At 40.9% G+C, this 1,062,472-nt stretch overlaps 9 protein-coding genes and 6 long non-coding RNA genes across 38 annotated transcripts in view; 9 read left to right on the top strand and 6 right to left on the bottom strand.

The window, feature by feature from the left end:
- Positions 1-588: 588 nt before the first annotated feature.
- Positions 589-3,652, bottom strand: LOC308470754. Its single transcript, XR_013982629.1, has 3 exons — positions 3,551-3,652; positions 2,281-2,332; positions 589-653 (listed from the first exon to the last, which is right to left on the bottom strand). It is a non-coding gene; the product is annotated as an uncharacterized lncRNA (long non-coding RNA).
- A 9,909-nt stretch (positions 3,653-13,561) lies between these two features.
- On the bottom strand, positions 13,562-24,040 carry LOC308469274 (ovomucoid-like; the record flags this gene model as incomplete). Its single annotated transcript, XM_080991457.1, has 11 exons — positions 13,562-13,699; positions 14,709-14,769; positions 15,306-15,433; positions 15,949-16,000; positions 16,284-16,411; positions 16,768-16,813; positions 17,171-17,301; positions 21,008-21,059; positions 21,166-21,290; positions 22,423-22,448; positions 23,842-24,040. 11 exons carry the CDS (start codon positions 24,038-24,040, stop codon positions 13,691-13,693), a joined length of 957 nt encoding a protein of 318 aa, XP_080847583.1. The 3' UTR covers positions 13,562-13,690.
- Positions 24,041-31,326: 7,286 nt separating this feature from the next.
- On the top strand, positions 31,327-36,013 carry LOC308467882 (serine protease inhibitor Kazal-type 6-like). Its single transcript, XM_080989541.1, has 4 exons — positions 31,327-31,461; positions 33,103-33,125; positions 34,678-34,796; positions 35,902-36,013. Exons 1-4 carry the CDS (start codon positions 31,383-31,385, stop codon positions 35,966-35,968), a joined length of 288 nt encoding a protein of 95 aa, XP_080845667.1. The 5' UTR covers positions 31,327-31,382; the 3' UTR covers positions 35,969-36,013.
- A 1,948-nt stretch (positions 36,014-37,961) lies between these two features.
- LOC308471341 (interleukin-12 subunit beta-like) lies at positions 37,962-72,908 on the bottom strand. Its single transcript, XM_080995293.1, has 8 exons — positions 72,816-72,908; positions 48,931-49,012; positions 46,372-46,644; positions 45,528-45,636; positions 43,483-43,670; positions 40,863-40,999; positions 39,464-39,612; positions 37,962-38,066 (listed from the first exon to the last, which is right to left on the bottom strand). Exons 2-8 carry the CDS (start codon positions 49,010-49,012, stop codon positions 37,994-37,996), a joined length of 1,011 nt encoding a protein of 336 aa, XP_080851419.1. The 5' UTR covers positions 72,816-72,908; the 3' UTR covers positions 37,962-37,993.
- Positions 72,909-108,972: 36,064 nt separating this feature from the next.
- KCNIP1 (potassium voltage-gated channel interacting protein 1) lies at positions 108,973-707,806 on the bottom strand. Of its 12 annotated transcripts, XM_080995303.1 has the most exons (10): positions 430,267-430,668; positions 139,408-139,440; positions 136,727-136,756; positions 127,287-127,411; positions 117,028-117,097; positions 116,214-116,284; positions 115,277-115,384; positions 113,103-113,207; positions 112,827-112,889; positions 108,973-109,283 (listed from the first exon to the last, which is right to left on the bottom strand). In XM_080995303.1, the coding sequence occupies exons 1-10, from the start codon at positions 430,325-430,327 to the stop codon at positions 109,236-109,238; spliced, it is 714 nt and encodes a 237-aa protein (XP_080851429.1). In that variant the 5' UTR covers positions 430,328-430,668; the 3' UTR covers positions 108,973-109,235. The 12 variants fall into 12 exon arrangements, with proteins under 12 accessions (XP_080851429.1, XP_080851438.1, XP_080851437.1 ...); XM_080995312.1 differs by lacking the exons at positions 136,727-136,756; positions 139,408-139,440; positions 430,267-430,668 and adding exons at positions 706,184-706,249; positions 707,710-707,806; XM_080995311.1 differs by lacking the exons at positions 136,727-136,756; positions 139,408-139,440; positions 430,267-430,668 and adding exons at positions 706,184-706,292; positions 707,710-707,800.
- On the top strand, positions 378,418-380,489 carry LOC308471366. The gene is made up of 2 exons (XR_013982921.1): positions 378,418-379,474; positions 379,573-380,489. It is a non-coding gene; the product is annotated as an uncharacterized lncRNA (long non-coding RNA).
- LOC308471380 lies at positions 443,048-462,191 on the top strand. The gene is made up of 3 exons (XR_013982936.1): positions 443,048-443,696; positions 459,183-459,298; positions 462,047-462,191. It is a non-coding gene; the product is annotated as an uncharacterized lncRNA (long non-coding RNA).
- LOC308471372 lies at positions 531,568-550,685 on the top strand. Its single transcript, XR_013982928.1, has 3 exons — positions 531,568-531,682; positions 543,831-543,922; positions 550,125-550,685. It is a non-coding gene; the product is annotated as an uncharacterized lncRNA (long non-coding RNA).
- Positions 564,346-588,209, top strand: KCNMB1 (potassium calcium-activated channel subfamily M regulatory beta subunit 1). 4 transcript variants are annotated; one of them, XM_080995317.1, is made up of 6 exons: positions 564,355-564,528; positions 568,258-568,355; positions 574,352-574,521; positions 577,475-577,670; positions 581,453-581,512; positions 587,979-588,209. In XM_080995317.1, exons 3-6 carry the CDS (start codon positions 574,385-574,387, stop codon positions 588,129-588,131), a joined length of 546 nt encoding a protein of 181 aa, XP_080851443.1. In that variant the 5' UTR covers positions 564,355-564,528; positions 568,258-568,355; positions 574,352-574,384; the 3' UTR covers positions 588,132-588,209. The 4 variants fall into 4 exon arrangements, with proteins under 4 accessions (XP_080851442.1, XP_080851443.1, XP_080851444.1 ...); XM_080995318.1 differs by lacking the exon at positions 587,979-588,209 and adding an exon at positions 583,017-585,135 and having other exon boundaries at positions 564,356-564,528; XM_080995315.1 differs by lacking the exon at positions 587,979-588,209 and having other exon boundaries at positions 564,358-564,528; positions 581,453-581,933.
- On the top strand, positions 665,530-704,860 carry LCP2 (lymphocyte cytosolic protein 2). Its single transcript, XM_080995577.1, has 22 exons — positions 665,530-665,831; positions 670,401-670,463; positions 670,789-670,835; positions 685,388-685,453; positions 687,335-687,369; positions 688,873-688,910; positions 690,740-690,932; positions 691,668-691,771; positions 692,300-692,369; positions 693,022-693,096; positions 694,244-694,251; positions 694,354-694,373; positions 694,480-694,575; positions 696,233-696,263; positions 696,904-696,916; positions 697,071-697,193; positions 699,141-699,261; positions 700,152-700,195; positions 700,841-700,962; positions 703,501-703,587; positions 703,755-703,910; positions 704,219-704,860. The coding sequence occupies exons 1-22, from the start codon at positions 665,754-665,756 to the stop codon at positions 704,339-704,341; spliced, it is 1,713 nt and encodes a 570-aa protein (XP_080851703.1). The 5' UTR covers positions 665,530-665,753; the 3' UTR covers positions 704,342-704,860.
- Positions 707,807-709,812: 2,006 nt separating the features above from the next.
- LOC308471359 lies at positions 709,813-719,125 on the top strand. 4 transcript variants are annotated; one of them, XR_013982911.1, is made up of 4 exons: positions 709,813-710,210; positions 716,765-716,922; positions 717,468-717,520; positions 718,090-719,125. It is a non-coding gene; the product is annotated as an uncharacterized lncRNA (long non-coding RNA). The 4 variants fall into 4 exon arrangements; XR_013982912.1 differs by lacking the exon at positions 718,090-719,125 and having other exon boundaries at positions 709,813-709,937; positions 717,468-717,571; XR_013982913.1 differs by lacking the exon at positions 718,090-719,125 and having other exon boundaries at positions 709,813-709,982; positions 717,468-717,571.
- Positions 719,126-783,792: 64,667 nt separating this feature from the next.
- On the top strand, positions 783,793-849,208 carry LOC308471357. 5 transcript variants are annotated; one of them, XR_013982896.1, is made up of 9 exons: positions 783,793-783,887; positions 784,403-784,484; positions 804,710-804,768; positions 807,471-807,556; positions 824,079-824,168; positions 825,726-825,794; positions 827,355-827,425; positions 829,071-829,381; positions 849,138-849,208. It is a non-coding gene; the product is annotated as an uncharacterized lncRNA (long non-coding RNA). The 5 variants fall into 5 exon arrangements; XR_013982897.1 differs by lacking the exons at positions 783,793-783,887; positions 827,355-827,425 and having other exon boundaries at positions 784,407-784,484; XR_013982899.1 differs by lacking the exons at positions 783,793-783,887; positions 829,071-829,381; positions 849,138-849,208 and adding an exon at positions 828,629-829,020 and having other exon boundaries at positions 784,407-784,484.
- FOXI1 (forkhead box I1) lies at positions 798,071-801,700 on the bottom strand. Its single transcript, XM_080996983.1, has 2 exons — positions 801,078-801,700; positions 798,071-800,028 (listed from the first exon to the last, which is right to left on the bottom strand). The coding sequence occupies exons 1-2, from the start codon at positions 801,649-801,651 to the stop codon at positions 799,469-799,471; spliced, it is 1,134 nt and encodes a 377-aa protein (XP_080853109.1). The 5' UTR covers positions 801,652-801,700; the 3' UTR covers positions 798,071-799,468.
- Positions 816,539-1,062,472, bottom strand: part of DOCK2 (dedicator of cytokinesis 2) — a 255,858-nt gene continuing 9,924 nt past the window's right edge. Inside the window, exons 1-51 of one of the 2 annotated variants that reach the window (XM_080995209.1) lie at positions 1,059,773-1,060,030; positions 1,058,539-1,058,579; positions 1,056,038-1,056,093; positions 1,054,860-1,054,956; positions 1,053,312-1,053,460; positions 1,052,698-1,052,833; positions 1,051,183-1,051,337; positions 1,049,595-1,049,676; positions 1,047,579-1,047,714; positions 1,043,941-1,044,016; positions 1,043,400-1,043,467; positions 1,042,125-1,042,250; positions 1,040,725-1,040,849; positions 1,037,080-1,037,178; positions 1,035,067-1,035,139; positions 1,034,862-1,034,965; positions 1,032,033-1,032,216; positions 1,031,843-1,031,940; positions 1,026,588-1,026,677; positions 1,026,211-1,026,311; positions 1,023,652-1,023,786; positions 1,017,359-1,017,467; positions 1,010,901-1,010,971; positions 1,010,416-1,010,522; positions 997,312-997,454; positions 986,841-986,936; positions 898,681-898,779; positions 896,490-896,584; positions 881,693-881,771; positions 876,724-876,824; positions 876,579-876,637; positions 872,436-872,584; positions 858,565-858,650; positions 853,151-853,307; positions 851,508-851,548; positions 849,903-849,993; positions 849,087-849,206; positions 846,824-846,913; positions 845,988-846,092; positions 844,863-845,004; positions 840,486-840,567; positions 834,145-834,229; positions 833,348-833,434; positions 832,473-832,649; positions 832,256-832,339; positions 829,028-829,165; positions 825,811-825,938; positions 823,683-823,857; positions 821,349-821,469; positions 820,119-820,264; positions 816,539-817,726 (exon numbers count right to left, since the gene is read on the bottom strand). In XM_080995209.1, the coding sequence (XP_080851335.1) occupies positions 817,655-817,726; positions 820,119-820,264; positions 821,349-821,469; positions 823,683-823,857; positions 825,811-825,938; positions 829,028-829,165; positions 832,256-832,339; positions 832,473-832,649; positions 833,348-833,434; positions 834,145-834,229; positions 840,486-840,567; positions 844,863-845,004; positions 845,988-846,092; positions 846,824-846,913; positions 849,087-849,206; positions 849,903-849,993; positions 851,508-851,548; positions 853,151-853,307; positions 858,565-858,650; positions 872,436-872,584; positions 876,579-876,637; positions 876,724-876,824; positions 881,693-881,771; positions 896,490-896,584; positions 898,681-898,779; positions 986,841-986,936; positions 997,312-997,454; positions 1,010,416-1,010,522; positions 1,010,901-1,010,971; positions 1,017,359-1,017,467; positions 1,023,652-1,023,786; positions 1,026,211-1,026,311; positions 1,026,588-1,026,677; positions 1,031,843-1,031,940; positions 1,032,033-1,032,216; positions 1,034,862-1,034,965; positions 1,035,067-1,035,139; positions 1,037,080-1,037,178; positions 1,040,725-1,040,849; positions 1,042,125-1,042,250; positions 1,043,400-1,043,467; positions 1,043,941-1,044,016; positions 1,047,579-1,047,714; positions 1,049,595-1,049,676; positions 1,051,183-1,051,337; positions 1,052,698-1,052,833; positions 1,053,312-1,053,460; positions 1,054,860-1,054,956; positions 1,056,038-1,056,093; positions 1,058,539-1,058,579; positions 1,059,773-1,059,803 (5,397 nt within the window). In that variant the 5' untranslated portion in view covers positions 1,059,804-1,060,030 and the 3' untranslated portion in view covers positions 816,539-817,654. Of the gene's footprint in view, positions 817,727-820,118; positions 820,265-821,348; positions 821,470-823,682; positions 823,858-825,810; positions 825,939-829,027; positions 829,166-832,255; positions 832,340-832,472; positions 832,650-833,347; positions 833,435-834,144; positions 834,230-840,485; positions 840,568-844,862; positions 845,005-845,987; positions 846,093-846,823; positions 846,914-849,086; positions 849,207-849,902; positions 849,994-851,507; positions 851,549-853,150; positions 853,308-858,564; positions 858,651-872,435; positions 872,585-876,578; positions 876,638-876,723; positions 876,825-881,692; positions 881,772-896,489; positions 896,585-898,680; positions 898,780-986,840; positions 986,937-997,311; positions 997,455-1,010,415; positions 1,010,523-1,010,900; positions 1,010,972-1,017,358; positions 1,017,468-1,023,651; positions 1,023,787-1,026,210; positions 1,026,312-1,026,587; positions 1,026,678-1,031,842; positions 1,031,941-1,032,032; positions 1,032,217-1,034,861; positions 1,034,966-1,035,066; positions 1,035,140-1,037,079; positions 1,037,179-1,040,724; positions 1,040,850-1,042,124; positions 1,042,251-1,043,399; positions 1,043,468-1,043,940; positions 1,044,017-1,047,578; positions 1,047,715-1,049,594; positions 1,049,677-1,051,182; positions 1,051,338-1,052,697; positions 1,052,834-1,053,311; positions 1,053,461-1,054,859; positions 1,054,957-1,056,037; positions 1,056,094-1,058,538; positions 1,058,580-1,059,772; positions 1,060,031-1,062,472 lie in introns of those variants that run through there. The other variant, XM_080995208.1, reaches the window with a different exon arrangement.
- INSYN2B (inhibitory synaptic factor family member 2B) lies at positions 900,535-980,963 on the top strand. 2 transcript variants are annotated; one of them, XR_013982891.1, is made up of 6 exons: positions 900,535-900,763; positions 954,923-956,866; positions 959,468-959,542; positions 977,242-977,438; positions 978,815-978,881; positions 979,403-980,963. XR_013982891.1 is itself a non-coding variant. In XM_080995256.1 (5 exons), exons 2-5 carry the CDS (start codon positions 955,530-955,532, stop codon positions 979,005-979,007), a joined length of 1,776 nt encoding a protein of 591 aa, XP_080851382.1. In that variant the 5' UTR covers positions 900,535-900,763; positions 954,923-955,529; the 3' UTR covers positions 979,008-980,963. The 2 variants fall into 2 exon arrangements, 1 of the variants encoding a protein (XP_080851382.1); XM_080995256.1 differs by having other exon boundaries at positions 977,242-977,412; positions 978,815-980,963.

Raw genomic sequence — 1,062,472 nt, 5'->3', positions numbered from 1 at the left:
TCCCCCTGCTCTTCCTTCTCCTCCTCCCCCTTTTCCTCCTTCTCCTCCTCCCCCTCCTCTTCCTTCTCCTCCTCCTCCCCCTCCTCTTCCTCTTCCTCTCCCTCCTCCTCCTCCCCCTCCTCTTCCTCTTCCTCTCCCTCCTCCTCCCCCTCCTCTTCCTCTTCCTCCTCCTTCTCCTCCCCCTCCTCTTCCTCCTCCTTCTCCTCCCCCTCCTCCCCCTCCTCTTCCTCCTCCCCCTCCTCTTCCTCTTCCTCCTCCTCCTCCCCCTCTTCTTCCTCTTCCTCTTCCTCCTCCTCCCCCTCCTCTTCCTTCTCCTCCTCCCCCTCCTCTTCCTTCTCCTCCTCCCCCTCTTCCTCCTTCTCCTCCTCCCCCTCCTCTTCCTCCTTCTCCTCCCCCTCCTCTTCCTTCTCCTCCTCCCCCTCTTCCTCCTTCTCCTCCTCCCCCTCCTCTTCCTCCTTCTCCTCCCCCTCCTCTTCCTTCTCCTCCTCCCCCTCTTCCTCCTTCTCCTCCTCCCCCTCCTCTTCCTCCTTCTCCTCCCCCTCCTCTTCCTTCTCCTCCTCCCCCTCCTCTTCCTTCTCCTCCTCCTCCTCCTCCTCCTCCTCTTCCTCTTCTTCTTCTTCATCCTTCTCCTCCTCCTTTTCCTCTTCTACCTCCTAGATAAATTGGAAAAGAAAATCTGTGTTAAAAATTGGTTTAAGGATATACATAATAAAACTTGCATTTGCTTTTCTCATATCAGTCCTTGAACCTGTATTGTAATGTATGCTAAACCAAATCTCCTCCAAAGAATACAGTAGTCAGGAATGATGGGAATTGTAGTCCCAAAACAACTGGAGGGCCAAGTTTGGCCATGCCTGACATGAAGGATAGACTACTGTAGGCTCAAGCGCCAAATCTAGCCTCCAAAGGCTTTCCAGCTGCCATTTCCGGCACAACCTCAGCTCCCCCCCCTTCCCACAATATTATTCATCTCAGATTTTTATTTCTTCCAAGCTAACACATAGAGAAAATAGTTTTTGCAGTATGAACAGCAAGAGGTGTTTGGGCAGAGTTGTCTCCTTGAAGTTTCTCAGCCAGGAGACAAGTGGAGAGAAATGGTACTGAACATCTGAGGTACCTGAAGGTACCAAAGTTTCTTTAGCTGCTCACACCAGGGAAGAGAAGATTTAAAGAGCCCTTTGCCTGCATTTCAACTTTTGTGGGAGTGAGTTGGTATGCAAATGTACAAACACATGCACCCAGTGCCTTTAGCCTGATGTGCCTCTACAGAAATAGGACAGAGATCACACTTCAAAACGACCTTGACAGATTAGAGAACTGGGCCAAAACAAACAAGATGAATTTTAACAGGGAGAAATGTAAAGTATTGCACTTGAGCAAAAAAAATGAGAGGCACAAATACAAGATGTGTGACACCTGGCTTGAGAGCAGTACATGTGAAAAGGATCTAGGAGTCTTGGTTGACCACAAACTTGACATGAGCCAACAGTGTGACGCGGCAGCTAAAAAAGCCAATGCAATTCTGGGCTGCATCAATAGGAGTATAGCATCTAGATCAAGGGAAGTAATAGTGCCACTGTATTCTGCTCTGGTCAGACCTCACCTGGAGTACTGTGTCCAGTTCTGGGCACCACAGTTCAAGAAGGACACTGACAAACTGGAACGAGTCCAGAGGAGGGCAACCAAAATGGTCAAAGGCCTGGAAACGATGCCTTATGAGGAACGGCTAAGGGAGCTAGGCATGTTTAGCCTGGAGAAGAGGAGGTTAAGGGGTAATATGATAGCCATGTTCAAATATATAAAAGGATGTCACATAGAGGAGGGAGAAAGGTTGTTTTCTGCTGCTCCAGAGAAGCGGACACGGAGCAATGGATCCAAACTACAAGAAAGAAGATTCCACCTAAACATTAGGAAGAACTTCCTGACAGTAAGAGCTGTTCGACAGTGGAATTTGCTGCCAAGGAGTGTGGTGGAGTCTCCTTCTTTGGAGGTCTTTAAGCAGAGGCTTGACAACCATATGTCAGGAGTGCTCTGATGGTGTTTCCTGCTTGGCAGGGAGTTGGACTCGATGGCCCTTGTGGTCTCTTCCAACTCTATGATTCTATGATTCTATGAAATAGACATGACTCTGCAATGAAAGCAGTGGAAAGGCTTTTGTGGCGGACAACCACAATATATTGTGTTTTTTATATATTGTAAACCACCCTGGGACTTCACGGTGAAGGATAGATAAGAAATATAATAAATAATAAATTATCACAATGCAATAATGAGGTTTACCTTTGGCTCACATTTACCCTCATGAACAATAGTTAGAACACCTCCACTTGCCCTAGAAAAAGAAAAATAATAAGGCTGTGTTTCGAGAGACTAAGGGTCTACTTCTCAATAGACATCCACTGTAAAGAACACAGACACATCAGGCAATACAGACAAGAAACATATCCAGTTTAACCCATGGGCTTACTTTTCAGTAGGCATGCATAGAATTGCATTGTAGAGAAAATGCACACCCTCCAACATTTCTCTGATGAAAATAGGGACATCCCATTCCATAATGATAATTTTAATATTTATACCCTATACATCTTACTGGGTTGCCCCAGCCACTGTGGGCAGCTTCCACCATATATAAAAAGATAATAAAACATTAAACATTTTTTAAAAAAACCTTCCCTATACAGGATTGACTTCAGATGGCTCAGGAGTCGGATAACTCCATGCCCTCCAACATTTCTCCAATGAAAATAGTGACATCCTAAAGAAAAGTGGGACATTCCAGGATCAAATCAGAAACTGGGACGGCTTCTCTAAATCAAGGACGTCCCTGGAAAAAAGGACACTTGGAGGGTTGGAAAATGGATGCAGGAACCAGGCAATACAGAATGGGCCCAAGCATCCCCATTGGCTGGTTGGGCCTGCTAAGGGAATGCCTGCCCATTGGCCAATGGCTGGCAGCTGGGTGATCCAGCCTGCTATTTGTTGAATCACTTGTGGGTCTGGGGCCTGGCCACAGCACCACCCACCAATGAGGGTGAATGGACTTGTAGCATCAGACACTCAAGATTATGTACATTATCCTCTGTTTCCTCCCCCCACCCCCATCTTATCTTTGTAACTGTGATGCAGGCTAGGCTAAGTTAATATATCTACAAAAGCAGCAGCTCATCAATAGATTACAGGGGGGGGGTGCAAGGACCCCATTCCTCACCCAGTGTACTGAGCCCAGGAAATCTTGTTGCTACCCCTGCCTATATATTTCAGAAAGCTCTACTGGATATCTCGTTTTCTACCTTCCCATACATTGGTTAATACAAATGTAGGTAAAGGCAAATGCCATGGAGGGATGTGGGTGGCGCTGTGGTCTAAACCACTGAGCCTCTTGGGCTTGCTGATCAGAAGGTTGGCGGCTCCAATCCCCACGCTCGGGTGAGCTCCTGTTGCTCTGCCCCAGTTTCTGCCAACCTAGCAGTCCAAAAGCACATCAGTGCAAGTAGATAAATAGGTACCCCTGTGGCGGGAAGGTAAACAGCAATACAAATGTACTCACCTTTTGGCCTTACAGAATAGACATAAATTGATATATGTTACACCGTTACTGCCACAGACAGGGTTTTCTATCATTGTGCAAACATCGTATGGAAAGTCACTGCACACATCCTATGAAACAAAGTATAGAATATTTCCAAATACGACCCCTTCGTTTCCATGGAGAAATCAGTGATGAAATACATACATTTGCAAGTACTAGAGGCAGCTGCCCTGGCTTGCTTCTCTTGCCATCCCCACACCTGACCAATCCCTCCCCCTTTTATACTTCACCAACCTCCTTCCTTTACACCTCACCCCAAGACTTAACCTTTTAAAGGTGGTGGTGGGGAGGTGCACCAAAGAGCAGTTTTCTGAAGCACCTGCTCCCCCTCCATTAAACTCCACTGCAGCTGTATTTAACAGAAGAGGGCAGGCACTTCGCAGAGCAATTTGCAAACCCCTCTGTGAAGCACACACACACACCCCGCCCCTTCACTAAACAGCTTGCTTGTGCTGCCCACTACCTGGGCTGCCTGCAGCAGTCGAATCTCCTTCACTGGATTTTTAAATTTTTTTTTTAAGAGGGTGGGTGGTGCATCTGTCAGGGATTGCAGGGGGCTGGACTTATGGTGTATTCCAATTCTACAATTCTCTGATTCTAACTGCAGCTTGAAGACAACCTTATATTCTGAAATATGTCCCTAGTACTGTGCCAACACTTGACTTTCCCCATGGTATTTAAGAGCATGATACATGAGGCCAAGGCCATCTTAAGCATATCTGGTGCCATGGTGCAAACATCCCTCCGCCGCCCCCCGCAACTCCAAAACAAGGGAGGGGTTGGTGGAAAATGTCCTCTGCCTTCCCCACCGCCCCAATCTCTGGCATGATGGTGGCGATGAAGCAGGAAAACGTGCTGGCGGACATGCTCTCCAGCGTCGGGGCGACCAAGAAGGCAGCCCAGGAAGAAGAAGAAGAAGAGTTTGGATTTGATATCCCGCTTTATCACTACCCAAAGGAGTCTCAAAGCGGCTAACATTCTCCTTTCCCTTCCTCCCCCACAACAAACACTCTGTGAGGTGAGTGGGGCTGAGAGACTTCAGAGAAGTGTGACTAGCACAAGGTCACCCAGCAGCTGCATGTGGAGGAGCAGAGACGCGAACCCAGTTCCCCAGATTAAGAGACTACCGCTCTTAACCACTACACCACACTGGCTCTCAGGAAGGCTGCACGCCACCTTTTGCCAGGAAGCAGGAGGAGGACAACGACCGGGAGCAGGGCCATCTTTAGCAGATGCAGAGGCTTGGGATCTGTGGGCATCTCTCTCCTCCTGCAGAGGCTTGGGAAGGAAGCTGCACGCATGCCAGCCATATAATTGGCGAGACACAGCTGGTGGGCGTGCAGGGAAAGGGGAAGCTGTCGGCAAAGCCGCACAGCTCCCCCACTTGCTGGGGCGCCCCTGAGAGGCCGGCACCCTGGCACAACGAACCACTAAGATCAATGGGAAAGACGGCTCTGCATGATGCTTTAACAAGCTTTGGGATGACGTAACTGGGCAAGAGTGGGAGTTTGGTTACTGTTTTGCCTTCCAGTTAAGGTTTTATGGTTCATGATATCTCTTCCATACATTTTAGAAAGTGGTCTGTTTCTCTGTTCTATGTATCCAAACACCTTTTGGCAGCTTCTGCCTGTTATCAGCAGGGGAACACACAGCATCAAATTTAGCAGAACCGAATCCACTGTTTACCAGTTGGTGCAGGGATCTGCATCTCCAGCATATTATCTGCAGGAATTTGCTGGAGAAGCAAACCCCAAAAAGATTGAAAAGGGGATGGCTGAGACTGCAGGGGTCCTGAGATGAGAAGAGGAGACCTAACTCTTGGACAGACAGGAGGAGAGAGAGAATAGCTACCACCCCCGTGTTGGCCACCATCAGGGTCAGTGGATCTCTCACCATTGGTAATGGGTTTTCCCCTTTGCTTTTAAAGATGTTTTTTACTGAGTGTTAATTTACTGTACCAACATAAAAAGACAAACTATAAAAAAAATACCAGCTATCCAGGGGCAGTTGTCACAGAAGTTTTAATATAAACATAATAGGAGAAGATTTGACGTCATAACAAGATTTACCTTTGGTTTACATTTACCCTCATGAACAATAGTTATGCCACCTCCACTTTTCCTGTAAAAAGAAATGCCATCAAGTTGCAATGTAATAAAGAGGAAGTGTTTTCCTCAATAGGCATGCAAAAGGCAGCATTGTAAAGAACATGGGCACACAAATAAGACAATACAGACTGAAGATGTATTAAGGAACCATCTTGATTCCATTGGTTTAAACTGTGTATATGAGCAGCCTATATCCATGCCCTACGACATGGCAGAAAATGAACAAATATTCTTCTGTTTGTTTGTTTGTTTGTTTGTTTGTTTGTTTGTTGAACTTCTTACCTGCCCTTCACAATCAGATACCTGGTCTGAATAGAACAATATTTTTAAAAAGTGGTATAAACAACTTAGAATCAGAAAAATAGGATGACTCCTTTAAAAAATACCTCAGGAATAAGAAGCTAGAATCAAGAGGCGTGCCTTCAAAATCCAGCAAAAACTGTGCATCTGGCACCTCTGTGGGGAAGGAGTTTCACAGCTGAGTGAAGGACCCCACAGCATTTAGGTGTAGAGCCGTGGTTCCCAATGTGGGGCACATGCCCCACGGGGGCAATTTGATTTTTAAGGGGAGCAATTTCGAAGCTTGTTTAGACCAAGTTAGTGGTCTTTTAGGCTTCCTCCACATGAATAGGAGTTCACTTTTTGAATAATAAGAATTTCATGTCACGGGGAGGGGGGCATCAGGATTTTATAGATGCTTAGGTGGGGCATGGCCCAAAAAATTTGGGGAACCACTGGTGTAGAGTCAGCTTGAACTAGATGGATGATATAGCCTCACATCAGGTACTTCCCCATTCTTGTGGCTGTTGCATTAAACTAAACCCACTAACCTCCATGCTACACAGAAGAGGCATTTGTTAGTATATGTCACTCCTGTGCTGGAGCAGACAGGACTGTCCTCGTCATCACACTTCACTGTTTCTGGGTATTTACTGCAGTCATGTGGCTAAAAGAAAACCGTTGGAAAAAATATTAACCTAACTATTATTTGAAATAGAATGTAAATGTGCTTTATAAGTGCCTTTTTATTAGTACAGTGGTACCTCCGGTTACAAACTTAAGTCTGCTCTTAACCTGAAATCGTTCTTAACTTAAGGCACGCTTTCACTAAGGGAGCCTCCCGCTGCTGCCACACTGCCACCGTGCGACTTCCACTCGCATCCCAGGGCAAAGTTCGCTACCAGGAACACCTGCTTCTGGGTTAGCGGAGCTCATTACCCAAAGGATTCATAAGGAGGATGGTACGTAACCCGAGGTTCCACTGTATATTAAGCAAGTGTATTTTTTCATTGATAAATAAAATTACAACAGGGTATGTGCTCCTTCTCCTCCTTTTATTTCATGAGTTGCCCCTTGTTAAATCCTTTAGGTTGATTGGAATGATATAAAGCACCATTCTGATACTGGGCAGGATTTCTGTAGAATAGTGACCAGCTCCATCTTTTCTTAAGCTCTGACTTGTTTCCTTCCTCTGTTGTTAGCAACCTGTTTCCAGGTATGGGACAATGCCCAGTGTTAGCAGGCTGTCTCTCCCAAGGGAGGGATGAGGGATACCTACACAAGTGGGTGGTGAGATGAAGTTGACCAACTTGGGATTCATCTAGTTTTAATCAGCATCTGTATATCACTCCAGAAAATCAGAAAAATGGTATAGTCTTCACTCCACTGAATAGGGAGAGGGTGAGTCAATGGACCAATGAGCTAGATAGACTCCCAAATATTGTTTACTTGGTTCTGAAAAATTGCTTATAAAATGGGGATTACCATGGCCTTCTTTTCTTTCTCTTTATTTCTTATAAACTTTGTGAAAATTCTGGAATATCACGATTTTTATATATGTATACATACAAATATGCAAATAACTTTTTTTTTAAAAAAACAAATAGAATCAGAACAAATATTCCATGTAATAAAAATTGCCTTGCCTGTATTTGGCATTTTCCAGGATATTTTATCTCCAGAGGACATCCACATTTCCTATAAACAAATCAAAACATGCTAATAAATAATACTGTGCCATGCCTTCTCAGAATAAAACAACATCTTCATAAAAAGGAAAAACCCATGGTGTCCCATTCAGAAGGATCTACCATTTTGGTATCTTGAGATAAAAAATAAATAAAAAATGTCTAAAGTCATTGACTTCCTGGCATCACAGAATATATATGTTTTCGTGTTCTGTATATTTCTCAAGCAGCACCTAAGGCAGTACTCAACTTTGTGCTCCAGAACTGCACTCCCAGATACCCCAGGGATCACTTTTATTTACACAAGGACTTTATGTTATCAACTCACTTTTTGGCAATACAAAAAGCGCACTTGTTTGGGTACGTCACACCATCACTGCCACAGACAGATCCATGATCTGCTGTGCACTTGGGAGGGTAGCCCTTCATTGGTTCTAGAAAATCGCTGCATTCATCCTGTGAAACCAAGCAGAGAATGTTTCCCAATACAACTGTTCATTAGCAGGACATTTTGCTGCAATTATTCATATAAGTTGTATGTATATAAAGCATTAAGAGAGACATATCATATTGCCCCATGAGAAAGAGCAGATCAATAATAATAATAATAATAATAATAATAATAATAATAATTTATTATTTCTACCGCCACTCATCTGGCTGGGTTTACCCAGCCACTCTGGTCGGCTCCCAGAAGAATATGAATAATAATAATAACAAAACAATATAACATCAAACATTAAAAACCTTCCTAAACAGGGCTGCCTTCAGAGGTCTTCTAAAAGTCAAGACACTTGCAAAGAGATAGCAGAAATCAAACAACTGATCAACCCATTAATTAAACTGTGGATCAAATCTGCATTATCAGAGCTACACACATGTATACATCTGAGGTGCAATGTATTTGCACCCTGCATTCAGCTGTTATTTGAATGAATTGTCGCATGCAAGAGTACGACTAGAAATATTAGGTTCACTTTCAAAGAAATGATTTGGTTTCAAGTGAATGAACAATGATATTTACACATTTTCCTTCATATGCCAGATCTACAAGCTTTCCACACCTAGAAAGAGAGAGCCTGGAATTAGTAAATATTTTTAACATGGAGATGAAACGTTCAAAGGCAGATACTTAAGATCATACCTCCCCCTCCCCTCCCATTGGTTCATTGGTTCTCCTTCATTGATGGGGTAACATAAAGATGATGAATGGAGGTACGTAATCTCACATTTTGGAAGTCTGCCACTGCAACACATGCTAACATTATTGTGACATAATGTTGGATTGCAATCGCTATTTTAGACTGAAGTGGAAGAGCAGCATCCTGAAAACTAACCAGAAGCATTGATGACATCATGGAGTAATGGGGCAGTGGCAGGCAGAGTCTATTCCCCCGCCTCCGAAAAGAAATTCACCTGTTACTATTACAAATCACTCTCCCAGCTTATGTGGGGGACAGATTATGTGGATATTCACCTGATAATGGCACACAGCATACATTCGCTGCCATAAGTAAGACCATCAGTTCCACAAACTGGTGCATACTTCGTATCACAGCTTATCTGGGCTCGTTTACCTTTTAGGTATTTTCTGCAGTCGAGCTGAAAAACAAAGGTAAAATGAGTTTGCAAAGGGAAACGGACAGGAAGCTTTTCTCCAGCTGTGTCTTCTCTAACTGGGCACACTATTGTGAGAGGTGGTAGAGGATTTGGGTTATTACTCACTTTTAGACTCAGAGAGAGTCTTTTTATTCAGAAAAGTCTGCATAGCCTTCAACTCTGCCCTCTCCACATGGCTGAATGGGTATTCCATTCAGATCCATTCTTGCCCCAGTTCCGTTTGTTGGACAAAATATGTATATATGCAATTTTAATCAGCTGCTGAGTCACCTAATGTGTCAAAATCTATATTCTCTGGGTGCAATCTGTTTCCATTATTCGTTTCTGAGACACATTTCTTTCATGACAGCATGATATGCAGAATGAGAGACTACGTGATTCCAAAACAAAAACAAATATGGTATTCACAAACATGTTAACTGACCTTATCTGCAGTTCCGGTACCTGTAAAATGATTTGAGAATGTATTAAGAACAACCAATCCTGTAAAATGATTTGAGAATGTATTAAGGACAACCAATCATCACCTATGTACCGGCAATCATCTCCTGTATTTTATTACATTCTTGAGTTTTCAACAAGAAAGGCTAATTTCCAGAAGTTGAAAATTAGCTTTGGCATTTCACATTTCTGACCCTTTTAAAAAATGCTGAATACTCTGTGGTCTTATATGTTGCTCTAAAAGATTGACTTGTATTTAAACAAAAAACAAAAAACAGAATCCCTTTATCTGGCTGCATCAGAGGCTGCATACACACTATACATTCAAAGCAACAACTCCAAATCCTGGGAACTGTAATTTACCCCCTCACAGAGCTACAGTTCCCAGCACCCTTACCAAACTACAGTTCCCAGGATTCCTTGGTGGGGCGCTTTAAATGTATGGTATGTACATGGCCTGAGGATAAAGTGAGACACCAAAGGCCCCTGAAACCAGTTGTTCTTAGGCTGCTGCCAACCCAACTGCCTCCATCAGCAGCCATCTCAGAGGTGAGCTGGTGAGACCTTCCTCTCATCCCAGAATGTTCCCTGTTTTGGCCATTATGTAACTTTCTTACATAATGCTATAAAAGAGACAGCACTTGAATTTCTTCCCCCTGCTCTCCCATGCGTTGCCTTTTACAGAAACACAATATCCAAATGTGGTAAATGCATGATTAAATTTTATTTCACAGAATTTAAAAATGATATCTCTGGCAAAGAAAATGTTCTGCTGATAAATTTGAAGTGAAAGTTTAGACTATAAGCTCCTTGTGACAAGGAATTCCTCTTTTTTTTTTGCTATGTCACTTTGTAAAGTGGCATGTGATTTGATGCTGTGGGGTGTAATATTGCTGCTGCTGCTGCTGCTGCTGCTGCTGCTGCTGCTGTTACTACTACTACAGCTACAAATACACATTTGTAAAAAAAAAGGCCCGATAATATTTGTATGATATTGGATTCAGACTTCATTGATTAGGATCTTGGAGCAATTAACTGCAATCTGAACTTGTATTTGCTCCAGCGAATTCCCAATGGGGATTACATCACAGTACAATACATAGTGGGAACTGCAATACAAGACTACAATGCAATTTTGTATGGTGACGCATGCATGCAATGGGTTTCTCCCATTATCTAATATAGCATTTTGAAATAAATACATCAATTGTTCCTTGTTTATATATTACTTTTTCCTTTACCCACCTCCCCCAAATCTGAAGATTAGTGCACATATTTCTCCACCCCCATTTTCCTAATCATGGATCCAGGCACCAGGAAGAGAGAATGTATCAGCTACCAAATCCATCCCCAACCTGGTGCTGCCCAGACTCTTTGGACTACAACTCCCATCAGCCCCAGCCAGCACAGCTATGATGGGTATGGTTGAGCAAAGTTGAAGTCCAAAACATCTGGAGAACTCCAGGTTGTTGATGACTTTGCCCAAAGTGGCAAAAACATATATTTTAAAATCCATTGTAAAACACCCATTTTCCTGTTTTCTTTGCCTCATCTAGATAAAAAGAAATGTTTAAAGTGGTCCTTGATTACAGAGAGCTGGAGAGTATACTTACCTAAAAGGAAGCAACAGTTTGCTAGGGAAAGAATCACAGATATTTTTATCTTCATGCTTAATGAAGACAGTCCTTTTCTCTCAAGATTCAGCTAGCAGTTTGCTCAGCCCAAGAACTTATTGACAGCAATCATGGGCACACTTATAGTGCTTGATATCTGTAGAAGCAATCACATTCCTTTACCTAAATCAAAACATGGTTTATCTCAATGCTCTCTAACAATGAACATTCTTACGTTATTTCACCTGTGGCAGACGTAAGGCAGCAAGAAGACTACTGCTTTTCAAAGACAATAGCTTTATATAATGGGATTTTGAACATCCCCCCCTCCCCACACAGACACTTCAAAGCTCTGGTGTCTTGTCAACAGTCATGGTTTATCAGTTTTGAGATAACCCGTGTTAATGCCACAAAAGATTACTATGTTGATAAATAACAACTGGAACTTATAATAAAAAATTTGCAGTAATTCTCATTGCAACAATGAGAAACGAAAGGACCACTTTGTGTAGTGAGGGTACATATGCCTCTTTCCAGCACACAATAAGGTATTCATCCCAAGTGTAGGCTGTACACAAATTGGACCTTTTTGTGATTCTTCCCCCCCCCCAAACCCTTACCCCCTGCAGGAGTGTCACAGGGGGGTGTCACAACTATGATGTAGGATGGAAGGTGAGAGGTGGGGGTAACCAAATTTTGGCTTCACACAGAGCACCTCTGAAATTTGAGACCCCAAGGTCTGTCACTGGTGTAGAAAAGGCAAGGAGGTTGCATGAATCACACCTATGTAAGTATGGACCTAAGAATACTTAGTCAGGTAAGTTGGTCCCAATTCACTAAATGGTAAGATAGTGCACTTGATTGATTAGTGGCTTATGGATGGTGCTGGAAGGCAAGAAATTATGCGAGGAGAGCTGCCTTGGAATATTAACCTTCAGAGTTGCCAACATTCTCTCTTGGAAAGTGGTACCCCCTCTTGTCTCATTACCCACTCAATAAAGCTGGAAGTGATTTACTATGGGTTTTTTCTCCCTCTTGCACTTTTGCAGTACAGAATTTGTGATAAAAAGTTCAAATTTCAAAGAAGGATGTCTCCCCGCCCCTCCTTTTTTGTTTAAATAAACAGCTACAAGGAAATTTGTAGGGCTGCATTGTTAACCTCTTAACAGAACTGTTTCATATCATGAAATCATGAAAATTCTCTGGGTCAATTAAAATAACAAAAAAGAAAAAGTAGGAAAGGGGAAACGTTTCACCATCAGGCAGAAGTGGCAGAAGGAGGAGCATAACAACAGGAACACGAGGCCCCTAGAGAGGCTTTTTTAATTGGCATCATCCTAATGGATCTGTTAGTAGAGTGCATGTGAGTTATCAAAGAGCTGTAAGGACCAGCAGCCCCAAGTCCTTCCTTTTGGACTTTGATTTTTTTCCCCAGTGAAGGGTTATTTCACCCAAACGTATCAGGGATGGGAGATCACTGCTGGCACACAGCGTGCTTGGAAATTGGATGAATGCCAACCCTTTATTGTTGTTTGACCCTTCCTGCCAATCAGAGTGGGATTCACAGAGGATGCATCCATTCTGAAATTCCTCCCTTTTTTTAGTTGTGACCTCATGGTGAGAGCATGGTGAAATGGTAGGTACAATTCTATGAGTTCTTTTGCCCTCCGCTTCCAAGAGTTAAGTGGCTGTATTCTTTTACATGAGTGAGTAGCAATTCTTTGTTGCTCTGGGCTGAAGGAGTCTCAACTTGCTCTGGCTACTGTTGCCATTAATTGTTTGTTCAGCTGTAACTTGTATTTTGGGAATTGATGGTACTCTAGTGCTGCTCTGAACAGGATAATATTGATATTGTTAGATATATATTGTTAAGTTAAATGAGACTTTAAAATCATTTTGAAGGAGTCTTTGAACAGTGCCCAATGTGTCTCTTGGTTGACTCTCATTCTAATAGACATATCATGCTGTTCCCATTCTAATAGACATTTTGAAGGGGTAATCTTGTAAGTATGTATTTGATTCTGATTTCAAGTCAACGGATAATGCTAATGGAAGAAAGGTGCTGCTGTTTTGCTATATTTTATAAATATTGTTTAAAAAAAGTTAGAACCAAGAATTTTTTAACAAATCCTGTAAATGGTGAATGCGTAAAAATGACAACTTCGTGGAATGATTCATTCACAGGGTAGTGTTGATAACAAAACAAAGGCAGAGAATTTAGTTGCTTTGAGTTTATTCTATTAGCAGATCAGGAAAAACTTTTCTTTAAACTAGAAAATAAAGATATTTGCAAAGAGTATCTTTCTTCAGTTTAAAAGTGATTCTTGCTGCTTTCCACTAAGTCTTCTTTCATTCGCCCTGGGAAAATAAAATAAAATGTTAGCATTGTTATATCAGAGAGGTCAGGCCAGACATAAACCCATCCTATCCTCCAGTTCCAAGTTAAGAGATTTCAGATACATAGTAGTTTGGAAAACAGGGATTGAGCCTTCAGCTCACTTATTTCCTCTTCCTTTCACCCTCCTTTTCTTCTCTCACACTCTGAGGGCTCCTTCACACTTCTTTTTTGGTCTGAGATTTCCTCAGTTTGTCCCGTGACTTCTAGACATGGGACTGAGCAGGGTGATATTTGTTCCAGTTCAATGTTAAACCACAGGTTTCCCCAGAGAAAACAGCAGGACCAAATTAACAACCCCTGCTCAGACCTGTGCTTAGAAGTCATGGGACAAACAGAGGAAATCAAAGACCAAAATAAGTGTATATGTGTCCTGGATTTTCAGCTGTAGTTAGCTGCTTTATAATGAACAATAATATTAGTTTGAAGGGTTTGTGGGACCATGCAATGTCTAGGCTTGCTCCTCCCCTCAAAAAAGAAAAAAGGGGAAAAGCATGCTTCATGACCACCGTCCTCATCGCCTGGGTATTTAACCACCGTAAGGCAAGATTGTATATGCAATTGCCTACCAAGGTTCATGTGTTATGTTGGCACAAAAACTGGAGAAACTGGAGGATCTGCAAATGTGTAAGTGTTTTGTAAGTGGCAACACCTGTCTGAGCTTTTGACATAGTGCAAAGAGCGGTGTTTTCATTTCAGTCCTAAGGATTCAGATAACAACTCAAAGCCAAATGACTTGAAGGCATGTAAGGCTGAATAATGGTTGAATACCTTTTTTTAAAAAAAGGATTAGAATGTGCCAAATTCCTTGAGGCTTATTATTCATAATAAGTGAATATGTATTTTGTCGTGTTTTGAGACCCTCTTTGGAGGGGAAGTTTTTATTTCTTGAATGCCTAGGAGATTACATTTGGAAGGGGTACTGAGGAGCATTATCCCACATCAGGAAATTATGTTAGCAAGTGGATTCACCTTTTGCCCCTGTTCCTCACAGCGCCCTTCATGCTTTATCGTTAGTTTGCCGCCACTTTTCCTGAAAAAGAAAGTGATAATTTTTTGGCATGGAGACTACACAGTCCAGTTAGTAATATTGACAAGAGATGTTTGCAGTGTATTGTTCCCAGATGTACCAAGGACTTATCTTCCAACCGTTTCCCTTTTGATCCTTCTCTAGGAAATGTCTAAAAATTTAAGAGGAAAAATAGCCCCATTTACTCAAATACTGTTTCCCCCCCTTTCCCAAGGGCCTTTACGCTACATGCTTATTTTCCCTAGAGCATCCTTAGATGCACCAAGGACCTCCCCCTTAAGTAAATCCCAGTGATTTAGCTTACATTAATCTAAGTCTTCCTTTTTTCTCCAGGAAAAACAGCATATTCATGTACTAAATTCATAGCTAGGCATTTTGAAATGTATAAATTGTATGCTTTCTTTCCAACAACAGCTTTATTACTTTCTTCTTGTTGTTTTTATTATTGTTGTTTATTAGATTTTATTTTTTTTACCAAGTAGCTCAAAGTGACTTACATTAAAATATTTTCATACACTGATTAACAGAAATATACCCACCTTTTGGCATCACAAAACACACACTTGTTTGGATATGTCACACCATTACTGCCACAGACTTCTGCTAATTCCAATGTGCATATAGCAGGCTTGCCCTTAGGTGGGACTGGGAAGTCACTGCACTCGTCCTGTGAAACCAAATACAGAATGTTTCCTCAAACATCCCTTATTAACATGAAAAGGTTCATGATGTGCAACACAAGATTTGTGAATTCTATGTTTTAATATAAACCCCTGATTTTCTGTGAGGAAGCAAGTAGATTCCACGAAGAAGCAAAAAGGCTTGTCTTTTCCCTTCACAACAAAACGTTTCCATATCATAAACCTGATACACTGAATTGCATTGGCCAAAGATGATGATTTACAAAGAAGGTGATGGCCAGCATCATATGTGGAAATGGATAGGAAATTATTTTGCTAAAATGGGAATGGATTAAGGAGATACTTACTTACTTTATCTCCAGAGCCACACTTGCAAAATCATGCACATCTGTGTGATCTCTCCAGACTCTCACTACTATTTTCCTTTTGGAAAAGGTTGTATTTCCATTGAATTCTCCTGTACTAATTCAGCCTCTTGCATAAAGTGTTTAGTAAGAAAAGCATAAGCTGCCACAGAGAATTATAAAGCCAGTTGATTTACCTTTCCCTTACACGGACCCTTGTGGCTTATTGTGATAGTGTTTCCACTTTGTCTGAAAAAGATGAGATAAATTTGTGGAACTTCAACATGAAATACATGATCTGGTCAGTTGTGTTGACAGTGGATGTTTTTATTGCATCCTTCTCAGATGCATCCAAGGGTTAACTCCCTCCTCCTTCTGAGAGTTCTAATGTAAAATTGAATTTCTTACATGTTTTGTACATATTTTGTACGTATTTCATACATATTTCGTACATAGTTTGAACCAAAAAAGTGATTCCACTAACCCGCAGACCACTTTTTGTTACACAAGGACCTTTATTTGATCTACTCACCTTCTCGCATGGCAAAATGCACACAAGTTGCCATATGTCTGACCATCACTGCCACAAACAGGTTTCCATTCCAATGTACATTTAGGAGCCTGGCCCTTAGGTGGCTCTGGGAATTTACTGCACACATCCTGTGAAAGAATGCATACTGTTGGAGGTGGCCTTTGCTCATGTTCCCATTATAAAATCTGTCTAAATACCTGTATGGCACTTGAGTAATTAATAATAGCACAATTAAGAGTATTTGAAACCTTTGGGCGGCATTCAGCGCTGCACTATTATGAACGTTCTGTCTGTGCAAGTCTGCCAAATGGAATCATCCCCCCTTGTCCCCCCCCACATGCTATTCTTGGGGTTCTCCCAACCCTCTGTGCAGCCAATTTAAGGGGGCGCAAGAGGAGGGGGGAGGGAATACTGTTGCACAAGCTGACAAGGTCCATTAAGTGAATCCTGCCCAATGATCTGTAAATCCAGAATTCACCTTTACCTTACATTCTCCTTCATGCTTTATGTCAAGAGGAACTTCACTGTCCCTAAAACAAACAAACAAACAAACAAACAAATAAACAAACAAATGCTTAGAGCCACCAGCCCATAACAAAAACCCTCGTAATGTTCATGCATGGAAGGGGCTTGCAGCACTGTATGCCCAGCACACAATGAGAGATCTGCCATTAGAGCTCCATCAATTGGAAAATTTACTGGCCTCATTACTGCCCAGAAAACCCACTTGTTTGGATAGGTAACTCCACAGATAGGATGGTAAGTATCTCATGTGCTCAGAATATTTGTGCATGGAATGAGCCTGTGGCATTATGCCTACAATACATGCTCCACATTGGAGAACCTGTCATTTCAGCACCTGACAAAAAGTTGGGAAAGTCACTGACCTCTTTGCTGCACAGAAGAGACATAAGTTTGCATAAGTGACGCCATTGGTACCACAGACGGGACGGTATTCTTTGGTACACACAGTTGGTTTGCCCTTCTCTTGTTGGGGGAACTTACTGCAGACATCCGGCTAAGGAAATAGTAGCAAAACACTTAGTGATTGAATGCAATCTTTACAAATAGCACATCTTTATTCCTCAGCCAAAGGCCATTGTCAATGACCCAGTAGTACAATAACAAAGCAGCATGCCATTCAAAATACAATTAACAAACCCAAATATTAATTCAGTATACTAATATCAACAATACATGTAAAGAAAGAAAATTGTACATGCACTACTGATATTAGTATATTGCTTTGAAGGAAGAGCAACATACCCACTGACTGCTATTATGGAAAGTGCCAGATACTGAGGGTTTTGAGCTCTAAGGCCAACTCTAAGGCTTCCGAGTTTGCCACAGTTTGACTCCGGATGTGCGTTTCTTGGGCTCCACGAGATGCACACTTACCGAAGGGGTGAAAATGGGAGTTGTAAGGCTTCATAACCCCTCAGAAGGTTCAGGAGGGCTTCCAGAACCTAGAAGAATTTGCTGTGGCGTGGAAAAGGTATCCCAAAAGTGGACCAAGAGGTTTGGGAAGGAGACCACGGGCGTGGGTAACAGCGTTCCCTCCTCCCAGTGAGAAAGCCTGATATTTGGGTTGACCTGGCGGCAGAACTTCCGCAGAACATCAACGTGTTTAGATATCTGGTTAGTGTGACTAAACTTTGAAAAACGGTATTAATGACTTTTTATATTAATTAAATTAACGCAAGCTCTGCAGCTGTGTAAAAACTAACTGGAAGATCTTTGTTTAGTCAAATAGTCAGGTAGCTGACCCAAGTGAAAGAGGGGGTCAATCCAGAGGTATATAGAAAACAGTGCCAGAAGAAAGCCAAGGTCAGGAAAAGAATTTTATTTAAAGGAGGTTGGAAGTGTCAGCATAGATTAAAACAATACCGGATAAGAAATAAAAGAAATTGGAGAATGGAATATCCCCCCCCCCCCAATAACAGAAGCTTACCGTATGGCACTTGAGTAGGTAATAATAGCACAATTAAGAGTATTTAAAACCTTTGGGCGGCATTCAATGCTGCACTATTATGAACGTTCTGTTTGTGCAAGTCTGCCAAATGGAATCATCCCCCCTTGTCCCCCCCCCACATGCTATTCTTGGGGTTCTCCCAACCCTCTGTGCAGCCAATTTAAGGGGGCGCAAGAGGAGGGGGGAGGGAATACTGTTGCACAAGCTGACAAGGTCCATTAAGTGAATCCTGCCCAATGATCTGTAAATCCAGAATTCACCTTTACCTTACATTCTCCTTCATGCTTTATGTCAAGAGGAACTTCACTGTCCCTAAAACAAACAAACAAACAAACAAACAAATAAACAAACAAATGCTTAGAGCCACCAGCCCATAACAAAAACCCTCGTAATGTTCATGCATGGAAGGGGCTTGCAGCACTGTATGCCCAGCACACAATGAGAGATCTGCCATTAGAGCTCCATCAATTGGAAAATTTACTGGCCTCATTACTGCCCAGAAAACCCACTTGTTTGGATAGGTAACTCCACAGATAGGATGGTAAGTATCTCATGTGCTCAGAATATTTGTGCATGGAATGAGCCTGTGGCATTATGCCTACAATACATGCTCCACATTGGAGAACCTGTCATTTCAGCACCTGACAAAAAGTTGGGAAAGTCACTGACCTCTTTGCTGCACAGAAGAGACATAAGTTTGCATAAGTGACGCCATTGGTACCACAGACGGGACGGTATTCTTTGGTACACCCAATTGGTTTGCCCTTCTTTTGCTGGGGGAACTTACTGCAGACATCAGGCTAAGGAAATAGTAGCAAAGCACTTAGTGATTGAATGCAATCTTTACAAATAACACATCTTTATTCCTCAGCCAAAGGCCATTGTCAATGACCCAGTAGTACAATAACAAAGCAGCATGCCATTCAAAATACTATTAACAAACCCAAATATTAATTCAGTTTACTAATATCAACAATACATGTAAAGAAAGAAAATTGTACATGCACTACTGATATTAGTATATTGCTTCGAAGGAAGAACAACGTATCCACTGACTGCTGTTATGGAAAGTGCCAGATACTTTCCTCATCCTTTTCTTGATCTCATATTTAGTTGGTTGGAACTCAAAAAACCCTTGGATATTTTTTTTAAAGTGCTACTATTTAAATGAAGCTCATGATAGCATTCCATAAGAAAGAGCAAACAGAAAATATTCTGAAAATATCCATTCATTGCCAGAAGTTTGTTCTGTGGTGCTTTATACAAGTTATATCAATACAAGAGGACATGCCTATTTCATCTGTTTTTTGAAGCAAAGCAGCACATGGAATTAAGTCATCAAATCCTGGAATCATAGATCTGAAAGGGAGCTCTAAGGTAGTCCAAGCTGCTGTTGATGCAAGAAATCTACTGTGAAAACGTCCCTGGTAGGTAGCAACAGAAAACCTATACTGTACTTCTAGTACAGGAGTACAGAAGACCTGAAGAACGCCCAATATTTTACAGGGGTGGGGTGCACCCACATGCAACTCCAGTTGTCCCCTTCATCCAAATCAGATTTATCCACCCACAGTTACCTCCAATTGAACTGGAGTAAGCCTCAACTTCTTTTCCTTTCTCCATCCCAAAACAGCCTGCTGACACCTGCTCAGGATTTCAGCAGACTCGCTGGGACTCAGTGGAGGAAATGAGATAGTGTTGTTGTGTGTCGGCATGCAGGCTAGAAGGGCTGTCTTATACTGTCTTGGCATCAAAAATAAGGGTAGCTATCTTGGCTCATAAGAACACCGCCAAAGCCCATGTTAAGGCAGCACCAAAATGCCACAAAAATGTGCAAGCTTTCAAGTTGTCCAGAACTTTTCACCAGGCTGGATGGTAAACAGAGCCAGGGAAGGGGCGTAGGGGGGGAAAGTTGGCTTCTGGAGAGCTATGCAATCTGCATCTGGTTACAGTCCCAAGATGGCAAGGAAGAAGCCCACCCCAACCCCAAGCTTCCAAGAACCTTTCCCAAGGTTTTGTCATTTGAAAGCTGGCTGTGTTTCAGGTCCCTTTAACAAACACTTCTTGGTGCAGAAATGGCCATTTTCTAGGCTGTGTGCATCCTGTCTTCTTCTGAATTTGCAAGATGTGACGGAAACCGGAGCAACAATCTGCTACTTTTCCTTATCACAAACGAATATCTGGAACTAACAGTACAGACTATGATGAAGCTCGGTCCTTGCCAAAGTAATTTACGTAACCATCAAAGGAATTAAACACAATACGTAGTCCTCTTTCAGTTATTCAGTCGCTTAACTTGGAACATTTAATTTGTTGCTGCAGAATGCAGCGACTTTCCCAAGCCCATTAAATTCTGCACAGTTCAGCAGGGTCCTGTCTTTGGAATCCAAGGTGTGACGTATGGCATATCTCTTTCTCAAACATATGGCTGAAACGATGCACATACATGGAACACAATGCAGATGCAGCCATGATTTGGAAGCTGCAAAAGGGAGGAACACCAGGAACAGGAGACAAAGGGGCTCAAGGCACCCAATGGCTGTAATACAGAGCATAGGGGAGCATTTGCCTAAAATTGCTGGCCATGCGGGAACAGATAAAATGTTTTTTTAAGCACATGACTGAGATAATATGGGATTCCAGTTCTCCACAGATTGCAGTTTTGCACACAGGTTGGAGAAATATACAGTCCTGTGTTCTTTATTGCAACAGTATCACTGCTGTTAAAAAGTAACCTATTAGTAGTGATTACCTTTCCTTCACATTCTCCATCATGTTTTATATGAACGTGAACTCCCGCTGCCCTAAAAATAAGTTGGCACTGTTATATAAAAATAAAATTAAAAAATGAATCAAATGACATGTTTCATCAAGAAAATGGTAGAAACAGCTGTGTGAAGATTTACTCACTGGTCTGCACAGAGTGCGCATCTGTTAGGGTAAGTCACACCATTAGTGCCACAGACAGGTTTATAATCATCTGTGCAGAAAATCTGGCCACCTTTCTCTGGTTTGGGAAACTCGATGCATTCATCCTGCCGAAGGCATTATAAGTATTATTTCACATTGATAAATATGTTTATTATATTTCAGTATGTCTATTCCTCTGCTGTGAAACCTTCCTGCAAACCAGCACAGCCTGTTGTTGTACACATCTTCATCTTCCCCTTAAAATATTGTGCAACCTCTCCTTTTCGAGCATGGAAAGATGGTTCATTGCTGTCAAAAGAGTGAGCATAAAAGAGCAAGCCAGTGGTGAGAGTGCAAATGAGCAAGGCCCCTGGAGTGTTTCAGAAGTGGTCTAAAGTTGCAGGCCCCAATATAATTAGGGTAAATCTACTGAGCCAGGAAAGGGATGTGCGTGGCGCTGTGGGTTAAACCACAGAGCCCAGGACTTGCTGATCAGAAGGTCGGCAGTTCAAATCCCCGTGATGGGGTGAGCTCCCGTTGCTCGGTCCCTGCTCCTGCAAACCTAGCAGTTCGAAAGCACATCAAGGTGCAAGTAGATAAATAGGTACCGCTCCGGCGGGAAGGTAAACGGCATTTCTGTGTGCTGCTCTGGTTTGCCAGAAGTGGCTTAGTCATGCTGGCCACATGACCTGGAAGCTGTACGCCGACTCCCTTGGCCAATAAAGCAAGATGAGCGCCGCAACCCCAGAGTCGTCCGTGACTGGACCTAACTGTCAGGGGTCCCTTTACCTTTACCTTTACAAAGAGGTTCAAGAAACAGTCACAGAATGGTAAGCAGGTGTCTAGCCTATCAGTAACCTCTTCTGCTCCCTGAGGAAAAGAAAGCAGTGGAGCACAAAATGCGCAGGTGAGCTGTCTTCCAGGACATTGTGGGCAGCAGAAGTATTACTGCCAGTAACTCAGACCAAATCATTGGCCTAAGCATTAACAGGGGGTTTGGGGGGGGAGGGGAGGTGCGGGAATGAATCTAGCTTCCCTGTTCCTTTCTTTTGCTTTTCCAAAATAATCTTTAATTATTGGTGTCATCACCAACAGTCTGATTAGGACTAGAATATGCAAAGCAGCCCATTGTTAGATGGGATCAGGATCTGTGTGCATACGAAAGAACAGAAGAGGAAGGGTCAGTAGTCTCCAAGGGCTTCCTAAATGAGCTTTGAGCAAATATGAACCTTAATATAAAAAATGGTTGGCACTAACCTTCTGTCCATGATCACCAGAAATCCCTAGAATGGAAATACAGTTCATGTAACATATTTCTATATAAAATGGAGTTATAGGCATTAACTCAAAAAACTAGATTCATAGATCCATAGATCCATAGATTCAAAGGTACATTTGCTGCAGTACATAAGGGATGTGTGGAATTCATTTTTGTTCTCTCTCTCTCTCTCTCTCTCTCCTTATTTTATAGCCCCTGCTGTCAATATTTCAATAATTGATTAACTTTGGTAGATCAAACATGTTATATAAGGGAATCTCGTGCACTTCATTCAGTGATTGACAATGGGGAAGTGCAAGCTGAGCTTGTGCTCATTGCTGCTTGCTGCTAGTCCCATCGTGTATGGTGGGAAATGATACACAGAATGTAAGTTCAAACTGCAGAGAGGCTGTGTAGGACCCATCCTTGTCCCATTTTCCTACCATTCATCTGGGGTTACCCCTACAGCTTCCCTATAGTTTGGAAATAACAAATTGTGACTCATTTCCCACTAGACATCATGGGATTTGTAGTCCCCCAAAGGAGAACTGGAATAAACCACTTGTTATCGCCTATCTCAATGAGAGGCTTTTCCTTCTTCTTGAGGAATCTAGCAAGGAAGACAGCCCTGTATGTGAAGGGCTGCCATAACCTTGTGTTAGAAACAGTCTTTTCGTCAAAGTGCTGTCTGGTTCAGGACTGAACTGATGATAAAGAAGGGAGAGTAAAGGCCTTTGCATTGCCCATCAATGCTTAGCAGCTGGGGAGGAAACTGAGCAGGCACACCTATCACCTGGTCACAGCCTTCCCTGAAATGATACAATGCATTGTCTTCCCACTGAAATAGGCACATTAAGTTCTTATTGCTAAATGTGCATCTATACATATAAACCAGCAAATGCAAATCAACATCCTATTCCTGCCCGTTTTCTGAAGGTTGGTGCATTTCATTCCCTCTTGGGGATTGGGGGGGGGGGGCAGGTGAATGATAGAAATTGATAGGCTCAGAGAAGGTGGAAGGGAAGTGAGCTTTTTCAAACGGAACCTGCCAAATTTCTAAATAACTTTTCTTGAACACCAGCCCACATGTCACAGTACCTGAGCTCAGAGAAACTCCTTTAATTGCCCCTCTCCTCCCACAGATTGTTCAAAGTGTCAGGAGCACCCAGCCATTGACAGCAGGAGGAGACCTTTCTGCAAACCACATTTGTAGCTGCAGGTGCTCCCGGCCTCTCCAGGGCCATGCCCCCAAACCTGCTACTTGTGCTTCGAGTTCTAAAAGCCTTGAGGTTCTGGTGGGTCACCTCTTGGTCTAAAGTTGCACAGAAATGTATCTAATGGAATCCATGGCCCTGAGCTAATAAAAATAGGACAGAAGGTACTGCAACCATCAGGGAATAGAATTAAAGGCTACTCACCTGAGAAGAAGAAGCAAAATGCAAGGAAGCTGAAGAGGGTGAAGGCATGTGTTGTCTTCATGGTGGTATGTACACTGTCGGTTAGTACTAAACCCAGACAATGGACACATGAAACTCTGCAAAGTTCTGGCATATATATATTCTTCTGGGCACATCCTTCATCATGATAAGAGTATGATTTCCAAAGACCACATTTCATGTGACGTATTAAGAATGGATAAGGGAAAATCCCTCCCAGTGAGAGCGGAAATGCTAATTACATTTTTTGAGTTACAGATAGGTAGCCGTGTTGGTCTGTCATAATCAAAATAAAAAAAATCCTTCCAGTAGCACCTTTAAGACCAACTAAGTTAGTTCTTGGCACACGAAAGCTCATACCAAGAACTAACTTAGTTGGTCTTAAAGGTGCTACTGGAAGGATTTTTTTTATTTACATTTTTTGAATAACATTTAGTCGTTTTTTTAAAAAAAAAACCACAAGCTTTTTCACATCAATCACACTGGCAGCTGGATAATCACTTCTGATTCTCATCACTTTGATAGGTTTCTGACAATGATCATTTTTTTAAATCATGGTTTAATAATAGCAATCTGTAATGCTTCTATTCTCAGGAGCTGGGCACTCACAGATTTTCTCACATCAGGGCTGAGATCTGGCTGCAAAGGTTTATAGAAATCCACTATATTTTTCAGATTGGTGCACTTGTTTTCACCTAACCTATTCCAAACTGACTTCTTTTGTGAGGAATCTCCTTTATGATACATGCATTCCCCCTTCCCCCTACAAATGTTACTAAGGATTAAATCCTATGAGACACACTGAATTCAACCAGTCTCAACTTCTGAATAGCCATGAATAGGGTTGTACTGTAACTTCCGAAAAAACTTGGAAGGATTTTTGTTTTGCTTGCAAGTTAGCATCTTAGCGCTCTTAAAGTTATTGGGCATGATCCAACCAATAAACTTTTAATCCCTGTTGATTTCAGAGGACAGATTGAGCATGTACAGTTGAAAAATTAAGCAAGCTGAGTGGAAGGTTGAGGAAGCCTTTGCCAGAGGCAGATTTAGGGGAGTGCAACTGATTTGCACCAGCCTCAGGGGTTCTGGTGTGCGTATGTGACAACTATGACGGAGAATGGAAGGCAAGAGGTGGGGGGCACCAAATTTTGGCATCGCACAGGGTGCCACTAAAATTTGAGACCTGAAGGTCCATCACTGTCATTGCTAGAGAGTTATGCAATAAAAAAATATAATAAAACCAGACATGTCTTCCTGCTTGCAGAAGAGGTTGTGACCCATGAAGTGCAATATCTTTTATAGCTCTGTGCAAACTTTTGTGCAAATGAGCTTGCAGAACAGGAGTAGTGGCTATTTCCCTTCATCTCGTAGCCCTTTGGATTCAACAGCAGGAATATGTAGTTATCATCAACATGAGTTGTCTTTTGGTAACAGTAAATTAACAATTTAACTACAGGTTTGAAATTGCCCCATTTGATTGATATTGCATCCAATTTAGTACTGTTGTGCCTAAATCTGGCTCTAAACTCAACTATCTTCTCAGCTATCTAAACTCAACTATCTTTTTGACTATCTTCTCAACTTATGCCAAAGAGCTGTCAGAGGACAGCTGTCTCTTTGAATGATCAAGAACAGGGGTCAGCAAACTTTTTCAGCAGGAGGCCGGTCCACTGTCCCTCAGACCTTGTGGAGGGCTGAACTATATTTGTTTGGGGGGGGGAGGGAATGAATGAATTCCTATGCCCCACAAATAACCCAGAGATGCATTTTTAATAAAAGCATACATTCTACTCATGTAAAAACACGCTGATTCCTGGACCGTCCGTTGGCCGGATTTATAAGGTGATTGGGTCGGATCTGGCCCCCGGGCCTTAGTTTGCATACCAATGATCAAGAAGCTGGAGCAAGTTCCCCATGAGGAAAGATTACAACATTTGAGGGTTTTAGTTTTGAGAAAGCTGACAGAGAAAGTTTTCCTTTCTTACAAAACTGAATATTGGAAGATACAGTACAGACAAAATGCACTATGACTTCACACCATGCATAGTTCAGCTAAATTCACTCCCCCAAGAGGTAGTGGTGGCCAACAATATGGGTGACTTTAAGAGGATGAAACAAATTCATGGAGGATAAGGTTATCAATGGTTATTAGCTATGATGGTTAAGTTCTACCTCCACTATAAAGAGGCAGTGTGCCCCTGAATACGGGTTGCTAAAAACCACAATTGGAGAGAATTCTGTTGCATGTAGGTCCTGCTTGCATAGGCTTCTGGCTGGCCACTTTGGGAACAGGCTAGATGGGCACATAGCCTGATCCAGTGTTCTGGTGTTCTTCTGTTGGCTTCCTTTCATCCTCCACAAAGTGACTGGTGGTTCACCTCCTCTGATAGTCCCCTAATGCAGCTTCTCCCCCTGTCCCCAAACCTCAAGACATATTATTCATAGTATATTTGGTATATCTCTGATGCTGCTTGTTTTGTACTGGAATGCTGAATTAGAATGTGACTGGTATCTTTCTTTCCACCACCCCATCCCCACCAAAAAGCTGCGCTTTCAGCAAGCGCCATGGATCCAGTGCACGTAACAATACAAAGGTCAGATTCTCAGCATTTTGAAATCACCTTCCCATGCTTCACTGACATTATAAATCAGAAATGGTATGCTAGGGTTTACTTCTTTCCCAACCAGGTTACAAGGTTACTCCTTTCCCAACCAGCTCCACTAAAAAACAGGGGAAGTTGGCGTCATAGGCCATACTTTGTACGTTATAGGGATTTACAACAGTTGCCGCTTAGTCTTGGCAATGTAGTGTTCTTTTTATTGTGCTGGCCTAGAAGAGATGGAATGATTGAACAATTGTTATCAAGATCAATAATGATCAACTGATGGCCTTCAGGCTTATTCTAAGAATAAAGTTCCAGAAAATACAGAAATTAACCTGATCTAAATATTAGTAAATATTAGCAGCTTATCAGCTCATTTCAGCAGTATATAAATTAATTAATTAACTAGCTAGCGTTGTTAATACATTGGGGCTGGGGGGGGGGGGCTATGCTGACTAGCCCAGACATCTCTGCACTGGTGTGAACATCTGCAAAGGTGAAGTGTTGGTGTGTATAGCCACTGGCGAAGGAAGAGGAGTGTGGGGGAGCACACCGCCCCCAGCAGTGCGATCCCGGTGGTTCCCCCCCCCGCCCGCACTGGGCGCCATGCCCCTGTAGGCAGCGCGCCCGTCCCAGGATACATGTCATGCCCCTGCCCCCAGGACGCGCACCAGCCCCGCTCCTGCCTGCTTTCTGCCCCCCCCCCCCCCAGTGTCGGAGCATGAAGCTCCGCCACTGTGTATAGATGCACAAATTGGGGAGCTTTTCTAGTGGAAAGGTTAGGCAGTAACTTTTATAAGTAAACATACCATTAAGAAAATAATGTGTTCAGAGGCTTCTGTTTGATTGGGAACTCTGACAGCTAGCAGTTCCAGATGGCATGGAAGACTTTGTGCATATATAGAAGCAGCAATTTCCTCTTTGCAGATGTCTGTGAGGGGCTGGGCAAATGGGGCACATACCCCACTGCAGGGCTAGCTGGTGCACACACCTATTCATTCACCTTTCCATTCACCCATTCACTCAACTCACGAGTCCCAACTAGTGAAAAGGATCAGTGCCTTCCTTCACAATTGCTAAGGCTGAGCTGAATTTCAAATGTACCCAAACCAGCATTACAACAGCCTATGTATCTCCCCCACAAATTACACTGTCACATCTTGCAGAGAACACATCTGGCACCTACCCAGGGAAAGCACTAACCATTATGTATCAGGCCTTAGAGAAATCCAGGAGGTGCAGTGTTAGTATAAATGTTTGCAGCATGTTTTCTTAGCTAGAGCCCAGGATTGAATCCTTGCTAGAGACAGTGACAGTGACTTGAATGATGGCAGCTGAATAGAAGAGGCAATACAGCTTTGATCAAATCTTCAAATGTTGCTTATACTGAAAATCGGAGGACCCTTCCTTCTAATTCAAAACCCTATTTCCTTTTATGTATTGCTCTGCTCTACAAACTGGATTTTCTGGATCATCCAGTTCCTTCAACATTTCTCCTCAGTTTACATTCATAGAAAGGGTCAGGTTATTTTCTTTATTAGGCTATGAAGCAATAACCAGCTTTATGAGAGATTCTTCATTTGAGCCCTGCGGTCATGACCTTCTTCTTTGGCAATCACTCGTAGCTGAGTAAGATTGTCTTCCACAAACACAGACTTAATGGTGTATCTGTATGTGACTGTGGAGGCCAATTCTGGATCCACACGTCCTTCCGCAGTGGGATCATAGGTTTCTGGGTGGAAGTTGATCACGGTGAGGGTTTACTAAACCTGTCTTCCTCTTAGCTCATTTCTCCTTTTTGCCTTGAGTTTGTGCTTCTTCAAAGTCCATGGCGCCTTTGGTAATGCTGTTTTTGAGCCCTGCTGTCTAGTCATATAGGATGGTACCAATACCATGGATTGTATTAACCTTCTTCATGCAGGATAAAAAGAAGTTTTCAACATGTTTTTCTTCCAGGGTTTTTCTCTATATATTCTCAGTTTGGGATCCTATGTAGTACATTGTGACAAAACGTAATGGCTTACTTCTTTTAAACCCTTGCTGCTCTCTGTGTCAGTTTGGTTTTGTTAGAGACATTACACTGTATATTTAACCAAACATTTGTCCATCCATTGCCTGTACAAATCCAAGTCAGCAATCACCTGCATTTGTTCTAACTTCATTTCTTCTAACATCTCCAAATGTTGCTGAACTATATCATCTCTGACCATTGGCCATCTCTGACTAGTGCTAAGGTTGATGGGAGTTACAGTCCAACATCTGGAGGGACACAACTTCTCCATCCCTGTTCCATTTGTCATATGTTTTGCTTCTGACCTGTTCATAACAATTTGAGTGAGGTTCATTCTTCCCCCTAAAAACAAAGGTAGCTCCATACATAATATGAATGATCCAAAATTGTGCAGGGACAGCTAGCCGAGATAATCCCTCTCTTCAGGCCTACAACCTTCTTTCCAGGAGTTGGTTTTCAGAAACTCTTGCCCATGTTACTGTGGTAGCAATGGCTCAGTAGCTTGACCCTTGTGGAGAACTTTTGGAGAACACAGAGGGCAACAAAGAATCTTCAATCATGGCCTAACTATTTAAGACAGAGTTGGTGAATCTGCTGCCCCCCATCTATCACTGACCATTGGCCATGCTGGTTTGAGCTGATGGACTTTGTAGTCTAACAATATCTGGTGTGGGACACAGGTTCTATCGTTTCAATAGAACAATATTTGCTATCCAGGCCATTTTTCTTTCCATTAGTAGCCAGATGGCCTGTGAGGTATACCTCTTAAGTTTTGCTCCTTCTAGCTAGTTGTGTTCCCTTTCCATCTGTTAATGCCCCTCTCCCATTGTTACCCACAGGTGGTATCAGCTAATAGTAAGGAGCTCATAGTTAGCTGTCATATTCCTTACTCCTACCTTGGGCTTAGAGTGAGGAGGGTGGGTTTTCCTTCCACATCTTAATTTGCTACCTTCTTCCTGACAATGCCCTACAAACCTTCTTTGTCCAAATCTAATTTTAGGTTCTTATTCAGCCTCCTTCTCCTGTCCTTTTCTGAAATGTCACTTTGCTAAACAAAACTTCTGTTTTCCAGGATTTTGTAGGACCTACAAATGTTCTGTGCTTGTTCTAACTCAAGGGCTCTTAAACCTTCTGCCTCCCACCCAGGGCCCACTTGGGGAGGCTAAAAAATGGAGCTGTCTAGTTACAAAATAGCAGTGCAGGTGGATGAAGGCAGAATTTAACATAATTGGCTGGCAATTACTGACAATTTTCAGTTTTCTCTCTTTGGAAATTGCTGAATTCTTTGCCACAGTTATTTCTTTGCAGCAAGGAATCCCAAAGTTCAGCTTTCTTCAAGCTAAGTGGAGACATTAGCTTTGGGGGTAATGTGACAACCTCATGTTTTAGGGAAACAATTGCTTATCCGGAAGGCAATTCAGTTTATACTTTCCTTACCCTTACACCTCTCTTTTTATATATATATATAATATTTATTCCAAATTTAAGATTACAAAAAAGAAACAGAAAAACCATAGAAAATACAGAGAAAACTTTAACCATAACAAAACGTAGAATGAACAGATAAAAAAAAGGACAATAAAGTAGAATATAAAAAAAGACTTAACAAAAAATATAAAAATGCCTTGAGTTAAAATAAGACAAAAAACAGATTAAACCTTTACTTAGCCTTTTTCCCTTTACTTATTTCCGTGACCTCCTCTCACCTCCCAACTTTGTATTCTAGTTCAGATCGTATTTCCAGCAAATCCTTCTAACCTTCTTTTCATTTACGTATTTTAAAATTAGAATAATGTAATTAAACCTCCTCTATTTCATCGATTTCCATACCTCATTTTTACTTAGTCCATTATATCATATCTGCCAAAACGACCTAATATTCTTTTTCCAACCTCTTTCTAACATTCTTTTATATTACAGTATTTTTGAAGATATATTTTAAATTTTTTCCAGTCTTCTTCCATCGACCCTTCTCCCTGGTCTCGAATTCTGCCGGTCATCTCAGCCAGTTCCATATAGACCCTTACACCTCTCAATCCACTTTTACTCATCGCCTTCAATTTCTTCCATGCTTCTCCTTTCACATTTATTTATACTTTATCCCATCCCCAATGGCCCGTGGTAAGTAATACATTGGTTTGAATTAAATTGGAAAGTGAGATGCTTATAACTCAGATAACTAATTTGTTGTTGTTTCTATTTGCATCTTAAAAAGAAGGTAGAATTTTTTTTAGTGGATTTTTAAAAAGATTAAAAAAGTTCAACAGATTAAACAGGCCCCATTACTTCTTTTTCTTCAAGTATTTCTGTACCACTTAATATTTAGAATTTCTAAGCTACAGTTGAAAGATAAGAGGGCTCTGTCAGTCACCAGTTTCTAGCTCCTCCTATCCAGTCACATCTTTTGTTGCTGCTACAACCACAACGTTTGACTACTTGGACCATGCCTAATATGAATCTGTTAATATTAGTCAGGGATTCATCACCACAAAAAGGAGGCATATTACTCCATGCTAAGGGTGACTTTTTGCCAGAGACTTTTTGCTGGAGATTCAATCACCATATAAATACCGAGCTTCATTATAAAAGGCAGTTGCTTATCACACCCATTTATCCAAGTCTTGTTAACCAGATACACAGTGCAAAGATCAAGAATGTAATTCATGTTTGTCCTGCTTTCACAGAAGCATTCTTGAGTCTGCTTTTGAAGAACTTTCTGGGTGTTCACTGAAACTACCACCCTATCACAAAGATTTCACAACACTACGTGCCGTTTCAGCATGTAGGGACTACTGCAAATAATGTATATATGTGCAAAACATGCCCACCCACTCTTTCGTCTTTCCTTATATAGCTGTATATACACATTGGTTAGCCAGTCTTAGGGATTTATTAAGAGAAACACACTAATGTGCGATAGACTCTTCAAGACTATGAAATTTGCAGCTGCCTTTGTACTTCTTGCTCTGATCCTGTGCTGCTTCTCAGGTGCGTAACCTACTACCCAGTGGATCCCTGTTCATTCTGTATGCTCATATGTCCAAGGGTACCATTTTCTCTCACGTTTACTCAAACTTGCAGATGCTCCTGCATGCAAGTATCAAAACCATGGAAACAGAGGGTCTTGGGTTGTGTGAACCTGTGTATGTTTGGGTCTCTGTATGCAGGCACTGTGCAAATGTTATGGAGGACAGAAATGAGGTCTGCAAGTGAGAGCCTGATCAGTCCCTTGGCATATGTCCATGTGAACACCTGAACAAGGACTGAAGTAAAATCTGAATGCTGCGGCAAGTAACGGCTCACCAGAGAGGAACTTCCTAAATCCTTTTGCAGGAAAATGTATAACTGAAATATTAATGTACAACTGGCCTAAATATTTATTTGTACATATGTTTGGTTATTTCCCTAAAATCTGCACAGATGTGATCTGTAGACACCACATTCTTTTCCTGTTTTTCTGATATGCAATGAGAATCAATAGCTCTTGGGTAGTACAATCCAGACACAGTTATGATTGCCAGTTAAACAGGTCAACTGGAGGCACTGTGAGTTATTTTTTTATTTTTTAAAACTTATATACAGCTCGGTTATGAGGGGGAAAGCCTCAAAGTGGTTTACAAAAAGAATAAAGCAGTGAAATTATCAGTAAAAACAGGTAAAAATAATTAATTAAAACATTTAGAAAATAATTAAAATTGACAATAAGTTAAAACCTTGCTTAAAGCGCATGGCAGCATTTGACATGTCTGCACTGGCTTGCCTAAACAAAAATGTTTTTAACAGGTGCCAAAAAGAGTGAAGTGAAGTCAGTACTGCCTGATATCAATAGGCAGGGAGTTTCAAACTGTGGGTGCCACCACACTGAAAGATCAATTTCTTACAAATGTGGAACAAGTATTATGTGGCACCTGTAAAAGTGCCAGTTCCACTGATCAAAGCAATCTAGGGGTCATATATGGGGTAGGGCGACCTTGTAGGTAAACTAGTCCCAAGATGTTAAAGACTTTATACAGTGGTACCTCAGGTTACAAACACTTCAGGTTACAAACTCTGCTAACCTGGAAGTAGCACCTCGGGTTAAGAACTTTACCTCAGGATTAGAACAGAAATCACGTGCTGGCGGTGCGGCGGCAGCAGGAGGCCCCATTAGCTAAAGTGGTACCTCAGGTTAAGAATGGTTTCAGGTTAAGAACGGACCTCTGGAACAAATTAAGTTCGTAACCAGAGGTACCACTGTATACTAATCGTAGCACCTTGAACTTAGCCCAGTAGCAAGTTGGCAACCAGTGGTTGTCTCACTCCCGTCAGCAATCATGCTGCAGAATTCTGCACTAACCACAGCTTCTGGATCAAGATCAAAGGAAGCTTCACAGCAGCACATACGGCGAGGATTAGAGCCTTGACATACTGCCCACAATTTCATTGTGTGAATAAATATGAAAGCCCACAATATTAACAGCTTTAAAAAATGGGATATTGTGTCCAAAAATGTCACATCAGTAAATTATAGATTGGGGATTTGATTTTACAAGTCTAGTTTTTCTAAAGCAAAATGAAACATTAATTTAATGTATCTCTTATATTTTATCTTCTTTTCATTTGAGGATTATTATTATTTTCTAATTCTAGGTTCCACTGCTAAAGAGACAAAGGTGAGTTCATTTTATTTACTCTTTGTCTTATTTGAGGAGAAACTGTTGAAATCCCATTTAGTTAGGAGCAAATTGCCTAATCTCTCCTCCTCCAAACTTTACTGGACCAACATTGCATTCTTCACTTGCTAATTTTCATATGGACTTTTAAAGAACAATCCTAAGCGTGTTTACGCAGCAGCAAATACCACTGAGTTCAACGGAATTAACCTCCTAGTAATTCTGTCCAGGATCGAAGCATTAAAATGTGCCCCCTCTCCCCAAAATACACACAATAAATTGCAATTTTTTTGTCAGTTCTTGCATATGATCCACATTTTTATGAGTAAAATATTGCAATCCAAAATGTATTTCAAACATTTGGTTTGATTGTTCATCAGTTTAATGTACAAGGTGAATATTTCTTATGACAGCACCCCATCATGTGGCAAGAGATGGTACTTATAATATCAGCTGTTGAAGTACTTTGTGGTTTTTCCTCTCTTTCTGGTGTGGTAAATACCAGAAATCACCAGCTGAGGGCATATTTATTTTTAATTTTTTTAAAAAAATCTATATTTATTTATTTTAAAATCTATATTCCCACCTGCTGAGAGATTTTTCATTTATTTGTAATATTTGTGTCATCCTCTTTTCAGGAGTTCAGAGTGCCATTATAGCTGTGTTGGTACAATGAGGTGAAGTAAGTTAGGCTAAGAAAGGAGCAGATAACCCTTTCAGCCCAAAGGCCTTGGGAACCTTCCAAGGACTACGTACATGCCTGTGGTGCTTGGAGCATTAATACAGATTTTACAGTAGGCTAGTTTCTACACACACTGAGACATAGCTCTCTATCCTCCATCCAGGCAAGCAAGTGGCATTATAAGCATTCAGTGACACATTCTGGCCGGGGGGGGGGGCACTTGAGGAGGGTGCAAAGCAAGGTGTGGATGCAGATAGGGAGCGGCCTACAGACAGTGCCATGGACCACATAGGCCTGGAGAACCACTTTTGGCCCATGGGCTTGAGGTTCCCCAGCCCTAGTTTAAGCAATAAGCTCTCTTTAGGCATTCTGAATTTGTATCTGTGGAAGCATGAGATTAACTCAGCCAGCTCCTCCTCCGAACCTACCCATGTTGGTTCTTCAGTGTTCCCAGTTGTAGGGAACCTGATCACTCCATGTAAGAAGGTTGGGAGTCCTATGTGACAGGGATGGCTTGCATGGGTCATGTCCCTGCTCCATTTTGTAATGGCCTGGTGCTCTGAAGAAAAGTGTAGGTTGAGGTGTGGGCAGTCACTATCACCATAATTTTCCCAGGGTGCCCCTGGGCCTGGACACAGAGGCCAGAAGATTTCTGAAGGAATTCAGATGATGTCTATTTCTGCAGGTGCTTTATAGGTTTACGCCCTGGGCTGTCTGTCAGAACCCATCTTCACAGTTTCCTTCCTTGACAGTGTCATTCCCTAGTAAGCTCATAGAGGTGGGACAAGGGGACATCAGTGAATGAGACAGAGACATTAGCATCAGCCATAAGATGCTACACCTAATTAATATTGTCTTTTTAATTTTCAGAGAACCTGCATCATAAATCCAAAGGAAGATTATTTTGTGTGCCCACCAGTTGAGTCATTTGTTTGTGGCTCAGATGGCAAAACATACAAGAATACATGTTTTCTTGGCAAAGCTATGAGGTGAGGTTGCAGTTAATCAGCAAGCAGTAATGTTTTTTAACACTACCTGGCCATGTCTCTGAAAGTTAACACCTGATAATTTCAGCCCTTCCAAGTGTCCCTATTTTCCAGGGACATCCCTGATTTAGAGAAGCCTCCCCAGTCCCATTTTTCCTTAGAATGTCCCTATTTTCATTGGCGAAATACTGAGCCGTCTGAAGTTTTTTTATGTTTAATGTTTTGTTATGTTTTAATATATGTTGGAAGCTGCCCAAAGTGACTGGAGCAACCCAGTAAGATGTGTGGGGTATAAATAGTAAAATTATCATTATGGAATGGGATGTCCCTATTTTCATTGGAGAAATGTTGGAGGGTATGTAATTTATATTCTGGAGCATTTTGGCTTATCATGTAACAAGCTTTAAAAGAGCTAGGTTCTAGGTTTGGAAACAATACCACAAAGTCACAGATTCCAGTGGTCAGTTTCCAGACTAGCTGAGATTTCATTCCATAAAAAGAAAGAAAATAGATGGGTCTAAAGAGGAACTAAAGGAATTTTATTTTACTGCACTCTCAAAAGAAGGGCTGTTCAGTTGTTTCTTTTCATAGAAACCAAATTGTCATAGTATGTTGACACTGTTAAAATACCGTGATAACAGTTGCTGAAGTTCACATATGCCATTTTTTTTCTGATAAGAGGATGTTTTTTGTTTTTCAAGTTGATAACAAAATAGCCGCTGATTAAAATTTGTGGTACTGATGGTTATATTTGGTGCTTGCAGTGTATATGATGCAGCATGTTTTGTAAAGAAGTTACAAATACTTATGCCAGAGCCAGCTTTATGCAAGTTTATTTTTATTATGTGGGAATGGGATGTTGATGAAAGAATGCACTGTGTTCTTTACAGTTCAGGATTTGTGAGTCTGCAGATGTGCATAGTGCTCATGTACTGTAAACACAAAGGATCCAGTCTCTTTCATGTTAATCATTATCCAGCAAAACAGCTGCAACTGAACACAGAATTAGGCACTGTTTGAGCCCAGTGTTCGATTGTGGTCAATAATGGTTTGTTCTTCCAGAGCTTCTCAGTGATGCTTTTCTGTTTAACACTGATTTCTTTTCTAGAGCTTCTTGTGGGAAAGTGAGATACAGACACCCTGGCCCATGTATTGACAGAAAAAGTACTGCATGAAAATATCGCTTTTGGTTGTGCTAATTCTACCTGATCTTGCATGCCGGATATTGAGAATGCTGCAGTTCCACAACCTACTTGTTCATTAAACAAAAGTCAAGACATCTGTAGTTGCTTCCTGCTTTTGCTTTTCCCATCCCAGTGGCAGAGCCTCATGGTAACTGGCAGGCAGCCCATTTATTGCAGGAATGGAATTAGACATATACTCAGCTGGAATGGCTTCAGTGCAATAGGAACTACAATGCAGGGTATTCTGCTCTGCTCCTTCAGAGTAAACTTTTTGTTTTGGATTGCTTCTGAAGGGAAATCATGAATATCAACTCTAAGAATAATAATAATAATCGAATGTACTCTGTTATTCAATTATTTTCCAATTTGATATGTCATTACAAAGGACTCATCATTTCTATTCAGACACTCCTTAAATATCGGGTTTTTTAAAAAAAACACCAGTGTTTTTGAAAAGTTCTAAAAGCATGCATAAATACACATCTAAATTCATAATTACATAATAAATATGAACAGATATAGGAAAAATATTCTGAAAATATTGAGATGGAAATCTATTTTTTTGAGTTTATGTCCATACCAACAGTTGTTGTTGGCATCCATCTGTCTCGAGAGACAATGGAGTGTGCCTCCAGGGGTGACAACAAACCGTTGCGCTAGCCCACACTGGGCAGTGTGTATGGAAGTCCTGGGCACCAGCTTGGCTGCAGGAGTTTATTAATTATCTTGCATTTGCAATCAATGATAATTCATATCTGACTCAAACTAATTTAAATAAGAAAATAGTTGTTAAGATACAGGGCCTCTCTTCTGGGTTATACTCTGAAACAGGCATGGAGAATATTTGGCCCTCCAGATGTTGATGAACAGTGACTCCCATTATCCCTGGTTATTGGCCCTAAGGTGGATGGGAATTGTAATTCAGCAACATTTGGAGAGCCAAACGTTCCCAATCCTTGATATAGATAGATAGATAGATAGATAGATAGATAGATAGATAGACAGATAGACAGATAGACAGATAGATAGATAGATACCATAGACACAAGCAGTATGGTGGTGGTGGTGGTGGTAGAATCATGGCCTCTAGCCCTCCATTTTGCAGGGCGTAATCTCATAAGGAGCTCCATTCCGCCTTCCATGTATTGATTTGTACATGCAGAGACCATCCGGTGACCATCATCATCATTTCATTAAAAAATAGCTTGTCATTCATTCAGTTTCTTATTATTGTTCCTGGTTACATGTTTAAAAAAATCAAAAAATCAAAATGGCTGGTACAGAATAATTGAAGGCACAAATGGTTAGCACATTTTCAAAAACATAGTGGATTCTAATGGAACTCACTCTCAGTATTTCTGTAGCTGAGAAAGTATCCTTTGCATCCATTATGATGTTCAGCTGTCTTTAGGAAAGGTGCTCAATCCAGGAGGAATGTGTTGCAGTCTAAACTCTGCTCTTCCTGAGAGCCAGAAGAACTGATAAATGCACCATTCAATTTCAAAAGTTGTTTTGAATACGAATATAAAACTTGACCTAACAACCCCTCCCCCTCACACACGTAAGCAAAACTCTCTGCAGTCAACTGAAGGCAACCAGCCATGCCCTGTCCCCACCCCATATCACTCACCACCAATAAAAACTGATAAATGAATAGAAAGAGAACCTACCCACATGACGCTGACACAAAAACCTCACACATACACTATGTAAAATAATGAAAGTTTACCACCCCCCTTCTCTCCCTGCCCCGCTTTCTCTCTGCCAACCTGTCTATAGCATCAGTGTCTCACACTGAATAGAACTGATCTGTAGGAAGCAGAGATGCTGTATGTACTTTTGTAACCCAAGAAAATATTTAATAAAAACAATTTTTAAAAATAAATGATAAACAACAGTAATAATAATTTTATTAATAATAAATTAATAACAATAAATTATATTAATATTAATTGGTTTCCACAGCCAATAATAAATAGTACTTCATTAAACACATTTCTTCTGTCAATTTCTGCTTCAGTTCTTCTTACACTCGCATTGCCTAATTTTAATTCCATCTTCATGTATGTCCTGCTTGCCAGATTGCTTTCTGAAAAGTAAAATGAAACATTGAAGACAAATACCAATGTAAAAGCAGCATTCCTGCTACATGCAAATTTGATCATTCTGTGTTTTCTCTGCTCATATTATGTTCTTTCTCTTCCTTGGCTTTTAATCTGATACCTCGCAGAGGTCGTGAGAATGTTATGGCGGAACTTTCTTAACTGTGCAATCATATATACATTTGCTTATAAGCAGTGTAAGTCATGGGGAGCATGAATACGCTCCCTACTATAAAAAGAGAAAGCACATCCAGCTTGGATAGAGGGTTTTTCAAGATGGTATGACACGTTCATTTCTTTCACAGGCACCCCAATAACTTGCAGGACCAATTTGACCAACAGATACATTAGTGGGGATGAGTACAGACAGTCATTGTGCAATGATGGCTGAATTATACCACCTTCAATGTTCAGAGCAAAAGTGGAGGTGGAGAGAAACTGAAAGTTGAACCATATCCAAAACTCAGAGAAGCTGCGTTGGGGTAAGGCTCTCCCAGTACTTCCTTTCCAGAAACAAAGAGATGGCTGCTACCTCCAACTCTGCCTTTCCCTAATTTGAAGGGAGAAAACCACAACAAAGGAGGGGTATTGTCTGCCAATGCTCAAAAAAAGGGAAAACTTCAGGTTCAGGGGCTGAATGAAGTCTTCCAGTTCTCTCTATCTTGCTGTTCTCTGTAACTTAACAGAAGTGCTTTTGCCTAATTGGAATGTGTCCTTGAATTGTGAAAATGGCTATTGTTTCCTGCCTGAAGGATGGAGGCATATGTGTGTATAGAAACCTCTGGCTTTTGTGTGATGCAGCCTACTCTCCAAAGGTAGGAATCACATCCATTGCTTCTCCCACTTTTCCTTATGGCCAAGCCCACCACTTGCATGTGGCCCCAGGAAGGGTCTGTAAAAGTTCTTTACTTCTGGTCTAGGATAGTAGGGCACTGGAAACTTTAGCCATTTGGAAGGCTTTGAAACAGGAGGACATGGGATAATGATAATGCAGGTGTGGATGCCTAAACCAACATCCTTCTTACACAAACACCCATACATATCAAAATAGCAAGCCCAAACATGGCCTCAGTGTGGCTCTGTATGTGTTCCCATCATAAATCAGGAGGAATTATTTGCCTTGATGAAAGAGGCAACATTAAGAGAATAAGTGTGGGGAGGTAGGCTTCCATGGAGCAGACAAGGTTTTGTTACAAGGTTAACTGAACTAAACTTTTGTACACATCTGAGCTTCTCCAGGCCTCATATAAGTTCAGATTTCCTTATCAATGTAAAGTATATACCACAAGCTTTGAATTAAATGCAGATAAGAGCCCCAAAGATACATCCTTATAACTACCAACAACTTCAGTCACTGAAATCAATTGTGTATTCAACCAGATACCTGCAAGGCTCAGACCAGTCGCTCCAAGCTGAATTTCTGTTATAGTGATCCCTGGAACGGATATAAATTGTTCCACGATGGAACAATCTGTTGTGGCAGCTTAAGGAGTTTCCATCTTGAAGCTGCATAGCATTGTCAACCTCACAATTCTGAGAAGAAAAGCACAGCCCACTTTAGTGAACTAGAAAGGATCCCCAAAGGAGAAGGCAAACATGTGTGCCTATAGTTTGCAGGCAGGAACTGAACATGGATAGTCAGTGATACAATGTGCCACCAGATTCCTATCCTCCTCCAAGCAAACATATACAGTGGTACCTCAGGTTACATACGCTTCAGGTTACATACGCTTCAGGTTACATATGCTTCAGGTTACAGACTTCGCTAACCCAGAAATAGTGCTTCAGGTTAAGAACATTGCTTCAGGATGAGAACAGAAATCGTGCAATGGCAGTGCAGCAGCAGCAGGAGGCCCCATTAGCTAAAGTGGTGCTTCAGGTTAAGAACAGTTTCAGGTTAAGAACGGACCTCCGGAACGAATTAAGTACTTAACCTGAGGTACCACTGTATTTAGTCTACCTGTGGCCTTCCAGATGTTGATGGACTACAACTTCCATCATCTGTGAACATTGACCATGCTGATATGACTGATGGAAGGACCACAGACTTTCCACCCTCGCTATAAACTGAGAATGTGGATAGTTGGTGAGGTTCAGCAGCATAGCATCCCCAATCGCTGCCAGGGGAGGGCTGACAAGTGCTGGGGGTGCACGCCCATGTGGGGGGAATGTGTGGAGTGTGCCAGGAGAGCACACACTGGGGGAGCATTCACCCACTGGAGCCCGCCGCTTCCATATTGCAGCGGGCTCGCAGTGTTGGACCACTATTGCTAGATCCCATTGTTGGAGAAATCAGCAGTAAGGGAGGGTGAAATATCTTTAGACTGTGTGCTGTGCTGTGATGCAATGTTCCTCTGAATATACAGCTGTGGATAAACAAAAAAGAAGGAACAGCAACTTCCTTGTTTGTGAGCATCCTGATTGCATCTGGATGAACAGTGCTGGAAGGCAAATAAAAAGTAAGACTGAATGGATCTGGGTGCCTAATACAGCAAGAATGTAAATATGTCTGTGATAGCCTATAAGACCACCAAGTTCATTTATATCCTCATTCTCTCAGTTCCTCAGTTTATAGCTTCAGTTGTTTCGTTCCATGATAGAATGTGGGTTGAACATTAAAGTTTGATGGGGAGGGGGGTTATTGGGTTGTTGTTTTTATTTCAATTATGTATTTTGTGGTTTTATATTTTGATTTTGTTCTGTGAACCGCCCTAAGACCTCCAGCTATAGGGCGGTATATAAATTTCAAAAATAATAACAATAAAAGGAAAAACACCAATTACCCAGTCTCTCCGTGGATGCTGAACCATCTTGATTTGGTATGTCAGCCTGTAGTAACTAGCTGGAGTGCTCCAGGTTTTGGGTGGTGTCCAAGTCAATAGGCTGTTCTCCGTTTGGCACTCAACAGCATCAGGCTTTACTGAAAGAGGTAATGAAATCAGCATAATTTTTAACTGTATAATACTGCTAAAATGATGGCTTTATGCCTCCACCAGTATCCTTATCATTTATTATTTGGATGAGTTCTGAGGCTCCAGACATGTTAAGGCTGGAGTGTGTGTGCGTGTGCACATACGTGTACTGTATATTTGTTATCTGTTTGCTACCTTGGCCACCAAAGAAGCAGAAACTAAGAAACTCCCAAAATCTGTAAGTGCAATTATAACCTCTAACAATGCTGTGAAATGGGCAAATGAAATGAGGTCTTGCCTGTTAATGCCTAGGAATGTATTGCTTAGCAGAAGGGCCTGCTATCCAGGGAAAGCTATCTGACTACATCTTGTCCCTTCATTTAAGGTAGCAGTATCATTGGTTGACCACCAAAAGCTTCCATTGCTTTTAAGGGTTGCAGGACAAGTGAGGAAATCTATTTATTTATTTGTTACATTGATATTGTAATAGATCATTGTAATAGACCATGCTGTGAGATCTGGACTCCTTCCATGCAGACTGAACATTCAAATACAGTATGTGAATAAATCATATTTCTTAAAGCTACGAAAGTCTCTGCAACGTCTTCAGTTCTCCAAAGGAGCGCAAACCCTGGATGAGTGCCTGGAAGCCCCTGGAATCTTGCTACCACTTGGAGAGTGGGGGCGACACCCAACTTTTTTTGTCTCAGGTGACCACTGCTGGCTAATGGCAGTGGCTAATGGCAGTCTAACAGCCTTCCTCATATGGATATTAAATTTGATTTTGACAGTACTGTGAAGTCAAGTGAAAACACATGGGGAATGTGCTCATCTGCATCCGTCAATGTTCATTCAAGTTCCAGACTTTTCCCAGCTCTGGAATAGGACTATGCAGTAGTGACTGTTTTTAGTGGTTATAGGTGGAAGACAAGGCTTTTGAGCATTGCCTGAGTGCTCCCTCATGAGCTGAGGTCTAGATTTAGTGCATAAATACAAATGTTTCAAAAGGGAACCATAGGAATCAGAAAAACACACCACTATTTTGTTTTTCTAACCGCAGCAATAAAGGACTGTAGCTGGAGAAATGGCCCCTAACTGCTTTAATGAGGAAGATTAACTTACTGTTTTTTCTTCTCCTTTCTTATGCTAGGCACTATCATAGGAACAGAAGTATAGAATTGGAAATAGGGGGCCATTATGAGATCACATTCTCACTGATAAACTAGTCTAGAGAATGGACCTAAATTTAGTCCAATACTCTATCACTACTCAATAATCTCTACTGAAATTGTTTCAGGATACTTTGGTCAAGATTTTTAAAGTCAAATTTAAAAGTACTTAATTTTACTTAACGGTGGCTTCTGAGTCTTTTATATGTTTTATGTGTTTAATATGTCTGGATTACCAATGTTTTATGGATGTTTTCTTTTCCTGTTAAAAAATGATTTTTATTGTCTAAATTATGCCAATAAACACTTAATGAATGAATGTTGGATGCAAACTATATGCATATGCTTGAGGAATTCTCTAACCACACTGTGCACCACTACCGTCTTACAATTAACTTACAACAATGTAACCATTAGAACAGTATACTAATTAGCGGTAATAATACGGAAGCTATGAATAGCCTACATAATTACGGTTGGCAAACCTTTCTTTAGTGATTCATCTATTCCTTTCAAGCTCAAGCGGCAGTGCAGATTAAAAACTACTAATAGGTTAATGAGGTCAAGAATTATTTGTTTTTGCATTTCCTTGTTTCTTTATTGGATTTGGGTGTGCCTTACTCCCTGGCATCTAACAGAGGTGGGGTTTGGCCTCTCAATAATCATTAGAAAAGATCAGAATCACCACACCAAATGACTCAAGTACGTTGTAGAGCAAGTGATGTGCCTGACATTTTATACCCTTTTAACCACTATTACTATATGAACAAAAGTGATGGTGAAAGTTTTATAAGGAATCAACTAATGGATTCAGTATGTGAATAAAGGTACGGTATGTTAGTAAGCCCTTCCAGATGTAGAAACGATTGCTCAAATTAGGTTGTTTAGCACTTTATGTGGAATCTCTAAATTTGGATATCTATTTATTTATTCCCATGTCATTATTCATGGTGGATTGTTCTTATTTCAAAATACTACTAAACCCCCACCCTGCTTTTTAAATTGATTTGGAGATGAGAGTCCTTTTATCAGGATGCAATTCAATGCTGATTCATGGAAAAACCCATCCTGCCTTCTAGCGCCAAAACACCATGTGCTACAGATGAAGGATTATATATTACTGTGGGCTAGATGCAGAGTAAATTAATTGAATTTAGGTCCCATTGAAATCAATACAGCATGTGAATCATGACAGTGAAGTTCTAATAATTTCGGTGGGAACTAAGTTCAAATATGTTGCTCTGGATCCAGCCCAATTTCTTTGACGGTGATTTATTCACCACCACTACTACCCCCATTCCAAACCTTTTTGCATAACTTACAAATATCTTTGATGAAGAAGTTGTGAGTATGTTCTTCATATTCAAATCCATGGAAAACCTCTAGAGCAATCCCAATTTCTTCATACTCCTCAGTGGATGGGCAGGGAATTCCTTTTCTGCAGGAAGCAGTGTACATTCCTGCCTCTGGTCCGACAGGATCATCACAGACTGCATTTCCTGATGTGACTCTGAATTCAAAACAGAGATGGAATTGAATGGGTAGTTCCTCCCAAATTTAGAAAAATGACTTTGTAACTCTATTTCCCAACCTTAGCAGCAATAACACATTAATGCAGGGCAGGTATTCAGAAAATATTTCCTCAGAGGGATAGCCAATTTAATATACGGCAAGAAAGAGTATTCTGGCACTTCAAAAACTAATAGGTCAGATTTATTGCGTCATCAGTTTTCATGGACTAGGGCCTATTTGTATAAAGTATGTCATCATTTAGAAGGAACTACGCTGTGCCAGAAACCAAGATGCTGACTGTCCTCATATCCTTTCAAGGAACACAACTGACAACATCAGCCATACCACTATTAGCTCATTCACCTTCTCATCCTCTAAGAGGAGATATACTGGCAATAGGAAGTTCTTTGTGGGTGGTCGCATCATCTACCATCTGCCAACAATTTCCATCTTCAATTCAGTGTCTCTACACCACAAATGGGAAGCCTTTGGCCCTCTAAACATTGCTAAACTCCCATTGGTTCTGACAAGCACAGCTCTGACAAGCATGAACAGTCTGGGGATGATGTGAGTTGTAGCTCAGTGACATCTGGAGGACCAAAGGCACCCCATCCCTGCTCTATGCCCTAAAGCAACATTTGGAGAGCTAGAAGTGTCCCATTCCTGCTGTAAAGAATACATAACTGCATATCTGACATCAGAAATGGCAACTTTCAGAAGCTGGCAAGAAAACCTTTCAATTGCCCAGAACATTCTGAGAGTTTCACTGCTATTCAGCAACAGAAGAGCAATGGCATAGAAATTCATAATATCTGGTTTGCCATGTCAATTTCTTTGACTCACAATGTACTAATAATCTATTTTAGGGTGAGCTCCCTTGCTGGTGAAAATGGTCTTCCACTTGCAGTTTAAATCAAAGTTATTATGAGCTCATTTTGCACCTGTGTCCTCTGCATTCCTTAGACTATTTGCTCATAAAGGCAGCTGCTGTGTTGGTGGCTATAACATGAATGAATTGGGAGAACACCCTCACCTACATCAGAACAATAATGGGTACACTATATAAATGGCACCTGTATAAAAGTAAATCATGCTTAGTGTTTTTGGTGGAATTTTAGTGTCTTGGAATTGCTTGCTCACATTTTCAGCAGGTTTGATTCTATTAAGTTGGGACTTAATTGGAACCAGAGATTTATCTCTGATTACAGTTGTTAACACAACAAAGCTAGGAAGATACTCGGTTCTGAATAGCCACTGTACATACTTGAGCTTTGAATTGATATCCCATAGAGATGGTATACCTTGTGTTTTGTAGTCTTTTGGTCCCACTAGTCACAATTCTCTATAGTATACTGAGGCTAAGATTTTGTGTATATGATAGCAGCCTCTAACTCACAAATGTAAATGCTTATTACACAATAAACTTTAAGGTTAGTCTTTAAGGTGCCACAAGGCTCACTGTTTCAGAAAATCATTGCTATTGCAAAATGTTTTTAGCTTATTATCTTCCAATCAAATTAAGTCCCCCCCCCCAATACTTCCTCTAAAGCAATTAGCCACTTGCGATCATTTACCAGATTTCTCACTCTCATTGAAATATCTAGGAGAAGAGATTTGGAAATAAAAGGAAGCCCTGTGAGGTTCTAAGCACAACTTCCTAACTCAGAAGTTATTGTAAAATAATATCCCAAGAAGCACCAAGACACTGAAAATGGTATTTTCTCTATCCTATAGATCTATTTAATTAATGGGTGAGTAATTTCACCACATTGGCACTCTCTGCCACAAAAGCTTCACCCTATTCTCTATGAAATGTTGCTTGAAACAATGGGGGAGAGGGAGAACAGTATCTTACTTAATTGTAAAGTTCAAATTTGAATTCTGCTCGAGTGGTTTCCAAAAGCACTTGAAGTCCCCAGAGTAATTGTTTGCTGTACATTTGAAATAGGGTCTGTTGCTTTCTTCTAGAATGAAACAAAGAATTAACACATCTAAGAGCAGCAAAACAGACAACACATTTTAGAGCATGCCATACATACACAAAGTTTCAAAAGCAGCATTCATTTAAGTGAGATGGGGATGGGAAATGATGGGAAAACAGGTCCTGGTAGCTACTCATGGCTACTATATTAATAACCAGTTTTTACTGATAAAGTGACAGGACCAAAATAAATTTTAAAAGGTACTTTACACAAAAAACCTGAGCCTATCTATCTGTAATTTAGCAAGTTTCTTATCTAAAGGTATTTCTTTCATATGTGCTATTTTCATACAAATTGGCCATGAGACAAAGAGGAAGATTAAATGATTTTTTAAAAAATTGCCTCTAAATTTCCTTAAAATTAAATGTATATATCAAAATCCAAAGGTGCCCAGCACACACACACACACTCAATCTATTTGCATGCAATCTAGGGTTGCCATATTTCAGAAAGTAAAAAAACTATACTTCCAACAAGGGCATCCCAAGTGCTCTGAATCAAAGCATGCTGCCTTTTGAAGCACCAAATCAGGATCCAAACTGGATCTTGTGGTTGGAGGGCATACCTAGTATCATGCTGCTTAGCTGCCTGTTCAATGATATACAATAGTCAACAATGGCAGAATCATTTTTCTTATTCTTTTTGCACCTTGCTTCTTACATAGCAGTACTGATGGGTGTTCTGTGTATAATTAAAATAGATTGCGCACAGGCTTACCTTTGAAAGGACTGAGAATTGACTCAGCTACTTCACCGTTGTCATTTTTCTTCTTAATATACACAGTACTGTAACTTAAAATAACATCTGTGGTGTTGCTCCTACAAACGTATTTGCCAGCATCTGGGTATCCCCGGATGGTTTTTTCCAAACTCTTGCCATTTCCTTCCAATTTCATATTTTTCACCCAATAAACCAATGCATTTGGCTCCTTAGATGTATTGCAGGTGAGCATTATTTTCTCAGGTAGTGCTGTGGCTTCCACAAAGTGCACTGAATATTGCAAAAAGGAAAAGTGGAAAGGAAAGAATGGTGAGCCCAACAGAAAGGTACCGTCCTCCTGGAAAATACTAATAAATCAACTTCATTTTTAGATTTACTGATATAATTGAAAGACTTAAATGGAAACTTAGACCAAAAGAAGCACATACATATGAAGAGGTGGTTTTCTTTTAAGACAGTGATGGCCAAACTTGACCCGCCAGATGTTTTGGGACTACAATCCCCATCATCCCTGACCACTGGTCCTGTTAGCTAGGGATGATGGGAGTTGTAGTCTAAAAACAGCTGGAGGGCCAAGTTTGTCCATCACTGCTTTAAGTGGTCCATCTGAATCAGTGAATGGAAGGAAGCTGCTTCAGAGGAATTTCATGAGGTTGTGCTGATGGGTGTCTAGTTGGATTAGCATATTTCTGGCCAATGAGAATACTTCGCATGGATGTCAACCACCATTTTTAGCCCACATTGCTTTTCAGAATTTTTTTAAAAAAACATTTGGCAAGGTGTTACAGACAACCAGCTTACTAAGTACTGAAGTGCAAAATGTGTTAAATTGCAGCTTGGAAAATGTCCATCTGAATACCCACCCCCTTTGTGGCATACAATTCAAATTCCATGGTTTGTTTGCACGTATTGTCTTTACAAAACACAAGTACTGTAAATTACTTTCACAGACACTTAGCTGTAGAATCTTCCACAGCAATGGTGTTCATTCCGTGTGAGGAAACTACTGCTGTATGTCTGGGGAATAAAACAGGGCGAGTTTCCACTCTTCCTTGCCACTATACACCTTGGCTCCTGGGAAAAGGCAGCCAGGGTACCTTGATGCTGTGTACATTCCCAAGTCGCAACTCAGAAATCCCCTCTTGCATATTTAAATTTGTCTCCCAGTCAGGAGAGGAGACAGCCACTACTTTTCTTCATTTATTTCATCAATCCTCCTTATCCACCTGCTGTAACAAGCAAGGAGTCAAGGTGCATTTCACAGACAGACCACTTTTTTTTTTCATCCATTCTGCTACACCATATTGCTACGGATTGCAAGCTGATGTGTGGTAAAAATTGTCTTACTACTTGGTGATCAGAACTACATGTTACTTGAGCAAACATGGGTTCCCAACACTGATTTTGCCTAATTATGGGAATTCATATTACCTTAGAAGATGAGTATCTGGAAATATAGAAATTACAGTGAATGGCATTTTAGGTTTCATTTCTCTGGGAAACAATGTGGATTCAAACATGCTGCATTGCAATGCAAATAATACTTTTGGAAACCAATTTGTCTATTTTGCAGGATGAATAAACATGAACAAATGTTTATTATACCCTTGATATCTTGTTCAGGTTTTCCCCTCCTTTCATTTTGTGTGTGAACTGGCTACTCAGACTCTCTGAGGTTTGCTGCTGGTATAGAGTCTGCTATGAGCCTTTCTGTTCTCTGATTGAAATGGACTGACACTTTTGGTTTCACAGAGAACTGTGAATAGAGAATTGAGTAGTTTTGATATCAGCTCTTACATGAGACTTGCAGAAACTTCCAGGGCTATCTCATATAGTTTTGTAGAAGATCAGCAACTGTACTCCTAGTATTTAGGTAAGGTAAACGGCGTCTCCGTGCGCTGCTCTGGTTCGCCAGAAGCGGCTTAGTCATGCTGGCCACATGACCCGGAAGCTGTACGCCGGCTCCCTCGGCCAATAAAGCGAGATGAGCGCCGCAACCCCAGAGTCAGTCACAACTGGACCTAATGGTCAGGGGTCCCTTTACCTTTACCTTTACTTATGGTTAGGGTTAGTATATGTATGGAGAGAAGGGTCAGTTTATTTCATTTCCACGTTATGGACCAGTTTTGCTCCATTTTTGTGTGGACTAAAAAATGCATGTAAATTGTATGCATTCTGTACACATTTTACATACATTCTCCCCCTAAAACATTTCCCCCTTTGCTTTTCTGTGTAGTTCTCCATGAAATACACTTTCTGAACACATTTCCCCCATAATTTTTTACACATATTTTTGAGCTGAATCTGCACAATAAAACCTGGAGAAGTGAGTAATCAGATGGATAGCTGTGTTGTGGTCTGGGGCTGATGAATCAGCTTGTTTTACACTTCCCAAGGGCAATCTCTGAAGCCTCTTTCCAGAGGTCTTCCAATCTTTAATCACTGTCTGCTGCAGCTGATAAGCCACGATGCAAATCCAGAACACGCCACGGTGCCTTGGATTCTGGTTATACAGTTCAAAAATGCTAGTTCAGCTTGCTGATACAGATTACTCACTATTGTTTATTTCTTCTGTTTTTCCTTCTGAATGAATAATCAGGCCCAGGACAGAAATTAGAATGAGCAAAAGGCATGCCATCTGTGAATGAAAGGAACATAAAAAGTTATATAAGGAAAGGAGTAATGAATGACTGGTTATTGCACTTGTAAAGGACGCAACATAAGTGGCCTAGATATTTGTAAACTATGGCTTGTGAAAATTCATGGCTTTATTTATTTGAGGCATTCCCTCAACTTCATTGGCTGACTCAACTGAGCAGAATACCGTTTTTTAATGTAATGCTGAAGTGCCTGCTTATATTGAAACACAAGTGTAAATGAATTTACGCACAAAAATGCACTAGACGCAGGTTAAAATTCAGTCTAAAACAAGATGTCTGGGTGATCTGCATAGTGTAAATGAATTTATGCACAAAAATGCACTAGATGTAGGCTTAGGATAAAATTCGGTCTAAAACGGGATGATCTGCATAAAATACACCGATGTGCTAAATAGTATTTTATCCAATTTATCATAAAAATTACTTCTTGTTCAGTTCTGCAAACAGTACTTTGAATAAGTGCTTTAAAATAAAGCTTTTAAAAAGTTGCATTGTAAGCGGCATCTGTAAATAAAAATAGAAAAATTTATTGATTAATGAAGATGTGTTTTAAAAGACTATTTAGGGAATTTCCAAGACAATGGATAAACCAATTCCATTTAGGATGCTGCTGGATTAGGGTGCCCATCAGCTTACATTCAAGTGTTTATAGACTGCACATAGAGACTTCTATATTAGCCAAACACATAGCATGGAATTCACAGTCACACTAATATAATCATTTCATCAGTGTAAGCATTTTTACTTACTACCAGATGGAACTATCTCCCCTCTCCTCTCCCTCCACACAGTGCTCTTTTTATATAACAAGGTTTAATAATATATATAACAAACCATTATGTTTTTTTACTAGTTACTTAGCTGGAACAGCGTATGTAGCATAAGTGAAAGCATCTCCAACAAAATAATATCTGTTTTGTTAGCCACTTATTTACATAGATAAATAGCCTGTCAGATTACCTGAGTGTGCCTTCTTGAAGTTACAAAATGTTAAGGAACGTGAGCCACAAACAGCTTCTCAAATGTGCTTCACTGTAACAGTGCAGCATTCTGGATCACTTCTATACTTCCCTGATGTATTTAAATCATAAGGCTATCACTGACAGTTTTAATAGATACACAGAGAAAAATGTATTGGTTTTAAACAATTAAAATATCTCCTAGACCAATATCCTTAGGGTTGTTCTATTACTTTTGCAATATTTTACACTACCAGCATCACCTTGAATGTACCTGTTAATACAGAGTCATAAAGTGCAAGAAAAACAAAATGCATCCTTACCTTTTCAACTGTAACCAGCTGTCATGAAGTGGTGTGTGGCTACTGTGAATCCAAATCTATGAATGAAGCCAAGAGTTGCTTGCCTTTTATATGTTTAAATCCTGAAACCAGAGAACTTGCTTAACCACAGTGCCACATAAAAACAAACACGTGGACTCACTTCCTGTTTTAGAAGCAATACAATTTAATTGCTGAAGAAACCACAGAGTAAAAGTTGGGACTCACAAGTAATCACTGAAGAGGAAATTGGATTATTTGATGGACATTTATGCTGTGCACAGGAAATTCCTTTCCTACTTCATTCTCTTGCAGACTTCAAAAACACAATCAGAAGAAACATTAGCGTGACCTCATTGGAAATCCAGAATATATTATGAATAAGAGAAATAGAAAACAGTGAATATACTACTATGCAATAGATAAGGAATTTTCTGGCTCAGGATAAAAGCAAGAGGAAATAAAACTCAAATATAGAATACATTATGTCATTTGCAAATCTTTTTTCCCCTTTTGCAATCAGAAATTATCTATTGTATCCAGGATAATGTGAAAACATTTAAAGTATGTAACATGTTAATTTCTGAAGAACAATGTGAATGACTAAATGTTGATGTGGCACTATATTTAGCACTGATAATTTGAATACAACTTGTATAAGCACAGAAGGCAAAGCCTTTTCATGGGAAAAGCATAGCTTGAACTTTCCTGGCCATATTTGGTTCTCTGTGCTGACTTATAGGAATAGGAGTCTTTCCCAGCCTTACGTGCAAATGCCAGGGATTGATAACGCCACCCACCTCCCTACATATTGGCATTGCCCTTGAGGTAAGTGGGCACATGATTCATCAGACCAACCCTTCCATTAGGTAGAGTGACGTATGTGCCTCAGGTAGCAGATCCTGGGTGTGGGAGCAGAAGCAAGCAGCTGGAGAGAGCTCTCTCTGTGTGCCATGTAGGCTGCCCTACATCCTTCAAGTTCTCCTGCTACCTCCTGTCCCATTACCAGTGAACTATAGTTCCGCTAGCAGTCCAGTTGACTTCTGTACATGGAATTGGGGGAACAGGGGAGTGCTTTCACTTTCAGCAGCAACATATTTTGTCCCAGCCCTGGCTGGACTACTGGTGAATCACTGTCTTGTGGCTACACATAATGAGGAAAATAATGGTTTGCTTCAGCCATAAATAGCTGAAAATATGCAACAATATGACCTGAGAGGAACTGGGAAGTAAAGATTTAATCATGAAATAAGATTATTATTTTTAAAGAGTTACATCATGGGTCATAGCACAGCAAGCCAGTGATCCCCAAGGGGGTGTATATTTGGTAAGAAAGACATGAAGCCTACTTGGAATTGAAAGGGCCACAACCAGTGCTTTTTTCTGGGGGGATGAGGGGGTACGCATACCCCTAGACATTTTGTGAATCTAAGTTTGGCCTCATTGAAGGGCAGTATGTCAATATGAATAGGAAAATGAGAGCACCCCCAATTTTTTTTTTAGAAAAAAAGCACTGGCCACAACTTTATTAACTACAGTGGTACCTCAGGTTAAGTACTTAATTGGTTCCGGAGGTCTGTACTTAACCTGAAACTGTTCTTAACCTGAAGCACCACTTTAGGTAATGGGGCCTCCTGCTACTGCCACGCCACCGGAGCCCGATTTCTGTTCTCATCCTGAAGCAAAGTTCTTAACCTGAAGCACTATTTCTGGGTTAGCAGAATCTGTAACCTGAAGCGTATGTAACCTGAGGTACCACTGTACAGGTGTAGATTGGATTTTGCATAGGCATTGGGCATGTGTCCAGTCAGCCTGGTTGCTGGCTGATATCTCCATCAGGGTCAATCCTGGTGAGAGTGTGCCCCCATTGGTGCAGATGTGATGGGGAAATCCCACCAGGACACCATTCAGGGATGTTCCATGGCCTGGCAGCCCCCATCTTTGTGTAGAAGGGAAAATGAATGGATTTGAGACGCTTGGTCTGAAGATAGGGAAAATATTGCTTAGCGGAAGGAGGAACAGTTGGATGTCATCCTGGAATGAATACTTTGAATATATTTTTTGTATGCAGCTGGCTGACAGAGAATTGGAAGGCCTTTTATTTCTTTTTCTTCTTTTTCTCTGAGAGAAAAAGTGTGGTGTAGTGGTTAAGAGCGGTAGTCTCGTAATCTGGGGAACCGGGTTCGCGTCTCCGGTCCTCCACATGCAGCTGCTGGGTGACCTTGGGCCAGTCACACTTCTTTGAAGTCTCTCAGCCCCACTCACCTCACAGAGTGTTTGTTGTGGGGGAGGAAGGGAAAGGAGAATGTTAGCCGTTTTGAGACTCCTGAAGGGGAGTGAAAGGTGGGATATCAAATCCAAACTCCTCCTCCTCTTCTTCTTCTTCTTCTTCTTCTTCTTCTTCTTCTTCTTCTTCTCTCATTCATTCATTATTTTTATCCTCCTCTTTCTTCTTCTTTCTTTTCTTTTCTTTTTGTCATTTTTAGTGTCCTCTACTCTAAGTCACTATTGGTATTATACACATATGAAGGTAATGGTTGGTTGGTGAAGGATCCTGAGTGAGAGGCTGGGAAGAGCAGATCTCCCAGGGTGGTAGGATGAGAGAATAAAGGAGAACTTCCAGGTGAGAGCTGGGAGGGTCCCCACTTTCTGTGTGAGACAAGAGTTAAGAGCTACTTTTGAGAGAGGACTTGGCATTTTCCTTTTCCTTTTCCTTTTCCTCTTTCTGTTTTCGTTTAGATTGGTTTGCTTTTTATTGTACTGTATTATGAAAAAGCTCCAATAAAAAAATAAGACTGAGGGGAAGCTTACACAATTTGTGGATTATGACCTCATATATACATATATAGGCTTTGTTCTGGTTGTTATTACAGCACATAACAATGCATTTCCTACTTGTAGATGAATTCAGAGTCAGCCTCGTATATCCTTTGGCTTCTTTGTGAGAGTGGAACTTCCTGGATTCTTAGAAAGTTTGTTGTGATCCATAGGGTGGATTTTCCACCCATATATGAAAGCATAGGTCTTATTAAGATCTCCATGTGAGAGGCTAGTTTTCCACTGTGACATCACAAATTTTTACAGGGAAATTTGGAGGACAGCAGACAAAACCTCAATTTTATCCTGCTTCCTTATGACATTGTCAAACCTAGTCAAAGCATAACTGGCTTCACATTTCAATGGCATTAAGAACTGTTTTACAAACCATGCAAGCTTTGTTACATCAGCCTCCCACAATTAGGAAAATTTGTCAGCTGTTCCCTTTTCGACTAAAAATAATGACGTTCATTGGGAAATTATATTAGCTCTCCTGGAGTTCTGAACTGTGTTAATAATTCTAATACTGGATAAAGAGATAGAAAGAGAAGTTTCTGGCTGAAGGAGGAAATGGAACTATTTCATAGTTAAACAAAATTAATAATAATAATAATCCAACAGCTAATTATTAGCTGTGACAACTACTGTATAAGGAACAAGAGAAGCATACTTACGTTTTTATATTGTAATTTTATCTTGTGAACTGCCCTGTGACCTGTGGGTACAGGGCACTATATAAATTCTAATAATAAGAATAAGAGTCTCTGTTTGGCAGTTTTAAGGTAAAGGTAAAGGGACCCCTGACCATTAGGTCCAGTCGTGACCGACTCTGGGGTTGCGGCGCTCATTTCGCTTTATTGGCCGAGGGAGCCGGCGTACAGCTTCCGGGTCATGTGGCCAGCATGACTAAGCCACTTCTGGCGAATCAGAGCAGCGCACGGAAATGCCGTTTACCTTCCCGCCGGAACTTTGACATGCTTTCAAACTGCTAGGTTGGCAGGAGCAGGGACCGAGCAACGGGAGCTCACTCCGTCGCGGGGATTCGAACTGTCGACCTTCTGATCGGCAAGCCCTAGGCTCTGTGGTTTAACCCACAGCGCCACCCGCGTCCCTACTTGGCAGTTTTACAAGGATGCTATTATATACATGGTGAAAGCACCTTCACAACATGGATCAAGACCTAAATGTGAGGAAGGAAGTATATTTTTGGGGGGAGATTCAGAAGCTTCCCAGATTCACAGGAGTACATGAAACTGAGGAAACTGTTTACAGTGGTACCACTAGTTAAGAAACTTAATTCGGTCCGGAGATCCGTTCTTAACCTGAAACTGTTCTTAATTAGAGGCATGCTTTTGCTAATGGGGCCTCTTGCTACCGCTGCGCCGCCAGCACACAATTTCCGTTCTCATCCTGGGGCAAAGTTCTCAACTCGAGGTAACTCTTCTAGGTTAGCGGAGTTTGTAACCTGAAGCATTTGTAACCTGAGGTGTTTGTAACTCAAGGTACCACTGTATATGATATCTTGCCCACTCTTTACCACAAAGTCCCTGAATGGGTTACCACAATATCATATAAAACAAGATAAAACCACTATAAAACAAGCAAAACTGGTCCAAACGGAAGAAGAAGAAGGGTTTGGATTTGATATCCCGCTTTATCACTCCCCTTCAGGAGTCTCAAAGCAGCTAACATTCTCCTTTCCCTTCCTCCCCCACAACAAACACTCTGTGAGGTGAGTGGGGCTGAGAGACTTCAGAGAAGTGTGACTAGCCCAAGGTCACCCAGCAGCTGCTTGTGGAGGAGCAGAGACGCGGACCTGGTTCCCCAGATTACGAGACTACCGCTCTTAACCACTACACTACACTGGCTCAGGATAGGACAGTGTCTGACTTTTAGAAAACCTCTGAAGGCAGCCCTGTATAGGGAAGTTTTTAATGTTTGATGTTTTACTGTGGTTTTATAAATTGTTGGCAGCCGCCCCGAGTGGCTGCAGCAACCTATTCAGATGGGTGGTATATAAAGAATAAATTATGATGATGCAAGTTATTGAGTGTCCATGACAACAACTGGATGTCTGATTTTAACCGATGTCTGATTTTAACCAAGGTGGGGGAAAGAAGTGTGGCTTGTATGTATGTATGTATGTATGTATGCAATAAATTCTGCTGCTAACAGGAAGTATTTTTTAGTAATCCATCATACAATCAAGTTTCTCCAGAAAAAGTTCTGACTGTAACTTGGGATTCTCTGTCTACGCAACCTGAATTCTACTACACTGGTGGCATCTCTGAAAACAGCTGGAGGAGTGATGGTAAAAGGACCCTCTCATCTTTGAGGGGGGGACGTTCTTGTCCCTCACCAGGTGATTTTCCTCTCAGGGAACAGGGTAGCAAATGGTGGAGGATGGAAGTGTGATTAGAATTAAATCAAGCACAGCTTCACGTAGTAGGCTTGCTTTCCACCTTGCTGAGAAGGGGCTTTTGCTTGGCTCAGATTCTGGTGACACCTCTAATTTCTTGCCCTGGAGAGGGGATTGGTGTGTGGCAGGCTTCCACTCCCTCATCAAAAGCAAACCTCCAGCTTATCCTGCCCATTCTTGACCCTAAATCTGTACAGCAAGAGTGAGGAAAGTGGTTGTGGTGGTTTTCCATGTTCTTCTGTCCTAGGGGTGTCTCAACCATCTGCTGTAGTTCAGCCACAGATTCAACATGCAGAAGTTTTCACGTTAAAGACCTTAGGCGATGGGTAGGTGAAATATACTCAGAGTCGCAAAGTGATTTCATGCTCTTTATTCAGCTCATAGTGGTGAGGAGGAATGAATAAATGTCCCCTCACAGTATCTGCTTTATATACATTATTTACACAATGGGCTGCACATGATTGGCTAATTCTGGAATTCTACTGTAAGCCAATCAGGTTGTGGATTCACTTCTATCTGGAGCAGGATTGGGTGGTTCCTGCCAACCAATCATACTGCTGCATTGTTCTAGGACCAATCAGACTGCTGCATTCTGAATCCTATTGTTCTAGGACCAATCAGACTGCTGCCTTTTGGATCCTATTGTTCTAGGACCAATCAGACTGCTATGCTTGGGCCAAGTCCAGCTTGCCAAAAATTTTCGACCCAGCCAGGGTGGCAAGGACATGGCTGACCACTGGCACTGGGTATGCGTGGGCCGTGAGGGCCTTGTTTATGGTACATTTGTAGTCTGCGCAGATGCGGACCGAACCATTAGGCTTGACGGGTGTGACGATTGGGGTTTCCCAGGGAGCATTAGGCACCGGCTCCAGCACTCCTTGCTCTACGAGTCGGTCCAATTCCTCGTCTATACGGGGTTTCAAGGCGAACGGGACCCGGCGGGCCTTGAGCCTGACCGGTCGTACTGCGGGGTCAAGCTGTAGCGCAATGGGGGGGCCCGTATACTGTCCCAATTTCCCATCGAAAACCCCTGGAAATTCCTTGCATATGGTGTCCACGTCCACTTGTAAGCTAGTGCGGTTCACCCCGGTGACAGCTAGCCCCAGTGGTCCAAACCATGCCAATCCCAGTAAGCTAATGTAGGGGCCCTTGACCACAAGCAAGTCCAGTTGCCGCGTCCGCCCTCGGTATTGCACCCTGAAGGTCCCCACCCCCATTGTGGGGACCTTACGTTTCTGGAAGTCCCGGAGGGTGAATGGGGCCGGCCTGAGTTTGGGACCCCCAGTGGGACACAGTTTCCTTAAGGTCCTTGCCGAGATTATGGATAGAGTTGAACCCGTGTCAAGCTCCATGCGGCATGGGGCCCCCTCTATCTGTACCTCTACATAAATTTTCTCTACGTTGGGGTGGGGCAACTGGTATACCTGGAAGTCCGTGAGTTCCGTCGAGTTGCCTTGGTGCGTTGGGCCCCGGGACCTGGGGCTCTTGGATTGGTCATCTGATGCCTGGTGTCGGGTGGGCCGAGCCCGACACACCCGGGCGATGTGTCCCGATTTTCTGCACTGCCTGCACTCTGCGTTGCGGAAACGGCAGGTCCTCCTCTCGTGACTCTCCCCGCAGCTTGCGCAGTTCCCTCCTTCTCGTCGAGGCAGCTGTGGTCTGTGCGCTGCTTGAGTGCGCTGCTGTACTCGGTGCACCTCCTCCCTGTCGGATCCTGAGTCGTCGGTGAGGTCTTCATGGTGGACCCTCGGTTGGGATGGCAGGCTCGGCCGTGCCTCTTGGGTCGACCTCTCGGCAGCTTCTGTTGCCAGGGCCTCCTCCAGAGCGACCTGGAACGTTAGGTCCTTCTTAGCGTAGAGGCGCCGTTGCAGCTTCTCATCCTTCAGGCCACCGACGAGGCGGTCACGAAGCATGTTCTCCAGCTCTGAGAAGTTGCAGAACCGGGCGGCTTGGCGGAGAGAGGTCACAAACCCAGTTATGGTTTCCCCAGGGGCTTGCTGCTTTGCGTAGAAGGCATTTCGACGAGCCACCACTGAGGGCTGCGGCGAAAAGTGCCCCTTCAGCTGTTCCATTATTGTTTTGTATGGAACAGTAGCGACGTCTTCAGGCGCAAGGAGAGCCCGGGCGATTTCAAACGTCTCCTCTCCGCAGACGCTGAAGAATATCGCCCTCTTCTTGGCGTCTTCTTCGTCGGTGACCCCTTTGGCTTCTAGGAGGAAGGTGAAACGGGAGGCGTACGCTTCCCAGTCTCCAGATGCTGGGTTGAATGGCGAGAAGCTGCTGTTGGCTGCCATTCTGAGTTCCTTGTGCCCCGGAGCTGAAGCCTGGATACACGGTGCGAGGCAGCGGTGCGGCAGTTGGCGGTGCTGCGGTGCTGTGTGTGGCAGTCAGCTCAGCGGGATCCCACCTTCGTCGCCAGTGAAATATACTCAGAGTCGCAAAGTGATTTCATGCTCTTTATTCAGCTCATAGTGGTGAGGAGGAATGAATAAATGTCCCCTCACAGTATCTGCTTTATATACATTATTTACACAATGGGCTGCACATGATTGGCTAATTCTGGAATTCTACTGTAAGCCAATCAGGTTGTGGATTCACTTCTATCTGGAGCAGGATTGGGTGGTTCCTGCCAACCAATCATACTGCTGCATTGTTCTAGGACCAATCAGACTGCTGCATTCTGAATCCTATTGTTCTAGGACCAATCAGACTGCTGCCTTTTGGATCCTATTGTTCTAGGACCAATCAGACTGCTACAGTTTGGATCCTATTCAACTCAGTACATAACAGTAGGCAAACTAAGGCCTGGGGGCCGGATCCGGCCCAATCGCCTTCTAAATCCAGCCCACAGATGCTCCGGGAATCAGCGTGTTTTTACATGAGTAGAATGTGTGCTTTTATTTAAAATGCATCTCTGGGTAATTTGTGGGGCATAGGAATTCATTCATATTTTTTTACAAAATACAGTCTGGCCCCCCACAAGGTCTGAGGGACAGTGGAGCGGCCCCTTGCTGAAAAAGTTTGCTGACCCCTGCCTTAGGCATTCCAAACCTTCCATTCCATTCCCTTCCCCTCCACAAATGGGGCTTAATGGAGCAGTAGTGCCTCCAGGTCATTGTGCTAGTAAATCCACTTTGCTGTCACATGATGGCAGTAAGATTGGTTTGGGATCCAACAGATCCTGGACTGGCTCACTCCTTCTGTACCTACATATTGCCCCATTTCAGGGCCTTCTGCTGGCTACCACTGGCAGACATCCCACCGGAAGCACTCCTGCACTTCCTAAATCATTGGGTTTGGTATCTCATGCTCTTACTTTGTCTCTCACCTCTGATCTACTCTAAAGAAGGCCAAGGTATTGTCATAAAGAGTATCTTACCAGCTGTTTTGTTTTACCGGGAATTTGATATATTACTAAAGATACTCAGGGTTTCTTATTGTCCCAGAATTTTCATAGGAACTGAAAATGGTACGTCCTGCAAGAATATTCATAGTTGCCTCTCTCCATTACATAAGATTTCTTAGTAATGGCTTAGTGTTCTTCCTAGATGAACAATTTGGAGCTTTTGGGAGAGTGAAAAAGATGGCTTCATGGAACAGCTCTGGCAGAAGACAGTGAGTCCCCTCTCAGATAATTGCCTGTGGGTTTGGCCCCTCTTTTGCCACCTAGTAACTTTTAAGGTCTGAGCTCTACAGAGAACTTACTCTGATCCTTTCCTGTTTGGAAAAAAAATTCTCTAATCCAAGTTGAGATCTGGATTATTTAGTGTTCTAATGAAGGTTGTCCTCTTAACTACTCTTTGTTATTTAGTTCACCATGCTAACTAAATAGTTCAAAAGTAGCTTTATGATTGTTAAATTAGTTTTCTTGAAATGCTGATTCATTTCAAAAAAGGGTAGAGATGCTTATGAAATCTTCCTTTGCCTACTGTTTTTCTCTCTTCTGATTTTTCATTTCTCCAAAAATGTATTGCCATTCCTAATAATGTTGAAATCTTTGATACATTCACATCTGTATTTCTGAATGCATGTTTGGGTTAAAAATTAAAACAAATAAATAACATTTGTTCATTTCATTGGTGCCAAAGTTCAGACTTCCAAAGTCACACAAATGGGACACATTTTCTTGCCCTCAAACTACAGGCCCTTATGCAATTTAGCATACAGTGGTACTTCTGGTTACGTACTTAATTTGTTCCAGAGGTCCGTTCTTAACCTGAAACTGTTTTTAACCTGAAGCACTACTTTAGCTAATGGGGCCTCCCGCTGCTGCTGCGCCGCTGCCGTGAGATTTCTGTTCTCATCCTGAAGCAAAGTTCTTAACCTGAGGTACTATTTCTGGGTTAGCGGAGTCTGTAACCTGAAGCGTATGTAACCCGAGGTACCACTGTATTTGCAGATAAAAACTTAAAAAGCATCAAGAGCATCATCAACGTATGCAGTGCTTTTTTTTTTTTCTTTAAAAAATGTTTAGGGATACTCTCATTTTGACTCAAGAAAATCACTGGGAAAAGAAATGAAGCTTCCATTGGAGGTGGTAACAATGAAACTGACCAATCACCATGCTAGATTCCAACTCCTACTTCACACATTAAACGCTCGCTTCTGTCTGAGACACAGGAAACACCATGACAGGAAATGAGGCCGCCATCGGGGCTAGCAACAGAACTGACAATTCACCGTGCTAGAGAAGAAACTTTTTTTTTAATTGCTTCCTCTCCTGTTAGATTCCCCCCCCCAGAAAAAAGTACTGAAATTATGTATTTATCTCATTAAATTTATATACCACTTGATTGTGAGACACTTCAAAGTGTTTTGCAAAAAGATAAAACAAGAAAATCATGAAAAATTCACAACCATACTTTAAACCATACAAAAGTTAAAATGCTAAAACAGATTAAAATCTCCTCAATTTTCTAAGCACTTGGGTAGGGTTGTCTAAACCAGGATGTTTTTATCAGGCACCAAAAAGTGTACAGTGAATGAGCCTGCTTGATCTCAATAGACAGCAGCAGTGGTGTTGGTGCAAGTTCAAAAAACTTTCACTCCCTGACAGGGCTGTCTTAAGCATATGCAGTGCTGGGGTGCAAAGATCCGCCCGGTGGCCCCCCTCCCAAGTTGCCCAGTCCCAGGCACAGAAGGGCGGAGCCAGCTGGTCACCTCAGCGTCTTGCTGGCTCAGTCACCCCCGAACTCATGGCGCAGAGCTGCCTGCAGCAGAAGAACCCGCCATGGTGCTCTGACTGACTGGCAGGCTCTTCCCCGGACTCAACTCTCGGGCCCCAGACTCTTGGCCTGGTGCCCCTGAGAGCCTGGCGCTTGGGTGCCCCGCACCCCTGGCGCCTATGGGTAAGAAGGCCATGCTCCCTGATATTGCTTAATTTCAAAAAGGAAGTTAGAACTTTCAAATCAGCCTTAATTAATTGAGTGTTTTCTATAAAAAACCCCACCTTTGTTCCACAGACAGAATCCTGTTTGAAGCATGTGCATTGGGCTGGAGTCACCCTCCTGACACCTGTGTCTTTACATCTCACCTGGATGGGACCAAGCCAAATGGTAGCGAGGTCAAGGCTAGGCAGACGCACTAGTAGTAATGCTGGATTGGCTCTGCTGCTGTGTGTCCACACACCCTTGACCTTGATATCACTGTACCCCAGCCTTGACTATGTAAGCTGTAGTAATACTAATGTGGGAAGGGCAGCTCTGCTGCTCCACAACAAATCCTATTGACAGCTACATATTCTAGCTTATGTGGAAACAGTCACAATTCATCCAGACTCATTTCTCACTAGACAAGTACAGTATTTTGCTATAAAAGATGCAACCGGAATTTCAAACCTTAATCAAATCATACAGGGGATTCAGAACCAATATGGTTGGTGACTATGGATGTAGTATCGTTATAGGTGTGTGCAAGAAACCAGCCCATGACATATCAGTCCTCTTATCTACCACCACCACCATGCTGCTGTTGCTGCCACCATTTGCCACCACTGTTGTGGGCTGGCCAAGTGGGAGTTTGGGTGCAAATGCAGTGATAAATCTGAGCAGGACAGGCTCCTTGCCACCATACTTGCCACCTGACATCATTGCATGCAGGCCTTAGCTGTATTTATGTGGGAGAAGGTCCATACTTTTAAGCCCAGTCCCTGGCATTGTGTTTCACATGGTTGTCTCTACTATGTGTGCATAGCTCAGTTACATAGCTGCCCTTATTGTGACCTTACACATGAGCAGGAGCTTGTGCACTGAGGTTGCTTAAAGAGGAATGAGGTGGGGAGTTCTAATCCAGTATGGTCCCTGAAGGCCAGGTTTCTACTTGCAGGGAGGTGTTTTGTTTTGTTTTGTTTTGTTTTGTTTTGTTTTGTTTTGTTTTGTTTTGTTTTGTTTTGTTTTGTTGTTTTGTTTGCTTGCTTTACATATGGGAGCTTTCAAAAGGTGACCTGGAAACTACAACTAATCCAGAATGCAGCAGCTAGACTGGTGACTGGGCGTGGTCCCCCAGACCATATAACACCAGTCCTGAAAGACCTACATTGGCTCCCAGTACATTTCCGAGCACAATTCAAAGTGTTGGTGCTGACCTTTAAAGCCCTAAATGGCCTCTGCCCAGTATACTTGAAGGAGCATTTCCATCCCCATCATTCAGCCCGGACACTGAGGCCCAGCTCCGAGGGCCTTCTGGCTGTTCCCTCACTGCAAGAAGTGAGGTTACATGAAACCAGGCAGAGGGCCTTCTTGGTAGTGGTGCCTGCCCTGTGGAACGCCCCCCCCCATCAGACATCAAGGAAAGAAACAACTATCTGACTTTTAGAAGACACCTGAAGGCAACCCTGTTTAGGGAAGTTTTTAATGTTTGATGTTTTATTGTATTTTTAATCTTTTGTTGGAAGCTGCCCAGAGTGGCTGGGGAACCCAGCCAGATGGGCGGGGTATAAATAAATAAATAAATAAATAAATATTATTATTATTATTATTATTGTTATTATTATTTGATTTCCACCTCTGGCATGCTGAGGCTAGGGTACTGTTGTCTCAAGAATAGCTTTAAGATCCTTGATATGGTCAATGGGAGACACAGTTGAGGGCAAAATTGTTGTTTCACATTGTTAGGCTACAATCCTAACCCCACTGAACAGAGAATAAGCCCTGTTTGATTCAGTAGGACTTACCTCTGAGCAAAGAAACAAAGGAAACTGCCTTGCACTGAGTCAGACCAAAGGCAAGAACAACAGTCAGAGCAACACTGCAAGTCTGTGTGTTTGTGGTGCAGTTCACTTCTCCTTTTCATTTCATGCAGACATTTACTTCTGTCCCTCCTTGAAAGTGAACTTTACCTCTCAGCTGAAACATAACACAGATTTGATGTTTAGGGAGCCCTGTTGTTATTTGCGGAGCATGTAAAGACCATAGGCTGAGAGTCCCAACTGCAAGTTCCCCATTCTTCCTTATGACTCAGCCTGCCCTGAAGTCGAGAGAGCACATTAAGTCTCATTACCCTTTTGGGCCTTGACTTATACTGAGACTACCCAGTAACAAGAGTGTGGGCTGTGGTCACTTGTGTCCCATTGGATGCTCAGCTTAGAAGTGTTAGGTGGCTGGTTCATTTCTCGCTCGGCTTTTTCCATGAAGTTTACAACCTGGTTTTTAAAAACTTTTTTAAAGGACCTGGTATTCTTCTGAGGTTTGTCACTTTCCCGATACCAGGGCTGGGGAATTTGTGGCCCTCCAGATGTTGCTGAAATACAGCTCCCAGCATTTGAGTATTGAGGATGATGGGAGTTCATCCACATTTGAAGGCCTGTAGGTTCCCCACCCCTGGCATGGTTCCAGTTTAGGTGTGCTGCTTTGGCCCAGAGAGCACCAGTGTACCACTGGTTTTATTTGCATCTTCTGAAATGCCAAGGACCATCAAGGTTTAGTACCTTGAGAACAGTGTTGGGCAAGGGTCAGCAAACTTTTTCAACAGGGGGCCGGTCCACTGTTCCTCAGACCTTGTGGGGGGCTGGACTATATTTTGAAGGGGGGGGGAGAACAAATTCGTATGCCCCACAAATACCCCAGAGATGCATTTTAAATAAAAGGACGCATTCTACTCATATAAAAACACGCTGATTCCCAGACCATCCGCGGGCCGGATTTAGAAGGCGACTGGGCTGGATCAAGCCCCTGGGCCTTAGTTTGCCTACGCATGGTGTTGGGAAACCTCTGGCCCTTCAGATGTTCTTGGATTTCAACTCTTGCCCCCATCAGCATTACCAGTCAGCAGAAGTGATAGTTCAAGAACACCTGGAGGGCAGTCGGTTCCCAATCCCTGCTCTAGTTGTTTTTTTGGGGGGGAGGGGACTTAGTTCAATTTTGCCTGTTGTGAAACATGGGAAGGAATTCAGTGTAGTTCTATAGTAAGTGTTCTGTCAGTGCAAGTTTTTCAGCTTGTCAGATGTTATGATTCCCCCCTCCTTTCTACCTGTGCGCTGTTCTGGGGAGTTCTCCCAACCCCCAAGAGCCAATTTCAGGGAGAAAGCCCCATTGCACTGGCAGAAGTCTTTGCATGGGCTTATGCTAGTGGGACTAGTTAGTGGAATCCCATGCATGATAATTAATATTGGGAAAGTTGCCCAGACGAACAAAGCACACCTACTGATGTGGGTGGCATGAAGAAGAGTAGCAACAAATATCCATGACTGAAGAAACAGGAAGGTGTGAGAGATACAGTGCCAAAAACTCACAGGGGGAAAAGTCAGATCTTTATGACCTGTTTGCCACATAAGGTCCCCATCTAGAGCCACCCTCCATAACAGAGTCATATTTTCGTATGCTCTTTTGCCTTACTTATCATTTTAGTTTCTTCTCTCATCCTTCATTCTGATTTAAAAGAGCTATTACTAGTCAGCAAAACTTTTCAATTAGCGCAGACAATAAATAATGAAAACAAAAAGTTACATATGTTATAATCTGAATGGCTTCTTCAAAGATTCCTCAGATAAACCCTGTCTGCATATTTCAATGAAATTTCAAAAAGATGATAGCCATCACTTATCAAGTTAAGATCAGTGAGTTGTATACAGCGATTCCAGACCCCCCAAGTATCCCTATTTTCCTTTATATATATATAATTTTTATTAAATTTTACTTCAGATTAAACATCTTTTATTATATGAAGCATTCATTGACTTCCCTCCCTCCCCTTCCAAGGTTCGTTTGACTTGCTGCATATTTTAATATATCCATCTAATTCAATTTACCTTTCTTACATCACTTCAAAATATGTTATACTGTTAAATTACTTTAATACTGCCAGCGTTTTTAACTGTGCACAATTATTTTCAATATTCAATGAAAAATTTCCACTCCTCTTTAAATGCCTGTTCTTCTTGTTCTCTTATTCTACTTGTTAGACTTGCTAACTCTGCATATTCTGTCATCTTAAATTGCCAATCCTCCTTACTAGGGACCTCGCTCACTTTCCATTTTTGGGCTAACAAAATCCGAGCTGTTGTTGTTACATACATAAATAATTTTTTCTGTCTGAACAATTCCTAACAGAAATGCCTCTGGTTTGGGGGGAAAGTTATTTCAAACATTTTTTCATCTCATTATATATCATTTCTCAACATTCTTTAACTGCTTTGCATGTCTACCACATGTGAAAAAAGGTTCCTTCTACTTCTTTATACTTCCAACACAAGTCCAATTCCACATTATAGATCTTAGCCAATCTACTCAGAATTCAATACCATCTATGACTCATTTTCATATAGTTCTGCTTCAGTGTGTAGCATGCAGTGAATTTCAAATCATTCTTCCAAAGTTTCTCCCAGAGGTTTAATTCTATATTGTATCCAACATCCATTGCCCAGTGAGTCATTGATGCTTTAACCATCTCATTTTTTGTTTCCCATTCCAATAATAATTTGTACATTTTGGACAATCATTTTTCCTTATTCAGCAATAGCTTTTTTTCAAACTGTGAGCTTTGGTCCAAAAAACCATTTTTCTTTTCTAGTTTGAACATATCATATAGTTGATGGTACTGTAAGCAATCAGTAACTTGATTCCTTACTTCTGCGATTGGTTTCAATCTGGTTCGCTCCCTGTAAATCCCAACAAATCCCTAAAGGTCACCAAACCTCTATCTGCCCTGAGACCCCCAGGTATAGGGCAGTATATAAATTTTAATAATAATAATAATAATAATAATAATAATAATAATATCCATATTTATTCTCTTAATTGTAATTGCTTTGATTGGCGATAACCATAGGGGTGTTTTTCTTTTCAACAATTTTTAATGTTTCTCCCAGACTATACAATTTTCTCCTAATGACATGGTTCACAAAATTTTTATATATTTTAGCTTTCCCATACCAAAGACATGCATGCCAGACAAACTTCATACTGTGGTCTTCCAGATGTAAAATGTGTGCATCCTCCAATACAATTCATTCCCTTAACCAACACAAACAAGCCACTTCATAGTACAATTGTAGGTCTGGCAGGGCAAAACCACCTCTTTCTTTTGTATCAGTCAAAATTTTATTTTTAATTTGTGGCAGCTTTCTCCCCTGCCAGACAAATTTAGATATATCCCTATTGTCCAGGGGCACCCCTGATTCTGATTCTATCCCGGAATGTCCCGCTTTTCCTTAAGACACCCCCATTTTCATCAGAGGAATGCTGGAGGTATGGTAGGATGTCCCTATTTTCATTGGAGAAATGTTGGGGGGTCTGGAGTTATCTGACCCTGGAGCCATCTGAAGGCAATCCTGTAAATGTTGAAAGTTGCCCAAAGTGGCTGGGGCAACCCAGTAAGATGTGTAGGGTATAAATACTAAAATTATCATTATGGAATGGGATGTCCATATTTTCATTGGGGAAATGTTGGAGGTTATGCAATTTAAGGTAGACCCACTAAAATGAATGGACATGACTAACTTAGAACCATTAGTTTCAATAGGTCTCCCCTGAGCATAACTTAGTTCAGAAATCCCCAAACTCAGCCCTCCAGATGTTTTGGGACTACAACTCCCATCATCCCTAGCTAACAGGACCAGTGGTCATGGATGATGGGAATTGTAGTCTCAAAACATCTGGAGGGCTGAGTTTGGGGGTGCCTGAGTTAGATACAACCCAGTGTTATAGATGATAGGCATAGAACCCCTAGCACAACTTGGTTTTGTGCAACACTGAGCAGGCAAGTTTGTGCTTTGTGATTCTGTGGTCAGAGTATTGAAACTTGTAAATGCCTCCAGAGGAAGTATTACAATGTGTCTTGTTCTATGGTGTTCCTGTTTTGTTCTGTATAAGGAGAGCTTCCTTTTTTGCTACTTGCATTTCCCCCCACTAATTATGCAAATTTAACAGTGGAGATGTTTTTGATGGAAGGAACCACTCTAGATAACCAGATGTCTCATCTCAGGCAGTGAAACTTGGCCTTGACTGGAAGTTCCACAATATTACTGTTCCTACGATCATTTTAAGGCAGTTATGGACAGAAAGAAGCCAAAAACCCAATTAGGACTCCTCATCTATATGTGACAATAGTTGCTTGTCAACCAGCTTTAAGAATATTACCTCAGATTAATTCATCCATATCATGACAGTCACTTTAAAACTGGATGTACAAACCTGAAACATATATTCTTGCATAAAATACATATTTCTGCCACACTCTGCAGGGCCAATGAATTAAATCAGCAAGTACCTATTTAATTGGGACGTGGGTGGCACTGTGGGTTAAACCACAGAGCCTAGGACTTGCTGATCAGAAGGTCAGCGGTTCGAATCGCCGCGACGGGGTGAGTTCCCGTTGCTCGGTCCCAGCTCCTGCCAACCTAGCAGTTCAAAAGTACGTCAAAGTGCAAGTAGATGAATAGGTACCACTCCGGCGGGAAGGTAAACGGTGTTTCCGTGCGCTGCTCTGGTTCGCCAGAAGCGGCTTAGTCATGCCAGCCACATGACCCGGAAGCTGTACGCCGGCTCCCTCGGTCAGGAAAGCGAGATGAGCGGCGCCACCCCAGTGTCGGTCCCGACTGGACCTAGTGGTCGGGGCCCCCTTTACCTTACTTATTTAATAAAATAAAAGCTATGTCAGCTTCTTTATTAAAGAAATCAGCCCAGCCGTACAATGGACTTCTGCCCATGAAATGGGAATTCCCTTTCTTCTCCCCCGGCTTGCAGTCAACTGCACACCCCACCAAATTTATTCTAGAGGGTTGGGGGTCTCAAGTAAGGAAATATAAATCTGATAATTTATGGGATTGTCATCATTCTACCATCACAAGCTCCCACCGGCTCTTTCTTATTGGGCTGTGGAAGGTGGGGTTCACAGGAGAAAACAACCAAGATGGTATGTGGGATGGTACAGTGGCTAAAGAAACTCAGGGTCAAATCTCTGTTCAGACATGAAATTCACTCTTTCACCTTAACCTTCCTCACAGGCATGCTATAAACTGTAGTGACTGCATTGAGCACCCTGGAAAACACATCAATACAAATATATAATACGCTTTAATTTAACTTTACTTCATTTTACTTTACTTTAACATTTAGCATTCAGTTGCAAGGGATACTTAATTAGTAAAGTAAGGCAGAACATTTCTGTTACCTTCCAAAGATTTTATGCCCTGAACACTTTTGCCATGCAAAGGCAAATTCCGCTCCCTTGCAACTGCTCCTTCTCACATGCTCCAAGCTAGGATGTCATACCCTCCAACATCTTATGGAATAGTTGGACATTCCGGGATCAAATCAGAAACTGGGATGGCTTCTCTAAATCAGGGACATCCCTGGAAAATAGGGACACTTGGAGGGTCTTGGATGTTCAACTGGACACGTGTGGCAAGGATGGTGGTAGTAGGCCCAAACCTTCAACCTATATGCATTCATTCTAAAAGTGGGTAGATAAATGCAATTCTTCAGCTGTTATAGATGTTATAATGCACATTTATTTAATCATCTCTAAGGGGGCTCCTGCTGCTTGCACATGTGGTCCAGCCATATGTAGGGTTGCCAGGTAAGGAGCATCCCAGACCACAAGATTTCAGGGCCCAAACCTGAGACCTAGGGACAGCCTCTGGTGATGTCATGGGGGCAGGTCTCAGTGATGTCATTAAGCACAGCATTAATTCCAGGCGAAGATTATGATTTGTGTTATTCACCAAGTGTAAAATATGAAACAGTTAAGCTTTTGTTAAAAGATGCATCACAGCGTGGACATTCTGTTTATCATTTGGATATAAAAACTGCATGTTTGTTTGCAGATTTAAAAGAACAAATTTTTATGCGTGTTCCTGAAGGCATAGACGCCGCTGAAGGTTTGGTATGCAAATTAAATAAATCCCTTTATGGTCTGCACCAAAGTGGAAGGAATTGGCACCAAACTTTAGCAAAAGAATTGCTGGATATTGGTTTTTCACAAGGGAAGGCAGACAATTGTGTGTTTATAAAGGAAAGGGCAAACTCTGTAGCAAAAATATGTGTGTATGTAGATGACGTGTTAATTTCTACAAAAACTAAACAGGAATATGAACAGGTAGTAACACAGTTACAGAAGAAATTTGATGTGGTGGAATTAGGCATAGCTAAAAATTACTTATCCATGCAAATTGAGAAAGGCAAAAATGGATCTTTTCTAGTTCATCAAACTGCAAAAATTGATGATCTAGTAGAAATGCTATGTTTAGAAAATGCAAATAGGAAGGAAATGCCTATGGTGTGTGGTTTCACCTTTACAGGTGAAGATAAGCCATTTCCTAACAAAACTTTGTATCGTTCTGCTATAGGCAAGCTAAATTTCATTCAAAGAATCTCAAGACCAGATATAACTTATGCTTTTCACTTTCTGGCAAAATTTGTGGAAAAGCCCACTATGCAATGTTTCTCTGCTCTTAAGAGAGTGGTGATGTACCTTAAACATACCAAACATTATAGGTTGCAGTTTACAACATGTATTGACAAAGGTTTTGAAATTTTCTGCGATGCATCTCATGCAGTGGAACAAAATAATTGCAGGGGTGTGTCTGGTATGGTGTTTTGTTATAACGGTTGTCCATTTGAATGGAAGTCCCAGACACAAACCATTATTTGTCTCTCCACAACAGAGAGTGAATTATGTGCATGCGTTCAGGCCACTCGTGATGTAGAATGGTATCTGCAAGTATTCGCAGACCTACAGATGACAGATGCAAGTAACACTACCAGTAAAAGTTTACCTTGATTCCCAGAGTGGACTCGCTATCCTATGTTCAGAAACCAATACGCAGCGCAGTAGAGTCTCAAGATTACGTTTAGAATTTGTAAAGAAACTAATTGCTGATGAAATGATTGTATTTGAATATGTTCCAGGTGACAATCAAATTGCGGACATTTTTACAAAAGCACTTCCAAAGGTTACACATGAAAGACATGTACAAAATATGCTTTATGTTTTTGTTCCACAATGATGAACCGCAGGGGAAATGTTGAATGGTTTCTTTAAATGTAAAGGTTCATCATTGTTCCACCCGATGTGTATGCCTTTAAGGGGCCAGAGCAAGGGCCAGAGCAAAATAATGAGACCCAGCTTTACAGCTGTGAAACATAGCAGGTGCTGCTGGGTTGTATTGATTAAGCTGTGTCAGCGATTGGGTGTAGTATATAAGGAGCAGCACCTAGCTCTCCCATTTCCCTGGGGGATGGGTTGGTGGTTGGGTCTGGTTTGTTGTTGATGTATTTAGTGTATAAGGAGTTTTTGTTTTTGTAATTAAAACCTTGTTTAAGTACTTTTTGAGTCCCTTTTTAATGCATGGTCTCCCCAGCAAGCTCTCTGCAGCGCTCCTAAACTGCAAATAGCCAACACATTAAACATTAATCACAGTCAAATACAAAGCACAAAGTCTAAAAAATGAATGAATATATCACTGGTTGGAAATTAAAATAGAAGCCTTAGCTAAAGTGGGTGTCCTCAAGTCTAGCTGAAGTGGGGGGATCATTCCTTCTCAACTGCTTAGGGACTTTTGGCAGGGAAGGTGCTCTTGTCTACCTGGAGAGTTAAATCCTCTTTGTGCCTTGTGGGGGAGAGACAAACCTGGAGACTTTAGGTTGGCCCAGGGGGTCTGGCATACCTAGCCATCAGGGCTGGCCTGCCCATGAGGCAGATTGAAGCAGCGGCCTTAGCAGCTGCCTTAGGTGGCAATCCCACTAACAGAGTTGTGTGGCAGCAGCTTCCAACAATATTTAGTGGAACTTAATTTCTGGAATCCTTTTCTTATGTAAGAGTTTCTATAGTTTTGGAAGTTTGCTGCTTTATCTTCCTTACCTTAGAAATCCATATTATTTGGGAAGTTGCCCTCCTTTCCTCATTGCATTGGAAAAATGTGCATGGACCAGTTAATTTGAGTTAGATGCGCATCTTCCTTTCTAAACCAGAGGGGGAATACATGCCTGAGTTTGATGTTATGTGTTGGTATGTCAAGAGCTTTTTACTAGCTGTACTCATGTTTGAGGACATATCGTGTGTTGTCATTGCTGTTGTAAGGATCTCGTTTTTCTAATGTGAAGGAAACCATGAAGCTGAAAAACTCCATTCTGACCTCATCAGGCCAATACACTATAAGAATTTGGATTTAGTATGACATGGAAATATATGAGAGTTTTAAGAAGCTAAATAAGAAGTCTGTCTTTTACAGTTCCCTGAACTAGCAAACTAAACACTTTCAGATTCCCTTTTCTCCCACTAAAAGGTCAGCACAGGGTTACCAAATTTTCTTTTTTTACCAGACTGTGCAACAGTGTGATTTACAGATGTTCATGGATGTCTGTGCTATGAAAAGCCTCACTTGATGATTTCTGCTTATCAAACTGTTTTCCATGGCAGCAGTTAATTTAGTTACACAGAATCCTATTGCTTTAGTAGTCATCCAAAAATTTGAATTAGGCTTCAGAGGCAGCAACTTTTAAATGCCAGGTGATTAAGGGTGTGAAAAATGAAATGAAATTCAGTAACAGAAAGTGATATTTTAACTTGTAATTAAGTTGAAAGTTTTGAAATGCTGTAAATCCAGTGAAATAAACAATGAAGTAAGTAATCATGATGATTGCAGCCAGGGAATATACCCTTTAGCTCTGCCATGAGGTATGCAAAATTCATACTAATATATCAAACAAATGAAAAATGTTCACCCCAGTACTAAACACATTATATGGATTCATGCCATTGATTTGAATGTGGCAAGCCATCTAAACTCTGACCATATTTAGAATTGAGTTCTGGTGATTTCAGGGATATTCAAATATGGTTAAAGAGCAGCCTGTATGTGTTGATCTAACACATACTGTTCTCTAAAGTGGTGTTAAGACTTGCAGATACAAGAGAAACATTATGCCTATTTCAAGGCACAGCCCTTTTTCTAAACATAGCATAGGGTGGCTTCTTCCAAGATTGTGCAACTTTTGTCAGAAGAAAACTGTGAGGTAAGGCTTTCTCTCCGGCTTGCCTCACTACACCTGTGCTAGGGGGGTTGGCATGGCAACCAGAGCAGCTGCACTCTATGTGGCTTGAGGCCTCTTCACAGTCCCACTCAAGGTTAATGCTAGGCTGCTACTGAACTTAACTCACATCTTCTCCTGCTTGTTTCCTTGGGACTGCTTCACTGAACTGGATTTACTTTATGCCCCTGAATAGACAATTTGGACTGGTTTAGGGAATTTGACCTCTGGCATGTCACCACCACAGTCATAATCGGTTATGGGACTCATTCCTGAAGAGTGTAGGATCCAGCTTTGTTCCTGACAATATGTGGTGGTGCAGTAAGGACTGGAAGGAACTCTGAATGTGAAGAAGGCATGTTGCTTCCAGCTGGGCAGTTAAATCTAATACATTATGAGTAATCCTAAATATCATCCCTGAAAATATTTGAAAATAGGAGTGCCATGCTGGCAGTGGTGAGGCCCATTTCACAGATGAGTCCTTCCTATAAGTTGCTAGTTTCTTCATACCTCAAAGAACGCCACTGCATGCAAAAATACAGCAGAGGTGTGGCTGAGCTGCAATTTTACGCTTCAGAGGAAGCTTGAAAGAATTGGCCTGCGGTGACAAGGTTACAACAGGTAAGGGAGATTTGATTGTTATCACCAGCAGTTTAGGGTACCATTTTTGGCACAGGGAGAAAGGGGTATCAAGAGATTCCAGAAACATGGAGTGAGGAGCTGACAGACACGGCAGGTTCAAAATAAATTTAAAAAACCAGAATATTTTGGGAACATTTACTGTGGTTAGCTTTTAGTACCTCATGATAACTAGGGATGCAGGTCCTGCCAAGGAATAAACACGTATGGTCTAAACAGACAGGCAATGATACTTTCTCTCCTCTCCTACATAGTGTTCCTAGAGGCAGGGCTGCTCATGACATCTTACTGAGGTACAGGACAAGATGGGGCCTCCTCACATTCTGTGTAGTAAAGCTTACTGGACTAGCAGTTGAATCTTACTTCAACTTCAATCTAACATGTAGTGTTTTTAAAACTGTTTCATGGTATGTTTGTAAATTGCCTTGAGAAGTACGTAAAATGTGAGTGAATGATTAATTAATTGATTGATAATACCCTTCTGCCCTCTAACAGAGGGTGATGGTGGGGGGCTCTTGAGCAATATCTGGGGGGCTGCCACTGCTAATGGAGGTAGGGCAGGCCTGTGCTTTGGTCAGAATGAGATCTGTGTATAGCAGCAGGCAAAGTAAGTCATTTCATCAAAAGGCTAAAGGTCAATCTTTTGAACCCGTGTCAACATGCAGGGGCTGATTTTTGCCAGCTTTGTCAAAGGATTGTGTGAAATGGATCTTGATGTGGCTGGTAGGTGTGTGCTGAACTGAGGCTGGATTGGTTTTTTGGAACTGATTACAGCTGCTCCTATGAGCTGCAATCACCCTTGCTTGCAAATAATAGACCCTCTTGGCTAAGCTCCGGTTGTGCGTGCCTTCCAGCAGTGGTAGTCACACTGCTTCATCTCTGTCTGCTGTAACATAATTCACTGCATTCATTCACTCTGCAACTGTTTTCTCTGAAGCAGTAGCCACATTTGGATGCTCTGCTTGTGCGTGAAAGCTACAGATGGTCCACAAGAGGTCTGGAGGGTGGCAACGTGAGAACAGGCCTTTTCTGTGTTGGTTTCCCATTTGTGAAATGCTGGTGCCATCATTTTACACCATTAGCCACCAGGCAAAAACGTTCCTCTGATTATAATCTAATAGCCTTTTAAATGTGTTATGGGGGGATTATTGGTTCGTTTTTGCTCTTGTTTTTAATATGTATTTTGTGTTTTTATTTTGAATTTTTATTCTGAGAATCACCCTGAGCTCCTTGGATGAAGGGTGGTATACAAATTTAATAAATAAAATAAAATAAAATAATTGAACATACAGGTTGTGGAGCAGCTGAAGGCACATCTGGATTGTCTGCAGTAGTAGAGTTCTGACCTCAAAAATGTTCACTTGGTGCCACTTTTGTGAACTCAATCCTGCCCTGTTCACTTGCACTTTTTAATGGCACATCCTACCCTTTTGTTATTGTTTTACTGGATTTGATGTTTGATTATTATTATTTTTAGCAATACTGTGTTTTACTGTTCTACTTTAGCTGTGCTGTTGCCTGTGGCTTTATTTTATTAAGTGATTTTTTAGGTTAAATTAATCTGTAAATAGCCTTAAGGGCTCCTCAAGTGCAAACATGTAAATAAATACCGTATTTTTCGCTCTATAAGACGCACCAGACCACAAGACGCACCTAGTTTTTGGAGGAGGAAAACAAGAAAAAAAATATTCTGAATCTCAGAAGCCAGAACAGCAAGAGGGATCGCTGCGCAGTGAAAGCAGCAATCCCTCTTGCTGTTCTGGCTTCTGGGATAGCTGCGCAGCCTGCATTCGCTCCATAAGACGCACATACATTTCCCCTTACTTTTTAGGAGGGGAAAAGTGAGTCTTATAGAGCAAAAAATACGGTATATTGGTTCTTAGCTGAGCTCATTTCAGTTGAGCTTCTGACTTCGCTATGGAATTCAGATGTCTCTAACAAGGAATGAAGAGCCTTTGTAGCTCTCTAGATGTTATTGAACTCCAACTCGCATTAGTCCCAGACAGCATGGTCATAGGTCAGGAATGATGGAGCAACATCTGGAGGACCACAGGTTCTCCATTCCCACTGTAGTAGCTTTATAATGCAATCCTGTACATGTCTACTCAGCAGTAAGTCCCACTAAGCTCAGTGAGGCTTATACTTGGGTATGTAGGCATAAGATTTCAGATTTAGTTTCTTGCCCCTAGGTGGGCTTTTGTTCTAGCAACTCAGATCATATGTCCTCCTGAAAATAAGGAATTATATTTGTTGAGGGTAGAATCCAGATTTTCCTCTTGCTCCCCACCAATAATGTCTTAAAACTGCCCTCTGTAGGTTTTATTCTAGTTCTATCTTGCACATTCGCAAATATACCAGGGGTTCTCACTGGGAGATTGAAGTGAATCCTTCCCCTCTTTTCTTTATCCAGAACGTGAGAAAAAATATCTATTTCTAATCTATTCTATTACATAAAATGGGCTTAGACAGACCTGGGCATTGTCAACACACCATAAGCAAAAAGGCGTGTCATTGAAGGAAGTTTAATAAAGATCAATGGAATTAAACATCATTCAAGGAGATTGCATGTACTTCCAGTAGTGCAAAAATGTTCCTGCAGTGGAGATGACAGTTTCCATTTCCTGTGGCAGGAAAGTGGAAACATTTGAACACATAACTTGGGGTTGGCCAAGAAAACTCCCCATTGGTTCATTACAACATCCAGCATATTGCAATAAGTGAAATCACATTCTCCATATAAATCTATTATGTCATGCAGAGAGAAGAGGGCCCAAGGCTTTCCCACATGACGCATTACAATAATTACTCATTTGTTTGATTGGATTGGAGTCAGTTGTCTTCCTGCAAGGAAGCACTTTTATTTCAGGGAAATTTAATCCACTGTGCCGAATTCACAATATATATGGTTGTGCAGAAATGTCCCTCCAAAACCTGATGACATTCTTCGCAGGATGTGAAACTGAGGTGGTGGACTGAAGCTCATCAGTGGTGGCGATGTTCCTGGGGCAATTGTTTTCCTTTTCTTTAAGTGCAAGATGCCAGCATGGAGGCAGGAAGTATTTCTTATTCCTTTTTTAAAATTTAATTGGCTTTGTGGTGTCAATCATTAAGCTAAATCAGAGTGAGGGCAATACTTCCTGTCATCACTCTGGCATCTTGTGGGTGAAAGAAAAATGTACCTAGCAGCAGTAGGGCGTGTAATCTCTCCAGTGTCAGGTAAATGAAGAGGATGAGGAAGTGAAAGATGTGAAGAAGGTTAGCGAGTTCATGAAACCACCTATCTCCAATTTCTCCTTTGAGCTAAAAAAATAAATAAAATAGGAGGCATTCCTTCAGATATCGTCGTGGTCCCTGGTCAGTTAGGTCAAGATCACCACCACTCTGAACTGGCTCGTGAAGCAAACTGGAAGGTGAAATTTGCAAAATACAGGTGCTATATGTTCCTTGCAGTTCCACTTAAAACTCTCAACATGGCGTTTTGTACAATCTGAAGCTCCTGAATACTTCTTAAAGCAGCCCCATACAGCAATCTAACCTGGATGTTCTAAAAGCATGGATGACAGTGATCAGATCAGCTCTTGTAAAAAAAAAAAAAGAAGAAAAGAAAGGATACAAGTGGTTAACCCCCTAAGCTGATAAAGGGCACTCTTGACCACCTCTGTGACCTGAGCCTCCAGAAGTAGTCCAAAACTGTGAGCCTGTGCTTTTGGGGGAAAATGCAACCTCTTTAAAGGCAAGTTAAACCCCTAAGCCTGGATCAATTCCATCACCAGCCAGCAGTACTTGTCTGGGGGGGGTGTTTGTGTTTTACGTGAATAGATGTGGCACCCAGCTATAGAAAATGCTTTCTCTTGGCAAGAGGCAAGCACTAATATTGACTCATTTCTGGCACAGCTGAAAACCTTCACCTTCCAGGCCTTTGGGGATAGAGGATGAAATATGTAGCATCTGAGGCTACCTTGCTTGTCTTGGGAAGGGACAGATGAAGTGAATTGTATATTGTCATACTAGTTTTAAGGTTGACCTGCCCAGGGATTGCTTGCCAATAAAGGTTGGGATAGCCACTTTAGAAAGAAGAATAAATAAATGGCTGTATTGTATTCAGTTATACCATTGGTGTAGTGGTTAGGGTCTTGAACTAGGACATGGGAAACCTGGGTTCAAACCCCCACTCAGGGGAAAAACTTGGGTGAGTCATTGTCTTTCAGCCTAATCCTACCTCACCAGAATGTTGGTAGGAGGAGGAGGAGGAGGTGGGGAGGAGGAGAACCATGTAAATCACTTTGAGCTCCTTGGAGGAAAGGTGGGCTAGGAATGCAGTACCAAATAAAATCTGGACTAGTTTTGTTCACTCAGAGTGGCAGTAGTTTTCCATTATTTCAGAGGAGGTGCCAGCATTTGAACCTGAGACCTGCAAGCAGGTTGTGATGCAGTGAGCTATGCTTGCACCCCCAAAAAACTTGGGGTTATTAAGCACAAAGGAGAGGGCCTCTTCAGCAGTGGCCCAGCATTTATGGAACTCCAAATAAATAAAAGCTTCAAACGATAGTCCACATCCTGTCTTCCTCTGTTCACAGCCATTGGTTTGGGACTACTTCTGCCACCAGGAATGCCCACTTGGCCCCATGACCGTGGGTTCCCGGGGCCATGGGTGCCATGCAGTGTGCATGGCTCTGGTACAGAAATTTGTGGGTGACCAGCCTCTTCGTGGGGAATTTTCTGGGTGTTTGGGCACCCAGGGCCTCACTATCTACCACCCAGGAATTACCTATCCAAGAGCAGAAGATTTGAGGCTGGTTGATGGTTACTCAGGTTTCTGAGGTCCAAGGATAAGTTATTCAATAGTAAATCTGAAATAATAACACTATCAAGGCTGTAGGGAATCAACCCTCTCTAAGGGAGACAACTCTTGTCAAACATTGTCCAGTTCCCCACAACCTTACCTAACGAAGTCAAGATGTGCATGGATCCAAGGAGCAAGTCAGAGCCCCCCCCCCAAAAAAAATATTTTGTCCTTATCATCAGGCTGAACAAACTGAAAAGTATCCATTTAAACCTGATGAGCAGACGTAAGTGATGTTGGTACACTCTTCACTCTCTGCACACACAACAACAACACACACATGAAATGGATTTTTTTCAATTATGTAAAGCAACAGAGGTGCTGTTGTAAGGAAATTGTAAAGGTTAGTTGTGAGAATGGACTAACATCAAGAGAAGGATGAAGAAGAGATTAAATAAGAATGAAGTGGCTACATCAGGAAGTAATGGACATATGTTAGCAACAGGAGCAGGAAATTTGATTTTGTTAAAGAAATTGTATTAAATTTAAATAATTTGGACTGATTCGTAATAATTTGGGAAAACAATTATGTGTGTGTGTGTGTGTGTGTGTGTAGAGAAGAAGCCTATTAATAGCAAATATATACAGACATTCACCATTGCCGTGGACAAGGCATGCTTAGAGTCCAACAAGAGTCCAAGACTCACTCTCTGCTTCTCTTTTTTTTTTTAAAAAAATAATATTTATTACTTTTATAGATTACAAAAAGGGAAGAGAAAAACAGAAAAAAGACAAAGGAGGAAAGCAAAAAGAAAAAAAAATACAATACAGTATATAGACAATGCAAAACACAACCTAAACTCAAAACTAAACACATTAAACTAAACTAAAAAACCCCCACTCCCTAACCTTAACCCTAAATAAAACAAAACAAAAACAATTTAAAAACATACATCCTCTCTTTTCCGTACTCTATCTTTCATTCCCTTGTTTCCTCGACCTCCTCTCACCTCCCTTTTTGTACTCCACTTCTATTAATTGTTTCAGCAAATCCTTTCCATCTTTCTCCATTTTCTATCATATTGTAAATAACGTATTTTTTAACCTTATTTTCCATTAAAACTAAAATACTTATATATGCTTAACTCCTTATAACATTTCTGCTAAGCCCATAAAAAATCATTCCACCATTTTTCTATCACTCATTAGTTTTACCATATGTCTATATATAAACTTTAAATTTTCCAATCTTCTTCCACCATCTCCTCTCCCTGGTTTCGGATTCTGCCAGTCCTTTCCGTCAACTCCATAAAGTCCATCAACCTGGTGATCTTATGTCCGAGGCTCTTAACTCTTTTCCAAGTCCCTTCTGCAGGTCTTCTTCATCTTCTTTAATGCTAAAGAGCAAATCTCGGGGAAACTCCAACCTGTCAATCCTTTTCTTCTTTCTGAACAGATCAGCCAAATTTCCATAGTTGAAACTACAGTCCATAAAGTATTTCAGGGCATATTTCAAGATTCCTCCAAATCCAAAGGCCCCCAAAACTTCATTTTTTTTAAAAAATAATTTTTATTAAAGTTTTGAACAACAAAGAAAGAAAAGAAAAACATACACAATACATATAACAAAAACACACAAAAAAAGAAAAAAAGCAAGATTCAACAATAAAAGAACAAAAAACATAACAATTAAAAACAATATCTCTTTTCCATTTCCGTTTTTTAGTTACTTATTTTCTGGACTTCCTCATACCTCCCTCTTTTGTATTCCAATCCAAATTATTTGTCCAGCAATTTCTTTTCCACTTTTTTAATCCCAATCTTTAACTTTAATAAAATATTGAAATATATGACTTCAATTTCTTTAAACCTGATCTTTGGTCTTAGTATCATATAACGTTAAAATTTTCCCTCTTAATGTCAAATTTCCATTTCTTTAAACATCTTTAATCCTAATCTTTAATCTTAGTCTATCATTAACTTTAACCTGTACAGCACGAAACCGCTTATTTTCAGTCCAACATCACTCTAACATTCTTTAATTTTGCAGTGTTTCTGAAGATAGTCTTTAAATTTCTTCCAATCTTCCTCCATCAGCTCTTCTCCCTGGTCACGGATTCTACCAGTCATTTCCGCCAATTCCATATAGTCCATAAGTTTCATCTGCCATTCCTCCAGCGTGGGAAGTTCTTGTGTCTTCCAATACTTTGCGATAAGTATTCTTGCTGCTATTGCTGCATACATAAAGAAAGTTCTATCCTTTTTTAACACCATTTGGCCGACTATGCCCAGGAGAAAGGCCTCTGGTTTCTTAGGGAAGGTATACTTAAATACCTTTTTTAATTCATTATATATCATTTCCCAGAAAGCCTTAATCTTTGGGCACGTCCACCAAAGGTGAAAAAATGTACCTTCAGTTTCTTTACATTTCCAACATTTATTATCGGGCAAGTGATAGATTTTTGCAAGCTTGACTGGGGTTATGTACCACCTGTATATCATTTTCATAATATTCTCTCTTCAAAACTTCAATCTCCTCCAGGCCCTAGTCCATGTTCCAAAAGTCAGTTAATCCCTGCATAGAGGGATCTTTCCAACTTTCCTTCTTTAGTCCAAGCCGGGATCCATTCCTCAAAGTCTGACTTTTCCTAGATTCAATCATAAAAGGCCTCAACTTATAGTCCTCAATTTGCTTCTGTAAAGCCACGGATCTCGCTTGTATTACTTTATGTTCAACAACAGCATCTTCCTCCTTCTCCTCCTTCTCCTCCACCATTTGTCCTGCCAAAATGGATTCCTGTACCAAGTCCTGAATTATTTCTGTGTTGGTGTTCGCTTTTTGACTCAAATTAGTCCCTTTCTGTTCCAAATTATCAACTTTAAAAGTCATGTCATCCATCTTCTTGTGAAGCTGTCCCAGCGAACAGCTTATCTTACATAAAACAGTCACAATGTCCTCTCCTGTCAACATTTTTAAATGGTCCAAGGTCAATCTCTGGTTCTCAGAATCCTTATCTGCAGCTGGAAATCCCCCAGTTACACTCCTGTAACAGTTTCAAAAGCTCCCTCTAGAGGGAAACAGTCTCCACTTGTATCAGTTCTTTCAGGCACAACTCAAGCATTAAAGATAGTTTCAATTTTCAGTTACTTTTCCTCTTTTTTAAACGCAGAGGAGGACAATGGAAACAGTATCTTACTCTTATTTAGCTAGCTGTCAAATCCGTTCTGTCAATGCACTCTCTCCAAACGTCATCTGGCAGCCCGTTCCCAGGTTCAGAGCAGTGGTAATTTGATTTTTCACTTCTCTCCTGCAGGCTCACTAGGTCCAAAATTTCCCCCTCTTCTCCTGCTTCCAAGGGGGGTTTTGTATTTTAAACCGATGGAAATTTAATCCTTTGCCAAAAGCTTTCAAAGACTTTAACTTGTAACGTCTTTGCTTCAGTCTATTTACAAAAACGGAAGGCGGACTTCCTGTTTGTGACCTTCCCACTTCAGTGCCAAATTAAGGTATTTAAAAATCAAATTTTCCGTTCTACTCACGGGTAGTTGTTTAAAATCCAATTGTCCACAGGAAAAAGTCAGCGCTCTCCGGCAACAGCAATGCGGCTTCACTCCGTGAAAGAAGCAGTCGATTCAAAGCACCGCGCCACTCACCCCATGTCGCTCCGGATCCCCAAAACAGGGTTTCCCCGCGAGTAGGGGAGGCGCAAAAGGTGCCAGCCGAATCCCAGGTTCACAAGCTTCTCCCACTTGTGATTTCAATGGGTCTCCACCTTCACCGTGGCGGTCAGACCCTGTTTTTCACGGAGCAAGTTCCTCCCGAACGGAGGAGCTCCGCCATTGCCGGAGGCGCCAACCCGGAAGTCACGCTCTCTGCTTCTCTTACCTCAAGATGAAAGCAAGAGTCTCACAAGTTACACAGAACCATTGTTATCACCACTTCCTGTCACACTGCACATGTCCAAAGAACAGTTCCCACATAAAACGTCCTTGCATAGACAAAACAATCTCAGCCTTCTGCTGCTTCTTGAAACTTCTCTGTTTCTGGAACAAATGATTCTCTCACACACAAGAGAGAATATCCAACATTCATCTCATTTCTACTTCAGTTTGCAAACTTCTTTTTTAAAACTCACATTTTGAAGTGTGTAACCATTTTTGCCACCAATGTTCCCTAATATGATGCAATTTTGTACACAGACCTGGAAGGGGGCAAACTAAATGTGAAACTTTTGTTTAATTACCTAATATGCCCAGGGGGCTGCTCTGAAAAAACCAGGAAAGTTGTGCTGGGGAGGAGGGATGTTTAAGTACACCCACCATCAGGGGTTGGCTATATTTAGCACTTGCCCCAGCAAAGGGGGGGCCACTTCCAACCCCTGGAGGCTCCTGATCCCCTCTAAGCAAGTGAGCAGCGACAGAGCCAAGAAGGAAGGAGCAGAAACCTCTGTTCATCTTGCCCTCTTCCTTTGGGTAGACTGGGATCAAAGCAGAGCTTGTTCTAAGCTTCCTCCTCCTAAGCTCCTGGATGTACCTTTGTCATTAGAGGCCTAAGTGACCTCTGTTGCTAGGAGTGTTGCCAGTTTCTTTTGCTATTCCAGCTACTGCAATAACTGCATCAGGATAACCTGGTTACAGTAGTCCATGCATTGGTATCCTCAATGTTGTTTTAATTGCAATGTGGGGCTGCCCTTGCAGCTGGTCCAGAAACTCCAGCTGGTGCAGAGTACCAACAGCATGCAACACCTCTGCTAAAATACATGCACTGGTTGCCCATATGCTACTGGACCAAATTCAGGGTTCTGCTGTTGAGTCCTTATATCCCAGCTCAGTCTCTGAGATATTGTGAAGGAGTGCTGTTAGTTGTCCCCCATGTCAACTAGAAGTTAGGCACTTAGTGTCATTGGTCTCATGCTGTAGAACACTCTTCCACCGGAGTCAGAAGTCACCCTCACTTTTTTTTCTTACACTAGCCTAAAATAGTATTCTTTTCTCACTGTTCAAGCCTTGATTTGTAGCAAGGAGAGGAGGTTTTATAACCACAGTAGGGTTCTCTCAACCCCAATTCCCGCATCAAGCTGTTAGAGCCAGAGCAAGCAACTTCTATAGGATTTATAGAGGTAGTAAGTCACAACTCCAATTCCTTCAACTTCCTTTAGTCCTCCCTGAGCACTACTTGTGTCTGGTCTGGGAAAGTGAGTGTCCTGCATGCAGCAGCAACCCCAAGAGAAGGGGAAGAGGACGGAGTAATGACTGGAGCTGCACCAGCTATGACCACAATAATGCCTCATCCATAGGTAGGTTTCAGGGTGCCCCTTCAGCTCAGTGCCCAGTATGGAGAACCTGCCAGCACCACCCTAAATCCATCACTGCCATACTGGAATCGAGAGCTGTCTATAGAAAACAATGGAGAAATATTGGACTTCAGCATAGCTGTGCCCTCCCCCAAACAAATGATAGTAGAGAAGCCAGGTGTTTGCCTTTGGAGTTCAATGGGAAGTTGGGAATTCAGTCACAAGACACTGAGCTCATCCTCATTCTCCTGTCTCATGCAAATACACAGTTTCCTTGTTCGGACTTGGACCTGTACTCCACACATCTGAATATTGGATGTTGCAGAACAGCTTGAATCAGTTCCTGCGTGTCCTCATTGGCTGCGTGTCCTCATTGACCTCATTTTGTCATTGAGAATCATCTTCTTGTTCCTACCGCCTTATTTTTCAACACCCCTCCCACCTCCCTGATACTGTCTAGGCATGCACATAAGTGCTGGGTTGGGAGACGATGGTGGTTTCTACTTGCTATGTTGCACTAGAAGGAAGTTTATCTAAGGGAAGGTTCATGATGTGTACCTATGCACATCTTATCATCATCACATTTCTGCACTATATACCCTGCAGAAATAAAATCCAAAACTATCACCTTGGTTATGGGGATGGGGGAATACAACACCAGATCACTCTGTATCAGTCATTGTTGCCTGCTATCAGTGCAGTTTTGCCGTATGAAGATGTTACACTTTTTACATTTTGAAAATACAGTGGTGCCTCGCAAGACGAAAAGAATCCGTTCCGCGAGTCTCTTCGTCTTGCGGGTTTTTTCGTCTTGCGAAGCAAGCCCATTAGCGGATTAGTGCTACAGTATTAGCGGCTTAGCGGGCTTAGTGGATCAGCTGATAAGCGGCTTAACAATAAACTGATAAGCGGCTTAACGATCAGCTGATAAGCGGCTTAACTATAAGCTGATAAGCGGCTTAACGATCAGCTGATAAGCGGCTTAGCATCAGCTGTTAAGCGGCTTAGCCATCAGCTGATAAGCGGTTTAGCGGCTTGGGAAAAAGGGGGGGGAGGAAAAAAACCCCGCAGGAACTCGCAAGACATTTTCGTCTTGCGAAGCAAGCACATAGGAAATTCGTTTTGCGAAGCACCTCCAAAACGGAAAACCCTTTCATCTAGCGGGTTTTCTGTCTTGCGAGGCATTCGTCTTGCGGGGCACCACTGTAATGATTGCGCACAAATCACTTACTGGTTCAGAGTTTTGTTTCTGCTGTTAATAGTGCTCTCAGCCGCTATACAGTCTTAAAAGAAATGGGGAACACTGCACATATTGTTTTTGATATATTTCAAGGCATTACCATGCAGAGAGTAAAGAGTGTACCAAACAAAGTGTGCTCCTATTGCATTTTGAACTTTCCAGTAAATTATAGTTCAAAGGAAATGACATGATTTCCGTTCATCACTGGGTGCTAGGAAACTTGAAGTCTTCCTGCTAAAGGAATAGAATTGCTGCACAAGGAAGGTAGTTGTGCTGCTGCTGCCTCACCCTTGTTTTTGTTTTTAAAAAAGGCTAACCCATTGTCAATTACACACACAAACCAGAAGTAGGCAGTCATTCTAAAGTCCAGGTAAAGCCCAGAAACTTGTCATTGCATAGATCTGACCAGGGGCTTCTATCAAATCAAATATCTTTAATACGGTCAGTGACCAGGAATCAATTTATAAAATATGACATTAAGAGTAGTATTGTGCTACAAGTAACAGTAAAAATATGGCCAATTCACAGAATTGGTGCTTTTATTTATGACCAGGTTTCGAGTTTTAAGTTTTTAAAATTCAATTCAGGAGTCGCTACTGTTTATTATCGTTCCTTCGATGTTTACAGTTTGAACTCCTTTGTAGACATCATTGCTCGTCTTATTCTTGTTGCAATGTAACAGTACTTTGCCACGGACCTGTTAATTTCCGGCTCTTTGTCAGCTAAGAGGTGTCTGATATAGGTGTCGTCTGTACTACGAGGTATTTTCCTCAGAATCGGTTCGATCAGCTCTTTTCTTGAGTCTCGATATAATGGGCAGTATAAGATGACATGCCCAATGGTTTCGATTTCGTTGCTGTTACAGGGACATAATCTTTGTTCGATCGGTATTTTATTGTATCTTCCCTCTAGAAGAGCTGAAGGGAGAGCGTTAAAGCGGGCCCTGGAAAATGCCCATCGGTGTTTAGCGTTGTCTAGAACTTTGAGATAGTTTGCTAGATGGGGCCTTTGGGAATTGTATAGAAGTTTATAAGTTATCGGAAGTTGGTTAAAGTCATTTTGGGTTTCAATGTCGCTGAGTCTTTCTTTGATTATGTTCTTGGCCCTTCCCCTTTCTAAACTTAATAAATACTCTGGGGAGAGACCATATGTGGCCAGTTTTCTGAGAATGCCCTTCAACCAGCTAGATTGGAATTTGTCAAGAAGCATCAGGGAAAGTAGTCCAACCGGCGAGTTGTTAAGTCTTAGCCAAGTGCATAAGGTTCTTATCCATACTTTGTTGTTGTTGTTTTTTTTTTAAATAATATTTTTTATTGCTTTTTTCCAGGTACAAATATATAGTCAGATAAATAACAGAAGCAACAGAACAGAAAAGGAAAAAGAAAATAAAAAAAATTTCATCTTTCCAGAACATTTTTTCTTAACCAACCGGACTTCCCCACATCTCCCTCACCCTGCATTCTTTACAATAAAGATATCAGCAAATTGTTACCTTGTTTCATGCGTTTTTTGTAATTTCAAATAATCATACTTTAAATTTAAAATACTTATTATTAAATTTCTTTTATCCTAAAATAGGCATAAAAATTACTTTAGATTTTGGTCTTTTCGTAGTTATAACTTAGTTTCCCAAATCATCGAATTTTATTGCTGAAGCTAGACATTTCCCAGCCCTGCAAATTCTTAACATTCATATAACTTATGATGTTTTTGTAGATAGTCCTTAAATTTTTTCCAGTCCTCCTCCATTGTTTCTTCTCCCAGATCTCGGATTCTGCCAGTCATTTCAGCCAGTTCCATATAGTCCATCAATTGCATCTGCCACTCTTCCAGCGTGGGTAAATCTTGTGTCTTCCAATGTTTGGCGATAAGAATTCTTGCTGCTGTAGTTGCATACATAAAAAAAGTTCTATCCTTCTTTAACACTTTCTGGCCAACAATGCCCAGAAGAAAGGCCTCTGGTTTCTTGGGAAAGGTATACTTAAATACCTTTTTTAGCTCATTATAAATCATTTCCCAGAAGGCCTTCACTTTCGGGCAAGTCCACCAGAGGTGAAAGAATGTCCCTTCAGCCTCCTTACATTTCCAACATTTGTTATCAGACAGGTGATATATCTTTGCAAGCTTGACTGGGGTCATGTACCACCTATATATCATTTTCATAATATTTTCTTTCAGGGCATTACATGCCGTGAATTTCATACCGGTGGTCCATAACCTTTCCCAGTCCTCAAACATGATGTTATACCCAATATCCTGCGCCCATTTTATCATGGCTGATTTAACTGTCTCATCCTGGGTATTCCATTTAAGCAGCAAGTTATACATTCTTGAAAGAACCTTGGTCTTTGGTTCAAGTAATTCTGTCTCTAACTTTGATTTTTCCACCTGGAAACCTATTTTTTTATCCATTTTAAAAACCTCTTGAATTTGAGCATAATGTAACCAGTCTTGCACCTTGTTTTTTAATTTATCTAGGCTCTGCAGCCTCCAATTATCTCCAATTTTATCTATTATCTCCCAGTATTTTGGCCAACCAACCTCCATATTAAGTCTTTTTCGGGCCTTAGCCTCTATTGGTGATAACCACCTCGGGGTCTTGTTTTCTAACAAGTCCTTGTATTTAGTCCAGACATTAAATAAAGCTTTTCTGACAATATGGTTTTTAAACATTTTGTGAACTTTTACCTTGTCGTACCACAAGTATGCATGCCATCCAAAAGCATTGTTGAACCCTTCCAGATCTAGGACATCAGCGTTTTCTAATAAAAACCAATCTTTCATCCAGCAGAAAGATGCAGCTTCATAATATAACCTTAAGTCCGGCAGGGCAAATCCCCCTCTTTCTTTTGCATCAGTTAATATTTTAAATTTTATCCTGGGCTTTTTGCCCTGCCAGACAAACTTCGAGATATCTTTCTGCCATTTTCCAAAACATTCCACTCTGTCCACGATCTGTAGGGTTTGAAACAGAAACAACATCTTTGGCAGTACGTTCATCTTTACAGCTGCAATTCGTCCCAACAAGGAAAGTTTTAGTCTTGACCAGGTTTCTAAGTCCTTTTTGATTTCTGACCAACATTTTTCATAATTATCTTTAAATAAGTTCAAGTTTTTAGTAGACAAATTGACCCCTAGGTATTTCACTTTTTTAACCACATTTAACTCTGTCTCCTTCTGAAACCCATCTATTTCTGAAGGTGTCAGATTTTTTCCCAAAACCTTGGTTTTTTGCTTATTCAACTTAAATCCCGCCACCCGACCAAACTCATGAATTAGTTCTAAAGCTCTTTTTGTACTAGATTCTGGCTCCTGTAATGTTAAAACCAAATCATCTGCAAAAGCTTTCAATTTGTATTGTTTCACTCCGACCTGTATTCCTTGCACCAACCGGTCCTCCCTAATCAAATTCAGAAACACCTCCAGGACTGAAATGAACAACAGAGGGGACAGAGGACACCCCTGTCGTGTCCCTTTTTCAATTTTGAACTCTTCTGTCACCACATTGTTCACTATCAGTTTGGCCTTTTGCTCTGAATAGATTGCTTCTATACTATTTTGAAACGCCCGTCCCACTCCCATCCCTTCCAAATTTTTCTTCATGAACTTCCAAGAAATATTGTCAAAGGCCTTCTCTGCATCTATAAAAATTAAAACTGCTTTCGTGTTGATATTGGCCTGCAATAATTCCAAAATGTCAATAATATTCCTGGTATTATCAAACAAGTGTCTACCTGGGAGAAAGCCTGCCTGGTCTTTATGAATTACTTCATTTAACACTTTTTAAAGTCTGTTTGCCAAAATGTCAGCAAAAATTTTATAATCCACATTAAGGAGTGAGATGGGACGGTAGTTCTTAAGTTGGGTCTTATCAGATTCCAATTTGGGTATCAATGTGATGAAAGCTTCTTTCCACGATTCTGGTGTCTTTTTCCCCTCCATGATCTGGTTACATACCTCCATTAATGGTTGAATCAGAAAGTCTTTTAATATCTTATAATACTTGGAGGTAAGTCCATCTGGGCCTGGAGATTTACCTAGTTGCATATTCTGAATGGCACCCTCAATTTCCTGTTGTGTTATTCTGTAATTCAGGATTGTTCTCTTCTCTTGAGATAGTTTTTGTAATCCATTAATTTTTAGATATTGGTCTATCTCAGTCTCTTCCTGAGGCCCTTGCGTGAACAGTTTTTTGAAATATCTCTGGAAACACTTTCTAATTTCTTCTGGTTTCTGAATATTTCTCCCTTCCACCTCCAGATTGGTAACAAAGTTCAATTTTTGTCTCTTTTTCAACTGCCATGCTAGCAGCTTTCCACATTTATTCGCCGATTCGAATGATCTTTGTTTCATTTGTTTAATTTTCCATTTAACTTCTTGATTTATCAATTTCGCATATTGTGCTTGATGGAATTTAATTTCTCTTAAAACTTCTTTTGATTTTGGTTTTAGTCTCAATTTTTTCTCTCCGTCTCTTATCTTCTCTAGTATCTTATCCTTTTTTCCATTCCAGAGTTTTTTCTTAATCGTATTCTGTTGTATCAGAAACCCTCTCATAACCGCTTTGCTTGCGTCCCAGATTATTCTCTTTTCCACCGAAGTGTTCAAATTTATTTCAAAGTAGTCTTTCAAAGTTTTTTGGGCCTTCTTCACAGTCTCCTGATCTCTTAACAGGGTGTCATTCATTTTCCATCTGAAGGAACCGACTGGAGTAAGTCTCAATTCCATTTTCAGAGTGTTATGGTCGGAGCAGGTTTTTGGGCAGATTTCCACTTTTTTAGTCTTAGGTGCCAGCCCTCTAGTTTGGTCGATTCTTGTCCATGACATATTGTCCATATTTGGTCGATTCTTGTCCATGACAAGTGGGCCTCAGAGAAAAATGTTCCTTCTTTACCTAGGGGGTTCTTTGTCCTCCAAATGTCAATCAAGTCCATACTGTCTGTTAGTTCAAAAAAGGTTTTAGGTAGTCTGCCATCTTTAGTTAAATTTTGGCTTTGTGACTTGTCCATGTAGGTGGAGACCACCCCATTCATATCTCCCATCATGATGATGTTGGTATAGTCTAAATAGTCCAGCATTGTCTCATGTAGCTTCTTGTAAAATTCCGATTTCCCCTCATTTGGTGCATAGATTCCTACTATCAGTTCTTATCCATACTTTGGTTTTAATGCTGCTTAAGCCCGCTTCCAGTCGTAGGGCGGCGTTTGGGATGCATTTAGGTGTTTGCAGGAGTGATCTAAGGAAACCTGATTGTATCTTCTCATATGGGTCTAGATTAGAGAGGGAGACGAGTGGTGCGCCATATAGGATTTGTGCTGTTGGTTTTGCAACAAATAGTTTAATTGTAGCAGGAATGAAATTTCCTCCCGTTGTACGATGGAATCTTAGGATTGCTGTTGTACTTTTTTGTGCTGTAAAGGAGCTGTAGTTTATGTGGGCAGTCTTCTTCCTTGATGCTTGGAATATCACTCCTAGATATTTAAAGCATGTCACTTGTTCAATCTCCTGATTGTCTAAATTCCATCTGTATATTTTCCTTTTGTTAGAGAAAACCATGATTTTTGTTTTTTGGTAGTTCACTGCTAGTTTCTCTTCTCTACAATATTGGGATAAGCTGTTAAGAGCTCTTTTAAGGCCCATCTGAGTCTGGGACAATATAACCGCATCGTCTGCATAGAGTAGGATAGGCAGTTTTTTGTCTGCTAATTTTGGGGTGTGTGTATCCGCTCCTTGTAGGTGGTCTATTAGGGAGTTTATATAGATGTTGAACAAAAAGGGGGCCAAAATGCATCCTTGTTTAACTCCCTTTGTTGTTCTAATGAAATTAGAGAGTTGACCTTCTTGGCTGCATCTTATACGAAGTCGTGTGTTGTTGTACAGTTTGTATATTAGTAGCAGCAGACGTCGGTCTATGGATGATTTGTTGAGTTTGTCCCAGAGTCGAGTTCTTGGGATGGAGTCAAAGGCTGCTTTAAAATCTACAAATGCTGCGAATAGGTGTGATTGTGGTGCGACGTGTATTTCTCAGCTAAGTGCTGTAAGATCAGGCAGTGATCCATTGTGGATCTCCCTTGTCTAAATCCTGCCTGTGCATCATCAAGAAACTTCGCTCTTTCTATCCATTTGCACAGTTTCTCGCTGAGGTGTTTAGCGTATAATTTACTTATTATATTCAGGAGGCTTATAGGTCTATAGTTGGAGGGATCGTCCCTCGAGCCTTTTTTGTAAATGGGAATAATGATGGAAGTCCCCCAGTCGTATGGGATCTGTGCAGTTCTATCTATATATGTGAACAGAGAGGCTAGCAAGGGGGCCCACCAGTTCGCATTGGTTTTAAATAGTTCCGCTGGTATACAGTCACTTCCGGGGGCTTTCCCGTTCTTTAGTTGGTCAATCAGCAGATGGGTCTCTGTTAATGAGACTGCTGGCCATGGCTGTATCTGATCATCCGGTATGTCAAATGCATAGGACTCATCACTAGATTCCTTGTAAAGATTATGGAAGTGCGTTTCCCAGGCTTTCATTGATATGCAGCAGGATAGTTGTGATAGGCCCCTATCCGGCTGTACAGCTACGATTCTCCAGAATAATGGTGGGTTGCTTGATTTGGAGGCCTCTATCAGTTGCTGCCATAATAACTTCATTGCGTATCTTTTCTTTTGTGTCAGAAGTTTTTTGTAACTTCTTTTGGCTTCAAGCATCTTTTGTCTGTTATCCTCTGTTGGATTATCCTTATGGCAGATGAAGGAGTGGATCAATGATTTCTTGGAGGTTATACACTCATGATCGAACCACTCCCTGGAAGTTTTCCGATGGTGGGGAGACTTGGAATTCGGTTTTACAACAAACTCTTGAATTTTTTGTATAAGCATTTCATATGTTGTCATCATGTTCGGGGCGCTCTCCTCTGTTTCTAAGCACCCTTCCATAATTGCTTTTGAGAGACGGTGGCTCTGCTCAGTTTTGTACCAGTTAGATATCCGCTCACTCACTTGTCCGTTCCATCTGATTTTCTTGAGGCCTGTTCCGGGTGTTAGATCTGGTTGATATCTGTGTTGTGGTTTGGGCAGATCAAAGGGTAAATCACACACGAGGGATAAAGGTAGATGATCACTTTCAGCTCTTGATGTAATGGTGAATTTTGATATCCTAGGGATCAGGTCCTGGGAAACAATGCAATAATCTATCGTTGACAGTTTGTGTCCTGACCAATATGTGTATTGACCAGGATAATCTCCTTGTATAGCCCCATTCAGTAAGTGTAGATTCTGTCTGTAGGCCATGTGTGCTAAATGTAGTCCTCCAATGTTGCATGTCTTATCGTAGGATGATCTTATCATTAGGGGTGGGATAGTTTCCATTTCTGGAGGCCTTTGGTGAAAATGTGCATATAGGGCGTTGTCGTTAGGGCCCACTCTTGCGTTTAGGTCACCAGCTAGTAATATCATGGCTGACGGGTGTTGTCTCCTCCATTGCACCACGTGGGCTTCCACTTCTTTCCATAGTTGTTCTACTTGTGCCTGCCGACGACATGTAGGTAAGTATAAGTTTATGCATAGCAGTTTGCTTTGTCCGAAGTCTAAAACTGCTGCTACAGACCATTCATCGTTGGAGGGTAATTGGATAATATTAGCTTGTATCTGCGTTGAGAACAGTAAGGCTAAGCCTCCTTTGGGTCTGCCCCCTCTTTGACTAGGTGTTGCTCTTTTAATACACGAGTGGTAATTATCCAGGTAGAGCTCGTCTATCGACCAGGTTTCCTGGATGAACAGGATGTCAAATTTAGTGAGGAAGTCCATTAGATTGGGATCTTTGCTTTTAGCTCCCCACCCTGCGATGTTCCACGTACAGGTGGTCAGCTTGTGATTTTTGGTTGTCAGACATCTCAAGGGACAATCAAACTTAGGTTTATAGCCAATTTGGGATTTATCATTCATTATGTCCGTTTTTGGGTGTGTAGTGGGGCATTTTGCCACGGTGTGATCTTGGACACATTTTAGTGTCCCGGAGGAGCGTTCTTTCCCCGTGACCTTATTTCAGTCCGTGTGAATGGTGTCTAGGACTCCTAGGTTGTCCACAAAGATTGAACCGTTCTTGCCTGGTGGTACCACTATTTCAGCTTGATGTGTTATTGTTTTCTTTGTTATAGGTGGTTCCGTAGGTCCGAGTTCCTCTGGCGATAGGAATAGCCTTAGTATCCACTCACTGTTGGATAAAGGTTTTGTGGTATAGGTTGCATAGTTAAATTCCCTGGTGACGGGTGTGGCTATGAGTGTAATAGATTTCCTTATGGATGCTAATCTTTCAATTAGTGCGTCCTGAGCTTTATGTATTTGTTCAATAGTTGCTATGAAGCGGTTTTCCTTCTCTATGTTGGAGCTTTCATCTGGTACGTAGTTTGGGGATAGGGTTTTTGGTCTTTTAGCCAGCTGGTTTGGGGCTTTGTCTGCCTCTAGTTGAAGCATCTTACAGTTCTCGTCCGTTATAGGCATTGTCGGCTTTATTTTTATCTTATCAGTCTTGATTGTTTCGATGAGAGGAGTGGGAGTACCGGACACTTCGAATAGGCGGGTCACCTGCAATCCAACCCTTTGTAGCTTGTCCTTATTGTCTGAAACTAGTTTGGTTGTGTGCCAGTCTCTGAATGTTACCACAACTCTGTTTAGGTCCTTGTCTGATGGCAGAAATTTAACATTAATGATGTTTTCTGCTGGGACGAACCCTCTAACGGCTAATTCAATTTTCTTGGGAATATAAATTCTCTGTTGTGCTGGAGAAAGGAGATCTTTGTGCATGTATACAGGTAGGATGATGAGTTTTTGTTTATTTAGAATTAGATTTCTGCGAGAGTATGTTGTTTTAGGAGTAGTTTCTTGCTTAGGGATCGGGTTTTCTCTTGATTTTCCCGCAGTTCCATTCGGGAGCGCTAGTTGCTCTGTTGAATTATGAAGCCTAGCCTTATGGAGTTCCTCTGTTGAATTGAAAAGCCCAGCCTTATGGAGGTTTTTATTTGGGCTTGGGCTTGGGCTTTTATCAAGGGGTGGCAGGACTGGGTTAGCTGGGTTCGTTGGATTTGAATTTTCTAATAGCTTAAATAGTCTTGTGAGGTTCATTTTCTTTGTTCGAGATGGGAGCTTTGTCTTCCTTCCCATTTTTACGTTCTTGGGCTTCTTCTCTTTATTCCTGGGGCACTTCCCCTTTAAGAGGGGTTTCTTAGGGTCAATTAAGTTTCTCTTCTGGTTTGCTTTGATCCTAGATGTTTTCCTTTTTCCACATTATGTCGGGTTTTATTTTCCTTACTGGTGTTATCGTTTGGTGTGCTAGAGAGAATTTTATATGAATGCAAGTTGTCTATTCTCCTAGTTATTTCAGTCAAAGTGGTAAGTAGGCCCAAGCATTCTGAGAGGAAGTCTTTGATGTGTCCCAGTTCTCTGCCTATCTGCAACTTCTGTTCATTTAACAGATCATTATATAGCCCTGTTAGTATGTAGGGGAGGCATTCCAAGTCCAGATATTGGGCTCTTGTGTCCTCCGGGTCCCCATTCGTCACAGTGTGAAACCCCGTCTTCTCCCCGGGCCCTGGTCCCTGGGAGGGCTCATCTGTCTTAATTACTGGGTTTTCCTCTTGTGACTCTTGTTCCTGCTCCAGCCCCGGTTGATTCACTGAGGTTTCATCTTCTATGGCAACTTGTTTTATTTTCGTTGCCAGATTGACTCCCACCCCTTCTTCGTTTGTTTCCATTAGCTCCCCGTACCTGGTGCGGTCTATGGACCATTCGTGGGGGTGTCGTTTGTCAGCATTATTTATTTTGTCTGTTTTCGGTTTAAAATATTGTGAGATTTTCACCTGCCTTCCTCTTGTAGAGGGTTCAGCCGCTTTAATGAGGGGAATTCCCAGCTCTTTATAGCTCTGTCTTGTGAACACCATTCTCTAGGTTGAAAGCTTCCCTTATTGGGCACTTTATTGTAGAAATAAAGGTAGAGGTAAAGTTTGGAAAACCAGTGTCCAGGCTGTTGGATCAGGGAGCCTCCCTACCTTTCCCTCTTTAAGCCTTAACTTGGGGCGGGAGGGTATTCATGGGGGAGTTCTTGGACTTATCTTATCGAGGTTAGGCTCAATGGAGTTCAGCGGTTTCCTCTGCTTCTTTGGTTGTATTTCAAGCCATTCCGTCATCCGGGAGCTCCAAGGTTGTAAGTCAGTGTAGCAGTATCAGTAAACAGTGCGACGATAAAACAATAAAAGAATAAAAAAATAAAAAAATAAACTAATTAAAACGAGGCGACAAGACAGACAGCCAACAGTCTTTAAGGTCCTCAAGGTGCAGTTTTGGGGTCTTGAAGAGGCTAAAACTAATAAAAACACTTAGTTGAAATCGGAGGCTCTAATTAGGCTGCTACCTCCGTCGCCATCTTGGCCTCCCTCCGTCCCACTGATCATGACGAGACTAGATTGCTGCTGTGCGGTCCTGTTTTTTAAATAAATGTTTTCCTTTTCAGATAATACAGAGCATGGTGAAATCACAATAAATAAAACCTCCCCTTTTCTTTTTATGCTTTGCCTTTGTTGTTGTTTAGTCGTTTAGTCGTGTCCGACTCTTCGTGACCCCATGGACCAGAGCATGCCAGGCACTCCTGTCCTCCACCGCCTCCCACAGCTTGGTCAAACTCATGCTGGTTGCCTCGAGAACACTGTCCAACCATCTCGTCCTCTGTCGTCTCCTTCTCCTTGTGCCCTCAATCTTTCCCAACATCTTCTCCAGGTAGTCTTCTCTTCTCATAAGGTGGCCAAAGTATTGGAGCCTCAGCTTCACGATCTGTCCTTCCAGTGAGCACTCAGGGCTGATTTCCTTAAGAATGGATAGGTTTGATCTTCTTGCAGTCCATGGGACTCTCAAGAGTCTCCTCCAGCACCATAATTCAAAAGCATCAATTCTTTGGCGATCAGCCTTCTTTATGGTCCAGCTCTCACTTCCATACATCACTACTGGGAAAACCATAGCTTTAACTATACGGACCTTTGTTGGCAAGGTGATGTCTCTGCTTTTTAAGATGCTGTCTAGGTTTTTCATTGCTTTTCTCCCAAGAAGCAGGCGTCTTTTAATTTTGTGGCTGCTGTCACCATCTGCAGTGATCATGGAGCCCAAGAAAGTAAAATCTCTCACTGCCTCCATTTCTTCCCCTTCTATTTGCCAGGAGGTGATGGGACCAGTGGCCATGTTCTTCGTTTTTTTGATGTTGAGCTTCAAACCATATTTTGTGCTCTCCTCTTTCACCCTCATTAAAAGGTTCTTTAATTCCTCCTCACTTTCTGCCATCAAGGTTGTGTCATCTGCATATCTGAGGTTGTTGATATTTCTTCCCACGATCTTAATTCCAGCTTGGGATTCATCCAGCCCATCCTTTCATGTGTGTAGTCCTTCATTAATGTACTCAAACCTGGTTTGTTGCAGGAGTTAATTGCCTCCTTTGTTCGGTTCTCTTCAGTGTTTGCAAAGTCACATTCCATTGCTTTGAGATCATTCCTTCTGCTGTTCACCATCTTGTGGCTATAGCTATAAAAAACTCCAGACAAGATGTCCAATCTCTTGGGTTCTTCCTCAGCACTCAGTTACAAAAAACAAAGCCTTTTCACAAATGCAAGCTCTTGCCAGCTTTAATTAGCAGACATTCTTCTTCTTACTTTGAATTGCTCCCTCACATTCCTGGTCTAGTCCAAATATAATTTTAATAAAGTCCATTCAACCTCGGTCAAAGGGGAGGGCATAATAAAATATTGTTAAATCCTTTGTTGAGGATAAATCAAATGCCTCCCCCTCTCTTTTCCTCAGTGCCAAACAGAATAACATAGCTACGACTACACATGCCTCATTCATTTTGTGGGTGGGGGGGTCCAAGAAAGAAAAAGACTATTTGGAAACCATAAGCAGACAGTGTCTTGTCCTCCCGCTTCCTTCCTGGCTGTTGTAAGGGGTTTCAAGCTTCTTAAAAATCATTCAAATACCTTCAATGACCAAAGCCAGTCCTTTCGGCAACTGATTGATTGCACCCCGTTATCATGCGCCGTTTCAGGAGCACCTCATAATTAACGCCAATATTCTGAATGAGTGAGGAACCGACCACAAATCATGCCAGAGACAGAGGTTTGTCCATGGCAGGGACACATTTTCTGCACCCATTCTGCCTTTCAAGTTGGTAGATACGGGCTTAAGCGACACCGCAGGATGCAGTGAACTCCCCTAAACCCACTGAGGAGTATTGCCAGGAAATTTACCTAATAAATCCTGGTTTTCCCCTGCCTGAATAACTCCACTGCCCCGGAGGGCAGTAGAGCTCAACCACCATAAATCATGACGTCAGCCGGAAACCTGCTACCAACATGCTTCTATGCCTGTCAAGTAAGCCTCTACACTTGACTGAATCTTTATGGCGTCCATGAGTATTTACTCCTACTGTGTGTACCTCAACCCCAAGGAAGGAGTTGCGTTGAGATGTAACTCTGCTGAGTACGGATACTAGCACACACATGAAGCGAAAGTGATGACGGACCCAATCCTTCTAAATCACCCATCAGAGGTTGATGGATTGATCCAACAGTGAAATGAACTTAAGACTGGAAAAATGAGAAAGTAGGGGAAACTGAAGTTGACAGATTAGTCCACCCATAGTTGTGGGGAGGAGGAGCAGGCACCTGAAGTTATTTGGCAGAGCGAGACTTCTGCTATCCATTATTGTAGGCACAGAAGGCTTAATGGAAAAAGCAAGTTACTTTAGTAAACCCAGAGATGACAATGGGAAAACAAGGAATGCTGAAGTTCAGTAGCTTTTATTCATCTTTTCCTCCCACCGTTCTCTCAACTCTGACCTCTTTAAAGTACTTTGTGTAACAATTCTGGAAGCCAGCTGTTCTGTGCAGAGTCAAACTTCAGAAAGCATTTTCCATCATTGTGGGATGGCTTCGTAGAGCAGAATAAAGGGAAGCAAGTTTGGACTACTTCCTTTTGGCATGCTCTGCAGCACCATTTTTCTTTCCCCTCCTGGCTGGATTTGTGAAACACTGTTTATTGTCATTTGTCTCCCAGCCCTTATCTGGGAGGATGATTTAAACTTGGTGGACCACAAAACCCTTGCTCATAGTGCCCCTGCCCCTGGTGATCCTCATTCTAGCTGCTTGATTGCAGCAGCTGTTGGCAAGGGGGTATGTGTGTTAGCATTTTTTGTTGGTGCAGGAAGGAAAACACTTGGATTTTCCACAGCTCATCGTATGTGTCAAGCTTTTGATCTGTTTTTGAGTCGGAGCTTCAGGTGGCATTTAAATCAAGGTCTTAATCTAATGAATTAAGTAGAAGGAGTAGAATCAAGACAAATATGTCTTCCTTCCTTTAATACCTTTGTTAAGCCACAAACAAAATTATATCTGCCAATGGAGAACACTGCTGCAGCAAACATGCCACATGAGAAAAGAACTCCTGAAAAACCAGTGAAAAACCGTTTCTTCAGTCTTTAGAAAGAACCTGAACCAAGTCCACAAGATTAACATTGGCCTTTCTCCCATTCGTAAAATGCACTTACTTTAAAGATCCCTTGCAACAGAGAACTCGTCACAACTTATAATTGACACTACCGCTTAAATTATAGATTTAACCATGGATACGTGAGAATGAAAGCTTCAGCTTTAATTTAATCTCCTAGCTTCCAGTTACCCACAACTGCACCACAAACCACATACCTGAGAGCGCAACAATTCCAGTGGCGTTGGCAGAGGACGAGAAAAGGGGACTGAAGCTATGGCGCTGGTGAAAAATGTGGAACGTGTACTGTGGCTGAGCAATTTCTCCCTCTTTTGTTTCTGAAATGCCTTTTCTACCCGCCCATATCCGGAGGAAGGGGTTGGGTCTGCTTTTGGCTGGCATTCAAGGAATGTTGCTCCAGCCATTAATGAATTTTTTTTTAATTCATATGATGTGTCGAGAATTTTCTGTATGGGTGTACTGGTAAAGAATCTGCTGAGCAATTATGTACTGATCATGTATAAGTTTTGTCATTGGTATTGATGTAAATCTCTGGAATGTATTTTGTATAGCTAACTATTTAGTTCTATCCCCAGTATATTTTATCTTACTGCTATGACTAGTGGCTAATGCAAATGTAGTTTCCACCTGTCTATGTACTGATTAGATTTACTCTTGGATGCAAGAAAGACAGTCCAAAATATTCTCAATTAGGACACTATCCCCATATTGCAGATAGTACCCCCAAGGCCTCTTGGCTCATAATTGGCAATGCAAAATTTGGAGAAGTGCAACTTTCAAAGCATGGGCTTTGTTTCAGTTCACGTATTGTTTTGGAAGGTGCAGATTAGGTTATAAATGCAAACTGAATCAGAATACTTACCTATCTCAACTCATAATAGCAAGCTATGCTGACATAAATGGAAGGCACACAGAAGTGATGCTTGGAAGTTGTTCTCTCTAGTTTTGGGTAACACTGGATCAAGGAGGCTGCCCTTCCAAATGAATATTGTCATCAGGAGGCTGGTAGTAAGGAATATATTCTGTGAGAAAATCTACCAGAACAGAGCTTCGGAGATTTTTTTAGCGGCAATGCCTAAAGTAGCCACACTGTGGTGCCCAAAGCAAAGGAAATCCTGGGATCTTCGTAAATCCAGAAGTGAAAACCTGCAACTCTCTAAGACTTGGATACAGAATAGAGCTGTGTCCTGGCCAGTTTAAAACTGTATTGCCATTTCCCCTGCTAGGTGGCCTTTTGGGTAGGTGCTCAGTTCCAGTGCTAAGAAGTGGGCTGTGTTGAATGTACATGTGCACATTACAAATGCCTGATGTGTGTCCCCCACTGCACCCCTGGACTAGATGACCCTTAGAGTCCCTTCCAGCTCTAAAATTCTATGATTTGTTAAGACAAAGCATGGTATCCTTCTAAGCTGCCTTGCAGGGATCAGGATGGTGGGTACTATACATAAGTGGACTCGGTTGTGCTTCATGGGCAGGTTCCAGAAGATACTGCAAGAGGATTGTTGTGCTTCTCTATACAGTCATACCTCAGGTTACAGATGTTTCGGGTTGCGCACCGCGCCAAACCCGGAAGTACTGGAACGGGTTACTTCCAGGTTTCGGCGCTTGCACATGCGCAGAAGTGCCAAATCGCAACCAGCGCATGTGCAGACGTGGCGCTGCGGGTTGCAGACGTGCTTCCCGCACTGATCACGTTCACAACCCAAGCGTCCACTGTAGTCTGTAGTTTATGATGTGTGGTGCCACAGGGTCTCAACCCATACTTTTTAACATCTATCTGAAATCTCTAGGTGGATTGGATTGGATTTGGAATGAAATTTTGTCTCTCACTTTCATCAGATACCAGGAGCTCTGTAAAGGTTCTGTGTGAAAGGGAGGGAGAGTGGGGGTGAGTGTGCTAAGCTTCACTTCCGCCATAATTCCTGGTGCCCTTCAACTCACGAATGATGAAGGCATGAAGTGCAGAGCTTCCTGTATGCATGGAGGCTCACTGTGTGATTTGTAAACTTGATTATGCAGGGTGTGAGTAGAGGAAAATCCTTGTTTCGCATCTTCATTCCCCATGATTTGTTGGTTTTTGTGTGGTGGAGCTGTGTGTGCTAATCCCTCCTTCCCCTATTTGCATGTAGGTTTTATTATTGGAATGCTGGCATAGAGCTAGTAAGGCAGAAGACACCTTGAACTGTTATCATAAATGGCGAGGGACAGAATGCAGGCAAGGAAGACAACAACTAATTCAGCTAAAATTGAAGTAATGAGTTTTTGGGAGGGATAACAAAGGATTAAGCATACAGCCTGGATTGGGTAGGGCTGAACTCCCTCTTTAGATACAGGGTGCGCAATTTTGGGTGCTTCATCTGTCATTACCTACAGTCGCTTAGGTGGCAGCTATGGCTAAAGCTATGTCCACACTCCCATTTACTGTGCACTCATTGAATTTCCAGTGATGGGTTTATAATCCATGTTTATATGAGGTAATCCAAAATGCATGGGAATCCCATATTTTTCTCTAAAATTGTACTGTTCGATGCATTGTTTCTTAAAATAGCTTCACATCAACCAGAGTCCTTAAGTCATTTCAAATTCACACCTCCCCTGCCCCCCATAGCTGTTCACATCAGCAGGTGTTCACTAGTGTCAGATTTGTTTCGGTTTGTGTACACACCAAGGGGGCACTGATGGGGTGGGGATGTCTTTACCATATGCAAAGGCGTTCTCACGTTGGATAGAGATAAATTAGAAATATCTGGTGTCCTTTCATCTCATAGGCCATGAAGATGAGCCCACTTCTAATAGAAGAAGATTAGTATTCTACTGATCATTTTCTCTGTTGTATGTGGAAGACCCTTGCTTTTATACAGCCGCCTGAAAAGTGATGCTTTGGGAGTCAAGATACTGAAAGGTATTACTCAGGATAACAAAAGAAGCTGGGTGCTTCAGTAACAGCAATGCCACAAAAGGCGGAATGAAATTTCTAAGGGATGTAGTGAGCACTTAGGTGCCTGAAGAGAATAATAAGGCAGCAATTCAAAAGTGAGGAAGGGACCGAGCAGCAGGTACCCCACCAAATCTGTAGCCCCATCAGCTGCTCTTGGCCAGGGCAGAAGGTTTGTAGGCAGTTAATTCTTATTATTTGCTGCACCAGCTCTCAACTAGCATAGCAGAGGGGTCTGGAATGGGCCCCTCACCAGGAAATGAACTGGCATTAGATCTGGCAGATCCATTGCTGAGCCTGCTCCAGCCTTGTGCTTGCTGGCTGCTACTGGCGGGAATGCTGCCATGGTAGTGTGTACCCTGTTGCACTTTCAGTAGGTGTAGTGGAAGGCTCCATGGAGCTGGATTCTCCCTTCTCCTCACGACCAGCAGTTAAGATTCCTCTGCCTGGAAGCAATCATGAGCACATTTAACCATGAAATAATTCCTGCTGAACACTTTTAACACTTGCTTTGGAGCAAACATGCATAGGGTACTACTCCTCTCTTATGGAATCATGTAGTCAAGACACCAGCCTACTTGGCCTTACCGGCTTTCCACTGCATTAAATTCTGTGGGTCATTCTTTCTTAACCCTGCAGTGTCATCCTTGCCCAGTGAGCATCTGAGTAGTCCCAGTTTCCCAGAAGAGATTGCTGTGGTCTTGCCCCCATTTTTCAAGCGAAGTCAGGCCTGATTAGCCACAAAAATAGACATGTGCATCACCTTATGTACATATTATATTTTTTATTATTAAAACCAAAATCTTTGAAAATGTTCAACAAAATATTATACAAATTGCTGTTTGATCATAATATTTGTGAAAGTGAAGCTATGCATTGCTGCTTCAACAGAATGGCTTTACTTACCATGAAATTTTGTTAATTTTCTGATGTGCTTAAAAGCTATGGAAGGAAAAAGCTGTAACACCACTGCACTCTTATGAATCACATTTCTTATGTCAACAAGTTAGAGATGGTTTTTGTTTGTTTGTTTGTAGCATGACAAACTTTCAGGGATGCCATTAATCTGTCATTCCAACTGAACATTTAGTAAATCACCTGTGAAATCTTACAATCAGCATTATTCAGGGTTACTCATGGGATTGCAATGAGTAACAGGAAAACTTAACATCAACAGTAGCAGATACATTGATTTATTTTTATTTTTTGCATCATCATCATTGTACTTTCTGGTTTTTTAATGAACTGCTGCCTTAAATGCATATAAACAACATTTGAAAAAAGGTACTTCTGACACAATTGTAATGACTCTTAGCTATTGGTCAGACAAACATTTTGGACATTGCTGAAACAACTACAGTTATGAGCAGATTTGTACAGTGGAGAACATTGACATTTTAAAACTTAGAAACCTAGCCCAAGAACTACATTCTACATAATGCTGGTAAAATTCAGGATGATGCAAAACCAATTTATCACAGTATTTTCTCTTATTATCAAGTCATTGCCATGAATATTGCAATTATGAAAAATGATCAGGCTATTGAGCTCCAGAATGTTTGCAAAGATTGGGATGATCCAGACCAAGTTAAGCTTTTTTAAAGCACTTTTGAACATGGAGTTCAGTAATAGTTTTAAGCCGATGCCTGGCTTTTTCTCCTCTGGTGTACTGCATACCTTTGGCTGATTTGCACTCATTCCCATGAGCCCATTTCCTGATAATAAATGGCATTACCACGAATGATACTTTTTTCTGTTTTCTTTACTTAATAGTCAGGCTGCATGCTCTATTCACAGGTTCAGTCCATGGATGAGACCTTCTTCAACACAATAAAAGGGTTCAGATGAAAAACAAGCCAACAAACAAGACTGGATTATTAAGGACCCTGGCATCATCACAGTTAAGTGATAGTAACAAGGGAGAGAATGGCTTCAGTCTCTTTTTACAGTATACCTTAAAATAAAATAAAAAGTAAAAATGCAACATGGTAAGTTCCTGCTACCATGGCCACTAGTAACCTTAATTGCAATGGGAGACATTTACTCCATTTGAACCATCAATTTTGTCCCATAAAAGTCTACTGGAGTCACTGAGTTTTTATCACTGATGTCAAGAGGAGCAGGAGCAGAACCACTGTGCTATTGGGTGGCCATGCCACATGTAACCTCTATCCACGGCAGCTCCCTTTGACTTGCAAGAGCTTCCTTGTGGCATAACACGTTGAACAAGCTAACAAAATTGAGCAAATTAACTTAATTGGCAAAATACTGTATTTGGCGTTGGGTTGGGTTAGTTTTTAGCCAGGAGAAACACTGTGGTAGTGCTAATAGACTGATCACTGCAGGGAAGGGAAAGGAAAGGACACCACAGCCTCATTCCTAGTGCTTGTGTCAAAGTTCAACATTGTCGTCATTTTTGCTGGATACACACATTAACTTGCATTTTATAGCATTAGTTCCAGTGCATGAAAAAGCATATGCACTAACGACTGCAATCCTGTGCGTACTCACCCCGGAGAATGTCCCACTGAACACAATGGGACTTAATTCTGAGCAGGGCCTGCTTACCCATAGGTGCTAGGGGTGAGGGGCACTTGGGCGCCGGGCTCTCAGGGGTGCCAGGCCTAGAGCCCGTGGCTGAGATTGGGAGTCCGGGATTGAAAAGCCAGGCCAGCCAACAGCCGCTGCTGAGTGGTGCAGAGCCCGTCAGAGTGCCACAGGCTTTTCTGCTGTGGGCACTGAGGCAGCTGGCCGGCTCTGCCCTCCTGGGTGCCTGGGATTGGTGGGCCGTCGAGAGGCCCGCCCAGCATATGTACGCTGCTCACACAAGGTGTGCAGCTTCCCTCCCAAGCGTCTGTGGGGATTGCTTTCCTCCCACAGCAGCATGGGAGAGTTGCGTGTCACCCAAAAAGCTCAACAACTCTGAGCTGCCCCCCTACAAAAAGCTCAACAACTTTGGCCTGCCCCCCCCCCCCAGGTTTTTGCATCCTGGCGCCACATTTGCTAAAGACGGCCCTGATTCTGAGGAAACATGCATAGCATTGTGCTCCAAGTAGCCTAATAATGTCATGCGCTCTCACAAACCTTAGTCTACTTTATCAAATGCTTAAAGTGGACTCAGAAGGTGGTAAGCACAATTAACACAAGTTTTAATTTATATTGTGTGTGTGTGGTGGGTGTAGACTTAGCTGAACTACTATTGTTTACAGATCTAGACTTATTTTATCATTCAATCAGTATAATTTTCAAATTTGGGGGATTGCAGTACCACTAATTTGGGTGGTAGGTGAGGATCCATGGAGGGAGGTGCTGAAGTAGGTAGAGTCAGTCTCCCAGAAGCAGTTTTAAGAGGAAAACTAAGATGTCCTCTTAGTTCTTTCAAAAATGTCACAGTTGAATTAGTGCCTCAATCCTCAGACTTTTACACACAAAGAGAGAGAGAGAGCTGTGCAAGCTGGTGCTGTGCATTTATCGGCTTGTGAAATGGCTGCCAACTAGCTGGGGTGCTTCATAGGTACAGTAAGTTTAGAAGTAGGTCTTGGGGCAAAAGTAGATTTTTAATAATAATAATAATAAATTTTTATTTATATCCCGCCCTCCCCAGCCGAAGCTGGGCACAGGGCGGCTAACAACAATCAAAATAATCCAACATTCTAAAAACATTCATTATAAAATTAATTAAAATCAAATTGATGGCAACTATTAAGCAAAATTCTGTGCAGATTGCCAGAGGAGGGGGTCAGGCTGCGCCCTGACCAAAGGCCTGGTGGAACAGCTCTGTCTTGCAGGCCCTGCAGAAAGATGTCAGGTCCCGCAGGGCCCTTGTCTCTTGTGACAGAGCGTTCCACCAGATTGGAGCCGCGGCCGAGAAAGCCCTGGCTCTAGTTGAGGCCAGCCTAACCTCTCTGTGGCCTGGGATCTTCAGGATGTTTTTATTTGCAGACCGTAAATTTCTCTGTGGGACATACCAGGAGAGGCGGTCCCATAGGTACGAGGGTCCCAGGCCGTATAGGGCTTTAAAGGTTAAAACCAGCACCTTAAACCTGATCCTGTACTCCACCGGGAGCCAGTGCAGCTGGTATAGTACCGGATGAATATGATCTCGCAGCGAAGACCCCATAAGGAGTCTCGCCGCGGCATTCTGCACCCGCTGGAGTTTCTGGGTCAGTCTCAAGGGCAGCCCCACATAGAGCGAGTTACAATAATCCAGTCTGGAGGTGACCGTTGCGTGGATCACAGTGGCTAGGTCAGGGCGAGAGAGATAAGGAGCCAACTGCTTAGCTTGGCGGAGATGAAAAAATGCCGCCTTTGTTATAGCTGTAATCTGTGCCTCCATAGAGAGGGAGGTATCGAAGATTACACCCGAACTCTTAATGGACGATGCTGGCACTAATTGCACCCCCGCAAGAGATGGGAGTTGCCCCCTCAATCCCATATCGCCCCGTCCCAGCCAGAGGACCTCTGTCTTCGAAGGATTTAACTTCAACCGACTCCCACGTAAGCATCCAGCCACAGCTTCCAGACATCTGGTCAGTGTGTCTGGGGCCGAGTCAGGATGGCCATCCATCAACAGATAGAGTTGGGTGTCATCGGCATACTGATGGCAACCCAGCCCAAAACTCCGGACAAGCTGGGTGAGGGGGCGCATAAAGATGTTAAAAAGCATCGAGGAGAGAATCGCACCCTGAGGCACTCCACACACCAAGGAGTGGCGCGATGACAATTCCCCCCCAAGCGCCACCCTCTGTCCCCGACCAGAGAGAAACGAGCGCAGCCATTGAAGGACTGGGCCCTGGATCCCCACGTTGGCATCTACCATGGTCCTAAGGAAAGCCCTTTTTCTGAAGCTGAAATTGGCTTTGCGAGAAAATCCCCCATTCAAAACATTTGAAGAAAACCTGCTATAAAAAGATGTTATATGATATTTTGGTAATTCGTACACCCCATTTTAGAATAGGGAACTAGGGAACTGGACTAGAGAAGGGATGGAAACATGGTTCTCCAGATACTGTTGGATTCCAACTTCTATCAGTCCTGGCCAGGATGGCTAACAGTCAGGAATTATGGGAGCTGCAGTCCAACAACATCTGGGATGACCACATGGTCTCCATCCTGGGAGAAGAGGCTCAGGAGATTTACTTTATCCTGCAACAATAATAAATAATAATTAAAGCAGAAGTTGAGTTTTCCCCATATTCCAAACCTACAGTCTCTTCCACATCATAAAATGGAAAACACTATGAGTCACTCCCAACTAGTGGAGAGTAGGCAAATCAGTCAGTGTTTCATGCATAGTTCTTTTTTAAAAATGAAAAAAAAAAGTTTAGTTGACAAGGAAGATAAAGCAAGGGGACTGGTTGCCAGGATTTTAGCTTGTAAAAAAGGCCCTGTCCTTTTTGAGGGGAACCAGCACCACATTGCACACATTGAACTAGGGATGCTACAGGCCTCTGTACATACTGCACATTTACAGGGATCAGGGTTTGGAATACAAACCACTGGATCTTTTAAGGAATGAGGAGCAAGGACTGAAAAGCAACAGAGGCTTAAGAAGGAACAATCAGGTAATGGAGAGTCAGTGGAGGCTGGGTATTCCAAACCAGTTTGTCAAGGTTTAAAGGACAGTATCTTATTGTGAACAAACCTGTCACATCACAAATCCAGTTACACTAGCTATATTGATTTCTATATAAGTTTAGGCGTTACAGTTAATGTGATTTATAAAATATAAAACTATGGGTGTCATATTTAAAATATATTTGATTGCCAACAACATGTAATCTGTTTGTAAAAAATATCTGTAACACTTTCCTGGAAATCTGATGGTCAGTGTGTGTGCAGTGTAACCCAATACATTCCTGCCCTTCCTTATTTCTTCTGTCCACAGCCAGTAATTTGTCTAGGCTACAAACTTTCCTAGGCCTTGCGGCAAATCAGGACACATGGAACTTGCAGGCAGCCAAACAAGGTCCTGGCACTAATCTCTAAATTTACTAATTTAGTAATTATTTAAAACATGCATCTTATTTTTCTAGCATGGGGACTTAAATGAAGAACTAGCTCTTGTATAATGACGGAGATTAATTTTCTGTTATTTCTTTCAGTACTGACTACCCAGCTAGGGTTATACATGATAGCAAACAGTTGGATCCTATCCCAAGCAAAATATCCTCATGTTCTAGAGTGTATTCCTGTTGTACTAAATGTACTGGCAGGAGCTCTTTGGGCTTGCACAGGCAGTGACTGCAACTTCCTACCAAACCAAATGGTTACAGTTGTGTGGAGAAACTGTTCTCACCCCAGTCCAGGTAAAGTTAGCCATGACTAAGTGATACTGAAGGCAAATGGGGCTTAAATCTTAACCAGGTTTACTTGGAAGTAAGGTCCAATGGTCTCAACAGAATTTACTTCCAAGCAAGTTGTTCAGGATTGTCACCTTAGGCTGCAATCCTAAACACGTTATATCAGACTAAACTCCACTGGAACTCAATGGGCTTACTCCCAAGAAAATATACATATGATTGTGCCTTACACCACACAGATAACTTTAGCTGGATTTGGGACATGTAATATGAATGGTGTGTATAATTGGAAATACTGTAAAATCTTGAAATAGTCACCATAAAATTTTACTTTACAACTATTGTCATTTTCTTCCAATAGAAGTTTCAGATTACCCCCCCCCCAAAAAAAACTCCCCACCCCCACTAAAAGTAGAAGCTTTGAACAAAACCATTAAATTGGTTTAAAATACTTCAAAATCCCCCTGCTCTTTATCTTGCTCTTAAACAACCTCATTGTTTTGCAAGCTAGTGCTCCCAGCCTCAGTGAAATCAGTGTGTGCTTCATATTGGCTCAGGACTCCAGCTACTTTAAATGGTCAAATGGTGCATGTTTTAGTGCACACAGAGCATCGTGCTTGCTTTTGTGCTTGAAAACTCTAGGCACATTACACAGGGAAACTGTGCATGATCTCAGTTCATTTCAGTGGGGCTGAGTGGGGCCTGAGTGGTGGGTAGAGACTACTTGGTGGGCTGTTAGCATTCCCTGTTAAATCGGTACGGTGCAAAACAATGTCCAGCACTGTCTGCTGATCCCACATTTCACTGCAGTGTGCACTAGGGAGAATGAATGTGAAAAAACTTATGACTTTTAATATTCCAGCCCTTTAAATGCTATGGAAGCTTTGGCCTTGGACTGTGCACCTTTCAAACCGATGAAAGCAATGGGGGAAACTTATCAAAGCTCAGTATATTTTGTAGAATATGCTTCAGATTTTGCCTGCAAAAGTAAACTCTGCTTTTATCTGATTCTCTCGACTCAGATGAACAATGAGGAATTTCAATCACTTGTATGCACAATGAGAAACTTCACTGGAGTCAGTCAAAGTGACGGCAGGGGACACAAGTATGAGTTTTTGAGAACAGAAGGGAAGTTAGTTATGAGTTGGGCATGTCAAGACAATCAGCTGCAAGCCCGCCTCAACTGCATTCTTGGCATTGTGAAATAATCCTTCAGATCTCAGTCCAGAGGCAGTAGAGCACAAAACAATCCATATATGGGATTGTAGTACAATGGGAGTGGGCAGTTATAGAAGTGGCATTGCTGGTACAATTCCCATGCTGGATAATTTGTGTCCTATTGCGTGGGGAGGAGGAGGGCTCACATAACAACTGGCAGTTCCAAGGCAAATACGTGTCCGTGCACACACCTTTGAAATTCACCTTCTTCCCACATCACCAAGTTCATCTGAAACAGCTTTCCCTAACCCAGTGCCCACCAGATATTTTGGACGACAACACTCATCAGCCTCCACCAGCATAGCTGATTTGGAGTCCTACCTTGTGGCAAAGTGGGAAGACTTCCTATGGAGGTGTTGGTGGTAAAACTTGACAAGAGGCTTCCCCAAGCTTTGTCTTAGGAAGAGTCAGTTCCAGCTCTCAGCGACTCCCCTCTTTGCAGGCAGAGCATTGGTGTTAGAGTTGCTATATCAAATGGCTATGTGGTGAGGATGGAGTTGCATCACTTTTTATTATTGATAGCATGGACACCAGGAAACAGCCAACTGCTGAAAGCCCTCCAGCTTACAACAGCTTTGCCAGTGGGGGAAATAAATCATTTGCCTAGCAGCAGTCTGTTGCCTTTTTAAGTTCTGGGTAAATGCAGTATCTGTCTCTGAACAGGAAGCATTTCCTTTGCTTTTGTTGACTACAAACTGATCATCTAGACAGGACCTAAATTAATCTTGCTGGCCATTTACCATGTTAGATTTGTGTCCATTTGCAAAACTAGCATGAGTTTTTCTAGCGCATATCTCACTGTCAAAGCAAAATATAAGCACAACTGTTTGTCCTGTGATGATACAAAAAGAGTCTCTGCTTACAACAGATGTATAGCAAGCTATTGATGCTGTGGTACCATATGCAATCCAGCTTGCTAGAGCAAAAGCAGCAGAACTTTTGTGATTAGCTAACAGAAACTTGAATATTGTTTTAATCATTTAAACTTCAATAATTCATTAAACTTTAAGCAGCAGGTCTCTCTGGTCAGGTTTTATTAGCATGCTTCCAAATGAAATAAATTCTAATCAGTGTCTCTTGAGGGAGGCGAGATGGAGTTTGTTGCATTCAGAGACACAGCTCAGTTTGCGATGGCATATAAAATCCTTGCACGCTGAGTATGTCCAAGTAGTAAAAAGCTTTCATCAAAAAAGGTGGCAGGGAGAAAAATCTTGACTCATTTTCTTCAGGGTCTCATTACATATAAAGTCTCAGATTCCTATGCTGTTCTTCAGCTGCTGTTACATGACATTTTCAAAAAGCTGTAAGGATCTCATGATATTGTCATCCTGAAAGCAATGAGAAAATAAACCATGCATATTTATATTGCATACACAAACAGCTCTGCCAGGCCTGGAGGACCGGTAGAGATGGCTTTCCCCCCGAAGATCCATAAATAAACCTTAAGTTGACTATGGACGAGTCCATGTTGTGGCCTGCAAGCAGCAATGGAACAAGGCAGTAAGCCTTGAGGTTGCACAATTATCCCAAATTTGCATAGAATCTAAAGTGTCAACTGGATCCTAGTCATTTAAATCATCATTTGCAATTAATCAAGTTCATTTCATCAAACTATAAGCTAAATGCCATTTCCCATTTCATATACTTACTGTAAATATATATGAATCAGTTTGTTGAACTAAAATCTATGTATAGACCTGCGCCATTGCTTGACTTGAAGTTGCTGCCTTTACATTTAAATATATATTATATACCAGGGTGAGGAACTTCAAGTTGGGGGGGGGGAGCAAATATGGCCCTCCAGCCCTCCCTGTATGATCTTCAGGATTCTCTCCAGCCAACACCTCCCCTTAGGCCACACAACTGTTTACACACCACTGCAGTTCTTTGGCTTGGATGGAATGTTCCTTTGAACTGTAATAGAGCCCCTTGCTTGCCTGGGTGGAGAGAGATGGGACTGTGGAATACCATTCTGGTGACTTGGGAATGCCTCTCCACCCCAACGATTCAACTGAAGTTTAGGTCAGAGCGAGCGAGCGAGCGAGCAAGAGGTAACAAAAATGGAAATGGCCTTGTACTGTAAATGCATAGTTACCGTATTTTTTGTCCCATAGGACGCTCCGTCCCATAGGACGCACCTAGTTTTTTGGGGGGGAAATAAAGGAAATCTTTTTTCCCTTTATTTCCCCCCCAAAACCAGGTTGAGGAACAGCGGTATGGCGGCGCTGCGCCTCCCGGCTGTCCCCCGAGCTTGTGGGGCTGGCCGATGTCTGCCTGGCGCGCTGGGCAGTCTGGGCGGCAGACTGCTATCCGCAGCATGGGGATCCCTGCGGGAACTCCCGCAGGGCTCCCGACGCTGCGGATGTCTGCCCGGCGCGAGGGGCACTCTGCTTAAAGTGCCCCACGTGCCGGGCGGCAGGCTGCTATCCGCAGCGTGGGGAGCCCTGCGGGAACTCCCACAGGGCTCCCCACGCTGCGGATGTCTGCCCGGCGCGCTGGGCGGTCGGCTTCAGGGCGCCCCACGCGCTGGGTGACAGGCTGCTATCCGCAGCCTAGGGAGCCCTGCGGGAACTCCCGCGGGCTCCCCAGGCTTGCTGATAGCTTCTTGAAGCCTGGAGAGCGAGAGGGGTCGGTGCGCACCGACCCCTCTCGCTCTCCAAGCTTCAGCGAAAGCCTGTATTCGTCCCATAGGACGCACACAAGATTTCCCCTTCATTTTTGGAGGGGAAAAAGTGCGTCCTATAGGGCGAAAAATACAGTAAGTCCCTGGAAAATAATAGAAACATGTTTAAATGAGTGCAAATATACCAGTGTCTATGGCCAAAACTAAATTCCATATGAAATAGCTCTGAATGCTATGCATTTTCTCCTATTTTATACATGTTTTTATGCAAACTTGCATATCTCCCAGTGCTATATACTGCCAGCCGTCTGTTGTTGTTGTTTTTTTCCATTCAAGGCCCTGCTTCTGGACTGTGATACACTATAAACAACTTGGGCTGCAATGCAGACGCAAATGCCAGCATGAGAACTTTGCTTTGACCTGTGAGAGACTTCATTAGTACATAAAGAGTCAATTAGGATTGACTGCTCTCATTCCCTTTCCAAGATGAGGTACCTTCTCTCCTACTGAAGACTTATTAATTAATAAGCATATTATTATGCCATATTATTCCAAATGACATTAACCTACTGTGACCATGGTGATCCAAATATGCATATCCAATTAATATAGTAATATAAAATAGAATCCACAAGCAAACTAACTGCAGAGTATGGAGTGGGTCTCAGTGGCTCTCTAGAGTTTTAGGCAGTGGACATTCTCTGGTCTACCTGGAAATGCCGGGGATTGAACTAGGGACCTTTTGCATGCAAAGCAGATGCTGTACCACTGAGATATGGCCCTCCTATAGTTTACCTTCCCTGTGGCACTTCCCATTACATCTATGTGTAATGTTGAATTAAAGAACAGGGGAGCAGGGGAGCAATCAATATTCCACTAAAGTCAATTAGTTTCAGTGGAGCTGGATGGTATTCCAGATGTCTAATTTTAATCCTCTTTCTTAAAGCCATGTGTTCATTTATTTCACGTTTATCTTGAGCTTACAAAAATACTTATATTTTCAAAATTTCAGAGACATGAGAACCACATAAGCTACTTTTTCTAGTTCACCCCCCAGTTTGCACAAATACAATCTTTAGTACAGAAGATATCTAGGCAGCTGCCACTAGTTCCAACTTATACCTATTTTAAAACCATTTTGGGGTCAAACACTGGGGTTCCGATTGATTTGCTGTACTTTGCATGAGTAGCTTCCGTACAGAACAGTTCAAAATCCATAGCAACCTCTTTACTAGCACAAATCAAAATGTCACAGTGTGTGTGAACAAGCCTTCAGGTTCTACATAATTCTTCACTGAGCAAAGAATTCAGTGAAGTGCAGGTTGGGTAAAGCCTGGTGTCAAAAGCCATAAATGCTTGAGATAGATTGTTAAAAGGAAACAGTTACAGACTCAGTTAGATTAGGATCTCATGAGTGCTGTGCAGGTTTCAGGTTACACTTTGGGCTTTCTAGGCATGGGACAAGCTAATTGTGGATGAGCCCTCAGGAATGCTGAGGCAATTCCACTCACACCATTTCCATTTTTGAGAGTATAAGGTATCATGCCTTGTTTTGCATTGGAACCTTCCACCAACTTTTAGTTTTGCCATGGTTGCAGTCTTTTCTTCATATAGAAACTAAAATGCAGCAGCTACTGCTTTCAGGAATCATCTGGAAATTGTGATTTCAGATGAGCAGAGAGATGGAAATTTGGGGAGTTGTTTCTCACTTCTAGGTTAGTAAATATATAGCTATAGCTATAGCTATCTCAATCTCTACCTGTATATCATCCTAACACATGGAGAATGTGTGCAATAAGTGAAGGTCTACAGAATGGGTAAGAGAGCCTTGCTACTCTTAGTGTGAAATAATAAATACACCCACAAGGGGATAAATCCCACTAGACCTTTTTCTAAGTATGCATAAGATTGTACTCTCAGTTGCACAGACAGTTGAGAACATGACTTGGACATATCCGGATAATACAGATATATGGCGTTCTCTGTGCACATGTACACATCCCTTTATCTCCAAACTGCAACTGTATGTGCAGCCCCATTGTATGCAATATGTGCACTGTGTCTTCCCTGTTCTTTCTACCAGTGGTGAAGTGCAGCAAAGAATCCTGAACTTCATAAGGAAGTTCAGCCATAATGGCCCAATCAAAACCTGATGTCCTGGAGCTCTCAGCTTTTGGGTGAAGTGAAATCTGAGCTTTCTGGCATGAGACAATCTCTTGGTTAGCTTTACTATGAAAGGAAGTCTTACCTCCTGACATGACTCAATAAACTCATCCAGAGTAACGACACCATCCTTATTTTTATCCATTTTCTGCAATACAGAAAAATACAAACTCTTTGAGTTCATAGCACTACTGCATTTACAAAGTGCAGTATAATATAGCATTGATAGGATTCATATACATCTATGTGGTTTTGCAGATTTAAACAGATTCCACTGTCCAGACACAAAATGACTGAAAATATAGTAGGTATGAGTTCAAACATAAGGGAGATATATGTGCACTAACAAATGGAAATTTACCTGGAAAAAAACTTCAACGTGCTGCCTTGGAGCGTCATCTTTCAGCACTGGGTAGGTGTATTTGCCCATCATATCATAAATTGCCTTTACTATATCCATCATTTCCTGGAATTGTGACAATCAAAGCACAAGGGAGACATCAAACAGGGCTCTGGCAATGAGTTGACTCACTAACATTTCTAGTATTAACCTTCAACAAAGAGAATGCAGCTAGTTTGTGGGCATCACCCTTATTCTGTGTTTTCTTTGAAAGCCCACACACAAAGGAATAGTGTTGCTGTGCTTTAGATCTAAATACCTATGAATATAACATATTCTGAAATCTAAAATACACAGAGTTTTCCACTCCTTAACCACCCTCAAGGAAAAAATTATGCTTGGTAGCTATGCATTCTATGGATTTTTATTATTATTATTAACCTGGGAGCAAATTTGCTCTGCAAATGCCATCTGGTAGACCTGGTGAATATATCTGAGAGTTTCAATAGCTTTAAAAAAGTAGTTTCCATTTGTGGACCTCTGTATAAAGTGAAATTAGGCTAATGAACACCCCTCTCCCTGACTGCTTATCTATCTATCTATCTATCTATCTATCTCTGCAGTTTCTTGTATACACACATTACTTTTTAATGACTGTAAAGTGTGCTTTTCCACCAGTCTTTTCTAATGTAATACTAAAGACAAGCTGGCTTAATTTACCAAATTATCTTCATGCATTTTACCATTGGCTACTGTGGTGGCCATGACTGTGTACCTCCTTGAATCCGATTGTAACTGAAATAAAAATAAAAATGGTCTGGTAGACCTTATAAACTTAGTTGCTCTATAAGGTGCTACTGGACCATTTGGTTTTTTGGTTTTTTTTTTGACTGTGTCAGACCAACATGACTACCTACCTGAATCTGATTGTAATTGTTTGTTTCTATTGTTTAAATAGAGATGGCTAGATAATCTCTTGAATAGTTCGATTTGAATGCAGTATATTACATACATTAAGCAAGAATCTACACTAGCATTTGAGCAGAGGGGTCTGGTTTTGACTGATTTTGTAAAGGAAACACAATTTTCTAGGCTGCTCTTGCAGATTGCTGATGTCTCATTCACCACCATGATCAAATTCGACTAAGGTATCTGGCTTCTTTGATGTATGTAGCAAGCCTTATGAACCTTAGACTGTTCCATTTCAAAGAAACACAAACACTTCCTGGCACAGCTTGTGGCTCAAAAGAGATAATTAGTTCATGTAATTTGTTGAACATATTGAGGGAGGTTGTTGCCATGAAATCGGCAAAGTCGTTAAGGACTAAAATGGCCAAGTTGGCATATGGTGTTCCATGTGCTGTTAATTTATCTGTGAGACTCATTATTACTGTGGCCACAAATGTGTTGTGAACTTGTTCCCTGCTTTCATCTTCTTCCAAGGAAACTGGTTGGCGAGATCTAAGTCAGACATTTTGTTCTCTCAAAGTCTTGTCTCTGGCACGGTATGTCCAGCAATTGCATTACTTCCTGTTTTCTTATTCCTCCTGTTAGTTTGCTAATGTCATATAGATGTGTTCTCTTTGAGATTCACCCAAAATTAAAGTGCTTCAGTTTTACCTAGAGAGTTATATATTATAATTGAATTTGTTGTAACTCCTGGGGTCTAGGGTGAGGGTCCAGGTAGATTTTTAAAAAAATAATAAAATCATAGAAAATACCTATTATTTAACATGTATCAAAAGCCAACTCATAATTATTTTTTCCTTTAAATAAGATGTATGAGTGTGAGTTGGCTTTGGCACATGCTGACCTGGGCTGGGGTGTTTTCAGTCTGTCGTGCCAAGGTTGAATTACTGTATTTTTTGCTCTATAAGGCTCACTTTTTCCCTCCTAAAAAGTAAGGGGAAATGTGTGTGCGTCTTATGGAGCGAATGCAGGCTGTGCAGCTATCCCAGAAGCCAGAACAGCAAGAGGAATTGCTGCTTTCACTGCGCAGCGATCCCTCTTGCTGTTCTGGCTTCTGAGATTCAGAATATTTTTTTTCTTGTTTTCCTCCTCCAAAAACAGTCTTGTGGTCTGGTGCGTCTTATAGAGCGAAAAATACGTATGTTTTAAGATGAGCAGCTGAACAGCATTTTCCAACCCTCCATTTTCATTTCCTTTAAAAAGCTGAATAGGTGCCACTGACTCACCTCCTTGTTTATATAGCCATCTTTATTTATGTCATACAGATTAAATGTCCATCGTAGCTTTTCGTGAACTGTTCCTCTCAACAGAATGGATAGTGCCATCACAAAATCCTTTTGACAGAAAAATACAAATATATTTTAATTGGGGCAGAAAGTTTTCTCCAAGTCTCTGTATAGAAGTGTGTGTCTTATAATATGTTGCCTTATTATAACATTCCCTTCTCTGCAATAACATTTATTTATACCATTAACCACCCCTTCATTAATCCTAAGGATACAGCGATGTGACTTGATGATTCTGCCTACCAGCCAAGTCTCAGTGCCTAGTTCCATACCTCCCCCATACATTCTAATCATTTTTCTTATCTTCATTCCAGGGAAGAGTTTTGTTCCAAAGTGGACTCTTCTCAGCACCTGTCCGCTTTCCCCCAACAATATGTTTAAAAGTTGTCCTGCTACCTTTTTATTTTAAGCACCAACAGTCTGGTTTCATTCTGGTTCAAGTGGAGTCTGTCCTTTTTGCATAGGCCCAGCTTATCCCAGATTTCCCCCAGTGCTTAACAAATCCAAAACCTGCTACCTGACACTGTCTCATCAACACATTGAAACTACAAATTTGTGATAGAGAAAGCTACCTTCTAGGTTCTGGCTTTCAACATGCTACCTAGCAACCTAAATTTTGCTTCCAGGATCTTTCAACCATATTACCCCATATCTTTGGTGCCAACCTTTTCACTTCCATGGGGCTTGCATGGGGATGGGCTGTATCAAGAATGAGAAGACAACATGTACTGGATCAATTTCTGTTGGTTACATTAAGTACAAGCTGCCAGGCCTACAACACTTTTCTTCAGAGACAAGGAAAAGAAAAGGTTTGGAAACTATGATGTCCGGTAAGATGATAGACAATAATAATCAGAACAAACTATTATTCTGTTACCTCAAATTTCACAGATCCATTCTGTGCTGTATCAAATGCATTAAAGAGATAATGGGCATACATACTAGCATCTGAAATAAAACACAGTAAGAGGATGTATTGTTAAAGAAATTTAAATAAGCATATGTACAGCTGAGCTGAATGTTCTCCTGGTTAATTTTTCAACTTGAAAGTAGTGATTTGAGAGGGGACACACCCAACCTCTTAAATCCTACCTTTCTCATACCTGCTCACTACTGTTCACAGCCTCTTCTCCCTTTGCTGCTGCTTCTGCTATCTTTCCCACACACACTATTTCATTATTTCCCACGTAATGCCAGCCAGTTAGAGATCAGATATCTAGCCAGATTTGGCTCTTTGTTTATGTTTCAGTCACTAAACAGAATATGAAGCCAATTTGAGAGAGAGAAAAATGTTTCCAATGCATATGGCTGACCATAGCCAATCAAGGCTCACAAAACTATTCACAAACCCTTTACAACTATCCTCTCCAAAATCACTGAGATAGACACTTCTGATTCTAATTAAATTATTTTTATAAGCATATGCAAACTGCAGTCATACATGCAAGTATTCTGACATTATCCAAAATGATATGCAAAATTATACAACAATCATATCATGAGCATTTTAAAATCACATGCGGAGTCAGTTTTGGTTCAATACTTTAATGTACTGGAGGTGCCTGTCAGCCCTGCATTCCAACCCCTCTATAGGGAGATCAGTTTTCTTAAGCTGATGTGCATCATTTTTGTGTGACTCATCATTTCTGAAATTTGAGCTACACTTCATAGATGGAATGCTCTCCACTCACCCCCATGTGGGAAAAACTGTGCATAGATCTGTTTGAACGTCTCTTCATTAACAGCTCCACTAGGACATTCCTGTTGGAGAGAAAAAATGAGTAAAAAACAGTTAAGATTTCATTTGCAATTCTGCCTGTTCCCAGACACAGCATTCATATCCTTATACTGTACCTCTGTGCACGTTCTGTACAGGATGTATGCTAGCACCCAAGCAATCTCTTGTGGTACTTTCAATCAGTCCTGTCCCCTGCCTTCTATCAATAAGCAATGACTTTTGTGGTTACCAGACACTAAAAAATTAAGTGGAAGGGGGTTCATTACATAATTCACTCTACTGCACATATCTGGAGCAGATGAAAATATCTGGAGATTTTCATCTGGAGAAGATGAAAAAAATTAATTTGTCCATGAAACACAAGATTGTAGAGACTGCTGTGAGTTTGACCCCCCCCCCTCAGGCAACAAACTTCAATTTGATTTCCATCAAATGAAAACTTCAAGAATCAAGGCAAGTTGGGCTGTCTGACTATACCAGGGGTAGCCAGTGCAGTTCTCTCCAGATATTGTCAGACAACTCTGAGAACAGGACTCTGGACTAGATTAATTTTTTTACATTCTTATGTTAACTCCCGTCAACTCCTTTCAGCATGGCAAATGGTCAAGGATGATGGGAGTGGCTGTCCAACAACATCTGGAGTGCATTACATTGGCTACTCCTGGAATGTACATTTTGATGTCTCCCAAATTACCTCCATGCCTCTGTTAACAGGATTCTGGGTGCAGTCAACAGGTGGTTACTGTTACCTGTATGCTCTTCTACTGGCTGCTAGAACAAAAATGCTGAACTAGGTGGGACTTGGTCTGATTTAGCAAAGTGACTTGCTTTTTCTTCTCTTATTGGTGTGCCAATATTAATTATGACCCAGTTTATTCACTTCTCTAGATGGAATGCTAGGGAGAATGCTGTATGGCTGGGCTTTCAGTGCCATAATGCAATTAGTCTCACTGACTCAGGATAAAGTACCACATATACGTGCCAGAATTGACCACTGATTCAATGTTATTGTTAGGTTACCGTACTTTAGATGTGGATTCAATGGTCTTACAAGGATCCACCTCATTAGATGGTAATGCATAGTACTGCACTTTAAACTGAGGTAAGCCAGCCCTGCTTACACTTCTGCTTATTCTGCTGAGTGGGCCTGGGCTTCTGCCCCAAAGTCCTGCCCTAACCAACAGTACCGCCAATGAAACCTGAATATTTTCGTTTATCATTTCTCTTTGCATTTCTTTTATGCTATCCTTATTCCATTGCTACTACATCCAGGTGGATGAGCTCTAATGCAGTCAAAGAAAACTTTTATTATAAGCCTGAATATCTAGGGAGCAGCATTCAAAAGCAGCATTTTATCTTTCAGATATTTAAATATCTTTAGGGCAAAAGATGCTTAAATAGAAGGGAATGAAAAGAATGAATGAGAATTAAAGTTAATCCCTCACTTGGAGGCACCACAAGTGCTGACAATAACAATAGTAAAAATTGAAGCGCTGAGGAGTGAAAGAGAGCTTTTGAACAAGCAGACAATGAGCCCAATCCCACTAAAGCTAAGCACCATTAAGTCCCATTGGTTTTCCTGGGAGACTTAAGGGCACACTTAACCAGAATAAATCCAACAAATACTTTTCAGAACAGAAACAGGAGAGAATATTTATTTTGTGACATCACTGGTTCATCATATATGAACCAACATATAAAAATAAAGGAACTTAGCCATTCAGAATCTGGGGTGAAATTAAACCCCAATATTAGCCATATAGATCCACCCACATATGCAGAGTTGGAGGGAGAGGTTTGACATACAGACAACACAGGGGCTGATCCTGATCTAGCATGATGGATATGGAGACAATCATTTGCCTCAATTGCAGGCCTGGTCAGAATCGGGTCACTTACACCTCCCCCATCCACAAGGATAGAGGCTTCCACATTGGCCACACCCCCCCAAAAGCTTTCAGTTAATTATGGAACTCTGTCCCATGTGTTTGTCCCTCAGATACAGGAAAAAAGAATGTCAGTATTGATAGCAAAATCAGAAGTAATTCAGTCGGACTCAGCCCTAGATAAGTGAGTACAGGGCTGCAGCCTAAGTGACCCAGTCATCTTTCCTTTGTATTGATAGCCCAGAAACCGTGTGTGTGTGCATGTGCCATTATGGAACAAAGATAGATGCTGATCTGTTATCTTGTCACAGTCTGCAGCTTGAAGTTGTTCTACCATGTTCTAATTAATATTCTCACTTGTTACGATAATATTAATTAGATCTGGTTAATTGATTAATTAAATTAATGAGATCTGGCTCCTCCCAGATTTTGCTGGTTCAGCAGACTTTATAGGAATATTTGCCACTAGAGGCCCTACCGCAGCGGTAGCCAATGTGGCACCCTCCACACGTTTTGGACTTGTACTTCCATCAGCCCCAGGCCACCTGGACAAAGACCAGGGATGTTGGAAATGTAGGACAGGTTTCAACTAACTAGCCCCACTAGCAGAAGCCCATGAAAGAACTTCTGCTAGTGCAACAGGGCTTTCTTCTATCTGCTCCCAGCAGCAGCAGCAGCAGCAGCCGAAATTGACTGGGGTTGGTAGTGTCAGGAGATTCCCCAGAAAGAGGAGAGGTGGTATTGTTCCATATCCCAAGCTAAAAATTGCCATAGCACTATGTTGAATTTATCCCATAGTCCACAACATTCCTGATATGATAGTATCACTGTCATGCATGCACAACTAAAATGTTTGATGTTCTCCCTACATCATTTTTAAAATCATTTTTTATAGTTCACTATGATCTCTGGCAATATTTTGAACAAAACCTTCTGGAACAGTATAAAAAGGCAATCTGGCCATTGATCATCTAGTTTCAGCTTTCTGTGACTGGACTGCTTTCAGATGCATCTGCTAATTCCAATTCATTTGTACCTAAAATGATCACACTTTTGTCTCATAAGACCCAATAATGCTCAAGAGACCTCATTAGTAGGGGAGAATAACTTAATATGGCTGACTTGCCAGGCTTATTTCTTGTGAAACAAAGCAGGTATGCCCCTTAGTTTGATTTATACTGGAGGCTGCATAGCTATTTAAGACTTGCTTATGAAGACTTTGATGAATCTTCTGTCTGGTTAACACACAATGCATTAATATAACTTTTTTAAAAAGTGTATACACAAAAAATAATTAGGGTATTCCAGTACTCTTCCATTCAAAAAATAAATAAATCCTTAAATAAGAGACACGGGGGAATGATTAATGGACTTCAATGTCTGTACACTAATGCGCAAAGCATGGGAAATAAACAAGATGAGCTTGAGCTCTTGGTACAGCAAACTAAATATGACATAATAGGCATCACTGAAACCTGGTGGGATAAGTCCCACGATTGGAATGTAATAATGGGGGGATACAATCTATTTCAGAGAAACAGACCAGACAAGAAAGGAGGAGGAGTGGCATTATATGTCAGGGATGTGTATACCTGTGAAGAGATCCAAGATTTAGAACCTCAAAGCCAAAGTGAGAGCATTTGGGTCAAAATTAAGGGAGAGAAGAATAACAGTGACCTCATTGTGGGAGTTTACTATAGATCCCCAAGCCAAACGGAGGACATAGATGATGCCTTCCTGGAACAGATGGCCAAGCATGCAAAAGGAAGGGAGATAGTAGTAATGGGGGACTTCAATTACCCGGATATTTGTTGGATGTCAAACTCAGCCAAGAGCATAAGGTCAAACAGATTCCTCACTGGCCTTGCAGACAACTTCATTGTCCAGAAAGGGGGAGAAGCAACAAGAGGAACAGCCATTTTAGATCTGGTCCTAACCAATGTTGATGACCTGGTTAGTGGGGTAGAAGTGGAAGGATCATTAGGCGCGAGTGATCATGCTCTTCTGAAGTTTACTATACAGCGGAAAGGAGCAGCCAAGCATACTAGGACTCAATTTCTTGACTTTAAGAAAGCCGACTTCATAAAACTTAGGGAAGTGCTGGGTGAGATCCCATGGACAGTAATACTAAAAGGAAAGGGAGTTCATGATGGCTGGGAGTTTGTTAAGAGGGAGATAGTAAAAGCACAACTTCAGGCAATACCAATGAGACGGAAACATGGAAGGTGCCTAAAGAAGCCAGGGTGGCTATCTAAAGAACTTTTAACTGAGTTAAGATTAAAAAAGGATGTGTACAAAAAATGGAAAGGGGGGGATGTGTAGGCCAGCACGTGTAGACACAAAGTCAGAAAAGCTAAAGCACAGAATGAACTCAGGCTTGCTAGAGAGGTTAAAAGCAACAAAAAAGGCTTTTATGGGTATGTTCGTAGCAAAAGGAAGAACAAAGAAACAGTGGGGTCACTCAGAGGAGAAGATGGTGAAATGCAAACAGGGGACACAGAAAGGGCTGAACTCCTCAATGCCTTCTTTGCCTCAGTCTTCTCTGATAAAGAAAACAATGCCCGACCTGAAGAATTTGGAGCAAATGATTCAGCAAAGGAAACACAGCCCAGAATAACTAAGGAGATAGTACAAGAATACTTGGCTAGTTTAGATGTATTCAAGTCTCCAGGGCCAGATGAACTGCATCCAAGAGTATTAAAAGAACTGGCAGATGTGATCTCAGAGCCACTGGCAGTCATCTTTGAGAATTCCTGGAGAACAGGCGAAGTCCCGGCAGACTGGAAGAGGGCAAATGTTGTCCCTATTTTCAAAAAGGGGAAAAGAGAGGACCCAAATAATTACCGCCCAGTCAGTCTGACATCAATACCAGGGAAGATTCTGGAGCAGATCATTAAGCAAACAGTCTGTGAGCACCTAGAAAGGAATGCTGTGATCACCAATAGTCAGCATGGATTTCTGAAAAATAAGTCATGTCAGACTAACCTGATCTCGTTTTTTGACAGAATTACAAGCCTGGTAGATGAAGGGAATGCAGTGGATGTAGCCTACCTTGATTTCAACAAGGCATTTGACAAGGTGCCCCATGATATTCTTGTAAAGAAGCTGGTAAAATGCGGTCTTGACTATGCTACCACTCAGTGGATTTGTAACTGGATGACTGTCCGAACCCAAAGGGTGCTCATCAATGGTTCCTCTTCATCCTGGAGAAGAGTGACTAGTGGGGTGCCACAGGGTTCTGTCTTGGGCCCGGTCTTATTCAACATCTTTATCAACGACTTGGATGATGGACTCAAGGGCATCCTGATCAAATTTGCAGATGACACCAAACTGGGAGGGGTGGCTAACACCCCAGAGGACAGGATCACACTTCAAAACGACCTTGACAGATTAGAGAACTGGGCCAAAACAAACAAGATGAATTTTAACAGGGAGAAATGTAAAGTATCGCACTTGGGCAAAAAAAATGAGAGGCACAAATACAAGATGGGTGACACCTGGCTTGAGAGCAGTACATGTGAAAAGGATCTAGGAGTCTTGGTTGACCACAAACTTGACATGAGCCAACAGTGTGACGCGGCAGCTAAAAAAGCCAATGCAATTCTGGGCTGCATCAATAGGAGTATAGCATCTAGATCAAGGGAAGTAATAGTGCCACTGTATTCTGCTCTGGTCAGACCTCACCTGGAGTACTGTGTCCAGTTCTGGGCACCACAGTTCAAGAAGGACACTGACAAACTGGAACGTGTCCAGAGGAGGGCAACCAAAATGGTCAAAGGCCTGGAAACGATGCCTTATGAGGAACGGCTAAGGGAGCTGGGCATGTTTAGCCTGGAGAAGAGGAGGTTAAGGGGTGATATGATAGCCATGTTCAAATATATAAAAGGATGTCACATAGAGGAGGGAGAAAGGTTGTTTTCTGCTGCTCCAGAGAAGCGGACACGGAGCAATGGATCCAAACTACAAGAAAGAAGATTCCACCTAAACATTAGGAAGAACTTCCTGACAGTAAGAGCTGTTCGACAGTGGAATTTGCTGCCAAGGAGTGTGGTGGAGTCTCCTTCTTTGGAGGTCTCAAGCAGAGGCTTGACAACCATATGTCAGGAGTGCTCTGATGGTGTTTCCTGCTTGGCAGGGGGTTGGACTCGATGGCCCTTGTGGTCTCTTCCAACTCTATGATTCTATTCTATTCTATTCTATTCTATTCTATTCTATTCTATTCTATTCTATTCCATTCCATTCCATTCTATTCATTCCATAGTTTAAGCATTCACAGAATTGGGATATCAAAGCTTATAATGAAAACATGTCCCTTTATTTTGCCTTTTATTGTGAAATAACTAATGGCTACTGGATACCTCCCATTTATTTCAATGGACTCAACAACTTGAAGCCAGTTCCTCTTACCAATTCACTCTTACCTATGCCTGCTTCAAACGCAGTAGTATTTACTTGGAAATTGCCATTCTTTGTTGTTCATGCACTTTGTACAAGGGATCGACATGAGAAGTGTGGAGGAAGAAGTGGCCTGGTTCGCACACAATGCAAAATCATGGTTTATTAAACTAAGGTTTATTAACTTTAGTTTAGCACTATGTGTGAGCCCTGCCTAGAACGTAATTATGCTTTATTTGCTACCAACCATGACCAAAAGCTATGGTTTGTTATTTGCTCACAAGTCTTAGTTTTTTTAAAACTATGTATTGGCATTTTTTTGAAAACCCAGACCAAGGGTTTGTTTTGTCTTAGTCATTATTGGTTTGACACCCTGTCCCAGATGCTGATAACCCTGTGTGTAACCCTTTATCAAGAAATTGTATTGCAAGAGAATAAAAAAATGAAAGACTTGCATACTCTCCTCTTAATGTGCTTATTCTCTCTTTCACCAGTTTCGATTTTTGGAGTGGAGCCTGTTCTCTGGCCTCAGCAATTAGTGTTTTCCTTGAATGAACTGTTTTTGACTATGTGGCCCTTGGCTGGTCCCACACAGACCATGAATTTTAAAACAAAACACAATTACACTGCATGGCTTTCTTGGCTTGTCTGCAGATCTCCATTAAAGTGCACACCATTTTTTTTAGCAGCGTTCTGCTACATGATAAAAAGTCAAACTAGGTATATATCTACCCCTTCACTTATTACAATTTTCTCTCCCTTTCCTTTCCTGCCAAAACTAAGACCGTGAGCTGCTTGAAGCACCACCTACACATGTCTTGATTTGCTTATTTTACTTTTCCATATATATATCCCACCTTATTTCCCAGGAGCTCAAGGGGCATACATGATGCCTCATCACCTTCTCGTTTTTTATTCACAACAGTAGTTTGTGAGACAAGAGGTCAGTCACTAAGCTTTATGGTTAGGAGGGTATTGAGTGTTGAATAAATGGCAGATACTGTGAAGTGTTTCTGATCTTTCTTTTTAATTAAAGGAAGTATAGGGTTTTAGGTTTTCCTTTGCTTCTATGCTTTGTGTCCCTCCAGCCCCATGTCAGATGACTGATTTAGTTTATCCAAAGTTAGAGGCATTGCACAGTGCATGTATCATTTAAGTCCCATGGCCTTGAATTCAATTCAGCAATTCAATAGTGGAAAGGCACACGATAGAGCATTTTAAAGGGACTTCCATCTCTCAAAGAGATATCTATTAATGTACTCTGATCTTTTCATATATGAATGCTGTTGACCTATTAAAGATAACAGGCCCAGTAATAATTCCTGCAGTACATGACCCTTTCAATCAGATTGTTAACTTTGCAGCAAGACGCAAAGAGAAGAGGCACTGTATGCGACATAAAAACTAGAGAGAAATGTGTTCTTAAAAAATATCAATTTTATCAGTGCCCATTTTTGCCCCAGCAGTCAAATCATTTTGGTAACAAATTTGAGGTTTATATCATTTGAATTACTACTTTGGTGGGAGTGGGTATGTTATTGGTTTACCATGTATTAAGATCTGGATCTACCTTGCCACTGGAAAGCTTTGGAAAATGAAGCATGGCAAAACAAATCCTTACTGTAAGAAAAATCAGGATCTGGATGTGTTAATCAGTCACATGATGACCACAACTCAAGCTACTTCTCATCAAATAAAAGTGGTATATAAAAGAGCTGGTCTTTTGTTTTCAGTTTCTGGTTATATTAATTCATTTCCGACAGTTCAGTTCTCAAGAGTTCTGTGCTAAGGCAGATATGTGATTAGATGGCAATGTCCGAGACTGGCAGGGCTCTGATGAGTGTGTGTTGGAGGCAAGGGGGCTGGAGAGGGGGACAGGGATTTATGGGGTCCAGTGCCACCCATGAAGCAGGAGCCAGGGCAGGGGGAAGAAGAAGGGGTAGAGCTTTCAGGGATGAACAGGGGGGCTGCAGGTGGAGAAAGAGGCTGATCAGGTGAGGGGGACAGGTGAATCCCTGCCATCCCCTGCCCCACTGTCTCCTAGAACCTGGAGAAACTTGATGAGGGAAGAGCAGCAACGACTTCCATGCAGGAGAAGTCCTAGATTGCATACATGCAATCCGTCACATACAAGTAATCCTCTGTTTGCACAGGGGTTGCATTCCAGGCTTCCGTGCATGTCTGTGTGGGCCCGCAGAAAGTGTTCTGTCCTGTACCTGTTCTGCCCTTTTAGTGACATAAAAAAAAAAAGCACCTTCCAGATTTGGTGCTGTGCATGCATGCGAGATTTTGTGTAAATCAGTCATTTGCTGTATAAGCTCATGGTCCCACTGTTGCTGCAATTGCTCTGTAGGGCCCAGACCTGTGGACAGCTGGCTAGAAGCTAGAAGCATGTGTGTATCCGGAACACTGTGAGAGCTGCTGTAAGTGCTTATTTTGTTGATAAAGAGTTAACTATTAGGCGTGTGCCTTCCTTGGAGGGGCAAGCCAGGACAAGTCATACTCAGAATAGATCCAGTGAAAATAATGGGCTTAATTACCTTAAGTCCATTTTTTAATTTATTTCCTCTGAGAATGTCTTAGGGCTCATTCACACTTCACTTGTTTGTCCCCTGCCTAGAAAGCATGGGTCCAAGAGGCTGCAGTATTGCGGGATAGAGGTTTAATCCTTTCCTTCTCTGGTCCCAGTGAAAATTGCCTCTGCCCCCAAACTGCTATTACTCCTGCACCCAATACAAATAGCAGCTTGAAAGAGGTGTTTTTCTGGTTGGCTGCTGCAAACCCACAACCCGTATAGCAAAACTCTTAGCACTTTTAAAGGTTGGGCATAGACCTAAACAATCTGTATAGAATATGCAGCTCCTACTTCTTAAATCACCGGGGGCGGGGGGGGGGGGGAGGAACATTACCTAGATGTCCAATCCAATATATTTAATATTGACAAAGATTCTAATTAGTCACAATTAACTGTGAGAACATTAAGAAATAAAAGAAGTTCGGAACTATAAATAGTTTAGAGCCATTAGGAAAGTGAAGCCACAGACAAAATTTGCTAAGTAATTTGTGAATAATTATGTATTTTGTGATTTTATACTGTAAACTGTGCTGTGGTTCTTGGATAAAGGGTGGCATAATAATAATAATATTAATAATTTATTATTTATACCTTGCCCATCTGGCTGGGTTTCCCCAGCCACTCTGGGTGGCTTCCAACAGAATATTAAAATACAATAGTCTATTAAACATTAAAAGCTTCCCTAAACATAATAATAATAATACAGTGGTACTTCGGGTTACATACGCTTCACGTTACATACGCTTCAGGTTACAGACTCTGCTAACCCAGAAATATTACCTCAGGTTAAGAACTTTGCTTCAGGATGAGAACAGAAATCGTGCAGCGGTGGCGCAGTGGCAGCATGAGGCCCCCCCTTAGCTAAAGTGGTGCTTCAGATTAAGAACAGTTTCAGGTTAAGAACAGACCTCCAGAATGAATTAAGTTCTTAACCCGAGGTACCACTATAATAATAATGTCATGAAAAACATTAGAAAAGTATTCCTCCTGCTCTAAAGCACATTAATGTGTATGCAGTATTCATGTAACCAAGACAAAAAATATACACCGTATTTTTCGCTCTATAAGACGCACCAGACCATAAGACGCGCCTTGTTTTTGGAGGAGGAAAACAAGAAAAAAAATATTCTGAATCTCAGAAGCCAGAACAACAAGAGGGATCGCGGCGCAGCGAAAGCAGCAATCCCTCTTGCTGTTCTGGCTTCTGAGATAGCTGCGCAGCCTGCATTCGCTCCATAACACACACACACATTTCCCCTTACTTTTTAGGAGGGAAAAAGTGAGTCTTATAGAGCAAAAAATACGGTATATTCTCAAGTGCTGATCATTTCACTATCAGTGCTTTTGCATTCTTACGTTTTTGAATCCTCTGTAAAGCACTTGAAGTTCCTTCTTTGTGAAATTGGTTTGTGCCTCAAGTTGTTCTAGTCCTTCTGGCCGGTAACATACTGTGGTCATTTCCAATTCATCTTCAACTTTATCTAAAACAAAGACAGAAAGCTTTATTTCAGGCACAACTCTTGGATTTCAATAAGTGATGGAAGGAGTTAAATGTAATACTAATTAATCTTGAAAATAATATGAAACACTAATAATAAAATACAGCATTGTATTCATCCAGTTTCATCAGAAATGAAATCAAAACTGACAGAAGCCATACCTCACATTTCTCTTTAAGTTCACCTGTATTTTTACAACTTATTACTGTACTCAAAAGTTGAAAACCTTAAGTAGTTACAATCCAACACATTAAAGATATTTTATAATACCTTAAGATGCTTCCAGTTTGTCGACAAAATAGTTTCCCTCAATAATACACAGAGTTGAAAATATTCCACAGCATGCAGTAATATTTTAGAACAATCGTGATATCACAGAGTGCAATAGGTGTAACATGAAACCAGACATGCTTAAACATAGTAGACAAAAGCTGTGATCCCAAGCATACCTTCATGGCAGTATATACCACTGAAACTGATGCAACTTGCTTCTAAGTAATATGTTTAGGATCAGGGTGAACAATGCCTACACCGAGCAGGAATGGAAATTACTCTTTTTCTTTTGTTGTGCAACAAAAGAATTTAAAGGGTTGAAGAGACAGCCAAAATGATGTCATCGGAAGATCAGTGGAGATTCACCCGAGTTCCTGTCTAAAGTACATACATATTTTTCAGCTTACAGAAGCAGCAAGGAAGTAATGGAGTGGGGTAGTGTACGCTGTGCAAAATATATTTTCACTGATATGAACGGTACATGAAACACAAGAACACTGCTATACCGAAAAGTCTGCCTTCCAAGCACTATTTGCCAACTTTTTATTATTATAATGACCAGGGGTCATTGTACTTGCGTCTATTATTAAATATTTGTATGTGTGTGGTTTTGAATGGTGATTCTGACCTTGCACCCTCTGCCGGCTCAGTGAGTTTGTTTCCATCAACTCCAGCCAGTTAATAACCTGGCTTGGGTTGATAATCAATAATCATGGATGATGTAATCCAGCAACATCTGAGGGGGGCACAGGTTCTTGACCCTTGCTTTGAACATGCACGTTTAATTCTCCAAGCCTATTTTCATTGTAAAACCCCAGATCTCCCTCTCTCCACCATGCGTGCACACACAGAATTACTTCACCCTGCTTGTCTTGCCAGCCACAGCAGTTCTTCTTGCTGCCAAGGTAAATTGGTGTATATGTATTCCTCAGAGCTAGAACAGTTGTTTTTAATCATCCCATTTGCTCTCCTAACATTTTCATATTTAATAGTGTCCCACTAGAACTATTGGCTATGAAGAAGAGGGAGGAAAGGAATAAGACAGGGGAAAATTGCATGTGCGCCCCTGGGGTTTTTGACATAGCCTGCTGTGCCATTAGAAGAAAGTGAGCCAAACAAATTTAGAGGATTCCTTTCTGTTCTTGGTGAAAATGGAGGGAAACAAATGCAACAGGCAAAGAGCAAGCCATTCTTTAAAACTGACAAATCATTGCTGAAAAATGACCATTTGTCTCAAGTCCCCAATAAGCCCCTATCAAATTCCCTGCCCATTTCCCTTTGTCCTGTCCTGAAACAAAATCATATCATGTTGGCTGGGGGGAAAGAGATTCCCTCCCTACGATTCTTTAGCGACAAAGAAACAACACATATCAAAACCCCATTGCCTTTATTTAGCTGTGTCTGGATGCAGAAAATTCCAAAAGGGGAGAGACACAGATGCGGGGTTTACAGGTAGTCAATCCAGCCTTAGGGAGTGGTTCAACATTTAGCAAAAATGTTCGACAGGTGAAATGTCCCTCGTGGCTCCAACTCAAAGTCAGGAACATCATCACCTCTTGTCTAGCAGTATGGCTGTTCAGTTGTCAAGGGCGCAGGAACCTGCCTGGAAAAGTAGGTTACGACCCCAAAGAGGAACAGCAACAAACATCCTGGTTACTGCTACCAGTCATGAGGTTGGATTTACCCCATGTGGATAATTAACCTGCAGAGATTGAGGCAGATGGACCTCATAAAGAATAATGAACAATAGTCACCAGTGGGAACACTTTCCCTGAACCTATATACACAATAGCTGGTTGTGAGAGGGAGGAAAGGAAGATAGAGTAGGGCTACTAGAGTGCTGTGCTAGTGCTTATGCCTTGGTTCCTGCCCTCCGTCGCCCAAGTAGAATGTAGCAGAATGTTCCCCTTTGAGTCTGTAACAAAACACAGTGGGAGCAGTGGCTGTTTGTTCTGCTGCATATATTGGAGCGGTGCTCATGAGTGTTTTACCAGCACTGGCAATGGTCAGAATGCATAAATGTGTTTGGGAGACACTGCTCCTGCAGTTGGGGTGGGTGTGTTACAGTAACATAATTCTGACAAGTTACAGCAAAACATTCCCTCCCTCTCCTCCCCTTGTAACCCCCCGCCCCAATCCATTCTATGTTCTGGGGTGTTATCCAAACCCTTCGGAGCAGATTTGGGGGTAGTGTAAATAATGCATTGGCAGATGAGATGACAGGGAAGTTCTGTTGCTGGTGCGGAAGTTGTTCCATCCATAAATGTGGATAAGCCCTTAGTCGGAGTCCACCCACAAGTTACCTGACTGTTTGCCGGCTACCAAATGTTAACAAGCTTACTTTTCCAGTAGAGAAAGTAGCAAAACCAATGAAATAAAACAAAGAAAAAGGTTTGATCGCTTTGTTCTCCCTGCTGATTTCATTGAAATTAGATTTTGGCTGAAATTCAGTAGACGGGAACTGTGCATAGGTCAGTTCTGATTATTTCCTAGATGAAGCATGGAGCCAGAAGTCCAAGAGGAGTGAAAAAGAGGGTGCAATGTTCAGTCTGCTACCATATTCAGAACACATTTTCCAATATATGCAGCCCTATAATTCACAGGAGTCACACAAGTAGTGCACAAGAGGCAATGCTGGTGACTTAGGCTACAGGATATATAACGCCATGTAGGTGGCATAACACACAGCAGCAGTTGTTGGTACCTAACCGTAATGTTCTTCCAGTTCATTCTAGGTGTGGCTGTATAGATGCGGCATGGCCCATAAGTTCATAGTCCTTCATCAGCACAGGCATTGCAGCTTTAGGCCTGAGCACAATGCATCGGGCATTTGAGTCACTGTCATTCGTTATAGACTGCATTCTCAGTGACTTGCCTGTAGAGACAGTGCTGCTTTCTCTAGAGAGGGTTTGCCGAGCCAGGGCCTGTACCCTTGGCCCTGCACCCTTGGTGGAGGCCAACCCTACCACTCCCTAGTTGCCCCCCTGCTTGCACAGAGACATGTGAGACATTATATGGTTATCTTATTTTTGGTGACAATAATGCACCCCTACTTTTATGTTTAGGCTGGGATTACATTATGGCAGGGGCTATTACTGAAAATACATTAGGAGATATCCACCCTGAACATCGGCTGTATTTGCTGATTTATTCACACTTATAACATGTTCACACCTTCTGTATCTCATCAGCAAAACCATCAAAGCTTTTGACTCCTTCTAATTGCACTTAGATCTTTTACAAGTATGTAGTTCAGATATTTCACACTCTCAAGTGTCTCTCATTTAATACTTGCTTGTCCACTCCTGAGACAGCCATTAAAGCCTTTCTTGTTCCCTTTAGTGGCTTTCATTAACACTAGCTTCCCTGCCCTTTAATCCCTCCTGCACCCAATCAAGTCTTAATTGACTCTACATAATTTTATCTGGTTACTTCCAGCTATTCTAAATTGCAATAAAGCATCTTCTGTGGGCATCCAGGCCTTCTCTTGAAGCAGTTATCATATGAAACCATAGCCATTCAGTCGGTGCCTCTTTCCTTTTAAATTACACAACAGAATAAGAAAACATTATGGCTTGCATCCAAAGAAGCACCAGCATAAGGGGAGGGGGGAAGGTGACTTTCCCATACTCTCTCCTCCCCTGGGTAACCCTCCAAACCCTCTCCTGAGTGTTGGGGGATCCTGATGAGTGAGGTGGGTAATTGCCAAAAATTCCCTCAGCCCCCTGTGTCCACCTCATTTCGATGGATTCTGCAAACCTTGGAAGAGACTTGTGGGGGGAGGTGAAAAGTTGCTGGAGAAGGGTGTGTGGGAAAGCCACCTACTGGCAACCTCCTTCTTCCAGCAGTTCTCCAGATCCAAGCCACAATCAATAGCCTTCAAATTACGGGGTAGTGGGGTGGAGGGAAACAGGTAATCAGAATGTTGAAACTTGTCATTCAGGACTGCAACAAACCAAATGCATTTCTCCATTCAGGTATCAGTACAGTGGTACCTCTAGTAACAAACTTAATTCATTCCGGTGGTCCGTTCTTAAGCTGCAACCGTTCTTATCCTGAGGTGCACTTTCGCTAATGGGGCCTCTGGCGCGTGATTTCTGCTCGCATCCTGGGGCAAAGTCCGCAACCAGGAGAAGCTACTTCCAGATTAGTGGTGCTCTTAACCTGAAGCGTGCATAACCAGAAGTGTTCCTAACCAGAGTTACCACTGTATCTGCATCATTATAATTCTTTAAATGGAATATGGTGATTTTGACATAACAATAATGTGCCTTAATTAGAAATACCAATGAAAGGGAAAAGTATCAGCCTTTTTCTAACTACTCGAACTACAAATCTTTGCTGCTGTAAAGAAGTTACTTACCACTTCCAGATCAGTCTTCAAAACTAGTTCCTAATAAAAGAAATTCATTTCACTGATGCGGTCCGGCACAGGCATATTGGAATACAGACAAGAGAGGAGAGCAAAAGTCATCTAGTTCTCCTGTGTTCAGCCAACCTGTAGTTTGGATATTGCCAGCTTCAACTGCTGTGATGATGGCTGAAACGGCAGTTTCTCATTCCTACCCTACACTCATTCTCAGCTGTTCCTCTACTGAGAGCTGCAGTTTTGCTTAGGGATGCAATGCAAGGTGATCTTGGCTTTGGAGAGAAGGAGCTAGTAATGACTGAAAGTTATGTGTTATCTCATAATAGGAATTGTGGAAAGTTGGCTTCTCTTTGAAGGAGGTCCTCTTTGTAACCTTAGTAGATTTGGCAGTAGTTGCATCTGAGGTGGTGGGAAGACAGAGAGAGACCTATGTTGATTAAGGGGATTAATTAGCTACTGGTCCAGCAAGGAGAAAAGGGTGAAAGCAATTAAAGATCTCCTGACCCAGGCCCTCTCTAGTCAAAGTAACGTGGGGTGTGTTTCATCAACTACCTATCATCTCTTAAAAGTGTTACTGCTTAATGCTTATTTTTTGTTTTTATTGATTCAATATTTAATCTTGGATTAAAACGCACACAATCACTCTATAATGGTTTATGGTAACCTGGTTCAATGTTGTAATGTTGCATGTTACTCTCTTTCAATTAGAAAGATCTAGCCGGATGAGGTTGATTGGATGTGACCCAGTTATGTCTGACCAGATTCCTGGCACAGCATTAGTGGAAAAACTGATGGGCAACAGGGTGAATGAAGTCACTTGGCTACACAGGTTTCCCATACACCAAATCACATTGTTTGCTGGACTCTAGGCTAGGGGATTTTGCTTTCATAGTGCCCTCCTTGTTTCCTGGTAGAATCTCACTGGCCTGTAGGTGGTCTCTGATCCAGTATTGAGATTATCCAAAACACTGGTCTCAGATAACTTCAAAATCCATACTGAGGCCACTCTTGCCAATGATGCTCAGGTTTTCGGGACTGCCCAACTCCCAGCACATTGCTGAACTGTCATGTGCTGCGCACTCTCATCTGCAAATTTATTTGAATTTTGATATAATTTGCTTGGGAGCAGAGGAGATTAATGCAACTGCCTTGTCATGAATTGATGATGACTTGGTTCACCAACAATGGCATCATTGGTAATAATTCCTGTAAAAATCTTGTAAATGAGGATATAAATGTAATTTCAGCAGCTTCCAGTCCACAGTAGGAGTATTTGAAATGTTTGTCCCCAGTGGCTGATGAGTCCACTTGGTTTTCAGACTGCTGCTGGGATTTTTGTTCATGTTGTTGAAGTCTAAGTTTATATTTGGAACAGGGTGGTAGCTTGACTGGGTGATATAACTATGAGATGTCCTCTCCAACTGAAAATAGACGGCACTGCTCCATGGTATAAAAGGTAGCTCCAGGCAATAAACCAGCAAAAGTACAATAGTAGTGGCAAGTTTTGGACAAATCCAAATAAGCATCAGTCTGTGTTTATTTTAGAGACTGATGCATGGTGGCTATAGTGGCAAAGCATTCCTTCTTACTGCTGTGGTCATTTAGAGCAGAATACTCAATGGCCCATTGTAACATGTTTGCAGAACACTTTGTGAATAAAATCGCTCTCATTTCCATTGACTTACACCCCAGGTTGTCTTCAGGGCTGTGCTATGAGACCTTGTAGTGCAGTTGCTTGGTTGCTTTTTACTTATTGTAGCCTGAAGATGTGGGCAAGGTTCTTGAACCTATCTGCATCATGGCCTTGTCCAAACTGACAGGATTTTAGAAGATACCCAGTCACCCTAAAACTTTCCTTGTGGCTTCCCAAAAGCACCTCAAAGTAGCATGGGCTTTGGCTGAAGACATGGGTGAATTCTAAATGAAGTCAACACAGTTTAAAGGAATCAAGACAAAAAACATTTACTGAAAGACAAAATAAAGATTCTTAGCATATAAGAATAACAAGGAGAGGTTGCTAGCATGTAAGCAGCTTCTGATTGGAGCAAATGTATAATGGAAATCCTTTATAACTTCTGGGGTAAAACCTTCCCTGATTACCTATGGCTATTCTCTGCACAATCCCAGTATGGCTTTCTTGCCACCTCTCTCCCTACTGTACAAACTCTTGTTTGCCCCTGAGATCATGCCATGATCTGATCTCTGAACACCAGCTACACTCAGAAAACAGCTTCTGGATACATGACCTCCAAAATATACCAACACCTGCCCCCCCAAGAAGATAGAGGCTTTCTATCCTCAATGAAATCTACCATCACCCATTTTGTTTTCTGGTGCAGTGATTAACAAATTAACCCCATTAATCCCCAAACCAACAGATAATATTTGTATTTCCATATAATATAAAAGCAGAGTCCATACAATCAGTCTACAGTTCATTTTCTTCGCAGTTCTGTTTCCAAATTATCAATCTGCTTCAGTAAATCTTTCCTATTCTGTTCCTGTACTTCACACACACACACACACACACACACACACACACACACCGGCCTCTAATGAATGTTTTACTATTATCTCAATCAGTACCTGTAGAAATATCTTCTGATTGATGAGTTCTTTCTGGCACATCTAATTATTACAGCAGACAGGTAAATAATATTATCCTTACCTATATTTATCACTAACATTTATTATATGCATGGGTACTTGTCCTACTGTTGTGTTACATATCTTTGTAATTACGAGTCATTGGAATCATATCTCCGCTTGAATAAGTTGTGTGGGAAATAGAATAAAAAGTATAATCTCTTGGATACTTAAGTATTGATATAGTATCTCCCTGAATCAGTTAGCACAAAAGCCCTCATGTTTGCTTATACATTAGCTGGTAATTTACTAGCCTGTTTCATATTCCTTGAAATATTTGCCTTTTTTGTGTCTCTCTGTGTGTAATCTATCAATCTTAGGAACTTGAATGGAACAGTTTGGATCCTCAGTAATAGTTAATAGCAACAATATTACCTGTCTTATTTAGGGACTTAGCCTCTCTTAAGAATCTTGTTACTTAACACTATTTAGTTGCACAGCCGTGGCTTCTATAAAACATTTTCCTTTTCTTTCTCTTCACCACTCCCGCCCAATTTTCTTCTATTCCCTCTTTTTGTATAAACTAATGAACTGGTATAATTGTAAACTAATGATAGAAACAATAATATTGGTTGGCATCCTTCTATATAAATTTGCTGTTCTTGGGATATCTGATCAAAACAATATTGATTATTTAAGAGCTATAAGAACTAAGGAATATTGTTTTATCTTTTCTTTAAAGAAATTATTGCTGATTATAGTAATGAAAATATTTGAATGGACTTTTAAAATGAATTAAAATACTTGTTGATTAGATTAAGAATTTCCTTAAGATAGGATGATATAGAATGAGCTAAAGAAGTGGAAAGAATGGGATGGAAAGAAGGAAATCAAAGGGGAAATCTGTGATTTTTTTATGATGGGGAAGGAAAACAAGAAAGTCAGAAAGAGGAAAAGACAAAATCATGTAGGTAACAGCAGAAGAAAAGGGAATTTTCCAATGAATTATACAAATATGAAGAAAGAGCAGGAAAGGACTTACTTATGAGTTCAGAAACTAGAACAATATAGGAAAACTAGAGCAAGAAAAGGATAACTTAAAGCAATTGCTTCAAGAGAGAGATCAAAAATTTATGGGACAGATTAATGAATTGTCAGGAATGGTTTTTATGATAAAAAAATTCAAGATATGCATAGCCAAGTGCGGATGCAAGAGCAAATGGTTAAGAAAATAAAGGAAGTAATTGTGTTGTAGAAAGAAGAGAAATTACTACTGAACACAGTTTATACAAACAAGAGGTCAATAAGTTCCAATAAAGGTTGAACAATTAGTTTCAGAATTGAGACAATTAAAGCTGAGAGGTCTTCCAGAATAAATTGAATGTGACAATCTGGTTGGCTATTATTTAAAGATATCTTAGAATTAGACCAAATGTGTGAAATGATCATTGAGTAGGCATACAAAATTATTTCATGTTATGCATAATGGAATAAACTTGATTGCGACACTTTTGTAAAATATATTAGCTTCTGAGTTACAATATGCTATTTTTAAGAAACCAAGGCCAAGAAAAGAATTAAAAATTGAAAAAAACTTAATATTGAGGTTTTGACAGATGTGAGTTTGTACATATTGTAAAAGAGAAGAGATTTAAAATGATTGACCATATACTTGAGAGAAAGAGACATCCAATATGGTACCCTTTTAGTCTTAATGTTCAAATGGACAAATAATGGGTGGTTGTCTGGAATGTGGAAGAGGCGACTCCGGTAATAGAAATGATAGAAGAAACAAATCCCAAGAAAAGAATCTCATGATTATTTATAAAATATAGGAAACTCAGTTGAATGCAATAAGGTTTCCAAGTTGGGTTGCCAGTAAACTTTGTTTTTGTTACTATTTACTGGACTTTTTTCTCATTGTAAATAAAATAAACATTTTTCCTATTAATGTTTGGGGGATTGATGATGTTATAAAATGGAAAAAAGTCTTTTCAAAATTAAAAAAGACAAAACTGATGTTGTTTGTTTCCAAGAAACACATATATAGAAAGGTTATGAAAGCTTACTTAAAAACAGATTCCTTGGGATAGTATATGCTGCATGTGGAGAGAGAGAAAAACAAAAGGAGCAGTAATATATATAAAGAATCAGGATTGGCAGTTAAAAAAATCAGTATTCCGACCCAGATGATAGGCTCAATTTACTGAATTTAAGTGGACCACTGGGTAAGTATATGTACCTAATGTGGGTTTTTTAAAATATATTTTTTTCAAATATTAACTGACTTTGCTGAAAACAAAATTATATTAGTAGGAGACATGAATGGTTGATTTGATAATGTCTATAGCTAATGTTTCCTAAAGGAGGGCATGGTGAGATCTGTTATAAAAATAAGCCCTTATTGGTCCATGTTTTCCAGGAATTCTAGGCTCGTTTTGAATATTTCACTTACAGACAAGGCAATTGGGTAGATTATGGTAGATCAGCTACAAGTTCTTAATGGACTGCCCCTCAACTTTTAATAATGCATAGATTCATTATATTACTTGTATGCTGCCTTTCCACAGTTCAAACCAGGTTCAAGGCAGTTTACAATATGAAAAAATTACATAGCTACAACATAACAAAAGTAGTCATAAAAATAAATAAAACATTTAAAAGGACACAAACACACTGAACAATTTTGACATAAATAACAAGATCTAAAAGAAAGATACAAACAACAGCAATAACCACCCTGAGATCTTTGGATGAAGGGCAGTATATAAATTTAAAAAATAAAATAAAATAAAATAAAATAAAATAAAATAAAATAAAATAAAATAAAATAAAATAAAATAAAATAAATAAAATAAAATAAAATAAAATAAAATAAAATAAAATAAAATAAAATAAAATAAAATAAAATAAAAACAACTCCCACCCTAGCCCAAGAGTCTGATCAGCACCCTCAGCTTTTTGTAGCTGGGTCAGTCAGGGCCCTACCCTCCCAGCCCAGGTGGAAAAGGCCTTCAAGGCAGGATGTTGGTCTTCCAGGACAGACAGCCAAGATGGTCTCTGGCGAGCCCCGCCCACCCATGCCAAGAGGGCAGGGGAGCAGGTCTTCCAGGACTCACAGCAATGATGTGCCATGTAAATAGTCTTCATGATTATGCAACACCATCTCAGATAATGCTGGCTCCTGCCAGTAGCATCAGTATACTCTGTTTCTCCTTTGACGCAAGCATTACTTACATGCCATTATTGGGAACCTCATCTGTGCCCATTTAATTAAGACTTGGTGAACTAAGCCCTCTCTAGATTTACCACATTCATTAGAAGCCATTTTCCTCAAACTATTTAGGGGAAATTCTGGTCTATCAAAAACAAATATTTTTTTTCATGGGGCGCATTTAGATTCCTTGCTCAATTGCATTACCTATAATTTTTTCAGCTCATCCCTAGATTGTACAGGAATGCAGGGTGCTTACCAATTGTGAGGATAAATGAATTTTACATTGCCTGTATGATAAATTTCTTTTCATCATGTAAAAGCAATTATGTAAAAGAATGTTCTTGAAATGACCACCATTAGTTGTAAAACTGCCATGAACTGCATGGACGGCAGATTTATCACTAGAGGAGAAAGATCTAATATAACAGGTAAAATTCATTAGAAAGCGGTTTTCTTATTAGCTAAAGGTTCCTTCCCACTTGCCTGCAACTTATATTCAGAGTTTTTTAAAGCCAAAGAACCTAAGGCCAACATAACCAGTGGTTTCCTTAAAGTTCTCTAGTTTAAAATACATCTTGCCTTTCAACAGTGAGTGGCTGTGGTAGGAGTCTCAAATAAACCGCCAGTGCTATCTGTATTTCTCCAAAGCATGCTATAGCTTTGCTGAATTGTGCTGTCTTTGTGACAAAGTCTCTAATTTATTCTAGTATTTAATCAACTGCAACCACAGAAATGGCTCTCCCTGGCTTGCTTCAGATTTATTTATTTTTTACAAAGTCACGTATCTCATCCATGACAGTGAGAACCAGCCCCAGACATAATGATCTCAACAGGATCTGTTTGTCTTGGATTGTAAAATCTTGATTTTCCAGAGTTCCTCATCACAGAGGGAACCTACACAAGTTGAAGCAGGGTCCCCTCTTCATAAGGTCACCTTTCAATTCACAGAGGGTTATGGGATGAAGGGCTCAGCTTCAATACATTAGTATTGTAGACAGCTGCTGGAATATCTGAAGAGGGCAATAATCTCTTTTGGATGGTCACGTACAGATACCAAGGGCACATTTGAGAAATAAGGTCACATTTTGAATATTTACTATACAGCTTGTTTAGTGGTTGCAATTGTTCTCTTAGGTTGTGCTTCTTAATGATATGCTAAGAAATCTCACAAACTTTGTGAGTGAGCTTTAATAATGGGGTAGAGGAAAATGGTGGGAGACCTGAATTGATTTACCCCGTATTTCTAGCTGCTTGTCTTTGTTCCAGCATTTTGAAACAGTTTACCACAGGTAGAATCACACAATATATTCTGTGGCAACTAACACATCAAAAGAGTTCACTCTGTATTAAATGTTGAGCATGGTAGAATGCCAGAGGTCAGCAGCTGTCACCTCAAAGTACTGGCCTACTTTTCCCAGGTTTAAACAAAACCTTAGAGGTAGGAAAGCAGCAATAACGATTTATATCATTGTTAAATTCATAATGGGGGAAACTTCTTCTTTTGAAAGTTAGTCAAATTGATTTAAATTTTACCTCTCTGAGACAGGTAATACCACCGGGCGAAGTCTAGGAAAAAGTAAGAAAACAATTTAACAAAAAAAGACTACATACACTTTTTTCTTTTCGTTTCAATGTAAAGCTGGATGGGATCTATTCTTGATGTGAAGAGGACCCTATTTTCTATATGATATGTTTGATTCTTGTTCATTGGATGTGTGACATTTCTCATTGCATGGCCCTGCCGTCTTCCCCAGATGGTAGTATCAAATGCAAGGTGTCCCTCTCCCTCATATGAAACCATATGACGATGAATGACAGTACATAAACAGGAAGGCAGCATGCTTTTAGTCATGCAACCATGCAATCAGCAGGAAAGCTCACAAAGAAAGAGGACAGAGCAGAAGAGTTTTGAGGAACGGTGATCCCAGACACTGTGCTAATAAAAATCTTTCGGAGACATAAGATACGTGTTGTGCAATTTGAAACATCTGTTAAAGAAACTGGAAAGGTTCCCCTTTTCAAGAATAGAAAGCTTTAATCTTCTGTTTTCTGGTCAGCACTTTTAAGCAGCTCTAGGAAAGAAGAGTGATTTATGCAAAGGAAGCAACCCCAGGTAGATTTCAGCTTTACTAACCAAAGTCATCAGAATAATTACATTTTATAGTAATAGCTCAGTGCAATGAAGATTTTTTTTGGGAGGAGGAATAGAATTATTAGTAATTAAGTAGAAAAGATAAGACTATTCTCCCCCCCACTGGAGTTAATTCACACGCAACATTCCATGTCTCAGTTCAAAATCCTGTAAATTAGATTGCAGTCAACTCCCATAGGAAAAATACAATGAATTAGCAGCAACTTTCACAATATACGAAGAGCCAACCCCTTTTCATTCTTGCATTCATGGAACAGAGGTCCACTTCTGTGGAGATCCAACTTCATTGCCATTGCTTTGCTCCCTTTCACTTTATGTTAGGTGAGACCCTTAACATATGAAGTACCTTCTCAGTTTCCACTTTCATCACATTCTCCAGACCACAACAACCAGTTTTTCCCCATCCCTTGAAAGCCACTAAATAAGTCTCCTGTGGATTGCTTATATACATCATTTGTCCGAGTGCAACCTGTGGTGTTGCATGAATGTGTTGCAATTTACAGCCCCCTTGGAATTGGACAAAAATTCTATTAACACTCTCAGTAGGGGCATACACAATTTAATCAACCACAAAGAACAAATTCTTTCTTAACCCAGGGTGGAAGAAACTCCAAGTGTAGTCAAAAGTTAGGGGATGTGTGAAGAAAACTTGTATTCTTAACTGTCTGCCGTGCTATTTGCAAGTTCACTTTGCACCAGCACCGTTAACTGCAGTTTGCAAAATCCTACATATATTGCTCGTGTGAATTCCATTTTAAGAATGTGAGAAGCATGAATTGGGTGATAATACTGCAGTATTATTTCTGTTTCCTCCAGCACACACTCACAAACACACACATGTAACAAAGAGAAAATCAGATTAATTCTAGCTTAATTGAGCTATAACTACATTCATGCTGCAGCTCCTTTCTTATGCTTTTTGATAATAGGTAAATAAAAATGTGATCTGCTGTATTAACACACTGTATAAAACAGATTACATTCTGAATTCCTGCTGATAATGCACACAGTGAGTGACATTCTACTTAACGTGCATTTCCTGGTTTGTTGTTGTTTTTGCAGCTGCTGTTTTTGCAGATTATAAGGACAAAGACTAAAACAAAAAGAGAGAGAAATACTACAGTAAGTTTAAGGTAAAAAGACCACATGACATTTGGAGTTTTGGGAAACAAAACAGATACACAGAATTCTGATGTTGTCAGTCAAGTTACTTTGCCTTTAATAGGAAAGGTTAGCTAGGAGTATGAATAAAAAATACCGCAATGAAGGTTCCAAAGGGGAAATACAGAAATCCTATTAGTGTAGGTTTTTACAGAAATAGGCTTGTGACTATTATAAACTTCTTCACAAATCTCTGCCTCCCTCATCTCATTTCGGTACCAATACCAAGTAGGGATTTTTCTCTAGCTCCCTGTAGGCTAGAAACAGTCAGGAAATATTTTGAAAAACAATTCACAGTGAGAGGTACAATATATTGGAAATGGTTAGGGATATGCTTTTAAAAATGTTTGTTTCTTTGTTTTCAGGTCATTCGTAAGAATAGGTACTGATTGTTAGAGGGAATTCAGAACCCCTTAGCATGGTTCAATGTTCAGCTCAGAGATTAATTTGAGTTAGGTCTTATTGCTAGAGTTCATGTAAAACATTAGAACTAAGATCTGCTAAGGAATCCCTGCTGGAAACTAGATACTTTATCATGGTCTCAATTATCTCTGTGGAAGCTACAATGTGTGGATTGGCCTACTGTAATGTGTTCTGCTTGAATATAATTCAGAAACTTAGACTGGTGAAGAATGCATCTGCCCAATGTGTGAGAATTAGCCTAGTCATTTTACACCTGTGGTATAAAGTTGCATATGTCACCAGTTTTCCTTAACCCAAGGTGGCTTGAACCTATAAAACTCAACATGGATTATTTCAGGGAAAGACTCCATGAATATGGATTTCCCCAAAGCTTAAGATCAGACTATGAAGCCCTACTTCAGGTTTCAGCAAGACTGAAAATTGGCATTTTTACACCACTCTTCATCAAAACTGACACCAAGAGGTTTCAGAAGGTTAAAAATACCTTACAAATTATGAAACCCACATATACTAATGCATAAAACCTAAATTGTGATCCCTCATTGACGATTCATTCAGTGAAGGGGAAAGAATCCCCAATGGAAGAAGTGTAATAATAAATCTCTTCTTCAGCCCTCAAGAAGTTCCAAATCCAAGAAGCAAAACAATATATATGGCGGTATGAAAATGAGGGACAAAGGTTAATCTGGATGGGATGACAGGCCTCTTCCTTTCTCAGAAAGGGGTGCTGGAAGAAGAGGCTTTTGCTTTTGGAGTACTGGTCCAATTGGTCCTTGATGGCTTCATGTGACAGGCCTGTTCAAACATGATTCCCTAAATCAGATATGGTAATATTTTCACCTTGTGAAGATTTACTTAATAAAAAAACCAAAATATTAATAAACAAGATTTACATAATAAGTTAACAGTAAGTACTCAGGAGTCTTCAATTCAATTTCACACGCATTATCTATAAATACTTCGCAAAGTTAGCAACTAGTGGAAGTCCACAGTTCCTACAGTGGAAGACCTATTGGTTCATTGAGCTCAAACAGTGGCAACGAGCAGAAATTCAGCTCACTGCTTCTCCTACTTCCCAGCCTTGACCTTGGGCTTACCCACAGTTCTGCTCATCCTCTGCCTATAAAGCACAGGTCTGAGTGGTTTTGTGTTTGCCCCATAGCTTTCCCCTGGGAAACTCACTCTTTACCACTGAAACAGAACAAATAACAATGGTCTGATTCAGCAATAAACTATGGGTTTTCCTGGAGGAAAGCAGGGAGGCAAACGGATGTGTGGATGAGACCATTAATCACCCATGCACTTATAGTACATAGCCATTCCAATTTGCATTAGACATTGTTTCTTCAACATTCAGCTCACATGTATGTTTGTGTATGTCTATATGTGGACTAGAAGTGTCTTGACCTCATTTGCATTTGCCCTAATTGTCAGGTATCTACTGTAGTTGCTCTGGCTATTTTACATGAACCTTCCTTTGAAGGAAGCAAATAGAGAAATCGGTTTGCTGGTAATTTAGTATTCTGACACACTCCCTTGTATTTTATAAGAGATACTTTTCTCTTCTATTCTTCATGGCCACTTTTTGTAAGATGCACATTTTCATTCTGCCAGAGAGTTTCTGCCATCCAATCCCGCAAAATGAGCATCTGTGGCCTCTGCTCTCTTGCAGGAGAAAGGTGGCTGTGCATAAAAAAGCTGTTTCAAATCCTTCTGTTCTGTATCTTTTTGGTCTATCTTGAATGAATTAAAATCTCAATTACTCTGCTTTCCCCCTCCATTTAAATATGCTTGAATTTTCCTAGTGGAGTCACAACAGTATAATTTGTGGCACTAATAAATCCTCATTTTTAGGGGCTGCCAGTGATAATATGAACAATATGTTCACTTGGCTATGCCTCTGAATCTAAGGAAGTAACTCTTTACATTTCACATACTGAAAGAAAATGACAAAGTGGTAAGTTGGGGATGTACCAATCACTAAAGCAAAAATGAAATAAAAAGCCTATTTAGTTAGCAAATGTTACCGCAGTTCAACATGTTTTGCATGTATTATTGGCCTCCAGAACCACACTCCTCCCTCTTCTCCTTCAGCTCTACAGGAAGTCCCCTCTTCAAGTACTTCCCCTTCACCCAGGAACTATGCACATAGGAGGGGAAACAATTAAGCAGTCCTGTGCTGTAACTGGCAGCCTCCTGTGACTGCTTTTCAATTTAATAATGTTTTATACTACCTTTCAAACATATTGTCAAAGTAGCTTAAAACAAAATATCAAAATATCAGGGGATTGGACATGTGCCTCATACGTATCTAGGAGAAACTACCCTATCAATTCTGTATCTTTTATATTCCATTAAACAGGTGTACACTGTTTATGTTGCTGTGAATGAGATCAGAAATCATCATTCAGTATACAATGCTAAACTAACTTTGGCACTTAAAAGTGTACCTGTAGATTGAACTCTCAGAGGTTAACAACACTCTCTTATTACTCAGACAGCCCAACAAAGAGACTGAATAAATCCAGTAATTCAGCGGCCCTGTTAGCTAATACATTTCTTTTATGGCCTGGGTGGGTGATATGATCCTTTTTAAAAGTCAGGATTGCAATGCAGTACACACAGTGACTAAAGCAAATATAAATGAAGAGATATAAGTCGTGCATGAGGGATTTCCTGTTCTATTGAAATTGCTTTTTCCACTTAACCCCAGAAATATAAGAATTATCCACCTGTATAAAAGCAAGGGATTGTTATAATGTCTCATGCTTGCCTCTCTCACTGAATATAACTTCTCTAATTTTGCACTGCCTGAAGAATAACCCCCTACCACCTCTGACCAGTTTGGTAAAGCAGAGCAATTTGTTTGCACAGCTTATCTGGCGTTAACCCCATAGTGCAATCCTGTGGGAACTGCCAAGAATACAAAATGCATTAGCAAGCATTTACTCCCTGTGCTACTCCCTGAACGGTAGCTGCACAATATGATTAGAATACTCTTCTCTTTCCAAAATACATTTATTAATGACTCCACAGGAAAAACCCACAAGCAAACCAGTTTCTCCCAGTCACAGAATCCCCACATTTTCTAAGCTCTCAGTATATCAAGTAGAGTATAATTTCAAAATATTATGATTATTACTATTATTATTACATTCTTATTTGGTTTGTATACTATCGCAGACACATGGTAGAAGGGCGGTTTAAAAATACTTATAACAAACAAACATGCAAACACAGACAAACCATGGAGGAATTATCATATTCATCTTCTGAGTGCTACATCCATTCTCTTCACTTTGCCAATACATTTTGGTTTGGCCTTTGATCTGTGGATTTACTTTTAATACACTTCATTTCCAATAAAGGAACTTCAGTTTCATTATTTGATTGCTACAAATGATCTATTGAAATATACGAGTATGAATATTTTTCAAATTACTCCCTATTGGCTCAAGAAAACCATTTAGCTAATTAAGTGAATAATAAATTATCAAAATAAGACGATAGCAAGTGACCCTGCTGCTCTTTCTCATATTTACTCAGCAGGACTCACTGATCTCTGCACTTCATTAGTAAAGAATAAAGTATGTTTGATCACAAAAAATATGAAATTTTATCACGAGAGGACAAACAAATGCAGAGTGCAATAAAAGTTGATAGCGTCATGGTTTCTTCCTCTCACAGTAGCAGCCTTGGTAGGCCAAGAAAAGTCATCCTGCACAACTGTCCCATTTTAAGTGGGACATTCCAGATTGACAGAAGCTGCCCTGACTTCTGATCCTAATCCCTGACATCCCATTTTGGTTTCATGCTCTGGCCATGCCAGAGCACAGAACCAAAAGGGTGGGGTTTTTTGTGTCCCGCCCTATGGCGTGAATCAGTTGGCTCACACCATAATGTGGGATCACAAAACAGAAGGAAAACTTACAGTACCTTGACCCCAAAGGTCACCACTCTTTGGCACAGGCTGTGGAGGAGGATGACAAAGGTGTGGGGGGGGTTACATAATGGAGATTTATTTATTCATAGTTTGATGGGCTTCAAATTATTCCAACATGCCCGGTGGGTGATCGCTCTTGACATTCCTCTGAATGTAAGACAGGCTCTCAGTAGTCTCTCAGCAGCAGCATTGCTGCTGCATACCAGAAGAGGGAGGGGTGCAGTGGTAGCCAGTCAGGACTTTACAGACACACCAAGAGGAAAACCAAATTGGCTGGGAAGCAATTGCTGCCACTCTCCACTCTATTTTACTTGGTGAGCCACTCACATCTCAATTATAGGAGTCCCACCACCCAACATTTTGTGCCCACAATTTCTTACATAGCCCAGCATTCATAGTGTGCCTTTAAGTCTTCAAAACATTTCACATGCACAATCTCAGTAACTTTTCTAACAAAAAATATTTTATTTATTATTTGCATTTTCCAATCACCTTATAACATGAGTTTCTAGGCAGCATACACAATTAGAGGGAGTGCGTGGTGCCGTGATCAAAACCATTGAGCCTCTTGGGCTTGCTGACTGGAAGGTCAGCAGTTTGAATCTGTGCAATGGGGTGAGCTTCCATTGCTCTGCCCCACCTTCTACCAACCTAGCTGTTTGAAAGCATACCAGTGCAAGTAGATAAATAGGTACTGCTGTGGTGGGAAGGTAAACGGCATTTTCGTGTGCTCTGGCTTCCGTCACGGTGTTCTGGTGCAGCAGAAATGATTTAGTCATGCTGGCCACCTGACCCGGAAAGTTGTCTGTGGACAAATGCCAACTCCCTCGGCCTGAAAAGGGAGATGAGCACCACACCCCATAGTTGCCCTTGACTGAACTTAACTGTCCAGGAATCCTTTACCTTTACCTTATCTTACACAATTAGGTTTAAACTGAATTGTGGGGGAAGAAGTACTACGGACAAGGATCTCTCAGTTGTAGCCACCCTTCATCCTTCAGATTCAGGGGGACTCAGAGGTTGGCTGTTATTGTCCAGGACTGGAATGCCTGCTTGGCCCTGCAACTGTGGGTGCCCGGGGCCATGGGTGCGATACAGCATGCATGGCCCTGGCACCAAATTTGTGGGTGCCCAGCCCCTTCATAGGGAATTTTGTGGGTGCTCGGACACCCAAGGCCCCAGGGAATGGGCACCTATGGTCAAGGACAACCTACAGGTCCCTTTGGACACTGTTGGCTAGAGATTCCTTAAGTATTAATGATGCTGTTAATTCATCTTACCAAAGCACAGACACTTGCATTTCTTATTGGAACAATGTGCTATTTACATCTACCCATTTGTCACACTGTTTGTGTAAAAGCTGCTATTAGGCCTATTAAACTATCCTAGATATTCTCTACATGCAGATGACTCACATGGCGCTTCCAAGGGATACCCCTTGGAACATTAGTTCAGCTTTACGTGCCATCTGTGGAGCGTAACCCTTGTGTAAGATGTGAGTTCAGCGGCATTGGTGAAACAAGAAGACACCATCATAACTCAAAATTATCTCGAAGTACAGAGTGAAATATTAAAATGCTTGGAGGGGGACTTGTATTGTTCATTGTCCAGGGGTGTATTGCTGATGGTACATAATCTCTGAAGGATAATCACTGCTTATGGAAATCAGGTCTAGCAATGTGAGAAGTCTGTCTTCTGAATATACCATAAGAGAGCCTGAATTCAGAAGTGGACTGTTCTTTAACAGCCACTGAGCACCCCACAGATGACTAATTTGCTAACACTGGAATTGCTTTCCACAGGAGTGCTATCCCAAGGTAATGATTATAGGGGTACAAGGGTTATACAGAGCTCCTCTGAGATATTTGGAAATTGCTGAGCTCATTTTTCAAATCTGCTGTGGGATCACACAGTCACTGAAGCACACTTCAGCAATTCATGAGCCACTAACAAAAGGCACTGCACACCTAATAACTAATATAATGTAATAAAGGCCAAAGGCTTTTTAAAGGGACAATTTAGAGCTGCCACACAGTATGCAATCAGAATTTGTGTGCAAAGTGTGCACCATTACTGCACACCTGTGCATTTTCCTTGTGTTCATGCTTCCTTGCTTAGATTCACATATTAAAGAAGCTTATAAAGATTGGGAGAAAATCCTCAGAAATCCAAGGCAGACCTTTCAACATCACAGTAATCCAAGTTTATGCACCAACTACTGGTGCTGAAAAAACTGAAATAATTTGTTGTTGTTGTTGTTGTTGTTTTGGATATATTCCTAGTATTATCCTACCAGATTGGCTGATATGATCTGAGTATAGAATCATAAAATTGCAGAGATGGAAAGGACGCTGAGGGTCACCTAATGCAAAACCCTAATTAATCTTCACATTTGTGTTGATATACATGAATGATAAAATACATTTATTGAAGTAATTTCTGCTTAGCGGCTTGCTCATTTCACCATTTGAAGAAGCACTGGAAGGAAGAGATGAGGAACAGCTAATAGAGATACTAAACTCTGCCCCTGAGCAGAAAGATCTTCAGAGACAGAGAACCAGCTAATGAAAATGTACTGACTACTGAAGAAAATAAAGCTGCTGGGCCCTTAAGATCCATTATGTAGTTCTGACAGGTTTTTGAAGACATTATTTTTGTTAGATATTGCACTTTAACACTGAAGCTAGGCCGTGTACAAGTAACAGCAAGTAATTGATTCAAAACAATTACTTACTAAAGGTAAGGTTATACTATCAAAAATTTGCTACCACCTAAATGTACAGACTTGGGTTGAGGGTTATAATCATTTTGTACTGAGATATATACATTATGTATATTTAAGAATATAGATATTGCCTAGATCAGACCAGAGATCCATCTAGCTCAGCCTCTGGTAACCTGGTGTCCTCCCAAAGCTGTCTGGCTCCAATTCCCATAATCTCTGACCATGTTTCTTGCTGGTTAGGGATTATGGGAGCTGTAGTTTAAAACATCAGCTTGGGGAAGGCTAGTCTAGCATGACTCCAGCTATAGTCAGACAGATATCCTTTGGAAGCCCACAGCCAAGATGTAATGTTGTCTCTAGGATACTGTCCCTAAACATGGAGATTTTATTCTTAGTATTTATGTTTAACAGCTATTGATTGAAAAAGTAATTCAATAAATTCCATGTGGATATTCAGTTTCCTCCCACGTAATTGAACTATGTGGAATCTGGATGCTGGAAACAGTAACCCACCAACACCTCTGTTTGTTTGCTTGATTTGATGGTGGGGAACATATAACCTGCCAGGGGATGTTACACTCCATAGTTAGTACTCCCATCTGTCCCAGCCATCATGGCCGATGGTCCACACAGATGGGAACTGTCCAACATCATCTGAAGGGCCACAACTTTCCCATCTGTGGTTTAGATTAGGATTAGGTCCCATCTCCTCCTGGAACAGATACAATAATTTTGGGGGGTCCAGATTAGTCCTGTATGAATGGAGTTGGGAACTAGCCATCAGGCGCAACACAGTTTCTGTTTTAGTAGAGACCTCAGGGCACCTCTTCTTACTTCAGGCTGTGCTAGAGCTGTAGGAGCAGAAACTGAAAAGCACTTGGAAGCCTGAAAAGAGTATGCAACCAAGGGCTGGTCACAGGTCTCAAACTGTGATCCATTTTTATAAGTAGATCTGAGAGACTCTCCACAATGTCCTTAATAAATGAAGCCCTCACCCAAGCACTCTGAATTATGAATGAAGTAATTCAGCTTTAATTGTTTTTCCTTTCTTGGAAAGGTTAGGGTGAACTACCTATGAAGAGCCCAGATAATGCATTGCAAACGAATGCCTTATTCCCTGCAGAACTCTTGTAGTTAATAAGGGTTTGACCTCATTGAAAAGCACCTTAGACATGTAGAGTTTCTTGATTTATTAATGCCTTGGATTTCGTTGTGTCAGCATGTTTTAAGCATCTGGGCAGAAAAATGAAGGAAGCAAATGGCAAATGGTAAATATAATGGATTGAACTGAGGCATCAGAAGTGATTGCCTAACCGAAGGGCAGGCAATCTTTGTGATATCAGAGTTCTTGTGAATGAAGCAATTTTGGGGACAGGGACGGAATGATGAACACCTTTCTACTTGCATTTCAAAGATGAAGTCAATTTCTGACCCAGGATCAGGCGTCTGTATTTTATCTCACTGTGCGACAGACAGAACAAAGATGGATGTAACGACAACTTGCCTGCTATGGATGGAGCTCCCAGTGGTGCATTTCAATTCAGCACATGTGGATTAAGCTCTAACTCACTCAAATGAGGGATTTTGTTCTCCAGCACCAGCTCTGCATTTTCTCCACACTGATGTAAATTAACTGCAGAACATTCAAGACAATGCAACAATGATAAAAGAGAAGAAAACTAAGAATTGGAAGTTGGGCTTTTCAGTCAGGAGGGTCTCCCCCATACATAGAGAAAAAAGGAGAAACATGAGAGTGAATGCAGCAGCATGGGACCTACTTAGATATGGTCTGATCCTAGGCCCTAGGGGGTATCTACATCTATACTGGAACTGGTTATGATGTTTTCCATTGTTTTAGCACTTGTTATTTGTTGCCCTGGATTCCTTTGGGAGGCAGGGCAGGATATAAATTTAATAAATAAAATAAAATACTACTGCATCTACTCTGGTCTTTCCAACCCAACTGGCACTGTGTGTTTCTTTATCATTAAAGAATTCATAATCAAAAATTGAATTAGCTAAGTTTACTTAATTTAACATTTGAACATAAAGCATGGATGGAAGTAAGTGTCACACTATTATAAATGTTCAGCCTATGCAAGTATTTCAGCTTGACAGATGGAACAATTCTCCAGTGGGGGCGGCAAACGGGGAGGAGAGAGGGGAAAGCCCCGTTCCACAAGTGGAAACTCTTGTGCGCTGATGAGGTTTGTTAGGTGAATACTGCCTAATAATAAGTCATCTTTGGAAGAACAGAATGAAAAAATAAGGTGCAACATGGAAACTGGTCTCAAGCATATATAACTTTTGTAAATCTCCATTTACACTTATTTGTGTCTGTGCAAAAATGTCAGCTAGCTCGATTTAGGAGAGATGAGATCTGTGCTTTGGAAGTGCATTTAAGAAATGAAGTTTATTTTGTGAGCAGTATAAAACAAGATTGGAGAATACAGAAACTAAATGTGATGTAGAAAAGTTACTGAGTTTGATGACTTGATATGCCAGTTTGCTGGTTAATTGTTACTGAAAGATGGTGTAGCACAGAATAATGGCTAAAAGTGGGAGCTGTGAGCTGGGAAGACCCTGACTCATTTCAGCCACAAATGTATTACAGCAGCCTAAACCCCCCACTGGGGGTTTTCAGCCTTAAACACCCTCCTCCCAATTCAGATATGGTATCAGTAGCCAGCTCAGTAGGAAAGAGTAGCAAGGTAATGTATGTGAAATCTTTTGAACACTTTTAGCCTACATGAGTAGCATCATAATCATTATTATCCTTGGAATATGATCATAAAGAAAAGATAGCCTTTGCTGGTGAAAGACAAAGTAAGCTTAAAGAGCAGTTTGGTAGCACTCAGGAAAATATGTGGCAGGTGGGGTGAGGAGCTGCAGCTGCAAGGAAGGAAATAAGTTCATTCCAATAAAATACAGGAAGAATTAACAGAAGGACTCAGGAACTAAAGCATGTGGGAGAGAGACTGGATGACAAAAAGGGTTTATCTGTAGCATAAAAAGCAGATGGGAAGGGACCCAACATTTGCATCAAGAACAAGTGATTGCAGGCATTACCCAGGAACTTCTCAGAGGGAATGTGTGGTGTAGTGGTTAAGAGCGATAGTCTCGTAATCTGGGGAACCGGGTTTGCGTCTCCGCTCCTCCACATGCAGCTGCTGGGTGACCTTGGGCCAGTCACACTTCTCTGAAGTCTCTCAGCCCCACTCACCTCACAGAGTGTTTGTTGTGGGGGAGGAAGGGAAAGGAGATTGTTAGCCGCTTTGAGACTCATTAAAGGGAGTGAAAGGCGGGATATCAAATCCAAACTCTTCTTCTTCTTCTGCTCACTGATATGACCAACTGACTGTAACCCAACCTTTCACAGCAATGCCTCTGTAAAATATCCATCTTCACTAGTCCTCCATCTTGTCAGAGTGGGGAGACTATGTTTCCCCTCAACCAAGTCTGACACACAAACTGAGCAAACCTTGCTGTCTCTCAGAGAAACTGAAGAACTCAAGTAGTAGTTAGCACTGTGACAGCTTAACAAGAGCTGTTAAAGTAATTTCCCTAGGTAGGTGCAACTCTTGTGATTGGCTGTGCCCAAGGACCTGGAAACAGAACTCCAGAAATATCAATATGGTCCCTGTATCCCAGAGGTGCATAAACTTTTCCCATTCAAAGGCCACATTCCCTAAGGGCAACTTTCAAAGGGCTGTATGACAGTGGCAGACAGAGCCAAAGGCAAAAGTGAGTGGGGCCAGAAGTAAAAGTGGGCAGAGCAACCAATGCAAATCTTACCTTTCTACAGTTAGCTACATTACAGACCTGTATCAAAGGTTTCTACATATGCATGTTGTTGTTTAGTCATTTAGTCATGTCCGACTCTTCATGACCCCATGGACCAAAGCACGCCAGGCCCTCCTGTCCTCCACTGCCTCCCGCAGTCTGGTCAGACTCATGTTTGTAGCTTCGAGAACACTGTCCAACCATCTCATCCTCTGTCGTCCCCTTCTCCTTGTGCCCTCCATCTTTCCCAACATCAGAGTCTTTTCCAGGGAGTCTTCTCTTCTCATGAGGTGGCCAAAATATTGGAGCCTCAGCTTCACGATCTGTCCTTCCAGTGAGCACTCAGGGCTAATTTCCTTCAGAATGGATGCGTTTGATCTTCTTGCAGTCCATGAGACTCTCAAGAGTCTCCTCCAGCACCATAATTCAAAAGCATCAATTCTTCGGTGATCAGCCTTCTTTATGGTCCAGACATATGCATACACAGCACAAAGAAAGTGAGGAAAGCAAGTTGCCTTGCTTCCTGGAGAGGAAAGAGTGTGAGCTGGCTGTTCCTTCATCTCTGTAACTAAAATAACTCCTAGTCTTGGGGGAAGGGGAACATACCTACTCCGAGGTGTGAGGGATGAACAGGATAGTGGCAGTAGTAGCTAGTAGTCAGAGCCAGGAAAGGATACTTCTTTGTCATCCATGAAAGGGATTTTGCTCAGAAACCCATATTTCTATTGGTCAGGCAAAATAACTAATGAAAGGCATGGTACTAGATGGCATACAGGTGCCAGAGACGTCAGCAGCAGAAAGTCGAAAGAGAGAGACGCAATGTCTGTAGTGAGAGACTAAGGACTCATCCACACTTCCACTTGCCCCCTGCCTAGAACACATGGGTCCAAGTGGGTTTGCCCTTGCCCCACTGCTTTTCCCTGAAGAAAACCCATTTACCGTTTGTTCCAATGCAGCACTAAATATCAGGTTCTCTGGGGGAAAGAGGCATGGCAAACAGAGGAGCCCTAACAACAATATATAGGCTTGTGGTTAATTGAACTACGGTAATAGGGAGTATTGGTCCAGGATGTTAATGCAGAACGGAGCTGGAATTTCTTTAATAGCACAACTTTGAGATTTCCTCACAGGTAAGCAGGCACAGAGGGAAAGTGGGATGGTAGAACCAAAGTGACCATGCAGGCCCTGAAAAATAATGTTTGGGGAAAATTCAGCCAAAGTTAACCACTTTTAAGTCTGATTGAGTTCAGTGGGGGATTTAAGCTTGAGCTTGAATCTCCCCAGCAAAAATCAATGTAAAAGTGCTTGACTTTGGCAGGATTGTGCCCATTGACATTTGTAGCATTTCTCTTTGTTTCTTCTACATTGGTCTCAATTTACAACTTTTGTTTGTAAGATTAGTCAGATTAAACAAGCCTTTAAGCTAACAGGGACCCTTGCTGTCAGTTCAGGGCTCAAATGTTTAGTTTTAAAGCCCTTGCAAGGTAATGATGTTTGAGACAATCATGTTTGATTTAAATTGACCATATAATTGTTCTGAGCCCCCCTAGTCAAATTTCCTGAACAAAACTGGATTTATCTGTTTGCCATGCAGTTTCTGCAGCCAGAGGGCAAGACTGTTGATGGAATTGAAGCAATTAATGGATACATTTATTTGGTACTAAACTGCACAGGAGTAGGGCTAAGCCAAAAGTAGACCTTTGGTCACACACATCTCTGCGGTACCTAGAACACAAACAGCTTGGCCTGAGCATTTATAATGAGAGTATAAAACATAACTATGGGATTGCACAATTTACCTACTAACAGCATTGAAAGTCGTGGAAATTACTCACTGGTAGGAGAGGAAGGAGGAAAAAAGGTGTTGAAAGCTATGTTAGTCCAAGTTGACCAAATGCTGCACTATGTCTCTTGTGGCACTTTGAAAACTGACACATTTATTATGGTACAGGATTTTACGGACTGGAGTACAGTGGTGCCTCGCAAGACGAAATTAATTCGTTCCGCAAGTTTTTTCTTCTTGCGAGTTTTTCGTCTTGCGAAGCACGGTTTCCCATAGGAATGCATTGAAAATCAATTAATGCGTTCCTAGGGAAACCGCTTGCCAGGCTGGTGGTGCGGAGAAGGGCTTTTCTCCCCACCGCAAGCCTTCAGGACAGGTACGGGAACAGAGGGGAAGGCGCGCAGCGCTTTCCCTCTGTTCCCGGGGCTTGCGTGGGAGGAGGGTTTTTCCTCCCCACCGCCAACATTCAGAACAGCATTCTGAATGTTGGCGGTGGGAAGGAAAACCCTCCTCCCACCCCAAGTCTTCAGGAAAGCCATCCGAAGCTGGGCGGCGGGAGAAGGTGTCCCCGCCTCCCGCCCGGCATCGGAGCTTCGTTCCGATGCCGGGCGGCGGGAGGAGGCGTCCCCCCCCGCCCGGCATCGGAGATTCGTTCCGATGCCGGGCGGCGGGAGGAGGCGTTCCCCCCCCGCCCGGCATCGGAGATTCGTTCCGATGCCGGGCGGCGGGAGGAGGCGTTCCCCCCCGCCCGGCATCGGAGATTCGTTCCGATGCCGGGCGGCGGGAGGAGGCGTTCCCCCCCGCCCGGCATCGGAGATTCGTTCCGATGCCGGGCGGCGGGAGGAGGCTTTCCCCCCCCGCCCGGCATCGGAGATTCGTTCCGATGCCGGGCGGCGGGAGGAGGCGTTCCCCCCCCGCCCGGCATCGGAGATTCGTTCCGATGCCGGGCGGCGGGAGGAGGCGTTCCCCCCCCCGCCCGGCATCGGAGATTCGTTCCGAAGCCGGGCGGCGGGAGGAGGTCCGAGGACAGTGGGGAAGACGCGCTGCGCTTCCCCGCTGTCCCGGAGATTTCCCTAAGGGCTGTCGTCTTGCGAAGCAAGCCCATAGGGAAATTCGTTTTGCGAAGCGCCTCCAAAACGGAAAACCCTTCCGTCTAGCGGGTTTTCCGTCTTGCGAGGCGTTCGTCTTGCGGGGTACCACTGTATATTTCATCAGATGCATGAAGTTGTATACTCAGTTGGCAGGTGGCATGTATACTCCCTGGGAATGTAAGCAGTGAGGTCAAAGAGAAACGAAAATTTAAAAGTACAGTTAGATATTGGAGGATGGTGTTGGAAATAATTAATGGAATATTTCAACTTAAAATAGAACCACTGGCATGCCTCTTAAATTTACGTAGTTCAAGACTGTGCATCATTGGAAAAGGAAATGGCAGCCTTAAACATACTGGGTTGTAACCAACTAAAACCACTGCAATCAATGGAACCTAACTTAGTCATCTCTAGTAATTTCAATGGAGCTGTTTTGAGGATGACTAACACTGGATACAGCCCACTTACAATAGCAGGAATAGTGCTTGCAAAAGCATCAAAAAGTAAACAATGCCTCAACAAGATGGAATTATTGTGAAATATAGGCCATCAAACTGAGATAATTTTGTCAGCTTTTAAAATAAACTTTATGAATTACAGAGGTCCATTTCTCCTGCCTCCATGACTACCTAGTCATAACAAGGCAGTAACAGCAAATTCCTGACTCAGAAGTAGTTTGCGCAGGTAAGTTTAATTTGGGGATAAATCACACAAATCATAAACATACTACCCAAACCAACAACTCTTAGAAGGGTTAAAGGTCAGCTGAGTTCAGAAAGCTTAATTCCTAATAATCTGTCTAGGGTCGTAGTTTCACAATATGACACACCGACTTTTGGTGCTTTCCCTTCTCTCCAGCCCTCCAATCCCTTAATCACCCTGTAATCTTGGCAGTGCCAACCCTCTGTTCCAACATTCAATGCTATATCAACACAAAGACAGAAGATTGTAATCATACATTTTTGCAGTGGTTGTTTCAATCCTTTGGAGGCCTCTCAGAATATATCCCTAGCTTGATAAGGAACTGCATGCACAAATAGGTGCTGTGCCTCAGTATCCTCTCCTGCTCCAAACATATACCCCGCTTCCACCCTGGTAATGATGCTAATTTGGCCTGTGCTCACTCCTCCCCTGCCCCAAGCAGCTCTTTGACACTATTGCAGACTATCTGATGGGGCGGTGCATATAACAATTGCAACTCTGGCTACTGCATGCTGAATCGTTGTGTGTGTGTTCATGAATACAAAACTATCCACTGATTGTTCCGATTATGCATTACACTGGAAAAATAAAAGCAGCTTGTATAAATTTGCCTTTTACAACCACTTCCGAGAGGCCTCCTGAACATTACTTCCATTTAAATTAAACCTGCACACCCATTGCTGGCTTGGGAAGCAGTGTGTAGACATTAGTCACAATCCATATGTATCCTGTATCTATCCTGTTGTTTCTGATGAAATACTGTACAGTGGTGCCCCGCAAGACGAATGCCTCGCAAGACGGAAAACTCGCTAGACGAAAGGGTTTTCCATTTTTTGAGCTGCTTCGCAAAACGAATTTCCCTATGGGCTTGCTTCGCAAGACGAAAACGTCTTGCATGTTTGTTTCCTTTTTCTTAACACCGTTAATACAGTTGCGACTTGACTTCGAGGAGCAACTCATAGAACGCAGTGTACATAGTAGCCTTTTTTGAGGTTTTTAAAGACTTTGGTGATTTTTGAAGCTTTTCCAAAACTTCTTTTGCAGCCATTTGGCAAGTTAAGCTTTTAAAACTTTTTTTGGGGGGGTTGGATTTTGGGTTGGGGTGTTTGGAATTCAAGGACTTGGTGTTGGGGAGGGGTTTGCAAGAATCTGGAAGCTTGTGTGTTTTTTTTCTGCATTTTTATGATTTTCTGTGACCATTGGGCCACTCTGCTGTTTTTAAAAAGAATTTCTGGATTTGAATTTCTGTGTGCTGGGTGGCTGGGGGAACAGTTGGGGAGGGGTTTGCAAGAATCTGGAAGCTTTTTTTTTCCTCTGCATTTTTATGATTTTCTGTGACCATTGGGCAACTCTGCTGTTTTTTTAAAAAATTTCTGGGTTTGAATTTTGAAATGCTCTTTACAGTATGTGTGACTTTAAAGAGCACTTAATAAACTCTTGTTGTACCAAATTTGGCTTTGTTTGGACTTTTTTTGGCCATAGGAACGCATTAATTGATTTTCAATGCATTCCTATGGGATTTCGTGCTTTGCAAGACGAAAAATTCGCTAGATGAAAAAATTCACGGAACGAATTAATTTCGTCTTGCGAGGCACCACTGTATTTTAATGGATTTCCCCCCAAACCATATTCAATGTGAATTGAGAAAAAGAGTGACCTTGCTTTGTTTAAGTAGTGTGTTAAAGATACTATAGTAATTTGGCAGCTTTGATTCCCAAGCCAGAAATCATAGTTCCATTGGTATGGCCTATTCTCCCCCCAAACCACATTCTGTTCAATCCAATTTGGTTTAGTTTCCTTTGTAGGGGGAAGGAGGAAGGGGACTGGATGCACAAAGCTTTGTGCATGGTATCTGGCTGTTAAAAAATGGGAATTCACATCTATCTTATGGAATGCAAAAGGCAACATCTAATTTGAATGCTTATCCAATTAATGTGCACAGTTCCTAAAAGCAAGTTTATCCAATACATTCCACGGAATTCCGACAGATATCCAAGACTGTATGGCAGAAAAGTAGAAAGCTCCAGAGAAGTAAAGGAACACATTTCATGCATCCCTAGCTGTTAGCAAGATGTTTGTTGTGCCATTATGGTGTATCTAGAGTACATCCCACAACCCCCATAGTATTATATCTCCATGTTTCATATAAGTTAGTCTTAGCAAAAATGTTTATTGCGCTGAAATTCATAAAGAAGAAGAGAAAAACCAGTTTAGCATTTTGCAATTACCGCGTAACGCAAAATTCATCAAGCCAGAATTTAAGCTGTTTGGTCTCAAATATCTTACAGACTGCAGACTGCACATAACTAAGTCTTCCAATGTATCTGAGAAGAGCCTGTTAGTCTTCGTTTGCATTTAGAATTTATTTTGTTCATGCCTTTCATTTTTCATCTGTATAAATTTTGATTAAATGTATCAGTCAAGTAGAGCTGCACAGAATATTCAGTATCCCAAGGGAACAAAAAGGTAAAAGCCAGAGAGGGGAAATGCGCTGTTTTGCCTTAATGCCAGAAAATTACACGAGCTACAAAACTATTTGAAAAATGTCCTGGTTTATTTCAGGGTATTTATTTTTTAATCATTTTAATCATGTGTGCATTTGGTTTTACCCTTGGGGTGAATAATTCTTGCTTCTTTCTCATTCTACTCCAACCCTCAAAACTTCTGATGCAAACCTAGGCTGAAACAGATGTACAGGTATCTCCCCACCTGTGTGCAATCAACACGTGCTCCATTTTTGGTGTTGAAATGGGGCGGGGGCAGAACTGGGCAGGAGTGGAACAGGGGAATCCCCACTTTCACGTGTCCAGGTACAGAATCCCCATGAAAGTGGGGATTCCCCTATAATCAATAGCCCAAGCAGCTTAGTTTACTTACAGTTCTATAGTATACTTGCTTGAAATAGTGGTTTTATTGCAAAGAGGGCATGATCAGAAAGTTTAAACAAATCATTCAATCATACCTTATAACTGACTTTGTAGCACTCTTGAATTTGAAACACAGTAGCCTCGGTTTATAGTTTTTGGCAAAATCTATGCAGTACTGTACAATAAAGTGCATTATAAAGTCTCCTCTAGTATTATGGTTTGATCAATGACTTGTTAAGTGTTTGCTCCAAACCAGCTGTGCTTTTGGGCACTTATCATCCTGGTTCATCAAGTTCCAGACACGTCCCCTTGTTCTATTTACAAACCATAAGTTTAAAATGTGCTGTTCCTCCCATTGGCAAAGACTGAAAAGGATGGTGCCATGGGTAGTCATTAAATCAGTTAGCAAAGCTGATCAGTGCTCAGAGTGGCTACTCCTGACATGACTGTTCCTAAGACAAAAAGACACTGCCAGTTGGATTGTTAATTGTAACTGCATAAAAGTCCACACTTTTCTCCTGAATTAAGTTATACATACTCCTTTGCTGGAGTAATATAACTCTAAATGGATAAAGGCTTGGGGGAGGACTACAGTTGTACAGAATAAGCTAGCATTTCATAAAACTTGAGGTTTATTGATTAAGCTAGTAAAAAATACAGACTACTTAATTGTCTTACAACCTCCTGGCCTAACCGTACATATCAAAGTAATCCCCAAGAAAGCAGTAAACTGCACTCTCACTCTTTGACACTAACTTGTCAAAGCATTCGAAAAGTGGTTGATGGTTTCACCACCTCAGTCAGTACTTCAGCTCTTCGTTAAATACACTCAAAGTAAATGCCTTCATATTCCTGCCCAACACCTATAAAAACCTATATACTGTAGCATGCCACCTCAATCTCTGATTCCAGGGGCTCCAGGCACTTACTCAGGGTTCATGTTTCCTTTTGGAATAAGGCACAGCAGATAAATATGGCTTATTTATACATATATACAACCTGAGCCTATGATGGAGGGGTTTACAGCATTAACACCCCAAAAAAGCATTGTTTCTCTCATAGCAGCAGCCTTGGATTCAAAAAGAAATTTAACATTGCTCTCTGCCCCTCTGTCCAACTTGCTGCTTCCTTAGTTCTAGGTCACATCATTACAAACTCTCAACTCAGGCTTTGTCGTTCTCACTACCCTTGAGTTGACGGAGGGTCCTCACCCATCTGTCATCTTGCACAGAACACATTTTCCTTTCCTTTGTTCTCTTAATGGCTCAACACCCAGGCTCATCACCAATCCTTAACAGAGGAAGCTAGCTTGGCTTATATCTTAACCCTTGCTTGATCCAGAAGTGAGAAAGATCTCAAATACTCCCCCCCCCAACTCATAACAATACTATTTAAAGTGGAATTCATAGAGTTTTGTACAAACATGATTAGAGGTCTCATGATACTAATATTTCTTTTTTAAAAAAATTCCAATTGAAGATTTTTTTTCATAGGTACTTAGAATCTGTGCAAACTATTCACATAAGACCAACTTTGGCTTCAGTCAAGAAATAATTGTGGAGTTTCATGTCCCATGGTATTTTTTGCTGAAGGTGGTGGGAGGAAGGGCTTGAGGAAATGCAGAACTATTGGTCATGGCCTTGAGTTTGGAAGGAAAATCCTTCAATCACAAGAATGATTGCAGTGTCTTCCTCACCCCAAGGAATTTATTGCTAAAGAGAACTCAATGTTTCAGCCCAATAAATATCCCTGTAGAGACATTGGTGCCAAATTGCTGGGTTCCCCCCACTGCACAGGAAATTCTTCACAAACATTCAGGCATTCATGATGCATTCAAAAAACATCTGCACAGAGTTTTATTCCGTTAAAGGATGTTTATTCCTTAAAAACTACATACAGCTGGAATTGACTTTAAAAGGTTATCAAGGCTTTGATATTCACAAACACCAAAGTGATTGCAGGATGTGCTGTGCCTATTTTTCATACTACATTTCCTCTGGTGCTAAGGTACCAACTAGGGTGCAAATGAATCCACCACTCAAGGCCTAAAAAAGGTTCCTGAAAGGTCAACATATGCATGACAAAGGAAGGGATTTGTGAGGGTCAAATTACATGTCACATGCTTATTGCACAGCATGGAGCTACAGCTCTCTCTCTCTCTCTCTCTCGTGAATTAATTACACCTGTGAAGAGATTGCTTTCAGGATTGCGGGGGGGGGGGGAGATTTATCCCACCCCCCACAACCACTGCCCCTATGCAGCTACAAGGTTACTACTGATGGAGGAGGTTTCTTTTTTTGCGGGGGGTCATAGCATGGGGAGGGAGCCTTTCCCTTCCCACATGTTGCACAGCTGTAATTAATTTAAGAAAAACATGAGGTGTATCTGCATATGAAGCATTAAGCATAAAATGTAGCTAGACCCTCAGTTACTGATTCTCTTATGACGTTGCCACAGGGGTAGAGAAGGTTGCACCCAGTCTACACCTACCACTCAAACTGCTCATAAGAAATACAGTGGTACCTCTGGTTGTGAACAGGATCTGTTCTGGAGGCCAGTTCGCAACGTGAAAAGCCCACAACCTGAAGCGCCTTATCTACGCAGGTGAATGACGTGATTTGGCACTTGTGCGCACGCACAAAGCGTGATTTTGCGCCACTGCGCATGCGTGAGCAGTGAAACCCGGAAGTAACCCTTTCCGGTACTTCCGGGTCGCCGTGGGACACAACCTGAAAAAACATAACATGAAGCAAATGTAACATGAGGTATGGCTGTATATAAGAGCTCTTTAGATCAGGAATTGGTAATCACTAATACATTAACAAAATCAACTCTAAATTGCCTTCACGCTGTTCTACACTAAAGTAATAGTCCCTCAATGAGTACAAAATTAGTCCACAATACATACTTCTACATATTCTATTTTTGTTTGATGTTGCCATTCAATTGAGGATTGCCTATGTACGAAGCAGCCCTGAGTATGCAAGGCATGATGACTCACTACTCCAAACATGATCATTGCAGACCATACCTGTCTGGCTAGGATGCTATAGCTTCATGGGTACCAGTTACATGGTTGATCAAGAGAACTGGGAAGATCACATCAAAGTACTGTGGAAGTTCATTGATGTCCTATTAGACAGCAAAAGGTTGCTGTATGTGGAAATGACTGGATACCCTCATACTGCAATACTATTGGGTTAAGTTCCATTAAACACAGCAGGGCTTATTTCTGAGTAGATATGTGCAAGATCACACTGTCAACATAGGGGAACAACTGTCAATGTGATTTAGCTTAGAGAGGAATTGCTTGTCTATGATACGAGACTTTCATCTCACTATCTGTCACATTCACACTGCCAGACACAGAAGACAGCTTTAAGGTTTATGGGAATGTCGAGGCAAAGGCAGAAAAGCAAGTGACCTGACCTCTTCTCCAGACTCTCAACCCAGTGGGTCTTGTTCAGCTAATATTTTCCTGCTCTTGAGACTAGCTGGGCTGCAGCATTTAGAAAACCCCACTGCAATACTGATAGCGAGATTGGGATTCATTCCCCATTGTTCAAGAGGTCCTGAATAGAGTGATGTACAGGGAGCAGTAATTGGCACGCTGTGGCCAGGGGTTTGTGAAATTTCTTTGCCTGCAGGTGGTAACAGTAATAGTTCCAATACATATAAACAAGAGACTGGCTTTTAGGTTCCACAAGCTAAATTTTGATTTCAGTTGAAGAATATAGGATACACTTGTGCTCTTACATCATCCAACAGGGCAACAGAATGACTGGCTGACCTCCCTATTCCCCCTCTTTCTCAGTCCCTGGGGCAATTACACTCTCTCTCTCTCTCTCTCTCTCTCTCTCTCTCTCTCTCATAAAACATCAGCCTGAAACCAGTGCTCAAAAGTATAAGCACCACCAAAATATTAGCAGTTGAGGAATGGATTCCTAACTACAACACCTTTACTAGTGCCACTTGATGAAACCTAGCCTTGCATGTCACTTACAATTTTGCCTGTGGCACCATCAGCCCCCTGATACACTTCTCCTGCGGAGGATTGTAGTTCAGTGGCAGAGCACCTGTTTGGCATGCAGAAGGTCCTGTATAGGACTTGGGTCTGAAACCTTGGAGAGCTGCTGAGCTAAGTGGTCTGACTTGGTACATATCAGCTCTTGTGTTACTGTGATGTACATGAACATTTAGAGGACATGGGATTTTAAAGCAGCAGCAGTGCTTGACCTCATCAATGAGCGAGCATGAGCAACACTGACTTTTTACTTCGGCAGTAGGGTTGGTGATCGCTTTGAAGTGGTATCAGAGCTCCTCCTTGGCTGCTGTCTTTCCATATGAAGGCTTTCATAAGAACTGAAGAAAAGCCTTGCTGGATCACAGGACCATCCAGTTCAGCATTCTGTTCTCACAGTGGCCAAACAGATGCCTATGGGAATCCCAGGAGGACAACAGCAAGCTCCTCACTTGCGAATTCCAGCAACTGGTATTTGTTATGTACTGAAGTTCTCACCCTGGGCCAGCAGGGGGATACTGTAGATAGTTATGCAAATAAGGCATCGAAAGTGACGTTCAGTGATTGGATAGTTTTAGAAAGTTGTTACAGTAATGTTGTACTGGAGCTCTATATAAGCAGGCTAACTGAACCCTTCAGTTCAGTTCTGTCCTGGCCTGTGAATAAACAAGAGCTATTTGAAGAATCGCTGTGTTGTCTGATATGTTCACCCACAACTTAACAGTATTCAAAGGCATATCACATCCAACAGTGGAGGTAGAGGTAGCCATTGTTACTTGTTGCCATTGATAGTCTTATCCTCCACAAATTTATCTAATCCTCTTTTAAAGCCATGCAAATTGGTGGCTATCGCATCATCTTGTGGGAGAAAAATTCAGTAATTATCCACATTTCATTTATCTTTTTCATTTATCTTTTAGCCCACATGCACTGAGGACAAAGTGGCACTAATAAAGAAAAGTTCCAGAGTGGCAACAGAAAGCAAACTAAAAATGCTTTTGCAGTTCATCAAAACTATCCAGCAATATCAAGTTATAGGAAAACTGGTGTTATTAACAGTAATCCTTCTAGTTGGTTAATTGGTTTGGCAACCTCCATGCACATGACATGTGATGCTAATTATTTCCCCCAAGAGTTAAATGGTAACTAATCAGAGGCAGCTACAGCAGAGCTATGAGATTCAGGTGAGGGTCAGATGCCTTGTCTCTATCTGCAGGTATATAAGAGGACGACCCGGCCTGCCCAGGCTCACTTTGATTTGAGGGTAGAGCCTAGAAGCAGTATCTGTTGCCTCCAGTGGTGAGTTGCAGGAAACCCTCTAGCTTTGCCAGTTCCTAACCTGGAGGGTAATATGGAATGCATTCACATGGCAGTTTATTCTGTTTTCCTGACATTTCTCTAACTTCTGATTTTTGCATTATATCTGAACTTTCACTCAATGTGGAGGCCATTTCCAGAAATACAGCAGAATATAGTGCAAGTTTAATGCTCATTTCTGTGTTACTTGCTTCGGGGGGGGGGGGGAACACCTGTGTAAATGCACTCACAGTGTCAGCTATTGGTTGTGCATCGGCCAGGTGTGAGAGGTGACAAGCTCTGGTTGTGTGGTTTGTCCCTCACATCGGTACATCAGTTCAAAGGAGGTTTCTAGTGTTGCCAATTATCAGTCTCTATAGCCATATCTGCAACGCACACAGACATACACACAAGCACACAAAATCCTTGGCAGGAGAATATATCCACAGCTGGGGATTATAAAGTGAATGCAAAACCAGCCACCAGGCAGGGGCACTTGATCTGCAAAGCAATGTGTATATTTTTAAAGTTTAATACAGACAGGAAATTATTATAGTTATACCATGCAGCAATGAAGTAATTCTAACTACTAATACTTTGAGTGTAATGGTAAGAAAGTGCTTATCCCTCAGAGATTAAGAGATCAAGAATATGGCCTTCATATATGTGCCGTGGAAATCAATAGGCTATTAAAGCCTGCGGCTATTGAAATGTGAAATAAAGCCAGCCCGAGAAGTTAAAACAGCATGAGATATCAGATTACTGTCTCCGTATACTAGTTTGCACAGTTCTGGCCAAGGGGAAGAATCTGGTGTAGTGGAGTCACAATCCTCCAACTGTTCATTCCAAACTAACCTCTCACTGACCTCAGTGGGAGGTCTTTGAAGCAAATGACTTGAGGACTGTAGCAACAGTGGGAAAATCAGAACAGCAATGGAAGATATAATACAAACGAGAATGTGCTTATTTACTTTGAAGATTCCATTTTGCAGCCCCAGTAAACCTTCAAAGCAGCTTATAAGAGTGTCTCCAAACAAAGGCACACTCAAAACTAGTACAGGAATCAACTGCCTTCATATTGAACCAGGATTATCCATACAGCATTCCCTCACTCTTATCATCTGCTGACCCAAGAGCAGCTCCCAGGGGAAATAACCTGCCAGGGATGGGAGCCCATGGCCCACCAAATGTTGCTGAGCTCCCATCAGCCGGGCCTGAAGCTGACCATAGGTCAGCAGGATCTCCATCCCTGCTCTAAAGCAAGAGAGTGACACTGAGCACTTAGGTAAAGGGGAACCTGCGGCCCTTCAGACACTGTAAGAATCCCACTTCTATCAGCCTCAGTTAACAGGCCAACAGACAGGGATAATAGGAGTTGCAGTCCAAGAATTCGGGGGGGGGGGCAGGTTCTTATCCCTTAATGAAAGCAGTCTTCACGTGTTGGTAGCTGTCAGGCATCAGCTCTGACTGAGATTCTTGAGGGGAGATCGTTTCCATCATAGGCCAAGTGAATTCCAACTGCTCAGTCCCATTCCTATTCAAAATGAAGCCAGGAGATGATTACAGGAATGAAGTTTTTCCTAGTAGAAGTTCAGATTTATATATCCTTGACAGAAGAAATAGGTAAAGAGCCAGAGTGGTGTGTGTGTGTGTGTGTGTGTGTGTGTGTGTGTGTACGTGCAATCTATAGAGACTCATATTCCATTCCAGGAGGCCCAAAGCTAATCAATGAGAGCTCTAGCCCACATAGCTGGATAGCCCCTTATGATGACAGGCATTCATTGTTAAGAGAGCTATGGGATCATGATATCCTTGGAGGACAGGAAAGAGCATAAAAGCAGCTTTGGATTTACAAGTCTGAATAAATTATTAGCAGAAGGAGCTCTTTTTTATTTAATGAGAAACCAATTAGACTACTTCAACTAATTGGCTTGCGGGAAGTGGATTAAAGAACTTGTAATGAAATATTGTGTCAAAAATTGTTTGACATATCACAAAAAAACGAGAAAAGAAAAAGATGGGTGGGAAAAAGAATCTTAGGCCAGAAACACTAGAATGAGATGAAAAGTTTTTAGAAGCATAAGGGGAGAAATGATTTCCCAGCATGAGTTGGCCTACATGATTTTGTATTCACTTGGCTCTCTCCAGCTCAGGTACGTGTTGGGACCAGTCAGGAGTTTGAAAGCAGTTCCAGGGAAGAGGTTTATTAAAACCCCTAGGGAGATTGTAACACTTGTGGGGGCTTTGTTTAGCTTGCTTGGTCACATCCCTAACCACTGCCTTCCATCCCAGATGGTTGAGAGGTAGGGTACACCACAGGTTCCCCATCCATGGCCTAGGCCCAGGCATGCTTCAGTGAATTGGGCACAAGGAAGTAGCCTTGGTGTTGGACCTGGCTGTTAGCAATGCTGCTCTAGTGTGTCGTCCAAGCCCTTGCATAGCAGACTAGGAACATGCAAACTGGCTTACATTACCCTGTTGAGCAGCACATGTCATGTAATGCCATAGTGTCCTGGAAGGAGGTTCTGAGGGAGCTGCAATGGTAAGTGGCTTCATGAGGATGTGTGGCTCTACTACAAGAAGGATGCCACTGGAAATGCAGCAGTGCCACATGTGCTAGGCTCCCTTAATCTCAGCTTCATTTGTGTAGATTCTGCACAAATTGGCGCTGACAGAGAAGCCCATTGCTACATTAGGGGGACTCCAGCTTGGTGGGACTCGCTGTCTGCATCAATTAGCGGATTGGTACTGACAGCAAGACCCACTTATAAAGGAACAATTGGGACCTCAATTTAAGCTCCCAGATGTTCCTTTGTAGCTGTGTCCTTAGTTGACCCACACCTGATGTCACAAGTGTCAGGTGTGCACAGGTGGCTGTGGTTTAGGGGAAATGGCCTTACACAACTATTTGGGATCTATACTGGGCTGAATTATAGGCATATCACTGGAGGTTCTCCTTCCCTGGTGCAGATCACTCTAGGACCTCATGGGTAAGAAATTTAATAAATCATCATAATTATCATGCTACCACACCAAAACCAAGACTGAAAGGAGACAGGGACCATATCACCTCTATGTTCTCTAATATGCCAGGACTATATAAAGATAGAAGTGGATGATAGAGATGATGCAATAATATTTTTTCCTCTCCCTTAAGAAAATGCTAGTTACTTAATTGACCATGACTGTCTCAAATATATATTGAAAAAGATAACACAGCAAGGTAAATAACTGGTAGAAACTACAGGGGTATAGCTTTTGCATTTTGTCTGCCGTTAACATAGCATTTCTTAATAGCCACTTTAACAGCAGTGTGCTTTGGAACCACATAAAAGCATAACACAAAGCTAACATTTTCTGTGCAGCATGTTCATAACTAGACGTTAATGACTCCAAAGCCAGCTGTTAAGACTTTCAATAAACTGAACACCAGAGGACTGCATTTCAGAAGTGGACATAAACAGACCAAGGAAATACCAATATGCAATATGTGAATAATACCAATGTGCAATAAGTGCCCTCCAAAAGGCTGCTTTAAATTAACTGAAAAATAAATACTAGAAATGACCAAACCACATCCCACGCTTGGGATTCTGCAACTAATCCACACCATCATTCTGTAGCTCACCTTATTATAGCTAATGCAGAAAGGAAAGCCTGTCTTTGCCATCAGGAGCTGCCAGCAGCTAATCTGAATTGATGGTTTGAGCACCAGGGGAAGTGAATAGGCTAGGAAAATCAAGAAGAGCATGCAAAATACAAACTACTGAATGGGAAGTAGCAAATGCCCAAGTGTGTGCAGAAGCCTGCCAATTTTTCACAGGCACTTACTGAACACTGTCTGTTCACATTTATTTACTAGACTTATTCCCTGCTTTTCCCACAAGGAGCTCAGAGCAGCTTTTACAGGCAGTTGCTCATATAATCAGTTTACATGGCCAAATGTGCTTGGTTAAATCAGTAGAAATGTGCCATGGGCCTTTAGACTATTCTCTGTTAATCTGTAAGATATCATCAGTAAGAAAAACCTCTGGATAATTAGAAAATGAGAGGATGATTGAAAACAAACATATTGCAAGGCTGGCCCTACCATGAGGCAGAGTGAGGCAGCTGCCTCAGGCAGAAATGGCAGCAAAATGTTAGTTATTTAATTTATTGTTGTTGTATATAGATGCTTATAGGATTTTCTGCCTCAGAGGTCAAAATTAATCGGCCAACCTTGGACAACATGCACCTTGCCTTTTTGCGGGGTGGGGAGGGAAGTGGAGATAGCATTTGCTGTTGTGCCTCAGGCAGCAAAATGTCTTGTGCCAGCCCTGTTTCTGGGCAAAGAAGGGTCTTGGCAATGCACAAAGGCAGGGTATTCTGGCTGCTGATCAATAACCATCTCCACAAATGAATCAGCAAACTTGACTTCTGGAAGGGGGAAAAGTTCAGTGATCTACTGTTCAATAGCCCAAAGTTTAAACTAAGTTACAACTTACTTGCACTACATTATAACTAAAGTTTAAGTTTCATTAATATTGGAGAAATATCTAGTTTAATTAAAAATGTTCTCATTGAAAATGAAATCCTAAAAAAATATATCTGAAAATTTAACTTGGACAAACTATAACATCTTTTGTAAACTGTCAGTACATTTGTGAGATTCATTCCTTATGTAAAGACAATAAAATTGTTGTTTGCTTCTATCCTTAATGTCTAAATGAGCTGTGTTGAGATTTACAATTAAACTAAAGCCCCATCCATAATCCATTCATAAACCCAGCTGTGTGTGGACAACTTGTGGTGACTTGACACCAATACATATTAAATTTTCTCTACATATAGTTCTATGCTATATGTAGTATATATTCATTTGAACATAGTAACTTGAATCTAAAGGTTCCTGTGCAAAAGCTTAGTGGTGTGTGTGCCTGTGTCATTGATTTCCCCTGGAAACACACCTATCACATTCTTCTCTGGAGAGTCACTCCAAACGTCCAGGAGCAAGTTGGCAGGGAGGGTTCAATAGAGTTGCAGAAGGAACTGGAACCTGAAAAGCTCTGGTGCGCCCACCGATGGACTCTCTGTTTGCACACAGGGATCTTTGGATCATAGACACTGTGTAGTTTCAAACTAATGTGTCCCATCAGTGCAAGGATTTCCACTTGTACAGTGGGACTAGCCAGTCAAATGAGCTTGGACTCAAATTAACTAGGGGAGGACTACAACTCAGTGGTAGAGCATATGACTTGTATGCAAGAGATTCCAGGTCCAATCCGTGGCATCTTCAGATAGAGCTGGAAAAGAACCCTTTGTCTGAAAGGACAGAGAGCTGCTGCCAGTATATGGAGACAACACTGAACTAGGTGCACCAATGGTTTGAGTCAGTGAAATGCAGACTCCCATGTAGACATGGATGGGTCAGCCTATTTCCATTCCATGTCATTTCTGCATGCATTTAATCATGTCAGTTCCATTTCCTGGTTTTTTTTAATTATTTTAAAATCTCTAATATGTACACTGTCCCCTAAAACAGCCATTTCCCCTTAAAAATACACGTTTAGGAGACTTTTCTATGCATTTCCCCTAAAATATGCCTTTCATCATGGAATACACATTTCTGTACACTTTTGTACACATTAACCAAGACTGCATCACACAAACAAAACAACAGAAAAATGCAATCCAATGGTGTTCCATGAACTGTGGATTAGGCTGATTCGCTTTAAAAAGCCAACTGAATAAAATTCTCCTCTATTCCCATTCCTATGTACCTAAGCCTCAGAAGCTGTTTCTTCCTTTCTTTCTGAACATGGAAAATGCAGACCTCCTAAAAAAATATCTGGTGATCTCTGTATTATTATTTCTTCTGGAGAACACGTCCTTTACCTCACGTCCTTTCTTCTGGAGAACACACTTGGAGATAAAAATGAATGTTTGAATTTCTTCCTTTTCGAAAAATAAACTTGAAGACACCTATATAAGAATAGGAGACCTTCGTTGTTGTGGCATTATTTAATCAATGCTGACAACTATCCAAGAATGCACATCATATTTGAACCAGATCACTCTATATTTAGGAGAAATGAAATGCATCAGCACTGTAAAGCTATCCCACTGATTGATGGGGGCTCCAGTAAGAAAGCAGAACAAGAGCCAAGCTCATAAAGCAGATCTGGCAGACCCCAGACATATCCTCGATAGATGAAAGGGGCTCATGCTCCTTTCTCCAGGTACAGAGCTCTGAATGATTCACTCATTTCCTAGATGCCTGTTAAATAAGAGAGAGACCCAGTAAGAGGATCTTTGCTCTCACTAAGGCTGAAATCCTAAGAGAAGAACCAAAGGCAATTCATCAACTGCCAGAGCCAAAGTCCTGCTGAGCTTGAGTAATGGGTACTGTGTTGCTCCGTCTGCTTTTGTAGTTTGGGGTTTTTTTGGAAAAAAAAAGTTTTCAATGAAAGGAAGCAATTTGGACATGCTGAGAAGCATGTTGAGAAGTGTAAATTCCTCCTCCCCAGCTTGGGGATTTGTCAAGGTACCAGGATGGCTCTGGATCCTTCAGTTCCAAGCTGTTTTCTGGTTCATGAACTGCACCTGACACACATCTTTTTTGGCCTTACTGATGTTGGACCAGGGCGTCGGAGCCCTTGATGGTGGCAGGGTAGGAACATCTGACATTGAATCTCCCTCTCCAACATCTGAACTTTGTCTGATATTCAAAACAGATATCGAATCTGTCCTGTGACTTCTGGAATGCCTTCTCGGGAGCTAAAGAATTGCACACTAAGAGGATCATTAACCTCCTTCATTCATTTTGACTGAAATGGGGAGGGGGCTTGTAGATGTGTACAGAAATGTAAGAAGATGGTGTCTTTGATGGAAAAACCATGATGCTAGAGAAGTGCAAATACATACTCAGGTGGATAAAACACCATTTTGGAATTTAATCCTAATTTTCTGCAGAAATCTCATGGCTTAAAAGTGCTGTCTATTTTATCTTGTCTGCTGACAAAAATATTTTATGGCTTCATATGAACCAACAAGAGAAAAATTATATCCTGCTTATGAAAAAGGGTAAGATTATGGAAGAAGAGATGTAATAGATTATAAGAGACTTGAATGCTCACCTTTTTTCAATCCTTTCTTTTCATGTTCCTTGATCTAATCTTGGTTTGGTACTATTTTTTCCTTACAATTGTTAGGTCTTCTTTTCCTGGGAATAGTCACATAAACAATCCCAATCCAATAAGAGATCCTACAGTGAAGACAATTATGTCTTTATGCTATTTAGCCAATCAAATTTGGCTTCCTTTGGTGTTCACCGAATACTTCTACCATGCTATTATCACCTTTGGTCAAACAGACTTTAAATGTGTTTGAGTTCCTGGGTTATCTTCTACTACAAATGGTTTCAAAGGGCAGATTTTCAGAAGGGGGAGTCTCTGTTCATGTATCTTAGATCTTCAAATCCGGGAAGTTCATAGACTTCTTCAATGGGGACTGGGTAGAATGATAGACTGGGATAGAATGAAAAAGTAAATTATTCTTGATTCTATAAGCCTTCACCATTACATTAATGGTCACCGCTATTCCATTTTAGCTCAATAGGATGGTATATAGAATGCTATAAAGTGTTATATTTGATTAGAGATCATTTATATTTCTTTAGAATTGCAGGCTTTTCAATCTCAACAGGAGGGCCTTCATCAGGCAGAGCTGTTCAGAGGAACAATAAAATAAAATGGATTGTCTAATTATGCATTTTTTGGTCTGAATGTCTCTGACTGTCAGTTTGCTATTTTAAATCACTAGCAACCCAATCTACAATTCAGTAAAACTGAATTTCTTGTGTCAGCAGGACAGAGGCACAATTCTCATATTGATTTTGAAGCCTCCACAAGGTGACTTCTCCTTGCCTTTTCATTTTGCATAATCAACATTTCTTCTGAACACACTCCCACATGCACTTACCACACCCAGAAAGTCCTTTGAAATATCACATCAAAAGGGAACATGTTCAGAAAAAAGTTCATTAGATCAATCATTAATTAAGATTGGGGAAGGGAAGCTCTCCGTGTGATGCCTTTTAGCAGAATAAGCACACTCGTTTTGTTCAGGGATCCAGTCATCTTTACTCAACTCAAGCTAGAACTTGCATTGCTGAGATATTTCAGCTTCTCAGCAAAGTGCAGTATTCTTCTCCTCAGTAATATGTATGTTGTGATTGTGAGTACTGTATGATTGTGAATGTTAGTGTTATGGATCTTATTGCACAGGGTATGTGACCACACAGGCAGAGTATAAAGGTGAAGATCATTCCTTGTTTATCTTCAGATTTTGCAAATCTCTTGTATTCCGCCTTTGAAAGATGAAAGTTCATTTAGTTATCATTCTCTGTAAAAGCAAACTCTGGTGGTTTAGTGTCTAGCATTCTGGAGTGAAATGGTACCACACCAAAAATAAGCTAGTTGTTTCTGTATACTCGTGACATGCCCTAGACATGCAAAATATGTAAGTTGGAAAATTAAAAGACACGTGGGAGCATAGGAGCCTGCTTTATACACCAAGTCAAACCATTGGTCCATCTAACTCAGTATTGCCTACACTGATTGGCTGTGGTTGTCCAGGGTTTTAGACAATGGGTCTCTTGTATCCCTACCTTGAGATGCCAGGCATTGAAGCTGGAGCCTTCTGCAAGCAAGGCAGATTCTGTACCACTGAGCTACGGCTGTTCAGAAAACCTACATAAAAACTGAAAAGCTACCTCACAGGAAACAGTGAGTTTACAGAATGTTGATGGCAGTTGAAATTCCAGTGAGCCAGGGGAGCAAAGAATCTTGAAGTCAGGTGGACTGTGTGCTTCTGTCAATCAAGTCTATGACTGAGAGCAATTGGAGACACTGTATGTTTGGAATCTACCTGTGCCAACTAAAACGAAACCGAAAAAAGCAAAAGAAAAGAAAAATGGAGGGTGGAGGAGGAGGGGGATTTAAGTTGCTTCTAGTAAGTATCTTGGTGGGCGTGGGGAAAATTAGGGTTGGGGTGTCCTTTCCATTCCAGAAAATCACCTTGCAAGAGGCCTGAACAGCACTATAAAGCTCCTGTTTCAGGTTTCCTGAAGATAGAAACACTTATTCTAGTGGGTGAAGATACACAGCAGCACTTCATTGCAGATCCTGCTTGTCATTATTAACAACCATTGTAATTTGCATGATATTATTATTATTATTATTATTATTAATCACCTTCTCCACAATTGCCTCAAGGTGATGTACATTATAAGCAGCAAAATACAGCAAAAAACACAAAAACCAGCAGATTCATTTAAAACAAAACAAAAATTTAAAACACAAAGTCAACTAAGCCAATATGTAAAAGAATGAAAGTTTACTACCCCCTTCTATTTTCCTTGCTCTCTCTCCCCACCTCTTTTCTCCCCCAAACTTATACTGTCTATAACATTAGTGTCTCACATCAAACGTAACTGATCTGTAGAAAGGATCCAAGAATTGAAAGCAGAAATGCTGTATGTACTTTTGTAACCCACGAAAATCTTTAACAAAAACAATTTAAAAAACTAAGCCAATTTGCCTAAGGAATTTCTTAAAAGGTTGGCAAGACAGTGTAGAAGCCATGCTTATCCTTTCTGAGGTTGGTTTTTCTATAGCAGGGGTGGAGAACCTAGTGTCTTCCAGATGTTGTTGAAATAAAACTCCCTTTATCCACATAATGTATACCTAAAATTGCTTTACAGTGATAACCTTTCTAATACAAGGTTGCTTTTAGCATTATAAGTCTTAGTTTTTAAATGTTGTACAAACCATCTGGTGAATCTAGCACACTTGATGTGTACTTTCTATTTTTCTGTTAGTCTCATCTTACTGCTACATTACAAGGAATATTATGCATGTTATTGGATTAGTTGGATTTTGTAGGGCCACACTTACTCTACAGGGAGCTGGCTTCAGGCACCAGACCCATTGACAGAACAACTTTGTGTTACAATGATTTCTTCAAATGTGACATGAAGGCTGGCAACATCAACCCCGCCATATGGGAATCTCTTGCAGATGACTACAGTGCCTGGAGACAGTCAGGTCGTGCTTCCATAGCAGTGACCAGAGGAGGACTGCTGGGAGAAGCGCAGAGAGTAGAAACATCAAAGTGCATCAGCAGTAGCACAAATGGACTCCTTCATCTGCCCCAGCTGCAATAAAAGACGTATCTCCCATGTTGGTCTCTACAGCCACAGCAGGCGCTGTAACCTTCCAAAAGTTTGACTTTAACCCCAAAGGTGCCCTCCTCCATTGTATCCTGAGACAGACAGATGCCAACAACTATCCAATACCACTAAGTTGTGCAAAAGTCACACAAACAGGAATTGCATGAGTGGTTTTTAAAGTGTAAGTAGTAACTACAGCCCACCTCCCCAATCTAGATTGAGGTTGTGGGTGGGTGGGAGAGGGGCTTGAATGCTTTATTGTTCCAATCCAAATTGGGGAGCTTGCACCAGCTATTTGTACTGGAATTAAAGCTTCCAAGTTTAACTTACAACTTTCCTTATCAGTGAAAATAACAGAGGTGTGGGTCCTATTCTGGAGCAGTAAAGCCCCTCCGTCCTCCACCAAGGTGCCAATTGGATTGCTCATTGACACTAGATTTACTGCTGTTTACACTTGCAAAATATTTTATGCCACTGCTGATTTTATGTATGGTGTTGCATTTAACTTGGCCCTTCAGAATTAGTCATATCCACAAGGGAAACATATGAGAGTGGCATTCCTCTTTATGATTAAGCCCACAGTAACCACACTCAACCAACTTTATTTTTTGTACAGTTTGCCACCTGTTCCCCATCAGAATCACTACCCCCCAGGAGGTCAAAGAAAGAGCTGGTGGTCATACCTAGAAGACTCTCAAAGCCTAGAGGATTAATTTCCTTTCTCATGTGACATCATAGCAAGCAAGGTTATTTCAGGAGATGGTAAGTGCTGTTTTGAGTAATTGACATGGATCTGAGTTCCTTCAGTTGGGGGTTTTGATGGGCCCAAGGGAAAATAAATTCAGAACCTTTAAGCTATTTAGCAGCATTTTACACAACAAGCTGCCGTGTCCTAGGAGGATAGTTTTACAGCCCAAAAGGCACTAGCAATTAACAACCAAAGCTGCAGAAGAGATGCAGTCCATTAGCACAGAGAGAAGCTGGATTAGCGTGCACTGCTTACTGCAAAGATTTAATACAGATAACATTGCAGTACTTGAATGAAGTTGAACGGTGCCACTGCATGATAGGTTAGCTAAAACAAAACAAAAACTTGTGCCAAATGTTCATCTCATCCAGGATTTTATAATGACAGCAGCCCAGTAAATGGTTTTAAAACACTATTATAGTCTTGAGTACACTTTATAAAGGTCTGATATTGTACGATGCTAGAGCTTCCACCACAAATTGATTATAGCAATTCGATTTTTCTAGGACCGTGTTGCTCATACAAAACAAGTGATTTATCTTCTTGAAAACAGCAGAAGTTCACAGTCGGAATTACAGCGAAGAGCAAGCAGAAAAGAATTCTTGCACTCACATGGATGGCACAGCAAATGCAAGCTGCTGCAGAATTTCATACTGCTTCCCTTTCCTCCATAGTACACTGAGGTGAGTCCCTTTCTTGATACCATCTACCTTGATGGTTACTTGATGGTGCTGGGGTGCTTTTTGGGGGGAGACATCTCATTGGATTTCATTTCATATCAGGGTAAATTGACCTACAATCATGCTTAAAATGGGAAGACTCAGATAATATGTAATCAGCAATATAGCTATGTAATAACTGTAAAAAAATCTATAGAACATTGGCTGACATTTTAATTTCTTGTCACCAATGGCAACTTTTTACCTGCAAGGAGCCCAATATCAGAATAGATTTAATTTAGGTGCTGCTGTCAGTGTTCTTCTAGAGCAACAAAAGGGACAAAACTTGAAACAGTGCAGAGTCCCAGTCAGTTTACTGGGGTTACTCCCAAGTAAGCATGTGTGGGATTGCAGCCTCAGCCAATATGTTTGTATATATCTCAAACATTCATTTCCTATTTGATTCTTGCTTTATACATTATTAGTAAACCTCACAGTGATGAAAGCACTGCCTTTAGTGCAGACTTCATTTCAAACAGGTTCTGGCTAAGGTAAAATGACCATATTTATTCATCAGTATGTCAAAAGGACTTTGTAAACTCTGGGAGGGATAGCTTACTCACCTTACTTTTACATTTTACATGTCAAACAATTGATTCAAGAAATTATCAGCTTTTTAATGAATTTTATGACAACATCCTGAAATACAAAGTCTTGGCTGCTAAACTTCCTTTAAATATGTAGAATAGAACTGTTTTCCTATTGCCAGATGATATCAAACCAAACTCTAATCTTTTTCAAACAAAAGGAAAGAAATCTTAGTTTATGGAGTAAAGTTTCTATTTTTCCATTTATCACTTGCTTTTTAAAGCTTCTAAAATTAAGTTTGTATCTAAATACACTAATAAGGATTTCACCTGTGCACTTTAATAGGACACTATTGCACTGACTGGGGCTTACTTACGAGTAAATGTGGTTAGGCTCAAGCAGTTATGCAGCAACTACTTCCGTCCAGCAAGCATTGAGTAAACCCAACAGTTTTAAGAATGAGACTATTTCCAGTTATCCCAAGAGAGGCATATTCCACCAAACAGGAACTACATTTATGGCAAAACAGTATTTACAGGAGGAGACTAGCTTTGTAATTCAAGAACAAAATGTAAAAATACCCCTCAACTGGAATTCCGGAAGCTAGAAGCAAAACAAAGCAAAATTTCCACACTGCTGAATCAAGCAGGAGAGAAAAAGCAGTACGTAGTTATAAAGGAGAAAGGTGCTTTAAATTATGATTTCTTTCAGATTGCTACTATAGTTCTTTTTAAAAAAAATATACATAAAAGTATACAAGCTGGTAGAACTTTGCAGGGTCTCTTACCATCTGACAAGTCAATTAGTCCAAGGTAGTGCAAAAGTTTCAGAGAGGAGCAAATCACCACCACAATTCCTAAAGTCTGGAGCCCTTCAGACTCGCCTTTGCTCCACATCCTTTAAGATAACACACAGATAGTAGCCTCCGGCGTGCTAGCAAAACAGCAGGCAGGGATTGAAAGCAGGGGGATATTCAGCTGTTTGAAGCTTTTCTTCCTGCTGCTGGGTAAGTGCATGGCTCATTTTCTCTCTTTCGTTCTCTCCGTCTCTCCTTGTGCGTGAGTGTGATTCTCACTCTTTTCCTTTTCCTGTGTTTCCTGTTCCTCCGCCTTTCCCCACCCCACACTCTCGCACTCCTGCTCTTTTCTACATTTTAACAGTAATGTATGATTTAGTTTCTCCACTCCCCCCCCCCATCATTCTCTCTCTTGAGGGCAATTGTCTCTACAGTTTATCCCTCTCATTTACAACTTAACACCATGTTGCTAACCTCAGCAGCAGCATCTGTGGGTCACTCATCTTGCACTTGGGATCGTTTGATCAGCTCTAGCCAAATGATGCTTCTTCCAATTGCTTTTGTTGGTTTGTACGATAAGGGGGGGGGGGAATACTGAAGGAAATGATAAAGGATCTTAATTTCGCTCTTTCCCCACATTATAATCTTTGTTTTCTAATCATCAAGGCTTCCTCCAAGAATTGCTCAGCATGTCCAATCTGTAAGTGGGACTACAGGTCCTCTATCCTAATGTATTCAAAAGGAAACACACTATTTACTTTTTGTGGAGACCTGAGAATGGGCTAGCAGCCCTACAGTAAAAGACTGATTTAGATTATACATATTCATGAAATTTCAAGGCCAGGAAGAGCCAAAGTTTCATATACAGTGGTACCTTGGGTTACAAATTCTTCAAGTTACAAACTCCACTAACCCGGAAGTAGTTGCTCTGAACTTTGCCCCAGGATGAGAACGGAAATCGCGCAGTGGCAGCGGGAGGCCCCATTAGCAAAAGTGCGCCTCAGGTTAAGAACGGTTTCGGGTTAAGAATGGACCTCCGGAACGAATTAAGTTCGTAACCCGAGGTACCACTGTAGCCACCATTGCATACAGTGACAGCATCTTGTACTTAAGATGTGAGACCCAGATTCAGATGTTCAGTCATGAAACCTAGGTTCAAACTAGATGCAACACACACTCCTGTTTCTCTTTCTCCTGACTTCTTAGAAGTGGCCTAAAGGGGCTAACAGTTTGAGAGGAAGAAAGTTTGGTTTTCACTAGCTGTTTCTCTGCTCAAAACTGCAGCCAGGCTGCATTTCTCCTGATACAGTGGAAATCTGGTTATCACTTTCTCGCCCTGCCCCCCACCCCAGCATGCTTAGATATAAAAGTAGCTAGAGGTGCATAAGCAGGTGGAGGGAAATGGGTTAAGCAGGTGATCTTCCATCTCACTGCTTTACTTAAACTTGCAGTGTCCTCTAGGGATACTTCAGGTTTTTGTTTCTTTAATGCAACCATTTGTCAGATGTACTTTGGTCCTTAGGTCTGTTTCATATTTTACCAGGAAGTCTTTTTTTCACTTTAATTTTTAAAAGATGCTACCTGAATATCATATGGGAGAGACTAGTAATTTCTGAAGGGAATATGTACAGTGGTACCTCGAGTTACAAATGCCTCAGTTTACAAACGCTTCAGGTTACAAACTCTGGAAGAGCTACCTTGAGTTGAGAACTTTGCCCCAGGATGAGAACAAAAATCGTGCGCCAGCAGCGCAGCAGCAGCAGCAACAGCAAGAGGCCCCATTAGCAAAAGCACGCCTCAGGTTAAGAACAGTTTCAGGTTAAGAAGAGACCTCCAGAACAAATTAAGTTCTTATCTAGAGGTACCACTGTACTTCTGTAAACATACAGGACACACTACAGAGCCACAACTGGCAGTGACATTCTGCCCCCACCCCGCTTTTAGGGACATGCTCACTTTAACCAACCTGGTACCCTCCAGAAGTCTTGGACTAGAACTACCATCAACCCTGGCCAGCATGACCAATAGTCAGGGATTGTGGAAGTTGCAGCCCAAAACTTCTGGAAGGCATGAGGTTGGAGAAGGTTGCTTTACTCAAACTATGTCCATGTGCAGAAAACTAGTAACTACTTCACGGTGTTACTGCAGTGATAAATGACATATGAATTACAAAGGACCTTGTACACTGAAAAAAACTTTTGGTGGTGAATAATAAAGAGTACTGTGAAGAGAAAAATATTTCTAAGATGATATAGAGACACTATTTCACACAACTAAGCTCTCATGTAATGTGGCTTTCCCTAATTCCCATCATTTCTGAACTCTGGCAATGCTGTCTAGGGCTGATGGGCATTAGAATGAAAAATAGCTGGAGGGCATCAGGTCTCTTTACACATGTAAGAGATGGCCATGTGGAATTCTGAAATCACATGTGACAGTTATATATATATATATATATATATATATATATATATATAAAATTGCATAAGCTCTTTATTGAATATATACACAACTTTTTCCTGTTGTATTATTATTTTTATTATTTATTAAATTTGGCAGTTCACAGCACTTGGCACATTTGTTGGATTCCAACTCCCAAAACATCAGCCATCACAGGCAATGATAGGAGGCACAGTCCAACACCACCTGGAGGACACAGGTTTCTATCTTGAACATGAGGGTGGTAATGGGATTTTTTTATTTCTGAGTAACCTTTCTCCTGCTTTCACAGTATTGCTGTTGTCTGTTGAATCCCTAAATTTCACATGGGGGGTTCAGTGCTTCTTTTTTTTGGGAGGGGGACTCGAGGTATGCAATACTGGCACTCTTCTCCCCCCCCCCCCCCGTGTGGCACTTACTGTAACAACTTCATGGTGAGTACTGGCACCTTTTTTCTATAAAAAAAAGCACTGGGAGGATTCATATTCTATGAATACAAATATAGAAGATAGCTGTGTAACCAAATTCACATTGCATAGCAGGGTGGGGGTTTCACTGCCATTGAGTATCATTCTGAAACAACCTTTTGGGCTTCCTTAAAAAAAGTGGTGGCACTTCTCCCAGACGGAGGCAACAAGATTGCTAGAACACCAAGTGCCACCTAATGCAGTAACATACTCAAGCCACAATGAACCTGCTTGCTCAAGAGCAGTCCTAAAGCAGATCCATTGATTTCAGTAAGATTCTTGAGTATGTTGGCTTCCAACTTCAGCCACTCAGATGCCTCACATAAGAAATAATAGGCACAGTCATTTTCATTGCATTGGCATAAAAATATATCTGGCACTGTGTAGCATACAGATTTTTAAAAGCGTAGTTCCTTCCAGATAGAGGAAGGGAGTAAGAAATGAATCAGATTTGTCAGCTGTGTGGTAGATTTTGCATTCTGTTTTCTACCATTATTACTCCCATCTAGTAACTTGTATACAGTTGTAAAGACAGGCCCTTTCCCAGGCATATGTCTGGAGACAGACATGGGTTTTTTAGAACCTGGAAGGTGGCATGGTATTGCCCACTAGAATTAGAAGGATCTGTCAATTTCGTTTCTTTCAGGTTTTTGGTTTTCCAATCTTAAATTCAGTTCTTCACATTTCTGCAGCAATTTGTGTATTTATTTTAAAAAGGTTATTACAAAAATTCATCAGCATTTTAGTGAGAATTTATTCTAATGAACACATTTTTATCTGCAGTTTTGAATGCACACATTATTGTAAGCAATTCTTCTATTTCTGTATGTTATTTCCCCCAATATTTTCACTTTTATACAGAGTTTCCCTTAACATATACATTCTTGTAAACACGGTTTGGCTGGAGAACTGCCCTGCAATATTCAGATAAAGTGTGGATTTCAAAGGATGGCTGTGTTCCGGTTGTATTGTTTCAGAAAGTGTGAATTTGGTAGATTAGGCTTTAAATGTGAACTGACTTGAATTTCTTTCCTATCCCTAACAGCCACTCAGTTTTTCTTAACCACTTCTGAAGGGAAGGTATTGTGCCTTCTAGACGTTGTTGGACTCTGACTCCCAGTATCCCTGCTGGTGGGGGCTGATGGGAGCTGGAGTCCAATAACCCACAGGGGCACACATTTATTTCCTCTGCACTACTGTCTCTGGTTAAAAAGGTTTCTGCAACGTTTCAAAAACCTGACCAGCGACTGTCATGGGACAAAAGAAATTAGCAGGTTCACCATGGAAGCAACGCAGACCACCTTCCAATTTCTTAAAATGTGTCTGCCCGCAGTTTATATTTTCTATGGGGGATCAAGCTCTATTTTTTGAAAAAGGAATAAAATGGCTCTGCTGGTTTTCTAATAGGATTATTTACGTTCCCTCTGAGGAGTTACAGAAATGAGTAATTTATTTGATACTCCAACTTCAGTAATCAAATCCTCTGTGGCTGCTGCCCGTGTTTCCTCCAGCAGTGTTGGTTCACGTTTGCAAGAGTCACTCTAGTTATCCAGTGCTCTGATTTGATCGCTCTTGGTAGGAGCAAACAATATGGATGGACTTCCTGCACTGGTTGATGTTCTTAAGCTTTTAACTACCAAAAAATATATTTCTTTATCTATACTCATCTATACTCAAAGCTACATATTATTAAATTTTATTTCTGTTTTGACATCAGTTAATAAGTTGTCTAAACAAATAAAGAAACAAACAAATGGTGGTAATTTGCATGTTAGTGCAGATTCTAGTGTGCATTGTTTCACATTCACTTGAAAACACAGAGATATGCTAATTTTATATAACACATCCGTTCCCCTATATAAATCTACTTAATGCAAATCTACTTAAAACACACACACTATATTAATATCTGAACGTTTTTGAATGGGAAGGAAAAAGCATCTTAACTAAGATTGTTAGGCTGGCTTTCTAGTTTCCACTGGCTTCCTCAGTCAAAGCTCTCTTCAACTTGAGTTATATATTCACTACACTGCTCAGAAAGAAATATTGTGCTGTTGAACAGGAAACAAAATGCCCAGTATTGATGTTAATCTACAATATATATTTTTAAAAGGACATGCTTAACTTTTCATATCTGCCCCAGTCTATTTGCAGAGACCTAGCACTGGGAGCCTGGTTTGAAAGAATAAAGAGTTAAATTCTCATCTTTAGGAATAAGTGTGGAGTCCCAGCAGTTATCTTCAAAAATGAGACAAGAGAACTGCTTAATGTTCAGAAGGAGAAAAATATGTTTGGCAGTTCTACACATATCCACCTCATAGATAAAGTTTTGAAGTCTTCAGGTGAATGGGACAAAATGTACACTAGGATCTTTATGACTATTTGAATGAAAAAGTTGAGACCTTCCATTAACTAAAGGGAAGTGTTGTTCCCAGTGACATTCTGTCCCAGGAACATGGAAAGAGCAGCTGAGTCCAATGAAGCTTTTATTGTTGCTGTTCAAAAAAGAAAAAGAGGCAATGCAAAAAATGTTGCCACCCCCCCATTAATCCAGTCATTGGGGGCATTTGCACCCCACACCAAGAAATTAACAAAATTCCTTATAATTTTACAAATACTTCAGGCAAGCACTAATTGTTTCATCAGACTTTAGTTTACTTCTTGGCTATATGTTCAGATATGATGCTTAGCCAGTGCTTTTTTTCCTAGAATGAAGTTGTTACAGCAAGTGCCACACTTTTTAACTACAAAAAAAGTGGTGCCGGTACTGCATACCTTTGAGTGCCACCTTTTAAAAAAAGCACTGTGCTTAACTATGATTAAGACAAACAAAGCAGTCATGTGCATGTCTACTCAGAAGTAAGCTCAACTGCCTTCAACAGGACTTACTCTCGGGTAAGTGTGCATGGGATTGTACCCCATGCTAGAATGTTGTGTTCAGCCAGTATGGCATGTGCTGAACCTTAAGCACCCTGAAGTCTCATCATACTCCCTTAACTTTCTCTTGTTGGATTCAATGCTTATTGAAATGGAATACAGTGGACGCTTGGGTTGTGAACGTGATCCGTGCGGGATGCACGTTCGCAACCCACAGCGTTCGCACACCCACAGTGGGTTGTGATTTAGCGCTTCTGAGCATGCGCCGAAACCCGGAAGTAACCTGTTCCAGTACTTCCGGGTTTCAGCGGTCTGTAACCCGAAAAAACGCAACCTGGAGCGTCTGTAATCCGAGGTATGACTGTATCTTTGTCTGGATCAGGCCCAATATTTTCACATCCTCAGTGATTCAGAATGAAATGCAGCCGTATGAGCTGCCAGCCAAGAATTATTCATAAATACTATGCAGTGACTATTTTTGAATAACTACCAACCTCTTCATAGGGAAAAGCAGAGTTTCATTGCATAAATTATTCATTCTGAATAACACTGTTTTCTATTCAGCTTCCCGGTCTTGAGGCCATCATCTCTTTCCTTCTTGTTCTCCTAGACATGAATTTTATGTATGTATCTGTTCAGAAAAGTTACCAAAAATGGGATGTGGGGAAATTTGATGGGATCCCACAATGGTTTTCTCTGAAGAGTTCTTTACTTCACAGGCATCTCCAATAGATTGGTCTGATAATAAAAGGTAAAAGGCATCCCCTGTTGTTGTGTCATCCTTTCCCCCCTTCGTCTTAGGATGTCCAGGTACCCGCCATCACTGACCATTGGTTATGCTGCCTTGGACTGATGGGAGTGAGGACTCCAGCAACATTTGAAGGCTACAAGTTTCTCATTTCTGCCTTAATCCTTAGATTTTACATATACTCTCTTGCTTACTCAGTTTTCCCATCCCAGCAAAATATTAACCTGTTTCAGAACAGACCCCATTCGTTGCCTGAGAGATATGCAGTTGTCATTATCTGATAATTTGAACACAATACTGGAGTATATATAGCTCTAACCCAAGAATGTCCTGATGTGCACAAACATTACCTTCTGCCATATAAGTAAGTGATTTCTAATATGGACAAGTAGATACCCAACCATGTGTTTTATTGTCTCCTGTCCCTATTAGCTTATTAAATCTAACAAAGGATGTTTGACTGGTGGGTCCAGAATGTGGTTAATATTCCACTGTGTGTGGCAGTGCTGCAGCCACTCCTAAAGAAACTGGCTCTTGGCCCCATGGCCAGAAATAACTACTGACCAGTTGCAAATACATCCTTTGGGCTGAAGGTGGTGGAAAGAGCAGTGATGTGACAGCTCAGGCACTATTGGATAGCACATATTATTTATATCTAGCACAATCTGGGTTCAGGCCTGGCCATGGGATTGAGTTGGCCTGGGCCACCCTGATATATGACCTTTACAAGGAGTGAGACCTAGCTCCTGCTTCTTGATCTGTCTGCAGCTTTCAATACCATTGATGATGGAATACCAGCTCTGTGGAATTGTGCTATAGTGGTTTCAGTCCCAACTATAGAACCAAGTGTAGAGAGTAGCTTTGTGAGAGTGCTTTTTTGCCAGTTACACTATGTGGTACTGCAGGGCACTGTTTTATTCCCAATATATTTAATACCTACATGAAGCCACTGGAGTGGTTATTGTTGTTTAGTCGTTTAGTCGTGTCCGACTCTTCGTGACCCCATGGACCAGAGCACGCCAGGCACTTCTGTCTTCCACTGCCTCCCGCAGTTTGGTCAGACTCATGTTTGTAGCTTCGAAGACACTGTCCAACCATCTCGTCCTCTGTTGTCCCCTTCTCCTTGTGCCCGCCATCTTTCCCAACATCAGGGTCTTTTCCAGGGAGTCTTCTCTTCTCATGAGGTGGCCAAAGTATTGGAGCCTCAGCTTCACGACCTGTCCTTCCAGTGAGCACGCAGGGCTGATTTCCTTAAGAATGGATAGGTTTGATCTTCTTGCAGTCCATGGGACTCTCAAGAGTCTCCTCCAGCACTACAGGTGCCATTAGTACACTGATATCAGTCAGCACAGTTTCTCCATAACATCTGAATCAGGAGGATCTGTGTGGGCCCTGGATTGGTGCTTAGACAGTGGTGGGGTGAATGAAGGAAAATAAGCTAAGCTTGAACCCTGGCACAACAGAGTCATTATGGGTGAGTGGTTTTCAAGTCTGATAAATTTGTCTGTTGCCTACCCTGTTCCCTTGAAGGATCAGATTTCTGAGGGGGGGGGGTGTGCTTCTGGATCTAGTTTTGTCACTAGATACTGTGAAAACACCACTGGCTAGAAGTGCCTTTTAGCAGCTGCTCCTGACACTGTGGGTTAAACCACAGAGCCTAGGACTTGCCGATCAGAAGGTCAGAGGTTCGAATCCCCGTGACAGGGTGAGCTCCCGTTGTTTGGTCCCAGCTCCTGCCAACCTAGCAGTTTGAAAGCACGCCAGAGTGCAAGTAGATAAATAGGTACCACTCCGCGGGAAGGTAAACGCCATTTCCGTGCGCTGCTCTGGTTCGCCAGAAGCGGCTTAGTCATGCTGGCCACATGACCCGGAAGCTGTACGCCAGTTCCCTCGGCCAATAAAGCGAGATGAGCACCGCAACCCCAGAGTCGGTCATGACTGGACCTAATGGTTAGGGGTCCCTTTACCTGGTAAAACAGCTTTGACTGTTCCTGGACCAGGAGACAGTAGTTCATTGGGGGGCCCAGTCCTCACTTCCAGGGGGTTGCTATAGAAGGGGGAGCTTCTAAGCAATACACATATCCACAATAGCTATCCAGGGGTATTGGCAACATACAGGTCTCCCATCCACAGACATTTGTCATAATGATGGGCATTTCACAATAGTAACATTTTTCAACCAAAATCACTTTATGCACCATCTTCAGGTGAGACATTATTCTCAAAAAGGCTTTGAGGCTCTTACTGATATTCCTTCCCCTCCATATCCCTTCTCCCTGCTGATCTAAATTGTAGCTATACAAAACTTTCAAAGTTTTAATGGTTAAACCCTGCTGTTTGAAGAACACTCAACTGCAAGAAATGAAGTAAATCCAAACATTTCTTGCAAAGTTTGAGGAGACTAAAAAATGAGTAACTCCACTTTAATTGGTTTTAACACCAGCAAAAGAGGGGGAAGGGGAGCTTCTAAGCAATACTCCAGTGCAGGTACTTCTAATTATATACTAAAGTTTTAAGCTCCCAGATGAATTGACAGAATGTACTTCTGCCAGTAGTGGGGGGAAGCATACCAGAAGTTTTAACATGTTTTTAAAAATGCCAGCTCTTCAGTTCATTATGGTAGTTGGTAAACACTCAAAGAAGGCAGTAATTTAGACTAGCATGTATACCCATGAAAGCATCTTACAGACAATACTGGCAAGATAGAGAAATAGTCTGACCTGGTGTCACACAGTTTTGCGTGTTTCCAATGTTAGGAATCCCAGAAAAATTCTGTGGATAAAGGGTGTAAACTTCATTTACATATAGGCTCAACAGATGAATAGTTTTGCTTGCACTCAGTGAGGGCTACCATTCCCTCAAGAATGCTCTTTAGAATGCCATTGTATCATGATATAGCATCTTCCTAAGGCACTCTAGGGAATTTAAAATGGTGACTTGCTCATCCCTGAAAATGACTGGCACCAGGGGTGCCAGTCTGAATAAAATATCGCTGGGGGAGGGGGACGGCTCAGATAAGCCCCACCCCACTTAATCAATCACATGATGCAATGCATGCACACTATTTGAATGACAATGTTCATCAACCTTTGGGTGGCTAGCCCCCTCGCATATTTGGGGGGGGGGGGCAAAGCGCCCTTGTCTCCTATGACTGGCACTCTATAAACAGGGCTGTTGCTGCTGCTTTTCTAAGGTGGAGCATTTGCACTCAGCCCAACATTTCAATGTAGACTTTTTTCTGGGACTGCTAACATTAGACACAGAGAAAGTTGCCTTATACCACATCAGACTAATTGTAAACTAGCCCAGTATTATTCACTCTGTCTGGCAGATTCTAAGGTCTTGGGCAGATGCTGTTGAAATCATTCATTATCTGTTCTGGACATGCCAGAGATTGCACCTGGGGCCTTCTGCATACAAATAATGCACTCTTCCATTGAGCTACGGTTCCCTTCCCCATGAATGCCAACATTCATCAAATTTTGGACATCCATTGTAACCAGGGTTGGACAAATCTGTCAATTTTAGTTTCCTCTTAGTTTCTCATTTTTTTAGTCTTAAATTCTCCACAATTCTGCATCTGTTTGTGATTTAAAATAAAATGTTCTCAGGAAAATTCATCAGCACTTGGATGCAATTTTGTTGGAATTCACACAGTCCCCTAATAGAATGCATTTTTGTATGTTCTTTTCATTAATATATACACTTTTAAGTATACGTTCCTCTAATTTACGCCGTTTTTGAGACACTGGTTATTTGGAGAACAGCATTGTAAAATATGGAAAGGTAAGCATTTAGAATTATAGCTGTGTTTCAGTTTGCATCTGTTTCAGAAATTGCACAACTAGAGAGCTTTGCATTAAATTGTGAACTGAACTGAATTCCCGCCCCCCATCCCTAAGTATAACAAAGCATTGCCCTATTGACTTGTTTCACTGGTAGATGGGTCTTATGTGAAAGACACCTATATACAAACTACAACTACTATTTCTGAGCAGCAACGGTTAAATTATTAGCAATAGTTGAGAGCTAACTCAGAAGCAGAGTTCTTTATTCATGTAACGTTTGCACAAAGCCTCAAGTGAGAATTCTGTTTGTAGCTATTCTGCTTCCTTGTGGTCTCATGCTCCCTTGCACTGAATATGGAAGATGCTGTCTTTGAAAAAGTTGCTGTACCCAACTGCATATGCCTTAAAAGATCAGAAGTAGTTAGTTTACTCCACGGCCATCCGTACTGCTTCTTTCAAACAGCATTAAACCGTAACTGGATTTTCCAGAAATGATTTAAGACCTGACTATTACTTCTTGCCTTTTCATCAGTGGCTCCAGCAGTAGACTGCTGTTTATCATGCATTCCAAATGCCACCAGTACAAAAGGAACAGCTTTGGCGTCTTTCTCTGTTGCTTTATGTATATGCTGACAGAGTTGTAAAATGTAACTAGTATAATGCATAATAGCAATTATAAGCAATAAGTGATATTCAAGGGGAAAATACTCAAAACTGGTACTAATAGTGAGAACTCTTTCTTGCTGGACTAATATAACCACTTTCACTATCATCTTCTTCATCAACCACAACGAAAGCAGTTTTGAATTATAGTGCTGTTTTTGGAGACATGTACAAAACCTGACTTTCAAGCTCAATGAAAGGCAAGCAGCAGTGAGGACAGACAAGCATCACTTAAAAGCATATGCCACAATTCATGTGCTACAATTGAAAAGGGATTCATCTGGTGCTAGAAGTGACATGCTGCAAGCCTCGGGTTTTGATCTGAGTGTATGGCCGTTCATATACCCAGGCCATTTAGGACAATGGTAGAGATTTCTCCCCCATGTTGAGGGCTAATTTCCCTCAGGGGTAAACTTCCAGGAACTGCATGCCAGCAATGGGCAGAGCCAGGCCTGAAAATGAAGGGAACCAGAGACAAATGTCTTCTAGGTCAACTAACTTGGAACAAAGACTGCCCTGCCTCACTTTCACTATGGCTACCTCAGATTTGAACTCCTAGTACAGTGGTACCTTGGGTTAAATTTAATTCGTTCTGGAGGTCCGTTCTTAACCTGAAACTGTTTTTAACCTGAGGTACCACTTTAGCTAATGGGGCCTCCCGCTGCTGCTGCACCGCTGCTGCGCGATTTCTGTTCTCAGCCTAAAGCAAAGTTCTTAATCCAAGAGGAATCTGTAACCTGAAGCGTCTGTAATCTGAAGTGTCTGTAACCCGAGGTACCACTGTACAGATACTTACATATATTTATCACAACAAATCAATATAACTACTACTCAGGAAAGCAAGAGGAAGCAATTCCTTTTTTACTTTAGTGTGATACACAGCCAAACAAAACCAATAAAAATAAGGAGGGAATGAACAAGAAGGAAGGAATTATGATAGGAGGTAAGACTCAGGTGGCTTTAGGGGGGGCACATAAAATAAGACTGCAGTTTCTGCAGCTGTGGATTAGGGCTTTCAATGCTTACCATCAGCACTTCGAAACCAGTCAAGAAATGAATTAGTTAATTTTTTTATACCACTTAGTATAATAAAAAAATCTCCAAGCAACTAATGACAATGGAACAGCATGGGGATTATATCTTCCCCATGCAGCATACCAGTTATCACCACATTTTGAATCGTTTCCAGACCCTTTTTGAAAGCAGCCCCATGTAGAGTACATTACAATAATCTAATCTGGATGCTACAGAAACATGTCTGACCACAGGCCAGTTTTCTCCAGGAAAGCAGTCAGCTGGTACAGCAGCTGAACTTGATGAAAATTGCTCCTGGCTACTGATACCATCTGGGCACTCAAGAAGTGACAGATCCAGGAGCACTACTGTAAATTGCACTTGCAAGGAGAAATGCAGCCCCCATGCAAAATAGGCTGTGTACTTAACAAAAGAAATCCCAGCCAATAGTCTTGTCTTGTCTTGTCTTGATTAAGCTCCACTTTGTTCAACCACATCATGTCCATCACTGAATTCACGCACTGATTCATTATTCAGTACTACTGAATATATCATTTTTATAGAATTATCTTTCCCTTTTACGTTACTGTTTCCTAAAGTTTGTGGATTTGGAATATTCTGTAAGCACAGATTTTCCACTGAGTTTTCCATGGCAATACCAACAGCATTTTTTGATTCGCAACATAGCAACGTGCAGGAATCATTTAAATGATCCCATACAAAACACTTCATCTTCTGTTTGTCAGCACTTGAATTTCATTAGCCATCAAGCTGCCAATTTATCAAATGTTGCTAGCTCCCTTTGGATCTTCTTCATTCAATGTAGCCTTGGCATTCTGAAAGAAAATTATGCCATATGCACAGTTTGTGGATAAAATGCATCTCATGGGCAGCAAGTGTATCACTGTAAAATATAATATAAATATGCTTGTACAAATTGTACAAGAGCTCATTTTGCTAGAATATTTATTTCAGGTAACCTCTCCCAGCATGGTGCACCCAGATGTTTTAGAACAACAATTTCCATTATCACTGGCCATTGACCATGCTGACCAGGACTGGTGGGAGTTATAAGAAATATCTGGAAGCACCAGGCTGGGGAAGGATGATAGCTGGAAAATATCCAATATTTGTGACAAAATGTCAGCTCTGCTAATGCAGCAAAGATATACATTATAGAAATCAACAACTTAAAGGTTAGTCTGAAGCATTAAAAGGTAGCATGAATCACTATGTGTGCTTCGAAGTTTGCAGCAGCCTTTGCTCGCATCAGACTGGGGAAGGCAGTTCTACAGAACAGGGCTCTAGCCCAGCAAAAACCTCTCTTATACTATGTTAATTCCAAAATTATCTGCACCTTAGACAACACAATATAAGTCTTGAGGGTACATGGATGTAGGCCTCATGAATGCAATGCAGAATAATCTGCACTGAGCTTCACAAAAGGAAGAAAGGAGAACATGCAATTTGGGGAAGAAATAACTTCTAACAAAGAAATTCCGGTGCAAATGAACAGCAGACAAAACCTGTGCACAAAACTTTGGATCCCAGCTGAAATCTTCTCCCTGAGTGATTTTGAAAGACCAGGCTTGTATCCAATGCTAGTCCTACTGAGAGTAGTCCTGTTGGGTATGATTCAACTAAATACTACTCAGAGCAGACATAATGAACCTAAGTAAGTTATGACCATTAACGTCAATGGGTCTCCTCTCAGTAGGATTAGCACTGAATACAACCCACTGAAGCTAACACACATGGCCAACTTAGGAACATTATTTTCAATGGCTTTACTGTAAGTAGAACTTAGTTGAATACAACCCACTGCATTCACACTCACTCTTTTCCCACATTAAATGAACATGGGGCAGGAGAATTGGTATCACAGCGCCTGACAAACACACCTCACCAAGGAGGGCATTCCACAAATGGCTACCCTGTACAGTAGGTTACATTTCAGCCATGAAAAACAACAACCAAGAGTTTTCTTTTCACACAAACATCTCTGTGTTCCCTCCAAGCAAGCAAGAGGCATTATCACAGTTCAAGAACACATTCCAGTCTGGCAAAAACACTCAAGGAAAGCATGGAGCAGGGTTGCCAAGGGGTGTTGCCTCAGAAAGGGAGAATATCAAGGGCCAGACAGAGCCCCAGAGCCTGAGGTTCTCCACTCCAACTACAATGTGTGGCATTTACATATGATGCACATGCCTGTCAATCCACCACAGGGGTACACATGCACACAAGTGTATTTCAGAAACAGAAATCTTTACATAAGAACACTGCAGTCAAGAAAGTAGGGAGCGCAATACAGCATGTAGGTGGCTAGCTGAATTTGCCAGCAAAAATAAGTAATTTCATTGACTGTTCAGTGAAAAGGGAAAAATAATTTGTCTACATAATCCTGTTTACTGTAGTAGTAAATATTTCAGTAGACGATTCTTCCCCATTGACCATGAAATGCTAAACGCATCATGTGTAGTTAAGATAATGTTTTAAACTGGCAGACATTCCTCATCCTTGATCAGAATGTGCTGCATAGCTCCATATGTAAAGGGAGTTTCAATATTACGATCTGCAAAACCAATAACGAAGAAGAGATTTGGGGAATCCCCTGGCGCAATTCCTTATTGGCATCAAAACATCAGTACTGCTGATTACTACCTCTAATCCATCTATGCTATACTCATATTTACAATGCCTCAGACGCTTTTGCACATTCTCATTGCATCATTTCATGGCATCATGAGTTCCTTACTGTTACTAAATAACATATGTATGCTACTTTAAGAGTACAAAACACAGGATGCAGTGTGATGATAGATTGCATAAGGGGACATGAGAACTATTCTGTTGAGACAGTAGTAACAGTTTGCCTGGTAACTGTGGAATTTGACAGTAGACCTATAGACTGCAATTTGCAGAAGCAATGAGTAAAGAAAAATGGTGTGTGGAAAAGCAGTAGAATTTGCTGGTTCAAAAAAAGGATTCTAACTTAGCATTAGAATGAAAGCATTAAGCATTTGAATAATTTCAAAGCTATCAATTGCTGAGATATTCACCTCTCTCTCTCTCACACACACACAAAAACTCATACACAATGTGTACAGTATTTTCAATATCCGATTATCATTGCAGTTTGAATGCCAGAGTACCTGGGAAATCATATTTCAAAGTCATTAACTTATCTTTATTCTGTAATAGGAAAAAGGAGAGGAAAAAGAAAATCACCAGTGCTTTCTAGCCACCAAGAGTACACACAGTCTCCCAAACACTTTGAAATATTTCCCTCAGAAATATAGCTCCCTCAGAGCTAAAATGAGGGGAAAGGATTTCTTAATAGTCCTCACACATATACACACATTCAAAAGTTGAAAACAACCTCCAAAGGTGACTGTCTTTTTCATTTCTACTCTGGTTACTTTACTTCTAGAACTCAGATAAGGGTAACATCCCTCCCAATCATATCATCATGTTTCCTATGCCATTCATATACTCATGTGGTGAAGCAGGAGCAGAACTGTGCTGGATGTCCCACTCCTGATGCCCCATCTTGGGCTAGCCCTGCCCCCAACATTCACTCACTGAGCACAAATATCTGCAAAGAAACACCTATGGGTGAACTCCAGTTAGGGGCGCCATGCACTCAGGACACAGAGTTGCCCAGGCTTGCAGTGCTTATGCATAAGCAGCAGCTCACAGGTAGGAGTTCCTTTGCAGGTGTTCGCAAATTGGGACTAGCCAGGTCAGAGCCCTATGCATCAATAATGTGTGAACAGGACTCTAGAAGACACATTATCTGACCACCAAAATTAGCTACCAACAAAAAAGCAAAACGAGGCACACCTGCAGGCCACTTTGGATGCCACTTGTTCCTATGCAGTTTTTGAAGTCCCGCGTGTCACGCTTCTGTCTGGCAAGACATTACAAAGAAAACACTCCTAAGCATGTTCTCTCAGAATTAAATATGTTTAGGACTGCACCCAAAAAGGTGTTGGGTTTGGAATTCTTTCTTTTCCTCTTCTAGCAATTTTCAAACACATGAGTAAAATAATCTCTGAAAACTACTTTAGATAAAGGCCCCAAAAGTTTACATATGCCCTAAGTGACTAATCATATTCAACACATTATGGAATGATCCATCTTTAAATCTATGGGAGTTATTTTTTCATGTAATATGTTTAAACTGAATCAAATAATATGTGGTTGTTTTGTTACATATAAGCCCATGCACACTGGGTTGTATCCAACTAAGGTTTACTCCAAGCAGAAACTAGAAATTAATATACTCAAGTTAGGTAAAGGTAAAGAGACCCCTGACCATTAGGTCCAGTCGTGGCCGACTCTCAGGTTGCGGCGCTCATATTGCTTTATTGGGCGAGGGAGCCGGCGTACAGCTTCCAGGTCATGTGGCCAGCAGGACTAAGCTGCTTCTGGCGAACCAGAGCAGCACACGGAAATGCCGTTTACCTATTTATCTACTTGCACTTTGATGTACTTTCAAACTGCTAGGTTGGCAGGAGCTGGGACCGAGCAACGGGAGCTCACCCCATTGTGGGGATTTAAACCGCCGACCTTCTGATCGGCAAGTCCTAGGCTCTGTGGTTTAACCCACAGTGTCACCCACGTCCCTTCTCAAGTTACTCATGCCCATTTATTTATGGGTCTACTCTGAGTAGGACTAACATTTGATATAGCCCACTATGACAATTTAACATTTCTTAAGTCAAACACTGGTGAGCATATAACATTTATTTTTCCTCTCTGTTGTCAATGATTCAGTTGATTTCTTGCAACACCAGGTGATTTAAGCAATGACTAAAATTATATTTAAAGCTGCCAGGAGGTCTAGGGAAATGTCATCTATTTAAAGAAAGAGCCATGTTAAGAAATATTTTGCTTTTACTTGGTTGATCAAAGAGCAGCCATTAATTGAAATGGTACATTCTTTCTAGAAAGGAAGGCAATGTTATTATCACCCAAATAAAAGTTTCACTGCTAGGAAGACATCACAGAGCTGGCCTTGGGGAGTATGTTTTGATGCAGAAGAAGGATAGTTGAGTGGGTGGTGTTGGTATAATTGTGAGTGCTACAAGGCAAAGACAAAGAAAAATAAAATATAGAAATCCTAGTTCTGGTGCTGCCCACATAAACCCAGAGGTATCAGAAATGTTTATTTATTTCGTATAAAATACTCCACAGACCTACTGAAAAGTTCTTCCTGAGGACAACCCTTATCCTTTAGAATCTCACATTCACATTGAGGAGCTTATTTATTAGTCATTAATAAATGCTGCATTTGACACAATCCACTGCTCTGCATCTCCCTGCACCAGTCAGGATTGCTCTCTCACTGGAGTCAACAGGGTTTTGCTAGAAAAAGTCATTTCACAATTGTAGACTTTGTGCTACACACCTGGTGCCTTTTTTGACCTTGAACTGGCAAAAATGTGTTCTCAATTTAAGGCTTCATATTCTGAAAAGAAAAGAAAAAAACAGGAGGAGCAGCAACATAGAACTATCAGAATGTTTCAGTCTAGTTTTTTATGGTTTATCAATATCTTACTGGATATTTTGCTCTAGTAGCAAGTCGAGTCTTTTAATAAGTACCTTATATTCACTGAACCTATCTGCAGTAAAACCCCAGGTTTCAATTATTGTGAGAAAGCACCAGTGAATCCCAACCAGTCTTTGAACCCCCCAAAATAGTTTACTAAAGAGCATTCTGGAAAAGAATGTTGGAAAAGTATGTGGGTTACAGTCCTATTTAGCTGCAAATACTTATTTCAAGTAAAAAGGAGCACACAGGAAAATCTATCCTTTTTTGCACATGGACAAACTGAGAAAGGGTCTACAAACAGCTTATCTAAAGTAAAAGAGAATTATATAATACTTTGTATGAAATTCACTACAAAAAAATAAGGTGACAACCACTTTTGTTTTTGTTTTTTAATTGACATCCATGGCTCTCCAAACAGCTATCTGGTAGATTACATCTGTAAAATCACAAAGGTCTAACTCACTTTGTGGACCCACTCATAGTGACTACCACATCAGGGAGTGAAAGCCTAGACAAGGAAAGGTGTAAAAACTGGACAATACAACATTCTGGGATTAAACATTGGCCAAAACGTTATCAATTACAGATGTAGGTAGGCTTTGGCTCAGGCACTGGGTATATACCCATTCTCAGCCTCCAGATGGAGGGCTGATGCTAGAGCAGGGTCTGTGTGGCTTTATGGGACCTCCTCAAGGTGAAGTGCCCCCCCCCCCGCCCAGGATGCAGCTGGAAGCTCTATGGCCATCTGCCCCATGCTTGGCTTCTGGACAGAGATGTCCATCTAGACCCCATCTAGACTGAGGTTACCAGACGTCCCTGTTTCCCCGGGACAGTCCCTGGATTTACAAATCAGTCCCCTGACAAAATCTATCTATTTAGTAGGAAGTTGGTATTGGACTTACAGAGATCGACCTAGTTGGGACTAAACCCTTGAATACCACAAATCAAATCCAAAAAATTATGTTAACTTTTTTCTCTACTAGACTGCCCTCACTGATTCATAAGCTGAAATTCAGATTGTCAAGCAAAGTTTTTCCAACCCGGCTATTTCACAATTATATTCTTGCACCCCTATGCAAGATGAGGACTGGTGCTACAGAGGGGCCCACAAAACCAAAGCCTGGATCCCCAATGGAAGTAATGACATCGCAAAAAAACTTGACAGGTGGGGAGGAAACAGACATGCCCAAGTTGAATTTGCAGAATCATGCCCAACATCAAAATAACCAGGTGAGCTAAAAGGAACAGCCGATTCCTCTAGACAATCATCTTCAGGAATCTGAGCACTCTGTAAATCCTTTGGAAGAGGATTTTCTCAGCTCTTTTAGGAATCTCCCTCAGGAAGAGCAACTGTCAGGAAGAGGCTTGATCTTATGAGCCAGACATTGAAAGAGATTAAAGAATCAGAGGTAGAGACTGGCAATAGACCCAATGGCCACAACAGAATGATAACTACAGAACCACCGGAGTGCTGGACAAAGATGAGATACTTAGATGAGGAGGAGTCAGGAACTACACCCAAGGAATCCCCGCTGGTGAGCAATTTGCAAAGAAAAGGCCCAGTGAACACAAACGTGAGTACTTTATGTACAACAACTGAAATAATTGAACATCTGGATCATTTCACTAGCATTAGCAATACCCTGTTGCCTCAAAAACTGGTAAACTCTGAGAGTACATTGGCCAACAATTGAATAAGAGTAAATCACTGTAAAACAATTAAACTTCTCTCATGGAATGTAGCAGGGTGGCCGAACAAGATCCAAGACAGTGATTTCTGTTCCTATCTACAAACACATGATATCATCTTTCTTCAAGAAACTTGGGAAAAGAGGGCACTATGGTTGAATTACAGGGTTTTACAAGTTACACTCAACCAGCTCTTAAAACTGTAAAGTATGGAAGGCCTAGCTGGCGGTGCTGGTGTCAACATCTCTTAATGTATCCATTCAACAGTGTCCCTCACTGACCACCCCTAATTTTTTAATGTTGTCCCTTGCTGATAGTCTCTGGAGAAATACTTACTGTATCTGTGTGTACATACCGCCAGTAAAGTCTTGTGGAGAACTGAGATCATATAGGGAAAAACTTGACCAACTACTCGAAAGCACAGACTCTCTCTCACCCAACCCTCGGCTTGTCTTGGGCGGCAACTTCGATGCCTGGATCGGCCTTGTTTCCCCACAAAATACAGTATTATCTGGACTAAACTTGGAGGATGAACCCGAAATCTGTCAGAGGGCAGCAATGGACACCACCTCTAACCACGCTGGGAAATACCTTTGTGAACTTATAATTAAGCATAACCTTTTGTTATGCAATAAGCACGGTCAAGGGGATCAAGAGGGTTATTTTACTTTTATCTCCCCCAGAGGATTTACTAGCACCATAGATTACATCCTAACATCCAATAATGTGCCAATTAACCGAGACACCTTTAGGATAATTCCCAGAGCTGAAAGTGACCACTTTCCACTTGAGTTATCTCTGACATCATTCGTTTCTCCTGCTTTTTCCTAAATTATTGGATTTTAAGTTTTTTGTATTAATCCAGCATATTTCCTTTTAACTGTTGAATGATTCTGTGTACATTGCGGCAGCCTTTGGCGATGTGCAATAAAACTGACTAACTGACAGTGACAGCATCCCAAAATGCAACTGCAGCTGGTGTGCACAACTGAACTCAGCATGGATTGGCTTTTAGGATGCTGCTGCAACTGGTCCTAATTGAGCAATTACAGCAGTGTGCTAAAAGTCAATCTCAGCTCTGTTACTATTGCTAGCTTGAAGATCTGAAGGCTGGAGAAACTGGAAGGTGCTTCTTCCTGCTACTGCCACCCCAGCTTTTCAGGCAAAGTTCCGCTGCAGCTCTGAGGTAGTCTGCTACTGAATCTACCACTGACACCTGAAGAGGCAAACTCCCACACACTTCTTTCTGGGCTAAGCACCAAAGAAAAGATGAATGGCCTGCCATCTCGCCATTCAGTTGGCAGTACACGGTTTCCTACTTTCAACACAAAGTGGTGTCTGGGGGGGACTAAGTGGCTTTGTGCCAACAGGTGCTACATGGTAAGCTGGTCACAATAGTAAGACATTGCTTATCTCAAATCCTATTTTAATTTCAAGTAATACTTTGACTTCGGCTAATATAGTGGTAACTCAGGTTACATACGCTTCAGGTTACAGACTCCGCTAACCCAGAAATAGTACCTCGGGTTAAGAACTTTGCTTCAGGATGAGAACAGAAATTGTGCTCCGGCGGCGCGACGCCATTAGCTAAAGTAGTGCTTCAGGTTAAGAACAGTTTCAGGTTAAGAACAGACCTCCGGAATGAATTAAGTACTTAACCTGAGGTACCACTATACTACAAACTAAGCCTGTCTGGAGGTCTAGCCATAGAGAATGAGTTTGGAGTAGGAAGGAACAAAACATCCAGTGGGCTCCATTCCACCTGTCATCCAAATTTGATTGGCATTTCTCTAGTATATTCACACACGGCAGTATCCAATGCTGCTGTTATGCAAGGAGAACAGACCTCCATTTGCACAACAGGACTTTTCCCACCTCTCCTCCCTGCTTGCAGGACTCCACCCCCCCCCTCTAAGTATGCTCCAGAGGCTTGAGGTACACCCCCAGAGCAGATTTTGCCAATGCAACGGGGTATGAAGGGGGGAGGCAACGATGTGTTATTAATGATAGGCATTTGAAGAGTACACATCAGCCATGTTCCTAGGATAGTTTACATGAAAAAATACAACAAAGTAATTAAAATATAAATACAAACAAGCAGAATAAACTAAAGAGGCTGAAAAATAAACTTAAGACTATTCCACAGCAGCCAAGTATTTGCCATATTCTTGTCGAACACAAAACTGCTTCTTTCAATCCCGACACAACATGATAGTCTTTCCCACTGCAGAGCTTCTTGAACAATCTAAAATTAAATCTATAATCTGCTTGCAGTTATTGTGTTAGTGGAAACCTTTCACAATCAGTCCTCCTATCCCCTATGCTTTAGCTGGAAAGAAAGAAGCCCCCCGCCCCCATTTTAAGTCTAATTCTTGATCTGAAATTTAGATGAGCCCAGGTTTTGTGTCTGCTGTCTGAATGCATTAAGAATAATCATTTAATTCTCCATGTATTATTGGTCCTAAGCTTCAGGATATGGTAAACAGCAGATAAATCATTTGCAGTCCTTGCCATTTTTCCCTGTGCATATTTGCAAACTAAACCTTTGCCTGATATAAATTGCTAAGTATGTGTGAAATATGCTAATTCAGTAACTTCTCTCTTTTCCAGTTTCTACACTGACTAAGAAACATGGCCTTCTACATACTGTAAATTATGGAAATCAATCTACAACTGCTGCAATGCAACACTAGTCTGACATCCAGGCAGCACTTTGCGAGCCTCTGGGCTGTATGTTTATGGCTTGAAGAGGGTGGCATGCAGGCATGATAATGCCTACAGAAGCAATCAAGGAAAACCTTGAAAATACATAGGAAGTGATGGAATAATCTATAACACCAGCATTTATACGAGGTTCTCTTCAGTAGCATCAATCAGCTGCCCTAGCAGAAAATCCTTACTATTATCACCATCAGCTGCTTGGTTTTCCAAGTGACAACAACAAAATCAGCCTAGACTTCTTTGTCTTAAACAACAACTACTGAATCAGCAGGTGGAACTCTGCACAACTTGGGAGGTAAACATTAGCTCTATTCATGTGATACCGGATGGCAGGGAGAATGGGATCACACCTGCCTCCCACCCCACCCCAAAGTTCATGTGTCATCAGAAGCTTCGAACAGAACCAACATGTGTGCAAGTAGTAAAAGTCTGGAGGACCTGCATTTTGTCCCCCAACCTTCCATATCTTCAACAGAACAGGTTTCTGTTAAAGCCATAGGAGCAGTGACTGATAAATGACATGGCAATCTTGTGGGATGTCTTTCATTAAATGCCTTTGAGAAAGCACAGGTGGTTAAGCTAACACATCGGAGGCATGTTTGCTACACTGCATAAACCCACCTGCTCTGATCTGAGATCCTGAAATTAACGAATGGCATTTTATGAGGGTCTGAAGTGGTACCTATCCAATATGTCCCATCTAACCTCACGCTCGTGCTTTTGAATGCAGTTTTCCTCCCTTCCTAGTTCTTTATTTTCCTCCCTTCCTAGTTCTTTATTTTATCACTTTTTGCTTTATGCCTGCTTGTAAATTAATCACTTAGACATCCAGATTAGCCTCTGCTTATTAAGCAATGCAAACATTCAATAGAGGCATTCAAAACAGACACTACAATTATGATTTTGCCCAAGTCAAAAGATTATTTTTTAAGAAGTTATGCTAACACAAAGCTCTTCATTCCATAGCTCTATTGAACTGAAAAATAAAATACAAAGAATGCTGGCTTTTTCTTATGCTAAAGCAGGGGCACACCTCCTTTCTGCAATACAATAAAATATAGTTTATATCCTAACTAGGTTGCTGAGGGTGGGATTGTACTTTAAGCAGAGTTCCTGCCAGTGGAAGTGAGATGACTGACGTACACTTTCTGCCTCTTCCCACAAGGCAGCCTTGTGCCTCCCTGAAAAAAAATATGCACTGGTAGGGCCCTCTAGAGGAACATGAAAGGCAGCACTCAGCATTGCAGTGGGAAGGGGGGTATCTGTGAACATTGTTCCCCTCTATTGCTTGGGATCCTCCACTGGATCTTGGTTCATCTTTCAATGGAAGAAGCCTTTCAGTTCATAGATACCTAGTTAGGATTCAAGCCTATGTTTTCAGCAAAGCAGTATGATGGAAAATAGCAAAAAGTCAAGAAAAGGATAAGTCAAATAATAAAAGACAAGTGGAACCCCTATAATAAATTGCAGATGATCTGATATATTACAAGTACACACTTCCATACACAAATGAAAAGAACTGAACATAATGTCCCCACGTAGCGTTATCTTTCACCTTCAGTGTATTGTACAGTCTTCAGTGGACTGCAACAGGCTGTTAAAGATAAATAGACTTTCATAAAACTGTATGAATGGCTTTATTGAGTAGCTAACATGGCCACTGTGATAAACAGCAGCATGCATGGGCTTTGTACACCACACTTATACCCTTTGTTAATTAAAACTGCAGAATAAAAAAGGAATCAAACAAGGTGATCCTATGCACAATCAATAAAATTTGGGTTTACATTGCTTCCTCTTTGCAGCTTAGAAACAGGTCTTGTAATATATTTTTGTTTGTGTTTTTAGAAAAATGCTAATCAAAATGCCAATAGGTTTATCAATAGTCAGCTGAATTTTTGTTAACAAAGCTTCACTGTGAACTTTATATAATTTACAAGCAGCAAACAATGGAGCAAAAGTATTCCACTTCTTCTGATTTACAAATAGATCAAAAATTTCCATAGCTAATGTTATTTAGCTAATATAAAACACCAAAATAGTTGTGTACTATAAAAGCATATTTCAGCCTATGATCACAGAGCAATACAAAATAAAAAGGCCTTTGCCTCCTCCACTCATGGAGTTTTGCAAGTGTGAAGTTGTTTACTATGCCACTATCCTCTTATCAAGCAGTAGTTAATGAGGTGGTTTTCAAAAATGGTTATCAGACTCAGCTCCACATTAGTTCAAGGCTGCTAATAAGCTGGACTCCCTCATGTAACTGTTATCAAGATGCTAGTTAAGCTTGTATCAAGCATTTTCTTTAGCAAAACAATGGTCTAAATGGCTTTGAAGCTATTCCAAAGCGTTCAAATCACATAAAGGAAGCATATCTAGAAAACAGCAAGAGGATCTGAGGAGGTGGTGGGGAGATGAGCATTTGAGGTATTTCAAAGTTTTGTGTACTTGCCAGGTTAAACCTGAACTCTTACACTAAATCTGAAACTAGTGGGCTTTACTTCTAAGTGGCCATACATAGGAACCACTGCATGTTTGACTTTAGGACTGTTACTCTAATGTGAGGGGCACATCTGTACACCATATTGATGCGGAGTGTTATTTTAGACTACCTGTGCATTCTACAGCAACTTTTCTCACCCTGGTGTGGTGGATTGCAACATCTATCAACTCCAGCAGGGCCCTGTTCCAGGCTATTTAAGGGTGACTGAAACATGCATATCTACAGTGCACATTTTTAAAAGATGCATATAGGTTTCATGCATTGTGGAATATATACAGTACACAGATGTATATTCTCAAATTTTCACAACATTTGAAACACTTTTAAGAATTCAACTTTAATGCAGGTTACCTACAGCCAAGACCTCAGGCACAATTATCCCCGTTGCCATGTCTGTGTCTGGAAAATGAGGGTATATTTGCAAGTGTACTTGACCAATAGTTTCACCATGCAAACAATGTAGGAAAAATTACTGTCTAAGAGTAAAGACAAATAAAACATTTTAACATGGCAGAAGTAGACTGATAGTGAATTATTATTATTAGTGAATAATACAGTGGTACCTCGGTTCTCGAATGTAATCCGTTCTGGAAGACGGTTCAACTTCCAAAATGTTCGAAAACTGAGGTGCAAAGGGCTGGCTGCAAGTTCAATTGGAAAAATTGAAATATAGGCAGCGGAAGCCGTTCAACTTCTGAGGGACGTTTGAAAACAGAGGCAATTACTTTTGGGTTTTTGGCATTCAAAAAACAAAATGTTCGTCTTCTGAGATGCTCGAAAACCAAGGTACCACTATACAAATAAAGATACAGTGTGTCACTTAAGAGACAGGTAGCTCATCTGATGCACAATAAGAGGAGCAACTCAGAAGCTAGTCTAGCGTTCATTTTACTGGTTTGCCATCTGTCACGCAAATTGTGATGCTGGCCTGACATGATGGCTCTTTGTGACTGTACTAGGTCTGTCTTTAGCCAACTCATCCTAAGGCAGCCTTAGAGACATCCCTCAAACCTACAGAACCTTCTTTAGATCCCACTCCTTTGCATTTTCTCATCAAGTGTCCAGGGCTATGACGAAAACCAGATGGGGAACCATTGCCCACAATTTTTAGCAGTTGCATGCTCAACAGGTTGCCTGTCCACAAAGCCTTCAGCCAGCACCAAGGAGTTGATGGTAACACTCTAATCTGATTTCTCAATCTCAGTTTGTGTGATTTTTGGTTCACTCATCCTCAAATAAATGAGACAGATCTTAAATTAACTGTGGCTTTACTAGTACCTTTCTTCTTATTTGAACAGGACCTTGCAAACCCTAAGGACAGCCCCATTCCCACAGTTTATTTTGATAAACGCATATTTTCCTTCAGCCAGGAAAAAGCACAGTTGCATTTAAATGTCACTGAAAAAGGCCCAATACTATCTAAAATTGGCTGCTTAACCCCTCTTCAGACAGCTGCTCAAATATTAAAGCATTATCTAAAGCAGTTTTACAAAGCTCTTATCTACATAGAACCACATTCTGATCTCATTTGCCCTGGTTTAAATCCAGAGTAACTGCATTAAGCTGGTAGTGCTAATTCTGCTTACATAATGACCATTTATATTGATATTGAAATCAGATTCTCACTCTAGTGTCATAAAACTAACCCTCCATGTATCCATGTCAATCCCATTTCCAGTTCTTAAGAGTAAAGGGTTTGGACTCTACTTTAACCACAAATTAGTACAGTAGTTGGTTGAAACTTACGGACTGATACAGACAAATAGTTCAAACAATGCAAAAAAAAAAAAAAAATTCTGACACTGAAGATTACTCAGGAATAATAGCATAAAGTAATGGCAAAGAGAGGTCCTTCCTTCAGTTTTAAGACTCAAATGCTCACTTTGTTTAGCTAATAAACATTGTACAAATATCCCTGAAAACAATGAAAGGCAGTTGAACTGTGTTTGCAAGCAGCCAGCAAAGCACCCCAGTTTTTCTGAAAGGTTCTCCCATACTTTCTTTTTAATAGTGGGAAAATATGAGATAACCAACAAAATTTGCATGCAGGTGTAAAGGCAATTCAGTGCCAAGTGAATATTGGAAATAATGTGCCATCTGGAAAGCCAATAAATTTCACATTAGGGCTCACATCTGTTTCAAAATTTCTCCCCATCCTATAGGATCCAGAAGGTGTGGGTCATCAGCAAACTCTCTAGAGAAGTACTGTATTTTTGGATCAAATTCTACTACATGGTTGTAGGGAAATGAGGTACTAAAGGATACTACATTTTAAAGTCTTTTTTTTTTTTTTTTAAGAGAAAACCCCACTCACATATTAGCCAATATGTATATTTATAACTTGAGTTTTTTGGCCCAAGCCGTGGTGTGAATTAGCCTACCTCTGCTCCACTAATTTTTGCCCTGAAAGGACCAGGTCAATGTGTTTAAGAAACTTCTTAACTGCATGTTCTTCATTCTTCTTGAACAAAGCAAGATCCACTTTTTCTGATTAGAAATTAAAACTGCTGCCCCTTCCTTGGCCTGGCCGTCTCCTTTCTCAAGCAAAAGCTGTAGCTTCTTCCCTCAGATGTTCCCACAAGATAAAATTCTTGGAAGAACAAAACAGAAAGTACAGTGGTGCCTCGCAAGACGAAATTAATCCGTTCCGCGAGTCTTTTCGTCTTGCGGTTTTTTCGTCTTGCGAAGCACGGCTATTAGCGGCTTAGCGGCTATTAACGGCTTAGTGGCTTTAAGAAAAAGGAAACAAACTCGCAAGAACTCGCAAGACGTTTCGTCTTGCGAAGCAAGCCCATAGGGAAATTCGTCTTGCGGAACGACTCAAAAAACAGAAAACTCTTTCGTCTAGCGAGTTTTTCGTCTTGCGAGGCATTCGTCTTGTGGGGCACCACTGTAAAGGGCTTGCTCATGGGGAGTCATTTTGAGTCAGATAATATTTTGCTGCTGAAGTATATGGAGAGACCTGGTACATTAATATGTAAGATTGTGCCTTCAGTGCATTTAAACTGCAACGTGTCTTCCCCCGAATTTTTGATATGGATTCTGCAATGACAGCCAAGTTGTTTGCTGGTGTTTGCGCTGCTTGTTTTCTGAAAAATGAATAAAAATACTTTATTCAAAAAAAAAGAAAAATATTTTGCTACAGGCATGTCCTGCCACATAGAGTATCTCCCTCCTTACACCCAGTGTGTCCTCATGTGGGAAAACAGGCCATCAGCACAGTATTGGACAACGTGAGGCAGCAATACTCAGCTAACCTCCTGTCAGTTGTGTTACTGGTGCTTACTTGGAAGTAGAGGGGAGAATGTGGGCGCAGTGCAAATGTGCCAGTGGGACTGGCTCCACTGATATCTTTGCCACATCAGTCTTCCCTGTCTATTACCTGGTAAGCAGTAGCAATTGTTAGTATCTTCGGCTCACAGTCAGAGGTACCTGGCCTCCCCCGAGGCAATTGAGCGAGATACTGTGTTTACCGTCCGTCTGCGACCTCCGGCAGGCTAGGTAAACAAACCCGGCGATTCTTCTCATTAGTCGTGAGATAGAACACACCCTCTGCTTCTCTGCTTCTCTCTCCCTCCCTGCATTCTCCCAGGGAGGAGAAATGAGACAGACAGGAGTCCTTTCTACATGTTTTATTCCTGTCACTCAACAGTACATAGAAATGTGACTGCACCCTTCAGTCTCCATCAGAAGAGTCTCAACTCCTCCCTTGTACTTCCAGCACAGGTCAGATGACACACTGAGCTAACATCCGGTGCTCAGTACAGAGAATAGGCTCCACCTTTTCTCCAACAGTACATCTGCAAACCATAACATCCTGTTTTGCATTCCAGCCATCTGGAGCTGGCTTTTGCCTTGGTGCTTTTTCCCAACAGCAATGTGATTGACTTGAGGTCAGGCGAATGCTGCTGCCCCATTAAACTTCCTGCAGGAGCAGCTCTGCTTGGGGCTGTAGCAGCACCACCCATTGCTACTTCGGGGGCGATTTTGGTACAGTCAATGACCATTTCACAAGGGGGTTCCGTTTCGGGCACCCGTACGCATCAGTGGAGCACATATAAGTGCACCCTGCCCCGTTATGCCCTTTTAATGATGTGTTCTTTGACGTTTTCAGCCACTTCTGGGTTCGGCACTGTGTGCAATTGCGTATCTTTCAGATGTGTGTTAATCGGTCATTGCCTATACTGCCGGAAGCTGGCATAAATACTGGTTACAGCACTGCAACCTTGCAAGCCAGCAGGTCCCTGCTTCAAATCTCACCACAGCCACAAACCAAGTGGCCACGTCAGGCAAGCCACTCTTATTCCCAGCCTCGGTTCCACATCTACAAAATGGAAATCCAAATTATCAGGCTATTGCAGAGATAATCAAATCATATGTGTAAAGTACTTTTAAAATGATCTGTGTGAAGGCCAACTACACACTACAACATTATAACTAAAATGTCAGTGTCCTGATTTCTTTTTCTTTACCTGTATTAGGGCTGTGGTGCGGATGAAGGGTTTTGGCTTTTGTTTGCTTGCTTTTTAATTCTTTCCCACAATGCCAATCCACCTCCTACCCTATCCTGAAGCTGATGTTATCCATGGAGGGGGAAACAAAAAGCTGCAATACAAGAACCTTTTTATTTTCACTTCTTTCTAAAGCTTGGTAATTTGTCTCAGGAAATTATGCAGTCCTGCTGTCCCTGTATATTGACTATACACTGACATAATCTGTGCATAGTTCTTTTAAAAATACACATTTTACAAATGCAACACTTTCTTACTCTTCAAAATATCAGCCTTTTACAAATTGCCTCATAAACTTGCCCTTTATCTTCCTTTTTAAAAATAAGTGTAAAATATACTGTGCTTGCCATCGAGTTTTTATAATATTCTCTTGACTTTGGATTTAGGTAGTAAATAGATAATCCTAAAGTGAAATATATGCATCTCTGAAAAAAATGTGGTAGTGAAATTTATAGAATCTAAAAACTCTCCTCTATAAAAACAGATTAACAAAATCTATAGATAAGCAAATCTATCCAGAAGTGGATATCTTGGCAGCATTGAGTCAGCCCAAAAGCTGTTCTTTTCATTTACATCGTTCCAGATTTTCTTGTCCCCAGGCTGATTAATGCAATCTGGATCTGAACCATTGCCTTCACTCTGAAACTGTATGCTTTAACAGCAAAATCACAACAATGTATTCAAAAAATAGTAAGAAATGGTATTCAGTACACAGATACTCAGCCAAAGCTCCTTTATTCCCCCCTCACAAAATTTGAACACGAAATATCCTTTTTCCTAATACTCTCTGCCCCAGGAATCCCTAACCATTATGCCAGAAATACTGCCAACACAATCTGTCTTCTAATACGACAATCCTCTTTATATAACTTCTGTGTTGAATTCAGTCTGCATTACTCCACCATTAACTACTTTCCAGGAAACCTCTGTTCAGAAGAGTGCACTAGGATGCTTCTTTCATTCCATTTTAGATTCCAATGTCATATTGTGGTACATTCCAATTGTTGTGTAACTGTTTGTGGTTCATAGCATCTAAGAGGTATATGCATCTATGAAACACAGAACTGACCCCCGGTCTTTTTGTAGTGCTTCCATGCCACTGGAAGGAAAAGCAAGGCGAATCTTCTCAGGCTCAAATCATGACATATTATGGATGAAGCCATTTCTATAATCAAACCTGCAATTTATTTACTGTTATCAGTTTTGTACATTTTAGTACACCTTCTTTTTCTCCATCGTGGAACTCAAAATGACAAATGTAGGACTCCCAGGCAGACTCACTTTCAGGGCCTGGCTGCACATTACACTCACCATGTTGAAAATAGTCATGTGTGAGACTGATGCTCTGGCTATTCAGAAACTCCTTCAGAAGCCCACAGCAAACAGGCATCACTACCTGCCTCTTCCTCCCTCTAATGTTTATCTCTGATTATTAGTAGCTAAGCTTACCGGTAACTGAGAGAGGGAGGAGCAGGGGCAATGAGCCACTACAGGGGAGAAAAGGCTGTTATTAAAAACAACCCCAAAGCCTTCATTAAATCATTCATTCAGGGATTTTGAAATTGCCTAAGGGACCTATTTGCCATGTATTAATCAGAAAATTAAGCATAAGAGTTAATTTATAGTTGACTGAAATCTATTAGTCACACACATTATTAGAGCTCTGATCATAAATACCTGCATTTGTGTTTCTGCCCATAATGTCCCTGCAGAGGCTAGTGCAACTGAAACACCCCTGTATGTTACTGAAAATTTCTCAGGGTGGGCAATAATCTGACTGAGTCAGATCATTGGTCTGCCTAGCTCAGAACTGCCTAACTAGCAGTGACTCCAGGGTTTCAGACACTGTTCTCTCATAGCCCTACCTGAAGATGCTGGGGATGATGATGATGATTAAAATGAGTTTCACAAGCTGCTGTCCAGGGGCAACCATTGGATACAACCAATAAAAGTAATTGAATAGTATTTATTGGATTATTTTTTTGACACTGAACTCTCTGTACAACAGGTTTGGTTTTAAGCAGTGCATTCAGAAGTAAAGTTCACCTTGGGAAATAGAAGGGAAACATCCACATATAATCCTTATCCTTTAGTAATAATAATATGCAAACTGCATGTGAGCCTCGGGAAAATAAACACACATTTCCAGGTTTTGTTTCTAAGATGCCTTGTAGCAAATGAACAGAAGGAAGCACAACTGAGTAGATAAAGGACTGACTCACAGACAAGCATCTGTGGCTTTTGTCTCTCAGTAAGTGCGACTATCTCAAAGCACAAACTATGACATGTGAGAATGTTTCTCAGTCAAAATGTCCTGTAGAATTGGCTTGCAAAATAAAGCAAATAGTTATTGATCAATATATTTCCTTTTAGACATAGAAACCTGGTTCTTTGTTTTCTGGGTGTTGCTGTTTTGGTCTAAGTGAAACCAACCAACCACATGCAGCAAAGAGGGCTTGGATTGCTCTCCTGGTCAATTCACAGTTGAGGAGAGATTTGACTAGGATATTAGAATGGGGTTTGTGCTGTTCTTCTTCCTAATTTTGAACTTCATTTTATCCTTTCTCTCTCTCTCCGCCCCCTTTTAAAGCAATTGATGACAAGGATAAACATGGTTCTGAACAATGAGTATAACACACCCAACAGTCCTGCTTTTCGCAAGTGGAATTTCTGTGATAACACAGACAAATGAGATTAATAGAAACATAATTTTGCTTACATATGGAAACATCTCTGTGCTGTACTGCTATGAAAAATAATATCATGCCCTATCCATTATTGAAGCCTCTTGCATGTTTATGTATGTATGTGTTTCTTTATTTCATAAAATTTGTATACTACTTGGTTGCAAAACACCTCAAAGTGATTTACAAAAAAGTTATATGCTAGGCTTGCCATGTCGCAAAAAGTGAAAATCCAGACAGAAAAGCTGTTGAGCTCTGAGTTGTTGGGCTTCTTTTGCAAAAAACGCAAAGAAATTGGACATTTTGGAGCTATTTCTGAGGGAAATCGGCAAAAACGACGCTGCTGCCATGGGCTGCCATACGTCCAGCTTTTCCCAGACATTTTGCCAATTTTCAGCCCAGACACTGCTTGCAGCTACAGCATTCCAGCTATGTCCTGGAAATTCTGGACGTATGGCGACCCCATTTAAGCAGACCAGAGGAGCCACATGTTCTGCCATCACTCTCTAGCATGGGTGTACCAATACTGTGTTGCTTTTCCTCATAAAAAGTAATCAATCCATTTCTGACAAAAGACTTCTCTCTTTCAGACAAAAGACCTCTCTTAGACTGTTGCCTAAAAATACATTCCTTTTGACTTAGATCATACTTTAAAGTAGTAATTAGATAACTATTAGGAATTAATAGATAGACAAGCAAACATGCTGAACACCAAAATACCAGTTTTCCATCTTTTAAAATAATGGCACTGTTTTCCCCCTCTCCCTGTTCACAGGGCAGGCAAATTAGTTCTTCTGAGAATACTGCCAGAAAGGGGAATAATAAGTGACAAAAGCATACAATGAGAAATGTGCAACATGTCTGTTTTTTGTTAATTAGAAACTAGAGATCTCTTATAACTAATAACGCTTGCGGTTTCTGTTCTTTGAAGAGGCAATTTTCTAATCAGCTGTAATTACTGAGGGAAAAAAGGGTTCTATCCATTAAGAGTCTTCAAAAAAATATTTCCTCATGTCTTAGCCCATAGACAGTAAAAAAAGACAAGAAAAAAGTGGCAAGATGCCAATGATTACCTGAATAGGAGACATTTAATAGTTTTATAATGTGCTTGAGTGGAAGTTATTAAATTTGCTATATTGGTCTTTCCAACTCATTGCTATTTCAGGGGGGAAAATAAAAACACAATTCCAAATTGTTTGACTGGGAAATAATTGCTTGACAAATACTTTGCTAATTAATTGTGAATTTATCACAATGCTGGACATCAATTATAAAACAATCTTATGGAACTTTTGCCCCGTTCTATGAATCAGGAAATGAGAGTCAGACTAAGCATGATGTTAGGATGAAAAAGTTGCTGAGCTATTTTTGAAAAATCACATAGAAATTAAACATTTTTGAGCTATTACTGAGGAAAATAGGCAATAAAGACGCTGCCAACATGGGCTGCCCTATGTTAAGTGCTTTTTTGCATTTAATGTGCACATTTTAAAAAAAAGTCATTTGGCAGCTGCTGAGTGTGGCAGCTGCTAACTACCATTATCAGAGCAGATGGGAGCAGGGCAAACCTTTCCTCCCTTTCTGCCATCCTAACCAAAAAGCATTCCTCTGAAACTGCTAATTGGATTAGGAGGAAATCCCCCATTAGCACCTGCTGCCATCCCAATAATTATCAGTCCACACCCCGGGGACTGCTATTTGCATTTTTAACAATGTGCATGTTAAATGAAAAGATGCATTGAATATTGCATCTTGTTTAGCCCCCAGTTTAAGTTTCAGGTGTACTGCTAAACTGTGGTTAATTTAAAATGGAAGTTTTCAGTCTCCTTCTCACTGGAGGAAGGGGAGAGAGGCAGACCTGAGACTCACTGCCAGCTTGTAAAATTAAACCAAGGTTTATCATTCTGTGTGAGTTATTTCTATCTGCCAGTATTTTGGCTTTTGACATTCCAAGACCTCACCATTCTTCAACAGTTAAAGGCTAATGTTAATTCCAGGCATACCTAATAATGTGCGTACAATCCAGCTTCATGACCCATGATTTTATGTGCCTTCAGAACACCCATTTCATATATTTCACCTAATGAACTGTAATGGGGGGGGATTCAAAATGCATATTAATACAGCAATATTCATTTTCATGCATTGCTTTTTCCATTTTACATAAGCTGAAATATTAAAGGTTTAAATAAAGTATTGTTCCAACAGTTCGATAATAAAATATTTACTTATAAGTTACTTGCTATGGGGATTCAAGTGCATCTTTAATGCAAGCACGCCCTGTTTCTATTCTGCTAAAGAACAGCAAAAGTTACAAACAATGATTAAGGTGTCAAACATAAGAACAGCTATGAAAAGAAGTTACAATAGACTTCCGATAAAAAGTTTTGTTATTGGAACTTTGCAGGGAAATAAAGGGTATTGTTGACAAACTACAGTTATGCATAGGAGCAACTGACTTTTCTGTGATGCTGGTTCAAGATCTATTTAATGATTTGCCCCAAGGAATGTTTTTGCATCTGCTAAATAAACATGATTTTCATTTTTCATTTAGGCAACTCAGTATGTCTGCCCAACATGTGATATTTGCGGGGGGGAGGGGACACAAGCTTGAGAACTAGTGTTCTGCCTGGTTTGCTTTCTTCTCTTGTTCACATATCAAAATATGATCAAATACAATGCCGGGTAACAAAGATGAATCTACCAGCCCTAGACTACTGCATCCTAGCATCATCAGGAACAGTGAATTTGGAAAACAGTTGGTAATTTGATGAAATATCTGAACAGGAAAATTTTCTCCAAGGGGACACTTACTCTAATTATCATGAGCAAACCACCTTACACAAACCCATTTCCCAGTGTGGAGAGACAAGTGATCCTATTGCAGAACACCAGCCCAATAAGTTAACTATACAGTGAATTATTTAGCTTCTGCACAGCACGAGGCGTGCCTAAGTCTCTTAAGCAAACATTTTGCATTTGCCATGGGGGGTGTGGTTCTTAAAATCTACCTTCACTTACTGTGTAGAACTATTTGCAGAAAATAACTGCTAGGGAGTATCTGATCTCAGATGAATCCACCACAGAAAAAGATAAATTCCTTGTTGCTAGGGGGAAAAGGAAGGGCACATTATGGTTCCAAGGACTAAATTATAAGGCAGAAGTAGGAAACATGTACTAAAAGGGGGGGGGGAGCAACTGTTCAGGACTCCAGGTTTCCTATTGCCTAGTGTCCAAACAACTGTCTCATCAGTCACAGCTCTGACTTCCATTGGCTAAAAACATTAAAAGCAGGCACAGCCAGACTGGCTCACCTCACAAAAATTGTTTAGAAGGGAACCTGTACATATTGCTTCATAGCTTTAATTCTAATAGGACTACAAAAAATGGAAGTCCAAAGTTTGTGGGCCCTGCTAGTTGTGTGCCTGATATACCCACCTCTGGGAGGCCCTGGAGTTGGAGGAATAACATTTGTCCCAATAAATCTTTTCTACTCATGTAGACGTCCATGCTAATTTTCCAGATTCTCCAGATGTTGTTCTACATGAGTAGAACAGGCTTCTTGCATCCGATGTTGTCCCTCCAAATCATGACGGAGAAGGAGGACAGTGAGAAGGGGCAGAGCTGGCATACTAATACATATTTGCTCTCTCTGGTTGAATGAGGGATTTGGAATGTCTGAATATGGCTTGTGTCTGCCTTAATTCCCTGTTACACAAACTCTCCCTGGAATGATATTTCTTCATTAAAGGTAAAGGTACTCCTTTACCCCTGACCGTAAGGTCTAGTCGCGGATGACTCTGGAGTTGCGGCGCTCATCTTGCTCTATAGGTCAAGGGAGCCGGCGTTTGTCCACAGACAGTTTTTCCAGGTCATGTGGCCAGCATGACTAAGCTGCGAACCAGAGCAGCGCACAGAAACACTGTTTACCTTCCCGCCGGAGCGCTACCTATTTATCTACTTGCACTTGACACGCTTTTGAACTGCTAGGTGGGCAGGAGCTGGGACCTAGCAACAGGAGCTCACCCTGTTGTGGGGATTCGAACCGCCAACCTTCTGGTTGGCAAACTCTAGGCTCAGTGGCTTAGACCACAACGCCACCAGAGTGCCACCCATGCCCTTCATTATTCAAGCACAATTATAGCTTGCAGAATCTTGGCCACATGCTGCTATAACATTGGCTAACACCCATTAGTAAGCAAATATTTTATCTTTGTGGTGCTGGTTGGACATTAGGGTTTACAATTTTCTGGTTCATGAAAGCATTGTCTCAATGTGACATTTTTCTTTTGGGGACAACAAAAGGATTAAGCAGGTAATAAAGAGGATTAGACACTATTTCCTGTTGGTGGCAGGAATGTTTTTTTTTACTGAGCGTGATAGTAGCTTGTTATTTCTTTCCCTCAATGTAGGCTGAGCAAAATAGCCACTTAAGAGCATGTTGACACATCAATTAACACTTCATAACCAATCTCTTCTGATTACGACAGCAGACTTAACGCTTACAAGATGGAGTTAGGAACTAACTGAAACATACAGAATCTTTCAGCAAACTCAGTTACTGCAGTTTATTAAATCATGCTGTTCAAATGGAAAAAAACCACCAGAGAAGATAAGAGTCTGCTTGCCTTTAACAGCACTGATTGCTACTTTGATGCATTTTTCTCCATGTAAACATTTACAATAAATGTACCCAGACCATAAACCATTTTCTTTTAATGATGTTTCTCAGCATGTTCCATTTAATTACTTCATGACCAAAGGATTTTTTTTTGTTTTTTTAAGTACCCTTGTCAAAATATAATTAAAAGTCAACATGACAACAATGCTCTGGGATTTGTACTCTTTAATAGGACTAATTTTTATTAGAACTGATGAGAAATCTAAAACTTAGCTTGACTGTACATGTCAGTGGCGAGTATGACCCACCCCCCACAGTGGAGAAGATCACAAATATATGGGGTTCGCTTAGTAGGTCACAGAAAGTTCACATGCCAAGAGAGGAAAGAGCGACAGTGGGACCTATCACCATGCTATCTAACGCTGCTCTGTAAAGCCCGCAGCCTCTTCGCCTGACTCTCACAGATTGAGAGTCACACCTGACAGTAAACAGGACAGGAAACGGCCATCACGGAATGAAGACAATGCCCTAGAGATGATGGGAGGTTGAATGACTCAGTAAGTCGCACACTCAACCTCACTGGTGTTGCTATGGTAACTCAATGCACCTGACACCATTATATCAGAGCATCCAGACTTGGGGGGGGGGGTGTTATTCAAGACATGAGACCAAGCACTGTGTAATTTAACTCTCTGTTCACATTACACCAACAGGAGGTCCCCCCATTTGCTGTCTGGCACAGAGCCACTTCCTTTGACATCTTAACCGCTCATACTTAGAGCGCCATTACCAAGAAATGTGGCTGGCCATTCCAGCAATTTGAATCCTTGTGGGATACAGTAAACCAAAAGGACTCAGGAATGTGCCTGTATTGCAAGGGGTTGGACCTCTACAACTCTATTTATTTTATATAGTCTATCGCTCCACCCAACTCACAAGAAGACTGGGAATAAATGCTGTGGATATTCAGTCACTTTTTGGCAAAGCAGAAACATGGATGGAAATAACAGGTACGGGTTTTTTACCTCATTTGGATGAAAAACTACCTTCCTTTTCTTTCCATTGAATTACATGGTGCCTGCTACATGTGTATTTATTTATTAGTTTTGCAAGGTTTGTATTCCCTTTTCCAGCCCAGTGCTCTTCATCCTCTCCTTTGCTCTGATGTGCTTTTCATCTTGTTTTTCAGAAGGAGGAGGATACTTTTTCCAATTAAATCACCATTTCACTTAAAGAAACTTCAAGGATGATTCAACCCTTCATCACTCCTTCTTAGCCTTTCCAGCTCTTTCCTTTTTATTATTTATACTGCAGTTCTTTCAGTCCGTGAAGAAAGTGATTTCCTTTAAAAGACTGTTTCTCTATGCAGTGCTGATAAGAACAGGCAAAAGGAAAGGAAAACATGATATAAATTTGTTTTCTAAATTTATTTTAGATGCACTATCAGCCTGCCTCACCTCAAGAGTGGGTTTGATCAAAGTGGTAACAGTTTGAAGGACAACATTAAGGAAAACCACTAAATAAATAGCCTGTCAATATGCTGAAATTTGAATCAGCCCTGATTAATTTTGCTCTAAAGACCAGTCATTAAAACTCTAAGAGATGTTTCGTATTTGTGGAGGCTTCCCATTTTAGAACCCTGGAAAGTCAAGGTTCTGAAAAATGTGGGAGCTTCCACTGATACAAAATTCTCCCCACTCACCTTCCACAAGTCAAATAGTGGCAGAAACAGCAATGGAAGACCACCCAGCTCACACACACACACACACACACAGAGAGAGAGAGAGAGAGAGAGAGAGAGAGAGAGAGGGAGGTACCTTTCCAAAATTTCTGCTTAAAGAAGGTTTGTTGCTGAAAGGTACTGAAAGCACTGTCTTGGCATGCTTGTTACTGATAGTAAATGACAAGTGAAGCACACATGTTTAAACAACTGTAAAAGGGGGGTGGGCAACTTAAATTCCAAAGGGATTTGCACAGAAATAATCACAACAAGGACTTTTCTACTTCTTTGGCAGATTGTCTCTTTAACTGTCTAGATAGGTGAGAATTTATCTAGTAGGGAAGTTAACTTATTATTGCTGACTCAGCAAAGGTGCTGTGAAACCAATTGTTCTCATTTAGCTGTCTAAGGGTGAAGACAGACAGACAGACAATCAGACACACACACACACACACACACACACACACACACACACCCCAGTGGAATTCTATTTACAAGACTATTAAACTTTGTCTCAGTTAAATCATTCACACTGTCCTCCATTTTCAACAGGTGATACCATCAGTTGGAGGACAAGCTTTATTCACACATCTGGTTAATTTCCTTACATAGACAGGGGTTCACCTGAGGCTGCAACCCTAAACATACATTCTGGAAATCAATGGAGCTAAGGCAAGGAGTGAGCTGGCAGCATGTTACAGCCATGACTCATTGTCTGTGGTTCAAGCAGATGGGAAGTAAGGGCCAAATTAGATGTGATACTATCCATGTCTATACTCCCTTATTAATTTATTTTTAAATTGCTGATGTTTGTAGGGGGAGCCAGATCCAAACTATGGTGTATATATATAAGGATGGAAGGTTTCATCCTTTCTGCCCCTCCATGGCAGTCCCAACCCAAATCAGGGCCCCCTGAACTAGGCATCTGCAATGGGTGGCAAACTTCCAGACATTAACTGAGACCAGGGCAAGACAAAAAGGTTTCTTTAAAAAAACCCCACCGTCCTACAAGTTGTAGTCCACCTCCTCCCCATGCTTGCCATTTATAAAAAAATATTATATTATATATGCATAGGCTAAATATATCAATAATGTCACATCTAACTTTTCTTCTTTTTTGTGGTATAATGTATTCATGTTTATGTTTTTAAATGTAATTCACTTGGAGACTAGTCAAATACATCAGCAGCAGGGAACTGGACAGGGAGGAGTTTGGACCATTATATTCCAAAGGAGTTTGCCTCTGGAAATTTACATCTCCAAACTGGAACCTGAAATTCAGAGAAACTATTTTTCATTTAAGTGGTGAGTTTTGCATGAGCCAATGCGTAATTCATCCAGGTGATATTTCTGTGCTCTCTCTTGGTCTGAAATGTATCATGTCAACTGGTATTTTATACATAAACTCCATTAATGGTACTCGGCCCAATCAGGGTTCTGATTGCTGTGCCAATTCCCTAAACCTTCCCTCGCCTTCCACCCTGGGACTTTGCATGTGGCAGATCTCCACCATTCTGTTATACCCTGCCACTGCCTTGACAGGGTTTGAATTGTCCTGTTAATACTGTAAGGATTCTCAAAGAGGCATAATTGCTGTTTTTGGAAATGTTCACTAAACCTCTCCAGCAAATTTGCCCACATAGTGTGCATTTGATTCTGATTTTTGCTCAACAAGGGTATGTTGCCAGATGCTGTTGTTATTATTAATTATCTGCCTTGCAAGATTAAAACACGGTATTAAAAACAGTTTAAAACAACTTAGGCTGGATCTAGACACTTCAAAGAAGCATTTCAGTTAAAGACGTTTTAAACTTCATATGAGAAATTGGGTTAGCAAAAATGGAACTCCACAGCACCATCAGGTGTCATAGTGTTAGAATGCATAAACAACACATATAAAGTGTTTTTTCTTTGCCAATGTAGCTGAGTCCTTACAGTCACAGAATATGGTGGATCCAAAAATTGTGCTGTTAGTAACAAGCCTGTACAATGCATACACCATTATGATACATGGGAATAGCAGGGGAGTTTGGTAAATTCTCTTCACAGCAATCCAGAGCTCAAAATTACTGAAGTGCCCAAGTCAGCAACATTTTCCATGCTTCCCCAAGGGCTAAACAGTGAATATCACTGACCTGTATGATGAGTGAATAATAATTAAATGCCAATTTCTCTTTTTAAATTGAATTGGGGATTTGCGGCTAATTTTTACTCTAAGATAACATCTAGCCTGGAATACTCTACAACATTATTAGAAATAACTAAGCAGATGGCACTGGCAGTTTCTCAAAATGATTGTACAGCATTAAAAGCAAAAAACAAATTCTGGATAATACTAGCAGTAGTAGATATAAACACTGTGGCTAATGCAAGGGTAACAAGCCCTAAGCACAGGAAAGTAGATCTGAGCGATGGCCAGACATTGCCTCATGGGCCACATCAACAGACAAAATGCAGGATATAGAGGAACTAAACATGAGAAAAGAGAACCATTTTGTTTGCAAATGAATTGTAATCTATGGAATTCTGCAAAACATGGCAAACACATTTTCAAGTCACTCTTTCTAGATTATCCCTTTTGGGCTGCTCAAGTTTAGCATTTGTGTAGAATTATAAAAAGGAAAACCCATTAAAACCAGGCTTGGACTAATTTCCTCTCCTCACTAACATCGTGCTAATGTCTTTAAACCAGTGCAAAGAACACGGCTTGCTCTCTCCGTTTCAAGCCATAGGCAAGCAATCCCTACCACCACCTTGGTGTTAACTGAATTGTTAAAACTGAACATTTCTTTTACAAGGCAAGGCATAATGAGACCGTCAAGTATGCCCAAATATTTTGAAAATACTGTTTGCCTAAACCAGTTAAGTTAATTGCAATGCAACTAGAGCTGCCATTTGTACTGACCTCGCTAGTATTTGAGCTAATTGGAGCAATTAAGGCCTGTCTAACAATGATTAAACCCAATAACACGTTTGTAAGCAAAGTTGCACTTTGAAAACAACAGCTATCCTATTCATACGAAGAGTAGCTGTTGTCTGAGGTATGCCTAACAAGTATATAGGCAGCTGTTGTTGTTGTTTAGTCGTTTAGTCGTGTCCGACTCTTCGTGACAGCATTTTATACTAATAACATGGATTCTTGTGCACTGGAGTCAATTGTATGTCTGATGCCAGACTTTTTGTAAAAAGCTTCAGGGGCTTTTCTACAATCAAGCAGCATATACATTTTATGAAATAAATAAAATTTATGTCCTACAGACTGCCTCACTTTGGAACTAGTGGAACACTTTGGGCCAGAAATCCAAGCCCCTGCTTAGCAGAATGAGCAGCGCCCCCGCCACAGAAAACACAATATAGCTGGCTCAACACATTTTAAAGTAGGTGAAACAATGAACATTATCATCTAAAGGGGGGGGGGGGCATGAGACCATTTGAGATAGTGAAATAATATATATTACCACCTAAAGGGGGAGCTCCAAGATCACTTAAGCCCAGAATTTAAATGTTTCTAAGTACACCATTACTTGGAAAGCAGGCTAAGAATGTAAGATGAGCCTGCTGGATTAAGCCAATGGCCCACCTAGCCCAGCATCCTGTTCTCACACTGGCCAACCAGATACCCATGGGAAGCCTGAAAGCAGGGTCTGAATACAACACTACTCTCTCCTCCTGCAATTCCCTGCAACCGTTATCCAGAGGCATACTGCCTTTGACACTGGAGGTAGCATTCGAGACTAGGAGCTACTGATAGCTTCATCCTCCGTGAATCTGTCTAATCCTCTTATAAAGTCACCCATGTTGGTGGCCATCACGGCCTCCTTTAACAATGCACTATGTAAACAGGTACTTCCTTTTGTCTGTCTTGAATCTTCCAGCATTCAGTCCCAGAGTTCTCATGTTATGGGAGAAGGAAGGGGGGAAATTCTCTGGCCGTTTATTATGCCATCCTCTTACTCATACCACACCTCCTGTGGGTAATAGAGGGCTGCCCACAGGAAGCAATGGAGAGGCCCAGGAAGGAGTTCAACATCAGGCTGTTACAAACATTCAGGAAGTACACGCATTTCTGTTTGCTTGATGGAACAATCTCCCCTCTCCTCCCTCCCCAATGTACTGTTCTGGGGATTCTCCTGACACCCCCTCCCTGCCATCAATTTTGTGGGGAAACAGGGGAAGAAGCCCCATTGTACTAGCAAAAGTCCTTGTCTAGGCTTCTGCTAATGGGACCTGTTACTCGGAACTGGACATTAGCACAGTTGTGACTGGGCAGCAGCAGACACATCAAAAGGTGAAAGCTGATTTCTCATTTGAAAGTGCAAAATGAAACTTCCAAGTCAACTCAAAAGTTAGGATCTGATTGCTTGACATTGCTTAGTGGCTGTTTGCTGAATATAACTTGTCAAAGACAACAGAAAATGAGGGAATTTTGTTTTATTATTACCGCACTGTTAACACTAATGAAAATTACCCTGTGCAGAAAAAGTACAATCACTTCACTTAATCAAGCTCTCAAGTCCCAGATAAATCTTAAGCTTCTCTCTTTCTCTATGCCACATTCTCCCCCCAGTAAAGTTGTAAATTATGTTGTTGACCTTAGATAATAGCTGGCAGAGAAACAGTTCCAGGGGAGAAGCATTTTGTCTTGGAAAGGGATTATTTATCAAAAGCTTCCAAGTGCTCAAGTACTGTACTTCACTATCTGGAAGATGCTTTCAAAATTCAACTGGCTACATTTCTTACAGTCAATTGTAGCGGAAGAGTCCAGGTCAGGAGTTCATAACCTGCATATAACTTACGAGGCAGCATACTTCTGAAAATTGCATGTTGAAGACAAACAAGAGAAGAAGATCTGTTGTCCTCATGCCCTCTTTTTAAGTATTAAAAAAATAATGCTGAACTTGCCCCAAAGCACAAAACTGAGTGCAAAGCAAGCATTGCGTGAACCCCAACACCAAACCACTCTTTTGATCCAAACTTTGATTATGTTGACGAGTAACTTGGCCACACAAGAACAAAACCACTCCTTTGATCCCACATTTTGCTGCTGAACAATGACAGCCAATTTGCAGAAGACAAAGTAATGAAAGACAAAAATGAAAGACAAAAAAGCTTAGTACATAAACTAAGTTCAAGTAAAAGGTAGAGTGCAGGCTCCAAATACAAAACACTTACCCAATAATTTCCCTTTCAGTTAAATTATCCTCAAACTTCCCAGACTCCACCCCCCATTGCCACCTAGATCCCTCTCAAAATCAATTAGCCCTCAAATAAATGCATCCCAATCACCTTGCCGACAAAGGTCCGTATAGTTAAAGCTATGGTTTTCCAAGTAGTGATGTATGGAAGTGAGAGCTGGACTATAAAGAAGGCTGATCGCCGAAGAATTGATGCTTTTGAATTATGGTGCTGGAGGAGACTCTTGAGAGTCCCATGGACTGCAAGAAGATCAACCCTATCCATTCTGAAGGAAATCAGCCCTGAGTGCTCACTGGAAGGACAGATCTTGAAGCTGAGGCTCCAATACTTTGGCCACCTCATGAGAAGAGAAGACACCCTGGAAAAGACCCTGATGTTGGGAAAGATTGAGCACAAGGAGAAGGGGACGGCGGAGGACGAGATGGCTTGACAGTGTTTGACCAAACTGTGGGAGGCAGTGGAAGACAGGAGTGCCTGGCATGCTCTGGTCCATGGGGTCACAAAGAGTCGGACACGACTAAATGACTAAACAACAACAACAACAACAACAACAGATTAAAATTCCACTCAGACCGCCTTTGATTCTCCTTCCTACATTCATTCTTGATTCCTCCCCTCTAGCCTTTCAAATGAAGATCCCACATGATTTGATCACAGCCAAGTAGCCCAGGATCTGGATTTTTCCACTTGTGTCTGGAGTATCAGTGTTTTCAATTCAAGAGCCACGGTGAGGGTTGGCTACCCCACCAAGGGCCACACAGCTGTGGTGAGTGTAACCAATGCACAAGCATGTATACACACACACACACTCCCTACACATGTGGCACAAGCACACAGACTACATCCAGGTAGGCAGATAAAAATACATTCACACATTTAAGCGTGCAAGCAGCAGGCAGACACATAACACTCAGCAGAGGGTGGTGACAGACTGGCAGAGAGACAAGTGGAAAAGACAGGTGTCTGTTCCAGGTTTGTTTCGTTTTTAAAAATTAAAACACACACGAAATACAAACTTTGTGAACACCTTCACTCTGGAGGAATTTGTCTCTTCCCCTACCCCATTAATTTATCACTAAATGCACTATTACGCTATCTTGGTGTCGAGCCTTGATTTATTTGGGAATCAGATTCTCTTCCCTGAGGAGCACTACACATTTCAGGGTGAGCACTTACATTAATGCTGAAATAGCATTTCTTAGATATGGCCACTGGCAGGTTTTTGTGCTGTCACAGCAGACCCTTGGCAGCCCATGTTAAGTATTATTAAGCTTTTCTTTTTTGTAATATAAAGCATGATAATGATCTGGCAGCTGTCATCTTATACAGGTTGCAAAATATAAAGCTTCTTACTTTGCAATCAATGCATAACCCATTGACATCTTAAAACATCTTCAGTGAGGCTGACTTTAATATGTCTTACCTATTGTCAGAGGAGTAAATCGCTCTGGTTCACCACCTGCTGTTGCTTTTATCGTTTGCGCTTAAACTAAGCTTCAGACATCCACCTCCCTAGCAAATCATACATCTTCAGTTTTCAATATGCATGGCGCTGTACACCACATATTAAAAGTCTTTATCTAAATCACCGGCTTTTGGTAATGAGCTTAAATGTAACTGTTGTTTCCCCTGTGTTGAATGTTACACTGTAAGCTCCTCAGGACAATGACCTGTCTTCTTCCACTCTGGAAAACCTCATGCACACATACATATATACAAACAACATACAAACAATATAAGTATGTTCTCAGAAACTGGAAGACATCAACAACATGAATGTGAGTTTGTTACCAGAGGGGGGGAAAGCCATTCGTAAGTAAAAATGTGGTCTTGTTATACATGTTTCCAAAGTCATGCTTAGATGCTTTAGCAGCCAGTGGGCACAGAATAGCAGGATAATTAAATTTTTGCAGGCAAACACATCAGAACCATATGCAAAATAAGATCATACATTTCAGAATCATATACTAAAAAAACCTGTATAAGATGATAGAACACAGAGAGATAGGCCAATTTTTAAATGTCTGGACACATTTCTACCCAAATTACATCCTCCACTGCCAGTTTTAGGAAGGAACCTGACTGCTCCACATCTTGCTGAGTCCTTTCCTCACTAAATGGATTAATGGATGATACTCTGAGTCAAAAGATGAATTCCAAGATTGAGAAAATTGAGATGCAGCATGTGGCTGAGAGAGAAAAACCCCTTTAAAGTGTACCTAGGTCACTGCCTTTCCCAATGGTTTCCTGACTAAATTCAGAAAATGGGATGGATAGAACTACAGAAACTATAACCAGAGTGATTCATTCCTGAACACAGAAGTACACTGTGAGATCATTAAGTTAATACCCATTTGTAAAGGTGTACATTCATTACAATGTGAATGAAAAATTCAACACAATCAAGTCAATTTTGTTCAATTTTCATTTGTTCCTATACTAATGTGTAATATCTAACAGTTTTATTATGTTCATTTCTTGAGAGATGCCATTTGTTACCAACCAAATCACAGTAGTAAATATGATACAATACAGGACAGCAGTCTTTAGACACAGTCTGCTCATGCAATGACTTACTTGGATTGCAGCCATGCGTTCCTGGTTATGGATATGTCACGTCCTGAAAAATTCAAAGTACTTTTGGCTCAACAGGTGTTACTCTTAAAATTCTAACACCAGGCAAGCGCCTTTGCTGTACTCTTTTCAGTGCCTGCTTAAAACATGTTTGCTTAGGCTGGCCTATCCAGACACATATATATGTTGACAAGTTTTAATCTTTTATTGCTACTTTTAATTATCTCCTGAATGTTTTTTATTACTTGTTTTTAAATGCTTTTAATAGTAAGTTTATTACAATCCATAAGTATAAAAGTTTTGTTAAATAAATAAATAAAATAAAACTCAAAGCAAAGTATTAGAATCAGCTATGTGAGAAACACAAAAGAAAAACAAGTGAAAATGAGGGCTGTGAACACAGCACGTAAATCAGCTACTCCGACAGCCCATCCAGATGTATGCAAGCCTTTCCCCAGTTCTCTTGGCAATTAATTATAAAATGTAATTAGAGACATTGGGTTGAAACGGATCTTTAAAAAAAAATCAATTCAATAGTTTTTGAGTTGTAATGAAGTGACTGCAAATAAATAAAAAGTCACGAAGAATCTGGTTTTCTGATTGGCAGCTCATTCTTAAACATATTATGTGGAAATCTGTTCCATTGATCCCATTTGTAAAAGCACTAGGGTGGGAAACAGGCATGGAATAATTGAATAGGTCCACAATACTTCTCACTTGATCAAATTAAAAATTCTCATACTCAACAGATAATGACAATGGGGTCGTCTCAGACAAACATTTTTAGAGGAATAAAAATGCAGTCACAATTCATTTCTAACAGACACTTGACACTTACTGCTTCAAGGCAATGTTTCTCATGTGGGCATCACACATTCTCCTCAGGGTCAGACCAGAATATTTTGCAAGTTAATTTTCCTCCCTCCATCTGTCGACAATGTGGCGGCTGCATGAAATATAGTTATAAAAGTACCATGCATGGCATTTATCTAAGATTTACTCAGAGTAGACCCACTGAGGTTAATAAACGTGAAGTTAGGTCCATTAATTTCAATGGGTCGACTTTGATACAAATTAGTTGAATACTATCCCATTATTACCTCCTGGACAATACCTATGGTATCAAAAGTGATAAGTATAATAACTTCCCCACTAGTTAATTTTGTAATTTTATCCCCCCCCCCCCAATTTATACTTTGGAAGCAGAGTACTTTACTGCTGTACTGATAAAGCATATCCCCTTTTAGTTTAACTGTAGACAACACCAACACTTTCGCTGCAGTAGTATTTCAGCCTCAGCATGGCCAACAGACAGGGAACATGGGAGCTGTAGCACAGGAACATCTGGAGGGGCACAGGTTCCTCATCCCTTAATTATGGTCTGTGATAGGACTTCTTAAATTATGAGCCCCTGGTGGGTTTCACGATGAGATTTTTTCCCTCTCCCTCCAGGGTTCTCCACTTTTCTGTCACTGGGCTGACAGCATACAGTTAATGTTTGTGGTTTTCCTCTTTTCCTCCCTCTGTGCCAGGGATAAAGAATCGTGACCATCCAGATGTTGATGGACTATAACTCCCATCATTCCCTAACTATTAGTACTGTTGGCTGAGGCTGATGGGAGTTGGAGTCCAACAACAGATTCCCCATTGCTACATTTTAAAATTCTACTTAGATATATACTGCCTAGAAACACTTACATTAGCATTAAAAATGAAATATAAAATATAAACTGGTTCTGCATTAAGTACTGAAGTGGTATTTAAGAATTCTCAGTTGCAGAGGCAGAAAGTACAGTTTGGAAGATTTACAAGTAGGTCCTGCTTGACTGAGGAAGCTTACAGGTGGCTTGCACTTTGGAACAATTGAGAAGTGCTATTTTATACTAAAGATCTAAAACATAATGAAGGAAGTGAAGGAGTGGGTTTTCTGTTCTTTTCCCTCTGTCACTTAGTGTAAACATGCATATATTTTTTAAAAAAAATCACCAAACCTTTTCAGAAAAAAGCAGCTGGAGTGGCAAAACAATCCAAGGAAAACACATTTTAAAATATTGGCCATTCATCATTTCTCACGGATTGTAATTTATATGCAGTAAATGCAATGCAAGTGCCTTGTGTACTTTTTATATACCAAAATGCTAAAGCAACTGGTTCCTTTTAGATGCTTTCAACTTTCATTTGATTTCATAAAATGGAGATTTAGATCGCACCAATCATCAAAAAGGAGTTTGAAAGGGCCTATGAAGCAGAGCGAGGTGTGTTAAAAGGGAGACCTGCTATCATCCCAGAGGCAGCTGACAAGAATATAAAGGATGGCTGTAAATGTGAAGCCAGGAGCTGCAACTTCAAACACATAGCCAAGGTTTGGGTGGCTCACACTTTTCATTTCTTCTACTTATTTCATGTGTAGTCGGCCTTTCCTTCCAATAGTTCAGCGTATATTGTCCCCACCCCATTTTATCCTCATAACAACTCTACAAGGTAGATTAGGCTGAAACGCAGTGACTGGGCCAAGGTCACCCTGTGGCTGAGTGGGGGCTGGATCACGGCAGTCCTAGTCTGACACTTCACAACTACACCACACTGGCTTATAATGCACTCGTATCTAAATTAAGCTGGAGGAATAAGATGGTGGAAATGTCTTAAGCAGCAGCATTTGCCACAGATAAAATTACTCATAACTCTTAATTCCTCCCCTGTTCTCACTTGCACACCTTCACTTGCTTTCTGATGAAACATGAAGCATTAAAGTGCTAGAAACTGTGCTAGGAGTGACAGCAATTGCATTTTCTAAGGTGTCCTGGCCAAATAATTTGCTGTACTGTGAATTCTCAGAAAAGGCATTTACAAATTGTTATTATTCAGTCTGGTTCCAATAAACAGCACATGTGCTTTCCGAATTACAAACACTCACACTGTATTGCCTAAACTATTTTCCTCTTTGGATGCTGCACTCATATTAATGTGTAATGAAAGTTTTAGTTTTTCAGAAGTAACAAAAGAAATAAAGGTCATTTACACGGAGTAGCTTGTGTTTCTGTGGCTTCTCACTCTAATACCTATGTTAGTAGTCGAAAACACGAAGCTTGCCCTCTTCCTTAATTTGGCTCTTTCTCAGAAGTGAAGAACACATACTGGAAATCAATCAGATCTTGTTGTTTTTCAAAGATACCCTGGCTTTGCCTGCTTTGTCAATATTTTCAAAAGTGTTGCAAATAGCACTTAGCCTTTCTCATGGCTAAGTTGGAGGCAAGTCCCACTGTGTTCAGTGAGGTTTACTACCCAGTATATTTAAGAGTGCAGCCTCAGTGTCTTTGAAAATCTCCATGACCTGATAAATACTAGCCTCATATACACTGTAATCTTTTCACACAGCCAGAGCAAGGAATAGAGCTGAAATTCACAATACCTGAAACAACATGTGACCCAAAACCCAGTGTGAACTTTGCACTTTTCCAACCCACCTTCCCCCCCCCAAATAAGTTTAAAAGATGCATATATTAGAGAAGTGCACAGAAAAATGCATTTGTCAGTGAAAATAGCAATGAAAACACATTATATTACAAGAAATGTCTTGCAAAACTTGGGATATTATAAAAATGTGCATGAAAATTTCATGTTGACCTTAAAACAGAAATTGCAAACTGTTGCAGAAGCAGAGCAAGCCGACTTAAGCCTGGAAAAATAAGAAACTCAAAGAACCCAAAATTGACATATTTGTGTGTCCCTAGTTCGAAAGAATGGAGGGGAAGCTGGATTGTGCCTATTGTCCTGGTCCCTAACCAGCAAGCATTCCAATATACAGTGGTACCTCAGGTTACATACGCTTCAGGTTACATACGCTTCCGGTTACAGACTCCGCTAACCCAGAAATAGTGCTTCAGGTTAAGAACTTTGCTTCAGGATGAGAACAGAAATCGGGCTCCGGCGGCGCGGCAGCAGCAGGAGGCCCCATTAGCTAAAGTGGTGCTTCAGGTTAAGAACAGTTTCAGGTTAAGTACGGATCTCCGGAACGAATTAAGTACTTAACCTGAGGTACCACTGTAGTCAGTTTCCAACAGTGTGAAATGAGCTACTGCTCTTTCTATTTCTAAGCTGTAATGCAGACAGAATCATGGACATGGATAAGAAGACGAAGCCAAGGAATCCAAGTTCCGGAAAGTATACCCACCTGTAGTCCTTACATAATTTCAGCCTATACAATCTACCTCACAGTGTGAAATAAACAAAAACGTATCTCACAGAACCTGTGACTCCAAGTGGCTCAGGATATGAGTCAACCTGCATGGCATTTGGAGGTGGGGTGGCAGCAAACACACAACCAAGGGTCATTAGTCAATAAAATCTGAGGAAGTATCTCCCCCCCCCCCAAAAAAAAAGATCTCCAGCCAGACCTTGCCCATGAGCAAAACCTACTTATGCCATGTTCACAAGTAACATTATTTTGGTATGCAAAGCTATAAGGTTTGACATCCATAAATATATGGATTTGTTTCAGAAGCAAGATCATGTTAAAGTAGTACAGTACACATTACTAACATCCAGTCCCACCCACTGATATACAAAATAGAAGACCTGATTCACACATGCAAATCGTAGGATGGCTGAATCTGTCATTTGCTGTGCCATCTCAAAAACTGCTTTCTTTTTGCAGCACTATTAAACTCATCTGAATAGTTTGCTGCAGAGAGCAACCTCCATCCAGCCATATGATAGTCACCACCATATTACACTTTGCATGTGTAAATTAAAGTGAAGCAAAAGCATCAGTTCCAAGGAATTAGTCAAGAGACCAGATCTCAGAAAACCACACCACTGATAAGAGCTGGGGGAGAAAGGCTGGGAATCATTATAGTCATCAACTCTCTTTTAGAGAGTCTGCATCTCTTTGAAGTCAGTGGAAATTTCCTGTGAAATGTAATTCATCTATACGGTGTCCTCAACATAGTTTCACTTGTCAAAAAATGGATCAGAGTCAGCACAACACTGAGTTATTTTCAGTGCTAAACCAATCATAACTGCTATTATCAGTGCTTTTTTGGTAAAAATGAATGAGGTGTCAGTACTCATGAAGTGGGTAAAGTGGGTGCCAGCACATAATGACTGCCACTGGCAGAAAATAAAAGGGGTCCCAGCACTCTGTACTGTGATACTGTGAATACCCAATTTTCAAGCAATTTTGTAAGGTGCAACAGCAGTCTTCTAAATCTTTGCAAGTAGTTCTCTGTGGCTGGTGGACAAATTTTTAGAGTTTTGGAGTACCACAAGCAGTTCAGTAGGCACAAGTTGGCAAAAGGATTGCATCCTAAGATAGATGGATCCTCCTTCCTTATACTAGCTAACACCCTCTTAAAGAGAACCATCTCTGGTTCACACTGGATTTGTCTGCCTGACATGGAAAAAAAAGAGCTGTAGCTTTATTCTAGCCTTGTCCTCCATGAATTTGTCTAATCTTCTGTCAAAGCCATACAGGTTGGTGGCAATCACTTCATTTGGTAGGATTGAATTCCATAGTTCAACTGTGTACTGAATGAAGTATTTTCTTTTCCCCATCCAGAATCTTCCAGCCTTCAAAACACCCACTAGCCATGTAAGAACATGAGCAAGGAAGCAAGGTATCAAGCTATACAGAAGCCAAGAGAGATTGCGATATCTTCATTTGACACAACAAAAAAGCATCTCTGTAACACTGCTCAAGCTATTCCTTCTTTTATTTTCCAGCCACCAAATTAGAGGGTTGTCTGTAGTCTGGTCTGCTTGCTTTCATACAAACTGCACACAACTAACATTCGTGCACTTTTCTAAGTCTTTGCCACACAACAGAAACATAAGCAGTGAAAATCTCAGACCAAAAGAGACCAAAATTAGCAATAGCAGGCTACATCACGTTAACCTTTTAAAATGTTGGCTTTTAATGAGCTGGCTATATGCACTCACTTGTAAGATGGGGGGAGAGGGGGAAATGCCAGCCAATCAAATGAAATAACATTAAAAAGGTCAAAGCTGCTACAGCTTGTAAAAAAGCTGGAGAGACAATGGGGAATGGCACCGGCTAGGACTATTTTGCTGATACAAAATGGAGCAAAATGATCAGATGATTAGAACATGAACTCTGAACTGTAAATAGGGATCCCCAGGTTCCTTTTCCCTTGCTTCACCCTGCTACTGAGAAAAGGGGTTTGGGGTATGGCCACCAGGCTATTTTGAGGTGCACAGACCAAAATCAACCAATATATTATTTCAACATTGGACATTCCATCTGGACCCTCACAGCATATGGGGCTCAGAGCACATGACCCCTCATATGAGTATATGCCTGCGTATATCCACAGGCAAACAGTAAAATTGGGAATCATTTCAGGTAGTGATAAGGTTCAGATCCACTCACTTGTTTGTCCCCATTTCAGAAGACTATAGAAATGTGGTCAAAGAGATGCAGAGCCCTCCTCAGTGGACACAAGCCTCTCCCCACTGTCCCTGACTTTGCATTCCTTACCGGAAGAACAACCACAGAAAGAATCTCAGGTATTCTTGGAATACTGTTTGGTACAGAAAGACCTGGAACATTGCAATACAAATGGGCAGTCAGGGAGTTTGTGGGGTCAGGGAATCTATTAACTTCTTCCCATGATGCCCAACCAGCCAAGATCGAAGGCCTGCCTGTCTCCAGTGCTCTTCCCAGCAGGACATTATTGGGACTGTGATAGGGCATAAAGCCTTGCCAATGCTGAATCAGTTTTAATAATATACACCCAGTGGTTGGCCTCCAAGTTAATCCATTTTAATGGATTAATTTCAAATAGGCCATCATTAGTTTCACAACAAACTCGACTAATTAACATTGGGAAGGAAATCAACTTATCTACATTCTCTAGCACCCTCTGAACTAACAGAGTAAGGGGCAGGTAGAGTGAGTTTTAGTCAGCATGCTTTGACTTCTGCAGATACTTCATGGAGTGCATACCAGCAAACATATGACCATGCTTTCTGGTACACAAACTTTTGACACTGAGGTGTATTTTTTTATACAAACATCATGCTCTGCATGATCTTGAGTCCCTTCCCTTCTCATAGAACTCACATTTCTGGCTGTGACTGCTTTGTCTGTGTTGCTTGTCTGCTCTCTAAATGGAATTTTGATATTTGTCCTGTTTCACAATGTAAAGTGAGGAGCCAAGGTGTCCTAAAACGCCTTGTGAGTGAATCTAAACTCAGATATGTCATTATAGCATTTATGATCACATGCTATCACATTATCCATTCACTCTTTAGAATCAGTACTTTCCTTTAAAAAAACAAAACCTTTTGGATACAAGGAATTGCATCCTAACTTCTAGATTTAGACGTCTTGAGCTGCTTGTCGTCATGATCAGAAGGACCTTAAAAGAAAAGTGCAGTAGGGGAGCTAAAAGTTCTAAAGCTGAAATGGTAACATGGAAAGGAATTGGGTTACCCATAAGTTTTAGAAAACTTATGCATGCATGTGCACACTTAACTCTAGCATATGCATTTCTGTACATATAACTTGGCTGGTGAACTGCACTGCAAAATTCAGAGAAGTGCAAATTTCAAACAATGGCTGCATTTGGGTTTGTGGCTTGCTTTGGAAAGTGCGGCTTTTCAAAACTTTAAGTGCAAACTTAATCAAATTTCTCCCCCATCTTTAAATCAAACACACACACTGTTTCTACTCACTGGAGGCCACAAACAGACATAACTAAGCACTCCCAGTGCTGACCAAGCAGTGCCTTTGGTTCTATCACATGCATTTCAGCAGAACACAGAAGCAGCCTGAAACATATTATGATGTGATATGGATGAAAGCATAATGTGGATCTTTATCTCCCTCTGGTGATTGATCTACAAACTTCTTTAAACCTGCTAATGATTCCACAATATACTCCTTTAGGGCACACCACTGTTAGTATTTAATTGAATCCAGGGAATTTAGCATGCTTAGCAAGCATGTTAGTAGTTTTTTAGGTATAGAAAGGAGCACAAACCCTAATAGCAGATCACTACACATGAGAGGAAGGGAGGTACAATTAGAGGGGCAGACTCACAAGCTGATAGCAATTAGAAAAATAACATGAATGTGTACCATATCACATCTCGATAGCTGCCAAGTGAAATCAGTCTTAATGTAAAGAAATAGCTTGCTACGAAACACTACTGAAGGATCTATAATGTCCAGGGTTTTTCAACTTTTTTGTCTGTACTTCACTTCCAATATATTTAGTGGCTTAGTATACATATGAGTAAGCAGCAAGCCCTTTGTATAATTTCCCAAGAATTCAGTTTTATTGATACTTGCATGAGAAAACGGATATGGGATTTAGTTGCAAGATAATAAAATTAGTAGCAATGATAAACTACAGAAGCACTATTTTCTCCCCATTGCCTTTCCAGTTGCAAAGTCCAGAGGTTGTGTTACACCTGTGGCTACTGGTTGTGCATATGGAACAATTCCCTTACCACTAGTGGTATATGAGAACCTTTGGTAAGGAAAACATTCTCCCATTCATTACAGCAATCATCAACTCTAATAAAGGCTGCTCTCCTGATTGTGTGGGCACAATGGTGCTGCATTTTGATATAGCTGTTAGAGTTAATATTTTTCAGGATGCCGAGGTACAGCTGTTATCTTTCCCTGTCTCAGCAGTGCTTGGCACAATCTGAACATGACGTAGACCACCATATTTTCTTTTGAGTTGGCAGTTTATAAATACTCTATTAAATATATAAAATAAAAAAATCTATTTTGCACCTAGCAAGCTAATCTAATTCAGTGTGCCTTACATCTCCTGCATACATGGCTTCTACAAGCAGCAAACTTTGGGGTTCTAACATTAGGCAATTTCCCTGGTGATGCTTAACATCCATCTTGAAAAAGAGCTCTGGAAACTCACTACTGTCTGACATTTTGCTTGGTTCAAATAAAATTCTTACTATACTGTACCTTTCTGGATTTTTTCTAGTGGATCAGTAACAAATATAAAACAAACATTAAATGAACAGAAAAATAACAAAGTGAATGAATGAACTTAAGCCTCAAGATGAGAAATATCATGTAACATTGTATCAACTTGGAAGTTCATGTGAACAGCCAAATATTAATCACCATTTTTTTATTATATTCAAGCATCAAGCACATCAGATGTCATAATAACAGAATAATAATAATAAGCAACTAGCTGGGAGGTATGCCATTTCTCTCTACAACAATAAAGGTAAAGGTAAAGGGACCCCTGACCAGTAGGTCCAGTCGTGACCAACTCTGGGGTTGCGGCGCTCATCTCGCTTTATTGGCCGAGGGAGCCGGCGTACAGCTTCCGGGTCATGTGGCCAGCATGACTAAGCTGCTTCTGGCGAACCAGAGCAGCGCACGGAAATGCCGTTTACCTTCCCGTCGGAGCGGTACCTATTTATCTACTTGCACTTTGAGGTGCTTTCGAACTGCTAGGTTGGCAGGAGCAGGGCCCGAGCAACGGGAGCTCACCCCGTCGTGGGGATTCAAACCGCCGACCTTCTGATCGGCAAGTCCTAGGCTCTGTGGTTTAACCCACAGCACCACCCGTGCTTTTAGGGGATAAGAAGGAACTGACATGCAGGAGCCAAATGCCACATGTGGTGGTCCAGATCTCAACCAGAGACTAAAAAGTAATATAAGACCCCAGTAAGACATGGGATGCAAAACCCATAGTTGCATAAAAGAAAGCCAAGATGAGAGCACACAGATGAACTGTACGCAGTATCCCAAATATGGTCACACCATACACTTGTACAATTGGCAATATCATACTGCCAGTTTTATTTTCAATGAACCCTAACATGGCGTTCACCTGTTTCACAGCTGCTACACACACTGTGTTGGACATCTTCATTGAGCTATCTACTATGATCCCAAGGTATTGTTCCTGGTCAGTCACTCCCAGAGCTCAGGTATGGTGTTCAGTGTGATGTGAGAATCAAATCAGAGACATACAGTGGTGCCTCGCAAGACGAAATTAATCCGTTCCGCGAGTCTCTTCATCTTGCGGTTTTTCGTCTTGCAAAGCACGGCTATTAGCGGCTTAGCGGCTATTAGCGGCTTAGCGGCTATTAACGGCTTAGCGGCTTTAAGAAAAAGGAAACAAATTCGCAAGAACTCGCAAGACGTTTCGTCTTGCAAAGCAAGCCCATAGGGAAATTCGTCTTGCGGAACGACTCAAAAAACGGAAAACTCTTTCGTCTAGCGAGTTTTTCGTCTTGCGAGGCATTCGTCTTGCGGGGCACCACTGTATTTGTAAGCTCACCACTGCCTATTGCTCAAGATGCTGCTTATATCTCCTTTCATTTCATTTTTTAAAGCCAAAACAAGGGTGCCATTGATATAATGTTATAACAATGAACAGTACAACAAACAGAACAAGACCCACAGAAATCACTAACCTTATCCCAGGGGAATGGCAAGGACCACATTTCTGAAGCTGGAAGTTAGAAAGATTTCTATGAGCATAACCTTCCTTTGTATGAAGTGTAGTGATACTATGCTTATAGAAATGTTTCTAATTTGACAGTGGGTGCCTCAACTAAGTTGCAAAAAAGAGAGGAGTCTCTGTGTGGGTGTTTATTGATTTTTGAGACTATAGCTGTAAAAAGTCAATAAGATGTACAATTAATTCAAAAGAAAATAGAAAACCTTAACTGTGACTGACTTTTTTAAACTATACTCTGAAATAGGGATGTATAGGGAGCTGATGGCTTTCCAGGTATTGTTGCGCTACAGTTCCCATCTTCCCTGACCATTGGTCATGCTAGCTGATGGGAGTTGAAGTCTCACAACATCTGCAGGCCAGAGGTTCCCCAGCCCTGCTAAATAAAATAAAATAAAAATACTTTGAGTTCAACACACTACCTTTTGTCCCTCAGTATCAGACCTTGAAGTGAATTTCCTTTTACTCTGATAAATTCTCAAAGAGTTTCATCTTCATAAGGCTTAGCAGAAAGTTGCATTAATTAATTAATTAATGGAATCAATTATAATGACGGAAGGGTTGTAAACACTGAAATTATTTGTCTCACTAATCATTATGTTGTCTGCAATTCAATGTCAAACAATTCAGATTGATAACTGGATAGTTTGAAATTGAATAATTGTTTTTAGACTGGCAAGATGCTCCGTTCTAAGAAACACCACTAAACTTCTCTTTTCGTTCTTCTACTTACTTATTTAAAAAACAGAAGGGAAAAGGCAGGAGAGAAATCTCTCTCTCTCTCTCTCTCTCTCTCACACACACACACACACACACACACACACACACACATGCTCAGTCACACAGAGAAGCATACACATATAGGCTCGACTCAGATTTGGTAAAAAAATGTGATCAGGCCTGCTACTGTGATGCTACTCCCTCGTTCCTGCACACAGTTTCTCCAAATGATAAAATGAGTAAGGAGGCCAAATGTAAATTATTGAATGAGTTCCATGTTGTGGACTGTGATGAAAGGTGAATCTGAATTTTGAAAAGATTAATGTTAAGACTATAAGAAGCGCCTGTGACCCATATAGCCCAGTATCCTACCCACCCAGAGCACAAGAGCACTCTTCTCTCCTGCATTTTCCATCGGCTGACATTAGGAAGAATTAGTGCCTCCAACTGTGCAGGCAGCCCACAGCCATTATAGCTAGTAGCCATCGATAGCCTTATCCTCTATGAATATGCTCAACCCTCTTTTATAGCCTCTTTAAAATCTAATGAGTTGGACGCGGGTGGCGCTGTGGTCTAAACCACAGAGCCTAGGACTTGCCGATCAGAAGGTCGTTGGTTCGAATCCCTGCGACAGGGTGAGCTCCCGTTGCTTGGTCCCAGCTCCTGCCAACCTAGCAGTTCGAAAGCACCCCCAAAAGTGCAAGTAGATAAATAGGTACCGCTCTGGCAGGAAGGTAAACGGCGTTTCCATGCACTGCTCTGGTTTGCCAGAAGCGGCTTAGTCATGCTGGCCACATGACCCGGAAAAACTGCGGACAAACATTGGCTCCCTCGGCCAGTAAAGCGAGATGAGCGCAGCAACCCCAGAGATGTCCGCGACTGAACCTAATGGGCAGGGGTCCCTTTACCCTTTAATTGATCAATTAAACCAAGTTAGGGCTCATCCAGATTTCCTTTTGTGCTGCATTTCTAGACATAGGTTTGTACTTTAAAGCAACATGTCGTCTTCTTTTTGCCCTGGCACTTTCACCACGAAAACCTGCTCTTTAGCACTGAATTGGAGCAAAGGATAATTCTCAGAATTGCCTTTCCCCCCGATTCAGTGTTAAAAAGGAGATTTTCATGTGGAAAGCATCGGGGGGGGGGGAGTGTGCTCTGACATGGTGCTTCTAAGCGGACCTGTGCTTAGAAAGCATGGGGCAAAAGGTGATTATGAGCCCTCTATTGATACTCATAAGAAAAGCTCTCAAAAGACAAAAACCTGTAGCAGGTTTTGAGCATGGGTTTTAAGCCATGCAAAAGAATTTCTCTTCCATAAATATTCAGTAATCATTCATAAGCTTTATTGGTGCCTTTGGGCAACCTAGTATCTGGTGAGTGAAATGACTGATTGGCTGTAACAAGACCTCGAGCTTGAAAATAGTGTGTTCTTCTGTGATTAGAAAAGAACAAGGTAATTACAGTTTGATATAGTTGGGAAAACAAATTATCCCTAGGGCAGAAGGCCTATTTTCATGATGCAATGTAAACAAAACGACAACAGCATAAGAATGATGGCAGAAAACCACAAAGATCTAAATCATAGGAGGTGCTGCTCTTGCTTATATGAGCTTTTTCAGGCACAAGATTAAAAAACCAAGCCCTGTCAACTGATACATATCTCTCATACTCTTTCCCCAGCAGACCTTGGAAGTAATAATAATAATAATAATAATAATAATTTCTAGTCTGCTGTTTATCAAATTAATGATGATGAATATAAGGAGGTTGTGTTACACTATAAGCATAGCAGCAATAAGGTCATACAGCACATTAAAGAAAAAAACTGAATCCGCAGTTTAAAAAAAACAGTTTAGTGACAAAGCAGGTAAACAATGGGTGGTATTCAGCTACATTTTACTCAGAGTAGACCTATTGAAATTAATGGCCCATAGTCATGTTCATTATTTTCAATAGGTCTACTCTGAATAATACTTAGGTTGCATGTACACCATGCACTGAAGCACCTTTTTCCCTCCAAAGATCCCTGGAAACTGTAGTTTCTCTCTCACAGAGCTACAACCCCCAGCATCCTAACAAGCTACCATCCCCAGGATTCTGTGGGGGCAATAATGTGCTTTCAAATTGCTTTAAATGTATCATGCGTATGCAGCCTTAGTTGAACCTGCCCAGTGAACCTATTTGTGGCTGGTCTTGCTTACATCTATCTGCCAAAAAGACTTGAGTAAAGTAGTGTGTCTTCAACTAGCCCAAATTTCCAAAAAGTAAACAGCTGCTAGCTGGACTTAACAGAGGAGGGCATTATTCTGATTATTGCTATTATTAGTAGATCCCGATACAATACCAACAAATTAATGAAGTAAAAGTAAATTGGGAAAGCCTGATAAATTGGGAGCTAGCATGTGTTATCTCAGCAAGGATAATTCATTATGCAATGTTAATAGAACACTATGTCGTGACCTTAGAGTCCAGAAGTAAATTAACATACTGAGTCAGAGACTACAGATTCAATAGCTAAGGAGTCAAACTCTAAGTCCGACTCTGGTGATCAGGGATCCACTAAATCTGAGTATGACAGGCGAGAGCCCCCTAGATCATATCTCACATCAACAGGGGCCACAGAGTCAAAGGGGGACCCTTCACACACCTACCTTAGAGCCTGAGGAACTTAGTGCTTTCCAATGTACCTCACCAATGAAGTGGTAGAGTGACAACACCAGGTAGGAGCCCAGGGACTGCAGAGGCCAGAAGGCTGACTCTTTGAGTACTGCAGGGGTCCCCCCCCCCCACCAAGGGGTTAGAGCCTAGGAGGGGTGGACTTAAGGCAAATGCTCAAAAGGCCTCAAGTCCATCTCTAGCCTTCATTGGAGCAAGCTGGTCACTCAGCAGTCTTTGTCTTGCTCTGTCCGGACAAGGACGCATCCATCATTAGTTTTGATAGATATATTCTTATTAGTATAGTATCACCAATGGACTTTATTTTAAGTCCATATACAGTCAATATTTAACATATACAGTGTATTTTATAAAAAAAATCCTTCCAGTAGCACCTTTAAGACCAACTAAGTTAGTTCTTGGTATGAGCTTTCGTGTGCAAGCACACTTCTTCAGATACACTGCTGCGGCTCAATGTGGTGCCTTCCATGGTTCCAGTTACAGATAGGTAGCCGTGTTGGTCTGCCATAGTCAAAATAAAAAAAATCCTTCCAGTAGCACCTTTAAGACCAACTAAGTTAGTTCTTGGTATGAGCTTTCGTGTGCAAGCACACTTCTTCAGATACACAGATACACAGTGTATCTGAAGAAGTGTGCTTGCACACGAAAGCTCATACCAAGAACTAACTTAGTTGGTCTTAAAGGTGCTACTGGAAGGATTTTTTTTATTTTGACTATGGCAGACCAACACGGCTACCTATCTGTAAGTGTATTTTATGTTAGTATTACAGCAAAATGGCAAATATAATTGAATTATGACTCATTTCTCTCTTCCATGCATTTTCATCGTCCCCATTTATTGAGTTAGTCAGTTATCAGATTTGTTCACTTTCTGCCAAGACCGCCTTGCAGTGTGTGCACACGGAGAGTGTGTGTATCTGGGTAGTACCACACTGTGAAGTTCAAAGAAAATGTTGTGCTTTCAAAGAGGGTAGGTTTGGCATATAAATTGTCCTACCTCTGATATGCAAAGGGACTGTGTTGTTGACTGAACCCTATTCCTTTTAAAGCTTCAACTATTTTTAGAGTGGTGTATAATTTAATACATTGATGGATCTCATGTCAGGCATTCATGTACCACCTTCTTTATCTTTCACTGAAACATTTTATTTTCCTCAGTAATCGGCTTTGTTGCATCTGTGTTTACTTTTGTGATATGCACTAAACACAACATTTTGCAGTTTGGACTGCCAGGCAATACTGTATGGTCAGCTCCTCTGCGAACAAGGCCTGGTTTTGTCATCATGAACTTTAAAGAACTGGGCTACATTTATGCATTGAAATGAAAACAGCAACTGCAGTTTGATGGTCTTGAATACATGGACAGTTTTCAAACGCTCCAGTGAATGTCATTTAACCCATGGCCAAAGGTAACAACATATTCTTTGAAACACAGCCTGGTTTATAAGGATCATGACTAAGAAAAGCAAGTATTATGTAAATCTCTATTGAATGTGGGCCTATATGAAGATGACCGAGGAAAAGAGAGCAGGCATATCAGGACAATGAAGGAAGTAGATCAACTCTGCCTTCCCACAAGACTGCCAGAGCCATCAAGGTCAACATGTACCACTTTTGCCTCTTGGAACTGGAAATGAAAGGGTGGGGAGTTTGCATCCATCAAAGGGCCAGATTTAGGCCTGGGGCCCCCAACTGCTGATTTCTACTCCGAGAAATATTCCAAAGAATCCTGTGGAACTGCAGGTTTAAAAACAACAGCAAAAACCCTGAAATTGAAAAGGGGGCCCTAGGTGGGAATTAAATAAAATAGCATTATGTGGAGGCAGATGTGGAGGAACCAAAAGTATGATGGATTCCTGTTTCAATCTAAGAATGCTACTAATGTGTCCCTCTGTTATATTTGTTTTATTTGTATTATAGTTTGATTCTGTGCTTTTTTCCAGGGGTTACTCAAGGGTAAGCAGTACTAGCACCTCTTTTGATGCTGTTAAAAAGTGTGGCACTTCCTGTAACAACTTCATGGTGAGTACCTTCACCTATTTTTCTAGAAAAAAGCACTGATTTGATTACTTTTAAACTATTATCTATTAGCTTTCTAGCTTTTTGTATTTTATCTGTATTGTTTTAGCTTGTGTAAGCCTCCTCGAGTCCCAGTCTAGGAGAAGGGTGGGATATAAATAAAGATAGTAGTAGTAGCAGCAGCAGCAGCAGCAGCAGCAGCAATAGATCTTAACTCCCTCCTGAGTTCATTTCTTTACAATGTTAGGAATTTTTTTTTTTAATTTTTTTTTGCTTTCTTTTGTACATAAACATTGGACAGTTGGTAGTTCTTGTTCAGCAGGCGCTTTCAGCCTTTTAATTGTGTGTTTTAAAGGCCCAGTTGGGAGTTCTAAACAGTGGATCCCCAAAGGAAGCTTTTTTAAAACATTAAAATAAAAAGTACAAGAGCAAGCAGCTGTATGCAGCCCCTTCTGAAACGGCAGGAGGAAATACATAAAATAAATCGTTTCAGCTGAAGCTGCTCTCTTCCCACACTATTTTCTCAGGGAAGACTGCAAGCCTGCCATCAGCAGTGCCCTTTCTAATCCAAAGTTCAGGCCACCAAAGAAACTACTTCAGTTCAACTACTTTAGAAGCTGTCTTTTCTTTCCCCACTGTTGCCCCTTTTCCTGCTGCGTATTCTTCTAATCATGTCAAGGATTGGGGCCGTGAAGCCACAATCACCTCCTTTGTACTGAGAGCTGGAAAAGAGCATGGCCATCATTAAACAGCCTCTGTGCTCCTGTCAGAAAATTAGAGCATCATACCCCCACCCCCTTTTAAAAGCTCCTATACACAAAGGTGACTGGCAAGCAAACTCTACTTTTCTGTGCCAGCTTTCACAAAAAGTAGCCACATTCTTCCAGATCCTCTAACTCGGGGGCGGGGGGGGACCTCCTTCATCCCAAGGGATGCATTCGGTTTTGGGCAACCTGTGGTGGGGAGAGCACATGCCAGTGGTGGGTGGGGCAAGAGGCAAAAGTGGGCTAAGCAATGAGAGTGATTCTTTACCTTTGCACAGTATGCTAGTTTCTGCACAAACTCTCAAGGCATTATCAAAGGTCAAGGTACACATTCCAACCAGGCACAAAACACTCAAGGATGCTACGAATGAAAGTTGGCGAGGTGTTGGGCAGGACTCAGGTGCGTGGCCTGGGGAAGAACCCAAGGGCCAGACAGTCATGCTTGGAGGGCCACATTTGGTAAGGCTGTAAGTGTAGATATAGCCCCTTGTATTACATCATAACCTTCAATCTGTGACAGCAGAAGAAAGAGCCCCAATTGTGTGCTGTCATTTCTAGATAGGGCTTCCATCTCCTGGTGCCTGTGAAGTTGCAAGTCATAAAGAAGGTTGCAAAGGAAGGCAAAATTATGAGGTTCTGAACCACAGTGTCTTCTAGGTGACCATTCTCATAAACAAACACCATCTCATATCAGTTTTATAAGTTTATGGGGGCAGTGTATAGGCGTAATATGACTGCTAATCCTAAGAGTAGGTGCAAAGTTACCAATTTTTGTTTTGGAATGTCTGGCACCTCAGGCTGAGCTTGTGCAGAGCCTCTTTATTCCAAAGAGAACCAACTTTAAATGGAACAAAGGAAAAACATCACCATTGATTATGCAGAGATTACCTTTCCTTAGCAAAGAGAACAATGGCTCATCTGTAGAGACTCTCTGGACATGCAGTGGAATCTGGCCTTCCAAGCCTGCTTAGGTTGGCTATTGCTGGCTGAGAGGTACACTGGGATGAAGAGAGCAAATAAGCATTTCTCTGACGGTGAGAGTATTAGGCTGTCCAGTACTCCGAGCAGTCTACGTTTACAGTAGTGGCTGCCAGGGACAATATATGCACTTTGGGCCTGTCACTGCCTCTCTGTCTTATTTACCTCATATGGTTCTTGTGAAGATAAAATGGAGGGTAGGAACCTATTTACTATGCCTGGAGCTCCTGGGAGGCAAGGTGTGATATAAATGTAAGAAATAAACCAACACATGCCAGCTTATTTCATGAACCTTGCAAAATGTTGCCAGCTATTCCAATACACCTCTAATGGCAGTTAAGCCGTTAGAGGTGTATTGGAGGTGTATTAAGGTGTATTAACTCATATACATGTGCAGGCATTTGCCTAGCGTATAGAAAGAGTACACTATACTCCTGTGCGATGCTTGTGTATTATAGAAGATCTCATGCATTTGCACTAAATTAAAAAATTTAAAAGCCTGGCTGAATTTTTTCCTTCTTGCCAGTTGGATCCTCAAATCCTGGCAGCTAGCCAGAAGGGTAAAATTCTAACTAGGCCCTTAAAATGCTGTTTCAGGTTGACATGTTTATGTTGGTGAGAAAGTAGCCCCAGTAGGTCATGTGTGAATCAACACCTCTCCACAGGGCTGGCTTTGCTATCCATAGTGGGGAAAACAATGTATTATCATGAAAAGGAGTACAGTGGTACCTCGGTTTTTGAACATACTCTGTTCTGAAAGACTGTTCAACTACCGAAACATTTGAAAACCGAGGCAAAAAGGGCAGTCTGCAAATTCAATAGAGAAAATTGGGGGGGGGGGGGAGACACTCAGTAGAAATACACTAGATGTCACTAAATTCAGCAATGGTCTGGTTTGGAATCTGAATTTTTTGTACTTGTAAGGTGAGCCAGTGTTCTGAGCTGGACCATTCCCAGAAGAACTGAGAGAGGATGGATGAGAAGTAGAGGAAGGGGGGAGAGAAGCAGAATGGAAAGAATCCTCCCTCCCTCCTTCTGAGCCGCTGATGCCACCACAGCAGCCAAGCAAGAGTGATGGAGGGTTACTGGGGAGAGAAAGGCAGACCCAATCTGCTTCCGAGGCTGACATCAGAAATTAATAGAGATCTGAACTGGGCTCAGAAAGTAATAGCTAATTTCATTTTAAAAAGAGAATTGCTTTATTTCCCAAGCCCAGTTCAAATTGAAACTTTGGGGTGTAAACATCACCAGCTTAAAACACAGCTAGGTGATTCTTTATCTCAATTCATATTGAAGTTAGTTTGGAGGAAAATGCACCAACATACAGTATTTCACAAGAAATTAGAGAGAAGGTACAGGATATGGATTGTGGCTAATGCCCATGTGTACAGCACTTCCCAAACCAGCAATGGGAGACCTCTAGGTGGAAATGTATACACAGCCTCTGTATGCGTGTGAGTGCATCATGGCCATCTTCTGCTCTGGATCTGAATTTACTGATCTCCATGATAGCATCTATGTTTCTTCTACATATGCCACACAGATAAGCAGCATCAAACAGTGTACAGCCAAGTATTGAACTGATGCCTTTTGGCTTCCATCTATATCTCTTCATTATATAGTCAATCACTTTTGTTCCACAAGGTCACTTTGTCCAGTGGTCATCTCCACAGAGGTTACCTCTGCGATGAAGCACATGCCTTTGCAGAATGGATGAATAAATAAAAAGCTACAGCAGATTCATCTTTTAAAGACATCAGGCTTTCCAATTGTGCCCCCCTTTTTTTGAATAACTTCACATAGAATTAGAATTAAATAGCTGAAAAAGATATACTGTTCCATATGTATAATAACCCACTTATGAAGATCCTATTTAAGGATAGTCATAGATTTGATACATTCTAAATTCTTTCTGCAGTTCTTATTTTAAAAGCTACCTTGATGAAAAGGCAAGGCAGTGACGTGTCCAATCACAGCTTGATTACAGAGGGAAAGATATGGAGGCCTTGTATGAAATCTAAAAACCCCACCCCCTCAACTCTCTCCAACGTTAGTCAAATCATGGTCCTCTTCCTAAAAGCTGCTTTTGATTCCTGTAAGTTGGTTTTAATTGTTGTGGTACACAGGCATTAGAACAAGGGTCAGCAAACTTTTTCAGCAGGGGGCCGGCCCACTGTCCCTCAGACCTTGTGGGGGGCCGGACTATATTTTGGAGGAAAAGAAAAAAAGAACAAATTCCTATGCCACACAAATAACCCACAGATGCATTTTAAATAAAAGGACACGTTCTACTCATATAAAAACATGCTGATTCCCAGACCGTCTGCGGGCTGGATTTAGAAGGCGATTGGGCCAGATCCGGCCTCCGGGCCTTAGTTTGCCTACCCATGCATTAGAACAAAGCATAATGACATCAGGGCCCTGAAAATTCAAGTAGTATTGTCAAGGCTAAACATATTAACAGTCAACCTCACATCTACTACAGTATTCTTACTCTAGCCCTTGATCCACTGCTGTTTCCTTACATGTGTTTTAATATGCACTGAGAGAGGAAAAAGTTAGAAAAATGACATGTCCTTGTAATTTGGGGGAAGTCACATACAAATCAGACATACGTATCTTGGGCAAGTAGGTACTGCAAAGTCTTGCTTCAGACTTGTGGCTATCTACAATAATTCAAGTTTAACTTTAAACCTATTTCCCAGGACCATAGAGATTTGGTAATAGTATGTAAATGAGCAGTATAATGCATTCACTATCATTACAGATAGGCACAAATCCATGAGTTGACTGGTGAAGATGCTTGTGCAGCAGCCTGCAGGAAATTAGTAGCAGCAATTGTGGTTGCCTCCGCCTGCCCCTCCTCATTAACGGTATCCCTTTAAAGGGATCCAAGGGTGTGGATCCTGTCCAAAGCCTGGGCATGGGCTAGGGCCATGCCACGACCCCATTGTTGACCCTGGAGGTGCTCTTAATTGATGTATATCATAGGGCTCCCCCTATCGGTGGTTGACCCTTGCAGTGGTGTCCAAACTTTTTTCAAAGAGGGCCAGATTTGATGAAGTGAAGGGCCATGAGGGCCGACCACAGTTGTTAACCTTTTTTAGGACTGAAGTTGTTGAGCTTTTGTTTATGATCTTACCCCAAAGTTGCTTATTATTACACCAGGAAATAAACTGCCACTGGATTAAACCAGATTAAACCAACCGGCGGGCCGGATTAGGCACCCAAAATGGACTTTGGACATGCCTGCAGAGACTTACTGCAATGGGCAGGAGTCGGCTTCACCCAAATGCCTAAGCCAAACCACTCACATCTGTAACCAATAAAGTTGTGGCCTAATCTATCCCATTAACCCAACATGTTTGTGTCTGTGTGTTTATTTCTGAGGGGAATTGTGGGGCCCGGAGCCTCGCCATTCAATAGCAATTGTGGTGGTGCTACATCAAGAACAACTACTTCTTAAAGCCTTTGTTAGTGCCAGTTATATGCTAAACACTGCAGTGAATGTCAAAGTGATTCAGTCCTGCCCTGAGGGCTGCCAATGAGTTTTCGACTGGGGGAAAAAGGGAATGACAAACGTTTAACAAAGACTCAGGAAAAGTCGGGTAGACATAGGAGGTTGAACTGAACATTCTCAGTTTTCTCAACTTTGGCTCCAAAAGGGTGGTGGTGTATTTTAGGACTCTGAAAAAAAAGTGTTGATTGATTTCAGGATGGGAGAAAAAAAACTGCAAAGCATCCTCAACCGCACAAGTAAAATAGACAGAACTGTAACAAATCTCTCTCTCAGATACATCCTGCGTTTCAGTCTAATAATTTAGTATGTTCTTTATAGTCTTGTTAAGTGTTCTGAGTGTTAGGAAATGCATATGATTTTATAAAATTTCCATTCACTATCCAATGATTGTTTCATAACAGGTTATGAACCTGCTACTTACTACAACCAACTTTCATTTCTTCAAAAAGGCACATTTCCAAAATGTATTGTATTTAGAAGTCCTAAGTGAATCAGTTTCCAAAATATTCTATGCTGTTTGAAAAGAGGGGTCCAAATTCAACACCATCCTTGCTAGGGATGGGGAATTGGCTCATTTCGCATTTTAATGTGAACCTACTTAACTTGCAATTCCAGAAACAATATGCAAACTGAAACACAGTTCCATTCTTCAAAATACAAATTTCTTGATATTTCATTATACAATTTAACCAAAAAAAGGTGTACAAAAATGTATTAGGAGATTGTGCATAGCAATGCTTTTACCAGTGAAAATAGCATGCAAAATGCAACCTATTAGGGCAAAAATGTATATATAAAGCAAATTTGCTGCAAAAATATGTGTATTAAAAGAAATGCACCTTAAAATGCTGATCAATTTTCATGAGGACTTTTATAAATGCCCACAAACTGATGCAGAAATGCTAAGAACTTAAGATTGTAAAATGTAAAGAAACAGAATCAACAGGCTTTTCCATCTCCACCCATGCCTTCAGCCTTATTTTTCTTCTTTCCCTTTTCCATCTCTCTCTCTCATGATTTGTGGCTTTAGCACTCAGTCATACCAATGAAACAAAAACTTGCAGCTAAAGGGGTCAAGAAAAAAGCATGGCAGAGGAGTGCCAACTTGGCCCCACAACTGTGGGTACATGCATGGCCCTGGCACCACAATTTGTGGGTGCCCGGTCCCTTCATGGGAAATTTTGTAAGAGCTTAGGTACCCAGGGCCCCAGGGAGTTGGCACCTATGGTTCAGCATCAGGTTCAGGATAAGGAACTGAATGACACGCATTGTTTTCAGCAACTAGCAGAGTCCCAAGTGAAGCATGATATAGCCTGACCCCAACATCCTCTGTCAGTGTGTGAGTCTACTCAAAGACCTTTGTTCTTGAGGAATGGCCTCACTCACAAGGAACCCTTTACTCAGGAGACATGCAGTGACACTGGCTTCTCTGCCATGTAGTCCATCCATGACCAGCTGCTGGGGCTTGGACCTTCTGGTGCTGACACTGTCAAGAGCTAGGGGATGACTGTGACAGGGCCAAGGATTCCTCTGCAAGAGGTGAGTTAGGAACCCAACCCAAGCATCCTTCAAAGGCATCCCTGGAGGTAGGCCTTAGGAGGTCCCACCTGGTATACCAGGGAATTCAGTGCTGGGGTCAGGGGGCTAGGTCTGCTCACCTAAGCTGTCAATCATCAGGAGCTCTAGGTTCTCATCATCTGAGGTTACCAGGGCCTGGCATAATACCTACTCATTTTTTATGTGAGAAAGGCAGCGCGTTGAACATTCCCAATGTGATCATTGCTGCCCATGTGAAAACCAAGAGACTAGCTTAGTGGGTGAATATTTTGTCAAAGCTCTCAGAGTTCAGCATTCAAGAGAGATAAAAACAAACACTATGTTCATCACAATCCCATATCCGTTGTTTTTTTGGCAATGTTTTCGTCAACATCCAGGTGGAGAAATCGAAACTAGAAACAGAATTGTTAGAACCAAAGACTAAGGTACTTTCAAGGATGTATAACTTGCTGTTAAAATGGAACACACAAGATGAAATGGTTAAATCGGCTATGATAAGGTGGGCACAGGACATTGGGTACAATATTATGTTTGAGGACTGGGAAAGGTTGTGGAGTACTGGATTGAAATTTACTGCATGCAATGCTTTGAAAGAAAATGTAATGAAAATGATATATAGATGGTATATGACCCCAGTCAAACTTGCAAAAATTTACCACCTGTCTGATAATAAGTGTTGGAAATGTAAAGAGTGTGAAGGAACATTTTTCCACCTCTGGTGGACTTGCCCTAAAGTGAAGGCGTTCTGGGAAATGATTTATAATGAACTGAAAAAGGTATTTAAATATACCTTCACTAAGAAACCAGAGACCTTTCTTTTGGGTATTGTCGGCCAAGGGGTGGTAAAGAAGGACCGGACATTTTTTATGTATGCAACAACAGCAGCAAGGATACTACTTGCAAAGCACTGGAAAGCTCAAGATCTACCCACACTGGAAGAATGGCAGATGCAACTGATAGACTACATGGAACTGGCTGAGATGACCGGCAGAATTCGTGACCTGGGAGAAGAGAAGATGGAGGAGGATTGGAAGAAATTTAAGAATTATTTACAAAAGCATTGTAATTTGAGTGAATGTTAAGCAGGATGCTAGATCATAAATAATGGAGCACCACTAACCTAGATGATTTAAGATAATAAGTGAGATTGAGAAAATATAAACTTTATTGAGAATTATAAGATTATAAAGACATAAATGAGATATAAGAATGCAAATAAGATAATAAATTGCTGGTAAAAAGTTATAATGATGAAAGTGGGAGCGGGAGATGTGAGGAAGTCCAAAGAAAATGTGAAATTATATTAAGATTTGTTATATTGTTCATTATGTTCACTTTTATTGTAAACCCCAATAAATATTTTTCAAAAAAAAAATGTTTTCGTCAACAGTTATATTACAAAAATTATTGTTTGTGTGCCACAGCATTTGCCTGTCAGATACCACAGCTGAAATTGTTTTGGTTTAACTGTCTGGTTGTCTTTTCAAAATAGCACTGGGATTTCTCTGACTATTTTACATAGTACATTTTCTCCTGCCAGCCAGACATGCTTCTTACCTACAGATCTGCCCAGCGAGATCCCAAAGCACTTCAGCCCTATTTATATTGTACTGCTTTTGTGTGCCAGGAACTGTCACTCTCTGCATGGAAAGTGTCCAGCCTCTGCATGTGAAGCCAGGCCTTTATCTCCAGCATGAAAGGCAAGGAATCAATCATGTTCCTATCAGTTTATCTGATTCTCCTGCTCTCCTTTCTAATGTCCTAGACCTACAGAGTTTATGCTTATATTGGCTGTTATTTTTGTTTAATAGGCCGCCTGCCAGAAGGACAAGTGCCCTTCTGCTTCATCTGAAGAAAGAATAAAATGATCCTGCACAGCCTGGAAGCCAAATCAATTCTATTCAGACCTTGAAAAATGGGAATATTGAAAACAGCATCAGAGAAGAGGAGGGATCTGAATACAGATGCCTTTATCATTTCTTTCATGTACTTGGATTTATGTCACACTGAGTGACTAGAGCGATGGTCTAAAATAAGAACAAAAACAACTTCCTTGTCTGCACCAGCATCTGCAAAAGCTGTCACCCCAGAAATACTAACAAAGTACATCAATAGGCATCATTTCACTACACAAGGTCAGACTACTATAGGAGGCCCAAATAAACAATCCCTGGCTCTCAAGTGTACATGTGCTGGTCCGTGGGTCAACCGAGAGGCAAGGTCCGAGTCCAGTCCAAGGTCGAAGGTGCAATATGCAGGCAGTCCGTAAAAGCTGGAGCTGAGTGCAGGGCAGGGAGTCAGGTGAAGTCAGGAACGTAGGACAGTGTTCAGGTAGGAACTGGCAACCTACAAAGTTGCTCCCGCAACCTGGGACTGGGGCTGACTGGCTTTTATCTGCCCCAAGGCATAGGGCAGCCCCAATCCTCAGGTGACCCGCCTCTCCTGGCCTGGAGGCGAGCACTCCTCCTGCGGGAACTTAGTTCCCTCCGCCTCTCTGCCCTGAGCCTCTGCAGCCCAGGAGAGGCTGGAGGGTTACTGGACCCAGAGGCAACCTCTGCTTCCTCTGACGGGGCTAAGAGTGGAGCACCTGCAGGCAATGGGTCTTCCCTCACCTCAGGAGCCAGAGCAGACTCAGTTGGAGCCTGCACCTGAGGATCCAGCACAGGTGAGGACCCTTCAGTCTCATGCCCCAGCCCCGGCTCAGCCGGTTCTGGAGGCAGGGAATCCTGTGCAGGCTGGGATTCCTCAGGTTCTGCATTCGAGTCCGAATCCCAGGCCATCACAGTACAGCACTTGAAGTCCTGGAAAATGGTGCAAGACAAATTCCAGGTCACATGAAGAAAAATATTACTGCATATGTTATTTAGTCTGGTTTTTAATAGGTTATCTATTCTACCCATTCTACCCAGAGCTGAATGAATGAATGAATGAATCTGCAGAGTGAGACGATTCTTAAAATAGAAAAGACAGAAGTCGCTGAATGATTTCCTAAACCAAAGCAGTGTTAAGTGAAAACATTCTAGTTATTCATTGCACAACTGGCCTCCTTATTTTGGATCCTCGAGATAATCTTAGGTGGTCTGGTGAGAGGAAACGTTCAGAAAGTCACCTTCTCTCTACCCAATTCTGACAGTGCTTTTCTGGATCCAAGCCATCACATTTAAATAAATGGCTTGAAAATGGCTGCTCTAAAGATCTACAATGACCATTATATCCAAGGGTAGACTAAGGAGACCCAGGTTCAAATCCCTCATCAGCCGTCCATTTCACTGGATGAATAATATCTCAGACTAACCTACTTGATTTCATTGTTAGAAATGAACACAAAATGGAGGAAAACCAGAGCTCTTTGGAGAAAGGTCTGCTTATAAATGTGACAAACAAACATATATACTATGATTTCATTAGACATTATAGACCTTCCTTTCCTCCTCTGCACAAGCCACAGTATGCTTCACCTGTGATGGCTTGATAATGTTCAGAGTAACTATTGGAGGGCCCACCCTTTAGCCACTCTTGCCAAATATGCTTCTGCTGCATGTTTTGAGAAGTGCTGGCAGTGTGGTGTTTAAAGTCTCAGAACTTCTGTTACTATGGGACAATACATTCCAGTTCCTCTTAAACGGACTCCCAGGGAGGTCAATGCTACATGACGGGTAAAATGTGGCCCTCCCCACAACCAAAAGGAAAACCAGTTAAGGGAATACTGAAAGCCAAGGATAAAATGCCTTGAAGGTGTTGGGAGGCACACAGAGAAAGGAGAGGGGGGAACCCCAATGAGCTATTGGGAGTCTTTGCACCGGCTTCTACTGGCAGAACAGGGTAGTTGAATTAGGTCCCATGACTTCCCTGAAGACCACGCAGTGCTGAATAATCATTTTTATTGTTTGCTGTGCATAATTTTTGAAAGTGCAGTAATGAGAATTAGCAAGCTGTAAGAAGTGCTTAAATCAAATATATATTAAATTATATTAACATAAAATAAAGTTATATAATAAGGAAGTCTCATTCCTGGAATCACAAATAAAACCAAGTACAAATTAAATTTCATGTATTTAAGTTTTTCCAGTGAGAACAATTATATTTTATAATCTGTTTGAAAGCTCGGGAGGGGAAGGAATCTATATAGAGAGAGAGATGAACACTAAGGAATTCTGCGCTTCTTTTATGAAATGCTTCTTCATCAAAATATTTTAATTTCTTATTTAAAATAGAGCAGGATGCTGTATTTTGTATGTTCTGATTATTCAGAAATATGTGCACAGGATGAGAGGTATCCCATCTCTGCAGGATAACTTTGACTTGAAGGCCAAAGTAACAGAGCTGGCAAGTTGAGGGAACACTCATTAATGGTTCTGCTCTCTTGACTAAACCTGTAAATCATTGCACTAATGGAATGAGGTCATTGGATACTCTCTTGTGTCTGTTGGATTCACCTATGCAGATATTCATGCTTAATGTGTGAACTTCAGTGGGTACGGTTGAGGATCTGGGTGATCTTGCAGTTAGGGCTGGCCATAGAGACCTACCATTGCCTCTTTGGACACAAGAGGTAACTTCACATTATTAACACATGAAATGGGCTCTAGTGTGCTGACCATTTGTTATGCCAAGGTCCTTAAAACCTCAGGATCTGAGCTTAGAACCTAACACTAGTATTTTTTAACTATTAATTTATTTACCCAGACAGATACAATCTGCATTTTTTTAAAAAACCTACGGTCTCAAAAATAATTTTAAAATAGCCCAAAGTAAAATGTGTGCTCAATCTCTTATATTAAAGAAAGTAAGGGGGAGGGAGAAAAGTGTTTCACATATCTACATATACTCACAAAGGATACATAACAATATATGGTGATAGAACATATCCCCCCTGAAATCCTCATCTTGCTCTCATTCCTTCAGTTACTTGAAGGGATGCTAAAATACCTTTGTAATTTTATTCACAAAGCATCCATTTTTGTCAAAACAAGAGCAAAAAAGTTTTTGGGTTTTTTTAGCAAAACAATTTATCCCTGACGGGAGCTGCAACTGGAATTTGCTGTTCTCACAGTGCATTTACAACCTCCTGTGATAAGTATGTGTGTGCTAACATTCTTTTGGAAACTGATGGAAGTCAAATTAAAGTATTTCTCTTATTACAGGTAAAGCTTGTTTTCAGACTTGTTTTCATTTGATCTGAATTGTAATCTGAACACAGATAAACAGTGTTTATAAATTCTAACAAGAGCAAATAAAGCAGCATTATAATGTATGTTTCAATATGGCTTCAAAACCCCTTCTTTTTTCATTTTTTAAGCTTTCAAATCATCTAATAGGGTAAGATTAAGTCAAAAGCAAGATACATATCTTTACTCATTAATATAGTAATTAAAGTATGCCAAAACTCTGTCAAACTTTGTAAAAGTTATGTTTTTTCTAAAGTATTTGAAACTGGATTTACACTGTTAAATTAATTCAGCTGCTAACAACTACATCTCTTGTAATTTATGGAATGTACCATGAAGCAAAAAGAAAGTTGTTTTGATGTGTGCACAGTCTAGCTGGGAACCTACATTCCCCTTAACAACTGTTAAAATGATCACACGTCATTTCCCTTCTATGTTTGGTCATATTCTACATAGACTTGGCCTCACCAGCTTTCTATTATACATTCACTTTTATGTCATATATTTCTCTTTCCCTGTCTGTGCAAATCATATAAACCTCTTCCAAATACAGCAAAGGCAACAACAGCCTGAGTTTTTTTATCAGCAAAACCTTACGTATATTCCAACACCAGATATTTATGTTTTAGCCAGTACAATAATGTGCTAACAAATGAAAGGTTAGGAAAGGCTGCTGATTGTAGATTTCCCAAATAAAAAAGTGAAGATGTAGAAAAGCAAACAATTTGAGGGACAAAATCCATTTATATAACCTAAATATCATTGGAGCAGGAAAATGCATGAATTTTGTAACGAATGCTTCCAGCAATTATATTTGAAATTGGTTGTTGTAATAAAGTTGTGAGACTGGATCAAGATATAGTGTTCACAGTTCATGCACAAAATGCAGTTCTGCAATGAAGTTATTGAAAAACATCTAATTATACTAAAGGCTCTCTGTAAATTCTGCTTTAAAAAGCCAACCCACATTTTGCAGAAAGAAAGAAACTATACATATTTCAAGATTTATGTCTGTTTCAGGAGGATTTTTTTCATCGCGACTTCTGCAGTTCAGTTCTGTGTCACCCCCCCCCCACTGCATTTACAAATACTGAAAGTGAACATTCTTAGCAACAAAACCTTTCCCCAAAACCAAAGTGCTTAAAGATCCTACCTTCATCAGTGTCTTCTAGCAGTCCCATATGCTCAAGAGCTTTCACAAATGCCACAATTATCACCAGAACAACAATCATTTCAAGTCCCTCCAAGTTCATCTTGAAAAAAAAATTATTTGTGTGACAGCATCTTTTCGTAGGAGAGCATCCTGACTAAGGAGTTAGACCTTTTTAATTAAGCTCTCCCAGACCATGATATGCTACTCAACCAGATACAATACAATGCAAAAGAAGTTCAGCATATTGCCACCATAAAACGTTACTATTGACAGCAAGATGAAGAGAGGAACGCAAGGAAGTCATATCTTACCATGTCTGCATCACTTGCCTGCACGGATACAGATGTTTCTCAGTCTCTAAGGCAACAGAATATACAGGAGCTACTTTGTTTAGCGTTCCCTACAGTAGCTGTTTCAGCCAAAGTTTACAAAATATTGGCTTAGCAGAATCTGATGGCATTTCCCAACATTAAATTGAAAACAAAGCTTCACTTCTGCATTCTTTGATTTCAGTCTAAACTAAGTGCCTTTAAAGCAACTGTATAAAGTTATTCATTTGTGTGTGTGTGATGCAAACACACACATGCATGCATGCAGATGTACACACACACTGCATTTCTGCTACTTTACAACGTAAGTGGCTGCAGGATTAAGTAAGAGATCGTGGAAGGGGATGCTTAATTTCCCCTTTGCTGTTCTGTTTTGGAAGATACCTGGAAAACATTAACAGTGGAAATACCTGGAAAACATTAACAGTATAATATTTGAGTTGTGCAAGTGACACAAGTGCTGCATAATGGAGACTGGGTGGGCACATAGTAAGATAAAAGCTTCTGGAACTACCTCTTATGTTGTACCCATTTCATAATGGGCAAGGGAGGAGTAGCTTTGGTGGCTTGCCCCATTTCAGGGGCTTGGTCTGGCTGATTGCTGACTTGGGAGGATCTGTTTGTTTTATTTGGAACAAAATGCCACAGTTGAGACATAAAACATTTTCAAGGGCACCTTTCAATTACAAATGAAACAAATGTTCACCTTCACTATGGCATTTGACAAATTGTTCACATATGATACAGTCTACGACAAGCCTCCCACACCATGAAAAGATAGATAGATAAATTTATTGTCATTGTCCGTATATACACAGTATACACAACAACGAAAATCAAACACCCACCCAAAGACCGGGTTCACATACACATTTGCACGTATCTCCAACACTCTCATCCTATTCAGACATAATCTATAAAAACATATCATACTCCAGAATGTAACATAACCTATTAAAGGCATAACATAACCTAAAAACCTGTCTCATTCCTTCCTACTCCCTGCTTGCTATTTCTTGCAACTGGCCCTGAGATCATTATTTAGTGCAATCAGAGCTCTTGGATAGAAACTATTCAGAAGGCGTGTGGTTCGTGTTTTCATTGTCCTATATCTTCTGCCCGAAGGCAACAGTTCAAAGAAGTTGTGAGCAGGATGGGTGGGATCTCTCAGGATATTGTGTGACTTCTTCAAAGTGCGAGACGTGAAGATCTCATCCAGGGTTGGTAGTTGGAGCCCAATAACATTCTGGGCAATTTTAATTATTCTCTGTAAAGCTTTTTTTCCGTTTCAGAGCTGCTCCCATACCACGATAATATACTATAGGTTAAGACACTCTCGATGGTACTGTGATAATAGGACAGAAGTAGGTGCTGAGATAGATTCAGTCCCCTGAGCATTCTCAGGAAATACAACCTCCCCTGCACCTTCCTCACAACCATATTAATATTTGCAGTCCATGAGAGGTCCTCAGAGATGTAAATGCCCAGGTATTTAAAACTACCAACCCTCTCCACCTCCTCGCCATTTATGTGCAATGGTAAAAATACACTTTTCTTTCTCCTAAAGTCAATTATGAGTTCTTTGGTTTTTTTGGTGTTAAGCATAAGATTGTTTTCTTTACACCATTGAATTAACCCCTGTACTTCTTTCCTATAAGCAGTCTCATCGTTCTCACTAATGAGCCCCACCACTGTTGTATCATCCGCAAATTTGATGATTGTGTTGGACTTATACAGTGGGGTGCAATCAAATGTGTACAGGGAATAGAGAAAGGGACTTAGCACACATCCCTGAGGGGCTCCTGTGCTTAATACTAGAGTAGAAGAATAGTAAGGGCCCATTCTCACTGTCTGCGGCCTATCAGTCAGGAAATTCCTTACCCACAGACAGATCTTCTGATGTATACCCAAATTGGTCATTTTAAGAAATAACCTGTCTGGCAGAATTGTATTGAAGGCAGAACTGTAGTCCACAAACAACAGCCTTGCGTAGGTTCCCTGTCGTTCTAGATGACTCAGTACAGTATGGACAGCGATGGAAATAGCATCATCAGTAGATCTGTTTCTTCTGTATGCAAACTGGAACGGGTCTAGAGTGGATGGAAGACCAGCCTTAATATGATCTAGCACCAATCTCTCAAAACATTTCATAACGACAGATGTTAGGGCTATTGGTCTATAGTCATTGAGAGATACCACCACTGACTGCTTGGGGACTGGCACTATAATCGATGTCTTCAGGCAGGTAGGGACAGAACCCTGCAACAGGGATAGGTTAAAAATGTCCGCAAACACACCAGCTAATTCTGCAGCGCAGTCCCTAATACCCCGTCCCATGATTCCATCCGGTCCAGCTGCCTTCCTAATGTTAATGCTCCGAAAGGCACGTTGTACGTCACAGGTCTGTAATAAAAATGGTTGTCTATCAGTAGTAGTTTCTGATGATGTGCTGGTAGCCAATGCTGTAGTGACGGTAGTTCCAGTTCCCACCTCAAAGCGACTAAAAAATTGATTCAGTTGATCAGCCAGGTGCGCACTGCTGCTAGCCAGTTCGTTTTTAATATTTTGCCCTGTAATTTGTCGCAGGCCTTGCCATACTCGACGAGGGTCGGAGCTCTCAAAATGTTTTTCGATCCTCCGGCAGTACATAGCTTTGGCGTTCCTAATGCCCTTTTTCAATTTGGCTCTGGCTTCTCTATACTGTTGCGCATCACCAGAGTGAAAAGCAGCATTTCTTGCCTTTAACAGAAGATACACATCCCTGTTTAGCCAGGGCTTGTTGTTAGGGAACACCCGTATTTGTTTGGTGGTAGTGACAACATCAATGCAGCTTTTAACGTAGAACAGTACTGTTGAAGCGTATGTGTCCACATTATTCTCCACAAAAAGCGACCACTCGGTGCTCCGAAAGCAATCTTGAAGTTGCTCAGATGCACCTACTGGCCACACTCGTATCTCTCTAGTTGATGGTCTAATTCTGCGTACGAGAGGTCTATATGATGGTATCATGAGTAAAGATATGTGGTCTGACTGCCCCAAATTGGGCAAGGGCTTGGTCTTGTATCCATGCATGATGTTACTATATACTCGGTCCAGGGTATTTCCCCCCCTAGTGGGACAATCAACATACTGGTGGAACTTAGGGAGCACAGTCCTTAAATCGGCTCGGTTAAAATCACCAGCAACCACAAATGCTCCATCCGGGTGGGCCCGCTGCTGTCTGCTAATAGCAGTTAGCAGGTGGCCCATAGCTGTAGTAGTGTTTGCATCGGGAGGTATATACACCGCTGTTATTATAACAACATTAAACTCACGTGGCAAATAAAAAGGGCGGCACTTCACCACTAGGTACTCCAAGTCAGGAGAGCAATGCGTGTCCATTTGTTTGATGTCCGAGCTCCAGTTGTTATTTATATAAACGCAAATTCCTCCTCCTCTGCTCTTCCCGGATTCGGCGGTTCTATCCGCTCTAATTACTGAGCGTCCTTCTAGCTGCAGAAGTCCCTGTGGAAAGGAGGGATCCAGCCACGTCTCTAGAAGGACCATAACACAGCAGTCCCGGATACTTTTCTGCCGAGAGGTAATAAGCTCCAACTCCTCTACCTTGTTGGGTAAGGATCTCACATTTGATACAAGGAGACTTGGCAATGCAGGCTTGTGGGGATTTGAAAAGTTTTGATGTGGAAAAGGGGATGAATAAAGTAAACTGAAGAAAGGAAAGGAAATGGAGCAAAACAAACAAGAATCTAGTTAGAATCTTAAAATTGTAGAGTTGGAAGGCACCCTAAGGGTCATCTAGTCCAACCCCCTGCAATTCAGGAATCTCAACTAGATCACACATGACAGATGGCCATCCAACCTCTGCTTAAAATTTTGCTTCTAACATTTGATTTTGTGAGACTTCATTTCCCCCCATATCTGTGTAGCTCTTTATTAAAATAATTTATTTTTTATCCCAGTTTTTAATTCCTCTCCATTTAGTTTCATCTGTGAATGTCATAAGTTTACTGCATTCTGCCAACCCAGTTATACTGAACATACTGAGCAGCAACAAGCATGGCACAGATCCTTTCAGGACACCTAGATACCTCCACTAAACTGCCCGTCACCTGTTTTGGTTTCTCCTGTGATGGGATTACATGAATCTAGGTTTTTGTTTCTTACATGGGGTGAGAAACTTTTTTCAGCCTGAGGGCAACCTTCTGAAGGCTCCAGGGGTGCATGGGGGTGGAGTCAAAAGTGGGTGGAGCAATTAATGCAAATTTTTATGTGTACTTTAATTTTTATGAACCACCTTGTGTCCCAGTTCTGTGAAGAAGCCAGGATATAAATAAATAAATTTAACAATAATAAATAAACTCCTTGCTGCCAAGGAGTGTGGTGGAGTCTCCTTCTTTGGATGTCTTTAAGCAGAGGCTTGACAACCATATGTCAGGAGTGCTCTGATGGTGTTTCCTGCTTGGCAGGGGGTTGGACTCGATGGCCCTTGTGGTCTCTTCCAACTCTATGATTCTATGATTCTATGACTCTATGAAATAAATGCTACCTTTCTACAAGCACACACTCACACCACTCTCCATCCTTCATCCAGGAAAGCAAGAGGCATTATCAGGACTTCCGGGGAGGTGCCTCCGGTAATGGCGGAATTCCTCTGACCGGGAGGAATCTACTCCGTTGAAATCTGGGTCTGGCCGCCACGGCGAAGGCGGAGACCCGTTAAAATCACAGGCGGGAGAAGCCTGTGAGCGTGGGATTCGGCGGGCACCTTTTGCGCCTCCCCCACTCGCGGGGAACCCCGGTTTTTGGGGCTCCGGAGCGACGTGGGGTGAGCGGCGCGGTGCATTGAATCGTCTGCTTCTTCCACAGAGCGAAGCCGCATAGCTGTTGCCAGAGAGCGCTGACCTTTTCCTGTGGACAATTTGACTTTAAAGTAATTACCCGTGAGTAGAGCTGAAGCGGAAGAATTGGATTTCTAAATGTTTAATTTGGTATCGTAACGGGGAGGTTCAAAACAGGAAGTCCGCCTTTCCCTTTTGTAAATAGACTGAGGCCATGAAGTTGCAAGCTGGAGTCTTGGAAAGTCTTTTGTAAAAGATTAAATTTCCATCGGTAAAGAACATTAAACCCCCTCTTGGAGGCAGGAGAAGAGAGGGGGAAGTTGTGGATTGAGAATGCCTGCGGGAGAGAGCGAAGAGATTTAAAACACTGCCGCTCTGACCCTGGAAACGGGCTGCTAGTAGGACTGACGTCATTTGGAATGTTCATTGACAGCGTTTAGAACGTTCATTGACAGCTAGTTAAACAAGAGAAATACATTGTTTCTACTTTCTCCGGCTGCTTTAAAAAGGAGTAAAAGTAACTGAAAATTGAAACTAATTTGAAACTAACTTTGGATTGTTTAAAAGAGGATACTATTGACTATTACAAATAGAAACTGTTTCCCCCTAGTGGAAGCCTTTGAAACCGGTTGCGTTACAAGAGCTGGGCTAGGGAAATTTCCAGGTGCAAGTTAAAAACCGTGAGACTCTGGGACTGACCTTGAATCTTTTAAGTGTTATGGTAAATGGAAGAGGAAAAACAGACCAGTCAACTGCTGACAAAACATTAAGGTCTGGGAGGACTTGGCAACAATCCAGGAGAGGTCCATCATCAGGCTCCCCTGCTCTTTCTGTTGCAGCCTTTGTACCAGTATATTTAAAACCAAGAGGAATGTCGACAGAAGAGGCTTTAGTGGCTGCATTATATAAGATAAATGACTCATTGGATCAGCTTAACAGGAAAATGGACATGATAAATGCGAAAGTGGATGTTTCAACTACTAAAATTAACTTAAATACAGAAAGTATAAATAATACCAATACAGAAACCACCCAGAAATTGATACAGGAACCTACTTTGATACGGCAAACTGCGGAGGAAGCCAGGGAAAAAGCTGTTGTTGTTGAATGTAAAGTAACACAACTGGAGAGAAAGAGAAAGAGAGCCCCAGCCCTACAGAGGCAATTTGATGAACATAAGTTGACGCTTGCTATGACTGAACTTAAAGAAAAACAGACGAATTTGAGGATTAGAGTTCACCTTTGGTGGACATGCCCAAGGATTAAGACACTTTGGGAGATGATTTATAACGAAATGAAAAAGGTATTTAAATATACCCTCTTGAAGAAACCAGAGGCCTTTCTCCTGGGCATGGTTGGCCAATTGGTGTTAAAGAAGGATAGAACTTTTTTTACGTATGCAACAATAGCAGCAAGAATACTCATTGTGAAGTACTGGAAGACACAAGATTTATCTATTCGGGAAGCATGGCAGATGAAGTTGATGGACTATATGGAATTGGCGGAAACGACTGGCAGAAATCCGAGACCAGGGAGAAGAGTCGGTGGAAGAAGACTGGAAAAAGTTTAAGACTATTTATAGAAATACTGTAAAAATAATGAATGTTAGAAAAATGTTGGAATGAAGTTATATGGCTTTAGTAGAAATGCTATAAGGAATTAAGTATAACTAGATTAATAGAGTATTAAAGGGAAAAATAAGGTTAGAATATGTTAAGATAATTATAGGATAGAAAACAGAGGAAGATGGAAAGGAATTGCTGAAACAATTAACAGAAGTGGAATACAAAAAGGGAGGTGTGAGGAGGTCATGGAAATAAGGGAATGAAAGTTAAGATATTGAAATTGTTTTCTGTTTTAAATGGTTTGTGTCTTGTTTTGTTAGTCTTATTTTTTTTTGTTTTTCTGTTTTGTTGTGTTTAAATGGTTGGAAAATTAATAAATATTATTTTTTTAAAAAGCAAGAGGCATTATCTGTGCTAAAGGATGTATTCCAGTGAGGCAAGCACACACAAGGAGGGTTATTAGCAGGGCCAGCAGGTGGTGTGGCAGGGGTGTGACCAGACAGACAAGTTTGGAGGGCCACATTTGGCCCCCAGGCATGAGGTCCCCTACCTGTAATATAAACTGCAAATGTTGGCTTGTCATACATTTGCTCTAAAAAGCCTTTTATAAATGAATGAATGAATGCCTGAACCAGCTCTTAGTGGCTGCTCCATGTGCGTCAACATTCACTGTACCATCACGTCCCAATTCATGGCAAGCCATTCAAAGAGATGGGCTACGGAAAAATCGATAGACGGAAAAACAAAGCAAAAAACCCCTTTCATCTGCATTAGCGAAGTATTGTATTGTCCTCCTGTGATGATTGGAATTGGAATCGTTATGTTGAGGCTTTAATTGAAAACCAACAGACTCTCAGTTTGCAGCTGTCACGGATGTTTAATGTCAATAACAACTCCCAGGATGCCACCATTACCATTATCACAGGCCAAGGGCTTTCAAGGGAGCCTGAGAGTTTAGGGACGATCTTCTTGTGGATGTAAATAAGGGATGAATTATGATAAGGGATGCTCAAGGTTCCCGCCACTGAAGGCAATCCATATTTTGCCATTGACAGAAGGGAGTGCCATAACCAAGGCCAAGGCCTCTCAGTGGCTGCTCTTCATCTGATTTAGCTTGCGAGGTATGCATGCCGGGAGGGAGACATCAGCTCTTTGGCTATTCAGTTTTTAATAGTGTTCATACAGTTACCCTGATATACTAAATCATGAGTTATATTTTGAAAGCACTGCTGTGCTCATCAAAGAAGCTCCTATCATCTTTCTGCATCAGGTAACCTTCCCTATTAATGTTCACACTCATCATTTAAGCACTAAGTTCCAGCTGAGCCCCCAAGAGCCTCTCTAAGAGTGATATGTAATTATACCTTTCAATAGGGAAGGATCATATATCAGTGGCAGAGCACAAGATTTGCATGCAGAGAACATTATTCAGGGAGGCACCAATGGGAAGATGCTTCAGGTCTTTGTATAAGATACATCTCTTTCCCAGGGCATTCTCCGACCACTCACTCTGGTGGTATTTTTCCTTTATATATGATATGATTTTTAATGTGTTTCTTTATGTTGTGAATCAGTTCAGTGGAATAGAATTATTTCCACATAAAGACATAAATAGACTAAAACCCCTTGCATCTCCAGTTAAAAGACCTTATGCAGGAAGGCTGGGGGGGGGGGGGGACTGAGGTTCCCTGGAAAGGTATTCTGTCTGTTTAGACAGAAGAGGGCTAGATGGAATCAGTCTGAGACTCAGTGTATGGCAACTACATATATTGTGTCTGCATGGGATTCTATACCATACTTTGAAAAGTGACTAGCATAACTGCATAGCCAGTTTGCCATGTTGCTTTACAGGTAAGGGTGGCCAAAACCCAGAAGGGGCCAGAGCTTGGTGGGAGAGCAAAAGGATCTAGGCTGAATCTCTGGTATCTCCAGGTAGGGCTATTGCCAAAGGGCTGCTGCCGGTCAGTATAGATGGAGGGATCTGCCTTTCTCAGTTATCTTAGTTTCTCATTTTACCAATCTTAAATCCCATATCCCCATTTCTGTAGCAATATGTGGCGTGTGTGTGTTTTTAAATACTCAAGAAAATTAAACATTTTAGTGTGACTTTCTCCTTATCAACACATTTTTGTGTGCTGTTTTGGCTAACATACATATTTTTGCAAGGAATTTCCCCTAATTCATGCATTAGGGGAGAACTGAACTGCAAAACTTAGCTATGTATGAATTCTGAAGGCTAGCTGTGTTTTGGTTTGTGTATTGTTTCGGGAAGTGTAAATCTGGTAGGTTCCCTTTTAAATACAAACTGAACTGAATTTCTTCCCCATCCCTATCGGTCAGTGCTGACAGTATTGTGCTAGATGGATTAATGACCCAGCTTAGTACGAGGCAGCCTCCTATGTTCCTAATTTTATGAATTTGGAAATTTCAGCAGAATTGTCAGAAGCCTATCCAATTCTCCTCAAGCCAGAGTGTTCCACAACACTTGGAAGCCTCCTTAGACTTTTGCAGGAGAACTCTAAACATAGCATGCACAGAAACAGAAAAGCTTCTTCAAAGACCTCAGTCTGCTTGGTCTAGAATAGGTCCTGGGGTGTACCCACATTATACTCTTGCATTGCTTTGTCTCTTAGATCACATTCACACCATGCATTTAACAGTCATTGCTTCCTGCAAAGAATCTCAGGAATTGCTTGTAACAGAGCTACAATCCCAGCACCCTTAACAAACTACAGTTCCCAATACTGTGAAACGCCACAGCTGTTAAAGTGATACAAAGTGTTTTAAATGTACAGTGTGGATGTGATCTTAGTGTACCATATTTGTTCCAATTTGTTTCTGTGCCATTTATTTATTTATTTGGGGGATGGGACACAAGCAGAAACATAAGCAAAAGAATAAACAGGAATGTGTATTCTTTTGGTGATGCATACTCTTAAAGGAAGCGCTCCAGCCTGCTTCTTTGCATGTTCACCGGAAGACTTGAGGAGTTCTGACCTTCCAAATTATATCCTATTTCTTCCTTGAGGGTTCCACTCACCCCCTACCTACACGACTCCTCCCAAAAGATGTGCTCCCTATCTTATTACAATATCCGCATTTCATTCCGCATTAACTGCATTTTGTCTTCTCCTCATTTGTGCATATTAAAAAGCAAGCAAATAAATAGAACATGACATTGTTGAAGTTATTTAGGAAAAAATGTGCCAATTTCAGAGTTTCAACATTTCCTCTAATGCCATTCATATTTACTGAGATGCTAATAAGTATTACATTCAAGGGCAATTTCTCTGGTGCACAAAATCGACACCCAATGATTATCTCCTGCTTATGCCTTACAGTGGCACATTCTGATGCACTGAGAATGTAATGCAAATGCAAATTAAGCCTTAGAAAACATGAATTGCTGCCTTTTCCAATTGTTATGCAGTGGCAAACGAAGGTTCAGAAGAATAATGGCTAAGAGTCCAGGACCATTATTAGTTTTCTATGCTTTATAATAAATAGGAGGAAGCAGCATTACATTTCACTGTAGATTTCAAATCCCCATTTATTTATTATTACACATCAATGGAGATCAGATCAGCAGCGACTGATGTTCTTTTTCAAAGTTTTCTAACTCAAGAACAAAGGAGTAAATAAACAGGCTGTGTACAAATATGGGATGTAACTGTGCAGCAGCACCTGTCACATTAAAGGGAGCTTATTTTTATCTTCACTTCTGTTTATGTAACTCAAGCAGTTTATTATTACGAGGAAAAATACCAGTACTTTCATATTATGGAACTTGAAAAACACTGGGTTAAATCTTCAAATTACATTTTGAAAGCATTTGTTCATATTCTGTATCTAGGAATCTAAAATGCCTCTGGGGTTTTATTTATTGTTCATGACGGACCACTGAATTCCATTCAAATCAGTGGGTTTTTTGTAGTTGCCTTTGGAAAGCTCTGGACTGCAGTCTTAAATACTTTCTGAAGCAAACTAAAATATTCTGATTTTTGTTTTAATTTTTAAGTTTTTGTTTCCACCCTTACCTTTCCACCTTTAATTTTTAAAGAAGGGCCTCTGGTTGAGTCTCTAAAACGTTTGGTATCACATAATCGCAATAGGTAACCTGTGAGACTGGTCAATAAATCTATATCGTGTTTTTTTTAAACACTAAAAGCAGACAATGGGGGGGCTTGGGGGCACAAAAACAATTAACAACACAGTGGGATGCCTATGGCAGTAGTCAGTTAAAAAATGCAAAATGGATTTTAAATTGTTGGAGGGCAGCAAAATAATTTTAAACATTTTTAAAATAGAAAAATGGGAAGGGGGATTTGAGAAACAAATTTACATTTTGTAGGGTGCAGTGCCATGAGAAGAATTTCCCCAGATGATCTAAGTCACTGGTCCTAAGACCCACTAGTGGATTGCTGCCTGACCCAAGGTTACAACAGGAGCGCTACCACCATTGGTTCCTAAATGCATGCTTGGGTTAAAAGTGGGACCTGGATCTGAAAAGGTAGAATTTACCCGATTTAAGTGATCTTACAGGTCTACACAATGGCAAGTGGTCTTTCAGCTGCAGCCCAATAAATTCTGGGATGCCTCATCTCTGCATTAAGTATATATCACTGCAATCCTATATATGTCTACTTAGAAGGTAGTTACATTGACTTCAGCATGACTTTACTCTCAGATAAGTGTGTATAGGATTGCATTTACTTCTATTTCAAAGGTTGGAACTTTTTGTTTTTAAAGCATGTCAACAATTCTCTAGTAGCTAGCAGCAAGTCTTATGAGCCTTCAGAGTTATCAGAAATTCGGGAGGTTTGTTTATAATAGAAAGCTCAGCCATGGTAGAAAGCTGGTATTAACTTCATTTCTGTTCTCATCTAACGATGCAGTGTGGAGCTCTCTAGCTTGAAAGAGGCACCTCTCAAAAGAAAATGTGACCAAGTTTATTGAGAGTCATGCTCCTTTTAACCAAGCTCAAAAAAAGACATGGTGCTGAACAAATAAATGAAGATGCAGCAGGGCTCCTGACAAGCCAAAGATGACAGGAGGTTAATAGTCTGTCTGGTGGGCCTAAAAGCTCATTTTTCTAGTAGCAGTCTAGAAAAGGCATACCTTTTCAAGGTTATGAAGTGGGAATTTTCTTTGGGGGGGGGTGTATGGAGGGGTGTTGCTTCAGAAAACTAAAGCAAGCAGCAAATCCAAGCCCCAGATGCCATATGTATGCCCCTCTTTGTCAAACCAGGTGACAATCCAAGCTCTTAACCTGCTGAACTAAACCACCAACACTGCACAGACAACTTGAACCATTAAAGGACAGAAGTCAGCTGAGCTGCTGTCTGACTTGGTACCTGCAGTCACAACATAATCATGCCTGGAAGGTTGAGAGAAATGATTGACAAAAAAGAAATTAAAAAGTCGTGCATATTTATAAGATCAGTGAATAGGAAGATGTGATAGCCATCTACCCACTTCTGAAGTGGGGATGATTGAGATAGTAAAGGAAACATGGAGTGTAGCTTATTAAACCACAGCCAAAAGAGCCACCTGGGCCACTCCTTTGGCTTGCCAAAAGCAAGCTCCTTCAAAGTCACTGCCTGTCACTTGAGGCAAGCTTCTTCAACATTTGCATAAGGCTGTGCATGCTGAGCCAATCTCTATCCAGCAATTTAGGAACAAGTATCCAAAAGCCTTGAAGTTGCTCAAAAACAATACATGGCTTGTATAAGCTATTATCTAATGAACCAAAGTTAGTTCACAACTGCAGGAAATTTTGCAGGTTTTCAATATACAGTATATTGATGCTTCTATGATTCTTGAGACTTAAAAGCTAAATGTGGTGCATCCTTGCCAAATGAAATCCATTTTAAATGTTTTCAAAAGAAACTGAACTTTTTTTTTAAAAAAAGCACCCTGTTCTTGACTGAGATCAACCTGTTAGAAACCTTGCTTTTTCCTCAATGATAAAAGTAGGTAGTACACATTTTGACAGAACTTTCATAGTATTATTCTGTATTAATACTTAGTATTAATCTTAGCACAGTATTTCCTAACTAATGGTTGGGGAACACTGCCATGTGAAAGACAAGGAAATGGTGACCAATCCTTCAGTAAGGATAATGGATGCAAATACTGTGAGGAACAAAGCAAAGAACCTAGAAATATACCTCTTATGCTGAGATCAGATGAACGCAAGATCCAGACACTGGTTTCCCCCTTCTCCAAATAGGCGCAGGGGACTTGCTGGGACATTTTGTTCCATAGAGGCAAAGGAAGACATCTTTGTTTGAGACTGCTGGGACACCACAAAAAGGACGTTTTGACCTGGCATTTTGAGCTACATGCATATTAGCTCCCTCCATGCCCCCCACCATTCTAGCATGACTGGAATGGAAAGGAACCAGGATCGCTCTCAGAAATGGTGGCAAGGTAGAGGGTCCTTGGCACTCCCTGCAGAACGCACCCTTGTTACAAGTTCCCCTTGCCCTATCAGAAGACTTCTCTCTCTTTTTTTAAAAGGAAAAAATGGCCAGATGCCAGATGAACAATTCAGCAGCATAAAGTCCCCTCTCTCAAGAAGCAACCAGTTGGTGATCCTAGCAGCTTGACTGGCATGCATAAATGTACATTTCTTCTCAACATCGTCTGTCTTACACAAGCAGCACTGTAACTGAAATGTAGATGAGATGAGTGAGATCACAACCCAATTTCCCAATGCCACTGATAAATATCTGCTGTTATGTGAGGTTTTTAGCCATTATGTTGGCACAGAAGCGATATGTACACAAAAACAACTTGTCACTCCACACTAAATATTTTTTCCCCTTCCCATGTCACTGATAATTCCATCCAATTTTCAGGATGAAAAGATGAATGCATCAGCCACAGTTCTGAAATGAATTCATAACCCTGTATTAAGATAAACAGAACTGGCATTATTTAAAGCTCAAAATGCTTCCTTGACAGCTGTATTAGATATCGGAGAATTTTATCTAGTGCTAGAATGACCCTTCGTACTGTTGCTTTCTACCAAAATGGAATAAAAATTGCTATTTGCAATCTTAGTACAGGATTTTTAAAAAACGGCATTTTATTGAACAACAAATGCAGATTGTTGTGAAGCGAGATGGAATATTTCACACACACCTTAAGACTCTCCTTCTGACTAGCCCAGCCAGCTCTACAAGCATTCAGTAGGAGGGGAGAGGGTTGCTTGTCACCAATCTTCCCTCCCCTAATTCCAGGCTTCCCTTGGCTCTGAAACTACCTTCCCAGAATCCTTCCTTCAAAGCATCTCTCATCTCTTATAGGTGGCTCTTCAAACTGCACCCATTTCTTAGTCCCCTAACTTCATTTCCTGCAAATTAAACTCTTGTTCACAAACAGACCATGGTCTTGACTCCTAACTGGATGAATATTTTGGACCATAGCACCCCTTTCTCAACATACACATCCTTTTCTATCCAACATCCATATGAGTAAGAGGTATGATCAGAGTTCATGGGGTCTGAACTGGCAGTGACTGACAAGGAACACTCTGTTAGCAGATAATGCACAGCCAAAGTCGCACTCAGGAGAGCATTATTTACAAGTTTTATTCAGCGTTGATCAGAACAAAGAAAAACATGACTGCCTGCTTCAGTGTCTCCAGACACAGAGAGCGAAAACAAAAGACACAACAGAAACATCCTGTGAAACAGGAAATACGCAGACTCTGACTCACAAAGCCTGCTCCCTTTTAAGGTGGAACGGAAATATCCTAACAATGACTTCACAATCAGGAGCCAGTGATCATGATGTTCTACCCTTCAAGATGAAGATGTTGTTCATATAAAAAGTCTGAATGACCACTGAACCTCTCTTATGTTATTTTTCAAAAAGTTTGAGAAAGAAAAATATGAAGGGAAGCATTTGTGACCTGAATGAGTATTCAAGCTAATGCAGGTTTTAGATTTGTACATTGTCTGAAGAAAGGATCACTTTAAGCTTCAAGTGTGAAAACAAATTTGACTGGTCCAGGGGTTCTTTACTTTTTACCTTTACCTACATTGTTTATGGGCTGTGTGTTACTGATCCAAAACCTCACCTCCACCCCAAATCCCACCTTGTTATCATCAGATGGACTATTTTAGTGCCCAACCAACTATGCATGTAAGGATTTAACCGATAAATCTGCAGATTATTAGTAAGTCAAGATATAAGTGGAGCACCCAGCTGATTTAACAGGGACAGTAGCAGAATCAAGAGCCAAATCCTATGTAGCATAAGGATCTCAGAAGATGTGCACATCATTTGCTCCTAGCAGCATTGAGGAGAAAGAAGGGATACGCTGAATGGAATAAAAGTTAAGAGACGTTCAGGATCTAGATGCTCGTGGCTGTTTTATATGATCTTAGAAAAAGAAGAGTGTTAAAGAGATCAGAATCCCTCAGACTGTAGAGAATATTTAGAAAGACCTTTGGAATCTTGGTTAAGGTAAGAGTCATAACCAGGACAGATGAATCTGTCAGTTTCAGCTTGTCTCTGCTCCTCATGCTTCCAATTTTAAATTTAGTTCACTGCATTTTTTCATCAGCAATTTTTTAATAAGTGGCTTGCAAATTTGTATACCTTTTTTGTGCATGTTCCTCCTCACGCGCTGCATACTCTCTAACATTTCTCTGATGAAAATACAGACGTCCTATTCAATTATTATTATTATTATTATTATTATTATTATTATTATTATTTTATTATTATTATTTTATACACCAGCCATTAAACATTAAAAAACATCCCTATACAGATGTATTCTAAAGGTTGTATAGTTACTTATTCCTTGGCTCAGGAGTCACAATATTTCTCCAGTGAAAAGAGGGACATCGTAAGGAAAAGTGGGACATTCTGGTATCAAATAAAAAACTGGGGCAGCTTCTGTAAATCTGGGACTGTCCCTGGAAAATAGGGACACTTGGAGGGTCTGGCATTGCTTTGGTGTGCAACTAAACACAATATAATGCTTTTTACAAGAAATGTTCCATAATACAATGTATTTTTGTGCATCACTTTCATGAGCTTGTCTGGTTTTGTGTGCAGTTTCCCATAATATAACATTCTTGTTAGCATTTTTCTGCTTGGTGAACTGCAAAGGCCCCAGGTTCAATTCCGGCATCTCCAGATAGGGCCTTGGCCTCTAGCTTAAATACTGAGAGAAGGAGGATGCAGCTGAGACTAGGAGCTGTTATGCCAAAGGCTCAGAAATCATACTGAATTCCTAATAAAGACTCTAAATCTACTGGCCATAAGCCCAAAGAAACTAAGCCAGGTTCTTCATTGATGCTTTCCCCCAAGCTGAGTTCACCCGAAAAATCAACTTTCTCCTACTCTGCTGCATCTACCCAAAGAAGAGAGACCACAGAACAGAAGAAAAGCAGGACAGGAGGTTGGCTATTTAAAGCCACACTGCTCAGGTAGGTGTGGGGGGGGGGTGTAGAGGGGGCAGCGGAGCTTAGGAGGGACAGATTAGATGGAAATATTTAAAGTCTCCATCTACCTATAGCCTTCATCAGAGTGAATTTTGCACTCTGTGCTGCAACCACTGGCCTGCTTTGCTGGTGGTTCAGCAGACCTGAGGGAAAATAAATGCCAATAAGCAGCATAGTTCAACTTGGAGCTTGAGTTTTTCAAGCAGAGCTCTTTAGAATTCTTCAGCCTTAGGAAAACCTGAGATCTACATTGTGCTTTCATAACATCTTCCTTGCCCCAGGAATAAAATGCGGGGCTCATAAATCGATGCCTGAGACTAATGATTGCAGTGCTAAAGAAAGGGAACTACCTGCAAAGACACCAATGTGTCATCTTTTATTGCCAATATAAAGTTATATGAATTCTTATTTTATTTTATTTGTTGTAGCTGAGGCTTTTTATCTGACACCAGAGAAGCCTTGTTGGGAGAAGCTGAAAAATAAAATATGGATGTAGTTTAAAACTTGCAAGCTTGGTTTTTTCCTCCCCTTATTGGGTGCTTGAATAAAAATGGCTCAGTTAAAAACTGAAGTAAAGCAGATGCTTTCCGGATGAAATGTTACTACAGTGGTACCTCTGGTTACGTACTTAATTCTTTCCGGAGGTCCGTTCTTAACCTGAAACTGTTCTTAACCTGAAGTACCACTTTAGTTAATGGGGCTCCCGCTGCCGCCGCACGATTTCTGTTCTCATCCTGAAGCAAAGTTCTTAACCCGAGGTACTATTTCTTGGTTAGCGGAGTCTGTAACCTGAAGCGTATGTAACCCGAGGTACCACTGTATTGGTTCTATAAACCTGAGGGCGGCCTGATCTTTTTGCTAAACTAATAGATGTTTTGGATATGGGTTTCCAGAAAGTTACTAGAAGCTGGTGAGCCAAATATTGATATAGAATTCAATTTCTACTGGGTGGTACAGTGGTACCTCAGGTTAAGTACTTAATTCATTCCAGAGGTCCGTTCTTAACCTGAAACTGTTCTTAACCTGAAGCACCACTTTAGATAATGGGGCCTCCTGCTGCCGCCGCACCGCCGGAGCCCGATTTCTGTTCTTATCCTGAAGCAAAGTTCTTAACCTGAAGCACTATTTCTGGCTTAGTGGAGTGTGTAATCTGAAGCGTATGTAACCTGAAGCGTATGTAGCCTGAGGTACCACTGTATAGGTTTAGGATAGATAGGTTTCCCATGGTTGTGCCCACAATGAACTATCTAAGAAGGGTCTGCTGGATCAGACCAGTGGTTTATCTGGTCTTCTCTCTGGGGCCAACCAGATGCCTGCGGAAAACCAGCAAGCAGAACCCGAGCACGGGAGCACTCTCTCCTCCTGTGGTTTCCAGCAGTTGGTATTCAGCAGCATTAATAATATGGGAGGAAGGAGAGAGGGCCACAGCTCAGTGGTAGAGCACCTGCTCTTCATGCAAAAGGTCCCACATTCAATCCCTGGTATATCCAAGGCAGGGCAGAGTGGGGGGAAATCTCTGCCTGAAATTCCTGGACAGCTGCTGCCAGTCAGCGTTAAGAGCACTGAACTAGATAGAACCAATGGTCTGCCTAAGCATAAGGCAGCTTCCTATGTTTCATGCTGAATTATCAGTAAGAAAGTAGAAGGAATTAATCAGAAACAACCAGATGTCCATGATAATGGCAGCTGAGCATCAAACAAAATGCAACCTGGGGATCTGAGGTGGGGATGGGAATAAAATCTGCACTGATAGATCCTAAAAATGCAAACAAGAACTAAACAAGAGAGACTAGAAACAATGCATTTCCACTGTTTGCCATGAAGATTTTAAATGCAAAGCTTTTAGTTATTTATTTTCATCTATCCATCCATTCATTCAATAAATATACCGCCCTTCATCCAAAGATCACAGGATGGCTCACAGTATAAAAAGCTACACTGTAGACTGCACAATACAGCAACGCTGTTTTCTATAACATTTTAATTAGTTTCTTGGATAAGCTGGATGTACTGTAGATTCCTTCCGTGCCCCCCCCCCCCGTACTACCATCACGTCCCGAGTACAAAATAATTCCAGCTAAAAGCTTATATTCATTTTTCATATGGTCTAGTGCTCATCTGAAGACTGCAAAAACAAAAACAAGCCATGCTTCGCCTGCCTGTCCCCTTAATATTCTTCTGTGGGCCCTTTCTCCAGTTTTCAGAGAATGACTGGAAGTGGGGACGCAGAAAAAGGTCCTCCTTTCCTTCCACTCTGCAGACAAGCTCTAGATTTTCCCTACACCCCTTTTCCTTCATATTACATATTGTGTATCATTTCTGGCACCACCTTAACTGCAGAGAATGCAAACAGCAGCAGCCCACCCAGCAGTCAGGCAGCAGCAGATCTGGGCCACATCCACAGCATACATTTAAAGCACTATTACGCCACTTTAAGCAGTCATGGCTTCCCATCCCAGCAGACTTAACAAACTACAGCTCCCAGAACTCTTTGATCCTGGGAGCAGTAGTTTAAGTGTGGTGAGAGCTAATAAGAGTCTTATAACTCTTCTAATAACTCTTCTCTCACAGTGACAATTCTCAAGAATTCCCTCTTCTCAGGGAATTGTAGCTGTGTGAGGGGGTTCCTAACAATTCTCAGCACCCATAAAAAATTACAGTTCCCAGAAGCCATGTCTGCTTAACGTGGCATCATAGCACTTTAAAATATTTTGTGTCGATGTGGTCTTGCTTTGGGGTTTGATTTTCTTTTGGGATTTTCCCAGGATTGGGAAATTGAGCGATTGAGATTGCTCAAAAAGGGGAGGAGGTTGGGATGAGTTCTAGTTGAGGGTAATGTCATATGAACGATGCCCAGAAATCTTGGATTCAGCTTCAGACTCACAGTCAAACCCAGTAAGGACCAGCTTTCTGTTCTACACATATCAAGTGCCACACCCGAGAAAGCCCTTTAAAATGACTTTTCATTTTTCCTAGATAAGTGCCATTTAACCACAAATAGTTCCCCATTTTTGAGCTAGCACGGTCCCCAGATGAGGACTATTCTACAAAAATGGATCACATCACAATATTCTTTTTGCCCTTTGTGGGCTTCCCCTGAGGAACAAGTCTAGGGACAAATACTGGAAGCAGCAGCAAAATGCAAAACCACATTTTTCTAGCAGTGGAAGCAGAAGGATGTGGGGATTCTTGAGGACAAGGCATCAGATGAAAGATATTGATGGTGCGACTGAGCATTCAGCCAAAATGGAAAGTTTTAATATCTCTCTCATACACACACCCCCGATCATTTTTGTTTGTTTGTGATTTTTCAGGGGGAATAGAAATGGAACAAATGTGTTCTATGGAAGCCGCCCAGAGTGGCTGGGGAAACCCAGCCAGATGGGCGGGGTACAAATAAATTTATTATTATTATTATTATTATTATTATTATTATTATTATTATTATCATCTATTGGTGCAAGGCAGGTATCCGAGAGAAGAGAGAGCAAGTCTATACTGTCATGATAAGAGGGGTGTATTCCTCCTCACTCCAGCCACAGGAAGGGAGATGACAGTTGTTTGTGCTCACTGGCATCACCACAGAGCCAATCAAGTTTTGAAACATCACACTGTCATCAAGGTCAACCCTATCGTTACCCTGACTTTGAAGAGAGGAGATATGAGACTGTTGTTTAGTGAACCAGGCAAACACTCTGTTTTGCACTACTGTCTATCAGACCACCTGCCAAGAGAAGACAAACAGACAGGGGGTGTCAGTCCAGTTGTCTTTGCAATGGAGAAATGTTCCATCCCCAGTGCTGGGCCAAGACATTTTGCTGGCTGAAGGAGAGCCCAAACAGACTTCTCCCTGCCCACGTGGTGCCACCCTATGGCTAATGCTTTAAGAAGCCTTTCTGCATGATTCAGAAACCAAATCCTTGTCTTCATCAATCACTTCCAATTGTGCTACCTGAAGCAAGTCACTTGGCTCATGATGGGGTCACATTGGGAAGAGAACCTTTTATAAATGCATCCAAGGAGGGAGGGAAAACACAGCACCTCTGAAAAACCACGAATAAACATGAAAGAAACCCTTTTTTCGCCCTGAAAAAGTTCACTTGCAAAATCTGGCACAGTTTGAGGACTACCATAGTAAGGGCAACAAGTCTAATTAAAAATATTATAATGCAAGTCAATGACAGACTTTCCTCCTTCCTTATCATATTTGCAAGGATATGCAATTTAAAAAATAATAATGATACAGTAATTAATAATGATAATAATAACCATGCACTTACCAGTCTTGAGCAGAGTAGGGCAGTCTTCCTGGAGGCAGATGAGCAATAGTAGGAGCAGAAGTGGCTTCCTTCTGTCTGGGTCTAACCAGTGTTCACACACTAGAGAATGCTTTTCTTCAAAACTTCCAACTATCTATTATTATTATTATTATTATTATTATTATTATTATTATTCAGTGGTAAGGATTGCTCTGTTTTACCTGTGAGGCTTATCACATGACTGTGCTGATCCAAGAGCATACTGAATGAAACAGGGAGATGGTGGCAGATGAACTATGCCTATACAGGAGACTGGGCACATTTAAGTCAAGTCAAGTGTGTTTATTTTGAGCACTGTGGAGTTCAAACCAGCAGCACCCATTAGGCAAGGACCTCTGTCTCTATCAGGACTGCTGGCTGGAAGAGAGAACTGCATACAGTTCAAGCTACACGCACACAACAGCACAGAATCCTTATGGCTCAGGAAATCAGATGACACCACAGGGCTCATCACACCCCATTGTCCCATATAAAGTTCCCAAAGACCTTTAGTCTGGATTCACTTGTCTGCCATTGAGCATTGGTGGCAATGAACTTGTAAAGAGTCTCAAAGTATCTATTGTGGAAGTCAAGGAATAACAAGTGTTTTTAAAATCTGAAACTTCTTTACTTTGGACTTTTGCTGCTTTTTTGGTAACCATCAAGTCTAAATGGACTCCCAGGGACTTAGGTGTAGTGACATTTACAGAGGGTTGCAATTTAGAAATCTATAGTGAGGCTATGTTGGATAGCTGAAATGGTGGGATTCCTATGGCGTGTGGCTTTTTTCATCCCATTGTGTTGAATGCTAAGAACCCTGGGATAGTTAGACTTAGGATGTTTCTCAGAGATACAGATATTAGAAATTGTCCTCATATCTTTAAACAGGGGAATGGGCCTGGCTTGCCTGCATTATTATTATATTTGTGGGGTACATTTTTTCATTAATCTGCATGTGACCACACCAAACCAGAGATTTCACACAGTATACACTGAAAAGGGTGGTGCAAAGTAGTCATATTCAGTTTGCAATACACAAGATAAATTTCTACAACTGGAAATCTCAGGATGCAATACTTTGTGTGCATAATGGGCGTTAAGACCCACTGAAATCAGTGGGGATTGATCCCAAATACGCATGCATAGGATTGCGCTGCCATTGTTTTAAAAAGCACATCAAACCTGGAATAAAGAAAATCTCCCTTGTGCAATTTGCAAGCAACCCATTCAATATGACCTTGATGTATAAAAGCAATCCACACCCAGATGCAGGGGAGAACAAGCCAGACCAAACCATGTCAAGACCATCTCCCCTTTAGGGAGAAATGTTCCCTTAAACTGGACAAAAGTGCTAACTGATTTCTGGATACAAAAGAGAACTGTACAGAAATGTTTTGTGGTTAAATAGAAACAAGGAACAGTCACATTTTGAGAGCGGGGGAACCAGAGGAGATGCTTCCTGTAGGAACCCTGGGCAGTTCCTGCTGCCCCCTGCAGAAGAGATCCAGTTTTCTATACAGTGTTAAATGTGAATTCTTTCCACCATCCCTGACCACGCTAGAGAGAAAGGAGCAAAAAGGAGACGAACCCTGAAACAAAAGAAGTTTAAAATCCATGGTGGTAGAAAGGTATGACAGCTGGCTCAATGAACTGATTTCGATGTCAAGATGAATGACAAGCTGCTCGTTGCTAGCAGGCGTTCAGAGCAGCGAGGGTCATGTAGGAAGCAAGGCATGCCTATTCCACAGCAGTCATATATAATGGTTGACAGGAGCAACAATGTTCTTGGCCTGATGGTTAGTGGAAGGCAACCACTTCTTTAACCGGTTCACAAAGTAAGCTTTTCAGCGTATGACCTGTTAACTTGCCACTCACTAAAGCAAAGGGCCATAAGGAACTCTTAGAAAGAACTGATCTTAGAGGGATGGGTCTTATGGGAAAGCCGGAAGCATTATATAGACATATAATGTATAGATGTGCAGTACAGCTGCACACTAGAAAAGTAACTTGGAATTAGGGTCTCTGTGCCATATGGCATGTGATCCCGACTTTCCAGATAAACTCCTAAAGAATATGGAAAACAAGCACTATTCAAATGAATAATAGAAAAGCCGCCACTGAACTCAGCGGGGCTTAGATTGTGTTGATACAGTCTTTGCTGTGAATTTGATGATAGCATCATCGGCATTTCAGTGGCTTATGGAGCCTGGGGCTGTGCAAACTTTGAAGATGACAGTCTAACCTTGTTAACAGGCTGCGACAGCTTGAAGAAGGCTTACTTTGGTTCCTTATATCCCCAAACTGCACATTTCACCAAATAGACCAATCCTGACTTACCTGCAAAAAGAAAAAAGAGAAAAAGAGAACACCAAGTTGTTTGATTGGATTATTGCTCACATGCTTCAGCAGAAATGTGTGTTGGCAAGGACTAAAAAATAAATAATGATTCTTGAGAAAAACAAAATCACAGCAGCGTGAGCTAAGACAATTTCAATGTGTCTGATGATTTATTTATTTAGAGGGTTCCACCCCCTCCCTCTCTCTCCATTTGAATAACTGCAATAGCCTTTTCATCCTGGTAATTTCATTTTAAAAGGATGTGCTGTTAAATGGTAATCTATAATGCGTGTCTACTTTTCCACTCCAGATTTTCTCTCTGCCAATATGCTCTGGTGGTCTGTTTTGAAACAGTCCATTTAATTTCTTTCTCTACTGAGTCAATGTGGTTTGAAAATGTTCATTGAAAAATGACTCTGTAGGGATAAACATCTCTAACAGCATGTGGCTGTCCCCTTTGTTCAATTTTCTTTTTTTGAGGGGCAGACAAGACAATCTGTCTGCCACCATGAAGCTGATATCCTTAAACAGGAAATGAATTCTTGATCATGCTCCACAAACATAATAAGAGGAGTACGTTTGGCTTTAATATTACATCTCTATAAAATCAATCTCAAAAGTGTTGACATTCGACTATAAAAGTGGAGTGGAGGGACAGAGAGAGAGGGAGAGAATATTAAAGAGATGCATCTCTTGTGCTCTAACCAAATTGAAGTATATTCATTACAAGCAATTTAATAAAACAAGCACTGGGTGTTATCACAGCATGTATGAACCCAAAAATCATGGTCCTCCATGTTTCCATGTTGCCACTTGTAACTAAACACACTGGACGAGACAATGCAGAGTGTCTGTTTTGCCTGCAAAAGGTGCCATCTTGAATCCCAAATGATATCTCCAGGTAGGGCTGGGAGAGACTACAAGCAACTCCCCATTTACGTGGACGTTATGTTCCAAGGCACTGCACGTATCAGTGAAATCACGTATATATGAAACGCCACTAGAAAAGCTGAGCCCCACCCCACCCCACCCCTTTCTGTGACGTTTCTGTGATGGCACAGTCACACACATTTGAATACGTGCAAATGGGGGAGTGGGTTGCCTTAACGGCCAAAATCCTGGAGAGACACTGTCAGTCACTGTTGCCAGTATTGAGCTAGATGGACCAATAGCCTGACTCCATATATGGCAGCATCCTATTGTCCAACAGATTGCATTTTCAAAATCATTCTGGGGAATCAACTACCAGTATGTACAGCAGAAAAGGGAAAAGGGGGACAACTTAAATTAGAAAAGTGCGGCTTTTTAAAGAAAGCGGCAATCATTTCAGATATGGGTAAATGAAAGATGATCAAACCTTATTTGCAAATATTGCAACCAAATTTTAAGCAACAATGCAGACTCAACACTCAAAGTGTTGGTGCTGACCTTTAAAGCCCTAAACGGCCTTGGTCCAGTATATCTGAAGGAGCGTCTCCACCCCCATCGTTCTACCCGGACACTGAGGTCCAGCACTGAGGGCCTTCTGGCGGTTCCCTCACTGCGAGAAGCCAAGTTACAGGGAACCAGGCAGAGGGCCTTCTCGGTAGTGGCGCCTTCCCTGTGGAACACCCTCCCACCAGATGTCAAAGAGAACAACAACTACCAGGCTTTTAGAAGACATCTGAAGGCAGCCCTGTTTCGGGAAGCTTTTAATGTTTGATGTATTATAGTATTTTAATATTCTTTTGGAAGCCGCCCAGAGTGGCCGGGGAAGCCCAGCCAGATGGGCGGGGTATAAATAATAAATTATTATTATTATTATTATTATGATCATTAGCGAAAACTCAGATTACCCTTTTTAAAAAAGCCTGGTGACAAACAGATTTTACGAGGACTATCCACCACCTGGCAATCCTAGTGCTCCAAGGATATCACTGAGAAAGCAACACCTCTGGCAATGGTAAGTGTGGGACAGAATAATGATCCACCACTGGTTCTCTTTAGAGGCTTGTGGTTTGTTTATTCTGCTTTAGAACAACTGAGAATCACAGCTGAAGAAAAGAGGAGAAGATGCTAGACATTATTACTTGTTTTGATTGCTATCTGTTGGCACTAAGTGCCAAATTTCCTTTGGTCACTTTGAAAAGCTCAGTCACAGCTAGGAGTTAAGCATTCACACACTCACACAACCATTGAGCTGCCCCAAATATACACCATCTGAACACACCTTTTCTATGAAACCTTTGGCAATTCCTAGTATAAGTAGGTGTGACTGAAAGGTGTCAGAGCACATTTTCCACATACAGTGATACCTCGCAAGACGAATGCCTCGCAAGACGAAAAACTCGCAAGACAAAAGAGTTTTTCGTTTTTTGAGTTGCTTCGCAAGACGAATTTCCCTATGGGCTTGCTTCGCAAGACGAAAACGTCTTGCGAGTTTGTTTCCTTTTTCTTAAAACCGTTAATACCGTTAAAACCGTGCTTCGCAAGACGAAAAATTCGCAAGACGAAAAAACTCGCAGAACGAATTAATTTCATCATGCGAGGCACCACTGTATACAGAAAAAGCAAGATACAGTTGTTATGTATTGGATCAATTTTTAAAATAGTAAATGAAACTGATAACTAAAACAGGAAAATCTTAGACCTGGGTGGTTCTAGCTGTCCATTTAAGAATGTGCATCACATTCCTTCAGAGGTTCATCTCCTGCAATGGATGATCTTCCTCCTTCCTTAGGGGTGCATGCTCGCCCTATGTTGCTGTTCCAGGACAGTCCATTCTGCCCTAGCAAGAAATTCCTCATCCAACAGTTCATAGTGTGGATAGGTGGACCTCGAGTTGCTATACCTTCTCTCCCAGCAAGGCAACCAGCTTGCAATTGCTGCAGATATAGTTTTGCACATTCTCAGGCAGGAAGATAATCATGGCACAAGTGTTGCAGGTCACTGCAGCAGTACCCTTGTCATCCAAGTCTCTTGGTCCTATGTACATTGTGAGACAGCATGCCAGGCCTCCCCTTCAAACTCCCCCACTAAATGCCATCACAAACACTCCTGTTTACAAGTCCTGATCATGACCTCACAGAAGCTGCAATCAGCTAAGTATGACTGCTGCTGGCTGCTAATTTCTCCCTCAACTCACTTCCTCGCTTAGCCTAGCTGCCTCTCAGCAGCAGCCCCTCCGCTTAACATCCATGCATAGAACACTGACGTTCACCTCAGTGGTCATATAGGTGACCATGTGTTGGTGCCAACTGCCACACATGACTTCCAGAGTGAGACAAGTGGCACAGTCCCACTCACCTTTATTCAATTAAACCCTTATACTCATAAAACACAAAATGTTTAGAGGGATGCCCTCGCCTCACCACCACCTAAGTTTCCATGGATAACTGACTCTTACTCTCTTCTCTCTTCTCTCATCTTTCCTCTTTCATCTCAGAACTGTTCAGAATTTCCTTGTACAGTGGTACCTCTGGTTAAGTACTTAATTCGTTCCGGAGGTCTGTACTTAACCTGAAACTACTTAACCTGAAGCACCACTTTAGCTAATGGGGCCTCCCGCTACCGCCGCGCTGCCAGAGCTCAATTTTTGTTCTCAACCTGAAACAAAGTTCTTAACCTGAAGCACTATTTCTGGGTTAGCAGAGTCTGTAACCTGAAGCATATGTAACCCGAGGTACCACTGTACTTGCATTGGTGCTGATGCCCTGTTATACTGATTATAGTGGTGTTTCACTATAATAAAATAAAATGATTTAATGAGAAGCCAGTAATTAAAGCCCACTCCATGGGGAACAGGAACTAACTAATTAAGGCTCATTTAAAGGACAATTCATCACCAATGACCCCTGCTGAAATGGAAGCAATTAAAAGCAGAACCTACAAGGAGGGAGCTTCTAATTAAAGTTGTAAAAGGCTCTTTGCTGAATGTGACTTGCTTCTGAATCACCTTAAAGAAGGATATTAGTTATTGGGTCATACACTGCCAGGCTAGGTAGTGCTACACAATGTACCACATGGAACTATAGTTTTATTCCTCTTTCCGCTGACTATCCAAAAGCAATGCTAGAGGCTCATGATGTAAAAGCCATCTTAGGCTCAGTGTGACAGTCACTTGAATGTATTTTCAATGTGACAGCCACTTGAAAATACAACTGCCTGACAAAGAGAGGTCTAAACGGCATCCTGTCTGGGTAAGCAGGTCTCCAAATGGTTTTGTCGAGGTTCGGGATGCTAACACAAACCAGGGTGAAAAAAATGCTGCATTCTTGTTTTGAAAACCATAAGAGATGTTGTGGGTGAGACACTCCAAGCAAATCACTTGCCATACATTTCCAAGTGGCTACCATGTCCCAGCACACACGTGTGGGAATGGCGCTGTTCCCCCTCTTTGAAATATTCAACATGCATTCCCAGAGTAATAAGATTTTACCACTCCAGAATAATAAAATTCTGCAGCAGAAACTTATTACAGCATGAATATTTTATTAACAGTCAAACTTATTTATAAGCTTCACTAACTTAATAGCTCAAACAGGTGCAGGAGATATAAACCACATTCACTCCAGTTCATTTGACATGAGATGGTAAGCGTAATGCTGCCCTCTGCTGTCTATTCTGGTTCAATAAATGATCAAATATTTTAACATTCCTCTATAAACTTTCCTGCTGCATATATCACATATATAAGCTTGGATAGAATTGCTAATACTGTCTCATTGGTAGTTTATTTTATACCGTTGTTTTTATGACATTATAATTTTTAATGGTATAAGCTGCCCTGAGTGGTGCATATAAATGCTTTAATAAATACCAAAAATATTCCTGACTTGCGATATGACCCTGCACTATTCCTTTAATGCTTTACGTGGGCTAGCATTGATTCAGCACAAGTAATGCAACACTCTGCCCCCTTCTAATTGAAGGTTCACAGCCTTCCTCTGGGTAGAACCATCTTGTTCTTAGCTTGTGTGACATGAAGGAAAAAGGAGGCAGCCAGACTCCTGGTTATTGCTGTTGTTATTTTTTAAAAAAAAATCATGCTCCAGCCTTAGACAGGAAGAGTAGACAGCCTTGAAAGAACTAAATACATAAAAGGAAAATATGCACTAAATTGGAGATTCTCATTTTCTCCTTCTTCTTCATGGACCACTTGAAAATTGCTGAGGATCTGGGTGGGCCACTAATGCTTTTTTCTGTTCTACAAATCACAGTATTCAACACACAAGCCCTGCTTCTGCTTGCGCAACCGGGCTTTCCCTCCTCCTCTCCCTGCCCCTGGGATTTGGAGAGCCCCCAGAACAGTGGGGGGCGTGGGTAAGAGAGGATGATTGGTACATCCAGCAAACTGAAATGCTTGTGCATTTGTAATAACATGATGTTGAATTCCACCCAACGTACATAACCTGCACATTAATTATCACTATCTTGCCTTTCTAATGCAACGGATAAATATAAATAAAAATAACAACCTCCTTCTCCAAACCAGTACTGGGGTATGAGAAACACAGCCTTGGGCTGAGAAAGAGCCCTTTAACTAGTAAAATTTTAAGGAATTAGTAGACTGCACCAGTGCTATATTTTAAGGAATCTCAGGTTCTGAACCACTGCTTTGTTACCCTCTTTGAAAATCCAGCCCTATCCAAAATGGTCTCAGTCTCCATTGTCAGACAAAAATAAATCAAGCACAGGGCCATGTAGATACAGTGGTACCTCGGGTTACATATGCTTCAGGTTACGGACTCCACTAACCCAGAAACAGTACCTCGGGTTAAGAACTTTGCTTCAGAATGAGAACAGAAATTGTGCGGCGGCAGCGCAGCAGCAGCAGGAGGCCCCATTAGCTAAAGTGGTCTTCAGGTTAAGTACAGTTTTAGGTTAAGAACGGACCTCCGGAACGAATTAAGTACATAACCAGAGGTACCACTGTAATTCTTTGAAACTTCTACCACCTTTCCACTGGCCACGTGAATACAGCCTGTAGACCACTTTTGGCGTGCAGCCCACAGGTTGAGAACCTTCACATTAAATGCGTGGTGTGGAGTAGAGGAGAGAGATGACTGGCTCGAGTTCACTGCTTTTTGCTTGCTAAAAAGCATTGTGTGAGTGCTCTCATGCTTCAGTGGTACAATATGGGAGCCTTCAATCTCTGAAGAAGTAAAACAAAAGAAACGAAAAACAGGTTGAGGACAGTGTTCAGCTGGGTGTGTGCCTGTTACTTGCGGCAGAAGTGAAAATCTGCAGCATGACCCCAAAACAGCATTCCCACATGAGCAGATTCAAGAGAGTTCCCTCTAGTTCTGCACTGAACACACACACACTTCCACAAACCCACAGAAGAAAGTCTGTGAATAAAATCTGAGCCCCACCATGAATTTGCTATGAGGCCTCCACCTAGCAGTGAGGAACAGCTTTCTCACGGTCCTTAATATTTTTAATTTGTTGGAAACCACTCAGGATGGCTGAGGCAAGCCAGTCAGATGGTTGGCATATATATATATAAACAAACAAACAATAATAAGGCACATTGGACATCCCCATTTGGCCTGTGAGGCTATTTCAGCCAAGAAATGTCCACCTGGTGTCAGATGTGGGGCAGGTTAAGATGTAGATGGACCCAAAGGGAGGGTGTTTGAGGCACTGCTGATCAGCTGATTGGCAGCCTGTTGAAAGTGCCAACAATTAGTTGATCAGTGGTGCATTTGAAGTGCAGGACTCTGCCCACCTGTCAAACTTGACCCATGGGAGGTGGGTGGGTGGGTGGGTGAGAAGGATCCAGCCTGCTGCTAATTCCAGTCCCCTACCCTGCCTAACTCAAATAATTTTACCTTCAGGCCTCTCTCCTGCCCCACAGTTGTGATTAATACCTAGCATAGTCTTCCCTCCAGCCTTCCCCACAGAATATGCAGTGTCCTTATACCCCAACAACTTTTTGTACGGTATGTTTAAAACTTGTGCTGGACTCAACACTTCTTTATGGCATATCCACAACAATATATAACGATTCATATGAAACTTCCAAAGGCTGCCTAATGGCACCTGAGAAACAGCTTCTCTAAGCTGGTACTAGCAGCACTGTGAAAGCTCTTATATCAATCTTGTTCCAAAGGGTCCCTCCAAACCCTTAGGCTTTTTCTGGGGGGGTAGTGGCTGCAGAGGGGGAGGAGGGAAAGAATAAGATCCATTGCAATGAGTTACCTTTTGCTCATATAACCATTAAGTGCAACCTATGAAAATGTTTTCTTACCATTTAAAAGCTTTTTCTTTATAAGTGTATCCTCAGAAGACCTGCTCACTTGAGCATATGTCCTGATTTGTTTGCACAAAACTCATGCGGAGCTTAGACTATGTCCAGTCTTTACAGAGCATTCATTTTGATTTCTTTTTGCAATTGTTCATACATCATCCGGTCAACCTTTTGTTTGCCTCACACTTTTCAGCACATTTCCCCATCACTTCCCTAACTACAAAAGTCCATTCTTTAAAGAGGATTTGTTGTGATAGGTCAACATCCAAAACACATTTGTTTGGGCGCCCTAGTGGAGGCCTGGTAACATTTGTTTTGCAGGAGCTTCAACTTAATATCTCTCCTCTCTTTTGGTTAGAGAGTAATTGCATTCAAACTTTACACATCACTAACAGCCCGGTTGGGGACTTCATATGTGTAAACTTGTACAATCCATCTACCTACTCCTCTTCTCATTCAAATCAGCTTTGGGAGGATTTAAGATTTATCCTCGATAAATCTGTGGCTGAATTTCCAAAGTCAGAGATCCTTATAATGGGGGACTTTAATGCCAGAATCGGAGCAGATATAAGCTCATTCACCGATAAGTCGCAATTATTCATAGAAGAGGAGTGGTTTCCTACGTGGAATTCACATGATAAGACCATTAATAGGGCTGGCATCATACTGCTGGAGTTTACCATAAACTGCGGGCTGCACAGCTTGCATGGCACACCCAAAGACTGGTCCGGGGGATTCTATACTTTTCTAGGATCTAGAGGGGCAAGCGTTATAGACTACATCTGGTCCTCCTCGGCATTTAATGATAAGGCATATTGTTTCAATGTGTTCAACAGAACCGAAAGTGACCACCTTCCAATCGCCATCTCCTTCCTCCACACACAGCTGGGGCTTCCCAGCTCACTCCACCCCCAGGATCCACTGATCTTAGCTCCCGGACGTAAGAAGTGGGATTTCTATCTGGAGCAAGACATAAAAGTCTTCCTAAATTCCCCTGAGATCCTAGCCCTGAAAGCTCAGCTGTTAACAATGAATGTGAATCATTTCTCAACTTTCCAGCAAATTCTAGCCTTCTTGCTTCCTTCACTTACGAAACCTTCCCGTGCGATTCTAACCTGGAAGAATCAAACTTGGTTCGACCAAGAATGCAAACAGTGCAGAAGTAGGCTTAGATTTCTTCAGTCTGATATGAAATCAGACAGCACCCAGAGCAAAATCAGGGAGTTAGCCCAATTCCGTTCATACTACAAGAAGCTGCTCCATCATAAGAAATTGTTCTTTGCGAAAGAACGCTGGACGGCACTGTCAGTGGCCATTAAAACCCGTGACGACAAGAAATTCTGGAATTTAATTAATGCAGGTTTAAGACCCCCCTCATTCATCGCTAATAACATCACAGCAGCCAGTTGGCACTCTCACTTTGCTCAGCTGTATTCCGCCCCAAATCCCGAAGTAAATGTTGTCTCCACTCTTCCAGCATCTGCCTTGCCCACCTGGGAGCCAGTCTCCCCAGAGAGATGTATACAACTAATCAGCACGCTTTCAGGGGATAAATCCCCGGGGGAGGATATGATACCACCTGAGGTATTCTTATCGAACCAGACGTGGTGGGCCCCTATTTTAGCATCTCTCTTCACCACTATTAATGCTACTCTTAAGATTCCACCTAATTGGAAACAGAGCATAGTCATCCCAATACATAAAAAGGGGGACCCACAAGATCCGCGTAACTATCGACCTATCAGCCTGCTGGACATATCATACAAGGTCTACTCTAGATTCTTGCTAGAGAAATTAATCGAGTGGGCAGAAGAAACAAAGCTATTCCACCCGGAACAGGCTGGCTTCCGTAAAGGTCACAGCACATCTGGCCAATGTCTTGTTCTATTTACCCTGATTGATAAATACCTAAACAGGTTCAACTGCAAACTACACGCGGCTTTTGTGGACCTGACCTCCGCCTTTGACTCCATCCCCAGAGATAGGCTATGGCAGAAGCTTAGTTACACTAACATAGATAAGAGACTCCTCCACCTTCTTATGGAAATTCATAATGACATATCGGCCAGAGTAAAATTCGGCCCTTTGGGAGCTCTATCTGATCCTTTCCCTCTGAATAAAGGGGTCAAACAGGGCTGCCTCTTGGCCCCTTTTCTATTCAATTTCTACATCAATGACATCGTTACAACCATGAAGGCCCTAAATCAATCTGCCCCCTCTTTACAACAGCTCAAGATCCCCATATTACTCTATGCGGACGACATGGTGATACTGTCTTTAACCAAGCAGGGCTTAAACAACATGCTCAGAGGGCTCATGACATATTGTGACACCAACTCCCTCAAAATCAATTTCGCCAAAACCAAAATTCTTACTTTTGGCATGAAAACTCGGAAGCCTTTCTGGAATTTTGAGGGCCACTCTATTGAATATTGTTCAGCATTCAAGTATTTGGGTATCACTTTTCAGCATGGGCTTAGCTGGTCAGCTCACCTAAATATGACCATCCTGGCTGCCCGTAGAACCATCAAAGCTTTGGAGAAATTCTTCTATGCAAAAGGCGGCCAGTTGGTTCCACCAATCAGAAAAGCATTTATCAGCAAAGTCCTCCCGATGTTACTGTATGGGGTTGAAATCTGGGGGTGGAATTTAAAAACACTACAACGGCTGGAGATTCTGCAAAACTCTTTTGCACGAAAGATACTGGGCCTCCCCAAGGGCTCAGTTGCTGCACAGTTAAGATCAGAACTGGGCCTCCCCTCCATTGTTGCAAGAGCCCACATTAGAATCATTAGTTTTTATTGTAAATTAATCAATGCCCCAGGTTCCCTACTAGCTAGGCAAGCCTTTTTAACTTGTTCTCATACCAACAAATGGTCCAAGGCCATGGAGACTATTACTGCACGCTACTCCCTCCCAGATCTCGACACGCTGTCATCTTGGGACCAACATAAAATCCGGGCCTGGATTCTTACAAGAGACGAGGCCATGGACCGGGCACAGTCCACTACAGCTCGCCTCTCCATGTGGCTCCCTAAAGTGAAAGTGGTAAGATCACTTGCCAACTACTTGATAGACCTGACGGAGCCCAATTTGAGAAGAGCGTTTACTATGGCCCGTTTCCATTCTATACCCACGGCCTTCCTGCAGGGGATTTACTCTAAGACCCCTATTACTCAGCGTTTATGTCCATGCACAATGAATGAAGTAGAGGACTTCATACATTTCTTTTTCTACTGCCCTATTTATGAGCCAATAAGACCTAAGCTCCTCCTCTTGATCCCGTCCACCATTACATCTAAGGAAGACTGTTTGAAATCGCTTCTTGTGGACGCAAATCCCCAAATTTCACGTGGGGTGGCAATCTTTATAGTGCAGGCTCTGAAACTCAGGGCTACTCTGACTGGGTAGTGAGTCCTAGACCTGGACCTGTTTTAATTCTTTTTATTACTTTTTCAACCCAATGTGCCGAGCCTATTTTGGGGCCATTTTATGTTTTATATACATCCGCACTTTAGATTCTTGGTGCTGGCAACTAAATCTTTACATTATTGTCTTAGGGTAATTTAAATGTCATTACGCCAGTAATATCGCTTTGAATTTTGTTTGGTTTGCTTGTCTCTAGTATTTTTGTCTTATTTTGCTATGGCTGTATGCTAATGCAATAAAGGTATTATTATTATTATATAGGTCAACATAACACTTTAATTACAACAACCTGAATTTCTGGTGTGTACTTGAATCCCTTCACCCAAAAAGTGACTGTCTGGAGGCACCCAAGTGAAATTGCAGGCAAACATGTTACAATGCCATTAAAACTGGATAGGACCACTAGGGTGCCACATAAAGCTCTTCTACTAGGGGGTCACATAAAATCCACCTAGTTGCCTTCATTTTACAGGCTTCTAGGTTGTCAGTCTTGCAATAAAGGATGCACTTTCTAGATGCTTAATGACTGTCATTGTCTGCAATTTTCACAACTGTTTCCTAATTAGGGAAATCATCAGTCGTTTCCTTGCTGTGCCCAGAGCCCTCATATTTACCCTGACAGTTATGCCAATTACATCCCACTTTCTTAAGGCCTAATGTAAACAGATGCACTTACTGGCATCTGTTGTCTCATCAACCAAACCTCCACATTCCCTCTATTTTAATTTTAACCATGATTGGTGTTTAGATTTTGTCATTGCAGTTTTCTTTTCATTTGTGAAATGGCAAACTGTCACTGAAGATGCACACACAATTTTTCTCTATCTACGGCGTCTAACCTGACAAACGTGTCTGAATCATGTCTGAACACTAGGTGGCAACCAAAACTTACAAACTTCCTTTAAATATCTCCTGGCAAAATAACTGGTGAAGCTACTTTGATATTGCTTTTATGGGTTAAATCTGGACATAAAATATCTCCTGGATAAACACACGATAAATGATCTCACAACAGCTAGAATACATTGGTCAACAGAAATAAGGAAATATGGTAAGAGTAGCTATTAATGACAGAACCCCCTGGAATCCAAAATCTGCTGGGTTTGACATAAAGCAGGGTGAGTGAAACTGTTGCCTCAAATCTAGGGACACATTGTAAGCACTGCCCAAGTTATATGCAGCCGCAGGGAGTGGGGAGTTAGTTGCAGGTGGCCAACTAGGCAACTGGGAGTGGGAAATTTAATAGCACCTCTAATTCTGCTGAAATAACAAGTTGCTCAGCTAAGGAGTCAGAGGCAGAGTTAACAGCTTTATTTAACCAGGTAGAACTCTATTGGACTCTTGGGTCACATGATCCATGCAGAATTGGTAACTGCAGTATTCTGCAGTGGTAGCTCTGCAGTGCAGTAAAGAGCAGGCTAAGAGCTCTTTCTTATTCCGCTATGCTGTCATGGTGGCCCAAAGAGTAAAAGCACGTGAATTTACAGCTAGATTCTCCAGTTTTATTTATTTTACTATTTATTTGCCAGATTTGTATGGATGACTCTCATCATATGTTCTCTGGGAAGCTTACAGAACAAATAATGCAGTGTAAAGGTGCAATGCAATGATTAAACAGCTGGAGTAACAACGGCCTTAGGATTTTCTAGCAGCGGGGGTGGGGGTGGGGCGCTAATCAGCATCTAAGATTATAAACCAAAACATAACTTGGACCATGAAAACTTTCTTTAAAGAACACAATATGTTCAAAAGGCCAAGGTGAATGTTAGCAAAGGTCTTCACTTGGCCCTGAAATGGCCATAAAGATGACATCAGAAAAAGTTGCACTGCCAGACTATTGCATAGCCAGAGTGCCAACACCTAGAAGGTCCTCATCATAGTCACCACCTGCTTCTCTTCACTTGGTGGAATTGGGACCTCTGGAAAGGAGCTTAAAGACTAAGTAATATGCATGGAAGAAGGAAGTCTTCCAGTTAGCGAGAGAGTGGACATTCAATTCAGTCTGCATTTAAATACTAACCTACCTAATCTGCACTTTCCAAAACAGTATGCAAAATGAAACACAGCCATCCTTCAAAATTTGCACTTTTCTGAATTTTCCAGTACAGTTCTCTAGTCACGTAATGAGTACAAAAATGCATATATTAATGAAACTAACGTGCAAAAATGCATTAAATTGGGAAAAATTGGTTTGCATAATATTTGGCAAAATTGCATACAAAAATGTGTCCATAGAATAAATTCACTTTAAAATGTTGATAAATTTTCATGAGGAATTTATATGTAAATGTGGAGAAGTGAACATAGGGGGGAAACGAGAAATGGAGAAAAACCAAAATTGACAGATTTGTCCATATCTACTTCCAGATAGGCCAGTAGCAAGCCAGTTTCAAATCAGTTCATTTGAGATCTCTTTTCTCCCTCTCTCAAAATTCTAGGACTTTGGGCCATCCCTTGAAACTGAATGTTTGGAATATTCAGGACAGATTGAAATATACTTATCCATACATCACATAGTTAAACTCTGGAATTTGTTCCCACAGGATATAGGGGCTTAGACAGCTTTAAAAGAGGACTAGACAAATTCATGGAGAATAAGGCTATCGATTGCAACTGGTCAAAGTGGCGAAGTTCTACTTCCACTGTCAAAGCCAGGATCCCCCTGAATACCAATTTGCTAGGAATCACAAGTGGAGAGAACGCTGCCTTTTGCTGTGGGCTTCCCCCTAGGTTGGCTATTGTGAGAACAGGATGCTGGACCAGATGGGCCTGTTTCTTGATCCAGCAGGGCTCCTGTTGCGTTCTTATGTACCTTACAAAGCAGAGTTAGGTGGAAGTGTATAGCAGTATCTCTTTACTCAAGAGCTCAGTCCGTATTCCGAATAAAGTATTTGTACAGATCTGCTGAACTGTGTACAGAAAAGCTTGTGCAAGTCCAATATATGAGAAGATAAAAGGACATAAGCTGAAGTGAACAGGAAAGAAAATTCTAAAGGTGGGTTTTTGCTCCAAAATTGCACATTTAACTCCTTAGTTACTACACTGCTTATTAAATTTTACTACTGCAATAGTAATAAACAGTAGGTAGTACAGAAAATTGTGTAACTCAGCACTGTCCAGGCCATATTCTAGGCCCCCAAAAGTGGAATACAGAGTATGCCTAATATGTGCTGTTCAGACCACTATAATTTATGCATATGTAACTAAGTACTAGAATATAGTCACAGACTGCAATCCAGCTAGACACTGGACTATTCATGCAGAGGGACTTTGTTTTTTCTTCTTTTCCTTAACAGCTGCCCTCTTGTCACATTGTGAGCAGCTCTTGAACTTTCCCTCCTCACCTTCACCAGAGTAGTCTGAAATGCTGTGCCTGTGCAGTGTGGGCGGGCTCTGCATTTCTGAAAAAGCTCTACTTTGTGCCTTCAAAACTGTGCCCATAAATAAATAAAAATGAAGAACAGCTCATGAGTCCCATTGTTCCCACTTTGGAGACTAGCAAACCCCCATAAATATATATTGCTTTCCTTGCTTGCTCTACAATTCATGCTCTGTTCAAACGACACTCCCCAGGCTCTTAATGTGTATGTAATACATGTCTATAACTACAGTAAAAAAAAAGTAACATCTATTAAATTCCAGAGAGTACAGAACAGCAGTGACAGAAAGATAAATGTCTCCTGTGACACTTAGTAATGAAGGGGAGGAAGAATCATGGTACTTCTAAACCTCCCTCTTTACATCACCATGGGCTGAGTCTTCCCTCTATATAGCAGTAATTTAAATTGAATGCTGTGAATTACAAGCAGGGCCTAAACTATGCTGCAGGGCTCAATGTGGATAATACTTTTCCCTTTTATATGTAATTTAAAAACAAACCGGACAACCGGGCTAACAGATGACAACTTCCCATGTCTTCAGCTTCTAGCCAACAGTGTGGCTTAATTACAATCCTTAATTGCAAACATAAAATAACCACATGGTTTTCATCGTGAGGAGGGAACAGACATGTTCAACAGCAAACTATGAGAATAAATGTGCATGGACCATGGTAATCACTTATTACATATGCACCAGATTTCCATGAGCTTCTTCAGATTCAGTTGCAACCTCAAAGTTCTCCAGCTACAGATGGGAGAAATCAACTCTTGCACATTGCTAAGGCAAGTCTAGTGGGAAAGCTCAATGTACTTCTGGCATAGCTAAAACAATGAAGCAGAGTGCTTGGCACAAAGCATATTGGTAGTTCTTGTTGGAGAATCTCAGGGTTGCTGTAAACAGACTCGGGGGTGGGGAGATCTGGACAATTCTAGTGGGAAAATGAAAATGACATCTGATATCAATGGCTGATCATGGGGTGGTATGTTTTATCAACAGGGATGAGCCATAATGGTTTAAATGGAATCTCCATTTTTATATATACAGTACCAAAAATACAAGTGCTGGGGACAATCAACAAGGAAAGTCTTTTGCCTTCATGCCCTCCTTATCAGAAGCACCTTGAAAAGGATACCGCTGGAAACTCCTACCCATTACAGACCTGAGGAAGCACTAGGCACAATCCATACAACCCATTTATTGCAGTGGAAAGAAGAGTCACCAAATTTACGTATTTTCTTTACTTGCACAGGATGCCATGATGAATATAGATTTTGTTTTATATATCTGGAGAGCCTTTTGATTTTAAACTTCAGCATCAGTAGTCTGGCCTTATACATCCTGCAACTGACTTCTTAGTGCATAATTTCCCAAGTGTATATGCTAGTGAACTACCAGCTGCTTTCCATAAAAAAGAACATTTTAACAACTGCATCTGCCAGTCTACCTGCAGAGAGTAAGCATACTGACTACTTCTAAACTTTGCTACAGCCCCGTGGAATTTTATTTATTATGCTGTAATTCGAGAATTCTTTGGGTTATATTCTTTTAATCTGAATGCATTTCTCCCTTATGTCTGACTTCATGGTGTCAGAGATCTGGAGTTTGGTATATAAACTTTCCCGTCTGGAACTTGTAAGCTTTTTCTCAACAGTGACTGATATTTTATAGAAACTAGTATAGAATGTCTTTTCTGCTGGCTTCCAAACTCCATCCAAATATAATTGCAACACTCAAGTATTGCTATTGCTATTGTTCAGTTAGTTGGTACATCTTCTTTTTCTTATTCAGGAGCATATATCTCCTACAGCGGGAAAGGGGAAAGGGAGGCATGCTGTTTCCTTGCACAGTTATTGTATTTTTAGAGTCTTAGAAGATCTCTACCAAATTAGACAAAAATGAAGGTTCCATCCGAGTTTGAATTTAGAAACCCAAAAGATGGAAACAATGGCAGGCAACCAGGCTGCCCCTTGTTCCTCCACTCTTGTATCAAGAGTAGCCTGGTGAAAAAGAGGACAGGGTTCCCAGAGCTTTCACATGGGAAGTCTAGGTTCTAAGAACAATGAAGCAGCAATTGCTCACACAGTTCTTGACACACACATGAGATGCAAGTGTGGACCACCTGGGTGATGCTCATGAACCACTGGTGATCTGAGGACCACACTTTGAAAATCCCTGTTCCAGATTGTCAGGATGTCGATCATCATCAAGCATCACTTTCATTTCCTAAAAGCCTTCTCTATGCACACCTTTCCAAATAAATACTAGCTCTCAGCAACTTGTATCCAGCCTGATATGGGATAACATGAAGAAATGTACCATGAACCAGCAGGATGTCAGCACACTTTGAAGCCATTTCAACATTACAATGGCTTCCTACAATCCTGGAAATGGCTTCACAGTAACTGTACACCACCAATTCAACTGAAATTCCCCAGCATGACTCCAGGCATTTTCATGCCCAAGAACAACCACAAAAATGACTGTGTGAAGTAACCATTTACAAGATTTCACAATATATTATGTGTTTGGTATATTTGCACTGCCCCCAGTAATTCTTCAGCTCCTAATGCTCCAGAATACACAATCCATTATGTGAGCCAATGTGTTATTCAGACCATGAGTTTTGTGCCCCAGTGGATTCTCTCAGTGCGGTGAAATTATTGACATTTTTCTACTGGACAGGAAATCATAATTCTGTTAATAGCTAAGTGGCCTGCAGTTCCTGAATTATAGTCCCTGCTCTCTCTTTAATAAGAGAACTATTGATTCTCACTCTTTGCGTGGAAAAGCATGCCAATAAACACAGCCCAAGTCTCTTTGCTTGCTATATAGCATATCAATTACACATATATGGAACACAGAGTGTTTGTATTCATGATACATTCTACAAAATTACTAAATGTGGTCAAAATGTGTTTCTTAATTATATATGTGTGTGTGTAGACACATACAACACACCGTTGTAAAAGAGTTATTTTTTAAAAGGACACATTGCTCAACAAAAAGCTCAACAACTTTTCTTTAAAAAGCTCAACAAATTTTGTGTCCATATTTTTACTTCTTGAAATATGACAACCCTATATATATATCCCATCCTTCATCCTTGAATCCCAGGGCAGGCTACAAGTCAAACAGTCAACAAAATTGTCTCTTAAAAAAGAATCCATGTAGTCTATACCAAACTTACTCTATGTCCCTACTCTATATTCCTTCTAACACATCTATAGTCCTACAATCCTAAACCCTAAATAGAGACCAGTGCAGGGATGTTCCGTATTTTTCCATCTATAAGATGCCCCCCGTGTATAAGACGCCCCCTATTTTGGGGGATTCGGATTTCAGAAAATGGCCTCGGCACTATCCGTGTATAAGACGCCCCCTAATTTTTGACATAATTTATTAGGAAAAAAACCTAGTCTTATACACGGGAAAATACGGTATATAGGACTGTCCTACCTAATGGGAAGTAAGTGCCTTTGAATTTAAACTGCATTTAATCCTTGGCAAACTTTCTTTAAATTGCACTGTTAATCACCTTTCCCTACACCTCAGTTTTTTATGCATGCAACATTAGAGCCACCACCTTCCAATGATGCAGTTCAAGTAGTCTGACATGATTAGGATTACTGTCATTTTAATACTTTAGATTACAATATATCAACTGGCAGTAAGATTATCTGGAGATGTCTGCACCAGAAGAACATACCTCAACCACCTTTCCCCCGATTTGGTTGATAAAAGGACATTAATCTTTATTAAAAGAGAGGCTCTTAAAAACTGTAGGCTATGCTACGTTTGCATATACACACCTTTGATATAAAAAGAAAAGAAGCTTTGCTCTTAATAAAAAGAAAGCAGCTCCTACACGTAAATGTCCCCCCCCCCCAATCCTGTCCTACTTGTTAATTCCTTATGCTGTAGTCAGGGCACTCATCAAGTAATTTCTCAGATCACAAATCATTTTGGGAAAACACACTGCTCAACTACCAGGTTTTCATAAACCACCCCACACAACCCTTAACACATAAAATTTACAGAACAATTTTAAGCAAATGTCACATTGGAGAGATGATTGTCCTTCCAAACAGCAGCTACATCAATACAAGATTATAATGGCAAGAGGTCTGATCTGCTGGTCGATGTAAGACCTGAGCGGTATGCTAAAACTCTGACCAATATTGGCTATGTCTGATAAGTGATGAGTGTCTGGGGATGTTATGGTTCTGACTACTGATGCTGTGCCCTGACAAAGGTATTTGCGAGTTGGTTCAAGGTCCTCAAGTGGCAGATAGATTGGCACTATCAGACTTGCCAATAACAGATTATTCAAAAGAAAAACAAATGAGTTCAGATTTGTGACCTTTTCTTCTACATAAACCAGAAGCCTCCAGGATCTGGCCTATGCCCCCAACCAAGTTAATTTGTTTCCCAGGAATTCATGAAATGTGTGAGTAGTATGAGACTGGTAATTATCCTGCATTTACCTTAACTCCATTTAGAAACAGATTGCCGTACACAAGGACAAAGAAAGACCCAAACTAACAAAACGGGGAGCTAAAATGGCATTTCTACAGATTTATATGCCAAATGATGTTGGAGTGTGACTGATTTTTCAATCAGAAATGACTGAGTAGTTCACATGATGACCCTGAGCTACTCCTCAGAACGCAAGGCTTTCCAAAATGCAAAAGGCAATACAAAATTGTCCAAAGCAAAGGGTACAATGCAAAGAACAGAAATGTTAACAAATGTGTTTCAGTCTTAGGTATCTACTGTGAAAACCACAGCCTTGTACTTAACTCTCTCCTCCTACTCTGCCATGTCTAGCAGTGCTTATCCACATCATAAATGCACAGCGCATTTCCCAAACAATACCCCACAATATTGGCTGATGACAATGGAGGCTGCTGTGTCATCAGAACACAAGAAAGAACAGAGTAGGAATGGTGAGCTAGATCAGTAACTGCTGTTATTGGCAGTAGACCTATCTCATTTGGGCCTCAGTAAAGTTGAAATTAAAAATATAAAAATTGCTTAGTTGGATCAGATCCTTTCCTTCTAAAATGCCCTGATCATTTTAGTTTCATTTCTGTACTCTTTAAAGTTCTTTGGTATCCTTTTCAGGGGCGTAGGAAGGGGGGTACGGGGAGTGCAGTCCGCCCTGGGTGTCATCCTTGAGGGGGGATGACAAAATAGCACACCACAGGGGGATTATCGCGGGGCCTGGCCTGCAGCGCGACCAAGCCACACATCTCTCCTGGGAGTGACGTGGTGGCTTGGGCCCCATGCCGCCAGAAATGGCAGCGTGTGGCTTGCGTCCACCAGGCGGACTCTGAGTGGATTGCCACACCAACCCCATGGGCAGATCACCGTGACATCCCCATGGGCAGATCGCCCTGCCCCCCGCTGCTCCAGGTGCCAGAGCAGCTAGCTACGCCCCTGATCCTGTTGCTTTTTGAGACTGAATGCCTAGAACTGTGCACTGCATTCAAAATGTGTCTTTACCATGGATTAATCTAATGACATTTTATGTTATTTGCTATTAGGAAAGAGAAAAAGCAGGAATATCTGAAATGAGCTGCAATTGCATTTTCTGTTCCTTGCTGTGCAAACCAACATGGAACAAATATTGGGTGGTGGCATACAGTACCTTGCTCTCTCTTGGTGGGCAAATATACTCAACTGATTTCTGTGGATGTGGTATATTAGTATATAAAAATTATTAGAACATTTAAAAAGTTATTGTCTCAAATTTAATAGTTATCATTTTAGTCATCTGATGTAATCATATTAAACTCCTAAAAGTTTGTCATTAATCTACATGAGATGGATCCAATTCATTTAATTAATTAAGTGCCTGAACTAGTTAGTGATCCATCTTTTTAAAAAAGAAGAAGTTAGCATATGAAAGAATAAAAAAGGATGAATACCAATAGGAACAAAGGCATATTTTAAAATGTGATAAGGGGCAAGTTCCATCGACTCCCACTAAAGCATGCTAATCTCCCAGTTAAACTCTGACAACCAAGGTTAGGTCAGATTAGTCACAACTGCCACTGTATAGACTCTGAACATATTGTCAGACTCAGGAACGACGACAGCATGGCACAGAAGCTACAGCACGCTCAACAACCAGGATGTCAGCCTGCTATGTGCCACACGATCCTGGTTAGTCAGTTGCATTTTAGGGCACAGCCAAAAAACACACACTTCTGTTCTGTTATTGGAAAGGTAGTAGAGACAGAGTCTGTTTTCTAAAAGTCCCACCAGCTCCAGCCAACACAACTACCGTATTTTTTGCCCTATAGGACGCACTTTTTCCCCTCCAAAAATGAAGGGGAAATGTGTGTGCGTCCTATGGGGCGAATGCAGGCTTTCGCTGAAGCCTGGAGAGTGAGAGGCGTTGGTGCGCACCGACACCTCTCGCTCTCCAGGCTCCACGAAGCTACCCGCAAGCCTTGCGCACTGGGGGGAACTCCCCCCGGGAGCGCAAGGCTTGCAGGCGGCAGCCTGCAGCGCGGAGCACGGGACGCCCTTCGGAGGACGCCCTGTGCTTCACGCAGGTGTCCGCAGCCTGCTGCCCAGCGCGTGGGGCACCCTGAAGCAGAGCGCCCCTCGCGCCGGGCAGACATCAGCCAGCCCCACAAGCTCGGGGGACAGCGGGGAGGCGCAGCGCCGCCATCCCACTGTTCCCCGACCTGGTTTGGGGGGGGGAAATAAAGGAAAAATGTTTTTCCTTTATTCCCCCCCCCCAAAAAAAAGTAGGTGCGTCCTATGGGACGGAGCGTCCTATGGGACGAAAAATACGGTAATGGTCATGCATGATGGTGTTATAGACCAACAGCATCTGGAGAGGCTGAGGAGATGCATTTTTCTCTGCCTTCCAGTGGTTCTTGTGTAAAACTCCCAAACTGCTTTTTGAAAAGCAGTTTTAGACGTCTGTGAATCAGAAACTGAGAGGAAATGCTTTTAAATCATATCTGTATATGTACACAAGAGTGAATTTGGAGGGTTTGCGGCAGGGGGGTGGGGGGGTGGGGAGTCAGAGGAAATCTGACGGAAGCAAAATGCATTTCTATAAGGCTAGCAAAATCTTTCAGAGGAGTTCTGCACTTCCAGTGCACACCCATCTAGATTACATCCAGTAGTTATTATCTTTTAAATCACTTTTACTACAGGCAGTATCTTCTATGTGGGTTTTTTCTAGGTCAATCTCATTCAAACTGAGGTACAAAGCACATATATTTAAATTTAAAAAAAGCACTGAGGAAGTAGATCAGCCCCAATTCCATAGAAATATTCCCCAAAGCTCCACTGATGTCACATTTGCTGTATTCTAATCTTCTCCACTGAACTCCAAAGGAATAAACTGCCAAGCAAAACTTGATACCCTGGGAACACTCACTTGCCTATGTTGCAAAAAGAAGCATACATAAAATCTGGCCATTTCAGGCCTTGAATAATTTACAGAGTAATCCTACCTTCCTGGGTGGGCAGAGCCAATTGCTGCATCTGCTGCTGCTGCTGCTAGGCAATGTGGAAGGTGAGTGAAGACTTTTCCTGGGGTTTTTCCATCCTTTCCTTTCTTTTTCTTTTCAAGAGTCTATCTCATTGATCGCAATGGGAAGGAATTAACCCCACCATCTCCAGGGCCTCTAGGGGGCAAGAATTGAGGGCGCTTTGGAGCTTACAGATCCACAACCTTCCTCCACATACTCCCAGCATGCCCCTGGAATGCCCTGTTTCTGGCTCTGCAACCCATGAGGAAGTGCTAGCATGTCAGCGAGAGTTACGGCTCCATTCTGCTGCCACACTGGGGAGGCCGCTCTCTTCAAAGAGGGAGATCTACAGTATCCTTTGAGTGTAGGCTTGTTCCCTTAACCACAGGTATGACTCTGGAGTCTATTTAGCTAAGTACTTTATACCTTTCTGTTATCAATCGGTTCTCCAATGTGTGGAGAAGGAGTGTTTAGCAGACCACTGGAGAGCAACTCTCTAGGGTTCATCACTCTGATGTTTTTCCTCTATACTAGACATTCCCCAAAGCCCAAATCATCAAATTTTAGGGTTTACAGTTGCTGACTTGGAGCTACAAACATGAATACTTTAAAATAAGAGATTAAGTGGCTGGATGTTTAGTTCTTTATAACCACTGAATGTATAATTCTTTGTATCAGGCAAACCTTTACTATTAGTTTTATAAAAGAAATGGATACCACCCAGGAGCTGGTGTGAGGGACCCTGCTACAAAAGCCATGGAACAGCTGTCATGTAATCACATTCCATCAGTCTCTACTTCGTTTTGCCAGATTTAACTCACAGTGTACCAAACTCCTAGAAATTATCTTTCCAAACAGTAAACAGATTGGTACCGTGTTTGGTTACTGCAGAGCAACAGTCTGCTCAAAAACCTCTCTTCTAGCTCAAATCAAAACAGTAGGAGTTTGGAACAGAACACTGCAATGATTTGAAAGGCCACAGCATGTGAATGTTTGAAAGCCCATTTTGTGTGGCTCCTCTGTTGTGATATTAACAAGTCAATGCTGCAACTCGTGTTCATGGTGGGTGGTATACTAGGGAATATCGATTGTACATGCTATTCAAGGTAACACAAGGAATTCACGCTTTTCTCCCGTCGAATTATACAATGTGTGAAACACAATATGTGTAGTAGCACCAATAAATAAATAAATACACTTTTAAAATCCTAATCTGCATCAGTTTATCCTGTGCTGGCTGCCAAGAAAGCGCACATTTGGAGATCAGAAATGTGTAAATTAAGTACTCCTGCTGTGCAGAACTGATTCTGCTTCCCAGAAGGTGGACTATAACTCCGGTCCCAAGTTCAACCACCAGTAGCTTCAATTTAAAGGTTGTAGGTAATAAGGGGAAGACCTCTCTTTAAGACACCGGAGAGCCACTGCCAGTCAGAATTAACAATGCTGGGCTAGATAATTTTCAGTTTGTCACAACATCAAGTGCTACTGCATCCAACACTACAATAAATACAAATTGCCATTAGTTTCTGGTACATTGCTGCAGGGAGAAGAAGTTTTAAATTGTGCTAGCTTCTTTGAGCTAAGCAAGATTTCAGCGACCAAAGATGTGTAACTCTATAAATTTTGCTCACACCCTGCATACCAGTTTCCCCCCTGAAGATTGCCTCTACAACCCAGCTTCTGACCACTGAGTCACTTCTTCCTAGGAAGGAGAGGGGGAGTGGCCAGGTGGTGGGGAAGTTAGCATAGTACAATGGCGTCAGCAGGAGTGCCAGATTAGCTCCATCACTACTTTTGGACCAACCCACCTCTCTGCTGCCTCACCATTCCTCTCATTCCCAGCATACAGCAATAACTCAGCTGTCAGGAGGTCATTTGAGTGTCATTTCCACCATGCCACCCACTACTGCAAATCACAAGCAAAACACTAAATTTAAAATAAACGAAGGAGTTAATGAAAAACTCACAACACAGAAACCTAGGAAGAGCACAGCCATTTCAAGTTTCTGTGAATAAAGTCACCACAGCTTTCAATGATCTGAGTATGTAGTCTGTTTAATCCAAAGCCACCATGCCCATGAGCTCCAGGGCAGGTAACTGTTTCTGGGGGAAAGGGTTCATATTTACCTATCTATTTTTTTATTCCCATGGTAAGTGGGTAAAGATTATAGCAGGTGTGGTTTTTCCTGAAGATGTGAAAGAAAAATAGAAGCAATGTGCAGAGTGGTGCTACAGAAATGACAGAAAGTCTTCTGTCTGCCCTTGAAATTCTCTGAAGGTGCTCAAGCAGCTGTAAGCAAAAACAGAGGAAGAACTGGCCCCCCAAAAGAAAATCCTTAGGCTGGGAAATAGGGATAATTATTATACCAATGTATTAGTCACCCTCTGTTTTTAATTTTCTAAACAGGACCCAGGGGCAGCTCTGCTCTTCCCCTCTGGAGAGAGTTATCTGCTGTAAATTTGCATATTTAACCATTGTTACATATGAATAATCTATAAAACAAGGCAATGTTGCAAAATGCAAAAGGCCTGCTAGGGAGGAAAATAAGTCATATTAGTATTCATTACAGACCCCATAATCACCATTTGGAGATGAATTAATCGCTAATAGCTCCATAGGCATATTTGAGGCTGTTGATAGCAAAGAAAAGTTTAAGAAGAAAGGGCGGCTGCCAGGGAGGGAATCAGTTTATGGAATCCAACTGATCAGCATTCTATGCAAGGAAGAGGAAAACATAAAAGACTGCAGTTGGGTGTTCTAGTGGAAGAGTGATTAGTACATCAGCCCCAACATTGGGTGGCTGGTCCCTACAGACAGTGACTCTATGGGAGATATTGTGCCTCTAACTTAAGGTTACCAGATTTTTTTCAATGAATCCGGACACTTTAATTAATTAATTAATTACATGTTTGTGACGTTGATGCTGCAGCGAATGTGATAGCAGAGGGGCGGCCGCCGCCTTGACATCAACCGCCACGTTTCCCCTTCCTCCGAGGCTTCTATCTCCTTTCTCCATAAGCCTGCCTGGGCAGCCCCTGAGTTGTTGGTTCTTCAGTGGTGGTGGGGAAGCGGTGCGCGGTGGGCCAGGCATGGAAGGCGGTGGAGGCGAGGCTCCGGCAGCACAATGCCTCCCTTCCCACCAGAGCAGCCCCAATCCCACTCCTACTTGCGTGCAAGCAGGAGGGGGCGGGGATTCCTCAGTTGGGAAGGGAGGTTTCCCATTGCCTAACTGAGAGATCCCTGCCCCCTTCTTGCATGCAAGCTCTGATAGGCAGCATGAAGCCTCCCTTCACAGCTTAGTTGCTGAGGTCAGGGAAGGTGGAGGCAGCCCGGAAACTGCATCCTAGAGCCCCTACACCACCATCATATGGGTACTTCCGAGCAGCTCCTGAAGCCAGCCAGAGCCAACTGCTCCAGGCTGTTGAGACTGCTGCTGCTGCGTTTCCCGGGGATATTAGATGAAATCTGGGGACATTCCAGGGAATGGAATTTGTCCGGGGACTTATTTGCAAATCCGGGGACTGTCCCCAGGAAACGGGGACGTCTGATAACCATACTCTAACTGCAGTAGAGGCAACCCTGTACTTTACAAATCTCTCTCTCAATGAATGACTGCCAATGAGAAAAAGTAGAATGCTATACCTGGAGATACTGTTGGAGTGAGAGCAAACATTTGTCTCCTGATTGTCTACCTGGCCTTCAAGGACAGTGGTGTGGCAGGGATCCATGTGTCCCTGCTGCCACTGTCGGAGGAAAGGAGGTGGTGGGAGGAGTGGCCAGCCACAGGTGCCACAGAGCTGAATAGTGGGGGGGGGGGCGCCGCCGGACTACACTGCTCCCTTTCCCTCCTTCCTCGCCTTCCCTCTCTAACGGTGGGAGAGCATGTGCCTGTGCTGCCGCCCCCTGAACAGGCTCAGGCATCGCCCTTACAGCCACCACCAGGAGGCAGAAGCAGGTGACAGGCGAGAGCAAGCAGCCACACCAGTGCTTGGGAGCTGTGCAAAGCTGCTTCTCTCTTGGCTGCAACACACTCAATAGCCCTTAAGCACCTATATTCAGGTATTCATGGGTTACTTTCCCCGAGTAATGGGCTGTGTTTTGGAAGTTGAGAACAAATTAAAAGGGCAACTCTTTTCTCTCTCCCTCAGCCCCCTCCCACCTTTCCACATCTCCCTGCTTAACTCTTTCCTGCCTTGCTGCAGTTCGGGATTTTTTAAACGTGGAATTTTGTGAAGCACTTACTTAGATTTGGGAAGGTTTAAGATGGCAGCCCTCATCTGACCATACCACCAACTCCCTATGGCTGAGGGGACCTCAGACCCCCCCCCAAAAAAATTGGAATGGGACTAAACCCCCCCCCCCATTGAGGGGCAAGCATCACTGCGCCAGGCCTCGCCGTGACTGCAACGAGCCCCATTGGGCTTTCACATGCCTGTAGCAGGCCATGAGAAGGCCCAACAGGGCTTGTCGCAGGCACGGGGGGCGAGCGCCTATGACACCACCTACATCCACCGTACTTGAGCAGTATTATAGCTGTCGACAGAAGCAGCATGCAGGTATGAGAGATTACATTCTCCCTTATTACTCCTGCTTTGCACTATTTTTGTGTGCTTTTGCCTGGCAGGAATAGGTGCTTGAGCTCTGTCTGTGGTTGAAGCTAGAGAAACAAAAGAACATGATGAGGTATTAAGTAAAGCAAAGAAGAGGTGGAGTCTAAGATAACAGGAACTGAGTTCCTTCCCACCGCTTGGGAAGTGGGAGGAAAAGAAGGGAAGGACAGTCGGAGCAGAGGGGAGGACCATGGCAAGTTGGCAAGACTCCCGGATGAGAAACAGTGAGAAGGGCGGCAAACTCAGTGACCGCCCCGGGCAGCAAAAGCCCTAGCTATGCCACTGCCTGCTGCACAGAATTCACAGACACACAAACACACAGCAACATACACAGGCTTCCAGCAGAGTACAAGTTATCCTTATTCACCCCAAGCCCACTTGTCATAATGATTGGCATTTCATAAGTATAATTATAAATTGTGCGACAGCTTAGCCTTCAACACTTCTTCAGTGGCTATAATAATTCACATTTTTATCGACTGTCACAGCAAGTGTCAGAATTCCAGAAATCTGCAAATCATTTTCAAGGTTTTCTCAAAGGCTTTGGCAGGGTTTTACTTGCTAGAGCACTGGCAGGACACAAATATGTCCAAGATGCGCACATGGGTGTTTTTGCATTTGTTCCTAGCTACACTGTGTTGCCAAGGCCACCTCACATAATAATATTGTATTTGCACCAGCTAGCCTGTGGTCTGAATGTATTTTGATTAATTTAGCATCTACCCATGAATCCTCTGGTATCTTTCAAATGGAAGCCGGGTGAGTAAGAGATCCCATACAGAAAACAACTCTACAGTCTCACAAGGAATTGCGGTAATGAGGCTCTTCATAAATAGATTTTATACAACTGCCCTCAAAATTGTCAGAATTAAATGGAAAACTGTTTCGCTCCCTAATTCAAATCCCTAATTTTCCCCATCTAGCTGAATACAAAACTATGTCATGCTGTTGAACAGAGAAGTTTGCCTTAAAAATCTCATAGAAAGGTTATTGCTGCCTCTTAAATTCTATAGGATTTTAAAGGTTAAGATTTGAATATCTAAGCTCTCAGACTCTCACTCAGCAACCTCAATCTTCACTGTGCAGTTTGAAGCAGCATTAATCAGCCTGAAATAACAAGACTCTTGCAGGCAAAATGATTTCTTTATTTCACTTTAATTATAACATACAAGCTTAATGCTGAGAATCTGACAAATGGGCAAGCAGGAGGAATTGTTGCTTTAAGGGCAATTATGGCCAGATAGAGTGATATATTATACCTCAATGAAACACAAGCCAGTCTTGATCAGCTATAACAGAAGATGTGTGCTGTCATTAATCCAGATTTCATGTTGTTTGAAAAGAAATATGCAGGTGTTCGAATGAACCATGAACTGACCATATTCTGAAAGCGGAGTTTGCTTTGTAGCACCACCGTTGACAGGTACCGCAATACATACATAGCACAGCCTTCTTTCATCACCTTTACCGTTAGTACTCCAGGTGAAATAAAAATGCCTGTCTTTTCAAGATGCTATTCATAGGGCAGAACTACACACTGTGCAGAAAATAGGGCTACTGCCCCAAATGGACCCCTGGGTTGAGTTTTCCACCTCTGCCTCTAACATCACAAAGCCTGTGTCCATATATTACTGTGGCAAGGGCTGCTGCTCAGTAGTAGACCTACTGCTTTGCAGGCAAAAGGTATCTGGTTCAACCCCTGGCATCTCCAGGCAGGGCTTGAGAAGACTTCTGTCTCAAACCCTTTGGAGCCACTGCCCGTCAGTATAGACACATCCAAGTTAGATGGACCAATAGGAAGCTTCCTATGTTCGTAATGTGCGTTTCCCTGAACATGGCAGGGATATCAAGCAGCATGCAATGGCGGGTGGACAAACCACAATGTAAATTATAATGGCAGTAATGCCCCCTTAGCTGTGGAATTATCTTCACCTCAAGGGCATGGGAAACTCCAACATCTGTTCTCCTATGAATTTGATAAATAAAGTCTAGGCTATTCAAGATCTGGGATGAGTTGGACCACTGCTGTTATCTGTGGTGGTTGTAATATTCACTAGAATTCTTTGTTGTTTTATGGTTGCTTCTTTGTATAATAGATTGTTAGATATTATGTAGTAAATCACTCTATGGTTCTTTTGTAATGAAAACTGGTCTAAAAGTGGTCAGTCAATCAATGAATAAAGCTGCATGCTATGGGGGGAAACTCAACACCACCCTCGTGTTCCACATAATGTGTAGCTCTATCCTTAGGGCTAAGCTAGAAGCACCATTTATAATGTTGGTGTCTCTTGTGGGTTTTTCTTCTTAAATAACAGAGATCGGGACTACAGTGTGGAGAGAACAATGGCGGTTGATCCCTTAGAGAAAGTGATGCACTACCCCACCAACCTCATTGTCTCCAGCCAGCCTGCCTGCTTTCTTACTTACAGCAAGTCTGGAATGTGACACTGCTTGTCAGCATCCTCCTCCTCATTCTCAGTGTTGCCTAGGTGCAACTCAGTGGGGAGGAAGGGAGGGAGTAAACTCAGATTAGTGGGCTCTACCTGTCTTTGGTTCTGGCTCCACCATCTGTTGGCCTCCCTGCATTCCACCCTATCAGTTCAAATGGGCCTTAGCCACTGCTGGGAGATAGGTTTTTAACCCCTTCCAAAGCTGTTGCTTGCCCACAAATGCATCACTGCAAGAACAAGGGATGTGGTTTTTGGTAGGGAAAGTGCAAGGCAGGAGGATAGGGTTATGCAAACACACACACACCACTGTCTTTTTCTGGATCATCCCTCTGAAACCCTGGTGACTGCTGTTTAAAAAGGAGATAACACAAGAAAGGCTAGATGGGTGGCGTATAAATAATAAAATTATATTATCAACATGTTTAATGCCACATCTAGCTTGCCCCCAATGTCTGAAGTAGAGAAAGGGATTCAGAATGTGGCTGTGTGCCAAGTGTAAATTGTTGTCTGAAAGATACATTTAAAAATACATTCTCTAAAGAGACACAACCTGCCCTCAGTATGGTTGAAAATTATCAGGAAACATTTGGTTATTAATGAGTTGGACAATATAATTGTGATCATCTAAATTGCTCTACTCTGAAAAAATAGATAAGTTAGAAAAGTTGGTGATGAGGGACTGGTGAGCTCTTTGTCAACAGGATCTTCCTATGCAAACAAGGATGGCTCTAAGTGCCTCTCAAAAGGTGGCTCCCAACATATCCTGCCTGATCCTTCATTCAAGTTCTGCTAGACTGTGGGGGGCATGCTTGGAAGATGTGTAACATTTAAGGGCTAGAGAAATTCTGCTGCCATTTCAGATCTTACTGCTTCTGATAAGTTTTCTAGGCACCAAACTAAGGATTTATAGGCTAATCAAGGTTACATTTAAGTGAGAACAGAATTTCTGCAGCATAGCTCAGCTTTATGTAATTGAGGCTCCTCCATTTTTCGTTCATTCGTTTTCTTCCAGTTGCAGCCACTTCTCTTGAAAGCCACCAAAGCAAACCATTATCCTGGCTTATGTGCTCTTCAGACATAATTATCTACACAGTAGTAAAGAGCTTTTAAGAGAAGTAAAGAGCTTTTAAGACAAGATAGTAAACATGCTCTTCGGTGACCTTGCCTGGTGCTCACTGTGCATGCAACTTCAGGACAATAAAACAGTGCAATTGCAGAGATCAATGAGTTCAGGCAATGGAGCAAAACAAAAATGTCATCCAAAAAACATCAGAGCCTGATCAACTGCTATATATCTTCTTACCTTACACCTCTGTGGCTGCTGAACTTAATTACCCCTAGAAAATAGATTCCTTTTTTTAAAAAAAAGTATGTAGAGTCAGGTGAGCAGAGATGAGGTGAAACTGAACAGTCTGATTTCCCTATAAGCTTATATTGGCAGAAATATCAGTTGTATACCTAGGAATTATCATAAGAACATAAGCCCTGATGGATGAGATCAAATGTCCATCTAGTCTAATATCTCATTTCCCACATGGCCAATCGGATTCCTCTAGAAATCTCCTTTCCACTTCATTTCCTCCTCATCAATGGATATTCAGTCCTTTACTGCCTCTGAACATGGATATTATATAGATATCATGGCCAAAAGCCACTGACAGACTTGATCTCTATGAATTTGTCTAATTTCTCTTTAAAGCCATCTAAATTACTGGCCATGACTACATCCTGTGGCAATGAATTATAGAAATTAATTATGCATTGTGTGGAAAAGTAATTCATTTTGAATGTGATGAATCTACTGCAACCCATTTTATTGACTGGAATAAATTTATAATATTACGAGAGTGAGAAAAGCACCTATTCATGTACTCTATGCCAGTGTTGTGTAGAGGTTTGAGTGCTGGAATAGGATTGGGAAGACCAGGATCCAAATCCCCACTCATCCATGAAGCTTTCTGGGAGACCCTAGGCCCCTGGGAGATCTAGGAATGCTGGAGGAATCTGCTGAAAATGGACTATCAAATGGATTTCCTTCTGTCCAGTCAATACAACTCCCAATGAGCCCTTGTTAGATAGCTAAGATATCCTTCTCTATTGTGTGTTCCATAAAGAACAACAACAACATTAAATAAAACACATATATTTCTACATCAGTGGTCAACATAAGGGAAAACAAGCTTTTGCAAAATAAGCTAATAGCTGTGGAATGGAAAATACTAGAGAAAAGTGAGAGTGAATGCTGGAATTCAGGAATGTTCATACATCCCTAGACCAGTCACTGTCTCTCAGCCTAAACCACATCACAAGGTTGTTCTGAGGATAAAATGGGTAGGGGACAACCATGTGAGGGACTTTGTCAAAAACTTTTTGGAAGTTTAGTTATGGTATATAACATCTACCAAATCTCCCTATTTGCTTGGATACTGACACCTCTGAAGAACTGCAAAAGATTAGCGAGGTAAGCCTAGAATAAAATTTAAGATATTAACTGATGCAAAGGAAAGGGGTGGATTTGCCCTGCCTGACTTCAAACTTTACTATGAATCAGCAGCTTTTTGCTGGTTGAAAGAATGGCTGCTTCTTGAAAACACTGACATTTTGGACCTAGAAGGTTTTAACAATGTATTTGGATGGCACGCATATCTGTGGTATGATAAGGTCAAAGCACATAAAGCATTTAAAAACCATATTGTCAGGAAAACATTGTTTAATGTTTGGATAAGATATAAGGACTTATTGGAAAATAAAACCCCAAGGTGGCTATCACCGATGGAAGCGAAAGCTCTGAAAAAGCTCAATATGGAGGCCAAATGGCCGAAATATTGGGAAATTTTGGAACAAGATGGACATAGACTGAAATTGCAGAGTTTTGAGAAATTAAAAAACAAAGTGCGAGACTGGCTTCATTATTATCAGATAATGGAGGCATATAATTTGGACAAGAAAATTGGTTTCCAGGTGGAAAAATCAAAATTAGAAACAGAACTGTTAGAACCAAAAACTAAGATTTTGTCAAAGATGTATAACTTGCTGTTGAAATGGAATACTCAGGATGAAATGGTGAAATCTGCTATGATCAAATGGGCACAAGATGTTGGACATAACATAATGATGGCTGACTGGGAACAGTTATGGACCACAGGTATGAAGTTTACGGCATGTAATGCCTTAAGAGAGAATATTATGAAAATGATATACAGGTGGTACATGACCCCAGTCAAGCTTGCAAAAATTTATCATTTGCCCGATAACAAATGTTGGAAATGTAAAGAAACTGAAGGTACATTCTTTCACCTTTGGTGGACGTGCCCAAGGATTAAGGCTTTCTGGGAGACGATATATAATGAATTGAAAAAGGTATTTAAATATACCTTCTTGAAGAAACCAAAGGCCTTTCTCCTGGGCATAGTCGGCCAATTGGTGCCAAAGAAGGACAGAACTCTTTTTATGTATGCCACAACAGCAGCAAGAATACTCATTGCAAAGTATTGGAAGACACAAGATCTACCCACTCTGGAAGAATGGCAGATGAAGGTGATGGACTATATGGAACTGGCGGAAATGACTGGCAGAATCTGAGACCAGGGGGAAGAGTCGGTGGAAGAAGATTGGAAGAAATTTAAGGACTATTTACAGAAATATTGTAAAATTAATGAATGTTAGAATGATGTTGGATAGAAATTAAGTGGTTTTCAGCTGTAATACTATAAGGGAATATGAAAAATGGATTACTAACAGGTAAAAATTTAACGTTACAATACTTTAAGATTAAGGACTAGGATAAACAAAGAGGGTAAGGATTTGCTGAACCAACAAACTGAACTGGAATACAAAAAAGGGAGGCGTGAGGAGGTCCGGGAAATAAGCTAATGAAAAATAAATAATTGAAAGATTGAGTTCTTTTTAGCCATTTTTATTTTTGTACTTTTTTTGTTTGTTTTTGTTTTGTAATATTTTGAAAATCTTAATAAATATCTTTAAAAAAAAGATTAGTAAGGTAAGACTTCCGTTTGCAGCAGCCCTACTGATTCTTTTCCAAAAATACATTTTATCTTTAAAAATGTGTCATCCAGTAAATAAGGACAGACATTAACTGGCCTGTAATGACTGATGTGTAAGTTTTCAAAACCATGGTGCTTACTCATTACTAGCTTTGCACAAGCAATCCATTATTTCTGAAACAGCAGATAGCTCCAGTCAATCTATGTATATGAGAGGTTACTTTTTATGTTATGACTGAAACAGATGCGATGCAAAAGATATATGATCCAATATTTGGGGGCTCCAAATTTGATCAGAGCATTGGCTAGGAGTTTAACCCTCTCTCCCTTGCTATTTTACTGATATTAATCCACTCCAAACCTGCTGTTAGTCCCTGGGGGAAAATAAAAGCGTGAAGCAAGTCCACCCACCCACCTGGGCTAGCAACAGATGTGGAGGGAAAAATAGATTAGGCAAACAGATCTGACAGACAAACTATCCCCATCACTGCTACTCTGATAAAAATTGGAGCCTCCTGTATCTAAGTTTTTTTAAAAATTGTTTTTTTAAAATGTTAAGAGGCCCAGTTACAGATGTCTCACATATGGGACTAAATTCTGCCACTGAGAGTGGCATAAAAACATAGTACTTATGGAGCATATTTCAGAATTTGAGATGAAGGAGACAGTAAACACCATGAGGGTACATCTGATAACTGGATTCTAAAATGTTTCTTGGCATTAACCCATTACATGAGTAAATGTGGCAGTGTGCGTGCATGTGCATTGATTGGAATGAATATGCATTTACCATTCATTGTTGCTGAAATACTGTCCTCCCATAGGAACAACTGGGTAATTGTTAAGCAACACCCCCCAAGTGGTTATGGCCTTTCATGCAACTTGTAAATGATGGGAACAGAGCTCATATGAGAAGACATCACTGGTTAATGTTTGAAAGCAGGAGGCATATCATTCCTTCCATTGTGCTCATGGTGGTGATTGATGTTTCTATTGTTTCTCCAATAAGTCAAATTGGCCTGTTACTGCCTGGCAAGGACATTTATTTAAAAGATGCTTAACACAAAACATTCTACCTCAAAGAATTATTATCTTCAGGAGATAAATGAGAAGGGTTTTTTTTTTCCCTCCTGTAAAAGAAATTAAACTGGCTTCTTCCTATAATCTATGCAGATCCTTGTATTTTTGTCTGTATAGCAGAATGTTTAAACAGCCCTCTTTAAGAATGGGCTGCGGGGAAATGATTTTATTCAGCAAGCATTTGTTATATGTTGAAAATTAAATGGTCTTAATTATGAGTTCAGTAAGAGGGTAGGTGCCACCGCATTCCGTGAGCCGCCATGCTGTCTATAAGACTTCCTCTCTTTCCTTGTCCACTTTTGCTGTACTAGCTACACAAAGGGCACCAGAGTATATTAACAAAATCCCAAATGATCTGATGTTTTAGAAGTCAGTACAAATATGTTGGCCACTGAATGCAAGTTACCTCAAAATTCATTTTGGTTAGACTGCAATGATGTCGAACAGAAGATGCTCATTGAATGGAGCCACAATGACTAATTTCTGTAATTTATCTTTAGACCTTTTATACTGTCACTGAATGAATGGGTACTTGAAGCCAAGTTCCCTGGATATGCATCCAACTCCTTATATAACTATTTCCATTGCATATAAATGAATTAGACATACAGAATATGACTTGTCTTAAAGATTCACATTTGTTATTCTCACTTTCCCCTTTTTGTACTGTATTTGTGTACAGTGAAATCCTGTACATGAGGGATCTTCAATCTCTTTAGGCTCAAGAGCACATCTGGAAATCTAAGGAACTGTCATGGACACCACAAAGTACCCATTTCACAAAACAAAAGGCAAAAACCTACTCACACACCCAAAATAAAGCATAAACAAAAAAAAACCAGTCCTTCCTAAATAAAAGGGCCCCCAAACAACCAAAAATGTTAACAACCTCCATTTCACTTAACTATTTAAAAAATGGGAGTGACAGGGGGCCTTAGTAGGTGACAAGGGGGGTGTCTGAGGGTGATGCTGTGCCATTGGGCAGCATGTTGGAAACCCCAGCTGTGCATGTTTATTCAGAAATAAGTCCCATCACGAGACTTATTTCCAGGTGATCTCCCATCCAGGCTGCAGACAGAGTCAGTCATGCTTAGCTTAGCTTTGCAAAGGGTTGCATCACCATGTGACTTCCAAGACAATGCCAGGAACCATGCCATAATTGGGAATAAAGATATCAAATCAATACCTTCCAACAGGAATTTAATGTATGGAGGATATCATTCTCTTCTTTAACAATTCATCAAAGTTACAACTTGTGAGGCAATTTCTCCCCTAATCAGATTCAAAGGTGGTTTCTGCTCACTTGGCTATGTACTGTATCACTGGCAGAGATAAATAAAGGACAAGCAATTCCTTTCAGTATCAGAAGGAAGAAAAAAAGTTGATCTATTTACTCCATGGCAGCCTGGGCAATACATCACTTTGATCTAAATCAAATTCATATTGATGTTTTACTCAAACCGTATTAAAATGAATCCCAGTTGCTAGAGATACATGAAATATTTAGAGGGCACAAAGGATATTTCCTTCCCAGTAAATATGCTTCTCTTTGCAGAACAGTGAGGTTAAGAAATAGAAATTGGCTCTTTAAAAAAGGGAAAAAGGAAAGCTGGATTGAATGTGCTTTTAATTCCATGTTTGAACCACTCTGAGTTGATGGATTCTACCATATGAGACAGGAGTGCCTGGCGTGCTCTGGTCCATGGGGTCACAAAGAGTCGGACAGGACTAAATGACTAAACAACCACCACCATATGAGTGTTTACACCAAGAAGCCGGGTTAACGTTAATCAAGCTGCACACACAAGTACAGACAAGGCTGCCAGGTTACTGTATGCAGCTGTTTCACCCACTGTGAGTTGTCAGTGTGGCATGCAAAAGTAGCCAATAACTGCCATTAAAAGTAACCAATAACCACATTTGAAAACCTGAGTAGAAAGCAGGGAGGAGTGAGAGACTTTGTGCTGGACACCAGGGGGTGGCTTTTTTCCACCTGCCTTGCCCCATCCTCCAGCCCTAGGAGCCTTCAGAAGGGAGATGCTGCCAGAAGGACAACTGTTGCTTAATAAATAGATATATGTTTAGTTAAATGTTTATTTATGTCAAATGAATTGTTATGTGTTGAATTTTTTTAGTGTTATGTTGCTATGATATTACATGGCTTACTACATATTGATACTGTGTTATTGTATTTATTTATTATTGTATTTATTCTGTGAAACTTTGAGCACTGATTCATTAGTGGAGAATGCAGTTTATGAAGAAAATTATAATGGCAAAGTTCTTTTCTGCACCACACGTAAACTGAGCAGAACATTCTGCAAAGGCAGAGTGGTGGTGGCTTAGTAAAGGTATGCTGTTAAGACTTTTTTTTATGCTGGAGGAATAGATCATGAGGCACATGTTGGGGAAGGGACTCTGGGCCACTCCTCAAATGCCCTTTTATGTTTTGTTTTGTTTTGTTTTTCTCCAGAATGGGGGCATTGTGGGGCTGTTATCTCTTTCCATGGTGTCTGCCTCCTGCTTCTGGAGTTGGAGGCACTCTGTTGTGATAGCAAGTCAAGACTCCTCAGTGAAATATGCATAGTGCATAACTGGGGATGGGCCAATCCATCTATTTTGGTTTCACTTTCTTATTCTCACAATCTTAGTATAGTTCTTTGTACTTCCAAAACAGCGTTGCTGTTGTTTTTAAAACTCTCATGAAAATCCATTGGCATTTTATTGTTTAAATCTTAGTTCTTAGTTAGTTCATAAGTTTATGGCCATGACAAACTCGTAGCAATACTGTTAATAAAATAATATATTTTAGGATGAATTTATTCTATACATATTTTTGTTCACACTTTTGCCTAACATACACATTTTTCCAATGTTTCGTATTATAATTATGTTGTTTTCACTAATATATGCATTTTAATGCACACTTTACCCAAAAACATGATTTCTTGTGTGCATTACTTGGCTGGAGAAGTGCAGTGCAAACTCAGTGAAATGTGAATTTCGAAGGGTTGCTGCATTTTGGTTCATGTATTTCTTTGGAAAGTTGATTTAGGTAGTTTTACCTTCAAATGTGAATTAAATTGAATCCCACTCAGCCCCATTCCTACATACAGCTGCCATTAACACCACTGGAAAATGCACAGACTCAGATCGAGAGAATTCTTGTGCATACAGAAGGATCTTCTCCTTGTGCAATTTCCCTGTCCCGTTCCAACCATTCGTGCCCTATAAGGAGTGGCTTTTCAAGGTGCAAAAGTCTGTAATGAGGGAGGAGTCAGGAAAGCCCTGTTGCATGCACAGAGTTTTGCTCATCTGCCTATGGATCCATCCCATGGATTTGGGAGAATAAGAATATGTATGTTGGATTAGTGTTGCTTCAGAAACACTAGGGTTGACAGCTTGCTTCTCTTAAAGTCTTACTCAAGTTCATGAATTTTCAGCTTGAATTTTATTTTTCAATAACTTTCCTGCATGCTTTTAGAAAGCTTCAGGTTCCCCACCTGCTGTTCATCCTTTTAACAAGCCTTCAGGTAGTGCTATTTCATTACAAAATGACTTGGGACACATCACAGCATGCCTTGTCTTAGAAATTGTAACCTTAGCTGTCAGTGAAAAGTGTGATGAAACAAACTTTTTTTTCTTTGAAAAATGTTGAAGTAGAACTAAACCTAGCACTTCAGCGTTCTTATCCACTGTATTACTGCCTCTCTCAATTACATCCGATGTGATTTTCTAATTGTTTAAGCTTCAAAGGCCATAATAGCTTAAGAAAAACAAAATGCACCCATATCAGTTCATATTATTTGTCTGCTGCTAGATATAAAAATATACAGCAATATGTGCTATTTGGCCAAGTTGCCCCTTTATAACATATAACATAAGTGGGCAGAATCGTGGCAGCATCCAAAGCCACAAGCCAGAACTCCTTACACTGAAGCATTTCCTGAGAGTCCCCCCCAATGCTTTGTCTTCCCCAACTTTACCAGAATGGAACATGCTATTGGGGAAATATCCTGAAAAGTGAAAAAAAAAGGGGGGGGAGGAGGTCTCAGTGTTTAGACACACATATCTGCCCACCACCTCAGGCAAGCAGCCCACTGCTTCAGTCTTCAGGCATGTAGCATAAAACCCAATACTGCTTCAGGTATTATACCAGTAAGTCTGGAAAAGAAGTTGTTGTGGGAAGGTTTCTCTAGAAACACTCCCTCAATTATGTAAGTTTGGGAAGGTAGGGCAGTTCTGGAGTAACCTGGCTAGTTGAAACATCATTTTTTATTTAATGGCTCTCCAATGGGAATCTGGGTCTGATCCGAGATGAAAGCAGTCACAGACTTCAGAAATCAGATTCCATTTCCATCCTTATTTTCAGATTCTGCTCCACCATTAAAAGTGTATCCAGGAAATACTTTGACTTTTGTGCAATCAAAAATCCCAATGCAAAAGCAGATTATTCATTAAATTCATCTATACCATTTCATCACTCTCATTTACGCTGTACTCTTTATCACTCTTAGGATGCAATACTCATTCAAAGCCACCTGTTCAAAGCCTTTAAACATTTAAAATTTCAAAGCACGTTGTCTATGCAGATTTCTCCAGTGAATGGTACCTGTACTGCAGCATATTTGGAAGGTCAAAACTCATGTTCAAAATCCTAACTAAAACTAATGTTCCATGTCCTCTAGCATAGTTTTAAGCGTTTTGCTGGTTTGCAGGATAATCTTTCCTTCCTACGGGAGGGAGGGACTTTATTCATACAACATGGCAAGGGGAAACAGCATATGTCTGGAAAGATATTATGATCAAATGTGGAATGCCAAATTGCTGCTAGCACTGGAAATAAAAATCCAGCTTTTGAATATTAATTGGGTACGTTAATACCCTACGGGATAGAATCACAGAATTGTAGAGCTGGAAAGGACCACAAGGGTCATGTAGTCCAAACCCCTGCAATGCAGGAATCTTTTGTCCAATGTGGGGCTTGAATCCACAACCCTGAGATTAAAAGTTTCATGCTCTACTGACTGAGGATTTCATTTCACTTCACTTTTAACTTGTATACCACCTTTCAATATTACTATACATAAGGCGGTTTACAAAGAACACCTTACAATAATCTGATCCAATACAAAAAGTCATAATAAAACCTAACTTTAAAATGGAACAACTTGTATCAAATAAACTAATATTCAATAATCTATTAGAATAGTACACAATAAAATAAACTCAGAACATCAGCAAATAATAATTAAACAGAAATTCACACTTAGCCATTACAATATATAATTATTAAACTATGATAAATAAAATTAACTGCAAGTCACAATTTATAAAATACCACAATACATACAAAACTATGTAAGAGGATCAAATTGAAAAACAAACAGACAACTCACAAAATGATTATTTAAATCCCAGAACTCCTCTTCTCCCTTCTCAGCTGCTTCTGCTGTTCTTAAATTCAGCGCTACTTTTCTAGAAAAAGAGGGGCTGGAATTTACCATTAACACCTCCCTTGTTTTGTTATAATGGCACCCACCTGATGGGTGCTGGAACTGAGTTCTGGTGAGTTCCAGCTGAAAAAGCCCTGCTTGAAGTCATGGTCTGGGAGAGGCTAATTGCTCAGCTGGACTTGATTGAGGGTGGGGGAGGGGAGGTTCTTTCCCCTTCTTTGCACTTCCTCACTGGGGAAGCTGACTTCTGCTGAATTATATATTTACCCAGTTCTCCCCACATCAAATGGGTCTGTGACATCCATTGAGTAGAAAGTTAACACTACTGATCCTCAAGAGTTGGAGAAATCCATGATAATTCAGGTATTCTGGAAGTTCATACAGAATAACACATTTAATAAGGATAGTATGTTGAGTTTTGCATAAGCCACTCTGAAAGTTTAGGTGTTAAAGTAAAACCACACTGCGTAGGACAGTTGTGTTCCCATTAACAGGTCCTTTTGCACAAGGTCACATTCCAAGTAGTTTGATGTAAAATTGCCTGGAGAAATTGAAAAGACTGCCTGCTGGAACTATTTGCTCTCTTCAGAGACTGCCTGGCTCAATCTGCTGAGAAGAAAAGCATTTTGGAGTCTGTGCAACTAATTCTTCATGACTCAGGGAGCGAGCACCTAATTTGTGCAGGAAACAAGCTAGATTATTGGATGCAGCAAGACCCAGCCACCTTGACCATTTGGAATGTATTTACTTCTCATCTATTCTTTCAGCTGCTGCTTCCCCAGTATTACTCATTATCCACACTGCAAATCACTGGTGTTCAAATACAAATACATAAAATTCAAAAACCATGATTGTTTTGTTTATGATCCAAATTGTATACGTTGTTGTTATCATACTAACAGGGCAATCCTCTATAGGTCTTCTCAGAAATAAGCACTGTTTTCAAGTGTAAGCACCAGCAACTCAGATGTTGGGAGTTGCTGGTAAGTGTTAGGTAGCTGCTGCTGTTGCACCAGAGTCAGAAAACCAATATATTTAAGTTCTGCAGATGCACAGTGATCTCTGCTGCTATCCCACACCTCCCACTTAAAAAATGGCAAAGTGGCAAGCTCTGCATGTTGACCTGCAAGAGTTCACCAGGAATGTTATATGCTACAACCAGTTGCTGTGAGAGAACTAAAGCTCCTTCAATATAATCCTTTGCATGTCTACTCAGAACTGGACTCATTTAAGTTCAGTGAGACTTATGCCTAGGTAAGTAACTATAGGACTGCAGCCTCCTGTAGATTTGCCCTATTCAACCCAGTGTCCCTTATTTGTAATAACTTTTTTTGAGAAATCCCTTGCAGGGCTGTCTTAAGCATATCCAATGCTGTGGTGTAATTGTCTCTCCAGTGTGCCCCCCCCCCCCCCGTTTCCCAGAGTTGTCAACCTTTTTTTGAGGGGAGGACCTGCCACCGTCCCGGGAAGTCCGTGCCACAGGAGCAGTGGCGTAGCAAGGTCAGATGGTACCCGGTGCAGAAAATTTATTGTGTCCCCCCCCCCCCCCCCGCAATTCTTAAAAGAAGGAGAAATAAGATACTCACAGTGAAAAGTGTTGTTTTCTGGTTTATTTACATTGTGAGCATTAGCACTTAAAACCTTTTTTTCCCTAACTTTGTTCTCTACAAATTTTGAAATCACATCATCAAAATCAATTCCTTTTGCTACTTTGTTTTCAGTTGACAAGATGACTAAATCAGAGAGCTTTGCCAATCCCAACCTGGGGGAGTTGGCTGCCCCAGAAGTCCTGCCATGCTATGTGTTCCATCAGCAGAAAACGTTAGTTGAGCTTACAGTGGTACCTGGGGTTAAGAACTTAATTCATCCCGGAGGTCCATTCTTAACCTGAAACTGTCCTTAACCTGAGGTACCACTTTAGCTAATGGGGCCTCCCACTGTCGCCGCACTGCCACCACACAATTTCTGTTCTCATCCTGAAACAAAGTTCTTAACCCAAGATACTATTTCTGGGTTAGCAGAGTCTGTAACCTGAAGCATCTGTAACCTGAAGCGTCTGTAACCCGAGGTACCACTGTACTGCCTTGCATAAAGTTTATTTTATCCACGCAGCAGCCTTTGTTCGACCTTAACAAAGGTCCTTCCCACATCAAGCCTAGCTCCAGCGCCAGAAACACCCAGCATCTTGGGTCAGCTGCTGGAGCTCCCCTATTGTTTCTTTACCATTAATTCCCACAATTAACCACAAATAAAAAAGAATAATAGAAAATCCATACAGCAATAACACTTCAAAACCTTATCTTTGAGATTCTTTTTTTTTTAAGGTGTGTCTTTTTTTTTTAAGGTGCAGAGGGTGACAGTGGACTACAACAGCCCTGCCATGTAGTCTGCTCTAGTCTATACTGCATGGTGGGCAGCCTGAGGGAGTAACAGAGACAACCCTGTTGTGTAGATCACTTGTATTATTATGCTCTATTGTGGTTTGGAGGAGGATTGTGGCTGAGAAGAGTTTACAACAGCCATATGGTGTAGTCCACTCTCATTTTGCCCCTAAGGCAGCTTGGTGCTTGGTGCATGTGGCTGAGAGGTGGGTTGGTGATAGGGGGTTCACAGCAGCCCTGCAGTTCAGGCCACACTTTCTCCCCACATGCAGCTCCCTTTTCTCTTTTCATAGCTCTGTAACTGGAATTGCATGCAGGGAAGGCATGCCTCTGAGCATATACAGACCACCACCCCAGGCCCCAACACCCCATAGGGGTTTTTTGGGGGGGGGGTGAAGAGAGTGAAAAAGTTGCCTCCACTGCCTTCTGTCCATCCGTCTTCTCTGCCTCGCTGGTACGCCTCCCCCCTCCCCCCCAAAGCCAAACTTCAAAGGCCCTAAGGAGGCCTACCCTGCAGCACTGCTGGGAGTAATCTTCGGTCTCTCAAAGGGTGATGGGGGCTCCTCCCACCGTGAACCCCAAGAAAAAAGGATGGAGCACCTTCTTTGATGCTTGCATGGCGTGTGACTTCTTTTTAAAAGCCCCTTTTCACACTACACTGTGCCAGGATTGGGGCCTCTTGCCCCCCTTCTCTCTTTTCTGGGGGCGGGGCTCCTTGCTGCCAGGCAGGCGAAAGGGGAGAGTTGCAAAGAAACTGAGACAAATGCCTAGACAGGCTTGTGCTGAAAGAAAATGAGGGAGAAAGACGTGGGGGGGGGGGAGTGGCATGCTTCTTTTTGAAATGCACCAACTGTTTAATTAGGGGACATTTATAAAAAGAAAGTTGTTTAAACACTAAGAAATGGGATGATAAGCTCTGGGGTTTGCGCCTCTATATGGATTCAGTGGTGGAGGGGGCACCGAATGTCACCCTCAGGGTGCCCCCCCTCCCAAGCTTACAGCGAGGGGGGGGAGAGGGAGAGCCGCAGAAGCTGCTTTGCCGCGGCTTGTCTGAGACTCAGCCAGAGAGGGGAGGGGGCTGCACCAATTGGTGCAGCCGCACCATCCGCCCAACCACCAGGGGTGCCGATTGGCGTGGCCGGCCACCCATCGGGGGTGCCGATTGCAGGGGGGCGGTGCTTGTCAATGCTTTGCCACTTAGCTTGCAAGTAGTTTGTGTGGGAGTCGTGGGGGGGGGGGCTGAGAGAAGAGGAGCGGGCTGCCCCAGAGTGGGGAAGTGAGCGCGCTCTGACTCTCCTTTCTGGACACTCAGCTTGTGGCGCCCTCCAAAATCTGGTGCCCTGGCGCCCAGCACCACTAACGTCTATGGGTAAGACGCCCCTGATCCCTTGATCTGCATGAGTGGAAATCATAAAGTTTGGATGTTTTTAAGCACTGGAAATCAGGGCCTGGGGCTATAAAGTAGAGTTAAAAACAGCCAAAAATTGAGGAGAAAATCAGGTGAAGCGTACACCAATTACCAATTCACCTCAGGCCTTGAAATGACAGTCTATGTTTATTACCTGGGATCCACAGGAAGCTGCCTTGTACCAAGTCACAGACAATTGGTCCATGTAGCTCAGTATGTCTGCATTAATGGCAGTGGCTTTGCAAGACTTCTGACAGGAGACTTTCTCCGGCCTCCCTCGAGATGTCAGGGATTGAATCTGGGACTCTGCATGCTAAGCATGGGCTCTACAGCTAAGCTACATTCCCTTGCAATGCACACACTGTGTATACAGTCTGAGCAGCAGGTGGGGGTTCAGTTGGCTGGTATTCATCCAGTCCATTAGTCTGTGAACCACAACAAATACTAAAAGCATCACTTTCCAGGAAAGCAATCGTGCCTCCTTCTGTAATGCAGCTTTTCAAGCTCACTTCAACTATATCCCTGATCCTTGCCGTTTCCCATAAGGATGGCTGTCACTATCTCCACAGGTCAGAAGCCATGAAAAAAGAAAACAGAAACACTTTGCTGTGAGTACGTGCCTCAAATGTCTCTGGACTTGCATTCAGTTTTTTTAGACCAAGCTACCATAATGTTTGGTAATGTCTGAATTTTGAATTAATTATATTTCCAACCCATCAATCGTCACAATGACAAAATAATCAAAACAATGCATGGTCAGAAGGCACATAAAGTCACCCTCTTGCTTAAGTTAAGCTGGTCTGGGTTTCAGTGCCTGGATAGATGACTGCCTTTAGTTTCATGACATAAATTACAATATTAAAATAAAGATATAAAAAACCAACAACAGCAGCAACAACCCCTCAACAACACCAACACTGGAGTCTGTTCAGCAGCCTCAGCTGGAGCCGATCAAAACCCTGCCCTCCTTCCAGAGGGAGAGAGCAATATGAGCAGAGGCTCCTTGCTCCTGTCCTGCATAGCTGGTTGGTTAGAGCAAACCAGTGAACAGGCAGTGATAGCAAAGAGGGGAGAAGGCAGGGTTGGGCTCCAGCAATGGGCCCCTTATTGTGAGCCTTGGCAGGTACTCCAGGGTGCAACTCCTGATGTTTGCCCTGGCTGGCAGATGCACAGATGGCACTCCTCTATTGCTTGGATGGAAAAGGACATAATAGTATTATACTCCTTTGGCTTAAGAGGTGAGTCAAAGCAGTTTGCAGACAACAGGAGGGTTTCTCCTTCCATGCCACAGCACGAGAATGCTTCTTGCTTTACCTCAAGCTGTTTGGTAAAGCAGGGGTAAAAGGGAAGGAAAGGAAAGTGGGGGGTAGACTTGTTAGCTGTTCTTTTTTGTGGGAGGGAGGCTATCCTTATTTGAATAAGTTTTCTGGTATGAATTATTTGCCAAATACATCTAAATGCCCGAGATAGGGGTAGAAGAAGGCAGAGTTTTGTTGTGTTTGTGGGTAAGGATAGGCAGATTTGTCATTTTCAGTTTCTCATTTTTTTTCCTGAAGAGAAGGAGAGCCTCTGAAATGTCCAGGTCAAACCTTCAAATCCATCTGTGGTACTCCACCAGGCTGTGAGACTTGGCAGTCACCAGTTGCCTTGCAGCAGAGCACTTACTCCACTGCCTTGGAACCTAAAGCTAAACTTCCAAGGATCCCTCCAGATGGTGCAGGGACATCAGTTGTTATAAAGGACATAGAAAAAACAGTTTTTGGCAGCAGAATGAAAATCTTGCCCAAAGAAAGAATTAAGAGAAGGCAGGCAGCATCCAGACTAGCAATTCCACACAGCAAGGAGCTGTTTTAAGAAGCAGTTTTAAAGAACTTAACTCAGCAGGCAACAGGATGTGTTAGGCACAGATACCTTTTACAAAGCATGTATTAGTGTTTGAGAAGCTGTACTACAGGAGGTTCCCAAAAAGAATTCTGGTAAGTCTCTGCAGTCACCTGTTTGGCTCAACTTTCAAGGAAGGTCATAGGAGGGTTGTTGCATCTACAGTCATACCTCTTGTTACATTCAGTTCAGGTTACGTCTTTTCAGGTTGTGTCCCGCGGCGACCCAGAAGTACCGGAAAGGGTTACTTCTGGGTTTCGCCGCTCGCGCATGCGCATACGCTCAAAATGACAGCATGCGCAGAAGCGGCGAATCACGACCCACGATTTTGTGCAGACACGGGTTGCGTTCTGCTCATGTTGCAAATGGGGCTCCGGAACGGATCCCTTTCACAACCAGAAGTACCACTGTACTGTTTAGTCATGAAGTATCAGCACTCCATAATATCTGCTCGCCCCAACCCTTGGGTGGGCGGGGTTTGCGACACCGTGTGGGCACCTGGAACAGGTGAGCCTTTGTTCCAGGGAGACCATCGCCCTGCCCCCATCTCGGCAGGCCTATGGGCAGCAGGCTGGGGGTGGGGCGAGGGTCAGCATAAGGGCAGTTGCTGTTGCTGCTTTCAGTCTCAGCAGTCACTGCACACGTTGCGAGGGAATAATTTAGAGCAAGGGTCAGCAAACGTACCGCGCCTCGGGCCGGTGTCTCCAGCGCTGATCGTGCGGCGGTCTGGAGGGTGGGGGAGCGCGTGCCCATACGCGTGCGCACGCGCTATTTCCGGCACACTTCTGGGTTGGAGAAGCACCAGAAATAACTTGTGTGTATGTGCACGGGCCTCCTCCGACCCGGATGTGCACCAGAAATAACGCTTGCGCATGCGTAAATAACCCTTGCGCATGTGCACAAGCTATTTCCAGTGCTCCTCCGACCCAGAAGTGGGCAGCTGCGCAGCGCAGCTCCGGTAAGAGCAGGCAGCAGCAGCGGGGGTCACCGCGGGCCAGATAAATGAGTCCCTCAGGCCTTATCCAGCCAGCAGACCTTAGTTTGGGGACCCCTGATTTAGAGCATATTGATATAACATTTATAACAGTGTTTTTATATATCCAGATACTGAATATTACCTGTGACACTGTGAAGGCGTAGATATTATTGGTGCATTTTGTAAAAAAAAAACTGCAACCTCCCACCCCTTGGTTTGCAACCCTCCACCCCACTTCACGTTTGATTGCTGTTGATGGTTCCTGCCTGGTTCATTTACTGTTAATTTGCCTCCATTGTGTGTGTTATTTGTAATCATGGGCTGCCTGGAGGGCTTTTCGCAGTCTGAGGTGGTTAGTCTTTTGGTTCATTGTTTAAGACCTGCAGATACTCATAAGTATTGCTGTTGGTTTAAATTAATTCATTTGCTTTAGCTTTTCATTTTGGTTTATTTCATTAAAGTTGCGTCTGCAGGAATTTATTATAGAGGTACTCTTGGCAATCATTAAATGATAAACAGTGGTAGTGGCCTTGTGGATTCATTTTAATTAAGTTTATACCCCTTGTTCTTCCCTGGCTGCTTTGTGCGCTTGGGGGTTTAAGCATCTGGGTTTTTTCTTGCATTTCATTCAGTTGTTCAATTGGTTTAATTTTATACAGGACCACTAGATAGTTCAGTTGGTTAGAGTGTAGTGCTGATAATACCAAGTCATAGGTCCAGTCCTCACTTGGGTCAGTGGCGTGTTCCTGCATTATAGGGGGTTGGACTAGATGATGCTCAAGGTTCCTTCGAACTCCATAATTGTGTGTTTCAAATATGGTTGCTGTTCCTCACTTTCCAATTTAATTAAAGTTATTACCAGTAGCTTGAAAGCAGTCAATTACTAGCAACCACCTATTTTCAGCCCTCCTCAGGGTGCGTTGTGCAGGTGATTCCTGGTTCAAGCGTGATGCGCCTGGATGTAATCTAACATATTACTGTATTTAGCTTGCAAGTTTGCTTTTTGGCTTTGGGGGTGCAGTTCTTGCGGCTAACGTATTGCATGGGTTGCCTCATGGTGGCTTACAGTTTTGGCTACCAGCACACGGCTTGGGTGATGCAGTTCTGATCTCAAGCATATGATTGTGGGAATCTAACGTATTATTTTGCTTGCCCTTCAGTATTGCCTTTAGCGGTGCATGTGCAGTAAGGTTGCTGGTGCTGTCTGTTAGACCTTAGTTTAGCAATCCAACTGTTAGATTTCAGCTTGCTCCCACAGTGTTACATCAACAAGCAGCTGGTTATTCCTTTTTTGCACATGCTGGTTTTACCATCAGGTCTCCCGTAAAGGGGCCATTTCCACATAAGAAATGTATGTAGAAGAAATGTAACTAAGCATATGTGACATCAAAATGCTGAAGGGAAAAGCTTTGACAGCAAAAAGTACGTGCATCAGTTGAACATGTAAACTCACTGAATGATAATTCCAACTTCATGTTCACTGTGCAATAATTACTGGAAGCCAGCATGTTGACCAGATTAACAGTAATAAAAAAAACCAGAGGATCTATAAATATGAGTTACTGCTACTTCCCAGAAAATCATCTTTGTGGGTAGAAAAGCCAAATGCAAATGACCCAGTTGGAACAGGTGGCTGCGAAAACGATATAAACACATGCTTTGCATTTGTTTTTAATAGCACTTTTTTAAATTCTCCAAGAAAACTCACAGTAAAATCCCCATGTGTGTGTGTACAGGGGTGTCTTACAGAAGATGTCCCATTGAAGTGGGGGGGGGGCCTTATGTCTAAGTAGATAGGACTGCACTGCACAACTATTCCAAAATTTAAAAGGCAGCAACATCTCACATTATACATTTGAATCCAAATACTAGTCTGGAATAAATCAGCATGTTTGCTAGATTGATTTGTGTATTAAAACACTTTAAAAATTAATGTACAATAGCTTACAAGCCAGCAACACTGACATATTTAATAAAGTGGAGATTACATAAATATTAAGGTAAAAGAATGAAAAGCTTTGTTTTGGAAGAGGGGTAAAATTATATTTCCTAGAATTAATGGATAATTATTTTCTACTTATATGCTGTCATGGATGCATGGAGAAGAGTATCTGTAGTGACAAAGAAAGAGTTTCATTCATGTCACAACAGCAGTTTAATGCTCACTGCAGCATGGAGTTACAGTATATGTAACAGATTTTTAAGAATCCCACCCCTTTTGTGCTGAACAAAAATCTCTTTTATCTGTTTGGGAATGACATTCAAGTTATAACTGTATTATAGAAATCTGCAAGTTCACTTGATCCTGATGAAGAAACATTTGATTAGCCATGCAGTGCTTTACACACACTTAAGAACATTAGTCCATCTACACTGTATTGTCTACACTGCACATAGGGCTCACTGAGGCTAAATATCTGGCTGCTAGGAAGGGATGTGGTGAGATCATGGCAAAATCCTTCTCCCCTTCTCAACACATTCCAAAAATCAGAGCACCCTGAAAATCAGACATAATCAAGAATAGCCACCAACCAATGTTTCGTACAGAATTATCTCACTAGTACTGCAACTCTGCATAATAAAGTACTGAAACACAACATTGATCCATTTGAAAGTATTTAACCTAATTGGGACGCAGGTGGCACTGGGGACGTGGGTGGTGCTGTGGTCTAAACCACGTAGCCTAGGGCCTGCCAATCAGAATGTCAGTGGTTCGAATCCCCGCGACGGGGTGAGCTCCCGTTGCTCGGTCCCAGCTCCTGCCAACTTAGCAGTTTGAAAGCACGTCAAAGTGCAAGTAGATAAATAGGTACCGCTCCAGCGTAAAGGTAAATGGTGTTTCTGTGTGCTGCTCTGGTTCGCCAGAAGCAGCTTAGTCATGCTGGCCGGAAGCTGTCTGTGGACAAATGCCGGCTCCCTCGGCCAGTAAAGCGAGATGAGCGCCGCAAGCCCCGAGTCGTCTGCGACTGGACTTAATGGTCAGGAGTTCCTTTACCTTTACCATAATTGTAAGACCACATGGCAATCTGGAGGTTTCCCCCCTTGGGACAGACAGTAGGGTTCATTGGGGCAGGGAGCGTCTACCGGGAAAACTCGTTTCCTGCATGCTACTGTCATAGTCATAGTCCAAATTCTCCCATGCTTTTGTTTATTAACATTTGCGTTCAATATGCTTATTTGTGAGCCTTTATTTTTGTATCAGAGCGGCTCAGAGCGGCTTACAAGCAATAATAAAAACCAGTTGAATGATTACAACTTAAAAACAAAATTAAAATACAACATTAAAATATTGAAATATTAAAATATTAAAATGTAGCCTCATCGCAGGAGGAGAAGGAAAGGAAAAAAGAAAGAGAGGGAAGGAATCAAATTGGCTCCAAGCCAAAGGCCAGGCAGAACAACTCTGTCTTACAGGCCCTGCGGAAAGAAATCAGATCCTGCAGGGCCCTGGTCTCATGAGGCAGAGCATTCCACCAGGCCGGAGCCAGAGTTGAAAAGGCCCTGGCTCTGGTTGAAGCCAATCTAACTTCCTTAGGGCCCGGGACCACTAAGGTGTTGCTATTTATGGACCTTCAGGCTCTCCGTGGGGCATACCGGGACAGGCGGTCCCGTAGGTACGAGGGTCCTAGGCCGTGAAGGGCTTTAAAGGTCAAAAGCAGCACCTTAAATCTGACCCTGTACTCTACCAGGAGCCAGTGCAGTTTGAAAAGCACTGGGTGAATATGCTCCCATGGCAGAGACCCCATGAGGAGCCTCGCTGCAGCATTCTGCACCCTCTGGAGTTTATGGGTCAGCTTCAAAGGCAGCCCTGCGTAGAGCGAATTACAGTAGTCAAGCCTGGAGATGACCGTCGCATGGATCACTGTGGCCAGGTTGGGGCAGGAAAGGTAAGGGACCAACTGCTTGATGCGGCGAAGGTGGAAAAATGTCGCCTTGGCTGTTGCTGTAACTTGCGCCTCCATGGAAAGGGAGGCGTCAAGGATTACACCCAAACTCTTAACGGAAGGCTATGGCACTAATTGGGCCCCCGCAAGAGAAGGGAGTTGGTCCCTCATCCCCATGCCATCCCGACCCAGCCATAGGACCTCTGTCTTCGAAGGATTTAGTTTCAATCGGCTCCCACGAAACCATCCAGCCACAGCTTCCAAGCATCTGGTCAGTGAGTTCGGGGCCAAGTCGGTGTGGCCATCCATCAGCAGATAGAGCTGAGTGTCATCAGCATATTGGTGACAGCCCAGCCCAAAGCTCCGGATAATCTGGGCAAGGGGGCGCATAAAGATGTTAAAAAGCATGGGGAGAGAATTGCGCCCTGCGGCACTCCACACACCAAGGAATGGCGCGACGACATTTCCCTCCCTGGTGCCACCCTCTGTCCCCGACCAGAGATAAAAGAGCACAGCCAGTTACGGGCTATGCCCTGTATCCCCACGTCTGCGAGGTGGTGGTCCAGAAGATCATGATCGACCATGTCAAAGGCTGCTGACAAATCTAAAAGGATCGGGGGCCACTAGGGGGCGCATTGGAAGATGGCTGACAATACCATCTCTCCGACCCACACGGGGTAATTAAGAGGCTGTTATGGGAGTAGGCAGCCTCCCTTGTTGCCCCAAGGAAATGGAGAGCACTGCCCTTGCCTGCTGTGCCCATAAATCACCCCCTAATTCAAAAGAAGGGGGTGAGGGCCCTAGGCAGAATGCCCCCGTGTGGACATCGGCTCTCCTGGACGCTGTCTCTGATCGCGCACTAGCTGCAGCAATTTGGAATAATTAATTACAAAAGAAGCAAATGCACATATTTCAAGTGAAGAAGGGGAGTGAAGTCTGCTAATTTAAGTGACCTCTGCGAAAGAAGATGACGGGCTGGAGAAACAGGAATATTTTACGATGAAGATACACCAAAGGCGGGGTATGTTGACAACGGGGCTGAATGGGGGGGGGGGACCTTTTTTACTTTCCTTCTATGTGATTTACAAGAACCCCTCCTCATTAGAACCGTCGGTTGAACTGACCCAAGCAGGATGATTAAGGTCTGTGTGGAGATAAACTTTAATCAAAAGTATGCTTTATGGAGACCGAGAAGCAATAAGAGCTTTTGGGAATGGCGCAGCAATTAATTCGGAGTCGCCATCCTGCCAAAGGATTTATAGCCGGGAGGAACGGATTTGTTTTCAGACTGCATTCCTAGTGAATCTCCTCAGAGGTTTTGAGAAAGGAGGCAGATTGGTGAAGATTAAAGACGCTAAGACTGTTTTGATGTATGGAAGTGATGTTATATGGAAAATGTCTGGATATGGCTACTGGATAAAAAAAATTAATATCCACGCAGGATTACAAACTGTTCTAACCAGCTTGCGGAGACTATCAGAGGTCACAAAGAGAAAGGAAAAGTATATGAAAATAACAACAAGAGATGTGGAAAAATAATAAGAAAGGACTGGATAGTACTGTGAACATCATAAGGTTAGATTTGTGGACATTAAAACAGCAGTAAGAAACAAGAAGTTGATTGGATCCCTTCGGAACTTGAAATATGGGTACCCCCAACAAAAATTTAAAATTCGGCTGTGTAATTTGGAATTTATGTAATTTGGTCTGATTTGATGTGATTGGTCGGTTAATAAAAAATTATTCTTAAAAAAAAAAGACAAATCTAAAAGGATCAGCAGTCCTAACCCGCCTCGATCCAGTTGTCTACGGAGATCATCTGTTAGGCCAACCAGAGCCATCTCGGTCCCAAAACCAGGACGGAAACCGGACTGAAATGGATCTAAAGCCGATGTTTGAATGGCTTATCTAGTTGAATTTAGATACTGTAGAATGCAGATAAAAAATACTGTTTATTAGAAAACACTGTAAGCTGTGGTTTGTGTAAACAAAAAGGTCTATTAACTGTGACACAAATACATACCAACAAAAATACAGAGCCCAAATGTTGATATATGTATTGAAAACAAGGGCAAGTTAAAAAAGATAACCCAAATACGGTCTTGGGCATATTCATTTATTCATTCAGTGTGTTTGACAGGTGAGAGGCTCCCCAAAGATGATAAGAAGTACTATTACATAATGAAAACTAAAAATTCACCAAAAGCACAATCCAACAAAAGGGTAGATAAAATGTCAGCACTGAAACAGATAAATGAATAAATCTGAAAGGCTAAGGTGAATCAAAGGGGTAATAAAAAGAGATCAGACAGAAGGAGTGTCTTCCTGGAGGGGGAATTCCATAGTCAGGGCTCCACAACCAAAGGGACCTGTCTGTAGGCAGTACTTGCCTCATCTATACAAGTGAGAGACCCCAGAGAATGGCATCAGAGGAGGATCTTAATTTGGGGAAACATTCATGTGGGAGAAGCTGGTCCTTCTAGATATCCAACCATTTGAGGCATTAGAGATTACACAAGCATGGGTTAGAAACCAGTGTAGCTCATTTGAAATTAGTGAGATATGTCCTCTTCACCCAACCCAAGTGAACAAGCTTGCCACAAGTGTTTGCTTGTTTTAATGCACTGCAGTAGCCCAAACGAAATGTTACCAAAGCATGAATGGATAACTGGCCGGGCTATTTTGAGGCAGAAAGGGACTTGGGTAGTGAAAGACTTTTTGTAATATACTTGGGGCACCGCATATAGGACCAGATCCAATAGCACCCAATCCCACCTAGAACAGATTGGCCACCCACTCAACAGCACCTGTGCCTTATCTGCATTGAACATCAATTTATCAGGCTTCACCCACTCATTTGCCGATCTCGGGCAGCAGTTCAACACTTCACAACATCACCTGAATGTGATAAAAAAATGTGATTAAAAACAGAAGAGAGGTGAGGAGTCTGGTGTCATAAGCATATTGATGATGCTTCACTATAATTCCACAGAAGATTTCACTCAGTAGTTTCATGTTGATTAGGGGTGGAGAACAGAATCTGGCCATTGAGCCAGATCAATATCTCCTTCAGGCTAAGTTTGACATACTGTAGCTGGAACAAAGCTATAGTCTCCTAGGACCTTCTGGAAATGGCCATTCCAATAGAAACACTGTAGCAGAACAACAGGAGCACAATGTGCCCATCTCCAGGCTGTAAGAATATAATGAACAGTAGCCCTGAAAGCTGCTGAGATGTCCAAGAGAATTAACCATGTAATATTCCCTTTGTCTTTCATCCAGCAGAATGACCAAAGCTATCTTAGTGCCAAACCTCAGCCTGAAAGCAGGTTGAAATAATCCAGATAACTGATGTTATCCAAGAGCATGGGACAGCCAACATGGTGCCCTCCAGATCTTGTTCGACTTCAACTCCCATCACCCCACACCATTAGCTATTCTGTCTGAAGATTATGGGAGTTGTAGTCTAACAATCTTTGGAAGGCACCACAGTAGTTACCCCTGTCCAAGAGCATTAAGAGCTGTTGGGCCACCACTGTCATGAACACATCTGCCCCCAGTATAGAAACAGAACATGAGTTAGAAGCAGTCAGACAGCTGTAAGCAGTTCCCCTGCCCCTCCACCTGACACAGAATGGAATGTAGATAAGGTGTCAGGAGAGAGAAGGAGGGAGAGAAGTCAGCCTGCTCAAGGAACACAGGCAGCTTCAGAAAGCAGGAGGCGCAGTTTTTCCTCACCGGAAGAAGAAGCAATAAATCCCCTAAGCCCAAGGAATAGACGTATGGGAAAGGTATTAGACAAGAAACAAAACAAGAAACGCAAGGGTCATATGTTCAGGATATTCTGCAGAACCAGGAAGCACTCAACTGACTCATAAGGCACGGGCGCTCGGTTAGACATCCAAGGCTAATTGTATTTCAATAAATCTTCAAGCTAATTACGACTTGCATGCTGTGTTATCAAGATGGCAGCCTAGGATCCTGACAACCACCTACTTAAGTCTCTTCCCAAGAAGGATATATTTTAAACGAGCTATTAATTACAACAGTCTGCAGGATGGGTGTTCTTCTTGTACAGAAAGCAGGGTTCCCCCCTCCCAGTCAACTTGAGATGAAATCCATGTAGAACCATATATTGTGCAAAGAGGAGATATGTATTCAGTTTGCAACAAAACAAGCTCATGAGCCAAACAAGCAGTGGAACCATCCCAAGAGTTCCAAGTCAATCTTCTGTGTCACGTTGTATTATGGTTCCAGCTAAGGAATACTGTTTTGGAGCTAATGTTGGAATTGGCTCACATTTCCTCCCTTATAGAAAGAAATATTGTGCTGTACACATAAGCAGAGTCCTTGGCCAAGAGAAAATGTGAAACTCAAGGAGCATAAACATACAGTACTTTATTGATTGATCCCCCCCCCCAGCTCTTAATACATATAAGCAAGTGCTGCCTCTCAAGAGGAGCTGAATTCTTTTTAATTACACTGAGAAAATACTCCAGCATTTCAGCCCAGATGCAGAAGTTCAGCTAGTGTGGTAATTAAATGGGCTCTATGCCAATTCAGCTAACACCTACACAGAGAATGCTGCAGGAGGGAATTGCTGAAGATCTAGCCAGGTTCTGTGCATCATACAAGCTTTTTTTAAAAAAAAAATTAAGCACATTAAAATAGGCATGTATAGATTATTTATCAATCTGATCACCAGTGACAACACCCTGGTTCTATCATGGGGGTCATCTGAACATTTGCTCTTACTTTAGTACTGGTTTAGAAGGAAGAACTGAAAGGAATCCCCCTCAGCTATCGTTTTAAGCAAATGGTATGTTTCTATGTAGCCAAAGATAGAAATGGCAGCTGACTTCTGTGGTTTTTGCTCAGTGAATCACTACAGTGCCGGCACAAATGTGAAAGGTTTTGTGCAGCTTACCTGACTTCCCAACTGACCTGGATATCTAAATTCCATTTACAAATTTTGCTATGTCAAGTCTCTCAGGGAACAGAGTGTTTTATTTATTTCTAATTAACACAATGTTTTGTCACTTAAAAACCAACCAACCAACCAACAAAACACACAAACTGTGGATAATTTCTTCCAACTTGCAATGTCTAACATGCTTTCCATAGCTCAAGCACAATGGGTGGAATTTCATGTGGCACTAAGAACATTGTTCCATTGTCCGACAGAGTAATGTCCCCTCTCCTCCTCCACCCCAGTGTACTGTTCTGGCACTTCTCTGGACTCTCCTGACCAGATTTAGGGGAGACACAGGCCTGGGGAGTGGGAGTCTTTGTGCTGGCTTCCACGAGTGGAAAGGGGTAGCTGAATCTAACCCATGGTGTGAGATGTTTCTGGGTTGCTTCTTTCTTCCCAACTGATTAATGAATTGATTGGAGAGAAAACATTCTCTAGGCTGTGTATTATTATTCAAAGAGGCTTTGAACTGGTCAAGTTACTACGGTATATTACAAAGTGTTAGATTTTGGCTGGTAAGAAATGGGTTCAAATTCCTGCTCAAGGATGAAGGTTAAGGAATCAAGTTTGCTGTAGTGACATAATAGGATAAGTCCTGAGTGCCAGTTGAAAGAGGATGAGATGTACTTGTGCAAATAAATAAAGGCCAGTCATATTGCAACTTCAGCCTGCACTTTTCTAATATTTGTTACCATGAGGAGGGTAGCAATACTACTACTACTAATATATTAACATGACTAAGCACTGTACAAAAATGATTAACTAGGGGTGCCCCCCTGCTTGCTCCACTCACCAACTCCATCTTCCCTGCATCAATTTCCTCCCCCAAAGCATTCCTCTCCACAACATCCCCACTCTGCATGTCTGTTTCCTTCCCAGAGACCACAATTTGTTTTTCTTCTTCAGCTTCCCTGAATGAGAATATTCAAGAAGGCTGGATGTAATAACCTTGTGATATGCAAATACTAATTGCTTTAGACATTCTATGATCTTCTAATGCCCTTTAGAGTGTTCTTATTCAGCCAGTCTCTCCGAATCCATTGACTTTGTCTCCATGAAATAACAGGTACACTCTTTTGAAGGAAATACATTCATACATACTTCTTCATCTTGTATTTAAACATTAGAAACATTAGAAAACTAGTTGCTTTTCTAAAAAGTAAGCAGTGTGCAATGATTGCAAATTTAATGTTTTGTGATTTTGTGAATGGACATTTGCAAGTGTAAATGAATTGTATATTCTGCATCAATCCAAAGTTAGATCAAATTTATGTTTATGAATATTCTAGTCATGTTTTGTTATTATGGTCACATTTCCCTACTGATAACTAAATCAGTGTATCTCATTTCATCATGAACAACTAAATGTCTGGGGATAGTTGGCAGCCGTGAGTAGTTCTAATTCGCTGGTCCAGTAATTAGATCCCAATGTTGTGTTCAGGAACCCATAGGCTTATTGATATGCCCTTAACTCAAGAGCTATTTTCTATGCTCTAAATGTCAGGAATTTTAATATTTAAATGACACGAAGATTGGAACAAACTGTCCTCTGAATTACTCCAATAAATCCTTTCAGCTGTGCCTTACTTGCCTATTTCAGTAGAATGTTTCCCAAGGGACCTTCAACATGGACAATATGTTGAGCAATAAAATGCAGACTTGATATTGAATTTTCCCAGCACTTCAACTATAATGTGATTATCTAGGGTGTGTCATGTATGACACACACACACACACACACACACACACACACCGTTGGTAGGTCATACACAAAGGATGAGGATATAGTTGAGGCTGCTTACTCAGGGTTGAGGAGTGAGGAGAACCAACAATATCTTATTTGGGGCCTTGCAGACAGAAGACACAGCTCTGTCACCATCCTCTCTGACTTAGAGGGCAAGTCCCCAAAGTACTTTGTCTCCCCAGTCTCACAGAAGTCAATGATTACAACATAATGCAAGAGTCCTTAAACAGCCAGCCAGTTAGCTCCTCCAAGGAGATACGAGCGTACCACACTCTTGTAGACCTATATAAAGCTTCAGATGGCACTAGCTGTCCTAGCTATCCAAGGTCCTATCCCTCTCTCCTTTGACTAGACACTGTTGGCCTCCCCTGTGACCCTCAAGTTCCCATGGAACTGGATATAGTATGACTTGTACTGATAGGCCTCTGGAATACGAGTCTGCATGTGTCATGGACATCTGCTAAACATAGTTTCCTTACAATTTGCCAGTAATAAGTGGCACAATTCCCTTCCCATTTGCATGTCCTAAATATGATCATAAATACATATTCTTAAAGGAGTGCAGACTGATCAGTGACTAGCTACCACTTTGTCACCATATGAATATATTGCCATTTTAAGTACCTTTTCAATTAATAGCACTGGTTCCTAGTTTCTCATCTGAATTTCTCCCCCAGCCTCACAGAAGTCAAAGACTACAACATAATGCAAGGGTGCTTTAATCAGCTAGCCAGCACTGAATACTCCTGTCAAGTCATGAAAACCTCAAGAGATTTTTGCAGCATTTGCTAGGAATGCTCAAAAGCACTGGGCAAAACATTCCCCTTCCATATATAGATTGAAAAAGCTTTACACTGAGAAGAGTTTAACAGGTTTCCTTACCTATGAGAAATGGTATTGCACAAACTCTCCTAAGCTGAAATGGCACTCAGAGTATGTACCACCAAGGCGTCTCCTGTGTGGAAGTGAACCCCCCCTCCCAGCCTGTTCCTTGGATCCCTCTTCCCTTTTAGCATGTAAGGCTCTTTCCCCCATTTTTCTGCTTTAGAATCATGGATAATTTGCATGATGAGATGGATACTTGCAGAGGTTGGTTGTGGATCTTATTTCCAGTCATATTCAGCTCAAAGTGGGGTGGGCTTAACATAAAATGGAGCCAGATATTTTGAGCAGTGGCACTTTGCATTTCCAAATCCTCCCTATTCTATTGGATGACTTTGTTTGCCACAGTTCCTTTGGGCTTTCCCCATCCTCCTTTTTCCACTGTGCAAATATCACCACCATATAGTGAACCGAAAACATAACCCATGAAAATGCTATCTGTTTAGTTAATTCCATCAAACCTTCTTTGAGAGGCACATCTATCCTGCAGTTATTCACTCTGCAGCAAAGCACTTTCATCACCATTTCCTTTGCATAACTGTTTAACCTTACCTTTTGGATTAATAGATTTCATGCTTTTGCAGCATGCAACTTCTAAACTGCTCCTATGTGCTTTCCGATAAGCAATTTTTCCAAGTGGCTGAATACAACATCAGTGAACATCCAAAGCCAAGCATTATTTCAGTAATCTAGCTGATGTAGCTCATGGGCAAGATGGTCTATAGGAAACATTCCATATATACTTGTCCATAAATAGATTTCAGTTGAGATTGTTAACTACGCACACTGATCAGTGGTGTGTGGTCAGTGGACTAGGGGGACTAGGCTAGTCCCTTAAATGTCCCCTTGCGCTTTCTTCCCAAAGCCTGGGAAGCTTCTGCCTGGCTTAGGGAGGGAGGCGTGCTGCTCCAGTGAGTCCAAAAGCCTTCCCATCACCTTTCCAAAGCCTACCTGGCTTTGGGAAGGAGGCAGGAGGGCTCCAGCATCCTGTAAGGGCCCTGATGCCTCCTTTTCAAAGCCTGGGAAGCCTCTGCCCAGCTTGGGGAAAGGTGCAATGTTTACACACACAAAATTGCCCTCACAAGCTGGCGCCCCTGGCCCTGTTACCCTACAAAAAATTCACCCCATGCCACTGATATTGATGATTCCACCGAAAAACTGGAATGCTTGAGCTGTTGCATAAATGTGCTATTAATTCCAAGACTGATATATAGCTGTGTAGTATAGAATATTATAATGCATGCCCAGTCAAGGACCTTGTGAATGAAGCAGCAGTTGGATTCTATATGTAGAATCAGAAGCTTTTGAGCATGTCTTTTGCACGCAGAGTGACAGCTTACTAAAGAAGAGTTGGATGTGACTTTATTAAACCCCATGCAAGGCCCAAAATGCTTTGACCCTCAGAAATTTGAGAATACTACTGGAATCACTGGAAAGTGGTATAAATCACCGCTGAATGGAATGCAGATCACCTAAAAGGTGTGATTTGTTAGGCAGTAAGACTCCCATCAGTTAAGTATGCACTACAGCAGCTCCTTAGTGAAAGACTTTACCGTTCTATATTTTAGTAAATTTCCCAGGGCCAGTAACTGCAAGAAATAAAGATACTGGAGATACAATGTACCCTTGCTATCTTTGTGTTTCCAAATACACTGTTGGAAATTGCAATTCCTCCCAGACAGTGATTTTTTCAATTATGCCTCCTAGCAAATAACTGAGTCAATTTAGGGGGGGGAAACAGATTGAAGACTCTGTCCTGCAGATGTGAGTAAAAAGTATTTCCCCCCATTTGTGTTCTATCTGTCCACCACTTTGCTGAATGCCTTAAAAGTCACCTTTATTGGGCAGGCTTTGCAAGGTGGCTGCTCAGCTTCCTCAGTCCCATCGTTATTATTCATAGGCTTATAAAATTCCATTAAGAGTCTGGCTGCAATTTGAATTTTATGTGCAAGCATCTTTAGAAATGCACCTAGTTGCATATGTAACCTCAAAATGAAGAGGATAAAAATGCTGGAGAAGTATCATGATGGGATTTCTAGAAATACATTCCCTGTCTCCTCATTTGAAAGTAGTGTCTTCTCTTTCAAACCTTGCCAATATTGATTGCCTCGTCAACATTAATGAAATGAGAAAGAAACATCAACAACTTCATGACTTAACAAGCAAGCTAGGTAAAAAGTTGAAACATGCCCAAGGAAGCAGGTTTGATAACCATCACCAAATTGTGATTACTAAGTTTATAATTGCAAGTTTAATGGTTTATTAAATCTACTCGAAAGCTGGGAGACTAGTTTTATGGATGTCTTACATTAAAAAACAGAACAAGCTGAGGCTGCAATTCTAGACACACATAGGAGAAAGTCCCATTGAGGCTTACTTCTGAGTAGACAGAAGTCTTAAATATAAACTTAATAGAAAATCTTCAAAACTATATCCCATTGATAAAGGTAAAGATAAACTATATCTCATTGATACAGGCATAGAGAAAACTGGGCAGGATTTTGCCTCCCTGATTTCTCTGCTAGTTTCTTTCACATCTCATATATTATTTGATCTCAAATTAATGAAGGAGTATTGGAGTGTGGGTAGGTGTAAAGTATAGGAATGCAAAGTTATACTGAGATTATGTGCCATGGCCATGTTGGATTACAATGAAATAGAAGTATGAATGAAATATGAAGAAACTTGATTACTAAGACTTAAACACGATTACTAGGGCCCAGAATGGGTTTCTGAAAAATAAGTCTTACCAAAAGAATCTCTCTCTCTCTTTGTCTGTTTCTCTCTCTCTCTTTGATAGAGTTACAAGCTTGGTGGATCAAGGGAATGCTGTGAATGTAGTGTATCTTGATTTCAGTAAGGCTTTTGACAAAGTCCTCCCACATGGACTATTGCAATGTGCTCTATGTGGGGCTACCTTTAAAGGTAACTCGAAAACTACAACAAATCCAGAATGTAGCAGCTAGACTGGTGACTGGGACCATAAAACACTGGTCGTAAAGGATCTAAACTGGCTCCCAGGACGTTTCCGAGCAAAATTCAAACTGTCGGTGCTGACCTTTAAAACCCTAAATGGCCTCAGCCATGTATACCTAAAGGAGCGTCTCCACCCTCATCATTCAGCCTAGACACTGAAGTCCAGGTCTGAGGGCCTTCTGGCAGTTCCCTCACTGCAAGAAGTGAAGATACAGGGAACCAGGCAGACGACTTTCTTGGCAGTGGTCCTCTCCCTGTGAAACTTGTTCCCATCAGATGTCAAGGAGATAAATAACTATACAACTTTTAAAAGACATCTGAAGGAACCCCTGTTTCGGGAAGTTTTTAATGTTTAATGTTTTATTGTGTTTTTATATGTGTTGAAAGCTGCCCAGAGGGGCTGGGGCAATCCCACCAGATGGTTGGGAATAATAATAATAATAATAATAATAATAATAATAATAGAGCTGGTAAGCTGGTATAATGTGGGCTGGACCAGGTAACTGTTAGGTGGATTTGTAGCTGGTTGACTGACTGAACCCAAAGAGTGCTCACTAACAGTTACTTGTGATCCTGGAAAAAAGTGACAAGTGGGATGTCACAGGGTTCTGTCCTGGGACTGTTGTTGTTCAACATGTTTAAAAAAACATTGGATGCAGGTACTGAGGGGACCCTAATCAACTCTGAAAATGATACCAAACTGGGAGAGATGGCTAATGCTGCAAAGACAGAATCGAGATTCAAGATGACCTTAAAAACAGATTGGAGAACTGAGCCCAAACTAACAAAATGGATTTCAATAGGGACAAATGTCAGGTTTTACACTTAGGCAGGAAGAACTATAAGATGGGAGACACCTGGCTTGTCAGTAGTACATGTGAAAAGGATCTAGGGGTCTAAGTAGACCACAAGCTTAACATAAGTCAATAGTGTGATGGCAGCAGCAAAAAAAGCTAATGCCTTGGGCAAGATACAGCAGCTAACTAATTAAATAAATAAATAAATAATAAATTCTTATTAAATAATAGTAATATTGTTTTAAGTATCACCATCCTGATATTTTACAGGAGTTGTGGTATATAAATACATATACAATGGTACCTCTCGTTACAAACTTAATTCGTTTTGAAGGTCGTTCTTAAGCTGAAACCATTTTTATCCTGAAGCACGCTTTCACTGATGGGGCCTCTCGCTGCGCGTGCGCCTCTGGGGTGTGATTTCCATTCGCATCCTGGGGCAAAGTTCGCAACCAGGAGCAGCTACTTCCGGGTTAGCAGAGCTCGTAACCTGAAGCGTTCGTAACCAGAAGCATTCGTAACCAGAGGTACCACTGTATAAACAAATTTCAATTATGGGGAAACAGACTACAAGCGTTATTTACCTGAACATTTTATATGCTATGCAGAGTCTAGAGAGGAAGGATGGATAAATTCCTTGCTGGATTGGAGACCTTCAGTCATGGATCTACTTTGGTTGAAGGTATCTGATCCTGTGAGGTGAAGGCATATGCTACGGTCAAGAGCCACTTGACAGTAAGGTCTCATTCTCTCAGCAATCTCAGATTATTTGAGAGGAGAGTATTTCATCTCCTGCCTCCCAACATCAGAGACTTTCAGTACCTGCAGTGAACTGCAGAAGCCATTCTGCCTTCCAAGGCCCACTCCAAAGCTATATCAGAGCAAAAAGATATTCTATACTGTAGCAAAACTTCACAGTGAAAATTAACTATTTTTACCCAACCCTAATTTTTACTTAACCCATGTGGTGCAATTAAACATTGTTACAGCTTATCAAAATCAACAGGACTTGACTGCATATTCATGCACTTGCATATTGTTAATAATTTTGATTTGCAGGATTAATCTTTTGAAGATATTGTACAGGTTTTCATTAGTGCAAGGATCAAGATGTCAAAGAGGGCAGTGAAGTTAAGGAGAAAATACAGGCACTTAAATGCTTCTAAGACATTGAACACAGCATGACTATGTCAAAATGCAGAATTGCTTAAAATTGCACTCTTTTCTGTTATAGTCTAATTCATACCTAAAAATCCTTAAGACAAAAGATCTGCAGGTGTGAAAGTATGATGTTAATTTTCCTTGCTTGCTGCTTACAGTAAACCAACTGCATTTATCTGGACCTTACAATTACCTCTCTATTATATGAGCCTGGTTTACACAGTAGGGATTCTGTGGGCCAGCCTGCATGAAGATAATGGCAATAATTTAGCGCTTCCTTCTGACATCAAGAACACAGATTTTGAAAGAGCATTCTCAGCCCACAAGCCATGGACTTTGTACTATCATGACACAGTTGTTCAGTGGGGCACATTAAGCTTGAACTAATCTTGGTTAAAAACATATATTCAGTTCAGAAGATGTATTTACCTAAGTTAGCATTTCATTGACCTCTTTTGTTTATGCCACCAGGGATCTTTCCCCCCAACTACTGTACTAGAAACCAAAGATAAAAATGGAAAGAAAAATAATATAATGACACTAATGGATCAGACAAAAGGCCCATCTAGTCTAGCATCCTGTTTCTCACAATGGCCAGGCAGAAGCTTCTCACAACACATTCTTCGTTTGATTGTGAGTTTAATAGCTCATTAATGACCTATCTTTGAATTAATTAAGAAATCTGTGGAACAGGGTTAGATTACATACATTTGAATAGTCTTGCATAGTCTGCTTTTAGGTATTAAGATGTGCAGTACTTTGACGCTCCCATGTAATAAACATACTATTTTTATAATGATTTAAAGGGGCTGCAGTGTTTGCCAGAGGGCTAAACCACACTAGTGGAGTAGGAGAGCTGAAAAAAGTTTCACATCTGGCAAGTAATGCACCCCTTTGATTTCAGATAGTATATGGGTAAAAGGTAAAGGTAAAGGGACTCCTGACCTTTAGGTCCAGTTGTGGATGACTCTGGGGTTGCGGTGCTCATCTTGCTTTACTGGCCGAGGGAGCCGGCGTACAGCTTCCAGGTCATGTGGCCAGCATGGCTAAACTGCTTCTGGAGAACTAGAGCAGTGCACAGAAAGGCCGTTTACCTTCCCGCCAGAGCGGTACCTATTTATCTACTTGCACTGTGTGCTTTCAAATTGCTAGGTTGGCAGGAGAAGGGACCGAGCAACACGAGCTCACCCCGTCGTGGGGATTCGAACCGCAGACCTTCCGATTGGCAAGCACTAGGCTCTATGGTTTAATCCACAGTGCCACCCGTGTACATGGGTAGGCAAGTCTAAAAAGCCTGGGACACAAATTTTTATAGCCCTCTAGCAGCTAGGGTGGCTCATTTACCAGAAGTAAATGAGCAAAATATACACCAGGAGTTTGGTCAGAATGAAGTACAGGGATACCTCTGGTTACGATCTTAATTCGTTCTGGAGGTCTGTTCTTAAGCTGAAGCCGTTTTTTTCCTGAGGTGCGCTTTCGCTAATGGAGCCTCCTGCTGCGCACGTGCCTCTGGCGCGTGATTTCCATTCACATCCTGGGGCAAAGTTCACAACCAGGAGCAGCTACTTCCGGGTTAGCAGAGCTCGTAACCAGAAGCGTTCGTAACCAGAGGTACCATTGTATACACTTCCAGAATTAACCATAAATACTTCTGGTAAATGAGCCACCATAGCCACTAGAGGGCTGAGGAAATTTGTGCCCTGGACTTTTTCAGCATGTACTATCTGAAACCAAAGGGGCGTATTGCTTGCCAGATGTGAAATACATTGGCATTTTTCAGCTCTCCTACCCTGCTACACACTTTTCTTTGATCTAGCTGGCACAGCTCCATACCTAACACAGTTCAGCACAATGCCCTAACTGATTAATATTGCTTTACAAATCAGGAGATGTTGGAACTGACCAGAGCATGGGCAATGTTAGGAAGAGGAGGGGAAAGGGGAAATAAACATGCCAATCATCTCACTTCAACCACCCTAGATCTTCATCTCACTTCATCTACCTTGGATCTAAGACTTTAGTTCTGATCAAATTAATCAAATTTTATAGACGTCTTTTTAAATTTCCGCTTTGAATCTTTTCTTTCTCTGCTCAGCTTCATGCTTTTATGTTTAAAGCACGAGTCTGAGCTTGATTAAACTTTTTGCATGTCATTCAGCTGGAACACCTAAACCACGTCTCCCCTGGTCCACTTTAATAATTTTATCTGACTGTAAAGAGTGTGTCCAGTCTTCTGCATTCACCAAATGCCTCAATTCACCCTGCAGCTCAGAACACAGTGTCTGCTCACTCCTTCCTTGATGTGGGAGCAACAGCTATGTTTCTGACCATAGATGGACTTACAAAACACAGTCCAATGAAAGTGAGCATTTTCTTTATGGAAGTTGATGGAATATAGGTTATGAGTGTGTGTATAAGAAGACGCTTGGGGTCATCAGTCTCCTGCTGTAAAATCCACCATACCTGCCCCTTTAAGGGAGCCATGAGCTGCTGCTACTCAGCTGGGAACCAGGTTGGAAGGCAGACAGAAGTTTGCCCACCCCACCAAAAGAGCCACAGGAAAGGCAGAGCTTAGCAGCATTGTTGGTGAAGCAGGAACCAGCTGCAGTCACTGAGCTGCAATGAAGTGCTCATGGAGCCCAAAGGCCTAAATAAACTTTAACGGAAATGAAACAGAGGAGAAGAAAGGCGTGGTAGAAGAAGGTTAGAATGGAAGCCTGGGGAAAGTTTGTCTCACCCAGCCTCTCAAGAAGCTGCTTCTCGGACAGGTATTCGAAAGGATAACCTAAAGCCCATGCTAGGAGTCAGGAGGCTTGATCCACCTCCAGCACCTTACAGGGCACGGCTTTGCTAGCCCCAAACCAAGATTAAGGCCCTTGGTCTTTTACAGTTGAAGATTAGTCCATACTCTTAAATTTAACTTTACCGAGGATTCAAATTTTCCTCAGCAAAATATCAAGCTGTTACAAAGCTACTCTAAGGGTTGTCCTCCTGCCCTGGAATATTTACTTTGACTGTCTTGAGGCTACCCTGAAAGAATCATAGAATTGTAGAGTTGGAAGGGACCCTGAGGGACATCTAGTCCAACTTCCTGCAATGCAGGAATCTCAAGTAAAGTGCCCATGGCAGATGGCCATCCAACCTTTGCTTAAAAACCTCCAGGGAAGGAACATTCCACTGTCAAATCATACCATCAGAAAGTTCTTCCTGTAGTTTAGTTGGAATCTCGTTTCTTGAAACTTGAAGCCATTGGTTCAACAAGCTTACTCCATCTTCCATGTGCCAGCCCTTAAGATATTTGTAGATGGTTATCACATCTCTCAGTCTCCTCTCTTCTAGGCTAAACATACCCAACTCCCTTAACTATTCCTCATAAGGCTTCGTTTCCAGACCTTTGATCATTTTGGTTGCCCCCTGCACACATTCCAGCTTGTCAATGTCCTTCTTAGATTGTGGCACCCAGAACTAGACACAGTACTCCAGGCGTAGTCTTATCAAGGGTGAACAAAATGGTACTATTACTTCCCCTGATTAGAATTGGGACAAAATCTATAGAGAGAGGGTGGGGGACTTAAAGTAGCTGAAAATTACCGTATTTTTCGCTCTATAACACGCACCTGACCATAACACGCACATCGTTTTTAGAGGAGGAAAACAAGGGAAAAAATATTCTGAATGAAACAGTGGACGTATCATTTTTGTGCTTCATGCTGTGGCCACAGACATGTGATCTGATGGTGAATTTGGGGTGACCCAATGCAAAAATCCTGAGAATCCCTGTGGATCCATGCTTTGTAACCACGTTTTTGCACCATTGCAGCCCCAGGCAACAGTGGGTGCGTGATTTTGGGGGGGCAGGCTGTAGCCATGGACATGCTATGTGCTCTGATGGTGAATTTTGGCTGACCCAATGCAAAGATCCTGAGGATCCATGTGGATCCATGCTTTGTAACCACGTTTTTGCACCATTGCAGCCCCAGGCAACAGTGGGTGCGTGATTTTGGGGGGGCAGGCTGTAGCCATGGACATGCTGTGTGCTCTGATGGTGAATTTGGGGTGACCCAATGCAAAGATCCTGAGGATCCATGTGGATCCATGCTTTGTAACCACATTTTAAGTGGGGAGGGAAGGAAAAACACAGAAGGCTAAGAATGCAGGAGAGGGCTATAACGTGAGGAAAGGAAGGCAAAAGTTCCCACCCACCCACCCACACAAGCCAGCCAGCGCTCTCTCTCTCTCTCTCTCTCTCTCCCATCTGCATGTTTTCCGGCTGCCTGATATTTATTTTTTTTAATTGCCTTGACAGAAGAAAGCATTTTAACTGCATTAAGAACTATTTAGCAGCGAAACCTAAGCTTTGCCATCCCTTAAGAGGTACAGACACTGTAATCTTCCAGATCGCATGAATTTACAGGCAAAACACTGTTTAAGGATTTCATCCTTTTAAATTGAAGAAAGCATATTTGAATGCTGTGTGTCCCCAAAAACAAAAAGCAGGAAGTCAAATCAGAATTTTAAGCTGAACCTGTAATCTCTCTTCCCTTCACAAACATTGTTCCCTCCGAAGCACAGAGAGGAAAGCAGACACTCTGCTTTCCCCTCTGCTTGCCTGGAGGGGAGGGGCTTTCCCTGCTCTTTGTTCCGTTTCAGCAAACACAGCAACGAAACAGAGCGGGTGGGCAGTAAGACCCTGAGGCAGAATGCAGGAAAGCAACCACTTCCTCTTTTCCCCTCTGCTTGCCTGGAGGGGAGGGGCTTTCCCTGCTCTTTGTTCCGTTTCAGCAAACACAGCAACGAAACAGAGCGGGTGGGCAGTAAGACCCTGAGGCAGAATGCAGGAAAGCAGCTGCTTCCTCTTTTCCCCTCTGCTTGCCTGGAGGGGAGGGGCTTTCCCTGCTCTTTGTTCCGTTTCAGCAATCGTGAAGCCCGATTTGATTTTTGTCTGATTTTTCGGCTCCAGGGACCACACATTCGCTCCATAACACGCACAGACATTTCCCCTTCCTTTTCAGGAGAAAAAATCTGTGTGTTATAGAGCGAAAAATACGGTACATGGTTTGTTACTGAATTTGACAGGCATTACAGACTTTACTCCTGCAATCCCCTAAAAAAGAATCCCAAAGACCAGAGTGGGGAGCGCTCAGGGAATAAAACTGAAGACTGTTTTTAACACTACAGAGCCCATGCTGCATTATTATTAACATTATTATCATTATTATTCTTATTTATATCCTTCCTTATCCCCAGTTCAGGTCTCAAGGTGGCTTAAACAGATAAAATAGATTAAGCTAAAATATAGAAAAGACAATAATTAAAATGTCATTAAACACTAATAGAAATAAAATAATATAAATGATCTATTAAAAACACAGAAAATAACAATGAAATCATCACAGCACCAACCCCTTTTCCCAAAAACAGTTGCCCATTGTCCAATATAGATGCCAACCACTCCTCTAGGGCCATCCAAGTTATTTTGGTTGTGTACATGTCAGTTTTCAGATTTCCCTACAACTGGGTGTTTGAACATACACTCATAATTCATGGACTCATATATACTTCAACCTGAGTGGAAAAACAACAGTATACATCTATATTATTTAAATATATCCTCCAAAAGACTGGTTGTTAAGTAACAGCTTCCCAGGCTATATAAGACATCTCAGTGTTTACAGAAAAACATTTTGACAGGGCATGACCCAAACCCCAGAACTATATACTTTAGTTAAAGGTAAAGGTAAAGGTACCCCTGCCCGTACGGGCCAGTCTTGCCAGACTCTAGGGTTGTGCGCTCATCTCACTCTATAGGCCGGGAGCCAGCGCTGTCCGCAGACACCTCCGGGTCACGTGGCCAGCGTGACAAGCTGCATCTGGCGAGCCAGCGCAGCACACGGAAACGCCGTTTACCTTCCCGCTGGTAAGCGGTCCCTATTTATCTACTTGCACCCGGAGGTGCTTTCAAACTGCTAGGTTGGCAGGCACTGGGACCGAGCAACGGGAGCGCACCCCGCCGCGGGGATTCGAACCACCGACCTGACGATCGGCAAGTCCTAGGCACTGAGGTTTTACCCACAGCGCCACCCGCGTCCCTAATACTTTAGTTACCTATTTGCAATTACAACCTTGTAACATTTTGCTGGCTGTAAAGGATTTACACATATCCCATATTAAAAAGGAAAATCAAAAAGCTTCCTATTACTTCTATCTCAAGATTCTTCCGTATATGTCATATTGCTGTTCTGAGGGTTGAAATTGAGTGTTAGCATTACATTTTCTCTTCCCAGATAATTTCCCAGATGAGTAGCTTTGAAGTGATATCTTTCCTTTTTTAAAAAAAGAGAAAAAAATGCATGAAAGACAATAACAGTGAAGGCATCAAGAGCTTTAATTCATCTGGGCTTTCTTTATGCTTTGATATGCTTTTCATTTTCAACAGATTCCCAACAGAGGATGAGGAAGACTACAGTGAGACATTTATTAAATGGAACTTTAGCTTGTCTGCTGTAAAGGGGGGAGGGTGCACTATGTCACTCTGTAGACTTTTTGGCAACAGAATTTATTTTATTGGATTTCTTACCTGCACTTCATTATTAGGTCTCAGGGCAGGTTACAACAGTATAAAATAATCAAACCAGTTAAAACAATTTAGGATTAGGTCTGCACTGGTTATTGTGCACATGAGCACAAAAATAAAACTGAACTCTCCATCAACCTGTGCTAGCCATCATTCAACTAGAAGGCTTGTCAGGTGGCTGAGGGTTTTCCACCATAATGCCAAACTATCAGTTCTAGCTCTCACCTCATTTCAGAAACACCAGAAAGGAATCAATAAAATCATCTCAATAGCAAGCTGGTGTTTGCTTCACACGTGCAAATAAATGCCTGAGTAAATGAGGCAGTGTCTGCTACCGCTCTCTGCAGCATATATAAACAGAAAACTCCTGCAGTGCTGAAGTCTCTGCCTTCTGCTTGTTAAGCACCCTGTGTGACATTCCTGCTACAGCATTGCCAAACAATAACTAATTATGATAATCATAGCTCCAGGTGTAAGCACTCCAAATGAGTTTGTTTTCTGATTCATATTCCATTGTGCAAATAGTTTTTATGAGCTACATCAAGTCTTAACATATTCTTATAGTCTGTAATGAGAGGAAGGCAGGGGGAAATTGTAATTTATTGTATATCTTGTGCAGTGGCCAGCAACTGGCAGGCCCTGTGCCAAATCTGACCCAGGGAATGTAAATTTTATGTAAGAAGAATATGCTTACATGCTGATATGCTACCTAAGAAGGGTACAAAGTATAAAAGAATGATAAGCCAGACATACACTCTAAGGGTGGTATTCAATCAGTGATAGAATTTGAGCTTTAAAAATTAAGCAGCACCCTGCGTGATGCCAAAATTTGTGCTCCCTTGCCTCTCACCTTCCATTGTTCGTCATTGTTCAGACGCCCACTGCAGCACCCTATGAATTCAGCACCCAGTGCAGGCAACTTGGTCGTGCTTCCCTAAATCCGCCTCTGATTCAATGCTGGTCCTCTCCAGAGTAGGTCTACTGAAGTTAATGGACACAACTAAGTTATTTTCAAGGGGTCTACTCTGGGTAGGACTAGCATTTAATATCATCCTTAACTAGCAGTCTCATACTAGACATTGCTCAGGAATTCTAAGAAACAAAAAATTCAGTGTAGTTTTGACCGGTTCAGTCTGCCATTCTGATTCAAAATTGCATCCAACTGTATCCAAGCAGAAATGAAAACCAGCTCATTGTTCTCAGGAACCCTTATACAAAATTTCACTACGATAGCATAAGAAGTATCCAAAGCTCAGTTGGTAGAGACTCTTAATAACAGAGTCATGGGTTTGAGTCCCATGTTGGGCAAAAGATTCCTGCATTGCATGGGGTTGGACTAGATGACCCTCGTGGTCCCTTCCAACTCTACAATTCGATGATTTTATGAACTTTCCAAAATATATAGTAGAGACACTGTGCTGCAACTTGCACAGGTCTTACCAGCAACATAACTTCACACCAAAACATACTTCATACACTTTTCCTTGAAACGAAGTCTAATTCAGTTCAATATATAATTACTGATACACTGAAGCACTGGGACTGAAGAACAAACTTTTGTTAATTTTAAATGTGGCAGCAAACTTCCCTCTGTGTTCTGTTTTCATTCGGCAACATGGCTCAACTTTGATCTGCTCATATTCTCATGTATATTGAAAAAATACCTTTGGGAATTTTATTTTTAGAGTCACTGGATAGTGGTTGTCAAGCTCCTGTGCGGCAAAACTCAGCAATACTGCAGTCTATCTGACATGCAATAAAGACATCAAATGGTACTTTATACAGTGGTACCTAGCAAGACGAATGCCTCGCAAGATGAAAAACTCGCAAGACGAAAGAGTTTTTCTTTTTTTAGTTGCTTCGCAAGACAAATTTCCCTATGGGCTTCCTTCGCAAGACGAAAAACGAAAACGTCTTGCAAGTTTGTTTCCTTTTTCTTAAAACCGTTAATACCCAGGGTGACTTCGAGGAGCAACTCATAGCACGTGGTGTGGTAGCCTTTTTTGAGGTTTTTGAAGACTTTGGTGATTTTGAAGACTTTGGGAAACCGTGCTTCGCAAGACGAAAAAACTCGCAGAATGAATTAATTTCGTCTTGCAAGGCACCACTGTAAATTTATGAACATTTTGCCTTTTTAAAATTCTACTTTATTCTATTTACTGTGGAATTATAAGGCAGATTATATCTCTGTCAAACTGCAATGAGGAGCTACCCTTGGTAGAATATATGATTATTATATATTTACTTATTTATACCCCCACCTTAATAGAATTAAAACTATCTATTTGTCTGTCTGCCTATCTATGATCTATTAAAAACATACAGACAACACCCCTCCCCCTCCAAAAAGCGGCACAGCAGCAGCCCCCTAAATAAAAGCAGTCAGTTCCCAAGAGCCTGTTGGAACAAGAAGGTCTTCACTTGCTGGCCAGAATAGCTCATGCTAGCTTTATAATTGGATCATTAAAAATGTGACTCTATCAATACAGGATCCCTGTGAGTTTGGGGAAGGAAGGAAGGTTAAAAGCATCTACTACAGAGTGATCCTAAACACGTAACTGTATCCTGTTGACTAATTGTGTTTTATTTCCCAATACACAGTCTTAGAATTGTAGCCTTAGTATATTTTGTGGAGTCTTAATTAAAACTTCATAATTAACTATGAAGTCTGATTGAGTACTGAAATGCACAGGGGCTTCAACTGAAACAGTGTTTCTCACTGTACAGATAAGCACTAAATGAAGAGTGAGAATACATGTGAAATAATATGCTTCCTAATACCAAAACACTCTCCACTTAATGGCTATGGTGAACTAAGAACATAAGAAAGGCTTGCTGGATCAGGCCAAAAGGCCCATGTAGTCCAGCATCCTGTTCTCACAGAGGCTAATCAGATGCCCGTGCAAAGCTTGAAAGCAGGACCTGAGTACAACAGTAGAACCTTGCTACATCTTGTAACCAGAAGCATTTCGTCAACTACGCTTTGTTGTTTTCCCCTGACAGGACTCAAGACCGCTTACAGATAAAAACAAAAAGTGCTAAAAACAAAGAAATATGGACTAGGATGTCTGGCAGTAAACATATTTCTCTAATTTCTCTATTATTAAGCTATTTCCTAGCAACCAGACCAAATATTGATGTAACTGCATCACAGCATTAAAAAAAGATAAATCCCATCTCTTTCTTATAAATAACTAAATAGAAACAGGCTGTGGTCATTCCTGCCCCTTCACTGTCATGTAATACATTATGAAGGTTTTATAAAGTCATCCTTTAGCGTTTCCGTTATCCTACATTCTGCAAGCACTAATAAACTAATGTAGAAGCCCTGCTGTTCTATCTTCATAAACTACCTCAATATCTGAGATATTTATTCTGTCCAGATAACCTCACAGTATGACACCTCAAACTCAGATAAAAGGGATATCAGCCTCTGATGATGCCACACAGCAACAGCTTTGTTACCTGCTTGGCTGTTCCAAGAAACCAAACTCTGCATGCAAACTCATGCTTCAAAAGACGTCTGGGGGATAGAGTAGGATGAGAAATGAGCCCAAACTCTGCCAGTTTTATGACAGAGGTTTATCCCTCCTGCTCAATGGCAGTCTGTTTTTCTTGTGATCTCCATAGGGTCATTCTTAGTTTACTCTCTGAAAGGAAAAAATCAGTTCCATTGGGAAATTAGCAAGCAACAAGCCACCTAAGGTGGAGTCTGCCAAGTAGGTACAGGGAGCTGTATTAGTGGGGAAACCATACATACAACTGCCTCTTCCAAACCCACTCTAAACTTTGTCTATACCATGGCAAGCTAATGTTATGCCCTCCAGATGTTGTAGACTTCAACTCTTATCAGCCCCAACCAGCATTGCCAATAGTTGGGGATGATGGCAACCATAGTCCAGACCATTTGAAGGACACCATATTGGCTACCCCAGTCTACAGCTTTTCAATCCCCCCCATGCCATATTTACCTACTCTAAATATAGATTGCAAGAGCTGGAAACTGCTGGAAAATATTTATAAATGTTTGTGAGCACAGGATAATAATAAAGTCGGGTTAGTCATTGTAGCAGTCAGGTTATTTGCTGGTGGGGTGATACTGGGATCCCAGTTAGTTCAGGGCAATTCTGTAAATTATAAATTAAGAAAAGACTCTCTTCTATTGATGTAGCCATTTTTATCCCACCCATTTACAATGTTTTTATTTACTGATTCGGGTATGGCTACATGATGTCTTGCACTTCTTTTTAGACTTTATTTTGAGCCAATAATTCAGGATGGAGAAACTTCTTTCTGATGCTTTCTCAACACGAATGGGTCCCCAACATGGTCAGCTCAATATTTTATCTAGCATATCATGGGAAACAAAAAAATATTCAGGGAACTAATATGGACTAAGATATCTGGCTGTAAATCTCTCTCCCTGTATTTTGTCTGGTCAAGAAAGTGCCCAGCAACTTGACAATATACTGATGCAGCAGAGCATTATAAAAAAAATAATAATCTATAAGGATGTGTTTCAAAGGGGAAGTATAAAAGGCATTGGGCTATCACCAATGTCAAGTCTCTTTTTCCTACAGGCCGACAACATGGAGTACAATTTATTTCATGTCATGACATTATCATCATCTGTATGTCCCTCTTCCCACTGCATAACGTTGGCTGATGCTGATGGAGATAGAGAGGTGTTTGCCAGAATGGTGTCAGAACAGCAGGTAAATTGTAATATTTGCTATTAATTAATTTTTGTATGTTTTAATTAGTTGTGTTTACTTGTGTTTAATTAGTTGTTTGTTTACAATGAAGCAGTATATAACATTTATAAAATAAAGGAATAAATAATCACTTGTGGCTACGCATATTCCCCATTTCTCCAAACAACACAAAGATCTGGGGGAAATTATTTTCTTTTGGATTAGATTTGTGATGTGCTTATAATATCTGTTTATTTGTAAAATATAAAAGCAGAGCTAAGTGGAATCAAATAGATCTGAATGGGGGTGGAAACCCATCATTAATTCTCTTCCTGATTCTAAGCAGAACAGTGCCTGCAGCTCCCTGACAGATTTCTCAAAGCCTGGGTTGGTGAATTTGTGGTCCTTCAGATATTCTTGGACTCCAGTTCCCATCAGCTCCAGTCAACATAGCCAACTGTCAGAAAATTTGGCAGTTGTAGTCCAACAACATATGGAGAGCCACACCCTACCCCAGGTTCACTGATCTTGGGAGAAGGGTCAAAGCTCTGCGCTAGAGCATCTGCTTTGCATGAAGAAAGTTATAGGTTCATTTCCCAGCATCTTCAGAGAGGCCTGGGAGACCCCTCTGCCTGAAACCCTGCAAAACCACTGCCAATCAGCATGAACAACACTAAGATAGATTGATCAATAGTCTGGGTCAGTATAAGGTACGTTCCTATGCTCCCATGTGTTTCTAAACTGTTTCTCTACCTTTCTCACATGCCATTGTGCATCACTTTAGCAAGGCTAAAGTGTGAGAGAGAATTCCAGCCATCAAGGAATATGGATGTTCTTTAGTTTTATTCCTGACAGGGCTGGCCCTTGGCATTTTCTTGCCAGAAGCAGAGCAGGAAATGGCTTTCCCCAGTCAAGGTGCATTAGGCAGTATATTGGACCCAGAGAAAGAAAATATCACATGCACCTCTCCCTAGTAGTATAAATACAATACATTAAGTAACTAATGATGCCCTTTCCTCCAATTACACCCAAAATAATCTGCACTGGGTAGCTGCCTTACTCCTTGTCAAACAAAGCCACAGCTCAATTCATTTTAATCACGAGATGTTATCCAAATTCATTACATTGTCTTTTTATGTAACAGACATGATTGTACTAAAGAGAAGAAACATTCCCTCCAAATGTTTAGTGACATTATATAGCTGTATCAGGCCAGTCAGATTCAAATTGTTTCCTGCTAACCAAAATCATGGGGGACTTGATTAAGGAATACAGTGGTACCTCGGGTTAAGAACTTAATTCGTTCTGGAGGTCTGCTCTCAACCTGAAACTGTTCTTAACCCAAGGTACTATTTCTGGGTTAGCGGAGTCTGTAACCTGAAGCGTCTGTAACCTGAGGTACCACTGTACATATTTCTGCAGGGCACTGTACACTTTTATAAGTGCATATAGTGATGCCCACTAGCTATCATGCATGCAGCCACATCTGACTTCCAAAGATCTAGCTATCAAATTATTCATAACTAAAACAGCAACCATCTAATATGACCTGAGTTGAAACTTTAGGGTGCAGGCAAAACAGTTCTTTCGTGAACCAGAGTGAAATACTTTGTTAGATCGTAGAGGCAGCCACTGGAAATATTCATCAGATGCTTTCATTCCAAATTTGCCAGATAATTTAAAAGTGAGGAAAAGTGAGGTTACTCAATAGGTGTTCCAATTCTACAGAAGAATCTAAGAGGGCACAGAATCCTGTATACTAAGCATATTATTGATCAACCTTCAGAGTTAGGAGCCCTTTGATTTAACTTCATGCCCTCAAAATGAGATATCTGAAAAAGCCTGTCATCTTAAACATTAGTTGAGATTTTGTCCTTAAAGGACAAAGCTGGAATGAAGACAAACAAGCTAAGAAGAGCTCTGACATTTGCCGTCAGCATACAAATAAATGGATTTCTCCCATCCAATCCAACTTTTGACTCAATGTATCTAGGCAACAGAAGCCTTTTAATTCAATAACAGATGTTCAGACCTTACCCTATCCACAGACGCTAACACAACATTCCGCCAGCCACAGCAAGCATTGTTGGCTTTATATTATTATTGGGGTGGGGTGTTGTTCTTTTGTACTATTACTAAAATGTTCATTGATTCATTTGGCATTCTGCTGAGCTCGGTATATTTAAGTTCATTTAGCATGAAAAATCTGTTCCATGTTTACAACTTTCTGCACAGCATATGATCTTATATTGCAAAAATAGACTGAGGCACTTGTCAAAATAACAGAGAATGATGATTATGCCTGTCCCGTTAGCTTCCTGGGAGGCAGATAGTGCAAGTTCAAGCTACACATAACAGCTATTGATTGCAACTGCCTGCAGCCCTTGGTGAAATTTTGTAACTTCAGAGGACTCCAAACAAATACTGGTTCACCCTTGCCAGCTGTAAAGCAAAAGCACATTGCCCTACATTAGATAACAGAACCTGGCCTAGATTGCATGCAATATATTTGAGGAACTGACATTTCTGGTGAAAATAATATATGTCACACCCTAGTTTGCTTGGCTGCCATGGATGCATCCCTTCTTCAAGCTAGTTTATAATGTCCAACGGTACACATAGAAGCTACTTGTTGTGTCTTGTTAATTCATTTCTATGTGCATAGCCTTAGTGTAGCTTTAAAACAGAAATAAGCAACACTTATGAGAAAAGTATTTTCTGCCAGAAAACATGGTACCAATTTTTTAGGTGTGTTCACTAAGATAGATTAGACGTTGTATGGTTTTGTTATTAATGCTACAGACACATTGCTTGTTTTCAAAAAATGAATGAGCATTATATGCCGTGCCAAGGCTGTTCTTCAAGAGTGACGCTACTGTTGTTTTACAGTATCAAAGCATGTCTCCTCTTACCTTGTCATTGAGGAAGAAATTGAAACATCACTGGTGCAAATGTACTTTGATGAATTGATTGCAGAGGCAGAATTGAAATTTTAGAATACAGGGAAGAAGCAACATAAGCAGAGCCTGAGATAAAATTTAAAAAGCACTTTTGGGGCTAGAAAGCAATATTTTGTACAAGCCAATATGAATTATTTCAGTTTTCCCATATACATCTTCTTTCAATTTTCTTTTTCCCCAGGATCGGCATACAAGAAAGCCTCCAGTCTGATGAAATGATATAATTAGTAACCTACAGGCAATGATGACTCCAACAACAACAAAATAATAATAGCAGCAGCAACAACAACTAGTTTTAGTACCAATTTCACTTCCTGAAACTTCCTTGATAATTTGTTACTTAGGGCAAATTCTAAAGGCAATGCTCATAAAAACTACTGATGGTGATGCTGTGGCTGCTTCAAATGCTATGAATTTCCCACTAGGAAAGGAAATCCATGTAGAAAGAAACATGTAACCCACAAGCAGTGTGTTGCCTACGTGTCACTGTGTCTGCTGTGTAGGTATAATCAGCAAGAAGTGCCATGGCTTCTGAGCACATATACAGTGGTACCTCTGGTTACGTACTTAATTCGTTCTGGAGGTCCATTCTTAACCTGAAACTGTTCTTAACCTGAAGCACCACTTTAGCTAATGGGGCCTCCTGCTGCCGCTGCCTTGCCGCCGCCGCATGATTTCTGTTCTCATCCTGAAGCAAAGTTCTTAACCCGAGGTACTATTTCTGGGTTAGCGGAGTCTGTAACCTCCTGAAGCGTATGTAACCTGAAGTACCACTGTATATACAGAAGTATGATCTTACACTGGAAGTCCAAAATGTTGTTGCTTAAGACAATCCAAATGAATCCAGATGAATATCCAAAACCTCAGCAACACATTGGTAAATACTGCCAACCACCCAACTGTGATTGTGGATATACATCAGTGAATAGAGGCAAAGTCGGAAAATGCTTACCCCACCCTGACTTTTAGACAGTCCTGAACTTTATCTGGGATTCTCAGCATTCACATATGAATGTTGACTTTCGTCATTTTTTGTGTTTATTTACTATAGCAAACTTATTTTAACTATTTTTCCCTGGTGATGATTTATTGCCCTCTTCCAGGTATAATTCATAATTGAAGCTCTTTTCTTCACTATCACCAAGGCTAGATAATGGTGGTTAGGGCCCTGGTGCAATTCTAAAAATAATACACACACACACACACTGGAATAATGAAGTAAGATACCACAAAATAAGTCATGAGGTATCTTAAAAACTAAACATTTTATTACAACATAATCTTTTATTGACTACAAAAATTGTCCAGTGCTTGTAGAGTTTCACAACTTGCAACAAAGCACAAACAAAAAACAATTTGCCAACCTTAACAAAGAAAAATGAAAATACTCCAAGTATGCGCGGTTTCACATTTAAACTGACTTTCACTTAACTAATCCTTGTTTTTATTCACTTTATTCACCCCCTTTGGGCCAGTCAACAACTCTCAGCCTAGCCTACTTCACACAGCTGTTGTGAAGGTATTTAAGGAAGGTATTCTAGTCTTCATCCAGCTTTTATATGAATAATCCATACATTTATGGCTTTATAGAGGTCACTGAACAAAAATACTTCTTAGCCTAGATGGCCTTCAAGATGTTGTTAACTACAGGTCTCATCACCCTTCATCATTGGTCATACTGGCTGGGGCTGGTGGGAGTAGGAGACCAGCAACATCTAGAAAGTGACAGGTTAGTTTGCTGTCTTAGGGACAGTATTTTAATAAAGGGGTGGGGGCGTAAACAATAATTTCCACCAAACTGAAACATTAAGAGAACTATTCCACTTTGAAAAGCCTTCCATTTTCCTCTGCTCCTTTTTTCTAGCTCCTGCCATAACTCAGCTTTCAGTAAAAGTAACATTCTTTTCTGCTTACTTCTAGCAACTATGCAGATTGACTGCACTGACGCTCTGCAAAATGCTCAGCCACAATCAACTCAACAGGGAGCCTGTTTGCAGCATACATTTTAGTAAATTAGTGCTATAACTTATCAATTTTAGTATAAGTATAATTATAAGTGTCCAATCTACTTATGCAGGTGCCACTGGGAAAGAGGAGGAGGAAGAGCCGAGTTCAGATCCCAGAGAAAGAGAGAGAAATGGTGCAGCATTTTGGAACTCTGTCCTACATTTGTATGTATTGTGACCCACTGAGTGTATCTGTGAGAATGTGAGTGGGGTCACAAGTCTAAGACCTCTCTTGCCACCACTTGAGGAAGGCTAAATCCTTATTAAACACAAACTGGCATGTATTTTGGCAAGAAGATGCAATGTGTCACAGCATCTCTAGGTAGAAGGCACACAGTCTCTACAGGTAATGCTACACTAGGGTAAGGATCTTCATAATTTGTACCGCACAAATGATTTGTTTTCAGAGTCCAGCTTGTAAGTTAAGAATAGCAAAGAGCTTTGGGAGCCAGTCATAAATAATGGACAGGTTTGAACAAGAACTACTTGTGCTATCCTATTTTACATTCTGCAAACAATTGACAGCAACTTATAGCCACTTCACAGAGCACAGGCACACCAAAAGTGACATGATGTACTAGCATCTTCACCTGGCAGATGTAGAGATGGATGGCATTCTCTCTCTTTGGGAGATGGAAAAGGATAGCAAAAAACTCATTTAAAGTGTGCCTTTCTCAAACAAGTTTCAGACACTCAATCAGTGTACCTGTAATCCTCTTGGTTAAGCAAATCTGCTTCCATACCATTCAAAGCCTTCTTTTCATTCCACTTTAAAAAAAAAAAAAAAATAGCAGGCAGCATCACTGCTGGTAAATGTTAAATGATTTTCTTGAGATGCCAACCATTGTCCAAACAGCAATTTATGACCCTGAGCACTAACTCATTTTAATAATCTTGATTTGATGATGAGTCTTCCAGATCTCTGTACGCCAAAAGAAGTATGTGTCATGCAATTTGCAAAGGCTGTGGGCTTTGATTAGGGAGAACTGGTGTTTGTTTAAGCTTCTTTTTCCAGAAACCCTTCACTGATGTGCATTTGTGAACTTCAGTGCCACCATCTGCTGCTGAATTCAGTCCCTTGGGCATGGACTTGAATTTTCCTCTCATTTTCACTACTAACAAGAAAGCCACTGGGCTTTTGTTAGCCTCAGAATTTGCCCAGCTCTGGAAAGTCATTTCCTTCCAGCAATTATATCATGCCTTTATACCTACAAAAATAATCAAGCCAGCTTACAGCCACTAAACAAATAACATAATAAACATTTAATAATCCAGAGACTGGTTTCAAATGAGTTATAAATGTTATACAAGCAGCAGCTAGGCCTTATGAAAGTATCTGTGAAAAAGCAACTGGAAGAAATAAAATTATCTCTCATCATTTTTGAAAAGTATACAGAGGTGTAGCTAGATTTGTGCACCACATCTGGAAAGGCAGTCTCTTTCTGGTACCCACGCAATATCCCTCCAGCCACAAGGGGATCTAGAGAAAGGACTTGGTAGTGGATGAAATGCAGGCTGGAATTGGAGGATTAGTTTATATAGCCTCTTAACAGAAAGAATGAAATTTTATACATGCATTCTTCTACTCCAAAATTATTCAAGGGCTTATGACACTGAAAGTGTAGATGCACCTCCTGGGGAAATTATAGCAAACTGAAAAGCCAATTCTGTAAAGAGAAATTCCTGATACCGCATCAGATCCAATTTGCTTAATGAGTAATACTTTGAAATCGCAGTTTATTCATCTGAAACATCATTGCCTTTTGCCTAAAGAAATCTCACTTGGAGTTGTATGTCATGTTGTTTATTCTTCCAGGAAGAAAATCCCTTGGCCTCACTTCACACAGTCTGGGTGATAAGTTTCTTTTAAAGTTTTTCTGCAGGTGTTATAGGCTACATATAGCATCCAAGGAGCTATGCCTCCTGCAACAGACTAACTTGGGTACCTTCCTAGAATTTATGCCTGGCAAAATTACTGAGGTGGTACACTAAGTGAAGGAATTCAGAACAGAAAAATCTTTGAGTTAATAGACCCCCATTTCTTATTTAAACAAATAATAAAAAGAAGATAGGTATTAATGTGCATAAAGCTTTTTTGCTGCTACAATAAATAACATTATGCCTTTATGGCATGGAAATTATTATGAATCTTTTCCTTCATAAAACACACGGAGAAGATTGTTATTGGATAGAATTATTATCAATGCTTTGTATAGGGGTGTATTTTCATATTTCCTCTACTTTAACCAGTTTGTAAGTTTATTTAAAAAAATTAAAACAAAAAACAAAATGCCCTTTCCTTCATGACCCTCTCATCTAATTCAAAAACTGTGTACATTTGGTTACTTTAGTTCACACAGGGATCCATCTAATGAGAATCCAAAATCCAAGGTACAAATAAGGCAATCATCACTATTATGCAATGCACCATTATAAGAATACATTTATATGTGCTTTATATATAATGGTTATAGCTAGTATTGTAATACAGTGGTGCCTCGCAAGGCGAAATTAATTCGTTCTGCGAGTTTTTTCGTCTTGCAAATTTTTCGTCTTGCGAAGCACGGTTTCCCAAAGTCTTCAAAATCACCAAAGTCTTCAAAAACCTCAAAAAAGGCTACCACACGCGTGCTATGAGTTGCTCCTCAAAGTCACCCTGGGTATTAAGAAAAAGGAAACAAACTTGCAAGACGTTTTCGTTTTTCGTCTTGCGAAGCAAGCCCATAGGGAAATTCGTCTTGCGAAGCAACTCAAAAAACGAAAAACTCTTTCGTCTTGCGAGGCATTCGTCTTGCGAGGTACCACTGTATGGTACTGTTTACAATCTTGTTTTCTGTTCACAAATCTAATGCTTTGAATCAAAGAGTGCCAAAACCTGCAACAGTAAGAAAATGTCAATGGAGATAAAGCCTTTTCAAATGCCTGTTAGGGATCCACAGCCAGTCTGACGTACTTTACTGCCTGAGGCAAAGGAGAAAATGCACAAAAGCTGACCAGCCTAGCAGTTGAATCTTACTTCAGCACTGGCAATTGAAAAATGTCTCCGCCGCACCTTAGAACAACAGACTAGGTCAGGGGGTTGAGGGCAGACCATGTGGCACACACAATACTGCCCACTCCCCAGGACCACCTGAGATGGCTTCCTCATTCTGCCTCATGGCAGGGTTGGCTCTTTAGGGATCTACAGTTCAGAAGATAAGCTGTCATTGAGGCTTAAGAAAAGCTATTCCAAGAATGCACTCCTCACACAACTAACATGCTGAGACCATTTCATATAACTTTCTGCTAAAGTTAAGTCTAAGAACAAATACATTCAGCTTTATTGTTAGGTCAACACACTGAGAAAGAGTCAACAACATAAATAACTATGCACTTACTTGGAGCCACTCAGCACCCCTTCCTGTCCTTCAGTATAAAACTCAAAAAGTAAATGGCTGACATGAAGTTTAACTCAAGCATATGAACTCTACAGCAATCTCTTCTACAGGAATTTTGGAAGTCCCAAGACAAGATCCTGTCTGAGCTAGATAATAAGAGGACTGCCATTTTCATGATAATTTGGTTTTAAGATGTAGACATGAAATAAAGACTGCAACCAGCAAATGTTCTAAAGTTTGGGAAGGTCAAGAAGGTTTTGTCTAAAGGTACATCAGGCCATCACCTTTGCTGTTAAATGCAAACTGAATCACTGTTTTTCTGCATCCCTAAACTGCTCCCGGTACCTGCAGCATGAACAGCATAAATATGATTGAAGCCAGAAGCACAAACCATATGCCACATGGAAAACACACATGTTCAGAAATCTAATTTGAACCTGAAGTTCCTCCCCTCTTCTTTAAAAAAGTTGGGTTCATTTTAGCTTCTAAAAGTAGTAGACATGTAAGAGCATATTTATTAGAAAAACTATATCTCTATATAGTTGTACAGATGACCCTCTAAGAAATTGAATACTTCCCACAATAATCAAGAGATTAAAGAAAAATTCACTCCTACCAAAAACCTTCCAGTGGTCTAGTGGGAATGACTGGTGCATAATCCCAGATTGTGACTAATTTGCTATCTAACCTTGCATATCAAAAAATAAAATGCAATTAACAATGTGTCACCAACTCCGCAAAAGCTAAAAATAAACAAACATGTAAGCTTGATTGCATATGTACGCTGCTGTAAAAACGGATAATGTAGCTTAAATTCTAAAACTCAGTGGATTTTGTATTATAACCTTTTGAGACATCTACCATATGACTTGTAGTTTAAAAAATGTGGCTTTCCATTTAAGAATTTCTCAAGCCTCATTACAATAGCACAGCAAATAATCTCTTGTTATTTGTTTTTAAATGTAAAGGCCAGCAAATATACCCAAGTAAGTCCATCCATCCATCCATCCATTAGCAATAATCATTATGAACTGTAAAGAGAATAGGTCTCTCAGTGTGAAAATCAGTGATTCCCAGAAGATACACCCTCATTTATAGCAATAGTTTGTCCATGCTGCTTTGCACAAAAACCTCCATATTTGGAGAGGAAATGATTATTGTTACTGGCAAATGTATTATATAATGGGGTTTAGGGCACAACTACCCCCCCAAATGGTGTACTTAATTCATAAAAATACAATAGTATCCAAAACCATCATATTTAAAAACACTTTACCACCCTCTTAAGATTGAACACTATCAATTTTATTATGGTAACTAATGAGAAGCGATTTGAAATTAAAATGCTTTAAGACTTTTCCTAAAGCTTAGCAAATAAGAATGAGCCTGGATAGCTCAGTTGGTTAGACCATGGTGCTGATAACACCAAGGTTGCAGGTTCGATCCCTGTATGGGCCAGCTGCATATTCCTGCATTGCAGGGGGTTGGACTAGATGATCCTCAGGGTCCCTTCCAACTCTACAGTTCTATGATTCTATATACTCCTTGAAGGAGTGAATTCCACAGCCATAGGCCCAAAGAGGCCCTGTTCCTAGTACCCATCAACCTAACACCTCTTATCAACAGGATAAAGAGCCAGCTTCAGTGGTTGATTGTAAAACTTTGGCATGCAATTGTAAGAGGTCCTGATGTCTGGTCCTATGGGGTTATCCATGACCATTGGCCCTGCTTACTGGGGCTGAGAGGAGTTGAAGTTCAACAGCTTCTGAAGGGCACCACATTGACTAGCCATGGTTTAGAGCTTTAAAGGCCAAAATCAGCACTTTAAATTGGGTCCAGAAACCCACTGTTGGCTAGTGGAAACAGCATAAAAGCAATGCAGTATGTTCCAAATGCCCTAGGGCTTTTGCATTCTGCACCAACTGGTTCTTGTGAACATTACAGTAATACAGCCTAGATGTAACCAGTGCATGTGTCATTGAAGCAAGATGCCTATTGCAAAGAACAGCTGTCTTATTCGTGTTCTCTGCCATTCAGGAGTTCTGCAAAGAAATTGTACAAAAACCTGCAGTTTGCTACTGAGTTTCTTTGGGAGGAAAAATATGTCAAATGTTATCAGAATCAACAGCACTCCAAGGGATCATCATCATCCCCACCATGTGTTTCCTGGTTGCCCTAGTAAGAATTATGCTACCAGATATTACCATATCCATCTTTAATGAGGGATGCTATGCACTATAATCAGAGCTAGAGTAATCATGTGCCATTCAAACAGGAGTAAGCAAACCCTTAACATCATTAGCGCTAAGCATCAGCTCTGTGACATGATTGTGACTAGATTATCACATAACAAATGGAAATACACATGCACTTGACAGCCATAAAAGCAGTATGTTCTTACAGTTAAGTGTTGTCACCTCTAACAAATGGTTTTAAATGATACTGTACTTGAATGTCAATACGGTGTTCAGTTATAGCCATTTCACTTATTAGCCCAAGAGACACATCAACACATCAACAAGATATTTAATAACCAACTATATTATGAATTATTGATGGATGATAGTTGAGTTATTCCAGCCAGATCATCATATAATAGCTAGCAGAGCGTGAGGAAGCTACATGAACGTAAAAATATATGAATCTCTACAACAAGTGCTTAGAATATTGGCATGTATTTATTTATAGCATTCATATGCCAGTTTTCCTTTATATTTATATAAAGGTAGCCTGTGAATATAATGCAAATCAATCCCATCCAAAAAATATACAACTTAAAAATGATAGCATTATAAAATAAATGCCATAGCCACAATAGCCAACAAACATGTCTTCATATACACGTGGACAAACTGGATACATGTAAATATATTAATATATTAAGATTAACATGAACAATAGGCAGATATTTTGCATAGTCAAGAGTGAAACATGTAGACTAAAAAGTCTTGTTCCCTGACACAGTGAAAATTTTGAACACCAGCTTTAACATGAACCCAGAAGGCATAATAATATTATTTAAGATGTGCTACAGTTACAATAGCATGTGCTGCAATGTTCAAACAGGCAGCACTGACCCCTCTCTCACCCCGGATTCTTCATTCAGACAATAAATACTATTACATAGGACAGGAGTACCCAAATGGTGGTCCACAGACCACCAGTGATCTGTGAGCTTCATTCAGGTGGTTCACAATATGTCTGTGAGGAACACATCATTTGAATTCTATAGAATCTTTGGAATTCAAAATGTAATACAGTGGTACCTTGGGTTACATACGCTTCAGGTTACAGACACCGCTAACCCACAAATATTACCTTGGGTTAAGAACTTTGCTTCAGGATGAGAACAGAAATAGTGCAGTGGTGGCACAGCGGCAGCAGGAGGCCCCATTAGCTAAAGTGGTGCTTCAGGTTAAGAACAGTTTCAGGTTAAGAACAGACCTCCAGAAAGAATTAAGTTCTTAACCCGAGGTACCACTGTACAATAAAATACGATGAAAGAAGTGATTAAATTACAGTAAGCGGGTACAGTAAACTTACACGGTGGTTACGTTCTGGAGATTGTGCCTTAAGCCAAAATTTCCTATACTCAAAACACATTGGATGCAATGGCAGGTGGGACTGCCACAGGGGGGGTGGGGGTGGGGGACAGACATATTGATGCCCACACCGTTTCCACCTCCTTTTTATTTTTCAAGTGCCAAGCGCATAAAGCTGAATGTGCACAAGTTAAATGTGCTTAAGTTGTGGGCTTACTGTATAATTAAAAATCATACAGCATCTAGCACAGGGTATTACAATTGCTACAACAGGCAGAAAAAAAAACATGAAGAGGTCTGCCAAGACCCTCAGCAATTTTCAAATGGTCCGGGGGGGGGGGGGAACCAATGATAAAAAATCAAGGCAGCAGATATTGTATATGGAGACATATTCATTGGCTATCGTGGCGAAAACATCTATTTTAAAGCTGAATGTTTTGTTGCATGGAACAGATTTGCCTTATAGTCAAAGGACTCCTTAACTACTTTGTATTTATAGGTTATCGGTCAGGGAACATATGCACTTGTTTTTGTTATTGACTTTCATTTAGTGAAAGCTGATAGCAAAAGTCACATAGGCAGTATTAATTAATCAAAATGCTAATGCTAGCCTACTATAACTTCCTGCTACTAAGACAGCCATTTCTTCCAGTTTACCCCACCTCTATGTACCTCCATTTCTGCTGTTGTTTGGCCTGTGCCACATCTTAGATGGTAAGCCTCTCTGAGCAGGGACCTCTCTTCTTACAAGTAATGTTCTACGCAGACTGAAGGCACTAACTACAGGCACGAATAATTCATGAAGGAAATAGAATTATCAGAAAATTACAGCAGCAGCATAATGATGCTGCTACAACATCAATAGCATATAATCAATATGATGTTGTAGCATCATAGCAGCACAGGGAACAAGGCATAGCTCAGTGGTGCAGCATCTGCTTTACATGCAGAAGGTCCCAGGTTCAATCCCTGACATCTCCATGTAGGGTGTAAACAACACAGCGCTTGATGGATCAAGGGACTGGCTTAATTTAAAGCAGCTTCCGATGTTCCTACATCTGTGGCAGCTTACTGAGTTAACTGTCAGAGTGGCAATATTTCTTCCTCTACCGAATTTCAAAATCATTTAAATATAATTTAGCATCATTAAGGTATAGATAAAATACAAAATCAAAGAGGGGGTGAGATCCCTTTAAAGCACCTCCAACTAGTGCAGCTAACTAAGCCACATGCTTTCCTCAACCTCTGGCACTAAGCAACACAATTCCAAAACAAAATATACTAGATTCATACTTCAAAACGTTTATGCCATTATTTCTGCTCCTAAGAGTGCTGAACCTCAGGGAAAAACAACAACATCCCTCTGTACACTTCACTGGCCTCCTGCATTAAAGTCATTGAAAGCACTGTGTGAAATGAGCAGAAATATTTTCTTGAGTCTTGAGAGCTTGACCTTTTCCTGCGTTAACTGGCTTGCTGGTCAAAGAAGGAACGATGCAGTTGCCGCCTGTAAACTTTTTCTCTGAATATTATTCATCATTATTTTTTGTTTTGGTAACAGCTACCATGTGTTCCCCACCATTGCACACACATACCCTGGAACAATGCTAGGTCTATGGCAGGCGTGCAACAATATTCCTGTTGTATTCCTGTTAACCATGGCTTCTGCAGCATAAGGAAAGGCAACAGCAGAGTTGGGATGGGCAAATTTGTCAATTTTGGTTTCTCTCAATTTCTTATTTTTCCAAACTTAACTTTTCAACATAATTTTGTCATTAAAAAAAGGTCCTCATGAAAATTCAGCAGCATTTTAATGAGAATTTCTCCTAACATGTTTGAATGCAACTTTACCAACTGTATACATTTTTGCAAAAAACAAAAAAAACGCTAAAATAATGCATCTTTGTATGTTGGTCTCACTAATCGTTGCATTTTATGGACACTGAGACATATACATTTTGCGCCTGAATAGTTGCACTGAACAATTTAAGTGCATATTTCAATTTTGAATTAGGTAGCTTTGCCTTTAATACAAGCTGAACTGAATTCCTCCCCCATTCCTACTCCTGAGAGGTCCCCTATTGCTGGGCCAGAGCTGTGGGCAAATGTCTTGTTCTCACATAGAGGAGACTATTCCAGTCTGCTTCCATGGTAACCCAAGCCAGGAATTCTTATGCCAACACACCTCCTATTTAACACTCCAGAAGCTTTCTATCTCCCCTAAGGGCAAGTTCAAAACTATAACTATGCACTTCCTTCATGGAATCTGTTTTTGGCTAACCCAAGCCTGAAAGGCAAAGAGGAAAGTCATTCTATTTTATGTTAAACGTTCGTTATGCAGAGTTAAATGTTGCTCCTATCCTGATCGGATGTAAGACAACACAAATGAAGCATTGCTGTCTCTGTTGCGCGCACACAAAGCAAGTATTTCCAAAACAGATAAAAATACAGAACAACTTCCAGAAATACACTCCTTCCTAAGCATTCCTATTGAGAAGAGTGAGGAGGATGCATACATTCCTTGACATATTTACTAGGCTAGTGTGAAGGCAGAAGGCGGGTGGTGACAGAAAACTTGATTGATTTCTTAGTTTTATACAGTAATTATTAAGCAACAAGCTCTTATGTACACAAAGTACAATGATGGCACTCTAATAAGCTGTAACAATTTTTTTCATAAGCTCTTCAGCCCAAACCACCCACATGTATGGCACAACTGTCTGCCAGAATCTGCTACGCATTTTATTCTGCCTGAGGAATGACTCTTACTAACCTCTCCCAGCAACATTTTTCAAACTGAATAGCTCCGATCAACACTGGGGAGTATGTGCTTTCTGGATGAGGACTCCAACTTGATTTCTGAAGTGGCCCTAATCAAGCCAAGTGCTCTATTTATTGCAGAGCAAATGGTTTTGAACCAAGTGTCCTCTGCAGTGCTACAGCATGAGAGGAGTCATGCAGCCCATGCACAGCTACCTCCCATAAAAGCAAAAATGATCAAATTAAACTTTTTTTCCAAATTATTCCCCCCTCCCCCAGCTCTTTCCTAAACCTGCCATCTGACACTGGATATGTCACTCTGTGCCTAAATGTCCCTTTTCAGCCTTTGCCTATTACATCTTCTAGGCAAAGCCCTGCCATTCATCACCAGCAAAACAACGACTGACTGACATGGCTGACAACTGAAGTAATAAATCTCTGCAGTGTCTAAACCTCCTCTTCCCTTCTGCAACCTCTTTGAGAACTTAATTCTGAAATCAATTATCTTTTTTCCCCCCAAGTGGCATGTACTTTTCTTCATCCCAAGGCAGCTCTCAGGGACTCAGACTGATATAATGCTTTCATCCACAGTATACTTTCAGCATAATTCCCACAGAAAGAAGGTGGGGGAAGAGGTGGGAAATATTGTGTCAGAAGTGACAATCTATGTTATTTCCTCTTTCTTGAAATATATTTAAATCTCACTAGCTGCTCCCCAAGTAACTTCTCTAATACATTTGTATTAGAATGCCACCCCCCACTCTCTGCAAGATTCTAGGGGGTTCCAGGCACTCACTCTGGGTTCATGTTTCTGTTGAGAATCTAGACACAGCAGAGGCTGTTGTAGCTTTAAGAAATACGATCTATTCACAAATTTACTCCTGAAGTTAAATGGAGAGATCTTACAGTGTGGTCATCTCGAGATAGGTTTGTTCCCCACAGCAGTGCAGCACTGGAGTCCAAGGCATCTCTTCCAGCCTGCCTTCAACCAGCCTGCTAAAAATGGTTCTTAGTTCTCCTCCTTCTTCCCAGCATACCTCTTGCCCAGGTAACTCCTCCCCAACCATCTCCTATCCCAAGTCTAGCTTTTTAGAGGAATGCCACCCCCCAAGTCTAGCTTTTTAGAGGAAGTTTTCCCCCACTGTGAATACAGCCTGCTCCCTATCACCTTGGCAACCTCTGTCTTTCACAGACCTGAGACCCTTTCTTTGATGTGCTAATGACATGCCATCAGACCTTTATCTGTTAATGGTTTTGCATAAGCTAGCCCAGGGATTTCTTTTCTGGTACAGTTTTGAAGCTTGCATTTTTCATTCATATTCCAAATATTAGCTAGATTATGGCATTCATAAATTTATTGAGTTTGAGGGGTTCCTCCCAACCTATAACATGATATTTTTCCACAAAGAAATGTCCAAATAGCTAAGAATGCTACCCACCAATAAAATGCATTTACCTTTTTCAGAATTAACAGTTTTCACAGAACCTCTAGTTTCTATCGTCTCCCCTTTGTGCTGCTGTCTCTTCCTATCTTTATCATACAACACCCTGGATATGCTCATACTCACCTATTGCACTCATCATAGTTGTTCTGCACCATGGATTTTGTGGTGCACTTTCAGCAGCAGATCTCACAAAGCAGAATGATAGTACATGTATGAGAACATCAAGGTCCCGACTCCCAATAATATGTTTGGGGCAGGATGGTAATGCAAAAAGAAAGAGTATCCAAGTATGTTGATGTCCCTCTACCAGTTTTGGCTTATACTTCTGGTTTACTGTGAGTTGTGTTTTTGATAGAATGTAGTTGCAATCCTATTTTTCAGTTCTGATGAAATACCCAGTACTTCCCAATGAATTTCTCAACCAAACCATTCCACAAACAGTTCATAGAGGAAATATTTGTATAAGCCAGATGAGTCAATAGAAACCTTATTCCTCCACTTTATGGGGAAAAGCTGTGTGTATGTGTTTACCTAATGTCATATTTTCTTACGAAATATAATTGGGAAGAACATCAATTATCCATGACAACATCAGAGTTCCAGTATAAACGATGCATCCTAAGAAACACTCTTTACAATTAGGTTACACTGGTCTTTGGGTTTTCGTTATCTCAATCAATTATTTACAGCACACATCTTCTGCAAAAGAAGTCTAATTGAAACAGCAGCAATAAGCTTTTTTTAAACGTTGCCCTCAGTCAAAAAAAACCTCTGCATCAAAGAAGAGAGCACCACAGAGCAGGAAGATTCTTCCATGTCCTCTGTGTGGATTTCCTTTGCTCTAAACGCGCTGCTGCCCATTTCAATCCTATTGCAAAAATGAAGTGTGCTGTGTGTCTGATCAGCTGCAGCTAAACTTCTCTTACCAAGACAATGAAACACGGGAGACTAAAGTACTGTGGGGGTTCCTAATTACTGTAAGTTGTTGTTGTTGTTGTTGTTGTTGTTGTTGTTGTTGTTGTTGTTGTTGTTTTGCAATGACTCAGGCCTTTAAGTTACTTTGGCTAGGTGGGATTCCATATGTTGGAATTTAGTAAGTTACAATCAAATGATGGTGCTAGAACAGAGGACTATGTTAAGCCTTTCCTACTTGAAATACGGGATGCGGGTGGCGCTGTGGTCTAAACCACTGAGCCTCTTGGGCTTGCCGATCAGAAGGTTGGCGGTTTGAATCCCCGCAACAGAGTGAGCTCTCGTTGCTCGGTCCCAGCTCCTGCCAATCTAGCAGTTCGAGAGCACCCCAAAAAGTGCAAGTAGATAAATAGGTACCACTCCGGCAGGAAGGTAAATAGAGTTTCTGTGCGCTGCTCTGGTTTCGCCAGAAGCGGCTTAGTCATGCTGGCCACATGACCCGGAAAAACTGTCTGCGGAGTGGACAAACGCCGGTTCCCTCAGCCTGTAAAGCGAGATGAGCACCGCAACCCCAGAGTCGTTCGTGACTGGACTTAACTGTCAGGGGTCCTTTACCTTTTTTTTTTACTTGAAATAAGGCCGAGGCACAACAGACTTTTAGAGGCCTACCACAACTCTGGAGTCCTTCCCCCAGACCATGCAAATCTGCTCCAAAGCAATGAGTGAGTGGCAGCATTCCTATCCTCAGTAAACTGCTATAACAGAGGGACCTGAGAGCATCCTGGGCTGACACTTCTGTTCCCAACATACTCATGAACAGGCACTTAATAGTCCAGAAAACAATAACAAATCCACAGTTCTGTTTGCTTGAATCTTTAGATGGCTTGGGACTTTTAAAAATAAAAATAAAAACCATAGTACTATTGGTTGCCAAATCCTCATTTCTCCACTTTGCCCCTCAAATACTGTTAAATAACTGAGCACAGCAGGGATTATAACGGCCTCTCTTCAATCAAATTAATATTAAAGATAAAGCTAATTCTGTGGCAGGCAGTGAGCAAAGGAGGCTCCTTCCTTATCTAATTTGCTGTTGCAGAAGTAATCTCTGCTATTAATATTACTGAGCAGAACATGCCAAAAAAAATGTAAATTCATAGCTTCACAGTGGACATTCAAAAAAGGCATACTTGAGGGAATTAGTCTATCCCTTATTTTCAAGTGTCTCTACTGAAAACAGAAGCCTTGACTGAAGCACAGTAGACAGGATTGGGTAGCAGACCCTCCCAAAGTGGAATGACACACATACACTCGGTGTGGTATGTCTGCTGCCAACATTGTATACCTTTCAATATCACTAAAAGGCCTACCTCTTTGCCCAGGTCTATGGTGGGTGTTGAATTATTGTGTTAGTGTCACTGACTTTATCATCAGCTGTTTGTTTATTGTTATATGCAGAACTCGATGAAAGCTGGGCAATACTTGCCAGCCAATGACTTTATTTATAATTCGGGGTGGGAGGAAGCTTCATAACTACACATGTGATTTTCACCAAACCACTTGATATAATTGCATGTTTGATACAATGGTCCTGCTTACATGTAACTATGACTTAGCATTAAAAGCAAACATGCAGGCTCCTGGAGAAGATATTGTGGCTGCTTTGCTCCTGGCTCCTGTCAATCTGCTGATGAATGGCACTGAGCTAAGCTATGGTTAGGACAAACTTTGGTTACAGCTCATGGTTTCTCTGGAGACAACTAAACTATTGGCCTAGGTTAGGATAACACATTAAACCAAACCATGGCTTGATTCAGCTTAGTGCAGCAGCAGAATGACCAGAGAAAGAGCAAGGGTCTGTAACCTCTTCTCTAGGAGCTTCCCCATTTGCTTGCTCATGTTAAGCCATGGTCTGGCCTAACATTACATGCAAGCCAAATTATTGTAAGCCAGAGAACAAAACCTTTAAACAAATATAATGCAGCCATTCATAATCAGAATTCTATGAAAGATGTCCAAATTATACCATTTAGGGAAACTTTGTTTTGTTGTATGACAAACAGAAAGGGGTGTTATAATATTCTATTAAGACAAAGAGACTTCTCAAATAGACTAAACCTTAAGGTGACCAGGTTTTAGGGCAAATGCGGCACTAAAAATATAGTTCTGATATTTTTGAATTATGCTATCCACCAGAATTTATGATGCTTTACAAGGCTCATTTGACACAATTAACTTTACATGCATGAGGAACTGAATTCATTTCAAAATGCTATGAATATGTAGATGTCATGAATTCTGGGTTGTGAAAAGCTGATGAAGACACTATTCAAATTATTTATTGCTTCTGACAAATCTCTCAGAAAAAAATAAGGTCATATTTACTGAACTGTCTGTGAAAGAAACTGTATAAATATTGGAGCTTCATACTATTTGCACCTAAAGCATAGAGAGCCAAGTGTCTTCATTTCAAATTCATTCCCCCCCACCCTGCACTTTATCTAATAAGTGTACAATAGGAGCCTCCAGGGTAATCCTGATGGTGATCTTTTATTCCACAACAGATCAAATGTCATGCCATGCACAATGGCATGACAGGATATTGCCATGAGTTAAATGAAACTTGGGTGGGGAAAAGCATTTCAAAGGCAAAGAATATGACTGTTTCTGAACTATCTCTCAAGTGCGAATGCAGATAAAAAGCTAATTGAAGAGAGTATCTCTCAGACAACCCAAAGCGCAAACAGAAATGTTTCAACAGATACCTTTTCCAAAGGTGCTTCCAGACGACCTGCTTACTGAGCATTCACCCTGATTTGTTTGCAGGAAGATCAGATGATATGAGACAATTTGATGAACATTCACTCTGATTTGTTTGCAAGGAGCCTAGAGAATGCAGTGTCAAAGCAAGCGTTATCCCATACTTTCCACTGCATTGTCCTTTTGCTTTCCTCATCTAAAATATGTCCAGACTTTTGGGGAAGTGGGTTTACTGCCCAAGCCCTCCCATTCATCTAACCTGAACTTGCTGCAATGTGGTTGAATCCCACCTGAAGATAGCGACAGTCTGGATATACTCTTAAGTATAAATGTATACCAATTTAGGGTACGTTCCTTATCCCATATATTGTCCCAATGTGGTATTAATTGTTAGTAAGGGGGTGGCAATAGTGTGAGAGAAAAACATTAAGATGGCATTGTTCATTCATTTATGAGCTTCACTGGCAGACAGGGTGAACACAGTCTTCACTCCAGTCCCTGCTGCTGCATTTAAGCCAGCTGCAATTTGAGCCAGGCCACAGTAGGCAATAAATTGTCCCACCTACCTACCCTCCCTCCCTTTAAATTCGGCTCTGCATGTGTATGACCCAGCTGTGGAGTCCAGTCAGTTGCCGTATTCGGGACCAAACAGGAAACTGCCTGTAGACGTATTAGGCCCATTTTGGGGGGTTTGCCTCCCTCATAGCAACTGTCACAACTATGGCAGAAAAAAAGGCAGTAGGTTGGATCCTTAGCCTAACCCAACCAGTGAGAGAGCCTCTCCCCTTGGGCATGTAAAAATCTCAGGGTACCCTAGTAAAGGGGTCTGGGTTGAATATTCTGTCTGAAGAGCCAGGTGGGGGCTGACAGGCCATACAGGCCTGGAGAGGGTCACTTTAGTTGAGCTGCATCTTGACGCTTAACCCAGGACCAACTCTTCTGAATAATCATCCAGCAGTTGGGTTGGATTATTCAGGATACATACCCAATGCCTATGCCAAAGCCTACTGTCATCTGTAATCAATAAAGTTGTGGTCAGTTTAATTCCAGGAGTTTGCCATGTTGTTTTGTTGCTCCTAAATTACTACTTCTTCTGGGCTCCCAGGGCACACTGCACATGGGCCCACAAAGATTATTTAAAACTGAGGAGACAAAGGGGAAGAGCTGTAGTGGAATGAAGTTTGCTGGGATTTAGTTACTCTATAAAAGGAAGGAGTGGTTTTTCTTGTAGAAATGAGGCAAACTTAATAGGAAGGGCTGAAAGGCATTGCTTTAGTTTCCAGAATCATGACATATTATGCTCTGTCATGCACGTTGTTCTAGTTTTATAATTGCACATCAATACTGTATACAGCCATAGAGTCAGTCAGCTTTGTATTGTTTGTAACCAATAACCGTTACAATAAAAAGGTAAGGTAAAGGTACCCCTGCCCGTACGGGCCAGTCGTGTCCGACTCTAGGGTTGTGCGCCGGGGGCCAGCGCTGTCTGCAGACACTTCCAGGTCACGTGGCCAGCGTGACAAGCTGCATCTGGCGAGCCAGCGCAGCACACGGAAACGCCGTTGACCTTCCCGCTGGTAAGCGGTCCCTATTTATCTACTTGCACCCGGGGGGTGCTTTTGAACTGCTAGGTTGGCAGGCGCTGGGACCGAGCAACGGGAGCGCACCCCGCCGCGGGGATTCGAACCGCCGACCTGACGATCGGCAAGGCCTAGGCACTGAGGTTTTACCCACAGTGCCACCCGCGTCCCTAACCGTTACAATATAAATCCCTAAATCCCAAACATAGACAGCCATTTAAACAACACTGTATGTTTGCTACTATGGCATCCAACCATCAGTTCTTCATCCAATAAGGCAATCCCATTTTTCAAACTCACACCAAAATCCTACCCTGGCATGCACTAGATTATATGGGACAGTGTACAATGTACGGTATTTCCCACCAGCTATGACACTGATTAATTTCTACAATTGAATTCGTTTATTGTAATAAATTATGCCTTCCCTAAAGGCTCAGAGTTTCTCTCACACATACACTGATCAATGGCTTTGTTTTGTTTTTTGTTGGTTTTCTTCTTCTTCTAACAATTAACTTACTGTGAAGAAAAGCAACTAATATTTCAAATCTCCTCTGCTCAATATCTAGGCAAACAATTAGAATTCTTGAAATGATCTTCATTCATCCAGAACAAAGCCTATGCAGATAATGCAACTCTGGTTGCTAAAACAACTTGTCTAAAAAAAGGACAGCTACACTCAGTCAGTCAATGCTGAGTTATCTGGTTAAAGCCTCCTTCATATTAAATGATTGCCAAACAGCTTTTAAATTTGCTAAACCTTTACTTATGTGAATCTAGAGTGCTGGCTCAAATATGACCACAGCATAGCAAAGGGAAAGGTAAACGACCCCTGGACGGTTAAGGCCAGTCAAACTTGACTACGGGGTGCAGCGCTCATTTCGCTTCAGGCCAAGGGAGCTGGTGTTTGTCCACAGACAGCTTTCTGGCTCATGAGGCCAGCAGGACTCAGAGGCATAGCAAGGGGGAGGGCAGGGGGCACTGCTGCGTGCCTGAGCCACACTTCTCTCCTGGGAGTGACACAGTGGCTCAGGCGCCTGCAAGCTCTGCACTGCTTGAAATGGCAGCATGGGACTTGCATCTGCCCGCCACCTCCCCATCAGCTGTAGAGAGGCTGAAGGGGAGGCAGTGGGCCACAGGCAGACTGTATGCAAGCTTTTTTGAGCAGCACAGGGCTGGCATCTGTCCACTGCCTCCCCCTCAGCTGTAGACTGGCAGGGCTCTGTGGCGTGGAAGAGGTAGTGAGGGCAGAGCCTGGTCTAGGGGAAGGAGGTAGCATTTTATGGGGTGTTGTGCCTCCTGCAAGGCAGGACCCAGAGCTGGAGAATGGGGTGGGGTCTGAGCAATTGGAGATGGGAAAGGGAGGACAGGATGCGCTAGGAGCGGAGGGAGAGACAGTGCCTGAAGGGAGGGGGTGGCAGAATTCCCTCCATCCCCTTCCCCACTACTCCACAGGGCTAGGAAGCTTGCAGCATAAGCCTGGAGAGGGGCACCAGAATCTCATGTGTGTGTGTTTAGTGCATCTCCAAAGCTGCTGTAATTTTGTGCTTTGTCAATAAGGAATTAAACTGCCAGCCCTTTGTCCTCCTTGGGCTGGGTGTGATCAGGACAGTAACATCTACTTCATGCTGAAAGTTCAACACATGGTGTGGGAGGACATGTGAGAATAAGGCTCACTTCTGCACCTACCATGTGTGAATTCTATACTCTGATGTATCTGTGAAAAGTGTCAGTTTTCTCCCAACACCATTTTCCATCTGTTATTCTAAGTTAAAGGACAAATGATTAAATAAACCCCTCACCACCACCACCTAATTTTTAAAAAGTGAATGATAGAACCCATGGGGATTTATTCAAGAGGATGCGCACACAGTACCCACAAATGCTTAAGTTTTTTCTGAGACACTCCCTGACAAGAGTTGCCCTCAAATAGCCAACTCCTCCAGTTCTTTTTCTAACAATTTTTTTGTAGCTATGGTATGAAAGTCCTTTTCTGTTTTATTTAGCACTTTTATATCTTATTTCTTGTTCCATCAGAAAACTCAGTCTCACAATTTTCTATTCAAGAGCATTGAGGTCAAGTTTCCAGGGGAGCATAAGAACCCATTCATGGTCACGAGGCATGATCTCTTCTTCCACACTTACAGCAAAGCATTATGGAATTTTCAGAAAAAGAGGCCAAGTCAAAATTTGTGATTAGGCTCTTGCTAATGATAAACTTCTGACCAGAAGCTTACCATTATGTTACATGCTTCCAACTTCATGATTGTTACATTTTATTTATTTAAGTGGTGTTGTTTTCAACTGTTATTTTATGAAATATTTATTAATTATCCAGTTTCTGATTATGGATGGCAGTAAGCTAAGTCACACTGAAAGCAGACACATTGAAATTAATGGAAAGTTTTAAATGCCATTTATTTCAGTGTGTCTATGCTGACTATGATTAATGCTGGGTATCATACTTTTTAAGGGAAAGTTAGAAATAAAAGCTAGAAATAAGTAAGTAAAATGTTATCTAAAATATGAGAATGTAGTACATTGGGCAACTACCGTACCTTAATTAATTAGAAATGTCTGGCTATACCTAAAATAGCTAAACTGCTTTGGGGATCTCCTTCCTGTATTGGTAAATATAATAGGATAGCAATCTAAGAAGTAGGCTGTCCCTAAAGTAGCCCTCAGCACACAGAATCACTTAAAGACTTGTATGGATTTTTAATCATATACCACTCACCCAATTTTAGCCAGGTTCATGTTTTTTTGGTGGGGCGTGGGAGAGAGAGAACTTATTATGATGCTTGGAGGTTCTCACAGTTTTCTCATAACTGAATAGCATAATGCTGATGCCACTATCTGCTTAACCTAACAGTTTCCTGTCTGTCCACCCATGGAATGCTCTTTACCCCAGCAGAGGTTCCCATGAATGGAAAGGGAGGGGGAGAAAGGGGATTTTAGCATATTCCCCCTTTTTCTTGCAGCCTCATGCTGTTTCCATAGGGGGTTTTTTGGGTGGAGGGGTTCAGAGAGCACCTGAAGAGACAGGGAATTAAAATACATCCCCAGTTCCATTCAGTATCCTGGAATGAAGAGCCTTCCATGAGCAGGAGGATGCAGTTGGATACAATCTTTTGTGTATATTGTTTATGGGGTTGCATATATACTTTCTGCAAATTCTGTTATCTTCCAAACACAAAATCCATATAATGCACTAATTTGACAACCTCCTATTTGTTATTTATTTAAAAGCTATCTGAAAATGAATACTGCCAAATCTGACTCCATTGTGTAAGGAAGCAGGAACACTGATTGCAGGTTAGGAAATAGCAGCTTGTGTCTAGTTACTTTTTTCAAATGTGATTAACTTCTGAAAACACTAGGTTTATCAAGGAGTAAAAAGAGAAAACAACTGTGCCTAGTACAAGGTTACTGTGCAACTCTTCCAAATTTCTCTCAAATATTTGCATATTAAATAACTGATGTCATTTAATGATTCCAATACATTTGAGATCTGTTATGGTAATTGCATAATACATTTTTGGAGCAGCAGTTGTAGTAATGAAGAATGAAAGGTCCTAATATTAATACTGATGACTTTAGGAAACCAAAATGTTCTCAATTATTTGTTTATTTATTTTGCTTATGACAGATTTAATACAAGACACATATAGAAAAAAATTGCCATATTCTCAAAAGTTAGAACTTTGGAGAGATTACAATAATGTGTCTGATTTTTGCAAAAATTATTGATGAGATGATTTCAGGTTCCTATTCAGTACTACTCACATTTGGTTCAGTACCTATAAGGGCTTATTTAATAAAACCACAGACGGTTTTCCTTCCACCTATTGCACCATATGTATTAACTGCTGAGTTAAAGGAATTTGTTAATTCTGTAGTAGATAAAAGAAGTATTACATGGCTTTAAAAGCCATCCATTGAAATGGCTTTTTAAAAAGGACTAGATAAATTCATGGAGAAGGCTTTCAATGGCTGCTAGCATAATGGTTGTCCTCTACCTCTACAGTTGGAGGCAGTAATGGAAACTGCAAGGAAGGGAGAGTGCGCAGATGCTGCTTGTGAGTTTCCCACCGGGATCTGGTTGGCCACTGAGAGAACAGGATGCTAGTCTAGATGGGGCATTAGCCAGAGCTCTTTTTATATTCTTAAATATGCGAAGGGGTGTTTCAACTGGAATACAAAGGTGTAATTTGTGCTGCACTGTTTCTACAATCTCATTAATATTGGGATCACTAGAGGTGCTTCCAGGCAACAGTTTATTGTTTCTTAATTTTTATCCTCTCTCTCTCTTTTAAGCTTTCAGACAATGTAATAGACAGTCCCAGAATTTGAGTGCAAATTTTACTACCATTTACTACCATTTCTGGGGATGTATTTTCAGCTTCAGGAAGTGCAACTTTTGTGTGAGTTTTCTGATGAGGTAAGCCAAGGTGTCAAACATCCCTCCGTTCTCCCATCTCTTAAAACATGCACTTTTTTGTATATAAAAGTGGGTCCAGAGAGAGTTTTCTGAGCGGATGAGAAAGGCTACAGCTCAAATCTTGCACATGTTCTGGCTCTCACAGACAGTTTGAACAAAAATAAGTGGAAATCGGTCAGGCAGTGTAGAAGGATAATTAAAAACCCGATAGCAATAAAAGCAGCAAAATATGAGCACTAAGCCTCTCATCTAGAAGCACCCTAGAAGAAAAGTAAAAATGAGAACCTGTGAACATAAAGGCAGGTACAGTAAGACTGCAAGTACGGCTGTGGGAAGCAGAGTGTCTATTTCAGCTGAAACATTTCTGTGAATTCATCACATCTCATTCCATTTCATTTAGAGAATTCCTTCCTGTTTTGCTAGTTCTACTGGGGGGCGGGGGAGAGAGACTGCCTGAAGAGTGCTTCCCTGAGGGGATTAGCTAATAAGCAAAGGAGCCATATGAGAGTTAGCACCTTGCTTTGTCTGGCAACATAGGATGAGTTTGCTTTCTTTGATCTACATTCACTACAACTGCTTCAGTCTGCAAACTACACTAGAGCAAAAGTGCTGAAAACGTCTGTATCAGCAAGACTATCCAGACACTTTTTTTATTATAATTTGTTCCTAAATTTGCTTCAGGTGTTTTACTGCTTTAGGGTTTCTTAACAGTTTTAAAATATTTTAAAATATTTTTATTTTTGAATGTATTTTTATTACTGAAGTATTTGCCACCCTTGGCTTCCTTAGGAAGAAAGTTAGGATATTGTAGCAGGAACCCCCCCACCCCAATCATTCTGCTTGTACAAACTTCATACACACACACACTCACACACTACATACGCCACATTTCTGTTATAAATTCATAGAAAATCAACCATACATTGGATTTGCACTGTTCCATTTTTATTTTACTCCATATGACAAGAACTAAGAAAAGGGGAGGGGGGTTTGACCCTGGTCAGCCAAAATCCCTTCACTGTCTCAGCACATCTGCAGGAGCCCTGCCCAGATGATCCCAGACAGAAGACAATCAAAATCACAAAGAACCTGCATATGGGAGTGGATTCAGCATGGACTGAAACAAAGGACAATGATCAGATCTTCCCTCAGGGGGCAGGAAACTGCAAACTCCCTTTTGTCTCCTGGAAGTGACTCGAGGGGTAGGGGGGAAGGGAGGAACCAGCCAGGTGACAAGACACTCAGGTTACCACCAACTCCTCCCTCAACCCCTCCTTTCTGTAATGTATGCATGATGTTACCACCACAACTCCACCCTCAACCCCTCCTGTCTGTAATGTATGCATGATGTTTCTGGGGGTGGGCTTGATCTAGAGGAGGGGAATTTCAAAAGTTTTTATAAGACCTGGCACACCATTTTTCTGGGTCCTTCCTCTCACCTGCGAGTGAGGGGAGCACCCTGTCGCGACAGTCTTTCTTCAATAAAGACCAGGCCTACAGGCTGCTGATTTGCTTCAATTTGCTCTGGTTGGTGTTTTATTTTTGTCCAAGGGAGCCCTCAGATTTTTCCTGCAACAGTTGGCGACCACGAAGGGACACTTGGTTCTCCTGCAGAGGTGAGGAGGGAGATAGAGGGGATCAGGCGCCACTGGGCAACCTTAGCCCAGGGATCCTTCTTCCTCTCCCTGCCTCCTCTTTGCGGGCGGTAATCAATCGTCACCAAAAGCCCAACCAGGGGAAGCAAAGGCGAGGTCAAGCCGGCTAAGGGGAAAGGATCCTGAAATCCGCAGGGGACATCTTCGAACGTGAGTATGGTTTGAAGTAAATACATTGGGAGGGGGGTGGAAAAGGAACATCTTCACGACAGCCAGACTTTCCTTCTTTCATTTCTGACGTTACCCCTCGGAGTCGCCCGGGTACGTTTAAATTCTGTCCTTTTCTACCCCGATTCTCCCCTTTCGGAAAGTGGCCAGGGAAATCGCGGAGCTTTACTGTCTGGCGCTTACCTCTCGGAGTCGTCTGGGTACGCCGAAGCCTTTCTCTTCTCTCCCCTCAATTTCTTACGCGGAGTGCAGCCGGGGAAATTGTGGAACTTTACTGTTTTCCGGCGCTACCCCTCGGAGTCGTCCGGGTACGCCTTAATCTACCTATCCCTTTTCTCCCCCGTTTTCCGTCTTGGAATTGAGTCCGGGAAAGCGTGGCTCTTTTACTGTTTCTCTGATGTCTTCCCTCGGAGTCGTCCGGTGGCATCTTTTCAAAAGTATTTTAACACAAGGTCATTTGCTTCCTTTCAAACCTTGGTTGTTTTCTTGGACCCCGATCTGGCACTGCATTGCGCAGGCGTTCAGTAGGGGATTCCGAACTTAGTCTCAAAGGCTAGGCAGGAGGCTGTTGTGGGTGGTAGAGGGGGTTTAGTCTTGTAAACAGCGCTGAGGTAAAGGAATTCCGGGCAGAGAGACCCGTGGTTTGAGTTTTCGGGCAGAGGGACCCGTGGTTTTGAGTTTCAGGTTCAGGTTTGAGATCTCCAGAAATTAATTCGTGGTTTATAGATAAGTAGGAATTGTGTTAGTCAAGGGAACTTTGAGTACTGAAAGGATCTTTTATCTGTCCCCCCTTTCTTTCCCATTGCCCCTCCTCCCTTGTGTGTGTGTTTCCACTCTTTCTGTCTTTAGTGTACGTCGTTAACGAAAAAAGCCCAATAATGACATATGAGAGAATGGGAGCTCACTAAAACACCCTAGCTGGACTCCTCCTGGCAACAAAGCTTCCATGAAGCCTTTTTGCCCCAGAGAGGATTCTAATATGCCCCTCCAGCTTGTCATCTCCAATTGGAAAAAAAAAAATAAAAATAAAGGGGAAAAATGGTCTTTCAAGTACAAAGTATGAGACCGTTGTAACTTTTAGTGGGTGGCTTAGGCTCACCACCTGGAACCCAGGGCACAGCAGCCACCTCAGGGATCCTTCAACAAAATCAGGGTGTGAACCCTTAGGGAGAGCTGAAAACATCAAATTTGTGTTGTTAAACTATAACCTAAAGCTAGAACATGAAACCGTAAACTTAATGGTGCTCAGAAGGCAGTAGATATAATAACAGCCCAGCCTGAGAGCCCACGCATTATAGAGATCTTAGTTATTAAAAATAATAATAATAAATGAATAAGAGATGTACTCAAAGATTTAGAAATATTTCAAGGGTTTGTATTTACATTGGCCTCGGCATCCACAGACTGTTCTTAAAATGCACATAGTTTTAAATTGCAAACTTGCTTCAAAATTTTTAAAAACTAAGGAAGCCATGTTGGGCCTTGCCAATCTTAAACAAAACAAAATGGAGAATGAAGTGTGCAAATGTTTATTATTTGAGAAAAGCTCTAAAAGAGAGTTTTCCTCCCATGTGGTAAAATCCTGTATACATGCTACCTGTGTTCTGAAAGGGGGATTACCCCACCTCCTTCCTCTAATTTAAGAGAGGAGGGTGATTTTAAGTCTAGTGGTAAATGATGTTTTCTTGTAACTTTTGAGTTTGTGAGTCTACATCCGTTTTCCAGTCTTTTGTTCCAGTATTTTGAAATGTACTGTGAAAAAAAACAACAACTAATGTTTCTGCTGCAAAAGCCTAGTTGAGCCAACTGCTCTCTCAAGCTAAAATGCAGTGTATGTATTTCATTAAGCACATGCCTATGAAAGTGTGGTGTTCTTTCTAAGAAAATTGTTATTAAATGTAGAGGCTTCCATGGCCAGCAAAATTCTATGAGTCCAGTCCAAATATCAGTCTCTATAAGACTTCCTGGCTTCTTTCTTAGAAGATGCCCCCCCCTGTTTCATTCTGTCTCTTTCAGGTTTTTCCCCTCTCTCTCTTTCTTCTCCTTCTTACTTCTGTGCCAAGTGCATTTACTCCTGAGTAAGCTTCCTTTAAAGGAAACTGCAAGGGGGGGCTTACTATTCCCCTGCAAGTTCAGGAAAAATTGTTCACTCTTGTATTCCTTTTAAATCAAATCTATGGCTGTTTTAATTATTTGTGAGTGGTTATATCAATTGAATTAACTTTGCTTTATAAGAGATCCTCTCCCTATCTTAGGAAAAATGTTCACTTCAATCTTCCTTTAAAGATAATTTCTCTAAGAACTTGCATTCTTTAGTCTAAGGAAGCAAACTCACTCACACTATCTCAAGATCTGCAAAAAGGGTTCTGTGTAAAGTTGGGTACTTTTATTTTCCTCTTCCTTAGTACATGATAGGAGCATAGATGTTTCCTTTCCCAGTTGAAAATCTGTACTTAAATGTGTATGTCTCTTTGATAGTACAAATCCTGCTGTGAAATCTTGCTGTGAACTCTATATTTTGGAGGGTTGGACTAGATGACCCCAAGGTCTCTTTCAACTCTCCCAATTTGTGGCTGTGTGGAAGGAACATGTGTCTGCAAGCATTGGAGGGTAATTCCTAAATTCTGGTGTGCTGATGGAGTTGAAAATCAGCCTAGCTTTGCTCTTTAGTTTTAAAAGGTGAGAGGTGAAGCTGTGATGTTTTGAAGCACAACGGGTAATATCAAACATTTGAGTGATTACACTGTTTATCATTGGGGGGGGGATCAGACTTCAGAGTCGATTCAAAGTTTAAGCACATACAAATACATATGGGGGCCTTGACCAATCCTGTAAATAAAGGGCAGAGAAAAAAATTTTTTTGTCTGCAAATGGTGAGGCTGAAATGACTGAGAATATTTATAATAATAATAATAATAATAATAATAATAATAATAATAATATCCTATGATTTGTGACTCTCTGGCCATTTTCCCCATATATAAGGGCGTGGCATTGTTCTGCGAATAGCCAGAGGGATATTAGCCCTTTCCTGTACATAAAGGAAGCAGTCCTTTGCTTGGGCTGCAATTGCTAGCTTTGGTGAATACTTGAATTGCTGAGTTTCTCCTTTTGTTTTAAAACCTAACCCTATTTTTAAAATCTACTCCTTACCCTTTCCTTCCCTTATTCAAATTCTAATTTAGCCAAAGGTGCAACATTTTCAATAGTATAAAAGGTTTGCTTAGACATGAACTCTGCACATACACAGAGGCTAGATCAGTCAAAAAAGAGAGAGAGAGAGAGAGAGAGAGGAAAGGGGGGAACTGTAGGGTGTAGAGAGGAGGTTTCCACAAGACCTGGGCTGCAGGGAGGAACTTATTCAAATTTCCTTATGTAAAAAAACTTAGAACCATTGAGGGAAATCACCCTCAATGTGTCTTTGCTCCAGGGGCTACGTAAGACAAAAGGGTCAAAAAAAAAAAAAAAACTAGCCCATCAAAAGTCAAGAGCTTTCCAGGTTCCAAATCTTAACATGCCAAAATTCTTTTCACAGGTAAATATCAAAGCATTCCCCCCCTCAATGGAATTTAAATCACAGACTTTGTTTGTGTGCATCTTAGGAACAGCATTTTCTGACAGGCTTCTCACATGAAATAATTTTCCCTTTTAACAGGATATGTGAACCCCAATAACAAAGTGTTTGTCCATTTTTTTCTCCCACAGCAACTTTCTTTCTGATCTGTGAAACAAGTCTGAATCCCTGCTATATTAGTGACCTCCATCTCTTTGTGGCTTTGACACTTTTAAAGTTACAAATAATCTGTTTTCATGTATTTAATCTGTTTTTCCATGATGTCTATGAAGTTAATCGAAGCACAACCAAACATTGTTTGTGAAATGGTACTTGTTTACCTTTGCCTGAGCATCTCTTATTAATTCTGTCATTTTGGCTAGTTCAAGGTACTTGCACAATTTTAAATTGCCATTCATTTTTCTTGGTATTAAGTCATTTCCCAGCATTTTGCTATTAACATTCTAGCCGATGTTGTCACATCAAGAAACACTCTTTTATTTTCATTGTTACTTCAGATTACTTAAAATTGTGTGTCTTAGCATTTATTTATTTTTCGTTCCTCATAAGTCATTGTGTGTGTGTGTGTTTCATTATTTTAACCTTGTATTTTTTTCAGTTCTCTTTCTCTCCAAAGTGAAGGAAAGCAAACGAACTTAGCAGATAATAACAGTAATTATATGGAAATGTGATAATAATATTAAAATGAGTAAAATGCTTAACATGCTAAGATTTTATTATTTGCAGCTGATAACTCAAGGAGATTATCTTGGGGAGGGGCCTTTTGCCCCTTCTTTTCCTAACTCTTGTCTTTTAAGTCTCCAAACCCCTGCCCCTTACAGGATGTCACTTCTACAGATGTGTTGCTACAGACCTATGATGAAAAAGCCACCGGCTGCACCAACAACAGACACCAACAGACACCAAAGGATATAAACTGACGGGGGAGTGGGGCTGACAAAGGGGGGTGGAGTTGAATTGCAAGGACATTTTCTCATTTTTGAACCTTAAAGACTGTGCTTCAGGATTGAGAAGATCACAATTATCTCAAGATATGCAACTGATATTTAATTAGTTTGTTTTGTATTATGTGTTATTACGTAGGAATGTTGAAATGTGTCTGACAGTGTGTTATTTCCACAAAGGGGGGGGGGCTATTTGTGTGTGTAATTGTTTTTATGTTTAACGTCTTATTCCTTACACCCCAGTGGAAGATTCTCATACATTTTATGCGTTCTAAAAGGGGGGGGGCTATTTTGGGGGCTATTTTTCTGTATAATTGTTTTTATGTTTAATGTCTTATTCCTTACAACCCAGTGGAGGATTCTCATACATTTTATGCCTTTTAAGAGACCAGGCTATTATGTAGTCCAATGTTTAGAATTAGATAAATTTATAACCATATTTCGTTGTTCCACCTGGCACTATGCCAACCTTCCCTACCCATTTTAAAAATGTGCTAAAACTCGCTTTACTAAGGAGAAGCTTCTAAGATACATGAAGGTGGATATGCTTTGGTTTAGCAGGAATAATCCCTTATAGAGTTAAATTGACTTATTTGGACAAATGCCCTCTAAGAATGGTTTTGTTTTAACAGATTGGTTTGAGAAGTTGGGAACCATGGGGCAAGATAAATTCAAATTGGACTCAGTTTGAATTGGGCAAGTGTATCCAGGCTGCAATTAGCTTTTGGTCCTTAAAGTGCAAGTGAGCAACTTCCCATGACTGCAAGACCAGAGCCTATAATAATAATCCCATAGAGCGGCCAAGGCAAAGACACTTCTCTCATGACGTGCCCAAACCTGTGCCAGCTATGGTGGGTGCCATACAACATGGTTAATATGAAAGCCCTAAGTGGATTCACCAGGGATTGCCACTGCTGTGACACCATGCCAGTGTGAGACCATAGAAGAGCTACCTTGACACCTGAGAACACAAAAATGGCGGGGGACAAAGCGAACTGCATTTTTCAGTCATTAGTGGACCTTCCTGCTAAATGTAAAGCATACGCCACTATTGAGAAAATATCTCTTCCAAGGTACTAGAATGCCACAAGTAACTGAGCAACAAAATATTAATTTTGCATGATATCCTATGTCTAACTATGTGCACTGTTACACCATTATATTTCTATGCAAATATCCTTAAGAAGCATGACATCCAAGTCCCTTTCAAGTTCACATGGACACACGGAGAATAGCAGGTTAATATTTACCACCTTAAATTGTGCGGAGAAAAGGATTGCAAAGTAGCCACCTTTGCAATCTTATCTCCGAAGGGGGGAACTGTAGCAGGAACCCCCCCACCCCAATCATTCTGCTTGTACAAACTTCATACACACACACACTCACACACTACATACGCCACATTTCTGTTATAAATTCATAGAAAATCAACCATACATTGGATTTGCACTGTTCCATTTTTATTTTACTCCATATGACAAGAACTAAGAAAAGGGGAGGGGGGTTTGACCCTGGTCAGCCAAAATCCCTTCACTGTCTCAGCACATCTGCAGGAGCCCTGCCCAGATGATCCCAGACAGAAGACAATCAAAATCACAAAGAACCTGCATATGGGAGTGGATTCAGCATGGACTGAAACAAAGGACAATGATCAGATCTTCCCTCAGGGGGCAGGAAACTGCAAACTCCCTTTTGTCTCCTGGAAGTGACTCGAGGGGTAGGGGGGAAGGGAGGAACCAGCCAGGTGACAAGACACTCAGGTTACCACCAACTCCTCCCTCAACCCCTCCTTTCTGTAATGTATGCATGATGTTACCACCACAACTCCACCCTCAACCCCTCCTGTCTGTAATGTATGCATGATGTTTCTGGGGGTGGGCTTGATCTAGAGGAGGGGAATTTCAAAAGTTTTTATAAGACCTGGCACACCATTTTTCTGGGTCCTTCCTCTCACCTGCGAGTGAGGGGAGCACCCTGTCGCGACAGTCTTTCTTCAATAAAGACCAGGCCTACAGGCTGCTGATTTGCTTCAATTTGCTCTGGTTGGTGTTTTATTTTTGTCCAAGGGAGCCCTCAGATTTTTCCTGCAACAATATCAATTTATGTAAGCCGCCCAGAGTGGCTGGGGAAACCCAGTCAGATGAGTGGGTATAAATAACAAAATTGTTGTTGTTGCTAATTAATTAATTAAGTGTCGGCTAAGTTTGTCCACACCTGGAGGCAAAAAAGCACAAGTGACTTCTGGTAGATGTTATAGTAATTTTAATTAATGGTTATCAAAAACTGTCAGCATATATAGCACAGTTATTTATAATGGAGATTTGGAGTAATCATTTTGCCTTCCTCTTCTAAAGTTTTATATCTATGAGTCAAAGCATATTGATCAGTATTAGTATGTTGCCTTTTCAATATATGAATTATTTTTTATTCTAGAAGTGCTGACCTTAAAATATTTATATTCTTTATAGCTTTCACTATGCTTATGTTATATTGAGCTGCTGATGAAGACCTTTGTGTCAAAACTTGTTCACCTAACGTTGAAATATACAATACAGTGGAACCTTGACTTACATCCACCTCTTCTCGCGGACGTTCTAAGTTGCAACCACGGCAAACCTGGAAGTAAACACCGGGTTTGCCACGATTTGCGCATGCATGGAAGTGGCTTCTGCCATCTGCCCATGCGCACAAGCGGCGGTCGACTCTACGCATGTGCAGAAGCATGCTGCTGCCGAATGCACACACGCACAACGGCACCTCCACTAGCGTCTGGTTTCGCCCAGTGGACGGGCCTCCAGAATGGATTATGATTGCAAGTAGAGGTTGTACTGTACAGGATTTGGCTTACTAAGAATTTATTACTGTGGTGTTTGCATATATAATAATTATACCGGATTTTAAATATATATTTTTCTTTAACAATTTTTTAATGTGCACATGTGTTAAGGATCATTTGAACAGTAAGAATGGCAATTACTGGTTAAGAAATTAAGAGGTGGGAATCTCTTCATTCCATTTCCATGTGGGCATGCAATATGCCTGGTTTTGGCTGAAGTAATCAACAGGAGACATGTAACAACAAAGTAATAATTTTATTCTATAACCTTTATCTTAAAAAATATTACTGTGTCTGATATTTAGAAATGAAACAAAACAGTAAGTAGCATGCTGTTTCCCCCCCTCCTGCTTGATATGATTTGAGAATGCATTATCTCGGCCTGCAAGGATTGTCTTGACATTTACTTTTGTATTCAATTCAGAACTGAAGTTCTGAAGTGTTATTTCTTGTTGAAATAACATTCTCAACTAATCTAAGTCAGAATGTTCTATCTGAGGATTAATTAATACTTGTGGCTGCACTGGTTACTTTTGGGGAAATAATCATAGCCCCAGAGCTTGGGCAGGCCATTGGAGACTGACATTTTTAGCTTGGTAAGTTAAAACAGTGTGCTGGCCAGGTGACTCCATTTCTCAAAAACGCTGGCTTTTATTGTATGGAGTAGAGGTGCAAGTGCCCTGCCATATCTGCCACCAAATGCAGTAATTCCAGCACCACTGGTCTTGCATGTTCAAGTCGAAACAGAATGTTGAAATATGACCTACTTACGTTGGGATCCAGTGCTCCCGTGCCAAATTGCACAATCAATCCTCTTTCCTTTGGGCTGCTCTCAGCTGCAGGAACACTGTCTGTGGTCCTGAATCTATTGCTGCTGAATTCCGGCCCAGCACCCTTGTCCCTGTTCAGGGTTCTTACTGCACTGAAGCACAAAAGCAACTGAGGCACTCCTGGACCTGCCTCCCAGCGTCTCACTCAGACTGCTGCTTTTTCTTAGTGATTGAGGTAACTGGATCAGGACAGTAAGCTACTTTACTAATCTTCTGCTTCCTGACATATATGCTCAGATGCAAATGTGTGGGAAGATTCCCCTTTCCACTGGGGAAGACAGTATGGAATTTCCATTGGCCACATACATAACATGGTTAGCTTCCACCTGACACACAGTAACCTGTGTTTACCATGGATGTGTTAAGGCATGATACATTGGTGTGTTTGCTTCTTTTCAATATTTCAAACCCACCCTTCACCAGTTGGTCCAAAGCAGGAGCACAACAATAAAACAACAGAAAATAACCAGATATATGTAACTAAAATATTAGAAAATAAATCCATGTCGATAAAACTCAACATTGAGATTTTCAGAGTATTCCATCCATAGCTGTGCTGAACGACTTAGATACTGCTCACAACCTTTTAACGATACCCTAGAGAAAGCTGAGAAACAGCTCTCTCACTGAGGTCTATTCATGGTTTAGCAAATAAAGAACAATTGTTTGAGATTTCTAAAGCCAACAGGAGAAATGGATGCCTAATTCATTTAAGATTAAGAGCAGCCAGATTTTCAAGATTTCATTGAGGTAGATGAATATCTCTATTTCAGTGCCCAATAATCACTTTGTTAATATTCTTTCACGGCTGTCAAATATCAAATTCAGTTGCCTGCCACTTTGCACTGCAGTCTCTCTGGAAGGCTGACATGCCTTTTCAAATGGGATGATTGCATTCTGCTTTGTAATGAACCTTCCTTCACACAGTGCCTTGGAATGAATATGGAGGTATCGTCATTGCCTCAATAGAAATGGATTGCATGGTTTCTTCAATCAAAATGGGAGGTTATTCCAAAATATCTGATACGAACTATTCACCAGGTGCTGGTAATTAGACTATTAGTGACTATTACACAATAGAATGATTTCTGGCTTCAATACCCCGAAACGACTTTCAGACACAATGTGAAGTTTTCTATTGTGGCATATCTAATGATCTGGTGCAATAAATGTGCCCGTGTTAAATTCATTCCTTCAGTGAAGTCTAATTCTGAACATTTTTCATGCATCCTACTTGTTGCTATGAAGATATTAATCGCGTTTGGGAATCCAGTTTTCTTGCCAAGGAAGTAAGTAATAAAATCTGATGGTTTCACTTGCATCTATTATGGAGTAGTAGCTCAATACATTTATTCACATTATTAACTGGCAGAGAGCTGTCTTCATGATGAGCTAACTGAAACCTCATAAGACAATCAATTTTCCTAGGGTAAAAGTCTGCTTCAAGTTATAAGAATAACCCTTTGACTCACCAAGTTACTGCCAGGTTGGGAAACAGGTTCTTGAGAACAAATAAGGCTGGCTGGAGTGAGGCAAGAGCAAGGCAGGGGGAAAGCAAGGCAGATCAAGGATAATGGATGCAGCTACTTCCAGTTCATTGCTGTGAACATGAACCATTTTGCATGAACATGTTGGTGTCTTGCAGCCACTTGAGCCCGCTCTTGAATCAAATGGCATTTAAAGATGACCTGGCCTGAATTTACCAAAATCAGAATCTAAGCAATCTTGAAACACAGTCCATTGTTAGAGTAATCAGAAGATACAGAACAGTTTGAAATTATGGCAAGGCTTTGAATTCTGCTTTGTAGAAGTAAGAGGCAAAGCCTATTTGAACAAGGCTGAAGGCCCCAAAAGACACAAGGGATAGGAAGAGGGTGGGGAAAAAACAACCACATCAAGCAACAAGAGCTGCAACAGAAACTGGATCCGTTTTCTGGGAGGGGATGGGCGATGGGGTTATTATTTTGTTTTTGTTTTTATTATGTATTTTGTGTTTTTGCTTGTCTTTTTATGGTGCGAACTGCCCTGAGATCTATTTGTATGGTCTTGTGCTTTATTTTTAATATTCCTAATGTACACAAACCAGAGATCTTTGTTTATGGGACAGCAGGGAAATATCACAAGGGAAACAGTATAACAGAGGTTGTGACAAGGCCACCCATGCATTTGGCAGGACGAAGTTCACCTTAGGTGACAGACTGTGAAGTACTGGGAAATGGAAAACAATTGTCAATTTATTCATTTATTAATTTTACCACTTTGAGTTTTCCATCTCTGACATCAGACAGCCTTGGGGCTTCATTGGAATGAAATATTAGTGAGGCAGGTTGTTGACAAATTGTTGCTCAGACACAGAGATAACATGACACTGATATTTTTATAGTGGTGGAGCTCAAGCCTTATAGTGTCATTTGCTACAAGTTCCTGTTAGCAATTTCACTCCTCCGATGCTAGAGATGAGATTGTTGTAAATCACATGCCTGTCTGAGAAGAGTGTGGGAAACGGAAGACAGTCTTATTTCTTTTGCTGTAATGTACTTTCACTTTTGATTGTGCCTGTTTGTTCTCTCAGAGCTGGAGAGAACGGACACCATTATGCTTTTGTCTGTACATAGTGTGTAAATAAATAGTAGATTAGATCTACGATGTCTCACTCTTCTTGCTGTGTTAAGCCAGAAGATTAGTGTGCATATATCATTATGATATATGTCACTAGGAAGCGCACTGGAAGAGAAGGGAGATGCCTTTTTCAGAGCTGCGCATACCGGAGGACGCTCGGAGTCTGGGGGCTTGCAGGCACCCCCAGGGCGTTTTTCCAACAGTTCCTGCACTGGCCAGAGCTTCATAGTGCTGAATTCCCACATAACATCCTACAAACAGATTTCACAAACAGATCCTACAAATATCTACAAACAGATTTTTTTATATACACACTGTCCAATATGAGTGTCTGCTCCAACTGTTCATGGCTTTTCCAAATAAAATGCAAGAGACTTGTGATTTCTGTGTTTCAATTTTTAATGCAACTTTATTTTGTCAAATGTCCTTGAATTAGTATTTAAATGAATCAGCTATGCACATTTGCATTTATCTAAAAAACATATAACATATTCAGAAGTTCAGTTAAATTTATGCTCTCCGCAGAGAGTGATGTTATTTTCAAAGATTTTTAACAGCATGTGATTATGGAAGATTTGCAATGAATTGGAATAACATATCATTATGGCATGAATAAAGGGGGTTGTATCATTTTGAATATGGTGGAACAACTGCACATAAGAGAAGGGAATCTAGGCTGCAGAAAGAATTATGTCTAAAATTATACAAAGGACATTTAAGAAATAACTTTTCCTCCCCCCTCCTTAAATTTCTAATTGTGAGCCATAACAATGGAAATCAGATTTGGTTTTTTAATTGCAGTGGATGTGTGTGGATTGCTGGCATTTGTGCCCACTCTATTCCTGTGTCATATGAGCCTCATCAGCACTTGCACATTGGCACAATTATTGATAGCTCAGTTTTTAGGTCATTTTGTGTGCTGAGTTTTGCCATCTTCTTTATGATACGACCCTAAATATGTACACAGCTTGCAAAATCACTCGTAAATATTATGTTTATCCACTGTTTGCATAATTTCATTATACAGTCATCTATCTGACTGCCCCCGGCCACAAGATGTTCAGTGTGCAATGCCTATTAGAGGACACTAAGGCATTAAGAACAGGGACTTGTGGCCTTCATAACCCAGCCATTATAATACTACTTTTAAAATGTATTGTTTTGCTACTTCATTGTTTGCCACCCTGAGCTTCTTTGTAGCCCAACTGACATTTTGAAGAAAGAGATGATTTTTTAAACAGAGATTGATACCCCCCCACCGCATTTATTTTCTCCTACCATGTTTGCCCATTGCAACCCTATCAAAAATCAGTGAAAAATATTTAGCTGTTTTGGCTCTGTGTTAAAAAGAGGAAGACTAATCTATAATCAGATTTGTTTGGATGTCAAACACCTCTGTGTGCTTAGCACCCCTTTATCATTTTATGGTAATTTACTGAAAGAATAAAAATATAAAGTAACCCATTTTCCCTTGTTGACATAACAATCTAATTGCATAAACTCTTTAATAGACCATGACCTCATTCTCACTGCAGCTTGCTAACAAGAAAAAGAAAGATACCATCAAGGAAGATGCTGCTTAATTGCAAACCAAGGTAGAGTTGAACATTATTATTACCAACTATTGTAGATAAGAGATAAAATGAGATCAAGCAAGGAAATGACCAAAACATCATATCTAACAGGACAACAGATATTCACCAAATTTCCCTATTACTACATTTTGAATGTCAAATCTACCTAAGAATTCAAAATATTGGTACTTTAAACAATTTCTATTTTATGGAATCTGTTAGTCTGTCGTATGACAGATGCAAAATGCTATTCCGCATCAGCTATCAAATCCTGCAAAATGGTAAATATTGCTACATGTCATCAAATATTCTGAAATATCAACAGTTGCATGTCAAACGCTAAAACAAAACATCACTGGATGAAAAATATTGGTATAAAATATTTGACGAACATTTGACAGAACATTTGATATAAAAATGCAGTGGAGATTTATGAGGAAAATGACTAGGAGAAAGATAGGAACAGAGGGACCTGCCATATGCTGACTGAGACCATTGATCCATCTAGCTCAGTATTGTCTACACAGATTGGAAGTTGCTCTCTTGGATTTCAAATAGGGTTCTCTCCCACAACATGGATAATACAGGGTGAGTCTTTTAAAAGAGGCCCCATGGAACATGTGTACTATGTATCCATGGGGCCTCTTTTAAAGGACTCACCCTGTAGATGCAAACCCACTCCTCACTTGCATGTTCACTCACCACCATAAGGTCCCAAAGCAGGTTGCAAAACAAAAACATTAGTTTAGAACAAAATAAATCAACCAGCCATACACAATAATCATCACCCACCATGCAGTCATTTTTAAAGTGGCCATCATCGTTAAGTGTCCATGTGGTTCCAAACATGAAGAATGGATGAAAGTGATTATTCAGTCTTTACGGGACTTGAGCAGAAATCATGAATCTACTCTATGTATTGAAAACTTTGTAATACACGTGTAATACACGTCCCATTCTACCTCTACTTTAGACACAGGCTGAGTTATCTGCACGTATTAGAGGTACTGAGGGTGTCTAATTACTTGAGATTGCTGTAAAGCTGTAATGGCTGTTAAGCTGATTTTACCCAATCTAGCTGGAATGCACTGATTGCTTTTAGAAGTGATATGAAATTTTCCTTAGAGCCAGGAAAAGCCCTGATGTTAAAGTAGATCACATACTATATTATTAAGATCAGGAAAATTAGTCTTATTTAAATAATATGATTGGCTGTTCTATTGGAGTATCTTGTTAGCTTATTTCAGATATGATGTATACTCTGTCCACCTTAATATGGTAGACAATCTTTGAACAGCAACCAAAATCCTAACTGTCTCAAAGTGGTGCACTGAAAAGGAATGGCTGACTAAGGATTGACTTGATACTGAGGGAGAGAACACAGAGAAAATGTAAAAAAATTTTTTGAAGCTATTTGAAAGATTGCCTCTTTTTGCATATGCCTTTTCATAATGAAATTGGGTATGTATGCTTCCTTTGGCAAGGAGTACATACTGTCCACATTTCAAAGAAATTATGTAAATGCCAATGTATACAGGATGAAACTGACCACTGCCCTATGTGGTGAACATCATAACTGTAGTCTCTCGGGGAAGAAACTTCCTGGCCATTAGTTCCTCCTGGGCACAAAGGGGTAAAAAGGACTTCATTTTCTAGTTGAAAGTTACTCAGGCGACAAAGTGTACCTAAGCTCCAGTGTGTCTGGCTATGTTTCCAGTTTCTGACATTCACCAGATACCCATTTTAAAGCCCGCTCTTCATGGAAGTCCCAGCAATGGTTCTAAGCGAATAAATGTAAAAGGCAGCATGCTCTGATCCTCTTGTAAAAATTTATGTGGGAAAAAGAAATTTAGTAGGGATTTTTTTCTTAGAAGATTACACCTTCATGCAGAAGCAGAATAAGAAAGAATGGGGTAGCAGGGGTGGGGTGAACTCATCAGGAAGGAAAACAGAGTGGTACCACAGTGATTCTACATTCTAAATGCCAGTATAATACAATTCTGTGATTGCCTATTCTAGCACTGCAGAGCAAGGGTTTTGTTTTGTTTTAAATAAGACACTTAAGGGTTGCAACAAGTGACTGGAGAACTTTGCGATACTTAATATGGTTTTCAATTATCAGAGTGAAGGAAGGTTTTATGTGCACAGTCAGGTTTCCAGCAGTAGAGTGGCACAAAGGGCAAAAATAAATAAATTGGCAAGTGGGCCTTGAACAAAGTCAAACTTCCCTTGGCAATCTACCCAAATAATTCATTTTCAAGTTACTTTGTGATTATGGTGAGTTACACTTGTCTTCTGCCTAATTGCCGTTCACACATCACAGCAGATTTTTAAATCAAACTCAAGTCTTGGACCGAATTGAATAGTTACTTGAAGGTAGAGCTATATACAGTCAATACTCTTAATTCCCTGAACATTGTATGGGAGGTGATGTCCTCTGCATGCCCCCTGTTAGGTCTCACACATCCATAACTTATGTTCACCAGCAGCAGTACATGAAATTAGGCTGTATTATTTATTTTGCCACAGGACATAGTAAAATGTTTTTTTAAAAAATATATATATGCATAACTTGTTCCTTGGCATTCATAGTTCCTTGATCCTGTACTAATTTTCTTCCCAAGCTTAAGGATTTATTTATTTAAGCTTCTGCTTGAGTTAGTAGAAGCTGTTTATGCAATCTACGATGGAGTGTGAGGCTTGGAGGCAGCAAGATGTGAATTTTGAACCTCTCTGTTCTTGTGCATTCATGGCGGATGGACTGGGCAGGCAAAATCATGAATGCATGAAGAGGTGAAGAAAGTAGGATTGCGCCGACTATTCACGCTCCTGACCTGCACACATTCAGTTTCATGTCTGTTGCTAGGACTCTATCCATGTGACTGGGAACTCTGGCAAATAGCTCTACAAATATACAGTTGCATCTACTTCACCTCTATGCATACATAGAACTGATTGCATGAAGACCAATATGTATGCTCCTAGTCACGCACATCTTGGTCTCTTATATCTACCCTCATATGAAGGTCCCTTATATTGAGTTAGACTATTGGTGATCGTGCCCTGGAGTGCCTATGCTGCTGCCTGGCAACAGCTCAGACAACACTACCTGGAAATGCCGGGGTTTGAACCTGAGTCCTTCCTGCATGTAAAATATGTGTTCTACTACTAAGCTGTGACCATACTCCACTTCCACTGACCGAAAACTCTGAAGACACCTTCAGATATCCAAAGTCTGCTGGAAGACATTTCTATTGTATCCTTATAGTTGTAGTCCCTCCCCACTTTGTTTTTCAGATGTTTGTCCTTAAAAGAGGCCCTCTGTAGAGTGGTAAAACAAAAATAAATTAGTTTTTTTTTTAAAAAACTACACATCACTTTCCCCCTCCATAGAGAGTTGCTCAAAGTGGCTTACAAAAAGCAGATATAAAACTAGTTTATCCAACTACTAAAATGCAAATGAACAGATTAATAGTAGCAGCAAAAGCATAGAGGGGGGATTCCAAATGTAGACCTCGAAGCAGAAGGAAAGGAATCTCTTAAACTGTACAATTTCACTAAATAAATATTATACAAAAGTGATCCAGTGTGGTAAGTTTACACTAAAGCATGACAAAAGGAAGGCTCAAAAAAACCCCAACCACTTTCAACCAAAGAGCAGAAACTAATGAAAAAAATGTTGTCTGCCACCTTCAAACTCAGAACCTTCCTTGAAACTCTTAATTGCCATTTCTGAACATGGGACATCTGTATTTGCTTCTTCCTGGAGTGACATGTCATTTTCATACAATAATTTTTGGGAAAGGTGGAAATTGGAAAGTGTGAAGTTCTCCTCCTGCCAGCTAAATCCTCCAACTAATTCAAAAGCCTCAGTGCTGCTAGCTGACAGCATTCAAACACCGGGAGTCTGACCTCCCAAAATTGAGATTGGTTTCCAGTTGTTGCACTGTGAATCCAGGATTTCTTTTTTTCTTTTCTTTTTTAAGGCAGCACCTACTCAGAGCTGCTTTCCTTGTGGCATATATACCCTTGAAAACCCTGAGGACACTGCAGCCGCTGCTCAAATCTCCCAATTAGCGCTGGGACCCAAAGGCGCAGTTATAATTCAGCCACTCAGAGCCGGGAGAGAGCACAGAGAACATGAAAGCCACTAGAATAACAGGTGCAGCAATCACGTCTCTAGGAGCTGTTGGGGCTTCCTGAAGATATGCTGAGTTGTGGAAACCAAATGGTGTTCCCGCCTTTTTCAGAAAAGGGCGGGAAACGCAAGCTCCTGGCCCTGTTGCCTGTGGGCTCCTCCTGTGCCTGCCTGGCCATCAGGTCAGATTTCAGCTGCCCCCTACACTCTTCCCTTCCTACACTCTTCACTTCCCCAGACAACAGGGGAGAGAAGATGAAGAGAATGAAGGAGAAATGAAGAAGGGGGGAGCAGTCAACAGGAGAACCCAGTGAAAAAACTCACTCAGAAAGATAATCTAGCAAACAGGATGAAGGAGAGGACTAGACAAAGGGAAAACCCACAGAAAACAAGCACTCAAGCAAGCATTTCTCTCTCACACAGAGAGAGACACAAAGACCAAACCTTCCCCTGCTGGAGGCAGAGTATGTTGCAAGTTGAAGACCCTGCCTGTCTCTAGTAGGGGGAGTCATCCCTATCAGGAATGCCATCCCCCTCCATCTGGTAAAACTGGGCAAAGCAATGGTTGTACCAAGCTAGAAGCATTGTCATGGTTCAAAGACACATTCCATCCAGGTAAAATACTTGGGATGTGAAGAAGGGTTTGTGAGACATATGGTGTGGGGAGACTTCCAAGGGTCAGATAGAAATAGCTCAGGGGCCACATTTGTCCCATAGGCTTGAGGTTTCCCACCCCTCATTTAAGTGGCCTTTAAGAAAGCAGTGTGCAAAACACATTTGGGGAGCCCACCTGACAATTTTGGTTACAATTCACTGAAATTGTTCCCTTCCGTGAATCTGTTACTGTCAAACCTTTCAAACTTCTGATTCAAAATAAAATGTATTCACAGTAGGCTACAGGAAAAGAAATATCAATTTCACCATTGTGCTAATAAAACTAATCTGAGGGGAAATTCCAGCATTGAAGTCTACTGCAATAAAATTATAGAAGATGTAGCATAAATCCTTTTCTTTCTTTCTTTTAGTTTAGAGAGATTATACTGCAAAAGTTATATTGAATGAGTGAATGAATTCAACTGATTTCAAAGGTGGAGGGTTACTAGTCATGGCCCAGTAGTGTGATTATAGTAAGAATGAATTTTATTTTGAGAAGTTGAAATGTCCGAAATTTATATGGGAATCCCTCAGCTGAAACAGCTAGCTGCTCACCTCAGTTACCCTGTAATGTACAAGATAAAATATTTTGACTGTGCTTGAACAGAGTGAGTTATTTTTTAACAAGAATTCAGCAGAAAAGAAAAGCATTATAAGCACAGAAGCAAAGCATATATTTGTACACAAATGATCGTACATGCAAGCAAATGGATCCCTTTGAGCTCAGAAATTTCAGACAGCCAGTACTTATACACCTGGCTTCCTCCTTCTCCCTTCCTCCCCATCCCTGAGACACACACCTAGCAGTCTTAAGCAGCAAATTCTAAAAACAGAGTCTGTCTTCTTCTGACATCCCATTCCACTCTGCTGGCATCATCATCAGTCATAGCTGTCATCCCCTTACAGACTCATTATAAATCAAGGAACTGGGAACATACCAACTGCATTCATTTTCTCTCAATGCTGCTATACACTTAATATCACAATCCTATACAGGTTTTAAGAATCGGCAGGGTCAGTATACATAGGACTGCAACCTTAGCTCAACATGTTGTTGTGGACTAACTTGGCACAGACTAACATCTTTCACACCAATGTGTGCAAAAGGAAGAAAGAGATTGGTCAATATTCCTTTGTACTGAATATCACCTCTTTATTTTGCAAATTCAAGACAGCAATTGCACAAGGCCACATTAGCCAAGTAGTCCAAATGATGCTTGCTAGTGGTATTTCTTAATGAAATGAAAAGCAGAATGCAAATTATTTTAAAAATAATTTAATAAAAATAAGTATTACTCTGTGCAGGAGTATACTGCCCACTGAGATGCTCTTCAACACATTAGTTTGCCACGTTGTGGTTCCTTGGAAACTTACCACACTATGATTATCATTACTGCTGTTAATATACTGCTTTTTGGCGCAAATGCCCCTTAAGCGGTGAACAGCACAATGAAACCCTCAAATCAGGAGTGCCATCTCACCCTCAGGATTGTGGGTGCCTGCCACCATAAGACGGATGTTCGACATCACACACACATGCCTTCATATAGTGCATGTGACATCACACACACTATGTGCAGGCATGTGCTTGTGACAGTGCATAACTGCAATGTGGTTCCTCTTCCCCCTCCTCTCTGCAGCCAGCGAGGCACCCTTTTCTGTGGGAAGGGACTCAGACTCGGAGGCAGAGAGACTCTGCCTCCATGTCCAAGCCCCTCCCCCGGAAATGGATGTCACACTCGTTGGGTGCAGAGGGTGGAGCTGAACAGCTTCTCTCTCAGGGGCAGCACCACACAGACTGGCGGGCTGCCTCTCTCTCGGAGGCAGCACTGCTGCCGCCTGCTGGCCTTGCTCATTGACTTTGTGGGTGCCTGGCCCTCACAATTATATTATTGCGGGTGCCCAAGCACCCATGGCCCCCTGGAGTTGGCTCCTAGGCCTCAAATATATAGTAGAGCACAATAAAATGCCATAAATCAATCAAAACAATATGAAACAGCAAAATCAGAACAAAGGAGGACCAGAAGAAAGTCTTTGCAAGCTAGAGGACTGAATTAATACTCTTTGGTAAGAATCATAGACAATGTGATATCGAAAGGGTTCCCTAAAGGCAAACTTCCACTAAATCACAGAGATCCAACACTGTATATATACAAACAAAGACCCTGGATAGCATGGACTTACACATTCACTTCATTTGTGATAGCAGCAGCTTTGAACTCACACTGTGTCTTCATACGCACAATTCCAACTCTTGCTGCAAACAGGGAAACTCTAGAAAAGATGTGGATTCTGAATATGCATTAGAGCTCCAGTGGAGCCAAAGAAGCTCTGAATTAGGGCATGTGAATTTTCAACAGCCAGCCATTCTGGAAACATCAGTGATCATTCAGTATATCACAATAACGGTATACTCTGTTCCCTACTGTTTGTTCCCAATTTCTTACAGTCCATGGTTTTGGTAAGTATATTAAAATGCACCTTAACAAATTAGTAGTCATAATTATTTCAACTGGTAAAAAATAGTCTTACATTTTCAATCCAGTTATAATAGTTTTCATCAAATCCAAATGCTGCCCCTTGTCCTGAAAGTTGTACATTTTCAGTCCCCCTTTAACAAAATTATACCTAACTTGAATTTACAGTGATATTGCTTCTGGTTCCACAGTTTGGTAATATAATGTTGAGCCAGTAAAAGTTAGCTAATTTAGCAGTCATTGTCAAAGGTAATGAATCAAGGCTGAACATTTATATTAGGGGTTCCTTGAATTAACCAGTGCCAGCTTCATTTTGTTTTATGACTTTAGAATAATTTTACATTGTGATTGCTAATTAAATATATATAATTTAAGCTGCAATACAGTTTTATTGATATCTCAGCACTCATCATCTTTGCAACTGCTAACACTGTACATAATGTCTGTGAATCCAGGAAAAGTAAGGCCTGCTAAAGGGCATTCAGTTCAATGGGATCTGAGTCTTCTTTCAATTATGTTGATTTGGGTGCATCAGTACCATTACCTGTAACCATGGCTCATCTAAGGATCAGATTCATACATTAGGAAAGAGATTTATCTCACTTTCCCATGAGCCGCCATGCAGAAAACCTGGAAACTGATTTTGACTAGGTGGCTCAAACACCAGCATACCAGCAACTGGACATTTACTTCAACACAATACACAAAAGAAAGGAGCATTAGAATAATAAGGGCAAACTCCTTTCACCCCAGGGGCTGACAGGTTTCCCACAAGTGAGGAACAGCAACAATCCAGGTGGTAACTCAGCATCTTCTTACCTTCCAAGAAATATAACAGGAAGTGTGGAACATGCTTGAGTGAAGCCCAGCTTCCAGACTGGGACTTTAAAACCACTGCAGGCTCAGGATTTCAGTGGGGTTTCTTTTGCCATTTGGCAAAGGGACAGTTCTACTTTAGTCTCATCTCCCCCACCCCACCCCCTGGTAGTTTGTCCAACCCAACACATGTTTACTTGGAAGACTGACTGAATGCAATGCTTAGGAACACTATCTAAAAATGGATGCTCAGTGACTCCAAATTATAATAGGTTGCCTCTGCACTAGTATATTACCCATTCATTTTGCTAGCAAATGAGAACCCAAAGTTGCACAACCAGATGAAATTTTGATTTTCCATTTCTGCAAAGTAAGAAATCAAAACAACTGGATGTAAACCAAGCCTATTGGTCTTAGAGAAAAGGGCTTAAAAGCATATCCATCTTTGGGGGAGGAAGGGAAAAATATGTAACTCCTACTTACTTCTTCCCTAAAATATAAAAGCCTCAGAGACAGAGTATGTGGTTTGCATGCAAAATGTCCTCAGTCAATCCTTGGCATTTCCAGATAGGAGGTGATGAGGAAGATTTCTGCCTGAAGCCAGTGGTGGAGGAAAGGGGGGTGTGGGGGTGATGGGCTGCCCCGGGCTGCTGGCTGAAGGGAGGAGGAAAGCAGGGAGGAGCTGAGATGGTGAGCCACTCACTGGTGGTGCCACGAGGAGGGCTCCGGTTATAGTTCTATTGTTTGGTTAAAGGGCCAGAGGCAGGGAAGGGGGGTGTCATGTTGGCTGGCAGGAAAGGAGGCGGGGAGGGAGAGTGAGGAGGTGGAAAGGCTCTCCCGAAGGAACTTGTGCATGAGCAGCCAGTGACCTTTTGTGCTTCAGGGTCTGCTACTCAGTTCATTACTTACCTAGACTCAGGAAAGTTTAAGATGGCAGCCCTTATCTGACCACACCATCCATAGGCACCAACTCCCTATGGCTGAGGGAACATCAGGTCCCCCTACCAAAATGAGATGAGGCTGAGCCTCCCCCCCCCCCATGAGGGGCCAGGCCTCACTGCAAGTGAGAGAGGGGGAAAGAAGGAAAGGATAGTCGAAGGGGAGAAGAGGACCATGGCAAGCCAGTGGGGCTCCTGGATAATAATAATAATATAATAATAATTTATTATTTATACCCCGCCCATCTGGCTGGATGCGGAACAGCGAGAGGGGCGGCAAACTCAGTGACCACCCAGGTGGCAAAAACCCTAGTTATGCTACTGCCCAAAACCCTGGAAAACCATCACTAGTCAGATGGAAAAACTAGTCTAGATGGAAAAAGAGTCTGACAAGGAATAAAGCAGCTTCCTTTTCTCTCTTCCTAATAATGAGCCTCTATACTAAATTTCACTGAAAGTACCCATCTCACCAATGGAATCCAATGTGTTTGCAGTATTTTGTGTGTGAAAATTATAAAGTTCAATAAGAATAAAATGCTCTTTGAAAATTTACAATGAAGCTGGGGTATATGGTAGAAGAGATGTTAACCAGAGTAGATTTTCATTGATTAAAACCAACAGTGATATATCACTCTCTGCCACAATACAATTTCATGGCCATGTTCTAAATCAAAAAAATGTTATTTATTTAAGCAACTGAACTTTACAAATAAGGGCAAGAAATTCACAACTGAAAGGATCTGGGGAGCAACAGAAACAGTTTTCAGACTGAATTTTAAAAAAATAGTAACAAAATAGATTCAGACAAAAGAAAATTATCAAGTTAATATTTCAAATAAAAGAAAGCAACCAATCATTCCAAATAACTCATTGAACAATGGAAGATACTGTTGCCTCGTGCTGTCCAGTCTATAAGGCAAGATCAAACCACGGTAAAGCATGCTAACGTTCCTACTATGTTCCTACAAAGGATCAAATCTATCATTTTTTGCACTTCCTAGGAAGAGTTCTATACTATAACAATTAGCATGGGTTATTTTATTGATTTAGAACATCTAAACTGAGTACAAGGGCACACTGTTCAAGATTATTTTTCAAGTTCTCTCTGTCTAAAGGACCTGAACAAGATCAGTCATAGGCCAACAGCAAGTGTGATAGGATTTTCCTTTCCATGCAGCTTTATCTTCACGCTGTTTTTCCTATCACTTCTAGTATCCACCAGCAAATCAGATATTACTCTGTAAGTATGTTCAACCTATCCTCCATTGCATGGAGAGCCATTAGTTGCCATCTGACCTTTTTGCCTGCCCAGTGTACCTGTACTGTCCCCACTGCCTTTACTGGGATGGAACATCAAGTATATTCTGTGAACATAAAAGCTAATGCACATGGCCAAAAGTCCATTACCAGATTTGTTTTCCTGGGGGGTTGATCATGTGATTATTTTTGCTTACATACACCCTGGAGTTTACATAAAAAGGCCACACATAGTGCATAGATAAACTATGGAATCTATGGATTAGATAAATTGATGGAAGTAAAGGCTATCACCCCCAGATTTGGCCCTCCAGATGTTTTGGGGCTACAACTCCCATCATCCCCAGTGGTCAGGGATGATGGGAATTTTAGTCCCAAAACATCTGGAGGGTCGAGTTTGTGGATGCCTGACTTAGAGGAAATGTAAGTAGTGACCTTCAGAGAATATTTAAGACTTTTTGGGACTACATCACAATGCTATTTTGCATTATCTGTTAGTCTCCCTGTGCCTCACTTTGCCATTAAGAGAATGATCTCCAAGTATGCAATTGAATATCTTCAGCACTACTATGGTATTCTTTCAGATTGCAACTGATTTCCAGTGCTTTATTCTGCAGAAAAGGGGAACAAGGGTTATGTCACCTGCTGGGTTGCTATTCTAGTTGGCAAATCACATAGTGTGCTGTGCCTTGGATTTTCCAGTTGTAAAATATATGTAAGCACTGTTTCAGCAGAATTACATGTAGCTATAAACATGGTGATGCTCTTTAGAACAGCCATTGAAAATAATGAATGAATGTTAAACACATACCACAATGGTGTTCTATGGCTCTCTCTATTTTCACTTTTAACAAAGGTGGCTGTAGATATATCCAAAATGGTGTTGCTTATACCCAATTTAATATCTGAATTTGGTACTCTAAAATGAAGCAATGCATGGTGGTTGAACTCAACTTGGTAAACAAATAACAAAAAAAACTTAACCACTGAATTTCCATCTTGCCCTACAATTGTTGAATTATGAGATGGGGGGGGGGGAGAGAAAACAAAAATATATCTTGCATTCTTTGTCCTCCAGTCAGTGGCCATTTCAGTAGTGCGAGAATATTTCCTGATTCAAAATGCCTACTAGTTTCCAGGGAAGGCAAAGAAAAGATGTTTATTATGATCTTCACTTTTAATTGTACTTATTTCTCAGAGTTATATTATAATGAATCTTTCTTTCTTTTTAATTCCAATGCTCATTAGTTTTCCACTTTTCATCGCTCTAGAAGAAATTATAATTACAATGGAATACCCAAGGCTATAAAATAACCAAATTAGCATGAGTACTGTTTGGTAGCAGTTACAGTGATACAAACTCCCATGTTCCCTTCAGTAGTACACTCCAGAGTGGAAAATACAGCATTTTGTAATGTGAGGTCCATTTGTACAACATACATTTCCCAAGTCAAGCTCATTTGATAAAATTACATAATGATGATTTTACTAAGTCCAAAAGAAACAGATTGAACAAAATTTTAGAATTTTCTGTCTTCTGACAAGAAAGAAAGATCCATGGCAAGACCACCCCATCCCAAGATTCAGATTACTACTAGAACAGTGTAACTCTGAAAATGAATTACAGTCATACCTGTAGTCTGGAAATGTTGCTAACAGGGTTTTTTTAAAAAAAAAAAAAAAAAAGCAGTAAAGACTGAATGCAAATCTGATACTTATGTGATTTGTTTTGCCTGTTGTTCAATTATAGCTGAGTTCCTATTAATGTTACCCTTCCACTTCATTTGAAATGCTTTTTGCATTGTAATGAGATGCTAAAATATCCCAAGGCTGAATGGAAGGTGGAAGATTGTTATCACCCTCATTGTACTGCTCCCAATGTTGACAATTCAAATGCTGTTCATGGAACAACCATTCTCCCATTTGCACTCTGGTAGGTGGAGAAAATTTAAATAAGTTTAAATTACAATAACGAATCTGAATTATAGCAGGGGTGAGCAATATTAATTGCGGCAATGCACTGACAAACAGTACCTATCTCTCAAAAATCAGAGGAAACAAAAGAGCTTGAAAACTGTAAACAAAATCAGTGCTGCCAAAATAAAACATATAAATAAGCATATCTTTTTCAGCAAAATAGTACTATTAGTAAAATAGTACTATTGTGAGCATCCTGTCCTCAAAGAAACTTTCAAAAGTAAAAATGTCAAGAAAGCTGTAAGAGGAAAGGAAGCCCATCTGCTGATAGAATTCTCTGATAAAAAGAATTGGTCAGGTTTAAAATGCACCTGAAAACTTGGGGAGGGGAGTATTAGTAGTAGTAGTAGTAGTAGTGTTCAATTTATTAGTCACCATATCGGAGTTACCAAGTGACTCAACAAAATTTTAAGATGGTAAAGATGGTAAAGTGTAGCACAAAATCAGAAAAAAGCAATGCATTACAATAAAAGTCACACCAACAATAGATATACAGTGGTACCTCGACTTAAGAACTTAATTTGTTCTGGAGGTCTGTTCTTAACCTGAAACTGTTCTTAACCTGAAGCACCACTTTAGCCAATGGGGCCTCCCACTGCTACTGCACGATTTCTGTTCTCATCCTGAAGCAAAGTTCTTAACCCGAGGTACTATTTCTGGGTTAGTGGAGTCTGTAACCTGAAGCGTCTGTAACCTGAAGCGTCTGTAACACGAGGTACCACTGTACCAACATCATAAATGCCTGATCACTTTAATGCCCAATAGCAGAAATAAGTTTTTACCTGGCACTGAAAGAATGCTAATTATGGCACCAGGCAGACATCACTGGGCAGAATGGGGTGGCACAACTGAAAATGCCTTCTCCCTTGGTACCACCCTCCCTCAATGGGGGCACCTGCAAGAAAACCTCAGATGAAGATCTAAGGTTCCAAGTAGTTTCCTATCAGGAAAGGCACTTTGAAAGACACTGAGATCCTTAGCCAAATAGGCTTTTAATTAAAGGCATTTATATTGATCTTCCTCCTCATCTTATGCAGTTGAGGTGAGCACGTATTCTCCTCCTGTAAAAATAGGATTTTGCTATCTAAAGTAGAAAAACATATTAACTCTCTTTGTCAGGTTAGGTGTGGTGCAGCCTGGTCATTCTTAAACCTGATTAGAGGGGAACAAGCTGAAGCTGGAACAGCTCGTCCTCTCTGGATGATCAGCCATCTGGAAAATGTAGCATTTCCCTGTGAGCCATATATTTCTTGAGTGTATGGGGTTGGGGAGTACTAATGGTGATGTTAAGTGCTAGGTTTTCCTAATTAAGAGAGGAGAGGAGAGAGATCCAGCTTTGTGTTTCCTGAGCTAAGAGCCAGTTGGAAAGGACTTTGCCCTAAGACTATTACCAAGTAAAATAGAACAATTAGTCTGTATCCATCTCAGTCCTTAAAACATCAAAAGTGGCTTGCTGGTGGCGATGGCAAGAATTTTCCCATTTCAATTTGTAAGATTTTATGATACAAAGATCAATTGGTCATTAATTCACAAGGACATAACACATATTTGGATCATGATTTATTCCAGTTTATCTGCCCTTCCATTGTATGATTTTGCATGAACAAAGCTTCCACTTGCGAAGCATACAAGTCTATTTAAACCCTATTCCAGTGTTCAGTTTTCTCCTGTGAACCCCCCCCCCCCAAATCTTAGGAATACAGTAAGCTGCCGTATATGAAGTCAGACCAATGGTCCATCTAGCTCGGTATTGTCTACAATGGCTGGCAGCAGATCTCCAGGGTTTCGGATGAGGGGTCTCCCAGCTCTCCTGGAGATACTAGGGACTGAACTGGCAGACTTCTGCATGCAAAGCTGATTCACTGCCACTGTGCTACAGCCTTTCCTCTGTTCTATTATGTGCAAACAAGCTCTCTTGTGCACACGAACAAGTGAGAAGAAACAGGGTTGCACTGCCAAGCCCTTCCCTTCCAGTGTATCATTGTGCACAGTTTAGGACCCCCAGTCTCAAAACCATGATTGTGTATTAATACACTTATTATTAATTAATTAACTTATTTATTAATTAATACACTTCCAGCTTGCAAATGGACAGCATCAGAACCTGTCCTTGCTCTATCTGAGGTGAGTGAAACCAAGGCTGTGGCCAAGTTGGTCTACTGCAATGGTTCCCAATTGGTGGTCCAGGGGGTCTGTGCAACCCACTCAGGGTGTCTGTGGCACCATTCACATAACAAAAACTACCATAGAGATATAAAAACTTTCAATAGTAGGGAGTCCATGGCTTGGCTTTTGAAAAACAGGGGGTCTGTAGTACTTAGCTAACTGGGAACCACTGGTCGATCACATGGTGCAGTTGCTGGAGCGTGAGAGTCTCCATGTTGCATGAAAAAGGGGCAAGGATTCTTGAGACAACAGCTAACTATGGCTTGTTAATAAGCTACTTTTTCTGAAGTCTTCTCCTCTGGGCAGAGTTTGGTGTTTTGACTATAGGCTGAATCCACAAGTCCAAAGAGTGACAAGATTCTTCTACCTTTAACAGTCACTTCAAAGGAAATGTTTTAGAAGAAAACCTTCAGCTACTGCAATCCCAAATTCTACATAGCTATTGGATACACAACCCCTGTTTGAATCTGGCTAAAGTCCCAGCTTGAGGCATAAGTCCTTAAAAGGTAAATCGGTATTTTATCAAAGGTTTCTGAGGAGGAAGAGGAAGAGACCATGTTATTTTAAGACAAAAGGCCAATCCAATCCAGCATTCTTTTCCCCACGGTGGCCAACCAAATGCCTCTTGGAAGCCCCGAAGCAAGACATGAATGCAATTGCCCTCTCTTGATTGTTGTTCCTCAGCTCTTGATCTTCAGAGGCACACTGCCTCTGATTCTGAAAGCCATCACAACAGGCGGTCATTTGTTTTAGGTCTTTTCTTTACAGAACAAGTAACAAACTATTGCTCCAAGTTGATTTCATCTGAATGCCACATTAATTAACCATCTTCCAAGATCTGATAAACACTGAAAACATCACAACAAAAGAATTCCCATTTTTATTAATTAATTTTTTTATTTATAAAAAGAAGAGGAAGATGAAAAGAGGATTCTGTGAGGAAAAACTCAGTTTTCAATATAGTCCTATTTTCATATGTTTAACTGTAGGCACATGGAGTTTATTATCTCCTAAGAAGAATGAAAAGTTAAAGAAATGTCCACTTACAGTTAAGGCGTGAGAATGTAAAATATTCAGATATGATATCGGTTTTTACTGTTGCAGACTCATCTATATAAATAAAGAAATTTTCATTTTTCCATTACCACAATGGTACTACAGGAACACTGTTGGAAACTGGTTACATTGGCAGTTGCTGGGTTAACCTGAGGATGCTTTCAGCAGCATTCTTTCAAGAAGCAATTGCAGCAGTGTCATGTCAAGATGACATGGCAGAGCTCTTTAGCAGACAATCTGCTATTCTCTAGGAGGCCAGAGGATTCTGATCCATTCACAGGCAACTATAGTTGGAAGCATAAAAGCCTTACGTGTGCACAGAGGCATTTGCCTGAACATGGGACTCTGTATTTGTAATGGCAGCCTCTCATGCTATGCTAGAAATGGGTCTTTTCCCAGGTTTTAAAAGCAGCATGTCTCTGTGCTGGGTGGGAGTAATGACCCTAAAGCTTAATGCATGTGCAGAGTTTCCTGTGCACAGTTTTATGGTGCTAGATTGGTATAGTGTAATCTTCCCCTCTCTGATGCCCTCCGAACACTTCAGGTTACAGTCATAATAATAATTTATTATTTGTACCCTGCCCCTCTGGCTGGGTTTCCCCAGCCACTCTGGGCGGCTTCCACAGAAACCAAAAATACACTAAAATATCACACATTAAAAACTTCCCTTAAGATGTTTTCTGAATGTCAGGTAGTTGTTTATCGCTTTGACATCTGATGGGAGGGCGTTCCACAGGGCGGGCGCCACTACCAAGAAGGCCCTCTGCCTGATTCCCTGTAGCTTTGCTTCTCGCAATGAGGGAACCGCCAGAAGGCCCTCGGCGCTGGACCTCAGCGTCCAGGCAGAACGATGGGGGTGGAGACGCTCCTTCAAGCCTAGTTAGCATGGTCAATATTTGGGGATAATGGAAGTTGTAGTCCAAACATTTGGAGGGCAACACATTGAGCAAGGCCACTGTACAGTGGCTAAAGTCTTGGGATTGCTTTGACCCTTGTTTAGAGCCTTAATTATCCATGAGACTCATTGACTGACCATGAGTCTCTCTCACTTGCAGGCGTGCTGGTTCCACCCAACACTGGGGTGGGGGGCAATGCTTGCTTGTGATAAGGCCTGATAGGGCCCAGTGCGCCCTTCAAAAGGCCTGAGGTGCCCCACTGCTGCTGCGGGAGGGCCCTACAGAGCCCGTCACAGCTGTGGGAAGGCCCAACAAGCCCTGTCCATCTGCATAATATTGGGGGGTCTCAGCCGCTCGGCCTCCCCCATAGATGGCATGTCGGCTCATTTGTGGCCAAATCTAATGCATAATGTTGCTGATAATAAACAATCATGTTGTTGGAGTATGACCTGGATAAAATTATTCATTGCAAAGATTCAGAAAGAAAGAAAGAAATGTTATTTTACAGCTGTATCATTTCTTTTAAGCTGTTTTGAGTTCAGGTTTACAGAATAAGGTTTTCTGAAGTCCAATAAATTTGCCAGCATTTTCAGCTCCTAATGGAGGAGTTTTGACCCTGAAATGCTTGGGTATCTGAATTTTAGTTGCTATAAACTTTAAAACACGTGCACTTTCTGAAATAATATACATAGTCTTGTACAGTGCAGTATTGCCACCCTAAGATAATATTGAATATTCTACATCACCGGCCTTATAACAGAAAATTTGAATTCTTTGCATGGTTTAGGGTTGGCACTGGAGGAGAACAAGGTTCTTGGCCTTTTAACAGCTGTGTGGCATGCAGAGATCCAATAGGTTAAGCCTTTTCGACTAAGGAAACATGCTTTTGGAGAAGTTTCAGATGTCTTATCATTTGTGTGTAGCCCCAGATTTGTTTCTAGACCACAAAATAGGACACATATTTGCAAACGACACAACATATATGCAAATGTTATGAAAGGTTGTGACCTATTTTGTGAATGAGGTGAATGGCCCAATGTACATAAAGTGTACTGGGCCCAGAATATCCTGTTGGCACTTCTGTCCTGGAGAATCAAGATCCCATGTTAATGCCCTAGGCCGCTCCAAAAGGGCACAAAATTATTTAAAGAGCAACACTATGTATGCTTACTCAGAAGTAAATTCAGCTGTGTTCAATGGCTCTTGCTCTCTTGAGTATGTGTGCACAGGACTGCAGCTACAAATTACCGTAGTATTAAAAAAGAAAATTCTGAGATATTACATGTTCCCCAAATACACTTGCAGCTTTTAACATAGAATGTACTTTGGCCCTTAGATTTCCTTTCTTTCATCACTCTTGGCCAGGAATTAAATTCTGAAAGAGATCATCTGCTTAGGTGTTCTTAAAAAGTAACTGGTTGTTTCATCTATTTTCTGACAGTTTGTCATATCATGCCCTCTAGCATACAACATTGAAATTCCAAAGATTAAATCATGAATGTAATTATAAAAGATTTGGAAGAGCTGAATGAATCATAAGGGTCGGCCTATGTTCTCCACCACTTAACAAGCTTTGGCTACATTGATTTTTGCTGAGTAACTTATTAATATGATGCTTGGGAAAGAACATAGCATTTTATCCAAATCAAATAACTGCATCTAATGCTCTAACAATAGGCATTATGAAGTATAATTTTCAACTCTATTATATAACAAATGTGTATCACTCCTATTTGACTGTGAATACATACATTAGAATTAGCTAGAGAGTTCCCAGTGCTGTTTTATTCATTGGTTGCTCGCTCATATCTTTGAATCCCTACACCAAAGCTTTCCAAACTTTTCTTGTGGTGACACACTTTTTAGACATGCACCATTTCATGACACAGTAATTCAGTTTTACTAGCAAACTGGAGGTTAAACTAACCCCTTTCTAGCCCCAGGAGGAGTGTGGGGAGCATTCACATTTGGAAAGCTCTGCCCTACACTCTTATATGTGCAATCTGAGGGAATTGAAAAATATACTGAAAAGGACACCTGAGATCCCTGCTGCTGGGAACAGAGAGCAAGTCTGGTTTAGCAACTTGGGCTTTATGCGCAATGTCAACCAAGCCTGCTGAGCAGCCTGCTGGGTGCCAAGTAAAGCCTGATCGACACATGCAAGAGAATGAAGCAACAGAATGAACAGAATCACTTCATATTGTAGGTGGAGAAGACATGTTTTAATGCTCCAGGCAAGCAGAAAAGAAACAATTAGGAGAAGCATTTTGTACACTCCATTTGTTGCTAATCTAGTTTTCTAGGTAGCATTAAAATAGCCTTTCCTATGCCGTCAGAACAAGAACAGTCTGTTTTACAAACCCATTCTAGTTTGACTGAAGACCAGACTTAAGTGGTTGGGATAGGGGACACCAGTGAGAGCCAAGAGTCATCCTATCTATGAATTTATAACAAGTAACCAAAGTCAAAGCTACTAATGAAAGCTTTCAGCTTTCACTTCCCCTGTCATTTGCAGGTAGAGAATGGGACTTCATAAACTTTCTCCCAACTATCTTTTACAGAACTTTATTTTACAAAAATAATAATCAATTAACAGTTTGGCATACATGTTGGCATTTTTCTTTTTTGAAATCATAACATTTGGGTGGGGGTATATGCCTTGGCACGGGTCCTGTCACACAGAGAAGCATAAGCTTCATCCTCTTATTATTAAGGTCTACAAAATCAGCTTGTTGATTCTTGTACGTACCAGCATTGCAAATCCTCCAAACTTGGAATCCACTTGAAATATAATCTGACTTAAGTGGGGCCGGAAAACAGAGCATTCTTCTCTGTGCATGTGATTTTGCCTATCCAGGTAACTCTTTTGGGGGTTCTTCCTTTCTCCAGGCCTCATTTCTAATTTTCTAATTGGCTATTATTCAGTAATGATACTAGTTTTCACCAAACCGAATCAATCTTTTCACTAGCATTCCAAGACATCAGGCTGATTTTTTTTTACCACTCTTTGCTAATTTGGAGTCTTTTGTATACACTACCTGGATTTTCAATAAATAGCTTTTTTTTAAAAAAAGCATACACAGATTATTTAGATTATTTTGATGCAGGTGTAAAGCGCTTAACAGGCCTTGGAACTGAGCATCTAGTAATTTCTCAGTGAAGATAAAGAACCTCAGTAATAGCCTATGGCAGTCAAAATGGGAATATAAATTGAATTACGAATAAATAATGAAGGATTGACTCTGACCTGCTATTATCACTGCTGCTCTATCAGATGCACTCTATCAATGTGCCAAAGAAACATGATGAGAACATTTCTGTGTGTGGAATCAATATAACTATCATTATTCAGAAAATGAACGCTCCAGTTCCCTATTTGCAACCTGTTGTTCAGAGCTATGTTTTATAGCCAATGCCCAACTAACTCTTATTTCCATTTACTTTTTACATCTGTGAGACAATGGTTCAAATCCCTCCGCAGCAGTGAAGGTCACTGGGTAACTCTGAACTAGTCACTATCTCTCAGCCTAGCCCCCCCTCACAGGGAAGTTGTGAGGATAAAATGAGTAAATGGAAAACCACCTATGCCACTTTGAGTTCCTTGGAGGAAAGATGAACTATAAACGTAATAATAAATAATTTCAATATTTATATTTTCACTTTTTCTATATTATTTGTATGTTTTTATTGAGATTTTTCAAGGAAACAAAAATTACATAATAATATGTTGAGAAGGGACACCTTGGAACCGCCCTGAGATTTACAGGTATAGAGCAGATAGATAGATAGATAGATAGATAGATAGATAGATAATAAACCTTGCATGCTTAGCAGTAGCACAGAAACCTTGCATGCTTAGCAGTAGCACAGAATAAGTGTTCAGTGTGTGGTAACTGATGTTTGAGGTTATTATTGGAAGAACCCAGTACTTGATTTGTAACTATGCTTTGCAGCAATCTCCTATGCTACCAGGGAGAGACCTATCCTGATAACCACTCCTTTTGTTTGGAGGAAAGCCTTTTGAAGTGTCACCTCAGTAGTCCCATGCCGACATTCTAAATTTTAAGGATAGGTGGGTACAGAGAACACACTCAACCCGTTGTGCCTTCTACTTTAGAATTCCTCTCATTAGCTCCTACATTCAAGTTGTCCATGCCAGAAACCTTCCATGGGAATTCAAAATTTTTACCTCTCCTAGGAGAGGTAGGCTTATCTGTCACTCTTGACCCACCAGATCTGAGAACATTTATAACATGGGGAATATTTCCCCCTGTTAGTTGTCACTTCCTTTGACCCAAGGATGATGTACACTGACTCCACATTGGTAGCCTCTAGATGTGCATGATGTGGATAATCTTCCAAGTGTCTTAGTGTAGGATAGGGAGATTTTTAATATTTTGTTTTCTTAAAAGTCTCTGTCTGCTTTCCCTTTGACCCTTATTGCTTAGTAAATATTCCCCACCTCCATAAAAAAAACAGCAACTAAGCTACTTGGAGTTACACTCCTTATTTTTCCCTAAAAGAAAAGAAGAGGAACACAGGCTGCCCTTGCTCCCAGTGATGGGAGGGTTCTAGATTTTTGCTACCACTTCCAAGTAGATAATGGGCTCAGAGCTCTGGACTGCCTGAAAGTGGTAGAAGGAAAAAATTAAAAGAAGTATGTACAGCTGGTCTACCTCACAAGGCAGCTGTAAGCATAGCTTCTCCACATTGGGCTAAAACTATGCATAACAAAACTAAATATGGAAGCATCTGTATGCATGTTTATTTGTTTTCAGAATGAAGAAATGTATTTTGTTTTGTATAACAACCTTATATAGGCATTGGGAGGAATCAGCTGCACAAAAGATATTGGACAGAGGGATCTGATAATTCCTTTGTAAATCATCAAAATACAAAAGTCCTGTCCTCCACATGTGCAAAATGTGTCTCACATGTTTCTCAAGGAGAAATCTAGACAGGATGATTTTGTGCACTTGAATTACAATGTGATGCCCCAAATTCAAAGTGTGAAACTGCCATCTCATCTTCTTTTCTTTTAGGAAACCAACTGTGTCCTTTGATGAAGAGCAGGCATAACTTTGTAAAAGAAAAAAGTTTTAATAAGAACACAGAGCATAGGTGTTACATTCCTTGCTTCCAAAGAGAAAAGGCTCCTGCAGGTGAGAACCAATAAATGAAAATATGGTGATAGAAGAGGGCTTCAGGTATCAGGTGTATATTTTTATTATTTTAATAATGTTTCAATGTTTCACTTTATTTGCATTTAACCTTTCAGAATGTATTAGGCTTGATTTTTGTGTGTTCTGCATTTGTGAGTCTCCCCTTCTTATGCTGCATTCCATCTCTCCTTATCTACCTCTGAAAGTGGTACAAATGGCAGGATGTTTTAGCACCAGAGTGCAAATAAGCTATCCTTGAAGCTATCTGAGACCCAGGAAAAGGATTTTATGATGCTCTTCCCTCAATGAAGGCTCGGTTGCCAGGGTAACACCAGCATCTGAGACCTAAAATGGCTAAATGGTCAGGGCACATCGGGGCCACTCCAAGGTGATTGCAGGGGTGAAGATACCAGTACGGAGCCATGCATGTTTTACTTCTCATTACCTGTAATCTTTCCTGACGTATGTGAAGATGTTTTAGGATTATTTGTTTGCTGTGTTTGAACTACTATATAAGCTTTTGTTCTGAAGCACCTTGGGGCAGACCTTCTCAACGGGCATGTTGAGTTGAGTGAGCTCTGTCCTACTGCAATAGCTGTAATAAACGCTGGGTCCCTAAATCTGGATGCTGGACTTGAGAATAGTTGGTTCTGTGGTTCATTGGTTCTGTGGTTTATTCAAAAGGTTATTGTTCCTCACCTGGGTAACGAACAAGGAGGTGTAGAGGTGAATTCTTACCACAGCCACTCATCAACATTTGTAAAAAGAAGCATGACGTGGTTTGTGACAAACTGGTCAAGAGTTCCATTTAGAGTGCCTTGGCAAGCACCTTAAGAAAGTAAACTGCAACTGCTTCTTTGTGCTTCTATTTGCTTCACTTTGTCTCTAACCTCCTAACTCTGCCCTGAATCCTTGCCTCACCTAGCTACGTCTTTCCTGTCTGACTGCCTTTAGCTTTCCTGGGCCTGCAGATACCTAAATCTTCCACCCCAGAATGCTTCCTACCATAACACCTTCATTTTTGTTTACCACACTGGAAGGCTGCAGGGAAGACAGCAGGGTACAAATAACTAAGAAACCAACCAATCAACCTGGCTTGACCCCCTATGGGCAGCTGAGGAAGTAGTCCTAGTATTGTTTTATCAAACCAAAGTTGAGCAGGTGAACTCTGATGATCACTTTCCTATCAGATTTAAGCAGAAGGGGGAAAGGCGGGGTATAAATAAATATAATAATAATTGATGATACTGTAAAAGTAGGTAACAATAAGCAATTGATGGTGGCTGGTGGGCGTGACACAGAGGAATCAGCTGAGTAGTGGGATCAGCTGAAAGGACATACCTGTGCAAAAATTGTAATAAGAACTGCTGAAAGCAATTGTTCTAAATCAAATATTCAAAGCAAACACCAAGTCATCAAATATGCTGTCTTCAAATGTTTGGATTTAAATAATATTTGAAAGTGCACATCTGCTAATTCTATACTCAGCAGTTTATTTGTTCTTTCCAATATTCATGCAGCTCATTTCTTATAGCTCTCTTTGAAATTCTGGAAGTTGGCAGCACACGCCATGTGATCAGTGTAAAGGAGACAATTATTCTGTTGAAGGAAAGGGCACTAGAAAAGTTAACTGAAGATGCGGCTGATATGGTGAGGCAGAAGCGCCCTCCTAGTAGTCTAGCTTATTTAGGTGGGAGAAAGGTCAGGCAGGGTGGTGACAAGGTCAGGGCTGTGCAGAAGCACTGACAGGAGTAGCAGATTGGTTGGACTGAAGCATCTGCACAGTCCCAACCTTGTCAGTGCCCTGGTAAGATGTAGTGACACCATTGTCTATGGCTCCACCTCACCACACTGGCCACTACTCCAACATTTTTTATGGTTCTCTGCTTCTGAAGAATACAGACACAACACATAGACCTGTTGTGAATGCCTCAAATTACGAAGGAAGTTTTACTGGATCATCATCCTTTCCCTTGTAAAAAGTTGGCCTGCAAGTATGACAATTATCAATAATAATAATAAACACATAGGATGTGCAACAATTATTCATATCTGCAATACACTGGAAAGAGGGGAGGGGGGAGGGAAAACTGTGATTTTGAATGGACAGCATAGAATCATAGAACTGTAGAATTGGAAGGGACCACTTAGGTCATCTTTAGCCCAGTGTAGGGCTCAGACCCACAGCCCTGAGAATAATAGTCTCATGCTCTATCAACTGAGCATGGTGTGCAATTAGGGAAATTATGGATAATAATAGTCATGGAATGCAAAACAATTACATGGCTGTGTGTTTTGAATACCGTCTTTGCTTTTGAAGGTAAGTATTCTAAACTTCTGAAGGCAAAATATTCAGGGAATCACTATACTTCAGAGCTGGAAGAGATGATGGAAATTATCTAATCCATACCTCCTGCTCCAGTGCAGGAATCTGCAGCTACCACAACCCTGAGAGATGGCCCATCTATTCTCTGCTTAAAGAGAAAAAGCTTTCTACCTCGCCGCCCCCAGGCAGCCTGTTACATAGCCAAACAGCTCTTCCTATTAGGAAGCTTCTCTTAATGGTTATCCAAAATCTGCTTCCTTGCCATTTCCACCCATTAGTGGAACAACAAAAAGCAAATCTTCTTCATCTTCCTACATGACAGTCATTCAGATATTTGGTGGCCACTATCATGTCTCCCATTCAGCTTTTCTCTTGGCTAAATAAAGGAACAGGTTTTGCATAATTCTAAGGAAAAATAAAACCGCAAAAGCTAACAAAAACAAACAAAAGTACTCTGAAATAATGATGAAGCCAAACTGCGGAGGAACAAATTTTCCTGGGAGCAAATATGAGAAGTAATGAATTCAGCTCAACGTTTACATGAACTGAAATACAGGTTATTCACTGAAGAAGAGAAAATACCCAATTTCATTTCATGAATATCAAGAGGCAAATTCATTTTGGCTGCAGTGAAAGTACAAAGCAAAAGACATAGGATGGTAGAAAAAAATCAGGAAGATGGCTAAAGTGTAAAACCAATTAATATACTGAGCCATCTGAAGGGGATTTGGGATTTTGTCACAGGACAGCATTCTGGTGCAGAAAATTCTTTTGAAGCATCCGGTTAGAGATACATTAAAAAAGTAGCTGGAGCTGACTCCCAAGGGACCTGCCCCTGACTAATCATTAATGCTTTGACATGCCTCAAGTGGATTAGCCTGTTATACTAAACTGTCTCACCTACCCTTTGTGAATTGGAGCCCTGGGCATTTGTTAACAGGAAAAGGTCAACTTGTTTAAAGCAGTCACTTCAGTCCCACAACAACACCCCCGCTATTCCTATCTTGGTGGAGCTCCTCCAGGCAGTGGCATGACTCTTCCCCCACCCCCACACAATCTACATGGGGAGAAAAAAACTATCACCCCAGGATATTTTAGAGTCATAAAAGAAGCATGTTGGCTTTTAATTATTCAAACATTTGCCAAGTTTGAGAAATAATGGGGAGGCTTTGCTGGGCTGGTGTAGGAGAAAGGGAGCAGAGGTGCAGCAAGGGAGCCTTTGCTGCCAGCCACGCAGATACGGCACAAGGCAACTGGCCAGTTTTCACAAAAATGACAAGACAGGAGCATAAGCCACAAGAAGGTTGTGAGGTCAAGCTGATCAATGGATAATCAGAGCAATAAGGATTGGCAAATACATAGCTCTTTCCAGCTATAACTCTGTGCTGGGTCCTGCAGGAGGATGCTGAAAGGATGTGATTGACCCTGCTATGAACATAGATGAAATGTTACTTTTACATGGGGATGGGGTAGTTGAAATGCAAGTGAGAAGAAAATACGTTGTCTTACAACAGAGTCCACCTGCATTCCTCTCTGCAAAAGGAAACATAATTACAATTAAAGAATCTTATTAAATAATCTAACACCTGGAATACTGTATCCAATTCTGGACACTACAATTTAAGAAGCATGTTGACAAGCTGGAATGTGTGCAGAGGAGGGCAACCAAGATGATTAAGGGTTTGGAAACTAAGCCTTACAAGGAGTGCTTGAAGGAGCTGCGTATGTTTAGCCCTGAAAAGGAGAGACTGAGAGGAAATATGATAGCCATCTTCAAATATTTTAAGGGCTGTCACATGGAAGAGGGAGCCTGCTTGTTTTCACTTGCTCTAGAGAAAAGGACTCGAACCAATGGCTTTAAGCTACAATAAAGGGAATTCTGACTAAACATTCAGAAAAAAATTCTGACAGTAAGAGCTGTTCAGCAGCAGAACAGAGGTGGTGGGCTCTCCTTCCTTGGAGGTTTTTAAGCAGAGGTTGGGTGGCCATCTGTCATGGATGCTCTAGCCAAGATTCCTGCACAGCAGGGGGCTGGACTAGATGACCCTTGCTTTCCTTCCAACTCTAGCATTCTGTGGTTTTGCGTCAAGCTGAACCAAAAGCAATCTCCAAACTTCTCAGCCCTATCAAAAAGCTGTGAAGAAAAACTGCTGCTGGTTTCTGGGTTCCTCATCACTTCCCCAGCACCCAGGCAGGCTGATTGGTTGGGACACACACACACCACTCTTTCTACCTCCACCTCTGTGCTGAGCCATGCAGGAGCACACTGATAGGACTATGCTATGAACACAGGGAGGATAAAAGAGGCTGGTTGAAAGGATACCATGCAGTGCAGTTGAGAAACAGATGAGAAAGAGAAAAGACTCTATTTCTATCTTGTAACAGGTTCTACCTGTAATCCACATCAAGTATCAAGGTAACACTCAGGCTAGGAATTCTCCAAACATTCACTTGAGATTCACTCTGGTCATAAGGAGACATCAAAATAGTGTTCCTTTGGTTCTTCTTGGAGACTTTGGTCCTTTGTTAAAGGGTTAAACACAAGCTGGGGGGATATCTGGGATCTGTCACACAGGTCCCAAATCATTTATGGAAGGTGTGGAAAACCTTCAGCCTGGGCCCATGCCTAATTTTATATGACCCTCACCCTAATTATAGCAGAATTGTAAGGAGTGAAACAAAGCAGAGAGAGAGATAGGGAGAGCAAGGTGGCCTGCTCACTTTTTACTCTGGCACCACCCACCTTTGATTATGGCCCTGCCTACCATTTGCTTCTGACCCACCCACCATTGCCATGCGGTCCCCAACAATTACCCCTCAACAGGTTCTCCACCTGGGTTCAGAGTTTTATATAAAAGCAGCACCTTGAACTGTACCTTGGAAATGAACCAGTTAGCTAGTGAAGCTGTTGCAACATAGAGCTCACAGGTTTCCTACAATTGGTCCCAGTCAGCAGTCCGGCTGCAAGCGTTCTGAACCAACAGCAGTTTCTGAACCCTATTCAGAGGCACCCCCATGTTTTGCATGTTAAATATCTCAACTGATGTCACTAAGGCTTGTGTCACCAGGACAAGACTTGACATCTCCAGGAATGAGCAGATTTAGGGCACCAGTTTTCAGCTGTGCAAAGGTGTTCCTGGTCACTTGCTAAAACCTGAGCTTCAGACTCATACCCACATCCAGGAAAACACTGAGTTTTCAAGGGAAATGAAACCCCACCCAAGAAACCTTATTCCTTATCTGCCATTTTACTCAGGAGGAGCACCATTGTCCTGTTTACTTTAAGCTTCAGTTTGTTTATCCTTACTCTGCCTAATATCAGTGCCAGATATCCCACATCCTTTCCAAAAAACCTCATTGCCATTTTTTTTACACATTTGTGTCAAATCTGCACAGATGTTACAGACCATCTGCTCAAAACAATATCAGATGATCACATGTTTCTGCTATACATATGCCCAGTATTTAATTCCATTTCCAAGCCTTCACCAGTTTAACATATATATTGTAATGTATCCAGGAATAAACACTTGTACAATTCTGAAATCAAATCTACTGCTTTGTGTGGGTGTTTAATAGAATCTCCGCACTTGAGTAATTCCCAAGGCCTTCAAGACTCTTGGTTGATGAATTCTCTTTGCTTACCCTGGTCAGTAATCTTGAACTTCAGTCACGTTTTAGCACAATATGTAATATGCTGCTATATGTAGACCCTACCAAAGAGTTTCTTGCTTCATCCCGCAAAGACAATAAAGTTCCATTAGTCTTGTTTATACATTGTCATTAAAACAAATTAGCATCACATGATATCTTGCCTCCCCCCCCTCCCAAGGCATGGAATTTTACAATATAAACAACCAGGCCCACCATTAGGCAGAGTGAGGCAACCCCCTCAGGAAACTGGTTTTGGGTGTTGTGAAAGGGCAGCTAATGTGTTAGTTATTTAATTTATTATTACTGCATTTTAGTCCCAAGGAGAGATGCCTGTGGGCATTTCTGCCTCAAGTGCCAAAAAACATAGCCGGCCTTGGGTGCAATCAGGCACAGCACCAGACGTCAGTGAGGCTGTACACTGGATGAGGGCCCAGAGGCTTAAAAGGGTCCCTCACTGGCCTAACCCAGCTGCATCACCATTTCAAGCTCTACCCTCCAGCCTCCCAAATGCTTTTCAGTGGCAGTGCCACTCTCAAATAGGAGTCAAGCTTAGCTCCTATCCACAGAGGCCACCCACCACTTTAAGTTGCCCAAAATGCAATGCTTCCACCTAAAGATGCATTTCATAAATCTATAATCTAGGAAAGACTTCCCAGCATCTTTGGATCCATAAACCCGCCTTGACACACACACGCCTGACACATCGAGGCCAATGGATACGGCCTTGCCTGACTCATCTGGCTCAGGGCAAATCCATTTGAGGCAGCTCTCACCACCCCTATGCAATGGGAACCAATGGCTGCAGAATAAGGCAATGGCCCTTTAAACAACAGAACCTTCCTGTTGGTCCCACTCCCTCTAGGGTGTTATCAGACTGGCCAGCCAGCGGTTTGGTGGTCATTCACACTACCCTGTTCTCACCTTACCTGGTCCCAGGTCTTCAATACATAATAACTCTGCTGACATTCTGGGTGCCCTGGACTCTTACTTGTCCCCCTCCCACAGTGGGGACCCCAACTAGAGGGGAACAGAGGAAGAGCATCATGACTGGACAGCGCTACCCTTGTCTTGAATACATTACATGAATGCAGAAGGCTTTGGGTTTGAATTTCAGATCTTCAGGGGGTTCCAATATAGCTCCCGATTCTCCTTTCATCAATCTTACCCTTCAGTACTTTTATCAAATTCATCCTTCAGCTCTAGAACACTCCTCCAGGAATTGTTTTTAATTCATTTTTAATCTGTAGGTAGAAGATTACTCCACCCACAAGCACACTCAAATGTAGAACCGCATTCAAAGGTCACTTCCTGAGCAATATCATTCTATCACTCAGGATTTAACAGCATATGAGCTCTAAAAGTTTTAACTGACCTAAGTGCTCTACGACCATGCAGGTAAACCTGTGTTCTTCACCTGCATAGCAACTCAAAAGTAGCACAAGGCTTCCTATGTGAATTTAACATCTGCCCTTATAAGTAATGAGGAAAAGTGCCATTGAAGAATATACCAACTGGCAGCTTCTAGGCTGGCCCCAATCTCTATAGAAATGTTATCTGGCCCCTGGCAGGTAATGGTGATTTAAAAATTATGCACTCACAAGAAAAAGAAAAACCAAGAGACAGAGTTATTCTATACTTCAGTGTTCTTTCTTATTAGATAGCATATCTCATACCCAAGCTTGTTATTGCATATTTGCCCTTTAATTAAAAATGTGCCAGCTTTATAAACCCCAATCCCCTCATGAAGAGTTTGGTTGATGTCTCAAGAAAAGACACTGCTATCTGAGATGACAAATAGTGGCACTCCACAGTATAGAGGGTTATTTTATGCCATGAACATGAAACTTAAGAAATGAAAGGTAAGGTAGCTATGGCTGCATAATCATTTTAAAGCCTTCTAGAAAGGTGACATGAGCTTTATAGAGTTTAAATAAATTTTTGATACCAAACACTTCAGTTCAGTTCTAGGCATCACAATTTAAGAAGGCTATTGACAATCTGGAATGTGTGCAGAGGAGAACAACCAAGATGATCAAGGATCTGGAAACCAAACCTCATGAGGAACAGTTGAGAGAGCTGGATATGCGTAGCCTGGAAAATAAGAGACTGAAAGAAGATATGACAGCCACTTTCAAATATCTAAAGGGCTGCTGCATGGAAGATAGAGCAAGCTTGTTTTCCCCTGTTCCGAAGGATAGGACTTAAACCAATGGCTTCAAGTAAAAGAAAGGAAATTCTGACTAAACACGAGGAAGAACTTTCTGATAGTAAGAGATGCTGGAGCTTGCTGGTCGGACAGCAGTTCGAATCTGTGTGACGAGGTGAGCTCCTGTTGCTTTGTCCCAGCTGCCGCCAACTTTGCAGTTCGAAAGCATACCAGAGCGAGTAGAGAAATAGGTACCACTGTGGTGGAGAGATAAACAGTGTTTCCATGTGCTCTGGCTTCCATCACAGTGGTCTGTTGTGCCAGAAGTGGTTTAGTCATGCTGGCCACATAACTCGAAAAGCTGTCTGTGGACAAATGCCAGCTCGCTCAGCCTGAAGCGAGATGAGTGCTGCACCCCATAGTCAAATTCGACTGGACCTAACTGCCCAGGGGTCCTTTACCTTTACTTTTATTAAGGTAACAAAGAGTGGCTGTGTGCCAGACGACAAATGGGTGGGCCTCCCTGCCTCAACTCACTGGCAGTTTGAGGTACACGAGCTTAAAGCTAGAAGCTGGCAGACTGGGCAGGTGAGAGACAGAACAATGCTTGATTTCTGTTGTACTCCAAGGCCGTGGCTATGGGAGAAACAAGAACCTTTTGGGGTGTTGATGCTGTGAGCCCTTCCTTCATAGGTTCAGGTCGTATGAATGAGTAAATAAACCATATATCTTAAAGACACCATAGTCTCTGCTGCATCTCATTCCAAAGGAAATACGAACCCTGGGTAAGCACCTGGAACCCCTGGAATCTTGCATCACTCAGAGAATGGGGTGGCATGCAACAATATGAAGATCATAAATTAAAAGTAAAATAAATATGGAGGGAAAGAACAAATGGCCCATCAAGGTCCTGTACTCCACTGCCCCCCTTTTCTGCAATTATTCATGTTCAGGTGTATGAGTGTTAGATCTGTTGGGTTCTCGAACACAACTTTCCATCCCAGATTTTCTGGTTTGGGATTAAGACAATTATGACTGAGAGATTATAAAACCTAGACACGCTGACCTTCACTGCTGCTGATTATGACTGAAAAAGGAATTGCAATACTAATAACAGAACAAGGCTAGAAAACAAAGCAGTCAACCATTTATACGAGTTTTAACCATGTAGGTACTGCTGGTTTGTTGCATTCATCATCAGCAGAAGATAACAAGACTTGAAGAGGCAGGATTGGCTAAAGAAAAGATGCAAATGAAGCAACACCAAGTATTGTTGCCTCAGGAATCGCCTGGATACTGTTCCTTTCAGAAAAATGCCCTATGCTTGCCAGCATTTTAGCTTGGAGGGCTAGGGTAAGCCATATGCATGCATTGATCCATGTTGAAGGTGATTAGAAATGATAGCACAGCCGCTCAGATATAATTTCTGCAGTCATCTCACAGAGAAAGCTCAAAACTATTTAACCCTTCTTGAGAAACAGCTTCTCAAATGCTATAGTAGTATCCTTTGAAGAAATGAACATCCGTTGAAAGAAATAGTGTTTCTGTTTAAGCTCATGTTGAACTAATGACATTGCTAAGCAGAGGGACTGATTTCTCCCCAAGGCACACTTTGTTTTTTCAAACATGGCACACATAGAGTCGTTCACCAACAATATATTAGTTGATACGTATCTGGTCAGCAAATTCCATTTGCATGCACATATATCTTCCTGCACACTCTGACCAGACATGATTTTACATGTCAAACACTTCAATAATAGTGGCCATAGCTGCAAACTGGAAAGGTTGCTCTGCAATATACACCATGCATCAATTAAATTTGAAACTCTTTTAAAATCAACCAAGCAACCAAACAAACACACACAAAAGTGTAGGACCTCATTTTGATGGACTCAAGTCACTTTTACAGTTTTCTGTGTAGCCACAGTGACTCCCACATAGATTTACACTTATGGCATTCATGAACATAGAAGAGTGTTGATTGAAAAGCTTCAACTTCCAGTGGCACCAAATAACAATTATTATTATTATTGTTATTGTTATTGTTATTACCCTGCCCATCTGGCTAGGTTTCCCCAGCCACTCTGAGCGAACATATTTAGGATGCATACTTGAATTTGTGAAGTGGTAGTTGTAGATCTACTGTTGTGGAAGTGAGATTCCACCAATAGAGACAGAATTCTTAAATCATAATTTCAACACTATTTTTCATCATTATTTTAAAGCTCAAATGAATGTATGAAATGGCCCTCAAGTTAGGGCCAACACTGGATAACCTGCTTCCCTAAGGCTACTGATATCAGCTGGTATTATCCAATGGTCATATGGCTGATAAGGAAAAGAGTACATAAAAAGCAAAAGTAGAGGTGTTCCGCCATATGCAAAAGCTCAAAATCCACAGTTGGGTAGTGTGGTTTGCACATAACTCTCTTGTGCCTTGAAGCCTTGAAGCAGCACAAGCACTATAGCAACATAATTTTCTAACATCTAAAGATGGGCTTTGCATTTTGAGAGTTACATCCTCTCCAAGCCACTAGGTAATACTCGCTATTTGTTTTCAATTGATTCTTCTACCTAAATTAATGTTTTGCTAATATACAGACTATCATGTTTTTCTTTGCATCTGCTTTCTGCCTAGCCAGGAATCTGTATGTTTTACTTAAGGAATGGGACAGACCTGTATAACCACCAGTCTTTTGCGCTTTCAAAAATGGGAAACAACAATTGCTTCTCTATTCCAGAATTCTATGTGTACAACTTTATATCTGTAACCCCTAGTGGAGACTTATCAACTACAATCTCCATCTTTGAACTGAGTCTATAAGCTGACCTAATAGCTACAAAATTCAACCTAATTTTTGTATGTTTTTGTTTATTTTTCCACCTCCACCTGCACTGTGTAACATCTAGACTGTGACACAATGGGTAAGTGTGTCTGGCTGTTAACCAGAAGCTTGGTGGTTTGAGCCCACCCAGGGACAGCTGTGGAGAGAAATCCAGCACTGCAGGGGGTTGGACCAGGTGAACCTTGGGGTCCCTTCCCTCTCTACGATTCTATGATCTTGCCTAATAAAGACTTCTGAAAAACTCAAAAGCCTGATACGACTTTGTGACATAAAATGAAACGGTATTCACTGGAATTTCCTCTTAGCTTCATGTAAATATAGACATGCTTGGTTCCATCCCAGAATTTGGGTATTTTTACATCTTAGTTTATGCTACCAGTCTGAAGACTTCTACAGTCATACATGTATTTTTAAATTGGCAACTTACATTTTTTTTTGAAGCTGAATATATGAGCGCACAGACATTTGGAGACAGCAACTGTGGGGAAAGGCCTGAAACTAAAATGTATCATGGTTTAAAAATGAAAAATGCCACAAAATTTACCTACCACAATTACAAATTTACCTGTCAGATTTCAAGCATCCCCCTTGCACATAGGCTGGAAACTCACCACACCCCTAGTCTTTCAAGAGAAGATAAGAACTAGGAAATATTGTCTATCTTTTACTTCCACCTTCCTAGGTTGTTGAAAGGTGCCAATGACCTATGTCTCTTTGTGTACATCCCAATTCTCCCCTCCATGTATGCTCAAGCTTTCATGGTCATACTCATGGAGGATCTAATGCCCCGTCAACCCCTCTCCTGATTTCACAAAGTTAAAAATAGCAGTTATTTCCTGTGAAAATTTGTCATCTGTTGGAAAACATGGGTGATCACCACTCCTCACAAGTATATTTGAGATTCTTCTTTAGCCTAGGTCACTTAGAGAGTAAATAGTTCTGTTTCTTTTTTATTTTTTAATGCTACCTGTTTTTCCCTAATATCTCCACCCCTAATCCCAATAGGGTTTTTTAGTTTTGTTTGTTTGTTTTTGTTTGGTTTTTTTAAAATTGGAACCTAGGATCTGACAGTATGAATTGAAATATCTTTCTCCGGAATGCTGGTCTGTACTGTTATGCCATCATGCTTAGACCTAGAGGAGGGTTAAAGGGAAAACAGATGGAACTCACACAGCTAACTGGAGAGATAGCAGGCTGTTGACCCCTCACAGATTGAAAATTGAGCCATAACTCTTGTGAATTCCTCTTGCTCAACAGTTAGGTTGAACTGAGAGGTGGTGGCAGCAGGATGGTCTTGGCTTCAAGGCAGCTTAGACAGTCTCCACAGCACCCACCCATGAAGGTGCATATAGAAGACAAAGGACTACTGTTTCAAACAAAAAAGAGAAGTCCTGCCAAGCATACATGGACACTTTGGTGAAGTTTAAAAAAGGAATGTGGTCATAGAAATTAAAAGAGCATTATTAACTTTCAGTCTTTTCAGTCTTTTCCTACTCATTCCACACGTCTGCCTGCACATTTACCCAGATGAGTGATAACATCAGACATCTTGGATGTACAGTTGACACACCACAACATTCATTTATACACTAACATCAACTACGGCAACATAAAGGGAACTGGCATATACACAAGAAGCCTGGTTACTCTGACAGTTCATTACATTAGGCAGCATGTGATGACACTTATGAAGACATAATTGTATTGATGCTTTTTTAAAAAAAAATAATAATAATTTTTCAATTCTTTTTAGCACCCCACTTAACACAATGGTTCTAATCAACATGTGCAAAACTATAAAATCAGTATTTTCTTGATCAGTTAATTGTAGAAAAATGAATCATTTAACAAAAATATTATGTAAATCTAAACCTGTGCCACCTGTTGAGGTTGGGGGACGAGGTTATCCATTTTTCACCAGTATTTGTTCATGTGGAGATTAACACAGTAGGACCTGCCTCACCATTATGAGGTTGTCATTATCTACCACAGAAGGTAGAATGACTTCCTCTCTAGAAAGCAGAGCGGTGAACTGTCATTCCAGAAGCTTTGGGGGAGAGGAAAATAGCAATACTGGTGGCAGTTTTATACAGTTAAAAGCAAGAATAATAAAGCTGCTTTTTTAATACAGTAAAGGGGGGGGGCAAGAGGGAACTGCACATAACAAGGATCTCTTCTTTACTACTACTACTCTCAGAGTATTACTACTCCACCATGAATATGAGTGACAAACGGAGGCCGTTTCAGTCTAGCACCAGTTTGTATAGAGTTCTCAAATTGCCCCCCTCCCACAGCTGGCTGTAGAGACTCCTTGATCCCCGTTCCACTTCATGCATTCAGAATACATGCAAAAGGGAGGTGTGGAAGGGACTACAGCGGCTACACTACAAACTGGAGAAATCCTGCCCAGAGCGCAAGAAGTGTACCATCAACCTATCAGGACATACAAGCATGAGAACACATGACATTAATATATCTTGCCCAATAATTCATGAGATCCACAAGCGGAACTGATTTAGAACTCATGTGTAAACTATTCAAACATGGTTGACAATAATAGCTCATAATAAAGTATCAGTTCTGAAGACTACATTTTAACAGCAAACATATCTGCCAACAGACACCCAAATTGTATTAGATTATGTGAATGCTCAAAGTTTTATTTATGAGGTTCATAAATGCTGATGGTCAGAGAGATTTCAGAACGTACAACATTTCTTGCACTTTTCAGGCATTATAAGTGTTAAGTTACCATCCAAAAGTGGTCAGTGGAAATAAGTGCACTAGCACTCCCTCCCCACACCACCCTCCACCAACTCATGAAGGCTAAACTTCTCAGGAACAAAGCCTACTGGACTTGCAGAGGCTCACCACCTGTTTTGGAACCCTAGAAAGTCAGGGTTCTAAAATGCAGGGGGAGCTTCCAAAAGTACAGAAGACTTTGTGCTTCATGTGTTGGAAGGTAATGAGAACTGTGATGGGGATAGGCATAACTAGTGCACTCATCCCTGCACCACCACCCATCATGTGGTAACAACACAAGGTGAAATGTTGGACAGTTTTGGGAAGCATTTTGAAGGTGCTTCCTTGAAGAAGATCTCCTGTAGGATTATGTATAAACAGTGTATCGTATTAGTGCAAAGGGATGCGGGTGGCTCTGTGGTCTAAACCACTGAGCCTCTTGCAGTTGCTGATTGGAAAGTTGGCAATTCGAATCCATGCAATGGGGTGAGCTCCCATTGCTCTGTGCCAGCTTCTGCAAGCCTAGCAGTTCAAAAGCATACCAGAGCAAGTAGAGAAATAAATACCACTGTGGCAGGAAGGAAAACGGTGTTTCCATGTGCTCTGGCTTCCATCATGGTGTCCCATTGCACCAGAAGCAGTTTAGTCATGCTGGCCACATGACCTGGAATGCTGTGGACAAACGCCAGCTCCCTTGGCCTGAAGTGAGATGAGCGCTGCACCCCATAGTCGCCTTTGACTCGACTTAACCATCCAGGGGTCCTTTACCTTTACCTACCTTACCATATTAGTTCAAATCAAACACATGTGCAAAGGAGGTAAAGGGGTTGTGCTGGAAAGACTGTGAGGAGAGAGGTTAGTTTGAGCATACATGATGATTTTATCAGGAAAGAGATGTTCATAGCTCAATGAAACTGTTGAGAGAATGTATGGCACCTGTGAAATAGGTGAATTCCACACTAAAGATCATTACGAAAGGAACTGAATATTTTAAAAAATCTATATGGTAACGTCTATATACAAATCTATAGTTCAACCACACTTCAAATATTGTTATCAAAAAAGCTATTGAAGAGCTCAAAAGGGTACAACAAAACTCCAGACTTATCCGGAAGAGTGGTGCAACTTCTCTGTGGTAAAAGTTTACAGCGCTTGCAGTTATTTAGTTTAAGGGGTGGTGGACATGGTATATAAAATTATGGATGGCATGAAGAAAGTGGATAGAGAGAATATTTTCCTCCTCTCTTTTAGTATCAGCATCCAGAGTTATCCAAATGAAGCTGAGTAGGGGAACATTAAGGACAGACAAGAGTAGCTCTTCACACAGCAACCCATAGAATTTGCTCCCTCAACTTAGCCGGCCACAAACTTTAAAGGAGATTTACCTAAAACCTTTAGAAAGGGAATTACACAAATTCATGGAGTCATAACTAACCACAATGGCTATATACTACCTGCAGCATAAGAGTCAGCATACCTCTGAATATCGGTTGCTGGAGAACACAAGTAGGATGAGTGTGCTGTACTCATTTCCTACTTGTGGCCTTCCCATAGGCATCCATTAACCAGTGTGGGAAATAGAATGCCAGCAAGGCTCTTCTTATGTTTTGGAACCTTGAGAGAACATAATATTCTACGTAATCCCTGATGGATCTTGTTAAATGGAGAATGGGATAATGTGGTTTATTAGCTGCAAAGAGATAATTAATCTGTGAATGGCAAAACTGTGTGTTGTTGAATCCTGGAGAGATAGTTAGACACCTTCTATTTCTCAGTGGAGGTAAAAATGAAGGGGCAATACTGTGATACAGAAAACTGATTTAGTACACATTGCATGTGGATTTTATCAGAAGGGTGACAAAATTATTGGAAAACTAGAATCCTTTCTCTGTTTATGGGCTGTGTACACACTGTGTGCACACAGATTCAATGCATCCCATGTGTGCATGGTTTTTTTTCATCATCCACATGACATTGTTCCATCCAAGTGACAGTCTGCATTTACCGGTAATTCAAATCTTCCCAATCCGTGGAGAAAATCATAGGGAGGGGGTGGAATCCAACAGAAAATTGCATGTTACCTGACTGTGGACACACTGAAGTGTATTATGGGTGGAATTTTTTTATATGTGTGGTGAGGTTTTGCTGTGTCATCCATCACCATACCCCCTACTTCCACTGGGAAGGTATTCCTTGGTGAACTACTGGTGGAACTGGGTAGGACACACATTTTTTTACATTCTTTTTAACCCACCATTTTGTGAAAATCTGGCATATCAGAAAACTTGTATCTCAAAAGAAACGTGGCAATGACAAATATCTGCATGCATGCCCACCATGGACCTCAGTTTTCTGGAATTCAGCGGTGTGTGTGCAAGGAAGTACTAACTGAGGGGAGGGGACAACAACACAGAGTGGGAAGGGTGACAACTCAGTGGACGAGCATCTGCTTTGCATACAAGAGGTCCCAGGTATAATCCCTTGCATTTCCAGGTAGGAGACACACCAGCCAGAAACATTGGAGAGCTGCTACCAGTCAGTGTAGATAATACTGAACTAGATGGATCAATGGTCTGACTTGGTGTAAGATAGCTTCCCATGTTCAAATGCATCCCAGCAAACACTACCAACTATTGTGGACTTGAAACAGTGCTCATGTGTAGACAAAAATGCAGACAGAAAAAATGGATCTGTGTAACCCCTTCATTCCCTGGTGTGTACACAGACACTGATAGCCATAAATTTGCGTGGATTAGATTGACACATAAATACAATCAATTCATAACATTAGTTGCAAGTTACAGGGTTTGTATGAATGTGAAAGGACTTAAATGTCATGCTTGGGAGTAGGGGTGTTTGTTGAAATTTGTATCCATGTAGCTTTTTGTAAATAGTGACAAATCCAAATAAACTGAATTACAAAAAAAAAAAAAAGCTACGTAAGTAATCAAAGAATATGTTTTTCAGTTGGCCAGCAGCATAGTAATCTGTATTCATAAATGGTTCAACACAGTGTGTGCTGCCCAGAACATAGCTATTTTTATAGTTATAAGGATTGCCAAGAAAACAAAAAATAGAGGGGAAAGCATTGAAAGACGATAAGCATTTAAACTTTGATGAGCAATAATAATAATTTTGGTCTTTAAAATGAAAGCAAAGACTGGAAGTGAAAGAGAGAATCAACAGATTCAAGAAGTACCTATGTAATCTTCAGTTAATGTTGGATGGAGATACCTAAAACCACTCTAGAATTAGTATGGGCTGAACCAACTGATTCCACCCCACTGCTACAAAGTCCATTAGAGCTTTCTGTTCCAGCGCTCTTACTCTTCAGCACTCATAAACTCGTTTCATGTATACATTCCAGGAATGAACACACATGTCTGCAAAAAGGCATCTTGGCTGCAGGCTCTGCCCCCAGTCTATACACGTTTATTAGAATTTCTAAAGAGTCCCCATTCAAGCAGCTGTACACATGACAGACTCTCTCCAGATGTTCTAATCAATATGCATGGTTCAGGAGTGGAATCTGCTGTGCTTATCCCTCACATGAATTTAATTCATTAGCCTCAGAATCAGCTCCTAAAAAGAGTGTGACTTTCCAGTCTTTGAGGCAGGCGTGGGGAACCTGTGGTCCTTCAGATGGTGCTAGACTACAGTTCCCATCATCCCTGATCATTAGCTATGCTGGCTAGGGTTGGCGGCCATTCAAGTCCCACAACATCTATAGTGCCATGAGTTTCCCATCCCTGATCTGTTCTAGACCATTATTTGATCACAATGTGCTATTCAAAGAATAGGAAGTTTAGAGTTAGAATCATAGAATAGAATCATAGAATCATAGAGTTGGAAGAGACCACAAGGGCCATCGAGTCCAACCCCCTGCCAAGCAGGAAACACCATCAGAGCACTCCTGACATATGGTTGTCAAGCCATAGAGTTGTATTTTTCCTTGTGCAGTGGAACAATCTCCCCCTCTCCTTCCCCCATGTGCCAGCTGAATCTGTTCTGGAAGTTCCCCCAACCCCCTAAGTCTTGCACTAGCACAAAAGTGCCATTGAATACCACCCACAGGATTATAGAATAGTGGAAAAGAGCAATGCTTAGTCATTTCAACCAGACTCTTGCCTTGAGATGATGATAAGTTCAAGAGTAGTACTGTCTACTATGTAGCATGGTGGAGCTGCTATTGAGAAAAAGGCAAAGGCCAAATCTCCCTTGAGCATTCTGTTCTTTGGACCCAGGCCTTGGTGTATGACTTTCTCCACAAATATACTTGCAATGGTTGTGCATCAAATAAATGTATTGTGTTATTTGGCCACAAATCTAAACTGATACTCCTGCATAGACCAGTGGGTATGATCTGAATCAGCAGCAGCCACACAGATAAGTGTGACTGATAATGGTTCTTCATCATCATCACCATCATCTTATTTCTATCCCGCCTTTCCACTAAAACCATGCTCAAGGCAGCTTACAACATGAAAATTACAATTTACAATTACAAACGTAACAAAAGTAGTCATAAACAAGATATACAGCATATCAAAAAGTACACAACCAAACTAAACAATTTCCATATAAATCAAAATTTCTAAAAATAAAGATACAAAAAATTAACATCAACAACAGCAAGGAAAAACCCCATACAATACCCCAACCCAAGACCGTTCAGCAGGTTCACCTTTCATAGCTGGAGTCAGTCAGTCAGTCCCTCGCCCTCCCAGGCCAAGTGGGAAAAGGGCCAGCAAGGCAAGGAAGAAGTCTTCCAGGGCTCACAGTCAAGAAGGTGTCTGGCCTTTTCAGCAGCCTCCTCTTTTGTATCTGGAGTCCGTTAGGGCACTGCCCTCTCAGGCCAGGTAGAAAGAGACTAGCAAGGCAGGGAGGTCTTCTAGGGCTCACAGCCAAAATGGTTATTACTACTACTAATTAAACAAGTGACTACTATACTGGTTATGTAATTTTTATGATAGAATGATATTAGTGGTTTGCCAAGTAGTTTATGTTAGAAGCATCCATCATTCACACTTAACCAGAGTGTGTGTGGCTACAGTTTGTAGGCAATAGGATGAGACTACTTACTTGGACAGCTTACGGAAACTGGTTTCATTTATTGGGTTATAAATTCTACTAATTGACATTATCAAAAGATAATGTGTTCCTCTATTCACAGGAGGGTCTAACCAATTCTTTCCAGTCCTAGCTGTAAAAAAAAATCAGAGAAGCTCAAATATGCTTCCAACCTGCTTTAGAATCAATTGTGTCATGATCAGTAGAAAAAAGTGACCACCTCCATTAGCACTGTTCAAGCACTGCTCTTGGAAAACTATTTGCAGTTGAAAGATCACCACCCACAGATATCCACAGGGCACTTAACTACCACAAGTCACTTAAAAAATAATAATTAGTGACCACAAGCAATGTCAAATTGCTTCTCAAAGTACAGCAAAATGATGGAGCAAGCTAAGTTACAAACTAAGGGGGAATAAATTGTAAATAATAGCTAGAGCCTGGAACTTGAAGTCAATCTGAATATTACAGAGGATGATTTTAGAGCAAATCAGAACTGCATTCTGTGCATAGAATATAAATGGCTAGCAGGTTTTTAACTAGGCTTTTTGGAAAGCCTCATAATCATACAACAAGCACAATTACTTCAATAAGCCTTCAGAGTGCTTCCCTATGCAATGGACTGTTTCTACTTACTCCGAAGACTGAATATGTGGTTTGGTGTGTCTAACCCATAGCTATAGCCCTCAAATAAATAACTTTCATGGAGGCGAGATGGTCAATCTGCACACAGATAAGCCACTGAAACCCCAATGACATCTACAGGATTTAGGTAACCTGAGAACAATATTGCAGTCACAATCTACAAAAAGACTTTTGTGGGAAGATGTTTGGACTAGATACAGCCACTGCATTTGACTGATCAAATGTATATTCAAGTATCATATACATAAATTGCCTTATAAATCATCCAATTGTTTGCATTTAGAATCTGATTTCCCCACTTCTCCTTTATTGCTATTTGAAAGGCAGAATGAGTTGGATTGCAGAGAAGACAAGGAAAAAAGTTATTAAAAAAAAATCTGCCAAAAACTATTGGAAGGAGATCCTGTTCAAAGGCTGTGATCCAGTACATGTAGTTTTTATATTGTAAATGCTGGTTCTGGTTCCAGAAAGGAAGAGAACCCTCAAGTTTTAACACACAGAGGCACACACACACACACACACACACACACACACACACACATACACCCTCGACTCATCCTCTCCAACTCCACGTACAAGCCGCTGTACTTCAGCCCCACCCCCCTGGTGTGCCTCCAACTTTCGGCTTTCCTTCCTGTGATGCTGAGTTAACCCTACTGAGAAAACAGAGCAAACAAACCACCCACTTTCGACGCTGGAGACTTCCTGGAATATTAGCATGCTAGATGGCAAGTCTTGCCGACTTAAGGATTGAAGACGAAGATAAAAGATCTTTGAAATGCTGCTTGCTATCTCCCCTCTCTTCTCTCACTTCCGCTCTTTAGGGAAATATATCCCCCCTCGTCTTCCTTTCCAAATGATGAGCATTAGGCATGCACTGGCAGCATGGCTTACACACGATTAAAGGAATTAACGTACCTACGTCTTTCTTTCAGCAACCCCAAAAGGCAGCTGGAAAATGTTTTGCCACCTTGCTAGCCCCCCCCCCCGGCAAATGAATGAATTAATAACACAGCATGGGACCGGGAGTAAACAGGTTTTCCTCCGCGAGTGTGCTGCACACAGCAGGTTGCCGAGTTCTCCTCCTCACACACGTCTGCGTGAAAGGTTTACAACATTTCAAAAAGCAGCTTCCAACACAACCCCTGAAGCCACCCACTTTCCCCTCTTCTACAACCGCTAACACACAACGACGAGCTCACACACATGCACACCCTTCGCTGTCATTTCCCCCCTTAGCACGAATTTGCCTCTAACCATCAGTGTGTAGCTCTGTTAGTTGCAAGTGGCACATGCTTCGCTTTGCTCTTTTTAAAATGCCCAGTGCAAAAATCCAGTCTTTGCAAACACACATGAGAAAGGGAAAAAAGGGGAAAGATTATCCTTACCTCTCGAGGGTCTTCTTTGTTTGGTTTGCAGAGAAGAGAACGTGCCCATTACAGCACCCATTGTAACTGCTACTTGGGTGAGGGGCTACACAAAATATGCTTCCCCTCCCTCCTCCCAGTGAAACACCACCACCCAAAAAAAATCTGTTTGGAATATCTACTCGGAGAAAAAGGAGGAGGGAAAAGCAAAGCACTGCAGCTGAGCGTTCAGCAAGCGTTAAGCTTTCAGATTTTTTTCTCCCCCTTTCAGTCAACACACACATGCACTGACTCACAGCCGGCTGCACTCTTATTATTCAAAACAGCTCCCCATCAAAATTTAAATGCTAGGTAGATTCCCTCAGACCAGAGCTGGCAGCAGATGCATCAAAATATTTACTGGAGCACAGCCACACAAACACACAGGCTAATTTTTTCTCTCTTTCCTTATGGCTCCAACCAGAAGCCTGTAGGTCTACAGGGAAAACATCAATGCATCTCTTCCATTGTATACTAAACTACCATTCTGTAGGCATGGCGAAGGTCTCAAGGGATGCCAAGGGACTCGGGCTGAGTACCAATCATGAATGAATGAATGAGAACTTGCTGAATGGAAAATAATAGTGAACCAGCTGTCAAAGTTGTGGTTCTGCAGAAAGCTAATTCCTGCTGATTAATGGTCTTGCTAAAAAGGCAGGAAAGAGCAGTCACCTAAAACTCTTCCCAGCCAGAGGACTGGGGAAAGCAATTGCTTTCCTCACAAAAAAATAATAACCAACAGCTAGTAAACTACACCATGTCCATTGTCCCTATGCTTCTCTTACATGCAGTGTACAGACATGGCATGTGTCTTTTAAAAAATGTGAATCACAGTTATTTTAACTTGTGCAAAATATAGAAGGGACACTGGCTGATAGCAGTGCACCACTCTCTTTCCCCTAGAAAATATATGTGATAGGCATCATCATTATCTGAATCCCAATCAATTCCCTTTACTATTCACATTCACATTCCTGCTCCAACCATATAATACTATCTAAATATCACTCTTCAACTGAGGCCTTTGTACTTCTAAGGTTTCAGGGAAATCCAGGTTACACTATGTGTTGGTATTGACCATTTTGGTCAGAATATGATGTAGATTGTCTATTTCACACTAAGAATGAAAAATGGACAAAGGGTAGAGGGAAGTCAAGCCTAATTAAGCAACCAAGTCAGAGCACAGGAGTCAGCTTGCTGATCACACATCTTTTCAAGAGAGCAGCATTTGTGATAATATTTCATGGTATTGTGGAAATACCCTGTTCTGCAGCAGAAAAATGTATTCTATCTTAGTGGTTCTATAAGTCATTTCTATATTATTATTATTATTATTATTATTATTATTATTACTATAACAAACATTAACCAAATTTGATACACCAAACAACTTTGATGTAGATTAAAAACTATAGATTTCAGATCATTAATAGGGTGAAAATGATTCCCAAATAAAGTTTAGAGTGGTTGTTTTTTTCTGGAATAAGGAACACTTTGCACATATTGTTAGAAATATATATATCATTTTACTGCCTCAACACCTCCCTGCCAAAGGATGTAAGGCTAAGTTGTGCCCCAAATATATTTGGGTTTTGTATGGTTGAACCTGATGCTTTGTACTGTGGAGGTTTTTTCTTCTTCTTATGGACTATCACACCCACCCTTGCTTTTCATACAGAAATTACGGCACGGAACTTAAAATAATGCCAATCCATGCAATGTATACTTCACATAGCCTTATTGAATATACCCTCTTACATATCAAAATAGCAAAGTCACAGTAATACCTTTAATAGACCCAACCCAAAAATCACAAACAATGCAATATTTAGTCTGAGCAGGGCATGAATGACAGAAGCTACCCTACCAGCTTGATTACAGCTAGAGATGGTTGAAATCTCCCTATGAAATAACATCTTTCGTCTTCCCTTGAAATACCTTCACGTGTTTCTCCTGGTGTTTCATCTGAACTGCTATGACAATTAAAGATGTGGCCAACATTCTTAAACATCTGAACCCAGTATTGGAACAACATTGCTTTACCATCTCTCAAAAATCCTAAAGTTGCTTTGCCTAAGCAAAACCTTCCAAATTCCCTTCAACTATCTATCTATTCAAAACTCAGTGGGTACTGACAATGCTAATCATGACACAAAGGATGAAATTCACAACCTCTGTGTTGCACAGAGCACCTAATTCGGCCTCCTTTCAGTCTCACTGCCATTCAGTGACAGATCCTTTGTGTGACATTGCATCCTGTTACTCACATTTTGCATGCATCTTTCAAGCGAAACTTGTATTTTTGTGTGCACTTTTTGCATACACACAAAAACATTCAGAAGTACAGAGAAATCCCACACACAATCCCACACAACTTTCCACATCATGACTCATGCATTTTGGGTGACAGCACCGCAACGCTAAAACATGAACATGTAAAATGAATTGCCCTACGTAGTTAATTACACAGAAGAGATGCCACAGGGAAAAACAAGTGGAAATTAACTCCTTTCATAATGCTTTTTGGCATTTGTTGGACTTCACCCAAAAATAAAAGCATTTGATTGGCATAGGCCAATTCAGCCGACCACCTACATGGAGAATGGTGGGAAATACACTGCCAGCTTTTGTGAGGAAATCATGAAGGGTACTAGCACAGCAGAGTTGAACCCGTTACCAAGATGTCTGTAATTCTTGTAGCTTCAGTGCTAGTGTCTGAGTATGGCAGCTGCTGTTTTTCTGGGTGGATAAGAGCCTTAACAGTTGTTTTTAATTTTTCTTGTAATTTATATTTTTCATTACAATCTGGCTTTAGCATAATTTTACCATAGAAAGGTAGTTTTGTACTGTCCAAACAAAAAAGAAACATAAACTGGGAGTACATCTGCCACTGACAGCCTGACCCCACTTGCATCCCCAGTGCCTGCTCACCAATGTACATGGCAACCTCATTCACAAACTACCAACTCTTATCTCCATGTTCCATCTAAACCTCCCCCTCCTCTGCCTCTCAAGCAGACCCATGCAAAGCTTGTCTGAGCCCAGGGCAGGAGTCTTGTTAGAACAAAGTTACTGAACTCAAACAAAAAAGCAGCCAATCCCTAGTGGGGCCACACAGCAGGCTTAGCCCTCCAAGGCCAGGGACCGAGGCAGATTTAGAGGAGTGCAATTGGTTCAGTTGCACTGGGTGCAGAGCCTCGGGGAAGCAGCAACTATGTTGTAGACAGGAAGGTGAGAGGCAAGGAGGCGTTGAATTTGGGGACCTCAAGGTCCACCACTGCCCAGGCCAAGTATACCCAGCTACCTCCCCCTCTGAACGGGACCTGCTCTCAAGTTTGGTGCAATCTGCTCTGACCAAATCTATTGCTCTTGAGCTTGCTTGTGGATCAGAACACAACACTTGGTTGGATTGCACATTGGATTATGGGTTGCAGTCCATTATATATTAAAAGATATGTACAAAATGTGTATTTTATGGATGAATGCACTGAAAAACATTCGAAAATGTGGCTGCTTTGTTTAAAAAATGGTTATCCTACACTGAAAGTATAAACAAAAAGCCTACAATTCAAATGTAGACTTATTGTGTGTCATTTCAAGAAATCCACAGAAAATGGGATGGAACGGACTGGTGATGGAGTGTTGGAACAACTGAAACATGATGAAATTAGTTGCTCATCCCTAACCTCAGTTCTCTGCTTGGGTCAAAGAAGAGTTAATTTTTTTTAAAGTTTCTCAATGTGAAATGCGCGCGGGGGGGACGACCCATTAGGGATGAAAACTAAGATCATCATCACCCATTCTGATGGTACACATGCTTGAGATCATGCAGAGTAAAAAATGAAGGATGAAGGAGTGACCTCACATATACCCACAGCAAGGCAGGGTTGTCACTGCATAGCTATATATATGTCTATGGTGGCAACAGCATTTTAAAAAGCAAAGGAATGAAGCCCCAAAGCCAACCCACCCATGTGGCTAGGTGAGGCAACCGCCTCAGGTGGAATGATCCACAGGGGCAGTAGAACCAGTGTCCAAGGAATGCATCACCCGTTGCTGCTGCTGCTGCTGCAACAGCTGCAGTGTGTTTCTTAGAGGCCAGATCTATCGCCTCCTCAACAGCCCCCACCACCACCTGTACTCTTGGTGAATATGAGGCTCCTATCCATGTCCCTGATATAACTCTTCAATCACCCCTTCTTCTCTCTCAGGGGGAACATATGGTGGTTCATCTGAGGCTCCAAAAGGACTTGGGCTGGCCCTGCCCAAAGCCTTACAGCGCCAGAGCATGACACGGGAATGAGGGAGGTAGAATGGAAGCTGATGAGTGAGGAGACATCATGCAACATACACATACAAGTGGAGATGCAGGGCACAATTACACACAAAAACAGTAGTGGGACGGTGAATTTATGGCTCAAAGCAAAGGGGGAGGGTGTCAGCAGTGGCAGCCACAGTGAGTGCAATTGACAGGTGTCCACCAGAGAGTTTTTTCAAAAGAGTGTGTTGGCAGTCTAGCCTCCTGGTAAGCATGTGAGCAGATACTTTATGAGCAAGGGAATGACCTGGTGGTTTCTTCAGGTTGGGGCTAAATGTAGATCTCAACACTAAAGTGTTAAGAATTGCTAGCAGCCAGTTCCTGCACAGGTCTACTTGATTCATGTTTTTGTGTTCTGAAGTGAAATTCTGTGAATTTCCTCTCTGAACTTTCACTTAACAATTTTATGTAGTGTTTAACTTGAATGACTCCTTTAATACTTCCAGATTTACCTCCCAACACTCGCTCTGCCCTCCACCTCCATAATGAGATGAGCACAATAATGAGCAGAAAAAACACACCCTCAGTGATCATTGTCACCAACCTCATTCTGCACCCAAAGAATGGGGTAACACCAACCCACCCCTGCAGTGGGGATATGCTGCTATGTGTTTTTTGCTGGTCCCTCTTGTCTCTCTACAACTACATTTAATTTCAAGTCCCAATCCTACTGGGATCAGTAACAGAAAAATTAATTCTTGAATTGCACCAGGGATGTGTGCTGTGCTCAGGTCCTGTCTGTGGGTTTCCCATAGGCATGCAGTTTGCCACTGTGAGAACAGAATGCTCTTCTTATGCTCATATGGGTGCAAAAATGGTTCTGAGATGTATAGGAGCTACCAGGGGATGAGGAAATAATACAGGTGTAGGATAGGAGTACTGAGCATGTGAAGAAAGCATGTAGGATTTACGTAGTAGCTAATCATATATAATGAGATTCCTAGGATATGGGAATTTGGAAGACTTTTTAAGTTTAGACTTCAAAAAAATGTAGACAGTTCTAAGCATTTGAATAAATACAGGATTTAAACAGAGTCTTGGGGAAAGTAATATATAAACAGTACTTTTGATTTAAGATTTAAGATTTAAGATAAGATTTAAGATTTAAGATTTAAGATAAATTTATTGTCATTGTCCGTATATACACAGTATACACAACAACGAAAATCAAACACCCACCCAAAGACCGGAAACTGATACAAATTTTCCATTGGAAACAGCATAGGCAGCCATTTTGTCCTTCTTTTCCTCTAAGTACCCTTAATAGAGCGGTATAATAAATTCTTTTTTCAGAATTTTCTCAGAGCAAAATTTCCTACTTCCTTTCTACAAGCCTTTTAAATGGCTGTTGAAACCTCCCCACCTTACTTACATCTCCTAGCTAGCTGCATAGCAAAAATGATCATCTTAAGCAAGAGACAAATAACAGTAACAGTAAACTTCTGCCTGGAGCAGAGCCCGTCCATCACTGGAACATCAGGGCATAGCACAAGTTTATCTGGCAGCACAAAATGTACTGACAGGATGCAGCTGGCAAATCTGTGCACTGCAAGGATGCAAGTTATTGCTGGACACACGTCAACAGTTAGATAATTAGATTAGTTTACAGGCATAACTAGGTGGTTTCCTGTTGTCACTATTTATTTATTTTTACAAATGACAGCTTTCATTTGTCCCAACTCCTGGCTGACAAATAATGTCTACTAAGCAATGTTCATTGCACTATCCACTACAGACACTTGGTGATATACCCACATAGTTCTTCAATCTGTCATTTCAGAATCTTCAGGCAACCTTCTCTCACTTAGGGAAGCAGCAAAACAATGCCTGCTGTAGCAACAGATCTGTGGTTTTTTTATATCATCACATAAAGATTCTTAATCCCATGGATCACATTATATGGATTATTAAGCAGTATTTTACAGAGGTATTACATTGCATGGTTGGCCCATAATGATCCCCACAAACATGAAAGCCATGTATGCATCTCATGGTGTAGTTGTCCTCCCCCCGGTAATCACCTATGAAACTGAACTAATTGTTTAAACAAAACAAGTGGAGTGAAGAATACGAAGCTTCATTATTTAGTTGTAGACTGTTCAATGCACTTCTTTGCCCTGACCTTTGATTTTGTATATGTATATAACTTACCCTTTAAATAAAGTTGTTGCTGTTGTTGTTTTATTTGTGCTCCAGTTACAAACTTATTCTAAACATGTCCTGGGACATTATGGTGAAGGGTGGGGTAAGAAAAGTAATAAATAAAAAAAGCATCAAAGAATGGGTGCTTTGCTTTGTCTTCCCCTCTCAATCTCAGTTAGCTATTGCACCACATACATATGTGTGTGAGAGGGGTGGGGCTGGAGTGTTAAATTAAATACTATATTAAAAAAGGGACCAAAAATATATACTGTATTTTTTGCTCTATAAGACTCACTTTTTCCCTCCCCAAAAGTAAGGGGAAATGTGTGTGCATCTTATGGAGCGAATGCAGGCTGCGCAGCTATCCCAGAAGCCAGAACAGCAAGAGGGATCGCTGCTTTCGCTGCGCAGCGATCCCTCTTGTTGTTCTGGCTTCTGAGATTCAGAATTTTTTTTTTTTCTTGTTTTCTTCCTCCAAAAACTAGGTGCGTCTTATGGTCTGGTGCGTCTTATGGTCTGGAGCGTCTTATACAGCAAAAAATACGGTACTTCATAGATATCATACAATGGACTAAAAGCATTATAAGTTAACTATCCAGGGCATGGCTTCTGTGCACAATTTCTCTCTCTCATCTCTCCATTCATTAGGTCTCAGCTGCTTCCTCCGCTACCAAGACATAGAAACACCATGCAATTATCAGTGGAGTCCTTAAAAATGGCATGCACCTCTTGCTCTTCTTTATCAACTAACCCTAACAACAACAGTAATTTTCCTGAGCATCCTCTTCTGGGGTTCTTGCTGTATCTCTCAGGCAAGTCTGAAGAAACATTTTTAAAAGGGTTCTGAAGCTGTCATTTTTTTCACAATTCTAGTTCACCAATTTATTGCTGCAGCCAAAGGCCATGACAAACCTGCAGCAATAGTACCAATAAAATAGTGCAGAACATGCATCCATAATATAAGCCAATGTCTGTGATGTAAAGGAGAGAAAATACCAGAGACACCAACAAGCTTAATTCTAGATTGATTTCAGATTAAACCTCCAAATCACAACAATTTATAGCAATGTTATCTAATTTCTTTGTCCTGATGTTAAGTTACCGAATAGTTGTCATTCAGATTCAGGCATGGAGTTACTCATTCATATGGTTGTCCTGTCACAAGTGCAAAAACTATGAGTCAAAGGAGGGTTGGCAGGCATTCTTAGGGTACTACTAATAGCTTCAAGTAATTATGTACCTAAATTTACTGAAGCTCAACAGGCTTATTTTTTTCTGCTTAGCTCCTTATAAGTTAAAAGGGGCGGGGGGTAAAGGACCCTTGGATGGTTAAGTCCAGTCAAAGGCGACTATGGGGTGCAGTGCTCATCTTGCTTCAGTGCCATACACTCTGTCAACAGTTTCACTGAGCTGTGAAGGTCTCTTTCCTGATTAGTCAATATACTGACATAAGATCATCATGTATGCTTAAACTAACCTCTCTCTTCACCTTTCCAGCACAACCCCTTTACCTCTTTTGCACATGTGTTTGATTTGCACTAATATGGTAAGGTAGATAAATGTAAAGGACCCCTAGACGCCGGTTAAGTCCAGTCAAAGGTGACTTTGGGGTGCGGCACTCATCTCCGCTTTCAGGCTGAGGGACCCAGCATTTGTCCACAGACAGCTTTCCAGGTCATGTGGCCAGCATGACTAAACTGCTTCTGGCATAACGGGATACCATGATGAAAGCCAGAGCGCTTGGAAACTCTGTTTACCTTCCTGCTGCAGCAGTACCTATTTATCTACTTGCACTGGTGTGAAAGTAGCTCCTTATATTGCACCTATGAGCTGGTAGACGGATGTTAGGCAAAAAGGTGCAACGAATAACCAGTGCTTTAAAGGGATAATCTAAGGGCGGGATAATTTAACCAGTCATGTCAACAAAAGCCCTACGCAAAGACTTGCACTTGTGCAAAGGGGCTTTCCCCCTCTCCACTCCCTGAAATTGGCTCTGAAGAGGTTGAAAGAACCTTCAGAACAGCACAGGAAGGAGAGAATAGAGGGGGATTGTTCCCTCTGGTTTGCACAGACAGAATGAGTGGAAGAGTGTGACGCTGAATTTCACCCAATCTGTTCATATAAACTTCAAACAAACTGCAGAGATGATATCATCCAGAATGGTTTTTTTCTCCGCAAAAACAATTATGACAATAAAATTGAAACAATTTTTTAAAAATAAAAAAATAAAAATTGATTATTTAGAGGTCAGATCCTGCCACACTTTCTCACATAGAGCAGCAGTATCATAGAAAATAATAGGCAAGACAGTTTTGGAAATCTCTTGAAAAGGTAATAAAACAATTTATTAGTATAGCTGTACAGGCCCAAAGCAACAACTCTCTCTGGATCTTGAAAGCTGCCCCAAATAATCTTCAACTAAAATAAAAATGTCACATTTCGTTCATGATTTTGAAAGTGGAAATAAAAATGCTGAAGTGTGCATGAAAAAATGAGTCCAGTAGCAATGGGATCATCTGAAGCTAAAAATAAAAGATGGGTAATATGACCAGGAATGTGGAAGCTCCTTTGCTTTGTCTATACATAATAAATATTCTGGGAACTAACATAAAACCACACCATTTACATTTAATAGCTGAACAGGACTGAGCATTTTGAGTGTTCAGCAAAAGGAAGAATAATGCATCATATGCAAATAAGAATTGATGAGGTTTTTTCCCTTGGCAAAAAAAATGACAAACAACTCTTAAGTCCAGGCATTTCAGTATCACTAGCCAGCTCTCAAATCTGGCATGTGTACCCAGTAATGAGTGTAGTGATGCAGTGCTGTGGGATAGGTTTACATCATCAGTTCACATATGATAATTGCAATAAGCTTACAAGCAGGAGAGTCCTCTTCAGTGATGAAACAAAGCAGGGATGTCCAAATGCATTTTGCAGCCTGAAGTGAAATACAAGATGGCACCACTCTCATTCCATACACAGAAGCTGACCCAGACTTGTATTTTGGTACCTGTGATGGCCCAACAATTTCCCCCTCCCACACTCAAGGGCAGTAAGTTAGCATGAGTGAGTGCATGGATAAGGGCTCAAGGCAGGCCACACTGCACCCACAGCTCTATCATCCAATATCTGGTCCTCACACTTTGCCCCACACTTCAGCATCTGCCATCTGAAATGGTGCTTTATTCTACCTAATGCAGGGGTCTGCAACCTTTAAGACAAAAAGAGCCACTTGGACCGAAGAAAAAACAACTGGGAGCCGCAAAACCATTGTGACATTTAAAACAGTGGGGAGTGTCGGGGCACACAATGCGCCTCCTCCCCTCGCTAGTATCCGCCCCGGAGCCGCGGCAAAGGTGTAAAAGAGCCACATGCGGCTCCGGAGCCGCAGGTTGCTGACCCCTGACCTAATGAGATCTATATAGAGTTGAACAGACAGATCTTTCCCATGATCCAGTTTCATATGACCCTCTTCACATTGTAAATGAAAGCAAGCAAACAAACAAAAATCACCAGGTGAAGAAGATAGTCATGCATTTTAAAACTTTCTTTTGAGTTATAATGGCTAGCAGGCACTAAAATAAGACATCAGACTGAGTCTAAAGGCCCAGTGTTTGCTCATTCATAAGCATGGAGCAAGCCATAAGAGCAGCAGCATAGTCACTTGTTCATTTCTAAATATATTCTCATTTCTTGGTCCGTAGTGGAGTATTTCCATTTTGCAAACGAAATACCGAAATAACAGATATTACATTACTTGTTCAAGGTGGAATGACATTTGTAACACAATAAAGTATGGGATATGTTAAATTAATTCAGAATCCTCTGTTTACACACATGCACCCTGACTCCCACAAAACAGTCTTCAGCTCAACACTGTTTGAACTTTCATATAAATCTGTAAATGACTAATCCTTCGGGTTTTTGTTCTCAGCAGTCAGCCAAAGAGACTAAGTACTGAGAAGTTCTTAAGAGGAAAGTGCTACATCAAAACTGCATATAGAATATTTGAGGAGGGGGGAAACCACCCACAAATGTCAGTCAAATGTTACTTCCTGCTTCAATTCAAGGCCAAAAGGCCAAGCTGGAATGGTAAGAAAAAAAATTCTGCTATCAGGGATGACAAGACAGGGATAAAAGAAGAAATAAAAAAAGAACAATCTTTTAAAAAGATTATTTGGCTGCATCTCCTAGCATCTATTTGTACTTTAAAAGCACTCAGATGAGAAGTGCCAAATCACCACTGGTAATTCAGGTCACTGAGCAGATCTGCACCGATTTGTTGACACAGTGGTCATCCGGCAGACTATTTTTGCTTCCCAGCAGTATTCTACCTTTTGCCACAGGATTGTGGTCAGGAACATAATGGCTGTTACAAAGCCTAAGGTATGTACCTTCTCCTCCTGTCAGGTTAGATTACATCAGGCGAAGAAAGAAAGCAGAACAAAAAAAAGATTTTGTTTATGCAAAGCTTAACTTGTTTTCTTTTTTTATATCAAAATGGATCTGAAAAAATAATACCTGCATTGGTTACCAGTAGTGGTTTATAAAGCAGATATGCCCCATTGTGTGTAATGCTTATTTAACTTGGCTTTAAATTATAGCAAATGCATTAAGTAGCAGTACCATACTATAAGAGAGCTGAAACTAGGAGGGGTGTGCACAGATACAGATACACACACACACACAAACAAGAGTGACAAGGATCTGTCTCCTTTGAAAGCTCAGTCTGGTACAGAACGCACAAAGGAGAGAGGGTTCAAGAGGATGCTTTCTTCAGGGCTGAATTGCAGCTTAATGTTTTGCCACTGTTACAAATCTGGCCAACATATTAGGCACTTGTACTCATCTTAGATTTTAAAAAAACAAAGAAAGAAAAGCAGCACATGTTGATGGCACTACAAAAACAGCAGCTTGAAGCAAACATTCAAGATTTTGTACTACCAGAGTTCTAAACTCTGGCAGAAATCCCACACACAGGCAGGCTGCTTAAAAATCTCATAGATTTCAATACAATTTTACTCTGTGCAAGATTGCAGTCTAAATCTCTAACAAGGGCATCCACCCGAACAGCTTTAAGCTCTGATGGCAATATCGGCTCAGTATGTGTCACTGTCTATCCCTCCCCTGGGTGCAGAGTATATATTGGGGATGCACTTCACTGATTACACAAAGCAAAAGAACCAGGAAGTTTCTTCTGTCCATGACTGTCTGTCTAGCTGAGCATGTGCCTCACACTCTGAATAGAAATGTGCCATGCTTTAACCAGGCTCCATTTTCAAAGATGTGGAAAATGCCAGTGGGTTAGAAAGGGTCATTAAGCAGCTGGACTGGTCTGATGAGGCTGCAATCCTTCCTTTCAAGAGGATGAGTGGACTGCAAAGAAAGACAGGGTTCCTTTACCTTTCAAGAGCTGTGTAGAAGAGGGCAGTTTCAGGTGTGTTTTTCTTGCCCCAACATAACAAGCCATAACTGCTTCTACATGACTATTCAAGGAACAGGAGCTTTGCCTTCATTTAAATCTTGGCATCCTAACAATGAACTCATCGCATGAATCAGTCCTCACAGGGATAGGAAATGCTGCTCTGATGTTGTGGGCCTATGAATACATGATTATCCACCAATTATCAAGGCTAATTGCTAGTGCATCAGTGCTGCTTGCTCTCAAGGGCACATTCCACCTGACCCTAATTGATCTTCAATTATGTTATTCAATATTATATTTTTGCACCCATTGTTTTGCTTTCTTCCCCTCCACCCGCACCCTGTCCTTGATCATCTTAAATTTGCTAAGCCTTCACTTGTAATTTGCATTTATTCTGAAGATTGCATCAAGCAAGCATGCTCTCCACCCACACTCCCCATACCCTGTTTCTGATCAGCTACTCGGATTTGTCTGCTGGCTATAGGAATTATTTTTAGCAATAATTCAAATGGATTATTTTTAATTTCATTGGAGTGAACACTGGTTTGTTTTATACTCTTAAGTAATCTTAACAGCTCTCCGAGAACAGGAAAGAGACATAGTTGCCAGCGCCAGCTGAGTAACAAAAACAATGAGCCCAATTTGCATAAATAGATGAATCCAAATTAGAGAGATGCTGAAAGCCCTGCATTGCAGATTTCCCTTATTGGTGAAGATACACAACTGCTGGGGTACATCCCTTGCTCCTACCCATTTCCTTGGAGACCTAAGAACTCAAAAGAGAGAATGAAAGGAAAATTCTACACCATTGTTATGAGTGCTAACTGCTCATTCATATTTATGCAAACACACTGCTGCTGCTTCTCCCAGTGAGAAGGAGGAACTCTTTAATGCATCCCTCATTTCTGAGCCCTATTTATTAATATAAACATAACTTTCTCTATGTGGGATTCTGGTAATTCTATGAAGTTATCCAGATGGTTTCTTTTGGACACAGAGAAAGATATAATTGAAACCATAACCCCCTTCAGGCATTTGTTCTTCATAGTCAAGAAATACATAGAGTACAGCCGCACATGCTGATCTCACCCCCAGCATTGCTGTCAGTCCTCACTGCCTCTGCCTTCCGAACCTCTACATACTGGAGAGGAGTTCTGAAGTTCTGTGCATATTCAGCTAACAAACACAGGCTCCTCCAAGCTCATGTGCTCAAGGCTCCTGATCATATGGAGGAGCCTACACTGTGGAGCTGAGAGTGTCGGCTACCCTTTCAGGCCTTATCTCTAATGTGCTGAGGTCAGTAGGGCAGACACAAGAGGGTCAGCAATGATGGAGGCAGACCTGGTACATGCAGCCCTGATTCTCCTCTAAGCATTATTGGGTAGCAAATATTTCAGGGGGCTAACATTAAAACAGAAGCCAAGAGAAGCAAAAGACAAAAAGAGAAGTGTGTCATCACTTGCACCAAAAGCTAACCAAAGGACCAGAAATACTGCAAAGAGACTTTGATTTTGCAGCAAGCAAGCAAGTAACAAATAAGCAAGTCAGGGCTAAATCCATGTAATGTGAGAAAGCTGTAATCAAATATTCTGATTAAAAAACAAAACCTTTAAAGCAGTGTGCACACGCACACTTCAGCCTTCAAGTGATTTGGGATCTCTGCAGGGGTGTGCAGTAATTTGCTGTTTTACAAAACCATGTGGGGTTTTTTGCCACTCTGTGAATATGGTTGTGGGTTGTGTGGGAGTAAGGTATAAGTCTACTTCAATAAATGAAACAAACCATTTTCCTCCTTGCCTGTAGGCTGCCCTAGTATGGTGGAGTTCTCTCCATCCAGTACATTTCTGACACACCCAGTTTAATTATCATAAACTGTGGTATGCATTAGGGAAAATAAGAACTGAGAGAACAAGTCAAAGGCTACACACACTGGCCCCTTAGTCATGAGGTAGTGAGGGTGGCTGCATAATACATACAGCTGAAGAAGGAAGTTGGAAAAGTGATACTCTCACTCTTTATCACTTCTTCTTTCTGCACCAGATTAAGTTTGCTTGATGCGACTTTACTCAGAACCCATGTGGGCACATGCTCTCTCATTTTCCTGTCTCTCGGCAAGGGGCCAATCCAGGATTGAGCAGTGATCAGAGGGGTAGTGCCCATAGCACTTGACTAAAAATACAAATGCCCACATAGGTCTAGAAAAGGTTGACAACCCGTGCATACAGACAAAGCAATACATACGGCAGCATTTTGCTGAATTAGTTATGCAGCTCTCCTAGAGCCATTTATCTGCTATCCTGCAATACCAGCCCAAATAGGAACTTCATAACTAGGATAGACTCTAGTGTGCCACATACAATTTTCAATGCAGTGTGAAGTTCTGCACAGATCAAACCAACTTCAGTCCAGCATTCTTCTCAAATTAATAATCAGCTAGGCCAGACTATTTTAAATTGCTTTTCCTATGCTTTGGTCCCGATGATGCCCTGTTAAGTGTTTCTGATTATTCGTATATTATTTTAAGAGAGTTTTTCAGTGAAGTATTAAGCCATAATGTATATTGCCTGCCTTACTATGACATCCTTTTGGGGGGTCCTATTCAGTTAGCTACACCACCCTAATACCATATCAACATACATGAGTGAGATATCCTGCCCTTCATTCTTAAGCACACTGTACAGTACTGATATGGAACATTGGTAGTACAACTGATTCTTTCTTTCTTTTTTAAATCTTAGTGTTGCTGTAAAACAGTGCCTTCTGTTTTGGGGGACATCAAGCAAGTTGCCATACACACACACACACACACACACACACACACACACACACTTTTGAAGCAAAACTGATTAATGTAAGCCGGATATGTCCTGGCTTCATTTTGTCACAATAAGGTTAAAAAAATAAATCAGCGAGGTTAAATCAGATTTGGCTGCACAGATTTAAAAAACAAATGACAAAGGAGCCAGTAGAAGAAGAAGAAGAAGAAGAGTTTGGATTTGATATCCCGCCTTTCACTCCCTTTCAGGAGTCTCAAAGCGGCTAGTATTCTCCTTTCCCTTCCTCCCCCACAACAAACACTCTGTGATGTGAGTGGGGCTGAGAGACTTCAAAGAAATGTGACTGGCCCAAGGTCACCCAGCAGCTACATGTGGAGGAGCGGAGACGCGAACCCGGTTCCCCAGATTACAAGACTACCGCTCTTAACCACTACACCACACTGGCTCCAGTAATATCGGAAAGACTACAAAACGTTCTATGACATAAATTTTCATTGGGCCAAAGTCCATTTCATCAGATGTCGTCTCTGAGATCACAAAGAAGTAATGTCTCTGTCAGAACAGATTAACATGATTATGTTTCTGGAATTATTTTATTCAGGATACTTTTAAACAATCCTGGAATATCAAGCCATTTTAACATGAATATTGCCGGACACTGTTGCTTTCTCCGTTTGAAATGGCATATATATTGTGGCTTTGGCCTTAAAGTGATCATTTTTCACTATTCTACGGTGATTTAGCAGCATAGGTTGGGTGGAGATAGCATACTGAGCAACATTCCCAATGCTTCCTTTTTCAAAAAATTGCTAGTAAATCTGAAAAGCCTCCCTGCTGGAAATGTGAAATACACGCTGTCTTGAGAAGTGACATATTGCAAGAGTAAAATTCAGTTAGTGCTCATGTTCTGTTTGTTATGATGCTATTCAAAAGCAATTTTTTTCCATCTTGAGCATTGATCACGAACATTTGTCAGATTCATTTCCTGGGCGGGGGGGGGGAGAGGAAGAGGGAGGGAGGGAGGATGAGGAGCTCTCTCAATAAGCATTACAGCAATTCAAGAATCTGGCATATGATCCATGTTTACTTTCATGAGAATTAATAAGGCTTCTGTTTGCATAAGTAGTCATACATGCATAAACAGATCAGCATCATCCAACACATGCATCTGTAATCATCCTCACAGTTCAGTCTGTCCAACATAAGTGATGATGATTAGGAAATTGATTTGAGAAGCAGGAAGTGGTGAAGCCCACAAATTCAACACAGCTGACAGAAGACCGTAGCGCTGTGTGGGAAAACAACCATTTCATCTTGTTACTAGATGTTTATGCAATAATTCATATTGCATCTTAAATGTGTGGCAAGAAGATAGATTCCTTTAGCAACAACAAAGCTGGCATACAAAGATAAATGTGAATAGCTTCTTTTCATTCTAGGAAGCATCTCTGGCATTACACAATAATAAACACATTTGTAGATCCACTTTATAGAGAGAGCTTTGTTAGATTATTGGAGATCTAGAAATAGTTTTAAACTGTGCAGCTTGTATAACATTAGCTCCATATTTAACTACTCCCATATTTCCAAATTTGCTTTCCTATGGTGGCAAAGAAGAAGTCCACAGAAGCCACGATGTGTTTCAAACAAACGTCTTCCACAAGTTTAGCCAAATATGGTGCAGCCCCGACCAAGAGTAACTGGGCATTTAGTGTGGTATCCAAATAGGGGCACCTGCACAGATACAGATACATGTGCACAGACTCTCCATGCAGGACATCAATTGGGTAGCATGAAGCTGGATGTACAGTTGCACACATAATAGACTACCCATTCAGATGTCACTGAACATGCAGATGTCATAGGAGGGGTCTAGGAGCTGCACGGACAGTGAGGGCAGCTAAGCCTGGGGTTGCTGCTCCCTCTAAGCAATTAGTGTTAGAAGTCTGTGACAAGAAGGTTTATTTGAACACTCCTACTGCTATGCAAGATAGGATGAATTACAGGGTTTTTCGGGTGACTGGGAATTCTGCTTTTTCAGATAAACATCCCTTGAAACGATTAATAAGAATCAGTGTGACACAAATCACTGAGTCATGCTTTATATGCAGACCTTGGCTGCAGCGACAGCAACATGCAGCATATGTTTGGGATTATCCAAGTTTCTGACTAAAGCATTATTCATGAATATAACTTGGTTCGAATAAGAAAGCTGTTCTGTGTTATGGAATCATAACATTGTAGAATTGGAAGAAGCCCTGTGGATCATCTAGTCCAACCCCTTGCAATGCAGGAATATCAACTAGACCATACATGACAGAAGGCCATCCAAGCGCTGCTTAAAAACTTCCATATTATGTTAGCACTAGAGAATAAAATGTGAAATATATGATGATGAATGAGTACAGACGGTTAAGGCGTGCGAAATTCATGCACTTTCTTTTTTAAAAAATTTTTTAAATTCAAAATTAAAACAAAACATATTATCCAGAAACATATCATCCTTATTTTTTCCCCTATTTTTGGAAAAAGTATGGAAGAAGCGTAAATGGAAATGATAATTTTTAAAAATCACAATGGAAAACTATGGCAAATACAACAGGAAATGGGAATGGAAGATAAGATTAACAGGCACACTGTAGGCATGGGGCTAAATTTGCACCTGTTTTAGTGACTGAATTTTTGCAAAGGGGGGTTAGTGTTTGCAAGCTTGCAAAATAACTGAATGGAAACCATTGAAAAGTGAACTGGTCATATGTGCCTGGCTTCATCCCATCGTTTGCGGATCTGTGGTTCCTTATTGAGGTATGATATAAAAGAACACTATGGAACTCTGGGAAGTAGTTTTTATTTTGACTGCACAGCAGGTGGTATATTGATAGGTACTATAATACCCTCCAACACCCTGTCCTATCCAAATTAAGCCTTTCTTAAGAATAATTAACTTTAGTTAATTCCCCAAAGTCTCCAAGAGTCAATGCATGCAGTAACCAAATTCAACTGTATGCCAAATGGTGATAATCCAAAGTCTCTCCTAATGAAAAACTGAAAACAAACTCATAATGGCCAATTAGCACGGCTAAATGCTACCACCAACGTGCCTCTGAATACCAGTAACTGTGAAACAACAGTAGAAGACTATTGCCCTCATCATTTCCTGATTGTTGGCTTCCCATGGATCTGTGATGATGAAAACAGACTTCTGGTCTGGATAGGCCTTTGCTCTGATCTCATAGAATCATAGAGTTGGAAGAGACCACAAGGGCCATCGAGTCCAACCCCCTGCCAAGCAGGAAACACCATCAGAGCACTCCTGACATATGGTTGTCAAGCCTCTGCTTAAAGACCTCCAAAGAAGGAGACTCCACCACACTCCTTGGCAGCAAATTCCACTGTCGAACACCTAATGTTTAGGTGGAATCTTCTTTCTTGTAGTTTGGATCCATTGCTCCGTGTCCGCTTCTCTGGAGCAGCAGAAAACAACCTTTCTCCCTCCTCTATGTGACATCCTTTTATATATTTGAACATGGCTATCCTATCACCCCTTAACCTCCTCTTCTCCAGGCTAAACATGCCCAGCTCCCTTAGCCGTTCCTCATAAGGCATCATTTCCAGGCCTTTGACCATTTTGGTTGCTCTCCTCTGGACACGTTCCAGTTTGTCAGTGTCCTTCTTGAACTGTGGTGCCCAGAACTGGACACAGTACTCCAGGTGAGGTCTGACCAGAGCAGAATACAGTGGCACTATTACTTCCCTTGATCTAGATGCTATACTCCTATTGATGCAGCCCAGAATTGCATTGGCTTTTTTAGCTGCCGCGTCATACTGTTGGCTCATGTCAAGTTTGTGGTCAACCAAGACTCCTAGATCCTTTTCACATGTACTGCTCTCAAGCCAGGTGTCACCCATCTTGCATTTGTGCCTCTCATTTTTTTTGCCCAAGTGCAATACTTTACATTTCTCCCTGTTAAAATTCATCTTGTTTGTTTTTGCCCAGTTCTCTAATCTGTCAAGGTCGTTTTGAAGTGTGATCCTGTCCTCTGGGGTGTTAGCCACCCCTCCCAGTTTGGTGTCATCTACAAATTTGATCAGGATGCCCTTGAGTCCATCATCCAAGTCGTTGATAAAGATGTTGAATAAGACCGGGCCCAAGACAGAACCCTGTGGCACCCCACTAGTCACTCTTCTCCAGGATGAAGAGGAACCATTGATGAGCACCCTTTGGGTTCGGTCAGTCAGCCAGTTACAAATCCACTGAGAGGTAGCATCTAGGAGGGCTGTTATGATCTTGCTCTTGTGGAGCAACAGTTTGCTTAGGGAATTGCAATGGTAAAGAATTTTTGTGTTCTCACAACACTCTTCATCTGTTTGGAGGTAACAAATTCTTATTACAGACGGCATATGTGGAATTCCTACAAAACAAAAACAGGGCAGATACTGGAAAAGACAATGTACTGTTGTTGTTGTTGTTGTTGTTGTTTAGTCGTTTAGTCGTGTTCGACTCTTCGTGACTCCATAGACCAGAGCACACCAGGCACTCCTTTCTTCCACTGCCTCCCGCAGTTTGGTCAAACTCATGCTGGTAGCTTCGAGAACACTGACCAACCATCTCGTCCTCTGTCGTCACCTTCTCCTTGTGTCCTCCATCTTTCCCAACGTCAGGGTCTTTCCCAGGGAGTCTTCTCTTCTCATGAGTAGCCAAAGTATTGAAGCCTCAGCTTTAGGATCTGTCCTTCCAGTGAGCACTCCGGGCTGATTTCCTTAAGAATAGATAGGCTTGATCTTCTTGCAGTCCATGGGACTCTCAAGAGTCTCCTCTTCAATTCTTCGGCGATCAGCCTTCTTTATGCCTTCTCACTTCCATACATCACTACTGGGAAAACCATAGCTTTAACTATACGGACCTTTGTTGGCAAGGTGATGTCTCTGCTTTTTAAGATGCTGTCTATGTTTGTCATTGGACAATGTACTAGTGATAGGTTAATAGCCACCCCTCTTCTCATTGAGAATGCAATGAAGTTTGTTGGTGTTATCATATTCCTGAGCTAAAGCAGCTGTCAAAGCAACAAGACATGAGATGCATGTTAGCAAGTAGATGTCAGACATTTCCTGATTAAGGCAACAGAACAAGAGAAGGCAAATAGCAATGTGTAAATGAAACTGCTTAAAACTTGTGGACAAAATGCTGAGAGTCAGGGAGAAAGATGACAAGAGTAGGTATGCGAAGATTCAGTGGGAACAGGAAGGGAAAATCTAACTGAAATTACATCAAGCAAGTAAAGGAAGCTCAGGCATAACAGTACTACAGAGGACAAGGTGTTGAACAAGGAGTGAACAAATGCATGTTTGCTGGAGGAATTAGAAATAAATTCAAATAATGAAATTAATTCAGCATAAAATCCTTGGCTATCAAGGGCTGGGTGAAAGATCCATAAAATCCATGACTTTAGAATGGTGAAGAAAACTTGCTGTTAATAGAGAAGAAACAATGAAATATCTAGTGGTAATGGACTAAAATTTGCAAGGACCTGGGTTCATGAAGGATACAAGAAGATGCTATTAAATATCTAGAAACACTGATAAATATCCTTCTGAAGACTGGGCCAAAAACAAAGAACTGAAAACTGGCAGGGTTCCATGGGCAAAATTTCGCTGATGGATGTTTACCAAGCCTCATTTAAAAATGTTCCAGACAAAGGGATGTCAAATTTCTCTCAGCAGCTTGCCCAGATTTTAGGTCAGGTCTCAAATGGATGGGGCCATTACATTCACACCAATAAGAAATACTTTTTTTTGAAATAGCTCATCAGATGCAATTACTTCTCACTATAAACTGCCTTACATTTAATATGTAGCCTGCTGCATTAGGCCCTGATCCAGACTGCAGCCCATAGAGGGGTGCAATTAAATACTTCCCATCCCAGTGTCGCCTCCTCCCACCTGCTATGGCATGCAACAACCAGGACCAACTAAATTCCTTCCAATAGGATTCTGTCCAGGAGAGTAGAAGAAGCAGTAATTGATGTCATCCTGTGGGTCAAGCATTGATTCCCTATTTCCTATGCCACTGGGATTGCTGACTGAAGGACAGAAAAAGTTGGGATTCCAACACCACAAACCAGAATCCCCCTGGTGTCAGGAATCGGGGGGTCATTGGTACCTAATACTGTGCCAGTGCTAGCAATAAAGTTGTACTGCACTACCTGAGTCTGGGCACTTTGTCACTGAGAGAGGACACTTGACTACAGTATTTTTAGGCTATTGTCTACATTGGGCTGCTTGCTCTGTTCCAGCTTTTTGACAGTTATCCAGTGATGATAACTCACTTATCGGTTATTCAAGTTCCTGGTGGGAGAATTTAACCTTACTCTCACTCACTGGGTACCTTACAAGGAGGAACAACACAGATCCCCATAAGCACTATTACATTACACACTAAAAACATTTCATCCTGCTGGCCTTTCTGTTGTGCACACCACTTGTATCCATCATCATTCATTATAGTTTGCCCCATTAAGTGGAAGAATTAGGCTGTGACCATGAGCATGTGGTTTATCATTATGCCCTGCTGCAGCAACTGAAGAACCTGAAAACAAAAATACACAATTTAATTAAGGCACCAATGAAAAATGGCCACCCAACTTGCAATAAATCACCCAAATATCAGAACAGAAATCACACTATGCATTGTAATTAGGACCCTCATAATCAAACCAAATGTTCATCACATACATTAGCAAAACAAAATGACACAACTCAATTTACATTTATATGTGGGGTAATGATTTCATACTTCAAAATACAAAAAAGAGAGTCCATAATAGATGAGTTCATATATGAAGCAAAGAATAAATACAATGTTAAGATGGATGCTATCCACTTCCCAGCATGACATCACACAATACATCCATATCCCTACATTGCTGGGATGAGTGTGGTGGAATGAAGCTGCTAGATATTACAGTGGGATAGGAGAGGGATGTAAAGGACTCCCTACAGAGAAGTTTTGGGTTAAAATATTTTAAAACGATGTATTTTAATGCAGTTTATTACAATTTTGAGGCAAGAAGCGTACAATAAAATTCAGAGAAGTGTGAAATGAGAAGGGTCATTTTGTTCTGATACAGGCTAGGGGTCTAAATTAGACCAGTTCACTTTAAAATTTGGACTGAACAAAATTCTCATTTCTGTCTGAGAAAAGTCTAATAGGACAAACTTCATAGCTCAGAACGAGACTCTTAATCTCAGGGTTGTGGGTTTGTGCCCCACGTTGGGAGAAAGATCCTTCCATTGCAGGAGGTTGGACCAGATGATCCTCATGGTCCCTCTATGATCCTATGACTTCTGAATAGACATAGATAAACATTTGAAAAGGCCTGCTGGAACAGGCCAAAAGACCATCTAGTTCAGCATCCTGTTCTCACAGTGGCCAACCAGATACCTACAGGATGCTTCACGCAGGGCCTGAGAGCAACAACCCTCACTCCATTTGTGATTCACAGTAATGGGCATTCTGCCTCTGACACTGGAAGGTATTACATAGCCATCATGGCATAAAAAGCTTATGCTGCAAAATGTAACATGCCTGGAGGAATGGAGAAAGCATACCTTACAGGGACTCTTTATATTATAATATATTAGAAATAACCATTAAAGCAAATGTTTACCAGCTTGGAAAGTAGAGCTACATAAATACAAATAAATCCAGTTCATTTTATAGGCTATCTGCAGCTGTAGTACCAAAATATATCATTTCTATTGCAACCACAGGAAATCAATGAAGGAGAAAGGCTTATGAAATGTCATATTTGTGCACATCCCAGACCTAACACCTGTCAAGGCCAAGACATATTGAAGCTTCTTATATAATTGCAGACCTCTTAAAATATGTATTCTGTCTTAAGTAATGCTTGCAGATTGAAATATTTTTGAAACCCAATTAATATATTTTATTGGAGAGTTCTTGTCTACAAAAAAAGAAAAAGAAAAAAAGAAATGAGGCAGTATCTCACATTTGTGAAGAATTTCATTGGTGTTCTCCAAGATGCATTAGACAAACCTGTATGCTTTATAGGCATATGTCTCCCTTTCAGCACTTACGACAGCTTTCCTAACAATTCAACAAGGATTAATATTTCAGCTAAAATGGAGGTGGATCTGGTTTCAGAGGCACTACTAACTACACATTAACATTTAATGCATTTTACATTGTTTGATAAAAAATGGAAGCAAAGGAAACAAAAAAAAATTACACACTGGCCAAATCAGATTCACAAACAAAATCTGGAACTGGAAGACTAGGGAGCCATTAAGCATTTTCCCCTTCATCATCCACTTTATATATTTAGAGAAACAATCTAATACCCATCATAGCTTTTCATCCATAACACAGTTAATTACAGCCCCAGCATTCTGTCCATTCCAGTGATTGAAGAAATGCTACCACTTATCACATGTGATAGTTGAACAGGAATGCACTCCGTCAAGCTAAAGAAAAACAAGCTAGCAGTTTAGTCTATACATATTTCCACAGCAGAGGAGGGGACAGCTATACTATAAAAAGAGTTGCTTTTATAGTGACTTCTGCATCTGATCTCACGCTTCCAACACCATTAAGCAGACTAAGGACTTTTAACCTAATCCCTCATGATGGACGCATCTCTTTTCTCACCATTCATTTAGCAGACATGATTAATGCAATATCCTCATTCCATGAGCATAAGGATTAATGTTTATATAACATAACTTTTTATCCTATCCTTCCCTCACTCATGCCCCATGCCCGCCCCAGATCTGCTCTTGAGGGTTGGGGAAAACCCCAGAACAGATTTAGGTAGTGTTGCCATATCTTGAAGAGCAAAAAAGAGGTCAGCTCAAGCCACTGCCAGCCTGAGCTGGGGAAAGAGGTGAGCGGGCGCGCCAAAAAGCATGCGTATGTATGTACGTAAATAAATAAATACCTCCCAAACCACAACATTTCCTTTAAAATGTAAAAATCTCCCCTGGATACGCATGCTGGGCCCCCAAAAGAGGACATGTCTGGGATTTGCCAGACATATAGCAACTCTAATTTAGGGGGTATTCAGAGAAAGGATAGGGGAAAGTTCCATTGCCAAAATGCAAATCCTTTCGTTAATGGAATGAGTTTCCTGGGTACAACTCTTCCAGTACAACTGAAACCATGTCTACTCAGAAGCAAGTTTCTTTGAATTCAATGGGACTTAAGGTAAAGGGACCTCTGACCGTTAGGTCCAGTCGCGGATGACTCTGGGGTTGCGGCACTCATCTCACTTTACTGGCCGAGGGAGCCGGCATACAGCTTGCAGGTCATGTGGCCAGCATGACTAAGCTGCTTCTGGCAAACCAGAGCAGTGCACTGAAACACTGTTTACCTTCCCGCTGAAGTGGTACCTATTTACTTGCACTTTGATGTGCTTTCGAACTGCTAGGTTGGCAGAAGCAGGGACCAAGCAATGGGAGCTCGCCCCGTCATGGGGATTCAAACTGCTGACCTTCTGATCGGCAAGCCCTAGGCTCTAGATTGCAGCCTGAATCTTTCTGGGCCCAAGGTAGAAAGGGAGCTTGTTAATTCCCAGTATTATTAGCAACATACACTCCCCTCTCTCTTAAATCTCTCACAAAGATTAAATATGTTAATATAACTGAACTGTACAATCATAAACACATTAGTGTTAACCTGTGGCTCAACACCTGTTATTCTACATGCTGCTTAGAACAAATCTTTCACATAATGGGAAAACTGACGTAACTCTCATTGCATGCAGGTGTAGAAAAGCAGCCACTGTGAATTACAAAGCTCCAGGCATCACAATGTTACACCTACCTATTATGTCTAGGTCAGCCTTTTCATTTTTAAAAATATTGTAATTTTTAAATGCTGATTTGGATTTTTGCAAATGCATTTATTTCATTGGAGAGCATTATCTGTGGATGAAAGATAAAGCTATCATCACAGAAAGATCTGCACATTCCTTCTTGCACTAGACAATTTAAGATGTGAACTGTCAGCTGTGTAGCCTACTTTTTAATATATTACTGACATATGTTTACTTAACATCTGACTAATGCTTTCTTGTGGCTCAAGAAAACAAGACTATTTAAAATGAAATATTAAATCACTTTTGACTGGACCAAGCTGACCTAATAATTACAAACTCCATTTCAATTAACACTCGGAAGTTTCCCTGACACATCCTGCCTTGGGGTTCTTAATAGAAAATGGAAAATTAGTATGTAAAAAGAAATCTTGGCTTTAAAGTGTTGCTTCTCTGGTGTAAAAATGATGCTATTAGCTGAGTTGTCATGCTGTGTAAGTCAGATGAATGTCAACCATCAGCTTGGGCTATGAAAGTTCGAAGGTTCACTAGAATGACCAACAAAGGTGACTACAGAAGTGTATCTTGACACAATTAGCAGTCCACCATGCATTCACTCCTAACAGTCTCCATGTAGTGCATCATGTTTGCAGAAATCACTACTAGGAAGATGCAGGAGTGTCCAAAATTGCTGGAGTCTCCAAAATTGCAGGAAATGAACTGGTCAGGAGAGAAAGTTGCTTGAAGGAATGGGAGAAAGAGCTCTCTACCAAACACTTCTTCCATTTTATTTAAATATTAGGTACACTCCACTCATCCCAGCTTTTATGTGAATGGGACAGGTGTGAATAGGCATCAGGGAGAAATTTGATTCTGCCCTATCTAATTCACACTTTCTGAAACAATGTGTGAACCGAAATACCTCTATACTTCAAAACTTGCACTTCTCTAAATTTTGTAGTGCAGTTCTCCGGCTAAATAACATATTAAAAAATACATATATTAGGGGAAAGTGCCAAAATACACATGTTAATGAAAATAACATACAAAAATACATTATATTTTGAAAAATGGCTTACAAAAATGATTATATGTGGTAAATTGCAAAAATGTGTATATTAGGCAAAATGGTGTTCACAAAAATATATATTATGAGAACTGCACTAAAATGCTGATGAATATAATGAATTTTTTAAAAAATAAAATCACAGAAAGATGGCGGACTGAACTTATAATTGGGAGGGGAATAAGAAAGGGGGGGGAATGATAAATAGAGAAACCAAAATTGTTTCATTCACCTCTAGTTATGAATAAGATACATGCCACTACTCTGTCACATCTAGTTTGGACCCAAAACTATTTCAACTGCTAATAAGCAAAACATTGATACCACGGGATGGTGTCCCCAACATGCTGGAGCAGTCTGTGGTTGCTATAGCCACTCTATTAATGCATGCAAGTAAATCCTTAAGGCGGAAACAAGCAATAAAAATTGTACTCAGCTTAAGGAAAAACATTATTGTTGGCATCAAGGTGAGTATGTACGTGGGGTAAATAGAGAAAGTAAGAACTGCAGATTATTACTAACCAACCAGCAAGTGCTTATATACCATAGATACATCACCAGTCTTTCAAATCTCTCACAAAGCTCATACACCCTTCGGGATTAGGTAAAGAACCCTGTTTGCAGAAGACATATGCAACAGCTTCTGCTTGTGCAACGGGGCTATCCCACTCTCCTCCCACTTGTTTCCCCCAAAATTGGCTCAGGTGGGGTGGGAGAGTCTGCAGAACAGTGGAGAGTGGTGTGGAAGATAATATGCTTATGCAGACAGAGTATTCAACATAATGTGATACTGAAGTTCACCTTTAGTCATTTCTAGTCATTTCTAACTTTACATAGAAATCTACCTCCCCCCTTCCCGTTCTTGGTTCTTGCATCTATCTACCTTAGCTAAACAACGCTAATCTGTTGGTGAAGCTCCTATCAACTTGTTGTCTTTAGTCTTGGCTTTCATTTATTTATTTATTTTACATCAACAGAAGAGGAACTAACTGATGATTTCTAAAAGCTTTCCTTGTGAACAATTCAACAGGTGGTCAAGAATGGAAGTTGGGATCCTGCTGTGCTCTGTTTAGATTAGTCAATTCTCTGTGTATCCTGTTTACAGGAGCAACAAAGACTTTCAAAAGGAACTACAACTTCTGAACAGACACAATTCTTATTCTGAATTGCAGCACAGCATATGTTCTGAAGGCTTGCTCCTCTTTAACACCATGCCTGTATTTGTTATGAAGCACTGGCATTTTATATTCTGTTGTAGAAGCTTTATTACAGAATAAGCTGACTTTTGAATTTGTCAAAATCTACTGAAAAATATGTGATGACTTCCTGTCTGGGGGGTATCAAAGAAGCAACATTCCAGTATTTTCTAACAGCTGGCCCACCAAGAGATACAGAAAAGGATTTCTGGTTGTCCACACTTCTCATGCTTGATACCTGAAAGACTAACCACCAATAGCTCAATTGTATTGTTGAGCATAATGCTAAGAACCTAGTGCTTCTGCTTTATTACACCCACTAGGAATTCTGCTGCTTGTTTTATTAGGAGTAGCATCAGCCTCTAAGTGGAGAGTTTGATGCCTTGTCATTACAAGCTCTCTTGGAGCACAGTCAAATAAGAGATTGAAAGTTGTCTTGATAAGTAAATGCTTTTGAGCTAGCAACTATGTGGTCTAGTGCTTACAGGTATAGATCAGGAATTACATATTGTTGGCTCACATTCATTCTTGTCACTGAGTTAGCCCTTATGGACTTTACACATAGAGATTGTAATTAACTTAAAAGACAGTTGGGAGAACAAGCCTCCAAAATCCTTTCCAGAACCATGAGATGTCTCAAATGAGTAATGCTTTTTATTTTGTGGGTAGCATTCCCAAGTATCTAAGGAGGGCAACTGCCTGTCAGTAAACACAGCAGTCATTCTAATAATAATTGCTTCTATCTATTCTAGACAGTGAAACAGAAAATTGAAGCATAGGCTTCTGACATATTCAACTTTTCTTCTCCAATTACCGATGAAGAAAAATGAGAAAGAAGAAATTTAGTTTATTGGAGAAGTGGAGGTAAAAAGAAAAGGCAAAATAGATTTTTCTGTAAGGGTAACAAAATTTCAACTAGTGGACATGAATACTAAAAAGCATAGTGGCCAGAAAGTCTTCCTAGAATTCAGGATGGATACACTAATTGTTTGTAATTTCTATTATCTTAAGTTTGTTGCTGACATTACCTAGCGTATGAAATACAGAAGCATATAAGCATGAGCAAGAAAAGCTCGGGGATATGACCATTCCACTGCAAAAGGGCATGCAACAATTCAGGTCAGGGGCAAAGATCTGCCTGAAAATATGTAAGATTTTCCCCCACCTCCCATTTCTATCACTGCTGCAATAGACAAGGGGCATACTGGGGAGCATAATCTAAGAAAATACTGTTGGATTTCAATCATCTGACCAAGCTACCAAGTGTTTCTTAGCCCTAGAACATAAACCAGACTGGATAGGGTCAAAAAAGTATCACCCAGGAACGTCTAATATTGGGGTGTGTCACCTTCTCTTTCATCTTGCCCAGAATGGCAGATGGAATGCTGACCTGCATGAATGGAAGGATCATGTTCTCTGAATAAGTGACAGAGAGGGAAAGAGAGAGAGAGGAAATAGAAATACAGAGAGAGGGGGGGAGAAAGAGAGCTGGATAGGCTCCACTTATTGTAAAGAGAACTCATCACCTTCCTAGAATGATGCATTATAATTTCAATTAGTTGTGACCTCAGTTACTCTTTGCTAGCTTTCATCAGTGAGTTAAGACAGGGAATGAAAGTGTACACACCACTCTGTAAGCAACAATATCTTGATTCATTGCAGGATTTTTAAAAAAATTATGCAAAACTTATTGTTTTAACAATAATTTCAAAAATTTGATAGATTGAAACAGGTAAGTTATTACTCTCTAAAGCTTTGAAATGAACTTATATTTCAGTTACATATAACAAATATTTTTAAAAGCATTTAGAAAGTCTCCTGCAGGTTTGCATTAGCTGAATAAATTGTTGGATATACTAACCTAGAAATAGAGTTAGCACTTGAGGGAATCCGAAGATAATTGATGAACTAATGATTCATTACAATTCAAACTGACAGAGTTTTGTGCAGCCTTAGGTGGAATTTAAAGTTAACCTCAGGTAGTATCCACTGTGAAGGGCAAGCAATGGTATCGCTTGAAAGCATCTCCCTCTGGGGATTAAGTGCTCAAACTGCTGCAAAGGTGAGCAATTTTTATCTCTCTGTCAGAGTGTCTAAGGACTGACCTAGTGACCTTTTTATTCCTTGGTTTGCAGCTTTGCTGACTAATTTGACACAGATGGTGATATGCTGCAGCAACCACCTCCCAGGATAACTGGGCCACTTAAGGCTTAAGCAAAGAGAGAGCACAGCACCTGTAGAAGGCAAGAAGGTATTTATCAACGCTATTGCACTCTGGTCCCCTCTGAAAGCATCTACTGTTGCCTGAACTGAGGTCTCCATTTCTCCCCCTTCCAATGTAAGAGTAAATTGGATAGCAAATTGGTAAATTGGGATTAAACTGGGATGTAGAGCATGGGGAGAGTCCTGTTCAACTCATCTAGCCAACTAGTACTATTGTTCCCTTGACAATTTTGTATCAAGAGCCACAAGTCAATCTGAGCAGTGTATTATTAACTGACAGGCTGTCCTCATTACTGCAGATAAATCTGAGAGCAGAGCAACAGATATGAAAAACTTAAAGGTCATTCCATGTTCAGGGAACATACAGTTCAGTCTTCAAACATTTAAAAGAAATCCTTGACTACTGCTCCCTCATAGTGGTTAAGTGAGAGATCACTGGCGAAGGAAAAACAAGAATGATTGAGGGTAATTATCCTTACAAGTTCACTCGCAGTTCATCCTGGTACCTGGTTCTCGCTCCAGCATAGAATGTGAGGGGGAGGAGGCGCTGAGTGCAAAAGCACTTCACCTGCTGAAAACCCTCCACCATTAGGAAGCAGCGGTTCTCCTGTTAATTAGAGCTTAATTGGACTAAAGTACAGGCATGGGATAGAAGAGATGAGATCACAAACTGTAGAACAAACCAACTGCAAGGACTTTAAGGTATGAACTTGAGATAAGACTTCATTCGGTGCAAAAGACGATGGGGAGGAGGGGAGCCTACTGTTTCTTTATTTAAAGTTTTCTTCTCTACATTCATGATTTGGCAACCCTCCTCCAAATATTAGTTCAAATTATATTGGTACAAGTGAGAATGGAAGAAAATGGATAATAAATATGGAATAGAACATCAAACGGAATTGTGTGTGTGTAAAAAAAGAAAAGGGAAAAAGGGAGGGAAGCTCTATTTTGCAAAAGGTTTATGATGGAAACCTAGAACTGACTCTTCCCCATCCTTTACTGAATAATGCTAAGAGGACTTGGAATTTAATGTAATGGGAAGTATAATTGCTCATATATCTTCAGTTAGAAGGAAGGACGAAAGAAGTCTATGAACTGCCAAGGAACTGATAAGGTTCTTTAATGAGTCACCTGCAGTTCAATAGACATTTCTCCTTCCCAGGCTGAGAGGAAAAATGGTGACAACAGTTTATTTCCTGGGACAGAGTAACTTTTGCATCTGTTGTTAAAGTTGCAAAACAATGAAGTAGGGATGGAGCGATGGAGAAATGTCTGGAAAAAACAATAGGATATCAGTTCCACCCAAGGCATGACAGATAACAGCAACAATCAGGGGAAAGAAAAACCATAACATCTTGCAAGGACAGGAAGAAACACTACGGACAGTATAATTGCCACTCACAGGAAGAACAAGTATATAGTTTGAATTGCTCACATGCAGTTTTATAAATCATTTAATGTGTCAACACAAATCAAATTTATTAATATTGCAGTTGTATAAAAAAAGGTAAAGGGACCCCTGACCATTAGGTCCAGTTGTGGCCAACTCCGGGGTTGCGGTGCTCATCTCGCTTTATTGGCCAAGGGAGCCGGCATACAGTTTCCAGGTCATGTGGCCAGCATGACTAAGCAGCTTCTAGCAAACCAGAGCAGCGCACGGAAACGCCATTTACCTTCCCACCGGAGTGATACCTATTTATCTACTTGCACTTTGACGTGCTTTCGAACTGTTAGGTTGGCAGGAGCAGGGACCGAGCAACCAGAGCTCACCCCGTTGCGGGGATTCGAACCGCCGACCTTCTGATCTGCAAGTCCTAGGCTCTGTGGTTTAACCCACAGCGCCACCCGCGTCCCAGTAGTTGTTGTATAAGGGATTATTATTATGAATGGAACATAATTGAAACAATTACAATTTTGGAGTGTAGAAATAAAATCATCAAACCATCAAATCTAGCATGCTGGGGGCCACTTTATCTAAATTATATAATTTGGTATTTGAATAATTGGTATTGTTGTAATGAGGCTATTATTGGACTCTAATTGAAAACTAATATTTATTATAATAATAATAATAAAAGAAATGAAAGGAGGAATGTCCCCAATCTATGGGAAAGTGTAACTCGGTTAATATACAATGAGCTTTTAATACAGGTGTGGGGATCCTTTGACCCTCAGGATGTTGCTGAACTACAGCTCTCATCATCCGTGGACACTGGTCATATGGTTGCAGCCCCAAAAGCAATGAATGAAATTTTATGTTGATGCAAAGTGTGCTACCCACACAGTTCTTGTTCTGGTCTCACTATGAGCAAGGAAGATCCTCTGTAAGAAATGGACACAATTTACTCCCAAGTAGCTTTGTTGTCTTGTGATTTGAGAAAACTAATACAAAATGGAGAAAGGATTTGAATGATTTGTTAACAGTAGGAGTCCCCATGTTCGTTTTCATTTCTTGAAAGCTTGAACCAGGCACTTTCTCTATTTTTTTCCAGGAGCCAGAACAATATCAGGGAGAATCAATCCCCACCACAAGTCTTTAGGAAACCATTTGGAGATGGATCATCTTAATAGATCCCCCATTCTTACAAGGAGTGTAGCTAGACTTTGAAATAATAGTTGGCAGGTCTCCAAAAATATCAGTGCACAGTATATAAGTGAGATCGAAAAGAAAGGAAAGGAAAAACAAAACTTGTTAAGTCTGAGAGTACTGAAAACATTAAATACGATTACATCAAGTACAGCTGACAATTTCTTCTTTTTGTTATTTCTTTTAAAGAAGAGCCTATTCCAACCATGCTGAAGGCAGGTCTAGACATGAAAAGCAGAGTGGTAGAGGAAAGTTGTCTATTTGAAAGTAAGCTTCTCCCTGAATTCAAGGAAATGTTACATCCAATAAGAAACAAACCTTGGTATGTTTGTTCCTTATGTTTTCCAACTCTCTTCGGTTTTTTCCTTTTGCCTATTTCATGATCGCCACCACCCACCCCTACATGTAACTTCAAACCAATCCTGAAATCTCATTTTCCTGTTGCAGTCATGCCATCTTAAAGCCTGTAGCTAAAAAAAGTTTCAAATTTCTTCAAATGTTTACTAACATACATTCAGATACTGGCTCCAAATATTCACCTGCTTATACACTCTGTACACCAGTCCTATTTTCTGCAACATCAGATAGAATTTTTATTTCCATTCCCAGCTACCAAATATTTGTTTCTCCAGTTCCACAGAAATGCTTATACAAAAGAGGGGGATACACACACAAAAACACACTTTCTTAGAAAGAAAACAAAAAAGCTGCAAACATTCCTGAGAGATACCAACATAATTTTGATACATTATGATACATACATATTTTAAGATGTGACAAACTTCTGAATGAATGTATTTAGAAGATAAAAATCTATCTCATTATTTAAAGACACACAAACACACACACACACACACACACACCCCTTGCCAGATCCTTCAAAGACAAACCTATATTGGTGACAACTTCCTGTTTGGCTCTTGACTATACCTTATTTGAAACAGTAAACAAGACTCACCTATAGGCTATGAACTTGTTTCTCCCATAAAAGACAATGAATGTATCCTCAAGTTGGATAATTCAGTGACTGCAGGCAATAACCAATGGAAAACTCCTGTGGCATGAATGGCAAGAGATTTTCTCTAAGAATGCATCTCTTCCCAAAGCTACACAGTACCCTAAGAGAATGGTAAAAGTCATAATGAAACACAAAATCATCTTCTCTGGAGGATAAAGAAATACACACATCTCTACTTCATAAAGATGAGTATCCAGAAACAGGGGCTCTAAGACACAAATATGCAGTTAATCACCAAGCTACAAAGCAAAGAGAGGATAAAAGAAACCCCTTAGTGCTGAACTCATCTCCAGATGGATGCTGCCCATTTAATGCAGTTCTCAGTGTACAATTCATCAAGACTGTGGCTGCATCTGACCTCAATTACTATGTTCCCTTCACAAGTTATTTTTGAAACAGACTATTCTACACTTCAGATGAAGCCATGCACAAAAGGCTAATAATAATGGCTAGGATTTATATAATCCAGAAAGTATCTAAAGTGACTTTTCAAAGTCTGGGGAAAAAATTCCCAACTCTGAATGTACAAATTAAGATACTCTGAAGATTTGAATCCACTAATTTATTTGGCATAAATACCAGTTACAAGATTTACCTGTTTCCAAGATTTACCTGGAAATGCCACATACAAATTACTTGTGTGCATCAAATATGCAGAGTCCTCTGACATATTCTCAGTCATTTTCACATTATGAACAACGTCCCTCCCAGCATATGCAGTTTTTACATACTATCCAAGATTTGGAACTGATCTTCATATAACAACTAAGCATTGCTGTCTTTGAACTGCATGTAACTTTATAATCTTGATTATGAGAAAGGTCAACACCACTGAAACCCCTAAATAACCATCTTGTTCTGACAAAGTTTGGAGTCCCTCTATTTAGTCTCTCATCCTAAGCTTCTCCTGAAAGGGCCAACCAACTAGCCTGGAAGTAAATACTTCTTTCTGTGGCAGTCCGCTCAATGTGCTCTCTTGCACTGTTGATTTAGTGCAGTGGAGGTACTTGGTTGTGCAGGTGGACTGGACTGGGGGGAGGCATTCATGAGGGTCCTGGCTTAGATTGTGCAAGCTCTTGAACATTAACCTCAGGTTCAATGTCAGGATCTTGGTCCAATTCCTCAACTAGTGGTACACAGAAGCCCTGAACTTGGAAAAGTCATCCTCCTCCTACTTTGAGCTTAAGGCTGAGACCATGACAATTATCAATCCAACAAAAACTCATACCAATAACAAACTTAGTTGGTCTCTAAGGTGCTACTGGAAGGAATTTTTTTATTTTTTGTTTCAATTATCAATCCAGTTCATGAAACAGGAAGTGGATAAAGCTTACAAGCTTTCAGATAGCTTCAGTATGGCAGAAGACTTGAATTACCCAGGAAAAAAATGGGGAACTCAGCCCTGGAGCTGGCAGTGAAATGTCCTTTCACTGCCAAATCAGTCTGATCCTGACTCTGAATATAAAGCCCTATTCTGATCAACTAAATGTTCAAACTTATCGGGATGTCAGTTTCTGGAGAAACCCACAATTAAATCCTTTATATTGATTACATACATCATTCTCAGCAGCATGACCTATATAACATTATTTCAATTTGAATGTGCACTTCAGCATAAAAAGAAAGGAACCAAGAAGATTGTAGGAAGTGTCTTACCAGTATCCAGTGCTTTTTATCTAGAATAGGGGCCAGTACTCGCCATGAAGTTGGTACAGTAAGTGTCACACTTTTTAACAACAACAAAAAGAGTAGCCAGTCCTGCATACCCTTAAGTACCCCCTGAAAAAAAGACTGCCAGTACCTAAGAACCCTCCCTCTGACAGGTCCATCTAGTTGAGCATCACACAGTATCAAGTCAGATGCCTCTGGGAAACCCACACACAGGGCATGAAGGCAGTAGCCCTTTCCTACTGTTATATATTGTTATATAACTATGATATAGTTATATCCAGTCTTTCTATAAAACCTCTTAAAAATCTATAACAAGAGTAAAAATACACAAAGTATAGTAAAGCAACAAGAAAAACAAACTTCAATGAAAATAGCCTAAAAATTAAAGTCTAAATCTCTTAAAAATATATCCCAAGTATGCATGCAACACAGATTTTTAGAGAGACATTATAACATTTGGAGTTGTATTTCTTAATTTCTTTTTAATAACCCCCTAGCATAGAATTCCGCTTTTCCACAGCTGCTGTTAGGGATATGTGAATCTGTCAATTTCTGCTCTGTGTCACTTTCTCATGTTTTTACCCATAATTTCTTTCATTTTTCACAGTAAACTGTGATTATTTTTTTTAAAAGAAAGCTAAAGATACATATTTCACTATCTACTTAAATCTGTATTTTCTCTTAAAACATGTACTTAAATGAGTGTTTTGATCCTGCTGAAAACTGTATTGCATGTTTAGAGATGGAGTTACCCAGTGGATTGTAAAATTCTGGTCTGCACATGAGATCATGTCATTTCATATTGGAATTTGAAAAGACTGGAATCCTCAGGTATCCCAAACTGTTGTATGATGGTTCTACATCTTCAGTGACATATTCACCTCAACCCCAGGATTTCTTTCTCGCTTAGAGAAAATGATGTCAACTCAAATAGTTCCTTTTTTTTATTTTATTTTTTTAATAATCTTTATTAAATTTTCAAAAGGTTACAAATAACAGAGCAGAAAAAAGAAATAGAGAGATAAGAAAAAAGTAGGAAATCCAAAAGAGAAAAAAAAGGAAAAATAGAAAAAGAAGAAGAACAACAAAAGATAGCGAAGAAAATTTCCACCTTTTAACACTCATTTTCAGTAACTTCTTTTCAGAACTTCCCCACGTCTCCCCTTATTGTTTTCCAACTCCAATTATTTATCCAAGCAAGTTTTCCCCTTAATATCCTGAAACATAGTTTATTAAAATCGCTTAACCCTAATTTAATTAAAATAATTTTTATAGTAAAATTATATTTTAGTTCATTATTATACCTTAGCATTCTATTAAAATATATACCTTAACCCTATATATAGAGGAAGAAAAAACAAAAATGTAAGCGTAAAACTAAAAAAGATACCTTTCCTAAAGCTGCCACTATTTCCCCTCCACGAATTCCCCATTCTTATAACAATAAAAAGCCTATAATATTTATACTGCAGAAGCACAAAAGAAAAAAAAAAGAAAAAATACAGGCCCCCTTCGGACTGTTAAATCCCACGCTTCTCTCCCCGGTTTCAATCCTTAACCAAAATACATTTAGTCCATCTTTTTAGCCTGGTGATCTTACGTCCGAGGCACGCAAATCTCTCACAGTCCCTTTCAGCCGATTTCTTCGAAAGTCTCTCGTACTTAACTCCCAGGATCGAAAAAGTATTTTCTCAATGCTGACCATGATTCTTCCAACAAGACCTACTTGTTTAAAGATGGTGCTCCAACGCTGTTTCATAAATCTATATGTCCCAAATAGTCCAACTTTAACCTTGGTCAATTTGAGTTTCTTCTTAGCAGATCTCCGTCTCTCTTTTCTCTTCTGTGATGTCTCAGCCTTCCCTTCTTTCAGCTCCTCTTGCTTGGCAGATGTCTTTTCCTCCTCAATCTTTGGTTCTTTTTCTTGTCCAGCTGCCTGTGTTTTGAACAACGAGTCCCTTTCCAATTCAGTTGGTATATTTTCAGATAACTTCGGGTTTGAAGGGCTCGTAGACAAAACAAGGCCTTTCTCATTCATCTCTAACCACTTTCCCACGAGAGAAGTCAGCTTCTCCAAGCCAGCACGTATTTCCTGTATTCCCTTTTTTAGTTCCATTCTTGTAATGTCCAAGAATCCCCTCTAGAGGGATTCTGGTTACTTAGTGTTCTTTTCCCTTCCGATCCAAAAGTCAAATTTGTTTGTAACAATCTTTCTTTGTTTTCAATATTTTGTAGCAATTTAATCGGTTAGAGTTTCAGTTTTCAATTTTTCCAGCTTTGACAGCTAGTTTGACAGCTGTCAAAGGTTCCTGTATATCCCCAGCAGGCTCTTAACACGGGTTGCTCCCGGGCTCGAGAAAAATGGTAGTTAATTTCAAACAAAGTAAACTCTAGTCCTCCAGCACATTAGCTTAGTCGTTTTAAATCCGTGGAATTAGTATCCGTATCCAAATTCTTCCCGCAACTTTAGTTAACAGTCCTTGCTTTGCACTGTTTACAATAGGGGGGAGACGGACTTCCTTATTTTTCGGCTCCCCCGCTCGTGCCAAATCCAAGACCAAAAATATTGTAATCCAATTTTCCAATTACTCACGGGTTGTTGTAGCTTTTAAGTCCAAATTTAGTAGGAAGAAGTCAGCGCTGACCGAAGAATGGCATGCGGCTTCGCTCGGCAGGGGAAGCGGAGGACTCACAGCACCACGCCACTCCCTGGCACCCGATCCGTAGCCTTTAAAAAGGCTCTTTCACGAGTCAGGAGGGCGCTTACGGTGCCCGCCGAGTCACCATGTCCACGGGCTCCGTGCCCGTGGTTTTTAAGGGTCCCCGTGTCGCCGGCACGGCAAGACCCAGCCCCCTGCTAAGCCGATTCCCTCTGGAGCTCGGAGGGAATCCGCCATTAGCCAGTCGCACCAACCCGGAAGTCCAACTCAAATAGTTCCTCTAGTCACCATGGGCCCTAGCAACTGGCCATCCAGAATCTATGTGACTAATCCAGGGATAGCCAGCATGGTGTTACCCAAATATTACAAACTGCAAATCTCATTATCCCTAGCAATTGTCAATGATGATACAACATCTGGATGACACCATGTTGGCTACCTGTGGACTAATCAAATCAACCATCCTCTTCACTAGTTATACATTAGCAAAATGTCCTACCCTTGCAGGAAAACACAGAGATATAGGAGGAAATGAGTTGAATTGCAACTTTGGAAAAGAGGAATTCTGGTGCTTTCTCCTTCTCCGAAGCAATCTCAGTGGGAGGAGAAATTTACTCAGACACATGATTTCCTTTGGCAGGGCTGCTACTGAGTTCAAAACATTTTCCAACAACCATTTGTGGGGCAAGGATAATAAGCTACCCCTTTCCCTCTGAAGCAATTGCAGGAGGGAAGACAAAAAATGAGTCCTAGTGACAGTCCAGTCCTTGATTTACATCCCCTGCAATGGCTGTCTGCAGAGTGAAGGAAGGCTGAACCTTCTCTTCCCCTCCAGAGCATTCACAAGGGCAAGAGATTATCCCTCACAAATGCCATGGTGTAGATACACATGTCCTGATAGAATACTCCCTCATGCTGAATTTGAAAGAGGAATGCACACCGATATATAAAATTAAGGCCAGACAGCAACCGAACTCATTCTGCAGCAACTGGAGTAAGCAGCAGGCATGGTGTTCTTGTTGCTAAGCATTATGCTCTTTTCTGGCATCCAGTATTCCTTGATTTACTTGCTTTCTTTTGCAACAAGGGCTTTATTTCAAGTACACTTCCTGCTCTCATAAATAAATTGCTAGCTGCCCAAATGTAATGAAGAGCTGGAAGAAAGCATTTTGTGCCATTAAAAAAGAAAAGAAAAGAAGAAAAGAAGGCTGGTATTTTCATCCATCCAAAAGGACAGCCTAGCTCATTGGAACATCTGCCTGCACTATTTCCGTTGAGACACAGTCTATCCTTTATCCAATAAAGTGCACTGTCAGCAGCCAGTACCATCACATCTTAATTTTGTGGTTTGCTCTCAGATTCTTCCTCACGCTGTTAGCTGACACCCTATTACCTTTATGCTTACCAGCATGGCAATTTACAAGAGTCTTCGGCAAGATCTTTCAGGCCTCCTCCACACCCTGGCTCCACTTTATACTAGTTATCCAAAGGACACCAACGCAGAGAAACTGAGAAGAGACTTTTTTGCAGGAGTCCCCATGGCAATGCTATCGATTGAAGAAGTGCGATTTTTCTCCCCTCTATGAAATATAACAATGTCTCGACAGCACAGCTCAGAGAAATCACCCATTATAGGCAGCTGCACAAGAAAAAGCTGAGTAGGTCAGGTAATGAGGGATAATGATAGGTAGTAAGTTCAGAGTCTAGGCAAGCGAGTAGCCCAAGTAATGTTCTTAAAGATTTTTTTTTTTTTTTAAAGACATTCGCTACACACCAAGAAAATTGACTAGGCAGCAGAATACACAAAAGAGGGGGAAACTTTATTGTATTATTATTTTCACTCTGCATCCTAAAAAGTACTGTACGTTACAGAACCTTACAATGTACCAAGTACTCAAACAAGACTTACTAAATCATGTACAAATACAATGCATGACCATCCTGATAGATTGACATTTCCCCTGAACAGTTAAATGGGAGTGTTTTTATGTTCAGTTAGTTATTAGGGGCACTGAAAATGAACTTTCCCTCCCTCTCACACAGGATCATGCTCAACCCTCTTCCCTTTTGTGATGTTTCCCTCCCCACCCTCACAATTTTATTTTTTAAAGATGTGCAGGGGTGATTTGAGCAAAAATTGGGGGAGTCATGAGGATAAGAAATGGATATTGAAACTGTGGGTCTTTATATTGGGTGATATCCCAACATCAGCTGACATAAATCCAGCCCCCAAACAGCTAGAAGTTCAGTTCTTAATTTGTATGATTTTAATTTGTTCGATTTGCATCATACTGCAGAATATGCTACGGCTTTTTAAATGAGTCAGGTGTGTGACTACTCAAACAAAGCTTGTCTCAGAGATAGAAAAGATTCATGCTTTCACCTTTTCTCCTTAGAAATAATTTTTATGCAAGTATAATTTATAAATGAATTAAAAAAGAGATGTAAGCATGTAAAAGCTCCAGGAATGCTGAAGCATGGAACAATCATAAGCTAAGCTTGGTAAATAAACCATGTTCGGGGGGGGGGCTGTTACCAATGAGCAGCACAGTCGCTAGTTTACCTAAATTGTGTTTTTGCTTCGACATGCGAGTTATTTATTAGCAAATCCTCCTTTCTTCATGCTCTAGTCTGTTATTTAAAATGTAGATTTTATTTAAGAGCTGGGGAATCCTGTAAGTTCAGAATCACAGTGCATGTATAGAAGTTCATAGAAGTTCACTGGTGAGGATAAATTACATGACAATTTCAAGAAATCTTTCAGGCACTTGGGAATTGGCTGTTGCTGGCTAACCAATGTAACAAAAAATGTGTCAGTGCTCTGAAATGAGAAAATTAATACCTTTTTCTAGCTTATGTTTTCAGTGAACTTTTCCATTTAGTCTCCTTAAAGAGGCAGCACAATATATGTCGTCCAGTTTTATACAACATGAGGCTGAACATGCAGCAGCTTCCTACCATACAGACAGTGTCCATTTTGTTCATGGCATGGAGCACACACAGGGGGAGTTCTGTTGTGTAAGCAGATGTTCTGCTCACACAGCTGAATACCACCCTCGTTCGCTAGTCTGCAGTCATAAGCATCCTGATATGGCAGGAAGTCTCTGTGAAATTAGTGGGAGTTTCTTCAGTTCTCTGGAGCAAACATGGAAAGAAACAGCCTGTCACTGCAGTAAAATAGTGATAGCAACCTCAAGGGTCTTAATCAAAATAACAATTACATTGTCTGTATTCAGGGCTGTTAAAGAACACATACTACTTACTGCCGTCTACTGCAAGGACTGTTTTTCAGGTTCTCCTAATGTTTAAGCTCCACTCCTAGGCTCACTTCGTAACATGTCGTGGAGGGAATTAAAAGTCATTTTCACAGATACACTTCCTCACAACCTTCTGTGGATAACTTCCAATTTGAAAAAGAAAAAACCCTTTTCCTGGATACTGCAAGGCAAGAGGATATCAGCAAACCCAAGCTACAAGGCAAAAGGATATCAGCTTAGCTGAAAGATATGAGCAAACCTCTATTCCCTTTCAAGTTTGACATTATTCAGTGGAGCTAAGTAAGGCCCTAGCTGAGACAAATCTTTATGTGAAGGATTCAGCCTTTCTAACATCAGGCAATCACATTTGGGGATTAAAATGTCCCCAGGGTTTCTCTATTTCCATCTAAGTCAGCAGTTGAGCAGAGATCTGCGCATTTTAGTCCCCTATATATAACCTATTACTACACATTCATTACATCAAGGATGTGCCAGGTGATGTACCAAACAAGAATATTCCATGGCGCCTCCCACAGGGCTTATAATCTACACACATTTAAAGGTCAAGAAGGCGATTTGAGTCTACAGAAGCCAATTCAGAATACCAATAGCCTCTACTGCAGGCATAGGCTGAAGCAAGAACCATATAAAAACATCAGGTTTGATAGGGTTGCCATATGTCCAGGAATGGGCCATTTCTATTTTTTAAAAAAATACATATATAAGGAAAAACCCAAAACGAATGGTTTTTCTGCAAGATGTTCCAAAAAAAAACCTCAACAACTTTTCAATTTTGGGAATAAGGCAACCCTAGAGCAAATTCACTGCAGATGCATCACCACGTTATATTATACTATAGTGTATAATAGAATCACATTTCCTTCCTCAACCACACACCTATGAGCATATTTGCAGATAGTGCACATGGTCATTAAAAGGAATGGGGAGGTGTCTGTAAAAACCTCTCACATCCTCCTCTAGTGCCACTCCACAGCTTAATCAAGGACTCATATTGCTTTACCAACTGGAAGAGGTGGACAGATCCCCCAGTCCCTTTAATGATCTTAAGCACTATCTGCATGAATGTGTATGCATGTGGTGATCTGGATCAAACTCATTATATCAATTGAATTTAGCAATTAGGTCAATGGTAGAGGAAAGATCTAGTGTAGGGGTAGCCCTTATGGTACCCTCCAGACTCTATTAGACTGCCACTCCCATCAGTCCCAGCCAGCATGGCCAACTGTCAGAGATGATGGGAGTTTCAGTCCAGCAACATCTGAAGGGGGCTACATTGGTTTCCCTTGTCTTCTTACTTTCCTACCTTCCTTTTTTAATTTTATTTTTTAAATTCATTTTCAATTACAGTCCAATAGCCTCATTATAACAATATCAATTTATAATAAAATTATGAATGCCAATCATTCAAATTCTGAATTATATAATTTAGTTAAAGTGGGGGCTGCCTCTATTAAGGCAGAGCAGAACCGGAAGCCTACTTTCTTATATCCCTAATGTACCAAGAAGTCCCTATAAAGTTTCTTTACTACAGTGGCTCCACAGTCATTTGACTACCAGATAGTCAAAATCATCTAAAATGGTTTAATTGCCCACAGATTTATAGTTAAGATTTTTAGTGCCAACACAGTGACAGGATTTTATATCATTATTTCCAGACTCAGCATTTCATAGGAGCTGGAGAATTGTGAATCATGAAGAAAAGCTGTTACGTTTGTATTTTGCCTATTCACACTTTACCTCATCACAGATGTCTATTGCAAGCTGTGAAATGCCCTCTTCTCAAATAGCAGTCCACATAACACTTAAGGTCTCATGCTAGATGTGCAAGTGACCAGATCTAGAATTTTAGAAAAGTCAGAATTTTAGGGTCATGGGGAGTTCTAAGTGAGCAACTTGCTGTCATAGACAAATATGTCAGTCTCTCAAATGTCTACCGTTTGCAGTCAATGGTGTCATTCAAATATAAAGAGAAGATTTTCATTTAATTTCAGCATATGCATTCATCAACATAATTAGCTCTCTTCAGTTGTTCTGACCCTCATGCAATAGGAAGGGCAGGAACAAATGTTCTAATTCTGATGTTCCTATTAGCCTTTACGAGTTGGAGGGATAGCTTCTGTAGCAGAGAGCCTTTTATACTTATATAGGCTCCACACATGAACCCAGAACTTCCAAGGTTCTAAATCACACAACAAACCCACACATGTAGAACAGACTGTCCTACAGAATTCCAGCCTCCAGCACATGGAAGACTGCGGGAGCAGTAATAGTGACATAAGCAAAGGAAAGGGACCAGTCAACTGATAATAACTGCAAGTGGGAGAATGCCTGAAGAGTGTCATTGTCTGAATATGCAGGTGAGCTTCTGGAATTGTGGTTATTCATAAGATAGGTCCTGTATTGTTGGATAACGAACATGTTTAAAAGAAGCATATCCTCAGATATGCAGATGACACAACCTTGATGGCATAAAGTGAGGAGGAATTAAATAACCTTTTAATGAGGGTGAAAGAGGAGAGAGCAAAATATGGTCTGCAGCTCAACATCAAAAAAATGAAGGACAGATCGTGGACAGATGAAGGGGACGACAGAGGATGAGATGGTTGGACAGGGTTCTTGAAGCTACCAGTATGAGTTTGACCAAACTGTGGGAGGCAGTGGAAGACAGGAGTGCCTGGCGTGCTCTGGTCCATGGGGTCACGAAGAGTCAGACACGACTAAATGACTAAATAACAACAATAAATCCTTTAGAAATTGAGGAAATTTGGCATTCCAAATGAATCAAAACAAATACCTCAGTGCATATTGCATGATAACTAACATTCAAATTACCTTAAGCAATTCCTTCACAAACCTTGTTAGTAAGCTTTTACTGATAGCTTAGGCAGAATTAGCTTATATATTTTTAAAAATCTACATAATAGCTACATAGTCATCAAGAAACTGACTTCCAGCACATGTTTAAAAACTCCAGATGTTAAATTAATGGTGCAAACAGAATTTAACTAGCAATATTCCTTTTATTTATGTAGTCTAATTTGTTTTCTTGCCGTTCCTATTTCCCCCTCCATTTTCTGAAATATATAGCTCACTGACTCAGTCTAGAAGTATCCAGCGAGGAAGCTATTCCCATAATGATGTACAAAGAATGAATCATCATTCTTTAGTCACTTCTTCCCTTTATTTGAAACCTCATTTGAATTCATGGTTATTTTTTATTTATTTAAATAATTATATTTGCGAGTTCATCACAAAGTCATGCAGTTAAATAACTGACAGTATAATGGCCCTTCTATCCCAATAGACAAAGCATACTAAAATTAAGAAAGGAAATTTTCTCCACAGCGTATTTTGCCCTAAGGCTTCCCAACGTTGTCTCCACAGGAAAAGTATGCATGGACCAAACTATGGATTTTTTACTTTAGTTTAACTCTAGCTTGTTTTTACATCTTAGCCAAACCAGGCTTACAAACTATCTCTGGGGCCAACAAACCAACATCTGAAACCATGGGTATTATAAAAAAAATTCTTCCAGTAGCACCTTTAAGACCAACTAAGTTAGTTCTTGGTATGAGCTTTCGTGTGCAAGCACACTTCTTCAGATACACTGAAACAGAAGTTGCCAGATCCTTCTATATAGTGAGAAGGTGGGGAGGGGTATTACTCAGAAGGGTAGTGGGAATTGGAGATTGGCAGATAGCTGAGATGAGCCTGCTGACGACTCTTAACGACTGTAATAGGTCTTACAGGAAAAGGCTTAGTCATGTATAATGGGATAAGAATCCAATCCATTATACATGACTAAGCCTTTTCCTGTAAGACCTATTACAGTCGTTAAGAGTCGTCAGCAGGCTCATCTCAGCTATCTGCCAATCTCCCATTCCCACCACCCTTCTGAGTAATACCCCTCCCCACCTTCTCACTATATAGAAGGATCTGGCAACTTCTGTTTCAGTGTATCTGAAGAAGTGTGCTTGCACACGAAAGCTCATACCAAGAACTAACTTAGTTGGTCTTAAAGGTGCTACTGGAAGAATTTTTTTTATTTTGACTATGGCAGACCAACACGGCTACCTATCTGTAACTGGAACCATGGGTATTATGTTCCTGATGTTATCCCACCAGAACATAAAATAGCTATTCCAAAAATGGGCTGCATCCAAGCAGTGCATCCAAGTCTCAGTGATATGGGAGAGACTGGCAGGGAGATGGGAGGTGACGAGCAGAAGGTAGAAGTCTGTGCTGTGGGAATTGACAAAGGAGCAAGGCAAACTTTGCTTTCTGAGGACTGGGCAGGGGGAACATTATAGAACTAGGCGTCGGATTGAATCATCCAGTGTGGTGTAGTGGTTAAGAGCGGTGGACTTGTAATCTGGTGAACTGGGTTCGTATCTCCGCTCCTCCACATGCAGCTGCTGGGTGACCTTGGGCTGGTCACACTTCTCTGAAGTCTCTCAGCCTCACTCACCTCACATAGTGTTTGTTGTGGGGGAGGAAGGGAAAGGAGATTGTTAGCTGCTTTGAGACTCCGTAGAGTAGTGATAAAGCGGGATATCAAATCCAAACTCTTCTTCTTCTTCTTCTTCTTGAGCTGGTAAATGGACATACTGAAAGGGATTGAAAAGATGCTGAGTAGGAAAAGGAATTTTTCACACATAGCTGCAAGTTGTGGATCTCAGCTTCTACAAACTGTAGTTTGTTATTATGTCCAAACTTGATGTCATGGCTTAATTCTAAATTGTTGCATCACTCTATCCCTGCTCCCCCACCTGGCTACAAAAATGTATGGAAAGCCTACCCCCCCCCCCAAAGAAAACGACTCACAATGCTAGGGCTCTCCTGGTCATCTCTTGCCCCACTTACTCTGCCTGGCAACAGGCTCATTTCATAGTCCACTGAGAAGTTATCCCTTTCCAGATCAGCTGCCTGGGGAAAATATTTTTAAAGGCACCATGGGTGCTTCTACCCATATCTAATAAGGGATGTATGTTCAATGTAAGCATTTGTACAATTTAACCTAATTGTCTCCCTCTCAATAGCCACTCACTTTCCACTAAAATATTTCTGCAACAATCTACTCTCCCCTTTTCTCCTTTATCAATTACAGTTTATTGAAAGTTAATCATAATTTCATACAGGAGAATCTTGCACAAAAATATAAAATTATGTATTAGCTCTTCAAACAATCTATACAAAAAAGAAAAAGGGGGTAAACCTACCTATTTACAAGAATAGTGATATAATGTGAGATACACACACACACACACACACACACACACACAAACAAACAAACAGGTCTTATTAACATTCATGTCTTAAATATCTTCTGCTATAGTACCACATAATCAATCCCCCCACCAGTTATTCCTAACTCTTTTTACTGAATTGCACCACTGGTCCTCATTTATGTAGAGCTCATTTATATACTCCTTGCTTTCTTAACATTATAGTTAGCTTGATAACTTTCAGCTGTTACCACAATTTCCTAAATAATTCTATTTTACTCGGCATGCTATCCACTTTTCAACATTTGACATTCTTGCTAGGGCAAGTTTATAGAAAAAACGTTCTTGAGATGCTGTCCAGTCAGATGTGCTGAAATGTGTATTCCACTGAACTTTGCTTTATTGAAGTGATGTTGGCAGCCATTAACAACCATTGTTATGTACTAGTACTAGCACTAGGTGTGGCAGGCAACACCGCTGAGTTTCAGAAACCTTTTAAAAACATTGTTTCTGTGAGAAGATGTCTTTTGGGGAAACTCTTCAAGCTCTGGCACAGACGTGACTTGCCTCAACTGAACTGGCCTTAGAGGCCTCAGAAATAGTACAGGTTTCCATCATCTCAGGAGGGGGTGTGGCAGTCAAAAGAAAAGCCAAAACACCTTCCTGATTCCACTGAGCTGCTTGCTCAGAATCAGTTTACACTACAATGACTTGGAAATTAACACTTGGCCTTCCATCTTCAGGCTCACCTAACTGAAACTCAACCCCTCTAGGCAGTGTTTTATTCCCCCTTACCTCACCTTCATTCACCCTTTGGGGCATTCCCATGCACACTCACTTCTCCTCTAACTCTGGCTTTCAGTCTGTTCTATTAGCGCTCACCACCAATATTACAATATGTCCTTTGGACACCACCAGCAGCACCCTCCACCATCTCCTGTGGGGCCCCCTAGACCTGCCCATCTTCTCAGCTGTGCTTTCTGCAATTAGGACTCAGATGGAGCAAGCAGCACCCCTCCCCCAAGTCTCTCTCCCTCAGGATGAAGAATCAAGCTGCAGCAATCAGAAACAAACTTCCATCTGTCCCCTGACCCCTCTTCACAGGAAGATAGCAAGATCCATTATATAAGAAGCTATATCGCCCACTGCCGGGAGAATAAAAAACACTATAGTGCTATTTTCGCAAATTGGCATACCAGGCAGAGATCATACATACATAGCTAAATGTGAACTGCAACAGTGTAACAAGAATACAATCAAAAGACAAACGTGTTTCTTTGCCTCGTTCCTTAGTTCTTGCTGACACTCAGACCCACTCATACAAGTTTTTATATACAGTAGTACCTTGGTTTACGAACTTAATCTGTTCCTGAAGTCCGTTCTTAAACCAAAGCGTTCTTAAACCAAGGCGTGCTTTCTCATAGCAGCGGGGGACTCAATTTACAAATGGAACACACTCAACAGGAAGCGGAACATGTTCTGCTTCCAAGGCAAAGTTCACAAACCAAAACACCTACTTCCGGGTTTGCAGCGTTCTTAATCCAAGTTGTTCATAAACTAAGCTGTTCTTAAACCAAGGTACCACTGTACGCTGATATATGGGTTGATGTAGCCACGTCCTCATCTTTGCCTTTTGGCACCTACCCTCTTTCTACCCTAAGTTAGAAAGCTATTACTAGCACGTTTTTGTTTTGTTTTCCCAATCTCTCATGCTCAACCGCGAAGCTGTAGTACTGAAGAAAAAGTGTATCTTTACTCAAAGAGTGGCCAGAATGTGAAAGGAATTATGTTGAGGAGCTTTGAGAGGAAAGGATTAACCCTTCATACGGAGTGTTTAGGAACAGGGGTAAGAAGGGAAGATTTAGGGAGGGGTAGCCATCTCAATGTTGTGGTACTCAAGGTCTCTTCAGCCCCAGCTAGCATGGCCAGTGGTCAAGGATGACAGGAGATGTTGTAGACCAGCAATGTATGGAGGACCACAGGTTCCCCACCCCTTCCTTCAGACTTTTTGTTGTTTGCTGCACGCTGAGAGTGGTTGAAAATTTGAGGAGGAATGTTCATGTTCTCCATCCCATTTTTGCACTTGGACAATAGTAAGAGAATTGGTGATGTGGTGGTGTTTTGCCAGTGCTTTGGCACTGCAAAGGATTTTGGTATTGCAGTAAGTTACTCACCCAGGAGTTTGAGAGAACAAACAACCACCATTAGATAAAAATAACTGTGGTTTATTTGAACATCTGTGGGCCAGTTCCTGGCATGTTTAACAAACTATGGTGAAAACAAAGCTTGGTATGGCCAAGTGAAGCCAAGTGCATTGATTTGCCTTTGCAATGCAAATTTAATATTTTTAGTAGAGAGGGGGCCAAAAATAGAGGTAGAATGATAATGTAGAAAATGGAAATCTAGATAAGAAAGATGATCTTGTGAAAGTAAGTTTGCTTTTGGGGGCGGGGTGGAGAAACAGATGGTACTGAAAACAGTAATTAATATAAACAGAAAAAATGACATTCTGCAACCATTCAGCTTTTGTAGATGAACTCCATTATACTCATATTCCTATTACTTAATTTAAAAATGGAGTAGGCAAAGATTCCATCCTGGATAAAAATTGATCTTGCATTTTTATAAATGGCATAAACTGAGATGCTTCAGTGGTTTTGTTCCTTTGGCAAGCCTTCCTGACAGTTAGAAAAGACCCAAAGTCTCTCGCCAGCCATCTAACAAGTGTGGAGAGCTTGAAAAGACAAGATCTTGCCTCACTTGCACCGAGGCCTGGATAAAAGCAGAATAATCCTGCTGTCTCTTTCTAATCTCCAGTGTGGTGTAGTGGTTAAGAGCGGTAGTCTCCTAATCTGGGGAACCGGGTTCGCGTCTCCGCTCCTCCACATGCAGCTGCTGGGTGACCTTGGGCCAGTCACACTTCTTTGAAGTCTCTCAGCCCCACTCACCTCACAGAGTGTTTGTTGTGGGGGAGGAAGGGAAAGGAGAATGTTAGCCGCTTTGAGACTCCTGAAGGGGAGTGAAAGGCGGGATATCAAATCCAAACTCTTCTTCTTCTTCTTCTTGTGTGAGGAGTAGACAGTCATAGGTCTCTACAGTTTCTCTTCAGGAGGCAAGAGATGCTCACACCTGGCAAGCTAATGGCTGCCTGGAGATACCTTTCTTTGAAATCAGATTTTTTTGGGGGGGATTCCTGAAGTTGGGGGTACTTCCATTTCCAGTGTCTTCTATCAAATTTATTTACTTCTTTAAAATCATTCCACTCCATATAGTAACTTCAAGTGCTCAAGGAACGTCACACACATTATTGCAGTAATCTTTACACAAACATTATAGCACAATTCTATCATATAGTCATCGCTCCACATCAAACCCCTATCGCTCAAAACTGAAGTGTCTCTATGACAACACCTCCCATCAGAGAAGCTTTAAATTTTTCTGGTAGCTAGAAAGGGCAGCCTTTGCTCTCAGATGAAGGCTAAAGGTATTTGGAGATACCATGTGAATAATAGATTCACATAGATGCCTGGATCATCCACTGGCTTATGGACTTCGGCCTTTCAGAATCTTCTGCAGCCATGCTCAAAAACAACAAAGCTTATAGTATAGTGACATGATCAGTAACTCCTGCCCTAAGCAACAAGCAGCTCTGGGAAAACAGAATTGGCACAGATGACATAGGCAAAAGAAATAATAGAAAGGGTAAGGCTAGATAAGAATAAACTGTACAGTTGGAAGGAACACCAAGGATCATCTAGTCCAACCCCCTGCGATGCAGAAATCACAACTTTAGGGATCTCTTCAAAAGATGAATCTGGAAATACCCCAGAATAAATATATTTGAGCTATTTTTGAGTGAATGGAAGTGTATTGAGTGAGTAGAATCCCTACTTTATGGATTTTGATGTTTTATGCGTTTTTGTTTTATGTTGTGTATTATTTAACTTTGCTGTCAGATTTCCTTTGCAAACCACAGTGATATTTTATGGTGGGAAAAATAACATAAAAATAGTAAAGCTCCCTTGGCTGCTCCTGGTAATCCTTGCCAGTGGCCTCTCTATGCATGTCAGGAGTAGATTCTGCAACATGTTCTCCAATTCACTTGAGTATGGAAAGTGCTGAATTCCATTCCAGTTACTGTTCATCTTAATATCTGTCAGAGGCAACAGTACTATTCCCTACCTCTGTGGATATTGTGCCCTCAGTGTCAGTATACTTACAGAAAGACAACATGATTTCATGGCAGGTAGCCAATGGTCAATGTCTCCACTTAGGATGAATGGGTGATATTCAACTAAGACATGCTTAGAATTGATTCAATGAAATCAAGCTACTTAAATTATTTGAATAGAACTAATCTGAGTTAGACTAACTTTGGCTATCACCTAATATAGAGATAGGGAGCCTATGGCCCTCCAGATGGGACTCCAGTCCTCATCAGCCCAAGTCACCAGGGCCAATGGCTAGCAATGATGGCAGCAACATCTGGAGGACCACAGTTCTCAGCTCTTGCCCTAATATTAATGTTTACTGCCAGTTCTCACAATAAGGAAAACATAGTTATCTGACACTACATTCTTCATTCAGTACTTATTTGGCAAGCATAGTTTTCTGAATATATCAGTGTATACATCAGTGTTCTCCTGTTATTACTTCAATAAATCATTTATTGTGTGGCACATGACATTTAACTAAAGGGTCAAGGTAAGATTATGAAAAAAACCTAATCACAGAAGAATCCCTGTGACCCAGAACTGTGTGATATTTGGTTGGGCTCATTAAAAAGTTGTGCAAAAAAGCCCTTCACCAGCTGAAATGATTGCAAGAGGGTTCTGTAGTTCAAACTGCATTGGTTAATATTGTAAGGGAGATTTTCAAATAATAAAAACCAGCTATGCTGCCAGCTCAGACCAACACACCATTCTCTTAGCAAAGGGTGGCTAGATCTGAATGCTTCTGGAAGTTTGCATTTTGAGGTACTTAATATATTTGCAGTCAGTCATCTGAAAGAGACAAACTAATTTGTTTGCCAGCAGGAAAGCTCACATTACAGTTTATCAGAGAGTGATGGGGAATCAAAGAGAACAACAGGAATATGCCAGTGATAGATCACATCAGATGAAGCTCTTCCCAGGAATAAAGCACCCTAGTACAGAGGGAAAATATATGTATATTTCACACAGAGAGAGCACCTGCCATGTGGCAACAATACATTTCTCCTTCTAGTGTTGTCATTTATGTCTCTGGGTCTGAAAAACAATTTAAACACACTTATTTGGCAGACATCATTTACATTGCAATTCAGAGCAGCTTCACACTTTATGTGGCATAGATGACTGCTATGTGTACACAGCAATATTTACACCAAGCACATAAAATGAAGATGACATACACATATCTTGAAAAACTGTACATTGATCTGGATGCCCTAGGGCCTAGGCCAACCAGCACCCTGGCTGGGGACAGCAGAATTTTTTGGGCAGCTATACCATAACTCAAAGTAATTATTGTGTCAAGGTTTCTGGGGAAAATATAAAATAAAATATAAAAGTGCACTAAATTATTACTGCAGGGTGTGGTGACATCCACTAGTTGGCTTTTTCAAAATCTTCAACAATTAAATCATATATAACCAGAATATTTTATAAATAGAATTGGGGTGGAACATTTGGAAAAGATGTGGATTTTTAAAAACAAAAAAAAACAAACCTGTGGCAAATAATAATAATTGCAACTAAATGGCGTTCTCCCCCCTGCCAAATGTATCAACTATGACGGAATGATTTAACGGAACTTGGCATTTGGGCGCAATATGTCATATATCTGAGATGTCTGAATAAGTAAGCTCTTAAAACTATGGGCAGGGGGAAGGGCCCCCAACATTCTCAGGTGTGTAGGCTCCCTTTGTGTGATTGGTGCACAGATTTAAGGAGTGGAACACACTTACACATCTCTTCCCCAGTCGGAAACCTCGCTAAACAGGATTCCTAGCTACACAGAGGTTTCTAAGTATGTTCTGCTGAACACATTTATAAACCCTCTACAGACTGTGCAGAGGTCTGATGTGGTTCCTGCATGCGCAGGGACAATGGTAGTCCCTGTCCTCAGCCAATGTTTAAGACAGTGCATGCTCAGGCAAATGCTTGAACAGCATCGATATAGGCACTAACCTATACGGTATAAAGCATTTTCACTGCTGATATTTGGTGTTTTCTTTCTATCTCAGTCTTCCCCTGCTACCTTCCTGACATTTTGGACTGCAACTTTGGACAGCATGGTCAATGGTCAGGGATGATGGAGCTGTAGTCCAAAACATCTGAAGGGCACCAGGATGACAAAGGCTGGTCTTTACGACTGTGTACGTGAAATCTGCCATACATTGCAAAATGTGGATAATAATGATAGATGATAGATAGATAGATAGATATAGATAGATAGATAGATGATGGATATAGACTTAATTCATCTGGAAAGAAGAGTCCATGGCTTTAAATTGTAATGTAGCTATTATTATAGCCCTGAAACAGGATGGGGGATCAGGATATATGATTATAGGCACTAGCTTTATTATACCCAACTGATGTGCTGAACAGGCACTGGACAGAAATGTGCTATTCAAACACTTTTTCAAACTACTTAGCATTTCAAAGTTACAGCATGCCTGTCTGGTTTCATTTTGCCCAAAATAGAAATGCTTTCCATTTTTCAAAATTCTGTGAATTTATCTGGAACTCCCTTTTAACAATTGGTCTCAGACAGTATAGATAACTGTAAGAAAGAAAGAATAGGAATACCTCAGTTTTAAAAAAGTAGTGCTTACTATGGAAATTATCTTCAATAATAACAATGCCGTTTTTAACAATGTTCATTTTAAAATCAGTAATGGTAACTACATTTTCACTTGGAATCTGCAACTTTCTTTAAAATTCTTCCAGGCTCATTTACCTGAATAAATTGACTCCTTTCTCCATGTTTTCAGAATGCTATCTACAGTAGCCACAAATATGTGAGTCATAACTAAATATTTTTAAATAATAGCAGTACAGTAATCACAACCATCATCCCAACTTTTTGCTTAGGAGATGTAACATTGGGTGAAATGGCTTGAAGAAGGACTTCCGGGTTGGCGCCATCGCCGAATGGCGGACTCCCTCCGAGCTCCGGAGGGAGCCTGCTCGGCAGGGGCTGGGTCCTACCGCACCGGCGATGCGGGGACCCTTAAAAACCACGGCCACGAGGGCCGTGGACATGGAGACTCGGCTGGCACCGCCAGCGCCCTCCCGACTCGTGAAGGAGCCTTTTTAAAGGCTACGGATCGGGTGCCGGGGAGAAGCGTGGTGCTTTGAGTCCTCTGCTATCCCTGCCGAGCGCAGCCGCATGCCATCCGGCGGAGAGCGCTGACTTCTTCCATTGAAAATTCGGACTTTTTAACAACAACCCGTGAGTAATTTGGAAACTGGGTTTAAAAGGAGGAAAAAAAGAATTTCTTTTCGAATTGGACACGAGCGGGGGGGGATCCAAAAAGGAAGTCAGTCCCCCCCCCTATTGTAAACCTTCCAAGACAAGGACGGGGAAACCAAGGTCCAAAAAGATTTGTATTGCTGATAAAAACTAAGAATTCCACGATGGGGAATCATAAGAACTGTGCTGGAGGACGAATTGAGGGAGAAGAAACGTAACCCCCCCCCCTGGGAACCGGGGTGATTGAAGAGAGAGCCTGGTGAAAAGAATCGGAGATTTTGACAGCTGTCAAAGTAGCTGTCAAAGTCGGAAAGCAGAGAGGATTTTATTATGAGAACTTTGCTGGCTAAATTTGTTACAATTTGCTACAACTTGTTAAAACTTGGATACAAAATGGCGAAAACATGGATAACAAGCGGACTTTTGGAATAGAGAAAACAAAGTTACAACAATCCCCCTAGAGGAGTTTCGGGACATTACAAAGATGGTCGTAAGTGGAAAAATACCATTGGAATTTTACAGGACTGGTTATCTTCTGGGAAAGCTGCAAAACGGAAATAATATTTTGTCTACAGGGTGTTCAGCTAAAGGAGACAATAGAATTTTCTATTGAAGAAAGGAAGGGACTGAACGCAAGTTTTTGTTCCTGAATAACAATAATCCCTGCAGACTTATTAAGCTTCTGAATTAGAACGTTTCAGCAGCGGAACAAGAGGAAACTGGACTACAATTTGGAAAGAACAATGGGGGGAGCTTTATTAAAGATCTGAAGTTAAGTGCTTTAAAAATAATTATGAAAGGAAAAAAAAAAAAAAAAAAAAAGCCAGCAAGGAGTTGGGGGAAATAGGCGATTTATGGATTGTAAGAATTCCAGGCGGATAACATGGTCTGGTGGTTAGGGGGAAATTAAACCGGGGACAGGGGGGGAGAACTAAAATCCAAAGGCTTGTCAACTTCTTTTTTTGAACTGGCTTTGTTTCATCTATTATACCTTTTATTTCTTATTTCTGATATTTCTATTATGTGGGGTGTTTTTATTATTAAAAAAAAAAGGGAAATTGTGGAATAAAAATGGGGTGGGCCCTGGGAAAGAAATTTTCTGTTTTTTATTAAGGGTATTGATGAGGAGTGTAGAAATTTTAAATTCGAATAATGGTCTAAACAAATTAAGTTTTTAATCAGAACCGAGAGCTTGTGGAGCCAACAACATGAAAAAGGAATATGGTAGGGGTGGGGGAAGGGGGGAGTCCCAGAAAGTGGATATATGAAAATAAGGTTTTGAATGTATTTTAATGCTTACTTTCTGTATTTTTGAAAATCTTAATAAATATTATTTAAAAAAAAAAAAAGAAATGGCTTGAAGAAGCAGACATGCCTGGCAGTGCCGCACAAAGAAGAGGAGGAAGCAGCAGGCACAAAACAGCATTTCCACCCACCCTAGGTGCAATCAGCATACTCTCCTCCTTGGACTGCAGCCCTATCCCACTCAGCAAAGCTGCTCTCATGCCTGGGCTTCAGAAGCAACAGCCAGGTAGATCCTGGGCTGACAGCTAGAAGTGTGGGCAGAGTGAAATCTCTGTTAGGCAGCACAGGGAGCAGTTGAAAGGGAACTGGACAGGGACAAAAAGTTGAAAGGGAACTGGACAGGAACAAATTCACCTCTGGGGGCATCAGGCTAGTACAATCCATATCTCTGTTTATGCAAGAAGAAAAGGATTATGTGTGCTCTGTGTGGTTGAACAAGTCTCACTTGTGTGCATGAGAGAGTGAGAGAGAGAGAGAGAGAGAGAGAGAGATCATCATCTCAAAGGCTTGTCTGTTTCCTATCTGTAGAATGGGCACACAATGCATAATGTTATACATCTCTATCATTCCCCCTTGCTTGACTTTCCCCCCCAAACCAAACATTCCTAAAAGTTTCAATGCTTTCTTATAGTGGAGTCACTCCAACAACCTGATCATTCCTCTTCTGTGAAAGCATTGGGTTATAGCTGCTTATCTGAACCATGCATGTCATTTAAATTATTTCTAGTCTGCAGTCACAAACCATTTTCTCTGGAGCCCTGACTAATACAAGTTCAAACACTTGTTTTAAAAGAATATATATTTCATATGTTAATCCAGCTATAAGTAAAACTGTATTTCCACAAATAATGAAGTATATCCATTTCATGATCATTCAGCCAGCAAGCAAAATTTCCTCTAACTGTGCATGTATTTAACATTTGATAGCATGACCATGCAGACTTCACATGCCAAAAAGACAACAAATTCTTCTAACACAGGCAAATATGTGAAGGAAAAGCCCTGAAGTATAAATTATAAAGAACAAACCAACTTATCAAAAAGTCAATAATAATAATAATAATAATAATAATTATTATTATTATTATTTCTACCCCACCCATCTGGGCAGCTTTCAACAGAACATTAAAAACAGAATAAAACTTCAAACATTAAAAACTTCCCTAAACAGTGCTGCCTTCAGATGTCTTCTAAAAGTTGGATAGTTGTTTATTTCCTTGACATCTGATGGGATGGCGTTCCACAGAGCGGGCGCCACTACCAAAAAGGCCTTCTGCCTGGTTCCATGTAACCTCACTTCTTGCAGTGAGGGAACCGCCAGAAGGCCCTCAGACCTGGACCTTAGTGTCTGGGCTGAACGATGGGGGTGGAGACGCTCCTTCAGATATACAGGGCCGAGGCCGTTTAGGGCTTTAAAGGTCAGCACCAACACTTTGAAATATGCTCAGAAACATACTGGGAACAAATATAGGTCTTTCAGGACCGGTGTTATATGGTTTCGGTGGCCACTGTCAGTAACCAGTCTAGCTGCCGCATTCTGGATTAGTTGAAGTTTCCAGGTCACTTTCAAAGGTAGCCCCACATAGAGTGCATTGCAGTAGTCCAAGTGGGAGATACCAGAGCATGCACCACTCTGGCGAGACAGTCCGCGGGCAGGTAGGGTCTCAGCCTGCGTACCAGATGGAGCTGTTAGACAGCTGCCCTGGACACAGAATTGACCTGCGCCTCCAAAATGACTCCCAGGCTGCGCACCTGCTCCTCCAGGGGCACAGTTGCCCCATTCAGGACCAGGGAGTCCCCCACACCCACCTGCCCCCTGTCCCCCCAAAACAGTACTTCTGTCTTGTTGGGATTCAGCCTCAATCTGTTAGCCACCATCCATCCTCCAACCGCCTCCAGGCATCATGTAAACAGAATATAAATATGGTACTGCAGAAATCTAAAGTACCAGGCGTGGTTAACTGGCTATATTTCCCAGCACAGCAAATTAAAAATCTCTCTCAAAGAAAAGCAAGGCAGTTTTATGCAAACATCTATTGAGAGCAGACTGCCTATTAAAATGTGCTCAAAGCTGGTGCAGCAAGGTCATTCATTTCTGTGGGTTTCCACACTACCTCTACCTGCAGGCTCTTCTTGCTTTTCTTTTTATCTTTAAAGCTCATATCCATCCAGTGATTTGAAGTCCCCAAGGACATAGTTATAGAGATTGTTACATGTTCTAAGAAACCTGAAGTGAAGCTGTTAAATGAGCTTTGTGTAAGTTAGCATATCAAAAAAGGGGGGAATATGAAGTATTCATAAGTACACCATCTAAGAATTAAGACTGGAGCCACATCCTACTTAAGGACAACAAATCACTCCTTTGGGGGAATAAGAATCATATAACTGACAATTTAATGCATTTTATCCTTAAAATTGGCAACAATTACTGGATAAAATGTATTATGTAGGTGGAAAGGGTAAAGAAAAATAATGAAGACTTGTGAGGAAGGACGACAGGGGCAAAATAGCACATGTGCTGATTATAAAACAAGCCTCATATTATGAGATGTTTATTCTACTTGATTGGTTACCTATGCATTTTGCTGTGCAGCTGTTAATTAGGCTTCTGAGAATGCTTACAAGTCAACCATATCTGCTGGTTTTCAGTAAAGCTTTCCTCTGTGAAGCCTCAAGTTAAAGGCATTAATTGAAGTGTGTCTGAAAATACTTTTTTCTTCTTACTGTGGCTATTAAATAAGTAAGCAAACTGAGAAGCTGAAAAAGAAAAATATTAATTTAGAAGTGGAATGGAAGATATGATTCATGTACATGCATAGTATCTTCCTTGCAACCCCTTCATTAACATCAACAGAAGAAGAAATATGTGTGATGAAAAATGCCAACATATGAGGTGGCCACACACAGCATTCAAAATGAAAGTATATCAGACCATCTCTTCCTACCCAAAGACACCATCCATAGTAAAACTATGGAAACTATTATGCCTGTTCACATGAGCAACTGGGTGTGCTAAATGTGTGGAGGTGGGTGTGCACATCAACCAACTCTCCTTCACAGTTCCTATGCATATACAAGTTGCACTTGCACAGACTTTGACCACTGAGCCATGAATCAGGTTTTTTCAGGATTCCTATGTACATGGACAAGCCAATGACTGTGCTGAGGTTAGGGTTGGAGCCCATCATCATGATCCTGCCTCCCTTCTCCTTCCATAGTGACATAGATCGAGGGTTCCAGAGTGTTAGAAAATGGTAGAAATTAATAAAAACTAGTATTTAGAAAATATTTGGGATATGAGGGGGAAATACAAGCTGCAGAACTGTGCCAGACAAGAAATTCCAGGGTTGGCTTATGCAAACCAGCCAGGCAGGGTGAGCTAAGTGGAGAGCAAATTAAGAAACAATGCAGAATGAAATACAGAGCCATTAAGGGCCATTTGCAATGCAAAAGAACTGTCCTCCTCCCTGGCTCTGAAGATTGGCAGGTTGCCAAGGTGACAGGGGGCATGATGTCACAGGAAAAGTTGTCCTTTTTGAACTCTAAAGGTCTTCTGGGAACAAGAAAGAGGAAGAAGGGAGAACCATCTTGGCGCTGGCTGGAGGAGGCTGCACCAAGAGATGGGGAGCCATGACTGACTGCTTTGGACCCAAGCTTGCTGAAGCTATTAGAGGGACAATGAGAGACACTCTTGGGATACAGTGGTACCTTGGGTTACAGACGCTTCAGGTTACAGACGCTTCAGGTTACAGACTCCGCTAACTCAGAAATAGTACCTTGCGTTAAGAACTTTGCTTCAGGGTGAGAACAGAAATCATGCAGTGGTGGCATGGTGGCAGTGGGAGGCCCCATTAGCTAAAATGGTACCTCTGGTTAAGAACAGTTTCAGGTTAAGAACGGACCTCCAGAACGAATTAAGTTCTTAACCTGAGGTACCACTGTATATTGTTCTATAGTCCCTCCACTGAAGACTCCAGGTGTAGACATGTGTACAATAAACCATATTTCTTAAAAGACAATAGCCTCCACTGTGCCTTGGTTTTCCCAACAAAAACACAACCCTGGGTGAGCACCTGGAATCCACCTGGAATCTTGGTATCACTCAGCAGAGATTGGGGGTGGCATAAAACTTTCAAAATAATACATTCAGATTGTATACACATGACCATTTGCTCCTGCTCCAGTGCACTCCCACCACTGCTGTTTGAAGCAGAGTGTACATGGCATATGTCACAATCAGGGGCAGATCTTATATGAAACTAATGGAGCTGAAGCGTCAGGACCCCTAATCCCGGAGGGATCCCTGAAGCTACTTTAGTTCACACTCAAATGAATTACTTTTTTGTTGTATATATTTCAACAATCCCTAGGTTGCCCTGCCCAACCTCTGAAATAGCAATCTCACCCATTCAAATGTGATCACCTAATAATAGACAGATTCTGATCTTGCATTGCTTATACTTTTTTGAGTAGCCAATTCTCCTTTTCCTCAGTCCTTTGGTCATCTTGGTGTGCTTTCTTCTTGGATTCATAAGAGCTGCCAACAATTTTTATCTAGTGGAAATGATCCATGTCTTTGGTATGCGTTCACAGATCAACAACCTCATTCACTGTACTTCTTCAAAAAGAAAAAGGGAAATATATTTAATTATGCAAAAATCAGTCCACTTCAAGAAAGCAATTCAGCATCTTTACTGGTCATTATTATGCCCTAACAGCAATATAAAAAAACCACCAATATAAAATCAGGGTTTAAAATGATTCCTGGCTCTTGTTTAATGCTGTTATTGTTAAGGCTGGTTAAAATACATCTTCTGCTTACAGCAATATTTAGCATGTTCTTTGAAGAGTTTCGTTTGTACTGCAGGGAAAGGAAACCTAAATCCAGATTGTGTATTCAGAGGCATGTGAGGCTTTCTAACAGAAATAAATAAAAGGCAAACATTAAAACTGCCAGAGACTGAGGAACATCCAAAGTTTCAAAGCCAAATGGAACCTTAGTCACACAATAGACTTTTAAATAGGCATTAAACAGTAAAACCACAAGGAATCATTCAAGCGCAAAACTTCTATTAGCTATTTCCCCAGATCTTGCCTGTCCAACAAGTCTTATTTCCTATAAAAGATACTGGGTTTCCAGATCTCCTCTCATAAAAGCTATTGATATTTGCTTCAGGCCGTATAAACTCATCTTCCTTTTGGTTTAAATAGAAATTAAATTAGTGGGGAACCGAATCATACGCAGCAGGAATTCAGGTGGAAAAAGTAAGTGAAAGAATGTCCTTGAAAATATGTTTTCAAATAATCACCATGTTCCTGGCTTCAACTAGACTGTTCCAATACATACTATTTCAGCTGACACGGCATACATGGTTTAAGAGCTAGGCTATTTCAATTATTCATTGAATATTGGTTGAATGTATTGTTATAGGGTTGGCAGGGGAGATCAGTCTGGTTGATACCTGTGGATCCCTTCTAAACCTGTGATCCTGCATATGTGAGGTTAGAATATGAGGAAACTTGCTAAACATGTCAAATCAGCCCCTTTGTCAAGACAATTGCATAAACTAAGTTCCCATCATCTGCATCTTAAAGAGTGAGCTCTGTTGCCATAGGGACAAATGGATGCCACATCATCCTAGGATAGGGAAAAATAGATCAAGCAGAGGGCAAGGTAAGTTTGGCTGATGCTGGAAGCTGTCTTTTTTTGTGCTAGACCCTTGTAAACTGTAATGAAGAAGCTTTACTCTTTTTTTACACACATATGTGCTATAAATTAATTTATTATATATTTGGAATGATTAACCTGCCCTCTCTTAAGGGAACATTAAAATAAACTTAAAAAAATTATAGGCATCCTATATTAACAGCACGCCCTACCTGGTCCCAAAATCATTAACATTCCCCAACACCATTTTAATCCTGACCGTGAAAATCAAAGCACACACATTAAAGGAAAGAATAGCACTGCTAAAAACCTGTGTGCCTTGCTAATTACAAAGATATAACATGAAGGTCAAAATGTTAATCTATTGCTATAATTTATGCAACTTAATTCTACAAGAAAGAGGAGTGTGAATAGAACTTTGCCTTATTATTATTTTTAATGGCTTTTCCTTCTTATATGGTAAGCAACCATTCCTGGAGGTTCATTACTTTCTCCTAACCACTTGGTCACTTCTCCACTTTCTCTGGTCCAAGGATCCCTCTCCTTATGTTGGTCTGTAGTGGGAGGAGACAGTGTTGGAAAAGAGAAGTGGTGAAGAGCTGCTATGCATGGCAATGTAAGAAGCACTATGTGAAAATAAAGTGCTCCCTCAGAGTCATCTGTGTCATTATAGTAGATCGGAGTGTACACATTCACTTTCTGTGGGGAGAAGCACACCAGACACCCACAAACTGTTTCCAACTCAGCCAACTGCCCCACACAAGGGAAACCCCAGCGTGATGACACGAAGTAGACTTTGGGATATATTTCCACTGTGCACACAATGTCTTCCAAAGAGCTGGATTGCATCCCTTGGAAGTCCAAGACATAAAAAAGCCCTCTAACTTGTGCAATTTCAACTACACTTTTGGCAATTCTTTTCAATGGCTCTAATAGTGCTATTTTACTTTCAAGTAAATCTATAGGATTCCACTCTCCCTGTTCACTATTTGTTCTGTTTACAATATGGGGGTAGGGTGGAATATTTGTTCCAGCCTTCACTTGATAGATTCAGTGCTATTTCACCAATAATATCAAAGGCCTTTCAGATTTCCAGTGTTTTTGTCTTCTGGGAAATCAAGCTGATATTCTGTCTTCTTCCTCTGAGTTGTTATCTCTAGCACAGCCTTTCCGTTTCAAGAAATCTTCTCTCCCCCTGAGCAATACTCTGTTCCCTCAGGCATGGGATCAGAAACAGCCAGCAAGTGGTTGCACAAAATACTGATGAGCCTTTGAAGGAATCTTGGCTTTATCCTTCAGGAAATCTACATTTCATGAAACCAACACTAATCATTAAGATTTTTCTCTGAGAAAGCCGTAAATGGGAGATGCATAAAGGTATGATCAGGTGTGTGTGTGTATATATATATATATATATATATATATATACATACACATACAAAATACTATCAAATACAATAACATATAACATAAATAACATTAATACAATTGCGAGACAAGCAAGTTTGGGTGAGCGCACAAATGCCAATTTTTATTTTTATGACTTAAAAAATGGGACAAATTGGGGGCCAAATGGGACAGGCGACTCTGTGCCCCCAAAATGGGACTGTCGTGTATTTTGAGGGATGGGTGGCAACCCTACATAGCCACAAAGAGGTTAGGGTATATAAATATAATATAAATCTCCCAGATTCAGAGTTAAGTTTTGAGCCCTTGCACAGGCCCAGAGCAGTCTGGTGCTACATGTTGGCCTGCTGGGGTATATCTGCTGTCATTATCTGGAGCACCTGACGACTGATTGGGGAAGTAGGCTCTCTTTTGTTATCTTGCATGAAGACCCTTCAGTGATTTTCCTGTTATATTTGGCTTGCTACTGAATAAAATCACTGAACTTCTCTCTACCAGTGTGGTTATCTGTTATGAATCCAAAACAACCCTTGACTTTGGCAAGACAACAATATATAAAAATTAAAGAGCAAACATTAAAACCAAGAGCAGGCATAGGCAAACTGAGCCCTCCAGATGCTTTGGGATTACAACTCCCATCATCCCTAGCTAACAGGACCAGTGGTCAGGGATGATGGGAGTTGTAGCCCCAAAACATCCGGAAGGCCGAGTTTGCCTATGCCTGATCAAGAGGATATATGAAAATACTAAATGCCAACAAAATATTTCAAAATATTTCAATCAAATGAAAAGAACTACCCAACAATCTCTGCTGTGACCAAAACAATTCTCAGAACAGAAAAAGTGCTGATTCATCTTTCTAAAGACATGACAGATAAAGCTATAAATCATTTCACTTTCCTATTTGTTTTACAATCTGAACAGGAGGTTGCTTTGGTGCATATCTAATATAAATGTTGTATTGCTTAGCCTGTTCAGGTGTATCTGCCAGGCTTTTGCTATTTAAAATGTCATTACCCATTTATTAATATTTACTGAAGAGTAACTCCAGATCCCTGCACACAGCTTTATCTTAAGTGGTGTTAGGCTGATGTTTTTTACTATCTGTTTAACAGATACACAAGACTGATCTCTTCCCACTAGCTCACCCTAAGTATAAATTAATGCTCCCTTTCAACACTCACATTAAGACCTGCTTTTCATTAACTGAAAATTCCATATTGGCAAATGATTTTATTGATGTCGCTGCTGTTGTTGGCAGTATCCTGTTTCCCTCCCTTCATGTTCACACTTTCATGCACCCGGCGAAATCCTAAAATATTTATAGTTATACCCAACATAAACAATTTACATCATGTCCCCTTCTGACTATCTCTATTTCAACAGAGCACACAAACATGTGCACATATATTTCAGTTCTGAAATAATTACTAGAAAGCCAATACATTTCACCATAGCAGGGAAGACTGTGCAAAACAACCTTTAGCTTTCTCCATCTGCTTCAGGTGCTCAGTGTGGATGGGCAAACCCAATGACTCCACACTCTCTTCTTAAGGATCCCTACATTTAAACTGGACTTGGATCAGATAGCCAAGTAAATAGAGGACAACTTCAAACAGAAGGCAGCTTTTTACAGCTGTCTTCTGCAAAGTAGGACACAGTCTGTGACAATGTTCCCATCGTACTGCATTAAGGTCAGTAGAAGAACATTTAACTCAACTTGAGAAGCACTGAGAACAACTCAATAATTGCTTTGGACAAATCATTTCCCACAAACCAGCTAGTTGCAAGGTCTGGTACTGAAAGGGAACCAAAGGGCCTTTTCAAATTCTAGTACCTAAAGTAACTAATTCTGAAGTCTCTTCACCACACCACACGCTTTTTAAAATGAAAAATCTTAGGAACACCTTAGATTAACATACTGCAGGTACATTCAGGTGTTTCCACATACTTCCCAATGTCTTCACTTCAAAAGAAAATTTAAAACCATCTGACTAGAGATATCTCTGAGAAATGAAGTCATTAATATCAGGAAAAATTCAAAGGCCTAGTATTCCACTAAGTATGTTCATGGAAAGCACTAAGCAGTTAAGGAGTAGAGGCACAGTCACATTTTATGTTAATTGTATCATTTTATTTTACAGCTACCCCAGCCAAAGGGCTAGACAGCTAAACTCACTAGCAAACTCAAGTAAAAGAAATATATTTTGCACCACCTCCCATTGTGATGGGTTGCCTTTCCTTCAAATTTTCATTCTGTACCATTTTGAGACAAAACTTAAAACTCCAAGGATATGAAAATTCAAATTACTAGCATGCCATTTCATTTAGTTCAAAATTATTAATACAGTGGTACCTCGGGTTAAGAACTTAATTCATTCTGGAGGTTTGTTCTGAACCTGAAACTGTTCTTAACCTGAATCACCACTTTAGCTAATGGGGCCTCCTGCTGCCACTGCGCTGCTGCTGCACGGTTTCTGTTCTCATCCTGAAGCAAAGTTCTTAACCCAAGGTAATATTTCTGGGTGAGCGGAGTCTGTAACCTGAAGCGTATGTAACCTGAAGCGTATGTAACCCGAGGTACCACTGTATTCCATAAACCTTCAAATTCTCTCCCCCCCCCCCCGCCCAAGAAAACGGTCCAATGAAGGGAAAAGAATATCCACTGGAAACATTGGTCTATCTAGCTCAGTAATGGCTAAACTGATTGGTAACATTCAGAATTATTTTTCACTCCTCCCTGGAGAAACCAGGGATTGAACCTTTAGTCTTATGAATGTTTCCAAATACAAACCTTACAGGTAAATTTCACCTTATGTGAGGTTACGTTCCTGGCTATCATGTGTATAAGCAAAATTGTGCAAAGGCAGAACAGGCCCTGGAATGGCCATCCCTACCTGTCTGAAGCTGACACTGAGTAGGCCTTGCTCCCCCCACCAAGGCAGAGAGCTTTTTAAGCCACCTGCCTTATTTACTGGGCTTTGGGAAGGTCATGCAAGGCCTCTGCAAAACTCCCGTGACCTTCCCAGAGCATGGAAAGCAAGGCAGGGGCTTAAAATCTCTTTCTGATGATACTTTCCCACGGCAGAAAGAGCTTTTTAAGCCCCCACCTTGCTTTCCACATCCTAAGGTCACACACAAGGGCTCCTGCTAGATCTCAGACAGCCATTCTAGAGTTTATTCCTGCTCTCACACCTCTTTTCCACAACTACATATTGAAATCTACCTGAACTTCTTAAATGTTCAGTAGAAGTTGCTTACAGATCTTTACAGCTTTGAATACTAATTTTGCAACTGATTTAGTTCCATGGGATTGTGTATATGTGAGATTGTGTATCCATGACCAGGAGAGCTGTATACTAATTTTAAGACCTTCCTGGGAAGGAAAAAATCAAGGGACAAATAACTCTGGTAATTTCATGGGTAAAACAGTTTCTAACACTTCGCTATCACATGGGCATACACAGTTTTTATAGGAATGTCATTATATTTTATTTCCAAAAGAGTAAAAAGAAAGCAAATTAGTGTGAATGCTTTCCTATATCTGTGACAAATAACAACCTCCAGTACTTAGAACAGACTTCTCCTGGATCCACAGCAGCCTCAAATGTAATGGAGAATAATTCTGTATGGCAGCTCCAGCCAGTTCAGCATTGTCTGTACCAACTGGTAGACTTTCTCTTAGGTTTCAAAAGTGGAGATAAATGTTTTAAATAAATAAAAATTCCCTGAGCTACAGCCCCCCTCCCACTAGTCATCCTCCTGCAAATCTGCAAATAGGGTGACAGATTTCTAAACTACAGGTCATAAATTCTAGTAATTTTCAGCCCTCCAGTTTCCATTTAAGAAATTAAGTACAGATGACAGGTGAAGCAGCATCTTCCCTCCCCTGAAGCAGTTAATTTGGCAATTTACTGCAGTGGTCTTTCAACACTGTGAAACAGACAAACAAACAAATGCTAGTTTTGAATTTTTAATAGTTTGGGCTATAATGCTGCATGCAAGTAAAATGCAGACCGAGAACATTAATATTTCTGACGCAAGTTTCATTTATCTAAAAGCAATTGCAGCATTTTGCTTTTAGTACATTCTTTCCAGAAATTCTGCAGGTGATTTAACTACTGTGCTGCAAATTCTAGGAAAGGACCATGAAAGCATCATGTTCTACATATGGACTGTACTGCACTCTGCTGTATGCTGGTGGTATAGGTCAGCTCAGATATACAAAGCAATTTACCAGAAATTGTGAACAGTACTACATACTCCCAGTGGCATTTTGAGTAAGCACGCTCCTTTTATAGACTCGTCTTTTGTTTAGGGTTCTAAAAAAAAAAGCTATGAGTAAAAGGCCTTTGAAGAAAAAGATACATAAAGGCCAAATATTCTAGGGAGCCTTGACATTAGAAGATGCTTCCCTGCAATTGACTGATCTATGCAGAACTTTCCGCAGTGCAGCTAGAAAATGAAACATCAATCAATGGAGTGGACCTGAAACCATCTCCCACTATACAGTGGTACCTTGGTTTTCAAACTTAATCCATTCCGGAAGTCCGTTCGAAAACCAAAGCCTTCCAAAACCAAGGCGCGCTTTCCCATAGAAAGTAATATAAAATGGATTAAACCATTCCAGACTTTTAAGAACAACCCCTTAAACAGCAATTTAACATGAATTTTACTATCTAACGAGACCATTGATCCATAAAATGAAAGCAGTAAACAATGTACTGCAGTCACACAATCAATCAGTAGCTGAACTGGGTTCCACAAAGTCACAAAAACAAAAACAAATGAGCCGCAAAAACACAAAATAAATAGCAAAAACAGACAGACCTCAGTGTAACACTCAAAACGGAAGCATGGCACTCAAAACGGAGCATGTTCAATTGCCGAAAAAAGTTTGCAAACCGGTACACTTACTTCCGGGTTTGCAGTGTTTGGGTTCCAAGTTGTTTGAGTACCAAGGTGTTTGAGAACCAAGGTATCACTGTATCAAGATTGGCTTCGCAAATGATGGTCATAAACTCTATTTTATGCTGGATTTTGGACAACAGTTATTTCTTTTGAAAACAAAATACAGAAATTAAGGTGGCCAAATGAGTCCTAATGCAAACAAGCTCCACCGGTCCAGCAGCTGTGCATAAATCCAAAAGGAATGTCACCCAGAGGCACTCAACTTGCCTAAGGAGCCATGTAGTCCCAAAACAGAGCTAAGGAACATGGCTGAACTGCAGTCCCAAAGCTAGAACAATTTGACTTGGTTCAGAACTGCCCCCCCCGGCAAATAAACTGGGCTTTCTGCCCCTTCTTCACCGAGCCTCCCTGCAGACAGCATAAGAATTTCCTTTGTCTGAACAAAAATTACCTCTAGACAAATGTTAAAGGGAAACAATATGCTTTTTTTGCACCAAGGCCCAAAATAAACACACAAAAATAAATAAGTACACTTCACTAACCAAGCAGAGCTGCTCCTCCTTCTGGTATGTTTCTTGATCTGTTGTGTGTGACTGTTGGACCTTCCAAAAGCAATCAGGCATTCAACACTGAAAATCCCCTTAGGGTGGGGGTGGGGATACTGCAAAGCACAGCTCAAAGTGAGAAAAGGGATAGCAGCCAGTGAATCGCTAGGGGTTAGTGAAAAAAGTGTTTGTGTGCAGGGGTCCTGCACAAATGGATGAGCGCCTAATGAAAGCCCCAAACCCTATCCAGACTTTCCCCTGGTTCAGCCCACATCTTTTCAAAACAAGTGGTCAAAAAAGGTAATGCGGCCAGACCTTTCTGCTTCCTGTCATTTGAACACTGCCTCTTCTTCAAATAATCAATATTATTGTAATATTGGTGTCTCAGCAAGTAAGACTGAAAGTGTAGTAAACTATAACTCAAAATCTATCATCTCATTAGTTTTATCCTCAGCAAAAGAGGCTTTTATTTTACTGCCTCATTCTTGGGCACTTGAGAATTTATTCAGAATTGGTTGGTACAGTGTTTGGAGCTTACCTTATTATTGTGAGGTGGGTAAGGGTGCTGTATATGGTTTTCATCTGAGTAATCATTTCCTCTGATACGCCACAGCTTTCTAGGCTGCCTACACTTCCTGATCCAAGAAAGCTCAAATGAAAGAGTCACCTCCACATGTGTCCACCTGGGCTTCAATTGAAACATAGGTGTGTAGATTGTGTGTAGTGTGTAGATTAGAGGTGAGATGATCTGCATACTGTTCAAAAAGTCACTCCCTTGGTCGCCTTAAAAGCAAGATATGCACTTTCAAAACCATGAACTGTGAAGATTGCAGTTGTTTTCTATTCTCTTTTGGGAGGAAATGCAGCTTTTTTCTCATTACTTGACAGAAATTGGTTTTTAAAAAATCACACGCATGTAGGTGCCAGAACAAGTAAGCAAGAAATCCCAGAAATGGTAAAGCTAGACAGTCACATGATTGGGTTTATTTGTTTCTTATTTAAACATGGGGAAATCCATGCAAAACATTGCCTTGGTCATCCAAGACATGGGAGCCAGTGCAGGTCTGTATACACTCTGTGCCTTGGGAAGGTTGGGCAGAGAAAAGCCACATTCCTGTGGCTAAAATGGCAGGGCTTATAAAGGGTTTGGACCTATAGCTCTAAAAGGGCCCTCACCCGTGGGTATTAAGCATATATTTCTGATAGTATTTATGTTTGTGTTTGTGTAGTTTACTGTGGAACTTATTTTTTGCACTGCATTCAGCTTCTAGCTCAAACCAGACATTTATAGGAATAAACAGTCATAAAGCTTTTCCAGGAACGCAGAAAAAATTGTTTCCAAATTTAATTACTTTTGCTGCAGTGAAATTTAGTCCTCAGTCCCTAAGATACACTGTACATACATTTTAAGAGCACATGCATCTAAGTTTCTCCCCCAAATGCACACTATTTTCATAACTGAGCAAATTAAAGTTTATTGCTATTCATGTTCAATGATTTCCTTTTAATTCTGCCCTTGGAATATTGGTTGCTTACTTCAGTGCAATATGTGGACAGCAGAGAGCAGTGTTATCTGGCTTATTTCAACATGGACTTTCAAAACTGCTGTTTGAGCTGTCCAAAAGAAGGAAGAAACGGTGTCTCAGATTCCCATTTATCACAGAATGGGATTTCAAACAAAGTACGGTACTTCCATTCCCTGCACTTAAGTCCTAACCTGTGTTTCATATCCTGTCCAAGTTAGAATGGCTACTAAATTCAGAACAAAAAAAGTGCAATATGTAGAAAAATACACAAATTGCAAAGTTAGTGCTGTTGAGCTCCACTCAGATCTTTATCACCTGTTAATAAAATGCATGTTTTGGTGCTTAGTGTAGTAGAGGAGAGATAATGGAATTAATCTGTGAATTTAATAGAAAATAAATATTTTCTCTGAGTGGAGTGCATGCAAATTTATCTATTATCTGATTCTGATAATAAAGTTTGGTGTTGCTGAGTTTAGGGAGGAGGAGACAGTAGAAAGTTGGTTGCATATGAGGTCTACTGGTGGTTAAAGGAGTTGAGAAGCTACCTTTTCACATTTTAGTAGAATAATTGGGGGGAAACTGCCTATATCAGGTAAGATTAGTCTACTCCATTATTATCTACTCTACTCCATTATTATTATTATTATTTTTTAGAAGACATCTGAAGGCAGCCCTGTATCATGGAGTTTTTAATGTTTGATGTTTTATTATGTTTTTATATGTGTTGGAAGCCGCCCAGAGTGGCTGATGGGTGGGGTAATAATAATAATAATAATAATAATAATAATAATTCGATGATTATTATTACTTCAGCCCTTCAGCTGGCTAAAACTAATAGCAACATCTGGAAGGCACCAGGTTGGGGAAAGTTAATTTGTTATGACAAGCTGCAGCTCTTCAAGATCTCTTTCCCCTTTCTTGCTACCTGACTCTTGGAAATGCCAGGCATTGAATCAGGCTCCTTCTGTATGCAAAACATATGACACACATCAGCATACGTACTGTATATTATTATTTTTATTAATTAAATATGCCAGCCTTTGTTAGAAGGAAAGGTATATGCTACATTGGCAACATCAGGAAGATGATGGGTTTCTGTTGATTATCTCTAGGAAGCAGCTAAGTTTGCAGAATGTTTACAGTGGAGCCGTAATTTATTCAGAAGAATGCTGCATGAATTTGTTTAGGACTGAGCCATTAATAACTAGGCATCAAGTTCACTGCATCCCATAGGTTAGCTTATTGGCAAGTGACAATTGTGAAACACCCCCCCTTTTTTTGCTTGTATCTGTTAGTTCAAGAGAAGCCAAAGTGGTGTCAGTGTGTCCAGTGATCAGGGCTGATGGGTTTTATAGTCCAGCAACATCTAGAGGGCACCAGGTTGCCTTTATTACCATAAATTGTAATTCTGTGGGCAGGGGCTGTCTAGTTCTGTCTAGACCTTTTGGCTTGTGGTTGTCTTAAATCACCTGTGATTTTCTCTCAATTCTTAAACACTGTAAATTAGGTTAGCAGACAAAGAGAAGGAAGTTCTCATAACCATGCAGTACTTGCCCATTTAAAGTAAAAAAAGAATAGTTTTCTGAACTTGCACAAAATAGTATAGCATCAACAACTGAGTTCCATATGAACAGCATGACCTCCCCCCTCCCCCCAAAAAATTTGTTAGCAGCTTTTCTGTAGCTTTTAAAAAATCAGCACAATACTTTCTCCCACCACATTTTACTGAAAAGAAAATCCAGATTTATAAAGGAGTCTGCAAATGAGCTCTATGATGGGCTTCCCATAAGCCGCAGCATGAATGACAGTGCTTGGTGCTCTCGTCTTTTATGAAGGCTAATAACGTCCTTCAAATATTGTTATTCCTTATTTCCTCTTAATATTCATTAATCTTTTATTTGGGAGCTTTTTAGGGAAAATGATAAAACAAGACCAATGAAGATGAATATGCAGCTATACAAAATGCTCAGCTTCCTAAAGTAAAATAAAAGAAACAAAAAAGACCACAATTTTCTGGGTCTCCTAGAAGAAATAAAACAGTGATTGCTGGAAAATGCATTGGAGGGAAGATATATTGGGAAGGATAGCAACAGGAATCAGCTACCAAAGCTTGGCTTTAGTGAATACTGAAAAATATACACAGAGATTAAACATAGGGATTAGATGGCAACGAAGCAAGCAAAGCCTACTCTTGAGTGCATGATTAAGTGCATAAGTGCAGAGATGAAAGATCAAAAGCTTAGAAATTCTAAGTAGGGGTACACTAAGTAGAAGTACACTAGGGGGCATATTATTGCCATTTAGAGGCTATCTACAGGCTTATTAGCAGCCTAAAACTCTTTAACAAGGAAAATACTGCGTTAGGAGGGAACAACTGAGCAGAGAAGCAGTAGGAAGAAGGTGCTTAAGCTCTTTCCCACCCATCATTTCCCCACTTTAATTTCCCCCCAGCAGCTTTTCTCTCCCTTTTCAATCACCCTCTCTTGAATCTTCTCTATATTGGAAAATAAGCACCAGGACATTAATAAGTTCATTTGCCTCTTAGGTGTAATTAGCCCTTTATTGCAATCATAATTGGGTGAGAGGTTGCTTCATTTTTACATTGCAAGTGTCCTGAAGCACAAACATTCCTCCATTGGTTATTATTACTCTTCATGCTCATATCCTGTCTTCTTTGCTACAATGCCAAGAAGCAACAGCAATACAACTAAGCACAATGGCAATGTTCTTCCTCCATGGTCAGAGGCAGTAATTCTGAAACCACAGGAGGGGCTGCTGCTGTCATTCTCAGGTCCTGCTTGCCAGTTTCCCACAAGCATCTGGTTGGCCACTGTCAGAGCAGGATGTGGGACTACATGTGTCCTTGGTCTGATCCAGCAGAGTTATTAATAATGCAAAATTGTGCAACAGAAATTTACCCAGTCCCATAGCACCCTTAACTTCCCCAATATGACATTACATTTACCAGCTCTCTCCTAATGCCATCTCTCTCTGGATGGAATTAGACATCAACATTTTGTTGGGAAACTAACCAAGTGCCCATTTGCCCAGTCTTAACTGCACTTCCTCTCATTTTCCCTCGAAACAAGTGCTTATTGACTGACAAGCAAGGTAAAATAAGAATGGAAAAGGAAAAAATTCAGTGCAACTCACTCTTGGAAACTGCTTAGTGACTAACAATCCCAGCACAGAGAAAAATACTCCTGTCCAATTATGATAGTTCTGTTATCTTGTGTAAGCAGCTTTATATAAATACTTGGGGGACAGAATCATAGGATGGTGCAGCATTTCTAGAATAAAAGGCAAGTTTCAAAAATACTATTAGACAGCCTGCTTACAATTAACAGGCTGGTGCTACAATCAGCATACCAAATTATTACTCTACTTTATGACAATGCTGAACTGATTGCAGTTTGAAAGGTGAGGCGTATCTAGTTCATGGATAGTTATTGCCACCATGTCTCCTGGGATGGAATAAACCCACAACAGTAGTCTTTTTTCCCAAATGAGAATAACAATAGTAATTATTTATCGTATTTAGACAGCATTTCCCACTATGTTCAAAATTAAGGAGTGTGTAGAATAGTCTCAAAAGAAAATGGAACCTTCTAAATCACAATATCCTTCACATATCCTACACTGCAGTGCACATCAGCCTACGAGTAAAGTACTTTGTGATGTGTTCACTACCAAGTTCTTTTCGGGTGGGGAATTAAGGTACCCATTGCCTAAAAATAATCCCTACATATAAAATGATGTCATCAGAGGAAAAGCTAGGCCAGAACCCTCTCTTGGCATGGAGTGTGTGTGTGTGTGTGTGTGTGTGTATGTGTACATATAGCCATGCAATAATTTACACAGGGAAAATTCTCTCAGAAAGTGGTGTACCCTCATTCACTGGAGTATTTTAGAGTGGGGTTTCTGGTTGTTGCTGTTGTTAAAATTTATATACTGTCCTTCATCTGAAGATCCCAGAAAAATACAACAGAAAAATATTAAATGATAATACAAAATACATAATAAAACAAAACAAAAACCAATAATGCCCCTCTGACAAACACATTTAAAAAGGCATATAATGTTAATCAGCCAGATGTCTTTTTGAAGAGAAACATTTTCACCTGCTGCCTAAAGATATATAATGAAGGCCCAGGTGAGCGTCTCTGGAATGAACATTCCACAAACAAGGAACCACCACAGAAAACAACCACCTCTGAGACCCTCTGAGACTGCTGGGTAGTGAGGCTGGTGATAAACCAGCAAAATCCTTAATATGTCTTGATTGCACAGTGCCAGGAACACACACTTGAGATCCCCCACTCAACTGGACAGAGAGCCTAGAGAAGAGGTGGAATCCCTATAGACTACAGCAACTCCCCCTCCCCAGCCCTCAAGTCTGTCCTGATGCTGCACTGAGTACCCAGGTAGACACAGCTGGGTGAGACCAAACCCACCCAGGTCTCAATGATGCAGAGCAGATTGGCTTCCTCATCCATTATAAAATCTTACTCAGAATCAACCTGGCATTCAGCAACAGCAGCCGCAGAACTGAGGGCTGGCTGATAGGACCACTGTAATCCCGCAGATTGGAGAAAGGGCAGCTGTCTGTGCTGTGTGCCCCTACCCTACCTGCCCTAGCTCCCATACCATATCTCCCTCTACCCTGAACCACTGTGATTGCTCTCCCCCCCCTTTCCCTGGGGTCCTCTATTCCCAGGCAACTCCCACATCTTTAAATTAAAAACAACAAATATACTGAACACAGTGTGCAACAGTCTGTTCAAATTTCTTCATTTAGAAAAACAACAACCTAGAATCAACCAAATCAGCTGAACCCTGGAATGCCTATGAGTTTCTGCATCCCACACATCTGGAGCTCTTTAAAGATATTGGTTTTGGTGGAACAGCAGTTGTCTCTCTTTAAAATACAGCAGGGAAACGCAGGAAGAAATGTTTTGTCTTGGTGGCCTCAAATGCCATAAATTCTTTATTATCTGTGCCACGTTTACATAAGCAGCTGTTCCATTTTCAAAGCATCAAGCGGGCAACATAAAACATTTAGCTAAATGGCTGCATACCACACAGACTCTGTGTTAATCAGCCTCATTTGAATCAAGACTAGCAGATGAGAAGGCAGAACCTTTCTAACCATTAAAGCACATTGGGAGGATTATAAAAACCAAAAGTATTTTCCTTGTGCTGAATGTGTACAGCATGGGCCAACATGTGGTATTTATTGGTTTGCGCACAGGCAAAGAAAGGTTTCAAACCACAGAGTAAAAGCAGGTAGCCTCACAACAGATTACAATTCCATCCAGTCAATGAAATGGCTAAAGGAGGAGTGATGTACTCTTTGCAAGAATGCAACTATTACTCTCCAGCTGCCAATCAATGTAGGATTAATGTGCATGTTTGCATGTGCACTAGATGGTATTAGACAGATGGGGAAAGCAGCAATTACAGAGGAAAATGGTGCAATAAAGCACTTCTGTTTAGCTGTTGTTAATATTTTGTAAATAATTAACCATCACTTTTGGACAGTCTTCTTTCTCGTTGAGAAGACAGATTGTAACACCAACAGTGTACCCTTATAAAATGTTGCCCTGCATGCACCTATTGAAAATCCATTAATTTATGTCTATGGAGTTTTCCAGTGTGCTGCCCCATGCTCCTGGACATCAGTAGAAAGGCTTTGGGATGTGTCAGACATTTTTATTTTATTTTTCAAATGATATATGTGCATGTGGGATTCTTTGATCCCTGAAAAAGCTGATGCTCAAACTCACAGACATAATAGAATCATAGAACTGTACAGTTAGAAGGGACTCTGAGGATCATTCAATTCCAACCCTCTGCAATGCAGAAATATGCACCTGTCCTATACAAGGATCAAACTTGCAACCTTGGCGTTATCAGTACCATGCTCTAACCAGCTGAGCTATGCCCCAACAAAGAGTAGTGGATTTCTGCATTTGTATTGACTTTTGACACAGGCAAATGCATGAGAAATACTGCTCTTAGCACCACAATTCCAACACCATTTTGCTGCCTTGCAAAACATTTCTAATTTGTGATGGGGAGGAGAGCCTAGATGGATGTGCAGGAACATGAAATGTAATTCATTCTAACTACAAAAAATGTTTTGCTTATGTAGCACCCTGACCAAGGTTTCACTGCACTTGTTGAGGATGAGTATGTGAAGAGACTGAAATAATTAAATTGTTTAGTTAAGTTGTTTTGCAGATAAACTGCTAGATGTAAAGAAAATAGGCCATATTTCACATGGTTGAAATGGAGTGAGCAAACTATGTTACCATGGCACCCCTAACTCTTGAACACAAGGCAGATTAGTAGGCAGTCCTATCCACATTTACTAGGGAGTAAGTCCCATTGAATTCACTGGAATTTACTTCAGAATCAGCCAAGTTACTTAAAGCATCATCTGTGTTCATATGAACCAGCCAGAGCATTGTTCCCACCATGAAGAGAGGTTAGATTGGTGGGCACAATATATGGGAACGTTTCAGTGGTAGCCTGTTGAACTCCCTCCTTCAGGAATTTGATTGTCCCCCTCCTTTTAGGTGGGTCTATAAAAAGTCCCCCCCCCTTTCATATTGCTATTAATGGAGGTGGTATGCCATCCAGTCATGAATTGCCAGATTCCCACTTTCTTACAAGTTTGTGTTTTTTTTTAAATGATATTTATTCCAAATTTAAAGTTACAGAAAAAAGAAGAAAAACCATACAAAATACAAAGAAAATTTTAACCATAACAAAGCAAAAGATAAACGAATAAAAAGAACAAAAAGATAGAATAAAAAAGAAATCTTAACAAAAAATATAAAAATACATTAAGTTAAAATAAAACAAAAGCAGATTAAACCTTTACATAACCTTTTCCCTTTACTTATTTCCATGACCTCCTCTCACCTCCCAATTTTGTATTCTAGTTCAAATCGTGTTTCCAGCAAATCCTTCTAACCTTATTTTCATTTACGTATTTTAAAATTAAAATAATGTGATTAGACCTCCTCTAATTCATCAATTTCATCAACTCATTTTTGCTTAGTCCATTATGTCATATCTACCAGAACGACCTAATATTCTTTTTCCAACCTCCTTCTAACATTCTTTTATATTTATAACTTTCTTACAAGTTTGCATGTGAAACAGTCTTCGGGCTGCCTAACGTCTTTCAAAAGTACTTTCACTAGAGCATGAGACTCCTGCCACCGCTCATGATGAAATCAAAGTAGCAGGTTCCGCTTGTAGTGATGGGTCTTATGGACATGCTGCCACTCTCAGGGAACATTCTATGTATTTTGTGCACATTGTATGTTCAGGGGGAATCGAACATAACATGTGTAAAATATAGCTAAAATTCCTAAACTAAGAAAAATGTGCAAAACTTTCTATTAGAGTGATGACACATTATCAAGATCCATTGCTCCCAACAGGACATGCTTAATACAACACCTTTCAGCCATGGAAGCAATAGTTGTGACAACATTGCAGCTAATCCAGTAACAAAAGAAGAGAAATTTGGCTTCTTCTTGCTCATTTGGCAATATCTTAGTTAATTAAAACAGAAAGCAGAGACAGTGCAGGAAGAGCCTATTTACTTTTATTGTAGTCCTCCTCTTTACAAGTCTCTGGTGTTTTCCCCATTTTTTAATCCAAGAGAATAGATGGAGTAAGCTCATGCTGACTTAAGCACTTTTAAAAACTACCATTCCAAAACTCACAGTCACGGGCAAGGCTCAATACTGCTAAAAATTGACTCAGCTCAGTTGAAATCACTAGGGTTATGCTAATCTATATCAGATGATGATCATGTTGAGACAGCCAAACTTTTAGGAGGCTGACAATGCAGAACATTATTTGGAGGTCAGCAAAAGGCAGCTATACAGGACAAGTTTTGAAAACTCTAATTGCCTAACTTTATCCCCTCTCAGCTCTTATAACCTTTAGTTTTAATTTAGGAAAATATGTGAACACAGTCTGGAGACCTCATCCGGCAGGTAACTAAGCATGCATTGGGAATTTGATTTTATAGGAAATGCTGAATAACCAATATCCCCTGGATAATAAGGTGTCTAAACACAATTATGAACTTGAGTGTCTTGATCTATTGGTATGGTTTTGCCAAAAGTGTTGAATGATTTTGCATAAGATCAGGTATTTAAAACCATGGATATAACGTTCACAGAGAGCAGTCAGATTTACATATAAAAGAGAATAAAATTGTATTTTAATTGTATTCTGGTTCTTTTTATTTCTTAATTTTACAATACATTTTAATACTGACTGTTTAGTTTTGTCCATATGCAGTTAACAAAAAATAAAAATAAAAGGAAACCATGGTTCCCACAATGAGAATGAGATGCAGTAAGCCTCGGGCTTGTGCCTTCTCCCTTCTCCTCTTGCATACCAGAAGAGGCTATCTTTAAGGCACTTGAACTTGGAGAACTATGGTTTGGTTAAACTGTGGTTTGCAAACCAGTCAGAATTTGAACCAAGATTTGATCTTGGTTTGTTCTTAAAAACTATACTTTAAATACCTCACACTTGCCTGAGTTACTAACCACCAGCCTAGTCAAAATAAAGAATCCTAACATTAGCATATGATTAATTTTAAATTAGATCATGATAATGCTTAGGATTTTAGCAGCACCATCCTCCATATTATCAGAAGTAAGCCTTATGATGTTCAACAGAGCTTATACTCTGTGAGTTTACTCAGGAGAAAGGACTGCAATTGTGTTTGCTAAGAAGTGAGTCCAATTAGGGATGTAAGAAGGCCATAATCTCAATTCCAACCTGTTTCTGTCACAATCAGTGCTGTTTCCAGTCTGCTGCAGGTCATTTTCTACCAAATGCTATGTTATCTTGTTCTCTGCTATTTAACATAATTCTTTATGTAATTTACATTATTATGAATTTAACATAATTAATGGCACAATTATTTCCACACCATACATTTCAAAGTAAAGGAAATGTCAGAACAGTGCAAAAAGTTAGTTAGATGTGGGCTTTAAAAAACTGGTGATCGTATTCAACCAATCATATAGGCTGGATTGCTTTCTTTTCCAGGCCTGGGATGGAAATGCAAACAGTGGCAATTTCCATTTCCAGTGGAGTTCTCTAACATCCCTACTCCCAGGTAAGTGTGCATAAGGTTGCTGTTTTATGCACTTACCAATTCCTAAGTTCTCTACAAAGGCTGGGGATCAGAGACACAGTTTTCTCCATAAGCTTCAATCATAAAAGAATGGACACAAGGAAGGGGATGGAGCACAGTTTGAATTATGGCAGAGTGAACCAGAGAATTAACCAATACTTCAATGCACAGCGAAGAGAAACCTAAGGGCAAATGGGTTCCCACTCAGCAAATGAAAGCTGCAGTATTAAGCTGCAATGTTGGGTTTAAGCAGAACACCAAAGCACGAGATTGAAGAAGAAATGGGGAGAGAAAACAGAAAGATGTGTTCATTATGAAGTCAGTAAACATTTAAAGAGAATACAAGAGAAGAGAAACAAGTGTAAAGAATGAAAAAGCGTATTATAGTCATAACAAGTAGGATAGATTACAATCACAATTCATCCTCAAAGCAGCCATTAGTGAACTGCTTCACAGTTCATTATTGCTACATTTTAAGGCTGAGAACACTGAAGCTGTGATAACAGAATCACCAGCCAGTGAATCCCTGAGTGTGTCGTGTCAGGGAACTGCCATCGGAAGGAAGGGAAGTGAAAGGGCTCACACAGGTTGGGAGAGACTCAGCAGCTGAAGAGGGAACCAGTAGGGGGAGAGGAGCTGGGCTGAGGGAAAGGGAGCTGGAGGGATGGCTCAGAGACACTTCCAGCGAAAACAGTGGGGAGGTTTCAGGACCTCCTGTAGGGACACCCACTCCTCGCCGGAAACTGTCACGCAGAGAGTCCAGAAGACGTGTTTCCGTTAAGGAGCTTTTATGTTGGAAGCGATTCCGAAAGCAACCACTGTCGGAATCTGCCAGCGACTGACGGAGCCATGTTTAAGGGGCTCCGTTACAGACAGAGGTTTGCAAACTTGACCAAACTCTGAGGGACTAGGATTTTACACACAAGCAGCTCATCGTCCCATCACAGCATTCCGACAGTCTTCGTGAGCAGCTTGTGCAGGAGAAGGCATCATGAGCAACCCAGCCGGAACCGGAGAAGCAGGAGCTGGAGCGGGTCCAAGCCTGGAAGAAAGGTACCGGGTGTTGGAGGTCCAGCTAGCGCTGCAGACGGCGAGGCTTGAGGAGAGGAGGGCTCAGGATGCAGACAAAAAGGGGAAAGACACCCAGCTCGTCAGAAAGGTACCAGGATTGGTGCAGAAGTTTGGGGGGGAGCCCAAAGACTATCATGGCTTTCGGACAGAGATGCAATATGCCCTCAATCTGCAGTTTGATGAATTCCCTGACGAGGAATCAAGAGTGGCTTTCGTGATTGGGCATCTTGAAAAGGGGGCGAGAGACTGGGTTAGACCCCTGATGGCAGCGAATAGTGACGTCCTAAAGGACACGATGAAGTTCTTTCGCGCCATGGATCTGATGTTTTCCAGCGATATTGAACAGGGAGTGGTCCGCAGACAGTTAATGGCTTGCAAACAGGGGAGCCGATCTGTCCGTGAGTACTGGACTGAGTTCACCATGTTGATCCATAAATTGGGGTGGGATCTATCGGCGGAACCCATTCAAATGCTCTTTGAAGAAGGGCTTTCTTCGGCTGTGAAAGACGAACTTTCCCGGGCGCCCAGGGCGGAGTCTATGGACCAGCTGACCAAATCAGCGCTGACCATAGGAGCGCGCCAGGAGGCGAGAGCATTGGAGAGGCGGGAAGGGAAGGGGGAACGTTGGAAGGAGTTCCGCATTCCAGACATTCCAGAGCCAACTTTCCCGCCGGCAGAGCCGATGGAAATCGGAACAGCGCGCGCGCGCGCAGTTTCAAAGCCCAGTGAGGGGGGAAAGAAGGAGGGAAAAGGCGCCCGGAAATGCTATCTCTGCCAACAGCCAGGTCACTTTGCCAGAGTCTGCCCCCAGAGGAAGGAATGGCAAGGGATGGTAGGAGCTGTGGAGGGAAGAGAGGAAGAAATACCGAAGCAAGTAAAAGCCAACGCCTGGCTGCCACCGTCGGGGCACAGCAGCCAGGCCAAAGAGCAGTGAAAGTGCCCACGCCAGAACCTCCTAAACCCACCCTAGTGATAGAAGTGGCGCTAGAGCTGCCAAACGGACACCCTCTAAAGATAAAGGCGCTGTTGGACTCAGGCAGCTCCTGCAATTTCATGAGCAAAGAGTTTGCAGCTGAACACCAGATACAGACGATCCCTTTAAGCAACCCCCTGCAGGTGACCACGATCGATGGCAGGGAGCTGTTGGGAGGAGAAGTCAGCTTGCAGACCGTCCCAATGATAATGAAGGTGGCAAGGCACACCGAACTGATAGCGTTTAATGTGGCCACCTTGGGAGGAGCTCCCATTATATTGGGGATGAGCTGGCTAGCGTTACATGATCCGCTGGTGGGCTGGCATCAGAGAGTGGTTTCTTTTGGTTCAGCACATTGCTTAGAACACTGCAAAGAGGGAAAGGGTTTGGCAGGGGCCCAAGCCACCCTAGCAGGGACTGAAGTAACGGAGAACGTGAAGGTACCACGACAATACGCAGATCTCCGCGACGTCTTCAGCGAAAGGGAAGCTGACCAATTACCCCCGCATAGACCCTTTGACTGTCAAATCAATTTACTCCCTGGGGCACAGCTCCCTGTAGGCAAGCTGTACGCCATGTCAGACAGAGAGATGCAGGAGCTAAGAGAGTTCATTGACAAGAACCTGAAGAGAGGGTTCATCAGAGAGTCCAGGGCGGTGGGGGGCAGCCCAGTGTTTTTTGTGGATAAAAAAAACACGAACAAGCCGAGGCTTGTGTGTGACTTCAGGGCCTTAAATGCAGTGTCAGAACCAGTGGCTTTCCCTATGCCCAGGATTGACGACATTTTGACAAGGGTCAGGAAGGGAAAGATTTTTACTAAACTGGACCTAAGGGGGGCGTACAACCTGATACGAATAAGGAAGGGGGATGAATGGAAAACCACCATGTTCACCCCTTTGGGGGCATTTGAATATTTAGTTATGCCCTTCGGCCTACAAGGAGGCTCCGCGTGCTTTCAGTCGTTTATGAACCACGTCCTGGGGCCTTTGCTTTACAAGAATTGTGTGGCCTTCTTAGACGACGTGTTGGTGTATTCTGAGAATGAGGAGCAGCATGTGAGAGACGTCAGAGAAGTGTTGAGCAGGCTGCAAGCCAACCAGCTGTGGGTGAAACTGGAGAAGTGTCAGTTTCATACCAAGGAGGTAGAATTCCTGGGGTATCGCCTGTCAGACAAGGGATTGGCCATGGATCCCGGCAAGGTCCAGGCGGTGCTGGAATGGAAAACACCCAAAACAAGGAAGGATGTGCAGAGGTTCCTAGGATTTGGGAACTTCTATCGTAAGTTCATCCGAAACTTTGCCCACCTGACGGCGCCCATTACGGACTGTCTCAGCAGTAAGAAGAAGTTCGTTTGGACTGAGGAGGCGGAGCGAGCATTTGAGGAACTAAAAAGGGCCTTCGCCTCGGAACAACAACTCCTGCATGTGGATTTACAAAAACCGATGAGAGTGGAAACTGACGCATCAGACAGAGCTATTGGGGCGGTGCTTCTGCAGCCAGGGAAGGAGGAGTCAGAGTGGAGACCGTGTGCCTTTTTTTCGCGAAAGCTGAACAAATCCGAGAGGAACTACACGGTGTATGACCGAGAACTACTAGCCATTCATGAGGCGTTCCGGAGATGGAGGCACCTGCTAATTGGCGCACAACATAAGGTGCAAGTGTGCACTGACCACAAGAACCTAGAGTATTGGAGGACGGCACGAGTGCTCAACCAACGGCAAGTGAGATGGGCCCAGGAGTTCTCCAAATTTAACTTTGAGATTTGTTACGTGCCAGGCCCAGAGAACATTAGGGCGGACGCTCTCTCACGCAAACCTGAATATTTGGAGGGGGAGGGAGCACCCGAAGAGAGACATGTCATTCCAGAGGACCGCTGGGTGTGTGGGGCGGCATTGGTGGGACAAAGAGAACTGGTAGAGGAAACAGAGAATGATGAATACGCCCAGAATAAGCTCAGAGGTCTTAGGGGTGAGGGAGAGGAACCAGGGGGTTTCGAGGAAAGAAATGGAGCTTTGTATTACAAAGGGGCACTGTATATCCCTGAAGGAGACTTAAGGGGGAGGGTACTCAAGCAGTTGCACGACAGCCCCACGGCGGGGCATTTTGGACAACACAAAACCATGTGGTTGGTCACCAGGGAATTTTGGTGGCCTAAGGTGAGGGAAGATGTACGGGAGTATGTAAGAGGGTGTGAGCAATGCCAGCGAGCCAAAGGGGAGAGGCGGGCACCGGCGGGGCTATTAGAACCCTTACCAACCCCAGAACGACCTTGGGAGGCAGTGTCGATAGATTTTATGACTGATCTGCCGAAGTCCAAGGGGAAAACAGCCATCATGGTGGTGGTAGACCTACTAACAAAGATGTGCCACTTTGTAGCCTGCTCGCATGCAGTCACGGCGGAAGAGACAGCGAAGTTATTTGTAGAACACATTTTTAGGTTGCACGGGGTGCCATTGAGGGTGGTCTCAGACCGAGGAAAACAATTTACTTCCAGGTTCTGGAGGAAGCTCATGAGCTTACTGCAGGTGGAGGTCAACTTTTCGACTGCCCGGCACCCTGAAACCAACGGGCAGGCGGAAAGAGCAAACGGGGTCCTCCAGCAATACCTGAGGTGTTATGTCAATGACAGAGAGAATGACTGGGTAGAAAAGTTGGCGCTGGCGGAATTTGCCTACAACAATGCCGAGAATGTGTCCACAGGGATGAGCCCCTTCTTGGCTAATTATGGGTGTCATCCCAGGGCTTTCCCAGGGGGAGAAGGGGAGAGATGGGGTGTCCCGGCAGCCGAGCATTTTGTAGAAGAAATGGAAGCAATCCATCGTCAGCTCCAACTCAACTTAGAAAGGGCGAAGGAAGAATACAAGAGGCAGGCAGACAAGAACCGAAGGGAAGGTGAAACCATAAGGGTGGGAGATAGGGTGTGGCTGTCAACCCAAGGGTTGCCGTTCAAAGGAGGTTGTAAGAAATTAAGACCCAGGAGATTGGGTCCCTTTGAGGTCATTCAACAGGTCAACCCAGTGGCTTTCAGGCTCCGGTTACCCAACCACATGAAACTGCACCCAGTATTTCACAGGTCGTTACTGTCACCGTATGAGGGGGGACGAGAAGGGATGGCCACTCGGGGACCGGTCATAGAAGAAAGGGAATGCAGCAGCCATGTGGCAGAAATCCTCGACGCCAGATGGAAGGGGGATCAGGTGGAGTATTTGGTAGCGTGGGAAGGAGAACCGGAGTCAGAAAACACTTGGGTAATGGCAGAAGATATCAATGACGAGGTATTGATAGAAACGTTCCATCAAAGGTTCCCAAGGAAACCTCAGCCTGTGGAGAGGTTCCGGAGGGAATACTTTGGGACCACCGATGAGGAGGAGGAGTTGGAAGGATTCTCGGAATCGGAAGGGGAAGGGGAGATGGACTCTGAGGAGGAGGAGTACTTCGAGACCAGGAACCGCAACAGGTGGAGAGAAGTGTTCGGGACATCGGAAGATGAAGGAAGTTCATTCCGGGGTTTTGCCTCCTCACCGCCCGTAGAGGAGGGGGCGAGAGGGGATGAAGGGGGCCCTGGAGGGGAGGTGGATGTCAGGGAACTGCCATCGGAAGGAAGGGAAGTGAAAGGGCTCACACAGGTTGGGAGAGACTCAGCAGCTGAAGAGGGAACCAGTAGGGGGAGAGGAGCTGGGCTGAGGGAAAGGGAGCTGGAGGGATGGCTCAGAGACACTTCCAGCGAAAACAGTGGGGAGGTTTCAGGACCTCCTGTAGGGACACCCACTCCTCGCCGGAAACTGTCACGCAGAGAGTCCAGAAGACGTGTTTCCGTTAAGGAGCTTTTATGTTGGAAGCGATTCCGAAAGCAACCACTGTCGGAATCTGCCAGCGACTGACGGAGCCATGTTTAAGGGGCTCCGTTACAGACAGAGGTTTGCAAACTTGACCAAACTCTGAGGGACTAGGATTTTACACACAAGCAGCTCATCGTCCCATCACAGTGTCGGGATATGAGATTACGGGATTTGATAATGATGAAATGGGTAACATCCAGGAGTAAGAAGCCCAGAAGTGAGCATACATTTTCATAAGCAAGCCAACCTTTGATGGCTCCTCTGCTGTCGCTGTTATTTGTTTTCCCCAGAGCCTTAAAGTGTGCACAAAATTAAGCCATCGTCATCTTATTCCCCCCCCCTTTTTTTTGTGCTTTGTGCATATAGGCTGTACATAATGCAAGCACAGCTGAAAGAACTCCAGCGCTGGCCCCTGGGAGCATGCAATTTGTTTCCAAGATAAAAGTTAGCAAGCTATTAGCTGTCAATGATGCTGTCGCTGACTTAATGAGAGTGTCGTCTTATCTTTATGTCCTCGTTTGCAACAGCAGTCTAGATGCTGTGCAATAAAACACTGCAGCTCAAATGCTATCTTGCAGTACATTTTAGGAAAGGGAGGGAATGGAAATATTTGTTTTGTGATAAAAACTCTTCCATTATCTTCATAGTATTCTGGATGAAACATACTTCCATGCATCCAAATGCTGTTTTTAATCATCTTACTACTTACATCCTGCCCACCTAGCTGTTTGAAAGAACATCAAAGTGCAAGGAGATAAATAGGTACCCGACTTCCGGTCGGCGCCATCGGTTAATGGCGGATTTCCCTCCGAGCTCCGGAGGGGGTCTGCTTTACAAGTTCGGGTCCTGTCGCTACGGCGAAGCGGGGACCCTCAAAAATTACAGGCGCGGAAGCCTGTGAACAAGGAGGCTCGGTGGGCACCATCGCGCCCCCCCGAAATCGCAAGGGAGCCTTTTTAAAGGCTCCGGAACGGCAGCGGGGGGAGAAGCGGTGCTGAGAGCCGCTACCCAGCTTGTAAAGCGAAGCCGCATCGCCATAGCCGGAGAGCGCCGATTCCTTCCTGAAAATTGGATTACAAAGTAAAACCAGTGAGTAAGACTGACTTAATTGGGATTTACAATTATCTTTTTGAAATTTGGCTGAAAACGGGATTGGTTAAAGTAAGGAAGTCAGCCTTTCCCGGACTGCATAAGGATAAAGCAAAGAAGGATTAAAAGCTGCAACCATTGAGAGATCGCAAAGAGTGAAGAGAACCAGACATAAACTGTGAACTTTCCCCCTTTTGGTAGGCAGGAGCAAAAGGGGGAGGAATTTGGAATTAGAACCTGCCAGAAAAAGATTTTTAAACTTTTTATCGCTGTGTCAAATACCCCTGAAACGGACTGCCGGGGCAAAGGAACCTGGAGAGAGAGAACTGTCAGTGAGCTGTCACTTAGATTATTACATTGTTTCAAACTACTCAGCTCAGGAGAGACATTAAATTACTGGTTTGTTGAACTCTGAAAATATAAGAACTGTTACAATTGACTATTGGGAAACCTCAGGGGAATTTTGGACTGTAAGACATTTTGTGTAGCTTTGGAAACTTTGTTCCCCTAGAGGACACTTTGATAACTGTTGCAAATTGGGCTGTAACTATTAAGGCAGTGGAAATTTCCCTTGAAAAACAACTAACAGCTGCGAGAGTGACCTTGGCTAGGCATGAGTGGTGCATCAGAAGAGACAACAACCAGGTCTGGGAGACAATACAAAACAAAATCTTCACAGCGAAGAATTTCAGTCCCAGGCATCCCAGTGGCACCAGCTGCAACTGGTCAGACAAGAACAACAATGTCATCAGATCCTGTAACACAAGCTTTGGTTAAAATAAATGAGTCTTTGGAATCTTTGACAAAGCAGGGGGCGGAAAATAGTAGAAAATTGACAGAACTCTCAATCAAACTTGATCAGAATACACAAAGTGTGAATGAATTAGGGAAAAGGGTGACATCTAATACAGAATCTATTAATAAAATATTAGAGGACTCTGCTAATATACGTAAAATCGCAGAAGAAGCCAAAGTCTCTGCTGATGAGGCTAAAGTCTCGGCGGATGCTACACAGGAAAAAATTGTACCAGTTTGCAAAAAGCTAGAAGATCATACATTGGCCCTGTCTATGCTTGAATTGGAGAGGAGAAGTAGAAACTTAAGACTACGAGCGGTGCCTGAAAGTGAAGGAGACAACTTGGCGAACTTCCTTTCTAAAGAATTTTCTGATTTTTGGCAACAGGAGTTAGAGAAGGAAGAAATTAAAATAGTCACTGCTTTTAGACTGGGAAGAGCACAAGGCAGGAAGAAGCCAAGGGATTGCCTAATAACATTAAGATCAAGAGAGGAAAGAGAAAAAATATTGAGCCTGCATTTTCAAAGAACACTCGAGATTGAAAAGTCTTTTGTGGAGATTTTTAAAGATATCCCAAAGGAAATTCTAGACGCAAGAACATATTATAAAGAATTGGTCGGATTGCTGAAGAAGAACGAAGTACCTTTCAGGTGGGAATTCCCGCAAGGCCTATCTTTCAAATTCAAAGGTAGGAAAATAAGGATAAGATCAGTAGAAGATCAAGATCAATTTTTAAATCACTACAGGGAAGACCTTCTGAAAGGAACGGTCGGAGAGGAAATAACATCAGAAACGAAAGACGCAACAGACATTTTAAACCTGACGTTTGGACTGAAATCACCGACAGAAGAAGAACAACTACTCGGAGCGACAGGAGGTAAATAGCTTCAGGATGGCCCTGCAACTTCTAAGCTGGAATTGTAATGGACTCAATCTTCCGCGAAGGAGGAAAAACATATTCCATTTATTGAAAAAAGAGCAGTTGGACATAATTTGTTTACAGGAAACTCATATAACAAGATTGCATAGGAAATTACTCGTCAATAAGAGATTAGGCCAAGAATTTATTTCATCGGATAAAGTTAAGAAAAGAGGAGTGGTAATCTATGCAAAAGAAAAATTTTCCCCAAAGTTTATATTTAAAGATGAACATGGAAGATATTTGGCAATTGAAGTGCAAATTCAAGGTGAAAAATTTTTGATACTAGGGATCTATGCACCTAATGAAGGGAAGTCAGAATTTTTTAAGAAGCTGCATGAGACATTGTTGGACTATTTGGATTACAAATTAATTATGATGGGAGATATGAACGGAGTGGTATCTACAAATATGGATAAAGCACAAAGACAGGTAATTACCAGAGATGGGAGACTACCAAAGACTTTCTTTGAAATGACTGAAAATATGGACTTGATTGATATATGGAGAACAAGGAACCCTCTCGAGAGAGAGGGAACCTTCTTCTCTGAAGCAATGATGACCTGGACCAGAATCGATCAAATTTGGATTACTAGTGGGTTGGCTCCAAAGATTAAGAAAGTGGAAATCTGTCCAAAGACTTGCTCCGACCATAACGCCGTGAAGATGGAGATGAAATTTACAGTAACTGGTCAATTCAGATGGAGGATGAATGACAACCTATTTCGAGACGAGGAGATCCATAGAAAGGCCCAAAAAACTTTAAAGGACTATTTTGAAATAAATCTAAAAACTGATGTAGAAAAAAGAGTGATATGGGACGCAAGCAAAGCAGTGATGCGAGGATTTTTAATTCAACAAAATTCAGTAAAAAAGAGAAAGCAAAATGAGAAGAAGGATAAGATCTTGGAAAAGATAAAAGAAGGAGAGAAGAAATTGAGATCAAAACCAAAGTCCCAGGAGATTCTGAGAGAGATTAAGTTATACCAGACACAATATATGGAATTGATGAATCAAGAGATTGAATGGAAGATAAAACAAATGAGACAAAAGACTTTTGAATCAGCAGATAAATGTGGTAAGCTTCTGGCTTGGCAACTGAAGAAAAGACAGAAACTAAATACAGTTACAAGTCTAGAAGTGGATGGAAAGAATATTTTTAAACCTAACGAGATAAGAAACTGTTTTTTGAGTTATTTTAAAAAGCTATATTCACAAGGACCGCAGAAGGAAGAAGATATAGATGAATTCCTTAAAAAGTATGGACTACAAAAAATCTCCTACCAAAGTAAGGTGGATCTAAACCAGAGAATAACAGATCAAGAGATAGAGAGTGCCATTCAAAATATGCAACTGGGCAAATCTCCAGGACCAGATGGACTGACTTCCAGATACTATAAAGCTCTGAAGGAGTGGTTGGTACAACCATTAAAGGAAGTCTGTAATGAGATCTTGGAGGGGAAAAGGGCACCAGAATCGTGGAAAGAAGCGTATATTACACTCATACCAAAGACAGAGACTGAAAAGACTCAACTTAAGAACTACCGCCCAATATCATTACTTAATGTGGATTATAAAATTTTTGCAGACATTCTGGCAAAAAGATTGAAAAGAGTGTTGATGGAGAAGATTCATAAGGACCAAGCAGGCTTTCTCCCAAAAAGGCATTTATCAGATAATGTGAGGAACATAATAGACATTCTGGAATTATTAGAGGTGAATATAAACACTAAAGCAGTTCTGATCTTTGTGGACGCGGAGAAAGCCTTTGACAATATTTCTTGGAGTTTTATGAAAAAGAATCTTCATGGGATGGGGGTAGGCCAAGGATTTGAGCATAGTATGGGTGCCATATACGCTGAACAAAAGGCTAAGTTGATTGTAAATAATGTGATAACTGAAGAATTTAAAATAGAAAAAGGGACACGACAGGGGTGCCCAATTTCCCCTTTACTTTTTATTTCTGTTCTGGAGGTGTTGCTTAATATGATTAGAGATGACCAGCAGGTTAAAGGTGTACAGGTCGGAGCCAAACATTACAAGTTAAGGGCCTTTGCAGATGATTTAGTACTTACTTTACAAGAGCCAGACACTAGTACAAAAAGGGTGTTGGAGCTAATTCAAGAATTTGGTCAGGTGGCCGGATTTAAATTGAATAAACAAAAGACTAAAGTTTTGGAAAAAAATTTGACAGTCATGGAAAGGGAGAAGTTCCAGAATGAAACAGGTTTGACAGTGGTAAAGAAGGTGAAATACCTAGGGGTCTATTTGACATCTAAGAATTCGAACTTGTATAAAGACAATTATGAAAAATGTTGGTCGGAAATTAAAAAAGATCTAGAAATATGGTCAAATTTGAGATTGTCAATGTTAGGCCGAATTGCAGCTATTAAGATGAATGTATTGCCTAGAATGTTATTTTTGTTCCAAACATTACAAATTCTGGACAAGATAGATTGTTTCAAGAGGTGGCAGAAGGATATCTCGAAATTTGTCTGGCAGGGCAAAAAGCCCAGAATAAAATTTAAAATACTGACGGATGCAAAAGAAAGAGGGGGGTTTGCCCTGCCGGACTTAAAACTGTATTATGAAGCAGCAGCATTTTGCTGGCTGAAAGAATGGATGCTCCTCGAGAATACAGATATCTTGGACTTAGAAGGTTTTAATAATACATTTGGTTGGCATGCATATCTATGGTATGATAAAATTAAGGTGCATAGGGCCTTTAAAAACCATATTGTCAGGAAAGCATTATATAACGTTTGGATAAGATATAAAGATTTGTTGGAAAGTAAAACCCCTAGATGGTTGTCACCTTTAGAGGCTACAGCGCTGAAAAAGCTTAATATGGAAGCTGAATGGCTAAAGTATTGGGAAATTTTGGAACAAGATGGAGATAAATTGAAGTTACAGAGCTATGAGAAATTGAAACCCAAGGTTCGAGATTGGCTCCATTATTATCAAATAATGGAGGTACATAAACAAGACAGGAAAATTGGATTCCAGGTGGAGAAATCAAAATTAGAGATTGAACTGTTAGAATCCAATACTAAGAATTTGTCAAAAATGTATAATCTGCTGCTGAAATGGAATACACAAGATGAAATAGTTAAATCAGCTATGATTAAGTGGGCACAGGACATTGGTCATAACATTATGTTTGCTGACTGGGAATGGTTGTGGAACACTGGTATAAAATTTACGGCATGTAATGCCTTAAAGGAAAATATTATGAAAATGATCTATAGGTGGTACATGACCCCAGTCAAGCTAGCAAAAATTTATCATTTGCCTGATAATAAGTGTTGGAAGTGTAAAGAAACGGAAGGTACTTTTTATCATCTTTGGTGGACGTGCCCGAAGATTAAGGCTTTCTGGGAAATGATATATAATGAAATGAAAAAGGTACTTAAATGTACTTTTCCTAAGAAACCGGAGGCCTTTCTCTTGGGCATTGTCGGCCAATTGGTGTCAAAGAAAGATAGAAATTTCTTTATGTATGCTACGACAGCAGCAAGAATACTTATCGCAAAGTATTGGAAGACAGAAGAATTACCCACCTTGGAAGAGTGGCAGATGAAGGTAATAGACTATATGACACTGGCTGAGATGACTGGCAGAATCCGTGAGCAGGGGAAAGAGACGGCGGAAGAAGAGTGGAAGAAATTTAAAATTTACCTTAAGAACTATTATAAAATTGAGGAATGTTAAAATGTCGAGGTTTGGAGAAAGAAAAGGAGATTACAGTGACATAAGATTAAGTTGAAGAAAAGAATAAGAAAAAATATATTTGATAAAATTAATTAGAATTTGCTGAAATAAATTTTGGAAATTGGGATGTAGGAAGGGGAGGTTTGGGGGAGTCCGAGAAGAGAGGGACATGAAAAAAAGGTTATGAAATTTTACATGTTTGTATGTCTTTTTTTATTTGTTTGTATTGTTTAAAATTATTCTGTAAAACCAATAAAAATTCTTACAAAAAAAAAAAAAAAAAAAAGATAAATAGGTACCACTCCGGCGGGAAGGTAAATGGTGTTTCTGTGCGCTGCTCTGGTTCATCAGAAGCAGCTTAGTCGTGCTGGCCACATGACCCGGAAGCTGTCTGCGGACAAATGGCAGCTCCCTCGGCCTATAGAGCGACATGAGCACACAACCCCAGAGCCGTCCGTGACTGGACCTAACGGTCAGGGGTACCTTCACCTTCACTACTGGTAGAGTTTCTTGGACCATAGTATAACCTGACCTGGGAAAGAGGAAATGAGGCCTGACAATGCCAGCAGTCACAGACCGAAGACATCCTCATGAATACAGAGATCCTTCAAGAAGCCTTCAAGTGGTGTGAGCTTCCCACAAAGTGAGAGTGAGGGCCATGCTCCAGGCAGAGCATCCAATTTAATTCACCTGCTTTATTATTTATACCTAGAGGGTGTTTTACACAAGAATGAAAAAGGATCATAGTTAAACTGCATATAATTATACCAAAGCCAAATCAGTGAACAGTATGACTCTTATAATATTATAAACAAAAAAGGGGAAACAGAACAAGAAAGAATGTTTTTTTCAAATGTGTTCCTTAAGATCTAGCATCATTCAAGGGCTGTGTGTGTTTGTGTGAATAGTACCACTTACAAGTTACTATGTGATATTATTCCAAGGGGTGGGAATTGTAGGGGGGAAAGGGGCCACTACTGAGCTGCCAATTGCACACTTGTACCTGTGGGGAAAACTATGTTTAAGAAAGAAAGGGGGAAAGCAGCCATCACTTTTCCAGCTATGTGCCATCCTCAAATGAATACATTTCTTCCTCTTGAAAATTATGGGATTTTTCCTCTCACCCTTTCAGCCACTCTCAGGTAACAATGAGGGAATGAGATTCAATTCAGTTCACATTTAATGGCAAAGTTAGCTAATCTGCACTTTCCAAAACGATACATGAACCAAAACATAGGCATCCTTTGAAATCTGCTCTTGCATATTGTCAGAGCTGGCTCCTGGTCCCAGCTCACAGAGGACCAACGCTAGCCGGTAGTAATGTACAAAAGTCTTTATTGAAGTACAGTTTCCATTTTCAAGCCGCAGCGCCCCAGCTCTACGTCTAGGGGTTAGATCGGCGAAGCTCCATCTGAGTCTCCGCCCCCTGTACACCAGTTTAAGATTCTAGCCTTACTCCACCTCTTCCGTCTCTCCTTTCTCCTCTGGGTCCTGCTACCCCCCGGGGTCCCTTCCTTCCTGGATTCTTCTGACGCTGACGTTGACCCCCCTGACTCCTCCCCCTCTTTTCGGCGGGCTTTGGGACCTGGCTCCCTATCCGGGCTGCCAACTGCGCCGCCCTCCTGTACATTTGAACTTGGCGCGCGCGCCCAGCCTTCAACCTTCCTCTCGACCGTTTCCTCGCTCCCCGATGGAGGCGTGGCCAATCCTGACTCATGTCCTCCCACTGGCAGTGCGCCGCCTGATCCCGATGCCTGGGACTCCTCCCCCCTACTGCACTCTGGTGTGGACGCTGGTCCTGATTTCCAACTGCTGCTCTCTGAGTCCCCTCTGGCCCCTTCTTCCTGGGGTGTCCCCCTCGGCACCCCCCTTGCTCTGACCATGGGAGCCCCTTTCTGTGAATCTTCCGATTCACTGGAAAGACTCAGAGACCTCGGACCGCTGTCATCGCTAACATTTCCTTCGGACTCCTCCCCCTCGCTCTCTATTTCCTCCCTTTCCTGTGCCTCTGCTCCTGAACCCCTGACACATATGAACAATTTTCTTTGCTGAGAAAGCCACCCTAAAGATCTTTAAACTCTAGGCTATCCAGAGCGCGAATTTTCCAACTATTTGAGACAAATAGCAGCAGTCCCAGACAACAAATCCACAATTGCATTGACTGTGTAGAGGATGCAATGCAGACAAAATTTGTGCTGTCTCAGCACTTTCCCCCTTGTTTTCCAGAGCCAATATTTAAACTCCCTTATGAAATCTCCAGTGAGTATAAGAGCAAGTGCAGTTCATAAAAATTATTTCCTTCCCCCCTGATGTATTATTCACATTATTGTAGAATTTGGAAATGCCAACAAGAAAAAAAGAAGCATCAAAACTGCTCCAGAGTTTAAAATCCATTTATCCTAACAGTAGGCTCTTATTGGCTTAAGGGAATATGATGATGTGGTATTCTTTAGAACACAAAATGCTCCCCCTTCTCTTTTTCCATGACTGCTTTGAGTTTCGTTAAAGTCCATCCTGAGACATTCTTTCAAGCCTTCTCAAATCCCTATGGAGGCCATTTTCATCCTTTACAAAGTTAGCTCTTAATGAAAACATACCACTTAGTTACTAGCTGATGGGGAAGACTCCTGGGGTTTGTAGAGTAGCTACTGTAAGCACTGAAAGGAATGATTTCCACAATCTTGCTCCACATGTGTTCTTTAAATGGCTGAAGGACTTTCCCCCATTCTTCAGCAAAAGTGCACAGGGAAGTCCTCTCCCAGCTTCATAGGCAATCAACACCAAAGCCCAAAGGCCCATATCTACTGTTATGGAATGGCTATGCTATTAACACTAGTGATTCTGTGATTCGGGCTTCTACAATTTACTTCTAAATTAGTACATTCAACCTGTGCAGCTAGACAAAAAATACCCCCCAGTGCCCATCACACCAAATATTCATGTTGTTTTGAGCCCATATGCTTCTCAGTATCAGTTTTCTCCTCTGCCCCCTTTTTTTTCACAACTTCCACCCTCCAATTTAGGAAATATTTGTATATCTACACTCCACAAAGGTGTGATAAGCTGGTGAGGGTGGTTGCTGCTGCTGCTGCTGCTGCTCTTGCTCTTGCTGCCTTGAGTGGCTCAATCACAGCATACAAAACACCGAAATTTGAGAAATATGATTGCTTAAATGTATTAGCTGGGGGCAAGCTTAGCCAAGGCCTTGTGATCATTGAAAAGCTCCATTGTGATTAGCTTATCATTCAGTATGAAAGGGGATTAATTAAGGATTTTGAGTCCTAATGCCCTTCCTGAGTTAATAAAGAAAACAGCCCAACCCCCCCATTGAGTGACAAGATGGGCATGGGGCAGGCACATCATCATGCTTTGACAGAAGAATATGGAAGTTGGATGTGCAGCTCTTAACTGTCTGTAGAATGGTAGCGCGGAGAAGTGACTATAAGTGTTGTGTGTAGGATGGGACAGAGTTTGGGTTCTGCCATTCTCTCCTAGCCTCCCTTGAATAGTAGTCACATTAAAAACTCAGCTTGAGAATGACGCTAGGATAGAAACCCACACAGATGTGTGATTCACTAAAACCCCAAGAAACCACACCATTACATTTTTGCCTCCTTATTCTCAGCCTTTAACTATTACTGTGTTTACCTCCAAAGAATATTTCCTGTAAAGACATAAAAATACACTGGAATGGGTCAATCACATGGATTCCCCCCCCCCCAAAAAAAATAGTTTTACTATCAGAAGGGATTGCAATAGCCTGATCATAAATACCTCCTGAAAATTCAATGTAAATGACCTTTAAAAAAACCTGTGTAATATAATAATCATTCCCAAAGCCCCAAGTCCCACATAGGCAATCATTCACTGGGAACTAGCAGACAGAAACACAGTTTTCTTCCTCCATGCCTAATATGAAGCCTTCTGGGATGAAAACAAAAAAGATCTTGTTGTGAAAAAGTGGAATCAATTACATTATGTTTGAATAAACGAATTAGCTATTCAGTACACAGGAGGGAATTCTAGCAGCTAGTGTCATCTACGGCAAAGTACCGTGTCACATCCTCCAAAGGGCATGTTGCCTGACACATGATCAGGTTTAAATGCTACTTGCAATCCAAATACCAACCAACACAGAATGTAATAATGGGAACTTTTAAAAGGAAAAATCATTCATTTCTGGTCTTTCAGTCCAAGTCTACTTAGACAAGTACTTGGAGAGGGGTGCCAAGCAGGCAGGCTCTGCAGCTGTGGAATTGTTTCCCATGAACTGTTTCCCCCTTCAGTATACCCTTATAGTGTTTCAAAATAAGCAAGCAATATCCAAAAGAATTTTGTTTATATACACACATGCAGTTTACTAAGGATTATAACAGTGAACTATGCAAAAGAGCAGAGTTCATATTCCTATAAAAGAGCATCACAAGAATAAGCACGGCACAATTTCAAAGACTTGAGAGTTGCATTTCTCAATGCCTTAATTTCAAGAAGTTAAGTAAGGCTTTTCTGGATGGAGGGACTAGTAGGAGGTGGGACCCATGGGAAATCAATTTCTCTGGTGTCCTGAAGCTTACTGTAACTCGATAAAAGCTGAGGGGAAGCAAGAACATGACTATTACCGAGGAGGGTTGCAACAAATATGCAACTTTGTTACATGATACTCAGTCCTTCCACATATTGATCCTGGCTTGACAGAGTCTACACTCGTTTAATAACCTGTGGTGTCAATTCACACTACCTACCTGCCCGGCCCCTGACCTGCTCCAAGCATTTGACTTGGTAGATATATAACTTTGATAATATATTTAATCCTGCTAATTTCAGTTCAATTTACTAAGCTCAATAAATCTTTGATAGTAAAATCCACTGCTGTTAATGATTTGGGAAAGTTTGATATATGCATACACAGATCAACAAACATTTGTTAAAGGGGAAGTTAGCAATCATATGGCATGATTCCAATTTTAAAAATAATTACTGAGGAACTTATTTGTAAGTAAGTCATGCTTTCAATGCTTAAGAAGTGTGCAACACTTAATTGAATTTGGGTTTAGAGCATACATACTAATGAATCCATACTAAAGAGAAATCTGTTTTATATAATTCCTAAAAGACATAACAATGCCCCTTTTTCTTGCATAGCCTGACAAAGTAAGCAGTGGGTAGCAGAAGTAGGAGATGCTATGGAGAAAGGTATGGAAAACCCATGACAACTTCTAAGGAAGAGCATTAGTGCATGAAATTAAGTGAGAAAACTACATTTAGAGTTGGTTCCACTTGAAGTATTTTGCATATGAACTATTTCTTTTCCTATCAGTGTAACAAATTTGAATGCCCTAAGGTTACAAAGATATTGGTCATGGACAAACAGCCTCAAATTATTTTATCAGTTTCTTGTGTCAATTTACACAAAACCTCATTGAATTCTTGTATCCATGAATAGCTCTTAATTCTGATGTGCTGAGATATGGCAATAGCAATATAAGTTAAAAGCCTACCTATGTACTGTGATGGAAATTATGGGATCAGGTTGTACAAGTCAGCCGGAATCTATCTTTGCTAATCAAAACAAAATAAAAAAATTCCTTCCAGTAGCACCTTAGAGACCAACTTAGTTTGTTATTGGTATGAGCTATCGTGTGCATGCACACTTCTTCAGCTAATCAAGTGAAGGTAGTTTATACCACAAGGGGGAGATGTAACTTCTTTGCATTAAGGTGTAGAATGCTTTAACAAAAAAGCAATGCCTTTAAATAAAACATTCGCAGACAGAACAGGTTTACATCATTGTTTACAGTGTCAGTATGCAGATCACTTAGCACCCGATGTATGTTGCCTGCACTGAAAATGTCTGCAAATTGCAGTGTTGTACCTTCTCCAAGAGTAACAGACCCCCCCAGTTTAAGAACAAAAAAATCCACAAAATCAGCTGTTCAGCCATTACCTGTGGAATAAAGCTAAAATTACAACTTCCCCTGTTTCATGTGTTTTTCTTTCTTTGTCTTTTGCAATGCCACTCTTCTGGTATTGTGAGAATCAAGAGCTTCAGATGTAGGCTAATGTCTATCTCTGCACATTATTTCCACACTGGCAGTACAAATGTGTGCTTTTGTTTGGTTGTTAATTAGCCTTCGCAAGAAGAAAAGCACCTTTTCCAGTAAGCACCATCCCTGCAGGTAAACTACAGTATATTGAAAGCTGTTTACAATTCTTAAGGTAAGGATCTCCCCTACAGAACTCTCTTTACACCCTCGACTATTTCACTCAGCTCCCAAGGCCCACAAACCCTCTAGATGTAAGAATCTTATTGAATTTTGCACACAACACTTGTGTTTGCTCCATAAGGAAACCATCCCTGGTTGCTCTGTGGTGGAAACGTTATTAGTAAGCTACCTCCAGTCAATTAATGTTATCAGCCTTTTGTCTACTCTGTAGCATGCTTGAAATGTTGGCTTTGGGAAAAGTTTGTTACTGTGTTATGCCACAGACAAAAGTTTTCTAAAAATTGTATAGGTAAATGAATACCTGCTCACACAATGGACCTCAGGTCTCCAGAACTTGCAGAAGATGGGCAAGTACTAACTGATGGACATGAATAACGACAGTGGTGGTTGGTGCTCACTGGGACTGGAAGGGTGCAAGGCAGGGAAGTCAACAGTAGGTGGCGCCAAAGCTAATGGCAGGCAGAGCCAACTAATTCTAGTTTTGTCCTCCTCTTCGCTGCTGAGTTCCACAAAGGATCACTAAAACAGAGGAAGAGGAAGCTGACAGGCAGTGCCACCCCCTGGACTTGTATGCAGGAAATCAGGCACATGAGGGCTGGGTGAGGTTGGTGGCCCAGGCTCCACTAGACAACACTTGTTGTTGTTTAGTCGTTTAGTCGTGTCCGACTCTTCGTGATCCCATGGACCAGAGCACGCCAGGCACTCCTGTCTTCCACTGCCTCCCGCAGTTTGGTCAGACTCATGTATGTAGCTTCGAGAACACTGTCCAATCATCTCATCCTCTGCCGTCCCCTTCTCCTTGTGCCCTCAATCTTTCCCAACATCAGGGTCTTTTCCAGGGAGTCTTCTCTTCTCATGAGGTGATCAAAGTATTGGAGCCTCAGCTTCACGATCTGTCCTTCCAGTGAGCACCCAGGGCTGATTTCCCCAAGAATGGATACGTTTGATCTTCTTGCAGTCCATGGGACTCTCAAGAGTCTCCTCCAGCACCATAATTCAAAAGCATCAATTCTTCGGCGATCAGCCTTCTTTATGGTCCATTTCTCACTTCCATACATCACTACTGGGAAAACTATGGCCTTTACTATACGGACCTTTGTTGGCAAGGTGATGTCTCTGCTTTTTAAGATGTTGTCTAGGTTTGCCATCGCCTTTCTCCCAAGGAGCAGGCGTCTTTTAATTTCATGACTGCTGTCACCATCTGCAGTGATCATGGAGCCCAAGAAAGTAAAATCTCTCTCTGCCTCCATTTCTTCCCCTTCTATTTGCCAGGAGGTGATGGGCCCAGTGGCCATGATCTTCGTTTTTTTGATGTTGAGCTTCAGACCATATTTTGTGCTCTCCTCTTTCACCCTCATTAAAAGGTTCTTTAATTCCTCCTCACTTTCTGCCATCAAGGTTGTGTCATCTGCATATCTGAGGTTGTTGATATTTCTTCCAGCGATCTTAATTCCGGCTTGGGATTCATCCAGCCCAGCCTTACGCATGATGAATTCTGCATATAAGTTAAATAAGCAGGGAGACAATATACAGCCTTGCCGTACTCCTTTCCCAATTTTGAACCAGTCAGTTGTTCCATATCCAGTTCTAACTGTAGCTTCTTGTCCCACATAGAGATTTCTCAGGAGACAGATGAGGTGGCCAGGCACTCCCATTTCTTTAAGAACTTGCCATAGTTTGCTGTGGTCGACACAGTCAAAGGCTTTTGCATAGTAAATGAAGCAGAAGTAGATGTCTTTCTGGAACTCTCTAGCTTTCTCCAACAACACTACACAGTGTAAATACATCCCATCAAGCACTGTGCACTACTGTGCATGGGTTACATTAAAAGAGATTTAGATTGAAAGTGCTCATGTGTAGATAAAAGTGCACAAAAACACATACACAACCCATGGACTTGAAATAATATGCTTCCATGGCAACATGTGTACCATGTGATCAGGCATACATGTAGACCTAGTAATAGCATATATTTTTGTGAAGTGAGCTCTTGTTCATGATCTAAAAATAATGAGGGTATGTTCCCCAGAAAGCACACTGTAGAAAGAGAAAAATACTGTTGCTCCCCCCTATATATAATCTTCCACATGGACCATTTATTCATTCTATTTAATAGTATCAAAAGTGTTGCAGCCATAATCAACATGGATATTTCAGCTATAACTGGATATTTATTTCTTGGATTTAGCATTCAGGCCACAAAACCGAATGATACATACAGCTTGCCTCTTTTAATTACTACTTCTGCTTCAACATATTTCACAATAGGAGGGGCAGACTAACTCTCATAATTCACAAAAATTGAATTGCCCATTTATTTCCTCCTAATCTGCCTCCTGTGGCTCAAGCTTATTTGAGTGCAAAATCACCTTGCCTTGGCTCGCTGGGAAGATAAAAACATAGCAAATGGCTCTTCAAGTACAATCTGAAGTGGAAAGTGAAGATGTCAACTCCTCAGAATGGAACATGTCATCTCTGTTTGGGGAGACAAATTCAATTTCTACAGGACAAATATCTTTTCTGTGTATGTGGTGGGGACACAAGGCTCCAAGCGCTATGAAAATTATATGCATTCTGTACTATATTGTTGCATGCCACCCCAATCTCTGAGTGCTGTGAGACTCCAGGGGTTCCAGGCACTTACCCAAGGTTCATGTTTCCTTTGGAATGAGGTACAGCAGACACTGTAAACAAATAAACTGTATATCTTTATGACATATGTCTTATTTACACATACATACAACATGAGCCTATGATGGAGGGGTTCACAGCACTAGCACACCAAGAGGGTCTTGCTTCTCCCGTAGCCAGAAATCCATCAGATTCCATCAGAAATCAAGCATGGTTCTGTCTGCCAGCTTCCAGCTTCTAGTTTGCACACACAACTTCCAATTCTTTGTCTTTCTAACTAACAGACAGTTGACAGGACCCACACGTTTGTTCTCTGGCACAGAGCCACTTCCTTTGTTACTTGAATGACCCCTCCTGGCTATTCCAGGAATTGAATTCATGCTGGATCCAGGAATTAGAAGGGGGCTCTGGCATAAAGCCTATCCCCCCCCCCCCCAATTCATAACACTATAATAATAAAAAAAGTTGTTATTTATACACCATCCATCTGGCTAGGTTGCCCCAGCCACTCTGGGCGGCTTTTTCCAGTATGAAGATATGCAAGCTAGCCTTCCTTGTTACCCTTCTTTCCCAGAAAATACCAGTCACTTTCACACATTACTCACATTAAGGAGCAAAGGGGCTGCACCTTTGACCCCACTCATGACAACACTCAGCTCTCTACCCCTGCTTTTCACATGTTAGCATGGATGTCTGAAGTGGAGAAGGCTTGAGGTACTTAGACATCAACATGCTTTTTCACATGAGTAACACATGAAGGGAGTCTCTGTTGCCACTCTTTGCGGATTCAGGGTTTGTATCTGCAAAAAGCAGTAGTAGAATCCTCAAAGTGATGCATAGACCTGCTACCTGAATGAGCTCCAAGGTCTTTCTCAGGGCGTATTCTATTTTAAGTGGCAGAGGGGAGGGGACTTTATTGAAACAGAGCTCTGTGCCAGAAGATTTTCAAATTCTTTGTGAGAGCCAAATATTCAGACATTGCACAGGGAAAGGTTGTTGGGTTTTTTTGTGGGGGGAGAGAAGGATAGGGAATCTGGTGTCTTTATTGCTTGCTTGCTTGCTTGCTTGATTGCTTTTACAGAAAACAAAAAACAGCCACAACTGATGAACTGATCATCTAGTACAGTGTTTCCCAAACTTGGGTCTCCAGCTGTTTTTAGACTACAAGCTAGATAGCAGGACCAGTGGTCAGGAATGATGGAGACTCAAGTTTGGGAAATACTGATCTAGTCCAACCGGATTATGCAGTTCTCCCATACAGGAATAAAACCTGAAACCTTGGCATTATTAGCACCACACTCTAACCAACTGAGCTATCCAGGCTGAGCATGGTCAAGGGGTGATGGAAGCTATAGTCCAACAACATCTGGAGGGCCATAGGTTCCTACTTCTAGTTTACATAGACAAGGAAGTACAGTTTCTCCACAGATGTACCCCCACCCCCATTTACTCATTGCTAAAGGGAGAACTATAGACGGGCCAAAAGATAGTCCTCTTATTTTACCTATAGAAAGTGAAGAGATATTATAACCAGTAATGGGTGGAGAAATAGGAGCACGCAAATGAAAATAAGATGAAGTCTGTTGGGACCTGCACTAAATTAATGTCTACAAATTTTAAAAGAAAAAGAGAAGCTGGATGAAGAATTACCAGCCGCAACCTGAAAAATGATAGTTTGTTCGTCTCAAGTACTTCGATAGTACAAGCATAGCTAATTAAAGAGAAGAAGAAACACTGTCATATAAACAAAAAGAACATTAGCTTGCTTGTATACTGCTCTACATTTCTAAGAGCTGCTGAACAAGAATTATACCAAACTGTAAATTCTGACAGATTTACATTCCTTTAAACCCTTTACTGACTTGGATCATAGCCCTGAAGCCAAAGCATGCATGTAAAATTGATGAAGAGAAGAGAGATGAAAAGCATTACACAGCAGGTTGAATCCTAGAAAAAGGCTGGGAAAGCCACCAAAAAAGCATTTTAAATGTATATGTACCACAATAGTCTTGACACAGAACAGGAATTTCCCAATAGTAGTTTAATAATAATAATAGGTAAACAGACTTTGGCACATAAATGAATGGGGTTTACTTCCAAGTAAATAGGTTCAGGAGCGGGCTGGAAGAAGACTAACATGCACTATGGAAGAATTGGGAAATAATATTGGAGAAGTGTGCACAAGATAGATATTATCCCTCGGACATTTTATTTTTACCATTAAGAACAAATTAATGGGACTTGCAACTAGGGATGTGAGAAGGCATTGACTTCCATTTTGACCCACATTCATTGCACGTACTGCAGTTTTCACTGAGTTGCAGTTCAGATTACAACAAAAACTACATTGTCTCGCTTTCTGCTGTGGTGGAATTTTATGCAATTACTTATGTAATTCATTACATCATTACATCATTCTACACCATTAATTTCAATGCAAAGGAAATGCAGTGCAAATTGAGGAGAGGGCTCATCAATTATGCATCACCTATGGACTGAAAACAATAGTCAATATTGAACACATTTGCTAGATTGATTTCCTTTCCAGATATGGGACAAATAAACATTGGCAATTTACACTCTTGTTTCCATCAGAATTCTTTGGCATCCCTACTCACCATAAAATGTTGCACAAGATCAGTGAGCCTGAGTGCCAGTCAGGAATATTTCCCAGTCCTTTCTTCAGGACAGGAGAAAAACAGAAAAAATATCCTGGGTATGATTCTTGCATGGCAGTAGCCATACTTTGCCTCCAAAGCAATCTGCACAGAGGTACTTGAGTTCAGCATTGGAGGGAAGATGAAACACACCTCCTCTGAGAAGAGAAGAAGGAGGTTTACCCTCTGCATAAGCTTATCTAAATATTACAAAACTCAGTGGCTGAATGGTTGGAATTTGCAGAGTCCCTTATATAAACAGAAGCCCCTTTAGCTCAAGCAATGGTCCTCTAATATCCGTCAATTATCCCCATTTTGTTTCACCCTCAAATGTACCACTTCCCATGCTATTCTACAGCACTGGACTTCAACTGGTGGGTCACAACAAGAACACTACCACCATGCAAATACTGTACATGGTAAAAGATTAAGACATGGGTCCCCACAGGCATGTTTGAGTTAAAAGTGGGTCTTAAAAAGGTTGGAGATCCCTGTTGCAGATGATGCCACTGATATTCAACATCTACTTTTAAAGAGATATAGGGGCTCCTGTAGGAGGCAAAATGGGAATCCCTCATTATACTACTGGAATTCCACTTGCTAATTAGTGTCAGTCCCTACAAAGTCAACAGAGAGACTACTCGGCTTGCACCTCAGTGCAAAATTCTTAAAGGAAGAGGACAACAATTTAAGTGTAATACAATACAGTTGCATCAATTGGTTTCCAACACAAAGAATGCTAAAGCTTGCCAGCAGCCTCTCTGTATGTGTGATTCTCCACAGCTTTTGTAAATTACACAATCCTATAGATTTGATAACATCTGCATCACAAGGAGATAGCAAATTTCCAGGGTCTACAAGCAAGCGATTTTCTGTATTTAAAAAAAGGAAGACAGATTGGACTAGAGATCATCAATAAGATGTGCTTTATTATTAGAAGAGGGTTGATAACAACAACCCACTCCTCCCAGTTTGGAAAACAAGAACTCATTACAGTTGGAGACCAAACCCTCCCAGAGCCCTCCCTGGCTACACAGAGGGGTACTCTAGAGGACGCTATCAGCTGCATGAGCAGGGCCAGCCCAATAGATTTTGCTATCTGAGACAAAGATGAATGACCTCCAGTCTATGTATTGAAGCCAACAGGACTGACAGTTGAAACTTACTTCAACACTGGTGATGGGATAGTGGCATTCTTTCCTACCAAGTGCAGCAGGCTAGCTTAGGAGGTTCAGGACAAACCACATGGCACACACACAGCTCTATTCTCCAAAACCTTGCTGCCACTCCTACCTGTCACTTCCTCACTGCCCACTCAAATAAATGCTCCAATGTGGTAGTGGGTTTGCCAGCATGTATTTTGTGAGAAGAGTAATGCATTTACATGCGTGGTGTCTCCATGCTCTGTACTGGCTACCTTTCTGCCTGCTCTGTAGGTCAGAGGACGTTTTCCAGTGGTACTATGTGTGATGCAGCGGGAGAAGGTGATTAGGCAACAAAAACAGTCAACCATGACTATTAACAGGGAAGGGTCACTGCTACCAGGGTGCTAAGCTCAGGTGGATGTGAATGACAAGGAAACAGCTACCTCACTCTGCCTAATGGTAGGGCTGGCCCTGCCAGATCTGGTTTTCTTGCCATGTTCAGAACAGTACAGTCCACTTCAGTCAGGATGAGGATGGCATGTTTTTTTCCAGCCAACCATTAGTTACCACCTAAAACCCATTCTTTACTAAATTCTTTTGGGGCAGTATTTTGTAGGTATGTGCATTATCAATACATCCACCCATGTTCTGAAGGTAACCACATGAAGAAATCCATCAAGTTTGAAGACTTACCTCTTCTGCCAGGTTTTTAGAGGTGCAATTTCTTGAGGTAAATTTGCATTGTACACATTGCTAGCTTCATTTTGTTGTTAGTTCATGTTTCTTTTGTATTGGTATTTTAATTGGTTTAAATTCTTCAAAAGGCACATGCTAATGTCAGCAGTCCAGCAATGTAGTCAGCTTATAGTTACAAAGTAAGCTGGGATCATATAAACTCATTCTATGCTCTGTTACCAGAACTGTCTAGGATGACGCTTAAGGGTGAGCTATGTGAAAATTGTATGACATAATAGTTGGGGAACCACTGTCCACATCATTGTAGACTGTGCTGATTTTATTTAAGAAGCATAGCAAAGTTTTCTAGAGCACTTGCACAAGGCAGTGCTCAATAAGATACTATATATCATCATAAAACAATGCAAAAGCATTGAGCAGCAAATTATAAAAAAGACACCAGTTCTTACTCCAAAAATCTGCCGAAAGAGCTTGCCTTGCTTCCTAAATACAGAGATCCACTGGAAAACAATTTCCATGAAGATGTCATAACAGTGAGGGTTCTACCCCTTTGGCAGAAATTGTCCCCCCATTTTATACACCAAACGAAGAATGGGATGTCACTGCACCAGTGCTAAACCCAAGCTGACTGATAGCTTTCATAGTACAAACTAGGGATGCAGCAGATTCAAATGAATCCCAAATCTTGAACCAAAGATTCAAGATGGATTCTGGGCCTGCCAGAGGCATCCCAAAGTGAAGCAGGGAGTCCCAAAGCATTTTGCGGCACACCAGCAATTCAGACCTCAAAAAATGGCTCAAACAAGTGTCTCCTAAAAGCAAAACCGATGCTTCTGAGTTTACTCGATAAGGGAAATGCCAGGGTGTGAAGAGGGTCAAAGAAGGGCTCCATTGTGACTACTAGTTCAAAGAGGGCTCTTTTTATTGAAGAAGTAGCAGCAGGCAGAAGTTTGCCACTTTCCAGTCCTCTGACTGAAGCTGTAAGGGATGTTAGTTTGCTAAAAGTGAAGATTGCAGAAGAGTTGCTAAGATCTCAGAAGTCAGGTAGTATTGGCCAGAAAGGCACAGGCCCCCCCCCCTGCAAGAAATAGAATTACCGTATCAGCTCGGGGCAAGTAACAATGGAGGACATAGGGTGGGAAAGTACAGGACTGGGAGGCGGAAACTTACAACAATCACACCACCCTACTTCCATCCTCAAAATCTAAGTTATGCCACTGCAGGGAACTATGGCAGTTATCCTGAAATTTGGCAGGATTCATTCCCTCAAAGGGGGCAAGCATGTTCCATCTAATTCTGTAAAATAAATAAATAACTGTTAAATAAATAAACAAATAAATATTAATTAAATGTTTCTAGTCTTAAAACTCCTAGACCAGGGGTCAGCAACCTTTTTCAGCCGTGGGCCGGTCCACCATCCTTCAGACCATGTGGTGGGCCAGACTATATTTTGAAGGTAAATATAAACGAATTCCTATGCCCCACAAATAACCCAGAGATGCATTTTAACTAAAAGGACACATTCTACTCATGTAAAAGCGCACTGATTCCCGGACCATCCACAGGTCGAATTAAGAAGGTGATTGGGCCGCATCCAGCCCATGGACCTTAGGTTGCCTACCCCTGTCCTAGACCTATTTGCCTGTAATTTAGCAGGCTTTATCCACTATGGAGGGTCAAGTCCACCTGTAAATTTAATCCAATTCTGTTTAAAAAGAGAAAGAGAAAGTTATAGGAGTTTTAAAAAACAACAACGTAATAGTGAAGCAGGGAAGCAAGGCACTTTGTTTCTCTGAAGTTGATTTGGCCTCAGACCCTTAGCCAAATTGGAAGACTCTGAAGCACTTTAGATCAAAGCAAACCCTTTTTTTTTAAGTCCCAAATTGAGATCCAAGCCAAATCTTGAATTCAGTGCATACCTCAAATATAAACCACTAGGCAAATTAATGGAGTGACTTTACACTATTAGACTACTAACTGATTTCTGTAGTCAACACAGAGACCAATAGCATATTAGGATATTCCAACAGGTGAGCTAATACAGTACATCTCCTTAGAATGATAGCATTTGATTCAGCACATCACATTCCAAAATCAATAGAGACATCCTTTTTGCATTGGGCTGTGGTTTGCTGTTTTTGGTTAAAAGCTCACAATGTTGCTCTTGGCCCTACAGCAATACAAATCCAATGTTGGATATAAAATACTCTTTAACTGTCTATTGATTGTTCTTAAGATTTTTGTCTCCAAAACCTAGTTCAATGTAGTCACAGAGAACTTATGCCTTAGTAAAATCTTTGCAAGAATATTGATCTAGAGACCGGACACTAAAATCATGATGTCTCAAGTAAATACAATTATAAAGACTCCGTCTGCTCTATGTTGTGCTCTCAAAATGGCACTTGATTTTGATATTGTTTGCCAGCTTTCCCCAACATGGGGCTCTCCAGATTTTTTGGACTACAACTCCCATCAGCCCCAGCCAGCTTGGCCAATGGAAAAGGATGGTAGGAGCTGTAGTCCAAAACATCAGAGGGCAGCAGTTTGGAGTCCATTGCCTTGATTCACCATCCTCTAACCAGCAGCACAAAGGCTGTTGCACTAGGGCAATAATAATGGTTGAGTAATATGAAATCTAGCACAACTGTTGTGCCTCAGAAGCTGGCTTTGGAACAGGAAGTATCAGGATTACAGCAATCTGTTGCATAACCAACCAAGAGAACCATGCTAGCTTCCTGCACAAGCCATTCTGCTAGCACAAGTAGCTAAGGGACTTCAACTTAGCACTACATTTAATTAATCCCCATGAAGTCCAATACAGTGGTACCTTGGCTTACAAACTCTTCAGGTTACAGACTCTGCTAACCCGGAAGTAGTACCTCGGGTTAATAATTTTACCTCAGGATGAGAACAGAAATCGAGTGACGGCAGCGCAGCTGCAGCAGGAGGCCCCATTAGCTAAAGTGGTATCTCAGGTTAAGAACAGTTTCAGGTTAAGAACGGACCGCTGGAATGAATTAAGTTCATAACCAGAGGTACCACTGTACCCTGTTTCCTGTAGTGGCCGACCAGAAGCTTCCAGGAAATCTATAAGTAGGGCTTGAAGACAATGTCCTTTCCACTGTTGCTTCTCAGTGGTATCAATAGCATTCCACACAACTGTCATGCACATAGCTCGATGCATCTCTGCAAGCACCCTGTCCAATTCATTAGCCTGCATCAGCTAAAACTGAGCTCACAACACAAGGTTAAATGTAGCATTGGACCCCTAAACAGAGGCCAATGACTGGCAGCAAGGTCCTCCCAGATGTGAGTAACTTTGCTCTCAAAGTAAAGTTTGGTCATAGAGCAAAGCAAAATGGTCATAGAGGAGCTCAATGGGCACTAGAGGTCCATCTACCACAGCAGGTGTGGTTATCTCTGGACCACTTGGAAAGGTTCTGCTGGGAAATTCCCCAGAACATTGAGGAATCCCTTAGATTTAAAAAGAGGTGGACTGACCATGAGAAAGGAGTACTGTGGACTGCTACTGCTTTCAGACAGCCCCTCTCATCACTTGGAGCGAAACTAATGGGTGTGCTTTGCTCTTTGTGTTAGGCCAGCTATCTCTGGTGACAGCCATATCATAGCAATGGAGGCTGGGAAATCCTGAGCTGAACTGACTGCAGTTTCAGCTGAACTGAGATCACCCTGAGCAATTGTCCTGTTGATCCCCCGACACCCAATGGCAATCTTCTCTTGACCTTCTGGCTCAGCTCAGTGCCAATTCTAGTACATGGGGGGGGGGCAAAGGTGAATCAGGTCCAGACCACCCAGCTTGCCCATCCAAGTCTCTGAGTAACGTGTAACAAGTCAGCTCCCTGATTCATGAAAGAGTGTTTTATTATTACAGTTGGCTTTTAATTTATCACATAGCATTTAACACCCTGGCCCACATCATGACCCAAACAAATAAGTGATTCTTCAGGGCAGCATTGTTTTGTAGCTCTATGGGACAGAGGTAGCAAATTGATCACAAGTGTCCAGGTGCTGCTCATTAAACTAACCCTCATTAAAGTAACAAAAGAAATCATGTATTCTTAATACTGCACTACGTTAGTTCCTAGCTCCCTTCAGACATTCTGTATCAACATTAAGCCAGAGAGACTGACTATGGGAAGGGCATGTATGCTCCCAGCCCCCTACAGCCCTTATGCCCTTGTATATTCAGGCTGAACACTTGAAAACGGCTCCTTTACCCATTGGCCACTCCAGCATTCACTTGAATGACTTGAATACTGGCACTGAGCCTACCCTCCAGATCATTAGGTACCAGCCAACATGGTTAGAAAAATTAACACACAATAAAATAAAAGGAGATAAAATGTGTAATGGCTAACACAGCATGTCCTCAGCTCAAGCACATCAGTCAATGATGCATTTTGCAATTAAAGCCTTGCAGGAAAGAATTAAAGAGATATTAATTATTTATTGCTGTTTGGTTTTTGCAATTACTCTCCACTGAATTTCCCCTTCATTGCATCACAAATAAAGTTCATTTGTAAGGCACTTCAACCTCTGTTTCTCCAGCAAAATCTTGCTGTTTGGTCTCAGAATACATTTAAGTATTATTGATATAGAAGAGCTGTAATTCAGCAATAAAAGTATGTGCCTATGATGTTGTACATTTTCCAACATGTTTATGAACTCGCAAAACCAGATGCAAATCATTATAGTGCTGGGACACAATTATTATCAACCTATTCCCTTCAGAAGGAAGAAGGAACATTGCTGGTATAAAACGTCTTGAAAAGGGGGGACCAGCTGTAAATGGAAGTGATCGTAAAGAATCATAGAATCATAGACTTGGAAGAGACCACAAGGGCCATCGAGTCCAACACCCTGCCAAGCAGGAAACACCATCAGAGCACTCCTGACATATGGTTGTCAAGCCTCTGCTTAAAGAAGGAGACTCCACCACACTCCTTGGCAGCAAATTCCACTGTCGAACAGCTCTTACTGTCAGGAAGTTCTTCCTAATGTTTAGGTGGAATCTTCTTTCTTGTAGTTTGGATCCACTGCCCCGTGTCCGCTTCTCTGGAGCAGCAGAAAACAACCTTTCTCCCTCCTCTATGTGACATCCTTTTATATATTTGAACATGGCTATCATATCACCCCTTAACCTCCTCTTCTCCAGGCTAAGCATGCCCAGCTCCCTTAGCCGTTCCTCATAAGGCATCGTTTCCAGGCCTTTAACCATTTTGGTTGCCCTCCTCTGGACACATTCCAGTTTGTCAGTGTCCTTCTTGAACTGTGGTGCCCAGAACTGGACACAGTACTCCAGGTGAGGTCTGACCAGAGCAGAATACAGTGGCACTATTACTTCCCTTGATCTAGATGCTATACTCCTATTGATGCAGCCCAGAATTGCATTGGCTTTTTTAGCTGCCGTGTCACACTGTTGGCTCATGTCAAGTTTGTGGTCAACCAAGACTCCTAGATCCTTTTCACATGTACTGCTCTCAAGCCAGGTGTCACCCATCTTGTATTTGTGCCTCTCATTTTTTTTGCCCAAGTGCAATACTTTACATTTCTCCCTGTTAAAATTCATCTTGTTTGTTTTGGCCCAGTTCTCTAATCTGTCAAGGTCCTTTTGAAGTGTGATCCTGTCCTCTGGGGTGTTAGCCACCCCTCCCAGTTTGGTGTCATCTGCAAATTTGATCAGGATGCCCTTGAGTCCATCATCCAAATCGTTGATAAAGATGTTGAATAAGACTGGGCCCAAGACAGAACCCTGTGGCACCCCACTAGTCACTCTTCTCCAGGATGAAGAGGAACCATTGATGAGCACCCTTTGGGTTCGGTCAGTCAGCCAGTTACAAATCCACTGAGTGGTAGCATAGTCAAGACCACATTTTACCAGCTTCTTTACAAGAATATCATGGGGCACCTTGTCAAATGCCTTGCTGAAATCAAGGTAGGCTATATCCACTGCGTTCCCTTCATCTACCAGGCTTGTAATTCTGTCAAAAAACGAGATCAGGTTAGTCTGACATGACTTATTTTTCAGAAATCCATGCTGACTATTGGTGATCACAGCATTCCTTTCTAGGTGCTCACAGACTGTTTGCTTAATGATCTGCTCCAGATTCTTCCCTGGTATTGATGTCAGACTGACTGGGCGGTAATTATTTGGGTCCTCTCTTTTCCCCTTTTTGAAAATAGGGACAACATTTGCCCTTCTCCAGTCTGCCGGGACTTCGCCTGTTCTCCAGGAATTCTCAAAGATGACTGCCAGTGGTTCTGAGATCACATCTGCCAGTTCTTTTAATACTCTTGGATGCAGTTCATCTGGCCCTGGAGACTTGAATACATCTAGACTAGCCAAGTATTCTTGTACTATCTCCTTAGTTATTCTGGGCTGTGTTTCCTCTGCTGAATCATTTGCTCCAAATTCTTCAGGTCGGGCATTGTTTTCTTTATCGGAGAAGACTGAGGCAAAGAAGGCATTGAGGAGTTCAGCCCTTTCTGTGTCCCCTGTTTGCATTTCACCATCTTCTCCTCTGAGTGACCCCACTGTTTCTTTGTTCTTCCTTTTGCTACGAACATACCCATAAAAGCCTTTTTTGTTGCTTTTAACCTCTCTAGCAAGCCTGAGTTCATTCTGTGCTTTAGCTTTTCTGACTTTGTGTCTACACGTGCTGGCTATTTGTTTGAATTCTTCTTTGGTGGTTCCCCCCTTTTCCATTTTTTTTACACATCCTTTTTAAATCTTAACTCAGTTAAAAGTTCTTTAGATAGCCACTCTGGCTTCTTTAGGCACCTTCCATGTTTCCATCTCATTGGTAGAAAACAGTTAACTGGGAGGCCATTCAAGCAGCCCAGGTTTGAAAAGTATCTGGTTTCTCACAAATACATGTTGATTGCCCTCCAGTATGAGAAGCTAGGACTTCAGCTCCTGAGTGAGACCGGACCAAAAGAATAGCATCCTTACCTCAACCAGCCTTACATGCCATCAAGCTGATAGACCAGAGGAGGTAGCACAAGTGGCAAAAGATAGCAGAGAAGCAGCAGGATACCAGACACCAAGGCACAGGGCTGCCCATTTAAGGATCTTCATAATCAAGTAAGAGGGTGGGGGCCTGGAAGGGGTAGCCAGGATCCAGGATATATAAATATTCAGTTAGCATGCAGCACTCATTGAAATATGTCATTCCTTCCTTTGGGCCCGTCTAGGCTTCTGAGGCAGCCTGTCTCTGACCATTCTTGATTTCACCTTCTACTACATAATTTTCAAGATGATATTAACTTATCATCACCCTGCGCTGGTTAGCTGGTCCAGGGCACTGTGTGACTGGCTTCCTCCCAACTCCTGTTGAAGTTTCCCTGGCCTGGACACCCATAGAAGAAATGGAAAAATTGAGCAGTCTGCTCAATATAATTAAATTAAGGCATAACTGAGTAAATATACAGGTGGCATTGGCCATCAATTGATTACACCAGAAGAATGAAACCAGTTAATGAGATATTTTTTTCCATTGAAAACAGTAAAGGCGCATTACAACAGGAGGAAAAAGTGCACTCTTTTTTCTTGAATTTTGCAAATCAACATTTCACCGTAAGGTGTGTGTTTAAAGATAACTGAACTGTCTCCTACTGTGCTTTCATAAATTAACATGTCAGCATTCACATCTGTGAAATCAGTTTATTAACTTGGCATTTGGCATCTCTGTACACCAATAAAGATCAAAGACTACATAGGACAAGACAAAATGTAAACTGCTATAAGAAATGGATCAAGTGACCATCATAAATCCAGGGCGCATGTAAGCTGTGGGTTGATACTGTTGCAGCAATGCCATCTCTCTCTGAGACACACATGCTCATTAACCCCAGACTGAAATGGGCTTATGTCACAGCTATGTAGATGTAAATAATGACCCACATCTGACGGTATTCCACAGTTTTTCAATAGAGGCAATCTAATGTACTTTCAAATGTGAAAGGGGTGTGTGTAGGAAGATATGCATGTGAATTATAAATGCAAAGGGGAAAGCAGTCTCAACTTTCAGGTGTGCCATTGTAAACAATGGCTGAGTCTTAGTCAGCCTATGAATTTCACTACTCCACAGAATTAATATTGTGCAGTCTGTTTTGTTCCTGGTGAAGTTCATAGCCAGCTGGAAATCCAGCCCAACAGGGGTTCTAGCATGGAATCTAGTTCAAGACAATCTAGTTCAGGTTGTGCTTTGTACCCTGGAGAGTCACATGAACAGAATCAAATATAGCTTTGGCAGTAGACAACCACAGATTGGCTCTTACATAGGGCTGTAGCTAATTCTATGTGGTTTGTTCAACGTCTGATGGCAGAAGTCTCTTGTAACTAATGAGCCTTGCTTTTGAGCAACCATCAGCTCTTAATAAGTGTTTGGGGGTATGGGGACTATGGCTCCACCAAGGTTTCCAGGCTGGAATCCTTAGAATACAATATGATAGCACAACATCAGCTAGGATGTCAGCCAAGGCTTTTAAGGAAGCAGGACCACATGGGGTTGCTGCTACCTTCTTGCTTACCTCCTCTATTTCATTACTTCCTTAAGAGTCCACTGTCCAATCCCTCACACACAGGGATTCTGACCTTAGCACTATGGCATAGAAGGGTTGCACAAAGAACATGACCCATTTAATTTCATATTGTCAGAGGGAAGGGACAGAGAGACTGAAATAGTTCACTGAGACATCAAATGCAATCCTATTACATTTATTAAGAAGTAAATTCCACTGGGTTCAGTTTACTCCCTAGTAAAGCCGCTCTGAGCCCGGTCTTGGCTGGGGAGGGCGGGGTATAAATAAAAATTAGTAGTAGTAGTAGTAGTAGTAAGCAGACTTCAGATTGCAATATTACTTTCCAGTAGCTCAGTGGGGCTTATGCCTAATACACATATATAACATTGGACCATATATTTCAAACCAGGCATAGACTACAACTCCCATCAAAACATCTGGAGGGCCGAGTTTGCCTGTTTCATATTGATAGTTGCATATTGACATTTGTATTCAAAACCAAGAAAGATAATGGATAAAAAGTAACAGTTTGGAGCTACAATTCCTAGTTCATTGAAACTGGCAGAAATTTTACATTAATGCCATGAACTTCTCATTGCAAAGGGAGTGCAAAAGGGACTATCATGTCTTTCCATATGGTTAACAGTAGGAGGGAGGCAGTCTCTCATTTGTTCACTGTGCACTTGATACTGTCATGCTGTTCAAGAATTGTGTGTCTGCAGTTTTTGCACAACTGGCAAAATGTTGAGCTAGGAAGATGATTTCTTTTTTAAAAGGGGAGGGCATATACTCTTGCAGAACTAGACAAGATATATGTAGTGTGAATTCTAATTTTCCCATTATACAGTAGTTTTTGTTACAGTTAGCAAAATCCAGCATGCTATGGCAGTCAAAGGGCTAATGAGACTCAGTTCAAATTCACACTCTGCCATGAAGTTCACTATGCAGCACTGGGGCAATAGCAATCTCACAGCCTAACATACCTTATAGGGTTGTGGTGAAGATAACAAACCTCACCTATAGTACAATGAGGGCTATGAACTTTGGGGTAAGGTGGAAACAGGAGCTAGGAAAAAGAGATCCAGAGGATTCTGAGAAGAATGACAGTTCAGCCTCCACTCACCCTTTGGCAGAAATTGGGATGTGAAGAGGAGAAATGGGATTGCACTTAAGTTCCTGGCAGGATCTTGAGCTTTGCTTCTTGTTTGCTTACTGCAAGCCTGCACTGCTGAGAAACTGCATGTAAAAGCCATGGTAAAGCTTATACATCTTGGAGCTGTTTCCTTCATACTTCCCAGGTTTATTTAAATCTCTTTCTCTCCCCTTAGTCAGCTAACAAAAACAAACACTGAAGAGGAAGGTTTGAGCTTTCTATTTTAAAAAAGAGAGTTCTGAAGCACAAGAGTTTATTCATCATTTCCTTTGAAACTGCCTGGTTAAGTACGAACAGTTCCAGTAATAAAGAGATGGTTCTAATTCAGCTACAAGGGAAATCTGTCTCCCTCTCAAGCACCCCTGTGGCTAAAGAATTAATTAGGAAATGCTTTTCAATTAGATTAATTGTTTCACTGCTTACTCCTTAGGTCAAAAGAGTGCATAAAAATTACAGACTGAAGCAGTCATGTTAGGTGCAGCTAGGGATGGACAAAATCAGTGTATTTCATATCCATGCCACTTTCAGATGTATTTCCCCTCATAAGTATGTTCTGTCCCATTGAAAACTTTAAGCTGCATTTTCTCACTGCAAGGAATTAGCAAATATGTATTTCTAAACATTTTCTCTTTTTTAAAAATGCCCATGCTTAAAAATGTATTTTGATAGGTTTGAGCTGAGGACGGCACTAGAACATTCAGAAAATGAGAAAACTAGTAGATAACTGAGTTCTAATTTGCATGTTGGAAGGTGCCAATCAGGTAAGTGTTCCCTGAAATTTGCAGAAACTGAATTCTAGAAGCATCGCTAGATGCTATTCTCAACAGCTGGCATGTCTCCATATGAGGCACACAGCATGACTGCCCTCCCAGTCTATTCCACTGAAGTGTGTGGACCAGCACAATTTGTACAGTTGAACTGAGAAAAAGAGAAATTCTTACAGGCTCTCCAGGGTAGCGGCACAGGGTATGCTATTTTTCACTCCCCAGGGTATCTGGAGGGCAGCAGCAGTTAATAGAGACAAAGGTCACCAAGCAATGAAAAAGAGCACAGTGGATGCAGTAGTGCCTGTGGGGAACAGAGAACACAGCTGTATCTCTAGCTGCACATATAAACCTTTAATGAACTGCCAGCTTTAAGCGCTTCAGTTTCATTCTGTGCCATCCTCATGTATCATCATCATCATCATGCTTCTATAAAAAAGGGGGAGTAATAAGCAGGTAGATGTGGAAGAAGCACCTCAGCTTAGCTTGAACAACCAACAGATGAAAAGGAGATTAGCCCAAAGGAAAGAGTCATATTAAGTTACTTAAGGCCTGCCATAGCAGTCAATTTATCTATGCTCCAGGTGGGTTCTGGAATACAAAGCTTAGTGACACGGAGGACACTACCACATAGTTCCTTGTTTGAAGAATATAGGAGAAACCCACATTATGGAATCTTCCCAAGCTCCAGTTCCCACATTCCTAAAGGAAGGGACTTCAAACTATGGGGATAAGACTTGGAAAGTCTGAGGAATTTTGTCCTAGATCATACCTGATGCAAATCAAGGAAACCATTCCACTATAAGTCCTATCTGAAATTTGGGGCTCAGATAGCCTACACAAATGCAGTTATCTAGATTCATTTGTATTGCATCCAGCATGTCAGGACTGATATGAGTGCTGAACGAAATACCCGTATTTTTCGCTCTATAACACGCTCCCAACCATAACACGCACATAGTTTTTAGAGGAGGAAAACAAGAAAAAAAATATTCTAAATGAAACAGTGGATGTATGATTTTTGTGGTTCATGCTGTGGCCACAAACATGTGATCTGACGGTGAGTTTGGGGTGACCCAGTGCAAAAATCCTGAGGATCCGTGTGGATCCGTGCTTTGTAACCATGTTTTAAGTGGGGAGGGAAGGAAAAGCACTCAAGGGACAAGGAACACGCATGGGGTGGGTGGAGAATGATGCTGTTAATAATGCAGAAGAGGGGTATAAGAGGAGAAGGCTCTTATAAGAGGAGTGGGGAGGAGAGAGAGACAGAGAGCCTGCTTGCGAAAAACTTTGCTGCTATTTAGCGAGTGGGGAGGAGAGAGAGGCAGAGAGCCTGCTTGCGAAAAACTTTGCTGCTATTTAGCGAGTGGGGAGGAGAGAGAGGCAGAGAGCCTGCTTGCGAAAAACTTTGCTGTTATTTAGCGAGTGGGGAGGAGAGAGGGACAGAGAGCCTGCTTGCTTTAAAGGAGCCAACCGGACAGGAGCCGCTTACACTCGTGTAAGCGGCTCCTCTCCTCTCCTCTCCCGCTTTGCTCCTTTAAAGCAAGCAGGCTCTCTCTCTCCTCCTCACTCAGTGGCTCTTCTCCCGCTTTGCTGTTTCAAAGCGAGCCACGGAGGAGGGAAGGAAGGGGAACCATAGATCCTCTGCTCACGACTGCAGCAGATCCCCCCGCCATCCGTAGGCATTCGCTCCATAACACGCACAGACATTTCCCCTTACTTTCTAGGAGGAAAAAAGTGAGTGTTATGGTGCAAAAAATACGGTAAACAAAATCAGTGTATAATCTTGACCTAAAATATGATCCAAATTGCTTAACAGAAAAACAAAAAGCAACACAGATTTCCTTTATTATATCTAGTCAGCACAATATGTTTTGCACAATATGTTTCCCCCAGACATACCAACTCTAGGGGGAAGAGGTGTCGTCAGCCACCTCAGTATTTCTTGGCAAATGGCTCAAACACCCTGAATATTGAGGGGTCAGAAGAAGCCAAACTTCTGAGCTGAACGTGGTGCAGCATCAAAGGCAGACTCCTCCTGAGTGTGAGAGAGGAGGAGCTGCGGTCATTGAAGCTGCATGGTGATGGGCAAGGCCTCCTCCCAATGACGCACCTTCTCCCCAATGTGTGCATCACGTGTCATGCATTACATGTCAGCATGTGATGTCACACATGCACATCAGCTATGTAATGCGTCGCTGCCCCTCCCCAATCTTTGGCCCAAGGTGACACTTTTGGTTTCTCCAATCCTCCAGAACAGGAAATTTAGGTCCAGTTTGGAATACACTTGGGATTATTACACTCAAGCTAGAAATCTCAGGAATCCAAGACCCCTAGATCCAAAGAAAAAAAATCAGCCTGAGGTTTCAGACTGAGGTGAATACCAGGCCTTACAGAACCCAAAAGGGACCATCCAGACATTTTATATTGGTCATCCTTTTGCCCATACAGTACAACACTAAATAAATTTCAGATTTCAAAAATTCTAATACCTGGGTGAGGCCAGGAGCAACTATAGCACAGCACCACATAAAGAAGGTGTAAGAGTAATTCCCACAACTGGCACATTGTTCTGCCTCCACCCACAGCATACTCTTTATGCACAGAGTGGCTATGAAGGAATCACACAAGAGCACAAATGCATATCCTGAAGTGCATATCACAAGCTATAGTACTGGATCTCAGCTAAACAATCTTAGACCTTAATAGGCATGCATTAGCTACATTGTTTAATTATGTACATTAAGCTAAACCTAATGAAAGCTAGATGAAAATTATGCTGTTGATTTTTAGAAAGAATGCTAGCTTTTTAAAAAAACAAAAACAACAGTCACCCTTGCAATTAGCTTGAAGATTTTTAAAAAGACAAGCTAGACTGTTCCCCATTCACCACTGGCAACACTTCTCTAAACTATGTTGTTACAGTGTGTCAGTGGTAGAAATACTAAGTTTGAAATTACTTGAGAGTTTGGTAAACAGGAGGAGGGAAGGGGAGTATAATTTGCCATGGATACAGGTAAAAGTAGCTGAACCAAAGAGAAACAAGAAACAGATGTGCAGTCTGGTTCTCAAGCAGCTAGAGCTTAACTTGTTGGAAGCCAATGTGATGCTCTCCAGATGTTTTGGAGTGGACTATAACATCCATCATGCCTGACCATTGGCCATGCTGGTCAGGGCTGAAGAGAGTTGTAACCTACAACATCTAGCGGGCACCATATTGGCTATCCCAGATTTAACTGAGGTATTTTTCCTCCTCCATGAGGTATTTTTCCTCCTCCATGACACTCCATTTACTGTGCCCTTTCCAAAACTGAAATGCCTTCACTACATTGCAGTCAAGCAGAGCCACTGCCAACATTTCAGAATGAGATTTCAGCAATGCTTCTTTTCCTAAAAAATTGTTTAGGGGTACTCTCATTTTCCTACTCATATTGAAATACTGTCCCTCAATGAGGCCAAACATAGATTCACAAACTGTTTATGGGTATTTGTCCCCCTGCGTCCCCCTAGAAAAAAAGCACTGGATTTCAGTAATAGCAGAGCACAGTGTGATCTCAAGATTCTTTCTGTGGCAAAAAATAATAAAAAATAATGCAGCTGACCATACCCACAGCAGTTATTTAAACTGTCCAATTTCTTAAGGGTAGCAAAAATATTATGCATGTAATCAACATCTTGTTCATGGGCTCCACCATCTTGTTAAGTCTTCATTAATAGGGCTCTGGCCCCTTAGCTGTTTCTGTTACCAAAAATATAAAGGCTATCAGTCATCTATAAGCTGAGCAAAGAGAGAAGATGATTATTACAAGGAGGTATGAGCTGTTAATGACACTTGAGACTTTGTCTGGAGTTCTAGATGCAATCAGGCATCAGCACAAAACCTCAAGTGCCTGGAAATTCAGCAATGGAAAAGAGATTCATCCAGAAATATATGCCTAACATGCTATCCATTAAACCTTGATCTCTATCGTGAAAAAGCAACATACATCCACATCTGATCTAACTCTAGCTTCACTCACAGCAATAGCAAAGGACAACAAAGGCATCAAACACCTGGCACATCCCTCTGCCATCTGCTTAAATTGTCCTAATGCAATTCTTACATGGTTATTGCAGATGTCACTCAGACTGCTTAGTGCAGTCATTTAACCCTATGGCAAAGTCACAGCATAGCAGTGCTATTGGTTTCCCACCAATATCACTAATTTCTTTGTAATTGTTTGGTAAATAGTTGATGAGTTCTTAAAAATAGTCCTAACACAGTAGTTTCCTGAAAGGGGAACATTAATTTAGAAGTGTGTTTAGTGAGGAGGGAATAGGTTGTTGGTTTTAGCAACTACTCTTCCACGGCTAAACATAAATGGCTTGAAGACCATACTAGTAACTCTTTGAATCCTCATTAGCTGATGCTACCCAAACAACAATTGTTCTTCCTGATCCATTGCTTTCAGGGCTACCCACCAACACCCATGTTCTAATTCTCATCACCTGCTTCCCCTTCTGGCACATATGTCCTACAATTTATTTATTTTAATGAATTTTCAATTGTTTCAGTTTGGATTCTGATATTAGAATTTTTATCTAAGATCTAACACCTTAATTTAAGGGGCTGAAACTTGACATCAGCGTTTAAAATCCAGGCATTTTGATTGTATGAATTTTCTTCCTTTTCATTAAAGTTGATTGAGTTCTACTGAAAAAAGTCGTATCAGATCCTGCTAAATATTGATAACTGGGGGAAAAGTTGGGATGTTACATGCTGGTGCTGAATATCAGATATTTCTAGGTTTTAAGTTTCACAAAGCAGAATTGTGAAGGGATGTTGGGTTTTTGTGAATGTTCATTTCAATGCTGTATCAAACTAGCATAACTGAGACCATGTTGAGAAAAATAGACAGAAAGGTTGGCTTTGAAAGAAGCCTAATGCTTGTGTTAGCTTGAGATATCTCAATAAATAATTCAGATATGAACTGTCCTAGGGGTACACACATTTCAGGATCATTTTTTAAAAGAAAATGAAACAGCAGCTCTTCATCTGATGAGCAAATGTTACAACAAAATAAGCTCTTTGCTTTAATAGCATACTGAAAATACTTTGTTTTGCTTAATTTTGTGTTATGTACCAAATATCCACTTGAATGTCCTCTTGGTCTAGCCAAGCAGCATCTAGCTTAATTATAGCTCTGATGCATGAGATTTACAAATAGTTTAAAGATACCAAATTTATAGTAGATTCTAGTTTTCTGTCCCTTGTACTTTATTTTATTACAGGAGTGTAAGCAGTGCAATAAAAAAAGGAAAGGAAAGCCCCTCTTTGCTGCAATGCAGGTGTGCACATAGAGTTTATGCTGTACAAAATGACTGCAGCAAAGTTTCCTGGAAATGTAATTTAACACTCCAGAGTCAATTCCCTTTCTCTCTGATAATGCCATATCTTTCAAGTTTCTGAACCAGACCAACTACATTAATCATCTTACTGCTGCTGTTGTTTTTCTTTTCTTTCTTTTTTTGGAGGGGGTGGGGGAGAAAGGCTACTCAAACCGTATTTGTAATTGTGTCTGTTTCATTTGGAATACTTTAGCAACCCAGCTCAAGATCAGTTCAGTATCAAAAAGGAAAGCACAGACATGATATATGTGCTTATAAAAAATGGGACATCTTCTAAAAAAGGAGGTGTGGGGACACTTTCTCAAGTTCATTCTTGAAATTCACATTTCTTTTAACTTTTTATTGACCTCCCACTTTATATATTTGCAAAGCTCTGATATTCAGTATGTTTTTTTAAGGAAACATATGCATTGACAAATGCACTCACCCCCTCAGCCTGTATTATATAGTTTGCCATGACATTAGTTATAATGGCCTGTTTTTTATTAACTGAATTCAGGGACCCCTTTGGGGGCTGACCAGGGCATGTTAAATTATATAAATACTTTCAGTTAACAAAAATCCACTTGCTGCCCCTTTCCTTATGAGGTTGTCTGAGACACCTTTTGGTTAACACATTTCATTTAAACTACCACCATCAGATTTGCTCTCCTAAACCTGAACATGTGGGTGTCTGGATTTACAGTATCTGAAAGGGGGAAAAACCATGCTAGGTCTACTCTCCTACAGTAAGCAAGTACTGTTTTGGGCAGGACAGGCAGATAAGACAGTGATCAAATAACCAACTCCAGATTTTTTCAAACACCTCCAGGTTTCTACTTAAAGAGAATGCATTAAAGGAATCAAGATAAAGGAGTGAGAGATACCAGAAACTTCATAAAAAGAAAATAAATGTTTTATTTTCCCTCCATTCATTCAGTGACTAGCATGAAGCACCACCATCCTCATGCAAGGAGATTCCTAGGACCCATAGAGACTGCATGAGCCAGCCGAAGTCCTTTGAGCAGTGGCCACAAGCACTTGCTCAAGCTATCTACTCTGTGCTTCAGAGTGCTTAGTGCAGAAGGACTATGATTTGGTGAGGAGAAAACCAGTATCAAATCAAACAGAGCCTGGGTCTTACCAGTTCCAACATGTAGCTGGATGACAATATTTAGCATCTTCCTTAGTTTATGCTTTAGAAGGTGTAAATTGGGAAGTCTATTTCTTTGATTCTTGTCAGACTGGTTAAACACAGAGCAAAAACATCCTTGGCTGTATTAAAGCAAAGAAAAGTGCCTATGTCCTTGTTTGCTCTCATGAAAGGAAAGCTTTTAGTAGATAAAGTATTCTTTAAAAGACAGAAGGTTGGAGCTTTGGGTTTTTGTCACATCAGGGCTTGTGTAGCAGTTAACAACTATTCTCTTCAGAAAAGGCTTACTATTGTCTGAAGATTTCTCTACCCCTTGGCCAGACCTACTTTAAATTATTGCTAATATGCTAAGGACAGTAAAAACACACATTCTAATTATGAAGACTTGTCCAATTTTTATTTCTAAGTTACAAATCAGTACATTTTCGGGAAGCTATGGATACAATCCACAAGACTGCAGATGAAAATAAAACGTAATGACGTAATAAGTGATCAACATGGATGAATGAGTCTAAGGATGAATAGGAAATGTACCATCCCTAAACGTATGCAAGAGATTGCACATATCAGTCCAAGTGCTTTCACTTGATCATTTGCAATACGTATGATTCCTAGACACGGAACTGGTCCCAAAGTTCTAATCTCATCTAATCAAACTCCTACCCCACTCAAGGTCAATGCCATTTTCTGAACCATAGTTCCAGCTTTTTCCTTTTAGGTACACAGATACTGTGCATGCACATATACCCCAAAATATGCTAAGTATATTTGGTGCTGCCCTTAAAGAATAGAAGGGCAGCACCTATTTTGCTTCATTTCTCTTTTTTACAATTACATAAATCATCATCATCATATATTTTAATATTTTATTATGATAACTTATGTAAGTTTTGCAATGCATTCAAAATCTGAGACCAACAGAATGTCCTTTTGAAGATGAGGAAATAAATCAATACTCCAGAAAGTGGTCAGTTGGATACAAATGTACAATTGGATTTCCAATTGTAGAAAATCCTTGACTGGGCAGAATCTTGATTATTTTCCTTAGTAAGGACTGTAATATTATCCATTTTATAGCACTCTCTTTTTTTATATACAATCTTTGCCCCACATTGCATTTATGGTTCTATTCTTGCTGTACACAGTGATCATGTAACTTTGTCTGCATGTTCTTTTTAATGGTTTGGATCACTTTACACGACCCTCTCAAATGGGACCTACATGAAACAGTAGATCTAAGTTCTAATCAGAATAGACGATTGCAATTAATCATCCTAAATTAGTTTTGCGCATTAACTTCAATGGATTTACTCTGAGTCGGCCTACAACTCACAATTGGCTGCAACTCACAGACTCTAAATTCAGCCCCCCCCCAATATATATAAATAAAGAGTCTACACAGGCTCAAGATAGAACTCAGGAATTCAGAAACAGCGACTACCAGAAGCAGGAAGACACCCTGCATGTACATTTGCCACAAGGGTTGTTTTTGCTCTCTGCATTTTTCTTGAAGCTGTGGATAAATAATATCCACTGTCCCCCTAGAAGGTAAAAAACCATTTTGGGATTCAGGAAGGGTATCCGGATATAGTTAGATCAACCCCTGTATAAAATTGGCTACCCGGAAAAATTTATGAACATCCAGCTCCTCCACAATAATATGACGGCAACAACTGCAGATAACAATGCCTCTCAAAGTGAACCATTCACAGTGGGATCAGGCGTTAAACAGGGATGTGTTATTGCCCCAACTCTATTTATTATTTTCATCACCATGATCCTACACACTGTCGAAGGGAAACTTCCCACCAGGGTAGAAATCATATATTGAACAGATGGAAAGCTCTTCAATTTGAGTAGGCTGAAAGCAAAGAATAAGGTTACCATAACTTCCGTCATAGAGCTTCAATATGCTGATAACGTAGTGTGTGCACACTCAGAGGATGACCTCCAATCTATCCTAAATATCTTTGTAGTAGCTTACGGAAAGCTTGGCCTATTGCTCAATATCCAAAAAAACCACAAAGTGCTGCACCAACAAGCACAAAACAGCCCCTCCGTAATGCCACAAATCCAACTTAACATTGGAAAATGTTGATCATTTTTCCTACTTAGGCAGTTACAGTATCTTTCCACAAGGGCCGACACTGATGCTGAAATCCAGCATCACCTGAGCTGTGCTAGTGCAGCTTTCTCCCAATTGAAGCATAGAGTGTTTGAGGATCAGGACATTCACAGAGAAACCAAAATGCTTATTCGCAAAGCTATTGTACTACCAACTTTACTGTGAAACATGGACCACTTATAAACTTATAAACGCCATCTCCAACTCCTCTAAAGATTCCATCAATGGTGTCTCTGAAAATTTTTACATATCACTTGGAAAAATATGCAAACTAATGTCAGTGTACTGGAAAAAAGCAAAGATCACTTGTGTCAAAGCAATGATTCCTCATCATCAACTTTGTTGGACTGGTCATGTTGTCCAGATGCCTGATTATCATCTTCCAAAGCAACTACTCTATTCCCAACTTAAGAATGGTAAGTGTAATGCCAGTGGACAACAAAAGAGGTTTAAAGTCGCTCTCAAGGCAAATCTTTAAAAATGTAGTATAAACACCGACAACTGGGAAACACTGAGCTACGAGTGCTGCAATTGGAGAACAGCCTTCACCAAAGGCGTCATGGACTTTGAAGATGCACAAACTCAGGACCAAATGGAGAAACGAGCTAAGAGGAAGGCACATTTGGCAAACGTTCACCATGATCAACTCCCACCCGAAAACCTATGTCTCCACTGTGGAAGGATGTGCGGATCCAGAATTGGCCTCCATAGTCACTTAAAGACACACTGTTAGGACCACATTCATGGAAGACAATCTTACTCGGCTATGAGTGTTCACCAAAGAAGAAGAAGACATTTGACACAATTCCTGGCAGATGTAACTTTGCAGAGTAAACTTTGTGTTGAAATCAAGTATTCTGAAGAGCACTTTTAACAGGAAACACATGACATCTTTATTAATGAGACAAAACCAATGTGGGTAGCAATGGTGCCAGATCCAACGAACATAGATCACAGCCCTGACCTTTGAAAACCACAGTCTGGTTTTCAGTTAGTTCAGGTGCAGCATTATCCTGTGTCCAAAACAAGTTTTATAAGGATCATAATGATGTATTTTGCAGGACTGCTGAGACATCCTGCTTAGAAAGTGCATGGAGTGCAGGCAGCCAGTTCCCTGCTTTCAAACACAGACAATAGCTTACATTACATATTTCAGCTACATTCCCAAGAGAACAATATAAAACATTATTCAGACCATTACACATACCCTTTAGTCTTATTTCTGAAATGCACAATAAAATGTACCTTGTCCTCTTTGCCGTACCACACACAACACCCCACCCCAATTCTCTATAGGCCTTTTGGTGCTACGCAGCTAGAAAAAAACTGGTTTACTTTCATAATTCTGCTCTTAAAATGCTAGTGATAAAGAACATAAATACCACAAATTTACTGCAAACCCTGGATAAGTATACCTGACAGACGCACTGAAGCTTTGATATCTTTCTGTTTATTTGGTGATATGATTTACATCACTGATAAGGCAATTAAATTTATTTTACGCATTAGCAGATGGTGAAGTAGGAACTTCCTTTTGTTCCCTGTGTAAAGTTATTTGTGTTTACTACCTGTATCAGCCTGCCCAGGTCCTTAGATCAGAACGGACATCCAGCCTCTTGCCGTTTCACCACCACGTGAAGTTAACTAGGTGGTAATAAGGGATAGGATTTTCTCTGTGGTGGTGCCCCCAATTATGGAATGGCCTGGAAGAGCAACTGGCACTAACACCTGCCTGTTTGCCCAGGCAATCATGGGATGCAAGTCTGCTGCTGCAATTGATATGCTGGATTTTTTATTGCATTATGACCTGGTATTCTTTTGTGTGGATTGCTGTATCCCACCCTGGAATCAACTGATGAAGAGCAGGTAATAAATAAACACAATAACCACAATTATGTTTGTATCATAATTGTATTGGTTTCTGACCATACAAATTAATTAATTCATTCAAATGGGTATAAAATCTGATTTCAGAAGATAGCTCAGTTGGTTAGAGCATGGTGCTGATAATGCCAAGGTTGCAGGTTTGATTTCTGTATGGGGCAGCTGCATATTCCTGCATTGCAAGGGAGTTGGAGTAGATGATCCTCAGGGTCCCTTCCAACTCTACAGTTATATGATTCTATAGTCCACACTATGAATCATTAACACACTTAAGAGTAGAGGCTATACATTACAGCCATCAATTCCCATGGATAATTTTCACTCCCAGCCCCAATTGTTGTTGGCACCAAAACACAGTGAATTCCCCAGTCCATTCTGATTGCCATGAATGATACGGAATGAGGGTCATGGGTACATGCACTATGCAAATGCCCCCAATGTACATAATGATTGGTGCAGTTATTGTCAAGAAGTTTATAAATGGAAAATTCATTATTCTATCCTCACTTGGGTGATTGCCATGAAAAGCAGTCTGAATTGGTAGAAAGTTAACAATGAATATACTACCTCACCTTACAGGATTCCTGTGATTTGGCTATATTTATCAGACCCAAATACTGTTCATTTGGCTATCATTGCATTTGCAAATGAACAGTCATCACATTTATTTCTGACACACAAACACAGTGTTTCCAGCAATACTGCTACAAGCGATGCATAAGGGGATGTGTCAGCATAATGCCAGCTATATCTGACAATCTGTTCAAGCAGCTGGAGCCTTGTTTTCAATACTGTGGCATAACCAAATCCTGATGCCATTCCACATTACTCCCAGCTCTGCATGTTGCTGACTAAAGTGCAGAGATGACACTGCAAACCTTATAACGTGACAGAAAATAACAATTATACACACACACACTTTTGTGTGCTGTGAAAAGTGCATTTATTCACATCCAAACTACCGTAACTCTCTCTTTCCAATAATAATTCCAGTAATATTATCATCTGTCCAGCAGGAAGGATGCCCTGAACCACTAAACGCTTAATAAACATTTATCACCGTACATCAATGTCCATAAGGACTACCATCCTGGCATTTGGAAAACAACTGCAAGACAAAACCATTTTCAGCATCAATCTCTGTAGTGAAGAGACTGACATAAAATATTGAAAGGATTTTGATAAGCTAATCTCTATTTTATGACCAATATTCACATCGTTTATTTCAAGTGCTTACTTTATAAACCTGGAGCAAAATGATGCTTGGGGAATTGCCCAGCCACAATTTGTATACATTTTTTTTCACATCTGATCTAATGAGGTAGGCATGCAGGAAGACACCTTTGTGATGTGTCATCTAATTCCCGATTCTCTGTGGGACAGCAAGCCCAAAGGAGGTGGTGGCCATCTCCCTGTTCTGGCCTGGTGTGGCAGGATTCCTGGGAGCCTCTGTGGTAACACAAGACTTCCAGGGAAGGCAGGGCTTCTTGGATATAAAAGGGAGCCCCAAACATGAGACGAGGCTTGTTCATATCAAGGCTTTTCCACTCACCACACTTCCTTCAGTCTCTCACTGGGAGCATTGCTGGTCACTAGTTGACAGGGCCAGAATGTTATTTTGCTCATACATGATTGGCCATCAGAAGGGCTGAACAAGTGGTTATGACTTTGGAAAGTATACATGCATTACTGGGGTGGTTTGTCCATCTTTGGTCCCTCCACAAAACTCAGCTCTCACCTGTGGCTCCTAGAAGATGTCAACATGTGACTGGCTAGCTAAACTAGGTGAAGGTAGCCAATGGGACTCAAACCCTCAATGGGGTAGCCGATGGAACTTAAACCCTGCATGCAAAGACAGGTTCTAGTAGATTGAGCAAACGAGACCAATAGTGGGTGCAACGGTCAAGAAAGCAGTTTCTGCACATGCTATAGAGGGAAGTGAGGGGCAGATGGCAAGTAGCTCATCTAGGGGAAGGAAAACTCTGGTGCTAAACCTCTGCTGCCTTGTGGGATATCTCCGAGAGAAGAAAAGGCAAAGGAGGTAGCCCTAAACAAATCTGGAGTGCAGTCCCTAAGACAGTTGGATAACAACTTGTATGCCTTCTTCTGGCAACTCTTGCAGTGAAGCTGGTGCCCAGTGTATTGCTCTGCTTTTCTTTGGACCACATCAGCAAGGCCAAGAGTGCGGGCTTGTCATCTAAGCAGCCCAGGACCTGCATTAACACTACCCAGGCTTGCACCGCAGGGAGGTCACTGTGGTGCTGCTAACACAGTTGTTTTACTTCACCCCCAGAAGTTCACTCCATTGAGTCTCAAGACAGATTGATGCCAGCAACAACCTATGTTCCATCAAGGGGCTCTTTACTTTATGTTGCAGCCTAAAACACGGTTGGGGGATCTGTCAACAACAACAACAACAACAACAACAACAACAACTGAAAATAACATACAGAAATGCATCTTAATGAGGAAAATGCTTTGCAAAAATAGGCAAAATAGCATTTAAATTTGTAAATTAGGATAAATCCATACTAAAAAGGTGATGAATTTTCAAGAGGATTACACACACTCACACTGATATGTAAATGTGGAGAACTGCACTTAAAAGTGAAAAAAATGAGAAACTGAGGGAAACAGAAATTAAGACAGATTCACCCATCCCTTGCAACATAACAAGAGCATGGTTAACATTCCTGGCAATGTTATCATTGTAGTGGATTAAAATTCCCTGCGGTAAAGGCAGGGCTTGCAATAATCCTGTTAACTATGTGAGGCGTGTGCAATGAAGCAAATAAAAAGTCTATATAATGGGGTCTTGTATCGAAGGCAAATTTATAGCTCCAGTGAAAGCAATATCAATCTTATTATATAAGGATGGCAATCATAAATGTTCATTAGCTTGGGTGACAAAAGAAATGTTAGTGGTGGGGGAAGGATTTCCTTTTAATTTCTTACTCCAGGGAGAGATACACTAATAGATAAAGGATCAAAATGTTCTGATTTTCAAGTGGGAGAAGAAGGCATCCTTCATTTGTTTCTGCAAGGTTATTGGACCAGATTTCATAAAATGCTGGCACTGAAATAAACGAGAAAGCCATTGATCACACATTACTTGTGGGGAACTGGTTGTTTTCTCTTTTGTGAAAGAGATAAGGACACAACTATTAACTCTGAAAACAAATGAAACATGTTGGTACATAATCAAGATTTCAGTTGGAGAAACACAGAAGGTTTTAATCGGAGTCCCCTTGGGACCAAGTTAAAACAATCCCTTTTCTCAGACATCACCTTTTTTTCTCTTGTTGACATTCTTTCTGGTGCTTGTCTGCACGAACCACTTTTTGTAGGGAACAGCATAAAGAATAGTCTTCTTCAACTGTTCATATCCCATATAAAGTAAAAAGGCAAGGGAGGACCCAGCTGCAATGAGTGCACAAGCTCTGCCATCTGCCACCATTCCACTTGCCCTTCACAAGCTGGAGGGCAACTGTCTGAAGCAGACAGCAAACTATATTCATGGAGGCTCCCCACACATTTTAGAACCTTGTAAAATCAGGTGAAACTGGCCACACAGTTGGTTGTGCAAAGAGAAGCAGTTTTGGAACCAGCAGAATGCCCTCACCTTATAAAATCTCATCCGATGACTGCATTGACCATCATAAAGAAACAGCATCCAGCTTACCCCTTATATTGGCAAAAATGTCAAAGCAACCTAGGTAGCTATCACCCCATAAATGAGCCCCATAAGGTAGTTATTCTCCAGGTGGTCCAAGAATGAGAGGAGGAGAGAGACGGCAATGTCTGCTGGCCCCACCTTCAAAATCCTAACGCTTACAGATCTCCATGTGTTGGGTGGTGGGTCTCAAGAGAAAGGTTGAGGCTAGCATGTATGACCCTGTTCTCCATGCCATGCCACACATTCTTGGAACACATGGAGAATACCTTCTGCATACAGCTAAAGTTTGAATACAAATGACATGAAGGAACAGCTTTCCTCCTCCACTGGCTCACTCTTTCCTCTAGTGTGGATTCCAGGCTCAAAAATTTAGAGGCTTAGTTTGTTACATCCAAGGAAGGGATAGTGAGCATTTTATAGCATGTTGGGGAAAGTCCTGCTCCCTATACAAAAGATTATACTCTTCAAGAGGCTACTAAAGTAGGCATTGTTAATACAAACACAATTTTGTTAACTGACCCTTTCAGGAACTCACCACTGCTGTTATTATAGAGAAGTACATATTATATTAAACTGCAGTCAATGTTATGCTGAATTCCCAAAGAACTAACATTCATTACGGGGTGATTGCTCACCAATGCACAGTAAAATTTAATAACTGAAACAATCATGATCCAACACCTTGAATCTATATCTGCTCCTCTGTGAAAAGAGTGTCATACACGTTTTAATGTTCTGCCCTGCATTCTATCCGCTAGGGAGTATGCTAAAGGCATTTTTATCTTTGCCAGGCAATTATGTGCAGAAAGTCTGAATTCTCTTTGGTCAGCTTCCATAGATATTTCCCTTTACCAGCATTAAAATGACAATTTAGTTTGCTATTAATATACTTCAATTAGAAGCAGAGAGGCTAATAACCTCGTTGGGTTTTACCAAGATCAGAAATATTCTCATTTCACAGCCCACTGGTTCTTTAGAGGCAACTGAGGATTCCCCACAAGTGAAGCTAAAACACTTATTGAGCTAGCTTTGCATACTAGACGCACATTCTCCTGCACTTGAATACAACAGCTATGCTGCTTACACCTAATTTATGGATCAGCCAATACACAGAGGCTCAAACTGCACATGACATTAATCAAGTGGTGTTTTCCTCCTGACAGCTTTCTAAAAAAATATGTATTAATATACCTTGGGCCATTGACAATTAAGGTATTTAGTTTTGTGGGACCCACCTCTTACTTAATTTATATCATTTTATTCTGTTTGGAATAGCTTTTTGACATCCTGGGACCTTATGGTGAAGACAGGGTAAGAAATATTATAAATAAATAGTGAAACAGCTACCTAGGCTGTTATCTGTAACTGGAGACTGTCATGGAAGAGAGCAGGAGAGTATTTCCTCCTTCCTCTTTTCCCTCTCCAGTCCTGCCCCTCCTTGCAGCTGTTTTTAGCAACTTGCAAGAAAACATGGATGAACAGCTATTCATTTTCCCACATAGAACTAAAAACAGCTCAGTTATGCCAACCTTTCCTTCCCCAGGTCAGCCATTGGAGATTTAGATTTTTTTGAGGGAGGGCTGTTGGCAGGGAGCAACATTCCACCAGTTTATTTGTTTATTATTATTATTATTCCTTAGCACCCTGGTTCCAAAATGTAGCAGTTTATCTAGAAAGGTAAGTTCAGCTTAGTACTGGCTGTGCAGGATGAATTAAGTTGCAGTTTCCCAAATTCTCCTTTAATATAGAGGAGCCAGTGACTTCCACCTACTGTTGCTATTCATAGGGTGACCAGTTATGCATTCATAGAATCATAGAATCATAGAGTTGGAAGAGACCACAAGGGCCATCGAGTCCAACCCCCTGTCAAGCAGGAAACACCATCAGAGCACTCCTGACATATGGTTGTCAAGCCTCTGCTTAAAGACCTCCAAAGAAGGAGACTCCACCACACTCCTTGGCAGCAAATTCCACTGTCAAACAGCTCTTACTGTCAGGAAGTTCTTCCTAATGTTTAGGTGGAATCTTCTTTCTTGTAGTTTGGATCCGTGTCCGCTTCTCTGGAGCAGCAGAAAACAACCTTTCTCCCTCCTCTATGTGACATCCTTTTATATATTTGAACATGGCTATCATATCACCCCTTAACCTCCTCTTCTCCAGGCTAAACATGCCCAGCTCCCTTAGCCGTTCCTCATAAGGCATCGTTTCCAGGCCTTTGACCATTTTGGTTGCCCTCCTCTGGACACATTCCAGTTTGTCAGTGTCCTTCTTGAACTGTGGTGCCCAGAACTAGACACAGTACTCCAGGTGAGGTCTGACCAGAGCAGAATACAGTGGCACTATTACTTCCCTTGATCTAGATGCTATACTTCTATTGATGCAGCCCAGAATTGCATTGGCTTTTTTAGCTGCCGCATCACACTGTTGGCTCATGTCAAGTTTGTGGTCAACCAAGACTCCTAGAGCCTTTTCACATGTACTGCTCTCAAGCCAGGTGTCACCCATCTTGTATTTGTGCCTCTCATTTTTTTTGCCCAAGTGCAATACTTTACATTTCTCCCTGTTAAAATTCATCTTGTTTGTTTTTGCCCAGTTCTCTAATCTGTCAAGGTCATTTTGAAGTGTGATCCTGTCCTCTGGATCACCTCTATTGGTGATCACAGCATTCCTTTCTAGGTGCTCACAGACTGTTTGCTTAATGATCTGCTCCAGATTCTTCCCTGGTATTGATGTCAGACTGACTGGGCGGTAATTATTTGGGTCCTCTCTTTTCCCCTTTTTGAAAATAGGGACAACATTTGCCCTCCTCCAGTCTGCCGGGACTTCGCCTGTTCTCCAGGAATTCTCAAAGATGACTGCCAGTGGTTCTGAGATCACATCTGCCAGTTCTTTTAATACTCTTGGATGCAGTTCATCTGGCCCTGGAGACTTGAATACATCTAGACTAGCCAAGTATTCTTGTACTATCTCCTTAGTTATTCTGGGCTGTGTTTCCTCTGCTGAATCATTTGCTCCAAATTCTTTATCGGAGAAGACTGAGGCAAAGAAGGCATTGAGGAGTTCAGCCCTTTCTGTGTCCCCTGTTTGCATTTCACCATCTTCTCCTCTGAGTGACCCCACTGTTTCTTTGTTCTTCCTTTTGCTACGAACATACCCATAAAAGCCTTTTTTGTTGCTTTTAACCTCTCTAGCAAGCCTGAGTTCATTCTGTGCTTTAGCTTTTCTGACTTTGTGTCTACACGTGCTGGCTATTTGTTTGAATTCCTCTTTGGTGGTTTCCCCCCTTTTCCATTTTTTGTACACATCCTTTTTTAATCTTAACTCAGTTAAAAGTTCTTTAGATAGCCACCCTGGCTTCTTTAGGCACCTTCCATGTTTCCATCTCATTGGTATTGCCTGAAGTTGTGCTTTTACTATCTCCCTCTTAACAAACTCCCAGCCATCATGAACTCCCTTTCCTTTTACTATTACTGTCCATGGGATCTCACCCAGCACTTCCCTAAGTTTTATGAAGTCGGCTTTCTTAAAGTCAAGAAATTGAGTTCTAGTATGCTTGGCTGCTCCTTTCCGCTGTATAGTAAACTTCAGAAGAGCATGATCACTCGCGCCTAATGATCCTTCCACTTCTACCCCACTAACCAGGTCATCAACATTGGTTAGGACCAGATCTAAAATGGCTGTTCCTCTTGTTGCTTCTCCCACTTTCTGGACAATGAAGTTGTCTGCAATGCCAGTGAGGAATCTGTTTGACCTTATGCTCTTGGCTGAGTTTGACATCCAACAAATATCCGGGTAATTGAAGTCCCCCATTACTACTATCTCCCTTCATTTTGCATGCTTGGCCATCTGTTTCAGGAAGGCATCATCTATGTCCTCCGTTTGGCTTGGGGATCTATAGTAAACTCCCACAATGAGGTCACTGTTATTCTTCTCTCCCTTAATTTTGACCCAAATGCTCTCACTTTGGCTTTGAGGTTCTAAATCTTGGATCTCTTCACAGGTATACACATCCCTGACATATAACGCCACTCCTCCTCCTTTCTTGTCTGGTCTGTTTCTCTGAAATAGATTGTATCCCTCCATTATTACATTCCAATCGTGGGACTTATCCCACCAGGTTTCAGTGATGCCTATTATGTCACATTTAGTTTGCTGTACCAAGAGCTCAAGCTCATCTTGTTTATTTCCCATGCTTTGCGCATTAGTGTACAGACATTGAAGTCCATTAAAACTTTGTCAAAAAGAGGTCAAAATAATTTGCATGAAATTTGCATATGGCAATTTGGATGTATAGGTGCAAATTTAGAAATGACTGCTACAATTTAGATGGAAGTAGAATACATCTCACCATAGTGGGGAAGATACCAGGTGACTCGTGACCAACTGCTGCTAACTGTTGATGGGCAAGTTCAAGGCTTCTGTTTCCCTCTTTTGCTCCATTTACCCCTGCCACTGCTTCTCTGCTCTTTCCCCCCATGCAATATTTTATATTGCAAGATTTAAGTGTCATGCATACAGCTTCTTGTTGTTGTTTAGTCGTTTAGTCATGTCCGACTCTTCGTGACCCCATGGACCAGAGCACACCAGGCACTTCTGTCTTCCACTGCCTCCCGCAGTTTGGTCAAACTCATGCTGGTAGCTTCGAGAACACTATCCAACCATCTCGTCCTCTGTCGTCCCATTCTCCTTGTGCCCTCATGCATACAGCTAGTGCAACATAAATACAAACAATTCAAGAAAAACATATTTCCCCCAGCAGAGGCTGCTGAAGAATTATTTGCAGCTATTACCGATTCGGAAGCCAGGCAAGGAGGTAGCCATGTCCTCACTTGACAACCATAACAGAATTGTGAACATTCTGTGACCTGAACCCCTCTGCGGAGCTCAGCAGCACCTCTTAGAAGTCTCTGTGGCCAACAAAATTGCGGCAGGATTGCACCAGTGCTCATCTATGCAACCACATTTGCACTACTATTGGGATTTCAACAAGCAACACACGTGTTATAGCAAACAGCTAGGAACATATGGAGTACTCAGCATAGCTTTAAACAATAAACAACAGTGGTTTTAAAAACCAACAATGATGTTCACCAGTGGCCCCACCAGTGGCCCCACCATGAAAGCAGCACACACTTTACAGTAGCACACATGGCTCTAGGAGGGATGTTTTCTTTTTTAAAAAATGGGATTCTTGTTTGAAAGATTCCCACTGATTTTTTTTAGTATCCAAAATCTTATTTCCACCACTAACTTAAACTCCAAGGTATAGCATTAACTATGACCAATCAAGTCCCTTTGCATCAACATTTGCACCCATTGACACACACAAACGGCTCTTTGAGACTCCCTTTAAATACCCAGCCTTGAACTAGCAAAGCATAGGGACTTAGTAACCTAAATCCCCACAATAGTTTTAGCCCTGTTCCTTTCTTCCTTAGATAGAGAAGGAAATCTTTGGAAAGCTAACGTTTTAAAGGTATGAAGCCAATTACTTTTAAGGTGTGAGTGTCTCCCCATAGTTGAAGAGGTTTTTATGCACCTCTTGCCGGACATCTGGATCTGTTTTCTCATTAGAAAGATTTTGCAATAACTAGACATTTCCCCTAACTGGAAAAGAGTATAGCAACAAGGATATAAGAGCTAATACTGAATTTGGGCAAACCTTTGACCCAGCCTTGAAGGAACATCTGAATCTAAATCTAAGTCCCTCTTTTTGCCATTTGCTTAATTTTTAGTGTCTCCCACTGTTCAGGGTGTGCTCTCAGGAGCAGAAAGTAATTCCGGAGACAGCAATGAAAGAAAAACTTTCTCTGGATCTAACAATTTCATATTCTGATCTTTATTCAATCTTTATTACTCGGATTTATAGCAATGCATAATTAAACACAATTCTCATTACAATGATGCAAAATTATAACCTGGTTATGATTCTGCAGGAATATTTATTTTATACACACACCACACAAGATCTAACTTAAAATTCATGTTTGAAAATATATTTTCATTTAATGGAGGAAACCAATATACAATAATTTGACACAGGTACCCCCAAATAGGCATCTTTTAGAGATCTATTGTATTTAGTACAAATGAAAATAGGGCCCTAGGTTGGAGTTGTTCATAACACTGTGGGTCAGCTTAGAGTCTGCAGCAATTAATCTTTAAAAGACTGCACACTTCCATACCTTACCATTTATGGTAACAGAAATCTCATAATAAGTGAGCTAAGCTAAAAGTCCAGTCCCAGCAATCAGGGCAAGGAAGTTTCGTGTAATGTAGTTTTTTCAGCTGTGGATTTGCTGCTGCTTGATTGCTAATATGGAACAGACTCGGGATATGTCAAAAACATTATGAACACAAGACCTTCTGGGCAAAGACTTTACCAATTCCCTGCAATTGTAAGTAATATTTCAGAGAAGTTTGTTTACCTGTTTGCAATCCTTTGCTGTAGTTTTGGTGTGTGAGTGTTTTAACAGAACAATTCTAAATTTCCTGAAGCATCCCCACCCCATCTAGATAGCAAACACATTTCAGAAATATTGCAGACAGCAATGGACAAAAAAAATAATAAATCAATTTTTGAATAATGGACAAAAAAAGTCACAGGAGGAAATGTTTCATTGAATCCTTTGCTTATAAAAATTATATAGGGACCGGGAAAAAATAAAGTGAATAATATATGCTAAGATCTTGTGAACTGCACAGTGTGAAGGCATCATTGTGAGGGTCAGTGCTCTAGCTTCATCTAAATGAATATCCTTTGCTTCAGCAACAAATTTTTCTCAAGGAATTCAGTGAATTTGATATGCCCATTCCTAGTTTATTTTTTCTGTGGATTTGTAGTCATTAATTTTTGGTTAAGAATACTAAATGGAAAAAGCCCTTTCATGGCTGGGAATGAACCAAGAGCCACTTTAGAAGTTTGTTTGCGTTGTTTTGCTTTTCATTAAAAGACACATTTTTATTACATGTATCTTAGAGCTTTTGTGATAGAATGGGTTAAGAGATTAAATAAAGAAAACCAAAAAGTCACATGTGAATAATCCTGATAACATTTATTGCAGGAAATCATATCAAATTATAAAACAAAACAAAATAAAGCACTCAGTGGGAAAACTATGCAATACCAACCCAAAACAAGACAAACACAAAGAAAAGCCAAACCAGGAGGCAAAGAATAAAAGAAACAAAGTTTAAAAAAGCAGAAATGAAGTTTGCTGTCCTTCTTCAAAGTGTCTGAAAGTTACAAACAGACCTTCATGGCTCCATGTTATTTTGTCTACAAAAGTAGTTGTTGTGTCTGTTTACAGAGGCCCTGTATTATTATTCCCATCTTGTGTCACTTAAGATTTATTTCTAGGACAGCATCACCAGACAGCACCTACAAGGTAACAATTCACATAACAGATTTATGGAGGAGAACTCAAGGGAGCGTGTACTGAGCTTTGATTCAAATAGGTTACAGAAATAAATTCTCCTTTATCCCTCATGTTATGACTGTAGGTCATGCATAACTTTGCTGACTTGAAGATTGACATGGCAAGTCCCCACATCCCCAACAATCTGCAGCCCTATGAGGCTGACTTGCAGAAATTCAAGTACCGTATTTTTCGCCCTATAGGACACACCAGCCCATAGGACGCACCTAGTTTTTTTTGGGGGGGGGAATAAAGGGGGGAAAATTATTTCCTCCCCCAGCCACAGATATCTGCCCGAAGTGTGGGGCGCTCTGCTTCAGCGTGCCCCGCGCTTCGGGCAAGCAGGCTGCCAATATCTGCTCAAAGTGCGGGGTGCTCTGCTTCAGCGCGCCCCGCGCTCCGTGCAGCAGGCTGCTATCCGCAGCCTAGGGAGCCCTGCGGGAACTCCCGCAGGCTCCCCAGGCTTGCTGATAGCTTCAGCGAAAGCCTGCATTCGCCCCATAGGACACACACAGATTTCCCCTTCATTTTTGGAGGTGAAAAAGTGTGTCCTATAGGGCGAAAACTATGGTAGTTCTTGCCCTACAACCAGAGACTTCACTGAAAAGAACTACCACAGGAAATGGATTTCCTCTGGAGAAAAATAGAACTCTGTATCTAAAAGTTAAAATCCACCATAGAAGCTGAACCCGCAGGTCAAGCATAATATGAAGATTATCATGAGTAGCAGCAGAGTTCCATGATTACATACAACATGCATAAACAGTAATTCCCAAACCCAGCAACATTCAGCAAGGCCACAAAAAGTTTAGGATTCAAAGTCTCTAGATGTAGCTTTGGAGCTTTTAGCATTGCTTCTTTTAACATTGCTTCAGCTGATTTACTAAAATAAAAGCTTGTCTCTAAGTCAGAACTGAAATTACCCCAATGTACATTTAGGGTTTTCATCACAGACATTATTCTTTCATTGCTTTAAATTCCACATTGTATTCATATGCACAAACACAAAGCTTGGGAATGAGGTTCTATTTAAACTCTCTGTTGATATTTTAAATTCAATCAATTTATATAATTTCAACAACAAAAAGCGCCCCCCAGCAGCTGAGCAGAAAGTTAATTTGTAGGATTGCTAAACCATTTGTGTACGTGCACTAAACTTAGACACAGGAATGAGCAGACCATGAATTGTTCTGTCAGTATAAACTAGCAAAGTTAACAGAATGTATGCATACAAGGAAGAGCATGCAAACATGTGCTTTGGGTCTGGCTGCATGTGTCACGCATTACAAAACCAGTCTTTCATTTTGTTTTGTTTTGTTCAGGAGCAGCTGTACCTGGAGGGGTGTTTGGAAGAGAGCAACAGTGTATATTGGTGGGGAGGGGAAAGTGCTCCGTTATCAACCCAAGCCACTTTTCCACCTGCAGGGTCCTAAGGCTTGATGGGAGCAGTTGGGGGACCATTTGATGCAGAGCCAAGCAGTGGTGACTGAGGGATACATAATCCTTGTATTTCCTGGTGCTTCACCACCAAGGCCTGTGCTACCTCAGGACTTTCTGAGGCAGTTGCCTCAGGTGGCACTTCAGGAGGGGCAGCAGATTTGCATCTGGGTGCCATGCTTGCAGAAGTGAGGACCTCTTCCTCCTCCCTGAAAGTGAACTGGATTTTTGTCCAACACCTGAGATCATCTTCTGAGGCCCTTCTTTGTGTGCCTTCTCCACAAGAGTTCTGGAGGGTGGCACCTGGCCGTCATTATACACCTTTAGGCACCAGGCAAAAACGTTCCTCTTTAAAGAGGCCTTTGGCTGATTCACATCCAATGCCCTTTTAAAATGGGGGTTATTGGTTTGTTTCTGTTTCTATTTTGATTATGTGTTTTGTAGTTTTATATTGTGATTTTATCCTGTAAACCACCCTGAGACCTGTGGGTATAGGGCTGTATCCAAATTCAAAAAATAATAATAATTATTATAATGATGATGATGATGATGATGATGATGATGAATGTAGCAGTGTAGGTATTCCCCCCCCCCCACTCTAGTATTTCCCACTATGTGGACATCCTGATATGGTGATTCTAAAGTCAGGCTTAGGGCATCCTCCCAGTGTTCAGACTCATCACTGTCTTCCTGCACTGCTTTAATTTTCTGTCTCTGAGTTTCCTTGACAGGGTTTGAAAATCAGTTGGGTTTAACTCTAGAAGGTTCAACTTAGATTTTAAACTTTGCATATTTTATTGTTGTAAGCCACTTGGTAATATAGATGGTGAAAAGCCCTGTATACATTTAAATAAATAAATCAGAAGACAGAGTTGGATAAATATCCATAAAAGTGGCATTAGGCCTACATGGGTGGTTTAAGGTAAGGTGACCATATTGCAGAACTGGAAAGGACTTTAAGGTCCACAACCAGGGATGTTGGGGTGGTGTGGCTGTGGCTTCCAGGATCTGGTGAGATCACACAGAAGCATTCCTTGGATTCTGCTAACTGAGGTGGCTGCCTCAATCTGCTTCCTGGACAGGATGGCCCTGTCTATAACTATGCATAACTAACACCACATGACCCCATACACCTTCTAAACCTGTTTGGGGGGGTCCCCAAACTTCCTGAGTAGATTGAGGGGGCACCAGGGGGCACAGGAAGAAGAAATGAATACAAAATCTATTATTTTCTCTTCTTATTTCATATCCTCTTTATTCCCCTCCTCACAGGCCCAACAGAGAACATCTGCCTTACAATGTCATTCTAAAGGACTTGCATCTACATGGTTATAGGAATGTCCATCACTGCTCAAAACCTTAGTAATCAGGTATGGCGGCTCATGTTTTTTTCAAGATGATGACTGGTTCTTGAAAATACCGAGGGACTGTGTCTGAATCGCAATGATTTCCTTCCCTTCAAACTTTCTCTTCTGCTAGGTCAACTTTGCAAAACTCAACACTTCACAGTTAATGAAGCTGCTGAATGCTGCGATTAAAAATATTTTGCTTCTAGATAAAACTAACCCAGTCCCTAGAAAGATGGAAAGTTTTGTTGCCCTGAGAACAGTCAACATTATCTCAACATTTCTAGCTTTTTCTGCTAACCTAGAAGTACAATGCACCAGAAAAAGAAAGTGTTAGTACTTATCTCTTCGAGTAGCAAAACTCATGTGAGCTTTAGAGAGACACGATCTTGTTAAGGCATTGTATACTAATTTCTAAGCAATCTTGAAATGATGGAATAATACCACATGAGACAACAATATATCACTGAACCATTTCAAAGATCTATGATATTTAAACCAAAATGCATGGGATCTTCCTAGGACTGCTTTCATAACTCTCTCTCTCACTCTCTCTCTATCTCTCTCTCTCTCTCTCTCTCTCCCACATACACACACACAAATCTAAAACTTGAGAACAATAAAAAAGCATATTGTGGCAGATACAGCATTGGTAGCAATAAAGAAATACCCAATTTTAATAACTAAAAGCCTAGTAAAGCATTTTAAAGGCCTTGGCCTGACACCAGCAGTTTTGCGTCATTTGCCTGCACATGCGTGCCGAACGGGGGTGGGGGTTGGAGGTGTGAACAGAATCCATTGAGCCTGCCCAGTCCTCACGGCTAATGCCGCCAGGTGGGCGCACACAGGGTACAGGGGATTCACAGAGCCTGTGCACCAGCCCAGCCCTCACTACTCAAGCCATGCGGGACCATGTTGTACCTCCTGCCTGCTCATGCAGGGAGGAGCCTGGCCTGCTCATGCAGCTCTTGGCAGGCAAATCTGTGAGTGGGTCGGGGATGTGGCAACGAGACCAGGCTGGGCTCTGGAGCCCAGAGATCCTTGGCAGCAGGCAGGGTGAAATGGGGATCCCTGTGTGGGGGCACCTGGTTCATGCCCCCTAAAAACGGTGCACCCAGGGCCACAGTCCCCCACACACCCATGCTACACCCCTGCCTGGCACCAAAAAGATATCAGTGTTCATATTAGGTGAGCCTCACAGGGAAAAGAAATCCATAAATAAGTCACCAGCACTGAGTAAGCCTTCTGATGACGATAATCTCTGTACATGAGCAGGTTTCCCTTGCAGAACTTTTGTTCCTAACTATGTACAGTGGTACCTTGGGTTAAGAACTTAATTCGTTCTGGACGTCCATTCTTAACCTGAAATTGTTCTTAACCTGAGGTACCACTTTAGCTAATGGGGCCTCCTGTTGCAGCTGTGCGATTTCTGTTCTCATCCTGAAGCAAAGTTCTTAACCCGAGGTACTATTTCTGGGTTAGCGGAGTCTGTAACCTGAAGCGTCTGTAACCTGAAGCGTCTGTAACCCGAGGTACCACTGTAAACTAGAGCTTTAAGAAGGTAGCACCACCAGCACTTTGAGATAAGTTCAGAAATAGTCTGGTCACCAATGTGGTGGTGGTGGTTGATAATGTATAATTAGGTAAAGGGGCCCCTGGCCATTAGGTCCAATCGTGGCCGACTCTGGGGTTGCGGCGCTCATCTCACTTTATTGGCCGAGGGAGCCGGCATACAGCTTCCGGGTCATGTGGCCAGCATGACTAAGCCGCTTCTGGCGAACCAGCGCAGCGCACGGAAACACCATTTACCTTCCCGCCGGAGCGGTACCTATTTATCTACTTGCACTTTGATGTGCTTTCAAACTGCTAGGTTGGCAGGAGCAGGGACCGAGTAACGGGAGCTCACCCTGTCGCGGGGATTCGAACCACTGACCTTCTGATCAGCAAGCTCTAGGCTCTGTGGTTTAACTCACAGCGCCACCTGCTTAATCCCTTAATCCAGGCATAGGCAAACTCCAGCCCTCCAGATGTTTGGGACTACAATTCCCATCACCCCTGACCACTGGTCCTGTTACTTAGGGATGATGGGAACTGTAGTCCCAAACAGCTGGAGGGCCGGAGTTTGCCTATGCCTGCCTTAATCCCTGTCAAAAAAACCCATTGAAGCTGCATTTTGAACTAGCTGAAGTTTTCAAAAGAATGTTCAAAGGCAGCCCAATTTGCAGAAAAGCACTAAAGGCTGCTCCATGCAGCAGCAGGCTGGAGTTGAAAGCTTTCCCCATTTCATCAAAGCAACTCATTTGACAGAGAGAGCAGCTGCACCGAGACACAAGTGGCTGTCCTCCCTCATAAAACAATAGGGGAGAGAGGTCAGAGAGGTCACATCTCTCTCTCCTTATCCCTTTACTGCTTTAGAGGAAATACCATAACTTTCCTTTTATGCCACCACCTTCCTTTGCCAAAGTGGAGGAGGCAATGACAGAGACACCGGGAATCATTTCTGGTAGAACTATTAATGCAGAACTTATTTACCCCACATCCAAATCCAAAAGTAGAGCACTCAGTTACTGTGCCTGGAGCTGGCACAAGCAAGATATAACCCAAGAGAGGTGCCAGTATGTATTATTCCTATGGCTGTAATGGAAATTATACAACTGCTTCTGTTGGCTGGATGTATTTTGTCTAACTCTGTTCACAGCAGGTTTAAATGACATGGTAGTTAATGCATTAGAGGCTGCTGGCAGATTCTCTGCACAAGTATACCCATCATAGCTATAAATAGCTTTAGTGCTTAGATGACACTGAGACACTGAAAAGGCTTAGTTCAAGTGAAAAAAATCAAGCCTTAGGTGAATCACAATGAACCATGTTACCCCAATCAACACCACATGCATCAAGTAAATGCCCATTAAGAATAGATATCCCTTTGTTCATACCCAGCTGGAATACCCAGCTCCTGGCAGCCATCAATGAGATCGCACCTAAGTGCCCTCTGCGACCCCGCAGAAACCGGGCTCCCTGGTTTACTGAGGAGCTCCGGAAAATGAAGTGGGACCTCAGACGGCTAGAGCGAGTATGGCGGGGTGCCCGTGACGGAGCCTCAAGAACATCTTATAGAGTTTTTATGAAAACCTACGAGATGGCAGTGAAGGCCGCTAAGAAGTCCTACTTCTCGGCCTCCATTGCATCCGCTAGCTCTCGCCCGGCACAATTATTTAGTGTAATTCGGTCTTTAACGTCCCTCGAAGGACAGCCAAATTTAAATAATAATTTGACACACAGCTGTGAGGCATTTGCGAGCTTTTTTGCGGAGAAGGTCCTGTCGCTCCGCCATGACCTCCCTGCCAATTTGGATACAATAAAGGAACTGGAGTCCCCTCGACTGTCCTCGGGTCCAGTATTGGACCACTTTGACCGGATATCCCCAGCCGATGTGGATGGACTCCTCCGAGCTGGAAAGCCCACCACTTGTCCTCTCGACCCGTGCCCGTCTTGGCTGATTAGAGCGTGTCCAGACGAGGTGCGGGCCCCCCTGGGGGATATCATCAATCTGTCCCTTGGCACCGGGACATTCCCAGGGGAACTGAAGGAGGCAGTGGTGCGTCCGCTCTTAAAGAAAACATCATTAGATCCCTTAGATCTATCCAATTACCGCCCAGTTTCGAATCTTCCATTCCTGGGTAAGGTGATTGAGAGAGCGGTTGCTGAACAGCTTGGTAGGTTTCTGGATGAAACATCGGCTCTGGATCCATTCCAGTCCGGCTTCCGCGCTGGTCATGGGACCGAGACGGCTCTGGTCGCCCTAACAGATGATCTCCGCAGGCAGCTGGATCGAGGCGGGTCGGGGCTGCTGATTCTTCTAGACCTGTCAGCAGCCTTCGACATGGTCGATCACGAACTCCTGGACCACCGCCTTGCCGACGTGGGGATCCAGGGCACAGTCCTTCAATGGCTGCGCTCGTTTCTCTCTGGTCGGGGACAGAGGGTGGCGCTTGGGGGGGAACTGTCATCCCGCCACTCCTTGGTGTGTGGAGTGCCCCAGGGTGCGATACTCTCCCCGATGCTTTTTAACATCTTTATGCGCCCCCTCGCCCAGCTTGTCCGGAGTTTTGGGCTGGGCTGCCATCAGTATGCTGATGACACCCAACTCTATCTGCTGATGGATGGCCATCCTGACTCGGCCCCAGACACACTGATCAGATGCTTGGAGGCTGTGGCTGGATGGTTACGTGGGAGCCGGTTGAAGTTAAATCCTTCGAAGACAGAGGTCCTCTGGCTGGGACGGGACGATATGGGATTGAGGGGGCAACTCCCATCTCTTGCGGGGGTGCAATTAGTGCCAGCACCGTCCGTTAAGAGTTTGGGTGTAATCTTCGATACCTCCCTCTCCATGGAGGCGCAGATTGCAGCTATAACAAAGGCGGCATTTTTTCATCTCCGCCAAGCTAAGCAGTTGGCTCCTTACCTCTCTCGCCCTGACCTAGCCACTGTGATCCACGCGACGGTCACCTCCAGACTGGATTATTGTAACTCGCTCTACGTGGGGCTGCCCCTGAGACTGACCCAGAAACTCCAGCGGGTGCAGAATGCCGCAGCGAGACTCCTTACGGGGTCTTCGCTGCGGGATCACATTCATCCGGTGCTATACCAGCTGCACTGGCTCCCGGTGGAGTACAGGATCAGGTTTAAGGTGCTGGTTTTAACCTTCAAAGCCCTATACGGCCTAGGACCCTCGTATCTACGGGACCGCCTCTCCTGGTATGCCCCACAGAGGAACTTACGGTCTTCAAATAAAAACATCTTGAAGGTCCCAGGCCTCAGAGAGGTTAGGCTGGCCTCAACTAGAGCCAGGGCTTTTTCGGCTGCGGCTCCAACCTGGTGGAACGCTCTGTCACAAGAGACAAGGGCCCTCCAGGACTTGACATCTTTCCGCAGGGCCTGCAAGACAGAGCTGTTCCACCAGGCCTTTGGTCAGGGCGCAGCCTGACTCCCTCCTTTGGCAATCTTTACAATACTTTAGTTTATGGTTGCCATCAATTTTGATTTTAATTAATTCTTTGATGTTTTTATAATGTTGCACTATTTTAGTGTTGTTAGCCGCCCTGAGCCCGGCTTCGGCTGGGGAGGGCGGGATATAAATAAAATTTATTTTTATTATTATTATTATTATTATTATTATTATTATTATTATTATAGGGACAGCCTAGAAAACAAATGTGTGAATGCAGTTAACATACCTGGAGGGTTTTTTGGGGGGTGTCATGTTAGGAGAAGCTTGAGGAGCTGAGGGACAATGGGAGTGGAAAGCAAAGAAGTTGACTCTTTCACTCCATGCCAAAGTCCCAACAAAAATCACAGAAGCTGCAACTTGCCTTTCAAGGGAGAGTTGTTTAGATATATTTATTGGAACTGATGGGAACTTCCCTTAAAATGCTTTAAAAACATGACAAGCAATTAATATCACATCCATTTTGGCCCACAGGTGCAGGTGAACACTGAAAATGAGTCATATTCACCGGCACTTTCTAATTCTAGCAGTGTTGAGAACGCTAAAGTAACAGTATACAAGCCCCATGAAGCAGCCAATGAATGAGATGTGAACCACTGACCACTACAACAAATAAAAAGACAACATGCATCTGTCCCTGATATGCCTGCTGCATCCACAAACGAAGCATACCAGACCAGCTTTGTATGTGCAGTAAAACTCCAAAATTAACCAAACAGTATGTGACAGGCAATTAAGTCACACACAAACATAGATATATATTAGTCTGAGTATCTAAAATTTGGATTTTAATATTATCCCTGAATATGCAAAATTCATTCAGTGAATTGCTTTCCACATGCTACTGGGTTTATTTTGGAGTTTTGCTTCTCAGAAAATAAGTATGCGTAGATTTTTTTAAAAAAACCACAAATTATCCAAGCTTTGCAAGATGAGGATGAGTTCTTGAGTATGTTGAACCACCACAATGGTAAAACTGATTGCTTCTGTTATTTATTTTATTTTTACACAGAGATAAAGGCCACAGAATCCATCACCATAAATCATGTTGGGGAAAAAGCCGGTGACAGCACAGAAACGAGGGGAGACCAGAGCACTCTGCCTGGGCTTAGGAATGGTAGCATGCTCAGTGATAATGTATTTCTTTATCGGAATCACCATTGTACCCTTATACAATAAAAGGTAACTGGACTTCTTGAGCAGGCATGTATGTGGTTTCCTCCTTCAGCATTCGGGACTATCCCAACATGTGGAATGCATTCTGGGTCTCAGTGTCACAGCCTGGTCCAGTCCATTTGGAATATTAAATTTTGTGATCTAGGCCTGATTTAAACATTGACAGTAATAAAATTTGCAGTCTTGAAGATTGAGCCAGTGCTTCTCTCCACGTGAAACAATGTATGTTGTGTGTGGAACATGCCACACAAAGACGAGCACTCTGCAATTTCCATTATTCTTTCCTCTGAAATTGAGGAAGAGAAACCACACAAACATGTTTCCAAATGTCCATATCACACACTTCTTGTTGCGGAAGCGAACAATGTGTTCCCCACAACTGCATGGCTGGCTGAATTAAGTACATCAGCCTAACCATAGATAATTCTGGACATTAATGTGTTCTAAGAACGGAAATTCTATTTCACTTAGGAAGCACTTAAGGCAGGATGTTCATTAACTATCCATTCATAACAGACCTTCATTGCTAAATATGCCTAATCAAATTTCTGTCTACAGAGTTAACTTGGAATTGCTTAAATGGCAGGCGCTTTAGCTTCTGGAGCAAGGAAATACGCTTATCCTTGCTGTCATGGCTCAGATCAGAACCGTCATGGTGTTCCCCATTGTGACAGTGATAACGTTTCAAGCTGGCCACAGTTAACTAACAAATAGTGGGCACAGCCAGTGAGGTGAACTGTGCATATTTTGAGAAAGGAATTAGCTTATCTTAAATTTACCCTGGCACTGTCATTTCATATACCATGCACACCCACCCTCTTTTTCAAACAGTAAAGCTATTTGTGCAAATTCCACCAGAACTTAGAGTAGCATCTGTTTTGGGGAGGTAAGGGAATACTGCTATAATAAAAACTTTATTTAACAACAGCCAGATTTTAGGAGGGGAGGGCAGAGGAGACTAATACCAGAAACCAAACAATCAGGGATGAATGTATGTATATTAGATTTTTCCAACTCTGCCAGTAACATATGGTTATAAAAAGGCAAGTTGGGATGCAAGTGATGTTGTGGTATACACCACCGAGCTTTTGGGCTTGCCGATCAGAAGGTTGGCAGTTCGAATCCACAGGATGGAGTGAGCTCCCGTTGAATTGCCCTAGCTTCTGCCAACCTAGCAATTCAAAAGCACACCAGTGCAAGTAGATAAATAGGTACCGCTGCAACAGGAAGGTATATGGTGTTTCTGTGCGCTCTGGCAATCATCACGGTGTCCAGAAGCAGTTTAGTTATGCTGGCCACATGACCTGGAAAGCTGTCTGTGGACAAACTCAGGCTCCCTCAGCCTGCAAAGTGAGATGAGCGCTGCACCCCATAGTCGCCGTTCATTGGACTTAACTGTCTGGGGGTCCTTTACCTTTACCTTTGTTTTAGCAAAAGGCAGCAAAGAAATGTGCAGCAACCACATTTGTTAAGGGGTATTTCCTCCCCATACTCTTTTCTCAATGCCTACCCACGAGCCCCAAGATAACCCCTTGCATTTGCACCTTGACAAACCTTTGCATCCTCTATGTATGTGAGGCGTATGTACGTGAGGTGTAGCTAGTAGCATTTTCATTGTTCAGCTTCTGCCATATGCTAGAGACACACCTCTTTACCTTGGGCTCTTGACAGTTAAGGTGTTTCATTTTCTGGGACCCATCTTTTTGACTGAATTTATATTCTGTTCCACCTGGAACAGTTTTATGTATATTCTCATTGTAATGGTTTTATTTGTTTTCTAATCGTATATTCTATTGCTGCAACCAACCCTGGAGCCATATAGTGAAGGCCAGACAAGAAACCTTATTTAAATAAATAAATAAATGTAAGATATAGACTACTCCCAGTTTGGTATCAGTTGACAACAGTCAAAGATAGAATTGAGGATGTAAAGGTTCATTAACAGGCACCTGAATATCATACACCACAATTTACACACTGCTGTAACACAGTTGTAAATTGAACCTCGTCTCAAAAGTAGTTGTACTGAATGAAGATAATTTCTATATTTCAAAATATAATTTATTAGATAAATCAGTGGTTCACAAAGGGTGTGGTGTGCTATACTGGTGTGGCAGGAGAGGATGGCAAGTGAGGCGGGAAGATTCAAGGACAATATAAAAAAAATGAAATATTATAGTAGCAAAATAATATTTTTTTATATACAGCCATGCCTCTCTTCAAGAGCACTGGCTATTCTTCTACAGTCCTCCATGACATATTATTGTGAACAGGGATTTTCAACTCTGACAAATATGAAAGAACAGAAAAGAAGAAAGACTTCTTTGTGTTTAGGAGGATATGAGATTTTGTCTCAAATCAGACCTAATATAAATAAGATTGCCCGGCAAAAGCAAGCTCACATGTCTCATTGAGTTTGTATACATACTTAAGATACATATTTAAAATGCCTGTTTATAATTATATTTTGGTAATGATCCATGTTCTCATGCAGCTGCATTGTTTTATATTTTCTGGATGTCCCATGATCATATTATAAAGTTGCTGTGTTCTATGTTATAAATCAAGCACTGCTAGAAGTTGTTTATTTTTCCCCAATGTATTTTTTATCAATTAAAAATTCGGTGTGGCATGAGGAAATTTTTATTCTGAAACTGTGGCCCAGAGAAAAAAAGCTTGAGAATCACTGAGAAAAATGTCTAAATTACATACTTTGCCATAGAATTCATCAACATAATTCATTAAACTTCAGTTTCTTAACAATACCGCTTGCTGCATAATTTGAAAAAGTGACATTTTAAAATATTTGCCGGAGTTCAGCCTGAAATGCTATGGAAATAAATGAAGTAGTTGAATATTTAAGTAGTACTGGGCTGAAGTACATGGCTATAACTCTGGAAAGCTGTGATATGTGGTACTGCATTTAAAAGCAGGAGGGGGGTCTTATTTGTTTTTACAGTGTCTGGACCAATAAAGGTATATGTGAACTGAAAAATGCCAGCATCAAGGAACAGCAGCACTGTTCATCCAATGATGGCTCCAGTGATGAAAATAAGTTTCAATATCCTTGTCTGCACATCATGGTCAATTTGACACCTGTCGGGCAGGTGGTAAAGCTTTATCACCAGGAGGAGACCGTGTTCAGAAACCCCAAGGTTTGAGTTATATTCATAAGAAATCTTGATACTAAATCTACATACCAATGTCAAAATCCAGATATTCTCCAATGCACATATAGATAACATAAGCATAATGCCATTGCTCCTGGTCACACAGAAGTAAAAGATTTCCCCAAGGAAATCTGACTCTGATACAGTTTCCTAACCCTGAGCCAGGTGACGCTAGATGTGAGATGTAAACAGATTCAAACAAAAATTTATCTATCCCTGCTTCCGCAGGCAAAAAGTAGCATTTTGGCCGAGAGCCTCTCTTCTACCACATTATACAATCCTTTAATTATGCAGAATTTATAAACTATGGTCAGGGATGGCAAAATCTGCCATATCCCAAGGCTACGCTGGACAATCCACATGCATTACTTGCTCACTCAATATGTGTGTGTGTGTGTGTGTGTGTGTGTGTGTGTGTGTGTGTGTGTAGCTTAAATGACAATTGTGTTTATTCTGAAGATATGTGGCTAGTACGTTTTTTCTTTAAAAAAAAAAAGTTTAGAGGTACTCTCATTTTGACTCAAGAAAATCACCATTTTATAGTTCAAATCAGGAAAAATAAATACAGTAAATGGACAAAAGTACAAAGTTTCACAAAATGTTTAGGGGTATGCGTACCTCTGCGTCTCTCCCAGAAAAAAAGCACTGTATGTGGCCAATACATTGGCCCAGAGGCTTTTAAACATTACATTGGCTGCATGAATTGCCTGCATGCTTCTGGCCATAGCCACTATTATAGGGATGAGAGAGAAATTCTCTGCAGTTCACATTTAAAGGTGAACCTACCTAATTTGCACTTTCAGAATAAAAGATAATCCGAAAAACAGCCATCTTTAAAAATTTGTACTTTTCCAAAATTCACAGTGCATTTCTCCAGCCAAGTAATGTACACAAAATACTGGGGTATAGTGACCATTAAATGCATATATTACTGAAAGCAACTTACAAAAAATGCATTATTTTAGGGCAAATTGCATACATTTTTTAAAATTGTACTGTAAATTACTTTGAGATATCTCATAGCACACAATTCATAAAATAGCAGTGCAAACATGTATATCTTAACAAAAATTCTCATTAGAGGACTGCTAAATTGTCATGAGGACTTAAATTGCAAACTGATGCTGAAAAACAGAGATATGATCTTAAGCCTGCAAAGATGAGAAACAGATAAATGGAAATTGATAGATTTGCCCATTCGGACCCCTGGGTCAGATTTGTCTCCAGCTTTGGAAGTTTCATATTCCTGAATACTTTCACTTGGAATGGAAATCAAATATCAGAATCAATCTGCAGTTCTTGCAGAGATATTGGTCTAAAATTCAACAAGACATTAAAAAAATACTAAAATAACAACAACCACCATTTAAAAAGATTTTGGCTTTTTGTAATTGTGCAGTGACTGTTTAAATAATTCATTCACACATGAATTATGGATAATTAAAAACACATATCTGACCCATGTCAGAAAAAAACCTGATATAACTCCTAAATCATAGGACCTAAGAAGCGGAGTGTGTGGGGGGGTATTTTTTGCTCTTAAAAACAAAGCATTACTGACATTCTAAAACTCACAATTCCTGTTGGAATCAAATGGACCCCATCTGAAAGGTTCTCACGGTGTCAGAACAGCAAAGCAAAACTGAAGAAAATTGCTCATTCCTACAATATATCCAAACAACTTCAGTTTGAGTCATATAAGAGAAGCCATAAAACCTTTTCCAAATAGGGAATTACTATTTTAAACAGAATTATTTTGTACATTCACTTGTTTGTTTTTAGCTGCATTTGTTATTAGTTTCAGTGTCTTACAGTAATTCATAGTCTAGCAGGAAATAATCCTATTTACATTGCATATCTAAAATTCCCTAGACAAATTAACAATATGGGAAATTTCCCTAATGGAAAGCTCAACTTGTGCTTCAAGGCCATCAATAGTTGCTCACGAATTTTGTCTCAGGCACACAAGGACATTTAGAAAGAAATATGATTGCACAGAAATACTTGCTCATATTAGAATTACATCTTTGAAGTAAGTGATTTATAGTTCTCTATTACATTGTTGGTGCTGTTGGTTCTACTTTTCAGTTTAACATACAGGAGAGAGCTTTTTTTAATATATACATAAAATAAAATGCTACAGTGAGCAGTTAATTGATCTTAAATTGTGCGGCTAAACTAGAAGTGCTATAAATTTCTCCATTTCTAATATATAATCAAGAAAAATTAGATAAATTGTAAATTTCTTATTATAATAAAATTTCTGATTGTCTTACACAAGGAAACAGGTTTGCTCCAACTGTCAAAAGTTTCATAATTCTGGATATCCTTCCTCCCCTTCTATGCAACTGAGCTCTGTTAGTAGGGGTGGGTAACATGGAAGGGCAGTGCCACAGAGCTACTGTCCCAACAGCAGGGCAATGGTGAGGTTAGGTCTATGGGAGAACTATCCAGGTATGCAGCAGTGATGCCACTCTCAGTAGGGTGGCCTATGCCAACACCCACCCATACTAGTTACTCTTGTCTAATAGTCATTTATTTTGTATTTCCCCCCAAGTCCTCAAAACATTTCACAAGGATTTAATAATCCTTACAATAACGCTGAAATGTAGGCCATTGTTATAACTCCCAGCAGATCATTCTGTTCTCAGATACTCTGTATTAGACATCAATAAAGGGGTAAATTCTGTGTATTTAACTATGGTGAAATACTGAAAGTGCAATCCAGAGAGTCCTTGATACACTTTTGCACTACAAAATGTGGTGGTTATGATTCTCAGTGACACCTTCTTTCACACACCTATCCTAAAGGCATCACTGGCTGCCTTTGATGTCAAGCAGAGTTAAGTTTTTGTTGCTACCTTATAAGGCACTGAACAGTTTAGGACCAGGTTGTCCAAGAGAGCAGCTCCTTCCATAGAATCCAGCCCATTGCCTGAGATCAGGGGACACCAACCCTACTGTAGTGTGCCTGGTAGTGATTTGTCTGGTGGTGACTTAGGGGAAGGTCTTCTCCACACTAGCACCTTCCTATAGTAGGTGCTGTGCTGGCTGGGTAAAACATAGTAAAGGTAAAGGTACCCCTGCCCGTACGGGCCAGTCTTGACAGACTCTAGGGTTGTGCGTTCATCTCACTCTATAGGCCAGGAGCCAGCGCTGTCCGCAGACACTTCTGGGTCACGTGGCCAGGGTGAGAAGCTGCATCTGGCGAGCCAGCGCAGCACACGGAACACCATTTACCTTCCCGCTGGTAAGCGGTCCCTATTTATCTACTTGCACCCGGGGGTGCTTTCGAACTGCTAGGTTGGCAGGCGCTGGGACCGAACGACGGGCGCGCACCCCGCCGCGGGGATTCGAACCGCCGACCATGCGATCGGCAAGTCCTAGGCACTGAGGTTTTACCCACAGCGCCACCCGCGTCCCTGGGGAAACATAAACATACTTATTGGCAAATTCCATCTCCACAGCTATTCCTGCCCACCCAATTGCCATAGGAACCAATAATCCATTTGGGAGTGACTCCTGAAATTAGTCCTCAGATTGCTTGAGTTCTTCCACTTCGTTTCAAAAGAGCTTAGGTAAAATTCTGAGGGAAGCTTTTGGAAGTTCACCTCTCTCTATACAAAAGTAATGATAATACATATATTAATGATCTAGTTAACAGCTGGCACTTATTGCCAGAAAGCAATATTGGTAAGCATACTGCTTTTCCTGTTACTGAGTAATTATGATTAACTGGTTTACTGGCGTTTGTTTTGTTTCTGCAGTGCTCCTACATCCCCCCGACTCTGAAGAATTATACTGCAGTGCAAGAGAATGTAGAAAAAGTAAGACAAAATTTCACAGAAGCCAAGGTGTTTTATTGTTATTATGACCCATCAGGACAAGAAGCCACGGTCCTTTTATACAGACAATATCTTCCAGAGTTCCTTTTGTTCACTTTTGTCTGGCCAAGTCTAATGTTGATTGGTGGAGTCCTGATTATTGTCCTGGTGAAAATAAGTCAGTATTTTTCTATACTCTTAGCTCCACAGTACAGAACAGGTATATAGAATGTCCCAATGTTTGTCTGTATCATACTTTCACATCTATATCCAAGACAAGCTGTGAACAATTTATGAAGTTTATTCACTGCGAAGTAACAAGGCAGGAAGCTTAAAGGAGACACGGATAAGATTCAGAGCTGGAGGCCATCCAAATGAGACACATTACTGTACTGCTTTTGATCAGATAAAACTTGCAGAGTCAGCTTTTGTTCATATTTCAAGTTCTGAATTGTTCCATGATCAAAAAGCTGGGCAAGGAAATTGGCTATATTCTCACATACACTACTGTTGAAACTGTGGGTACACAGAACATTTTACAGATTGAAAACACCAGTTATTCTGGGCCAACTTAGCACAGACTTCCATGTAAGCATAGGCACAAGTCCTTCATTGTACACTATGAGGGCTAGATTTTAAAATTAATTAATATGACAAAAAGAAAGAAAGAAGCTATTTAACATAATGTGGAAAAATGGAAGAACATTCATGTCCTGTGGAAAATGGAAGAACATTCATGTCCTGCCATCTATCTGCTCCTCCTCCCCCAAGAAAACCAAATGAATGTTATATTGTCAGGATGCGACATTTGCAACCGAAATTATTCAACACCCATTGCAAATCAGGTTTACTATCAAAATTTACAGATTTTCACCCAAAAAAATTTCAGCAATGAAGATTTTTGCAATGATCAAATCAAACAAAAGTCATTGAAATAGTGCAGCACAATGGATGCTTCGAGTGATTTCCCCAAATTCAGCTGAAATTGCAACTTCACCAGCTTTGAAAGCAAGCGCTACAAGCAACTCAATGTACTGGTAAATTACCACAATGCACTGTTGCAGCTGTTGTCATTACCTGTGCATTAAGCTAATGTTTAAAGCTTCATTGCTCACTGAAGTGTTCACCTAAATCCATAACAAGCATATACATGGAGCTGTCTTAATAGCAGAGTCTGAGTACCAGGCCAAAGGCAACCTTGGCAAAGACATAATGGAGAGCAAGGCTATTAGTGGGGGACTCTTCCAGCATTACTGGGAAATCCTTATTTTTCCAGGGTTTCAGATCATACAGTCATGGTTGGTTGATAGGCATCCATCTGTCTCAGAAGACAGTGGAAGAGTACACCTTTGGAGGTGAAGTCAAACTTTTGGAGACTTACAGCACCTGCTATGACTGTACTGACTGAAATGGAAGATACCCATTTTGTGCAGTTGGGGAAGATGAAGGCCTCTGGTTTGCTGCTGCAGATGCACCATGATGTTTCTTCTTTCTGTGTTCCTCCCAGCAGTCATTCCTCCTCTGGTCACTGCTGTGGATACATGACCTGACTGACTGTCTCCTGGCACTGCAGCCGTATGCAAGGGATTCCCACACAGGAGGGTTAATGTTGCCAGCCTTCGTGTCACATTTGCAGACAACTTTGTAACACAGAGCTGGTCTACCAAAGGTCCAGGTGCCTGAAACCAGCTCCCCATAATGCATGCCCTTGAAGATCTTCCATTCTGTGGACATTACCAAGCTAGCACAGATTTTGCTGATACAGGAGTGCAAACATGCTGGGAATGTGGGCTTGGGAGAGCACATCTTTGTTTGAGATTCTTTCCTGCCATGTAAAGCCCCAAATCTTCCTCACACAGTGCTTATGGGAGGCATTGAGGTGTTACTCCTGGTGGGTGTAAGTTATCCACGTCTCAATTCCGTAAAGCATTGTGCTCAACACACAGGTCTTGTAGCCCTTTATCTTGCTATTGGTTGTTAGCATTGCATTCTTCCGTAAGCTTTTGGAGAGGCTGATTCATATACACAAATATTCAACACAGCCAGAGAGCCATTTAATTCAATGTACATAGACTGGGGACAGGACCTGCAACCATACTGTGCAGGAGTGGTGTGAAGAATTTTTTTAAATGGCGAAATAATGTGAAAATGTGGAGAGCTGGACTTAATATAGGAAGAATGAAAAATCAAGGGAAACAAAAATTGACATATTTACCCGTCCTTCACCATACCTCAGTGATAGAGCACATGAGGTGGTTGGTGGTTAGAGTAATTCAGATCTCATTTTTAATTCTATAAGAAGGGTTTTTTTAAAGCAGCAAATACAGCACAACACAAAATCCACACATGGATTCCCCCTATTACAAAAGACTTTCAAGTTTTCTAGCTTCAACCTATTATGATTAAGTGAATAAAATTAAAGAACAAAATTACAATCCACAAGGTGTCAAATACTTCTAGATTCACAGTTGCTGAATTAACTGGCTGTTCTTTAAGCAGTTGTGGGGGCTCTTAATAACCCTGGGCTCAACTACAGCTCAGGTATTTGATCTTCTTTTTGCTTAGCCCCATGCAGTGCCAAGAAAATTGCCTGTCATAGCACTGGCCTCTGCAGATGGAATTCTCTCTGTGTTTATTACTGCCTATTGAGCAATGCAAATCAAAACAGCACACCATTCATGTTTAGTTACACAGGTTAGTACTCATAATGCTTATGCAATTAGCATTTGGAAAGAAAGCTATAGCCTCAAAGGAGTTGCTGCTTTCCCCAAATATGATCAGAGCGACACCATCACCTCCCTGTTCCTCTAAGCAACTTACACTTCTGTGGTTTTATTTTGGTGTTTCACAGTTGAGTGCAAAAGGTGTCAAGAAATTGAAGAACATTATTTCACAGCTCCCATGTGTGTGGGGAAAAATCTGTACGTTTAATGGTTAAAGCCAAATAAGGGGTCTGCTTCAAAAAGTGACAAATTTCACACTATTTCCTGCATGCAAGAGATTCTCATGTAGAGAAAATACATGCATAGATTTATTGTATGCGACCACCATATATTATTTTAGTAATGTATGCAGTCAACCAAATAAAACCGTGTGATCATTACATACAGCAATACACACAGGCTCCACACCAATTCCTACATTTGTATGTATTTATTTTTGTTTAATGTCACCACTCATCTAAATAGATCTGGATGGAAATTGAGTCAGGTATTAAGACAGAAGTCTAAAATTGCTCTTGACTCCAATCTCCTCTGGGCGGTCAATGTAACCAAGGGATGAAGTGCCAAGGTGGCATATGATTTTTTAAAAATTATGAATGAAATTGATACCTTAAAAACAGATGAACCATGAAAACAGATTAATATCAATAGATTCATTGCAAATCACTAAACATATCTGCCTAATATAGAACTAGCATACCTCCCACCATTTATTAGATGGAAATTGGGACATGCTCACAGTGTCATACCAAGGTTCACAGCCCAAGCTGCCATTCTACAATTACATATTGGTTAAGACTAAGCTCTGTCTGCTGTATTCATCAACCCCGCAAGAACTTGCTCTGTACTCTTTTTAAAACCAGTGTGTTTTTCTCTTTTTATTAAAGATAACCATTTTTTAAATATAGCTGCCCTATAATCTGCTTTAAACAGTTGGAAATGAGCTTCATCAGCATGCGAAGTGGCAAGCAGTGAACCAGGTATATGGGCAGGCTGTTTGGACCAGTGAAACCGACCACCTGTCTCCTTGATCCTTGCCCATCCTGACTCCTAAAAGCGAGCTGGGAAGGGTTGGGCGATAAGCTCCGCAGGATGGTGAATGACTCCCTCTGTGAGGGAGTCTTCTTAGACTGGCTTAAAGAAGTGGTTATTAAACTGCTTCTTAAAAAAATGTATTTGGACCTGGCCAAAGCATATTCACTCCCATCATTCAGTCCAGACACTGAGGTCCTCCTCAGAGGGACTTCTGCTGGTTCTCTCATTGAAAGAAGCAAGGTTACAGCGATTCAGGCAGAGGGCCTTCTCGGTAGTGGCACCCTCCCTGTGGAACACCTTCTCTTCAGATGTCAAGGAAATAAACAACTATCTGATTTTTAGAAGACATCTGAAAGCAGCCCTGTATTGGGAAGTTTTTAATGTTTGATGCTTTAGTACGTTCTGATATATGCTGTGAGCCCCCCAGAGTGGCTGGTGAAACCCAGCCAGGTGGGTGGGGTATAAATAATAAAATTATCAATTGTTGTTGTGTTAATCTCCCTACAGCAACACTGAATAAAAGATTCATCCTCATTACTGGAGACTAGCAACTCATATTAATAACTTTTTAATCATTACAAACTCCACAAGGGCACACCTTTATTAGGGCAACCAAAATGTCACAAAACAGTAAAGAAGCTTGGCATGAAAGCCATAAAGAAAGGGAGTGGGAATGATTGATGGGACCTGAGACCATGTACCAAGTTTTTTCTGCCCCTCCCTTCATCCTTGCCAGAGGCTAGAGTGGAGAGGACGGCACTGGCAAGAGGTAGGCAAGGTAATAGACTTGGCTCTCCTAGATGCTATGCAGGTTTCGGGTGACACTTGGGGATTCTGGGTTGAAGAAATACAGGGATTTTACAAGGAACAAGACAGAGGGCTTTCTCAATAGTGGCACCCTTCCTGTGGAGATGCAGGTAAGCATTTGCTGTATGTTGCTCTAGCCTCCTCATAAAGAAAAGGCAGCATATAAAATGCAGCTAATAGATATAATAAAACTAGCTTCAAAATCCACCCTTCACCATGATGATCTTAGGCAAGTCACTCACTTTCAGCACAATAATCATGTATAAAATAGCCATAAGAAGCAAGGCCTTTAGTACCACAGACAGTATCTAAAGTTTAATATCCATCGGGTGGCCTAGAGCTGGGAAATGTTTACCCATAGTCTGAAAAGAGAAGAAACCATAAACAAATGAAAAAATATTCTTACTCCTATTGCCATGAAGCAGATTATTTTCAAATTAAATTAAATTGCAAACAAAATGCATGTCTTTGGCTGTATTCAAAGTACAAAAAGTACAAAAAGTAATAAAGTAATAGAGGCCCCAAACCAAAAATGTTCAAAGGCATGAAAGAAAAAGTCAATTAAAAATATTAGATAGAACCTCCAGGAAGCAGATGAGAAGAAAATGACTTTCTATAATGCCGCTTTCCTCTCCTTCCCACTCCCTCAATCCTACAAAAGGTGGGAGGGCTATTTACACACACACACACACACACACACTTCTGAGTTGTGTTGTTCAGTGTGCAAGGTGTCATTTATTTACTGCTTTCTGTGCTACCCTCTCTTCAAGGAGCTCAGAATAATGTACATGGTTCATCTCTCTTCCTTGGCTGCCTGTTTTATTTTTACACCCATTTAATTATTTTATTCTTTCAATTAGGGTGGGGATAGGGAATCTGTAGACTTCAGCTGCCATCAGCTCCAGCCAATATTGACAGTCATCAATATGATGGGAACTGGAGTCTGACAACATCTGGAGGTCAATGAATTCTCCTTCTTGAAACAGAATTAGGCTGAAATGTAGTTCTTTGTCATTTGAGGCCAGCCTTAACACATACTGTATCCCAGTGCAAAGTCGTCCAGTTGTTGGACCTCTATTTCTGATTTGCAACAAAACCTGTGGAGATAAACTACCTACTCCAAATTAAGTGGGAATTGAGAAGATGCACATGTTTAGCTTGGCTTTCAATTCTGCTGCTTGCCCCAAAGTGCCCCCATCCTACCAGTTCAGCATGACACAACTGCGTAAGTCAGAATGCTTTACTGCCAAACACTGTCAGATCCTCTTGAGACCCCTGAAGATCCCATGATAAATTGACAGCTGGCAAGATGCAGGACAGTGCTGCTGTCTCAGGTGTTCTTTTGTGGCTCTTCACAGCCACATTGCATGAAAGTATGCAATTGGAAATGCCTCTTCCATCTTTTTTACTGCTTGTCTTAAATCAATGGATAAAAGCTGAAGGGAATTTTAGAGGGAAATGAAGGTCTTCATTAAGTAATTAAGGCCATAAACGAAATGATTCAAGTGGATGCATGCCCACTTTGAATTTATGTTCTACTGATTATCACTTTAAATGCATTACTTCTAAATCCTCACAAGCAACAGACTATGGAAGGCGGCCATATTTTGCAGTCATTGTTCAAAGCAACTCTAGTAAGTTAAACAAAAGAGCTGTTTGCAACACAGACTGTTTAGTTAATAAAAGTGCTTCTAGGAATATTCCAGAGGTGACTACAGGCCTTTAAGGTCAGTCAAACATACAGCTATTTCTACATAATTTGTCAAGAGAAGCTAACCCAATGAAGTTATAGAAGCTTTAAACAAGGCCTCTGCATGTTTCCTGTGCAACTTTACCTTTGATATGTTAGTACTGTGCCATCAGTCAAACCTAGAACAAAGTTAGTGTGACTATGTCTTCTACAGGAGAAAGGACAGTCCTTGAGGAACAACCCACCCATGAGGCAAGGTGAAGCGACTGCCTTGGGTGGCAGAATTCACAAAGGCAGCAGATCCAGCCTCAAAGGAATGCATCTCCCAACGCTGCTGCCACTGCCACAGTTGCGGCCTGTTCTTTGAAAGCCGGATTTGCCTCCTTCTCGGCAGCTCCTCCCCCAATGCCACCTCTGCAGTGGCCTCTTGGTGAATAGGAGGTGCTGCTGGTCTCCTCCCAGCTTTGGTCCCAATGTAGATCTTTATTCTCCCCACCTTGTTCCTAGTAGGGGGGGGGCACCATTTTGTGGTTCACCTCAGGTGTCAAATGGTCTTGTGCAAATCCTCAGGTGAAGGGCTGTTTAGCCCAAATCTAGTTTAAAGAACTATAAGAAGAAAGAGGCTTCAAATTTGTTATTTATTTATTTATCATTATTATTCTTATTATTATTTTCAACAATTCATATACTACTTGATTACAGTCATGATTAAGTGGTGCAAAGGAGACTCAATATAATGAACTAACAGTAAGTTAAAACTATCAATCAGAATTTAATTAGAAGCCTGCAGGAATAAAAAAAAAGAAGTAGGTACCAGAGGTTCAACAGGGTCTCTGATCTCAGCTGGAAGGGAGTTCCATAAAATTGGGCCCTCAATACTGAACAACAGCTCCAATGGATAAAAGCAAGCTTTTGAGCACTAGAGCTGTGTCCTGGCATACCATATGTAACTGGTAAAAGGCACTCATAGCCAAAGAGGCTAGCTGAGCCTCCAGTTACAAAGATGGACCCAGGAGCATCACCAAAGTCCAAATCTATTCTTTAATATGGAGTGCAATCACTTCTAGAACAGGCAACTGGCCAATCTTATGGACCATGGGAACAACCAACCCACAGTACTTCTGTCTTCCTGGGGATCAAGCTCAACTTACTGGTCTTCATCCACTTCACCACTGAGACCAGATAATGGTCCAGATCATGCACAGCCTCTCCTGACTCAGAAGTTATGAAGAAGTAGACCTGCATGTCACATCAGTGTACTGATGACACTTTGCCTCCAAACTCTGAATGGCCCTACCCAGTATAGCTGCTAAACAACATTGGAGACAAGATTGTACTGTGATACACCATAGTACAAAGCTAATGGAGCCAAAACACATTCTCCCTATGCTGCACTATGGACACGATCCTGTAGGTAGAAACAGAACCACTTTAGAACAGTGCCTCCAATACCCATTCAACAGACCTGGTTAATGAGGTTACCATACATATAAAAGACTAAGCAGGACACAGGTCACTCACTCCACTATGGTTAAAACCTTTCTCAGCGGACCAAGTCAGGGAACATGTAAGTTTTTATGTAGTGCTGAAAAGATGTCAGTGAAGGTGCCAGATTGACCTCATGTGAGAAAGCATTCCACTAATGGGGGGGCCAGAACTTAAAAGACCCTTGTCGCAATCCTCTGAGCCTCTCTCAAAGAAGGGACCCAGAGGAAGCCTCAGATTCAGATCCAAGGGGCTGGATAAATTCATATCAAAGTTAGCCATCTCTCTGTAGTGGCAAGGTTTGGCATGAGGGTGCTTTCAAACAAAAGATCACATTTATGAGAAAACTATATCACCTTTTGAATTGTTTTCCCCCTGTATTATTTCTAAAGCCAGCTGTCTTCAAAAGACTTCAGCAATATCTTTGTATCCTAAACTATAAGGAATTTATTTATTTTTTCTTTTCAGCAGCCATTCTAAATAAGCCAGTGTTGTCTGTATTACTGCACATTCCAAAATATATTAGCAAGTTTCCATGCCTAGTACCTATTTTATCATATCATTTCTAAAATACAGATTTCTACTCACATTTGGAACTTGTCATTTCAGTCTCAAAAGCACAATGCAGCAAAAAGGAGAAAAGATTGAATCTGCTGCTCCTTAATGAATAGAACTGAAAGGCTTTGAAATATGCTTTCCAGACACATATGGGAGAGATGCCTTCCTTTACATTCTAGTAGGCAATTAGTTTTAGATTAGCTGAAATGGGCTACCTTCCCCTCTCAATGAGCTTTTGAAATGCTAAACATCATCTTACTAACATCCCAATTTGCAGCTATAATCTCTGAACAGGAACATTTAAGAAACTTACTGGCTAGAGAGGTGAAAATGACAGAAACCTTACAAAGTTTGTTTGCATAGAAAAGGATCAATCACAAAACAACAATTTTGTGCTTTATATGCCATTTAACAGCTGATGTAAGCCCATGGACACAGCTTAGAAGTGGAACATACAGAGGAGCATATCACATTGTTCAGAGACAATTCTACGATCTTTTTTCTCCTCACCACAGACCCATCCCCAAGATGGCTTGTACACCATTGGCAAGTATGGGAAAGCTGAGGAGAAAAATTGTGGCTTTGCAATGTTATGTAGCTTTTGCAGGGTACCCTGTAGGAAACAAGAATTGGATAACTACAGTAGTTAAAGGTTGCTGATCCACTTTCTTTGGCTGTTTTCAACTTGTTGGCATCTGCCCAACCTACCCAGTTGTGGAGTTGCTGGTGACTTACCAAAACCAGAATAGTGTCCTCCACACACACACAAAAACCCCTCAAAGTGGCCAGGAGAATGAGTGTTTCTTTTCAGCTATTCTACACTGCATTGCTGGGGGCAGGGGAGCTGTACTGGGTTATGCTTTAATTTGGTTACATGTAGAGATGGATGGATAAGCCAATATATCAGGTTTGTGCCATGCTTGCATGCCGCTTTTGCAAGTCTTCTCCATCACATTTCCAGAATACACACAGTTTATTTTTTAATTTTAATTTTAAAATTTTTGAATATTGTTTCCCTATTAATACACAGCTTAAACATACTTTATCTCAAAGACAAATTACTAGTGTTTTTTCATCCAACAACTATGTGGCACAATTGCAATTCAACAACGGGCCATTGTAGTTACTGTGGGCTTCCCTTCTGTTGCAAATAGCACCTGCAGAAGGTTCCACTCCAGATCTGGAATGCAGGGGACAAATAGTTAAGAGCCCATCACCCATACAATCCTGACTGAGAGGTCCTGCAACAGTTTATTTTTTAAAAAATAATAATTTTAAAACATTCATGCAATCCCAGTTCTATGAATGTCATGTTTTTGTCCTTAAATGAACTCTTACTACAACAGTACAAACATATATAGGAGCAAAATTGTGTGTGAGCACATGTACATACATTCTAAGCCGAGTTAAACTCATCTTAAATAATTTTTCTTAATAAAATTCCCAGGCTTATCTATATGAATCCTACATTAAAATCATGTCTGCTTTTATGAAGGGTGCACAATGAAGGGGGGAGGGGGACACACCACAATATTTAAGCACAAGCAGTTTTTAAATAGTCATGATATATATGCAGAGCTCAGAAGTCTGCACAAGGCAGCTGAGTGATGTTTTCAGATACCGTTGCAATAATGAGTGGTTAAGTTAAAAAACAACAACCATCCACATTCCTACCAATAGAACAAATGTTCAAAATGGACCTTCTGTTTTAAGCAAAGTCAAAACGTACACTTCTCTGTTTCACTCACATTTGTGATGAGGTGACAGATGAGGACTTGTTCCAATGGTCTATTTATGCAGACAGGAAAGGATTCCATTAATCGGATGTGCTATGCTTCCTGTTCAACAGAAACCACCTGGTGATTTTTTTTATCACCACCAAGTATTGCTGTAGCAATACTTATGGAGTATTACCTTATGGAGTTCCCTCCCTTTCTGTCAGGGACAGTCAAGAGTCTGAAGGGTGGACAGAGTGGGCAGGGGGCAGGGGGGCAGAAGCTTGATCCAGGGAAAGGGGCCAGTGATTTGTGGGGTTCTGTGCCACCTGTGAGCCAGAGGGAAGATGAAGAAGCTGGGCAGTCATAGACAGAAGTGGCAGAGACGAAGGAAGTGTTGCAGGAAGACACAGAAGTGGAAGAGAGAGTTGGGTTGTTAGAATCTCCTCTGTCCCCTATTTCCAAGGATGAGGAGGGAGTTAAAGTTACTGGAGAAGCTGGAGCTCCTATGCAAGAGAAGTCACTGTTGCTTGCACACACCACATCAGAAGAGGGAGTTTAAACCTGCAGTTGGAGACATGTTCATGCTGTTGCTCCAACTATCCAGGTCGAAGCACAGGTCTGAAGAAGAAGATGCCTAGCTGGTTATTTAACAGCAGTGGTATATTTGATTCTTGCACCTTAGGAGCTGCTGTAATTGAAGGCTTTGCCCATAAGTAACCAAACTTCCAATTGTGCGTCCTCATTGGGGGGGGCTGGGTGTTGTTGGGACACTTTTAGTATTGCAGGCACCTACTGAAGACCACCATCCTCTGTCAACAAATCTTTGCGATCTTTCCCAGTCTGCGTCAGTATGGAAATTGTTTTTTAAGATGTCTTAAACATTTTTATTTTATTTTATCACTTAAAGTTTGCCACTCTAGGCTCCATTGGGAGGAAGGGTGGGATTTACATTAAATTTTATAAGAAAAAGCCGCTGCCCATCAGAGTAGGTGAGACTGAGCTCAGTGTCCTAATGGTCTCATTCAGTACAATATCAGTTTGTATTTTCAATACTTTATACTAGGGTTGCAATTAATTTAGTTTCACTTATAGGTTTCCATTATATTTTGACAGCCAACATATGAAAAATCATGTGATCATTTAAGTCTGTTGAAAGCTTCCTCTTTAAAAGGGGGGGGGGGTGGCAGATGGTGTTCTTTGTTAGCAAACTGCAGGATAATAGTGAAGATCAAAAAAGTCTGAGACATTTCGAAATCACACATGACTGGTGCACATAAAAAAAAGAAAAGCTGCCTGATGCTGAATTCATCCTGATCCAGCCAGGATTGCAGTGCTACAGCAATATAACAGACTGCTAGCATACAACCTTCTCTGTGAAATTGTTCCCCATGCCTTGCAATTCCTTCCTGGTGATTCTACCTTAACTTTCCTTTTATAGTGAATTGCCATCTGTTTAAACTGCTTCAGCTGGAACTTCCAACTCAGTCTTCTCTCTGCTTAAAATTGATTAGGATAAATTTCTAGGCCGCTTCATGCATGAAAACAAATGCTGGTTGATCAAAGAACAGCTGGAAACCATAGCAAAAAAGATGCACCTTATCATCTCATACCACACCTAGAACCCCAAAAGGGAATCAAATTAGTTTTCTCGCAAAATATGGGAAGAAAATAAGCAGAGAAAATCAGTTAATAAAACTAATGCATATCCCGTTTGCCAATAATGAAAGGAAGCTATGGGGCTAATTGGCTCCACATTATATATAACAGAATGAAGAGCTTTCTGCTTCTCTTATGTGAGAAGAAAAGTAAATTTAGAATAACTAGGCTTTTTAGATCAAGAATTAGTAACCTGTGGCCCTACACATGTTGTTGGACTACAGCTTCTATTTTCCTGACCATTGAAAGGCCACAGGTTCTCCCTGCCTGCATTAGACAAATGGTGTCACGATAATGAGAAGTCTGTCATTTCCTCATCAAACACTGAATTGCAGCAATCTTGATGTTTAAATCAGTCACTAGGACACAACACAAGAAAATATACAACAAATCCAACCTACAAAGTTAAACTAAAAAAAGTACGGTAAGTTGGATAAGAATAAAAGATGTAGAATACTTCAAAATAAATTGACTTGTCTATTCAGGTCAAAGCTTGATAAAAAGAAAAATGGTGAGCAACTGACAACTGGATACTCAAGCTTTGGAATATGTCGAAAAAGTGTAGTTCAGTGCACACAATTATTGGAAAATAAAACCTGCTACACTATCTCATATACCATTGTGATTGGTACCACCTATGCAAAGCAATTTCATGGTTATGAGTGTATGGGGTGTTAGAGGAGGGGTAGTACCTCTGGTGGAGGACATGTCAGGCTCCTTCTGGGGTAAGTTGTTCTCTTTTGGTCCCCATTGTACTCAGCTCTCACCTGTGGCTCCTAGAAGCTGTCCGCATGTGACAGCGACCACACTCCAAGAACAGTTTCAACTGGCTGGCTAAACCAGGTGAGGGTAGCCAATGGGTCAGTGAGTTAGGGACTTCAATTGTATATGAAGACAGGTTCTGGTGGACTGAGCAGACGAGTGGGTCCAATGGTCAAGAAGGCAGTTTCTGCATGCACTTGTAGAGGAAATCAAGGGGTAGATAGGGCTCATCAACCTGGGAAAGTAGCACATCTAGGAAAAGGAAAACTCTGATCCTAAGCCTCTGCTGCCTTGTGGGATATCTTCGGGAGAGGAAAAGGCTAAGGAGTAAAGCCTACACAAATCTGGAGTGCTTGCATGCCTCCTTCTGGCAATTCCTGCAGCCGAGCCAGTGCCAAAAGTATTGCTCTGCTATCCTTTGGCCTATATCAGTGAGGCTGAGAGGGGAGTCTTGTCATCAGGGCAGCCCAGGACCTCCATACACACTGCCCAGGCTTAAACCCTGGGGAGGTCACTTCAGTGCTGCTAATGCAGTGGTTTGACTTCACCCCCGAAGGCACACTCCATTGTCTCCCAATTGATGGTCTAAGGAACATCTACATACATAGAATTGTAGATGTGTAGGGCTCTTTGCCAACAAAGGTCCGTATAGTTAAAGCCATGGTTTTCCCAGTAGTGATGTATGGAAGTGAGAGCTGGACCATAAAGAAGGCTAATCGCTGAAGAATTGATGCTTTTGAATTATGGTGCTGGAGGAGACTCTTGAGAGTCCCATGGACTGCAAGAAGATCAAACCTATCCATTCTTAAGGAAATCAGCCCAGAGTGCTCACTGGAAGGACAGATCGTGAAGCTGAGGCTCCAATATTTTGGCTACCTCATGAGAAGAGAAGACTCCCTGGAAAAGACCCTGATGTTGGGAAAGATTGAGGGCACAAGAAGAAGGGGACGACAGAGGATGAGATGGTTGGACAGTGTTCTCGAAGCTACAAACATGAGTCTGACCAAACTGCGGGAGGCAGTGGAAGACAGGAGTGCCTGGCGTGCTCTGGTCCATGGGGTCACGAAGAGTCGGACACGACTAAACAACTAAACAACAACAACAACAACAACAACAACAGGGCTCTTTGCATGAAACCAGAAACAATCTTTTTCAGGCTTCCGAGTTGAATGAAGAAAACCCTACATTCAAGGGCTCTTTTCCATTCCAATTGTTGAGAAACATCTCCATATAACATTTTTCAGGAGCTTCTGAGCTCCTTTGTAAAGTCAGGGTTTCAAATTACAGAATTACACTGTGCTTTGGCTCCACCCTGAGGTAATATTCTGAAAACACCTAAGGCCTGTAGGGGGAAGATGGAGCTGAGGGTGCAGAGGGAGAGGGAAGAAAAACATGGGGGCAATAATAGATAAGAAGATGGAAGAGAAGATCTTAGAAGAAAAGTTGAGCATTTAGTAGAACCTAAGAAAAAGGCTGCATTCTCAGGCTAAAAGAGGAAATGAAACTGGGATCTACCTAGAAGAGGTAGAGGATGAGTTAAAAGACCTAAAATTGTATTTACTGCTTCCTGTCTTCTCAGGTGGCATAAGCCATTCTCTCTCCTGGATGCTTTTTCACCCCAAATGAGAACAGCAGGTGCATAAACAGATTCTCACTACAATTTTTCTGTTACTATGTCGTTTACCAACATAAAGGTAAAGGTAAAGGGACCCCTGACCATTAGGTCCAGTCGTGGCCGACTCTGGGGTTGCGGCGCTCATCTCGCTTTATTGGCCGAGGGAGCCGGCGTACAGCTTCCAGGTCATGTGGCCAGCATGACTAAGCCACTTCTGGCGAACCAGAGCAGTGCATGGAAACGCCGTTTACCTTCCCACTGGAGCGGTACCTATTTATCTACTTGCACTTTGACGTGCTTTCGAATTGCTAGGTTGGCAGGAGCAGGGACCGAGCAACGGGAGCTCACCCCATCGCGGGGATTCGAACCACCAACTTTCTGATCGGCAAGTCCTAGGCTCTGTGGTTTAACCCACAGCGCCACCGACCTGATTAAACACAAAGATCAGAATGTAGCAAATAATCCTTCCAGGTGACATTTCAGCTCTCTATTCTATGTCACCATCCCGTCACAGCAAGATCAAGATGGGGGAAAGTTAAGAAAGCAGTTTGAACTCAAACTCTTAAAATGGATATTAACCTCAACTTCATTTAATTACAAGTTCATTTGGCACCACTATGCTTATGAAAGTAAAGTAGATTCCCCAGACAACATACATTGGAAACTTCTGGATTTGTAGAAGTTTAGACTTTTAGCCCATGCACTATACAAACTTTTACAAACACATTGAGAAGATACCTTGAACTATATGTTAAGGGCTTTTAGGGTGCGCAGCTCCAATTTTTTTATTTTGGCCACCTGTCCTCCAATTTAATATTTACTGTGTAAAGAGTTTACTTATGAAATAAGGATCTCATTGAAATAGTTAACCTTTCTTCCACTGCCAGCCAACAAAATGTGATCACAACCAGCAGTCAAACCTGTTCTCTTATACACATGCAGCCTGTTATTACATACATTTCAATGACATTTTATGTACATTTCAAATGCAACACATTTTTAGCAAAATATAACAAACAAACATTATACTTGCTTACTCTCATACAAACAGTTTTTTCCTCTGGAATTCCATGCTATCAATCCCATCAATCCCACCTAGGGGTTGGACCTGTACACTAATTGATAAGCAGGATGGATTGAACTTTGCTTTGAGGAAAATACGAAAGGGGTATAAATAGCCTCTAGCCAACTTTCTTTCTCCAGCACAGAATGTCAATTCTTAGCTTTGTACCAAGGTAATGAGGGATGCTCAAGTCCTCCAGATCTTCCTTGCCCACACAAGAGCACTGCCAAAAATATCATTAGTTTAAATTGGCAGGAAATAAAAGTATTTATCCAGCAAATGCCAGCATAAGGATACCTGGCAGTTCTTAAACAGTTAGGCACTATTCAGTCTTCTTCAGTGAAGCATGCTCCCAAACAGAATGCTATCCATCAAACATCTTAATCCAGGGGTCGGCAAGGTTTACCTCGCCTGGGCCGGTTCACTCCAGCGGAGATCCCTCAGTGGCCTGGATTGTGCATGCACATGAGTGCATGTGCCCGCGATTTCCGGCATCTACGTCTGCGCAGACGTGATTTCCGGCATCTGTGCCTGCACAAACACGTTTTTCGGTGTCTGTGCATGCACAGACATGATTTCTGGTGCTGCGGAAGCAAGTCCCCACGCCACGCTGCGCCGGTTTAGCGCAGTGTGCGGGGACTCGCCGAACAGGCGGCTCAGTTCAGGGGAGGCTTGTGGGCTGGTTAAACAACCCCCGTGGGTGGCTTGTGGCCCATGGGCCTTAGGTTGCCTACCCCTGATCTAATCTGCTTGAAAGCTAAACAGCAATACTCTCCAAAAAATAACATATGAAAAGGTTGTTCATTTATAATTTTAGTATCTCTATTGTCACACAAAGGATCACTTCCTGAGATGACCTGCTCTAAGTGAACATTCCAGATTGCTCAAAACTTTTAGCTGACTGCTGTATGTGGCAGGTATTTATTTTGCAGCAGCCTACCCTGCTACAGTACATGGATTTTAAAAGCAAAGGTAGCATTTTTTTCTTCCAATTGAAAGCATTCTTGAAAAATTGTCCTATAATGTATTTCCAATGTTCAAAATGAAACCCATTAATTGTAAGGTGCAAAATCGCTGGTTGGGCACTGGAGGCTGCATACACACATTTAAAGCATATTATTTTCCCAAAGAAACCTGGGAACTGTAGTTTGTTAAGGGTGCTGAGAATTATAGCTCTGTAAGGATTCCTGGGATTCTTTGCCTTAAATGTATGGTGTGTACAAAACATTGTTCATGCACATGCATAGGCACGCATGCACATTCAGAAAATTACATATCACTCAGAGATTTAACTTAGATCATCTTGGTAGCTGGTTCAAAGCTGAAAAATGGGATCTCTAACAACCTCCCCCAAAAAACCCCAACAATATAAAACAATTCCACAAATCCTTCCCCCACCCCGCCATGCAAGATAAGGACGAAATAGGAGAAGCTTTCAAACAAGAACCATCTCTGGTTTGCATAACCAGATTATGCAAAACAGTTGCAAGTCAGGCTCCATTTCTCCCATGCTAGCATTTGTCACAGTCTTTAAGGTCATTTCTTGGGGAGGAGATGGGAGAAGAGATAAAATCACAGCCAGCTATCCCCAGTTGTATCCCATAAGGTTCTCCACATCAGAAGCACCTACTACTGTACATTTTATTAGATGCCTCATCTAGGTCAAACTAAGCTGCTCATTAAAATAGCAACTGGTGAGAAGAAGTATTCACACTTTAAAAACTGAATTCACAGCAATGCTGCAGATACATCTTGCAACTGGTATTAATGTATAACACCCTTTCTTCCGGCTTTTCTCCACTGGATATTTTTTTAGAAGCACTCATACCCTCAATATATAAAAAAAGAAACACACACACTCACACCATTTTCAGCAATGGCTGTTCTACATATTTTGATTTCTGTAGGGAATATCTGTGTTCACTGATGCTTTAGCAGCAAACACATGAATGTGGTCATACATTTATATATTACACCCATATTTTATCTTTGCTGTGGGAAACACTAGTGCTTCCCTGAAATAAAGCTGGTCAAATCTTGGGAATGTGCTGAGGTGTTGCTGGTTTGACTGCTATGTGAAATACCCACCCCGCTTCTCCTACAGTGCCCTGTGAGCATGATTTTTAATCAGAATGTTATAGGCTAGTATTAGCAGTGTTGCTTAGGCAGCTATGGGATGGGAGCAGGTAAGTACTTCTGCGCCAACATCAGCAAGTCATCACTCCTGAGAAAGCAGACCCTCTGAAAGTGACGGTGTTCCCATAGAACTCTTCCAGCATTAGAGAACACATGCACAAGTTCAAAGCAAGATGTGGAGTGCATGGAATCAAAACAATTATCAACAATTTCCCAAAGGTGAAGATAAAAATAATCTGCCATATATTAATGATTCCCCCCCCCATGTGTGTTCATCATCATCAGCAGTAGTGTTAAAAAAAAAAAAAGTACCAATGGTGAGAAAACAGGATTTCATCTAAAAGGTTATCAATGCCTTTGGTGCAGCTTTTGTCAATCTGGTTGGGGCTGATGGGAGTTGTTCTCTCTCTCTCTCTCTCTCTCTCTCTCTCACACACACACACACACACACACACACACACACGGCACCAGGTTGGCAAAGGTTGAGGGCTATTATATACTTGTAGTCTTCTAGTTGACCACTTGCCTCTGTAGAGGCTCTTGCTTTGTTCAGGACTCCTACTGAAGCTCTTCCTCCACACTCCAACAAGCCTCTGCTGCCTTTTAGCTTCCAAGTTCCCTTGACAACTGTCTCCTGGGAATTCTACTCTTCCCCACAGCTCTTTTTCTGCTCTAGCCAGTGATTCTAGCTCTTTGATTTTTCTTCACTCTCCAAGCCTCTTTAAGCCACCATGCCTGGCTCTAGCTTCTAGCTCTTCCTTCCAGCAAATTTTCCCTCTCCCTCCCCCAACCTTCAGGCACACATGAATTCTCCTACTGTGATCTCTCTCCAACCAATCCTTTTAAATCCAAGTAGAATTCCCTGTCCCTCATCAGGCCACAACCCTGGTCCAACTGGATGAAGCAAAACACCCACTTAGTTAATCAATCAAAAACAACCACATTTAAATTCTCTTTGTTTTTGACATGTATACAATATGTGCATGGTTAGAACACGGAGGTCACCCATGAGATCAGATGAAGCCATGAGGCCCTTTCTGCATAATGGACCTCCAGCACATAGTTGATATAAATTGGCAGTTTCCACTTTTCAGAATGCATTGAATGTAATGTAACTGAAACACATCAAATGAATTTAATTGAAAGCTAGCATTTTGAGCAACATGATGTTTACTTTCACATTCTAAACTTATTTAGGGTGGAGAGGAAAGCTTTACACTTTTTTGGTGCCCAGAATAATCTATTGCATGGAGTTGTCTAACATACTATTTTAAGCTGTCTTCCAACATATCCATACTGGGGAAAGCTACTGGATTCTGCAACCTTCCCAAAATGAACAGATACACAAAGCTCTGACATTCTTGAGTAGTTAAGCTGTATCATTTTGGGTCATCTTTGAAATCAATAACAAAAAGTCTAGCACTCATAGCATATGTGTTTATGATATTCCAACGGTCTTTGTAAGCCCTAAATTGAGTTATGGATTCAATAGAAGGTGATAAACAAAGCAATTCTATTATTGTGAAATAAGAACTTGCAACATATTTCATTATATTCCTTTATTTTTATTTCATCAGTCAGAAAAGGTAAAGATAAGAAGAAGGTAAGAAGTGCTCGGCTTAAATGCTCTGACATAGCTATTAAAAAAAAAGATTGACTACAAAACTTGAAACGTTGCTTCTTTTCTGTCAAATACAGTGGTACCACAGGTTAAGAACTTAATTCGTTCTGGAGGTCCGTTCTTAACCTGAAACTGTTCTTAACCTGAGGTACCACTTTAGCTAATGGGGCCTCCCGCTGCTGCTGCGCCGCCGGAGCACAATTTCTGTTCTCATCTTGAAGAAAAGTTCTTAACCTGAGATACTATTTCTGGGTTAGCGGAGTCTGTAACCTGAAGTGTCTGTAACCCAAGGTACCACCGTACCTATCTTGAACCTTCACATGACCAGGTCTAAATTGACATTAATACATACAAACAAAGCAGCAATTGAAATAAATATCACACCCACACACACATTGCAACAAAGTCCCCACTGAGGTGATATCCTGCATCTATACCATAGGAACACACACACACATATATAGGAACCAAGCCAGGCTCTAACTCCAACTAGCTCAGTACTGTCCTTACCAACCAACAATGACTTTCCTGGATTTCAGACAGGCATCTTTCCCAGCCTTATCTGCAGATGACAGGGATTGAACCAGGGACTTTCTACATGCAAAGCAAAAATTCTGCTGCTGACCCAAGACCTTATCACTCCAGAATAGGGATAAAATAATTGAATGGCCCTCCATATTACATAATCATTGTATCCTGAGCTCCTAAAAAGAATCCACACTGGGAGCAAAATAAACAAAATGTTCTCTGCAGACTGACAAGCTCAATCAGCAGGTGAATGAGGAGAGAAAAAGTAAAGAATGGGGTATGGAAAAGAGTGGGGAGGAAGAGAAAAACAAAACTAAAACCTCTAAGCTAACTGGAGAAGATCATGGAAAATAGAAGTGTATCAAGATATTTCTTTAATGGGAGAAATGGGAAGTTGGCCAACCAAGTCTGTGATAACTAGTTTTCTACATGCATGATTTATTTTTATGTCGAGGAACAGTCAGTGATGCAAGTTGTACCTGTATCTGAAGCAATATTGCCCAGAAACAGGCATAAGAGAATTAAGCCATCGTCAGGCATCTTAAAAGACAATCACTTTCTAGATCATTGATCATTGATCCCTTTCAGAGGTTGTTGGAGTCCAAATTCCATCAGCCCCAGTCAGCATTCCCAATAGTCAGGGATGATGAGTACTGTAATCCAGAAACATATTGATTGCCACAGGTTCCCTATCCTGCTTTTAGACCAAAAATGTGGTGTCACTTTTCACACAGAACTAGAAAAAAGCTAAATATAATCATTGTGTTTTTAACATATACCACTAAGAGGTCATAAAAAAACACCTTAGTCTTAAAATAAGAAGCAGCCTTATTTACCCTTCACATGCCCTCTCATATGGAGTCAAAGTCATTACATCCATGACCAGAACTTAAGAGTACTGGGGCATGCAGCTGCTCGATTTTCAGTCTGAAATTGGCTCTGACACACTTCTGATTATGTTGTACAGACTTGGTTCCTTAGGCAATTTTCGAAACCATTTATTTTTATTTATTCAGCTGCACTATGCAATACAATAGACTAGAAAATCAAGGAAAATGTAGGGCAGGATGATGGAGTTGGAGAGTGGAATTGCTGAGAATTTTCTAAAGATCTTCCCCCTCCACAAAGGCAGACAAGTTGGCAAGCATGTTTGTCAAAAGGCAAGAACCAATAATTTCTTTGACATTTTCTGGCAGAACACAGATTGGTTAGAAATTTCTTCAAAGCCTTAATTCCACTTTACTGATCAGTACTGTGCCTGTGCATAGATGTGTGAATATATATATTAAAGTTAAATTAAGAGATAATCTTGCTGTTATTTTCACTGCTGACAATATGGCAAATGTCTTAGCCTAGCCCAAATCATTACATAGTGTGAACCAGGCCCATCAGGTGATGAATTTCCCCACTGGTGTGCATTGGGAAGTTCCAATGTACCATTCCCAATTTATGCAGTGAGTTCTCCCATTTAACAGTGTTGGGGATAGTGCATAGTTTTTATGTATATTCTATTCCAAAGGTCTGATGAGTGCATGAACTGTGGGCAGAGTATACCCAAACCTTTATATTCATCTATTGTGCACACCATGAGCTTCTGGAAAAATCATGATGAGAGGGAAATCAACAAAGACTTTGGTGGCAACTTGAACAAATCTATAGCATTAGCTTTCTTGGGCTAGTCCCATGGCAAAGGCATTACTGACCTAGGCGCACAGTCGTATAATAAGATCCTAGGTATATTTACTCAGTGCAATGGGACTTACTCATTGAAAAGTGAGTTCAGGGCTGCAGCTTTCTCTTCTGGTCACTGACATAAATGAAATATGAATCAAACAAGTGTTCAAAATACAGATGTCAGCTATGCTATTTTAAACCAATCTTGGAAAACCAGGGAATTTTCAAAGAATTATCTCAAAGCCTAGCCCTGAAATTCCTTTCATGATGTGATCTGAACTGTTGGCTTCCTAATCTTACATTTCCCCCCTACTGAATATAATGGAGCCATATTTCATTATGCTTATATCCAGTTTTGCCAAGAGCAAAAACCAAGTATTTGAAAGGGAGGTGGATTTCCTGCAGGTCTTCCATGAGCAGGGGGGAGGATGCCATTACTCATTCTCAGAGGCGTCTTTCCCATTGGGGTTACTGGCGCGTTGCGCCAGGGCGCTAGCCTCTCAGGGGCACCCCAGCGAGTGGGGGAGCTGCACAGCTTTGCCAGTGGCCTCCCCTTTCTCTGCATACCAGCTAGCTGCACCTTGCCAACCATATGGCTGGTGGGCATGCAGCTTCCTTCCCAAGCCTCAGCGGGAGGAGAGCGATCCCTGCAGATAATCAGATTGTCCCTGATGTAAGAGAGAGAAGTTACCAGAGCCATCAACAATCCCAATTCATCTTGATTACAGATTAAACCTCTGAATCACTACAGCATTTTATAGTGATTTTATCTAACTCCTTTACCCTGATTTTTTTGTATCACTTCCAAAACCCTTTCCTGAAACTGTGATCTTACAACAAGATGCTCAGAAAATGAGTAAAGCAAGGTGAGAACAAAATTTTAAAAAGATAAAAACTGATGAATTTGGGAAGGAAACATGGAAATAGGTTGATAGAAGACAGCAGTGCAAGATTAGGAAGTGGGAAAATGCATTTCAACCCCAAGGATGTAAGAATAATTGCAAAGTTAAATTACTGTAATTCTTTTCTTAAGATAGGTGTGTGAAAACCTGGCTAGACTGAGACACTAACTTTGCATAAAAATAGAGCTAGGATGGAGAAATAAATTGAAGGGCCATCTTCTGTTAAATCAGTTTTGTCCCTCATTAAACCCCCCATCCCCTAAAATTAAATTCCCTGTTCAGCAATGACAGCACCCTAAGGAGTTCTGTCACAATAGCAATAAAATAACACATAAATATAGGTATATATTTAAGTTTCAAATGCTGTATGAACCAATGCATTCTCAGGGTACTAATTCAATAGTGATCAATTACAGACAATTGTATCCATGTATATCTACCTCCCAGAGCTAATACAAAAAGTGGTGGCAGTGGAGAGGCATTCCCTTTGGGGTTTCGTGTTTCAGAAAGTCTTTTGATTACTTCTGTTAGAAAATGCCAGTTTAAATTCCAGTTTTTTGTTTGTTTTTCAAAAACTGAAATGGAAAGAAATTCATGGTTTCTGGGCATCCAAGTTGAAATGGAAATAAATTCAGGGTTTCTGGGCATCCAGGCTGAAATAAATGCTTGCTTCAACATCTACAGTGCTGGAAAATTGCTTCATGCTTTAAAATAATTGGGAAAGTTAAACATGAACAAAGGTGCTCAGCAGCCTTCCACGGCAACAGAAGGAGGAGCAATGGGGCCTCTTAATTTTTAGAGTCAATGTAGCACCATTCAAGACCAGGAACTGGTAACTTTCACACTAAGAGTTAATCTGACCATGGAAGGCAGGCTTTACAAGCATCTAAAATAATCCACATGAATTATTTAGTTTTACTGGCTGAAATGTCATGTTCTGAAGTCAGACAAAATCACAGCACATGCCCTTCTGGCAACAGATTTCATTTCTACCCCACAGTCCCTGCCAGAGATATAGTCCTCTGGCTTGACACATCTGAATGAGAGATCTTGAAAGATCTCAGATCTACACAAGTTGACATCAAACCACCATAAGCTCACACAGTTCTTTTGGTTCCTGAGCCTAGAGCACCTGGGCTTCTTTTATTTTGTAGTTAAGGATGAACACTTTCAAGGCTATACATGATGCTACACTAGACACTAGGGTACTTCAGTTCCATGATGAGGCAGCCTATTTTTTATCATGACGTCTTCCTGCAACATGCAAACAAAATCATGAGCTTAAAAACAAAAGACTACTTGGCTAGTTGTTTCGGTACATTAACTCTAGCATTATCTCCTGATCTCCTGAGCACTTGCTACCAAGCTTTTAGTGTTTATTTTTATTGACTTGCTTCTTGCTCCTGCTGATGTTGTAAGTGGGTGTTTAATATATTGAACTTCAGATATTTTTAATGTCTTTTTGTTCGGATACTCTTGCCTTACGTTGCTCTGATTTTACTTTTATAAGCAACACACACACACTTATAAATTACATCAGCCCTGTTCTATTACTTGTGTGTATCTCATGTGGACAGCTACTTCCAAAAGCAGCAGGATGGGAAGAACATGCTACATCAAACTGGTCATCATCACCTGTAGGTCCTGCAATATGATTTATATAATCAAATGTAAAAGGGGGGATGCAATATCCAGCACACACGTAAAACAACAACCAACCTATGTGTACATTTTAGAAACCGCAAATTTTGACCAAAAAACGTGTGAAGCAACCTGCCATTAAACACTTTAACTCCAAGAACCATAGCCTGTCTGACTAACCAATAATTGCTAAAGAAATGCCGACAGACTCAGCACTGTTAGCAAAAAGAGAAAACTTAGGGATGTACATGCTGGTCACATTAACATTACATGGCTGCAACCTAGAGGACAGTGCCAGCATCACTTAGCTTCAGCAAATGAAGGTCTTCTGAGAGTTCCATCCTCAAAGCATCATTCTGATCAGAACAACTGATGAATGCAGAAGTTGAAATGTTTTGCTACAGGAATCTAACATTGATGTTTTATTAGTCAATGTAATAAATATTACATTAGCTACATCACACCAGGATCTAAAACAAACTTGTGTTGTTTGATGCTTGTACAGGGGTACCTCGGGTTAAGAACAGTCCTGTTTACGAACGATTTGATTTACAAACTCCGCAAAACCAGAAGTAGTGTCCCGGTTTGAGAACTTTACGTCTGTCTAAGAACAGAATCCGAACAGTGGAAGGGCACCGGCGGTGGGAGGCCTCATTAGGGAAAATGTGCCTCGGTTTAAGAATGGTTTTGGTTTAAGAACAGACTTTCGGGAAGGATTGAGTTTGTAAACCGAGGTACCACTGTATTACAGCGGAACCTTGACTTACGTACGGCTCTACCTACGTACGATTCCAGTTACGACCTTCAGTAGGTGCTTCGACTTATGAACTTTCCTCTCGATACGAACAGAGGCCTTGCCAGCAGCCCAGAGCTCACCCGGCTGGCTGCAGGGCAGCGCTAGGGCTCCGCCGCCGGGGAGAGGCCTCCGGTTTGCCGGAGCTCACCCCGCCGGCTGCAGAGCACATGTTTTTGTGACTGTGTGGCACCCAGTTCAACTACTGGTTGATTGTGTGACTGCATAAATGGATAAAAGCCCCCCCCCCCCCATCCAAACAATGACTACTGTATCATCAGTGCACGTAAGAAAATACTGTAAATGTTATTTTTTTTCATTTACAATACTGTCTTATTTATTTTATAGTACAGTACATTGATTATTGCCTTCATTTTATGGATCTATGGTCTTATTAGACAGTAAAATCTGTATTAAATTGCTGTTTTAGGGGGTGTTTTTCATGGTCTAGAATGGATCAATTTACTTTTCCATTACTTTTTATGGAAAAGTGCGCCTCTACTTATGTATGTTTCTAGTTATGACCGGACTTCCGGAACGGATTATGGTTGTAAGTAGAGGTTCCACTGTACTATCTGTCCTTAATTAAGGGTGGTATATTAATTCTTTAAATAAATAATAATAATTTAGTACCTTTATGTAACTTGCTCTTTATGTTGCTCACAACATTTGTTCCCAAGTAAAGAAAGATATTATTTTTATCTTTTTTAATGGAAAGACAAATCTCATTTGTGCAAACTCCAGCAGAATACAGTCACAACATATCAGCATAATACTGCATAAGCAATTCATTTAATGTGTGTTTTAAAAACAAAACTGAATTATTTCAGATTACCATTGTCTTAGTTGGGGCTTAGATGCAAAATAAACAGAACACCTCTCAGCAGTAAAATTCTAAGATGAAGCAGCAGAACTAAATCCAGGACTAGAAGCAGGCAGGCACACAAGGATGGAGTAGAGTGCATGATGATCAATGGAACTCAGTGCTGCCAATAGTTCAAACAAATTCAGGCTGGCACAAATGTGAGGCCAATTAAGGAAGCCAGAAAAGTGTTTGCATCATTGAAAAGAAGCAAGGCTCTTTTCAAGAGGAGAAAAAAAAATCAAGAACAGCATGAAAAGAAGTGTTGGACCTCACAGCTCCATGAAGCCCATTTGTAGCTCCGTTTCAAAGTGGTCAGTCATCTGAAATAAGGCCTGTGGGGGAACAGGAGAAATTAAAGCTGAGTATATGCCAATATAGTTCAAATTGCCTGCATCAAATTGTCTTCTGCAGTTGCCATTTCTTCAGTCATCCAGTCAAAACAAGGGGAAAAGCCGCCTAAAAAGCTATGTTTTAACAGTGATACATAGACACTGTTCATCCCTGTAATACAAATGTAACAACAGCAAAGACCAACAGTGGGAAAAGCCCAATCTTCTTCCAATTTTTCTGCTAACAACATGGCAGCCTTCCTATAAGGATCCTAGTGTTTGTCATATGTGTTTATCACTTTTCATAATAAGGACACCAGACAGTATAAGAGTGCACACCATAAATTTCAGCGCCTTGCAATTTAGCTACCCCCAGTTCAAGCAGAAACTATAATTTGTGATCTGAGCAATCAAGAACAGCAGAACATAACTCCTTAACCAGGACAAGATAAAGAACTGCCCTCCTAAACTGCAACCACAATTACCTAGTTTTATTTTCCAGCATGCAGCAAACATCTGAGAATGGTGGGAGCTGATCACATCAAAAACCAGCACAATGTAGTGGCTCAGGTTTCAGGAGACTTGAGTTTCAATCCCTACCTGTCAGAGTTGTTGTGGTTATAAAGAGGAGATATAACCCTGAGCTTCTTACAGTGTGAATGTAATGTTGTGCAACTTAGTCCAGAGGAAACATCTTACACAGAATAATAATTATTCAGAGGCAACATCTTATTCAGAATAATCCAAGTGCAAAGCTACATTAATGATAAACGCTGACTATAAAGTATCAACTTTTGAAATGCAATTTTATAACACATCACTCTTTGCAGGATTTCAGCTATTTTGGACAATATGTATTAGCACCTCGGCAATGCTTAGCTGCATCGGTCTTTTCACCACTCTTCTGAAAAGCTACTGTACCGTGCCTCCCATTTAGAGAGTTACCATTAATCATTCTTACTTTAAATCTCGTAACTACTTAAGTTATCAGCAGTTGATGTAGTCCATCCTCTTTCCTTGGAAAGAAAAATATTAGAAAACTGGCAACGCAACAAAATTAGAAGCTCACTGAAAAATGAGAGTAAGGGTAGATTTGTAATTCTGTGTGAATTTAAACTTCCCAAGTGGAAATACTCCATGAATATTCATTTCAAGGAGAACACGGACTTACAATCCTGATGTGTTTTCTGCCTGTATCCATTTTAAAAAATCTGGAACTGTGCTAACAGCTGTAGACCAACATTTAATGTGACGGTATCAACCACACCTGGCTCTTCCACAGTAAAATATCTAATATAAACCAGTCCATTCAGGAAACAGCCCATACCATACTACCATTGCCATTCTCCATGACATGAGAGACAGGTGAAAAGAGATAAACACAAGATGAATATCGTTAGGGTAAGAGAAGAAGCCAGCAGCCAAGGATGCAGCTGTATCACATTCTTTACAACGGGGATAAGAAACCAACAGGCCTCCAGATGCTCTAGGCCAGGCACATCCAACTCTCTAGAGGCTGTGATCTACTCCCAGTATAAAACAACTGGCAGTGATCTACCTATTGTAATGGGGGCAGGAGGCCAAGATTGTGAGCTCTTTTTAGGGGAGGTTAAAGTTGCTGAGCTTTTTTTAGAGGAGGATTCAAAGCTGCTGAGCTTGGGGGGGGGGCAAGTTGTTTAGCTTTTTGGGGAGGGGAGGCTTCAGTTGTGGAGCTTTTTTTTACAGAAGGCAAAAGTTCCAGAGCTTCTTTTTTTGGGGGGGGGGGACAATAAACGCTCAATAGCAACGGCACTATTAACTATTAATAGCACTATTAACAAACGTACTCAGCAAAATACACGAAAGCTTAGTAGCGCTAACGACCACCCAATTCATGTAACAGACGGACAGAGCGAGGGCGGCAGGGGGAGGAGACTTTCAAAACAATACTTTCTGCTACCGGAGATTGGAAGTAAGCCGCAATCGACCATGACTGACCACGATAACTCATGATTGACCTGTTGGACCTACAATTTCCACCATTCCTGTCCATTGGTCCTGCCAGCTGGGTAGTTGCGAGTCCACCCAGAGGGTTATTCTCTTTCCGTGGACAAATATATTCTTTATTTAAAAGGTTATATTCACAGCACCTCCACTTCAAGGAAATCAGGTGGCAAGCTTATAAAAGAATTTTGCCCAAGAGACCGACTATCATCAGAATTAACACTGCATAAGGCAGCTCATAAACCATGCTGAAAGCCATTTAGTCTGAGGGAAGAACTGCATGGCAGGATCTTTTTTGTCCTCATGGCATGGGCATTGCACCTGGATGTTGGATGTTGACTAGGGGATTGAAGTGAGAGAGAGAAAAGAGTGTTTCCAGAGATGAACTGCTGTTTATATCAACTGTAACTTGAATACCATATGCTTGAACTTGCTTTCTCCTCATGTGTCATAATTTAATTTTGACCACCTTCTTGCTGATTTTTGGAAGCTGCTCTGAGAGTCTTTTTGGCTATGGGGGGGGGGAATATTAATCCAATAAATAAATAAATAAATAAATAAATACACTTTATCACAATTGCAATACAGGAATGCTAAAAGCTCCCTGAATGCAGTTGATCATACCTACCTCTTTGTCAAACAGTATTGCCTTTCATAGAAGGAGGAGTTTCAGATTATGCCAATAAAGTGCCAAATTCTACATTGGATCACTGTCCTGACTGAGATAAAGCAAAAATATGCTTCCACTATCACTGATTCCTCCTGATGTTCTCATCACATCTGCAGTTACTTCCTTTGGCTGACCAGGAAAACACAGCAGCAGTTACATACTTGCATAGACTGGATATTTTATAGGAATATATTGGCCATACAAGAAGAAGAAGAGTTTGGATTTGATATCCCGCCTTTCACTCCCCTTCAGGAGTCTCAAAGCGGCTAACATTCTCCTTTCCCTTCCTCCCCCACAACAAACACTCTGTGAGGTGAGTGGGGCTGAGAGACTGCAAAGAAGTGTGACTGGCCCAAGGTCACCCAGCAGCTGCATGTGGAGGAGTGGAGATGCGAACCCGGTTCCCCAGATTAGGAGACTACCGTTCTTAACCATTACACCACACTGGCTCCAGATTACATATTACATATTACAGATTACACACTACAGATTACATATCACAGTTCCTCTGTTATACTTAGTAGAGATCAATCGTATTTGTTACACAAGTACAAAGAACATCCCTTATCACCACAAGCATGAAGGCAGCAAACATTATAAAATTAATCCAAACATTATATGCTGTTAATTATAGTATTACATTTGTAAATATTACACAGCTCATCTGTTCGCCGGGTGGGAGGGGGAGGGGGAGAGCAGATGAAAAGACTGGGAGGGCTTTATTTCACCAGAGCAGATAATTAGGCAATTAAAATGAAAAGTAGGCAAAAATTACCAGCTGCCAGAAACTTAGAATGCATAATAGAAACTAAACATACACACAAAAAATCCCATGCATTGATCCTGAAGTGGTAGCTTTAACAAGGACTTTCAGGAGCAAAGAAAGAGTGCAGGTTACTTAAGCTACAGAAATTTCTCCAACTTTGAGAAAGAAGATCCCAGATGAGTCATCAACTAAATAGCTCTTTGCTCTTATTACATTATACAAATGATCTCTTTTGAATTATCAACCTTGGGTACTTTTATGGACCTTTTCGAACAATACTAAATAATGGCCAGAATATCCTAAACCTTGGCCCAGGTACTGGTACATATTTCAATTACTGGTTATGCATTTATGGGGAGTGGGCTCTACACACATCTGCTGCGGACTTCCAAGAGGTGGTGGCTCATGCACAGGCCTGTTGCATCTGCATATAGGGCACTGATGAGTTACAAATTCCAGAAACCATTCCAAGTGCAAAGAATGCACTTCTCCCCCACTTTTATAAGCTGCAATGCAAGAGTCAGAAACAGGACTACCTATTTTCCGTAGTGGTATTGGTTCAAGGAAGAGTTCCTTGGAAGGATTATTCACTTCTAGACTGATGGGTGTCCTCCACTTGCAACCAAAGCCCTGAGCAGACCCACCCCCTCCTCATCACTGCTGTTAATGCTGCTACTTGTTCACTTTTCCTGAAGCAAGTTTGCCCTCGTTCTCCTCACTTGATTATGGCAGTGAACAGACAGCTGGGAGGAGAGGCAGAGCAGCCAAGTAGCTTTTGGAGTTCCCTTCAGCACATACCTGAAAATACTGATCCCTGACAGTAGATGATGTTTCCCTTCCAGCTGCAGCGCTTTACACCACATCAAATGCCACTTCCCAGAGAGTCTGCAGTAGGAATTGGGGCTCCAACGAGCATTGGTGTACAGCATGCCCACCAACACATGCAGTCATGGACTGCAAGTAATCTGTATAAGAACAGCAATCCATTTACTTGGGCTCTAGGATTTGCAGCTCTTAACCTCAATTTTTACAAGCCATAGCATTAAAACCAGCAATGGATCTCATAGAATGTCGACTGACAGTATGGCATATCATTCTGTGGTTTGAGCGATTTTTACTATTTTTGTACAATTTGTGCTTGAAAGAGGCAATGTGGAAAAACATGTCTGTACTACTGGGGTGAAGGGGGTGGGTGGGTGGGGATGGTACAGATCTCTTTGGATCTGCATTATATCCAGGAGCAATCAGTTTAGTAAATAAACAGAATGTCCTAAGTGTCAGAAGAAGAAACATTTTCTGGAACATACAGTTCTCATCCCATCAGGTAATCACAGTTAGTTAATTGTAATGCCATCATTTACCCAGGACTGCTTTTCTCTTCAAGATGTTTAATCCATTAAATAAGTGTTTATTTGACTTTTTAGTTTCCTAACTTATTATATGAGAATGTTCGATTTTAATTACATCAGATACTTGAGAGACATTTTAAAATCAACTTGTTCCTACTGTTTATGCCTTCCTAAGTCTGCATCTTCCAGTCTGAAAGTCATGCTGCAAAAGAAAAGACATGATTAAAGTTTCAAAAGTTTGATTCCTTGGAGACCACAAACATCTAATGTTTGCAGCTTTGAAGTTGGATGTTGCCAGAAAACAGAAATGACTAAGTCGGAGCACACATCATCATTTCAAACAAGAGATGAGCAATGGGACCATGATTCCAGTGTTGTAAAGCAACACACATTTTCTAGTCATTTGTACTGGTTAGAGGGTCTCACACTCATGCATGACCAATGTGAAGCATAATCTATAAATTCATTACAAGAACTCATGTGCAGAAGCCCAGCAGGTTTGGAGCTTCAACAGGGGTGTTTAATTCAGAAGCAAGACCATTGTTATACCCTTTATTTGTGCTGGTCTAATAGACATTTCCTCTTACCAGATCAGATATCTGTGGGAACTGTGGTTCTCTGTGTCAGTGTGTGTACAAGCATCCATCACTCTCCCTCTCTCTGTATACACACTTAATCATCTCTCTCACACACACAACTGACACCTGAGGCGATTGACAAAATGATACTCTCGCTCCGCATCAGGGAAGAAGGGGTGAGTGAAGATCTATTATCAGAAACAAGGAGGGAATAAAGGACTACATTGGGATTTGCTGCTCCTATGGATCCTGCCACCTAAGGCAGTTGCTTTACCTTGCCTCATTTGGGGGTGGGAGGTGGGGCTACACACACACACACACAACTATTACCAATATTGTTTTCAGGGGAACCATAATCATTAGATGGCACAAACCCCATTGTAGTCTCAATACACCAATATCCCAAAATCAATCTGAAGTAGTAGCACACATCATTTAACTCATGGGAACTTCTCAGTAAACATCTTAGGCTTGGGCTACACACACACAAACAAACTCTGTCTGCTTGAGTTTATTGCATAATCCATATACATAATCACATACTGTATAATAAATTGACCTTTGCACTCCATTGCCAACTGTGCTTCTCCTTCACCTCTTTTTCCTCAGGGATACTAAATTTATCCTAATTTTGTTAGTGTTGAATGACAAATTTCCTCACTTTTTTGAAGCTATCAAAGGTGAGCATGGAGGTTGCTGGTTTAATGAGGGATCAATCTGCTAAAATTGTATTAAATCAATTGTTTGGAACCATAATGCAGCGAGGATTCTTGGGTCTTCTTGCCCAAGGCATCATCTGGCACTTTGAAAGACCCATATCTCTGCAAGGAGTCCGCTGAGAATTCCTGAACCTTGTGGTTATACCTACCCTCTCTAAGCACCCCAACAGTGATATCTGTGAGAAGATGAAGCAGCATCCTGCCTGTGCCTTCTGTTCTCCCTCAGGGCAGTTGTGCTTAGAGGGGAGGACTATCATGCAGTTTGCAGTGGTAAGGAAAAGGGGGGCCAATGAGAGTGTCTTGTCCAAGTGTCTCCCGAAACCATTCCCCTAGGTGACATTCAGAAAGAGACCAGCTTCACTGAAGGACAAAAGGGGGGGGGGAGAAATAAGTTCAAAGTTTTAAGAACACACATAACTTCTTTCCACCATAGAAGTAGGAATTAGTACACTGGTGTGCTGGAAGCCTGAATCCATGGGGGAAGAATGCCACCACTTCTTTTCTCAGCACTGACATGAGATTGTCCAGCATGGTATTTGTCCTGCAAAGTTTTTTTCAGTGCTTCTGTATGAAAAGGCACCTTGGTGATGATAAAGAACTGCCACCACCTGATAGTTATAACAAGTTTTAAATTGTTTGATTTTCATTTCTCTCAGCTGGCCTTACGCTCAACAGTCTTCATACAAAGGAAGGAAGGAAACAGCAAAAGAATAAGAGAAACATGGAGATTGTAATGTTTTGTATAAACTGACTTGGAAATCACGAGAGGAACCAGCCATTATTGGATTTTTGAATCTGTTCATTACAAATACAAAGGAATCAAATGAATTAATTCCCCAATCTGTACTAGAAGAGGATGTGCTAATACATTATATCTTGGTATTTGTCACCAGCTGTTAACATACATCCCCAGGTACACATTCAGTTATTTCTGTGGGAAAATAATATCCAAAACAAACACACATTTCCGCCACAACCACTAACACTAAAATAGTACATATGAGGTTTCAAACTTCTCAAGAAACATTCCTTCATTTTTCTGATAATGTACATAATGTGTTTTTAAAGCTTTATGTTCTTTTATTGAAATAAACTCATCAGGTAACCATAATGAGACTCAACAGCTGCATTAAACACACATGTGATCCTGTTTTTAAAATGGGCTCAAGCCAATAAACTTTAGAGAAGTCTCAACTAGATATTTGAAGCAGTTGAGGTCTGACTGCACAGGACACTTAAGAAAATTAAAGCACTTTCCCTGTTCCTAAAGTTCAGACAAACAGCCAATGAAAATTTCACTCTTTAAAATTATTTTTGAAAAAAGGCATTGATTTCAATACATTCAGGGACCACCCCATTTCTGTAGCTGGGGAGAGAAAGGAGAAAGTGGAGGTAAACAGGAAAGAGAAGGCTTTGACCCATCTAAAAATAAACAGATTCAGTGAACTGATTCACACTTCACTCTAGATACTGCAAGCGTGCAAGAATAATAGCTTTTGAAGCAATGCCTGCAATAACTAATGTCCCAGATTTAGAACTAAAGGTTTTTAGAGACACACACTACCACTTGCAACAAGACGAATTCTCAAACAAGTACACTATTAAGATACTAATCTGACACTAGAGCAGAACACTTTGCCAAACCTTTTTATTTTGTGTACACTAGCAAGCAGTGACTTCCTACAACTGCACAAAAACCTGCTTGTAGAACCAACACCTCCCCCCCCAAAAAAAAACATGAATGAAAACACTGCAGCCTGAATGTCTCAGAGCCCACAACTACCTCTCCGAAGTTACAAAGAGTTATGTAAGGCTAACCAGCATCACTTCCATCCTTCACTGCACATGACTTCACTCTAGGAAACAACATCCCCAAAGGGACCTGGCTAATTTCAGCCGTAATAAAAACCCCAATTGGCAACAGCGGTTCCCCATTCCCCACAGTTTACAGAAGACAGAATTCCTTGCATTACCTTTGTTCAGTGTCCCTGTGATGAGTTTAAAGATGGTTTGGGCAAATTTAACAATTCCATGTTTACATCTCTTCGAACAGTCACTCATGGTTGACCGAAGAGGAGGGAAGCTCTTCTCTCTCTCTCTCTCTCTCTCTCTCTCTCTCTCTCTCCCCTTCAGTCCAGAGACAGGAAAGTCCCTTTCCAACTTAGATGGTACAGAAGTCTGATCTGAGATTCCAGTGGCAGCAGCAGCAGTAGCAGCAGCAGCACCTCCGTGCTGAAATGGATTTTTCTCTAAAGCTTTCAGGGAAAGGTTGCAGTAGAGGCTTGTTTGTATAGTCTGTGTTAAAGGTACAGCTCACCCCAGCAAGATTTTAACCATGCAGCCTACATTTATGCCGTAAGATGCCCTGTGGCTTTACCAATCCGAATGGTACTTGGTGCACAGGGAGCCTCTGTAGAAAGCAGCAGGGAGGAGGAGTTTGCTCATATACCAAGCTTTGCTGACTTACAGGACAGTGGTAATGCAGCAATTAATGCCAAAGTCAAAAGGGGGATGGCTACTGCACTGAAATGCTGCTGTTTAAAGTGCATCTTTTTGTATACATCACATTTCTTCCCTGTAACTCACATTCATGATTTCTGACTTAGTTCTCAGAGACAGGGGAAGTGATTTATCATGAATGAAAAGGGGTATTTTTTATTTTAAAAAAATAACAACATGCAGAAGAATTTGTGCCCACCACAGAGTGGCATGCAGTAAAAGCAAGTGAAATTTCTCTCACTGAGATTACCGTGTATACAAACAATAGCTTGACTTCAGAAGCCCACTGCAGGGTTGGCTGCCTCTGCCAGCAGGAGTTAACTAACTACCCAAAGACTAAGAAGACAGAGACCGCTTCTCAGAAAAATCTTGCCTACTTTTGAGCATAGCTGTCAACTTTTCCCTTTTCTTGCGAGGAATCCTATTTGGAATAAGGGAATTTCCCTTAAAAAAAGGAAAAAGTTGACAGCTGTGATTTTGAGTTCCATTTCCACACCAAACATACAAGTTGCCACTTACCGTCCTTCTCAGTAGCCCAACTCAATAGTGGCACATGTATTCCATTGTGTGCCCAGCCATAGAGTCTCTGTCCACTGGGGAGTCTGACTAACTGACTAAATAAATGGACATCACAACTGTCTGGGATTAAAAAGGCCACAACTTTATAGATTTCAGAGGTAGGCAAATCTTTGGCATAGGCACTGGGCATGTATCCCTCTCAGCCCAGTAGTGCAGGGTCTGAGGCACAACACAATCTGCTTGGGGAAGAGAAGGGGCCATCGCAAAATGCAGGTTTACATGGATGGCCTGATCCTAAGTGCTGAGGAAGCTCCATGGCCCAGTCCCCACCCGCTTCAGGCTCTATGGTCTTCCTTCAAGACCCCTCTAATGGGGTGCCCTGTAAACGCCGCCGCTGGAAGGGGGGTGAGTCACCACTTCACCCCCCCCCCAAGGTTAGGAGATAGCCTAAGGATTCTGCCCAAGGCCTAAACCACCAAAGTTGTGAGTAGTGCTATGGGGAAGGCAAAACCTGCAGTGCAGGGGAAATTCCTTCCCAGCTCCAAATACGGCAACCGTCCAAAGACCATAGCAAAGCCCGCTAAGCTGGAAAGAAAAGGGGCTTAAAAGAAACAACATAAATGTCTAAAGGGAGGATTGCACAGGTGATGCTCCTGGATGACTGCGCTGCAGCCTTGGCTTGCTTTTACGCCTGGGAAACATACCTGAGAGAAGACTGTGTCCCTCAGGTCCACTCCCCAAACCCTCTAGGCTGCCATGGATAGGCCAATTTGAATAGTGGGCTTGGTGGATTGCCATGTGGGTCTGCAGCAGCCAGGGAGCAGCAGCAACGGCCACTGAAAAACGGTGAGGTTCCACGGGGAGACGAGGCACTGAGGCCGCAACCGCCACCATGGAGAGAGGTAAGTGGCCATTTCTATCCCACGTTTCCTCTGGAAGAACCTCATAAATTAAGCAAGTTAAGTTGCTCTTATCATTTCAAGAAAAGCTTCACCTGCTTTTTCTGATTACTGTCAAAGACACAGGGGCAGGAAAAAGAAACTTTACAATCTTGTCGGGTTTTGGCAAAATGCATTACAAAGTAGTTTTGGCTTGGCATGTACAGAAGAAGGCTTCTCACATCCCAACAACTATAATATTTCCCCAGTTGTTTTGTTAGATACATAACATGCCCCCACACCCCGAAAATCATACAGGTTTCATGGAAAAACTGTCTGGGGCAGCATAATATCTCCAGCTCAATAATAGGTCTAACTTTTTGGATTCAATGAAAGGTTGCAACTTGAATGGCTATTTAGAAGTTTGGTGCTTTTAACAAATGCATGCTAGATATTTCAGAAGTGAATATTCTCATGCATCTGCTGCAGAAACCACAACTGTTGGATTTCTACTTGCCATTTAGTTATTAAACAAGGTAATAACTCTCTTTATGTATTAGAAAAAGTAGCTTTATGAGATCCTGAATACAATAAGACCATAATCTACCAAAGGTCCCTACTCCTACCAATTTTTGTTTTGTCATTTTTTACTTTGAGATGGATGTTTGCTGAGGAGAAATAGGCTGCTTTTAGGAAGATGTTGCCTTTTCTTGTCTGTGTCTGTGTTTGCGGGGGGGGGAGTATTTTGCCTATTTGGCAGGGTAGGGGTGAGGTTCTGAGCATTGCCAGGGTTTCCCTTCTGTGAAATGGGCATTTTGTGGTGCCCATGATAGTTTTTTGTGGTTTTTTTTAAAAAAACCTCTGGCATCAGAGTAACTCAAATGCTGTGCTAAGAAAATATGAATTCTGGAAGCAACATAAACATGAATGTTGGAACATTGCATATTTATATATTCTGCATAATTTGGGCTCTGTCCCTTGACCATGAAAAATCTTACTCAAACTTTTTTTCTTTAAAAAAAGAAGAAGAAAGCAAATATGCTCTAGATGTTCAGTGCTGTGTGCTCTGTAACATTCTGACCTTTTTACATTGTGTAAAAAATATGGAACATGGTGAACATGGGTGGGTAGGCATATAGTTTATATTCAGTAAAGTAGAATGGAGCAGATGACTTTCTTACAAAGCTTTTCTTCTCTTTGTTACTCTGAATATTTTTTTATAAATGAATAGTTACTTTTAAATCGGGGGTAGGGAACTTTCTCCTGTTGAGGCCACATTCCTGCAGGAAGAGTCTGTCAGGGAGTGCATACCACCAATGGGCAGGGCTGAAGCCAGTGAAAGGAGGTCAGAGCAAAGTGAGCAGGGCACCTTCCTCCTCACCTCCTCTCTCCTTGCAACCCACATTAATTTGGGCTGAGAGGGCATGGAAATAGAATGTAGGCCACCCGCTCTCTGCTTTAAAGTCTGCATAACACAAGCCATTTGGCAGGTACATATATAAGGTTATTAGTGCAGTAACAGCTTTACTTCCAGGTTTCAACAGAAGGTCCAAGAACATCCAAAACGTAGGGCTAGAATGATGACTGTAAGTAGAGGGCTGGTCATACCCTTAGGCAGGCTTCCTCAACCTTGGCCCTCCATATGTTTTGAGACTACAATTCACATCATCCTTGACCACTGGTCCTGCTAGCTGGGGATCATGGGAGTTGTAGGCCAAAAACATCTGGAGGGCCAAGGCTGAGGAAGCCTGCCCTTAGGCAAGTGATCTGGGATGTCACGAAACTGCAGCGGATGGTTTAATGTGTTGTTATTTTGCTATGTTTATTGCTGTCAGGGAGGAGTTGCACAAATCTCTGCTTGTGGTATTTTATTTTATGCCCCAGGTGGGCAAACATGGCTGGTCTAAACTAAACTTGTCTCCCTGCATTAAAGTAGAAAATTGAAACTAATTAGGGCAGAGTTAAAGACTCCCTTGTGTTGCATTCATTGTACAGTGTTGTGCCACCCCTTGCCAAAAATTGGGATGAGGGGCAAGAGAGCCTAACACTTCCCCCTATTTCAAATCTTAAGTCCTCTTGTGTAGAACAAATCTTTAAAACTTAGCTGCTCTCATCTAGCAGCTCCCTGCAGCACACTCTAAGCTGTTGCATTAGATTACCCCCTACAGAAAGCAAAGACTATCTGCTTTATTATGTACATGCACAAAAGCTGCTTGCTTTTGGTTTTTAGTTTGCTGTCATGGAATCTGCGGGCATAAAGTGACTCTGGATAGTGCTAGAGAGATTTTTGTTTTAATTGCCTTGTAAGGTTGCAAATGCTTTCCAGCTTTTGAAAGGAAATATAAAGTGTTATTGTGTTTATTTTGGTCACCAGTGTGTTCTTAAAAGAGCACTTGTTTGGGTAATGTGTGTGTGTTGTGTAGCCTGATACTAAGGACGTTTACTCAGAAGTCACAGGACTGGGCTCCAAATAAAGATGCAGCCTCACCATCCCTCACCTTTGCTAGGTAGCTTCTCTTCTATAGCCAGCATTTGTCCTAAGGAGACTATCTGCTTTGATTTAATAATGGTTAATAATCAAGTTATTTAAATGAAAGTTTCATATGACACAAAGATACTCTAATGTGAATTTACAGATATACTTACCACTTGGATTACCAACTTGTGATGGGACGATGAGCTGCTTGTGTGTAAAATCCTAGTCCCTCAGAGTTTGGTCAAGTTTGCAAACCTCTGTCTGTAACGGAGCCCCTTAAACATGGCTCCGTCAGTCGCTGGCAGATTCCGACAGTGGTTGCTTTCGGAATCGCTTCCAACATAAAAGCTCCTTAACGGAAACACGTCTTCTGGACTCTCTGCGTGACAGTTTCCGGCGAGGAGTGGGTGTCCCTACAGGAGGTCCTGAAACCTCCCCACTGTTTTCGCTGGAAGTGTCTCTGAGCCATCCCTCCAGCTCCCTTTCCCTCAGCCCAGCTCCTCTCCCCCTACTGGTTCCCTCTTCAGCTGCTGAGTCTCTCCCAACCTGTGTGAGCCCTTTCACTTCCCTTCCTTCCGATGGCAGTTCCCTGACATCCACCTCCCCTCCAGGGCCCCCTTCATCCCCTCTCGCCCCCTCCTCTACGGGCGGTGAGGAGGCAAAACCCCGGAATGAACTTCCTTCATCTTCCGATGTCCCGAACACTTCTCTCCACCTGTTGCGGTTCCTGGTCTCGAAGTACTCCTCCTCCTCAGAGTCCATCTCCCCTTCCCCTTCCGATTCCGAGAATCCTTCCAACTCCTCCTCCTCATCGGTGGTCCCAAAGTATTCCCTCCGGAACCTCTCCACAGGCTGAGGTTTCCTTGGGAACCTTTGATGGAACGTTTCTATCAATACCTCGTCATTGATATCTTCTGCCATTACCCAAGTGTTTTCTGACTCCGGTTCTCCTTCCCACGCTACCAAATACTCCACCTGATCCCCCTTCCATCTGGCGTCGAGGATTTCTGCCACATGGCTGCTGCATTCCCTTTCTTCTATGACCGGTCCCCGAGTGGCCATCCCTTCTCGTCCCCCCTCATACGGTGACAGTAACGACCTGTGAAATACTGGGTGCAGTTTCATGTGGTTGGGTAACCGGAGCCTGAAAGCCACTGGGTTGACCTGTTGAATGACCTCAAAGGGACCCAATCTCCTGGGTCTTAATTTCTTACAACCTCCTTTGAACGGCAACCCTTGGGTTGACAGCCACACCCTATCTCCCACCCTTATGGTTTCACCTTCCCTTCGGTTCTTGTCTGCCTGCCTCTTGTATTCTTCCTTCGCCCTTTCTAAGTTGAGTTGGAGCTGACGATGGATTGCTTCCATTTCTTCTACAAAATGCTCGGCTGCCGGGACACCCCATCTCTCCCCTTCTCCCCCTGGGAAAGCCCTGGGATGACACCCATAATTAGCCAAGAAGGGGCTCATCCCTGTGGACACATTCTCGGCATTGTTGTAGGCAAATTCCGCCAGCGCCAACTTTTCTACCCAGTCATTCTCTCTGTCATTGACATAACACCTCAGGTATTGCTGGAGGACCCCGTTTGCTCTTTCCGCCTGCCCGTTGGTTTCAGGGTGCCGGGCAGTCGAAAAGTTGACCTCCACCTGCAGTAAGCTCATGAGCTTCCTCCAGAACCTGGAAGTAAATTGTTTTCCTCGGTCTGAGACCACCCTCAATGGCACCCCGTGCAACCTAAAAATGTGTTCTACAAATAACTTCGCTGTCTCTTCCGCCGTGACTGCATGCGAGCAGGCTACAAAGTGGCACATCTTTGTTAGTAGGTCTACCACCACCATGATGGCTGTTTTCCCCTTGGACTTCGGCAGATCAGTCATAAAATCTATCGACACTGCCTCCCAAGGTCGTTCTGGGGTTGGTAAGGGTTCTAATAGCCCCGCCGGTGCCCGCCTCTCCCCTTTGGCTCGCTGGCATTGCTCACACCCTCTTACATACTCCCGTACATCTTCCCTCACCTTAGGCCACCAAAATTCCCTGGTGACCAACCACATGGTTTTGTGTTGTCCAAAATGCCCCGCCGTGGGGCTGTCGTGCAACTGCTTGAGTACCCTCCCCCTTAAGTCTCCTTCAGGGATATACAGTGCCCCTTTGTAATACAAAGCTCCATTTCTTTCCTCGAAACCCCCTGGTTCCTCTCCCTCACCCCTAAGACCTCTGAGCTTATTCTGGGCGTATTCATCATTCTCTGTTTCCTCTACCAGTTCTCTTTGTCCCACCAATGCCGCCCCACACACCCAGCGGTCCTCTGGAATGACATGTCTCTCTTCGGGTGCTCCCTCCTCCTCCAAATATTCAGGTTTGCGTGAGAGAGCGTCCGCCCTAATGTTCTCTGGGCCTGGCACGTAACAAATCTCAAAGTTAAATTTGGAGAACTCCTGGGCCCATCTCACTTGCCGTTGGTTGAGCACTCGTGCCGTCCTCCAATACTCTAGGTTCTTGTGGTCAGTGCACACTTGCACCTTATGTTGTGCGCCAATTAGCAGGTGCCTCCATCTCCGGAACGCCTCATGAATGGCTAGTAGTTCTCGGTCATACACCGTGTAGTTCCTCTCGGATTTGTTCAGCTTTCGCGAAAAAAAGGCACACGGTCTCCACTCTGACTCCTCCTTCCCTGGCTGCAGAAGCACCGCCCCAATCGCTCTGTCTGATGCGTCAGTTTCCACTCTCATCGGTTTTTGTAAATCCACATGCAGGAGTTGTTGTTCCGAGGCGAAGGCCCTTTTTAGTTCCTCAAATGCTCGCTCCGCCTCCTCAGTCCAAACGAACTTCTTCTTACTGCTGAGACAGTCCGTAATGGGCGCCGTCAGGTGGGCAAAGTTTCGGATGAACTTACGATAGAAGTTCCCAAATCCTAGGAACCTCTGCACATCCTTCCTTGTTTTGGGTGTTTTCCATTCCAGCACCGCCTGGACCTTGCCGGGATCCATGGCCAATCCCTTGTCTGACAGGCGATACCCCAGGAATTCCACCTCCTTGGTATGAAACTGACACTTCTCCAGTTTCACCCACAGCTGGTTGGCTTGCAGCCTGCTCAACACTTCTCTGACGTCTCTCACATGCTGCTCCTCATTCTCAGAATACACCAACACGTCGTCTAAGAAGGCCACACAATTCTTGTAAAGCAAAGGCCCCAGGACGTGGTTCATAAACGATTGAAAGCACGCGGAGCCTCCTTGTAGGCCGAAGGGCATAACTAAATATTCAAATGCCCCCAAAGGGGTGAACATGGTGGTTTTCCATTCATCCCCCTTCCTTATTCGTATCAGGTTGTACGCCCCCCTTAGGTCCAGTTTAGTAAAAATCTTTCCCTTCCTGACCCTTGTCAAAATGTCGTCAATCCTGGGCATAGGGAAAGCCACTGGTTCTGACACTGCATTTAAGGCCCTGAAGTCACACACAAGTCTCGGCTTGTTCGTGTTTTTTTTATCCACAAAAAACACTGGGCTGCCCCCCACCGCCCTGGACTCTCTGATGAACCCTCTCTTCAGGTTCTTGTCAATGAACTCTCTTAGCTCCTGCATCTCTCTGTCTGACATGGCGTACAGCTTGCCTACAGGGAGCTGTGCCCCAGGGAGTAAATTGATTTGACAGTCAAAGGGTCTATGCGGGGGTAATTGGTCAGCTTCCCTTTCGCTGAAGACGTCGCGGAGATCTGCGTATTGTCGTGGTACCTTCACGTTCTCCGTTACTTCAGTCCCTGCTAGGGTGGCTTGGGCCCCTGCCAAACCCTTTCCCTCTTTGCAGTGTTCTAAGCAATGTGCTGAACCAAAAGAAACCACTCTCTGATGCCAGCCCACCAGCGGATCATGTAACGCTAGCCAGCTCATCCCCAATATAATGGGAGCTCCTCCCAAGGTGGCCACATTAAACGCTATCAGTTCGGTGTGCCTTGCCACCTTCATTATCATTGGGACGGTCTGCAAGCTGACTTCTCCTCCCAACAGCTCCCTGCCATCGATCGTGGTCACCTGCAGGGGGTTGCTTAAAGGGATCGTCTGTATCTGGTGTTCAGCTGCAAACTCTTTGCTCATGAAATTGCAGAAGCTGCCTGAGTCCAACAGCGCCTTTATCTTTAGAGGGTGTCCGTTTGGCAGCTCTAGCGCCACTTCTATCACTAGGGCGGGTTTAGGAGGTTCTGGCGTGGGCACTTTCACTGCTCTTTGGCCTGACTGCTGTGCCCCGACGGTGGCAGCCAGGCGTTGGCTTTTACTTGCTTCGGTATTTCTTCCTCTCTTCCCTCCACAGCTCCTACCATCCCTTGCCATTCCTTCCTCTGGGGGCAGACTCTGGCAAAGTGACCTGGCTGTTGGCAGAGATAGCATTTCCGGGCGCCTTTTCCCTCCTTCTTTCCCCCCTCACTGGGCTTTGAAACTGCGCGCGCGCGCGCTGTTCCGATTTCCATCGGCTCTGCCGGCGGGAAAGTTGGCTCTGGAATGTCTGGAATGCGGAACTCCTTCCAACGTTCCCCCTTCCCTTCCCGCCTCTCCAATGCTCTCGCCTCCTGGCGCGCTCCTATGGTCAGCGCTGATTTGGTCAGCTGGTCCATAGACTCCGCCCTGGGCGCCCGGGAAAGTTCGTCTTTCACAGCCGAAGAAAGCCCTTCTTCAAAAAGCATTTGAATGGGTTCCGCCGATAGATCCCACCCCAATTTATGGATCAACATGGTGAATTCAGTCCAGTACTCACGGACAGATCGGCTACCCTGTTTGCAAGCCATTAACTGTCTGCGGACCACTCCCTGTTCAATATCGCTGGAAAACATCAGATCCATGGCGCGAAAGAACTTCATCGTGTCCTTTAGGACGTCACTATTCGCTGCCATCAGGGGTCTAACCCAGTCTCTCGCCCCCTTTTCAAGATGCCCAATCACGAAAGCCACTCTTGATTCCTCGTCAGGGAATTCATCAAACTGCAGATTGAGGGCATATTGCATCTCTGTCCGAAAGCCATGATAGTCTTTGGGCTCCCCCCCAAACTTCTGCACCAATCCTGGTACCTTTCTGACGAGCTGGGTGTCTTTCCCCTTTTTGTCTGCATCCTGAGCCCTCCTCTCCTCAAGCCTCGCCGTCTGCAGCGCTAGCTGGACCTCCAACACCCGGTACCTTTCTTCCAGGCTTGGACCCGCTCCAGCTCCTGCTTCTCCGGTTCCGGCTGGGTTGCTCATGATGCCTTCTCCTGCACAAGCTGCTCACGAAGTCTGTCGGAATGCTGTGATGGGACGATGAGCTGCTTGTGTGTAAAATCCTAGTCCCTCAGAGTTTGGTCAAGTTTGCAAACCTCTGTCTGTAACGGAGCCCCTTAAACATGGCTCCGTCAGTCGCTGGCAGATTCCGACAGTGGTTGCTTTCGGAATCGCTTCCAACATAAAAGCTCCTTAACGGAAACACGTCTTCTGGACTCTCTGCGTGACAGTTTCCGGCGAGGAGTGGGTGTCCCTACAGGAGGTCCTGAAACCTCCCCACTGTTTTCGCTGGAAGTGTCTCTGAGCCATCCCTCCAGCTCCCTTTCCCTCAGCCCAGCTCCTCTCCCCCTACTGGTTCCCTCTTCAGCTGCTGAGTCTCTCCCAACCTGTGTGAGCCCTTTCACTTCCCTTCCTTCCGATGGCAGTTCCCTGACACAACTGACCTGGTAAAATGGTCTGGCCTGCCCCTGTGCCTGGAACATAGGTCTGATATACAGAAATAAACAGGAGAAACTTTCATTGGTATGAAACTAAATATTGCCACCTTCTAATTGAAGGCAAACTATTTTTAAAGAGGCAGCTACGGGGGCTTGTTCAAAAGCTGACAAGCTTTACTGATGCTTCATACAATAAAAAAATTCCTTCCTGTAGCACCTTAAAGACCAACTAAGTTAGTTCTTGGTATAAGCTTTCGTGTGCATGCACACTTCTTCAGATACACTGAAACAGAAGTTGCCAGATCCTTCTATATATTGAGAAGGTGGGGAGGGGTATTACTTAGAAGGGTGGTGGGAATCGGAGATTGGCAGATAGCTGAGATGAGCCTGTTGACGACTCTTAACAACTGTAATAGGTCTTACAGGAAAAGGCAAGGGGTGAGAAGGTGAGAAATGGCTTAGTCATGTATAATGAGATAAGAATCCGATGTCTCTGTTCAGACCAGGTCTCTCCATTATTTTAAGTTTGGTAATGAGTTGTAATTCAGCAGCTTCTCTTTCCAGTCTATTTCTGAAATTCCTTTGTAGTAAAACAGCTACTTTGAGATCTTGCATAGAATGTCCTGGGAGATTGAAGTGTTCTCCTACTGGTTTCTCTGTTTTGTGATTCTTGATGTCAGATTTATGTCCGTTTATTCTTTGGCGTAAGGTTTGGCCTGTTTGTCCAATATAGAGAGCTGAAGGACACTGTTGGCATTTGATGGCATACACAATGTTAGACGATGAGCAATTAAATTACCCACAACAACTTCAAATTCGGTGATGACCTGTTCCTTCAGATCAGCGGCACAGCAATGGGCACCCGCATGGCCCCACAGTATGCCAACATCTTCATGGCAGATTTAGAACAACGTTTCCTAAACTCCTACCCACTCAAACCTCTCTTGTACCTGCGATACATTGACGATATTTTTATCATCTGGACACATGGTCAACAGACCCTGGACACCTTTCACCAGAAATTCAATGATTTTCACCCCACAATCAACCTTACAATGAATCAATCTATGCAAGAAATACATTTTTTGGACACTACTATAAAAATACAGGATGGACGCATAGACACCACCTTATACCGTAAACCAACTGACCGACAAACATATCTACATGCCTCTAGCTACCATCCCAAACATACCAAACAGTCCATTGTATATAGCCAGGCACTACGTTACAGCCGCATCTGTTCCAATTCTACAGACAGAGACTCTCACCTAAGAGATCTACAGCAAACCTTCTCAGAACTAAAATACCCAGCAGATGAAGTTAGACAACAGATCAACAGAGCCAGACTGATACCCAGAGAGAACTTGCTGCAAGACAGACCCAAAAAAGAAAATAACAGAACACCACTAGTCATCACATACAGCTCCCAAGTTAAAACAGTTCAACGCATCATCAGAGATCTACAACCTCTCCTGGACAATGACAGTTCTCTTTCTCAAGCTCTGGGAGGAAGACCTTTCATTGCCTACAGACAGCCACCCAATCTTAAACAACTCCTAACCCACAATAATACTACAACCAGACTTAACACGGACACTGGCACCAGAGCCTGCAATAAACCCAGATGCCAACTTTGCTGCCACATACACCCGGACAACACCATTACTGGCCCCAACAACATCACACATACCATCTCGGGACTATTTAATTGCTCATCGTCTAACATTGTGTATGCCATCAAATGCCAACAGTGTCCTTCAGCTCTCTATATTGGACAAACAGGCCAAACCTTACGCCAAAGAATAAACGGACATAAATCTGACATCAAGAATCACAAAACAGAGAAACCAGTAGGAGAACACTTCAATCTCCCAGGACATTCTATGCAAGATCTCAAAGTAGCTGTTTTACTACAAAGGAATTTCAGAAATAGACTGGAAAGAGAAGCTGCTGAATTACAACTCATTACCAAACTTAAAACAATGGAGAGACCTGGTCTGAACAGAGACATCGGATTCTTATCTCATTATACATGACTAAGCCATTTCTCACCTTCTCACCCCTTGCCTTTTCCTGTAAGACCTATTACAGTCGTTAAGAGTCGTCAACAGGCTCATCTCAGCTATCTGCCAATCTCCGATTCCCACCACCCTTCTAAGTAATACCCCTCCCCACCTTCTCAATATATAGAAGGATCTGGCAACTTCTGTTTCAGTGTATCTGAAGAAGTGTGCATGCACACGAAAGCTTATACCAAGAACTAACTTAGTTGGTCTTTAAGGTGCTACAGGAAGGAATTTTTTTATTTCGACTATGGCAGACCAACACGGCTACCCATCTGTAACTGGCTTCATACAATGTTTACTAGTTTGATAAAATTGCTGATGAGTAGAGAGAAAAAAGTCATAGAAACAGGACACGAATGTGGACAGTAGGGCTAGCTTTCATAAGACAGATGGGCACATTAACCCTTTCCCCCCCCCACACAGTGGTTGCAATGCCAATCACCCCTTTGGGGCTAGGGAAAGGGGAGTGGCTCACTTGGCTAGAGGCTTTTAGAAGTCTGGAAGCAGAGGATATTCCCAGTCGAAAGCAGAAGAGCTGTGATTTGGTGGTGCTATATCTGGGGGGTGGGGTGTATGTGTGAGACAGTGAGTGGGTGAACCTCTGTCTTGCATGCCTAATTAAATCCCAGTTACCTTGTGAGGCCATTTACCCCTATCTATAGCTGCCTTACACCTGACATCAGATGTAGGACAAGTAGAGATAGGCACAAGACACAACTGGGACTCTTAAAGTGTGCTGTCAATTGTGGCACGAGTGGCTTGCTGCCAGTGGCTTGCTGCCACTGATAATCATTTGACTGACAATAAGAGGTACCACACAGCTGATCCCTACCCAAAACAAGGCCTGGGGAACTCCAGCAGGCTTGAAGGCACTACCTACTAGCTAATAGATGGTGACTCCAATCCCGCTAGACCAGCTGCACAACTAAGCTCACCAGAGGGGTACTTGGTTGCTCAGCTGACTTGAAAACAGGCTTGAGGTCACTGCATATCAGCTGATAGGTGTTTTCAAGCCTCAGCTGATCAGTGCCCTTTCAGAGCACTTCACAGAGTTTTTTTGCAATCCCTGCATGGTGCCTTGAAGTCCCAGTGATCATCACCAGATGTCATTATGTCAGGTTAATTGACAGGTGAATTGCTACACCCACCTGTCATATTTGATGGGGAAGGAAGTACACTTTGAGAATTATAGAGTAAATAAGGTTGCAATCATATGCAACTCAGTGGGGTTTACTTCTGGATAACTTTTTATAGAGTTGCACTAGGAGGAAACTTTCAGCTGTATCTGTAAAATGGTAGTTACTTTTGTCTTTTTCTTTGAGAGTGCCTCCAGATTGTCACTATTTTGCAGAGGGTAATTAAAGCGCAAGCTGGAAATGTACATTTGTGCAATTGAAGTGGATTAAAGTGTTTAAACTTTGTGTAAGCAAATCAAGAAGAATGCTGAATAGTCAGGTTGTTTGAAGGAAACCGCAAATCTCTGCTAGAAGAACTTTGGGAACATGCAAAAAGCTAATACAGTAGTCTTGATCACAGGATACCCCTGAAGCTGTATACAGGCTCTTTGCTTGGCAGACTTTGATTGCTCATTTAACCTACAACATTCCAAAACTTCCCTACAGAAAGGTTAATGGGTTCCACATGGCCACAGGATTCCTACACATTCCCCCCTGTATGGATCTGTAGATTACTGGATTCTTCAAGAGTTTTACAGCTGAAAGTCAAAAGGTTTCAGGGCAATTGAGGCCATTCTTTCTCTTGAAGGTAGTTTCAATAGAAAGGAGTATAGGGTGGCCATGGGCTATACTGCTTTCAATTTAAGAAAAATTCATAGCTCAACACTTTTAAAAAATTTTGATAGTATAAGGTGATGGTGTGAGCTCATGAGCTCATTATGATTATACAAAAGTGACACTAACAAAATACTGTTTGTTTGAATTTCTGCAGTGAAAGAAACAATTTAAGAGAACAGTCTATGTGTCACCTTCCTTCTGTAAGAATTCAGATGAGGCTTTTAAGTTGCTGTAATAATCATGGTTATATTCTTGCTGGGCCCTGTTATCAATGACTTGCATATTTGTTTTTATTGTCTGGTTTTATAATTATGTATTGCAATGTGGCCTTCCTTGGTGATTTTTAGTATTTTGATTTGTTAGCCACCCAAAGGAACCTTCAGTGCTCATTGAATAAATAAATAAGCATACCCCAAAATAGGATTTAAATGCTTCTGCACATATTTAAAGGCTTGACATATTTTCTCTACTTTTAGAGTTTCCAGACTGTTGCTGTTTTCAAGTGGCATTTGATGACATACCAGCAGATGCTGGCTGTGCAATTACAATTGGTCAGGAGGTCCTGCACACCAAAGTTCAATTTTTTTGCTATAAGGAAAGTGACAGGGAAAACGAACTGGATAACATTTTTAATTCACTTGTTTATATACTGAATTTCTATCCCACTTTTCATTCAAGGAGCTCAAGGTTCTCCTCTACCCCATTTTATCCTCAGAAACAACCCTGTGTGGTAGGTTGGGCTGAGAGGCAGTGACTAAACCAAGGTCACCCAGTGAGCTTCATGGCTGAATGAACTTTGAACCCAGATCTCCCAGGTTGTAGTCATAGTCCAACACCATAACCACTACTTGCTTGACTATTTAACCAATTGTTAAATAGTTCAGCTGGTTGGCATGATCCTCTTAATCTCAGGGTCATGGGTTTGAGCCCCATGTTAGGCAAAAGATGCCTGCATAGCAGGAGGTTGGATTAATTAACCTCATGGTCCCTTCCAACTCTACAATTTTATAATTCTATGACACAACATCATCTAACCTGCCTGCAAAACAAATTCGGATGAATGCTCAATGGACAGGTCACCTGGAAGCATCCATAATCAGAATATGCTTCCAAATTTCCTGAAGTTTGGGACCAGAATACTAGTCAGTGGAAAGAGGTGGGACTTGATCTGCTTTTAAAAGTGGAGGACTCAAATACTCTGGCCCATGCACATAGAACCCTTTAATTATGCTGTTTTAAATGTGCATTTTATAGTTGACTTCCTTTAGTAGCATTTTCTTCTGAAATGTTTAATATAGTGTTTGTTTTGTTAACTTTGCTTCCTTAAATGTGCATTCTGTATTTGACCTCCTTTGCAATGTTTTATTCTGAAATCTTTAAGGCACTATTTTAGTTTCCTGTTAATTATGTTGCTTTGAATATATACTTTATATATGACTTTCTTCAGTAATGTTTTATTCTGGATTGTTTTATTTGATGTTTCAAGGTAAGCTGTAAATCATTTGAGATTTTTTTCTTAAAAATAAAAATCAGTACAGTATAGAAATGAAGTGAGTAATAATAACACCTGGCCCAACATTGCAGTCCAGTAGACACCAACCTGCAAGAAAGCCCTACTTAGCTCAGTGGAACTTGCTTCCAAGTAATCATGAGAAGGATTGAGTGGCACAATGTATACAACAGAAAGTTTTTGTGAAATAAATCTTGTAATAGTTGCATTTTCAAGTTGGGCTTAACCATAGGTACTGATGAACCTTCTGACATTTTAGAGTCTTCATTATTTTTATGGCACCTGGATAGCCTTTGTGAAACTCGTCGTCTAGCCTGCTTCAGAATTCTCTGCTAAAGCAACCCTGATTTACTTCATGCTTGGGATTTCTGCCAGGGGAGTGCTTAAGTATTGAGCTGTTTGGGTATTAAGTAGCATGCAGGTGAATAAATGTCTTGTTGGCAATTGAGGACTCCATGTACTGCACTGCCAAGTAGCCTAACATTCCTGCCATTACACTTAATCAACAGAATTGACACCTGCAAAATCATTTCTCTCTTATATAACATTTATTTCCGGAATAAGTACCTTGAAAAGGAAGGCTTAACATAAACTAATGGTGGTTGAGAGATAGACTACTAACTCCCTGAAGGTAATAACAATGTTGACACTTAAACAGAGATGAGTAATCCCAAAGGGCTTTGCATACTTTGAAAGCTCTTACCCTGAAGCATGCTGGTTAGGATTATTTTATCCTTTGGCATGTGAAGGATTGTTTGCTTGGGGGTATATTGGCTGTATTCCAGCCTCAATCATTAGTTTCATCATTTTCAAGTTTTACTGAAGGTTCAGTTAGAGATTTTTCTCTCCCCCGCCCCTCCAATTTCTCTCCCGGGCTGGCTGCGGTTGTTCTGTTCTGTCTGTGTGCATGAGAAAGAGGATATGCGCACAGTATCTTTACCATTAGCAAACGGTAATCATAGACAGGCAAAAATTCTATTCTTGGAGGAAAAATGAATAAAAGTGCTACAGAAATTTATCAGAAGCAAAATCTGAGTCATATGGTGGATCTGGAAATATATATTGTAGACGGATAGTTCAGTTGGTTAGAGCATTGTGCTGATAAAACCAAGGTTGTGGGTTCAGTCCCCGTAAGGGACAGATGCATATTCCTGCATTTCTGGGGGTTAGACTAGATGATCCACAGGGTCCCTTCCAACTCTATGATTCTATTATTCAAAAGTTCTGGGTATCTAGCTAGACTCTGTCTTGCTTCCTTTAGATCTATGGCACATTCATCAATAAATCAATAGATCAATAGTTCTCAATTGTTTCTACGCTTTCAATGATCATTAGGGATCTGCAACAAAACACTGCATTCCTGTTCAAGAGCATTCCTGTTCAAGGTGTTAGCTAGCCATGCTCTCCTTCAATATGCTAAGGGCCAAACTCAGCTAACTAATTGCGCTAGTGGGAGCCAGTGCAACAAGTCCTACTAGCACAATGGGGCTTTACCCCTCTCCTTTTCTTGCCACAGCACCACACCCAAAATCAGCTTTACAGGCTTGGGATAGAGAAGGTTCTTCCATCAGGGGAGCAGAAATGCTTGTACTGACAGAGCAGTCTCTTTAGCACTACTTTGAATTTCACCCCATAAGTCTTATCAATGTCCAGAATCATTGGACAAATCACTTTCATTTGTGTTGTTTTCCTGAGTCATCTTCTCATTTAACTGCAATTCTTTAGTAAATCATTAGTTCTAAAGTGGGATAGGGTTGACAGAACACAGGAGTGTTTTAACTTTTTCATTATTACTGCCAGAAACCTTTTTTGCTCAAAGTTTTGTAGTGGATTTTGGCCTATAGCAATAAGTAAAGGACAATGCAGCCCAGACCTTTAGAAACCACAGATAATATCTGACCCATTACTAATTATGATTAAAGTCACAGTACTGGTGATCTTCTATGTAATACTCCCATCTACTCCCTGAAGTGAGAAATAAGTTCCCTCCTTTCTATCCCTTCTCAAGAAGTAGAGTGCATGGAAAGTGTGCTGATTCTCTGAAAATTTGTTCTGGGTTCTTTCAAAATTCGTCAGACATTTCACTCGGAGAGCCCCAGGCTCACTCTGAATTTCAATTTCAATGAAATCCAGTGGCAAACACATCAAGCAAACAAATAAATTAACTCCTGGTGTTTTACTTTCAAAACACAAACCCCCACCCCAACACACACTTAGCAATGGGGACTTGAATTATATTAAGAATGATCCACCTGTCTTTCCCAGATATTGTCTTCCTCAAACTTCAAAACAGTTTCAGGAAGGCAACTGTATTTTGTGCACAACAACAGAGAAAGAAAAATACTTAAAAATAATAATTGCACACAACCACTGCCACCCAAAGTACATGAAATTAAATAGCAAGAGGAAAATGAAGGAATCAGCATATTAATTATTAGAATTGTTTATTAGTTTTAAACTAATAAAAATACCCAAATGATCAATGGCTATTAGGATCCTCTGAGCATATAGCCTACAGTCTGGGCATACAAATAATTCAGCTGGCTTTAATAGCTTGAAATGAAGTATTCTACAACTACATCATACTGTTAAAACAAGCATGCTTGAATAAGTTCATCATTGAGGATTGCTCTACAAAATGCCTCAATTTGTACTTCTCAGACCAAAGTGGGGGTTGGAATTCAGCTGTCAACTAGACTTCATACTTCTCTGAATGTTGCAGCTGTATTTGTATTTTAAAAATAAATAAATGCATGTTTAAGTGTACAGTGGTGCCTCGCAAGACGAAATTAATTCGTTCCGCAAGTCTCTTCGTCTTGCGAGTTTTTCGTCTTGCGATGCACGGTTTCCCATAGGAATGCATTGAAAATCAATTAATGCGTTCCTAGGGAAACCGCCTTCAGACCAGGTCCGGGGACAGTCTGTCCCCGGACCTCTTCTGAAGGCTGGGGGGGGGGACGACAAGGGCTTTTCTTCCCACCCCCAGCATTTTAAAAAACCCCGGGACAGCGGAGGACTTCTCCGCTGTCCGGGCGATCTTAAAATGCTGGCGGGCGGCATTTTAAAATCGCCCCGGGACAGCGGAGGACTTCTCCGCTGTCCGGGGCGATTTAAAAGCCCCTGGGAAGGCGGGCAGGGGGGACAAAGACTTTCGCCCCCCGCCCGCCTTCAGAAGGTGTTCCCGCCCCCCGCCCCGCTTCGGAGCAGCGTTCCGAAGCGGGGCGGCTGGGGCAGGTGTTCCCGCCCCCCGCCCCGCTTCGGAACAGCGTTCCGAAGTGGGGCGGCTGGGGCAGGTGTTCCCGCCCCCCCGCCCCGCTTCGGAGCACCGGGAGAAGCGATCTCCCCGCAGCCCCTTGCTTCAAAAGAGGTCCGGGGGCAGCGGGGAGGAAGCGCTGCGCTTCCCGCTGCCCCCGGACCCCTTTTGAAGCAAGGGGCTGCGGGGAGATCGCGATCTCCCCACCGCCCCTTGCTTCAAAAGAGGTCCGGGGACAGCGGGAAGCGCTTCGCGCTGCCCCCGGACCTCTTTTGAAGCAAGGGGCTGCGGGGAGATCGCTGTCCCCGGACCTCTTTTGAAGCAAGGGGCGGTGGGGAGAAGCGATCTCCCCGCAGCCCCTTGCTTCAAAAGAGGTCCGGGGGCAGCGCGAAGCGCTTCCCGCTGTCCCCGGACCTGGGGCTGCGGGGAGAAGATCGCTTCTCCCCGCCGCCCCTTGCTTCAAAAGAGAAGACCCGCTGTCCCCGGGGCAAGCTTCGTTTTGCGAAGCAAGCCCATAGGGAAATTCGTCTTGCGAGGCAACTCGAAAACGAAAAAACCTTTCGTTTTGCGAGTTTTTCGTCTCGCGAGGCGTTCGTCTTGCGGGGTACCACTGTATGTGTGTGTGTATAGAAAGAGAGAGAGGGTTTTTTAAAGCAGTTTAATGCAAAAATGGAGTGGAACTATGAATAAAACTGCGTAAAAGTGATTATAAACAGATGCATGATGTAATCATCTCTAGTCTGAGGCTGGGGTGTATTAGGTGTTAGGGGATGGGTAGTTAGGGGTGGGGGACATGTCATGCTCCTTCAGGGGTGGTTTGTCCCCCTGGTTCCCACCCTGCACTCATCTCTCACTTGTGGTTCCTAGAAGCTGTCAGCATGTGACAGTGGCCACACCCCAAGAATAGCTTAGACTGGCCAGCTAAACCTGGTGAAAGTAGCCAATGGGTCTCAAAGCCTCAGTGAGTCATGGATGCATGTGAAGACAGGCTCCAGTGGATTGTGCAGACAAGACCAATGGTGGGTCCAATGGTCATGAAGGCAGTTTCTGCACATGCTGTAGAGGGTAGTGAGGAGCAGATGGGGTTTGTTAATCTTGGGATGGTAGCCCATCTAGGAGAAGGAAAACTCTGAGCCTCCACTGCCTTGTGGGGTATCTTTAGGAGAAGAAAAGGCCAAGGAGTAAATCCTACACAAATCCAGAGTGAAGTCCCTAAAGAGGTTGGGTGGTGCCTTGCATGCCTCCTTCCAGCAACTCCTGTAGCCACGCTGGTGCTAAATGAATATAAGCTTTCCTTTGGACCACATCAGTGAGTCTGAGAGGGGGGTCTTGTTGACTGGACAGCCCAGGACCTCCATACACACTGCCCAGGCTTGTGCACCAGGAAGGTCACTTCAGTGCTGCTAACACAGTGCACCCCCAAAGGCGCACACCATTGTTTCTCAAAACAGACAGATGCTGAGGCTGCACATACACTATACATTTAAAGCACATTTCTCGAAGAATTCTAGGAACTATAGTTTACCCCTTATGGAGTAACAATTCCATGCAACCCTTAACAAACTACAGCTCATTGTCAAAGAGCTACTTCACATATGCATGTTCCCTGCATCTTCATTAAGGGGTTGCTTGTGTGTATAAATGAATCATAACAAATCAAATAGGAAAGAATCTATTCAAACCACATGAAATGCAATGCTTTTCACCATGAAGCCAGTTCACACGTTAAGGTAAAAAGCATCAAGAGGTGAGCAAACCAGTGGTGATAATCAAGTGATATAAATACATCTGTGAGCCAGCATTAAGATAGCCCTTTGAATCTCTTTATGGAAGTGCTTCTCCATTAACTGCATATCCTGAGATTGTAAACATTTGTTAAATAACTCAGGTCTATTGTTTAAGGGGGTTCGGATCTGGAGTACAATTTCTACCTTTTGGTTAGGGTGACAGTACTGTATACTCTTCTGTAATAACTCAGATATAAGAAGCAGGCGTTTTCAGGGCAGGATTCCCCCCACCCACCCATGCATAGAGTGCTTCCATGCAAAGGAGGAATCTTGAGTGGCCCAGGATCCTGATTCACATAGTCGTTAGAGCTGCTCTTTATGCAGAGGACTTATTCTCGTGCCAAATGTGTGACCAGTAGGGGGCATGGCCAGCAAAAGAGAGAGAGACAGGCAGACAAACAGACAAACAGACAGCCAACAACTCTCCATTTACGCAAGAATATCCATAAGGATCTCTTAATGAAGTTGGACTTCACACAATATTTTATGTGCTTAACTCAATAGTCATGGAATATATCCTTACTAGTATCAATAGCTGAATAATTCAAATTTGAAATAGAGAAACTTTCACAGACAAAGATAGTTATTTGATTATGCTGCATTTATTTATTTATTTATTTATTTATTTACTTACTTATTTAGAACCATAACTTCGTCTATCCGTATTGTATTTCTTTGAATTTTTATCCCTGTAAGTTGCTATAAAATTCTCTTTTGTAAAAATAGCAAATAACTAATACAGCAAGTGTTTTATTTTTTTCAATAGCATTGATGCAATAGCCTGCATTGCAACAGAGAAAATAAATCCTTAACCACTTTTGCATTGATTTTTTAAAAAAAATGAGGTTAGTACTAATGCAGGAGAATAGACATGCTTCACAGTTTGTCTGGGTTTAGCATGCCATCATTGCTACAGTGTACTTTTCTGGAAATAAAATCCAGGAGCCAGGTCCCCTGTATGTTCTGTCAATAAACAAGGCATGAAACACCCACCCCCCAAAAGCTATTTAAGAATCTTCTTTTCATTATTCCTCAATATTCCATAATTAACAGAACCCTGTGGATCCTGCCTTCTCCCTGTAAAAATATCAGAAAGGACTCCAGTAACAGCTGATAAGAGATGCATTCACCACCACCCCTTTTTAATCCTGCAATTCTTCATTGATATGTATCAATGTGTATCTCTTGTGTGTCAAATAGATTACTTTTACCAGTATCTCTTCTAGATAGTACATGGTGTTGTACTTTATATTATTCTCCAGTTCCCAACACTCAAGATTATCAGTCAGAACTGTCTACATACTGGGAAGAAACCTATTGCTGAAAGAATATCCGGCGATGACAATGAAATTACATTTGCTTTACTCTCTGAGAGTTGTTGCTGGCTCAGTGGAATGTGTAAATGGCTGATTTTTGGCATTGTCTGCAAGCAGCACTGTGATGTTATTCTGTTCAACATGAGCAGCATGAATCTTTATTCTGAGAGACCAACATAGTTTGTAACTGATGGTACAATGGGAAAATAAAGGACACATGCCAATAGGCTGATGAATGTAATCAAATCAAATTCTTCTAGGGTAGGAGTAGCCAAACTGGTGCCCTCCAGAAGTTGTGGACTACAAATTCCATTATATTTCAATACTAATTAGCCATCCTGTCTGGCGCTAATGGGAGTTGTACTCAAAGACCTCTGAAGGCACCAGGCTAGCTACCCCAGCTCTGGTGGTGGTGGGGATTGGGGCCAGATTCAATTAACTGCTCTTGCTGGCAAAAGCCAGCGCCAGGACTTCAGCTAATGCAATGTGGCTTCCCCACTCTTCTCCCTCTACACATACCCTGTACCCCGACAAATTGGCTGGGTGGGGGTTTGGGAGAACTTGCAAAACAGCTCACAGGGGAAGGAGAGGGGAGCAATATCCTTAGCTCTGTGTTGAATTTTGCTCCGTATTTGTGTTATAAAAAAACCTTTGTTTTTAATTCCACCTCGCTAACAAGAAAACTCTCAACTTGGCTAGCTACCAATAAGAAACTGCATAAATATGTATTAATTCTATATTTTAGGTCAAGATGAGTCAGGGAAATCAATAAGGACATTCATAGCACATTAATATTTCTTAAGCGGATGAGGAATCAGAACCCGTCTTAATGCCAGCAGACCATGGCCCATTCCTAAGATACCATGCTTTCTACTATAAGTGCATGTTACTTCAATGTTCAGAGCTATCCCATGTTGATCCATATCTTCCTTCACTGAAGTAATCAAGTAGCAAAGGCCCCCACTCATAATCCAGGCACAGAGCAATTATTGGATACTTGTGCCAAATTCAGCTAACTAAATGCAGCCTGTTTTCTTTGCAGGATTCTCGCTTGCATGTCTTGGCTGCTGTTTATCCATAAAACACCCAGAAGGGGGGAAAGCCCACTCCCAGCTAACCTAAGCTGTAGGCAACAATTTTGTAATTCAGTTCAGGAGGATATCATCACATTCATGCATACTTCTGACCTCAGAACATAATTATATATAATGTAGTTCTGAAGGAGATAGACTAGTCTGCTGCCCTTCATCTAGCCCCCAAAATGGGAAAATTCATGTCTCAAAGAATGAAAACCTACCCACAAACAGACACCAGCCTGAGTTTTACAGCTCTTGTCTGTAGGAGCCTGAGTAATGCCCGAGTGGTGTGCCTTGACTCCCATTATGTCGATCCTAATCACACACACATTTGTCAGTGGGAGATTAAAAGCAGCAGGAGAAGCTGAGCAGCATGTAAGCTCTCAAGAAAGAGTCAGGAGGGAAACAAAATATATTCAGAAGGTAGCAGAACTCTGCAATCTGCCCGTTAAATTCAGCCCTAACTAAAATGCTTGCGGTGATGAATCACTGCCAATATTTTAACAACATCTCAGAGTAGCTTTTCTCCTTAGCTCCCTGAGAAACTCTGTATCCTCAGGCTGTGCATGCTTCTGATAGAATGGAGACTATCCCTTTTAATTTCCACACACCCTCTACTCATACACTTCAGCTAAAGATATATTGTATTAATACCTCATCCACAAGTGCAGGGCTGAAGAGAGACAAAATTGGATTGCAAACAGCACAACTAATTCTGTCATGTTTCAGTCTCACTTGCGCTCAATCATAGGTCTGTTCCATCCAATCTGTGCTGATTAGTTCAAAGAATATGCAAATGTCTACATTAAAATGTTACTTATTGTGTGTATGTTTTCATAAAATGGGACGCGGGTGGTGCTGTGGGTAAAACCTCAGCGCCTAGGACTTGCCGATTGCATGGTCGGCGGTTCGAATCCCCGCAGCGGGATGCGTTCCCGTCGTTCGGTCCCAGCGCCTGCCAACCTAGCAGTTCGAAAGCACCCCCGGGTGCAAGTAGATAAATAGGGACCGCTTACCAGCGGGAAGGTAAACGGCGTTCCGTGTGCTGCGCTGGCTCGCCAGATGCAGCTTCTCACGCTAGCCACATGACCCAGAAGTGTCTGCGGACAGCGCTGGCTCCCGGCCTCTAGAGTGAGATGAGCGCACAATCCTAGAGTCTGTCAAGACTGGCCCGTATGGGCAGGGGTACCTTTACCTTTTACCTTTCATAAAATACACAGGAATGCATCCAACAAAGTTGTCCTGTTAGCACAGGGACATCCACCTTTTCTCTCCCTCTCCCCTTCTTGCACTTCGCACACCCAACCAAGCCCTGGGATTTCCTCCAACTCTCCAAAGCTGGTGGGGGCAGGACACAGAGTGCAGAGAAAAGAAAGGGAGAAGAAATCATGTTGTGCAGGTGGATGTCCTTGTGCTAATGGGATGACTTCACATTTTGCAATGATCTTCAATGCTCCCATCACCAATTCCTACTCACTAATTTTAATATTGCACTTTGCATTTTTTTTACCGGTTTGTAGGGTGTCACTCTGCTACAGAGAAAAACAGCATGTAAGATTAACTGCATAGTCATTTTAATGGAGCCTTATAACAAGCAATTCCAGCTATGTGAAACTAAATTTTGATGAAGGCAAATAGCTAATATGAGTACCAAAAAGTGGAATTCATCTCCTTCAGAAATCTCTCTAGAGTGATTTTTGTGTATGTCATTGACTCTCATCTCTTAGCTATATCATGGGTTATTAACACCCTCTTCAAAGCTCACTTCAGTAATCAGGGTTCCTGATCAAGCAAAGGATTCTAATTGCATTCAGCTGGACACAGAATCTCCCTGCAGATCTTTGTGCTCAATGCACAAAGTGTCAGGAGAGGGCAGGAACACTGCACATGGGGACACTGGGGGTAGTGCTCCCCTACAGGCATTATTCTGAATGCCTGAAGAGGACTTTGGTGCCTCTGGGTGGGAAGGGAATTCCTGAATTGAGGAACAGACACTTAGAATATCTCCCTCGCCTTCCTTGCTGTCCTGACTTCATTAGGCTGAAAAGAGGCAATTAGATAAACAGAGCATGTAAAGGCCATTGCTGAACCTCTACACCTCACACAGAGAAGGGAACTTTTTTGGATTAGCAAATATATCAGAAGTCCCAACAATACCCAAGCAAGATAAAGTGTCATTTGGGTTAGCATCTTAGCAACAAGCAAGCAGAAGATGTGAAACGGAGAGGGAGCTGTTCTTGGTCCTGAATCCTGGTTTCTATGTATCCTCATAAAGTGTCCAATCCCACCTCCCAACAAATCAAGATAGTCACTTCTGTCAAGTATATCCTATTATTCTATTTCACTATAACTATTCTGAAGCTAGAGAGAGGCATCAGAGTCCATCACAGACTTAGGTTCTCTTAAAACCCAATGATTTCAATTGTATAAGAGGGGAAGAAAATAATAGGAACAAATGCCTACAGTGTTGAAAAGTTCCTGAAATGGGATCTGAAATCTTAAGGAAGCAATAAGCAGAAATTATTGCAAATCACAATATTGAGACAGTGAAGTTACTTACTCCCCTGAATCTGCACAATAAAAGCTGGAGGTGCTAAAAGCTTCTACCACCTCCATGGGGCATTACTGGTGAGAGGGAACCCTTTCTGGGCTTCAGGCCAGGATTGGTGCATGTGACCTTTCAGCATTGTTATCTTCTTAGATTAATAAGAGCCATTTCAAATATTTTAATAATACATGTAATATGGAGCTTCTACCATTTTTGTTCCTTCTTATTGTACCATGTCCAGTGAAAAATTAACCTTGTGACATTCAGAGATTTGGCTTCCTATGCTACATGAGGGTTTATCACCTGTCTTTTTGAAACATTTTTTTACCTAAGCAGAATTTCTACATTGAGTTGGAAAGTTATAGACTTCAAATATTGCACATTGCAGATCCTGTTAAGGACATAGATAACCCTGTTTCATGTCTCCTATCTTATTGAGTCCAGCAACAAGCACTTCACTGAATTTCAGATAAACTAGATCTACTTCAGTCTTCCTTGTTCAGAAATTCAATTATCCCCCCCCCCCCAAAAAAAAGGATATAAGATTTGTCTGATATGAGTGAATCCATGCTAACTTTATATCCTGGTTGATGTTTTATTTCTGCTTGATCCAGCTGATCAAACTAATCATATTCGAGATTATGCTCTTTACTTTTTAAAAAGAAGATTGGCAATATGTTATCTATCAGAGAAAGCCACACACAATGAGAGTGAGAGAGACTTAAAGAACTATAAACAATTGTGCTGACTATTCCTAGTGCTTGTCTCAGCACTGCAAAAATACTGCATAGTGCCACTATTAGACAGTTACTCTCAAAGCTACATAGTGGATTACTTTAATGGGTTTACAGATACAGTGATTAGATAGATGCAGATAATAATGATAATTCTACCTAACAGCAATGGGAAGAAAACTATAGACCAAAGTTACACCCCAGTGCACCCAAAGCAGCCGTTAGTTAAGAGATAAAATACATCTTCTTGTATCTCAAAATTCTGTTAATGGGCTCTTTGGTCTATCCATTCAATTATAGAGAGAGAGAGAGAATCAATGCCTTTTTCTTTTGATTGATCCTTTCAGCTAAACATACTTGGCAGCCACAGTTGTTGACTACCCAACACTTCTCCTCCTTAGCCCACAAGTCTCCATCAAGTGCAAAATGTGCTAGTCTTTCTGTACTTATACAAGCCAAAATTGATGATCAAGGGAAAGTATATTGAGGCAACTCATGAATGCATACACACACTCATCCAGAGAATGAGAGAAACACTATTACTTCTTTACTGGGTCCTGAGAAGAAAAATGGACCTGGACACAATTTGGAGATTTTACCAATGTAAAGACTAGGGGCAGAATCCAGCCAAAGTTACATTCTTTTTAATCCCATTGTTTTCAACAAAAAAGATTAAGCACATTCCTATTTAATCAATGGAATTTAACGGTGCTTAACGTTTGCAGGATCATAATCCGATAATTCCATGGCTGCTTAGTGCAATGCCCCTTCTGTTCTCACCTAAAATCTTTATTTTCCTCACATGTCTCTGAAAATAAAAAATAATGATATCAGAAAAGATATAAAACTGGAAAATGCCTTGCAGAGAAATAGCTCTAAGGAGCCCCTGCACATGTACTTGGACTAAGCTCTACTGAACTCCACACTGGGATGCACTTCTGAGTAAGCATGCACAGAATGAAGCTGTATAGGACTCAAGCAAGCAAGATTATGCACTACAGTGGAAGATATTCCCACTTTAACCCCAAAATAATGATTTTACTTTTCAGGAAATGTTTTCTCCATATGACAGTCAATCAGATAATATAGCCAACCCACTGAATCTTTTATGAAGTGGTGAAATGGGCATAGGGTTTTTCAGCATCTCATTGTGCTCATCACTGATGCCCCAGAAGGACAAAAAACACCAAATACTGCTTGGATAGATGTCCATTTTTGTTTTGGTTTTTTCTTAGATTAGAAACTCCTGTTGAAACCCTTCATTTTATAACAGCTGTGAAAGCATAATTTATTTCCTCCATTTGGCATTCTAATGATACCAAACAAGTACCAAATGAGTCTATTTTCGGTTCCAGCTTTTGCATTGTATTTAAAATCGTTTCTAAAGATGTATCCACAGCTGGCCCCAAGGACCTTTTTCCTCCCTGCTACTGCAAGTTACTCTTGGGATATTATCTAGTTTGCAGTCTCAGCACCGAGAACTAAAATTAACCAAAAATCTCTCTTCCAGCTGCTTCCTTTTTCATAGAATCAGAAAAGAACAGTGGTAGCCAGTTGGACATCCTCTGCTCTTGTTGTCTGTGTGCCAGAGCCTTCTGGTTCATCTGGTTTAAGGCAAAGCTTCACAAGTCAGAGGACAAGGATTATAATGGTCACTTGAAAGCATACATTTACAAACGTAAAAACAAAACCGCCTTTGTGTGTATTCTGACAGCCTTTCAATACAATAATTTAATTGTGCAATGGAATTGAAGTTGTTGTTACTCTGTTGCAAGAGATCCAAATGTCTTTTCTCTAACTAGCTTGCCATTTTACTATAATGAAAAATCATTGTAAATTATTTCCCTACCTGCCTGTTTTAAGGGCTGTGTGCTCCCCAATATACCAGTCTGATGAGAGGACTTCTACTAACTCTTAAAATAATTTTTCAAAAGCTGCTTGGAGTACTTGTCAGACAGGTGGAATAAGAATAAAAGCAACATGAGATTAGCATATTTAACGAACATGAACAAAGCTAGCTAATGCCTGGTCTAAACCACTGAGCCTCTTGGGCTTGCTGATCAGAAAGTCAGCAGTTCGAATCCGCGCAACCAGGTAAGCTCCTATTGCTCTGTCTCAGCTTCCAACTTAGCAGTTTGAAAGCATACCAGTGCAAATAGATAAATAGGTACCACTGTGGTGGGAAGGTAAACGGAGTTTCTGTGTGCTGTGGCACTCATCATGGTCCTCCGTGTCCCAGTAGCAGTTTAGTCATGCTGGCCACATGACCCAGAAACCTGTCTGTGCACAAATGCCAGCTCCCTTGGCCTGAAAAGTGAGCCTACTGTCACACCCCATAGTCGCCTTTGACTGGACTTAACCGTCCAGGGGTCCTTTACCTTTTACCTTAGTCCAAACTACCCTTTTGATTCTCTGTCATTTTTAACCATGTGTCTCTTTGTCTCTGCATCTTTGTGGTAGAACATGTTATTGTTGTTGTTGTTTAGTCATTTAGTCATGTCCGACCAGAGGATGCCAGGCACTCCTGTCTTCCACTGCCTCCCGCAGTTTGGTCAAACTCATGTTAGTAGCAGTAGGACATACATCTATTTAATAATAAAAATAATTTTTAAAAAAAGGGAGAAATGAAAGAATATATCCCTTCTTCCTTCATGCATTCAACAGAAACAGGATAATCTGTTCCCAGTGTTGTGCTGCTTTAGCAGCAAGAATAAAAACTACTTTTTCATTCTTTCTGGAAAGGTGATTCTACAAGGTCTCCTTCCTGTAGGTTCATGCAAATTTCCTCTTTCCTCAGAAATAAAAGTGCATCAGTGCCAAGCAAAAAGCACAGAAAGGAGTCTCTAGAAAAAGAGCAATGATTTGCCTTGAAAGATTTATAGTTCCTGCTGGCCGATGAAGAAACACATATTTAAATGTGCCCATAGAGGATATGTTTATCAGTATCTCCAAATGTCTTTGCTTGTTATCCAATCAAACAGTATGGAGAGCATAACTGAGTATCAGTTGTTTGGTGGTAAAATCAAATTTAGAATCTTTTGGATTTATAAAAAAAATCTCCTTGCCTAATCTGATTACCAGACTCCCTAATGGGAGTCATACTCATACTCACAGCAGGAGGTGAAACAAGAACCCCCAATTATTTCTGAGCAAAGAATATAGCAAATTACTCTTGATGTGTAGAGAATAATCATTCATGAGAAGGGATTTGAACATCTTTAGTACCTTAGAAAGTCTGTTTTTAAACAGGGTTTCTACTTTTATTCCTGGCTAGGGTCCATCCTTTAACAGGATGGCCATCTGTCAAGTATGCTTTAGTTGAGATCCCTGCATTTTTATTAAAGTTTAATAAAACCAGAACAACTACAAAAAGTACAAAAAATAAGAAAAATACAGAGTCCTCTCTTAAAGGTAGTTCTTAACCCTTACCACCCACAGAAGGTAGTAGCCCCTATCAGTTCTCCCTTGGGATCTTTCCTTTCCCCTTCAACCCTTTCACCCTGGGTGGGAGACCAACATTTCCCTGTATCATACTCAGGGTCCTTCATCAACCATCTTCAACCCCTTGGGTATACAATTGCTGCCTGGAACTAGGCATTTGCTTTGCAACAGATGGTTGGCTGGGGATTAGCTGTGTTATGGATGTGGCTGGTAGAAGTGCAGCATGATGTGAATGTTCAAGTTTATATATTATATATTATATTATATTATATTATATTATATTATATTATATTATCATATTATATTATTATATTATATTATATTATATTATATTATATTATATTATATTATCACACTTCACATTGCAAGGTATACTGGTATGGCAGCCGCTGTCTCTCAATATCCTTGCTTCTGAATGTAAGTGGGTGATGACATTCAGTGGCCTTACTCTGTTCTTGTGTCTAATTGAGATGCCCAGATTCTATTATTTAAGAAGATATGCAATATAGTGGCCTGCACTGTCTTTGGGAGAGCTTAAAAATAATTAAGTTTTCTTCTGTAATATAATTTGACCTTTCTGCTCCCTTAATTTACTATTATCTTTGCTTTCTGAACATTTGTCAGATTTTGATTCATTTATAGAAGGCATCTGGTAGATAAAAGGTTGGTTCCACCAAAGACATGTTTCATGAGATCTTTTTCATCCTGCTCTGGCTAATCTGCTTAGCTTGTGCTGTGATCAATAAAGACTTTTAAACTGTATCAGTAAAAATTATTACGCTGTAAATCAAAACTCTCTATCAGGGAAATAATTATTTTTCTGCCTAAGTGTCAGAAATATTTTTTTTTTCTTATAGAATTCTGAATGCAAAAAAAAAAAAAATTGACACCAGATTAATTTCCCAGTGTTGAAAGGATAATAAGATATTTGGGTGGTTTTGGTATCATAGGGAGAATCTCAAAAGGATGTCCTTCCATAATATGAACCAATATGAACTATCAAAGTTGCAAGAGATACTTGCTCTTCATTCCTTGAGTTTTAACATTATTACTTTACTGGAGTGGCACACCCAATTCAAATCAACCCTTCTGAAATTTAGTCCTGCTGCCCAATGCTCTCTTCGGGTTATCTGTTTTATGAGTAACGAGGATTGGGCCTATTATTTTTATAAGATGGTCCAATTTGGTAATTGTAACACCTAGCCTTTGGTTTATTTAAGGAAACACTTACACATGTATTCTGCAGGGCAAATGTATGGCAACATTTGGGCTTTCTTTTACAACCATGATTGCTGCATTCAATGGGGAGTTGTGATTGTTTGTCCCAATATTCCATAAACCACTGTTTATAGCTGGATTGCATACCAAGAAGGGACAATACCATACTACCTGCTAATAAAATGTTACAGAATATCAGGCAGCTACTTGATTTATTCTGTACAGAGTATGAAACTGATAAAGCACACTGGAGTTTTAAAAGTAATTTCAGTCCCAATATTGAAAACATCCATGAGGAAAATATGCTTGATTTGAATTGGATTTAGGCCCAGTTCTGACCAGCTGAGTCTCAGCTAATGATTCTTTAATAATGATACAGTAAGCTCACTATATAAAATATATATCAATAAATATTATTATGATGCTTCAGAACTGTTTATATGCTTCTGAGAAGTGCCAGGAAGCAACAGAGAGAATATTTTAGTATAAACGGCAGCCACCTAAGTCAACATGTATACTTGTTAGAAAGGCAGTGTATTAAATTTTTAATAACTTTCCTGATTATATGACCTAAGGACTTAAAGCAAATTTTATAGCCATTACTAATCATGTTGCTTAACTGAACAATGCTGGGATCAGTTTGAGGCCAGAGCTTTAGCTTACATAAATTTCAAAATATTAAATTTTGCCAACAAACCTACTATCCATAAAACACCCCAATACAAATGCTCAGCCTATTGAAAGGTTCCCAACACATACTCCTAGGGGGAGATTTTGGCAAGGCTGAGGCCTCAGAAGAGAATGAGCACTGGCTGACATACATGCATTGCTAAGAGTAAAGTAAAAGAGGCTCTTAAAACCGTGGTTGTTTACCACTGGTTCTTCAAGTAGTCATCTCTGCAGACATGCATGGCTTCTGCCCCTGCACTGGGAATCATTTTGGAACTTTCTAGAGATACACAAGCACATTGGCAGGCAGCACGCTCCCACTCTTAGTACACACACCGAAGAGGCCAAAGCTCCCATGCAGTTCCTTTTGATCAGCACCATGGCATTATCAGTAGGGAGTTTCACTCATCTTCTGAGCTCAGGCTACATTGTGTAAAAATGGGGTTCAATCCAATGGTGTCACTCAGCTGGTGGTAAGGCTTCCTTCGGTATAATGGGGAGGGAAGCAATTTTCAGCTATTCCAACCATCTGAAGCAGAGTTCTAGATGTGGGGGCTGCAGGAAGGATGAAGAATCACTTAAAATCGTAGTGATTATGTACATGTCAAGCTTTCGTCTGAAAAATGTATGGGCTCAAAAGCAGCCATTACATATGTAATAAAAAAAAAACCTACAGGGGTATGTCATATTGCTCACATGGACATGAAAGCAGAATCATGTTTGTCCAACCATTGCATCTTGTGATATTTTTTGGAAATGTGGAGTAGAAATTTTTAGGTAAATAATGAAGCTGGTACATAATGAATGGAAAACTTGTCCCCAATAATGTCTTGGGTTCATGAAACTTTTGGCACCAGAAAGCCTGTGTGTATGTTCTGGGTGCTAAATGCATGTTCAGTGATGTTAAGGAACAAAAGGTGCACAAATCCTAACAGATGGATTTCATTTTGCATTGTGGGTTTTGCAATCATTCTTGTGCATGAATATTTCACCAACTCAAAAATGAACTGTGCCCATTCTGTGCCCACCAAAAATAATTTTCTGCCCAAGTCCATGCACACACACACAATCGCAAACAATAATTTTGAAAGAGATGGTTGATTGTATAAACCGTGTAAGCATTTTAGCAATTCAACATTGTGTGTGTGTGTGTGTGTGTGTGTCAAAATCTGAATGTTGAATTATGGAAAATTGAATTTTCCAAGCATTTAATACAGGTGTTTCTCACCACTGGACAATTTCATTATAATGACTTCCGAAAGATAAGCCAGCTACATTTAACGTTTATCATTTTATAATTTTATTATTTTATTTTGAGAGGAATGTGGGATTAGCAAAGTCATCAGCAGCTTTGTGGATACTACCTGCTGTGCCTAACTTGTTACTCTCTTGCTGGGATTGTAATTAGAGTTTAGGAAATTTGACCATAAAACTCATTAGTATTAGCACACTTGAATTTTATGCGTGTTTAGCTAACTTCATTTTGCGGCCTGCAATTGCTTATTCTTCTCTATTTTCCTTCCCAAAAAGGATGCCAGAGGGGCTGGAGCAGATGCTACTGCCGCACAGATGATCACTTTTTCCTTCAACCTCCTGTTGTGAAGAATCCTTGGCATCAGTGCCCAAACCCTATCAATTTGTACAAAATATTGGACTGAATCCTCTGCTACACATCCAATCTATAAAAGCAGAGGCTTTAAATAGCTAGAAGCAATCAGTGACCATGCACACATAAATAAACACAGTGTTCAATCCAATATAATTGTAATAATAATAGATAAAATAGTAAATAAATAAAGGCAATGCAAAATATGATCTGGGAGCATTAACAATATAATGGCTTTAAAGGCTAATATACAGTGACGTCTGAGAAGCAATCCCTCAAAGAAGAATGTAATGTGACATGGTTGTTGCACTTTCCATAGTAGTATCACTCCTCTTTTGTGGGTTATTTATGCAGAAGGTCCCAGGTTAAATCCCTGGCATCTACAGGTGGGGCTGGGAATGTCCTTTCTGACACCCTGGAGAACCCCTGTTAGTCAGTGTAGAAAATTGTGAGCTAGATAGACTGATGGTCTGGTGGTGTAAATCATTTTCCTATGTTCCTATTTCTCTGGAGCACAAACCACCATTCTCAATGCTTGCTGTGTGGAAGAATCAGAGGTGTGACCACCTGTCAAATAATTAAGAATGATGGGTGTTTCCCACCCATAAATGGCATCCCCTTGAGACACGTATGCCACAATAATGTCAAGGAGGAAAAGCATTATAGTGGAAGCTGCAAGAGAGTTTTTGGTGGTGGTTTGAGAATTAATTGCGTTCCATCAGTTCTTACCCAGAAGAATTGTGACTGTGGTCTTAAAAATAAAATTGCTCAGGAAGAACATTTTTTAAAAGTAATTTTAGTGTCCTAACTCATTTCTGCTTTGAATTTCAGGTGAAGGATATCCAGTGCTGAAATGATGAGTGTTTCTTGTCCTGGTGTTATAGAGGGGATTGCTCAATGTTTGGCAACCATGTTTAGAGCAAGATCCCTGTACCACTAAGTGTGCTTTTGGGCACCAAACACGGCTGTTTGGGCACCAAACACAAATACTGTATGGCCTTTTTGCAAGTCTAGATTTATGAGGAATCATTAACTTGGAGCCTCAGGTGAGTTAGCAGTTAGTTACAATATCTGAATAGAACCTGTTTGAAGCTAGGTTCTCTGGAGTGGAAAATTTTACATTTTACATTTTACATTTTACATTATGGAGATGGGCGCACAAAGGGATGCCTTTGTGGCATAGATGGAAGCCTACCTGAATGACAAGGGACAGGTTAGCTTTTACAATTGCTGCGGTTGAGGGATTCTGTGAGTTTCAAATCTCCTCCCACAAGCCTCAAGTATAGTCCTGGGTATCATCATATGATTAATGCTAAGCTGTGATTTTGCATATGCATATCCTTGTACATGCACATGAGGACTAGGAACTTCCTCCCGGTACAAACACATCACATCAGAAGTAGAAACTGTCAGTTGGAACCAGTGGTATTCAATGAAATTTTTTGTAGGGGAACAGTTAGCCCCAGAGGTTAGTGCTTGCGATGGCGATGGGGGGGGGGGGACATAGCGTGCTTGATGTCCTTGACGTCACATGCATTAGCATCATGCCTCTCTCCTTAAGCCAGTCAGAAGCTTCCTGGGCTTTGGGAAGGAGGCACCAGGCTTTAAAACTTACTGGGAACATTAAGGGAATTAGCCTAGTTGCCCATGTCTACTGACCATGCACCACTGGTTGGAACAATTCATGGAATCATAGAATTGTAGAGTTGGAAGGAGACCCCAAGGATCATCTAGTTCAATCCCCTGCAATGCAGGAATAACAGCTAAAGAATCATTGACAGATGACCGTCCAACCTCTATTGAAAAACGTTCACTGAAGGAGAGGCTAAAACCTTCAAATAAGGTACTCTGTTCTACTGTCAAACAGCTCTCACTGTCAGAAATTTCTTCCCAATGTTCGGTCAGAATCTCTTTTCCTGTAATTTGAATCCATTGGTTCTGGTCCCTCCCTATGGAGCAGCAAGAGCAACCTTGCTCCATCTTCCATGTGACAACCCTTTGGATACAGTATTTGAAGGTGGCTATCAAATCACCTCTCTGTCTTCTCTTCTCCAGGCTAAACATACATAGCACCCTCAACCATTACTTATAAGGCTTGGTTTCCAGACCCTTTATCATCTTGGTCACCCTCATTTGCACACATTCCAGCTTTTCAATATCCTTCTTAAATTATGGTGCACAGGACACAGCACTCTAGATGGGGTCTGACAAAAGCAGAATAGAGTGGCACTATAACTTATTTTGGTGAAGTGAAAGCAGCTCTCCCTGCTCAGTTTTCTAGACTTAGATGTCCATCCCCTGCATGAAGCAATGCCGCCTTTTTGTGCATGTATGTGTATGGGAGAAGGGTCCAGTGGGGAAAAGAGAGGTATCATACTATAGAGTAAGATAATACAACAGTATGTAGTGCTGCCGAAGGGGAAGATGTTACTTTAAGAGATGTGATAGTGCCCTTACAGTGCCTAGGCAAGCCTACTCAGAAGTAGGATCCAACAAGCTGAATGGGACTTACTCCCAGGTATGTGAGTACAGGATTGCAGCTGGTGCTCAATGGGACGTACTTCTGAGTAGACATGCAAAGAACTGTGCTGTTAGTGTTTAAATATAGATACTTAGTCCCATTTCATTTAAGGAAAACCCAAAACCTATACATTGAATGTGGTGGGATATAATCCAAGTAAACATTAATAGGTCTGGTCCGCCTATCACTTGCTTTTAGTTTGTTAGATTAATTCTTTAATTACAAATGACAACCTGAAGATTATGCAAAATGACAAAATATCATCCATGTTCTCAGAGAGTGTAAATTTGAATGATGAGATGAGAAGCACACAGGAGGGATAATAATATAACAAAAATGACAACTAGGGCACAAGTACAGCAATAGACCTAAGAACTGACCAGAAGGAAAGAAAAAATAGGATTATACAAGAGCAGCTTTGAAATAATATAAGGGTAGAACATCTCACCAGAACAACTTGTGAGATTTAGCAATCCATGTTATACTTTGATAACAATAGTTCATGTCTGGCATGTGGCAAGTATTCAGCTGCAAAGACATGTCGTATCCTACAGCTAGCATGGCAAAGCTTACAAAGTTTATGTAAGTAATGTTTCTGAAGCAAATGTGTCATTAGATTATAAACTACATCTTATACAACAAAAAATAATATTTAGAATTTATTGAACTCTGATCAATTTGTACAGACAACATGTTGCTGGGGATATAATAAGGAAAATGCTTATTTGAAACATATGCTTATGCAATGTCCAATGCTTATGAATTTTTGGACAAAATTATTAGTATGTATAAATATGACAACTCTTGCAACATATTAACAGATTGCTTTTAGATGCAGATTGTGTATGGATCTCTACTGTTCACAACAATAACAATGCTCTGAACCAGAGATCCATGTGCATTCCAGCAGATTTGTTGTTCACACTAATCTGCTTCGTTTGTTTAAATTAGCTGGAAAACTATTGCTGCTGAGGGAGCCTCCTATGTACACACTGGAATAATTGGCATCTGAAACAGATCACTGGAGTGGGGCAAATGATTAAGGAGTTCTACATTGATTGCTCAGCATAAATATTGTTTACAAACACTGATTAATAATTAATTAATGGCAGCCTAATTAAAACACCACATTTTTAAATTCTGTAATCACTTTAGATAATTAAGAGTGGCTTTTGTCCCTCCCAATGTGAATATTGCCTGCTGTCATTTACCAAAATTCTCCTACTTAGCAGAGCCATCTTCCAAGAACTCAGAATAGAGATATGCTTCTCACTGGAAAGCACCTTAGGAGCTGAGCTGAGAATGTATTATTTATGCCTTCTGAGGTTACGTCAGAGAGTCAAACTGTGTTGCAAGCAGGAATGAGGCAAATGAAGAGCAGTAGAGAATCAGCAATGAAAACTGAAGCAGCACTTTCAAGTAATTTGTTTAATAACGTGTCCCGGGGAGAAAGACAATGGCAGAGGAAAAGCATGAGTGGTATCAGAACTGCATGTTCAGGTCACAATAGTTGATTTATAGGAAGGCAGCTGTGATTCTGAGACAGAAAGAAGAACGCACTGATTCAGCACGAAAACTGTACAATTGGGTTCTCATTGCTTTCAGTGATCAGAGTGAACAAGAGAAGATTGCTGATAAGCGCAATGAGTAGCAGTGACAGTAATATGAATTAAGGGCTGCTCTGTCTGACGTCATATAATGGTTTTCTAATAGTAAAAAAACTGAACAGAGAGATGCTTCAGGAAGGAACAAGAAAGTATTTCAACAATTAATTTTTTAAAATTTTGGGTTTTTTAAAATACTTTTTCCTCTGGCCAAAACTTCTACTATAAGTGAAGAACTGTGATGAGTGGATACTACCTGCTGTGCCTAACTTGTTACTCTCTTGCTGGGATTGTAATTAACTGGCTAAGAAACTGGCTAAGAAAAAATTATTCAAGGGGGCATTAGGAAACCTCAGTTGTCATTCTGATTTGGTAGCTTGACTTTTATGTCATGCAAGGAAAGTAAGTTCATTAGGAACATAGGACGCTGCCTTATATGGAGGCAGGTAATTAGTCAATGTGGCTCAGTATTGTCATCAATACATTGACTGCTAGCAGCTCTCTTGAATTTCAGACTACACCCAGGCCAACAATGCCTAGTCCATATCTATACATCAGAAAGAAATCTGCACAGTACTTCAAATAGAATTCTCATTATACCACAAAAATGCAATACGTACAATAGCCCTAAGTATGTGCTGTGCTTAAGAACCCAGTCACAGCTTTTGCTTCAAATAGTTTTTCCTTTCTTTCCATGACTGGACCACCAGCTGAAAAACAGTCTCCTAAATGTTGCCAATTACATCCAGGAATTTCCCAAAATGTACTGATTTTAGAAGCCCTGAGCAGCAGTAACTTCCAGATACTTCAGAATGCAATGGCTTGTGAGAATTATCCTGCAGCAATAACCTGGCTAACAGCACAGTCTTTGCATGTCTACTCAGATATCTATAAACAAGAAATCTGTTTTCTTAAACTAAAAAAGTGCAGGCAGCCTGTGGGTGAAGAAAAAAACCAGTGTGCTTCCTACAGTGCACATGGATCTCTAGTTTGGTGGTTTTATTTTTTGAACAGTAGATGATCTTTGTTTGCATTAAACAATCAAGCCACTGACACTTGATCAAATGGTAAGCAAATGTCAACAACAAATCTTTGAAATATTGGGTTTTTCTGAAATAGTATTGCTTTGGTGCATAACTTTATCTTCAAGGACAGAACTGAAATGAATCACCCTGTCTGAGAAAATACTGCTTCGCTGCTTACTATATTCAAGGGGCATCAAGACACCTCAATTATTGATCTACAGTTCTTTTTGGTTTCTTTAATATGCTTTACTGCTACCAGCAGCATATCTTTATAAGTTTATATAAACAGAAACTTATATCACAATCCTATGCATGTTTACTTGGAAGTAAGTCCCATTGTGGCCAATGTAACTTTCTCCCTAGTAAGCTCATGTGGGACTGCAGCCTTAATATAGCATATAAGCAATGGCAACACATATGCAAAACAACCAGTGCATGCATGAACCTATCCATACCAAACTACAGGGCAAAGCAAGGCTGGATATGTGACTGAAGCCTCTGTTGCTGCCTGTACCAGTTTCTGGAAGAAGCAACATTGCTGCCTTCTTTTGGAAATCAATAGAGACAATGGGAGGCTTGGTTATAAATCTTATTCATTAAGACAATGATGTGTGAACCAGACTAATGTCCCTCTCTTACCTAGTTAGCAAATCTAAATAGGCTGAACCTTTTCGTAAAAGAAAGCACATTATTATTGATGTTTCCAAAGTGGCCATGTTTTATAGTAGTAAGAATAGTATGCCAACTGCAGAGAAGAAACTTCTTCCCTTGAGAGTTTGCCATTAAGGTTTAATATTTGCACTATGTTTTCTTTGAAATACCTATCATCTGCTCACATCACATAACATCGCCGCATAAATCATTTGGGCTTTTTTCCCTCTTTAATGTCAAGGTCTTGCTAACATCACACTACCCTCCTCATTATCAGGACTTAAAGTACATTAGACTGCTGCTCATAAACACTTGGCAATAGGAAACAGAAGTCAATTTGCTAACAGTTTGCTTTGTGGAAATGCTTTTCCATGAAGGTGAAAGTCATATGTAGACAAATGATGTCATTTAAACACCCTTGAACATAGTACTTCAAAAGCAGCTTGTAAATGCAATCAGATTTTTTTTTTATCTAACGAGGGATGTTAACTGGAAATGGAAACTACACAACACAGTTAATGCATTTTTCTTTGGAAAACAATGCCCTGAAGATTCCACAATTCAAAGTCTTGTAGCAATAACTTGGCTAACAGCATAGGCCTAGTCATGTCTACTCCAAAGTACGTCTCACTGTTTTCAATGGAGCTTACTCCCAGGTAAGCGTGCACAGAACTGCAGCCTAGGCATGCTTCCAATATATTGTTAAACATTCCTCCTTTCCCTGACACAATGAGAAATCCAAGGGCAACACTACTGCCTTTTGTTTGCTTTGATGACTGAGGCTTAGGGAGTCTTTATAATATACATTTTACTTAAATATATACAGGTAGTTCTGCTAACTCTGCACCAAATTCCCAAAGAAGCCCCCTCCCAGCCCCTCTCCAGTTTCAGCTAAATCCAACCCAAAAACTATATGAGCTCCTAATTCAAAATACAAGTTGTTGTTTTTCTGATGCTACATACTTCTGCAAAAATCTCAGACCCCAGCTTCTACAGGTAGAGTGGACTGCACCACAAAATTATATACAGGTAGAAAACTAGAACAGAGGCAAGTGGCTCATGACAGATCCTCCCCTGAACAACAGACGTTCTCATGTTTAAAAGAAGACCTGATATACTACTGCTTCAGTTACTAAAATATAAAGGCCACTGACAGAAGACACAGCAGTTTCAGTCAGAAAGCAAAGCCATTACTGCCTAATGATGCATTTAAGCCTTGAGTGAGGCCACTGCAATTATGATACAAACTGGATGCAAATAAAAACAAGCAGTCACTGGTCTGTTGGTCTCTCTCTCTCTCTCTCTCTCTCTCTCTCTCTCTCTCTCTCTCTCTGTGTGTGTGTGTGTGTGTGTGTGTGTGTGTGGACTCAGCTATACAGCTGCAAATAAATTTTTTTGAATGTGATGACTTCCGGGGTGGCGCCATCGGTAATGGCGGACTCCCTCTGATCTGGAGGGACCAGCTCCACGGGAAACGGGTCTTTTCCGCTACGGCGAAGCGGGGACCCTTTCAAAAATCACAGGCGGATGAAGCCTGTGACCATGGGACTTGGCGGGCACCTTTAGCGCCCCCCCAACCCGCAAAGGAACCCACTAACGGGCTCCGGAGCGAAGAGGGGGAAGTGGCGCGGTGCTGAGAGTCAACTGCTTCTTCCGTGGAGCGAAGCCGCACAGCCGTTGCCGGAGAGCGCTGCCTTTTTCCTGGGACAATTTGGCTTTTAAAACAATCACCCGTGAGTACTTAAATTTCGGACAATTGGACTCTAAATAATGATTGGCGAGTAGAAAGGAAAATTGGACTTAAAAGTTTATTTCAATTTGGCACTGAAACGGGAAGGTCTAAACAGGAAGTCAGCCTTCCGTTTCTTTGTAGATAGATTAAAGCAAAGACATGGCAAACTAGAGTTCAGAAAATCGCTTGTAAAGGATAAACTTTCATCATTTAAAATTGTTGAACCCCCTTTGGAAGCAAGAGAAGAGGGGGGGTTTCGGACTGTTTAAACCTGCAGAAGAGAGTGTAAAGTAAAGTAACTTTCCACCGTCTTGATCCTGGAGCGGGGTGTCAGGACTGACGTTCTTTGGGAAGCTCATTGACCAGAGACAAACGTTTTTGACAGATAGTTAAAAGAAGAGAAACATAGTGATTCCATTGTTCCCCTTTGCATTTTAAAGGAACAAATATTGACAAAATATCTGAAAAAAGATATTTTGTTAGATCTGTCTTTAAAAGAAAAGAACAAATTCTTCCCCTAGAGGGAGCCTGTGAAACTGTAACCAACTCTGAATCGGGGAGCTTGCAGCTGCTACAGATTACGATCGTGGGAATAGACTTTTGACCTTGCAGGACAATGTATTCAGAAGCTCTGCTGCGTGCTTCTGCAAAACAAGTGCCCTACTGGAACAGCTACATGAAAAGATGGACTTGATGACTGATGCGATCAGAAATTTTGGACAGGCAGTGGGAAATTATATAGAGCCCACCCAGGAATCAAACCAGGAGTGTGCTCTGACAGAACAGATGAGGGAAGAGGATGTTGCTGAACCTTGGGCGCCAGAGATGGAGGGAGCTGTGGCCCAGCAGGAACATGAGCTCTTGGATTTGACAAATGAACTTGGAAAAAGCCAGATTTGGAAAGATAAAGTTTGGTTTGGTTTGGAAATGGGGGGCCGGATAGACCCCCCCATGCAGGGATGTTTGGACTTTTCAAGTCTGGCAATGGGCCGTGAGATGTTTGGGGTTGTGGGGGCTCTTAATTTTGGAGGGACCTTGAAACATGTTTTTAAATACCACATGGAGTTTAGTGTGGACTATGGAAAAGGGGCTGATTTGTCGAGAAGGGTCAAAAACATTGTCAAGCTGGAGTTCCCACGAGTGAAAGGAGCAGGAGATAAAGGAAAGTACAGTTATAAATATGAAGAAGAGCCGCGGAAGGGACATGGAAGGGACTTAAGGGCCTCGGACATAAGATTACCAGGTTAATGCGCTAGATTGATGGGATAGAAAGGACTGACAAAACCCGGTACCAGGAGGAAGAGACGCTGGATGAAGATTGGAAGGGAAAAAATTTTTTTTTATTAGGATTGTTTATAAAATTGATGAATGTTAGAAAAATGTTGGAACGAAATTATTTGGCTTTAGCAAAAATGTTTAAAGAATTATGTAAGAATATTATGGTTATGAGAAATTGGTAAAAATAAGATCTAAGTTTTAAGTTTTAAGGTTTTTTGTAGTAAGATAAGATTAAAATAGATTAAGGTAATGTAATGACAGAATATTATGAAATATGGAAAGGATTTGCTGCGACAATTAACAACTAGGATACAAAAAAAGGGAGGAGGAGGAGGTCAAAGAAAGAAAGTAATGACAGTTAAGGAGTTGAAAATATTGGATTTGTTTTTAAATGTTTGTGGTATATTTTTGTCTTTTGATCGTGTTGTGTTATTTTTTTATTTTGATTTCTATTAATTTGTATTGTTTGATTGCGGTTTGTTTTCCCTTTGTTTTTTCTCTCTCTTTTTCTTCTTTGTTTTTTTTCCCTTTTTTTGTAATTCTAAAATTTTCAATTAATATCATTAAAAAAAATTTTTTTTTTGAATGTGTGACACTAGATATACTAGATATACAATTATGACACTAGATGGCAACTGTGAGCTACAGAAAATTCAATGCCTTTTTCAAAACAATTTTTAAAAAAGCATTTTCACAATGTTTTTATCGTGTGTATAGATTCCACTGGTGTGTGTGTGTGTCACATATGAAAATAAAAAGCTAGAATTTTAATGGTTTAGTTCTTGGCATGTAGGCTGCCTGCAAGTGCAGGTAGGTAACACTCCCACCAAAAAGCAGGCTGCCCCTTTAATATTTTTTAACACTGAAATGAAGTGATCCTTTCCGCATCTTAAAAATATAGGGAAGGCTGAATGTTGATGATGTTTTATTTAATACATTTATACATTGCTTAGTATTTAAGATAGCCTCTTCATAGCTGTCAACTTTTCCCTTTTCTTGCAAGGAATCCTATTCGGAACAAGGGAATTTCCCTTAAAAAATGGAAAACGTTGACAGCTATGAGCCTCTTAGCAGCTTACAAAATAACTCGTGTGTGTGTAAATAAAACAAACAATGAAACTGAGACACTACAGTGTAATGCAATGCAATATTACGTAAAACTATAATACAATGCAATCAAACAACAACCACTCCCCCAAATGATTGTACTGCAGATCTCTTTAATAAAGTGGCAGCTCTAAATCTACAGCACAATCACATCCTTCCCCCTCTCATGTTAAGCACTTTGCCAATGTAAGAGGGATGTGGGCCACCTCCTTTAAAACACAATCCAGATGCCTTCAGGCATTGCATTTCGTGTACCGACCATCTGAGCCATGTTAACACAAGCATCTTTTCAAGTGACATGGTCTTCCATGAATAATTCCATACAATTGGACGTTATAGTGGAGAGTAGGGGCTGTTTAAGTTTGACTTTTCTGCTCTATATAACTAAGAGAGTGGCAAACAAAATCAAACTTTTAAAAAAAAATCAAGGTAATTAATTATTCATTAAACAATCTGCAGACAACTAAAAGGTGCATTTATGTTAATGCTATTAAAAATGTATAGTTGGTAATGAATGGAGAGTGCCCAGACACCTTCTCTTGGAGTTTAGATGTTCGTTTGTTATCAGCACCAGCTAACGGATAATGCTAATGGGTAATAGAATTTCTTGTTTTTAAAGGGGAAATCCTTTGGTAACCAGGTATGAAAAAGGTGAGGAACACAACCCTCCTGGCATTTTATCACTGAAGAATGCAAGATGGGGGTGGTATGTTAGAATGCTTCCACATGATTTTTATTTGGCTTTAAAAATATACAAACCACAGTACCCTGCATGTAAAAATAACATCAGGAAGAATGCTAGGCTAGAACCAGACACATGCTAGATTTCTAAGGGCAGGAAATGTGTTTACAACTGAGAATACTGAAACATGCAGTACCCCCTCCCCCTCCTCGATTCTGAAGCACCACTGTCTCATTGGATTGTACCACATGCTTTTTCTGAGCATGTAGTTCTGCGCTAACACATTCTTTTTTTAAATGAACCCAACCCATTTCCTGTACTGCTGTTTTAATATTCCAATCATACCTACATTTGTTAAATTAAAGGACAGTCAAAACAAATCAATTATATACTGTACATACCAGACATGTTCTTTAAGTTTGAGGCTTGTTATCTCTACACACACACACACACACACACACACACACACATTTTTATCAATTGGGAAATCATACTTTCTTGCCAAGTCTACCCAGATTGTTCTACTTTTATAAGACCTCTGTCCAACTTCCCCATCAACCATAGCTTCTTCTTTTCTCTACTCAACTTCAGCTGAGCTTTAATGGGAGCTGCTTCTGCCATTTCTAATCTTCATGTGAACACATAAGGAGATGTGGTTTATGTGGCTTGGTGGGAAAGATGTGGGATGCAGAGCTGAGTTAAAATTCTCACTCAGACATTGACATTGTATTAAATTGGGGAAGTCACTGGCCCTCTTCAGGAATACTCTAGACGAGTTCAGCATACAGGCTTGCAGAGGTTCTTCATGTGTTTTAGAACCATGGAAAGTCTAGGTTTTAAAATGCATAGGAGCTTCCACATGAACAGGAGCCCCAACTCCAGACAGCATTACATATGACAGGGATTGAAAACACACTTGTCCCCATGGCCCACCTGCCTCATGTGTTCACAGAGCTTGGTTAGAGAATGTTTAAAGAGGGTTGCTGGTTCTCAGCTTCAGTTACCCCATTGTAAACTGAATTATAAAACTGAACCAAATCATTGTTCACGACAGTAAAGTCTGGCATCATATATTGTAATGTCGCAAAAAATATTCAGAGAATGACACTAACCCTTAAAAAAAAACCAAAATCATGTTTTTATATACACACACACACTTAATTTTTAAAGACAGTGATACAAAAAAAGAAAAAAAATCCCTCACAGCAGATGCTTTGAAAGTGCAGTATGAAGGAAGGAAATCCTTCTGGTCACTTGGTTCTTGTTGCCTCTATTAACTTTGTCAGAATATGAACTGAATTACACCCATTTAAACTTTACTGGAAGATTATTGGAACATCTTGCTGTTTGCTTCTAATATCTTGAACTGCTATTTTCATATTCTAATGGATCTGCCTCAGCAGAAAAGCAGTCATTTTCTGAGTCTTTGGCAAAAGACAATATGCTGCGTCCTAAATTCAGCACAATAATGTGCAACCTAGGTCAGCCTGTCCTCTGTAGATCAAGATAGAAGATATCTGCAGTTCCCATTTCACTCTTCTGAGTCTGGAAGGTAAAAGTCCTAAATTTGCAGTTGATTCATAATTTGTCATGTTAACCAATTAAATGCAAATACACTTGAATACTATCAAAACTCCAGTATAAATACTTTTCTAAGATGTTGAAAGACGTGTGAAATGGCTTGCACAGGTTCTTTAATCACTTTTGAAATGTCCATATTTTATACCTTCTATTCAATGTTAAGTGAAGTAGCACAACATAACTAAAATAGCTTTAAAAATAAGCAAGTGGGTCCATAGTTCCAACCCCATAATTAAACTTTACCCACACCAATTAATCAATTAAAATGTCAATTTGATTAACATATCATACCTATTAAAATGAAAAGTTTGCAACCCAAAAGAAATTCATGTGTAACTACGAAGCTGTGCCGTGATGTGCTAATGGCCAGTATCTTCCTTCATTTTGACTATCTGGCTGAAAGAGCATCCATCTTCCCAAAGTGCTCTTGCATGTATGTGTTTTCTGCTTCACTGAGCAAATAAAATACTTGCTGATGTTAGTTCAGTTGTAGAACCTCTCAGCATGCAACATCATCGCCCCATAATATTTATGGAGAAAAGGTGTCAGCCATGCATGACACTTTTCCAAAGTTATAGATATTTTTTCAATCTCATTAATGCCTTTGTATCACTCTGCAAGACTTTTAAATATTGAGAGAGTTAAGCTTCAGTAAGGACAGTAACCTTGTGTTTGAGGTTGCATTCTCAGAGTCAACCTGAAATAAGAGATTCCAAAGTGACTTCAAAGCTTTTTCTTCTTTGATGGGCAGTACTGCAGAAATGCTGAGCGGAACTCACTCTTTTATAGAATTTAACAACAGGGAATGCAATTGATGCAGCTATACAGCACAGAATCTAATCCAGTGCACACTGTGCCCATGCTGCATGTTTCATAAGTCTTTAGGTTACTGCCTTGCCAGAAAATGGCTTGCATTGGCACAGATGCAGCAGCAGCATATGCTGAGTGAGGCAAGCATGGCAAGACCTCCAGCTATGCTATCAGTCAAGTTCATTGCTAATGTAACAGCTTACCTCTCTGTGTTAGGCAGCTGGTAATAATACACTACTAAATAATTTTGTAGACCACATTTTACCAATACAGAAAAATAAAGCAATCATAAAACAATTAAAAATGATTCAAATGAAGTCAAGAACAAAAAGCAGAAAAATTAACACCACAAACCAACAGCGACAATGTAAGCTAGCAGCTGAAAATGGGTTGAAAGAAAAGTGCTACTTGCCTGCACAGGCACAGTAAGCCCCTTGCCAAGAAGCCTGTGGCAGGGGGATGCAGAAGTAGAATAATCATAGTACAATGTTCCTGGATCAAAACAGGCCACAACTTTTATTTATTACAAATGTAAGTAGGCTTTGGCTTAGGCACTGGGTATCCTGAATGAGCCAGCCTGCTTGCTGGATGATGACCATTGGGGGTTGATCGTGAGATAGGGTTGCCCTATGACGTACATCAAATAGAAGCAACCCATCAGGACCGCCACCTTGGGGAGTGCTATGGCCCTCAACCCCCATCTGGGTGTAAGGACAGAAGCACCTCTTCGAGGAGCCTTTTAATGAGATACCCCATTTCCTTGGAGGGGGAAGGCAGATGCTTAAACCACACTCCCTCCACCACTGATGAAGGATCCAACCCAATGCCTTATCTGCCCAAAGCTGGACAATTGCTGAGATTGGGGGGGGGGGGGGCTCAGACAGGCCCAATTTGTCTGGAGGAGAAATTCCTCCCTGGTCCCATTCAACATTAAACCATGCTAACAAGGTGGGAGAGAGACTAACTGGCAACAGAACATGGAGGTGGGCCTGAGTATATCCCCAGGGAGGAACAGAGTCCCAGTCAGTTCTGCCCCCTGAAGCACCGCCTCTGGGCCTGCTTGTGATTGATCAGTGGGTGGGAAATTCAAATCCCAGTTGCCGGTGGGAGAATACATGGCGTTCCCTGCCAGCTGTTGAGATAGCTGCTGGCGATGGGGGGGGGGGTTGTGTGGAGCCACAACTGCTGCTTCATATTGCATGCTGAGTGGAACATGCCCACAGCACACTAGAACAGCAGGTGCTAAATTCACAGCCTATGGAAACACAAGTTCTGTGGCAGCGACTGAGAAGGGTTTGCTTCTTATGAAGACAAATCTAATCACACACTCTAGGGAGGTTCATTTGGGGTACTCACTACAATTCCTGGATAGTTTTAGGGAAAAATAGATCAAAGTCAGTACCTGAAGAAAGGTTGGAAAATGCAATAGGTACAGAACTCCAGTCATATTGCTTTAGTCCTTAAACAGCTACACTGGTTACTAGAATATTCTGAGGTCCGTTTAAGGACCAAAGCAATATGACTGGAGTTCTGTACCTATTGCATTTTCCAACCTTTCTTCATGGGCAGCTTGACAGAGCACATTGCAGTAGTCGAATCTCAAGATTATTAAAGCATGGGTGACAATGGTCATGCCTCTGTCTTCCAGCAGAGGGTGCTGTTATAATACTGTCAAATAATGGTTAAAAGCACCCTGAGGTTATTTAATTATTCAGGAAAAGGTCTGTATACAGAAGTACTCTCTTCTAGAAAGGCACTTTCCCCTTCCAAGCAGTCCACTAAGTCCCTCATCACTATCACATCCACTTTGTCTGGAGTGGACTGATCTTAAGTTTATTTGTCTAGCTCAGGGGTGGTGAAGCCATAGCTTACCCCACCAAACCACTATAGATTGTCCAACAGCCCTGTGACTTCTTAATTTTGACCTTAGCTCAACCCACCACTGCACTGGGACTATCTGAATTCAGAGTTTACTTCCAAAGTCTTTCTCACAAATTAGTATAGCTGCAAGGCAGCGGAGGTTTAAGGTAAGTTTTCCTTCTCCTAGATCAGGGGTCAGCAGCCCGCGGCTCCGGAGCCGCATGTGGCTCTTTTACACCTTTGCCGCGGCTCCGGGGCCGATACTAGCGAGGGGAGGAGGCGCATTGTGTGCCCTGACACTCCCCACTGTTTTAAACGTCGCAATGGTTTTGCGGCTCCCAGTTTTTTCTTCTTCGGTCCAAGTGGCTCTTTTTGTCTTAAAGGTTGCAGACCCCTGTCCTAGATGGGCTACCTCCCTAGCTTAACGAGCCCCAGCTGCCCCTCATTTCCCAGTACAGCACATGCAGAAACCACTTTATTGACTGTTCAACTCACTGCTCAATCTGCCAGAGCCTGTCTTCACATGCAGGGGGTGAACAAGTCCCTAACTCACTGAGGGGTTAAGACCCATTGGCTACCCTCATCTGGCTTAGCCAGACAGTCAAAGCTGTTTCCCAGGAAGTGGCTGCTGTCAGATGCTGACAGCTTCTAGGAGCTGCATGTGAGAACTGAGTGCTGAATGCCATTGTGCTTTGGTCATCTTTGAGACATCTTTGGGAAAAGAAACTACTAAGGAGTAAATCCTACACACATCCAGACTGTAGTCCCTAAGACTACATGCAGCTTACATTGTCGCTGCTCCTGCCAAATGTATTGCTCTGCTTTCCTTTGGACCACATCAGTAAGGCCAAGTTGGGGTCTTGTTGTAGGAGCAGCCCAAAACCTCCATACACACTGCCCAGGCTTGAGACCCAAGGAGGTCACTTCATTTTGACTTCATCCCTGGAGGCACATTCCATTTTCTCTCAAGAGAAGTGGATGGCAACAACTTGGCTAGAGTACTGCATTGCAAAATTGGCAGAAGTGCAAATTTCAAAGGCTGGCTGCGTTTTGGTTCATGTATTGTTTCAGAAAGCATAAATTTAGCAAGTTTGCCTTTAAATGTAAACTGAATTGAATTTCTCCACCATCCCAACTTTCCAGAAAGTGTGGTTAGGATTGCCAGCCTAGTGTGCTAAATGCTATGGCTAATAGCATTGTTCACTGGCTTGACCAGCAAAGGATTTCCCACTGAAATTATGGTCTGAGGCACAAGCTATATGTAACAGTAGATGTCTTCAAATGTGGGTTATTCTGTCCTCAATCACAAGCAGGGACGGAGCTACGTGCCCTGGCACCCAGAGCAGCACAGGGGTGGGGCTAGCTACCCGCGGGGACGGGGCTAGCCGGCCACATGGCAAGCATCCCTAGTCGCCTGCTGCCCGTATGGCGAGCATGGGGGGGGGGCGCTGCTAGCCACCCGAGCAGCCCTAGTGGCCCGCCGCCTATGCAGCAAATGTGGGGAGGGTGGCGCAACGATGTCACCCGCCCTCACTGATGACACCCGGTGCACACCGCACTCCCCGCACCTGCCTTCCTGCACCAGTGATCACAAGGAGTAAGGTGACTGTAATTGTATGCATTCTTACATAGAACTAAGCCCCAGTGTATCTCCCTAGCACATGTTTTTCAGACTGCAATGTTTGAAAAGCCAAAGGGATGCATAGGTTAGGGATACTATCCTCATACTCTAAGTTCACTCCACACTTTGGCTCTAACACCTAGAATAAGGCCTTTTAACATCATACATATCTATCCTACTCCTAGTTCAAGTTATGAACAAATTCAGTATGTGAATGCAAATAATTGAACTTTGCTGCCTTCTTGTGGTAATACGGAGAATTTGCTGTCAATCCTTTCTTTATAGAACTGAATAAGCCTTACCTTCACCATTTCGGGGATAATGACCAAGGCTGAGGCCTGGTCTAAAGACAAAGCAGAACGAGATGATAGAATCTTGATTTGGTAGAGTGGGCTGTACCATTTCAGTCTGCATGGATGCACCTCACATTTCTAATGTTCCCCCATATTAATGTTCCCCCACATTAAAGCTCTCTACAGAAAATGAAAACAAAAAATATGACGGGGGGGGGGGAGATTTCTCTTTGCTGCGACTATGTTTCTAAGTGGAGCATTCAAAAATATAATCCCTGCTTGTAATGTGGGGGGTATTACCACCTCTACCAGCTCAGAACTTTGCCATCACATTCTTTTTAATGTGTGTAGACCCAGACATCAGTGACCACTAGATTAGCTTCACATTGGACACGGGGGAAAGTTTCCTGGGTCATATCATTTCTTCCTTGTCACTGTAAACCCTTCTTTTGCAATGGTAGGATTGAGCCCCGTGGTTCCTTGTTTACGTATTTAGATTCAGAAAAAGGAAGTGGTGGAGTTGACTAACTAGCTGACGGGTTTTCTGAGAAAGAAAAGAAACCGTTTGGTTCACACCGGAAGCTGTTGCTCTGAGCAGTTTATTTGCAGCACAGTTTTGCAGAAAGCCAAAAACTTGGGAATTTACCAGTCTGGGTCACTGTGTGGGATGAGTCCTGTTCTTGGATCACTCGCAAGATAGGCATTAACAGGCTTGTAACTGGCTAGGCAAGAAGAAGAGAAATGGATTCACGAAACACTCCCTATCGCTCAGAAGTGGCCCGCTGGTCCCCAGATGAGTTAGCAAACTACTTCAAGAGGGTAAGTTTGATTTCAGTTTTGCTGCTCTAACTTTATGCTACAAAAATTATTTTTGTTACATGTATGAGATGATCACTTTATATGAATCCTTGGGAAGCCATTTCTGATAGACTTTATGCCTCCTTCTGAATGTGATGGAACTTGTTAGAAACTTCCTAATTCACTTTTCTGAAAGGAAAGGATCCTGTCTCAACCCATCCCTATCCTTTCTCTTCACTGAACTAGGATTCTAACTTCTGTTCTGTGTATAAAAACTGAGTTCCATTTATAGAATGGGTCTTCCTCCTCACACCCCTTGCAACCCAAAAGTCCACTTCTGATGGTTGGAGGACCCTTCAAAACAGCATGACATGTGGCACAAGAATAGGAGGGGAGGAATCACAGAAAGCCAGGAGATCCCCCCTTGTGTGAGCAAAAGTGTTGTCTGCACATGTAACCATACCTTTTGAGCCAGGCTATTGTCAGTCCCTAACTTGTCATGTCATCTCTGCCTTGTGTATCAAATATGGATTTGTAAGCTCCCTGACAAAGGACTGTGGCCCTTCATAACTCTATATAGAACCTAGCATGTAGTTGGAGAGAAATGAATATTGTTTAAACAATTAGGAACACTAGTGATTAATTGGGCACTCTGGTCCAATATATGAGCACATCAGTCGCAGGTTGTCCACCCATTCCAGTGGCAAGATACTAGCAACGAAACAAGACAAAGGCCTGTCCTCCATCATTTGTCAAAGAAGGTTTCACCTGATTTTACTTTAAGTGAGACAGAAGCTTCACATCAGGGCATGAGGAGCCCAGAGGACGAGTAAGCTGCCTCCATAATGTCTGCAGCCTGGTGATGAGGCTAAAATGCTTGGGAACCTTTGCTGTGAAGGTGTATTTCCAAAGAACCTAGAAGATACATTTTTATTTCCACATATTTATTTATCTCATAAATCCTCATATTTATTTTCATACAACTTCGCTCCAAAGTTCAGAGAATTTCAAAACTCTGAATGTATTTGTAAATGGCTACAATCTCTGCTACTTTCACTCCAGTTGGCTATGAAGTTCTGTGCGTTTCCATAGGCAAATTGCATATCTCTCAGCCTAGCTTGCATCACTGGGTGCTGCTGCAACAATCAATAAACTCAAATGCATGCCATGGGGGAATGGAATAAAATATTAAATTTACATAAGCAATCTAGGAACTTGTAACTTTCTTTGCAAAGTATAAGGTTTGTTCTCCTTTGAATACTTTCACAGTAGTTCACATTTTGGCAGTGTTCAAATTGCAGGGGAAGAAGTCTATGGCGTAGTTATTGCTTTAGAAAGCTGTAGAGAGGTTTTCTGATCCAGAGTTCTTCCTTGCTTTGCTTACTCAGGCTGCCAAATATCCAGCAGGGTCTATCTACCTACCTGCTTGGCACGATCCCCCCACCCCCAATACATTTGTTTTGATCAGACACTCCCTCCAGTCAATCCACCCCACTGCTACCTTCCAGGCCCCCATCTGCCTTGAAGTCTATGTATACTGCCTGGAAGAAGTTTCCAGAACAGCCTTTTTAATTTTCCTTAAACTTAGGTCCTTTCCACAACAAGCACTGCTATACTGCAATCAACTGAGAATGAAATTAAAACAGTGATTCTATATGGCACTTAACACTGTGCTATAATCACATTAGGACCCAGCAATGCCATTCCCAAGACTGAGGCTTACATGACCCAGGAGTTTTCCAAAAGGAATCTTGCAGAATCCACTCCATGTATCAGATATTTGGCTCACACTCCATTAACATTGATGCTGGGCAAAACTTAGCATTTGTCCCACAATAAATAGTTTCCTTTCTCCAAGTTTTAGCCATTCATGAGCAACACCCCCTATTCTGTCAAGTACGAAAAATGATCATCTGGCTCCAGAGACACAATTCTATTTTGCCCGGAAATCTCCTCTGAGCTCCAGTTTTGATACAGGAGTTGCCAAAAAGGAGTTAGAGCAAGGATTCCTCTCCCAATACTGTTTCCCTGCACTGGCCCTAGCATCACCTCCCTGCTTTGCATCTCTCCCTCTCCCTTTTGCCTTTCACTGCTTCCTCTCCCTACTGGACTCCACATAATAATAATAATAATAATAATAATAATAATAATAATTTATACCCCACCCTTGCTAAAATGGAAACAAGATTATTTATCTGATAATCCAGTAAAATATCCTGGAATACTATTGAATGGAAGGGAGTCAAACGAAAAAGAGCCATCAGGAATCTATTAGTACCATGGCTGTGTGGGTGTATGAATTTTGTCTCTTTGGGCTGCTGCAGATTCTGCTGGCGAAGGGCAGAACATCTGCCATGAAAGAAATGCATGGTGTTTGCTGGCCCCTCTGCAATTTGACTACCCAGAATGGAGGGCATGAAAACAAAGAACAAAGTCTTGAAAATCCCTTTCTGGAATTAACAAAGGGTCAGAAATACAGGCTCCAGCCTTGGGGTACTCTTGTAAATTATTTTAACCACAGTGTGTAGAGACAGGCTATAGAAGTTTTTGCTGTTCGAAAGGGAATTGGGTTGATTAGTGAAGAAAATCCACTGTTAATCGTTGCTGTCCTGTGCCTTCCAATCTGTATTCCATGCATATGCTTTGGGTTGGGGAGTTTCTATTGGATGAAGCCAGAATTTCCTTTTTGAAACTAAATCTCACAAGCAAAAATGAGAAGACAGTTGCTTACTGCTGCCAGGGATTTTTATTTTGCAGTTACTGAAGTGGGGAATCATTTAAGACCAAATTCTATGTGAAAGTAATGATATGATTAGCAACCAAATAATGTTTAAAAGAACAAATACCAGGCATGATGGGGGGGGGGTTTAATCAGTATCAAAGCACATAGGGAGGGGCAGTTTTAAGCCTTCTCCTTACCAGCGGCAATCTCTGAATTTTATGGGGAGGAATAACATTTCAATTGGCACCAGTGGAGATATTGTTATACTTTCTCCCCTTCCTCCAACCTTTCTGCTCTTAATTGCCACTGCTGGGAGCCATTTTCTCAAATATGATGTCAGGCTATCATTGCTTTGGGTGCAAAATTTAAGTTGTGCTTAAGATTATCTAGTATGTCCTTAGGCCCAAATTGCTAATTTACACAGGATTACAGTCTACATGAAGTGTCCAGTAGATTATGGACAGACTATGAACAGCGTAGACTAATTTATTTTTCTGAGTTAAAACAGATTCTGAAATCAAAGTTTAAGCTTCGAGAGTCACTAGTTCTTCAGCTAAGAATAAAAGGGAAAGACCAGACAACCTTCCCAAACCATTCTCACAAGTGATCCTGTAAACTGATCAGTTTACACCAGTCTCTCAAATGCAACACTGCAGACTTTCTACACAAAATGGCTGCCTGCCTCTCTAACTGTTGAAATTATAGAAAATGAGAAAAGTCTAGAAAATTGTGGCTGCTGCCTTAGCTATAACCGTAAGTGACCTGTGACAAATTCTAAAACTACATTCATTTTGAGAAGGAACTGAGGAGATTCTTTGCTCTGTTGTATTTTTCAGACAAACCTATTGTCTTAGGAAGGAACTGCAGTTCACTAGATTTCATTTCTGAATTACTACCACATGGCAACAGTGCATTTTATCCTCAAAGTAGAGAAAAGGTTTCTTCTTAAAACTACAAGAGTACTCCAGTTTGGAGTCAGCCATTTCATATACCACAGTTATTTTGAATTGTTTTACAGTGGTGCCTCGGGTTACATACGCTTCAGGTTACATACGCTTCAGGTTACAGACTCCACTAACCCAGAAATAGTGCTTCAGGTTAAGATCTTTGCTTCAGGATGAGAACAGAAATCGTTCTCCGGCTGCATGGCAGCAGCAAGAGGCCCCATTAGCTAAAGTGGTACCTCAGGTTAAGAACAGTTTCAGGTTAAGTACGGACCTCCGGAACGAATTAAGTACTTAACCCGAGGTACCACTGTACTTGAACCCTTAAAATGATAGGGAAAGCTCTCTTTAATTTAAATTACTCATAGCTGCTCAATATGTTAATAGAAGATAAGTAAACACTGCCATCTAAATTTTCAGGAAGATAGGATTAGATGGGAGGGATTTTTGTTGCTTTGTAATTTGTGAGGATTTTTACATCAGTGTACATGTCAATCTGCATTTTTTTGAATTAACCTGTTACACAAGGGACAGAACTTGGGGAAATATTTTTGTTAATATACTTTTATCTTTGTGCCTTTTATGATCTCAACGCCTTTAGTAACATTATTCCTGTTGAAATTTAAGTTTTTTCCATTCTAATTTCAGCAGGCTGAAAAGCTCTGACAAATTGTGCCCTTATAAACCATATCCTAGCTCTGCTAAAGTAAGTCCAGCTGAAATAAATGAGTTTAGTGATGAAGTTGTCTAAGGATGTAATCCTATGCACACAGAGGAATTCCAGAAGTCCCTATGTTAATGAGACTTAATTCTGAGTAAGCATGCATAATAGTCAGCTATGGTTATTCAGAGACCTATCTGATATAAATGTATTCTTTATTAAAATGATCAAGTTTTCCTGAATATGTGTCTTTTCATCAGCAGTTAAACTTCAAGGACTGTGAGAAAGTTGCAAGGAAATACAACATAACTGGACAAAGATTTCTGGTAAGTTTTTCTATAAAATTACACTTTCAAAAACGGTCATTCCTTTGGATTAAAAGGAGAGGATTACTAGCTAAGTGGAAATGGTGTGGTTGCATAGGAAGAGAGATATGGATGAATGATTAAGAAAAGTGGTGAAAAGGTGTGGAAGTGTTGGTCACTCTGTGGTGCATTGTATCTGTCACATTTAAGCAGATTGTCAAGTTTTAAATGCCACTTCTGTGTAACTACAGCACTTTTAGTTTTATTTTATAATAATCAAAACTACAGTGACCAAAATGTGTTGTACAGGCACCATTATAACATACTGCATGTGTTTCTGTTTCAGAATATGTCTGAAAATGATATTCAGAAGTTTCCAAAGCTAAGAATGCCGTAAGTAAATCAGATGATATAATCAGATTCTAAGGTGGATGTGGAAAATGGGTACAAAGTTACTGTATGGTATGGAGAAGACAGATAAAATCTGTTCACCTCGGCTTTCATCAAATGCATTTTCTTGGGGCCAATACTGTTCATGCAACAGGGTGAAACAACTAAAGGGTAGTGGGGATAGATGAACTGAAGCGGGGCAGTAAGATTTTTAAAAGTGTCCTCCTTAGTGCATCATTTTGACTGCGTCAGGCAGCAAAATGTATTGAACTAGTGCTGCCTTTTCTAAAGGAAACATTAAATACACTGGTCTGGATCCAGACTTAGTTGCAGTTAGCTCCCACTGAGACCAATGTTTGTGAGGTCTGTGCAAACGATGCCAGAAGTGCCATGTGGATGCTGCAAACAAATTGCATTCAAGCCTGTCGGAGGGGATGTACATTTTGGGGTAGGGGAATCACATCCGCACGTGTGGTAGACCTGTACAAAGGTGAACACGTTTGGGTGTTCAGAGAAATCAAAGCAATAACAGGGCAGAATGTTATTAAACAACCCAAGCTGGCATTATTCAACCTTTATTCAGGAGATAATATGAACCTGCATTATAAACACATTGGACAGTTATTGCTAGCAGCAAGACTAACGATAGCCAGTTATTGAAAACTTTCCTACAGCTGTGTTGGAGGGTGTGTTGGAGGGTGCCATGCTGACTTCATGGTACAGTACAAGAAAATCTGGCAACTAGTGTTAACAGAGAAGCTAACCAATAAAACAAAAATACCAAAGGGAATAAAAACAAGAGATACCTTTTCGGGTACCCATTTCATACATACACAGCTGTAGGAAAGAAGGCAGGACACACAAACACACACCCTCACACTATAGAATTTTTAGGCTGATATGACTGTATATTGTAACCAATGTTGCTACACAACTGGAAGCATGAGGCTGCGAGATTTGAGTCTCTAGGGGTGAGATCCCATTTTTCGTATCTTTTATATGGTTTGGTAATTGTAAAATTTAAAGAATTGTATGCATAAGGAGCACACATCCTACAATAAACAACCATCTGGAAGCACCCTTACATACTTTATGTAAGTAGTCTGCAGAATACATATTTGCTGTATTTCAAGGAATTTGCTTTCAGGACAAAGAATGTGTCATCAAATCCCTTTCATCATTTAGAAGTATCTTGATACTTCAGTACATCAGACTTCCTCAAACACAGAAGTCCTAAATCTTACGTCTATCTCTCCCACACACTGGCCTTATGAGTCCTTTATTACATATGTGCTGAATCTGTCCATCCTTTAAGATCAGCTGTTATGGCCCTCTTGTGTAAGCTATTCTGAGGCATGACTGGTGGTAACACCAAGATAACTTTCCTGGTGGAATTCCCTAACCCAAGAAGCTAGGTTATCTTCCTCTATTTCAGTTTCGACAGAAACTGAAAATGTTAATTTTTAAACATGCATTTGATTCAGTTGGTTAACGTATTGGTTGTAAGAGATGCTCGTTGTGTTCTTGTATTTTGCTGCTGTTTTTAGGTTGATCATTTGTATTATAATCATTTGATGACTGTTTTTTATATTTGTAAGCCGTGAGCAACTCCTTTGTGGAAGGGAAAAGCGAAATATAGAAGTTTTTAATACATAATAAATGAAATAAATGTATTAGAACTACTATGTAAAATGAAGACATATCCTCCCCACCCAACCCAGCCTTTCATCCAATGTGATTCTGTGTTGCTTCCTCATGCGTAGATTTAGGGTTTGCATCTGTTTGTGTTTCCATTTAGTTTGCATAGTCTACATACCATTATCCCCAAGCCCCCCCTGTAAATTTAGATTTTCCTGGTGCAGGGATAATCTGATAAATTGGGGAAAATCAGGCTATAAACCCCTCCACTCATGGTCACAGACCATTTGTTTTTGAGTTTTGGGGTGGGTGGGTGAATTGTCACTTGCTGCTTTATGTGCTCACTACTTCCTTGATATTTTCATTTATTTTCTGGTTGCCTTACTTACTTTATGTTTTTGCCTATGGACTACCCTGGTCTTTTTCAAATGTGGAGAGAGGGGAGTAGATTAACAGTTAAATGATGCTAAAATGTGGACAAGCCCTTATTCTCAGGAAAGCTACCTGATCTGCTTCAGTTGCATTAGCTTGGAAGATTTTTCATGAGAAGATCCAGTTGTAAGAAAGGCATCCCAAATCCTAAAATGTTTCCAGCCTGAAAGTTGTGTTGTAGCTGGTACCTTCTTCAGTGGAAGCTGTACTTCAGTTTTCAGTGAAACTGAGAATACTCAGTTTGTTCTACAAATGTGGCCTGATGTCTGGCAAATGTTGCCAGTAGGAACTGGGAAACAAATACTTAAGAACATAAGGAGAGCCTGCTGGATCAGGCTAATGACCCATCTAGTCCAGCATCCTGTTTTCACAGTGACCAACCAGAGAGGAGGAGAATTAGAAAGTGGTGGGAAGGACCTTCAGTCCTTGAGACTGTTTCATTTGAGCAAGACCTACTGGGCAGCAGTTGCTGGGACCACTAGGCCCATGCTGCTTTGGTTTCTTTGAATAAAGACTTAACTGCATCAACACCATATTTTTTTATTGCTGACCTACGCTTGACTCTGGCTACTGCCAAACGGAAATCACACAACATTTGTCATTATAAAGCATATCAGGTTTTTAAATAAAGTTAATAGCAGCTACTTAATTTTATATGATTGTATAAATTTGATAAGGGGATTGGCTTGTTGGCATTGCCAAACACAATCCAGTCCAACCAGCATTCCCCACAGCTTTAAGACAGCCATCACAGAAGCAGCTCAAGAGACAGTAGGCTTCTTGGTTCACTTGGAGGTATCTGAGCATAGGCTGGGTGGCCCTTTTGTCAGGGTTGCTGTAGTTGCATCCTGTAGATTCTGCACTGAGCAGGAATTGATTTTCAAGATCCTTTCCAAATCTGTAATTCTATTACCCAGACTCTCTAAGACTCTTGCTTCCCAGTGAGCTCTGCCCTTTTAATATCACTGAAGCCCAGAGAGTGACTTCTGGCTGGGAGCTAATGGGCAAAGGAGCTTGAGTTTTCATTTGTCAAGGGATGTTGGTAGCATTTTTGGTGTAAATACCAAATTACATTGGTTATTTTTTTTATTCATACTGGCCAGTGCTTGTTTGGTATATGGTTGATAGCTGGCTTTCTGTCAAGCAAGACCTGAGACTGGTCAGATTTCCACCCTTGTGGAAGCAGGATGGAGTGGGTGCTTTGATTTTCCCCCTTTTCTATTTGTGGTTTCTGGGGTTTTGTTGGTAGTGGTGTTAGCAACTTAGCCTTTAAAGTTCATCCATCCTGTGCTTCTTCTTTCTCATGCTAGTAGGTGTCTGTTTTGTTTGCAATGGATCTATTGTGCCATGGAGGGGGAAAATAACACGTGATGTCTAGGACTTTTTCCATTGTCACCTTCAGTGTAATTAACATCCATCTCTACTAGCTCTCAGAAAGCATTGCAAAGCCCACTTATCTCGGGCACCGTTGCTGTCGATGTTGTCATTTATATTTGAGGTTGTTCTCTTTTTTCATTTTAGTTGTTAGTTTTAGATAGCAATTAAATCTGCATTATTTGCCAACTGTCCTAAATAACTGATAGGCAGGCAGACAAGCAGAGAGCCAGAACTGTGCACCACAAGAAGAGACTGGGAGGGACTCTGATGCCCCAAGACCAGAAGTCCCTACAGAAATCGATTCAATAAGATCTCACATAGTGAATAATTTGGCATGTTCCACATAAAAGTAGAGGGCCTTATTTTTCTTAATGTCCATAACTTCAAGACAGAACTGCCAGCAAAGCCTTATGATGCCCTGCCCTGATTTCACTTTCCACATCCCAAATAAAGGTTTTTATATATATAATAATAATACAGTGGTACCTCGGGTTAAGAACTTAATTCATTCTGAAGGTCCGTTCTTAACCCGAAACTGTTCTTAACCTGAAGCACCACTTTAGCTAATGGGGCCTCCCACTGCCGCTGCGCCACCAGAGCACGATTTCTGTTCTCATCCTGAAGCCAAGTTCTTAACCCGAGGTACTATTTCTGGGTTAGCGGAGTCTGTAACCTGAAGCGTATGTAACCTGAAGCGTATGTAACCCGAGGCACCACTGTAATTCAGTACCAGCAAGGCTTCAGCATCCCACCATCATACACTAATATTAATGCCTGATCATTACCCATGCTGGCTGGAGCTGATGTGATATGTTCACTTATGCATCCCATGTCTGGAACAGAAATCAACCCAGTGAACATGATTGGTGTTTGCTGCTGCTGCTGCTGCTGCTGCTGCTGCTGCTGTTTTCAGTCCTTAAACAATACACAGCTGATGTTTTGTTCCATTTGCATTGTGTTTCCTTTGCATTAAAATGAATGGTCTTTTTGCTGAGGTGAATGGTATGGAACAACGTAGTCATAATGCAGTTAGTTACATAATTAATTAAATAACATTCCACCACAGTGGGCAGTGTGATGAATAACACAATTTGTTAGAAGCCAAACTACAGTTTAATGTGAACAGCACTGCCTGAAACAAACATAGCTTGGAATGGAAGCCAATGCCCTCTTGAATCCCTATGCCTATTAATTTCCCCTTTCAAGTTCCTTTTATCTACTCATTCTTGAGAAGTTTCCTCTTTTGAAATCAAGTAACAGAGAATAACTTAGAGGGTCATTACATGAAATTTCAAATTGGGCAACAAATGCAGGAAAAGGGAATTGGATCTTGCTGGCCAGCCAGATCACTACCTCCCCCACATCTCGTGGGCCAACTTTGAGAGGTGTCAGTCACCCAAAGTTACGATGGTGTCACAATGATATAAAGCGACCCATTTCCCTTTGCCTACATGGTTAAAAATAAAGCCACACAGGTAAAGGTACAGAGCTTTGCAAGCACCATTGATTCGCAACACTTACAAAACCACAACTGTGTCTCTATAAGCACTGCTGATTGGGTGAGTGTTGGTGCTTGCAAAGCTTGTTTCAAAGCTATGTTGGGTGCTTACAAAAGCACTGACACAAGGTCGTGGCTTAGGCAAAATACCCTGATAGGCCTAATGGGGAGGCCTGGCAGGTCTAATTAAGTTGGCAGACCAGAGGTTTCCCACTGTTGCTCGAGATACAAGCTTTGTTTTGTCTTCAACCTTTAGCGAAATTAAGCTACCACCTCCTACTATTTGGAATTATAAATGAGAGGAAAATTAAAATGTTCCAAAAACTTTGACCTGTCCATGTGGGAGGGAGACAGGAGACAAGAGACAGGAGTATGAGTAATATTTTCTGCAAGTCTGCTGCCTGCTCTTATCCTTAATCAAATGCAACCCCCACTCCCTTATAACTAAGCAGTGTGGTTTTTATACTTCCTTCCTTAGCTGTAGATTCACAGGCCTCGTGCTTGAAATAGTCAAGAAAGCAATGATGCAGAGGCACTGCCATTCCTTGTAACATTTCATAAAAGAATGCATTAAAACTCTTTACTTTGAGCTACAGATGCACATTGGATAGATTGTGCACATGTAGCTTTGATCAAATAATTGCTGCAGCATTACCAGATGTTTAGGGATAGGGGAGGAATGGGCAGAGGGACAAAATTCAACACAGGACCTGTAAAAGCTTGGTGTGTGGTGTGTTCACAGCAGCCCTTTACATGTAGCAAGGACATGTTCTTTGCATGCAAAAGGCCCTGGTTCCAGTAACAGGCCTCTCCAGATAGAACTGAGTGGGGGTGCTGTCTGAAAACCCAGAGCTATGTAACCAGGCACATTGTATATTGTAGACAATATTGAGCTAGACAGACTCTGTAGAAGGCAGCTGCCTATGTTAAAATTTCATTCAGAAACAACTTTTGTTCAGCTGTGAAAAATAACGATAAATAGAAGCTATCTGTAGTACAGGCTACAGATGGTTAAAAGTATTATTTTAATAACATAAGAAGGGTCCTGCTGGATCAGGCACAAGGGCCATCTGTTCCAGCAACCTGTTTTCGTAGTGGCCAACCAGGTGCCTTGTGGGACACCCACAAACAGGACCCAAGCACAATAATGCTCTCTCCACTTGTGATTCCCAGCAGCTGGTAATACTGGAAGTAGAACAAATATATCATGATTAGTAGCCATTCAGGGAAGTTTTTAATGTGTGACATTTTAGTGTATTTTTAATCTTTGTTGGCAGCCGCCCAGAGTGGCTGGAGAAACCCAGCCAGATGGACAGGGTACAAATAATAAATTATTATTATTATTATTATTATTATTATTATTATTATTATTTTAATCCTCTTTTAAAGCCATCCAAGTTGGTGGCTACTAGATCTTGTGGGAGCAAATTCCATAGTTTACCTATGCACTCTGTAAAAAAAAGTGCCTCTTTAGCTTACATTGAATTGTTTTTGCCATTTTATTGCACATTTGCCCAGCTTGGAGCTCCTAACAATCTGGTTGTGTTTTAACTACTTTGAACAATTTGGTATCAGCAAACTCAGCTACATTACTGCTCACCTCTAATTCTAGATTATTAATGCACAAGCTAAAGGCGCAGATTCCAATATCAATCTTTGGTGGGCTTCACTTTCTGGTGCGCATCCTGGTGATAACAGAATAAATGACCTAAGGAGGGAGCTATAGTCCGAAATAGGAAAAGAGGTGTTAAGGGAACACCTGGCTGCTTCAAATGAATTCAAATCTGCAAGGCCTGATAAGCTGCACCCAAGGGTACTAAAGGAGCTTGCAGATGTAGTCTCAGAGCCTCTTATCTTTGAGAATTCTTAGAGAACAGGTGGGGTCCCTGCAGACTTGAGGCGGGAAAATGTTGTCTTCATCTTCAAAGGGGGGGGGGAGAGGGAAGAAGACCTAGGTAATTACTGACTTGTCAGCTTGATGACAATACCAGGAAAGGTCCTCCAACAGATAATTAAACAGTTGGTCTATGAGCAACTAGAAAAGGATGCTGTGTTTACTAAGACCCAGCATGGGTTTCTCAAAAACAAATCATGCCAGACAAATCTCATTTCTTTTTCTGATAGTTACAAGCTTGGTAGATCAGGGGAATGCTGTGGACATAGTGTATCTTGATTTCAGTAAGGCTTTTGACATAGTCCCCCATGATAATCTTGTAGAGGAGGGCGACCAAGATGATCAAGCGTCTGGAAACCAAGCCTTATGATGAATGGTTGAGGGAGTTGGGTACATTTTGCCTGGATAAGAGGAGATAGAGAGGTGATATGATAGATATCTTCAAATATCTAAAGGGCTGTTACATGGAAGATGGACCAGTCTTGTTTTCTCCAGCTCTGGAGTGTAGGAGTATAGTTATAAGAAAGGAGATTACAACTAAACATCAGCAAAAGCGTCCAGCAGTGGAATGGACTTCCTCAGAAGGTGGTGATTCTCCCTTGGAGGTTTTTAAGCAGAGGTTAGATGGCCATCTTTCATAGATGCTTTAGTTGAGATTCCTGCATTGCAGGGGGTTGGACTAGATGACCCTCAGAATTCTTTCCAACTCTACAATCTATTATTCTACATATCAATAATAATCACATTCAGATTGTGCCCAAATGTGAACCGGTATCTGTTGAATGTGTTTTTAACAGTGTTAACATATTTGCTATAATATATGTTAACATATTTGCTGTAACTGTCTGGTTACAGTATTATGAATCAGCTGAAGTTTACAAATACTCTTCAAATGCAAGTCCACAGAAAACATGTTACAGTAATCTGAACAAGGTGTTACCATGGCTAGATTTGACATCTCTAAGAACAAACATCACTGGCATACCAGACCCAGGTACCAAAGGTATTTTTGGTTGCCACTGAGATATTGATGTCTAGGATCAAGGATTAATCCAAGAGAACACCCAACTGTACATCTGAGTCTTCAATGGGAGTGTAAACCAATCTGAGATAGGTTAACTTTTGTTCCTTGATCAATTTCAGGTAGGTTAGGGTGGCAGATTCTGACCAAACTGCGGGAGGCAGTGGAAGACAGGAGTGCCTGGCGTGCTCTGGTCCGTGGGGTCACGAAGAGTCGGACACAACTAAACGACTCAACAACAACAGGGTGACAGATACATAAAAAAGGAAGATTTGCTGCACGCAGCACAATAAACAAAGGAATTTGCTTCCACAAGATGTAGTGACCAACACCAACTTAGAAGGTTTTAAAAGGGGAACAGACAAATTAATGACAATAAGGTTATTAGCATCTTCTAATCACAATGGCTTTATTTTACCTGTAGTATCAGAGACAGTAAGTCTCTAAATACCAGTTGCTGGAGTACAGAAGAAAGAGAGTCAATAGTACATCATCTCTACTTATTGGCCTCATATGCACATTCAGGTGCCCATTGCGAGAAACAGGATGCTAGACTAGATAGGCCTTTGGTGTTATGAAGTAGTCAGGCTCTTCTTATGTTTTATTATTGTTACTATAACATGATCTTTATTTTTCATAATTCTAGTACTTAAATAACAAAACAAAAAACATGTTTTCAAATTCTGATGTTTATAACAATGTTTATATATATACTGATGTAATTGCAAGTTCAAAACAATTAAAATAACATTTAATATTTTAATTACTTGTTTCTGTAATAATCAGTAAAAAGATTTGATAGTAATCAGTAAAAATATTCTAGTTCACTTCAAAACTACTTCATCCTGTCTTTTCTCCTTGCTTCTTATGCAATGAGTTAATAGCCATATAGGTCAACACCCACATTTTGTCCAGCCACTCTTTTAATGAAGATAAATTTGAGGCTTCCAACATGAATTAAACCTTGTATTTCTATAACTTACTAATTCTTCACTTGTCTAGTCTCATCCCAAAAAATATTTTAGCTGGTGTGCATTCCTTGCATGAATGATAATATTCATAGAAGGGTAAATGTAATTAAATAAATTAAAAGATTTTATGTTGGGTTTCAGGTAGTATCATAATTGCACAACACTATTAAAATGATGTTATTGCATTCATGAGCTTGCAGAAGTTATTCTAACATGGAAACAAAGCCATCAACGATTTCAGTAAAAGGAGGTAGCATGTTTTGACACTACTTCAATATCAGCACCATTAAACGCTTCAAGCATTCAAGGGATTTTCCTCAGACTGGCTGTTTACAGCAGCAAGTGTATGTCTACATCACTTCTCATGACTCACTTCATAGAAATCATGTTAAAAGCTTTCATTCCCAGTTATGAAGGAACACAAAGATCAGGAATTAATGGGGTTTTACGCAAGCAGCTTTCTATGATTTCTAGCTGTTTCTTGGAGTAGGAATTGGTGAATGAGAACATGTGCACAAATCCTACTGTGGGGGTTGACAGGACAAGGAGGCAAATTAAAATGGTTAGGATGAGGAATGCTATGAAATGTTCCTACAAGAGAACATGAGGGACATCACTATAAGGCTAGTAGCATCTGATGTATGAGATACTTAATTCTAAGATGGGGGGAAAGTGCAGGATAAACTGTGGACCGCATAGCAGGGCTTACAGGTGGTTACCTATGATGAGGAATTAACGGGGTGGGGGGAGAAATAACCAAATATTAAGTGAAGGCAACAACTTTCCATTGCATAAGCTGCCTGCACATGGTTACTGGCAATTCCCACTGCAGATCCCACACTCCAGGCCTTTATAGGGGTCCTCAAACCCTCACAGGAGACTTTGAGGGAAGCCACAGGGATCTGCAGTGGGGAGGAAGGATGTGAAAAACCCCTCGCACAGTACTGAGTACAACTGTGTGTGTGTTTGTCCAGCATGACTAAACCCACTTGTGGTGAATGGAATACTGTGACGAGTGCCAGAGTGCATGGAAACACCATTTACCTTCCTGCCACAGCAGTACCTGTTTATCTACTCGTGCTTGTATGCTTTTGTGGTTTTTTTTAAAATGATATTTATTACTGTCAGAGCTGCTTCCAGATCCTAGCTCACAGAGGATCACGCTAGCCAGCGATCATTAAACAAAAGTCTTTATTGAGTTACAGTTTCCATTCTCAAGCTGCTGCGTGCAACTCTACGTCTCATGGTTAGATCGGCGAAGCTCCATCTGAGTCTCCGCCCCCTGTACACCAGTTTAAGATTCTAGCCTTACTCCACCTCTTCCGTCTCTCCTTTCTCCTCTGGGTCCTGCTACCCCCCGGGGTCCCTTCCTTCCTGGATTCTTCTGACGCTGACGTTGACCCCCCTGACTCCTCCCCGTCTTTTCGGCGGGCTTTGGGACCTGGCTCCCTATCCGGGCTGCCAACTGCACCGCCCTCCTGTACATTTGAACTTGGCGCGCGCGCCCAGCCTTCAACCTTCCTCTCGACCGTTTCCTCGCTCCCCGATGGAGGCGTGGCCAATCCTGACTCATGTCCTCCCACTGGCAGTGCGCCGCCTGATCCCGATGCCTGGGACTCCTCCCCCCTACTGCACTCTGGTGTGGACGCTGGTCCTGATTTCCAACTGCTTCTCTCTGAGTCCCCTCTGGCCCCTTCTTCCTGGGGTGTCCCCCTCGGCACCCCCCTTGCTCTGACCATGGGAGCCCCTTTCTGTGAATCTTCCAATTCGCTGGAAAGACTCAGAGACCTCGGACCGCTGTCATCGCTAACATTACCTTCGGACTCCTCCCCCTCGCTCTCTATTTCCTCCCTTTCCTGTGCCTCTGCTCCTGAACCCCTGACAATTACTTTTTCAAAATTTCCAACACAGCACTACAAACAAAGAGAAAAAGAAAAAAAAAAGAAAAAACAATACGAATACAATACAAAAACGCTACATGGACTAACAAATCAAGCAAAAACAAACAAAAACAATTTAAAAACACCTCAAACATTTTCAATATCTTATATTTCATTCACTTATTTCCAACGACTTCCTAACGCCTCCCTTTTGGTATTCCACTTCTATTACAGTGGTGCCTCGCAAGACGAAAAACGCGCAAGACGAAAGAGTTTTCCGTTTTTTGAGTCGTTCCGCAAGACGAATTTCCCTATGGGATTGCTTCGCAAGACGAAACGTCTTGCGAGTTCTTGCGAGTTTGTTTCCTTTTTCTTAAAGCCGCTAAGCCGTTAATAGCCGCCAAGCCACTAAGCCGTTAATAGCCGCTAAGCCGCTAATAGCCGTGCTTCGCTAGACGAAAAAACCGCAAAACGAAGAGACTCGTGGAACGGATTAATTTCGTCTTGCGAGGCACCACTGTATTTGTTTCAGCAATTCCTTTCCATCTTACTCTGTTTTCTGTTTTATAATTATCTTAACACATTCTTGCCATACTTTTCCTTTAATTTTCTATTAATCTATTTATACTTAATTCCTTATGACATTTCTACTAAAGCCATGTAATTTCATTCCAACATTTTTCTAACATTCCTTAATTTTACAATATTTCTATAAATAGTCTTTAAACTTTTTCCAATCTTCTTCCACCGACTCTTCACCCTGGTCTCGGATCTTGCCAGTCATTTCCGCCAATTCCCTATAGTCCATCAACTTCGTCTGCCATTGTCCAACACTTCAGTGTTTTCAAGAAGCAACCATTGTCTCAACCAGCAAAAGGCAGATGGTTCACAACAAAGTTTAAAGGTCTGGCAGGGCAGGTCCACCTCCTTCTTTAGCATCCATCAATATCTTAAGCTTAACTCGAGGCTTCCTGCCCTGCCAAACAACTCTAGGAGCATCCCTCTGCCACCTCCTGAGACCCTCCATCCCATCCAGAGCTTGCAATGTTTGAAACAAAAGCAACATCCCCAGCAACACAGCAGCCCTCATCCCCACCACAATGACTCGGCCCAACAGTAACAACTTCTGATTTGTCCATATTTCCAAATCCCCTTCTCTTCAATCCAACATCCTTCACAGTTGTCCTTAAGCAGATTCACATTTTTGGCGGTCATACTAACCCCCAAATACCTCTCTTTCTCAGCCAATGTTAGTCCTGTCACCTCCTGAAACTCTGTCAGGCTTTCCTTTTCCAATTCAGATAGGGCTCTGGTCCTCAAATTCATCTGTTCTTCTTTAAGTTCAATCATAACGAATGTCAGCTTATGTTCATCAAGTTGTCTTTGTATGGATGGGACTCTCCTCTCCAGTTGTATTACTTTAAATTCAGCAGCAAGGGTTTTTTCCCTGACTTCATCTGCAGTTTGCCATATCAGAGTAGATTCCTGTATCAGTTTCTGGGTGGTTTCTGAATTGGTATTCACCTTTTGTCCCAAATTATTTAAACTTTCTACAATTAAATCAGTTTCAATATTTGCAACATCCAATTTCACATTTATCGCATCTGTTTTCTTATGTAGTTGTTCCAGCGAATCGTTTATTTTCAATAATGCAGCCACTAAGGCCTCCTCTGTCGACATCCCGTCTGTTTTTTCCTTTCCGTTTGCCATAACACTTAAGAGATTCAAGGTCAATTCCAAAGTCTCACACTTTTCTTATCTTGCAGCTGGAAATTCCCCTAGCCCATCTCCTATAAAGTAACCAATTTCAAAAGCTTCCACTAGGGGAAAACAGGTTGTATTTGTATCGGTCAATATGTCCTCTTTTAAACACAGTTTCAATAATCCAAAGTTAGTTTCAATTTTCAGTTACTTTCCTCCTTTTTTAAAAACAACCGGAAACAGTAGAAACAATGTATTTCTCTAATTTAGCTAGCTGTCAATGAACATCCTAAGCGCTGTCAATGAACATTCCAAAAAAAAAAATCTGTCTTACTAGCAGCCCGTTTCCAGGGTCAGAGCGGCGGTGTTTTAAGCCTCTTCGCTCTCTCCCGCAGGCATACTCAATCCACAACTTCCCCCTCTCTTCTCCTGCCTCCAAGAGGGGGTTTAATGTTCTTTACCGTTGGAAATTTGATCTTTTACAAAAGACCTTCCAGGACTTCAGCTTGCAACTTCATTGCCTCAGTCTATTTACAAAAAGGGAAGGCGGACTTCCTGTTTTGAACCTCCCCGTTACGATACCAAATTAAACATTTAGAGATCCAATTCTTCCGTTTCAGCTCTACTCACGGATAATTACTTTAAAGTCAAATTGTCCACAGGAAAAGGTCAGCGCTCTCCGGCAACAGCTATGCGGCTTCGCTCCGTGGAAGAAGCAGACGATTCGATGCACCGCGCCGCTCACCCCACGTCGCTCCGGAGCCCCAAAAACCGGGGTTCCCCGCGAGTGGGGGAGGCGCAAAAGGTGCCCGCCGAATCCCACATTCACAGGCTTCTCCCGCCTGTGATTTTAATGGGTCTCCGCCTTCGCCGTGGCGGCCAGACCCAGATTTCCACGGAGCAGATTCCTCCCGGTCAGAGGAATTCTGCCATTGCTGGAGGCACCTCCCCCGGAAGTCGTATGCTTTTGAACTGCTAGGTTGGCAGGAGCTGGGACAAAGCAACGGCAGCTCACCCTGTCACATGGATTCGAACTGCCAACCTTATGATCAGCAATCCCAAGAGGCTCAGTGGTTTAGACCACAGCACCACCTGCATCCCATTTGCACATCACACAAAACCATGGTTTAGTGTGTTTTGCAAAGGCAGGAATGATCTGCAACAAGCCTGCAACTTGCACATTACACCCTCCCCTCTCCTTCCACATGGCTGAAGAGAAAACTTCAGAAACTTCTACATTTAGTTAACCACAGTTTCACCCTTATACACAATTGTGGTTAATACCTAGCTTCTTAATACCTTAAGAAACCAGTTTGAAGCTGGGTGTTTGAAATAAGCTAGAGATCTAACCTTAGTTTTTTATGCCAAATTATACAACAAACCATGATTAAAGGAAAGCAAATGATCCCAGCTGTGCAAGAGGAAAGAATGACTGAGACTCTCTGTGGCTCATTCCTGCTCATGCATGTTACACCAATCCATGGTTTAGCATAACTTGAGAAAGAAGACAATGTGTTGCTCGTCTATGACAGGCATGGCCAAACTTGGCCCGCCAGCTGTTTTGGGACTACAACTCCCATTGTCCCTAGGTAACAGGACCAGTGATCAGGGATGATAGGAATTGTAGTCCTAAAATAGCTGGAGGGCCAAGTTTGGACATGCCTGGTCTATGAAAACAGCATGTATTTAATGCATGGGGTTTCTACCTTATTATTTGTTTTCTTTCCTCTTTTAGTAGCAATGTGTCAAAGATGCCATGCTCTGCACTGAGTTTACTAATTGCTTTGTTTCGGTGTTAAAATTATTCTAATCTTATGTCATAGCTCCACTTAACAGCAGGTTTATCTGTTTGCATGAAGTTGAGAAAAACATATATTTTGTTTTCTTTCGTAGCAGAGGATGAAAGACAGAGACATCATTCTTATATTCAACAGTTTGAATTTACCACATTAAAACAAATAAGAAAAACTAGGACAAAATGCACCTTTTATTCTCATTATTTTTAACCATAGACCTGAGCATGTGCTTAACTTTTTCCCATTAACATTAATAAAAATGCTTAACTTTGGCTGAATTGTACAATACAACTGATATTCTCCTTCCAACATATTGTCTTGCTCTAATAACACTTTTTTTACCTTAGAATTCTAAGCAAGTTAAGTCAGGAAATAAACCGACATGAAGAAAGAAAAAGTTTTTTTCCAAAAAGGTAGGGAAATTGTTCAGTATTTTTTTCTTGTTACAACAGTAAATGAATGAGAACATAATCAAATTTAACTGTGGGGTAGAGGAAAAAAGGCCACTGTATTTAAATGAGATGTGGAGGAGGAGCAAACAGGTGACCATGTACACCTTTGAAAACTAATTGTATAACTTAATTTGAATACATTAAATATGGTTTCCATACTCCGTGAATGAATAGAAAAAACAAGTCCAAAATTTCAGAAGACCGAATCTAACCTGAACATGAACCCAGATATTTATTCTAGAATCCCAAATGAGTGTGATTGAGATGCTTTCTGTTTAAATGGTTTGTAAATCATTAGTGCATGGAATGCCTTTTACCTGCTGTGGCTGGTACATCACCTGCCATTCTTGGGCAGGGATAGTCTGGCCGTGATGGGCCATGCACCGGAAACCGCAGGACTTGATTATTGGAATGAACTCTACATGGGGCTACCCTTGGGCCTGATCCAGAGGCTCCAGCTGATGCAAAAAGCTGCATCTAGACTGCTGCCAGACTGTTGCCAGCACACAAATCAGATGCTCAGAAATTTGCATTAGCTGCCCATACACCACCAAGCCAGGTTGAAGGTCCTTGTATTAAATTACAAGGGCCTTAACAATTTGGGTAGAAAACTGCCTAATCCTTTATATCCCTGCTTGATCACTGACAACTTTAGGGGAGTCACTGTTCTTACGCACTAGGAGCTGTGTGTTTAGAATTGTAGACTGAATTTTCTGGAACTTCCTTCTAGTTAAGGTCAGACCCTTCGTACTGAACTTCCATTGTCTATGGAAGACTACTTCTTCTTCTTCCTCCTCCTCCTCTTGCAGGCTTTTAAACTGAAGCAGGCTTTTTTACTGATTTTGTTGTTTTAAATACGGTATATATATATATATTCTGTATTGTATCCTTGCAAACCACTTCAGAGGTTATTGTGGTTTTTATATATCCCAGAAGAGCACATTGGGCTACTTAAACTGAGAACGGTTTGCTGGGGCAGTCAGTTGCTCCTGCTTTAAAATGCTACTTCTGAAGTTTTAGCTTTTTAAAAAGATAAACTTATTTCCCCCTCAATGTTCATGGGAGGAGCACTGGCCTCAACCAGCTTGTTGTTCAAAACTGCAAAACAAGATACACATTTGTGAATTTGCTCAAAGGAAGTATCTGAGGCAGCAACAAGAAGCTGTAGGATACCTCTGATTGTTGCTAAAAACATCAGTCCTCTATTTATTCCTTGCTTTCCTCCCTGGCAACAAAGTAATACCAAACACATCATGTTAGTGTGCTGCAAAGTTTTTTGCCTCAGTGTGAGCCAGTGTGGTGTAGTGGTTAAGAGCGGTAGTCTCGTAATCTGGGGAACCGGGTTCGCGTCTCTGCTCCTCCACATGCAGCTGCTGGGTGACCTTGGGCCAGTCACACTTCTTTGAAGTCTCTCAGCCCCACTCACCTCACAGAGTGTTTGTTGTGGGGGAGGAAGGGATAGGAGAATGTTAGCCGCTTTGAGACTCCTGAAAGGCGGGATATCAAATCCAAACTCCTCTTCTTCTTCTTCAGAAAACTACAGGCAGCAAAGAGGGGCAGAGTTGGGGAATCTCACAGGACAGTGGCAAAATGGCATCTGTTTAACCACACAACCTTATTCTTCCAGGTGTTATGCTATGGATATTTTGCACTTTGCCAGGATTTTACATTTTATCATTTTAGGCACTGTATTTTGGCACATTTTGCCTAAATGATGTTGGTTAAAATGTACATTTATTTGGATACATGATGGCTAGGTATTATAATGCTCACCTCAAATATATTCAATTTATAATTGAAATATGAAATATTAACTTTCTAATTTTCCTCACAAAATTGCTGCAGGTCACAAACACAGAAGGTACCTGAAAATCAAGGTAAATACATTGCCACTTTCCAGATATTCAGAAACCACCCTCTTCAAATTCAGTTTTGCTCTGTAGTGTTCTCTGTCTATGGATTTGATCCAGACTAACAGAGCAATCCAAACTATAGGAAGACATTGTAATTTACACCATGGTAGACTGTGCTGGTGCAGACTTTTTTAAGGAGCAGTCCAAGACTAGCGGAGGAGAAACTAAATCTTAAAAATTGAGTTTGACTTGCACCACCCTTTTTGCCACTTAATTTCCACTGGGTTGCTAGGTTACATGACCCATGATCGCATTTAGTTCCTATTAAAATCAATGGCACTTAAGTTATGTCTAACTTTTCACATTTATTTCAGTGGAGCCTAAATGCAAGTTTTAACTGGATCAAACCTTTTCTTATTCAGTGACTTTTTAAACAGTGGAAGCTAAAGTGGGGAAATATATAACATGGCAGTGTTTATAAACAAAATGTAGCACAAGAAAAACCGATCCATAGTAATGTAGCTTCACAGAATTTCTAATTCTCCTTATGCTAATTCTGATATATTTTCAAAGAAGCAATTGTACACTCATGCAGTTGTAAAGCTGCTCAGGAAGCCTAGTTTGGAATTACATTTTTCACTTAATAAGGCAATATCTGTAAGAGCCCCTTTTGCCTCTGTACTCCCTCCTCATGCTGGCTTTTCCCTCTTCTCTCAAAAGAGGAAGTCTTCTGTTGTTTCCTGTTATGTGGTATGGACCAAGAAGCCAGAAACTTGACACTGGTTTAAGGTCCTAACTTGTCTTTATCCTGGTGACTATAGAGAAAGGAAAGGGCAGCATGAGGATAGAGCACAAAGGAACAAGGATCATGCATACCACAGCTTATTAAGCCAAGGTATGTATCTCAGATCTGGGCCTCGGCCATACAGTGAAAGTGCTTCTTTTGAAATTTCATATAGCCAAAACAATCCTTTTACAGCGCATATGGTCAGATTTTAATGTGATTTTTATGACACTAGAATTTACTGTTAAGGTTTTATCTTAACATATATGCCAATTGATGATTGGTGTCAGAGCTGCAGAATTGAATACTTTATTAAATTCCCTAGTGTAAATTGGATCATGTGCACACAAAAGTAATTCTTGACCTAATAAATCATGTTTTATTTGATAGAGATCATTATATATTAATCACACATGTGTTGGTTATCTAAAATTTGCTGAGTTGTGCATCTGGAACTGTCCTTATTTTCCTATTCATATGGCAATATGCGTGAAATGAACATCATCAAACAATACCCAGAGAGCTTTTATATCACTTTATACAATGTTTCTCAATTGAGGCCATACATCAGGTACCTATTGACTGGGACTGACCAGGTAATATGTATGCATGTGTGAATCAGCCTTGGCTGTTTCATTAATGTCTGCCACAACTATTCTTGTAGTTATTTAATTGTTAATTGTGAAACCATCATGAACTTGGAGATTTATAGCTGCTGTGTGATTTTTGTTGCCTTTCCATAGAATATAGACAGGATGAAGGTGATGGTTGGTCTTCCTTTGTAAGTATTTTTTATCAACACTACAAATGTATTCAGCTTAAAAGAATGACATGGCAAATATCACTGCACTCATATGTTCCTCTTTAGAGGCATCCAGTGTAGGTTGTTTGGGGGCTGAAGCTGCTATTGAAACTTGACAAAATAAAAAATAAGATTTCTTCAACTTTTTAAGATAGATGGAGTAAACATCCTTGATTATCTCATTCTCTGGGACTGTTCAGAAAGGCCAGCTGCTTGCTTATTCTACAGGTTCAAGGAAATAGAGGCATGTTTGGATATATTTCCAATTGACTGGTTGCCAGTGTTTCACTGGAGGGCCAGTCTGAGAAATCTTATTCGATTGGCACAATTAAATGCTTGAGGCAGATATAACTGAATCCTAGAGTTCAAAAGACAAGTGCCATAGGAGTTTACCTATGAGGGTTTTGTTCTCTTCTCTTCTTCTCTGATACCCTGATGTTGCATCTGAGTATATGAAGGCACAAGAGGGCATGTTCATGTGAACACTCTGTGTTCATACACAAGCCCCACCCACTACCCGAGTGTCCCTGTGTATATTGCTCTGTGATTGCTCTGTGTGCTCAGTCCATGACAGGGAAGGTCTGCAGGGGCATTTACTCATATTTCCTTGAATGTGAATGGAGTGTCTAAAAATGTAATCAGAGGGGTCAAAGTCAAGAAGAGTTCGTGTTTCAAGGCAGCATCCATTAAAAAAGTAGGAGCTAGGCAAAGGGTATTATTCAACAAAGTGTTGCACAGAGTAGACCCATTGAGATTAATGAACATAATATATTAATTATAATAGGTCTCTTCACAGTAAGACGTAGTTGAATAAAGCCCAAAGTTATCATACCAGAAAAAACAAGTTGCTCAGGTTGATCAAACTTTTGGGCCTTAACTTTATACAGCCTGGTCTTCTGAGATTGGATACCCAGACTGACTGGATGTGCAGGCTGACTGGAAGCTCAGGCAGGCTAGCATTGTATCCTAAATAGCACTATAAATCCCCAAGCTGAGTATACCAGATTCACATAGGAACAAGAGCATCAGTGTGGCTGCTGGGAGCTCTGGGTTGAGACCCATTCCCTAGCTCTCTGCAGACACTTGTACTACAGCTCAAACTTCTTCTAATATACAGGCTAAAGTGGTACCCAATAAACAGTCTGCTGGTGGCTGGTATATAAAGCTCCCAGATAGCTACAGTCCTGCAGTATTGTTGCTGATGGAAGTGATTAGGTTTTCCTTCTGCACAAACAGCTGGCCTTTAGCCTGTCTGCTGTGTATCCAAGTGATGTGCCTACCCTCCAGCTTAAGCCTTCTTGTCAGCCTCATAGGCAATGTATCACATTTCTTGATTCAGTAGATTGCTAGTATACTAAATTGAACAAAATGTATTTTTCCTTCCTCCGCAACACTAACACTGTTCTAATGTAATGTTATACATTACATTAGATGTTTTGGAGTGAAATTCCCATCAGCCCCAGCCAGTGTGGCCGGTGATCAAGGATGATGGGAGTTGTAGTCCAATCTGAAGGGCCCTAGGTTGGCTATCCCTGCTGTACACAAAAGTAGGATGTCTCCAAGAAGACACTAGTCTTCTCTGCTGTAGCATCATCATAACACAATCACTTGTAAACAATTCCCATTTATTCAAACCTGTGAGTTTTTTATGCATCATTCTTCCCCAATTTAAATGAATAAGGCTTTGTTACAATTTCTCATGAACTCTAGAATTCACTTTCATTCAGCAATGGAAAGCACAGGGATGTAACAATACAACCTTGCTACAATAAGATATTTTTGACAGTCTGATACTTCTGTTTTGACAGGATGAAAGTGATGATGATTATGAAAGCCCAGATGACCCGGAGAATGAAGATGGTGTGGACTATGAAACACCCAATGATCAAGATGGTGCTGAAGATGAAGCAGATTATGAACCTCCTCCATCAAATGATGATGACACACACCGAAACACCTTATTTCCTCCCACTTTAATACCAGCTGCCTCAGAATACATAGGTAACCATGTTAAATGTTCTTTCACACTTTTCATTTATGAAATGCATTAGAGAGTATTGTCTAGTTTTGGGAAAGAGACACTGAAAACATTTTTTGTTTTCTAAATACCAACTCTTACTGGCAATTTTAAAATAATTCATTTTAAAACTTCATTTTACTTGAGCTTTCATAACATTTTTGTGCCCCCTTCTGGGTAAACCAACTACAAGCTTGAAAATGTGCTTTATTTCCTGAATGGATTACCGTATTTTTCGCCCTATAGGATGCACCGTCCCATAAGGCGCACCTAGTTTTTTTGGGGGGGAAATAAAGGGGGGGGGAAATTATTTTTCCCCCAGGTGCGGGGCTGGGGCGGGGGAAGCCCGAGCTTCCCCCGACCCCAGCCCCCAGAACAGGCAACTCTCCGCAAGCCATGGGAGCCCGGCGCCGGGCTCCCGCACCTTGCGGAGAGCTGCGCGAAGCCTGGAGAGCGAGAGGGGTCGGTGCGCACCGCCCCCTCTTGCTCTCCAGGCTTCAGCGAAAGCCTGCATTCGCCCCATAGGATGCACACACATTTCCCCTTCATTTTTGGAGGGGAAAAAGTGCGTCCTATAGGGCGAAAAATACGGTAATTTAGTTCTCTCAAATGGCATCTCAAAAGTATATAAAGATGTGTCTTTTTAATGAGATCAAGCAAGAAGGATCCCCGCCCCCTCGTATATTCTGTTATTTTGTTAATGTTATACCTTTCTTCAGATCGACATCCGGCAGAAAGGTCTAAAATATCTACTCAGCCTCCCATTCCACCAAAAAGGCCTGAATCTTCCCCTGTACCACCAAGTGGAGGCAGAAGCCCTGGGGTAGGTTCCACTGGGGCAGAAAGAATGTACTGTTTCATTTTGTATTAATTTTTTTCCTGGGGATTAAGTGCATAGCAAACCACAGTCAATCGGTGAGGAACTGCTACACAACTGTGTATCAGCTTTGGAAAAGCCTTTTAGCAGAATAATTCACCAGCCCTATTTCTGAAAATGTCACCAGTTGTTTGCATTATTTTGTTGTAGTTACCTATCTAGTATGGCCAGATTACACTGCTCACGTCAATCAGCGCTGGACTAGCAAAACAAAAACAAAAAATTCATCATGTTTCAAAATTGTGTAGATTCACAACCCTAGTTTAACTGGAAATAGATCCAGACACGGGGGGGGGGGGGGTGGAGGAAGTAAAACAGGAAAGCAACAGGTCTGTGATACAGATCTGTGATACTTGGTTATTTTGAACACTGGTTGGCAGCTATGAAATACCTTCAAATAATCTCAATAGATTAAAATCAAGTTTGTAATTACCATTCTGCTAGACACAGTATTTACTAAATCTATTACCTTAGCAGCCACATTTCCTTTCTCCTGCAAGCAATAATGAGAGTATCAGAGAAAAAAGCATCAAACCCTTTACACGTAAGTGCTTTTATTTAACCTTTTAAAAACTGCATCATTTAGTATATTTACATTGCTTTAAACATAAAGCATTATTTTTACATCTGTCCTTCCAGCTTTTCCCACAACCTGCAACTAATTGTTGAAAAGTTTTTTATTTTAATTCTGGCCTGGTCTCCTTGGCAACGCTTCCCCCAGGTGGGATTGGACAACTGACTGAGGTAGGCGGAGACCTCCAGGTATCCCACCTGAGGGAAGGCAAACCAAGCCTATGCTGTTGGAGCCGCTCCAGATCTAGGGGCTGCACGCGTCCACGCAAAGGGCGCCCCCCGTTTTAAGCGGGGAGCGGTCATTATAAGAATTACTGAAATACTGTGCTGAAATTCATATCCAGACAGCTGTCAGGAATTCACTTCAGCAACATTCTTATGTTTTCAGTGTTGAAAGCTTTAATTTTTTTCCAAATTGTCCCAAATTAGTCAACTTTATTTCTGCCATTCTTAATTCTTCTTTTTTTAAGCTTTTAATACTATTTTATGATCTGTGTTATGTTTTGTACCAGATAACTGTAAACTGCTTGAGTATTCTCTGAATGTAGAGGGGTTTTAAAAGTCTAAAATAAAGTATTAGCACCAAGTTTAACAAAATATTTTTTGTTTCTCACTGTCACCAGCTCCCATAGATCGAAGCAAAAAGCCCTCACTGGAAAAATCTGGGCCTCCATTTGACAGAGACATCCTACGATCAGGTAGGTATTGGTTCATAGCTATAAACTGCCAGACATTGTACAAAGCACTAAAATAAGCTGACCATAAATGGGGAAACAAAATTAAAAAAAATCCTTCCAGTAGCACCTTAGAGAAGGGTGGTGCGAATGGGTGTGGTTCCCACCACCCTTCTGAGTAATACCCCTCCCCACCCTCTCACTATATATATAAGGATCTGGTGACTTCTGTTTCAGTGTATCTGAAGAAGTGTGCATGCACACGAAAGCTCATACCAATCACAAACTTTGTTGGTCTCTAAGGTGCTACTGGAAGGAATTTTTTTATTTTGTTTTGACTACAGCAGACCTACATGGCTACCTAGCTGTAACATAAATGGGGAGGCTGTGAACAAATATGTGCTGCAAGCTACTACAAAACTTACAACTATGACCTGAAAAGTCAAACTGTGGGCTACTGTGGGCAAAACTTAGCAATATGTCCTTCTGAAAAACTTGATATGGCTTGTTGGCGATTAGAAAGGAAAAGTTAATTTACTGTAGTAGCATTTTAAGTTAAACTTCATCATTATACATTACTGCCTGATTCTGAGAGATAATCAGAAAAGGCTATCTAAAATATCAGTTAAAGTAACAGAAGTAGCAACTATTAATAAGGTCTAGTGGTGAATATACTTGAGCAATAAGACAGGCTCTCAAGAGTCACAGTCTTTTAGCATTTCAAATACTGCAAACTTTCCTTAGTAAGTTGCATGCTTCCAAATTAATTCAGTTTAGATTCAGTAATACAAGTATGAAATGTTTTACCTTATTGCCTCTCTAGAGGTTATCACATTTAAAAGCTGGTAAAAGGAAATAGATAGGATCGACACACTATAGATTCCTATCCTCAGACATGCCAAATTAAAGAGAGATTTACAACTCAGTTGTCAGTGACAAACTTGCTTTGTGAAAAGGAAATAATCACATGAACACATACCATATAGGATGTCTTAGATTTATGAAAATACCACCTATTTTTGTATTCTATGCGGTAGGTTAACAAACATACTCTCAGAGTCAAATTGTGACAGTCCTAAAGTCACACAATTAAACTTGATCATGACAGTGGTCACCGATCACAACTAGCTACTTTAACTAACTTTTTTTTCTTTTTATTTCATCTTTTCAGGCAAAATGGTAAGAAATGTCTTCACTTCTACTGTATTACATTTTAATCCGTTTTAAATATATATTTTACCCTTTCATTTAATTTGACCTTCCTTTATTCCTTCCTTATAGCCTTTGACCCCTCAGCTGAGGTAAATATTTTATTTTCTGTGACACAGATTATCACAATTAACTGCTTAGCATGACAGACCAAAAGTAATCAACCCTATTCTTTGCTGTTTTTCTCTTTTATTTTAGAAAAGAGTTAGAAAAGATACAGAAGCCTCCAGTACCATCAGCTGATAGCTATGACAGAAACAATGCTGCCTCTAGAAGGATGCCACCACCTATAAAGTAAACCTACATTTACAATTTTTAAGAAAAACTTAGTGTAAGCATACAAAATATGTAATATAGTGATTTGTTATTTCCTGACCTTCCTACTAATATATTGGTTGCATAGCTCTAATATCTAGCATGCCTTTGGTCCACTTGTCAGAAGATGAATACTCAGGCTTTTTTCTGCCATATAATAACATATTTTGCAGTGGTAGGTGGGTGGGTTCATTTTGTAATTGGAATGAAATACATTTGTAACTGAATGTTCAAGCAAAGAGTAATGATTTAGCAGAGTCATCTTTTAAAAAGTTAAACTGGAGGAAAATGTGCAAGATTAAAGTGTTATATAGGATAAGATGACAACCCTCTTATGGACCAGGAATTGGTTAAGAAACAAGAAAAGAGTAGGAATTAATAGGTAGTTCTCCTAATGGAAAGATGTAGGAAGTGGGTGTCCTCCAATGTTCAGTATTGGGTTCTGTGCTTTTTAACTTGTTCATTAGTAGTTTAGAGTTAGAGGGTAAGCAGTAAGGTAGTCAGATTAGCTGATCAAATTGATCAGAATGGTTAAAATAAAAAGGGATTATGAGGAGCTCCAAAAGGAACTTTCCAGACCAAGTGTATGGGCATTAAAATGAGAAGGTTGCAATATGTGGGAGTTTTCAGTTTAGGGGGAGAAGGCAAGTAACAGGAGACATGATAAAGGTGTACATTATACATGGTACAGACAAAGTGGATAGAGGGTTTTTTTCCCTCTCTCGTAATACTAGAATTTAAGGCCATCCAATGAGGCTAAATGTTGGAAAATTCAGAGCTGATACTTCCTCACTCAGCACACAGCTACACTCTGGAATTCTCTCCCACAAGATACAGTGATGGCCACCAAATTGGATGACTTTAAAAGGATCAGATAAATTAATGGAGGGCTAAGCTATTATTGGGGACGCGGGTGGCGCTGTGGGTAAACCCTCAGTGCCTAGGACTTGCCGATCGCATGGTCGGCGGTTCGAATCCCCGCGGCGGGGTGAGCTCCTGTCTTTCGGTCCCAGCTCCTGCCCACCTAGCAGTTCGAAAGCACCCCTAAGTGCAAGTAGATAAATAGGTACCGCTTTATAGTGGGAAGGTAAACGGCGTTTCCGTGCGCTGCGCTGGTGCTGGCTCGCCAGAGCAGCTTCGTCACGCTGGCCACGTGACCCGGAAGTGTCTTCGGACAGCGCTGGCTCCCGGCCTCTTAAGTGTGATGAGCGCACAACCCTAGAGTCAGACACGACTGGCCCGTACGGGCAGGGGTACCTTTACCTTTAAGCTATTACTGCTGGGGGCAGTATGCCTCTGAATACCAGCTGCTGGAATTACAAGCGGAGAGTTGCACTTGAGTCCTGTTTGCAAGTTTCCCATAGGCACCTGGCCACTGTGAGAACAGGATGATAGCCTAGATGGGACTTCTGATCCCTCAAGGCTCTTTTATGCTCAGTGCCCAAGATGGGTGTTCCTTGCTTATAACAAACACATTTTCACCTAGAAACTAAAATTTTAAATTCTAGCCTCTTTGATGGAGGTTGACTAGCAAAATAACTAGGCAGTAAATTGCAAGCAATGTTTTTTCTTAAATATTGAGTGTACCAGCTAGTCTCATGATACATACAATTATTTTTATCTTTTTTTCCTATAGGAACAATCAGATAGCTGAAAGGAAGACAGAAGTAAGTATGCATTTTTGAGAAAGTGTAGAAACTATATTTAATTTGCTACAATTGAATCTTATTTTGTGGGGAGCCAAGTGTTTAAATCTCACTGTACTTGATCTGAAAACATTTCCTGCTCCAGGAACAGAGTAGGCTCACATCTGCCTAACTTTAAGAACTACATCACATACGTTCTAATAAAACAAGCTGTTTTCCTGAATTAAGGCTAGAGAAAATGAAACTAGAGAAAATAACTATTCTAAGACGATACCTGCTGTGCCACATGTGCATTATCTAAAAGAAGAAATAATGCTTTTTTGCCTTTAAAGCTATTTAGTTCATATGACATATGCTTATTAGGACCATATTCAACTAAATTGTTGCACTAGCAGAAGCCAACACAATGATTCCCGCTAGCAAAACAGGACTTCCCCCTCATTCTCCTCCACCCTCTCCACATCTGCTGGGGGGGTCAGGAGAACCCCCAGAACAGCACACAAGGGGAGGAGAGGGAAGATTTTTCCATCAGGCAAGAAGAATGCTTGCACTGATAGAACAATCTCCTTAGTACTGCTTTGAATACAGCCCATGATAATCAGCTAATATATCTTTAATTAAGTGACAACCCTAATGCTAACTTTTCTTCTTCTTCTTTCAGATGGAAGATGGCAGTATGTAATGTATTTCTTAATTATTCCTATTACTATCATTATTGTTGATATTTATTTGAACATGCAGTTCAGCTTGCTTAGGCCTTCTTCCAGGTAGGGATGACCACTAAGGAGCTAAGTAAAAGGCTTCCCAAAAAGTTGGCAAATTTCTAAGGAAATCTGAAGGAAGAAAAAGGTGATACTAAATTCCACTTTATTTCACTGGAACTCAAACTGCTTTCAGGATTGCCACATTGGAATACTACTGGACCCATCTCCATGCGTGGAATCCTAAAATGTAATGGTAGCCAAGATTATTTTCTTTCAGCAACTGTACTCCAGAAAAATTATTTAAAACTAATCCTTAATTTATCAGTTTCAGCCGTCACTGTTATACTTCAAGAGTAGCCTACATAAGTTTGCCTTTAAAAGCTGCTTGGAAATTTCAGTTAATACAATATATAGTTGTCTGCCTCCTAGTGGTTTTTTCTTCCCATGTACTTATTTTGAGAGCTGGAGCATAAAGAAGGCTGATCGCCGAAGAATTGATGCTTTTGACTTATGGTGCTGGAGGAGACTCTTGGGAGTCTCATGGACTGCAAGAAGATCAAACCTATCCATTCTGAAGGAAATCAGCCCTGAGTGCTCACTGGAAGGACAGATACTGAAGCTGAGGCTCCAATACTTTGGCCACATCATGAGAAGAGAAGACTCCCTGGAAAAGACTCTGGGAAAAGATGCTGGGAAAGATTGAGGGCAGTAGGAGAAGGGGACGACAGAGGACGAGATGGTTGGACAGTGTTCTCGAACCTACCAACATGAGTTTGACCAAACTGCGGGAGGCAGTGGAAGACAGGAGTGCCTGGTGTGCTCTGGTCCATGGGGTCACGAAGAGTCGGACACGACTGAATGACTAAACAACAACAACTTATTTTGATCTATAAAGCCCTGAATGCTGAATACCTTGCATGCAGTTACGCCTATCGATATTGACCACAAGTATCTGCTTCAGTCTGCTAAAATATTGAACAAGGAACATGGGGAGCTTCTCTCTTAGAACCGTGAAATCTGATCACCGTCAGGACTGGGTGAACCAAGCAAGGTCATCTCAGGAATTTTGGGCATTTTTAAGTGGCTACCAGCTACTAGCATTTCAGTGTATGTTAGTGATACCAAATTTCACCAAATAAGTAATTTGACAGCAAATCTGCAGTTTTACCAGTGTTAGTAATACACCAGGATGGATATGGAACTTAACAAAAATGGGCAGATTTTATCATCAATTCAGAAATCTTCCTGGATGCTGTGGTTCTCACTGTATATTCACAGAGGTCAGGGGTGTAGGGAGGGGGGGCATAGGGGGCAGGCCACCCTGGTGCCACTTTGGGAGGGGTGACAAGATGGCCCCTGCCTCCCCCCAGCTCTAGAGCGGCTGAGGGCGCACGGAGTCTGTATGGGTGCCGTTCGCGCACCGTCCATATGGGATGGCGCTCGCATGGCAGCCTGTACGGACGCCGTGCAAGTGGCAGACCATATGTCCGCTGTGCGCAAGTGGCATCCCGTACAGACTGTGTATGTGCAGCATCCTGTATGGTCGCCGCACATGCGCAGTCCGTATGGGCTGCCGCTTGCACGGCGTCCATACGGGATGCCGCTCGTGAGCGGCAGCCCATATAGACTGCACATGTGCGGCATTCCATACAGAGTGCGCACATGCAGGATGCCACACATGCACAGTCCATACAGGCTGCACCACCCTGGGTGCCGGAGAGGGTTCCTCTGCCACTGACAGAGGTTTCTTGTGCAGAAACTTACTATACTAATTTGTGCAAGCGCTTTAATGTAGCATTAATTCTATCAGGATTTAATAGTTTTGAATGATTAATTTTTTAGCAGTTCTTATTTTTATCTCTAAGCTGCCTTGAGTCCCTGTCAGGGAAAAAGGTGGGCTATTAAAAACTAAAACTAATAATAATAATAGTAGCAATAATAAATGCAATGTGTTATTTTGTTCATGCAAGGTGAAGCCTACTGTGTCAGTGAAACTTGAAGATCTGCTGGAACCTCAACTCTCATAGTTTCTATGCTGGAACTACAGCATTTTGAATCTGAAATGAATTCCAGAATATGAGTCAGAAATGCCTAAGCTTTTCCAAAACAAACTGAGTAGTTCCACTAATCTCTTATTCACTGTCCCAATCTGAGTCCGATAACTGTGTTTTTGTTTTTGGTGTGTGTTTTGCAGATATTCACCACAGGTCAGTTCCCCAGCCATTTTTGCAATGTAACACATTTCCAATCAAATCTCCTAAGCCGCATTCTAAACAGAGCCTTTTACCATCCAAGACGATACCTGGTGCAGAAAGGTTTGTTGAATTGAACTGACCATTAGTTGTGTGCTATTATACATTATGTGGAACTTGTTCATTGCTATTCTTAATTCTATAAGAGAATTAAATTCTATGAGAATCAAATGCAGTAAGGGCAATTCATCCTGCTCACATGATTGAGACTAACTCCAGTACAGTGGTACCTCAGGTTACGTACACTTCAGGTTACATACACTTCACGTTACAGACTCCGCTAACCCAGAAATATTGCTTCAGGTTAAGAACTTCGCTTCAGGATGAGAACAGAAATTGTGCTCCAACGGCGTGGCGGCAGCAGAAGGCCCCATTAGCTAAAATGGTGCTTCAGGTTAAGAACAGTTTCAGGTTAAGTATGGACCTCCGAAACGAATTAAGTACTTAACCCGAGGTACCACTGTAACTGTTTTCCACTCTCTCCCCACCGAGCTATACCAGTTTAAAACTGGCTTCTATGGGCATAGTTCTGGAATGACTATGTTCCCATAGTGTGTATCTGAAGAAGTGTATCTGAAGAAGTGTGCTTGCACACGAAAGCTCATACCAAGAACTAACTTAGTTGGTCTTAAAGGTGCTACTGGAAGGATTTTTTTTATTTTGACTATGGCAGACCAACACGGCTACCTATCTGTAACTATGTTCCCATACTATAGATAAAAGTACACACACACACACACACACACACACACACACACACATTGTCCCGGATAGTTCCTTTATTCATCCTGTGGATTCCCACAAACAATTTGAAACAAGAGAAGAGTTGCAACTTGCAACCAATTCTGCTATACCAGCAAGTATTTTCTGGCCTCATTTCTAAGATATAAAACTAGTCACTTACAAAGTATCAGATCTCATTTGTACATGCTAATCATTGTTTATTTTTACAGCACTCTTTCATCAAGTGGATCACTACCACCACATTTTCAGCCAAGTATGTACTGTATAAATACCTCATAAATATTCAGGCTTAGATTTTCAAAACATATGATTGCTGCCAGTACAAACTAACAGCTTTTCCATTAAATATTTTGCGACAATGCAAATTTATGAAGCATTGGTTGTCTGAACACAAGTTGTTTTGTTTCTTGAATTACAAGGTTTTAGAGCAGTATAGTAATGAAATAACCTAAATCAGAAATGGGGAATCTGGCGCACCAGTTATTTTTAGATTCAAATTCCCATGATCCCCACCCAGCATGAACAATGGCCAGGGATAATGGACATTATAGTCCAGCAGCAAATAGATGGAACCAGGTTCTCTAACCTTGATATAAATCAAATAAATGCATTTAGGAATGTCTGTCATAATGCTTCTCATGTTTGACGCTTTGCATTTCTGTGAGATTTTGTGAGTTATGCGGCCTATTTTTCTATCAGACTTGTCTACTCTTTCCCTTCAGTTTGCCAGTTACTGCTTAAAGCATTCAAGTTGTAATGAAACATATTCTCATCGGAAGTCAATTTCATTTTTACTTTGCCAAGACCCTGTCAAGCTTGTGTGGTTCGTTAGAATCATGTTCCAATGTCCATTAAGTCGTCTGGATTTAATTTTTAAATATGTTCATTTTTTCTGAAGGTAATATTGGCAGAACTGCTTCAAAAGGCCCTGCTGATGGAAGACCACCATTACCAATTCCTAACAGACCGTTCACACATTCTCTCAATGCTGAAAATGAAGCGATGGATCAGTACCACAAGGTACAATAATAGCATCAAAAATGTTTAATATATTGTGAATTCCAAGTGAACAATTTATGTGATAGAATGCCAGACCCAGTTCCTTCCAAGGCATACATATGAGGCTGTATTCTTGTCCCACATCTATTTAATCTATTTTTGAATGATATGAAAAAACATCTACTCATTGTGAATGGCCACCCTCCTAGGTTATGACCTATGCAGTTCCCATACTTTTATTTGCGGATGACACTCTCCTCCTCTCCTGAACCAGAATTGGGCTCCAAAGGTATCTAAAAACATTCTTTCATTACGGCCAAGGAAATCACCTAGTGATTAATTATTCAAAATCCAAGATCTTAGTATTTTCAAAATGGCACCCATCTAAATAACGTATTGGTGATCAAGAAATGGAACAAGTTAAATCGAACAAGTTAAAAGTTTTAAATACTTAGGGATCACATTTTATTACAATCTAAAATGGGTGACCCATTGTAACAGGACAACCAACTTATCTAAATGCACTGCAGCATGAATTAAAGGATTCTAATATTTTTTATGGTAACCAGAATGTGCCTACAGCAGTTAGGGTCTGTAGTGCAAAAGTGTTTTTCAAGTCCTTTATGGGATTCCCTTATGGATAACTGACTTTAACAACGAAGTTGAGGATGTACAAGCATCCTTCCGACAAATTCTAGGAGCTCCAAAATGCGTCTCCTACAGTGGTACCTCTGGTTATGAACTGAATCCGTTCCAGAGGTCCATTCGTAACCGGAAACCATTCTTAACCTGAAGCGTGCTTTCGCTAATGGCACCTCCTGTGTGCAATTTCCGTCCGCATCCTGGGGCAAAGTTCAGAACCAGGAGCGCCTACTTCTGGGTTAGCGGAGCTCGTAACCCGCAGAGTGCGTAACCAGGAGCATTCATAACCAGAGGTACCACTGTATTTAGCTATGTGTGCAGAGTTAAGCCGGCATCTCTTAGAATCTAGGGGCTGGATTATGAATTTCAAATTCTGGTTAAAAATTCACATTAATACAGACCCGGAAAGTTTCCTAACTTCTTTATTGAGACAGGTAGGTGGCTGTGTTGGTCTGCTGTAATCGAAACAAAATAAAAAAATTCCTTCCAGTAGCACCTTAGAGACCAACTAAGTTTGTTATTGGGATGAGCTTTCATGTGCATGCACACTTCTTCAGATACACTGAAACAGAAGTCACCAGACCCTTATATATATCGTGAGAGGGTGGGGAGGGGTATTACTCAGAAGGGTGGTGGGAACGAGTGATTGGCTGATAGGTGTGGTAACTTCCTTATAGCTTAAAATATCGATTTACAAAGAGTCTGTAATCCAATATTTGTTGAGGGATGATACTCCCAAAACTACCAAGATTGTTTCAGGGTATTTAGCTGAGATTTTTAAAGCTAAATTGAAAGTTGCCTGATTTACTCAATGGTGACTATCTAGTCTTTTATATATTGTATGTGTTTGGATTACTCATGTATTTGGATGGCTTTGTATGATTTTATGATTTTATTTTTTAAACATATGCCAATAAGAACCAATAACAGAATACATATGAGCAAAGCATAGGAAAACTGGGTGAGGCAAGGTGAAGAAAAACAGTCCATATGTAGCAAGGAGCAGCAGCTTGTACAACAGTTCTGCAAGGATTTATTTCTTTATCCCTTGTAGGTACTGAAATTAAAGTCTTATACTGTACAAACATCTTGTGAAAATAGATTCTCTAAACTGGATGCACTGTTGAAATCAACATGCAGCAATCAGTGCACATAGATGTGTTTCTTTTGGCATTTGGAGCCACTAGAAATAAAATGGCTAGGTTGTGCTCAGGTGAGGAGCAAATGCAAGCATAAGGACTCATCCACACGTCTGCTTGTCCTGTGCAAAAATCATGGGTCTGAGTGGTTTCCCACTTGGCCCGCTCCTTTCCCATGAAAAACTATCATTTTAGAGCAAGTATCAATCCAGAGAAAATTGCCATTTACTACAATTAAGTACTAAAAAGCAGGTTTTCCCAGGAGAAAACAGCAGGACAAGAGGAAGTGTGGATAATAAGTGTGGTTATAGAGACTTCCCACCAAATCCATCACTACATTCATGACAAAATGCCCATTAACAACAACACACGTAGGAGTTTCCACGCATGTATACTACAGATATACAACAGGTTATTTTTACTTATCTGTTTTTCATGATAAGGAGAAAGCTAAACTAAATGTCAGAAAATAATAATTAAAAATGGGCTGGCATTTTGCTATTGCTATTGATGTCATATTAACACAGGGGCTGGACTGGTGGGCAAGAGCTGCAGCAATTTCACATCAAACTTCCATAAGCAACCCCCCCAAAGAAACAATGGTTTCAGTTATAAACATAAAGAGGAGAAAAGAATGATTGGGTACCTTACCAGTAGCATATTCAGTTAATAAATATCATACCTGCCTTTCAAAGCTCTGTACTCCTTTGCCCTACACTGGTAATACCATATTCTCACTAATAAACAGCTCTTTGTCTCTCTTTTCATGTGGCTCAAGTATAACCAGCTCCCGCTAAATCAGGAATGGTATGCTGCTGATATAACCCGGACAGATGCAGAAGCTGCTCTTAGGACCATAAACCAGGTGAAGAGTTAAATTATAACATCAATATAGTAATATGAGAAAAATATTGAAATTGAACACACACTCCAAGACTAATCCTGAACACATTTGCTTCGAAATGCAATGAATTCTGTTCACAGTTGTGATAACATTTGTCTTAAAAATATTTTAATGTGTTACTTTTCTAGGATGGCACTTTCTTAGTAAGAGACAGCTCAACAAAGGCTGCTGATCAACCCTATGTCTTGATGGTGCTTTACAGTGCTAAAGTATACAATATTCCAATACGTTTCCAACTGGAAGATAAAGTGTATATATTAGGAACTAGCTCAAAAGGGAATGAGGTATGATGTAATGTTACTTTATTTGTTTATTTATTTATTTATTTATGTTAATATTTATTACTTATTAAATATAATACTTTCTACATAATGACAACTCTTCTTACTACTTCTCCTTCAAGGTTTCTCAAATGAGAGTGCAGTAACTGAGCAGAATCAAATCTAGGCTAACAGCAAAAACTAGAACCAAAGATAGTTTATTTACTGTCCCTAAAGAACAATTTGTATAAAACAAAGAGCCAAAATTACGTTGCTTTAACTTTCTCTATAGTCAGAATCATTGACTGATTGACATTCTGTAAACCACACAGGATTTTGCTTCAGTGGCTGAAATAATTGATTACTTCAGAAAAATGCCTCTTCGACTGATAGACGGAAAGGATCGGTGTTCAAGAAAGCAGTGCTTGCTGACATACACGGCTGGATCTCTTTAAAAGATAACAGAAAATTTCCTGGAGGATCACCTATTTATCTTTGAAAGAGAAAGCCAGAAGAGTAACTGATTTATATTTGGTGAACTTCTCTTATTTTCATGTTAAAATGCAAGTTCATTTCTTGCCTTAAGTTCTCAAACTGAAAATATCAGTGTATTACTTCTCACTAAGCATATGCTTCATGAGACAGTTTCATGTGTGTGATAGACACTGTCTGAAATGCAACATTACACAGACTGAAAATAACTGTGTTGTCTTACAATTTGTGTACATATTTCTTTACATGTGAATGCTTTTTGTGGAGTAGTGTTGTATAAAATACAATAGACATATTCACCTGAGAATAGCTTGGTGTATTCAAGTTGTTTGATGCTCTCAAACACAGTATCCATGCTAATGTCTAATGTTTGTGGGAACTATATCTGTGTACTATATTTCACATTTGATAACAGCAATTAGTTTAAGATGCTGCATTTTCAGATGCAGCTAGAATCAATAAAGTATCTATCTGTTTTTATATTCCTTTTTCCACTGCTAACCTTTATTACTACCCATTTCTCTCACACAAATAAACTTCCATTCTCTGTATGTATCTTTTCAAGTTAGCCACTGTACAAGATGGACTCCCATAATACAAATGACAACCCTTTTAAGTATTGCTTTAGTCCTCATATAATTACTAGGAGCTACTGCCCCCATTCTTTCCGCTCACCAACTCCACCTACACGCCAACCTCTTTGCCAACTATTCAGCAGCACCTGGCCAACCCCTCCTCCCTTTATACCTCACCTTGCCTATCACCACAGCTCACCCCAAGCCCCAGCACTTTTTAAAGGAAGAGAAGGTGCTTCATTGAGTGGCTTCTGAAGTGTCTCCCCCTCTGTAAATCTTGTTGCAGCCACATTTAATGGAGGGGGCAGGCATTGCACACAGTGGTTTGCAGTTCCTGCTTGCTCATCTGGAACTGGCATGGCCACGTGTTGGCAGCTACATAAACTGCAGCATGACAGCTGTACATTTTTATGTATATAGGAAATTCAATCATATACTCATCGATTCTATCCAGTACCAATAATTCCTATTATTTCAAATTCCTGCCTAGACTTCACAAACATAAAAAATGGCTTAGTACTAACTTTAAGCCACTGTCCATCTGACTTATCAAGGACAAATTTGCAATTATGTTACCATCACATGGCAGGGTGAAGCCCAGTCTAAAAGTGTTAAAGTCAGTTTGAGTTCAAAAATCAAAACCAGTCACAGTACTTTGTAAATCTTACTGAATCGTTAAATTGGATTGGATTATTGGCCTTAATTCTGCAGCACTTTATTAAGAAATCCATCCTTATGTTCTGATAAGGCAAGATACTATACACATATTTTCTTTCTGTTATTTAAGAACATTAAATGTGCACAGTTTTGTGTCCAGTAAAAGTAGAGCACAGTGGAGATGCAAGGGATGAGAAGAAGCTATTCTAGTAAAAGCTCACTGCTCCTTTGTTTTTTTGAAAATTGAGGATTTGGGTGATATATTTTTGTATCCATTTATTCCTTAGCTTGCTCTACACACCTACTATGTGCAGTAAATAAAAGAATAGCACCAGCAAACTTAACACACCAACGCCAACTACAGAAAAACAGTAATTTAATTAGTAATCAAATATAGCATGCAATTCAAAAACTCAACACTTGACATACTTTGTAAAGTGTCTCAAAGGAACAATATTGTCCAGGGGCATAAAAAGTTAGGAAAGATAAAATTTATCTTTCAGCTTGCCCTTTTAAATGTAGCACTAACTACTGACAAAGTGTTAATGAAGAGGGACAATAAATGGAACTCACAGATTTGTGGACTCCTCACGTTTCTTTTCATCAGCTTCTGTTGAAACATCTGTTAGAGCTGGATGGCTGAAGTTCAGAATAAGATCACAAAGCAGCAGTTGGGTTTTTACTGTAGAACAACAATATTTCTGTATTTATTCATTTAGTCTGTTTGTTAAATTTATAACCATGTGAAAGGGAGCACCTAATTTCAACACACACACCCCTTTCACTATTGGTAAATCTACTTCCTTCCTCCCCTCCAAACCCTCTACAGTAGTACCTCGGGTTACATACGCTTCAGATTACATACACTTCAGGTTACAGACTCCGCTAACCCAGAAATAGTACCTCGGGTTAAGAACTTTGCTTCAGGATGAGAACAAAAATTGTGCTCTGGTGGCACGGTGGCAGCAGGAGGCCCCATTAGCTAAAGTGGTGCTTCAGGTTAAGAACAGTTTCAGGTTAAGAACAGACCTCCGGAACAAATTAAGTACTTAATCCGAGGTACCATTGTATTCACTATTGGGAAATTAAAAAATGGCTACAACGTTTTCATTTGGGGGAGAACTGGAAGACATTTGCAGGCAAATGTAACGCTTCTGAGGGCATGAAACCTGTCAATTGTTAGAAGGATAGCTGCAACAGTTGTCCCACAAGGACAGCCATTACAGCAAAAGTAGGGAACATTTTTGGCCCATTGGCCACATATTTTTCTCTCTCCATCTCAACAGGGTTTCACTGGAGTTTGGGACCATCTACTGGTCAATCATCTGTTGTCATAATGATGCCTGGTGATTGACAACTGTCAAGGTTTGGGCTTTGCACAGAGCTTCCCAACAGTTAGCTGGTTGTCAGGCACTTGGAAAATATTCCAAGAGGGCTTTGCAAGCCCCATGCTTGGGAACTGCTGAGCACAGGGCTTGCAATCTTTGCTCAGTACTTCCAGTGTCCAACAATTAGCTGGTTTTTTATCCCTTGGGAAGCACTGTGCAGACTTTGCAGGCATTGCCAATTGGTAGGGCCCACAAAGCCCCTTTCAACCAAGACTTGCCATTACCTGATATCTGGTGTCATGTATAGGGCAGTTGTTCATGGCTTGGTGAAAACAGCCTGGTGGGCCAAATGGGGAGGCCTAGAATGCCAAATTTGGTCCACAGGCCAAAGGTTTCCCACCCATGAATTATAGTTTGAGGCATACTCATCCCCTCCTGCATTCACTAAATAGGAGCAGGGGAAAGCTGTAGCTTTCCCCCCTTTTGAAAGTAGTAAATAAAATTTGCAGACACATAGCAATGACATTTAACATTAACAGAAATAATGTGTTCCTGAATAATAGTGACTTCAACAGGAGATGCACAGGTTATAACCATCATGCATTAAGAGGAAGTGGAATAATACTTTATTTTCTTATGCAGTTAGGTAAGTTTGTATATATTGATTCATATACAATACATCATTTCCTAGAACTCTTCAGGCAGTAATCATCACATAATAGAAAAATAAATCATTATCTTCATTCTGACAATAGTAGCATTAATAATTACCCATAAGTTTATTCAGTTCAGATGACATTTTATCCATATTTTTAATTGCATTGTCAATAGTAAACTGCTGATCATCATCATTCTTTGACATCTAAAAAAGACCAAGAAATCAGAATGAGAATCAGTAACTTTCTTTGGGTTAATTATATGAGAAATGGCTTTATATGCTTAAATTTTACTTTCATGTGTTAAAACATCCTTACAAGGATCACTTGTTCAAAGGGCTTAAAAACTGTATAATCTAAATTGGAAAATAGCTGTGATGAGAAAACCAGCTCCTTCCCCAAACAGAGAGCAGACTCTTCGGACACGACTAAAAAAAAAGCCAGTGGCAAGATAATTTTAGTCTAAGTATATGTCCACACAATACAAGCATACAGCTGTAACTATTTTGTAATGAACAAGTATAGTTGGCACCAGCTAGAGATTTAGACCTCACTGGAATAAGGAATTTTGCATCTGGCAAGCCACAAGCATGTTAGGTACTGGTGGAAGCATCATTTTAAAAAGCTCCTCTGACTAAAGAAGAATCAGATCTTCATTGTGTGTGGATGTAATCCTTCTGAACTAGGGAAAGTGAGTAATCCCAAGGAGAAATCAGAGGGTTTATGACATCTCCAAATCTGAAGAAGTGTGCTTGCACACGAAAGCTCATACCAAGAACTAACTTAGTTGGTCTTAAAGGTGCTACTGGAAGGATTTTTTTTATCTCCAAATCTGTGACTGTAGCTACTTATCTAAAGGGCGCTGTATGGTTTCCCTAGAAAGCATATACCATGAAAATAAAAAGAAGTTCACCTGCTGAAGACAAAAATTCTTCCTTACTGTTTGTAAAGGGGGAAAAAACACTGAGAAGTTTATGTTCAAACCAGCTACAGCCATTTTTATAAAAATCCTTAACCACAAGAGGGTGCCATCATATTGCAGTAATAATATTGTCATCTTTGGAAGTTAATCATAGGTTCATTGTTGATATTTTATTACATTTCTCACTGCACACTTTAGGACTAATCAGGTATGCTCTATGGAATCAAATGTAAAGTCATTTACCCCTTAAATCATTGGAAAAATGAAAAACACTTTTTGTGGATTATATAGTGACTTTTCTTTCCAGTATAAAATATAACTTCCAGGAAAGCTCACAGAATTTAGAACATTTTGTCCAAAGGTAAAATTGCTAGTTGAGCCCTATGGGTTTTTTTGTTTTTGTTTTAAAGAAATGGCTGGGTGTTTTTTTTTAGTGTGGGCATATATAGATATAGATATACGATAGAATTTGGAGAAAGGGGATGAATGTTGAGGTAAATGAACGTAGTGGAAACAAAGAGTCGAGCGGCTTAAAGTTCCTGAGTGGTTGAGGGAAACCAGAAATGAGAGTGCTGGAGTGAACAAGTGAACAAGGTTTATAATTATCAGATAATTTATTATTGGGAAATACTCTAAATGGCAGGGTCTAACTGCCGTACTTCGAATCCCCACCACCACTCGAAGGTTGGGCAGAGAGAAATTTGACTCCTGTGTCGGCGCCTCATGAGAGAGAGCGTTTCTCTTCAGCACAGATCCACCAATCTGACGCGACGCCGCAAGAGGCCGCTGACCGACAAGCCTCACAAAAGGCACCATTTTAAACTGGAAATCCGCGCGCCCGCGCGCTCGACGCCACTGCTACTCGCGGCAGCACGAGGCAGGAAAAGGGAGCCTCTGAATTGTGGGGACGTGTCCTGGGTCAAGATATTAGCACACAGCCATAAAATATCCCTCCTGCGGGCGGGGAATGGGGTAAAAATAGTTTCTCTCTCTATCCCAGTGCTTCTGAGAACTACAGGCGCGCCCACATCTTTTCAACCCAAAACCTGACTAGGTTTTTTTGAGTGCTGAGTAAAGTGGAGTGAAAGAACCATCACATCCAAATTTCAAGCCCCAGAAGAGCACACATTCCTTAGCCGTTATCAGTTAAAAGAAATAACTGTATAGCTTTTCAGTGCTCCCCCCCGCCCCCATAAAGAGTTGCCGGAACTCACCACAAACAAACAACTCCCTCGTTAGAAGGGCAATGGCACCCACCTGAGGTGCCGGAACTGAATTCCCGTGAGTTCCCGCCATTCTTATGGCAATGGGAGAGGCCAGCGGGAAGGTGAACTGAGCTGAAAAGGCTGCCTGGATTTTGGGCTCTGAGGAAGCTCGAGCGAGAGGCCCACGCAAGGAGCTGGAGCAGGAAGTGATTAACAGTGGGGAGAAAGGAGAAGTTTAAATAGCAACATAAAAACCTGAAGGTCGCATTCACACCATGCATTTGAAAAACGTGATTATGCCTTTTTTTTACATGCATGGAGAATCCTGGGAACTGTAGTTTGTTAAAGAGTTCTGCTAACCTGGCCCTCCAGCTGTTTTGGGACTACAACTCTCATCATCCCTAGCTAACAGGACCAGTGGTCAGGGATGATGGGAATTGTAGTCCCAAAACAGCTGGAGGGCCAAGTTTGACCATGCCTGCGTGACAGGTATAATTGCTAGCATAGTTCCCAAGACTCTCCATGGCTAACCGTGGCATAGTAGCTTGTGCTTTAAATGTTAATTCTAATGAAAAAGAAAGCCAAAGCTTACTTAATATTTCAAGCACAAATACACTGGCGCTATTTTAAAATTAAAACTAATTTTGTTTGTTCTGACAATATGGCAGAAAACATCACTTATACCAAGTGATTAATTATCCTGTAGGAGGCATAGTGAGATATTGTTGGAGGGATTCTACCTTTGCAATGACCTTATGGCACTTTCCTGTAATTACATTTTAGGCTTGGATATTTCATATGCTGGATGTATTAAATGAGGTATGAACAGAATTTTAAAACTTGATGTGATTACTCACTGCCATGCTGAAATAAATGTGTGTTGTGAACTAGAAATGCATTCAAAATTAAAAGCTTTTATTTACACAATGGCATAAGAGGCGGATGTGTGGATTGTATTTATTGTGTTAGGGTTGCTTTAAAATTTACTGAATTCAGCTTTTAAACTGAAACAGGTTTAAAATGCCACTGTGATTTCAATGGAGTGAAGGAACAGAGATGAGCAACGCTCAGCCTATCAAAGGTTTCAGCAGCTGCTCTGACTGCAGCCATCCTCCCAACCAGTCATTAGAGCTGACAGAGGGATGCGGATGGCACTGTGGTCTAAACCACTGAGCCTCTTTGGCTTGCAGATCATAAGGTCGGCAGTTTGAGTCCTCGCGATGGGGTGAGCTCCTGTTGCTCTGTCCCAGCTCCTGCCAACCTAGCAGCTTGAAAGCATACCAGCATAGATAAATAGATACCACTGTGGCGGAAAGGTAAACAGTGTTTCCATGTACTCTAGCACTTGTCATGGTGTCCCATTGCACCAGAAGCAGTTTAGTCATGCTGCTCATATGACTTAGAAAGCTGTCTGCAGACAAATGCTCCCTCAGCCTGAAGCGAGATGAGTGCCACACCCTAGTCAGGGGTCCTTTACCTTTACCTTAGAGCTGATAATCACCAAGTTCTCCCTGATCATCTGCCTATAGGCAATTCTTGGAAGTATTGGTCTCACCCCTCATAATGTAGTGGACATCTGAAAAAAAGTGTATTTCATTCATCTGATAAAACTTCTGCTATGTATAGCCTTTCTACCTAACAAAGGCCATCAGGCCATCAAGGTGACTCATATTTACATTATAATATTAGAATCATAGAATCATAGAATCATAGAGTTGGAAGAGACCACAAGGGCCATCGAGTCCAACCCCCTGCCAAGCAGGAAACACCATCAGAGCACTCCTGACATATGGTTGTCAAGCCTCTGCTTAAAGACCTCCAAAGAAGGAGACTCCACCACACTCCTTGGCAGCAAATTCCACTGTCGAACAGCTCTTACTGTCAGGAAGTTCTTCCTAATGTTTAGGTGGAATCTTCTTTCTTGTAGTTTGGATCCATTGCTCCGTGTCCGCTTCTCTGGAGCAGCAGAAAACAACCTTTCTCCCTCCTCTATGTGACATCCTTTTATATATTTGAACATGGCTATCATATCACCCCTTAACCTCCTCTTCTCCAGGCTAAACATGCCCAGCTCCCTTAGCCGTTCCTCATAAGGCATCGTTTCCAGGCCTTTGACCATTTTGGTTGCCCTCCTCTGGACACGTTCCAGTTTGTCAATGTCCTTCTTGAACTGTGGTGCCCAGAACTGGACACAGTACTCCAGGTGAGGTCTGACCAGAGCAGAATACAGTGGCACTATTACTTCCCTTGATCTAGATGCTATACTCCTATTGATGCAGCCCAGAATTGCATTGGCTTTTTTAGCTGCCACGTCACACTGTTGGCTCATGTCAAGTTAAAAATTAAATTAAAACTTTGTCATTTAAAAAAGAAGTAACTGTAAAACCAATCAGATAGTATATACTAAAATAAAGTCTAGCTAAACAGCATGGGCAAAACCTTTTATTTATCCAGAATATCTTGACCTGCCATTGAAAGGCTAAGGGGAGTTCAGCTGTCAGACCAGGCTAGGAAGGATGTTCCGAAAGAATACCACTGTCGAAAGGCTCCACTCCATTGTTGTAACTATTGGTCTAACCACAGAGACATAAAATATTCCGAGCAGGGAACACTCTGAAGATCTCAGCATGCAAAAAACCTCATACATAAAGAAGCAAACATTTATTTACATAAGCAGGACCCTTCAAGGCACCAAGTAACAACCAGGCAGCTATGGTCTAATTCAGCAGAAGTTTCTTAACAGTTTTCAAAGGCACCCCGCATAAATCATATTACAGTAATCTAATTGAAAGGTATGATAGTGTAAAGACAGTTATGATTGTGAACCCCATGCATCTTTCTATCAATTAACACTGACCTGAGCCAACATTACTATGTCCTTGATAATAAATCTCCAATTCAGATAGAAGAACAATGAGGGCAAGTTAAACCAAATGAAATCAAACTTGCTAAAATTTCATGATTTATTCTGGGGTATAACTCTTTTACATAGAGGCACACTCTTTTGTTTTTTGTTTCATAAACAAGGAGATTCCTGATCCAAGCATATTTTACAAAAAAACACAAACACGTATTCATCTTGGGTTAATAAATGTTTCTCATTTTAAGATGAATGAGTTTACCTTCTGGTAGCACCTAATTCAACTTGATAGTATATGTGAGAAAAATATTTAAACATGGCATGACTTCAGAAGCATTAAGCCCTCTTCATATTCACTTATTACTTAGTCAGAGCATGACAGAAACAAATACAAAGCAGGATTATTTTTTATGTCTCATATTGTTTATTATCTCTTGACACTGCTGGAACATGCAAATCAATCTTCTCTTCCTCCTAAACTTAAATGAGATGCATTTTTAAACTAAAGCAAACAGCAGTAGTAAGAACATTTTAAAGTTAATTGCCAATTTGTGGTAATATAGCAGCTTTTTCATGCTGATAACTGTAAGAGCTAAATCTATATAAACAAAGTGACCTCTGAAATTCAAATGCACTTTACATGTGCAATGTTTGTGTTCCTAGTTTATCTTAAGTATTTTATTCAGATTTCTCTGCTTGTGGCGCTGCTTCAGAGGTGGATTACTGCTTTTCATTTCAGTTAGTTTTGCATGAAGATATTGAGTTTCTTTCTCTCTGGATTTATTTCTTTGTACTGTAAGAATGTATATAAAGATAAACTGCTTAAGGGATCAATATTACTTGTGTTTAGTCAATGCCTTCTTTATTCCTTTTTGCATTAGCTTATGAAGAAGATTAAACATATTTTTAACATATCTAATGACATTCTCAGTTTTGTTTTTTCAGTATCTGCCCTTGATCCTAACAATACAATTTTTATTACTCTTTAAAAAATTGGAAACAGCCTAGGTTGCTGGACTCAGTGCCCTTTTGACGTGGGTCACCTCCAGTATGCCATTATTTGTCCTTTCTATAGAGTTTATATCCAAAGATAACTGTGTCCCATTAGTTCTCACCACTCTAACAGGTTGTCATTATGTCTACTGTATCCAAGCTGCCCTCTATGACAAGCCCTTCAGTTCACCCATCTTGGCTCAGAGGCTTCTAGAATTAGTGTATAAACAACCCTGAGCAGGGATGTTAAAAGGCATCATTTTTTATTCTACTTTGTATTTGTTGCATTCAGAACTGTCTCCATTCTGCTGCAGTTCATCTTCTGGCAAAACCAACATTATTCAACTCACTGTCTGCAATAGTGAAATTATGTAATTAATTACATAAATTATGTTACTACATTATTCCACTCCATTTCAAGGCAAAAGGATGGCAATTTTATAGATTATATAACATTTGCTGACTGAAAACATCAACCATGGTGAATACCATTCTGGCTTGCTGCCTTGATTTCCATTCTGGACATGGGACAAATAAGTGAACAACCGTGATCTCCACTCCTGTTTTATTGGAACTGTCCAACATAATATTCATCCCTAACTCTGAGTAAGACCTAGTTGGATACAAACTAGTGTTTTGAGTTATATTTGTTGTTGTACTTTGATACATTACATGAACGAACCTGGGAATAATTTTAGTGTTGAAAAGCAGGATAAATTAAATAAATAAATAAAGATTAATATAATTTCAGTCCAGATTTCCACACATTTTTTTACTATGCTAGAAGCATGCTTATGGGCATTGTTTATGACCATAGCATTTGACTGCCGAACTCACCTTGAAGTGAATTAAGCAGCTATAGAATTGTCAAGGCTTCCAGTGAAATTTTCCTTTTTCTGCTTTATATTCATCATGAGCCTTGGCTCCTTCTTAAGTAAATACGCTGACATTTAGAAGTAAAATGATGGATGAAAGTTTTTTTTGTAAGCACAGGCCTTATTCTTGGGACTCATCACAATTTTACTGCACATTGATTCAGAGTAAAATCATTTTTAAATGATTGAGAGATAATATTCTTCCAAGTTTTTTTCTGAAATGACACTGAATAATACAATTGAAAACTTCTCAATTCAATAAAAATATGTTTCAAAAGAGTTGTCCCTGACAACAGAGAGATTATCAAGTAACTCGCAAGAACATGGATCTATCAGTGGTGCTTCTGATAGGTTTGCTAACCCCAGCTGTTGTTTTAAACAAGAGATACTTTCTATTTGATGCATTTGAAGGAGGAAGCTTGGGATCAGGAATCAGATAAATGCATTTATCATAAGATAAGACAAATCACCACGCTTCCTCCTTTGAAGTGCCATTGACAACAATCGGGTTCTTAAGGGGAGCAATACAACAAAACTTGTTTTCCAACACATCATATGCTTGTTATTCAGCACACTAAAGGCAATTGTGCAACTCCCCAGTGACTGTGATAAAGTTTCCAACCATCCTACACAAGTTATTACTTGGTAATGTTGCGGTATTAAGTTGTTTTTGCTGTATTGTCCTTGTAAAAAGAGAGTTTCTGGGGGCTGTCTGAAATGCTTCAGATACTATTCCTGCATTGCTTTTATCGCACATTGCAGGAGTGTTCGATCATTAACCTTTATCTGCTACGTGATATGGGGGTGGTGGGTTAGTTAGGGGAAAGTATGGGGAATATAAACTTTCTCGGGCATTACTGCAACTTCAATAAGTAGATCAGAGAGAGCCGTATTTTCTGTGGTTTTGAATTTGCCCTGAATAAGTGTAATGATTTATCAGCTATGACCCCAAACCAGAGATGTAAGTGCTGCAGAAGGTTAGCTTCCATAGCTGCATTTGAACGTAGCCTCTATTCCCCCACACTGAGTTTTTTGTACTTCTGCAAAGCTTGGAGTTCCCCCAGGCCTGCTAACTTCTCCATGTTAAGTATGGATACTGAGCTACACAGACCAATGGTCTGACTCAGTATAAGGCATTTTCCTGATTACCTTGGTTTCATAAAGGTTGGCACTCAGAGAAATGAGTTCAGCATCAATATATAATATGTTAAAAAGTTTAGATTGGGCTTATAGAATATGATGTATCTCAGCAACCTTTGATCATTACAACAGCACGTAATTATTTTATTTTTTCTGGTTGTTGAAAGTCATGCCATGTATTTATTCTTGCTGTTTAATTATATATGCTGTATTTTAACTTTTTATGTAATCAGCTGTGTGATTCCTATCGCAATGAAGAACATGTAATAAATATTTCAGATAAATCAGCTCTGGCATGCACATGGAGAGTTTTAATACCCTGGAGCTTCTCAGTAAACATTTAAATGCAAAGATCACTTGGCATAAGCTGAATCTGACATCTTCATAGAAGTGAATGAGGAAGCCCTCTTGTGTTAGAATGGTAGTGTTGTGGATTCAGGGTGTTGTATTTTAATAAAAACACTGACCATTGTTAATTATGGAGCAAATGTGACAAAAATTAGGACAAACCACATTAAAAACAACACGAAGTCCTGTGGCACCTTAGAGACTAACAACTCTATTATAGCAAAAGCTTTTGTATCCTACAGTATACTTCATTGGAGGGATGAAATGTTATCCTGAGTTATAGGTTGGGTAAATTAACTTGCAACTCAGGATAACACTTTGTGCATCTGATGAAATGGACCATAGTTCACAAAAGCTAATACATCTGTTAATATTTATGGCACTACAAGACTCTTCGTAGTCCTTACTGCAACAGACTAACATGGCTGCATCTTGGAAAACGCAGTAAAATAATGGACCAATGAAAGTTTCACCTTCACATCTCATAATGATTCATCTGTTATTCCTCTTTGGTTGGGGTGCAAAATTAACATCGCTCAATGTAAAGCCAGCAGGCACTCTTCTAGTCAATGACCTTTCTCCTCTGTACAGACTTGTTTGCAAGAGTACACAGACACAAGTGGGCACAAACATACTGAGCTTCAGCACCCAGCAAAGGCTTATTTTGCAAAGAAACACCAAGTGTTAGTTGTTGAAACTATTTTGTGCATTCCCACAAACAAATGACACTATTTAGAATATTTCCTTTCTGACCAGTAGATAAAGTCTTTCATGTTGACAATGCTAATATTATATGCAAAAATATATTTTGTCTTTATATTTTGCAGATTTTATTGCTTTATATAAATTGCCCAGCAGGGACTCATTTTGAGAAAGAAGACAATTTCTCAGGACTGCACTGGACAGGGTCAGGATATTAGATTGCTTAAGGAAGGAATATGAAAAGAAAATGATCTTCTGTGAGCCTCATGCATACATAAGTGAAGTAGGTCCCAACGATTTTTAAAAGTTACTTCTTGAATTGCTTTGTAGAAGGTGTCTTCCTAAATGAATATTATACAATGCTTTTACTGCTTGTACTTAAAAAAAAACTGCTTTAGCTTTCACAAGATACTATGGCATGACAATGAAGAACTTGTCAGCGTGGGGAACACACTGTTTTATAGCTAGAAACTATACTTTTGTGACCACTTCTTTTTTATTAAAGATAAACAACAATTGTGAATAAAATAAGGAGCAAAGGGTATGTGGAAAAAGAAATATTTTTGAGAGAAATTACAGAGCAGGTTGTAAGGAATCATTTCTTCTTGAGTGTTACTGAGACTACACATTTACACAATTGGTCTCTGGAGGATGGGTGTCTAGCATTAGCCTGCCTGAACATGAATGAACATTATTAATTACTGCATTTAAGAGAATTCAGATAAGTAAAGCCTTTCTAGTAAATGTTTCATGAGGTTGATATTGTTCTTGTAAATATCTCTTTCCACTTAATGGTTCAAACAGCAGTGTTAATTTTATTTCTTTCAGCTACTATAACCATGCTGTCTTCTACCTTGCTTGAAAAGAATTTTCTCCAGGAGGTATCCTTTAAAAAGAATAAACTACAAATAAAAACATTCAATTTAATATTATGATATAGTGCAAAAGCTTCATTTTGAGAGACAACTTGTGAATGCTTGTGAATGTTTATTTTGCTATCAAATAATTTTTTGTGTTGGGAAAGGAAATTTCTTCATAGTTCGCATTGGTCAGCATAGCAATCAGATATTATCTGAAGCACAGATATGTGTTCTTAATTTTAGGAATAAATTTCAGATCCAGATTCTGATACTATCAGAGCCCTGTCAAACTGGTTGGATGCACCTTTTCATTCAAATCAGAACACCCATCCAAAGGCAAAACTCACTGTGTGTGACTGCAGCTGAATCTACTACAGCAAAATGACAACAGGGTTGGGTGGGTGGGTGGGTGTGTGTGTGTGTGTGTGGTTTAAGTAAGTCTAATTTTTGTATGGCAGCAATCCAGCACTTTTATTGGGGTAGGATCAAATTGTCTAATATGTGTTTTTGAAGATAATGTGGCAACTTTATATCCAAACATCTTCATATTTTCTTGCATTTAAAAAACCCAAACCTTAATATATTAACAGCTATGGCTAAATTACTGCATCCCAGTGTTTCTTCTATTAAGATATATTAATGTATGTGCTCCTAATTATGGGTTGTAATAGGGAAAACATGCTTCTCTATTGTTGTCTCAATTTTAGATATATTTAGAAATTAACTACGTGGTGTTCCAGAGCTGCATGTGCTGGGAAGACTGTTTAGGAGCCTATTGGGACACACACAAGGTCTTGTACAAAGTGATTACCCTGCTATGGCTGTACACGCATTGCTCCTAGAAATATTTGTATGAGGTGCAGATGTTAGTAGTAGAATTCTCTGACAGTCAACTCTGACAGTCAACCTCTTTCCTCATCACTTCTTATTCCCTTTTGCACATCACTATACAAAAATAATATACTATCAGCCTTCCGTGTTCCTTTCTCCCACACCTATTTTAATGCCTTCCACCATATTCTTCCCATGACTAGAGCAGTGTTACCATTTCTATCAATCAACCAAGCCCTGTTGTCTCCTTTAAATCCCCTTGCAAAGCTCATTTGTTTACCATTATTTTCCAAATCTCAGTAGATTTGCCCCCCCCCCCCCCAGTTCTGCGCACTCTCTGTTTCCAGTTAGCCCTCTTTTCCTATTCCATTTTTGCTACCCCTTTGCCAAGTTCTGTTTTTTTTTCTTTTTCTTTTTACTATGCCAATGTTTTGTCCATGTTATCATATCAGAGTAATGGCTTGATGGAATTGTTGTGTCACTTACTATTGATATTTGTAAGGAGCATTGGATGGAAGGGACTGTTGAAAGAGCGGGAAGACAAATTTGCTTTAGTTAATCCTCCTATATATTTTGGGATGAGTATTTCTCAAAGGATTTGTGGCCATCTGCTCTTTTGATTTCCAGACCTTTGAGAAGAAGCTCTTACTTGAATCTAGGGCACTACATAAATCTTAAGATGTTTATTGCCTTATTAGTACTTTGATTTTTTTGAAGCAAGCAAACTGCATAAAAGAACTGATTATTACAATGGGCCAGAGTAACCCATGTGCTGTGGGGATATATATATATATATATACACACACACACACACACACACACACACACACACATTATAGAGTAAATATATAGTTTTCAGGCAGGGAAGAAGTTGTGGTTAGCCAGGCTAATTTTTCAGCAATTAGTCTTATAAGTGTTTCCCTATATATTGCTCTATTTATAATCACTTTTAAAAAAGATTTTTAAAGTAGTCATGTATTCAAAATTAAATTAAAATTATAAATTAAAATATAAAGGTAATTTTTTAAAGACAATAAATGCTTGAATTGTTTAACTGGTACAGAATTCTGTTTGGAGAAGAAAATGACATTGTTTGCTGACTGGATTCTGTTTTCAATTATCAATTGAAGTCTGACTTATAGGGGTGTTGGTTATTCCACATCTTGATTTTGTAGAGTTATAGTAACTCTAGACCTTGGAATTCACACTGTTCACAATTTAGGACTGCAAGATCATTGAGCAAGGTCCTGACTACTTTTATTAATTTATTTACTTGATTATTTAACAAGATTTATAGACTGCTCAATCAAAAATAAAAGAAAAAGGCTCTAAGCTGTCTTGTGAGACTCTTGTTAAAATGTTGTTTGCACTGATGAAGCTGTATAGGTTAATAATAAAAATAATAAAAGTGTGAGAACAGTCAACTCTGAAAATCAAAAGCCCCTTCTGGGCCTCATCTAATTCAAGCACTGACTCGTAATTTGGGCATGCATCCACTGTTGTTTTTGTCCTGATCAGTACAGTGAAAGCTTTAGCTGTTCATGAGGCTATCTGCTTACAGGTGAGTCTTCCTTTACCATGTCTATATTTACAGGACCTTTTAAAATATTATCTTCAGGATTCAGTGGTGTGAATCATCACTTGGTATTAATAAAGGAAAAGTTCACACACTTTTGACCATTAGATTGTATCTTATGTCCTATTTTGTCTTGAATGAAAAAGAAGATACTTTATATTAGAGCTTTCAGGGGCATTGAACAGAAATGGAACGGCGAAATGGTTTATACACTATGAAAACACATTGGAATCACCTCATCCTATGCTATCTTGGAAATTCGTAATCAAATGCTTTCTTTGACATATTTTTAGCAACCAAATGTTTTTGCTGGATTGTGCAGTAGAAACACATTTTATATTTTGGAAACCCCCTTAGAGGTTTTCTTACAGTGAAGCAGTATATAAATTTTATGAACCAAAAATAAATAAAATAAACGTGCTTCTCATCATAAAAACCATCTAGTCAGCTATGAAAGCTGCACAAGTAAAATAAAATGGTTAAAATATGAACACTTCTGTGGAACCTAAATGAAAGGAAAAAAGTCAAAGGCACAATCCAGCCAAACAGATGGTGTTTAAGTCCCAATTATTTCATTATCATCCATTTGTTTGTCTGCCTCTTTTACACAATATTGTACCCAGTGGCTATTGGTAGTGGTCTATGATCATAATAAACTGATTGATTGATTGATTGATTGATTGATTGATTGATATGGGTAGTGGTAGTAGTAGTACTTATTTGGTGCTTTTTTATCACAGTAAACTCAAAGTGCCTTATAATATTAAACAAAAATTAAAGCCATTAAAAATCTAAAACAACATAACAATTGAAAACAATCAGATGCATAAAAAGCTGCCTAACACAGAAAGATGCCACAATATCTAAAACTCTTCAAGTTGAAGGCCAAAAGCCTAGTTGAAAAGAAGAATTTTGCCTGACACTTAAAAGTAACTAGTGATTATGCCAGGCAAGCCTCCCTGGGACAGTGAACTCAATGAATTTAGACATACTCAACTGCAACTAGACTTCAGAAAGAGTAAAAAGGGTACATTTTTGCTGGATCATGCCCCATTAATTGTTTTAATTTTCTGTTTTATATAGATGGGGGGGAGATATAGGCTTACATTGAGATACCCGCTTATAGTACAATCCTATACATGTCTACTCAGACATAGGCCCCACCGAGTTCAATGGAACTTGCTGCCAGGTAAGTCTTAAGTGTCAAAAGACTATAAGGCTTGTCTAAAGCAATAACCTATTTGTCATGTCACTTTGATTGTTTATTTTTTATATATTTTTAATATATTTTATATTCCCTTTGAAATAGTGTTTCCATGTAATGCTCTTAGAATAAGAAAATAGTACAGCATTCTTTTTTAGCCTAAGGATTAGACACGTCTATTAAAATAATAGGAGAGTGGTACCTTTCAAGAGGTTGTGCCAAGTCTTTGGAAAGGCTTTAACAAATCACAGTATTCTCTATGTTGTCCAGCCACAAACAGTGATAATTAGTCCTCAGGTCTGCTTAAGAGTTGAATTGCCAACATTTTTGACTAAGACAATTTTTGAATTTAATTTTGGGTGGGGTACTCTCCTGAGGTAAAATATTATGATGTCTCACCTCAGGAATTTTTGTGGAAATCCAAACATTTTGGCAAAAGTAGCAAATTTCTCAGGGGCTCTTGGTAGGTTCCTAGGTTGTCCCCAGATTTTACCTGAAATGAAACTGAAGGAAATTTGGATGTAAAACTTCTGTGGAAAATTGTTTCCAGTGGCTAGAATACAAATAATTACTAAGTAGTTCAACACAAATGAGGCTCAAGACCTGTGTTTCTTGATCAGCTGCTCTTAATACCAGATGGCAATAGAGGACGGGAAACCAACATGGAGGAGGTTTTGACATAGTACAGGAGTGTGCTGGGCATGTCCAGTCTCTTAGGGTTCTTCCAGATGGGTTTTTGTTGGGGGATAGGTGCTGCTCATGCACACAAGTCTTTCAATGGAAAATCCAATAAATTTCTTTAAAAGAAAAAACCCCCAGTTGCCAATTATCCTTTTGTGAGATCAAAGTGATCTGCTTGCAGTACTAAGCACCGCTGTTTGTAAGAACCCTTGGTTTTTGGATCCCAACTATAGCCTCTTAAGTTGGGGCCAGGGATTTTCCATTATCTGCATTTTCCGACACCCTTTTGTCCTTCAAACCAGAGAAGGCTTGTGCTTATTTACACAAAATACTGATGGCCTCATTTCATCGTTTCGGTATGTGTAACCAGTATAATGTACTACTCCATTTTCCAGTCCTAGCAGGAAATAAATCCACTACTGGTCACAAATACATGACTTGTGGGCTCAGTTCATTCTGAAAGCTTCAGCAAACATGTTGTCTCTAACAACACATCTGAGGTAATGTTTATAAAAGTCCGGACTGTTCTGTTTCCTAGTTATTGGTGATATGAGTGTTATCAAAACACGCCATTACAGCTTTTCGTGCCCTTGACTTTCAGGAGATCAGATGAAGGTGATGTTGGAAAGGAAAAGTTAACTCAGTGTTTGGATAATAAGTCAACACTTCTTTCATAAAGCTGAAAAGCTGTTTCTGGCTTTTATGGCCGATTGTATTACAGTTTTGCACTGAAGAAAAAGGATGCTTTCACTCCCTTTCTGGTTTAGAACATAAGGAAGGAATCAGATACCAAAACCCATTAAAAACAGAGATGAACATCAAAAGATGCTGTGAAACCTTTTATCAGAGAAGCATTCCAAAAAGTTTAGTATGCTTCAAGTGAATACTCTGTAGATCTTAAAAATGGTGTAATTTTAAAAACACATTTCCCTACAGAATCCGTATGTTAGTCTCATATCACACTGCATTCCTATGCTTTTATTAAGGTGCCAATTGTTTGTGTCCAAGACAGAGGTTTTCAACCTTTTTGAGTCCATGGCTTCCTTGACCAACTACATTTTTTCTGAGGCTCCTCAGTGGGGAAGTGCACTCCAAGCCTCAGAAGCCCAATTATGTCCCCACTTCCCTGCAGAGCCGGCAACCCCTCAACCCTTGTGGAGTGTTTTCTTTCTCCTCTCCTTGGGAGTCCTCTGGACAGCAGCTGCCCCCCCCCTTCCTCCAAGAAAGGTGCCACAGGGGCTGGGGAAGAGGACTGGCAAAAGGGTGAATGTGAGGCCAGCACCTTACTCACCATGGAAGGCAGCAATGGCAGCAGCAGTTGCCATCAGGCCTGCATCCTGGGAAAGCTCCCCTTCAGCGCTGGGCACTCAGCTCCCAGGCAGGCACTGCACACAGCAAGCACAAGAAAGGCCAGTGCCTGCCCACGCAGTCTCCCAATTGTTGGTCCATTCCCAACAGCAAGGGCTGGTGGACTGGCTGGCTGGGCTCCCTCACCCACTTGCTTACTCCAAGGCTGCCTCAGCTCCTGGCAACCAGCACCCCCTGGCCAACCCCAGAGGCACCATTCCCCTGCCAAGCTTGTAGCCAGGGCTGCTGCAACAAACAGCTGTGCAAGCCTTTGGGGAACAGAGACATGAAAGGGCATCAGAAGAGGAAGGAAAGGGAAGAGGGATAGACGCCAGTGTTGTCTGTGGCACCCCTGATCATCATTCAAGACTCTTCAGGGTGCCATGGCACACTGGTTGAAAACCTCTGGTCTAAAATTTTAAATGCTGTGCTATATTGAACAATTTCTGTCTATTAAAATATTTTGTTTTTGAATTGCATCAGTCATATTTCCAATCATATAGAAAACATTTTCCAGAATGCTTCTTTTATAAATGTTTCCATAGCACCTTCAGAGATACTTCTAGATTTTCTGGTTTTTATGGGTGCATATTTGTACATAAAGATGAAATAAATTAATATGGAACAAACTTTTAACAATGAAAAATTCTATCATCAAAGTAGTTTACTGTTAAAACGTAAAAACTATTATTGAAAATGCAATTTAAAGAAAAACACAGTTCTTTTATTCTTCCATGTTTATATATTATATACTCTTTCACCCTAACACATATAGTCACATACTTATACTTAATGTCTCCCCCCCCTCCCGTCACACACACACACACACACACACACACACAAGCACGGGCCATTTAAGGTGGAGCCTATCTCATTGAATATACACACACAAACCATTTGGCTTGAGGAAATGCTGATCTAGGCTGTCTATCCCAAATGAAAGTCCTCTATGTAAATAATGGATGTAGTCCTGTATAGTTGTTTTGTTGTTGTTGTTGTTGTTGTTCTGTCGTTTAGTCGTGTCCCACTCTTCGTGACCCCATGGACCAGAGCACGCCAGGCACTCCTGTCTTCCACTGCCTCCCACAGTTTGGTCAGACTCATGTTGGTAGCTTCAAGAACACTGTCCAACCATTGCATCCTCTGCCGTCCCCTTCTCCTTGTGCCCTCAATCTTTCCCAACATCAGGGTCTTTTCCAGGGAGTCTTCTCTTCTCATGAGGAGAGTTATAGTTATGTATGCTTAAACCCAGTAGCCTCAATAAGCCTAAATTCATCTAACTCAGGAGTAGCTGGGCCAAAATCTGGATTATGCACTCCAAGCCACTGAAAGTGACCCACCAGCCCCTTTCTGTCTATCACATCACTGGGTTGAGGGTGGAGAGATGTTTCTCTTCTCGGTCCAGTACTGCAGTGGGAAGCAAAATCACTGCCTGCTGCTCAGAGAGCACTCTCTGAAGACCAGAAAAGCCATTTCCTTCTCCATCACAGCACTAGACCTGGTGCAGATGTTGACACTTCTCCACCAAGTACAGCACTGCAATGGAGAAATCTCCCCATCACAGCACTAGAATGAGAGGAGAAGTTTTAAACTTCTACAGCAAGCCCAATGCTGCAATATGGTTCAGTATTGTTTCTGTGTGTAAGAGAGTAAATATGTTGTATATGCCTGCATTTGTGGAAAGTGCAGTGTGCACATGTGAAAATGAGTGCTCAGTGGCATTTTTGGTCATAACCACCACTGGCACGTGACTCTCTCAAAGTCAATTTAGCTAAACTGAAAAGCACCACAAGTTATAACCTTTCCTCGTAGGGAAATTGCTCCATCCCCTTCATAATTTTACTGTATCCTTTTGATGTGCAACATTCAGAACAAGATACAGGATTCCAGGTGTGGTTGCATCCTAGATTTATATTATAGCATTATGATATCGGCCTTTTTGTTTTAAGTCCCTTTCAATGATCCCTGGCATAGGCTTCATCTATTTTACACACTGAGGCATCTAATGTTTGGTTATGCACATAAATCTTTTAAAGGACCCATTTTTTAAAAAAATGAAGGCAAATGAGAAAGACAGCCTGAACAGATTTGGAGATGAAGAAAGAACTTTCATGTGCTGCTGTATGTTGTTCAATAAGGAAAGCAGTCATTGGCACATAGACTACATGCAAATTCAGTGTGCAGGAAAGTACAAGTAGGATCCAGTTTTATAAGCAACCTTTTGTTTGGGAACAGCCTTGATTTTAAAGTCCACTAATATTTAATGTAAGTTAAGCTCTTCTTCTTTCTCTTCATGGCTGACGTGTCAGTCATGCATTTCCCTAAGATAAATACATTACTTTAATCATATAGATTTTTATAGCCAACTTTACAGCCACTTCAGGGCATACCAAACACACATAATTGTAAACTTTTACTTTTTTAATAACAATTGACATATTTGTAGCTAGACATTGCATTCATGCAAAAAGGGTTAGAAGTGTTTTTTCACAGCCCATATTTACCCAATTAATTTGACTTTAACAAAAACATATTATGGTTGCAAACCTAAATACACTTATTGAGTAGTAAGTCTTATTAAGGAGCAAGTCTCCAGATAGTGGGACTTGCTTTGAAGTAGAAATTAAGAGGCGTTTTTTTTAATCCTGTGAGATTTATAATATAAGGGCCTCTCTGGACTCTTCCCTACTCTGTCCTGCAGAGGTCAATCTTGTTCCTCTTTCTGTTTCTTCATGCTCATGATGCCACTGAGAAAATAGCTTGAAGAGAACCAAACTGTATCTCTCTTCTTATAAACTCAAGGGTGACATGGAAATTTACATACAGCACTCTAGTCTCTAATTTAAGTAGATTAAGTAGTGATGACTGGAAGGTCCTGTTGGGGCCCTTTGCTGCCTTCAGCCCTTAAGGTCATAGGCTTGGAGTGGTGGGTTCCAGCCTTGGAAGGGCTTGTCACTTCATCTACTTGCATTGGAGGGTGTTTACAGGGACACACACACACACTGAAGCTGGTGACCACCATTCATGCTTTATCACCTATGAGGCTAGACTAATGGAATGCTTGCTCAGTGAAGCTCCTCTAGAATATTCTTTGAAATCTTCAGCAGGTACCGAACCCAGCAACTTGCCATCTACTGAGGGTGGCTGCTCATTCTCATTTTGCATTAGTAACATACATACATCTAAATCCTTATTGATCACTGCAGATGGTGACAGCAGTCACGAAATTAAAAGACGCCTGCTTCTTGGGAGAAAAGCAATGACAAACCTAGACAGCATCTTAAAAAGTACAGTGGTGCCCCGCAAGACGAATGCCTCGCAAGACGGAAAACCCGCTAGACGAAAGGGTTTTCCGTTTTTGAGTTGCTTCGCAGGACGAATTTCCCTATGGGCTTGCTTCGCAAGACGAAAATGTCTTGCGAGTCTAGAGATTTTTTTTTCGCTTCCCCCCCCCCTTTATCTAATCTGCTAAGCCTTTAATAGCCTTTTAGCAGCTAATCCCCTAAGCCTTTAAGCCTTTAATAGCCGCTAAACCGCTAATAGCGCTAATCCGTTAAGCCGCTAATAGGGTTGCTTCGCAAGACAAAAAAACCGCTAGACGAAGACTCTCGCGGAACGGATTAATTTCGTCTTGCGAGGCACCACTGTAGAGACATCACCTTGCCAACAAAGGTCCGTATAGTAAAAGCTATGGTTTTTCCAGTAGTGATGTATGGAAGTGAGAGCTGGACCATAAAGAAGGCTGATCGCCGAAGAATTGATGCTTTTGAAATGGTGCTGGAGGAGACTCTTGAGAGTCCCATGGACTGCAAGAAGATCAAACCTATCCATTCTTAAGGAAATCAGCCCTGAGTGCTCACTGGAAGGACAGATCGTGAAGCTGAGGCTCCAATACTTTGATCACCTCATGAGAAGAGAAGACTCCCTGGAAAAGACCCTGATGTTGGGAAAGATGGAGGGCACAAGGAGAGGGGGACGACAGAGGATGAGATGGTTGGGTGGTGTTCTTGAAGCTACCAGCATGAGTTTGATCAAACTGCGGGAGGCAGTGGAAGACAGAAGTGCCTGGCTTGCTCTGGTCCATGGGGTCACGAAGAGTCGGACATGACTAAACGACTAAACCACCACCAAATCCTTATTATTATTTACAAGGTCCAAAATGTCCAACATAATGGACTAGCTTTAGTGGGAACATAGAATTAAGTTGACGGGGGTGAGAGGGTTGTTGTTTTTTTTTAAAAAAGAAACTTTTTATTGTGGTCTGTTTTCTTCTTGTGAGATTTTTATCAGAGGTATGGGGCAAGCTGTAAATCTGATTAAAACAGTAAATATCCCCAACATTACTTCGCAGGACTTTGTCCTTCTTCAGAGAAACACAGACCCTATTTAGAGAGCATTCATGGGGACGATGTCAAAGCATCAAACCTAATAAGCCTGCCCCACTCTCCCACTCCAGTGAACATGTGGACGAGAGGCAGTAGGACAATTCTGCTCCCCCATACATACATTGATATTGCCCCACACATTGCCTGAAAGGGGCCATGGGTGGGGCTGAATGGGGCTGCAGCATTTTCTATATTTGTTCTTAAAAAGATGTGAACAGGACAGAAGTAAAGCAAAAAGCTGGGCCAGAGGTGATTTTAGGGTAGTGTGACTGGTTCACCCACACTGGGTGCTGTGCTGCAGGGGGTGCCACTATAATGCTGTATTACCGAGTGAGAGAGGTGGGTAAGTGGCTTTGCACAGGGTGCTGCTGAAATCTGAGAGCCCAAAGTCCACCAGTGTTTGGGCACTTCACAATTTCGAAGAAGTATTTTCCTTTTAACCAACTGCAAAGGAGCTGTGAAGCACATGTCATATTTGCTTCGAGTCATGGTTGATGATAGCATTGATAATTTTCAGGGACAAACGCCATATCAAATCAGAGAAATGGATAGAACAAAAACACACCAACAGGCACCTGTTTTGACTCAGATATGCCTGCCTTGCTTCAGAGCTTGGGTGAAGAGATTGTCCAGCCCTAATGAGAACCTCTAACTGCACTTTGTGCATGTCACACCTTTGGGGAGCTGGCTTTTGAATGTCTTTTTCTCAGTGTAGCATTTCAAAAATCAGATACTTTAAAAAAATGCACAACACTATGGACTTTATTTATTTATTTATTTATTTATTTATTTATTTATGAGATTTATAAATCCCCTTTACCCTCAAAGGAGCACAGGGTAATATACAACAAGCATGTAAACATCATAAGACAAACCTTATTGTTACTAAATGTAATTCTTCAGTGGCCTCATAAAACATGTGAATATGATCCCTCCAGTGACATTCCCAGTCCTTTCCCAGCAATGCATTTACAGTAGAAGAATCCAACTGAAGGGCTTTGAAACCTTCCCTTGTTTAACATAAGCATCTTAAATAACCCGCCCTCCTTTGCATTCATTGCCTTCCCAGGCTTGCAGTCAAACCTCTATTTCATCCCACTTTGCTCATCATTCAGCCAAAGTAGACATATTTAATCCACATAGCACGTCTCCATAATTCCTCTGAGGCAGAATTCCTGGAATAAATATATACTGCCAGAATGAGCCAATGGGCACCCTCACTCCATATCTTACAATTGGTCATATCTTACAATTCGTCATTATGGGGCTGGATACTTACTTATTGTGCTGTCAGGCTCAACACATGTTGTTACAGAATTTGTTCACCAACCTCTAGAGGTCAGTGTAGCATTTTAGGAATAGGATACTTAAAAACAAAAAATACAGACATCTGCATTGATCCATTACAGTAAGAAAATTTCAAAAACAGGAACATACTCCTTTGATTAAGAGCAACTAAAAACTATGAAGTAGCAGGCTGGATTTGATGGATGGGACAGGGAAGTGTCTTTTACTTGGGATCAATTAAAGATTCTCAGCAAGATGCAAATTTGAGTTTGCTAACAATGAATCTGGATGTTTGAGCTAGCTGTTCTTCAGATGAAATTTTAACTAGGAGTGGGGATAGGTATCAACTCTTACCTTGTTACAAGAAACGGGAAAAGTCTATATATAAGTTTACAAGCAAAGGCAAAGTTCTCCAACTCTCTCTTCAAGTTCTAGTGTTTCCTCTTCACTATCTTTTTTTTTTTAATTCAGAGCAGCTGCTTGCAGCACCCAGTAAGTATTTTATTTCACAATTATATATTGAACCTAGTGAACTTACCAAGACCAATGACAATGCTTTCACTGACTTCAGGACTGGGAGCCACTTTACTAAATTACTTGACAGGAATAATTGCAAAAAGGTAAAATTATTTGCATTATACTAAGAGAAAAACTCATACCTGATATTTTCTGTTGATCCTGCCCCCACCCCCACCCCGTGGACAATTGTTGCCAAACCATAGCGCACAGATTGCCTAATTCTGCTGCATTTGAATTGTACAGAATTCTATTAGATTCAAATTTGTTTGTGAGGATGTTATACATCTTAATGGTGTGTTCTTCTCACACTTTCCTGCTCATTTCCCCATTGTCTTCCTAACTGCAAAAAGTCATATGTGTGCGCGTTTTAATTGATTTGTTGCACCAGAATGGCAGAGCATTTTAATCCACTTTAATGGTGCAAATCAAAATTTTCACAATATGCTTGAATCCCTCCTGCAAAAGCTGCCCGTCTGGAGTTAACCACAGTTACTTTTTCATACTAACCCTGACAAGTGAAACTGAGCTGTCCAGTTGTGTGCTCCAGCCAAGGAAATTACACACTTTCCATCCAGCGCTCTACCTTCAGAAAACTTGTGCACAAGACTTCATATAAGAAACCTCTGAGTTATTCAGAACCAGTGTTAGATAGGTTATTCTGAATAGTTTCAGCTACCCCAAAAGCTCACATATGCCCATACCAACAGAGATAAATTCAATAAGAAAGTTAGTATATTCACACTTATTTTCTATGATTCTTGCCTGCAGCATATTAATTTTATCAGTACAGTACCTGTGTTCTATTTTATAGTGCTGTTCAGGTAGCACAGTTGTTTGTGTTCCTGGGAAAGTGATGCGTTCTTTATGGCTCTTGAAAGGCACAAATAATGTGTTTTGTGAAAGTTTGTTTCCGAAACACAAAGCGGTCTCCAGTATGTCTCTGAATCCTCACACTATTCTCCTCAATAAAAACTATTATACACTGTAAAAACAGCAATATCTTGCATGAGTAATTTGGAAGGACAGTGGGTTGAGGGACCACACTTGGAACATTCACGTCTTAAAAAACTAATTATAAGCAATTATAAGCAATAGAAACAGTGCTACAGAACAAGTGAAAACCCTCCCACACACATTGCCAAGGTGCTACCAAAAGAAATTATTTCCTGTGCTAAATCTGGCAATAACCTAAGCATTTGGAAGGCAACAGGAATCATCCTGCTCAACCTTAATCTCTAATCCTAATGTCACAGAGTTCACAGTGGAAGAACAATAGACCTGATTCAACCATTTAGAAGAAGAATTATGCTGGTATTTAAATGGCTCCTCCAGGCATCAAATACAAACACACAGTCTTGGGTCTTGTACTTTTTCAGAAAGTTTTCCGTTTCTCCACCTGGACTCTTCATACTCAGTTGTTGAAAAACAAATCCATATAAAAATCTATCTCTACCTTGCCATTGATGGCAATAGGGAATGTGCTGCTGGTCCTTCAGATAACAGAAAAACCTCTGTTTATGGAGGGGTTATTTTTTAATAGACCCCTCTGTCACTACTTATTGCCAACCTTTTCACTATTTCACAACTGTATATCAGGTAATAGAGAGCCAGCATGGTCCAATGCACTGGTCTTCAACTGGTGGGTCAGAACCCACTACTGAATCACAGCCTGGTTCAAGGTGGGTCACAACAGGAGCACTACCACCATGCAATTAAATGTTAGAAGGTTAAGAAATGGGTTTGCAAAGGCATGAGCGGGTTAAAAGTGAGTGCTGGATCTGAAAAGGTTGAAGATATCTGGTCCAGTGGATGGATTCAAATTTCTATTCAACTCCATCATGTTGACTGTTCCTTCAGCATTAAGTCATATCCGTAAACATCTGCTCAGCATCTGTTCTTCATATGCAGTATGGGAATCATACTGACCTACCTCACTGGGTTGCTGTGGGAAGAAATAAGGGACAAAAATGGGACAGAGGAATTGCATAGAAGCTAAACTGCAGAAAAGAATTGGAAGTACATCTTGGAGGGATACCATGAATTATCAACTGGCAATAGTTTGAAGAAAGGCAGGATCAGTTATTCTTCTAACAGTGCATCATTAACTACGGTAATATAATTCATGACTACATGGTGCAATAGTGACTCTTTAAAAAGTCTAGACAATATATGAACAATAGATTTATCAATCAAATAGCATTAATAGCTGAAAAGCAAGCTTCCCTGGAGATAGCTATCACAACTGTGCTCTACATGTGAGTTGCCTAGGAATATGGATCTGGTGGCTACTGTTGAAGATGGAGCCTGTGACTAGCTGGACCTTGTCTCATCAAGCAAAATACTTCTTACATTCATGTTGTGAAGAAGTACTTTGTTTTTTGTTTTTTTAAACAACGTTTAAATGCACTCTTACAAATGTTACATCTTATTGCCAGCACTGCAGCTTGCAGGGTGGAATTTTCCCCCTCTCCCCACCCCTTTATGGTGTTATGGGTCCGCTCCCATAACACTCCCCAGTCACATTTCAAGGAGCACATGGCAGGGCAAAGAGGGGGAGACCCCTTTGTGCAAACAGAAATCCTACTGCAGGACTTTTGCTTATGGAGAACATTAGGTGAATCCTGTCCTTTATTTCCACATATATCATGCTCACAGTGGCTTCCAGACACTCTTCCATCTGAGTACTGTATTTAGCATGAAGAATATATCAAGATGGATTGTACGCCCACAGACACTCTCTTGGGCTAGGCTGTGTTTTGATTATACTAAGCTTTCCGCTGTTCTACTGAGCCACACATACAAACAATCATTCTTGCAATCACCTTTGGTAACAGTTGTTCTGCTTACTTGTGAAGCAGTCATGTATACATTCAGTGCTGTGCTGTGTTCTGTTTGTGTGTGTCTGTATAAGCTGCAGCAAAACTCCAGCAGAACTGAATAGTGTAAGAATAATGATAAGAAAACATATGCTTGCCTCTAAAAACCATGCCTATTTCACATTTCACATTTTGTTAGCCTCAGCCAAGAGGTTCAACACAGCTTTATCTGAGTGGTATGAACCCAGCATAACATCCGGTTGGAAATGATAGAACATGGACTTAGAAAGGGGGCAGCAAAGGGGGCAGATGCTCACTGTTTCAACTCACCTGGGAGTTGGACTTCACAGTTCTTGGAGTTGAGAATATATTTCAGCAGTGATGGAAGTGATGGAATTGGGAGATTAGCAAAACCAATTGGTACTTTAACTGTAATAAGTTCCAAAAGAAGGGTCACAAAGCATAATGACAGAGAGACTGCAATGAGGTCGAAGTGCCTTTACTCATGGAATGTAAAGATTTCTATCATTTTTCAAGTTAATAATTGAATGAACTCTTGTAAGAGTAAGATAACAAGTACTGTGTGGCTCAGCTGCCCATTTGAGTGTTGATGCCAATATCTCAGAGACAGTGTGTGTCCACTGTCATATATCTCCAGAAGTTGTTGGATGTTTCATAGACTTGTACCTGTTAGTCGGAAGCACTAACTGAACAAAACAAAGGAATTTAGAAGACAATGTCTTCAGCGATCTGAAGGCACAGAATTAGACACTTGTCTAAGGAGCTGCCTAAGCTACGTCACATAACTCAATTTATGAACCAGAACATTCCTGTTTCCAAGAACTGATGCTTGGGCCTAGGTCTGTAGTATTTTTGTAAACAGGTTATAGGGGTGGAGTGGCCATGAAACAGAGATATTGAATGCATTAACAAAATCATTTTCGTGTTTGGAAGTAAAATATATGTGAAGTGTTAAGGCTGGCTATTTTTGATATGAAGGGAAGGGGCTATAGCTCAGTGGTAGAGCACATGCTTTGCATGTAGAAGGCCCCTGATTCAACCTCTGCCACCTCCAGGTTGGACTTGGAAAAACTCCTGCCTGAAGCCCTCAGGAGCCATTGCCAATTAGAAAGACAGGCCAGAACAAAGGGCAGGGAGCAGGTGGGCCAAATGACAGTGGGCCTATGATTTTGAGGGGGCCTACTTTGAGTTCCCCTGGGGGGGGCCTTTGGTAAAGATGATTTAAATGAGACCTACATTTCCCATCAGGCCTAGGCCTCTTTCCAGCTTTGCCTGTAGATGAACCAATGGTTTCACTTAAAGGTAATGTTAAAGGGACCCCTGACCGTTAGGTCTAGTTGCGGATGACTCTGGGGTTGCAGCACTCATCTTGCTTTACTGGCCAAGGGAGCCGGCGTACAGCTTCCAGGTCATGTGGCCAGCATGACTAAGCCGCTTCTGGTGAACCAGAACCAGAGCAGGTGAACCAGGGCTAGATTAACCACCAGGCCAAGTAAACTATAGAGTATGGCCACACCCAGTAGTGATGCTTGTGGTGAGGTGGAACTACTGGATGGGACTGGGGCAGTGTGAAGGCAGGACTGAGGTCAGAGCTGTATGGAAGTAGCCAATCTGCCATTCCTCCAATGTACCCATGCAGCCTCAGACTTGCCATCACCCAGTGTGGCCCACAACCAAATAGTGGTCTTTAAAAGAAGTATTTTTCTGAGAAATGTGATTAACTTGCTTAATACTTCTGACTACTTTAAAATTGCTTGCTGTTCAAATATCATCACATATCAAGGGTGATGGTGGTAGTAGTCATCGTACAGTGGTACCTCAGGCTACATATGCTTCAGGTTGCATACGCTTCAGGTTATATACGCTTCAGGGTCCAGACTCCGCTAACCCAGAAACAGTGCTTCAGGTTAAGAACTTTGCTTCAGGATGAGAACAGAAATCGTGCTCCGGCGGCACAGCAGCAGCAGGAGGCCCCATTAGCTAAAGTGGTGCTTCAGGTTAAGAACAGTTTCAGGTTAAGAACGGACCTCCGGAACGAATTAAGTACTTAACCTGAGGTACCACTGTAATCGCAGATATGGCAGATTTTTAAAACTCTGGTTGCTCTGGAAGAATGATTGCTATGTGCCATAAGTTGCTTAGAGAACTTTGAGTAAAAAGCGACTGACAAGTCAAATAAATACTAATACTTACATGCCCAGTATGAGGAGAGGATTGTCTCTCTGAATCTCTACATACATGTAAATGGAACATAGGAGCAGATGAAGCTGCCTGATACTGAATCAGACCATTGGCCTATTTAGCTTAGTACTGACTACTCTGACTGGCAGCATCTTCCCAGGGTTATCTAAAAGGGCTCTCTGCTAGCCCTAGCTGGAAATTCCAAGGACTTCTGATAACTTCTGCATTCAGAGTTGATACTCTGCTGGAAGAAAAGATAACCTGCTTTTTCAGATGTGTCAAGAATATGATTCAACAAAACAGTGTAAGGTACCATGCAAATTAAATTGACTCTGATGAAGTAATATTTGATGACCCATGCACTAGTTTATGCCCAAATACTTGTATTATAATATTGAGCTGAGGATCTTGCAATGTACTTGTTCCATCTTTGTTTTTAAAACGTAATAAAATAATGTCTCCCAAATTGCCATGGGGATATGGCATTCTATTTCATATCACAGCCCAAAGCTTTCTTCCTGACAAAATTATTTGATATGTGCAATCACTTTGAGAATGTGCATGGAGTACAGTTCTTTTGTGTGCATGTGAACACATATATACATAGTTTTTTCGGTCCAAATAGGTGTGTTGCTTTATTTTCAAACATTGGAATTATATTTCCTGTTGCTTTTGTTTCTTTTTTGTTTCATATTTCCAAAAGCACATGAAAGGGGGAATATAGATACAGGGTGTGTGTGTGTAATATAGCTTCATCATACAGAAATCATTATATATATTTCTAAAGCATTTTGTCAAAATAGAATGTCCTGAATTTCATGGGGAAAGTATTGGTTTAGAATAGTTAAAAATCAAGGCATCCATCTTATAGCATTTTTTTATAGCCTGTAAAAAAACCAGATGTTGGTAATGGCTCTAATTTGGTTTAAATGAAAGAAGAAAAGAAAAGAAGTAGTACATTTAATCTATACCTTTAAAATGAAATGCTCTAAAGAAGATTTACCTTCAGGTTAGGCTCTTGCAGCTGGAAATCAGGGAAATGGTCCAACCAATACATTGTTCCAAATATACCTGGCATCTTGTCTACTTTGATGACTTAAATGCTGTTTACCCTATAACCCTCACGCAGGTAGATTGCAGTATAGCTCTCCAGAGGAAGGGAGCTGTGGAATTTTTGCATTCTGCACAATGTTATGGGTTGGCAGCCGCTCCTTTGTGCTACACAGATAGACTCCATCCCTTGTGTTTATCCTATAAACAAGAAAGTGCTCCACACTGTTATCCTGAAAAAAATACTGAAACCTGAAGCAGACCAGTCCTGTTCAAACCATCCCAAGACATGCTGCCTACCACGCGCGTTTGTTTTTCATCGTAATTGTTAGTACAAGCTGGCAGCAGATGCTATATCTTCATGGATATCATTCAGCATGAAAGAAAAAGAAGACATTCCATTAATTCACACCCGGATGTTCTTCTTTTTGCTGTTTCCCCATCATATATAACTCTCAAACCAATGAATTTCAAAAAGTAATAAAATAATGGCAACACTTCTTGCAGCATTAAAAAATGTAAGTGGAGCTCTAGGTGCTTGTGCAATATGGAGATTTGTAATTGAGTTTAAGACTATCTCACAAAATCCTTAGGGGCTCCTTATATCCTAAGAAATTAGAGGTATGGAATATTTTGCCATATTGAAGAAGGATTTGTCATTTGTCCTCTATTTAAATAGGAGAATGTCAAGCAATTGGTTGGTTTTTAATTGATTAAATTTAAATATGTTTCCATATCTCCCAAACCTATTTTTGAGGTCTTGAAGGGAATGTAACAGAAATTATACAAAACTAATTTAATAAGGAAAGGCTACAATGTATTGTTAGATTGAAAGACCACGGGGGAAGGGAAGTAATCTATTTCATTTTCTAATAGAGTAAAACAGCAGAACCTGACCTCAGGGAAAACAACAACCACCAAGGGTCTTCTCGGTAGTGGCACCTGCACTGTGGAACGCCCTCCCATCAGATGTCAAGGAAATAAGCAGCTATCCTATTTTTAAAAGACATCTGAAGGCAGCCCTGTTTAGGGAAGTTTTTAATGTTTAATGCTGTGTTGTGTTTTTAATATTTGATTGGGAGCCACCCAGAGTGGCTGGGGAAACCCAGCCAGATGGGCGGGGTATAAATAAGTTGTTGTTGTTGTTGTTATATTATTATTATTATGATTATTATTCGGTTCCACCACCAAAAAAGCAGCATTAACAGCAGAGTAAATATGATCCTCAGCTATGGAATGCAGCTAGGTTTATCTAGATTCAGTGACTTAAAGCCATATTTTGGATCAGGGCAGCCCACCACTGATTCAGAGCTATCAGAAGAAGAAGATGGCCCAAGTGCGGTGTCCAAGCACACCAGACTTGTGATAGATGGAGCTGCTAAATGAAAAGACTGAGCAACTAGAGCAGCTGCCCTAAGAACTAGCAACAGAATGCCCCATGGCAATCATACAATTGCAGAACAAAATCTCCAATGTAACCATGAACTTGACAGATCTCACTGAAACAGCCAACAGAATTCTGGACCTCATTATTAAGCAGAACAAGAAACAGCAAACCCTCTATAAAACTTCACTGGAGAAGCAACCTGAACAGAAGTACCTAGAAAACCAATCCAACTTAGCCAATTCTTGAATTTTAGGGCATTGTGGAGTTGGTAAAAAGACACAACATGGTCACATTTTTTGCTCAGTACTTTGCAAAAAGCTTACCTGATTTATCAGCTACATAATTTTGACAGTGTGCTCAAGACCCTGTCACCTAAACCTTTCGAGTGCTGTCATACCTCATATTGAAGGTATGTGTTTTTCCCAGTCTCCAACAAAAAAGGCCACCTGGAAAGGACTATGATAGTTTTCCTCAGTTTCATGTGAAGGGGAGTCTGTCATGATTCTTCTGGACCTGCGTCCAGAGATGATGCAATTAAGGTATAACATACAGAGATATTATTATGCTTTCCAGCTAAGGCAGCTGCTCTCCTTGATGCAAAATGAGTAACATAAGTTTTCAAAGAGTTTTAACAGAGCGTCTGTATGAGAAAATGCCATTTACCCTGAGCTACCTTAAGTTAATATTTCCTTCCTCTGAGTCAGTCCAGAATGCTGCCTCCAAAACCTTTTGTTTCCATACTTGAAATTAGTAGAATAAAGAATTTTAAGTGTGATTGTTGCATGCTTTTTTTCTCTTTTTTTCCCCATGAGCTGAAATGTGTTTGAGCTGCTCCCTACTTTAAATCAACCATGATAATTTTTCAAGCTTCTTACTCTAATGGTGTTTCTATTGGATCAGGGCTGGGCTGATATTGGAAAGTGTGAAGGGCCCACCTGCTTCTTTGCTTCTCATGCTCCCCTCTCTCTGTTGCTTATTGACTTCAATTGCACAAAACAGGTTTTCTCCAGCAAGCAAGGATTTGGCTCTGGCTGGTGTTAACACGACATTGCATGCATTATAATATATTATGTGTGATCGTCAGTTTGTCTTTTTGCTTCCTGTAACTGTGTATGCTTATTGTGTACTGAGTAAAAAAGTTTTTAACAGCTGCACCTGTTAGAACATTGGCATCTTTCCATGCAGTTCGATCTTTCTCCACAATCGTTTTGTAGGCCCCAAACAAATTATCCATGGTTCACGTTCCAGCAGTGGAGGTGATGAAATATAAGGCTTTCAAAATTAATTTCTTTCATAATCTTTTGGACCTAAGAAAATTGTATTTTGTAAAGCAACCATTTGCCAAGTGTGAAATTATCCTAGCTTCATTTTTCACTTATATCAAATTGTTTTTCACTTAGTGGCCTGACCCTTGTAAAGACATTTCTTTGTAGCACAAAATGCTGCTCACTGCTATGCTATTTGTTACAAATGAAACAGCTTCAAGTTGAGTATCTACAATATCTTACCACCCTGATAACCCTGGATACATGAAAACACTGAAGTCTAGGATCTTTTTGAAAGTTCGGTGTGGTTGCTTAGAACATTTTTTACCTCTGGGGATTAACCTTCTGCCAGTATCTTATCTTTTCTTGTGCTTTCCAAAAGCACTACCAGGGTGTGGCGACACTGATGAACCTGGCCTGGCTGTCCATGTACACCATTGTCACTCTAAGCATTTCTGTGCTGTTGCAGCAGGCCTTTCCATGACACCATAAATGGACCAAAGCTGTCTGCTTGTATTGCTGCTATTAAATAATCAAATCAGGCATATAATTTTTCAGATTTGCAGACACTAAAGCACTGAACACAAACCCTCCTGGGACATTCCTATGCAAGCTCCAGTGAGGCAAATGGCAGGTGAGTGTGTGCACCTTCATCTATTGCAAAGCTTCTCTCTATGAGTCTTAACATGGGAGAAATTTCCAACAGGCTATGCTCCTTGACTTTGTGCATGATGACAATCTTCCAGACAACACCTGTAGCATAGTGGCCACAAGAAAGAGGTGGAAAACCACTTCAGAATTCAGTTGCAAGCTTGTTCCGATGATTCAATTTTCCTCTTATAAATATTTCTTTACCATAGAAGACCAGTCCTATCCCTGGCATCCAGTTTATGTGCAGATTTTTATTGTTCTGGTTATTTTTTGCAAAAGGGAGCAAGTGGGCAAGTTAGTAGTCTCAATTGGTAGAGCCCAGACACAGGTTTACCATCTCATTGAGAACAGATTGAGAACTGTAATGTATAGGAAGTCCCCAGATCATGCATTTGCCATGAACTAGTAACTTTCTTGATCACAGCTTAGGCAAAACTTAGCCTCTCAGCCTCAGTGCTATTCCCATAACACCCCTGTCTGTAATATGAGAATTATATGGAACTAGTTACAGAATTTCTGTAGAGAGTAACATAAATGAAGTTCTTTGAACACCATAAATCACTATATAAATACTCAGGAATGTTATTTATTAAATATCCAGATGAGGTGTATGAGTTTTTGTGGTGTTTAAAGCATAATATAATTATTAGTTATGCTAGGATGCCATACATTCAATAACAATATTTCCTTATTATATAAAGCTTTATTAAATGAGCCTGAAGGATTATAATGTCTATGAATATGAACCCCAGAATCATTGTGCAATATTTCCTATGAGTTTCTAATCATTCGTTTAAAAGACAGGCTATTCTTTTAAATAAACTGTGTGGCAAGACACAAATCTAGACATGCTTTCCTAACAGAATATCATCTTCTTCACTAAACTCTAGTTCTGAGGAACTATTTATTATTCAATTATCTGAAATGAGGTTGCAATGGGAAATTGTATTTACATAGGTTTAGGGACAAAGGTAACTGTCTCATACTTTTCTTTTTTCTTTTTTCTTTTTATTGGGTTTTATAAATAAGAATAATGTTGTCTCATGCTGAGTGAGTCTATGGCTCTATCTAGCTCAGTATTGTCTACAGTCACTCTCTGGGATTTCAAAAAAGAGAAATTCCCAGCCTTATTGGTCTCTTCAATGTGGAATGCTTTTACCTGTTTTATCCTTGTTAACATGTTTATAATTGTATATTTTCTTGCTGTAACCCGCCTTAGGACAATGTGGTGAAGGCCATGTAAGATATCTTATAAATAAATAAAAGCATGGAGATATTGATTATTGAACCTGGAGCCTTAAAAATGCAAATCATGTTGTCTGTCACTGAGTTATAGCCCCTCTCCACTGAGATGATATATGGTGTCAATTCTGAGAGGCTCACGTACCCTTTTGAGCTCGTGGTAGAAGAGATCTGAAAAATATAGACTAATAGGAAAACCACTGGCAACCTGTAAATGTACGAGAACAGCTCCACCTTTTCAATAATCTCTGAAGTGTTCCTGTTTCAACAAAGAACAGAACCTATTGTACTTAAATGCCAAAACCATACATTATATTGAAAGGCATCTGTCATGGAAGTGCAGCAACAAATGGCTTACTCTTCAACTAATGCAATCTTGAGGAGACATGCAATGAGGTTTTGGTCTGTCATTTAGTGTTAACTGCAGATAAGAAACAACCTCTATATTTTAAAGAAACCTTTGTGCCCTCAATATTTAGAGTTTCACCTGAAATTCTTACTTAAGTTTCATAGTCTCATGAAAGTGAATCATTTTTATGGATCACTAACTAGTTAAATAACAGGAAGCAGAAGGAATAAATAAATTGGGAGTTTCAGAATGGAGGGACATAAGAAATAGGATCCCCACAAGGGTCTACACTGGGACTAGTGCTTCTTAACTTGTTCATAAATTATCTGGAGTTAAGGTTGATCAGTGAAATGATCAAGTTTGCTGATGCTACCAAATTATTCAAGTGGTAAAAACAAAACAAAAAAATCATGAAAAGCTCCAAAAGGATCTCTCAAAAAATGAATGAATGGGCTATGAAATGGCAAACAGCTGAATATAGGTAATGTGATATTCTTTGGGACAAAGAGAGAGAAAGAGTTAACTTCACATATACACTGATGGCCTGGTATCTAGGGACTTATGCAACACATAGTCACTCAACATTCATCATTCTTGAATTAGGATGGGTCACAGCTCAATGGAAGAGCACAAGTTTTGCATGCAGCTGGCCCCAGGTTCAATTCCCAGCATCACCAGCTGAAAGGATCCAGTAACCAGGCCATAGGAAATGACTTTGCCTGAAACAGACAACGCTGTTGCCAGCCAGAGTATACAATAATGAGCTAGGAGGACTTGTTATTTGTTGCCCCAGAAAGTGGGATGAGATCAGGTGTGGGGAACCTTTGGCTCTCCAGATGTTGCTGAACTACAACTCCCATCAGCCCTGCAAGCATGGATGATGGCTAGGGATGATGGGATTCAGCAACATCTGCAGGGCCACACCAGGACTAGATATAATTTGCTAAAGTTGCAGGAAGGTAGATTTCAGTGGAGCTTCTTAGTGGTAAGAACAAAATCTGAGCAACGGAATCAGTTACCCTGGTGTATTTTCCCTCATTTGAGGTCTTCAAGCACAGACTGAAGAGCCATCTTCTGGAGCTCCGGATTTCCTGCCCCAAGGAAGGGGTTTGGACTACATGGTCTACAAGGGCCCCTCCAACTCTTTGATTTTGTGACTTTGTAGATGAACCTTCACCTAAATGTTCCTCTGCTAAGCGCATGCAACTATTGCATATTTGTGTACTTATGGCTTTAAAGTGCTGAGTCAATCAATCTGCCTTTTATAATAAAATGAACAACCTGTAAAACACCTTGACAGTTTTTTACTGTATAGTGACATGGCTAAACAAACAGCAGACAAAGATCTTACAATTTCATTAAAATAATTTACATCTCACTCGACCAGAATGCTAAGGTGTGAATTGTCCTTTGCGGGTTATTCATTCACAGTCCTGTCATTAATCATAAAGGATGCAGATCTCATGACTACCTCTATTATGTAAGGCTCTATCTCTTATCAATCACCCCCCCCCCAAATTCCAGTTACTTTGCTCCACCTGTCTTTCCCTTTGTGTCTTTCTGATGCTAAACTTTTTTTGGCAATAGAAGCTGAAGCTGTGTTTGAGGAAGGAAGGAGGAGCTGAGGCTGCGTCTAGTTTAATCCAGAGTTTCCATTTTCTTAAAAGAATAAAATCCCCCATGCTGCACAAGCAGTTGCATTGTTTAAAATGGGGGTGGAGAATCTCTGGCTCCCCAACCCCCATCAGCCCCAATCAGCATGGTCAGTGGCCAGAGATGTCGGCATCTGTAGTCCAGCAACACCTGGATTTCCATAGGCTCTCCAACCTGATTTAAAGAATGTTAAGGAATTTATTTTGAAATGTAGAGTCAGATTCTTTTATACTTGTTGAACATAAAAGCATTTTAAGTCACAGCTATGAAACCTGGGCAACCATTTAAAAAATTTGCAGGAAATGATTCTACATCATCGTTATATTTGAACTAGGTTTTCACTATTGTCATCCAAATAATAAGATATCAGCTCACTATATGACGTTCCAAGCTCAGCTACTGCTGAGCCAGAATGGAACGGCCTCTTTCATGAAATCTTTGCTTCTATGGAAAAGGGCCCAACATTATTTTGATTAGTCACATGAACAGAGCAAAAATGTTCTTCACAGTGATCAGTTGACTGATGCACAGTGTGAGTCCTACTCTCCTCTTCACAAAAGAGGAGGAGGAATTCCATTGGTAGTCATATGGCATATGCACCACTTTTAAAAAATGAGGTGATCCATGACATGCTCTTTGGTGAAATCTCAGTGCAGCACAGGGAAGAGAGATCTCAATGCAGACCATGCTGTGGATCTTCTTCAACATAGCAGTTACCACATTGAGGGAGGTGATGCTCCTCACACTGCAGAGAAGGGCTGAAATCACACCCTTGATCATGCTCTAGATTGTGCTCTGCACTGCCTCCTTAAAAATCACATGGATCAATCACTTTAAAGGAGATGATCTGCAGGACCGCACACACTGTGGCATTGAAGGTACCTGAAGTATGAAAGAGCACATTCCATCTAAGCTTCCCCTTTAAAAGTAAAGGGACACCTGACCGTTAGGTCCAGTCGTGACCAACTCTGGGGCTGTGGCGCTCATCTCGCTTTATTGGCCAAGGGAGCCGGCGTACAGCATGACTAAGCCGCTTCTGGCGAACCAGAGCAGCGCACGGAAACGCCGTTTACCTTCCCGCCGAAGCGGTACCTATTTATCTACTTGCACTTTGACGTGCTTTCAAACTGCTAGGTTGGCAGGAGCAGGGACTGAGCAACGGGAGCTCACCCCATCGCGGGGATTTGAACCGCTGACCTTCTGATTGGGAAGTCCTAGGCTCTGTGGTTTAACCCACATCGCCACCCGCGTCCTCAAGCTTCCCCTTTAAGAGGCATTTTATAATTTGCATGATACAATAGACATCATATGAAAAGGGAAACATCATTTAGCCTAGAATTGTGCCCAAAACAAGAGGCAAGTGCCATCACCTCTGTGCGTTTGCTGAATAACAACATGAAAGGGGGTTATTCTGGGGAGTCTTTCATGTTACGGAGCCAGATTGTGCCATTAACCAAGCAACAAAACCACACTAAGGCTGCGAATGGCAGTATGTCTCTGAATACCAGCTCATGTCTTATTTGCAGGCTTCCCATATTCATCTGGTCAGTTACTGTGGAACAGAATGCTGGATTAATGTGACTTTAGTCTGGGCCAACAGGGCTCTTATGATATTGTGCTGCTGCAAGTGGCAGAAGCAACAAAATTGCCTTTTTCCTGGGGGCTGGCAGACTGATATGAAAAATATCAGAAATTTTCTCAGAAAAATGTCATCTGAGAAATTTCAGCTCAGTGTTAGTTTAGACCACATACAGTGGCAATTTATTATGGTCAGGAGGTTCTTTAAATGCTTTTCTTTCAGAAAGAAAAGAAAAATGCGAGCCCAAGAGCAAAATGAATCACTTTTGCTGTTCTGCTAATAGCTATGTAGGTTAAAGAAATCTTTGACATAAAGAAACTATGCATTAAGTGCTTGTCTTCAAAAACAGAAGTTGTAATGCATGTGATCCCCCCCTCAAAACGGGGGGGGGGGGAGATTTCTAATATGCCAAAGCCTAGAGCAAACTGAATCATCTCCCCAGTGCTTTATGGCAATTCAATCTTTATGAAACACTCATCATCCAATTTCATGGCTTCTTCATTCCCAACAAAACGTCTCCTCTGAAACCAAAGGCTCAGCAGCCACCAAGTGCCGGGAAATCTGTGATGAGCTCACTAAACTGACTGTAACATTCACTCTATCTAATTAGGTTCTTCTGGCAATGCCCAATGTTCTTTTCTTTAAAAAGAGACATGGAAATAGATGAAGACAAGACTATGAAAAAAATTGCATTTGGTGGAACACCCCAGGACTCCCACAGTGGCAATTATTAATGGAAAAAGATTCGCCTTTGAAGAGAAGATTTGCTGAATGGCTGTGAAGAGCACTATCATTAAGGACAGACAAAAGGCCTTTAAATGACAGTCCCTGTCTACCACAATCAACCTTCCCTAATGACAACAGCATGTGAAATGGAGGACCGTTCCCAAGTCAGGCTACCCTGTTTCCCCATTTCCTGTCCTATCATTATAGTGCTGCTGTTTTGTTGTTCGGCTTGTGATTAAGTATTGGAGCAGGGAGGCAGGGAGAAAGAACATTTTGCTATGAACGTAGCATTTTTACCAAAGCTCAAAAGATGATTTTAAATAGGAGGCTTAAAAAAACACCCACAAGTTTTAACAGTAGTTCAGATAGAAGCTTTTTGTCTAGAACATCAATGTGCTAGTGTGACTTCAATGGACTGTGCTGCTGAATAGTGTAGTGGAAGGGGAGGGCAATACTGGAATTTCTCAGAGCAGGAGCAAGATCACCTTCAAGAGCAGGAGGGAAAATTGATGGACCTTGCTTCCTCTGCCAAGTGAAGGCGATGGTAATGAGACTTTCAGGCTTGTTTGCAACAGATTAGCATGGAGGAAGGGTAGGAAACCTCAGGTCTGGCGGAGGGGGGAATGAAGTGTAGCCCTCCAGTACTCTCTTTCCAGTTATCAGGACTCTCTCTCCAAGCAGCCCCCTCACCAGTCCTGCTCTGCATGTTCCTCACATGTTTATACCTGATGAGTGTGTCCTTCAACTACAATAATGGCTTTTGCTTGCTTTGATGGGAGATAGAGGGGTGTGCATGTAGAAACCTATGATTGGATGCAGCCCACTGTACATTTATTGCTGCACCCACTTTTGCCTCTGACCCCACCCATCACTGACATGTGAGTTCCCTCCTTCCAAAGAAGGTTTCTCATGGGGAGTGTGGACCTCAGACCTTGGCACAGAGGAAGAGAAACAATGAGGAAAGCCGTGTCTGGATGCTTCTTTCACTTTCTGTAATGGGTTCCTACTTTGTGTTAGCAGCTTAACTTATAACAGTTCATTGCAATATTGTTTGCATCCCTATTTAAAAGTTAAGGTTGCATTTCAGCTGGCTGGAGGTCTTTTGTAAAATCACACCATGGTTTACAAATTGAAACTTTGCAGTCAGAAGAAAGGACCACTACAGTCAGTGGACTTTCCTCCCAAGTAATGCTGACCGTAATAAATTAGATGTGCCATACACTGCTGGTCTTTGTGTGCTATGTGTATGTGTATTATTACTATTTATTATTTATTTGATTTATATCCCCCCCCCCTCCTGAAAATCAATAATGCGGGAGACAAACACACCTCACTAGGGAGGGCATTCCACAAATGGGCAACTGCCACTGAAAAGGCCCTGCCATGGGTCACTGCCAACTGGGCAGCCCACAGTGTCAGCACTGTCAACAAGGCCTCACCTGCTAATCATAGGGCCAAAGATGGTTGATAGAGGAAGGCATTGTTTTAGGTACTTGAGTCCCAAGTTATTTAGGGCTTTATATGCTACTACTAACACCTTGAGCCCAGTAGCTCACCCTTAAGATGTTACATTAGGCAAGGATAAAAATTACTGTTGTCACCTAGGAATCGACAAAGCTGTCAGTTTTGGTTTCTCGTTTTTTTAAATCTTAAATTCAGTTCGCCACACTTTCACCTGTTTGTGATTATTTTTATGCATATATGCATTGTTATGCACACTTTATCTAGAATACCCATTTTATACCCATTTTTGTTTTTGGTTGGAGAACTGTGCCACAAAATCTGGATAGGTGTAGATCTCAACAGATAGGTGGGAAAATAGGTCTTTTCCCACCGAGAAGTGTGAATTAAATAGGCTCACAATAAAATGTGAACCAAGCCAAATTCCTCCTCAGTCCTATTATTACTCTGTTCTTGGCTTATAAGTGTCTTGGTAGCCTTTCAGATGCCACAGAATTCCTTGCTGCAAAACACTGTAGCTTGTCAGTGGGCCCAGTAGCTGCTGGCATCAAGATTAGTCTTTGATATGCAACTGCAAAGACTCCTAGCTTCCTTCAGACTAACAAGAATTTGCCTTTAGAATCCTCTGAAGATCAAAGCCTATGCACGAGGAGGGGCTTATGCCAGTGTTTTGATAGACTACATTATTATCAGTGCATTTGTTCATTAGCATCCTAATCACTGGGCTGAGCAAGTTTAGCATAGTAATCACTGGAGCATGCATCTTCTCTCTGGTTGTCTGCCCTGCACCAGCTGTTGTTGATTTCAAATCTGCCTTGAAGATTACCTGGGTGCATAGTGAAGTCACTCAAGCATGCAATCACACATGATCTCGCCCCTCCCTATGTAAATACCACATTATGCGTAAATCGGATGTCAGCTAATTCCGTTACAAATTCTATCCAAGGGCATAATGGCATCCATTTTGTGAGTAACTTAACTTTAAATCTCCATAATGCCTTAGGCAATATCATTACAACAACCCCCCCACACCCAACCTTTGAAGAAAACATGTTAAGACTTGATATTAGAAATTTAAATTAGAGAGCTGTCATGATCATACAATATCGCATCCAGCTAGTCATTAAACATAGATCTTCCTTTTCTTTTTCTTTTTAGCCAAGTACTTGAACTTGCTAAGTTTTATTCATTTCACTATTAGTGAGCCTAAGGGGAATTCTGATGAAATTTCAGAATGACAAAGACATTACATATAAAGCACTATGCCTGATATTTGCTGTACATGCAATTAAGAAGAATTCATACACATGGCATGTAATTGTATAAAAGATTTGCGGTTGATTTAGTTGTAATGCAAAACTATGGTTTGGTTTTATGTGAATGAGTTCTCTGCTCAAATGCTCCATCTTCCACTCTCCCTCAATCCTGACCTTGCATGTTTCAATTTCCTTCCTCACTTCCAGTTTAGCAGGGAACTCTAATTTAACCACAGTCCAGGACTGCAGACTATGGCTGATTTGCTGCCACTGCACTACTTCCTCTGACTTCTGGGAAGAACTGGAGGTGCATGTAGTGGGAAGAGCCAGAATGTCAGAAAAAGGATTGGGGAAGGAAAGAGTTTAAAGCAAAGAGGAAGATCAGCTCAGGATCTTAGAGGTTAGAGAGGAGAGGAGAGCAGAAAATAGGTATAAAGACGGTGTAATAAAGCTACCTTCTTTGTTTCCATTCTGGCCCCAGGGAGCTGGCAGGGCAAGGGAGGTGGTGTTTGCTCTGCCCTAGATTCTCCACCCCTTGCCTCTAGTAAGATGGGTCTGTTAACTACAGACTTGAACAAAAACTCCATATAATCCAACCCCAGGAGAATCCCATTTGATCATTCCTCTACTGATAACCAAACACAATACAGACACCAGCATGCTACACACAGAGAACTGTTGATCTGCAGAAAGGTACCTGCAGAACTAGATGAGTAACAGGACTAATGATTTAAGCACCAAGCTGTCCCCCCACCCAGATAATGACCTTAAACATGTTCCCACAATAAATGCCAATCTTTTCTTCAGCTAATAAACCCTCTTACATTTTCATGGGTAAAACAGGGGTCATTTCTCCATCTACAGTTAGCTCATGGGTGTAACTCTCATTGTGCGTGTTTTGAACTAATTAAATGAAAACTGCTGATTCATAGGGTGAGGAAGCCCAAGTTCAGGAAATTTGTTTCACATTGATCACATTAGAGGGTAAAATTTGTTGTCAGGAAAGAGGTGCAACTATATTGTTGTTGCCATCCATCTGTCTCAAGAGATAATGGAGTGTGCCTCTGGGGATGAAGTCAAACCATGGCATTAGCAGCACTCCTGGCCTGCGCAGATGACAAGAACCTCCCGCTTGGCCTCACTGATGTGGTCGAAAGAAAAGCAGAGCAATAAGTTTGGCACCAGCCACAGGAGTTGCTGGAAGGAGGTGTACAAGATGCCATCCCACCATTTTAGGGACTCCATTCTGGATTTCTGTAGGGTTTACTCCTTAGCCTTTTCTTCTACCGAAGATATTCCATAAAGCAGTGGAGGTTTAGGATCAGAGTTTTCCTTCTCCTAGATGGGCTAACCTTCCCAGGTTGATAGGTCTCATCTGCCCCTCACTTCCCTTTACAGCATGTGCAGAAACTACCTTCTTGACTGTTGGACCCACTATTGGTCTCATCTGCTGTCTGAGGGTTTGAGACCTATCAGTTATCTTCACCTGGTTTAGGTGGCCAGTTGAAGCCATTCCTGATGTGTGTCTGCTGTCACATGCTGACAGCTTCTAGGAGCCACAGGTGAGAGCTGAGTGCAGGGTGGGGAACAAAGGTGGATAAACTACCCCAGAAGGAGCATGGTGTGTCCCCCACCAGAGATACTACCCTCCCTTAACACCCTATACATTCCATACTATGTATACATTCTTAAATGCAGTGGCTTTAAAAAAAAAGGGAATAAATTCCCAACTTATCTTGTAGATGCAATAAAAGATTTAGAATGCTGCCAAGATTTTCATCTGTAATTTTAGCAATAGGGTATTGAATAATGGAAGAGGCAACCAGGCACCAATGCCTAATCTAGGATATTCAGACTTATGGTAGAAGTCTTAAAAGTGTCCATTCAAAAGTGGTCACTGCTCTTTAAGAGAATCATGCTGGAGGAAACCTCCTGCCAGGAACAAATTAACATGGAAAGTTTGTCTCCTAGCCTATATGTCAGGCAAGCTGTTTTGCCTGCCAAAAGATATACACAATGGGATTTATTCGGGAGGGGTGGGATAAGAACTTGAAATCCAGCCCAAGCGTAAGCCCATGAAAAGAATTGTTTGTAGTCATTTATGTTTGACCGTTAAACTGGTTATACCTGTACTGCTGATACCATTCCTAAACTGGCACCAAAGCTTGTGGGTTTGGAAATGCTGCATTTCTAGCTGAAGCTATCTTTTGGTGTGTGTGTTTTTTCTTTTCTTTTAATGATGCTGAGTTATTGCCATATTTAATTTATTGTCCTATGTTATGTCTCTTCACAAAGACTTGTAAAAGACTTACGGTAATTCTTAAGAACAGGCTGTTGCAATCCATGCCTTACAGGGAACTGCATACCCCTGCAGGAAAATAAGCAGGGTACATTGCCACAATCTTCCAAGGTCCCATTCAGATGGATTTGACATGCACAGCAAGGTCAAATTGTGGCATTCCTGATCTAGGGCTCTCAGATCCTAGAAGGAAAATGGATGCAGTATTTTTTAATAGACAATACTACTATTTAAAATACTAGAAGCAAAATATGGGATAAACCTGGTTTTCAAACTAATGACTCTGAAAATATCAGAATTTCAGGGCTCACCTTTTAAAATATTGAGAGCATAAGAGCATATTATTTTGTCCCGATCACTTATTAGATTTTTATCTCAATCTTCTTCAGAGTCAACATGCTTAGGATGATCCTCACAAAATTCTTTGAGAGACAGTAACTGGATGTCATTCATCTGACAATGTGGGCTCCGGCACATAAAAGCTAATGTCACAAGAAACATTTTAGCCTTCAAGGTGACACCAGACTCTCTGCTATTTTTGTCACAACAGAGTTATATGGATACCACCTGAGTGCTGTGATGCTCACGTCCTGCTTGTGGGTTTCCCATAGGCATCTGGTTGGCAACTGTGGGAGCAGCATGCTGGACTAGGTGGGCCATTGGCCTGTTCCAGCAGGTTCTTATGTTCTTATTCTAGAATATATTTATTAACCATTTCCCTTACTTCATCACCATCAGGCAAGACTGTGGACTATGATCCTGGTCACTTTGTGAGCCACCCTAGCAGGCTATAAAGTAGAAGCCATTAAATAATTTCTATCATTCTTCCTTTGTTTCATGTGCTCCAACTTTTGTTAAGATGTAGCCAAGGACAGTTATGGATGAGCAAGCAACGACCACACTTTACCAACTGTCAATTAAAACCACCAGATATAACCCTCCAACTTTTACCAACTTCCTCCCTCATTTGCAGTTTTTTGCATGTGTGTTTTTGGCCATTGTTTTATCAGATTCCTGAGACTAAAGATTCCTAACCCAGTGGTGTTAATTCATTATGTCATAAACCCAGAAGTGGATAAATGGGAGAGATTAAGAATAGCCTGCCGATTTAACAGTATGAAGGTTGGCTGTGCTGTAAAATGAAAGTTCCCTCAGCTTCCAATGCAATATGTTATGTTATCACCTCTGTAACACCGTAGGAAAGTCTAGGCACTAATTACCGAATTTTTTGCTCTATAAGACTCACTTTTTCCCTCCTAAAAAGTAAGGGGAAATGTGTGTGCGTCTTATGGTGCGAATGCAGGCTGCGCAGCTATCCCAGAAGCCAGAACAGTGATCCCTCTTGCTGTTCTGGCTTCTGAGATTCAGAATATTTTTTTTCTTGTTTTCCTCCTCCAAAAACTAGGTGCGTCTTATGGTCTGGTGCGTCTTATAGAGTGAAAAATACGGTACACTGTTACACCTTCTCAACATGCTGAAGTCAGGAAAAGCCAAGAGAGTTTTACTGCCCTAAAGTGCTACAGAAAAAGGAGATTGTATGACCACAATACGCGCTAAAGACACCACACCTTCCACTTGCTGATCTCCCAATCCCAGACTGACAGAAAAAGCCAGACACCCATAGTCTTTGCATGAGTTCTGGGTGAAAGTCAGATCCAGTGGAATGAAAATGCATTTCCCTGAATTTATGTGATTTTACACAGGATTTAAAAAAACCAAAAACATTGTCAAATTAAAACGTACAGTACACTTGTAGGCTGTATAGTAGAAGTTCCAGATCCAGTGCTTGCCAGCTTTACAAAAAAATTTGCATACATTTGGTGCCTAGTACATTTCTTTTGCAATTATTTTAAAGTTTGAACTTATTCTTATTGGACTATGAGGTCTCCTCTGACTCAAGGAAATGATGGGTCTAAACTAGCTGACTCTATGGGAACTGTTCATCCTCTTTGTGGCACTGGGGGATTTAATAAAAACTGGTCGTTGCTTCCTCCCAGGCCTCTGAGCCCCACACTTCAGAGGCATAAACTCTTTGGCAGATGAATCAAATAACTTACTAGAGGGCACAAAGTGCCACTTCTGTAGCAAAAGGGAAGAAGCTGTGACTGTCTACCATGACTATTTTGCTTGCTGCATGGGAGGGGATGGAAGAACAGTAGATGCAGGAGCCAGGCACACTGCCAGTGTTTGCAGTAAACACTGGACAGAAGGTGGTCCTGCCTCAGGGAGTGGACTACAAGCAGCAACAGCAGCAGGAGAGGCAACAGGTGCTGCTTGCAAACAGAGCAGTAGGCGAGCCAGGGTCAAATGAGGAAGCAGGCAAGATACAGAGTTTCCTAGAGTATACCGCACCCACCTAGCTGCAATGAGTGGTAGCTGGTTGAACATGCACTCAACCCAGCGGTCTCACATTGCAATAACTAGACACCTGATCTTTCAAGAACTAAAGGCTGCAGTCCTAATCTTATACCATACACACTTAGGAGCACAGGGAGCTCCCTTGTGCATTATAGTAAGTCAAGACATAATTAAGTGGTAGGTAAATACCTTGGGGAAAAAATAGAATAAAATATCCAGCACTGACTGTCAGTCACTTTCCGGGGTTTTAGGCAGGGGATATTTCCAGTCCTACCTGGGGATCCATGAATTGAAGCTTCACCTTTTCCGAGTGGAAAATCTATCCTCCACCACTGAGCCATAACCCTTCTCTGCTGGATGAACATAGAATGTGTTTCTTTTTTCAGATGTGTAAAATAAAATCAGACTGTTGTTCTGCATATGATATCATGTAAATTAATTTGATCCTGTTGAAGGGGAACTTGGTGACCCAGGCACTGGTTTACATATGCTTAGGAACATAGGTAGCTGCCTCAGGCCTTTGATCTGTCTAGTCAAGCACTACCTGCACTGACTGGCGGCAGTGCTCCAGGTTTTCAGACATGGAACCTTCCCAGCCAGGTATTGAGATGCCGGGGTTTGAACCTGCCATTTCCAGCACACAAAACAAATAAATGTGCTCTGTTACTGAGCTACAGTATGTTCCTTACCTATTGAATATAATGACCTACTTCAGTGTAGAAATGCATTGCATTACACAGTAAATACAAGGTGGGGTTTTTAAAGGGCTAGATGGAATAAATAAGAAAGGGTCAGGGACAGAGTTGTGTGTGCAAGAAGAAAAAGTTAAGCGCAACTTAGAGCCATTTTTGTGAGTCCACATCTATATCTCTCTAGGATCCCAAAACAATCCCGGGCTTCATTTCTGACATCAAGGTAATTCCACTGTGTTATGCTTAATTGTTTGATGAACAACAAAAATATATTCTCACACCTTTATTAGGCTAAGCCAACATAGTGAACCTTTATGGTCAGAGGCAATCAATCTACATCTAAATCCAAAATGTTAGGAAAGAGATTCATGCCCTGCTTGCGAGCTTCCCATCTGGATGGCCCGATCTAGAAACAGCATGGAAATTACACGGACTCTCATTTGGATGCAAAATGGTTTTTCTTATATTCTTAAAATAGAATCATAGAATTCTAGAGTTGGAAGGGACCCTGGGGATGATCTAGTCCAACCCCCTGCATGTAAGTGTGTTCCTTGTTACATGGTCATGTCAGAGATTCCAAATCCTTCCCTTTAAAAGACCTGGCACAAAATCTCACCTAGGGCTTAAGAAGGAGAAATAAGACTCATATGCTGATGTTGAGAACTTCGTGTTCAGCAATCACATTGTGCCTGAATAATGTTGTAGAGATCTAGATATTCAGAGCTCCGTTTAGTTCAGTAACACATTTATGTACTTGTCCTTCTGAACAATGGTGCAATCATCCTTTAACACTGGAGATGGCTAGAAATGATTGCTTGTTTTATGGTCATTTTATTCTGTGGCATTTCCCCTACATTTTCCTTACCGAGTACATTACCAAATCTCTTGGAAGATGTATGCAACTCTGGAATTTGCCCTTTCAGAATCTTAAAAGAGTTGATAAATCAAACTGAGTCTGAAATAGCTACTTTAACCTACTGCCCTATAGCTTGCACCCCAGGTGACCTCTGAAATTGAGTGGGATTTAAAACACAGTTTGTTATGAAATGTGGGGGGCAGCTCTAAAATCATCAGCTGATGTCCTTTCATTGGCATCAATAGGAGCAAAACAAGTTCTGTGTGGGGTCATTGTATTCTGATCCACATCAGGGTCCTGCCCTACCTTCTTAACCTTCTATTGAAAAATGCAGTGATATTTTAAGTAGTATGTGTAGTTTGGACCAGGTTCTCACCTTCAATTAATCCTGTGCAAGTAAGACATGTGACCCCTGATGTTTGACACCCGAAAGCCATATACTCTCTAGTAAATGCCTTGGTGCTCTGAATTTGAGTATAACAGTCAGAATAGGCTGGTAGTGTACATATATTTTACTTGCAGAAAATGCTCAGGAATGAGTCAGTTTGTCCAGGGGGAATTTAATTAAAGGTGAACTCTCAAGAAACTGCAGCCTGTCCTTAAGCAATAATTGCTTTGTCAGATGATGACAGGAGTGAGACCTTAAGGTCAGTTTTCACTCTCCCAAAGTAGTCATTACATATGTTAACAGCTGCTGTTATGTTAAAGGCATCGTGGCCACACTGCACAAGGTGGTTATTAATGGTCTAATAAAGGCAGTGCTTAGTTACAGAATGAATCTGTGTTCTAATGGGAGGAAAGCAGTTGTTTCTGATACAGTAGCCATTCTATCTGTCTGCCTATTCTGCAGTGATTATAGCTCAGACACACTGTGGCATTATTTTAACCTGTGCAAGCAAGGAGCACATTATGCCATCTATTGGGACTGAAATAACAAAAACCATCCAGTACTATTGGACAAATGTGGTTGTTTACTTATAAACTATCAAGCCCTTTGTCACAGACTCTAGGGAGGTGTTCAAACAACCCACACGTGCACACTTTTATTTAATGTATGAGAGGGGAATGGCATGCCAGTACTTGCGCCAGCCATGGCCTTTACCAGCATGTCTTTGACAGTAGCGTGAAGGGCTCTAAATCTGTACAGATGCACTTACGGTAGGCCTCCTCCATCAGCATGGGGGCCCTGATTGTCTCTCCTCATGCAGAGAAGCCCTACATGGATACACCTGTACATGTGAAAGACCCCCCCCCCCCCACTTCTGCTGCATTCCTGGCAGGAGTAATGGTTGGTAGGCATTTGCAGGCATGGGGAATGAGCAAAATCCCAATATCCCAGTGTGATCCTGGGGAGTATCTTGCAGTTTCTCCTTTGAATACTGACATCTCACTGCAGTGATTATGCAGTTGACAAAGGAATGGCTCTAAACCTGAAAATAAATTCAGTATGATAGTTTGCAAAGTTTGGCTACCAAAGATTAAATATGCAATGAACCAATACTCTATCACACTTAACCTCGGGTGTTGAAAAATGTTACATTTGTTCTGAGAGTACAGACATGGGGATAATGTAATATATGAAGAGAGTATTTGCAGATTAATTCTATCATCAGGTATGGGCTTCAGATGGTGGTGAGATCATACATTACATGTGTATGTAGGGTGTGTGTGTGTGTGTGTGTGTGTGTGATCCACCTCTACAAATACCCCCATAGTCATAACTTGTGAAGGACAGTCTGAAAGTCTGCTTTAAATCTTGCTGTATTAATTTTGAAACTACTAATTGAGTGAATACATGACCATAGTAGAAAATATTTTCTCATCTCAACATTTAAACAAAAGTCATAACTCTTAAGATGGGCAAGAACAGATGAACTGGATTCCTAAGCTCTCATATCCCTTAGATGACTGAATCTGCTAGACAAACTCAATCTGTATATCTGATTCAAGATATATAAAAAAGTATTTGGCACAGGTACGACACTTACACTCCACAACCTTTAAATTCTCATGCCCGCCTGAAGGGAAATGCCTTGGATGTATGCCCACTTTTAATTGCTAGTGAAAATGAATTGTTAGGCAATCACAAAATGATCAGCAGTTATCCAGCTGCAGTCTAAGGACATGTACACGTGACGACTTCCAGTAGTGGCTCTGAAAGATTTCAGAGAGCTGGTCACAAGGCTTTGGGGAAGTAAATTTATCAGTGTAGAAATCTGGAGTGAACCAGACCCAGCCAGGACAAGCCATATTGTGTGAAATTCCTGCTCTCAACTTTTATAGTAGCTCTAGCTGCCAGATGTTGTTGTTGTTCTTACTGTAGTACTGTAAAGATGACCACTAATATTCCCAGCTAAAAATGGAGACGACAGTTTATTTTCTAACCCCCTCAGTTAGTGGCTGACTGAAAAAGCGACAAGGCCTTAATTTTATTTTATCTTATTTATTGTAGATTATTAGCTCTATAAAATAAGATTATCTTGTCTTTGTGGGCAGACAGGCATCCTATATATTAGTCATTCAATTTTATACTAGACCAAAGCTATTTATAATTCTCATGCCTTACACTAAGCCAGGGCTCAGCAACCTTTTTCAGCAGTGGCCTGGTCCACCGTCCCTCAGACCATGTGGTGGGCCAGACTATATTTGGAAAAAAATAATGAACAAATTCCTATGCCCCACAAATAACCCAGAGATGTATTTTAAATAAAAACACGCATTCTACTCATGTAAAAACACCAGGCAGGCCCCACAAATAACCCAGAGATGCATTTTAAATAAAAGGAAACATTCTACTCATGTAAAAACATGCTGATTCCAGGACCATCTGCGGGCCAGATTGAGAAGGCGATTGGGCCGCATCCAGCCCCAGGGCCTTAGGTTGCCTACCCCTGCACTAGGCAAAAAGATTTCACAGTAACAATTATGATAGGAGAATGCATTACTGCTTTGCTTAAAGGAGGATGCAATGATCTAATCTACACATCATTAGAAGTACATTGTGTCACAGGTCTTATATATTATGAATGAGTGATTTGGGGGGAATGATTTTTGGTTTGTTTGGTACAGAAAAGCATTACCGTATTTTTCGCTCTATAGGACGCACTTTTTCCCCTTCAAAAATGAAGGGGAAATGTGTGTGCGTCCTATGGAGTGAAGACGCCATAGCCCCGCGACCCTCTCCCGGCTGGAGAGGTGACGCACGGCTATGGCAGGAGCCTCTCAGCTGCGCCTTTCCGCTGCTCCCTGGTGGTGGGCTTCCCCCCACCAGCCCCAAAGAGCAGGTCGAAAGGAACCTGAAGCCTGGAGAGCGAGAGGGGTCGGTGCGCACCGACCCCTCTCGCTCTCTAGGCTTCCAAGGTAGCCGCCTGAAGGCAACTGAACGCACCTTAAACGGCACCCTGTTTTAAAGCGGGAAAACAAGAGGGGGAAAATTCTCCCCCTCTCTGCGCAGCGCCTCCTGCCACTTCGCTGAAGGGGCGCTGGGCAGAGAGTGGGAGATTTTTTTTTCTCTTGTTCTCCCCCCTCTAAAACAAGGTGCGTCCTATTGTCCGGTGCGTCCTATGGTGCGAAAAATACGGTATTTCACATAACCCCCCTACCTCTAGTCTGAAGTGGTACAGGAACAGGTTTACCATTTCAGTGACAGCTCAGCAATAGTTTCAGTACAAGTCAGTATGATTTACCTCGTCAGGTCTGACTTGCTAAATGGGCAACCTGTACATTCTCTGTTGCAGCAGGATAACCTCACCCCCTTTGGGGGGATTTGTCTTCCACTACAAATGAAATAGATACAGAATGTACAGGGAAGGGAGTGAGTCTTGCTTGACAGAATGATAAATAATGCAATCTCATTGCAAGTCACCACAACCCAGAACTTCCACACCCTCCATGGTTCTTTCTCGTTTTTCTTCAACTCTTAGGAGACTCAGCTAGAAAAGCAATCCTAATCATACTTACTTGGAAGTAAATGCCACTGAAACAAATGAGACTTATATTACGTGAAAATGTTTAAAGTCAGGATAAAAGTCATAAATGCACAGTTACCAATAAAATATACAGTGTTCTTACGCTCCATTAAAAGTTGAAAGCGCATTGTTAAAAGCCTTCTTGCTAACTGGTATCGCAACACCATGAAGTGTATGCATATATCTGGAAGGCTGCTTCATTTCATCCTCTGCTCTCAAGATTTACAGTGGTAATATAAATTTAAATATATGTTTCACAATGATTGCTCATACCTGGCAGTAAAGCCATCGTTGTCAGATTACCGCCACAGAATTTTTTTACAAGCATATCTGATCATACCACTATTTTTAAAGGAAAAACTGAATTAAATTGACCCTCTCCTCCCTTCTACTACTGGTCATAGAATATTACTAGTTTACATTGATTATTTTAAAGACTGCACACTGAACAGAACAAATTCCAGAACAACCACAATAACAGACCCCACACTATTTCTAAGGTGTCCAGAGATGAATTCAAAGGACAGATGCTTGTGATAAAGGATAGATTTTCCAAAGGGGGATTTAAGCTAATAGAATTCAATTGTCCTTCTAGAGTATAACAATCAGGCATGTTTCGTAGATGGACTAGAGATACAACTATACTTCATGTTTTAAATGTGTAATCTGTTTCAGAGTGATGACCTCCTTCAAAGTTCTCTGAAAATTATGGTTTTATTAAGGTGCTGAGAATACCATGTCACTGTCATAGGACAGCATATTTAATGGTTCCTTCTTACTTAAAATTGTTTGAAACTGATTTAAATTAATGCCCTTGGGGAGGGGAGTGCCTCTTCGGTTCTGTATTTCTTGTTTATAACCATCCTTCTTCTCTCACACCAGTAAGAGCCACATGTAAAAAGCTTTGCTGGAAAGATAAAAGGAAATTATGAGGCAGGTAAAATAAGCAGAAATCTTGAGAGAGCAGCTATTTAAGCTATTGTATATCATAGTGTGTGGAGAAGATTTATGGAAAGGACAATGATGTGATGACTTCACTGCAAATTTGTTAGGTACAAAACAAACTATTCTGCCTGTATGTCAATTTGTGTGCAGAGTTGCAATAAACACTTGTGCTATGCCAGGGTGGGAATCCTCAGGTCCAGGGGACCAGTTGTGACCTTCCAACCCGCACTGTCCTTCCCACAAACTCTCTCAAGGATCTATCCCTTCAAGCCACATCCTCTCTGCCCAGCACAGCATCCTCACCAACCCTGCTATGTGACCTCCTCAAGTGCTTTTGACCAGCTAGAATGCATCTTTAATCTGTGAGAATGCCTCTTGCTTGCCTGGGTGGAAGTGTGTGTGTGGGGTGTGTGTGTAAACATAGCTGGAATGCACCTTACTCTACAAAGGGAAGAGTTGTGTCTATTGCCTTGCCCACTTTTCCAAATCACCAAATTAGTATTTGGCCACATGAACTGTCTATGCAATTGCTCATAAAACACAAGTCTATTGGGGGTTTTTTTTAACCGTAATTGCTTGTATCGCTATTCTGCTTACCAAAGCCCTCTGGGAACATCATTTGCTATACACACAAAATTAAGGAGGATAATCTCTAGACAACTCAAATCTGATAAAACAGACAAATATGGAGTTATTAATTAACCTCAACTGGTCACTCCAACTAAAGGCCCCAAGGGTTCCTCTTTTCAGAATAGACAAGACTGGGCTAGGTAAACAAATTGTATAAGTTAATATAAGTTAGTTTTCATGTATCATCTGTCTCAGTTATGTTTAGATCCCAAGCCCTATTCCCCATTACTTCTCTGAATCCTATCCAGTTTGTCAACATCTTCATTCAAACTGGTTTGTGCAAGACTGCACAGAGCTCTTTGGCTTGAGATACTTGGGGGCATACTATATGTTGATAATGAACTCACTCTATATGTTGTTCATGAACTGTAGGCAATAATTCTCTACAAACACGTTTCTCTGACTCTATTCTCCCCTACTTGATTTATCCTATTCTTGTATAAACAAGAGAAACAGCAGCTAGGATTACTTCACTTATAGCAATAGCACTTGCTCAGCAACAGCTGTTCAAACATTTGTTAAATCACTTCACAGCAAATAACATCACAGTGCCGCATGGCTGTTCCTCTCTTAATCTTAACCATAACACTATTATCATAACCCAGGGAACACATATGCTGCACACAAGCTGCAGGGAAGAATGTCTCACCTTTCCTGTGACACCATTATAGAGCTCCTCCAGGTGACTGGCATGCCTGAACCTCTTAAGTGAGCCCCATTTTCAGCCTGCTCCAGACCAAGGGGGACTGGGGGATATGAAATTTGGCTGATCTTCAAAACCAAGGAAGCCATATCTATGGAGCAATCGCAAAGCAATTACAAAGCAAACTGTTTTCCTTCACTCATGAGAATCATTGCTACTTCATTCACTGGGAGTAGATTTGTCCTTGTGAGTGTACATCTGGAGACAATTGGGATGTTTTGCATGGAAAACAGTGATGTGTTAACTGTGATTCCATACTAAAGTAATTTCCGACTTCCATACTGGCGTGACAAACCATTGTCTGTTTCTCAGTTAACATAGGTTTTACTTATTTGTGAAATTAACAGAAGGATGTTATCTAAACCACACCATTATAAACCAATTTTCATCAATGAATGATGGCAAGGAATCACATTGTGTGAATGTTATTTCTTTACTATTGTGGCAATAGAATTATAAAATAATGTTATGAGCATAAAATATCACTTCATGCTAAGGCTCATTTGTTTTCTTGTTTATCCTTTCAAGCTTAGTAACTGAAATAGCCATAGCACCTTTTACAAGGCAGTTATCAGTGAGACTAATATCTGGTAACTTGCATAGAAGAAGAAGAAGAAGAAGAGTTTGGATTTGAAGGACCTGAGTGAAGCCAGGCTTCAGTCAGGTCTGCCTCACTTAGCTTGGCCACAACTGGCCAGTTCAAATTTGATTGACAAAAACGTCTTGAAGAAGAAGAAGTTTGGATTTGATATCCCACTTTATCACTACCCGAAGGAGTCTCAAAGCGGCTAACATTCTCCTTTCCCTTCCTCCCCCACAACAAACACTCTGTGAGGTGAGTGGGGCTGAGAGACTTCAAGAAGTGTGACTAGCCCAAGGTCGAGACTACCGCTCTTAACTACTACACCACACTGGCTATTTATGGAGGCTGAAACAAAGAAATTGAGCACTCATTGCAGATGCTTACATCTTTCTAGGTCTGTTTTGGTTGCCTGTAGAACAAGGCATTGCTTTTCCCAGCCAGATTGTGGGATAGAAATAATAAACATATATTATTATTATTATTATTATTATTATTATTATTATTCCATCAGTTCCAGAATTGAAGGCTAGAGGATCCTAACTATTGGATTAATCAACCAAAGTTGGCAAAGACTTGATCTAAATCAGACCTCCTACTCCTACTGCATGGTAAGAACCTTTGCACCACAGGTAAACCTATTCTACAGATTAAACGTATAGGTAACACCTTTGGCAACAGCAATTAGTTCAGGGGCATGCTTAGTGTCAAGCATGTGAAACTTCTATAAGTTCCCAAATTCAGTTCTTGGCATAGACTTCTTACCATTTCAGCGGTGGCAGCAGTTGCAGCCCGGCATAGTCATGGGAGAGCCAAGAGAGGAGCCAAAAAGCTTCCAGCGTTACTGGCTGGCATTGTCATTGGCCTCAGCCAGTCAAGGGGAGTATCAAGGGGAGCCAGTGTGGTGTAGTGGTTAAGAGTGATAGTTTTGTAATCTGGTGAATCGGGTTCGCGTCTCCGCTCCTCCACGTGCAGCTGCTGGGTGACCTTGGGCTAGTCACACTTCTCTGAAGTCTCTCAGCCCCACTCACCTCACAGAGTGTTAGTTGTGGGGGAGGAAGGGAAAGGAGAAAGTTAGCTGCTTTGAGACTCCTTAGGGTAGTGATAAAGCGGGATATCAAATCCAAACGCTTCTTCTTCAAGACGTTTCTGTCAATCAAATTTGAACTGGCCAGTTGTGGCCAAGCGAAGTGAGGCAGACCTGACTGAAGCCTGGCTTCACTCAGGTCCATCTCCAATGCATTTAAACCAGCTGCAGTTGCTTCCATCAGTGCAGTCAGCACAGACGTCGCAACCCCACACACCTCACATGCTTTGGCCATGCCCAGTGGTAAGTGGGCAGTGCATGTGTATGACCTTGCTGTGGAATTTTAAGCCAGGGAAGAATTTGCCTGCAAGCAAATTGGGCTGGTTTTGGAGTTTTTGCAAAAGTACTCTTTGTGTACCACATTATATGCAGCAGAAGATCCCATGAAAACTGAGATTCTAGAAGTACACCTGCATTCACAGGTCTCCTCTCCAAGCATACTGTCATCCTTATACATCACCAACGTGTATGTTCATGTCAGACAGCAAACCGCAATACTACATCAATGTCTTTAAAATGTAGCATGGCAGGCAACTCCAGGTGACATCTCTGTCTATTCAGGAAAGGTTGCTTTTCCTTTTTCCTTACAGGCTAGCAGTCCTGAACAACCTCAGGCACATTCAGACATAGAATACGGTTATTTTGTTATTTATTAGTTTTAGCCTTCGTCCAAGCAGACCCCAGGTGGTTTACACAACCCATAAAATACAACTCCTCATAAAGTACAACAATAAATTCTAAAACCAACATTAGAACATTATACACAGCAGACGGCTTCAGCAACTCCACAGCATTCTAGTGTCCAAACATAGCTCCCATTATCAGCTCTGCCCAAAAGCTTGGATGAATAAAAATGCTTGAAGCTGGCATCAAGAGATCTTCAATGAATGGAAGGCTTAAATTGCTGAAGGGAGGGAATTCCATAGGGTGGCATTGCAGAGAAGGGCCCCTTCTGTACTACCAAGGAACATACCTCACCTAGATAGAGGCAGCACTGAATTCCATTACTGCAGTAGCTGGAGAGGATGCAGCTGCAATCATGAAAATCACTGCTATCTCTAACATATTAGCTTTGTACATGCATGTGTGGGTATAATTGTTTCTTGTCCACTTTTGCCTGTTGGTATGTGGCTCCCCAGAAGGTTACCCAGAAGGGAATGTAGTTCTTAAAAAGGTTCCATATGATAGCTCAGTTGGCAGAGCATGAGACTCTTAATCTCATGGTCATGGGTTTGAGCCCCATGTTGGGCAAAAGATTCCTGCACTGCAGGGCACTGGACTAGATGACCCTCATTCAAATTTATAAAAAACAACAACAACCCTGCTATAAAAACCCTGTTTACCTCACAATTACTTATTATCAGAAATATATAAGAATGTGAGTTTAAAGCATTGAGGGAAACTGTGTAGTTTCAGAACATTACAAATCAAATCAAATCCACTGTTGGAAGAAATAAACCCTAGGAAATAAATACACTTAAGAAACATGCAAATTCATTTTCTTTGTCAGCCCAAAGGAGACACAAGACTCTCTGACTGCTGTATTTATTAGTTTTTATCTTGTATTTTAAGATGCCTATCTGAAAAAGGAACATTCTCTGTTGGCTTCTAGTTTGCATGGCTCTGGCAATCGTCATTCAAAACATATGCAAATATGAAATAGGTTACTGTTAGGGTTTTTGAAGAAACATCACCTGAATACATTTACTCAAATGAATCTGTTAACAGTGAGTTTGAATTATATCTATATTTGAATTAGCGGGGGAAAGAGAAAGAAGAGAAAGGACACTCCTTGTTCTTTACCTTCAGGGCTAGGGTTCTTCAAGGATGATTTATGTATAATTGCAGCCTACATTTGAATCTTTCTCCCAAGCTTAATTCACAGTCAAAAACAGGATAACGAAGTGCCAACACTTCTCCACCCAGAGTCTCAAAGTTGTTTCAACAAGAATCGCACAAAGAAAAACAATTAAACTTAATGTAAAACTACCCATCGACCTGATTCCAATCTAAGCCATAGTTTAGCTGCATGATGTGCACAAGTCTGGTGTCTCCTTTTTCTCTTGAGTACGTGCAGGAGAAGCATAATTTCATAAAACTTCAAAAGCATCTCTCTTATATTTTCAAACGCCTCACATCTATGAAAGTCCATCTGTTAATTAATACTGTAATATCAAAGACAGAAGCAGTTCCCGGTTGGTATAGTTTCCCTGCTTAGAGATAACAGGGACATATGGTTAAATGCGACTTCCGATCCACCTGCCCCCACCCCTACCTTGGAAGAACAGAAGCAACCACATGCGGGTGCATGAAGTCCAGATATGATCATCAGAATGTGGCCATATTTTATAATGTCAGTATGAATACCAACAGGGATGTGAGTGGCACTGTGGTCTAAACCACAGAGCCTAGGGCTTGCCAATCAGAAGGTCCGTGGTTCGTATCCCCACGACAGAGTGAGCTCCTGTTGCTCGGTCCCTGCTCCTGCCAACCTAGCAGTTCAAAAGCACGTCAAAGTGCAAGTAGATAAATAGGTACCACTCTGGCGGGAAGTTAAACGGCGTTTCCATGCGCTGCTCTGGTTCGCCAGAAGTGGCTTAGTCATGCTGGCCACATGACCCGGAAGCTGTATGCCGGCTCCCTCTGCCTGTAAAGCGAGATGAGCGCCACAACTCCAGAGTCGTCCACAACTGGACTTAATGGTCAGGGGTCCCTTTATCTTTACCTTACCAATGTCATGAACCTACTCTATCAGTAAGGCCAAAATGTTTGATTTATATAAATATGAGTTATGCTTTTTATATTAAGTTCTGAGTTGCCTCTTTTTGCATAGGTCAGCCTAGCAAATAGTCCTGTACAAACCTCTCCCTTTGGGGGCAAGTATTACAGTCTTTTTTTAAAAAAATAATAATATTTATTGCTTTTATACCTTACAAAAAGAAAAATAGAAAAGAAAAAAGAAAAGAAGAAAAAAAGCAAAAGAGAAAACAATACAATACAATATATAAACAATACAGAACGCAACATTAACATTAACACATTAAACAAAACAAAAGCAAAAACAATTCAAAAAACACACATCATACCATCTCAATATCCTCTCTTTCATTCCCTTGTTTCATCGACCTCCTCACACCTCCCTTTTTGTATTCCATTTCTATTAATTGTTTCAGCAAATCCTTTCCATCTTTCTCTATTTTCTGTCATGTAATTATCTTAACATATTTTTACCTTATTTTCCATTAATACTATAATACTTATTTATACTCAATTCCTTAAAATATTTCTACTAAAGCCATATAATTCCCTTCCAACATTTTTCTAACACTCATTAATTTTACATTATTTCCATATATAGATTTTAAACTTTTTCCAATATTCTTCCACCGTCTCTTCTCCCTGGTCTCGGGTTCTGCCAGTCATTTCCGTCAATTCCATATAGCCCATCAACCTGGTGATCTTCTGTCCGAGGCTCTTAACTCTTTTCCAGGTCCCTTCTGCAAGTCTTCTTCATATTTATACATGCACTTTACTTTGTCTTCTCCTGATCTTGTTCTTATTTTCCTTCCTTTGATGCTGAAAAGTGGATCTCCAGGAAATTCCCATCTAGCAATGTTTTTATTCCTTCTCGACAAGTCAGCCAAATCTCCATAGTTAGAACTGAAATTCAAAAGATATTTCCAGTCATGTTTCAAAGTTCCTCCAAGTCTGGCAGTCCCCACAACTCCAGTCTCCTTCTGACCCAAGTCCAGGTCCCAAAGGTCAATCTCCAGTCCAAGCGGGGCTCCAATCCTAAAAGTCTGACTTTCTCTAAATTCAGTCTTGGAAGGCATCAACTTATAATCATCAAATTGCAACTGTAAGGCTGGAGCTCTCTCCCTCACCACTTGTGCCACTTTAGGTTCCTCAGCAAAAACTTTCTCCCCCGCCTTCTCCTCAATTTGCCATGTCAAAATAGATCCCTGTATCGATTCCTGAATAATTTCTGTATTAATATTGACTTTTTGTGCCAAATTAGTCACTTTTTGTTCCAAGTTATCAATTTTTATAGTCCTCGCATCCGTCTTCTTATAAAGCCGTTCCAGTGAATCATTAATCTTACAAAATGCAACCACTAAGACTTCTGTCAACATTCTTAATGATTCAAGGTCAATCCCAGATTCTCACAGTTTTATCTTGCAAGTGGAAAATTCCCCCAGCTCAGCTCTTGTAACAATTTCAAAGGCTTCCTCTAGGGGGAAACAATTTCTATTTGTATCAATCCTTTTAAGCACAGTTCAAACAATAAAGTTAGTTTCTATTTTCAGTTACTTTTACTCCTTTTTAAACACAGAAGGAGACAATGGAAACAATGTATTTCTCTTCTTTAACTTACTGTTAGCAGACGATCTATTCACAGTCAATGAGCATATCCGAAACTTCAATCTTTACTAGCAGCCCGTTTCCAGGTTCAGAGCGGTGGTAATTTGACTTTCTTCACTCTCTCCTGCAGGCTTACACGATCTTAAATTTCCCCCCTCTTCTCCTGCTTCCAAGGGGGGTTTGATGGTTTAACCGATGGAAGTTTAATCCTTTATGTGAGACTTTCCAAGGCTTTAGCTTGCAGCCTCTTTGCTTCAATCTATTTACAAAGGGGGAGGCGGACTTCCTGTTTGAAACTTCCCCGTTTCGGTGCCAAATTAGGACGTTTAAAAATCCAATTTTCCGTTCTACTCACGGGTAGTTGTTTTAAGATCAAATTGTCTACAGGAAAAAGTCAGTGCTCTCCTGCAACAGCAATGCGGCTTCACTCCGTGAAAGAAGCAGTCGATTCGAAGCACCGCGCCACTCACCCCACATCGCTCCGGATCCCCGAAACCGGGTTTCCCCGCGAGTAGGGGAGGCGCAAAAGGTGCCAGCCGAATCCCACGTCCACAAGCTTCTCCCGCCTGTGGTTTTTAGTGGGTCTCCGCCTTCGCCGTGGCGGCCAGACCCTGATTTCCACGGAGCGGATTCCTCCCGATCAGAGGAATTCCTCCATTGCCGGAGGCACTAACCCGGAAGTCTTTATGGATATGCTACTTTGGCTAAGAAGGTCTCCGTAATGTAGGGTTGGCATATTTTGAAGAGCAAAAAAGAGGAGACATTTGCAGACTTCTGCTTTTAACTATGGATAGCTATGATGACTCTACCCATGAAAAAGAGGACATATGGCAACCTTAAAAATGCAGCACTTCATTTGTGACCCTGGATGATGTGATGCATCCATTGATGAGCAGTTACATTTTTTTTAAACAAACATAAACTATCTTTATATAGCTGATTGAAAACAAAATTACACAACTAACCCTTGAAACATTCAGTTTGGGGAAGTGAACAAAGTCTTTCCACAAAGTATATTGGTCTCAGCAGAGGTTTATTTTTTTACAAAAACTTTAATCAACTTCTTTTTAATAATGTCTTTTGTATTCCAAAGTCTTTAAGAAATGTCAAGAATGCTATTCACCAGGGTGCCCATCCCAGTAATTAAAAGTGGAGCCCAACTCTGAGAGGATTTCAAAGCACTTTAAGAGGAAATGACCAAAGTTTGCTTTCAAAAAAAATCTCAAGCATTTGTCCCTCATCCTTTCATTGTCTGATTCAAGAGTAGCTGACCTGTTATTTATTTAAATACTGAGGTTGTTTTCTTAGTGATATTTTCTTTCATAACCTGTACACTCCAATCTGGGGTTTTAAAGAGATGATTACAGAGACTTATTAAAACTGTATGCTGCCCACTCATCTTCTTTTGCAAAGTTGGCAGATTTAATATATATAGATATATAGATATAGATATAGATATAGATTCTGCAAGGCTCATGAATATAGATGTTGCATTGTTGTTGTTGTTTACTCCACATTTCTTCAAAAATACAAAATATGTCCACACAAAATTGACACAGATACAATTGACATGTTGCTTAAGAACTAATGTTAAATTTTACCAAAACAAGATTCAATGTGAATTTGGAGGTGCTTACTCAGCCAAATGATCTGGGGAATATTGAGACAAACCAAAAGAATCTTGAGGACTAGTGGCATTACGGGGTAGAGAGGTGCAGAACTGCAGTGCAGTCTATAACCTCCTTTCCACTGCTTTTCATTGTCAATGCCATCAGTATACCTATGCTGCTGCCTCCAGCTATATATTTTATGGTTATCCTCTGTCTAGCTGCAGGCATTTCCACTTCAGTCCCAAAGCCTGATTTTATAAGGTTAAAATTCCTTCTGCCAGGATCAAGTGCTTACCAGTAACTAAGGGTTTATTCACACTTACCTTTGCTCTGCTCTTTCCAGGCACAGTCCGCGATTTAAAGCTTCAGGTCTAAGTGGTTCCCCCCCTTTTTTTGCTCTGGAGCTTTCCCCATGGAAATCCTCTCTTTAAAGCTCAATCAGAGCAAATGTCAATTCAAAACCTGTGCCTAGAAAGAATGGAGCAAAAAGTTAGTGTGGATAAGCCCTTGATCTTATTGCTTTCAATGAGACTTATTCATGGCTATCGGGACTGAGACTTTAAAAAGGACTTTAAAGAGGAGCGTGAAAGTCCAAGTCATTCAGATGGTTTACATTCTATCTTAGCCTTTACAGTGGTACCTCAGGTTACAGATGCTTCAGGTTACAGACTCCACTAACCCAGAAATAATACCTTGGGTTAAGAACTTTGCTTCAGGATGAGAACAGAAATCGTGCGGCGGCAGCGGGAGGCCCCATTAGCTAAAGTGGTACCTCAGGTTAAGAACAATTTCAGGTTAAGAACGGACCTCCAGAACGAATTAAGTTCATAACCCAAGGTACCACTGTATTAATATCTACCAAATACTATTTTCAATAATATTCATGGACATATAATGACTTTGCTCTGTCTCACACCAGGAAGGAAATGAAAAATAGTACAGATAAAGGTGGTTTTCATTTATCTTTAAAGCCCTAGTCTTAAACTGTATGTCTTCTGTGAGCACAGGGCAGGATCTCCCCAAACTGCGCCTGGGGCAACACCCCCAGTCCCCCCTCCACTATGCCTCTGGATCTTCATAGGGCCTAACCATATGTGCAGTGCATCTTGGCAATGCATCTTCCCACATCCCCTACCTGCTTCTTGACCAAGCTGAGTGACATGACTGGAAGGGAATATGAGAACTACACCCATCATGTAGCGTATCCATGTACCCAAGTGCTGCAGGGAAGGAAGGCTCTGTTATGCCACATGGGGATTGCTCTGTTCATGACCTCTGCTCCCACGGTGGACTGGATTGAGCCTTTTGTAGTTAAAAATAGAGGCGGCTGCGCAAGAGCAATGCTAAATGGATTTGGACTGGAATCTAGGTATTTGCTTCATCTTTTTCTCCCCTTTGTTATTTTTGGAAGCACAAGCGCTCTCAGCTGCCCAAACTGGAAGCTTTTATGCAACAGATGGACAGGTTGCCTGGGAAAAAGCCTTCCTTCATGGGTAAACACTCACCCTCCACAAATGTCACAGGGAGACAGCAGCAGCTTCAGGACATTTCATAACAATCATGCCAGTGTTTGTACCTTTGGCTATGGAGCCCTCAGAGACTGATGGAACCGGATATGTTCCTGAATGCTCTGGGGGATTTTCCAATTGAGAAAGCTGGTGATCCTGTCAAAGCCCCGGACTTGCTATAGAATGGCGAAATGAAATGGGCGGTTGGCACAATAGCTTCTGAGCGCCCTGACTGGCACTTTGGAGCCCAGGTTGCTCCTTGGTTCTCTGAGGAGCTCTGGACTATGAAACAAGCCTGAAGAAGACTGCAGCAGAAGTGGCACAAGTCTGTCTCGCTCTGAGAACACATAATTGTGCTTACCGTGTGGCAGTGGGGGCTGTGAAAAAGGCTCATTTTACAGCTCGCATTGCATCCTCTAGTAGCTGGCCAGCGGAGTTATCTCGGACAGTCTGAAGGTTACTGACCCCCAGTGTGGGGAAGGGACCTCTGAAGCCTTCAAAGACCTGCTGTGACCAACTGTCTACACACTTTGAGGATAAAGTTGCTCGACTTCACAGTGATCTTAGCTCTTCACTTGTTGCAGCTCCGGTTGAAGTACCAAGGATGCTTTCTGGGATCAATGTCACCTTATGCAATCAGCTGATGTGAACAGGATGCTGGAGGCAATGCATCTTGTGCCCACTCTATGTGAGGCTTCCCTCATGCTTTATCCGTAAGCTGCAGTTTGTGCAGAATGTTGCAACACGTTTGCTGACAGGAGTGAGGCCTTGTCAGCATACCACACTTGTGCTCAGAGATATGCACTGGTTGCCAATTTGCTGCCAGTCCAAGTTCGAGGCTTTACTATTAGCATATAGAGCCCTTAACAACTTGGGACCATTTTTCCTACAAGATTGCCTTGCCCCACATATGCCCACTCAGCCGCTTCAATCAGCAGAATTGGCACCACTACAGGTGCCACATACCCACTCCACGTTTTTAAGAACTTGTTTCACATGGCAGCACCTGCACATTGGAACTCCCTGCCTATTGAGATCAAGCAGACTCTTCCACTGTACTCTTTTTGGCTCCTGCTAAAAACATTATTGCTTGGAAACGCCTAGCTACATGCATAAAAACCGGAGGCAATTTTAATCTGTTTAAAAAAACAACTTTTGTATGTCTTATGGTTCTGATTTTTTCTTGATTTTAATCTTTCATCTTTTTGTAAACTGCATTGAGGGTTTTTTTCTTGCAGTCAAGCAGTGTATAAATTTTATGAAATAAATAGATACATTTATAGGGGGGGCAGTACATCTCTCTCCAGCTTTGGCCAAATACACTTTCAAACCCTAATCATTTTAAAGTTCTGAACTGTATGTAAATGAATGAGAGTGTGGACTCAGTAGAAATCTTGTTTTGCCATGGTAAATTTTAAAAACTGGAAGAGAAACCACTGTGGTAACAATGATGGTACCAGTTCAATCCCTGGTATCTTCAGGTAAGGCTGGAAAAGACGCCTCTCTGAAACCCTGGAGAAACATTGCCTGTCAATGTCAACTACAGTACTGAGCTAGACAGACCAACAACCTGACTTGGTATCAGGCAGTTCCTATGTTCCAATGTAAGTAATTAATTACACATGCCAACATTTGAAAAGCTAGGGAAGTCTTCACAACTAAATTCCCAGAATGTTGTCTGGTAGAAAAACGGCACCACCTCCCCCACTTGCCAATCCAGATCACCACTGAGCTCCAAGGAGGATAAATCCTTCTGACAGTCACAATGATACATTACAAAAATTAGTATTGTGATATATATATATAAAAACAAAGGCAGCTATGTTGGTCCATAAGAAAATAAACAAACTCTGAAATCCAGTTGTGTAATAGTTTTATGAGGACTACTGAACATAACGTTCTGGTTTCCAACTTCTCCTGAACACTTTGCCAGCTAAGATTATGCACCAAGTAGGATGTGGGTGGGTGGGGATGTGATATTGGTTGGTCCTAATAAAGGTATTAGCAGGGGGCACAGTCTTTCTGGACCTAAATGCCTATATTTGCTTTTTATGTCTCCATTGTTCCTTTATACATTGTTGTATACATTTTCATTGTTGATCTTACAATTTTTAATCACTTCAAGGGAGGTGATAAATAAATGGAATTAAATGATACAATAAATAAATATGGCTTGAAGAATACTGCATCCGCCATTCACAGTAGAATCTTCAACCAAAGGAAAATTATTTTTATACTGCCTGAAGAGAAAGACCTTGTATTCTGAGGCTTACATGCCTCTTGACCAGTACACAATTTGCCTTCACCAAGTGCACCATTGAGAATTTAACCTCAACATTTTTAGTATAAAGGCAGGCATACCTCTCTTTGCAAGACTTTTTTTTTTTGCCAAGTGATAAAGATTTTGTCATATTTGTCATATTAAAGAGTTTAAAATGTTCACAGTGATTATATTCTGATATCATAAGAGCTGACCATGATGAATGTGTTCTTTTTGATCAGGTGATTAAATAGGCAAACCGTATACTGTACTCATTTTTGGTTCCTTATTTAGTTTGTCACCTTTTTTATTACATTTATTATGACTAGGGGTCTGAAAAGCTAGAAGTGGGCGGCCTGGGCCTCTCTGGACCCCTGAGTCATTCCTTTAATCTCCATCTTAAGACTGGGTCTAAATGCAAGCTTTGACACTTCAAGATCCTCCCTGTTTCTGCTTTTTAGTTTGGGTTTTCCCCTCTCCAACTCCTGCTTGGTGTAACATTTCATACGGTGAGAGTTCAGGAGAATTCAAAATTGTGTGCACTATTTCATGACAGTTTGGTTGGCTCAAATAAAGGTATTGGCCAACTGTGGATTTTGAATATTTAGTTTTAATCTTAAGATTGGTACCATGATAGCTTCCTGTATACTTGCAAAAAATAGGGAACCTGTGGCCCTCCAGGTGCTGTTAGGCTCCAGTTCACAGCCTCTGCATTGCAGGGGGTTGGACAAGATGACCTTTGGGGTCCCTTCCAACAAGTCTATGTTTGTATGGTCAGTGTTCAGGGAAGATAGAAACTGAAGCCCAGAAACTTCTGGAAAGGCACATCCCTAACCTGAACCTATGCAGAGTTTTAAATGGTTTTTTAAAAAATAAGTTGTCTTAGATAATGACATGGTATCATTGCCAAATGAGCATGTACAGTAAATGCCTTCTCTGTTTCCAAGCGTGCTGTGAGTGAACTACATCTATGTTAGAGAGAGAACCACAATGAAACTTCCCAGAGATCGGCCACCACTTGTATATTTTACATTAATTTAGGTTGTGCCACATTTGAGGGCAGAGCTCATTGCCATTTCTCATATTCATGAAGAGCTCAAGGGAGATGCAGATGAGGTGAGATATGTAAGGAGCATATGCAGATGAGTTGCCGCAAACAGTATCCTAATGATGATGAAATGGTAGCTCCCTGGAATGACCAAGGACACAAGAGTAGGATGAATAAGATTTATACCTTCTGCTAGGGAAAGGCTTTGTGCAAGATAAATGGAAAGAGCTGAAAGCCAGCAGAAGTTTAATTGTCTTGGCAGCAGGCGAAAGGTGCCAATATATGGCACACATTAGCATGAGATATAAACCAGACATGGTAATGCACTGAAAGAGTGTCATTCTGAATGGAGAATGATGGCCCAGTTGAACTCACCAATGGCAGTAGTTATGATGATGAAGAACGCTGATGTTAAAGAGATTGCAGGCATTCAATATTTACAAACAAACAAACATACACAGAAGACAAAAGTCTGAAATGACTACATTCTAATATAATAAAGGTCCTTGAGGTCATATAAATATATGAAGTAGCCTTATACCGAGTGAAATCATTGGCTCATCTAGGCCAGAACTGACTGCTCTGACCAGCAATGACTCCTCAAGGTCTCAAGCAGAGGCCTTTCCCAGTCTTGCTACAGGAGAAGTGTTTAACTGGAGTCTTTGGGACTGAAGCTGAGACCTTCAGTGTGGATGCAGTGCATCTGTTCTGCTACTGAGTTACACATTTGACACCAGGTATAGAACAGGAGTGGGAAACATCAAGCCTGGGGGCTAAATGTGGCAAGAAACAGTGCTAAAGGGCACCTTCCAATCTCCTTGCGCTGTGCCAAGGAGCAGAAGGGCTTGTGCTTGCAATGCTCAACTATGATGGAGCATTACTGGCAAGCAGACTATTAAACATGCAATTAAGCCCTGCTTCATTAAGCTCTTTCTTATCAAACAGCAGTTGTGGCACAGATCAATACTGTGGTGCAGGAAAAGTGGGATTTAATGCACATCTTGCATCATTTTTGCTCTGAAAATTGCCCACAAAGATGCTGTTTCTAGTACCTACCACCTTTGGAAGCACATCAATTTTTGTGTGTGGGGAGAGGGGTAGGGGTGGTAATTTTTATTGGGAAAATTGTACCTGGAGGAAGGTTAACTTCCTGTCCCCTCTGCTGCTGTCCTGTTCCAGCTCCCACTCCCTGCAACCTTCTTAAAAATGAGATTATGGCAGATTGTAATCGTTTCATCACATAGTATGCTTAAAGTAACATGTAAAAAGGTAAAGGGACCCCTGACCATTAGGTCCAGTCGTGGTCGACTCTGGGGTTGCAGCGCTCATCTTGCTTTACTGGCCAAGGGAGCCGGCGTACAGCTTCCGGGTCATGTGGCCAGCATGACTAAGCTGCTTCTGGCAAACCAGAGCAGCGCATGGAAACGCCGTTTACCTTCCCGCCAGAGCGGTACCTATTTATCTACTTGCACTTTGACGTGCTTTCGAACTGCTAGGTTGGCAGGAGCTGGGACTGAATAACGGGAGCACACCCCGTCGCGGGGATTCAAACTGCCAACCTTCTGATCGGCAAGTCCTAGGCTCTGTGGTTTAACCCACAGCGCCACCCGCGTCCCTAAAGTAACATGTAACATGTAGTTTCTCCATAAAATCTTCTGCTTAGGTGGCTGTCATCGCATGAATAGCAACCACAAAAGTGATACCTGGACACTGCCAACACACCATTTTACATACATATACATGCACTATATTTAGCATTGCAGTGCTCAACAGTAATCAGATTTTCCTTAAAAGCAACAGTGGATTCCACACACACACACACACACACACAACCTAGCATGAATCCATTTTTGTATCAATATTCTTAAGTAGCAGCCTTAGTCTAAGTAACATCAAGAGTTTGTTATGTCTACGTGAAATAGTTAGCAGACTGGGAGAATATCTGTGTTTAATAAACACGGAGCAGCATTGCTGAAGTCGGTAGCTTTCAAAGCATCTCACTCAACCATCTAGGCATAACACACATTTTCTACAAACATAGCTGTTTTACCAGTTGAACTACTTACTTGCAGAGTCTAAACTCCAGCCTGGTCACATGGGGATGAAAAGGAAGTAATCAAAATTCACTGACAGAAATCTAAGTAAGATGAGCCTCCTAACAATGTAGTAGCCAGAGGGCTCCCTAGGTAAGCCACCCAGGTACTATTAACATGAACTCACAGAGCAATTCTAAGTGGGGTTGAGGAGGAGTGAGTTGGTGGGTCGACCACTGCATTCCAAGCCCTGCTGTGGGGGCAATACTGTAATTGGGCCATACACAAGAGCGGGCTAAAACTTTGGGGGCAGGGTTTGCTTTTCTTCTTATTTGTTATACAAGCTCCAGTCTGGCATAGCTTAGGGACTCTAAGATGGGGTTTTTGATCTAGTAGATGTCCTTTTGGGGTCTTTCTGCCTCCCTTGGCATACCTGGAACCTCCACTGCAAAGACCAGCAGAGAAGCATCAACACACAATTCTAATCTCCCACCATCAACCTTGCAGGGAGGAATTTTGCTCTCATACCTCTGGCTTTGCCCCATGCAGGACTGTACCAGAACCGTATTCTTCCACTCTTGTGAGAACAGGAAAGCAACAAACCAAATGCAGTTTGTAATCTTTTGAATGCCAATGTATAGAAAACCTTGACTGAACACATCTTTTATTCTCTACCAGCATACAGCCTTTGAATAACAAAGCCCCTAATCATTTGGTATGACAAGTTTTTATCATGTGCCAAAACTGCATCACCGTTGACACCTGCCTTATTTCTGGAAGAAGGCTATTCCAAAGAGTGGTGTCAGGGACTGGGCACAGGAAGAGAAGTGTTGGAGTCTGCCTCCCCATCCTGACCCTTAGGCAGAAGGAAAAGGAAGACAGTATCGATTTACAGCAGTGGTTTATGGGAGATCACAGCTCAGAGACAGATGAGGGGATGTTGCGTTGATAAATAACGCAGACAAAGAGATGTTTGTTTCAGAGCTTGCGTGTGATGAGCCAGATGAGATCAGAGAGTGTGCGTCTCTGTGTGTGTGTGTCTCTCTCTGGCCCCACAGCTTCTCTCTTTTATTCAAAGTTAAACAGCATGGCCACGATATGCTTGCGGCTCATTGGTTAAAAGTAAACAAAGAAACTGAATTCTTATTGGATTACATATATGTAAGGCGGGCTTACATAGGTTCATCAATCTTTGGTACATGAAAGAAAATATGCAAGAGCTGCACTTAGACAGGTATATAAGCTCTTAATCCACTTATGACTAAAATTGATTATAATATGACTAATGCAATTACTGATATTATGATCATATATAAACTCACATAATTATTTATACATTGAGGATTAACATATCATTGTGAACTTAACGTGAACTAAAATAAAAAAGTGGTATGCAAGGAATGGAATGTAGGGATTTGTGTGCCAGGGACAGGCTTGCGCCTTGTGCGTGAAGGAGAGAAGCGTGTCTGATTATAAGAAGCTAGAAATAGTTCCCAGAATGCAAGAGGAAAGAGAACCAATGTTTTTCTATACTGGCACATAAGAATAACATGTCTACATCTCCTCCTTTCTTTTCTTCTTTGCGAGATAAGGCAACTGGGTGAATAAAGCAACAATACTTCCGGATTAGTGGTTTGCCAACAAATGCCGGAAATAATACTGCTAGGGTTGATGGGGCAAAAGTACTTCAAGATTAGTGGTTTGCCAACGAATCTCAAAATAATCCTACCCACATCTCCCCTTTTTGTTTTTAATTTTCTTACCGCTGGCGTTGCCATTTCGCATAATAGGCTGCAAGAAGTGCACTAGGTGGTTGAGGAGGAGAAAAAAGGCGTGAAAAAAGACTTGTAAGGCTAGGAATGCATTGGAAAAAACAACAAAACAATATTAATATACATACAATAACAATGGCATAGTAAAAAAGACTACGAAGCCAATTGAGATTAGGGAGCCATGCAGTGGACCATAAGGAAAAGGAGTCCCAGAGACCAGAAAATCCGACATCCTTTTTTATGTGGTGAGTAAGATTTTGCAAATGAGAAATTTGTCTTTGAACGGCCTTAGAATTGTCAGTGATGTTGAAACAGCACATGTCTTCGACCTGTTCGCAACCATAATGATGAAGCATGAGTAGATAGTCAATAGTAGATTTTTTGTAAAAGTCCATAGTGGAGTTTTGTAAAAGTCCATTATGTAATTCACTCTGTTCTTTATTCAAAAGGTGAAGGGCTTGAGAAGTAAAGTTCAGGGTTTTTGCTGCAGAGCAAGCTAAAGAATTAATATTTGCGCTATTACGTACAGCCAAGCCAGGAACACCTAGGAGAGAAACAGCTAAAGAGATGTATTCAGACCTACTGAGAAGAGAGACAAAAGCTTCACAATCATTAGTCAATTCAATATTGTGACGATAAAATGATGGACAAACGGCTTAAACAACAAGGTGTGCCATGGCTGATGTTTGCTGGAATGTAATTAAACGTATAGCCAGGACACGACCTGAAGATTTCCTGTTGAGGGGAAGTGCAAGCTTACTCATTAATTTGAATGGTAGCTTGTAACTGTTGTAGTAAGTCTCTTCCCCACAAGTTGAGATGGATTTTGAGCACACAGGGCTGGATGTAAGCAATGGTTTCAGAGCTATCAGGCAGAGAAACAGGCAGCCACTGTGCGCTTTTGCAAGAAGTCTGGTTGCCTCCCACGCCCCACACTTCAGGAGAAGATTCAAGGGGCCATGTGGGATCCCAAAATTTACTTGAAATGACAGAAACATCCGCGCCAGTGTCTATCAGACCCTCTAATAGTTTTCCATTAATTTTATACTTACGAAGGAGTTTTTCTCTTCCAATACGTTGGGTTACAGCTAGAAGCTGTGGGGAAAAAGATGAAGAGAGCTTGTGCAGATTAGTATCAATAACAGAAACAGTATCAGGTGGAGAAGGCAGCATCACCAATTGTGCCCAAGATTCACCTTTTGTTAACTGCATGGGCATATGGCTCCAAAATTGGACCATGATTGTGCCCACATAGTCAGGAGGTAGGACACCTGGGATGATCTGTATGCCTTGTTTTGCCGCAGAAAATTTAGGTAAAATTAAACCTGTGAGGTTATAAGGAAGTGGACCTGCCATTTGGCTGGCCATGATTATGATTTCACCAGGTAATGCAGTGCTTTTGGTCTCTTGATTAATCAAATCAATAGCAAATTCAAAAGACACATTTTTAGAAACTTTTGCAGCAGCAGAAACTAAAGGCTGACAACTCTCTATTCTTTGGGGCCCGAGAGTCTGGGCCCAATGAAGTTTCCCTGAGACCTACATTGATTTGCCCAATGATAGCCTTTCCCACATTTTGGGCATTTTTTGGAAGGTCTGGTCGTGGAGGCAGCACCATCCTTGTGTGCCCCCCCACCAGGGGCTCTGCATTGCTTGGCAAAATGGCCTGGGCGTTTACAATTGAAGCAATTACCTGTTGGTTTTACGGAAGCCTGAATTGCAGTAGCAAGCAATGACATAGCATGTGACTGACTTCCTATTTCCGAACATGATTGTATCATATCTGCAAGACTAAATTTTGAACGGCATATGACAGATTGTAATATTTTCTTACAGTCCGTGCTCGAATTCTCAAATGCCAATTTTTTCAACAACTCATCCTGAGCTACTTCATTGTCTATTTGTCTAGAGATAGATTCTTTCAATCTATCTACAAATTGATGATATGGTTCTGAATGCTGTTGTTTAACATTTACAAAAGAACTCAGAGGCTGTCCTGTAACAGGAATTTTGCGGAATGCACGCTGCACGCAAGTTGCAGTGCGCTGAAAGTGTGAAGGTGACAACAGGGCTTGGGTAGCCAAAGTATCAAATGGTGCAGAACCAAAAAGTTGACTGGCTGTATGCATTGGATCTGCTAAAGCTATGGCAGCATGTTTGAATTCATTTTCAAATACAACAAATTGTGCTGGAGATAGCATCATGCGCATCAAATCTCTCCAGTCAAAAGCTGTCATCGTATAAGATGAAGCAATTCCCTCTAACATTCCCATAACATAAGAAGATTTCAGACCTGAATCAGAAATGGCTTTTCTAAAATCTTTCATTACAGCATATGGCAACTTTTCGTGGTAAACCTGCAACTGATTTCCTCCAGGGACATTTTGATAAGTGAGGGGAAAAATTAATGGCATTTCACCAGCCCACGCAGATTTTTCGTCCAAGGAAAGAAGCCCATTCTGCTTAGCTTGTAACAGCCCTGCACGGACAGCTCCGTACTGAGGTAGCAGACAAGCATGCTCAGAAGGGAGGGGGGAGGGAAGAGAAGCATGCTGATTCACAGCTTGTACAGAGACAGACTGAGAAGCAGGCACAGTGGGGGAAAGAAGGGGGGTAGCTGAAATCTGAGACGGAACAACTGCAAGAGGAGGGAGATTTTGGCTGGGTGATGAAAGAGACAAAGGAGGCAGAATCTGTGGGTATGGTGGGGGGGGGGGTTTGCAGTTACCAGTAATGGAGAAACTAAGGGAGAAAACAGTTCTAATTTTGCTATTGCATTTGCGCATTTTTGCCATGTGAGTAGGCAGTTAATTGGAGCCCTTGGCTCAGAGAAAAGAGTTTTCCCTATCTTCTCCCATGTGCTAATTTGTAATGATCCTTCGTCTGAATAAAAGGGGCATTGATATTTAATTTCCAGTAATAGCTGTTCAATCTCTTTTAAAGAAATTTGAACTTTGTCTACAGTCTGTTTTACGAGCGAGTAAAGTTCTTTTGCATGAGCCATTTGCACCTTGCTTAAATCCTCTCCCATACTAACGAAATAAGCACGCTTGAGACTTTTATCCTAGTCGGGTTAAGTATGAGGGATGCAGGCTCTTAAAGGGATCTGGCAACTTACCTTTCTTCAGAATCTTACCTTTCTTCAGAATCACGTCCTTTCTTCAGGATCACGTCCTTTCTTCAGGATCACGTCAGGGGTCACCAGATGTTGCGTTGATAAATAACGCAGACAAAGAGATGTTTGTTTCAGAGCTTGCGTGTGATGAGCCAGATGAGATCAGAGAGTGTGCGTCTCTGTGTGTGTGTGTCTCTCTCTGGCCCCACAGCTTCTCTCTTTTATTCAAAGTTAAACAGCATGGCCACGATATGCTTGCGGCTCATTGGTTAAAAGTAAACAAAGAAACTGAATTCTTATTGGATTACATATATGTAAGGCGGGCTTACATAGGTTCATCAATCTTTGGTACATGAAAGAAAATATGCAAGAGCTGCACTTAGACAGGTATATAAGCTCTTAATCCACTTATGACTAAAATTGATTATAATATGACTAATGCAATTACTGATATTATGATCATATATAAACTCACATAATTATTTATACATTGAGGATTAACATATCATTGTGAACTTAACGTGAACTAAAATAAAAAAGTGGTATGCAAGGAATGGAATGTAGGGATTTGTGTGCCAGGGACAGGCTTGCGCCTTGTGCGTGAAGGAGAGAAGCGTGTCTGATTATAAGAAGCTAGAAATAGTTCCCAGAATGCAAGAGGAAAGAGAACCAATGTTTTTCTATACTGGCACATAAGAATAACATGTCCACAAGGGGAAAAGTTGGGAAATAATGGGAGAGGAGGAGCAGGCAGAGCTGGAGAAGAAGCTGGCTGACATGAAAGCATTCCAGACCCACCATCTCCCAGAACTCGGCAAGCCTTAAAAGTAGGAGAGCAAAGAGCTCAAAGACAGAGGGCACTTAGTGGCACCTGTAGAGGAGATGATGATGATGACGAATAAGGAAGTGGGAAAGAAGGGGGGTGGAGATTCACTCAGGACAACACCATTATCCAAGAGGCTGGGTTCTATAGCTACTCTCTGTAAAGTATGAAATAAAAAAGGACTGTAATAAACTTTTCCTTGTCTTTATACTTTCCTGTGCAACCAGCCGGGAGCCTCTGACAGCACCTTGACAGGTGGACACCACAGCAGAAAAGCCTTTTTTTCCCTGGTCACCATAAGATGAGCTTCAGCAGAACCAGGAAGGCCTCAATAGATGACTTCAGTGACTGAGCAGGTCTGAACAGGATAAGGTGTTCCCTCATATAACCTGGTCTCACATTGTTTAGGACATTGTATGTCAAATCAAATCCTTATACTTGGCCCTGTAGCAAATTGGCAGTCAGTGCAGTTCTTTTAATAGTGATGTTATATGCTGTGCCAGGAACTCCACTCAGTTACTACTAACCTAGGACTGCATTCCGCACTTGCTGCTTTCTGGACCAACCTTCTGGGCAGCCCCATATAAAGTGCATTATAGTAAATGAGTAATGACTGTGGCAAGGTTATCATTTTCCAGCCAGGAAGGGACATTGCTAGCATACCAGCTAAGAAGGTAAAATACATTCTTAGGTGCTGTGGCCACTTAGACCTCCAGTAACAAAGGTGGACCCAAAAGTGGTTTTGAAAAAGATTTACCACAGTTGACCTGAATTAGCTTTCATCCCCTTTATTGAGTTCTACATTAATAAAAACGATGCTAATGCCAATTAAATGGGAACATTGTAAGACTTAAGACTCAGCTATACAGCTGCAAATAAAATGTTTTAAGTGTGTTTTAAGTACAATATACAGTGTGACACTAGATGGTGATGGTGAGCCTTATGGAAAATTCGATGTATTTTTAAAAACACTTTTTTGAAAAAGCATTTTCAGAACCTTTTTAAATATATGTGTAGATTCTACCTTGGTGTGTTAGTATTTAGTAATGACATTTTAAAGTATTTGTTTAGTATGTTAGCATTTGGTCATCATGTGATAATAAAATAAATAAATTAGATGAAATGGATAGACATAGATAAAAGACAATGATCCTGCATTAGAAAAAATAATGTCCTTTACATTGAAAGTTACGAACAAAAATGAATTGAGCATTCATTCAAACAAACTGAGCTAAAAGTAAAGACATTTTGTTTAATGAAGAGATACGGTTATTTAAAATGAGTGAACTGTTATTTTAAGAGGCTGGATGAGTGTTGCAAAGGACTCTACCGTAGGGACCCCACTGGGTTGAATGTGTGAAGCTTTCATGCACTCCCATTAGCAATTACAAACATTTTATTTTCTCCAATGAGGGTAAATGTTCTTGTTCAAGATGACATAACCCTATACTTTAGTGGGTTCCCAGGTGTTGTTGGACTACAACTCCCATAATCCCTAGCCAGCAGGGAGTTGCATTCCAACAACATCTGGGGATGCAAGGTTAGGGAAGGCTGCTCTCAAAATCAGTGGGAGCCAATGGTGGTGCAGTGGTTAGAGTGTTGTACTATGGCCTGGAAGAACAGGATTCGATTCTCTACTTGGCCAAGAAGCTTACTGGATGACCTTGGGCCAGTCACTACATCTCAGCCTAACCTACCTCACAGAGTTGTTGTGTGGATTAAATGAGGAGCAAGTGGGATATAATTGCAACATAAATAAATAAAGAATCCATAAAACACAGGGAGGACACCAAAATCAGTTCTTCAGTATTCAAAGGACAGGGCAAAGAGGTACATTTTAAGCAACCAATGGAAGCTATAAAGAGATGGTGCCAGATATTCGCTGCATGCAGAGAGTTTCACATTCTTGAGGCCATCACTGAGAAGGCCATTTTGCAAGCCACCACTATCCCAGAACCCTTGAGAATGGTGCAGGACCTCCTTTGTTGATCCTAATCCCCAGGCAGGCCTATAGGAAAACAGGTGCTCTTTCAGACAATCAATCGTAACCACAAAATGTTTAGACTTTTCACCTCATGCTATGAAAAATGCTGGTCATGCATATGAATGTAGAATGTTTGCTATTCTCAAAATAATTCCATTATTATTAACGTAGTCCTTGCTTTTAGTTAGTTTGTTTATGTGTGCTTTTGACACCAGTAGGTGCAACAAGGAAGCAATAATAACCGTTGGGAAAACACTACAAAATGCTGCAGGAAAGTTTTCACCTCAGACACATGAGACTGTACGGCAGGCCCAAATCAAAAGTTGACCAAACCCTCTTGCACCTTCCACCCCTCACTGTAGGATGTTCCCTTTTAAGATCGTTATCAGAGCATATTTGTATTTTTTTGTCAGGGAGAGAGACTCCTCTTTGACCTTTTCAGGTTTTCTTTCATTTGTCTTGCATAACCCTCAAAGGCAGCCTTGGGGAGGTTTCCTTTTGGACTTGGCTTTTTCTTAAACACGAGTTTCAGTGAAATCCAACCCTCCCTTTTCTACAGCACAATTACTCACATAAAAAGCTATCAAAATGGCAGTGAACCTTTTGACCAGTGCCTAATTGTAACACGGAGAGCTGAACAGGCTCTTGAGTGCCAAGAATCCAACCCTCAGACCTGGAGGATGTTAGCTTCTGGCCTCATTCCTCAAAATGTGTGTGGGATAATTTTAGTTATTAAGTAAAAAAAGAGCTGCTCTGAACACGATTAGTTACTTTCTACTTCACATGCCTTAGAGTAAGTTATGCTATTGAAAATACATTCTGGCACTGGTCCGTGGCTCAAATAAGCCAGTGACTGGAAAACCTTTTTTCAGCATGAAGACCACAATCTCCTGAAGACAACTTTCTAGAGCCAAATACACACTGGGTGTTGCCACTCTTGATCGGCATGAGCTATGAATTGAAAACAAGACCTTCTGCATGCAATACATATGCTTTACCACTGATCTATGGCCCTTCCCCACTCATGGGGATGTTTCAGTGTTTCCAGTTGAACTTACTCCTCTGGTGAAATTTTAACAACACTTTGCAAATGCACATTTCACACTGAGGTCTTTGCCTTAATGGGCAATGTTTGACCTTAGGTGCAAGTTTTGTCCCATCTCTTCTCCCATCTTTTGCATTTCTACAGTTTCATTTAAGGTCCAGGTCAAATCTCTGAAATAAAATGTTTATTCTGTTTGTTTGTTTAAATATTCATAAACTGCACTTTCATAAAACACAACAAAAATAATAATATTGCAGTACCATCAATAAATACGGTTGTTGTCCTCATTATTTCAAAAAGTATCATGTTCCAAAGGCCCTGTTTTCAATAGCTGTCTAAAAGAAGGGGTGACTCCTGTTGGCCCTCTACTGGGGAAGAGTTTCATAGGACAGGGCCTGCCATGCTAATAGCTTGGCTTCTGGTAAAGGCTGACTGAAGCTCAGGAATGTGGGCTACCACCAGAAGTTCCCTGTCAGAAGATGTAAGCGATTGAGGTGAAGCATAAGGAACCAGGCAATCCCTAAGGTACTTTGGGCCCAAGTTGCTTAGGGCATTGAGAATTAACACAAGAAACTTGAACCTGGAAAATCAGTAACCAGTTCTGCTCTCTCAGCTGTGGCAGTGCCATATTAAACCCTCTGAAGTCCCCATGGCAGTAAAAATCTCGGGGCCAGCCTTGCAAATCATCTCCTAAGATGTTTTTGTAATTTTCTTTCTCGATCAAATCAATATTGTTTCGATCTGTTGTTGCGTGGAGCCCATAGGTCGGTCAGTGCCTACTCTGCCTTTTTGGTAAGCTGGCACTGAGTCATATAGTAACATGTTGCCAGTAACCAGTTCCAGGATGTTTCAACAGGAATCAAGTCTTGAGGTTACCAATTCATGGACTGCTGTGGTCAAACTATCCTGGTCCAGGAATCCAGGAATCACTACAGTTGGCATACCAGTTGAAACTGAAGGCATTCCTAAGTCACAGTTGTTACCTGGGCCTGAAGTAACAAAGATGGCTCAAGGAGTATCCCGAAGCTGCAAACTTTCGGAGTGCAGCCCCATCCAGAACATGCAACTGAACACCTCTTGGACATGGGAAACAACCACCCACAAGGTCTCCTGCTTTGCTGGATTCAAGCTCAGCTTATCGACCCTCATCCAGTGCGCCATGGTATTCAGGCACCAGGCCAGGTCTTGCACTGCCTCTCCTGACTCAGATGCCTAGAACCTGCACTTTGGTATTGGTATATAGGTAACTTAGTTTTAATGGTATGGTATTAAGCGTGTATTATGCGAAACTAGTTTTGTTTGAGCGCCACAGTATTTGAAAGAAATTGTCACCACCCTTTCCTTCAGTCTATTAATTATATAAAACCAAGTCTGCCTAGTCACATACTGCTAAGACTTATGAAGAACCAATATTGGTGCTTTGAACTTCAGGAGCTTTGAGCATCTGAAAAAGCACATTGTGGTGTGTGTGTGTGTGTGTGTGTGTGAGAGAGAGAGAGAGAGAGAGAGAGAGAGAAGAGAGAGAGAGAGAGAGAGAGAGAGAGAGAGAGAGAGAGAGAGAGTCTGTGTCTGTCCCATGTTTAGAAATCCAGGCCATGTTTTCTTGGCAGTTCTAGTACACTTGAATAAGAAGCAGTTCCAGCCCAGGTTTTATTTAAGATTCAACTTCTCTCAGCCAAACTCTTGACCCACAAAAGCTAGAAGTAGTGGTAGGCCTTGGTTTGGATACAAGCCCAGTAATAAAACCATCTTTTGCAGTGCCCTGCATTTTCCTGGGTCCCTGAAGAAGATCACTGTCTTTTCCTGGATTGGAAAAAGGACTGCATTTTTCTCTTAAAAGGTAAGGATGCAGCATAAGGACAGAGGGCTGTGCTTCTGAAATGGAGAGCAATCAATCCCATATATCCAAGGGAAACACCTGGATTTAACTCTCCTAGTTTCAACCTCAAGACGTGGTGACTCACTCAGCACCATGTTACCACAACACAAAGGTCTGCTCAACCTGCAGCTTAGGCAAGCTCATATTTTCTGCTTCCATTGTTCAGCCACCCATGTGTCTGTGCCAAGGCAACACCTTATTCTCCTCAGTATCCTGCACCTTGGCCGGTTCTGCCTAGGCCTTCCTGAACCTGCAGATGGCCAGGACAAATTACCTTTGCCTGAGGTGACTGGTTTCTTCCTAAAACTAACCGCTTCTCCCTTCTTCCCTTTATGGCAATTGCCTGAAGGCTGGATTAGGCCACTTGTTTATATGTAAACAGATGGCACGCTCCACCTGTATGAGTGTTTGTTTTCAGTTTAGCTCACAGATAACAAGGCTGTAAATTTTATGGCTAAGTATTGCATGCACAGCGGCACACCATGTTTCACCTGATAGCTAGAGCCCAATTCAGACCTACCGTAATCTGAAATGCATGTCACTATTCGGTGCTTAAAATGGTGTCACCCACTCTAGCCGCTTGGCATATGGTAGCATGAAGGTCTGCAGACAATGTGTTGGTTGAACACACACCCTCTGGAGAACAGAGTATAGCTCTGGGTTCTGTCACTGAGGCATTCTGCCTATTTTTCCCCTCTTGCCTCTTGGTAGTCTGCACTGTAATTCATGGGTTATATACCATCAGACACCATCACTATACAAAGGTATGGTTCATACATAACAATAAGCTCTGGTGTAGCACTGTGTGCCTGAGGTAAGGGTCATGTCCCTGCTCTCCCTCACCATCTCATAAGAATATGAGAGTCCCCTTGGTTCAGACCAAAGGTCTATCTTTATCTAAGTTGGTGGTCATCCCCACATCTTGTTATGGAGGTTTCAAAGGTCAAACTAACTAATGAGAACTTCTTATGAGCCAGGATTCATTGTCTGGTCCCAACAACAGGCTGGCATTTGTGAAAGTTAAGCTAATCTTTGACAAAGTCCTCTTCCTGCTGGGTGGCAGAAGGAGAGAGTGAGTCCACATGCAGGGGTCAGCAAACTTTTTCAGCAAGGGGCCAGTCTACTGTCCCTCAGACCTTGTGGGGGGCCGGACTATTTTTTTTTGGGGGGGGGAATGAACGAATTCCTATGCCCCACAAATAATCCAGAGATGCATTTTTAATAAAAGCATACATTCTATTCATGTAAAAACACGCTGATTCCCAGACCGTCCGTGGGCTGGATTTAGAAGGCGGATGGGCCTATCCATGGTCCACAGCTTTGCTCGCTCGCTTAAGTTCATGCAAGCAGCACTAAACCATGGGTTAGTGTTTGTACATATATACCCAAAGATAGGCAAAAAAGTGGGAAGGAAGCTCTTCAGTATGCAAGAAGTATTGCATGACATGAATGTTTGTGGTGTGGTGGTGAGAATGTAGAACTTGGACCCAGGTTCAAATCCCCTTTTAGGCATAAAGCTCGCTTGCTTTCATAAAGCTTTCAGCCTAAGCTTCTTGAGAGAGTTGCTGTGAGAACAAATGGGGGGAGCGGACTGTGTATACCTTCCTAAGCACCTTGAAAGAAGAGTGGTATAAAAATGAGATTGATTAATGAAGGAAGGAATGATAAGGCAACATACACTGCAAGGGCAAATAACAATTCTACAGAAACACAATCCATAGAAAGTCTATTTGTACCATTTTCCTAAGACATTTTAAGGAATGGTAATGATAACTTCAGGCTGTAAATTCACAATAAATTGGTTACAGTTGTGGCAGGTAGTTTTAAGAGAGGCAAGCCCATTTACCATTGATATTTCAACTAGTCAAGTTCAGTTCCAGTAGTTGAAACAGAGCAGAGAAAAACATCTTCATTCCTGTGATACAACATATTCAGGTTACCCATCTCCTTGATCATTCCAACTCCATGCTCTTCCTCATTAGCTTCTCACAGTTCCACAAGCCTCTAAAAAGAATGAATGAAAGAAAGAAAGAGGCAGAATTACAGAATACGACTGCCATTCTGCCAATGGAAATCTGAGAAATGGCTCTCTTGCTTCATAGATATTTACAAAGTTTAATTACAGTGTATATGACCTTTCAATATAGAGAAACTCAAATATACAAATATGTCATTCATAATGCCAGTTCTCCATAAATGGAGTGCTCTGGTTTATAACACCAGACCTTCAAAAAAGTGGTTTTCATAAACTTGCTCAAACAAACCTGAATAAAAAAGACCCTTTATTTCATTGACGCTCCCGTTCTCCACACAGCAAAGACTGTCAAAATGCTACACTTACATGGTATCAAACTACTGTAAGTGGCTTAAATGCCGAATCCATATTTAATACTATCTAATAATATAAAGGATATATTATAAATATAATATAATATAAGGAAATCTTTTATAACCTTTTATGAAGCCAAACTTTTATAAGCTTAGTCACGACAATGCCAAGTAATCCTGCTTTGCCATTTTTTAAAAATGCCACTCTCAAAAGTAAAAGTCATAAGGACTACACACCCTTTAGGTCTGCATGTTCAAAGTATATGTCTAAAGTGGTGCTACAGACAGGAGTGCATGATCCCATTTCCCCTTCTGTGCACATTCATTGTATGCCTAAGTAACATGTATACAGTCCTAATGGTGAATAAGAACATAGGAAGCTTCCTTATACTGAATCAGGCTGCTGGTCCATCTACTTCAGCTTTTTCTAACGTGACTGAGAGAAGCTGTTGAGGATTTCAGACAGGAGGCTCTCCCTGCCCTATCTGGAGATGTCAGGGATTGAATCTAAGAAACTTTGTGTTAAAAGCACTAGCTATAGCATCGAGCTAAAGCCTCCCGCCACCCTGTCTCTCAAATACTGTGGTGATGTTTGTGATAGAATGAGGCCCTGTAAATTGTGGAGATTCTGCAAAGAAACACATAGATATTCTCCGCTTTAGACCTAGTCTGAAGTGGGTTTAAAAACTGCAGGCTGGTGGATTTTATTAGAATATATTACTGAAGTCCTATCAATGACAGCTGATCGTGCACAGGCCTGTTATGCAATCTATCTTACTTAAGGAGAATGGGAAGGCAGAGAACAGGGATCTCCCAGCTTTGACTTCTGTCAGGATTTTAATCAAATCTTATTCTCTCCTGCCTCCTCTCCTGTTCTCTCCCCACCCCATCCTACTTAATGCATGTGGTATTTCTGGAAAGCACAGTACAAGATAATTATACTATAATAAACAATTCTAGGTTAAACATAAAGCATCAAAAAAAGTTAAATAAGCTCGTTACAAACTCTTGGCAGCAAAAGACTACATAATAATCTAATTAGAGCAATCACCACTAGCCACACACACAATCCTCTCGCATCCACAAAAAAAGTGCTAATGAGCTTGCAAGGTTGCTACTGCACAGTGAAGAAGCAGATCCTAGTTCTGAAACTGAGACAGTTTACCCAGTGAACTAGCCCTGAGCCTTTTGAGTAGCTAATTGATTGCTTATGGGTGTTTAAGTAGGGAGAATTCAGCAGAGAAAAAGTGTTGTTCTATGGTTTGTGGAAACTATGGTACAGAAATCTGTGAGGCTGCATTTCATCCAATATGCAAAATGCTGTTGAAATTATACATCAGATCGTATGACATAGCAATTCCCTATTTATAGGATTTTCCTATGAGCGTTGACAAAGACGATAGTCACTTTGGAAATGCAGCAACAACCAAACTTTGTCCATGATAAAACTAGGGAATTGGCCAACTTTTGAGCAGCACAACACTGAGCAGGCCGCAACATGATGGAGAACATGTGGTACTCCTTTAACATTCCTAACATTCCTACCATAAGCCTTACAGCATAGATAGAAAACAAGCCAGTGTTTGTTCCCTTTCCTCCTGTTAGAGGCAAATGGAGTGAATTTGCCCTGAATTTGCATAGCATTTTGCATATTGAGAGCTTGGAATGTGGCAGCAAATGATAAGCTGTTTTAAGTTCAAAGAAAGGCATCAAACACCCTTGCTGGTATGTAAGATACTGTGCATCCAAATTACCCTGCAGTACCTCAGGAGGAGGCTTAATCCCATTGCTGTCTTATTTGTGACTATCCCAATGCATGACATTCTGTTAGGGAGAAGTCTCTCTCAAATGCTTTGAAGAGAAACAGGCAGACACTGTGTTGCTTCCCATTGGGTCTGGGATTCATTGTTAAGTATAGGGCTGCTGCTTCTGCATCAATACAGCAGAAATATTTATCCACTGAAACTAAGAAACAGGCAGTTCCAAAGGATATTTGTCCCGCAAGTACATAAGAAGAGCCCTGCTGGTTCAGACCAAAGGTCCATCTAGGGCAGCATCCTGTTTTCCCACAGAAACTAACCAGGTACCTCAAGAAAGGCTGCAATGAGAGCCCAAGGGCACTAGCCTTCTCACTATAGTAACTGCAATTTAGTGCCCTGCTGCATCTGAACCATTTAGCCACCATGCCTAATGTCCAATGATAGATCTATCCTCCATGTATTTGTCTAATCCCCTTGCAGACCATATAAGCAAATGGCTTATCACCACATCTTGTAGCAGCGAGTTCCATAGTTTGTGAGGAATGGACCTCCTGAAAAGATGGTACCTGCAGGGGGTCCTCAACTACAGAGCATAGTGATTTGATTGGGAATAGAAGGGGTGAGGTGATATTTCGGGTATCCTAGTCCCAAGCTGTATAGGCCTTTATATACCAAAACTAGCCCCTTGAGCTAACAGGCAGTCAGTGCCATTCTTTAAACAGTTGGGTAAACAGTTACCCCAGTGAGAAGTCAAGCATCTTGCACCAGTTGCAGCTTCCAGACCAAGATCAAGGTTATTAAATGTTTCATGTTTGCCTCTGTGAACAGGAGAGAGCACTGGAGCCCTTACGGGTTCCAATATTCTCAGCAGATAAATGAGCATGTATTCTAGTAAATCCTTTGGAACAATATAGCAATATACAGCCTTTGCCATAATAATTATGCTTAAAATGAAAAAGTTCCAGATTTGTTTAGAAGCATATTAGCAGGCTACGAAGAAGGGCAGAGCTGTAAAAGCACACATCTGGGACGGGAAACCTGTGGCCCTCCAGTTGTTGCTGGACTCCAGCTCCCATCAGCCGCAGCTAGCATGGCCAATGAGATGATGGGACTTGAGAGTCCAACAGGGAGATCCACAGCCCTGATTTAAGTCTTCAGGTGTTGTATATCAATCTGAGCATTTCAAAACAATACACCAAACCCAAATGAAAGCTGTCCAAGTCTTAAACTGTTGGCATGGAAATCACTTGTTCTGAATATTCCATGAGAGCTCATTTGAACATGTACCTTCTGTACATTTGCTTGACGTGACAGGTTCTTGCAGGGAGGAGGATAGTGTGCCAATTAGTTTGTGCACAGATTCAAGTGGAAAAGATTTCTTCGCCTGACAACCTTCCTTGACATAATGCTTCCTGGTGATCTTTCCTACTTGCTTAGAGACTTCCTCCTCCTCAGACTGAAAAAGAGAGGTGAAAGGGTACATAGACCTTGACTGCTCAACACCTGCCAATACCCAACACCTGTGTGTGTTGGATTAGTTGAAGGTGGAAGGTCATGACGTACAAGTCAAACAAAAACTAGGGATTAGCGCTGGTCTTTGGTCAGTAATGAAGTAGTTCTGCATATGCTTTATAACCCTCTAAGTAAGAATGTGTTGACTAAGCACTACCTGAGGCTGCATTCACACAGCAGTTTATTCCATTTCCCTGATGTTTGCCTAAATGTTAATTTCCGCATTATATTTCAGGCTTCACATGACATAAAAGCCAGTTCTCTCTGAGGGCTCACTTCCATGTTATTCGATTCCCTTAACCCAGAAAATTGTGGCAGTAAAATGACAAAATTTGCGGCCATGTACAGTTCTTTCCTACTGCTTTCAGAAGGAAACACACGTGTGCAGAAAGGGTGGGGAAGTAGCAGCATCACCCAACAACATTTGTTGTATCACACCATACCCAATGGTGTGAATGAAATTTAGCACAGCTTGCTGGTATAGCAATCAAATAGCCACAGTTCCATAATGTCACAGGTACTGCAGTGGGAAACAAACATTATCAAACAGGAGAGAAGCACTAATATTCTAATCAGGGAAACTAACACAATATTCCCTGTGTCAGAGTGCACCCTGAATCTTTGGCCGCACTGCATGAAGGGCTGGCATGTTTGTTATGAAGCCTTTGGACTAAGAGCTTGCCTTTCTAAAACTTGTTAGACTTGGGAAAAGAGATAAGTTTCCCAGTAGATCAAAAGTAGGATTTGCGTTTAAATGAATTCAAGTTCCAGAGCTGCTTTGACAAGTTAGCACTGAGAGTAGAGTGGAAATAACCGTGTCTTAGTTCATAAGGTGGCTTGATGAGTTAGTGCATCTGGCTATTAACCAGAAGGTTGGTGGTTTTAGCCCACCTAAGGGTGACTGTGGGCTGGATTCCTACATTGCAGGGGGTTGGACTAGATGACCCTCAGGATCCCTCCCAGTTGTACAATTCTAAGGCTGAGCAGAACCTGTTTTAAAAATGTAAATTAGAAGTGCTATTTAGAAAGTAAATCTAAAGATTTATACCTTATTCCATTAGCTACAATGCACCTTCACCCTACCCACATTGGGTTACCCTTTAACCATCTGTGAATACATATATCAAAACTCACTCATGCACAATTTGAGCATGTTATTATGATGGTATGTAAAAAAATGTTCAGGAATACTTGACTGAGGCAATATGAACTATTACCTAGAGCATCTTTCTCAGAGATGCTTCTGTGATTCATTGCCAGAAGCTGCCCCTGAGGGCAGCAGAACTGATGCCGCCATATTCCTTTCCTTTCCAGAATCATAGAATTGTAGAGTTGGAAGGGACCCAGAGGGTCATCTAGCCCAACCCCCTGCAATGCAGGAATCTTAACAAAAGCACCCATGACAGATGGCTATCCAACCTCTGCTTAAAATCCTCCAGTGAAGGGGAGCCCACAGCCTCCTGAGGGAGACCATGTCAGCATCGCCCTAGAGCCAGTGCACCAACTGGACTCTTGCACCTCAACCCCGACTGGGCTAGGCGAGCTGGGTAGCACTGCCAGAGACCTCCTTCTCACAGGAAACGGTCACAGTGCTGTGGACTCACAGCTCAGAGCTGAGAGCACCGGATTCACTGTCTCAATAATACAGTCGTTGCGCAGCAGAGTTTTGCAGAGTCTTGCAGAGTATAAACCACTCGGAGAGCAGCTCTGTAAAATATCTTCCTTTTATTCTATAACTACAACTATGATACAAAGCTATATACAGAGCTGAATATTCTAAGCATAAATCAATGCTACACTGAGAGTCTGCAGCTGCTCTTAGCAGCAATCTTATCTCTAGGATCTCTAACACTCTCACTCTCTCCGATACACTGACTGACTGACTCTCTGTCACACACACTGATATGTTGCTGGGCAGAATAAGTAGATAGGCAGGACACGCCTCCTTCTCTCTGGAGAGTCAGCAGAGACCATCAGGAGATGATCAGGAGATTCTTGTGTATGGGAGGGGTGAAATCTCCTCATCCTCCCCCATTTCATCCAACCATTTCAAGAATCTTTAACATAACTGCAACTTACACACACTACACATTGTGACAATACAAAAGAATAAGCAGCTTCTGGAAAAATCTTCACACACATTTCTTCCTTTCAAATACAAATTGACATTTCTAATTAGGCAGATTTGAACAAACCATTTTTCAGAACTCAAATACACGCTTTCCTTCAAATATCAGGTAAGGAAATAAATAAAGCGTTTTGTGCTACTACTCTCAGCACACTTCATGCTAGGTTTGAAAACCCCACCAGAGTTGCTCGTGACCGCAGTCTTTGCAAACTCTTCAGAAAACCTTTTCGGTGGTACACCCTTGGTTGTTCTCTCGGACCTGCGCAGAACTCTTTGATCCTCTTGTTCTGGTGCTTCCTCCTCTTTGGGAGAATGGGGAGCTAAAGTATATGAAGCTGCTAAGTCTGAGTCAGCGTCAGACTCACCTGAGGCTTTTGGGCTCTGATAATCTGTGCCATCATCTGGAACTACATTGGCATCAGGATTATCATCACCAACAACACTTGCCTCCCTCTTAACTTTCTTTGCCCCTTTTGCACCATCATCACAAATGGGATGGCACTGAAAAACGCCAACTCTGTCCCATTGTGGATTGTCATCAATACTCCTGGTGAGCCTTATGGTTTTCGTGTCTGTGATCAGAACACGATAAGACCCTTTCTCATATCCTAGGAAAACACCATGTTCTCCACGCTTGCTCAGTTTGTCACCCTGCGAGGTGTGCACCCAAACCTCCGAACCAAAAATTTTAAAATGCTTTACACATGGCTTTCTTCCGTGAAGCATCTCATATGGGGTGCAATTTACACTAGACTGGTATCTCCTGTTATACACATGACAGAAAAACGAAAGAGCTTCAGCCCAAAAAGGATTGTGCAGCCCTGAATCATGTAACAGCGTTCTGATTCCTTGCTGCAGAGTTTGGTTTACTCTCTCACATAAACCATTCTGCCAGGGTGATCTGGGCGTGGCGGTCCTATGCTCAATGCCCTGTTCAGAAAGAAAACTCTCAAACTCTTCTGAACAAAACTCTCCACCCTTGTCTGTGAAAAGACAACGTACATTCTCATTATGTACATTTCTGAGCCATTTACAAAACTGGCGAAACTTGGTAAAGGCTTCAGACTTTTTCTGCAGCATATAGACCCAAACATATTTCGAATAGGAGTCTATCAGAACCATGAAAAACCTTGAATTGCCTCTAGAGAGCGCTAGGGGCCCCACTAAGTCTGCATGAATGACTTCATATGGTTTCTTGGCCTCTCTCCCTGACTCTGTACCTTTGGGAGCTTGCCTTGCCTTACTCTCTGCACAAGAAACACATTTCATGTGGTAGGGACATTCTTTCAACTTCATACCCTGAACCATATCAGGCATTTTTGCCACAGCCTGGAAATTCAAATGACCATAAACGCGATGGTAATAATGAATACATTGGTCATGCAACTTCTCATTCTTATCTACAGTTAAATTGCAACACTTTTTCTCAGTAGCTTCTGCAGTGCCTGTACCTGAAACAAAAGGCAATTGGTACAATCCATTTACACATTTTGCATACAGAATGAGCTTGCCATCTCTAAGAATTTCACAGCGAGATTTAGCAAACACCACCTTAAACCCTTGACGATCAAGCTGGGAAACACTCAACAAATTGTCCTGAATATCAGGCGCATACAGGACATTCTTAATAGTTGCATTCAGGCTCTTTAAGAACACAGTTCCCTGAGCCACACTTGTGAGAACTGTCCCATCTGCTTGATGAATTTCTTTCTCTTGCTTCTCAAGCTGAACAAAGAGATTCTTATCTTTGGCCATGTGGTTTGAACAGCCAGAGTCGACCACGAAGAAACTCCGCCCACGTTGACTGGAACAGCGAGAGATCAAGGCCTTTGAAGTAGCAGGTGCATGGGGATTTCGTCCTCCTCCCCCTCTGCCTCTGAAGTTTCCCTTCTTCTTTGAAGACTTCTTACACTGGAAACTCAAATGGCCTTGTGCTCCACACGAAAAGCACCGCTTCAGTTTCAAAGCTTTAACAGCAGCAGTTTCACTTTCACTTTCCCCTGCTGAAGACTCAGGCACATTTTCAAGCATATTTTTAACAGCACAGTCCCGGCTTTCTTTAACAGCCTGTCTGCGATCCCACTCATTCAAGAGCACGCTAGACACATAATCTTCTGTTAGCCGGTCAGAAGGCATTGTGGAAATCTGGGCAGCCACTCCATCATAAGACTCATCTAGGCTATTGATCATCAGCATTGCAAACACAGCCTCTGAAATAGCCAGGTCTCGCTGAACAAGGTCCTGTCTGAGACGCTTTAATTGAGATAGATGGCTAGGCAAATCACCACCTTTCTCCAACTGCAGCCTGCACAGCTTCTTAAAGAAAATCACACTGGAACCAGCATTCTGCCTCAGATGCATATCTCTCAACTTATGCCAAACAGCTTGTGCAGTCTCTTGACCCTCTAAGTTCACCAGCAAGTGGTCTGAAACACTCAAAACAATTGTCCCTCGGGCTTTCATGTCTGCAGCATGCCACTCAGCCCAATCATCATCATCCTTATCTGGAGGGTCATCTTCTATCGTGTGAAATAGCTTCTCCCTCTGTAAAAGCGCTTTCATCTTTACTTGCCAAACTGCATAGGTTTCAGGCGTGAGGAGAGGAAAGGACAGAGCCATCTGGCCAGAATGTGCACAGGCCATGTCTGCTATTACTTAGAGCAAGACACTTCCCTCGTGCAACACAGATAAAGCCTTGACTCCTTCAGCCACTCTCTCTCCCACTCAGAGCGCAATTAACAGGCAAACAGGGATGCTATCTTCTTTCTTTGGCAGTCAGCAACATACCTCCATAAATCAAGCAGCAGCAAGAGCAACAGCGGCAGCTTGAACACTCTGCTCCAAAACAGCTCTGCTTCTGGGCACCGCAAATCAGTCCAGCATGCAGCATCCGTTCCACCGTCCGGCAACCAGCAACAGAAACCTCTGGCGACTGGGACGCCTGGGACGCCTGGGATGACTGGAACAACGCCAGGTCAGACGACTGGAACAACGACTGGGCCCATAACCGATGTCAGCATCGCCCTAGAGCCAGTGCACCAACTGGACTCTTGCACCTCAACCCCGACTGGGCTAGGCGAGCTGGGTAGCACCGCCAGAGACCTCCTTCTCACAGGAAACGGTCACAGTGCTGTGGACTCACAGCTCAGAGCTGAGAGCACCGGATTCACTGTCTCAATAATACAGTCGTTGCGCAGCAGAGTTTTGCAGAGTCTTGCAGAGTATAAACCACTCGGAGAGCAGCTCTGTAAAATATCTTCCTTTTATTCTATAACTACAACTATGATACAAAGCTATATACAGAGCTGAATATTCTAAGCATAAATCAATGCTACACTGAGAGTCTGCAGCTGCTCTTAGCAGCAATCTTATCTCTAGGATCTCTAACACTCTCACTCTCTCCGATACACTGACTGACTGACTCTCTGTCACACACACTGATATGTTGCTGGGCAGAATAAGTAGATAGGCAGGACACGCCTCCTTCTCTCTGGAGAGTCAGCAGAGACCATCAGGAGATGATCAGGAGATTCTTGTGTATGGGAGGGGTGAAATCTCCTCAGACCATTCCACTACCGAACAGCTCTTTCTGTCAGAAAGTTTTTCCTGTTATTTAGAGCAGTAGTGATGGTTGATTTCATGGACCATTCAGGCACACATTATTTACCGTGCCCCTCATGGTAGGATGCATGGCAATACTTTTCATATTGCCTACAAGGGCAGCAGGAAAAGGGCACTGCTGGTTGGTGAGCTCTCCAGAGCACTTGTTCATCTTCTAGGTTGTTCTGTTTTTTATGCTCCACCCCACTATTCACATCCTTGCACAAGCAGATTGGCAGAGAAAGCAAACTACTGCAGAAGACCATGGAACTCCATGCAGGCCCATTTCACCGCTCCCTGCCCTGGCTTTGGTGGGCCTGAACCCCTGGTGGCTTTCCCACTAGGCTCTGAGCTGAGCATGTGCATGACCATGATCAAGGCCAGCTCTAGCACATGGCTGGATCAGTCATCCACCAGACCCTCCCAGACCAGCAAAGGCTTGCTGCCAATCTTAATTTCCACAAAGCATGCAGGAAAATCTGAGGCAACATGAGAGAGTTCTCAGCTACCATTTCCTGTACACACCCTACATTAAAAGCATATCCCCCTGCCTCCCCAGAGCTACAATTGCCAGCCTCCTTAACAAATTGCAGTTCCCAGGATTCTTTGAGGGGGGAGAATGTGCTTTAAATGTAGGTTGCATATGCAGCCTTAAAAGGGACCATTGGAGCTAACACTCAGCAGGTTATCAGTGTACCAGGGACATGGGGGTAAAGTGACGCAGGATAGCCATTCTGTCCCCAGATCACTCCATACCCAAACACAGGTGTCACATAAGTGCTTTGCTTTGACAGATGGAAAATCTTAGGAGGAGATTTCAAGTGGGAAAAGCATTTAGTCTTAAGCAGTACAGCAGGGATTTTTTTTACTGCTTCTGTTGCATAAAACATTCACGTTTCCTTTCTGCATGCTTTCATTTTTCAGACATGTGGATTAATGCACGTTCACACTTTATGCTTTATGTAAATAGTTGACTAAAGTTATTGTTCCCCACCCACCCAAGCACTCTCAGGCTGGACTGTAATAAACCCCCAGCTTCTCACAGTGTTCAAGGCAACTTACAGTAGACCAACTCATTTACATAATGGACGGGATTCAGACTTTGCTCCCAGTGGCTGAGGGAGTGGAGGCTGTCTTTTGATGATTCCCCTTCCCTCTGTAGCCTCAAGCAACACTCTGCCATGGTTCCAGAGGGTTGGGGAACCTTCTGGACCAGGGGTGGGAGCTTGTGCTGGGGGCTGCAGGGGGGAGGAGATTGCCAACAGTCTTGTCAGCCTCTCCTTTCTCCTCCAGTGGGATCCCTCTGCTGGATCAAAAAGCTTTCTGTGGCTGGGAGGGAGTCTTTATATCTGCAGCAAGTTAAGTCAGTATTCCACCAGACAGGCAGTAATCAGCTAAATAAGTCAGCAAGCAGAATGGCTTCTCCTTGTGCACAAAGTGGAAGTTCCGCTTGTGCAAAATGCTCCCAGATGTCTGGGAGAAGACATCTGAAGGCAGCCCTGTTTAGGGAAGCTTTTAATGTTTGATGGACTACTGTATTTTAATATTTTGTTGGAAGCCGCCCAGAGTGGCTGAGGAAACCCAGCCAGATGGGCGGGGTATAAATAATAAATTATTATTGTTACTACTGCTACTACTACTATATTGCATAAAACACATATTTACTCATAAACAGACATGACAACATCCTTCGCCCAGAGACAGATTTTGAGCATGGTGCAGCCAAATCTTACTCCAGTGGAAGGCCATTTGGTTGGCTCTGTTCCATTGTAATTGGGACTAATTTAATTTAGCTGGATCATTATTACGTATTTCCCTCTTTTACTAGTTAGGCAATTTGTGTCACTCTTTTGTATGCAACTTAATACTGGCCTTTAAGTTTGGGAAGTGGTATGCGATAACTATAGCTGACCCATTTGACATTTGTGTCCTGCTTTGTAGGTGCTATTTTGTGATCAGGACATGTAGCTCACTGATATTAAAGAGCCGGCAAGCAAATGTTGCCCTGTTTGCCCCTTTGAATGAGAATTTGTTGTGCTAGTTCCCCACCAGCCTGCAAGTTAAGTACAAGTTAAATCTCCAGATCTTGAGCTGTTGTCAGAAGAACATCACAATAATCCATTTTCATCTTATTTGTTTTGGCATTTACTGTCAACTTCAAGTACAATACGCACACAGTTTTTACAAACAAATATTTTATTAAAAAATACTTCCCTGCATGTGCCCTTAATGAAAATGTAACCAAAATATGCAGAATAAAAATATCAAGCGACAGTGTTTTCTTTGTCGTCATAATACATAAAGGTCCCCTTGGCAACCTTGCCAGAGAGCATTTGTTAGGGCTGCAATCCTTTACCCACTTATCTCGGAGTAAAGCCCATTGAACTTAATGTGACTTACGTCTGAGTAGACATGTATAGGATTGCACTGCAAAACTGCCCCAAGTTTATGCTTTACAGTATTATATAAGAAAGGTGTACATAAATTAACCTTCAGGTTAAAAAAAAAGAAATAAAAGAATGCCCCATTTGTGTTAATACCGTGGACAGAGATTGTTTAAAAACTGTAAAATAAAAAGGCTTCTTTTCCCCCCTTGGAAAATGCACTAGCAACCAACATGAAAGATTCTTAGGTTCTCATAAAATAGCAGTGTTGAAACTTGGCGAGTACATAGAAATTTTACCTTTCCACCCAAAAACCATGCTAACAAAATTATCAGTGACAACTTCTATGTCAGGTTGGCTACCTGGACTAGCATGACTGCAAACTGAGTTTTAGATTTATTTATTTTTAAATACCAGTAGTAGTAATGGGTTTTGAAACAGACCCAAACTATCAATTCCTGTTCCGAAATCGTTTTACCCTCACATCTGTAAACATAAAAGATTAAAGGCCAGGCTTTTAAATATGGATTTTATTAAGAAGGAACAGAAGTTTCTAGTACTTCCTACCCTTTGTTACACTTTCCCCCGTTAAGTGTTGTTATATCATGTTTCACAGAACCATCAGAATGCACGTGCATATTCTGAAGAAAGTAGCAGATCTCATGGACATGATCCGGTCAATGTTAAGTTCTTTTAAATCCCATTGGTTTCAGCTGAGGAGAAGCATCAACTCTCCATTTGAAAATCAATGAGATTTAAAAGTACTTGCCAATGACCAAATCATGCATTGTTTTCAGTTAAGCAAGAAAGCAGAATCAAGACCATTTCATGAAGCTTTAGTCATTCCCGCCCCCCTTTGTATGGTGAGCAAGCAATAGAAGAGTCGCTTTTCCAAGGCAGTCTTAGGTGTAAAGTGATGATTCCATTCTGTTTTAATGGCAGAAAATATTGAAGCAGTGATTACTATGGAGTTAAAAATGATATGTTGTCCTGTACAGATCCTAAGACAAGCGGAAGTCTGCTGTTAGTCATGGCTGTACAGTGCAGCTTGAAGCCTCTGTGGCCTATGAATACCACTACCTGAAAACATTGGCCATGACAGAGATGCCTTTCTGGTGTATCTTAACATAAATTGAAAGAAGTGAGGGGGCTAACGTGAAGCACCTTTCCCGACAATATTTTCTCTCCCTGTATCCTTACACTTACCCCTCTTTTCACAAGACCTCCCTCTGTTTACACCTCAGTTCCCTCTCTGGAATATAGAGTATTATTTGCAGCAAGGCTGTTGTAAAAGCTGCTGTTGAACTGGTTGAGAACTGAGCTGCCATAGCCAAGATGACCAGAGGACATGGAATTGGACCATGGCTCTCCACTGCCATGGCTGGAGATGTTGGCAAGAGGGGTGTATGAGTTGAAGCCTACCACGTTCTGTCCCATTTTGTCACCAGCATCGGTGCCAAGTCCTAGGGCCACTGAGCGGCTGACTGAATTGGACCCATTCACATAAGCTGTCATGCTGGACAGGAAGTTGTTGAGGCAGGGAGTGGTGGAAGATGGTGGTGGAGATCTCTTTTCAGGAGAGCTCTCTGCTCCAGAAGATGAGTTCTCCAGCAGGTCTTGGTGCTCTGCTGCCGCCTTGGGGCTGCCAGTTAAGGCACTGTCCTCCGATTTGTCAGAAGCAAGAGACGCTGTGCTGGCGCTGCAGTCAGACTTCTTCTTCCTCTTCCGCCGAAAGTTTCCATTGTCAAACATCTTCTCACAGTTTGGATCCAGAGTCCAGTAATTGCCCTTCCCTGTTAGAACAAGAGCAGCAGAATGTAAATATAAATCACAGCCAACAAAGAGATGGTTCTCAGGGCTTATTCTGGCTTGGATTCAGAAAAAGCAACACATTGGGAAACACCCTTTAAGAAAGACAGAGACTCTCTCCTTGTATTCAAATCTGTCCAGATCCTTATAGCCAGCCCCTGTCCAGGCTTTAGGTAAACTGAAGCTGAACTTTTACTTCAATGCAACTTGGTATTTCAGTCCTAATAGCCCACTCCACTCCCCACCCCCACCGCCAAAAAACACTTTACAAACCCTTCATTAACATCAGCAGATTTTACTGAGACAAGGCACTATTTGCCCTCAGGCAAGACAGCAAGCAGGCAGAGTGATTGTGTCCCCCAGTAACACCCAACAAGAAATCAGCCCTGAAAGTGAGTTCCTTAAAAAAACAGCTCAAGTGTTTTTATGATCGAGACAAAGGAACTAATGAATTCTAGACCACCTATGGACCAGACACCCCCACCCCAAAAAACACCCCTGGTTGCTTGTGTGATCTTTAATCAACAAGGAAAGAATTTCACAGCATGGAAAAGATTATCACTTGCCAATGTCTTTGAATCAACCTACTATTAAAGTCATAGGATCAAGGGTTAATGAAGAAGTTGACAAACTTACTAAGGGTATTCAATTGCTGCTATGAATGGCAATTTGGAAGGGAGGGAGCCTATAGAAAATAGGGATTGTAGAACCTTGCAAAAAATTATTTTAGACACATCACCAGATTCAAAAAGTAAAACAATTTTTCTCCCACACCCTGGCACCCCAATAACTTTATTTCCCTGGTGGTAACCAAACAATCAGGTATTAGGGAGTAATTTAGGATTATCAAGTCTGGTGAAGGAGAGGACAAATAGCAAAGCTACCATTCAAGGTTTCATAGGACTCTGCCTTTGCTTTGCTGGAAACTGGATCAGAATCACATTTAGCCTACTAAATACCTTGGGGAACTAATGGGCGATTGTCCTCTTCAGGGAGCCTGAGGGGTGAAATTATTATTAAAAAGTCTTCTTACCTGGGTCATCTTCATCCCGGGGCACCTTCTTGAAGCAGTCATTGAGAGACAAGTTGTGCCGTATGGAATTCTGCCAACCAGCTTTGCTTTTGTTGTAGAATGGGAAGTTGTCAGCGACATACTGGTAGATTTGACTGAGGGTCAGTCTCTTGTCCGGGGCTCCGTGGATGGCCATGGCAATGAGCGCAGAATAGGAATAAGGTGGTCTGACCAGCTTCATCAGCTCTTCTTGAGAAGGCATTGGGAGCCAGCCCATTTCATTCCCTGCCAAGCCGTGCATGTTAGGCAAGAGCTGCCTTTGCATCCCATAGGCTGGTGGGATGTATGGGCTGCCATTGGTTCCCGGTAGGTAAGGTGGACTGTTAATGGAAGGTCCATTTAACCACAAGTAAGGGTTGGGTGTAGCATTGTAGTCCCCTGTTTCAAAGTTTGTAGGCCTCTGTGGACTAGGAATATTCTGTGGATGAAAGAAATTTTCATAGTAGATGTTCATTTCAGGAGGTTCCTGCCCAATGTTAGGAAATTGCGGGCTGCAGCGGTGTGGTGAGTGTATCTGTGGATCAAATGAGCTCATAATCTAGCTCTGGCAGTTGACCAAGTTTCAACACACCTGTGTTACTCCTTTCCCTGAGACAGGTGCATCATCTGTGCTGGCTAGCTCTGGTACTTATACACCTGTAATGTTTAGGTTTCCCTTCCAAGGCTCAGCCTAGTGCATCCTGATAGGCTGGAGATCAGGGTGATATCCCTTTTTTGGAATGCTGACAGCCCAAGCCAGTAATAGATGTCGCATTAACCAAATTTGAAAGTTACAACTGTTTATCTTTTTAAATGAATGCAGGAATTTTCCACTAGTATGATTGACATGAAGAAACCTGAAAATCACTTGCACGTAAGTTGATGCAATGAGAGAGATAGTCTTCCTCAAATGCAAGTAGAACACAATAGTGAATGCAGAGACAAGCAAATGTGTATATTCTGTTGTTAATACTCTTATACTACCAAAGAGATCTGCAGTTTAGGAATATTTATGATTTCCCTGTTTAGGAATATCCATATTTTAAATTATGAGAGCTTCTGTCCTGCACACACACTATGGACTACGTAAGCAAATGCTCTTAGAATCACACCTTTCACATTTCTTATGGAAACAGTGTATTTGGTAAGGAAAATGTATCTTGCTAACAGCACAATCCTGTGTTGGTCAACTCAGAAGTGATTCCCACTGGCTTCAGTGGGTTTACTCCAAGGTAAGCCAGAGGTTAGAGACAGAAAATATTTTACCACCGTGCTGCTAATGAGCTGTCTTTAGGCAGAAGGAAATAAAGGATTTTAAAAAATCCATTGCTAAATATCTTGGGAACCTAAGAATAGGCTTGCTGCAGTTTTATCTCTCAGACAGGATTCTTGTACCTTTAAAAACTCTGTTAAACAGAAATTCAAGGGGTGAAGTTTTCTCCTTTATTTTGTCTACTCCTGGGTTAGGCATAAGGGATTTGAGGATAGATTTCTGGGTAATTTACAGTACATAAGCTGTGTATCACACTACTTTAATGAATAGATCAGTACTGGATTTTGTGTGTTGAAGGACTGTGGACTCTGTTCAAGAGAAACTATTGGGCTTGGAATTCTTGACTCCTAAGAATGTGTCTTTTGTACCTCACTCCTGGCAGATCTGAAGGTTATAGTAGAAAACAAAGTGGACTCTGAAAGCCTGAAGTCTGCCTATCCCCTGTTCTTTACATGCTGGGGAAAGCACTACCAGTTGAATTTCTGCTTGACATACAAGAACTACCTCTCTCCCAAACAGAAGTAACAACCCTTTCACTTTAAAATTAAAATATGTTTGTAAGGAATTATAGAAGCTAGAGGTAAACAAATGGGGTAGCAGGGAGTTTGGAGTGTAACTTGACTAATTATGGACAGAAATTGTACATTGTTCTTTGTTATATTAAAAACCAACCAGAACATTGCTGTGTGTGTGTGTGAACACACCACACACACATACTTATTTCTGCCTGTAAAATTTCATGCCTCTTTTTTGTGATTTAGTAGAAATTGTTGCCTCAATGTTAAAACTGCATCATTATATTGCAAATAATTTACCACAATGCAAATCATTTATTTAGTATAACCAAGTCTCTTCTTTCCTGAATCCTGGGGAATTTATAGTCATTGGAACATTGGTTTAAAATACTTCAATAAACCTTGATTTTTTAAAACAAATTGCCAAGTCATCAGCAACGCCAAAGGTCACCTGCAGTTTCTTCCATGTTTCTCTAGAAAAGTTTGTATGCAGGAACTACATGGGTGGGGCTATGATGCAGTTCCTTCCCACTTGAGGGTTGCCAATCTTTGAGAAGGTGGGCAAACTTTCCATCCCAATGCAGAAAATATATAAATTGTCCTAGAAATGCAACAATACAAGACAAACCAGAGGTGTGAAATGCCCATGATAGAAGGAACCAGATAAGAACAAAACTCTTTCCAGCTAGACTTAATTCTTTCATTACCCATACACATATTTTAAAGCCATCTCATAATTTAATCCAGGAAATAATTCAAGTATCTTAAATGTTACATGCCATATCAGAGCACTAAACAGCACAGGGTCCCCCACAAAGAAAACAGTCGTTTCACAGAAAAGCATACCTGCTGGACTGGAAAACATAGTTTGTACCAATGAACATTATTCTGAATTCAGTAGGTGCTTCCTGATTATGTGTGTGGCTATACCTGCTGAGCTTCTCAATGCTGTTCAGCTGTTGAAGGTGCAGGAATCTGTTAGGAAGGGAGGTGGCAACCTTGAGTGCAGATATTAATAAACTGGCCAGTGGGTATTTTTCTAATAGTCATTTTGGAAATGCCACATAAATATGAACGATGCTCTTCCCAGCTATCATCCTGAAAAGTCCTTGTTCTGCAACTTTCTTCCAGAGCAATATACAGATCCCGAGGAATCACTTAGCACAGGTCTCTTGGCACTGCATATGTTTGGAATGCATGTGGCGAGTGCATGATTGAAATCTTCCCCATGGTCAAAGCCAGCATGAGGGAGAAGGCTGCACGAAAAGGAAGAGCTATTTCTTCATGTACATATTGATACAGGCGGAACATTCAGCCATGCAGCTCCTCTCCTCTGTTCAAAAGTGGTCCGGTCCAGTATTGTGTGAATCTTCTGATTAGGCAGATCAGCTAGTTGCTGAGGATTCTAGCACCTTTCAAAAGGTACTAAGCAAACCTCCAGTTAATCTGGCCATTTGCTTTATTTGCATTTACCATTCGGAATAATATGAATGCAATCCTTTCTGGGCTCAGTGTTTGCATAAAAACTGTTCAGGAGAATCAGATTCACAAGTTACTAATCTTTTCTGTCTATAACAAGAGAAGCCACTATGGTTGGAAGGAAGGGACTTTGCTGATTTGAAAACGCAGCTAGAAAATACCCGGAGAAGGTTGCTAGTTCATTGAAATGCAGACAGGTGAAAGCCTTTTAAAGGCTCTTTTTCATGTAAGTGAAAGTTCAGCCACAAGTAGGCTTTGATGATTAGCTTCTAAATGGGTTGCTCCCTGTGGCAGCGTGTCCTTATTTATACCTAAAATATACTGACATGGGTGTTTTCCATATGCAGGCTTTGTAAAGAATCCACAGCTGGGGCAAAGGAAGAAAAGAATTGAACCCACCTCCAAGGTGTTATTAGACATACTATTCTAAAGTTTTAGATATCAAAGCAGAGTCCAAGTGGTTTGTGCTGTTGGCAATTTGTTCAATAATTTAAGGCTACAATGTACAAAGGCAAGCGACGTGCGCTGCACCAAGGAGAACTTGGGTAGCAATCCTAGATGCATTTATCTGGGAGCAAGTCCCATTGAAGTTAATGGGGCTTACATTCAAGGAGACGTATATAGGATTGTGATGTTGCAGAAAGATGCTAGGCCTCCTCTACTCCCCAAAATTGGAAGTCTGCATAGCAGATTTGTATTAAGCAAGTAGTAAAGAAGTTGAGCTCATCATGTGCAGCTCAGTATGTGAGCTGCTCATGCTGTTTCAGCCAGACAAGGAGAAAAGAAAGCCTTGCAGAGCAAGCAGAAGCCTGCCTACACAAGCATTTCATTGTGTGTTGTAACTTGCAAATTTCATTGGACTTTATGAGAATTGGATGTATCAGTTTGGCTTCAGCACATTGATAATGCATCTTGATAGAATACCATTTATTTACAAAGCCTTTGCTTTGCTTTGACAAATGAATGGAATGCCTGGATGCAAATCACTGCCTTCCTTCCATAGACAGTACCTTAAACTCAGCAGCAGCAGCAGCAGCAGCAGCAGCAGCAGCAGCAGCAACAACAAATACCATCAGTTAATTTTGCTATCACTTTAATTCTCTCTCTCTCTTTCTCTTTTTCCTGGTTTAACATTTTCAGTCACCAGTAATAGCAATCCATTTATTTGTCTGATTGCATGTTGGCAATTGTAGGCGTAGTTCTAGGCCAAATGCGGTCTCTGGACATATCCAAGGCTGCAACCCTATACTCCAGGGGTGGGGAACCCTTTTCAGCCTGAGGGCCACATTCAGTCACAAGCAAGCTTTGCGGGGCCACATGCTAAAAGTGGGCAAAGCCAGAGGCGAAAAGTGGGTAGAGCAACAGGTGTGATTCTTTCCTTTGTACAGCAGGCTGCATTCCAGCAATGTAAAGATTTCTACACACAGACATACCCTCCATTGAAGCAAGCAAGAGGCTTTATCACAGTTCAAAGACACATTCCAGCCAGGCAAAAGCACCTGAGGTGGTTGCAGAGCAGAGCCAGTGAAGGGCGTGCCCTGAGGAGAAAGAGTGTCAGCTGGGGAAGAGTCCTAAGGGCTGAATAGAGAGGCTGCATTTGCCCCCTCAGTGTGGAGGCTCCTCACAGCCCTTCTGCGCCTGGAAGGAATCCCCATTGAACTTTTGAGTTGTGCAGACAGCTGGGCCCCTTCCAACTCCTGATTCAGTGGGACCTTCTTCTGAATAAATATACAGGATGCCCTATGCTTCAACTTTCCTGCTTCTTAAGAGCTGTGTAGAAATATTACACCCAAGTCAAATTTGCTAAGCTCTCCTACAGCATAAGGCTTTAACTGCCTATTCAGAATTAGGTCCCTCTGAGTTCAGTTGGGCTTACACATAGGTAAGTGGGTGCAGGATAGCAGCCCTCATCTCTTTTGCAGCTTGACATTTAATTAAATCTTTAGTGTTTGCATTTAAGAAACACTAAAATATTTTCCAGAGAAGTAACCCATCTTAAATTGTCTTGCAAGAAAGTGTATTTTGACATGTTGAACACTTCACAAATTTATTGTGCCATAAGCTTTTGTGGACTACTTAGTCAGATTCATACAATACAACCTTTGTTGCAGGTATATGGTCAGTAGAGGGACTGTAAACAGAAATGAGAGGGAAATAAAATGCAGCAAGTACAGAGAAAGTGACAATTATGTAGGTAACTGGTAATTCACAAAGGTAAAAGGTAAAGGACCCCTGGACGGTTAAGTCCAGTCAAATTCAACTATGGGATGATGTGCTCATCTCTGCTTCTGGTGCACGGAACATCATGATGAGTGCCAGAGCGCATGGAAACACCATTTACCTTCCTGCTGCAGCAATGCCTATCTTCTTGTGCTGGTATGCTTTTGTTGAACTGCAAGGTTGGCAGGAGCTGGAACAAAAAACGGGAGCTCACTCCGCTGCACGGATTCAAATTACCGACCTTATGATTGGCAAGCCCAAGAGGCTCGGTGGTTTAGACCACAGCGCCAACCGACAAAAACAAAATAATGTTGATAACACAGACATCCTAGCATTGATAACCAATTAACACACATAGGCTGCAATCCTAGCCCAACTTACCTGAGAGCATTCAGAGAGAGAGAGTTCTACTTCTGAGTAAACATGGTTAAGATTGCAGCTGAAGCATGACTGATAATAATGATCACCACCAATGCTTTTCTACATTGTTTTTCCTTCTGCTTACCCACACACCAGCAACGTATATATGTTCCTGCATTTCAGGATACTTTATGCATCTGATGAAGTTGACCGTAGCCCACAAAAAACTTAAGCTATAATAAATTGTATCAGAGTGTATCTGAAGAAGTGTGCTTGCACACGAAAGCTTATACCAAGAACTAACTTAGTTGGTCTTTAAGGTGCTACAGGAAGGAATTTTTCTATTATAATAAATTTGTTAGTGTTTAATGTGCTATAAAGCTCTTTGTTGCTTTTACTCAAATATTTACTTCTAATGAAGTTATAAAATAATTTAAAACAAAGGTGAAAAACAAGGTACTGGTTTTATGTTTTGCCATAGTTTTCAACTATTTATTCAACTTACTCAGTGTGTTTTGACTACTGTAGGTGAATAGCTCCCTCTTGTGAAAGCTGTTAGAAGCACACTGGAAAAAATATGGTCGGTCTATTCAGAGCTGCAAAATCTTGTGCAGGTAAGTACACAAGCCAAACGGCTGCTTCTCCTATTATATGTTTTAGAGTGTGGGAAGGCTCCCACCATGTTTCCACACATTTGCACAAGTACACCAATATCTGTTTCTAAATCAGCACTATGTACAACTTCAAACGCTTTCTTAAGTGATGCTGAAACAAAGCGCATCTCAGTACTAACGTTCAGTGCAAATGGAGTTAAAAGCCATTATGTACATTCCAGCCAATGCAGGTTTTATTTTTAAATTACAGATATGGGGAATGTGAGAAGCAATTTCAGGATCACTTGTGAAAAGTCTACAGAATTGCTCCTAAAGCATTGCTGTTGATGATGAGTCCATTAGCAAGTAGATACATGTACTATTCATCCAGACAATTCCTTTGCAAGTAAAAAATGAAATATATGTAAGGTTGCTACATAATGTATGAAAATTGTAACAGCTTTTAAGGCTGAACCTGAAATTACATTTTGGAGAAAAGAACATACATACCCCTGTCTAAGGCTGTACGGAAACATAATGTCAGAAAAGTATCCTCTACGAAAGCTCATACCAGTAACTAACTTAGTTGGTCTCTAAGATACTACTGGAAGGAATTTTTTAATTTTTCATTATTTTATTTATTTTATTATATTTCATTTGTTCTTTTTTCAGAGCTCTTTAGCCAGAACAACTCTCAGAGTGGCTTATAAATCAGTATTTTAAAAACAGCCCCTGCCCTTAGGCTTACAACTTTAGGAAAGGAAAATCTGACGTGGAGGAGAAAGGGGAATAAGTGGACATGTTACAGGGTTCTTATTACAACCAGCTTGGATGGAAATGGGCTGCTCACAGTTCATAAAATAGGCCTTGGCAACCCCTAAGGAATAGCCTAGTAACTCAGACTGCCTTGGAACAAAGACCACTTCAAAACAACAAACAAACAAATTTGTTGGTAAACTGCTTCTTGAGATTCCTTCATTGCAGGGGGTTTAGATGACCTTTGGGAGCCCTTCCAACTCCACAAGTTCTATGATTCTGTGATTCAGTAGCAACTCATTCACTGGGGCTTCATATATGAGGAATGCTTGTGAATTTTAATCTCTCAGAATATTTGGAAACACAAAAGTTCCCTCCCTTAAAAAAATTGGGGGTTTTTTGTGTTACAAAGCAAAAAACTAAACAGGGAACGGTACATCTATTGTCCCCACTTTCAATTCATAGTCTTTTTCACAGTTCGATTATGTTTGGTGAGAGACATTTTTGTCATAGACACCTTGCAATGGGGGAAAGGGGAGAGGGGGATGTTGTTCTTTCATTCTATTGCCTATTCTTAATGTGTGGGGGGTGTCAGCATCAGACGGGCATGTCCTTTGTGTATTTATTTATTTTTATTGATATTGCGAGAGTTTAGGGGTTCCCAAGCTTGGTTGGTTGTGTTTAGTTGATAGTGGTGTGGCTTATTTGTGTGAGGGAAGCGGGCTAAGTTGTTGGGTCAGCTTAGCCATATTGACTTGTATGCTGTTGGGGTGGATAAGTCATTGTCCTGTTGTGCTGACTATGTAATAAAGGGGAACCACACTGGGGTGAAGGCATCCTCCACAGCTTTCCCCCATGCTAATTTGAGTTTGTTGGTTAGCTTTTCTAGTGTTGCGGTTTCCCATACATTTTGGTACCAGTGGTCTATGTTCACTCCTGATAGGTCCTTCCAGTGTCTAGTTATGATATTTCTAGCCACATGAGAGTGAGTGACTTATGAATTCCTTGTAGTGTGTGTTGTTGTCCTGGAAGATATTTAGTAGGGTGTGTTCTGGAGTTGCTTCTATTACCTGTTTGTTATTTTGGAAATTTCCTGCAGCACTGATATCCAGAAGGCTTGGACTTTGGGGCATTGCCACCACATGTGGAGGTTTGTGCCTATTGTGGTACAGCCTCTCCAGCATTTAGATGAAGTTCCTGGGTGTATCTGTGCTAGCGTCTGTGGTGTTAGGTACCATCTGTATATATGTTTTAGGGTGATTTCTCATCTTTTGGCTGAGATGGATTTGAATGGTGGTTTAGACCATAGTCTAGACCATTGGGTATGGTTTAATTCCTGCTCCCATTGGTTTTTAACTGTGGTAAGGGGATCTGTAGTGTCTTGGAGTAGTATTTTATATATTGTAGAGACCACCCCATTACTGTGTCCTTCTGTTGTTCAGAGGAGTTTCTCAAAGCTAGTCAGTGGCCGGGTGGCTGCTGTTTTTGTTACTGGGTTGTTTAGGAAGGCTTGTAGTTGGTGGTGGGTTAGCCACCATTGGAGAATCCCCTAGTTTGTCATTTCTGTAAAAGTTGGTTGTGTGAATATGTGAGTATGTGTGTGTCGTGTGGGTTGGATCCAGAGTATCCTTTCTGTGCATGGAAGGGCTCAATAACTGGAGGACACTCACAATATTTGTCTATTTCTCCTGCATCTCCAACACCATGGGTAGGCAAACTAAGGCCTGGGGGCCAGATCGGGCCCAATCGCCTTCTAAATCCAGCCCGCAGACAGTCCGGGAATCAGCGTGTTTTTGCATGAGTAGAATGTGTGCTTTTATTGAAAATGCTTCTCTGGGTTATTTGTGGGGCATAGGAATTCGCTCATTTCCCCCCAAAAAATATAGTCCAGCCCACCACATGGTCTGAGGGACAGTGGACTGGCCCACGGCTGAAAAAGGTTGCTGACCCCTGTCCAACACCGTTGCTAAGTGTTACCAATCCTCCAGAACAGCTTTTGAAGGAGCTGCAGTGGGGAAGAGGAATTGGCAAAACTTGCTTCCCCCTTCTTCTTCTTCCAGCAGAACTCTACTCATGGGAATTCTGAATCCAAGCCTCTGCCTTTAATCTGATTGTTTAAAACCACCACTCCATGGGTTCATTATTCTTCAACATAATAAATATAGCTCCCCAATCATGCAGGCCATTCTCTGAAAGGGTAAGGAAAATCTATTACTTTGCCTGGGCTAACAGATCTACATTACAGCTGCATTTAGACAGCACTTTATTCCATCTTGCCAACGTTTTCTTACTTGTTGGTATTCACGTTTTATGTGATCTTTCACATAATGTAAAAATCACTTCTGGAAATCAAGAGAGAAGCACTAGTGTAAGTAAAACTAACACAATAAATGCAGCCTTAGGTGCAATCAGATGACAGTTTATTGTTTTCATAAATTTCCCCTGTAAGTTCCATATTATATTATAACTTCTTCCAATGTAAAAGCCACTTCTGGAACTATAGTGGAATTTTGTGCAAATATAGTGCTCTTTTCCATTTCATGGAATGGAAAAGAAAAGAAAAATCCAGAAAAAAACCTCTTTGCAAATAATAAGGAAATGAGTGCTATAGTTGCAAAAGTGGCTTTTTTGTTGTGTGAAAGCTCAAATATACTGTGGAAATTAACAGATAGGGAAATGGAACAAACTGCAATGTAAATGCAGCCTAAGTGATACAGTGCATGCAGTGGACATATTTCCCTTTCAGGCTTGCGGAGGGCAAAGCCGTAGGTTTTGGGTCACCTTAGAATTGACTATAGAAAGTGAGGCCTTTCTTGTAACATCCTACCCTACAAGGAAGGCTAGCAGGCCAATAAGATGAAGAAAGGTTGCAATTCAGCTGCATCATGGAGAGACTTGGGGTAATATTCAACAGGCTGTTGAATATTCTCCTCCATCTCTGTTCCCCCAGGCCTCAAAGGCATCCCTGTTTCTGTCTTCTCCATTCCCTGGAGAAAAATGCTGTAGGACGTTTATAAGCAAGTTCCTTGCCCTCTGCTGATACACTATTGCTTGTTTGGTGTATCAACTTGTATTCTGCTCCTTCAAAACAAAAACCTACGGTTTCTTGATCTTCAAAAGACACCTTGGAAAACAGGTTAACTTAGCATGTGGGGATGATGGGCAGGGACGAGTACACATGCTCATTTCCCCTCCCCACTTTTACTGCTCTCCACAAGTCTGGATGATTTAAAGGGGGCTCACATGTTACATCCGACAAGTGTACATTTTTTGTTCCTGTGTGCACAAGTAGCTGACCTGTGTACATGCAGTTATTCATATGTAGTGTTGAATGAGTGTGTAGTTTGTAACTGTGTAGACAATACTTGAGCTGTACGAAGAAGTGCACATACACTTGCACAAGCACTTGTATCGTTTTTGCAGAGGCCGCTTGTACCTGTGTTTGGCGGAAGGTGTGAACCACCTTCTGAATCGGGGAGCCTACTCTATGGGCCTGTATATTCCCCAGCTCTTTGCAAAACCTCCGGTACAACCCATGTTACAATTCTTTAGGAAGTTGTCTGCTAGGTGACAGAAATGGAATTTATCAAGTTTTGATTAGGATGGAAGGGCAGTTTGATGCCTTAAGCTTATACAAAGATAAAGTTTTAAGAGGTGACTGGCGATAAAGCAGAGTTTATTGATATATCAATTTCATTTTTTGGAGTCCTGGATTTGCCTACCACCAGGAGTCTTTTACTTCCCAACTTTAGTGATTCTAACAAATTGGTCAATAATTGCTGGCTTGGTGTTAAGTTTCATATCTCATTTGTAAATTTCATATATTGTGGTCACGGGCAAAGTTTACACTCTAATTAAGTAGACATAAAAATGTCTCAACTGGAAAACAGATTACATTTTATCATTTGTAACACAACAGTCCTACAAAACGTAGTCCCTGTAAACATTTAATTCAGCACTGAGTTCTACTGATTTCAGTGGCATTTAGCTGCATCTAACTGAAACTTTTGCTAGCTATCTCTTGTGAGTTTGCACTGGCAGTGCTACTTTACCCTGTAATTTTCACCCATAGGAAGTGTGAGCCCAAGATTTAAAAAAGCAATACATTCACTGAATGAAGTCCAAACATTTGACAAAACTTCAAAGGATTTCTCAGGATGGTCTCTGTAATTGAGCATTTTCCGTGCATTAAGCCATTGCTGTTTGGTGATAAAACGTCTATTAAATGTCATGGATACATAATTTAGGATGGGTTTTTGAAAGAAAAAATCATCCAGACTGACTGTTGGGCCAAACCCAGATAGGAAACTGGTGCTCACAGGGCTCAAGGCACCGTGATCAGTAAAAAAGTCTGGAGGAGAGACTTTTGTTCATCTTTTCCTCAACACAGGGGGCTGGCTGATAGAACAACCACAATTTCCCAGGTTGAAGGAAGGCTGGCATACCGCACAGTTACTAACTACACGAGTAGCCAAAATTGTGGAAACCTTTCAGAGAAAGTGTATTTGTATAGTGTATTTGTAAGTGTAAGTGTATTTGTATAGTGGCATAGAACCTATCTGCTGCTGTTGCTGCCAATCCTGCTAATGGTGGTTTCATGGCAGGCAGCAGCTGTAGAAACAAAGGCTCAGTGACCTGGGTCTGCCCTAAGAGACAACCAAGACAGTCCATAACATTATATTATAGCTTGTTCAGACACTTGAAAAGCTTGTATATTAAACAATTAAGCAATGAATAGGGCTTACCAAATTTGATTGATGGAAAAGGATTAACTTATTCATTCTCCACTTCATAGTGTTAGAATGATTCACCCTTGGTGTCAAAACTGTCTCTGTGTTATTTTCTGTAACGAACGGTGAGCATGAGATCATAATTCACATGCAAATGAGAAATGTGATGTTAGCGGCAGAGGCTGTAGAACTGTTTTTCTGTATTGATACTTAATGGACACAAATACTTTAATATATTCCAGGATCATTGATTCCTAGTAAGTGTACGGAAGCTGTATAAAAATAAGCATCATCATCATTATTATTTTTAACAACTCATGGTTGAGTTTTTATATTGTTGTTTTTAAGACCAGCATTAGAAGAGTTGGGTATGTCTGCACAAATAATTTTGATTTGCTTAGTTCCTCTGGCTCATATATTTGAGAATAGTCACCAGCAGATCAGCCAAGGAATTATTGTTTTTAAAATTGTTTTTATTAAAGTTTTTTTGGTGTGTTTTTTTTTTACAAAAGTACATACATCATCTCTGTTTTCAGATCATACTTTCTACAGATCAGTTATATTCAAAGTAATACATTAATGTTGTAGTCGGTATAAGGTTGGGGGAGGTGGAGAGGGACAGCGTGGGGAAGAGAGGGGGTAGTAAACTTTCATTCTCTTACATAGTTTCTATGTAAGGTTTTTGTATCAGCGTTGCGTGGGTAGGTTCTACTTCTATTCATTTATTAGTTTTCATTGGCAGTGAGAGGGATTGGAGGCCAAGGGTTGCCTTAAGTTGACTGCAGTGAGTTCTGTTTGCATGTGTGAGGGGGAGGGGTTGTTGGGTCAAGATAGCCCTATCAATTTGTATGCTGACAGTGGTTTCTTGTTAGGCTGTGTGTGTAATAAAGGGGAGCCACACCAGGGTGAAGGTGTCCTCTTTTATTTGTCCCTGTGCTAGTTTCAGTTTGTGGGTTAGATTTTTTATCTAGTAGGGCTGTTTCCCATACAGTTTGGTACCAATAGTGCATATTCACTCCTGACAGGTCCCTTCAGTGTCTATATGATGCTCCTGGCTGCTGAAAGTAGGTGGCTTATGAGCTCTTCCTAGTGTGAGTATGTATTATTGTCTTGGAAAATATTCAATATGGATAGTTCTGGGGTGGCTTCTAATACCTGTTTAGTTATTTCGCATATTTCAGGTAGGGCTGATGTCCAGAAGGGTTGGATCTTGGGGCAATCCCACTACACGTGGAGGTATGTGCCTGTAGAGATGCAACCTCTCCAGCATTTTGGTGAGGTTCCTGGGTGTATCATCTCCAGCTTCCGTGGTGTTAGGTACCATCTATAGATAAGTTTCAAGTTCCCTTCTTTTGGCTGTGATGAATTTAAAGGGAGGTTTAGACCACAGTTTAGTCCATTGGGTAGGGTACATTTCATAACCTATGTCGTGGTCCCATTTTCTTTTGATTGAGATGAGGGGGGCTGTGAGATTCTGGAGTAATATTTTGCATATTGTGGATACCTTCCCCTTGCCATGTCCTTCTCCTGTCAGGAGAAGGTTTTTGAAGATGGTCAAAGGCCTAGTGGCTGCTGCTTTTACTGCTGGGTTGTTTAAGAAGGTGTGCAGCTGGTAGCATGTTAGCCAGGGTATTTGGGTGTCCCCTAGTTTGTCTTGCATTGTGTCAGAATGTGTTTGTTATTTTTGTAAATGTTTGTTAGGTGTTGTAAGCCTTTGGCTTGCCAAGTTTTTATTTAGACGTTTTGGGCTGCGTAATGCCAGGGGGGTTATGGGGATAGTTTTCCTACTTTTTCGTTCCATGCTATGAACATGGACTGTGTGAACCTGTTTAGTGTTGTGGGGAATTTCCTTTGTTTTGAAGGAATGTGTATGCTGTGGCCGAGGTGTTTTCAATTGTGTCTATCTCTGTGTATTCTCATTGTTTCATTTCGTCTTCTAGTATGTATGGGATTACAGTATGGGGTGCACTTGGCTGACAATGTAGTATAGTTATATATTGGGGATTCCTCTTCCTGAGGAGGGGAGGTGCAGGTATTTGGGGCTTATTCTTGGCTTTTTGTGTGAGAAAATAAACAAGTGTAGTTTTTTCTGTCATTTATAGAGTTGGGTTGAGGGAATCCAAATTGGCAGGGCTTGGAATATGTAGGTTAATTTTTTGGGGTGTGTGTGTGTGTGTGTGATCATGGCTATTTTGTCTGAGAGGGTGAAGTTGGTGTTGTTCCATTTCCTCAGGTCTTTGTTACTTTCTCACCACATGATGTTGTAGTTGTGGAGGTATAGTTTGTTAAGGTTTCTGGTTATTTGTACCCCATAGTATCTGAATTTGGTGCTGCAGAGTTTGATTTTTGTGATTCTTGTCTTTTATAGCAAAATATGAAAGGGAAATACCACAGTCAGCATTTCAGCGAGACAGTACATAATGAGGATGAAACAAGAGCCCAGGGTGGGGAATCTCTGACCCTCCAGCTCCCAGTGGAGGCCTGACAGCATTGCAAATGTGTTGAATTCTTTAGTAGGGTGATTGCTGTGTTTGTGGGGCCTGGTGTTGTGATCATCAGGTCATCTGTGATCACCCAAGGAATTATGAGTGACAATGTGTACAGTGGTACCTCGGGTTACATATTCTTCAGGTTACAGACTCCGCTAACCCAGAAATAGTACCTCGGGTTAAGAACTTTGCTTCAGGATGAGAACAGAAATCGTGTGGCGGTGGTGCGGTAGCAGCAGGAGACCCCATTAGCTAAAGTGGTACCTCAGGTTAAGAACAGTTTCAGGTTAAGAACAGACCTCCAGAACGAATTAAGTTCTTAACCCGAGGTACCACTGTAGTCCAAATGGCAAGTTGGAGTTCCTTTGCTCCAGTGAATTTACTCAAAGGAAGGTCACCAACCATCTACTTAAAATTAATCCATGGGCAGCATACTGGTTTGCCTTTTCTAGTGGTTGGCTTGTTATTTGCAATGCCAGTCAAAACAATATGAAGATCAATGCACAGAATTAGTATTTCATCAATAAAATACAAACTTTTTCAGTTAACTTTTCTGGGGGGAAATGCTCATCAACAGTGCCACTTGGGATGAGTAGACTGTACCAGCTGTTTGGGATATGTCCCATAATATCTCTTGTGAAATCAATCTTTTTGATAAGATTTCAGAAACTTGGGAACAAATCTGACTTTCCTAGAAATGACCTAATTAGGTGATAGCATTCTGCCAGAGGCATATGGCTCAGTTGTTTTAGAAAGCTCTGTAGTTTCTTCCAAATTTCCTTCCCATTATATAATCATGGCATTATTATAGTTGCTGTAGGCTCTAAGCAGGAGCCCTTTATCACTGACTGCTGCTGCTTCTGGTGCTGGTCAAATGCTCCAGGGAACAGTGATCGATCCTGAACTCTATCCCATCTCAGTTCCAATTGCAGCAGAATATAAATTACCAGGAGGAAGTGGGCTTTTAGACATTCATATTTTCCAGAACACACAAATCAAAGTTTACATTTTCCTGTTATAACAAGCAATTTAAAACTACCTTGAAGCCCCAAAACTGGGCACAGTTTATTAAATCAGTGCAGTTTTTACACAGTAGCCAGGAGATACATAGGCAAATGAATATGTCGAAATTTCTGAGTAATCCCAAGTCAAGATGATACATAAAATAAATGGGTATGTTATGCAATAACAGTACTAAAACCATGTAGCTGTACTTTTGTCTCGGAGCAATGAAACAAGCAAAAAGGTATAGCATAAGCATGTCGGAAAGGTGAGAAAATCAATTATATTGGCACAGTAGCAATACAGGAATTGTAGAGTTCTCTTGTCAGTAAGACGAGATGAATTATGCAATATACTGAGGAATTTGGAGAAATTCCATGAAGGATGATTCAGAGCAAATGAGAGAACACATATAACATTTGATTACTAAATTGCTGGAAGTATATAGTCTATAGAAAGGGTATAAGAGGTTCTTTCATGCAGAAACTTTTTCTTGCATGTTTGCGGAGTGTATGTGAAATTAAAACACAAAAGAGCTATCATTCTTGGGGGTGCAGTGGTAATATATGGCAAGACAATTCCATTACAACAGTCCAAGGCTGTAAGTTAAGTGGGGCCTGTACTTTAATAAAAACAGAATTTCAGTCAACCTTTAAACTTCATTGGGAATTTAAAATAGGAATTACCAGTTCAATGAGCTAACTAACACCCGATTTACAATATCAGTCTTTTAGGTATCCTATAAGTGCGGTGGAATACAGAAGCCAGCACATACACTTAATAAAAAGTGCAAATAAAATGCAAAAGGACTGCATAAATCAGGTTAAGTGCATATTATCTGTCACATTATGTTCTGTGGCAGGTGGATGCTTGTTCTAGTGAGCCACCATGTTCCTAGAATGCTGAATCTGGGAACTGGCCTAAAGATTACTAAAAGTGCCTTGACTTTATAATCTTTTAGAAATGGAAAAGCAAATATTTTAATTACTATTGTGCATTGATTAAAACTGCAGATGTATAGATTGTGCAAGTGAGTTATACGAGTTAGTAACATTCTTTTATGCCAGCCTTCCTCTCCGGTTTGGAATCTTGTTTTCCACACTTGCTAGGAAATCTCTTCTCTTTCAAACAAGGTAATTTATTCACTGGTCTGGGAAGAAATCAGATTGTCGCTCACTGGTATGCCTCCCATCTTCAAGTTGTTTGGTCCTGTACTGGATACATAAAAAAGAAGGTTGCCTGTCAATGTTTTTCTTCCTCTAGTGATCTTGCTGTAAGCCAGGGGTGGCCAACGTGGCACTCTCCAGATGGGTTCCAAGTCCCATCAGGCCCAGCTAGCATAGCCAGTGGTCAAGAATGGTGAGTCATAACTGAGCAACTTCTGGATGGCACCACATTGGCTGTAAGCACACCAAATAAGGCGCTGTCCAACAGCTAACCCAGCAGTTTCTCTTAGCACCTGGGCTCTCTGTCAGAATGGTCCAGTGCTTTCCTCCCACTTAAATCACCCTGTAGTGCTATATGAATGCATGTCATGAAGGAATTCCAATCCACTCCAACTCCAAGCAGTGATGTTTATTTTTATGTTAAATATTTAACTTGCCTTTCTGTATAAAACCCCAAAGTGGCTTAGGTGGCATGGGATTCCTTAAAGAACTAGCTACTAAGGCTTGCTGGGTCCCACTGCAACACCCTCTTCTCTGCTACAACACTAGAGCAGGATGTGTGGTCACAGCCAAGATGATGGTGCTCCTACATCCTTGGACGTAGGCAACAGATGTATATATTCAATATGACAGCTGCAAGGCAGGTCTTCATTCGATTTTTTGCTTTTCATTGAGAGATTCCCTTTCAGGCTTGGCTCAAAGGAGTTTAAACCCGCAAGATTCCACACTCATACCTAAGCTCTTAGGAGTATCCTTTCTATATTCTCTGTCCTGTATTACTGCAAGTGCAAACCTGATACTTAAAACCAGACTTTAAAGTGCAGGGAGATTTCAGAAAACAAACAGTGAATCAAATCTGAAGGTTGTTACTAAGGTTGCTGTCCCTTTGATGGGGAAAACTTCCTTGTTCTAAGGAACTCTAATGAAGTCAAAATATAGGTTGGCTGACTGATGAATTAAAGCCTAGCTTTTGCTTGGCTCTTATTAGTGAAAGAAGTGGCTTTTAAAAATATGTTCCCTCTTGTCCCGCAAGCTGTTCACTTTTGATGTGATTTGATTTACTACTTCAAGGCTGCAATACTGTGCACACTTAGTTGGAACGATTCCTATTTGCTCAAAAGCAAATTACACTTTGCTTGAGTTTTAAACATGTACATGATCAAAATGCAAGTAAGATACTCCTGAACTCTACATTTGTGAGGTCAACATAAAAGCTAGATTCCCTGTAAGAGCTTTTTTTCGTAAAGTATTTTTTTAAAACAGGAGTTAAAGAAAACCATAGTGGCAGATACTAGGTGTGAGCTGATGCTGGGACCACAAACAAGATAATAAAACCAGTGGGTGCTGCTGCTGCATTGGGGAACCTATAGCTCTCCAGGTGCTGTTGGACTATAACTCCCTTCATCCCTCACCATCAGTCATGCTGGCTGAGGCTGGTGGGAGCTGGAGGGGCACGAGTTCCCCACCCTGGGCTCTTGTTTCATCCCCATTATCTACTACTGGGCTGACAATACTGATTTACCTTACAGTACTGAAATATTCTATATGGCATCTTTGAACACTTTAATGTTAGTGATTGTAGTCAGCTAAAACAAAACACAATTATAGTCTTTTATAGCAAATTATGAAAGGGAAATACCAGTCAGAAATCTTCCAGCATTTCAGCGAGACAGTACATATAAAATGGCAGAATTTGCTATCCTTTCATGCACCACAAGAAATACTAGCACCCTCTGCATTTCTAGGTTGCATATTTTGTTTTGCTATCGGAGTTTAGAAAATAATAACATCTCCAGTCAGGCTTTTGAAAAAACCCTGAAACTTATCAACTTTAAATAGATATCGGCTGTAAGCCAACACTTGCCTGGACTGTATGTTGCTTTGCAGGCAAGATGTGATTTCATTGAAAGAAGAAAGTTTTGCCTAGAGTACATGAAATGCAGCATTGTTAACACCTTCTATACAAATGTGTATGGAAGCACCACAGTGTAATGGGTGTGCCAAGCTGCCTACTATGATCTAAACAGAAATGTGCTCTGTAGTGCTGCTACTGTGTAGTTGAGTTGTTCCCCTCACATGGCTTTGGTTTTTGTTTTTTGAAATCTTAACGAAGCATTAAATTTTTGCTGGGTTGGCAAATAAATCAGGCCAGGAGTACAAGTGAAGGTCAAATGAGACTTCTTGTGTTAACCTATTATTAAAATTGCTGTGCTGGAGCATGCTGTGCATACAGAATAGGTAAATATTAAAAATAATGCAATGAGCAGATAGATTTCCTCAGTAGGTCTTTTCGGGTTGTGCGTCTTCAGTCCCTTACATTTTCAATGCAAGTTACAAGATCTGCTTTGAAAACTCAGGGAAAAGGTGGAGCACACCAGCAGCTAGAAGCTGATCAGACGCCACTATTCAGTTGAGCCCCAACTTGAAAATTTTCACTTACTATTGTTTTGAAGAGCTGGTTCACTTTCTTCTTTTTTAGAGTTTTCCTGTCCAGCTCCAAGATGGGAGGAGGGATGCTTGCCTGGCTCATTCTCTGTGGTGCATTTGGTTCCTCAGGTGATGGGCAGCACACGGACATAGTTACCCCTTAAAAACAAGCAAATACTGGTACATAATGAAGTAACAAGAGAGAGCCCAAATTAATTAATTCTCAAAAAATAATAATAAAATTTGGCATGCAGAAAATGTAACTCCCTTTCCTCCCATGTTGGACAATGGCAACAATTAAACAGCTTGACACAAACTATGAAAGCAAAAAGACTTTATGCCTCTTAGGGCTTCCATTCCAAGTGCATGTACAAGGATCAAGATGACTGATAAATGTTGCTACCCAAGGATCTCTGCAGAAGCACCTGTTCCAGAATAAATGACTACTCTTGTAGGATTCGCCCTAGTCCAGATCCAGTGCAATGGAAGGCTTTGGCCTTCTCCCCATCTGTCAGGTAGCTCCCAAGATTCCAGCAAGATTAAGAATTTCACTCCTCCTCTAATATGCTTGTTTGGATGCTGTGCATCTGGGAGTTTGCTGGGAATTGTCCACAAGAGCTTTAGTTAATCAAGTGAAGAGTAAGAGCTGCTAATTGAGAAAAGAGCAAGGTAGAGGAGTGGGATACCAGCCTCCATTATTGCATTTATCAGGCGTGGGTTTTTGTCTTGCTAAATATATGTCCAAACACTCTTCCTTCTTTTCTGTGCTGCACAAAATACCTGTCCCGCCACTTCCCAAGTTCTTAACTGCAACAGCAATGAAATATTTATGTTCCTTTGATTTTGCTGTTACTCTTTATTACTGTGATGCTGGCACAAAAGTGAGTTTCTAAATGGCTCTGATGTCTGTGAGGACTATCTGAGCACATTGCTTGTGTTTGCGTCTGCGCACTCTATACACACAGTGATGGTTAAAGGACTCGAGTGATAGTAATCTTAACTGATTGTAACCGTTATAATGATTAGATAACATTGAATAAAATATTAGTTGATGCTTGGCCTGTATCAAAATGTCTTCTTTAGGCACTAAAACATTAATATAATACTTAATATTCAACACATTTTGAATTTGAAAAGATTGAAGTTCTTTTTTAAAACAACAGTGAACGGAAGTAGCTTATTTTATTTTAATTACTAGCAGCCCCAAAGTAGAGTTCTCATTCTCTTATCCTAATTGCCTTACCTGGAATGGTTGGCATAGAACGGCTGGCAAAGCTCATTTGCTTGAGAACAGATGTTTTGTGAGGTACACCCAGATGTTCAGAAAGATTCGTGTCACTCATAAATGCATGTTTTCTTGACAGCTGTGCAGTAACACACAAATCATTCAGTACTCAGGAGGGGGAATTAACCGATTTTAACAGTTGCATATAGGGTAAAATTATTCGTCCGAGTTTTACTTGTGTTGGCAAACATAATTTTTTTTCAATTATTTGAAGAGACTACTGTTTCCTCACAAGTGAAGCTGCCCCTGGCTAAGCCAGAAGAATGCAAAATGCTTCATTTAATAACTAAAGATCAGTAAAGGCAAGCAGTCATTTTATTGATTCAGGTATGATGCCTAAGACCATTAAAATCAATGGGAGTTTTTTCCTCTGTAATTCAGTAGAATATGAACTGTGCTCTAAAAATACAGTCCACTGGGAGGTTTTGTACAAGTTATCGTGAAGCTAATGAGACTTGCCCAAGGGCACAAAGGAGGTTATAGCATCCTTGAAATCTTACTTAGTCAAGCAAGGGGAGCCACTTCCATTTCTTTACTTATAGATACTGAATGCAGAGGAAAGATCACCCAAACACACTTCTATTTTCTTACAATGGCCTCATTTGCATGTCACAGTAAACATGCTTTCTCTATATGAACAAAACATACCCACTTCACTCTTTTCCACTGTTGCAAGGAGTGGGGAGGGAATCCACAACTCTTAATATAGCATTAGGTCTTAACCCGGGACTGTAGTTTGTTTCACTCCCAACACACAGTTCCATGCACAGAAGCCAAATAGACTGGATCTTTCTACAACACTGGTGAAGTATTGACCACCACACCTGGAGCAGTAGGCTGGTTTGGGGCAGATGGGGGGAGGAAGAGGTCATTTGGCAACAGAGGAGAATGGTTGGGGTCTCAGGGGGAACAGCCAGCAACTGTTTCGGCTGCCCCTGAGCTTCTGCCTAACTCTAATGGTTTTTACCCTGTCACAAAACTGAAATGAGGCAGAAGCTTTGATCTATAGGATATCACCAACAGAAAGCTAGAAAAATCCCACAGTCATAGTAATTAGACATACATGCTCAAGGACACTTGCTAAATTTCTGAAGGTTAAATAACTGATGTCATATTCACTTCTCTACCACATCTTTCTTTATTTGGCGAAGGTGTGGCCAACACTCTAAATCTGTTCAACATCTGCTTGGCAGGCACAAATTAAGTTTTAGTCATTTATGCCATGATAGTCTTTAAAAACTGAATTTTATACTGATCTCAGCAAGCATATGAAACATATTTAGAATTATTGAATTTTGAAAGTTATGCATGTTTCCATTTTATGTGATCACAAAAGGGAGTCAATTTACTCCTGGGGTGAACAGTAAATGAAGCTGATGACCATTTAATAGGGTCTTAAACAGATTATATTGGGATAGAACTTTATGTCCTTTGTAACAATTCTTCCAAAGGATTTATGATTCAAAGAGATTTTTAGTTAGCTTTGCTTCTGGATAGTAAACTAAATTAGATGAGGCTTCTTTACTGAACTGTTTTTGATTTTTGCTTTAATGACGTTGCTTTTTTAATACTCAAAAACATTTGGTTCTTAGGGGTGATGTTATAAAATTGTGCAATGCAAGTCAGGCTGATGATAGATTAGTGTGATCAAAGTGCTCAAATGATAGATCGCACAAAAAGGTGCCAATGGTGTAGTCTGCAGCTTGGCACTGTTTATAGAGCACAGTTTGCAATGCCCTAACAATATTTAATTTCCTTAAGAAGACTCATAATGACCACCTATCCCTCTTGAAAGTATCCAGCAGCAATCAGGACCACAAAAGTGCATCCAACTCCTTTCTTCTGGATCACTGCTACAACCTCCCACCAAACAAGCCATCTGACTGTCACCAACAGTAAAAAAAAGAATAATCTAGTTTAGGTCAGGATATATTCCCAGCCTCCTTGACTGTTAAGCGTACTGTAACTATACAGGTTCACTTATACCAGATGTGGGGAACCTTTGGCCCTCCAGATGTTGCTGAATTACAACTCCCAACATCCTTGGCCTTGCCTGCTAGGGCTGATGCTAGGAGTTAGCGTTCAGCAACACCTGACATGTTCCATTAAGCAAATGTATCTTCCACCACTTACCAAGATGAGTGTCACATCTTGCAAGAAAACCACATCTTTTTCTTTCATGGACATTGATACTTTAAGGGACACATACTGTCCAGAAAACATACGTCTAATATGAAATTGACAGTTTGTACTTCAGAATTATAATGAGACTACTCATCTATAACAACGTACACTTTTCATATCAAGAAGTTCAGGTGATGCTTTTTCATCTGCAAAGACCACACTGCTTCTCTTTGCTCTCTTCCTGCACTTTCTCAGCTTAACTTCAGGCAGGGGGCTTGTCAGGCGTACATTCTCATCTGACACTGACTTGGTAGCCTTGGGAGACAGGACTTCCAGTTCAAAGCTGTGGATAGAAATTGAGGCAAAGCACTTTTAATTATTATGCCCATAGCACTGCTCCTATACTGAAAGATGATTCTATGCAGCATTGCAGGCCCATTGTGCAAGACAGCTCGGGATTTCCTCAGGTGGGTATATGCATGAAGCTGATGGAGGAGAATAGAAGATGAGGGTCAGAGCAGGTTTATTGGGGAAAGTGCCTTTATGTAGTCTTTTTTTTTGTAGTGGCACAAATGCAGCTGAAAGGAAATGGATGGAACAAGAAGTGACAACAAAGCAATAAACAGCAGGTGAACTCAGAAGATTCTCGCAGAGGTAAGGTACTGGAAGTTGTGGCGAAGAGTTCAGGGCATGGCTAAAATAAGTTTGAATCTCATGCTAGGGCAGGCTTCCCCAAACTTGGCCCTCCAGCTGTTTTGGGACTACAACTCCCATCATCCCTAGCTAACAGGACCAGTGGTCAAGGATGATGGGAATTGTAGTGGAGGGCCGAGTCTGGGGATGCCTGTGCTAGGGTGAGAGAGGGCAGCTTGGGACCACAAACAAAACACTTGAAACGTCTGCTCTAAATACTTCTGGGGGTAAGAAAAACAAACTGCATATAAATAGGTAACAATGGTACAGCAATTCTTTGTTATGATTTGCAATTTATTTATATACTGATTGTATGCCCAAATGGCTTCTAAGCAGTTTACAACTATAAAACCAATCCATGGTTAAAATGCATGCAAAATTAAAATATCCTTAGTTAACATATCCAAGAAAACAATAAGAATTAAAAGAGTTAAAAGAATATTTGAAATACAGTTAAAACAATAAAATCACTAGTGTTTTTTTTATAATTCTAGGCTTTATTTCTTCACTGTCTATTGGTGATGTAGCAACTCCAGGATAGTTCATTTGCTGAATGTATTAATTAACAGAACATCTTTGGCATCATCATAATTAGGGGACCTTCCTATGTTACTTTGGAGGACAATGGTGCCCAATTAGAAGTTACCACATTATCTTAAAATACGTAGACAGATAATCCAGGAAGGCAAAACTCATGTTTTAAAAACAGTGTGTTTTCAAGCTCTCATGTTTTCTCTGTGAATAAAGCACACATATTTTCATTTGCCTAATGCATATTTTTGTGGCAATGACTCCTGAAATCACTGTAAGTAGCAAGTAGTGCTGGAATGAGAATTAGTAAGTCTTCAAAGGTTCACCAGCGATCTATGTAGTCAGATTGCCATTGCAAATTTCAAAAGTAGCTTTTAGTATTGAAATGGGTTTCCCTAAGAAATATAAAAGATTAAAAAACCTTTCTCAGCTGAGTCATCACATGCTGTATTTCCTCAGGATTCTTACTGTCTGGGCTAAGCCATCGCATGCTAGTTCAGAATTCAGTGGACAGAATCTTAACAGGGACCAGGCAGTCTGAACATATAAAAGCAACTCCGGTCTGGCTGCACTGGTTTCCACTGTGTTTCTGGGCCCAGTTCAAAGTACCGGTTTTGATCTATAATAATAATTTTGTTATTTGTACCCTGCCCATTTGACTGGGTTCCCCAAGCCACTCTGGGCGTCTTCCAGCATAAAATACAAAAACATAATATGCAGATTTGGAACCGCAGTGCCTTTCAGAGAATTGCTTCCATTCCCTCTTTACTCCTAAGCATTTGTTTGTTAATTTTGTCTCCTGCTACTTGATTTTTGATTGTTTGCTAGCTTGTTGTTTTAGATCATCATCATTATGCTGATGTACTTGGGGAATGGTTGGGAGCTAGTATACGATTACTATTATGCTCTAGTGTAATTTTTAAAAATTCTCTGTAGTATTATTAAGTTGCTTTGATAACTTTGTTGTATAACGTGACATTGTAATAGGAAGATGAAGGAGAAGGAAGGAAGAGGAGAAGGATAAGGAGAAAACTCCTGCCATATCTGTATGGAGCGGTCAGTAAAAACTCACCTTTCTGCAGTAGTCTTGCTTGGTGTACCACAGTCTGAATTCATAGAGGACAGGGAAATAATAGACATCTGACGATATGATCGCAGCATAGATGTTGGCCGACCAACTCGCCTATCATCAAAATCCGGCTGAATAGGAAAATAAGGTAGTTAATGTTCCCTGGTAGAAAGGGAGATCGGTATTTACCATGAGGTAGAACAGATAAAACTCAAATACCTCAGCAAGGCATTTAACCCTCAATTTTGTTTTCCTTTGATTTAATCCCATTTGTAAAGTTTGCAAATTAAGTGGAAAATAAACAGTGTGTTGTTGGAAGATAATAGCGGAAAACATGTATTGAAGACATAAAGGTAGCTCAACTTGGAGCTCAGCAAGGTTCAGTGATGGCATACTAACCTAATACACCCTTTCCCTGCATCTTGTTCTTTTTTTCTAACCTTGGTGTTTCTACTGTAACTGGTTTAGAGAGTTAATGTTTAGACTTCAGTTGTTCAAGGAGAAACTCTGTATACTGGCACTACACCCTATTTTTGAAAAATGAACCAGACAGCATGCAAGGGTCTCTATTTTTCTTTCTAACCAACCTTGAAAATGTAAAGGAGGTGGCTACAGTAAACTTGCAAGTTGCACTTGTTTCACTTAAGCAATCACAACCTTATACAGGTGGTGATGGAAATAAATTAATAAATGGAGAGCAGAAAAAAACCCACCATTCCATGCTCTCCATATATTTATTTTTCCTCCCACCTGCACACCCAGTGGAGTTTCCTTGCTTACCAGGCTTTGGGAAGGCAGCACAAGGGCTTTGACAGCATCCTAGAGTCCTTGCTCCACTTTCCCAAAGCCCAGTAAGCATGACTGTGCCTTCCTTACTGGCCTCCATGAAGGAAGTGCAAGGGCTCTGGGAGCATCCCAGAGGCAGGCAAGGAAGATGCAGTCATGCTCACTGGGGCCTGGGAAGCTGCTGGGGCCCTTCCATGACCTTCCCAGACCCCAATAAGCAGCCTCCCTTTGAGGGGGCAGTTCCAAGCATTCCTGACTTTGCATGATTTTGCCTTTGTACTTAAAATAATTCCTGCTGGCTGAGGACTTTCTTCATTCACCCACAGATCAGCCTGAGAAAGGCTGCCTAGCAGCTCAGTGTGTCCAGGAAAGATCAAGTCTCCGGGGTTAGTGCAATCCATGACTAACTGAGCTGTATTTTGAACTTAGATCACCCCCTTGATTTTCAGCTCACATTATCGAAGAAGCAGAAATTTCTTCAGTTACCTAGCATTAAGGCAGAGAAGCTATTCTCAATATGTACATGGTGTAAAAACCTGCCACCTCCCTGAGTTTAATACTTGAAAGTCAGGGCCTTAAAAAAAAACAGATTTCAGAGATATTATGAAGCCTCTATGGAAATTGGTATGTAATCTCATACTTCAGGCTCCATTCTGACGCTGTCTCATTTCACTCAGAGAGCCACCTCCGGCAAGAAACTCAGGAAAGCCATTTAGAGCTCCCAAGTTTATTTTCAAATACATTTTACATTTTATATGTAGTGGGAATTGCTTCTCATCTGGTGAACCCCAGGTTCAGAGAGAAGACACAATCACACAGCTGCATTTCACAGGTAAAGAGAACACACCAGCCAGCCAAAGAGATGATAAAACCAGAAGGGGTCTGCTCTTTGAATTCATTGGCTTTTATATGTATTGGAATATATATTAAATATTGGCATCCCCCAAGCATATTAATTTATGTGGAACGTATTCAGAAGTGATGAAATAATTCATTTTGCAACATATACTTGAAGGAAATTACTTTTCATTTTTGCATTGATATGCATGCGAAATTTCAGCTCAAGTTGGAACCCAGAATAGGCTGGGAGATGTTCAAATCTAAAGGGAGTGAAGAAACCACACTAGTAGTTTGCTTTATGTTTAAAGCACTAGAGCCAGGCTACTATCTTATCCATGTGCTTTATGTCAGGTTGTGCATGTCAGACTCTGGGAACTTCCCCATGGTTTGCTAAAGCCCAGGTTAAATTAACTGATCTTGCAATGAGACCCAAATCAGCAATCGGGATCTATTTATACCAAGCTCCCAGTGAGAACAGCTTAGGCGAAGTGCAAATGTAGCCGGGAGAACCTGGATGCATTTTAGCTGACCTGAAAGTGACAAGGACTGTTCACCCAAGCTGACACTGGCTCTAGTCATTCATAATGCAAAAATATGCTTCAGTGCTGCCATGTGGACAATACTGAAAAAGCCTGAGCAATGTGTCAGGTTTGTGCACCCCCCACTCCTCCCCATTTATGGTTGGGAGGAAGACTTTAGCAGATTGTAATTTTGCTATTACTGAATCCCATCTTATTCTGGCTTTCAAACAGGGGTCCGGTCCAAAGTTTGTTTAAAGGCAACTATGGATTCTGAAGCTAGTTTATTAAGTGAATATAAGGGAAGTTAATAAACTTCCATTCATGCACAGAAAGTAGACAAATAGCCATAATTTGCATTATTTGGGACTTAGGCCATGTAATTTCCCCCAAGGAATAAGCTTAAAAATTCACCACCTAGAAAGCCTTTCTTCAGTAAAACCAAATCCGATCATTACAACCTGCAAGGGCAGTGTGTTCCAGGCAAGAGCAGATATTCTCTTCCATATACATCAACCCTCTCATTCCTAATGCTATCAAACATTTCATCTAATTATTCGGCTATTTAGTTGGCTGTGCTCCAAGAGCTGTCAGAAACACATAGTGGCTAATTCTATTGCACAGCCTTTTTATACAACCATTTTAGCCTCAGCTAATGCATTTATCTTTTATTATAGAGGTTGCTTCAGAAGCAGATTCAGCAAACAGCTGGAATCTTCCAAGAACCAGGACCCCTGGATATTCAGTCTGGATCAAAGCTCTAAGCTATTAAAAATTACAGACAGAGGAGAGGAAAGGAAGCAGGGACTCTAGGTCTTAGCCGGCAAACTTTCATAGGGTTTTTAATTCAGCTCCCTAACTACATGGAATAGCTTTCACATAAACAGAAGGATCTTGGCTTTCCGCTAGGGGAAGCCTAGTACCCCAGAAGTGGATCTGGCTGCCGGATGAAAGCCGCAGTGCCTTCAGATCACAGGCTGCACCTTACAGTCCGATGGTCACTGATTCCTTCCCCATCCCCCTTCAAGCAGCTAAAATAAAAGTAAAAATAGAGAAGTAAAAGCTGGGGATCTTACCAGTTCTCTGACACCATATTGTTTCTCCACTTTGACCTTTAAGTGCCTGAAACACTCCTCCATACGCTCATGGAAAGGACGAAGGCTATCTGAAACCCTCCTCTCATGGATCTTAATTCCAGCTCCAAGAAATGGAATCTGGGAAGGAACAGCAGGAAGAAGTTTAGCCACGTTATCTCCCTGATCTGCAGAATGTGTAAAAAAAATCCTGCCACAATATAGCCAAGAATTGTAATATATTTGCCGACTGACTTTTCTTTACCTCCTTGGAAACATTTAACAGCAGTTTGGCATCTTATTGTAAACTGAAGACAATTCTAAATAATAAGAGGTAGGTGATGCAGCAATACAACGGTGAGCACATTTACAAAGCTAAGTAGGATCCAGATTGGATGGGAAACCGTGTGTTGAGATTTTTGTATTGCAGGAGGTTGGACTAGATGACCCTTGGGGTCCTTTCCAACTCTGCAGTTCTATGATTCTGTGTGTTTCCTAAGGAAGATCACAGACAAGTAGAGGTTTAGATAGAGGGAGGCTTTATTACATTTCGTGTAGTTTTAATACACATAATGAGAGCAAGGACTCAAAAGCGTTTAGGCTCTGAACATAATGTGCCAGGGCACGCTTAATCAGTCCAGATTAGTAACTGGAAAAATATGCTGCAGCAGACCACCATTTCACTTTATCCTGTGCTGCTGCCTTCTAGTGTACTGGGTTAGTTGAAGCCAGCCCTATGCAAACAATATTTAGACATCTAAATGAAGGAAAGACGCCATTCCTTATGCCTGAGATTAAAATTTTTCTTGTATACACTTACAGCACCCACAGAATAAACACTCTGAGTAACTATCACAGCAAAGAGCATTTTTCTTGTTGATTCACAAAGGAAGGAAGAAACTGACAATTATTGGTGCTTACCCGGGAACAGGCTGGCAGCAATAAACATTTAGCTCATGAAAAGGAAACTTTGCCATCACGCTGCATCCCTCATGTAGTTTTGTTGCAACATTAAATAATTGACAAGAACATAAAAATGAAAGTGATATTTCCAGGATATCTGATTGCTCTCAGTTTTCCCATGCCCTCATGCTGTAGCTGCTAATAACAAGGGAACCAATGAGGGCTATTTCTCCCCAAAGTCTGAGCAGAAGCTATGCTCTTTCTATGACATTGCCTAGCATCCCTCTCTAAAGTCCTGCAAGGTAAGTTTTAAATTCAATATTTCTCTTTTTCAAAATAACAAAGCATTTTGAGATAAAGGAGAAATATCAGATATTTAACTTTATGCATGGAGGGCCCTTTGATATATGCACATAACAACTGCTTGCATAGTCCTCTTCCTCTATAACCCCATGAAATCAGTGTGGAACCCACACATGCAAAATCATGCATATATGGCTTTCCTCAGAGTCCCATGTGCACTGGAAGTTTCTGAATTAGTTAATCTTTTTTATGACACAAAACCTTCTTTTCTGTGTTTGCCATTAGCAGCTGGCCTCTTCCCTTTATCTTTTATTTCAAGAATATAGGCAAAAGTGTAACATCAGCCATATTAGAATCTACTATGCCACCTTGCTGAATCAGAGCTATGCTATTGAAAAGTGAAGGATCACTTCAGAGGTCATTTTTAAAATCCTGCTAACTGACTCATAGGAGGTTTGGGATGATTTTAGCTTTTTACCTGCTCTTCTCTGCAATCTACTCAATTGTTTTTGACAAGGGTCAGTGCACCATTCCACATCCCATAAACAATTTTTAAGCAACTCCTCAAAATAAAAATTAGTCCATTTTGTATGTAGGACACAAAATGGCACTTTGCTTCTACAAAAGGAAAAATACAAATGTAAAAAACAGACTGTCGTCAATCAGCCCAGGACATATTTCTATTGGAAATCAGAATACAGTGGTACCTTGGTTTAAGAACAGCTTAGTTTATGAACAACTTGGATTAAGAACGCTGCAAACCTGGAAGTAGGTGTTTTGGTTTGTGAACTTTGCCTTGGAAGCAGAACATGTTTCACTTCCTGTTGCGTGTGTTCCATTTGTAAATTGAGTCCCCCGCTGCTATGAGAAAGCACGCCTTGGTTTAAGAATGCTTTGGTTTAAGAATGGACTTCTGGAACAGATTAATTTCGTAAACCAAGGTACCACTGTACTTTTTAATGGTTCCCACTGAATACTTGCTATGGAAATAGTACAACTATTTACTGTTGCTGGTTCCTCAGCTATAGTCCATTTTCCTACCCTTGCAGGGTCAGTATGGGATTTACCGTATATTTCCTATCTTCTTGTAGGACGTTAACACTCCACTGAGTTTTCACAAAAGTGTATAATACTGCGCCCGACCGCTTGGCTAAACTGGCATATTGATATTAAATGGAAAGAGCATTTTATTTGTTCCATTATTTGTATGTGGTTGTAGCAAAAACTTCTGAAAGATCTCAAGCTTGGTGCACTTTGATCTCCTACCCACACCTATACCTGCCTAAGATTACTGCCTAGCACTTGATCTGTACACACATATTTTAAAACAATAGGATAGTTTCCTTTCCTGTATGTTATAAGGTAGGAGCAAGTTAATGGAACTTCATGGATCCTGAATCTAGATGTTTAACTCCTAAAATGCTTTGAAATTAGCCAGTAAAAGCCAGTCAGTCTTCGGATGAAAGTGGTCACTTTTGACTATTTTCATTTCTCCTTGTTTTGTGAGATATTTCACAGCAATAACATATACTTCAGACCAAAGGGAAAGAAACTTTAAGTTCTATAGAAATCAATGGAACAAGTTAGCAATGACAAATGTAATTTCCACTGATTTCAATGAAATGTAAACAAGAGTAAGATCCTTTGAATTGGGTCCACTGGTTTTTCCACAATCCTATGACATTAGATCAGGGGTTAGCATATTTTGGGCCAAGAAAGTCCAGAATATGTCAACTCAACTTCATGATGAGGCTGCTCTTTCATCCCAACTAACACTTTTAAAGAATTTTTTATTATTATTAAAAGCCTTTATGAAAAGCTCCTTCTCAGTAATATTAGTTACATACTGCAGAGCCAGTCACTTTTATTCCCTACTTTGTTACAAATATATATTAAGAGAAAACATGTGCATATTATACAAGTAAAATCACATTATGCTGCTCCACTAGAAACAAGATCAATAAATGAAGAGGCAGGGAGGAAAGAAGAAAAAGCTTCAGAGAATTGTGCCCAGCATTGTATTACCTGCCAAGCAATCAAATCTTTAAGTCTGTTTAGTTTCTCTTGATCCTCAGGGTGGTCCCTGATGTACTCATCAGTGAAGAAAGCCTGCAAGCAGAAAACAGATCATTCCGTCTTTCTTCCTCACATTAGAACAAGCAATGATATCTCCAAGGTTGTGTTGTTGATATAATAAATCAAAGCATTATTTTAATTTTAAAAGCAATATTCAAAACCTTACCTTCTCATATTTAGCAAACCCTCCCATGACGGCTGGATCAACAATTCCATTCAGAAGCATGGACAGAGGGTTAATTGGAAGGTTCTCATCACTTTGGTATTGATTAACCATGGCCAGAATCTTCTCATTGGTCATAGACATTGTTTCAATAGCATTTTCCAGGGGGCTAATGGTAGTCTTTGGGGAAATAAATCAAGAATATCATTTGTGTAATCTGAAATTGTACTACCTATCTATTAAATAGATGTGCTTCAATAAATCTTGAGTGAATTCTGCATTCAAAATGCAGGGTCAACTCTGAAACATGTTTTAAAATACATCAGAATGGCCAATATCAAGAAGGAGGGAGGGAACCCAACCCTTGTTAAGTACTAAGAATGAATTTCCTGGTAACATAGTGTGTTGTTGTTGTTGTTTAGATTTATATAATGCCCTTCATCACAAGATCTCAGAGTGGTTCACAGGATAAAAATACAAGGTAAAAACACAAGGAAATAGTTAAAACAAAAACAACAAAGCAATAACCCCCCTCCCATAAACACATTTAAAAGGCTTTAGAATATTAATCAGCTATATAAAGCAAAAATACAAAATAAAAATTAAAAATAAAAATTAACATATAACATAACACTTAAGAACAATTTAAAACAACTCTCCCCCCCCAATAAACAACACCCACCCAAGTTAAAATCCCATCCCCATTAATACCATATTTTTAGCACAAGGGGACTGGCCATGTCCTTGTTCCACCCCCAAAGGGACAACACCATTTGGTGTCTCCCCTTCGGCTTTCCATTGAAATAGTGCTGAGTGTATTTAATGTGTATTTTTGCGAGTTAAACTGTATTAACCCTAATCAGAATTCAAATACACACCTGTGACATAGCAATAACTTCAAACCAACGCAGGATTCCAGGGAGCTTGTAAGCAGTAACAAAGGATGTTCTCTCAATCCACATAGACTGTTAAAAGACACACAGAGGGAATAGGGAGTAGTGAAACCATAATGTTAAGACATTAAGGGTACTGGAACAAAAATGTAAATAATAGCAGGAAGCTGCTCCCCTCCTTGCCCCACATCAGCATTGTAACAGCAATAAAAATGCAAACATAAAGGAGGCGTCTTTCTAAATCCAATTTTAAACTAGGCCACTGTTATGCAAGCTGTAAACATAAAGGGAGAGTCAAGCACCGAAAAAGAAACAGAGTAATGGAGTAAATAACATACTGGATTCTGAACCAAGATTATCTGGAGCAAAAAATTCATTGTATGTCATGACCAACAAATCATTTATTACTTTATCTGCCCTGGATATTACCAGTATACCCACCAGGAATAGTGGAAATATGTTCTCTTTGGCAGCAGCATTCTATGTAGTCAGGAGGAAATGCCTGTTTGTTTCCTTCTCAGGCCCAATTGTGATTAAATTTATCTCCCCAAATAGCAGGTGAGGCCCAAGGAACCAATCGTTTTAGTAGACCAGATTCACTTGGCTCTAATGGTGCTATTGAGGCACCCTACTCTTGTCCCATTTGTACACTGATTCCAATTTTTCTGCTGGTAACACAGCCTGCAGTTCAGCCGGGGCCTTCGCCACACATCGCCTCTGCACAACTAATGCATGCAATCTTGGTCATTCTGAAAACATAACTGGAAAAAAAAAATACTTACAGCAAATTCATTTTCAGGGTCAACAGACCCTTTTCTGACTGGCCTTGAGTAGTGGAATCTTTGCACATGGTTACACTTGTAAAAGCTGAAAGAAAAGAAGTATTACAAAACTCTTCAACTGCATGTTTGCTTTACGTTCTATTGAATGTGCAATTAAAATAATTAAATGAATTTTTTTTTGTTACAGCACAGTTAACTCACTGCAGGCAGCTCTGGTCCATATTGCAAAGGTAACATTGGAGTGAGGACTCAAAGGCTGGCAGTTTTGGGGTGCAGGGAGGAGAGAAGACAGGAAAATGGGGTGGGAAGGGGACTTGCATTAACTAACAGAGTGATTTGGCACAAAGGGGAAAGTGAAATGATGACACTTGTTAAAAGTATTATACGGAAACCAAAAAAATGCCAACATTTTCTAAGGTCAAAAAACAAGTCTATCCAATGATTCTGAATGGCAATTTGCTGAAATCTCACTCTGCAGATGCTGCTGTTTCCTGTTGCCAATCTATCAATCCTTTCTACGCCACCTTTTTTTATGGACAGACATAAAGCACTATGTTTTATGGTGAGCTGTAAATGACCTGGTGAAGCAGATGATATTTTCCTTGTTGATACATGTGATATTTCAACCACTTTGCAGACATAACAAGATCACCTCTTGTGACAATTCCACTTACAGTGCGGAAATCTAGACACTCAAAAGCATGAAGCCATAAAACAATTCTGGTTTGCAAAGGGTAGGCAAGCCTTGAAGGAAAAAAATCTTACTGAAAGTGATGCCAGAGCACCAGAATCCATGTTATTTAATGATGCTCCCTGCCCTATATAATCACAATTAAATCCAACTGCTTTAAGGGTCAACAAGGAACAGTCATAGCTACATGAAAATGAACAAAATTGTTCTTGTATCTTTAGAATATTGTCTTACCAAAATTAACTTTTTATTTTCTGTTCATTTCTGTTCTAAAAATCTCATATGTAATAATGCTACTCACAATTGGTTTCTGAAAACCTCCCTCTAAGTGACAGCAAATGTATTAGCGTAGGGATGTTCCTATTCCCCCCCCCCCAAATCGTTATATTATCTATTTTTAATATTGTCCAAATGTTTCTCTCTCTTTGTGTGTGTGTGTGTATTGTGCCTATTATGATTTTAGAATACTATAGTGGCTGTAAAATACATGCAAGTTAATGTAATGGGTGCTGTTTCCTACCATTGGACTTAAAGAACAATACATGCAGCTGTTTTCTATTTCTACTGGATATTTTACAGCTATTCTTTGACTCCTTGTTGTGTACCCACGTTTCCATTCAACCCTGTCATCAGCAAAACAAAGAGAAGGGGAGAAATGTAGGCTATGATATCTTTTCTACTTTGATTTTCCACAAAGGTTTTCAGAATTAAACATGGATAACTATTAATAAGAAGTGTATGCTTCTTATTAATTTGTTGCCATTCCGTCAGTCAGCCACATAGAAGACAAAAGTAGGGAAGGCGGACACAGTTAAGCACACATGAACCAAACTGAGTAGATAATTGATGCCCTCCGGCCCAGTACTATCTACTTTGACTGTCTTCATGGCAAATATATCTCCAGGGCTCTTTCCTAATACCTAAGATCGGGTTGAACTAGAGAGTCTAAAATTTGAATTTGAGAACTCATGCTTCACTGAGTGAGGAGCTCTGGACTGTAAGCTGGCAAACTTGTCTGCCCAGAAGATGTTGGATTGCATATATCATTTAATCATCATCATCATCCCTTTATTCCCAATGCGTTTCACTCTCTTAATCATGATGGCTGGAAAACTCACCTTCTTAAACATGTTTCTGAAGTCAGGATAGTGATATCTGTTTCAGATCCAGCTGTCTTAGTTTAATTATAAAAGTCTATCTCTAGAAAATAAGGCAATCCTAATATGTCTGCTCAGAAGTAAGCCGCACCAAGATCAATGGTAAAAACAACCAACAAGTCATGTGGTGCCTTAAAAACTAACCAATTTATTATGGTATAATCTTTTTGTGGACTGCGATCCACCATCAGCTACATGAAGCGTGTCCTTGAGTTCCAGTGGAAAACTCACAGGCCAGTTTCCCAGAATGGCACTAACAGTGTATAAGAGGAAGGCTTGGGGGAACTCCAGGGCTCACAAAAGTACAAATCTAAGGCAGGAGATAGGCTCAAAACTGCTCAAGGAGGGCCAAGCAGGATCAGTGTGCATGGAATACAGACTGACTTGGGGGAGGGCAGAAATGGAAAACCGGGCGCAAAGGCATGGCTGGCTGGCATCCTAAACAAGAGTACTCTACTGTGCAACATTTCGTTGCAGGTTCTGAATGTATAACTCCAAACAGTATGAGATGCTGAATATATAATACTGAATTGCCAGAATCTTTGGCTAGAAGTGACACAGTGATACAGTCATTGTTTATGAGCTAAGACAGGAAAAGGTAATGGAGCATCAAGAGGAGTGAAAGACATTTAACTGGCAGCAGGAAGTGCACAAAAGCAACATCCATGCAGACCTAGTATTAGAGGGGCTTGAAGAACGGGTAACCAGATGGACCATGTCTGTTCCAGACATCATCACCATCATCACCATTTATTATTTGTACCCCAACCATCTGGCTGGGTTTCTCCAGCCACTCTGGGCGGCTTCCAACAGAGATTAAATATACATTAAAACATCAGTCCTTAAAAACTTCTCTAAACTTCAGATGTCTTCTAAACGTCAGGTAGTTGTTTATCTCTTTGACATCTGATGGGAGGGCGTTCCACAGGGTGGGCGCCACTACCGAGAAAGCCCTCTGCCTGGTTCCCTGTAACCTCACTTCTCGCAGCGAAGGAACCGGCAGAAGGCCCTCGCCGCTGGATCTTGGTGTCTGTGTAGAACGATGGGGGTGAAGACGCTCCTTCAGGTATACTGGGCCGAAAATAGGAAGTCAAAGGGACAGACAGTAGAAGTTTCTGAGCCCAGAGTGTGCAAAAGAGGAGAAAAAGACAAAGAGGCACCTGTGTAAGTCTAGAAGGTGACTCAAATGGGAGCAGAGAGCTATGATCACCATCAGAACTATTTTCATAGCTATGGAGAAGGAAGATGATGGAAGGGAAAGAAGGCATCATTGTACAGATGTTGTTGCCCATGAGGCGCATGGTCATTTGGGTGACTGCTATGATCTTAAACAGCAAACTGCGCCTTCTGCTCCCTCCATTCAAACTGTACCCAACAGTTTGACCAGAACTCAGAGGCGTACTTAGGCTCCCTTGTACCCTTGGCATGGAGCTGTATCTGTGTCCCCTTGTGCCTTGTGCCCTTGGCAATGAGATATATTGCCCCCCCCTCAATTCCTTGCACCTTTGGCTAGGAGCTGTATTGGCACCTCTGAAGCCAGGAGAGACCCTGGACCAGAAACTCAAAAAGCTTGCTTTCCTCCTCTGCGATGGTCCATGCTAGTAATGGGATTTCTCCCCTGAGGTGCCCAGAATAGTCTGCGTGCCTTGCCAGGCCACCCAGAGCAGCGGAGGAGCTGCCCAGGGAATGTGGACAGGTGGGCGGGCTCCTAGCCACTCTGAGCCAGAGTGTAGTGGAGTGATTTTTGCACCCCTCTGGGCCTGCGCCTTTGGCAGGGGCCAACTCATTATTTTGAATAATGGATACATATCCACTTAAGAACTCGCAGGCCTTTAAAAAGAAGATTTCGTTGGTAATGGAATGAACTGCTTATGACCTGGTCTGGTAAAGATGACACTGTAAAACACACACACTCCTCTAATTACTTTTGTGTGGTTACCAGTTTACTGGACCAGAGCTATTTACTGGACCACATTAGCAGCAAGAGGGAAGGCTTGTTCTTCCCAAACAGCTTGGCTTCCGAACAAATTGGCTCCCGAATGTCATAAACCCGGAAGTAAGTGTCCTGGTTTGCAAATGTTTTTGGGAAGCCAAACATCCGTTTCGGCTGTCAGCATTGTCTCCGGGGCCAATTGGAAGCCGCACCTTGGTTTGCAAATGTTTTGGAAGTCTAATGGACTTCCAGAATGGATTGAGTTCAGGAACCAAGGTACTACTGTAATTATTTCTACCCAGCAAACAATAGGAAGGAGATCACAATGGATGAAGTCTTTAGGTAGAGAAATGAATCTTAGACACTGATGAGGAAACAACAGAAAGATTTGACCATACCCTCAGTTACAAAATATAGTAATGAGGGGGGTCAAAGCCCTATTCAGGTGCTCTTGTTGAATATATGTTGAATAGCCACACCCGCTAGCCCTGTGATGAGGAACCTTTTCCAGACAGCAGGTCAGATTCTGGCTTGCCCCACCTATCTGCCAGTCACCTAGCCTTTGTACGTGGAAACTTCACATATACAGCTATACATGGTAAAGAATCCCAAACCACTGAGGTTCTGGGTCATGAGGAAGCTGTACAGACAAAGGACCTATTTCTACAGACTGTTCTTTGAACAAAGAAACTGGCATGCAAAGGCTTGGTGCATCCCTGCTACTCACTCCCACATTGACCAGTAGGGACAAAGAACATCTGAATAAGGCTAAACATTCAATATGACATGTCAAGTAAAAAAAGGAGAAAGAAGTATTAGTAGGGAGAAGTGTGGCTTGAAAGATTAGGAGTTGCAGCTCCCCCAAAGCAGCCAATAAATTATCCCAGGGTGCTAGGAGAATGCATTAGGGTGGGCAGAGATGGGAAAGTGGGCAGGGATCCTACATCTTTAATAATTGTGTATAAGAGGACATTTTAGCAGGTACATTTTGCCTTTGCATCTGGCCACTCTTGAGCACATTCACTGATGTTGGCTTTATTGTGAGCTAATTTCCCTCCCAAGTTAGCACCGTGATATACCTGCCATCCTCCCATTACAGCACAAATGATCAGAAGAAACAAAAGCTCAAAAGGTTCCATCTAATAGATTATGGCTATTGCATTACATTTGAATTATCATTCTCTTCAATCAGCTGCTTTTGGCAGCATTAGCTAGATTGGTGGTTCAGTGTCAGGTTTCCCGCTTAATGACTAGGGTGGGGATGGGGAAATAAACATAGCAGTGGCAACATGACAGATGGAAGGACAGATACAAAGACTTATGCAGTGCATCATTTCAAGGTGTCCCTTATTAGGGTAGCAATTTGTGTGTCTCATGGTAGAAGAGTCTTTAAATTAGCTAACAGATACAACTGGGAAGTGCCTTATGCTGCCAATTTTAAAAGTTACTTATATAAGGAGGATCTCTTTGGAGTTAACATTTGATGAACTAAACATGTTATTTATTGACTGGTATTTAAGTCTGTATGTGAAGCAAAAAAAACCTGGTTCTCTATATGTTGTTGGGCTCCATGGCTGTGACAGGGTAGGGTTCAAACATTTGACCCAAGGGGGGGAAACCCGGTCCAGTAGTCCATATTGTAAGCAGAGAGCACTTGCTTACACACATCCTGTTCTGAGTCCACGGTATTTTGCATTTTAATCCTTTTAATCCTTCATGCAAGGGCTATAAAAAATTAGAACAAAGTGCATTTTGTAGGTCCTGTTGATACTCTCTGCTGAAATGGAAAAGAGAGTGCCTCAGACTTCTATATCCTGACCTGGGTCTGACTCTGAATCTGTTATGAGTCAGGGGAAGAGGCTGAGGGTTTTACACAGCAGCATTACCTAGTGTGGTGGTTGTGGATCTGTACGTAAGTATGTTTACTTCAAAGATCAAAAGAACTGTATATAGTAGATAGTAGTGTTTCGATTTGTCATGTGTCTGGAGACAGTAAATACTTTGTTACTGTGAACTGTATGGGAGAGGAATCTGGAACAGGCTGTTCCATTGGGAGCAGGAAATCTCTGAAGACTCTGCTAGGGCTCTGCATACTCTGCTGATACATCATCCTGGTTGAGGTGTGGTGGACTACCAAATGACACCCACAAGTCACCAACACAGTTGTGTGCTGATAACAGGTCCTACTAGCCTCCTTTTGCTGCTCACCACCTTCGAGTTCTGCTTAGAAGGTGTCCTTTGCACTCTTTTTTCTGTACAGTCCTCTCCCTTGCCAGCACCCTCTGAACCTCTCTTGCCAAGGGCACCCAGAGAAGTGCCCTAGATGATTCTCTTGCTGTCTGAGTAGGTTCACATTGGAAGAGGCGTTCCAACAAATACTGCGATCCTGAATGGTATAAAGATTAAAGCTCCTCATGTTATGAAAGGCTACATTCCATCTGAAGTTTGGCTTGCCTTTTAGATTTCTAGCTGGTAGGGAAGCCAGACAGAAGATAACCCACTGACTATGCCACTCTAAAGCATTTTTATACAATCAGTTTCAACAAATACATAAACTCACGTGATAATCTGATCGGGAACTGGCTTATTTTTGAACTGAGGGTGTTCTTCCAAAACTGGTTGAACTGTGAAGCATTGTACATCTACGATCACACTGGTTAAGGACAAAAACATTACAGCATATTCTGCTAAGCTTTGTAAGCGGATATGAGTAGCTTGGAAACAAAAAACACGGAGTATTGGGGAGTTGACAGTAGTTGCCAAAGTAGACATTAATTAAAATTTAGGTTCAAAAATATTACATGACTTTCAATGTGTCTAAAATATATTGAGCCAACATGTCCTTCTTAAAGCGATTTAACCAACACTTTCAACTTAGCTTGGTAGCTAATTGGCAGCCAGTGAGTTTCTTTCAGCAGTAGCATAACGTGGTGGTGGTGAGCAGTTCAGCCTGCCCTAGTGAGTAGTTCAGCCTCTGCATTTTGCACTAAATTCAGCCTGTGGGCCAACCTCAAGAAACAGTGGTCAGGCTATCCTGGGCTGTAGATGCCTTATTAGTTGAATCTGGTAAGGTCACTGGGGCCACTGGTGACAAAGATTGAATCAGAAGTCTTTCAAAGGGCATATGACCCCAACCCAAGCAGGTAATCAATTAATTATCAAGACTAGGTCCTCTGTTTTGCCAGGGTCAGACTCAATTTATTGGTCCTCATTCTAGTCCACCACTAAGTACAGGCACTGGTCCAGGTGTTGCATGGTCTCCCCTGAATCAGATGTTACAGAGAAAAAGAGGTGGCACTGAGCACTGAGGACAAGATGGCACCCTGTGGTATTGCACAGCAAAAGTAACAAGGGCCCCCAAATAATCACCCAGTGCTATTATTTGAAACTGAACTTGGAGATACAATCAAAAGCATTTTAAAACAGTGCTGTCAAAACATCTCTCACTGACTCAGTTCACGAAGATGATGACGACGACGATTTTATTTGTCACCTGTCCATCTGACTGGCTTGCCCCAGCCACTCTGAGCAGCTCAATAGTATCAAAAACCACAGAGACACCAAATAAAAACATCAAGGTCACACTCTGCTTAACTGTCTCCTTATCCTTATCTTAAATTTATCCATCAGGGAGACCAAGGTTCATAGTAGGATCTGAACCAGGACTGAAATGAGTCAAGATAATCAGTTTCATCCAAGACTGCTTGCAAGTGTCCCACCATTCAGTCACTTTATGAATGACTAAAAAGGAAGCTTCCTACATTCCTACATCTTTGAGTGGAAAGCACTGCAGTATAATATAGAAATCAAACAAGGAACATTTGTTTGGTTACTAAAATTGTGTTTCAAAATTGCGCCCTACAGGTAGGAAATGTCTCTTTTTAAAAGGTGATTGTGTATGTGTGACAGCTTCCTTTCTCAGAATAGGAAGCCAGAAGAAAGGGAAGGTGAAGGGTGAATGGAAAACAAAAAGAGCTTGGTTCTTAAGTGCTTTTAGCTTGAGTGTTGGGCCTGAGAAATGGAGACACATGATATTTTGACAAGCTGTTATAAAACATTCCTATAAAAGACAGGCTTAAGGCTTTTAAAGCTTTCTAAGCCCTCCTTACAGTATGAACATGGTCTTGACAAATCATGATCCAAAAATACCACCCGATTGAATAAACAGTGTCATGCTTAGAAATAAAATCACCACAACCTTTCACTTCAAAAGAACAAATACAAATAATGCATTCAATGTTGCAACGTGCTGAGAAAATAGCTAAAGCGAGTGTATTGTGTTTCAATTTGCTGGAAGCCGTCCAGAGTGGCTGGGGGAACCCAGTCAGATGGGCGGCATATAAATAAATTTATTATTATTATTATTATTATTATTTATTATTATTATTATTATTAGCATTAAGAAAGCTCTGAACCAGGGTTGGGGAACTTGTGGCCCTCCAGCCTCCAGATGTTGGCCAAAGGTTAGGGATGATGGGATTTATAGTTCAACAACCTGTAGAGCAGGCTTCCTCAACCTCAGCCCTCCAGATGTTTTTGAGACTACAATTCCCATCATCCCTGATCACTGGTCCTGCTAGCTAGGGATCATGGGTGTTGTAGGCCAAAAACATCTGGAGGGCCAAGGTTGAGGAAGCCTGCTGTAGAGGGTGCTAGGTTACCCATCCCTGCTCTAAATGACTGTTTTTCCTTCAATGGGAGGGTGATGCTTTGCTCTACCTCTTGTTGTTCAGGGCATTCAGATAGGCATTTCTATGAGGCCATTCACATACTTCCTGATGTGTCCCAGTGACACTTTTGATTTTCCTCCCTGAGTGATAGACTCGATGGCAGCTGTTTTATGGCACTTTTTGTTTTAAATGTTTTCTATCTTATTTTACCAACCACTGTTGGAGTTAAGAGTGCCATTGTGGCAGAGGTTTAAAAATAAACAAAAAGGAATTACTGTGGTGCTAAAACTTGCATTGTCAGTATACAGCTTTGTACCTGAGGGTGATGGTGGTCTAATGAAGAAACAAACCGCTCTCTGACTTTGTGAATGATCCTTAAACACTCAATGGACTTAGGTGTGCCACTGTGGTCAAATTTTTATTATTTCTGTGACATATTCATAGAGCGGCATATACTGCTAACAAGAACTATGTGCAAAATTATTTTAAGTAGTTTCGTTGATGCATTTTGCAGTAGTGGACACAGTATTGACATGATGTACACCATGCTCTGTGTAAAGCCTGCCTGCACAAAGCACAACTGTGATATGACAGCTGTTCCATGTATGCCTTTAAACCATAACTGTTTATCATCCTGTCAACATCTCTTCCCTCTTAGGCTGGAGATGGACAGTAATTTTTCAGCATATTAAAGTTGTATGTGAAAGACATCATGGTTTGTGGCATCTATGTATGCTCACCTCTGGTAATTATTTTCAAATGAAGGTTCATTAGTTCAGTAGCAGAGGTCCCCAGCATCTCCAGTTAAAGCTGGGGTTGAGCTCATTCAATCCTCTTGCTATTGGGCTCCAACTCCCATCAGCCCCAGCCAGCATGGCTAATGATGAGGGATGATAGGAGTTGGAGTCCAACAACTCGAGGGCCAGAAGTTACCTATCCTGGAGTTTAAAGATCAAGAATACCTTTGCCAATCACAGTTGATAGTGTTGAGTTAGATGGACCAACTGTCTAAGTCACCATAAGGCAACTTCGTTTTTCAGGGTTCTATAGTAGGTTTAACCAGGGACGCGGGTGGCGCTGTGGGTTAAACCACAGAGCCTAGGACTTGTTGATCAGAAGGTCGGCGGTTTGAATCCCCGTGACGGGGTGAGCTCCCGTTGCTCGGTCCCTGCTCCTGCCAACCTAGCAGTTCGAAAGCACATCATGTGCAAGTAGATAAATAGGGACCGCTCCGGCGGGAAGGTAAACGGTGTTTCCGTGTGCTGCTCTGGTTCACCAGAAGCTGCTTAGTCATGCTGGCCACATGACCCGGAAGCTGTCTGCGGACAAACGCCGGCTCCCTCGGCCTATAGAGCAAGATGAGCGCCACAACCCCAGAGTCAGTCACGACTGGACCTAATGGTCAGGGTTCCCTTTACCTTTTTATAGTAGGTTTAAAAAATGTATGTACACTGAGGAAAATAATAGTGTTATTATAGCACTTTCAACTCTTAAAAGTAATTTTTTGTCTTCAGCATTGAACCATGCAATCCGGTATAATATAAAGAAGTGAGAAATGAATGCATCCCACATTGTGTTTCATTAAGGATTCTGATATGCACTTAGCACTTAGCACAAATGGCAGATTTATCTTTATGGAGAAAGACCCTATTTCAATTTTAGAATGTGCAATTTGCTTCCTCCTCTCTCCTATCCTCTCATGCAAATATATTTTCTCCTGCCTCCCTTCCCATAGTTTGCTTATATCTATAGTTATAACTATAGATAAACACAAGTATCTGGAACTGTCTCTCAAGTGATGTTGGTTAACTCAAACATTTTCTAAAAAATAAATACATAATTAAAAAGAAAGGTGAAGATCACTGTGGCCAACTGGAAAAGAGCTGCTGAACCCAACAGATGCGTACTTACAAAAGCAGGGATGTTTTTTACTGGAAGGTCATAGCCTACAAGAGAGTACATTAAATACTTCAGAAAACCTAAACTAAATATAGCATTACACATTAAGTAGAGTAGTAAATTGTGCCAGTTACCGAGTGCTCATAGAGCCACAACCAAGCATAGCTTCTTGGAATATGTGAATGTCTATTTGTATACTCCATATATTTCCAATGTATATGTAAAACACTTTAGGAGTTTATCTTCAAAAAATATACCTAAAACACTGAGAATTTCAGTATTGCTTTCTCTAGACTTCCATCTAACACTAGGCATCTCTTTCCCCTTTATTAATAACTATAGATTATTAATAAGGATTATAAGGATACATTGGCCTGTGGAGTTTTTGATGTTCTCTCCAGGGGGTGCAGTAGTAGTCATTTTTTCAGCATTTGGAAAGTGGCTGATCAGCTGCGCTTGAAAATCTTCCCTCCGCTCATATTCTTTGCCACGATAGATGAACACTTTGTTCTGCAAGAAAAGCTTAGATGACTTTTGAGACTACAAACTTGTAGATAATATTGCTATGCATTAGAACATTACTTACTCTTTTCCTCTTAGCAATAGTGAATGCAGGCTGCATATGCAACACTGTCTTCTTAACACCACAATATTTCAAGGTCATCATTTGCAACACATTATATGTGAGGGCCAATTTAAAAAGGTGAATAATAATAAAATTTTATTTATATCCCGCCCTCCCCAGCTGAAGCCGGGCTCAGAGCGGCTAACAATAGAACCTTGCCATTCTTTAAAGAAGCAAAAAGTCCATTTATTATGGACCACTGCTCCTTACTCACACAATTCTCCTGTAGGTTGATAGGCTGGGTAGGGACATCTAGTATTCTTCAGTGTATCTCAGGTTATGGCTGTGCCGCTAATCAGTTTTTGAAGGGTGAGGAAGCGGAAATTGACTTTGTGGATTAGCAGCATTTGAAAGTTTAAGCTATTAACAGCAACAGGAATCATAAAAACTGTAGTAAAGGCACTGCTGTTTTATGAGATTTCACCTATACAAATTACAAATATAAATGGAAGCGCACTAGATGTAATTGTCATTAGATTTCCTGTTTCATTCTCTGGGCTATTTGTATTGCTGTTATTATTGTTCATTAGGAAGAGTTCCAGCTATAAACCATTCCTTAATTATGATTGTCTTGTAAAAATCCAGAACATTCCCTTATCACCACTGTAAGCCTCTTCTAACCTTGAAAGCAGCAGGAAAAAGAACAGAATGCAATAAATCACATTTCTTTCTGAAAACGTGACACTCACTATTGTTACAAATGACACTTCAGATGGCTGCAAGAGAAATCCTGTGCATTGCAGAGTCAAATGAAGATAAATCTCTCCTGCAGTAAATAACTCCATTTTCACTGGCAGAATATTGGTGTTCCTTAGGGCTATGTACAAACAGTTATTAAAGATAAAGTACACAAAGCAGATGCATTTACCCTTAGAAAGGTGGGGAACCCTTGGCCGTAATATCCAACAGCAAAGTAGTCTGGTTTAGGCCTCAGAATTTTCATAATATTTTCATAGAACTTTGCTTGCTGCCTCTGAAAGTAAAGATACAGATAGGTTCCTTTAGCATCACAGTAAAAAGAAACTGGTTAACATCACTTTCATTAAGTAGGCAATTATGCTTTACATAGCTTCCTTGAGCATTTGTATATTAGTACATTTGCATATTACTATGAAAAGAAAAACAACCATTCACCCCACACAGCGAATTATTTAAAAAATTCTGGAAGAGATAAAAAATTGATGCCTGAAGCAAATAAAATCTGAAGATTTAGAGGACATTTGACCAGAAAGAATTTCATGTGCCTTCCAGCTTGATGAAGATTTCCTGGCTACATCATAGCTACCCTCCTACAACTTACAGAATGTCATAACAGGTCCACTCCTCTCTCCAATCAACTTAAATAAGAAAAGAAAGCAAAGATCATTTTTATAAGTGTTCTTGATTTACTTTTATTAAGCAGCTTAATACAGATTGACAAACACCACCTAATTAAATTTACACATGCACTTTCATCACTCAGCAAATGCAAAACACACTTCAGGATTTGCATATATGGAAAAGCAAGGAGGAATCAAATACCACAGACTGCACTTTTAGTTCACTTGACATCACATATTAAACTGCAAGTCTTTGAACATGGAGTAATTCAGCAGTATGTATGAATCAACACGATTAATGCTGGCCATCGGATCTACATAAAGGTTTTAAAAAGAAATACGAAATTACAAGTAACTGGATATTTTTGGAGAGTGGCATTCCTACCAGGTTCTGGCTGAGAAGTTCATAATCAAAAATTTCCATTTCATACTGTTCTGCCAGCTCTTTGCACAAGGATATTGCTTCTTCCCACATCTGCAACACAACAGGACATTCAGAAGCATAATCACAAGATCACAAAAATAAATAATGCTTACAGTCATCACCAAGTATGGCGATCTTAGTGATGCTTCCAGGGAGTAATACTGGGTGACTGTGCTGTTTGTCCACAGTGCTATTTCATATCTATATGAAACTGCTTGGAGTGATCTTTAGGAGATTTGGGCAAGGTGTCACCAGTATGATTCTGCCTAGCTTGATTTCTTTGTGAAATCTGAAATGAGAGTCCATGCATATTCTAAAATGGTGCCAGCATGAAGTCATGGGTTCAATTAGTGCTAATAAGGTTGGATGGTTTTCAGATACGTTGTTGTATATAAGATCATAATAGGGTTGCACTTTTTCTGAAGGAAGAGGTGCATAGTTAGGGGTGCTGCTCTCACAAGAGCCCCAGATAACCTCAGTGGCTTGGAGAACACGTTACCAACTTTAGCTGGTACACCAACTTTGGAATTCTGTGGACAAGAATAGTCTTGTCATAGTGATTCATACATTGGTAAACGCACTGTTAGGCTACTGCAATGCACTCGGTTCAGAAGCTGCAGCTCATGCAAAATACAGCTGTTGTGGTGCTTAGTGGGACATCCAGCTTTCCACATATTACACCAGTGTTGAAAGATCTGCACGCTGCTCAGCTTTTTGTGGTACAATCATATTTTGTTTTCATCTAGTCCTTACAAAATTCTATTGGTTATTGAACTGCTTAGAGCTTTTTATTACATTAAGTGGAATACATTTTTATAAACAATATATATATCTAAAACACCACTAATTAAGGATATGTGTAAAATGAAGTATTAGAGGCAAATGTATCTGAAACACAAAAGACTAATGTGCAAAAATAAAGGTGTAAAATTATTAAAAGAAAGGTGCATGAACCATTAAAAGAAGAGCACAAGTAGGGCAGCTTTTATCTCTGAAGACCAGAAGAATGTCACGTCTGCTACCAGAGGCATTTGCTTTGAGCCAATATTTTTAAAGGCTTGTGTGTTACCTTTCCAAAAGTATTATATTTAAGTGCCATAAAGGGCACCTAAATCAATCTAGCCTACTTTATACCCATCTCTCTTTTAAGTTATGCATACCTGCTTGCTAAGATGCACAAAAATATAAAGCTAGAAATTCAGCACATAGCTCATTTATTTCTGATAGAAGATGTATGATTTTTGGGGCACCGTCAAGAGTATCAAACAACTACACACACCTTCTGATAAAAACAGGCTAATGTTAATCTTAACATGTGATATTTCATACATGCAAATCTCAAAATTTATTATTTTATTCTTGTGGGAAGACTTCCCTAGGTTCTTGCTGTATCAGTACAAACTTAATGCAGTAAACCAGGTCTACGCTAAATTAGATCAAGTCCACCTTTGTGCAAACATGCCCTTATATTAAAATCTTCTTTTTAAGACAAGGACACCAGATATTATCCAGATAACATCTACAAATCTCAACTTTTCCTCCACTCTATAATAGTGACCTATTTATGTACACGCACTGGCCTTCTCCACATCTGTGCCACATTTCATGTTGCCATGACAAAAAGTAAATGTTCTGGAGAATAAACTTTCACAATGCTATCACCAAATTCCAAGACCTTTTGAACTATTGCCACGGCTAAATGGAAGATGTCAGTTGCACAGGGTAGAATTTACTACAGACTAGTGCCTTCCTAGGAGATAAATACGCCTTCTGAAAGAAAGCCTTTAAGTTCTCCAGTGATTTCAATGCAAACATCTGCTCCTTACAGATAAAAACTGCTTTACTATTGACCTCAAAATATGATAGATCAAAGCCTAGATGGCTTTAGCAGCGTCACGTAGACCTTAACGTGTTGGCTTGATCTCAATACATAATCTATGTGTTGCCTCAATCATAGCAACACCTTGCTAATGGAAACTTGCATACACTTGTAAAAAATAAATCTATGCACAAACACTATGTTTGTACCACCAGTAAGACTAAAAGCAATATACTTCATGATGTATGCAAAATGGAAAGAATGTTATATTAGCCCATCAGACTATTTAAAAAACAACTGGTGAGCTTTATATTGTGGAACAAACTTAAAAGCCATTGTCTAAAGCTCCTCAGCAGGAAATAATAATAATAATAATAATAATAATAATAATAATAATAATGGTACCTTTCCCTTGTCAAAGTATTCTATTATCATCTCATACAAGTGTTCTTTCAGGTGCCGATGAGTTTGTGAACTCTGAAATTCTGTTTGCATGACTTGGGGAGTGCACTGTTCATCAGACCACTGAGGAGGAGGAGGAGGAGGAGGAAGAGAAGAGAAAAGAAGAAGAAAATACATAATTGCCATCTGTCTATAATTTAGGAGCTGGAGTGATACAAACAAAGCAGTCTTGTTCTGACAAACCAGGTACAATACTGTAGTTGAGTACAAAATACATGCACTGAACATGGACCCAGTCCTTGTCCAATCACTCACTGTGTGCATTTCAGTGTAAAACAACACCAGTGATATGCATGTTGATTCTGATGGGCAAATTTGCACATGTACATTTATATCTCGGTAGAAATATACTTTTTTTAAAACTAATTTTTATTAAAGATTTTCTTCGGTTACAAAAGTATGTGCATTGTCTCTACTTTTGGGTCGTAGAGTCTTTTCTACAAAAGGACACATTCTATTCATGTAAAAACACGCTGATTCACAGACTGTCCGGATTGAGAAGGCGATTGGGCTGGATCTGGCCCCCTGGCCTTAGTTTCCTACCCATGCTGTATACAGTATAAGGCCGGGGGAAGATGAAAGAGCGTGGGATTTAAATGCGCTTCAGTGCTCTCCCATTTCAAACTTTGTTAGGGGTGCTAATGGAAAAGGGCCAATGGTTTACAGTTGTCTTGATAGTCCCCTGTTTGTAGGCCATGAAATGTATCAAATGTTAGTCTCAGCCACAGTAGACCAACTGAAATTCATAACATTACTTACTTTCAGAAGCGAAGCATGCAGCAGAAGAGTATAGGCTGCCTCAGTGTAGTTCTCACAGTCTAAATGAAGATCCCGAAGTTTATACAAGTACCTGTTAGTGGATGAAGCGAGTGAGGGAGACAGAACAAAAGAAAAGTTAATGAAGAGTTGGCAAGATGAGCAGGACTGCCACCATTCAAATCTGGGACGTATAATAATAAATTAATGTATTAAAACTGAGTTCAGACTAATAGAACTTTAAAAATGCTTAATGTCTGGCCGGATCAAATGTTATATTTCTGACTGCCTTCATTATGAAGCAAAGCTTGACAATGTGAAGGCACGAAAGCTAACATACAAATGAGAACATAATGAGAGCTTTGAAGACCACTCCCACTGACTTTTGCTGCATTACAAAAAAGAGAAATGAGGGAGCCTCACATCCTTAATTATTCTCCTTTCACCACTTTGCTTCTATCTATACTGAAAACAGGCTTAAAACCAGAGTTGGTGCTGATGCTTTCTTGTAGTCCATGAAAGGCGCTACATATATCTTCTGTCAGTTGCAGCTGACATTATCCAAATTCACAGAGACACAAAAGGCTTGCTAAATATCCATATCCTTATACTGTATTCATATAAGGGAAGAAGCAACATGCCCTGATAAGAAGATAGGCAAGTTTCATGAAGAAACTGATGTAACATGTTGGAATTCAAAATTTTAAGAGCAGTGCATATTCAAAAGAAGGGTTATTTTTTGTGGGGCAGGGAGGAAACAGTTCTTGCATTGTATTTTTATTGTTCCAAGAGAAAGACAATGAACATCAGAACTGAAAGCACAGGTAAACTGCATGCACTGCACATCTCCAAGTTCACATTGCAGGTACGATCCATCTTGACAAACTGCCTGTCCTAATATACTAGTTTGAAAGATGCTTGTTGGCCTGCTTTATAAAATCCTAAGTTTGCCTATGAGTTGAAAATAGGGAGCGAGGAAGGGAGAAACAACTTGCATGTTTCTAGCAGGGTTTAAAATGCTGACTGTTGCCTATGGATTTACAGATACAATTTAATGGCTTTACAAATCTAATGTGCCTATTTATCATCATCACACACATACTCACAATATACATCGTATAAAAAAGCTGTTTCTGCAAAGATATCTTCGACTTCTGATCTAATTCCAAATGTAGTGCTCCATGTGCAAGACACTACAGCAGCAGCACACCCTACAGAGCAGGTCTTTATTTACAGATTTTTGTCTAATGCAAAGCAAGCAGGATTGATTCCATCTGCCAACTTGGAATGTGTCATCTACTTTGCTTCAAATTTCAGCTCCCGTTACATAACTTTTAGAGAGAGAAAGCCAGGCACCTGATTGGTTCACTCAAATGAAATACCAGGGTGAGGTGGGGAATTAAAGTTATATGTATGGCATGGCTTAGTTGCAGAAGGCTCAAGCAAGATTTATACAGGACTGGATGTGCCTTAGACATTGCAAAGTCGAGGGGAATGGAGTGCTATCAGTTATTTACCACAGTTCCATATAACTTCCTGTAGATTATGTGAGGAAAAGCAATAGCGGTATCTCCAATAACAACAAAACCAGCTGAACGATCACCATACCTTATATACATCTCTTCACGGTTAATCTCCTTGTAGAAATTCTAGGGAAGGAAAATGAATGAAATCTGATCACCCTTGCACACAGAAATCATGGTTAGTTTCATTCAGGGAATCACTTTGCCTTTATGTCATATTTCATCACTAAAAGTTCAAGGCTTTAATTAGCACTAACATGAATATGCATTACTTATGCACTGCCTCTGATTGAAACCAGAATTCATACAATAATTGGTCATGTACTGTCCCAATCTAGGGTCATAACATATTTCCCCACAGCAGTTCTGCTGATTCTCAATGAAATGATATTTTGAAATCATTAGGGTGAAAATCTTTTGAGTTCATGACAGCAAGTTGATGAAAAGTTTTTGCTTGAGAAAAGTAAGAATCAGGCCTTCTATCTGCCGAGTGATATATCATGAATTCTAATGTATATGTTCATGCTGGGGCTGACAGTTTTTCATAAGTAGCCAATGGGACGATTTTCGATCAAATACACAAACTGTGACATACATTCGATGACAGAAAACAGGGTGGATAAGTTAGGCAGCTCAGAATGGCCAATACCCTTGTAGGTAGGGCAAATGTTGCCTTTCTCTGTAAGGTGTGGCTTAGTTACAGTGCTGAGCATTATGATTGCTCAGTTGGTTAGATTGTGGTGCTGAAAATGCCAAGGTTGCAGTTCGATCCCTGTATAGGGCAGCTGCATATTCCTGCATTGCAGGGGGCTGTACTAGATCCTCAGGGTCCTTTCCAACTCTACAATTATATGATTTCTATGATCTAGAACAGGGGTCAGCAAACTTTTTCAGCAGGGGGCCAGTCCACTGTCCCTCAGACCTTGTGGTGGGCCAGACTATATTTTGGAAAAAAATAATGAACGAATTCCTATGCCCCACAAATTACCTAGAGATGCATTTTAAATAAAAGGACACATTCTACTCATGTAAAAACACACTGATTCCCAGACTGTCCACGGGCCGGATTTAGAAGGCGATTGGGCCAAATCCAGCCCCTGGGTCTTAGTTTGCCTACCAATGATCTAGAACCATACGTTGTTTTCTATGAAGTATACAGCAGTAAGAGACATAAGCTGTGAATCAGAAAGTACCTGGTTCATTCAAGTTTTACCTCAGGCATGAGTACACTAGGTATGATTCTACCCTCTAAACCTCAGTGTCCCATCAACAGGATAAGGGGAATTGTATCAACCTACCTTACTGGGCTACTGTAAGAATTACTGATCTAATATAGTACCCCAAAGGTACTATATAAATGTTGTTGTTGAGCATATTGGCTTGCTGCTCTCTTAGCAGCCCGATTTTATTTTTTGGGGAATGCATGGAGTGTTCTCTTAAGGCTTTTTGGATAGAAGTTTCTACCTAACATTATACAATTTAGACTTGATAACTTATTTTTTCCCTTCCAGGTCTATAATAATAAGAGGATACAGTATAGCTTCCATTTCCTTTCTATGTTTACTCCCTTCAGTCATTACTATGAGCCACCTTCAAAACAGATCAAGCATTTGCAGATTTTGTAGATTGCTCACAACTTCAAAACATTTCCCCACCATCCTAGTGTATGGATTTCTTGATTTACTATCTGAAGAACGTCTTCAAGCAAGCCTTCAAAACACTACACACCAACAAATTCACAGTGCAGCTCATGCGGTTGTTCTTGCTTTCATCATTCATCACAGCACGGTAATCCAACAGCTTTTCCAAAAGGCCTTTGACTAGGCTTACAAACGTTTCAACTGCCCTGGCAATCTTGGCATAACTTGAGGAACACTCAGTGAGACTGAAAATAAAGAAGACAGTATGAGAACCAGCTTGTTGGAGAAGACACACTGGTGGGTGTTCCTCTTGGCAATAAGAAGGGAGGGGAGAGAGGGGAGCAATGAATAAAATCATTTGACTGCAAATCTGAGATTATACCTCTATGAAATGATACTCTAGGCACTGTTGCCCAGAACCCCACTATTCTACACACACGTGTACATTGCTACCAGAATGGGTTTTGCAGGTCTGCCATGTTTTTCCAAAGTAAAGCTTCTGGCTGCTGGTTTAAGTTAAAAGCCCAGAAATAAAAGAAATCAAGCAGTTTAGGTTTACTCATCTGGGAAATGTGTGCTCACACCACCTCCGTAGTCCAACCTGATGGCTATTTCCCTACTTCTGGCATTTGGTTATATGCCCCCTTGCTACCCAATAAGCAAACCTTATTGATAATTCATTCTGATTTACTAGCACAAAGCTTAAGCAGAGGTTAGATTACATATGGTCTTTATTGATCATTCATTCTGATTTGTTTGAATGCCCTGCAACCATCTGGATTTGCTTGCAGGTGTTTATACATCTTCCCTTTAGTGATTTGTTCATTCCACACTTTCTCTATGCATTTCCCTGTCACTTTCCAAACTGCAAAAAGGCCATTTCTTTTTTTAAGAACCGCTCATAGGTCCTTATAATATCAGTGGAAACAGTTGGTCTTGGCGAGTATTAACCATTTCCAATTTTAATTGTTTGAATTCATTGTGGGATGTATCTTGATTGATTGATTGATTGATTGCTTGTATTATGCATATTGTCTTATTTATATGACGTTAGCCACCCTGAGCCCGCCTTTGGCTGGGGAGGGTGGGATACAAATAGAATTATTATTATTATTATTATTATTATTATTATTAAAAGTTGAACTAGCATGACAGAGCCACTTCAACTGCACAAAACCAACATTCCAGTATGCACTTAAATCCCTCCAGCAAGATAGTGACAGACTGTTTCTCAGGCATGGCAGAGCTGGTCAAGTACTGCCATGTTACCCAACTTGTGCACGTCTGTGATTATGTGCTAGAAATACTGTGTGAACTAGAAGTACATGCATACACTACAGTAAGCCCATGGTGGCAGCAGACAGTTATGCCATGGTCATACAAATTGTTGTAATCCTCTGTGCATAAGTACTTCCAGTTCACAAAAGTACTTGCTGTCCTTGATCAGGTGTGCAGAAGGTCTACGGCAGTTGCAAATGAATTTAATATGATCATTTGGAGGAAATCTCATGGGGGTGTTTTGCCCATCCTGCCAGTCCTATCCTGCCTTTTCACTACCATTTCAGTGAGAAAATGCACTGGAAAGATAGGATAGCTGCTTCTGTACAGCAAGGTAATTTTCAGTCTTGAGTCATTGAATGTGTGACACTACAGGGCTGCCTGAATGTATTTTCTTCTTGTCTTCTGGCTTTGCTTTAATGTGAGACAGGGGATTCATGGGCTCTGACAAAGTGAGAGGCTGGTGATGTTTCTTTTTGCACCATTATAGTCACATCCTGTTAAAGCATCCTGTCTTCTGATCTAGCTTTTAAGTGACTGCAGCAGCAACTAACCAAGTCCATTAAGGATTTTAAATCTGATAAATTATGGAAATTATGAGGGACACTGCACTGGAAAATAATGACAAGAAGTTAGCAAATGCTCAGTTTCATTCTTCACCGTCTTAAAACACAATTATCCTGCATGTCTTGAATTGTTGCTTTGCTGCAGTATGTACAGTTCTTGATTTCCCTGGGCTTCATTAGTATATTCATTTAAATGCAAAGCTGTGTTGTAATGCACTAGTATATTTTACATATGCAAATATATTTTGTAATTCATTGGCATTCTTTAGAAACTGCAATCTTGCATTTTCATTAGATATCATGGCATTATGTTTTAATAGGTATTTAATGTTACCTCCAAAGAATAATCTAACTTTCAACCTAATATTTGGGCTTTCCATAAGGAATGTGAGGAGTTACTCTGTACACTGGGAATTTATTTATGCTTCCGTTTGTAGTTCACTTGCACCTTGCTCTTCCATCAAAGGCAAAGGTGGGAAACCTGTGGTCTTTCAAATGTTGTTGGACTATAGTTCCCAACATCCTTCACCAGTGGCCATGCTGTCAGAGGCTTTAGAATTCCAAGACCACTCTAATGATACAGCTACAGATTCAAACTCACTCCATTGTGACAGTGAAAAACAACCATGGTCAAATCCTAATTACCCTTTTGGCTCAATTTAAATTGATTTCTCCCTCGTAAGCATATTGAGTTTTCTTCTCCTTGAGAAAAGTTCCATAGAGGTGTAAACGTATTTTTCCTTGCTCTCTGCAATCTAGCACACCAGGGACAGTGGACTATAGCAGCATCTTTTCACTAAAACACTGTGTGCAGTGCTTTGCATTCCTATACAAAGGGCATATTTGACATGGAGGAACATTCCTCATACTATCCTCAGCCTGTGTTCTGAAGTGACCCAGTGCCACATTCTTTTTTCCTAAGGTTATTGGATTGCAGTATTACTGTGTAGTGCAATCTATTATATTTAAAACAGCATTTGACTTAATTTCTATTGTTTCCATCTTCACTGGTATCTCAGTTGAATAACTTCTGACCTCCAGGACACAATTGATGGTATGGCATATTCTTCCCATATTGGTCTTAAATAGGTTTTGCAGGAGGGAGTTTTTGACATGGAAGTATTTTCAGAAATGCAGTTCTCCACATTTTAACTTTGAGAGTTATGAGGAGGAATGTGTTTTGTATACATCAGACCATCTGAAACCATTACTTTAGAACAGAGTAGCTCTATTCCTGTCTAACATGTTACCTGTTCTGCCTTCTGGAAAAGGGCAACATACAAGCATCAGGCAGCAGAATATGAGCCAAAGCAAATTAAATAAATAGATGTTCCATCTCATTGCTTTTACAAACAAACAAACAAACAAACAAACAACTTATTATCCACAGCATGTGAAGCCTTGACTTCAGGTGGCACAATGTTTCTGGGATACTCCAGAACAAAATAGGGGTCATGTCCCCAATTATTCACTCTGGCTATTCCCAATCTGGCAGAAATAATATAGATGGGAATCTATAACAAGGTGAATTTCATTAGATTCTGTCATCTCATGTAACAATTCAATTGAGCAGCACTGAGAAGTGTCAGGGTGAAATACTGCAATGCTTTCTGTGGCATTCTCCAGGAATCTCTATAATTTTGAAAGTGCAGATCATCATCATTTTATACGTTCCAAGCTGATACATTTCCACAGACATATTTAACCTCTTTCCTCAAATTTCTGCCTCCAAAAAGGACCACTGTCGGGGATGTTTGTCTTCTGATTCTTGAGGTATTCTGCTTAAACTTATTTTTCCCTTAAAAGGCTTAATTTACCTGAAAGTTTGTATGTAGTTTGTAATAATTCAAATGTAAGTGCAGGGGAATGGTTCTGCGCTTCAGGAAAGAAGAGATTTGTACATTTCAACATGATTGTCCACACTTCTTCTGTGACCTCTATGCACAGACCTCTAGCTGCATATGTATTAATTCTTTTCTGATTCTTAGGCTGCTCTTTGATAAGTTGATTCACAGTTCAACTGTCAAAGAGCATGTTCAGAGTTAAGCATGAAAATTAAGTATTATTTTGTAAAGCAGAAAGTTGTAGGCCACAGCAACAAAGAAGGCAAAGTCAAGAGATGATGCAGTTCATCATATGTTGTTTCTGTGCTGAAACTGTGCCTTTGAGATCAACAGCTCCCTTAGATAATAAGAATATATCTTTACCTTGGGAAAAAGAGAAGTAATTATCCATTTCCTAGTATGGCCAGAATTATGGTGGGTGACAAGTTGAGGTAACAAAGCCATTACTATACAGTACTTTTGCTCTTATGCTTGTTCAGTTCCATTTTAGAAACATAACCCATCCACACATGTTAAGAAAAGGAGGGAAGGGTTGCATTCATTAAACAGGATATTGTCCAATGACCAAGCCAATTTAATTTCTGTAATGCCTCAAAAAGTGTAAAAATGTTAGCCAATGTTCCCCTACGTATCACTATTTAAACTTACTTAAAGGGGATCAATCAGCATCTGAATGCAAAGTACCTTTGCAAAAACAAATTGTTTATATATTATGGACAGTTCCTTACAGCTGATATGCATGCCTGTATGTGGGTAAAGCCATGGATCCATTACTGCTGCTTACCTGGCTGGTGTGGGGCTGAGTGGTGGTAAGGTCACGGCCATGTAGGTGTCCCAGTGAGACCAATCAGGTACTCCCATGGGTGCACCCATATGCCCTGACCTTGCTGTTGCACTGCCCCAGTCTTGTCCAGGTAAGCAGCAATGGCACTGGAGTCAGGAAGGCTGCTCCACCCCAACATACATGCTGCTACAAGTCAGCCATCTGCTAGGCAGGCGTAAACTGTGCTAACCTCTATGGTGTTTGATGCTAGATTGAACATACTAGCTCTAACAACAACAAACCCAGTAGCTTAGCTCCAATACCACATCCTAACATGTTCCAATTTTATGATGTACTTTCTGTTTTGCTTCTGAGTCAGGTCTACCATCTCTGGAGAAGTTTGTGTTTTGAGGCACACTAAATTTGAATGGGAATGTTTTATGCCTGAAGCATTTTTCACTCCCTGACTGTATATACATTTGCATGACAGAGCACAGGTGCCCTGGGGGCACAATTGAGTTACAGACCTATGTTTATTTAAGACACACACACACACACACACACACACACACACACACCACCTTAAAAGAGGTCCATTTAAAGAGATTTTTCAAGGAATACCCTGAAGCTAAGCAGAAGTGGATCTGGTGGCCATATTCTCGGAGACCACTGGAAGCCCCATGTAAGAACAGGGGAGAAGTACAATAAATAAGTGACTATATGGATCATACTTAAAATAAATGTTCAGCTTTAAAATATAACAACCTTAAAAATTGTGGGAGGCATTCATCATCGTGCTAAAGTGATTGTTCTGTCAGGGCAAGCATTTCAACTTACTGGATGGAACAATCTCCATTCTCCTCCCACTGTGTGCTGTTCTGGAGGTTCTCTCACACAACATTCCCCCTGAACCAATTTTGGGATGCGTGTGGAAAGAAGAGTGGAAAGCCCATTTGTACAAATGGAAGTCCTTGTGCAGGGCTTCCACTGAGGGGGCTCATTGACTGAATCCTACCCAAAAACTAAGGATTTGCCCCTTCTTTGTACTTACATTGATTCAAACAAATGCAGATATTGCTCATCTCCACGGCCTCCTTCCACTTCGTGGTCCAATTTTAAAATTATTTCGTTTTCAAACTGTTCAGGGAAGGAAAGTAAAACCTTTAACCACTGTGTACATAAAGGAAAATACCTCCCCCACACCAACCATTTAAATATTTAAGAACATTGACGGTTACCAACAGCTTGGTGATTATAGAAATTAAGACAACATTACAGACTGAAAACATAGTATTTTTTTCCCTATAAAGATGGCTGTCCCTGTTAAAGTATTATTGAGAAGTCAGGTTTTGATATTATTGCTGGGAGTAAAGCAACAACACATGCAATAAGTTCCCTGAATTGGGGGAGGGGGGAGGTATAGACAGAAAGGCAACCTGTCTGTGCCACTCCCTGATTCCTTACCTTTCAAGTAACTTTCCTTCCTTCCTTCTTCTTCTCCAAGTTAGTCAGTCCAAGCATGAGCTAGCATGTACTAGTGTTAAGTTCTGGCTCCATCTGGACCACATATAAAATCTAGATTTAGAATGGCTTTGTTTGCCATGAATAAACCTTACGTTTTATTTATCTTTTAAAGTAGCAGCCTTACCAGACTATTTTTTTCTGCACAATTATAAAACCTACTTGTTTAATGAGGGTGAAAAATACAGTCATTTACTATGAAGAAAAAAACATGGCTAATTCTGAGTTACTCTGAAAATAAAGAACTGAGACAAATTTTAAAGGCAGTAAGACTGACTGATGTGTGGAGAAAAAGGTTTTGCCTTAGACTGCTGAAGCTCTAAATAGTAATATCCAGGTAAGTCTTATCTGAGAAAATTTGACTTCGGTGATGAGCCATTGCTTTTATAGTTTGGGTTCTTAAGGCCTGTAACTTTATTTTTAGGTCACTGATTCAGTGCTGGGTAATGGCTATTATACATATGCATTGAAGAATCCTATCTGAACAGAAATTGAATTGCTTCTGGGGGTTTTTTACAGTGATAGTGTGTGCACATGCATGTGTACATGCATGTGTACCCACCCACTTTCTTTATAAGGTGATTTATAACCTCCAGCCTTGATTCCTCAGAGAACTTAGTTTTGACCAGTAGGCTAAGCTTTCTGGAGGCGACAGAGTTGGAAACCAACAACCATCTGGGGACTCGTGGTTGAAAAACTGATTTACATGTCTAGTCTATTAATGTACAAGCAGTTACCTTGCATTCTTGGTTACCTTTGAAACAAGTGGTTAAAAAGGAAATGGAATGAACTGTTTACTGCTGGAGATTTGCCCTTTCTTGTCAGTGCCATTTGATGTGCCAATGAACCCATACAAGCTGGTTGTGAAGCTATTTTGGTTCAGGCTTTACCCCCCCCCCCCCAATCCTGGCTGCATGTGAAATCTCACCAGTGCTTGAATGTTCAAAGTTTGAGCATCAAAGATTGGCAAAGAATCATTTTATTCTATGTTTGGAAAATATGCAGATGATAAATACAAGTTGCATGGAATCACATTTCCCTCCCTCCAAGTAAAGTACTTAGGTCCAACTGGAAGGCAGAAACCCCACATGCACAGAGGTCTGTCCCCCACCTGATATCTGCCATGGACCCAGTATTACTTCACACTTCAAAAAAAAACAAACCCAAAACACCTAAGGGAACCTCGAGAACTTGGCGTGGTGACTTGTACATACACAAAATAGAAAGTGAGCAATTAAGCAGAATGGATAAATGATAATGTGAAAGACGTAAAACAAACATGGGCACAAGTATTTCTAAACAGTAATGGTTAGTCATGTTGCTTGGCTAAGAACTAATATTTTTGAAAAGGGACTAGTGCTTAAAAGGGGGAGGGGGAATCCAACAGACATCGTGGGCCAGATTCAGCGAGCTGGTTCCAATAGCAGAAGCCTGCACAAGGACTTCAGCTAGTGCAGTGGAGCTTTCCCTCTCCCTCTCCTCCCCTCATGCTCCCCTCAAATTGGCTCAGGGTGGTGGAAGAAACCCTAGAACTGTGTGTGGAGAAGAGGGGATATCATTCTGTCAGACAAGCAGAAATGTTCACAATGATGAAATGTTTGTGGCAGCTTGATGTTGAATTCTTCCAAAATGATAAAAGGGGCTGGAGCAACTCCCCTATGAGGAAAGGTTAAAACACTGGGAACTTTTTTGTTCAAGAAAAAAGAGGGATGGGGGGAGGGGCAGGAGAAGATAGAGGTGCAGAAGAAAGTGGATAGAGAGAACACCCAGATGAAAATGAATATTGGGAGGTTCAGGGCAGATATAATGAAATACTTCTTCAAGAAGCAAATAGTTAAACTCTGGGATTCAATGTTGAAGGATGTAGCATGGCCACCAAATTGACTTTCAAGGGAGTTTAGAAAAATTCATTGAGGATAAAGCTACCAATGGCTACGAATCGTGATGGCTAAAGTATCAGAGGTGGTATGTCTCTGAATAAATGTTGCTGGGGAGCACAAGTGTGGAGCATGCTGTTGCACCCAAATTCTGCTCAGGGGTTTTCCATGGGCATCCGGTTCACTATTGTGAGAAGAGGATGCTGGACTGGACCCATCACCTGTTCTTATGGCAGCATAATTAAAGATGATGAAGCTGCAGGCTTTGCACCTGCCATGTGCAGGCCCAGTCAGCACCTGTTCTCTCTCTCACACACACACATCCCTGCCAGCTGTCACTCTGGACAGGTAAGCAGGCTGCTGGCTACTGAGGTCAGTGACTGTGTAGGAACAGCAGGCTGTCCCGTGGTGCTGAGCCTGACTGTAGCACCAGTGAACCCTCCCTGTTCCGATATACCATGTTTTGATGTGGGCCCTGATTCTATTAACACAGTACACATCCAGTACAATTAGTATTTATTGCTGAATGGCATCATTGTTTCCCTGGTAACCTTGGAGAAACACAGTCTAGGGACTGAACAAAACCCATTTAAATAACAGTCAACAGCAGCATAAATAAAGGCATCCTTCATGCAGATCTCTTCACCAGTACAAATATAGAATATTTGTCTACTTCAGTACTCCAAATAACTAAATACATTGTACATTTTTGGAACAGAAATCACTTGCAAGGTTATTTAACAAGATGGCAATTTTTATAACCACATACTCAAGAAAAGTCCCTGAGGAACCAGTAGCATAAAGGTTGTAACTCGGAAATATATTTGAAAAGCCGCCCTAGAAATATTTTCACAAAACTAGAGAGCAATACTTTATAGAATCAAGGCTTTAGTCATGTAATCAGCACAAATGTCCTCTAAAGTTTTATGCTGACCAGCAGGCCCCTTTTTGGCAGGAATCTTCTTTTGCAGCTTGGCTTGAGTTCAAGCCAGGCTGCAAAACAAGAAAAGAAAGAATTGGCTGTGAGCTTCCTGTTCTTTCCTTTGAAGGTGGGTCAGCTGGTGTCATGGGTGATGGCAGGCAACGGACGGGTGGGCGGCACTGCCTGCCTGTCAAAGTGGCCCATGGGGGTGGGAGGAACTGAGGACCCCGCCTACAGACCCTGTTCTCCATCCCTGTTTTATGTTAATTTGGCAGTGTGCTAATTCATAACAAAAATGTTGAAGATGAGAGTTTGGCCTGTGGTATGCAACCTGCTGAAAAAGGCAAAACTCCAGTGGCCGAAGAGTGTAAGGCAAAGCTATGCATGCTTCTTTAGTTGTTAAAGGAAATAAATGCACCACCTATCCCTTGCCACTCATTGTTACTCTTATAGCTGCCTTTGGCACAGCTGGTATAGTATGGTTTGTTACCACACCAATACGTAAGTTAGCAAAAGCATTTCCATCTTTTGCTATTTCACTTGTCAATATCTGTCCCAACATTTGGTACCTGAATTATACTTTAACTCATGTTATGTTTGTGCTGTTGTTTTAAACTGTTTTTATATAAATAATAAGGGTGCTTTTTTTCTAAATGCTTTTAAATGCTAGCGTTTAAACTCTTTTTTATATTTGCAAGTATTTTATATGCATTTTATTATACTGTGATTTGCTGCCATGTGGGGAGAAATGTATAAAACAACAACAACAATGCTGCAAATAGATATTATGGCAAAGATGTCATCAACCCCAACATCAGTGCACCTCAGTCTCTCTATATTTTTAGTTTGATTGGATTATAGTATCCATTATATACTAGCAGACACCCTACCCCACAGAGCTGTGTTTTACCCTTTTCTGCTTTAGAGACTTTGCCCCTGGTTACAACTGAACTGGCTCTTGGTCACTTTCCACTTAGTCTTAATGCTTGCACTAGCAGTATATTTCCTTCATTTCCCATAATTCTCTTTGTCTTTCATTTTTGTATGCACAATTTTTACATCAGCCTCCTATGTTTCTTGTGACAGCAACCTTGGCCATAAAGGACATCAGCAACACTCACGCCTACTTCAGCCCATTAACACAAAGTTATCGTATTTGGACCACTGTAAACCACAAGTCAAACATTTAATACTTCTGGCTATTGCTTAAAGCTGCTTTACAAGTACATGCAAATTTCTGATATTCCTCTGTCCCTTTGTCCTCTCCCTTCATCTTTGTCCTATGCTACCTAGATTGTGCTGTAACTAGACAGGAAACATGTCACTTCTATGCTCCGCTCTGCTCTTCAGATATGCTCAGTGTGATTAATTATCCCACTGAGTCTTTCGTCAACACTGTCTACACTAGAAGACACATCTTTTTCTTTGACCTTCCTTTCTATGTGAGGCTAGCTGGATTTGATTACTGATGACTGAGCCTTCAAAATGCTGCTGCTTAAATGTCTCTGAAAACTAAAATTCAATTCAGACATATCTTGCACAACAATGGTAGAGTGCAATGTCCTAATTTAACCATAGAGAGGGTGCTTGCTTTGCCATTTTCACTTCACAGGACACAAAAACAACCTTTTCCAAATCTGCTGGTCCAATAGTGGCCATATATCTATGCATCTCTTTCTCATCTTATTTGTAATTCTCCCTCTCATCTTTTTTGCTGGCTATAGAAAGACACAGTGCTCAGTGGCAGCACCTACATGTCATAGTAAACCATAGTTAATAGTTTACTGAGAATAAGTGGATGCCTCCTGATCCACTTCTCCCCTACTGCAAGTAATAAAACATCATCCCTGGATTAGTATTACATCCAAGCCAAAGGTATTGGTTTGTTTTGCTGAACCAAACCACAATTGGTAAACCAAAAACAAACCTGATGCACACTGGATCTAAGTGTGATGGAAGTGTTTAAACATGCATTTGGTGTATTCTGAGACATTTGTCATCATGGCAGAGAATGTTTATTTAAACCACTTAATCTATGTTCCATCACATTTAAAATGCTCATCTCCCTTTATCCATTAGGTCTAGACGACCCATCCCTTTTATCACCCCCTCAAAACACTTAATGTTTATGGTGCTCATAATATTCTAGGTGGCTCCTTATGTAGTTTCTCCCTGGTGCTACAAGCTTCTATTTGATCTATAAAGTCTCACATCCAAATACAAATCTAACCTCTACTTTTGGATGAAAATCCAAAATAGGCCAGGAGGAACTAAAAGTAGAAGGAAGGGGGTGGGGAAGGAAAGAAAATAGGTACTAAAAAAAGAGCAAGCCTCCTCATTCATCTCTTATACATAATAGGTAACAGATATCCTTTCTCTCTCATTCACATGGGTATTAAGTCTAACTTTGATCAACACCAACCACCCACTCTAATAATAATAATAATAATAAATTTTATTTATATCCCGCCCTCCCCAGCCAAAGTCAGGCTCAGGGCGGCTAACAACAAACAAATAATCAAACAATCAAATAATCCAACATTCTAAAACATTTCATTATAAAAATTAATTAAAATCAAATTAATGGCAACCGTTAAGCAAAGTTCTGTGCAGGTTGCCAGAGGAGGGAGTCAGGCTGGGCCCTGACCAAAGGCCTGGTGGAACAACTCTGTCTTGCAGGCCTTGCGGAAAGATGTCAGGTCCCGCAGGGCCCTAGTCTCTTGTGACAGAGCGTTCCACTCTCTTTGGCGATACCCATTTCATAGACACAGCTTTCCACCCAGTTCATTTGGTTTGCGTCCTCTTTCCCCCATCCCCCATTTCTGCAGTTTCTTCCTTTATTTTATTTATTTATTTAAATTCAATTATATGCCACCCTTCATTTGAAGATCACAGGGCAGTTTACAACATAAAAACACAAATACATAACATAACAGCAAAAAAACAAAAAACAAAAAAACAACCAGCTATACACCCCATTTCCTCTCTTTCCTTGACTCTGAGGCCCAAGTCAGACAGTTCCCATGACATCTAAATAGCATTTTGATAATCTTGGCCTGTTGTTCCTTTGCTGGAGTGGCAACTAAAGAGGAGGCAGCCAAAGGAAAATGCTTATCTACTGCCAGAGGGTACCAGCACATTGCCAGGCATTCAGGAAATAAAGGCCAAAGAAGATCTGTTCCTATAGACACAGTCCAGCCTGTGTCACCGAATCTTGGCAACAGTCTGTCTGCCATTTGCAACGCATTCTGCTCATTTCCCCAGGCCCTGCGCTTCTTCTCTTTAGGTGAATATAGAAACAGTGCATGTGGATGACGGCTGTTAACTATGTTGTTCCACTCCTCATTCCCTGCACATTTGGTTTAAGAGGAAGCAGGGAGTCTCCAGTTCATCCAAGAGTGGTTACCAGATCTCTTCCTCACTGGCTTCTCTGTGTATTTTAGAAACACTATCTCTTCCACGACTTCTCTTATTATTTGCTCTGATCCATATATGGAGGTTAACGCAGGCACAGAAAGTATAAAATTTAAATTGATGCGCTTTTGTTGCAACAGTGGGAAAACTGCAAGAACTAGGTGCACCACCTCATCAGAAAAATGTGATTCCTTTCTCCCGCAGAGACTATTGCAGGGAATGCAAGAAAATGAAATTAAACTGAGCACCCTCACAATACGAGGCTGTGAAGCATTGTACTGCAGAAACGCATCCAAGACAGCAAGATGAAGATATCCACCTCCTACACACAGGGAGGAAAGTGGAAGAGGGAGTTTAAGCCTCTCTCTAGATTATCAGTGAAAGCATACAGTACATCAAATGAACCACAGTAAGAGGTAGAAGTAATGTAGGAACAAAGGAAGCTGCCTTGTACATAATCAGATTAAGGTTTTGGTAATGTTGGTGCTGCCTGGCAGTAGCTGTCCAGGGTTATAAAAAGGTAAAGGGAACCCTGGAGCCGGCATTTGTCTGCAGACAGCTTCCGGGTCATGTGGCCAGCATGACTAAGCTGGTTCTGGCGAACCAGAGCAGCACACAGAAACACTGTTTACCTTCCCGCCGGAGCGGTACCTATTTATCTACTTGCACTTTGACATGCTTTCGAACTGCTAGGTGGGCAGGAGCTGGGACCGAACAATGGGACCGCACCCCGTCACGGGGATTCGAACCGCCGACCTTCTGATCAGCAAGTCCTAGGCTCTGTGGTTTAACCCACAGCGGCACCCGTGTCCCTTGTCCAGGGTTATAGGCAGGGGATATTCCCAGCCCCATCTGGATTGAACCACTGAGCTACCCCTGAGCTGTGGCTTGTCCCCTGAGCAACATAGAACTATCTCAACAGTACTGAGTTCTTAAAGGGGAGGGGGGCATACACTGAAAACATCTGTTAAGAGCATAAGTATCCTGTTGGATCAATCAATCAATCAATCAATCATTCTTTCTTTCTGGTCAAAGACCAGACAGATCCTGTTGGATCAGGCCAAAGTTCTGTCTAGCCCAGCATCCTGTTCTCCCAGTAGCCAAACAGAGGCCTATGGAAGATCACAAGCAGAACCTGAATGTAGAAGTGCTCTCCGTACTAATACAAGAATGTAAGAACCTAAGAAGTGGCTGCTAGATGAGGACAAAGGCCCATCTTGCTCAGCATCCTGTTCTCACAGTAGCCACTCAAATGCTCAGGGGAAGCCCCAAAGTACTTTCCCCATTTGTGATTCCAAACAACTGGTATGCAGCCTCCAACGGTGGAAGGAAAACATATCCATCACAGCTAGGAGCCATTCATAGTTTATCCTCCAGAAATTTATCTAACCTTGTTTCAAAGCCATCTAATAGGGAGCATCACTACATCTTGTGGGAATGAATTCCACAGTTAACTATGTGCAGTGTGAAGAAGTGCTTTGGTCTTTCCTGTACTACCTTTCATATAATATCATATAAAATGATTCTGGAGTTAAGTCACTATTCTCATTATTACTGTTGTTCAGCCTGTGATTAGGCAGCCAAAACGGCATCATCCATGCACAAGAGGGAGGCATTAGCAGGAACACCAAGGTTTGCAAGGTGGGAACTGAAAAAGAGGAATGGCCATGGAGTGCTGACTCTTTTTGGGGGGTGGGGGCAGGAACCAGGTGGAAGGGAGGGCTGAAAGAATAATTGCATTTCGTAACTGAAAGTGTTGCTCATCTGTAATGGACTGTTAAAGTGTTATTAATTGTTCTCTGTCATTCAACATATATGTTGTTATGGTGTTAAGAAGCTGGTTTATTTTAAAGTGTTGTTTGGCTGCAGTAGGTGTTAAATTGTATTCTCACCTCTATGCTATTATTATCTGTAGATTCTTTTCTTTCACTGCTACTTTTGCATTTATTTTTAGTGAAATGCACAGGGTGTTGTTGTTGGTTTTTTTACCAGACTTGTCATACTGTCTGGTATGCAGGAGGAGGGCGCTGAACAGAAACTGTCGATGCTGCAACATTTTATTGCAAGGGCTCACTTGTTTGATGCGATTTTGTATCTGTCCTAAGACTGTCTTTCTCATCCCGATAACCCAAGGCACCATGACAGATCAAAGCAGAGGGAACGCACACTGTCAGCAGCAGAATGATCATAATGAGTGGGTTCTTTGCCCACCTGGCAGAGATGCTTGTGTCACATTGCCATATAATCTTGCCAATTGGTTAAGATTTTCCTCAGGGATCCTCTGTGAGTGCTCACCATTAAGATCAGTTAGGTTGGCAAGCAGCAGAAACAGCGCCCCCAAAATATGGAACTCCCTAGCTATTGACTTCCATCTTGTCTTGTACAGTTGTTTAGGTGAAAACTGAAGACTTTCCTCTTCAATACTGTGTTTAGCATAATTAGTTTAGGCGTTACCGAGTAGCTTCTTAACGTATACAGTAGTCTTCCTAGTATGGCTATTATATCTTTAGCTCTTGCCTTGCTCCTGTTTGTGTGTCATCTTGTGGGAGCACAGCACAGCCCTCAGAAGCAACTAAAAGGAATACTTTAAATAAATCATGTCCTCCTTCCACCTTGCATGATGCCTGGGAACTGAGCCTGATCCATCAGGGTGGTAATGCTGGTGGCAATTCTGACGCACTCCTTGCCTTGCAGGATTGACTTTCCCCTCTAACTTCCAAAAGGTTCAGCAGAAACAGGATGAGTTTATGTGCTTGTACTGCCTCAAGGCTGACAGAAGTGATGGGAGCCAGGGGATTAAAGCTAAAGAGCGTAGGCTACTGGGGGAAGATGTGAACATTTTTCTTTCCTTGAGCCAAAAGTATCTATAAAAGGCTTTGAAAAACACAAGGGTAAGGCAAGTGCCTCTTACAGAACACCTTCTGGTTGCTTACTGTCTAAGAACATGCACCTTCCTTTTCAAGCAGACACCTGTATTATGCTTTCCAACATTATATTACAACCTTGAGAGGTGGATTTTCAAGAGACCACCTGTGTCTTTGAAAAGAACACGGGAATTAGAGCTCACAGTGAATCCACATCCTATCAATGAATGCTCAAAGTCAGTACTATTTTTGCTGCCGTCTAATAACTGCCAGGCAAGAAAAGTAATTTAAAAACCTGCTCACAGCTGGTTAAAATATGTGATGGAAATGTTGAGTGAAGGATTTAAACAGGGATCTGCAACATGAATACATGTTGCTTACCAGGATCAAAATAGTATTATGCTTAGGAATTAATCTTTGCTAAGCCAAAGACAAATCTTCTTTTTTAACAATAATCTTAACCCGATATTTATTTCAGTGATGTTTTCATTTATGTTGCATATTATCATTTCATCCCTTACAAATAGTTTCGAATACAAACCATTTTATTTTGGGGGCAGATGTTTCATCAGCTCAGCACATAAAACCATTGGCTGCTCATTCAGAAAACTATTCTTCAAAATGGAATATTTGGACAAAATTCCATTTAACTCTCTGTGTGGACCTTTGAGCTAGTAACTACAACTGTCTACGTCTTTGGATTTAATGAAAGGAATCTTAGAGTAATATTTAACTATGCTTTACTCAGAGTAGACCCATTGAAATGAATGAACATGACTGAGTTAGGCATATTAATTTACTCTGGTCTACTGCTCTGAGTAAAACATAGCTGAATACCACCCAGAATTGCTTATGTGTGTGTTATTAATTTCTCTCAGCATCTATTAAAATTGTATGTGAGCAAGAGAGGAAAAAACACAAAAGGACTATTTTTTTTCATAAGGGATTGAATGGATAGGATTTTTCATTTTCAAAAAACATAATGAGAAGTAAAATATTTAACATTTCTAAAAGCTGCTTCCTGGGACTTTATATAACCCCCCCCCCCATATATTAAGGGGCATATTTTGGAAATGGAATAATAAAATTGTATAGTTATAGAGTTTGAAGGTGCTCTGAGGATCATCTAGTCCAGGGGTTGGCAACCTAAGGCCTGGGGGTTGGATCTGGCCCAATCGCCTTCTCAATCCGGTCCGTGGACGGTCTGGGACTCACCGTGTTTTTACATGAGTAGAATGTGTCCTTTTATTTAAAATGCATCTCTGGGTTATTTGTGGGGCATAGGAATTTGTTCATTATTATTTTTTCAAAATATAGTCCGGCCCACGACATGGTCTGAGGGACGGTGGACCGGCCCATGGCTGAAAAAGGTTGCTGACCCCTGATCTAGTCCAACCCCTTGCAGTTCAGGATCTGGCCCATATGACTCGAACCTGCAACCTTAGCATTATAAGCACCGCACTCTAACCAACTGAGCTGCAAGTTAACAATAAGTTTCTGGATTTTTTTCTTGAAAGAAACATTATCTACAAATGTCTTTGGGCATTGCAGCAGACTGTAGCACTGTCATGCAGTAAAACATTATCCAGCCTGCTGTGTCAAATGGCAGGCTACACAGTGCACCTTACAAACTGATCTCCTTACGAGAGAGCACACCCAGTTTCTCATTGCAAACAATGAAAGAAAGTGCTGCCCTGTGTGGGAATCTACCAACAAGGGCACGCTCCAACCTGACATTTCCCCCATTTCCCTTTTCTTTGTTCCTTTCGATTCTTGCACACAGGCTGGCAATGCTCATACTGCAAACAATGAAAGAGCAGCACGGGAAGAACCAGACAAATGAAAGAAAAGAAATTAAATGGATTAATTATATAAGGCAGCGATGGGAACCTGTGACTCTCCAGATGTTTCTGGCCTACAACTGCCATTGTCCCTGACAGTTGCTTGTGCTGGTTGGGGCTGATGTGAGTCACAAAGCATCACAGAATTGTAAACTGGAAGGGACCAGAGGGTCATCTAGTCCAACCCCCTGCAATGCAGGTATCCTGCCCACAGCTATCCCTGGGTGGGCTTGAATCGCCAGCCTTCCAGTTGAATCGCGTGCCTTCCAGACACGCTGACCCACTGCGCCACTTGAGAGTCCCGAGTCCAACAAACTATAGAGGGCCACAGGTTCCTCTTCCTAGTTGGTCAATTTCATCCAGTACTGTGTGTCCTTGGATGGTTTCAAAAGAGGATTAGACAAATCCGTGGAGGATAAGGCTATCGGGGTTACTAACCCTGATGGCCATGTTCTACTTCCACTGTCAGATGCAGTATACGGTACTTCTGAATACCAGTTGCTGAGAATCACAAGTGGAGAGAGTGCTGATGTGCTCAGGTCCTTGTGGGCAGGCTTCCCACAGGCATCTGGTTAGCGGCTGTGAGAACAGGATGCTGAAGTAGGTGGGCCAGTAGGCTGTTATGTTCTCCAGCATCAACTCAGCTGGAGCTCAGGCAGTTGTCTTTTCCAACCTTGCTACACAATTTATTTTTATTTTTTAAAAATGGAGACACCAGGGGTTGAATCCTCAACTACCCTATAAATGTCCAGTGTTGTTTTTGTGTATTTTAGTCTTAGGTTTATTTGTCTGGTGATAATGGGATTTTATTATTGTATTTTACTGATGCCTTTTAGTGATTATTCTGAAAGGTGGTTAATAAACATTTTAAGCAAATAAATACCGGTAAGCACCACTGGGACACAGCTTTAACCACCCTTTGGTGCAGCTTTAACCATCATATGTGTTTTATGTCCTTATTCTGTAACATCAGACTATCCACCTGAACCTTAGAAATCTATTTAGCCACTAAATTGTCTGTCCACATTGCAACTATAATTTCCTAGACTCTTTAGATGTTATCCTTGTTAAGCTTATATTACCTTTTTTAGTCTGAGATACACATTTCAGGAGCATCATCATTATTATTATTATTTTGGTCCTACTACCTGCTTGTCTGCATTGATCCCCCAAGAGAAACAGTTACAAGCCAAAAATAAGAAGCAGTAATTAAAAACAGAAAGAGAGGGCTATTAAGTCAAGGGAAGAGCAGATGCAGAGAAGCAAAATGGTTTTCAGTCCTGGACTCAGGCCAAAAGCTTTGTGCTGTGCTACCAACAACAATAATCCCACCTGCCAGATTGTTCCAGGCTCAACTGATATAATCATGATGCCTTAAATGCAGTGCACACATGTGCCCCCATCTACAAACCATGTTGAACTCTTCTTTCTTATGGGAGAGTAAATACTGAGCACTTAATAACAACCTTTCCAAATGAAATCTAGCAATAGATAGAACCATCATTATTAATTTACCACAGCCTGCGTTGCGACTGCTCTTTGAACCCTGAACTGTGATTCACTGCACTAATCGCAAGGCAAAAACTGTTGAATGTCTTAAAAGCTAATGCATAAATAACAAATTTGGTTCATTTGTAACCTAAGCTGCCATGATCTTTCTCTAATAGTTCACCAAATACACAGACTTATCTTCTATCTATCTATCTATCTAAAGGTCAGGAGGAGAAATTAAAGTGTGGATCAATTAAATGACCCCTCCAGAGATCCATAGACAGGTATTTGGGAGAGAGACAGTGTTAAGGGGCCAGCAAACCATTAAAGAACTGTTGTATCTAAATACAGGTAGCCCAATATGTATGCATTTATTTAACTGTATTACTCTTCGTGAGCAATTTTCCATGCTTCGTTATAACTTTCCCAAGTAAATGTGCTAGAGACTTGTTTTCTAAAACAAAAGCCGAAAACTCACAGAAGGTGCATTCCCACACAACACACACACAACTCATCATTGACCACAGCACTTTCCTCCATGAAGTGTTCCAGATTAATTCATTCAACCACATACTTTGCTTCTCACTTTCATTTAGATATTTCATATCAATGTAATTCATTTCATCCCACATAACAAACTGCTCAGAGTGTATATATATATACAATATATATATATATATATATATATATATATATATATATATACTTGGCATATTTGTGAGTCTGATTCTGTAAGGATGACTTCTTAGGTTACATGTTTCAGATGAATGATATGTTTATGACAGGAAAAGGCCACATTAAATCACTGATAAACTCAGTCTTCCATATCTTTGCCCAACAGTGCTACAGCTCTTTCCCTTCCTTCTATAGCACTCACCTTTCCATAGAAAAATGTCAAGAATCACAAGCACCTTTCTGGAGTATTCATATAATATTGCTGTTATTTAAGCATAATGGCAGTACTGACAAACACTATGTGAAGCTAACAATACCTTTCTGAATTCTCCAGTGTTTCTATATTCACACAACATCATATCAAAGAAGATTGGGATGGTGGCTTTCCGTAACTCAGCTTCAGGAATAAGGGTCATCTCTAAGATGGGTCCAACCATTCCAGGAATAAAGCGGATTTTATTTTGCCCTGGATCAAAGTGTGAAAGAGAATATTAAAAATGGGACACAATGCATGCAGACATTCTGTGTAGCTATTCTATTATTATTATTATTATTATTATTATTATTATTATTATAATAAAAATTGTTAACCAGCCTTCATCATACATGAAATCTGTTCAAAAGAGAGATGTACAAAAGTGTGTATAAAAAGCGATTCACACACAACTTGCAATTGAAAACCAGCAAATGACAAAAGGACAAGGGAAACACAAATTAAAACCTCAGAAAACATTATAACTAAAAACAATCTAAAAGTATCATATATATTAATGCTTCAGTTTTAAATAATTGTTTGCATACATATATCATATGTATCAATTAAGAAGTTGTTGGTTCAATTCGGAAAAATCCTTCCAATGGACTAAGAAATTTCCCATCACATAAGATCTACGGGTCTTCTGCTTCTTGCCCCAATATAGTGGAATGGACAAGACTGTTCCTTCTATGCTAAAAGTCCAGATTCAGTACTTTTATGACTATACAGACTAGTATCTAATGCCCCTTACCCACATCATAGTTTGATGAGTTCTGAATATCTTGTGCCTCAAGCTTTCCATAAGCTTCCCATTTCCTCTTCCAGTTATTAAGAACCGATGTTGTGTAGTGGTTAAGAAGAACATGGATTATGACCTGTAGTTTAGCTCAGCCATAAATTCACTTGCAAGCCACAACCCACTATGTTTAACCACCCCACTAAAGATGTATAATATTATTAGTCTTCTTTGTACAAATAGGCATTCATGAAATTCTTTGAGCACCCCTTTAAAAGAACACCAAACTATTACAACGAATAGTATAATGAAGAGCATTATAGAAACAATGCTATCATCATTACTGAGAGCAGAATTATTGATCATCATTATTGGTAGTCGTGGAATTGGCACTACTACAGGTGCCATATAATACCTATTCGGCATTTGTAAGAACTCAACTGTTTAGTGTGGCAGCACGTACACCTGTGATATCCCTGCCTACTGAGATCAAGCAGGCACCTTCACTGTACTCTTTTTGGTTCCTGCCCAGATTCACAGAAGATTGAGGTAATTTTAATCTGTTTTAGTATTTTAACTTTTGTATGTTTTAAAGTGTGTTTGTAAATGTTTCTGGCTTTATCTTTTTGTAAAACATTTTGAGGGATTTTTTTTCTTTTTACTGAACCAAGTAGTGTATACATTTTATGAAATAAATAAAATACATTATTGCAGCAGTCTTACATATGGCTTAACTTTGCAAGACCACAAACTTGCACTGCTGCTATAGCAGATTTGCAATTCGAGATGCAATGCCGACTCTAGAAGCACCTCACAATATCCTAGGTAGTGGCCAACTGAATGTACTTGCACATGGAGTCAGTTTCAAACATCTCATTGCTGAGTGTGCTTGGAAAGGGAAATAATTGGAAACAATAGATTTCTTCACCCCTTCCCATCAAAACCCATCTATCAGACAACATTTTACAGGAGCCATTTGACATGTCCTCTTCTCTCCATCACAATGGACAAAACTTATCTGCCTTCATTCCTGGATGACTAATGTCAGCCATTAGAAAGCTCAGAATAGAAATAGTGTCCTGCTAACTCTATTATAGATTCACTGTACAATGGCTTAAAAGCCATATGAAATAGAGAGTCATCGGAGTCTGCCTTAGGAGACATTTGCAATTATGACAGACAATAAAAAAATGAAGAAATGAGGTTGCAAATGTCATCTCTAACAGGAAAAAACAGCTTTTTAATATTCTTAAAATATGGCTTTTTGCAAGACAAAATCAAATGCAGAAATACTCAAACCATTTGTTTGTTAGTTTAATGCTTTTTTCCTAGAAATCCTTAATGATGCCTAATACTTCAGGGAAGGTAGATTAAAAAAACCCCAAATACGAATAGTTGTGGTCCGATTTAGGATTGATTTGTAGCAGTACCGCCTGACATAAGGCACCTTGTAAAACCACAAAAGAGCAGCAATCCATTCCCACATTGGAGCTCATTCCTCAAGGTCTCATTTCACAACCAGAGCTGCTCATACTTGTATAATAGGGACTAATGCAATTGCTTGGATATATTAGACCTGCCCCGTATCCATTATTAAATCTTGGGGCATTTCCCCCCTTTTTTCCTTTTTACAATGTTCATACCACCCAGTAACAAATGTTCTCCAGGCAGTTTACAGTACTAGTAAGTATTTCTTCTGCAGAGCAAATCGCAATATTTAGGGGAGGCAACTTTGGTTGGGACAATGATACAAGGAGATATGGCACAGGGTTTTTGTTTTCTAAAATAAAAATAAAAATAAATCCTCCCACAGCATAGAGATCCTGATCCCCCTTCTCTCCTCCTGCTGCTTTTAACCTTAAAAAAAACACTGGTGAAAGAAAAATATTTTAAGTGAATACATTTTTTCCTAGAGATAAGCATGCACATCATGTATTGAATATGGCCTTTCCCCTCAATAATAATAAAGCTGTTTTCAAGATGTGCTTTAGTGGCTTTAAAAACATGTGTGGAACAACAATCCTGTTCTTTTTCATTTCAACTGGATATTAAGCAGCTGTTTTTACAGTTTCTGTTGTTGTTTTTAATCTCAGCAGAAATAGTAATCTGTACCTAAAGCATCTTTTGTTTTAGTACCCTATTAAAAATCAGCTGAAATAAAAGAAGAGACCCATCTGGATGGAAAAATAGTAATAACTATGAAAAACAATAAAAATCCAAAATAATTTTCATTCTCTACATTACATTTTCAAACACACATCTATACCAAAGGAAGAACATTTGAACATTTGATTTCAGTAAGGCTTTTAACAAAGTCCCCCATGATATTATCGAGAAGCTAGTAAAATGTGGGTTGAACGAGCTAACTGTTAGGTGGATTTGTAGCTGGTTGACTGACAAAACCCAAAGAGTTCCTCGTCATCCTGGAAAAAAGTTGACAAGTGAGGTGCCGCAGGGTTCTGTCCTGGGCCCCTTGTTGTTCAAAGTCTTTATAAATGACTTGGATAAAGGAATTGAGGGGAAGCTCATCAAATTTGCAGATGACACAAACCTGGATGGGGTAGCTAATGCCGCAGAAGACAGAATCAGAAGTAAAAATGACCTTAACAGATTGGAGCACTGGGCACAACTAACAAAATGAATATAGGATCGGGGACACCTGGCTTACTAGCAGTACATGTGAAAAGGATCTAGGGGTCTTGGTGGACCACAAGCTTAACATGAGTCAACAGTGTGATGAAGCAGCAAAAAAAGCTAATGCTATTCTAGGCTGCATCAACAGAAGCATAGTGTCCAGATCAAGGGAAGCAATAGTACCACTCTATTCTGCCTTAGTCAGACCACACCTGGAATACTGTGTCCAATTCTGGGCACCACAAGCTGGAATATGTGCAGAGGAGGGCAACCAAGATGATCAGTTTTCTTTTTTCTTGATGATAAATGAGAAGCTGCAGTGCCAGCCTAGGTATTTGCAATCTGCAGACAAAAGATCAAAACATATGCCACTCTCCTTGGACAGGAGTTCTTTTCTTTAATGACAACCAGACACTGGAGTCCGGAATACAGTGTCCGCTCATGCAACTGACACCCCAAGTGAACAAGTTCAGTTTGATCTGCCTGAATGTCAGCTTTCTGAAGCTGTCAAAGATACAAAACCTTCCAGGGTCTCCCAATGTGTTTCACTGCAAATGGAATTTCTTCTCTTACCCATCTTTGCAATACTTTCCCCCTTCTCTTTTCCTCTGCATATTCCAATCCCACGACACTTGGTACCTTCACACATTTAGAAGTTATTTTATGCCATACACACACCAGCAAACAAACAAACAAAACAAACATATAAATTGTAGGATGGAGCCACTTTAAAACACAAAAATAAACCAATGTAACAACTCGTCTGATCTTATTAGAAATGTTCACTCAACACCTATTTGAGGAACATCTGTGTTCCTGACTGCACTTACTTACCAAGTTTGTACCACATGTCACGAATAGCAAACCCAATCAAGCGTCTCATGTCTCCATATCTTTAAGAGAAAACAGAATACCCTTAGCCATCATCAAAGCTTTGTTGTGAAAATGAGAAGAAAATATAGCTTTCAAGAAAACTTACTTGCTGACAATCTTTATGCACTTTGCATGGGAGAATTGTTCCAGCTGCAAAGAATCCTGGGTGATAAAAGCCACAGCAAGATGGAAATAGTTGTTCCACAGCTGTAAATTAAGCAGAAGACAGACCCCTGAATAGTTGTAATGGGTTTCACCTAAAATGGGAGGTGATATTAAGCTGTGTGAAACCTAAATAATTTATGAAGGCAACCAGCCGAAGCAGTGCGAGGTTGGAATATTATGCAAAGTTGGAAGCTCTTATTACCTTGCAATTAGAATAAAGGCAAGAGTGTGATTTTTATACCCGTTGGCCTGCATTCCCTCAGTAGCATCAGGAGATTCATATGGGGTTCATTAGCTAATAACAATAAACCACAATTTACAGCAGTGCCTGTGAAATGCTGCATATCCCAAGTTAATCACAACTCCCCAGATCCAAACAACCAATGTAATTATAGTGTGTTATGGGGGCATATGTTAACCATAGCTTTGTGAAAACTCCCAGTGTTTCTGATGAACTAAATGTTATCAGAAGAAAAGTAAAATACGACCAAGAATAATTTCTATTCACGTCAAACTTCTATTCATTCACATGCAGTGAAATCTTTCAAAAAGCTCAGAATTCTGAGGAATAAAAATGGGAGATGAAGATGAATAGATGGGAACTTTTGCCCACTATCTTTCATAAATAAAAAGCAGAAGGATATGTTTTCAAGGAGGTGATGGAAGAGAATTGACTGCAGAAGGGCCCCTAGTTTATTGTGTCAGTACAGAAATGCCAGTATACGTTGAGTCTTGCAGCAGTGGAAAAGCATTTATTCTTTCCCACAATTGTGGTGATTTTTGCATCCCACTGCAGCCCCACCCCCACCCCAATGCCTCATCTCAGGATGTTCCAAAGGGAGTGACTTGGGGCTGCAGTGAGGAGGAAGAGCCAGGGAAACTGAGCCAACTTCAGGGAAAAGCAGCAAGACAAAAGGTTGAAAACTCTTCATAAACCATATGACGCATTACGCATAAACCAGAACTCTACTGAATCCATTAATTCATAGCTATGACATTGTCTTTCACTGTGGCATTGAGCAACTACCCTAAGTTCACGTTCAACCTGGTCTGCTAGCAACACCCCTATGCCAGCACACTTTTTTCACACATAATGCTGCAGTAATTACCGGAGGCGAAGGGATCACACTGTTTTTGTACTTTTCCAGTCTCTAAAATTAGCATATTTACCTCCCTTGCAATAAATCTCATTTATATTCACATCACAGTTCAATCATACCCTCAAACAGTATAATCTTTGCAAGTGTCACTCTTCCACCACGATTTATCAAACAAACTTGGAAAAGGAACGAAACATAAACCGAATGGTACTATCAAAAAGTAGGGTCACATAATTTACTACTATAATTTGATAGGAGGCAAACTGATGAAAAACTAATCAGGGTCAGCAACCGAAATATTTATTGAAGAGTGAAGTAGAACTGTTCTTTTTTCACACACTGAAAAATTGTTTCACATACACCTCCCAATCTACCAATTTTATTTTCATTGCTGCAGAGCCCAACTGATGCCTAAATTCATTTTTTGCTTTTTCAATTCTAGAAACTGCAGCCAGAAGGGGGTCAAAACACTTTTGGGGGAATATTTTGCTGCAACAGACAAACATGACTGCAGCTTTTGATACAGCTAGAGTTAACTGTGAGGCAACAAGGAGTGTCTGAGTGGCATCAGTGTTATCCTAATTGCTCCCTTTGTGTAAGTGTCAGAAACTGAACAGGCACAGAAAAGGAATTAGCTTCTATTTGCTCACAGAAACCCTGCCGCTGAGTCAGCAGATGGGCGCACTGAAGAAACAAAGTAAAACAAAACCCCTTGCCCCTTTTCAGTTCCCTGTTCTGCCCCTGCCATGTGACTAAGACAGCAAAATGCCCAGCTTCAGAAGTGTCACTTTGCTTTGACATTTCCACAAGCATTAAATTCACTTGAAAATAAACACTTGCTCACAACAGATACACTTAAAATGTCCACGAACTGAAAAGGAACAAAGAAAATATACTGTCACAGTCTCACTGAAGATAGTGGAATTCAGTGTTCCTCTTGTAGACAAGGAAAAGAAGTATGGCTGATGAAATGGAATGGAATGGAATGAAAATACAAATAAATTCTGTCATACTTCAAGATTGCATTTCTTCTGTAAGCACTGCTGATGCAGTTTGGGCTTTCGCTTTTCAAAAACCAATCTCTAAGAGGGGCATGAGCAGTGGAGGCTGGCCCATTAGGGAAAGGGAGGTGCTTTCCCACGAACCTACAACCCATTCCCCTTCTCTGTTTCTTACATTTATATTCAGTACATCACTTCACATTTAGAGACACTCAGGACTCATTTCTGCACATTGCCTGTGCCGGTCCACTATCTCTGTTCAGCACAGTCAATCACAATCATTCCTATGGTTCCACCCCAGTGTCTAGAGATTTAGAAAAGGGTTTTAAATAATAAATTCTAAAAGGAAGGGATTAGGGCTTAGAAGGGGCAGAGGACCAATATGAATCTCCATTTTGATTTTATTTTCCACTTTTCCCAATGGAGTAAATACTAGCCAATCAGCAGTCCCTTGGTAAAAGTGATTGAGGGGTGGGGGGGAAGTCCACTCTCTGTGTGTATGTAAGCAAAAGGAGAGAGGAAACAATTGGAACTGTTTGTGTACACACAGAGAGAGAGAGGAACAGAAAGCAGCCACGTGCTTTTTGTATTCCAACTCCCATCAGCCCTAGCTAGCATAGCCAGTATTCTAGGATAATGGGAGTTGTAGTCCAACAACAACATCTGAAGGACCTCAGTTCCCCTCTACATCTCAGAGGTACCTACAGACAGGGAGAGATTCCTTATTTATATATTGACTTAAATTTCTGCCTGTATTTAGCATACATCTCAAGCTGAAAGCATGACTAGTGAGTCTTTGGAGTTGGGGCAAGGAGTTAATCATTAAACTCCTTAGGGAAAGTAGGCAGTTTTATTTATTCCACAATCTGAAGCAAAGTTCCCTGATTTGCACCTACTGGGCAAGAGCTTGGATCAGAACCTAGCTAAATAGACTAGGCCACATTCCTATGGACCTTTCTAAACAGCACTTGCTAGAAAAATGTCTGTAGAAATGCCCTGAAAACAGTCTTATGTTATGATGGGATGTCTCATTCTTGATAAGCTATAACCTGTGTGAATGACAGAAGAATGAGTGAATATTTGGAAAGGTGGCTCCGCAAGGGTGCTAAAGAAGGATGACATATTCCAGTGGTTGATGGCTATCTCAAATAAACAGAACTTTGCTTATAGCAAAACATCAGCTGAAAGGAAAGCAACATTCCTTGGAAGAGGAAATGGCATGTTCCAGGACAGCTGTGCCCAGTTGCCTAGAGGCACCTCAATAAGGCTAGATAGGACAACTTTTGGGTCACATCACCAGAAATGCAAGAGAATGTTTGCAGTTAAAACTTCAGTCTACTTGTCACATACTAAGAGACTGAGCCAAGTAACTTTGGTGTGGTGATAGAAACATTTAAACACCATTTTCAGCAATACCCAAAGTAACTATGAAAACCTTCCACCATTGCCCCGCTCCATCTATCCCTCAGTGCTACTAGACTGGTCAACTTGTTAGACAAGGCAACTACTTTTGGCTATTAAACACCAGTAGAGCATTCGTGGATGTGCTGTACTACTGAAAGCACTTGAATAGATGCAATTAATAAATCATTTTTGAAGAGTAGCGCCGTTGCCGTGGTCTCTGTGCTTTACCCCCTCTGATCCAGGTTTAGGGCTGGCCCACCCAGGTGGCAGGATCTACAGGGGCAGCAGATCTGGCCTGCAAGGAGTGCATTGCTCGCTGTTGCCACAGTGGTTGCAGCACACTCCTTGCAGGCCAGATCTGCCACCTCCTTGGCAACTCACCACCCTGCAATGCTGTCTCTACAGTGGCCTCTGGCCAAATAGGAAGCGCTGATGGTCTCCTTCCACCATGAGGAAGGAAATGGTTAGGGACTGCACCTTAGGGTCTCCTGGGCTCTGCACACACCTGGGTCCCTTTCTCCCCTGCAATGACCTTTCATTCCCTTTTCAGCGATTGGGTAAGGTTAATTAGATTCTTCCCTTGTTCCCAATGAAGTGCTTCACTCATCCTTCTTTCTTGGCAGGGGGAGGGGGCGCTATTTTGTGGTTTGCCTCAGGTGTCAAAATGCCTTGGTCCTGCTGTGCCTGGGTTGCATTCATGACACAGACATGGCACATCATAACATATTACTACTTCCAATGCATCTTAGACACATTTCCCCACAAACATGGCAACCACATGCTTTCTACTTGCCCCAAGTAGCTTGGAGCGAAGAAAGAAGGAAGGAAGGAAGGAAGTAGCACTTGGACCACCTCATTAGGTTTGGGGGCCACATGCCAATTGTGGATGGGGCCAGAAGCCAAAGTGGCAAAGCAACAAATGGGACTGTTTCCTTTGCAAAGCAAACTACATTCCAGCCAAAACTAGCAGGTGTACACACACACACACACACACACACACACACACACACACAAGCACCTGGAGAGTGTGAAGCAAGGCCTGTGAGGGGTGTGACCTGCATGTGTGTGGTCAGAAGAGAATTCCAAGGGTCAAACTGAGGGGCCTGGAGGGCTGCATTTGGCCTCCAAGTCTGAGGTTCCCTATCCTTACCTTATATGTTTGGAGTGTTCATGATCATAACTTTCAACATTTAAGTGTATCAGACTAAGAACATTACAGGAGTCAAAATATCAGTACTGCTCACAGAGCAATCATTTCCCGCATTGACTTTTATCTTCCAGATATGCTGTGATAGAATATTGATAGACAATATTTGCTACTGAAATAACTAAGTAATGGAAAAACATACGTTCAGTTCTTGGTTTTGTTAAAGGATAATATAAAAGAAATAAGCCAGGTACTTACTTGTTCTTCAAAATTCATGTTTTCCAAAAACTTCTGGTTCATAGTCTCAGAAAATTTGTTGATAGCTCTCAGAAACACCCTAAAGAAATAATTTAGTCGAAATTTACAATGGAATTTTATCATCTTAGCTAGTATTAAAGCACAACTAAAGTATGAATGATACACCCATAGAATACAAATTGCTTGCAACAGCATATAATTAATAGTATATTATACACAGGGAAAGTATTTCTTTGAATTTCTGGTATGCAATATGTTCTAATTAGTACTTGCCACAGAAGAAAAGACCCTGTCTTTTTGGTCTGCTGCACAATTACAGTTTGTTCTTGTGAATACAGCATAGTAAATTTTTCACATTCAAGTTGCTTCTTCAGACTTAGCTGTACACAATTAAAAAAGGGGAAGAGTTTCTAACTGATCAGCCAGGCAGAAATATTAACTTCTTTAATTATTTAGATTGACTCTTAGCAGTGGCGTAGCGTGGGGGGTGCAGGGGGGGCCGGCCGCACCGGGCGCAACATCTGGGGGGGGGCGCGCTCGCACTCGCAGCTCTCTGCCCCTACCTGGCTCACTCACTCTCTCTCACTGCAGTGCTGGCTGTGCGAATCCGATCCGAGCCGCTGGGTCGCTGCCCACTGTGGAGGGGGTGGGTGCCAGGCGTGCGGTGCGGAGAGAGAGCGAGGGACTATCTGGAGGAGGGACAGTGCAGCAGCCGCCCAGCGCAGCGCTGAGCGCGGGAGAGAACCACACCAGACCAGACCAGGCAGCAGCAAGAAGAAGCTGGCAGCGGCGGCAGGTTAGGGGTTAGGGGGCGCAAATTACTTGCCTTGCCCCGGGTTAGGGGGCGCAAATTACTTGCCTTGCCCCAGGTGCTGACAACCCACGCTACGCCGCTGACTCTTAGCTTATTAGAAATAGCCTCCTACATAATGCCCATCAATGTGAAATATGAAATTACCCTATTTATTTACCACTTTCTGACTGGCTATACATGATGTCATTTAAATCAACACAACCATTTTTTGGTGCAAAAAATTCATGTAACTACTGCTTTTAGTAATTAAACAGAAAGACAGACTAATATGTCTTTCCTGAAAAAAACACATGATGGCTTATTAATACAAAATATTTCAACACCCATTCCCTCTTATTAATAGAGAGACTGTGGCTTCTGACACCTCCCCGTTTCTGAAAACAGACACTCACTTAACACTGCTTAATATGCTACTCCTGGAACTTGGGCGAGGAGAATTGGGAGGGCTAGAATTTGTAGAAATAATACACTTGGAGGTCTTGTTGCATGTACAAAATTGTTCTTTGGATCTCAGCAACACTTTAAGTAAAGAGAACACGATTTAATTCATTAACATTTGCAGACATTAGTCGCTAAATTATCTTCTCTCTGGTGGCTTTTGTAAAATGTATACACACGCTCACAGGGATAGCAACTGGTACACTTATTAGCACCCCATGACAAGCATTCCTTGTAATGCATGCTTTTTATTATGATAAAATTGATCAAATAACTGCACAATATTGTTTTGTGCTAATGCATGTGTGTTGCCTTGATCATTCTGCTGTGCTATACAAAGTTGTACCAAACCATTTAACAGTTGATAGGGTTGGCTTTACGTGAATTAATTCTGGGTTTCTAACTGCCATTTAGCAGTACAACAGAAGCATCCTATGCTCATGCTTTTACTCATGGTTAAACAAACCAAAAGATTAATTGCAGAAGAAACAACATAATGCCCAAAATGTGGGAAAGTGAGAGATAATCAAATATCTGGCATTTGACTGTGCCTTGGCAATACTATCTGACTTACATTTAAGGAGATACAATAGAGGGAACAAACTTTTCATACTTGCAGGTATGCCTACAACCTTTCCAAAGTAAAAAGAGAGTTTTGCAAGTTTCCACACACATTTCTTATCTGAGCTAGTTAAGGTATTGTCACTAAGGCTTGTAATATAATGTATGAGCAAGGCCTGTTTTACTTCTGGATCTATCAGTGTTCTCTGCTGCTTATAACATTTCCTTCTGCAATGTACATGTATACCTAGATAAAATGACCAGTTTGTTTAATGAACTTGTCTTTTCAGAGGTTTTCTACTACTTCAGCATCAGTCCAATCAAAATAGCAATAGGTTGACCCAAATATTCACCCACCAAATGTTCTATTAAAATATCTCTGCACCTCAGTAGAAGGGAAGGTATCTAAGATCTATGGGGGGGGTATATAAAAAAATATTTCCCTACCCTAATACTTGTGCTATTTTGAGGGAGACATGGGACACCCCTCAGAGCTTAGATCTGGCCTAACTGAAATCCACCCTAATAATCACATATAGAACCTAAAATGGCAGCCACAAACTGCCAACAGTTTGGATTCAGAACATACAAGACCTACTGCTACAGATCATGTAAGTAACCAGTATGACAGGAGAAGGATTGGTGTGGACATTTTCTTATTCCTCTGTATGCAAAATACAGTGAAGATGAGATACCTTGAAAAGCACAGAGATAATTGCAAGAATGGAAAAATGTCAAATTTGCTATGTGAACGACAGACGCAGTTTGGCAATAGTGTGACAATCTACCAATTCACAAAGAGAACACGTTGCAAGATGGAATTGAACACAAGATATGACAACCCATTATGAATGTGAAAATTTTCAGAGGCACAGATGTTTGATGTATGAACTTTGGCAAGACTTGTCATGTAGCCATCAGAGTGATGAAGTGATTTAATTTGAATGGACTGTTTTCTGGTAGGGCAAAATGCTTCCTTGCAAAATTCCTAATGTTGTATCTTCTATGGCAAAGTGAATAGGCTCTCACTTCAATATTTCTTTTGAAAGAACTGCAGCAGGTTTTTTTTTTACTATTCTATTCTAACTGCACTCTAAATCCATTCTGTCCTGCCTCTCCAATAATTTGCTTCTTCCCATCTCATCTTCTAATGTTTTAGGACTGCTGTTGGTCTAATTTTATATTTTCCCTTCTACAAACCAGTAATTGTATTTGAATTTAGAGTATTCCTCGAGTGCCTAGTATTTTTTTAATTCACCTGCAGGAAAACTTAATGCAGATGTAAGTTTAGGCTGCAATCCAAAGAAACATATAGGTATTTCCTTTTCAGGCTTGAGGCATCAATGTTTCCAAACTCCTCTATAATCTATTCCAAGTTTTTCTTTTAAAGCAACGGGATTTGGGCAAAATATATTTTCAAAAAAGTAAAGCTCAAAACTTAATGAAAATCATATCTGATTTTTTTGCTAGTATATAAGATTCTCATAGATAGGAAGATTTTGAAACAGGTACTTCAAGACAAATGATCCTCTACCTGAATCCCAAGAAGGAGCAGTCTCTTGAGGATACTGTACAAGATGCTCTCTCATGAATGCTTAAATTTGCATTCAGACTAGAGGTACAGTCTTTAGTCATACAATTAGAACTTTAAACCACCTGTCAAAACTTTGGCTGAGTACAGTAAATTTAATATATTTACTTTTGCAGCAAAGGAAATGTTCCAATGAGAGCAGCAAGCGCTAAGATAAGGCAGAAGAGAAAGGAAGAATTAGGCTGATCCCTGCAATTCCTACATCAAAGCTCATTCATACATTTACATGAGGACATGGCATCGTGATGTATCATGATCAGGTTTGTTTTTGATGTATTAGCTAGTTACCTGGTTAATTCAGCCCATACTCAGGCCCATGGTGAAGGAAACTGATACAGTTCATAATCCTAGCATATGTTTGTTGCCTAGCAGTCTGGATATCAGCTGAATTATTCATATGAGCAATACATTTATTTATTTAACCAAAGTTGATTAGGAAGTATACAAAGGTTGAAAAACGAACTGAAAAATTGTTGTGCACTTGTGTTCAGTTACTGATTCTGGATAGAAGCACACAGTCTGAGAGTGCTATAGGGTCTTTACTAGCTCTCTTCCGCAATGGTCTTGCAAAAGGAGACCCTTTTTAAGAGCCCAAAAGCAAGATATAAATATATTCACCGCAGTAGATTTTTTAACCTCTTTCTTTGAACTGTTCACCCCCATGGCATATCACAAAACTGATTTGAAACTCCCCTCAATATCAAAAGCCATTTACCATGCTACATGGAGGAGCATGCTGTTTTAAGAAATATAAGCCAAACCTCCCCTGGACTTGCAGAACTTCTTTCATGATTCTTTGGATCCTGGCCCGGATTTTCAGCATGTAACAAATCAAAGAACTCCCTATAGTACTCCTGGGCTTTACATACTGCTTTATAAAAGGAGAACGTAACTGATTATATATAAAGAGCAGATGACAAATGCTTTCTGTGAATTGTACTATTTGTCCTCCATTCCTCTCCTGAAATATGAAAGTGTATTACATATTTGTTTTCCTTCGGGCAAAGCATCCACTGTGATAAGAGCATAAAGGATTACAAGCCAATACAAATGCGTTTCACTTTCATCTTCCCTGAGCTTTGTTGAGATACAGCAAATGCAAGAGGATGCTGCCTTTACACTTGACTCTACTATTGAAAAAATATTGAAAGAGATAAAGAAAGTGCTGTGCTTGCAGTGCTAACTTTAATTTTTCACCTTGAGGCAGAGAGAGAGAGAGAGAGAGAGAGAGAGAGAGAGAGAGACTGGCCGCATGAGAGTGCATTGTGCATAGGGAGGCAATAAGCTTACTACCTCAAAGCAACTATTAGAATAGTACGAAACGGGTTTATAGTGAATCAGCAAATTCTCCCCCAAAGTCAGATGCAGAATAGCTTTAACTATTGTCTTCCTGATGCTGCGTCTTTGAAAATGAAGGTCTCATTCAGAAATAAAACCACAATATATATATATATATATAGAGAGAGAGAGAGAGAGAGAGAGAGAGAGAGAGAGAGAGAGAACAGTCTTTGGGGTTTACAGATTACTTCTAAATAATCTAAGGACTGGGTGTGCAGCTCATATACACGACTGCATTGTGCAGATGGAATAAGAAACTTCAGTCACACATTTATATATTGCTTGAGTTTAAAGGGTTGCTTCATACTTCTCATTTTATTAGTTAGTGGCCATCTACATGCAGAAAGTATGATGTAAACAGTCATGTGTAAAATGCATTGCAAGGCCTCTTTGGAATAACTGTAACTGAATGAGCTGGAAAAGTGTTTATTGAGTAGAAGCTCAAAAGAGGTCAAATACTGAAGTTCCTCACTAATCTCATACTTGTTGAGCAGTTTATAGATGAAGTGAACATACTCTCTGGTGATAGTCTTGGTGACTCAGCTGGTCAGCTGTGACATTCATATCTCCCCTGAGATGTTCTGCTTGCTGTCTGTGATAATGCATGGCTTTCTATCCAGCTAAGGAGAGGTTCTGATTCTGCAGCGGATTATAAACAAGTCTCTCCTTGGCAAGTGATATAAACTTCCATTGTGATACTATGCACACTGACAAGCACAATAGTTTTTCTCAGTTTGCAATGGAGAAGAATTTAGTGCCATGTTACCTGCCCAGAATCCAAGATACTTGATGCCTTGGATAATTGTCTATTATTATTATTATTATTATTATTATTATTAATAGTAGTAGTAGTAGTACTACTAATAATAATAATAATAAATGTGTATACCTGTAAATCTCAGGGTGGTTCACAGCATAGAAGCTATCTGCCAAACCTTACTTCTCCTTGGTATTAAGAACCAGGCAGACACATGTTTATAGTAACTTGTATTCTGATTATTTCATATGAAAGATTAGTCAGGTTGTATAATTGTATCTGTTATGACCCCAAACCCTAGGACTTCATTGTACATGGTAGAATATTCTGATAAATATTAAGCTCAGGTCACTTCTATGAGGGAGTTCTATCTGTATTGTATTTGGACTCTCCCAGCCAGGGAACATAGCCCTGCTACCACCCTTGGATTCAGAGAATGTGTCCCCTGTAGTGGCATACTGAACATGCTTGCATGTTATTTACTTGCATGCACAACCTGGCACTCTATAAATATTGAACAGCAGGTACATCATTTGGGGGGCCATTTTACAGATCACTTAATATTAGCATGATCTAAGTGAGCAACTACAAATAGGTAAAGGTAAAGGGACCCCTGACCATTAGGTCCAGTCGTGGCCAACTCTGGGGCTGAGGCGCTCATCTCACTTTATTGGCCGAGGGAGCCGGCGTACAGCTTCCGGGTCATGTGGCCAGCATGATTAAGCTGCTTCTGGCGAACCAGAGCTGCGCACGGAAACGCCGTTTACCTTCCCGCCAGAGCGGTACCTATTTATCTACTTGCACTTTGACATGCTTTCGAACTGCTAGGTTGGCAGGAGCAGGGACCGAGCAACGGGAGGTCACAGTGATTCGAATATGTAGAGGTATAATAACTCTTTGCCCCTGAAGGAAGCAGCACATCATATAATAATGATTTTGATACAGTGTCTCTGTTTCTTTGGGTTTTCATGAATTTATACAACACATTTTCATGATGAAATAAATCCAACTAACAATAAGTTTTTTAAGGTATGCATTTTGCTTGACACACACACACACACACACATACACACACACACAACTACTGTCAACAAAATTAGCCTTCTTGATAAATCAGGTTTATATTATGCTAAACATCTTCCTTTTTCCAAAACAAATTTACCATCCTCATCATGGAAATGCTGTTCTACTATCAATTTTTATTTAACTTTTATGCCTACTTCTCTGCACAGTTTCAAGTATTTTATGAGTGATAAAATTCCAACAAGATCTGCATTCTATGTGCTTGTTTTAAAAAACAGCAACAGAAGTTCTGTGAATGCACAACTAGGTCTAAAGCCTTCTCCAGCTAAAAACAGGGTAAAATTAACTGGAGACTAAATGCAGCATGGTAGACAAAAATATAATGTAGTACGAACATTGCTACAACCACCAATTCTACAGAAAAGCATTGCCATTTTTAACTGCAAAAGTACTTTATCACATAACAGCTTTAAAGGTGGGCTCCCAAAGATCCAACTAAAAGGAGCAGCCTATATGTAGGAGGTAAAACATTGGACCCTTTGGAACAGATATTAATACCCTTGACTCTGCCAACTTCTAATGAGTGTTGTCACTGCCTCCAGGCTTAATTAGACGATAACAGGAAAGACTTTGTAGATTTTGTTACCTGAGGCTTCATAAACTGTTTGCCCCTATGAAAGAAGTGCACATATGTTCCTGCACATAGATACTCCCCTCCTCCGCTAATCAGTTGTCATGATCATCTCCCATGCTGTGAGTACATGATATTTTCTGATGTTACATTTGGACCTGATCAGGCAAAGCTGTTTTAGCTCCTTTGGTTGCATTTAGCTTAGGATTGCTGCCTCTTGGGGATTTTTTTTGCCCGCAATATGGGTCTGACTGCTAAAGATACAGAAATGGCTGATTAAGGGAGATGACTTATAAGTAAAGTGTTTTCCTCTCCCCTTGGAGCCCTCTTCTGCCATCTCACCCCAGGCTTGTATTTGCCTGGGTAAGGGACAGAGGGAGCAAATAGGGGGAAAGACTGAGGAAAGTGGCAGATTCCCCCTGCCCCAGTTCCCTTCTACTTGCCTCTTGCCCCATTCATGACTTGTGTGTTCACTCTTCTCTTCTTGTAAGAAAATCAGTCAGCCCAATCTTTGGATGAGCTGAGTGATAGCAGAGGAGCAAGAAGTGATGGGGGTAAGAAAACACTGCCCAAACAAATCCATTTCCTTTCCCATCCATGCCTTTCTTTCTCCACTGAGGGTAGACACAGCTTAAGAGCATAAGCCTTGCTGAAAAAGACCACAGTCCAGAATTCTGTTTGTAACAGTGGTCAATCAGATGCATCTGGGAACCTTACAAACAAGACATGAAGACAAGAGCCTTCACTGTTGGTTGAGCCTAATGTCTGGTATATGGAGGTGCACCACCTCTTAACGTGTTTAGCTATCAGTTGATAGCCCTGTTGTCTATAAGTTTATCTAACGAATGGGTTGCTGTCATGGTGCCTGTGGATGCCAACATGACCAAAAAGACCTTCTGCTGATGTCCATAGGGTCCCATCCTGCCTGCCAAAATTAGGCTTGAAAGCATTATTCATCAAATAAAATGTTTTTTTAAGCTTAACTTCATACCCTCTAACACTTTGAAGCCCCAAACCAGGATACCATCGTCCCATTATTTTATTATATTTTTTTGCGAGAGCACAGCAGCCAATTTGATTGCTCTGATCTCATGCCATGGTCCCCCTCCCCAAAAGTGTTTTTTTCCTAGCGGGAAATCACCCTGTGAAATCGTGAGATCATGGCAACCAAAATGGCCACCATGTTCTCGTGATAAGAAACGGGATGTCCCAGTTTTTCTGGGACACTTGTAGGGTATGTAATCGCAGTGGGAGCAATTTCAGTGGGGCTGCTGCATGGGAGGACAGAGTGGTGCCATGAGCAGTTTTCTGGTTTGCAAACATGCCCACAGACCCAAAAAGGTTGGCAACCTGTGATTTATCCATTTGGAACATAAGGATGACCTTGCTGGATTGGGTGAATTGCTCATCAAGTCCACCATCCTGTCCTGTGAGAATCATGCAAGGTTATTTTGTAACTATTGTTTCAGTGTTTTGTTTCATGTTACTTTATGGCTGAAAAGAGCAAGCTCAAAATATTTAAAATAAATGATTTTTATTTTATTTCATGCTGGTTCAGATTTTCAAGATACCAAACCATGGTTTGATTTTACATCTCAGCTGGGCCAAAGTGTGTTTAAACCTCTCCCTTGCGGGGGGGCATGGAGGGAGGGAGTGGTGGATTTTATCAAACACTGACTGCCAACACTGCGCCATCTTGAAACACATAATGCTGCTCTTAGTTACTGGCACTATCAGGCTGTAAATTCAAACTGTTCCCCATTCCCTACTCAATACACTGCATTTTGTTTTTAGATTTGTGTGCGCTGCAGGAAACTCGTAACATAAACTGCTTACTATTGTCCATACAGCACAAAAATAAAAGCACAAAAACCACAGGGGACATATGGTGAAGCCATTATGCTTTTGCAAACAACCACCGCTACCCACAGCATTAAAGGTTGTTATATACATTGGCATATAGTTTAGAAATGGAGCCTTTCAATTAAAGAAATGAAAAAGGAAACATTCTTGTTAGAACAATGCATCCTACAAAACATCTGCTACTTTTTGGGATCCATATGTGCTGAGTTATTATCCTTACAGGAAATACGTTAGAATGCAGCATACACATACACACGCCCTAGGTAACTATTAGTCTATTAGAAAATAATAATAATCTAGGACTCAGTAAAAAAAAAAATTAAAAAGAATTGCCCAACACATTGTTGAAAATGTTCTTTTTTAAAAGCTTCTCCAGGACAGTTGGATTTCTGTCCTCCCCTGGAGATTAGTCTCCCCAGCTTTGCCATCCATGAATTCTGGGCACCACTGTGGACCATGTTTTAATACTGTTAGTCATATTGGAATGTTTTGAAGGAAGCAGTAGACTTGGCCCCTGGTCCTTCCAGCTCTCCTTTCTTAGCTCATTGCCCGTTTCATCTATTAATATGTAGTAACAATAGATTTTCATTCAACTTAAATTTCTTGGAACTTTCTGAGGAATGTTGGAGAATTTCAACTTCTCCCCCTGACCCCTGAGCAAGATCTGCCTGCACCATCCCTAAATAATATGGTGAATAATGGGAGGCCATTTTCACTCATACTGTCTCCCCTCCCAACCCCCCCCCCCGGCTGCACAAAGCCATTAAGGCTAGTACCATATTAGGACCAACAAAACAATCACAAACAGTAAGCAAGTTTTTGAAGTCTACAGAATTCTTCAGGATGGATTTATATATAATAAAAATTGGGGGGGGGGGGCAGGAAGGAAAAGAATAAACACTGGGCAAGTTGTTGAAGCCTCAAAGAGTTGTATCTAATGTAGCTGTTCTGCTAGCACAGATTTCTGCTTATTTATTTAAATTTCTGCTTCTGCAACAGAACTTTCCCCATCTCTTCCATGCACACACGCCCCATATTCTCCATAGGCCTGGAAGACCCTTCAGAGCAGATTTTGAGGCTGTGCAGGAAGACGAAGGAATCCTGAAGGCAGTGTTGGAGACAACCCATAGTGTATAGTTTGCAAAAGTTTGAAGATGTAATGTGAAAAGTATCAGAAAGACTAACAGTACAGTCATATACATGTTCACTCAGAATTCCATTTCATTGACTTTCCACTGAGCATAACCCCACACTCAACTACCTTGAACCTGGTGGGACTCATTTTTGAATATACATGTACAATGGTACCTCAGGTTACATACGCTTCAGGTTACAGACTCCGCTAACACAGAAATAGTGCTTCAGGTTAAGAACTTTGCTTCAGGATGAGAACAGAAATCGTGCTCTGGCGGTGCAGCGGCAGCAGGAGGCCCCATTAGCGAAAGTGGTGCTTCAGGTTAAGAACGGTTTCAGGTTAAGAACGGACCTCCGGAACAAATTAAGTACTTAACCCGAGGTACCACTGTATAAGATTACACCGTTAACTAGATTAGACAGATTTGGGGTTCTGCTTAGCACTGCAAGGACAAGAAACAATAACAACTATTCCACCATTTTTGAAAATATAAAACCTAACACTTACTCAGAGTTAATCTTCTTCCTTCCCCAGTAAGTACAAAACAAAATGCCATTTGATGTGGGGTAGTGTCACCTTTTGAGTGTGAGAAGCTCAACTTGGGCCTTCATCGTAGATATTTAAATGCACAGGGTGGATTACAGCTGCTGTCCTTGGGCTCACAGAGGGCCTTCTGATTCAACAGAAGCATCTGCTATTGTAAGGGTGAGGGGATTTTTTTTTTGTCAGTTCATCTTCCCTCTGCAATTCCCAGTCCCCCATCCCCAAATCAGCTCCAGAGAGTCGGAAAGGGACCCTCCACAACAGTGCAGAAGGTAGCTTTGGGGGATTACAGAAAAAAGGGGGAAATTATAAAAATGGCCTCCCCTCCTCTTCTGCTTTAGCAGAGATCTCCGGATCCAAAGTCCTTCTACATGCATAACTGTACCAATTGGATTCCACCCATAAGGACAGCAAAGATTCTGGTGGTTGTTTTGTTTTTTTGTTTTGCTGCAAACTTTTAGCAATAAAGGACCTTAGGCATATTGCAATAGGGTGGCAATGCGGACAGAAAGTGTAATCTCACACATGAATTGCTAATGTCAGGAACTGATGCAATGTAAATATAAGGCAATCCCATAGGGGAATGATGCAAGCTGAAATCAATGTGTTGTCATTGCTCTGTAGAATTAAAAATACTGTTGTACTCATGAATAATGCAGATGCTGACATGTTCTTGCTGTGCAGAACAATTTAGATGTGAGAAGTCTTCAGATACAAAGGACTGTGAAAGTTGTGAAAGTATTAAAAAGCCATTATTTAGATTAACAACCTGTACAGTCAAATACTCCAAATGGTGACAAGCATCAAAGTGCAGGAGAAATTTCTACACAAAACTCCTCTTGTTACAGCCAAAACCTCTTCTTCTTTTTCCCCAGAATGAGACAAGTGGGTAATACTTGCTGCCTACAGAATTTCTCACGCAAAACTAATTGGGGATTGATTTGTAAACAGGAACATAGCCAATATGCATATAGTCCTGCTTGAATCCCTGATGATTAGACCAGCAGCTTTTTTGAACTTCAGAAGAGATGAATCAGGGATGGGGAATGTTTTCGGCCCAACAAGCAAGATGCCTAACTGTCCCCACCCCTGCAGGCCAATATTGACAGGTGTGTTTATGGGCCATAAGTGGATCAGTTTGAGAATTTCCTTTTGGGGGGGGGGCTACGTTCCCCTACTAGCTATTGTTTATGCATGGGGAAATGGAGTTTGTAGTCTATTTATAAAGATCCTGGATTAGCTGTCTGTGTCCAGGTAAGCAGGGCAGAAGAAATTATCAATAGTGCAGACGGGGGAATCATTAATGACATATGAGAAAACATCCTCCCCCAATCCCTGGGCATGTAAGCTGGCACATTATTACTCCACAGCCAAGAACTTGCTAAAGTGAGCCTTGGGTAAATTATACCCCAGTTTATGTACCTGGGCCCTGCTGTCCAGAATTTTCCATGATGTGTAGGCCAGTCCCCAAGGAAACCCCAAACCTCCAGATCAGAGATGGCTCGCAGAGGCAGAGACCACCTTGAGTCTCTTTCCCCCTGGGAAGGGTAGAGAAAACCTGCCCCCACCAAAGGCAGGAACAGGGTTTTCTGGTACCTGCCCCCAGTAAAGCAGTGTTTTGCTTTTGGGGGAAATGCTGGATGTCTGTTAGGTACATCTCTAACTGGTGGGCATATGCATCTTGAATCTTTCTGATGAACAATGCCAGCTACAAGCTACAAACCACCGCAGGTACAAGTGAGCCATACAGCACTACAAGCAACAAATAAATTCTGGTGGGGGAGATGCTTGCTTGCTTTACTTACAGAGCAATTTGCTACTGTGCTACCAGTGAGTTGCCTCATTTTCAAGGATCTGCTGACAATTCAGCAAGGAAAGGGGCTATCAAATCACCTGCAATTGTGCCCATGAGTGTGGCAACTTGTGCTTGTGCCAAAATAGCAATCCTTCAGATATGTGTGGGGCCAGAGGCCACCTTGTTATGAGATGGTGACAATAGTTTCCCAGTAAAATAAAAAGCTTGGTCCTACCTCAAATTACGCAAGAACCAGTTTGAACTCCACTAGCACTGCCTAAAAAATGCAGAACACTTCCACTGAGAGGATAGATACACACAGAGAGACAGAGATTTAAAATATGAGCCTGTACTCTTGGGAAAATCAGGTTTGAGACTGATGACAGCAGTCACTCAGAATGAACTGCAAATGAAAAAGGGAAAGAATTCTAAATTTTGCACTGAGACATGCATCTGGAGGAGATTCAGCCTGCAAGTAGATTTGAAACTCCAGGAAACTTGGGTGAGCACGGATTGACTCAGGGTGAGTCTGCTAGGTCTGATTAGTAGATGCTGGTTGCTAATTAAAAAAAGCACAGCCAATGACCAAACTGTCAAGTTAGTCTCTAATCTGCTATAGCAAACTTACATAATTCCAACAGCGTGCTAAGCTAATTTCCTCCTATGTGTTATGATTACAAGCACTTTTATATTTACATGCATACAGTTGATGCTTAATTAGTTATCTAAATGGTCAATTGTTTGTTTATTTGAAACTCCCTAACCACTTGACAACGCTGTCCTAAAGATGGGTGCACAAACCATCACATCAGTGTTTTATACCTAAGTATTAGGTACTGTGTGGATATTTTTGTACAAATGTCTTTCACAAGTACATAGCAATGGTGTTTCTGTTCCAAATACTGGGGATGATTCAGAGTACTAAAATAAGAATCCATAACATTAACTTCCATCCCCCCACCACACCTGACAATAGCTCCACAACCCAGATCCTTCTGAGCTGAATGCTAAGATCAAGGCTGGATGCCCTGATATTTTAGGTGGGTTTGGATCACATTGCTAGCAAAATCTTAGCCTTGTGTTATATATTCATGCCTTGCTTTGTTTAAAACTTTCAAGATTATGTATGTCCAACATCACCGAACAGCATGGAAATTCCAGGGCTCGGTTTTCTTTGGAAGGAGGGAGCACTTAAAGTGTTTTGTGCTATTTGGCTTCATTTACAAATAGGCAAGATGAACATAGGTGGAGGGACAGCTGGACTCCTACAAACAGCAAATTTCATTGCATCACATCAGATCCCTAGAGTAGACACATACCGACACAGATTTACTGTTTTTGGTGTTTGCTAAAAACATTTTTGTTTAGGCAAGCCTACTCAGATATATGTGAAGCTGAGGCTCCAATACTTTGGCCACCTCATGAGAAGAGAAGACTCCCTGGAAAAGACCCTGATGTTGGGAAAGATGGAGGGCACAAGGAGAAGGGGACGACAGAGGACGAGATGGTTGTACAGGGTTCTTGAAGCTACAAACATGAGTCTGACCAAACTGCGGGAGGCAGTGGAAGACAGGAGTGCCTGGCATGCTCTGGTCCATGGGGTCACGAAGAGTCGGACACGACTGAACGACTAAACAACAACAACTCAGATATATAAAGTGGACATGTATTTTAATATGTAATTTTATTTTATGATGTATATTTTAAACTGCTGATTTTATTTATATTTTGAATTTTTTTAAGGTCAACTTATTTTTAACTTCTGAGTTTCCTCAATGATTTTAATGTACATGTCATATTTAAAATAAAGAGAGTTAGTGCTGTGTCAAACCCCACTGCCCACTTTAGCAAAAGTCTTTGCACCCTATGAAGGAGGCATCATTTATTCTGCCACTTTTGCAGATATGAGTAAAACTTCCATGAACATTTGGGACAGAGGTGTGAACAATGTGCCAGCACAGGATGAATTTCATTTTTTGAAGGTGTTAGTAAAAAGAGTACTCAGTCACCTTCCACTTTTAGTATGGTAAGTGGACACCACCACCTCACCCTGCAAAGTTTGCTAAAATTATTTCACTCTCACTTCAGCCTCTTTGAAGGCCACTTTAATCTGCTCACCCTCAACCTCCTAAACTTGTGACCACCAAACAGAAAACAACCTGTAATGTGGCTTGGTGGATCACTGGCACCCCCACGCCCATTTCTTCCCCAGCCAAAGGTTCATTCAGTTCTGGTGGGCTGCCAGAGATTGCTGGCTGGCTACGTTTGGCCTAGTATACTGCAAGTCTTCCCTATAGCTTTTGATTACCTGTTCTGCACCATGCTCATGGCCATCCAGTCCAAGGGATAGACATTTTTTCCAATGAGATCTTTGAACATTATGAAGGTTTCCATCAAAAAGTCCTAGGAGGAGGAAAATGTCACTGTAGATTATACCGTTTACACTAAAACAATAACAAACGTCTGAAAAACAGACGGTGATATCTTGCTCCCACATGCTCAAGTTATCATCAGTTATCCCAAAGGCTCTAAAATGAGGTACCTGTCTAGCAATAAAATGCAGCAATGAACAGAAGTCATAAAACAAAATCAGTGCTAGTATTCTGCTCTTAAGAGACAATTTCCATGACACTAGTACAGAAGTATAAATACAAATGATTAAAACAGAATGTCACAGCTGAACATATTCCTCTCAATTTACACCAAGTTCATAAGCAACCAGTTGAAAATATGTAAACCTACGTCACCTCACAGTGGTCCATCCACATTATTTCCTATACTTCACCTAAAACATACAGACTGAGACCCTGAAGACATCGCATTTGTGTAAACTAATATGTACTTCATATCCATTACTGTTATAAGTTTTTTTAAAAAAAGCCTGGACATCAATACATTTCTGATCTCCCACGCAAAGATTTAAAATACAGCAGAACCCAGCTGATATTTTAAAGATGAATCTAATTGGGATATAGATTCAAAGATATATGTCTAGCAGCAGCTATCTCTGTCTGGTACTAGCATTCAGAGGCTATGGTCAAGGGAATGAGCAAGAACATGGCAAACCTGAGTCAAGACAAGATGGCAGTAAAACTGGAAAGAAATGGCACTGGAAGGGGTAACCGCCAATGATTGATGAAGTCTTTGTAATCCTATCTGATTAGAAAGTACTTTGCAACAACAACATGGGACTTTTTAAAATGCAGAATTGTTACAAGTGCTATCTTCAGACTCTGGCTAATATGAATGTTCTTCCCTGTCCTAGACAAGTCAGACTTCAATATATTTAACCATGCTTCTATAACTGGATTACTGGAAAACTCTCTACATGATGCTGCCCTTGAAGCTAACATGGAAGCTTTGGCTGATACAGAGAATGCTGCTCTACAATTGCTAACACGTACTGGGATGCTATTCTCTCAGTCAGGTGGTGTGAAATGGTAATAGATTCAGACTCTGAATCTATAAGAAGGGCTTGCTGGATCAGGCCAGAGGCCCATCTAGTCCAGCATCCTAACCTCACAGTGGCCAACCAGATGCCCATGGGAAATCTGCAAGCAGGACCTGAGCCCCAGAGCATTCTCCCCTCCTGCCGTTTCCAGCAGCTGGTATTCAGAAGCATTGCTGCATCTGACCACTGATAGCTTTATCCTTCATGAATTTGTCTAATCCTTTTTCAAAGCCATCCAAGTTGGTAGCCATCACTGCCTCTTGTGTGAGCGAATTCCATAGTTTAATTACCCACTGTGTGAAGAAGTACTTCCAAGAAACACTGGAAAACAGTGCCCATCCCAGTCTGGCTGTCCAGAAGGCTACAATAGTTGATCATAATATGAGAGGTACAGCAGGAAATATTTATTGATTAGTTATGTATTCTTACCTTTATAACCCACATTTCCTTTGGCATGGAACCCAAGGCAGTATACATGTGGTTCCTAGCAGTCACTAATCCAGAAGGCCAAGACTTGCTTCAGCAAAGTGTGCCTATTTGTCCCAGCACTGATCATCCACTAAGGTGACCAAGTCCCAAACAAAACCTGCAGTTGCATCAATGCTACATGTTCAAGCAGCTTGCCCAATAATAACAAATTGGAGGCTAGCCAGAAACTATCCAGTAAGATTGGGTGTCATGACAGCTTTTCAATAAAGACCTTACAGAACCCTTAATTTATGTTACAATGCAATATGAACTCCCACTTCCTTTAAAATAAAACGAATTCCCCTTTAATTGCAAGTTGTTGTCTTGATTCTCTCCTTGATCTACTTAGTCATGTGATTTTATACTGCTGAAAAGATTGTTTTGGTTTTCCTTTCATAAGGAAATGAAGACTTTTCTGGCAGTAAGTGTGGTGACAGCTATTACTATTTATTATTATTATTATTATTATTATTATTATTACAAAAATGTTTTGGACCTTTGATAGGAAACTGGTGGAGGTACAAGGTTAAAAGGTGCGAAGGGGGAAAACTCACTTGCCCTCCTACCCACGATTACTTACCACTAGCTCTGAGCTTGTTCGAAAAGTTTCAATATATGAGGCATAATGTTGGTCATCCATTTGGTTCAAGATTGCTGTCATGCAAGCCACAAAATGACTCTACAAGGGAAAGAGAAAGAGATTAGCAATACTGATAAGCACATTTAGGTTGAGCCGCATGAAGAAGCAGAAGAATACATTTATATTATGTGGCGCCAAAATGTACTTAAAATGTTTAGGAAGTTAGACATATAAAATCATAGTTGATCATAAATCTGATGGCAGGCAAGGGAAGAAGTGCTTCTGGTTATGCCGCATAAGTGGCAATTTACAAAGATCTCTGCCACTTGGAATGAGTTGTCTTCTTGAAAAACTGGCGGTGTTTGACTACAGACACATATCTATCAGCCAAAACCGGTAAATTTAACATTGTCTTAAAATCCCTTAAATAGATTAAAATTATTGAGAATTTTGTAGAGCAATAATTATAGGAAGGGAAGACTATTTCCCCAGAGAAAAATCCCTATTTATGTAATTCCTTTAAATGCATTTTCTTTTTGAATTGTCGATTGGGTAACACGGACGCTAAGTTGGCAGGCAAAAAACCCAGGCAACACCAAAAAGAAAAGAAAGTAATTTTAAGTTTTGCTGTGCAGAAAACCTGGTGGAAAACCATTGATAGCCGTTTTGGAAAATTAAGTCAGGTGTGGTGGGGGCGTGGGACTCTGATAGATTCTATGAATTTTCTTAATGTCAACTATTATGGAGGTATTTTCCAAATTCCCAAAATATAAGGCTTGTATTCTTGATACATCCTGTGTGACATGCTTATTACACCTCATATGTGTGTTTGGCTTTTTAAAAGAGTCCTTTGAACTACAGTCCTAAGCACATTTAACTTTCAGGTTAGCTGAACTGAAATCAAGACTTCTTACTTCTCTAATTAATGGGTTTAGAACTGTCCAAAGGCATTATTAGAAACTCCAGGTTTCTTCCAGCTACATGTGGCTATAGGGATGGAGGGGGAAATCAAATCAGTATGCATTTAAGGCCAAATTTATCTAATTTTCTCTTTCTGAAACTATATGTGAACCAAAATATCCTTCAAAATTCACCATTATCTGAATTTTTCGATGCAGTTATCCAACCAATATTCAGAAAACTGCATATATCATTACCATTATATTAGGCGTAAGAGTGCATAAGAATGAAGATATTCATGAAAATAGCTTACAAAAATGCACCATATTAGGGTAACTTGCCTGCAAAAGAAGGTGCACGTTACTCATAACGACATATAAAAATGTATTTCTCAGGAGAAAATTGCACTAAAATGCTGATGAATTTTAATGAGGATTTAAAAATAAATAAATCACAAATTGCTGCAAAATGTTGGGAACTGAAATTAAGATTGGGAAAATGAGAAACTTGGAGAACTGAAACTGACAGCACCTTTCATCCCTATATGGATACAAAATGCTATGAAAGTTTCTTGCTGCCATAATTTTTTTTTTAAAAAAAACAGCAGTTTGTTGATAATTCTGAATTGTTGCTAGGAAGCAATGCTTGTGCATGTGCACACACACACACAACCCAAAGTTGGATATGTCCATCAATCAGATCAGATTCATATCAAACTTATTAGATCAGTTTGTTGGTGCTTCCAATGATTGTTCAAGCTTCTTGGTCAGAAGTTCATTTCACATACACAGCTACCCTGAGAAATCTGATTTCACCCTGTGATTTGTTTATGGTGACAAATTCAGCAAGGTCACACATCACTGTAAACTATCTGCAGTTTGACATACTCAACCATTTTGTCTACCACTTAAAGCAAGGAAAGAAGCCTCTTTAACTTCAGGTTACAGCCACTAGAGGTCTTTTTTACTTTCATATGGTAGCTTCTGTTCAGTTGGTGCTGCTTTTTTTTATTTATTCCTACGTGAGCAGACCCAGTACACTTCTGGCATATAAACAGTGAAAATTACAACATAAACGATTACTTATTCCTGCTTTTGGAGTAACATTTGTGCTACTCAGAGTTTTGGCTATCTGTAGGAGTCTAAAAGGAGATATTTCCAGCAGGTAATCACAGATCTTTCAGGTAAGGATTCGTGTGGCTTTTGTTACTGATCCTTTCCCTAATAGTAAATGCTTGTGTTTTGTTTTCTTTCTTCATGCTATGGTAGTTTACTTTTACGGGAGCAAATGTTCTGGAGAGCATGTGTATATGAAAAATGTCAGCTGCCTGCCCAGAACATCGTGCTAAAATTATAATTGCATTGAGACAAGCTTTGCTATCCAAATGTCCTGATTTTGATTTTGGGGGTGGAGGGTGGGGGATCAGAGCTAGCAGAAACCAGAAAGTATTCTATATGCAAGGATGCTGTGCAGTTTTGATCTCTTTAATAATATGTGAAATACGTTCTGAATGTCTCTCTTCATTCCCAAATGATTTTCAGTAACCTCTTGTGGCGTAAGCAGCATCACTAATAGCCTTTAGGCAGAGGTACCTTGCAACTGAATCAAAATGATTTTAGAAATGTTAATCTAACTTTTAAAAATGCAGCTAGCTGTGGATTGTAGCATTATATGTTCACTGTAGCCCTGCATGTGTGCATAGACTTATCAACTGCAAATGGGAACAGTGTGAACTAACAGATGACATGCTTTGTTTTATGAAAACATTTCTGCTACCAGTGGGCTAAATTTATGGTTCTGCTACTTGAATCAGTCATCAGTGGGTACTACAGATGGGACAGATTCTAGTAAGTTTGCTGCTGAAAAGTCTTACTTCATCATGCCATGCCTGTACAGTAACTTTATAATCAACCGACCCTCAATTTGTTTCCCTGTTTGAGAGATTCTTAATATTACAATTAACCATCACCCATTTAGTTCTGAAATCTACCCCTAATCATCTGAACAGCATCCAATCAAGGAACTGCATGAGCCCAGATTTCCAGGTACAAAGGCTTGTTTCCAAGTTACCCAGAATCTCTGAAATATATTTTCCAGAACATCAAAACTTGAGCATACTTCAGGACTGCACAATTCAAACAGCGAAACTAGGAAATAGATGTAAGCAAATCTACCTTGTATAAGAACAACAGACTCAAGATTGGGCTCATTGGATGCTTTTGTACACTATAGTAAACTGCCCCCTCCCTTACCAGAGCACCCTTTTCTTTTTGTCATCGGTGCTTATAACTGAAGATAAAGGCACTTTGTGCAAACACAGCCAATAACCAATTGTGATGTGCACCATGTTGTGTTTTTAGACAGAGAAATGAGACTGTTGATACCAATAAGTGTAATGAATAAATAACTAGGAGCCAAGGCAATGAAGTTGTTAAAGTGGAATCCTGACATGTCATTTCTTAGCCTTGTTAAAAATGTGTCTAATGATGAATCACTGCGCTGATATGCATGATTGAAACTAGGTCAAACATGTGTAAAAATAAGTGTAATCACAGCAAACACTTGACTGATGAGGGAGCACTTAACAGAATGTTAAGAGGAATAAGTCTGTTTGGAAGACACAATGCTATTTCCAATAGAAGCAATCAATAATGTGCATAAATTTCATGGCTGCGTGCACAGCAATGTCTCACCATCTGACTGTGACCATAAACTCTAAGCAAAACAACGTCCATTAAGGAAATTGGCTGACAATATTTGAAAAAATGAAATACAGACACTTTTTAGGCTGGTGAGGAAATAATGACAAGGTGGGTGTTACTGAATTTATATCTATTAGCACAATAAAAAAGATGAAACTAGATGTCAAAGGAAAATGAGATACTCTTCTAGTAAATGTTCAAAGTCCTCTGACAGGAAAGAAATTATGATAAAATGATTCATTAGACTCTGAAAAAATGTAATAAAGAACTGAGTGGCTTTAATACATAATACTGTGAAGTGTCGGCTACAGAAATGTAATATTGTACTGTGTAGAATTTAAAATAAAATAAATAGAAGTGACAACTTATCTTTATCAGAAGGAGGAACATACCTTGGTAAACTATACAAATAGATGGCTAAATTAATATATCATTATCCCTAAGAGTTTGATATGTAATTTTGATAGACTGGCAGGGGGGCAGGGAGGGAAAATACCACAGGGCTCCACAAAAAGAGATGGCAAACTTCAGCACCTAGCAACCAAAATCTCATCATACTTTACAACACCAGATGGTGACAGGTTGCCGTAGTAACTTCAAACAACATAGGAAAGCCACATAAATAAAAGAAAAGCTCTAAAAGAAGCAGGAGGAGTCAGGACACTGTGACTAATAAAGCTATTTGTCAACACTGCTCTAGCATGGTTAACCTTTGGTGCCCTTAGCAGACATTTGTGATCTTAGTAGTGTGTGGATGGCTTCCCAAACACCCTCAACACATGACACCCTATTAGCAAAAAGGAGGTGTAAGTGTCCTACTTTCCCAACAGTGGAGTAGCTATGGCGGGGGAGGGGCTGAATAAGCAAAGCAGTAGCTTCAGAGATCAGTGAACCGCAAGTAGAACTGCCTGTGCTGACATAGGAAGTTTCATGTCTGGGATCCCCCAACCCCTGGGCATGTGTGTAGGAGACTGACTTGTGCAAAATAAGCAGAAAGTGCACGCTAGAACACATCACACATATAATATGAACCAGTAATCGTAAAAGCTTCTTTTTTGAGACAGCAGGAGGTCCACAGTCAGCAACTTATGGCTTTTGCCGTTGTGCTTGATGAAAACTTCCGTGCAGCCATTAATGTTATTTCCATAGTAAAATCAGCATACACAGTGCTTTATAGAGTAACAATCAGAAGACAGATCCCTGATTCCATAATTTAGAATTTATCATGTATGGTCACTGCAGAACTATAAAAAGGCCACTAAGAATGTCAGGGGGTGGCGCTGTGGGTTAAACCACAGAGCCTAGGGCTTGCTGATCAGAAGGTTGGCAGTTTGAATCCCCTAGATGGGGTGAGCTCCTGTTGCTCGGTCCCTGCTCCTGCCAACCTAGCAGTTCGAAAGCACCTCAAAGTGCAAGTAGATAAATAGGTACCACTCTGGCGGGAAGGTAAACGGCGTTTCCGTGTGCTGCTCTGGTTCACCAGAAGCGGCTTAGTCATGCTGGCCACATGACCCGGAAGCTGTCTGCGGACAAATGCCGGCTCCCTCGGCCAGTAAAGCGAGATGAGTGCTGCAACCCCAGAGTCATCCGCAACTGGACTTAATGGTCAAGGGTCCCTTTACCTTTTAAGAATGTCAGAGATTTGGAGTAAAAAATGAAGAAGAGGAGGCAAGCACACTTTACCCAACTGATCATATACTTATGCATAAAAGCTGATCTTTGTGTCTGCAGGAAAAATGTGAAATAAATTAGGAATAGCAGTTTTGTTAATTAGACAGCATAGTTTTGAAATAAAAATAATAGGCTTTTCCCACAACTGCAGTGTAATCCTATACACGTATATGAAGAAGTAGCCAGATAAGTGGGTCTAGGACTGAAGACTAAGTTAGTTGTACTTAATCAATACAATTAAGTTAATCAGTTATTTTGACAGGAACTAAGTACAGCTTATGAATCTGGCTCCAATCCATTGAAAACAATATGATCTCTTCCTTCATGCCAAAGAAGCCAAGAATATTCGTGTAATACAAATGTTGGCAATCCGCTATTGTACACCAATTTTGATTGTGTTCACTAAATGTAACTAGAATGTGGAAACTCAGCCATCTTCTTCATGTTTGTCACAGCTTACTGGCGTACATTCCACAATAATCAACTCCATCACCTTTGAGATGTATTCTTTCATGCGCGTATGCTGCATGTCTTATAGTTCACTAGAGCTGTCTTCTTGTCTTTCATAGGTGACTGGAGTGTAGGCCATACTGCCCCATCTGCACATCTTACTGACAGCTTCATGTTTTAGATTGAAAAAAATGAGGTCTGCTGCCTTGGCCCACTATTTGCTTTACATTCTAGGGACATTAGGCTTAGCAGAGTTTAAGAGGATAGAAATCTACCTGCTGGACTTATTTATGGGGAAACCTAAGATATATAATTTGGAATGAACATGAGAAGGGAGTCGTAGCAGCTGGTGTTCTGCAGTTTAAAAGGCTGCTATGGCTTATAAAATTAGGGTGCTTTTCTTCCATGCTGTATCACCCTAGTAACCAAAATATTAATGCAAGCAATTCCCCTAATGTTGTTACACTAATCTGAGCCCAAATCACTGTTAGGGCATTTTCCCCAGTTTTTAATAATAAACTGTATTCCCCATGACCTTTGCATGTTTACTTCTGTCCCCATGTGCTTTCTCAGATGAAAATTTTTCAGTAAATAAATATGAGTGTAGCTATTCATTCAGCCATGTTCTTAGTTGCACTGTGCTACATGAAGCTGAATAGATAATTCGTCAGTGTAACACTCAAATCGGAAGCATAACACTCAAAGTGGAGCACATCCAGCTTCCGAAAAAAGTTCGCAAACCAGAACACTTACTTACGGGTTTGCAGTGTTTGGGTTCCAATTGTTTGAATACCAAGGTGTTTGAGAAGCAAGGTACCACTGTAGTGAAGTTTAAGAGGTGTTTTCACATGGAGCCAGTCAGCTAGACTTGGATACGGTGATGTGTTGCTCTTAGAGTTAGCATATGTATCTATGGCATTAGTAGACATGCAAAGAAACTTTTTTTAACATTGTGATTTGATAGATCTGCAAAAGTACAGCTGCTGTTAAAAATGGGAAGCAGCAATTAGATCAAAAAAGGGGAACAAGTGGCCCTCCAGATGTTATTGGACTCTTAATTCCCTTCAACCCCAGCAGGCATGGCCAATGGTCAGGGATGATGGAAGCTGTAGTCCAAGAAATCTAGAGTGCCACAGATTCTCCTTCCTTGCATTGGACCCTTTAGTTCAGCGGTACTCAACCTGTAGGTCCCCAGGTGTTGTTGGACTACAACTCCCATCATCCCTGAGCTCTGGCCTTGCTAGCTAGGGGTGATGGGAGTTGTAGTTCAACAACATCTGGGGACCCACAGGTTGAGAAAGGCTGCTGTAGTTGGTCCTATCCAACAGAAGGTTGTCACCCGCAATACCGAATTTATTGCTGTGAGCTGCAAGAATCAAGAGGATCAAGGCAGGAAACTACTTTTGATTTGATAACTTGAAGGAGGCTTGGCAATTTCTTGGCTTCAGCATGATCTGCACTCTATTTAAACAATGATTATTTTATCTTGTGACACATTGTTTCAAGACAGCTAAGACTGACATAAATTCAACATGCGCTGAACTCAAGTTGTTACTGTAGGGGGTTTTTTTGTGGTTATTGACTGCCACCCTTCCCATGAGGTGAGGTGAAGCGGCTGGCACTGGTGGAAAAATGGTACTGGCACCAGCACCCCTTAGAACTCGTTTTCATTGCCATTTTGTGCCGCTGCTGCAAAACCTATGTAAGGGATGTGACAGCAAGGCAGGGCAGCACTTCTCATTTAACCTCAAGCAGCAAAATGGGACATGTTGCCCCTGGTCCATCCTGAGTTCAGCAAGGGGTGTCTGATAATTTTAATCTTTGTAAACTCCTGTACTAAACCTGACCGGCACTTCTAGGGGCAGGTCAGAAATTAGCTTTACATATCTGTGACACAGGATAATGTTGTGACAGACTTGTATGCAACTAACATGGCTGTATCAATGGATCTACCCAAGAATCACTTACTCAGATATAATGCTTATTTTGAGAGACAATCATCATCTAAATGCATATTAGAACACATATTTTAAAAAATTATCACAATATCAGGGCATTATGAATTTAAGGTACAACAAAACAAGCTGAGTTTTCAACCATGCTATTAAAAATTACTAGTCACATGGAGGGTTTATAGAACTACCGGTACAAAGATTAACCGTTTCCCAGAAGTTAAATCAATACTATTAAGTCATATGCTGCCCAATTGTATCCATATTTATTCAAATGCAAGTCCAGGGTTGCCCCCCCTCCCCGCATGAGGTGAGCCCAGGCAGCCGCCTCAGGTGGTGGAAGCTCATGAGACAGCACCCCTGCGCATCCTGCCCCCTCTGCCCCCAGTAGAAAAGCGGTGCTGGAAGTGGTGGTGGTTTCTGGTGAGATCTCACTGAAATCTCATGCCATCTGCAAGATCTTGCTGCTGCTGCAGCTTCGCACACACCGCCACGCAACCCAGGTAAGGGAGGGTGGGGGTGACATGGCAGTGGCAGCAACACTTTACAATTTTGCCTCAGGGAGCAAAATGGGATACGCTGCCCCTGAGCAAGTCACATCGATTTCAATGGATTTTACTCCCAACCACTTTTGCACAAAATTAAAGCCTAGCAGCACAATCTTAATCATGTCTACTTAGAAATAAGTCCTATTGAATTGAGTGGGGTTGCTTCTTAAACCTTCTAAAATATATATTTTTCTTGCTGGGTGCTTGTTGTGTTTATAGTACAATATGTAATTAATCCCATCATTCATTTATTTGAAGTTTTGCTTATGAATGGCTCTTTCCCTGCTGCAAATCTTCCTGTTTTTATTATAAACTTTCATAAGGCTCCACAAAGAATCTGCTAGGAGTCATAGGAGAAGTGACTGCTAATAACAGAAAATATAACTTGTGTTTCTAATTCTTGTGCTAACTGTGAAATAACTTGCTTTTTGGCATACTTCAAAACTCTACCCCAAACTAGATAAACTTTGCTAAAATGTAGTAACAAAATGAAACACAACATGAGCCTTTTTCATGATCAAAGGTCACAAGAAATCCATAAATTTAAACTTCAATTTCCTGCGTTGTATCCACTCAAACTGGAAGTCATAACCTATGCAAATGTAAAATCCAACTTGCTTTTTTTATACACTTATCTTTGTGTTCACTTGCTATACTATCACTGTGAGTGTCAACAGGTGTAGTTCATTTAACAATGAGGATGAGGGGAAAATTTGGAAGGGGAAATGAAAAAAAAAGGTAATGGAAAGCAGAATGGCAAACAAAAGCAGCATATATCCAAATGGAGTTACAGTACTTTCTCCCGTAAAGGATTCCTTGTCATTCAGAGAAATGTTCAGCCATGTGGTGTGCTTTTCTGCAACATTGCCGGAACTACTGCAGAGAAAACTGCTTAAGGTTACAATCCTATAACCACTTACCTGAGAGAAAGCCCTGTTGAATTCAGTGGGACTTACTTCTGAATAGGGATGTACTATAATGCTACAAAACTATTCACACTTACTTGGGAGTAAACTTTATTTACTTCAGTAGGATTTACTTTTGAGAAAGCATGCATTTCTTATGATTGCCCACCTTCCAGTTCAGATGTCAGCAGCAGCAGTAGTAGTAATAGTAGTAGTAGTAGTAGTAGTAGTAATAATAATAATAATAATAATAATAATAATAATAATAATAATAATTTGTTATTTATACCCCGCGCATCTGGCTGGGTTTCCCCAGTCACTCTGGGCGGTTCCCAACTGAAAGTTAAAAACACAATACAGCATTAAATATTAAAAACTTTAACTTATACTACAATATTATAAGATAGGCTTATTCAAACTGGCATATTGTGTTTTCACTTTTATGCTACTTTGGGTGTTTTTTAGCCAAATACCTTTTGCTTAATAGTCATGGCTGCACAATGAGTGTATTCTGCTTGTTGTTTATGGCTGAACAAATGCTGAACTGATTGATGCCTGGGAATGGAAACAAAGTGGATGAGGTCCAATAAAATAAATCTCAGTATTGATAAGATGGAGAGACTTTTGGCGGTCCTTCAATCAACACTTCCAGAACACTCATACATGAACTTTGTGAATGCTTCTCTGATTCTGTGGAAAAAGCACTACAGTGGTGCCTCGCAAGACGAAATTAATCCGTTCCGTGAGTATCTTCGTCTAGCGGTTTTTTCGTCTTGCGAAGCAACCCTATTAGCGGCTTAGCGGAATAGCGCTATTAGCGGCTATTAAAGGCTTAGCGGTTTAGCGGCTTAGCTGCTAAAAGGCTATTAAAGGCTTAGCGGCTTAGAAAAAGGGGGGGGGGAGCAAAAAAAAAATCTCAAGACTCGCAAGACATTTTCGTCTTGCGAAGCAAGCCCATAGGGAAATTCGTCCTGCGAAGCGCATTGAAAATGGAAAACCCTTTCGTCTAGCGGGTTTTCCTTCTTGCGAGGCATTCGTCTTGCGGGGCACCACTGTACTGAACTGTTCTAGAGACAGCACTGAAGTGAGGTAGAACCATGTAAAAGAGGCAACCTACAACACAGCTGTGTGCTCTTTGGACAAAAGAGAGGCTGGTATCAAGGACATGGAGCTTGTTATCACTGCAAAGCGTGGGGTTCTTGTGAACTACAAGTGTGCACCCCCCGAGAAAATACTTGCTGCACTGAGAAAGGCAAGGACCAATGCCCAGAGGATTGCCAGACAACATGCCAATGGCTACTGCCTTAAGCTGTGTCAAAGTATTCAACTTGCTGCTGATAGTGGCAATACTCAGAAAATGTATGAAGAAAGCCTTTGGACCAACAGTCAGAAAAACTGCGCTGCTGAAAACCTTGTTTGGAGAGACCATCACTGATTGCCGTAAGTAGATTAAGCAATGGTCAATGCACTACCAAGAACTTTACTCGTGGAAAAACATGGTCTTTGACACAGCAATTGACAGCATTCAGACTCTACCTGTCTTGGAAGAACTGGATGTTCCTCCCTCCCTCGACAAGCTAAAGAATGCCAGCAACTTTTAGGCATTTGGTAAACCCAAACATAGGTCAAAATGCTAAAAGCCAGCCTCAACTCCTCCCTCATGATGCATCTCCATGGCCTTCTCTTGCAGTGCTGGGAAACAGGATCCGTGCCACAAGACATGTGCAACTCCAGCATTGTGACCCTTTACAAGAACTGCTGAGTACTGAGGAGAAAGCCTTCACCCATGTAGTTCTCAACACACTGTGACTCGGGATAAACCCTGTCAGCAAGTGAGACTTCCTGCTGACAGTGGCAATATTCACAAAATGTATGAAGACATGAAGAAAGCCTTTGAACCAACAGTCAGAAAAACTGTTTCCCCTCGTCATGGTCGGACCACTACTTGGTAAAGTTTGGACTAGCAGTGACAATTTCCCCCTGTAAGGGTGGTGAGACTGTTTGAATGGCCCAACATCAGAAACTAATGGAAGCTGAGGGGTTCCTGAACGTTCTGAGGGATTTTCCAGCAAAGAAAGCTGATTACCTTGTCAAAACCCTGGTTTGGCTATAGACCAGCAAGATGAAAAAGGTGGTTGACATGATTGCTCCTGAGAGCAGGGCCATCTTAAGTATATCTGGCGCTGTGGTGCAAAGATCCCTCCAGCGCCCCCCCCCCGGTTTCCCAGAGTTGCTGACCTTTTTACGGCGCTGAGGAAGAGGCAGAGGCTCCGAGGGCGGTGCTGCTTCAGCAAGGCAGGCGAAGGCAGCGAGCTGATGCCAAGAGGCACTGCGTCCAGCCTCCGCCTCTTCCCTGGCGCCCTCCAGAACTTGCCGCCTTGGCGCCCCATACCACTTGCCTCTATGGGCAAGACACCGCTGCCTGAGAGTGTTCTCTGGCACTGTGGAACCTGAGTGGCTCCTTGGTGCTCTGGGGAGCTTCAGGCTATGATGTAAGCCAGATGAAGACTAGTGTTTGAGTGGCACAAGTCTTGCTTCAAAGCAGACTGAACACTAGTTTGTGCACATAATCCTGCCTTATCCTGTGGTTATGTGGGCTGAGAAGGTGGTTCATAGCCTCTAGTAGCCAATTATTTTGGACGGTCCAGAGGTTACTGACTCTCCCTGTCTGGGAATGGCCTCTGAAATATTTGAGGTGCAGCTGTCACCAACTGGCCACACATTTTGAGGAGAAAGTTGCTCTACTTTGGAGTGACCTTGTTATGTAATTATTGGCGTCCCAGATCCAATGCCATAGTTGGTGATGTCTTGTAGGATCAGTTTCAGATTATGCACACAGCTGATGTATACAAAATGCTTGCAGCTATATATGCCCAACCGCATGCCTGTTTGACCTCTGTCCCTCCAGACTTACTAAACCTTGCAAAGGGGGTTTGGCTAATTGAGTTGATGTGTGTGAGGAAATGTGTGCTTCCTTGAAAGAGGAGGTGGCGTGGTCACTCCTAAAAAAACTAAGCCTGGACCTCTTGGATCAGAATAACCATTGCCTAGTCACAAAAACCCCTTTTGGGGGGAAAGTGCTTGAGAGGGTTGTGGTGGGACACAGGCTGTTTATAACCATTCCAATTCAGACCCAATAAAGGACTGAGCCAACCTTGGTCACTCTGGATGACCTTTACAGAGTATAGGACAAGGGGAGTATGACATTGCTCCTGCTTCTTGTTATCTCTGTGGCTTTTGATATCACTGACCATAGTATGCTCCTGCACCAGCTTCATGGAATGGTAATTGAAAGAGCTGTATTACAGTGGTTCCTGTCATACCTATGGGACTGAACCCAGACAGCAGCACTGGCAGTTATACAATGAGGTGCCACAGGGCATCTCTCTACCCCCAATGCTATTTAATATCTATATGAAGTCTCTGGGAGCAGTGATTAGGATTTTGGGTGCAAGGTGCCATTGGTACACTAGTGATAAATGTAAAGGACCCCTGACAGTTAAGTCCAGTCGCGAACGACTCTGGGGTTGCGGCGCTCATCTCGCTTTACTGGCCGAGGGAGCTGGCGTTTGTCGCAGAGAGTTTTTCCGGGTCATGTGGCCAGCATGACTAAGCCACTTCTGGCGAACCAGAGCAGCGCATGGAAATGCCATTTACCTTCCCGCCAGAGCGGTACCTATTTATCTACTTGAACTTTGATATGCTTTCGAACTGCTAGGTGGGCAGGAGCAGGGACCGAGCAATGGGAGCTCACCCTGTTGTGGGGATTTGAACCGCTGACCTTCCGAACGGCAAGCCCTAGGCTCTGTGGTTTAACCCACAGCGCCACCCGCATCCTCAGCTCTATTTCTCCATATCATCTGAATCTGGAGAGACCATGTGAATCCTGAACTGCTGCTTAGATGCAGTGGTAGAACGAATGAGGGAGCTTGAATCCTGACAGGATGAAAACACTGTGGGCGAATGGTTCCAATTTCGTGAATTGCCTGCCTTCCCCTGAAGGTATGCAATTTGGGGGTGCTCCTGGATCCAGCTTTGTTGCTGGAGGCCCAGGTAGCCACAGTGACTAGAAGCACCTTTTAATAAGTGCAATTGGTGCAATCTTAGGAACTGGCACTGTTACAAGTGCCACATAATACTTGTTCCATACTTGTAAGAAATCATTTTTGTGTCTGTGGGCGCACTTACACTTTGGAACTCCCTGCCTATTGTTATCAGGCAGGCTGCTTCATTGTACTCTTTTTGGCACCTGCCTATTGGTTTAGACAGCCTATCCAAACACACAGATGTTGATGCATTTTAATCTTTCTTAAGCTACTGTTGATTTTAACAATCTCTTGAATTTTCTCAATACCTCCCTTTAGCCTTTTTATTTACATTTTCTAATGTTTTATTTTATACCCCACAAAGATTGATTTAAATACGTTTGTTAAATAATAAGGAAATATAAACCAGCTTCAATGATAGCAACTAAAGATCCAAAGTAGTGAGTTCCTCTATGGAAGCCAGGAACTGTGCTCATAGGTAATGCCAGTGATGGAAGAATTATGGGAGGGGAATAAAGACAGAAAAGACTAATTTAGCATGCAAGGTTGCAGCTATTTCAAGATGCTTCTGACAAACTAGCATCAACACTTACACAATCATATGAGGGATCTATGACCGAGTTTGACCTTCAAGCCTTAAAATAGTTTTTTTGTGTGTGCTGCAGACAGAGATGGAAGGAGCCAGAGGCTGGGAAGCTTTGAATCAAACCAGACAAACAACAGCAGGAGATTCAAGGGTGTACCTGGCTAGAAGGAAAGGGTTTAGCCTCATCATTAATGACTTCTTTTTCCTGACATACAAACAGTCCCTACAGATTTGTGCAATAGCTCCTAGATACCAGGACAAGGCAGAAGTTAGCAAGTGAAGGCATATATCACTTAGGCAATTTGTGCTAAGAAAATGTACACCTCTAGCCAAGGAGAAAAAATACACAATACTCTTAATGCATAGACTGGGTAACTGTGGCACACAAGCTGCAATACAAATGCCATTCCATTGACTTTGAAAATTGTAGTTCACAATTAGATTTCATTAGTCAGCCAAGTAATTTGCGCAATGTGAGTTCTCATCAGTATATTTCTGTTCTCATCAGGGACACTTCAAATATTGCATTATGTTTAAAGAATAGTACTTTTCCCTTAAAGTATGAGGCCTCTAATGATGCCAGGCAGCTAATAGTATGATTTTTTATTTTTTAATTTCAGGGATTTTCAAACTGGTACATAATACTCAGTAACACATTTTTTGCTCATGTTCTGTAGAACAATGTTTATTGAATTGCTCTTTATATATTAAGATGTGAACTGGGATGCAAAGCGGTTTTTATATCATTTCACTTCAATAAAGTACACACAACAGTATGGCTTCTAGCTCTGCCAGTTCCGGTTGCCAGAGGGCAATTATGGATTGCCACTGGTGGCCAGGAGATTAGCTAATTACAAGCCTATGATATCTTCCCGCATGCATAAATGTCTAAGTATATGGTAACAACCATATTATTGTTTATAAAACTTTAGCAGTGTTATTATCACTGAGACCAAACAGATTATTGCTTCTAGGGTACTTCAGTTGACATATAGTGAAAGAGAAGAATCATGTAATTTGACTGAAGAAAATAAATATTAGGCAAGCAAAGAAGAAACAATAATCTTTAAAGACAATAACGTATATTCTGGCATACAGTATGCATTACACAAATGAACTTGGCAGGGCAACCCTCTGCTTTTAATCTTTTGAAAAGAGCCTGGGCTTTGCAATAGCATTATGCAGGGATTTGAATTAAATTTATTGAGTAGAGTTTCTTTACAACTCTACTGTGATTTAGCAGGATGCCCTTCTCAAAAAGATTATCTTGCAGAATGTTTGACAGAAGGTACAATCAGCTTTTATCACTATCACTATCCCATATTACACTGCACAATGGGCACTCATTTTAGGAATTCTTAATATGGAATGTCAATGAACTCTATTGCTCCCATCATTCTTAGAGCCAGCTTGTGACAATTTGTACCCCAGAATCTGTTTCAATGCCATGGAGAATGCTGCAGTCCATCCAGAATTTCTGCTACAGCTGCCAAAGCTAGCATCCGCTGCAACATTGCAGAGGCCTCTAATGGGATGCATTGCTCACATCACACAGCATATTGGGTTTCCTTGGCAACCTTACTCAGCACTATTTATTTATTTATTTAGTCACTTTATCTTGCCCAGGGCAACCCAAAGTGACTTACGACCAGACAATAAACCCCACACAGATACATTAAAACCAAGAGGGAAAAGAAATACACTAAAAACATCCTACCAATTTCTAAAAAGCCACAGATAGTTAAAGCCAAAGTCCTGGGTTATAGAGGAAAGTTTTTGCCTGGTGCCTAAAGATATGCAACAAAGTCACAAGGTGAGTCCTCCTGAGGAGAGCATTCCACAAATGGGGAGCCACTGCAGAAAAGGCCCGTTCTTTTGCTGCGACCCTCCAGACCTTTTGTGGAGGGGCACATGAAGAAGGGCTTCAAATGATGAGTGCAGGCTACAGGTCAGTTCATATGGGGAGAGGCAGTCCTTGGGGTACTGCGGTCCTGAACCATTTAAGGTTTTATAGATCAAAACTAGCACTCTGAATTGGGCCCAGAAACTAATGGGCAGTCAGCGCAGTCAGGCCAGGATTTGTGTTATATGCTCAAACTGTTTCACCTAGTGAGCAGCCTGGCCACTGAATTCTGCACCAGCTAAAGATTCTGAACCATCTTCAGGGACATCCTCATGTATAACACGTTGCAGTAATAGAACCAAGAGGTTACCAGAGCGTAGACGACAGAAGTTAGTTTGCTGTGGCTCACTCCAGGATAGCCTGATCTGGGCCAGAGTGTACTGCTCCTAAAAATACATCATCCGTATGTTCAACAGGAGATTTGTAATCTGCAAGTTTGCGTAAATCCACATAGAAACTCATCTCAAAGAGCTTTGCCTGGAGTGCATTTTGTAGCAATTGAAGACCAATTCAAACAAGATGCAGAGTTGCTAATAGTTTGCCGTTGCATTTAAAGAGTTATTAACAAATGCATATCTTATATATTAGTGATCCATGGTCCAGAGGGAAACCATGCTGGCAAACAAATGCTGCATGCATAGGAGCTACCCCGCATGTTAAGTCCCCTGTAAAGTTGCAACCAGTCCATGTGAAATCTAGCATATGCAACTGGTTTATGCAAGTTAAGACAGATCAAATCATCACAGTACAAATACTTAAAACTAACATAAATATTAGTTTGTTCTAACTACATGATCCAGTTTACAGTTGGGTCTTTGGGTTTCAATGCCATGCAGGTTTACTAGCGGGATAAGTCTGCTTCTTCCACTGGATAAATGATACACTATTAATTGTCTATGCAGGGGCCAAGCCCTTGATGTGATCATGGATTTTAATTTCATTTTTAATGAACATTTCACTTGAGTGGTGTCCTTATCATCCTGGGTACAGCACAAGGTTATAGTATCACCTTTCGCAAGAGGATGACAGAATGCTTATCTTTGCTTTTTGTGATCTCTTTACTAGATTATTTCAACTCCTCTTCTGGATGGTAGCCAGGGGAGGCAACACATAGACTTCCATTTGATTCCTGAGTGCATCCTCTCCAGCCTTTTCACACAAAGTAAACTATAGACTCATACTTCACTAATTTTATATTGGCTTCCATTTAGTTATCTTATTGATTTTATAATCTTGTTGTATATGCTTAAGGTACTATAAAGGATTTGGGACCCCTTATTTTATTAAAACTCTACCATCATTTGACCTTTGGTTAATCTTGTAATCAGAGGGTTAACTTTAAAAAAAGGCTATAAGTAGTCACTGATTTTGGAATTCAGGCTCATCACATCACTTTTCATTACATATTAAAAATTAACCTAAGCAGATGCCCAAGATACCTGACCATTAAAATACTGGAACCATCCATTTATTTGCACAAAGATTCCCAGAAGCGGTGTGTCTAGTTATTCTCTTTTTTTTAAAAAAAAATAATATTTATTACTTTTCCAACAATTTAAACACTACTACAAAAAAGAAATAAACAATACAATACAATACAAAAACAATACATAACACTAACACATTAAACTAACAAAACAAAAACAGTTTAAAACACATCAAACAGTTTCAATATCTTATCCTTCATTCACTTATTTCAATGACCTCCTCACACCTCCCTTTTTGTATTCCACTTCTGTTAATTGTTTCAGCAATTCCTTTCCATCTTCCTCTGCTTTCTATCCTTTAATTATCTTAACACATTCTGACCTTATTTTTCCCTTTAATACTCTATTAATCTATTTATACTTAATTCCGTATAACATTTCTACTAAAGCCATATAGCTTCATTCCAACATTTCCCTAACATTCATTAATTTTACAGTATTTCTGTAAATAGTCTTTAAACTTTTTCCAGTCTTCTTCCACTAGTTATTCTCCGGGCAACTATAAAGACACCATTTTCAAGGCAGGAAGATATAAATCAGATGCTAGATCTGTCCCCCGCCCACCATTTCCACAACCTTTATCTAACTCACCACAACAGATAGAGTTCATTTTTTTGTTCCTTTAGTGAAAGGGAAATGTAAAGAAACAGTGCACATCATGACCAAATGCTTTTAACATTTGGCAGTGCAATATTGGCTGACATTTCATAACCACGGTTTGCTGTTAGCAAGACCAGAGCTACTGAATGGATGCAGCAGACATCCAAAAGGAATTTGGAAAACATAATGGGGCTTGGGTCAGATGGCCCACTGCAGCTTACCTAACTGCTATTTCCTTGCAGCCAAAGCCAATAGAATTACAGAACTTTAGAGTTCGGAGGGAGACTCCAAAGGTCATCTAGTCCAACATCCTGCAATGCAGGAATCTCAACTAAAGTATCCATGACAGGTGGCTATCCAGCTTCTGCTTAAAAACATCCAATGAAGGAGAGCCCACAACCTCCCGAGGTAGTCTGTCGCTGTGAAACAGCTCTTACTTTCAGAAACTTCTTCCTGATATTTAGTTGGAATCTCTTTTCTTGTAACTTGAAGCCATTGGTTTGGGCCCAATCCTTCGGAGTATGAGTAAACAAGCTTGTTCAAGCTTCCATGTGACAGCACTTTAGCTATGGCAATCATATCTCCTCTCAGTCTCCTCTTTTCCAGGCTAAATATACCCAGCTCCTTCAACCATTCCTCATAAGGCTTGGTTTCCAGACCCTTGATCATCTTGGTCGTCCTCCTCTGCACACTTTCCAGCTTGTCAATATCCTTCTTAAATTGTGGTGCCCAGAACTGGACACAATACTCCAGTTTGGTCTGACCAAGGCAGACTAGAGCAGGACATTAACTCCTTTGATTGGGGCACTGTACTTCTGTTGATGCAGCCTAGAATAGCACTAGCTTATTTTACTGCTGCATCACACTGTTGACTCATGTTAAGCTTGTAGTCCACTAAGACCCCTAGATCATTTTCACATGTACTACTGGCAAGGCAGGTGTCCCCCATCTTATATTTGTGCAGCTGCTTATTCCTGCCTAAGTGTAGAACCTGACATTTATCCCTATTGAAATTGAAACAATGCTAGAACTTCATAGCTTAACATCCATTCTAGGACAGTAGCCACGTTTATGGCATATATCAATTTTAAGAATGGGAGGAAAACTTACATTTAAATGTAAGAATAAGCGAGACCCAGGGCTGCACCGATTCTCAAGCTCTTGCTCTGCAATCAGACCCAAGACCTTCTCCCTCATCTGCTTATCCAAAATCATTTTATACATATTTGCTATACGAAGCAATTAGCTTATTATAATTCCTCCATAACTTATTTTAAGTCATTTTATTGTAATGCAGTGCTCCAGTTACCATAATTCAGTTCCTTAGCAAAAAAAAAAAAAAACCTTTCAGAGTCAGGATGGATATGAAAGCTGGGTATAATCACCACAGCAATGGCAAGCCCAGCATTCACGCAAAAGTAATTCCCTAAGGAAGAACAAATCATCAGGCGTTAGGCTGAATGGGCACATAAGACAGAATCTTGGATCTAGGCTCTTAAAACACTGTCTTCAAGGACAGAACGGCTGACAGAGATTTTCTTTCAGGCTTTTTGCTGGCCTAAGCCTCCTCCTTCATCAAATGTAAGCCAAACTTTCGTCATTATAGTCATGAAAAGAGATGCTTGGTCAACAAAGTGCACCATATTGTTGTAGCTGATGACATTACTTTGCTGTCGACCACTCCATCAGAAGCGGGGCAATAAAAGATCATCAGCATGAATTCAAGGTACATAACACGAGACAACTATCTTGCCACTATACTCCTGTCCCTTAAACCAAGCCATAAAAATTATTTATTAATGTGTAAACCACTTAATACCAACCTAGGCTTCCAAGAGGTTTGCAAGTAAAAAAACAAATTATCCAAGTGTTAATTTGGTTTTTTGAAACAAAGTAGCACTTATTCTCCACCACCAACATTCTGAAGGGATGTTTTGGGGTTCTTTAAGAAGACATTTCACCCTTGAACCCAACAATATAGCACAGAAACATCCTAAGGGCACATTGAACTGTACAGCAGCAGAACATTAGGTTTTAAAAGTGGTCTACTATGGACACATTATACAGTTTGCACATTATGGATCACAAATTGTGACGACAAACGGTTTTATCTTGTCTCCAGATGTTATCAGCACAAAGACAGGACGCAAGATAAAGTAAAACTTTCTCTTTCCAGGGAGCATTCAAACTGCTATAGTGTAGCGCCTACAAAGAACCTTCCTCAGCTTGAATGATCCCAGGCCTGTGGTCACACAGTATTCAGATCCCCATGGAGATCAGGGACCAATCCTGATCAGCTTCAGTAAAAGGCAAAGAGAGATGTAGACAGGAAAGCCATTTTAAAGGAGTTGTGTGAAAGAGGATGGATAGACAAAAAGGTCAGCCTCTAATATGGGATGATATTTGAGGTTCACTTAGTCTAGCACACAAGCAGGAATTTTGCTTATTTGTTTTGACTTAGAACTTTTGTTCATCATAAAGTGATTTGGGCAGGTAAAAAAAAGAAAATAAAAATCCAAGGCAAGATATAAAAACATTTTTAAAAACCATAAAACCTATAAAAATACAGTGAAGCAGAATTTGCCACACCCTAAAAACACAGAGACCCCATTAACCTAAGTTATTTTAAAGGATTGGGTAAGTAGAAAGGAGCCTCACTAGGAAAGCTATTCCACAACTAGGGTGCCACTACTGAAAAGGCCTTCACCCAAAAAGTATTAAGGAACTAGTACCTAGCATCCAGCTAAGCTAAATACATATCTGGAATAGGTGTAAAGTTGAAAAAGATTTCTTTCTTTCTATCTATCTATCAGGCATTTCATTGTGCACTGGGCAACAAACCTGGTGCCCTTGTGTTGGCTTGATTTGGAGAATATTGAAGACAGGAACCTTCCTCTCCTTGCTAGATAAAAGGAAACACTCAACAGCAAACAATGGATTTTTAAGGGAAAGAGAGGTTTCGGCTTGTTAAAAACCAAGTGAATGCAATCTGCATAGTTTGAACTAAAGGATGCATCTGCGCAAGCCATACATTTTCCAGTTTTGAAAGCCCCAAGCTAAACAAAGATGCCATCTTCCCTTAAGTATCAAGTTAACCTAATACATTTTGAATTAAGATACAACATGATGCCGTTAATTTACAGCTACGCTCTTCCCACAAAATAATCACTTCAGAAAATGAGCAAAATACTTCATATTGGTGCAATCTATCTATCTATCTATCTATCTATCTATCTATCTATCTATCTACATTTCCTTTTTACAAGTTGAGTCAGTACATGTTATGCATGTTTTCATACCGGGAAGTGAAGCATTCATGCAGGGCAACTGTGAAGATGCCAAAAAGTTATCTCTGCTGAGTTTGATGTGCCTTTTCATGCTGCTTTTCTCAGGGCTCCAAATTTCGAAAGCGTTTTGTAGTTGGTATCTTCCTTAGCACATCAACTCAAATTGAATATATAATGTTCATTGTTTCAATAGCCTTTGCTATGTGCAAAAATAATAATTTCACATAGATTCTTAAGAAACAGAGAATTGAATTATTATAATACCTGCATATAGAGGCAAATAAATTTCTGGGGCCAGGTATATTTCAGTGGCTCTGTGAGGGAGCAATTGCTACTGAGTAGGGAAGATTCAGTTCACTGATAATTAACCTTTGCTAACCTGTCTACCCACAAATTTTATTGGATCATATTCGAGCCAAATGTTACCTTGCATCTTTTAAAAAATTGTAAGCTCTGTCTAATTCATGACTACTGTACATCACGTACTAACTTTAAAAGCTTTTCAAAGTGAATATGATAATGGCAATGTATGAATGTCCTCACAAGGCATGCTATTCATGGGGCAGGATTCTCATAATGTTAAATAAACTCTAGAATGAGGCTTATCAGGGAGTGCGTCATTATGAAGCACATCCTCATCCAAAATGCCTAAGAGCCCTGAGCTGCAGGGCATTTCAAAGGCTATATATGAAAATTTAGAACACCAGCAGCTTGCTTGGCTAGCAAGAGACACAGTAGCCTTTATGGTGAGGACAGAAAGGGATTAACAGGAGCAATGGATGCTGTGCTCATGCAGGTGAACCAGCTGTTTCTATGTTGTTCATGCATCTGATACAAGATCCACAAATTATAGGTCTGTCCAGTGCCTTGTGTTCTTCAAACCTGGTTTAGACTCTTATCTTCTCAAGGTTTATGTATTCTGAGGTTCTGAATCTTTTACCTTCTTCCAGTAACAAGCAGCATCTATACCCAGAGCTATCTACACCAGACAACTGTCCACAGCACCGTAACCGGCAACTCTTTTGAAGAACACAACTACTGTTCTCTCTTAGCTCTCAAATGGAGGATAAGTTTAGATTTCAAATGGTAGGCTTCATTCTATGATGAATATCCTTTCCTCTCCATCATCTTTCATGTCGCAGCACTGCAAAACAATTAAAAAGTGCCCAAAATACACAGAGACTTGTCATAGCTACTCGTTAAGTGGCATTCAAAGGTTCTCCCATCAAATAGCACTGGGAGCTGCAGACCTTTGTGACAGACAACTGAAGATTTGTAAGTTTCTCCACAGAATAATTATACTCAGCACAGCCACAATACTGCATCTATCAGTATCTGCAATGGAAATGGGGCCAATGCTTATTAAAAACCTTTCTAAAACCCAGTGTCACTTTTCAAAATATTAAACACAGGAGAATAAATTTAGCATTCCTCTAACAAGCAGACAGTTTCCAAGCACAGATGGGAAGGCAGACTTCAGAGTCCAAAGACAGGTGATTCTGCAATTCAGTATTCAGTGAAGATTTTTAACGTTCAGTTAGCACATGAGCAGAAGTAAGAACGAAATGATTTTGGCACCATATATTAATACATTTTATAAAACAAATACAGGCATTGAAACAGCTGCATATTTTAAAACCCTCTACCTTGATACTGAAATTAATTAGTCTACATTAATCTTGCAGAGCTTATTAAATACATTAAGATACTTCAAGATACACAGGAAGCTATGCTTTTGGCAACCCCCTGCAACATTCCCTGCTAGATCTGAAGCAGGCAAACAGAAATGCTGAGCTTTTAAAAGTGTGCAAATGCATATCTGCAATTTAAAGTTTTCTCAACTTACCAGTGTTCATCACACTCAGTGCTGCCGTTTATACAAGCTTACGCTTAGCAGTGACCAATAGGGAACACAGTGTCCTAAAATTCTAATATTATGCACCTATCCTATAATCATAAATGACTTTGATTATATCAGAAGTAACAGAATTTTCAGCTCTTGTGAAATTAAAATGTGTGGAAGCTTTAGTGGCAGTAGAATATATGAAGGCTTAGCACCCTGACAAAAAGATTTATTATAGAAGTGACTTTTTTCAACTGTAGGCATTTCCTCAATAAATTTAATTGGTTGACATCAAAAAAGAAATGTAAGTTCAATAAAATAAGAAAAAAAGACTGATTTCTCTCTCAGTTGCTTGCATACATAAAAGGAACTTATGTGAAACAATGGAAACCTATTATTTACATTCAGATCCTGTGTATCAATTAGCTGTTGCTGTAATGTAAGATGTGGGGAAACGCCAAGATTTGTAGTGGTGCAGAAAAAAACTTTAGAAAGCCCCTAAGGGACAGGGAAAACTCATAAAACCCATAACAACAACAATAAACAGTCCAGCAAGGACTGAGCATGCTCATTGGCTATGGAATGCTGACTATCTGATGAGAGGGGGAAATGGAATGGGAGAGTGGGAGTGAATGGAATGGCTGGAAACCTGAACAGGAGGGGAGCGTGCACACACACACACACATACGATGGGGCATGACAGTCCAAAGGAATAGCACAGAGCTTTCCAAACTGTGTGTTGCAACACATTAGTGTGTTGGCTGCAGTGTGTAGGTATGTCGCATGAACGCTCCCTGTGCTCCTCCCATATTTTTACTATGGCTAATAATTAACTACAAAGCTAAAACTAGAAACTGATACAATGGAAATCAAAATCTAGCTAAATAAGTAGGACTGGACTTTAGAGCTAGATTTTACTTATGTCATTTGTTGAGTTGACTGATGGTTTTTAATTAAGTGGGGTTTTTTAATTTATGTTTAATTGTGTTTTGTTTCATGCCATATCTGTTTTACAGTATTATGCTCATCATGTCTGCTTTATTTTGTGATGGCCTATGGTAACAAGGACTAAAGTTGAACTGAACTATACTTTCTTATACAGCATGTCATTCTTTCTTATACAGCAACTGTATGAAAAAGCCTTGAGATGTAAACATATATTAGCAGCAAGTAATACAAATGTAATCACATTGTAATTTAATCTGAAAAAGAAGCAAGTGGGATACTACTCATATACAAACAGAAAAGCAGACTCTGGAAATTTATACTGCAATATATTAGAACGTCTCTAAAAATTAAAAACAGCAGTTCAAGATTATATTCAACTGCTAGGCAACAATGCACTGATCTATAAAAGCAGTCAATCAATTAAAACTATGTCTGTGTATAGTTCAGGCTCAAACTACATGATATGCTTAGTGCTTAGTGTGTAGATATATTTCTCGTTTTTCTTTAAATAATTTCACAGAGCATTGTTACTGAGATCACAGCACATGGGCAAGAAAGAGATAAATATGGAGTTTGTCCCTTTCTTCCCCTCCTGTGTCCTTCCCCAAGACATATCCAACTCCTTTGCACCAATGGGAACTTTTCAAAGGAAACTTCCCAGGTGCAAGTTGTGGGGGAAGCTGGTGAAGTTTGTGACTGGCATTCAGCAGTAGTTGTACTCAAAGTAGACCCATCGAAGTTAGTGGGCATGACTAACTTATGTTCATTAAGCATCTACTCTGCATAGGACTTAACTGAATACCACTCCATGGCTGATGGGAAGAGATAAACCTTTCCTCTCTGCAGACAGCAATCCCTATGGCAATCGCCCCCTCTTGCTGTACGTAATGGAAGAAAGACAAGAAATGTAGCTGCATCCCACACATTAAGTATAACGTGTAGTTTGACCCTATAGCTACATCCGATAGAAATATAGATAATACAAGTGGGTATAATTTCAGGAGACATGAAGGATTCTAAAATGGAAGTATCCTTTTCAATCATCTCCACCTACATCCCCATTACACCTGTAATTGTAGTTACATATTTGGGGACCATATATCTTATTCTAGTCACACAAATCAACTAGCTTAGAGGAAACACAACCATAATTCATTTGGTAGCTAATTCTCTGCAGCCAGAATGAGTGGGTCTTTCTCCCTACCTTATATTTTTTTTATCAAGAACTGCTTCCCTCACGGTATAAGTGCTTTTAAATACTTATCAACTGGGACAATATGCAACTAATACTGAACAATACAAGGAACATTCAAAAGTGGTTCTATGGATGAATGAACTGTCCCTTAAATGCCTCTCCTTTCCTCATATCTAACAAAGGATCTGCTTCTACTCTTTCTGACAGCCCCAGCCATTGGGATTTTCTTTCATAGTTGGTTTTTCTAATAAAATAAAATAAAACATCACATCGTAAGGCCCATTCTAAATCCATTAACCATTCAAACATGCCTGATCTAGTAAAGCTTTCAATTTCACAGGAAGAGAGCAACATTTTCCTTCTGTTCTCTGCCAATTGTATGACAAGTAGTTTAAGACATAGTTTAATGTAAATAGTTTTTTTTTTTTTAAAATCTACTATGTATTGAAATGTCTTAAAGCAAATTCCTGCAGAAAATTGGTGTTATTACAATATGCATCAAGCCATGCCTGTCTTTTGACCATTTATTAGTTCTGTTTTGAATAACAGATAGGAACTTATAAAAGAAGATGGCAAACAATCTTCAGCTTTTTAGTTTTGCTGAGCAAATGCCATTCCTAATTGCTGTTTATCTGGAGCACTTTTGAATTTTAATAAAAGCTGTGTGGAAATAACTGCCTTTTGATATTTTTAGAAAAATTGTGTGGTTTTTTGCCTTTAAAAAATCAGTACTATTTTCAGCATGATTTGACAGGCTTTCCAACCAAATTCATTAACTAGAAGTGATAGGTAAAATAAACATGAAATGTTAAAGCATTTTACTTGTAGCTTGAATTCTAGGTACGATTTCTGCTTTTGGAGACTAAGGGTTGTATCCAGCGCTGTGTCAGTGAGGTTCCTTCAAGCACAAGAGGATTCCCATTTCCTTTGCTTGCAACCATTTTATTAATGGCTGCAATAATTGTTTGAACCAGAAAATGGAAGGACTGGAATTCACCTTCTGTTTGGGAGTGGTCAGTAAAATGTGTTGAACTGGAGGTCATTGATATATGGACAAACATAGTTCAGGAAAGGTATTAGAGGAAATATATATTCAAAGGAACTGTTTTGTGGGCTTTTGAAATAGGTTATATGGAAATGAAAGATTAGTGCACAAAATGTATAAACTAATTATCTCAGGTAGATGATATAAACACTTTTTTTACTGCTTTCCATTCATCCCATTCTTTCTTCTGCCTGTGTAACGTGCAACTGAAGAATATATTATCAGTGTTCATTGTGATCCCTATCCACATACTGTATCAGGGACTGCACATCAGTGAAACTATCTTTGAAACTGTGGCAATTGTCAAAGCCCAAATAATGCCAAAAAGTAACTGCAACCCTATAATTAGCAACCTGATCCTCAAGAGGTAAAGAGACTAAGAAGTAGGATTAAAGATTAGACAGCAGGAAATGTTCATATCCTGGAACATTAAACACTTAGGAAGTTTGTGGCTCCATCCTTTATGCAAAATGCATAATTGCTTCCTGTGTACACTTATGTTTCCTGCAACAAATACGTAAAAGTGTGGATGATGCACATGCAACTTTAAAACTTTGTATGTATGCATTTGGGGAGCTTGATTGGACTAAGGTTCTGAGATATGTTTAGATGGCTGTCTAAAGGCACTCATATGTTATCCATACGTTGTGCTTTTGCTTCAGAAAACACTGGGTTGCAAGCAGCAATCATCTGTGCTATGTAAAGCATGGAACTGCACTTTGATCTACTGACATAAATAAAACATAGTAAGCACACTTATATGCAGTCTTAGCATAATTTGTGCTTGAGCTTTTTTATGGCTCTTGAATCTCACCTGCAGGTGAGGTCTATGAACTATGAGGTCCCACTTCTGATGTTGCAGCATCCGGGGAACAGAAGACAAACAATTTCTGTGTAATGTGTGAATTTGCCCTTTGGCAGAGACAAAGTACGTACATTGATTGAATTTCTGGGCAGCCCAACAGTAGAAAGTCTTGGGGCAGCAAATTATCCTCTGTCTTTTATAGCAGCATGTGCTTTTAGAGAGGTTCAAATACATCAGAATAGCATTACCACTTGTGTCTTCTCTGTAACCATGGAGATTTATGCTTAATTAAGATGCATGCTGCCCAAAGTTAGCCTTAAAGCGAATATTTATGTAAACTTCCAACAAGATGAAGCTGTACTAAAAAAAAACCCAACACATTAGAAAAACTCACTGATGTCATAAACCATTGCAGTGACATCTCTCCCCATGATAGGTAGAATTTCCCAGTTACATTCCCCTAGAACTCAATCTCACTTTAGAATAATTTATTCTTCAAAATAGCAAAGTAAGTAGTGAACTGCAGAAGGAAAGTCCTCCTGGTTCAGGTCAAATGTCTCTTTACTTCAGTTTCCCACAGTGGACAACCAGATGCCTATGGGAAGCCTGCAAACAGGACATGAGTGCAATAATGGTTTCCCACTTGTTATCTGTATGTCTCTGATACTGCAAACAGAATCCACTGATAGTGTTGTCATCCTGTATTTGCCTAATCCCCTTTCAGCTAATTCCATGGTTTGACCATGTGCTATGTGAAGAAGTGATGTGGGGAAATGTAGTGAGGAGATACTGTAAAAGAAGGGTTGCTAGCTGGATGTTGAGAGCCTTTCAAGGAACAAGCCAGGTCGGAACAAAAGAAAAGGACTCCACTTGAACCAGGATGGAACCAGACCATTGGCACTCAAAACCAAAAAGACTGCAGAGCAGCTTTTAAACTGTTGGGGAGTGGGAGCTGAAGGATTTGAAAAGGGTCTGGATCACAACAAATCTTCTCCTCAGGATGAAGGTGGAAAAATATAATATTTCAAATGGGGTAGAACTAGGTGCCGAATAGCAAATCAAAGAGGAAAAAACCCTGTAACCTAAAATTCCAAAAATACGTGGAGAGAGATGTTCTATACATGAATGCTAGAAGCCTCTGAGCCAAAATGGGCAAGCTGGATGTTTGGTCTTAGATGACAGCATAGATATAGTGGGCATAACAGAAATCTGATGAAAGGGAGACATCTCCCCAAGGACAAAGAATAATAAATGTGCATTTTCTTTAGGGATACTTTATGCACATTAAAGTTCTGTATGTGTATACAAAGAAAAAGGATCATTAACCTTTCTGCTTTTGCTTGGCAAGAGAAAGTAAAGCTAGTGCACAAGTAAAAGCATTTCCAGAAGTGACTGTTAATGTTTAGTACAATCTGAATATGTGAATGTTGCTATTGGTTCAATGAACTCTCAAAATGAATGTGCATTTTGATCAGTATGATTTTTTCCCCAGTTGAACTGCAAATGCAGCAAATAAAATAAAAAAAGACATTTGTGATATAAGGCAAAGTTACTGAGCTATAATTTACAGGCCAGAGTTCTCTCTGTTTTGGAATACAGGAGCTCTGTTAGAAATTATGCTAAAAATGGCATCTTAATTCCTTCAATGACTTAACTGTGCACCACTGATAAGTTTTTTAAAAATCTTGAAGGCATAATCCTGCAGATTTGCTTAGGACCCAAAAATCAGAGTTATTTGTTCTGGTCATACTTCCTTCATCAGTAATTTTTTTTTTTTTAAAGCAGCTAAAAAGAGAGAGAGGTTTTTTATTCCTGCTGTGCTTTCCCTTATCAGGCTTGGTTCAGTTTAGATAAAAGAGTATCAGGTTGAAAATCTGGCATGCTCCACTAAAGGAAATGAGGTTAAAAAATTTACTGAAGGGGCAGAGCTACTAAATAATGGTGCTTTTGTGACAATTCTCTCATTAAGACAAACACGTTGTTTAATTTCCAGGATCTAATTAAATTGGACAGCAACTAGCACTTTAATTCTTCACTGTATGAAAGTATGCTAATGTATGCTAGTCACAAAGTTATAAATGTGCAAGCTCAGAATGGGAGCTCATTTATGCACAATGGAGATGAATTTCAAAAGCCCCAGTGCAGAAAATTCCCATGGTTTTAATAGCAATTTGAAATTGTATATCACCTAAACTGCTGAATATGTAAAGGTGCTGAGAATATGCACATCAGTGCAGAATAGACCTTTGCATTCACTGCACATAGGAAAATGTTGTATTGTTCCTGGCTAGCTTAAGGTTGCTTAAGGCTGGGTGGCTTAAGGCTAACTACCTTTGAGGATGGCTTAATACTGGGAGGAGGCAAGAACAAGGCAAAAGTCCTACTAGAGCAGGAGTCATCAGTGTGGTAGCCATGTGTGCACTAACAGAGGCCTTCCATGGTGCAAACAGGGTCCTTTCCTTCCAGCAACTTTCCTTCCCCACCCCCAGCAGAAATTAAACTTGAAAGCAACATTACATTATAGCCCACAGACAAGACTGTGGGGTGTGCTTGGTCCACCTAGGTCAGCATTGTCTACATGACTGGCAGTGGCTGTCCTAGATTTCAGACTGGGTCTCTCCTAGATCTACCTGTGTCCAGTTCTGGGCACCACAATTTAAGAAGGATATTGACAAGCTGGAATGTGTGCAGAGGAAGGTGACTGAGTGTTCAGGGGTCTGGAAACCAAGCCATATGAGGAACAGGTGGGGGAATTGGGTATATTTAGACTGAAAAAGGAAAGACATCCCTTTAAATATCTTCAAATATTTAAAGGGCTGTCACATGGAAGCTGGAACAAGCTTTCCCCCCCCCCCCTGCTCTGGAGGGTAATATCCAAACCAATGGATTCAAGCTACAAGAAGGAAGATTCTGACTAAATTTCAGGAAAAACTTTACGACAGTAAGACCTGTTTGACAGTGGAACAGGCTCTCTCGGGAAGTTGTGGACACTCCTTCATGGGAAGTTTTTAAGCAGAGTTTGGATGGCCATCTGTCATAGATGCTTTAGCTGAGATTTTTGTATTGTAGGGGGTTGGACTAGATGATCCTTTGGACTCCTTTAAACGCTACAATTCTATGGTTTTACCTGGGGATGCCAGAAATTGAACTAGGAACCTACTACTGAGCTATGTCCCTCTCCATATGACACAGAATCATTTTGTTGTGAGAAATACCATAAAAATCACATGTATATCTTCTCATGCAACAGTCTCACATATGAGTACATGCAGACAATCTCTGCTTTCCAGCTTAGGTGACTGTAATTTGACTCTAGTGGAACCTCCTCATATAAATGTTAAACCCCAGCCCATACACTGTTATATTTCAAAGATACTTTCTTGGGAGAAACCCATTATCTCAATTACATAAGATGCCCTTCTTGGTGGTGGCATCCCATGCATGGAACTCCCTGTCCAATGAGGTTTCATTTGGCGCTTTCCTACTAGATTTCACGGAGTAGGTGGCAATCTGTTTTTTCTCAGAGAGCTTTTAAACTGAGCCAGTTTTTTAATTGGAAGGGTGGATTTTTTTGTTTGTCTTTTAATCATTGTTGTATTTTATTCCACTTATCATGCTCTCTTGATGTTATTGGTTGCTTCATTTCTTTTCTTTTTTCCTGTTTTATTGTAAGCCACCCAGAGAGGCTTGCTCTGCACTGATAAAATAGTACTTCTGAGAGCAGGAATTGTAGTCAGATTGTCACATGCTCTGAGCTGCTTGTGTGATCCATGTAACTAACTGCATGAAGTAAGTTCCATGCTGGGATGTTGTCAACCAATGCAATGGTGCTGGTGCACCACTGTGATTTAAGCCATGGTTTGTGTGTCATTCAAACCTGGGCTCAAAGGTTTATCTCCCTTTTTTAGACAAACCATGAGCTGTAATGTTAACCTAAAAAATGGCTTGTCTCACAGCACTACAGCAGCAGAACTGGAAAATGAGCCAAACACTAAGAGCCTGCACTTGTGCATGTTTGCAGTAAGCCATAATTCACCTTGGGGCTGGCTACCTTTAAACCAGCTTTGCGTTTTGACAAAGTAAATAGAAGGGAAAAAAATTTCAAATTGCAGGCTGGTACAAGGAATTTAATATTAAGGAACTCCTTGGCACAGAGGCTTCTATGGAGGGGCATCTCTTTACATGTGCAATATTAACTGCACACAGGAGCCCACACTACTGAAACCCCCAAGGATAACTAAATCAGGGCAATATTTATAGTGCCAGTTGTATTTTCACAGAAAAGATAAATCTTGTTTGTAAAATATTGCAACACCAGCAGCACCTGTTCAGCAATCAAAAATGGCACCAGCATCTGTTCTTTTCCTTTTCAAAACATATATTTATGGATTCTTTTAGTACAAGTATCACAGGTATGCAAAATGTAGTAACAGTCATAACATGCCAGGAGTAAAAAAAAAAGAAGAAGAAGAAAAAGAAGCAGCCCAAAATAAGGACCAACTCTTGCCTTCCCCCACTCCCTCCCCCAGACTACTTGGGGTACCAAGTTTGAGAAAATATAACATGTAACCACAGCTCACACTTTCTTAACTGTAAATGAATTTCTGTAAACTTGGAAGAGGGGTGGAAGAGAGTAATATACATGTTTTTGAGTTAGAAATTATAAATATTCCTCATGAATTGTGCCATTTCCCTGACTTTTCAGGAGCTACTTAAAATAAAGAATTGCACTGACACACAGTATGTATAAATAGTTCCCCTTTCCATGGGAAAGACAGAGAGATTTGATCAGGATAAAGAATAGTATAGATTGAAGAATCAATGGATACTGAAGACCTCCCTAGCGTTTATAAGAGCCATCCAGCACAGTGCGGAATGATTCATGATAGATTGTGGGAGAGAGAACAGAATAAGCAACTATATATGTGGTTAAATATGCATTTCTATACATAGACTCTCTAGAAATGCAAGGATGTTGGGAATGGAACTTGAGCAGTGAAAATTAGTTCTCCAGTCAGGCCCCTGTAAACTGGATCAGGGTTCTGCTTGCTCAGTAATTTGCACTTGCCAGTGCTTGCAAGCTTTTACAGACATATTTCCAAATCTGGCAGTAGTTCTCATGATTGTGATGACTGGAAGAAGTGATGTCAGATATGAGAAATGTCGCAAGTCAAAGAGTTAGGCTCAGTTCAGACATCCTGTCAAACCATGGTTTGGTTAAACATGATCTGGAACGAAAAATGAGGCTTGAGCTTCCAAACTTACAGGCAAAGCATAAAACTGCTTGCCTAAACATGACCTCTCGCTTGTCAACAATAATACAGTGGCTTAAATTCTAAGATAAGCTAAATCAAGGAAATACACTGAAGGAGATTTCTCATCCCCTCTTCTCCTCCCTGTTGCTACCTGACCCCCGCCCCGCAAAGCCCCTCTGAATGCTTATGGAGCTCTCCTGAACAATGTGGGATGTGACATGGGGTTGGTGGGGAATTGGTAAATCCCCCCCAAACTGGGCTTGGATCCCGAGACAAACCTATATGCAAATTGCGAGATCACAATATAATCTATCACACTGCCTCCATGCTTTGTAAAGTGGGTATATTCCCTGGGCAGATCTCCCTCTGTCATACAGTTTATTATTAGCAAGGTCCCTCTGCCTTACAACTTGGGTTAAACAAAGCCCTGCATAATTACATCTATGTTCTTTAGACAAAGGGAGGTACCTCCGACTAAGTAAATATCTGTTTCAGAATCTGATTGTAATAGGTGTACAAATTTACATTGTTGGCTCCCATACATGCATTAAAATCTCTGGCAATGATAAATACTGCAGTAGAATATGGGGATTCCAGGGATTCTGTATAATTATCTAGTTCTGTCCAGATAGTATTTATAGTAGTGGTTTTTTTGGGGGGACAAGGTGGTATGTAGACGTTAATCAGCATTAGACATACTTGCCAAACTATAACTAAGACAGCAGTTGCATACGGGTTACATGGAATCATGGCAGTTGTAGTTGTATTCAACTTTGTGGAGATGAAACATGCTAGACCCCCAGTGGCCCTACTACCTTTCGTTGAGAGAGTAGCTGTCAGTGAGTGGAATTTGTATCTGTTGAGCATTATAGAAGCCATTGTGCCATGTTTCTTGTAGCAGAATAATATCAAATTGCTCGAAATAGTTCATCAGCTGTTTAATAGTCTGCTTTGAACACCAACCTGCTGTGTTCCATGACATCAGTTTTAGCCCCAATTCCTTTAAGGCTCTGTGCTTGTCACTTCCACTTTGTCCACTTTCTACCCAATTTCGTCTTAAAAAAAGTTTCCGTTCCTATTATCAGTGGGAACCCATTCAATGGTGTTAGTAGGCTAACTTCCAGTAAGGCAGGGGTCCCCTATTTGGAAATATCTGTAGAACAACCTCACATGGTCTCAGTACCAGGTTGATTGAATGAGGATGCCTTCCTATTTCTTTAATTTTTGACAAGTTGTTCATAGGCATGAATTTGGGCTTACTGTGCTTCTCCCTAGGTATTGTTAAGGAGGGAGAGGTGGAAGTACATTGCCACTTGTAATGTAAATTGTCAAGCTTCTTGGATATGTTTTTCAATTGTTCAAAAATATTTTGAATGGTCTGACCCGTCAGCAGGCAGCACTCCACTAGCAGTTCTACCTTTCTATCAATCAGCCTTTGTGCCACAATTAGGGGAGTATTAGCTTTATCCAGTGGAAGACAGGAGTGCTTGGCATGCTCTGGTCCATGGGGTCACGAAGAGTCAGACATGACTAAACGACTAAACAACAAGAAGCTTTATCCTTCTCGTTAAATCCAGGAGAGTGTCTCCTCTGCCATTTCTGTGTGCAAAGAGTTAAAAGGATTTCCTTGGATCCTGAGATATGTTAGCTCAATTAAGTTCATGAAAGGAACATTTCCTGTCCCCTTCTCCTCCTGAGCAACCTGCCCGCGCCCCATTTCACATTATTCAAAAACGCCCTTCTGGCCATCCAGAGAGGCTTTTGGGGGGACACAGAGCGAAGGAGGAAATGGGAATCTTTCCTTCTGTGAACTTTTTAAAGTAAACTTCTTAGGACCAAATTTTAAATTATTTTCAGGTATTTAAGTAGCTCATAAAAAAGGTAGGAAAACAAACTATAGATGAAAAAAATAATGGCGGGCGGGGAATGGTGTAAATTCTTCATTGTCTTGGTCTCTACAAAGGCCAAGCTCAAACATATGGGTATGCATAAGTAGAACTGGTTCAGTGATTTCTTTCACATTTATCTCACCCACTCCCCCCATTTTGTGCAATTCTGTCAATTGAAAGACACTTTGGGGGAAACCCCCCTCAAATGCAGCATATACATTCCTAAATAAATTAAATAATTAGGGGGATCAAGTAAGCCACAGCAACAGCCACATAAAAAGAATACTCAAAATGACTTCCCGAATAAGACTACAGTAGATTATTTTGATAAAAACTGCCCTTACCCTTTTTTTTTACCATAGCTTCTGGGGGAAGACTGGCTTCTTAAAATACAGAGAGAATTACTATGGGCAAAAATGCAAAGATTGTCCCAGAGTCTGAGAATAGCCATTCGTATGGGGTTTGCTTCTGGCAGCTTCCACTCTGACTCCCTGAAAATGCCTAGCTGATTAAATCACTGTGTTGCTTCAGTTTAATATTTTACTTTAAGGTGGCCAGAGGGGGGGGATGCAACTCATTTTTCTAGTTCAAACTTTAATGCTAAAATTGTTTAGGTTTATTTTAAAAGAAAGATAAAGTGCTTGAACAAAGCCAATCGTTTATAGCAGACACATGCTGGACAAGAATGACACTTTGGGGGATTGCTGCAGTGTTTAATAGTAAAATGTACTGCCTTGCATGTGACATCTGATAAATTGCAAACGAGGCCAGGGCTCGTGAAATTGATTTGAAAATTTTTTGCAAATGTTTTAAAGATAAAAGGAAGCATGCAAACCAAATCTAGAGCTATCATGGCTTGGGAGAGACACACATTATGGAATATTACTAAAATCACAAATATAAACTGAAAAATGAATATGAACTGTGTTCTGCACAAATGAGAGACCACTGTTATTCAAAGAAATGTGTTGTGCTTGCGCATCAAGATGGAGGTTAGTAAAGCCAAAGAGCAAAAACAAGGCAGAACATCAATTCATAAGGCTGCCAGACAAAATGTCACACACTTCAAGGCAGATTCATTTCCATCCATGGAATCTTAACTCTGCCACTTAAAAGCTGTGTATAATTAAAATGCCAAAATGTAGAACAGTTGATAGTTTATTGTGTGGTGTGGGTGGATTCAGTATTCTGTCAGGGGATGGCTCAGGGTTAAAGCAAAAGATGAATTCATCAGAAATGAAACTGAACTGTATTTAAATATGAGGAAGCACAAGAGGAAAAATGGGTAGCTGTGCTTTAGAAAGACTGCAAAACAACTACTGGATTTCTATTACAGCTTTCAGGGCTCTTAAGGGATCACGGTAATGTAGCACATACATTCCAGGCTCTGTAGTATTTCTGGTGCATAAATTACATAGTTCACTTTTTAAAATCAAACAATGCAGAGCTTGGAGTAACTTAAAAACAACAACAACTAGCTCAACGAGCTGCCAGAGAATGTGACATTTGTTTTTTCCTCTGTATTAGGAAAAGTTCACACAGCCATCAAGATATTTATGAAATAAACTCAGTGTGTGAGGGCTTCAGGGTGGTTATTTTTTGTCAAGGTTGAACTCAGTGAAACAACTTCAGAGAGCAATAACTATTGGGAATCCAAGTTTAGTATGTGAGTAAATAATTTTCTTAGTCATTTTATAACATCCATTCAATAACAATGTTTTGATATCAATTCCACTTTAGCTAATAATGTGCTTGTTGGTTACAATTTATTTGTATAGCAGGTCTATAAGCTACCTCCTCTCCTCCATTTATGCAATAATTTGCATTTATGAATATTTAATTCTCCCAGGTTCCATTGCAAACACATGTAAGAGGAAATGTGGAAAACCAAGAATATTTCAAGCATATTTTGGTAGTCATGGAACACTGACTGTATGAATTGAAACCAGACACTGATATAGGGGGAATTTTATTTTTTTTAAGTTCTAGTCTGAATATTGAGCTTTGTATGATTTGACCATTAAGCAGAATATTTTTTTGAATAGTTTGCATTTTGAAGAAAATTAAGATGCGTATTAGTGCGTTTGGCCTTCAGTGATTCAGTATTACCTGGACACAGCAGTTTGCTTGAGTAAGAGCAAACGTGTTCTGTTAATAAAAATATGGATTTTTTTCTTGGACTTCATCCTATTGCCAAAGCTATCCAGTAAGGAAAGTGAAAAGACTTGAAGCAACTCGTACAGTTGACCTCATGTGATAATCCTCCATCAGTTTCTGAACATTCTATTAAATATTCACAAGAGCATAACTAATTACTAATTTTAGGTGCTTAAGTTCAGCAGCAGGTTCTCCTAAAGCAACAGGCTTTTAAATCACTAGAAACCAGAAACAAATTTAGCACCTTGGACAGTAGGACCCAACTCTGCACAACTTCCTTAGTCTGGGTCTGCATGCCTTGTTCTCTGATCCTTTGTACCACCCTCCTGGACTGGACTTGGCTATAATCTTCTACCTGAAGTACAACAGGATTAATGACAGCCCCACTAACCTTCCACTTGGAACTATACCAACACTAGTGACAGTACCACATTGAATTCAATAGGACTTATTTCTCAATATGCATAGTTAGTTTAGGGTAGCACCTGGCTATCCCACTGACACTAAAAGAATAGGGCTGGACAACCGTAGAAGTTTGGTTGTATTTTTGGATGTTTTGAGGGTAATGCAAGCAACTCTTTTACTTGCCTTGCTTATTAGAGCTAAAGCTTAACTTGATTAATCAAATGCTCTTTAAATCCCAGCAAATGAAAACAGCTAGTATAACCAATGATTTGTCTTGTGGTGAGCAATTATGTACAAACTCTTTATCTACTGGAGTTTAAATCTGCAGAAAGAATGCAATCCCAAATTGTTCTGGTTGGGATTATGGAAAAGGAGATTTATTTTATTGAAACGTGGAGTGAAATGTAGGTGTCAAGCAGAGGTTAAATAAATTTATTTGCATGCAGAGGTCTTGTGGTTGGCCAGGGCCCGAGAAAGATGATGAATAAAGGGGGGGCAAGGTCTTGGGTTCAAATAGGCCACAACTATTTGATTACAGATGCAAATAGGCTTTGGCATAGGCACTGGGTATGTATCATATCAGCCAACCAAAATGCAGGTTAATTAATGGTTGAGTCAGCCCTAGCTTGAGGGTTGTCCTATAATGCTCATCAATTCCAGGAGATCACACCATGACAACCATTTGGAGGGGAGCTATGGCCCATCAGTCCCCATCTGAGCTTCTAGACAGTAGCAAGCCCTCCCAGACCCCCATTTCTTGTTACAGAAGGGGGCAGGCTCCTAACCTCTGCCAAGACTAAGGATGCATAGGGTGGGAAATCCAACTCTGACTGAGCTGGCTGGGGGTGGGCGTTGGGTCACAGCCTGCCTAAATACCTGGCAAGTGGACCTGAATAAAGACCTTGAGTGAGGCTCAGATTCTCACTCAAGTCCGATGCGTAGGCTACACTCCCTTGACCATCTATGATTGGCTCATTCAAACAGGCAGCCACCCAGCAGTTCATGCAACTGGTGCAGGAGAAGGGAGTCCTCCAATGGTTGCACAGGGCAGGAGGAGGGACCCAGGCTGGTCCACGGCTGAGCTGAGTGGCAGCTGCCTCCTGTCACCATTCAACAGTAAACAGTCCTTCTTTAAGAAGAACTATGCAGAGAGACCAACAGAAACAGCTTCAGTGGTATGCAAAACACATATGTAACCAGTGCTCAGCTCTTTCTTCTACTTCTAAAAGAAGTAATTCATAAACCATCTGTTTGTAGTAATTGTGACAGTACAGTTTATACAGGGAGAGGGAGATAGCTAACTCTATGTATCCTTTCAAATTCAGAGTAGTTATTTACAGGCCCAAGACAGCACATCCATTAGAATGCATTTGATTCTAAAGTCCAAACCTATGCTTTATTACAATGAATGTAGGGAACAAGCCAAATTATTCCCTCTAACATCTTTTTCATATTGAAATATGAAGTACGTGGATTTCACATCTGAGCATGAGACTTCTGACATTTCAAAGATGCATAACTTCCACAATTTGCTGGTGGCTTACTCATCCTTTGAAACCACAAGTTCTTAAAATGTATTATTATTAGAAAGAATCATAACGTCAGGTAAAAGCACAGTGTAGAAAATAAGCAAGGTGGAGGTGGTCCTGCTAAAGTAATTCTTTTTTAAAAAATCAATTCTGTCTTAAGAGTTGATGAGTGTGCACTTAAAAGAAGAACACAAAAGTGCTTCTTGGAACACTGCTACTTTGTTTTAATTAGGATTCCAAACAGCACTATCAAATGTTATGCCTTAGAATGGCTTCCAAAAGGAAGTGCAGTTTAATTCCATCACTCTTTATTGCAGACCTACATATGCAGGAAGATTAAAAAAAGAACCAGAAAGGAGTCAGTCCACCCTCTCTGGTACACTTTTGCCTTGGTCCTCCCCTTCCCCATATTAACGTAATGTTTCGTTTCCGCCTTCCCCCAGGAAGACAATATCTAGATGTTTTCCTTTTGCTTACATTTCCTTAAATCAGTTTTCCCTAACCTGGCATGCTCCAGTTGTTCAGGTTCTGCCGCTCCCATTGGCCCCAGCATGCCCATTGGCCAGGGCTGATGGGAGTTGTAGTCCAAAACATATGGAGGGGAAGGCTGCCTTAGCTGTAAGAATGTTTAATATCTCCTCTTATTTTTTTCCGTGTAATTCCTGAAGATTTGTAATATGCTCACCTTTACAATGATATCTGTTGAGTCACTTTGATAGTTTCTTTCTAAATCATCCTTTTTGTGGTTGTTATGCAGTGAGGATAATGCTTACAGTCATTTTCCAAAAGGTTGTTATGACTTTACCTAGGATGACGGCAATCTTTAAAAGGGCAAGGCAGCAAGGCAGAGTATGTACCCTTCTTCACTACCTGGGGTAGCAACAAAGATTCTAGTTTTGCTCTTCAGCAAATGGAAGAGGATGCTGGTCAAGGACAGTGGTGCAATATAGTGCCTTAGAACAGAGGTGGGTATCCTCTGGCTCCAACTTACGACTCTCATCAGCCCAAGACAGCATGGTCAGGGATGATGGGAACTGCAGTCCAGGAACATCTGGAAGATCACAAAGCTAAAAGCTAATGCTATTCTAGGTTGCATCAACAGAAGTACGGTGTCCAGATCAAGGGAAGTAATAGCACCACTCTATTCTGCCTTGGGTCAGACCACATTTGGAGTACTGTGTTTAGTTTGGGCACCACAATTTAAGAAGGATGTTGAGAAGCTGGAAAGTGTGCAGAAGACGACAACCAAGATGATAAAGGGTCTGGAAACCAAGCCTTATGAAGAACAGTTGAAGGAGCTGGGTATGTTTAGCCTGGAAAGAGGAGACTGGGAGGAGATATAATAGCCATCTTCAAATATCTTAAGGGTGGTCACACAGAAGATGGAGCGAGTTTGTTTTCTCCTGCTCTGGAGAGTAGGACTCAAATCAATGGCCTCAAGTTACAAGAGAGGAGATTCCAACATCAGGAAGAGCTTTCTGACAGTAAGAGCTGTCCAACAGTGGAACAGACTCCCTTGGAATGTGGTGGACTCTCCTTCGTTGGAGGTTTTTAAGCAGAGGTTGGATGGTCAACTGTCATGGATGTTTTAGCTGAAAATTCCTACATTGCAGGGGGTTGAACTAGATGACCCTTGTAGTTCCTTCCAACTCTACAATTCTATGATTCTATGCACCATCTCTAAATGAAAATTGGGGCTTATGTCCCCTGGGCAGCATTATGAAAGCAAATTGAAGAAAAATAAATAAAAACGAATGCTTCATTGCCTGATATTGTGTTCAACTGTTTCATCTGAGAGGAGAAATTCTAACTTTAAATGCAACCGATTCACCTCTAAATGCCATGGCATAATGGATAATGATAGCCAGTTACTGTTCTCATTCTCATTATTCTGAATAACCTAATGATCCAAGGAACAGAAGCAGGAACAGTCATTCTTCCCTACAATGTATGTACTTGGGGAAGGATTTCATGTTAAAATGCTTTCCTGCTTCTTGGTGGTCTCATGGAGTTCACTGATGCTTTAAACAGAGCTGCTCTTTCAATCACTGAGCGTTTTTAAAAGCCAAACATGTCCCACTTGGACCTATCACTCCTATACTTGACCTGCCTGGCTCCACAATTCAAGGCACAATAGTATTGCAGAGAAACCACATTTCACAGTTAAGTCTGAGATGTAGTTAATCTCTGGCTGTGTTGACACAGTGACTTCACTTAAGTGACTCCTCCTAAAGAAAATAAACTATAATGGGGAGAATTAGGCTACAATCCATAGAAGCTTACAACTCTAATGGAAGTTTTATCTCCCACCGACCCCCGGCCATAATCAGGCCTTTCACATATAATAAAAACCTGGGTTTTTTTAAAGCTTGGGGAGCTTTAGAATTAAACGCAAGGCTAAGGACCTACTTTTACCAAGAAAAATGTTGACAGTTCCATGGACTTTTCAAACCCTTTCAGACACCCTTTCAAATTTTTGATAGATTGCAGTTCAGGTTTGCTGATGGGCTGGTTAGGAAAAATGCCTCATAGCACCCACCAATTCTCTCTCTCTCTCTCTCTCTCTCTCTCTCTCTCTCTCTCTCTCTTTCACACACACACACAGAGTCAATAATAGCTGCAGGGTAACAATATGCACTCACAGCTGCAGTCTGACTTAATTTAACACTAGCAAGCCACGTGGAATTGCCAAAGCTTTCTGCAAGTCAGCTAGGCTTTGAAAGTTATCACACTATAACATGCTTCTAACCTGAAGCCCTTATTAACATTTAGGGATTGGAAGGATTAATGTTTCTGAAAAAATGTTTCAAAACACAAGAGTGAAAGAACAGTAAATATATCATTTTAGCAGAAACAAGGAAATTGGCATCCCAGAAATGAAAACTTGTTTTGATCGTGGATACAAATCAGCAGATGTCGTGCTGGCATAGTGAATGTATGTTTAGATGCAATTGGAACTAGCACAGTGACTGATAAACTATCAAGCAATTGTTTTGACAATAGCACAACAACACTACAGTTGCTCCTTTTTAAATTGTTCCAATGAGTCATGCAAATGCATCTCCAATAATATTTGGCAAGTCCATTCATTTACACCAGTGTCCTTACTAAGTAAGATATTACTACTTCATATCGGATGGAGTAGAACCAAGTATATTCTGATACTTCTGGTTATGGAAGTTCTAGGCATAATTACTGATCCTTTAAGTAACTTCTTTGCTATATAAACCAAGAGCTGACCCCAGCACAGGCCAAATAAGGTAGGCTATTGGGTGTCAATGAACAGTGCAAACTTTATTTGTTTGGGCTATATTATTCTGTTCTGCAAAGGAAATGCATAGCTTTCTCTTTTTAGCTCCTTGTATCAATAGATGGTGAACCATAGGCGTTGCCAGCTTTGGGTGATCTCTTATGGCCCATTGCGGAAGGTACCTGAATTGCATAAACTTGAAAGATGGACACCATATGAATCAGTTTCTGCATATTAAAATTAAGCAGAGAAAAATAAAACACTTGGCACTTTGGAGCTGGATGCCAGAGATTACTAAGTGGGTGCCTGCTGGTTTTTTACATGCATTTATTTAATGATTTATAAACAGCTTTCCAATAAATGCTTCCAAAGTGGTGTAACAACAAAATAACATATATAGTAAAAAAAAATGTATACATAGTAATCTAAAAGTTTTACAGGGCATTCTAGTGCTGGATTGATGCTGTTTTAGATGTATGACCTGAATGTATGCCTACTTGCTTTCACATGTTCTACTTCTATATTTGTAAACAAAGAATAGTCCAAGCAGGGGTTGCCAAAAGTTCTACCTGCAGGGCCTACTTGAGATATGTGAAAATAACTAAGGCCCACTAAACGGCGGTGCAGGGGCAGAGCCAGCCACAAAATGAAGGCAGGTGGAGGCAAAGCTTGGCATAATCAGCTGGGGATCACCAACATTACTTTCTACCAATATTTGGAAATTTCTAAATTCTTTGCCACAGTGTTTTCCTTGTAGCAAGGAGTTCTATAGCTTAGTTTTCCATATCCAGAGAACAGACAATTTGCTCCTGAAGTATTGCGACAGCCTCACCATTTTTGGCAGAATTGGCTGATCCAAAGATTCTAAGTGGAAGAGGCTATATCTATATTTCATCTTTCTCATCACTACATGCCTCTCAAAGTATTTTTACCTGTCTCTTATCATTTCTTCTTCCATTCTCCTTTCACACTCAACTTGCATCTCATTCCCACCTCCATCCCCCAAACTGCCAGATTCTTTTATCCTTCTTCTCTAGTCTTTTTACACTTACTTCTTCCTCTTATAAGAGCTTTCCTCTCTTATTCTCTTCATTTCTATTCCCAGTCTGTTTATTACAATTATTGTTAATAATAACCTTTTATTTCACTTTCTAATTTCCATCAACAACTTCTCTAGATCTTTCCCCTCAGAGAAGGGAGACTTTCCTTCCTTCCCCATCCACCTCCATGCAATTATCTTTCTCCTGGTCTCCTCTACTCAGTCTGCAAGAGGTGCTGACATTGATCTAATCAAAAGACTATGGCAAGGGTTGGGGGCAGGGCAGGCAAGTGAGTAGGCACTGCACTGTTTGTTGCACTGAGGCCCACCTGAAAATGGTCCAAAGCCCACAGGTGAGTCTTGGCCCACTGGATGAGAAACACTGGCCTATAGCACTTGTGATTAGTGAAGAAACTGGCCTATGGTTTACCTTAGAACGTCCTACATTGTTACTAGATGGATGGATGGAAAGATAGATGCCATATAGATAATGTTTAAGGAATTCTATATTTGAGAACTCTGATACAAACAGATCTGCACCTCCTAAACTAATGTGCAGATAAGAACATAGTTGCACACCAGTTCTCATACTTCCCAGATGATTGGATGCAGTTCTTGGCTCAAAAAAAGGACACAATATATTAGAAATCCATATTTTCAGAGGAAAATCATAGTATGAGAGAAAAAATACATTTAGAGTGTATATTTTAATGTGTGTTAAATGTACATTTTTATGCTGATCTTTTTAAATTGCAGATTAATGCAGAATCAGAACAGAACAGATTTATGAGTGAATACATATGGAAATGACATGGAAATGAAATAAACTTGTTTCACTTATACCTAATTGATGGATAGACTGGGGCAGTGTAGCAAATATTAGTGTGTGTCTGTATAACTTTGTTAAAAACTTGCTTCAAGTTCTGTTTGTCATGTGTCAAACAAGGTTAATTTATGTTAAAAACATTACGGTTATTGAAGAGGGGTCTTAGAAAAGAGGTAAGAAGGAGACTGGTTATGTCAAGGGCTATGTGACAGTTGCTATGATACAAAGAGTGTTCTTCTGCCAACACCAGACAAAGCACTAGCAAGCTAGCATGTCACAGCAGAGACTGCCCCAGGCTCCCACATCATAAGGAGACCTCCTTCTCTGAACTTCCACATTAAATTCCTTTGCACGTTGATATTCAAACAAGAGGGAGGGATTGAAATCACTATTCTGATGCAAAAATGGTTTGATATAGGGGAAAGAACTGTGGATGAGAATATGAACAAGATAAGATTTGGGTCATCACCATAAGGGACGTATTTCTCAATTAAAAATTCAGCATCTCTTCAGATGCCAGTCATCACCTCCTTGTGCAGCACTAGGGACTAGTCTTGACATTTTGTCATATGAACCACTGGCTCTCTCATGAAGCAACACTTAAAACAAAGCTCAAATACCTTTGCAGCTTTATACCAGTGTAAGCCACACTTTAGTCACTTAAGAGCTAATTAATGCCAAGAACTGATGGGTTGTATCCAACTGGTGTCCCTCTGCTGATGGAAGGCTCTCTGATCCAGTGGTACCTTCATCTAGTGGAACATGGATAGAGAGAATATTCTGCAATTCTCCTTCCTCCTGAAGCCCATCATCCCAACCCTGGGTTTAAGGATCACCTTCACCATTGCCAAAGATTGCCTCAGACTGCTGGAACAAAGAGTCTGCTGGAACAAAGAGTTCTTGGCTGGAGAAGCATCAATTGGATACAAGTCTGTAAGTATTCTTCTGACGAGGAGCCAAATGATAACACTATGGATGCTGTGGGCAGATGTTAACAGTTCTGCTTTGGGCAGCTCTTTAAGAACAGATAGCAGCAAACAGGAATATTAGAATGAAGTTTAATATTACAAGACTGAGCCCAGGACTTCCAGAGGCCCACAGATATTGGCCTGGCCTACTGCCATCCAGCTGTTACCTGCTTGCAGTCCTGATCATCATAAGAACAGAGGCACACCCCAGCCAGCAGGTACATGGCTGCTTCATATCAAGGTTTCCGCTTCCTTCTCCAATAATATAGTAAAAATCATACTGTGTCCTGACATCACATTGTGCATTTCCTACCTGCACCATGCAATGTTGCAACACCAGGTGAGGAAGGCAAGGGATATACATATGATGCTATCAGGGCACAAGCTATGGAGAAGGAAGAGGAGAATGTGACATGGGGCTGCTATTTTCTGTGGCGGCCTCCTCTTTTTCATCACACTGTTTTGAGTTTGGTTGCAACTTTCAAGGGCAAGTGGGGCCTAACTGGGTCTTCCTTACCATTGGATTAAAGCTATTGAGGCATTAGAAAAGTTTGAGATGCACAGTATACACAGCGTTTGTCAAATGAAAAGTGCCAGGTGCCTCACCTCTTCACAGGATCTGGCCTCCTCTACACTACTAATAGGATTCCTCCCATCCCCACAACTGTTCTAGTTTGGAACAGCAGCAAAAAGGTTATTATAGAACTGGAAGTATGTCTAGAGTTTCTCTATATGGTTCCCTGGGGTCAATGTTACTGATTCATCACTTACAAGAAGTTATATAACAAGTTTCAGAAAATATAACTCTGCAGTAAACGGCAGAGCAATGACTGTCCCCCACCTCAGTGAACAATATTTAAGCTTGAAAACTTTAACAAGTTATGAGGGGGTGGGCATAAGATAGAATGAAAAATGCTACAAAATATATATCTTATTCCTTTTTAACTTCTAGGAGCTCCTCGGACATAAAGAAATTATAACTCAGCATCAACATTGCCCCTTTAAGGCAAGCAAAACTAAAGGCAGCATTAACATACTATTAAGCTTCAGTTCTCAAGGCACAGTTGGCACCACTAAAGCCCAAGCAAAATCAAAGGCGGCATGAAGGCACAGATCTCTGAGCGCAACACTTGAAACATTTTTAATATAGAAATGGAGAAACTTGGATGTCTCCACTCTGTGGGTCACTGTCAAGTGAGGAAATTGCAAAGTGAAAAGTCACCTTAGATGTCCATGAAACAAAGTATGCTCTAATAACACAATGAATCAATGTCCTTCACCTTTCACTCACGTGCAAACATATACTAGCTCACATAAAAGCTTCAAAAGTCGCAGGGGGGGCGGGGGGAGAATTTAGCCACTGTCTGGTATTTGAAAATATGCCTGAAAATATTTGTTGGGTTTGTTCTACGTAGGGAAGCTCATACTTCTAAAATAGTATTGATGATAGCTAATACTGACAACATCTAGTCCAGCCTTCTCTGTAAAAAAGCATTCACAACTGGCCTTGAACCCAAAAGATTTCAAGCAGGGAGTCAGCCTGTGTACCACTAGTCTGTTCTGTCTAAATAAACTAGCAGTAGGGATACCAGCAAGGAATCTTCATAACAACAAGCCAGAAAGGAGCTTACCTAACCTGTTTAAAACTCTGATGCCATACTTGCCACTGATCTAAACAACAGTCTCTGCTGATGTATTCTTCCAGTAGACCACATTGACCCTGTTTTACTTTCACACATCCCTCATCTTGCCCCGCTTCCAATTTAACTAAAGTTTATGCTGATACTCCCATGGCCCCCAAAAGCTGGCCAACCATTCCTTTTTAAGACCCTAGACTTTATCCTAAGTGGTGCCCACAACCTGATGTTGAGATGTGGTGTTGAAATGACCACAGTGAAATTCAACACATATGTTAAGTTGGAAGTTACCAATGAAGTCCATCACAAATCACATTTGATACATATAAAAAAGAAAATTCTCAAAGATGAGGGGACTAGTTAAAAGAAAGTTTTTAAAGGAGGAGAATCAAATATCTCCAAAATCCTTAGAGGTTATTTTAAACCATAAAAGCTAAAACAATCTAATGGAAGCATCCCATTTGTGCAATAACTCCCACCTGCACAACGGACCACCCGTCCAAATCTGAGGGTGAAGAGAGGGAATGGAAGTCCCATTGCATGGGCATTTGTTAGATACAACCCATAGCTAGAATTTATAAGGACACCAACAAGTCCAAGAGGATGTCAGAGTGGTTAATAATTGAGCTAGAAAAGCTGCAAAAGGCAAGGGCGATTTCTTCAAAGAAGGGGGGGGGGATATTTATTTAAAATGATTTAGATCGCAGCCTTTCCGCTAAAAGAAGATTGTTATAAACCACTGTAATATCTACATGATAGATTGGCAATTTTTTTTTTTTTAAGAAAAAGAGGTGCGTTTTTTTAGAAAACGCACCATAAACATCTCCCTCGTTCTCTTATAATGGCAATAGTGCCCACCTGAGAGGTGCCAGAACTGAATTCTGGCAGCTTCCAGCTGAAAAGAAAGCCCTGTACAGTGATATATAAATATTTTTATGAATAACTTTTTAAAAAAATAACCACCCCTACCTCCAAATACAAAACGCTTAAAAGAAATAAAGAGATAGTGTGACATAACAAATGAAGTTAAAAACAAGTTAAAAACTTGTCTAAACAAAACTGCCTTGGCCAGAAAGTCAAAAGGAAGGGAACCTCTCACAGCATAAAATTCCGTAACTGGGGTGCAGCCACTTAAAATACGCTTCCACATATTCCAGACATCAGAGCCTTAAATCTGTGCTGGGATACAGAAAGGGGCTTGAATGTCTTACCCAAATGAGAACAAAAGAATGTGATGAATGTGGCAATATTAAGGCAATCTAAAGAAAGAAGAATGTGAGGAGCTTATTGCTTTCACCACAGATGAAGCTCATCAGCATTCCACCTCTCAATTCAAACCCAGTTTAATTTACATTCCCCCACCCACAGTCTCCAGTCTCCGACCCAGGTACAGCCCCTCCACAAACAATTGAACAAGTGGAGTGTCCTCACCTTCATCTCACCTCAACAGACTGGACCAAAGTGCTAAGAATTATTGGCAAAGTTCAGCATTTATCCACTTCTTAACCTTTACCATACATATTCAAGAGATATGGACAACTTGTGGCACAAGGAGAAATGGTGTCAAACCTATATCTGTTTACAAGTGCTGTATATACAAAGAAGAAGAAGAGGAGTTTGGATTTGATATCCTGCTTTATTGCTACCCGAAGGAGTCTGAAAGTGGCTAACATTCTCCTTTCCCTTCCTCCCCCACAAGAAACACTCTGTGAGGTGAGTGGGGCTGAGAGACTTCAGGGAAGTGTGACTGGCCCAAGGTCACCCAGCAGCTGCATGTGGAGGAGCGGAGACGCCAACCCGGTTCACCAGATTACGAGTCCACCGCTCTTAACCACTACACCACACTGGCTCTCCAGTGGCTTGACATTACACAGAATCCAGCTACACCTGTTTATCCACTTTAAATTGCTGGAAAGGATAAATATCTGTTAAGCAATTTCAAACTTGTAAGAGAGTGGGGGGAAGAATGTGTTTTATTCGTTATATTCATAATAATGCTTTAAAGCTCTTGCAGCAAGCCAAGGAACAGTATGCTCTAAAACAGAGGATCTCATTTAAATATTTGACATAAGCAATTGTCTGGATGGCATACACATTTTTATGAGCAGCACTTTTTATACTGCTAGTGGTTGTAAATAATGGAAAGCCAATTAAAACGAATATCTTATCAAGGACAAATGCCATTAAACTACAAATAAAACGTTTATGCCAAGTCGTGAAAAATCTACCCTATTTAGTTAATGAATTGAGCATGGGATAATTTAGATTGCCAAACTACAATTTTAGAAAGCTGATGGGGATGTAAACCTGTGGAGAACTGCACTTCTGTGTTAGTGTATTGATTTGACTAGCACTTATTATGTTAGCAGCCTCTTGAATTTTATCATGAAGAGGAATGGAAAAGTTCTTCTTTTTCTGCTTGTCTCCTTAAACTGACTTGTTTTATTTAATGTATGCTTCACATCCCATTTAAGATTAGAATAACAACACAATCCTATGCATATTTACTGAGAAGTAAGTTCCACTGAGTTGAATGGGACTTACTCCCAGGTAAGCATTTATAGGCTTGCAAACTAAGTCTGCACTCTACGGGCAAAGGGTTGAATAACTTCAGAGAGTTCAGTGCCAAAGAATTATGTGTTTCCCCACTCTACATATTTATTGAGCATTCGTTTACTTTCCAAACCACACAAAGTACAATCCTTTTTCAAAAAGTGGCTTTGTTGCCATTGGGATAGTATATAACTACTTTTTACTGTCGGGTTTCCCATAGGCATCCAGTTGGTCACTGTGAGAACAAAATGCTGGACTAGATGGTCTATTGGCCTGATCCAGCATACTCTTTTATGTTATGTTCTTACTCTTACTTTATTTTGATTGGTCAACTCTGAGTAAAATTTAGTTGATTATCACTCATACTATCTAATTTAAATTGCCTAAACCTAAAATTCTGGTTCCAAAATTAATCCCTTCCATGAAAAACCAACAATCTGGAGGCACCCCATGTCCTTCTGCCAGAAAGTGTTTTAAGGAATAAAGTGGAGACAACTGTCCCCTTTTCTTGCAAAACAGATTTGTTTAAAACACACGCAAACACACACACACACACACACACACACACAAGTTTAACCTAAAAATAACTCACAAGTTGAGGGATGCGGGTGGTGCTGTGGGTTAAACCACAGAGCCTAGGACTTGCCGATCAGAAAGTTGGCAGTTCGAATCCCCGCAACGGGGTGAGCTCCCGTTGCTCGGTCCCTGCTCCTGCCAACCTAGCAGTTCGAAAGCACGTCAAAGTGCAAGTAGATAAATAGGTACCGCTCCGGCGGGAAGGTAAATGACGTTACCGTGCGCTGCTCTGGTTCGCCAGAAGCAGCTTAGTCATGTTGACCACATGACCCAGAAGCTGTCTGTGGACAAATGCCGGCTCCCTCGGCCAGTAAAGCAAGATGAGCGCCGCAACCCCAGAGTCGGCCACGACTGGACTTAATGGTCAGGGGTCCCTTTACCTTTTAACTCACAAGTTACATTTGGTTTCAAATGTGACCAAACTTTCCCCATCACCTGAAGGAATTCTAACATTATCCAGGTGCAATAAAATGTGTTTTTAATGCCACTAGAGAGCTGCTTGAGTATTATTACAGATACAGAACTGGCTGAAGAATCAAGAATCGGATGAAGAAACCAGCTTCTGGATTGACAGATTTGTTATTTAACAGGATCCATGATAGGTTACTAGTCTCAATGTAGGCACTCTCATATAATGATGAGTGACTCTGGGTGAATTGCTGCTGCCTTAAGCCCTGAGTGCCCAGGTGCCCCAACTGTGCATAGACACACTGTGTACAAGCAAGTGCTCCCGCATATAGGTTTCTCTGCAGCCATTTACGCTCAGTGAAGCAGGGATGCATTCTTGGTGGAGGAACTGGCAGAGTGACTCTGCTCCTGTTTCACCATAGGAATGTACTTGGAAACTGGTAAGGAAATCTATCATAAAGTGTGCAATGAGCAAATGATTAACGTTAAATGAATACGTATAAATGTCCAACGAGCAAATCAGAATGAATACAAAAGGAATGCTCAATGTTGTGTAACTGCCCTGCAAACAATTTGGAACAAATGCTCAATAAAGACTGGACATAATCTAATTTGTGCAAGCAAATCAGGATGAATGTTCAATAAGTAGGTCATGTGAGGGAGTCCATAATTTGGCTTTGAACTCTCTGAAATTATTTAACTCCTTGCCTATAGAGTGAAGATGAAGCCCATAATCCTATAAATGCTTACCTGGAAGTAAGCCCCATTCAACTCAGTAAATGTGCATAGGATTGTGCTCTTAATCTAATAATTTTAAATGATGTGTGAAGTGCCAGTTTATGTTAAACAGAGCAAATTCCAAGGAGACAATGTTATGCAAACAGCAAATGGAAACCTTTTTATCCCTCCTCATAAAAAGTAAAGAGGCTAACATAATAACTGCTACTCAAATCAATACACTAACACAGAAGTGCAGTTCTCCACAGGTTTACATTCCCAACAGCTTTCTCAAAATGTAGCCTGGCTATCTAAATTATCTCATGCTCAATTCATTAACTAAATAGGATGGGCTTTTCAAAACTTTGTCAAGTAATTTTGTGGCATTTGCTCTTGAGACAATCATTTTAATTGACTCTCCATTATTTGCAGGCACTGAATGTATTTATCAGATTTGTTTCCCCAATTTCTGAACTTAAGCAGCTCACATTATTCTGTAAATACAGCAAAATTAAATCCAAATAGATCCCTGAAGAGAGGGGAAGCAGGAGAACAGAACCAAAAAGCAGCAGCAGCAACAAAAACAAACACACGCAGAGAATGTGTCAATTTCTATAGCAAAGGCCAAAGGAACAGAAACAGAAGCAGCTCTCTTCTGACTTGGGACACACATGTGATGGTGTTTGTGTTCCCTTTCCTTCCTTGCTTGTCCCAAACAGGGCAGCTGTCATAGATGCTGTGTGGAGGGATCCAGGCATGGCCAAACTTGGCCCTCCAGCTGTTTTGGGACTACAATTCCCATCATCCCTAGCTAACAGTGTCAGTGGTCAGGAACAATGGGAAGTGTAGTCCCAAAACAGTTGGGGGGCCAAGTTTGGCCATGCCTAGATCAGTCCCACCAGTAAATAAAATCAAAGCATTGGATGGTCTTCACCTGCTTCCCTAATATGGTTTCCTTAACACAGGATAGCTGGTCAACCACTGTGGTTGTAGTGGTGGAGCGCCTACTGAGATGCAGCAACTGAGTGCCAGTGGCTTGCACATAATTCATGGTAATTATATGCAACATGAAAATAACTACACATCATTCTAAAAATTGTATTCTGCAGCCTATACTAACTATGCATAGACTATACAACCAACTCTAACCAAGCAATCCAGATCCCTAACCCAATGTGGTGGAGAAGGTTTAGATGAGATGGAGGCTTGCCTCTGCTGGTCCCTGCCAACAAAGGATCCCTGCCTCTTGGGAGCACCCAGTGGGCCTGCCCAAATAGCAAGTGAGCAGAAGCTTCCACCAGTGCTATCTCCACTGGCAGCATCCTGTAAAACAGCTCCTGATATAGAGCATTCAGATCTGACCTGGCCTGGAGCAGGATCTGCTGGATCCAGAACCAGATCTGTTGCCATCGTGCAAGGGCAGTAGGCTAGATCCAGGCCTCTTCACTACCCAAGCCCAGCAACTAGAGTAGCAAAAAGGCTTCCCCCCCCTGCCCCCACCTTCCACCCTGACCAGTGTGAGTGGCAGAACTGTGGATGCAGCAATGGCGGCACTGCTCCATTAATACCTGCCACTGCCAGCCATGGGGTTTAGATTCTGCTCTAAGTGTATGTACTTGAGTTTTATGATTTCAGCAAAGACAATTACTTGGCCAAGAGAAAAATAGAGCAGAAAATATGTCATAAATGTTTTGTGAGGCAGCACTGTGAACAAGCATGTCTCTGTGCTGCACGATCAATCTGCTGATTCTTTTAAAAAGTTACAAGAGCAGGCCATAAATCAGAGGTACAATTTATTTGCAGCTTTATAGAGACATCCTGAGTCACAGAGTCTTAAATGACTTTGTCTTGACCTTGTGTGCATTTTTGTTTTAAGAAAAGATAACAGTGTTACATTCCCAATTTTATATTAAACGGTAAAATAGGAAAGCTCCTTTTTCTTTCTGTTGTTGTTATTATTACAGTGGTACCGCGGGTTACATACGCTTCAGGTTACAAACGCTTCAGGTTACAGGCTCCGCTAACCCAGAAATATTACCTCGGGTTAAGAACTTTGCTTCAGGATGAGAACAGAAATCGGGCTCCGGCAGCGCAGCAGCAGCAGGAGGCCCCATTAGCTAAAGTGGTGCTTCAGGTTAAGAACAGTTTCAGGTTAATTCCGGAACGAATTAAGTACTTAACCTGAGGTACCACTGTACTTGGTTGCTTTCCTGAAAACCCAAGGATGTTTGGGTAATTTTGTTAAATGTCAGAAAAATAAGACAGCCAAATGAAAAATCTATCTATCTATCTATCTATCTATCTATCTATCTATCTATCTATCTAATATTCCACACACAGAAAGCTTCATGTCTATACATGGGCATAGGCAGGATTTATTTGGGGGTGAGACACTTTATGTTGCAGGGGCAGAACCGAGTTATCTGCAACGAAGTTGGTTCAGTTAGTTATGTATTTTTATTTATTTGATTGGAGGGGCAGTTGCCCCTCCCTGCACCCACCTGGCTACGTCCATGGTATATAATCTGAACACAAACTTCAAACAAAAGACAAAAATACAGGGCCAAATCCATGCTTATTACTCTACCCCCCTCTGTCCCTTTTCCCCCCTCTTTTTCTTACATGGTAGAAGAACAATTGGTGTAAAAGTACAGCTGCTGACAGGGCACGTACCTGATAAATATTGCTTGTCTACCTTCAATGAATCAATAAGGTCAAGATGTGCCCAGCCAAGCAGAGGTTTTGCTGGTGGCATGACTTTGCTTTACTTAAAAAAGAGAGAAAAACCTTACTATAAAAAATAGTAATACATGAAATGAGTGATTATGACTTAGTCCTTCCCCATTTTTTTTACAGTCATCTATATTCTCTCTCTCTCTCTCTCATTGAACTACAATTTAATATATTATTGGTATTTTGTATTAAAAAAATTCAATACCTTATCATAGTCTTATCCTTGTACTGTACCTTGTACCTTGGAGGATTTGGTCCAGAAAGGTGGCTTATAAATATTTAAATGAATAATATAATATAATGGTCCTAAGTCCGAAAAGAGGTTTAAATAATCTTCTCCACAGTTCTTGTGTGTTTTGAGTTAATTGTGAGAGAAAAGGTGTACTAAAAAAAAAAGAAAAAGAGGGAGGACTTGGAAACAGAACAAAAAGCTCATTTGCCTACTTATAATGGTTAAATATATTGTATTGCACTTGTGGTTAGGAAGGCTCCCCATGAATGGTGTGCATGTGTGTCAACCTGGGAGTGTGGTGGAGGGGGAGGCAGGAGAAGAAAGTTTTGGTTGCACAAGTGAGAAAAACACAGAAATTACTGGCCAGAGAGATTTGTAACTACATGACAAATGAGTAGTAGAGGCATATGACAGACAAGAGACATGACAGAAGAGAATGAGTTTGGCGCTATTGAGAACATGCATCAGGAGACGTTAGAAGTCTGCATAGTGGTGGGGTGGGTGGACTCTAAGTTCAACAATTCACTGATTTAATAGTGGGGGCTGAGAACTATGTGTACCAGAATTTACGAGCTAAGGTAATAGCTACAGATCTCTTTTGTTGTTGTTGTTGTTTAGTCATTTAGTCATGTCCGACTCTTTGTGACCCCATGGACCAGAGCACGCCAGGCACTCCTGTCTTCCATTGCCTCCCGCAGATCTCTAATATGTATTATATTTCTTGATGCAATATTGAAGGACTGTTACATAGGACAGGACCTATGGATTCTTAAAGATAGCCAAAAATCATCAAATAACCGACCCACTGAAAACAGGGCTAGATCGACACAGCAAAGAAGCGTTTCAATTAAATGCGTTGTAAATTTAAACAGGGAAAACGGGTAAAGAAAAACAAGAGCCCACACCGCCATCTGGTGACACAATGTTATTTTACATATACAACACATAAAAATCGCTTTTTCTTTACCAATCTATCTGAGTCCCAGGTGTGCTATAAAAAAGATTTACTTAAATTAAAGGTGATGCTATTAACATTTGTTGCTGTATCCCATCAAACTGCAATGAGTTCTTTCTGGCCTTCCTGAACTTACAATTTAGCACAAAAAAGGGCTGTAAACTCTGCTGCGGTTTCTTATGTTATGCAAGTTAATGCTGGCCATTAAAATCTGTCCTAGGATGACTTGCCTTAATAGTTTTGCTGTGGATTTCCTTCAAGAGTACTGTAAGAAAAATGTTTCATACATTGCTCCCTTGTACTTGTCACAAGGTATTTAGAAATTTGCTCAGGCATTTTTATGATGCTATATGACCACTAAATTCTTAAGTACCTTTATACTGGGGGCAGGGAGAAGTTAAGCTTTTGCTCAAACAGCAACTTTTTATTATTATTTCACCTCTAAAATGCCTTTTATCTCCTGGGAAAACTTTGACACTCTGTGCTGTGTTAGCATTTTGCTGGCATAAATGTTTCAGTATTTACATCCCATAAACAAAAAGAAAAATAGAAAGAAAAAGCACATTGATCAGAGGTGGCCCTTTCTTCTCTCTCTTTTCGTAGTAGGCAGTCTCTAGCAAAATTCAAACCAGTTTTTTTTTAATAAAAAAAAACCCCTTTATCAATCACCTAAACGTTATTAGGAAGGCATGTACTGGGAGAACAAAGCAAATGGGAGAGAAATCGATATAGTTTTAATATTATGCAGAGTTGTCACTTTTTTTGGATGATACATTTAAATGAATTCCATATTTATGACTACACTTTAGATTTAATAACTTATCTGATATAACGCATCACAAATTGTGCTATAAAATAAAGAGCCAAGTGAGTAAATACTGCTAGGAAGACTCGCAGTGCTATTCTATCAGTGTTTACTCAAAAAAATGTCCCACTGTGTTCAATGAGGGTTCTTTCCAGGTAAGTGTCAGGTTGCGGCCTAAAGCTAATCATGAAGGAATTTCCAGAGGGAGGACGTTTCTTTTCCCCCTTGTTATCATAGGATTTTTAAAGTTTGAGGATCCTATGATTTTGTGAACATGCTAAAAATAGCTCTATTTGTTCTTTGCATAACTTTTTATCCCGTTCCAATTTTAAGGATTAAATTCAGAATTGAATTTGTCACCACACATAAATGAAACCAAATCAAAATCAGGAACACAATTAATTTCTCTCTGGGAAAGTTGTCATAAATAAAAAGATACTTCTGATTCATGTGCAAAGCCTTGAGTGGAAATAACATATGCAGGAAAATAATGGTGCGAGTAGGGGTGTGTTTTAAAAATGGAACTTCTACCCTATGCATAAATCAGGTAATGATAATGTAAAATAGCATGGGCTTATAAATGAAATTCAAGTCTTAGGCACACATTTGATTCAATGCTTTGAAGGTGATCAGAACCAGGCCAGGTTGCTCCACTGGTTGCTGATACCAGATGGAAACAGGTGTGCTTTAGATGGTCAGCAGTCCACAGGGCATATGTAGAGCCCAGCATTGTCATGTGTTATCTTTCTGGTGTAAGGTGAATTCCTTTTTATTCATCCAGGTCTTTCAGGTGTTTGAATTTGTGTAGATATGTGGATTCAAAGTCCTGGTTAGGACTTTACAGTTTAGGCCTAAGTTACCCGAAAGCCTATCTGCACACGTATCCACCTACCTGTAGCCTGAGATCAACACCAGAATGCATGCTCAGATGGCCACCTGTTAAGACTATTAGGTGGGTCACCACCTGTACCAGAGCCTTCTAAGAGGTGGCCCTGCAGTTGTGGAACTCTTTGTCTTTGGGAGTGTGACAGGTGTCACCCCTAGCAATGCTTTGAAGACCCATCTCTTATCAGTGGGTTTTGGTGAGTAATATATATTGGAGATTTTATGCTGTGGGCCCTTGAATTTTAATATTGCTTTGCTGACTTATTCATTAGATTACTTAATTGATCCTTTTTTCTTATATAATTTTTTTATAATGCAATAGCTGCTAAGAAATATCCAATATGCTGGAAGTCACTTTGTGGATAAGATTTCTCAAAATCTTACTAAATATGAATAAATATTTATTAAATAAATGTTCATAATTGATTAGGCATTATTTTACAGTCCGTTTCTGTTATTTGATCACATCAAAAAATTAGAGGATAAGACAGCAGAATAGTTTAAGAAAGCTACCTTGACTATTAATTGACAACTCTTTTTCTTTTTCCAGAAAAAAATACTTCTATGTTTTTCTGCAAAGACAGGCTTTCGGAGACCAAAAATATTTCTGGATCTCATCTTTATCACTCAGTTTGCCAGACGTCCTTAACCCCACAGTTCTGTGAACAAGATCAAGGAATATACTTAAATAATTTGCTTCCAGTTAATCCTGTTGGATGTGTTACTTTCATTTGGACACAACTCTCTGGCTTCTGTTCAGCTACTTAAGATTAGTTTCAAGAGTAACAGTGAGAAGATGGGAGAACAAGAAGAAAAACCCCTAAAGGAAAAGTCTCAGTTTATTATTAAAGGATATGTTCTTCCAGCAAAACTATGCATCAGGGAGGCAAATGCCCTAAACTGCTATTATGCTTGTTATTTATATTCTATGCAAAGACAAAATATCTGGGATCAGATATTTAAGTTGTAAGTTTACTATTTAAGTCATAAAATAATATTTTAATAGAGTAAAAGAGTAATAAAGAAAAATCCTAACACCAGGAATTGCTAACGAAAATAGACATGGCAAGTCCACATAAAATGAAAAGTTAGGTTTTCACCTAATAACAATAGAATCTATGGCCTCAAGCCAAATGTTGCTCAAATGACCAAATGAAATGGGTCGCAAAGAAACACATTATCTGCCTACACTAAATTGCGACTCAATGGCTCAGCAAGGCATCAAAGTGCGCCCTGTGCTGCTGAAGCGGAACAGTCTGGATTCAGTGGATTTTAGGAGGCAGCCCCACCATCGCAGGAGCAAATCTCAACAAGTCCGATTCAAAGACGATGGAACAGACAACCCACCTGTGGCAGAATCGGAACTGGAGACAGGAGCTGCTCAAGACCCATGCGAACTGGGTAAAACACAAACGTCCCTAGTCAGTGGTTCCCCCTTTCTAACTCCCTCTCACAAAGGATTACAAAACATTGCCATACAGACTTCTCCCAGCCTCAGGAAGCACTTTCCGGTATTTAAAAAGAAAAAAATCACAACAAGCAAGTCCTTAACAGAAATGCCGAATGAATCTGAATATTCCATTCAAGTCAATGGCAATCTTTCTGAGCAGGACATAATCTCTTCTAGTCTCTCTTACCTAAGTATCACGCCGCATTTAGATGATGGACCAAGAGCGGCCAATCGGCTGTTTCAGAGGGTGCCTAAAGCACAAAGCAACGGGCCTGTCCATTTGGTTTCGGATAAAATTACAATACTGGAAAAGGCAACTGTTTCTACCCAGGCCCCTGAATACACACACCTGGGTTCTGCACAAGACAATTTTTCCATTTATGGCCCGCACACACAAATGGAAATCAGCAGCCCAGTTCATTCTTCTACAGCTGTCAGACAATCCAATGAGAACTGTTCAATGCACATGGGCTCAGAGAAATCTCTCCCCTGCTTAAGTAGTAACTGCAATGAAGCCAGTGCAGATCATAGTTCCTATGAAGAAAAAAACTATACTGAGCTACTCGCATTTAAGGATGACACTAGCACTAAGGAAACCATTCTGTCATCGCCTCAGCTACACCACAGTTCATTATGCTGCTCCCTCCAAGAACATCAGCAGCCAATTCAGCAGAAAACAGACTCTGACCATAAGACATTGACTAATGATATACAAACAACATCATTCACTAACAACAATGCATCACCGTCTGTTCCCTCATGTCAAACTGTAACAGAGAACGTTTCTACCAATACCGAAGTGCCACAGTATGACAACTGCTTAGAAGGCTTTCACATAAATGCCTATCTTCCAGGGGCTGAAATAAAACCACACAACAAAGAGATTAAAGAAATTAATCAAATTCACTTGGCGCACAGCGAGCTGTATGCCCTGCAAGACAGGCTCCAGTCCGTTGAGGAATCTTTGCAGTCGAACCAGGAGAAGATTAAAGTCCTTTTGAATGTAATTCAAGATATGGAAAAGGCCAGAGCTCTCAATGAAGGGTACGGTGTGTTTTGGTATTTAACACTACTTTGTTTGTTAACACTATCCTCTATCTATCTATCTATCTATCATCTATCTATCTATCTATCATCTATCTATCATCTATCTGTCTATCATCTACTGTCCTCTGTTTCTCTCTGCTAACAACACTATCCCCTAAACCAAATCTTCCTCTTATTCATTCAGGGTTATATAACCATAAGGAAACTTGGAGAGGCCCAGTCCCCTTTCTGGATTTTCAGCTTGAACTTTAAAACCATTCCTAGTCCAGGCTTCCCAGTCCTTCAGATGTTGTTGGACTTCATCTCCCAACATCTGTAACTACTGGCCATGCTGGCTGGGGCTGGTGGGAGTTGGAGCCCAAAACATCTGAAGGGCATCAGGTTGGGGAAGGCTGCTCTAACTCTTTTGCTTGTGATATATTTTTTTAAAGCTGCTTAACTGTTTAAGCTGAAAGAAGCAAAACTGCATCTGCTTTCCAGTGTTCTAGCAAATTAGCACAAAAGCACTGTGATGACTTACAAGCACAAGTAACTTATTTTCAATTTTTATAAAAATCAAAAATATATTCGTGTGCAATACAAATAAAACAACCTTAAACATATTAAACCACTGGAATATACCTTCTGGCTGTTCTGTATTGATCTCCTTACAGTGTATTTCAGGCATCCTCAGCTCAAAATGCCTGGCTACAGGCCTATTTCTATAATGTGCAGCAGTGAAAAAGCAGTGCCTAAAGCTAGTTCTAGTACTGAGCTTGCCGTTTCCCATGTTATCATCCAAGACATGCCACAATCCTTTTTTTATGAGTGGGGAACCAGTAGCCCTCCAGCCACTGCTGAACTACAACTCCAGTTGTTCCTACGATCATGATTGTCACTTATGGTGGCTGGAGACATGGTGGTGGGCTATGGACCCTCAAATTTCAGCAGTGCCCTGTGCTGTGCTAAAATTTGGTGCACCCTCTCGTGCTCCATTCTACAGTATAGTTTTGGTGCCCCCTGCAGGGCAGTGTCAAGTGTGGCTGCACCAGTTGCACTACCCTAAAACCACCTCTGCTGGAGCATCAAACATCTGGAGGGCCACAGGTACCCGATCCATAGCTTAATTCCACAAAAGTGACTGAAATATCAACATAGTTCTCAACTCTATAACAAATCAAGCTTTAGGTTTCTAGTGGTTCTTCTGAACTCGTTTTATCACTGTGACATTAAATTTGTAATGTTTGCAATTTTCAAAGAACTTTTATGGTGGCACAACTATCATTCAGTGCTGAAAAGAAGAGTAAAATTAGATCCTAAGAGAGAATTCATGGATTCGTTTTGGGCTGAACACGCCCACACCCATAACTCAGTGCAAGCTGTCAGTGAGTAATGGGGTGATTTTGACCCATGGAAATGAAAATCCCACTAAAATGTTACATCCAGGCCATTTCACTGAAAATAGGCTTACGTTATTGCACTCGTCTCTAAATCATTCCTGATAGATGACTGCTGAGCCCAGCCTTGAAGGAAATTTCCAGGAATGGCAGCTTGGATATTTGCTCAAGCAGGTAGCAACTGAAGGAACAAATGCTGCAAATCATGTTATTTAAAATTAAAACATTCTGTAATAACATGGCTTTGTGGAAGACTTTAAAATAATTATTATCTCTGTTAAAAACAAAACAGGGGCAGTAAACCATGTGTGTGAAATAGAAAGATGGATAAGTGCGGAAAGAGAAGGGGCCTTTCAGGAACACTAACTTTTAATAAATGTGCCCTGTTTTCCATAACATTTCCCACTCATGTATTTCCATCATTCAGTCTGATACTCCCAATTATGACTGCATGTAACTGCATGCAAACAGGCATAGCCTCACTCATATGCTCATGATCACAAGGATAAATTTAAGTGTGAAACAGGCAAAACACAAACATCTCATTTGCCACTGATGTATACTCTTCAAGGAACAGTAGACAATCCAAGTTGTATGTTGAGTATACCTGTATGAAGCATACCTTAATAGATGGTTACAATTCATACTTTACATTCTTACTTGAAACATCCCCTTTAAAAATGCAGTATATTAAGTGGCCCACAGATACAATGCACAGTAATTTTAACAGCACTTCGCCCCAACCGTTGCAATGCAAAGCCTTACCACCATGGATTTTGGAATCCTTTAACCACTGGTACACACCTACATTTCCCCCAATGAAATACATCTGGAATTTTGTGTAGTTTGCTTCCATGTAAGTAAGAGAAAGAGATAACCTATTTTGAGCTCTTTTAAGGATTTACAGTGCACTCATGTTTACTCAGAAGTAAATTCTACTGTAGTCAATGTGGCCAACTTCCCAATAATCTGGGAGTATGACACATTAGATTCAATGAGACTCTCTTCTGAGTATAGACCTGTATGGGATTGTGCTGTAAGAAAGTGCTGTAGGATTCCAGTCTAATTCAATCAAGGTAAAACCAAATTCCTAATAATATTCCTTAATATTTAAAGTGTTACACATGGAAATGCCTGCAGAATAAGTGTTGTGACTGAGGAGTTAGAAGTAGAACTGCTGGTTTTCTAAATGGTAAATCATAGTACCTATTATTTATTGCAGGCGGAACTTCTACCGCACTGGCCAAGATCTCAACAACTGCAGCACTTGCCAGAACACGGCATGTATCATTTACAGGTAGGTGAAGGTAAAGGATGCCTGGATGGTTAAATCCAGTCAAAGGCGACAATGGGGTGCAGCGCTCATCTTGCTTGTCAAGCTGAGGGAGCCGGCATTTGTTTAAAGACAGCTTTCTGGGTCATTTGGGAATATGTTTCTGATTCTAAGAGATGCAGAACACATTGTTTAAAAATTAGCATGTGTTTGTAAAGTACAACTGGTATAGCCAAATATTTATTTCAGCTATACGTCTAGGCAGTGGCATAGGCCTGGTGTGGGGGTGTGCCCATGGGGGTGGGGCCAACCTCTCCAGCGCTTGGAGCTTCTGCACTGTCTCCCCCTCAGCTGTAGGGGGGCTGAGGGAGAGACAGTAGGCAGAATAAGTCCCACGCTGCCGTTTCAGGCAGCGCGGAACCTGCAGGCGCCTAAGCCACCACGTCACTCCTAAAAAGTTTCGTGAGCCCAATTTTTTTTAAAAAAAACCTCATTTGTCACCCTCCCCAGTAATGACACCCGAGATGGACAGCACCCCCTGCACCCCCCCTTCCTCCACCACTGCGTCTAGGTCTGTTCGGAAATTACACTGAACACAGGCACAGGCTGTACAAGCCTGTGTGAAAGAGTGTTCGCTTGTTGATTTCTACAGCTCATTTACTGTGTACACAGTCTGTACAGTTGTTGAATATTATATGTGAATAAATCTTTGAGTGTCCAGCCCAGCTAATGTACATGTGGGATAGATTGTACATTTGTTGAATGTAACATGTGAACATGTTACAGATACTACCCTTCAGTTTTGCAAGTGTTCCATTGGCCTCTTCTTAAGACTCATATAATGATTTAATATTCCATTCAGCAGATGAAGACAGGATGCTACTATTTCATTGTCCTCAGTGTCAGCAAATGCACATGTGAAGGCTGCATGCCCAGAAGATTTCCAAAGAGAATTAGCTAGTTTTCAAGCCTTCTCTCTAGCATGGGTTTTACATGTGAAGTCAATTAATCTATAAATGTAGGACTTTGCTACCTCAATTAAACATTCTGAGGCCCACTTGTACATTGTGCCCTCATGTCAGTTCTTTGAGAAATCAAATGAGAAATTGCTGAAATATGTAATGTATTGCTAAAACAAGTTTCCATGCCAGAAGACTGGAAGCTGGCCAACATAATGCCAATATTAAACAAAGCATCCAGGGGAGATCCAGGAAACTGCTTTTTAATGCTTGTCTTGGTTAAATTAGTGGAAAGCCTTCCTGAGGCTAGAATAATTCAACATGATGAGGTTTTAAAGCCTAGCGGTGGGAACTGCTGTATTTTTTTATTGTAAAGCTTACCACTATAGAAATAATAAATGGCATGAGGAGATCTACATGGCTTCAGAAAACAGAAGCCTTGTTTCCCCTTAATTGCAGTTGTCAATGCAAGCATTTAAACAGGTGCTATATATTTGGATTTTATTTTATTTTTTTTAAAAAAACCTGCACAAAGAAATTTAGCAACCATGGGATAAAAGGACATCCTCTCCTAGATCATTACAGGTTAAAATTTAAAAGAGAGGAAGCAAATATGCAAATACAGTGACAGTTTTCTGGCTTGACACAGTTGGAAGGAGTGCTGGACTATGCGGAATTTTGGTGTCATCTAGCAAAAGTGCAGCTACACTATTGGTTTAATTTTATGTTTTCTGCTTTGCTTTGGTAATTATCCCCACTTCATTTTCAATATCTCCATATTCTAATTTGCATACATCTGTTTTGAATTTTATGAATAAAAAATAAATTAGGAAAGCATGCTTGTAAAGCCCCGTACAACATTGGCATCCAGCAGAGACAGGCAAGTGCACAGACGGCTCACCAAGTAAGATTCCAGTCACCAATATCCTCTTCTTAAAAAAAATTACAATTTTACTATAACAATTTTACAACAGCTTATTTCTATTTTTTTTTTTTAAAGCAATTTATAGGGTTTTACAATAAAAATAAACATAATAAACAATATAACATTTATCTTAACATATTTTCACATTTTCTTTGGACTTCCTCACATCTCCCGCTCCCACTTTCATCGTTGTAACATTTTGTCAGCAATTTATCATCTTATTTAAATTCTTATATCCCTTCTATATTTCATAATCTTATAATTCTCGGAAGGAGCTAAATTTTCACAGTCTTACTTATTTTCTTAAAAACTTCTAAATTTAGTGGTGCTCAGTTATTTTAATCTAGCATCTTATTTAGCATTCACTCAAATTACAATACTTTTGTAAATAGTTCTTAAATTTCTTCCAGTCCTCCTCAATCCTCTCTTCTCCCAGGTCACGGATTCTGCCGGTCATTTCAGCCAGTTCCATGTAGTCTATCAGTTGTATCTGCCATTCTTCCAGTGTGGGTAAATCTTGAGTTTTCCAATGTTTGGCGAGAAGTATCCTTGCTGCTGTTGTTGCATACATAAAAAATGTCTGGTCCTTCTTTGCCACCCCTTGGCCGACAATACCCAAAAGGAAAGCCTCTGGTTTCTTAGTGAAGGTATATTTAAATACCTTTTTCAATTCATTATAAATCATTTCCCAGAACGCCTTCACTTTAGGGCAAGTCCACCAGAGGTGGAAGAACGTTCCCTCACACTCTCTACATTTCCAACACTTATTATCAGACAGGTGGTAAATTTTGGCAAGTTTGACTGGGGTCATATACCATCTATAAATCATTTTCATTACATTTTCTTTCAGAGCGTTACATGCAGTAAATTTCAATCCATTACTCCACAACCTCTCCCAGTCCTCAAACATGATATTATGCCCAATGTCCTGTGCCCACCTTATCATAGCCGATTTAACCATTTCATCTTGTGTATTCCATTTCAACAGCAAGTTATACATCCTTGAGAGTACCTTAATCTTTGGTTCTAGCAATTCTATTTCCAATTTCGACTTCTCCACCTGGAACCCTAGTTTCTTATCATTTTTAAAAACTTCTTTAATCTGAGCGTAATGTAACCAATCTCGCACTTTGTCTTTCATTTTCTCCAAACTCTGCAATTTCCAATTGTCTCCATCCTTTTCTAGTATTTCCCAATATTTAGGCCATTTAGCCTCCATATTGGGTCTTTTTCGGGCCTTGGCTTCCAAAGGTGAAAGCCACCTTGGTGTTTTATTTTCCAGCAAGTCTTTATATTTTGTCCAGACATTAAACAATGATTTTCTGACAATATGGTTCTTAAAGGCCTTATTTGCTTTAACCTTGTCATACCATAAATATGCATGCCATCCAAAGGCATTGTTAAACCCTTCCAAATCTAACACATCAGTGTCTTCAAGAAGTAGCCAGTCTTTTAGCCAGCAAAACGCTGCGGCTTCATAATACAACTTTAAGTCTGGCAGGGCGAAGCCCCCTCTTTGTTTTGCATCGGTTAATATCTTAAACTTAATTCTGGGCTTTTTGCCCTGCCAGACAAACTTAGAAATGTCTCTCTGCCACTTCTGAAAGCACTCCGTTTTGTCCAAAACCTGAAGTGTTTGAAATAAAAACAACATCCTTGGCAATACATTCATCTTGATTGCAGCAATTCGGCCTAACAAAGAAAGTTTCAATTTTGACCAACTATCTAAGTCTCTCTTGATTTCTGTCCAGCATTTTTCATAATTGTCCTTAAATAGACTTAGATTTTTTACTGTTATGTTTACCCCTAGGTATTTTACTTTTTTAACCACATTAAGTTCCGTCTCATTCTGAAACCGTTCTGACTCTGTATCAGTCAAATTTTTCCCCAAAACCTTAGTTTTCTGTTTATTTAGTTTAAATCCAGCCACCCGACCAAAATCATTAATCAATTGTAATACTCTTTTCGTACTAGGCTCTGGCTTCTGCAAGGTCAAAACCAGGTCATCTGCGAAAGCTTTTAATTTATATTGTTTCTGACCGACCTGAATTCCTTCCACCAACCGATCCCCTCTAATCATGTTCAATAGCACTTCCAGAACCGAAATAAATAACAAAGGGGAAATAGGGCAACCTTGTCGTGTCCCTTTTTCAATTTTAAACTCTTCTGTAACCACATTATTAACTATCAGTTTAGCTTTCTGTTCTGAATATATCGCCTCAATCCCATTCTCAAAACCCCGTCCCACTCCCATCTCTTTTAAATTTCCCATCATAAATTTCCAGGAGATATTGTCAAAGGCCTTCTCCGCGTCTATAAAAATTAAAACTGCTTTTGTATTTATATCTGTTTGCAAAAGTTCCAAAATATCAATAATGTTCCTTGTATTAGCAAACAGATGTCTACCTGGGAGAAAGCCGGCCTGGTCCTTGTGAATTACTTCATTTAAAACTTTTTAAAATCTATTTGCCAAAATGTCTGCAAATATTTTGTAATCCACATTTAAAAGAGAGATGGGACGGTAGTTCTTAAGTTGTGTCTTTTCAGCTTCCGACTTTGGTATTAATGTGATGAACGCTTCCTTCCACGACTCCGGTGCCCTCTTCCCCTCCATAATTTCATTGCTGACCTCCATCAAAGGTTGTATCAAATAGTCTTTTAATGTCTTATAGTACTTGGAGGTCAGCCCATCTGGTCCTGGGGATTTGCCAAGTTGCATGTTCTGGATGGCTTGTTCGATCTCCTGTCGTGTTATTTTAGAATTCAGGATTGTCCTGTTTTCTTGTGACAATTTAGATAGTCCGTTTTTTGCCAAAAATTGTTTAATCTCTACATCGTCTTGCGGCCCTTGGGTGTATAATTTTTTGAAATATCTCTGGAAACACTTTCTGATATCCACTGGATTCTGAATGTTTTTTCCATCAACCTCTAAGTTTGTAACAGTATTTAATCTTTGTCTTCTCTTCAACTGCCAAGCTAGCAGTTTTCCACATTTATTCGCCGACTCAAACGTTTTTTGTTTCATTAATTTAACCTTCCATTCAATTTCCTGATTTATCAATTTAGAATATTGTGTTTGATAAAGTTTAATTTCTCTCAGAGTTGGCTGTGACTTCGGATTCACTCTTAATTTCTTCTCTAATTCTTTTATTTTATCCAAGATCTTATCTTTTTTCTCACTTTGTATTCTTTTCTTTACTGCATTCTGTTGTATCAAGAATCCCCTCATTACAGCTTTGCTTGCGTCCCAGATTATTCTTTTTTCCACCATATTATTCATGTTTATCTCAAAGTAATCCTTCAAAACTTTTTGGGCCTTCTTGGTAATTTCCTGATCTCTAAACAAATTGTCATTCATCTTCCATCTAAAGGATCCAGTTGGTAATAGTATCATATCCATCTTTACTGCATTATGGTCGGAACAGGTCTTTGGGCAGATTTCCACTTTTCTGACCTTAGGTGCCAGGCCTCTAGAAATCCATATTTGGTCGATTCTTGTCCAGGTCAGTTGGGCTTCAGAAAAGAATGTTCCCTCTCTTCCTAGTGGGTTCTTTGTCCTCCAGATGTCAATCAAATCCATATTGTCTGTCATTTCAAAAAAGGTTTTAGGTAGTCTGCCGTCTTTTGTGACATTTTGACTTTGTGACTTGTCCATGTTAGTTGATACGACCCCATTCATATCTCCCATCATTATGATGTTGTTGTAGTCCAGATAATCCAGCATTGTGTCCTGCAGCTTCTTGTAAAATTCCGATTTCCCTTCGTTAGGTGCATAGATTCCTAATATCAACAATTTCTCTCCTTGATGTTGTATCTCAATTGCCAAAAATTCTTCCATGTTCATCTTTAAATAAGAATTTAGGTGACAGGCTCTCTTTCGCATATATCACCACGCCTCTCTTCTTAACTTTGTCCGACGATATAAATTCCTGGCCCAATCTTTTATTTATTAACACTTTTCTGTGGAGCCTTGTCACATGTGTTTCCTGTAGGCAAATAATGTCCAATTGTTCTTTTTTTAATATATGAAATATTTTCTTCCTTTTTTCCGGAATGTTACAACCATTAATATTCCAGCTCAACAGTTGCAGAGACATCCTGAATTATCTGGTTATTTTTCAAGGGGTGGTATCTGTTCTCAGGATCTTCAGGTTCCACAGGTGCTGGTGTTGGTACTGGCGTTGCCTCAGGCCCAGAAGGTAGTTCAATTCCTTTTTGAAGGTCTTCTCCGTATGTAGACAGGAATTTGTCTCTCTCTTCCAGTGTTCTTACTTTAACCTTTCTCCCTCTAAAGGTAAAAGATATTCCTTGGGGAAATTCCCACCTGAATGGAATTGCGTTGCTCCTTAGTAGTTTAGCAAGTTCAGAATAGGCGGCTCTAAGATCCAGCAGTTGTCTTGGGATATCTTTATAGATTTCAATTCTTCTATCCAAAACCTCCAGTGACTTTACGAAATGTAGGCCCAAGATCTTATCCCTTTCCTCCTTTGATCTCAATGTTATCAAACAGTCTCTGGGCCTCTCCTTCTTTATGAATCTTCCAAGTCTGAAAGCTGACACGATTTTAAAGTCCTTTTCTTCCAAATTCCAGAACTTGGAGAATTCTTTGGTCAAAAACTCAGTTAGATGTCCTTCTTCTGCCTCTTGTAATGATCTAATCCTCAAGTTATTCTCACGATTTCGCAGTTCTATCATAGAAAGATAAATCTGATGTTCCCCAACTTGTTTAGTGAGTGGTCTTACCTCTTGCTCTAAATTTTCTAATTTTTGTCTGGTGTCCTCAGCCAATTTCCGATTTTCTGCTGAGGCCTCCGTTAACTGTCCAATTGCTTGTGCATTCTGTACCACTTGTGTAGTTAGTTTATTTAGACATTCTGTATTTTTGTCAATCTTTGCTGATTGCGCATCTACTTTCTTGTCCAAAGCTTCCAATTTTTCAAAAATTTTGTCTAGAACAGAAACAGATACTCCTGAGGCCATATCTTCCAATTGTAACTGCTCTGCTTCACCCTCTCCCTCTACTTCTGAGGGCAAAGTAGGTACAGATGATCTACGTGTCTGCGAGGCTGAGGTTAGAGTTGTTAAAGTTGTTTGTTTGGCTCTCCCTCTTTTTCTTGTGCCACTCATTCCAACGTTATCTGTCAGTCAAGGTCACACTGAGTTATTCCCATGGGAATGGAAAGGTCCAGAGCAAGCAAACAACAAGGGAATCGAAAGTAAAATGTGCATGTAAAGTCACTGTTTTAATCCAATCCTCTAGAGGGAGCTTAAAATGTCTTTCAGAGTCTAATTTAATGTCCAAGAACCTTCAAATACAAATGTTTAGCAGAGTTTATAAATGGTCACTTTGTTACAGACAGTGCTTATTTATCTCCAAAAAGAGTGTTTCAAATTTAAAAGGTCTCAATACCCTCAGATTGTTGCAAGTTCCAATATACAGTATCCAAATCTGCAGTACTGACGGCTCCCTTAGTGCTCAGGCAGCTCCTGACTCTGGGTTTCACCTTCTAATTTGTAATCCAATAAAAGGAGGAAAGTCAAGTGCAAGTAATAATCCCAAATCTTTAGCTTAAAGTCTTTACTTTAAGATGCAAGTTCAATAGATGCTTAGATCTGTAAAGCTTAGAATCTCTTTCTTTCAGCCTCCACTCCTCCAGCTGATTGCTTTTTTCAAGTTCAATGGCTGCGGAAGACGGACTTCCTGTTTCCACGTCTCTCCGCTTTCAGCCAAGTTCAAGCCAATTTAGATTTTTCCTTTAAAGTCTCTAATTTCAAGTGACTCAGTCTTTTACTCACAAGTTAGTTGCTTTTCGTCCGAATCCGTAATTTAGCAGGAAAAGGGATCAGCGCTCACCGGCAGCAGCAGCGCGGCTTCGCTCCACAGGCTGTGAAGCAGCTCTCAGCGCCGCAACCCCCCTCCACGCTCCGGAGCCCCTTACGGGGTTCCTTTAGCGCTTGGAGGGTCGCTCAAGGCGCCCACCGAGCCTCAAGACCCCAGGCTCTTGCTGCCTGGGGTTTTCCAAAATGGGTCTCCGCTTCGCCGTAGCGGACGACCCGTTGCCTGCGGAGCCTCCTCTCCCATTCAGAAGAGGACCGCCATTGCCGTTCGCGCCGCCCCCGGAAGTCTCTACAACAGCTTATTTCTAAACCAGCTTTCCTGATATGCATGAAAAGCAAGAGCCATCCCTTAAACTGCAGAACTGAGTCACTCATTCACCTCAGTGTATCTGACGATGGAACTGCTTTGAGGTTTTTCCTAAAATATATCTAAATTTTATGAAATTAAAACATAAACTTTCCCTTTAGCAAAACAACTGATGTTATAGCTCCACAAAGCAGTTCTTGTGGTTTGCCTACACTAAGGTGAAATACATCAACGGAGAACAAAAACTGCTGTGATGCCAGCATGGTGGTTGTGCTGCAAAGTGAATCAGAAGCCAAGGTAAAAGGTAAAGGTAAAGGTACCCCTGCCTGTACGGGCCAGTCGTGACCAACTCTAGGATTGCGCGCTCATCTCACTCAAGAGGCCAGGAGCCGGCGCCGTCCGAAGACACTTCCGGGTCACATGGCCAGCGTGACGAAGCTGCAACTGGCGAGCCAGCACCAGTGCCGCACACGGAAATGCCATTTACCTTCCCACTATAAAGCGGTACCTATTTATCTACTTGCACTTAGGGGTGCTTTCGAACTGCTAGGTGGGCAGGAGCTGGGACCGAACGACGGGAGCTCACCCCGCCGCGGGGATTCGAACCGCCGACCTTACGATCAGCAAGTCCTAGGCACTGAGGTTTTACCCACAGTGCCACCCGCGTCCCAAAGTGAATCAGAAGCCAAGGTAGAGGCCCCTTGTAATCTAAGTTTCTCCAGAAAGCTCTAGCCCCTGCTAATGGAAAAAAGCTACTTTATTGTAGTTTTTACATAGTTAAATTTATCTCAATCATCTGATACTTAAATTACTTCCAGAAACAAGCTACCTGAACAAATAAATCACTGAAATCCAAAGAAGACCAAATATATATGCTTATCAATTTTTGAGAGAAAATGTTCTGCATTAGGAAACAGGATAGATCAATAATCTTGATCTAATAATGTTCACATTCATTCAGAAGCCTCACATTATTTAATGTACACAATAAAGTCAACTGCTTGTCTGCCGGTTTATGGAAGAAGCGTAAGCATCAAAGTACTTTTGTGACATCTACCATGAAAGCTTTAGTTCCTATCTCTTAATATAAAGAGCTGGTTTAACTTGGAACAACTCATCCAGTTTATTAGTTTAGACATTCAGTGAATGTCAGCTTCAAAATTATAGGACCAGGTATCCTATAACCAAAGGAACTGTGATTCTCTGAACTTTACCACATACAGGGCATCAAAATCATGGCAGATAGATGCACATGTTGAGAGGCAGTATGCTTCTAAATACTGGTACAAACTGCTGGAGAGAACTATTTTCTTTATGTCCTGCTTGTGGGCTTCCCAAAGGTATCTAGGACATAGAACCATAAGGTTGGAAGGGACCATGAGGGTCATCTGCTTGGCCACTCTAAAAAACAGTGGTCTAGTTAAATGCTTCTTTCTCATTCTGTGTTCTTGCAGGATTGTTGAAACTTTCTAGTCAACAAGCGCCACCAACTACAACTACAACTCTCTTGAGTTTTGTTGCTTGCTTCAGATTCTAGGAGTTAAGGCTTAAGGTCCATCTCTTTTAACCAGCTCATGTGACTGCCAACTATCTGCTCCATTGTGCAAATTCTGCCAAAATTCAATAACCTTGATAACCCACACTTTTTCTGTCCTAGCCTTCCTTTCCCTGCTGTGCAGCCACTCTTCATCTGGTTAAATCTCCCCTTGCCTGCAATTTCTATGATAGATAATGCCATATTTTTGTTGTTTTTATGTCTAACTTATGCATTTATTTCTAACTTATGTATATGCCACTGTTAAAAATAAATGCCTGCAACATTCATGTAACAACATTCTATACAGAAATCACTATCACAATGGAAAAGTGATTATTTCATAAGAGATGAAATATTGCTGTCTGAGTACTTGGAAAAGGCAGAGAATTGTGCCGCTCATTACTGTAAAATGAACTGGTCTTATCCCTGCCATACATCATGTGAAGCATCTACTTCTATCTGCAGTACTGAGGAGATCTGCTCCCCTTTGTAGCAAGGTGGGATGTCAGCTACTAATTGAACGCATGGACCTTTTCAGTTCCACTCAACTCTACCTAACAGATCCATTTACTCCTTTCAACTGTGTTAGAATGGTGGGTTGGGAAAGCGGGAGGGACCTCACTTTTATTTTATTTTAAATTTAAGCTGCATATTGTGCAGTGAGATTTTCAATTATGCTTAATTTTATATTTTTTTATTACTGAAAATTAGCCCAACATTTTCTTGGTTAATTTTATCTTCTAGTACCATACAAAAATATTCTAGGGCATAAACCAACTTTAATCAAAGTAGTTCCTTCACATCTGAGACTCCCTGTGATTTTAATTATCTTCCCCACCTACCCATCCTGTTTATACTTAGAATTGCTGCTTCTTCTCATTAGGCTACAGGTCACCAAGACAGCTTGAGACCATTTAGGTCACTTTTAAATTATACATTGCCATTGAGGGAGGTTTACATGCTACCAAATAACTGTTATCACAATTTCATGTAACTAACCTTAACAGATGAAACTGCTAGCTTCAGTCTACAAACAGTAAGCAAAACATGGATCATTGCCTCTTATATGCTTTGGAAGCAAACATTCCAAAATCAGGGTCAAGCTGGGAGGCGCTTAAAGGCAATGGTCCACAGTGGATGCTGACTAACTGAATGTGTGACTTTAGCCTTAATCAATTTGCTTATTAAGTATACAATGAATAAACATATCTAATAGGAAATTTGAATAAGTACACTGCAAGTTTGATTAGTCACCTACAGTTAAGCCAAACTAGTTAAAAGAAATTATATACTGAGATTATTTGTTTATGGAAGGTGATGAACATGCTGTGAGGTTCCTTCTCCAACCTTATACTAGGTAGGCGCAAAAAAACCCCATCCAGTACAAACAACAAAACTAGCTAGAGATGTGATATAGAATCCTTACATTTTGAGAGAAATCGGGGCATTTGTTCAAATCAGTTACTGAACTACACAGAGAAGGCTTCCTACTTCAGACCTTCACTGTCTGTGACTTGGAGGTTGATAGTGACAGCCATGGAGTGGGGTGTGGGGAATTTAACATGCTCATCCCCTGCTCTTCCCACTCTCATGGATGTTTTACAGGCAAAACACCTGACTGGGGTGTCAGTGATCATTCCAGGTTCAATCCCAGGGAGTTCCATTTAAATAAGTTCCCAGGTAGCAAGGCTGGAACAGATGCCCTGTCTGAGATTCTGAAAGGCTACTGCAAGTCTGAGTAGACAGCACTGAACTAGATGGGCCAATGATCATAGGTCTTCTTAAAGGAATTAAACAACCTTTTTTTAAGACTTAAGAATAGTCAAGAGTCGTGCTTCATCTTCACAACTTTTCTTTATAAAATCAATAAAAAATATTTTTTTAAAGAGCTGTGCTTCAATACATATATTGTAGACTGCAGTGCTATGCACTCTGCACTGAAAGTAAGCAAAACAGAATGAGAATTAGTCTTGAGTAAACATGCACAGGAATGCACTGCAGGTTAAAAAAAAACAAGAAGCAAAACATTACAAAAATCTTATTACATATCCCTGCATTATTTAACTCCGATTGATACTAACATGCTTCATCCAGCTAAATTCTCTGTGTACCACTTTGAAATTACAAGGGTCAACGTTTCCATAGAAACAAAAATGGAGTATAGTTTTCTCTTGAATCACATTAATGAGAGAGGAAAGAATATACCCTTAAGACTTGCAATTATGCTTACTATAAACATAAGGAAGAATTTGCCATCTAATTATCTCAGCTTCAGAGGGGTAGCAAGTATGAATTGTTAAGGATACTAAATGTAAGATCTGAAGGAAGCTAAAAAAAGTTGGCTTGGGCATATTTTTAATTAAGAAATTTTAATTTTTGTGTATTTTACAGTCAGCTGGGTTCAAACTACATTAACTGAATAAACATACTGATGGAAGAGGTCACTATTTAAGATGAAAGAAAATGCAAACAGAAAAACAGATAGTGTGGTTTCTCCCCCCCCCCCCGAGATTAAGAGTAAAATTTTAATTACCTCAAGGTGAAAAACTAGGGCAGTGTTTCCCAAATTTCTGAGAGCTAAGACACATTTTTGTTCTGAAATGAATTGTGGGCTCACTTTTCTGTTGAACCACAAAAGTGAAATAGTGTAAGTAGTGAAATAGTAAAAAGTGTTCACCTTCAAGATAAGAACATAAAAAGAGTCCTGCTGGATCAGACCAAAGGTCAATTCAGCATCCTATTTCTCCCTGTGGCCAACGAAAATGTCTATGAGAAACCCACAAGCAGGGCATGAGGTTCAATAGGCCCCTGCCACTTTTGTTTCCCCAACAAACTGGCATTCATGGTGCCAGCAGCTTGCCTCAGACAGAATGTCAACTCTTCAATTAAAGTGAAGGAAAAAGGTCCTGTGAACCAAACATCAATTTATCTTGTACCATCTGAAGTGCCTACATCCAGCAGAATAATCAAGATTGCTTCTTCCACTATAGTTTTAGCAGTTCCAGATTACAAATTTATTATACAGTTGACAATTTGTACTCATTACATCCTTCTATCACATGAGAATGAGCTGTGGTGAGTTGCAGCTGGCCCTGATTTCCTGCAGGATTTATTTTATTTTATTTTATTTTATTTTATTTTTGAGGGGGTGTGGTTAAATAGCAACTTGAGATCAGAGTACTGGTCTAGTGATTTCAACAAAAGATTCCTGCATTGCAGGGGGTTGGACTAGATGACCCTTGTGGTCCCTTCCAATTCTACTATTCTATGATTATAAGCATTAAGATTATAAGTTAAGAAAGCAGAAAATGCAAAACAATACATTTTAACACTGTAAGAAACATTGCTTTGAATCATCTGCTAAGTGGTCTGAAAGAGATCTGGGGCACTTAAATATCCTATCTTATGCTGTGATATAAACCAGTTAGAAATGTTTTCTATGAAAGACAGGTAAGCTGCTCAACAACAGCAACAACAAATGCCAGTCAGGAAGCAGGAAAACACTAAGATATTTTGCTTATGTGTATGCATATTTCCCAAAAGATAAGTGGATGGATCATAATGTGTTCTGAAAATGTTACCTCTTTAGGAGGGGTGCATTTTGTAAAACTTTTTCCTAAGATGATACTAACAGATGGTGTATGTAGCTTGTTCCCATCTGAAGAGCGAGCAACAGTGGAGACCTCTGTAATCTAAATAATCCTTATAAAAATCCTTTTTATCGTGTTATTACTACATTTAGAATTGAACTACTGGAATCAGAATTAAAAGCTTGTTCCTGAACCAAGTATGCTGGTGATCCCACACAACTTATCTCTTTCTGAAGATTACTCGTACTCTTAGCAAGTGATAAATACTTATTATTGATAGCCATCTGGTCAAACATTGAAGGTCTACTGGGCAATCTAGCACAAAGTTTCTGAATTTCAAATGCAAAGCAAGTATGGCATTTAATCGCTTTAACTTTTATCTGTGATCTCTTTTGAGCTGTTGCACTGGATGAGGGAACTGTTTGTGACACACTCTCACAGAGAGAAGATAGTAAAAATTCATTATTCCAAAAGGCTCTTATATACTATCAACATTTAATATCAATATTACAGGGTCAAGAAAGCTACCATTAATGTGTGAACATGTATCATATTTATTATTCCATAGTAAAATAACCCTGTCGGCGAAAATGCTCATTAAAAGTCTACCTTTCCCACCATTTACCCCATTCTCTCCAATTCATCAGTAGCACGTTTTCAGGGATGTCTAACTTACACCCAGGGCGCACGTATAATTTCCCACTAAAAATAAAGTGATGGTGAAGGAGGCCTGTACTAGAAATACCAAAATACCTCCAGAACCATTCTGCTCTAGATGGTGTTGCCTCATTAATACCCTGATCCACAGCAATCTCCATCATTTGGGTGACATGCAAGCAAGATGGTGAAAGCAGGCTCAGGGGACCGCCCAAACCAGCTTCATGATAGAGCAATTTCAGGACCCTAGACAGCACCAAAGGTTCTTTATACTGTACTCAACACTAATGTCTCATAACCAATGTAACTGATCTGTAGAAAAGACTGTACAACTTGATAAGAGAGACAAGACATGTACTTTTGCAGTCCAATAAAATCTTTTATAAATAATAACAAACAAAAAACAAAAACAAGAGTTCAAGACCACAAACAGCACCTAAGGGCAGGAAAGAATAGAGTTGCCTCAGCCCTGGCTTGTTGCAGCTGCCAGAGTTCTGTAGTTTGGTCTGGAGAATCCAGACCCTACTAATTAAAGGGCCTTTGGTGCTGCCACTGGCTTCTTCCTAGACAACAGGGTCTTTATCCTCAGAAGAGACAGTGATCTAATCGTCAAAGATCAAATGCGAAGGGATTTTGGGGATACACATAGAATCTCATGTCAGTGTGTTTACTCAGGATGAGATAGTTAATGGGTCCATATCAGCTCAGGAACACTAAGTCTGAGGGCCATAGCAGATAGAATATCCCCCCCCAAAAAAAAAAACCTGCTCATTTTTTTATGAGGTAAGAATAATTAGAAAGACTTGGACTGTTCTACATCTAGCCAGATAGAAAATAACTGAACCACAGCTCTCATCAGAACCTTTTTCTAGGAGGGTTGTCAAACAATTATGTTTTCATATGTTTTCAGCTAATTACATCTAAATATATTTGCATGTAAACAAAGGCTAACCAGAAGTGCCTTTTGAGATACTGAAGGAAATTCAAGATAACTTAATGAACAACCGCTGCCACATTATTAAAAGGAAAGTCATCTTTCTTATTTTCTGTTTCATTGCCTATTACAGCAAGACACCACAGTCAAATAGCCTTTAAAAAAAATAAACAAATGGGTCTTTAAATCACAGCTCCACTGATTAAATTTGGCCTGACCAATTAAAATTGGCCCTTTTCAATAAATCAGCTAACACTTTAATTGATTAATCTTCCAATTAAAATTTGCACCTCACATTTCTAGGTCTGCAGGTCATTTTAACTTAGTGCCTTGTAAGCAACACAAAGCAGTCCCTGGGTGCAGGAAAAATGAACAGCGGGAAGAAGAGCTAGAGACAAACTGAGTCAAACTAGTGTTAGGATGTACAGCTGCTTTAGTAATAGCAACTCTTTTAAATTAGCAGAAATTGCATAATACCTTTTTATTCATGTGGGTGGCATATTCTAAGCTCTATTCTCATAGGAATATAACAGCAGCCCTGTTGGATTTGATCAAATGTTCAACTAGTCCAGTTTACTGTTCTACACAAGGCCAACCAAATGCCTCTGGGAAGCTCACAAGTAAGACCCAGCAACTGGTACTTTCTGAAACCTGGAAACTGCACAGTCATTGTAGTAGCCATCATAGATTTATCCTCCATGATATTTTAAGTCATATTGTTGTATTGCATATTATGTGAAATCCCTCATCGATAAATCAGTTGTGTTTCTCTTCCTTAATAGTACAGAGCAGAACCTCAGCATGATATGGTAAAAACAGAAAAACCCCTACCACTTCACTCAGGGATTTCTGATTACCCCAATTTCTCCCTCACCCCCACTGCACCACATCACCATGATGTGAGAGAATTGTCCAACCACAAGAGATGACTTCTTGGTAGGTGGGAAAGCCCAATTCCCAAAGGAATTCTGACAATGGTTCTCTGGATACACACCATAATGTGATGGAAACACTAAGCATTTTCCCTTTTGTTGCTGAATGTTTCTATAAGCTAAACATTAGGCCTAAATCCAGAGTTCAACCACCTACAAGTTTACAAATTAAAATGGGTAGAAGATAATGGCAACACACTGGAAAAGGTAATTGGATAACAAGCAGAAAGTCACTCTGTGGCATATTTATCAGCTGTAAGTCAGACCACTCTTCACAGCCTGAGCCCTGCATATCTCAGATCTACCCATTAGTTGGGCTTCAGTGAAGCTTTTTTCCAGTTATTTGAGTATAGGACTGATGCCTTAAACAATTAATGAAGCGGCAGGTTTTTATTTTATTTTTTTAAACATTTTCAGTATGTTTTCATTTGTGTGGAATATTGATAAACGGCTGAACATTCCAACATACCATAGAAGTATATAACAACAAAAATGCAACAAGTTGAAATGGATAAAGCAATTCTCAAAAGATAAATCAGATACAGCCCAAAGGTCAATTCATCCTTCTGGGAAAGCCTGTAAAAATTAAAAAATAACAAAACGTTTTTAGCATCCAATTCACCATCTACAATGTTGCAGCCTGTGTAACTTCAAAGGGCTGTGTGTTCCACAAAGTGCGTGCTAGGCAGGACCTAGTCTGAGCCACCACATATGTGACACCACAAGGAAAGGCTCACACAGATGACCAAGGTGCAGGAATATAGGGGGAGCCTTCAGAAAGTTATTTAGGGGTTTATACACTAACAGTAAAAACTTAAAATTTAACCCAGTAAGCCTATTGGCTGTTTTAGTACTTGGTACTTATAAAAACCGCAGACGGCAAGTCCCATCTTCAGAAAATAAATAAACAAACCCCAACCCCATCATATAGAAGGCAAAGTCTTTTCTTAGGGTTAGGCCTGCTACAACGCAAATACCCCTTGCTTCTTGCTTCAGAATTATTAAATCTTGATAGATCAACTTAAAATTCGCATGATTAATGAAAGATCAGAAAGGGGCTGTAGCTTGATGACAAAGAACTTGTTCTGAATGTAGAATGCCCCATGTTCATTCCCTGACATTTCTGGGTAGAATTGGAAGAGACTGTTGTGACTCAGTTTAAGGCAGCTTCCTATGTTCGTATGACTAAATTTTAAATTAAATTGCTTTTATTGATTTGTTTATTATTACTATTAATCTGAAATTATTATTACTATTAATCTGAAATCAAGCAATTGGAGGGAGGCCTTTTTTAAAAAAAGAGGAAGAAAAGAAAGAGACCTAATTAAAAACAACAACACACAAAGTGGTTAAATTTTGACATCCTGTTTGATTACAGTCTGAGCTATCTGGAAACATGTAAATTTAAAAATGTAAAGCATTTAAATAATGTACTGCTATCTTAAATACATTTAATTGATTTGTATTTTACCACAACACTCTGACTGCTCCCTTTCAATTCAATAAAAATATTTTTATTAGATATTTTTACACCATTTAATAAGAATGAATAAAGTATGCAGAAAAGAAATGGCAAGATATTTATTTTTACATCCTTCTCATAAGTTTTACTGCATAATTATTTGCCTACTTGAAACTGACAGCTTTGGCCATCTGTCAGATTAACTAAAGCAGTTTTAAGCACACAGGAAAGTAATCAGAAAAGCAAAATCTTTGCCTCAACTGTTATTGGAATGAAATATTTTAAAAGAAAATGACCTCCAATTGCAATAATTTGAACTGGAACTCTTTTTAAGGTAATCTCTTCACATACAAATCAGATTTTATACAAACATGCATAGATCCAGAACCTTCGTTACAAATATGGGAAGAAATTTCTATTTCAAATCTAACATGCCAGGTCAATTAGCTCAGTAATTCAATTTCTAGACTGACTGACCATATGAATTGCAGCGTTTCAAGCAAAGTGTCAAACGTAATTGTTTCTTGAAATGCATACTTGAAAACCCCCTAACATATTTCTCTCCCTGTTTTCATTATGTAGTGTAGAATATGACTTCAGACAACAGGAAGGGAGGTTTCACCAGGTTCTGAAAACACTGGATGAAGTAAAAGAATGCCCTCCTGTAGTGGCTCTACAAAGGCAACCATCTGATCATCCAGTCCCTGAGAAACAGGAAATAAGAAGAAAGTCAAAGAAAAAGAAATGCTTCTGGTGGATTTGAAAGCCTTAAGAACTGGGTATGGGTATGGGCTGGTCCAGCTGTATGGACTTCAAATATGAACAACCCTTCCTTCATATACTCTGATTTCTTCCTTCACTCCCTCGTTTGTGGCAAATGCAGTGTGCCGTGATGCTCATTCAGACAAACCATGGTCTGGATGCAACATTTGAACTGGGGGAACTAAGATCTGAAGGGGAAAATGGTGCTTGTAAGTCAGGGCTGTGCCTACTTTAATATACATAAAAAGCTCAGTCTCAAAAAAGGCTGCAACAAGATAGTTAGAGATCCAGCTAAATTCTGAAATGAATGGAACATTGGTTTTCTTTCTGAATCTGACACTCTTAGCAATTCCGTCACATGAATATAACTTGGGCATGATGGAATCATTTGGGTCCCCCATTCCTTGTTATGGTTAGCTTGAATCAGAATTTCTGAAGCTGCCAGATTTTGGTTTTCAGATTTTATAGCTTATTTTCCCTGACAAACACCTTTATAGCAACTCTGTATTAATTGTACCAAAGTGCACCTAACATCCTTCACATTGTAGAAAGGTGTTCCTTCTAAATAAATCTAGAACTCAGCATAAATGCTGATGTAGGGAAATGTTGAGAACCAGATTTTTCCAAATCTTTCATACAATAAAATATTTAACTATAATTCACAGGAAAACACCCTGTGACTGTTATATTCCATTTTAATCACAGAACACAAATAAGATATTTTTTAAAAGCTCTGCACTACTCAAAGTAACTTTGAACTAGGGGGAAATTACTTCTTCTGAAACAACAAATGATGTCTTGGATCCTAAAAATAAGTTAAGGAAGTTCAGAAAGGGAAAATTTGCTGTCTCCTCCTCCTCTTCCCTGCACAGTTTCTCTGGATGTCTGGGGAACCCTCCTGAGCAATGGGGGATAAGCACAGGGGGCTGCTCAGAGAAAGGAGAAATGTCCAGAATTGGACATGCTCCCTTCCCCTGGGAAACCCTGAGCCCCATACACAGTGGATCTGGAACCCCCTCTCTCTGGGAAGGCTTTTCAGGAGGTACAGCCATCTGCAGTAGGGGAGGCAGGAGTGAAGAACTTTTTGTCTATAATCTTCATTACACTGATTGATTGATCAAAGGATCCAGGCCAAAGTACTTCCTGTCCAGGGGACTTGTAGTTTAAACAAATAGATAAGACTTATCTTTGATAAGTCATGACGGCACAAAAGGTTAACTTAGGCAGAAATATTTATAGCCTAGCCTATCTTAATGGGTTTAGGCACACATAACATTGCACAGTGTTGGGTTGTAAACCAGTTCCTGAAAAGATAGCTGTGTGGAACACTGATAGAAGGAAAGAAAAACACTAAGGCATGTCCTCCCTTTTCTCCCTGTGTGGTTGCTCCTAGGTGCACATTCCTGGAGGCTGCTGGCACTGGCATGGAGACTCTCCATGTGCTTGGTCCAATCCATGTGGTAAGTGCCAATGTTATAGCTCCTGTCACCAGGGGGAAACAGTTTTCAGTGGCTTCTAAAAAGAGCAGGAGTTCCTTGAATGCTGGGAGTCAGGAAAGGAACAGATCACTGGATACCTCTCTGTGAACTGCAGGATAGCTTCACATTGTTGATAACAGATAACACTGCACATGACCAGCTAAGAGCTGGCAAAGGAGGATTTTTCATTTTCGTGGCTACAGGAGTAAGTTTCTGTGATGCTAAGAGAGACAAATGAGACCCAAATCAATTTTTCTAAGATGTGTTTCTTAGATCACACCAAGATTTTAAAGCTAAAATGTTACTTTCCACCATTTGGAATAAACAATTCCGGAAGAATATTGCACCATCATTTAGCATGCCTGTCAGATATAAACTGAGAGCTACATTTTAAAATGATAATGGACTTATATGAATTACAAGCACCAAAATATATCAGTTATCTGCAGCCATGAGATCCATGTTACTGATGTGCCTTTAGTTTACCCACCCTTGTGTTGCAGCATCCTTTAAAGATGGACCACAGATGCCAAGTTCAGATGTTAACCTGAGCACGTTTTTCAACATTACCACCACATCTCCCTTTATGGAAACACTGGAATGTGTTCTTCCATCCCTCTATCCCACAGCATTACAGCAACATTCTGATATATGGACAACTAGTTGCAGGAACTTCCAGGATCTGCAGCAACCTATGTTCAAGGTCACAGACTGAGCATCCACAGCTGACCAGTTCACATGTTATTAATGTGAACATGGGTGTCCTGATCCAGCAGAGATAAGCAACATGCAGAAGAAAGTTCCACATCTGCATTCAATCACAGGCCTGGTCTTATCATTTGTCAGACTGAGACAGATGAGTTTGAGTGTTATGAAATAGCAGGAAATGGTTTGTTTATTCACAATTAATTTATTAGTAGTATATTTTTACTTCCAAGTACAGTGGCCAGTTCTTGGGGGGGTTTATGGCTCAGTGCCAAAATAACATGACTGGTTTAGGCCTTGGGGAGGGGAGGGGGTGCCACTTATAGCAGTTCAAACCCAGCACCTACAGTTCTCCATGGGGTGGTACATGATGAATGAAGTCAATGTACACAGCCTGTTGCAAATGTTTTGTGTCATGGGCTCTGAAATTGTCACCTTTTTCTGGAAGGGAGAGGCTCAGAATTCACCTTTCCTCTGATATATGCTGTGTGAGCAGGTATTTCAGCCATCTGTTAACAGTACAGACAGCAGCATTATACCTTGCTTATGAGTTTCCAAAGCCACCTTGCTGGTCAAGCTGAAAGCAGAATCATAGAAAAGATTGCTTTGGTCTGATCCACCAAGGCCCTTCTTCGGCTCTTGCTTTGAACATGTGTTATTTGGGCTTTAGGAGGAAATCTGCATCAGGAAAAGGATGGTGCTCACAAACACATACCCCACTTGTTATTTAGATTTTTGATGCAACATTACAAATAAGTAAAATTTATTGACAGTTCACACTATGCTCATATTTCAGCATTGAGAATTAGATTACATATATTTAAAAGTCTTTATTTAAAAACTATGTTAGAAAGTATTGTGTATGATGACAGTCTACACCTCTGGAATGCCTTCCAGAAGGTTTTCCTTTGTATGTACCTGCAAGCTGGGGATAGCTTTCAGTAACACTAACTGTATACAGAAAATACATGATGTGCTGCCATTTTAAAAAAAAAGTGAAATGAGGTACTTAAGTGAGAATGTTTGTAAAATACTGTATAGCACATATTACATATTCTTAAACTACTGTACTTGAAATTACTCTGCTTTACAGAGGAAAGTGAACTTTTGGAAGAAAAATTTAAGAATACCACAGTCAATCTTCTATGAACAGTATCTTAATTAAAGGTTTATGTACTCCTACAGTATAATAAATACCTATTCCTCCTACCCACAGTGACAACTCTTGGAAAATAAGCAGGTTCCAATACAGATTACTTTCCTGATAAAATGTATTAATCAAATATACTATTTTGTATATTTCTAGATTCTTTTATTGGCATAATATCTTTTGCAATAAATGGACATATTTTTTCTGTCTCCGGATTCTAACTTGATAGCAGAGTTTATGGTGACTGAAGGTAAAGGCACTCACTCAAAACTGGCAAAACTCTTGTTTTCCAATTGGTCTTTCCCCCACTTATTTATCAATTTTCCAAGGTCAGTTTTACAAAATCTGGTCAGGATTCAGCTCCATGTTGAAAATGACACACCTTTTTTTTTTAGGTGTGCATCAGATGGGCTTTCATACATTTTCAAAGGTAGTAAGCATCACTATATCACTGCCATTTGGCCACCTGCCTACAGATATATCTCATTTTTCATGCTTTTCTTTCACAATCAGTTAAATAGCCATCTGGATGGAGCAGTTTTGATGGCGGATTGCTTTAATCATGTTTCCTACGAGTTTCTTGAGTATGTGAAGTAAAGCAAATAGACCTACCAGACTGGCTACTTTCTATGAAAAGAACTCTTTCACAACAAAGAAAAACATGGCAAAAGAAAACACCAAGAGATTCAGTTACCACACAATATGCACTGTAATGAATTGAACAGAATATTTTAAATAGAAATACAAAATATATTCCTAGTCTCACAGCTGATGTTATTAGTCAGCGTTAGAAACTGAACTTCACCTTTCCCCCATTTTTTTTTTAAAAAACAAAGCACTTTACAACCTCCTCCCTCCCCGCCTACTGAACCTGTAGGGTATAACACACAGGGCCAAAGCATGAGTAAAGGTGCTGTAGAGTGCCTAGTCCAGGGATGGGGGCACCTCTGATCCTCCAAATGTTATTGGACTACAACTTCCATGATCCATGGCATCCAGCTGGAACAGACGGTAGCTGATGTCCCACCACATTTGGAGGGCCACAGGTTTCTCACCCCTGGTTTAGTCACTGACCAACAGCAACCTCTTTCCAGCATTCACTCGACAGCTACCCAGTTCATTAACATTGTCCTTGCTGTATAAAATCATGCATTCTCATTTCTTAAAATCAGATTCATCATTTTCTCAAAAACACCAAAGCAACCTACCAAAGTTAATTAAATATATGAGTAAATATAAAGTAAGATAGACAGACAGACAGATACAATATCAAACATGTCAACAGTTCAGTCTCTCAGTGGCTTTCAATCATGTGGTTAAAGGGGCATGTGAGTCACAAATCTGAGTCATCTTTTTTGTAATAAAATAAAAAGTTAAGCCACAAGAAGCAAGAAAAGAGACAAACTCACAAGAAAGTTTCCTATAGCTGACTCCTCATTTTAAGATATGCTTAAAGTGTCTGTTCCTGCAATTAATTTGTCTCTTACTCTACCAACTTCAAGTCTCAGAGAGTTATATTAGCAGATTCTTAACTTTGGTTACTTTATAAAATCTGATAAGCAGCAGGGGTATACTTTTCCCCCTAGATACTTTGCAAATTGCTGGGTATCTCATGGCATCTCAATGCATAAAATAAGAAGAATCCTACTGCTCAGCACAGCTTATCTGTCAGCATTTAAAGCACAATTACCATTAGAATAAAGCAACTAAAATTAACACAATAGGGTTCCTTATTAATTTCCTTGCTTATCAAATCCTGTGAGTTTCATTATAATTGTCTCCATATCAAAACAACTTATTTTTGAAAGAGTCGCACCACTTGCAGATTTCTTTTCTGAGGTTTTGCCCTTCCTAGTCAGCCCCACTCACTGCCTAGGGTACCCGATTCTGGATATGCCTGTCATCAGAAAGCTATCCGCTTCCCTTTCTCAGGCAGATGCACATCAGCAGTAACTGTTTAACAAAAAGCATATGCAAGAGAAATTATGGGCAGTTCAAACCAAACCAACCCGCCCGTTCAGACAGGAGTTCAGACAGGCTAGTGCTGCCCCACTCCTACCCCATATGTGTCCACCCTCTGGTGTGCTTGAGAAGGAATACTACACACATTCGAATATAAGTACATACAGTGAGGGGGGGAAGTATTTGATCCCCTGCTAACTTTGCCCGTTTGCCCTCTGACAAAGAAATGACCAGTCCATAATTTTAATGGTAGGTTTATTGTAGCTGTGAGAGACAGAATAACAACAGGAAAAACCCCAGAAACCCAGAAGACAAAAGTCAGAGATTGATGTGCATTATAATGAGTGAAATAAGTATTTGATCCCCTATCAATCAACCAGATGTCAGGCTACCTGGTATCTTCACTGTAAGGAACGAGCTGAGATTAGAAGCACCTGCTGTAAGGGAGAGGTCTTACCTGTAATCCCAGTTCATTACAGTACCTGTACAAAAGACACCTGTCAGCAGAAGCAATCAATGCAGCAGATTCCAAAGTAGCCACCATGACCAAGACCAAAGACCTGTCCAAGGATGTCAACCAGCACAAGGCTGGACTGGGCTACAAGACTATTGCCAAGCAGGTTGGTGAGAAGGTGACAACAGTTGGTGCAATAATTCACAAATGGAAGAAACACAAAATAACTGTCAACCTCCCTTGGTCTGGGGCTCCATGCAAGATCTCATCTCATGGAGTTGCAATGATCATGAGAACGGTGATGAAGCAGCCCAGAACTACATGGGGGGGGGGAACTTGTCAATGATTTCATGGCAGCTGGGACCATAGTCACCATGAAAACAGTTGGTAACACACTACACCATGAAGGACTGAGAACCTGCAGAGCCTGCAAGGTCCCCTTGCTCAAGACAGCACATGTACAGGCCTGTCTGCAGTTTGCCAATGCACATCTGAATGACCCAGAGGAGAACTGGGTGAAAGCGTTGTGGGCAGAGGAGACCAAAATCGAGCTCTTTGGCATCAACTCAACTCGCTGTGTTTGGAGGAGGAGGAATGCTGCCTATGACCCCAAGAATGCTCCTTGCCTGGGGCACCATTTGCTCTAGGATGGGCCCTGCTCCTGGCTTCCTGTATATCATGTGGGAATGACTAAACATAATTGAGTTTGCTAGATTATATTTAGGCGAAAAGCTTTCTGTGGCAGTGAATTAATGGATGCCGTTTTAACAATTATGAGGACCGTATTGTTGTTTAGCAGTCACCCAAAAAGTAAAGACAAATGACCATAAAACACTCACCAAGCTGGTGAACACTGAAAGAGATAAACTGTACATATGTGTACTTGTACAAGGATGTTAAGGATAAGAAATCTAGGAGTGTTGCTGAAAAGGTTGCCCAGTGCCACTTTGATTATGTATGGCACCCTTCCTGGCACCAAGGAAGTGCCAAGTAACTTAAGAATGCAAATGAGAGGCAACAAGCCTAAGCCAGGAATATCTGACCTAGAAAAGCAGGCTGCCTGTGTGACACAGCCACTGCAGGAAGCAACCACATCACTGAACGCTATATATAAGCACTAGATATGAAGGCTGAAACACTTCCAGCCAGAAGCAGGTGAGACCTGTAAGTGATCTATAAACAAGCCCCTGTAGTCCTTAGTCAGGTAGATGTAATAGCAGAAGCAATGGCTGCTTTGAATGGATTGCAGCAAACCAACATCACAATCCTCCTGAGTCTTTCCTCTCCACGCTGGAGGCAATATCAAATATCATCTACTTGTCTTAATTCCAGCTGTAGCTATACCAGTTAAAATATGCTATTGTGGAACTGGAAAAACAGCTCTTTATTATTTATTACAATCATTTTAGTAAGTTGTAGCCCACTTTTTATATAAAATATAACCTCACAGCTGCTTTCATCATAAAGATAATGCAAATCTATCCAATGCAAAATTATAAAGCCCTTCAGACAGGCATTTCTTTTTCCAACAACAACAACAAAATGCATCAGTTTGTGAGGGCGTAGGCACCAAATAAGTGGGGAAACTCATTTGCAGACAATTCCAACAACCATGGGATTGTTTAAATTGATGTAGCATAGCAGCTAAGAGATGGAACTGAGAACTGGCAAGTCCCCAGAGTTTCCTGTTCTCTGCATGAGCTCACTATGTGGTCCTAGGCAAGCCATTCCCTCAGACTCTCATCTGCAAAATTAGCATAAAAATACTCACCTGTCTTCCACTGTTGCTTTGGAGTATTTGAAAGTGCTCTAGAAGTATGATTATTAATATATGACTACCTTCCAAAGAAGTCCACAAAAATGACTCGCCCACCAAGTATTTTTGCTTGCCAGGTCTCATAAAAGGCCTATGCACCAGAGAAGAAGCCAAACTATATCCCACTTAAACAAAGCTGGACTGCTGCCTATTCACCAGGAGAGTATTCTGATTCTCCACAAATGACTAAGCAAGTGTCAGCTTACATGCCTACTTTAGGACATGGTAGTCATTTGGTTCATTTCTCAGTGGTGTCTATTGTGTGGTTTGATACTATAAGTACTCCTTCCACATGCCAGTCTAGATAAAACATCACTCTTTGACAGTCTGTTTTTTTTATACAGGGAGCTTCACTTTTTTTTCACTTCACAGCTGAGACAGCTTTCACAGCTAAAATTTATGAGGGCAGCATTGTACATCATTCTCTGAAGCAAGTTATTGTGGTTGGAATTTTTTATGGGAAGAAGAATGACATGTTAAAGGCACCTTTGGTGTTGTACCACGTTGATTTGACCACCTTATATGCAGAAGCTTAAAAATTGAAAATATATATTTTTAAAAATTAATATACCAATATATGAAAACAAAGCTGAGTTTGGACAATCTCATTTTCACACAAAAAAAATTCACAGATGATGTTAATAATATATGTTTTCTACTGCTTGAAATCTAACACACAATGAAAAGCAGGCATTAACTCGGTTGGAATCAAGCTGACATCATTATGATGCCACAAGACAAAAGCGATCGTCTGGTAGCCATGGACACAATAGATAACACAAAATAAACACATGGGGTCTGTAAGTGGCATTGTATTATGAACAAATCTGAACACAAGTAGCTTTTAAATGTGAAGAATAATGCACAGGAATCAACACTGTTTGTAGCACAGCTGTTTTGGAGTATTTACATTTGCAAACAAACTGGCAGCCAGATACCGTACTGTCATTTAAATTTCCAAGCCAATCGTTTTTTGACAGCCAACTATATCAAACGATGCTGTACGGGGGTGGGGGGACTAACACAGTTATTTTTATTTTCTTGGTACCTTTTTCTTGCAAAGTATCTTAAGCTCTGTTGAAAAGTACCCTGTTTTCAACAGTGTGGTTACTTCCTGTCTTTATAAAATGCTTAGCTATCAACATTTTATTCAAGTACCTTCTGATCTGCCAAATACATAATACTGTCAGGGTTGATTTCTTCTTTGCTACAGCTAAACTGTTAGCTGTAAAGGAACCAATAACAGATGAGGGTCAGGCAAGTCAGCGCACCTTCCCAAGAGCCTCCTTATGAGGATAAAGAACACTCAACACAGGTTCTAAACCTCTCAATTATCTCTTACCTTCTGAAGTAGATGAGGTCACCCAAAAATTGGGAAAGCACTTATTGTTGGCAAAATATGCTCCTATGCATTTTTGTTGTGGTTGTTCATTTGTCCAGGTGCAATTATTTGCCACACAATGTTTAGTATTCTTTTATCCTGCTTTTCTTTTTCAAAACAAGCACCTCAGGCAGTTAGCATTAAAAACTCCAACAGCATAAACAACAAATGAACTCAGGAAACCAGAGAAAGGACATCACCATCCCCTTCTCCACTTTTGCCAGCTGCACCAATGCTGGCCTTAGAGGGGAGAAGCCAAGTGGCAGGTGGCCTGGGCAGGCCAATGGAAGGGGACTGGCTAGTTCCCTCTGCCTGCAGCAGGATGGCTGTGTACTGATGGGCTTTGCTCTGGGAGCTGCAGCCTTCAAACACGCCAGGGTGGCTATTGCCTGCTAGTTCTACATCTTCCACTAATGGTGCTTGTGTGCCCAGAGCTCTAGCAGTGAAATGTATTTACAAAACCAATTACTCACAATTAAGGTGTCATCTCTTCCCATTCTAATGACAGCCCTGTTAATGGTGCGCAGCAGCTGGACCATTATTTCTTGTATGTGCTGATGAGTTGACTTCTGTAAAGCAAATGCAATTATTTTCACAATAATGAAGAATAATCTACATAGAAAATGCAAAGGCACACTTCATTCTGAGGCCTATGAGCATAGTACCTGTCAGAGAGCTAATCACCTAATAACTGCCACCTCAATTGGTAATAGGGACGCGGGTGGCGCTGTGGGTAAAACCTCAGTGCCTAGGACTTGCCGATCATCAGGTCGGCGGTTCGAATCCCCGCGGCGGGGTGCGCTCCCGTTGCTCGGTCCCAGCACCTGCCAACCTAGCAGTTCAAAAGCACCCCCGGGTGCAAGTAGATAAATAGGGACCGCTTACTAGCGGGAAGGTAAACGGCGTTTCCGTGTGCTGTGCTGGCTCGCCAGATGCAGCTTGTCACGCTGGCCACGTGACCCAGAAGTGTCTCCGGACAGCGCTGGCCCCCGGCCTCTTAAGTGAGATGGGCACACAACACGACTGGCCCGTACGGGCAGGGGTACCTTTACCTTTACAATTGGTAATTGGTAATGCAAATTGGCAGCGTAGCTGAACAGAATCCCTCCACCACAGCAAACCACCAGATTTACCAATGTTGTAAGTATAATGGCTGCTTAGAATTAATTAAGGGGCTGTATACAACTGCTTAATGTATTTATTTGGGACTCTGGTTTCTATTCCATCCTTTATCAGTTCACAATCCACAGGGCTGGCTACAACAATAAAATCCACATAAAACCATTTGAAACATCAAAAAAAAGTACAATATAAAAACATGGCATTGCAGCAGACAAGGCAACTGACCACTTTTCAGCTGGACACCCCAAGTGCCTTTTAAGTACATACTATAAAAATGCAATTCCTTCTTCTTATGTAGCAATATTATTTCAGTATTATGTGATAAATCACTGGTTTATCCCCACCATCTGATAGCGATATCTGTAGAATGACTAAAAGTGGACTAACTTTTCATTTTCCTTGGATATACTGCTGGGCTGAAAGTTTCCCTGTGCATTGCCTCAATTTTTTTCTAATGTCACCTTGGGCTTCAGTTACTGGCTGAACATGCGCCTTGCAGTGAATTGATTTTTTAAAAAAGGTTACAGTTTTGTCTTTCTCCAAGGGCAACAAAGTAGTTCAAAAAACACTGCATTTCTCATCACTGGATTCTTAAAGGTAACTTAAAGAGTGATCTTATGGCCATAAGCCAATGCTGTACCAGTGTAATGTTGCTGCAATCCTACCTACTCCAAGCAGGAAAGTAGATAATAGCATAATTGCAGCAGAAACCAGAAGCAAAATAGTGATACTGATAGATACTCCACATAGACCCCAGCAACTCCAGCGTCACCCACTCATCATCACGAAGCTCACTAAGAAATCCCCATATCATCCACAGACACAAGTGTTACTTATGTACTCTGCTTGTATTGATTAGCCATTGCTATTTATGTGTTTAAAATTCTTCCTTTGTGCCCTTCCAATATGCCCTTTTGCCAAAATTCCCCTTTTTTGTGTCCATGGTTCTATAACCATTGGGGCAGATTCATTTAGTCTCATGATCCACATTTTGATATATCAGCAGTGTTCCCTTTCCTGTGCTTACTCAGGGATCTGTGCTGGTTTCTGGTCAGAATCCTCTCCTCCAGTATATATGGAGGGGGAGCAGTTTGTATGTGGCTCTCCATTAACTCTAAAGGGAATGTATTTTTCATATGCCACCTCTTTTGCAATGTTGCAATGACATTGGGAGTTAGAGCAACTTGGGCATGAGCATAGGATTCCAATTATGCTGTGCTCCAAATTCTACAAATTTTCCCCATGGTTTTGGCAGTGTCCCCATAGGGTGAGGTTTATGCTGGCGCAGTATGCTGCCAATGCAATCCCATCACTATGCTGGCATAGATCCACCATGCTGGCATAACATATTGTTCTGTTAGTCAAGGAGAATATAGTTTATCATATCTCAGAATATGAGTACAATGCTAGTTTTATATATTCCCAGTTGTGTAACTATACATATGCGTATTTTGTTCAGATTGTGCCTCATGATCAATATTTTGAACATAATTTTAACATTTGCTTAACAGCTTAGGTACAACACCAGAAAAAGGGCGGGGGGATCTGACATATCGAAGTTTCCATAGGGGAAATCACAGCTTCCTGAGATAACACTTGCTTATATTACTGTGCAAATGCAAAATAGTTTCTCCTAATTTATTAGCATTTAAAAATTCTGCAGGTTCCCCAGTCCTACACTCCTCAGGTTACAACATGCATGTATGCCTGACAGTATGAGCAGTGATTCACATGTTCCACGTGTGGGACTGGCAGAAATGCCCATTGCTCAAATTTCCAAATATTTTCTTCTGATATCATGCCCAAATTGGGACTCACAGATCTCACTGTGAGTAAGATGTTAGTCTTCACATTGGGCATTACATCAGAGTACAAGTAATTTTTGGCTTCAGGAGTGGACTTCAAGTCTAGCGGAAGTGCACCTCTATGTTCAGGGACATTCCATCTATATCAAAGCCAAATAATATTTATAGTTTTTTCATTTTTCCAACCTTTACAAAAGTTACAATATGACAAATGTAAAACATTCTAGAGTGCAGGAGGAGGAACTAAAGGATGCAGAACTGGGGAAAAATATCAGTGACTGCATCATTGAACGTCTGATTCTCTTGCATGCATTGTATTCCTGTTTCGTCTTCCATCAATTGCTTCCTATTGCTCTGTTACAGATTGAATTCATACAGTCTGTGCTGGCTGTATCCAGTTACCTTTCATTCTCATCTGGCTTGGAATTGCTTCAAATGTTCTAAATAAGAACCTAGCAGGGAAAGCAAAGATGAATTGTGTATTCTCTCTTATTGCACTTTTGAGGCAGCATTTGGAAAGAAATTCATACAAATATTGCATGTTTATTCTTTTTAGAGTTTTCACTTATTGTACTCCTTTCTTGCTGCTTACTCAAGCATGTTATACTCGGGGGCCAGTTTCAATAGGTGGTATCCTGCTAACTCAATCCATCAATATTAGAATCTCTGCTTGTGCAATGGAACTTTCTCCCCTTTCCTCCCCCCATGCCCCCCAATCCTGTTCTAGAAGTTCCCCCAACCCAGCAGAGCACATCTGGGGAGAGTGTAGGGTGCATGCAGAGAGGAAAGGGAGGAGTTCCATTACGCAAGCAGAAATCAATGCATGGGTTGAGCAAGTTAGTTGGGTACCACCAAATGGGCCAACAAATGAGGGTCTTTTTACATTCAAATAAGTATAGGCTCTCCACAACTGGAAGCATTCGCTTTTTGCTGCAGTACAGCAGGGAGGTATGCTCCCAATATTTGGGAAAAACATCAAAATTTGGTTTCATTTGACTTATTCTCCAATTTATTTCAAACCTATTTATGTATTTATCCCTGGCAAAGCCAATGAGGTGCCCTCATTGTAAGACTAACAATTCCCATCAGTCCCAGCCAGCAAGGCCAATGGTCAGGGATGCTGGGAATTGTGGCCCAAAAAGCATCTGAAGGGCACCAGGGCATGCTACCCATGATTTATACTGCCCTTCTCTGCTTCACTGATATCTGATGAAATGAATGCCCATGATGGTTTATGACAAGACTGGTTAATTGCTAACTCCTGTAACAGCTTCTAACTTAATTTGCAGCAATACACCTACGGACACATCCATTAAACTCTCAGTGTTCATAAATCTTCCATGCTGTCTTTAAGCACAGCCTTTACCAAATCAAAACATAGACTATTCCTTAAGAGCGACTCAGCAGCTTAAAATATTGAACAAATGCTTTGCCTGGTCTAATTAAGAACAAACATGGGATGCTACTGGCATTCCCACTTTTCTTGAAGTTGTTAAAACTTAGCAGATAACAGCCTTACTCTTGCACCTACTTTTATTTCCCTAGCCAGCCTACTAACCCTCATCCTCTTTCTTTGATCAGCAATTACTGTGCCAGATGCCACAGTGGGGTAGGGTTCTTTCCAAAAGCAGCATCTGGTTGTTTGGCAGATTTCCCAGTTCCTTCTGGCAGGTTTGGCATTTTCAGAGGGCCTGTCATACACTGCTGCTGTGATCTGACAGAGTTTTCCTAAGAGGCTATCTCATTCCTCTCTCCCCCTTCACTCCCTCTGCCTTGATAAATGTTACAAGTAACTGTAGGTCCAAGTTCTCCTAAGAGTTCTCTAATTAGATACTTTACTCTCCCAAAAGAACACCTCATCGTAGATGTTGAATAATTAGCTTGAAGCTTACATTTTGTTAAAAGGGGCCCAGATTGAAGTTACTTATAGCCCTGCTTTTTAAACAATAATAATTATTATAATAATACATAAATCAGGCTCAGCCTTTCAATTCTGGAGGGGAGAAAGAGAGATAAAATAGTGAAACACTACTCAGTACTTGATAAAACAGAAAATAGTATGGACTGAGCAGGCTCTTTTCCTTTCAGAGAGATAAGTATAGAGGCAAATTAATTGAAAAACTACTTGCCATGTATGCAGAGTCTCAGAGACTATATAGGTATGTGTGTATTTAAAATTGGGGTCGCTAACTTGTGGTCCTCCAAATAATGCAGGAGTATAATCCCCAGGATGCTGGTTAGGACTGATGTAAACTGGAGTCGGGGAATATCTGGAGAGCTAGAGTTTATTCACCCTATTTTAGCGCATGATTAAATGGTATTCAAGTTCAGGAGACGATTCACCTACTATGAGTGATATACTGTATCAGCTCTACTACATATTCAGAGCTCCCATGACTAAGTGGTGTCCCATTAAGAAAGAGAAAAATTAATGGGCAATTTTGATGACATGTGAACAAAACTTCCACTAACATTCAAGTAAATGTTGCAGTCCATAATTAATCAGATCTCTGTTTGCATAGTAAACCCCAATAGAACCTTGTGTTAAGGTAACCACGTCACTTTGCACTTTAGAAGATCTGTCAAATATTAATTGCCTTGCCTGAGACCAATTGCCACTTGATTCCCTTTCCCAGAACTATCTCTGTGTGTGTTCACCCATTTCAACACCCATTGCACCTGGTTTTCTCTGAGGAAGAGTTTAAATATCAAAGGACCTTCTGTTGTAGGGCTGGGGAACCTTTGGCCCTCCAGATGTTGCTGAACTACAACTCCCATCAGCCCCAGCAAGCATGGCCAATGGCCAAGGATGGTGAGAGCTGTAGGTTCAGCAACATTTGGGGGTTCTGTTGGCTCAGTTCTGAGGAATAACTGTTTGTCACTAACGATTCCATATGGCTGCTATCAAAGGGAGAAGCAAGACATTGAGGTTCCTTCCACTCTCCTAGCTGGGTGGGACCAATGGCCATTTGGCCCCTCCCTCCAACAACTACCACAAGGATGGGGGATCTTGGTCAGCCTGTGCACTTCATGGAAAACTTTCAGGGGCCACGTGGCTATAGAGGGCAGCACCAGAACCAAATGTTGACACAGTAAAAGTGGGCAGAGTCAGAGCCCACTCTCTCTTTCTACCTCACACACACCTTACTTGTTGGCCCTTTTCCTGTTTTTTTAAAAAAGCTTCCATTGGTGTCAACAGAAGCTTTTCTGGGATTTTCCCTAATGTCAGTGATTTGGGGAGTGTGGGGAGAGAAGTGTCATAATACATGGGTAGGGAGGTACAGGTAGGAAAGGACAAGTTAAACTTCCTCTCCCCAGCTTTACACCCCTGAAAACCACCACCACAGCAATGAGGCTTTAAGAAATACCTCAGATTAGCATCAATGACATCTTTTAAAAGCTTATTTACTGCATAGGGCCAGGGAAACCATAGGCCACTTCTGGTCCAAGGGCTATAGATTCATTACCCCCTGATCTACAGCTATTCTGTCTGATAGTTCTATGTAATGGCAGGGACCCATTTTGTATAATACTCATGAATATACAAAATTATTAATAATTACATTATTATTATTATTATTATTATTATTATTATTATTTAAAATGCAAATGCACATTTGGCTTCAGTTTGCACTTCAAGTTATCAGGTTTGAAAAGGGAACTCAAGCATTTAGCAGTAGAAGAAATGCACAAGTTCACTTTTCAGATGTGACAAGCATGGTTCAAAAAGCAGGCACATCTGCTTTATTATGGTGCATTTGCTTTTTGCTGTTTGTGCAATAATACACTCTGCATCTGCAGCCTGCCAGGAATTTAAGGTCACTTTTGCACCTGAGATCCCAACATACAGTCAATTTAATTATAAAACAGTGTTGGGGGATAACCTTTGAGATTTCATACATGCAATTTGTAACAGCAAGTAGCTCATCTTGAAGGAGACAGCATCTTTTCAAAACAACTGAGGGCAACAGCTAAATATTACTTTTAGAAAGGTGGGGGGAGAGAAGAATAAGACGTGTTTTTTTCATTTTTCTGCTTTAATATGGCCTTTTCACATTGAAAGCAAAACTTTGTCAAACAGTACTAGTCAACTTGGCATTATCACAAACTAGTATTGTCAAGCATGGAAAAGAGAAAATGTATCATTGGCTCCTAAGTCCTGAGTGGTAAAAGCTATATAATAGCTATACAGTAATAGATAAGAGACAAAACATGAAAGCTCATTATAATATCTATACTATGTTTACTCTATAATTATCTTAAACAACTATACTTTAAATGTCAAGGGGGCATTGCAACCACACGCTTGACATACAGAGTTATCGTCTTGCTCCTATTGTAACAGTTTCATTTACAAACCTGAGTAATCAACCCAATCGCAGAAATTGCTGGAGGGTGGAGGGAATGTAACAAGCTCATGTAAAGTTAAACATTTGTATTGTTGTTCCCAAGGTGGGGCATCATTTGGCTTCACTGCAATGCCCTAAAGTGAAAGTTTTAGGCTACAATTCCATGCTCACTTACTTGGGAGTTAATGTCTTGGAACTCAGTGGGACATATGAGTAAACATGCATAGGATGAGATTATTAAAAAATTTCTCTCTCTCCTTAGTAGTGGCAGTGAGCATCTACAGAGCGCCTCATCCATCATGTTCCTAAGGTGGATTTTAAACATTTGCCATATGCTTTCAATTTAGTTTAATTGCACTAACCTTCAGGTATGTTAAAACATGGGGAAAGGAAGACACTGCATTATGTTAACATTTAATTTTTAAAGTACATTTGAAACTAAATGTTTGGGAAAGTGAATGTTACTTTGCTAAAACTTCTTAGTCCTATAGAAGGTCCCCTTTCCTTCCATTCAGCACATTCTCCTTCTGTACTTACTAATTATGTCTTCCACTGTCATCAAGTACTGGATCAGAAAGTTCAAGGATATGCCTCCTAAGTCAACTCAATAGGCCCTTAAGATCTTATGTGCTTCACTAAGATATTTATTTGTTTAAACTACTCATAGGCTAAATATGAAAGCTAAAATATTAACGCTGCAATAATCTATAATAATAAAACCACAATTATCACCAACAGAACCAGCCATGAAACTTAAAAACAAAACATCCAGCAAAATATCAAACACCAGTAAATAATTACAGCAAAAAAAAAAAAAAATTGATTCTTGATCTCTAACTTAAAGCACTTCAGCAAGAGTTAGCACGCGTGCGAATCTTCATGCCTGCCCCCTCCAGTTTACTCTAGAGCAGCGGTTCTCAACCTGTGGGTCCCCAGATGTTGTACTACAACTCCCATCATCCCTGAGCTCTGGCCTTGCTAGCTAGGGATGATGGGAGTTGTAGTTCAACAACATCTGAGCACCCACAGGTTGAGAAAGGCTGCTCTAGAGGGTCCCCAGGCCACTTGAAATTATTTGGCAGAGAGGCAGTGTGGGATGCAGGAGGGAGGACAGCACAGGGGAAATTCCATTGTGCAAGCAGGACCCCATAAGCAGAAGCGTCTTTTAAGCCAGTTGCTCCTGGAAGCCTATGATGAACACCTTCCTCAGGTATGTAGGCTGTCCAGACCTAAAGATTTCCTTCTAGTGAGTACACAGTGCACAGAGAGGAAGTCTCAATGTCCTGCTGAGAGATGCATTAACTTTACAACAATTCATCCAATGATCTTTCCATTTTTCAAAAGAAAGAATTTCGCTGCCAAGGAAAGTGAAAGGTAGACTGTCGAAGTGCATCCTAAGGAACAAATGATACCAATTTTCTAAGCCTGGCCATCTCTACAAACTACTTGTGAAATGGAAAGAATACTTTAAAACCACAGAACTGAGAAAGAAAAAAGAACCTGCCACTAAGGCTATGACTATCATTCTTGAGCCCTGTATGATCTCAGCCAAACGGGGTCATCTAACCCAAAGCTTTTTCTCCTTGAAAATTCAGGTCAAATAAAGTACATTTCTGATAGAATAATAACTATTCTATTAAACTTCTTGCATATTAGCGTTGTCACAATGAAAACTGAAGAGGCTAGTACTTCTACAGTATCTCAGACTCTCCCTAGCAAGCAATACTGCCTAACTAAAATGGATAAAATAAAGGAAATTCAGCTATGAAGCCACATATTTCAAACAGCACAACTTAAGTGACTATTCAGTGTCACTTCAAGAACCAGTGATACAAATTATACTGAGGCCCCTGAGGTGGCCCAAAATTCATCCAGTTTCCACTTTAAGACATTCTAATTGGGAAGAAATGGGAAGAAACTGGGATAATCTCAAAAGAAGTGGCAAATATCTTTGTACCTAAAAACACAAATTAAGTGTATATTAGAAATGCAGTAGTGGCAGGTATGGTGACTTTTCTGATGACTGCCAGTAACAGAGGGGAGAGTGGCAAGGTAGCAGCAGCAGTGTATGGCACTGGGAAACCAAGTCAGCTTGTCAGGAAAACCTGTCATATTCACAAGTGAAATTTCAGAGATCAGCACCCAGAATAGTGTAAGAACTTCCATTACTAATATGATTTTTTAAAATGCAGATTAGTGAAGGTGCATTAATTAAATGATAACTAAGACAGACATTGAGAAATAGAATATAACTCAACTCCTTAAGTCAAATGCAGATTTCTGCTTGTGACTCTGCACAAAGATGACACATTTTTAAACATACCTTTTAGAACTCTCCCATTGTAGAAATTTGTTGCATACATGCACATGGATCACATATGCAAAATGTGGAAAGCAAGCTTGTACAGCAGCTAATATTAAATAAGCACATGTGATGATGGCAATATGGCTTATGAAACAAGGTTCTGGCCACTGCCTTTCAACACATACTAATATAACTCACCCTTAAAAAGTAACTGTTCCTTTAGTGTTGCAGAACAGTTTTGAATATTTATTAGAAGCAGAAAAGGCATAAAAATGACTTGTTCATTTATTCACTTGGATTTTTTCATACAGCACTATCAGTTATTCAGTGCAGACATAGCTATGTTATGAATATCAGAAACATCCTGTGAAGTTTCCTACCTCATTAACTTCCATTTAACAATGTTAACTGGCACTTACTAGGGCACCAAGATTCCTCAAACCCATGACTTAAAGTGGATTTGAAACCACAGTAGGCAACTATGTTCTTTTAGGTACCTGTAAACACTTTTTAAAAATTCCATAAGCCCATTTAGAGGTATTTAGTTATGTATACTTGTATTTTATTTAGTTTTATAAATAATAAAAATTGGTATTGGTATTTTTTTAAATGCTGATTTTAATCTTTGTATTATTGACAGTTATTTCAATTTATTTTATGTACAACACACACACACACACACACACACACACACACACACGGTTTATGCGTTTTTATAAACAATGAAATAAATGGTTTGGGGCAACTTGGATGGCCTGAAACACAGTACAGTGGTACCACAGGTTACATACGCTTCAGGTTACATACTCTTCAGGTTACAGACTCCGCTAACCCAGAAACAGTACCTCAGATTAAGAACTTCACTTCAGGTTGAGAACAGAAATCGTGCTCCGGAGGCGTGGCGGCAGCAGGAGGCCCCATTAGCTAAAGTGGTGCTTCAGGTTAAGAACAGTTTCAGGTTAAGTACAGACCTCCGGAACAAATTAAGTACTTAACCCGAGGTGCCACTGTATCAAGGAAAGAGTGAGCCAGCAACATATTCCCAAACTCCACGGTTCATGTGTCTAGTGTCAATGATACAATGTGTACAAAACGGCATGACTCCTTTGGCTTTAATAAAATAAAGCTGATTCAGGATTGATGATGTGTCAAGGCAAATGATCCTGAAAACCAAGAGGGAAAAATTATAACTCTGTTTCCAGTGTCGTACTGAAAACTAAGAGAACTCTTTCAATCTGTCAGGGCCCTGTTATATTTAGAATTTAAATGAGAGTCATCAGCATCAATATTTTACAACTTAATCAGCACCGTCTTACAACCTCCTGGAATCAGCCACATAATCATTCTAATCATCAATACTCACTGGATCTTGACAGCTGAGAACCTCCAGGATGCTGTTGAGTAATTCAACACAATACTTCTTCTCTTGGTTTTGTGCCTCTTCCCTTGGATCCAGTAATTCCTTCAGTTCTTTGGTAATGACAGGAAGCAGGATATCTCTACATTCTGAAAGTAATAATTTGCTACTTAAGATTATCACAGAAATTTTCATGTTTTTCTTCCCAGAAAGCATACAATGCAGCTCCCCCTCCCACAACTATGCTTAATTCCAATCCTTCCCATGTAGAGCCTTCTGGCTTCTATCCCCTTTCATCTTACCAATGTAAACATGAAGCAAGCAATTAGGATCTACAGAATGAATGTCTAAGTACTGTAACTAAAGGCAGTTCAGCAAAGAGTAATACCACATTCTACACTTCATGAAGATCTGGCTTGTGAATGAACCAATCATTCTGAATAGAGTACATGTGTATGCTTTGTGGGTAATAAATGTCTTCCTGCAATGCCAACTTCCCATTATTAATATTATTATTATTATTATTAAACGTTTCTTGTTGCATTAAGAAAAGAGAGAGAAAGTGAAAAGCTGACCAAGAGCTAGAAAGGCAGCAAAATATACATGGAAATTTGAAGCTTGCATACGTTTGACAGCAAATCAGAGCAAATAAATCCAAATGGCATGGAAAACTATGCAGAAGACCAATTTGGCAAAAAAACACACACACAAAACATATTATCTATGAAGCTGAGCTAAGTTCTGCCCACAACATTTACATTCAAGATTGTTCCTAGAACATCCTTGGAAAAGCAAGAGTGCCTCCTACTCATGAATTGTGCATATGCACACTACTTCAGATATTTGGGGGAAAGGAGAGAAACAATGTAACAGATACTCAGCATCTAAGCCAGAGATACAACTGTTCATGAAACATAAAAATGCATCATCAAAACTCAAGAATGGCCATCTGTAACCCTACTCTTCCTACCAAAATTTCACTCCCAACATCCCCCAAAAATGCCACCTTCGGCACCAGAAAGAAAACACACATTTTCTCCAGCAGCTTATTTTATGGTAAAGAAGAAATATGACACATGAAGAATATAAAATGGTGTGAAAAGCTGGGTGATGGTGGTGGAAGAAAAGAGAAGTCTTTCCTCCAAACCCTTTTCACTGCTTAATAACATTCCCAAAATTTTTTAGTATTGATGCCTTGCTTCTCACAGTAGCAAATCCCCCAATTAAAAGTGGTTTTATGTTAGAATATTAACTGGCCAATTCTGACACGATCCCTAGTTATACGTTACATAGTGTTGTTTAGTAGGGTTGTGCATCTGAATCTAACAAGTCCCAAGGTGGTGAGATGCCTCAGAAGTATTGGGGTTGATTGTCACAGGTGAAAGGGGATCTTTATGAGGCATCACAAGTCAAAGGAAGGATTCCTGAAGCATTGACAATAATGCAGACAAACATTGGCTGAAAGGGGAGAAAATTATTTTACCCACATTTTCCAATCCCAGTGCTTTGGTGAAGGAAGCAGCTTTTCAAGAACAAAACTTATGCCTCTGAGATCAAGGAAGGTGCGAAGTGGAAACAGGTCAAGATCTCCACTGCAACTGGCAGATCAAGTTTGTATCAGAGGAAATGATTTTTTCTTGGAAAGTGAATCATTTGGTTCTTTCCACCCCAAAGCCAACTTTAAAGGTACCTGGCACAATCCCGCTGAACCTATTTGTTTGTGATTTAACAGGTTTCTTACCCAGTGGCACCTCTTTTATGTTTGCAATTTTCAGAGCAACTGTCCACAAAACAGTAAAGGAGATTAAGTGATTCCCACCCAAAACTGCCACAGCTGCTCTCTTATCACAGCAGCTTTGCTTCAGACATTTTGAAGGATTCATAGCCAGGAATAGGGTTGCTTTCCCAGCAATTTCATCAAATTCTGCTTCAAAATAAAAATCGGATTTTCTCGGTTTCTAGCACAAAATCCCCTATACCTGTTTGTTTATAAATTTGGAAACCTTTATCCAGCCTGAGATTATATTCACTTCTGCCAGAAGGAATAAAGTGAGAGTCATTTCTTGAAAATTCTCAATAGGGAAGGAAGAGGAATGGAGCAGATCCTAAAACTAATTGCTGCCTTTGCAGGAAAACCTGCAACTACCCTTATGAAATTTGAGAGAACTTATGCACTCAGAAGGAGTAGCAATGCCTTCACATTAATCAAATTTTGCCCCAACTAAACAAGACCTTTGTATGGGAGATACCATATTTTAGAGGTATACAGAAGGCTTTACTCATTTTGGAAGGATTGTGGTGCCTGCAAATTTCATCCATTTCTATAAAAAGCAGGGGATTATAGCTGTGTCAACAGTGATTGGGGCAGAAGAATTAGACTGCCTATGTCTGACCAAATCAGGTTGTTATGAAGCACCAAACTGAAGTCCAAAGTGAATCTTGTGGTTGATGCATACCTATTTACACAAAACCATGCTCTTTCCCTGTGAAAATATTTATTTACTCTCTTGCTTACTGTTTGAAATTGCTTTGGCTGTACTATTAGCTGTAATAACATCCAGTTTTCCCCAGCACACATTACTGAAGGAGGGAGAAGTCAGACTGAATGTCTGCAATCCCCCCCCCGCAGCCCCTCAAAATCTGTTTTGGGGGGTTGAGGGGTACTTCCAAAATGGAATATTGGGGCAGCGGCGCATGGAGGTACAACAGAAGGGGATTTGGCAGAATTTGGGAGGGGGAATCTTGCCATTTATTTGGATCAAATGTGGAAGAGCTGATAAAGTTTGGGTAATGGTAATCCCTGGCCCAGATGGAGTGGTGACTGTTTTTAAGCTTCTTAAAAGCAATCCTTTCTATTTGTTGTAAATCCCAGCCACTGTCATTAATAATTGAGGTATACTTAGCTAGCACAATTTAGTACATAACCTGAAGCCTTACTTTTTACGCAAATTTTAATTTTAAATATACTTTAGCTTGACATCCCTAGTGTATAACTTCAGCTTGTTTGGGTGAATTGATATATCTATGGAGTATATATATATATATATATATATATATAAAATACATCTTTTCAGAATTTATTATGAAGTTACACTCTTGTGGCTGCAAAATATATGAAAATACCATTTACAGTGCTTAGTCAGAACATCTCTGGGGAAGAATATATTTATGGCCGGGGTAAGGTGCATTTGTTCTGTGACCCAATAAATAGAAGTTTTTTGGCAGCTGCCCAAGTCCTCAGCTCTTATCTTTTAAAGCTTGTAACTCTTTATTCAAGGGAGGTAAGATAAGATGAATTGGGTGCAATTACACAAACAGGGTATTAAAAGCTTGCATTATTATTGAACTTAAAAAGCTGAGTGAAGGCAAGGACTGAAACAGGAGGTACAAATTAATGCATACAGGGTATTTATAATACCTACACTCCAAGATGATGAGCAACTGCATAGACAATAGAATGAGTCAGGAAGACCTGACAATTAGGTCCTCTTGAGATGTACCCATAGCTGGGAGCTGTTTTTCCATGCATGGATCCCACGTTGCTTCATTCACATGGTCTGAATGAGGCAACCATTTAGGCGGAGCATCAGATAGGTCTTTCCCATGGTATATACTGTCCTGAAACCATAAGCGCATTCTGATACTTATACAGTGGTACCTCTGGTTAAGAACTTAACCTGGTCCGTTCTTAACCTGAAACTGTTCTTAACCTGAGGTACCACTTTAGCTAATGGGGCCTCCCGCTGCCACCACAGGATTTCTGTTCTCATCCTAAGGTAAAGTTCTTAACCCGAGGTACTACTTCCAGGTTAGTGGAGTCTGTAACCTGAAGCATTTGTAACCTGAAGCGTTTGTACCCCAAGGTACTGTATTACATTTGACTCCAATCAATTCTACCAAGACAGCATTTTTTCCTCACTCTTTCTGAGTGGAAAACAATAGCAGGAACCGTAATAGTTGAACTGCTTTTTTTTTCTCCTAACACATTCTATACACAAATAGTTTCAAGCAGCCATTTCCATACTAGCATTAAAAGTTTCCTTTAACAGTAAAACAAAGCAGTACCCACACATATAATAGAAAAAAATAATTTGTACTTGTCACTGTTTTTAATATATAATAACAACTTTGACTGTTCTGCCTAAGAGAAAATTGGGCTATGCGGTAAATGTCATAAAGTAGGAGAAAATATGCTAACTATGCAAGATGGGTTGCCTGTTATTTATGCAGCACTGTAGACCCAATTAATATACATTTTCCATTAATAATGTTCATGAATTAACTAATAGCCAACTTACCATGTTAATCTTTATTATTAAAATAATGTAATCATGATCGTTCTAGCCTTTAATTTAGCTATGCAGGCATTTTATTAGAGATAATAGAAATTTATATAGCTATTTATATTCATTCCACTTCAGATTTCTTTAACAATAGCAGACATAATTGAATCTTAATTCATCCCCTCCCCTACACACACACACACGTGATAACCAGTACTGTTTTCACCTATACTGGTGGTTAACTGTTTTGAATACTGTATATTATTGGTTGCATAATAATATATGCATAAATTCTCATCTATGCTATATATTGTACAGCCTCAATATCAGTTATTTCGGTTTTTTCCCCTTTCAGATTTAAGTTAGGAAGCATGCTTCTATGAAGAGCAGTCACAGTACATAAAGGACCTCCCAAAGTAAACCAACCCCGGGTAATTGCTGTGCCCCTGAAACTGCTGGTGGCAAAGATAAAAATAGGTATACAAGGAGAATTTGCTGGATGCCAAGATCCAGGTTTGGGGCAGGTACTTTTTGGTGAGAGAACCCCAGCAGAGATTTAAGATAAGAAAATATGCAGCAAAGTGTAGAAAAATAGGCTGTTAGACCTTTAAAATATGCCATTGTGGGTTCCAAAATAGTCCCTTCCTCCCCTAGCATAGAAAAAGACCACATGTTTTGTAAGTAAAAATGGTTTATTATTTACAAGCTCTCCAAAGGCAGATTCATGTGCTTTTCCATACAGCATTTAGAAAAAGATGCACAGACAGTATAACATGGCTAAGTTACAGTGGTGAAAGTTCCTAAAATTTTGGTATAGGAACTCAAGTGTGGATTGTGACAGCCATGCGGCCTGAGCTTGGAGTAGCCAGCTGAGACCCCTTTGCATAACGAGTTTCTCAGGTAGACTGGGCAGCAGAGCTGTTGAGGAGGGGGAGGTTTGACAGACCCTCACAAGGTGAGATGAGCCTGGCAAGACAGCTTTATGGTCTTAACCACTTCATGCATTAATTAGAGTTAAGCATGTTGGTCATATGAGGCTGGTTATCTGACAAACTCTTCACCAGTTGAAACAGTAGGGAGCGCATAACATATTTTCCCCAGAATTGAATTGCCAGGGATAGATTGAAAGCAAGCTTTTAAGTTTGCATGATGCCACTGCCATCCCCATCACTACAGCCACCTGAAGCACTTCGAAATGAAATTTAAAACTTGGAGAGATCAACTCAAAAATCCCCCTCATAGCATCTGTTTTGACCCTAAGAAGCAGTGGCAACTACTACTTCGTTGCATTTTGAGCTGGGAACATTTTTCTAGGCCAAAACAAAATTATGCAGCCCAAGAGGTTTCTCAGTGGAGTAATTTTGATAAGCAAACAGCATCTAAGGCTATTGCGGTGTATACATCCCCAGTTGCCATGTGCTGCTAATGATGAATTCATTGTGATTTCCTATTTTTAAAAGTATAAATATTTGTACAATTCTGTAAAATTAATTTTTAGATGAAGGAATTTATAGACTTGCCTGTTATAAGGGATACCGTTTTCACAACAAATCTTTTGTACATTTGTATTCTTGCTGTTCCTCGAGTGGCAGATTTTAAAACAGAAAAGCTTCCTCCACAGTACAGAAATGTTTACTGGCAGAGGTTTTGTTAGTTCTTGTAGTTTATGATTGACTTAATTGTCACATCTTAATTGTCTGTAAACATTAGTTATGGAAAATACCAATAAGTAACACGTTTTAGCATAATTATTCACTGAGCAATTGAACTTGTTTGAAATTATTATCTTTAAAGACACCAAAAATTACTTGCCCTTAGCTGCATATTTTACATTCTGATTTAAAAACTGATGTACTTGGATTAAACACACAGGAGCCCTAGGCTAGATGTTATACAACCAAATGATTCAGCTCTTTGCTTACATCATATTTTCCTATAATACAAAAACTGGAGACCAAACTAATCATGAAGGCAGCAAATGCATGTATTGAAATTGGGCTGCCACCCAATCACTGTAAAGCACTGTAATATAATACAGGGAAGGGGGGGTGGGAAGAGAGGGTTAAATCCTTACCCCTTGCTCATGTTTGCCAATGCCCAGTGAAAAGTTCCCTTACTGTTTCTTTCTTGGTGAGTAACCCTCACCTGGATAACAACAGAAAACCTTCCACTGATGATCTTGAACACTGACCCCAGGCTCCCTTACTTGCTTTGCAGGGAGTTGGATAATTTGAATATCTGAAGCTCTCATTTTCACTTAAATATATTTATATCCAGAACTTTAACCTATAATTGGCTAAGCCAAAGAAGGACTTTGGGTACTGATCTGGTTGACATTCTATTTGAAAGTTGCATATCAGTATCAGTAATGTGATTCCTCTGTTGAGCATTGCTATGCTGCTATTTAGTACAACTCAACATGTTAAGAATATATGTTGAATATATTCAAACCCCACACCTATTTTCAAAGTAGAAGAAATCACAGAACAATGTGCTGAGATAAAGTGAGATAACTTCCCATGCATGCTGTGAGTTCCTGGAATGAGGGTCAGGATACAAATGTAATAGACAGGCCACAAGGCTAGAAGAAAACGTTCCAACATGGGAATTATTTCATATTAGTCCTTGGGCAGAAAATCCACCTAAGAACGTAAGAATCCTGCTGGACCGAGCAAGTCGCACATCTAGTCCAGCATTCTGTTCTCACAGTGGGAAGCCTGAGTCTGAGTGTGACAGTACATTCCCCACTTGTGATTCCCAGCATTTGATATTCAGCGACACAGTGCCTACAACAGCAGAGGTAGTTTTACATCAGAGGTCAAGTTGCTACAATTTATTGTCTCCAGGTGTCCAGTATCAGCTTGCTATCTTCTGCTTCAGCTTTTCTACTTGAAATATTATCATTAAAAAACTCACCTATTTATAAGAAGTTCGGTAAACATTCAAATCGCAAGAATATATGCCGCTTTGATATAAGATTTCCATGCCCCTGCTTAGTACAGCAGATTTCAGCCACAGAAAATGCAATTCCACGAGCTTCCCTTTGTATGTGTGAGTAGCGCTGACTAATAAAACTCTCGCAGTTGTATTTGCATAGATTTTTAAATGGAAGCTATGATTTCATGACTCTCATTTTGACAATATATGTGACATCATACGTGCATTTTTAAAAAATGTTATCATTAATCACTGGTATATGAGGTAAATTTTTGTTCCAAGTATTTTATTGTTTTTAAAAGGAAGTGTTTTAAAGGTATTAAAAGGAAAATGGAGGGGCTTATCAAAGAAAAAGACTGTTTCTATAAGAGTTAAACTACACTGTGATGTTAAAGGCAACTTTGAATTTAATTCACAGGTTTTAAAAAACTGAGGTGGCATCATTGGAGGAGGTGATAATGATCAGGATTGTTGTAAAGCAGAGAAAGAGAAGCTGACTCTTTCATTTGCAGATGTAGTCCTGAGGAAAATCCCTTTTCTGCAACCAGAATTTGCATTGATAGGAAATTCCCCATTTGTGCCAATGGGGCACATTCTCCCAATGTGATTACCAGTTTCAGAGAAGAGATTTACCTCACCTACTCTCAGCACCTAGCAGCATCATAACTAGATCCTAGAGGGACCTGTCAGGAGTGAACATGGACCTCTGGTACCAAACTGTATGGGAAACAGCCATACTAGAAAAGCTAACCAACAAACTGAAAGTAGAATGGGGACAAAGAAAAGAGGATGCCTTCCCTCTGGTGTAAAAAGGTAAAGGGACCCCTGACCATTAGGTCCAATCGTGACCGACTCTGGGGTTGCGGCGCTCATCTGGCTTTATTGGCTGAGGGAGCCGGTGTACAGCTTCTGGGTCATGTGACCAGCATGACTGGCGAACCAGAGCTGCGCATGGAAATGCCATTTACCTTCCCGCCAGAGTGGTACCTATTTATCTACTTGCACTTTGACGTGCTTTCAAACTGCTAGGTTGGCAGGAGCAGGGACTGAGCAACGGGAGCTCACCCCATCACGGGGATTCGAACCCTCTTGTGTAGCTTCCCTTTATTACATATACAGCCCAACAAGACAAAAACATAATGCCTCCCACACCAACAAAAACAAATGAATAAATAAAGAACCTATCCACATGATACTAGTACAAAACGCCACACATACACTATGCAAAAGGAGGAAAGAACACCATCCCCTTCTCTCCCCCCCCCAAACTCACAACGCCTATGATAGTAGTATCTCAGGCCAAACGTAAATGATCTGTAGAAAAGACTCTATGAACTGAAAACAGAGACACTATATGTACCTTGGTTATCCATTAAAATCTTTCAATAAAAAACTTTTTTTTTAAAAAAATGCAGAGCTAGAAGGGGTTAATTTCTACCTTCCTGCTTGCTGTGATCCAGATAATTATTAACCCTCACCCTCAGTCAATGCTATTTATATTTTAAATGCCAAGACAGCAAATCTAGTGTGGCCCTAAGTGAAAGTAGTACAGAAGGCAATCTATATAGTTTTATCAATGGAAGTGATGCTTAGCCTTACCAAAGCTTTAAAATGCGGTGAGATTTAAATGAAGAAAGCAGAATGGAAGGGAAAGGCGAAATGTGAGGAAAAGGCTACACATCCTTCACCCTAAGCTTTTGCTCTTATCAAAACTCACATTTATCCAGACCTGTGTTAGTTGCAGGCTGATTATTCTACAACACATCAGTGAAGGCCTAGCATTTTATAGAAATAAAACGTAATTGCTGAATGTTGTTGGAATCTTTGGTGTCTGCTTTTTTTGCGCCTACCAGGTCACCTTCCTTTTGAGCCATTTTTGAGGCAATGTGTGCTGGTTCTGGTATTGCTTGGTCTCATGACTTGAATTATAAATGTTAAAATTAACAACACTTGCTTATTTTTTAATAGTTCCCCAACTACAATTTTAAGATGCGGAAATGATGAGCTTCATAAAATATTTGGCATATGGGAAAGCCCCGTGGTCTTCTAAAACGAGGTTCACTTGGCAAATCTCTCAAAGAGTTGCACAGTCATTTGGAACAAACTTCCATTAAGATAAAGAAGGCTATCCTGCAGAATTTGGGATCTGACTTCCAAAAGATCAAAATACATTTAATTTTAGTTATTTTATTCAGCAGTTCTTAAGTGTAAAGCATTATTATCCAAATGAAAAAACTCCCAATGTTCTTAGTGACTGAAATTCCTAAAAGACTTCACTGTGGGCACCTGTGCTTTGCAATTGTGTTGCTTTTTAGCTATGAAGACCAAATACAGGGGAGAGAAAAAGGCCCCTGTACTCATCTTAATCATACTTAGACAAAATCAAAATTAATCTCAAACTACAATGTTATTCTCACCTAACATTTCTGTGAAGTAATTAGCTTTCTCTTACATACAAAGGCAGCAAAATATTGTTTTAACCTATTTATTTTGACTTCTGTGGATGTGTTGTTTGAAGTGGGAAACAGAGCCTGACAATCTGAAAGGAGTTTGTTCATTTATTTACTCTCATTAAATTTTGTAAGAGCTCTTGAGCCCATTGTGAAAGCCTCTAGGCACAATTAAAAATGGATTGCCTTTCTTACCAACAATGAAGAAAGGGACCTGACAGTTTTGCAAATAACTTCTCAACCAGAGTTAGAAACACTCTGAATAACACTTCTCTATTGCTACTAGACAAGGGATTTCCTTTTGGCAAGGACTTCTGCCTTCCAGATATCGAAGATTCAGGGGGAAAGCTACCAAGATTTTCTTCCTCTAAAATTTATTTAAAGAGAGAGCTCTCAAGGGAGAGCTAGAAAATTGCAGGTCACGGTTTGACTACTGTCCTGTGTTATTTCAAAGAATCATTTAATTGTTGGAAGGGACAATGAGGATCATCTAGTCCAGCCCGCAACAAAAAAAGAAATATTTTGCCCAGCGTGGGACTTAGACCCACAACCCTGCTGACTGAGCTATTCCAGCAGGATGTGGAAAACACAATTAAAGCTAGATTTGTTATGCATGTAGAAGAATAAGCCTTTGTGAGAAAGCATAAACATAGCTTCTGCAAAGGGAATTCTGTCTCACCCTGATGAAAAATTACCTTATGTGGATTGGGGTTAGTTTGGTTAACATACTTGGACCTCCAAAAAGCTTTTGCCAAAGTTTCTCACCAACAGTTCCCAAATAAATTTGGGATAATAGAATGGATCCATATGAATGAGTACTGACCAACTGGCAACCTCATATTAAGCTATTAGAGAAGTTAAGTCTCCAAGGAAAGTCAAAAGAGTTTTCACAGTGTCCATTTGTGAAGAGCTGAAGGTCTGTGGAATGTTTATAGAGACTTCTAGGCACTCTGCACATCATGGCTGCTGCCAGCCTGAGCCAGGAAAAGAGGTGCAGAGGCACACCACGCACCAGCATGTCTCTTTCCCCAGCTCAGGCTAGCAGTGGCTCAGGCTGTCCTCTTTATCGCTCTTCAAGATAGGGCAATCCAAATTACAGTGCGAACAAAAATCTCATGAAAGGAAAAGCTAGTAAGTTGGCTTCTTTGCTTTTCCAGAAAACAAATAACTTGCACATTTTCAAGGTGGTGCTGCTTTTACACTAGCATGCTGTGTTTATTGAATGGTCTGCTTCATAGTAAGGAGCTCCCTAGTTAGAGGAGGCATGTAACCATACTATTTTATACTCCCTTTTGAAGTAACATTTATTGAGTCCAGCGAATGTAAAGTCTCTTGCAGCATTAGAACAAACAGTCTTGTGGTACCTTAAAGACCCACAAACTGATTGTGGCATAAGCTTTCGCGGAATGGCACACTGGGCTTTGGTGCATGAAAGCTTAAGTCACAAAAACTTGAAGATGCCATAAGGCACTTGAAACTCATTTAAGCAGATGCACCTTGTATTATCTTTTACTCTGATACAAAGTGTTTCAGAACATAATATCATATTAGAAAATAAGGAAGGTTTCACACAGATTCCCGAAGAGTCACAGCTCCTGGGGAAAAATACCAAGGATGATTTGCCAGCCCTAAAGGATAGTTTAGTGTTGATGCTGGAAGTACAATCTGAAATGATCCGAGAAGAAAAAGTGACTAAGCCTCCTGCAGTAGTATCAGTGCTGGAAGCAGCGGAACAAAGTTGTGCTGGAGCTATGACGTTGGAGGAGGAGATGGAATTCATGGAAAGAGGACTCTGTGTACAACTTGGAATCATCTCAGAAGAAAAAGTGGCCATGCCTCCTGCAATACTATTGTTTGGGCTGTGAATTAATGTCTACATAATTTGTAATCAATTATGGATATTGTCTTATTATATAAACACAGCGAAGAAACTCGTGAGAAATAAAGAATAAGGACCAAATGTCTTTTTAAATCAGGAAGTAAAGTTGTGGTGTTCGACTAGAGGAAGATTAAGGTTGATTCTTACTTATGAACTTCATGGATGGGAAGGAAAAGGAATGAAACTGAGATGCCTGGATTTAACATCAGCTAGCAGAGGGAGGAATAACTGGACATTACTCTGAACTGAACACTGGATTATTATAAGGAACTTTTGCAGGCACAACTCACAGATAGTTGGAAGTCACTTTTACTTATCTCTTTCTCTTTTCTGTTATTATCTCTCTGGGTCTGCTTGCTTTTCTCTTTGTTCTCTTTCTTATTTCTTGGTTTTTTCTTCTTTTTTTATTGTATGTTGAAAAGTTTTATTAAAACTTTATTATAAAAAAATAAAGAAAGGCAGTTTAATCTGTAAGTGAGGTGGTGAAAATGAATGGACAACAGCTGAATTATACAGGTGGTGGGTATGTTTTGCTGAGGTGTGTTTTGCACCAGCACAATTAGGCATTGTTGCTCCTATATCTTGTAATGCATGCTTTGTCCTGCAAATGGCTGCTTAAGACACTGTTACAATAATGAACTTATAAGCATCAGCAGAACTGTGGAAGCAGGAGATGATAAAGTGCTTTTGAGACATACTCTATAGCATTTTTTGCAAACACCCAAGAGGCACAGAAACATCTGGAATTCAAAAAATCTCTCAAACACCTAATGCAAACTGTTAGCCACCAAATAATTGATGTGTGCCATAGCATATCACTAGCATTTCTCAAATGCTTTCAAGGATACAACAATTAAAGAATCAGTAAGCCCTTTGTTTTTAGATACAGAGCATATTGAAATGGCTCAGTGAACAATTCAATCATTCAGTTTGTGATGGATATGCAGCCTGTCTGCAGATGTCATGCAACATCTGGATATCCCCTAGTGGAAGGGAAGAAATCAGTGGTCTTGTTACATCTTGTTACATGTGGTACCACTGATGTGGTGGAATGCAGTCATGCAGTCCTGGAAGCAAAATTAAGGTTGCTAGGTAGGAGGCTGAAAACCAAGACCTTCAATGTAGCTTTCTCTGATGAAAAGGCAGAGCCAGCTAGACAAGCACAGCTGGGGAGTCTTAATGGGCAGGTGAGACAGTTGTGTCAGAAGGAGAAGTTTGAATATGTTAGGGCAACATTATGGAACAAGCCAGGCCTGTACGAAAGAGATGAGCTCCACTTGAACCAGAATGGAACCAGATTGTTGGTGCTTAAACTCAAAAAGGCAGAGCAGCTTTTAACCTGATCTTGAGGTAGAGTCTACAGGAGCTCAGAAGCATCTCAGTTCATGGTAAATCATACGTAAGGGATGAGGGTAAAAATGTCCAAACAAAAGTGCAGAGGGGCCAAAGCAGTGCAGAAGAAAGAGCATGTGCCTAAGATATTTGGAGAGAGACCTAAACCAACATGGGATAGCAGGTTTGTTTTTTTTTAATCATTATTCCCAAGTCGTTCTGAATTTACCTTGTTTTTTAAAGAGATTGCTGCATACTATATTCTTCATGGAGCGCACTTTATGATTCTGTAGAGATTTTGGTGGAATGCAAGTATAAAATTCATATAAGAGCTGGCTGCAAAAGATAGAAAAATGAAATGATTAGATTAGATTAATATGGTATATTTTAAAAAAGAATCTAATGAAACATATGGAGGTCTTCCAAACAGTTAAACTCGCTAGTGTTTGCCATAGATATTTTAACTGTCACAACAGAGCAACTGTTATTTTCCTGCTTATTTTATATCTGGTAATGAGAAGCCTATGTTTTTTAGACACATTGCTTATGTCAACTTAGGCTGTTTCTGAAATCAGATATGACTTCAATTCCAGAATAACAGTTTGCAGCAGCTATGCATCAAGTGTGAATTTACTTAACTAACCCAATACCAGCATAGTCCTGCCAAAGATATAGTGTCACCTACATGATACTGAATTCTGAACGTTAGCTCACCTAAGTAACCTGACATCAAACACTGTTTCCACATCTTGGAGAACAGAAGGAATATACTTCAAGGCAGCCACCTGAAAGAAAGAAATATAAAATACTTGATCATTTTGTTGCATGTTTCATAAACACCTGTAAACTAAACCACACTGCTCAAACATGCAGTTTTAAAGCATGAGCCTATGTTTGTGCCTAGAAATGCAATACAAAGGGATGAGTCTCAAGTATCATCACAACTTAAGGATACATGGGGGTAGCTTAATAAATGGAACCCTGAGCTCCTGGTAAGAAGCATTTAGATCAATGAAGAAAAACAAATGGAAATAAAATAATAAACTTGTTTTCTCCTGACTCTCCACTGTGAAAGAATTACACACATTACACAGCCATACACTCCCACAGAACCAACCTGAAATAAACCAAATGCATTTGCTTTCGCTCAGTAATACCTAGGCTTATATTTTAGACTGGAAAAGGCATTATGGTAAGTTAGGCTTCTGGACACATTACCCATGCACATGGATGCTGCATATTTATGAGATGAGATACACACACACTATTCCCACCACAGTATTAATATTTTAGCTGATTCCATCACAACAAATTTGTGAATGTGAAAGATACATGATGATAATTATGGCAGATACATTCCGGTTTGTTAATAAGAAAGCAAGTCCCTGCGCTATCCTTACTCTCAGGGGAGCAGTAGACACATCGAGACTCAAAAAGATGGCCCCAAAGAAATGGCAATAAAAGCTCAGTTCAATTTTTATTCAAGTCTTTATTAAACAAAACTTCAAACAGAGAGGCATGTGCAAAGTGCTGCTTGTTGTTTCCACATGCTACCACACACAAACACACACACAAATGGTACGTCACATGTCCTAAAGAACATCTCCCGTCTATGTTTCTCAAGGGCAAACCCATTAAGTATGGCACACTCTGGCAAAGACAATGTTGCTGTTTACAATGTCTGGTACAAAGCTTGCCATTCAGGTTCACCATACTCCAACAAACAGAGATAACAAAAGTGCCACTTTTAATTTATTTCATTGTTATTTCAACTGTCTTTTAAAAGCAACGTGCCAACTCATTCCATTCCTTTTGGGTAACAGTCACCACAAAATGCTACTTGCAACATAAAGCTTTGCATGTACTGTACTATTGTGTACCATTTTTGAGCGGGGAGGGTAAAAGGGAACAACAGAATTATTCATTTTATTACATTTTTATCTCATCCTTCTTTCAAGTAACTTAGAGCTGTGTGCGTGGTGTATCCCAACCACCACTTTGTCTTTGTGACAATTCTAGGTCTGTACAGGCAATAATTTGGACTGGCCTGATTGGCCAGAACTCAAAATTGAGACTGGTGGGAAACCCTACCCAATTCCATGGCCAGCATAGGGATTTTCCAACTTCCGGCCACCCTGTCCAGCATTGTTTCCAGGGGGGTCAGGAATAGTCGCAACAGTCTGCAACTGCCGCCCACCACAGGACTGGGTAAGCAGCCATTCTGGGAATAATCAAAGCACACTGGCAGTGGATAGCACTGTGCCTGCTAACCTCACCAACAATCGCAATACATGGATTGACTCTTCTGCACATAGCCTGTTTATGTACAACTTGCACAAACATAAGCTCTGCCCACAGATTCTGTACTGTGAAAAAAATACCGAATGAAGTTCACACACATTCCCAGGGCTGGATTAATGTCAGCATCACCCTAGAGCCAGTGCGCCAACTGGACTCATGCACCTCAACCCCGACTGGGCTAGGCGAGCTGGGTAGCACCGCCAGAGACCTCCTTTTCCCACAGGAACAGGTCACAGTGCTGTGGACTCACAGCTTAGAGCTGAGAGCACCGGATTCACTGTCTCAATAATACAGTCGTTGCGCAGCAGAGTTTTGCAGAGTCTTGCAGAGTATAAACCACTCGGAGAGCAGCTCTGTAGAATATCTTCCTTTTATTCTATAACTACAACTATGATACAAAACTATATACAGAGCTGAATATTCTAAGCATAAATCAATGCTACACTGAGAGTCTGCAGCTGCTCTAACAGCAATCTTATCTCTAGAATCTCCAACACTCTCACTCTCTCCAATACACTGACTGACTGACTCTCTCACACACACACACAGATATGTTGCTGGGCAGAATAAGTAGATAGGCAGGACACGCCTCCTTCTCTCTGGAGAGTCAGCAGAGACCATCAGGAGATGACCAGGAGATTCTTGTGTATGGGAGGGGTGAAATCTCCTCAATTAACCACGAAGCAAAATAAGCAAGTGCTTAGGGCATCAAGGGAACAGGAGCACCACAGAAATTTTCCATTGCCAGGTTTTTAACATTAATGGTCACAAATTGCTCCACTGAGTGTTCATTTTCTCTGTTGAAGTATATTAAAAATCCCAATAGAACAATTATGCAACAAGGCGGGCTGGCTACCTTATCTCTACTAAGTCTAGAAGTAGATGTGTTACGTAAGATTAGTTTTGAGGATGCGATAAAAGACTTTGCAATTAGAAAAAGTAGGAGAATTTTTTAAAAAGTATAAATAAAGTGGAAGGATACAAAAATAAACATTATTTTCCATCTTACTATAGGTTCTGCAAAATAAAAAAAAATATTTTATGGTTTATTATTGTGTGTGTGTGTGTATCTATCTATCTATCTATCTATATATACACCAAAATCTTTTAAGTGCTTATGACGTCTACAGGTGTTAATGTGGCCCTGCATGTTCCTTCCTCCATGTGGTAATTATCCTCAGAACTCTCTTTCACACTAGGTTCATGTGACATAGGTTAGGATGTGAGAAATTCAGCCAAGGATACCCAGGGAATCTTATGAATGAGAAGGAATTTGAATTTGGCTGACCAGCACTCTAGCCAATACGCTGTACTGGTTCTACTAAAAGGCCAAACCATTTCTATCTATCTATTTATTCTATTCCATAAAATTTATATACTGCTTGATTGTAAAAACAAACAAACCTGAAACTGGTTTACCAAAACAATAAAATATATCAGTAAAAGAATAAAATTATCAGTAAAAACAGCTATTTAAAATATCTCAAAAACAAATCAGCAATAAACTAAAAACAACATTCCACATATCTGAGTAGGCTTGTCTAAACAAACATGTTTTTGGCAGTCACCAAAAAGTACAGTGAAGGAGCCTGCCTGATATCAAGAAGCAAGGAGTTCCAAAGTGTAGGTGCTGCCACATTAAAATACAGTGGTACCTCGGGTTACATATGCTTCAGGTTACATACGCTTCAGGTTACAGACTCCACTAACACAGAAATAGTGCTTCAGGTTAAGAACTTTGCTTCAGGATGAGAACAAAAATCGTGCTCCAGCGGCGCGGCAGCAGCAAGAGGCCCCATTAGCTAAAGTGGTGCTTCAGGTTAAGAATAGTTTCAGGTTAAGTACGGACCTCCGGAACGAATTAAGTACTTAACCCGAGGTACCACTGTATAGATTTCTTATGAATAGCAAAGTAAATCTAAACAGCCAGAAAATGCCCACAAAAAAGTGACATATCTGAAGTTAACAGACATGTACATGGACATTGTCATCATGTGGTCCTAAGCATTAGCTTGCTTAAAAGGAACAAAATGTTCACAGGAATTCACTGGGGTTATTTAAACAAAACAAAATAATTTTTTTGATCATTTGTCTCTAGAAGTGAATAGCCCCTTAAATTGCAAGCAGGGAGGCTTAAGAAACTTAAAAAGCAGGCCACCTAAATATGACTGTTCCTTCAGTAAAATCCCTTCCCACTCTCCTCAAACAAAAATTAATTTGAAAGGCATTTCTTGTAGCCTTACTTGATTCTCCAAGATTGATTGTTTTTAAAGTGCCTATTTGTAAGGCAGTTTCTTCAGAGCAAGATAATACAGAGATTTGGAGGTGGGGAAGAATAGTAAGAGAGGGTTATTTTTTTAAAAAAATCATTACATTGTCTGGTTTCTATAAGAAAAGTATTCCAAGCAAAGGTGGGGGGGGGGGGGATACTTAGGAAGTCTGAGGGAAAGAGTTCTCCACCCAAATTCTAGTGATGCAACTAAAAATATTCCTGCAGTTTCGCTCAGGATCGTAAGCTTAGTTTTATGATCAAAGTGCTCAGCTGCTCTCATTTATACTCAGTCCATGTACACACTGCTGTGGCATTTCCATTTTAGTGCCTATCTTTTCCAACATACTTGGCACCTTATCTTTCCCTGCTGCTGAAGTCTGACTTAAAGCATGGCATTTCCTTTCCTTGTGGTTTCAACTTCTCCCATGTTCTTACTGAAATATTCATTTGCTGACCATAATTTATGATATTTGGACATGTTTAGGGCGTTTCTGCCTCCTGGACAGCTACGTGTTTAAAATCATCTCTGTGTGAGCAATCAGTTATTTCCCTAGACTACAAAGCCCAAATGAAATCAGGTGCTTGAGGAAAACGTATTTGCTTTGCTTAACAATCACACCACAAAGCAAAACCAAACAAACAAACAAAACCCAACTTTTATTCTTTTGAGCAGAGGATTAAGAGGATAATTATATATACATATATATATATATATATATATATATATATATATATATATGAGACACATTTTCATATGCTGACCTTCAACTATTATCAACAACAATAGTCCTTAGCTTCCTGGTTCATTTTTTTTAAAACAACAGCAACAACAACAACAACAACAACAACAACAACAACAACTGTAAAATGCCATGCTTAAATTACTTTTAGCAGCCTAAAGTCCACAGAATGTAAGCCTCTTCATCCATATTTGGTCTCACTTTCCCAGTTTATCACTACCTATTCCAACCTGCAGATCTTTAGCATTGAAACTAAATAGAGGGATTCAAAGTGCAATTGATTATTTTTTGCTCTAATACTCAGCTGTGCTACTTCGCAGGAAGATTGATCGTCCAGCCCTTAGTAGTGGGATTACATTAGCTATAAGATTTCACAGTGCTATCACAAATCTAAATAACACCCCAGCCTCAAAATAATAAATAAATTTGAATATATCTCCAAGAAAGGCTTCTGCAAATACCAAAATAGAATTTAGATCTTGTGCTAGCCTACTTGGCACCTCAATATTTATTAGTGCTATTCACCAATGCACAGGATTCAGATCAGCTGGGACACAAGACTTTTAATCTCAGGGTTATGGGTTCGAGCCCCCCCCCTTTGGGCAAAAGATTCCTGCATTGCAGGGGGTTGGACTAGATGACCTTTGTGGTTCCTTCCAACTCTATGATTCCTTTTTGGTGCCTCAGAAAACAACCTACCTAAGTCTTAGGCATATCATACGCTGCCTGATTAAGCTCAGGTTTCCTCTGAGTCTTCTTTATCCCTCCCCACCCCATTCGCTACAACACCAAGTTGTCAAAGGAAGCTATACAGCTACATTCACTTTCTAAAAGAATGAGGGGGGGGGGCAGAGGTAGTCATGTTGTTGGCAGGGAGGAATAATAAAGAACCTTCTGACAGTAAGAGCTGTTTGACAGTGGAACAGACCCCCATGAGAGGTGACTGACTCTCCTTGTATAGTTGAGATTCCTGCATTGGAGGGGGTTGGACTAGATGACCCTCAGGATTTCTTCCAACTCTACAATTCTATTATTCAAATATTGACTCAATATTCAATATTTCAGTATTTATTTATTTTTTTAAAAAATCTATTTCTCAGCATTTTTCATGTGGGCAAAGCTAGTCACATAGGCACAAATTCTGTCAGAAAGCCCTAAACATTTGGAATGATTTCATATGATTGCAGGAGTCCCACAGAGTGGGACCACATGGTTACTGTAACAGTGAAAGGGCACTCTGGGCAGACCAATAACAATGTATTCTACTTCTAAGCACCTGCTTAAGGTAAAGGTACCCCTGCCCGTACGGGCCAGTCTTGACAGACTCTAGGGTTGTGCGCTCATCTCACTCTAGAGGCCGGGAGCCAGCCCTGTCCGCAGACACTTCCAGGTCACGTGGCCAGCGTGACAAGCTGCATCTGGTGAGCCAGCGCAGCACACGGAACGCCGTTTACCTTCCCGCTAGTAAGCGGTCCCTATTTATCTACTTGCACCTGGGGGTGCTTTCGAACTGCTAGGTTGGCAGGCGCTGGGACTGAGCGACGGGAGCGCACCCCGCCGCAGGGATTCGAACCGCTGACCTTTCGATCGGCAAGTCCTAGGCGCTGAGGCTTTTACCCACAGCGCCACCCATGTCAAGCACCTGCTTAGAGTAGATTATTTGGTCCTAAAGAACTTTCAGTGTTAAAATAAGCATACAAACAACACACACACACACAAGTTTCTGAGAGCTCTTGAGAAATTCTATACTTCCATTAAAGGGAGGGAGGGAAAGAGAGATTGAGCTCCCCAAAGCTGCCTATCTACATATGTACTTCCACATGCTCTAATCCAGGGCAAGACAGGTAAAGTAGGCAAACCTGTGGTATAAGGGCTGTTTTTTCTTGACTTCTCATCAGGTTGTTGATTGATTCAAAAAGCCTCCTCATTGCTTCTTCAAATTCTGTCACTTCTTTGCCTTCATACAGCCTGAGAGAAAACATATTCTCATTAAGAAATGTAACTCCCTAACAAATAAAAAAATGAAATCACTGGACTGTTATTATCAGACAGATACATCGGTATGTACCTAAAATGACTAACCTAATGTTATTGTTCTAATTCATGGACACAGAACATAAAAACGTACTTATTTATTTCCCTACTCCCACCCCAAGTTAATAGCCTTTACAGAAAAAATACTTGAGGCTGTCTTTGGAAGACAACTTGGACATTTCATGTAGTATGCATTGCAGTAATCCAGTCTGGAAATTGCTAGAGCATGGAGTAACATGGTTGAGTCATCTCCATCCAAAATGGCCTGTAGCTAGTGAACCAGACATAGCTGGAAACAGGCACACCTAGCTACCTGGGCCTCAAATGACAATGTTGGATCCAGGAGTACCCCCAAGCTAAGGAGCTGTTCCTTCCAGGGGAGTACAACCCAGTTCAGAACAGGCTGTCTCCCCATGTCCTGCACTTGAGAACTCGGAAAACATATACAGACATCATCCGGACCCATGCAACTACTAAGAACTAAGACGTGATAAAAATTTACTACTAGCACTATTAGCAGGAGCAATCTAGATTAATTCAGGACTATAGTTTTAGGAAATCCCAGACAATGGTAGCCCTATATTTTTAAAACACAAACACATCACTGCTACTTAGATTACTAAACTTCTAACTGCCCCAGCATTTGGATGCCACTTATTCTGTTCAGATGAATAATGCTGTAGCCTGTACTATACAAGTCTGTAGCACGAAACCCTCAAATTCCTTCTCATCAGTTTCTTGTAGCACAATTAAAGCACCCAATGCTATTCATAATTGTTTCCTGAGTAACTCCATCACTATCCAATTCTGTGTCAAATCGAGATATTAAGAAAACCAGACAGCAAATGTGAATTAGATTACCAGCCAGCATGAATTAATATCATATCCCAGCAGTATTTATAAAAGGCGAAAGCAGGATTTAGCCATTCATCATCTGGTTGTATTATACCTTTATTAAATCAAATATCAGTTAATACATATTGCCTTTTTCCGAAAAAGGTAAAGCTCAAAGCTTGCTAATTAACAACAAAATTAAGGACTTTTCCCAATTCACATTAGTTAATAACAGTACTGCAGCCTTCATTCTATCAGGTTTATCAGTGGTCGTTAAAGCTGATTTAATCTTCTTTATTAGCAAATTAATCTAACCCGCTACATGAGGTTGAAACAAGAATGGAAATGCATGTTTTATTATGACAAGGGAAGGCTAATACTTGCCTGAAGCTTATATACAAAAGCTAACAGCAATCCAATCTGCAAGTTACAGTTGCTTCCTCTGGCACCATTTACTTCCAACTAAAAGTCAAAGCTTACCCTTGCATGAAGATGCGATGTAGTCAAGCACACTGGACGTGTAAGACTCTCTCATACATTATAGCAGCACAACATGGAAACAGGATTTGTAAACATCACTTTTTACAACGTATTTTCTCAGCTGGGAAAAGCCATTTTATGATTCTACTCACTTTTTTTGCCAGTTATTTCAACTATATTCTGATACACCATACAACTTGGTTACGACAACCAGCATCTATGTTGGTGAAACATTGCTTACCTTTATTAAACATCACTGCTTTGATGTAGCATATTATTCCTTCGTCATACAAAGAGCCCATTGCTGTTGATGCATTTATTTAATAATGAGCATAAGTGCTGGGTTGCTGTTGGTTTCCCACCCACAACCCCCATATCTGCTACACAGCATCTCAATTTCCTGATTTGACAATGTTCATGTTTAGTTTATATTATACGGTAGTACTAGTGATCCAGAGATCTATTGGTACCACCCAAAACAATTAAACGGAACTAATTTCAAGTCAGTATTGCTCCTTCAGAACTCATAGCTCTAAAAGTCTAAAAGAAAACAAGCATACCTGCAGAAGAGGTAACCTGGGACTTGTAAAACAAATAATAGCCTAAAATATATTTATAGAAATTTTACTCCAAATACAGTATTCATTTTTTAAGAAAAGCTCAACTATTGCCATGGAGATGCAAGACCCCTGCAAACCTTGAGCATACTTTTGTTAAGCACACTAAGAAGGTGAAGTGGGACTGCGCTGCTGAACCCACCTCCAATCTCACATGCACTGCTGACCCTGCCCGTTTAGGTACCTGCAAAGCATTGCCTGTTTGTGCATAGGCACTCCTTTGCAGGATTTTTAATGTGGGCAAAACTTACACACAAGGGGGTCAGGGCCAGTGCTGCAGTCTCCCTCTCCCTCTCACATTTTGCGTACATGTGGAGAAGAGCTGAAGTGGGCAACTGAAGCCATTTAACCACCCTGCAACTGTCACAGGCACAAGTTGTGCTGAAAGTGCAATAACATATAGCCTCTCCATCAACACCAGGTATGTACATCATGATGAATGTTCAATAAAAATAATGCCTGGAGGGGTCCTGACATGTAACTATAGACCAGCTTTGAATGAAGCTTGCTCAAAGTGCTGGGAAGTGATTTTCCTGTGTTTGCAAGAGGGTAGGAAAATAATATCTAGAATGTGTTGGGGAATGAATATTTCAAAAGACTGAAATACTGAGTGAAGGTCAAAAGTGATTGTCTTTTGACAGATGGCAAACTTGCAGTAATGAAAAAAAGCTTAAAGCTTTTGTCAACAACACTTGAGAAAAAATAAAGCAATCATCTAAAAAGATACTGTTATTATGTCTGACGGTGGCTGCAAGGTTGTAGCTTTTAGTTGATCTAATGGATACATGAAAACCTAGAGAAGTAGAGGTAACTTCAGCTAATGGGATGTATCTTTGGTTTCATTTTAGACCAGTAGTTCTACAAATAAATCAGACTATCAACATATGTATAAGCCATAGGTTTACTCTGATTTCCCTCTCCAGGGTTTCATTTGGATGTATACTGACAACAATTGTGTTGTGACAACAATACAGGCCAGAATTGATTACCTGTGCTTAAATTACGTGAAATGACTTCAATTTCTTTTGGAGGAGAGATTCCCCGCTATGTCACACACAGAACAGAAACAGACCAAATGCTGGAAGGACGGTATCCAACACCTCTTGTCCCAATACCAATTACAAGATTTTCAGGTGACTATGAAGATGGACAAGAGGCACTTAAGAGATTGTCTCTTTAGGTCCCATGCAGAAAGGAATCTAATCATGATGGCTTCTACCAAGAGTTCGCCATGGTTCCTACTTATTAAAACCGAGCATACCGGGGCCAGTTACCTGTCAAAGCTCCCACTTGCCGTGCTTAGAATTGCTTTCACAGAATTACGATTCCAATCGATACCCTCAGCGGTGTTGGATGGACGCTACGGCAAAGTACATTATGAAGAAATACTTTGTGTGGGCAACCCTGTGTGGAGGACCTGTGCCACTATTTATTGCAATGCCCGTTATATATAGACCCAAGAGACCGATTCATAAAACCCCTGTTTCCGAATGGAACTCACTTGAATAGTTGGAAAGGGTGAAATGGCTATTGAGCGATACTGATGACTTTGTAACTTATAAAATAGCACTCTATGCGCTGGCAGCTAAGAAGATCAGGAGGAAAGAACTAGATAAAATAGCGGTCAACTGCAAAGGGGATTCGGATATTTAATTTGGTACATTTTACTAGCGAATCTTCTGCTATTCTATTTTATGCAAGAAACAATCTTAGTAGTTGTGACTGTGGTTTATATTGTATGTGTGGTGCCTGGTGATTTTTATGGTTATTGCTGTTTTTCCTTTTGTTATTTTTCTGAATGATGCCATGGCCTATGGCTAGCGCAATAAATGTCTATGATGATGATGCTGATGGCGACAATGACAGGCAATACAAAACCTAGTCTAATTATAACAAGCGCACTAGATAAAATTGTTGCAGTGGGGAGAAGAAGGAATTTCAACCTAAGCATTAAATTAAATTGTGGTAAAATGTTGGTCTCCACGCTAAGCTAAAATTGAGGAGTTTGAGCTGAAGTTTTTGAACAGTCTGGGATTTATGTTTCCAATGTGTCAAAAAGAAAAAGAAAAAGAGTGAGATAGATACTGGAACTTCAACAGGACAGGGCAAGAATGTGATAGTAAATCTCATTTTTCGAGATTACATTAAAAAAGAGAGGATAGATGTCCCTAAAATTGTTTGTTTTTACTTTTTGCCAAAGTTGAAAGCACAAACATGACCTCTGTACAAAGAAGATTTCCAACTGTTTTGAAATTGTAATCTGATATGATACACAAGGTTTAATAATGTGAACTGCTGCAGAAGTCAAAATAATTCTTGGAGTATACAGTATAAATCAACAGGTGTGGTTTTTTAGCTTTAGGCCTTGAAGTAATCCATCAAAAATGTAGTACTACAAACATGTAGTTAGCACCTTCCTTTGGTGTGCTTTGTAATCTGAAGCTAACTTTGTTTTAAAGTTTATTTTATTTTTAACATTTTAAAATGTATGAAATCCTTCCAGTGAAGCTCTGATGGACCCCTAACAAAGAAATCCTCCCTTTCCCGTAATCAAAGTCACAGCAAGCCTGGCTATGATTTGCTGCTTTAATAGCTAGGTATTTAGCAAGGAAAGCTAGGGATCCTCCAAGATTCCACAGCTTGAGTAGAAGAAACTGCTGGGTATGTAATACAAATGTGTTTATTTCTTCTTCTTTTAAACATACAAGATACTTTTGATAAGATGGGGAACTCATTTTTTGAGAGTTTATGCTAAGCATTCCGCAAAGTATTAAATTATAGACCAGGTTTGATGACTCGCTGGGATCATGACTGTTTCTTTCTTCAAGTTCTTAAATGTTATTCTTATTGTGGCATTTTGCACTGAAAACAATCCCTCTTGTCCAATTACCAGTTTTGTTTCTGTGCTATTCCTCCTAATGCATGGAAGGTAACAATTTGGTTAAGGAGTTGTTTCTATTTTGTGGTTCTGAATTAAAAACGTAAGGGCAGTTTCCTTGCACAATGTAGCTTTATACTCCTTATGGGGGGGGGGGATATTCCCTCCTGTGCTCTCAGATCTATCATATAAAGAGCGGGGGTAGGGGGGACTGTTTTTGTATATAGTAAAAGTCAACCGAATTACAGTGGTGCCTCGCAAGACGAAATTAATCCGTTCCGCGAGTCTCTTCGTCTTGCGGTTTTTTCGTCTTGCGAAGCACGGCTATTAGCGGCTTAGCGGCTATTAACGGCTTAGCGGCTTTAAGAAAAAGGGAAAAAACTCGCAAGAACTCGCAAGACGTTTCGTCTTGCGAAGCAAGCCCATAGGGAAATTTGTCTTGCGGAACGACTCAAAAAATGGAAAACTCTTTCGTCTAGCGAGTTTTTCGTCTTGCGAGGCATTCGTCTTGCGGGGCACCACTGTATTTACAGAAGAAAGCAAAGTCCTTGCTTAAATGGCAAACCTGTGCTTCTTTTGAAGCAAATGGAGAACTTTTGCTCTTAAAAATCGTAGATCTCAAGGAAAACACTATTCCAAATTCAAGATTGCTCCTTGAAATTAAATGTACAAGCTTATTACACACTTATTGGTTTCTCAGACTCCCTTCTCCTCTCTGGGCCTATTTGGCAACTGTAATGTGTTGATCCTGAAGAATACAATTAAAGCTACTGGAGACTGCTATGCAAGTTTACATTGTTGTGCTGATTTTGTATCCTGAAACACAAGATGCTATTTTACAAGTGCCATTACTACCTCTAAGGACAGCACAAACAAGGTTGATAACCTCTGCCAATACTGTAAATTGTGCCACTGCATCAGGTGCCATGTATAATATCTGTGTGCAATATCTGCTTTCATTGACCTTGCAAACAAAATTTCATCTGTAATCTTCTCCGGCCCAGAGCATTTCTAGTTCTATTTCTATTATGGCAAAATGTGAGCTCACTGCCATAGTAACTGCAACACCCACCCAATTAATCTATTTGAATAATAGGCAAGTGAACACATGTCCGATCTATCAAGAATATACATTTTTTTAAAAAAATAAACAGATTTCCAACATTATTTAATAGAGTAGGTGAAAAATCCCCTGAAACTCCCAAGAGCCTGATGAAATTAAGCAGGGGCTGCATCTGGTGGTCAGGCCAGAAGCCCCTCACCCTTACCCTCAGTGCTATTTCAAAAGTAATCAGACTCTAATACTTACTGTGAAAACAAAGTCCTTGACCGAACTATGAACTTGAACACATATTCCAGAGATTTCAGAGTTCTTAGTATAGGTTCACACTGTTCCCCTCTGCAGGAAATGTCCAAGTAAGTCTTCAAAACTGTCATTAGTTTCCTGAAATTGGAAAAATGTGTTACAAAGGGGGAATAGGGTTAAACTTTATCACATTTCCTTTGTATAGAGTGTAAAGTGGCAAATATCTATATAGTGCATGATGTAACATGGCAGACTTGGTTTGATTACTTTATAATTCAAATAAAAATATTACACAATTCAATGGGGGGAAAGCACAGTAGCATGACCTTTTATTTCCCATTATTATTTCTATCTATCACACAGGATGGCTTTGGACAGTGGCCACGGTCATTGCACTGAATAATATTGCTAGTACAGTGTAGGGCTGGGAATTCTTGGCGCCAAACAATTTGCAGCAAAGCAGTACTTTGGGTTGCAGTATTTAAACGTTTTTGCAGCATGCAAAGTATTTTGGCAAGGACTGGAATGATGATGAAGATGACAAAGGACTGTACCTGAAAGCCACCGACTCATAGCTATGAGTGGAAAATATATTGGTGGAAATATATATTGTAAATCATACAATATATTCTGTATGCTCCATAGTCTAATATGCTCTTAGAAGAAAGTGTGTGTGCAATCGCACACACAAAACACCTCCCTTTTCAAAAATGGATTGAATCTAGACTAGGTGAGCTCCCCTTTTGTAAACTATGAGACTTAAGTCATGACTGGTTTCAATAGCAGACTGATCCTCCCCTCCCCATGTGCTGTTCTGGGGGTTCTTCCGACTTCCCTGCCTCAGAGCCAATTTCAGGGAGCACCAGGGTGCACAGCCTCATTGTATAAGTGGAAGCCCTCATTAGGTGAATCCTGCTCTTAGTATGAAGCAAAACTATTTTATAGAAACAAATCTAAGGACACATTCAGAACCGTATTACATACCATACACACATGTGGATAGTAAAAATTCTCTATGTATCAGTGATCTTAAGAAGACTGTAGAATGGTACCAGCAATCCCTTGAACATTTGAGCAGGTGACCTCATTCCAACTCACAGCTTATGAAACTTTAGCGCTAACCAGATTCTGACTCTTCCACAGCCTCCCTGGAAGGGCCCATGAAATCACACCCCAAGCACCATGGCAGACTCCTTAGCAGAGCCAGCCCAAGACATTTTTCTGCCCAAGGCAAAGGACAAGATTCCACCCTCCATGGACAGAAGTTGACTGCGCTGGCCATTGAACTTAAGTGCAACATTGGCAATAGGGTAACATATTCCACAGCACCTGAGGGCAGCAGGGGGTGCATTGTCTCCATGTGCTACCTAAAGAGATTGATTAACTCATTCTACCTAATGGGAAAGCCTTAGACATTGCCCATTTTTAAAAAGAGATTCAAAGCTCCAGAATCCACTGAGGGCAACCATTAGAGAACAGACAGAAGCTGTGCATAAAAGACTGCACCCAGCTTGATGCCCCAACACATGCAGTTTAGGAGAAGTTCCAACCATAAGATCTAACACATTCACATCTCAAGGGACTAAGTTCTCATCTACACATGGAACAACATAACTAATTTTGCAGCTTGTGGATCTGTAGCGTAGTTCACCATATGCCTTGTCCACACAGTGCAGAATCTCCATACCATCATCACCACCAGACAAGATCTTCCATCAGTGGCATGGAGCTCTGCTACACATAATGCAGGAAATCTATTCAGCAAGTTAAACTTTGCACAGACAAGCCTTGTATACAAAGCATGTAGACCAGCACTCAGAGATCGATGAGGAATCATTTTCTTGAAAATACAGTGAACAAAAACCAACATACGGTAGTAATAGATGGAGTTTAGTGCCAACAAACTCATTGGTACTTTTATTCCCTTTTTCCTTCCTGAGCGTATGGTAGATCTGAAGACCCATAGTGTTCTAAAGTCCCCACCAAACTAATAAATAGGGGGCAGGGTTAGGGGTTGCTTCAGTGCACTTGGCTTTGATGTGTAATCAATAAAAAGAATGCCAAATTGCTGTGAGTGAGCCTGATTTTATGTGACCTTTAGTGAGTCTTATGTTGTGGGCAAGTTTTTCCAACAAGGCAAGATGACACAGCTTGTCGTACCATCTGTCTATGGAAAATTTGTGCACCTCTCTTCAGAAATATGACATTTCCCAAGATGAGTATCTGTTGGTGTTTGTATGTTAATTTGATGACAATATTTATTTAATTTTCCATATTGATCTGGAGAAGGGAGCATTATCTTCCCCGAAGACTGACAGAAAAATAAAAATAAAATAATAATAATAAATAATAATAATAAACCTTTATTGTCCCTACACCACCTATGTGCAGTGAAATTAAACGAGCCCTCCCTCCTCCCCTAAAGTCCAGAGAAGATGTCACTTCCAGCTCTGCCACCGAGTTTTACATGGAGATACCAGAGATGCTATGGATGGTGTGAATGCAAATTATTTGTTCTATATATCACTTTTCTCTGTAATGATTGAAATATCGTCAACTTACTTGTAGGCTAAAGTTGCGCTGAAGTGTTGCTGTATATAAGCCTCCAGTACGGTATTGAAATGCTGGAATTTTCTGTCTGCAATGAGTCCTATTATGTAGATCTGTAACAGGTTAATAGGATTAGTGGTTTTTTTGTTTTTATTTTGCACACCAAAAGTCATTTGAAAAGTTACAGTTTGCAATGAGCTCCTAAAAATTTTCAATTAGGTATTTTGTGTATTAGCTAAAGCCAAAAGTTTATTATTGAGGGATGCAACATATCTATGTTGGTGATCCTGAAGCCATTTCAGTTACAAGCAGTGCCTTGCTCCTATAATAAATTGTTTCAAAAAATGGAGCCCATAGTTTGAACTTGAACAGCAGAGGGCAATCCTTACCAGTGCATCAAAGACGAGAATGTCATATTCATCACTATGAGAATGTTCCATCATGATATTAAACAAGGCATCTAAAGTATCTTGGAGGAACTAGAGAGAGAGAGAAAGAGAGAGAGAGAGAGAGAGAGGAAAGAGAGAGAGAGAGAGAAAAGATGAACAAATATTTTACAAGCTTTGATATCATGACAGGATAAAGATTCTTTGAGAAACATTTTCATGTCTTTAAAAGAAAAATTCCACCTAGCCCCAGGGAAAACATTTCATGCCTCAAAAGATCCATCTTTCTAGCCTTGTCACCTGGAGCATCACCACATCTTTGAAGACTTATTTTCTTATCATAGCACACATTTGACTCAAACAAGCAAAGCAGTCATTTCCCCCCCAATGTAATGCTAAGGATGGCCTATAGTTTATACTGGAATGAACAGAGCATTTCCTATTCCCCACAAGTGGAAAGTTGATTGCTTTATCTGTAAATGTTCACAGGTGTACTGCAAGAGGTTAGTAAGTTGCACAGTCCCTTAAAATGTGGAAAGTAATTGTTTTCAGCAGTGTGTCACTGTGAATTTAGCTGCAGCTGGTGTTAAGTAATATCCCTCAGCCTAAAATGGCTTGATAGTATGCCCAGACCATCAGGATACTTAAAGCACAAATGCAGGGGAAGGAGATAAAGCTAGTATCTCTCCTCCCATTAGCATGCCTGGTCTCAAGTCTTCCATATCACCCAAATCATTGCCAAGTGGGAATGAAAACATGATGTGTGCCAACTGGAAGAGGATTCTTCCTTCCATTCATACCAGCTCAGGTCTCTCCCGCCCTTTGTGCTTTGTCAGAAAGCTCAGATGAGAAGAAGGAAAGGAGGGTGAAGAGGTTTGCAGCAGACCAGGATCAGCCATTGTGCTGCCAGTTGCCAACCACAATTCCAGCCTCAGAAACTTGGTGCCCGTGAACCCCAGCTGGAATATTCTACAGAATACCAATAGAGAGGGTGATGAAAACTTTTATTTGGCTTTTCTACCACATGTTGCTTATGATATAGACATCATAAGAACAACATTAAAGCTCCAATATGCAAAATACATGACAATGATCAGGAGATGAACTGATCTTTTACAAAAAGAAGAAGCTACAAGCTAGCCCAGGGACAACTCTGAATTTGATCCACATTTCTAAAAAAATCAGTTCTTACAGCAGAAAAAGAAACATCAGTTCAATGCAAGGAAAGATTAATGAACTACTTATTTACACGGTGCAGAAGGCGGCTTTTCAAGTTTAGAAACACTCTGAATAGATCTTCTAGAACAGCCTGGGTCAACTGAATTCCTTTTCTTTTTTTTTTAAATGATATTTATTAAAAGTTTAAAAATTACAGAAAAAATGAAAAAGAAAAAATAACAATAAAAAAGAAAAAGAACAATAACAAAACATATAAAACATATAGAAACCATACATCAATACAGCAAAAAAGAGACAAAAAAGAAAACTAAAACACACATCCAGTATTCCATGTCTTTACCTTTCCTTTACTTGTTTCATCGACCTCCTCACACCTCCCTTTATTTGTATTCTAGTTCAATTCACTATTTCAGCAAGTTCTTCCCATCTTTCTCAATTTTTATTCTATAGTTTATCTTAACGGTCTAACCTTGAATTTTTTCAATTTAACCCATTATCAATCAAATTTTACTTAATTCTTTGTTGTATTTCTACTAAAACCATGTAACTTCATTCCCACATCCTTCTAACACTCATTAATTTTACAATATTTCTGTAAGTATACTTTAAATTTTTTCCAGTCTTCTTCCACCGACTCTTCTCCCTGGTCTCGAATTCTGCCAGTCATTTCCGCCAGTTCCATATAGTCCATCAGCTTCATCTGTCATTCTTCCCTGGTGGGTAGGTCTTGTGTCTTCCAATACTTTGCAATGAGTATTCTTGCTGCTGTTGTAGCGTACATAAAGAAAGTTCTATCCTTCTTTGACACCAACTGGCCAACCATGCCCAGGAGAAAGGCCTCTGGTTTCTTCAGGAAGGTATATTTATATACCTTTTTCATTTCGTTATAGATCATCTCCCAGAATGCCTTAATCTTTGGGCATGTCCACCAAAGGTGAAAGAATGTACCTTCAGTCTCATTACATTTCCAACATTTATTGTCAGGCAAATGGTAAATTTTTGCAAGCTTGACTGGTGTCATGTACCACCTGTAAATCATTTTCATTAAATTCTCTTTTAAGGCATTGCATGCCGTAAACTTCATACCAGTGGTCCATAACCGTTCCCAGTCAGCCATCATAATATTATGTCCAACATCTTGTGCCCATTTAATCATAGCAGATTTCACCATTTCATCTTGAGTATTCCATTTCAACAGCAAGTTATACATTCTTGACAAATTCTTATTTTTTGAATCTAACAATTCTGTTTCCAATTTTGATTTTTCCACCTGGAAGCCAACTTTTTTGTCCAGATTGTATGCCTCCATTATCTGATAATAATGGAGCCAATCTCGCACTCTATTTTTCAATTTTTCAAAGCTCTGCAATTTTAATCTGTCTCCATCTTGTTCCAAAATTTCCCAATATTTCGGCCATTTGGCCTCCATATTGAGTTTTTTCTGTCCCTTCACTTCCATTGGTGACAACCATCTTGGGGTTTTCTTTTCTAAGAAATCTTTATATCTTATCCAAACATTAAACAATGCTTTTCTGACAATATGATTTTTAAACGCTTTATGTACTTTGACCTTATCATACCACAAATATGCATGCCAACCAAATACATTATTGAAACCTTCTAAATCCAACACATCAGTGTTTTCGAGAAGTAGCCATTCTCTCAGCCAGCAAAAAGCCGCTGATTCATAATAAAGTTTTAAGTCTGGCAGGGCAAATCCACCTCTTTCTTTAGCATCGGTTAATATCTTAAATTTTATTCGAGGCTTCTTGCCCTGCCAAACAAATCTGGAAATATCTTTCTGCCACTTCTTGAAACAGTCCATCTTATCCAAGATTTGTAATGTTTGAAACAAAAACAACATCCTTGGCAGCACATTCATTTTTATCACAGCAATTCGGCCTAACAACGATAACTTCAAATTTGACCATATTTCTAGATCTTTTTTCACTTCACTCCAACATTTTTCATAATTATCCTTAAATAAATTCACATTCTTAGCAGTCATATTAACCCCTAAATATTTCACTTTCTTGACCAGTTTCAGTCCTGTCTCCTTCTGAAACTTCTCTCTCTCAATCTCTGTTAAGTTCTTTTCTAATACCTTAGTTTTCATCTTATTCAACTTAAAACCTGCCACCTGACCAAATTCTTGGATTAATTCTAATACTCTTTTAGTGCTAGATTCCGGCTCCTGTAAAGTCAATACTAAATCATCTGCAAATGCTTTCAATTTGTACTGTTTCGCTCCCACTTGTATACCTAACTGAATTCCTTTTCTAAACCCCATTAAAGAACCGTTTGAATGAAGGTTTATAATCTCGCCCTCTTCATCAGTGCTTCTAGTGTGACTGCTGTGTGTAACATCTTGCCTGATGGAAAACATTAAAGTTTGTGACATTCTGGTTGGCCCTAATAATGATGTTACCCAGCTGTGGATTTTGTATGTAGGTAAGTACCGTAATCCTTGCTACATATTTCCATAGTCATAGTCTGAAGTATAGTTCTTCATAGCAAAAGGAGCATGCATCACATAGATAAACCATTACATGTTCACATTTCACCAATAAACACAAATATTTTCCAAAAAAAAGAGCAACACTCACCTTGTGATCAGAGATCAATTTACTTTTTATATATATTAATAGGAAAGGAAAAGATAATGGGTAGCTTTTCTTAGTCTCACAACCCTCTAAGCATATATTCCATTTCATTTGTACAGGCAAAGACACATTGCCTTTTAGATTTGCCTTGATATTGTGCTTACTTTGAGTTAATCGTGCGTAAAGAGTAAAGACTTGAATCAAAGGATCTACGGTTGTTACAAAACTGCCATGCCCAGAATTTTGATAAGTTTGGGGAGTGCTAAAGCAGCAGCTCACTGATTCTACTTTAATCAGCGTGAGTGTCCCCAAAGAATATTTGTGTGAAGCTTCAAGTCAAGGGAAAATGAATTATACCTGCTGTATTTAGCACACATGCAGCCTTAACTTACTTTCAGTATTGAAGCTAATATGAGAGAAAATTGCTCAGCACAATGCAACAGAAGGCAGGTGTGACTCTCCACCCAGGTGCCCCTTTTGATGTAAAAATCAAACCTCATCCTTTATTTGATAAACGAACAGAGCAGACATATGAACAACCAGGACTGCCCCCATCACATACAATCAATCAGGAATTCACAAATAACCTGCTCCCACCGAATCAGGGGTCACTGGGGCAGAGGGCATATTTTGGGGGTGAAACTCTAATACCAAGTCTTTGAAAAACATGCTTTCTTTTGTTTGAAAATATTCTGAACACAATTGTTTCATCATTGTCTTTTTTTTAAAAAAATCATGTTTTCTGTTAAAAAACAAAAAAGCCAACAAAGGGAAGCATATTCCAGGGCAGCATTTAGCACAGCACGGTTAATAAAATAGGAAAACATTAAAATAAAATAGAAATTTTGCCATGTAAGGTATGCCTGAAATCCAGTTCAATTGTTGAGCGGCCATCTGTTTTCTGTGCAAACAGGACTGGTATTATCCTGAACTGATGTCACTTTGGGGCAATTATTTCCAAAAAGAAGTGGCTCTCCAGGGTTTCAGGTAGGGGAAATTCCCAGCCGCATCTGAAAATCCCTTTGCATGCAAATAATATGCTCTACCACTGACCCATGGCCTTTCCCCCAATGAAGCCAACAAGACTGATGCCTTGTAAAAAGAAAACACAACTTTATTATTTGAGAACTATGCTCTCAGCCTATGATGACTGAAACTGAGCGAAGACAATTTCCTGAGCCATTCTCAAGGGATTAGTTTGCTTCAATGAGCACAAAAGATGTGTTACCACTTGAGATAGAAAAACATGTTGTTGAAATGGCTAAGATTTCCTACATGGATTTTGGAAATAAGTTGAGGAATAGCACCAGGATTCCTAATTTGTCTCTCTAGGAAATATTTATCCATTGAGGAACCAAGGACTGCACACTACATCATTTCCCGGGAAAGGGGCATGATTACCTCCCCCATAGTATATGGCTTTTCAGAAAGTCCCTGACCTAAAATTACACTGCTGTAAACATTTTAAAAACATACCTTCACAATTTCTTCCCCATCCACAATCTTCAGTTTTTCTAAGTTCTCCTTCAAGAGCTCTGGCTTCATACGCCACTTCAAAAGGCCCAGTAAACCAACTGCAGAGAAGAGCAGAAATATATTCACAGAGAAAGGGGGTCTAGCTTTCAAGTGCAACTTAAAAAGCCTTGTCAGAAGCTTATATTCTTACCATTTTGAGTTAGCTTGGTTGAACAAACAAGCGTTGAAATGGTAAATGTGTCTCTTGAGCTTACTGAGAGCCCTCCAACACTGCTTGAACTCCGACTTAAGGTTGAGCCTTTAGAGTCTATGTTATGACGTGAGGAAGGGAGACTCAGGTAAGCACTGGCATCCTCCATTTTCTTACTATCACCCTTGAAAGCAAGGCATGAAAACAAGGTGAGAGTCAGTGGAATGAGCTAAATTCCCATATAACTAGGATAACTTTGCTGCACTCTTCCACACCAGTAGCCTTTTAGAAATAAATCTTTTTAAAAAAAATATTGGATTGAGAGACTTAACCCAGTGAAGACTGCAAAAGTATATGCAATTTCTCTGCACAAACAAAACTCACAATCTACTTTTGAAACTAAGTGAGGATACGTGGGCAAAGAATTATCTGCTGGTTTATAAAGAGAAGAGGTCACAACATGCACATAAGTCCGTGGACACATGGAAACCATTAAAAAAGATCTTCTCAGTGAACAATGGAAATGGAAACAAATTCATTTTATTTAAATCATGTTTACTTTGCTCTTCAATCAAAAGGGTCTCCTGAGCAGCTTACAAATAGATCAAAACTATGGTCCTTAGACCACTAGTGGGGAATCTGTGACCTTGCTGATTTGGTTGGACTCCATCTACGTAATCAATCCCAGCCAGCATAGCCAAGGGTCAAGGATGAGGGGGTATTGTTTTCTAACAACACCTGCACATCCCCATCTCTGCCACAGTTCCCCCATTGCAGCAGGTGGGGCAGGAACTAAAAAGCAAACTCAGGCACCAGTTTTTAAAGCAACAGTTCTTATAGCAACCGGATGGGATTAAACTTTTGGATGCGTAAAGGTGAAAAGTAAAGCTTCAAAAAGTAGCAGCTTTGGGTTGAATTGTCCCTCAACTGACGCCAGGGAGCACTCTCCATGTTATGTTGGATTCTGTTCCTCATTAGCCCAAGTCAGCATTGCTGTTGCCAGAATTGATGGCAGCTGAAGTCCAGAAACATCAGGATTGTACCGCATTGGTTACCCTAGTACAGACAGACTTACTTATGCTGCTGTGTGATCATTTTGTGTATTATCCTGTTCCCACACCACACCACTGGTTGGGTATGGAAAGATCACAGTATTAAGTCCGTCTAAATTTTATTATCCTTTTGGCAGGGACCAGCTGCATGTGAGAGTTCCCTGCAGGGAATTAGCATCTACAGGCAAACCAAGGAGAATTGACCCCCACCTCCCACCAGCTGATAGCACCTGCCCATCAGAGTGATGTAACTTGATTTACATGCAGGAGTGGTTTCAGAAAAATGGCCTTGCTGGCCAAATTGCAACTAGGTCAAGATAAGCCTACAGGACATATTCCCCAGCCCTGGACTAAACATGACAGGAACAGCTGGGGAAACTTGAACAGGGGCTTCCATTTTCAGCAACAGTCCTACAACCAACTCATTGCTAGTTGTGCCCTAAAACTCCACAAGTGAGAGTCTTTTTCATTTTAGCAACACTCAGGGCATTGGTCATGTCCCACAGGGCTTCTAACTCTTAAGTACTAAGAGTAGGTTCCTAAATTGTACTGCAGACTGTTTTTCAAACTTGGGGAGCCACACAACTCTGGTGCTAAGGACACCTGCTTCATACAACTGATTTTCCTTATTTATCTTCAAGGAAACATTGTGGATGTTTAGTAATAAACTGCTTTTAAAAATGGAAATCAAAGGGTATTTAGGCAGCCATTCCCAGTTTAGCATTTAAAACTGACTAAAGGTTTTATCACCAGACTGCAGCTTTCTGTCTGACAGACCTCCAGCATCCTATAAGGACATATTTGGAAAAGCTCCAAACAACCTGAAATATAGTCAGCTCAGTCTTTTTGTCCCTTTCTTTCTGTTTCCCACTAGGCCATTTGCAAGGATTTTGTGTAAAAGCCAGAAACTTGGGTTAGTTGCCAGATGTGTTGAGTACACCTGAATTTTTTTAGGAAAAGCCAGCTACAGCATTTTCACTTGCTGTATGTGCTAGAACGGTGTAAGTCAAGAATAGTCAACGTGCTGGCCTCCAAAGTGCAACTCCCACCATCCCTAGCTATTGGGTATGCTGGCTGCGACTGATGGGAATTGTAGTCCACAACAACTGGAAGGTACCACGTTAGCTATTCCTGGCGTAACTCACGCTACACAAAGAAATACACTGAGTTCAGTTCTAGCACTGATGGATGTTCCTATATGAATATGCTATCCTTCAGGACCCCTCTTTCAAAATTTAGGCAGATGGATCTGGGCTGGGGAGAAGGGTTTTTTCCCCCAGTATTTGCATGCCAGTTATGGAATGCCCTCCCCCTAGCCCTTTCAGGCTAGGAGTTGTTGGCAAGAGACAATGGAGTGTGCCTCTGATGGGAAAGTAAAACCACAGTGTTAGCAGCACCAAAGTGAGCCCCCTGGGACTCAATCTGCCCCAGCCTGTCTTCACATGCAGGGGAAGTCCCTAATTCACCAAGGGTTTGAGACCCATTGGCTACCTTCACCTGGTTTAGCCAGCCAGTCAAAGTTGTTCCTGGGGTGTGGCCACAGTCACATGCGGACAGCTTCTAGGAACCTCAGGTGAGAGCTGAGTGGAGGTGGGCACCAAACGTGGACATACTACCCCAAAAGGAGCATGGTGTGTTCCCTACCAGAGGTACTACCCCTCCCCTAACACCCCACACACCCCAGGCTTGGAGCATAATGCTTTAAGTAGACCAGCAGGAGATTGTTAGTGGATTGTGCGAAGCCATGTGGAAGTCCATGCAGCATAACCAACAATACCTTTAGAACGGCCAGATCATGAAAGCCATCAAGCAGAGTTGTCCCATCCTCCTTCATTAACTTCACATAGGCCATTGCAAAGTTCTTTTCTCCTTTGTCTTTAGCTGTGCAATAAATAATTTGGTATAATTCTTTTTCCCGCCTATAACATGTCCACTTATCTAATGTTGCATATTGAATGCAAATAATCAAGCAGGTTACTTACACTCCTGAGATGACCGATGTCTAAACGTAAAGCGCAAGTGAATTCTTTGCATATCCTCAATGGGCAATGCTACCTATTTAAATACATAAACAGCTATTAAAGTAAAAATGATATGATGAATACATGGAGGGAAGCTCTACCAGCAGTTCTAAATTAGCGCTGCCCAAATATCCATCTATGGCTAAAGTCCTGCTGTAGTCATCAGTGGCAGCTATTTGTGCATAATGACCTAATGTTATGCTCTGCTGCACTTTTTCAGGACTTGTATTTCATTATTTGCCAAATGAAGCTATACCGCCACAAGATTACATGCCTTTGAAATAAACTTTACATTTTAATGCAAATTCATATCATGACTAATGCTACTGTTGAATGAACTTTCTTGCTGAATAAGATAGTATTGCTTAGTCATAGATATATTAAAGGGCTTGCTTTGAAGTCCCTACACTGCAAAAAGGAAATTCTAATGTGCCTCCTTTGTTATTTGATCTTTAAATTGTGCGTGGATAAGATTCACAGTGGTGGAAAGTTGTGTAATAAAAGGATCCTCCAATGTAGAAATGGGGCCAATTCAGATGTAAATTCCTCCACAAATAGGAGCCTTGCTATTTTAAGAGATAACACCTGATCTGGTGCTAGTTACAGGTAGGTAGCCGTGTTGGTCTGAAGAAGTGTGCAAGCACACGAAAGCTCATACCAATAACAAACTTAGTTGGTCTCTAAGGTGCTACTGGAAGGAATTTGTTTGTTTGTTTGTTTGTTTGTTTTGACCTGGTCTGGTGCAACTGCCACTATTTGAGGAGTATGACATCATGTCTCATGCAAATCCTGAGTGCCAGTATTTGGGAAAGTAACAAGTCGGATGTTTCATCTTCACTGGAGCTACACTCTGGAACCTATGGTCTGAACCTATCTTTATACCAGGTATACCAGGTATCTTAAGCTTGTATACAAAGGTCGCCTTTCTAATATCTGCCAATTCCCCTTTCGCACCACAGCTCCCTGTGCTACATCTCATGCTGTTTCAGAGAGCTACCCAGTTTTGACCGCGTTTTAGGGGACACAAAAGTGGGGAGAAGAGACCATGAACATTCACTCTCTTCTGGATCCAACCCGTTATTCTAATTCATTATAGCAGCATCACCTCACATACGTTTGGACACTACTGATCATAATCAGAATTAACTTGGAATTAGAAGACTCCAAAGGCTAGTTTTAAAAAGCTCCAAATATTTTATTATAAGCTTAACTTGGATTTCCACTAGTGCACCATTTTCAGAAGAGACACTGCTTGACACATAAATATTTGAAAGTACATGGAAATAAATACATTTTGTACCCAATAATACCTTTTATTATGCCATTTTTTTTCTCCCTGCTGCCCTCTGTCTCTTCTTGCCAAAGCATCTTAATAGAATTAAACTCATTATCTACCTAAGAGCCACATTATGACAGCAATTTTCTATAGTGCTCTCTCTTTAAAAGGAGCAGATTTACAATAAGCTTTTCTAGTAGCCTACAGCCATTTTGTAATTATTTCCATCACAACCTTCCAAGAATTTGCTTATTACAAGTTACATGCAAACCATAGAGATGTCAATTAATTCTTCTCTAACAAGGATATAAATTGTAAAAGGTCTTTTTTCATGAGGTGATGGAAGTTCCCGTATTTTCTAATTTTTCTCAGCTTACTGGACCATACACTCCTACATTTGCTCTAAGTTTTTTTTTTAATGCATTATTGTAATACTAGAAGAAAATGGAATGGGACAAAATTTCTATCAAATTCATCTTGGAGATTATGGGCAACTAAGTTAACTGTATACTTTTACAAATGGAAAAATCACACTTCTTGCTTCTAGACAGCAAAATAATGCAAGCAATTCCTTGGTGGCTTGCATTCTTTCAACTGTATTGTCAGAGCTTATAGTTTAGCATAAGCAGCAGAGTCCTAGGTTCCTCTTAAGCAAAGATTTTAAATGGGGAGGTGAGGCATCTCCTCCCCTGTCATACCTTTAATGTCTCCGCCCAGCGGGGCTGTTTAACTTGGTAGTAGACCACTGATTTGTATTCACTTGTAGGCTTGTCTCCAGCCCCTAAACAAATTGCATTCTTACACAAAACAGGGGAGAAGAGGAAAGAGGTGCAGCTTCTTAGTTCTTACATACATATTTTCAATTCAGAACAATATAACTACTATAGTTTTAATATTGCCATCCGTACAGTCTATGCTAACCTTTAGGACTCTTGTGTCTTGACTCTCCAGAGAGGGTAAGTGTACAGTCCCAAAGTGGGGCAGAAACCAAAGGAAAACCACAGAAAATATGTTTATGATGGTGCAGCCCTGTAAATTACCTGAACAGGCAGGAAAGGGTGAAGTACCTCACAGCAAGAACGTAAGTAATTAAGGCCAGCATCAGCACTTAGCATTATGGACCACTGGCAACTCTGATGCACTTTGGAAGGGCCCACCATGTTACTTTGGCCTAAATTGTGTTTGTGAACTGTCTGTGTCCCTCAGTACCCCTGGTACTGCCATCAAGGCTTTGTGGAAAATGTAAAGCGGTGGCCAGCCTGCAGCCACCTGTTGCCACCAGTGCTTTCCACCACCATTGGTGAGCCCCCAGAGAACGCTACAAAGCATTGGGGGCCCACTAGGCCGCACTTTGCTGAGGATTCCAATGGACCCAGATCTGGCATGGTATGAACAGACATACTTGCAGAGGCAATGATTGCTGTTAAGCAGAAATTTAGCTTAACAACTCAAATGCTGGTGCACAGAAATTCTCACAGAAGCACTTTTAAGGACCACATTATCTGGGAATGTGGCCATGTCTGTACCTGTCTCTTCTTTCTGAACAAGAAATGCTGTACTTCTCCCACTTGTAAAGGATAGTAACATCTGTCCTACCAACTGTAACTCATTAGCAAATTTAACTGCATTTCCACTACCTAGCTCCTAAAATTATTCAGCTACTTCATAAATTTTCCAATATTGGAAATAATGTTCTCAGCATCCAACAAAGCTATATGGTGCATGGGAGAGGAGATTAGTCATTGAAGGTTTTCTGGCTACTTCTTCTCTCAGCAGTTTTCCAGAATTTATATTTATGTAACTGTTTTATGCTACTTATTTGCATGTTTAGTCTTTCATGCGAATGCCCTGCCAATTTTTTCTTCTTTTCCAACCAATATCCAACCAATACTCTGAGTAACTCCCAGGAAATTTAACAGTGCAATTATTTTCTCAGCCAAGGATAGCTTGCTGTTCCAATAAATTCTTCCTTCTTTTCACTCTGTATCATTTATTTTTAAAGCTAAGATGTCGAACAGGTTGGTCACATCTACTTAAGCACACCTACACAGCAGACAAAAATGTATATAGAGCTTTTATCTGAATTATTAGTCAGAAGGAGCATGAGAATATATATATATATATAATGTATTATTAGGCAGTGGAAGACAGGAATGCCTGGCGTGCTCTGGTCCATGGAGTTATGAAGAGTTGGACACGACTAAATGACTAAACAACAACAACAACATATATTATAATATACAGTGGCACCTCGGGTTACAAATGCTTTGGGTTACAAAAGCTTCAGGTTACAGACTCTGCTAACCCAGAAGTAGTACCTCGGGTTAAGAACTTTGCCCCAGGATGAGAACAGAAATGGAGCGGCAGCGGGAGGCCCCATTAGCTAAAGTGATACCTCAGGTTAAGGACAGTTTCAGGTTAAGAACGGACCTCCAGAACGAAGTAAGTTCTTAACCAGAGGAACCACTGTATATTATATATATGATAACACAAAATATATATAACACAAAAACAAAAACAAAACACCTTGAGATATGTATACACACACACACACACACACACACACACACATATATATATAATGTCATTTAAATATCAAGGTGTTTTGTTTTTGTTTTTACAGGCAATTTCAGCCTTAGATCAGACCAGGAGGAAGACTTGAGACTGTGCCACAGACTGTCAATAATCTTTCCGCAGACCTATCTCAGATTTTTCACATTATTTTGGAACCTCCAGAAAAGCCTCGCAGAGGCAAACACCAAAGGGAAATTCTTTGTTGCTCAGTACTGCTTCATTGGCAGCTGGCATTTCAATTTGCTCAATTTGCATTGTTGTGAGTACACATGGAACTTGCAGGAACAAGCAACCTTGCATGACTTTTGCATGTTGGAGTGTGGAGCTGAAGCTATGGAATATACCAGCGAATGGGCTTGGGCCCAAAATGGATTACTTTAAAGCTGCATCTATGATTCTATTATTTGTGGACTCTAAAAAACATTATGTTTTGCTCTTAAGGGGTGTTATGGAGGTCAACAAACAATAGTTGCTGAAGTAAACCTATTCTTGTTGCCCTTGATTTATTAGCTAGCTGCTTCACCTGTAAAATTCAAGGGCAGAATTTTACACACAGAATGTGTGGGGAGGAAATCTTTTTTTATACTAAAAATGCACAATTATATATATAAAAAACCAATGTGCCAATGCTATCAATATATTATATATCAATATATTATACCAGGGTTCTTAGAATTCATCTAAGGGTTGGTAGTTTTAAATACCTGGGCATTTACATCTCTGAGGACCTCTCATGGACTGCAAATATTAATATGGTTGTGAGGAAGGTGCAGGGGAGGTTGTATTTCCTGAGAATGCTCAGGGGACTGAATCTATCTCAGCACCTACTTCTGTCCTATTATCACAGTACCATCGAGAGTGTCTTAACCTATAGTATATTATCGTGGTATGGGAGCAGCTCTGAAACGGATAAAAAAGCTTTACAGAGAATAATTAAAATTGCCCAGAATGTTATTGGGCTCCAACTACCAACCCTGGATGAGATCTTCACGTCTCGCACTTTGAAGAAGTCACACAATATCCTGAGAGATCCCACCCATCCTGCTCACAACTTCTTTGAACTGTTGCCTTCGGGCAGAAGATATAGGACAATGAAAACACGAACCACACGCCTTCTGAATAGTTTCTATCCAAGAGCTCTGATTGCACTAAATAATGATCTCAGGGCCAGTTGCAAGAAATAGCAAGCAGGGAGTAGGAAGGAATGAGACAGGTTTTTAGGTTATGTTATGCCTTTAATAGGTTATGTTACATTCTGGAGTATGATATGTTTTTATAGATTATGTCTGAATAGGATGAGAGTGTTGGAGATACGTGCAAATGTGTATGTGAACCCGGTCTTTGGGTGGGTGTTTGATTTTCGTTGTTGTGTATACTGTGTATATACGGACAATGACAATAAATTTATCTATCTATCTATCTATCTATCTATCTTACTAAAAGTCCAACAGTTAAAACATATGGCAATCTATTTAGGCCAAACCAGGCTACTTGCATCTATATGACTTCTTTTTTCACCCCCTCATATATCAAGTGCAAACATATCTCTCAAAATATGTCATGACTGGGATAAGATGGCTTGCCAATATACACCTATGGTTGAAGAATTCTGTGTGCCGAGTTTCTGAATCAAGCGCTCTTCATCAGCATATAAATGCTAACAGAACAAAACCAACAGATCTGAACTGCAGCACAAGCTTTAGGAAATGAGGTTATATCAAAGTTGTGCTTGTTCATCTTCAATATGCACACAAGAGAGCAACACTTACTGGTATCACTTTCCCATCTTCATCACAGACACACATGTTGACTTCTATGTTTCTCTGTGAAGTTTTATTAGACTTATCCAGGTCTCCATTTAGCAAGGTAATGTAGATGTCATTTCTTATATCGCCTATGAAAGAAATGCAAAAGGGTTAGATACTGGGACAGAAAGGACTGAAAGCAGCTAAGGTGACAGAATGCATAAGATCCATGCCTTGCCCTACTCAGTGATATACTGAAGTGTGAATGTTCAAGGGAGAAAATGAAATTTGGCTTTGATGTCTATTATCAAACTTTTATAGTCTTGTCAGGAAAGAGCTTTACATTGCTTCTACAGTGATATGTAATTCTCATCCTACAATGACACCTCCTGGTGAAGAACAGCAAAGGCACACCAGAAAGAGGGAAGAGTGTCATGCAGATTTGAAAGAACTATGCAATTAGTAACATGTTGCTGTAAATTTAATTTGTGAATCACTTTTTGTGTAAGTTTCAAGGTGGTCTATAATCAAACAGTAAAAATGATAAAATATAGGTTTAAAAACAACACAACTCTGCAAGGCAGAGACCTAAAAGAAATAGTACAAAGCAAAACTCCCCTTCAAATTTTAAGGGAGGGGGCAAAAGTTGGGATGAGGAAAAGTCACTGACTGCAAATGGGACCATTTCACCACCAAACTAATTTTGAAACAGAAGAGAAGCACAAGGCAGCTTTTGATACAGGATGACTGTCTGTTGTATTTTTTTTTAAGGAATCAAAAATAGGGTTGATTGAAAAGTTGTCAAAACTCTTTTGACTTGAAATGAAGGAAATACACACAGGCAAAAGGTTTCATGAACCAGCACTCTGACTTACCCTTTTCACCACCACTGCCTGCTTCATGGTCCTGGGGGCAACAGTATTCATACAGTGGCTGCAGTGATTGTGAGGCACCATTTCCCTCTCTCCCCCTCCTCACTACCAGCTGGATCCAGAATGAGGACAGAAAGCTTAGCCTTCACTCTGATGTCACTGTGTCATCATGAAGCCAATTGCCTTTTGTGGCAGAGGATTGGAACCACCAGCCAGTGAGACTCTTAGAAGCATGATGGTGCAAGTCACAACTTCACAGCACACTTTATCACCCACCCCAAATTGCAGAACCACCCCAGGCAATGTCACAGCAGGAAAAATATGGGTGGTGAAGCTGGTCTCAAAGTATTGCAACAGAAGAGGAAGTCAGGGCATGAAGTTCCATAAAGTCCCATTAAGGCATTACCACTAATTTATAGGAAAATTGAGAAATAAAAGTCCCAGTAAAAACATTACTGTTGCTTTCAGCACCTCAGAACAGACTTTCTTTGGGTGGTTTCATTTGTAAAAAGAAAATAGCCAGCTTCTAAGCAGAAGCAAACCACCTCATACCTGGCATGATTATTTCCGGAAAACCAAGCTTCCTAGCAACAACTGTTGTCCTGTCAACAAGATGAGGGTAGTCCTTCCTAATCTGAGTAGTGTCTCCAACAAGCATTTTCATAGTTACCCATAGCCCTGTAAAAGAAAAGGAGACAATATTTATAGTCCAATGCAGACTATCATTTTAAGAAAAGCCTGCTGAGGTACTTTGTGCCATGGGCCAGGAGTCAGCTTAACCTGCTAATCAGAAGGCGGAGTTACTCCACCTGCGGCTGATCAGCCTTCAAGGACACAGAGGAGAAGGCACTGATGAGAATCAGCTGGCTTCAGCCTTCTTAAGCAGAGCTTCCAACAGCATTCAGATGCTGGTAACAATGCTTGCAGTTTCTGGCTCTACCTTGCTGATTCCTTGACCCTTCACCCCATGATCATCGGATTCCCTGACCCCTGGACCGTGTGTCTATGTGGATTGCTGTTCATCCACCCCTAGGACTGGACCTGACTTTGGATGCTGCCTCTGCCTCCAGGCAAGTACATGTCAGAGATTCTTCTGCTTGGCTGATCTCCCACTCCAGTTAGCTCTGCACATTGTTCCTCAGCAACAAGACCACGACACCTTAGTTCACAAGCCACAAATCTATGCGCATAGTTACATTAACCACATCTTTCCAGCAAGGAACTCATAGGGCCTGTTAGGCCTCCCCGTGTGATGGCATTTTGGCTAAGCCATGTCTATCTGCCCCACACAAGATGTTAGGTGTGGAACAGGTAAAGATGTGGCTTGGTGATAGTGGGGTTGCAGGTACCAATCAGCTGATCATCAAAGCTTGCACAGCACTGTGCACAGAAAACTAGACATCAGGGCTTCCCTATCGCTATGCAAAAAAAAGGCTGACCGGCTGTCATTGTGCCATCAGGTGACTGACAGATGGGTGACCTTGCCCACCTGTGAAACTTGGTCTACTGGGAAGGGGAGTCCACTGGCCATCTAGTTCCCCATCTCTTACATTAGGTGACAGCACATCTGTCTTAGAAGCTTAAGCTTGCTGCTATTTGTAAGAACCAGCACTTCTATGTAAGCTGCTGTGACTAAGCAAATCATAATCTAAGTACATATACCTGCCCACATAAGAGTGCCTGTCATAGAATTCTTGCCTGCTCCTAAGGCATCCAACTTGGCACCGCACCAGGTGAAATGCAAACTGGTCCTAGAGTCTGTCAATAATGCCACCCTATTTAGGTTAAAGTGAGTGGGGGTTAAGAGCAGACACCAATATGCTTTACCTTGTCCATCACCTTTGAGTGTTGTGACCTTGCTTAAGAGGTTATGCAAGAACTCATTCTCTGACACTCTAGAGGAAAAAGAAGAAGGAAAATATATCTATAAAAATAAAACATTAATACAAGCATGCAGTAAGCTGAACAGGAAGCACAATTGGAAGATGTATGTACAAATGCTTGTTCCATTTCCTCCACCCAATGCTTGAATTTGCAACAATGGGAGGAATTCAGAATTGTGCTATGCCAGAAGGAGCAATCCCTGGTCTCCCTCCCTCCCTCTGCACTGTTCTGGGAATTCTCTCTCTAGCCAATTTGGGGCTGAGGGCTTAGGGGGCATGCTCAAGGAAGGCTTTGCACAGGGCTTCTGTGGTGGGACTCCAGCCAAATACACCTGTAGAACCTAACCCAACCTCCCTCACAGTGTTGTAGTGCAGATAAAAATGTAGAGGAAGAAGCATGCATGCCACCTTGAGCGCCTTGGAAGAAAGGTGGAATATACATGTAATAAAAAAATAAAATAAATTAATTAATAAAACATTCTTACGGGTGAAAAGGAATGAAATGTTGCTTCTCTTCATCGCTTTCTGCTTTTCCCTTTACGATGTCTGTGATATCCATAACTGGGGGTGGGGAAGAAATAATCCGTCCAAATGTGCATGAAATAAATGGACAAACAACTAATTCCTCTTCTTGTTAGGATCAAATACCTCATCAATTTCATAGAGTTGGACTGTAGACAAGTATTATACTGCAGATTATACTCTCAAGCTTATTATGCAAATTCATTCCAAATAGCTTCAAATGTAATTACTTTTCCACATTTTTTTTTAAAAAACACAAGTTTCATTTTCTAGTGTAGTCCAAGTCTAATCATTCTAACAATATCAAACTCTGCAATGTTGTCAAAATCCAACAAAACACATAGTCTTCAGTATGGCCAGTTTGCTGCCAAGGAAGTTCCTCCTACTGTGATGCTGATCTATAACCAGGGGAAACATTTTGTGTGTTCTCAATTATTCAGAACTTACAAAAATAATTAAATTATTTGCCTACAATTCCTGCCTCATCAATTAATTTAATCATGTAGCAATGAAGAACAGCCAATAAATACCAGAGCCCTAGGTAGATGGTAATTAACTTGACTTCAAGGAAGCTGAGACAGCTAATTCGTTGTGCATTCTTAAATAATACATTAGCATTCAGCTTTTGCTTATGCGCATTACATCCCTACAGTTTCTTTTTGTTACCCTATAAAACTCCAATGTGGCATCCTATGCTGAGGTATTCCCCCCAAAAAATGTTTATTTTTTTTTAAAAAAATATTTATTCTTTTTCCAGAAACTTAAACACTAAAAAAAACAATGCAAAACATTAAATTAACAAAACAAAACAAAAACAATACAATAAATCAAACAATTTCATTATCCCATCTTTCACTCACTTATTTCCGCAACCTCCTCACACCTCCCTCCACTTCTGATAATTATTTCAGCAATTCCTTTCCATCTTCCTCTGCTTTCTATCCTTTAATTATCTTAGCAGATTCTAACCTTATTTTTTCCTTTAATGCTCTACTAACCTATCTGTACTTAATTCCTTATAACATTTCTACTAAAGCCATATAACTTCATTCCAACATTTTTCTAACATTCATTAATTTTACAATATTTCTGTAAATAGTCTTTAAATTTTTTCCAATCTTCTTCCACCGACTCTTCTCCCTGGTCTTGGATTCTGCCAGTCATTTCCGCCAGTTCCATATAGTCCATCAACTTCATCTGCCATTCTTCCAGAGTGGGTAAATCTTGTGTCTTCCAATACTTCGCGATGAGTATTCTTGCTGCTGTTGTTGCATACATAAAAAAGGTTCTATCCTTCTTTGGCACCAACTGGCCGACCATGCCCAGGAGAAAGGCCTCTGGTTTCTTCAGGAAGGTATATTTAAATACCTTTTTCATTTCATTATAAATCATCTCCCAGAATGTCTTAATCCTTGGGCATGTCCACCAAAGGTGAAAGAATGTACCTTCAGTCTCATTACATTTCCAACATTTATTGTCGGGCAAATGGTAAATTTTTGCAAGCTTGACTGGTGTCATGTACCACCTGTAAATCATTTTCATTAAGTTTTCTCTTAGGGCATTACATGCCGTAAATTTCATACCTGTGGTCCCTAACTGTTCCCAGTCAGCCATCATTATGTTATGTCCAACATCTTGTGCCCATTTAATCATAGCTGACTTCACCGTTTCATCCTGAGTGTTCCATTTCAACAGCAAGTTATACATTTTGGACAAATTCTTATTTTTTGAATCTAACAATTCTGTTTCCAATTTTGATTTTTCCACCTGGAAGCCAACTTTTTTGTCCAGATTGTATGCCTCCATTATCTGATAATAATGGAGCCAATCTCGCACTCTATTTTTCAATTTTTCAAAGCTCTGCAATTTTAATCTGTCTCCATCTTGTTCCAAAATTTCCCAATATTTCGGCCATTTGGCCTCCATATTGAGTTTTTTCTGTCCCTTCACTTCCATTGGTGACAACCATCTTGGGGTTTTCTTTTCTAAGAAATCTTTATATCTTATCCAAACATTAAACAATGCTTTTCTGACAATATGATTTTTAAACGCTTTATGTACTTTGACCTTATCATACCACAAATATGCATGCCAACCAAATACATTATTGAAACCTTCTAAATCCAACACATCAGTGTTTTCGAGAAGTAGCCATTCTATCAGCCAGCAAAAAGCCGCTGATTCATAATAAAGTTTTAAGTCTGGCAGGGCAAATCCACCTCTTTCTTTAGCATCGGTTAATATCTTAAATTTTATTCGAGGCTTTTTGCCCTGCCAAACAAATCTGGAAATATCTTTCTGCCACTTCTTGAAACAGTCCATCTTATCCAAGATTTGTAATGTTTGAAACAAAAACAACATCCTTGGCAGCACATTCATTTTTATCACAGCAATTCGGCCTAACAATGATAACTTCAAATTTGACCATATTTCTAAATCCTTTTTGACTTCAATCCAACATTTTTCATAATTGTCCTTAAATAAATTCACATTTTTAGCAGTCTAAAAAATGTTTAGAGCATTTCATCCTGTACACCTTTTCCACACCCGGGAGATCTCATGCCATGTACACATCTCCAACAAAAGGCCATGTACAAATTTCCATTTCTCTGCCACAATCCTGCCCACACTACTGCAGTCTTGTGGACTTTTTTGAAGTGAATGTTCACTAAAGAGCTTCAAAGAATACCTTCATATAACAATACCAGCCTGATCATATTTAGGAAGGAAGAAGAGTGCAAAAGCTTCCAAGGGAGTCTGTTCTACTGTCAAAGGGTTCTCACTGTCAGAAAGTTCCTCCTGATGTTCAGTTGGAATCTCCTTTCTTGCAACTTGAAGCCATTAGTTCTAATCCTACCCTCCGGAGCAGGAGAAAACAAGCATGCTCCCTCCTCCATGTGACAGCTCTTAAGATATTTGTAGATGGCTATCATATCTCCTCTCATTCTTCTCTTTTCCAGGCTAAACGTACCCAGTTCCTTCAAGCGCTCCTTATAAGGTTTAGTTTCTAGACCCCTGATCATCTTGGTTGCCCTCCTCTGCACAAGTTCCAGCTTGTTAAATTGTGGTGTCCAGAACTGGACACAGTATTCCAGGTGTGGTATCACCAAGGCAGAATAGAATGGTACTATTACTTCCCTTGATCTGGAGACTAGACTTCTGTTGATGCAGTCTAGAATAGCATTAGGGTTTTTTTTGCTGCTGCATCACGCTGACTCATGTTGATCTACCATCATTAAAGGAGGGGGCAGAGTCATGATCCAAAGACACCTTACACCAGTGGCTGTATGCCTATGACAAACTATGACAAACTTAGAGTAGACCCACTGAAACATTTCAATGGGTGTATGCTGAATATGACAGCCAGTTACAGCCCCACGTATCTTCCCACATACAGGGTGGGGAGGAACGGTGTTGCCAATTTTCACATCCATTGGCAGCCCTTTATGCATAATACAATGCCCCTTTAGAGGATCCGCAACTTTCAGAGGCAGCTTTTTAGGGGTCGGGGCTTTAAAAGACAAAAAGTAGTTTAAAAGCCGCAGTGTACCTGAGGAAGACCATGCAACCCTCTTTGGATCCTGTCCAATTATTTTCTTACCTGCCACTCCAAAAGGTCGTCTTATGCCCTGGGTATATTTTCTTGTATTACTGTCTTTAAGATCCATTCTTCCAACCCGTACAATCTGGCAAATCAAATAAATTTTTTCTCTTCCGAGATCCTTGTTTCCAAGATCCTGATATTTGTGAAATCAAAGACCAATTACAAGAGTCACAATGAAATTCCATACCATGTAGAGATTCATAATGTATAGGTACAAAGAGTGGTGCAAGAATGTGTCCATAATGGAAAGGAAATGTTTTCATTTAAAGGAAAACATCAGTTCAGAAAACTGGATTTGACTGACATGAAATCTGGATTCAAAGTATGCATCAACTTCAAAGCAAGAAGCTAAGTGAAGTCAGTGAAGCACCTTGAGAAATAAGTCACTGCATGATCAATCAATCAGCAGACCTTCACCCAATTTGATCCAACACTTTCAAAATACTTTCAAGTTCACTGAAGCAAATGACGAGCTACATCAGAATCAGTTTGACCTTTCTAACAGGGCATGTGGGGGGTGTGAGAGAGAAGGAACCAAATGTATTGATCTCTCGGAGTTCTGAAAATGAAGGTGAATTTTCAGAAGTCTTTATATACAATTCCTTCACACACTATTTATTAGGGTCGCAACCTAAAAGACTGCAGATACAATCCTCATACTCAACTTTTCATTTGCTCTGAGCTGGAGGTTTTACATGCCACCCTCAACCCCCGCCCCTGCAAAAAAACCCCCGATTTTTAACTTATCCAAAGTTAAACTGTAGTTGAGGATTTGTTTCAAGAGTTTGATAAGAAAACTAAGGAGATAAATAGAAATGTCCCTTAAAAAAATTCACAAGCCCAATCCCCCAGCTGCTTTTTAAACTGGGCAGAAAACTAAGGAGATAAATAGAAATGTCCCTTTAAAAAATTCACAAGCCCAATCCCCCAGCTGCTTTTTAAACTGGGCAGGGTGGTGTGGGGAATTCAAGAAGTAGTCTTGAAATCTTGCAGAGTATCTGGTTCTAAGAGAGAAGCTTCCTGGAACTAGAGTGTTCACAGGTTTCGCTGACTAGCCTTGAGTTTTCTATGCATTCTGCTTTTTCTAAAATTAAACATGATTAAACTGAACAGCCACAAGTTCATTAAGCTTGTATTGGAGGGGTGGAAATATTATTGGTCCCTTGGTGACAAATAAGGGTTTTTTTTCTTCCCTGGGTGATATGCATAAGCAATAATTTACTGATGTCCTTGAGTAATCAGAATAGGAATTGTATGTCTCAGTGATTTCAATCACCTCTTCTGTTTAGTGTAACATCTGTCTACAAGATTAATAGAGGTATTTTCCCTGTACTACAGTATTAACTTCTGCCAAATATAGCTACGAACAAGCTAATATCATACGGGTCAATTACTGCTGAGTCCTGACCGGCATCTATTCTACTAGGTCATGTATCTAATGTAAGCAAAATACAATGGCATATTATTCATCCTGAAAGAGATGAAGAGTGCAAATGGAGCTGAAAGCAAAGTTGAATTCAAAGCAGTTTAATACAGCATAGACCCCCAAGGATTTAGACTTGGAACTAATGTTCCAGATGCATGGAAATGTTTCCTCTATGTATCCTGGCTAAGAAACGTTGCTGTTTATTATTTTAGCATTAGTTTTCTGATAATACGCTGAACAATTTTTCAGAAACATAGTCATGTGTCTATCATTGTGCTGATGACCATACTGACAGTATGATCCTATACATTTCTTTTCATTTTCTTCCAGGTAAATTTGTATAGGGCTGCAGTCTAAGACATCTCTCAACCTGGGCCACATACAGTTCTGCATGTATTAGGTATATTAAGTCAGACCACCTATCAGGACTAAACTAGACACTCTATCCTGTCTCCTGAAAATCTAGCAATTTTTAGAACAGAACATCCTGGAGATGTGACAAAATTTGAAAAATGCTTGATTCGATAAGCTTTCCAGAAAAATGCCACTGGCAGTTAAGTACTATAGTAAAGATACAAGCTACTCACAGTGAAAACCACCTTCAGATTGTTGAAATTGTCGATTTCTTTCACAAAACCTTTGCTTCCCCATCTCACCAAGTAATTTTCACTATTTAAAAAGAACACATCATGTTACACTCTGTAAGACTGGGTCATCTAATAGCTTCACAAAGCATAATTGGTGAATAACATTATATAATACACATTGCTCTGCACAAATCTGAACACCTGACAATGCCACTTCTACAAATTGACTCTTATTCAGATATATGCCCCATTCTTTGCTTTTGACAAGCACATTCTAAAGACAAAATAATGGCATGCCATGAAGGCTGGTGTCTAGATAATTAAGCAAGAAATAAGGTTGGAAAATATATTGTATCTGCACTTTTAAAACTGCTATAATAGATAAGCAGCTAAGGCCCCATTAATGGTTTTAGTGTTTGAGACATAAAAGTATCTTCCTTCTAGTCTTAGCCTACAAATGGCTGCTGAGACATAAATACCGTTAACTTCAGTGGAGTTTATTTCTAGCTAAGTATACACAGGATTTTAGACTAAGAAGGGGTTCAAAGGCCACTTTCCTGGAAATACTTCCAAAGTAGTAAGGGTGCAAAAATGAGATCAAATCCAAAGAAGAATGCACAAGGCAGCTCAGACTAGAAGAAAAAAGCACTCAAATGTGTTTAGTTCTACAATAACATAAAAGCAAATACTGTATATATTTAAGAGTATAGCTTTCTTCAGTATTGTTGTGAAATTATATAACTGGATCCTGTGGATGGGTTCAGAGGAAACAATCCTGGTCAGTTCCTGGATTCATAGCCTGGTTTCCCCCAAGCACAGCTCCACTCAGGAGATGCTCCAGTCAGCAGGAGCAAAGTCTGGATCTAAGCAATAAAGAACGGTGGTTTCCAAGAGCTCATGCTGTCTTACTGGCTCTATATGTTACTATTTTAGCTTGGTATACTACTTATACTAAACCTTCCAAATCTTCTGTCAAATAATTCACTAGCATGGATAAGTTCAAATGCTGCAAGCCACCAGAGTCAGTTGAAGCTTCTCAATGTACTCAGTGTACTCAGTGTAAATTCACCTAAGCTCCATTGTTCAGTTTATTTTTGAACATTTAAAGATATGTAATAAATAACTAGGCCCAATATTACCTTGTTCCTTAATATTTTGGAACATGCTTATCATGCAACTGAATTCCATACTAATATAATTTATTTATTGCTTATTTTATATTCTTTCTCCCAGAGCTACTTAAAATGCTTAATTATAGACATTTTGGTTTTTTTCCTTTTCTGTTCTATCTTTTTCCCTTCTCTTTTATAGTATGAATATTCATTCTGTCTTCGATTCTTTGACTGTTCTCGCCCTTAGGGTTCCAAAACACCTAATGAACACTGAAATTACAATTGCAAAAATTCTCATTGATAGTGTGAAAGTCTATTTTAAAGTACCTGACAATTTGCAAACACTTTAAGCTGTGAAATGTGTGTGTGTTTTCATTTTCAAGGGATTATTCTTAGACGTCACACATTTATCCTAAAAACACTTGTCAGCTTGGCAAGGAAGATTGACACCTCACACCAGCAAAACAGCAGCATACCTTATAACTGTCTGCTTCTGGGGATCATAGAGTGACATAAAAAGTTCTGCATCTTCTCCTATTCTGCAGACAAAATTCCTCACGAAGACATAAAGACTGTGAGTAGGGGATGCTGAGCTTCTGGAGTAGGTCCCATAATCAGATTCATCCTTTGACTGTATATGAACAAATCATAAGAAGATAACGTTATCCAAACTACACCTAGAACCTGCCTCCTCCTCTGTGTTATGTTTCACAGTAATGCATCATTTTGGCCACAGTACACAACTTGAACCACTATATTTATTAGGTGCAGATTTAACCTTTGCTTTCAAATTCAAGAATTGATGCACTGCTTTTGTGAATATTTTGAGAATCCAATGGGTGTTCCTCCTCCAGTGCAAAACATCCATTAGTGGAACAAGGAGGGTGGCAATTCCCTGCTCCAGAAGGTCCCATCAATCCTCCATAATAGATTTGGAGGGGTTGCTGGGGGGGGGGGACGTGATGAAAAACTGGAGATGGTCTCCCTTTCTGTTTCTCTGACAGAGGTCTTCATCAGTGGAAGCAGGTCACCGGGCACCATATCATTTTCCAAGTCCAACATATTAACAGATATAACCAGCAGTGCATTTTCAATAGAACAGATATTTTGTATTGTATGTGCTGGTTATACAATAATTTATGACACACTATCAGTTTATCAATGTGGCATTTATTGTGCACTTGATTTTTAAAATGATGCTCGGTCTTTGTTACTTATTAATGACATTAAATAACTATCTGAGGGTATTAAGGGTGTTTCCACACAAGTTAAGCACTAATTCAAAGGGTGGGCTCAAGCCTTACAGTAGATAATGACTTCTATCCACCCAGCTACAGATAAGCTCACCAAGTTTGTCTTCTCAAGGAGGGTGAGATGCACTGGCAACTTAATCCTGGGTTATAAAGAACAGAAGTCGCACAGCATGTCACTGTGGAACTAGGCTGCAGGAATAGACCTGACATTGTCATTGTTTATTTTATTTCTGCTATTTACAGTATATACCGCTTACTTATCCAAGTGTCAAAGTTTAGATGGTGCAATTGCTGCTTCTGTAATAATGAGCCTGGAAAGCTATTGCTTCAAGAGGACTGAAGCTTTTTAACACACCAACAGATGAGCAAGTAAGTTCCAAATGTAAAAATAAGGCTACTTGGCTGGCTAAAAGGAATGGTTTTAGGAAGCAGGAAGCGAAAAGTGAGCACCTAACTTTTTGAAATCTTATTTGTCACCATATCAGACTTTGAATTCTCTTTTGTCTCTATAGCAGTGATCTGTGCTAATTGGGGTATCCTTTGCAGCTGAAAACTTAAATAAAAGATTAACAATACAGTACATAGTAAAGACACTTTATACAAAACATTCTCAATGTGATGAAAAAGCTTTCACTGGCTAAAATCAAAAAACGATAAGGTTCTCATGTAATAACCTTCCTACTATGTGAAAGGAAACTTCTACTTGAAAGCACAGAAATGGGTGTGTAAACTTCATACCATCTCCTCTTTAATCCGTTCTGTGATTTTGTTAGTAGCTTCAGCATGAGCATGAAAGAGGCTGATGACACTGGTCTTCTCTGGATCCAAGATATTCCCATCTTCATCTCTAACTATCAGATCTAGCTCTAGTATCCTGTAAGCATAAAGAGGAAATAACATCAGTAACATTATTTGTTTCTTAGACCTCATATCAACAACCTTATAGAAGCATACCTTTCCAAGTCACTTAGCATTTAAATAATCTGAAGCTCATGCTTGTCTTTAGATACTTAAATATGTTATCCTTTAATATGTATTTAGGAATCACTTTTAAAATGTCTACATCCTCATGAAACAATACAGCACAACAGGTATTCAAATTTATATATACTGGTTGACGGGCCTTGTGAAAAATCTTAAGAATGAAAACACTTTAAAATTAAACACAAACACATCTAAATAAAAAATGCCTACCTAGAACAATATGACATCACTATGATTTTATGAGTTCATTTTTGAAAGCAATAGTAAACCCAACTCAATCATTGCTAACATTTCTGAAATATCCCAGCTTGCAGCATACACTGACTTGAACTGTATCAGTAGCTGTAAGCCAGAACTAGAGAACTTACTTGTTGCCATAGTCAATTTTGGAAGTGACTTTTTGCTTCAGTTCTTTGAGCTCATCTTTAGGCAGTGTCCCTGAGAGAAGCTGAGACCTCCACTCCATTAACTCGCACATCATAGATTGTACTTGTCGAAACCGGTCCTTCTTGTTTGCCTGAAACATGTAACACATTTCAGATGTCAACTTATCTGAAATTTCAAATACTATTTGCTTTTATTCCAGGGATTAAACAATTATTGGATTGCAGAAAAATAAGGATCTTTATTCTGGTATTAAAGCAAAACTATCATACTTTCGAAAGCTACAAACCAATCAGTGCATGTAAAACCAATGTTATCATATTTACAAAGGCTTGGTGCATATTATTCATGCTACAGGGTGACAGAGAGATGGGATACAACAGCAAAAATTGGAGGTAACAAGGGCAGACCTGTTTCCCCAGGGATTGTGGGTGTAGCCCACAGGGAAGGGTCATAGCTCAGTGGTAGAGCATCTGCTTTGCATACACAGGTCTCCAGCTGAATCCCTGGCTTCCCCAGCTGGGGTTCGGAAGGACTCCATGCCTGAAGCCCTGAATGGTCACTACAAGTTAGTGCTGACAATGCTAAGCTAGATGGGATCTTGGCCTGACTCACTGTAAGGCCACTTCCTATGTTCCTATTCCTACCCTTACTCTCAGCACAACTTAAACCCCATCATGCCAAGCTTGTCAATCAGAAAAAGGTGGCCTAGGTCACACCTCACCACACCAAGGGAAGAAATATTATTGCATGACCTAAGAGGAACCTGGCAGTACCACACCCACTGCAAGATTCTTTTTTTTTTTCTAATTTGGTTTTGTGTGTGTGATGGATCTTTTATTTGGTGAAATTCAGCTAGAAGAGAAAAAAGCTTTTAAGTTTCTTATTTTTGCCTCTGACAGAGTGCTATAGCCACTGAGTCACACTGCTTTCACCAGATGTACTGATTGTGGCAACTAAAACACGTAGTATAGAGAGGCTATTTATAATAATGGCACTTCCTGTTAAGGTTTAAATACACTGTGCAGTAGTGCTGTCCTTTGGCAGGCAAAATTCCCTTTCTTTGAATTAGGTAGGCTGTCGGAACACATTAAAAATAGACAAGTTGTTTAGAAATATATAATAGCAGCTTTTCCCTATAAGCAAAAAGTAGTAGGTTCTGAATTACAGGTGCCTTCAACCTCCTACTGTGAGCACATTCCTGCATTGCGTATTAAAGGTCAGTCAGAGACTGAAAGAGCATAAAACTCAAAGTGGAATTATACTGGCAGGCTTTTAACAAAAGAGCAAACTCTTCAATGAAGGGATTGATTCTTTATAGTCTCTTTCAAAGGAGTGTTCTTTTCATGAAATGAAAGACAAAACACTGTCTTAAACACTTGGCATATCCATAATTAAGCCTACAAAATATGGCTAACATAGCACCTAACCCTGTTAACGTCTTCTTTGCCTGCAATCAATATTTTTATTCATCTGAGGTACTTTTTGTTTAAAATACTTGAAGTAATAGACCTATGGGAGGGATTGCTTACCACATAGAGCTGTTTCCAGATATTGCCCCATTCCCAAAGTGTGCAGGTAACCTCTTGCACCAAAGGAATCTCAGCAGGTATTACATTTTCTGCATTTCTGAACAAAAGGATAAACAGTGGTTTAATGGCATGATTCCCACCCTGATCGGCAGCCCAGAATCCAGCCCAGAGAAGGAACAGTCAGCCAGATCAGAAAGATCAATGGTAAAATACACAGGGGGTGCTAGATGGACACAGATGGACCCAGGCCTAAGACCAAGGCTGAGCCAATCAGCTTGGAGCCTCTTAAACCTCACATTCCTGAACTAGAAGCCCCCGAAAACAGCCACATAAACTCTGGCCAGGCTGATTTCCTCTGTGAGAAAGTCCTTCTACACCAAGGGCCTCACACTTGCCAGCACAGCACACCAGAGGGAACTGACAGGAAGGAGGTGGAGTATTAGGCTCCAGACCAAAAGACTACCTTTAAGGCTCTCCATTCTTCAGGAAGGAGGCAGAAGCAAAGGGGGTTAGTCTGGCTAAGAGGGACACAAGTCTCGGAGACGTTTTCTTGTATTTTTATGCTGTGAACCACCCTGAGATCTACAAATGAATGGTGGTATACACATTTAATAAATAATAATAATTTTGGCACCTGAAATGAACAACAAAATGGCATCCCCAACCTTTCAAAGAAGAAGGAGGGAATGGGGGGAGGGGGTAAAGTTCCACATTGGGATCAAGGGGGTAGTGTAGTGGCAGCAACAGTGGGCATTTCTTGGCGGTTGGATCTGCTGCCCCTGTGGATCCTGCCACTTGAGGCAGTTACTTCACCTTGCTTCATAGGTGGGCCAGCCCTGGTTGCAGATAACACTGAATCAAGTTGCTAACGTGGAACAATCCAGGGTCCTACTATGCCAGACTGTTAGCTGACTGACACCACCACCCACAAGCACCCCTCACCCTCCTTGTCGTTAGGAAAGGGCACCTTACAAATCTTTTGCCTATCAGCTACTGGGTGTGAACATTCTAGCTTTTCCCATCAGACGATAAGGATCACTCTTAGCAAAGGACCCTTTCAAGCATTAGTTACAGAAATTATTTCGCCAAGCTGTTCAACATCAATCACATGGGGGATTTTAGCTATAATACTCCCATCCGCTGACATATACCTCAAAAGAATTATCTCAATGAAATACCTTTTTTTCTCAACAGAAAGTTCTTTGATGTGGATAAAAGATTTTGGAAATATTCCCTAATGGAAGAAGAAGGGGGAAAGCACATTTGTTATATTGTACCGAACATTTCTTCTATGACAAATTAAAAGGACCAAAAGTAGATTGATATATAGAGGTTCTGGAATAAAACTCTGGCAAGTTTTATTCTCATGTAGCTGCAAATACTATGTACGGAGTTAAATTATTAACCATTTGCCACTTTTCCCAGCCTGGTGCCTTCAAGATGTTTTAGACTACAACTCCCAGCAGCTCCAGCCAGCCAGCCAAAACATCTGAAGGGCATCAGATCAAGTTCACACATTACCAGGGTTGCTCATAGAGTCCTGTCTACTGAACTTGTACACTGGTAACGAACGTCCACCTATTTTCTTCATCCTCGACTATTTCTTGACGCCTGATTCAAGTGTGGGTTCCATACACCAGCTTTTTCTTTGACTGAGTGCTAGAGCACAAGCTTTGCAAGCAGAAGGTCCCAGATTCACATAGCTGTCAACGTTTCCCTTTTTTTAAGGGAAATTCCATTATTCCAAATATGATTCCTTACAAGAAAAGGGAAAAGTTGACAGCTATGCAGATTCAGCCAGTGGCATCTCTTGCTAAATGTTTCAAAAAGGCCAGTTATTTGAAAGAGCTCTGCCTGAGGCCTCAAAGCCACTGCTAGCTGGAAAAGATACTGGAGAAAATGGAGAAATAGTCTCCATATAAAGGAACCATTGACTTCACCAAAGTACAAACATTCAAGGTAGCATCTCCATTCATGTAATTTTTTATAATACCTACGAGGCTCAAGAGGAGTTTATGTCTTAAAGTATCTTTGTCATGGTTCTGTCTACAAGCTGTGGGTCTGGTGGCCTAACAACACATTCGTTGACACAGGAGGATTAGCAGTCACACTCTAGGTTCTTAAAAATTAAATACCAGTCCAGTGCAGGAGACCACAATTCTGATCAGCACCACAGCCTGAGAGGATAGGTAGCTGCAGCCTTGGTGCCACTGAGCATTTTTTCCTAATGCTTATTACCATGTAGTGGGATAGTTTTGCTGAGATTGCAGCTGGAGAGAGGAGTCTTAAACCTTCTCTCCCAGAGTGTTGCAGTGACCATCATATCCCGCTCCATATTTAATTTTTTTGCTAACCATGTGATTGCTAATCATGTTGATGGAACATGTAGCCTAAGATCCATTTGTGAATCTTCTCTTTAATACAACACATGATACACATATCCTCTTGTGATCAGCAGTCAAGCTGAAAAACTGAAATGTCACTCAGATCCTGGATTATCCTGACATTAAACCTGAGCCCACTGTTTCATCTAAACTGAGGGGAATTCAAGTTTAAACAAACCAGGATGTTCATGCCAATGCTAGTCAGTGAAGGGAGGGGAAAGGGAAATATTTAAATCGGCACATAAGAGAAGAAGGAAATGGGAAATGAAAAGGGGTGCTCATGTGTTAAATTCAACAAATGTAGTGTCTGTGGACACAATAACTGAGCTGTACAAATCAAGTCTACGCTCTTTCACACAATCATTTGTACTTATAGCTACGTTCAATGTCATGTGGGGATAAGCCTAATGGGCAGAGTCAATGGGGAAAAACCAAAGGGAACAAAGCAACTTAAGAAGTGGTTGTTAAATGTAAAAAACAAAGGCACACAGTCAGATGTCAGCTGGAATTTAGGCACTGCAGGAATAAAGGGATGCCAGTGGGTAATAGGGTAAAGCTGAACTAGAAGTACACAGCTATAGAGCTGCAAAATAGCTCTGAAAGAGGCACTGCTAGATCTGAGTCCCTTATGAAAACAGGAAGACCTTCCATTTGCAGAAGGGCATGACTTGATCCAATCAAAGTACTGGTTCTAATGTACTCCATTTTAGGCAGGCATTTTTTTCCTTAGAGGCTGTGGTGTTCTACCTGTGCACAAAGATGTCTTATCATACTACTGTTGCTCTTATGCCTACGTTTTTATTGTCATGGTTGTATTTTTACTTTTGTGATTTATACTCTGGTGTTGTGAGATGCCTCATGGGTGCTTAAATGAAAGTGTGGTTAAAAAACCTGGTGCAAATAAATAAATAAATGATTTGGCTGAAAGATTTCAGGTATGTCCCTAGGCTTCAGCCAACCTATTAGGATCTTCAACTTTTATCTTGTGCCATATCATAATTTGCTTTTAACAGCTACATCAGTTTCAATTTATGATACACATGATCCCTTCAATGTATACGACTAGTTGGATGCTGGTCAATTAATTATTTGTTATTTAATCTACTTTTCTCATAGTGCAAAAACATTCATTTCCTTATTGAAATATTGGGCACTGACATAGATTCAGTGACTCTTCTCAGGATTAAACTCCGCATACTCAAAAAGAAAGAATAAAATAATAGTCTATTACAAAAAAATAATCAAACAGATAATCAACAACAAAAAAAGAATAAAGTCAATAAGAATAATCTTACCTCTACCCCTTTATGTCTTACAATGTATCCTTTGTACCAACCTAAAAGTCAAAGCAAAACCATAGTTACTTATTATATGCTTTTCAATGTCCAAATTGAGCCAATTCGTTCAATTTCTGCAAAACTAGGGTAGCAATCCTATGCATGCTTACATGAGAGTAAGTCCCACTGAACACAGTGCAGTTTACTTTCTGGTATGCATAGATTAAATTGTGTTGAAAGAGGATCACTGGTATGTATGTATGTATGTATGTATGTATGTATGTATTTGTATTTGTATTTGTGTTTGTTTCTTTGTTCATAATAAAGTATTCATAAATGTCTTTCAGGGCAATTGCCCAAGCAAGGAGGCACACAAAATTTACACAATAAGCATAGCACTATGAAAAGAATAAAGTTAAAATCCACATTACACCCTTTGATGAGCAGTAAATCCTCAGGACACAACTTAATGAAGACACACCAAATAACAAAAAGGAAGTGGGTGCAAATTTAAAACAATCTAAAGAGTTCTTCTAAAAATCACCAGTGATGGGTTCATGCCATAAATCCCTTTTATGAACCAAATCTGCCTTTTTAAAGATTTTAGAAGAGCATTGGAGTTTGATCTTGCCCCTGGAAATAATATATAGCCATCCAGACTCATAGCCATGGATAATCTTATCCTCCATGAATTTGTCTAATCCCCTCAAAAGGCTGAGTTGGTGCCCATGACTACATTTTATGGAAGCAAAAACCACTGTTTAACTTTGTGTCCTGTATGAAGTACTTCTGCCCTGAATCTCTCAATACTCAATTTCATTGGGCAACCCCAGGGTTCAGTATGATGACAGGGAGAAAAAATTATCTGTGTCCACTTTCTCCACACACTGTGTGCATAATATAATACAACTCTTTCATGCTCCCTTCTTACCTTTTTTCTTACCTAAAATTCCCCCAAATCTTCACTCCTTCATGTGTAACCACATTGTATATATAGTGAAGGGGAGAGGGCAACATGCCAAAATAATCTGGGTTGGGGGGCGAGCAGCAATGTTACTTCTCTCCTAGCTGATCCCCCCCCCCCCCCATGCTCTGATTATAGCTTTCATGTCTTGTTCAGTCCTCCAGTCAGGAGGCACAACAGCATCCTTTTCAGAGGTTGCTTTGCCTTGTAGGCCTGTCGGACTAGACTATAATCTACCAGTGGGAGCCAGAATTGCTTTGACAGTCATTTCCTAGAGGGAAAAGCCACCTGAGCCTAAGCATAGCTTCACCGACAGCATCCAGGACACGGCAGAAGCTCTGCTGTACAGCCATGTTGCAGCATAGCCAGATATTCTCTGCTATGGGAAAAAGCTCAAGCATTTCCCTTAGCAACCAGTATTAATTATTGTGTCAAGGCACACTTAAAGCCCAAAAAGGCCATGTTTGTCAGCCTCAAAGTCAGACGTTTAACACTATAGGGTTAGGCCACTAAAAGTGCTAATCACTTAGATTGTCAGGCCTGTGCAGAGTGGGGGCAGCCAGATATACTTGCCCCCAAGCCTCAGAGGGCTATAAGCATGCCGGGGAGGCCTCATCCATGGCCTGCTGGACTTACACTGCCACGCCAAGAACAAGACTCCCACCCCAGGCCTCAGACAAGCTCTGCACAGGCCTGGAGAATAGTTGCCAAAAGGCAAAAGTTAGATGTTAACATTTGGTGGCTAGGAACTCTTACTGTTGTGAGACAGTTCAGCATGATCATAAGTGCCTCACTTTCCCTGTTTGGCATCCTAGCTTGTCCCTCTTTGAACCTGGAAGCTCGCTGGCAAGTGGTCAAAGAAACAAAATAAGGAACCCAGACACTCATCCATCTTTGGTAACTGTCAGAAGTGGAAGCTGAGGCAATTCTGGAAAATGGGGAAGGGCAATACACAAGGGGGAAATATTTGAAGCACACCCTGTGGGATTTCCAGGGCTTCCAAACACGCTAGAGCTGCCTTATCAGATTTTGAAGCAAGCAGCGTAATACACATTACCATCTAAAAATGGTCCCTGCACAAGAAAATTAAATCTAGAGTCGAAAGTTTTCTAAGTGCACCACTGAGTACATCCTTCACAGGATGAGGCAGTCAAGGTATGATGTGTGAATCACAGGACCCAAGGCAGAAAAAGAAAAGAAAAGAAAACACCCTGCAGACATAATACATAATGCTGCTTATGGGGTGGCAGTTAACTCTCCCTGAAATACAGTGGTACCTCGGGTTACAGACACCTCGGGTTACAGACACTTCAGGTTACAGACTCCGCTAACCCAGAAGTAGTACCTCAGGTTAAGAACTTTACCTCAGGATGAGAACAGAAATCGTGTGGCGGCAGTGGGAGGCCCCATTAGCCACAGTGGTACCTCAGGTTAAGAACGGTTTCAGGTTACGAACGGACCTCCGGAACAAATTAAGTTCTTAACCAGAGGTACCACTGTAACTATATTTTGAAGAAAATGCTTTTTAAGGCTCTCAGGTCAATGTTTGTAGCTCAAGAGAGACCTCTTCTGGTAAGAAATATGTTATAAACACATTGAGTAACTTTTTCATATCTGCGCTAATCTCATCTGTGACATAAACCTACAGAACATCTCTCTGGGGCTGTCCACCTTTGTTCAGATTAACTCTGTCATCTCATTTTTTTCCAGTACTGGCTTTCAGTCCGGCAGTTTTGTGTTTCATTTCTGAGCACACAACTTTCATATGTTAACGGTGCATTTATGAAATCCAAAAGTTGCATTTTCTCAAGCTTTATAACCCCTGAAAGAATGCCATCCCTTGAGAATGAATAAGAAAAAAATATCTCTGAATTAAAAAGGAACAGAGCAAAATCACATTTTTTTGCTTCAAGATAATAAGGGAAACCTACTTTCGCTGCTGCATGGAACTACCACCACAGGTGCTACTTGGTTGAAGAGTGAAGGACAAGGAAGGAGGTCACTCTCCTGCTTCTCATCCACCTTTCAAACAGATGGAGAACATGGCCGTTCCATGGAGATTGTTTGTTTGTTTCTCACTATGCTACTACTGAACCCAGAGTGGGTTATAACACAAAACTTTTAAATTAAAAAACCCCCCAGATGGTTAAAATTATACAACACTACTAAGAAAAGCCCAGAGCAAATTAAATATTGGTTTGGTTCAGACATATAACTAAACCTTGGTTTGTTTAGCCTCAATATGATTTGTCCGAACCTAGCCTAGCAGATTAACCATGGTTTCTTTTCTGGCAACAATGATGAGAAGCCATGGTTTCTTGCCAGCATACCAGCCATAGCTTGCTTTACCTATGATTTTGGTGCCATGCCTGAACCCAACAACCTTGCTTAACCATACTTTGTTTGGCCACCCTATCCTAGACTCTTACTAAGCTACAGAGGCATTGGGCAATATCATTTGGAAAGCAAACTAAGCTTTGGAAAAACAGGCAATGTGAAAGACTCATTAACTAAACAAATATGTGCAATTGCAGTCAAACTAGAGAATCAACTGGAGTAAGTACTGCAGCTCCTCAGCCTCTCAGTCACACTGAATATTTCAGTGTGCACATGCTGCATGGGCACAAGAGCACCAGAAGGTCTCCCTTTGTTTCATAGTTAATATATCATATTTTTAAAAATCATGTTTATTTGAGTTCATATGTTGGTATCTCTCTCCACAAGCATAGTTGTTTGTAATACTGCCACATTACAAAAAACTACAAAGCCTGTTTTATGGCTACAGCTATGGATAAAACATTTCTGGTTATCATTTAACCAAAACCACTAGCAGAATTAAGGCTGTTTTTATTTATTAAGAAGTGTTGTTCTGCTTATGTTAGTTCTGATGGTTTTACCACAAAACCCACACATAAAACCTACAAGCAGGGAAAAAAGAGGCAAGTTAAACAAGTTTCACCTCCTAATAATTAATATCATTGTATTCAT

The sequence above is a fragment of the Podarcis pityusensis genome (assembly GCF_964106645.2).
Source record: "Podarcis pityusensis genome assembly, chromosome: 2".
In the NCBI taxonomy this organism is placed as follows: Eukaryota; Metazoa; Chordata; class Lepidosauria; order Squamata; family Lacertidae; genus Podarcis; species Podarcis pityusensis.
Note: the sequence above shows the minus strand (reverse complement) of the source record. Positions and strands in the feature narration are given on the sequence as shown.

Bases quoted from the DNA above. Each gene is read 5' to 3' on its own strand.
- KCNIP1 (XM_080995303.1), bottom strand. From the start codon at position 430,327: ATGGGTGCTGTAATGGGCACGTTCTCTTCTCTGCAAACCAAACAAAGA. The intron at 139,441-430,266 runs GTAAGGATAATC...ACTTTTTCCTAG, and splicing joins ACAAAGAAGACCCTCGAGAG to ACTTCGCCCGGTGGTATTAC. The intron at 136,757-139,407 runs GTAAAATTTAAA...CTCCACATGCAG, and splicing joins GTATTACCTGTCTCAGAGAG to CATATACTATCCCAAGGAAT.
- KCNMB1 (XM_080995316.1), top strand. From the start codon at position 574,385: ATGTTGGGGAAAAAGCCGGTGACAGCACAGAAACGAGGGGAGACCAGA. The intron at 574,522-577,474 runs GTAACTGGACTT...TTGTTTTTACAG, and splicing joins GTACCCTTATACAATAAAAG to TGTCTGGACCAATAAAGGTA. The intron at 577,671-581,452 runs GTTTGAGTTATA...TTGTTTCTGCAG, and splicing joins CCGTGTTCAGAAACCCCAAG to TGCTCCTACATCCCCCCGAC.
- LOC308471341 (XM_080995293.1), bottom strand. From the start codon at position 49,012: ATGGCATGCCTTTTGCTCATTCTAATTTCTGTCCTGGGCCTGATTATT. The intron at 43,671-45,527 runs GTAAGATACTGT...TTTTGAATTCAG, and splicing joins AATTTGAACTTTACAATTAA to AGTCACATCAGGAAATGCAG. The intron at 38,067-39,463 runs GTATCTGGTTGA...TTTACTTTTCAG, and splicing joins GACTGGTCTGAGCCTTGCAG to AAAGCAATCTGGCAAGCAGG.
- FOXI1 (XM_080996983.1), bottom strand. From the start codon at position 801,651: ATGAGCTCATTTGATCCACAGATACACTCACCACACCGCTGCAGCCCG. The intron at 800,029-801,077 runs GTAAGAAGACTT...TTGTTCTAACAG, and splicing joins CCGGGATGAAGATGACCCAG to GGAAGGGCAATTACTGGACT.
- INSYN2B (XM_080995256.1), top strand. From the start codon at position 955,530: ATGGGTCGCAAAGAAACACATTATCTGCCTACACTAAATTGCGACTCA. The intron at 959,543-977,241 runs GTAGGTGAAGGT...TTCATTATGTAG, and splicing joins ACGGCATGTATCATTTACAG to TGTAGAATATGACTTCAGAC. The intron at 977,413-978,814 runs GTGGATTTGAAA...GGTTGCTCCTAG, and splicing joins AAGAAAAAGAAATGCTTCTG to GTGCACATTCCTGGAGGCTG.
- LCP2 (XM_080995577.1), top strand. From the start codon at position 665,754: ATGGATTCACGAAACACTCCCTATCGCTCAGAAGTGGCCCGCTGGTCC. The intron at 690,933-691,667 runs GTAACCATGTTA...ACCTTTCTTCAG, and splicing joins AGCTGCCTCAGAATACATAG to ATCGACATCCGGCAGAAAGG. The intron at 703,911-704,218 runs GTATGATGTAAT...TAAACCACACAG, and splicing joins CTAGCTCAAAAGGGAATGAG to GATTTTGCTTCAGTGGCTGA.
- LOC308467882 (XM_080989541.1), top strand. From the start codon at position 31,383: ATGTGCGATAGACTCTTCAAGACTATGAAATTTGCAGCTGCCTTTGTA. The intron at 31,462-33,102 runs GTGCGTAACCTA...TTCTAATTCTAG, and splicing joins GATCCTGTGCTGCTTCTCAG to GTTCCACTGCTAAAGAGACA. The intron at 34,797-35,901 runs GTGAGGTTGCAG...TTTCTTTTCTAG, and splicing joins TTTCTTGGCAAAGCTATGAG to AGCTTCTTGTGGGAAAGTGA.